This window comes from Schistocerca gregaria, chromosome 1 (assembly GCF_023897955.1).
Source record: "Schistocerca gregaria isolate iqSchGreg1 chromosome 1, iqSchGreg1.2, whole genome shotgun sequence".
In the NCBI taxonomy this organism is placed as follows: Eukaryota; Metazoa; Arthropoda; class Insecta; order Orthoptera; family Acrididae; genus Schistocerca; species Schistocerca gregaria.
The window spans coordinates 1020088805-1021242237 of record NC_064920.1 but is presented as its reverse complement, the minus strand read 5'-3'; the positions used below and the strand labels follow the sequence as shown (position 1 = coordinate 1021242237).

The window sequence follows — 1153433 nt, the reverse complement described above, 5'->3', positions numbered from 1 at the left end:
CTTTCTTCTGATGATAGCTCGTTACAGAACCTTCGAAGTATCTGGTTCAGTCCTTCCGCTTGATTCAGAACCAAAAAGCCACCATCAGTTCTTGGGACAATACTGAAAATTTTTAGCTTTGTTGAAACTCAACGTGTATGGTTAGTCTTTTCAACTTTCTCTGACAGTCGCTGGAACGACCCAACAGTGACCTCAGAGCCCAACAACATGCACCATTTGTTCAAACGTTCGCCAGAATCCGCAGTTGGTTGCTATGGGGTGTCGGAAAAGCCTCTTCAACATGCTGAATGAGGCTCCCAGACATACACAGAGTGTACCTGGTATCCTTTTCAGTCTCTCGCTGCCAATTTCCTGATGTATGTCCTTTCCTGTCCCATACTGCTGTTTCCCTGAGGGGTACCATCATTCTCCTTACATTTGAACCGTCGGCTATTAATGCAGCCCACCCTTTGTGTTTGTCTCCTTCTGACACCGGGCAAAACAGGTTTCTCCCGGAAAAGAAGTGAGTCCCACTGTCTGAGTATGAGATTCAGTGAAAGATAGCACCCCCGACTTGTTGGTTACGGTGATCGGTACAACACCCTGAGTTCTGCCTGGTCCGCGTTCACCCTCTGGAGGACGCCTAGATCCACTATCAACACGCCACTCTCAGTCAAATGGACGAGTAATGACAGTACCTGTGTTTTCTGTAGGGGAGACAGGAAATAAATGGGAGGATAGTACCTGAGATATCTGTGGTACAAGTATCACAGGCACACGACTCTCGGAAGGTCTTCCAACACACTGATTCGCAGCAGTTGCCAACCGTTTTAGTCAGGGCGATATCCTGCTGCTTACAAACGTCAGCTAAGTCATCACGTGTTCAAGAAAAGCACTCACAGTGGGGCTTCATTTTGGCGGTATAATGTATTACAATTCAGTGAACAAATAACTTTAAATTATGACCGCTTGTTATCTTTTAATCTGTTAAGCTAAAAAGTTTCTACGTAATTACCTATAAGAACAGAAGCAGAAACACAAAAACTAAATTTCCAATAAGGCAACACAAAAGCTTGTGGTAAAAATTACAAGTTTCCTAAATCGTTTTGATGTTAATACGAGGTCATAGGGAACTCGAAAATAGAGTTAATTTATGATAAATTCATATAATACAAAGGACTACTCCTCCTTAAGGGAAAACTATATCTTAGATAGAAAATCTGTTACAGTAACTAAATCACAGACGCTGATTTGCTACAAACTTCTGAGATTATGCAAAGGAGAAGGTAGTTTCCAAAATTTCCCAAAAACGCACATTTATTTGCGTTGATGCACTGCACAATGACATTATGGGTGACGTATTCTTTGGCTGGACTGTGAAACACAAACGCTGATATTCCAAAAAATACAGTACGTTTCCAAAACACTTATACCGGTGACTTACAAAGATATAGTTTGGTAAGCTTCCACAAATTCTCGGACTAGCCTATTTCTCACGAAATTGTACAGTGAAATAAGAGAACGATTGTTTTGAACGAAGACAGGGCTACTATTCTGAAAGATTTTTAAAAGAGCACAGTTTGGTTTAGGCCTCCTATGGACGATAACATTACTGGTTTATCGCGGCACTCGCGAATGTTCGAAATTTCACAATATAGCACAATAGAAACGGGTATTCGTATAATCAGTGAAAGATTACTCAGAAGCGACGCGAATAGTAAAATATGCCAATCTAGAACATTAAATCGGGACACGATCTTGCACACGCGGTCTCGTACAAGGGAAGATTCCGAAGTCGGCTGTTGTAGATAAATAAATGTGAGTATTGCACGGATTTTTCACTTAGCTGATTCTGTGCACACTTCCACACAGGCATACCGAAGAAGAATACTGTAACTTCATCTCGAACAGAATCACTAAAATTCCCTGCACCAGGACTGTGGGAATGTATCTGGAGATAAAAAATTAATTACGTTATTTCATTATTGCTAGGTGATAACTGTAATTTTATAACTACTTCACGTACTCATATCGGACATTATTTCCTGCATTCGCAGCGTTTCTGCTAAGGGAGTTTTGTGGAGTGGGTGTAATGTCAACGTATCGAATAGAGTCAATCAAACATCACGTACAGTTGACAGATATAAAATACGTGTAACTGAGAGCCATCGGTAGAATCGTGCACATGACTTTTGAAGCTAAATGCGACTCGACCTTTTTACTTTTTGTTTTCCAGAAAACGCAGAAAGCGTTTTGAAAGCGGATTCGGGAGCGGCGGATATCGGGCGGCGCGCTCCAGCGACCGGACACTGGAACTGCTGCAACGCGCGTCGCTCTCCAGCCGTGCCGGCACATTGCAGCGATCGCAGGCGTCCTTTCACGTCAGCCGCTCTTCCACGCCCCCCCACCCCTTTCACCCTTCCCCCCCCCCCCCCCCCCTACAATCCCACACGGTCGGCCGCCTCTGACGGGCTCACTCGATGAGCACGTCGTCCCACCCACGCCAGACTTGGCCGCGTCGCTCACCGACGTCTCAGCTTTTCAAAAGCGACCGCTGCGCCTCTAAAGTGGCGTTAACATGCTTTGTCGTTCTCCAGTGTAGCGTTATTGCTGTCAGTCGCAAACAGCAAAATATTAGCTATAACACGAATGTGTCCGTCCTTCCATACGTTTGATTTCATCACGGAATGTAGGTTCTGATTCTCTATGAGAATTTCCTGAGAAATATTTTCGGTGCAGCTACACCCAACAAATAGCGCCATACTGCTCCTTCGTGGAAATCTCATAACAGCGTGTCAAGGAATCGATGCTATAAAGTAGCTTCAAACGGATTACTGTATCTGTAATCATTCGTGGCATTCAGCTCGAGCTAACTGCACTTCGCACAATACACACACCTTGAGAATGTACTTAACCCGTCACACAATAAATTATAGGTCTTTAGTATATGCGAGATTCCTCCGCTATTAATCATTGAAATTATTACTTGTGGTATCACATAGGGTTCCATCTTCGGGCCCCTAACTTGCCCTTCCATGTATTAAAGGCTTTTCATCAGCAAAGTTATCAGATATTTTGGTTACAGACCATTCACACCGTGCTATAAATAGCAAATGAAGTATATATTTAGAATTATCGGATTGTGAAACTTTTATGTAATAACCTGTCAAACCAAGCTACAGTTTTCCGAGTCCCTCAGCGTGTAAGTACAATTATTTGTGATGTGAACGTAGGAACTTCAAGGAATTTAGGATATAAACTATTGCTTCATAATATATTTATTCCTCCATGAAGTTTGTCATATGTAACACATCTCTCTTTCAAACTAACAGCTCAGTTCACGGAGGCAAGGCTAGCAACTGAAATAATCTTCATGAAGTTTTAACATTACTTGCTTAGTTTCACCTACTGCGACATTATCGCGTGTACAAACAGTGATCCAGTACTGTAAAATGCTTTTTTATTCCAATCTCCGATCACAAATGAATTCTTTAGACGATGACCCGGTTCAGTCTGTAATGACGATCTTCAGATCATTTTTACACCATGTTCTAAAATGATACGGTCATAATGGCATCGCCAAAACATATAAATATGATCGTCACATAGATTTAAAATATGGTGTAGAATAGGAAGATGCGGCTGTATGTTAATGAAAGCTGTCTCCAAGTAGACAGATGCCTCGTTCGTCTGGCTGATGCAGCTTTCTTAAGTGATCATGATGCATTGCTTTGATGCGTCTTGGTGTTGGTAGCTCATCAGTCTGGTGATCTTAATTTGATGTAGAAATGGGTAGTTCGCGAACGAACGCAAAGGAACTGTTCACCAAGACGAACCAAAAGACCGAGGAACGAATTCCAAGGAACGTTCGGTTCATAGTTCACTTCGGCCGCGTCGGTCTACTTATAGTTCCCGCGAACGAGAAACGATCGCTTCATAGTTCACTTCGGTCGCGGCGGTCAACTTATAGTTCCCGGGAACGGTTCATAGTTCACTAGTTCACGTCGGTCCCGTGCTCGTCTCAGTCTCGGTTTCCCTCTGCCACACTCATCGTTCTTCGCATGACCACCTGTCGCAGTTCCACTGCCGACTGCTCCTAGTTAGTTCAGTATCTAGTTGTTCGTTTCGTTCACTGCGCTCGCTCATTTTACATGTGTTCCAAACTGTTCTTGCACTTGGTTCTGGCTATTCAGCGTCCACGACTAGTATCCAAAAAGTATTTTATAGTTAAGTAAAGTACATAAAAATTACGTTGTATGTAATAGGTACGTCTTTTCAGGTAACAAAAGGGCATATCAGCTCACTTCATTATATCGATAAACTGCAGAAGACATAACAAGGCAAGTTCTTTTTTTTTTATTCATATATTTTTTGGTTTCATCGACTTGATTTAGCAGCTAACGTTCAATAATTTCTTTAACTTTTAGTGTAAGAAAATTCATGTAAAACGATTTTCGTGTATCTTTCATATACAAAACATTACATTTAGGAAGGCTCTAATTATTTTTAAGTTTGGATGTTTCCAATTTGCATTACCTGCTAGATTGGTTTATTTTTTTTAAAAAAAAGGGGGGGTTGGGTCATTTTGGCTCAGTAGGAAAAGCGGTGCCTCTCCATTTAAAATCGTATTTACTTATTATCTCAAAAACATTTTTTCAGAAGGAGCTTTCAAACCAAAAACGTTATTACTGCGAACGTAATTATTATTATTATTATTATTATTATTATTGCTGCATTAACTATAATAATCCAACATAAACACCTAATTTTTACTAAGCGTGTGACGCAAGTATGAGAAAACCACATTTTATTTTACGCTTCCATAAAGTCTCTACTTCGCCTACGAACTCAGAGACAAGGTGGAGTATATATAGGGTGTAAACGATTATTATTTACAACGTAGCATAGCTATGTAGTGGAAGTCGAAAAAGGAATTTTATACAAGACACTTTTGGTCTATTAAGTTGCGAAACAGACACCAACAGGTTTACAAGACTACATGAGGTATAACCCCTTCTCCAGCTCTCTACACATCGTCATCGATTGTTTCGCAATTGTTGCTTCCATTGGCTTGTTTTTCTTCACTGCCTAAGTATTATATGTTTGTCTGTTCGTTGTATCTGCTCGTAACGGGCAACACATCGTACGTAATTGGCGAACAGTCTTTACTCGGGGCCGGTTTTCCGCGCGTCAGCCTATATTATTTCCCTGCGATCAGCCACACAAGGTAGCAACGAGAGGTTCAGCAGAGTCACAGAAATTACTTCTAAACTGTGTAGGAATTCTGTAATGAATAAAAACTCTATACTCCAGGGGGGAGGCAAGTGCCCCCTCTTGGTGCACTCCATCCTTCAGTCACCTACACTACTAGTTTTCAGTTTCTCATAAGAACCATATACCAAGTACAAATTAACGGCGAACGAGTAAAAATGAACGGTTCCCAAAAAAGAACGATCAGCAGTGAACTACACTCCTGGAAATGGAAAAAAGAACACATTGACACCGGTGTGTCAGACCCACCATACTTGCTCCGGACACTGCGAGAGGGCTGTACAAGCAATGATCACACTCACGGCACAGCGGACACACCAGGAACCGCGGTGTTGGCCGTCGAATGGCGCTAGCTGCGCAGCATTTGTGCACCGCCGCCGTCAGTGTCAGCCAGTTTCCCGTGGCATACGGAGCTCCATCGCAGTCTTTAACACTGGTAGCATGCCGCGACAGCGTGGCTGTGAACCGTATGTGCAGTTGACGGACTTTGAGCGAGTGCGTATAGTGGGCATGCGGGAGGCCGGGTGGACGTACAGCCGAATTGCTCAACACGTGGGGCGTGAGGTCTCCACAGTACATCGATGTTGTCGCCAGTGGTCGGCGGAAGGTGCACGTGCCCGTCGACCTGGGACCAGACCGCAGCGACGCACGGATGCACGCCAAGACCGTAGGATCCTACGCAGTGCCGTAGGGGACCGCACCGTCACTTCCCAGCAAATTAGGGACACTGTTGCTCCTGGGGTATCGGCGAGGACCATTCGCAACCGTCTCCATGAAGCTGGGCCACGGTCCCGCACACCGTTAGGCCGTCTTCCGCTCACGCCCCAACATCGTGCAGCCCGCCTCCAGTGGTGTCGCGACAGGCGTGAATGGAGGGACGAATGGAGACGTGTCGTCTTCAGCGATGAGAGTCGCTTCTGCCTTGGTGCCAATAATGGTCGTATGCGTGTTTGGCACCGTGCAGGTGAGCGCCACAATCAGGACCGCATACGACCGAGGCACACAGGGCCAACACTCGGCATCATGGTGTGGGGAGCGATCTCCTACACTGGCCGTACACCTCTGGTGATCGTCGAGGGGACACTGAATAGTGCACGGTACATCCAAACCGTCATCGAACCCATCGTTCTACCATTCCTAGACCGGCAAGAGAACTTGCTGTTCCAACATGACAATGCACGTCCGCATGTATCCCGTGCCACCCAACGTGTTCTAGAAGGTGTAAGTCAACTACCCTGGCCAGCAAGATCTCCGGATCTGTCCCCCATTGAGCATGTTTGGGACTGGATGAAGCGTCGTCTCACGCGGTCTGCACATCCAGCACGAACGCTGGTCCAACTGAGGCGCCAGGTGGAAATGGCATGGCAAGCCGTTCCACAGGACTACATCCAGCATCTGTACGATCGTCTCCATGGGAGAACAGCAGCCTGCATTCCTGCGAAAGGTGGATATACACTGTACTAGTGCCGACATTGTGCATGCTCTGTTGCCTGTGTCTATGTGCCTGTGGTTCTGTCAGTGTGATCATGTGATGTATCTCACCCCAGGAATGTGTCAATAAAGTTTCTCCTTCCTGGGACAATGAATTCACGGTGTTCTTATTTCAATTTCCAGGAGTGTATTCCCAAGGATGAACGAGTTTGCCCATCTCTAAGTTGCTGGCCGGCCTGGTTGCTGAAATTCACCAAGGGTTTTTAAAGGCTTTGTCAAATGTAATGATTAGGAAGTCCATAAATATTCCTTCAGATTTTGATGCTTTTATCGTTTTTCCCGTGTTTATTGCATAACTTACAAACAGGTTTTTCGCAGTTCGTCACAGGGGGTTACTACCAGTGTGGTGGATAATCTGTTGCTTGCAGGGAACGGCTTAAAGTCTGGTGCCTGATTGCTGCGTAGAAACGGTTCAGCGCGGATCTGTTGATCAGTCTTTACTACTATTTTAAACGGCTACGATAGTTCTGTACTAAATCCACAGTTCTATAATGTCCGTATGAGTGAGATGTATGCCTGCTAGCTTTTCACTGGTCTGTATCATGCTCTTAACGAACTTGTGCAACGTACTGTAAATTTCAGGTTGTACAAAATGCGTGCTGACATTTTTCCATTCGATATTACACCGGTAGTACGAAAGTGTATTTTTCATTGTGTTGCCTCTGACAGCGTATGTAGTTTATTTTCAAATTTGTCTCTGGGATTGAGGGCCCTGTCTGTTATGTAGCTCCTGTGCATGTAGTATTGCCGCATACAACCGAGTGCAGATCGAATCTTTGTGTGGGCTGTGTGCGCTGGTTTCTGCTCTGGTCTTTATTTGTCCTTCAATGCCGCTGTCGGACTGGCTGGGTCCTTTTCTATAATTTTTAATGTCTTGTGAGTCAGCAAAGCAGCGCACTTTGACAAAAACAGTGGATGAAGCGGAGGCTCATCCTTCTGGTTTTAGAGTTAACGTGGTGTATCAAACCTTAAATATTTCACAGAGCCACAATAGCCCGGGGACCAGTCATATTACAGCTCGTCCCAATTCTTCGGGCAGGTTTAGAACGTGGGCTCTGTGCAAAGATCAGCGGTCTAGGGATAGATTTTGTTAATAGTGATTGAAAGTTCCGGGTTCGAATATGCCCTGTTTAAATTTTGAATAAAATTATCAACAATGCTGGCAGAAGGCTTCTGGGTTAAGAAGCCTCTCTCATTCTTCCAACGGCCTTGTCAAAGAGGGCGGAGGAGCGGACAAATGTTCAGGAATCTCCCTGGCCCTAGGGGTGGGAAAACTGCCCCAAAGGTGGAAGAATCCGCAGTGATCACCGTACGGGAATGCAGAATACAACGGAAACCACAGCGTTAATGATACGTAATGTGTATCCACAGAACTTGTGGCCTATAATTGAAAAAGTTTCATGATGATCTTTCCATCAGAGAAAGATTCCAGTCTAGCCACCATTCGTATCTTGGGTACTTGACTGCCAAGGGCGAGGTAACCATGATAAAATGAGGAAATGGTCAACGGAACGATGATATCCCACGAGATGCAGCGTTGAATATCAGAAGTTTGGATGTGGTAGGGAGGACTTAAAAGAAAAATGCGAATGTCAGTCTAGATATAGGAGGGGGGGGGGGGGGGGCAGTAAAGTGAAATGGAAAGAAGATAAGGATATATGGTCAGATGAATACAAGGTAATGTCAACAGCAACTGAAATTTGTATAAAGGGCTAGGATTCGTTATCAACAGCAACCTAGAGCAGAGAGTGAGCTACTGTGAACAGTTCAGATTTTCTCACATCAGATGCGACACTATATCAACGCGAAGCTACGGTTCAGGTATACCTGCCGACGTCACAAATGGACGAAGAGACAGAGGCCGTTTATGATGATACTGAATGGGCAATTTAGTATGTAAAGGAAGACTGGAATGCGGTTGTATGAAAAGCAACACGGGGAGAATGTGGGCTTCCTAATTGGAATGAAATATGAGAAAGACTGAGTTCTGCCATCAGTTTCAATTAGTAACAGCAAACACACAATTCAAAAAACCAAGTAGGTGGATATATAATTAGAAAAGGCCTTGAGGTACGGGACGATACCAGCTGGACTACAACATGGTCAGACAGAGATTCCAAAATCAGAACTCCGAGTGTAAGGCGTACCTAGGAGCAGATAAAGACCCATATCACAGTTAGGTAAAGATGAGGAGTAGGCTGAAGTTTAAGAATCTTGCGGTGGAATTAGTGTGTGACACGTCTGAAGTTCTCTGAAGGTATACGTATTGCGGTAATAAATACCGCAGTAATCGCTGCTGTTGAAGAGGAATGGACATCTTTACGAAAGGACACTCACAGATGTTGGAAAATCAGACATACGCATTAGGAAGTTAACCACGAAGAAAACTTGGTTAATAGATGAAATACTTCAACTGAGCGACGGAAGTGGAAAATATAAAAATGCTCAGAGAAAACAGGAATAGAGCAACATAAGACACAGAGGAATATAAAAAAAAATGAAGTGCAGGGAAGCTATGGCGACTTGGCTGCTAGAAAAACGGGAAGAAATAAGAAATGAAGTGATTGGTGAAGGACTGTCTAAATATACAAAGGAGTATAAACCATCTTCGGGGAAGTCAAAGGCAAGGGTGGCAGTATAAAGAGTGTAATGCGAATTCCGGTGATAAGCACAGTGGACAGAGCGGATAGACGGAAAGGGCTCTGTGACTGGAAAGGCTTGAATGATGAGGTGGTAAAAGAAGAAACTAGCGTTCACACTGAAGAGGTAGAGTATCAATTGTAAAAGTCGGAATTTAAAAGAGCTATGGTTGATTAGTTGGTTGATTTGGGGAAGAGCATCAAACAACAAGGCCATCGGTCCATCGGACTAGGGAAGGATCGCGAAGGACGTCGGCGTGCTCTTTCAAAGGAACCATCCAGGAATTTGCCTGAAGCGATTTACAGAAATCACGGTAAACCTAAATCAGGATTGTCGGACGCGTGTTTGAACCGTCGTAGTTTGAACCTGAATGCGAGTCTACTGTGCTAACCACTGCGCCATCTCGCTCGGTGATACTTTTGTTTCTTGAAGACTTCAGGTTAAATAAGACGTAATCGATACATAACATCCTATTGTAGTACCTAAAATCATTGGGGTGCGTGTGTATGTATGTGTGTGTGTGTGTGGCGGGGGGGGGGGGGGGGGGGGGGAGTGAGTTCCAACCAAACAATAATTGAGGTTGTTGCTTAGATTTTATGAGACTGGCAACAGACCATCAGACTTTCGGAAAAATATCATCCATTTACTTTCGAAGATAGCAAGAGCAGTTAATTGCGAGAAATATCTCACACTCAGCTTAACAGCTCATGCACACGATATGCTAACAACAATAACACACAGAACAATAGAGAAGAAAACTGAACATTTATTATGTGAGAATCGGTTTGGACTTATGAAAGGTAGAGGCACGAGAAAGGCAGTTCACACGTTGAAGCTGATATTGGAAGTATGACTCAATATGAATTACGACAGTTCACTGGACTTGTCGAGCAGGAAAATGGTTCAAGGTGTCTTAAATTCTAAGAAAAGCTATAGGCAAAACTGAGTAATATGCAACATGTAACAACAGCCAAGAATGAAAAACAGAACTGGAAGATCAGAAGCGAAGTGATCGAATTAAAGATTGTGGAAGACAGTGTTGCTGTTTAATCTATACATCCAAGAAGCAACGTAAAAGAAAGGGGTAAAGCAGGATTAAAATTCAGGACGGAAGGATGTCAACGATGAGGTTAGCTGATGGCGTTGATATCCAATGTGAACGTGAATTGCAGGACCCATTGACTGGAATGAACAATCTAATGAGTACAGAATATGGATTAATAATCTAAGACGAAAGTAGTAAGAACTAGCAGAAATTAAATCATTGAGAAACATAACATCAAAATTGGTGATCATAAAATAGAGGAAGTTAAGGAATTCTGCTTCTTGGAAGCATAATTACCAATGAGGGACGAAGTAAGAAAGACATAAAAAGCACTCAAGCACAGGGATAGAGTGAATTACTGACAAAAAGAAGTCTGCTAGTATGAAACATATGCCTTGATTTGAGGAAGAATTTTCTGAGAATATAGGGTTGGAGCACACACTGCAATGAACAATGGATTGTCGGAAAAATGCAAGAGAAGAAAATCAATGTGTTTGAGACGTGGCACTACAGAAGAAAGTTAACTATTAAGTTGACTGAGAAAGTAAGGTACGTACAAGTTCCCCTCAGAATTGTCGAAGGAGGAACGTATGGGAAACAACGGCAAGATGAAGAGACATAATGGTGGGGCATATGTTAAGACATCAGGAAATAACTCCCATGGTACAAGAAACTTAGAAAAGGAACGAGACTGGAATGTATCCAACACATATTTGAAGATGTAGGATACAAGTTCTACTCTTGAGATGAAGCTGTGACACAGGAGAGGAATTCGTGGTGGGTCTCAGCGGGCCACTCAGAAGCTGTAGTTAGTGCTATTGGAGAATACGGTGGTGTTCGCCAGTTGTAAGCTACCGTTTATTGAATATTGGCGTAGAAATATATACCGATGATTTGATGTTTCTCTTTTATTATTACAATTTGTGTTTGTCTCTATCGGCACAGCGAGGGTTAGCCGTGCGGTCTACGGCGTCTTCTCACTGTTCGCGTGGCTCTCCTCGTCGGAGGTTCGTGTCCTCCCTCGGGCATTGGTGTGTGTGTTGTCCTTACGTAACTTAATTTAAGTTAGATTAAGTAGTGTGTAATCCTAGGGACCGATGACCTCAGCAGCTTGGTCCCATAGTCCTTACCATAAATTTCCAAATTTTCTCTGTTGGCTGGTGGCTACGTCATTATCTTTCCTCCTGTTGCAGGCCAAATATTAGTGGTGACAATTCTTTGCACCAGCAGGATTCGTACAGTCTTTCCTCGTAATCAAGCGCCACCGCGAAGGCGTGCATTAGCGATATCGGTTACGCACATGTGACGTCTATACCATGGCAAACGAGAAGGACACTGCACGACCCCTGAGACGGAGTCTCTGAAGTGACGGACACCCACGAGCCAACATCAAGTAGTTGAGCTGATAATACTTTTTCTCCCTATCCTGCATCGAATTTCAGCAGTCAGCCAGTACAATGTCTGACTCCATACTAATGACTCGATGCACTCAACGCTTCATTCGTCATGGCGGTAGGAGTGCTCTATATGAGCCGCTCTAGGGAATTACACTAACAGTGTATGTAAATTGAAGGTTAAGGGAGGTTGAAAGAAAGGAAAGGGAACGGGTTACAGATGTCAGCTGCAGCAGATCATCACGCGGAATCAGCAGCGACCGGGATTCAAACCCTGTATTTCCTGCTGACTGCGTTAACCATTACGCCATTCGGGACAAAGTGTTATTGCAGCTGCTTGGACTTTCTCGGCAACGCTCACTGCCGACCCACATTCCCACCGAGCGCCACCTGTCAGCAATCTCTCCATTTCCTCCATGCTCGCTACTCTGAGATTCCCGTATCCCGGAAGAAGGTGGATCCATTGCCCATCTAGGCGAATCAGTTATATGAATGCATGGTGTCTGCTCTATCGGAAAGAACAGAGCTGAACAATCATTGACTAAAAATTGTTATGTTTGGCTACTTGTACACCATTTGCCACCATTCACTGATTTCATTTTCCCAAAGAATGACGGAATTTTTATGAATGACAATGCGCCATGTCACCAGGCCATAGTTATTCGCGAATTCTGCCGAGTTATAGAGGATGATTTGGCCACCGAAATTGCCCAACATGAATCCCATCGAATATTTATGGGTCATAATCAAGAGCCAGTTCATGCACATAATCCTGCACTGGCAACACTTATGTGGATATGGACGGTTATTGAGTTTGCATGGCTCAATATTTCTTCAAGGGACTTCCCACGATTTGTTGAGTCCCATGCCACGTCGAGTGGCTGCACTACACTGGGCAAAGGGAAGTCCAACATGAAATTTGGAAGTATCGTATGACTTTTGTAACACATTATATTTTTTCCGAAATTCGGACGATATGTCTCTAGTCTCATAGATGTACACATTAAGTAGGACATTTTGCTTGGTTGCCACTTCTCCCTATGATTTGTTGTAGTATCAGACGCCAAAAGTGACGTATTAACACCGAATGTCTCAGGATGACCAAATGTAGTGGGAAGACACCAAATGTAGTGGATGGGTGCCAGGAGGTGTCATATTAAAACTTGGCGAGAACTTTCCAAATGATTTATTTGCTTCCACAACAGTGCTCCATTCGCATTGGTCTGCGTCACACAGCCCCGCAATGCTGAGATAGCACCCCAGCGGCCTGTGCAACACAACGCTGTGTCGAGCCGGCCTTGTACGCCAGCAGAGTGCGGCGTCGTCAGGATGCCGCAGTTGACTCGGTGGTCTGCATCTCTACTGACTCAGCGACACTCGGTGTGAGCAGCAGGCAGCCAGCCGTGTCCTTTCTCTCACCGGCGTGGCTGAGATCGCGGTGGCGAAAAAGCGCCGGCTATCTGGCGTCATATGTGCGCTCTCACCTCGGAAGTGTCCAGCATGTATCGGGAGCCGAGACGACTGCCCGCAATAGTGAGCCAAGGAGTGGCCCACCATGGCTGGCTGCAGACTCCGCGTCGGCCTCAGAGGGTCGAACCACCGACCTGCCGTGGACTGGTATGCTGTCTCCTCATCTGTTGCCGCGTGTAGCCTGGTGGTGTGGCATACCTCGCCGTCCAGGAGAGCTGCCATACTTGAATGAATCTCGTTAGAAAACGACACCTACTTATGCTCAGCTGTGTGCCTCAGTTTTGCCAAGCGCGCCAGTTCGCGTCACGTATGCATAACACCTAGGTTGGCCAGTGGCCCCCTTCTGCCTGTGACTTGCGCCATGGAAACTGCTGTGAGCGCCCTCTCCGGCACTTTTATGCCCCTGTGGCTTCTATTTGCCCTCACAACTTCTTGTATGCATTACATACTGCAGTCCGGCCTGCACCTGGCTGTAACACGTGCTCCGAATATCACATAGAACTGACTTTCCCTATCCTAAACGGTGGGGCCGCTACAGAATTTACAAAATCTCGAGCCAATGTTGTCCACGTCTTCCACTTTGTTTGATCACAAGTCTTCCAAGGCTCTACCAAATACTGATTCCTACATAGCGGATCCCGTCTGTCCTCCATATCGAAAAACATTTATCTTTCTATCACGTTAATAGTCAGTTGCCCACCATTCATGAAGCCATTTGAAATTTCTCCCAATTCTGTACTGAGTAAATAAGTAAATAATTACATAATAATGAATATGGGTAGTCGGTTTGAATGTCCGACAGTAGTTGCTAGTAATGACTTACATTCGAACTTGGGGATGGGTCACAAACCGCAAACATTCATGCACTGTACCAGCAACAACTACACTCGTAAACATGTAATTTATTCTGTGCTCGTTCATCAGAATATTGCAGAGCTGTGCACTTATATGAACAAAATAGTTATAAATGAACGAATTCCAGAAGCATAAACTGTAATTCTAGTTAAATTAGATTTATTAAAATTCTTTCATATTATGAGTTCAGATATATAGTAAATATTCTCGAGACCGGAAAGCTTCTGTCGAAGAAGGAGCACAGGTTTAGAAAGCATCGCCCGGGTGAATGTCATCTTGTCCCTTTTCTCACATGATGTGCAGCGAACTACGGACGAAGAGCAACAGGCAGCATATTTATAGGTTTCCTACGTCAGTTGACTTGGTGCCCCACTGCAAACTGTTAACATAGGTACGAGCATATGGAACAGATTCAAAAATTTATGAGTGGCTTGAAGACTTCTTATGTAACAGAACTTACTATGCTGTCCTCGATGGCGATTGCTGATTACAGCCAAGAGGGTATCGCTAGGAGTGCCTTAGAGAAGTGTGATCATGGTCTGGTAGATATTGTGGGCATCAATATGTAGTTCTTTGCTGATGATCGTGTGGTGTACAGGACAGTGTTGTTGAGTAACTGTAGGTGGATGCAAGATGATACGCAAAATTTCTAGTTTGTTTGATAGCAGCTAGTTCTAAATATAGGAAAAAGTAAGTTAATGCTGATGAGTAGGAGAAACAAACCCGCGATGTTTGAATAGAACATTACGAGCGTCCTGCCTCACACAGTCACATCTTTTACATATCTGGGAGTAACGCTGCCAAGTGTTATGAAATGGAACGACTGTGTGAGGATTGTGGTGGGGATGGAGAGTGGTCGACTCTGGGTTATACTGCGTATAAAGCGCTATTGCGACCTATTCTTGCGTCCTGCTACAGTATTTGTAATCCTCACAAAGTGGGCTCAAACGAAGACATCAAAACAATTGAGAGTCGGACTGCTACGTTTGTTGTTGGTTGGTTCAAAAACACGCATTTGTTACAGAGATTCTTTGGGAACTCAAGTGGGAATCCCAGGAGAGTAGGCGATGTTCTTATCGAGGACTGCTATTGAGGGAATGTAGAGAACTGGCAGCTGAAGCTGACTGCCGAATGATTCGACTGCAGCCAATACAAGAGAATAAGTTACTTAACAAAAGATGATAAACATTTTCTTATGAAACAGGAACCTTGAGTCACATAAATAATTCTAACGGGTCACGTTCCAATGTGTCACACGATCCCCCATGTGTTTCGTGTGGTAGAACGAACGACTTTACAAGACATCAGACAATTATATTTGAGTTCCCCGCATTATCACTGTCTACTGCGCATGCGCGCCAGGTGTATCGCGCGTGGATGGTCTAATAGTTCTACGTGAACAAGCCTGTTATTACAGATATGCACGCTTGGCGCGCAGGTGCATAGGTCTACGGTTTAGGCGCATCATGTAACACGGGCTTAATCTCACAGCACTGATTGATTTCGCCCCAGTCCCCCCCCCCCCCCTTCCTGCTACCAGTTATTTCTACTCCATTTTATAGTGAACTTCCGTTTCCAGTCAGTGCGACTGCCATTTCTTTTTAATTTCGCACTTTTGTGCTCTTAATGTTAATTCTCTGAAGGTTAAGATCTAAGTTTCTTCATTCAGTTTTTGTACAGCCAATCAGGTGCCGACTGAAAATTTAAAGTTCAATGTTTAGCGTATAATCTTAGATTTGAATGAGTACTGAAGCAACTTTCGTTTAATTTCACATAGTGGTCTCATTACATGAGTAACGTGTGAGGATTTCAGCTGCTGCACATGATTTTGTGCAGCGCTCAAAGGCGCTTCAAATGTTTCTCTAAGATAGTTTATGTCTTACTTTCAGACAAATCATTTCAAAAAACTGTTAACTTCGTTTTAAATTTATTAGTGCAGACTCCATTCATTTAAAGTCATTTATCTTGCTGTGTTCCTCCTTTTCCGCTCATGTACATCTATAACCGTCATTTGTCAATCTGCCGAGGAATTTCTTTCGCTACTCATTGTTTCTTCGCAGTTAGTTTCCCTCTATCACTATCTTTCTGTCCATTTCTGTCGGAAACATTTTCGAGGATTTTAAAGGGGAGTTCAATAAGTAACGCAACATTCATTTTTGTAGACCACTTGTGGTTTAAAAAGATGCAGAACTTGTTACGGTGTCAGAATTTGGGTGCTATTCTGTCATTCTGCTCAATGGATTAATCTGAGATGTACCCTTTACCCTGTGGCTCTTGCAAGATGTAATTTCCACCCCCACACTACTATAGAAGTCAGACAGACGCTCCTAACGTTCTAAAGAGAAATGCCTGGAAATTGTTCAGCAATAAACATCTTCTAGAGTTGTCCGCTGTAAGGAAATGACACAAAAATTCACAAAATTTCTTACGTAACTAATGGGATACTTGGGTACTGGAGTAGTGCTGGTTAGTGTAAGAAAAACACGAAACTAACGAAAATTATTATTTATTTTGCAAAAGTTCTTAAAAATCACAATGGCAATGTTAGTTATGAACTGAACAAGTTATTTCCGTCTTCTTTTCAGAATGTAAACTTACCTCTTAAGGATAGGATTCACTAACGAAATTTCTATACAAAGTTTAAGATTGTTATTGACTTGGCATTATGGCTGAGAGCCACGCCTATTCAACTTGAATAATCATCCGTTAGAATGTTGTTATGTATGATCGAGGCTGTCACGTGTGAAATGCAGTGAAGTATACCGTTGTGGAGGAAATATGGGGCTCGCAAGAGCTGTAGCGCACGATACCGTAAACTGCGGTGACTGCTGTCTGCGCTGCTCACTGATGACAAATAACTGCTCGTTCTATCTGGATTGACCTTTGCCAATCAAGATCTCCCTACGCCTTGATGAAGTCAAGGACTCCTATTCGCCCCTAGTCTAACTATTGGCGAGGTACACCGGTCAGATAACCAGTCCACTGCCATGCCACTCAAAAATTCGCTCATAGGCGTTTAACAATAACTCTGTCCGTTCACACCGCACAATAAGTGTGGCGGCCAACACAGTGAACAACACCTAATCACAAGGACTCAATATAGAGTCGCACTCTGATTCGCTCTCGACAGAGGTGCTCTTCCAGTGACGTACTGAGGGGAGACTTGTTTCTTGCTCTTCGAGTACACCTACGAGTGCACACACTCTCGTTACGTGTTATCACTTCAAGAGCGACAACGGAACAGGCCATCTCCACACCAGACATGAAGGGGTACGTCTTTCGGTCTCTTCCATTACTCCTTAAGCTCCAGGCGTCAGAAATATCGTCTGCCAATCAGCATTGCTCTTCTAAAACGGGAGACTGACGTTTCGTTTAAGGTGCGCAATCCGGAAATCTGTAGCATCACCGTTTGGCGTTTGCTGTCTCCCTGTGAAAACCTCTGAAACTGCTTGCTATGTTTGTAAAGAATGCGTAGGCTGGGTGCTCCCACACAATGTAGCGAAATTTGCTTTAAAACCGAACACAGGGTAGTTCTCCCTTTCACTCGGGCAAATGCTATCTACTCTACGGGCGGTCGTCGGCTGACGTAGATACGTTGACTCGTCCTCTGGCCGCCACACTCGTCCGCTTCAGGCTTTATAGTTTCAGGAAGATCCGCTTGATGGCGGCACTATACGATGCCTAACGAAACGGAGGTGCATTCCAAGCAGAGAGCTGTCATAGAATTTCTTTCTGCGGAAAACTAGAATACTGCAGATATAAACGTTTGCAAAATGCCTGAGAAGACCTGGTAGTGAACAAAAGCTTTATCAATTGTTTGACAACGCATTTGTTGTATTCGCAACAAGATCGATCATATCTGCTCTGTCTTTTGCGTGTCGTCCGCCCGGACACTCTTATTAATTCAGCAATGTTCGAGCGTGTGGACACGTTCCAGGTGATCGACGGATCACAATCAAACGCCTTGCTGGTTAGCTGGATGTCTCTGCTCGTAGTGTTGACACATTCCACTACAACTTGGGTTACTCTAAGATGTGTGCCTGTTGAGTTACTCGCCGAATAATAGGGCAAAGACGGGCCATCTTGAGAGGATTGCCTGCGTGGTAGGACGCTAATCATGAAAATTTTGATAGGACATACAGGCGATGAAAGAAAGGTTTACTACTTAGAACCGGATACAAAACGGCCATGTATGGAGTGGTGCCTCACTTCATCCCCTCAGAAGAAAACGTTGAAACCCACACTCTCAAGACGACGACCTTCTGTGACTCTGAAGGGGTTCCTCTGTTTGATGTCATCCCTCAACTGTCAAGTGTATCCTCAGGAAACTGAAGAAACGGCGTGAGAGTCGTCGTCGCCAGCAAAACTGCTATCTCAAATGAACTACTTACTGATGTATTCATTACCGTAGGATCTAAGGCAACAGAATGTTTGGGGCACACACAAAGTACCATTTCCTAGGCGAATTTACTTATTCGGTAGTTTCTCTTGACGATTCTTCTTCCGTATCTGGCTAGGCCGGGAGACACAGAGGCGTTCGGCCATCGCTAGGTGCTGGCGTTTAGTTTACTATTTACACCTTGAATACTAATCTAGGGGCAGGACGAGGACCAACCAGCTCTCTGATGTCGCTCCACAAGTTAACGGACAATGCCAGGAAATGGCTCCATAGCCTTAATGTTACTGTGTAATTAGTTGTCTTCAATTTATGTGATTTTTGTTCCATTTAATGCAATAATGTAGTTTCGCTGACATAATTTAATGTAATAACTGATATAATTTGTTTCCACATTGTAAGTTCCAAACGTTTATTGAGATTTATATTAATCTTATTTGTTCTTTGTAAAATGTGTCTGGCAGATCGAATGAGTAATAATAGTACTAAATAATTTTGACGATTATGCTACATTTCAGCCTACTCTTGGTCACTACACAAATTTCTGTCTGAGATGGTCACATGGGTTCACGACACATTCCCGTATCTCATTTCGGAAACATCAGCAATGAAGTTTGACTGCAGTGAAGAATGATTGCTGAAACGCCTCAGCGTGAACAGCAATTAGTCTACTCTGTAATATTTTGCTATTGAGGTGAAAACGGTAACACTTCAGTAATGCGATACATTGAAACAGTAAATATTATTAGTTCAGAGTAGGTAACCGGCATATCACGATTCATCTCTATACATATTTAAATAGATTGTTTTGCCAGAAACTTTTTACCCCCCTGTGGGGTTTGCACGAGGAAAGTCCATCTATAATTAGAAGACATAAAGAACGTTCCGCTTGCAAAGAAAATGTTGATCTGAATATAATAAATGAAGTATGCTAAACACTATACGAATGAAACATTATATGAAACTGAATTTAGAATAAAAATTTACTTACTGAGGATCAACGGAGAACTGTGTTGTTAAGGAATTATTGAAAATAGTAATTTAATGTCTTCATTTTCATAATTTTAAGTCATTTCAGTTTATTTCTGCAGTACGAACTATTATCTAGAAGTTTGTAAAGAAAATGAAGTTATTTCACCAAGAAGATATTAAAATGATTGAGGCACTTTGTGCTGAAACATAAGGTGAAAGGGAATAATAAACGAAGCAGAGGATCTCGAGAGGTTCATTAAAGCAAGCCATCTGAGGAAATTCTCTTAATCCGTGTTCTCCCTCTATTAGCACAAAAGATCATAATACTGCTTCCACAAACGGCGAAATTGCACGGACGCATTATCGCGTCCAACCAAGTTTCACTGGCGGAAGCTATCCTTAGCACTCACACTGTACCGTACACTCTTCGATCCTTTAAACTCAGACATTCTCCCTTGCCGGATAAACGAGTTGTAAATACTTTATAGGCGTTAAGCTAACATTTTATTGTCATGAAACATCTTTCATTTCCTCCCAACAAGGAACTTATCGCTCGAATCGATACCCGCAAGGAAGATGTGAAAAACGCTTTGCTCATTAGAAAAGAAGAATTTCTACGTACAACTCCTTCAATAACAGCTTTTTTGAGAAAGCAAATTTTCACAAACGATGTTTTTATACAAAGTTAGTGAAACTTTTTTTCTTTGTAGAACTCTCTTAGTCACTTTTAAACCCAAAAGATTACTTGTGTTCAGTGTGGAATCATAAGGAGAGATCTAGGATGAGTTCATCATATGTGGTCGCAGAGTTTGAAAGTTTGTGTTTTCGGATGAAGAAGGTGACTACTTGGTAAAAGATAAAGCCACAGCTAACGCAGAAATTTTTGAACAGATAAAAAAAAACGATATATTCTAAGAACGGCTAAGTCAGTTCTGAAGCCTGAGAGTACTACCGTCCGCAAGATACTAACGAAAAAAAAGATATTTCGACGTTGTATCACCAACGGCCTTTCGATTCGCTTGATGCTAATTCTTAACCATCACGCTGTTGTGTATTAACAGACACGAGTGAGAAGAATCTACTTCCATCGCGATGACTGCTTTAACGTCTTTTTTTCTGGTTTCCGCAGTCGTGCGGCGGGCTTGCGTGTATCCGCTTGACGTGGAAGCCAGCCACGCCCTTCCGGACTTCCGGTTAGCGACAAAGGGACCTCCGCTCGCCTTCTGGAGCATCGTTCTACAGAGCCACGGCAAAACCCATCGCGCCACCCGTACGCTGGCTACAAAAACCATTGTCGCTGGTGGACAGTTTATTTCTATAATAGAATGACGTCTACACTGAGCGAGAAAGTTGATTTATAGCATCTGTATTTTCGAGGTATCGTACACTTCCTTGCAGCCAAGTACAAATGTCGAAAATACTTGTGAACGATCTGTGTATTCGCTAGCTACGTAAGAGGTTCTCAGTTGCATACAGTCAGGTTTCGTTTACTGGTGAAGGAGATACGAACCAAAGAACGAATGTTCAATGTACTGATATTAGACACAGAAAGCAATGTAGATTTACGAACAGGTGTAGAAGAAAATCAAACTAGATATTTTCAGTGGGATCATCCTGATACTTGCTTAAACTATTTAAGGGAACCTTGTATCCAAAGTAGATTTTAAAAAACCCAGTCCTCATTCGATAGCTGATGTAGGATATCATGTAACATCTTATTACATAGCTCAGTTCATTATTCTCGAAGGTGATTACTTATCAGAAGAATATGTTGAGAATTGAACGAGACAGGAGTGTTCATATTTTCAGTGACTGCTGTGGGTAACAACCTCAAATGAATTGTTGGTCATGTGCCTGTCTAAATTAAGGCTCCTCAGGTGAATAAGTGAAAGATTTGATAAAACATATTTGGCATGATCCCTCTGGATGGAATATGTAATGATTTCCCTTAAACACGGGTAAATGTTCTTGGAGAAACGCGTCTAGAAAACACTATAGATATGTCAATCGACTGGGTGACATTGGTGAAACAACTGTTTGTTGTTGTTAAGGTTTTTAGTTCGAAGACAGATGCAGCTCTCCACTCTATTGCATCCTGTGCAAGCCTCTTCATCTCTACATAGCTACTGTAACCTACATCCGTTCGAACCTGCTTGTTGTGTTCAAGACTTGGTCTTTTGTGTCTGCCATTCATGCTCTGCCTTTCCTGCTGACATACAAAGAATTCATTTACTATAGTTCTTCAGAAGCACGGCCTTTGCAACGTCGTAAAATGTTCTATAGGTAAATGAAACTTGTAAAAAATTATCTGTGCTACAGGTTCCAAGAAGATGCATAAATATGTTTAACTGTAGTATACTGATGAAGAGGGTTAATTTTTCCAGATCTGGCTGTAAATAATAGATGAACAAAAATCCTTCCATTACCCCCTCTGTTCTATACTGTCACATTTTATGCAGACATCTGGTGCCATTTCCATTCTAGCATACAATTCCAGAAAGTAACAACAGAAAATAACCGCATTTTTATTAATCTTTTCACACTTACAGCAAAATCTATCTGTAGTAGCCAGTGTAAGGTTTTAACTCAGATCTGATACTGCAAGATCCACATTTCTCATCACTTATTAATTGGTAAAAATACGTGTTTAACAGTTTCCAATGGTACCAAAAATACTATAAAGATCGTCACTTCTGGACTCTGAACGTTCGCTGTTACGACTGTACGGTACACCACACAAGAATCTATGGCCTCCGAAAGAAAGCCTCATCTTTCACTGAAAAGTCTAAAATGCCTGTAGACGTTATCCACAAACGGACATCAGTTTTCCCCAGATAATTCATATTCGCTCACTGCATATTCTCCAAAGAACCGCTGTCTCTCGGCATGGGATTGTGGTTCAGGCTTAATGCAAAACACTGTCACACCACTTTTATGTTCTTTCCCCAATTAGGTTCTGCACAATATCACAATCATCAGTAAATTTCTCTTTATTCTAAGAAAATTAGTATCCTCACATACATTACAAAACGTTATTTTATGGGTACTCTTTCGTTCCAGATACTGAATAGTTTGCAGTGTCTCTGCTTAACGCTATACTATGCAATCTCCTTCAGAAATGCATGCAAATTTGAAAGGCATTGAGTGAACCGTTAAACACAGACACTTCTGAAAATACTTACACGCCTAGACTAAGGTTGTGTGAGAATCAGAGCGGTTGTGAGAGAGCGGCACGTGGACACACCTTGACATACGGAAGCATGCTCGGATAGCCGAAGTGGTTCAGGCGGCCGCTTGCTTGAGGCGGGAAATCCGGGTTCGAGTCCCAGCCCGACACAAACTTCCATATGTTACCAACAAATGGTACAGGTGGAGTCTCCTTGAAATCGGACCTGAGAATAAATGTCTTGCATTTTATACAGTTTTACATCGCAGCAATGTCTGTTCCTTCAGTCATGTATGCATGTCTGAAGGAACAGACATTGTTGCGATCTAAAGCTGTATAAAATGCAAGACATTGCATACCAGGCCCTTAGTCTGCAAAATGTCTAGTCGAAATTACTTCCAAAAACGTGATGCTATGGACAGCGTAACAGTTCCCGTGGGATTTGCTGAACCTGTACACTACAGGTACACGTTGTAAAAGTTCTGTCCACTCACCTTGCTTCTTGTGACAGTTATGTCCCTCAAGCGCTAGATCTCGCCAGTGACAGGCCTGTAGCTACAGTCGTAATGGCTGTAATGGGGATCGAGTGTTCTCTGATTGTTTGAATCATTACGTATTTGTCAGGGATGCCACAAAAGTTTTACTGGCGGGGTGCAATGTGTGCCATTATTGAGTCCTTTTAATTGATTATTTAGGGCAAGAAAGGCACAAGTAAAAGTTACTTGGAAGTAATAAAGTCTGGCTACACTTTATAATATCTTTGATATTTACGAAATATACATTTTAAACCAAAGACGTAGTACAAGAAAATCCAAAACTTTAACACTACTAAAATTGAAACATGTAAAAATATATTACTAATAAATACTTTTTCCTGTAGAGTCAGATGTACTGCTGGTAAAATATCTTTTAAAGAGAAAATATGCCTAAAATCCATACTGTTTATCTCAAACTTTATCTGATGCGAATTTGAAGTCCAGGACGACATGACTCAGTATGATGATTTAATTTTAAGAGAAATTTTGTAACTGCAACTCTGAAGAAGCAAGTTCCAAAAAACATTGCTCATACGATAACATTTCAAGACAAATCTTAATCTCTACGTGAAATTCAATCTGTATAAAATAGGGACAAACTCAAACCCTAATGGCTTAAAATCTGGCAAGGTTAAATACGTGTTTCACAACACAAAAATCCTGTGATTTGAGTAACTTCGAAAGAGAAAACAAATAGTCGAAGACGGAATTGGCCTCCCCGGAACACAATACAGCATGCTTCTCGGCGGCAGTACATCAATCGTCCTGTCTGAGGCGATAATGATAAACAATGACGTGAACAGTCTTTGATACTACAACACACCCAAATTTCAATTGTACCCCCAAAGTGAACATGTCCCTGTAACGTAGCAACTGAATAAAATAAGATTATCTGCAACATCACTGCAGCTAGGGTCTTCAAAATGTAGAATCTTGCACAACTCTGTCAAACCCGAACAAAAGTTTAAGCGTACTTCATCGAAAAGCACCATGTTCTCAAACAAATGTGATTGAGGCTTCCATAGAGGGAGGTTTGCTTTAAGGTGACCAGTAGCCCGGACGGCTCCTAGACATGCGAAGCAGACCAGCAAACCATAGCAACAGTGCGGAAAATTCTAGCTTGACCAAGAGTTGACTAGGAATCACCGACCAACACCGTTATGAGCTTTAAACAAAAATCCTCGTCAGCAATAATGGCCGTGGTGTAGTTTCACCGGTGCTGTTTGAAGCCTCTCGTCTGGCAGTGCCCTTATGCAAGCCAATGGATGGACTCCCAGACTCTGACGGGGTATTTGCCAGAAATTTCCCTTTGCAGGATCCCCAATCCAAAGCCCCACATTAAGCGATCACTACAATTCATGCGTTGCCGTGTCGATCCACTCACGTCCGGACTCTCAGAGGACAATGCTGGACGGACGTATACTCTCTCTTGCGCAGTCGCTGCAAGCAACTTTTTTTCTTCCCTTCCACGACTCACGACCAGTCCTCATAGCTGGTCTTCCGCCAGTTCCTCATCTCCTACCTTCCAGAGTAGCGGAAGTAAAGATGAGTAGACGTGTCGTGAGCCGTGCTTGGGCAGCTGAGTTGGTACTGCATATGCCCGCCGGTGGCAAGCTCGAGTCTCGGTCCACCATACAGTCGGAACCTGCCAGGAAGTTTCATATCGGCGCACACTCCACTGCAGGATGAAAATTCATTCTGCAAAAGTGTTTTTCGTGCTTAGTCCTGTTTCCAGGCCTCCTGGTAGTGTACATAAGGAGCGTGAACACCGTCAGATACGAAGGACACAGGATACCTTGTACTCGTGTGAATCAGCGACATCAGCAAATCACAAGAGCTTGAAGGTCGAATCATGAAATATGAATTGCACTGCATGGTAGGCTGAGGACAGTCATACTCGCTGTGAATGTACCAGTCGACCACCACAAAGGAGGAATGGCGTACCCTGCACCAAGCACACCGTAACCCGTTCCAATCTGCGCCTGCCGTCCTAGAAACAGCTGTGGACACCCTGCAACATTTTGTAGTACTCCGCACCATTTGTCTAAGAGTAGCAGCGACAGGGCTAGGGAATTTTGTTTCCATGGTATAACAGGTGTAGGATTCGTTATGAGTAGGAAGGTAGGGCAGAGGGTGTGTTACTGTGAACAGTTCAGTGACCGGGTTGTTCTAATCAGAATCGATAGCAGACCAACACCGACAACGATAGTTCTCAAGCTGAAGATGAACAGATAGAGAAAGTGTATGAGGATATTGAGAGGGTAATGCAGTATGTAAAGGGGGACGAAAATCTAATAGTCATGGGCGACTGGAATGCAGTTGTAGGGGAAGAAGGAAAGGTTATAGGAGAATATGGGCTTGGGACAAGGAATGAAAGAGGAGAAAGACTAATTGAGTTATGTATCAAGTTTCAGCTGGTAATAGCGAATACCCTGTTCAAGAATCACAAGAGGAGGCGGTATACTTGGAAAAGGCCGGGAGATACGGGAAGATTTCAATTAGATTACATCATGGTCAGACAGAGATTCCCAAATCAGATATTGGATTGTAAGGCGTACTCAGGAGCAGATATAGACTCATATCACAATATAGTAGTGATGAAGAGTAGACATTAGTCAGGAAGAATCAATACGCAAAGCTGTGGGATACGGAAGTACTAAGGAATGACGAGATACGTTTGAAGTTCTCTAACGCTATAGATACAGCAATAAGGAATAGCGCAGTTGGCATTACAGTTGAAGAGGAATGGACATCTCTAAAAAGGGTCATCACAGAAGTTGGGAAGGAAAACATAGGTACAAAGAAGGTATCTGCGAAGAAACCATGGGTAACAGAAGAAATACTGCAGTTGACTGATGAAAGGAGGAAGTACAAACATGTTCCCGGATAATCAGGAATACAGAAATACAAGTCGCTGAGGAATGAAATAAATAGGAAGTGCAGGGAAACTAAGACGAAATGGCTGCAGGAAAAATGTGAAGACATCGAAAAAGATATGATTGTCGGAAGGACAGACTCAGCATACAGGAAAGTCAAAACAACCTTTAGTGACATTAAAAGCAACGGTGGTAACATTAAGAGTGCAACGGGGATTCCACTGTTAAATGCAGAGGAGAGAGCAGATAGGTGGAAAGAAGACATTGAAAGCCTCTATGAGGGTGAAGATTTGTCTGATGCGATAGAAGAAGAAACAGGAGTCGATTTAGAAGAGATAGGGGATCCAGTATTAGAATCGGAGTTTAAAAGAGCTTTGGAGGACTTACGGTCAAATAAGGCAGAAGGGATAGATAACATTCCATCAGAATTTTTAAAATCATTGAGGGAAGTGGCAACAAAACGACTATTCACGTTGGTGTGTAGAATATATGAGTCTGGCGACATACCATCTGACTTTCAGAAAAGCATCATCCACACAATTCCGAAGACAGCAAGAGCTGACAAGTGCGAAAATTATCGCACAATCAGATTAACAGCTCACGCATCGAAGCTGCTTACAAGAATAATATACAGAAGAATGAAAAAAAAATGAGAATGCGCTAGGTGACGATCAGTTTGGCTTTAGGAAAAGTAAAGGGACGAGAGAGGCAATTCTGACGTTACGGCTAATGATGGAAGCAAAGCTCAAGAAAAATCAAGACACGTCATAGGGTTTGTCGACCTGGAAAAAGCGTTCGACAATATAAATTGCTGCAAGCTGTTCGAGATTCTGAAAAAAGTAGGGGTAAGCTACAGGGAGAGACGGGTCATATACAATATGTACAACAACCAAGAGGGAATAATAAGAGTGGACGATCAAGAACGAATTTCTCGTATTAAGAAGGGTGCAAGACAAGGCTGTAGCCTTTCGCCCCTACTCTTCAATCTGTACATCGAGGAAGCAATGATGGAAATAAAAGAAAGGTTCAGGAGTGAAATTAAAATACAAGGTGAAAGGATATCAATGATACGATTCGCTGATGACATTGCTATCCTGAGTGAAAGTAAAGAAGAATTAAATGATCTGCTGAACGGAATGAACAGTCTAATGAATACACAGTATGGGTTGAAAGTAAATCAGAGAACGACGAAGGTAATCAGAAGTACCAGAAATTAGAACAGCGAGAAACTTAACATCAGGATTGATGGTCATGAAGTCAATGAAGTTAAGGAATTCTGCTACCTAGGCAGGAAAATAACCAATGACGGACGGAGCAAGGAGGACATCAAAAGCAGACTCGCTATAGCAAAAAGGGCATTTCTGGCCAAGAGAAGTGTACTAATATCAAATACCGGCCTTAATTTGAGGAAGAAATTTCTGAGGATGTACGTCTGGAGTACAGCATTGTATGGTAGTGAAACATGGACTGTGAGAAAACCGGAACAGAAGAGAATCGAAGCATTTGAGATGTGGTGCTATAGACGAATGTTGAAGATTAGGTGGACTGATAAGATAAGGAATGAGGAGGTTCTACGCAGAATCGTAGAGGAAAGGAATATGTGGAAAACACTGATAAGGAGAAGGGACAGGATGATAGGACATCTGATAAGACACGAGGGAATGACTTCCATGGTACTAGAGGGAGCTGTAGAGGGCAAAAACTGTAGAGGAAGACAGAGATTGGAATACGTCAAGCAAATAACTGAGGACGTAGGTTGCAAGTGCTACTCTGAGATGAAGAGGTTAGCACAGGAAAGGAATTCGTGGCGGGCCGCATCAAACCAGTCAGTGGACTGAACCCAAAAAAAAAAAAAAAAAAAAAAAAACACTACGATATAAATGGCTACCTATGTTGTAGCACCACGAGCACGAGGCATGCATAGGTTGCAGCTGAATGGATACCGCGTGTCCTCGTATGTTGCCTCTCACGTGTCATTACTGTGCCATTTTCCAACAGGAAAATACTCGTCCACTCGTTGTAAATGTCTCTATGAACTGTTTGCGTCATTTTGACCGGTCAAGCATTGTTAATAGTGAATGGCCCTCCTGTGTACCAACAGTATCTCAAAATGGCCATTTGAGGCGGCTCAAACCGGTAATCTGGAAATATAGTTGCGATAGTGTAGGAAAACGAAAAGAGGATGAATTCTATCGATTTGCCATGCCATAGGACGATCGGCCGAACATTTATTTATCTTCCTTTATCAGTATACATCAATTTATGCAGCAGATACAATATGTCACACTTTCCTCTAACCCATTATAAGTCACTGTCTACTGACTAAATAACTCAGCAAAATGTACTGTTTTCGGTCTTTCAGTTGAGCATTCGTGCATTTTCTTTACATTTTTTAACGCGTAAATAACATTTTACCTCCAAGTTTCCCTGTCTCTTTAGTGCATTCCCCAGGACTCAACAATCTGTATGTTACTGCATATCAAACCTAATGAGCACCGAGGTGTATTGTTGTATGGTCCAAACGCTGTAGTCTGTATGAATTCCGAATGAATCGGTTGTTAACTTTTCCATATGTGATGTCCTGTTAGTCACCAAATGGCATCGGCTTCTATGCAGGCTCTTTAGTCGTGTGTGTGAGCTGAATGTCCTGTCTTTTTACACTTTAATTACGACGAAACTTGTATGTATTTTAATGGCAACTGCGTTCATAATTCTCATCTTAGATATAGTATAAAAGACAAAACTGCGCTGACTCGATCTGGGAGTCCCCCGCAGGTTACTGTTCAAAAATGGTTCAAATGGCTCTGAGCACTATGGGACTTAACTTCTTAGGTCATCAGTCCCCTAGAACTTAGAACTACTTAAACCTAACTAACCTAAGGACATCACACACAACCATTCCGGAGGCAGGATTCGAGCCTGTGACCGTAGCGGTCGCGCGGTTCCAGACTGTAGCGCCTAGAACCGCTCGGCCACACCGGCCTGCTTACTGTTCAGTTCGGTTCTTACTATATTACGTGTTTTTATCTAACCGCTCTATTGTCATCTGCAACTCGTATACGATTATCTTTGTATGTGCATAGCAAGGAGATGCGGAATTGTTGTCCTGTCCACTAAGCAAGATAATACATCGGATAATCATTGCGCATCATAAAGTTTCAAAGTTGATACTGATCTCCAGCTTCGAGTTCTAGATGTGAGGATGTTTCTTCCTCCCACTTCAGAATACTGTTACATATCTTATGACATTTTTTGTAAGCGTTTTGCTTAGCGTACCCGAAAAAGTATATGTTATGTTGCCAAGCTACCGTTGGTTTAGCTGTTTCAGACACTTAAGAGAAATCGTCAACCACTGGCAATGCTTTCTAAAATTATGTTTGTTGCTTCGTATGCATGCTGGCCACAGCACAGGAGTATGGAGTGCACAATAGCGACATCGTACAGTCATTGACCTACTAATAGCTGCTACTCGATCGCCAGCTTACTAGAAGTTACCAGAAAAAGTAAGTAGATATATAATTATTAAGACCTGGAGGCGAAGAAAGGAAAGGCTATATTATTCATAATGACACACTAGCCGGTCATGCTATACACAGATTAACGACAAGTTATAATATTGTGCCGTACTTAGACTTATACACGAATGCCTGCTTCTCACGGACAGTGGGATAACAGCTACACTGGCCATACAAGCTTCACACGCCACCTCCATTGTCCAGCTTTTCTCTTGTTTCCTTGCCATATCTTATCACAACCGGTAATCAGACAATTTGATGAATTATGTATGATGCAAATGTTACAATTGCGAACAGAACATGCAGGGATCTTTATTCAAGATAGGGTTTTAGATTTTCTTCCTGAGGACATGGTCTACACATAAAAAGTTCCTAACTTGGTAGCTCTAGCTAAAGGTCGACATACACCAAGAAACATTCTTAATACGAACGTCAATTCCGTCTCCTCAGCATTATTCTGTCCATGTTTTTCCAGTAAAAATATAGTAGAGCAAAAGGCCATTGTCATTTGCGCAGGTCAATGTGAGCTCAACGACACTCTGAGACTACGGTGCCTAGCGCTGTTATGAAGCGACTTATCTGCGTGCGTAATTCTCGAAAACACTTTCGCTTCCCGCTACACGTTCGAAACGGAGCTGAAACCCGTGTTGCGAGTGTTGCGTGATTTCCCCCGGCGAAACTAGGCGTGTTAGCCGAGATTCCTCTTGTGTATTCCGCCGGCATCTCTTCCGTGAGTGCTCGGCATTCTAACGGAAAATTTATGCGCATATACTCTGTTCCAGAATCGCTTTTTGTTCCGCTGACCAGGAGTCCAGGTCGAAAAGGGCAAATCATATTGCTTCAAAAAACCCAGAAGGATAACCAGAGCATTTCCACATACATTCAACATTACTATTTAATATCGATGTAACGCTGACAAGAATCTTCGATGAGTAAACAGAGGCAGATTTGAGTTTCAGTAGGCCTATTTAACGAGAAATATTCTGCAGTCATTTTTAGATTTTAAATACGTGTTTATTATTTTATATCAGAATTCTGTTTACACATTTCCTATATTAAAGTAAGTGATTTAGAGGAGTGTTGCCTGTTTTACACCAGCTCCTGAAATTGTACCACTACTACACATTTCATACTCTTGTACATCCGAGATTTAGCAGGGTCTGCCTGAAGAACGTGCTTCTTGGAGCTATACTCTCAGCTCTGAGATCTATGTGTGAGGGGCAGAACGTCTGAAGAAGGTGTTGATTTCGCAGTAGTCGTCATGAAATATTTTCTGAAGTTGGCGAGGAGGATTCCTGTTATAATGTAAATGGAAGTATAATGTGTTATTTATGGGTGTACATATATGGTGTTTTTTGACAACTGAACATCGCGAAAACAACGCATCCTGAGGAAAATTTGTCCTAGGTGACCTTTAATATTAGTAAAGGTGACAGTTATCTGCGCTACACCTGATCACACCCTAATCACACCATCTGCCAGGGCGGGCCACCTTTTTACTTTCAAATGGAAAAACCCATTTTTACGGCATATTCAGTTTCTAAGCCCAAAAATACGTACGGTTTACTCAGACCATTGTTTCCCATTAGTGGTAGTTGGCGCTCTAATACACAAACTCTAGTTTGCCTGTTTTTGCAATTAAGAACTGACTTTTCGATTCTACATTTCATTTACGATGTAAACTTTATATTCTAATGGTTGATATTTATGTTCGAGATTTAATGTTGCAAAGTTGATTGTAGAGTACAATATGGTTAGCCGTTTCAGTGTCTGGTTAGAAACCATGTTTAGCATGACCAAGAGCAACAACGTGGATGTAATAATTTTCAGCTACCGTAGGGACCCTTGTTATTGGCGAATCCCCTTGCCTCTCACCATAGGGTTGCTCGATTTTGTGAGTTCGTTGCCTCTCACTTTTCAGGCGCTTGAGTATCCAACAGATGAGGCTGTCACTATCGCTTAAGGGACATTTTACATTATTACAATGTTGTGGTTCAGTTGTAAGTAGGCTGTTTAGGTTTCCGTATTGGTAACGCCACGTAGCGCTCTGTATGAAAATCACTGGCTGTGTTGTGTGCAGTCTGTGGCTAGTTTGCATTGTTGTCTGCCATTGTAGTGTTGGGCAGTTGGCTGTTAACAGCGCGTAACGTTGCGCAGTTGGAGGTGAGCCGCCAGCAGTGGTGGATGTGGGGAGAGAGATGGCGGAGTTTTGAAATTTGTAACAATGGATGTCATGAACTGCTATATATATTATGACTATTATGGTAAATACATTGTTTGTTCTCTATTAAAATCTTTCATTTGCTAACTATCCTTATCAGTAGTTAGTGCCTTCCGTAGTTTGACACTTTTATTTAGCTGGCAGTAGTGGCGCTCGCTGTATTGCAGTAGTTCGAGTAACGAAGATTTTTGGTGAGGTAAGTGATTTGTGAAAGGTGTACGTTAATGTTAGTCAGGGCCATTCTTTTGTAGGGATTTTTGAAATTCAGATTGCGTTGCGCTAAAAATAATGTGTGTCAGTTTAAGCCCAGTCCTGTATAATTGTTCAAAGGGGACGTCTCATATGGATCCTGGCAGCTTTTCATATGACATTTTCCGCCCCTACTTCGACCCCTTTGGGGTTGAATTTACAAAAACAATGAAACTTGCATTGTTATTTGTTTCCAACAGAAAATCTAAACACAAATTTTGATAGGTTTAGCTTCAATAATGCTTGCATAATAAAATAGCTCCATAACAATTTTTATCCCCACATATGCGCTAAATTTCGAGAAATGGTGAAACACATGGTTTTTTTTTCTGATCGAGAAACGAGATACCGGGTATTCGCAATTATAGCTTCAAAACAGCCTTAACAACGACATATTTTCAAAAACCTTTCATCCCCTATTTCTCGTCCTTAGGGATGTAATTTCGAAAATTTCCTTCTTGAACGATGCCTAAAGTATAAGGTCAACACTCTCACCCGATTTCAAGTTTCCATTCTTAGTGGTAGTCAGTGACTGATTGAGTCAGTCAGTTGGGACATTGCCTTTCATGTGTAGCGATTAGATTTATTTCAACTATGCAAGCAAGAGAGTGTGGTACTGAGATTTACTCGAAGGAGGAGTATCGGTAAGTTGTCTGTGTTCGTAGAAAAACATGTATTCAGATACTCTTCACTAGCTAGTTGGAGCAATATTAAATTTTTCGATTGTACTAAGTGCTTGATATCATATTCCGTCCATATGTAACAGAAATTAGTTTTTTAAGGTATGGAGTAGTATCAGATATTAAATATTAGCTTCTGTCTACCTGGCGTTGACTGATGTTTCCACTACTCTGATTTCAGTAATATTTAATCAACTTTTACAAAAGCTATATCGGTGAAGTTACGCTATTCCCAATCTCACACATAAAAGATATAGTTCCATTAACGATGAAAAAATAATTTGGCAGATATATAAACATCTTTGCGTGCATCGGAAAATTCACCACATGGCCCACTGTAACTTAGTGAAAAATACATCGATTGATGAAAATTTACATTGTGTTGGAAGGTGGAAATGCAATCGTGCGATGAGTTCAAAATATAAATGAAGTATTCTCTAGTTGCCAATATGATCTTTAAATCTTTTATTGTATTATCGATTTCTTCATATAAGAGTAAAACTTGTATGTTGTTTTTCTCACGTCTTGCAGATCAGTTATAACAGGATTCGGTGAACCCAAAGTAATTATACCTACCATCGGTCGAAGGCCGGTACACAAAGTGTCTGCTTCTGAATATGGGCCTGGTGGTCCCGAGATCGATAATGCAATAAAGTAATTGAAGACGGTTTCAATAAAGGTACATACGCTAAGCAATCCACACGAAATTAATTTTATAGAAATCTATTTTCCCTTTATTAATGGCCAGCTCGAAATTTTGAATCATATGGAAAGAATTATTACATACTCTACGCTGTACTTTGGCTTCGGATAGTTAATGTGAGTAGAAATATGTGCCTACCTTACGACTATAAAGTACAGTTCACACATAAACACAAAATGTATATTTGACAAAATAGCAGTAATATTGGAGAAGAAACATCAGCTTCAGTTTATTTTCATTTACTATATTGTGTCTAAATATTTAGGAGTAGTTTCAGTCATGTTGTATAAGCAGAAAGCGAAGGAGGAAGGTCAAAGTCAGCTGACGTCCTGTATTTAGTGAAAAAATGTAGAGTGTCCCTGAGTTATACTGGGAACCTGATTTCAGTAAACTAGAACTTAATTTATATTTATTTCCTATTAGTTGCTGGAAGCAGAACAGGAGTTCTAAGTTCGTGGCACTTAAAGTTAATTAAAAAAAGCTAGATTAGCTCCAGTAGAGCTAGATTTTCACTCTTTTTAACAATCACGTAAAAGAAAGAAAAGCAGTGACCAGAATGGACTCTGTCCTCAGAATCAGCAAAAGAAGAAAAAAGAAGGTAATGAAATATAATCGAATTAAATCAAGCTACGGTCTATAAACTAGATTAGGAAATGTGACACTAAAGTAAGTAGAGTTTTGCTATTTCGTCAGTGAAACGAATAGAAAAGTTAAATTCTAGAAAAGTGAAATTTGATAACGTCGGATGTGAATCGATTTGTTAGGAAGTCCTTTCTGATTCTATTTTTTTGTGGTGTAGCCTTGAACAGAGATGAATTGTGGAGGACAAGAAGACAACAGAGACTTCAGAAATGTGATCTAAAGAGTAATACTAAAGATTTCATTGGTAGATAGACCATGTATTGAGAATGTGTTTAATAGAAATGGGTAAAAAAGAGACTTATGGCACATCGGTAGACAGAACGCACTCTGAAAATAAAAGGAAAATCCATTTATTAATGAAGATAAGTGTGGAGAGTAAAAATTGTAGAGGTAGACCGCAGCACAAATGCAGTAAGCATGTACAAACACATGTAGTTAGAAGTATGCACAGATGGAATCTTTCTCAGCATAGACTAGCGTGAAGATCCAACCACTTTCTGGATGAAGACCGTAAGAACGACACCATTAACAACACCATTCCCAAACAAGTCACTTTTTCAATTAGTGTTGCCTTTTTTAACATAGAGAATATCAGACAGTGATCCACCTCACGAGTTAACACCACATTCAACAAGAATCGTGGGTGCCACACTGAAATACAAACAAACAGTAATACACTCTGCTGCTAATAAACTTGCCTATCTCGTTCTTTGAGATATACAGAGAAAGTCTGCAAAGCTAGTAAGGGCATTACAGGATTGGTTACGCATACTTTACAACTCTAATCCTTGTTAAGGAAAAAATTCGATACGTAGCAATGTTTAGAGTTCATTAGAAATGAAGTTACCCAATCAGGCCGTTGCATGCCCAAATTCGAGAAGCCCACCAGAAACAATATGTCAGTTGTCCGCATATCGTAGATGATAGTGCCCGAGACTGCTCACCCTTTGGCTAGGGTTTAATATCGTCCCAAGTCAAATTTTTATATCGCTCTCTTGTTCGGTTTCAGAAAGTTTGCACGAACAACTGGCTGATTGGATAAAAGCAATCCTAATTAACTCGGAAACGGCCCAACGTATCGAATTTTTTCCTTATCAGTTACTTCTCAGCACAACCTATCCTGCAATACCCTAATAAGTTGTTCAGACTATTTCCGACAGGCTGGGATATCTCCGTCACAGTTTCAATTTGTGACTGGCACAGACGAGCTCTTCATTTGCTATGTAACACACTCCTACAAATAAAATAATTTCATAGGGATGTATTGTAAAATCGTGTTCATAATTTTACTTTCCTACAGGTATATTTACTACACGACATTAGGTATGTAAACATGTAAAAATGGTATTTGAGATGTAATATCATTTCTCAGTGTACTTAAATTTAACCTCTCAGTATTTTTGAAAGCCTTAACCAGAGAAGGATTGTCTTACGTATATAAAAAATTCTGGGCGTGGAAGTGACGATTTGTGCAAAATTACTTAGTATATCGAAAGAAGAACACTTTTAGTAGTGGGCAAAGGAGGAGCGGATTTGGAGATTTCAGGGACTTAATATTGGGACGGAAAACGCTGTAATTTACGAGAAGAGATGAGTGGAACTCAGGCTCCTCTGGAAGACGATTGCTTCACTAGTGCAGTAATAATGTACTAACATTTCTGAAAGAAGATTTCATTGCGGAGGTCGACAGAGAAGAGGAAAGCAAAAGTTTGGTAAACTAAAATGGAAAAGAATCACAAGCGAAAATATTTATTTGAAGGCCATAGTAGAAGAGGTCGGGAGAAGAAGAAACGAAGTTACACCAAACAATCTAGAATGAAAAGCTATCACTTTAAGACAACGCTGACACACAGTGGTTTCTTCAAACAGCAAATTGAACTATTTTTCCGTGTAGCGTTAGACGGAAAAAGAGATTGTAAATTTTAGTGTTTTATGATCTGATGCTGAATGGACACCGGCCAATATTGTTTTGCGCACTAGACTGCGAATTATCTTCGTAGGTTGACGAAGCACTGTGAGGACCCAAGCTTCCGACCACTCAATTTGATTGAAGAATTAAGAAAGGGACGATATGTTTGTTAAAACATAGATACCCCGTCGTCCACTGTTAAGTTTAAAATGGTAAATAGTTCAGAAAATGTTTCCGTATTTTGTAGCGTGAACGCTACGAAATGAAAAGCCGGAGGAGCCACGGAAATTTATTTAAATATTGGTAACATATTTTTTTATTGATGGGCTACCATTTTACTGTGATCCCAGAGACAGCAGTATCGCAATGAAAGTGAAGAAATTCCTCCACTGCAGCGCATGTCAGGGTGAGCCAAAAGACTGTTATTCAGCCAGCATCTTTGTTTTTATATTGTGAGAAGAACAGAATTTCGGTAGTACGGAAGGCAACCCGGTCGACATAGGTTTATTGGGAGAATTTAAGGGAAGTGTTGTTTATCTGTAAAGGAGACAGCACACTGTTGAGTACTACTCGAGTGTTTGGAATCCGCACCAGTTCGTATTAAAGAAAGACATCGAAGAAATTCAAGGGGTGCCGTTAGGTTTGTTGCCGGTATGTTCGAACAACAAGCAACAATTACGGGGATGCTTCGGGAACTCAAAGGGAAGGCGACGTCGTTCTGGAGCAGTACTAGTGAGAAAATGTAGAGAACAGGCGTCTGAGGCTGACTGCAGAGCGATTCTGCTGCGCCAACCAACATTTTGCTTAAAGACTATGCAGACAACATTAGAGAGATAAGGTCACTGTTTGCGAGTGGAGCTGAAAAGGAATTGACTAACAGTGGTACAATGTACCCAGCGCCACGCATCATGCGATAACTTTCGGCGTATGTATGTGGAGGCAGGTGTAGACGCAGAAGAAGTGGCCTAACTCATAATTAGCAAGCAGGCTTCATAGTCAACATTTCCATGCCGAACAAACTGTGCAGTCATTGTTCTCACATTGACCACAAATCTTGTTAACTACGTTGTAACGTCATGCGCTTCAAGGCAGCGAGCAGTCTTCGCAAATCCTCCAGTCACGAGATTAACAGCGAATGACTAGGCTTTCCATTAAGCACCATATGCACCAGCAACCTCGTCCCGCACACTCGAAGTTGTTAAATCGAGAGCCCGTGTATGACTTAGCTTCGTAGGTATGAAGAAATCACGGGTGATAATTAAAAAGTACTGTCTAACAGTTTGAAAAAATTATTGTTTTCACGCATCGCATACATATGCCGTCGGGTTTGTCAATACGCATGTTTGTTTAAAGTTGAGGACAAAGGGTGATTATAGGAGTCTGCCATGTAACAGTTAAAAAAATAAGTGTGTTGACACATCGCATCATTCATGCCGTAGTGTCTATCAATACGCATGTTTAGTTAAAGGTGGGTATGAAGGGTGATTGTTATTTTCGGCACCTCCACCTCGCTTAGATTTTGTTTTTGAACCGTTTGGCTCGATTCGGAAGTATCAGGTTGACGATTATACTGTCACAGTGATTTAACAGATAGTTTTTAAGGATATTGATTAAACCGTAATGGAGATTTAACAATTAGTTTGTGAGGATATTACGACCAGTCCGCTGACTATACACTGCCCAACCATGCTACGTTGTAAAGGATCTCGTATCCTGTATTCTTTTTCTAATAATGATAGAGCAGTGGAGTAGAGCATAGAAATTTGTCGTATAGACACCGTTTTGGTAGAATTGTAACTAGTAAATCGAAACCACATTACTCTAATACCAGTTGAAACAGTAGTTTAAATCTACGTGTTTTACACGCAGACGTTCGTCTCCTCTGATTAACAGTACACGACGCAAAATTTAAAATTTCATTATGTCACATTTCAGTTCGTGCAACAAAGCAAAAAAATTATAGTACATGAACCAGCTTCAATGAATACAATTCAGTTTCATTTGCTAAAACTGCACAATAAAAGCAGACCTAGTTTCTTGAAGGAAGTCTAGGATGACTAGTCTCAAGCACTTGGGACGCTTTGTGTGGCCTAAGCTACGGGTGAAGCCTTCTGAAAACGAAGTAGTAAGTTTTCGTACTAAGTGGACGTACTTCGTGTAAGGGAGAATGGAAAGTAGCCAAAGCCTCGCACATCAGGTGGCTCCTTCGCCACAAGGTTTGCTTTGCATTATTTAACAGCCACGATGAGAACGAACTTGCGCCATCGCAACTTCGTTTAGTCTGCACGCCTCTAATATGTTTCGCAAGTTTCGACAAACTTGGCGAGAGCCCTCGGACTACTCGTGTTCCGGCCGAAGACGTAAGTGCAGCTGAACTAAGATAGTACTGGCCAAAGACGTGACTGTGGGCATCTTCCGAAGCGGTATAGTCTTTCGCAACGCAAAACTGCATAAGCATTAACTCTCTTCATTTTCTTTATTTTTTGGACTAGTTGTACCTTCTCTATCTATACGAAGTGCGGCCGGAAGACTGGAAGACTTGTTCTTCTCACTTAAGTGACTCGTAAGTAAAAAATACAGCTTTGCAATAACATCTTATCATAGCAGAGCAGACAGCCAAGCAGCCTTTCAGTATACTTTTTATTTCATTAACTATGTTACTCATGACAATCGGTCTAGTATACTAAAATTGTTTACCCTCATTGATCATTATTCACAGTATTCAGTTTCTTTGATGCACTAAATGTTCGGACATTTATATACAACGCTGTACTTGTTGGTAAAGCTTGCTGTTTGTGATTTTCTTTAGTAGACATCCTTAGCATGCAATTATCTGAGTCCATCGCATGATACTTCATTACGCCGTAACGGAGGAATGTAACGATATTGTCTCTTTTTAACGCTGATCAAAACAAACAGTATAAGCTGCTACACAGTTCATCTGAAGACCAAGGTTCCTCTGAACCCATAACGTCAGTTTACCTTGATCAAACGCAGTCAGCAACAAATCAAAACTCGTGGTAACCGGCATTCATTCTAATACTTGTTTTAACGACATGCTCTCCGGAACATAAATTCTATTTTCGCTTTTTCATCAATTTGGACGAAAAAGTGTCTCGGAAAGTAGAAGGTTTCACAGAACAGGGCAAAGGATCTCGTCAAGACAAAAAAAAAAACTACCGACCCATTCACCAATATACCAGAAAAATCACTAAAAGTATCGCCGATTGCAAAAAAAGAAAAATCATAATTTTATGTTCTTTTATTGAAAATCGACCAGTAGAGTGCGTCGGTCGATATATGGAAATATGGGTTAATTATTGCCATAAAGTACAAGCAGCAGCCGGCCCCAGCTAATAATAGCATTCATTAACAACTGAAAGCGCAATTATCTGTTTCGAATCGAAAGGTTCCTCATCAGGATGCTTGTAAATTTAAAATAGCATGTAATTTATGCAATGCGTGGGTTTTCGTTGCGAAGAAAAGTTGTAAGAAAACGACTACTTTACTGCTGTTGAACATACAAAGGAAATAAAACGACGAGAACAACTTTCTAAGATAATAGATTTGTTATTTTTGTATTATTTACTCCGAAAATATAGTGTCTTTTTACAACGCTATTGACTGGTTTTGAAACAAAAACTTACTTCGGTGATAGTAAGCAACATTTAACACATTTCTCGTCTCTGATACGGACAGCGTAAGGCACCACACACACTCCTAAATATTTCTGTGACACTCAGTTTGTGGCTTAATGCTGCAATACAAAATAAGGCATAAATATTTCACGGTGCGCAGTTTATACTGAATGAGTGTTCAATATAACTGACGAAAACAAGTAATAAGAGAAACAGTTTGTCATTTGTGCATTATGGAGATACTCCGTTAAATTTAGTTGAAGAGAAAGGCAACAACAAAATATTCTGAGAGACATCTGGACAGAAATATTATGGCAGAAAATACTGCATTAGGTAGCTACAAATCTGAATTACAACACGTATCGTATCCTCGACAGGTAATAAGGTACAGTTATACAGGGTGTTTCAAAAATGACCGGTATATTTCAAACGGCAATACAAACTAAACGAGCAGCGATAGAAATACACCGTTTGTTGCAATATGCTTGGGACAACAGTACATTTTCAGGCAGACAAACTCTCGAAATTACAGTAGTTACAATTGTCAACAACAGATGGCGCTGCGGTCTGGGAAACTCTATAGTACGATATTTTCCACATATCCACCATGCGTAGCAATAATATGTCGTAGTCTCTGAATGAAATTACCCGAAACCTTTGACAACGTGTCTGGCGGAATGGCTTCACATGCAGATGAGATGTACTGCTTCAGCTGTTCAATTGTTTCTGTATTCTGGCGGTACACCTGGTCTTTCAAGTGTCCCCACAGCCACAGAAAGAAGTCACAGGGGTTCATGTCTGGCGAATAGGGAGACCAATCCACGCCGCCTCCTATATGTTTCGGATAGCCCAAAGCAATCACACGATCATCGAAATATTCATTCAGGATATTAAAGACGTCGGCCGTGCGATGTGGCCGGGCACCATCTTGCATAAACCACGAGGTGTTCGCAGTGTCGTCTAAGGCAGTTTGTACCGTCACAAATTCACGAAGAATGTCCAGATAGCGTGATGCAGTAATCGTTTCGGATCTGAAAAATGGGCCAATGATTCCTTTGGAAGAAATGGCGGCTCAGACCAGTACTTTTTGAAGATGCAGGGACGATGGGACTGCAACATGGGGCTTTTCGGTTCCCCATATGCGCCAGTTCTGTTTATTGACGAAGCCGCCCAGGTAAAAATAAGCTTCGTCAGTAAACCAAATGCTGCCCACATGCATATCGCCGTCATCAATCCTGTGCACTATATCGTTAGCGAATGTCTCTCGTGCAGCAATGGTAGCAGCGCTGAGGGGTTGCCGCGTTTGAATTTTGTATGGATATAGGTGTAAACTCTGGCGCATGAGACGGTACGTATACGTTGGCGTCATTTGGACCGCAGCTGCAATACGGCGAACGGAAACCCGAGGCCGCTGTTGGATCACCTGCTGTACTAGCTGCGCGTTGCTCTCTGTGGTTGCCGTACGCGGTCGCCCAACCTTTCCAGCACTTTCATCCGTCACGTTCCCAGTCCGTTGAAATTTTTCAAACAGATCCTTTATTGTATCGCTTTTCGGTCCTTTGGTTACATTAAAACTCCGCTGAAATTTCGTCTTGTTGCAACAACACTGTGTTCCAGGCGGTGGAATTCCAACACCAGAAAAATCCTCTGTTCTAAGGAATAAACCATGTTGTCCACAGCACACTTGCACGTTGTGAACAGCACACGCTTACAGCAGAAAGACGACGCACAGAATGGCGCACCCACAGACTGCGTTGTCTTCTATATCTTTCACATCACTTGCAGCGCCATCTGTTGTTGAAAATTGTAACTACTGTAATTTCGAAAGTTTGTCCGCCTGAAAATGTACTCTTGTCCCAAGCATATTGCAATAAACGGTGTATTTCTATCGCTGCTCGTTTAGTTTTTATTGCCGTTTCAAATATACCGGTCATTTTTGAAACACCCTGTACATATATGGATATAGTAGTAGTGGATATTGAAGTAATGATGTGACAGCTTGAAAGTTCAAGTTAATTTACTTATTCAGTCAACTTACGAAAAGTCCTTCCTATGTCAGTGTCAGTAGTGATTATGATTATTTATGTTTTGACGTGGAAAGCAGGTGGACAAAATTCTGTAGACAGACTGGAATGGCAAACTTTTTCTCTTCATTGAGAAGATGACGTGGTGGTATGTTTTTATGTAAGTATGTTCCTGTCTTGTCAAGCAGATTCGTTAGGCTTCCTTTCTCAACTTATTGCAGTATTTGGATTTTCCCTTCAGTGATTTTTACTACATGCGTACTAAGAGTTGTATGCATTGCAAACTTAGATTTTGATTTGGTATTCAGAAGTATTTGATTCTTTGATTCAGCTATCGAAACTTCATCGGGTTTGACCTACACAATATAAGGGGCTTCTCTGAAAAGTCCTCCTAGAGGAAACAATTAGTAGCTTTGGTTGAATGGAGAGAAAAAGTTATTGAGGTGGAATGAACGGTCCGTGGAATACACCATGGGGAAAAATATCTTTAGCATATTTCTGCAGGTACAAAGCACGGCATTTTTCCAGGGTACGAGGTAAAGGTGACAAACAGACTTTTGGACCACGCCTGCAGTTCCATGAAGAATGAAGGGGTGAGCATTTTTGATCGTTGTATTTGCTCACTGCCCGCTGATTTGCTCGCGTGGACTATATGGTCTGCCCAGTTTTTTTGTTTCTGTTTTTGTTTAGTAAAATTTTTATGTTGTTCACAAATTGCAACGCCTTCCAAACTATTCATCCTAATTAAGGCCGTAGAAGCATTGTCTTTCGCGAATGTACTTCTGGTCAGAAAACGATTTTGGTTACTCGAGTCAGAGGTTTTTCTTAATCTTGCTGTTTCAGTTCTTGTGGTGATATTTCAGTAGAAACTCTCATCTCCAAAGGGATTTATTTATTGCTGGCCAAGAAGACAAATGTAAATTTTCACAGCTGTAGCTTTTAAATGTTTTAGTCATTCTTTGATAATGCATTTGTAGACTTAGTGAAAGCTTTTGACAATGTTGACTGGAATACTCTCTTTCAAATTCTGAAGGTGGCAGGGGTAAAATACAGGGAGAGAAAGGCTATTTACGATTTGTACAGAAATCAGATGGCAGTTATAAGAGTCGAGGGACATGAAAGGTAAGCAGTGGTTGGGAAGGGAGTGAGACAGGGTTGTAGTCTATCCCCGATGTTATTCAATCTGTATATTGAGCAAACAGTAAAGGAAACAAAAGAAAAATTCGGAGTAGGTATTAAAGTCCATGGAGAAGAAATAAAAACTTTGAGGTTCGCCGATGACATCGTAATTCTGTCAGAGACAGCAAAGGACTTGGAAGAGCAGTTGAACGGAATGGACAGTGTCTTGAGAGGAGTATATAATATGAACATCAACAAAAGCAAAACGAGGATAATGGAATGTAGTCGAATTAAGTCGGGTGATGCTGAGGGAATTAGATTAGAAAGTGAGACACTTATAGTAAAGGAGTTTTGCTATTTGGGGAGAAAAATAACTGATGATGGTCGAAGTAAAGAGGATATAAAATGTAGACTGGCAATGGCAAGGAAAGCGTTTCTGAAGAAGAGAAGTTTGTTAACATCGAGTATAGATTTAAGTGTCAGGAAGTCATTTCTGAAAGTATTTGTATGGAGTGTAGCCACGTATGGAAGTGAGTTATGGACCATAAATAGTTTGGACAAGAAGAGAATAGAAGCTTTCGAAATGTAGTGCTACAGAAGAATGCTGAAGATTAGATGGGTAGATCACATAACTAATGAGGAAGTATTGAATCGGATTGGGGAGAAGAGAAGTTTGTGGCACAACTTGACCAGAAGAAGGGATCGGTTGGTAGGACATGTTCTGAGACATCAAGGGATCACCAATTTAGTATTGGAGGGCAGTGTGGAGGGTAAAAATCGTAGAGGGAGACCAAGAGATGACTACACTAAGCAGATTCAGAAGGATGTAGGTTGCAGTAGGTACTGGGAGATGAAGAAGCTTGCACAGGATAGAGTAGCATGGAGAGCTGCATCAAACCAGTTTCAGGACTGAAGACCACCACAACAACAACAACAGAGACGAAGCAAGCACCATATGAAACCCTAAAAATGGCGTTATTACTGCGGATTTAAAAACCCAAATTTTTTTCCAACACAGCGTAGTATCGTGGGAATCGACTATTATTTGTCCATAGCTATTGCGAGCAGCCAACTTCAGGCTTGGAACAGCGCATCCTTCTCTCCCCAGCGATCTACTTTGTCTTCATTTGTCGCGCTTGACTGCCCTCTGAGAAATACGTTGCTGCCGTAATCTCATCTTTGCTATTACTGTCACTTTACCGTTCTATTGTGATGAACGACCGGCGAACGCTACAAAAGATCTACGATTATTGATAGCGATACAAAAGGCAGTTATAGGCGACCCAGTTAGGTCTAACGGAAGGCGCCGGACATGGGTTGCGAGTTGCACAGCAATGCAGCCCTTGCTCGCTGCCCTGATTGCGACGTTGTAGCCGCCATGGGACGCATTAAACGTTACAGGGTGAACTACTGCTGGGTGTACCAGTTGCGCGTGTGTGTCAGTTAATGGAGCCACTACATGTACACAACAGTGCATCTACGAGATTTGTGGACGAATAAACTATATTGCTTCGAAGATAAGATTGTAAAATACTTAAATTCCGAAGTCGTGCATTAAATGAACGAGTTAATTTTCCACGCCTCTTTTAGCACACAAAAATAAATTTGGTTTAACTGCTGCTGTTTGAGAATAGCTTTCAATCGATGAGGTGAAGAAATGTTTGTTTTAAACGAAGAGTAATTTTATTTAAAGAAGTATTTAGGACAGTTGTTCGCTTGTGGGGATGAAATTCGTTCTAGGTTAGCACTTGCTAATGGCGGGTGTGGAAGAAATTGGCAGCAACTTAATCTTCTGAGTTAGCTTTTCTTAAACAATAACATCACGCATGTTACTGTAACATTCCAATATCTTCTTCTTTAATTCCGACGTGTGTTCAATTTACCATAACCTAAAAAAAGGGATCGTAATTTTCTCGTTTAATTTCAAAAATTCAAGTTAGTCAATATCACATTTTCGCATGCGTTCAATTTGAAAAATACGTCTTGGGATATAATGGCGTGCCATACTGTATAATGAAACAAAAGTTCTGCATCATCCGGTTTTATATCGAACGACATGTAACAACGCTATTAACGGCAAAGAAACTGCAGTCTCTATGAAAATTTATATTATTCACACATAAACTGTTAATGCAACTGGATCTGACGACAGCTAAAAATGCCGTGACATAAGATGGATTTTACACGACATACATAAAGGGGCTTCACAACGATTTTCACAAATCAATAAATATAAGCAAGTATTTTCTAAATGTTATCACAAATCAAAAATTAAATTTGATTAGTTTATATACTGGATCATTGAGCTGATCCTACCGACGTCGTTTTGTGCAACCAGCAACATTATATCTCGCCTTCAAAAACCGCACGCCAGCTTTTCATATTCTCCCGTTCGCTGTGCGCAAACTATTACTGGTACATGAAAATGTAGATACATTTGGTAATCGGAGTGTATTTTCTGGAGGCCGTATTTTTCGACTTCTCAAAGCAAAACGTAGAAAAGTGACCTTCAAACGCATCCGCACTCCCACACTCAGCCCCTACTGGTCAGGATTTCTAGTATGTTGTTCGTGACACATCATTCTACCACTGTACAAAAATTTACGAATGCACGGATTATTTCTCACATTCGACTTTTTTTGGTCCTTAATGTCTGGCCTTATTACGCCAGAGGCTTAGTCGAACACCTACAAATTGTAAATTTGACGCTCGTATAAATTTTACCTACCAATTTTATGAATTTTAACAACACAAAATACATTGTAGTATTCTACAGCCCTTTTGACTACCAAATTACTGTGCAGTATCAAATTTAAAACCTAATTAGTTTTAGTGTAACATTTAAGTAAGTGGTTTTTCTTTCATTACCGCCATGGGCACGTACAAAGTTAATTATGTTTTCGAAATGATGGCGTAATAGCCCAATCAATAGAGACCAAAAACAGGGGCGGTGGCAATGGGTGGAGGGGCGGGTGAAGTATGGAGTGCAGTGGGTGGAGTGTCATATAACACTGGATCAAATGACTTTAGAAATCAACGAATATATTACTCCAACAGATTCAGTCATTTTTTAATAATTATTTATCAATGCATTTCAAACACATTTTAACATTAAGTAGTCCAGTCAAATTGCAGAAATACCTTGCAAAAGGTGGGGTAGAAGAGTTTATTTTTTCAACTCGTTCATATGGTTGGAAATATTAGAAAACCGAGTTTTGCCAACAAAATTTCGCTTGGGAAAATTTTCTGCAGTCAAAAAACTTGGAAAATTTCGGCGTTTTTTCAGTTTTTTCAAAATATCTCAGTTACATTTGCTCCTATCGCTTTAACGTCTACTTTCTTTATTAAAGAGCACAAAATTCTCTACAAATTGGATTCTTGCAATTTTTTTCTACTCCCAATATCTAAGGCACTACAGCACCTCTAAAAATACCAATTTTTCAAATTCTGAGCATAGGGAAAAGATACTTTATTTTTGAATACTATTTTTTCAGTTTCTGTTTGTGTAGTATAAATACATTATAAATCATGTTATATGTTGGAATTTACCCCCTCACTCTCAGGTATTCAATTTCTCTGTATGCAACATGAGGATTGCTCGGCACCCAACTATAGTGATTCTTACATCACTACCTGAAGTTCACTATGGGCCACTTCAGCCCTGGTATTTGTAAAACTATAAATATAAAAATACATCATTAAGAGACATAAACACACACACACACACAAAATAAATTGTCTCAGGAAACTGAACTATTATTAGCTGCAATAGGCACCCTAATTAGGTAGGTAATTATTCTTGTGTATAAAAGCCACACAGTTGACATTAAAAATAAGTAGTTTTATTACAATTTAAATGCATTGTCAGTTACTAAAAAATGTTGACAGTTCTGGGTGTGTAATACTTGTAATATCGCACAATAGCGCACTTGAGACGGATATGAGCATCACTTCCAACGTTTTGATGGGCAAGGTTCCTCAGTGTCTCCAGGAATACCTTGAGTTACGGATTCAGGGTCTGTACCTAGAGTTGATCCCGGATTGACCTCTTCTTTAAACAGCGAGTCAGCCTCAGCAAGTTCGTTGATTTTGTCAGCGGTTTCCTCAACATCCTCCATAACATCTTCTTCACTGTCTTCATATAAAAAATTTAGCACGTTTTCACAGTTGACCCCAATACATTTCTTGCAAATTGAGGAACATTTCAAACCCGCTTTCCTGCAGGAGCACGCTACGCCACACTTCAGCTTGCATGAGCATGAAAAAATGTGAAGAAGTGCTTCAGGTGCTGGATCTTAGCTCATTATAACGGGTGTTGGACCGTGGTCACTGTGATTCCAGCCCCATTTCTCAGGAGGTTGGTGAGTCCGCAACGAATGATGTTGTGCAGCATCTAGTGTAGGTGGCAACCGTGCATGATTCAGTTTGCTTTTTGTGGCAGACTTTGCCAGTAGCTGGTACCGCAAATGGTCTAGTGTGTGGGAACTGCTGACACCTCCACTATACAATGCTATGGTAACCTGTTTTGTTGCTGTTATTATTTCTTCACGGGTAGCATGTGGTTTATTGAGCGTGAAAAGCGCTGAGGTTAAGTGTTCATTTTTCGCAACAATATTGCAGCACGTAATTTTTCCTTGACCAAAAGAAGCGGATGTTGTAACACATCCGCTAAAGGCGTAACTGAACAGAATATATTCACTGTCAAACTTGTAAGATGAAGTGGAAAACCACTTGTCTTCTGCATTTCCTCTTCCTGGCTTTAAGAAAAATAAGTTTTCAGTGCCTTGCCCCAAACCGATCATGAGCACAAGCAGGTCAACATCTCCTACAATGACAACACTTCCAAAATCTTTGGTTCTTGAAATAAAAGATGTTACAATCATATCGTCAGCATCTTATTGTGGCTGGTGCACTTCATCGCAACACTCCAGAAATTCCTTTTTAAGAAGTGTGATCAAACGCACCTTGTTTCGTTCGTTGTACAAGAACGTGTCCTGAGGGACTTGGTTCACCATCTCTGATTCAACCACAACGTCAACCGAAGAATGTTTTTTGGACCTACGAATCCTCTCAGCACTCTTTGTGCTACATTTGTCTCCCTCACATGGATACCCATGAATACAATAGCAAAATGAGATCCAAATTGACGTTGCAGGTAAGAAACATAGCTTTGGGCTGTTGACTTGAAGCAAACATTTCGAGTCCAAGTCACTTTGTGGATAAGGTACCCTTTATCAAAATTTCGTTTGGCGTATAGCAGTCTTAAGTGCTTGGTTAAAAAGGCATCAGAATTCCCTTTTGCACATAAGAAGCATTTCTCTTTGAACTTGAAATGACCTTTTTCCTGCGACCGACGTAGCACGCCTGTTGGTTCCTGAGGATGTCGAAGGCTAGCTGCTGTCATTCTCTCATTAATATACTTCTTGTAGCATGCTTCATGAACGATCACTTCACTAAGCGTTTTCAAAAAACGTGTGTGAGCAGACTACCTGCGTTTAGCACTACAATCGATGAGTGTGCTCAGTCCTTTGTTTTTCACATTGCATCCACCAATCACCACAGTTTTTTCGAAAATGAAACACAAATTCATGTCAGACATACTCATTTTCAGCACCACAACATATACTGAATGGAAGCGACTCCAAACTGTAGGACCCTTATTGTTGTGTGCTAATAGCTGTCAGCGCGCTGTGAACAATCACATGATATAATTGAACTGTAGAACATGTATGGCACCTGCATGCAGTCGTATTACATATTCTAACACAAATAAACTTCACACAATCCGACGTGAATGTGTTCGTAGTTACTGAATGTGATGTGGTTTGTCCTGGCCCTGCAGCAGAGTGAGATGGTATATTCCAATGAATAACATGATGAGTAAGATGTTTATACCACACAAATAGAAACTGGAATAACAGTGTTCAAAAATTAGGTAATTTTCCACTTTGCTCGAAATTTGAAAAATTTCGATTTTTTGACGCCCTGTAGCGCCGTAGATATTGGGAGTAGAAAAAATGGTAAACATCAAATTTGTAGAGAATGTTGTGCTCTTTAAAAACGAAAATAGACGTCAAAACGATAGGAGCAAATGAAACTAAGATATTTTGAAAAAACTGAAGAAAGTCCGAAATTTTCGAAGTTTTTTGATTGCAGAAAGTTTTCCGAAGAGAAATTTTGTTGGCAAAACTTGGTTTTCGAACCTTTTCAACAATATGAATCAGTTAAAAAAATAAAAACTTCTACCCCACCTTTTGCAAGGCACAGGCCTTTTTTCTGGCAGTTTCACTGGAGTAAAGAATAAGAAAGACAAACAGCTTACTATCTAAACCAACATGTATCATTTAACTTGAAATGGGCGTGTTATTATTTATATATACACTTTTTTTTACCATGAACTCAAAAACAGTTACTAAAGACTACTTTAAGCAAAACCAGCTTTTACCAGTTTGTCTGTGGAGCACCCCAACCCTCCTTCTGGTAAGCGATATTCCATTCCCCCAGACGCCTTCCCCCCCCCCCCCCCCCCTCCCCTTTAGTTTAGCCTCCCCCCCCCCCCCCCACTTGACCGACTTCTTGAATCGTCCCTGACCAGAAACGTCGAAAATCAAGAACAGCTAAACAGGTAGTGACAATTCTTTGTACAGCTGTAGGAATGAGTGTCACGAAGAACACAGTAAACATCCTGAATGTTGAGGGATGACTGTAGGCGTGGACGTTGGTTTGGAGGTCAGTTTTGTACGTTTTTCTTTAATTACTCGAAAAGCGTTGCCCCCAGCGAAAACGTATCCCAGCACTAAATTTAGCAACATTGCATTTGCTAAAAAAAAAGACCCATTCATTGTTTTTGTAGGGCTCATACTTTGTGCGTAGTGAGCGAGAGAATACGAAACTCTCACAGCGTTGCGTTACTTCTGAAGGCCAGAAAGAAGAAACCTTGCGAGTTGCATAAGACCACGGCGGTAGAGGCAGATGAATCACCATCTTCTTTTAGTTTTATTTATTGCGACAAATCCTCTATTTTCGTGGACCTTCAATGTTTCGCTGTATTGTGTGCGGGTTTTTGAGATTTTGAAATAAGCAGGTGATCCCATTTCATACGTCTCGTCATCCGAGCCTACGAAAGCGACTATTTATGCCACGGGATGTTTTATTCAGCGGAAAAATTCTTGAAATAAAATTATTTTAACTGCAGGTAAGCTCATATATTCATTAAAATCGAGCTAGGGAATGTTGCGTTGTGGTACGTTATGTCGAAAAGCGTGGGAGGGCTGCTCTTTTGTCATCCGTTCTAAATGAAATTTCTCTTGCTGAGAACTTAGAAGTAGCGATCTTTGTTTTACTGAGGAAAAAAACGTTCCGAGTAAAGGATCCGATAATTTAATCTTTATTGTAGACAACTGGTTTCAACAGCTGAACCTGTTATTTTGTGGCATCGAAAAAAATTTTGTTTGGGAAAAAAACTTTCAATATACCAGACCTCATCAATCAATCTTTATTGTTGACAATCAGTTTCGGTTGTTTGAAGACGATATGATGACAGTTATAACTGACGAAACCAGTAGGCAACAATAGATGGTAATTTACGCACTCTTTGCTGTTGAAAGTTTTTTCCCCATGAGTTTTACGTGTGTAAATGTTTAGAAATAAAAAAATAAGTTGTTTCAAAATATGATTGTTTGCAGGGACATTGTTACATTTGTAAAATGTGGCACGTCGATTGTGCAGTGGGCAAAAGATTTATGAACGAGTTAAGTATGTCTGAAACTAAGGAAAACATTGCAGCAGAAGACGTAACAAGATTTGTTGCTCATTTTTCTCACGATATCCTTTTGTTTCCCAGCGCTCTTAAATAGAACTCTATTTCAAATGGTGTTGTCATTTTCAATTACAATACGTAGGCGATAAGAAAACCGTGAGTTTCGCTCTAGTATTTATACCAGTTGACGGTATTTTATCGGTTATTGGTTCCTTCCAGCCACACTCAGTGGCCACCAAGTGGAGTTTGTAGTGTGGCCAATTAAATGTTTTCCTTGCGCACAACACAAAAATTTGCGCCAAGGGCTAACATGGGAAACATTGTACGGTGTCCACTACAGCGTAAAGTGACCCCCTAGCGAGACAGGACTCTTGAGAACGACGCGATGCGAGAGAGAGAGAGAGAGAGAGAGAGAGAGAGAGAGAGAGAGCACCCAATCAGCCTGTGCCAATATTGACCAATAGCGCTTCTCGCCAGCGTGCCAGAGATCCGCCCGCCAGAGTGACCTTTTCGCTAGAGGGCCCTCCGCTGAGAGCCACCGTCGTACAACCATCGACATCGCCCCTCAGCGAGCGTGCGCGCCCTCTGAACCATCAGTTGCCACGGACATTGCGCTACGTAGCTGTATACTGTGACACTGGAGCCACTGATACTTGTTGCTGGACTGTTTTTCAAGTACATCCTCCATTATCATTACAGCGTTCCTCTCAGTTGAGTACTTATGTAACTCTTGTTCACATGGAAAGAAGATGGAAATACTCCGTTGGCCATTTAAATTGCAACACCAGGGAAGATAGCAATTGACGAAAATTTTCTCCCTGTGTTTAAGTAGTATGGTAGAAAGAATGCATGAGTAAAGGATGCATGATTAAATTCTTATTAGTTGATTTGGAGGTACACAGGGTGTTTCGGACCTATTCTTTCAAATTAACGCAGGGGGTAGATGACATCAAAACAAATACATTTAGTTGAGGTACATGCGGCTTCTGACAGCAAATTCTGGGGTTCTAGAGGCGATTTACACACACGGTATTTGAGAAAGCTAAATACAGTAGTAACCCTAAATGTACGCAATATATTGTCGGAACATTGATTGTCTTGTCCGTTCCCAATGGTAGCAACAGCGACCGCAGTCCTAGCGATGACGTTTTCTCCGCCACACACCGTCAGGTGGCTTGCGGAGTATGGATGTAGATATAGATGTTGATGTTATTCTGTTTCCAATACGGTTTCATACACCAGCTGCTTCATCCTCCTCCAAAGGAAAAAATCCATATACTTGCGGTCAGATTGACCTAGGTGTCCAGACGACAGGGCCACCTTAGCCGATCCATCGATTCTCGTAGGCGGTTCTGACATGATTCCTCTCATCAGTGCTGAAATGGGCTGACAACCCATTGTGATGGAAGTGCATTCTTTGTGTAACATACAAAGGTAAATACAACGAGTACAGCCAGCCATCCGCAGACGGAGTATGTAACGTCACAGCTATTTACACGGCTGCAGAGTTTTGCAGTAAGTTTTATTCCGTTAGGTCAAGCTGTATTGGAGGCTAGCAATGAAGACTCCAGTGTGGTCGGCTGCTGGCGTCATAATGCCATCTGTCACGGTGTGCTGACCATGAGAACTGCTCTGTGTGGAATTTACTAAGATCACTTATTCATCTCATCTAAGAAACTAAATAACTATGATATATATGATCTGTTTATTTCAAATTTGGTATAAGAACTTTTATAATTTTGAAGAACAGTGTGTAAAATTTTCATGCGGGTAACTTTAATAGTGTTGAAAATATAAAAAAAAACCTATTAAAAAGTACTTAACCGACAATTAATAAGGTAAATGCAGATAGGAATCACGGCACTTTAAGTTTCTTTGTTATTCGAAAACAATAACAGCACTCTCAGTGCGCATAAGCTATTTTTTAAAGAATTTTAATACTAAACGTTCAATAATTTTGCTTCCGTAAGGAACAATACCCCCCATGAACCATGGACCTTGCCGTTTGTGGGGATGCTTGTGTGCCTCAGCGATACAGATGGCCGTACCGAAGGTGCAACCACAACGAAGGGGTATCTGTTGAGAGGCCAGACAAACATGTGGTTCCTGAAGAGGGGCAGCAGCCTTTTCAGTAGTTGCAGGGGCAACAGTCTGGATGATTGACTGATCTGGCCTTACAACATTAACCAAAACGGCCTTGCTGTGCTGCTACTGCGAACGGCTGAAAGCAAGGGGAAACTACAGCCGTAATTTTTCCCGAGGACATGCAGCTTTACTGTATGATTAAATGATGATGGCGTCCTCTTGGGTAAAATATTTCGGGGGTAAAATAGTCCCCCATTCGGATCTCCGGGCGGGGACTACTCAGGAGGAAGTCGTTATCAGGAGAAAGAAAACTGGCGTTCTACGGATCGGAGCGTGGAATGTCAGATCCCTTAATCGGGCAGGTAGGCTAGAAAATTTAAAAAGGGAAATGGATAGGTTAAAAATAGATATAGTGGAAATTAGTGAAGTTCGGTGGCAGGAGGAACAAGACTTTTGGTCAGGTGAATACAGGGTTATAAATACAAAATCAAATAGGGGTAATGCAGGAGTAGGTTTAATAATGAATAAAAAAATAGGAGTGCGGGTAAGCTACTACAAACAGCATAGTGAACGCATTATTGTGGCCAAGATAGACACAAAGCCCATGCCTACTACAGTAGTACAAGTTTATATGCCAACTACGGTAGCTCTGCAGATGATGAAGAAATTGATGAAATGTATGATGAGATAAAAGAAATTATTCGGGTAGTGAAGGGAGACGAAAATTTAATAGTCATGGGTGACTGCAATTCGTCAGCAGGAAAAGGGAGAGAAGGAAACATAGTAGGTGATTATGGATTGGGGCTAAGAAATGAAAGAGGAAGCCGTCTGGTAGAATTTTGCACAGAGCATAACTTAATCATAGCTAACACTTGGTTCAAGATTCATAAAAGAAGGTTGTATACATGGAAGAATCCTGGAGATACTAAAAGGTATCAAATAGATTATATAATGGTAAGGCAGAGACTTAGGAATCAGGTTTTAAATTGTAGGATATTTCCAGGGGGCAGATGTGGACTCTGACACACAATCTATTGGTTATGACCTGTAGGTTAAAACTGAAGAAACTGCAATAAGGTGGGAATTTAAGATGGGATCTGGATAAGCTGAAAGAACCAGAGGTTGTACAGAGTTTCAAGGAGAACATAAGGGAACAATTGACAGGGATAGGGGAAAGAAACACAGTAGAAGAAGAATGGGTAGCTCTGAGGGATGAAGTCGTGAAGGCAGCAGAGGATCAAGTAGGTAAAAAGATGAGGGCTGCTAGGAATTCTTGGGTAACAGAAGAAATATTGAATTTAATTGATGAAAGGAGAAAATATAAAAATGCAGTAAATGAAGCAGGCAAAAAGGAATACAAACGTCTCAAAAATGATATCGACAGAAAGTACAAAATGGCTAAGCAGGGATGGCTAGAGGACAAATGTGTGGATGTAGAGGCTTATCTCACTAGGGGTAAGATAGATACTGCCTACAGGAAAATTAAAGAGACCTTTGGAGAGAAGAGAACCACGTGTATGAGTATCAAGAGCTCAGATGGCAACCCAGTTCTAAGCAAAGTAGGGAAAGCAGAAAGGTGGAAGGAGTATATAAATGGTTTATAGAAGGGCGATGTACTTGAGGACAATATTAGGGAAATGGAAGAGGATGTAGATGAAGACGAAATGGGAGATACGATACTGCGTGAAGAGTTTGACAGAGCACTGAAAGACCTGAGTCGAAACAAGGCCCCCGGAGTAGACAACATTCCATTAGAACTACTGACGGCCTTGGGAGAGCCAGTCATGACAAAACTCTACCATCTGGTGAGCAAGATGTATGAGACAGGCGAAATACCCTCAGACTTCAAGAAGAATATAATAATTCCAATCCCAAAGAAAGAAGGTGTTGACAGATGTGAAAATTACCGAACTATCAGTTTAATAAGTCACAGCTGAAAAATACTAACGCGAATTCTTTACAGACGAATGGAAAAACTGGTAGATGGGGACCTCGGGGAGGATCAGTTAGGATTCCGTAGCAATGTTGGAACACGTGAGGCAATACTGACCCTACGGCTTATCTTAGAAGCTAGATTAAGGAAGGGCAAACCTGTCAGAGACGGCAAAGTACTTGGAAGAGCAGTTGTACGGAATGGGCAGTGTCTTGAAAGGAGGATATATGATGAACATAAAGAAGCAAAACGAGGATAATGGAATGCAGTCAAATTAAATCGAGTGATGCTGAGGGAATTAGATTAGGAAATGAGACACTTAAAGTAGTAAAGGAGTTTTGCTATTTAGGAAGTAAAATAACTGATGATGTTCGAAGTAGAGAGGGTATAAAACGTAGACTGGCGATGGCAAGGAAAGCGTTTCTGCAGAAGAGAAAGTTGTTAACATCGAATATAGATTTATGTATCAGGAAGTCGTTTCTGAAATTGTTTATTTGGAGTGTAGCCATGTATGGAAGTGAAACATGAACGATAACTAGTTTGGACAAGAAGAGAATAGAAGCTTTCGAAATGTGGTGCTATAGAAGAATGCTGAAGATTAGCTGGGTAGATCGCATAACTAATGAGGAAGTATTGAATAGGATTGGGGAGAAGAGAAGTTTGTGGCACAACTTGACTAGAAGAAGGGATCGATTGGTAAGACATGTTTTGAGGCATCAAGGGATCACAAATTTAGCATTGGAGGGCAGTGTGGAGGGTAAAAATCGTAGAGGGAGACCAAGAGATGAATACACTAAGCAGATTCAGAAGGGTGTAGGTTGCAGTAGGTACTGGGAGATCAAGAAGTTTGCACGGGATAGAGTAGCATGGAGAGCTGCATCAAACCAGTCTCAGGACTGAAGACAACAACAACAACAAGGAACAATAATAGTGTAAAAGTTGATATTTATATTTTGTGTTAGGGTTGGAGTAGATGAGAGTGAATGTGAGTGTATATGTGGGGACATACAGGTACGTCAAATTTCAATTTTATAATGTATTACACCATCCGTAATTAGCAAGTGTTACGTAACCAGGATGTAATGAAAACGGTGAATCGCCCAAACTGGTGGATGCAGTATGTCTAGGAGCATTTGTTTTCGTAATAAGGCCGCCAGAAAGATTATAAGAGGATACTTAGCTCTAAAGTATATTTCAAGCATAGTTTTCTTTTAATTTTCGTTTGGTTTGATTTTGTTGAACATTTTGTGAAATTTTGCAGTCTGAAATGACGTAGATACCTCTGCAAATGCTGATTGGAGTAAAGCGGTTTGCGCCCGAAATTTATCATGAAAGGTTAATCTGATTGGATGATCATTTTGATCAACCAATGAGAGAAAAGTCTTTCCCGCGTAACTGAATGAGTTATACGCGCTGTGAGCGACGGCATTCAGTCAGTCGTGGAGTCGCTGTCGGACGAGAAGGTCGTGTTAAATGTGTCCGAAAAAGTTATCTGTAAGATGAAGAAATGACGGTTAAATCGCAATCGGTTCATATCACCGTGCTAGCAGATGCAATTCAGGACATTTAGATGAAGTTTTGAGAGGTTTTGGAAAGTTGGTTGCAGAATAAACAGTGTGTGAAACTATCGGCTTTTGTGAATAATCTGCGTGGCGTGTTCCGTATGCATGTGCAGAACATTCTGGCGAGCATCTTCTTTAGAAGAATCTACTGAAGAGGACCGAATGTGGACTCGTTTTGTAACAGTGTGTTGCCTGTGTGAATCTCGTAATACACTCCTGGAAATTGAAATAAGAACACCGTGAATTCATTGTCCCAGGAAGGGGAAACTTTATTGAAACATTCCTGGGGTCAGATACATCACATGATCACACTGACAGAACCACAGGCACATAGACACAGGCAACAGAGCATGCACAATGTCGGCACTAGTACAGTGTATATCCACCTTTCGCAGCAATGCAGACTGCTATTCTCCCATGGAGACGTTCGTAGAGATGCTGGATGTAGTCCTGTGGAACGGCTTGCCATGCCATTTCCACCTGGCGCCTCAGTTGGACCAGCGTTCGTGCTGGACGTGCTAACCGCGTGAGACGACGCTTCATCCAGTCCCAAACATGCTCAATGGGGGACAGATCCGGAGATCATGCTGGCCAGGGTAGTTGACTTACACCTTCTAGAGCACGTTGGGTGGCACGGGATACATGCGGACGTGCATTGTCCTGTTGGAACAGCAAGTTCCCTTGCCGGTGTAGGAATGGTAGAACGATGGGTTCGATGACGGTTTGGATGTACCGTGCACTATTCAGTGTCCCCTCGACGATCACCAGAGGTGTACGGCCAGTGTAGGAGATCGCTCCCCACACCATGATGCCGGGTGTTGGCCCTGTGTGTCTCGGTCGTATGCAGTCCTGATTGTGGCGCTCACGTGCACGGCGCCAAACACGCATACGACCATCATTGGCACCAAGGCAGAAGCGACTCTCATCGCTGAAGACGACAAGTCTCCATTCGTCCCTCCATTCACGCCTGTCGCGACACCACTGGAGGCGGGCTGAACGATGTTGGGGCGTGAGCGGAAGACGGCCTAACGGTGTGCGGGACCGTAGCCCAGCTTCATTGAGACGGTTGCGAATGGTCCTCGCCGATACCCCAGGAGCAACAGTGTCCCTAATTTGCTGGGAAGTGGCGGTGTGGTCCCCTACGGCACTGCGTAGGATCCTACGGTCTTGGCGTGCATCCGTGCGTCGCTGCGGTCCGGTCCCAGGTCGACGGGCACGTGCACCTTCCGCCGACCACTGGCGACAACATCGATGTACTGTGGAGACCTCACGCCCCATGTGTTGAGCAATTCGGCGGTACGTCCACCTGGCCTCCCGCATGCCCACTATACGCCCTCGCTCAAAGTCCGTCAGCTGCACATACGGTTCACGTCCACGCTGCCGCGGCATGCTACCAGTGTTAAAGACTGCGATGGAGCTCCGTATGCCACGGCAAACTGGCTGACACTGACGGCGGCGGTGCACAAATGCTGCGCAGCTAGCGCCATTCGACGGCCAACACCGCGGTTCCTGGTGTGTCCGCTGTGCCGTGAGTGTGATCATTGCTTGTACAGCCCTCTCGCAGTGGCCGGAGCAAGTATGGTGGGTCTGACACACCGGTGTCAATGTGTTCTTTTTTCCATTTCCAGGAGTGTATTTCGGGTTGGACTTAGCACATTTCTGGCTATCTTTCGTGTGATATAAGCTGCACGAACTAGTAGTATATGTACTACCAACGTAAATGTGTTCTTGGTGACACCATAAATGAAAAGGACCGTAATAAAACATCAGTATCTACAAACAAACATATTCATTGAAGGGAAGAAGCACCCACTTTGCCCGTTGTTATAGAGATTTACAGGTTTATCTTGTTACTTGAGTTACGCGGACTTTGTCATCGTAAGTATGGACGGTGGTTCTATTCAACATTGCTTTTCTCATCGTCTACATAGTAGCTACGAATGCAGAGCAACGGGTGGGGAATGGACGCCATACTGAGGTAGGCGGCGATTAAATAAATAGCAAAACGAGACCCGCGAACCCCGCCCTGTGGTAAGTAGTTCTGAATGTCAGTACACATTCCCAGTCAGCGACACCGAGACAAAAAGTTTACGTCAGTACTAGTAGCAATACGTTTCCTAACATTAGAAGGTGACATCAGAGTCCATGTTTTCCTCACCAAAACATATTTGTTTCGATGCTCTCCACCTCCTTTATTAATCTGAACGAACAGTTTGGGAACACACGATGAGGGTGAGAAATTTAGTACACAAAACTGGCACAGCAACGACGACTCCACCCACCTATGCATTAAGTCGAACAGAGCTTCGACGACAAATTTCTGATACACCACTTGATGTTACTTCAAATATACGCCGCAACCCATCAACTACAGTGTATAGCGAACAGTGGCTTATCATCCTCTCGAACACCAACGACCAGATGTTTTCAGTGAGTAAGGGATCTGTTGAGTGTGCTGAACAGCGTACCAGGTAAACGACCCCCATATCGAAGTGTCTCCGAACAGCGTGGGTAACATTCGGTCTTGCGTTATCTCGCTGAAAGATAACATTACACACCTGCACCGACAGCAGCCTCAACACGTCAGAAATTTAATATCTCCTCTTCAAATTACAGACTTGACGAATACGTGGTAATCGTCTTCTGTTCACAGGGGCACTCCGTACTCATATGGCGATGGCGAATGCTCTTTGCTAATGTTCGCTGTTCTCGGACCACTACACAGAGAATCCTTGTCCGCAATGGTTTACGTATCTGAAAAGACGATGACGCGCCACTCCTGTTTTCAGTGTCGACTGCGGACATATCATTGCAGCCGTACCTCTCTCTTCTGCCTCGTCAGTGAAAACTGTAACAGTAAGCGCCATTTGTTCCCTCAAATGTCATCACACTGTCTGTTTGAATACTTGTCTTCTTGCAGACAAATCTAATTACCTGACACTTGGTACACAATGTCCCCTCTCGGGCACTGATAGTCCGCGTCTGGAGCTGAAGTCCCGTATGGCTTTCATTATTGCCCCCATGAACCGACCGAGTCCTCAATTGGGTGACAGTATTGCAATTCCGGCCCATTGTCTGGCGGGACAAATTACTACTGAAACTGGCGTCCCTTTAACTACTCCTGAACTAAGCCCCAAGATCATCGATGCTACTGAAGATTCAGGGACAGCACTGTAGCCTCAAACCCTTCACAGACGGTATCATTCAAAGTTCTGTGTTGTCTGCACAATTCTTTATCATCTAAGTTAACGACCTTTTGCTACTGCCCCGTATGGTGCTTGCCCAATAGGCGGACGACTGTGGCTTGTTGAGCAGTAGGCACAGGATCAGCGCGGTTATCTCTCTCTAAAAACGTCAACTAACAATGGTAGAAGATTATGCCAAGGAAAATACAATTACTACCAATGCAGACACGACGAGATCTGTGATATTTACCCGACGCTGCCCGGATTTGAGAGACAGGCTGATTCTTCACCTTCAGGGAACCCATGGAGCAATGACCTTGGGGTCATATTCAACATTTAAGTTACTTTTCAAACTGCGTGTACAGCATAAGAGGATCGAGATTTCACAACTCACAGCTCGCAATGAGCTCTAACATGGAAAGTAAGCGTTCCCCGACACATGTCCACATAACATATTTTCTTTCTTTGTGTGTGAGGAATGTTTCCTGAAAGTTTGGCCGTACCTTTTTGTAACACCCTGTATACAGCGTGTAAACTATAACTGTTCATAACTTAGGACACTGATGTAGAGCGAGTCGAGACAAACAATTTGTTACGGGACACATTTGGTCTAGCAAGTCGGAAAAGTACCTCAGAGTGGCCGACAAAAGCCACCCCACGCTACACTGCATGCACGTCGCGCGAGATTTTGAGTACATAAAGGCCAGTGCCATCATCAGGTTAGCAATAAAGATAAAGTTACACCGTGACTTCTACAAAAACAGTCCAGCCACTGTTAGTAGCGCTTCGTCACAAACATAAAAAAAGATCGGTTAGGGGTATTAGGAGGCTCTTATAATCACATCTTTACGTGTTTATTGTCAGACAGGGAATAAATGTGTGCAGGTCATATGTTGGGAACCCTTAAAAAATAACAACGTTGCAAAAGTTAAGGTCCTCTCTTTCTTATTTCAGAAGATTAGTTTCCCTTTCCAAATCATGTATGTTGAGGCATTCGAATATCATCTACAGTTGAAAATAAATATTTGTGTCATTGCAGCAGATAAGCATAGACTTTATACACACAACGTACTTTCACTAACTCTTGGGGCTTCAGCATTTAATTAGAAACACCAAATAACTTTCCGACGTGAAGTTTAAATTATGAGATATGAGTGTTTTTTGATGTGACTCTTAGTTACAATATGACCGATAAATGCACAACACTTTAGTACGTAGGTTGGAACTTAAATAGTGGCAACATTGCTGTGGAGACACCATGAAATGAAATCTACTATTGTCGCTGATAGCACACGTTGTTGACATACCTACCTTACCAACAAGCAAATAGACTCGCCCGTCCCATGTCACCGGTATGCTCACAATCGAGGGAAACACAGTCACTTGTGAGCGACCAGTCAAACGCAAAGTTGTCACTATGTTTTCGACTGTGATGGTGTTATCCTAACGCACTACGTTCATCCACGGTAGGCCGTCAGTGCACAGTATTACTGCTCGTTTTTGGAGCATCATCTGCGACCAGCTTTGCGAAAGAAGCGGCAACACTTTCTGCGCACCCCCACCAATCATTTTGCACGACAATGCGCGGGCGCATACAGAGCAAGCTGTCGCTGCTCTGTTTGGTTGAAGGGACTGGGAAGTACTGTACCATCCACCATACTCCCCGGCTTAAGTCCTTGTGATTTTGATTTGATTCCGAAGATGAAGAAACCACTTCATGGCATTCGCTTCAGAACTGTTACAGAGATTTGACAGGCAGTAGACCGCTCCATTCACACCATCAACAGAACAGGTTCTGCTAACGGTATACTACGCTTTCCACATCGCTGGATACGAGTTCTACACAACGCTGGTGACTACTATGAAGGACAGTAACAGGTGAAAACATGTAATTCCTTTGTATCGGTTGTGAATAAATAGTTGCCACTATTTTAGTTCCAACCCTCGCAATTAATGTAGGCCCATAGATGAGATCAGTTAAGTTTATTGTTTATTTATAACTTCCGCTTTTATACGCAAGGCGTAAACGTTAACTGTTTAGAAAGTACCAAACTAGTGTAGAGGACGTAGAGACGAATAGTTTGATACAGGACACATGTGGCATTTCAAGTCCGCAAACTACCTGAATTCTCCTGCAAAAACTACTCAACCTACAACGCATGCGGGTCAAGAGAGATTTTGAATTTACTCTAGGTCTCTTCGCAGAAACTACAAGGCATAAGGAAAAGAATTGAACGTGATATTCTTTGCAGTAAGTTTCATGAAGTTTAATTAAGTTGTGGAAATATTTTTGCTAGTGGCTGCGGTTTTCGAATTATTCCAGAAAAATGTACAAAAATTATTTTCAAACGCACCTTCACACGCACCCTAAATTTTTAGCATGTAACTTTCTCCTACCACTGAACAAAAGATAGTGTCTACATATAATAGCCAGTCACCAAAGAACAAACCAGATCTAATATGGGATAAAACTGATGTACTCAAAATCGTTTGTACATTGGTAGAAGGGAGTACCACGAACAATATATTAAAAATTCAGACCCAGGAAGGAAGGCAGGGTGAGAGTGGGGAAGGGTCCGCGTTTAGGGGTCACTTACATACGTTTTTCTTGAGTAACTCGATATAGCGAAAACATATCCCACTACAAAAGTAAACTACATCGTATCTCCTACAAAAAAGTAATGTTCACCTTTTCTCTGGGGCTAATAGTTTGCACGAAGCGAGCCCGAGATTACTCAAAATTTCGCGCGACGTGCATGCAGTGTAGCGTGGGGTGGCTTTTGTCGGCCACTCTGAGGTACTTTTCCGACTTGCTAGACCAAATGTGTCCCGTAACAAATTGTTTGTCTCGACTCGCTCTACATCAGTGTCCTAAGTTATGAACAGTTATAGTTTACACGCTGTATACAGGGTGTTACAAAAAGGTACGGCCAAACTTTCAGGAAACATTCCTCACACACAAAGAAAGAAAATATGTTATGTGGACATGTGTCGGGGAACGCTTACTTTCCATGTTAGAGCTCATTGCGAGCTGTGAGTTGTGAAATCTCGATCCTCTTATGCTGTACACGCAGTTTGAAAAGTAACTTAAATGTTGAATATGACCCCAAGGTACCTGGCGTGATTGCTCCATGGGTTCCCTGAAGGTGAAGAATCAGCCTGTCTCTCAAATCCGGGCAGCGTCGGGTAAATATCACAGATCTCGTATTGTCGGCATTGGTAGTAATTGTATTTTCCTTGGCATAATCTTCTACCATCGTTAGTTGACGTTTTTAGAGAGAGATAACCGGGCTGATACTCTGCCTACTGCTCAACAAGGCACGGTCGTCCGCCTATTGGGGAAGCACCATACGGGGCAGTAGCAAAAGGTCGTTAACTTAGATGATAAAGAATTGTGCAGACAAGACAGAACCTTGAATGATACCGTCTGTGAGGGGTTTGAGGCTACAGTTCTGTCCCTCAATCTTCAGTAACATCGATGATCTTGGGGCTTAGTCCGGGAGGAGTTAAAGGGACGCCAGTTTCAGTAGTAATTTGTCCCGCCAGACTAGATTTTACGAGTTTACGACGCCCAAGACTCTTCCACTGTATAATTGGACACATTAAGGTTATATGCGATAAACTTGGAGAACCGGATGAGTTGCATTTCAGCGGACAATGGAGACTAAAAACAAATTGGTCTGGACGTATAATATACATCACCTACGTACCCTGAACTCCTGAAAATAGACGTTGACTGTGGATATTGTATCACAGACGCAGTGTCTTTGACTGTTCAGAGATGTCACTAAACCCGCCCAAAGATGTAAATAACAATGCATGAGCAGTGCCTATAGACGGCGGGGGTCCGACAGCTGATCAGTTCCAGTCATTCCACCAGGAAGGAGCTACACGGCTCGTGTTGTCTGTGGTTCAACCAAGCATAGACGGTAAATACCGCGGTTCCATCGCGTCCGTAGTGTTACTTTGTGCCAGGAAGGGCTCTCAACAAGGGACGTGCCCAGGTGTTTCTGAGTGAACCAAGGCTATGTTGTTCTGACATGGAGGAGATACAAAGAGACAGGAACTGTCGATGGCATGCCTCGCTCAGGCGGCCCAAGGGCTGCTACTGCCGTGGATGACGGATACCTACGGATTATATCTCGTAGAAACCCTGACAGCAACATCACCATGTTGAGTAATGCTTTTGGTGCAGCCACAGAACATTGTGTTAGTAGCCGCACTGTGCGCTATAGGCTGCATGATGCGCAACTTCACTCCCAAAGTCCACGGCGAGATCCACCTTTGCAACCATGACACTACGCAGCGCGGTGCAGATGGCTCCAATAACACGCCGAATGGACCGCTCAGGATTGGCATCACATTCTCTTCACCGATGAGTGTCGCACATGCCTTCAACCAGACACTCGTCGGATACGTGCTTCGAAGCAACCCAGTCAGGCTAAACACCTTAGACGACTGTCTAGCGAGTGCAGCAAGGTGGAGGTTCCCTGTCGTTTTGGGGTCGACGTACTTCGCTGGTGGTCATGGGAGGCGCCGTAACGGCTGCACGATACCTGAATGCCATCCTCCGACCGATAGTGTAGCCATATCGGCAGGATATTGGCGAGGAATTCTTCTTCATGGATGACAATTCGCACCCCCATCGCGCACATCTTGTGAATGACTTCCTTCAGGATAACGACATCGCTCGACTACAGTGGCCAGCATGTTCTCCAAACATGAACCGTATCGAATATGCCTGAGATAGATTGAAAAAGGCTGTTTATATATGAAGTGATGCACCAACCACTATGAGGACCTTTGTGGATTGGGACAATGTTGAACAACAGTGCCTTGATGAAATTGTGGATAGGATGCCACAACGAATGCAGGCATGCATCAATGCAAGAGGACGTGTTACTGTGTATTAGAGGTACCGGTGTGTACTGAAATCTGGAATACCACCTCTGAACGTCTCACTGTACGGTGGTACAACATGCATGTTGGAAACGATATTTACGGTGGTCTCTATCCCAATTTTCTGTACAGGTCCTGGAACTCTCGGAACCGAGGTGCTACAAAACTTTCATATTCGTGTACCCAACCTGAGGGGAGACAAATCTTATCTGAAGGTATTTTTGTCCACGGATGTACGTAGATTGGAATTAAGTTAGTGGCAACACTGTTGTGGAGACACTATGCAATGGAATCTACTATTGTCGCTGATAGCACACGCTGTTGACGTACATACCTTACCGCCGATTAAATTGTTTCGCCCCTCCCACGTCACCGGCGTGCGCACAATCGAGGGAAACACAGTAACTTGTGAAACGTAACGTTATCACTATGTTTTTGACTGTCATAGTGCTATCCTAAGGCATTGCGTTCCTCCACGGCAGACCGCCAATGCACAGTATTACTGTTCGGCTTTAGAGCATCACCTGCGAGCAGCTTTAAGAAAGAAGCGGCGACACTTTCTGCTCACCCCACCCATCATTTTGCTCGACAATACGCGGGCGCATACAGCGGAAGCTGTGACTGCTCTGTTCGGTCGATGGGACTGGGAAGTGCTGTACCATCCACCATACTCCCCGGCTTAAGTACTTGTGACTTTGATTTGATTCCGAAGATGAAGGAACCACTTCATGGTACTCGCTTCAGAACTGTTCCAGATATTCGACATCCAGTAGACTCCTCCATTCGCACCATAAACAGAACATGATCTGCTAACGGTATACTACGCTTTCCACATCGCTGGCAACGGGTTCTACACAACTCTGGTGATTAATTTGAAGGACAGTAAGCCATGCGGGATTAGCCGAGAGGTCTAGGTGGCAGCAGTCATGGACTGTGCGGCTTGTCCCGGCCGAGATTTGAGTCCTCCCTCGGGCATGGGTGTGTGTGTTTGTCCTTAGGATCATATAGGTTAAGTAGTGTATAAGCTTAGGGACTGATGACCTTAGCAGTTAAGTTCCATAACATTTTACACACATTTGAACATTGTTTTTGAAGGACAGTAACAGGTGTACACATGTAACTCTTTTGTATCGGTCGTTAAAGAAATTAATTTAATTAAGTTTCGTCCTCTTAGCTGAAGGGAAAATTTACAACCAATACGACAACATACTGTAAAGAGAAGGTAAGGAACGCCAGCGCAGCCAGCCCACCATAGCACGTTCAAGAACTTCTTAAAATTCCAATACTAAATGTATGGCAATTTTTTTTAAATTTAATGTTCATCAGGTTACTGAATTTCTATAGTATATTACCCAAAGTATCGCTAAAACTGAAATTGGCCAACGTGGTCGCTATAAAGCACCGCATTGGAAATATTGTCTGCTAGCCATTCTTCTGTCTTTAAAATGAGCGACCATCTTGTCAGATTATATAACGTAGTTGCGTAGTATATACATTTCAATGTACCGGGGATTCAGCATAATTGATAAGAATGGATGACAAACTAGACACCGTGGTAAAAGATATTAACAAGCAGAGATTGTCAGCATGTTATCGGACGATGTGGAAGAGTTATAAACGACGTAAACAGTAACAGAATCTTAAGTTTCAAATCTTATCCACCATGTTTACAAATTGTCGAGCAAATTCAGACAATGTCTTGAACCTTGATGCTCAAGCTGAAATATTTAGTAAGACTTTTGACAAGTGGTTTTCTGAGAAAAACAGAGACACGGTGGGAAAAGCCGAAAAAGAGACAAGTGCAGCCATCGAGGTCGTGAAAGCTGAAGTAGTATCAGCCCCAAGAACAGGAGGTGCAAATTTTCGCACAAATAAAATTTTGTCAAATAAATTACCTGAGTTGTACAAAGAAGTACTCAGGTAACAGACCTAAAACAACGTGTCGAGCAAATGAGAAACACACCGCTTGGAACAACATACCTGCCCACTCACATGACACAAACGTACGAAAATGTTCCACCCTACAAACTGCACATTTCGTACGATTTGGGACGTAACAGGACATGTAACTATGATTCTGCAGCAGCAGCACCCACTTCCAGAAGAGGGTCTTCTGAATCAACGGCACTTCCAGGTCTATATACCTGAGAAGAGACTCCCACATCGAGAAATTTTCATTTTCAGCTTTAAAGGAACATTACCTAAAACGCGGAATGAAATGCAAAAGATTCAATTCACACTTCATGCATGGAACTCGAACCCGTGTTGTGAGCAGCAGATACATCACAGTCATGTTCTACACTTACACAATTCGAAGACGTTTTTGAACAAATACTGATCGCCTTGCATTCCGGTGTCTTTGAGGCGAGAAGTGTTTAATTCTGAGGTTTATATTGCCAAACAACCGAGTCTCAGGAAACACCCAGAAAAATATGTTGGGAAAACGCGCTATTGGGATAATACTATAGCGCATAAAGATATAAGTCGAATACTGGAAGAAAAATTGTCGATTATCATACAAGAAGAGCTCATCCACGCAACCTAAGATACTATGAAAAATTTTCTACTGTCTTATTTCAAGAAGATGCATTTCAATAGCAATGATGGCGAGGACACGCCACATTAAACGCTGGTTTGGTGTATTTATTGCAGCCCTTGACATTGTTTCAGGCCCTGACTTGCTAGGCAAAGTCACAGTATTTGTTGACTATTTATTGATTTGCTCTGCCCTGTGGGAACAGCATATTTTATTGCTGAAAAGAATACTTAAGACATTTTGATAATCAGGTGTTACTAACTTCGACAAATCCAAATTTTTCAAGGAAGGAATAAAATTCTTAGGCCTTGTCGTATCATCTTCCTGTATTGTGACTGATCCGGACAAAATGTGTGCTATAGAAAACTTTCTTCCTCCTACCAATGAAAAGGATTTTACAGCCTCGCATAATTTTTCAGGAAATTTGTTGCTAACCACCTGCTGAACATTCAGGAACTATCAAATTTGTTGAAGGGAAATTATCCCCGGCTATGGTCAGAAAAATGCTACGAAGCTTTTCATAAAATAAAGACACGTTAATATCTTCCAGTATGATTCACCACCCAGACACGAGTGAGGACTTTTGTACTGCGCTAGACGCATCCTACTCAGGACTCAGCGCACGTCTCTGTCAATATCTACAGAGTGAAGGGAAGACTGAAATGCATATCATTAGCTTTGTGAGCAGAATGTTGAGTAATCGGCAACACAATTAGAGGCACCCTCAGTCATGTGACCTTTTCGTAAATTAAATTATTACTCTGAGGTCATCACATGAAAGTTTTCTGTGACCACAAAACTTTGAGTTTTCTGCTAACCTGTAATTTGGCTCATCAAAGATTAGCTAGATGCTGTCTCTCCTTCTAGCAATATGAGGTTGCAATAGTTTACATTAAAGGTAGTCAAAATGTCCTAGCAGATTCTACCGGAATTTGCAGAACAAGAAGAAAAAGCAAATGAATGTATGATAAGACTAACAATGGGCACTGTGCATCGCTACTATTCCCTTCAGATGTGTCAAACATGAATGTCTTACAAAACGCAGTCCCCAATTGGAAAAAAAGATAATTCAGACCATTCCTCAGCCCAGCCACAAGATAATGAAGTTTTACAGACCTTACAATAATGTTTTGTTCCATCGTTTTAATGCATAATCTGAAATTTAGCGTTTTTGTATACCATCTCACGAAGAACACCTCATCTCCTACACGAACTTTCCATGGGAGCATGTGGAAGTATGGAAATGTAAGCAAAAAATAGCACTGGACTCTTATCTTCCAAATCTGGTCAACGCATGCATCAATTGTTGAGTACTTCAGATCTGTCAAAGACCTAAGTCAATAAACACACCCCATTCTGACAGCTAAACCTGACGAAATAACAGCTACTGCCATCGCCGGACCATACCCTTAACGTAGGGGAGATATTAAGTACTTAGTGACAGTCCACGATTTGTTCGCGAAACACGTTCGCTTATATACAGAAAACTCAACAAACCACAGCTTTTGTGAGAAGGTTGAAAGAATATTTTACACAATTCCGAACACCCAAGGTTATTCCATCTGACAATGAGTCAAATTTTACTGGAAAAACGTGGCGAAGTTTTGTTAAAGGAATATGCAATCAAACGATTTGATATCGCTCTTTCATACCGAAAGGAATCCAACTGAAAGCTTTCGAGAATTTAACTGGTTTATACGCACATGTATAGCTGATATATCAATCACGATGGGTGGAATTTGTCACCCTTTATGAATATCTCACGAGTGGTTTCCACAGTTAACACTCCAGACAGGCTTATGTTGGGGAAAGGACAAGGAAGTAAATGGATATACACGCTTCCTCAAACACTGAAGAATAGTATATCCTCTCAAGAAAAGATACGTCAAGCAATTATTTCCTTCAATGTATGTGCGCAAACAAGAAAGAATGCTTATAGAAAAGGGCTAGGCCAGACCGAAAAATTCTCTGTAGGAGGTTTGATTCCACTTAAGTCATCCCAAACCATGTATGCATACATGTAAGAGCAAGAAATTGCAATTATTTTACAATGGTGCATTAAAAATTGCCTAAATTCCTCATGAAGGATCAGATTTGTTACCATGTACTAACTCCAAAAAGGTGAAAGGCTTGCATCAGGTAGTAGGTAAGAAAGTATTTTCATGAAACACAGAAACCCATCAAATCTGTGTGTGAATTCGTTGTTTTAATGCGATAATTATGAATATTTCTTAATGTAAAGTCTTTGAAACTACATGGTGAAGCGTAGTTACAGGAAGAATCACTGGTGATATCTAGAAGCTGGCTAAGAAAATGAAATGAACAATACATTTCAAGCGCAGATTCAGCTTAACTGTGTAATGAAAATACAAGAGCAGAGCAAACCAAAATTTTGTTGTACAGGAATTATTTGTGTTGTAAATAATGGATTAGTTTTTAAGTTTTTCTTACAAAATAAAAGAATTTTTATAAATTTAAAGGTCTGAAAACCCGTAACATGTCAAATGGTGACAGTTTGCTTAGTGTACAGAGACAATATACTCTGCACATTACAAAAGTAGAAGTATTCTGCCAGGTGCAGATTTGTAAATAAAATAGTATATCCAAATTTCATGCAAAGATTTGTACCTAACTTTGTGGATTAGTTTGAGTAACCAACAAAAAGCAAATTATTACTTAGCTTATATATTATGATACTACCTTATTCAATTTTCAGTAATGTATATTAGACGTAAGATACGATTTGATCCTTCTACTGCAATTGCATTGCATTTATTTGCGTATATATGTGTATCCATGATGTTTTAGACAAAGGAGAGGCAAGCGAAACTTAAGATTGAGATAGATATAGTTGTTTTCATTTCTGTCCATGACGGTTTGTGGCATTCGGTTTTGCTGCCTTTTTGTCTTCCCGTTTCATACTGTTAGGGGCATTGTATGACGATATTTGCTGATCTACGGGACCTGCTATCCTAATCTTTTCCATAAAAATAATTCAAGCACGTAGAGTATTGGGCCAAAACAGAACTATCTGACCAAAATATTCCACGACTGGAGAACGATAAAAGTTAAATATTCACACTGAAAGAAACAAATTTTATCCTCTTATTGTACTACAAACAGAAAAATTCTATAGTGAATTGTAACCGGTAAATAATTATCACGATCTGCTGTAATAACAAAAAGTACTAATTCCTTACAAAAATCCAAGTTAATGTGTAAACGCATGGACAGCGTAAACAGAAAATGCGCTTTCGAAACCAGAACGCACAGCCAGAGACGTTTTAATACAACAAACTATGTTACCGAACAGAAACAAGAGAGGGTTGTGGAAACAAAAGACATGAGCTCGTGTTGAAAAACCGGGGTGGGTGGAATTAGTACAGTAAAAGTGTGGTTGGTTGAAACAAATGACAAACTTCTAAATACAGTACCCTGTGAACCGGTAGGATGCTGCAAACACGGATACAAATACTACAACATTCTTACCAGTGAATAGCAAATACCGTGAGAGATAGCAGGTGTAAATTTCCACTGATAACAGTGGGCTCTGCTACAGGAACTGACTGTTAGAGAGCGTCGTTAAGCGCGTATTTGAATTTTAAACCAGTTGTGTGTACTCGAGTAACAATGTAAACAAGTTGGGGTGTGTAGTTTGGAGAGTAAAGTGACCAAACTAAGCGGTCATCAATTCCTGTAAACAGGACTAAATTCTCGTGTGCAGAAATTAGTTTATTTTGAAACAAAAACATTAAATAACGAACTGCTGTAGGACATAACGAACTGAATTAGTTTGAATACTATGTATTGTGAAGCTGCGGACATGGGCCAATACCAAATTTGAATCTGTGAAACCCAAACGAATCCCTGTACAGAGCATTAAATCTTACACCTACAGACTGCGATCACGTGAAGTAATTGTGAACTCATTTTACAACAATAACCTGTTGTTGTAGTTGGCAGGAGAGCCAACACGGTGTAACTAAAGCTGGCCGAAATGCACGCGTTTTAGCTCACGCACGCGGGCGTGATGTCTGGAACATGACAAGGGAATTAGAATTGAGAAAAACGGACGTAGCTGGTGGAATACTTAACTTTAATCCATTAATGGAGAACGTCGCTCTTTATGGTACATGATTCACACTATCAATAGTACGAATACTGGCTCCTTGCTAGGTCGTAGCAAATAACGTAGCTGAAGGCTATGCTAACTATCGTCTCGGCAAATGAGAGCGTAGAAGTCGGTGAACCATCGCTAGCAAAGTCGGCTGTACAACTGGGGCGAGTGCTCCTAGCACTGTAGACTTGCCGTGTGGCGGCGCTCGGTATGCAATCACTGATAGTGGCGACACGCGGGTCCGACGTATACTACCGGACCGCGGCCTATTTAAAGGCTACCACCTAGCAAGTGTGGTGTCTGACGGTGACACCACACCTATTCATCAGTGATATTTGTGTTTGCAGCTAAGCGTTTTACAGCCATTGTTATATGACTGACACTGCTGTTTTATACTTTCATAATAAAACTCGGATGCCGATGTAGGGAATTGGCAACTCTACTGCTGCATATTAAAGTAGCTCCGATTGTCAGTTGTCAACGCAGCCTGTGACAGCTGATCGTGGCAGGTGGCGTGTTCCGACGCAAGCTGTCTGACTGGTGGCGTGCGGTGCCTGCCACTCCTTCGTGCCATGACAATAACAAACCCACACAAAACCAAATTGTATCTGCAGTTAGTTGCAAATGCATCTACCGTCTGGATTCAACGAGTCTGCATAGCATTATATAAAGAAAAGAAAAGACCATTGAAAACTTTGTGAATTCCCATAAAGCAAACGAAATTGAGGGACAAAGTCACCATTTGTTACCCCGTCAAATGAAACATCTTTTACGAAAAAGGGAAAAGTAAAATTTGTTTACTTGCCATTGATTCAGTATGTATCAACTCACGGCATCAAAATATATGAAACTTCCTGGCAGATTAAAACTGTGTGCCGGATCGAGACTTGAACCCGGGACCCTTGCCTTTCGCTGGAAAGTGCTGTACCATATTGTTTTTCCTTTTTTCTGTTTTTTTTTTTTCATTTTGTTCAGTATCGTTCGTTGCTTTTGGCCTGGGCAGACGTCCCAGGACATCCGTACAAGTTGATCGTAGGTTTCTTTACTCAGTTTTTTTTTTGTTACAGAGGTCTAGTGCCTCTTTGACCGAACTCTCCGAGCTACTGTGCCGGCACATCTCTTCTGCAGGAGAGCTTCTGTTAAATTTGGAAGGTAGGAGATGAGGTACAGGACATTCAAATGGGTCTGAGCACCATGGGACTTAACTTCTGAAGTCATCAGGCCCCAGGTACAGGAGGAATTAAGGCTGTAAGGACGGTTCGTGAGTCTTTCTTGGGTAGCTCAGATGGTAGAGCATTTGCCAGTGAAAGACAAAGGTCCCGAGTTCGAGTATCGATCCGGCTCACAATTTTAATCTGTCACGAAGTTTCATATCAGCACACACTCTGCTGCAAAGTGAATACTTCATTCTGGTATCAAAATATATGTACGTCTACGTAATTTACTATTTTCACTTTCCACATACATAAAAGTTCTTGTTATTCTATTTGTGCACAAAAGCAATACCAAATATTCAAAAGTAGCATATCGAGTACAATAAACACTCTTAACTGAATCAATCTAATGAACAATTGGTAAAGTTTTGTTGAAGTTTGCGGTCGGCGTGGCCGAGCGGTTCTAGTCGCTTCAGTCTGGAACTGCGCGACCGCTACGGTCGCAGGTTCGAATCCTGCTTCGGGCATGGATGTCTGTGATGTCCTTAGGTTAGTTAGGTTTAAGTAGTTCTAGGGGACTAATGACCTTAGCTGTTCAGTCCCATAGTGTACAGAGCCAATTTTTATTGAAGTTTTGAAGGCAACTTTCATGCAGTGCGGCTCTCGCAGCAGAGCGAAGCAGACGTGGAGTGAGTGCTCTCCGCCGTCAGCGAGGGCTCGCGCGTCCTGTTTACTTTCTTCGGCCGACACTAAGGTGACGCAGTAGCTCTACAAGACCATGGCAAATCAATGCAGAAAATCTACCTTGAAATTCACATTTCGGAACGACTTTACCCGACCAAAGGCTCTCGAAGTTGAACGCTTTTTAAAAGAGGAAGCCAAGATCCCGGCTGCCGACATTGTTGGCATTCACTTTTCGATCGTTAGTAGCACGGTCTATGTGAAGCTCATAAACGAAGCTACATGCGACAAGATGCTTCGTGAAATGAAACAAGAACTCCGCTTCTGCCACACAGAGTGAAATGTTGGCAACGTCGAGGTCGGCCATGCTGCAATGGTACTGCGGACTATACGCATATTCGAACTTCCATTTGAACTAAAAATGGTTCAAACGTCTCTGAGCACTATGGGACTTAACAACTCAGGTCATCAGTCCCGTAGAACTTAGAACTGGTTAAACCTAACTAACCTAAGGACATCACACACATCCATGCCCGACGCAGGATTCGAACCTGCGACCGTAGCGGTCGCGCGGTTCTAGACTGAAGCGCCTAGAACCGCTTGGCCACTGAGTGCGGCCTCCATTTGAACTCCCCCCTCCCCCCCCCCCCCCCCCCCGGCAGACGTTGTGGCAGCGCTCCGCCCCTACGACACGGTACACGAACACTTGGCTGAAAAATGGACCCAGTTTAAGACGTATCCAGTACTCAATGGAGTACGCTAAGTGCGCATTGATCTCCAACGACAGGTGCCATCCTACCTACAGATAGGAGGGTGCCGGGCCATAGTTATTTATGACGGCCAGTCGAAGACTTGTTCCGGATGCGACAAGGAAGGTCACCTTCGTTCCGAGTGCCTCCACCGTCGGATCACACAACTCCCACCGCAGGACGTTGCACCTCCAGCGACGAACACTATTCTCCCCGTGACGTACGCGGCGGTGCTCACGACGTTCTCCACAAAACAGACACAGCCGACCGATTTAGCGGTACAGGTATCACCTTTCACGGACAGAAACCTAGATGATCCACCGGCCTGGCCATGGGTGGAAAGTAGAACTACGACTCTGGAGCTACGGAACGCTACGACACTGACGGCAGCAAGATGGCAATTGATTCCCTTATTGTACCGACCGAAGCATTTGTCCCGGCAGGGGCGTGAGTCAGTGCCGTCTTCTGACAATGAAAGCCACGTACGGAAATAGCGATAACCGAAACGCCGAAAGCGCCGTCGTCGGACCGTGTCGGAACACGACGGTTCACATTTGGCCGGGGAAGAACAACTTACCATAGGATGGGGTTCATTTGGTATGCATGGCTGAAATTGGGACCACCACACCTTCAGACATAAAAGACTTGTTCACTTGTGCCATTCAATGACTTGATAAAAGAGTGACCACTTGGTAGGATTGGTTTCAGAGAGTTGGCATTACGGGCCAAGACATTGCTCCTGCCTGTATTGTCTCTTCCACAAGCATTGATGCATTTGCTTGTTGTTGAATCGAAGTGTCAATTCGGAAAAACTATCATACCAAGCGGATTGTGAATATCGTATAAAGAAAAAGTAAGTGCATTTTCCGTTTAACACGCATCTTTCATTGGTACGACGATCAGTTTCCTCTCCAAGTATTTAGTTTAATGATTTATTTTACAATTATTTATGTACATCTTTACATCAAAACACTCTCATTCGAGTTCGATGCATTACTGCCGTCTAGTGCGCATGAGCTGATTCGCAAAAAGTATATCACGCGCGAATTTTGTAATGTAACAGGCCTAACAGAAACAGTTTGCAGTCCCAAATTTGTACACTTGGTGAGCTGCTGCATACGTGTACACGTTGGATGCATCTTGTAATGGGGCTTATCTGTCATAATGTTGCCAGAATTGACCCTAGTTAAAAACCACTACATTCGTGCGCAAATAGAGACGAATAACTAAGTGTCTACAATTTTCACAGCTTCAACAACTTTTTTTGCGAGGCCCCCATATGGCACGAGGCCGTCAGCGATAGCCGACGTCACCAACTCCAAATGCTGTCACTGCTGCTTGCTGTTTGTTGTTGTGGTTTTGAGAAATCTGTAACAGTGTTCTCCAACCGTAAGGTAAGTGGACAAGTTGATTAGGGCCAGATAATCGTTTTAATGTAGTTGCTCATTTAAGACAAGTTGAATTCAGTTACAGTGCAATTCAGTTTCGTTTCTGGTTAGTCGAAGTTTAGTCAGAACGAGTTTAAGTTGGATAACGAACTGTTGGTACGTCGTTTTGGTAGTGCGTAGAGTTTTAATACAGTAAGAGGTAAATTTGGGCTAAATTTCACACAGAAACAGACGTTAGGAAAATGAAATTTCCTAGCAGATTCTGGACTTCAAAAGAATGTTTTGACAGGGTGAAGATTGTACATCTCGACGTAAAAAAAGTTCCCTCCGTGAAGGCGAAAGAAAACCCTAGCTCACTGGTTCGAGCACTGGATTCGTGTTCAGGAAAACGATTGTTGAAATCCCTGTCCGTCCATCCAAATTTAGGTTTTCTATGATTTCCGTAAATCGCTCCAGGAAAATTTCGGAATGGTTCCTCAGGACAGGACACAGTTTTCTTTCATAAACCGAGCTTGTACTCCGTCTCTAACAACAGGGTTGTCGATGGGACTTAAACTCTAATTTTCCTTCCATTCTTCTTCCATGAAAGCAACAGTGACTACCTGTGTGTGTGTGTGTGTGTGTGTGTGTGTACGTCTTCATAGCATTGGCTTCTTGTTAAAAAATAAACCAATAAAAAGTTAAGAGAGAGAGAGAGAAACTTCGAAATGCGTCTGCAAGTTCTCTGGCTGACTCTTTTCATATGATGCTAATTTGCGCAACTGCAGCAACAGGAATAATAATGGATTTCAAGTAGTATGAGGCAATTGCATAAGTTCAGTGGGAACACCCTTCTCATCCTCTTCTTCCCACTGTAACGTAATCAACTCTGTCGGTAGACGCATTGCATGGGAAAATTTGTATTCGTCATTAACAAGGGAACAAGATTCCACTTGCAAACTTAATGAGTGCTTTTGCCGTTGTAATGGCTCCAGGCAGAACTGCGGCCAGCGGGTGGCCTTTTTGTAAGGTTTCGCTGAAAGAAACGTTTCTCCTCTCACGGATGGGGACCCGAAATATATTCCGCCCCCCCACTAGCTCTCTGCGAAAAGACGATGCAGTGGTGGCCCAAACCACGGAGTCGCAGGGGGAGGAGGGGGGGGGGGGGGCAGTGAGTACTTGCACACAGGCATTTTGTTTTGCTCACACTGTGGCTCCTAGAGTTCTTCATCCGGCGCCGCTTGGTTCCGGGCCAGTGGAATGCTCACTGCTTTTGTTGGTAGAAGGGGCTTTTTTAAAATGTGGAACGTGGGACAAACCGACATCGTACTGCTCATTACTGGCTTGTTTTCTTTGTCATTGCTAAGACTCACAAGCCGATATTTCATGTCAAGGTAATGGTGATTCTCAGCGAAGCAGCCAGGGGTGGTGTCCCCTTCATTTGAGTCGACACAAGGAACAATGGAATGTTTAAGCTTTCTAAAGACCAGAATGCACCGAAATCTTGTTAACAAAACTCTCCCCCTTTCTCTCCTCCCCTGAGGGGAAATTTCCACTGGGACATTTTTCTCAAAATTTAGTTAGGGGTGGGCTTAGAAGTCTTGATCCCTACTCGTCATTGCCTGACCAAGAGTTAGCAGTTTTATTGCCAAAAGAGAATTTTAGGTGCGTTTCCCTTCTGAAGTTGCTAAGGAGAGTACTGAGGTGAACTTTAAAGAACAGTCGAGCTTTAGTCTCTGATAAGAACATCTCTGATGGTAGTTTTCGACAGAAATGCTCACACGTTGGGTTGCATGGGGAAAGGACTAGATTCTGGTGGATGAAGACGCTTGCTTTCTAGTACCACACCCCAATGGGAGCGGTCTTCAATTACAGCATGTGAGCTTCGTGGATCCTTCAGATCCCTGAAGGCGTCTCTTTGCTGGTGAGCGTTGCATGGCTCCGTGATCTATATAAATTCAGGAAATATGACGGAGATCGGAGTTCGTATTAACAGATTCATAAGGGATTTTATGGGTGGTGCGTATTATATTGGACTACCACAACAAATTTCCTCTTTTCTTGTTTACTGTTAACTTCCATTTGAACTTACCCTAGTTGATCCTGATCCACTCATTTCTTGTCATAGCTGTTCGTATGGTTCTCTTGATCGTACATTGAACTTCTTACATGATTAATAATATTACCGTACTGCAACTGTGTAACCGTTCCTATCCACCCTCCGAATGGTGGCTTGAGCAAGATCTTAAGAAATCTGTTTTGCAGTTTCATGGGGTCCGCTTGATCATGTTTTCAGAGCAGTCAAGTAATTTCCCCGTATGTTCATTAACAGTTCCTTCTATTGTCTCTGTTCTCTTCCACTGATAAATACCTTTTAAGTTTCCTTTTTACTTTTGTGTTCATGAGGTCAAATAAATTAGAGAATGTTGCCTTATTATATCTTTTATTAGCTTAGAGACTCCCTGCCATTTCTGTGGCTTAAATGGTTGTTCAAGATCGGAATCCATGACTCATTTGCAAGAGCTTCCCTGCGTTGTCAGTTGCGTGACAAATGTTTGATACATTCTGCAGTTCAACTCACGTGGAGGGTACAGATTTCCTGAAGTCCAGAAGGGATCCTTTACCAAACTGACTAGTTAAGTCATGGATTCACGACAAGCCTCTTACAGGTTGCTTCAGGCATATACTGGAAAGTAGTGATGAATCGAATTGTGTTATGGAACAAATGAATGGACTACCTGAGCCCAAAATAAGAAAAGTAAGTCAATTAATATGACTTCCGTAGAGGAAAAAATTCGAGAAATTAGAGATAATGTAGAGACCTTCCGACAATCATTTTTTCCATGCATTATGTGCGAGAGCAACGGTGTTGGAGGGATAAGATAATACCCTCCGCCACACACCATTAGGTGGCATGTGGAGTGTGATGTAGATGTAGACGTAGAGATCACCTGCGCGCACCATAAGAACAAGACAGATGATAGTTCATTACACAGCCTTAAAAGGCAGTCGATTTTGCAGGGCTTAAAAGACAGTTGATTTTGCCATTCTCCGTTCACAAGCCCATCTCATTACGGAGTATTTTATCATTTTTTGGGTGTACTTTGGCAGTAATAATTCCTTGTCTGATTGTTCGGCTGCAAAGCTTACAACCATCTTCAAGACGAATTGGTGAGAGAACTCCCGGTGTCCAATCGTGCCTATACTATGACAGCCAAGAAACTATTTGATTCAAGTTGTACTGCCAATTAAAGTATACAGGATGGTCCATTGATAGTGACCGGGCCACATATCTCGCGAAATAAGCATGAAACGAAAAAACTACAAGGAACGAAACTCATCTAGAGTGAAGGGGGAAACCAGATGGCGTTATGGTTGGTCCGCTAGATGGCGCTGCCATAGGTAAAACGGACATCAAATCCGTTCTTTTAGCAATAGGAACCCCCACTTTTTATTACAAATTCGTGTAGTACGTAAAGAAATGTGAATTTTTTTGTTGGACCACATTTTTAGCTTTCTGATAGAAGGAGCCGTAATAGTCACAATCGAATAAATACTTGGTATCACGTAACATTCCGCCAGTGCGGACGGTATTTGTTTCTTGATACATTACCCGTGTTAAAATGGGCCGTTTACCAATTGCGGGAAAGATCGATATCGTGTTGATGTGACCAACATGCACAATGGGCGTGTGCAATGTATGCTGCTCGGTATCCTGGACGATATCATCCAAGTGTCCAAACCGTTCGCCGGATAGTTACGTTATTTAAGGAAACGGGAAGTGTACAGCCACATGTGAAACGTCAACCACGACCTGCAACAAATGATGATGCCCAAGCAGGTGTTTTAGCTGCTGTCGCGGCTAATCCGCACGTCAGTAGCAGACAAACTGCGCGAGAATCGGGAATCTCAAAAGCGTCGGTGTTGAGAATGCTACATCAACATTGATTGCAGCCGTACCATATTTCTATGCAACAGGCATTGCATGGCGAAGGCTTTGAACGTCGTGTACAGTTCTGCCACTGGGTACAAGAGAAATTACGGGACGATGACAGGTTTTTTGCACGCGTTCTATTTAGCAATGAAGCGTCATTCACCAACAGCGGTAACGTAAACCGGCATAATATGCAATATTGGGCAACGGAAAATCCACCATGGCTGCGACAAGTGGCACATCAGCGACGTTGGCGGGTTAATATATGGTGCGGCATTATGGGAGGAAGGATATTGGCCCCCATTTTATCGATGGCGATCTAAATGGTGCAATGTATGCTGATTACCTACGTAATGTTCTACCGATGTTACTACAAAATGTTTCACTGCATGACAGAATGGCGATGTACTTCCACCATGATGGATGTCTCGACATAGCTCTCGTGCGGTTTAAGCGGTATTGAATAGCATATTTTGTGGCAGGTGGATTGGTCGTCGAAGCACCACACCATGATATACACGTTCACCGGATCAGACGTACCCGGATTTATTTCTGTGGGGAAAGCTGAAGGGAAGGCGAACTTCTCGCTCCTGAGAAGAATGCGTTGAGGTTGAAGGACATCATTTTGAGGATTTATTGCATTAATGTGATATTTACAGGTAGTCACGCTGTAACAGCATGCTTTGTCAGAAATGATAAGTTCACATAGGTACATGTATCACATTGGAACCACCGAAATGAAATGTTCAAACATACCTACGTTCTGTATTTCAATTTAAAAAACCTACCTGTTACCAACTGATCGTCTAAAATTGTGAGCCACATGTTTTTACTATTACAGCGCCATCTGTCTTAAAGCGAAGAAGACCGAGAGAGGTAGAGCAGTGGTTAGACACTGGACTCGCATTCGGGAGGACGACGGTTCAATCCCGCGTCCGACCATACTGATTTAGGTTTTCCGTGATTTCCCTAAATCGCCTCAGGCAAATGCCGGGATGGTTCCTCTGAAAGGGCACGGCCGACTTCCTTCCCCATCCTTCCCTAATCCGATGAGACCGATGACCTCGCTGTCTGGTCTCCTTCCCCAAAACAAACCCCTTCCCCATCAAAGCGAAGAAGGTGGTTCAACTAAAACATTTATATTTCTTTACGTACTACATGAATATGTAACAAAAATGCAGGTTCCTGTTTAAAAAAAAATGCAGTTGATATCCGTTTGACCTATGGCAGTGCCATCTAGCGGGCCAACCATTGCGCCATCTGGTTTCCCCCTTCAAGCTAGACGAGTTTCGTTCTTTGTAGTTTTCTCGTTTGACGCTTATTTCGTGAGATATTTGGCCCGGTCACCACCCTGCATATGCGTGACAGGTAACACAATCGGCACCTCAGTAGCAGTCATACATCAATATTATGCATCGAGACATAAAAACGCTGCCGGAAACGAGTCTGCATATCCGTAGTGCTTACAAAATAAGCTGTTCATTATTAAAGAGGATCGCCGGTGTCCGAATGCTTAACAGTGATGATACAGAACAAAAGCTCTTTGAGAACGCAGACGTGGAATACGTTGTTTCCACTTTTCCACGAATCTTGAAGGCGAAGCCGTCCTCTTCGCTGATCAGATTGAGTTGTATTATTTTCATAACAATTGAACACTGAATTCTAGTAGGATGAGGCTCTGGCCAAGAATAATTCACATAATGACCAATGGAAATAAAGGGTGAAGATAAACTGTGATACGCCTGCTAAACACGGAGGGCAGAACAGGTGATTAGGATTGTGGAAAGGGCCAAATAATGTGGCGGTCAGTTTCACTTCAAAATTGTAATTTATTGTAATTTAATAACACATTGAAACTAAAACGGCACATAGGCCAACCTACGCAACTACGAGTTTCAAAATCCAATTTTTGCACGGCTGAAGGCCTCCAAACAAGAAATCTTAAAAATCAACAAGATTAATTTCAAGTGACTGAAGACACGCAATTAACATTTCAAATAAACTTATTGAAATATATATGTATATATCACAGGTAGGCTTAAAGCCTCGAGCAAAAGTGGATAGAACAAACATAAACAAGGTGCAATACCAACCGCTGAAAGCCACAATTAAATTTCAAAATTTTAAAATGTATTATTATAATCTCTTAAGGTAGAAGGCCGTAATATTTCCGCTTAAGGGAAAATTTTAAGAATAATGCTTTAAGCGGCTGAAGCTCAACAGTTGATTTTCAAAAAATTCAAAAAATAGCTTGAACCTTTAAGTTTTAAGTAGCCGAAAGCACACTAAATGAAAAGGCATCGTAACGAAAATAACTAAATTTAAGAATAAGGTTTTAAGCGGCTAAAGCCCACGACTGATTTTCTCGAAATTCAGAATACCTTAAACCTTTAAGCTTTACGTGGCTGACAGCGCACTAAATGAAAAGATAACACAACAGTAACTTCCAGCAAAATATCCACTTGCAGGATTCAAACTTACTTATACAGGCTGAAGGCCCTTGATGTACATAAAACACAATTAAAAAAATTTTCCTTAAAGCAACAGACCATTTAACACCCATGGACAGGACAGTATAGACCACAGCACTCAGACGCACTCGAAACATTAACGTTCACTTGGGTGACACAGGTGGTGGGCTTAACTACATTTGATCCGGCGGTAACCCAACCAGGAGACAGTCAAGGACCGACTGACCAAACGACCTGCTAGCCAGCAATCGGTACATGGAAACTCAAAAATCAAACTGTTACAGACGTGATTATGCGCAATGAAATATGTATTAAGCTGTTAAAACTAGACACCGTGCTGGACAGCGACAACAGGTGATGAAAGGACATTGCCTGAATTTATGTTAGTGGCCAGGGCAGGTAAACAGAACACTAACGGCCACAAGGCAGAAAATTCCGCTGGTACACTTGAATCTGAAATAAGGTAATATAGTTAACTCCACCGAAAACAAACACTACCTGAATTTACGTCAGTGGCCAGGGCAGGTAACCAGAACACTAACGGCCACAAGCCAGAAAATTCCGATGGTGCACTTGAACTGTAGTGAACCAATACGGTTAATTTCACCGCATGGCGACTCGATTTCACCACTACAAACATTCTTTGTTGCTCACGGGAAAGGCTCCCAACAGAGAATCACCGAAACTAACGACACAACACAATCGGACGTGGCTTGGCTACTTAAGACACCACTCACCTTTGACGTCTTATGTCGGTGAGCCACGAAGCTGGAAGCGATTGGACAGCTCCACACACGCTCTGACACTGCACAGGAACCGCCAGCGGACTCAGCCGGCAGCGCCACACTGAGATATCCTCCCTGGTGAGCACCAACCGACCGACTGCCCTCAGAATGCCGACAGTATCTAAAATAGACGTCAGTGGAAATAACGCCTACTACACACACAACCTGCCGAACACTTGCACGAAGACCTGAACGATACCCAACAGTAACTAAGCACGCACGAAGACAAATCGGGAATCTGCGCGCGCGCGCACACACTCACTCTCTCACACACACACACACACACACACACACACAGCCGACTCATGAACGATCGGCGAGCCAAAACGCGTCGTCCGGTAGGACAACCGATCGATGATCCACCAACATCGTGGCTCGGCTCAAGTTTAGCGCGGCGGCAATTCGCGGGCGAGCCATGTCGACGCAGACCTCACTGCTCCAACCCGACAACACTAGTGCCGCATTGCAACTCCCCGACTGGCAGATTGGGACCACGCTCCAAACGCGTTCCAACTGACTGGCAGCCCGAACTCGCGACCAGAACTGGATTACGACAGACGAAGACCGGGAAGTAATAGCAGTCGAGCAATGATACCACGAGAGCGGATATATTGATACGCGCTGCTAGCGCGTCTCACGGTCAGGCGAATCAGGAACTCAATGACACCAGTAATTTAAATTAACTTAGTGAGGTGGCGGGAACATCAGCCACGCACGGCTCAAACTCTTTACAAATTTACAAAACAAACAAAAAGAAAAACTAACGATCCATTTTAGGTACCGATATGTGTTCTGTTGCGAATGGTAGTTTTAACTATAAAGCTTCTTACGGGTGCACTTACCCAGGAATATGTATTTTTTTGTAAATGGAAGGTTAACTTCTAACATTCTTATGGATATGCTTGTGCTCCGGCACCATTTCATTTCCCTCTCTCTGTCGTTACAGCTAGGGTAATTAAGAGTGCTGCTGTCACAGTAATGTTTATACAATGTGTTTTGTAATTTCATGGAACATGGTGGCCTCTTACAATTCTGTGACAGCTCCGAAGTGCCTATCGTCGAGATTTGCCATAAGCGAAAAGCAATGAAAGGATGGTATGAAAAGTTTAAAGAGACATTAAAATTTTCTGTACTTTTGACACAATGGCCATTCCAAATGTTATGGGTGGCATTTGTTGCACAGACCTTCATATGTTGAATCTGGCCCAAAGTGTCAACCTAGTATGGGAACCTATTGGCGAATAGTCTGACAAGAAAACATGAACGTGTGTTTACAAAATGGAGCCTATCGCATCTTAAGATGGCCATTATGGGCCGAAACAGAGTATTTCACAAAAAGTGATTGCGTCAAAAACGAGCAAAACTTGATAATGAGTCAATGTCCAGTCTCCTCAAACGGAATGTCTTCTTTTCCAAAGTAGCAGTATTGGTTGTAGGGCAAGAAGCGGTAGACCTGGAGTGAGTGACAACACAGTTGATACTTTGGGCAGAGAAACAAGCATACCCCGGAGTACTGTTGTGAAGATAGTACACAAACAGTTGCGTTTCCATGCATACCAGGTGCCGCTCCTGCAAGCTTTGCAGCCAGATGATAATCCCAGACGTGACACGTTAGCTATGTATATGCTCGAAAGAATCGATGCAGACATTGACTACTTTAATGAAGCTCGTTTTTCCGATTAAGCGACCTTTCGCATGTCCTGGAAAGTGAATAGTTATAATTTCGCGATCTGTAGGTCGGAGAACCGATCTATCGTGATTCTGCGGATAAGGGACATCCCGAAACTCATATTGTGGAGCAGTTTAACGCAGAAAACAGTCATTTGACAGTTTTTTTCCACTGAGTTTACTATTACGTCAACAGCCTACCTGAACATGCTGCAACGTTCGTTACAACTAAGTTGGAACAGTTTTAGCCATGCCTATTGTTTCAACAAGTTGCTGCATAGTCACACGGGAGCTAATTTGTTCGCAACTCTTGGGTGATGCCTTTCCGAACCGGTGGAACAGTAGGGACGGTCCAAGATCATGGCCACCGTGTTGAACGGCCATTATGCTTCTTGACTTTTTATGGGGTTACGTTAAGTATAAATTGTTCAATTCGCCAGTTCCTGATGCGCAAGCACTTACGACACGAATACGACATGACAGAAGAGATGCGGGTACACACAGAAAAACTGAGTGTCGCCTAAATGTTGTACAGTCAACAAACGGAATACATACGGAAGATATCCATAAATACATCATGAGTTAATATGTCATTAGCAACAAACCGCAAATCTGTAATCGCATAGTTCCTTAGAAATAGATTTTTGTATTATAAAAAAGACCTTATTGTCACTCGGTGCCATGTTCGGCCATCGAAGGTTTGTTGCTCTGTAAATATCAGCTGTTCCTCCGGAATTCTGTGCATCATTCATGCACGCAGTTTGTGGTTTGCACACAGTCAACGACTCACCTTGAAAGTAGCTAATTGTGTGGTTCACCACCGTAATACTGGAAGACATCGTGTTGCTGCCCCTTATACAGGCCCGAAAAGTGACTGGATAATTCACTACCCAGGAAAACCTCAAAAATCACGTTAGACAGTCCTCTCGGGTTCTATATTATCACGTCTGTTGTGCCGCTTGACGTTCACATCATTTCTATTGTATATCTACAAACCTTCACTGGCGCCATCCAACGAAATGATCGAGAGCCTAATAAATATTTACTATGTCAAGAATCCTTAAATAAAACATAAACGGGAATATCAAAATACTGTAGAGCGTCCTCCATGGTGTGTGGGGATTGCTTTATTCATTTCTCTCTTTGATGCAGACAGTGGGTTACATACGTTTGTGCAAATGATTTGCAAAGGCGCATGAACACATACTAAGTGCTAAATTTCGGTCATACTTCACACAACACACACACCTTTCATACATATTCAACTTTCTACTTCATGAAGCCGCTGTAATAAAGTGGGAGGTTAATTACTAGGTTACTCTCTTTAATGTCCGTAATAGAACGTTAAGTTCCCCATAAAATTCTTATGGCCCAAACTTTATTGCTGTCGTACTCCGGTCTTCAAACTTTTCTGCCCTTCTGCAAACAACACTGACACAGCTTTATACTTTTAGCGACTATTGAAAGCCGCTTTTGAAACAATGAGTATAAAACGCCAACTAAAATGACTCAGAACCCCTAAATGCAAAAAGTGGCATAGCCCTAAACAGAGATTTCATTGCCCATGTCAGGCTTTAACAGCATGAGACTCTTCCCATGTTCCAAATACAAAAGTGACGAGAAAATATTTATTCCATCTATGTATGATGTATGTAAAACTAGATTACATGTAGCCCAAAAACAATAGAGAAAACATAATATTTAAAACAGAAATCTAATGTTATGTATCGTACTCCCCGCCTTTGTCCACATTGGAGCTGCACATGTACGAGTGTAAGACGCGATCGCTATGCATCGAATACGATTTCATCCCGGCTTCTCGAATTAAGAAAACTTTTGATAATGCTGCGAAAATATGTTCGACAGCAATCGATGAAACATTAACAAGAATGCTTCAATAAATCAGTATTTTATTCATAAAAGTGATGCTATGAAACTGAGCTGAAAATAACAGTTTCCATATTATCGTGAGTTGACGTCTCATTTACACATAGCATACATTTTATAGTCGATAAATGAAGAATACAGTTTCTATGCCTTTATGGCACAGTACGGTAGAAAGAACACCACAAGTCGAGTAGTTTCTAAGAACAGGAGGTATATGTGATGACCTAATACAATTGATGTTATCGAATAAGGTTAGTGTGTAACATAACAGAAATAATATTCAAGCGTTCTCCGATGTTACGGATATGAACATCAACTGAGCAACCATACCTGTACCTGCACGTTAATATTTTTAGTGATAGAACCCGCTAATAGTAACTTCCTTCCAATGGGCACAATAAACTTCTTTTAGCCGTAAAGGTATCACATAGACTGCACTAAAAAAGTGGAAATTTCTTACGATACCTGTCGAGAATTTTTTTTCTCTGCTTGTTGTTATTTAGTAGGTGGAAGTTACTACTAGGATATCAACAAAAAATAAAATATGGTTAATATATGAGTGGTTATCATACTGAACGAGGAAATTGAATTTGTGGATGAACGACAGCGTAGTGAAGGTATTGCCTTAACTACGATAAACAAAACACAGCGAACCACAACTATAGCACAAGGACACAAGTCTACCAGCTACGAACGAGATAAAGAGATTGAGTGTGCTATAAAATAAAAAAAAAATTAACACTTTTATAATTTAAGTGTGAAATTTTAATTGTTATGAATGAATGAAATTAGGTTGTCGAAAAGGAAGAGAAAGGAAAGCCAATCTACATCTACATCTACATCCATACTCCGCAAGCCATCTGACGGTGTGTGGCGGAGGGTACCCCGAGTACAGCTATCGGTTCTCCCTTCTATTCCAGTCTCGTATTGTTCGTGGAAAGAAGGATTGTCGGTATGCCTTTTTGTGGGCCCTAATCTTTCTGATTTTATCCTCATGGTCTCTTCACGAGATATACGTAGGAATGAGCAATATACTGCTTGGCTCTTGGGTGAAGGTATGGTCTCGAAACTTTAACAAAAGCCCGTAACGAGCTACTGAGCGTCTCTCCTGCAGAGTCTTCCACTGGAGTTTATCTATCATCTCCGTAACGCTTTTGCGATTACTAAATGATCTTGTAACGAAGCACGCTGCTCTCCGTTGGATCTTATCTATGGCTTCTACCAACCCTATCTGGTACGGATCCCACACTGCTGAGCAGTATTCAAGCAGTGGGCGAACAAGCGTACTGTTACCTACCTCTTTCGTTTTCGGAATGCATTTCCTTAAGATTCTTCCAATGAATCTCAATCTGGCATCAGCTTTACCGACGATCAACTTTATATGACCATTCCATTTTAAATCATTCCTAATGCGTACTCCCAGATAATTTATGGAATAAACTGCTTCCAGTTGCTGACCTGCTATTTTGTAGCTAAATGATAAGGGACATGCCTTTCTATGTTTTCGCATCACATTACGCTTGTCTACATTGAGATTAAATTCCCATTCCCTGCACCATGCGTCAATTCGCTGCAGATCCTCCTGCATTTCAGTACAATTTTCCATTGTTGCAACCTCTCGATACACCACAGCATCATCTGCAAAAAGCCTCAGTGAACTTCCGATGTCATCCACCAGGTCATTTATGTATATTGTGAATAGCAACGCTCCTATGACACTCCCCTGCGGCACACCTGAAATCATTCTTACTTTGGAAGACTTCTCTCCATTGAGAATAACATGCTGCTTTCTGTTACCTAGGAACTCCTCGTCCAATCACACAATTGGTCTGATAGTCCATATGCTCTTACTTTGTTCATTAAACGACTGTGGGGAACTGTATGTAACGTCTTGCGGAAGTCAAGAAACACGTCATATACCTGTGAACCCGTGTCGATGGCCCTCTGAGTCTCGTGGACGAATAGCGCGAGCTGGGTTTCACGTGACCGTCTATTTCGAAACCCATGCTGATTCCTACAGAGTAGATTTCTAGTCTCCAGAAAAGTCATTATACTCGAACATAATACGTGTTCCAAAACTCTACAACTGATCGACGTTAGAGATATAGGTCTATAATTCTGCACATCTGTTCGACGTCCCTTCTTGAAAATGGGGATGACTTGTGCCCTTTTCCAATCCTTTGGAACGCTACGCTCTTCTAGAGACCTACGGTACACCGCTGCAAGAAGGGGGGCAAGTTCCTTCGCGCACTCTGTGTAAAATGGAACTGGTACCCCACCAGGTCCAGCGGCCTTTCCTCTTTGAGCGATTTTAATGGTTTCTCTATCCCTCTGTAGTCTATTTCGATATATACTATTTTGTCATCTGTGCGACACTCTAGAGAAGGAACTACAGTGCAGTCTTCCTCTGTGAAACAACTTTAGAAAAAGACATTTAGTATTTCGGCCTTTAGTCTGTCATCCTCTGTTTCAATACCATTTTGGTCACAGAGTGTCTGGACATTTTGTTTTGATCCACCTACCGCTTTGACATAGGACCAAAATTTCTTACCATTTTCTGCCAAGTCAGTACATAGAACTTTACTTTCGAATTCATTGAACGCCTTCCGCATAGCCCTCCTCACACTACATTTCTCTTCGCGTAATTTTTGTTTGTCTGCAAGGCTTTGTCTATGTTTATGTTTGCTGTGAAGTTCCCTTTGCTTCCGCAGCAGTTTTCTAACTCGGTTGTTGTACCACGGTGGCTCTTTTCCATCTCTTACGATCTTGCTTTGCACATACTCATCTAACGCATATTCTACGATGTTTTTGAACTTTATCCACTGATCCTCAACACTATCTATACTTGAGACAAACCTTTTGTGTTGAGCCGTCAGGTAATCTGAAATCTGCTTTTTGTCACTTTAGCTAAACCCTTTTTAATATTTCTATTTACGGCTGAAATCATCGATGTCGTAACCGCTTTATGATCGCTGATTCCCTGTTCTGCGTTAACTGTTTCAAATAGTTCGAGTCTGTTTGTCACCAGATGGTCTAATATGTTATTGCCACAAGTCGGTTCTCTGTTTAACTGCTCAAGGTAGCTTTCAGATACAGCACTTAACAAAATTTCACTGGATTCTTTGTCTCTGCCACCCGTTATGAAAGTTTGAGTCTCCCAGTCTGTATCTGGCAAATTAAAATCTCCACCCAGAACTATAACATGGTGGGGAAATCTACTTTAAAAATATTTTCCAAATTATCCTTCAGGTGGTCAGCCATAACAGCTGCTGAGCCAGGGCGCCTATAGAGACATAAAATTACCATGTCTGAGCCTGCTTTAACCGTAACCTTCACTCAAATCATTTCACATTTCGGATCTCCGTCAATTTCCTTCGATACTATAGCACTTCTTACCGTTATAAACAAGCCTCCGCCTTCACTGTCCAGCCTGTCTCTGCGGGTTACATTCCAATCAGAGTTTAGGACTTCATTACTGTTTACGTGTGGTTTCAGCCAACTTTCTGTCCCTAGTACTATATGGGCGTTGTGACCGTTTATTAATGAGAGCAGTTCTGGGACCTTTCTATAGACGCACCTGCAGTTTGCTATTAGCACATTAATTTTGTTATTCCGTGTTGCATTTGGCCTACTCCTACCGTGCCGCGTCTCGGGAGGCGTCTTGTCGGGCCTAAAATACCTCCATGTGCACTCCACACGTACTCCGCTACCCTTGTCGCCGCTTCCGGCGTGTAGTGCACGCCTGACCTATTCAGGGGGACCCTACATTTCTCCACCCGATAGCGGAGGTCGAGAAATTTGCACCCCAGATCTCCGCAGAATCGTCTGAGCCTCTGGTTTAAGCCTGCCACTCGGCTCCAAACCAGAGGACCGCGATAGGTTCTGGGAACGATACTACAAATAGTTAGCACTGATTCCACCCCGCGAGCGAGGGTTTACGCCTTCACCAATTCCGCCAACAGCCTGTACTAACTGAGGATGACCTCTGAACTAAGACGGCAGGAGTCACTGGTGCCGACATGAGCAACAATTTGCAGTCGGGTGCACCCAGTGCTCTCTATCGCCGCCGGTAGGGCCTCCTCCACATCTCGGATTAGATCCCCCGGCAATCAGACAGAGTGAACACTGGCCTTCTTCCCCGACCTTTCCGCTATTTCCCTAAGGGGCTCCATCACCCGCCTAACGTTGGAGCTCCCAATATCTAATAAACCCCTCCCCCCGTGTACCGGCTAGGACCTTTCTGAAGGAGCGGCCACATGTCCACTCCCATGCAGAGCGGGCGATGCCACACGCCCAGCCTCCACATTGACCCTCCGCCTCGTGCGCCGCAAACGCCGCTGAACCCGCCACTCCCCTTGGGGAGAGGGTGGCCCAACCGCGCCCGGTGCCCGCGAAGATGTCTCGACAGCAGGGACAGTGGGTGAAGCATGTAACATCTGGGGCGTACCTTGCGACGCACCAAAGTCCCCACTGCCGCTACACTCCGAGTCAGCAGCCTGAAGACGGCTGACCGCGGCCATAAACACGCTCAGCTGTTTGCGAACAGTGGCCAGCTCCTCCTGCGTCCGTACACAGCAGTCACACGTCCTATCCATCCTAAGGAATTAATTTACTGATGAGAGTTAATCACCTTTTAACTAGACTGCTAATTCACTAAAGGCTGCTGTTTATTGACTAAACTGTGGTTGCTAGCCACTTCTTGTAGAAAACAATGAAAATAGCACTACCTGTCTCTGGACTGTATTAAAAACAAACACTAACACTACTGGCACTATGGTTGACTAAAGGGACTCTCTGGCTGTATTCAAAACAAACACGAAATCTACGGAACACTATTAATACCACTCGACAATGAAAGCTTCCTAAAAGCAAAAATACATGGAAGAAGAAGTGAGAAGTAAGAAAAATACAGTTAATACTTAAATTGACGTAGCTCGCTGCACAGCAGACGTGAAGCAGACGGCGGATAGGACGACAATAGGTGAAGGCAGACGAACAAAAATGAATGACAGGGGAAGCGGGGAAAACACAAATCTGACTTCAATTTTTAGGAACAGTTGGTAGAATAATCATGAAGGAAAAATCTTTGAGACATGAAAGGTTCAATATCGATAATGCAATAGTAATACAGTTTTTTGAAAACGGGGTTTTAATATGCAATCCGTTTTAGGAGATTTTGTGGACTGTGACCTTTTTTGATATGTTGTGAAAACAAGGCTAAAGCTGAAGAAACTGCAAAAACTAATCGAAACAACGATATGTGCTTAAGAGGTTCTAAAATATCATTAAGCAAAGATTGGCTGAAATAGTAAATGAATGTTGGTTTTGACCAATGAAATAGTGAAAGCAGCAAAGGAGTAAGTGGGCAAAAAGGCATGCCTCAGTATAAAATATAGAATATCTTAAGCGACATTAAATTTAATGAATGAAAGGAGAAAATATCAAATTTCATCTAAAGACACTGGAAAAAGCGAATAGAAGACTAAGAAATGAAACCTATAGGATGTACAATGTGGCAAAGTAGGAATGCGTCTAGAATAAATGCGGCGCTGTAGAAGCATATATGGCTATAGAAAAGATAGATGTTGTGTTTAGGAAAAGTGAAAAAATGGTTCAGAAAAAGAGAAACATTTATATGCACAAAAATAATTTCGAAGGCAAACCACTACTAAACTTACAGGGGAAAGCTGAAAGAAAGAAGGAACATATAGAAATAAACGGAACAAGCACCAAAAACCATTATGAAAAGGGCAACTGATTAGGGTGCAATGAACGACATATGAAATAAATTTGACAGAGCATTAGATCTGACTCGAAACAAGATACTCAGAGTAAATGAAGTCTCCTCAAAAGTATCAAGAAAGGTGGCTGAAGGAAATATGACAGTTGTTCCTCATAATATACGGAATACGTGATACGGGTTAAACACACTTGCACTTGAAAAAGACCATAATTATTCCAGTACTAATGAAGGAAGGTTATGGTAAGTATAAGCAATAGCGAATTATCAGTTTAATAAGTGAGTGTTACAAAACAGTGACGTAAATTACCGGCAGTATAAATGGAAGCACAGGTAGACGCTGTTATTAGAGAAGATCAATTTGAGTGTCACGGAAAGGCAAGATTGTAGATTCAAGAAACATACACCCACATTTCATCATTTAGAAAGACATTCTTAAGTTTTCTGGGATAAAGCATAGGAAAATAGAGGTTAATTAGAACTTATATAGAGACCAGACTGCTGTTGTAAGAGGTGAACGGCATGATGGGGACGCAGTAGTTGAGGAGAGAGTGAGACGGGTTTTCAGCCCATCCCTTATGCTATTCAATCCGTGTACGTAGTAAGCAGTGACGCAAACCAAAAATAAGTTTCGATAAGGAATGAAGGTTGAGAGAGAAGAAATAAATTATTAAACTTTTTCGTATGACGTTGCATTTCTATGAGACACAGTAAATGAGTTGTACGATCAATTGAGCGGGGGAATGCGTTGTCCTGAAAACAAGTTACAAGATTAATATCATCAACACAATGTTAGGTGAGTGTAGTAGAATTAAGTCAGATGTTGGATAAATTAGATTACTTCGAGATCAACTAAAAATACGCTCTGAGAAAAAAAGACTCACCTCGAAGCAATTATGCAAATTGATCATAAGCTGATATTCAAACAGGTATCGATGGAAAATGCAAAACTGTAAACGTCGGCGGCCAATGGATAAACGTTTGGCGCTGCAACAGGTGTGGACGGTAAACAGGGAGCGTGTTGATACCAGGGTATCTTCACAAATTTTATTGCGTGTACTCAGTTGGACAGTAATTATGCCTCGCTGTGAGGAGCGTGATCAGTATACGCAGATGTCCACATTCCACAGAGCACATGTAATTGGCCTGAAAGAAGAGTGATTGGCGAATCGTTCGACATTTGAACTGAACCGATAACACCATACGACGTTGTTGATAGGAATGTGTGAGCCGTGGCAAAACACAGTTTCAAGAAGTAAACGGTCAACCAATACAGAGAAATGAATTTGAGTTCAGGGCAGTTGTCACAGAGGTATTCAGAGCCCGGATTCATCACTATCATCGACCAACCGTGCTTCAATTACCACAGTGACCATTAATAGGCGGCTCACAGAAAGGAGTCTGAGGTCTCCTGGCAGACTACCGATGACCTCTATACACCAACAAGGCCGTTTGCAGTGATGTCGTGCACATTTAGCCCGGAATCTCACTGAATGAAATAGAATTGTCCTCAGTCACGAGTCCCGTGTCGAACTGAGCTCCGATGATCAGCTTCTGGAGACGTCCCAGACAGCGGTGGGATACCAACATGACTATCGCCAGCCATACAGGATTGATGGTCTAGCGTGCCACTTTGTTTCATAGCAGGACACCTAGCTTGTCATCCGCGGCTCCCTCATAGCACATCGGCAGGCCGACTGTATTCTTCCCCACGTTTTGTTGTCCTGCATGGCAGGCCATCCCGGGCTTACATTTCACCAAGATAATGTCTGTCCGTACGCCAGTGAGTATTTCTACTGCTTGCCTGTGTGCTTTCGAAACCCTACCTTCGCCGTCGGATCTCTCTCCAGTTACGAACGTTTGGTGCATTAATGACAGGGCCCTCTCGCGATCTCGGTATTTTGACTAAGTAGCCCGACAGTTTGACAGGATTTGCCACGATATCGGTCAAGTCACCTCTGTCAATCAATACCAGGCCGAATAACTGCTTGCATAAATGCCAACTCGGAGGATTGCGTTAGTGACTTGTTCAGTTTGTGAAGCTCTTTCTCTTAAATAAATTATGCAATTTTTCTGACATTGTAATCACTTGTATGTCGGTGCATGTATGTCACATCTAACAAATTTCGTCCCGTTCATGTATTCCTTTTTTGTGCGTGTTTCTTTGGCTTAGATAGTATTTGATGACGGTTAACGAGAAGGAGATACAAAATTCCGACTGGAAATCGCAAGACAAGCGCTTTGGCAACATAATAAATACACTGCCGGAAGTGGGAAGTGTCACACCATGATCACAATGACTAAACGGTGATATTTTATTAAGATTTTCGAGATGTCAGTCGTCTATCTGGTTTTATACCTCCCAACACGGATTTATGTCTTCTGCCAACCTCTTCATCTTTTAAATATTGCTCCCTACGCCCTGAATCATTTGTTGCACGTATTACCATCTCTCTTACCCTACTGTTTTTATCCTCAACAGCTGTTTGTAGTACTGTGAAATTTGTTCCCTAATGTCTTAGCACATGTCCTTTATCATGTTCCTTTCTCTCGTCAGTGTTCTCCATATATTACTTTCTTCACCGATTCTGCGCAGAACCTCTGCACTCCCTATCGGCGTACGTAATTTTCAGCATCCTCAAACACCTCGATTCTCTTCTTTTCCGGTTTTGTAGAGATGATAATTACATACTATACTGCACTGTGCTCTAAACGTACATTCTTACAAAATTCCTGAGATTAATGCCTATGTTTGACGCCAGTAACCTTTGAAAGGTGGCTACACTGAGTCACAGCGCCAGAGATTGTACCAAAGGGTATTATTCATCCTCCTCCACTGGCAGTGATTGTTCAGAAGTTGCCGTGGGCTGTAGTAGTTCTGAGGTGGGCGTGATCAGTGCTTGTTGAGACGATGTCGATAGAGTACTAGTTGTGAGCATGTCGTGTGCAGCTGTTCTGTTGGGCAAGACACCATATGTTGTTCGATTGGGGACGTTGTAATGATCAGAGTGTATTTTTCGTCTATATATATCAAGGTAGAGAAATTGTTTTATTTCAAATGTCCTAAATAACAATGCCTCTTGGTCACAGGTTCAACAACGCATCTGGCTCGTGTTCTTGTATTAGACTGTAATTCTGGTTTCTATATGCAATTATAGTATCTCTGTTTTTTTTTTAATTACTTCACTGTAAATGGCGTATAAAGAATCTTGTCGTATTGAGGAAGAACCGTGCCAGATGTGAACGTTGAATCACACTTCCACACACAGAACAGTTACACTTGTGCTGTGTTGTTTCGTAGCTTTTGTAGTTGCTGTTAACTTAATTAATTAATTGTGTTAACGCAAATTTCCTTCCACTCTTTGTTGTTATGCTATGTAGTCAGATTGCGTACTAATACTAGTCAGGGCAAACCGTTTACGAGACTTTGTAGCCTCACATACAGCTACTAAAATTAGAATTATTAGCATTTTATTTAATGAAGCCCCCATGCACGTGGCGACCGCTGCTTCGGATCGTCCCTTGGAATTCTTTTGATAGTAAAATTAGCAAACAGTAGTTTTTTTGTGGTAATTTGTAGTTTAGTAACTGTAGTCTATATTGCATGTGTAGATTTGGTAATGAACATTTGTAGTTGTCTTGTCTTTCTTCTAATGGTATTTTTGCAGAATTTAATGTTTGATGTCTTGTATACGGGTTTGACAATTTTGTGCAGTTATGAACATTTCAATTGTTCGTCAATCGTGTTTGTCGGGAAGCATTTCGTGTGAATGGTATTGTTAGTGATAAAGTGTCATATTGTGTGTAATATTCGTATAGTGACGAGTTTTGTATGTTTTGTAATGATTACGCGATCGATGAAAAAGGTAAAAAGTAATGAATAGTCAGAATGACGAAATTGTTAACATGGCAAACTCGCCAACACAGGAGACCAGTATGATGAATAATGAAGTAGAAAATAATTTAATAAGACAGAAGATTCTGGAATAGTATCGAACACAGATAGCTTTACAGCTTTGACGAAGGTAGCTGGTTTTGCGGGAAATGTTAGGCGCGTAAAGAATTTCCAACTGTACTGTTGGTCATATTATTTCTACAGAAGGTATTTTTCCCGATCCAGAGAAACTAGACGATATTCGTAATTATGCTGTTCCTACTATAAAACGTGATGTTCGTAGCTTCCTTGGTGCCTGTGATTTTCTTAGACGCTTTGTTAGATTGGACAATTTGGCCACATCTCGTTTCTGTGAACTATTTGGAAAGAATTCTAATTGATGTTGGGATGAGGAAGCTCAATCAGAATATGAACAACTTCGTGATGCTTTAGTTGCTGCTCCACTTCCTTCACATCCAGATTTATCTAAAGATTTTTGTTTGCCGACGGACTCATACAAAGGCCTAGGTGCACACTTATTTCAAGAGACAGAAGAAAACGGCGTTGTAGTACAGAAAACTATTGCATTTGGAAGTCGTGTTCTCTCTAAATCAGAAAAGAATTATTCGATTACGGAACTTGAAACTTTGGCTGTTGTTTGGGCTTTCACAAAATATCGCATATTTTTGTATTGCAGACATACTAAGGTTTACACCGATCATCGAGCTGTGGAATTTCTTATGTTAACAAAACTTACACATGGAAGATTGTCACGATGGGCGCTGTATCTACAGCAATTTGATTTTAGTATTATTTACATACAGGGTTCTTCAAATATTATTGCTGATGCTTTATCACGTGCACCTATGGGTTTGAAACACAGTGCTGAGGAGGACTGCAAATAAAACAATTATTGTTTGATGTATATTCAAGGTGTTGCATGTGAAAATTTTATTTCGTCTTCGCCCTGGACATCGCTAAGGAGCAAAATAAGGATCCAATCTGGAAGGACATTAAGGAGAAGTGGAGGAGAAAGGAAAGCGTAGCGATTAGACAGTATTATCTAGTTCGCAATGATATTCTTTTTGTACGAAAATCGGTTAACAACTCTGTTTGGTTAGTTTGCATTCCGGATGAGTGGGTTAATAAATTGATTTGGTATACACATTTCAGTTATGCACACTTTGGTCCTAGAAAATGCTTTCATGAATTACGAGAAAATTGCTACTTCAGTAATATGGAAAAACGTATTCGATCAGTTCTTGCCAAATGCAAATTATGTCAAAAGGCTAAGCCGCCAACTACTTCTCACAGAGCACCGTTGTTTCCTATCATTCCAGCGAAATTAAAGGAGATGGCTGCAGTCGATTTGTTCGGTCCAGTGGTTCGTTCTACTAATGGTTTTGCTTACATTTTGGTAGCAGTGTAATTGACATCAAAATATGTGTGTTTTACACCTTTACGCAAAGAAACATCTCGTTCATTATCTAATGCTTTCATCAAACGTTTTCTTAAAGAAGTGGGACATGTTGATAAGGTTATATCAGATAATGGATCACAGTTTCGCTCCAAAATTTGGCTTTGTACTCTACGGCGTCGTAAGATTAAACCAATTTTCATTTCACTTATTTACCCTCAATCTAACGCTTCAGAGAGATGGATGAAGGAAATCAATAAATTGTGTCGACTTTATTGTCATCAGAATCACAGAACGTGCGATCAGTATCTTCATATTTTTCAAAACATTCTGAATGAACTCCCTAATGATTCTACTTCCTTACCGCCTACATTGATATTGCGAACTAAAGCGCCGACAAATCGCATTTCTGAAATCGTTCCTTTTCCGCCTTCACTTAAACTGCGGCATTCTGAAGTTGTCAACCTGGCTCTAAAAAATATTGCATCTGCGGCTGCTAGAAGAGAGAAATCAGCTAAACGTCCGGGTCGTTTAAAAACCTTGTCAGTTGGTCAAAAGGTGTTAATGAAGACTCATCGTTTGTCTCACAAAGGAAAAGGCTTGTGTGGCAAACTTTTTCTGCTTTAAAACGGTACATATAGGGTTTGCAAAATTATTCATGATAACGCTGTCGAAGTAGAAACTCTTAAATCACGGCGCTCTAAGGGAATACATCATATATCGAACGTTAAAATTTTTTGTGGAATGACATACGTTTGAGAAACTAACAGTTATACGTAAACACACGGAGAGTACAAGGATACCGCCCCGTGTTCCGGCGGCGGCACATACTCAAAGCAACAGTGAAGTCTGCGCGCCGCACAAGGCAGTCGTTGACCGCAAACAATGACTTCTTACGTCACGCGTAATTACAACTGATCGAGCGCTCAGTGCGAATGCACTGACAGCCGTAAACAAATACACAGTCTAATTTCTATGATTCAATTCAGTATAAAGCTATAGTGACTTGATAAATTATGTTATTAACGTTCAGTTTTTTTTTCAGGATACAGTTGTTAAAAATATTTAAAAACTTCATTTAAATTATGTGTGTGTCTGACGTTAACAGGACTTGCTATCGAGAAAATTTCAGGAAGAATGTAATTTCGAAGAAGAAAGTAATAAAGTGAAAGGGTAAGTATTAACTGAGTTTATTTTTCAGGTAAAATATTTCTACTTAGGTATGTACTTTATATGTAACTTGCTGCTCGCGATTACGTGATTTATACTGTGTGCTAAATTTTATGTTCTATGAATTTACTTGTAAAGCGATGTGCTTGCGTACATTTACTGATTTTGACAATAATTGACAAAGGAACAGGGTTGTTACTTATGTATATTACGCATCGCTTGGGTGCACTGCTTTTTTACTGATGTCACATTTTTTTTTATTATTATGTGCCTGCTGTGTGTATTTATTTAAATTTGTGATTTATCTGCTTGCGCCTTCATGTTTACTTATTAAGATTACATATGAACATTTATTTGCTTATGCTGATATGATGCTAATGGCCTGTTTATTATGTAAGATATATATTTGCTGCTTTGCATATGGATTGCATACTTACACATTTCTGTTTTGTTGTCATAACTACTCTTTAATTTGCTATATAGAAATGCTTATATGCGGTGTACGAACAAGGAGTTTGGGTCACACCATGGTATTAACTATAGATTGTTCGCTTGGCACAACCTCGTTGTAGGGATTGTGCTGCATCCTCATGTTGACATTCTGCTCTCTACTGGTATATTTACTCGCTATTGCATGTTTTGCTTACGCTCAGTGCTTTATATTTTGAGATAAGAAAATGAACTGCTATAATTCTACGAACGACATTTGTACAAGAAGCTTCATTGAAGTCAAATGAGCTGGAGGCTTTATGGAAGCTGTATGAATTTATGCTAATAGGAAAGAAGCTAACGACATGACATACCAACCCCAGGTTTAGACCCTGACAGTTATTACACTACGTTCTTCGTGAGCAATTGAAATAGCAAGTGACACTTGACACAAGAAATACTCCACACGTTTGCTTCTGTTTTGCCCTGATCCTTGAAGTGGTGTACTCACTGTGAAATATTACGATCATTCACACTCCGTACTCATCTTTACGTACTGAAAGTTATTCAAACTAAAGGCTGTTAGAGGTCATGTATGCATTTCTTTTATTTAATGATGGAGAAGGTAACCAAAATGTATTATATAATTCATAATGAGTAGAAAATTTGGGTCAGATGGATTACACAGAGGTTGTGTGTGGACATTATGTCTTAGGATTGTATGAGATTTGCACTAGGATTTTGTCTGTACTTGTTTGAGGAGACTGACTAGAGGAAAGAGTTGTTATGGAAGTGAAATGATATTGGTATATGTATCGACGTATTGAAGAGGTATTATTGAAGTATTGAGACTGTGTAATGTTGATAATTGTTGGAGTTTTGGTGGATAAGAGGTAAGGTAAATTATATTGGTGATAAGGTTTATATGTATAGACGTATTAAAGAGGTATTATTGAAGTATTAAGATTATGTGATGCTGCTGATTATTGGAGATTTGGTGGATAAGAGGTAAAGTAAGTGAGGAGCATACTTTTTTTGTTGGTTTATATGGAACAAGGAGGACGAAGATGCCAGACTAGAACACTAGAAGATTGTCTACACACACACACACACTTTGTTAAATCAATAGGCAATATATACTTTTTTTTGGAGAAAGGAAGTATTTGAATATCATGGCACACTGACAGTTGTTCAGAAAAAGTTGGCTTGGCAAACATTGGTATTGACACGATGACTACGACGTTGACTAACTATTATTGACTGTTATACACTGTACCACTACTACTTGATACACATATTGAGCATCAAATTTTGACAGAATTGCATTTACAGTTAACATCATTCAGTTACACAGTAGTACTTAAATGTGGATGTAAGATGAGTGAGTGTGTTTTGTGTGTTTTCCTATCCTAATCCCAAAGAATTGGTACCGACCTATCTCCTAAATATTATTTTACTTGTTTGTTGTGGCTTGCACTGACACCCATAAATACTATAGGTTTAATAATACTTGTGCATTTGTAATATTTAATATGACAATTATCTGATACCATTTTGGTGTTTATTATAATTTGTATGTTTAGTGTAAGAGCATTGGTGATAATTTTGTAAAAGCAATTGTGTGTGCATTCAAACTGTTGTTCGTGCTTACACGTATTAACATCGGTCGGTGCCACTTGGAAATGTTTAATTTGTGCTAATGAACTCTGATGAACTGTCTAATTCGTAATAGTGAATATTATGGACTGTTACCTGTTCAACATTGCCACTGGGTGCCACTGATGGAACTGCTTCTACTGATGATGTCACTTGTTGGTGTTTGCACCTGCTCAACATTGCTGGGTGCCACTGATGGAACTGCTTCTACTTAGACGTCAGTTGTTGCTGTCTGCACCTGCTCAAAATTGCTGGGTGCCACTAATGAAACTGCTTCTACTGATGACGCCACTTGTTGGTGTCTGCACCTGTTCAACATTGCTGGGTGCCACTGATGGAACTGCTTCTACTGAGATGATGTCACTTGTTGGTGTCTGCACCTGCTCAACATTGCTGGGTGCCACTAATGGAACTGCTTCTACTGATGATATCACTTGTTGGTGTTTGCACCTGCTCAACATTGCTGGGTGCCACTGATGGAACTGCTTCTACTGAGATGTCAGTTGTTGCTGTCTGCACCTGTTCAACATTGCTGGGTGCCACTGATGGAACTGCTTCTACTGAGATGTCAGTTGTTGCTGTCTGCACCTGCTCAACATTGCTGGGTGCCACTAATGGAACTGCTTCTACTGATGATGTCACTTGTTGGTGTTTGCACCTGCTCAACATTGCTGGGTGCCACTGATGGAACTGCTTCTACTGAGATGTCAGTTGTTGCTGTCTGCACCTGCTCAACATTGCTGGGTGCCACTAATGGAACTGCTTCTACTGATGATGTCACTTGTTGATGTTTGCACCTGCTCAACATTGCTGGGTGCCACTGATGGACTGCTTCCACTGGAATAATGTCACTTGTTGGTGTCTGCACCTGCTCAACATTGCTGTGTGCCACTGATGGAACTGCTGCTACGGAGATAATGTCACTTGATGTTGTCTTGCACCTGCTATCCATTTCTGGGTGCCACTGTTGGAGCTGTTTAAATACTGCTGATGAAATGTTTTGAAACTGCTATTTGCACCTGTTGACCATTGCTGGGTGATATGTTTGAACTGTCAACATCTCTGAGGACTGCTACTTGTTTATTGAACTGTTGAACGGATTTTATGTGAATATTTGTATAAACTGATTTTTTCTGTGTTTACTGTTTATGAAATGTTATGAGACTCTTACCTACACCTATTCGTTATTGCTGATGAAATTGATTGAGTGATACTTGTGCAAACTATTATGTAAAATCACATGTATGCAAGCATTTGTATTCCTTACTGTAATTTATATATTAGGTTATTGAAGGATCAGTGCAAGGTAAAAATTTATTTAGTTATGTGATATTTACTTATTAATATTGTCTTTCATTTCTGTCTGTATTCTTTGAACGAATTTGGTGGTATTTTCACCACCAATGCTGGCAAAAATACCATTAAATTGTAGCCCGTGGAGGAGGGGCATATCAAAGGTGGCTACACTGAGCCACAGCGCCAGAGATTGTACCAAAGGGTATTATTCAGCCGCCTCCACTGGCAGTGATTGTTCAGAAGTTGCCGTGGGCAGTAGTAGTTCTGAGGTAGCCGTGATCAGTGCTTGTTGAGACGATTTCGATAGAGTACTAGTTGTGAGCATGTCGTGTGCAGCTGTTCTGTTGGCAAGACACCGTATGTTGTTCGATTGGGGACGTTGTAATGATCAAAGTGTATTTTTCGTCTATATATATGAAGGTAAAGAAATTGTTTTATTTCAAATGTCCTAAATAACAATGCCTCTTGGTCACAGGTTCAACAACGCATCTGGCTCGTTTTCTTGTATTAGACTGTACTTCTGGTTTCTATATGCAGTTACAGTGTTTCTGTTTTTTTTTTTAATTACTTCATTGTAATTGGCGTTTAAAGCATCTCGTCGTATTGAGGAAGAACCGTGTCAGATGTGTACGTTGAATCACACTTCCACACACAGAACAGTTACACTTGTGCTTTGTAGTTTCGTAGCTTTTCATAGTTGCTGGGGACTTAATTAATTAATTGTGTTTACGCAAATTTCCTTCCATTCTTTGTTGTTATTGTATGCAGTCAGATTGCGTACTAATACTAGTCAGGGCCAACCGTTTACGAGACTTTGTAGCCGCACATACAGCTACTAAAATTAAAATTATTAGCATTTTATTTAATTAAGACCCCATGCACCTTCTTAGGGCCAGGAATGCTTCACGCTTGTGGTAGTCTGCATTTTATGTTCTCTTTGCTTCGTTCACTGTGTGTAATTTTCTTCGAAGGTAGGAGAAAACTTTTTCTAAGTCTTCTTCATGGTCATCAACTTTGATGTTAATTTTATCGTTAATCTTTAATTTTGTACCAACTGAACAGTAATGCTGAAAAAAAAATACATCCCTGTCTTGCACCTCTTTAAATCAAAGCGGTTCGTTCTTTATTTTTCTTTCTTAGAGTTCTGTCTTAACCATTTTACATACTGTGTATTACGCATCTTCCGCAACAGATTGCTGCTGTGTTTCTCAGAATTTCGAACGCTACCAAACTGACACTCCAGTATTTCCTGTCTTTACGACGATAAATCTGGGAGTGTGAACTATGGCGTCGTTGTTATAAAATGTGTCCAAACAGGACCAACGTGTTGTTATTCCATTCTTTGCTGCCGAGGTACAAACACGGGTAGATATCCATCGGAGAATGAAGAATACATAAGGGGCAGCATGTCTGTCGACAACCTCGGTTGTGGAATGGTGCTCCAAGTTCCGTGCTGCCGCGATTCGACACAAGACGCCAGTCGATATGGGAGGTCAGCCTCATCCAAATGGGAGATGTTTGGGCACCCATCCTTCAATCATGATATCTTCCCGGGGCGATTATCACGACTTCGGCCCCTTAGAGAAGACACTGAAATGTCGACGACTCTTGTCGGAGGCGAGAAATTAGCGGGAAGTTACGGATTTCTTCATGCAGCAGGAAACACTGTTTTACAAAAGGGGTATCTTCAACCTGATGCATCAGTAGTAGAATTGCCTCAATGCTCACTGTGATCTAGCCTGATTGGCATACCGATTGTGCACTTACGGCCTTCGAACTAATACTTTCTTGTCACCCCTTTTATTAAATCAATTTTCATGCTCATGTGACCTTATTTTTCATTGCGAAAGAAAGCCATTGCAACCGATGAAGGATGGTGCGAATGTATATGACTACTAGATACGTCTAATGTTACTAGAACATTTCAGGACATGCGCGTGCAACTTAACGCCGTCTTTCAGATTTGGAAGAGGTCGAATCATTGGTAGAGGTAAAATGGGAATGGCATATGGATATATACCTCAGATCGATGGCAGTGGTATAAAGATTGCAGAATGAGTAGTGACAGTTGAGAAAGAAGTGTGGTACAGGTTCTTACAGAAGGACTACATCACAATAGCATTGTGCAATTTTTAAAGTACACTCAAACTTCCAACCACACTGCGTTCCCCTTATTTTATAAATTTACATTTGATGTTTTCTCGAGATTAGTAGCACTCAGTGAGCTCAAGAAATACCTCCGAACGCATTAGTAGGGCGTAAGAATTCTGTTCTCGCTCTAGCGGAAGTAAGGGAAGTAACCCCTGGACAATATGGTGCTGGCAGTAGACAGTGGGATATGCGCAGCGCTTGGCCTTCAGAAAGGAACATCAGAACACGCTGCTTAGGGAAACCACTGACACTCTGGTGCGACATAGATGATATTTTTGATAAATATTTACTAATAAAAACAAATTTTCCCTCTACGTGTGTTAGCAGAAGTCTACTTAATCAAAAAAAAAAAATGGTTCAAATGGCTCTGAGCACTATGGGACTTAACATCTTTGGTCATCAGTCCCCTAGAACTTAGAAATACTTAAACCTAACTAACCTAAGGACATCACACACATCCATGCCCGTGGCAGGATTCGAACCTGCTACCGTAGCAGTCGCGCGGTTCCGGACTGAGCGCCTAGAACCGCTAGACCACCGCGGCCGGCTACTTAATCAGAAGCACTATCTTACACCAATATTTCGACGAAAGAAATTAGTTGGTTCAGTAAATATGAGAATAATGATTAAGTTAATGCAGTTGTATGAACAGTCACAATGTTTCAAGATGGTAAATACAAGACCTCGACTACGTTCCGTACTCCCCAGTCACCGATACGGTGCTTTCCAATTTACTTCTTGACGTAATAGTATGCTCTAAAAAATTCTAGTTGTTAGTAATTTCTGATATAATGTTTCATTATTCTGATTTTACCGTGTTTTCGCAAACACATCATAACGATAATCACAGACTTATTTAAGGTAATACAGCTAGCCACAGCGTCGAATAGAATTACAAGGTGTACAATTACACATTCCAAAGAATTCGATGGCGCTGCTACAGCTGCTGCAGAAGACATCAACTACGAGAACTTCATAGCATGACAGTTGAAATCCTACCTGTCAATAAGATAATTTAATGGCGGATTCCCTTATTTATGGCAACATTCTATCCTCGAACGATGATTGGGTAGCATACTTAATGCAGAGTCTGCAACGTCTGCTATGGCTAAAAAGTCCCGTTCGAGAGTTTCAGTTCCTGCTGCAGTTTGGGCACGTGAAACGTGGGAGACTTCGAACAGAAGCCGCTCTCCCATTCCATCTTGTCCTCTTCCTTATGTGTTCATGTGTGCATTCGTTCTCTGCTAGCCCGACTCCATTTCAGACAGTTAGTCACGACTTGATACGTCATCAGCATCAGTTTCTCAGTGACTTGGATTAATACTGGCCTTGGTCAGGTCTCTCTTGAAGAGAGTCACCACTCAACCGAAGGTGCGGTCTTCCCACTGGCCTCACAGCATCCTGAAGTTCTCCGTACAGCAGACTTTTGGCTATCTGCTCAGGATCCATGCACCTGACATGTGCCAGTCACCTCAGATGTCGGTGGTTCAGGAGTGCATGAGTGCTGGTATTTTTTGGTAACTTTAAAATTTGTGTTGGATGGTGTATGTCTCCAAGACATCTGAAGGATCCCCAGAGACAGTGGGGAAGAAAGCTGTTCAGTTGAGTTTCGCGCTTAGCAAGAGTTGTCCATGTCTCACAGCAATAGAGAAGGGTGCTGATAACACAAACTTTATATACTTGTAATTTAGTATTTTATCCATCTTCAGCAACTGTAGTCACATATAATGAAACAATAAACACACATTGCATATAAGAAATTTGGTTTCATTACCGGTTTTGGACACCTTCAGAAAGCTGTGCCTATCACATTATTTGCGTGTGTCAATAACAATGTGCCTACAGGAAAATGCTATGGTCTTAAAAATACAAGCACGAGCAATAAGTAATACAATACTGAAGCAATTCGTACAATAAGAGCTCTTAGATATGTACATGTAGTTCCATATAAAATTGATGCAGTTTTATACAGACACTGTAAACTACATGTAGGCATCTAAGAGCTCTTATTGTATGAAAGTATTTATTATTGTTTTACTTATTGCTTCTGTTTGTACATTTTAGGACCACGGCAGTTTGCTGTACACACTTATTGCTGACATTTGCAAATAACGCCGTTGGCAGATCCTTCTGAAGAAGGACACTATGTGCCCGAAACCGGAAAGGAAATTTTAATTTATTTTATTTGACTGGTTGATTATTATTTGATTTTATATTTCTAATTCAGTTGAGCGGTGCATTATTCCATACCATGTTTCTCAATCTAGCTATGAAAGATTACGATTTTGCGATTCTGTCACTAGTCTCACTGTCCACAGACGAGTTGCTAAGTGTTGTAGATCCCAAGTAACTTAAGTCATCAACCACTGGAGAGAACTGCCGTCAGTGCTGATGGATGGAAGGTTGGTGGTGTCCTGCGCCACGAGCTTAGTCTTTTAGAGTCTGATGGTAAGACCAAATTTTTCACATGCATGTGATAGTTTGTTAATTAGGTACTGCACCTCACCTTCTGTGTTTGTGATCAGAGCTGCATCTTCTGCATACAACATCTCACGAATAGCTACTGTATCTCTTTTGTCTTGGCCTTGAGGTGGGGACCGTTGAAAAAGATTTCCATAAGACCGAGTATGTAAATACATACCCTCTTCACAGGCACATCTAAGCAGAACAGGAAAGAATATATAAAATAGAGTTCGAGCTAACACACATCCCTACCACATACTGCTATCAACGGGGAATGCCTCTGAAGATTCACTGCTAAAGCAGATTGTTGCTTACATTTTCACATGGGAAGAAACATTTATTTGTAGAAATTAATCTTTGAAAACTTCGGAAGTGAGGGGATCTTGCAAACTTTCGACGGACGAATAGGCGGATGGCAGCTACAGACATCAAATGTGAACTTTATAGTATTGCCATAAACAGTAGGGGAGAATTACTTGAAGCTGCATTGATATCTCAAGTTCTCATGCTGACATCTTACCAGAGACTACAGAGACTTTTGTGGTGTATAAAACATGGGTGGGAACAAGGGGTCCACCAGCAGGATGTAGACCGCAATTGGCTTCAGTCCCAATCGCGGAAGAAATGTGGGAGAGAGAGAGAGAGAGACTGCGAGGTGCTCGCTTTGTTCTCCTGTAACAACGTCTTTTTGTTTGAATTCATAGAATGAATGCCTGAACTGGGAATGCATACAAAACTACTGTTATCGTGTAGTCATTCGAAGAACAGTATCAGTTGCAAAGCGATTTAGAAAAGATTGCTGTATGGTGTGGCAGGTGGCAGTTGACGCTAAATAACGAAAAGTGTGAGGTGATCCACATGAGTTCCAAAGGAAATCCGTTGGAATTTCGATAAATAGTACAGTTCTGAAGGCTGTCAATTCAACTAAGTACCTGGGTGCTACAATTACGAGCAACTTCAGTTGGAAAGACCACATAGATAATATTGTGGGAAAGGCGAGCCAAAGGTTGCGTTTGATTGTCAGGACACTTAGAAGATGCAACAAGTCCACTAAAGAGACAGCTTACAGTACACTCGTTCGTCCTCTGTTAGAATATTGCTGCGCGGTGTGGGATCCTTACCAGGTCGAATTGACGGAGGACATCGAAAGGGTGCAAAAAAGGGCAGCTCGTTTTGTATTATCACGTATTAGGGGAGAGAGTGTGGCAGACATGATACGGGAGTTGGGATGGAAGTCATTAAAGCAAAGACGGCTTTCGTTGCGGCGAGATCTATTTACGAAATTTCAGTCACCATCTTTCTCTTCCGAATGCGAAAATATTTTGTTGAGCCCAACCTACATAGGTAGGAATAATCATCAGAATAAAATAAGTGAAATCAGAGCTCGAACAGAAAGGTCTAGGTGTTCGGTTTTTCCGCGCGGTGTTCGGGAGTGGAATGGTAGAGATATAGTATGATTGTGGTTCGATGAACCCTCTGCCAAGCATTTAAATCTGAATTGCAGAGTAATCATGTAGATGTAGATGTAGATGTGATATAACTGGAAGAGGTGTACTTAATCTGTGTTATTATTAGCAAAAAAGGTTATACGAACGTCTTGGGCAAACGACTCCCCGCACCAAAAAGAAATAGTCACTGCAGAATACATTCAGCTCTTTATTCACTGAATTCACTGGCTCCGTTAAAATCTGTTAACTTTCGTCCCCCTGCACATAAAAAATAAATAAAATTGTACTACCTCTAAAGTACCAATGGTGGATCGCGATGGTCTCTTATGAAGAAAAATAAAATATAGTAGCTACAGGCTTAGCGGTGTGCAGTGCTGGCTGTGTTACTTTGAAATGTACATGAAGGTTTTTGGCATATAAATGAAAACATTTAAGAAAAATTCAATGTACACACACCAAAAATGTATTGCATCACCTCCGCTCCGAGAGTTCCGGAACCTGTACAGAAAACTGGAATAGAGATCAACATAATCACCATTTCCACCTTTTTAACTGCTCGTGAAAACCACACATTGCATGTTGTACCACCATACAGCGAGACCTTCAGAGGTGGTGGTCCAAATTGCTGTACACACTGGTACCTCTAATATCCAGTAGCACGTCCTCTTGCTTTGAGGCATGAATGTATCGTCGTGACATGCTATCCACAAGTTCATCAAGGCACATTTGGTCCAGAGTGTCCCACTCCTCAATAGCGATTTGGCGTAAATTCCTCAGAGTGGTTAGTGGGTCACGTCGTCCATGAACAGCCCTTTCCAATCTATCCCAGGCACGTTCGATAACATTCACATTTAGAGAACATGCTGACCACTCTAGTCGAGCGATGTGGTTATCCTGAAGGAAGCCATTCACGATGGGAGCGCGAATTGTCGTCCATGAAGATGAATGCGTCGCCAATATGCTGCCGATATAGTTGCACTATCGGTCGGAGAATGGCATTCATGTAACGTACAGCTGTTACGGCGCTTTCGAAGACAACAAGTGGCGTATGTCGGCCCAAAACAATGCCACCCCAAAACAGCAAGGAATCTGCTCCTTGCTGCACTCACTGGACATTAAGTATGAGGATTTGAGCCTGACCGTGTTGCCTCGAAACACGTCGCCAACGATTATGTGGTTGAAGGCATCGGTGAAGAGAACTTGATACAAATCCAGAATGGTCGATTTGGAAAGCTGTTGGGCACATCTGTAACGCACTGCATATTGTCGTGGTTGCAGAGATGTACCTCGCCATGGACGTTATGAGTGAAGCTGCGCATCATGCCGTCTATTGTGCACAGTTTGAGTCGTAACATGCGGCTGCACGGACATCATTATTCAACATGGCGGTGTTGCTGTCGGAGTTCCGCCAACCCATAATAAGTGGGTAGCGGTTTCCTCTGCAGTAGTAGCCTTTGGGCGGCCTAAGCGAGGCATGTCATCGACAGTTCCTGTCTCTCTGTATGTCCTCTATGTCCAAACAACATTGCTTTGGTTCACTCCGAGACACCTGGACACTTCCCTTGTTGAGAGCCCTTCATTGCACAAAGTAACAATGCCGACGCAATCGAACCCCAGTATTGTCCACCTAGGCATGGTTGAACTACAAACAACATGAGCCATGTAGCATGTAGCTGATTTCTGGTGGAATGACTGGAACAGATCGGTTGTTGGACCCCCTCCGTCTAATAGGCGCTGCACATGCATTGTTGTTTACATCTTTGGGCGTGTTTAGTGACATCTCTGAACATTCAAAGGGGCTCTGTCTGTGATAAAATATCCACAGTAAATGTCTATTTTCAGGAGTTATGGGAATGGGGTGATGCTAAAGTTTTTCTGATATGTGTATTTCTAAAAAATATGATCTGGACAGGGAGTCGGGACTGATTTTGGTTGAATTACTAACAGTAACCTTTTCAATAGTGAAATTGTATTTGAAGTTAAGTTTGGCTTTCCAAAACATCTGTCAAGTGAAATTACATTACTCATTAAAATTACATACTTTTTACTAATTCAGTCACAAACAATGAAATTTATACGGCAAGTATTATCGAACCTCACTAAAAAAGCTTAAAGAAAAATCATCAGATTACGTATACCTGTGTTAACAAATCGTAGAAACATTACAAAAGGGAATTATCTAACTAGCCTTTATATCGAATCTGTTTACCTACATTCAGAGGCTACTAAACAATTGTCATTTATCAACCAACTCCTCTACACTAACGCGCTGGCAAAACGAAAGTCATATGTGTTTAACATCTTTACCTTGCTGGCAAGAAGAATTCCGCTTCCACATTTATGTTTCCAATAATACGTGTACTTGTAATTCGTACACTGAAATCTAACACATGGTGGCTTCACAGACAACTTCACAAAAACTGCCTACTCCATCCTCTCTTGGTCACAGACAGGAACCCACGGCTGTGCACCAAGAACTCTCTTACTTCAGCATTACAGTGTTAGACCAGAAGCAGTATCTCTGGGACTGTGGTCGTGCTCAGTCAGCGATCCGCTTTATGGTGGCCATCAGAGACATACATAATGAATAACAAAATAGTTTCATTTTAGTTTACATTAGTATCATCACAATATTCGGGCACCACATATAAGTGTACCGCAATAAACTCCTTTCAGACTCGTCCAGCGGTGTTCAACAAATTTGACACAATGTAAAACAAATGTGAGGTAAATGTATCTCATTACTGATAAGTAGAAATCTTGAGTAGTATAGAACCATTACAGTATAGTCCTAAGGACCATTATCAAGTAACATGTCTTGACTCTACAAAAAAATCTAGCTACACAACATCGTGAAACTTGAAAGAATTGAAAGTGCTCAGATGCGCTAGTATTGAATCATAATCTGGTTATAATATGAGTAAATTGTCTTGCATACAAGTTTGCTGGCAAGTAAAACGTACAAAGCTAAATCAGTACAATCTTAAAGATCAAGATAATGGTATGGGATTGGGTAAGGGAAAGGGAGACTCATGGCTGAAGCCTATGAGCATGTTGAAGTGACTGCATCACAAAGTCCATTTCTTTTTATTTCTTGCAGGTACAACAACTGGGCAGTGACCATGGTGGATTGCATTCAGTGTACAAAGGCATCTGAACTCCCTATTATTTTCCTCAGTGATGTGCAGAGATGCAATAGGTACTTTGCTACAAAAAACCAACAACCACAGTTGGTGATTATCGTAATATCACCAATGTGACGACCAGCATCATCACTGCTCTTCTAGTGGAGATTCGTCTGAGACCCAAAAGACATACATAGTCACTTATGTTGATATATTGTTACCAGTAATAAACTCCTCCAATACCATGAACACGGGTAGGAGAACGGAACATGGAATGTATGAAAAGGTAGCAAAGGTAAGGTAGTGGAACATAAACATTTTTACCTATGTCGGCATGAGGTAATTTATCTGTCCAGAAAAAGTTCAGAGTCCTAATGAAATTACAGACTGGATGACGCAACAATGCTTTACATAAAAGTGAATAGGGAAAATTGACAGCGAACTCTGAATGAGACTAAATCAATAAGTGTTGCATCAGGCTGCCAATTTGACACAGAATAACTGGACATAGCAGAGAACATCAGTGATTCATAATATTATACTGTGGCTCTCAGTGGCCTTGTATATGCAGTATGGTGAAATAATTATTTAAGAAAACATGACAGTGAAATCTTGAATTGAATGGCTTCAGGTGAACTTATATTTGGATATATGCACGTCTTAGTCTGTAAAACAACTGAATTGTTGTTGTTGTTGTTGTCTTCAGTCCTGAGACTGGTTTGATGCAGCTCTCCATGCTACTCTATCCTGTGCAAGCTGCTTCATCTCCCAGTACCTACTGCAACCTACATCCTTCTGAATCTGCTTAGTGTATTCATCTCTTGGTCTCCCTCTACGATTTTTACCCTCCACGCTGCCCTCCAATGCTAAATTTGTGATCCGTTGATGCCTCAAAACATGTCCTACCAACCGATCCCTTCTTCTAGTCAAGTTGTGCCACAAACTTCTCTTCTCCCCAATCCTATTCAATACCTCCTCATTAGTTACGTGATCTACCCACCTAATCTTCAACATTCTTCTGTAGCACCACATTTCGAAAGCTTCTATTCTCTTCTTGTCCAAACTAGTTATCGTCCATGTTTCACTTCCATACATGGCTACACTCCAAACAAATACTTTCATAAACGACTTCCTGATAAATAAATCTATATTCGATGTTAACAAATTTCTCTTCTTCAGAAACGCTTTCCTTGCCATTGCCAGTCTACATTTTATATCCTCTCTACTTCGACCATCATCAGTTATTTTACTTCCTAAATAGCAAAACTCCTTTACTACTTTAAGTGTCTCATTTCCTAATCTAATTCCCTCAGCATCACCCGATTTAATTTGACTACATTCCATTATCCTCGTTTTGCTTTTGTTGATGTTCATCTTATATCCTCTTTTCAAGACACTGTCCATTCCGATCAAGTGCTCTCCCAAGTCCTTTGCCGTTTCTGACAGATATACAATGTCATCGGCGAATCTCAAAGTATTTATTTCTTCTCCATGAATTTTAATACCTACTCCAAATTTTTCTTTTGTTTCCTTTACTGCTTGCTCAATATACAGATTGAATAACATCGGGGAGAGGCTACAACCCTGTCTCACTCCTTTCCCAACCACTGCTTCCCTTTCATGCCCCTCGACTCTTATGACTGCCATCTGGTTTCTATACAAATTGTAAATAGCCTTTCGCTCCCTGTATTTTACCCCTGCCACCTTCAGAACTTGAAAGAGAGCACTCCAGTCAAAATTGTCAAAAGCTTTCTCTAAGTCTACAAATGCTAGAAACGTAGGTTTGCCTTTCTTAATCTTTCTCCTAAGATAAGTCGTAAGGTCAGTATTGCCTCACGTGTTCCAACATTCCTATGGAATCCAAACTGATCCTCCCCGAGGTCCGCATCTACCAGTTTTTCCATTCGTCTGTAAAGAATTCGCGTTAGTATTTTGCAGCTGTGACTTATTAAACTGATACTTCGGTAATCTTTCAGCACCTTCTTTCTTTGGGATTGTAATTATTATATTCTTCTTGAGGTCTGAGGGTATTTCACCTGTCTCATACATCTTGCTCACCAGCTGGTAGAGTTTTCTCATGACTGGCTCTCCCAAGGCTGTCAGTAGTTCTAATGGAATGTTGTCTACTCCTGGGGCCTTGTTTCGACTCAGGTCTTTCAGTGCTCTGTCAAACTCTTCACGCAGTATCTTACCTCCCATTTCGTCTTCATCTACATCCTCTTCCATTTCCATAATATTGTCCTCAAGTACATCGCCCTTGTATAAACCTTCTATATACTCCTTCCACCTTTTTGTCTTCCCTTTGCTTAGAACTGGGTTGCCATCTGAGCTCTTGATATTCATACACGTGGTTCTCTTCTCTCCAAAGGTCTCTCTAATTTTCCTGTAGGCAGTATCTATCTTTCCCCTAGAGAGATAATCTTCTACATCCATACATTTGTCCTCTAGCCATCCCTGCTTAGCCATTTTGCACTTCCTGTCGAACTCATTTTTCAGACCTTTGTATTCCTTTTTGCCTGCTTAATTACTGCATTTTTATATTTTCTCCTTTCATCAATTAAATTCAATATTTCTTCTGTTACCCAAGGATTTCTAGCAGCCCTCGTCTTTTTACCTACTTTATCCTCTTCTGCCTTCACTACTACATCCCTCAGAGCTACCCATTCTTCTTCAACTGTGTTTCTTTCCCCCATTGCTGCCAATTGTTCCCTTATGCTCTCCTTGAAACTCTGTACAACCTCTGGTTCTTTCAGCTTATCCAGATCCCATGTCCTTAAATTCCCACCTTTTTGCAGTTTCTTCAGTTTTAACCTACAGGTCATAACCAATAGATTGTGGTCAGAGTCCACATCTGCGCCTGGAAATGTCCTACAATTTATAACCTGATTCCTAAATCTCTGTCTTACCATTATATAATCTATCTGATACCTTTTAGTATCTCCACGATTCTTCCATGTATACAAACTTCTTTTATGATTCTTGAACCAAGTGTTAGCTATGATTAATTATGCTCTGTGCAAATTTCTACCAGACGGCTTCCTCTTTCATTTCTTAGCCCCAATCCATAATCAACTACTATGTTTCCTTCTCTCCCTTGTCCTACTGACGAATTCCAGTCACCCATGACTATTAAATTTTCGTCTCCCTTCACTACCTGAATAATTTCTTTTATCTCATCATACATTTCATCAATTTCTTCATCATCTGCAGAGCTAGTTGGTATATAAACTTGTACTACTGTAGTAGGCATGGGCTTTGTGTCTATCTTGGCCACAATAATGCGTTCACTATGCTGTTTGTAGTAGCTTACCCGCATTCCTATTTTCCTATTCATTATTGAACCCACTCCTCCATTACCCCTATTTGATTTTGTGTTTATAACCCTGTAGTCACCTGACCAAAAGTCTTGTTCCTCCTGCTACCGAACTTCACTAATTCCCACTATATCTAACTTTAACCTATCCATTTCCCTTTTTAAATTTTCGAACCTACCTGCCAGATTAATGGATCTAACATTCCACGCTCCGATTCGTAGAATGCCAGTTTTCTTTCTCCTGATAACGACGTCCGCCTGAGTAGTCCCCGCCCGGAGATCCGAATGGGGGACTATTTTACCTCCGGAATATTTTACCCAAGAGGACGTCATCATCATTTAATCACACAGTAAAGCTGCATGTCCTTGGGATAAATTACGGCTGTAGTTTCCCCCTTGCTTTCAGCTGTTCGCAGTACCAGCACAGCAAGGCCGTTTTGGTTAATGTTGCAAGGCCAGATCAGTCAATCATCCAGACTGTTACCCCTGCAACTACTGAAAAGGCTGCTGCCCCTCTCACATGTTTGTCTGGCCTCTCAACAGATACCCCTACGTTGTGGTTGCACCTACGGTACGGCCATCTGTATCGCTGAGGCACGCAAGCCTCCCCACCAACGGCAAGATCCATGGTTCATGGACTGAATAGAAAATATTAATCAGTGGCCCAAAATGGCCTTCCTACATACATAAATGCTGATCTTAATAGCTATAAAATGATTGTAACCTAGTACATAAAACAAAAGCACACCTTAAAAGCTAAAACTGTGACAGAAGTCATCTCGGTGGCTCAAAGTGGCCTAGTACATGACGTAAATGCTGACCTTATAGCTAAAAAATATGACAGAAATCATCTTTGTGCCGCGAAGCAAGCCAGTACACCAGATAAATGCTAACCTTAATAGCTAAAAATGTGACACAAATCATCTTTGTGGCTCAAAGAGTTCTAGCTTTACATAGCATAAACATTGAAGCTTAGAAATTATCATAAGATATCATTTACCTACGGCTTTATATATAACCCTCCCCCCCCCCCCCCCCCCATGAACCATGGACCTTGCCATTGGTAGGGAGGCTTGCGTGCCTCAGCGATACAGATGGCCGTACCGTAGGTGCAACCACAACGGAGGGGTATCTGTTGAGAGGCCAGACAAACGTGTGGTTCCTGAAGAGCGGCAGCAGCCTTTACAGTAGTTGCAGGGGCAACAGTCTGGATGATTGACTGATCTGGCCTTGCAACATTAACCAAAACGGCCTTGCTGTGCTGGTACTGCGAACGGCTGAAAGCAAGGGGAAACTACAGCCGTAATTTTTCCCGAGGACATGCAGCTTTACTGTGTGATTAAATGATGATGTCGTCCTCTTGGGTAAAATATTCCGGAGGTAAAATAGTCCCCCATTCACATTTCTCGGAGGGCACTACTCAAGAGGATGTCGATATCAGGAGAAAGAAAACTATGGTTCTACGGATCGAAGCGTGGAATGTCAGATCCCTTAATCGGGCAGGTAGGTTAGAAAATTTAAAAATGGAAATGGATAGGTTAAAGTTAGATATAGTGGGAATTAGTGAAGTTCGGTGGCAGGAGGAACAAGACTGGTCAGGTGACTACAAGGTAATAAACACAAAATCAAATAGGGGTAATGCAGGAGTAGGTTTAATAATGAATAGGAAAATAGGAATGGGGGTAAGGTACTGCAAATAGCATAGTGAACACATTATTGTGGCCAAGATAGATACGAAGCCCACAACTACTACAGTAGTACAGATTTGTATGCCAACTATCTCTGCAGATGACGAAGAAATTGAAGAAATGTATGATCAAATAAAAGAAATTATTCAGATAGTGAAGAGAGACGAAAATTTAATAGTCATGGGTGACTGGAATTCGGCAGTAGGAAAAGGGAGAGAAGGGAACATAGTAGGTGATTACGGACTGGGGCAAAGAAATGAACGAAAAAGCCGCCTGGTAGAATTTTGCACAGAGCACAACTTAATCATAGGTAACATTTGGTTCAAAAATCATAAAAGAAGGCTGTATACATGGAAGAAGCCTGGAGATACTAAAAGGTATCAGATGGATTATATAATGGTAAGACAGAGATTTAGGAACCAGGTTTTAAGTTGTAAGACATTTCCAGGGGCAGATGTGGACTCTGACCACAATCTATTGGTTATGACCTGTAGATTAAAACTGAAGAAACTGCAAAAATGTGGGAAATTAAGGAGATGGGACCTGGATAAACTGAAAGAACCAGAGGTTGTACAGAGTTTCAGGGAGAGCATAAGGGAACAATTGACAGGAATAGGGGAAAGAAATACAGTAGAAGAAGAATGGGTAGCTCTGAGGGATGTAGTAGTGAAGGCGGCAGAGGATAAAGTAGGTACAAAGAAGAGGGCTGCTAGAAATCCTTGGGTAACAGAAGAAATATTGAATTTAATTGATGAAAGGAGAAAATATAAAAATGCAGTAAATGAAGCAGGCAAAAAGGAATACAAACGTCTCAAAAATGAGATCGACAGGAAGTGCAAAATGGCTAAACAGGGATGGCTAGAGGACAAATGTAAGGATGTAGAAGCTTATCTCACTATGGGTAAGATAGATACTGCCTACAGGAAAATTAAAGAGACCTTTGGAGAGAAGAGAACCACGTGTATGAATATCAAGAATTCAGATGGGAGCCCAGTTCTAAGCAAAGAAGGGAAGGCAGAAAGGTGGAAGGAGTATATAGAAGGTTTATACAAGGGCGATGTACTTGAGGACAATATTATGGAAATGGAAGAGGATGTAGATGAAGACGAAATGGGAGATACGATACTGCGTGAAGAGTTTGACAGAGCACTGAAAGACCTGAGTCGAAACAAGGCTACGGGAGTAGACAACATTCCATTAGAACTACTGACAGCCTTGGGAGAGCCAGTCCTGACAAAACTCTACCAGCTGGTGAGCAAGATGTATGAGACAGGCGAAATACCCTCAGATTTCAAGAAGGATATAATAATTCCAATCCCAAAGAAAGCAGGTGCTGACAGATGTGAAAATTACCGAACTATCAGTTTAATAAGCCACGGCTGCAAAATACTAACGCGAATTCTTTACAGACGAATGGAAAAACTGGTAGATGCAGACCTCGGGCAGGATCAGTTTGGATTCCGTCGAAATGTTGGAACACGTGAGGCAATACTGACCTTAGGACTTATCTTAGAAGAAAGATTAAGAAAAGGCAAACCTACGTTTCTAGCATTTGTAGACTTAGAGAAAGCTTTTGACAATGTTGACTGGAATACTCTTTTTCAAATTCTAAAGGTGGCAGGGGTAAAATACAGGGAGCGAAAGGCTATTTATAATTTGTACAGAAACCAGATGGCAGTCATAAGAGTTGAGGGGCGTGAAAGGGAAGCAGTGGTTGGGAAAGGAGTGAGACAGGGTTGTAGCCTCTCCCCGATGTTATTCAATCTGTATATTGAGCAAGCAGTAAAGGAAACAAAAGAAAAATTTGGAGTAGGTATTAAAATTCATGGAGATGAAGTAAAATCTTTGAGGTTCGCCGATGACATTGTAATTCTGTCAGAGACGGCAAAGGACTTGGAAGAGCAGTTGAACGGAATGGACAGTGTCTTGAAAGGAGGATATAAGATGAACATTAACAAAAGCAAAACGAGGATAATGGAATGTAGTCAAATTAAATCGGGTGATGCTGAGGGAATTAGATTAGGAAATGAGACACTTAAAGTAGTAAAGGAGTTTTGCTATTTAGGAAGTAAAATAACTGATGATAGTCGAAGTAGAGAGGATATAAAATGCAGACTGGCAATGGCAAGGAAAGCGTTTCTGAAGAAGAGAAATTTGTTAACATCGAATATAGATTTATGCACCAGGAAGTCGTTTCTGAAAGTATTTGTTTGGAGTGTAGCCATGTATGGAAGTGAAACATGGACAATAACTAGTTTGGACAAGAAGAGAATAGAAGCTTTCGAAATGTGGTGCTACAGAAGAATACTGAAGATAAGGTGGATAGATCACGTAACTAATGAGGAGGTATTGAATAGGATTGGGGAGAAGAGAAGTTTGTGGCACAACTTGACTAGAAGAAGGGATCGGTTGGTAGGATATGTTTTGAGGCATCAAGGGATCACAAATTTAGCATTGGAGGGCAGCGTGGAGGGTAAAAATCGTACAGGGAGACCGAGAGATGAGTACACTAAGCAGATTCAGAAGGATGTAGGTTGCAGTAGGTACTGGGAGATGAAGCAGCTTGCACAGGATAGAGTAGCATGGAGAGCTGCATCAAACCAGTCTCAGGACTGAAGACAACAACAACAACAAGGGCCACATCATCATAACGCACCTGTGTGTAGCATTCAAAGTACTGCGCCATAATCTAAGCATGAAATTAAAAATTAAAGTGTTTTTTTTTTCAAAATTTGTCACTATATGCTTCAGAATGTTAATGTTACAATCGTTAAATCTCAAAATGATGAGATGAATAAGTTTCGCTAAATACATTGTCTTAAGAAAAAGCAAGTTGATCAGGATAATGCAGCTAGAAATCTAAAAATCGTTCACAATATGCACATGTATTTCAGAATCACCTGTCGCAAGTTTCAACCTTATCGGAGAAATATTTTGGTCAAAATTAATGTTTTTTTCCAAAAACTGAAGGCACTAAATAGAAAGTTGAAAATTCATATGAAGTTTCATTTTGATATAAAAACATTATATACGTGACCCCATTAAGCTACCTCTAATAGTTTTTAAGAAATTTACAAAAAACTAAATTTGGATTCAAAGGCCTTTGTTTGTAATATATTACGTGTCATTTGTACTAAAGGTGGAAGGTTTTGGTTATAGTACATAATTACATTCATTACGTAACACAATTTTACCAAATTTCAAGACTTTAATGTAAATAACAATCAATACAAGGTTCTTAAAGAAATAGTTGAGAGGTCATGTTCTACTGTCGGTTCCGTTCCACAAATTGCAACGGCCACAGTTTAAATGCCGACTAGCTGAAATTTCTTGTGTCATTAAAGCCAACTTAACTGCGTGCGTCCATAAAAAATTAGGAAAATTGTATAGTTATACACAACAAGGTCATTAAATAATTTGCTTTCGGGAAAGCAGCCATTTAGATGCTGCTACCTGTGCATAGAGCGTTAGGCCTTGCACTGCACACACACACACACACACACACACACACACACACACACATATATATATATATATATATATATATATATATATATATATATATTTGTGTGCCATCCGTAATGTTCAAAGAACTGTATGTCAAGTAGTGAGATTATTTTCCACTTTTGTGGCTAGCAATTAACTTTGATGATTGGAAATCAGGGCGAAGGATCATTTTAATTTGAACTTACCATAGAACTGATCATAGTACTGTTTATAATAGAGATACTGTTTTCATTATTATCAGGAATATTGCTATGTTGATCCATGTGAGCTTTTATTGACTTATTAATCAGTTAAAACTCAAATAGTCATAGTTTCTGATTCCACTGAGTAAATAGGAAGTAGGAACTTTTCTTTCTGTGAGCACAAGAAGAATGTGGACTTTCAGACTGGACATTATGGCCCCTATGTTCACCATCATTTTCTACCTGACCGCAAAACTAGTTTCCAGTATCCAGTAAACGACGGCGATTGTTCTTATTCTTATATTTAACCTCGTCTCTCCGCGCCCACATGTCTTATGGGTACCTTTAATGAATTCGTGTTAGTTAACGACTACAAATCAGATATGGAATTCATACAGATACTGTACGGGAAATGGTTACCATGTGCTAGCGAAGAAACGAACTTGCAACTTTGTTGCAGAGAATTTGCAACATCGTCGTGCAAACCGGAGCAGTGGTACGCGTGACAAGTGCAGTGCGAGGCCCACAGCGATTAGTATAGCTGACTCAGTACACTACTGTCCGAGCTTGTACTTTATAGAGCGGAGCGCGTGGCTTAGTATTGATTTGTAGAGGCGAAAGAGACTGATCAAGGCCAGGTCGTGGTTTTTGAAATAGTTTTTAAAGACTGAAAATAAAACTGACTGTTTATGAGAAACATCGTTTGTTAACCGAGTCAGTAACTTACATTGTCTTCTACTCGTTGACTGAGACATTCCTTATGAAATGTGCTTCAAAAGCAAATTTTGACTTGGTCGGTTACCGCAGGCCGGACTGATGGTGTTTGCCGGCAGTCGTTTGGAGACCCCATTTTGAAAATGACACATTCTGTGCTTTGGGATCAAAAATGTCAGTAACAATAAATACGGCTAACTGAAGCCAAAAAAATTATAAAAGAGAGTTAAGAGGTTTTATTCTCTGTATAATGATTGTTATGCTGGTTGAATAGACTACTTGTGAAGAGATTCTGACTCGAACTCTGGAAAAAAAGGAAGTTTGTGGCACGACGTAACTAAGAAAAGGATAGTTCGATAGGATACATCCTAAGGCATCAAGGAGTAGTGGAAGGAAGTGTACAGAATAAAAAACATGGAAGAAACTAAGGCTCTAATAAAGAAAGCAAGCGAAAATGGATATAGGTTGCTAAAGTAATGCTGAGATGAAGAAGAATGCTAAAAATAGTTTCTCGTGGAGAGCAATTCTCAAGTCTGCTGACCAAGAACTGGAAAAGATTCGATGGTTTCAGAAAACGAAATTTGTTCATGTATCTACTTATAATATCTCTATTTCTTCGTTTGATCGTAAGTCGCAATATGGTTCAAGGTGAAACTCAATTGAAAAATATTTTTCCATGTTTTCCTTCTGCATTCATACGAACACAAAGTCCCCAACACTGGCAATCTTTTACAGAAGCTCGAAATTTATTGCGGAATGCTTATAACAGTCTCCACAACGATACCTGGGCTTGAAACCCAGCAGAAAATCCAAAGAGATTCTGGTCGTATGTACTCACAACGTATGCTAACGGCAAGACACAATCAATACATTCTCCGCGCAATAGCAACGGAAGTACCATCGATGACAGTGCTGCTAAAGCAGAGTTACTAAACCCAGCCTTCCTAAAACCGTTCACCAAAGAAGACGAAGTAAGTATTTCAGAATATGTATCAAGAACAGCTACCAATATGAGTAGCTTAGAATTAGATTTCCTCGGATTAGTAAATGAACTTAAATCACTGAATAAAAGTAAATCTCCCAGTCCACACTGTATGCCAGTTATGTTCCTTTTAGAGTGTGCTGATGGAATAGCTCCATACTTAACACTCATATACCACTGCTCGCTCGACAGAAGATACATACCCAAAGACCGGAAAGTTGCACAGTTCACACCAGTAAATGTAGTAACAGTAAACAACTAAATTACATACGCACATCATTAACGTTGATGTGCCACAGTATTTTGGACCATATAGTGTGTTTTAACATTATAAATTACCTCGCAGAGAATGGTCTATTGCCACATAGTTAACACCGATTTAGAAAAAATAGTTTTTATGAAACAGAATTAGCCCATTACTCACATGAAGTGTTGAGTGCTACCGATAAGAGCTTTTAAATTGATACCATATTTCTAGATTTTCAGAAGGCGTTTGACACCGTACCTCAAAAGCTGCTTGTAAACAAATAGCGTGCTTATAGGATATTGTCTCATTTATGCGAGTGAAATCGTGATGTCCTATGATACAATTCGTAGTAACCGACGGAAAGTCATCGAGCAAAACAGAAATGACTTCCGCCTTTCCCAAAGGTAGTGATATAAGCACTTTGTTCTTCCTTATCTATATATACGTTTTAGAAGACAATTCGAGCCGCAGTCTTACGTTGTTTGCGAATGACACTGTCGTTTGTAGCCCAGTAAAGTCATCAGAAAATAGAAACAAATTTCGAAACGTTTTAGAAAAGAAATCAGTATGGTGTGAAAACTGTAAATTGACCCTAAATATTGAGACGTGTGAGGTCATCCATATGAGTACTAACAGGAATCCATTATACATCGGTTATACGATAAATTAATCAAATCTAAATACTGTAAATTCAAAAAAAATCCTAAGATTTACAATTACGAACATCTTGAATTAGAAAGAACACATAGAATGTGTTATGAAGAAGGCGACCCTAAGAGTGATTATTGTTGGGAAGAAGGTGCTAGAGATCTGCTAGAGACTGCCTACACTATGCTTGTCCGTCTTCTTTTTGGAGTTTAATGCGTGATGTGAGGTCCTTACCAGATATAATTAACGGAGTACATCGAGAAAGTTCAGACAGGCGCAGCACGTTCTGTATTATCTAGAAATAGGAGAGAGAGTGTCACGGACATGATAAAGGATTTAGGGTGGACGTCGTTAAAATAAAGAAGTTTCTCGTCGCGGTGGCATCTTCCCACAAAATTTCTGTCACCAACGTCCTCCTCCGAATGCGAAAATATTCAGTTAAAAATTTACCTGCATATGGAGAAACGATCATATAATAAAATAAGGGAATCAGAGCACCCACGAAAAGAGGTACGTGTTCGTTTTTTCCACGTGCTGTTCGACGTGGAATTATAGAGAATTACTGTGAAAGTGGTTCGTTGAACGTTCTGCCAGGCACTTTGGTGTGATTCGAAGAGTATCCATGTGGGTAGGTGGTAGGATACAAATACAGAATATTTAAGTATGTTATGCAGCAACTTCAGAAATGTGAGAAACGAAATTACATTTTAAAGTTCCGTCTACTACACGGCAATTAGAGACCGCTCCCAATCTCGGATTGTGAAAAGATAGGACAGGTAGTCAGCCGTGCGCTTTCAAAGAAAGCCTTAAGTAAATTAGAAAAAGCACGCAAAACTTAAATGCGGGTGGCTTGTCGGGGATTTGAGCCGTCATACTCCCGTACAGGAATCCTGAGTCCTACCCTTGCGCTATCTCGTTCGGTCAGTAGTTCCAATTTAATATTCAGTCCTAGAGCGCGTATTTGCCGAAGTCTTCGCTACATTTTTCATCCTACTGGATAAAGTTCTCAAGTAGCAGATTACGCTGCCCCCGTGGGAAATTAAGTACGACATGCAGCTTACTATTCGCATGAGTAACACGGCTATCGATTTTTCTCCAAGTGTGCAACGACCTGAAGAGACTCCCATGATGAACGGTTAAAAGAAGCCATTACAAAATACGGCCTTTCTACAGTTACACAGTGATAACCTACTGAAATGAACACTATACTAGTAACTAATCAAGCCAGTTTTCAATAATTCCACTCTTTCTGAAATGCGCGGAATCTTGGATTCAGTCGTATTTTCTTACTAAGATCGTAACGTCTCATAGATTATAAAGCATTTTAAACCATTAAAACAAAAGGAATTATAGATACTAAAAGTACGTGTCGCTGAAAAATGTGAGGGAAAAGAACAGAAGTTACCTTCATACACTCATGGAAATTGAAATAAGAACACCGTGAATTCATTGTCCCAGGAAGGGGAAACTTTATTGACACATTCCTGGGGTCAGATATATCACATGATCACACTGACAGAACCACAGGCACATAGACACAGGCAACAGAGCATAAACAAAGTCAGCACTAGTACAGTATATCCACCTTTCGCAGCAATGCAGGCTGCTATTCTCCCACGGAGACGATCGTAGAGATGCTGGATGTAGTCCTGTGGAACGGCTTGCCATGCCATTTCCACCTGGCGCCTTAGTTGGACCAGCGTTCGTGCTGGACGTGCAGACCGCGTGAGACGACGCTTCATCCAGTCCCAAACATGCCCAATGGGGGACAGATCCGGAGATCTTGCTGGCCAGGGTAGTTGACTTACACCTTCTAGAGCACGTTGGGTGGCACGGGATACATGTGGACGTGCATTGTCCTGTTGGAACAGCAAGTTCCCTTGCCGGTCTAGGAATGATAGAACGATAGGTTCGATGACGGTTTGGATGTACCGTGCACTATTCAGTGTCCCCTCGACGATCACCAGAGGTGTACGGCCAGTGTAGGAGATCGCTCTCCACACCATGATGCCGGGTGTTGGACCTGTGTGCCTCGGTCGTATACAGTCCTGATTGTGGCGCTCACCTGCACGGCGCCAAACACGCATACGACCATCATTGGCACCAAGGCAGAAGCGACTCTCATCGCTGAAGACGACGTCTCCATTCGTCCCTCCATTCACGCCTGTCGCGACTCCACTGGAGGCGGGCTGCACGATGTTGGGGCGTGAGCGGAAGACGGCCTAACGGTGTGCGGGACCGTAGCCCAGCTTCATGGAGACGGTTGCGAATGGTCCTCGCCGATACCCCAGGAGCAACAGTGTCGCTAATTTGCTGGGAAGTGGCGGTGCTGTCCCCAACGGCACTGAGTAGGATCCTACGGTCTTGGCGTGCATCCGTGCGTCGCTGCGGTCCGGTCCCAGGTCGACGGGCACGTGCACCTTCCGCCGACAACTGGCGACAACACCGATGTACTGTGGAGACCTCACGCCCCACTTGTTGAGCGATTCGGCGGTACGTCCACCCGGCCTCCCGCATGCCCACTATACGCCCTTGCTCAAAGTCCGTCAACTGCACATACGGTTCACGTCCACGCTGTCGCGGCATGCTACCAGTGTTAAAGACTGCGATGGAGCTCCTTATGCCACGGCAAACTGGCTGACACTGACGGCGGCGGTGCACAAATGCTGCGCAGCTAGAGCCAGTCGACGGCCAACACCGCGGTTCCTGGTGTGTCCGCTGTGCCGTGCGTGTGATCATTGCTTGTACAGCCCTCTCGCAGTGTCCGGAGCAAGTATGGTGGGTCTGACACACCGGTGTCAATGTGTTCTTTTTTCCATTTCCAGGAATGTATATTTAGAGATTATAGCAAATAATTTCACTTATTATATAAATTCCAGATTTAGTATTTAAACGAACTAAACTCCAAAGGCATTCAGTTGTGATGGTCCAACTATGTTGGCCGTGTGTAAGCGTACTTTCATATCGCTGGTTTAGTTGCGGAGTATCATTGCGGGCAGCAGAGTCTGTGACCCCACTTGTAACTCCGGGCGCGTTACACGTGTATGCGAATGTTTCCCTGTAAGTAATAAGGTTAGTGCCATGTGGAATGGCAGCATTAAACTACAAGTGGGGGATAAACCAGGAACATCCAGAGCCTGACATGAGTAATGAAGATTTAAAAATCTCTATTAAGAATCCATCTTAGCTATGTGGAAGTATCATACCGATGTGATGATACATCTTGCCCCAGGTCAGATATTTCACTGAATCGTTTTCATTACTGAATGAGTTACTGCAAGATTAGCTAGGAATTTAAGAGACGCAGTGTTTGTAATAATTAATTTACAAATAATAGTCCAAACTGGGTTTTCTCAATGTGTCGTCGTTTACATTCCTACTTAGAAGGCGTAGCGTGATGATTAATTTGATGATTAATAGGTGGTTCTAACTTTTATTTAATGTGATAAATATAACGAGACAAGAGCAGAACATTTATTCCTTGGAACATAAAGACCGTCTCGGAACATACTGTCTCGACCATGGAGGTATAACAATGGTAACACTCGTCTCACAACATATGCTGCAATCGTGAGGTCGTTTTGACGTCACACACAATATCGCTAGGCTCACCGCAAAGTAGACAATTGACTCGGCTGTCGCCTTATTTATTTTGGCATATTTAGCTGCTCTGTATTATAATTTGCAGTGTGGTGTTTCAAGGCAGTGGCGAATTGAAAATGTATCATCAACATGTCACAGTTATCTTAAAATATCAGTTAATAACGCGTCGACGGTATAAGCTTTCAAGAGATACTGTGATAACCAAGACGTAAGACAAATATCGCCCCCCATGAAGCATGGACCTTGCCGTTGGTGGGGAGGCTTGCGTGCCTCAACGATACAGATAGCCGTACCGGAGGTGCAAACACAACGGAGGGGTATCTGTTGAGAGGCCAGACAACGTGTGGTTCCTGAAGAGGGGCAGCAGCCTCTTCAGTAGTTGCAGGGGCAACAGTGTGGATGATTGACTGATCTGGCCTTGTAACACTAACCAAAATGGTCTTGCTGTTCTCGTACTGTGAACGGCTGAAAGTAAGGGGAACCTACAGCCGTAATTTGTCTCGAGGGCATGCAGCTTTACTGTGTGGTTAAATGATGATGGCGTCGTCTTGGGTGAAATATTCCGGAGGTAAAATAGTCCCCTATTCGGATCTGCGGGCGGGGCCTACTCAGGAGGACGTCGTTATCAGGAGAAAGAAAACTGGCGTTCTACGGATCGAAGCGTGGAATGTCAGATCCCTTAATAGGGCAGGTAGGTTAGAAAATTTAAAAAGGGAAATGGATAGGTTAAAGTTAGATATAGTGGGAATTAGTGAAGTTCGGTGACAGGAGAAACAAGACTTTTGGTTAGGTGAATACAGGGCTATAAATTCAAAATCAAATAGGGGTAATGCAGGAATAGGTTTAATAACGAATAAAAAATAGGAGTACGGGTAAGCTACCACCAACAGCATAGTGAACGCATTATTGTGGCCAAGATAGACACGAAACCGACGCCTACTACAATAGTACCAGTTTATGTGCCAACTAGTTCTGCAGATGATGAAGAAATTGCTGAAATGTATGATTTCCCTAGAAATACTGGAACACGTGAGGCAATACTGACCTTACGACTTACGTTTCAAGCATTTGTAGACTTAGAGAAAGCTTTTGACAATGTTGACTGGAATACTCTCTTTCAAATTCTACATGTGGCAGGGGTAAAATACAGGTAGCGAAAGGCTATTTACAATTTGTACAGAAACCAGGTGGCAGTTAGAAGAGTCGAGGGACATGAAAGGGAAGCAGCAGTGAGGAAGGAAGTGAGACAGGGTTGTAGCCTCTCCCCGATGTTATTAATTCAGTATATTGAACAAGCAGTACATGAAACATAACAAAAATTTTGAGTAGGTATTAAAGTCCATGGAGAAGAAATAAATACTTTGAAGTTCACCGATGCCATTGTAATTCTGTCAGAGACAGCAAAGGACTTGGAAGAGCAGGCGAACGGAATGGACAGTGTCTTGAAAGGAGGATATAAGATGAACATCAACAAAAGCAAGACGAGGATAATGGAATGTAGTAGAATTAATCCTGGTGATGCTGAGGGAACTCGATTAGGGAATGAGACACTTAAAGTAATAAAAGGAGTTTTGCTATTTGGGGAGCAAAATAACTGATGATGGTCGAGGTAGAGAGGACATAAAATGCAGACTGGCAATGGCAAGGAAAGCGTTTCTGAAGAAGTGAAATTTGTTAACATCGAGTATAGATTTAAGTGCCAGGAAGTCTTTTCTGAAACTATTTGTACGGAGTGTAGCCATATATGATAGTGAAACATGGACGAAAAATAGTTTGGAGAAGAAGAGAATAGAAGCTTTCGAAAGGTGGTGCTACAGAAGAATGCTGAAGATTAGATGGGTAGATCACATAGCTAATGAGGAAGTGTTGAAGAGGGTTGGTGAGAAGCGACGTTTGTGGCAGAAATTGACCAGAAGAAGGGATCGGTTGGTAGGACATGTTCTGAGGCATCAAGCGATCACCAACTTAGTATTGGAGGGCAGCGTGGAGGGTAAAAATCGTAGACGGAGATCAAGAGATGAATACAATAATCAGAAGGATGTAGGTTACAGTAGGTTCTGGGAAATGAAGAAGCTTGCACAGAATAGAGTAGCATGGAGAGCTGCATCAAGCAAGTCTCAGGACTGAAGACCACAACAAGATGATGAGATAAAAGAAGTTATTCAGGTAGTGAAGGGAGACGAAAGTTTAATAGTCATGGGTGACTGGAATTCGAGAGTAGGAGAAGGGAGAGAAGGAAACATAGTAGGTAAATATGGATTGGGGCTAAGATATGAAAGAGGAAGCCGCCTGGTAGAATTTTGTGCAGAGCATACCGTAATCATAGCTAACACTTGGTTCAAGAATCATGAAAGAAAGTTGTATACACGGAAGAACCCTGGAGATATCAGTTGGTATCAGACAGATTACATAATGGTAAGACAAAGATTTAGGAACCAGGTTTTAAATTCTAAGACAATTCCAGGGTCAGATGTGAACTCTGACCACAATCTATTGGTTATGAACTGTAGATTAAAACTAAAGAAACTGCAAAAATGTGGGAATTTAAGGAGATACGACCTGGATAAACTGACTCAGCCAGAGGTTGTATAGAGTTTCAGTGAGAGCATAAGTGAACAATTGACAGGAATGGGGGAAAGAAATACAGTAGAAGAATAATGGGTAGCTTTGAGGGATGAAGTAGTGAAGGCAGCAGAAGATCAAGTAGGTAAAAAGACTAGGGCTAGTTGTAATCCTTGGGTGACAGTGGAAATACTGAATTTAATTGATGAAAGGAGAAAATATAAAAATGAAGTAAATGAAGCAGGCAAAAAGGAATACAAACTTCTCAAAAATGAGATCGACAGGAAGTGCAAAATAGCTAAGCAGGCATGGCTAGAGCACAAATGTAAGGATGCGGAGGCTTATCTCAATAGGGGTAAGATAGATACAGCGTACAGGTAAATTAAAGTGACCTTTTGAGAAAAGAGAGCCACTTGTATGAATATCAAAAGCTCAGACGGAAACCTAATTCTAAGCAAAGAAGGGAAAGCAGAAAGGTGGCCGGCCGCGGTGGTCTCGCGGTTCCAGGCGCGCAGTCCAGAACCGTGCGTCTGCTACGGTCGCAGGTTCGAAACCTGCCTCGGGCATGGATGTGTGTGATGTCCTTAGGTTAGTTAGGTTTAAGTAGTTCTAAGTTCTAGGTGACTGATGAACACAGCAGGTGAGTCCCATAGTGCTCAGAGCCATTTGAACCATTTTTGGATCACCAATTTAGTTTTAGAGGGCAGCGTGGAGGGTAAAAATGGTAGAGGGAGACCAAGAGATGAATACACTAAGCATATTCAGAAGGATGGAGGCTGCAGTAGGTACAGGGAGATGAAGAAGCTTGCACAGGATAGAGTAGCATGGAGAGCTGCATCAAACGGGTCTCTGGACTGACGACCACAAGAAAACCAACATGACAAATATCACGTAAGTGGGTCGTAGGGTATCAGGTAAGGTTACCGTTTATAAAGGGAGGTGCGTTCGTATCTCAACATGTAATTTTTTTTATCTTACTGCTGTGAACACATTCTGGACCTTTCTAAAGAATGTAATACTCTGACTTCTACAATATTTTATGTTATTTAACATTTCCGTCTGGTTAGAGAACGAAAGATCAAATAAATATATGGATTCTTGTTTATGAATATGTGCCGACTTTCGAATGTGTGGTGAAGCATTAACCTCAGAGTGAAAAGAGTAGCACTAAAGTTAAAGTTCTTCCTTCTGAGAAATAATTGGTGGTTTTCGAGTGTGTAGTTAGGCAGGTACCTGAGAGGCAGCGAGAGACAGAGACAGAGACAGATGGAGATACCTTTCAAAATGCCTCTGTCTTTGAACATTGCCGTAATATAAGAGGAAGAACATGATATTAAAGACTAAAATTTTAGCAAATGCCAATTTTAGATAGGCCGAAAGCTACGGTGAAAAAACGGAAAGTGAAGAATACGCGGTAACCATAAAACCTGAAAAAAAAACGGTGGTAAACACTAGAAGGACCTTTCTCGACAAATGGCTTTTCCTGACGGAAATTTAGACATCCCAGAAAATGCAGAGACAGCTCTCATTCGTTCCAACTTAGTTTATTGTAGTGGTCGGTTCTGTCGTGGCTGAATTTATATTTTACACATCACTCATCACTAGTCCAGTCATTGGCCATAATCAAATTCCGTACGTAAAAATGTAAACAGATAGGAGGAGGAGATTGTGTAGTACTACCGATTTTAAGGGCACTAGCATAGAATAATTTGAATTTAAAATTACATATAACTCTTGACTTATTGGTTACAGAGATACAAATGGTGAAAGAGATACATTTTGTATTTGCTGTTTATTACTCTATTTGCTACGTTTTTTTATCAATTGCCCTTTCGTTTGATGTTCAAGCTGTGAATATTTTATACTCACATAAAAAAAAAAACGTTTTGCATCACCTCGGTTCCGAGAGTTCCTGAACCTGTGCAGAAAACTGAAATAGAGATCAACATAAACATCATTTCCGCCCTTTTCATTGCTGATGAAAATCACACATTGCATGTCGTAGCACCATACAGTGAGATTTCTTCAGAGGTGGTGGTCCAGATTGCTGTAGGCGACCTGGAAGGAAGCGGAAAGGCAACTGAGCGGGTGTTAGAAGAAATAGAGATGGCAGTATAATCAATTGATATGGCAACAATATTCAACAAGAAAATACATAGAATGGCATTGGAGAAAACTTTCAAACATACATTTTGCTGACATAGAGGTTGGGAAAAATAAAAACATACAGCCACATTCACAATAAACCCAACTGCATCCTGAATGACCAGCTGGATGTAGGAAACCTACAAAATTTCAACTAACTTCATTAATTTAGTACTGATAGTGTTTAGTTAATTATTAAAAATGTGTTACTGCTAAAAAGCTTTAATGGACACCATTACATTTTTCATTTGTGTGACCATATTTTCTGGAGTTGCATTACAATTCTTGTTATGCCTTTGCAACTATAAAAATGCGTGCTTTTTTTATCAAACGCATTTCGCTTTATTGAAGTGAACCAATAACAGTGATCTGTAATTAAATTACCAGTATGAATCACTTTAAGATCGAAAAACAGTTTGTTAGCAATATGTTTATTTGTACTTTCGACAATTTACGCTTGATTCTCGCTTACATTGGGAAATGCCGCCTGCTGGCACATCGTTAATGTTTTTCTTCTTTAAACACTGGCAGTTGTCTATCTTTTAGTTGTACTGCAGCACTAGGCAATTCTTATGGTTTCTACAGCACACATTTTCGCACACCACTGCTGTTTTGTTTATCTCTTTACTTCTAAGTAGATGTTGTGGTTTGTATTTTGTAGTGCTGACAGTAAAACGTTGAAACTAGTTTGTCTTTGACCTACAATCTTTTCTAGATTATTGTATATGCGTAATTCTATTTCATAATGTTGTGTATTTATATACTGAGTAAGAGTAGGGAAGGTATAGTGATGGAGATTTTTTATTTACTTATTTTTTTTGAGTGGAGGGGGGAGAAACCATGAAAAGTGGATTTCAGTATATAGTAGTGTGATGGAGTGTGAGTTGGAGGAGAAGGTGAGGAGCAAGCAGTGAAATGAAATTGGGGGGAGGGTGGGGGTGAGATGGGGTGAAGGATGAAAAAGACTCTTTTATTTTTGATGTAATTTCATCAGTTATTTTATATAGTGTCTGGTTTCGAATACTTATTTGGTCATTGAGCAGCTTTTTAGTTTGTGTTAATGCTTTGTGTAAGTGGAAATTTACTTGGAAAGGGAGGGGGGATCTGTCTTTACTGATTCTCATGATATTCGTATCTGTTTCAATATTGCTTGGTCTATGGTGTTTTTGTCTTAGATGACCTGCACATGTTGAATGGTTTGTGCTGTGTTTAAGTGTTCATATACAAAGTATTAAAAAAATAAGCAGTTGCTAAATAACCAAATAATTATTGGGAACCATACTCTGTCTTTGCTCACAGGAGATAACTCGTTGGTGTACTTTGGAGTTTAATACGCTGTAACACTACTCACATTCCATCATTTACGCTGACTAACAAGAATATACAGGAGGCGAGGTATGTATGGTTCGTACACCAAACAGATAACATCATCACATGTAGGTCAAAGCGCGGGTGGAAACTAAGTTCAACATGCTGGATAAAATCCCTATAATTCTGACTAATCTCAAACTACTAACATCACTCCTGATTTTCAAGTATTCATAATGGTCAATAAGTTACGTAGAGGATGACGGTATGGTATTACTGTACCTTATGTTCGATCTACCAAAACATTGAAAAATGGCAGAAACAAATTTGGATATTGATTCAGGTTTTCGTTCTGTCCAGCTACGAGCTGTGATTTGTTGTTAGGATGATGATTTGATCGATGAGATCACACTCATACTACGGAAACAGAAAAGGCATAGTCTCACAGTAATCGTGGCTTCATACGTCGCCAGAAAGCTTTTATTCTTCTGGGGGCTGAATTTAAATATTGCAGTGATCCCCTACGTTGACCAGTGAATTAATTAATGGATCATAACCGAAAACCTAACTTACACTACATGAAATTATAAAAACACATCTTACTCATCAGGCAGACACAGCCAGAGTACTGTCTTCAACGTTTCTAGAAATCTGCGTTAGCTACTGTGTGACCAGCACCTCTTGACAGAGTGCGGGCAACAGCCGGACATAACTCGAAAAATACTTAGGAGGCTACAGCTGCTTATCCAGTAGGGAGACAGCTAGCAAACTGCCGAGGTGGTCGTTGACGTCTTCCCACTGAAATTTATCGGACAATGTTTGAACAGAGAAGGTAGTGAAAATTTTCAGTTTTCTACTTCATTATCACTTGATCAGTCGCAAGCTATGTTTTAAAAAAGACCGGGTGCCCGTTGTCCGAGGCCACAGGCAACAAGCCAGGGTTGAAAACAAGTTTAACGAAAGCTATCCAGCCTCTACAAAGAATGAATAAGCCCTAACCACTCTGATTGCCCAGTTCCAATTGCATATCGAATTATCCACTCATCAACGCATTATGGAGTTTATTCATGTTGGTGATTATGGGGAAAGAATAAAACAGTTCGCTAATATGAAATAAAGAAAAATAAAATCAAGAAACGGTAATTTCCTATGCAGTCCTCCTCCCAGTTATGGTTTATAACAAACAGACAGAAAAAGAGTAAACTACGAAACTAACTGAATGCAAATTAGGTATTTCAGACAAAAATTACACGAGAGGGGATGAGCCAGTACCCTTTCATTGTTGCCGTTTCCATCTATGCGTGAAAGCCAAACACGTAGCGGAACTGGGTGGGTCGAAATAACGGGTCACTCCACAGACACGAAACTCATTCGTGAAGGTAGTATGGTGAGGCAAGAAGAGCAATATAGCGCGATGTTTCCCTAGCAATAATTCCTATTAGAGGCACAAACAGTGTTTTGTTTTCATTTACGGAACAGGACGGACTCACATCGCTCCTTGGAGACACGCAACCCAAATAACGGCGTGGTCGGTTCGGTTAGCTAACTGCACGGCGCTCTGGGGCTCTTTCTCTGTTCCGTTCAAATGAAAGGGCTTCTTCAAGTTGGTGTAGCGCAAACGCCCGATCCAACAGTGGAGGGACTTCATTGACATTTCTATTTCTATTTCTAATTCTGACTCTCTCTTTTCTTTTTCATTACAAATTATTTCAATGGGAGAATACTGCAATTGTAATTTTTAACATTTCCTCTTGTTGTTCTCCTTCCTAGGTAAGAAATGATTTTGCTGGCGTGATTGGTCAGAACGATTGATGTAATTTGATAAGGCATTATTCGAACAATTAGAGTGTATTACAAAGATGTTCGGTAAGTCCTTTTGATCAATAATGCTAAATAATTTGTTACCGAAATAAGTTCTCTGAATAACTGAAGTTCTACCACTGATAGCGTAATTTGAAGAATTGTACGTAACCACTACAGGGGTTTCGTTGAGTTGTCGAAGACCCAACACTCTGTATCACATTAAAAAAAAAAACGTCGTGTGACTAGGAGGAGGAGATTTACTGTTTAACGTCCCGTCGACAACGAGGTCAGTAGAGACGGAGCGCAAGCTCGGGTTAGGGAAGGATGGGGAAGGATATCGGCCGTGCCTTTTCAAAGGATCCATCCCGGCATTTGCCTGAAGCGATTTAGGGAAATCACGGAAAACCTAAATCAGGATGGCCGGAGACGGGATTGAACCGTCGTCCTCTCGAATGCGAGTCCAGTGTACTAACCACTGCGCCACCTCGCTCGGTCGTCTGATTAGGGCCTCCCGTCGGGTAGACCGCTCGCCTGGTGCAAGTCTTTCGATTTGACGCCACTTCGACGACTTGCGCGTCGATAGGGATGAAATGATGATGATTAGGACAACACAACACCCAGTCCGTGAGCGGAGAAAATCTCAGACGGGAATAGAACCCGGGCTCTTAGGATTGACATTCTATCACGCTGACCACTCAGCTACTGGGGGCGGACTGTATCACATTGAATTTTTAGCAAATCAAATGAAATTAATATTGAGTCCAGAGAAAGGTATGGTATCCGCTAATGAACTCAGAGGAAGAAATCCGTAGTAGATGCATCTACACTCCTGGAAATTGAAATAAGAACACCGTGAATTCATTGTCCCAGGAAGGAGAAACTTTATTGACACTTTCCTGGAGTCCGATACATCACATGATCACACTGACAGAACCACAGGCACATAGACACAGGCAACAAAGCATGCACAATGTCGGCACTAGTACAGTGTATATCCACCTTTCGCAGCAATGCAGGCTGCTATTCTCCCATGGAGACGATCGTAGAGATGCTGGATGTAGTCCTGTGGAACGGCTTGCCATGCCATTTCCACCTGGCGCCTCAGTTGGACCAGCGTTCGTGCTGGACGTGCACACCGCGTGAGACGACGCTTCATCCAGTCCCAAACATGCTCAATGGGGGACAGATCCGGAGATCTTGCTGGCCAGGGTAGTTGACTTACACCTTCTAGAGCACGTTGGGTGGCACAGGATACATGCGGACGTGCATTGTCCTGTTGGAACAGCAAGTTCCCTTGCCGGTCTAGAAATGGTAGAACGATGGGTTCGATGACGGTTTGGATGTACCATGCACTATTCAGTGTCCCCTCGACGATCACCAGAGGTGTACGGCCAGTGTAGGAGATCGCTCCCCACACCATGATGCCGGGTGTTGGACCTGTGTGCCTCGGTCGTATACAGTCCTGATTGTGGCGCTCACCTGCACGGCGCCAAACACGCATACGACCATCATTGGCACCAAGGCAGAAGCGACTCTCATCGCTGAAGACGACACGTCTCCATTCGTCCCTCCATTCACGCCTGTCGCGACTCCACTGGAGGCGGGCTGCACGATGTTGGGGCGTGAGCGGAAGACGGCCTAACGGTGTGCGGGACCGTAGCCCAGCTTCATAGAGACGGTTGCGAATGGTCCTCGCCGATACCCCAGGAGCAACAGTGTCGCTAATTTGCTGGGAAGTGGCGGTGCTGTCCCCTACGGCACTGCGTAGGATCCTACGGTCTTGGCGTGCATCCGTGCGTCGCTGCGGTCCGGTCCCAGGTCGACGGGCATGTGCACCTTCCGCCGACCACTGGCGACATCATCGATGTACTGTGGAGACCTCACGCCCCACGTGTTGAACAATTCGGCGGTACGTCCACCTGGCCTCCCGCATGCCCACTATATGCCCTCGCTCAAAGTCCTTCAACTGCACGTACGGTTCACGTCCACGCTGTCGCGGCATGCTACCAGTGTTAAAGACTGCGATGGAGCTCCGTATGCCACGGCAAACTGGCTGACACTGCCGGCGGCGGTGCACAAATGCTGCGCAGCTAGCGCCATTCGACGGCCAACACCGCGGTTCCTGGTGTGTCTGCTGTGCCGTGCGTGTGATCATTGCTTGTACAGCCCTCTCGCAGTGTCCGGAGCAAGTATGGTGGGTCTGACACACCGGTGTCAATGTGTTCTTTTTTCCATTTCCAGGAGTGTACGTTCTACTGTACTTTGCCAACAAATCCCACTAACTCGCACACATTGGCAAAATCCTGAACAGAGGTTGGGGGAGGGGGGGGGGCGATGCCTCGGTAAAAGATTCAGTTTGTGTTGTTACTAACAGGAGGGGATGAATGGCAGGTCTCAGGAGTTATAGAACTGTCGTATTCGGGTTAAGAGAGAAAACCCTCACGAAAAGACAATGAGGGCATGAGACTGTAGCACACCAACCAGTTAGCCCATTGTTTTTGTAATATTCGGTACAAGACTGATTTGATGCAGCTTTCCACGCTAATCTATCCTGTAGAGGCCTCCGCACATCTGCATAAAGTCTCCAGCTTATATTCATTTAAAGGTGCTTCTTGTACTCAAGAATATGTATCCATTCATAAATGTTACCCGGCCTCAAACTTACCTCCATAACTAAATTGGAATTCCTTAATACCTCAGTGTCCCTTTTGTAAGTCAAGTTGTGCAACAAATTTCTTCTCTCCACAGTTCGATTCAGTACCTCCCCATTAGTGATCCGACGTACTCATTGCATTCTCCTGTACCGCATTTTGAAACTTGCTTCGCCTACTTAAAGTCGATGTTTCACTTCTGTACAAGGCTACATTCAAGACAGAAACCTCCATAAAAGACTTTCTAACACAGTTTTACATGCTTTGCATGGAAGTTACTCTTCTTCAGAAAATCGTTTCTTCCTATTGCCACGGTGCTGATTATACACTCCTGCTCAAATAGCAATACTCATCATTTAATTTAAGTGTATTGTTTATTAATCTGATACGAATAATCTCAGCCGACGTAATTCGACTATATTACATTAAGTTTATCTCATGTAATTCTTCAGGCTTTCCCGGGGAGGGGTGTCATGTTGATTAATCGGGTTTCTGCGAGTTATTCACGTCATTCCTGCACGATATTTCTACTGCATGACTTGCAGTCTTCCGCAGGTGCTGTCCGATACCATTTCCAGCGTGGAACGGGTCCGGTATTTTTGCCGGCGTTGAACTACGCGTTCCCTCTGTGGTCCGTGCCGCGTCTGCCACTCTGCCCGTGGAGTGCGCCGACCAATAGCAGCGGCTGTTGCGTTTTATTCTAGCCTCGGCTGCTCCGAGCGCTGTGCGCGCGCTTTGTGATAATTATCCGTAGTCAATATAGCTGAATTAAGTTCTGGATGGCATTCAAGCTGTGCTAGACGTTTTATCTTCCGAGTGTCGTCATTTGAGTCCTTCTGTGAATCAGGATATTGTGTTACCGTGGTGTGCCGTGTTAAGCGTTGCGTCCGAAGTTCTTGCCCACAGGAGCATGTAGACTTTCTTCCGAATCTCGAGCGACAATTTCAAAAGAATTGGCATGAAAATAACGTTGCAGCCTGATTATTATCAGCTAGTTAACTTTGTTCACTTGCTCAGAGCTGAAAGAAAGACAACGCCACTTACTTCAGTCTTGGGGTAACATGCCAAATGATTAATCTGTTTGGCTTTTATAGAAATTGTCTGTTAACATTGTACCCATTTTAGGTCATTGTTCACATAGTATTTTTTATACAAATGTTAGATAGTCTTTTTAAATACATACTTCACTGTAAAATCGTTGTCTTGGAATGTCACTTAGTAGAAATAGTTACTGTCTCCATCACATTGTTCAAAAAAAGCTTTTTATTGCACATTACCATACTGTATTATGTGGTATGCAAAAGTGTGAATATTGTTGAAACGTAGAAATCTAGTTCAGCCGCTGCCTGCTTCCTGCTTGCTGTTGCGCTTCCGAGAAATCTCCGATAATGTTGTCAACTCGCGAGGTAAGTGAAAATTTTGATTATGGCCAGATTATGGCCAAATGGTTCAAATGGGTCTGAGCACTATGGGACTTAACATCTGAGGTCATCAGTCTCCTAGAACTTAGAACTACTTAAACCTAACTAACCTAAAGACATCACACACACCCATGCCCGACGCAGGATTCTAACCTGCGACCGTAGCGGTCGCGCGGTTCCAGACTGAAGCGCCTAGAGCCGCTCTTCCACACCGGCCGAGGCCAGATAATTGTTTTGCTTCAGTTGTGCATTCAATATAAAGACAAGTTGTTTTAGGAACGTTACAGTTCAATCCAGTTTAGCTTCTGTTTAATCAAGGGTTAGCATTTGAGTTTAAGTTGAATAACAGTTGGTGGATACATAGCTTTGCTAATTTTAGAGAGGGAGTTAAATTTGTGCTACATTTCATACAGAAACACACAGTGGGGAACTTACAACTTACCCGATTAAGGGATCTAGCATTCACGCTCCTATCAGTAGAACGCCACAACATCCTCCTGAGTAGTGACCTTACGGAAACCAGAATTTTTCACTTTTTGTCTGCAGAACATGTCATACACTGTGGCTCTAAGTCCTTCAGCCGTTTGTAGTGCAAAGTAGAAAGACCACGGTGGCTAATGTCACAAGACCGAATGAGTGAACCGTAAAGACGGTTCAACGTCAACTACTGTACATGCTGCTGCTGCAGTTCATAAACTACATGTTTACCTGGCACCTGCTCACACACCCTTCCGTTGTGGTTATTCCTACGGTACGGCTATCTGTTTCGTTGAAGCCCGCAAGCCATCTCACATCATGAAGTTCCTTGGTCTCTGTTTCATCTACTCTATCTTTATTGAATTACCCCCATGAACCATGGACCTTGGCGTTGGTGGGGAGGCTTGCCTGCCTCAGCGATACAGATGGCCGTACCGGATGTGCAACCACAACGGAGGGGTATCTGTTGAGAGGCCAGAGAAACGTATGGTTCCTGAAGAGGGGCAGCAGCCTTTTCAGTAGTTGCAGGGGCAACAGTCTGGATGATTGACTGATCTCGCCTTGCAACACTTACCAAAACGGCCTTGCTGTGATGGTACTGCGAACGGCTGAATGCAAGGGGAAACTACAGCCGTGATTTTTCCCGAGGGCATGGTTAAATTATGATGGCGTCCTCTTGGGTAAAATATTCCGGAGGTAAAATAGTCCCCCATTCTGATCTACAGGTGGGGACTACTCAAGAGGACGTGGTTATCAAGAGAAAGAAAACGCGTTCTACGGATCGGAGCGTGCAATGTCAGATCCCTTAATCGGGCAGGTAGGTTAAAAAATTTAAAAAGAGAAATGGGTAGGTTGAAGTTAGATATAGTGGGAATTGGTGACGTTCGGTGGCAGGAGGAACAAGACTTTTGGTTAGGTGAATACAGTGCTATAAATACAAAATAAAATAGACGTAATGCAGGAGTAGGTTTAATAATGAATAAAAAATAGGAGTGCGGGTGACCTACTACAAACAGCATAGTGGACGCATTGTTGTGGCCTAGATAGACACGAAGCCCACACCAGTAGTATAAGTTCATATTCCGACTAGCTCCAAAGATGACGAAGAGATTGATGAAATGTATGAAGAGATAAAATAAATTATTCAGGTAGTAAAGGGAGACGAAAATTTAATAGTCATGTTGTGACTCCAATTAAAGAGTAGGAAAAGGGAGAGAAGGAAACATAGTGGGTGAATTTGGATTGGGGGAGAGAAATGAAAGAGGAAGCCGTCTGGTAGACTTTTGCACAGAGCATAACTTAATCATAGGTAACACGTAGTTCCAAAATCATAAAAGAAGGTTGTGTACATGGAAGAATCCTGGAGATACTAAAAGGTATCAAATAGATTATATAATGGTAAGGCAGAGATTTAGGAATCAGGTTTTAAATTGTAGGACATTTCCAGGGGGCAGATGTGGACTCCGACACACAATCTATTGGTTATGACCTGTAGGTTAAAACTGAAGAAACTGCAATAAGGTGGGAATTTAAGATGGGATCTGGATAAACTGACTAAACCAGAGATTGTACAGAGTTTCAGGGAGGGCATAAGGGAGGAATTGACAGGGATGGGGCAAAGAAATACAGTAGAAGAAGAATGGGTACCTCTGAGGGATGAAGTAGTGAAGGCAGCAGAGGATCAAGCAGGTAAAAAGACGAGGGCTAGTAGAAATCCTTGGGTAACAGAAGAAATACTGAATTTAATTGATGAAAGGAGAAAATATAAAAACGCAGTAAATGAAGCAGGCAAAAGGGAATACGAACGGCTCAAAAATGCGATCGACAGGAAGTGCAAAATGGCTAAACAGGGATGGCTAAGGATAAATGTAAGGATGTAGAGGCTTATCTCACTAGGGGTAAGATAGATACCGCCTACAGGAAAATTAAAGAGACCTATGGAGAAAAGAGAGCCACTTGTATGAACATCAAGAGCCCAGATGGAAACCCAGTCCTAAGCAATTAAGGGAAAGCAGAAAGGTGGAAGGAGTATATAGAAGATTTATACAAGGGCGATGTACTTGAGGACAATATTATGGAAATGAAAAGGATGTAGATGAAGTTGAAATGGGAGATACGATACTGCGTGAAGAGTTTGACAGAGCACTGAAAGACCTGAGTCGAAACAAGGCCCCGGGAGTAGACAACATTACATTAGAACTACTGACGGCCTTGGGAGAGCCAGTCCTGACAAAACTCTACCATCTGGTGAGCAAGATGTATGAGACAGGCGAAATACACTGATACTTCAAGAAGAATATAATAATTCCAATCCCAAAGGAAGCAGGTGTTGACAGATGTGAAAATTACTATCAGTTTAATAAGTCACAGCTGCAAAATACTAACGCGAATCCTTACAGACGAATGGAAAAATTGGTAGAAGCCGACCTCCAGGAAGATCTGTTTGGATTCCGCAGAAAATTTGGAACACGTGAGGCAATACTGACACAATGAGTTATCTTAGAGAATAGATTATTTAAAGGCAAACCTACATTTCTAGCATTTGTGGACTTAGAGAAAGCTTTTGACAATGTTGACTGGAATACTCTCTTTTAAATACTAAAGGTTGCAATGGTAAAATACAATGAGCGAAAGGCTATTTACAATTTGTACAGAAACCAGATGGCAGTTATAAGAGTCGAGGGACATTAAAGGGAAGCAGCGGTGGGGAAGGGAGTGAGACAGGGTTGTAGCCTCTCCCCGAAGTTATTCAATCAGATTACTGAACAAGCAGTAAAGGAAACAAAAGAAAAATTTGGAGTAGGTATTAAAATTCATGGAGGAGAAGTAAAAACTTTGAGGGCACCTATGACATCGTAATTCTGTCAGAGACAGCAAAGGACTTGGAAGAGCAGTTGAACGGAACGGACAGTGTCTTGAAAGGAGTATGTAAGATGAACATCAACAAAAGCAAAACGAGGATAATGGAATGTAGTCAAATTAAATCGGGTGATGCTGAGGGAATTAGATTAGGAAAGGAGACACTTAAAGTAGTAAAGGAGTTTTGCTATTTAGGAAGTAAAATAACTGATGATAGTCGAAGTAGAGAGGATATAAAATGCAGACTGGCAATGGCAAGGAAAGCGTTTCTGAAGAAGAGAAATTTGTTAACATCGAATATAGATTTATGCACCAGGAAGTCGTTTCTGAAAGTATTTGTTTGGAGTGTAGCCATGTATGGAAGTGAAACATGGACAATAACTAGTTTGGACAAGAAGAGAATAGAAGCTTTCGAAATGTGGTGCTACAGAAGAATACTGAAGATAAGGTGGATAGATCACGTAACTAATGAGGAGGTATTGAATAGGATTGGGGAGAAGGGAAGTTTGTGGCACAACTTGACTAGAAGAAGGGATCGGTTGGTAGGACATGTTTTGAGGCATCAAGGGATCACAAATTTAGCATTGGAGAGCAGCGTGGAGGGTAAAAATCGTAGAGGGAGACCGAGAGATGAGTACACTAAGCATATTCAGAAGGATGTAGGTTGCAGTAGGTAGTGGGAGATGAAGAAGCCTGCACAGGATAGAGTAGCATGGAGAGCTGCATCAAAGCAGTCTCAGGACTGAAGACAACAACAACTACAACAGTTCCAAATGGTTCAAATGGCTCTGAGCACTATGGGACTCAACTGCTGTGGTCATTAGTCCCCTAGAACTCAGAACTGCTTAAACCTAACTAACCTAAGGACATCACACACATCCATGCCCGAGGCAGGATTCGAACCTGCGACCTTAGCAGTGGCACGGTTCCGGACTGCGCGCCTTGAACCGCGAGACCACCGCGGCCGGCTAGGTTAGGTAGTGTGTAAGGTTAGGGAGTCATGACCTTAGTAGTTAAGTCCCATACGATTTCACACACATTTGAACATTTTTTTCAGTGTGGGGCGTCGGAGGGGTGAAGTGGACTGCTGTAGTCGTCGTGTTGTTGTGAACCACTGCGGTTGCGGTGGGGGCGGAGGCTCTCCGTCGTTTCTAGGTCCTCAGTTAACATACACTACATACAATCGCCAGATCGCGAGGTATTTAGAACGTTAATTAAAGTTTCTTTAATTGAGATATTCGCAATAAAGAGTACTAGTGGGGCACATGTGCGTTCCCAAATTGCTGTGTGTGCTTCGATTTTTTTTTTTTTTTGCTTTGAACGATTTTGTTGCAGATACATCTTGAAGTATGAAAGTGAAAATCAAAGCAGAAACTGATGTTCTAGGATGCATATGGTTTTATTTTCAGCTGCTGTTAGTTAGGTAAGATAGTATAACATTTGTGGTAGTAAATTCTAATATCATTAACATTTTTAATGTTTATTTATTTTGTAGATAATTTCATTGTAATTCTCGATACCACAAAAACATTGACGTCACACACTACCACGTCAACAATAGGACAAAAATAGCAACATAAGACTGGATCTGATCAGTTGAGTGATGAATTTGGAAGCTGTGTTGTCAGTCACTGCAGTAAATGATCGCTTGGTACAACAGCATGTGTGCACTGTAATGCAGTGACATCAAAAGTTTGAGTGTCATTCTCTCGGGAACTGTTAGGTGTTGGTACCTATAAAAAATAGTCCATTTATTTTCACCCTTCTTTCACCATCCGAAGTTATGATTGTGTCAGAGAGCGTACTATTGTGACTCTTTCTTGCAAGAGAGAGTTTCAGGGAACTGCTGATGTAACTTCACTCTCGCACACAGAACATCTAGTTTCCACTCCAGAAACATGGCTCCAAACATCGATCTTAGGAAACGAATTTAATACCGAAATTAATCGCAGTAACTAGCTGCCCTCATGTCTACTGTGACATATTTAAGCTTATTAAAGGAAGATTAAACAACACGTATTACGTGAAAACCGAATTTCCTGTGATTTATGAACTTTTATTCTGTTTTACTGCGGCTCTTCCTGGTACTGTTTCACTACTGATCTTTTCGGGGATATTGGTCGTGCTATTGGGGTCTTAACCGCACCGACACTGAGATGACCACAGTAAAGAAATGATTTAGAATTCCCTCCGAGATATTTAATTTATTTCATCAACTTCGTTTCAACTAATTTCATTACCCTACCAACGTTTACGTTTTTCAAGATATTTTATGGGAATGTAAAGATTGAGTGTCCAGCCTCCATGCACGGTCGTTCATTTGCTTTTACGTTACTTATATTACCCTCAACTTATTAGAGTAGCAGAGCTGATGAGAAATTGTCTCAGGAGAGAAACTGTTGTTCGCAGTGATTATCATGCAAGCATTAATGAGCCTCTGAATTAGTAACCAAGACAAACTGAAATTACAACTAGCATTGTCCACTGAGTGACATATGGCCACAAGTGCTGTAATATTTAAAATAGCAGTCTGTTGTAGCAACTAAGAAGCTGATAATTGTCATATAAATGTCGTAATATGCTAGAAGGGTCATTAATATGAAACAACCGAGAAATAAACTACGAGCAGAATGCGCCACCTGAGAGATACTCCACAGAAATTCCGTCCCACATACCCCTAGGGTAATTTCTCCATATTACTTTGGTTTCTCTCTGTCTTAATGTGTCTGAAAGTTGAGAAGCTCTTTCATGAGCTCTCTGTGCTGTTATTGACAATGATTCATCAACAGTTATATTATGTTCGTTACGGCAGATGATACTTTTCGTCCCGTAGGTTTCTTTAGGATGACAGTCTTTCTTAAGAATGCTATATTTGACTCATTACTGTCGGCAGCTTTGGCTCCTTGTTTCACTTTTTCATTACAACTACTTCTCGTTTCATGTTATCAGAGCACGAATCGAACTTACACTTCAGCGATGCAGTTGTTTACTGACGCTCGCCGATTCAGGGTCCTGTTTTTCGGTCATTGCGAATATGGAGAACTGGCTAGGCTGTAGAATACATTCGGCAACAATGTGACCGTCAATTTAAGGGATGACAAAGAGGTAGAAAACTTATGGTTTAGAATTTAGGAACCTCGTTCTAACCAGGTATCTCAGCTAACTTTACTACCAACATTGAGAATTTTCTGTCGTAGCCATCACTGAGATAATAATGAAGCGCTGTTTGGTGCAGTTCTATGCTGCCTAAGTGGTAAAGTGTACGCTCTTTGAGCGAAACTGTGGATTGGTTTTCCGTTCTGATCTTGATGGAGCAGCATAGTTTCCCACATTATCTAAGAGAGTCTCACAATGTCTTATAGTTTTTCGACTTCACTCCTATAGGCAATATATTGGGTGGACTTCGTTTCCTTGCATGTTGTGCTGTGTTAACAGACCGTAGGATTATGCAGTTCAGCGTGTTGATGAGGGGAGGGTTCTCGCGAGTTACGTCATTGACTATATGTAACCAAGATTCATCGCTTGCCTTCACATCAATAAAAACCTTTATTTATATCAAAGAGTACACAATGGGCGGTACAAAGGTACTACCATAAATAACACTGCTTAATGCAATGCGACGTGATACCTACTGTAGACAACCGCAGCTGTATGATCAGTTGGACTGCGCAGGTAATTTCCATTTGCTAATGAGTAAATTTGGTCTCTGCCAATTCATTCTTTTGCCCGCGTTTTTCCAAATGTTTCGGTGCTAGACGTCTTATTGGAGAAGGAATTTGTCACCGATTCTAGTATTCTGAACCAGATGAAAGTTCCTGAGTAATGGTAGATACGTTTTGTTCCAACGATTCCTTAACCTTATATTCCTGTTGGATCTTGAATTCTTTTACTAAGTCAGTTGATTTCGAAGGCTAGATCATCAATTGCAAGTGCTGGCTAGATTCCTGTCGGTAAAGTAGGAAGCCTCTCCCGAACCACAAAATGTTCTGTCGTGAGCACTTCATTATTGTGGGCGGTACGTCCCGAGTTGAGAGTGGCTATGATGCTTACAAGAATAATCTGTAGTATCTCCTCGACCAGATAACTATTTACAAGTACTTTATGAAGGAATTGTTTAATCGAACCGACAGCCTCCCCACCAACCGGCACGTATAACGATGAAGTCCCAGGTACGTCTGTACAATAAGGAAGCAATCATTTGCCACTCCTTATTATGCAGAGCAGTGAACAGTGCAGCACTGCGTGACGCTACAATATGTATCTTCCTAGTCTAGCACAGGAAAGGAAGAGAGTAATTATTTCCAAAATGCCCTGCAAATTTACATACTCGGACTAAGTAAAATTCTGGACTTTGAATGACACACACCCGAACATGTAATACAGCATTGTGAGGCAACAATGTCTGACAAAATAAATGAGATCTAAACTAAACTTTAACTCAGTGACTCATTTGATGATCTATAATGCAATGTTTGACTGTAAAATGACGCTAGCAGACCTCAGTGATTTATTTTTTTTGGAAAGAATGTACTACACAGCGCCATTTGACTGTAAGCAGTATATTTCTTGTGCAGAATCTAAATTTTGAATTTCACGCCATTATCGAGCACAATGTTATTTGGTGAATAAGGTAGTAAGTTTCATTCAAAGAATGTTAAAGAAAAGACTTTTGAATGTTTACCACGAAATATGCTGTGTATACAAACTTCAAAGAACGAAACTTGTCTAGCTTGAAGGGGGAAACCAGATGGCGCTATGGTTAGCTCGCTAGAAGGCGCTGCCGTAGGTCAAACGGATAGCAACTGCGTTTTTTTAAATAGGAACCCCCACTTTTATTACATATTCGTGTAGTACGTAAGGAAATATAAAATTTTAGTTGGACCACTTTTTTCGGTTTTATGATTAGTGTCGCTGTAATAGTCACAAACGTATGGCTCAAAATTTTAGACGAACAGTTGGTAACAGGTAGGTTTTTTAAATTAAAATGCAGAACGTAGGTACATTTGAACATTTTATTTCGGTTGTTCCAATGTGATACATGTAATTTTGTGAACTTATCATTTGTGAGAACGCATGCTGTTACATCGTGATTACATGTAAATGCCACATTAATGCAATAAATGATCAAAATTGTGTCTGTCAACCTCAATGCATTTAGCAATACGTGTAACGACATTCCTCTCAACAGCGTACAGTTCGCCTTCCGTGATGTTCGCATATGCATTGACAATGCGCTTACGCATGTTGTCAGGCGTTGTCGGTGAATCGCGATAGCAAATATCCTTAAAATTTCCCCACAGAAAGAAATCCGGGGACGTCTGATCCGGCGAACGTGCGGGCCATGGTACGGTGCTTCGACGACCAATCCACCTGTCATGAAATATGCTATTCAATACCGCTTCAACCGCACACGAGCTACATGCCGGACATCCATCATGATGGAAGTATCTCGCCATTCTGCCATGCAGTGAAAGATCTTGTAATAATATCGGTAGAACATTACGTAGGAAATCAGCATACATTGCACATTTTAATTGCCACCGATAAAATGGGGGCCAACTATCCTTCCTCCCATAACGCTGCACCATATATTAACCCGCGAAGGTCGCTGATGTTCCACTTTTTGCACCCATCGTGGATTTTCCGTTGCCCAATAGTGCATATTATGACGGTTTACGTTACCGCTGTTGGTGAATGAAGCTTCGTCGATAAATAGAACGCGTGCAAAGAATCGGTCATCGTCCCGTAATTTCTCTTGTACCCAGTGGCAGAACTGTAAACGACGTTCAAACTCGTCGCCAAGCAATTCCTATTGCATAGAAATATGGTATGGGTGCAGTCATTGTTGATGTAGCAATCTCAACATCGACGTTTTTGAGATTCCCGATTCACGCGCAATTTATCTGCTACTGATGTGCAGATTAGCAGCTAAAACACCTACACTTGGACACATGATTTGTTGCACGTCGCGGTTGACGTTTCCATCTGGCTAAACACTTCCTGTTTCCTTAAATAACGTAACTATCAGGCGAACGGTACAGACACTTAGATGATGTCGTCCAGGATGCCGAGCAGCATACATAGCACACGCCCGTTGGGCATTTAGATCACAGTATCCATACGATATAGACCTACCCCGCAAATAGTAAACGGTCTATTTTAACATGGGTAATTGTATCACGAAGTAAATACCGTCCGCACTGGAGGAATGTTACGTGATACCATGTACTTATGCGTTTGTGACTATTGCAGCGCAATCTATCACAAAGCGAGAAAGTGGTCCAACTAAAACATTCATATTTCTGTACGTACGTACGTAATTAAACAGCAGCTTTGGTGTTAAAACTTAGTTTCATCAGTATTTGAGTGCTACATGACGCGACGTACTGGAAACATTTATACAGCGTATATTAGTCATCGTTCATAAAACACTTTAACTTGGTCTATTCATACCGACGATGTACAAAGGTAGGCCATGTAATAAAATGTTGTCACTGAAACCATAAGAGCTAACTCCATCCGAGAGTGAGAGATGGGGCTATGATTTAAGATATACTTGACAGTTTCTATTCACTCATTTACCTGTATTTACACTGTTACGTGAGGACAAGTCGTTGATTAACGATGCTGCGAAAAATGTTGAAACATTGTTGACAGAATTACTTCAGAATTTTACGCGATACTCTAATAAACATTCTGATGCACGTACGCTACATTTTTTTTAATATACTTGGTGCAAAAATGAAAGTTGTTGCTTCACGTTATTAGCAAACATCACGAAACGATCTCTACCAAATTACTTCGGAATTGTACACAATACTCTAATAAATGTTGGGACTCACTAAAGCTACATATTTTTAATATATGTGGTATATAAACACACACACACACACAAACACACACACACACATATATATATATATATATATATATATATATATATATATATATATATATATATATATATATATATACTCCTGGAAATGGAAAAAAGAACACATTGACACCGGTGTGTCAGACCCACCATACTTGTTCCGGACACTGCGAGAGGGCTGTACAAGCAATGATCACACACACGGCACAGCGGACACACCAGGAACCGCGGTGTTGGCCGTCGAATGGCGCTAGCAGCGCAGCATTTGTGCACCGCCGCCGTCAGTGTCAGCCAGTTTGCCTTGGCATACGGAGCTCCATCGCAGTCTTTAACACTGGTAGCATGCCGCGACAGCGTGGACGTGAACCGTATGTGCAGTTGACGGACTTTGAGCGAGGGCGTATAGTGGGCATGCGGGAGGCCGGGTGGACGTACCGCCGAATTGCTCAACACGTGGGACGTGAGGTCTCCACAGTACATCGATGTTGTCGCCAGTGGTCGGCGGAAGGTGCACGTGCCCGTCGACCTGCGACCGGACCGCAGCGACGCACGGATGCACGCCAAGACCGTAGGATCCTACACAGTGCCGTAGGGGACCGCACCGCCACTTCCCAGCAAATTAGGGACACTGTTGCTCCTGGGGTATCGGTGAGGACCATTCGCAACCGTCTCCATGAAGCTGGGCTACGGTCCCGCACACCGTTAGGCCGTCTTCCGCTCACGCCCCAACATCGTGCAGCCCGCCTCCAGTGGTGTCGCGACAGGCGTCAATGGAGGGACGAATGGAGACGTGTCCTCTTCAGCGATGAGAGTAGCTTCATCCTTGGTGCCAATGATGGTCGTATGCGTGTTTGGCGCCGTGCAGGTGAGCGCCACAATCAGTACTGCATACGACCGAGGCACACAGGGCCAACACCCGGCATCATGGTGTGGGGAGCGATCCCCTACACTGGCCGTACACCTCTGGTGATCGTCGAGGGGACACTGAATAGTGCACGGTACATCCAAACCGTCATCGAACCCATCGTTCTACCATTCCTAGACTGGCAAGTGAACTTGCTGTTCCAACAGGACAACGCACGTCCGCATGTATCCCGTGCCACCTAACGTGCTCTAGAAGATGTAAGTCAACTACCCTGGCCAGCAAGATCTCCGGATCTGTCCCCCATTGAGCATGTTTGGGACTGGATGAAGCGTCGTCTCACGCGGTCTGCTCGTCCAGCACGAACGCTGGTCCAACTGAGGCGCCATGTGGAAATGGCATGGCAAGCCGTTCCACAGGACTACATCCAGCATCTCTACGATCGTCTCCATGGGAGAATAGCAGCCTGCATTGCTGCGAAAGGTGGATGTACACTGTACTAGGGCCGACATTGTGCATGCTCTGTTGCCTGTGTCTATGTGCCTGTGGTTCTGTCAGTGTGATCATGTGATGTATCTGACCCCAGGAATGTGTCAATAAAGTTTCCCCTTCCTGGGACAATGAATTCATGGTGTTCTTATTTCAATTTCCAGGAGTATATATATATATATATATATATATATATATATATATATATATATATATATATATATATATATAAAAGTTCTAAAGTTTGTCGCTATCAAAAGTCTAGAAAAGTCCTTCACCGATTTACCTCAAATATAATTATACATGATTCTTTCATAAATGTGGGGACGGACGTACGATCTATCTCTCAGGAAACATTATTACCTAAATCTATACTTATTATTTAATTATTTACATGGTACTTTGAAAACATATGAACTGACGAAGGCTATATACCAACTTTAATACACATAATATATAAATACATATATAAGAGAGAAAAGTTGGTAGCAAAAATCCCCAATAGTTATTAACTGACTTACTTCAAACATCTACAGAAGACTCTATTAAATATTAAGTCGAACCATCGGATTTTTTTTTGGTGATATGTTACAATACAGCATCACCGGTCTATTGCGGTCTAACTGTTTTGGTGAGGCAGTAAATTTATCCACAGGGCAGTGACTGCGTCACTGCACTTTGGAGGTGTGGCAGTGGGACTTGTAGTCCCATACTACCCTCTGACGGCGACAGTACTACAGGAGTCAGGCAGGAAAATTTAGCCTAACGTGGGCAGGTATGGTTGGAAAAGTATTGGACGTAGAATGGGGGCCAGTCCCGCCAAAAGATGCGTCCATGGTGGGCGTGCCAGGCCTATCGTTAGCCATGGTCGGAATCCGATGCCTCTAGGATGGCTAGGGGAACCGGATGTCAATGCCAGGGGCGAGGAAGTGTGGTTCCAACGTGGCGTAACCCATGGACAGTGTCCCGCAAGGCATCCACTTTCTCATAGAGCCGCCGCGCGTTGTTGCATATGGTCGTCGTTTGGGAGACGATATCCGCTTCCTCGTGGAGAGTGACAATTGTCGTGAGTGGCGGAGCGCGCAGGCTCCACCTGAGCACCTTGTTCTGCAGGCGCTGCAACGTCCGCATCCTGGTGACACTAACCCATGCGACTGAGCCATGCGTGAGGGCAGGCAGGATAACTGTTAGGTAAATGCGGAGCTTGGTATGCAGGTTAAGTTCCCTACTGCGGAAGAGCGGATACAAAGCCCTGGTTAGCTTTTGTCCATTGTTGGTGACATACTTCGCATGACAGTGGAAGAACAACTTGTGGTCCATCTGGACCCCGAGATAGGTGGTTGTCGGGGACCAGGGCACCTGCCCACCTGTAATCGAAATATTGCGGCGGAGGACTGGCCGCCTTTTCGTGAAGTGAACTGCCGTAGTTTTGGCGGCATTGAGAGCTATTTTGTTTGTGGCACCAGGTGATGGTTGCGTCCACCTGTCGCTGGAGGCGGCGACGACGGCGTCAGTAATGTTGCCAGTGGTGTATAGTGCCGTGTCGTCAGCATATTGTGCAAGCTGACACTTGGGCATGACAGGCATATCAATTACATAGATATTAAAAAGGATGGGAGATAGCACCGATCCTTGCGGAGTGCCTGCCGACAACTGGCGAAAGCCAGAACGCATTCCCTGTTGAGCCACTAGGAAAGTCCTAAAACGGAGGAAGTCGTCCACGATCTTGACATAAATATCCGGTAGATATCCGGTATCTGTGTCATCGTCTTGTGTACGAGGTTGTCTTGCTAGATCTTGTCGTGGGCGTTTTGCAAGTCCAAAAAAACGGCAGCTGTCGACTTGGCAGTGTTGAAGCCTTTACTGATGTGTTCAGTGATCCGTAGGACCTGACGTTCAGCAGAGAGGTGCGAAGTGAATCCAAACTGTTCAGGACGGATCGTTCCAGCTGCCGCAAGACGTTGGGAAAGTCGGTGAAGGATCACAGATTCAAGGACCTTCCCCATAGTATTTAGGAGGCTGATGCGCCTGTTGTTGATGGGGACCGTAGGGTCCTTGAACGTCTTGGGGATCGCAATCAGCTTGGCTTGTTTCCACTGACGGGGAAAAAGCCCAGATGAGAGACAACAGTTTAAAATCTTGGTGAACAAGATGAGTGGTGTGCGGGGAAGGTGGCAAAGATGTTCATTTAATATTCCGTCCAATCCAGGGGAAGACCGGCCACGTTTCCGTCGAAGGATGCCATGGACGTAAGAAGGAGAGCAGACTGGGGTAGGCGGTTGCGGAAAAACAGCAACAGCTGTGAGGACTTCATGTTCTTCCAGTAGTTCGTTCGGAGGAAGGTCCTGGACCAGAGGGCGGTTTTGGGCCTCGAACGCATACGCCAGCGTTTCCACAATTTGAAGGGTATCATACGACAACCCTGCTGCTGTGCGAATAGGATGGGCAGTCGCTGGCATAGAACGCCGCAGGGTGCGAATGACAGCCCAGTCAGATTTTTGGTGGAGTAGGAAAGTGGACATCCTATCCTCCCATTGTTCGGACCTCCAGTGAGCAAGCCGGTGGCGCTGGAGGCGTCTCATTTGGCGTTTGTCCTGAGGGTCACGAAACTGCTTCCACCTCTGGCGGTAGCGGTACTTTTGTACCTTTAGCTCTCGTAACAGAGGGGGCAAGTCGTCCAGGGGTGTTAAATTGCTTTCTGTATTTTGGCAGTAAAGTAATCCACAGCACGGACTATATTAGCTGGTGTTGTCAAATCAAGGTCGTGTCGAGTGGTGTTATTAAGTACCCTGGAAAACTTGTCCTAGTTGGTGAGGGTCGCAGTGGAACGAACACCAAATGAAAGGGCAGCATTGCTGAGGGGCAAGACTACTGGCTCATGGTCAGAGGCCAGTTTGTGGAGAACTTCCAGTGAAAACTGAGTGGTGATGTTTTTGAAGATGGCCACATCCAGAACGTCTGGCTGGCAGTTAGTACGGACTGGGATATGGGTAGGTTCGTGGGGGTCATAGACCGATAGTGCTAAAGTATCCTCCAGGTCAAGGAGGAGCCGGCCTTTGGGGTTATAAACGCAAGAATGCCAAGCTGGGTGCTTGGCATTGAGATCTGCCCCAATGACAAGCCTGTCAAAGGATGACAATGTGCGGAGGCCTGCTTCCAGCAGTGGCTTGTTTGGGTCAAATACGCTGCCGCAAATGTAATGGCACCAAGGTGTGTGGAGATGGTAACCACTGTGACCTCTATGTGTTCCATTGGCTGGAGAGTCTCTTGGGTATGGACAAGAGCTTTGTTGAGGAACACAGCTGTGCCTCCATCACGGCGGTCGAGGCAGTCGGAGCGGTAACACACCATGTTGCGAAGGCGGAAATCGTCTGCCAATTTGAGGTGTGTTTCTGTGACCATTAAAGCATCCACACTATGGTCATGGAGGAAGGTGTTCAGTTCCGTCTGCATCCATTTTATGCCATTGGCATTAAAAATGCAGGTGACAAGATCCCAAGGGGGCTGGTAGAGGTGTGGAGGTCCATTCGCCATTACAATAATATTTGACTAAGCCCTTCCACTAGGGCGATGACCTTGGAGAGCCCGTCCTCCGACCGACGAATTTTTTGTAAAGTATCACAAATAGCAAACCGGTTGTGGCGTTTCGTGAAAAACGTGATGACCTCAGGATTTCGCGCTTGTCCATCCAAAAGGACACATCAGTCTCCACCACTGGGGGAGGGACCCAGGTGGTCTCCTAGCCCCTATGGCGGGCAGGTGCAGGTGTAGTAGTAAGGAGAGTGGGGGTAGGGGAAGAGGGCTGGGATAGAGCCACAGATGGACTGGAGGGAGCGCAGCTGGCTCCTGTAGTTGGTGAGCAGTGGGAGCCATTATGGAAGACGGACAATGAGGAGGAGACTGGGCTGCAGCAGCAAAGAATGTCGAGGGAGTCTGGGCAGGAAGGGGCATAGGAGCCACCTAACCATCCAGTGCCTGAGTAGCTGGTACCAGAGTGGTTGCTGAGGGCAGTGCACCAGGCTGACCCCACAAAACAGGATAGTTGATCGTGTACTGTAGCGGTGGGGGAGGTCGATTTGTTCTTGGTTTCTTTTTGGGAGGACGAGAAGACTTTAGTGCCTTCTGATAAACAGGGCACCCCCTCCAGGATGCCATGTGGTGGAGATCGTCAGTCGGTCCAAGACATCTGGTACAGGTAGGTTTCTCCAAAGCAGGGAGTGTGCAGTTTTCCACTAAATATGGGCCAGCACACTTAACACACCGCAATGGCAGGGAGCAGTAATTCCCAGTATCTCGTAAACGTTGGCATTTGCGACAGATGGCTGGCCCGTTGTGGCCCTCGTAAGATTCAGTCCAGACTTTCGCCTACAGAAGATACCGGATTTAGTAAATCCGCTCTATGTCGGCCCTCCGAGAAAGGGAGAGGACGCGGGTAGGGCTTGGGATCAATGCCCTGGCCTCAGGATCCCTCTTGCTATACTGGTGGCCCAAAGGATCTTCGAAATCGAGTCGAAGCAGTTCCTCCTTGACCTCCTCTGCCGTAACCTCTGGTGGCAAGTTCTTGATGACGATTTTGGTGCGGCGATTACGCGACGTCTGGTGGGTAATGTAAGGCATCGCCTTTGATTTTACGAAATCGGGAATGGTAAGATAGTCGTCCCTACTGTCAAGCAGGTATTTCGCATGATTTTTTTGGTAAACAGCTCTCAATTGGCCGACAATGAGGCGCTGGAGATCAGTGTTAAGTTTTGTATAGTTAGTGACATTATATACCACAATTGGGGGGGGGGGGGGACCTTCTCTTTCTTCAGAGGGCTTCACGGGATCTCTTGAGAAGGAGGGTCGGGAGCATGAGCCACTTCCTCATCCACAGGACCATCCGGTGCGGCGTCCCCCTGCAGGGGGGTATCGGAAAACGATCCGCTGTCACCACAGCCCGCGTGGGCGGAGGAGCGTCTGGAGCGACGGCCGGAGGACTTTCCGTCTGGGTCAGGGTGTCCAGGAGACGCGCCACGGTGGCAGGACGGCGTAGAAAGAGGTGCAGGTACAGCTGGGTGGTTGTGTTCGCCGCCTCACCGTACGACGACGACGAGAAGGATGAACGGACCCTGACACGGGACGGTGGACAGTCTTCTTGATGATCGGTTTCAGTGCCGGTGGTATCTACCGGCGATTTGTGACGGTTGGTGCGATCCTACGGCCATTGGGAGGTGGGCGGAGCATTACGTACGACGGGAGGCCGGGATGAGCGGCGTTACCGACACGTTTCTCCCCGAAGGGCAGCGGTGAAAGAGTCGGAGGGTCCCGAGTGCTGCGTCGCGAACTTCTCCATATTGAACACGGGTCCGCCTGACAAAGCTAGGGGCCCGTCACGACAGGACTAACGCTATAACCTTCTCAGCTATCCTGGGCTAACAACTACCAAAATACCAACGCCGAAATAGCAGATACAGGGACACTGTTACGCGATGCAAAATCTATAACTATATAGCACGAAAACGCACAAGCATAGGAATACACTTCCATGGATAAAACTTAAGTCACCATATCTGAGGCATTGCACATAATTTGTAAACAATAATATATAGGTTGTCTGTTAAAACCAACTGCGAGAATGAAAATGCTGTGCTGTGAAGGTGGGCTTTCATTTTCTTCTCATAGGCCATTTTAACTTCCATAGCAGGGAAATTAAACCGCTAGACAAATCATTTCTCCCATATATTTTTTTCTCCTTCTATATAATTTTCAACACAATTTCTTTGCTTAACTGTGTGTGAGTTTCTTTCCTTCCTCACAGTGAGTTTTAGCCGGAAACAGCAAAGTTGCATTTATGGCTTACCGACTATGATTAGGACACTACTGCGGAACCTGAAACGTCCAAAACTTTGCAATCCTACCCATTCACAGGCTAAAGCTACGCGACTACTGTCATTGAAATTACTATCCTCATGGATCCACACCGCTAATACCGATCATTCCATCCGATGTGACCATTCGATTTAAGCGACTTCAGTACTCAAGCAAGGTTTTGTTTGCAATGTCCATAAACAAGGTTCAAGGTCAGATACAATGAAGGAAGAGGAGATGGACTGAGACTGGGGGGGGGGGGGGGGGGGTTGAGAGAGATAGGAGGAAGAGTTAGATAGACACAGAGAAGAAGGTAATCGACACAAAGAGAGGGAAAGGAAGAAATTGACGGAGAGTCGGGGAGAAGTGTATAAAGACATACACAGGATGTGTAAAAAAAAATTTATAAACAGAAGCGTCATAGAAAATTTATTTCCCACTCGACAATGCTAAATTTCTGGAAATGGAAAGCTTAAAATCCAATTTGAAAAATAAATGTCCTTTGCAAATGTGATTAATGTTCAAACTGGTGGCCTTCAGCATCAATACATTTCTGAGTATGAGTCACCACTGATTCCTTACATCGTAGCAAAGTGTTCAATGAGATTTCTGCGCACACCGCCTTAATCTCATTCCAAAATGTGTCAAGCTTACGTGGTTTACGTTTGTACACCTCATCTTTTACTGTGGCCCATAAGAAGAAATCCAGTGGCGTGAGATATGGAGAGCGTGCAGGAAACTCGATTGGTCGCCACTGGCCTGGCACATTGTGATCCAGGTATGCTCGTACGTCCCTATGATAGGGCGGCGGGGCGCCGTCTTATGGAAATAGAAGGCATCATTATCGTATAATGCACAAATAGCAGGGAATATGGAGTCACCAAGCATTGGTAGGTACGCTTCTCCACTAACAGTACCTTCAAAGCGAAAAGGCCCATTGAGTCCCCTTGCAGACAAACCGCACCACACATTTACACCAGGCAAATTCACAGCCTTTCAAACTGTAATGTATCATCTTCAGCCCAGTACACACAATTGTGCCTATTGACAGTTCCATTGAGTATAAATTGCGCTTCATCCGACCACATAAATCCCGGTTCACGTCTCAACATCTCCTGAAACCATTCACAAAATTCTAACCTCCGATCTGGATCGTCGTCACTTAGCTGTTGCACCAGCCTTGGAACGTACACACGGAACTTGCCTTTCTTCAGAATGCGTAGCACACTACTAGCACTTACATTACTCTCACGTGCCGCCTGCATTGAAGATTTTTGAGGTGAATGCTGAAACAGTTCCCAGACCGCAGTTGTGGAATCATCACTGTACGAGGTCGCTCTGATCGACCTATATGCACATCACACACTGTTCCACGAATTTCGAATTTGTCTCGTAGTGTAATTGTTAACCATGAAGATGGTTCTGTACCATACTAACTTCTCCCTTGTCTTCAAACCGCAGCTACACTCACAAGCTTCCAGTACCACTTAATTATCTGCTTCCGCGCTTCAAAGCTCAAACGCACGTCCGCCATGTAGCAGTTACTTCCTTGCCACTACTGCCACCTGTTGAAGAAACATAACATTACTTTTCACCGATATTTAACCTTGTAGAACGGGAAATAAATTGTCTATGACAGTTCAAAGAATGTATACATTTTTTGACGCACTCTGTATATACAATTCCTATAAACATTAGGCAACTGCGAAGCACGGCCGAATTCGCTGGTAACTTTATAATCGCTACAGCGGTTGTGGTTTAACTTCAGGCATCGTCCTAGCGTGGACAGTCGTGAATCACCTGTGGTTGTATCCTGTGACGTGATAAACGTGTGCAGTACTAAGTATATTTATCAGTAATCGGATGATCTCCGGAATGTAAATAAAAGAGTTCGAAGCTTGTCTTAAACCAAAATCTTATTATAATGAACTCATTAGGTTAACCGTATAGAATCGCGCGAGAGCAAAACTTCTCTCTCATTTTGTGGAATTTATTTATCACAGCATTCCCTGTCACATTCATCATGCATTCTACTATAAACATTGCACGTATGAAACCGCACAAAGCCAGATGAAGTCTAGAAATGTGATTATATGTAAGCCTAGGAATCGATAATGCACGGAGAATAGGGCGTGGAAGGGAATGCCAGTCACGTCCTTTCCAACGCCGCGCCCGATAATACCGAATTCGGAATAAGGGTCGGCGGGCTGATGGGATCGTGCGGAGAGGCTGTTCCGCTCTTCCGGCTCAGGCGAGCCGGATCGCAGGTAGCGTCGGAGTCCGGCGCGACCTTAGAACGGTTACAGCCTCCGATATTGGCCGCCTCCCGAGGCCCCCTGTAAACTAATCGCCGTTGCTGGAGAACTTTGCCTGCGCGGGAGCGTCCACGTGACACCTGCGGCAATATAAATGCTAATCCTAACCCATCCTCAATGCTGGAAGTCCACTTACGCTGTCGTAGCTAAGAATGCAATCTACGTTTCTCTTGAGGCCTACCGATGATCGCCGTTTCCAGACCGATCCTTCCTCCACATATCGTCATATCCAGTCTTCAACAATCATTGTTTGACCAGCATCCAATACATATAAATCCCGTCAAACTGCGGCATCCCTGTGGCAGTTTAAGTTGTGCGCGTTGGTACGACGTCAGCAAGAATGTCCATTTTAGTGAATCACATAGTTTCAGCACAGGATTTTATTTACGTAACTGCAAGCTCAAAACGTAGCGAAATATCCTTGATGAGTACTGAGGTAGTGTCACTCTCGAGGCAAAACGACAATACATACTCACTGGCAGGTGACCATCTGCTACGAACCCGTTATTAGGCACACGGAAACCCATTTTGGTTGCACTGCTCTATTAGTGGTTTCAGTTGCTCTCTTATTTGTTTATTGCATTACAAGGATCCGAGGACGATGCGACTAAAGCTATTTGGTCAAAGAACGACTCGGTACATAAGAGGGGCGTTCAATACTTAATGCGGCACATGTTTTTTCTAAAAGATGATTGGTTTTGTTCAGGATTCCAATACACCGTAATACGATATTATTCCCCACTTGCTTGGCAGCAGCACGTTATTTTCCTATAGGACCTTATGCCACTCTACTGGTAGAGCCTGCATGCCGGCATGATACAACTCTGCTGTTCAACTTTGGAGCCAAAGTGTTACTTGCATCAATAATCTCCTAATCATCCACTTACTGCTTCCCGCGAAGTGCTACCTGCATTTGGCCAAACAGATGGAAGTCGGAATGTATGAGATCCGGGCTGTACGGTGGATAAGGAAGAACCGTAAGCCGGCCGCTGTGGCCGAACGGTTCTAGGCTCTTCAGTCCGGAACCGCGCTGCTGCTACGGTCGCAGTTTTGAATCCTGCCTCGGGCATGGATAAATGTGACGTCCTTAGGTTAGTTAGGTCGTTTCTTCAGGCTCTTAAGGGTTGCAAGAAACACTTCAGAGTTGATCGTTGCACGATGAGCGGAGAACCCTTCAGAGTCACCGAAGATCGTCGCTATGACTTTGCCGATTGAGGATGCGGGTTTGAGCTTTTTTCCGGAGAAGAGGTGGTGTGACGCCACTCCATAGACTGCCCTTTTGTTTTCCGGTTCTAAGTGAAGAACCCATGCATCATCGCCTTTAACGATGTTCGATAAAACGTTATCACGATCAGTCTCGTAACGCGAAAGCAACTCCGCACAGATGCCCTGCTACAGCCGATTTATCTATATTACCTGGTCGCCAAAGACATTTTTTTGTCTGCCTCAAATGTGTATTCACACTTCTGATTTTACCAGAAGTACATAGAATTTACATGGTTTTGAACGTGTTACTTACAAGAAAGCCTTCCCTCTACCATCATCTGTAAAAATTTAAAATGGTCGACTATTTCACAAATTCTGGACAAAAAATTCTCCCTCTTATGAGTGTTCCGTGTCAGAAAGCCTGTGCTCTGAGTTGTCGATGTCGATCTAAATTGGTTGTGTGAGACTGAGTTAAAAAAAAAAACAAAAAAAAAAAAACACTATGATTTTTATAAGGTGATTGCCCGCAGAAAAAGAATGGAATACATCCTCAGACAGTATGAATCAGTAGCAGTTACATGTGATCTCAAGATACTCCGTCGTGATGATTGACCAGCGTGACCTGACATATCCCACAAAGCACAGAATGAATCAAAGTAACTTAACTCACTCACACTACATGTATTAAGTTTCCAAATTTAGTTCATATCAGAACAAAATAATTTAATTTATTTTGCTGTGGCAATATTACGAAAGGACCTTGAACTTTTACGATCTTCCCGCGTCATACCTGATGTCTAACAAATTGTTGGGTTTTGCTAAACCTGAGACATGGACGTGTAACTTCATTGACATCTACACACGCTAGTTTTGACATCCTGTAGCTTGGTCTACAGCTATGTCCATTCTCTTGGCGTCTTTGATTTCCTAGAACTCGACACTTCACCAGCAATGCCGTTAATAGTATTTGTGTTCGATAATCTTTATGACGTTGTGTTCCCTACAATATATTATCATAGGATCCAATAATATGCATCTTGTGAGCTTTAATCCGTCGGAAGTACAGTCTGTGTATTAAACGATACACAGTACGTCGGATAAGGAGTTACTTCCGTACACAATATCACCAGAAAGGAATATACAGTATCTCTGAATGAATCAACAGTGAAAACTGTAAAGGAAAACCTGGTGCCGGTTAAGGTTGACCACTTTAAAAACATTGCCATATTATTTAACGAAAGAGTGGATAGCACTTAGACAATCAGAACTAGGAGTGGTATCGAGAAGGTATCCATCAAGGAAGAAATGTACTGATTGCTAGGTTGAATAAACTGCAGGGGGATATCTGAAGATCAGACATTTTGATCATGGCACAGAGTATTCTATCTTAAAAAGAAGTAAACAGAGAAACTAGAATTTCCTTCGAACTACTGGGAAAGGTAGAATGGTCATGAAATATCATATGACGATGATTTAAGGACAGCTGATAAAGGAAGACTAACACTGACTGACAAATAAAAAATAAAGAAGAGAGAAGTTAACAGGATTATAAGGAAATTCAGGAGAAGATATCAGGTGCAACATGTTGCTATAAGGAAACTGGAAGGTACTCTGGAGTCTAGACAACGAGAGAAAAATGGTTACCAGGTGAAAGGCAGAACTAGGGCAGAAGCCCTAGATAAAATAGTCGACAGAAAAACGGTTATCATTTGCTAACCGCTGTTATATTTTTTTCTTTGACATACGTATACAACATAGATCTAGTACTGCTGCTGGACTTACTATATGCTGGAATACGCAGTAATAATAATAATACGTTTTAGTAGTGACTCTGGAGACATTTAGTACATGTTTCATAACGGATTCATTTACTGTTAGTGGCTGCTGAATTATGTAATGAAGTCTCACTTAGTGGGAAACAAGTTACAGTCTAAGACCTAGTCGACTTCGAAGGAAGAAAAGTAGCAAAATAATGGCTCATGAAGGATGTGCGGCAGAAAAGTGTAGCCTGTCACAGCAATCAGTTCCTTCAAATACCGTCAGTGAAACACCAGACACCAACTTGAAGTTCATAGGACACTGATTCAAACATGGATGACCACATCACAATAGAAATACAAGGAATAGTATCCAGCAAAACTAAAAGAAAAGTGCCTATAATTTCACTTCCGGTAAACAATACTTGTTGAGGTACGGGCTGTTTTACTTGTGACTTATTAACGTGTAGTATTTACAGATGAGGCAGGACTGACAGTAAATGGCGTAGTAAATTACTGTTACACTTTCATGTAGGCAGATGCAAAAACTCGAACAATCATGCAAATGAGGCATCGGAATCAATCCATGTATAGGAATTGTCGAATACAGATGTATAAGGTCAGACACTATAACACGCAAATTAACAGGTACCCTGTACCACCGATTGCTGCGTTCATGAATTACTTGACTTGTCCTATTCCTTGTAAACAGAGTTCTACGAATGAATAAAACTACTATTACGACGGGACGTCACCCCATTTTCTATGAAACGTACGAGAATACCTCATCGCTACGTTTCATGTGTGACAGAGTTAATTAGGTTAGGTAGCGTGGTCTCTCCTATTACCGGACCTAAATGCGTTAGATTTATGGCTATGTGCACATTTAAAGCACTGGTGCATTCCTATACCCAATCCAGCCAATATGTGTAGACGTTATAGGAGCACCTGACCTATGCATGTGCCACTCCGATTGGAACCAGGTATACTTTAAAGAGTGCGTGATTAACTGCGGAGAAGGGCTGATGGATATGTCAGGAAGCACTGTAACCATATGAAAGCCTGCTTGTAGTGTCTGTTTCTACGTAACAGACAAATGGGAATGACAGCACTCACTGGCCCACATCTCAACAGGTACCTGGTTCCGGACTTTACATTATAGAAACTTCTCTCCCAGTTTGAATCAGTACCTGCAAGAATGTGCCGAGTGGTTCTAGATGCTACAGTCTGGAACCGGGTGACCTCTACGGTAGCAGGTTCGAATCCTGCCTCGGGCATGGGTGTGTGTGATGTCTTTATGTTAGTTAGGTTTAAGTAGTTCTAAGTTCTAGGGGATTTATGAACTCAGAAGTTAAGTCCCATAGTGCTCAGAGCCATTTGAACCATTTTTTTTAACAATGTGCGACAATTTTTTAGACATCCTATATTTTTTGCTGGCTCAGTCTTACAAAGTATGCTTGCGGATGGAAGCAGCATGGATCAAATGAGTAGATTAAGCACATTCAGGTAATCTCATTACCATAAATTTTGATAGTAGATAGCACTGAAGCTGAGACTGGAGAATTCGACATTTTCCTACTGCTACAATCTTACCTACAGTTCGCTGTTGTTAGCACAAACAGATCAAGAAGCAGGGAGACACTCTGTGGTTTACGAAACGATGCAGTTTACCTACAGTGCCAAGGACAGAAGACAGCTGTGCGTCTTAGGAGCACGCCTGTGAAAACTATGTGGCTGTTGCTCGCTGCGCAACAGACAAGATCACAAGGTGCGGCGTGGGTGCGGCAGCGTTGCATAATACATGAGGATGTAAGACCAGCCTTATGCATGCAAATTCCTCGCATTTGGCACCAGCAGTAACGAAGGATCGCGCCTAACGGTGGCAGCTGATGCGGAAACAATGGACGCCCGGCGCTGTACTGCAGGTGTCGAGGAGCAGAGGTGGCCGAAGCAGATGCTCCGGAAACGCGGCCGCGCGAGATAACTCCTCGGCTCATATCTCCTCCTGCCGTCCTTTATCCTCGGGCCCAGTTCTCTGTCTTACAATACGCTGCTCGCGCGTTGTGCCTGTTGCATTAGGGATACAGCCATAAACTGAATAGTTGCTCACGCGTTACAGATTTAGTTACGTGTTTTGCTTTCTGCTTTACATATTTATGAGAATTTCATCACCTAACCGGTAGTATTCAGTCCGTGACATCTCAGTGGTGACTGAATTTCTCTGTTGGAAATACACTGAGGGAAAAAAATTCTCAACACCGAAAGATAATTAATGTGGAGCGATAGAATTTCGAGAATATATTTGTCTGGGTAGTATATTCATATTTAAGTGATGTACATTTCATGATCCCAGGTTAATGTAAAAGCTAGATATGCCATCTCAAATGTAAAGCGCTGATACTATTATAACCGATGTAACTGCAAGACTGTTCAATGCAAACGTGCAAACGTGCTTGCATTGTATTGTACAGGTGCCGGATGGCGGTTTGTGGGAGGGAGTTCGTTGATGTTGCACTTGGTCGGTCTCCGCAGTTCTCGTCCGGTGATGACCTGCATGTGCTCGATTGGAGACAGATCTGGTGATCGAGCAGGCCAATGCTACATGTGGTCATCCTGTGAAGCTTGTAGGATTACGACGGCTGTGTGCGGACCAGCGCTATCCTGCTGGAAAACATCCCATGGAAAGTTGATGACGCAGTCCGGGGTGGCCGAGCGGCTCTAGGCGCTACAGTCTGGAGCGCGCGACCGCTACAGTCGCAGGTTCGAATCCTGCCTCGGGCATGGATGTGAGTGCTGTCTTCAGGTAAGTGAGGTTTAAGTAGTTCTAAGTTCTATGGGATTGATGACCTCCGATGTTAAGTCCCATAGTGCTCAGAGCCATTTTAACCCTTTTTGAATGCTGATCACGACTGGGAGCACAGCTGGTCGAATGCCCAGAACGACGTACAGTTTTGCAATCAGGGTGCGTAGAGTAATCACGAGAATGTTTCCGCTGTCATACGAAACCGCACCAGATGTTGGTCGTGTATGTCTAGCATACAGACAGACTGGTTTCATGCCTTCAACTGGCCATATTTTAAACAGCACACGACCATCACTGGCAACTGCCTTCACCAGAAAACACAACACTCCTCTACACTACCCTCCAATGAGTTTTCTCGTGACACCACTTGTAAGATGTCAGGTAAATCCATCACCTTCCATGAAAACCCCAGATATAATAAGCAAATCTACTAGTATGTCACATAGCTCCGAATAAATCGTGACATTAAATTAACCAAAGTAATATGAGTAACTATTGAGCAAATGGAATACCACAGACTAACACAAGAATGCCTAAATGAATGTCATACCTTCCCACCGTGAGACAGACGCAGTTCCGAGGGGAGAAACGAGAACAGAAGCCGAGAGCAGAACCGTGTTAAGCTAGAAGGCCCTACGATAAGGGACAGACTTGACACCCACGTCGCCAGCCAACCACTAGGGCTCACCATCCACACATTATAGCGTGAGGCTCTCTATTACGTCAAGGACCACCCCCCAGCCCATGTTAAAAGCTAGAGCCCTCCAGAAAAACAGTATAGATCTTACGATAACACAAAAAGGGCCACTACCACCCGCAAGTTTTAGCGTGACACTTTTTCGCGTCTCAGGTACGTCAAGGACCACCCCCGAGCCCATGTTAAAAGATAGAGCCCTCCAGAAGAAAAGTATAGATCTTACGATAACGCTAAAAGGACCACACCAGCTGTAGGTTTTAGTGTGAGACTTTTTAGCGTCTCTGTTACGTTGCAAACTTTAAAAACATTGCCCCACCACAAAAAGTATAACGTTTCTCATTGGATAGACAGAATTTTTGTAGGCGGAGCTTAAGGTTAACATTGAGACCCTGATTGGTCAGGTGAAAACACAGCCAGATAGCTTTTTTTAAACCAACTTCGGTAAATTGTAGTAAGGAGAAGTTAGAGGGGAGTTGCTTCCGAGATGGCGAGGTGAGCGGAGCTGTGCTGTGCGCCGCTGCCCTGACGCTGCCTAAACACCGACAAGGTAATGAAGGCACGCGATGACGCATTTTTGAGCGCATAAGGCTTCACTCAGAACTGCAGAAGTCTCATCTGTTACACCCCCTTTTTGCGTAATACTAGTGTCGATCGTTAATTAAAACTCATGGTGTTCACATTTGCCACTTGAAGAACAGATCTGAAACGCGATGATCTTTCTTTTATATAGTTATTGAGAAGCCACATCAGCCACTGTAATTTACAAGTTAGATAAGTAATTAAAGATAATTGAAGGTCACTGTAGACCATTTTGATAGTTTTCTCTTTTGTGAAACTTAAATTAAACCTAGATTATAGATGTGATATGGCATAGGTCATCCTTCGATCCATTGTAGAACTTGGAAACTCATTCAGGGAATATTCGTTCACATTTTTGTTGGACGCTGTTGGTTTTTACCATCCTGTATTAAAACACTTCCTTTTATGAATAGTGCAATTTATAAACAATGTTTTGTGAGTAGAATAATATTTCCAGTGGTAAACTTAACTGCTTTTTTGACGTTATTTTACCAGCTAACTAAACCCTTGAACCCTTTCCACTAAATTTAGTTAGTATTAAGATTCTTTTACAGGGAGTGCAGTGGAGCTGACGCTGAGATCGTTTAGTATTTTGTTATATCATCGCTAGTCTCACTGAACTCTTCTGAATTCTACATGTCATGTGTGGTCTGGCATCTCCTTACCAGCAACAGGTCCCAGGTTCAAACTAGTTAATTCCCTAAAAACACGCTCAGAGCGTCGTTGCGCGAAAGTGGTAGGGAGACACGATATAGAACAAACAGACACCACAATGAGTGTTTGGACACTGAAGTCTGAAATGGCTTGGGATCAGTCAAATGCACGTTGCGTGGCGTCTGGCTCGGACCTAACCTTGAAGTAACCGATTTTTAACAGTTCTCGTGTCATTGTGGTGCCAACTACGGCTCAGGATGCTGCTACAGGTGCTCCTGCAGATGCAGTACGAAGAGCCAGAACCATACCCAGAACACTATGTATTTCTCTCTCGGATCCCGGGCTTCTTGCGACTGTAAATTCTCGTGACCACCGCTGCCAGCAAACATCTACAGTGACGACATTCCTGTCAAGTCTTTCTGCATTACTGCAGAAGGAACATTCGACTTCTCGTAGCCCTATTACACGACCTCGTGTGGTGGTGGTCATGGCGTCTTGGTCGCCTTAAACGACTTCTTGACGATATCCAGTCACCAGTCCAATCTGAAAGGTAACTATAGCTGACGACCGTTAAAGCGTATGTTTAAAGCGAGCGTGATTTGCATCGTCATAGTGGCCTTACTAGTACCACTCTTTATGTGATTGGTGCGAAATTTGAATAAACGTTATCTTTTAAATATAGAAACACACCTACCAACCTTCGTTTATGTAGCACAACTCCTTCTTGGTGTTGCGATTTGTCTTCCGTCAGTGTGTAACTGGCGCTTCTAAGCAATTAATGCGCTTATTTAATTCCAGTCAACGATCACATATTGTCGAAGGCTATTGATTTTGGTCTGTAATGACCATCCTCAGATCTGTTACGAAAAATGAAACCAAATACAATTTCTGGATGTATATATATATATGCATATTATAGTGTTGCACAATAAATTACAAAATAATGGAAAAGTATTAATTTCATACAGGCCTGTAGAGAGGGACGGTCAACATTCAGGGATAGGAAAGGAACGCTCATTTGATGCAATAATGTTCATATGGACACCTGCGCTATTCCGAATGGTTTCCGTGATGGAACACGTTGGGTGCGGCATGTTCTGTGACACTTTTATAGGTCCAGCCATTTTATAAGAGGGAATGACGGGAAAGGGTTACTTCAATTTTTTTTTAGAAAGTTCGTTTTTTCGGTAGCTTGAGAACGCTCCTTTTGCCTCGAGGACTGCAATGTACTTCCAGCATGACGGGGCCCCTCCAGATTTTATCAGACTTATGAGGATATATCTCAACTGCTCTTATCTTGATCACTGTGTTTGCAGTGTTAGTAGACTTAACTAGCCACCGAGATCGCCAGACCTTACGCAATTAGATTTTTGTTTCTGAGGTTTGATGAAAGCTCAGGTGCACAAACTAACGGTTAATACGGGAGATGAACTGCTTGGTCGCTTCATGGACGCTGCTGCCCTCAGTAGGGAACGTGCAGAGTATCTCAAGCAAGCAACACAACGAGTGCTCCCAAGAGTGCTCAAGTGCATTCAGGTTCACGGCGGGATATTCGAAAATTATTGTGAAATGCACAACATCTGTATTTGCAAATTACACCATAATGCTTACTCGAGTATTTATTTAAATTATTAATTTTTCTACCCAGACACACGTCGTAACGTTTTCCAAATGCTGTACATGCGTACGTAAGTAAAATTGCCAATGAGTTGAATAATGCAGAAAAGAAATAACAATGTACATAATTTGTGTTCTACCTTGGAAGCCATTAGGGATAGGGCATATGTCCTTATGACATTATTAATTTCAACTGATCGTTTCTGAATATTAATCTTCCATCCCGGTACACTCTGTGTAGAAAACACGAGCTTAAAAATGCGATGAAACATAGCTCAATAAACCACAAAAGGCATAACGCTATTATGACAAACTGGCATCGTCGTAATATATAAAGCATTTTAACTTGTTGTAGTGGAATTGGTATAATCAGTAAACCCACACTCCGATTCTTGAAACATTTGTAAAAGAGCTTCATACGTCTGATTAACGGGTGAATAAAGTCTGCATAACTTGTGCACCCTTCCTGAAGACATACACACAGTTTCTAACTGGAAACGTGACTTATTGTGTTAGACTTTACCTCTAAGATTATAACTCTGTACTGAGTACGTCATTATAGCAACTTTAATCTTTTGAAGTACAGGAAAAATTGAAAATAGGATTTTGTGGCCATTGGAGGCTGTCAGAGGGGCAGACCGTAATTGGGGTCGGTTGTCAGATTTAACCCTTTAGTGATATAAGCAATACAGTGGAGGCCAGGTCACAGAGCTGCGAGAGATTTACTTTGTAATACTTAAGTACTACATTGCTTATTGAATCTAATATTCATTACCTCGGGACTTAGCTCTTCTTTCAATTTATAGTACCTGTTTACCCTCAGTTTAAGTGATGCGACACAGCAGAGAATAGAGACAATGATTCAAGAAGCACAACATTCCTTTCTTCAGATTTTCTCAGCCCTATTGCTTGTATGCACGTGGGTGCGCGCCTGTATGTGCATGTGTGTGTGTGTGTGTGTGTGTGTGTGTGTGTTCCTGTGTTTAATGGAATCTAACGACTGACTCACAAAATGTGTGTGTCACATTTTACCAGTTTTGGTTCAAAATGGCTTTGAGCACTATGGAACTCAACGTCTGATGTCATCAGTCCCCTAGAACTTAGAACTACTTAAACCCAAGTAACCTAAGTGCATCACACACATCCATGCCCGAGGCAGGATTAGAACCTGCGGCCGTAGCGGTCCCGCGGTTCCAGACTGTAGCGCCTAGAACCGCACAGCCACTCCGGCCGGCTTACCAGTTTTGAATCATGGACTTAGAGCAATTACATAATTGAGAGTTGTGCAGCTAGCAGTGACGAGATGCATCATGGGGATTAATGAGACATACAGGGAAGCATCCAAATGAATCAACAACAGTTTTAAATGGAATTTGTAATTATGATTGTAAACGATAACGAAATGGTGTTGGGCAGTGTGGTATCAGGTGTCGATATTACCCACAGGGCTTAGCGAAGTTGACAATGGAACTGCAAGTTTCCTTCCAGCACCGATAGCGGTCGCGCAGTATCTGGAGCACACAGTGGTGTGCGCCCGTTTAGCCATACCTCCAGCTGATCTGAACCATGACCGCCCTCTACCAGCGCAATATACCCCAATTGCGCATGAAGCCCCTTCGTGCCTATAGCATAAGACAGTAACACGTAGAAGCCCGCCCGGCTAGCCACGCGGTGTAACGCGCTGCTTCCCGAGCGAGAACGTGTGCCGGTCCGCAGCACGAATCCGCCCGGTGGATTAGTGTTGAGGTCCGGTGCACCGGCCAGTCTGTGGATGGTTTTGAATGTGGTTTTCCATCTGTCTCGGTGAATGCGGTCTGGTTCCCCTCATTCCGCCTCAGTTACACTATGTCGGCGATTGCTGCGCAAACACAGTCTCCACGTATGCGGACACCCTAATTAATCTACCATGCAAATAATTGGGATACACACGTCTGGTATGAGAAGTACACGGGGGAAGGAGGGGGGGGGGGGGGGGGCGAACCGCACAATAACCCTGAGTTCGGTGGGGGGCGGCGGCGGGGTGGGTGGACTGCTCTGTGGTTGTGAACCACTGAGGGCTGCAGCGGGACGAAGCCTCTCCGTCGTTTCTATGTCCACGGTTTAATACATACAATACGTGGAAAAGTGAAGGCCATTAACTATAAAGGTTGTAAATTGGTTATGATATATCATAAAAATCTCATTGCCTATGATGTCGCTGATATTTTTATTACAAAAGTCATGATTAACTCAGAAACTAATTAATAAATTATGTGATGAATACTTTGCCTTTACATTACCACGTATGGATATTCGAGTGTGTTGATTTAGAAATTTCGCTGTTTTTTTTTAATTCCAATGTATTATCTTACGATTCTCATTATCATCATCATTCGTACATTGACTGTATATATTTGATTATAACATCTGAATTTTTATTTTACTTCAAGGCAGCATCTTCACCAACTGTGCTACTCTCTTCGTATTGTTTACATAACATTCAAATTAACCTACATACGTTTTTCTGAAATGGTTGATGATTATTTTTTGCTAATGAAATTGTTTTTCATTTATTACTTCGTACTCGTATTCTAGTTCTTCATTGTTTCCTGTTTAGATACTATTTCTATCAACAGCATTTGCGGGTTTCATTCAGCTCTGTCATTGTATTTGTCTCCTTTTATCAGGTTGTTTAGTGCGCACCACATTACTATGACCTTCTTGAATATTTCTGCGGTTTACAAGAGTCAGAACAGTGATCATTCAGCCAGGGTGGTAACAAGTCGATAACGTTATGAACTATAAGTACATCTCTTATAACAAACCAGTCAGTCCCCAGGGTACGGTGAAATGCTAGCCATTTACAAGATCCTAAATGTAAGCTGGCTTACATTTAAAATAAATTAACATATTATCTATCAGACCTGTTTATGCTGATGCACTTAAAACATTTTTTCTTAGAGGATACCTGTTTCAAATAAGAAATTGTCCGTGGAATACGAAAGGTTTTACACAAGATTTTCAGTTAGATCTGAAACTTGCTTCACTACCTTTCAGGTATTTTACGTTATTAGGCTAGCGAAAAAAAGTTTTTCACAATTATCAGCTTTACCAGCGAGTAATGTTTTGTCGCTACCCAGTTTCAGGAGAACTTGGAATAATTTGTAAGGAGCTGCGGTGTAGCACTGCGTCAACCTGCTGTGGGGCAGCAAGCACAGTGTGTCACCATTGGGGTTACAGCAACATGTATGTGAAAGGATTGCGTGATAGTCGAGCTGCACTCAACAGAAAACTGCAATGTCCTGTGGCAATTGCTGGAGGGGGCAGGATGGTGTCATCACACCAGGACAAGAGTATTGGTATGAGACATGTGACTGGCTGTGGGATTTTGATATAACAAGTGCGTACCAGAGTTAAATAAATAGTAGCAGATTTTGAAACAGAGGCACTCGAGACCTAGATGAAGCACCACCATAACGCCTGAAGCCCGCCAGACATTGAGACGACTGGTATCGCCAGCTGCACACATGGGTTTGAACCAGATCTGGCTAGCTGCATCCTTTTCTGAACCCCTTTGTGGCACTTGGCGCCGCTGACCCACCAACCGTGCCTTCCACTGACTCCTTCCAGAGTGCAGCAGGTCGTACCCCGTGCACGGAAGTTTTAATTCACCTTTGCACTGAACGTCGCTTGGACTTACAGGCCTAAATGTGGGCGTCTGCCACTGGAGAAAGAGGTCGCAGCACAACACAAACTGCCACTGACTTCAAAGCCGTGGCCCGCTGTGAGGCCATTGGCCGTCGTTCTGCCTGACGTCAGCAGCACGGGCCACTGGCTCTGTTCCTTCTCGCCAAAGTAGAAGCTGCCACCTGCGAGCTTTCCCTAACAATAGAATAGACATGTACTACACCTATGCAACACTAACACACACACACACACACACACACGCACACACACACACACACACACACACACACACACACACACACACACACACACACATATATATATATATATATATATATATATATATATATAATGCAACGTAACAACAATCACCAGAGGGTGGTCGGCGATACACACAGTGACAGCGAAAACAGCGACACTGAAGAGGAATAGGACGAGGAAGACCAGATGTGACAGTAAATAACATTAAGGTGCTAGCGATCTGGTCAAGAGATCACCAAATGCTGTACATAGCTGATGACCTAAAGTTAATAGATAGGATTAGCAATACATAGGATTAGCAGTACCATTTCTCTACTAATAACCAACTATTTTTTGTGTTTGTGACTAGCAGTCAACAGCTCGAAGAAACTATTCCGAGATATTCACCGTCAGTCGCAATCGGGGATGTCACTAACAAATCCCTCCTGTATCCTATCATTTCTCCACATTCTTTTTAATAAAAGGAAAATTTTATTTATGTTTGAACCATAATTTGTTGTTTTTTTGAAAAGTTCTATTCTTTGTAAATTGTGTAGGTAAAACAGAAGGAAATAAAACATCAAAAAAGATGAAAAACGAGAATTGTAAGATGTAGACCTATTTTAAAACATCAGTTAACAGGTGTATAATTTGGCAATAAACCAAAAAAAAAATTGCCTAGATCGGTGGTATAGGGATTGTGTGCCTCACGTTGCTGACGACGTGATGTACAGTAATTGCCCTCACAAAGTTGACAAAACTAACGTGGGAAAAATTGTTAATGTATGTTTTTATAAACCATGCACTAGAAATGTTTAGTCATCATCAGTGGCATGTGGTACACAGGAACATAGAACAACTGTATATATAGTGGCAGTAATGTAAGTCTACTTACATTATATAACTGTGAAGCAGTGGCATGCATGTCAGTTAATATGGTAGGATCTGAAATTTGTACTGTCATGCAGTATACGGGTTGTCACGTATCTCATGTCTGCCAAATCTTAGGCTTTGATAATTCTTGATATCGTTTGACATGACTGTCCTATAGAGTAAACATGGAACTGACTGGTCAAAGAGTCTACATTACCCTTCTTTTGTTGTTTCTAATATCATATTCATATTTACAGGGTGACTATAATTAAACTTTCAAAAAGCTGTAGATATAACACCACTAGTCTGAAAGACATCGAATGGCAAAGGAATATTATCGGAGAAGGGGCAAAACGTAGGGCAGAAGAAAAAAATACTGTGGAAATTTATGAGTGTATGGCGCTGTGTGTCAGAATAAGTAAATGAAAACACCTGTCATGCGCACGACCCATTTAAGTTGGTATAAACACGCCGGGTCTGCAACGTTCGCTAGGACTGTCTCAATGCAGGATCACGCTTTGCTTGTAAAGCTGTATTACAAGAATGATGACTGTGCACACGTTTCTCTACAAAAACCTTCCGGACCCTGACAAGTTTGAAAAAAGGTCTTTTTTAATGACCCCCGTGGATCTGGAGAAAATAATTCGGAAATTCGAAAAGACCGATTCTTTTGGCGTGTAACCTGGTACAGAGAGGACGCGAACTGACTTCAGGTCAGTGGAAGCAGTTGCCACCGCAGTGCAGGAGGAGACGAGTGCGGTATGCAAACGTGTGGCGCACAGAGAATTGCCAGAACATTGGACGTACCCGTGACCACGGTGCGTAAAGTCGTACAAAACAGCCTTCTTAGCTATCCATTCAAAATTACTCATGTGGAGAAGTTGCTTCCTGTTGACCTGCCACCAAGAGTGATCTATGCTTTAGAAATTCTATCTCCTGTGGATGTGGATAATGATTAGCCATGGAAAATTTTGTGGACTTACGTCAATATACAGAACTGTAGAATTTGGGTAACGGAAAGTCCACACGCAAATCAACCTGTGCCACTTCGTCCTGAAAAGGTCACTGTATGGTGCACGTTTACCGCATTATTTATTATAGGGCCATATACGCTCCTGGAAATGGAAAAAGGAACACATTGACACCGGTGTGTCAGACCCACCATACTTGCTCCGGACACTGCGAGAGGGCTGTACAAGCAATGATCACACGCACGGCACAGCGGACACACCAGGAACCGCGGTGTTGGCCGTCGAAAGGCGCTGGCTGCGTAGCATTTGTGCACCGCCGCCGTCAGTGTCAGCCAGTTTGCCGAGGCATACGGAGCTCCATCGCGGTCTTTAACACTGGTAGCATGCCGCGACAGCGTGGACGTGAACCATATGTGCAGTTGACGGACTTTGAGCGAGGGCGTATAGTGGGCATGCGGGAGGCCGGGTGGACGTACCGCTGAATTGCTCAACACGTGGGGCGTGAGGTCTCCACAGTACATCGATGTTGTCGCCAGTGGTCGGCGGAAGGTGCACGTGTCCGTCGACCTGGGACCGGACCGCAGCGACGCACGGATGCACGCCAAGACCGTAGGATCCTACGCAGTGCCGTAGGGGACCGCACCACCACTTCCCAACAAATTAGGGACACTGTTGCTCCTGGGGTATCGGCGAGGACCATTCGCAACCGTCTCCATGAAGCTGGGCTACGGTCCCCCACACCGTTAGGCCGTCTTCCGCTCACGCCCCAACATCGTGCAGCCCGCCACCAGTGGTGTCACGACAGGCGTGAATGGAGGGACGAATGGAGACGTGTCGTCTTCAGCGATGAGAGTCGCTTCTGCCTTGGTGCCAATGATGGTCGTATGCGTGTTTGGCACCGTGCAGGTGAGCGCCACAATCAGGACTGCATACGACCGAGGCACACAGGGCCAACACTCGGCATCATGGTGTGGGGAGCGATCTCCTACACTGGCCGTACACCTCTGGTGATCGTCGAGGGGACACTGAATAGTGCATGGTACATCCAAACCGTCATCGAACCCATCGTTCTACCATTCCTAGAGCGGCAAGGGAACTTGCTGTTCCAACAGGACAATGCACGTCCGCATGTATCCCGTGCCACCCATCGTGCTCTAGAAGGTGTAAGTGAACTACCCTGGCCAGCAAGATCTCCGGATATGTCCCCCATTGAGCATGTTTGGGACTGGATGAAGCGTCGTCTCACGCGGTCTGCACGTCCAGCACGAACGCTGGTCCAACTGAGGCGCCAGGTGGAAATGGCATGGCAAGCCGTTCCGCAGGACTACATCCAGCGTCTCTACGATCGTCTCCATGGGAGAATAGCAGCCTGCATTGCTGCGAAAGGTGGATATACACTGTACTAGTGCCGACATTGTACATGCTCTGTTGCCTGTGTCTATGTGCCTGTGGTTCTGTCATTGTGATCATGTGATGTATCTGACCCCAGGAATGTGTCAATAAAGTTTCCCCTTCCTGGGACAATGAATTCACGGTGTTCTTAATTCAATTTCCAGGAGTGTATTTTGAAGAGGCAGGTGCTTCCGGTCCTGTTGTTACCTGTACCGTCATCGGTAAGCGCTATGTGAGTGTCTTTTGCGCATCCACGTCATTCCAGCTCTCCAACAGCGTCGATGTGTGACATCTTTTTTATGCAAGATGGCGCACCTCCGCATATTGCAAATCCAGTGAAGCAGCTGCTGAAGCGCCATTTTGGAAATGAGAGAATTATCAGCCGCCATTTTCCCTACAGCCTAGCCGTCCCGATCACCTGATCTTAAGCCGTGTGACTTCTGGCATTGGAGCTATCTGAAAGATGCTCAGTGTTCCGACTGCAAACGTAGTTGCGCAACACATTCTGAACGTGATTCCGGAAATACTTCCATTAGTTGTGGAACATGCTGTTTCTCGATTTCAACATGTTGCAGGAAACGGCAGACATCTTTTTGAACAAATTGTGCGCCAGTCGCACGAAAATTAATAATAAGATTTGATTTTGATTAATGCTTTTTACGCGGTTTTTGACCTCTGTACAATTAAAAACCGGTATTTCTCATCCAATGTGATACGACCTAGCCGCGGTGGATGGGATTACGTAACTAATGGTTTCACACCAGCACACCCATGCACAATGAGTAATAGATTCTTTAACGTCAAACGTACACATTAGGTACTGTATGATTTATTTGTCGATTTTAGACGACCACTATTAAATCATCATGCTTACAGTATCATCTATTGCTACGTTTTATAACTATTTATTTTTCTTCTGCAATACGTTTTCTCCCTCTTCTCCGATAATATTCCGTTGCAATTTGTCATCATTCTGACGAGTGGTGTTACTTCTACTTCGGTTTGAAAGCTTAACTTCAGTTATAATCACCCTGTGTATCTATGACACGCATTCACATGTGCAAGTTACAACTTCTCAACAATTCGTATATGAAGACAGAATTTGAAAAACGCATAAAATTGCAAAATAATACAACATATCATATCAAATTAGGTTATATATGAAAGACAAAGACTTAAAACAAAAATTATTCAGTTAAAACACTGTTGAAATTCTGTATTTACATCTTATTCTATAACTCTGCTTGTTCGTTCTCTTAAATGAGCACGAACTGCTGAGGGATTGTCTTCATTAACGTTAATATTCTATCTAAATCTCTTTGAGAAGTTACTCACTATTTTATCAACGTAAAAATTGTTGTGAGATGCTACCTCCTCTAGTGTATGTAATACATCATCAGTTTTCGCATATTCTAAAGGGCATTTGATTAACTTATTCTTATGAAACAGATTAAATCGTTCGTAACGTGTATGCAGATCATACAGTTGTATTGTTCGATGGGACTATGGACGAAGCTAATACATGTCTCCAACAATTAATCAGTTAGGTAAGGACATCATCTTCACCACAGTATATAGTGTTAATAGGAGTATTATGTTTTTGACCTTTTCAACATATTCCGGAAATCCAGTACATCTGACTGCATAATTCACAGCATTTCTTGTCACCCAAGATCACATAACGAGGCACATTTCCGCTCAACGCATCACAAGTTAAACAAATAACCTTTGAACTCAGCGACTATTAATGCTGAATTACATACACTGGAGAAAGTGGCATCTAAAGTCAGTGTGGCCCAAACAACTTATTAAATTAAACACAAAAAGTGAAGGCAGCAGAGGGTAAACTAGGTAAAAAGACGAGGCTAGTAGAAATTCTTGGGTAACACAAGAGGTACTGAATGTAATTGATGAAAGGAGAAAATACAAAATGCAGCAAATCTATAAAAAACTAAGATTAATAGAAAGTGCAAAACGGCTGAGCAGGAATACCAAGAAGACAAATGTAAGGTATAAAACCATATGTCACTAGGTGAAAGAGTAATGCCACCTATGGGAAAATTAGGGTTCTTTGGAGAAAAGAGCTGTATGACTATCAAGAGCTTAGATGGAAAAACAAGCCAAAGCAAAGAAGGGCAAGCAGAAAGGTGGAAGGAGCATACAGAGAGTCTATACAAGGGAGATGTACTTAAGGGCAGTATTATGGGAATGGAAGAGGACATAGATGAAGATGGTACTGAGAGAAAAATTTTGCATAGCTCTGAAAGATCTAAGCCGAAACAAGGCCCCAGGAGTAGACAGTATTCTGTCAGAACTACTGAAAGGCGTAGGAGAGCCAGCTATTACAAACGTCTTCCACTTCGTGAGCAAGATGTATGAGAATGGCGATATACCCTCTGACTTCCAGAATAATATAATGATTACAATTCCAAAGAAAACAGGTGCTGACAAGTACGAATCCTACCGATCTATCAGTTTGATAAACGACGGTTGCGAAATAATAAAACGAATTCTTTACAGAAGAATGGAGAAACTAGTAAAAGCCTCAGAGAAGATCAGTTTGGATTCCTGAAAAATGTAGGATCATGTGAGTCAATACCAATCTTACTACTTCTCGTTGAAGATATGTTAATGAAAGGCAAACCAACGTTCTAGCCTTTGTAGACTTATAGGAAGCTTTCGACAACGTTGACTGGAATACACTCTTTAAAATTCTAAAGGTGGGAGGGGTAAAATACAGTGAGCGTAATGCTATTGACAATTTGTACAGAAACCTGATGGCTGTTACAAGAGTTGAGGTGCATGGAAGGGTACCAGTGGTTGGGAAGGGAGTGAGACGGGGTGGTAGCCTACCGTGATATTATTCAATCTGTATATAGAGCAAGCAATAAAGAAAACAAAGGAAATTTTTAAATAGGAACTAAAGTCCTGAGAGAAAAAATAAAAACATTAAGGTCAGAGACGACGAAGGACTTGGATAAGCCGTTGAATGGAATGGACAGTGTCTTGAAAGAGGATATAAGGTGGACATCAAAAGAAGCAAAACGAGGACAATTGAATGTAGCCCAATTAAATCAAGTGATGCTGATGGAAATATATTAGGAAGTGAGACAATTATAGTATAAGATGAGTTTTGCTATTTGGGCAGCGAAATAACTGATGATGGTCGAAACAGAGAGGACATAAAATGATAAATGGGCAATGGAAAGATAAGCTTTCTGAAGCCCTATTAACGTCGAGTGTGGGTTTAAGTGTAAGGAACTCCTTTCTGATACTATTTGAATGGAGTGTAGCTATGTATGGAGGTGAAGCATGGACGATAAACAGTTTAGACAAGAAGAGAATAGAAGTTTCCGAAATTTGGTGCTATAGAAGAATGCTGATGATTTAATGGGTTGATCACTTAAGTAATGAGGAGGTACTGAAATGAACGGGGGAAAAATTGTGGTACAGCCTACAGCCTGACTTGAAGAGGGGATCGGTTGGCAGGTCACATTATGAGACATCAAGGGGTCACCAATTTAGTATTGGAGAGAATCTTGGGGGGTGGGGGAGTGGATAAAAATCGTAGATGGAGACCAAGAGATGTATACAGTAAGCAGATTCCAAAGGATGTAGATTTCAGTAGTTACTCGGAGATGAAAAGGCTTGAACGAAATAGCGTAGCATGGAGAGCTGCATCAAACTAGTTTTCTGACTGAAGACCACAACAACTACACACAAAAAATAACCAGAAAGAACAGCAATCGTATCACGTTTGAAAAGAACGAAGCGGTAGAAAAATATAAGTTTATGACACCATACTGGGGTGAAATTTCCGACAAATCAGGTCGTTTGTTTCGAAAAACTACTCAGCGAACTGGTTTCAGCACAGAGAACAATATAAGATGATATTTTATGTGCAATAAAGATAACAACCCAAGATGTAAAATATCAGGTGTGTATTAAATAACATGTAATGAATGTGATTATTTTTGCGGAGGGCAAACAGGGAGAAACATCAACTCGAGATTTAGAGAATATATTAACTTTAGTGAAGCCTATCCCTGAGCATTCTGTTTTCGTTTAAGAAAATACACGTATTCTTTTAATGACATTAACAAAAAAATCAGCACTCTCCATAAAGTTGATAAATAAAGATTATGAAATGTTATAGAAGGAATTGTAATATACACTCACATGAGAAAACAACTAGAGAACGTACTTAATGAACAAACAGATTGATGGTACAAGATGTAAATACAAAATTTCAGCAATACTGCAAACGAATTTTTGTGGTTAGGAATCTATGTCCTGTATGTAAGATTATTTTATTTTAGACCTCCTGTATATTCCAACTACTTACACCTATTTTCGAAAAATTTTAATTCCTCTATTTGAAAGCATGTCACGTATGTACCTAATGCGATTTTAAAAATAATAACAGTGAGCCTGATGGGGCATGATGACCCATGTATCAAATAGTGTGAAGGTCACACCCAATTCCGATCGGAGAACAACCACATGTGTGACTGGGATATCTTCCCGGATGTAGAGGGTCACCATGGCACCCTCTGTGACTGCCGACTAACGAAAACAACTCGAATGACTCAAGAGTCGAAATTGTAGCAAGAGACGTCCCTTGTAAACGCCCTGAGCTCGTCACTGAGACGTTGCTGATCATACTGATGCTTAGTGTTGCGAACTTGTATGTGTGTGAAGCGATGGAAGGTATGTCGAACTCGACGATACCACGCTGTTCTACAGTGTGAATTGGAGCTTTATTGGTTATGGGAACAGTAGGGTGGTGGCAACTTTGGTTTGAGGTGCCGATTCGTCTTCGACGTCGTCGCCCAATACCCTGTGTGGGGCTCTATGCTCTATCCATATGGTCTTCTATGGGGAAGAGGAAGCGTTCAATGCGGAAACAACCGCAGTAGTTTATGGTGCCAAGGCAACCACCGCATATAAATTTCCGTTGTTATCTCCGTTGGCTGACATCGTGTGTCTTCCGGTGGGGCAGGATCAGCGTCGTCGTTGGGCGGGTGGTGGAGGTGGGGTCGTGTGTGTACTGGGCCTCGTGAGCGACCAACGGCGAAGTTACTTCATCGTGGTGATCTCTTTTCTTGTCAGACGACGCAACAAAGTGCGACGTCCAGACTAGAATGCCTCCTAGGCACAATAAATGCGTCGGGCGGCCGTCGGGTGGATCCACTCACTCCATTGTGGGCCGAGAAAGAGGGCTGTAACGCAGCCTCCCTGTTGTTATTGACTACAATGACGTCCGAGTGAGAGTGGGGAGACGCATGGTGTTGGTTGATGTGGCAGTGAGTGCCGTCGCGTGCATCGCTGGCAGGACTGTCGTGGTGGCCGGGGGGGGGGGGGGGGGGGGGGTTACGTCTGTAACACGAAGTTGCGCAACACGCCGTTGAACGCAATCTGACCGTAAACGGCCCATTTCCCGCAACATGGCTTCGATGCGAACTTGCCAAACACCATTCAGGAATTGTGTCCACTTTTCTGGCAGGATCTTCTATGAACGTACCGCATGGACGGAAAGGCCTCAGTCACGAAGTCCGCAGGGAACTGGACCCTAGTTCGAACTCTCTGATCATTCTGACACGAATATGGTCATCTGTGATGGGTCCGAAATTGCTATCAAAGCGACAGAAGAGTAGTCGATTGTGGACACGTCGTCGACCATTTCACATAGTATTATGGAAAGACAGATCCCTATGATTTCGGTCGGTAGTACTTTCAATTCGTCGCACAGGAACCGTCCGTCATCGAGCGCCGTGGGACGGGTGAAATCGGGGCAAAAAATTAATCGCAATGTCGCTTTGCGGTAGTTGTACTCTCTGATCATCATTAGGAACGACGGTACGCGCATACAGCTTCGGTAAACACAAATGCCGGCTACCTTCACCTCGCTGCGGAGCAGTCACGTGTCCACACCGTAGCACCACCGTAGGCAGATTGAAAATGTGTTGTGTTGCCAGAAGAGCCAACACTGTGTTACTAAAGGAGGCCAAAATGCACGCGTTTTGGATCACGCAGGGTGGCGTGAGGAGGGAAGAACTATTTTGACGTGAGGTCTGGAACATGACAAGGAATTAGAATTTAGAAAGCAGACGCAATTAGTTTGATACTTAACTTTAATCCATTAATGATGAACGTCGCTCTTGACGGTACATGATTCACAATATTATCTGTTCAGAATACATTCGTAGTAACTGAATATGGCCCCTTGATAGGTCGTAGCAAATGACGTAGCTGAAGGCTATGCTAAACTGTCGTCTCTGTAAATGAGAGCGTATGTAGACAGTGAACCATCGTTAGCAAAGTCGGCTGTACAACTGGAGCGAGTGATGGGGAGTCTCTCTAGACCTGCCATGTGGCGGCGCTCGGTCTGCAATCAGTGATAGTGGCGACACGCGGGTCTGGCGTATAAACGGATCGCGGCCGATTTAAAGGCTACCACCTAGCAAGTGTGGTGTCTGGTGGTGACACCACAAAATGCATGCGTGTACGAAGGAGCATCGAATTGTGGAATAACACAAGCACAGAAATATTGTATTTAACAGTTGAAACAGGCAAGTGACTTTCAAGTATGGTGTCGTCCTTGCGCGGGAATATACATAACGGATCTACGAGCACAGGTAGTTGGCGCATGGTTGACGACATATGGGAGTTTGGTCTGGGCGTTTGTCGTGCTGAGATAGTCTAATGATAAGACGACCGCTCGGGATATGTGGGAAATCCAGGATCGAGTCGCAGCCCGGCAAAGATTTTCATTGGCGTCATCCCATTTTCACGATTGCGGAAACATTTCATGTCGTCGTAATGCCTCTTCCTCCGGACGTGCATACGTGTCCAAAGGAACATTGCGACATATTTGTGATAATACAGGCACTGTCGTCAGCAGTCCCTCTGGTAAGATCCCTGTTTCTTAGGAAAGAGTAGGTTTATGAAGTTGAAATTTATATCACATTTTAAGCTCTTTAGTCTGTTGGTGGTGTAAGAAACGTAAGATTATAAGTCTATAAAATCAAAGGATACGGTTATTTATGATATCCCATATTGCAACAAGCTTCTGTAACACTACACCTCCAATGTTTCTCTTCTTTTTAGATTTTCCCACAGTCCATGATTCACTACCATACAATGCTGTGCTTCAATCATACACTGTCAGATATTTTCTCGTCAGGTAAAGGCATATGTTTGATACTAGCATTCTTCTTCAGTAATATTCTTTGCCTTTGCTAGTCTACATTTCATGTCGTCCTTGCTTCGTCCGTCATGTGGTATTTTGCTTTCAAGGAAGCAGAATTCTTCAACACATCTGTTCTCTGGCCACCAGTTTTGACGTTACGTTATCACTAATCTCATTTCTGCTACTCCTTATTACTTTGGTTTTTCGTCGACCTATTCTCAGTCCATAGTATCTGCTCAGTCGAATGTGGATTTCGTTCCAAAAATGTTCTGTAATTCTGTTACATTCTCACTGAGGGTAACAATGTCATGTAAATTCATCGTTGACTTCCTTTCACCCTGAATTTTAGTACCACTTCATTACTGCATTACTTTGCTTTTAACTTTGTCGATATTCATTATGCTTTCGAGACACTGTTCAGCTTCTCCATTAAGACCTTTGCTGTCTCTGTATGAACTGCAATGCTAAAGGCACAGCATCATGTTTTGTTTCTTATTCTCGACTACAAATGCCGTTTACAAATTTTATCTTGGTTTCCTTGACTATGGGACTGAGTAACATGAAGGGCAGGCTACAGTTCAATCCCAACTTCTTCTCAATATTCCTTTGTGACCTAAACGGATTAATGTCTTCTGTCAGCACCAAGGCTGCTAGAAAGGTGAGTGATCGCTAAACCGTTTCGCTCTTGGTTGTCTTCCGGAGCAACCAAATATGGTTGCAATTTGTTGTTCTCAAGTTAATTCTGCTTCTAACACAAGTGTGTGAGGTGGCGCAAGGTTAGACACTGTACTCACATTCGGGAGGGCGACGGCTGAAACCTCCTTCTGAATATCCAGATTTAGAATTTTCGTGATTTCTCTAAGTCGCCAAAGGCAATGTCTGAATGGCTATTTTGAATTCCGATATCCTTCCCTATCATTTCGTAATCCGAGGTTGTGTTCTGTCCATAATGACTTCGCTGTGAGCGGGACGTTAAGCGTTAAACTTCATTCTAAACCCAATTGGTTATTAAAATACAGGATGTGGGTAATATCTCTAGGTGACATTGTAGAATTTGTTTAGATGTTCTGTTTAATCGACTGTGTTTGGTAACAAATGCTGCAAGTCTACTGTGCAGAGAGGGCACCCAAGTATTTAGTCGACCAACTGATTGTGTGAGAGTGACGTTCTCTTTCGGATTTAAACTTCAGCTTCAATTTGCTGTGTAATTCTAAAGATTGCAGCACTATAAACTAAGCTGCAGACACTCGAATACTAACTACTAAATTTCAGAGATCCATATGTTTAGTCTTTAGGCAAGAAAATTCAGCTCTGACGAAATCAAGCACTCCTACACCTAATTGTACGGACTTCACTCAGTGCCATTCGAGCAGCACATAACCTGTTTCCATAATTCCCATACGTCGGTTTGGCATTTATTATTCGGCTTCAGCATAAGTTACTATACTCTATTTAAATTAAAATATATCTTTGAGACGAAGCATGAGCCCATTCGGTTCCAAAAAATTTTTCTGGTCTCTCTACTGTGATGATCACATGTCTGAATCTTTACTAGTTCTTACCGAATATGAAAATTAATGCGTTATAATAACTTCTCGGAAATGGAGTGGCACCTTTGCCTGAAGATAATAGCATAGGCAGATAGGGAACACACGCGACACAGATCTGTGAGTCGACGGTATTGGTGATATGTTGAGAAAACCCTCCCGAAACACATGTGCTACAAAACGCCACTGTTTTCTGCGCATGCACCCAGACATCAGTATGGGATATGATCACCATGCACACGTAGACAGGTCACACAACGGGTTGGCATACTCTGGATCAGGTGGTCAGGCAGCTCCTGGGGTAGAGCCTGCAATTCTTGCTCTATTGAGAGCTCTTGGTCGTATGGGTTTGACGTCGTGCAATGATACGTCGACCGAGAGCATCCCAGACGTGCTCGATGGGGTTTAGGTCAGGAGAACAGGCAGTCCACTCCATTTGCCTGATTTATTGTCTTTCAAGGTACTCCTCCACTATGGCAGCCAGATGGGGCTGTACGTTATCACCCATCCGGGGGGAAGGTGGGCCCCACTGTAACCCTGAAAAGGTGGACATACTGGTGCAAAATGACATCGCGACACACCTGACCTGTTACAGTTTCTCTGTCCGAGACATGCAAGGATGTACGTACACCAATCATAATCCCATCCTACACCATTAAAACACAGCCTCCATACATCAAAGGTTGCCATAATCTCGGAATCCGAAACCTGAACAAAACTTACTGTCACCGTATCAAAGGAAATAAGAGGAATAAGGAGTCCTCATGCCCATAAGCTAGGGGAAATGTGCATTTAATTAATGATCCAGAGTTTAGGAAGGACTGCTTCATTAAGAAAGCACTTATTACAAAAAATAAGAATATTATGAAACGTCCCCTTAGAAAAATTATACAGGACTGTCCTTAAGCTGACACACAATATATTTTAACGCAACGCAATCTGACTTTCAATAATCCCTACAAAAGAATGGCCCTGACTAATATTAACCTATACTCTTCACAAATCATTTACCTCACAAAAATCTTCGTTATTTGAACTACTGCAATACAGCGAGCGCCACTACTGCCAGCTAAATAAAGGATTCAAACTACTGAAGGCACTAACTACTGATAGGCACAGTTAGCAAATGAAAGATTTTAATAGAGGACAAACAATGTATTTACCTCAATAGTGTTCAAAAGTCATAATGTATATAGCAGTTCATGACATCCAGTCTTAAAAATTTCAAACTCCGCCATCTCTCTCCCCACATCCAGCACTGCTGGCGGCTTACCTCCAACTGCGCAACACTACGCGCTGTTAACATCCAGCTGCCCAACACTACAATGGCGAGTATTACAACAATGCCAACCAGCCATTGACTGCACACAGCACAGCCAGTGATTTTCATACAGAGCGCTACGTGGCGTTACCAATAAAAAAAACCTAAACAGCCTACTTACAATATGCATTACATTATTCAGTACACGAAGTTCTATTGTCATCATTTGAGCTTTTCTTATACCAATCGTATTTCTCAGAACCTTCAACAGATGAAAGGAACTTAATTTGGTTCTCAGTCAGTTTATGAAATTCACTGCAACTTACATTTTTCATATTGCACTGTATTTGCGTCATTGAATGAACTGATTTTACTGTTAACCTATTCCTTTCTTCTGTCCGATGGGAATTCATGAGGGAAAAGACTCCCTCTACATTGGCGTTATGACTGGAAATGGAGAAATAAAATTCCACAATTTTCAGCAACTCTGAATACTGCTCACTAGAAATACAATTATGAATGAAGAACACCCATTTCTTATGTGACATCATATTCTCAAAACTTTCATCTTTGACCTCCCCGAAAACACACTTTAATTTCAGTACTTGGTCAAAGAGAAGGGACCCATTCAATTTACAGCTTGTGTTTTCATGCATCTACTTGAATGTCTTTTCAACATTTTCCCATGAAGGTACAGTCTTTAGCAAAATCCAGTCAAAATGTTTAATATCAGAATATGGCTTACTCCATTTTATCAAGTAATCAATAACAGTTTGATAGAAAAGAGAGACTACCCCTAGAAATGTAGACTGCTGATAATGTGTGAGGTCAGACATTAATTTTTTATCTTTAAATGTAACGAAAACACACCGTTTTCTCCGTCCTAGAATTTGCAGTATATTTTCTAGCTCCAGTCTTAACTCATTCACTGATATGTCTTCCCTCTCAATGCTGCTAACTGCTCTCTGGAAAGGATTCATTTGTGCATACAAGAAGAGCAGATACATTTCACCAACAGAATCAGAAAAGAATTACTTGAGAAGGGAAGGACATGTATCAAGTGAAAGAAAGTAAGACTTAAGTGCTTGAAACATGTGGATGAACCTCTCTATAGCAGGAAACATGGTGAGCCTCCTGGTTGTTACTTGTCTAAGTAGGTCCTTATGTGTCACATCAACAAATTCGGGAAATTCTTTTAGTGATGCCACACGAACAGTATATATGGAGAAATAATTAAAAACCTTTATAATAATGCTCTCAATATCATAAGAGAGGACATCTGCACCAGTATGTATTGCATTAGGCAAAATATGAGCTGGACAACCTACTCCTAAAATTTCCCTATTCCGTTTCTTCTGAAGTTTCATGTACACGTTGTTTTCTCCTTTTCTCGCAACACCCCCAAAGTTAGTATTAGTGTTATCTCCACCAAAAGCAGATACCTTATCACTAAGCCCATGTTTTACAATGTCACTGTATACACACTCAGTTATTGTACTAGAATCCTCACTGTCACATTCATTTAAATTTGACAATCTACTTTGGACACCTTCGTCATAATCAAAATACTGCACAAGAACAGGAAACATTTTCAAATGCTTGTGGTTGCTAGCAACAGTACTAATACTAACATAATTGTCCTTCGATAGACTGTTCCTTGTTCTGTCTTCAATGAACGGTGATATCACTTTATTAACGATGGCTTTTGTTTTGGTTTTGCCGCTGGAGAAGTTTACTGCAACTTTCGAGTCACTAAAATGTGAGAGATAATTTTTGATGTGCAAGAACTTGAGTTGTATGAATGATGGTGCTTGACACAGTGAAATGCAAATGCAGCTTGTGATGCACCTACTTTGTTACCATCTGTCTGTGTTTTGAAAAGGCAGGTGAGCTGTTTGGAAGATGATGAACCCACTGCCGTCTTGTGCTTTTTCGATTGCACGTGGTTGTTAATATCACGTCTACCTCCATTACTGATTGAAATGTAGGAACAGTGGAGAGGAAAAACTTATAATAGAATAACTTTTTTAGGAAAACAACGATTTCAATGGGTCTTTGTATAATCGTAATGTTGCTCACCCGCAAATTTTGCAGAAAGCTTCGTATTCAGTTCTTCCTCGCTTTATACTTGGACACTGTTCAGTATATTCCTCCCTGTACTTAACCTTAGGTCTAGCCGACATTATTAAACCACCAGGCAAATAATAACAACTATTTAAAACAATATAACACAACGAAATCGCAAGCACAACAAACCATGCGAACATTCAACAAGCTAATCAAAGAGGATAATACTCTTCATTGCCAGAGATGACTGACCGCCCACTGTATCGACAACTCGAAATCTCGCAAGTCGAAGAGGATGTACCGTACGCCTGAGCCTGACTGCGCATTGTTTCCATATCTCGAAACCTGTTCTGTTCTGTTTGGATTTTATGTAATGTGAAGGCACAGAGACAAATATTGATGCTTCTTCGACAGCAATTTTTGAAATTACCGAAAGTTGACTTAAAATCCAGCAAATATCGCGCACATTTTCCTTTTCAGCCCGGACGTTTTCATTTACCCTAAAATCGCGAACTGTCCGTGAAATCCGTGGCGTATGGCAACCCTACATACATGCCCCTTTCAAGGACATTAAGGGGTTGGTATCTGGTTCCTGCTTCACGCCAGATGAAAACGCGGCGAGAATCACTGTTCAGACTATACCTGCACTCGTCTGTGAACATAACCTGGGACCAATGTTCCAATGACCAGGTACTGTGTTTTTGACGCCAGGGTGTACGGGCTCTCCTGTGACCAGGGGTCAGTGGAATGTACATTTCGGGTCTCTGGCCGAATAAACCATGTCTTTTCAGTCGTCTGTACACTGTGTGTCCAGAGACAACTGTTCCATTGGCTGTGGTAAGGTCCCGAGCAAAGATACCTGCTGTAATCTGTGACCGTCTGTGGGCACTGATGGTGAGATTTCGGTCTTCTTGTGGTGTTGTACACTGTGGACGTCCCGTAATGTAGCACCTGGGCACGTTTCTGGTCCGTTGGAATCGTTGCCACAATCTAGAGATTACTCTTTGTGGCACACGGAGGGCCCGTGCTACGACCTGCTGTTTTTGACCAGCATCCAGTCGCTCTAGTGTTCTACCCCTCATAACGTCATCAGTATGTGTTCATTGAGCCATTTTCAACACACAGTCACCATTAGCACGTCTGAAAATGTATGCGCACTTACTTGCACTGACATGCACCAACACACCTCTGCGTATGTGGACTGCTGCCGGCGCCACCGTGCGACGACCGCAGGTCAAATGCACTGCATGGTCATACCCTGAAGTGATTTAAAGCAGAAAACCACCCACCAGAGAGTTGTTGAACCATGTATCAGCATTATCCTTAATTTATGAGGATGAGTATATATATATATATATATATATACGGTGGTTACAATTAAACTTTCCCTATTTAACACGTTATTACACGGAAACTAATAAACGTTTGAGTACCAAACTAGTTAAAAATTAAGTAGCATTAATGTCAAGAATATGGGGAAGTGAAATAATGTAGAATTAGTTCAACTGAAACACTTTCAATGTGCCGTTATGGTACATCATACCATTACTTGCCCATGAACCATGGACCTTGCCGTTGGTCGGGAGGCTTGCGTGCCTCAGCGATACAGATAGCCGTACTGTAGGTGCAACCACAACGGAGGGGTATCTGTTGAGAGGACAGACAAACGTGTGGTTCCTGAATAGGGGCAGCAGGCTTTTCAGTAGTTGCAGGGACAACAGTCTGGATGATTGACTGATCTGACCTAGTAACAATAACCAGAACAGCCTTGCTGTGCTGGTACAGCGAACGGTTGAAAGCAAGGGGAAACTACAGCCGTAATTTTTCCCGAAGGCATGCAGCTTTACTGTATGATTAAATGATGATGGCGTCCTCTTGGATAAAATATTCCAGAGATAAAATAGTCCCCCATTCTGATCTCCGGGCGGGGACTACTCAAGAGGATGTCGTTATCAGGAGAAAGAAAACTGGCGTTCTACTGATCGGAGCGTGGAATGTCAGATCCCTTAATCGGGCAGGTAGGTTAGAAAATTTAAAAATGGAAATGGATAGGTTAAAGTTAGATATAGTGGGAATTAGTGAAGTTCGGTGGTAGAAGGAACAAGACTTCTTGTCAGGTGCCTACAGGATTATAAACACAAAATCAAATAGGGGTAATGCAGGAGTAGGTTTAATATTGAATAGGAAAATAGGAATGCGGGTAAGCTACTACAAACAACATAGTGAACGCATTATTGTGGCCAAGATAGATACGAAGCCCACACCTACTACAATAGTACAAGTTTATATGCCAACTAGCTCTGCAGATGACGAAGAAATTGAAGAAATGTATGATCAAATAAAAGATCAAATAAAAGAAATTGTTCAGATAGTGAAGGGAGACGAAAATTTAATAGTAATGGGTGACTGGAATTCGGCAGTAGGAAAAGGGAGAGAAGGAAACATAGTAGGTGAATGTGGACTGGGGCAAAGAAATGAAACAGGGAGCCGCCTGGTAGAATTTTGCACAGAGCACGACTTAATCATAGCTAACAGTTGGTTCAAGAATCATAAAAGAAGGCTGTATACATGGAAGAAGCCTGGAGATACTGGCAGGTTTCAGATAGATTATATAATGGTACGACAGAGATTTAGGAACCAGGTTTTAAATTGTAAGACATTTCCAGGGGCAGATGTGGACTCTGACCACAATCTATTGGCTATGACCTGTAGATTAAAACTGAAGAAAGTGCAAAAAGGTGGGAATTAAAGGAGATAGGACCTGGATAAACTGACTAAAACGGAGGTTGTACAGAGTTTCAGGGAGAGCATAAGGGAACAATTGACAGGAATGGGGGAAAGAAACACAGTAGAAGAAGAATGGGTAGCTTTGAGGGATGAAGTAGTGAAGGCAGCAGAGGATCAAGTAGGTAAAAAGACGAGGGCTAGTAGAAATCCTTGGGTAACAGAAGAAATATTGAATTTAATTGATGAAAGGAGAAAATATAAAAATGCAGTCAATGAAGCAGGCAAAAAGGAATACAAACGTCTCAAAAATGAGATCGACAGGAAGTGCAAAATGGCTAAGCAGGGATGGCTAGAGGCTAAATGTAAGGATGTAGAAGCTTATCTCACTAGAGGTAAGATAGATACTGCCTACAGGAAAATTAAAGAGACCCTTGGAGAAAAGAGGACCACTTGTATATATATTAAGAGCTCAGATGGAAATCCAATTCTAAGCAAAGAAGGGAAAGCAGAAAGGTGGAAGGAGTATATAGAGGGTCGACCCGAGTCGAAAAAAGGCCCCCGGAGTCGACAACATTCCACTGGAACTACTAACGGCCTTGGGGGAGTCAGTCCTGACAAAATTCTACCATCTGGTGAGCAAGATGTATGAGACAGGCGAAATGCACTCAGACTTCAAGAAGAATATAATAATTCCAATCCCAAAGAAAGCAGGTGTTGACAGATGTGACAATTATCGAACTATCAGTTTAATATGTCACAGCTGCAAAATACTAACGCGAATTCTTTACAGACGAACGGAAAAACTAGTAGAAGCCGAGCTTGGGGAAGATCAGTTTGGATTCCGTAGAAATGTTGGAACACGTGATTCAATACTGACCCTATGACTTATCTTAGAAAGTAGATTAAGGAAGGGCAAACCTACGTTTCTAGCATTTGTAGACTTAGAGAATGCTTGTGACAATGTTGACTGGAATACTCTCTTTCAAATTATGAAGGGGGCAGGGGTAAAATACAGGGAGCGAAAGGCTATTTATAATTTGTACAGAAACCAGATGGCAGTTATAAGAGTCGAGGGACATGAAAGGGAAGCAGTGGTTGGGAAGGGAGTGAGACAGGGTTGTAATCTCTCCCCGATGTTATTCAATCTGTATATTGAGCAAGCAGTGAAGGAAACAAAAGAAAAATTCGGAGTAGGTATTAAAATCCATGGAGGAGAAATAAAAGCTTTGAGGTTCGCCGATGACATCGTAATTCTGTCAGTGACAGCAAGGGACTTGGAAGAGCAGTTGAACGGAATGGATAGTGTCTTGAAAGGAGGATATAAGATGAACATCAACAAAAGCAAAAGGAGGATAATGGAATGCAGTCGAATTAAGTCGGGTGATGCTGAGGAATTAGATTAGGAAGTGAGATACTTAAAGTAATACAGGAGTTCTGCTATTTGGGGAGAAAAATAACTGATGGTGGTCGAAGTAGAGAGGATATAAAATGTAGGCTGGTAATGGCAAGGAAAGCGTTTCTGAAGAAGAGAAATTTGTTAACATCGAGTATAGATTTAAGTGTCAGGAAGTCATTTCTGAAAGTATTTGTGTGGAGTGTAGCCATGTATGGAAGTGAATCATGGACGATAAACAGGTTTGAAAAGAAGAGAATAGAAGCTTTCGAAATGTGGTGCTACAGAAGAATGCTAAAGATTAGATGGGTAGATCACATAACTAATGAGGTGGTACTGAATGGAATTGGGGAGGAATTTGTGGCACAACTTGACTATAAGAATTGATCGGTTTGTAGGACCTGTTCTGAGGCATCAAGGGATTACAAATTAGAGATGACTACACTAAGCAGATTCAGAAATATGTAGGTTGCAGTAGGTACTGGGAGATGAAGAAGCTTGCACAGGATAAAGTAGCATGGAGAGCTGCATCAAACCAGTCTCAGGACTGAAGACCACAACAACGACAACCATTACTTAGTTGATTCTAAATTCATCATGCTCCGCACAGCAGGTGGAGAAAGTGGACCCTTCCGCAAACCTTTTAGCTGGAGACTTTCTCGTAGTGCAGCTGCAGTATTACTTTTGTTTTGGTAAGAGAGCTTCACTAATAAGACCCTGCTCCTCTTGCCCAAGCTGATGTTGACACGTAAACAAGTGCACTGCGACTGGTCGTGTATGTGAGACCATGAATCACTTTACTTTAGTTTTCATTCCATTGCGAATTTTAATTGCGATCTGCACATAAGATAGCGCACATGACCCCTGAGATTCCAAGATTCGTGGTCATTTGATGCTCTTAAAATCGATTACATTTCGTTTTGTGTCGATAAGGCTTTACGCATCAGAAGAGAAAGCCCGTTTATCATGTGTGTCCGGATGCATACACTGAGGGTACAAAACATTAAGTTCATCTGCTTAATAACATGATGCACTCCAACTGCAAAGAAATATTGTAACACTTCTGCGTAGCAAGAATTCGGCAAGTGTTTGCTAGGTTTTCGGAGGTGGCACAAGATGTCTTCGCGTAGTTCACGCAGTTCCTGTAAATCACGCGCCATTGCTGTATGAGTATGGAGCGCGCACCATATAGCACCCCAGTGAGCTCACGTAAGACAAATTATGAGGCCACAGCATGAGCATTTCACTATCATGCTCCTTACGACAACCTATCTCTATTCTGGGCTGATGATTCCATCTCCGGCTGGGCAGATGTAGATTCCTATGGATGCTCAAGTAAATGTGTTCCATCTCGCACAGCATAATATAGCCCTCACCAGCCTGCTTCCTAGTGCGATGCGCCTTCCGAACAGCCGTTCGCCGGATTGGCTGTGTGTACCGAAACGAACATCGATCCGAAGAAATACGAAATGTGATTAACACGACCAGGCGACACGCATCCACTGATCCACGGTTCAATCTTCATGATCTCATGCACTTTGCAGTCGTAACTGACGATGTCGTTGGGCCAACATGGGATCTTGCACGACTTCTGCTGCAGAGTCCCGTGTTCTATAACGTACACAGAACGCTGTGTCTCCAAACACTTACACATGCCAAAGAATTTTATGCTGTGGGTTAGGGCACAGATCTCCACCTATTGTGCTTCACAGCGGGAGCAGACATGCGAAAGCTATGTTCTGTCATGAGGCGTGGATGCCTAACGCCTTATCACCTACTGGTGGCTTCACAGACCTGCTATCACTTAATACAGATACTTATAACAACAGCACGCGACCAGCCTACCAACTTCGCCATTTCCGAAAAGTCGTTCCCAGACGCCCTGACCTAACAATCAAAGAGGATTTCTCCATCTGCGGCCCCTGCCTTTCGTGGAATGATTCATCATTTGTCTCTACTACGTTATTTACCGGCAACACCACCAGGAAGCAATCAGCATCGCGGTGGACAGCGGTCGTAATGTTTTGGATCGTCGTTGTATGTGGTAATACAAAAACCCGGATATTCTGTTAAAGCGCTGATTCCGGGAAGGGGATAGGCACTGAACTAAATCGGCCCAATGGATTAATAACTAGGGTCGAAGTGACAGTCAGCGTGGATGCTGTTCTTAGGCGATTTCTCGCATCCCTCTAGTAGTCTAGGTGAATACCAGTCTGGTAACATCTGGAAACATTGATAAAACTTCCGCTAACTTTCATAGGCGAAAATGTACATGTAGATTGTTGGGGTACACATTTTCCGTAGCGAGAGGGAGAGGGTAAAGTATTGGTGACAGCAAGAAATTCATCCGACCACCCCGTTAACTAATGGTGCCAAATTCGTTTATAACAGTGCCGACACTGCGCAGATGGGAGACAAAGGCGCAAGCCAAGAAGAAGACTGTCTATCGTAATATTTACCCACTCAGTAAAAGGGACTAGAATTGAAAATTACGATATTCTTGAAGAGTACCTTATGGAAAGTATTTTATAACGGCGGGCGGAATATACAGGATGTTCAAAAATTCCCCTTACGAACTTATAGAACTTTAAGGGGACTGAGTAAATAATGTTTTGAATAGAAATCCAAATCCGGACAACTACCGTTTGCGTGCTACAAATATCTGAAAATATGCTGGTAACCCAATCACTGTTAGAAGTAATTTATAAGGCGTGACCCAATACATCATTTTTGTACAGTTCCATTCAGTAATAACCAAAGAGCAAAATAGATACTTAATCAGTTTTCACAAACACTCCTCCTATTCGGGTTCAGGGCGTCTACTTGGACCACCACAGTCACGCCTGCTGACGGTGAATGTACCCTTTCTCGAAGCTATAACGTAATTATGGCGAGAAGGGTATGCGATGAATAACGACCATGATGAAGTACATCAATAAAATTAAAGTTTGTACTGACTGGAAAAGATGCAGTACTTACAAGTCACATATTAAAAAAAGATCTGAGCCGGAAAGGAGACGTAATGAACAGTTGCGAGATGGCGAGCCGCTAAGGGCTGCTCGTACTGTGAACAAGAGAGTCTTGTTGCAAGCCTTGTTCACAGTACGAGCAGCCCTTAGCGGCTCGCCATCTCACAACTGTTATTGACGTCGCCTTTCCGGCTCAGATCTTTTTTAATATGTGACTTGTAAGTACTGCATCTTTTCCAATCAGTACAAACTTTAATTTTATTAATGTACAATATATCTAATATGTTTTAGAACAGTTAGTCTAATTCTGAAGACGGCGCTCTTAGTAGCGTTGAAACCAGGTCATTTTTGAATTAATATTTTTTCAAATATAATTCTGACACTGTCACTGAACCTTAGCAACTATGTTCAAGGTTTTTTTGATTTCAAACGGTTGTAGCACGGAAAAGGTACGTTTCCGGACGCGGGTTCCGGTTCAAAATATGCATTTCCAAAATTAATCAAAACGTGAAAGATTCAGTTGGCCAGGTATGCACCTATTTCAGAGGCTCGTAAATGGGCAGGAATGCACAATTCCTAGAGAGTAAACAAACATCACTTTCGACACAAAGTTCCTTTTCTTTATAGGACGTGAATGTTTTTTTCTAACAAAATGAAAACTAAAATACAATTAGTAATGGCAGAGTCTGTTTTAGTGCCCTGAATCATGAACCTTTGGGAATTTTTAGAATTTAAGTAGTGGAAACGGTGCCACAGTTTCATGCCATAATGGCATAATGCAATAATGCGGGTTGATTGCTCTGTCCTGAAGCCTGCTGTACGCAATACTTCCTCTGAGCACTACAGCACAAACTGTAGTGTCGTTGCCGCCCTTTGAAGTTACTTATAAGCTTTATAAAAGGGAAAGCAAGTCTACTGTCACTAATCATACATGTAATTTTCATTTCCGTAAGAAAAACATACATGCGCGTTTAAAAAAAATGTAACATTGTGATGAAAGTGATGTTTGTTTAATTTATTGGTTGTACACTCCTGCCAATTGTGTGAAACCCTGACGTGGGTGTCTCCCTCGCCAACTGCACTTTTTAACACTTTGTTTCTCTTCAGGAATACATGAGGTCTATACAACTTTGTACAATGCTTGCCACAGGGTACTACTTTCCAATATTAGTAAACGTGAGGGAACTATGAGTTCCCAAATAAGATGAAACTGTAACCTCAGTGACATCCGTAGCCAATAACTACTGGTAGCACTACCTGTGTGGGGCATGTTGACAAACTTTCTAGCAGGAAAACGGCAAGCTGCGTATCCCACTGCTCCATTAAAGAGACACTTTCGCTAATTAGTAAGTGGGTTCCGGGAGAGAATTTGTTTGTCTACACACCAACAGGAAAACATCATTCATGCTCGTTTCCTTTGTAGTTCAGGGCATTCTGTCACATGTATTTGCCAGATGGATCACGTTCATAGGACATGCCTAACGACGTTGACTCAGTTCCGTAAATATATGGCTGGCGTCCCGTACTTTCTCTGCTAATAATATCCAAAAGGACTTCAGCTTCCGATGTCACATTTATGGATTCATTGAAGGCTACAGCGTAATCTAAATTATTAATTTGAGAGTTCATTTGTGGTAAACAAAATATCTTATTGAGTCCTACAGTATACACGGCAAAAATAGAAGCATAACGTTGTACAGGTACTGGTCAAGCCCTCTGATTACCAACCTAATCTCATTCTTCCTGCACTATCATGGCCTTAGAATATGTAGTCCATTGCCAGCTAAAAAACTATCTAACTACAAACAACCTTTTAGATGAATATAAATCAGGTTTGCATAAACATGGCAGCGTATCATCTGCCTTGAAGCTTGTCGTGGATGCACAAGAAATGACTATCACGAGAGTCTTAGACTTCATTAAAGCCTTTGCCACTGTCCGCTTCGACATATTACATGCCAAATTTAGCAGCCTAAATTTCTCGTCAAATGCAGTGCAATGGTTTCAGTCGTACTTGAATCTCGTCAGCATTCGGTTGTGTCCGCCACCGTGAAGTAACGATTGATAGTATTACCTGTCACACAGGGTTCGGATTTAAGTCATATACTCTTTCTGTCGTATGTGAATGGTGCGTCTTCAGTTTTGTCCTCCTGCAAATACGACATGTACGCTGATAACCTCCAGGCGTATCTAAGTCCAAAACCAATAAAACTTAAGACATCTGTGGCGAATCTGAAACCAGACATGTCTGCGCTATTAAAATGGACACAGAGAATAGCATCAGGGTACAGCTCACCCATCCAACATCCTAGCGCTAATGGTTCGTCATTCCAGTTTCATTACCCCTAAATATCGTAAATAAGTACGATCTTTTTTTCATAAATGAGACAACTATCAAATTCTTTTCGTCAGAAAAGATTCTAGGACTGATAATAGCATCTCTCCACGCCTTACAAAAATATAAAAAGCTCTTCCTTCTTGACCCAAAAAAGAAACTTGTACAAACACCTACACTTCCAATTATTGATTGCAGCGATGTTATCCTGCAAGGTCTTTCTGAGGAAAGCTTGGCGGGTGCATTATAAATTCTTGTTTTCGCTGTACTTGTGATATTCGATTTTTTATCATATTTCACCAGCATATGCACGACTACCCTGGCTGCGTGCAGTGGAGGGCAGAGATTTCCATACCCTCTCTCTCCTCTACTGTCTTATCATCGTACTCTGTCCCCCTTATCTGTTCTCGGCCTTAACGCTCTTGTGCGAACAACAGGGCAGAACCAGCCGTTCCCATCAGAGCAAAATCCGTTCTGTCCCACTCCACCGTTCAACCCCTTTTTCGAAGTCCTTCTCAGAATCTGTAACCGGAACTCGACTCTGGGATAACCTCCCACTATATATATCAGAGAACTGAATAATGTCTCCAGTTTCAGAAGCGAGCTAATCACACATCTACTGCAGCAGCAGTAATGAACACCAATGTCCCTACAAGCATTTGTTACCCTTATATAAGTACCTCCTTCTTTCCAAACGAATCTTCTCATTTTCAGTATTCTTAGCTGGTGCAGCCTCCTTCAATTCCATTTCACCAGAACTCGCTGTATCAGATAACATCCATTTTGTAAACCTATCAATTCTTCTTATACCTGAAACTATTATTATGGTTATTTCAATAATAACAATAATAATAATAATAATAATAATGATAATAATAATAATAATAATAATAATAATAATAATAATAATAATACCTATTATTGTTATTATTAGTGGCAGCAGCAGCAGTAGTAGAATTACTACCAGTGTTAACATGATCAGTACATAGTATTATCTATTCTCATTACCTCTAGACACTTAAATCGTTTTTATAATGTCATAATATTTCTGATATTGAAATTCTTATGTAACTATGGTGTGAAAATGTAATGTTTTCGTGAAACCCTTATGCGATGTAAGAGAGCGCCAGATAATCATAATCAGACCAGAAAATAAAATAAAACTTTCATATAGCGGTACACCCATGCCAGTAGTACATGTTTATTAGAATTTCATTTTGATGGGAAGTTGTTTACAATACAGAAAAAAAGGCTCTGAGCACTATTGGACTCAACTGCTGAGGTCATAAGTCCTCTAGAACGTAGAACTACTTAAACCTAACTAACCTAAGGACATCACACACATCCATGCCCGAGGCAGGATTCGAACCTGTGACCGTAGCGGTCAAGCGGTTCCAGACCGTAGCGCCTAGAACCGCTCGGCCACCGATACAGAAAACCGACAGTGCTACAGACAAGTATTTGTATGAGTTCATGATGGATTCTGGATGTGTCTACCGTTACTGACAGTTTTTAGTTACATATTGGAGCATGCATGTTCTGAGGGCGTCCACGTGCACCTTACCGCCATCTTTAGGATTCTGAGAAATTTCAAATTATTGGCATAATGGATTGTCATACCGCCAGATAAAGGCAGCCGTCTGTGGAGCAGTGACTCCGGGCCAGATGGTGACACTGTGGACTCAAGACAACATTTTCGCGGAGTAGCCACTGGTCATGGAAGAACTACACCACAAGAGGACCACAGGAATTACACTGGTAGTGGTGACTTTCCATGGAACTAGGTATTCGCGTCACACTGTTTTCGACGTTATGGCAAGTAGAAAGCCGAGTGATCACACGAACCCTACGACCTAAAGTGAAATGACTTCAGTAATAAAAAAAAGCTGATGCCAAGCTGAGATTGAGTGGGATGATAGTAAGGAAATGTTATTCATCGACGAAAGGAGATTTACAAACACTAGTTCTACCGTCTTTTTAGCATTGTTCTTCTGTGCCGGATTGTTACCTAGATGGATTAATAGAAGAGAGAGAAAAAATACAAAAGAGATCTGCACATTTGACGTGTTATCGGTTTGTCTGCGTGAAACCATTACAAGGCTGCTCAATGATTTTCAGTAGTTTGCGCTTGAAGACAGTAGTGCATTACAGAGAGACTTGATGTTGAAATTTCTCCAGCTTACGTTCAAACAAGGGTAGAGCAACAAACAAGAACCTCCCACATAAGCCTCGCAAATTACCTCGAGAAAATCTGAGAAATTTGGCCTCATGTAAAGGTTTACCAGAATTACAACTTGCTACGTGTAATTTGTGAATGGAAGGGAAAAGGGGCAGGAGGTAGTTATGCCATAAGCCCCCCGTCACACTGCAGGTGGGACGCAGAGTGTAGATATAGGTGTGGATGTGTAGGGCGCTCACCTCACTCTCGGAAAGCGAGCGATGATAACGTGCATCTCTCATCTCCACTGCGACGTCACAATCACTTGCGGCTAGGAGCTAGTTCTCTCTCCATAACAACAGCTAGAGTTTTTGGAGAAAAATATGGAGACACTTAGAGAATTGTGTTTTTATGTTCACAAATACAGACTCTAGCCTAGCCGGGAGGTTGCGCTGTTGTATTTGACTACAAAGGGCACCTGTTCAATCTGCGTCCCAGCCGTGGTCTGAACAGTGTTCTGTGTAGCTGTCAGCGTATTACGTCGGAGTGTAGTGAATTCGAAAGTGGGCAGATTATCGGCGTTCGTAACGTGGTTGCTTCCGTCAGCAAGGTAGCCGAATTGTTTGGTGATTTAAGACACCGATCGAAGACTTCATACAGTGAAAACGGAAAAACGTGATCCGCTAAGTCACAACACGAATGAAAAGTATGTGCTGAGTGATCGTGACTGACGATAATCGAAGAGTATTGTGACCGCAAAACACTGTAGCACCGAACGTAGCGCTGGCATACCCTGTCAGCACAAAGACGACACGTGTGGGACTCAGTAAGCTGGGAATTACAGGGACAACTGAAATTCCACAACCACTCATCAGTGACGAAAATGCCTGTAAGAGGGAAACGTTATACCGAAGCGACAACACCTGGACTACGGAGCAATGGAATAAAGTACTTTTGTCAGATTAGTGTTGTTGCACACTGTTTCAGACTTCTGCCCTGCGTGGGTTAGGCTATGATCTGGGCCACCATACCGTGATATTCTATGGGCTCCACGTGTACTTTGGAAGGTCACATTGCTGCCAAGACTCATGCGACCATTTGGATGATCTGGTCCCCCCCATGGTAGAGCGTTAGTTCCCCAGTTATGATGCTGCGATACAGGACGCCAAGGACCCTGTCCACACAGCCTGCATCCAGCAACATTGATTTTTTAAGCACGAGGACAAACTGTCGCATCTCTCCTCAATATACAGGGCGCTTCCGAAAGATTGTTCAGAAATATAACTGGCCATAGAGAACGCTCCGCTGAACACTTTCAGTTAGGGAACATGGGGTCAGAAGAGGCAGCTTAATGAGACTTGGAAGTAAACTTGTCTACCGCTTTGTCCAGAAGTGCTGTATTCCAACTCATGTGAAACTAACATGTGTACAAGTGTAAGGTGCCAGGACATGGACACTTACACGCTAGCTTACCAACAGTGGTATTAATAATAAAGGGACCGGCAAGGGCATCAGATCATGACTGTATTGAATTGTAATAAATATGAGGCACTCTCGAGCAGTATTCTATGCATGTCTGCATGATTCAGCCACTACCTAACAGCCATGGTGAAAAGTGTCGGAAGCTGAGAATTGTGGATTATAAAGTCTGCAGATGGCCGTAGCTCGCCGGGGTCCCGTGGGCGACAGGCACCGGAATCGCGGTACAATACGGCGCTTTTGGGGATAGCCCTGCATCCGGAGCCACCTGTGCTGGGCAACACGTGGCGAAGACGGGAATTTCGTTTGCCTAGGGGCGTTATGACCTACTCGATCATTGGGTAGATCTCAGAAATGCCGCTGGAGGCATTTCGGCGATGATAGAGCATTCGACAAGGCCGAAACTGAGTATTCTTCCGCCGCGTTTTCGTACGCGTGGGAGACAGGAGAATTGTGGAGAGAGAGGACTTCGCCTTCAGCCATCGAACGGTACCGACTTGGAGACGACGTCTTCGCCAGATATACGATCTGTATCGCAGCACAGCACCAACGCCTGTTCCTTGCTGAATTCTGAGGTTAGAGCTCCTTGTGTGCTCAGAAGTGAGATTTTCACCAACGCTTAACCACTTCGAACAACTTACCTAATATTCTTGATGTGGTAGTTATCCTTGCGAGGTGCCGAGTATTTATCAGCGCAACTTCCGTAATAGGGGAGCGTAATTGCAAATTGTTAATGTGCCATTCTCAGGAGTGTGTGAGTGGACAAGGAAATTCACCAATTTATTTCTAAATTTTGTCAGTTGTGGGGGATATCAAATTACAATGCCAATATTACAATCGAATTATCTATTTCAATGTAGCTTACATTTACCCTGTCCCAGTAAGCCTTATATGTACTCTAGTCACTGCACAGCTTGCCCAGACGGTGAGAAGGTTTGCGATCTTCTATGTCAGCGACGGACAAATAAGCTTACACAAGTTTACACGTACTGTGCTGTTTATTTATATGTACAGTCTTTATTTCCTGCAAAGGAATCAAGTCGAACGAACCTGTTTACTAGGAAGCCTACGTGGCCGTCTCAATAGCCACCTGCACTTGTGGTTCGTGCAAATGGTTCTGCCTGAGTTGTTGGAGAACGTATCCTTGTCTGCTCGTGAGTGGATGTGGTTACAACATGATGGTGCAGTGACTCACTTCTTTGTGGATGTCCGCAACCATCTCAAAGCCATATTTCTGGATCGCTGGATTGGAAGGGAAAGTCCTATACCATGGCCTGTGAGGTCATCTGACCTGAATCCCCATTGTTATTTCCTATGGGAATATCTAAAGTCACTTGTGCATGACACCCCAATGGATACTAGTATGGAATTAGTTTCCAGAATTGTAACTGTCTGTGATGTGATCCGAAAAATACCAGGGTGAGTCAGAAACTTGTTCGCCGATTTTATGTTTGCATTGAGGCTGATAACCGTCAGTTTCAGCACATTCTGTAAGATAAACAATGTAAATAAAAAAATACACGGTAATGTGATTTTATTCCTGTTGTCTCCTTAAGCTGACTTCTCGGACCCCAGGTTCCTTGCCTTAAATTGTTGAGATGAGAATCCTCTATGTCCTGTTAAATTTTTGCACGCTTTTACCGAAACACCAAGTATAACAGAAATATTTGGTTGGTGTATAAGTTCGTAGTGTTTTCGTTTTGCGCTCCGTATTCCGGTGGCTATGGGTTTATTTATGGACAGTCTTCTTTTATCTGTGGGTCACGGTTGCTATTTGAGTTTACATATTGTCATTTCGTCATTTGGAAACAGTGAGTGGAGCTGTGGACGCTAGAAAATGGAATGCCAATTCGAGAAATCGGAACATTTCCTGAATATTCTTCTGTTTGAGTATAGTAGAGGCTGACAGCAGGGAAGGGATCACTCCAGAATGATCCAAGTCAGTACACTCGAGAACTGGCTGATGCGGTGAACTGTGAGAACTGTGATCATTCCAGCATCGTGCGACATTTGCATGGAATAGAGAAGGTTTAAACATCGAGCGTACGGGTGCAGCACTAAGCCAAAACCACGAAAATGTGCTGGTGGCCGTAAGTGCATCAGTGCTCGGTCGTCATCAACTGGCCCGTCAACAACACCGATAATTCCTATCATGTATCCTTCCTTATTGGGGGCGAAAACTGGTGTCTTTACGCTAACATAATGACTGAGTGAAAACGAGGTAGTAACTTCCTGTACAAAGACCTGTGAACATCCGCAACAGATAATATAATACTTCTTGCGGAACGGCGACGGTATGGTGTAATACAAACTATTTTCACGAGGTTTAACCACCACTGCTGACATTTCTTGTCAACAACTGAGACGGCTTCCGGGCGCTGTCCAAGAACAAGGACGAGCAAAACTATGAAATGGTGCTACTCAGTGATAGCGCTCGCCTGGAGTCTGCTGAATGACAAAAAACACTGTACAGGAGTTGGGTTCGGAAGTAATTCCGCACCCATCTCATTAAACTACCTTGCACCATCAGATTTTCACATCAGCGTTGGCAGACTGTTGTAAATAGTAAAGAAAAATATTTTACTGTTGATCAAAGCCTCTTCTATGAGTATCTGTTGTGTTTATTAAGCGTATGGCAAAAAACTTCGAGCTTTTGCACCAACCAAACAAATACCGTCAACCGTTATTTTTGAAAACTACTTACGTATTAGTTCCAACGCTTCAATAGGGTCTACTAAAATTAGTAGCCCAAAATAAAGCTTTCAGAAATAACGGCTGACATGTATTTCTACAGTACAACAGTTCGACCGCTCGCTTCTCTCAGTCCACATTTTTATCATAGATTTACGAGGTCTGAAGATTATCGAGCCTTTGTGGTCGACTTTGGAGAGAGGTGTGGGTGATAGTTAACCACCTTCATCATCGTTACGTGAACTTGTAGAAAGAACGGCGAAAGTTTGACTTGAAAACTGTACACGATCTGTATTCATCCATTTGGAGACGAGTGGAAGAGGTTTTAAGTGACAAAGTCTTTATTACACCGCATTAGGGATGATAGTGTGCTGTGTTTCGGAGTTCCCTTATTTCCATCTCCTGTATATATAGAGTCTAGTCCTAATGGTCATGAACACATTCCAGTTGTTTCAGTGGCTAGTTTCTTCAATGTGAAGAGGAAGTGTGTCTAGGAGAATCTACAAAATCCTGATGACATTTGAATATAGTGTTAAAGAAATCTTACTGAAAACGTTGTTAAGATAAAAGTTGAGACTAATCTGTGGTGAGAGTACTTACACGCGTTTACAAAAAGGAACGTAAATATATATGGTTGCTCATACTTTACCTCCATAAATTTTCTGCTACTAGTATATACACTGTAGTTTTTAAATGAAAGTCATAACTTCGACTTCATTGTTATTAGCGAAGACTATGTATCATTTTTTTTGCAACGGAGGATTTCAGCGTTTCCCTCATGTTGGGCGGTGGTATAAATTGTGAGCATGAATGTTTAATATAGCTTTATAACAGATGTACTGGATGTTAATTAAGATGTTCTGCGCACTGGAAGTTTTTAATTTTCCGCAGTCATAAATTTGTGTGTACAGTCCTCTCCTACAGTTGTTTTTCTGGGTCGAGGAAGTGTAAATAAAATGTCCTAAGGATTAAAACGAATTGAATTCGTAATACGTCATAGCTGCTGAATCATATTCAGAGCAAACGAAAGGATTACCAATGCTGTAATTCTTTTGCTGGTACTTGCTGTATTGTCATCATGTCTTCTGCAGTATATCTCTTAAATGAAGTTAATTCCATATATAAAGAAAGTGTCTGACACCGTTTCTCAGAAGCGGCTTTCAGTCAAATTGCTTGTCTATATTATTTCAATTGTACGATTGCGTTTCTGATTTCCTGTCAAAAAGGTCACATTCCCTAGTAACTGAATAAGTCATGTAATAAAAAGAGGTGATTTCTGGAATCCCCCAGGCGTTATAAGAACTCTGCTGTTGTTAATCTATATAAGCTTTATAATGGACAATTTGAGCAGGTCTCTTACACTGTTTGCAAATGATATTGTCGTTCACCGTCAAGTGAAACGATCAAAGGTCAAAACGAATAGCAAAATTATTCAGACGAGATTTCTGGATGGCGTGAAAGAATTTCAAGTGCTCCATAATAGAACTGACAAAATTCCTATGTACTTCAGTTAAATGATAAGTAGCACAAATTTAAGATTGTCGATTCAATTAAATACCTATGTATTACAAATTACAGTTACGAACAACTTAAATAGAAACCATCAAATAAGATGTGTTGTATGGTTGGCGAAGCAGAGACGACGTTTTATTGGCAGGGCACTTAAAAGACACAACAAACGTATTGAAGAGACTGCCTATACTACGCTCCTGCGTCTTCTTTTGTAATATTAATGTAGGGTGTATGGTCCTTACCAGAAAAGATTAGTAGAGGAGTTGGGAAAAGTCCAAAGAAAGGAGGCCCGTTTTGTAAAATCAAAATGTAGAGAAGTTAGTGCCACGGGTGTGATAAGCAAGTTAATAGGTAATTATTAAAACAAAGAGTTATTCTCACTGATATAAGAAGCGAGTGGGCGAAATAGTCATTGAAACAAAAGTGTCTTCCGTTGCGCCAAGACCTATTTATGAGCTTTCTCCTCTGAATGAATATGTTGTTGAGTTGCCTCTACATTCAGAGAAATTGCCATCTAAATAAGCTAGACCTCAGTTCGAAAGATGTAAGCATCCATTTCCTCAAAGTGCTCTCCGAGAATGGAACGGTGGAGAAACACTGTGAAAGGTGTTCTATAAACCATCAGCAAAGCACTTACGGATGCTTTTCAGAATAGTCATGTAAATAAGGGTGTAGATGCAGACTTACTTCCTGAATCTGAAAATTACAGGTAATCAAGGATCAAGTCAAAGATCTCTAAAGAGAAATAGCAATTGAAAAGTGTGTAACGCATTGTGCAGCCTTTTCCAGGTTTACAAAGCCATGAAATAGTTGGTAGACTGGGAAGATGGAAATAAATCTTGTCATTAAATCACTCAAACCTGAATGGGATCTTTAATTGTTTGCAATTTCTGCTATAAGTCACATTCTTATTTGAAACTTCCTGACAGATTAAAACTGTGTGCCGGACCGAGACTCGAACTCAATACCTTTGCCTATCGCGGGCAAGTGCTCTACCAACATTTTTTTGTTTCTTTCGCAGGCCATTGTTGTACCGACTATTTCTTAAGTGCTCTACGGACATTTTTTACGCTCTACTGAATTTTATTATTTTTTTGTTTTCTGGGAAAATATCTTCCTTGTAGAGATCAAAATGAATGAACACGTACTACATGACCATAAAAACCCCTTGTTTGAAAATAAAAGAGGACGTTGTTTGTAAAATGAAACAATGTTATTTGAAAACGTAAAACATCAATAATTTTTTCAACATCCTTTTTCCTTTTTATTGTTGTTGTTGTGGTCTTCAGTCCTGAGACTGGTTTGATGCAGCTCTACATGCTACTCTATCCTGTGCAAGCCTCTTCATCTCCCAGTACCTACTGCAACCTACATCCTTCTGAATCTGCTTAGTGTATTCATCTCTTGGTCCCCCTCTACGATTTTTACCCTCCACGCTGCCCTCCAATACTAAATTGGTGATACCTTGATGCCTCAGAACATGTCCTACCAAACGATCCCTTCTTCTGGTCAAGTTGTGCCACAAACTTCTCTTCTCCCCAATCCTATTCTATACCTCCTCGTTAGTTATGTGATCTACCCATCTAATCTTCAGCATTTTTCTGTAGCACCACATTTCGAAAGCTTCTATTCTCTTCTTGTCCAAACTATTTATTGTCCATTGTTCACTTCCATACATGGTTACACTCCATACAAATACTTTCAGAAACGACTTCCTGACACTTAAATCTATACTCGATGTTAACAAATTTCTCTTATTCAGAAATGCTTTCCTTGCCATTGCCAGTCTACATTTTATATCCTCTCTACTTCGACCACCATCAGTTATTTTGCTCCCCAAATAGCAAAACTTCTTTACTACTTTAAGTATCTCATTTCCTAATCTAATTACCTCAGCATCACCCGACTTAATTTGACTACATTCCATTATCCTCGTTTTGCTTTTGTTGATGTTCATCTTATACCCTCCTTTCAAGACATTGTCCATTCCGATCAAGTGCTCTTCCAAGTCCTTTGCTGTCTCCGACAGAATTACAATGTCATCGGCGAACCTCAAAGTTTTTATTTCTCCTCCATGGATTTTAATACCTACTCCGAATTTATCTTTTGTTTCCTTTACTGCTTGCTCAATATACAGATTGAATAACATTGGGGAGAGGCTACAACTCTGTCTTACTCCCTTCCCAACCACTGCTTCCCTTTCATGTCCCTGGACTCTTATGACTGCCAACTGGTTGCTGTACTAATTGTAAATAGCCTTTCGCTCCCTGTATTTTATCCCTGCTCTCCCTGAAACTCTGTACAACCTCTTGTTCTTTCAGTCTATGCAGGCCCCATCTCCTTTTTATTGCATACGAATGTAATTATACAGTCTCAACATAATCAGCAACCCAACATTTTTGTTTTTTGTTTTATGGGGGAGCACATGAGAAAGAAAAGAAAGTAGGCTGCAGACACAGAACTATTCGTGAATGGAATAAGAATGTGTACGGAAAAAAACTTAGAAGATGAAAAGAAAAGAGAAGTGAAAGAAATTAGGAATACTTGCAGCGCTATGCTCCACATTGACGCGCCGTCAGAACAAGGTCCATTCCATCATTGACCATTAGAAGGGGAACGAGTGACCGTCCAGTCTTGGCGGGTTGGAGGAGATTCTCTGTGAACAGTTCCCGAAAATGGTCCGTTGGTGTCGATGTCGGCGAAGGGTGCGGTGATGTACTTGGAGACGAGTCTAGAATTCCGCCGTATCGATGATGTCGCCCCGGAAGAGGTAGTTGATAGTCATGTCACTAATCGATGTTATGGCGTGCCGCTTAGACGATGGAAAGTAGGATATATCAGTATGAAAGGAGAGACGTGATGTGGGCTACTTGGAGTCAGAAAGCCACAATCTTCAGTCCAGACAGCTGCTGTTGCCCCACACTCAAGGCAATGTAAATCTCTATCTTCGACGTTGCACTTGAGGCACAGGGGTGAGTCCACCAGCGCGATGCGATGCACTTTCTGTCTTTTAGTATATTTGCCGTTGACGAGAAGGTACCACATGGCGGTGGTGTCAGTGGCGTGGTATGGTTGGTGGATCGTTTTCCAAACTGTAGGCCAGGAAACCTGAGGGTGACGTGCTTCGACGGGGTTTCAGGGTGGTTACGTTCGGAGCAGGTAGTAGATATGGTGGGGGGTCGTCTTCCTGGTCCTGGGGAGCTCGATGCATATGCAACTGTATATAAAAAAGAAAAAGCTGATGTGTGACATCGGAGGTGGGATGTGTGCCTAAGATGTCGATGGGCTTCTCGAAACAAGTGCGAGCTCGGTCAACATTCCAATAAAACTAGCATTTCGCGTTTCCATAACCGGGGAATAGTATTGGCTCTCACTTTAACCCGCTTCGGTAAGATGAGGGCATCACACTGGACTTTGAAGATGTGTTCAGAATATATAAAATACCAGAAAACCGCCTGTAGTCTGGCTGCCATTGTCGCAGTGATGGGCAGAATCTACGCGATGTGGGGTATCTGGGTTGCCAGATGGGTATTGACAAACGTGACTCTCTGGCACATATTCAGCGGGCGTAGTAGGTGATTTTGTATGTTTCCCCGGATGCGTTGGAGTAGCACCAGAAAGTTGATCGCGAGTTGCTGCTAATGTCACGCGAGTACACCAATCCGAGACAGCGAAGGGTATCCACCAGTTGAAAAGGTACTACTCTATTTTAGGGAAGGGCGTCCATATCGCTCCCTGCACTTGCACTGAAACGGGTAATCCACTGCATCGCAATTTGTACGTCGGCCGCTGAACATACTACGAGGGCTAAGTCGTATAGGTTCTGTAAGTCTACCATTGACCAGAAGCCTGGACGTTGCCCCACGAGGGAGTCGGATAACCACCTGCGGAGAACGTTTGGGGAATGGAAATCCGGTCCATCACTGCGTCGAGGAATGCATGACTGACGCGGTCAAGCGTTTGATTGAAGTCCATGGATACTAAAGCGCTCGGCAGTCGCGAATGTGTTGCCATAGCGATCACATCTTAATATGAACTGAGGACAGTTTGTATATTATGAGCGCCGCCTAAGGATGTTTGTCCGTGGCAAACAATTTCTCGTAATACCTGTTTGAGCCACACAGCTAGAAGGCGTGTGAAATAAAACTTGAAGTCGGAATTGAGTAACGTGATCGGTCGATATCTACAGAGTCGTATTTCCCCTGCTTGTTTCTGGACTGGTATGAGTAAGCCATCCATGAACGCTGGTGGCGGGAGAGCCGCGCCAGACAAAAATTCCCGGTACTTGTCTCTCCATCGTTGGAAAATGAAATCTTGGAAGGTTCTGTAAAATTCATGCGGTACACTATTAGGATTGGGGGACAGATTCAGTGATACTTTGGCCACAGCGCCGTGGACGTCGTAGGTGGTCACTTCCACAGTCAGGAGGGTTGCAGCCGCCTTTTAATGTACAATGTATTGCCTGGGTAGGCTCAACAATGGCCTCTGCACCAGCAGGTGCTTCTTGACAGAGATGTCTGTTGTGTGCTGTGAAGAGATTCGCAATGGTAACTTGTGAAGTCAGCCGTTGTCCATCAGGTAGGTCTAAAGTTGTCATTAAGGCCAGTCGACGTCGCAGAACATTTTCACCAATATCAAGCGTAGAAGGTTCTCCACCGTTAATCCTATATTGGCCCCATGTTCATACAATGGGTCTTTCTAGACGGTACCTGGTCAAGGTTAAAATATTTGAATTGATGCGTCGAGCTTCTTTTAGACAGCCCGGGGATAGAGGATTGTCCATGAGCTTGCGTAGAGTACGATAGTAGAAATCTGTTGTATGGTGATTTCACCTGCCTTTGGCACTGCCATAGCATGTCAAGGTGCGTGGGATGACGATTCCGCGCACAGTAGCCACTATTGCAGAGTGGTCTCGTAAAGCATGATGCGTTGAACACAAGCTTGGCACGCGTCGGTGACCTGTTGCCGCTGGTGTGGCAGTTGTGGGGCAGGGGCCAGTGGAAGGCCAGAAATCGACGTCAGTGATGTCTTCTGCAGAGACATCACTCAAATCGATTTCTGGCCATCCACTGCCAGCCCTCCCCAAACGCTACATCAGCCACTACGGTAACGAAGTATGGACAAAAAGTCCTACGTTAATTTATTTTAAGACAATTTACTTTTAAGTAACATTTCTCTGTGTATATGTATGTATGTATAAACGCATGATGATGAACAGAACGTGTTCGAAACGAGATGTATTACGTCAGATTAATCATAAAACGAATAAATATGTGACTGGTAGCAGAAATTACAAATAAATACACCAAGAAGAAATGTAGATGATAAACGGGTGTTCATAGGACAAATATATTATACTACAACTGACATGTGATCACATATTCACGCCATTTGGGTGCATAGATCCTGAGAAATCAGTACCCAGAACAGCCACCTCTGGCCGTAATAACGGCCTTGATACGTCTGCGTATGGAGTCAAGCACAGCTTGAATGGCGTGTGCCAGTACAGCTGCCCCTGCAGCTTCAACACGATACCACAGTTCATCAAGAATAGTGACTGGCGTATTGTGACGAGCCAGTTGCTCGGCTACCATTGACCAGACGTTTTAAATTGGTGAGTGATCTGGAGAATGTGTTGGCCAGGGCAGCAGTCGATCATTTTCTGTATCCAGAAAGGCCCGTACAGGACCTGCAACATGCGGTCGTGCATTATCCTGCTGAAATGTAGCGTTTCGCAGGGATCGAAGGAAGGGTAGAGCCACGGGTCATAACACATCTGAAATGTAACGTCCACCGTACAAAGTGCCGTCAATGCGAACAAGAGGTGACCGAGACGTGTAACCAACGGCACCCCATACCATCACGCCGGGTGATACGCCAGTATGGCGATGACTAATACACGCTTACAATGTGAGTTCACGGCGATGTTGCCAAACACGGATGCGACCATCATGATGCTGTAAACAGAATCTCGATTCATCCGAAAAAATTACGTTTTGCCATTCATGCACCCAGGTTCGTCGTTGAATACACCATCGCAGGCGCTGATGTCTGTGATGCAGCGTCAAGGGTAACCGCAGCCATGGTCTCTGAGCTGATACTCCATGCTGATGCAAATGTCGTCGAACTGTTCGTGCAGATGGCTGTTGTTTTGCAAACGTCCCCATCTGCTGACTCAGGGATCGGGACGAGGCTGCACGATCCGTTATAGCCACGCGGGTAAGATGCCTGTCATCTCGACTATGATACGAGCGAGGCCGTTGGGATCCAGCACGGCGTTCCGTATTACCCTCCTGAAACCACCGATTCCATATTCTGCTAACAGTCATTGGATCTCGACCAATACGAGCAGCAATGTCGGGATACGATAAACCGCAATCGCGATAGGCTATAATCCGACCTTTATCAAAGTCGGAAACATGATGGTACGCATATCTCCTCGTTACACGCCGGTCAACTGCTGCTTGTGTATGACACATCTATTGGAAACTTTCCTCACGTGAGCAAGATGTAGGTGTCGCCACCGGCGCCAACCTTGTGTGACTGCTCTGAAAAGCTAATCATTTGCATATCACAGCATCTTCTCCCTGTCTGTTAAATTTCGCGCCTGTAGCACGTGATCTTAATGGTGTAGCAATTTTAATGGCATTTTGTGTACTACTAAGTCACGGTTCACAAATGTAGCCATTATGGCCGAAAATAATAATGATTGGGATCTGTTTTAGCTTCCCTATATTCAGGCAATAATGTATGTAACTCAATTTTCTGTCTATTGAAAAGAACCCCTGCACTATCCCCCACTCTAATGTCCTGGAAGTGGGTCCCAAGATGAATATAATCATGAGAAAAATACTGAATAACCAAATAAAATATAACGTTCTGGAAGCTGGAGCATGGGTGATACGCCAGTATGGCGATGACTAATACACGCTTACAATGTGAGTTCACGGCGATGTTGCCAAACACGGATGCGACCATCATGATGCTGTAAACACAATCTCAATTCATCCGAAAAAATGACGTTTTGCCATTCATGCACCCAGGTTCGTCGTGGAATACACCATCGAAGACGTTTTAATGGGGTAGGGAAGTTAGGAAATCTGAAAAGGGAAATGATAATAATCAACCTAGATATAATCTGGGACAGTAAACCGAAAAGGATAGAAGATAAGTACTCCTGGTCAGAAGAATGTATGATTTAAACAACAGCAAAAACTAATATGAGAGGTATGGGAGTCATTATTAATAGGGGAGCAGAGTGGACAGTGAGTTATTGTGAAGTGTTCTTCTACACGATTCCCTTAAACTTAAGTCTATTCTTCATCTTCATTAGATTGCGGTCTGGGTACTTCTGAACATGGATTCCCAAAAAACACCCACAAACTTAAGGGACAGGTTCCTTACACCTAAAAGATGAAAAACCTGGTAAACAAGGGCCCCGAAGCGCATACCCTAAGAGAATGAGGCCTTGTTCATCTTTGTGTCATAGTATACTATGAAACACTTTTTTTCTACTGTAAGCTCTTCGTTTTTCATGTTTCGGGAGGAGGTAGTACGGACCAAACCAAGAAAAATGCCTGGAAACCTAGGACTGTAAAATGCGTAAGTTAAGAGCTTCACTAGAACAGACGTTTCCCACACTATCGAAGATGAGCAAGTGCTCACAGGTCTGAAAGTGTGCATTTTAGAGTCCATGTTTACTCGACGTTGTTTTCCTCTAAGGTTCAATACTTACTCCTTGCACAATATGGAAAGAAAAGACCTTGCAGGGGATCTGCACCATAGTACTAAGATGAACGCGTGCTGATATCTCTTAAGGTATGCATTTTAAAGCACATGTTTCAGATCTTTTACTTATTTCTGTACAATGAATCTCTCCCTAAGCTTAGCAGTTTTTTGGGGGGGGTGCCGACGTCACCATCAGGAGATAAAGATGTAGAGTACGTATCTGAGGATACTGAACGGATAATTCAATATGTAAAGCAGGCTAACGTAGTATTTATGGGGGGGAATTACGATGACTACGACTGGATATCATCACTGAGATGCAGAGATTCGAAGTCAGGTATTTAATTGTAACGCGAATCCATGTTCAGAAGTACCCAGACCGCAATCTAATGAAGATGAAGAATAGACTTAAGTTTAAGGGAATCGTGCAGAAGAATCGCTGTAGAAAGAAGTAGGATGCTGACGAACTGGGGAGGTGCGTTTAAAGTTATCTAAGGCTCCAGATACTGAGATAATGACTACCACAGTGGGCTGTATAGCAGAAGAGCGATGGGATTAAAGAGTCCTGTCACAGAAGGTGGACAGACAAACATAAGAACACGAAAGGTAGTATTGAAGAAACCTTGGGTAACAGAGATATACTTTCACTCATCGACGAAGGAAGAAAGTGTAAAACCGTTCAAAGAAAGATAAGACTAAGCTAATATAATTACGCCATAGGAAATAATGCAACCAGCTACAACTATTTTAGAAACAGTGTAAAATGGAGCACGATGTTCGAAATTCTAAAAAAGGAAGCAGTAAGCAACATAAACAAGAAACAAAACGGAGCAGTAAGTATGGAAGAACGAAGTGGTTGTATTAAACGAGGTGTAAGATAGGGATATAGTGGATTAAAACTCAGAGTGAAGAGATGTCAGTGATAAGATTTGCTACGACATCATCGAAGAAGAATTTCTAGTTTCCTGCTGAACCTATCGTCAGAAAGTAGCGTTGATTTCTTGGAAAATTTAACATTTATGTCCTAAAATATAACAAAATTTTGGTATTTACATCGTTAACAGAATGTTTTATATTTATGTCCTAAAATGTAATAATTTTTGTTATTACATGATTTTAAAAAGGAGTTTACTTCATGCGTTACGTTACAGGTAACAAAATATTCCTTTACGTTAGAGAGGGTCTTAACTTTCTTTTTACATTCATCCTGATCCAAGTGCCAATTAAATACAAGATGGCGGACTTGAAGTGATAAAGAGTATGATATGTGTACAGATGGGATAATTTGGAATTACTGCAAAAATACTTCGTAGTTCAGATCGTTTTATAAGGTCATTTAATTAGTTAGGTTTAAAGGCTGCTGGTTATAGCCCATTAAGTACATTTTCTCAATTAATCATTATTTCTATCATTTCAAATTACAGGAATTTTATGAAATTTTGGAGGCACTTTGGGTTTTTGAATTCTATATTATCGCTCAAGCTGCAGTTAAGTTTACTGTTAATGTGTCTGTATATGTCTACCTCTTCTAACAAATACATTTGTACTCCTTTATCGGGATAATGTAATAGATCTAATTTTTCTTCGATGCTTATCTCTGTCTCCATGTTGGGACAAGTGAGCAGCCGTATTGATTTATTTAGATTTTTGAGCCTGGCAGCCTCCAGGTGTTCCCCGTATCGTATGCTGAAATTCCTAGCAGTTTCGCCAACGTAAATTTGGAGCACACAGAACAATTTAGTTTTTTAAATGCCAAATCAATGGTGAACTTCATTCTGTAATTAACGAAACAGTTGCGGTATTATCGAACCAAAACTGATAAAATAAAAGTAATATAGTTCACTTAAGAGATAAATAGAACAGGGATAAATAGAAGATGCATGGAAGACATGACGAAAAAGAGTGTAGGAATAGAAAGTGGGAAGGACTAAATCGACAAATTTTGTTGTTGTGGTCTTCAGTCCTGTTTGATTCAACTCTCCATGCTGCTCAATCCTGTGCACGCTTTTTCATCTCCCAGTATCTACTGCAATCTACATCCTACTGGATCTGTTTAGTGTATTCATCGCTTGGACTCCCTCTACGATTTTTACCCTCCACACTGCCCTGCAATACTAAATTGGTGATCCCTTGATGCCTCAGAATATGCTCCAACAACGGATCAATTCTCCTAGTCAAGTTGTGCCACAAATTTCTGTTCTCTCCAGTTCCATTCAATACCTCGTCATTAGTAATGTGATCTACCCATCTAATCTTGAGCATTCTTATGTTGCACCACATTTACAAAGCTTCTATTCTCTTCTTATCAAAAATATTTATCGTCCATATTTCACATCCATACATGGCTACACTCCATACAAATACTTTCGGAAACGACTTCCTGACACTGAAATCTATACTCCATGTTAACAAATGCCTCTTCTTCAGAAACGCTTTCCTTGCCATTGACAGTCTACATTTTATACTTCGATCATCATCATTTACTGTGCTCCGAAATAGCAAAACTCACTTACTACTTTAATCCCCTCATTTCCTACTTTAATTCCCGCAGGAGCACCCGATTTAATTCGACTACATTCCATTATTCTCGTTTTTGCTTCTGTTGATGTTCACCTTATATCCTCCTTTCAACAGACTGTCCCTTCCGTTCAGCTGTTCTTCCAGGTCTTTTGCTGTCTCTGACAGAATTACAATGTCATTAGCGAACCCCAAAGTTTTTATTTCTTCTCCATGGATTTCAATTCCTACTCCGAATTTTTCTTTTGTTTCCTTTACTGCTTACCTCAATATACAGATTGAATAACATCGGGGATAGGTTACAACCCTGTCTCACTCCCTTCCCAACCACTGCTTCCCTTTCATGCCCTTCGACTCTTATGACTGCCATCTGGTTTCTGTACAAATTTTAAATAGCGTTTCCCTCCTTGTATTTTACCCCTGCCAACTTTAGAATTTGAAAGATAGTATTCCAGTCAACATTGTCAAAAGCTTTCTCTAAGTCTACAAGTGCTAGAAACGTAGGTTTGCCTTTCCTTAATCTATTTTCTAAGATAAGTCTTAGGGTCAATATTGCGTCACGTATTCCAACATTTCTACGGAATCCAAACTTCCCTGAGGTCAGCTTCTACCAGTTTTTCCATTCGTCTGTAAAGAATTCGTGTTTTTAATTTGCATCCGTGGCATATTAAACTGATAGTTCGGTAATTTTCACATCTGTCAACACCTGCTTTTTTAGGATTGGAATTATTATATTCGTCTTGAAGTCTGAGTGTATTTCGCCTGCCTCATACATTTTGCTCACTAGATGGTAGAGTTTTGTTAGGCCTGGCTCTCCCACGGCTGTCAGTAGTTGTAATGGACTGTTTTCTATTCCTGGGGCCTTATTTCAACAAATAGAAATGTTAAAACTATCGTCCATCAAATTAAAGATCGGGTATTTCCACTGTTAAACGCCGAGGAGACAGCGGATAAGTGGGAATAGTACACTGACGGCTACTACGAATACACAGTAACATACTCACACTGTAGCAAATACTGCAACAGCCACCACTACTTTAGAAATCATTTTATTTTACTGTGCCATAGGCATGGAAGGGTATATCTGATGACGTGAGCTGGAGGTCGATGTTGGAGATGTAGGAGTCCATTATTAGAGTCAGATTTGAACACAGCTATCAGAGCCATTCGACGAAATCAGACAGAAGCCATAGTTAACAGTTCTTTGGAAATTCTAAAATGATTGGGTCAATAGCTTGTAACTTGTTCAGGCTGGTGTGTAGCGTCTGTTAGACAACAAACATACCATCATACCATACTCCCCACCTGTGAGGTCTGTGGGTTGGGGTTAGGATAGGCTCAAGGTATTCCTGCCTGTCGCAAGAGGGCACTAAAAGGAGTCTCACACGTTTCAGCCCCATAACGTCAGGTCCCATTTTCTGGTTTGACGTGCCACTTTCCAAAAATTCTACTTAAGTGCTGACCATATCGGGAAAGACGCCTTACGTGGTGCACGAGTTATCCATAGTGCTCTAAAACTCGATCTCCTGAACCACTTTTCATCATGGGTTTGCATATGCTCCTGCAATTCAACCATTTGGTCGAGGACACTTTCTGGGTTACGTCATCTTCTTCCATTGTCTCCTGTCCTCTTTCGCTCCCATGACAATATTGGATTTCTCTACTCTAAAATCCTGCACTGTAGCCAGTCTGTTATCGTGGTGCCGTAATGTACCCATTTGGTGGTAACCCCCTGACAACACAGGCATAACACTGCTGATGCCTGAGCTGTAAACTCCCCACGTACGCCAAAGAATAGACATCTGTCTTTTGGGGCATCAGGACTCCCAGCAAAGGTCATCATTCCAGGAGGCATTTGCTGTGGCTGGGAGGCACCTGTGAGGAGAGCCCGTGATCCGAGTGGGTAGCATCAGGTTGGATGACCCGCTATGAAGGGGAATAAGCCATCCTTATCTGAGGACCTAATGGCCCTTGCCATCTCTAAGAAAGGAAAAGTCGATTTTCATTCTCCCAGGTATGACCCTAAAACGTTCCCCTCTGTAGAAACACCTTGGGATGAATGTCGGGCTTCAGAGAGACAGGATCCATATTCGCCACGTTACTTCGTGTGAAGCAGATCAGATGGGTACTCCTTTCTGGAAACGAAGCCTCTGTCTTTTGTTGACCACATGGAGGATACATTTGGGGAAGTGACAATGCTGTCCAAATTGCTCAATGGATCAGTTTTCATTCAGACAGCATCCCCAACCCAATCGTGGGCGTTACTTGCCTGTGACAAGCTGGGTGATATTCATGCTTCGGTCACTCCCCACAAAAGTCTCAATATGGTCCAGGGAACTATATTTCATCGCGACCACCTGTTATAGTCCGATGACCAGTGCCAGTTTAGAATGGTGGGGTGTTCATTTCGTCCAGCGCCTTTACAGGGGACCCAAAGACAATAGGGTTGCCACCAGTGCCTTCATCTTGGCCTTTCAGGGTGCTTCATTCCCTGAAAAGGTCATGGTGGTGGTGTACCAATGTGACGTAAAACCCTATTTCCCTCCCCATATGCGGTGCTTTAAATGTAGGAAATTCGGGAACATATCCTCCTGGTGCCCTTCCAGCACCACATGTAGAGACTGCGGACGTTCGCTACATTCAAATACTCCATGTGCGCCTCCTCCCACCTGTGTGAACTGTGGACAACAGCGCTCCCTCTACTCACCACACTGTTGGATACTCCAAAAGGAGGGCAAAATTATGGAGTACAAGACCTGGACAGGCTGTCTTACCACAAGGCTACACTCAAATATCAAAGACTTAACCTTGTTCCCATGCAACCTTCTTATGCTGCCGCCACAACGGCGTCGCCATCACTGATGCCATTATGGCCATCATCAGGTTACTCCAATGGTTTCTCAGGGCCACCCAACCTCCCCCCCCCCCACTCCAGTTGGTGGGTCACGTCTTCTTCTGTTGCTCCCAAAGCTTCTACTATTCTAGCATCACCCCCCAAAATGCTGGGGACATCGGTCCCCTCCCACCCACCACAGAAGCAACGGCTTCCTCCAGCTCCTCTCATGTGGAAGGGGTCACATGGGACTCTACTTTCCACGGTCTTCCCCAGTGGTGCAGTGAACATCAGCCAGTGGTTGAAAGAGCCATTGGCTGCTGGTCGAAGGGCTTCAAGGTCTTCCTCTGTCCCTGAAATAACTTCAGAGAAGACCTAAGGAGTGATGAGAGGGCAATATTTCAAAGAAGAAGTCCAGTAAGAAACGGGAGCTTCCAGTGCCCCCTACACCAGCACTCCCTCACGCCTCTGCATACGAAAACGAGATGGAGATTCTGGCGTCCCCTTTGGACCTAGCCCTCGCCGGCGCCTTGGATGCCATGGTACTGGATTTTAACACTCACCCAGTGGCGATAGTTGATGCTTAGGCGTAATTTGCCTCTTTGGTCAATCCATGCCACCCCAAACGACAGAAAGCTTCGTTCTTCAGTCGAACTGCGGCGGTTTCTCTCACACCTGGCTGAGTTATGGTAACTTTTAAGCAGCATTACGTGTTGTCGTTCACGAGACATGGTTTTCTGCAACGCAGACCCCCTCCCTGCGTGGCTATTGTGGGTACTACAAAAATCATCCTGCCTATGACAGTCAGGTGGAATATATATTTTCGTCCTTACCTCTGTCTGTTGCGATACTGTGCCCCCTCAAACACCATTAGAAGCTGTGGCTGTCAGGGTGAGGACATCATAGTACATTACCATCTGCAACATCTACCTCCTTCCAGATGGTGAAGCACCACTACATGTTTTGTCAGCACTCATATCGGAACTCTCCCCAACTTCTCTCCTGCTGGATAATTTTAACGCCCATAACATTTTGTGGGTTGGAGCCAAAGTTAATGATCGTCGTAGAGATGTTGATGACCTACTCACTCGCCTCGACCTTTGCCTCCTCACTACAGTTGCCCCCATACATTTCACTGTGGCACACGGCACATATTCGGCCATTGATCTCTCGGTTTGCAGTCTTGGCCTTCTCCCTTCTATCCAATGGAGAACAAATGACGAATTGTGTGGTAGTGAGCACTTCCCCATGTTCATGTCAGTCCCCTGGTGTCATGGCCACGTCCGCCTACCCAGATGGGCTTTACCCAAGGCAGAATGGGAAGCCTTCACCGCTGTTGTCGCCAGTAAGTCTCCACCACATGGTGTCATCGATGTGGTGGTTTAGCAAGTCACCACAACAATCCTTTCTGCAGCGCGAAACGCGATCCATTGTTCCTTACGGTGCCCCCAGTGGTCGCCGGAAATTGCTGAGGCTTTTAAAGAGCGTAGGCTTTCTCTGCAGCGCCATACGCGGCACCCTAATAGCGTTTAAACGGCTTCTTGTCCGATTTCACCAGGTTATAAATAAAGGAGAACAAAAGTGTTGGGAGAGATACATCACGATCATTGGGTGCTGTATGTTGAAAATTAAGTGGACTGATAAGGTAAGGAATGAGGAGGTTCCGCGCAGAATTAGAGAGGAAAGGAATATGCGGAAAACACTCGTAAGGAGAAGGGACAGGAAGATAGGAGATGTGTTAAGACACGGGGGAATGACTTCAACGGTAACAGAGGGAGCTGGAAGGCAGAAACTGTAGAGGAAGACAGAGATTGGAACACATCCAGCAAATAATTGAGGACGTAGATTGCAAGTGCTACACTGAGACGCTAAATGGTGTTGACACAATTCACCTCTAAGAATGCGTGGGGAAATCTAATTGCGAGTATTCAAAGAAAATCATGCCCTGTCTGAAGCTTTGTTTTCGTTATGACATAATCGCACTACGAACTTTGATGAAAAACGCAGTACTTTGATACTAAAGTTGGTGCCTGTGGAAGTTAATTAAAGAAAGGTTTTCTCTACACTATTTGGCTTGTCTGGGTCGTTCTAAATAACGCCGTGTTAACTTCTCTCCTAGATCGACAATATCACTACCTCCGACAGAAAAATGCTTATAAGCCAAAAAGATCTAATCAGTGTATGAAATAAAGTAGCAAATTTCCCAAGGAATCTAGTCTCCATTCATAAGAAATCTCCCTCAGACACAAAATGACTAAGCTGCAACAACTCAAGTATACACTACAAGCATATTATCGCATATTATTAAGGAAAGACGTTTAATCCAACAAGAATTCTCCGTCTGTTCAACAATTGCTTACTGTACAACATTTGACAAATACCGTCCTATTGATGCATAATTCAGTGCTTCAGCTTGTAAGAAGAATTCCATTACTTTAAGCAATACCCGATGTTACCATCTAGCACTCGTGGTTTTCTGTCGTTATGCACTTCTACTAAAAGTTGCGCCTTCTCTTTTGCAATGTAGTTTGCAGACTCTTCGTGTGATACACACCAAGTTTTTTTAAGTTTAATTATTAGTGACATTTCAACTTATACATGAGAATAATGACATATTTCATATCATGACTATGCTATTAAATGTGTACAGACCAACAGAAAAAAGGTAATGTCCAAAGAGAAACTCAACAAATTTTTGCATTGGAAATGTAGTGTGGGCCACAGATTTTTTTGTACGCAAAATACCGACTTCAATCACATGAGTATGAACTATCTGGCGAATACGGAATGGTCCATTGTTTATTAATAAACGTTTTTAAAATTTGTCCTTTGATTGGCTTGATAATTTGAGAGAGCAAATTAAAACCTTTTGATCTACTTGAATTCTTTGTTGATGCATCTCCTCTTCTGTAGTCGTTTTTCCTCCTCTGCTCTCTGTTTTATGTTTTTAAGAGCTATTTCAATAATTTCATGATGTGTTCAGGATTGTGACTTTCGAAAAGCTACAGTTTCCCTGATTTTGTCAGGCGGTTGTTTATTTTCCAGCACCAAATGTGGAAAGAGTTAAGTGGATCATTAGGTAACTAATTTATGATGTCTTGAAAGACTGAATATAACTATTCCATTCTATGTGCTTCTTGTGACAGTACAACCTCCCTAATTTTCCCAATTCTTTCAGTATTGTTTCAGACAGATTGGAAGAAGCGTGGAACTGGGAAATGAAAATGGGTTCAATTTTTCTATCTTGTAACGTATATACCCAAAAAGTCAAACAAAATTGAAGTCTGGTGTCAGAGATATCTTTGTCAACACGCGCAACTTCTCTTAAAAGCGCATTACTAAATGTTGCAGAAACAATTCTCGCACTTACTTTACGAAGTGGTGTAAGAAGAGACAATTTTTGATATGAATTGTGTTATAAAAATATACAAAAAAACTTGTCTGCTCATTGGAATTGGTCCATACATTTCCAGGGCTCCTAATGATGTAATTTAACTGGAATGAAAGGAAACAGAGTTTACATTTGATCAGAATATGTTGGATGCGTTTTTCCACGTAAGAGGTCTGACTAAGTATGTAAAAACCATTTCTTCCTCCATAGCGTGAATACCTGAGATGGTAGAAAACGAATTTGTTCATCAAATCTTGTGGACTGCAGACAAATCTGGTATGGCTGTCACGTTTCAAATGTTTGAAGAGAATGTTGTTCCTAATCAAATAATACTATATGTCACCACAGCTGCTTGGTATTCTTCCATAGTGGATCTTTACCTTGTCCCTTCGCAATGTCCTTTGAAGCTCAAGAAACGTAATATTTGAAACCAACCTGTTATACGTATAGAAGACTGAAATCGGACTGACAGAATTCTTCGGATGAACCAATTTGAGAGCCACCAAGAGATCGTGAAATAATCGCTTTTCCAGGTATGTGTGTAATAGTGCTTGCAAATTCCCATGAATATAACGCCCATCTCCCGAAGCAATCATGTGAAAGCTTGACACTCATAACAAAGTATAATGCACACTCAGCTATATATACTGTCGTTATGCACTTCTACTAAAAGTTGCGCCTTCTCTTTTGCAATGTAGTTTGCAGACTCTTCGTGTGATACACACCAAGTTTTTTTAAGTTTAATTATTAGTGACATTTCAACTTATACATGAGAATAATGACATATTTCATATCATGACTATGCTATTAAATGTGTACAGACCAACAGAAAAAAGGTAATGTCCAAAGAGAAACTCAACAAATTTTTGCATTGGAAATGTAGTGTGGGCCACAGATTTTTTTGTACGCAAAATACCGACTTCAATCACATGAGTATGAACTATCTGGCGAATACGGAATGGTCCATTGTTTATTAATAAACGTTTTTAAAATTTGTCCTTTGATTGGCTTGATAATTTGAGAGAGCAAATTAAAACCTTTTGATCTACTTGAATTCTTTGTTGATGCATCTCCTCTTCTGTAGCCGTTTTTCCTCCTCTGCTCTCTGTTTTATGTTTTTGAGAGCTATTTCAATAATTTCATGATGTGTTCAGGATTGTGACTTTCGAAAAGCTACAGTTTCCCTGATTTTGTCAGGCGGTTGTTTATTTTCCAGCACCAAATGTGGAAAGAGTTAAGTGGATCATTAGGTAACTAATTTATGATGTCTTGAAAGACTGAATATAACTATTCCATTCTATGTGCTTCTTGTGACAGTACAACCTCCCTAATTTTCCCAATTCTTTCAGTATTGTTTCAGACAGATTGGAAGAAGCGTGGAACTGGGAAATGAAAATGGGTTCAATTTTTCTATCTTGTAACGTATATACCCAAAAAGTCAAACAAAATTGAAGTCTGGTGTCAGAGATATCTTTGTCAACACGCGCAACTTCTCTTAAAAGCGCATTACTAAATGTTGCAGAAACAATTCTCGCACTTACTTTACGAAGTGGTGTAAGAAGAGACAATTTTTGATATGAATTGTGTTATAAAAATATACAAAAAAACTTGTCTGCTCATTGGAATTGGTCCATACATTTCCAGGGCTCCTAATGATGTAATTTAACTGGAATGAAAGGAAACAGAGTTTACATTTGATCAGAATATGTTGGATGCGTTTTTCCACGTAAGAGGTCTGACTAAGTATGTAAAAACCATTTCTTCCTCCATAGCGTGAATACCTGAGATGGTAGAAAACGAATTTGTTCATCAAATCTTGTGGACTGCAGACAAATCTGGTATGGCTGTCACGTTTCAAATGTTTGAAGAGAATGTTGTTCCTAATCAAATAATACTATCTGTCACCACAGCTGCTTGGTATTCTTCCATAGTGGATCTTTACCTTGTCCCTTCGCAATGTCCTTTGAAGCTCAAGAAACGTAATATTTGAAACCAACCTGTTATACGTATAGAAGACTGAAATCGGACTGACAGAATTCTTCGGATGAAACAATTTGAGAGCCACCAAGAGATCGTGAAATAATCGCTTTTCCAGGTATGTGTGTAATAGTGCTTGCAAATTCCCATGAATATAACGCCCATCTCCCGAAGCAATCATGTGAAAGCTTGACACTCATAACAAAGTATAATGCACACTCAGCTATATATACTTTTGTATGTTTGCTGAATAAAAAGTATTCAAACTTTGTAAAAGCCCAAACAACTACGAATGCTTTAAGTGCTGCGATGGAAACATTTCATTTAAAGCGGAAAGAACACAGCTGGCAAATGTAATGCTCTTACTAACACAAACACTATTTTCCTCTAATTCTTGAAACATCAACGTCACAGGTCGTTTTGGAGCCGTCAGTCGTGATGTAAAAACCACGTGAAAGGTCTGGGTGAGAAAATAAAGGTGCATTCAAGTAATGCTGGTTTCAATTCATTAAAGTCTTTTTGCGATCGTTGATCTCAGAACCAGTTTGAAATTTCACCACGTTATCGACACAATCTTAGTGTTTAGAACGCTTAGTGAACAAAACAGCAAAAAACTGATGAAGCCTCAAGAACTTCAAACTTAGCAATTAGTAGTAGAAACGGCAATGTCAAGTGCGGCGTGAAATTTGTTTGCATCGAGTTCAATACCAGACGCTGAAATGATATGATCTAAATACTTAATAGACGATTTTCTAAACCTAGGTATGGTGAAATTGATCGTTTCCATTATTTCAAAATGTTTTCAGTAATGAGTTCAAGACTGATTGATGTTGGAAGAATGTTTCCTCAGCAACAAGCATGTCGTCGACGTAAGTAATGGTTCTGTCATTTAAACGTGTTGGCAGAATGGATTTCAAACCATTGATGAAAGCTGCAGATGAAATGTAGTTTCCAAAATAAGTAATAAAGTCTGAAGCATAAAAAGGCTGTATATTTGCTACATTTGTGGTCTAATTCGATCAGCCACAACTAGATTTTAAATAGAGTATGGAAAATACGATGGATCCCTGACACTTATTTAGGAACTCATCTGATGTATGCAGTCTCTCTGTTTCTATGATGCCAATAATTAATCTCGCATCCTAAACACGTATTAGAGAAGCATTCTTTCTTGGGAGCAATGTATGACTTACTGTCATAAGAGCTGGCTGCTGTTTCAATTATACCTTGTTGGAGAATATATTACATTTGTTTTACTTTGTCTCTATAAATGAACAGAACGTTGCAATGCCTAGAAATCAAAGGATTGTGGGATTTCACATGAAATTCTTAAACAAATCCGCGTATATTTCCGGCAGCGTTGTCAAAAACATGAGAAAGTGTCCGTAGAACTATCTGTAATTGTTTTCTATCGCTGCCCGTACAGCATCACACCTGTCTAATTCTCCTTGCATTGTTTGAGAAATGTCTAAATTTGATTTTTCATGTTTATTAAAATTAGGAATTCTGTATCAGTGAAGAATAACGTCTACCAATTCATGTCACCTCTTAATCTGCTGTTCATCTATCGAAAAAATCTTTTCAAGTGCAACTGAAGCAGCGTGTCACTGTTTTGTAGCGAAATACACGAATTTTCAAAATCCAGCACTGTTTTCCCTCCCTTTAAGAAATCCATGGCAAGCATAATCTCTCTTGTTAGTTGTGGAACGATTCAGAAGTTTGCAAAGAAAGTGTGACCTTGTACAGTAAATAACAAATGTGTTTGCAGTTTCACGCGGACTCTTAACTGAAACAGTCATCAAACTTTTGTTCTATGTAATCGTGAAGTAGAACATTTTTACTGTATTTGCCTGTTTGTAAGCTAATGACTGGACGATGAAATTGTTTTTGAGGTTCCTCGTTTTCCTGTAAGAAGGTGTCGCTGATGTCTTCCAAACATATGATAATTCCAGTAATGTATGTGGGATTGGTATTACATCGTGTTGTCTCTGTGTGCGAGTTTTTTGTAGACTTCTCGTATAGTCACTGTCGTGTCGCTTTGAAACCGGTTTCGAAACTTCAGGTATTTGTAGGGATCGTTTCGGTTGTGCTTTATTAGAATTAAATTTTCGTATGTGAAAACGACTGGCCGATTCATTAAAAAAAAGAAATTGCTATGGTCTTTTAATGTTCATTTCTCCTTTTCCCATACCTGCCTTTTTCTCGTAAATCGTAGTTTGTCATCTGTTGTCATGACAACTGTGAGCGTGTGTTTGCTAGCTATGCACATGAGAATTATTATTCTCTTGCACTTAATTGATTCCAAAATTGTTTTGTTGCTTTGGAGGACTGTTCAGGTGGCCCCTTGAATTATGTAAGAGCTCTGGCTATTATGATGAAAATTCGGGTTTTGTTGCTGATCGTACAATGGTGGTCTATTGAAAGTGGTATATCCCATGTAGTGTTTTTGATATTGTTGGTTACTCTCGTATCTTTTGGCTTGGTTGGCACTGAATGATCCGAATTGTCCCCTATTCTGATTATCTTTGTAATTGCGGTTGATCTGATAGAAGTTTCTGCTTTTCAGCGTATGGTCGGACTCTTGAGTCTCAAGCAACTGTAAACGTTACGGAATGCACTGGTATTTTCTTTCCGATGCCCTCTCAGCAAAGAAACACGTAATGATCCAGTTAGTTTAAAATTATAAAGCTGGATTAAAGCAGATTAGCTGTAGGGTTGTGTCAAATGTTGGTTCTGTTGTACCATATGTTCGAAGAACTGCGTTTGGGATGCAGATTGTGAATTGGAAAATCTGTCAAACTGATGACTTAGTCCTTAACTCCACGCTGTGTAGTCTCATACCAGTACGCTGCGAGATACGCATTTTGAAATTCCTCTAAAGGAAAGCATAGGCTTACTATGTGTAGGGTTGCCAAATCTAGCAGCACCCACTTCGGGACACTCTGAGATTGATACGTAGAAATGAATAAAAATTTATTTAACGTAATTACTTTCTATTTAGAGCACGACTACGAGGAACTTGCGGCAGAAGTAGTTGGTGTACCATGTTTCTCGAAATATTCCACCTTTTTCAGCAAGTCTTATTTCGCTTTTACGTTTTTGAAATACTTCATGCACGTCATCTGGTAGTTACACTGGCACTGTAAGATTGATTCCACAGTCCCTGGTAGCAGTCGATTTCTTTCATCAGCCCACTGGGTCAACATCAACGAAAATACTTTTTCCGGAATGGTGTTGTGTGCGGAAATAGAAAACAAATACCCAAACAATTTTAGCAGTTGGCATTTGGGTTCAGCATTTTCGGTTTCGTTAAGAAAGTCAATCCATCTTTCTTCCAAGGGGTGTTTATACTTCCATTCTTCTGAGTTAGACTTAGTTGCTAAAAAGCTATTAACATGCATATATTCCTGAAAACAATTATTTTCGCCTGAAATCTTCACTTCAGTTTGGGGTTTCAAATAGTGTCATCCTATCAAAAACTTCATATTTATTAAAATAAGTAGCTATTTGCTCTAAGTAACAAAATGCTATGGTAGAAAAAGCCAACGCCTCTTCCTCAAATTTCTAAATTAATTATTTTTTGGTTTGGGTTCTCACGCTTTAATTTGTTTAAGTTTCATCTTGGTTTTTGTGCCAATAAAACTGGCTGTCTTCCTTTAATTTAGACATTTTTGGGCATCGACTAATATATTTTTATTTCTCTTCTCTACGCTTTTTATATTTTTTTCAAGCTGAGCCAACTTTAACAGCAGAAATAAGAAGTAAATTTCACTGTTCAGACTACTGAAAACTATAAAGTTACTTTAGGGGACCTGCTTACGGCGTCAAAAAATTGTTTTAATGGAATCCAAAATTTAAGAATTCTCTCAACTACCGGTATAAACGACAGCCATCTTGTTTCTGAGTGAGATTGAAGAGTCTGATGATTGGCATCAACAGATAAGAAAAAGAACTCTTTCGACTTCTCTGACCTTACTGTGTATGTTGAAAAATAACTAAATATTATCATGACTGTTATTTCAAAGTCGACAGATAAGACCGAAATAGCATTTGATATAGTGTTGTGAATAATATGTGCAGGGGATTAAATTCCTTCTAAATATTTTCTAGGTCTTCTTTAATTTGGTGAAACAAATTCCTTTGGCCGCTGCGATGAAGGGATCCGAAGCTGACATTGGTACCGTCACCACAAAAAAGTTATTAATTTATCTAATGGAATTTTCAATTTTCTGAAAGTGTCTATACGAAATTTTGCGATTGTTTCCGATGTTTCATTATTCAGCGAATCGAACCTCAACAGATTCTGTTGGATTCCGTCAGTTTCAGTAAAGTACTGAACAACTAATGGAAACATCTTTACAGCTCGATGCCTTGGTGCGCATGCCGTAAAATGAAACTTCTTATATTCCTTTAACAAATTCGGACACGCATCGCGATACGAGAATATTTTTAACAATCGCTGTAGCTTTTGTCCTGGCTGTAGATTCCTTGTGGCCACTTTGGAGAAAAAATACATTGCTGCATTCAGTGTTACGGCACAATCAAGAGAACTGAAGGATTGATTATGCTTGACAACTTTATAAGCTGTTGTTAGTTCTGCATTAGCAAGGAGCTATTCTTCCTTAGTAACTTTTTCAGTCACGAATGTAGAAATGGGCTATGAAGTCGATGTTACTGCGAATCTGTTTGCATTATTTTTTGTAGAAATGTGAAGCCTCACACCTGCCTTACCAGAGTGAGTTATTGAGATGAGACAGCAACAAATACAACTCAGCGCTTCCTGATTCGTACGTTCTTTGTTGACGAAATAAAAAAGCTATGATAAGTTTGTTAGACGGTAAACAGTCGAGAGAAACAGATTAGTCATTGAAGTTCAAGTCACTATACACTTCACGCCTTACCCACCCTAGGTAAACAATTTAACCATTACTATCTCGCTCGCGTTGTCCGTATTACGTTTAGAAAGAATCGCTTTATCGGGCGGCTATTCAAATGGTACCAGCCCGATTCTTCCGCGTAGCGGTGCTTAAGTTGTTCCATCCCCGTACTACAACTTGATCCAAGCTCGTAACAGTATTTTGAAAAATCGAAACGAAATTGTCGGCAAGTTAGGACAATAAGACCCATACCGGTTACCGTGCTGATACATCGGGATGGATGGCTATCCTAGCTATTGGTGACGTCCGCATAACTGGTTCACCTTTCAAAAACTGCAAATAAATTCTAACTTATATGTCGGTGGCCAAGCATGTGGTAACGAAAAGGTACACTGTTGGATCAAGTCTAAGGGACGTAAACTATTAATGGCATTGCAAAGAAACTTACTGATCAATAAAATATATCTATAGTCAAATCCGTCGTGTCTTGTTGAGCCATTAGAGATCTGTCGGTTACTTGTGTGAATGTCTGTCGCGTCCAAGTCGGCCAGAATCTTCTTTTACGAAATCTTTCTCTCATCCGTGACTTTTCTCACTACCGTAACGTGTATCGTGTTCTTCTGTCATATGTTTTTCAACGTCAGCTACTGCAGATGTGTGCGTAACCTACTGATTTCTTGTTTGCGCTGTTTATTTACCATCATGCGTCCTTATATAAAAAGCTTAATGATTGAAATTCTTCACTCTCTTTAAACTATTTATGTTGTGTGTCTTCTGAGTGATCGTCGGTATTTACTTTGATTTGCTCACTTTTCTCTGACTGTTAATCAGTCTGTGCTTTCAGTATTTCAGATTGTTCGTTTGCTCGAATGGCAATTGTGTTTCTTTGTGTCTCTAATTTCTGTATCCGTTACGAATAATTTTGTGATTTGTGCTGCAATTTTGAGACCGCGGCATAAGAAACTACGTTGTTTTTTGCAATAACTGAAGCTTTCTCTTTTGGTTATGTATCTGTAATTTACATAAATTGTTTGTCAACCTCAAGCACTCTCTGAAAAAACTCGTGTTGTAGTTGTGTCTATGGTTTTTCGAACGCTGCGCATAATCTAAAACTTACAATCTCGAGTCTCTTTATGAAAACACATACCTATGTTCACAAAAACATTGCCACATCATGCTGTGTGTTGCCCATCTTCCTCAACCTCACTGTCATGGAGGGAAGCGTCTACAACAAGCATTGTTGTGTCTGAAATTAGTCTCTGTAGCATTTACAAGTGACTCGTTGGAAATGAAGGTATTATTGCCACTAGAATTTTGCACATTCGCATTCTGATAATAATTGATATGCGACTTGCTATTTACTGTCTTGCGTTGCATGGTAACTACGAAAGCAAAGAAAAATATTCAAAACAAGTAAAGGAATTTTCGGAAATTATTCTAATGAGGCGTAATAAGAAACAAAGTAAACCGCAGAGAAGTTTAAAAAAGGAACAAAAGCAGATAGCAATCCTGAGCAGAACCCTTTATCCGACTACATAAAAAAAGATCTCAAAAAATTCACCGACACCAGAACCTTGAAGAAACGTCGCCAGGTGAAAGTTATCTTTATAAATTTGTTTTAATGAAAGTAACAATTACTGAGATTTTAATGTTGAATACTCTGTTGAATGCTAAGCTTTTGGCTACCTAATTTGAATGGTGCACCTACCACCCGTTAAAACTGATACCTTGCATAGCACTAACTGTTGGTGACAAAATTCAACTGTCAGAATGGACTGGGTAATGTAACTGCAGGAATTGTAAGAAAATTATGCCGTGTCTGAAACTTATCACAAAATCCAGCTATGATGTACCCTTCTTGTTAGGATTTAAGGATAAATCTTGGTTGTTATTTGATGCTAAGGAAGTCGTCACAATATCGAAATTACATCTCTGTTTCTAGCTTAATATATCTTCCAATGCTTTCGGAAATGACTTGAAGATCAGTGCCATTGCGACATTTGCTTGACCTGCACACTGCAGGTGAACTCTATTAAAACGTGTGCCCTATAATTAATGTTCGTAAATCACTTCTTTGTTGCCCTCCTTACTTCTGGACTGGCAGAAACTGTAAAATCTCGTGTTGTAAATGCTTTGCCTCTTACTACAGCCATTAATAACAATAATAATAATGATAATAATAATACTGTGTACAGCACTATAGCAGCACGTATGTAGATACTGCTGTGCCGTGCTGTCAATTAATCCATTTGTCTGTTCTGTAGTGAGTAATGAAGGAATTTCTGGACTACTGCAGATACTGTCTATCACCTGGAGAAGACATTTTCTTGAGCTATATGTCATTTGTTACGTATATGTCTCATTTTTAATTATCAGTGATGTACGGGACAAAGCACAACATACGTGTGTAGTGGGTGGATTATACGGGGAACCTGTTACCTCTCCCGCGTTAATGCTGCCAGTTGAGAAACTTATTGATAACTTACATAATCGGTATTAGAGTATTACAAAACTGTGACGATAGTAATTACCTTTTGTATATAATTTAGTATCATGACTGAGACAGAATCGAATCGTTTAATTTTTCACCTTCAGAAAATTTCATTTTAGCTCTCAGGGGATAATTATCATCACACATTGCAACATTGCACCATGTGGTATGCAGCTGTTTGAATACTGATTGGAAACCTAATTTAGAAATAAATATCTGTCTCAGCCGCTGCCTACTCGCTATTTCCTTTTGTGCTTTCGAGAAATCAGCAACGATATTTTCAAGACACGAGGTAACTGAAAATTTTGATCGGCGCCAGTTTTTTACTACAGTTGTGCATTTCATATAAAGAGAAGTCACTTTTAGACCAGTTATAGTTCAATTAAATTAGGTTCTATTTAGTCAAGTGTTATAATACGAGTTTAAAATGGATAACAGTTTGTGCAGCACATAGTTCTGGTGAGAAGTAGACTTTTATAGAGTGAGAGGTAAATCGTGCTAAATTTCAGGCCAAAAGACATAGTGGGGAACCTACAATATTTGTACAAATCGTGCCAATAATGGTTGCATAACTCATCGTGTCTAACATACCTATTACTTAGTATGATGTCACCCGCGAAATTATTACTAAACGACTATGCTATACAAAACTACTTAAGATAATAGTTTACATAGAGGTGCATACTTTTTCTGCCTTAGTTTCTAATAGAGGTGAAAAGCAAAGAGAAAGTCGGATAAGATTTTGAGACATGTCTACATGGACGTGACTCAAAGCAAATGACTTCAGCTTTCCCTCATCAACTACAAAATGAGAATTCCCTTCCGCAAATTGGTATGCAAATTTAGGTTAATACTGAGTACTAAAACATGCATACATGAATGTAAGGTAGCGAAACGTATTCTGTGTTGGATGGGTTTGTTTCGTTTAATGCGCTGTATCACACTATCAGAAACGGCAAAGTCGTAAATTCAGACAATGTGCGTGTTTCACGTCAGATTACGAGACTCACACAGCACGTAACATTAGCGTTTGAATGAGCTGTTCTGTTGTAATATGTTCCATTTCTGACGCTGTTTTATTGCATATGAAGGGAAATGGTTTATGAAGATAGCCACATGTACAAAATTAAATTCTTTACTACAGAGACAAAGTAATGAAATTATATACCACGGAGATTAGATAACCCATTAACTCTTAGGTTTCACGCCGTTACATAAATTGTAGTAATGGTAATAGTGTCTCCAGCGCGCTTTCTTCACATTGCACGTTCTTACACAGCTCATTTACCATATTTTACGAAGCCACAACCTCTTTTCGCGTCATCAACTCTCGCCCCTTCCCGTTTCTCTCCTATCAGTCCCAACTTTGTGTGTTAATGAGGCAGCCGAATCAGAATATCGATGACTAAATAAACAAAATAAATTTCTATCACACCACACTCTAATCAGAGTTCAGTATTAATAATGATAATGTCTTGAGAGACGCACAAAAACTGAGTGGCCTTCACAGATACTTGATTTAGGAACAGCGTCTTTGATTAGTAATCGAAACGTTCTCTGTCGGGTTCAAACCGCGTCACTGCTTACTTTTTGTATAAAAATCATTAGTAATGCTGGCCGAAGGCTTCCAGCACAAGAAGTCATCCTCAATGTCGTCATCAATAAGGGCGGGGAGCGATCAGAGGTTCAGGGGACTCTCTGGCCCAATGGTGGGAAATTGACCCTAAAAGCGAAAGAACCATTGATGATGATCAACGGCATGAAGATGCAGAAAGCAATGGAACCCACTGCATTAAATACAATTACTGTTTATCTACACGACATGTGGCCTGTAATTGAAGGAGTGTCATTATGATCTCTCCATTGGAAAAAGATTCCAGACTAGTTCCCCATTTGGATCTCCTGGAGGGACTGCCAATGGGAAGGTGACCATGAGAAAAAGACTGAATAACCAAGGAAAGGATAAATAAGGTTCTACGTAGAAGGGAAATAGAAAATCTGGAAAGGGTAATGCTAAGGCTCAATCAAAATATGGTGTATGTCAGTGAAGTGAAACGGAAAGGAGGCAAGGATTTCTGGACAGAGGAGTGCAGGGTAATATCCATAGCAGCAGAAAATGGTGTAACAGTAGAAAGTTTCGTTACGAATAGGAACGGAGTGAGTTGCCTTTCCAGTTACAGGGAACAGGTCAGTGATAGGATTGTTCTCATCAGAATCTACAGCGAACAAACACCGACTACGATAGTTCAGGTATTCATGCCAAGGTCACGAGCCGAAGATGAAGATATAGAAAAACTGTATGAGAATACCGAACTGATAATTTAATACGTAAAGGGAGATGAAAATCTAATAATCAAGGGGGAGTGTAATGCAGTTGTAGGGAAACTGTATGAGAATACCGAACAGATAATTTAATACGTAAAGGGAGATGAAAATCTAATAATCAAGGGGGAGTGGAATGCAGTTGTAGGGAAAGGAGTAAAAGAAATGTTGACAGGAGAATATGGCTTGTTATCAGGAATGAGAATGAGTTCTGCTATAGATTTCAGTTAGCAAAATACTCTCTCACAAGAGATGAGGTATACTTGGGAAAGACCCAGAGATACGGGAAGATTTGAGTCAGATTCCGATATTAGACACTGTACTGTAAGGCTTACCGACGAGCACAGATGTCTTATGTGACAATGAATGAGCTTTATTGAGAACTTTCTGACCAATACATAATTTATTTGCATTTGCTTTACCGTGTAGTTTTCTCCTTTTGTCTGCTGCAGAATTTATATTTTTAATAGCTAAATCATATACACTCCTGGATATTGAAATAAGAACACCGTGAATTCATTGTCCCAGGAAGGGGAAACTTTAGTGACACATCCTGGGGTCAGATACATCACATGATCACACTGACAGAACCAAAGGCACATAGACACAGGCAACAGAGCATGCACAATGTCGGCACTAGTACAGTGTATATCCACCTTTCGCAGCAATGCAGGCTGCTATTCTCCCATGGAGACGATCGTAGAGATGCTGGATGTAGTCCTGTGGAACGGCTTGCCATGCCATTTCCACCTGGCGGCTCAGTTGGACCAGCGTTCGTGCTGGACATGCAGACCGCGTGAGACGACGCTTCATCCAGTCCCAAACATGCTCAATGGGGGACAGATCCGGACATCTTGCTGGCCATGGTAGTTGACTTACACCTTCTAGAGCACGTTGGGTGGCACGGGATACATGCGGACTTGCATTGTCCTGTTGGAACAGCAAGTTCCCTTGCCGGTCTAGGAATGGTAGAACGATGGGTTCGATGGCAGTTTGGATGTACCGTGCACTATTCAGTGTCCCCTCGACGATCACCAGAGGTGTACGGCCAGTGTAGGAGATCGCTCCCCACACCATGATGCCGGGTGTTGGCCCTGTGTGCCTCGGTCGTATGCAGTCCTGATTGTGGCGCTCACCTGCACGGCGCCAAACACGCATACGACTATCATTGGCACCAAGGCAGAAGCGACTCTCGTCGCTGAAGACGACACGTCTCCATTCGTCCCTCCATTCACGCCTGTCGCGACACCATTGGAGGCGGGCTGCACGATGTTGGGGCGTGAGCGGAAGACGGCCTAACGGTGTGCGGGACCGTAGCCCAGCTTCATGGAGACGGTTGCGAATGGTCCTCGCCGATACCCCAGGAGCAACAGTATCCCTAATTTGCTGGGAAGTGGCGGTGCGGTCCCCTACGGCAGTGCATAGGATCCTACGGTCTTGGCGTGCATCCGTGCGTCGCTGCGGTCCGGTCCCAGGTCGACGGGCACGTGCACCTTCCGCCGACCACTGGCAACAACATCGATGTACTGTGGAGACCTCACGCCCCACGTGTTGAGCAATTCGGCGGTACGTCCACCCGGCCTCCCGCATGTCCACTATACGCCCTCGCTCAAAGTCCGTCAACTGCACATACGGTTCACGTCCACGCTGTCGCGGCATGCTACCAGTGTTAAAGAAACTGGCTGACACTGACGGCGGCGGTGCACAAATGCTGCGCAGCTAGCGCCATTCGACGGCCAACACCGCGGTTCCTGGTGTGTCCGCTGTGCCGTGCGTGTGATCATTGCTTGTACAGCCCTCTCGCAGTGTCCGGAGCAAGTATGGTGGGTCTGACACACCAGTGTCAATATGTTCTTTTTTCTATTTCCAGGAGTGTAGACTCAGGCCACAAGCTCGTAGGGATGAAGAGTAGGATGAAGTTTAAGAGATTAGTCATGGGGAAACAGTGCGCAGAGATGTGGGACACAGATGTACTAAGGAATAAGGAGGTGTGATTTAACATCTCTAAAGCTATATGGACAGCTGGAGAAAGCGGTCGACAATGTAAGACGGTGTAAGATGTTCGAACTTCTGAGAAAAATACGGATAGGCTATAGGGAAAGACGGATAATATAGAATATGTTCAAGAGCATAGAGGGAACAATAGAAGTGGAAGGCAAAGAACGAAGTTCTCGGATTAAAAAGGGCATAAGACAGTTCAATCTATACATCAAAGAAGCAATGAATGAAATAAAGGAAAGGTTCAAGAGTGGAATTAAAATTCAAGGGATGTCGATGATAAGAATAGATAATGACATTGCTATCTTCAGTGAACGTGAAGAAGAGTCACAGGATCTGTTGAAGTGGTTGAATAGTCTAACGAGTACGAAGTGCGGATTGACAGTTTGTTGTCGTCTTACACTCGCAGCGAACAATTAAATGATTACCTATCAACTGACACAGTGCCATGGTCCCTGTATGGTGGTTCCCTGAGAATAAGCCTCGAGATGATTGGGTGTTTGTGTTGTCCTCATCAGTTCAACATTATTTATGAAAGTGGCAAGATTGAGAGCCCCACAAACCAAACTTCATCATCATCATCATCCATGAGTATAAATTTAAAGATTGTCACCTTGAAGTGATGCCGCTTTTACTTCAAGAGTATCAAATATTTTACGGTTATTGTACAATAAGGTAGTTCAGGTACACTCGCCGACGTCGGAAGCTGAAGATATAGAGACAGAGAAAGTATATGAGGATATTGAAGGTTAATACAGTACGTAAAGGATCTAACAGTCATGGAGGACTGGAACGCAGTTGTAAGGAAAAGAGTAGAAGAAAAGACTATAGGAGAATATGGACTTGGAACAAGGAATGAGGGAGAAGAAAGACTATTTGACTTCTGTAATAGATTTTATCAAGTAATGACGAATACTGTGTTGTAGAATCGCAAGAGAAAGAGGTATACCTGGAAAAGACCGGGTGACACGGGAGATTCCGAAATCAGTTTGTGGATTTTAAGGCGTACCCAGGAGCAGATACAGACTCAGATCACAATGTAGCAGTGACGAAGACTAGGCGGAAGTTTAAGAGATCAGTCAGGAAGATTGAATACGCAAAGCAGTGGGATACGGAAGTAGTAAGGAATGACAAGATATGCGTGAAGTTTTCTACTGCTGTAGATACAGCAATAAGGAATAGCTCAGTAGGCAGTACAGTTGATGAGGAAGGGACATCTCTAAAAAGAGAAATCACAGGAGTTGGAAAGAAACTTATAGGTACAAAGAAAGTAACTGCGAAGAAACCATGGGTAACAGAAGGAAAACTGCAGTTGATCAATGAAAGAATGAAGTACAAAAATGTTCAGCGAAATTCAGGAACACAGAAATAAAGTTGCTGAGAAGCTTAGGGAAGTTACGACGAAATATCTGCATGAAAAATGTGAAGAAACCGAAAAAGATATTCGAAGGATTGACTCAGATACAGGACAGCCAAAATAACCTTCGGTGAAATTAAAAGCAAAGGTGGTAACATTAAGAGTGCAGCGGGAATCCGACTGTTAAAAGCAGAGGAAGGAGCGGACAAATGAAAAGAGTACACTGAATTCCTCTACGAAGTGGAAGATTTGATGATGTGTTAGAAGAAGAAACAGGTGTTGATTTAGAAGCGATAGGCGATACAATATTAGAATAAAAATTGCTACGAGGGGAAGACTTTTCTGATGTGGTAGAAGAAGAAACACGAGTATATTTACAAGCTATAGGCGATACGTTATTAGAATCAAAATTGAAGAGAGCTTTGGAAGGCTTAAGATCAAATAAAGCAGAAGGGATAGATAACATTCCATCAGAATTTTTGAAAGCATTGGAGAAAGTGGCAACAAAACGAATATTCACGTTGGTGAGTACAATGCATGAGTGCGGCGACTTACTCGTACCATCTGACTTTCAGAAAAATATCCTCCACACAAGTCCGAAAACTGCAAGAGCTGGCAAGTACGCGAATTATCGCACTCTCAGATGAACAGCTCGTGCATCCAAGTTGCCGACAAGAATAATACACAGAAGAATGGAAAAGAAAATTGAGGATGCGCTAGGTGAGGATCAGGCTGGCTTTAGGACAAGTAATGGCACGATACAGGCAATTTATAGGACTTGCCGACCTGGAAAAAGCCTTCGTCAATGTGAATTCGTTCAAGATGTTCGAAATTCTGAGAAAACCGGGTAAGCTGTTAGTAGAGACGGGTAATGTATAATATGTACAACGTGAAGGGGAATAATAGGAGTGGACGACTAAGAACGAAACGCTCGGATTAAAAAATGTGTAAGACAGGGATGTAGTCTTCTGTCCCTCCTGTTCAATCTGTTTATCGAAGAAGCAAATAATGGAAATAAAAGAAAGGTTCAGGAGTGGAATTAAAATGCATTACGAAAGGATATTAATGATATGTTTCGCTGATGACATTGCTATCGTGAGAGAAAGTGAAGAAGAACTACATGATCTGCTAAATGTAACGAACAGTCTATTGAGTACATAATACGAACTGAAAGTAAATCTAAGAAAGACGAAAGTTATGACAAGTAACAGAAATGAGATCAGCAAGAAAATTAGGAAGTCACTAAGTACATCAAGTTATGAGTAACTCTGGCAAAAAGGCCATTCAGGACCAAGAGGAGTCTACTACTATCACACATAGGCAGTGTATGGTAGTGAGAGATGTACCGTGATAAAACCGGAACAGAAGAGAAGCATTTGAGATGTGATGCTACAGGCGAATGTCGAAAATTAGGTGGACTGATACGGTAAGGGATGAGGAGGGATCGGAGAGCAATATGTGGAAAACAATGAGAAGGGACCGGGTGATAGGACATCTATTAAGACATCAGGGAATGACATTGATGGCACTGGGAGCTATAGAGAGCAAAAACTGTAGAGGAAGACAAAGATTCGAATACTTCCAGCAAATAGTTGAAGACGCAGGTTGCAAGTGCTACTCTGAGATGAATAGGTTGGTACAGCGGAGGAATTCGTGGCGGGGCACATCAGATCAGTCAGAAGACTGATGACTCAAAAAACCAAATAGTGCAGTAAAAAAATTTCGCAGTGAAAGAACCGGAGATGCCACTTCAGTTGTACTAATAGTTTGTATGGCGACGACTGTATAAGACTTGGTCTAATAACATAGGAAAACGTATATTTAAGCTATGCTTTTTATATAAATATTTATGACCCAATAATCAGTTTTGTAAGGCAGTCTGATACCTAAATAAAGTAAAAGTAATAACGGAAGGAGACCACATTTATAACAACTGCACAACTTATACCTGGTTGGCTAAAATCGTTCGAATGGCTCTGAGCAGTATGGGACGTACCGTCTATGGCCATCAATCCCCTAGAATGTAGAACTACTTAAACCTAACTAACCTAAGGACATCACAAACATCCATGCCCGATGCAGGATTCGAACATGCGACCGTATCGGTCGCGCGGTTCTAGACTGAAGCGCCTAGAACCGCTCGGCCACAGCGGCTGGCAACTGGTAGGCATTTCTTGTTGACTGAACACCTAACAGTCCGAAACCCTGTCGGAAGTAGAGGCTGTAGATAAGCTCAACTTGTAGCCACAAAGAGAGCAGTTGGATAGTTTCCCATAAATGTAATAACAATGCCTTAAAATGAAAAAAGGTCTAAAATTAAAAATACCTCACCAAATCTCCAGAATGACGATTTAATTCAAGGATAAAATCAGTAAGTACTGTTGCACAATTTTGAAGGTACTACAACGTCTATCTATACGTGATTGCTCTGCTGTTCACAATAAAGAGCCTGGCAGAGGGTTCAATGAACCACCTTCAAACTGTCTCTCTCTAACCTTCCACTCTAGAACGGCGAGGGGGAAAAACTACCATGTGCTACCTAAACTATTGCGGGTATACGTAAATATGTATAATAAAAATCTTCCACAGAAAGTCTCCATGACTGTAAATGTAACTTCCACAACGTGAAAATGGCGCTTGCAAAAGAGCGGGATATTTATTACTAATATCGTTGGGGCGGCGTATGTGACTGAGCTGTTTCATTGTCTTTACTATGGATCAATATTACGTACGAAGATTAAATAAATGAGTGAGGAGAGTTGGAATAATTAACAACAACATTGAACTGACTCTGTTTACTAAATTGAAATTAATCTAATAGTGAATATAAACAACACTCGCATTACACATGAAACAGATTTCTAATAGTCATAGAAACAGGCAATTTTACTCCTTGTAGATACTAACAAGCGTGATATTATCGATGGTGTCAGTATAGAAACAACGGATAGTGATCATGGTATCGTCATAGCGACGATGGTTAAGAAGGTTAGTAATCAAGAAGAAGAGCACTTTTCCTGGAAGGAGCAGAAAACATCTGTTAGCATCTCACTTAGACAACGCATAGACATCATTTAGTTCCAGTGTGATGGACATAGTGGAATTGTTGGGCAGCGAAGACTGTTGCACACTATTCAAAAAAGAACGCGCAAACGACAACTGGCAAAAGTTAGTAGAGATTCGTGCGTCTGTGAAAAGTTCGATGCACGTACTATACAACTACCATCGTCATACCTTAGCAAAAGATCTTGTCGAGAATCGAAGAAAATTATAGTGCAAAAATCGTTAAGCGGGTCCAAGAATTCTCTACAGTCACTCGTTGACCAGTCAGGTGTGTCAATAATTTATTATTTTTGTGACCATCCGGTTTTGAGGTAAATCTTTTCTGGTCAAGCTACATTTCATTATTATGCATTCACATGCATATGTTTATTCTGATCTCACAACAATGGTATGGTATGGTGCTTCGGTTTTTCATTTCTAGAGATACATTTCGTATTGCAAATATTTTTAGTTAAACCATAAGCTCTTTCTATTATACTAATTATTATATCTCAACTCTCCTTAATCATTTTCATTGTGAGGGTTCTTCAATCTATATAAATTTCCCAACTTCCTATTCTTTACGAGTTTGTGCTGTGCTTCCATCTGTTGTGGGGCATTTTGTATATTTGTCCTGAATTTACTTTTTCATTTGTGTGGCCCATACTTCTAGAAGATATATTTGTGTAAGTACGTGTGTCATATATTCTGTAAGTATTTCAAAACCATCATCAAAAGATAGACCGTTTAGCTTAAACCCATGTGATTTGCTTCTTAAAATTGTTACTTAAATTTTCTGACATTTTAACTCCAAATTCAAATCAACACAACTGGTGAACAGTGAAACTGTTGTTATTTTGCATATTTTTGTACAACCGAATGAGATCAGGATTTTCACAACCTTTCATAGGTCATCACCACTGCACATTACCTGACTTACTCATGAGTGACGCGATGTGGTCGGTGTAACGTATCCTTCCTTACTGGCACAATAAAAATTTAAAGACATAATTAAAAGTAGTAAAAATTATGCTTTGCATTACATTAAGTTTGTCTCGGGAAAGTCACATCACTAACGCGATGACGCGATGCAGTTACGACTTTAACACACATCAAATAACTTCCAGTTAATTTGTTATAATTCATCATCTTTAATTATCTACGTATGTCACTGGTCGTTTCTTTTCCTCTTAGTGTATCAGGCTCTGGTGGCTATTCTACATCAGCATCGTTCGAAAGCATTGACCGTGAGAAATATTGCAATGACGACCATTCACAAAGTAAAAGGAAGTACTGAATCGGACTTCGTACTAAAGAATGCCAAAGTTCGACTTCATGCGTACGTAATACTCGAACGATACGTGATACGCTATCGGCCATTTTGCTCTCAAACAATGTGTGCTCAATCCTGATAGTCTGATCTGTAGTGTGAAATTCATACAACAAAATTAACGCATTCTCTTTAAGGAACTCTGATTACAGACACACAACACGTACCTATGATCGCTTTACTAGTGGCAACTGAAGAAGAGGAAACCATAGCTTCCCAAAATAGTGTTTGTAATAACTGAATGACATTTAGTATTTATCATTGTCATTTCTAGTGTATACAGTCTGTGAGCTACAGCCAGTATTATTTCTCTTATCGATTACATTATGTTCATTACATTGTTTTCATACAGTTTTATTATTTCACCATATGGTAATAACATGAAAAATAGTTCGTCTTTTACAAAATATTGAAGAATGTAGTAACAATTTTATGATCCAAATTCTGTACGCTACGTGAAGTGTGAGTAGACAGAATTGTGTAGCATGTTCTGAAAATCACTTCCCCTACTTGGCCAAGCGCAGGACATCTCTGCACAGATGGGAGAATAGTATAGACCGAGACAGAAGAATATCACAGTGCATGAAGCAGTAACTGAGTGCAGTGGCTGACATTTCATTACAGCACGGTACTGCAGCAGACGGGGAAGTGGAAATGTAACATACGCTCCTGAAAATATGGCATGACTCTGGATAACAAGAATCTCTATGCTGAGAAATAATGAAATCCTTCACAGAGCAGAAATGTGAATTTTTCTTCATGTTCTGACACATATTTCATTTATATTCATATAATGTACGATATATGCTAAGATCTCTGAATTTCCAGACCTCAGAGGTAGACGTTCTGTCGTTTACGGAACTGCACAGCGCAGTTTTAAAATTCACCAAAATAATTATGTATCAAATGGAGTCATAGTCGGCTGTTAGGCAAACACTGTCACGTATATCACATGATGATATGGTATTGCACTGTGCCATTTTCAGTGCTACCCTTATAGACGTAAATTTACACAGCGTCCTGCTTGGTTGTATACAAACGTCCGTCTGTTATCTTAATATGTAAATGCTGTCGTAGTAGAATCGAGAACAATGTTCTAATGCAGTTTTAAGTGTCCAAGAAGGTTAACGTTTGATGTTCGTCAACGATTTGAAATAACAACGCTGCCAAATTATTAATGGGTATGGAGCATTGTTTTCTATCGTATATACCACGAAAACAATTAAAAATTAAAATAACAGACTCACACAGGATTTCGATGTAAAATCTACATCTACATGACATCTACATGACTACTCTGCAATTCACATTTAAGTGCTTGGCAGAGGGTTCATCGAACCACAATCATACTATCTCTCTACTATTCCACTCCCGAACAGCGAGCGGGAAAAACGAACACCTAAACCTTTCTGTTCGAGCTCTGATTTCTCTTATTTTATTTTGATGATCATTCCTACCTATGTAGGTTGGGCTCAACAAAATATTTTCGCATTCGGAAGAGAAAGTTGGTGACTGAAATTTCGTAAAAAGCTCTCGCCGCGACGAAAAACGTCTATGCTGTAATGACTTCCATCCCAACTCGTGTATCATATCTGCCACACTCTCTCCCCTATAACGCGATTATACAAAACGAGCTGCCCTTCTTTGCACCCTCTCGATGTCCTCCGTCAATCCCACCTGGTAAGGATCCCACACCGAGCAGCAATATTCTAACAGAGGACGAACGAGTGTAGTGTAAGCTGTCTCTTTAGTGGACTTGTTGCATCTTCTAAGTGTCCTGCCAATGAAACGCAACCTTTGGCTCGCCTTCCCGACAATATTATCTATGTGGTCCTTCCAACTGAAGTTGTTCGTAATTTTAACACCCAGGTACTTAGTTGAATTGACAGCCTTGAGAATTGTACTATTTATCGAGTAATCGAATTCCAACGGATTTCTTTTGGAACTCATGTGGATCATCTCACACTTTTCGTTATTTAGCGTCAACTGCCACCTGACACACCATACAGCAATCTTTTCTAAATCGCTTTGCAGCTGATACTGGTCTTCGGATGACCTTACTAGACGGTAAATTACAGCATCATCTGCGAACAACCTAAGAGAACTGCTCAGATTGTCACCCAGGTCATTTATATAGATCAGGAACAGTAGAGGTCCCAGGACGCTTCCCTGACGTCGATCAATTAATCCTTGAGAAAAAAATAGCGCGAAATCAGACGATTGTGTGATATACATGAAAGTGAGTGCACATCAGCCAAGCTGGAGAGTGGAATTGTCTTTAAATAAATATTAGGCTGTGGTACCCGGGATGTAAACTCATTTTTGTTCCAACTTTTTACGGTTTATTTAATATACAATGTTAGTAGCACAGGATCATTAGATGTTCTTAAGAAATCTGTGGTTTGAAATTGTTCGTCTGCTACTATTAGTAAGTGCATTGTAGGCAAGGTTCGGCTAACTGACATACCAGTCGAATGTGATGCAGGCTGTTTGAAAACCTTTGCGAAAAACGTCTAGGCGTAGTAGACCACTTGATGGGGAACAGTTTTTGTTCCAGACAAAATGTTCGGAGATGCTTCCCAGCAGCGTTAGGAGTTGTTAAGTATTCGTCAGTCCTGGGTCGATTTAACAGTACCAACAGGGTGTACCAACCAGGTGGGCATCGCACTACCTACCCCACTAAATGGATAGAGTCATTTTCAACAAGAAAGAGTGTCTAAGAAGAGAAAAATATTTTGGAAGCGAACCAGAAGCGTTAAACCTTTTGAGTTATACCTTGAGATTTGCCAGGTGACTCATCTTGCTGTAAACTTATGAGACCGGCTGCAATGAGCGCTAGGTGAGCAAGCTATTTGTTTGGGGTGTTGCAAGACTAACGGTCGTGTTAGTTCTTGCTGCGTATCGCTTAATAGCTTCGAAGATTATCGCCCCTAATAAACTCTGGTGCGTACGTCATTTTATTCAGTTTATTTTTTAAGGACATCTTGCTCCAGTGTGTTAGTATTTCTTTTTAGATCCGTGTCCAACAACTAGTCACCTCTGCCTTTAGATACAACAAAAGGCTTTTTTTTTCCTCTGTGGCTCCGATGTGGTACCTATATGACGAACATGTGACAAACCTGGAGAATAGAATGAATGTCTCGAAACATTGTAGCAAATTAAATCTTATTAACTGGTTTTCACTTCCTAACATACTACTAGGAGGTCATTCTGGTTACCTACAAGTAACTGTAATCTCTTTCGGCATTTACCTGATGGTTGTTACAGAAAATCTACAAAAACGAAATGCTAATCACACAGCTACTCTACAGGATCTTGCTGTAGGTTCTTGCTAATTTGATTCTACGCAAAAAATTACATAAATCACAAAATCCCTACAAAATTTCGCCATTTATGAAATTTTTTCTATAGAAAAACTATCCTAGATTCTATAAAAATACCCTGTAGTTTTCCTTTCTTTCAACTCATTCATGGTAGTCTAACAAAAACAAATAAGTAAATGTGCAAGAAAATTTCCAGTTTGAGATATAAAATGGTTATTTAATTCTTTTATTTTTATATTTTATCAGTAGTAAGTGCAAACTTGGGAATATAAATATATTATTAATTTTTAAAACTTATATGAAACACAATGTGAGAGTTTTGATCATTTAACATTTACCTGAAATTTTCCTAATTTCTTTCTTCCTTAGCACACATAAAATTGTCATTATTTAATGTTTCTGTATGTTTTTTGATTGTAAACATTATAATATTTCTTCCACATCTCTTGCTGCTTTCTTTATATGTATTACGATATAAATATATACAGAGTTTATCTTTATAAAAAGATTTTAAAAATTTTACACTCATACACAAGAAAAATTAAATATTCAAACCAGAAAATATGTCTTGAAATCTGTTATTATTTTTATTTTTCACTTCCTGGCATCATTTGTATCTCAGTTTAACCAGTCCATCATCGAAAAATAGAAAATCCCATTTAGTTATAAATTTAAAACGTGTCTAGCAAAATAATCTTAAACTCATCACTAGTCTCCATTCAAATTTTTTCTTCAGATCTACTGTTAATAAATTTGTCAGTCGGTAATGTCATATAAAACAAGGATTTCCTGCTCACTTATTTCATAAACAAATTGGGACTACTTGCATCATAGAGCTTCAACGTCAGGAGGAGCTCCAGTTACAGAAAAAAAATATAAATACAATTTAAATTTTACCAATGGATAACTCAGAAAACAAGAACGAAAAACCTGCTAGTGTCTCTAGTGTTGAAGAGACAGAGGAAATTATATATAGTAAGTTATTTGCTCTTTATAGACGAGGGAAATGATAAGATTCCAGATTGAGATTTTGATGATGATGATGATGATGATGACAACAGAACCAGCATGTAATATCCATGTGGTACTGGATTTGCTTTATTTTGTGGTTGGCAGGAGAGCCAACACCATGTTACTAGAGGAGGCAGAAAGGCACGCGATTTAGCCCACGCAGATTGGCGTGAGGTCTGGAATAGGACAAGGAAATTAGAGTTTAGAAACAACGGACGTAGCTGGACTAATACTTAACTTTAATCCATTAATGATGAACGTCGGTTTTGACGGTACATGATTCACAATATCAATAGTAACTGATAATGGCGCCTTGCTCGGTCGTAGCAAATAACGTAGCTGAAGGCTATGCTAACTATCGACTCGGCAAATGAGAGCGTATTTAGTCAGTAAACCATCGTTAGCAAAGTCGGCTGTACAACTGAGGCGAGTGCTAGGAAGTCTCTAGACCTGCCGTGTGGCGGCGCTCGGTCTGCAACCACTGATAGTGGCGACACGCGGGTCCGACGTATACTACCGGACCGCGGCCGATTTAAAGGCTACCACCTAGCAAGTGTGGTGTCTGGCGGTGGCACCACACTTTATTTTCCAAAACATCTCTTTTATCATAGTCCAGTGGGTGGTGCCAGGGGGTGCCATATTAAAACTCGGCGAGAACTTTCCAAGTGATTTACCGTTTTATAGCTACAGTGCCCCCGTTCCTCTTGGTCTGCGTCCCACAGTGCTGAGGAAGAACTCCAGCGGCCTGTGTAATGCTTAGCTGTGTCGAGCTGCCCTTGTATGCCAGCGGAGTCGTGTCGTCATCAGGATGCCAGGAGTTGCATTAATGGTCTGCGTCCCTGCCGACTCAGCGCTGCTTGGTGTGGGCTGCAGGAGGCCAGCTGCATCCTTCTTCTCGCCGGCGTGGCTGAGATCGTGGCGATGACAAGCGCCCGTGTTCCGGCGTTCGAATATGCGACCCTCGCCTCGGGATGCCTCTGGCGTGTATTGGAAGTCAGGTCGACTGCCTGAGGTAGCGGGCCATGGAGTGGCCCACCGTTGGCTGGCTGGCTATCTATGGACCCCGTTTCGGCCTCCGGGGGTCGAACCAAGGACCCACCATGGACTAGCGCCCCAACTGCTGCTGTGTGTGGCCGGTGGTGTGTCACGTCCATCCAGGAGAGCTGCCACACTTGAATTGATCTCGTTAGAAAACGGCACCTATTTATGATTGGCTGTGCGCCTCTGTTTTGCCATACGCACTACTTAACGTCATGTTCTCATATCACGCTAGGTTGGCCACTGGGCCCCTTCTGCCTGCGATTTGCGAGATGCAAAACAGCTCCGTATACTCTTTCAGCAATTTGATGGCTCTGTGGCCTCTATTCTGCTTCGCAACTACTGGTATGCGTTACTCACTGCAATTCGACCCGCTCGTGGCTGTAACTTGTGCCCATAATATCGCACAAAACTAACTTTCCGTATCCTAAACGGTGGGGCCGATACATTAATCCCTTCTTCGGAAAGAACCGGTCCCTGGGTCGAATCTTAATTAGCTCTTAACTTGTTGGGGTCCTCACCTATGGCATATTTCCTTACTACTAGAAAACGTAAATGTCGTCTAGTGCCCCTTAAAACCATGACATGAAACAAAACATAAAAATTCCTTACTCGACGACCACTGCTCGATCAACCCCTTACCTACTGGTCTCACGCCCTCGGTATCCAATTCGTTGGGACTTGGACTATCCTTGGTTCGCTCTTGGGATTAGCTCTCCACCTGATCAGAAAGAAAACAACACATAACAAAGTTAAGGCTGCGATGACACTTGGCACAGAGGTGCTCAAAACGATCGTTATTTGCAGTTGCCTTTCCCTATACTGAGCGACATGTTGCACAAGCTGTTCGGCTAACATGCGCCCCTCTTGGGCTAAAATGAACTGGTTTACGGATCTCAACAGACCTGGCTCCAGACATTAATTTAACGAGGTCAAGTTCTGGCCAGTACAGCTGTGGCTGCGTAACATTCAATTGCGTGGCTCCTGAAATTGAGGCTGGCAGGTGGAATTTTGGTCCTATTATGTTACACATTGTTCCATTGATTAAAATTCCGTTCCCTTCGAGCTCTATACGTTTCGCTTTGCAAATACTCGCCGCTGAAAAAAACTTGCTACTACTACCAAATTCTCGTAGGTAGAGACGGTCCATTGCATCCCGACCCGTTGCAAGCTCAATTGTGGCTCCACGATGTCCCTTGGACAGTCTGCTCGTTTCCCCATGGCAAAAAATAACTGCACTTTGCACGTGTCCCATATTTGTATCTTCACAGATTTACTTCGAACAGTCACTATTTTGGATCCAAAACAATACCGATTGTGTGACTACTTTCATGCTTAAATTCACATTATATGAACTTGCCCGACACAGCACCCACAGCCAAAAATTTAAACAGGAAATCGTACGACTCTGACATCTTTCAACACATATTTATTACGGCTTGGCCGCGAAATTTACTCCGACGCATTTATTTCTACAGAACTGCGTTTGATTTCTCCTCCAACAACACTCCACATGTGTCAGACGCTACACCTCCCTTTTCAGTGACCTGAGAACTGGGATCACCATCACGCTTCCTCCCTCTCCAAAGCTATGATATATAACAAGAAAAAACAAGAAATAGTCTACTACTTTCTGGATCGCAAAGCATACATTACTTCAAGCAATCTGTACTCTATCTTCCTGGTTTTCTCTGTGCTTTTCACCTCTCTTCACTCTCTGTTTCTTTCTCTTTCTTTCCTGTGACTCGCCTGGAATCACATCCGGGCAACCCTCAAATGCCCACAACTGTCCAATGTGTACTATAGTCGCTCTAGTTGGCAGCTGAAGCTTAACATTAACGGGGAATGTGGTTTCAACTGCTTGGTATGGCCCTTGATACCTCGTGATGATCTTCTTCGTTTTCCCTTTTTGTGTATAGGGGCTGGACAGCATTAACCTTTGCACCACTCTATACTGCGGTAGACTTCCTTTCCGCCTTACTGATTCTTCCTGCCTTTCCAGAGCCTTCCTATTCGCCTTTTTGTACCCGTTTCCTAACATCCCGAACTGTCCTTGCTATTTGACGTACAGATTCACCGGTCCTTCCTTTCTGTGACTTCAATAAATCAAACGGTGACAGCATTTTTCGCCCGTACACTACCTCATTTGGAGACAAACCGGTATTTGTATGGACTGTTGCACTGTACGCGCATACAATGTGCTTCAAATACTCGTCGCAGTCATGGTAATGGGATTCCACATAAAAACTCACCATCTTCCCTATTGTTCTGTGTACCCGTTCAGTCCTTCCGTTGGCCTGAGGATGCAACGAGCTCGTCCTCAACTTCTTTACGTTCAATAATTTACACAGTTCTTTCATTAAATCCGATATGAAGTTGGTCTCTTGGTCAGTAATTATTGTCTCTGGTACACCGAACTAACGCTTGCGCAAACATTGCTGCCTGTCAATTTGGTATAGCCACCATCTCCACATACCTCTAAAAACGGTCTATTATTGTCAGAAAGAATCTGTTCCCCGATGGTGTTCGCCTAAAAGGTGCTCAGACATGAGTCCCCAGCAAATAAAATGGACATGTTGCATCCGGTAATCGTTGTAGGTGTATCTGTTTCCGACTCAAATCTGCTCTCTGCGGACAGGGTATACAATTCTTGTCATACTGATCCACATCTACTTTCCTACCTCTCCACCACTCTCCTTTTTGTCGCTCTACACCCTTCATGACCAGATAACACGTGATCATGTGCTTACTTTAAAACCACATCCCTCAACTTCGCTGGTAATACTATCCTTGGCTACAACTTCGTTTCCCTGCACAGAAGACCGTCGTACATATTAAATTGTGGCTGTGTCCGACACAATTTACAATGGTTGTCAGCATCCTGTAATTCTTGCCATACTGGTAGGTCATAACCTATGACTTCTTCTTTTGCCACCTTCCAACGTAGTGCATCCGCAATACCGTGCTTCTTCCCAGGCTTGTTCAGCACCTCGCAGTCGAATTCACTAAGCCTAAGAGCCTATCGAGCGAGTCTAGTGGACGGATCCTTCAACCCCAACAACTACTTCAACGCAGCATGATCTGTCACTAGCCGAAATCTTCTCCCATATAAATAACATTTAAAATATGTGATTCCATAGATTACACTAAGCATCTCACTCTCAGTTTCTGAGTAATTCCTCTCTGGTGCATTCAACTGCCTAGACGCATAGGCTACAGGATGTTCTTTCTCATCATTTTCCAGACTAAAAACACACACTAATGCTTGATTCGATGTATCGCATGCTAGAATCAACTCATTTTAAAAGTATGGAAACACAAGAACCGGACTTCATGTTAACACATCTTTCAGTTTGTCAAACGCTTTCTGACACTCTTCCGTCAACTCAAATTTCACACCCTTCCGTAAAAATCGCGTCAACGGCTCTCCTAAATCTGCAAAACCCTTCACGAATTTTCGATAGAAATTGCAGATTCCGATGAATGCCTGCGTTTCCTTAACTGTTTTCGGTTCCCGAAAATCCTTTACAGCCTGTACCAAACTCGGATCTGTTCGCACTCCGTCCCTACACAAATATGACCCAAATATTTTGCTGCTTCTAATACAATATGACTCTTCTCCAGGCTCAACGTGAAACGATATGCTCTTAACCTCATAATAGATTCCCTTAACCGCTGTCTATGTTGCTCCATACTACTTGAAAACACTATAATGTCATCCAAATAGACAAGACACTGCCGTGGTTTCAAGACCCTCAAGACACTGTCTAGCAACCTCTGTAACGTTGTCCGAGTGTTTTTCAAACCGAATGACATTCTAATGTACTGATAATGGGCTCTAGGTGTAAAGAAAGCAGTTTTTGGACGATCCCCTGAAGCCACCTCTAACTGATGATAACCACATGTCAAATCCATCGTAGAAAAGTACTGGCGCTGTCCTAAGTGATCCTAAGTCTCCGATGTGTTTGGAATGGGGTGTGCGTCCGTTACTATCTTATTATTGAGTTATCGGTAGTCACAACACAACCTGTATTTCTTAATTATATCCATAGATTTCTTAGGCACAACGACAATGCCCGCTCCCCAGCAACTATTACTATGCTCTATAATTCCGTCCGCAAGCTGCTGATCAATGAAATCGCCCACAATCGGTTGCAGATACTCCGTTATTTTGTATGGTTTACGGTAAACACGTGCTTCATTCCCTATTGGTATCCTATGTTGAACTAATGGAGCTGCTCTGCAACGGCTCTTGTGCAAAAAACAATTCGTAAAAGTCTCACAATAATTCTTCCAAACGCTCTCTTTCTTCTCCTTTCAGATGCTTAATTTTGTCACAGAATGCAATTCTATCGGCAGTTAGTGGTTGATGGCTTCCCCTACCTGTCGAACACCAGTCTTCGTCACCTGGCACATCCAAAGTTGCTAGTAAAACTCCTTTTCTCAAATTTGCGTCTACAGCGCTAAAATTACCCACGTTCATGGGAACTAATTGCCCATCGTTCCCCTCCTGTACTCGTTACGCAAAACAATCCAGTGAACCCAAAACTTCTTTATTCTGCAGTGGTTCAATTACACATACCGTACCAACAGGTAGAGTCGACTCCACACTTACCCAAAGTGACTTCCCGGTGCCACTTATGCGAATGAAGCCTTAATGCTAATGCAGGCGGTTCAGTTGGTTTGTTCATTCCGCTGAAAGCCCCTCGCGACAGCTCTGCATTGACAAATGTTTCCCCTAGAGGAAATAACATTCCACCACGTTTCACAGTTCGTTGTCCAAGGTCAATTTTTGATTTATATTAATGCAAGAAATCTACTCGTAGGATCATGTCGCAGCCCTCGCTTGCCCATGATGTTACCTCCATGCATGCATTAAACAGGACTTTCTCTATTCGAAAGTCAACTGTCATCGATCCCAAAGGGGTGACCTCCTTTTCCCCCACTTCACGCAGCCTGTAACGTCGTGGGCCAGGCCTCCTTCGTCGCATTATATTCCTAGTAGCCACTGACACTTGTGCCCCTGTGTCTAACAAAATTTTAAACTTTTTAGTTCCTATGGGCCCTAACACTGATCATTCCACCTCTGCATACGTATTCGTAGCACTGAAATTAAACGGCAGCTCCGTTAGGTGGGTCTTGGGGACCCCTCTGCCGTTTAACGTTTGTCCATCCTCCACGTTGACGATTTTCACCCCTTCCTCTATTCCTTGGTGACTGGGTACATTGCCTCTGCGCATGCCCCGTACGACCACACTTAAAACATTTCACACCCACTGTAAACACTGTTTACCTCACATTGAATTGCCAGCTGAATTGCCGAATACAAATCTTTCGCAGTCACTTCACGCAATTTCCGTGTCATATGCGCCGGCAACCCTCACACAAATTCATCAAGTGCCTTTTGCTCGGCCTCCTGTAACACAACACTATTCGCTTCATCGCTCAGACTCAACTCGTAAGTATACTCATTAATTTCCTTTATCCTGTTCTATCATTTCTCCATCGTCTCCCCCTGTGTCTTTGTCATTGTGCATAAGCTCTCTCTAAAGTACCGAGCGCTATTCTGTTTTTTGTACCTCTGTCAACGCCCATCCTTCAACTGCTTAAACTGTCGTGTCTTCCTTAAGGCCTCAGAACATCTTACATATGTCCTTGCTTCACCCGTTAATCTAACCTTGGCTATATGTAACAACTGCTCAACTCAGGCAAACCATCATCACAACTGAAATTTCCAACTCCTCCACAAATGAACGCACGTCTTCAGATGCCTTGCAGGAATACGGAATAATCAAACTCGCGGAAGCTGGATCAATTTTCTACTGTGGCCTCCAAGGCAACAACGACTGATCGGATGCGGTTTCCCGCTCACTTCTAGATGTTAATTCATTTCTCAACTGAGTATTGTCTGCTGTCAATTGTGTTACTTTTTCCAACAAAATCTGTACTGCTTCTGGTTCCGACACACCTCGCGTCCTTGACTCTGCCATTGTGTTGCTTTCGTTCCCAGTTAGTCCCGAAACAAAGCGTTTAAGTACAAGAACAACCTGACTTCCAACAGCTCCGTATCATCACACTCAGTATTTCAACTTACATTCTAGGATGAGATAAATAAAACATCATACTCAAACCGATACAAAAGTAATTAAATGACACAAAAATAATGATTAAACCTTATTGCCCCAAATACATTAACACTTACTCTGGCAAAAAAATAATAAATAATATGTCTATGCAAAACATCTAAAATGTGGCTTCCGGCTGGCCATACTCAAAACACTAACAAGAAAGAAAACGTCCAACAGTCAAAAGAAAACTGGTGAAAACACACCACATCTTCTAAATGTAATGCAGGCAGTGCGCTCGAACGTCGTACTGGACAGATGACGGCCGATATACTGACACCAAATGTAGCGGGTGATGCCAGGAGGTGCCGTATTAAAACTCGGCGAGAACTTTCCAAGTGATTTATTGTTTTCTAACTACAGTGCCCTCGTTCCTCTTGGTCTGGGTCACATTTCTGAGGAAGCACCCCAGCGGCCCGTGTAATGCAATGCTGTGTCGAGCCAGCCATGTACACCAGCGGAGTTAGAGCATCATCAGGATGCCGGGTGTTGGCACAGCGGTCTAGTGAGCATTTGATAAGTTGCTGCTATCTCTGCTGTTGTACGTACATCTGTAAGGCGACTGGGGTTCAGCAGTTGTTAGTGAAAGCTGTTTGATCCACTAGCGAAAATAACACACAAAGGCCAAAACAACCGTTTCTACTCTCATATAAAATCCAACACAATCAAACTGTTTAGTTGATAATTATTCACAATGCCACATACTAATGCAGTACAAATTTTATTATGAACGACATACACTGAAATGCCAAAGAATGTGGTGTATCCATGCGTACTGAAATAGAAATATATGTATACAAGCAGCATATAGCACTGCGGTCGGCAATGGCTATATGAGACAAAAAGTGTCTGGGGCAGTTGTTAGATCGGTTACTGTTGCTACAATGGCAGGTTATCAAGATTTAAGTGAGTATGAACGTTGTTTTATAGTCGGTGCACGAAGTATGGGACACAGCACCTCCAAGGTAGCAATGAAGTGGGAATTCTCCATATGACCATTTCCCGAGTGTACCTTTAATATCAGGAATTCGGTAAAACATCAAATCCCCGACATCGCTGCCGCCAGAAAAAGATCCTACAAGAACAGGATCAAAGACGACTGAAGAGAATCGTTAAACATGACAGAAGTGCAACCCTTCCGCAAATTGCGACACATTACAGTGCTGGACCAGTAACAAAGGTTAGCGTGCGAACGAGTCAACGAAACATAATTTTTTTGCGCTTTCAGAGCTGAAGGCCCACTCATGTACCCTGGATGACTGCACGACACTAATATTTACGCCTCGTCTGGACCCGTCAACACCGAAATTGGACTTTTTATGACTGGAAACATGTCGCTTGGTCGGAATAGTCTTGTTTAAAATTGTATCGAGTGGATGAACGTGTACGGGTATAGAGACAACCACACGAATGCATGGATGCTACATGTCAGCAGGTTCAGATTGGAGGAGGCTCTGTAATGGAGTGATTTGGGGGGGGGGGGGGTGCAATTGGAATGATTTGGGCCCCTGATATGTAAGCATTCTGCCTGATCACCTGTATCCGTTAATGTCCATTGTGCATTCCGACGGACTTGGAAAATTCCAGCAGGACAATACGACAGCCCACACGTCCAGAATTGCTACCGAGTGGCACCAGGAATACGCTTCCTAGTTTAAACACTGCTGATGGCCACCAAACTCCCCAGACATGAACATTATTGAGCATATCTGGCATGCCTTGCAAAGTGCTGTTCAGAAGAAATTTCCACCCCCCTTGTACTCTTAGGATTTATGGACAGCCCAGCAGGAATCAAGGTGTCAATTCCCTCCAGCTGTACTTCAGACATTAGTTGAGTCCATACCACTTCGTGTTGCGGCACTTCTATGTGCTGGTGGGGGTCGTACATGACATTAGGCAGGTATACCAGTGTCTTTGGCTCTTCAGCGTAAAAATTTAATTGATTTCACTTTATTTTAAATGACCCAGCAAACGTTCGAGATTATGTCACCAGTATAAATTCGTAAATACTGTCACAGTGGGACCGTATTTTAGTAAGCAAGAATGCCCTGATGATTTTCTTGCATTATGGTCGCCTCATCACAATTTTGTAGGAGGAAATGATGAAGGGGGGAGAAATTATTTTCAAATGCACTGATCAACAGGAACTTTCATCAGAAACATAAATAGCAATATGCTAACAATTTCTAGGTTTCTCTGGACCACTATAGGATAATATTCAAACTAACGAGAACTCTATCTGTGCTGAGGGCACCTGAACTCTCTCTGGATGGCAGCAGATCGACATGAATACCACTTTTCGAAGGCTAGACAACTCACAAAACATGCATTTACTGGATAGCATCAAGTATAGATACCAGCACAATAAAGAAAGAACGAAAAAATGCCGTCAGAAATTGCAAGACCGATTCGCAAGTTGTGAGCTATGCAATGCAAAGACAAACGCAAACGCTAAACGTGACACTTTCTGGAGACTCAATAAAGGTGCCCCACTGAACAGCAACCTTCCAAGAAACGAGGCATAGGCAGCCGAAATCAACACCTTCACACTTCAAGCTAATCCCGACTAAAGTGTCCTCCACACGCCCCAAAATTACCGCAGGAGGTTAGGAACATTCATAGATTGCCAATGCGACAACTAAAAATCTCCTTCCTTTTCCTGCTTAAAGGGAAAGACTGCAATATTTTCTCATCCAGCATTTGTTGTGTTCTCTGTTAACAAGCTGACGTTGGCAGAGTATCATCACTCGCATTGTAACTGACGGAAATATACACTATGTGATCAAAAGTGTCCGGATACCTGACTGAAAATGACTTACAGGTTCGTGGCTCCCTCCATCGGTAGTGCTGGAATTAATTATGGTTATGGCCCACCCTTGGTATAGATGACAGCTTCCACTCTCGGAGGCATACGTTCAATCAGGTGCTTGAAGGTCTCTTTGGGAATGGCAGCCCATTTTTCACGGAGTGTTGCACTAAGGAGAGGTATTGATGTCACTCCACGAGGCCTGGCACGAAGTCGGCCTTTCAAAACATCCCCAAGGTGTTCTGTAGGACACGGGTCAGGACTCTGTGCAGCCAGCACATTATAGGGATATAATAGTCGTGTAACCACTCCGACACAGGCCGTGCATTATGAACAGGTGCTCGGTCGTGTTGAAAGATGCCATCACTATTCCCGAACTGATCTTTAACAGTGGGAAGCAAGAAGGTGGTTAAAACATCAATGTTGGCCTGTTCTGTGATAGTGCCACGCAAAATAACAAGAGGAGAAAGCCTCCTCCATGAAAAACAAGACCACACCTAACACGACCGCCTCCGAATATTGCTGTTGACACTATACACGCTATCAGATGTTCACCGGGCATTCACCATAGCCACATCCTGCCATCGGATTGCCACACTGTGTACCGTTATTCGTCACTCAACAGAACATTTTTCCTCTTTCCAACCTCACTTCTAACTGTCATAGTACTTGCAGTAGATCCTGATGCAGTTTGAAAATGGTCTGGATAGATGTCTGCCTATTATACATTACTACCCTCTTCAAATGTCGCGGTCTCTGTCAGTCAACAGAAGAGGTCGGCCTTCACGCTTTTGTGCTGTACGTGTCCTTCACGTTTCCACTCCACTACCACATTGGAAAAAGTGGACCTAGGGATGTTCAGGTTTGCGGAAATTTTGTTTACAGACGTATGTCACAAGTAACACCCAATCACCTGACCACGTTCGAAGCCCCTGAGTTCGGTGGAGCGCCCCATTCTGCTGTCTCTCTATATCTAATGATTACTGAGGTCACTGATATGGAGTACCTGGCAGTAGGTGGCAGCACAATGCACCTAATACGAAAAACGTATGTTTTGTGGGTTTCCGGATACTTTTGATCACGCAGTGTATCTGAGAGCATAATGTCAGTACGCTTGCCGCACCGGAAACGGGAACATAACGGTGGCCCTGCTTTCCTGCTTCGATATCCAGATGATCTATGGGCTTTGTTCAAATAAAAAACGGCTCTCTAGCTCTGTAGCTACTTGTGAAACTTTCCTTTGGGAAACTTCTCGGTAATCCGCTTTTGTCAAACCACTGTCGAAGGCTTGCAGGTCCCTCACCTCGCCGCAATCCCCAAACTGAATAAAACACGACATAATGTTCCAGAATTCACAAGCCTTAGTTCTCAGTTGAGATAATATGCGAGAATGCAACACAAAACGATTATATGCACTGTGTCTTAGCGACATGGGACGAAACAATGCCGTCACACATTTATCTGAGTACAGGAATACAGCTTCCTGTCGCCTTCTCCATATCACTGGTTAACTCCAGTATTTCGTCGAGCAGTATCTATGTTGGCAGAGACTGGAAGATTCACTACAATATGGAATGCTCGCTGTCATCCCAAACACGTGTGATCTCCATGTAAATCAATTACATCAATACCGTGCAAGCCACCTGACTGTGTGTTGCGCAGGTCACTTCTGGAACATGATCTCCCTTTTCCTATTGCACTTGCGAACCGCGCGTGGGATGACTGATTGTCGGTAATCCTCTGCATTACCTCTGATTTCTCGAAATTTTTAGTTGTGGTCATTTCCCAAGATGTATATAGGAGGAAGTAATATGTTTCCCGACTCTTCCCGGAAAGTACTCTCTAGATATTTCAGTAGTAAGCTTCTCTGCCATGCATAACGCCTCTTTTGTAGTGTGTGCCATTGGAGTTTGTTGAGAGTTCTATAACGCTCTCACTCCGACCAAATGATATCCTGTGACGAAAGACGCCGCTCTTCGTTGGATCTTCTCTATCTCTTCCGTCAATTCTGCCTGGTAACGAAATGGTTCAAATGGCTCTTAGCACTGTGGCACTTAATATCTGAGGTCATCAGTCCCCTAGTCTTAGAGCTACTTAAACCTAACTAACCTAAGGACATCACACACATCCACGCCCGAGGCAGGATTCGAACCTGCGACCTCAGCAGCAGCGCGTTTCCGGACTCGAGCGCCTAGAACCGCACGGCCACAACGGCCGGCGCCTGGTAACGTTCCTAGGTCGATGAAGTATACAAGAGCCTAGTGAGCTACGTCTTTTGGGGAGTAATTATATTTCCTTAAGATTCTTCCCATATATCACGATCCACAAGCGCAGACGATGAGTTATCCACAATGGGTCGCATAAATTATGCTGCAAATTGATCTGATAAAACATTCCACAAATAGCTTCGTTGTTAGTAACTCTATTCGTGACTTCCTCTTTACGATAAGTGAATACCTTGTCAGCTACTTTATTAATAGCTGCATAGCGCAAAATCGCACTTTTAGCCTATTGTTCAACGGGGGAAAGGGCAAAGAATTATTGATAGAACACATTACACATCAAGTAGTGCTTAATTAAGGCATGGCTTATTGTGGGCGTATATTTACGAGTATGTACGAATGTACGATTTCATCTCACGTTGCTTGTACTGACAGTTCTGAAACGAATAATTAATGTGGCCAGCTTTCTGGAGTGTGTTGTGGTTTAACGTTAGAGTAGCTGCCTCAGATCTTTTAAGGTACATCCTGTTTTAGGGGATTAAGTAAGTAATATTTATTTTAGGCGTGACTTACATTTATTTCAGGTTTTGATTTTTTAAATGAAATTACGCATATGTGAATATCATAAAATGGGAAACCGAAGGCGAACTCCAAGTGGTTCAGTCGGCGGTTTATCTGAATGAAGTACAACCTCTCTTTCTAATATGTGTTAGGTTTATAGTTAGCTCAGTGAAACTGTAATTTTACATGTCTTGATATTATTCAAATCAGACACGTGTAATGTAATGTAATACTGTGGCTCAGGCATCGGGAACAGGCTATCGACCGTCTACCGTATACCGCGCCCAGATGGACAACGTGGGTTTCAGCTGTCTAATATGTAACCTTCGTGTTGTTTATAGGTAATTTTCGTGTTGTTTATCGTGTTTTGTTGGTGTTGCCTACCGCACGTGAGATACTGTCTTGTTAAACCACATATGTCCGTTCGTTGGACTGTCGTATAAGTCAGTGTAACTTTTATGACCTGTCCGACCTCATTCGTTTCTATTCGTTAAAATTAATTTTATATGTGTGTTGTATCGTATTTTTGTCCGTAGTCATGTGTTTAAATGCTCAAACAAACTGTCATGCGGTATTGTGAGACGTGAAGATTTCCATATTTCTCAAGTTAGCTGGTGTACGTGGCATGTTCGTTTTTGTGTAGAGCTTTCTGTGGTTACGTTGGGCCAAAGTATGCAATCATTTTGATGTGTCTCGAGTGAACTGACGTACACGCCATGTAAATTCTTGTGTAAAATTTCGCTTCAGTATTCGTCTTAATATATGTGCTTAAATGTTTGTCATAATGTTTTGAATTTCAATATTGACCAATATTGACCATTGGCATTTCTGTTTCATTATACTGTGATAATATGTTTATGCCTTATATTATTATATGTTGTTTTACTACAACGTGCAATATAGATTACAGCTATATGTTTTAATATAAGTTATAAAAATTTGTTGCCTTACAGCCAAATGCAATAAATACAGGGTGAATTACCTAAAATTTGCATCGCAAAATTACTGAAATGGAAAGTGCTCTTGATGTGCGGTACCCACAGGATGCATTGGTAGTCAGGGACTCCTATTGTTAGCAATTCAAAAGATTGAAATAATACTAAGAAAGTGATTTTGTCTAAAACTGACATGGTGAGACCGTGGCTGTATACAATTAATGTAGGTTGATTCTTACAAAGAAGAAAACAGCAACCAGCCACTATTAATACTGTTATTTATTTAAGTAAATAGCGCTATTTACTTAAATAAATAGCAGTATTAATAGTGGCTGGTTGCTGTTTTCTTCTTTGCAAGAATCAACCTACTAAGAAAGTGATTTTTTTTTGTGGTAGCATATAGTTTCTTAAATGGAAGAATGCCTATTGTCAGATTTAAAGTAAGTGTAACTTAGAACATCAGTGGTGTTTGTTACAGGATTCTGGTGTGAGTCTTTTACGAGATATCGTATTTCTAAAAGTTGTTTGTGCCACTCGACCTGTGTAGTTGCCATGTACGAGATTCTTACGTTTGATTACAGGGTGCTTGCGTATCCCTTGAGCACATTGCGACTTGCTAGTCAGTTACTGTGTGACAGTCCAAGCAGTAGGTCGTAAGTGGAAGATGGGATTCACAAATGCAGAAAAAGTCGATATGGTCATAGCATGTGGAGATTGTAGGAAGAATGGAGCTCTTTCTTGTACGGTGTATGCTGCAAGATATCCGAATAGACGTCAACGATGTCGGCCGTTATTTATCAACCTCTTCAACCAGTTACGTGAAATCGGTAGTATAACACCTATATAACATAATAGAAGGAAGCAGGTGACGGTAGAAGAGGAAGAAATTAATGTTCTTGCTGCTGTGTCAGTTGATCTGCATGTTAGCTCCCCCACAATCGCACGAGGAAGTGCCATAAGGCAGGCAAGTGTCCTGCACGTTCCCCATAGACATAGACCGCATCACATTTCACTCCATCAAGAGCTGCCTGGAAACGATTGTGAGAATCGGATTAACTTCTGCACGTGGGCATTAAGAAAGCGTACTCCAGATGTATCATGTATCTTGTGTAATAATGAAGCCACATTTACCAAACATGACCAGGTAAACCGGCGAAAAATACACTGTTAGTCTATTGACATTCCCCATTGACTTTGTCAGGTAGAAAGTCGACGTCCAAGGAATGTAAATGCGTGGTGTGAGATAGTAATACATCAGCCCATAGGTCCCTGTGTCATAGACGGAACACTGAACGAGCACAAGTATCGCAGCGTCCTAGCAGACCAGCTTCCATGGAAGCTGGAAGACATTCCTCTGCAGAATAGGAGGAGCCTGTGGTACCAAGATGATGGCTGTCCAAACCATAGTGCACGAAGTACTACACCATTAAACTTTATTATTACCAACGAATTAGATATTCAGCACTCATTTTATCACATACTGGTAACTCATGATCAATAAAAATTCAGTCCCAAAGATCAAGATTCATTCAGAATGTCTATACGAATTGTTTCTAAATGACTGGATTAGACGCAGTCTACCTCAATCTTGGCACGCTATAACGGATCTTTTACGTTGGGATAAATTTATCTTATTTTTTGTTAGATGTTTTCGTTAAATATGTGAAAAAAATGTAATTAGTAATAATTTAATCAAGCAGAGTAGAGAAGATAAAGTCAAAGAGATGTTCATTTGGCGGACATTGTCTTAATGTAACGTCATTGCGTTGTTCGGTTGTTAAAACAAGTCGTTTGTGTTCCGTTCTGCTGTCAGGTCGTGCGCATATCTCAAAGGAATTAATTCGGGGACCAGAATAAACTTTCACATTACAGTTACGATTCGATGTTTCGACAAAAGGGGTTAACGTAGAGTTAATTTGAATTGTGGGCGACAGGATCAGTTTTGAGAGATACGTGAAAACGGACGTAACGAAAGTTGTTCGCATATCATCCTTGAAAGTGACTTTTTATTTAATTAACGACTGTGGGCTCATTAAAAGCTATTATCTCATGATTAGGATCAATCCCTCTTTCCTCCTAGATAGTGACCATTCATCAACATTTACGTCACAAGAAAAAGGATTATTAATAAAAGTGATGTTAAATGACAATTACGTGTTATTCCGTTAGTGTGGAACCGACATAATATCTCTGAAATGACATTTATATATGATTTGTGTTAAATACTGAACTGAGATAGGAACATTAGTGAACATTTGATACTGAGACTATAGAATCAGAGTCGCTTAAAGTTTCTCTTCTCTAAAATGGCAAAATAGGTACGAACTTTAACTCAATAGTCAACATTATGTATTGCAATGACATTAGCATTTCATACTTATTTTGACGACGCGCTGTTAAACAAAGGAACGTTGAGTCCCTGTACGAGTAATAAAATTAAATCTAGAAACATAATTAATAACGGCGTACTCCGCTTTAACAAACTGTATCGCGTGTCGTCACCGGGCAATAACTTCTCAACCCTGGAGACTTGGGTGGTGAAATTAGGAGTCGGGCATATGAAACAAACTTAAAAATCCATTCAAGCTACAGTGGAGTCGGCACAACACTAACTGGTTTCAATACACTAAAGGTGCCATCATCGGATCTGGATGTCGCTTAACATTTATAAACCTTTTAGATATAAAGATACGTGAGGCAGACCAGCTGATATAAAATCATTGTCCCAAAAAAAAAAACTTTTTCTCTGGTGGAAGCTGAAAGACGCTGTCTACGAGGATATACCAACTACATATCATAATATGCAATGAAGTGTTACTGCTGCCTCCTCGGACATCTCCCCTAAAATGTAGCACGTGTGCAGCAGTCGTTCCATAACAGACTGGAACCATGTATTGCCGCTAACGGTAGTCACTTTGAACACAACCTGTGATGGTCAGTCGTCTCGTCACAGCTCATAATCCACATAACTAGTGTATGCACTCCTGTTGTTCTTTAGTGTGTGCTGTCATAGGTATTGTATGAGCGTCGGTGTGGGAGCTTTTCAGTATACGACATCTTGTAAACGACTCGAACTAGAATCCTGCGACAAGCGCCACTGAAATTCTAATTTACCATAATTTAATTTTTTTTTAAATTTCAATGGGCATTGTCCCATCAAAACAAGTGTATGTTTGCACAAAAAGTACACTTATTAAGATTATTACAATCTTTTGATTGGCTAACAGTACGCCGCCCTGGCTATAAATCCATACTGTGAAAGTCACACATCATTAGCAGTTTCCGTTTCTGCAACATTTGTGGTGAAAGATTTAGGTGACTCAGTCTGTATATTTTGAGATCGAAGTGTTGTGATCAGTCAGAGTGAATTCCCTCATGTGGTGATAAGTTAAGTTGAGTTTAGGCTTCTCTTAATAAACGATGAAGTTAAATTTCTCCAGTAACACCACCAGCACCTTTCACTCTGTCACTCCCATGCTTCCTGCAATTTCAGGGACTGAGAGCACCACAGATTGTATTGTATGTTAACCGGGGGCCTAGAAACGACGGAGAGGTTCCGGCCCCGCCGCAGCCGCAACGGTCCACAACCCCACGACGGCTACCTCAGCCCACTTCACCCCTCCGCCGCCCCACACCGAACCAAGAGTTATTGTGCGGAACTTCTCACACCAGACCACCAGACGAGTGTAATCCCTATGTTTGCGTGTTAGAGTAATGGTGTAATGGTGTAGTACGCGTACGTGGAGAACTTGTTTGCGCAGCACTCGCCGACATAGTGTAACTGAGGCGGAATAAGGGGAACCAGCCCGCATTCGCCGAGGTAGATGGAAAACCGCCTAAAAACCATCCACAGACTGGCCGGTTCACCGGACCTCGACACAAATCCGCCGGGCGGATTCGTGCCGTGACCCAGGCGCTCCTTCCCGTCTGGAAAGCCGTGCGTTACCGGACGGCTAACCGGGCGGGATGCACCACAGATTAGTTTATTATTAAAATTCTAAGAGCGAAAGCTGTTTGGACAGTCGATCTGTAGCTGAACATTTAGGAAGATAAAATTTGGGCGTTTCGAGCTGATACTGACAGGTAAAAACAGCCGTTTCTATCGCACATCACTGGTGACTGAAACATAGACTGGTGGAGGAAGAGATGAGGAGTAGGCTTGCGGAGTGTGAATCAGATGTGGTTATCCCACGGAGGTGCCCAGCCTTGACACATTATATGTTTCTTCTAGGAGGCGTTACGTACTGACTTTGACAAAACAGTGCTTAGAGACAAATAATGTTCACTGCTCTTTTTGATTTATTTTGAGAATGCATTATGTCCACCATCACTAGCCTCTTCACACAGTTCAACCCTGCCTTTCAAAAGAGATTTGTTAATCACATCGTCCGCACTCTGACTACATCATCATCTCGGAATCTCCGGCTACGCGACAAAGCTCGCACGGTAGCGGCTGTGTTTCGTACACCAGGCAACACATCCTTCCTGCAGCTCCCCTCCTGGCGCGGAAAGACTGAGATTGATGCCACCGCCGTCAGACAGTGGAGTCAATATTTGAACGTCTTGTATAGAGTTCCACGGGCAGACACCGGCTTCCGCCTTTTTTACCTGCACGTGCTCCATATACTGCGAAATGGAGGCAGTAGCTTTTCGCCTCGACAGCCCCCTTTGAGAAGCTCCTCATGAAAAATGCATGTGTAATCAAAAAACCTCATCGTGCGAGTGACCAAATAAACAAACCCCGCGGCTATGCCCTCAAAATTCATAACGCAGATGTGTTTGCGCGGGTATTCGGCGGTGACGGCTTTCAACAGTCTCATATGCTGCACCAACAGTATAACTAACTTTACTGGTCTTTCCACCGTAATGTTTCGCCCACATAGCTCCCTCTAACTAACGGCTCGACTTTGAATGGGTTACATTAAAGTGGATACACGGTAGACTCTTTGAATACCGTGCTACTGCCTTGTTCGAAGGTTTCTTCATTTGAAAGGACTTAGAGCCAAATGTAATTTATCTTCCAAAGTTTCATATGTGTACAATCTCCGTAAGAATAAAGGGTGACGCTGTCGGTATCTTCAGCGTAATTTCAAGAATTATAACAATTTAAAGATGTAACAATTTCAATAGAAAGTGAGCGTTCAATAATTGCAGTTGGTCGCAAGTGTCTTCGTTCAGGTCAGTTTGCAACTTTAAATCAAGTGTACTAGATGAACTGATGTGAAACAATACGTTTAAATTGTCGATACGGTTGAAAGTAAGCAACTTTAGGGAAATATGAATTTAGTAATTGGGAGCTAGAGAGGCAGGGCTGCACCAAACAAATCGGTAGCACCTACAGTTGATGTATTTTACTTTGAGGCGAAGGGGAATTCGAAGGACTGAACACGGCAGAAGTAATGCTGACAGTGAACCAGAGAGATTGCAGGAGCAAAGCATGTGTAAAATGATAAAAGAGCATAATGCCTTCATTCTCGTTTTACGAGTTAATAGCTGGATATGCTATGTATATTATCTGCTGCGAAGATGTTGAGAGTCACACACCGTGAGAAGTAGCCTACAATTAAAAAATGAAACGGTGGTTCTACATTCCATTCGAATCTCTATCAGGAGTATTCCCGTTAAAGATTTTACCTGTTTAATTAATTGTATAGCGCATTTACATGCCTTGAATGAACATATAACGGGCAGTCAAATGAAAAAAGGAAAATGGAAAAAGTAAATGAACTATCTATTATTACGAAAGTGATCGCCATATGTCTTAATACACACCGCTTTTTTTTAGCAGATCACTTAAAGGATGCGACAAACCCACCAAAGAGATAGCCTACATTACATTTGACCGTCCTCTGCTGAAATATTGCTGCGCGGTGTGGGATCCTTACCAGGAAGGTTGACAGAGGACATCGGAAAAGTGGAAAGAAGGGCAGCTCGTTTCGTGTTATCGTGCAATAGGGGTGAGAGTATCAGTGATGTGATACTTGAGTTTTCTTTGTGGCGAGATCTAGTTACGAAATTTCAATCACTAACTTTCTCTTCTAATTGCGAAAATATTTTGTGGACACCCACCTACGTAGGGAGAAATGATCATCATAATATAATAAGAAAAATCAGAGCTCTAACGGAAAGATTTAGGTGTTCATTTTTCCCACGCGCCATTCGAGAGTGGAATGGTAGAGAAGTAGTATAAAAATGGTTCGATGAACTCTCTGCCAAGCACTCAAGGGTGAATTGCACAGTACCCATGTGGATGTAGATGTACATGTAGAGGTATATTTACCCAACTGTGATACGAGCCGGTCGATACCTTCATGGGAAAATGTTTGCTTTTGTCTAAAGAACCATGTTCGTACCCAGGCGTCCACCGCTTCGTCCGAAGGAAATTGACGGCCACGAATGTCGTTCTTTACGGTTCCAAAAAATTTTTAAATAGCATGGGGAAAGGTATGGATTGTAAGGAGGACATGTAAGGGCTTCCCAGCGGAATCGAAACAGTCTTGGCAATACGCGGAAAGGCACTACCCTCCAACAGAACGATGCCGCCTGTCATGACTCCCGGAAGTAAGGACATGATGGCGCGTTCCAGTTTTTGCGAAGTATCAACTTACCTCTGTACGTCAATTGTGGTGCTGTATTCCAGGAATTCATTGAGCCCTTGCAGTCAAAGACAAAGGTCATCGAGACTATATTGAAACCACAGAAATTTCGTTAGGAAGCCCTTACACATCCTCCATTAAATCCTGATCTCTCCTCATGCGATTTACATTCATTTGGGGGCCTGAAAAAAGATATTTCTGGCTTTCGATATGCTTATGATGAAGAGTAGTTCGCCTACTTACAATTATGGTTCCGTTGGAAGCGGCTAAGTTTCTGAAAGAGGTAACTGATTGGCCTGTCTCACAGTTGGATAAATGTCCTAATATTTACGGCGATTACTTCCGAAATAATAAAGACTTTACTTACTTTTTTCCAGCTGTCACGTTTTCATTTGACTGCTCCTTTTAATTCTTGTATATATGAATAGAATCTAGCTGGATGTTCTGGAAAACTACTGCAGATACACGATTGGCACTTGTTTTACTAGATTCATCAGATTTATAACAACCAAATGAATTGAAATCGTGCTTTACTTTAACCTCGTACTGCTTTGCGATGGCTTCATATCAGCGAAGTTGCTAAATTTCAGGCAAAATCTGGTACTAGCCGTAGCTCGTTAACTAAACATTCGCGGACCTATGTTTATACGAACTTTCTTCTTTAATTTTACATGTAAAGTAACATATTAAAATATTTATATATCTTCGTGAACCACTCTGCATGTAGGGTGAACGTTAATAAAACCAACCAACTGCAGGGACAGATACCTGACAGGAAATGAAGGACAAAATAGGCTATAATCAAGTGTCCAGTAACGTATAGTGGCCATTGCACATGGCGTTGGTGAATGAAAGTTCCTTTGACCAAGTGCCGTGTGACTCTTATGTTCCGCAGGCTGCGTGGTCGACACGACGTACTGTAAGCAGCAGAATACTCCGGTATTCATGTCAGGAACAAGAGGAGACGGTGGTTGTGTACGGCCAAGCAGATGGAAACGTTCAAGACCCCCCGCACAACAATACCTCATAGACACCAACCGCATCACACATAATTTCAAGCCCTTTTGGCGTGTTTGTGTGGCCATGGGCCTACTCAGACAGAAGAACGTGCTGGGAAGAAACAGACTGTGCGTAAACCAAATCTGAAGGACAAGGTCTAGGCAAGTCGCGCGCCAACAAGCTATAAGGTAAAATACGAAAATGTGTGTCCTGCATGACAACCGTTGTTAACCGTATCACCTGCAACAAGTGAATGGATTACCAGCAGCGGATTTCCGTCTACGTGCAGAATTTTGACGATGAGTTTTGCACCAGACCATCACAAATATGGGATATCTGTCACCAGTCCTCTTTACCGAAGAAGCAACCTATACGAGAATTGCGTCATCAATCTGCATAATCGTCGTCTGTGAGCTGTAGACAATCCGCGGCGAATGGTCGAGGCGTCTCATGAGCATAGATTCAGCATAAGTGTGTGGGCAGGGATTCTTAGTGAACACGTACTTCGACCAATTATAATTCCACAACACCTCGACCGAGGAACATATTTGGACTTCCTGCGGAACACTCTGCCTCGGTTGCTTTAGAATGTGTCCTTGGCAATTCGGTCGATTATTCGGTACCGGAGCACAACCGCACATCCGCATTACAGTTCTTCGCACCGCAACGTCTTCCCTCGAAGGTGGATAGGATGCGGACTCCCTGTAGCATGGCCTGCTATATCATCGGACTTAAATCTCTTGGAGTTTTACCTCAGGGGCATCTGCTTCGTGTATTCCTGATGTACAGACCCTTCAAGAGCGTATTCACTACGCCTGTTACGCTATTCGGAGAGGAGTCTGAACACGTGAAAGGGTGATGCCATCCATGATGCTATGAAAGAACGAGCGCATCGCATCCCACGGAGGCTAATTTGAACATCTGTTGTGTGGCAGAATCGATGCACTTCTGTGCTGTGTTCCGAGACAATTTCTTGTCGTTACATGCACACCGTCCATTTCTGCACACATATTCATAGGACCTTTCTTCCTCCATTTCCAGTCAGGATATCGTCCTTGCAGTTTTTCGGTTTTATTAATACTAAAAGGATCATCATATATGAAAATTGTTCCAGTATTCAGTAGTTACGTGAAGTCCATGAAAGAATCCGGCCCCGGTAGCTGAGTGGTCAGAGCGACAGACTGTCAATCCTAAGGGCCAGGGTTTGATTCCCGGCTGAGTCGGGAATTTTCTCGGCTCAGGGACTGGGCGTTCTGTTGTCCTAATCATCATCATTTCAGCCCCATCGACGCGCAAGTCGCCGAAGTGGCGTCAAATCGAAAGACGTGCACGAGGCGAACGTTCTCCCCGATGGGAGGACCAGTCACATAAAATTATATATATACACTCCTGGAAATGGAAAATAGAACACATTGACACCGGTGTGTCAGACCCGCCATACTTGCTCCGGACACTGCGAGAGGGCTGTACAAGCAATGATCACACGCACGGCACTGCGGACACACCAGGAACCGCGGTGTTGGCCGTCGAATGGCGCTAGCCAGTTTGCCGTGGCATACGGAGCTCCTCGCAGTCTTTAACACTGGTAGCATGCCGCGACAGCGTGGACGTGAACCGTATGTGCAGTTGACGGACTTTGAGCGAGGGCGTATAGTGGGCATGCGGGAGGCCGGGTGGACGTACCGCCGAATTGCTCAACACGTGGGGCGTGAGGTCTCCAAAGTACATCGATGTTGTCGCCAGTGGTCGGCGGAAGGTGCACGTGCCCGTCGACCTGGGACCGGACCGCAGCGACGCACGGATGCACGCCAAGACCGTAGGATCCTACGCAGTGCCGTAGAGGACCGCACCGCCACTTCCCAGCAAATTAGGGACACTGTTGCTCCTGGGGTATCGGCGAGGACCATTCGCAACCGTCTCCATGAAGCTGGGCTACGGTCCCGAACACCGTTAGGCCGTCTTCCGCCACGCTCCAACATCGTGCAGCCCACCTCCAGTGGTGTCGCGACAGGCGAGAATGGAGGGACGAATGGAGACGTGTCCTCTTCAGCGATGAGAGTCGCTTCTGCCTTGGTGCCAATGATGGTCGTATGCGTGTTTGGCGCCGTGCAGGTGAGCGCCACAATCAGGACTGCATACGACCGAGGCACACAGGGCCAACACCCGGCATCATGGTGTGGGAAGCGATCTCCTACACTGGCCGTACACCTCTGGTGATCGTCGAGGGGACACTGAATAGTGCACGGTACATCCAAACCGTCATCGAACCCATCGTTCCACCATTCCTAGACCGGCAAGGGAACTTGCTCTTCCAACAGGACAATGCACGTCCGCATGTATGCCGTGCCACCCAACGTGCTCTTGAAGGTGTAAGTCAACTACCCTGGCCAGCAAGATGTCCGGATCTGTCCCCCATTGAGCATGTTTGGGACTGGATGAACCGTCGTCTCACGCTGTCTGCACGTCCAGCACGAACGCTGGTCCAACTGAGGCGCCATGTGGAAATGGCATGGCAAGCCGTTCCACAGGACTACATCCAGCATCTCTACGATCGTCTCCATGGGAGAATAGCAGCCTGCATTGCTGCGAAAGGTGGATATACACTGTACTAGTGCCGACATTGTGCATGCTCTGTTGCCTGTGTCTATGTGCCTGTGGTTCTGTCAGTGTAATGATGTGATGTATCTGACCCCTAGGAATGAAGTTTCCCCTTCCTGGGACAATGAATTCACGGTGGTGTTCTTATTTCAATATCCAGGAGTATATATATATATATATATATATATATATATATATATATATATATATATATATATATATAAACCGAAAGAACTGGTACACCTGCCTAATATCGTGCAGAGTTCCCGCGAGCACGAAGAAGTGGCGCAATATGACGTGGCATGGCCTCGGTTAATGTCTGAAGTAGGGCTGGAGCGAAGTGTGACACCTTGAATCCTGCAGGGCTGTCCGGAAATACGTAAAAGTACGAGGAGGTGGCGACCTCTTCTGAACAGGACGTTAGAAGCGGTGGCTCGTTTTCTTTTTACAGGTTACTATCGCTTGCTGTAGGGGTTGTAATAGAACCAGAAGAAGGCCGCTGCAACCGTGGCCGAAACGTTAGTTTTTTTTTCTCCACCAGCAGTGTTTTTTACATTATGACACGGTACCATACCCAGGAATTTGTTGTGTCGACTGACCCTGGCCGCGGAAGCCTACGCCACTATATAAACGCACAGTTATTTACTTGAGGGTCATATGATATACTATAGTACCTTGTATTGTTACAGACGAACAAGACAGAATACTGCGCTCTTTTCCGTTGCAGGTGAGAAATGTATTGTAGGGACTAAATGATTCTTGTGAGACGGAAGTACGAACAGTATTCATTTGTAAAATATTCATATACACTCCTGGAAATTGAAATAAGAACACCGTGAATTCATTGTCCCAGGAAGGGGAAACTTTATTGACACATTCCTGGAGTCAGATACATCACGTGATCACACTGACAGAACCACAGGCACATAGACACAGGCAACAGAGCATGCACAATGTCGGCACTAGTTCAGTGTATATCCACCTTTCGCAGCAATGCAGGCTGCTATTCTCCCATGGAGACGATCGTAGAGATGCTGGATGTAGTCCTGTGGAACGGTTTGCCATGCCATTTCCACCTGGCGCCTCAGTTGGACCAGCGTTCGTGCTGGACGTGCAGACAGCGTGAGACGACGGTTCATCCAGTCCCAAACATGCTCAATGGGGGACAGATCCGGAGATCTTGCTGGCCAGGGTAGTTGACTTACACCTTCTAGAGCACGTTGGGTGGTACGGGATACATGCGGACGTGCATTGTCCTGTTGTAACAGCAGGTTCCCTTGACGGTCCAGGAATGGTAGAACGATGGGTTCGATGACGGTTTGGATGTACCGTGCACTATTCAGTGTCCCCTCGACGATCACCAGAGGTGTACGGCCAGTGTAGGAGATCGCTCCCCACACCATGATGCTGGGTGTTGGCCCTGTGTGCCTCGGTCGTATGCAGTCCTGATTGTGGTGCTCACCTGCACGGCGCCAAACACGCATACGACCATCATTGGCACCAAGGCAGAAGCGACTCTCACCGCTGAAGACGACACGTCTCCATTCGTCTCTCCATTCACACCTATCACGACACCACTGGAGGCGGCCTGCACGATGTTGGGGCGTGAGCGGAAGACGGCCTAACGGTGTGTGGGACCGTAGCCCAGCTTCATGGAGACGGTTGCGAATGGTCCTCGCCAATACCCCAGGAGCAACAGTGTCCCTAATTTGCTGGGAAGTGGCGGTGCGGTCCCCTACGGCACTGTGTAGGATCCTACGGTCTTGGCGTGCATCCGTGCGTCGCTGCGGTCCGATCCCAGGTCGACGGGTACGTGCACCTTCCGCCGACCACTGGCGACAACATCGATGTACTTTGGAGACCTCACGCCCCACGTGTTGAGCAATTCGGCGGTACGTCCACCCGGCCTCCCGCATGCCCACTATACGCCCTCGCTCAAAGTCCGTCAACTTCACATACGGTTCACGTCCACGCTGTCGCGGCATGCTACCAGTGTTAAAGATGCGATGGAGCTCCGTATGCCACGGCAAACTGGCTGACACTGACGGCGGCGGTGCACAAATGCTGCGCAGCTAGCGCCACTCGACGGCCAACACCGCGTTTCCTGGTGTGTCCGCTGTGCCGTGCGTGTGATCATTGCTTGTACAGCCCTCTCGCAGTGTCCGGAGCAAGTATGGTGGGTCTGACACACCGGTGTCAATGTGTTCTTTTTTCCATTTCCAGGAGTGTAATTCGGTAGGAGCATTTTTGTAACTGGACACAGTCTCAATACGCGACAATTAGCTAGTGTAATGTGACTGTTTGATGAGGATATCATTCTGTGTTATTGACAGTCATTATTTGCATTCACTTTCATTCATTAAACGATTCACTGTCTAATATGCAACATCACATGGATTGAAAGTAATTACAGAGTTTTTTTCTTATTCAAATGGGGTATCAAATGCTATTCTAGATCAGAGTACATGGGGAACACTGTGACCGACATTTAAAAGTGACAGAGTTTGGAGTTACAAGTTCTTTTGTCAAGTTTTCATCCGATTAGTTTCAGTTGACAAAGTTTCTGATCAGGTTACGATCTTGCTGTTAGCTTCTGGCTTAGCAATTAAGTGAAAAGCTCTGCTCTGTAACTGTATTTACAGTGAAATACTATTTATCTGCATTGATCTTTCGCCTACATATTTCATGTATTATTAATAATATGTTTGCATGATGGATAGCGTTGTAATTGAGAGATACATTTATGTAACTGCATAGCTTAAAAGTCGTTTACATTACTTGAGGTTCATTGAGAAGTTTTTGTTTCCACTGAGCATTACTGTTGCTTAATAATGATATATCTTTGGGCAGTGACTTACACTGGGTGTTACACTGAATACTCATTCTTGTGCTTTTCCCCTACTGCATAATACATTTGCGCTTTCCTTGGAAGTTTGTGTACTGAGGTAGGAATACTTCTAGCGTTTTCATAGACTTGTATTGATTATCAGATTTGTTGAGGTATTAGCTATCGTTTCAGCAATTATTTGTGTGCAATAACTATTAATGGATTGAGTTGGGATACTCATGATTTTTATTCATTGTAGTACATATCTTATGACGAGTGTTGAAACTCAGGTAAACTCAAAAGCTAAGAAGTCAATGCATGGAATACATTGACAAGAAGAAGGAACAGTACGACATGACAATTCTTAAGACTTCAGGGAATTGTTTCCAAAGTCCTAGAGGTAGCTGTACAGGGTAAAAGCTCTAGAGTGAGACAGAGACTGGAAGCCATCCAGCAAATAACTGAGGACGTAGGTTAAAATTTCTACTTTGAGATCAAAATAGTAGCACAGGAGAGGAATTCGTGGTGGCCCACATCAAAACCACGCAGAAGAAATATATATATAGGGTAGTCCATTGATAGTGACCTGGCCAAATATCTCACGAAATAAGCATCAAACGAAAAAAATTACAAAGAACGAAACTCGTCTAACTTGAAAGGGGAAACCAAATGGCACTGTGGTTGGCCCGCTAGATGACGCTGCCATAGGTCAAACGGGTATCAACTGCGTTTTTTAAAATAGGAACCCCAATTTTTTGTTACATATTCGTGTAGTACGTAAAGAAATATGAATGTTTCAGTTGGACCACGTTTTTCGCTTTGTGATAGATGGAGCTGTAATAGTCACAAACGTGTAAGTACGTGGTATCACGTAACATTCCACCAGTGCGGACGGTATTTTCTTCGTGATACATTACCCGTGTTAAAATGGACCGTTTACCAGTTGCGGTAAAAGTCGATGTCGTGTTGATTTATGGCTTTCTGATCAAAATGCCCAACGGGCATGTATGCTGCTCGGTATCCTGGACGACATCATCCAAGTGCCTGGACCGTTCGTCCAATTGTTACGTTATTTAAGGAAACAGGAACTGTTCAGCCACATGTGAAACGTCAACCACGACCTGCAACAAATGATGATGCCCAAATAGGTGTTTTAGCTGTTGTCGCGGCTAATCCACACATCAGTAGCAGAAAAACTGCGCGAGAATTGGGAATCTCAAAAACGTCGGTGTTGAGAATGCTACATCAACATCGATCGATTGCGCCCCTACCATATTTCTGTGCACCAGGAATTGCATGGATACGACGTTGAACGGCGTGTACAGTTCTGCCACTGGGCACAAGAGAGATTGTGGGACGGTGACAAACTCTTTGCGCGCGTTCTGTTTAGCAACGAAGCGTCATTCACCAACAGCGGTAACGTAAACAGGCATATTATGCACTGTTGGGCAACGAAAAATCCACGATGGCTGCGACAAGTAGAACATCAGCGACCTTGGTGGGTGAATGTAGGGTGCGGCATTAAGGGAGGAAGGATAATTGGCCCTCATTTTATCGATGGCAATCTAAATGGTGTAATGTAAGCTGATCTTTTACGTAATGATCTACCGATGTTACTACAAGATGTTTCACTGCATGAAAGAATGGCGATGTACTTTCAACAAGATGGATGGTCAGCACATATAGCTCGCGTGCAGTTGAAGCGGTATTGAATAGCATATGTTTGACAGGTGGATTGGTCGTCGAAGCTCCATACCATGGCCCGCACGTTCACCGGATCTGACGTTCAGGGATTTCTTTCTGTGGGGAACGCTGAAGGATTTTTGCTATCGTAATCCACCGACAACGTCTGACAACATGCGTCAGCGCATTGTCAATGCATGTGCGAACATAACGCAAGGCGAACTACTCGCTGTTGAGAGTAATGTCGTTACACGTATTGCCAAATGCATTGAGGCTAACGGACATCATTCTGAGCATTTATTTCATTAATGTGGTATTTACAGGTAATGACACTATAACAGCATGCGTTCTCAAATTGCTCTGAGCACTATGGGACTTAACATCTATGGTCAACAGTCCCCTAGAACTTAGAACTACTTAAACCTAATTAACCTAAGGACAGCACACAACACCCAGTCATCAGGAGGCAGAGTAAATCCCTGACCCTGCCGGGAATCGAACCCGGGAACCCGGGCGTGGGAAGCGAGATGCATTCTCGGAAATGATAATTTCGCAAAGGCACATGTATCACATTGGAGCAACCGAAATAAAATGTTCAAACGGACCTACGTTTTGTATTTTAATTTAAAAAACTTAACTGTTACCAACTGTTCGTCTGAAATAGTGAGCCATATGTTTGTGACTATTTAAAAAAAAACGAAGTTGATATCCGTTACCTACGGCAGCGCTATCTAATGGGCCAACCATAGCGCCATCTGGTTTCCCCCTTCAAGCTAGAAAAGTTTCGTTCTTTGTAACTTTTTATTTCATGAGATATTTGGCCTGGTCACGATCAATGGACCACCCTATATATATGTGTGGTAGTTAACTGTTTTAGTTCAGCATGTCAATGTAAGAATATAAGAATTTTTAGCAAATTGCAGCCCCATCAGCATCTGTGATAGACTGATATATTGAAAAATCCGCCTCAGTTGCAAACATTTTCTGGTCTTCACCCAGGTTTCGGGTAGATTAATCTAGCCTTCTTCAGAAGCATAAAATTATAACATGCCAGAGTAAGGCACAGTCAATATTAAAAATTAAAACCTATACTACCGTAGCACCATGTCGAATTAAAACTACTTCACTGAAGTCCAGCCCCGGCATCACTTCACCACGCGGTCGGTTGGCAGCGGCAACCACGTTACCACTGACCGTTGCACGCGGAGTTGCACTCAGCACATAGCAACTCATGCGTGTGCACATACCGAGAGTCAAGGCTGTACATAATAAGCTGTCTGTATATCACGTGATGGAAGCTGATAACCGTAACTGTAAGCAAACTATGCATTATGTAGATGAAATCTCTGTGTCTATTAACAATACACAAATTGTATTAAACGGCAGGACATTTACTTGGTTGGTTAACCCTTAAGCTCATATGGTCATCGTGTAAAGTATCCCCACCGAACGTGACTAATAGCGAACACCTTACTTGTCTCATTAATGCACACCTTAATCATTATCTATAACTTAATTAGGGTGTAACTGGGCTTACAACGCCCCTGTCATCACTCTTAACTACTATTGATCGACATAGGTCAAGCATATTATTTAACGTATGACGGAGGGTACAACGTCAAAGAACATCTAGGGAAGCTTGCGCCTCCACCTGGATGAGTAAATAGTGAATTAATATCCAGTTTACATTGTGTTGTTTTTGGGACTGCGTGTGTCACTTGTATACTCTGTGAAAATTTGAGAAGATTCGGTACGGTAAGAGTTTGCACTGATAGTATTTTTTTTTCATCAGTCTACTGACTGGTTTGATGCGGGCAGCCACGAATTCCTTTCCTGTGCTAACCTCTTCATCTCAGAGTAGCACTTGCTACTTACGTCCTCAATTATTTGCTTGACGTATTCCAATCTCTGTCTTCCTCTACAGTTTTTCCCCTCTACAGCTCCCTCTAGTACCATGGAAGTCATTTCCTCATGTCTTAGCAGATGTCCTATCATCCTGTCCCTTCTCCATATCTGTGTTTTCCACATATTCCTTTCCTCTCCAATTCTGCGTAGAACCTCCTCATTCCTTATCTTATCAGTCCATCTAATTTTCAACATTCGTCTATAGAACCACATCTCAAATGCTTCTATTCTCTTCTGTTCCGGTTTTCCCACAGTCCATGTTTCACTACCATACAAGGCTGTACTCCAGACGTAGATCCTCAGAAATTTCTTCCTCAAATTAACGCCGGTATTTGATATTAGTAGACTTCTCTTGGCCAGAAATACCTTTTTTGCCATAGCGAGTCTGCTTTTGATGTCCTCCTTGCTCCGTCCGTCATTGGTTCTTTTACCGCCTAGGTAGCAGAATTCCTTAACTTCATTGACTTCGTGACCATCAATCCTGATGTTAAGTTTCTCGCTGTTCTCATTTCTACTACTTCTCATTACCTTCGTCTTTCTATGATTTACTCTCAAACCATAGTGTGTACTCATTAGACTGTTCATTCCGTTCAGCAGACCATTTAATTCTTCTTTACTTTCACTCAGGATAGCAATGTCATCAGCGAATCGTATCATTGATATCCTTTCACCTTGTATTTTAATTCCACTCCTGAACCTTTCTTTTATTTCCATCATTGCTTCCTCGATGTACAGATTGAAGAGTAGGGGCGAAAGGCTACAGCCTTGTCTTACACCCTTCTTAATACGAGCACTTCGTTCTTGATCGTCCACTCTTATTATTCCCTCTTGGTTGTTGTACATATTGTATATGACCCGTCTCTCCCTATAGCTTACCCCTAATTTTTTCAGAATCTCGAACAGCTTGCACCAATTTATATTGTTGAACGCTTTTTCCAGGTCGACAAACCCTATGAACGTGTCTTGATTTTTCTTTAGCCTTGCTTCCATTATTAGCCGTAACGTCAGAATTGCCTCTCTCGTGCCTTTACTTTTTCTAAAGCCAAACTGATCGTCACCTAGCGCATTCTCAATTTTCTTTTCCATTCTTCTGTATATTATTCTTGTAAGCAGCTTATATGCATGAGCTGTTAAGCTGATTGTGCGATAGTTCACCAACGTGAATAGTCGTTTTGTTGCCACTTCCCCCAGTGATTTTAGAAATTCTGATGGAATGTTATCTATCCCTTCTACCTTATTTGACCGTAAGTCCTCCAAAGCTCTTTTAAATTCCGATTGTAATACTGGATCCCCTATCTCTTCTAAATCGACTCCTGTTTCTTCTTCTACCACATCAGACAAATCTTCACCCTCATAGAGGCTTTCAATGTATTCTTTCCACCTATCTGCTCTCTCCTCTGCATTCATCAGTGGAATCCCCGTTGCACTCTTAGTGTTACCACCGTCGCTTTTAATGTCACCAAAGGTTGTTTTGACTTTCCTGTATGCTGAGTCTGTCCTCCCGACAATCATATCGTTTTCGATGTCTTCACATTTTTCCTGCAGCCATTTCGTCTTAGCTTCCCTGCACTTCCTAATTATTTCATTCCTCAGCGTCTTGTATTTCTGTATTCCTGATTTTCCCGGAACATGTTTGTACTTCTTCCTTTCCTCAATCAACTGAAGTATTTCTTCTGTTACCCATGGTTTCTTTGCAGCTACCTTCTTTGTACCTATGTTTTCCTTCCCAACTTCTGTGATGGCCCTTTTTATAGATGTCCATTCCTCTTCAACTGTAATGCCTACTGCGCTATTCCTTATTGCTGTATCTATAGCGTTAGAGAACTCAAAGGTATCACTTCATTCGTTAGTACTTCCGTATCCCACTTCTTTGGGTATTGATTCTTCCTGACTAATGTCTTGAACTTCAGCCTACTCTTCATCACTACTATATTGTGATCTGAGTCTATATATGCTCCTGGGTACGCCTTACAATCCAGTATCTGATTTCGGAATCTCTTGCAACCGTAAAAGAGAACTGTATCTAACAGCAAGAGGGAGTACTGACCCTGAAATTGTTCAATATTATAAAAACTATTGTGCGGTACTAAGAGAAGTTATTAAAAAGTCCAGAAACATGTGTATCATGTCTGAGATCAGTAACTCTGATAATAAAATTAAAGCAATTTGGAATATTATTGAAAGGGAAACAGGGCAACCAAGAGCACAGGAAGACTTTAGTGCAATAAAACTGAATGACAAGTGCACTAACAAACAATCAGAAATTGAAAATATTTTGAATAATCATTTTTTAAATGTTGTAGAGAAAATAGGATCTAGATCTTCACTAGAAGAGGCAAGGCTATTAATAGAAGAGGCCATACCTGCGCAGTTTGAAACAACTGTAATTCCACCAACCTCTCCCTCTGAAATCAGTAAAATAATAAACTCACTGAAAAGTAAAAGCTCTTACGGAATTGATGGCATTTCCAGCAAAGTACTTAAAGCTTGTTCCCCACAGATAAGTAGGATTCTCAGCCACGTATGTAATAGCTCTTTGGAGCAGGGTGTTTTCCCTGATAGACTGAAATATGCCATTGTAAAACCATTGCATAAAAAGGGGGATACGTCGGATGTCAACAACTAACGCCCAATCTCTCTTCTGACAGCTCTATCAAAAATTTTTGAGAAAGTAATGTATTCAAGAGTAGCCTCCCATATTTGTAAAAATAAAGTACTAACAAAATGTCAGTTTGGTTTTCAGAAAGGCTTTTCAACAGAAAATGCTATATATGCTTTCACTGATCAAATATTAAATGCTCTGAATAACCGGACATCACCCATTGGTAATTTTTGTGATCTCTCAAAGGCCTTTGATTGTGCAAAATCATGGAATTCTTTTAGATAAGCTAAATCATTATGGTTTGAGTGGGGCAGTGCACAAATGGTTTAATTCATACTTAACTGGAAGAATGCAGAAAGTTGAAATAAGTGGTTCGTGTAATGTTAAAACAACAGCTGATTCCTCAAACTGGAGTGCTATCAAGCACGGGGTCCCACAGGGTTCGGTCTTAGGTCCTTTACTGTTCTTGATATACATTAATGACTTACCATTCCACATTGATGAAGATGCAAAGTTAGTTCTTTTTGATGATGATACAAGTATAGTAATAACATCCAAAAACCAAGAACTAAGTGATGTAATTGTAAATGATGTTTTTCACAAAATTATTAAGTGGATCTCAGCAAACGGACTCTCTTTAAATTTTGACAAAACACAGTATATACAGTTCCGTACAATAAATGGCACAACTCCAGTAATAAATATAGAATTTGAACAGAAGTCTGTAGCTAAGGTAGAATTTTCAAAATTTTTAGGTGTGTCCATTGATGAGAGGTTAAACTGGAAGCAACACATTGATGGTCTGCTGAAACGTCTGAGTTCAGCTACGTATGCTATTAGGGTTATTGCAAATTTTGGTGATAAGAATCTCAGTAAATTAGCTTACTATGCCTATTTTCATTCACTGCTTTCGTATGGCATCATATTCTGGGGTAATTCATCGTTGAGTAGAAAAGTATTCATTGCACAAAAACGTGTAATCAGAATAATTGCTCGAGCCCACCCACGGTCATCCTGCAGACATCTATTTAAGGATCTAGGGATCCTCACAGTAACCTCACAGTATATATATTCCCTTATGAAATTTGTTGATAATAATCCAACCCAATTCAAAAGTAATAGCAGTGTGCATACCTATAACACCAGGAGAAAGGATGATCTTCACTATGCAGGGTTAAATCTGACTTTGGCACAGAAAGGGGTAAATTATGCTGCCACAAAAGTCTTTGGGCACCTACCTAACAGCATCAAAAGCCTGACAGATAGCCAACTAACATTTAAAAATAAATTAAAAGAATTTCTAGATGACAACTCCTTCTACTCATTGGCTGAATTTTTAGATATAAACTAAGTAAAAAAAAAACCTTAATCATTAGTGTCATGCAATATTTTGTGTAATGTAATTTCTTGTTCAGACATCTTTTATTAACCTGACACATTCCACATCATTACGAAGTGTCGTATTCATGATCTATGGAACAAGTATTAATCTAATCTAATCTGATCTGTCTGACCATGATGTAATCTAATCGAAATCTTCCCGTATCTCCAGGCCTTTTCCAAGTATACCTCCTCCTCTTGTGATTCTTGAACAGGGTATTCGCTATTACTACCTGAAACTTGTTACAGAACTCAATTAGTCTTTCTCCTCTTTCATTCCTTGTCCCAAACCCATATTCTCCTGTAACCTTTTCTTCTACTCCTTCCCTACAACTGCATTCCAGTCGCTCATGACTATTAGATATTCGTCCCCCTTTACATACTGCATTAACCTTTCAATATCCTCATACACTTTCTCTATCTGCTCATCGTCAGCTTGCGACGTCGGCATGTATACCTGAACTATCGTTGTCGGTGTTGGGCTGCTGTCGATTCTGATGAGAACAACCGTATCACAGTACTGTTCACAGTAACACACCCTCTGCCCTACCTCCCTATTGATAACGAATCCTACACCTTTTATACCATTTTCTGCTGCTGTTGATATTACCCGATACTCATCTGACCAGAAATCTTTGTCTTCCGCCCACTTCACTGACCCCTACTATATCTAGACTAAGCATTTGCATTTTCCTTTTCAGATTTTCTACACTCCTGGAAATTTAAATAAGAACACCGTGAATTCATTGTCCCAGGAAGGGGAAACTTTAGTGACACATTCCTGGGGTCAGATACATCACATGATCACACTGACAGTACCACAGGCACATAGACACAGGCAACAGAGCATGCACATTGTCGGCACTAGTACAGTGTATATCCATCTTTCGCAGCAATGCAGGCTGCTATTCTCCCATGGAGACAATCGTAGAGATGCTGGATGTAGTCCTGTGGAACGGCTTGCCATGCCATTGCCACCTGGCGCCTCAGTTGGACCAGAGTTCGTGCTGGACGTGCAGACCGCGTGAGACGATGCTTCATCCAGTCCCAAACATGCTCTATGGGGGACAGATCCGGAGATCTTGCTGGCCAGGGTAGTTGACTTACAACCTCTAGAGCACGTTGGGTGGCATGGGATACATGCAGACGTGCATTGTCCTGTTGGAACAGCAAGTTACCTTGCCGGTCTAGGAATGGTAGAACGATGGGTTCGATGACGGTTTGGATGTACCGTGCACTATTCAGTGTCCCCTCGACGACCACCAGAGGTGTACGGCCAGTGTAGCAGATCGCTCCCCACACCATGATGCCGGGTTTTGGCCCTGTGTGCCTCGGTCGTATGCAGTCCTGATTGTGGCGCTCACCTGCACGGCGCCAAACACGCATACGACCATCATTGGCACCAAGGCAGAAGCGACTCTCATCGCTGAAGACGACACGTCTCCATTCGTCCCTCCATTCACGCCTGTCGCGACACCACTGGAGGCGGGCTGATCGATGTTCGGGCGTGAGCGGAAGACGGCCTAACGGTGTGCGGGACCGTAGCCCAGCTTCATGGAGACGGTTGCGAATGGTCCTCGCCGATACCCCAGGAGGAACAGTGTCCCTAATTTGCTGGGAAGTGGCGGTGCGGTCCCCTACGGCACTTCGTAGGATCCTACGGTCTTGGCGTGCATCCGTGCGGCGCCGCGGTCCTGTCCCAGGTCGACGGGCACGTGCACCTTCCGCCGACCACTGGCGACAACATCGATGTACTGTGGAGACCTCACGCCCCACGTGTTGAGCAATTCGGCGGTACGTCCACCCGGCCTCCCGCCTGCCCACTATACGCCCTCGCTCAAAGTCCGTCAACTGCACATACGGTTCACGTCCACGCTGTCGCGGCATGCTACCAGTGTTAAAGACTACGATGGAGCTCCGTATGCCACGGCAAACTGGCTGACACTGACGGCGGCGGTGCACAAATGCTGCGCAGGTAGCGCCATTCGACGGCCAACACCGCGGTTGCTGGTGTGTCCGCTGTGCCGTGCGTGTGATCATTGCTTCTACAGCCCTCTCGCAGTGACCGGAGCAAGTATGGTGGGTCTGACACACCGGTGTCAATGTATTCTTTTTTCCATTTCGAGGAGTGTAGTTTCCCTACCACGTCCAAGCTTCTTACATTCCACGCCCCGACTTGTAGGACGTTATCCTTTAATTGATTATTCAATCTTTTTCTCACGGTAACCTCCCCCTTGGCAGTCCCCTCCCAGAGATCCGAATGGGGGACTATTCTGGAATCTTTTGCCAATGGAGAGATCATCATGACACTTCTTCAACTACAGCCCACATGTCCTGTGGATACACGTTACGTGTCTTTAATGCAGTGGTTTCCATTGCCTTCTGCATCCTCATGTCGTTGATAATTGCTGATTCTTCCGCCTTTAGGGGCAATTTCCCACCCCTAGGACTAGAGAGTGCCCTGAACTTCTATCCGCTCCTCCGCTCTTTTTGACAAGGCCGTTGGCAGAATGAGGCTGACTTCTTATGCCGGAAGTTTTTGACCGCCAATGCTGACTATTTATCAAAATTTTGTCAGTGGTGGGGATCGAACCCAGGACCGAAGACCTTTTGATTATGAATCAAAGACGCTACCCCTAGACCACGGGTACCAGTGATCGAACTCCTCCCACTCAGATCCTCTTCGAGAGGGGGCTTGTCCACAGTCAGCTGGTCTTTCTCTGGCTGACACACACTACTGCGCTGCGGCCATGGGCCTTGTGGCTATTTCCTCTGTCAGCACTGCATTCCAGCATGCTGAGTATGTTGGACGTATCTGATGAGCCTTAGACCACTTTTATGGCATTTAACTGTCTGTGTAATACGGCGATCTGTACATAACTGATTTGCCACTGAAAGTCTCATCTGCACGAAACAATGGTGGATGGTGCTGCCACACCAGTAGCAGCAGCAGTTTGGAGAGTAAATTCAGTAACAGCCAGTCAGAATACTCTATTCATTGACAAGACGTCCTTTGTGCTGAGGTATAGGAGACTCTACAAACTGGTTGATAAAAAAGGAGGCAAGGAATCTACGGAAAGTCCTGAGAAAACAAGTGTTCAATGTCAGGTTGAAGCAATCCATTCACCTTTGGTGGGGATGCTGTCACTCATCCACCAATGTGGCATTAGAAAATCTTTAGACCAGTAGATGAAGGACACCGAAAATTCCATGTTTCTGTTCTGTAGGACAGTGCTTCATATTCTGTTTGCATAATTGTTCTTATTTCCCCTGTCTGTGCTTAGACAGTGATCCCTTTCCAAACAACAAGAATGATTTTATGATGAACGTTTTTGCATGCATGTACAGATTTGATAAAGGCTTTGACAGTAAGAATGCTTACCGTTTCTGAGACGTATGCTGAAAGCAGGATGTCACGATTTCCAGGACGGGAACACATGGTGTCTCGTTAGGACCACCAGGAAGAATGAAATCGTTGTTATTCTGGACAATTTTTGTAAAGAGGTCGTGTTAGGACAAGAATTTCCATGCAGACATGCTGAGACATCACGAATGCTCCTACAAAAACTTTAACTATATCTGCGAGACTTCAAGATTCGCGAGAGGAAGACTTGGCTGTTATTTACATAGACATGTGATATCAGTATAACACTGACAACCTTTTAGGTGCACATGTGTGGGTGAGCCACTGTGCAAACATCTCTCACCGCTGGACCCGCAGCTATGCATCATCATGCCAGCAACGGTGCCTAGGTGAACTCGTTTTTCGACAGGTATTTCTCAGGAGTCATGTATGAAAGAGATGACACTGACTCTGACTTGCAGTACTGGAACTGACACCTGTGCGTGGTTTGGCACCTGACAGCTGTGTTGTCACTTTGGGGGGAGGGGCTGCCAGAGCGTCCCGAAACCTGTGAGCATGTGCGGTGGTGCCCGGTGGTCAGTGGATGGTGGGTGATACGTACTTCGCAATCTAAAGAGTTTTATATGTGTAATTACATGTGATTGGTGTTTCATGATGGTATTCCTTGCACAATTGGAATAAAAAGAAAGGCGATCGATTTAGTTACTTTTCATAAGACCTGCATCTTTCAAAATAACAGAGAATTATGAACAAAAGAAATCCAAGCCCCAGAGTGTGATTTTCTTAAATAAACAATATACCCTTGAATTTCCCTTCATGAGATTCTTCCTCTCCACTTCAGAGCCTCCAGTTTCCTGGTTGAGGAGGGGGGGGAAGGGGTGTGGGGGCGGGGATGGGGTGGCGGATCGGTTATCGATTTTCTGGAAAATTATTTACATGAATAAATAAATTATATTCCATAAACTATATGTGATACACTGCCTTGAATCAACTAAATTGTCTAAACTGTTTAATCAATATTCCATACACTGCATCCATTTATGGACAAATTCCTTAACTAAATAAAAAAACTATATTCCTTACACTGCCATAAATAATTAAGTAATATTCTATAATTAACTAAATTGTTTAAGCAATTTTCTATAGACTGCAAGGAAATTCCCTCCAAATGTCCAAATAACCGATCAACTGAGCTTTTTTTCCGACAGTTTCTGGGAAGGAAGGTAGTTGGGGAGGTGGTTTACCAGAGGGGGTTGTTAATTATTTGATCAATTTCATTTAGTAGTCAAGAAAATTGATAAGAGTGAGTGGGGCTATTTCAATAACTCAGACCTGAAAGTGTGCCTGTAGCAGCAATGGGGTGGATACCAGAGGGGTGCTTGGAGGGGAAAGAGATGGGGGGACAATGGGTTAAGGATGTGTTATGGATCATTTTAGCAGAGCAATAGGTTAAGGACATGTTCACCAAAGGAGAACAAAAGGTCAATGACCTGTCAGTCAAAGGAGAACAATAGGTTTATCCCTGAGTCCAGATCTCCCCTTAATGTAGACAAACTGCAGTAACAAAACGCGCTGGTGGCAGATTTGTCCCACTACTACTATAACCATACATTCAATGAAAAACATCAGTGGTGTGGAGACTCATGCACAGCAAGTGGATGGTGGCGCAGATGACCCGAAATGTGATTATTGTGATTATGAAATACACCATTACATATAATCCCTGCTTCATCCATAAATAAAATATTATTGTCGAACGTAGGGTTACCTACAGCTCGGTGTTGTATCCATTGACAGATCGTTAGTCTAGGATCAAAGTTCGCCTCCCTAAGATACTCGGCTTGGTGGAGGTGGTACAGGCACATTTCACTGCAATGATCTATTTTTCAAACACTACCGAGGCTCATTCCAAGAATTTGTTTGCCAGGTCCCCTTGTACAGGTTCCTGGAAGGTATTCAACTGCTTCCAGCACATCGTCTTCGAGCACAGGTGTAATTCGTGCGGACCTACACACTCCTGCAGCATGTGGAAAGCTCCCAGTTTCTTGGAGCCGTTGACGCACCTTTTAAAAGATATACTCATAGGGTACCTTCTGACAGTGTATGTTTCTTGGTACAAGCGTGCAGACTTACGTTCATTGCCGTTAGCTCTCTCATACATGAAATGTATATTCACAAACACCTCGTTATGTAATGTTCCATGTTACCACCAGAATACATACAACACAACTGGCACTCCGCAAATGCTGACATGAATGGCATTCTGACTGTGTACTGTGCAGTCGCATCCACTTTATGTAAAACATCATATCTAAAAAATTTGAACAAAGACCACACCACGGACCAGCATGCGATGTTACAACAGAATCATGTCAAGAGTAGCTGCTATCCACAAATGTCAGTTATCTAGCAAATGGTTCTTTTTTGGACCTGTTTACTTAGCCATTTTGCCTCTACTATCGTGTACTTTCACCCGTATACTTGTACGCCATTAATTATGATAAACCCTGTATGATCTGTGCAGTATCGTCCTCAGCCTTGGCATATTTTTATATCGAGAAGGAGTTCTGGAATGTTATTTCTCCACGGTCAGAGGTATTGGAAATGAGGTCATGAAAGTGTATGATATAAAATATTTCATCGTCGTTTCTAAAAGGATACACAGAAATAAGGATATGGATGGATAACTCATGATTCCGATTTCGTTCATGTAACTAGCAATAAGGCTAGCGTAAGGGTAGTGATGAGATCCCATTTGTTAGCCACTGCAGAGAGCGGACTGAATATTTGCAGATTTAATGGAGGGGTCTTTTATTCTCTTTGTTTAAGATTTATGGAGCGGTAAAAGGTTTCATACCGTTTCCTTCCATCTGAGAACTGATCCATTACATAAAATAAATTCTGTGAAATGTTTAACTAAAAGATGACTCCAGAAAGTTTCCGCTCTGATGATATTTTCATCTGTCTCATTTTCCTTTGAAGCAACGACTGCTCCCCCATCTTCAAAACTTTACGTTACAGCAGTGGTGCAAACAGAAATGAGAAACAGCAAAAGCTTCTGTGAGCTTAATACAAGAAAGATAGAAGTAAAAAAGTAAATCTTGGGCAGATACGGCAGAAACTAAACGAAACGGGAAGAACATACCAGAGGTGTGTTGAAATTATTATGATATTATTACTGTTCGACATTCGTCATGATTCGATAAATTTATGTACTTTTTTAATTTATTGCTTAGTTGGCCATAAGGTCCTCTATTATAACTAATCAGGAGCAACATGTACAAACAATTTTATGTAAAAGCCACAATAACAGTAATCTGCAATATTAGTAATAATAATCTTTGACTATAATGATAATAACAAAATAATGGGAGATTTAAGAACGATAATTATTGGTCATTACTTAACAAACTCAGAAATAATACTTTGCTGTATCAATAAAAGTAATAATTGGATATAACAACAATAATAGTAATAATAATAGTAACACCAAAAACAATAACATGACAATGGAGACATGAGGAATGATATTGATTAGTTCAGTAGTTTTGTAGCTTTTGTTGGTATTAGAAAAAGCCCAAGGGTTAATGAAAGAGGAGAGGATTGAAATTAAAGTAATAATGTCTGCTAGAGAAGAATTGAATGTCAATAGAGAACTCGGTAGACAACAGGAGGGAAAAGTGGTGGAAGAGGATGGGCTGACGAGAGTGAGTTGCAAGAATATGGATGGTGGGCCAATAACTGTGTTTTGAAGTTTGAAAGTGTTACCATTTCTTTAATATTTTGAGGAAGACGGTTCCAGAGTCGTTTCCCTGCTACAGAAAATAATTTAGAGAACACGGCAGTATCGTATATTGGTACAGAGAGGATTTTTCTTTGTAGAGAACGAGTAATTCTGCTGTGCTGTTCAGATAGTAGTCTGAGGGTAATCTGAGGGCTGAAGATAAAAAGGAAGGAGTTCAGTGACTGAGAAGACGATACAGTAAACAGAACGAATGATAATCTCTACGCTTATCGGCACGGAGCCATTTCTCGTAGGCAGGAATGATATGATCGAAATGGCATACATCACAAATGTATCGAACATAAGCATTCATCGCCAGTTCCATGTGACCTAATATCTCATACGAAAGTCGTTGGAGGAGAGAATCACCGTAACGAAGAATAGGGAATATTAGTGAATGTACGAGTTTCTAAGTTATGTGGACATATTGACGCACACTGCACTCGTATGTTGAGTGTTGTCGAGGCGATGGTCCAGAAGTAAAGCCAATTTCCTTGCAGACGAACAAAAGATTTAATTTCCTTTCTTTTATACCTATGGTCACAAATTTTTTGGTTAACAGACCACCGGTTTGTGTTTACAGTTACCATCTTCAGATCTTTTGTATAACAACATGTCATAATGTACTGCAGCCACAGTGGCATCGTCAAATGTTGAAGATAATATTAGCACCAGCATCGTCAAACAGAGGTAAAATAAAGTAAATATATTCGGATCACTGTTTTAGTCACGACCATGTCGCAGCTTGTGGGGAAAAAAAGATGATTTCTGTATTGTTTACGATTAATCGTGGAAGATATTCTCGGAACCAATGAGTAATATGTATTTTGTCACAAACTTAGATTGCTTGCGTTTTAAATCGGTTAAGTTTCAAATCTATGTTCTGCACCCGTTCTGAATAAGCAAGTAAGTCAGAATTCACGTTCTGCATGGTTGCGTACAGACTTTTTGGACTTGCATTTAGGAATAACTGATGGTCGTCTGTGACTGAATTATGTTGGCAGTGGGAGACAATAGTCGACGCATCATCAACATACAATGAAAAAAGTTGTTCGCCCAATACTGAATCTTCTGAGGCTCTTTATACTGCATTCTCTTTGCTCCGATTGTTAAACACTGTCGACGTTATATAAGGTAAATTGTACAGCACCTGAAGGAAACTTTAGACTTTTGACTTTAGCATGTAGTATATCAAATCATTCCTGGAGTCCGAAAAGCACATGACGTTCACTTCCTGTTTGTCCATAGCTTGTTTCATTTCGTCAATCACTTTTATAACAGCAGCCATAGTTCTGCGATTTTTTTCTAAGTCAGGTTGGTTTTCATCTAAAAGATTATTTGGTGTTAAGCAACGAGTAAGCTGATCGTTATCTATGTAATCTAATGCTGATAGAATGGAGATGGACGTTTAGTCAGAAGGTTCTTTGGTAGAGGGTTTCTGAGTCCCGTTTCCCACGCCACCGTGGTCACATGATGGTGACATTGTGTGCGACCTTCATGAATGCTCCATTGCCCTAGCAGTTTAAGGGTTTAATTTCTTACGACAAAGAAGCATATTTTACTTTGTCCTCCAGTGACTCCTTGAAAAGTTGGAGGCTGTCCCTTCCTGCTAAGAACTTGAAGATTTTATTCATGTATAGTTTAATAATATTCCTTTGAGTTGCGATGGTGTGCTGTAACGCCAATTTATCGTTAACGTCCGTGCATAGAAAGAGGCTGCGACCCAACTGGTGTGTCCCTATATCAGTTCTACTGTTACTGTATGCTTGTCACAATGTTGAATTGGTGAGGTCTCTAAAATGTTTTTATTCAGTACTATTATGACAATTGCATGTTCCTAGAGGAACGAATGAGTCGAACATCTTTCGAGTACGGTTCTGAAAGGCAGATTACTTTCGCACTCTCGTTAATTTCACGCTTGGTAGCCAATTTGTTCCAACATTTCCTTCGTGAGCGTTTCGTAAATACAGCAGTGGGGCTTTGTCTTGGTAGGGTCGGCCGGAACTCACCCACGTGTGGGTACACAATCTTTATATATTTTGTGGAAGCTTACTTTTTCAGAGAGATGTGTACATGCCTTCCTCATTAGGTCGCACAGTTCTGGCGCATCTGTTAGAAGCTTTACTGCCCTTAGTATCGCTCCTACTTGTTAGCGCAGTTGCAGAGCAATGAATTTTGTTACGCTATGGATGTTTTCTTTTGCCTAGTGTGTGTAGTCGTATACCTTCTTAACTGTCATAGCTTGTAGTGGACCATTCATGGTTGGCTAGCCGGCCGCTGTGGCCGAGCGGTTCTAGGGGCTTCAGTCTGGAACCGCGCGACCGCTATGGTCGCATGTTCGAATCCTGCCTCGGGCATGGATGTGTGTGATGTCCTTAGGTTAGTTAGGTTTAAGTAGTTCAAAGTTCTAGGGCACTGATGACCTCATAGCCATTTGAACCATGGTTGCATATCGTTTCTTCTGGTTCTGAGCCTGAGATTGTGTTTTGCGTCACTAAGCTGAATGATGGTGTGAGTGTTAGCGCATTCCAGTTCTAGAGCCATCAGCCTTTTATTTGTGCCAGTAGATAGGTCATTTGTCTTTATGAAACCCCCTGACAGATACTTGAGAGGTGTTGTGCATCTTATAGTCGTATTCCAATTGATACTTCATTCTAAGGGGTACTGTATTACTGAAAGTTTTTTGTAATTGTGTTCCTTTGTGACTACCTACTATCATTTATCCTTAGTACTGTGGTCCACGTATGGGAAATCATCACATGTTCAACAGCTTCTCCTCAACTTCCTCTACCCCATCGCAAGCTACTAGATAGTCTATTGCGCTTGTGCTGTTAGTCATAGTCAGTTGCTTCTAAATGTTCGTTTTGTATTAAGAGTGTAGATGGCACAGCTGTAGTGGTCGTTTCTGCATTTGGAAATGACCAAGTCCGAAACGCGTCATATTACGACCAATGGAGTTACTGTATTTTTTAAGCTTGACTACCTGATTAGCGACCAATCTAGAATTAAGAAGTACTAAGGTTCATGTTCAGCATGGTTGTCTCCCTGCAGCTCGACTTTATGTCGCAGTTATGTTGCTGTAACAAAATTCCACCAGAACTCGTTTTTAAATTTTTTATTTACTACTACCACTTTCGAGTGGTGACACGTTCTCAAGTGGTGTTATGTTAGAAGGACTTGAATTTATTTACTTATTCATTTATTTATTTTATATATTTACTTATTACTCGTAATTACAGCCTATCAACTGGGAAACTAAGTCAGGCTACAAAATACACATTGATACTTGATTTAAAGAGGTAACGTTAATAACAAAAAATGCTAATACTTCAATTACTTTCTACCACTGTAAAAATACAAAAACACCCTTAACCATGCAGCTAAGTACTAATATTCCTGTTAGTACTACAGGATCTGTTATGTTTCTTTCATTTACTGGGGTACATTTAAAATGTAGATGGTTATTTCCGGTACTGGATAAGCCGTGACTTACTCCCGTCAATAGCCATTGAGTACTGGATTCCTTTGGGATAGGACAGCGCGTCATCTGCGTTTCCACTATAACAAACTACTCCGCGGTTCAAAGAAACGTTTCAAAATCCTCACTTCTGCGGTCACTAGCACCAACGCAAAGTATTTTTATGTAAAGGTTTTTTTTTTAAATTTCCTCTACGAGTTGTGACTGGTAGCGGTAATTTAAAGAAAAAACCTTACACAGGGTGAGTCACCTAACATTACCGCTGGATATATTTCGTAAACCACACCAAATATTGACGAATCGATTCCACAGATCGAACGTGAGGAGAGGGGCTAGTGTAATTGGCTAATACAAACCATAAAAAAATGCACGGAAGTATGTTTTTTAACACAAACGTACGTTTTTTAAATAGAACCAAGTTAGTTTTGTTAGCAAATCTGAACATATAAAGAAATACGTAATCAGTGCCGTTTGTTGCATTGTAAAATGTTAATTACATCCGGAGTTATAGTAACCTAAAGTTGACGCTTGAGTACCACTCCTCCGTTGTTCGATCGTCTGTATCGGAGAGCACCGAATTACGTAGGGATCCAAAGGGAACGGTGATGGACCTTAGGTACAGAAGAGACTGGAACAGCACATTACGTCCACATGCTAACACCTTTTTATTGGCCTTTTTCACTGACGCACATGTACATTACCATGAGGGGTGAGGTAAACGTACACACGTGGTTTCCGTTTTCAGTTACGAAGTGGAATAGAGTGTGTCCCTCTGGAAAAGCGTCGACGTATGTGATAACAGCATGATGGTGCTCCTGCACATTCCGCAATTAACACTAGGCTGACCCTTGACAGGATGTTCGTCGGGCGTTTCATAGGGCGTGGAGGACGCATAAATTGGCCAGCCCGTTCTCCTGATCTTAACCTCTGGACTTCTTTCTGTGGGGTACGTTAAAGGAGAATGTGTACCGTGATGTGCGTACAACCCCCGATGATATGAAATAAGGTATTGTGGCAGCCTGCGGCGACATTACACCAGATGTACTGCGGCGTGTACGACATTAATTACGCCAGAGATTGCAGTTGTGTGCAGTAAATGATGGCCACCACGTTGAACATCTATTGGCCTGACATGTCTGTGGAATCGATTCGTCAGTATTTGATGTGGTTTACGAAATATATCCAGCGGTAACGTTAGGTGACTCACCCTGTATATTTCTTGAAAAAATCACGGTCGAAAGATAGTCAATGTAAACTGTTGGAAAGCCGTTTTGATTCAGTGGTCGCCAACGTCGCTTATCTCTATGTATATATTGTCTAGGCGGGATGGCAGCATGTTGACGCGTGGTTGAAACCGTCGTAAAGTCTTCCTTGGCCTTCCTTGATACTGTAGCTGCAGTATCGCCCAAATAATGCCAAGTCGATGCATTCCTGTGTGCTGCTTCTGGATCCAACTTAATGCATGACGGCCATTACGTGTTGCGTCTACGTAGAAGAGAGTCCCACAATGAGAGCTGAGGAGAGCACACACTGCCGCAGACATACCTAAGTCTTTTGATTTTGTATATATACGGAGCATATGGCCCACGACTGGTCACATTAATGCATCAGTCCACCGGACGGGTTATGGAATCTAATTTTCAATCTCTCTCGGCCTGCGCCTGAAGTGACCCACGCATTTTGCTGCAGTTGTAATATGCGATAGTTTAATAACTTGTTCGAAGAAATTTCTAGATAGCAGCCGGTCGTCGGCAACTCTATTCCACCATATTTCGGTTGTGCACCTGCCAGTCATCGTCAGGCGAGCCTATGAATACTAAAGAACCCTCCTCAGTTCAAATGCCGGGATGGTTCCTTTGAAACGGCACGGCCGATTTCCTTCTCCATCCTTGCCTCACCCGAGCTTGCGCTCCGTCTCTAATGACCTCGTTGTCGACGGGACGTTAAACACTAATCTCCTCCTCCTCCTCCTCCTCCTCCTCCTCCTCTCAGTTCAGCATTATTACAGCACTTTCATATTTGATACAATGATGTCTATACTGGATGTAGCCCTTCCCTCTCTTCGTAGATTTGCAGGTTGCGAAGTATATTCAATACCTGTAGCCTGAAGTCCATAATGGCGTCTTCTAGTGGCCCTCCACAGTCATAACACAGACGACTATTCCACGCTACAGACTTCGCATCTGCATAAATAACGTGATAATGGTCTTTAACAAATACTCATAATAAAATTGGAAGTATATGTAGACCAGAATGCTGCTCTACTTTCCGGTCAACATTTCCACACAGATTACATGATGTGACCAATACTATGACAGTTTTGTCACTCTTATGGAAAGGGTGGTGCACCAGGGTGGTGCAATGAGTCGCCGGAGAAAGATGGTGTTTGCTCCCTCTGATGTTAACGATAATATCTCGTAGCTCTGATCGGTGCCGAAGACTTCGCCGTGCGCGGTGTACAGTGTTGTAGGGTTCGTTGTGCGAACGCCAGTGGGCAGCAGTGGAGAGGTAGAACCGAGTCCTACCGGCCCAAGTAAAGATTTGGCGTTTGGAACGTGTGGCTCGCTGGTGTTGTGTGGGCAGTTGAAGCTGTGACTTCTCACGTGTCGTACCAGCTCCTTTACTGTGAGTTCCGCAAGTAAATGTGCTTTCCATGATTCTAGTGACGTAGTGCTTCGATCAGGTACTGTACGCCAATGTTGGCCTCTCTTAGCCGCTGTGCTTGCAGTGTCCTGGTTCCACGGCGACCGACGTAACTTGATGTACCTCCAGGTTGTGTGTCGCAGGTTATCTTGCATGTTTAATGGGTGCGCAATTCAGAATCAGCCATTACTTAAATCTATTTAAATTGATATTGTAACGTGTTGTTGTCTTAATTACCTGGCGTAGTCGGCACAGAGACAACGATCAGGAAACATTAATGGTGTAGTCTTCTGTCGAGACCTTTATTTGCCAATAACATAAAGAATAAAACGGTATGTACTAGTTTCAACCTCTTAAACAGTAATCTTCAAATCAGGATACAAACATGCGATTTCGATATCAAGAGAATTAGTTAGACAGCCATTTCAGTTTTACTATTCTTGAGGAAATGTAAAACTACAGTCGTATTTACAATCGTAGGATCGTATTAACATACGACTGGTGTAAATTCCATGACATTTCCACAAGGATGTTAACACTGAAACGACTAAGTGTCTGAGCTATTTTCTTGACGTAGACACCTGTTTGTATCCTCGCCTGAAGATGACCGTTTACGCGATTGCAACTAAGAACCACTGTTTTGTACACTGCGATCAGGAAAAATAGAAGTTTAAAACAAAAATCTGCAGCATACCTGTTATTCAGTCTCGTGGCTAGTAATGAATTGCTTCACTTGAACATTTTATTGGTTAATTATTATGTAACATTTGTATGCTAACGAGGATTTACAGTCTCCATGGTTAATAGAATAGGGTGGATGTTAACAGCAGCCAAGTTTCACAAAATAGTGGTATTTAAAACCGAAAACAGTAAGGAATTACAGAAGACATTGCTGTTCCTAAACGTTTTACTTTTATGTTGCAGTTATTCTGTAGTCCTTTTTAGATGTTACTTTTGCTATCATTAAGTTGTTTTTACAAAGGTGCTTTGATTTTTAAATAAGATAGTTTAACAGTTATGAACCTTTCTCGGGAAGGTGCTACTCCACCTCGTTTTTATATTGGGTAATGGTGTTACTTCGTTGTTTAAGAGATATTTTGGAAACAGTTGTACATGTCTTGGTTCTTAATTGTTTGGTATCAAATGAATTTTGGTAGTGGAAACTGTTTTGTAGTAATTTTTATGTATTTGTAAGTTATTGTAAAAAATAAAAGTGAAAGTTTTTTCTTGTTTGTAGTTCATCTCAGTCAATCGGACAAAATCATCCCTCTTACAGTCAAGTATCGTCATATAGTAATGACCCTGTTAAATACAATTGTTGCTGTCCGCCGGCCGGTGTGGCCGTGCGGTTCTAGGCGCTTCAGTCTGGAACCGCGTGACAGCTACGTTCTCAGGTTCGAATCCTGCTTCGAGCATGGATGCGTGTGATGTCTTTAGGTTAGTTAGGTTAAAGTAGTTCTACGTTCTAGGGGACTGATGACCATAGATGTTAAGTCCCATAGTGTTCAGAGCCATTTTTTGTTGCTGTCATAGGACCTTGCCCTTGGGTGACAGGTAAAGGGGAGTTAATGGCATACTGGGGACCTTTCCTGTACTAGTAAACGGTTTTTGGAGAAACAATACAGCTCCCTCCACTTTTCTAGTGTCATATACTGGCATTTCTCATGCCGTTATGCTGTCTTATTTCTGTCTTCATCACGGATATATAGACAGTCTGACCATTCTCATCTGTAATCCCATGCTATATGACCATGCATCATCAGAACGTTACTAAGAAAAATAATTCATTTCTTCTGTCAGAAACGTTTTCAATAAATCCTTCCGATGGTCCAAATTTGTTGGCACATTTTGTTTTTTATTTGGAGGTGGATTCGATCTACGGAATCAGGTACAGAAAAAATAACATACTCTCACTATGCATGCATATTATTTACCAGGTACCTTGGTGCCGTAGTAAGGGCCGTCGTCTTTTCCAGTCTAATGATTTGTATCGTGTTCTGTATAGTTTCATAAATCTGTCGCGAATCTGTTCTGGCTTGTGTTCTCTCTTGTACGATCTGACTGTTTCTATCACAGATTCATTTCCTGCACTGGGAAATCACTTTTTATTTCTTGATCGTTAATGTAACTTTTCGAATATGATACACTGTTGTTTTGTAAATTTTGAAACAAAAAGCCATTAAAATTTTTTAATGCAACGCTGGAGAATGAGCTATGTTGTAAACCAGTAGCAGTAATATATAGCAGTTCCGGTCGAATATTATTAGACTGTTACATATTTCATACAGCGGTTCGTATGTTGTAGAATAATGTCCTCCTCCTTTGTTGCAGTCACCCTAGCGCTGTTTGCAAGGGGATGCTACCTACTTTACTCTCCTTTGCTTTGCACTTTGACCATCTATGACCTTTTCCCCACAGTTGTTACACTCTGTCCCTGTCTCCGGACAATGTTTGGTTGGATGTCACGGATCACAGCAGTTGTAACACATTTGCAAGTTGGCAGTCTTTAACACTTCAAGCTTAGAAACTACTTCACAGTTCATCGTATCTTACTACACTACTTGGGATTCTTTCAATTATTAAGTGGTTGATGTTGCTTCCTTGTGGGCCTATTCCGAAGCGATACTTGACGTCGTTTTAGATCTTGTGTTCCGTCAGTTTTTCCACTTAAATTGAAGGCATGCAGGTCAGCTAGTTATTCATTCTATGTCACGATTAGTCGGGTCCGTGTCTGTTGCCAAAAAAAGATCTTTTTTGGGTTCCTTGCGCCTAATGTCTGGAAACAATTTGTTTTTGTGCCTTTTTGGAGGTGGTTTGTGCTACTGTTTCGACGGGGATCACACTAGGAGTTATACCAATGAAGTTTATTTTTAGTTTTCACGCCTTGCATATAAATTTTTGTGACTGTCTTCTTTTCTTGTCTGTTTATTGGCTTTATGAAAAAGTGTGGGCCAAATTGACTTTGTCGGTGGTGAGTTAGTTTGTGCACTGACTACCGCCAAAACGTTTGTGCGGGAGGAAGCCGACGCACGAAGCTAGTTAGCCCAATGAGACCTGGTACCAAGGAAGGCGGGGTAGGGCTATGATTGTGGATGTAATCAATTACTGCTGCTTAGTTTATTTTTCATTCACGTACACTTTATTTGGAAACAACAACAAATAAAAGGTGGCAATAAATTATGAAGTGTTCCACGGCTGAAGGCCTTAATGACAACAAATTCAAAACTTTTTCCCGGCTGAAGGCCCAAATAGTAATTATTTAAAAACTGTTTCACGGCTGAAGGAGTGAATAGCAATTTTCTAAGAACCAGTTGACTTCTTAAATTTGCAATTACAGTTAATAAAATATTTTTAACCGAACAACCATCAAAGTCTCGCTGCTCGAATACAACAGTCTAATTAAAATTCTAAGACAAGTAACACTCATGGCTGAAGGCCTTAATGACAACAAATACAAACTACTTCTTTGCTGAAGGCTCCAATAGTAATAATTTAATAACTGTTTCACAGCTAAGGGCCTGACCAGCAATCCTTTAAGAACCAGTTAAACATCATCAGACTTGAAACTACAGTTATTAATTATTTTTTTAAAGCAGTCATCAAATCTGATCATACCAGGGGGAGGGGGGAGGGGGGGGGGGGGGGAGAGAGGAGAGAGCGCAGACGTGGCTCCAAGGATCGACATGGGAAAGTCCCTCAAAACTTCGCAAGCAAGCGATGAGACAGACAGCCAAGAGTTGCATTCACTTCACGAGATGGTAACTCAGCCTAGTAGTAGTTTAAGCGCATGATCAATAATCATTTGCCCAATATGCCTAACGTCCGGTGACCAATGCCACGATGGAATAACACCCAAACCGGAACCGGCGGTCAGGACTACGTCTTCAGACTCTTCTGTTCAGAGCATCCGGAAGCAGAAAGGAACCACTATAACCAGAGTAGGGAAAAAAACACCACCCGGGCCACAAATGAAGGTAGCTGTCGAAATACAAGCCCTACCGGACAGTAGCAGCAAGGTGAGGAAAAGTACACTGCCGAAACATACGCTAAGCTCCTGGGCAGGTAACTGGGGCGTTAGCAGCTAAAAGGCAGGAAAAATACCACTGGTTGCATTCCACAAATAATAACATATAGAATGCATCGATTAATAACAATAAGTGGAGGAAGGCTAATTACGTTCACTTCTCCCAAATCGTCCACTCGCTGCTCTTCGTCTTGGTGACACTGCGAGCAGCACCACACAAGCAAAAGGCGAGATCTCACGATGGTGGAGGTTTCACTACTTTAATTTAGGTCCACTCAACTTAAACTTCCTGGGTCCGGTTGACAACGAGGTTGTACCCCTCGCGACTACAGCCCCTCCATCCGGCAGTGAATGCATGTCGCCGGTAGTCCCAGTATGTTTCGCACTGCGCGGACCTGTGTGCTCGTCAGTCCCCAACCGAAAGTCCGACTCACACGACACGGAAAACCGCAACGTCGCCCCAAATAAATATACCACCGTTACTAGATGTCGATAAGCACCGCTGCTGACACTAATGGAAGGACAACGCTTGCAAACGGAGTGGCGCAAATGAACACAAGAAGAAGACAACCGTAACTATACCAAAGAAAGGATGCCAACCTAGCAACGGCACCAACGCGAGCTGCAGCACGGCTCATCCTAATTTCGATGGCTTCCTTTATTACGTTGTCCCAGAATACACTGGACATGAAAAGGAAAATCATTCGTTCAAGATCAATAAAATCAGTAGTATGGCTTTCTTTCAATATGAGCTCACCACACATCTATTTGCCTTTATGTGCGAGGCGAACGTACTCTGAGCTTAAGTATCAGAACACTCTATCCGATTCGGAATTGACTACTAGATGTAACGAGAGGCAGACCCCCAGTATAAAAGAAGGTTGGGGGTATTTTGTTGTCATTAGAGAGGCAGTAAGAGCACTATGGATTGGTTAAAAAAATGGTTCAAATAGCTCTGAGCACTATGGGACGTAACATCTGAGGTCATCAGTCCCCTTGAACTTAGAACTACTTACACCTACCTAACCTAAGGACATCACACGCATCCATGCCTGAGGCAGGATTCGAACCTGCGACCGTAGCAGTCGCGCGGTTCCAGGCTGAAGCGCCTAGAACCTATGGATTGGTCAGAATATCTCACTGACTACGCATTTGGACTAATTATTGGATATTCCATGTCCGACAAATCCATTGGGGTCATTTCAACTCTACTAAAGCTCTACAAATAAAGTACTGATGATGTGACTGTGAAGGAGAAACTCGAAAGGCCAACCAAAGATAATGTAAGACCAGGCAGACTTCACTTGCTGACGTACAGGTACCGTCACGCGTGGCGGAGGGTGTCTACAAAACATGTAACGAAATCAGAGGAAGGAGTCACTCGTGAGACCCACACAGTTGCCAACAGTCCATGTAGGACAATAGCTGTGCATAGCCCGGTCACATCATCATCCCTAGGGTGCTTTGGGTATGATGCAGAAATTTCTATGGGAAGCCCTTAAACATCCTTCAGACAGTACCGATCCCTCCCCACGCGATTACCGTTTGCTTTTTTTTTCGGTTAGGTTCGGACGAAGTGCTGCACGACCGGGTACAAACTTTTCTCTATAGACAAGCGCCGACTGAAGTAACTGACTGGCTTTTCTCATAGTGGGGTAAATGTATAACAGTGAGAACGATTACTTTTGAAATAATTAACAGGTTACTAACTTTTTTCATCTGTCTCGTTTTCATTTGACGGTCCCTGATATTATGCACGTATCAGCCAGGTTGTGGCATCAAACGGCACACTAGAAACAGCGGTAAATACTTTAGTTATTGAGTGAAATGATCAACATCAGTGAATATTTTGCTTTTTGTGAATCTCTCGATATTACTGCACCTTCTGGCTCTTACCGCCAACAAATTTCTACAGTAATGGCTACCAAAGCATATACCTGGATTCAGTTTTTCAAGAAATATTAAAACATTTAAATAAGTAGTGGTCGTGCGGATAAAATTTGGCGTTCGTTTTTCAGACTCTTTGTTCGCGAGTGGAGTGATAGTGACAGAGGTTGAATATTGTGTCCTGCACTCTCTGCCCAGTAATTAAGAGCGAATAAAGAACAGCCGCCTTCAGCCACAAATCGTTATTTTAATAAAATACACCCTCGAGTGCCTTTTAGTAAAATCACGATATGTCGCTGAGGGCGGTTGTTCTTTCTTATTACGAAACTAATACACTGATGGAAAAAAAACACTGCGAACAATGGATAAAATTAAATAAAGAGCGATTTTCTGAGTAATCATGTACATGTTGCCTATACATGACAAAAACAAAAATATAGTTACAGTTCAGACTAATATACAGAATTAGTTTGAAATGCGGCAGAGAGCTGGTGTGGAGTGGAAAGGTAATGAGCCATACTGAATTTGTTAACGTTTCTAAAAATACTAATGAATTTATTTTTAAAAGCACAAATACAAGAATAACTCCAACAAATTGCCTACAGAACTGAGAAGACTAAATTTCTATAACACAACTAATGTCAGAATGGCAACAGTATAAAATCACTTCCTTTTGGTAGAGAATATTAAATGAAGTAAAAGTACACTTAGATTACCAACAGCAAAACATATGGACAAATGAATGTGTCAGAGATATCAGCCATCGGCTATTGCCAGTGATTATCAAAACGCCATTGCCTTCGAAGTAGCCAAAATGACTGATGAATGTGGTTCATATTTATGACGATAGAGGCAGTGACAAAGGCAACACCAGTAGTAATAATTCCTCCTTCTCTACTAATATAGGATGGCCGTTGCCGCTACCATAGTACTATAAACCTGCATTAAAAATTTCCGTCATGAGACACAGGAATCTTTAATAGACCACAGTTAACAAGAGATATAATCACTTATCCTGTAACACAGAGACAACTTGTTAATTATTTAGTAAAAATTAAACATACAACAAATGCAGAAAAGTACGAATATTAGACAGGAAACTTTGACTTGACTAATGGGGCACAAAATTTTCCTTTATATTTTTTTTTTTCTTTTAGACGCAAACTATTTAGAAAGCAGCTCGAGCTCGTGTTACTAGCCAGCATGTAACTATTGACATGCCTCAGAAATAAGTTAGATAGGTTAAACAATTTTCACTGTCTATGAAGTACAATTACATCTGCATTCTATATATACCCATAGATTCTAAAATCAGTTTGGAATACTGACAGTCACGAGCTCAGACACATTGACAGAACTGAACTTACCTAGTACCAGGCAAAACCGTCATAAATAAAACCGGGCTACTAGCACACGGAGCCAAAATAGCCACCACACGACACCAACTGAAGTGCACACTAATCGGATACTGACCGTGATTTCTCGTAAAATCCAGCATCCATTGACAAACGCTTGTCTACAGAGCCCTGAGAGAAGGGTGTATCGAAGATCACTAGTAGTCTGAAACCCAGAGGTATGAACTAGCAGACGCCACCGTGTCCAGTTGGTTCAAATGGCTCTGAGCACTATGGGACTTCTGAGGTCATCAGCCCCCTAGAACTTAGAACAACTTAAACCTAACTAACCTAAGGGCATCACACACATCCATGCCCGAAGCAGGATTCGAACCTGCGATCGCAGCGGTCACGCGGTTCCAGACTGTAGCGCCTAGAACCGCTCGGCCACTTCGGCCGGCGCCGTGTCCAGTACTTGCAAAGGTCAGAGCGGACACAAACCCGGTGCCACAATGGACACAAACTGTCTGCAACTTCAATAGCAGAGGACACGCCGAATTCCGTGCATCCTGTCGAAGTAGCTTTTAACGAGCAATGTTCACGGCTGCGACCAACACTCGGCCCCGCCAAACCCGTAGTGATCCAAGGCACCACTCTTGCCAAGTGGCTACGGCAGACTGGCCACAACAACATGGCGCCTCACTTGCGCTCTTCGCCGCCCCTGTCGCATCCTTCTTTCTCCAGGTAACCGCAGCCCTGAACTACCTTTTCCTCCGACCTGCCCAGTACCGGCCACAGTAACGCTCCATGCGCTGTTAGAGGCCTTCCAAATCCCCGAGAATTACTCGAAATTACACGCGGGCGCACGGCACATCGATGGCAGAAAAATAACGCGTGATTTCCTATCGAATATGTTCCGTAGCATCACTTCCCTTTTCACCCTTTTTGGCAAGCTACCAATAAATCGATAAACCGATACGCTACCGAAGGAAATCGTCGGCTGTTTTATATACGAATATTACATTCCTCTCAAAAATTAAGAATAACTTTTTCGGCGCTGTGTGAAAAGCCACGATCGCAAGAATCTGAAAGTCGAACAGCACAATGTGGATATATCAGTTTATACCGCACCTGAAAAAATTATCGGCTTTTCCTGGTGCAACTGAAATTAAATGTATAAATCAATATTGTGTTAACAAATTTCATATTTAGCCTCTTTCTCTCGATGTAGATCTTCCTTATTTAGCATCTGCAGAGAAAGATTTTAGTGGTTGCTGCTTAATAATAAGGGCATTGAGAATAACAAGCCGACTTCCAAGAACTCGCTTTAATGCATCAAGGTTGGAAACCACATATAAGCATGATTAATTAATTTATTTGCGTGAAATCATAACCAGCAGCAGTTTAAACTGTCGATAAGGATAGAAACAGTTACTGGAGGATATGGGATCGGAAGTAGGCTGAAATGGCTCTGAGCACTATGGGACTTAACATCTGAGGTAATCAGTCCCCTAGATATTAGAACTACTTAAACCTAACTAACCTAAGGACATCACACACATCCATGCCAGAGGCAGGATTCGAATGTGCGACTGTAACGGTCACGCGATTCCAGACTGAACCACCTAGAACCGCTCGGCCACACCGGTAGGCTCGGAAGTAGGAATGATAGCGAAGAAAGACCAATTGAGTTCAGAAAATAAATTTCGGCTGGTTATAGTGAACACTACGTTCAAAAATCACAGGCTTAGGAGGTGTAGTTAGAGACGGCGTGGAGACACTTGAGGTTTCCAGCTGATTACATCATGGTGAGAAAGAGTTTCCGATATCAGCTGAATTTAAGGCATATCAAGGGGCAAATATAAACTCGGATCACAATGCTGTAGTGATGAAAAGTACACTGAAATTTAAGAGAGAAGTCTTTTAAACCTCTCCGGAAGAATTAATGAACAAAGACGTGGGACACCGAATTACTGAGGAATGCTGTAGACACTGTGATAACGAACATCAACTAGGCGGGTCAGTTGAAGGGACGTGGACATCCCGAAAAAAGGCTGTAAACAAGGATGCGGATACAAATATCGGTGCAAAGAAGTAACAGCGTAGAAGCCTTGAGCAATTGAAGAAATACTTATGTGATTGAGGAAAGAAGGAAGAACAAAAATGTTCGGAATACGGCAGGAGTATAGCAATCGAAGACACTTATGACGTGCAGAGAAGCTAAATCGGTTGCAGGAAAAATGTGAAGCAACCGAAAAAAATACATGGCTGTCGTGATATTTTCATATAGGAAAGACAAGCTAAATCGGTTGCAGGAAAAATGTGAAGCAACCGAAAAAAAAATACATGGCTGCCGTGATATTTTCATATAGGAAAGTACAGAAGGATGAAAAAGAATATTTCAGACTTATTGGATGATGATCAGTTCGGCACTGGGAAATGTAAAGAGAGGCTGCTGTGCCTTTGCGCTTGATAATGATAACAAGCCTTAAGAGAAACCAAGGCAGGTTCACTGGGTTCATGGGACCACAACAGCGTTTTAAAGTCTATAATGGTGCGAGATTTTTGAATTTATGCGGAAAATATGTATAAGCTATAGGAAAAACCGGGAAACGTAAAGTGCAAAAATAAAGGGGAAACAATAAGAATGGTAGACCAAGAACGAACAGTTCAAAATGTGTAAGGCAGCCATGCACTCTACTGTCAGTAATGTCCAAACTATTCACTGAAGAAACGGTGACTGATGTAAAAGAAAGTTTGAACAGTGGTGTTAAAATTCAGTTCAAAGTATATGAACCATAAGATTCACCGATGACATTGCTTTCTCACTGAAGGTAAAGAAGAATTGCGAGATCTTTTAAATGGAATGAACAGAATGTGGACTGAAAATAAACGGGTGAAAGATGAAAGCGACGAGGAGTAGCAGCAGAAATGAGACTAGGGATAAAGTGAACATCAAATCTGGTGACAGATAAGTAGTGAAGTGGAGGAATTCTGCTAACTTTTACGCAAAATAACACATGACGATACAAGCAAGGAAAAAATAAAACCAATAGTACGCAGGAAAAGAGCACATTCCTGGAAAAAAACAGTCTACTAGTATCAATTGTCAGCCTTAATTTGAAGAACAAATTTCTTGAAACCTGCCTTTGGGGCACATGATTGTTTTTTTTTTTTTGTTAGTGTTGATATATTAGGAAGGGTGTAGTACAAACCTACTCCCTTAACCGTAAATTACAGCCTATTTAAAACAGGTAGAACTTGAAAAAGGAAGGAGACACTGAAATTGATGGAAAAAATGCCTGGATGCAAGGTAGTCATTACAGCACCAGGACACAATGTTCTGACAGAAACATTGTGCACATAAATGATTAAAGGGCCCTTACAAAAGCAGAAATCAAGCACTAACTCATGACGAGCGAAAGAGATAGGGTGTAATGATGGCACAGGGCACCAAGACGAAGCAGTTTGCGTTAGCGGTTGCTTGTAGGCGTCGGTGGTTCGATGACGATTGCAATTGTTTGGCGCCATTGTAATTTCAAATCAGACTGTGGTACTTTCTTTTTTTTTTTTTTTTTTGCTCATCAGTCTAGTGACTGGTTTGATGTGCGGCCCGCCACGAATTCCTTTCCTGTGCTTTCCTGTGCTAACCTCTTCATCTCAGAGTAGCACTTGCAACCTACGTCCTCAATTATTTGCTTGACGTATTCCAATCTCTGTCTTCCTCTACAGTTTTTGCCCTCTACAGCTCCATCTAGCACCATGGAAGTCATTCCCTCATGTCTTAGCAGATGTCCTATCATCCTGTCCTTCCTCCTTATCAGTGTTTTCCACATATTCCTTTCCTCTCCGATTCTGCGTAGAACCTCCTCATTCCTTACCTTATCAGTCCACCTAATTTTCAACATTCGTCTATAGTACCACATCTCAAATGCTTCGATTCTCTTCTGTTCCGGTTTTCCCACAGTCCATGTTTCACTAGCATACAATGCTGTACTCCTGACGTACATCCTCAGAAATTTCTTCCTCAAATTAAGGCCGGTATTTGATATTAGTAGACTTCTCTTGGCCAGAAATGCCTTTTTTGCCATAGAGAGTCTGCTTTTGATGTCCTCCTTGCTCCGTCCGTCATTGGTTATTTTTGCCTAGGTAGCAGAATTCTTTACTTCATTGACTTCGTGACCATCAGTCCTGATGTTAAGTTTCTCGCTGTTCTCATTTCTACTACTTCTCATTACCTTCGTTTTTCTCCGATTTACTCTCAAACCATACTGTGTACTCATTAGACTGTTCATTCCGTTCATCAGATCATTTAATTCTTCTTAACTTTCACTCAGGATAGCAATATCATCAGCGAATCGTATCATTGATATCCTTTCACCTTGTATTTTAATTCCACTCGCCAACAGCGAGATTGTGTTTGCAAACCTCTCCTTGTTGTTTCGATGTGAGGCTACAAACGGTTGTTGTAATTCTATTGTATTACATTCTGTGTTTCTGCCCCTTTTGTTGTATTAATTTATGTCCATATTAGAAACAATACCAATGTAAGGCCTGCTAGCGTGAATTAGTTCCTAATTAAGATAGTTAATGAATACGTAATTTCACCAAGAGGCGGGCACAATACATCCAGAACTACCCGTGTAACTAGTAATGTAATTAACTAAACGTTCTTAACTACAGTTACTAAATAAAAATTCGCCTACTGCATATAAGAACTTGTCCAGAACAAATTATGTGAGATTAAAAATTTCCTTTGCTACGGTCAGACAATTTGATACCAAATTCCTTAAAGATCAAATAGATCACGTGGAGGAACGCCAGAGATTTTTCTCAGTCCTCAATTTTATGCAACCAATATTTATTTTTCTAATTGATGACGTATACAAGCAAATTATACAGTGAGACATAATTGTGTGCAGATACGAGTGTGAAAAATATATTAAGATGGTGTTACATCTAACATTAGCAATTTATTGGGAGCAACAGTTTTCTAAGCTTCGTTGTTTCCTCAGCTCAGAAACCTTTTTCACAGTGTTCAAGTTTTATCGACATATCTGAAAGGTACCGTTCATGTGCTACATTAATTGTTGGTTTTCATTCTGTTTCTTGCATTGAACTGAAAACGGGAAATGTAAGTAGCTGTTCGATTACCCAGATCTCAAATGGAAAGCCAATATTAATAATATATTAGAATACTGAAAGTTGGAAGAACTATATAGAACAACAACGCGAAGTCAACGCATTTGAGAGGAACGAGGAAGTAGATGAGGATAGGATGGGAGAAGTAGTACTCCAGGAAGAATTGGAAAATGCCTGAGAGACCTAAGTCGAAACAAAACACCTCTAATACACGACATTAACTCAGAATTATTAAAGTTATTGTGAGAGTCAACAATGACGTTACTGATATTTAATTTATGGCCATAAGGTCGTGGCCCAAGGCATAATTATTTGACCAGAGTTTCGTATTCCACTGCTGTAGATTTCATCAGAGGCCCTAAGGACTCAAAAAAGCTGTTACAGACTTATCACAAGCTCTGCAAGGCGCACTGTCTATACGCATCCACGCATTCGTGAAATCATTAGACGCCGCTTAAGATCGTGGAGTCGCGCCGACATATACTGTGGAGCTCTTAGGGGGGTTGAGTTGGCGCTTTTTGTTTTTTTAGCACTAGGGCTCACAACTTGTCTAATTTCAGTCCTTGTTTTCTGTTCAGTTTTTTTGTGTTTTTTAATTTATTTGGTCTCTCTGTACATCCTAGCGACGTGAATTTGGTCGTTACTCAGACCTACTGCGTAATCTGCTGCTGCTGATGAATCCATCTTGTCCAGGCGACAATTTCTGTTGTGGTCCTTGAGGGGCATGTAAATTATTCTTACTGTATCTGCTATGTGCACTCAGCGGCCTTTACGAGAGACATTTTATAGTCCTCTTGCGGCAAGAGACGGGAGTAAATCCTCACTGTTCAAATATTCCAGTACCTTCCTTCTTGGTTTGAACACCGTATCAGTTCCCTGTTTTCTGAGTACACCACATATCCGATCTATGATAGTTTTTACAATTAGAAGGACACTGCAAAGGACCTCATCCCGCAGCTTTCCACAGCAGGAGTATATAAAATCTCGTGCACTCGCGGTCAATTGAATATAGAAGTAACGAATAAGAACGGTTAACGCCCTCCGCAAGGAGCCTGGTCAAGACGGATAAATCTGCAGTAGCAGACGTCTACGACCGAGAAAGCATGAAGTTCGTTTCTGTGACACTGTAGATTTAGTAAGATCTAATAATTACTATGATAGGATGCACAGAGGCCACAGAAACTTAAGAACACAAAAGCAATTCTAACAGAAACGTAGAAGCGCCGCGCAGGGGAAACCGTGCTGCTTAAGACGCCTTGCCACGTTTCGCGCGGTTGCCCCTGTCGGAGGTTCAAGTCCTCCCTCGGGCGTGGGTGTGTGTGCTGTCCTCAGCGAAAGTTAGTTTAAATTAGATTAAGAAGTGCGTAAGCCTAGGAACCGATGACCTCAGCAGTTTGGTCCGATAGAAACTTACCACAAATTTCCAAAAAAGGAGAAGGACTGAAATTAGAAAAGTTGTGGCGCTAAATAAAAAAAGGAAAAAAAACAGAGCCAACTCTTCCCCTCTATGAGTTTCATGTCATACTTCGGTGCGACTCAGCTATCTTAGGCAGCTGTCTGATGACGAGACGAAACGAAACGATTGTTGGGTAGATACATGCAAACGGTCCGGCATGTTGAGGTTTAATTGAGTCTGTAACAGATTTCTGAACTGTTAAGGCCTCTGCTACGATCTGTTGTCGATAGATGCAGGACAAACACAGTATAATGTTTGTAGATGTAGAAAATATTATGATCATCGTTGAAATATACGTACTCCTTGAACATCTGTACTTATCAGGGCTGGGGCGTAGCGGCCGAAAGATTTGGTACAACTTGTACAGACCAGACAGTTGCTGTAGGAGAAACGAAAGAGAGGCAGTAACTTAGATGGAATGAAGACAGTGCTGTAGCTATTCACATCATTTTGCAGTCTATAGGCAGAGTTAGGAATAAAGTAGACCAAAGAGAAATTTGTTAAGGCTTTCGTGGCCACTTGTTGACAAACTGCCTATTGACTTTGGTCTCGGGTTCTTCAGCCGGAGGATGAAGCTTTGACAATGCCAGCCACTCGTGGAGGCGAAACGTCCGAAAAATCATTAGACGAACGTCGGCCGAAGAACCCGAGACAGAAGCCAATAGGCAGTTTGTCAAAGAGAAATTTATTAAGGAAATTAATCATGGAGAAGAAACAAAAGATTTAAAGATTTACGTATTATATCTGAATTTGGTCAGAGATGGAAAATGTTTTGGAACATCAGTTTAGCACAATATATAGTGTCTTCAAAACAGTTTAAATATGAACATAAAGTACAAGGGTAATGGAATGTACTCGAACTAAATCAGGCTATACTGAGGGAATCAGGTTAAGAATTGACAGACAAAGAGGTGAGTAATGCTAATTAGGCAACAAAATTCGACAGCATATATTATAATCTTAAGTTACAAAGGCTTTTCTAAAACAACCTGAGTGGAATGTAGCCTCATACGTCAGTAAAATTCAGACAGCGAACAGTATAGAGTTAAGAAGCTTTTGAAATGTGGTGCTACAGAAGAATATTGAAGATTACATTGATACCAATGAAGAGCACCAGCAACAAATTTGGAGAAAAAGAGTTTTGGGGAAAAATCTGATTAAAAATGGGATGACAGCAGGATGCAAAGTATTAAGGATTAGTTAGAGGATGGATTGATGCCTGAGGAGTGAAAATGGGAGAGTAAGAGGTGAATTCAGTATACATGACCAAGTGGATGTGGGTTGCAGTAGTTTTACTAAGATGATGAGACTTGCTGAGGAAAGACTATTGTGGAGAGATCCATAAGCGACGACATTAACAAACGGAATTGAATATATTGGTTTTAAAAAAGTAATTAATTTTATAAAATTAATTTTCCAGGGAACCACTTAATAATTCTTTGTTATCAGTTCCTTCTGTCATTTTCACTGCAAGAGGAATGGCTGTAGTATCGTGTGCACAAGGTCTAAGAGGCCAGTGCATTGGCGGAGATGTCATTTGTACTCAGGTTACTCATGTGGCCGAGCGAAGGGAATTAAGAGCTTTGAACGTGGAATGTCAGCACGAAAATGCACCATATCACTGGGACACAACCGCCTCCGATTCGAGCGTTGAGTTGGTCACCCATCGAACTATGTGGGACATAATCAACATGTCAGTTCATGCACAAAATGCTGAACTGATAATAGCTCTGCAATTGTGGACGGCTATAGAGACAGTATGGCTCAATATTTCTACAAGGGAGTTGCAGCGACATGTTGAATCCATGCTACGTCGAGCTGCTGCACTAAGCCGTATAAGAGGAGGTTTAACACTATCTAAGGGACTATCCTATGACTTTTGTCACCAAGGGTATATTAACGGGAAGGACAAATATACAGGGTGGACCAGAAGTCGCTACAAATAGTAATCCATTCATAACTTAACGGTGACAATTATAGATACAAACACCAGTGTACACTGATATTAAATAAGACATATCTGACGCCGTTCATTGTTGATTTTAACCTGTTGTGGAGGTGTTTTCTAATCAAGCGATAGTTTTTACTTTAAAAGCGTCCTACACAGGCTGTTGTAATTTAGTAATAAATGAGTGGAACAATAATTTGAACACTGTTGCACCTACAATGAAGGCTGTCTTCAATTACAGAAACGATTGTTCCAAAAGTTGGACCACTATGGAATATGGAAAGCAGCTCACCGTTGGTTCACATCTTACTTTATAAACAGGCAGCAAAAGGTCATGCTCCACGGCACTGAGAATGGCTACAGTGTGGGGTCTGAGTGCGCCATGGTTGAATGGAGGTTACCCCAGGGATCAGTGCTGGGGCCACTCCTGTTCGATATTTGCATTAATGATAAGCCTTCCCATATTACATGGGATTCTAAAATATTTCTGTTTGGTGATGATAGTATCTTGGTAGTAAAAGGATGTCGTGTGCAACACTGGCACAGTTTCAAATAGTGCACTTCAAGATATGTTGATGGCTTGTAGAAAATAAATTAACGCTAAATCACAGTAAGAGACAATGTTTACAGTTTCCATCATGCAGTTCTGCAACATGACTTTCTAATTACAGTGGATGAGCATGTGTTTAGTGAGACTGAACAATTTAAATTCCAAAGTGTCCAGATAGCCAACTGTCATGGAAAGCCCATGTTCAGGATATTGTTAAAAGACTTATTGCTGCCATTTTCACTGTTACAAATCTAAAGTAAGTGATAGTTATTCACGAAAAGTAATCTGATTTGCTTATTTTCATTCACCTACGCCGTATGGAAATATATTTTGGGGGTAACTCTCATCATTGTCAAAGGGTAATTTTGGTTCAGAAAGGGGCGGCTCGTGGAAGTGGTGTAGCTTCATTAACCCGTTGTGGACTCCTGTTCATTAGTCTGGGTATTCTGACATTGTCCTCTCAATATATCTATTCTTCAATGTCGTTTCTGATTAACAGTATTCCCGAGAATTAGCAGCCTTCACTCAGTTAATACTAGGCAGAAATCCCATCTGCATTTGGATCGCACCTCATTGACTCTTGTGGAGAAAGGTGTGCGGTATGATGCTGCATCCATTTTCAATAAGCCACCACAAACTTTCAAAAATTTAGCTGTAAGCCACGCGCTTTCAGTTTTAAACTGAAGAGTTTCCTCGTAGGTCACTCCCATTCTGTCGAGAAATCCCTTGAAAAATTATGCTGATTCCTGTGAAAAATATGGACTGTCGTTTTTTTGGATTCATAAGCATTTTCGTTAATATGTTATTACTGTTTTGGTGTAATTTCATGTACTGACACATTCCACGACCACGGAGATTTGATCCTCAGTTTGGTACTATGGAACTAGACGTGTAAAATAAAAAAATAAAATAGAACTGCATTTCCAGCGGACGACCAGCGGTCAGGTAGGCCATCGATAAAGTGGCGAAAATAAGCCAAAACTCTTACAAGTGTTATCCAGAGCCCTAGAGTCTACTCGTAAGATATTTCTCGAATGGGGTAGTTCTAAACCTTCTGTGCTGAGAATTTTACACATGCCTAAATTCAAAAGTAATACCCCTCGTCTCACACATGAGCTCCTTACAACGCTTTTAAATACATTGATTCCAACACGCGACTGTGTAAACAAGTATGCTTAAGCGTGCCAGGTCGTCTGACGAAATGTATCAACAAACATGGAAAACAATTTCAGAAAGGATCTTATAAATAATCCTGCGGGATGAATAATGTCTTCACTTACTTCAGTATTCGAATTTGTTGTTTTGTAATCAGTTAGGTTACGATGGAGCGACTTTGGCGCCCCCTGTTAAGATATAAGTACGGTGCTATAACTGGATCCAATGTCACTGCATCCGTGGTCTGTCGGCAGTGGCTCAAATTTTCTGTCCTTCCAGGATAATTTGAATGATAAAGAACAATATGTCACATCCATTATGGTAAGTATTATTCAATCCAGTTCCTTTAAAGAATTAATTTCCAAATCATTTACTTTTAATGAGAACAAGTATGTGCAGAAAATATGATGACAACAGCCCCTGGACCCAGAAACATAATTAATTTTGTCATGTGTCTATACAGGTCAACCGAAGCCTTACAACAAAGTCGACGTTAAAGCTGCATCAGAATTAAACAAGTCGCTCAGTTTTGCACGTAAGTTAAATTGTATAGCGCTTTCTACAGTTAATTTCTCCGTTGCATGTTCGGTTCACTTACCTGTACCAAGAATGAGCACACTAAATTGGATCTTCGAGTTCATTGCATTCTCACTATTAAGTAAAATCGGTACTGAAGAATGACTGAGGTTCAAGGTCCCAACCATGACATGGTAAGAAGAAATGTAGCCAATATTGAAGGGTGGTTTACATCTGATTACGAAGCATCTATTCACATGTTTAATGATCATTTCGATAAAGGTCCTAAATTTAAGGATATTATATATTCTCTGCCGTGGCTCTTTCACATTACCATTGAGAGGACATGATGAATTAGGAAACCAGAAAATAATCCACGAGACAATATTTATCACTTCAGATTTCGATGAAGGACTATCATCTAGATTATATTTACTGCAGTTCATTTTCAATTCAGTATACATATAATACGAGGTACTAGACGTTTCTACAGCGCTTGTAGGCACAGACAGTACAGCGATGTTTCATCGGTGAAAACAATTGTTTTTTACAGTTACACGTTATGTAGTTAACTTAAAGACCGCCGAGACGTGAAAATTTACTTGACGAGGAAGACACTTCCAAATGCACTTTCCAACGAGTTAAATTACTAACTTAACATTATTATACGCTGAAACTTATGACGGTGAAGCACAACTAATCCGTCTTTGCAGCTCCTCTTTTCCCATCCAGAGTACCAACTGCAGGCCGTTAACGTTTCCTCCCAGTTTCTACCCGCGACTTGGACGCATAATGACGCAGTTTCCATGCTGACGACGTAATAATATCGGAAGTATCTTATCTCTTGCGAAACATTTCTCGGTTCTGGCGCTGAATAGCATGTTACACGTTCCCGATACAATTTCATGAGATTTTAGAGGATTATATTACTAGAATTCAAAAAAAAGTTTAATGTGACTTTGTGACAAGATTATTTGCAAAGATGAACCAGTACGCAAACTTTGCGTGGGGAGGGGGTTTTCGAATGGGAGGGGGGGGGGGGGGGGTGAGTGTTACTCGCACTGCAAGCGTTCGCTGTCTCTGCGTAATCTGCTGATGTCGTTTCTGTTCTTTTTCACAGTTTTCACATTCTAACAGACCGACGAAGAACGAAGTCCCTTTAGGCATGTGTGCAAGTTTTTCCTTACCATTTACATCTACATACATACCCTGCAAGCCACCGTAAGGTGCATGGTGGATTATACCATGTGCAACTACTAGCCGTTTCTTTCATGTTCCAATTGTTGATAGAGCGAGGGAGAAACGACTATCTGTATGCCTCCGTGTGAGCCCTAATTTCGCGTAACTTATGTTCGTGGTCCTTACGCGAAACGTATACAGCCGGCCAGTTTCAAATGCCGTTCCTGAAAATTTCTCAATAGTGTTTCTCGAAAAGAACGTCGTCTTCCCTACAGAGATTCCCATTTGAATTCCCGAAGCTATTCAAAACACTGGTGTGTTGTTCGAACCTACCAATAACAAACATAGCAGCCGCCTCTAAATTGCTTTGATGTCCTCCTTTAATCTAACCTGGTGTGGTTGGCAAACACTCGATCAGTACTCAAAAATAGGTCTCACTATCGTCGTATATGGGGATCTCCTTAACGGATGAACCACGTGATCCTAAAATTCTCCAAATTAAGTCAAGTCAATCATTCGCCTTCCCTGCCATAATCCACACGCACTCTTCCCATTTCATTTCACTCTGCAGCGTTACACACAGATATTTCAATTACATGACCGTGTAAAACTGGATACTATCAATGCTGTATCCGAACGTTACGGTTTGTTTTCCATACCCTTTCGCACTAACTTCAGTTTGTCTTCATTCAGAGCCAAATGCCATTAATCATACGAACTAAAAATTTTGTCTAACTTGTATCATCCCACAGTCACTCATCTTCGACACGTTTCCATCCACCACAGCATCATCAGAACACAACCGCAGATTATTGCTTACCATGTCCACCAGATAATTTATATATATGTACAGAAAATTACAGCGGCCCTATTACATTTTCCTGTGGGACTCCTGACAATGCTCGAGTCTCAGACATTTGCCAAAACACTTGAAATAGTGAGTAACCTATGTATTCGAAACAGTCTGTTGATAATTACGTTCGTATGATCACAATTCTAGGCGTATACTGAATAGAAATCGTTATTTCTACCCTCCGCCCACATCAGATATCAATGTCTTAGTATGCTATAGTGAAAGATAATGCGACAGTGTGAGAGATAGTTTTTAACCTGCCAATTGTAGAATGGGAGATGATCGACTTTTCAAAGGCAGGCAGGGACAAACAATCACGAGAAATACCAGTGAAAATACATTTACAAAACTATTATGTCCAGTGGAAGGTACTGATTTTGTTGCCAACAAAATAAGTTAAAAAAGTAATTCTACGTAATTAAGGGAACAATACAACAACAGGAAACTATGTGTGCACTCAGCGACACAAAAGGAGAAGGATTGTGGTCCATGTACTAAATATATTTATGGATAGGCGAATACAGGAACGAGCCTCGATAGTTCAGTAAGATGCACATAATCCAGGCCAAATACACTGCCCAACAAAATTAAACGATTACTTTTTCCGAAACTCGGTAACTGTTTCCCATTTCGACGCGTAACTTGAAAGCTGCTTCAAAGGTGTCTTTTACTGTAATGGTGCGGAAGCATGGATGTCAGGACGTCACCCTCCGGCTCAGAAACTTATCAAACAACAATATGTTGCCAACCCAAAATAAGTCACATCTCAGAAGTATAAGTGAGATTTTAGCTGGTTAATGTTGTCACATGGACAACAAATTCCACTAAAATTTTTCCAGTCACCTCCGTAGACGTGACACACGATGGGAAGGCGGTCACGCATCTTCTTATCCTCATTTTACTCTTTCTCCTGATGCTTCTGTGACGGACAGAACCGCGGCACACAGCGTTGAAATCATATGGTTTTCTTATGGGTGACCGAAGGAAATATTGCAGACACAAAGATGTTCACAATCTACACAAGAAGATATCAGGGCGTGGCATAATGGACGTCAATAAAACTATAGTTCCTTTGAAGCTTTGATTCCCATACATTTCGCAGGGCAAAAACCATAGTTTTGCAGTGTGATGATCAACAGGAAGATGTTCTAGATAACGTTTGACATTTGTGCCACCACCAGGACGTTTCAGCGCCTCTGTAAGGACGCCGGGCGACTGCTCCAGCGCCTGAATGAAAGGAAACCCGACATTTGGAATGTTAAAGAAGTTGCCTAACACACAGGCGTTAGGGTAGCCGCGAGACTAAATAGGCGTCGAAGCTCCCGACGTACTATCTTAAAGTGCTGAACACAAATGCATGGGTGGCACCGAGTGTGTTTCTGAACTAGGAGTGGGGTCCCTAAGGGACCCTGTGCCGTTTCATTCACGTGCATCAGAATTTAGCGCACAACTGACCACGTTACTGGAGTGCGCGAAACAGAATCGCTGGAAAAGCATAAAACTCCTTTCTTGTTTAGAATCAAGTACAAATTTTGTCGAGTAGTTCTGAATCGTCCCTAATGATTCCATCTTGTATACCAAAGCAAATATTGCGGTCACACGAAACTCCAGTGAGGTCAGATCACGTTTATTGGGCCTATGTCCATAGGCAGAGCAGAAAAGCACAGTAGGTGCTAGCAGTGCAGGGCGTTTCAAGACTCTTGTCCTGTTGCAGATTGCACTGAAAAATGTTGTTTTCAGTTGCGAAATGTGTGGTTTTCCCAGTATCGTTGAATGGTGAGCTGAAGTATCGAGGCTGGAATTGAATCGGACTTTTTAATTTCTTTAAAAGGGATTGAAAAATTAAAACTCATGTTCGACACCCGTCGCCCTCTATATGATGACAGGAAGCGAACGTCGTTTCGGCCCTGATGGAGCTCTGGATCAAGGCCTCTGCCCAGAAAGACCTCCCACAAGATCGGGTGGTGAATCATGGACACAGGCCAATGTGCAACAGGCTGCGGCAGGATCCCTGGAACTAAGACCACAATCACTAATCTTCCAATGAACAGTTAAATTTTTTTTATCAGCCCTTTTTACCTCTAATGAGAGTAGCCGATGCCCGCAGCTCAACTAATTAGCCCCACGATAAGTATAAATAGCACAGAGGAGGAAAGGGCGGTGGGTAGCTTCAATACTAGGATAATGTTTCAACCATCATACATACAGATGACAGGCAAAAGAGAGTCAAGCTATAGCAACTAGGTTCTTAGAAGTTAAACCTAATAATGGCCAAGCGTGTGATTAGTAAATTAAGCCAAGAGGTCCCAGCCTTACCAAATAAGGCCCTTGAAACTTACTACGCTAAAAAGAGCTTTATTCTGGCCAAGCGTATTATGAAAGCATTCAAACAAAATAGGCTAACAAGGACACGCAATAAGGCTTAACATAATATGCTAAACGTGATAGTGTCCATGCCCAATGACCACTACATTAAGACAATAATATACTGTCACCGAGACGCGCTATACCCTCACAGGATCACAACATCAGTGCGATAACTTAAACTTAACCGGTCGTAGCCAGGCTAGCTAGGTTGAACAGTGCCCAGGCTGTAATCGTGCGGACACTAAGGCATTGAGCAAAACAATGTTAAAGGTACAGGGTACTTTTCTATCTCAATATCATGTAAAAATCGACACCTACTTCTTTCAGGCACTGTTTATGATGTATACGTTTTACAGGTTTTTTGTTGATGTCGTGTAATGCAGCATACTTTCTAGACAAATTAGAAGTATTTTGAATATTTTTGAACCTGCTTAGGTTTATTAAAAAATTACAAAGAAATTGATGCATTTTTTTCCAAAATGCTTCCTCAAGTTGAGGAAGGCACTAGACCTATTTAATTCTTTAATTATTTATATTACAAGGGTAAAAAGATACCACATCTTACATTTTAATTTTTGTGGTTTTGTTACTCGTAGAAATGTTATTTTCTCTATAACTTAGTTAATTCTGCAATAAAGCCTAGTTCTACTACGTAAGTATGGTATATTGGAAGTTAGAGAAAAAAAAGAAATTCCTTATAAACTTTAGGAAATATTTGTACCTGAAAAATACAAATTGTGGGAATTTGCGAATGAAGATGATCCCAATTAAACTGAGCCTCAGAACATTCCTGAAACATAGTCTTCATCCTGCAACATTTCTTTATCTTCAAGCTTCCTCTTGGTATTCCTTTTAGCACTTCTTGTTTCATTGGAAACTTGAAGTGCGAATCTTTCAGCTTCATGCACCTGTTGTCTGTCACACGCCAGCAATTGATCTTCCATATTGGAGCCACATTTCATGCCACATTTTCTCAGGTCTTCCAACCTTCCCATCACTACATCACTGAAACATATCACTAGTACACCAGCTTTTAATCTATTTAGTCCTACAGAAACATCTTGCGAAATCCTTTCCATACGCAATGGTTCAAAGTTCCATTTGTACTCTGAGTGCATCCATGAAGACATTTACTAAGCAAAACAGGGTAACTCAGGTAACTAAAAATTGGTTTTATTTCATTCATAACAAGATCAAGAAGAGTATGCTAATGATGGTATATTTGACCACTTTCTTTTGCTTTTTGGTAAACACACCAAGAATCTGCTCCTTTAGGGCTAAGTTCTTGAAAAGGGTGGTCATCTGTGGAAAACTTATGAAAGTAGGTGGCCCATATAGCTTTTCTAATAGCTGCAACATCATTCAGAGGTGCAGTCCGTCTAACGGCCAGTCCATAATAACTCTGAAGAAGGTCTATTTCAGTTTCTGTCAATCTGCCTCGGCCAGACACAGATTTTCCATCAGATAGCAACTTTCCTGTCATTTCTCTTCGTGGCTTCCTCAATCTAGCACCTATCCCCTTTCGCACATGTCCACAACACTCCAATTTTGTTACCAATTGTACTCATTAATAATATTGAAAGCTTTACAGGCCCCATCGCCTAGGTACTTCGTATATCTACCACTATAAACGGGCACCGACCTCTGAAATAGTTTTAGAGCTCAATCACACTCCATACCTCCACTGCAACCATCATAATTCTTAGAACAGTAAAAACATGTCCTTCAGTTCTAGCATTTCAGGTGTGGCAGTGCTTAGATAAGCACTCAACATCAACAACTTTTCCATTGTCTAGAGAAATAGCACTTACAAGACTATTCAAGGAACGATGTCCTCGACGTTGCCATGTCCCATCAAGGGCAACAGCAACGTCTCTGGTTCCACAAATATTACTGTTTTTTCTACTGCACGTTTCATAGATGCTTCAGACACAACCGTCAAGGAACCTAAAAGTATTTTTATGTACTTGCTGAACCTACTGGAAGGAGGAGAGAGGTCTATCAAAGCATAAAACGTTTGAGCAGCCTTTTTTTCCGTTTCCTATTGCACACATTGCATACACTAACTTCAAATTCGCATCACATGAATTATATACCATGTTCGAAGTCATTTCCGGGGTAGATTTATTTCAGAATCTACACAGAACAACCAATTTTGACGCTAAACCCTTCCTGCTTCTTTGTTGTTCAGTTATTTACACAAAGCCTACACCCACACATTGTTCACTTTCTTTATCAAAGAAGATAAGATGCCCAGGTCAACAGCAACAAATCTGCTACAAACAGCGTCAATGTGAACACAAAAATTTGAAGCACCAGGAGGCGTGCTATGTAAGAGTTTCTTCCCTGAAGAACTGATACATGGGTTAATTTCAACATTGTGGCTTACTTTCTTTGTGAACTAGTTACCACGGAATCTCCTTTTATTGAATTTCTTGATGCATGGAATAGTTCGTATTTCTTGCACACTAAAGGATATGTACTTCCACAAATGTATGTAGCGTTTGGGCAACAAACATTCAGTAACACGTGAACAAATTGCTTCTGTGAAAGAAAGGTCGATACTAGCAAAGATAATCATTTACAGACACTAGAAACCTGCACTGTTACCAACATATACAATGTATCATACGTATAATCGCTGGAAACAGAAATTTCGCAGCTCTTTTCGAAATAATACTAGTTTCTCTAACGAAAATAAAGGGGGGAGTGGCGGCTTACATGGTATATATAAGGCATTTTTCATTTGAAACAATATAATGTATATATCAATGTAATCAGGAAAGATAATAGGGTTTAACAAAGTCATAAAAAATTCAATTTTTGCAGCATTTAGAAGTACTCTATATCTTTAAATAAGTCCTTGTCACCGTACTTGGGTCATCAGTTGCGGTAAAGCGCTTTTATCTAAAATTTACTATCTGTGGTGGTGCACCACTTTACTATTCTACAGAAGGAACGCGCGCTACTTCAGGGACACACTCTGCAGTGCAAACACCCCCCAAAAATAAAATAAAACCTGTATAGCCAATCCAAAGGAACAATACGATAAAGGCTCTGAATGTACAAAGCCCTGCACTGCAACGAAATTGTGGCCACACAATACAGCTCAGGGACTTCTCAACTTTTCACAGTCCAAGCTTCAGTTTCGGTAAAAACCCTACGGATCCACCGACAGACCACCAGCACCTTCCTCTTTTGGGTTACATCAGTAGTAACAACAAGATACGGACGATCTAGATTCGCCACAGCCTAGAATGATAGCACTGCGGAATAACTATCCTTTCTATCAGCCTACTATGACGGGTCCCTAACACTCCGTGCTAGAAACTTTGCGAGCAACGTTACCACCTAGCGCAATCCTTACAACATTCCGCAACGGCGTCACCACACCTTAACAAGACAATGAGAACAAAACTTCGCACCCCTGGAACGGTGGGTGCCAGTCCATAACCGTTGTTTCCACCACTTTGCTATCGTGGACATGCTTTTTAAGTTCTCTTTAACAACAAGAAGGTTATCAAGCACAGTTGCTACAGGAGCCGGTGCTTGCAGTAACTCGCAACGGTCGCACCACAAAACAAGACAAGAAAAGCCACACGTGGCAAACAGTTGAATAATGACGCTAATAACTCGGAGTTCCTACCGGCACTATAATGCCCTGGAACATACCACCAAGAAGCTGAGGAACCAACGTAGATGTCTTCAGCAGTTCTCCTAGTCTATCACCGTGGCAAAATCACACGGCTTCTTATCGTTGGAGTTCTCTATAGGCGTTGCCTTCTTAAGGTAGAAATGAACATTACAACGACGCTTTGCACCACATAACCGAACCCGGTCGGCTGCACTGAAGTAAGACAACGGGAGTAACCAGAGGAGCCTAATCACAAATCTTGGCTACGAAGTACTCTCTTCAATACTTTGTCTGAATCTAACTACACTACTGGCCATTAAAATTGCTACACCAAGAAGAAATTCAGATTATAAACGGGTATCCTTTGGGAAAATACATTATACTAGAACTGACATGTGATTACATTTTCACGCAGCTTGGTGCACAGATCCTGAGAAATCAGTTCCCAGAACAACCACATCTGGCCATAATAACGGCCTTGATTCACCTGGGCATTGAGTCAAACAGAGCTCGGATGGCGTGTACAGGTACAGCTGCCCATGCAGCTTCATCACGATACCACAGTTCATCAAGAGTAGTGACTGGCGTATTGTGACGAGCCAGTTGCTCTGCCACCATTGACCAGACGTTTTCAGTTGCTGAGAGATCTGGAGAATGTGCTCGCCAGGACAGCAGTCGAACGTTTTCTGTATCCAGAACAGCCCGAACAGGTCCCTCAACATGCGGTCGTGCATTATTCTGCCGAAATCTAGGGTTCCGCAGGGATCGAATGAAGAGTAGACCCACGGGTCGTAATGCACCTGAAAAATAACGTCCACTGTTCAAAGTGCCGTCAATGCGAACAAGAGGAGACCGAGGCGTGTAACCAATGGCACACCGTACCATCACGCCGGCTGATACGCCAGTATGGCGATGACGAGTACACGCTTACAATATGCGTTCACAGCGATGTCGCCAAACACGGATGCGACCATCATGATGCTGTAAACAGAACCTGGATTGATCCGAAAAAATGACGTTTTTCCATTCGTGCGCTCAGGTTCGTCTTTGATTACACCATCGAAGACGCTCCTGTCTATGATGCAGCGTCAAGGGTAACCGCAGCCATGGTCTCCGAGCTGATAGTCCATGCTGCTGAAAACGCCGTCGAACTGTTCGTGCAGATGGTTGTTGTCTTGCAAACGTCCCCATCTGTTGAATCAATGATCGAGACGTGGCTGCACGATCCGCTACAGCCATGCGGATAAGATGCCTGTCATCTCGACTGCTAGCGATACGAGGCCGTTGGGATCCAGCATGGCGTTCCGTATTACCCTCCTGAACCCATCGATTCCATATTCTGCTAGCAGTCATTGGATCTCGAACAACGGGTGTAGCAATGTCGCGATACGATAAACGGCAATCGCGATTGGCTACAATCCGACATTTATCAAAGTCGAAACCGTGATGGTATGAATGTCTTCTCATTGTACGAGGCATCACAACAACGTTTCACCAGGCAACGCCGGTCAACTGCTGTTTGTGTATGAGAAATCGCTTGTAAACTTTGCTCATATCAGCACGTTGTAGGTGTCGCCACCGGCGCCAACCTTGTGTGAATGCTCTGAAAAGCTAATCATTTGCATATCACAGCATCTTCTTCCTGTCGACTAAATTTCGCGTCTGTAGCACACCATCTTCGCCGTGCAGCTGTTTTAATGGCCAGTAGTGTAATAAGCAAAAAGAGTAACAGAAACAGAACTAAACCGCCATGACGTATTCCATGACTTTCCCAGGCACTTGATATCGGCAGCCATGACCCCTATGCGAAGCGGCTGCCGTAAAAACCGGCTGTCAGCTACTGATCGCCCAGCCTAGCTTTCAGTACTCCACGTTATCACCTTTGACGCCGCTAACTCAACCACACCCTCACTCCAGCACCTAGGCACAACCAACAATTCGTGGAATATAGAGGAACTGTGGTACGGTGCAAAATGCATATTGTCGGAGGAAGAAACCAAGCGGCACAGTGGGAATCAATGCTCCAATCGAATGAGTGGTTTCCAGCCCCCCTCTCCTCCCCTCCCCCCCCCCCCCCCTGAGGCCATCTCGCGTCGATTCTGAGCGACGGTGTGACGAAATCTTTCTCGCGGCCCTTACGTAAGTAAACCCCGTGATTTCGAAGTTGCGTGCCACGGCTATGACCTCTGTCACTGAGGCGACAATTGAAGGTGTGAACTGTAGGTGAGAGAAGATGTGATGGCCGTCCCACCGTGTGGCACATCCAATGTGCCACTGGGCAGAATTGCGGAGAATCATGATGCCAAAGTGACATCAAGAATGAAATTCAAATGGACTTCCAAATTTTGTCTTTTTTTTCGATTGTAAAGCGTCTCTGAGCCCTAGAAGGGCGTAGCAGGCAGCCATATTTTTGTGGCCTACAGAGTATGGTACCTTTGAGCCGAATCAGAAACTTGTGCGTGGGAATAGTAGATAATTAAGGAGTTTCTAAATAGTTATCCTTTAATTTTGTTACGCACTGTATTTTTATTATACGTTTACCTCGCGTCTAATCTATACAGTGCTACAATTCTTTGTGTTTTCGTTGCCGCTTTATCTCACATGAAACTTGTATGTTTTGATTTGTTTCTGCAAGTGAAAGTTGATCTGGAAGTGAACCCGATTCTGTAAATAGCTGAAGGCTATTGGTGATAGAAATTCAGATGCGAGAATGCGTAGATAAATTTAACTGCGAAAATCCTAAGAAAATCATGCCCTATCTCAACAGTACTGTATTCACAAAATCAGACCATGAACTTTGATAAAAGATAACTGATTACTTTGAAAGCAAAGTGTGGTCACTGTTATACAGAGTGATTCAAAAAGAATACCACAACTTTAAAAATGTGTATTTAATGAAAGAAACATAATATAACCTTCTGTTGTACATCATTACAAAGAGTATTTAAAAAGGTTTTTTTCACTCAAAAACAAGTTCAGAGATGTTCAATATGGTCCCCTCCAGACACTCGAGCAATATCAACCCGATACTCCAACTCGTTCCACACTCTCTGTAGCATATCAGGCGTAACAGTTTGGATAGCTGCTGTTATTTCTCGTTTCAAATCATCAATGGTGGCTGGGAGAGGTGGCCGAAATACCATATTGTTAACATACCCCCATAAGGAAAAATCGCAGGGGGTAAGATCAGGCTTCTTGGAAGCCAGTGATGAAGTGCTCTGTCACGGGCTGCCTGGCGGCCGATCCATCGCCTCGGGTAGTTGACGTTCAGGTAGTTACGGACAGATAAGTGCCAATGTGGTGGCGCTCCATCCTGCTGAAATATGAATTGTTGTGCTTCTTGTTCGAGCTGAGGGGACAGCCAATTCTCTAACATCTCCAGATACAGTAGTACAGTTACAGTAGCACCTTCGAATAAAAAGGGACCAAAAACTTTATTGGCTTAAATGGCACAGAAAAGGTTCATCTTAGGCGAGTCACGTTCATACTGAGTTGTTTCCCGCGGATTCTCAGTGCCCCATATACAGACATTGTGACGGTTGACTTTCCCGTTAGTGTGGAAAGTTGCTTCATCACTAAACACAATCTTTGAAACGAAAGATTCATCTGTTTCCATTTGAGCAAAGATAAAATCACAGAAATCGATTCTTTTAATCTTATCAGCTGCAGACAGTGCTTGAACCAATTTCAGACGATAAGGTTTCATAACTAACCTTTTTCGTAGGACTCCCAATACAGTTGATTGTGGAATTTGCAGCTCTCTGCTAGCTCTGCGAGTCGATTTTCCTGGGCTGCGAACAAATGCTTGCTGGATGCGTGCTACATTTTCATCACTCGTTCTCGGCCGTCCAGAACTTTTCCCTTTGCACAAACACCCATTCTCTGTAAACCTTTTATACCAACGTTTAATACACCACCTATCAGGAGGTTTAACACCATACTTCGTTCGAAATGCACGCTGAACAACTGTCGTCGATTCACTTCTGCCGTTCTCAATAACACAAAAAGCTTTCTGTTGAGCGGTCGCCATCTTAGCATCAACTGACGCTGACGCCTAGTCAACAATGCCTCAAGCGAACAAATGTACAACTAAATGAAACTTTATAGCTCCCTTAATTCGTCGACAGATAGTGCTTCGCTCTGCCTTTTGTCGTTGCAGAGTTTTAAATTCCTAAAGTTGTGGTATTCTTTTTGAATCACCCTGTATTTAAATAATGAAAGAATCAATTCTCTGCACAATTTCTTTTACCTGGATGCAAACTGCTCTCGTAACTACAGCGCGTCTGGGTAACAGAGCTATAAAATCTAACTACAGAGATAAGCAGAGATGCAATGCGTACTGTGAAAACATTCTTGTCAGTCTCGGTTCATAATTTTTGATAATGATTTTTAAATACACAGAAAATTAATTGACTCTTGAGACGTGGACAGTGACTCTGATTTAAATGAACTCAATTTCAATTTCATCTCCTTTGAATTAATAACATTTAATGATACTTCAAAAATAGTTAGGCTTTCTCTGAACTTGCATAAAAATAAGTCAACTTGAACTTCACATGCATCATCTCTACTTAAACAAAATTCCAAGATCTAATTTTTCAGTCCATTTCTCTTTCTGCATTATCAAAATGCTACTAATCATTACCTGTTATCCATCGTTCGCAAATATAATCGTACCAATGTAAAATTCAACTCTTTTTGATCTTCGAAGCGATTTCTACTGATTAATAATATAATTTCAAAAATCTCCATTGTCTGTCCCTAGATCCTACCAAACCAAAAATTGACTGTTCACATCTAACACCGAAAGTCAACAGACTGTCTCCTCTCCTGTCCTCTCCTCGCAACCCACAGATAAATCTGGCCGCCATCTTCGCACAGCAAATATCTCGGTTGAGGCTATGTGAGCATGTCTAAGATTTCAGATCTTACGAGCGTCATTTGAAATATCCAAAACAAGAAAAATTCGCACGTAATTTAACACATATACCTTTCACAGTTAGGAGGAAATCATACCTGCTATCGAAGTTAAATACATATTCATTCCTGTGTTTGCTGTACACATAAGTAACTAACGAAAAGTTTTATTATGCATGAGTTTTAAAATTTCCTACTGGCAGTGCAAAATAAATGGATACACATGAACTCTGAGACCGTAAGATGATTCCGCAAAACAGCCAGACAGCGGTTTTGCCCGCAGCAAATGAGACTAATAGCTTTAAGTGGCTGTTGAAATAAGTAGTTAATCACTCAGCCTTACAGCTGGATAACAGCCAAGCCATATGCTGTCTCGCTGGTCCCATTCGCCTCCAGCTGACATACTTAGGATTGCGACAGCAAGCATCCGCCAAATGGAGAACAAACTGGGGACATTATGAATCTGCCTCAGCTTCTTTCATCGTTTAGCTTTTAGGTTTTGTCACTGCTTGACACCATGGTCAAACACTGTTTGTTACGCAGATATAACTATTGCTCACTGTAGGATGTTGAAAACGTTTCTAAGTGTTATTACTTCTAGATCATCTTAGCTCGAGGCATCAGGGTGCATTAAAACTGAAATACGTGTCAAATTTACATAAAGATTCGCTAATTATACGTAAATTGTTATCCGAATTGTTATAGTATTAGTTGGCCTGTGTCAGTGACAGTTCTATTTACACTACTGACCATTAAAACTGCTACAGCACGTCGGTGACGTGCTAGAGAAGCGAAATTTAACCGACAGGAAGAAGATACTGTGATATGCAAATGATTAGCTTTTCAGAGCTGGCGCTGGTGGCGACACCTACAACGTTCTGACATGAGGAAAGTTTCCAACCGATTTCTCATACACAAACAGCAGTTGACCGGCGTTGCCTGGTGAAACGTTGTTGTGATGCCTCGTGTAAGGAGGAGAAATGCGTACCATAACGTTTCCGACTTTGATAAAGGTCGGATTGTAGCCAATCGCGATTGCGGTTTGTCGTATCGCGATATTGGTGCTCGCGTTGTTCGAGATCCAATGACTGATAGCAGAGTATGGAATCGGTGGGATCAGGAGGGTGATGCAGAACGCCATGCTGGATCCCAACGGCCTCGTATCACTAGCAGTCGAGATGACAGGCATCTTATCCGCATGGCTGTAACGGATCGTGCCGCCACGTCTCGATCCCTGAGTCAACAGATGGGGACGTTTGCAAGACAACAACCATCTGCACGAACAGTTCGACGACGTTTGCAGCATCATGGACTATCAGGTTGGAGACCATGGCTGCGGTTACCATTGACGCCACATCACAGACAGGTGCGCCTGTGATGGTGTACTCAACGACGAATCTGTGCTCACGAATGGCAAAACGTAATTTTGTGGATGAATCCAGGTTCTGTTTATAGCATCACGATGGTTTGGCGACATCGCTGTGAACGCACATTGGAAGTGTGTTCGTCATCGCCATACTGGCGTATCACACGGCGTGATGGTATGGGGTGCCATTGGTTACACGTCACGGCATTTTGAACAGTGGTCGTTGCATTTCAGATGTCATACGATCCATGGCTCTACCATTCACTCGATCCCTGCGAAACCCTACTTTTCAGCAGGACAATGCACGACCGTATGTTGCAGGTCCTGTACGGGCCTTTCTGCATACAGAAAATGTTCGACTGCTGCCCTGGCCAGCACATTCTCCAAATCTCTTACCAACTGAAAACGTCTGGTCAATGGTGGCCGAGCAACTGGCCAGTCACTACTTTTGATGAACTGTGATATCGTCTTGAAGCTGCATGGGCCGTTATTACGGCCAGAGGTGGTTGTTCTGGGTACTGATTTCTCAGGATCTATGCACCCAAATTGCGTGAAAATGTAATCACCTCTCAGTTGTAGTATAGTATATTTGTTCAATGAATACCCGTTTATCATCAGCATTTATTCTTGGTGTAGCAATTTTAATGGCCAGTAGTGTCGTCTCCTTTCAAAGGCCATTTAGCGCATTTTCAAAAAGGAAATCAGATTTCTTCTACCAGTATGATATCGTGAAACGTGAGAGATATCAGTGTAAAAAGAAGTAGTTGCCGCAAATAATTCGTTACGTTATAAAGTGTTAGTATATACTTAATTTAGACCGTAAGATGAACTCAAGCTCGAAATGAACTGCCATACATTAATACGAATAGTAACTGACACTAAAATGTAGCTTGGTACAGCCGAAATCACGATCTGTAACGGGAATGAATACGTTGGAGGGAGAGGTCTTATGGAATCATGGTCTATCAAATACGGGGTGACTCTAAAATCCGTTAACAACTGAAAATTCAATAGTTTACCGAATAATATAGGCAGAGAGGTAAAAATTGACATACATGCTTGATATAACATCGGGCGTTTCTAAAACCAAAATGTGTACAAAATTAGCAACAGATGACTTTTGTGTGATACAAAATCAATAATTAGCATAACTGTTGGTTTATAACAAAGACGATGTTCAGTATAGCAAATGGTGACCATTCGGCCGTCATTCAACAAAGATACATGTAGTCGAGGAACAATGTTGTGAACAGCACTATACAGCTGTACAGCACATCGCTAGGTACGTTGTGAAACATCCATCGGACAACTATTGCAAACTTGTTTGGTTTGAGCGGAATCCTGCTTATACGTCGTACCTTCCAGAAGGTTTTTATCATTCAGGCTGGGGATGATGCTATTGTGCATATCGGCATACCTTGCAACTGTCACTCTGACCGTCTGAAAAGCCGCAACTCGCATTTCCTCAAGGAAAAAGAAATCTGGTCACGATTGATGTGGTAATCTCTGACTTTCTCGTCTTGCATTGAGGTTTCCAGGACAGTTCTGATATCTTCGGCAGCCCAAATTCTGCAACAGTGATCATTGACAGGCCCTTGGAATGTGGAACGGGCTTCGTACGTCCACAATATGTTAGACAACCAATTGTCATCTTCCACCATTTCTTGAAGTTCCCAGACCGCATATGCTCTGCTCATCACAACATCGGTGACTTACAGTTCATAATGAGGCTGGATTTTGTACCGATAGGATTGGAGGGAACGTATTAGTGATGCTGCCCAGTGCCATCTGTTGGTTTGTTTTTGCACTCGTTTTTAGTTTCAGTAAAACTTTATGTCATTTCAGCCATGTGTGTCAGAGTTTTCCTCTCTAGCTCCATTACTAGTTTATGTTAACGGGCTTTTGGGTTGGCCTCTACATCTGTGTAGCACATGTGTCGGACTTTGTGAGACGTTTCCCCGAGCATCAGTAGGTCAGTCGAACGCAGACTGCGCAGGACCAAACATACCAGCCCAGTTAAGATGCTGTTAATAGAATGTTACGATAAAAAATAGAATTTCTCTATATTGCGAGTTTGGATAGAGAAGAGCCTGCAGTATAGAGCAAAAGATTCAATTACGAGCTTCCACTGAATAGCGTTCAGTGGCAGCAGTGAATATAATATTTTTCGTTCTCCTCATATTTCTCTGGATTGTCGGTGAAACTATGTCCAGATCAGAACACATATGATTCACTCAGTGTAATTGTATGGGGAAGGTGCCATAAAAATAAAATTCTGCTCCATAGAGTGAGGAGCAGGATTAGTGTTTAAAGTTCCGTTCACAACGAGGTGATTAGAGACGCAGTAAAACTGGGATTAGGGAAGGATGGGGAAGGAAATCCGACGTGCCATACCAAAAGAACGTAGGAAACCATGAAAAACCCTAAATCAGGTTGGCGGGACGAGCGTTTGAACCGTCTTTCTCCCTAATGCGAGTCCAGTGTGAATACCACTGCGCCACCTCTCTCGGTCATAGAGTCTGTCTTTAAATCCTGATATCCTGGCTACAGTTCTGCTTCTACTTATCGTTCTGTATCTTACACGTTAATCCTAGGATAATCGGAGTAGAAGCAGGGTTTTGGTGCATTTCGTCTCTGAAAAAATTAAATGTTACACGTATACAAATTATGAATGTAAATATGGAGAGCCTCAGAAACAAAATGCAGAGAAAGGACTAAGAGGGTTGAAAAAAGTTACATCAAATATGGATATAGTCTGTTTAAAAATAACGAGCTTTCTAATTATTTTCATCGCAACACACATTATAGCTTTCTGGCTTTTTTAAAGATTTGTTTGTTAAAACTCACTTATCCGAATTACTCCAAATTTTGGAATTAGCTTTTGTTGCTCTCATTTATTATCCAAGAAAACAGTGTTGTAATATTTTACGCTAACACAAACTGCGCACCAACATTAAAGGGTTACTTTTTCGAAACCTCGTCAATTTCTCAAAAGTTCGAACTTTGGCTCGGAATACGTACAATACGAGACTGGAATAGAAGGGAGAACCGATAGAGGTACTCAGGGTACCCTCCGCCACACACCGTCAGGTGGCTTGCGAAGTACGGATGTAGATGTAGATGTAGATGTAGAAGTAACTGTAGCCTCCCTCTGAAATAGTGCAAAAGCGTAGCAATCTGCGACGTCACCCTCGATCACGGCAAAGTTTCAAACGGCCAGGTTTCGTCACGTGCAGAAAATGCCAGAGCTCAGAAGTTCATGTGAGGTGTAAGGTGGGCCGATGATGTTACATTGGCACCACATATCCCCCTAATTCTGCCCATCGCCGCCGTGGACTTGTCACTCACACGGTGGGATGGTCGTCACACTCCCCGATCTTACCCACATCTCACCTCTTCTCTTGACGGCTATGCGCTGGAGGTCAGAACCGCGATAACCAGCGTTGACATCACACATTCTTGTTATGCGTGGTCGAGGAGAATATCCCTGACACAGAGTCGACGAGGGAAGGCATCATGAGGTGTTATAAGTGGTCTGATTAGCCTGCCATTAAGGAGAGAGAATTGTGGACCACTCAACATTAAGAGGAGAAGGAGTTGTTCAAGTTACGGGTATTTCATATGCAGGATACATTTCGTCAAAATTAGACACAGTCCTTTGAAAACATAATTTTAAAATAGTCTCGCGGCAACATACTAAAGCTGGGGATTTCTCACTTCTGCCATCGTCTCCGACACGTTTACATATTCGATATGCATATTAAGACAGAATTCTTCATCGTATACACAAATTAACGTGTAAATTCATACAGCAACTACAATAGAATTCATGGCATTTCCGCAAGTAGTTTTCACTGTGATTCCACCGGGTGTGACATTCCACAGCTCCATATAAATAACGCAGACACCTACCTTTCTATACTCGTCAAATATAGGAACATGATTGATACAAGTACAGTGTACACGATTAATCCTTGACACAGTTCACAGTGAGTAGTCATTTGAGAATGGCGTACTAGTACAAAATAACGATCATGAATAGCAATATTTTATAACAGCTGTTAATAACTGTAAACGTGTTATCCAAAGAATAACTGCCAAACATGACACACGTGAGGTGAACATTGACATCAATGTCGTAGTTCTGTATCAAAGAACATATCGTCGCTCAATACTCGCATATAATATGCCGTAAGGTAACCGTTAGTAATGTACCGATGTACTCAGATACATCTCTTCTGTATCTTGGCTATGTAAAGAGTATAGAACGTATATAATTATTATTGTGGTGGCTAACTGATGGACGCCGAGTGGTGGTAAGAGAGCTGGGGGAGTGTACTATAACTACGAAACTGCAAAAGTTGTTCCTGCGAAATATTGCAGATTGCTATTCGAATGTTCATCAGTCTAGTTGGTTACTTAGCGAGATTTCCGAATGGTGTTTGTGGGTTTCTATTTCTCACATCAAGATTATAATGAAATATTGATATCTCTAAGTCTCTTAGGTATTGGCAGAAACATGAAGTTCGTGCCACGAATAGAGGTCGTCGATTTTAGAGAAATAACGCTCGACTCTCCTTGTTATGTTATTCTCCTGCTTCCTCTGTATATCCAGCGTCAGAAGTGTAAATAAAGAAAATAAAGTCCTAGTCACTGCCAAGAGCGATACGCAGAAAAATAAGACAGAAAATTTACGCCTTAATGGCTTTAGGAAACCAAAAGGAACCGGAGACGCAGTTCTTGCCTAAACTGTACTGTACTACTGACTACCGATTCTACTGATAATGTTTACGAAATAATTAGGAAAAATATCTCTAACGAACAATTACCTAATTAACTCAATGAGACATTAAAATGAAAATCACCCTAGCGAATGTAGGGAAAGAATCTCCTTGTCAGTATTTGTTTACACGCTATACTTCTTTAGGTAAAACACAAAAAATAGTCCATAAAGCTATTATTGTTTAGTTCATGAGTAATGACACTAATGAGATTAAATTTAACAAAGCATACAGTCACTAACCAAATAATAACAGAACAACTGCAGCCTGCCATAACAGTGATCTAGGTAACAAATAGGCTATCCGGATCCGAAACCCTACCCACTGAACAATGTCAGTTGTAATTTCACTCATCTTACACCAATATCCTACGTGCTTATTAATTTCGTCTTCAAAGCTCCACTTCACTGTGACAATGCAGCAATCAGAGCCTCCACAGGGGCAATTACTCACTGTTTGCATTTACACCTAGAAACCTGGAAAGTCTTCGATTTCTAAGTGCTGTTTTTAGTAAGAAACTTTTACAATGACTAAAGCTACACTTACTGTTAAAACGTTTTGGTAGAAACGGGGCCCTGTTGTACAAAACAAGCATGTACTCAAAAGATTTCAAAAACAGTCTTAGCTGCGCCAAACAAATCATGTCTTACTAAATTCGTCTGCGAGGTCAGGAAACCAACTTTGCTGTACTGCAGAGTGGGCGTTATTTATTTCATAGTGACTGGATATTAGATACGCTGCTGTCACTTAGCTGCTGCTGCTATGGATCCTAGAAAAAAAACTACACACGATCTAGCTTGATGTAGTGCTGTTTCTATAATCTAATGTATAATGGTGCTAATGTGAACAATTTCCAGGCTGAGATGCATACATTGACTTCATGAATTTCTGATACTAAATACTGAGCTGGCAGAAACGTACACTGCATGATCAATGGTATCCGTACACTTGACTGAAAATGATTTTCAGGTTCGAGGCGCCCTCCATCGGCAATGCTGGAATTCAGTATGGTGTCGGCCCTTCCTTAGCCTTGATGACAGCTTCGACTCTCGGAGACATACATACATTCCATCAGAGTCTGAATGGTTTCTTGGGGAGTGGCAGCCCATTCTTCACGGAGAGCTGCACTGAGGAGAGGTATCAGTGTTGGTCGCTGAGGCCTATCACGAACTCGGCGTTGCAAAACCCCCAAAGATGTTCTATAGGATTCAGGTCAGGGCTCTGTGCAGGCCAGTCCGTTACAGGGAAGTTACTGTCGTATAACCATTCGCTCACCGGCCGTGCATTATGAACGTGTGCTCGATTGTGTTGGAAGATGCAATCGCCTTCCCCGAATTTCTCTTCAACTGTGGGAAGGCCTGTACGCTATTGTGCTGTACATGTCCCTTCACGTTTCCGTTTCACTGTCACATCGGAAACAGTGGACCTAGGGAAGGTTTAGGAGTGTGAAAATCTTGCTTACAGACGTATGACACAAGTGACACCCAATCACCTGACCACGTTAGAAGTGCGTGAGCTCCGCAGAGCACCCTATTCTGCTCTCTCGCGATGTCTAATGACTACTGAAGCCGCTCATATGGAGTACCTGGCAGTAGGTGACAGCACAACGCACCTAATACGTATGCTTTTAGAGGTGTGCGGATACTCTTGATCACATAGTGTATATTATCTTATTAATGCTGTAAACCATATCCAGTTGTCACAGTATAAACACTTTGAGTAAACAGAAGCTTGTTATTCACGTTATGAACTAAATTCATATGGTGCAAAAATGTAATTAAGTAGCAAAATCATACATGTTTTATTATTAGTGTTCCTGTCAAACGCAGTGAAATTTTTTTCTCGAAAATATAGAAACTGCTAACTGCCTGCCACTCAGTAATACCAGTTATCTATGAGTACAGAAATTAATGTACTTTTTCTCATTAAATGTCTCTGTAAAGAATCCGTACGATTAACAGAGTATTTTTATCAACTGATGCACTGTAGTCAACGCAGGTATCTCTTTCTGCCTTACACAAAGTACTGATTTCTCTTTTGAAGTATAATGACGTCAATTTTGCCAAGTAACCTTTACATACATAACAGCCATTCTAATCAAGAGCCGGCCAGGGTAGCCGAGCGATTCTAGGCGCTACAGTCTGGATCCACGCGACTGCTACGGTCGTAGGTTCGAATACTGCCTGGGACATCGATGTGTGTTATGTCCTTGGGTTAGTTAGGTTTAAGTAGTTGTACGTTCGAGGGGACTGATGACCTCAGAAGTTCAGTCCCATAGTGCTCAGAGCCATTTGAACTTTGCTAATCAAGGTAGCTACTAAATAATAAAAGATCCAGACAACAATTATCAAATTAAGTCCACCTTTACAGATAAATGATACTAAAAGTTGTTGCTTTGGTTGCTGGCGTGGTGTTTGACTATACTTTTCTGTAGTGCTCACGTAACGATAAAGATTATACATAGGGCTGCTGAATGTGACCATTACGATTACTATAGATTAACAAAATTACATGAAATATTGTCGAAGAAACTTCTTGCCATACTAAGCAAAAAAAAAAAAACTGTATCGAAAATTTCCTTGTTAAAGCATCATTCTGACGTTGTCCTTCATAATGGTAACAAGATTTAAGAAAACTGAAGACTTTTTCACCGATTTGTCGACCCAGAGAACCTCGTGAGAATGTGAAATGATGCAAGATGTCAGTAAAATACCAGATAAATGATTGTAAACTATAGGGGTATACGGCTAATACGAAATACATATAAGAACCAAATGGGGACATTAAGAGTGCTAGACCAAGAATGAAGAGCAGTCTGATGAGCACGAAACCTGGAGCGATAGAAGACCGAAAAATGGTGAAGTAATGAGGAGTACATAGAATGAGATATGTAATAAATCTAACATAAAAATGGTGACGCCCAAGGAGATTCCGCCCATTAATCCTGAAATTAAATAACACACGATGGACGAAGCAAGAAGGAAGCAAATAGCAGATTAACAAAGGAAAAGAGAGCACTCCTGCAGAACGCTACTAATATCATAGGCCGTAATGAGAGGATTAGAATAGACATCATTAGCACAAAACTCTACAGAAGTGAATTATGGATTGTGGGAAAAATGAGACAGAAGAAAATCGTAGTGTTTGAGAAGTGGTGCAGTAGGCGGGCTGAATGAGATCCTGCGCAGAAACTGTGAGGAAAGGAAAATGTGAACAAGACTCATAAAAAGAAAGTATATATTGATAAAACGAGTGTTCAGACCTCAGGGAATAACTTGTTTGACACTAGAAGCTAGTGAACTGCGTAAGGGCTGTAAAGGGAGACAGAAAAGATTGGAATTCAACGAATCGTTAAATGAGGATCTCAAATGTAAATGCTTTTCTGAGATGAAAAGATTATCGCCCAAGACATAGCTGTGGTTGGCTGTATCAAACCTGACAGAGGATCGATGAAACAAAAATCCACGAATTTAACACCCTTTTTCTCCTTAAAGGCTGTGTAATAGTAGTTAATGATAGTCTAACAAGAGGTCGACGACAATACCTTCTACAGACAGCGAGATACGTTAGACAGAAAAAAAGTCTTGGCTGCACAAGAGAGCTTTATTTAATCTTCACATGTGACGCGTTTCGCCTGTTCTAGGCATCATCAGACAATTTGGGGAAATTATGAACTTGTATGTGTATAAATTGGTATTAAAGACAATAATGGACGAATAAAATAAATACAACATATTAATTTTCCTCCCCCCATGAACCATGGACCTTGCCGTTGGTGGGGAGGCTTGCGTGCCTCAGCGATACAGATGGCCGTACCGTAGGTGCAACCACAACGGAGGGGTATCTGTTGAGAGGCCAGACAAACGTGTGGTTCCTGAAGAGGGGCAGCAGCCTTTTCAGTAGTTGCAGGGGCAACAGTCTGGATGATTGACTGATCTGGCCTTGCAACATTAACCAAAACGGCTTTGCTGTGCTGGTACTGCGAACGGCTGAAAGCAAGGGGAAACTACAGCCGTAATTTTTCCCGAGGACATGCAGCTTTACTGTATGATTAAATGATGATGGCATCCTCTTGGGTAAAATATTCCGGAGGTAAAATAGTCCCCCATTCGGATCTCCGGGCGGGGACTACTCAGGAGGATGTCGTTATCAGGAGAAAGAAAACTGGCGTTCTACGGATCGGAGCGTGGAATGTCAGATCCCTTAATCGGGCAGGTAGGTTAGAAAATTTAAAAAGGGAAATGGATAGGTTAAAGTTAGATATAGCGGGAATTAGTGAAGTTCGGTGGCAGGAGGAACAAGACTTCTGGTCAGGTGACTACAGGGTTATAAACACAAAATCAAATAGGGGTAATGCAGGAGTAGGTTTAATAATGAATAGGAAAATAGGAATGCGGGTAAGCTACTACAAACAGCATAGTGAACGCATTATTGTGGCCAAGATAGATACGAAGCCCACACCTACTACAGTAGTACAAGTTTATATGCCAACTAGCTCTGCAGATGATGAAGAAATTGAAGAAATGTACGATGAAATAAAAGAAATTATTCAGATAGTGAAGGGAGACGAAAATTTAATAGTGATGGGTGACTGGAATTCGAGTGTAGGAAAAGGGAGAGAAGGAAACATAGTAGGTGAATATGGATTGGGGCTAAGAAATGAAAGAGGAAGCCGCCTAGTAGAATTTTGCACAGAGCACAACTTAATCATAGCTAACACTTGGTTTAAGAATCACGAAAGAAGGTTGTATACGTGGAAGAACCCTGGAGATACTAAAAGGTATCAGATAGATTATATAATGGTAAGACAGAGATTTAGGAACCAGGTTTTAAGTTGTAAGACATTTCCAGGGGCAGATGTGGACTCTGACCACAATCTATTGGTTATGACCTGTAGATTAAAACTGAAGAAACTGCAAAAATGTGGGAAATTAAGGAGATGGGACCTGGATAAACTGAAAGAAACAGAGGTTGTACAGAGTTTCATGGAGAGCATAAGGGAACAATTGACAGGAATAGGGGAAAGAAATACAGTAGAAGAAGAATGGGTAGCTCTGAGGGATGTAGTAGTGAAGGCAGCAGAGGATAAAGTAGGTACAAAGACGAGGGCTGCTAGAAATCCTTGGGTAACAGAAGAAATATTGAATTTAATTGATGAAAGGAGGAAATATAAAAATGCAGTAAATGAAGCAGGCAAAAAGGAATACAAACGTCTCAAAAATGAGATCGACAGGAAGTGCAAAATGGCTAAACAGGGATGGCTAGAGGACAAATGTAAGGATGTAGAAGCTTATCTCACTAGGGGTAAGATAGATACTGCCTACAGGAAAATTAAAGAGACCTTTGGAGAGAAGAGAACCACGTGTATGAATATCAAGAGCTCAGATGGCAGCCCAGTTCTAAGCAAAGAAGGGAAGGCAGAAAGGTGGAAGGAGTATATAGAAGGTTTATACAAGGGCGATGTACTTGAGGACAATATTATGGAAATAGAAGAGGATGTAGATGAAGACGAAATGGGAGATACGATACTGCGTGAAGAGTTTGACAGAGCACTGAAAGACCTGAGTCGAAACAAGGCCCCCGGAGTAGACAACATTCCATTAGAACTACTGACGGCCTTGGGAGAGCCAGTAATGACAAAACTCTACCAGCTGGTGAGCAAGATGTATGAGACAGGCGAAATACCCTCAGACTTCAAGAAGAATATAATAATTCCAATCCCAAAGAAAGCAGGTGCTGACAGATGTGAAAATTACCGAACTATCAGTTTAATAAGCCACGGCTGCAAAATACTAATGCGAATTCTTTACAGACGAATGGAAAAACTGGTAGATGCAGACCTCGGGGAAGATCAGTTTGGATTCCGTAGAAATGCTGGAACACGTGAGGCAATACTGACCTTACGACTTATCTTAGAAGAAAGATTAAGAAAAGGCAAACCTACGTTTCTAGCATTTGTAGACTTAGAGAAAGCTTTTGACAATGTTGACTGGAATACTCTTTTTCAAATTCTAAAGGTGGCAGGGGTAAAATACAGGGAGCGAAAGGCTATTTATAATTTGTACAGAAACCAGATGGCAGTAATAAGAGTCGAGGGGCATGAAAGGGAAGCAGTGGTTGGGAAAGGAGTGAGACAGGGTTGTAGCCTCTCCCCGATGTTATTCAATCTGTATATTGAGCAAGCAGTAAAGGAAACAAAAGAAAAATTTGGAGTAGGTATTAAAATTCATGGAGACGAAGTAAAAACTTTGAGGTTCGCCGATGACATTGTAATTCTGTCAGAGACGGCAAAGGACTTGGAAGAGCAGTTGAACGGAATGGACAGTGTCTTGAAAGGAGGATATAAGATGAACATTAACAAAAGCAAAACGAGGATAATGGAATGTAGTCAAATTAAATCGGGTGATGCTGAGGGAATTAGATTAGGAAATGAGACACTTAAAGTAGTAAAGGAGTTTTGCTATTTAGGAAGTAAAATAACTGATGATGGTCGAAGTAGAGAGGATATAAAATGTAGACTGGCAATGGCAAGGAAAGCGTTTCTGAAGAAGAGAAATTTGTTAACATCAAATATAGATTTATGTATCAGGAAGTCCTTTCTGAAAGTATTTGTTTGGAGTGTAGCCATGTATGGAAGTGAAACATGGACGATAACTAGTTTGGACAAGACGAGAATAGAAGCTTTCGAAATGTGGTGCTACAGAAGAATACTGAAGATAAGATGGATAGATCACGTAACTAATGAGGAGGTATTGAATAGGATTGGGGAGAAGAGAAGTTTGTGGCACAACTTGACTAGAAGAAGGGATCGGTTGGTAGGACATGTTTTGAGGCATCAAGGGATCACAAATTTAGCATTGGAGGGCAGCGTGGAGGGTAAAAATCGTAGAGGGAGTCGAGAGATGAGTACACTAAGCAGATTCAGAAGGATGTAGGTTGCAGTAGGTACTGGGAGATGAAGCAGCTTGCACAGGATAGAGTAGCATGGAGAGCTGCATCAAACCAGTCTCAGGACTGAAGACAACAACAACATATTAATTTATTGTCTTTAATAGCAAATTGTACTCATACCAATTTGTAGTTTCCCAAGATTACTGATGATACCTAGAACAGGTGAAACATGCCCCGTGTGAAGATTAAATACACGTATCTTTTGCATCCAAGACCTTTTTTTTTCTATATCTGAAGATCTATTAATGTTTGCTGTATCAGTGCCAACGAGGTAGTTACGGATTGGAATGATTTTAATTCTAGCCAAACTCTGTTTCTACGAAGATTATTATTTTATGCACACCCTTTTTTCATCCAAGCTTAGACTGTTTCTAAGATACTTACATGATGTGGTTGATTATAGTTAAGGGCCCGTACATATAGGAGTCATAGGCTTCCAAATGACCCAGTCATTGTTTCAAATTTGGTTTACAATTTTCGATCTCTCAGAATTCAATGAATGAGTCTCCTATCACGAAAAGTGCTCGATATAGCTTATCGTAAGAGTATAATAGTCTCTTCTCTGATATGCCAGTGGAGTCAGTAAAATCACAATCCATCGTACGACCAGCATAAAATTTTCTCAGTGGTTTCTACTGTGGCAGGAGACCACTAGCAATATGAATGCTCCATAACCCAAATCATCAGCTTCAAAACATGCAATACTACTATTTTTTTTTTTTACTAAGCTCGGTAAAGACAACATTTTGATTCGCCCACTACGCGACGTATACCAACAAGAAACCCAATAACCAACACGACATTGCTTGTGAATATTGAAAGCGGCCACATGAATTATTGATAATACGGTACTCCTTTCGTCAAAATTTGAGGCACGTCTTTAAGTTATGGGAATGTGTGCAGCCGTCAGTTGAGAAGACTGGAAGTGACCGCCAGTGCAGGAGACGGCGGCGGGCACGGCAGGACGAGTTTAAAGAGAGCTTAGGAGAGCGGATCAAGTGTAGCGGAAGAAATCTCCCGGGAGCCCCTTTGGAATCCATTCACTTGGCCCTCCACGGCCGCACCGTATCGACGTGGGCCGCTCCAGAGGGCCCGAGCATCCCCGAGGTACGTCAGAGTGTCGCCCACGACAGATTTACCACCTTGTCTCACGCTCAGTCACTTGGAAGCGGACCGGCGAGGCTGCAGATTGCAGTAGAACTTTTCTCTTAACTCTCCCCTTACATTCTAAATTTTTTAACACCCATTTTGTACGTTTTGACACCTTTTGTATTTAATCAGAGGTTCCTAGCCGATTCTTTATCGCTAAACGCTTTTATACTACACACTATAGGCCCTATGCAGTTCAGAACTTGTAACAGGTTCCCTTCCAGTAGTTGTCTAAAATCAAACGACAAGAGGATGGAAGAAAATGAGAATGTTAAATTCTCGAGAGTACAACTTGATAAATTTGGTGGAAGATACTATAGAACTGCCTCGATATTAACCGAGGAGCAGTGTGCTGTTCACCAAGCTGTCTTTTAAAATTTCGCTTCTGTGGTGATCCACAGCCTCTAGGTGCTTCATGAAAGGAAAGATAGTCGGTAGTAGGCTGTAGTAGACAATCTTTAATTATCTCCAATGAAAAAAGTCCACAGTTGCACGAAATTTTATTTATTTTAAACCTTGACCATGGTTTCTGCTACAATAATACAGCTTTCTTCAAAAGTCATATACACAAATAAATGAAAAATGTCTTAGCCCAGTGAGTGCGTCAAGACTAATAAAATAACTTCAACAGACATATTGAAACGTCCCCTTAGAAAAATTATACACGACTGTGCTTAAACTGACACAATTTTTTTTAGCGCAACGCAATCTGACTTTCAAAAATCCCTACAAAAATGGCCCTGACTAACATTAACGTATATGTTTCACAAATCACTTACCTCACAAAAATCTTCGTTACTCGAACTACTGCAATACAGCGAGCACCACTACTGCCAGCTAACTAAAAGATTCCAACTACGGAAGTCACTAACTACTGATAGGCACAGTTGGCAAATGAAAGATTTTAATAAAGAACAAATAATGTATTTACCTTTATAGTCATAATATATATATCAGTTCATGACATCCAGTCTTACAAATTTCAAAACTCCGCCATCTCTCTCCCCACGTCCACCACTGCTGGCGGCTCACCTCCAGCTGCGCAACGCTACGCGCTGTTAGCATCCACCTGCCGCTGCCCAACACTACAATGGCAGACAACAATGCAAACCAGCCACAAACTGCACACGGCACAGCCAGTGATCGCTACGTGGCGGCGGCGTTACCAATAAAAAAACCTAAACAGCCTACTTACAATATGCCTGTTTCGAATCTAACACAGGTTGTGGCGGAGGACATACGTTGTCATATGAAGGGCTTATTTCAATAGAGGTACAAGTCCATTTTTGTTCATATTGAGATACAGAGTCCTAAAGTTAAATAAGCGCTGAAAAATCTACAACTGAAATACCAGAAATATTCAAGCATATGGCTTCTTTCTAGAGATGAACCTTTCATCTGTTTGTTTGGATCATTAATACCAGAAGCATTATAGAAAGAAAAGTGGAGGTGACGGACTTGTACCACTTCATGTGTGATTTTACTTATGTTGGAAACAGGCTTACGTTTGTTGAATTGATTTTATTGGTCTCGAAGCAGTCGCTGAGACAAGGCGTTTTTTATTTATTTGTGTGTATGGCTTCTGAAGAAAGCTATGTTATTATAACAGAAACAATGGTCAAGGTATAAAATAAAATGAATTTAGTGCAACTGTGGGCTGTTTTTCATTCGAGACAATTTCGTAACGGTTGCTATTGTCGCTGTCATGAGAAAGATTATGTAATCTTTAATTAAACCGTTCGGCTACTTAATTCGACTTCTCATTTTCAGGCGTATGAGTAATATTACTGTTTTACACGTTGTAACTGTCAAATTATTTTTTTACTTTCTACGTGTAGTCGAAAATAATTTGACAGTTGCGACATGTAATAAGTGATATTGCACATGAGCTTGAAAATGAGATGTTTACAAAATTGGACAATCGATGAGATAAATAAAGATCTTCTACATTACAGGCTACTAAGGACAATGTATTCTTTTACTAAGCAGTTCTTTACATAGACGACATAAAAGGACAAAGAGTGTGCAACAGTCTCTTACAAGAAAAGCTGAACTGTATACCCTTAGCACACGATGTACTGAGAAGTCTCAACAGAGCGTAGCACTGTTTCAACTGAGTCATCTACAATCGACACCGGACCTGTTCGTGTTAGAGAAAATTAACGTGCAGACCAATTGACTAAAACTATGCAGCAACAGCTTCCCATAAACACATGCCTATCATACATTGATTTTAACATTACACTTTCCGAACAAGCACGAACGGAATGTACAATGTTATTAGTCATGGCCAGTATAGTCAGAGGTAGGTGATATTGAGCGATTTAGTAACAGACTACTAGCCTCCCTCGGTTTATCAACTATTCAGTCATGAGAAACAAAACTGTTACTATTAGTAGGCCCAGAAAAGGTCATGTGAGTACTAATAAAAAGAGAGATTTGTTGAAATTAATACTTTTTCCAAGCTGTGATTCATGACTCGCGGACGACGAATTTGTGAGTACACTAATAAAATGTGATTAACTCAGTCGTCCAAGAATAATTGCACTACTCATTACATCTGCCGATATCCGTTCCGTTCGCATAATTCTTTCGTGGTGTGTCTTTTTTTGTCTTTGTATTTCCAATAAGATTTTTGTTTTGCTCATGACTGGAATACTCTTTTTCAAATTCTAAAGGTGGCAGGGGTAAAATACAGGGAGCGAAAGGCTATTACAATTTGTACAGAAACCAGACGGCAGTCATAAAAGTCGAGGGGCATGAAAGGGAAGCAGTGGTTGGGAAAGGAGTGAGACAGGGTTGTAGCCTCTCCCCGATGTTATTCAATCTGTATATTGAGCAAGCAGTAAAGGAAACAAAAGAAAAATTTGGAGTAGGTATTAAAAATCATGGAGACGAAGTAAAAACTTTGAGGTTCGCCGATGACATTGTAATTCTGTCAGAGACGGCAAAGGACTTGGAAGAGCAGTTGAACGGAATGGACAGTGTCTTGAAAGGAGGATATAAGATGAACATCAACAAAAGCAAAACGAGGATAATGGAATGTAGTCAAATTAAATCGGGTGATGCTGAGGGAATTAGATTAGGAACTGAGACACTTCAAGTAGTAAAGGAGTTTTGCTATTTAGGAAGTAAAATAACTGATGATGGTCGAAGTAGAGAGGATATAAAATGTAGACTGGCAATGGCAAGGAAAGCGTTTCTGAAGAAGAGAAATTTGTTAACATCGAATATAGATTTATGTATCAGGAAGTCGTTTCTGAAAGTATTTGTTTGGAGTGTAGCCATGTATGGAAGTGAAACATGGACAATAACTAGTTTGGACAAGAAGAGAATAGAAGCTTTCGAAATGTGGTGCTACAGAAGAATACTGAAGATAAGGTGGATAGATCACGTAACTAATGAGGAGGTATTGAATAGGATTGGGGAGAAGAGAAGTTTGTGGCACAACTTGACTAGAAGAAGGGATCGGTTGGTAGGACATGTTTTGAGGCATCAAGGGATCAAAAATTTAGCGTTGGAGGGCAGCGTGGAGGGTAAAAATCGTAGAGGGAGACCGAGAGATGAATACACTAAGCAGATTCAGAAGGATGTAGGTTGCAGTAGGTACTGGGAGATGAAGAAGCTTGCACAGGATAGAGTAGCATGGAGAGCTGCATCAAACCAGTCTCACGACTTAAGACAACAACAACAACAACACTGCAGTGTATAACAACAACCTTAATTGATGTTACTTGCTACAGATAAGTACCACATTAGAAGATAACCATCTCTGTAATGCGCACTCACGGTTTCAAGTACTTCCGTGTCAAACTTCATTCCACAGCAGCTGATTACGACAGTGATCTGTCAGTAGTGAGAAACATACAATAAAACATTTCTCCTCTCACATCCTCTAACCCTGCAGTTGCCACCCTTCTTGCCCCTCTACCCCTAAGGTAAGCGACACTCACTTAGCTTACGGCCAAATTAAGCATCTCTGAGCAGGGAAACAACACTCTTTACGAAGCTCTTAATGTTAGTTAACATTTCTGTGTTCTGCTGTTGGTAGCTGGATGCCTATTATTGTAAAACACGTCTGGACTAGGCGAGCCGCACAAATATTTGATTTGATTTGACGGCAGCTGGTCTGAAAAGAATTATTTGCGGGGTTATTATCACAACAACTCTCCACTGTTTGCAAATTATCATCGTCACATCAGGACTATGTAATGCTTAACAAGTCTTTAGGATATTAAAAATATTTGAATGTCAAGTGTTTAATAAGAACTGTAAGCTGCTTTTATTTTTATGTGTGTTGCGTGGATGGACAGAGAGTCCGCCTGATAAGCTGGGTGGTAACGTGCTCGCCTCCCATGCAAGCGGGCCCGGGTTAGATTCCCGGCTGGATTGGAGATTTTCTCTGCTCAGGGACTGGGTGTTGTGTTGCCCTCATCATCATTTCATCGTCATCACATGCGCGCAGGTCACCCATTGTGGCGTTGAATGAAATAAGACTTGCACTTGGCGGCCGAACTTCCCCGAATAGGAACCTTCCGGGCAACGGTGCCTTACGCTCATTTTATATGCATTTCCATGGGCAGTACGGCATAGGGTTATTAACCATAAATTCTCGGGCTCGTGGTGTATATTAACTCAAGAGTTGGTAACTTTCGTCAGTATTGCGTTTCCCTTTGACGAGAGCAGGTTCCTTTGTGCAGGGATACGCCAAGGGCGGCAGAGAAGCGATCCAGACTGTCAGAGGCTCTGCTGGAGAGCTAGTTTAACCTCGCAGTGTTCTCAAAACAGCAGATGTAAGTGATGTTAGGTTGCCTGTGGATAGTAGAGTCTTCCGTGCAGTCTGTCGTTTCCTCCGAAACGCCAAGTGTTAAATAGCACGAGCTATGCCTCTTTCGCATACGATTTCTTCTACAGAGTACACGCATATCCCTGGCTGGTACAGTCAGAATCCAAACCAAAAGGTCCTACCGTTTAAGTGCCTCGTGGATAAACGAGGGACTTTCAATAACTAAAGAGAAGACTGAGGTGGGAATGAAGCAGTTCGTAGGAGGAGTTTTGTACTATCACGACTTCAATTTGGCGTCAGTGGGATTAGCTGAGAAAATCTGACTGATAAAAATTGATTTTTTTTAACCTGAAATTTGTTCCTCACCAAGTTTTCACATTAGTTGAACAACGTTCTGTGATAAGCTTTTTCTTCACACTGAAAGTGAAAAATAGGCGAAAATCTTTTCTCGAATGATTTTTACACTTTGGTGAACGTTCTGTGAACAGCGGAAATTTTTATAACTGCTACTACAGTTCACGAACGGTCGAATCTAAGTCACTGAGGGTAATATCCTGCCCAGCCAGTTGAAGTGTCAACTCATTTTCGTCTTTTGTGACTATTTGGAAGATCAGAGTGCGATACACAGTGCCTACAACTCAGACATGCTGATGAACAAAATAAAGCCAGCAACAAGAGACAAATGTCTCGGATCTAAGGGAAAAGGCGTGATATTGGTACATGACAATGCTCGCCCACATGCCACCCAGCTAACCCACGAAATAATTGAAAAAATGATTTGAAGCCCTCGGATTATGCTTTGTTAGGTCCACACATGAAGGCATTATGTGGAAGAAAGTTCAGCATCAATGAGGGGGTCACATAATTTATGAGAAAGTTGCTGAAACAATAAGACGAATACTTCTTTGCATCACGTATAAAAATGTAGGACATCGTTGCTTGGTATTAGCTTTAGAGTAGTAAGAGCCTCATTTTGTAAAAATATAGTTCATTCCCACATCATTGTGTCTCTTAACTCCTGAAAGTCCATCGAGTTTAGATGAGTGCTCCAGGCACCAAGAGATCGAGCTACGGCTACCACCGGTTAGTCGGCGAATTAATCCGTGGTTTTCCTGTCGGCTAGGTACGACAATATGATTTGAAATTACAATGGCGCCAAACAATTGCAATCGTCATCGAACCACCGACGCCTTCAAGAAACCGCTAACGCAAACTGCTTCGTCCTGGCGCCCTATGCCATCATTACACCCTATCTCTTTCGCTCGTCATGAGTTAGTGCTTTATTTCTGCTTTTGTAAGGGCCCTTTAATCATTTATGTGCACAATTTTGTGTCAAAACATTGTGTCCTGGTGCTGTAATGACTACGTTGCATCCAGGCATTTCTTCCATCAGTTTCAGTGTCTACTGCCTTTTTCAAATTCTACCTGTTTTAAATAGGCTGTAGTTTACGGTTAAGTGAGTAGGTTTGTTGTACACCCTTCCTAATCTATCAGCACTGCAGATCTACTCCCCTGTGATAATGCAAAGAAGGTCAAACTACCCCTGCATTAAGAAATGAATTTGCTGTCTCCTGTCAGAACAGAGAAGAGAGTAGTGGGTGTTTGTTTCCCATCCTCACACCTGGAAACACTGTTACACTCCTTCATATGATCTCAAGAACGCCTTTCAGAGCATATTCAAGGAATTATGGATGCCAGTAACTGTTTCTCTCCATATATATTGGTTCCTCTAATTTGTGGTTCAAATGGCTCTGAGCTCTACGGGACTCAACATCTGAGGTCATCAGTCCCCTAGACGTTAAAACTACTTAAACCTAAGTAACCTAAGGACATCACATACATCCAGGTCCGAGGCAGGATTCGAACCTGCGCCCTTAGTGGTAGCGCTATTCTAGACTGAAGCGCCTAGAACCGCTAGGCCACACCGGCTGGCTCTCTAAATTGTCATAAATAATGTATCGCTTTCTTAAGTCAGATGCTGAGGCCGTGGAATCCGTAGTAGAGGTAGGAAAAATGAATTCTTCTCTCTGCAACTGACTGTGCAAACGTCCGAGTTCGAGTCTCATTCTGATATACGGTTGTAAGTTTGATCTTCATATATACTGAAAGCCACATGTATTGTCCAGAATACTGTCCATTATTCAGAAACACACACCCTCAATAACTTTCAAGTAGTGATAAAAAGTTTAGCTAATAGTGAAGTGCAGCTTAAGAAGAGCCTTAACGATTTATTGGTGTCCAACTTCTACTATCACACTGATACATTTTTCCAGAAAAACCGAATAATGTATATGTTATTAACGTTGTTAATAACATCAAATAATGTGAGTGTTACGTGAAATCTGATACCTGTACGTCACCAGCGCAGTTATGTAATCAGCGTTAGTAAATTTTTGTACTTATTTTCTGTTTCATAATGCGTGGCTACTACAGCATATGATTTACAATATGTACTGTATTGCACATTTACATCCGTTTATAACACTACACCCCAACAGAACAAATAGACCTGTCACGGCAAAACCACGGAAAACACTATTAAACAGGGAATTGTCCACATAGTATATTTGTCGTACACATCTGTCGTATAATGTTACTGCTTTTACAGGATTTGACTGTGATTTATGATTAATCACTGTGGAAACCACACTATTACTTCTTTTTCTAAGAGTTTTCTGCCGGCCTTTGTGGCCGAGCGGTTCTAGGCGCTACAGTATGGAACCGCCAGACCGCTACGGTCGCAGGTTCGAATCCTGCCTCGCGCACGGATGTGTGTGATGTCCTTAGGGTAGTTAGGTTTAAGTTGTTCCAAGTTCTAGGGGACTGATGACCTCATATGTTAAGTCCCATAGTGCTCAGAGCCATTTGAACTATATAAGAGTTTTCTAGCTGTTAGAAAGAAACGCAGTAAAAATGGGGTAACACTGAATATAGTACCTTCCTGCCAAATTCATTAAGTGGTTTGTATAATGGATTTACGGTCGCCAGCCTATATAGTCAAAGAAATGGTTAAGTTTCAGAAAAGAAGCAAGTAAATTTGGCGTACTTTCCTGCTGTTTCCTAACATAACTTCACAAATTAATGTAACTTCTCAGAATATCATTCTGAGAAAGACACTGGAATCTCTTAGCTACATACGTATATAGTTTTGATGTGGGGAGGCTACGAAATTTTAATTATCACAACGTGCTAAGATAATTTGGCTAGGTGGGACTTCTATGTTCGTATTTCGTATAACCAACAAACACTTTAACACTTCGCCAGCATCTCGTGGTCGTGCGGTAGCGTTCTCGCTTCCCCACACCCGGGTTCCCGGCGGGGTCAGGGATTTTCTCTGCCTCGTGATGGCTGGGTGTTGTGTGATGTCCTTAGGTTAGTTAGGTTTAAGTAGTTCTAAGTTCTAGGGGAATGATGACCATAGATGTTAGGTCCCATAGTGTTCAGAGCCATTTGAACCATTTTACTTTAATACTTAACAAAATATTAAATATATCAAAATTCTAATAGCTTTATGTACACACTTAAATTTATTAAGTCTCTTTCTTTATACCGTTCTCTTAACAAACAATATGTCGAAAGCCAAAGGTGCGGTGTGTTCATTCTAAATTATCAACCAGTATTTTTAACCAACCCTAGTTCACTGTTCCTGAGTCACGTAAGCAAATTTCTTTTTACAGCTTTTTGAACTTTACTGAATTTCTTTTATAACAGAAAGAACTCTATCTTTACTTTACTAAAAACTTAAAACTGCAAAACCTCAGTATTAGTGCATGACAACTTCCTCTTTTTAGCAGAGCTTATTTAATCATTTTCACTTTACTTATTGCCACAAAGAGAGTAAGAATACTAAAATAAAATTTGTCTGACAACATATAATTCAGTACTTTAGAAAAATTTCACTTCAGCATTTCTATTACGTAAATCATACAGTACTTTTACCTGCTCTTTAAAAGTTAGTCTAGAACAATTATTTCCAAACGTTTATTCACAGATGAAAATTAGCGTTTGTAGATAATACTGAATCAAGCTCTTCAAAATTTTTTTATAACAGGTTTACTCCGGATAGTCAAACACCAGGAAAAGACCCTACGTAGATGAGTCGTTAGGAATAAAATAACAAGACAAACCAAATTTTATGATTAACACAATAATTATTCATAAAAGTAAATTTTGAATTAATGGTTCATACTAGTACAATCTTAATTATATATTTCGTGAGCTATTGGCTATTGCCGTTGGGTGTGATGGATAGTAATGACAGCTACGCTACCCATGCTACATCGTACAAGTTTCTTGAAGTATGAACTAATTAATTCTTCTTGGCTTCGTTTTAACGTTGGTAATATAGCCCAACAACTTGAACCAAAGCCGTAATTATTCAGCAATCGTCATCCGGAGCTATTGGGCAACATTTTCCAGACAAGGCATCGTCTGCTTAGTCCGAATGTTGACTCTTTCATTGCTTCCTACACACTGTGTCCCCTCATTCCCTTTCACTGTACAGGTGGAATCCCAAAACCGAAGTCACCTTTTACTCCTCCCGCAGTAATTTCCGCACAGTACACATAAACTTCAAGTTTTACAATCACTTACTCTACACATTGTCCCTAAGCGTGGACCATTTTATACAAATGACAACTTGCATAAATATATAAAACTACATACACAACCCATTTCATTTCAGTAATGTATGGCAAAATATTATTTAGTAAATTATAAAGTTCTCAAATTTCTTTACAGAAATTACAGACTTACATTAGCAATGCACTGTAACATCTCACATATCACACCTTCCATATAGTCTTTTCATATCAGAGTCATATTACGACAAACTTTAAAGGCAAACGTTTCTTATAAATTAAATGACTGATTGAATAATAGTGTTACACGTTGTGATAAATTTCTCTCAACTTCTTAACTGAGAATATTTTTTAAGATTCTTTGACATATTACACAGCCGACAAGAACATTTCACGTGGAATCCGTCTATGGGACATTACCATATCTCTGGCATTTCTAAATATTTACTAGCCAACCATGTTTTATGCCATTTTTCTACATTTTGAGAATGTCCTCACTATGGATCTATGGAACATAACGTATATGTAATCAAAGTAATCAGTTAATAAATGTCTTTTACAGCATATATAATTTTTTGTTTGTCTGTTTCAAGTTTTTTTATTGACGTCAGACGTGGCCTCGGAACAGCTACAGAAGCCCTGAATATCGTCTCCAAATAAATGAGAAGTGCGATACAATTTTTCTTCTTAAGCAACAAAATGATTACACCAAAACAAAAGATAAATAATATGCAGTATGAAAAGTCAAAAAATATAATCCACGTGGTCAGTACAACGTAAGTGGCCCTTTGTAGTCTAGAAAAAGCATGACGTCTCACCAACCTCACATATCAATAATTACCATTTTTAATCACATCCTAGTCTAGTGCTATCTAAGGCAAATAAATATATGAGTGGTAGAAAAACATCGGTAAGTTCATAGTATTTTTGGTACGATGTCAGATCAGATACTAGGATACCACCAAGAGGTTTGAATTTCTCGGCCGCTCTACGAACTAGTTTTCCGCGTTATATGCACGTTGTGAGAGTCTAAAAGCTGTACAGTTGAAATGTCCATTACCCACGATGTCTGGTGACTTCTAGCAGTGCTTCCCCCTAACCTTGGAAATAACAATTTTTCACACACACGTTGTCGATGTTGCCACAAACATTTAATGAAAATGTGTTGGCCTCCTTTGCAGCTGCATCTCTCTTTAACGTCTCTTACTCCAAAATGTTGAATTTTATCTAACATCGTAAACGTTTTGATAGCACTAAGCTCACTGTTTCATGTATTATTGGCTAGCACGTATTTTGGATTCATTCTGGAGCGTACTTATATCTGTCAAAGAACTTCATTAAAAGAGACACCGTCTTTTATCTCAAAGTACTTGTTTCAGAGCAATGCTGCATGAAGTGTCTACTCAGGTGAATCGGTTCCACTGCCGATATTTGTATGCCCTAGTTTGGGAGCTTTCCCTCATACTGAGCAGCCATCCGTACAGCCTGTGATCGTGACTTATAAATCGCAGTACTTCCCCTACGCATTAAGCGTGAGATTTAGAACAATGTCTGTAGAGACATAATGTCCAATAATTCTCCCGATTCTCTGCAGAGCGAGTACGTCCCAGCAAGGTAACGTACGGTAACGCCAATAGGACTAAAAAACGACTCTAAGTGCCTCAGCTGGGCTGGTTCTGGCGGACGTCTGTCTGTGAGTGTTCGTGCATTATGTATGTTGCCTTCTGTGTCATAGCAGTTCCGAAAATTGCGACGTTCCTTTCCTAATCTAAGGGTAATCCCAGGTAGCTACAGTTTTCAATACGTTCGACGAGCTCTTTCTAAGTTTTATGATTAAGTTTCTATTCAAACACCAGTTCGCCTTAAAAAATATGTATACCTTCTTATGTGGTATTATTTCTAGTTTATGGATGCTGTTGCTGAGCTGGCTGGGTGGTTAACACATACTATTGAGGTAGTAATTTTTCAGTCCCATTCAAATGATCACGCTTTCGTCGTACTTCTCTCGAAAGAGCGTTACTTCACACCAGACGACAAATGCGGCGTCAGCATGTTGAGCCAACTGCTCAGTTCAGATACGAAGTGAAAGGAAACTAGTAATATAAGCATCTTGGCTGATGACGTACTAAAAGTCCTCCAATATCATACATACTCGTACGCCATTTCACTTTTATTTCTGGGGAAACATGCAGGCTCATCTGTATCAGAACCCCATGAAGCGTGAGGAGAAATAACTATAACTGCTGTTGTGGAAGAAGTCAGAATTCAAGGTCATGAAACGGTTATCAACGTCCAGCGGCGGCCTGAGCTACGCCGGCAAGGCGCACACCTAGAGCATTTCTTGTAAGATATGTTTGTATTTAAAACAAGCAACTAAAAGAAGTACAAAAAGTAATACTGAGACTTTTAGCACTGTAGATATGAGTTCACGTCCAATTTATATTGACTTAAAATGGTGTTGTTGTGGTGTTCAGTCCAGAGACTGATTTGATGCAGCTCTCCATGCTACCTCTCCATGCTACTCTATCATGTGCAAACTTCATCATCTCCCGGTACCTACTGCAACTTACATCCTTTTCAATCTGTTTAGTGTATTCATCTCTTGGTCTCCCTCTACGTTTTTTACCCTCCACGCTCCCCTCCAATACTAAATCGGTGAGCCCTTGATGCCTCAGAACATGTCCTACCAACCGATCCTTTCTTCTAGATGTGCTTCGGGAGATCAGATGGTAGAGCACTTGCCCGCGAAAAGCAAAGGTCCCGAGTTCGAGTCTCGGTCTGGCACACAGTGTTAATTTGCCCTCTGTAATAAAAAAAACTGTGCTAATCGATCAACAACGAACTTAAAACGGATGTATTACGACGTTCACCCCGAGCAGACGAAGCGAAGAAAATGAGATTAATAAAAAAAAGTCAGGTTGTGCCACAAATTTCTTTTCTCTACTATTCTATTCAATACCTCCACATTAGTTATGTGATCTACTCATCTAAATTTCAGCATTCTACTGTAGCTCCACATTTCAAAAGCTTCTATTCTCTTCTTGTCCAAACTATTTATTGTCCATGTTTCACTTCCAAGCATGGCTACTCTCCATACAAATACTTTCAGAAAAGACTTTCTCACACTTAAATGTATACTCGATGTTAACAAATTTCTCTTTTTCAGGAACGCTTTCCTTGCCATTGCCAGTCTACATGTTATATCCTCACTACTTCGAACATCATCAGTTATTTTGCTCCCCAAATAGCAAAACTCCTTTATTAGTTTAAGTGTCTCATTTCCTAATCTAATCCCCTCGGCATCACCAGACTTCATTCGACTACATTCCATTATCCTCGTATGGCTTTTGTTGATGTTCATCTTATATTCTCCTTTCGAGGCACTGCCCATTACGTTCATATGCTCTTCCAGGTCCTTTGCTGTCTCTGACAGAGTTACAATGTCTTCGGCGAACCTCTAAGTACTTATTTCTTCTCCATGGATTTCAATACGTACTCCGAATTTTTCTTTTGATTCCTTTACTGCTTGCTTAATATACAGATTGAATAAAATCTGGGCTAGGCAACAATTCTGTCTCCTTCCCTTCCCAACCACTGCTTCCCTTTCATGCCCCACGACTCTTATAACTGCAATCTGGTTTCTGTACAAATAGTAAGTAGCCTTTCGCTCCCTATATTTTACCCTTCACACCTTCAGAATTTGAAAGAGAGTATTCCAGTCAACACTGTGAAAACCTTTCTCTAAGTCTACAAATACTGGATGCATGTTAACAACAAAAATGCCAAGTTTATATTTTGTTGTGCCAATTGTTACGACGAATTCACTATCTTAAGTTGTGTAAATGAAATGCACTAATACTAGAAAGTGACTCGTCATATTTACTCCGCTCTAAGACTTCACAATGTTTTCAACGATACGGTGGCGACAGTAGGTTGGTTGGTTTGTGGGGGTTAAAGGGACCAGACTGCTACGGTCATCGGTCCTGGCGACAGTAGAGGCACGTCTAGTGTCTCATAATAAACGTTACGAATTGTTGACGTACATGGACTGAACTAATGTTAACAGCTGCATGGGTTACAATCCCATTTAACTAATTTTGTTGTGATGAGTGGTGGTCAAGAAGTAAGCTATTGTACTAGCACTAACGTCAGCTGCCCTTACATGTCTGAGTTTTCGGATATTAAAATGACATTGGCCACTTCGCGACTTGGCCAGCCATTTCCGGCTTTGGCCGATTTCTGGCTGTAATCGTAACATGTGCGTTATAGAAGTGTACATTGTCCAACAAATTTAATAATTTTTTGATGTGGTTTATATCCACTGATGTAAAAAGGGATGTCCATTCCCTACTTCACCCGTTTAGCGGTCGACTCGTTTCTTTTTGCTAAAGTACCTATGTTCTTTCTCTCCATATCATTTTTCATCGAAATCGGTTCACTGGTTTAGTTGTGAAAATATCTCATATCATTACTTTCGTGTTTATAGGCTAAATATGGTTTGGACTGGCCTTACAGCCTAGGTTTGTGTGCCACATTCGTTGTAGAGGAAGTGTTCCACCATTCCCTATACGATGTGTCGAAGAGAGGAGGAGGAAAATAATTACAGTACGGAAACATCTAACCAGAACTTTGATATTCGCCACTCGTTTACGAGAGGGTTGAGCCGAGCACCGCTCGCGTTTATCCCATTTATTGTTTGTCATCTTCTATTACGCTACTGCCACCCCGTTTTCTTATTCCGTTTATTCGCGTCACTAACTTCCAGCCTTACTTGCCCGTGAGCGGCAGCAGCAGAGCGTATCGATAAGTGCACTGTCGTACCATCTCTGGAGCAACCGATAGTACTTCCAGGTCGTCATGTGTTTGGCGGTCAGTTGGGAACGGACCAGCGGTGCAGTCGGGACGCAGCAGCAGTGAAGTCGGGGACGGAGCGCGGGGCGCCGACAGCCAGTGCTCGCCGACCACTGGCACACACATGAACTGAACTGTCAACATAGGTCGATTGGAAATGGACGACCGTTGGTTGGTCGTTAGGTTTGTTGTCTCATCGGCCGACGTATTCTTGGTCCTTTCACCGTTTCCGGGCCTGGGCAGTTGGTCGGTTGGCATGGAGCAGCGAGGAAATCTCCGCGGCGCGTAGTTTGGCTGGGCCCACTGGCGGGCTCTATGCGGTGTCAGTGTGTGGTGCTGTTCCCACTGCTGTGAGGGTCGTGGCTCACCGATCGTTGACATCAAAGTTGAGTTCTGACCTAATATACCAGCAAGTCACAACTGTTCACATTGTGGTGCTTGGAGTTCATTGTCGGCTGTTGGGATATTCCCGCGAGCAACAACGTGTGTTTTCAAGTTGACAAATTTTAGCCACTTTCCGGTGGAGTTTAACTCTACTGGGTTTATTTGAATGGAAGAGCACCAGCGGTACCTTAGGCCTTGTGGTCGTTAACATTCCGGTTACCTGCCCTAGCCGTTGTCGTAAATTCTGGCAGTGTATTTTCCTTATCGTGTTATCGCTGTCTAATATGGTGAGTAGCCTGACAGCTCATTTTATAATTGGTTGTGGACGCCAATACCTTCTACGTTGTTCGATTGAACCCCCTGTTGTGTGCTGGTCGGCTGAAGCGGAGGTTATCATGTCGGTGGGTCCATTGACCTTCTGTCAGTTGGCCTGTCGTTGGATTGTGAGTGGTTGGGCCAACTGTCTGTCTCACCTAAGCGAGCATTTTCGTTTGAATTCCAGTCCGATCCTCGGAACTTGTGAGCGCCCTTGGGTATACTGCCTTTCCTTGTTTGTTCTTGTTGTTTGTACTTGTATGGCTTCTACCTGATTTTTAGATTAATGTTGTTTTGCACTTAAGGCGTCACATGGTTTGGGCCTTCAGCCTAATTTAACTACTGTTTAGGTAAGGCAATGGGCATTTTAAAAATCAATGTTATTGAGGCTTAAGTGTTGGTCCTTCAACCGATTTTCAGTTCACGTTGTTTACCCTTAAAGTATCAGATTCTTTGGGCCTTCAGCATAATTAAGGAACTGTTTTAAGATAAGCTTTGCCTTCACATTTCCGATTTTGGTTGAGCTTTAAGTTATTGGCTTTAAGCCGTTTTTAAATTAACGTGGTCTTGCCCTTAAGGCATGAGAATGTATGGCGCATTCAGCCACTAATTAAGTTCCAAAACTAAAGCTGTGGTTTCTTAATAAATTTTCTTGGCTCTCGTAATGTTTGATCAAATAAAAGGTTGTATGTTCGAGTGTAACTGACAGCCGCTAATTTCTGCCCCATTCCGCAACGTAAACTACCGGTCCCGTCCTGCGGGTTTATCAGGGCGTCTCAAGGGTACATGTTTGAGATTTTACGGTAACACAGTTCACAGGAGCTCAAGCAATAGGATCAAGAAAAGACAGTAATAAACTCCAGTAATTAGTGAAAGAAACAAAATGTTATGTTCAGTAGCTCCTAGAATGTATACACTGTTTACCAAATTTTCATGTTACGGTAGCAAAATGGTACGTAGCTTTTTTACAGCCTAGGTAGCAGCTGTGGCAATATAAAATTTTTGGGCTGCAGTTCTCGGGTACTGTGTACTCCAAATAATTTACATGTACACCCAACCGACAGGATGAGTCATATATCTGATATTATTTCTAGAACTCTGATGCCGAAATAAAATGTGTTTGTTTTATTGAACGTAAGCTAAAATGTCTACTTGGCGACGTGTTGTGCGATGTTGCCGTTAGCAAAGTGACTGCAGAGTCAATGTCGGATTTTGCTCATAACACTGTTCTTCTTTTGAAATCAGACTTACTAGACAGGAGCCTTTAGTGCACAATGAATTTGTTGACAGCTCTTCACCTCATACCACAGTAGCCAAAATCCTCTTTGCTTATCACATTTCGTCACTGAATATGAAGGCACTGCACCACATTGAGTTTATATTGCCCTGTGACACAATCGTAGGTACATATTTTTCAGCACAGGGAAAAATCCGGTTGTTAATGAAAAAGATGTAATCTTTTCTCCAAACAAATTTAAACTTTAAGTAATTCCAGTAAGAGTTTCTTTCGTGGGTTAATGTGTATGTAAGAGTCATTTACACAAATGGGTGGTGTCTGTTCTTTAGGGGCGGCCGCTGTGGTCGAGCAGTTCTAGGCTCTTCAGTCCGGAACCGCGCTGCTGCTGCAGTCTCAGGTTCATATCCTGCCTCGGGCATGGATGTGTGTGATGTCCTTAGGTTCTTAGATTTAAGTAGTTCTAAGTGTAAGCAGACAGAAGAGAGGAATGGCGCTCTGCTGCAAACCAACCTCAGGGTTGAACACTAAAAGAAGTAGTGTAGGGGACTGATCAGCTCAGATGTTAAGTCCCATAGTGCTTAGAGCCATTTGAACCATTTTTGTTTTTTAGGACTTGAACCCAAGGACGTCCTGCTTACTATTGAGTTGTGTTAACCAATGCGCCAACGGACACAGTTTCAATTAGCAAATGCGCTGACTATGTCTTCACGCTCTTTGGCCGACTCACATTTCCACCCGGCGTCAGCACATATCACATTCCTCGTCCATGTCCTCCGTGCACGCTAAATTTAGATTTCCACTGTAGTTCGAACGTAAATGTGCATCTCCACCGATGGTTATTGATTCATAGCCCACCAAGGCGTGTCAGTTACGTGAATGATTGGTGTGTGTTCTATCGGATATTTTAGCATCTGCATAAAATATTTTTAATTTTTTATAAATGTAAAGTTTTTAAAAATATTTTAATGCTGTTATATCCCACTTAACTGTTTCATATAATCTACTTAGGAGCATTTTTTTATGGATTACAGCAGTCCAATTTCTACAGATAGTTCTTTTCAGCGCCGTAGGTGTTACACCAATCACGTTTCTTAATAAAATTTTTATAAAGCCCAGCACGCTGGTGTATGGTTAGTTATGATAGTGAACTCTCACTTCCACAATCAACAAATTACTCTGTAATTGTAACAAATGGTATTTTCCACAAATGTTGTAACTAATTTCTTTAGACTTATGAACCTTTCTAAACATAGACTCTGTGTGTCCATCTTCTGAGAAATGACTGCGGGACTCACCTGTCCGATGGAGGATGTCTAATTAAACAACGTTCAGCCGTCACGTTTCCAACCCCACTTTATTTGGCAATCAGTTTCAGCGTTTTATTACACCATCTTCAGGCCCGTGACCGACGTGTAGAAAGAACTTACCTCGGTTGCGATCAAAACAGGGGCCAGCAATACTGGTATTAGTAGATTTTTTCTGTAGTGATCACTTCGACCATCACCTCCCGACGGATAGATAAACAGGTCTATAACAACCAAGGTAGATTCTTCCTACATGTCGGTCAGGGGCCCAAAGGTGATGTAGTAAATGCTGAAACTGCTTGCCAAATAAAGTGATATTGGAAACTTGACGGCTGAAAGGTGTTCAATTTTACATCCTCTTTTCTAACACAATCGTAAACCATTTGCAGTTAGAACCAATTGTAATCTAATTTCCTTTTAAGAGAACTGAAGATGGGCAGGGACCCCGAAACTTCATGTGAAAAGAAAGAAAAAGCGACCTGGAGACTGAATTTGAACAATTTTTCTAGGATGTTTTTTGAGTTGTCAAAGATCCATAAAATACTCTCGTGGTCCGTGATACGACACTGCGATTAATGTCTGTGGACTTTAACAGTATTACAAAACAGGACTATTCAGATGGAGCAGAGAGCTATATTTCTTCATTGTTCGGTTCATAATTTGAATTTGGTAGTGCAAGAAGGGATGCAAGTTATTCGTTACATGTGAGACTTTCTGGTGACTCTTTGTTAATTAATAACACTTTTATGACATTCACAAACAGGTTAGCAGTGTTCCGGTCGCTACAAAAAGGCAATGAAAATTTAGTTGAAGAAAACATTCCAAGACTGAGTCTGTGACCATTCTGTAGTACAACGTCGTTGTGAGGGTACAATCACTAACAGAGTTGAACAATAATTATGACGTCCTTTCGAAAATGTTACATCTGTCAGAGGGTAAAAAGGTAAAGTTGGTGGTAAAGCTAGTGAACATGTTTAAACTAATACCAATTCTCATTACTTATTACCCTGAAAACGGTAATTTAAATTTTCCGCAGGACTGAACTACTTCATTCTTCTTTTCAGGTGACATCATTGTCATACCGAGAAATAAAAAAATTGGTGAAAACTTTGTGTAGAAGTTCAGCTTGACGACGAGATGCATTTTTTTTTAAGTTGCGGAATGAAACTACGAGGAAAGTGGAGCAAATGAACACTAATGAACCAGTTTTGCCTCGAATGTGAAAGATGCTAAGACGTTGCAACGAAGGTGGTGATCCTCACACGTATCAAATGCCACAGCAAATATGCAAAAATGTTTTTCTTAATAATTGTTGTGGCTGTTTATGTGCTAAATCGTAGATTTCAAACAAATATTTGGAACTTACTACAGAACTTAGACTTTGCTAGAGGTCAAATTGATGCTGAACGAAATCTGCAGCTCTATCTGACGTATTTTGATAAATATGAGATAACATCGTGTAGGGACAAGTTTTAAGTTGCTCGCAGAGCGAGGAAGGAATAAACTGGTCAACTTGTCAAACAATACAGATATTTTATATAGAGAGAACGGTGCTCCCATGCCTGAAATGCTCATACAATTTGTGTTGTTTGTGTGGACGATTTTAGCTATACCTGTTACTTCTTGTATCTCGGTGGTGTCATTTTCAGCAGTTAGACGATTAAAAACGATTTTGTGGTCAAAGACGATCCTAAAATGACTGGATGATTTCGCAATTTTTCATGTTCATAAATGAATGACTAAACTATTCACATTACCAAAACTAAAAACCAATTCAAAAGTAAGAATGACGTAAGGAGCATAGTGTTCGCTATTGATAGTTAGCATACCACGGTTTAATTATTGTAGTTAGTCATTCTCTAGTTTCTGTTCATAATGAAATCGTTGCGTGGTTATTTCCTCAAATAAAATTAAAATCCATTTCATTAAAGAAGGTTTTTTAATTTTTATTAATGTGGTATTTTCTTATAGTAACGCATTGAGTATATCACTGCCCCTGGCAATCAACGTGCTTGTAATTTGTTTAAAATAATAAAGTAATGATGATTATTGATGTAACTGGCATTTCATTGGTACACGTATGGTATCTAGCTGGTCTAGTGTTTTATCTACTTTAGGTTCCCATTTCTAGCATCATTCATCAGCAACCTCGGTTAATTTCCATTTTCTATTCTTACAAAGCGCTAAGTTCCTTTACATATCTCGTAAGACACTTGACGGCTCGTTGTTATATTTAGACACTCCTTATTCTTATTTAACGTCCTTCAGCTGCAGTTGACCGATGAAGTTTAACCTACTACATCTTTGCGTGAGTTTATGCAAATTTTACTGCCCCTTGTACGCATGGCAGCACGGATTCGAATAATGCCTTACAATATTCACCGTTTTGTCATATTAAAATTTTGTTCTTTGCCTTCAGATAAATCTTATGACTTGTAGCCGTGGTCTAGGTTTCACCTGCAACTGTGGCGACGAAGTCCGACGTGCCTCACAAGTCTCTTGCTGGAGGCCTTACGACCAATCTCAGTCGCACCCCCTGTGATGATATCGGACATCCCAGCACCTTTCTTCTACATTAGCCAGTTCTTCCTTGAATTAAGCTACATCCGCACTGCACTACTACCCACACGCTTGATGATGACGAGGGCGATATATGCTGCCATGCAAATGAACATGACGCCGAATGTGATTGAAAGCAAACACCCCAACACAAAGTGGCGCGCTGTGTGGCAGGCAGTGAATGCCACCACCCTTGATACTAACGTGCAATCTGCATGGTACGTAACTGTTAATGGGAAACAGTTGTGCCAGTCCCGCCTACATCGCATCCACTTCGCTGATTCCCTCTTGTGTGCCACATGCCAAGTGATTGACACAGATGAACATCGTTTCGAATGCGGGTCGGCAAAGGACGTATGGTATTTGGTGCGTCAGATATTGGCTTTTCTCACACGCACGATTCCTGACAGGATAACTACCCGATCACTTCTTTTCCCCGGTAAGATTTATTTCCCAAGAGCAAAAACGAACTCTGTGACGTGGATCAGCGCCCACGCTGTTCACTACCTCTTCGGTAATGGCGAAAAGACAGTACCCGATTTTTGGTATTCCCTCAACGAACGACATTGTGCGATCGTCAAGAACCCTAAATATAGGCAATATTTTTCCAATTTCCTTTGGAGCGCATTCCATAATCCGCCTCGCAGCTGGATTATCGATGACATGAGATGATAAACATAGCACCTCTTCCCAGTTCCATTTTTTAATTAGATTTGAACAAACAGCGGAAACAACACAGCAACGAGAAGACAGTCATCGAAAAATTCGCAGCGGGCTATAGTATGGAGCATCCTTTGTCGTAACGGGACGACTTCCTATTATTCTGTTTATGTAGCCGAAGAGGAACGGCCTTCCTTTTATAAATTTGTATAAAAATAAAATGAAATAAAAGTAAAAAAAGCAGAAAAAAACTAAAAAAAAAGGATGGTTAGAGCATCTGCCGTATAAGCAGGAGATCCTGCGTTCGATTCCCGGTCGTAGCACACATTTTTAACAATACCCGGTGATGACTATCAACGCCTGTCGACAGCTTAGGGTCTTGATCTAATTAATATTCCAGTATCCGGATGGTTGTGTGTCCTCCTTCCAAGAAGGACCAGGATCGACGTCCCTGTTTCATGAATGTAGAAACAATCCTTAAATTTGATGAACATGTGAAGCCACTCAGCTAATCACCTCTGTTACTGCAGGATCGCTCGCTTGTTTGCCAGCACGGGCATTCTCGCTGGGACCAACAAGCTCTACAGCTAAGTTGTACAATTAACTCGTTGTTACCGCTTGGCAGACCAACTTGTAACTCAGTTTTTGCAACTAATAAACAGGAAAGTAGCGATTAATTCGAACAAAAACAAACCCTGAAACCCCATCAAAGCATGTAGGGAAAGATCTTCCGAGGATCATGCCATCGCTTTTGAGCAACTGCTTTCTATTTCCATGAAGCTGCCCGTCTTCCCAAAATTCCACCAGTGCTAGCGCTCGTCTTAATGACAGCGACAGTAAAATTACTCTCCTGATCTGAGTCCGGATCGAAAGTTCTTCATCCTTGTAAAATATAGGATACCGAATCTGATAAAAAACAGTAACCTTTCTATGGTATGTTACAAATATTCTGATAATAGGATGAAGAATGTTGAACATGCCCTCAAAATAACATATATAATTTAGCGTTAGGTGAAATTTCTCCAGACAGAAGTCAGTGGATCTGAGGGGCAGATAAGTTGTTATTAGTTTCTGCGTAGGTGGACAGATGGAAGAGATGACAACGATCAGCCTTGTCATCTCAAATGAAAGGCAACAGTATTTCTGGATGTAAAAAATTCAGTTATGTAAACGTCTTGATGGTTTAAAAATAAATAATCGAAAAAAAGGGGTAGCGTCTTTGTTTCATAATCAAAACGTCTTTGGCCCCGGGTTCGATCCCCGCCACTGCCTAAATTTTGATAAATAATCAGCATTTGTGGCCGTAGACTTCCGGCATAAGAAGTCAGCCTCATTCTGCCAACGGCCTTGTCGAAGAGGGCGGAGGAGCGGATAGAGGTTCAGGGCACTCTCTTGTCCTAGGGGTGGGAAATTGCCCCTAAAGGCGGAAGAATCAGCAATGATCAACGACATGAACATGCAGAAGGCAATGGAAACCACTGCATTAAAGACACGTAACGTGTATCCACAGGATATGTGGCCTGCAGTTGAAAAAGTGTCATGATGATCTCTCCATTGGCAAAAGATTCCGGAATAGTCCCCCATTCGGATCTCCGGGAAGGGACTGCCAAGGGGGAGGTTACCATGACAAAAATATTGAATAATCAACGAAAGGATCATTTCTACGAGTCGGGGCGTGGAATGTCAGAAGCTTGAACGTGGTAGGGAAACTAGAAAATCTGAAATGGGAAATGCAAAGGCTCAATCTAGATATAGTAGGGGTCAGTGAAGTGAAGTGGAAGGAAGACAAGGATTTCTAGTCAGATGAGTATCGGGTAATATCAAGAGCAGCAGAAAATGGTATAACAGGTGTAGGATTCGTTATGAATAGGAAGGTAGGGCAGAGGGTCTGTTACTGTGAACAGTTCAGTGACCGGGTTGTTCTAATTAGAATCGACAGCAGACCAACACCGACAATGATAGTCCAGGTATACATGCCGACGTCACAAGCTGAAGATGAACAGATAGAGAAAGTGTATGACGATATTGAAAGGGTAATGCAGTATGTAAAGGGGGACGAGAATCTAATAGTCATGGGAAACTGGAATGCAGTTGTAGGGAAGGAGTAGAAGAAAAGGTTACAGGAGAATATGGGCTTGGGACAAGGAATGAAAGAGGAGAAAGACTAATTGAGTTCTGTAACAAGTTTCAGCTAGTAATAGCGAATACCCTGTTCAAGAATCACAAGAGGAGGAGGTATACTTGGAAAAGGCCGGGAGATACCGGAAGATTTCAATTACATTACATCATGGTCAGACAGAGATTCCGAAATCAGATACTGGATTGTAAGGCATACCCAGGAGCAGATATAGACTCAGATCACAATATACTAGTGATGAAGAGTAGGCTGAAGTTGAAGACATTAGTCAGGAAGAATCAATACGCAAAGAAGTGGGATACGGAAGTTCTAAGGAATGACGAGATACGTTTGAAGTTCTCTAACGCTATAGATACAGCAATAAGGAATAGCGCAGTAGACAACACAGTTGAAGAGGAATGGACATCTCTAAAAAGGGCCATCAAAAAAAATGGTTCAAATGGCTCTGAACACTATGGGACTTAACTTCTGTGGTCATCATTCCCCTAGAACTTAGAACTACTTAAACCTAACGGCTTCACACACATCCATGCCCGAGGCAGGAGTCGAACCTCCGACCGTAGCAGTCCCGCGGTTCCGGACTGCGCGCCTAGAACCACTAGACCACCGCGGCCGGCGAGGGCCATCACAGAAGTTGAGAAGGAAAACATAGGTACAAAGAAGGTAGCTGCGAAGAAACCATAGGTAACAGAAGAAATACTTCAGTTGACTGATGAAAGGAGGAAGTACAAACATGCTCCGGGAAAATCAGGAATACAGAAATACAAGTCGCTGAGGAATGAAATAAATAGGAAGTGCAGGAAGCTAACACGAAATGGCTGCAGGAAAAATGTGAAGACATCGAAAAAGATATGATTGTCGGAAGGACAGACTCAGCATACAGGAACGTCAAAACAACCTTTGGTGACATTAAAATCAACGGTGGTAACATTAAGAGTGCAACGGGAATTCCACTTTTAAATGCAGAGGAGAGAGCAGATAGGTGGAAAGAATACATTGAAAGCCTCTGAGGGTTAAGATGTGTCTGATGTGATAGAAGAAGAAGAAGAAACAGGAGTCGATTTAGAAGAGATAGGGATCCAGTATTAGAATCAGAATTTAAAAGAGCTTTGGAGGACTTACGGTTAAATAAGGCAGAAGGGATAGATAACATTCCATCAGAATTTCTAAAATCATTGTGGGAAGTGGCAACAAAATGACTATTCACGTTGCTGTATAGAATCTGAGTCTGGCGACATACCATCTGACTTTCCTAGAAGCATAACCCACACAATTCCGAAGACGGTCTAAACATTCATGGTGGTGTCTGATTGTACTATATCGTGTCTCCCTACCACTTTCGCGCAACGACGCACTGAGCGTGTTTTTTAGGGAATTAACTAGTTTGAACCTGGGACCTGTTGCTGGTAAGGAGACGCCAGACCACACATGACATGTAGAATTCAGAAGAGTTCAGTGAGACTAGCGATGATATAACCAAATACTAAATGATCTCAGCGTCAGCTCCACTGCAATCCCTGTAAAAGAATCTTAATACTAACTAAATTTAGTGGAAAGGGTCAAGGCTTTCCTATTTTTAGTTAGCTGGTAAAATAACGTCGAAAAAGCAGTTAAGTTTACCATTGGAAATTTTATTCTACTCACACAAAAAAAATCGTTTATAAATTGCACTAGTGATAAAAGGAAATGTTTTAATACAGGATGGTAAAAACCAACTGCGTTCAACAAAAATGTGAACGAATATTCCCTGAATGGGTTTCCAAGTTCTACAATCGATCGAAGGATGACCTATGCCATATCACATCTATAATCTAGGTCTAATTTAAGTTTCACAAAAGAGAAAACTATCAAAATGGTCTACAGTGACCCTCAATTATCTTTAATTACTTATCTAACTTGTCGTAAATTACAGTGGCTGATGTGGCTTCTCAATAACTATATAAAAGAAAAATCATCGTGTTTCAGATTTGTTCTTCAAGTGGCAAATGTGAACACCATGAGTTTTAATTAACGATCGACACTAGTATTACGCAAAAAAGGGGGTTAGCAGATGAGACTTCTGCAGTTCTGAGTGAAGCCTTATGCGCTCAAAAATGCGGCATCGCGTGCGTTCATTACCTTGTCGGTGTTTAGGCAGCGTCAGGGCGACAGCGGCCGGCGCACCAGCCGTCCAGCTTGCCGTCTCGGAACCAACTCTCCCTAACTTCTCCTTACTACAGTTTACCGAAGTTAGTTAAAAAACTATCTGGCTATGTTTTCATCTGACCAATCAGGGTCTCAATGTTAACCTTAAGCTCCGCCTACAAAAATTCTGTCTATCCAATGAGAAACGCTATACTTTTTGTGGTGGGGCAATGTTTTTAAAGTTTGCAACGTAACAGAGACGCTAAAAAGTCTCACGCTAAAACCTGCAGCTAGTGTGGTCCTTTTAGCTTTATCGTAAGATCTATACTGCTCTTCTGGAGGGCTCTAGCTTTTAACATTGACTGGGGGTGATCCTTGACGTACCTGAGACGCGAAAAAGCCTCACGCTAAACGTGTGGGTTGTATAATTGTACAGGTAGGCTCGCGGCGTGGGTGCCCAGCCCCTCCCTTATCTAGCTTAACACGGTTCTGCTCTCGGCTTCTGTCCTCGTTTCTCCCCTCGGAACTGCGTCTGCCTCACGGTGGGAAGGTACGACATCCATTTAGGCATTCTTGTGTTAGTCTGTGGTATTCCATTTGCTCACTCGTTACTCGTATTAATTTGGTTAATTTAATGTCACGATTTATTCGGAGCTATGTGACATACTACTGGATATGCTTATCATGTCAGGGTTTTCATGTAAGATGTTGGATTTGCCTGACACCTTCCAACGGCAAGAGCTGACAAGTGCGAGAATTATCGCACAATCATCTTAACAGCACATGCATCGAAGCTACTTACAAGAATAATATAGAGAAGAATGGAAACGAAAATTGAGAATGCACTAGGTGACGATCAGTTTGGCTTTAGGAAAAATAAACGCACGAGAGAGGCAATTCTGACGTTACGGCTAATAATGGAAACAAGGCTAAAGAAAAATCAAGACACTTTCATAGGATTTGTCGACGTGGAAAAAGCGTTCGACAATATAAAATGGTGCAAGCTGTTCAAGATTCTGAAAAAAGTAGGGGTAAGCTATAGGGAGAGACGGGTCATATACACTATGTACAAAAACCAAGAAGGAATAATAAGAGTGGACGATCAAGAACGAAGTGCTCGTATCAAGAAGGGTGTAAGACAAGGCTGTAGCCTTTCGCCCCTACTCTTCAATCTGTACATCGAGGAAGCAATGATGGAAATAAAAGAAAGGTTCAGGAGTGGAATTAAAATACAAGGTGAAAGGATATCAATGACACGATTCGCTGATGACATTTCTATCCTGAGTGAATGTGAAGAAGAATTAAATGATCTGCTGAACGGAATGAACAGTCTAATGAGTACACAGTATGGTTTGAGAGTAAATCGGAGGAAGACGAACGTAATGAGAAGCAGTAGAAATGAGAATAGGATTGATGGTCACGAAGTCAATGAAGTTAAGGAATTCTGCTACCTAAGCAGTAAAATAACCAATGACGGACGGAGCAAGGAGGACATCAAAAGCAGACTCGCTATGATAAAAAAAGCATTTCTGGCCAAGAGAAGTCTACTAATATCATATACCGGCCTTAATTGGAGGAAGAAATTTCTGAGGATGTACGTCAGGAGTACAGCATTGTATGCTAGTGAAACATGGACTGTGGGAAAACCGGAACAGAAGAGAATCGAAGCATTTGAGATGTGGTGCTATAGACGAATGTTGAAAATTAGGTGGACTGATAAGGAATGAGGAGATTCTACGCAGAATCGGTGAGGAAAGGAATATGTAGAAAACACTGATAAGGAGAAGGGACAGGATGATAGAACCTGCTAAGACATGAGGGAATAACTTCCATGGTACTAGAGGGAGCTGTAGAGAGCAAAAACTGTAGAGGAAGACAGAGATTGGAATACGTCAAGCAAATAATTGAGGACGTAGGTTGCAAGTGCTACTCTGAGATGAAGAGGTTAGGACAGGAAAGGAATTCGTGGCGGGCCGCATCAAACCAATCAGTAGACTGATAATAAAAAAAAAACTGATGATGCTTTACAAGGGCCAAACGTGCAATTATTATTAACAGATATTGATCCATCGTTCAGTAATCCTTTGATTTAAAAATTCTCGCACTTCTAAATGCCAATTGTAGGGGTGCCAGATGTTGTTAGTATATGAAGTCGCTCGCATCAATCATCAACTGTGGGAAAAGAAAATTATCAGGAATATCGGGATATGTGCTTCCTCTAAGAAAGTTCTCGGCAAAGAAAAACGGACCATACACCTTCTTCTGTGAAACTGCACAAAACTTACACTTTAGAGAGTCGCTCTCACGTGCTTGTTCCGTTCCCCTGATTCTCCATTATGACAGTTAACATTTCCGTTTAAATGGACTGTTGCCTCCTAACTAAACACTAAGTTTGGAGGAAGCATGTGAGACTCAGCCTTGCCAAGAACGACATTTTAGAGCTCGACACGTTATTTTTCCCATTCATTTTCTACGGTTTCTGTGTAAACGTCGACGCAACCAACACCAGACGGGCATCGGCGGCATGTTGAGCTGTGGAGCTGCACGGCGCACTGATTTCTGCGGACTCCTTGTGAATCTATGTCGGATGTGTTCGACGTGTGTAAGACACTCCGGGGCCTCCCGGCGATTTGCCTTTACACAAAGCCGGCCGGCCGGCGCTACAGTCTGGAACCGCGCCACCGCTACGGCCGCCGGTTCGAATCCTGCCTCGGGCATGGTTGTGTGTCACGACCTTAGGATAGGTTTAATTAGTTTAAAGTTCTAGGGGACTGATGACCTCAGCAGTTAAGTCCCATAGTGCTGAGAACAATTTGAACCATTTTTGAACCTTTACACGAACAACCTGTTTCTCGGAATTGTTGATTCCATCATCTAATGTCCTGTGCTGTAGGAGGATCCAATCATACCTAGTACGAAAGTCACGCTGAACAATTATTAATGAACAGCATTTGCGCAAAGTGTAGAAGACAAAACGCTGTCTGTTGTCCTGACACCATGTTTACTAGAACTGAAGTGGGCACACACAACTGCTAACAACCCTACCACAACAAAGGTCAAAAATTAATTATGATTTGTAGTGTTGCTCACGCTGCTAAATATTGCATTTTCTGGCAACAACAGAGTTATATTATGTAGCAGGTGTCATTAGAGCACAGTTAATAAGGTCATTTAATGAAATAATGGATAAACTAGGAACTCATCTTTTCGTGTTTCCCACGCTGGTCTTATTGCGAAATCATGGCCCAATCGTCGAAAATCTAGGTAGTGATGATTCCAAGCTCGGATGCAAAGAGGCCTAGGTGTTACTCTGCGATATTCAAAAGTTTTATAGATGTGTTTCATAAACCATTCTTGAAGATTCAACTTTTTCAAGTTAAGACGATGGTGATGTAAAAAAGTAATCAGCACTCTGAATTTAAGTTACACTTATTTTTTATTACTTTTGTTGCAATATCACGTAACTCACAAAACATCACTTCACCATATAAAACATACTTGAAAATATCTTCCTCACTGTTAAAGTTCACATTTTATAAACTGACTACAATTTGCGCCCTTTCAACATGACGACCAAGACTTGAGTCTCTAATAACCGCTTACGCGCCCAAAAATCAGGGTTACAAGTACGTCAAAGATCGTAGTGACAAAAGAAAGAATACATATAAGAATAATATCACTGCAATATAAACATATCAATGTATCAAAATACCACTACATTAATGAAATCGAATCTGAATGTTGTCAGAGAAATATGTTAACTTCTCTACAGAAACACAGTGGAATATTGCTGGTATCGAGAGGTTGAGGTGAGGTGACGCAATGGTTCCGTAATTCAAGTACTGTACCGTTACATGCTGCTACGCAGCGGGTACCGCGTCGAACTCGAGAGTCTGCCCTTCCCAACAGTTCACGCGCCTATCTCAAGAGACATAATAGTTGTGATTTTTTTTTAAATCGGATGATTCTTTTTGATACGCCCGGTATATAATGGAACGTGTCTAACCTTGACCTTTATTACGCTGTGAACCCTATAGCTTCGCGCTCTTTTGTGCACAAAGTTAATTTTTTAATACGAGTTGGCGTAACTGACTGAGGGGTCGAGATTCCAGCCAGCACAGCGGCGGCACAGCGACGCCGCACATGCGGCGTGCAGGTGTCGGCCAGGCGTCGCGTCTCGCGGCTCCCTAGTGCGCATGCGCCGTGTCCGGGGGCGGGTCGGCGGCGTCCCTCGGCCGGCGCGGTCTGGCGGCCGTGTGCGGACGGTCAGTCGCCGCGACGCTGCGTTCGCCGACGCACCCCATCCCGGTAGCGCCTCCGACCCGACCAGAACGGCCAGGTGGACGCCCGCGCTCGCGGCTCAGCAGGTAAGTCCGAGCGCCGGGCGGTCTGCTTTTCAAACACGCTATGCGCCGCTACCAGCGATATACTATAACACTGTTCGTAGCAAGCGTTTCTGAGCACACAAAACCTGATGTCATTTTCTTCACGCTAAAAGTTGGCGTCATCTGATTTCATTTTCTCAACTTGGCTCTGTGTAATAGTAATCAGCTCTGCTCAGAACACGCGACCTGTTCAATGAAGTTTGACGCCGTCACGTGAAACATGCCATGCATTTCGAATAACATGTCTATCTTTAACAGATAAATAACAGTTTACTGGTTTCTACCCCAGGAGATCATCATCAGAATTAAAAATTTCTTACCTTTTTAGAAAAATGACTCGTCATGTCGTAAATACATAACAACTATGAGTGTTTACAGGTTGGTTTTCGAGACAAGGTACAGGACGTCTAGTTCTGATGATAACTCTCTCGAATGGGAATCGGTAAACTGTAATTTGTCTTTCAAATAAAATTAAGATGTATGTGAATAAAAGGAAATTTACTTGGACTGGAAAATATTTAGTCTGTGGTTCAAAAGCTGTAGTAAAATTTTAATGTGAACGTTTGGAAATGCCTACATTTATCTTTCTTTAGAAACTATTAACAAAGAATAGGTCAGTAAAATTATAACTTATGGAGACTAGTGGCAGCCACCAGTCTGTTTTACTCATGTTCAACGAACTCTCTCTTCATTTTCAGAACGTCTTATGCAGTACGGGTTGCAGGAAAAAACTAAAAAATTGCCATAATGGTCTTTTCAAACACAAGACAACCATTTAGCTTTAACCACAATAATTCATTTCTGTGAACTACAAATAATATTATTACAAATTATATTTAGCGGAATATTTTCAGTATACGATTTTTACATTTATTAAATACTTACCATGTCTAACACGAGGCAGAATTTGTCTTCATGACCAGTTTGATCAGTTGTGACCATTGTAAAGCAGTTTTTTTCAGCAATAGGACTTTTAAAAAACTAGTACGACATGTTAGCTTCTCTGATCAACCAGATTCACGTACGAAAGAACCACAACAAGCGCCAGAGAGAAGGATGTTTTGTGATATACCGCGTGATGGGGAAATGCGATGAAGAACTGACTATAGAAGTTAGCTGAAAAAAGGGGCGTAGTTCGCTCTAGTCTTTGAAAAGGGTCGAAGGGAGGGGTGTACAGTCATATACCTAAACCACTGACGTCAATTTGTAACGTGATTATGGAATGTATTTTTTGTCAGGGTATGATGACATATTCGAATTCCTAAATAGTCCTCTGCGAGAGTAAATACGAATTCCACAAGAACTGAACACGTAGTATGACGTCCAAAAAGGCTTCGACACAGTTTAGCAGCGTCAAAAACTAAACTAAATACTGTTTCTTGAGATATTCAGAGATGTATGTCATGGGATTGTAGAATTTCTAACAAAAACCAGAAATTTAATCAAAAAATATTGTCAGAAACGAAGTTACCTCAAAGAAGTGTCTTGGGACCACTGTTGTTCAGCAACTATTTTACCTACTGAGCAGAAAACGTTTTTAGTCCCGAGACAGTTCGCAGACGACAATTTAGAATCCTGACCGATGACTTAGTTGGAAAATTACAGAAAGTCTTAACAAGAATTAACGCTTGGTGCTAAGTCTAGAGAATGAGAGCCAACGCTAATACAGTTAGTGTAATGTGTGTAAATAGATGAAAAGATATAATATCGAGTGATCCCCATTTCCTGTTATCGCCCACAATCGTCAAATAATTTGAAATACCAGCGCAGAGCGATTTCAGCTGTTCTGACTACACAAGGCAAAAAGAGGACGTAATAGGATATTGCTAGAGGATCGTACATTATAAACCCATGAAGAAATATCTTCCATGTGTCCAGGGCCTTATGAAATTGGATTGAGAAGGGAAAAAAATCCAAAAGGATTTCATTAGAAGAGTGTTCTTTCAGCATGAACCAATACACACATCCTCTGCAAGTGGAAGAACCAACAACAAATTTATATCTCCTGTAATGAGCACCAGAGCAAAATTAGAGTTTTTTTTGGCATTTGCAGAGGAATACTAGCATCTTTGAGTCCAACAGGAGATCAGGAAATGCTGTGTTACAGCTAGCACCACACACCATGTCTAGCGTGTGAAGGACATATATTCATGTTGATTTGATGAATACCACGAAAGATCGAGGAAGATCATTATCCGATATCACATCGAATCAGGACAATCTACTGGAAAAGTCATGGAAACTCGGAAAACATACACTGATGAACAAGAGCATTACGACCATCTTCTTAAGATTCTTTGTCCCCCTTTGGTTCAAAATACATAACTGAAATTGCGTATCAGGGATCCGACAGTTTGTTGGTAGACTTAAGGACGTATGTGGAACCAGATGCCTATTCACAGGTCGCATAATTCGCGTAAAAACGATGATGATATTTGGTTTGTGGGGCCCTCAACTGCGCAGTTGTCTGCGCCTGTACAAATTTCCAATCTTTTCACAGTCCATCCACTCCACATTTCCCGAATGATGATGATGATGATGATGATGATGATGATGATGATGATGATGAAATGATAGCACAAACATCCAATACCAGGGCGGAGAAAATCCTCGACTCGACCGGGAATCGAACACGGGAACCCGTGATCCAGAGGCAGCAATGTTCTAAAAAAAAAAAAAAAAAAAAAAAAAAAAAAAAAAAAAAAAAAAAAAAAAAAGGGGGACGCTATCTTGCGCACACGGTGATGGTGTTCGATAGATGGGTTCCATAGGGCTAACATTAAGCGAATGTGGTCACCAGACATCAACCTGATGTCGGGGAAGGCATCAGCCTTGAAGGGGTGCAGGTGGTTTGCAGCTGACAGCGTGTCATCGATTATTACCACAGGTCCCACGCAAGCTCAGGGGAATGTCTCACACGGCATAATACTGCACTCCCCAGCCTATGACAGTAGAGCGCTACACGTTTCGAGCCATATTTCCCCTCGATAATGGCGTTTGTGAAGACGTAGTGTAGCCAAAGTATGATTCGCAGGAAGAGCTGACTCGTTTCCGCTGATCGACGGTCGAATCTCGATGGTCCCATGTCTACAGCTATTGTAACTGATGGAGTCGTTGGGCCAATATTTAAATACGTAAGGGTGGTCTGCTGCTCAACTCCATGTTCAGCAAAATACGATGAAAAGTATGCTCCAAAGTACTCGTGCGTGCATCAACATTGTGCTCTTTCGACAGAGATTCCATAGATCACCACCTACCCTACATTACAGAGCAGACAAGCCTCCGCACACCACGTTCTGTGAAGAGTCGCGGACGTCAACCGTTTTAGCGCCTAGTGGTAGTTTTTCTGTCTTTCTGCAACTTTCCCTAGATGGTAACGACAGTTGAATATTCAACCAGCTTCGTCGTTTTCGTAATACTTGTTCAGTCTTTGCGTAATGGTAACCTGCCCTTTGTCAAAGTCGCTTATCTCAGTGGATTTACCCATTTGCGGTCTGTGTCTTTGCTAGGTTCATCCCCCGTCCGTGTCTGCTGCGCTTACATACTTTTGTTACTATGCCACGTGCCCGCAAGGTCGCCAGGTGTCACCCAATATCGCTGTGGGCAGTGGTCGTAATATTTGGCTTATCAGTGTATGTCACTAACGAAGATTAAAGAAGCGGGGAATTCAGTAGTTGACGGTTCTTGTGATAACAGAACGGTACAAAGCATCAGTATTTCATGATATCTAACATTTGGCTGAAAATAATAAAAGCATTCCCTATTTGTAGGGCGTGTTCTTGACACCGACTCTTTCTTTTATTATTTTCTTTTTTTTTAGTTCTTTACTCTTATTTATTTGCGTTGCTGTGGTAGTGAGGTTCACATAGGTGGCACACACGTTGAGATGGAGATGTACGGGGAAATATTTCAATTCCCATATGTAAATGAAGGTTATAAGTGAAAAATACTTTTGGGAATCGTACTTTATTGCGCTCGAAAGAAACAGAGCATATGAGGGTTGAGTACGGGTCTTCTTATTTCACAACAAAGGCAAAGTTTGAAGATACACAAAAAATATGGCAATTTGCAAATAGCATCAGAAATAACGAACTAACGTTAGTAATAGGAGCAATATTTATGGATACCACTCCGTTCTGCTTAAACCATTTTTCTAATTGACACGTGGACGGAAGACTTTATCGTCTTCGCCAGGTACTGATGGAGATGATTGGAAATGTGCTTGCTTCCTGCCACACACCAACATAGTAACTATTGTTGTTACAGATTACACACCACCTGACTAACGAAACTAGGTTAGTCTTCAAATATTTTGTGTAAAAATTAGTCATTACCGCTCTAAATACCTTCAGCGAATCAAGAAGGGAAATTCTAAAGCTTTATAAATTTTGCAAACAACCTTTTTTTCCTTCAAATACTCTGTATAGTATTACAAAAGGCTACTGTACGACGTTGCATTTTAGCTTCTGAAAGAACTGTCAACAACACCCATGCGGGTTTTCAAAAGCAAAAAGTATTATAGTAACAGGGACAGAAACACAAGTCACTGAAGACAATAAGAAGAAAAAATGCAAAATAAACCGCTCCTATTAATGTCTGTGTGGCCACGGCTTGTGGTAAAACTGTAGCATACCACATAGGAGATAAAGCTGCATGAACGAGCGAGTTATGAGCGTAGTCGTATTCCATGTGTAAGTAACGAAACACTCATTTGAGAAATCAATGCGATTTCTTGTTGCAACAGAACTAAGTCAGCGAATGGAAGACCCAAGCGAGGTCCACAGGACACTTGAGTCTTATATCGCACCGTATCTGAACAACAATACACAAAATGTAAATCCGATTATCATTTGATGTTTTACGAGCTGCAGAGTTTCGTAGTATTCGGTAAACAACAAGTAACTTACAGTTAGTGAGATATTAATAGACCAAATAAAAGAGGGATGTTATAATGTAGAAACACTTGATGTCATATGCAGTCTTTTAACTTAATCCCATACCAACTCTTTCCCATATCTCACGAATCTGCGTTGAACCATTCTCTCAGGAATTTAGCTACCTGGAACTCTATACAATGACTTTTGGCACGTCGTTGTCAAGTGTCTTTCCATCTCAACCAAGAGATAAATCCTTATATTTCATTACCTGCGCACCAAGACGTACGACTCAAATTAGCAATGATGAGCCAGTTGTCATTTTTGAAGTTTCACAAGATTCCTTTTTAGTTTTCCTTTTGTGTAAAATATTCTGGAGGTAAAATAGTTCCCTATTCGGATAACGGGGGGGACTACCCAAGAGGACGTCGTTATCAGGAGAAAGAAAACTGGCATTCTACGGATCGGAGAGTGGAATGTCAGATCCCTTAATCGGGCAGGTAGGTTAGAAAGTTTAAAAAGGCAAATCGACGGTTAAAGTTAGATATAGTGGGAATTAGTGAAGTTCTGTGGCAAGAGTAACAAGACTATTGGTCAGGTGAATACAGGGTTATAAACACAAAATCAAATAGGGGTAAAGCAGGAATAGGTTTAATAATGAATAAAAAATAGGAGTGCGGATCAGCTACTACAAAAAGCATAGTGAACGCGTTATTGTGTCCTAGATAGAGACTAAGCCCACGCCTACTACAGTAGTACAAGTTTATATGCCAACTAGCTCTGCAGATGATGAAGAAATTGAAGAAATGTACGATGAAATAAAAGAAATTATTCAGGTAGTGAAGGGAGCCGAAAATTTAATAGTCATCTGTGCCTGGAATTCGAGAGTAGGAAAATGGAGAGAAGGAAACATAGTAGGTGAATATGGATTGAGGCTAAGAAATGAAAGAGGAACCGCCTGAGAGAATTTTGCACGGAGAACAACTTAATCATAGTTAACACTTGGTTTAAGAATCATGAAAGAAGGTTGTATACATGGAGATACTAAAAGGTATGAGATATATTATATAATGGTAACACAGAGCTTTAGGAACCAGGTTTTAAATTGAAAGACATTTTCAAGGGCATATGTGGACTCTGACGACAATCTATTGGTTCTGAAATGTAGCTTAAAACTGAAGAAACTGCAGAAAGGTGGGAATTTAAGGAGATGGGACCTGGATAAACTGACTAAACCAGACGTTGTACAGAGTTTCAGAGAGAGCATAAGCGAACAATTGACAGGATTGGGGGAAAGAAATACAGGAGAAGAAGAATGGGTAGTTCTGTGGGATAAAGTAGTGAAGGCAGCAGAGGATAAAGCAGGTAAAAGGACGAGGGCTAGTAGAAATCCTTGGGTAACAGAAGAAATATTGAATTTAATTGATGAAAGGAGAAAATATAAAAATGCAGTTAATTAAACCCGGCAAAAAGGAATACAAACGTCTCAATAATGAGATCGACAGGAAGTGCAAAATGGCTAAGAAGGGATGGTTAGAGGACAAATGTAAGGCTATAGAGGCTTATCTCACAAGGGGTAAGACAGAAACGGCCTACAGGAAAATTAAGGAGACATTTGGAGAAAAGAGAAGCACTTCCATGAATATCAAGAGCTCAGATGGAAACCCAGTCCTAAGCAAAGAAGGGAAAGCAGAAAGGTGGAAGGAGTATAGAGATGATTTAGGATGAAATAGGAGATATGATACTGCGTGAAGAGTATGACAGAGCACTGAAAGCCCTGAGTCAAACAAGCCCCCTGGAGCGGACAACATTTCATTAGAACTACTGACGGCCTTGGGAGAGCCAGTCCTGACAAAACTCTACCATATGATGAGCAAGATCTATGAGACCTGCGAAATACCCTCAGACTTCAAGCAGAATATAATAATTCCAATCGCAAAGAAATCAGGTGATGACAGATGTGAAAATTACCGAACTATCAGTTTAATAAGTCACAGCTGCAAACGCGAATTCTTTACAGACGAATGGAAAAACTGGTAGAAGCCAACCTTGGGGAAGATCAGTTTGGGTTCCATAGAAATATTGGAACACGTGAGGCAATACTGACCCTACGACTTATCTTAGAAGCTAGATTAAGGAAAGGCAAACCTACGTTTCTAACATTTGTAGACTTGGAGAAAGCTTTTGACAATGTTGACAGGAATGCTCTCTTTGAAATCCGAAAGGTGGCAGGGGTAAAATACAGGGAGCGAAAGGCTATTTACCATTTGTACACAAACCAAATGGTAGTTACAAGAGTCGAGGGGCAGGAAAGAGAAGCAGTGGTTAGGATGGGAGTGAAACAGGGTTGTAGCCTATCCCCGATGTTATTCAAACTGTATATTGAGCAAGAAGTAAAGGAAAGAAAAGAAAAATTCGGAGTAGGTATTAAAATCCATGGAAAAGAAAAAAAACTTTGATTTTCACCGATGACATTGTAATTCTGTCAGAGAAAGCGAAGGACCTGGAAGAGCAGTTGAACGGAATCGACAGTATCTTGAAAGGAGGATATAAGATGAACATCAACAAAAGCAAAACGAGGATAATGGAATGCAGTCGAATTAAGTCGGGTGGTGCTGCGGGAAGTATATTAGGAAACGAGACGCTTAAAGTAGTACATTAGTTCTTCTGTTTAGGGAACAAAATAACTGATGATTGTCGAAGTAGAGATGATATAAAATGTAGACTGGCAATGGAAAGGAAAGCGTTTCTGAAGAAGAGAAATTTGTTAACATCGAGTATAGTTTTAAGTGTCAGGAAGTCGTTTCTGAAAGTATTTGTATTGAGCGTAGGCATGTACGGAAGTGAAACACGGACGATAACTAGTTTGGACCAGAAGAGGATAGAAGCTTTCGAAATGTGGTGCTACAGAAGAATGCTGAAGATTAGATTGGTAGATCACATATTTAATGAGGAGGTATTGAATATAATTGGGGAGAAGAGGTTTGTGGCACAACTTGACTAGAAGAGGGGATCGGTTGGTTGGACATGTTCTGAGGCATCAAGGGATGGCCAGTTTAGTATTGGAGGGGAGCGTGGATGGTAAAAATCGTAGAGGGAGACCAAGAGATGAATACACTAAGCAGATTCAGAAGGATGTAGGCTGCAGTAGGTACTGGGAGATAAAGAAGCTTGCACAGGATAGAGTAACATGGAGAGCTGCATCAAACCAGTCTCAGGACTGAAGACCACAGCAACAACAACAATACTTATAGTGGAACATTTAATTCTTCGGCATCTAATCGAACAATTACTGAGCGAGGACAAACTGACAGCTACTTAGTAGTTTTCTCTGACAGTGTGTTCAAGATTCAGCTTCCAGGCAAATTTACAGTCCTTGACGCGTAACTACAGCAGCTACGTTAATGCCTGTAGCAGACGAGATGCGACAGGCAGGATGGGGTTCACTTAGTGACCTTCAAATAACTCGGTACATTTACCCACAAAACGAACTACGTGAAACAGACGTGACCCCCAATGCACACTACAAAGAACTTTATTAGGTACAGCGCCAAGTGGGAATCCAACAGCGAGGCAGCTGATACGACAGCCTACGAAATCTGCAAATAAAATGCCTTTTTACGACGTCATGTATCTATGGGGGCTCTTACTTCGTTGTCGAGGACAAATGCAATGTGTTAGTGACTGTAAGTTCCGTGCTGCAAGTGAATACTACAGATTGAGTGAAACGCTTTGAAATGCCGAACGTCCAGCAAGCCACACAGATGAAATAAATGGCATTATGTATATAAATCTGTTCCGATCACAAATGATCCCCACCCCTGGAAGTCGCTGAAAGTGGTGCGTACAGTATGCCAGTTTCGGTGTTTTTATTGATTATGTTTTACAATAAGGAACAGGGCGCCAATAAGTCTTCATAATGAAACGCCCTCTATTTTATACGATAATACAGTTACTGACGAAATGATCTTCGCAGGTAAAATCCCGCTCTATCTATTAGGATAACTTAATGGAAAAGCTCTCTTTTTTAATATTCTCTCAATAATTGGCCAAGCCCATCAATGTACCAGTATTAACATGTTGACTTATTGTAGTTTGTTTGGTACACGGATTTCTTCAGGCAGTGAGAAATGCAAACTCGGAAAAGAGCGAAGGAACGTGAATCCACGACACCACACACTAATCTCTACACTACTGGAAATCATTTTTGTTTTTCTAAACTCAGACAATGAAGATCGAATATGTATTAAGAGAGCGTGTCGGTATTACTCTCAAACTACTGACAAAATTTTACTGTTTCATCTAATCCGAAAAACATCAAAACGAATATCTGTAGACCTTCACAATAATGGTTCAAGGAAAAGTCTAAAACATATCCTGTGTACAAAATATCACTAGATCTTTAGGCAACAATCCATCTCATTCATTTGACCACGACGTGTACGGGATGTTAAACGAGAACCTTCCTTCTTTTCCTCTTCCCCCTCCCTCTCCACCCCTCATTCTCACTACCAAAAGAAAGCAAACCTGACGTCACAATCGTAGGTAAACAGGGATCAAATCACTGATCTATAGTGTACGTCTCAGTTTACAAGTTTACATCTTCACTAGAACGACTCCCTCATGTGCCTAACAATGAGAAATGTATGAGACTTCACTTCACATAAATGCTTTTAGGGGGAAGGCTATGCATAAAATGTTTCTTTGAATACATAAGATCAACTGCTAACAGTAGTCTGGGAAGCTCTCTGGGAAGATTAAGGAAGTTGCAGGAACACTTGCGTCAATGCTTCTTGCACGCAGATTATGATTTACCTTTAAGGTGGTTGCAGCGCAAGCAGAACGTTATTCGGATAGAACTGCTCAGAATTAGTTATAAACAAGAGTAATTACTTATCATAAGCATGTTTAATGCCTCTTTCCAAGCTTTCAGGAACTTTATACTTATCTTACAGCTTCCATCCATGGTTAAAAAGCGACGAACATTGAGTCAGACAATCACCTGCATTTGGTGTTGTTGTTGTCCAAGTGGAGGCCCCAGAGCTACAAGAAAGAATATATCTCACTAGACAACGACGCTTCAGGCGAGCTACACCAAGTGCCGTTACAGTTTTGGACGATAGCTCATTTTATTGAGAGACAGGGTTAGTGAGCCAGGATTCTATGTGACATTTTCTTTGTTATGTGTGTAACCAGAGGAGGTTATTCACGAGCAACAAAAGTTGTTAACAAATACTGGGATGCCAAGACTCAGTAGCAGTGAGAGCCAGTAAAAACAAAAACACAACTAGGGCGATGGCCGTGGTGGCCGAGCGGTTCTAGTCGCTTCTGTTCTGAACCGCGCGACTGCTACGGTCGCCGGTCCGAATCCTGTCTCGAGCATGGATGTGTGTGATGTCTGCAGGTTAGTTAGGTTTAAGTAGTTCTAAGTTCTAGCGGACTGATGACCTTAGATGTTATGTCCCATAGTGCTCAGAACCATTTGAACAACTAGGGCGAAATATTGCAAAACACCGACAAATTTAGACGTACTCGTTCTGAGAAACTTTGTTGCTTCGTCTTACGTGAGACATTTCACACTCCGTCGCTAGGTACCACTAGATTTGGAGGGTAAAATACGGCAGCCAGACATGTTTTGCCAGTACGTCGCTACGTCTAGTCCGTCCTACCTAGAGCTTACAAATGAACAGACGAATGTGTGAAAGCCACCGTGACCTCAAAGTAATTTACACGCTCAGACGTCAAAGCATGGTATTGGAATAAGCACGTAATTCTATTGAAATCATTGTAATGATTGACATAAGTTTATTAGGTTAACTCATTTAAGAGTAGGAATTTAGATAGTTTTGTAAAGAGTAACTACGGTCAGCTTTGACATGGTCCAAAATTCACATGGAAATGAAAGGAATTAGATACAAAAAATCGGATACGATTGGAGACTTAGGGTAATACTATACTGAGGCGACAATAGTGATGGGACAGCAATATAAACGTTCGCAGTACTATCGCGTACACAAGGTTGAAACGGTCAGTACATTGGCGGAGCTATTATTTACATTCCGGCGATTCATGTGAAAGCCTTCCTGACGTGATTATGGCCTCACGACGAGAATTAAATAGATTCTGAGAGCGGAATGTTACTTGTAGCTAGACATACATTCCTTTCCGGAAATCGTTAACGAATTAAATGAGCCGAGATCCACAGTGTGAAGAGTGTGCCGAGAATACCATATTAAAGACGGACTACGGAATGGTCGAAGGGCTTCACTAAACGACCACGAGCAGCGGCGTTTGCTTGGAGCTGTCAGTGTTTACAGACAAGAAACACTGCGTCAGTTAACCTCAGGAGTCAATGTGGGACGTACTATGAACTTATCCGTTAGGACAGGCGTCTATGGGCTGTGGCAGCAGACGGTCAACGTGAGTGACTCTGCTAACAGCACGACATCGCCTGCAACGCCTCTCATGGCCTTCATGCCATTTCAGTTGGAGCCTAGAAGACAAGGAAACCGTGGCCTGGTCCGATGAGTCCAGATTTCAGCTGCTAAGAGCTGATGGTAAGGTTCGAGTATGGCGCGGACCCCACGAAGCCATGGACTCACGTTGTAAACAGGGTACTGTACAAGCTGGTGGTTGCTACTTAATGGCGTGGACTGTGTTTACGTGGAATGGACTGGGTCATGGCTATGTTCTGCCACTTGGAGACCATTTACAGCCATTCATGGACTTCGCATTCCCAAGCAACGATGGCATTTTTATGAATGAGAAGCTGCGATGTGACTGGGCCACAGGTGTTTGCGATTGGTTTGAAGAACATTCTGGATAATGTGAGCGAAAGATTTGACCAGCCAGATCTCCCGACATGAATCCCATCGAACATCTGTGGGGGGTAATCGAGGGGTCAGTTCGAGCACAAACTCCTGCACCAGAAACACTTTCGCAATTATGGACAGCTATAGAGGCAGCACGCCTCATCTTTTTCTCAAAAGTATGTCCGACATAAGATTAGAATGTGTCCCATTTTTGTTTGTCATCTCAGTGTAGTTTTAAATTAAAAGATATTCCTTTAATTTGGTTAACACAGATGGTATTAGACAACTCGTCAAACCAGGAACATATGCCCTCAGCCCTGTGAAGATGGGTGTCGACATAACACTCATCACGAAGATCTACAAGAAAATAAGCTTTGTCATCGATAATGATGAAATTACCATCCTGGTTTATCTTCACGTTAAACCGAATGAGAGGATGCAAGTCATGGTACAAAAAACGTTCCAGAGACATCACAGAACAACCTCCAGGCTGAACTACACCATCCACATACTACAGGTGGTACATATCAGTGATTGGTCGGTGCACTCGACGCGTCAAATCTTTTGAAAGTAGGCAAAATTGCAACTCGTCTGGCCAAAATACACATATCCTATCTGTTAGTGGCCAGTTTGTGTGAGTAATGGCCTTTTGCGAATGCCTCTTCTTTCACAACGATCGCTCAGAGACTGTTCGATTGCATTTTATGTCGGGTTTGAGCCCTCCATTGACAGTGTGTGACATTCAACTTTGTTCTCTGTCAATCTGGAGCTTTGTACAGCAACTGTTATTACAGTGTGGTAGTTCTCTTACACCGTGGTAGTACCTGCAAGTTGTTTGCCATTCCTTGTAGGACAGTCCGCGTAGATACACGAACAAAACTGGCAACTTGATTTGCAATGTAGTGGTACGTATGTTCGAAAACGGTAGCTCCTTTCTGCTACTTTGTCTTATCTCCAAATCAGTCCACCTTACTGCGCAGAGTGCGTACAAACCGACTGACAGATTCACGCCATGTCATTAACACGGCATATGTGAACGGTGAAGGGCCACATGACTACCCGTTGCCCGGTCCACCTTCTACTGCCCTCCGGAGCGACCACTTTGCTCTTGAATGGGAATGACTAATATTTTGTCCAGTGAGCTTAATTTAATCAAATTCCTGCAGCTGGTTCACATAATAATTTAATTTTATTTATTAAAATTGTGCAGTACTTTAGTCGATGTATCTAATGACAATTTCACGCAGTTAATTGCATTCATTGTAATTAGCCAATGTAATTATGGTAAATTAATCGCATAATCTGAAAATCATATTAAATGCATCGCAATGCAAATTACTCAGTCAAAGGTATCACATAAAAAATAAATTTCAAACGTGGGGCAGACCGATCATACCCTATACCTCCAATGTCACGTTAGCCTTCCACGGCAGTTTGTCTCCTCGTATGACAACTGTAAACTGTTTGACCTGCACCGTAAATTAGGAGAATAGGTGACACATTCGATTTGCCTCACATCCAAAACGGTAAAATTTCCTGTAGCCCACTGTGCTAGGAAGCCACATTTCTTAAATACCACGACGGTACAATATAAATAGCGTTACAGCTCCTGTTGCAAGAAGTTCACCTTTTCTGCGTAACACTGTTAAAGGCAGAAAGGGAGAACTTGTCTGATGACGTGACAAAAGATGGTGCATCGGGTATTAAAATCAGAATTTGAAAGAGCTTTGGAAAACATAAAATCAAATAAGGCGGAAGTGATACACAACTTTCCATCATAATTCCGTAAGTCGTTAGGTGAAGTGGCAATACATCGACAATTCACGTTGGTGTGCAGAATTTATGAGTATGGCGATATACCATCATACTTTTGGAAAAGCCTTACCCACACAATTCCGAACATCGCAACAGCTGACAAGTGCGAGAATTATCGCAGTCAGTTCATACAACGGGGTTGTTGACAACAATAATACACAGAAGTATGCAAAAGAAAACTGAATATGTGGTAGATGGCGATGACTTTGGGTTTAGCAAAGAGAAAGGCACGAGTGAGGCAGATTAAGCGTTGCTGTTGATAACAGATGGAAGAGTGAAGAAAAATCAACACACGTTCATAGTCTTTGTGGCTCTGCAAAAAGCAATCGACAATGTCAAATGGTGCAAAGTGTTCGAAACTTTAAGGAAATAGGGCAAGGTGTAGCGAAAGACGGGTAATATACGATATCTACAACCGCCAAGAGGTAACAATAAGAGTGGAAGATCAAGGACAAACAGCTCGCTTTACAAGGCGTGTAAGACAGGAATGTAGCCTCCAGAATGAGATTTTCACTCTGCTGCGGAGTGTGTGCTGATATGAAACCTCCTGGCAGATTAAAACTGTGTGCCGGACCGAGAGTCTAAGTCGGGACCTTTGCCTTTCGCGGGCAAGTGCTCTACCTTCTGAGCTACCCAAGCACGACTCACGTCCCGTCCTCACAGCTTTACTTCTGCCAGTACCCCGTCTCCTGCCTTCCAAACTTTACAGAAGCACTTGCCCGTGTTCGAGTCTCGGTCCGGCACACAGTTGTAATCTTCCAGGAAGTTTCAGGTATGTAACCTTTCACTCCGATTGTGCAATCTATAGATCGAAGAAGCAATGACAGAAATAAAAGAAAGGTTCAAGAGTGAATGTAAAATTCAAGGTGCGAGAATGTAAATGATACGATACGTTGATGATATTGCTATCGTCGGTGGAGGAGAAAAGTTGCAGGATCTGCTGAACGGAATTAGCCTAATAACTGAGGTTAAATCGAAGAAAGACGAAAGAAATGAGAAGCAGCAGAAATGAGAACAACCAGAAACCTAATATCAGTATTGGTGACCACGAAGTAGGTGAAGTTAAGCAAATCTGCTACCTAGGCACCAAAACAATCCATGATGGGTGGAACTAGGAACACATAAAAATCAGACTAACACTGGAAAAAATGGAGTTCCTGGCCAAGAGAAGTCTACTAACATCACACAGGAGCTTTAACATGGGAATATTTTGATGAGAGTGTACGTTTGGAGCACATCATTGCATGGTAGTGAAATATGTTCTATGGAAAAACCGGAAATAAAGAGAATCGAGATATTTGAGATGTGTTGCTAGAGAGAAATGTTGGAAACTAAGTAGACTAATAAAGTTCTCCAAGGCATCGGAGAGGAAAGGGATATGTGGAGAACACTAACAAGAAGAAGTGAAGGAAGACAGGACATCTTTTAAGGTATTATGGAACAGCTTCCATGGCATTAGAGGGAATTGTAGAGAGTAGAAACTGTAGAGGAAGACAGAGATTGGAACACATCCAACTTTGAAGGCCTACGTTGCTGCACCGAGGTTAAGAGGTTGGCGCTAGAGAGGAATTCATGGCGGGCCTCAACAAACCAGTCAGAAGACTGATGACTTACAAAAAAATTTAAAAACATATGCCACTGCTACTCTGCATCGTGGCACCGAAATTTAATGTACGTGGTGAACAAGAAATTTCACTGCTTGGGTCACGTGCCTACAGCACTCAACCAGACTATTTTTTGAAAGCTCTGTTACGACGAATGTCGTCATCATATAGTCAGTATCTGGTAAAATTTCTGGCTATATCTTAATTCTATCGTCTCTGTGACGAACATTAGTGTTCTTATGAGATATTCCCTGGTTCCTCTCCAGAGAGGGAGACATTAGTCAAGAAAGGCAAATAGTGTTCATGAGTAATGACGTATTTCACTGGTTCCTTGGAAGGTTTCTACAACAGCCACCGCTGTCCCAGACTGCAATACTTTAATCGGACTGCATAATGCACCCCACTGTGCATTTGCCGATTGAGCTCCGACATTGGCAACGGCTTGATGTCACCACAAGCGCTACCAGTTTCATCAGACTATTCGTTAACACTCTTGCAATGTTAGTGATACCCGAACACAGTACTCGCAGACGACGATTTGGGCTAAACATGAGGGTTCTGCGTCTGTTACAGAACTGAAACTGCAACAGCAAAATGGTTCAAATGGCTCTGAGCACTATGGGACTTAATTTCTGAGGTCATCAGTCCACTAGAACGTAGACCAACTCAAACCTAACCAAGCTAAGGACATCACACACATCCAAGCCCGAGGCAGGATTCGAACCTGCGACCGTAGATACTTTGGTCTTAAAAGGCTATCGACAGTTAAAAGTGTGGTGCTAACTGATTAAACCAGCAGAAAAATGTACGCTTTGTCGAACGACGGGGGATCAATCCAAGATTCGAGTCAACGGAAGACAATACAGACATGCTCGAATTAAAATGTGCGTAAGGCAGGAATGTTCAACTCAGGCAACTAAGATGAAATGAAGGAAATAAAAGACAGTTGCTTAACCGAGGTAAGAACTCAAGATGTCAGATCGTATATGGGGTGATTAGATGATGAATTTGCTATAAACCGTGAGGCGGAGCAGGAACAAAAGGACCTGTTAAACGTATGCACTTAGTTGTGACTAAACAGAGCTTCCATACATGCCTTGGGATGATTAAGTATCTGAAGTATAATTTGCGATCAAGACAAATGTAAGTAGTGCTGCATTAAACAGTTTATTAAGTGACTATAAAACGTGAAATCCTCCGCAGAGTCGGCGAGAAAGTAACGAGTGGATACAGTAACTACAAAGTAGTAATCCTAAGACTAGCATCAGGATGTCATGGAGTAACTAAAATAGCAATACGGGGAGCAGCAGGGTAAGACAGACATTTGTATAATGTATGACTGAGAGCATTGGGGTAAGTGCTAGTCTCAGGTGAAAATGGCACTGGAGAAATAATTCTGGAGGACTGCATCAAATACGTCAGAAGACTGAGGATAAAAAAATCAGTACGTAGTGCGGTAGCTAGTAAGACATAGCGCTGGCGAAAATGTTCAGAGCACACTATATATCATTGCTGTTGCAAGCCGACCGCAGTGGCTGAGCGTTTCTAGGCGCTTCAGTCTGAAATCGCGCGACCGCTACGGTCACAGGTTCGAGTCATGCCTCGGGCATGGATGTGCGTGATGTCCTTAGGTTAGTTAATTTTAAGTAGTTTTACGTTCTAGGGGACTGATCACCTCAGCTGTTAAGTCCCATAGTCTCAGAGGCATCTGAACCTTCCCCATATGCGAATTAACTACAACCTCCCCCTCCACCAGCCCTACTTCCCTTGAAGACGTCCTCTTCAGTTGGGAAAAAACGTTGGTTCTCGACAAGAAAGTCGTTCTACTACTGCACGATAAATCCCGGATTAATTTTAATATGTGTGACATAAGCAGTTGTGAAAGTTTATGTTTTACAGTGTTGCAACAGTACTACAAATACGAGGCATATTCAATAAGCAATTGCCCACATTATTTTAAAAAGCCATTAACACACGTAGAAAACGTCTTCGTTTGTGCTGACATTTGATGTCTGTGCACCGGTGAAGTTTCGAAGTGTTGTGGTAGATGGCAGAGCCGTAGTACGGCGTCAAAAAGGTGTCTACATACTACTCACGTTATATGCAGCGTGCTGTTATTGAATTCTTGTGTGCAGAAAAACGAACCGTTGTGAACATCGTTAAAAGTTTGTGTGCACTGTATGGCAGTGCTGCAGTTGACAGTAAGTTGGGTGCTGGATAAAGAAAGTTACAGCTTCAGGAAATGCACAAACAGATCCCCATGATCAGTCATGCTCGGGACTTTCAGTCGCAGCTACTCCTCCAGACATGCTGAATTGTGCGTGCCGACAGGTGCATCACAACTCGACATTTGGCTCTACAATTGTCGGTCAGTTTTGGAAATGCGACTGCAATGATTGAGACTCATTATGGGTTCCAGGAATGTTCACAGCCGACAAAAAAATTCAAAGAAAGACTGTTTCATCTGAATTGTTGGCGTGTTTTGAGATCGACAGAGAGGTCTTTCTGTCACAGGTCGTTACGGGGGACGAAAGCTGGCTGCACCACCTTGCGCCGGAAACGAAAAGGCAGTCCAAACAGTGGCAGCATCCTCATTCACCACAAAAGAAGAAGTTCAAGACAGCCCACTCCGCTGGAAAAAGTCATGACAGTCTTCTGGAACTTTAATGGCGTCAACTCTCGTGGGTGTGATGCCAAGAGGGTCAACCATCAATTCAGAAGCATACGTGAAGACCCTGAATAAACTCAAGAACCGTTTCCGACGTGGTAGATAGGACAAGGATCTAGTAGAAATCTTGCTCCAACACGATAATGCACACCCGAAAACACGTCTGAGAACCCGGGAACACATCATCAAATTGGGTTGGACATCATTGCCTCATCCACCCTACAATCCAGACGTGGCATCCATCTCTTCGGGCCGCTTAAGTATCCTCTACGGGGAACACACTTTGAAGATGAGGAGAGTGTCAGTCACGCAGTGGAAACTTGCCTAAACCTACAAGACAGGAGCCTTTACAAGCAGGGGATACATACTCTTCCACAACGTTGCCGTATGGCCACAGAATGTGATTGAGACTACGTAGAAAAATAGGACATGGACAAAACATGATGAATGTTATCACCAGATTCTCACTCATAACAATAAATATGTTCTGAGAAAAGAATGTGAGAAATTCCTTTATTGAAAGACCCTTCCATTTTTGTTCATGTTTTGTATCCTGAATGTATAGGTTAAATTCATGGTATGAATTAGCAATTATATAAACTGCGTGCATTAGTTTTCAGTTCATACCTTTTATTTGAAGTGGAATGATCATATAAAATTAATTGTTGGTAAGGCAGGTACCAGGTTGAGATTCATTGGGAGAGTCCTTATAAAATGTAGTCCATCAACAAAGGAGGTGGCTTACAAAACACTCGTTCGACCTGTACTTGAGTAATACTCATCAGTGTGGGATCCGTACCCGATCGGGTTGACGGTGGAGATAGAGAAGATCCAAAGAAGAGCGGCGCGTTTCGTCACAGGGTTATTTGGTAACCGTCATAGCGTTACGGAGATGTTTAACAAACTCAAGTGGCAAACTCTGCAAGAGAGGCGCTCTGCATCGCGGTGTAGCTTGCTCGCCAGGTTTCGAGAGGGTGCGTTTCTGGATGAGGTATCGAATATATTGCTTCCCCCTACTTATACCTCCCGAGGAGATCATGAATGTAAAATTAGAGAGATTAGAGCGCGCACGGAGGCTTTCAGACAGTCGTTCTTTCCTCGAACCATACGAGACTGGAACAGGAAAGAGAGGTAATGACAGTGGCACGTAAAGTGCCCTCCGCCACACACCGTTGGGTGGCTTGCGGAGTATAAATGTAGATGTAGATGTATATCGTATCATTTCTTTGACGATGACCAGGCTGGTCTTCCGTAAGATATTATCACTCCTACCGACCTTATCTGATGTTTCACCACAACAAACTTGCGCACGATCTTCTTATCTCAACTCTGTCACACAGCAGAAAACTAGTGGAGCTCCTGAAGAATTCTGGTTTACCAGAGGATGTCACCAACAATCTTAGAGACGAGCTCCTAGTCGCCCCAGGCTATACAATTTACCTAAAGTCAACAAGGTAGGTATTCCATTGAGGCCAGATGCTAGATCCATTGGTTCTCCTACCTACAGGCTGGTCAGATATTTAACTAACCTTTTGATTCTGATAGCTGGCCGTTGTAAACGTCACATTGGAAACTCTTGATGCTCATTGAGAAAATTAAACAAATTAGAGTAGAACCAAATGATATTTTAGTCAGCCTGGATGTGGTCTCGCTATTTACACAGGCTTCTGTGGAGGTCACATTGAAACTGTTGTCAGAGCATTTTCCCCCTGAAACGATAAAGTTGTTCCGACATATTACGACAACCACTCAGTTCTTGCATGACGGTAAATTTAATGAAATGACAGACGCAATGGAATGGGTTCTCCGCTGTCGCCAACTTTTTTATGGAACATTTTGAGCATCGTGTATTAAATTAGGTTCCCTTTTCATTTTACTGTTACGTTGACGACTAGTTTATGGTTTGGCCACGCGGTGTAAAAGCTCTTGAGTACTTCAAGGAACATATGAGTAGCATGCACACAAACATCCAGTTCACCGTTGAGACGAGAAAAAGGAAGCCTGCCGTTTTTAGATGTTCCGGTACAACGAATGTCGGCTGGACGCCTTGGCCAATCAGTGTACTGCAAGTCGTCACACACTGATTTAGATCTTGGCGCCCAGAGTTTTCATCATCCAGTCTAGAAAAGGGCAGCTTTAAACCTGCTGGTATACAGAGCAAAAACCGACGAAAACCACTTCCATTCCGAAATCAGTCATCTGAAGCCCGTGTTGTGGAAGGACGGCTATGCGTAACGTGACATCAAATCAGCATACTCGAAGAAAAGGAAGCGTTAAAATGTGAACAATCACGTCATGAGCCACCGACTGCATTCCTTTCCTATTGTGACGCTATATCCGGCAAAAAGTCCTGTGAAGATGAGGTATCAGAGGTAATTTTCAACCTTCTAAGAAGATAAAGCATATACTGCGACCTGTTAAGGACAGTCTCGGTCTCAGGTGTTCTGGGATTTACAACATCTCATGTTAGAGCGAAAGCGACTAAATTGGTCGGTCTATCCGCACCGCTTACAACAGCTGTCCTGACGCAACAAGGAGTTCGAAAATGTTGTACCCAACAGCGCCGTCTCGAAAGACTTTGTTCTCACATAGCAACATGTGTTTTGAATACTTACGGTATGCGGACGTATGATAATAATATCGTTTACAAAATATAACAAAACTGACAGTTAAAGACTCGGCTAAATGAAGTTTCTGCCGACAAGTTTGCTCTTTGATTAATCAGGCTATAATGTTCCAAAACGCAGGAATGCCTGTTCAACGTCTAAAAAAAATAGTGGCTGGACCTTACTTTGTGACGCGTTGCTTGAGGCGGTGAAATACAGCTCATTATGAGATCCATTACCGGCAACAGGTTCTTTTATTATTGAGCAGCTTAAATAAATTTAAGCTGCACAGTATTTTTCGATAGGTCCATAACATTCTTTGTCCACACATTTCTTCGCCCGCTTATAATTTTCCGAATAACATTTTGCAACCATTTCGATGCAAACCCTTTGCGCCCCAACACATAGGTCTGTGCCACACCACGGATGCCTTGCAACTACTTTCCTGTCTTCACCTCTACTATTGCGTACACATACGCCAACAATGTTGTCGTTAAACGAAAGATGTTCTCTGTGCTTTATATAATTAAAACTACTAGCATGTTAACTACAACGATTTCACATAAATAATTCTAATTTACGCTATCAACATACATAACACTTTCATAAAAACTAAATACTAGCAAAATTCATTTATACACGTACTTACAAAAAATGGTTATGTACTCGAGAAAGCAAGAAGCTGAAAAATACGTCGGGCATGGATGTGTGTGATGTCCTTAGGTTAGTTGTGTTTAAGTAGTTCTAAGTTCTAGGGGACTGATGACCACAGACAGTCCCATAGTGCTCAGAGCCATTTGCACCATTTTTTTTTTTTTTTGAAAAATACGTAAGGCATTGGGCTTTAGTGTTGCAGGCTGAAATTTTTTTTCTAGTGACCTCATATAGCCATAATGCAACTTACAAGATTTTAGTATGCCTTAACGGTCGCTGTTCACATCTGTGGACTATAATCTGGACTCACTACAATGATGCTGTGTCATGGTGAGTTGATGTTCAATGGATGTAACCGTCATTGTGTACACGAACATTGGTTTCTAGCAATAGATGAACACACATTGGCCTCGTCGCAGTTCTTCGGCAAAGAATCATTAGCGGTATAAGATGAGTTGTGAGTACTGAATTTGTGCAGGAGGACAGTAGCAAGTTCAGTCAACAAAGGTTAGTATTTGACGATAAGCGGATGATCCAGTCGGTGGAGACGGAGCACAAGCACGAACTGGCGAAGATTTAGGAAGCAAATCAATAGCGAAATCATTCCGAATTCGTTTGAATTAAACAGTTCAGTGCACCACAGAAAATATAGGTCTCCATGGCAGGAGCGGGATTCCCAAATGTCAAGTTCAACGCTTTAACCATTGTGACACCTCACTCCATAGTTAATAGAAACGTTAAGTAACGAACCTTCACTTAGTACACTCCTGGAAATGGAAAAAACAACACATTGACACCGGTGTGTCAGACTCCCACCATACTTGCTCCGGACACTGCGAGAGGGCTATACAAGCAATGATCACACGCACGGCACAGCGGACACACCAGGAACCGCGGTCTTGGCCGTCGAATGGCGCTAGCTGCGCAGCATTTGTGTACCGCCGCCGTCACTGTCAGCCAGTTTGCCGTGGCATACGGAGCTCCATCGCAGTCTTTAACACTGGTAGCATGCCGCGACAGCGTGGACGTGAACCGTATGTGCAGTTGACGGACTTTGAGCGAGGGCGTATAGTGGGCATGCGGGAGGCCGGGTGGACGTACCGACGAATTGCTCAACACGTGGGGCGTGAGCTCTCCACAGTACATCGATGTTGTCGCCAGTTGTCGGCGGAAGGTGCACGTGCGCGTCGACCTGGGACCGGACCGCACCGCACGGATGCACGCCAAGACCGTAGGATCCTACGCACTGCCGTAGGGGACCGCACCGCCACTTCCCGGCAAATTAGGGACACTGTTGCTCCTGGGGTATCGGCGGGGACCATTCGCAACCGTCTCCATGAAGCTGGGCTACGGTCCCGCACACCGTTAGGCCGTGTTTCGGTCAGGCCCCAACATCTTGCAGCCCGCCTCCAGTGGTGTCGCGACAGGCGTGAATGGAGGGACGAATGGAGACGTGTCGTCTTCAGCGATGAGAGTCGCTTCTGCCTTGGTGCCAATGATGGTCGTATGCGTGTTTGGCGCCGTGCAGGTTAGCGCCACAATCAGGACTGCATACGACCGAGACACACAGGGCCAACACCCGGCATCATGGTGTGGGGAGCGATCTCCTACACTGGCCGTACACCTCTGGTGATCGTCGAGGGGACACTCAATAGTGCACGGTACATCCAAACCGTCATCGAACCCATCGTTCTACCCTTCGTAGACCGGCAAGGGAACTTGCTATTCCAACAGGACAATGCACGTCCGCATGAATCCCGTGCCACCCATCGTGCTCTGGAAGGTGTATGTCAACTACCCTGGCCAGCAAGAACTCCGGATCTGTCCCCCATTGACCATGTTTGGGACTGGATGAAGCGTCGTCTCACGTGGTCTGCACGTCCAGCACGAACGCTGGTCCAACTGAGGCGCCAGGTGGAAATGGCATGGCAAGCCGTTCCACAGGACTACATCCAGCATCTCTACGATCGTCTCCATGGGAGAATAGCAGCCGGCATTGCTGCGAAAGGTGGATATACACTGTACTAGTGCCGACATTGTGCATGCTCTGTTGCCTGTGTGTATGTGCCTTTGGTTCTGTCAGTGTGATCATGTGATGTATCTGACCCCAGGAATGTGTCAATAAAGTTTCCCCTTCCTGGGACAATGAATTCACGGTGTTCTTATTTCAATTTCCAGGAGTGTACATTTGTATATTGTGGCAAAATGATGCGTATGTGCCATTAGCAACATCAGACATTATGGTTAATGCATATTGGAGCACCAACCCAATCCTTTATACTTGTTTAGCATCAGGAAATGGGTAGGATGAAATGACCCTCGTGCCGTGCCACGTTCGTCACCTCGTTAATGTTTACTTTTGGGCGCACCTGGAAAGTCTTTTCTGTGCTACATCAGTCGCTGATGTGCAGACGCTTCAACAGCATGCTTGTACAGCTTGGGACGTTGTTCAATACAGCATGGAATATTTTACAGAGTGAGGCAATCCATGATGTGGCTTGTGAAAGCGTGCATTGCATTCCATGACGACCACTTTGTATATCTCTTGTAACATGTTTCTAATTAATACCATCAAACGCATTATGTAATGGACCAACATTAACTTCTTTGATGTACTTTGATGAACAGAAACATTAATCCTACTGATCAGTACGATGCAATACGGAAAGTGTACAAGGCGTAATGTGCAGATACTTTTTACATGGTGCCTTAATATGTACACACATCGGTGTTCTGGTGTTTTTTCTCTGTGCCAGTCTTTACACACACACTTTAAATAATTGATTACCTGACGTTTTCTGCATAGTTGTAACTTCAACGCCAAGTTTATTATGCCTCCCAGTATAGACTAACCATTTCGCATCCACGTGCCCACACTTCAACATCTGACCTGCTGCCCACGAAAGATAAGCATTAATTTTGTTGTGTGGTTTTGTAGTACTTCGAAGTACTGACCAGCCTAAAAACACACTACTCCTAATAGCTTTAATTATTAGTCTGAAAATCACGTAAATACTGATGTAAAGTTGCTCAGTACGCTATTCTCAAACAATAATATCTGTTAACGGAATCTTCCGTCGGTTCTTGGTAGAACAACATTAGAGTAAATGAAAAGCCGCAGTTTCCTTTTGTTCTACAATATACTGTAAAGATATCTGTACTCAGACTCGCTGCACCCTGTATAAACAGAACAGAGAAGAACGGGAAATCAGTCTGGCAACGATACTAACAGGAAATGGGTAAACATATTGCAGAAACCCACTGACAATACCAACTTTGACAAAGGGTAGGTTGTTGTTGCCCGAGCTTCGAAACTAGTATTTTGCAAATGACGAAGGTCATCCGTGTGCAGCAGATGCTGTCGTGACCAATTAAGGAAAGTCGTTTGAGGACAGTGTAACCACAAGCATTGGACGTACCTTATCTCGTTACTTCTCCATTACTGAGTCAAAGGCAACAATATTCTAAGTATTTTTAAAAATATTTGTGAAGGTATTCCTATTGGTGACTAAGGACAGTGTAGTGAACAACAGCACATCAGTATTTACTCCATTTGCCGACTAATAATTGTAGCGCTAATGGGTAGTGTGTATGAAGGCTATTTAGGTCTTCCGAATATAGGTGGTAATAGTAATACATTTTTGCTTATACACTGAATCGCCAAAGCAACTGGGATACGCATGCGTATTCAGGTACAGAGATATGTAAACAGGCAAGATACTGCGCTGTGGTCGGTAACGCCTACATAAGACGGCAAGTGCCTGGCGCAGTTGTTAGATCGGTTACTGCTGCTACGATGGCAGGTTATTAAGATTTAAGGGAGTTTGATTGTGGTGTCATAGTGGGTGCGTGAGAGATGGGACACAGCATCACCGAGGTGGCCATGAAGTGAAGCTTTGCCGGTACGACCATTTGAAGAGTGTAGAATGAATGTCAGCAATCCGGTAATACGTCAAATCTCCAACATCATTGCGGCCCGAAAAAGATCCTGCAAGAAATGGACTAACGACGACCCAAGAGAAACGTTCAATGTGACAGATGTGCAACGCTTCCGCAAATTGCTGCAGATTTCAGTGATCGGCCATCAACGTCAGCCTGCGAACCATTCAACGAAACATCATCGATATGGGCTTTCGGAGCCGACGGCCCACTTCTGTACCCTTGACGAGTGCACGACACAAAGCTTTACGGCTCGCCTGGGCCCGTCAGAACCGACATTGGATTGTTGATGACTGGAAACATGTTGCCTGATCGGACGAGTCTCATGTCAAACTGTATCTGGCTGATGGACATGTACGGTTATGGAGACAACCTCATTAATCCATGGCCCTGCATGTCATAAGGTGACTGTTCAGACTGGTGGAGGTTCTGTAATGGTGTGGAACGAGTGAAGTTGGAATGATGTGGCACCCCTAATTCTTGAAGATACGACTCTAACATAGGAGACGTACATAAGCATCCTGTCTGATCACCTGCATCTATTCATGTCCATCATGTCCATTGTGAATTCCGAGGGACTTGGGCAATTCCAGCAGGATAATGCGACACTCCACACGTCCAGAATTGCTACAGGGTGGCTCCAGGAACACTCTTACTAATTCATGGACAGCCCTGTAGGACTCATGGTGGGAATTCTCTCCAGCACTACTTCAGACATTAGTCGAGTCCATGTCACGTCGCGTTGCGGCACTTCTGCGTGTTCGCGTGGGTCCTACTCGATATTAGGCAGGTGTACCAATTTCTTTGGCTTTTCAGTGTATTTGCCGGGCAGCAGGCCAGATGTTCAAGTGTAGAAACAAACCGGTACGCTTATGCTGAGAGGGGTAGTCCACTTTGTGGTGCAGTTACAGACATGTAGAAACCGGCAGATTATAACGTTAGAGACGCGTTTGTGAGATTAAGGTACACATACAAAAATATCTACAGTTATACCCATTACAGAACGTATAAAGTGTGGATGGTTAATCCGTACTTTTTCGGTCATGCACCATTTTGTGACAGTCGACCGATCGTCGTGTCATCCTGAGCCGCTGGTTTTATCATCGGATGTTGTCTGGAGGGCATACCGTCAGCACACCTCTCTCCCGGCCGTTTAGACGTTGAAGCTACTACCTGTCAATCGTGTAGATCTTCAGCTGGGAACACGCAGCATAATACGTCCAGGTCATGTCCGATAACCAAGGAAAAATCACTGCTAGTACTGGGAATCGAAGCAGGGACACCCGCACAAGGGTCTATCACATTGATCACTCGTCATCGAGCTATTTGAAAAGTGTCTGAGTTTCTTTAGTGTCCTAACAATTCCAACTATTTGAAAATGGAACTATTTCAAAATGTAACTATTTCAAAACGTAACTATTTCAGAATGTATTTAACTTGTGGATGTTTTTATTATGTAATGATGTAACAGATACATTGTTAAATAGAATATTGTTCCTGGATACATAACCTAAAAACATTTTTTTACGTTTGGAAATACTTTTAATTCCTGGAGTAATATTTGTAATTTCATAAAAAGACTACAGCATGCGAAAATGGAAGTATGCTAAAGCACTCTTAGAGTCGTAAGTTTGAAAGTTGATTTCATTTTTTATTTATTTTATCTTAAGACTAGGACCCCCCGTCGGGCAGACCGTTCGGCTTCTGCCGATCTTTCAATTTGACGCCGTTGCGGCTATCAGCAGTCAATGAGGATGATGTGTTGATTATGAGGACAGCACAACCCCAGGTTCCTGGGCGGAGACAATTCCTCGACCCAGCCGGGAAACGAACCAGGGCCCTGCGAATTGACAATCCGTCACGCTGGCAATGCAGCTAACAGGGGCGGACCGTTTGAAATACATTAACTGAATTCGCAATTGCGAAGAAGAACAACCATCATCAGCTGTAGAATGGAATGCCAGACCGTGAGTCGAAGCCGGAAGTCCTGCTTATCGGGGCCGGTCGCCTTACCATTTTTTTAAATCTCATTTTGTTCGTAACTGATCGTTCTATTGGTTCCGGGCGGACGTCCTATGGCACTCGTTGAAGTTCAACGTTCTTACATTAACTCAGTTTTATTTTATTACAGAGGGAACCTAACCCTCTGACCGAAAACGCTGAGCGATCGTGCCAACAAGCTACATCTGGCTATCTGTGCACGACTCACGGCCGGGCTCAAACGTCCATATATTGTCAACCACGCGTCTACGACCTGTACTCGTACATCCATTATGTAATTTCCCGTACAGGTCAGATGTTGTTCTTGAAATCGCTTGCCCGGTATCGGCTGATAAATACAATATTGCAAGGCCTATGTTATTCCGACTACACTGCAAAGATCCTTGGACGTCCCTGCATCTCCAAAGGAACTTAGCACTGTCATCAGAATAATGCAGGCACTGAAATATAGACTGCTGGCCATTAAAATTGTTACACCACGAAGATGACGTGCTACAGACGCGAAATTTAAATGTCAGGAAGAAGATGCTGTGATATGCAAATGATTAGCTTTTCAGAGTATTCACACAAGGTTGGCGCCGGTGGCGACACATACAATATGTTGACATGAGGAAAGTTTCCAACCGATTTCTCATACACAAACAGCAGTTGACGGGGTTGCCTGATGAAACGTTGTTGTGATGCCTCGTCTAAGGAGGAGAAATGGGTATCACCACGTCTGATAAAGTCGGATTGCAACATATCGCGATTGCGGTTTATCGTATCGTGACACTGACTGCTAGCGTTGCTCGAGATCCAATGATTGTTTGCAGAATATGGAATCGGTGGATTCAGGAGAGTAATACGGAACGCCGTGCTGGTTCCCAATGGCGTCGTATCATTAGCAGTCGAGACGACAGGCATCTTATCGGCATGGCTGTAATGGATCGTGTAGCCACTTCTCGAATCCTGAGTGAACAGATGGGGACGTTTGCAAGACGACAACCATCAGCAAGAACAGTTCGACGTCGTTTGCAGCAGCATGGACTATCAGCTCGGAGACCATGGCTGCGGTTACCCTTGACGCTGCATCACAGACAGGAGCGCCTGCGATGGTGAACTCAACGAGGAACCTGGCTACACGAATGTCAACACGTCATTTTTTCGGATGAATCCAGGTTCTGTTTACAGCATCATTCTTCTTGGTGTAGCAATTTTAAAGGCCAGTAGTGTAGTATAAATTTAAAAGGTGTTCCATGGGAACTTTTCTGGTCACTTTTCTCATTTAGATTCATTCGGAATTTGACCGTTTAATTAATATTGTCCACTATTCTCTCTGTGTGTTATGTCGTTCTTCCAAATTTGCCGGTAACACTTGGAGCATCTTCATCAGCAACTGTGTGCGTCAGGTGTTCGACGAAGTAGTTGCATCCCTCGGTTGCCTAACGACTAGGGGCAGGAAGACGCTTTCTAGTCTCCGGCCAGTGACGGCTCCGCCATCTACACGCTGCCACCGCCCTCCGACTTTTGCAGTCCTGCGCTGCACTCCCACACCCAGACCTCGCCACGCCACGCCACAGCGCGGCGCGAGCAACCGCCCGGAAACGTCGGCCCGTGGCGGTCGCTACTCGCGCTGGCGCCCGGCCAAAATACTCGCACTAAATTGTGCGTGAATACAACCGGGACTCCGTTTATAACGCCGTCATTGCTTTCACATGCCGACGAGCCCTTCTCAAAATACGCCGTAATGCCAGCTCATGAAGTCAGAAATTAATAGAAGCGAGCGCACGTGATTTTTGCTTCCCTCGCGTATACATGTCAGTACGAATATTAGGCAGATGGGACTTAAGACACGCGTTTAGCCGTTCGTGTTTCAACGCCGAGGATGCAAAAGTGACGCTCGACGATTCGACGCAACGGAAAACTGTGTAAGGTAAACCAAGCTAGCTTGTTTTGGGTGGCGATTTTAGATACTATGAAAATAGTTATACAAAACGAAATGGAGGAAGAAAAGAAAGAAGCATTTGTGACAGTTTTAATAACACTCATGGAAATTAATCTTCGCAACTGCCCTTTTTATTACAGTGTGAGCTTAAATAGGTAAACCTCTACACTCACTCGAAGTGCTGAGTGGTGTCGATAAGGGATTTGAGTTTGATTCCCAATTTCTAGATTTCGAGAACTCTTTTGACACTGTATCACACAAGCGGCTTGAAGAAGAACTGCGTGCTTATGGAGTGACTGGTTTTGTGCTTTCCTGTCAGAGAGATCACAGTTCGTAGTTACTCATGAAAGTCATCGAGTAAAATAGAAGTCATTTCTGGTGTTCCCCAAGGTAGTGTTATAGGCCCTTTGCTGTTCCTCATCTACATAAACGATTTAGGAGACAATCTGAGCAGCCGTCTTAGGTTGTTTGCAGATGACGCTGTCGTTTATAGTATAGTAAAGTCATCAGATGATCACATGAAATTTGAACAAGATTTAGAAGAGATATCTATATGCCGGCCGGTGTGGCCGTGCGGTTCTAGGCACTTCAGTCTCGAACCGCGTGACCGCAACAGTCGCAGGTTGGAATCCTGCCTTGGGCGTGGATGTCTGTGATGTGCTTAGGTTATTTGGGTTTAAGTAGATCTAAGTTCTCGGGGACTGATGACCGCAGATGTTAAGTCCCATACTGCTCAGAGCCATTTTTGATATCTATATGGTGCGAAAATTGGCAATCGACTCTAAGTAACGAAAAATGTGAGATCATCCACATGAGCGCCGAAAGGAATCCGTTAAACTTCGGTTACACGATAAATCAATGAAATCTGAAAGCCGTAAATTAAAATAAATACCTAGGAATTACAATTACGAATAACTTAAACTGGAAGTAACATGTAGAAAATGTGGGGAAGGCTAATGAAAGACTGCGTTTTACTGGCATTATACTTAGAAATTGTAACAGATCCATTAAAAAGAGACATTTACAGTACGCTCGTCCTTCCTCTTTTGCAATACTGCTGCATGGTGTGGGGTCCTTACCAGACAGAATTGACGGAGTACATTGAGAACGTTCAAAGAAGGGGCAGCCCGTTTTGCACCAAAGCCAAATAGTGGAGAGGATGTCACTGAAATGGTAAGGGATTTTGGGGTGACATCATTCAAACAAAGGCGTTTTTAGTTGCGGCGGAATTTTTCATAAACTTTCTTTACCGAATGCGAAACTATTTCGTTGCTGCCTACCTACACAGTGAGAAACGATCACCATAATAAAAAAAGGGAAATTAGAGCTCACACGGAGACATAGAGATATTGGTTTATTCTGCGCGCTGTACGAGACTGGAATAACAGAGAATTATTGTCAAGGTGGTTCGATGAACCCTCTGCTAGGCAGGTAGATGTGACTTGCACAGTATCCATGTAGATGTAGATGTAGATGCAAATGAAGTTATTCGTACTTTAAACATAAAAGGAATTACCCGAAAGCATAATTTTATATTGTGTATGTGAAAAAGGTGTATATTGCATTCGCAGAAATGGTTGTGAAATATCTATACATCATGAGAAATCGCAAGTGGTTTCGTTTATTTGACAGTTTATTCGGAAGTTTTACCACCATGCGCATCTTTGCATGGCTGAGCACATGCCTCATACGTACTCTTTGGCCACGAAAGATTGGCGTAGTGTTGAGTCGAGCTCAGGTGAGCGAAGAAGTCGGAAGCAGTTGTAGTTGTCGACCATAGAGGAAGAGAAGTGCCATGTCATGGCAGAGTGAGGAGCGTATATGGAGGATGCATCACACAAGGAATTCAGATGTTCTCTAATGTGTATTTGAGGACAGAGCATAATTTAAGAAGATTTTGTAGGAAGACTGCTCATTCGGAGAAAACGTAATCTGCATTGAGTCTATTTTGCTGGCAGCGCTAGCAGAGTGATTATTTTAGTGTAAAGCTTCCACTGTATTTAACGATATGTACGCGTTAGTATCCAGGGTGAATTGTCAGTTGTGTAATCCGTATTCTAATTAGCTTCCTCCCTCAGCTATTAGTTTAACGTATTTCATTTAGAAGAGAAAATCACGATATGATGTAAATTAAGTATTGTGTTAAAAGGAGAAACGGTTGTTGTTCCTGTTAGTATGAGACTTGCCTGTGTCATTAAAAGAATCCAATATACTATCAAAATACATTCCTATTTTTGTATAAATATTTCATAAGTTTTGTCCTCACTATCAACTCAAAGACAGATTGATAAAACGTGTACTGTCACTCCTTGCACCATTTCGTGGGCAGTGAAACGTATTTTCAGAAAAGGAACCATGCCGCCTGATAAATAATATAGTAAAATCAGGTAGTTTGCCGTGCAGTGATTTATTTCCGGTACATGAAGTTTAGCACTTCACATTCTTTCAGTCTCCAGACAGAGTAGAAAAGTCCCTGGTAATCCACGGAGGAAGTCGGACAAATGTACGACACGAAGTACTTGAATAACGATAACTGAAACCATCAGTTGCAGTCATCCAACTTTGTTTCTTCAAAACATCCTACGCGTTTCGATGGCAAAAAGCGTTGTCTACATACCCAATGCTCAATCTGCCATCAACATACGAGCCACTGTGACAAAGACCAATGGATACTTCAGATGGAAACGCTACAACTTATTATGCATGTTATGCCTGCATGTAGAACCAACAAAGAAGAGTGGGGGAGCCTAGATCAACTGGATTCCATAACATCCAGTAACAAGTCCACCAATCAGAAGATGAGTTTTTCGAACTGAGCACATGTTTGTTAGGAGCACTTACCCATTGTGTGTGATTGTTTCGTGAGAAAGTAAATCTGAGTATTATTGGTAAGTATTCTATATATCCAACTACACTTACAAATAATCGTATGCGGCTCAGATTAGTTGATATCGCATACATCAGAAGCAATTTGTACAGTTCTACATCTGCACCTGTATCTACACTCTGCGAACCACGGTTAGATGCATGGCAGAGGGCACGTTCTGTTTTACCATTTATAAGGGTCTCTTCCTATCCCGTTCACGTGTGCAGCTCGGGAAGAATGATGATTTGAAAGCCTCTGTGCTTAGCCTCACGATCTCCATGTGATAGATACGTAGGGGATTGTAGCAAATCGCTAGAGTCAGCTTTGAAGCCGGTTATTGAAATTTTGTTGAAAGACTTTCTCGGGATAGCTTATGTCCGTCTTCAGTAGCCTACCTTCATTATTTCAGTGACACTCTCCCACGGATGAAACAAACCTGTGATCATTCGTGCTGCCCTTCTCTGTATAAGTTCAATATTCCCTGTTAGTCCTATTTCGTAAGGATCCCACACACATGAGCATTATTCTAGGATGGGTCACTCGAGTGATTTGTAAGCAGTCTCCTTTGTTAAACGATTGCGATTCCCTAGTATTCTACCAATAAACCGATGCCTTCCACCTGCTTTACTCACGACAGAGCTTATATGATCATTGCTATTCACATCCCTATAAAGTGCTACACCCAGGCATTTGTACGAGGTGACTGATTCCAACAGCGACTCTTTGATACTGAAGTCACAGAATACTAAGTTTTGTCGTTTCTTGATGTGAAAAATTTCACATTTCTGAACATTTAGAGCAAGCTACCAGTCTGTGAGCCTGCCGGGGTGGCCGAGCGGTTATAAGCGCTACAGTCAGGAACCACGCGACCGCTACGGTCGCAGGTTCCAATGCTGCCTCGGGCATGGATGTGTGTGACGTCCTTAGGTTAGTTAGGTTTCAGTAGTTTTAAGTTCTAGGTGACTGATGACCTCAGAAGTTAAGTCCCATAGTGCTTAGAGCCATTTGAACCAATCTGTGAGCCAATTTGAAACCTTATTATGATCTGACTGAATATTTATACAGCTTTATTCAGATACTACTTCATTATAGATAACTCCTTGATTTGCGAACAGCATTAATATTTTCTGCAAGGTCACTGATATATATATATAACATGAACATCAAGTGTTCACCACATTTCCGTGAGGTACACCCGAAGTTACTTGGACATCTGACGATAACTCTCCATCCAAGATAACATAATGCGTCCTCTGTACCGAAAAGACCTCAATCCAGTCACAATTTTCACTTGATACCCCACATGATCGTAATTTTGATAATAAGCATAGTTGTGGTACTGATTTAAATTCTTTTCGAGAATCAAGAAATACTGCACCGATCTGACTGCTACGATCCAAAGCTTTCGGTATGTCATGAGAGAAAAGTGGAAGTTGCTTTTCACATGATCGGTATTTTTACAATGAACGCAGGTGGGCATTGAGGAGGTAATTCTGTTCAAGATATCTCATTATGTTTCAGCTCAGAAGGTTCTACAGCAAATCGATGTCAATGATATTGGACGGTGGTTTTGTGTATCACTTTCGCTACCCCTCTTATAGACGACTGTTACCAATGCTTTTCTCCAAGATGTGGGCACAGCTTTTTGTTCGAGGATTCTGCGACAGATTATTGTTAAAAGAGGGGCCAACGCAGCCCCAAGTTCAGTATAGAATCTGATAAGGGTTCCGTCAGGCCCTGAAGGTTTGTTCAATTTTAACGATTTCAGCCGGTTCTCAACACCACTGAAACGAATGTCTTTACTTCGTTTATCTTTTCAGTGGTACAAAGATTACATTTGACCTTATGCCTGGGTTTTCTTTTGTAAAGGAACATTTGAAAACAGAGTTAAGCGTTGTTTCAGCTTTTGCTTTCCTACCTTCATTTACAGTTCCTGGATACTAACCATGGCGTCACCAGCAGCTTTTACATACTAGCAGAATTTATTTGGGTTTTGTGGAAGATCATATGACAATATCTTCATGCTTGCAAGTACGTTGGCAAAGGTGTTTCTAGCTCAGATACTGTAACCGGAATTAAAAATAGCTGCTTTCGCATTACTTGCGAGGGGTGTTTTCAGTCAACAATTTTAAAAATTCAAGTGTGTCATATGCTGTATAAAACTTTTACTTCCATACTTGTGATGAAAAAGTACGTATTTTTCGTGAATGTATAAGTTTATTGACGCCTCGGTGGTAGTTCTCTATAGTCAGTGACGAAACCAGACAATTGGACGCGATAGCAGTGGTTCAGTGAGTGGATGCCGGATAGTTGTCAGGCTTGCAGGGTAGGGCGACCACTGGCTATGAAGGCAGCTACTCTGGTAAGATACCGACAGCATCAGCACGTGCCGGCACGTACTACAGGCACGAGACTAGGGATGGCGATTATCGCTGAAGTAACCGGTTTTGGGTAACATCGATTCTTTACAATATCAGTTCAGCCTGCACGGAACAACTACTCAAAATAACCGGTTTCTGAAATAAACGATCTTACGCTTTTCATTCCTATTTCTTGTAATAAATGTAGAAATAGAACAAAGACTGAAAAAAATTGACTCCCTCAGTTTGAAGATACACTGAATCGAAATAGACTAAAGAATCAAAGGTACTGGTATAAGTAGGCTGTTTAGGTTTTCTTATTGGTAACGCCACGTAGCGCTCTGTATGAAAATCACTGGCTGTGCTGTGTGCAGTCTGTGGCTAGTTCGCATTGTTGTCTGCCATTGTAGTGTTGGGCAAGTGGATATTAACAGCGCGTAGCGTTGCGCAGCTGGAGGTGAGCAGCCCCCCGTGGTGGATGTGGGGAGAGAGATGGCGGAATTTTGAGAGCGGATGATGTGGACGTGTGTCCATCAGAGTCAGTGAATTTGTAAGACTGGATGTCATGAACTGCTATATATATATTTACTTTTGAAAAATATCAACGTAAATACATTGTTTGTTCTCTACCAAAATCTTTCATTTGCTAACTATTCCTATCAGTAGTTAGTGTCTTCAGTAGTTTGAATCTTTTATTTAGCTGGCAGTATTAGCGCTCGCTGTATTGCATTATTTTGAGCAACGAAGATTTTTGTGAGGTAAGTGATTGACTTAAGGTATAGGTTAATGTCAGTCAGGGCCACTCTTTTGTAGGGATTATTAAAAGTCAGACTGCGTTGCGCTAAGAATACTGTGTGTCAATTTAGTGATGGTCAGAATAAGTAAAGTGAGAAATGTCTGAGTACGTTCAGTTTTGCTCAGCTGTTTGAAAATCAAATAACATAAGATGTTTGTCAGCACAGTAATTCATTAATTTTTCTAAGGGGATGTTGCACTGGTACACCTGCTTAATATCGTGTAGGGCTCCTGCGAGCACGCAGAAATGCGCAACACGACATGGCATGGACTCGACTAATGTCTGAAGTAGTGCTGGAGGGAGCTGACACCGTAAGTCCAGCAGAGCTGTCCACAAATCCGTGAGAGTACGAGGGGCACCCCAGATATGCTTAACAATGTATATGCCTGAGGAGTTTGGTGGCCAGCGGAAGTGTTTAAAGTCAGAGGATTGTTCCTGGAGCGCCTCTGTGGCAATTATGGACGTGTGGGGCGTCGTATTCTCCTGCTGGAATTGCCCAAGTCCGTCGGAAAGCACAATGGACATGAATGCATGCAGGTGCTTACGTACGTGTCACGTGTCAGAGTCGTATCTAGACGAATCATCGGTCCCATATCACTCCAGCTGCATACGATCCACATCATTGCAGAGACTCCACCAGCTTGAAAAGTACCCTGCTGACATGCAGGGTCCACGGATTCATGAGACTTGTCCGACCAGGCAACATATTTCCCGTTATAAATAGTACAATGTCGGTGTTGATTGGACAGAGGTCATCCTCAGTTCGTACAGGCGGTTGGCGAATTGGTGAAGGCGGAAAGCCTCGTTCGCGGGGTGGAATCTGAGCTAACTATTAGTAGTATCGTTCCCAGAACCGATCGCGGTCCTCTGGTTTGGAGCCGAGTAGAAGGCTTAAACAGAGGCCCAGGAGATTCTTCAGAGATCTGGGGTGCAAATTTCTCGACCTCCGCTATCGGGTGGAGAAATGTGGGGTCCCCCTGAATGGGTCAGGTGTGCACTACACGCCGGAAGCGGCTACAAGTGTGGCGGAGTACGTGTGGAGTGCACATGTGGGTGTTTTAGGTTAGAGAATTCCCTCCCTAGCCCCGGCAAGACGCCTCCTGAGACGCAGAAGGTTGGAGTAGGCAAAATGCAACAGGGAATAACAATATTAGTTTGCTAATAGTAAACTGCAGGAGTGTCTACAGAAAGGTCCCAGAACTGCATTCATTAATAACACAATGCCCATATAGTATTAGGGCAGAAAGTTGGCTGAAATCAGACGTAAACAGTAATGAAATCCTAAACTCAGACTGGAATGTATACCGCAGAGACAGGCTGGACAGTGAAGGGGGAGGGGTGTTTATAGCGATAGAAGTGCAATAGTATCGAAGGAAATTGACGGAGATCCGAAATGTCAAATAATTTGGGTGAATTCACTGTTAAAGCAGGCTCAGACATGGTAAATTGAAGTCTCTATAGGCCCCCTGGCTCAGCAGCTGTTGTGGCTGAGCACCTGAAGGATAATTTGGAAAATATTTCGAGTAGACTTCCCCACCATGATATAGTTCTGGGTGGAGATTTTAATTTGCCGGATGTAGACTGCGAGACTCAAATGTTCATAACGGGGGGCAGAGACAAAGTCTCAGTGAAATTTTTTAAAGTGCTGTATCTGAAAGCTACCTTGAGCAGTTAAACAGAGAACCGACTTTTGGCGATAACATATTGGATCTTCTGGTGACAAACAGACCCGAACTATTTGAAACAGTTAACGCAGAACAGGGAATCAGCGATCATAAAGCGGTTACTGCATCGATAATTTCAGCCGTAAATAGAAATATTAAAAAAGGTAGGAAGATTTTTCTGTTTAGAAAAAGTGACAAAAAGCAGATTACAGAGTACCTGATTGCTCAACACAAAACTTTTGTATCAAGTACAGATAGTGTTGAGGATCAGTGCACAAAGTTCAAAACCATCGTACAATATGAGTTAGATGATTATGTGCCAAGCAAGATCGTAAGAGATGGAAAAGAGCTACCGTGGTACAACCACCGAGTTAGAAAATTGCTGCGGAAACAAAGGGAACTCCACAGCAAACATAAACATAGCCAAAGCCTTGCAGACAAACAAAAATTACGCGAAGCGAAATGTAGTGCGAGGAGGGCTATGCGAGAGGCGTTCAATGAATTCGAAAGTAATGATCTATGTACTGACTTAGCACAAAATCCTAAGAAATTTTGTTCTTTTGTCAAACCGGTAGGAGGATCAAAACAAAATGTCCAGACACTCTGTGACCAAAATGGTATTTAAACAGAGGATCACAGACTAAAGGCTGAAATACTAAATGTCTTTTTCCAAAGCTGTTTCACAGAGGCAGACTGCATTGTAGTTCCTTCTCTAGATTTTCACACAGATGACAAAATGGTAGACATCGAGATAGACTACAGAGGGATGGAGAAACAATTAAAATCGCTCAAAAGAGGAAAATCCGCTGGATCTGATGGGATACCTGTTCGATTGTACACAGAGTACGCGAAGGAACTTGACCCCCTTCCTGCAGCGGTGTACCGTATGTCTCTAGAAGAGCGTAGCGTTCCAAAGGATTGGAAAAGGGCACAGGTTATCCCCGTTTTCAAGAAGGGACGTCGAACAGATGTGCAGAATTATAGACCTATATCTCCAACGTCGATCAGTTGTAGTATGTTGGATCACGCATTATGTTCGAGTATAATGACTTTTCTGGAGACTAGATATCTACTCTGTAGGAGTCAGCATGGGTTTCGAAAAAGACGGTCGTGTGAAACCCAGCTCGCGCTATTCGTCCACGAGACGCAGAGGGCTATAGACACGGGTTTACGGGTAGATGCCGTGTTTCTTGACTTCCGCAAAGAGTTCGATACAGTCCCCCACAGTCGTTTAATGAACAAAGTAAGAGCATATGGACTATCAGACCAATTGGCTGATTGGATTGAAGAGTTCCTAGACAACAGTCGCAGAATGTCATTCTCAGTGGAGAGAAGTCTTCCGAAGTAAGAGTGATTTCAGGTGTGCCGCAGGGGAGTGTCATAGGACCGTTGCTATTCACAATACACATAAATGACCTTGTTGATGACATCGGAAGTTCACTGAGACTTTTTGCGGATGATGCTATGGTATATCGAGAGGTTGTAACAACGGAAATTGTACTGAAATGCAGGAGGATCTGTAGCGAATTGCCGCATGGTGCAGGGAATGGCAATTGAATCTCAATGTAGACAAGTGTAATGTGCTGCGAATACATAGAAAGAAAGATTCCTTGTCGTTTAGCTACAATATAGCAGGTCAGCAACTGGAAGCAGGTAATGCCATAAATTATCTGGGAGTACGCAATAGGAGTGTTTTTAAATGGAATGATCATATAAAGTTGATCGTTGGTAAAGCAGATGCCAGACTGAGATTCATTGGAAGAATCCTAAGGAAATGCAATCCCAAAACAAAGGAAGTAGGTTACAGTACGCTTGTTCGCCCACTGCTTGAATACTGCTCATCAGTGTGGGATCCATACCAGATAGGGTTGATAGAAGAGATAGAGATGCTCCAACGGAGAGCAGTGCGCTTCGTTACAGAATCATTTTGTAATCGCGAAAGCGTTACAGAGATGATAGATAAACTCCAGTGGAATACTCTGCAGGAGAGACGTTCAGTAACTCGGTACGGGCTTTTGTTAATGTTTCGAGAACATACCTTCACTGAAGAGTCAAGCAGTACATTGCTCCCTCGTACGTATATCTCGCGAAGAGACCATAAGGATAAAATCAGAGAGATTAGAGCCCACAGAGAAGCATACCGGCAATTCTTCTTTCCACGAACAATACGAGACTGGAATAAAAGGGAGAACCGATAGAGGTACTCTGATGTAAAGATTTGTGTAGTGCAGTCATCTAGTTTACACGAGTGGGCCTTCGGTTCCGAAAGCCTATATCGGTGATGTTTCTTTGAATGGTTCGTACGCTGACACTTGTCAGTGTCTCAGCATTGAAATCTGCAGCAGTTTGCGGAGTGATTGCACTGGTGTCTCGTTGAATGATTATCTTCAGTCGTCGTTGGTCCCGTTGTAACAGGATCTTTTTCCGGTTGCAGCGATGTCAGAGATTCGATGTTTTAGCTTATTCCTTATATTCACGGCACACTCGTGAAGTGGTCGTACGTGAAAGTCCCCACTTCGTCGGTCCCTCGGAGATGCGGGCCCATCGCTCGTTCGTTAACTATAACATCTCGTTCAAACTCACTTAAACCTTGATAACCTTCCACTGCAGCAGCAGTAACTGATGTAACAAATGCTCTAGACACTTTTTGTATGATATGGGTTTTGCTGACCGCAGCGCGGTAACCTGTCTGTTTACATATCCTCGTATTTGAATACGCATGCCTCTACCAGTTTCTTTGGCGATTCAGTGTGTTAAGTTAAATAGGAAAATGAAATAAAACTTACAAACTTACTGTGTCCACCGTCCGCTGCTTTTGTCGAAAAATAGTAAATGCTTCAATACTAAAAAAATCCCAAATATTCATCACTAGAGAGTAGTTTTTTGAAACTCTACTCAAAAATCCTTTTGTAATCGAGGATCATACCGCTGTTTGGACGTTAATAGTAGACTGTACTAAATGGCGAAAAGTAAGTTATGTAGACATAGACAACAGGTCAGCTGTTTTGTGTCTTTATTGTAAACAATGAATGAACTGTTTATGTTTTTTCCATAAATCGTATTGAAAATGTATTGAGACTCATGCAGTTTTTAATTATTTCAAAGAAATGGAGCATTGTACTGCATTGATATCGCAGTTCGCGAAATACTTGCAGATTAGGGATAGGGCCATTCTATAATAGAGCTTATGTCTGATGACAACAGGAAATAATTACCATATACACCACATAGGGTAAGTCTCGCACACTGTATCTACATCCGTACCATTCAGTAGGCCACGCCACATTGTAACCGGTACGTTATTCTCTCAGAAATGTTGTATTAATTCCTGTGCCATGTGTTCGATGTTCGTTTCTGTCAGCAATGTTATTAACTTAGCACTGATGTTTCTCCTTTTTTGTGATCAGTCTTCTGCCTGGTTTAGTGTGGCCCGCCACGAATTCCTCTTCTCTGCCAAACTCAGAGTGGCACTTGCAACCTACGTCCTCAATTATTAGCTAGATGTATTCCAATCTCTACAGTTTTTGCCCTGTCCAGCTCTCTCTAGTATCATGGAAGTCATTCCCTCATGTCTTAACAGATGTTCTATCATCTTGTCTCTTCTACATATCACTATTTTCCACATGTTCTTTGCCTCTCCGATTTTGCATTGGACCTCCTCATTCCTTACCTTGTTGTTGTTGTTGTTGTCTTCAGTCCTGAGACAGGTTTGATGCAGCTCTCCATACTACTCTATCCTGTGCAAGCCGCTTCATCTCCCAGTACCTACTGCAACCTACATCCTTCTGAACCTGCTTAGTGTATTCATCTCTTGGTCTCCCTCTACGATTTTTACCCTCCACGCTGCCCTCAAATGCTAAATTTCTGACCCCTTGATGCCTCAAAACATGTCCTACCACCCGATTCCTTCTTCTAGTCAAGTTGTGCCACAAACTTCTCTTCTCCCCAATCCTACTCAATACCTCCTCATTAGTTACGTGATCTACCCATCCAATCTTCAGCATTCTTCTGTAGCACAAATTTCTCTTCTTCAGAAACGCCTTCCTTGCCATTGCCAGTCTACATTTTATATCCTCTCTACTTCGACCATCATCAGTTATTTTACTTCCTATATAGCAAAACTCCTTTACTACTTCAAGTGTCTCATTTCCTAATCTAGTTCACTCAGCATCACCTGACTTAATTCTACTACATTCCATTATCCTCGTTTTGCTTTTGTTGATGTTCATCTTATATCCTCCTTTCAAGACACTGCCCATTCCGTTCAACTGCTCTTCCAAGTCCTTTGCCGTCTCTGACAGAATTACAATGTCATCGGGGAACCTAAAAGTTTTTACTTCTTCTCCATGAATTTTAATACCTACTCCAAATTTTTCATTTGTTTCCTTTACTGCTTGCTCAATATACAGGTTGAATAACATCGGGGAGAGACTACAACCCTGTCTCACTCCTTTCCCAACCACTGATTCCCTTTCATGCCCCTCGACTCTAATAACTGCCATCTGGTTTCTGTACAAATTGTAAATAGCCTTTCGCTCAATGTATTTTACCCGTGCCACCTTCAGAATTTGAAAGAGAGTATTTCAGTCAACATTGTCAAAAGCTTTCTCCAAGTCTACAAATGCTCGAAACGTAGGTTTGCCTTTTCTTAATCTTTCTTCTAAGATAAGTCGTAAGGTCAGTATTGCCTCACGTGTTCCAACATTTCTACGGAATCCAAACTGATCCTCCCCGAGGTCCGCATCTACCAGTTTTTCCATTCGTCTGTAAAGAATTCGCGTTTGTATTTTGCAGCTGTGACTTATTAAACTGATAGTTCGATAATTTTCACATCTGACAACACCTGCTTTCTTTGGGATTGGAATTATTATACTCTTCTTGAAGTCTGAGGGTATTTCACCTGTCTCATACATCTTGTTCACCAGCTGGTAGAGTTTTGTCATGACTGGCTCTCCCAAGGCCGTCAGTAGTTCTAATGGAATGTTGTCTACTCCGGGAGCCTTGTTTCGACTCAGGTCTTTCAGTGCTCTGTCAAACTCTTCACGCAGTATCTTACCTCCAATTTCGTCTTCATCTACATCCTCTTCCAATTCCATAATATTGTCCTCAAGCACATCGCCCTTGTATAAACTTTCTATATACTCCTTCCACCTTTCTGCCTTCCCTTCTTTGCTTAGAACTGGGTTGCCATCTGAGCTCTTGATATTCATACACGTGGTTCTCTTCTCTCCAACGATCTCTTTAATTTTCCTGTAGGCTGAATCTATCTTACCCCTAGTGAGATAAGTTTCTACGTCCTTACATTTGTCCTCTAGCCATCCCTGCTTAGCCATTTTGCACTTCCTGCCGATCTCAATTTTTATACGTTTGTATTCCTTTTTGCCTGCTTCATTTACTGCATTTTTATATTTTCTCCTTTCATCAATTAAATTCAATATTTCTTCTGTTACCCAAGGATTTCTACTAGCCCTCGTCTTTTTACCTATTTGATCTTCTGCTGCTTTCACTACTTCATCCCTCAGAGCTACCCATTCTTCTTCTACTGTATTTCTTTCCTCCATTCCTGTCAATTGTTCCCTTATGCTCTCCCTGAAACTCTCTACAACTTCTGGTTCTTTCAGTTTATCCAGGTCCCATCTCCTTAAATTAGCACCTTTTTGTAGTTTCTTCAGTTTTAATCTACAGTTCATAACCTATAGATTGTGGTTAGAGTCCACATCTGCCCCTGGAAATGTCCTACAATTTAAAACCTGATTCCTAAATCTCTGTCTTACCATTATATAATCTATCTGATACCTTTTAGTATCTCCAGGATTCTTCCATGTATACAACCTTCTTTTATGATTCTTAAACCAAGTATTAGCTATGATTAAGTTATGCTCTGTGCAAAATTCTACCAGACGGCTTCCTCTTTCATTTCTTCCCCCCAATCCATATTCACCTACTATGTTTCCTTCTCTCCCTTTTACTACTGACGAATTCCAGTCACCCATGACTATTAAAGTTTCGTCTCCCTTCACTACCTGAATAATTTCTTTTATCTCATCAAACATTTCATCAATTTCTTCGTCATCTGCAGAGCTACTTGGCATATGAACTTGTACTACTGTAGTAGGCAAGGGCTTTGTGTCTATCGTGGCCACAATAATGTGTTCACTATGCTGTTTGTAGTATCTTACCCGCACTCCTATCTTTTTATTCATTATTAAACCTACTCCTGCATTACCCCTATTTGATTTTGTGTTTACAACCTTGTAGTCACATGACCAGAAGTCTTCTTCCTCCTGCCACCGAACTTCACTAATTCCATCTATATCTAACTTTATCCTATCCATTTCCCTTTTTAAATTTTCTAACCTACCCGCCCGATTGAGGGATCTGACATTCCACGCTCCGATCCGTAGAACGCCAGTTTTCTTTCTCCTGATAATGACATCCTCTTGAGTAGTCGCCGCCCGGAGATCCCAATGGGGGACTATTTTACCTCCGGAATATTTTACCCAAGAGGACGCCATCATCATTTAATCATACAGTAAATCTGCATGTCCTCGGGAAAAATTACGGCTGTAGTTTCACCTTGCTTTCAGTCGTTCGCAGTACCAGCACAGCAAAGCCGTTTTGGTTAATGTTGCAAGGCCATATCAGTCAATCATCCAGACTGTTGCCCCTGCAACTACTGAAAAGGCTGCTGCCCCTCTTCAGGAACCACATGTTTGTCTGGCCTCTCAACAGATACCCCTCCGTTGTGGTTGCACCTACGGTACGTCCATCTGTATCGCTGAGGCACGCAAGCCTCCCCACCAACGACAAGGTCCATGGTTCATGGGGGGGCTTCCTTACCTTATGAATTCAATTAATTTTTCAACATTCGACTCTACACCACATTTCAGATGCTTTGATTCTCTTCTGGTTTTTGCCACAGTCCATGTTAGACTACCATACAATGCTGTACTCCAGACGTATTTTCTCAGAAATTTCTTCCTAAAATTAAGGCCTATGTTTGATACTAGTAGACTTACCTTGGTCAAGAATTCCCTTTTGCCATTGATAATCTGCTTTTAAAGCCTCGTTGCTATGTCCGTCATTGGGTATTTGACTGCCTATAAAGTAGAACTTAACCTCATCTACTTCGTGACAATCAATTCTGATTTAAGTTTCTTATAGCTCTCATTTCTGGTACTTCTCGTTACTTTCATCTTTCGTCGATTTACTCTCAGTCCATATTCTGTACTAATTAGATTCATTTTTCGATGATAACGTAGTATTTCAAAGGCGTTGCAATTCGTGAATAATTACTCGTTTAGTCCATTAAATTTCGGGAATGCAGCCGAACAAATAAATTTTCTTCCACTGATATTTCGTCCGCATATCGTCCAGCCATCCTCAGAGTGAGTCACAAGACAGACTAAAAGATGCCAAACGCGTCCTTATATGCGGCCTGCGCTTGCGGATCACAGATGCTGGTCAGCGGGAAAGAAATACGCTTACACATGCGCCACCTGTGGCGAAGGTGTACAGACATTCGATTCACTTATCTATGTATGATCGGCGGCGGTGACACCAAGACGGCTTCTCTGCAATTTAATTACCCCAAGAGCAGGATTCCATGCTTTGCCCAAATTAAAACGACTATATCTGTTTATTAAATTTTAGCTAATCTAATCTCTATAGCTTCCTTGAAGACAGACTGCCAAAAGGAAGAGGTGGATTTTAAAATCTTCACATCACTGTAATTCATGGAATGCCATGTGACAATACAATGTTCCGTAACAGCTGACTTTTTGGCTGTAATAAACGTGTGGATCTTCGATTCTCCACACACCGTCCATGAACGGGGGGTGTTGATTGACCTATGTACGACTTCTCACAATTTCTGCAAGGAATCTAATACAAACCCGCTTTACGAAACGGTAAATCGTTCTTCTCAGAGCCGAGTAAAGCTGCAATCTTCGTGGGTGGCCGGAAGATCAACTTAACACAGTGTTTCTCAAGAATACAGCCTATCTTCGAGGAAAGAGCTCCCACATAGGGCAAAAACGCAATAGATCTGAAGGAATTACTGTCTTCTTCCCCATCACATACCTGCATTCTAGGTTTATCATTGAAAGCTCTACGAATTTGTTGCGGAGAAAAGTCGTTCGAGTTAAAAATGCTCTTGAGCTATTGTAACTTAATAGTTTTTACTTAAATTGCTGTGTGAAACTGAACATAATCTATCTTTGCTTGACTTTATCCATTCATTTCTGACCTACAGAGTTTGCCTAACAATATTCAAGGATAATGCGATCTGACTGCTTTAAAAAATTGAAAACCTGACTTCAAATAATTAATACAAAAAATATCCGTTAATTAGCAGAAATTCTAATACTAACATATACGTTTCATAAGTCACTTACCTCACAAAAATCTTCATTATACCAACTACTGTCATACAGCAAGCGCCAATACACCCACCTAAATAAAATTTCTAGCTACTGAAGGCTCTAATACTAATACAAATGTGGTTGGCAAAGGAAAGATTGTGTTGCAGAGCAAACAGTGCATCTACGAAATTTTACCTTAATTAGGTGACAACCAGTTTAAAAAATATATAATCGTCAGTAATAAATTTCCGTGACGGATACACATTCAAACCGTCCGCTCGTGCTAATACCGCAAACCTCCAACACTGCTAATTATTAACCTCTAACATCCATCACTGCTAACTATTCACTCCCAACCTCCATCAATGCTGGCTGTTCACCTACTACTGCCATAACTGCTGGCGATCCATCTCCAAGTGCGAGTCCGACCAGCCACAGAGTCTCTTGCAGAGTGCGTACAGCTGTGTCAGAGTTATTAATGCAAAACGCTACATAGTACTGCCAACATACAAACACATAAACAGCCTACTTACAGTATGTTAGCTCTTCTTGCAAATTATCTTTATCGTATATACAGTGCGCCCTATGCACTAAGGTATTAAGGACAGCTATGGTCTGTAAAGAGTGATGGCTGCTACTGGCATGTAGATATGGATCTGAGTGTGTTGGTTTCCGATATACGGCATGTCCTACTGTGCCATCAACTTTACGGCGAACGAAAACATTCAACAAGAGGAGGCTGCCGTCTTTTTCTATTTCAATAGTAAATTTGATACTAGCGTGGATAGAATTCAAATGCTCAAGAAATCGATGTAATTCATCCACCCCGAGCAGCCTTACCGAAAATGTGTCGACCACGTATCTAGAGAAGACCGTTCGTTTAAGACTTTCTGAGTCCAGTGCCTAGTCCACGATGTCTTCCAGAGGGTAGAGGTGGCTTCCCATAGCAACGCCATCAATCAACTCGTACACTTCACCATAAAACTGATAATAAGATGATAAAACCATATGTTCAAATAAGGCCGTAATTTTCTTATCAAAATGTCGGCCGATGATAGATAAAGAGTCCTTTAAAGGTAGTTTGGTGTATAATGACGCCACGTCAAAACTAATAAGCACATCCGTACCATTTAGTCTGACATTGCTAAGTCTATGAATAAAATCCATAGAGTTACGAATGTGATGACTACGTTTTCTTGCCAATGGCTTTAGTGACGAAGCTAAATATGTATCAGAAAAATACGTTGATGAACCAATAGTGCTCGTTATAGGTCTCATAGATAATCCCTCTGGACGCTAATCCTTATCTATCTTGTGAACTTTAGGAAGACCATAAAATCTTGGTGGTAATGCACCTCGCACTTTTAAACTTCTTATGACTTCCTTTGGTAGTGATGAAGAGTACAACAAGGCTGCAGTCCTTATTTCCACCTTGTTACTAGGATCTTAGTTAACCTTCCGGTATTCACCTCATCTAAGTAGACCAAATATCTTTTCCTTGTAGACGTCCTGAGGGAAATTGACGGTAGCATTACCTTTATCAGCACGCAGGACGGCTATGTCAGTATCATCACGCAGCTTTCGTATCGCACATCTTTTTTCCTTGGAAACATTGCTTTTTTGTTGCTAATGTTTCGTAATTATTCGACAGGTTTCTCGTCTGATTTCTTCAGCAGAATCCTCTGATAGTGGTCTGAGAGTTTCTTTAATGGCACTGATGAAAGATGATATCGGCAAAGTCTTTGGAGTAAGCGCCAAATTTAGCTCTTTACTTAAAACAGGTAACGTAGCTTCGTCCAGATCCTTACCCGTCAAATTTATGACAGGACGTCGAATAACAGAATCCACCTGACAAGGCTGGTCCAATCGGCTGTACTTAGCAGTCTGTCTTTTTGTAGCCAGTTCACGAACCCAGTCGGACTTAGCCCATGTCGTGCCATCAATCCAGTCCCATGAATCAGTAGATAAAACAGCTGATATCTTCAAACGCAGATGATACAGGTGTTCAGATACAATGTTCAACTTCCGTCGAGTAAACCGAATTCTTTCTCTGAAAATTGCAGAACCAGCCATAGGTAAAATTCTATTGACTGCAGCGTTTTTAACAAAGTGAACCAACATTGAAAATTTTGGGACAACTCCATTGTCAATAGTCTTGTTCTCTTGATGTCGTAATTTGTCCAAACTATGGACCCATGAAACCATCTCCTTCCCGAAAAGGTAGTTGATGTGCATTTTCAATTCTCGCGGCTTTATGAATAGTCCATTAAATTTCTGGCTTGCAGCCACGCAAATAAAATTTCCTCTACCGATATTTCGACCACGTATCGCCCGGCCATCCTCAGTCACAAGACTGACTAAAGATGCCAAACGCGGCCTTATACGCTACACCTTGACGGTACTGCGCATGCGGATGAGAGATGCTGGTCGGCGGCAAAGAAATACGCTTACACATTCGCCATACATCTTTAAGCAAACCGAATCACTGTAAGCCATTGCCACAGACGGCGCATGTGAAAGCGTATTTCTTTGCTGCGAACCAGCATCTGTGACCCGCATGTGAAGCACCGCCGCGGTGGAGCATATAAGGCCGCGCTTGGCATCTTGTCGTCAGTCTTGTGACTCACTCTGAGGATGGCCGGGCGATACGTGGCCGAAACATCGGTGGATGATATTTTATTTGCGCAGCTGCATGCCCGAAATTTAATTGACTGTTCGTTACGCTGCGAGAAGCTGAAAATGCACAATTACTTGTCTTTTTTTACAGGTTTATTTTAAAACCAAAACTTTTAGCACTGCTGCTGTGGCTAATTGATATTTCACTTTTTTTACGGGGTTGTTAATAAAAAGAAAAAAGTAGCCTCTTATAACCGAGACCAATAAATATCTAAAAATACGATTTACTGAAATATAATACTAGACTCGTTTTTAACCACTACCGTTTTACCGTACCTACCAGAGACTGCCGACAGTCCAGGAAATAGAGGGCATTGTCGTGCAGAATCACATCGTGATCCCATTGTGGATGATACAGCTCGCAGCAGCAGCGGAAGCCTCCCGTACGACCAGAGGGGGGCAGGAAATGTTTTCCTGCACACGTGATGGTGGTTGCATAGCTGCATGGTCCTTGGGTCGAGGTGTAGATCTCCAGCGTACGTGACCTGCAGCTGATGAGATAGGTCGCTAGGTGGCTAGCCGGTTGGTGGGTGCCAAATCCACAACATCAGACTTGGCACCCGCAGCAGGGCCGCAGCTGGTGGCTGGCAGGATACGACAGCTTTCACTAAAAATGACGAGTATTTATGAGAGGTTGGCCCATCTTTGTTCTGTTGTAGCGTCGCATTCAATCAAGTAAGCCACAACTAGCGCTTCGCTCGGATCTGAAGTAACTAGACCACCAGCGCTGCAGTGGCCCAGTCTTCTTTATGTGTTTGTGCTATTTTAACTCCAGTCCTCGCCTGCACCTGGCGATGTGGTAACTGCCTGCATCGTAACGATAGTTCCTATTGTATCAGCAAGCAACATCCGGGGTAGTGAAGGTCAGCTCCCGTCTGAGCCGTTTCTACGGCCACTTGCACTGGTCGTGGCCGGTGTCTTAATTTCACCCAGCTCTTCATAACTAAACTAAGCTGTTTCTAACTAATTATTCTCGGCTCAACAAGTTACAGAAATGTATGATATTCTAATTATCACTATGTTTCAAGACTCAATTCAAATATCAGGTGGAATGATTAAGTGGCACCACGAAACATTTAAACTGGTTTGGACAGTGAAAAGTATGAATCTCTTGCCTCCTGCTTTTGAATCCATTATCATCAGTAGCTTGACACCCCTTGCACTATGTAAAATATCCATCATAACCTAGGAAATGCTGATAGCCTATTTTTTGTATTGAGAGTAAATAGTCTAAGTGGAGTAACATTCGCTCTGAGAGTTCCACACAAAATTAGCCAAGTACCGGGTGATCAAAAGGTCAGTACAAATTTGAAAACTGAATAAATCACGGAATAATGTAGATAGAGAGGTACAAATTGACACGCATGCTTGGAAAGACATGGGGTTTTATTAGAACCAAAAAATTCAAACGTTCAAAAAATGTCCGACAGAGACGCTTTATCTGATCAGAATAGCAATAATTATCATAACAAAGTAAGACAAAGCAAAGGTGATGTTCTTTACAGGAAATGCTCAATATGTCCACCATCAATCCTCAACAATAGTTGTAGTCCAGGAATAATGTTGTGAACAGCACTGTAAAGCATGTCCGGGGTTATGGTGAGGCATTGGCGTCGGATGTTGTCTTTCAGCATCCCTAGAGATGTCGGTCGATCACGATACAGTTGCGACTTCTGGTAACCCCAAACCAATAATCGCAAGGACTGAGGTCTGGAGACCTGGAACGCCAAGCATGACGAAAGAGGTGGCTGAGCACACGATCATAACCAAATGACGCGCGCAAGAGATCTTTCACACGTCTAGCAATACTTCGTTGCTTTTTATTTTTGTTCTAGTAAAACCCCATCTCATTCTAAGCATGTGTGTCAATTTCTACCTCTTTATCTACATTATTAAGTGTTTTATAAAGTTTTCAAATTTATACTGACTTTTTGTTCAACCGGTACATATTTACTTTATTCATCGCGAGATTCAAGTACCTCGAATATTTTGGCTGTAATCGATTTCTTGATTCTAGGTCAATGGGAAGTATACTATAGTTTATTATCAGCTGATTTTCGAGTGTCAAAATATGTGGAATACGTGGACGAATCTTGTTATTACATCAATTTAGAAACATAAATTTTTTAAAGCCCAAATGTCCCTTTGACCTTAGTAAGTGAATACATTTCCACTTGATACGTTTACTCATTCCTGAGAGAAATTGCTTTAACTCACGGCCAGACTAACAACAACGCGCTTCCGTATGTGTTTCGTCTGTGTCGACTGGAGTATAGAACCCTAAACGGTATTTGGAATGAGGGTCTACGTGCAAGTGGGTATAGACAGAGCAAAGACGCCCAAGGAATTATGCCGCGTGCTGAAACGTTTGGCAAATGACTATAAATATAACTAAAGACCTAAATGGTTCAAATGGCTTTGAGCAGTATGGGACTTAACTTCTGAGGTCATCAGTCCCCTAGAACGTAGAACTACTTAAACCTAAGTAACCTAAGGACATCACACACATCCATGCCTGAGGCAGGATTCGAACCTGCGACCGCAGCGGTCACGCGGTGCCAGACTGTAGCGCCTAGAACCGCTCGGCCACCCCGGCGGGCACTAAAGACCTCCTCTAATGACCTCATTGTTGACGGGACATTAAAACTAATCTCCAAATCTCCTCCTCTTCCTCCTCCTCCTCCGTGCTTCGTCGTCATGGGCTATTTTCCTTCAAGGGTAACAGAAATTCTAAACTTCCTGTACTTTGTGATCACCAATTTTGGTGCTGAGTTTCTCATATTTTCATTTCTGCTAACTCTCAGTGCTATTGTGGGTTTCCAATTTTATTTTTTTCTCTGTCCATATTCTGCACTCATTAGACTACTCATTCCATTCAACAGATCCTGTAATTTTTCTTCACTTTCACTGAGTGTAGCCATAACGGAATGTTCAAATGGCTCTGAACACTATGCGACTTAACTTCTTAGGTTATTAGTCGCCTAGAACCCTGAACTAATTAAACCCAACTAACCTAACGACATCACACACATCCATGCCCGAGGCAGGATTCGAACCTGCGACCGTAGCGGTCACATGGTTCCAGACTGAAGCGCTTAGAACCGCATAGCCACACTGGCCAGCTTTAGGGAATGTTATCATCGATATGTTGACATCCTGAATTTTAATTCCACCCCTGAACGTTTGTTTCGTTTCTGTAACTCCTTGTCAATGCATAGACTGAATAATAAGGGTAAAAGACTGCATCCCTGTTTAATCCGAATACTTCTTTCATGGTTTACCAATCGCATTGTTCCCGCTTCGTTCTTCTATTTGTTGATGGGACATCCGATCAAGTATTCTAAGTATTTTCGCTGCTTACTTTTCTTGTAAGGAAGTGAATATGAGGAAAGATTCGACCCGCAGAAGTCAGTATTATTTTAGCAGCAAATGAAAACGGATCTTGACGCGCCATGTCACGGACTGCGCAACCCCTCCCGCCGGAGGTTCGAGTCCTCCCCCGGGCATGGGTGTGTGTGTTGTTCTTAGCATAAGTTATTTTAAGTAGTGTGTAACTCTAGGGACCGATGTCCTCTGCAGTTGGGTCCCTTAGGAATTCACACACATTTGCACATTTGAAAAGGATTATTTGCCGTTAAAGTGACCAAACTTAGGAGAGTACACACAACCTCATTCAAAATTAAAACTGTTAATGTGCCACGGGGAATTGAAATACAAGAAGAAAGAGAAAGACATCTGGCTCTATTTCGAGACTAAGTGTAGTGAATACTGAAAGACTGAACTGAAGAACAACGTGATCATATCAGAGAGGTGGCGAGACTCATAGTACGTTCAAACTGAAATAGAGAATCAGACGAACATTAATTGTGTGAGGAAACAAGAAGATAAAAATTAATATTCCTTGCGAAAGACGCCAAACAATACAAGTATTGGAATTTCGGACATGCGGAAACCCGAAGGAATACAGTAGACACTGAACGTCCATCATCAGAGAAAATATTACACAAGTGTGATTAGGACTCCACGCTGAGGCTTCCGTACAAACTTAATTACATATGTAGAGAATTCATCCATTCTGGGGATCGAGAACGGCGAATTATTTGGTCTGTTATCGATATCAATACTGCCACGACATCCGTCTTGAAAATTCCTAGACTTTCCAGAACGTTTTAAGATTAACGTGTAACATTTCTGTGTAATTTCTCATTTGCTATAAAATGGAATCTTAGACAGACAGAATGACCTTCGCATGAAAAATAACAAAAAACCCTTTTTTCGTGTGATATTATTATAAAGTAACAATTTTCCGATTTTTCCGCTGACTTGTACTGCGAAACCTTGCTGCTTGCCAAAGTCCATGATTCTAGGTCAACGGGATGTATCCTATTTATTTTCATGAGTAGTTTGCGTGTATCAAAATATGTAACATAAATAGCCGTATCTCTCTACCACATTGACTTAGAAGCTTAATTTTTTATACCTCCAGGTTACAATTGCCCTTAATATGTGACATAAGTTTCAACTAGATACGTAGCCCGTCCGTGAGAAGAAAGGGGTTTAACAGACGAAGATATAGATAACAAATGACAAAAAAATAATTTTTCGGGCAATATAATTATGAATTAATAATTTTTCTTTCTTTGCTTTAATTACACTACGCAAACTTCATTCTTACCAAACAGCATGATTCAACGCGAAGTACCCTATAAGTTTTGACGAGTGAGTTTAGGAGTGTTAAAATATGCAACATAAATATGCCTGAATCTGAAGACTTTCCATTAAACATACACTGCTATAGTGCTTAGATCCAAATGAAATCTTTCGACGCTACATCTACACACAACAAAAATGCTGTCAGACAGGCGTCGAACCAGGTTTGGTCCTCGTGGGAGGGAGAGCAAAGTTTCTTAATTCCTCCCCCTCATTCTACTTTGTTTCTTCAAATGTAATTTTCTGTCTCCTGTACTCGTACCTTGCCACAGATGCCGAAGATTTTAATAACAACAACAGTAAAATGTACGAAATGTTTTACTGTAGCTGAGATGTTCGTCGGGAGAATTCAACAACTGTGACGGTATGAAAAACATTAAATCATCTGTTTTCCCTGTCAGTTCCACATTTTTTACTGTACGGCGAGTTTAGACCACACTCGATCATGTAATTTACTTGAATAACCAACCTCTTGTGTCTATACAGACCATATAAATCATTATACTGTCCGATGAGTATTTTCCCATATAGACAAAGCCTGTTGCTTATGCAGCTATTCAGATCTGAAGATCGTCGACTGTGATCGAAACTAGAAGTACCGTAAAATGTGCAATTGATACACAAAAATAAGCGATATAATTATTTTAGAAATGTTTCAGTATATTCATAATTAGTTGGTACAATACATCTTAGTATGTCTGTTCAGGTTAGCTTGCAAGAAGTAGTTGTTATGAAAAATGTATCATTTTCAAAGTATCTGTCTGAAAAAGTTGAATAATTCACGTGATTTAAGATCTATGGCATGAAACAAAGTATCCCAACTTGTGCAACTTCGTAATCGTAGTGTGCTCTCACTTTTTTTCGGTATTGCACTTAGCACTAGGATTGTAAACACAGGCCTGCAGACACTTACTACACCAACATGTGCATGGGGGATTGGTTCAAATGGCTCTGAGCACTATGGGACTTAACATCTATGGTCATCAGTCCCATAGAACTTAGAACTACTTAAACCTAACTAACCTAAGGACATCACACAGCACCCAGCCATCACGAGGCAGAGAAGATCCCTGACCCCGCCGGGAATCGAACCCGGGAACCCGGGCGTGGGAAGCGAGAACGCTACCGCACGACCATGAGATGTGGGCATGGGGAAATGTTATTTCCTCAACTTTAAACGTTATATATTATGTGTCCCGTATCTGACTAGAGGAGCGTAAGCGCAATGCTCGTTAAAAAACAAATCTTTGACCATTCAAGACGAGCGAGTGTACTTTCTTCTGAATGCTGATATAGCTGTTAGTTGAATTTGACCATTGTATGGAATGCCACAGTGGAGACAACAAACTGGGTGCACAACAGATTATATTTCTTATTTGCAGGTTGCCAGCCATAGAAAAGTCACAGGACAGCGCGAGGTCTTTAAATTTACGGCTCTAATTATTGAAATAAATCACAATGAATATACAGAGAGCAAAGTTCTCTACAACTAAAATAAAATTACGAATTTACAAAGTGGCTAACATTGTAGGGAGGTACATACAGTGTGAAGGACTCTGGAGAAAGCACAACAAAATCTGCTCATCCAGAAAGCTAGCAAAATCAAGAATAAGATTACAACAAATTATAAAGAAGCTAATGAAAACAAGTTGCCCAGCCAGTTAACGAGCTGTTCAGAATGTACACCATGCTACCGCAATTTGCCACACATTTCTCCAAAATTGATAGCCTACACTGATCCACGTAAGATGTCAGCCACAGTGCATTCCCTCTAAATGACATCCCAGAGACAGATGCTCAGAATCTAATTTCATAGCGCTTCCCTCTCTGCTTTTAAATAAGGAAATCTACATGGAAGCGATGGCTCTGTGCTGTTCCCAATGTGACGGACGACAATATGGTTTATTTCACGGAAAACAAAGGGAAACGCTGTAAGGAGCAATGTTTCCTCAAATGGCCGGGCTCTTTGTGCGAATTGAGGAGGAAGGGCGACTCAATTCTGTCCTGTAACTTCTTTGAGCGAAAGAAACAGTCATTTCCCCACGAGACAGGCAGTGTCGCAACGTCTTGCACTTTAACAGCCGTGGAGGGAAAGGAAAAATGTCAAACTCACAAAATCTCTAGGGACGCCTGTGACGTCACGGCGCCCACTACCGCCAGCTTGGCCAGCGTGCTAGCTCTGCCCGTAACAGCAGGTTGCAGACTCATTTTTACAAAAACTGCCTGTCTCCCTGGGGAGGTGAGCCTCTGATAAGTTCACTGACTGTTCTCTGCCGATAATAGGGCCCTGAGACCAAACTGGTAGTGCACTGTCCCAGTGCAAAAAATGCATAGTTTTTCTTCTAAGCAAACTATAATAACCTAAATAGTACAGAGAATGAAACAGTACCTCATAGCGATATGTGACAGTAATGTCCCAGGTTGTTTCCGATAAATTCGTGAAGTCAGCTTTTCCAGTATTTTTTGTGATGGTTCTTTCCCTTCATATCCAGCTTTACTAAACTTCCTATAGACTCACGAATCACTTTGGATCTGGTGTTGTTGGGTGCAAGTACCGTCAGTCTGTGAGTGGGCCCTTATCATGGCTGGAATGTTCCCTGAACGCAGTAAGACCAGAAGCACATCCATGTGGTGTAAACTACAACTGAGAAACGGGTAAGTACCCTGAGTCAAACATAGCTAGCAGATTTCTGCAATAATCATTGCCATTTGAGAACCTCAGTGTTAGGTGAGGAACTTGGGACTTGTTATGCGTAAAAATTTGGGGTGTTTCATGACCCCATGACCTCAGTTTTTTATGTTCCAAGAAAAAAATAGGCATCGAGCTCTCTCTCTGCTGTCAACACATCTAACACATGACAGTAGCAAATGACAATCAAATGCTGCAATGAACATTTAAAATAGAGATGACTGTGAAATAAAATTAAAGATCAAATCTGAAGCTTATATGTAATAACAACAGAAACATTTTTATTTAATAGTAGCACTTAACTCTAGGCAGGGGAATCTGAGTAAAGCTGATAGTTTACAAGAATTTTGTAATGTATCCAAGAGCTTTTCAGAAAGTGTACCAGGCACGGGAATTTTCACTTGCAGTAGCTAACCTGTACGGCCGCTTGAAAATGTTGCTTCTTCGGAAAGCGAACACACATTCTTTGTCGTAGATTTTATACAGCATGGCAGCGTCTGATTCCAGTAATATGAAGAGAATGGACAAACACCAGACCTTCCGCAAGAATTACGTTGTTTTAAAATTAAATGACAAGTAAAATTGAATTAGCTGGGGAGTCGAGTGACGAAACTGCTGCTACACGCTTATTTGAATGCCACGTGAGATACTGAGAAAGAACACGAAATTAAGCAGTATTTAAGAACACTGAAGACATAGAGGCTATTTCTGTCGGTACATAGTTCTCTTGCCAGTGCGGAGACAATGAATCTCAGAAAACACTGTTGTGTGACACTAATTCAGAGATTACGTATAAAGGGAGAATGGAATATATAGGGACTGGAATAAAACTGCCGTTGTCCCTGCAACAGTTCTTTTTTTTTTGCATCTTGCTTTTTAATTTTTAGGAAACAGAGTTAATATTGTAGGATTCTGAGAAGAGTAAAAGAATCGTCCTGAAAGCACTTTGTGACAACTATTCCTCTAGTCGTCTGTGGCGAGTGACTGATATCTTTGACATGAGATAAATGGTTAAAACAACTGTCGAGATCGCAATAACATTTTGGACAGTGTAGTATCGTTGTATACGTGAAAAAAAGAGGAACAGCCAGCACCAGGCATAGAGGGCCCAAAAAATGGCTTTAACTTAAGCCGAAAGCGGTGGTAACAAACAAATGTTATTGCGATCTCGACTGTTTTTTTAACCAAATTATAACATCAGACCGCTGCGCTCCACGAAAAATGTTGTCTAAAACTAGTAACTTCAATGACGTCACTGAGTGGAGGATGACACGGTGGCCGGTCAGGACTGTGTCCGGGACCAGAATAGCCAAGTAACAGAGATAAATCAACTTCTAGTGTTCTGCCTCCAACATAAACTGTGACATCGTTGTGGGTTGTATTTCCTTATATGTTACATTAATGTTAAGGTAGAATCCGCTTTTGTGTTGAAGTAATGAATTACTTCTTGCCATGCCACTACAGTTTGATACTCTGTGCCATTAGAAATGTTTCTTTCGCGTAACGTATTTGAAAAAACTATAAAACTATTCCGGATATATTGTTTTATAGACTTACGTTTCAAACATTTTCCTAAGTTGCCTCTACTTCGATCATCATCAGTTATTTTACTGCCCCAACAGCAACTCATCCACTACTTCAAGTGTCTCATTTCGTAATCTAGTTCCCTCGGCATCACCTGATTTAACTCGACTGTATTCCATTTCCTCATATTGCTTTTGTTGATATTAATCTTATATCCTCCTTTCAAGACACTGTCTATTCCCTTCAACTGTTCTTCCAAATCCTATGCTGTCTCTGACAGAATTACAATGTCATCGGCAAACCTGAAGATTTTTATTTCTTCTCCCTGGATTTTAATTCCTACCCTAAATTTTTCGTTTGTTTCCTTCGATGGTTGCTCAATATACAGATTCAGTAATATCAGGGATTGGCTACAGCCCCGTCTCACTCGCTGCTCAACCACTGCTCCCCTTTCATGCCCTCGACTCTTATAATTACCGTCTGGTTTCGTATAAATTGTAAATAGCGTTTCGCTCCCTGTGTTTTATCCCTGTCACCTTCAGAATTTGAAAGAAAGTATTCCAGTCAACATTATCAAACTCTTTCGCTAAGTCTACAAATGCTGTAAACGTAGGATTGCCATTCCTTAATCTATCTTCTAAGATAAGTCGTAGGGTCAGTACTGTGTTCCTACATTTTTACGGAAACCAAAATGATCTTCCCCAAGTTCAGCTTCTACCAGTGTTTCCATTCGTCTGTAAAAAATTCTTGTCAGTGTATTGGAGGAGTGAATTAATAAATTAATAGTTCGCTAATTTTCCGACCTGTCAGCAACCGCTTTCTTTGGAACAGGAATTACTATATTCTTCTTGAAGTCTGACGGTATTTCGCCTGCCTCATATCTCTTGCTCACCAGACGGAAGAGTTTTGTTTTGACTGGCTCTCCCAAGGCTATCAGCAGTTCAAACAGAATATTGTCTACTCTCGGGGCCTTGTTTCGAGTTATGTCTTTCAGTGCTAAGTCGAATTCTTCACGCAGTATCATACCTCTCACCTCACCTTCATCTACGTCCTCTTCCATGTCGATAATATTGACCTCAAGTACATCGCTCTTGTATAGACCCTCTACATATTTCTTCCCCTTCTTTCCCTTGTTTGCTTAGAACTGGGTGTCCAGCTGAGCTGTTGATATTCGTACAGGTGATTCTCTTTTCTCTAAAGGTCTCTTTAATTTTCCTTACTGTTGTCTTCTAGCCATCCCCGCATAGCCATTTTTCACTTCCTATCGATCTCAATTTGAAACGTTTGTATTACTTTTCGCCTGGTTCATTTACTGCATTTTTATATTTTCTCCTTTCATGAATCATCAAACCTAGTACTACTTTTAAAATAAGTATAAATAGATGGAAATAAGAGATGTTCTTTTAAAAAACACTTTCGTAGCTAATCTCAATCTTTTTAACACTTTTTACATGATTTTATGCCTCAGTTAAAAATAGTGACTGTCGGTTATGTTAATGCTGCTGTAGTATTGTGATGCTAGTGCTCCCTTGAAACGATTGCGTTAATTATGGTGGTTGAAAGATGAGCACGATAGTGTGCCAGACCGTTGTGACTAGGGCTGGAAACAAGAATGTATCTCGAATTCATTGTTGTGTAACTGGTGTTGTTTGAAGGTGCAGCGGATGAAAATGGATAAGACATGAAGATACATGGAAGGTGGGATATTGGTGGTGTGGCGTAGCAGCACACTTGAACAGATGGTTAGTGAACGGGATATTGGAAGCGAGGTCTGGGATTTGCGAATAACGCATTGGGTTGGTAGATGCTCCCAAGAAGAAAGTGGATGTGTAAGTTGGGTGAGGCACTTTAGGATAGCAATTGGGAATGGCAGGCAGATGCGGACGGCGAGAGGGAATGCATATTTTTCCAGGATTTCAAGGCATCGCTACAATTTATTCGAGGCACAAATCCAGGAAATACTGGTTTATGTTGAGGTGGGTAGGTGAGGGATTTATAGATGAAGATATAGGTAGCACCAGGTAGACTTGTCAGTAGTTGTGTTGAACAGTTAGGAGATGTGCATTCTATGTTAGGTTTCTATCGAGGATTGGTCCTAAATAATCTACTATGTTAGCCAGAGGGGTGGAACCAAAGACGGTAATTTATATTTTCCTGTGCATTTATTTAAGTTTTCCACGTAATATACCACTCGACCATGGGATTCATGAGGTGTCTGAGGAAGATATGTGAGAGTAGCAGGGCGTGGCTGGTCAGTGCCATGATCCTATCTTGTATGGTACAATTTCATTGCTCTTCTAAAATCAGTTTGTGAGGAACATTATAGAAATTGATATCTGATTCGATGTCACAGTGAGGTGACGGAGCCCAGCAATGTTTACGGATAGCAACTTAGATTTTAATTCCTGTTATCTTGCAGCGGTGAATGACACGCAAGGCAGTAGAGTAAGGTAGTGTGTTGCCCCCACGATGCCGGTGGCGGCGGCAGAATGTCTCTTACCTTTGGAGTATTTAAAAAGTAACTTAGTTCGTTGACGTCGTAAAACATTAATAACCTTGAAAATTAACATTTATGCTAAGTTCAACAGCTTCAGTTTTAAAATGAATTTAACTGCTACCTCTACAACTTTGCTTCCGCCATTATTTCTCGAACTTCGATACTTTATTGTGAAACACTCAAAAACAAAAAATTACTATTTAAAGTATGGGCCATCGTTGGCCACTGCTTTCTCCTAAGAATCCCGCAGTGTATAAACTGGGCATCTTTTGAGGGGAGCCATGAATCGATCCAATTTTGCACTTGTTCATATGACCGCAAGTGCTAGTCAGTTAGGTCGTGTGTCGTAGATCGAGAAAGGTGGCAGTCAGAGGGAGGAACACCTGAAGAATATAGTGGGTGGGGAAGAACTTCCCATTGCAACGTTTCCAAGTATGTTTTGACGGGATTTTCGACATGAAGTCGTGCATTACCATGTTTCAAAATCATTTTGTCATGTCTATCGCTACAGTGTTGCCATTTGTCTTTCAGTGCTGGGCTCAAACACATCAATTGCTTTCGATAACGATCTCCTGAGTTTGCTCCCGTCGGTTCCAGTAGCAACGAAAGCTTTCTCTCTTTCACAACCATGCCGGTCTTCAACGTCAAAATAACCATTCTTGAAGCATGGAAACCATTTTCTGCGAAATTCAGTCACTAGTATGCGTCTCATCCTAGGTCTTACCCAGCTTTTTATGAGCCTCAGCCGCAGGTTTGTTTATATCAAAGCAGAAAATTAAAACCTCCCGCACATGACGCGAACTGGGCTCGTAAGTTAACGTATTCACTCGAGAATAAACTTATGATAAATCAAAAACCGACTGATATTTTGATGGCGTTATGTTCTCAAATGCCTAATCTTAACGAACGACTTGCACCACTACTTTCCACTACCGCCGTCTATTGCAAACGGTGGAAGCAAAGTTGTAGATCTACTGGTAAGTGATTTTTGCTCATACTTCTGCTTAGTGTGATATTACCTACTGATTAATGGTGTGCAGTTGAGTAATAACGTAACGTAACTGGTAGACAATTAAATACAGCATTGACAAGATTTTCTCAGTTTCAGCGCTCTTAAATTTCAACAGAATATTTGTTTTTAGCTAAGAAAAAGATCTTGTTGTACTTTGGAGTATGTTTTTTCATTTGCAAGAACCTTAATTTTTTAGAGAAATTTTTGTAAGTTCATAAAAGGACTGCATCATATAAGAAATGAATATCGTCATTTAAAAGTGGAATAAGGAAGAGCATTTATCTTGTATATGGAGGTGGCTAGAGTTGGAAGTCTGAAGGTGTACAGCACTCTACCCTATAGTACAAGACAGTCAACTCTTCACAGTTGCTACTGAATAGTACTACCCTTACAAAGAGGAAGCGGCAGGAACCATTACTCGATTTCCCAGGAACGTTCCTCAGTGGAAGAAGAGCCAAAATAAACGAACATGTGTTTCGGCGTATCCGTAGATACTCGATCGTTTCTGAGAAAGAAAAAAGGTTCAAATGGCTCAAAGCACTATGGGACTTAACATCTGAGGTCATCAGTCCCCTAGACTCAGAACTAGTTGAACCTAATTACCATACGGACATCACACATATCCGTGCTCGAGGCAGGATTCGAACCTGCGCCCGTATCAGCATCGCGGTTCCGGACTGAAGAACCTAGAAACGCTCGGCCACAGCGGCCTGCGTTTCTGAGAAAGTTCTCAACTTAATATGGATGTCTTTTAGCGGTCGATAAGGTCTGTCCAACTGATGACACAGTAGTTACCATCACGGCTTTTTCAGTTTTTGCGTTCCGTGTTCGAAATCCGATTATCTTTTAGATTTATTTCATTTAATTTTCTTCACTTGCCTACTCATGTCATTAGATGATTACTATGCCAATAATTCTTATCAATTTAGGAGATTCAAGGACGTTATAGTAACTGTAAAATTAGAGCTGGATTTTACAATAAATGTCATTCCTTCATTATACAGGGCATGTTACTAACTATTGTCACCTAGGATAACTCCGAAAGTAGCCGAAACGTTTCTCGGACCAATATAGCATTGGACAACGGTGGCCACAATAACACGTTGGTTTCTCGTTCCTAGGTGGGGTCGCATCAGGGATATGAAGGTCAACTTTGTTTTTTTAAATGGGATGCTATAGTTAGGTACTTGGTTTCTGATAGCGGCTATCGAGACGAATCCAATGATGTGTAACAGTAAGGTCGTTGAAGGTCAAAAAGGTGGCATGAACGTCCATTTACATAAGGTGTTTGAAATGATGACCACTGGTATCAATGCACTGCTGAATCTTCTTATGATGGATTGAGTGCTGTTCCTTATCACTTCGGCACTTATCGAAACACATGGGCTGATAATTCTCTCTTGTATATCGTGCAAATAGTAAATATTTGACAACTACGGCGTTATCCATTTAACATGCCATTGACATATAGGTTTCGCAATACAACAGTAATAGGAACGGTAAGAATAGTATCGTCGAATCAAGCGAATTTGAATAATGTATTCTTTCGAAAGACAAGTCGTTATGCTTGTCATTTACGGAGAATACCAACGATATTCAATGAGAGCTAGAGACTTACACGCTGAAAGATATCTTCAACGAACTCATCCTACAAGTCGCACATTTAAATATGTGTATGATTGAGAACAACTGGATCTTTAATGCATGGGAAACATATCTGGCAAAGGAAAGTTACTAAAGAGGAAACGGAAATTGGTAGACTTACCACTGTGGATCGAGATCCTTGAGTTAGTTCGTGTCAAATCACCAGGGAATTAGGCATGAGCCAGTGTAATGTTGTTCGTGTTCTGCATCACCATAAATATCATCTTTACCACATCAGTCTCCACCAAGAATTAACTGAACTGCGTTCTACCGATGGGCTCAACTTCAGATTCAGATGGATGACACATTTATTAATTTGATTTTGTTCACTGACGAGGCTACATTCTCGAACCATGGTAGTGTTAATTTGCACAAGCGCATTCTTGGACAACTCAAAATCCATATTGGCTGCGGCAAATTTCACCCCAAAAACAGTGGCCGGGGAATGTGTAGCGTGGGATTCCGGAGGACAGAATTATAGGTCAGTATTTCATTGAAGGATATCTTAATGGTGGTAAGTACACCACATTCCTGCAAGAAACATTAGGCCTGTTATTGGAAGAAATAGTTTAGGAACAAGGAACAGCCGGCCGGAGTCGCCTAATGGTTCTAGGCGCTACAACCTGGAACCTCGCGACCGCTACGGTCGCAGGTTCGAATCCTGCCTTGGGCATGGATGTGTGTGATGTCCTTAGGTTAGTTAGATTTAAGTAGTTCCAAGTCCTAGGGGACTGATGACCTCAGCAGTTAAGTCCCATAGTTCTCAGAGCCCTTTGAACCATTTTTGAACAAGGAAAATGACGTGGTATCAACACGATGGGTGTCTGGTAGATTTTTCGCTGATGGCTAGAAATGAGTAGCAGAGACAATTCCCAAATCTTTGGATTGAACTCAAATGACATGTGTCGTGGCCGGCTGTTTCGCCAGACTTGACGCATCTGGATTTTATCTTGTGGGGATTAGTAACAGATATTGTTTAAAAAGACGGTCCAACTACACCTGAAGAGAATTGTCAGAGTATGTGCTTCGATATGAAATACCTCTTAATCCATGATGTGAAGATTGCAGCACTGCATTCATACCTGTGTTCATCACTACTAGCACCTTCTGTAAATGGGCGTTCATGCCGCATTTTTGACCTTTGTTGACCTTCAAAGACCTTACCGTTACACATCATTGGATTCGTCTTGATAGCCGCTATCAGAAAATAAGTACCAAACTATAGTATCCCATGTGAAAAAACAAAGTTTACCTTCATATCTCTGAAGCGACCCCACCTTGCAACAAAAAACCAACGTAGCATTATGGCCTCCATTGTCCCATGCAACTTTAGTCCTACAATCGTTTCAGCTCCTATCATAATTTCGGAGCTATTCTTTGTGACAATAGTTAGTGACTCATTCTGTATAAGATGCGTGTGTATGGTATTTTTAAATTGTCATATTCTTGTGTTTCATTCTTATATCAGTTCTTAATTCTTATATTATGTTTCTTCCTCAGGAAGATTGTATTCACACTCTTGGATTGTACAGATTGTAGAGACATTCCAAACACAGAAAATCGGAACAGCACAAACATCACCCGAAGGCAAGTTGGCCACAGCGTTATCCCTACCCATAAATCTTATTCGGGAAAGAAACGTCGTTAAAGTGCTGAAGGTTTAACGCATTGGCAATACTTTTGCTACAACCCACGCAAAACATAGTACTTTTCAAAAAAATGACCTTGCAATTGATTAAGAATCAATATACACTACAGAAAATTCACCGAAAACAATTTCAAATAACTTTTTTTCATTCCCTTACCGTTTTTTCTTTAGTTCATTCAACAGACTTCACTATAACGAATACGGGAACGTTATTTGAACATACAATGGGAAAAATTAGTCTATTAATCTTTTGTGGAGATGAACAGGTGGAAAAGAAAAATAAATATAGTAATCGGGTTTCGAACACGGGGCGCAGAAGTGAGAAACAGTTACGATAGTAACTGTGTCACCGCTTCGGACGAGCTACTTACTTTCTTGATGGCACAAAAAAGTACTTCGAAAACTTTGACCTTCGTTTTCTGAGAAACGGTTGAGACTCGTATTCCCTTATTTTGACTCTTCTGATACTGAACGAAGTTTCGGGGAATTAGGGATTCGAGTTATGGCACCTACCGGACCTTCCTCCTTAAATTTCATAGGGCTGATACCCGCAAATGTGGTGAGCTAGTAATGAATTTCAATTCTTCCTCGTGCTCTTTATACAGCTACAATCCTCATCTTGCACAATAAAGAGCTACACTCATGATGACCAACCTGCCTAATATCATGAAGCACTTTTCCCTTCAGCGCCTGCCTTTATTGGCCACCGAGCGAGGTGTCGCGGTAGTAAGACACTGGACTCCCACTAGACAGGAAGTTGGTTCAAATCCCGTCAGACCATCCAGATTTCGATTTTCCGTTATAGTCCTGAGTCGTTAATGGGCAGGGTGGTTGCTTCGAAAAGCTGCGGCTAATTTCCTTCTCCATCCTTTGTGAATTTGAGCTTGTGTTTTGTCTCTAAAAAAACCTTATCGACGGTTCATAAATCTCTAACCTTCCTTCTTATCCCATTACTTGGCTTTCGACGAACTAATACGCCCACGTCGGCACATAATAACGTGTACCGCAATGTATCAGTCGAGCGGTGTTCTTCGCGTAGTTCTAGCGGTTAATGGTGTCGTTCCTCTTCCCATACGAATGTCTAGAAAGTCAACTGAATAAACGCTTCTGATGCTCACATCCATTAAATATTAAAAAGAAATAAATGGGGCTAGGATAGTGAAAATAGCACAAAACGAGTACAATCAGTTTCAGTATGCGAAATAAAAATCAGAAAGCATACCACACATTACAGCGAACCAAATGTCGGAAGTTGCAAGCATTCAGTTAAAATTCCAGAAGTTATGGAAACTGTAATACGAATAAAATTGCGACTGCAATTTGTATAGTGTTGTCGTTTCAGTGTCTCCGTAACAACAAAAATTTCATTTATTGTCCACAAGGAAACTGAAAACTTCTTTGGGCTCATAAGGTGGTATTCATAACCTCTCTCTTCCAATGACACTTCCTAAAACTAACGTAACGACTTGTTCTTGAGCATTTTGTGAGTAGTAAAATGATGAAGTCATCATTTTAGGATGTTTGTTATCCCTGCATTTCCAACGCTTTATAGGCAGTGTCAACGGCATGCCTAGAAGCCTAGCTTAGTATATGATGTACCAGTCTCATTATCTATCCTCACATGCTTCACCAAAGATCTACCGTTAAACGAAAGCATAAGAAAAATTACTCATTACTGGCCCATTGTAGCAAATTAACAGTGAGACTGTAAACTTTTTCGGGGTATACTACGTATGGAAGATAAGCTCTGGGTTTCCAGCCTTGTGGAAATGAGATATCGTGACTTCTCAAGATATATCAACCTCATCTCCTTCTGGCGAGAGATCGATGCGTCGAGAATGTCACAATATCTCGAGGCTGCTTTGATTACTGTGAACTCAGAATTATCTTTCGACTGCTATCTCATATTAATGACCCTGAGAAGAGTCAACTAATATTCAACGTACCAGAGATACACTGACGGAAACACAAAAAATTTCGAACATGAAATGTAATTGATGTATAGTAATGAATTTTCGGGAATACATTTGTCTACGTAACATATTGAACTGATTAACATTGCAAGATCACAGGTTAATCTAAGCGCTAGATAAGCCATTTCAGATGTGAAACGCTGGTAAATTAATAACCAGTATAACCGTGAGAATGTCGAATGCAAGCATGCCAACGTGCATGCTTTTTGTCGAACAGGCGCCGGCCGACAGTTTGTGAGATGGAGTTCTGTGCCTGTTGCACTTGATCGGTCAGTACAGGAACGGGTAATGCTGTTTGTGGATGGTGCTGAAACTGTCGTCCGATGATGCCCCATTTGTGTTCTAATGGAGGCATAGCTGATGATAGAGCAGGCCCAGGCAACAAGTCGCCAATCCATGTTGGGTTGCTACAGCGGTATGTGGGCGAGCGTTATCCCTTTTGAAAACACCTCGTGGAATGCTGTTAATGAATGTCAGTGCTCCTGCATCACACGAAATCGCACCCCCGACGATAACTCGACATGTAAGTGGTGTGTGTAGAACGCACACTGGTTGGTTGCAGGTCCACGTTCTAACGAACACATGCCCATCACTGGCACCGAGTTAGAACCACCTTTCATCAGAAAAGACAACAGACTTCCACCCTGCCCGCCAATGAGCTCTCGCTTTATGCCACTAAAGTCGAAAATGGCGGTGGTTTGGGATCAGTGGAATGCACGCCACAGGGCGTCTGGCTAGGAGCTGTCCCTGAAGTAAGCTATTTGTAACAGTTCGATCTGTCACTATGGTGTTAACTGCTACTCATATTCCTTGTGCACATGCAGTACGATGCACCGGAGCCATATGCCGAACACGAGGGTCTTTCCTCTCAGTAGCGCCAAGTGGCTGTGCAGAGCCCGGTCATCTTGTGACCGTACATTCCCGTTACCTCAGCTGGCAACAATCATGTACAGTAGCTACTTTCCTACTAAGTATTTCTGCGACACTGCAGCTGGAACCTCCAGCTTCTCGCAGACCTATTTCACGACCCGATTCAAACTGAGTGTTGCGTTGATAATGGCGTCTTTGTAGCCTCAAAGGTATTCTTAGCTAAACATGAAAAAAAGGTTCAAATGGCTCTGAGCACTATCGGACTTAACATCTGAGGTCATCAGTTCCCTAGAACTAAGAACTACTTAAACTTAACTAATCTAAGGGCGTCACACACATCAATGCCCAAGGCAGGACTCGTACCTGCGACCGTAGCAGTCGCACGGCTCCGGACTGAAGGGCCTAGAATCGATCGGCCACTGCGGCCGGCAACTAAACATCAACTCACCACTTCCAATCTCTAAGGAAGCTAATGTGCGTGACTGTTACAGCGTGTATTTAAAACAAACCTGATTTCTATCCTCATAGTGGTGATAGTAGAGCAATTCATATGCGACTGGTGCGAATTTTGGATAGACATCACCTTTCAGATGTAGAAACACGCCTACCAGGTTTCGTAAATGTCGCACAACTGCTTCGTGGGGGTTGCGGTTTTTTCCGTCAGTGTAAATACTGATTGAAAATGGTTGTGTGTACATCAGAAAACCGCAGCGATGCGCTTTATGTCGAAACCCAGCGACGAACACGTTAAGTGTGAAGTATAGGACGCACGGGAAGTAACGATAGCCACGTAGGGGGGTAGGGGGTGTTACTAGGGGGAGGAACTGTAAAGGGACAGAAAGACTGGAGTACAGCAATCAGGTTCAAATGGATGTCGGTTGCAGTAGTTTTGCAGAGATAAAATCACGCAGAGGATCTGCTTCAAGTCAATCTTCGGAGACACAACGGCAACAACGAAGTTCTTCTCATTAACGACGATATTATGAGCAAAATAACCATACGGACTTAAAGATTGTCCACTCGTATAAATACTTCGGGTTCACAATAACAAACGACTTCAGTTGGCATCATCCCATACAATATGTTGTGAAGAAGGCGAATCAAGGACAGTGTTTTACTGGCAAAAATCTTAGAAAATGCGGAAAGTCTACTAAAGTGACTGCCTACACTACCATTGTCTGCCCTCTTCTGGAGTATTGCTAAGCCGTATGAGACCTTTACAAGATAGCATTGATGCAGGACATTTACAAAGATTAAAGAAAGGTAACTCGTTTTGTACTATTACGGAACAGCGGGGAGAGTGTCGTGGATATTATACCTGAGCTGGGATGGCAGTCACGAAAGAGAAGGCGTTTTTCGTTGCAGCAAAATCTCTTCACAAAATTTCAATCACCGATTTTCTCCTCTGAAAATATTTTGTTGACTCCCACATACATTAGCAGAGAAAGATTTAGGTGTTCCTTTCTCCCACGAGCTACTCGAGAGGCGAACTGTCGATAAATAGTCTCAAAGCGGTTCTTTGAACCCTTGTCATGCTCTTAAGTTTGAATTGCAGAGTAGTCATCTAGATGCTGATGTAGAACACGCTTCGTGGAGTTCAGCTTTAGCATCTGTACGTCGAGAGTGCAGCCAACTGTGGACAGCACGCAAGCATCGAGGGTAGGGTCTCCAGAGCAGCGAAGAGTTCTGCTCGACAGGGGGCATTATCGATGATCTGAGTGTGGTAGCTAGGCAGACTACTGCTGAGCTGGCCCCCTGTTTATGGCTCACATAATACGATACATAAACACTCAAAGTACGATAACACATAGAAGCAAATTTGTCTGGCTGTTACACGACTAAAACGACATACGCCACAACATGAAATAAAAAAATTTACGAAAACATGAAAACAGACGCCTTACAGCGTTCCTGGTGAAAAAAAATTTGTAAGAGAATTACTACGGGAAAAAGCACTCGTCTGAAACATCTTTTCCATCCATGTACGATACCTTGCAAGGAATAGCTGTAGGTGAACAGGTTGACTCCGTTGCCGTACACATCATCAGCAATTGAAACCATGTACGGGGTGTTCAAAAATTCTCTCCGCAGTGTCGTATCATTGTTAGCTGGCCGTGCCGAATGACTGTTCGCCTGCCTGGGTTACTTCCCTTCAAGTGGACTCTCCCAACATTCCATTGTTTCGTTTATCTCTGCCAGCGTCAGTATTTTTATGGTTGGTGTGTGTTGTTACGTGTTGACGTGAACGTTTAAGTTTAGTTTCTTTGTTAGTTTGTTTCGATTTTGTCGCTGTTAAAATGCTAACCAATGAAGAACGTGTGTGTTTAGTCGAACAAGTGCTCAAAGCTGGCGGTAGATACACAGTTTCAGTTTGTCGAACATTTAATTCGGTTTTCCAGGAGACAAGACTCCCACATCGCGATACTGTGCGAACTTTGATTAACAAATTTCGAAGTACGGGTTCAGTGTCAGATGCACCGAGAAGTGGTCGTCCTAGCGTTTTGTCTGAGGATAAACTTCTCGATATTTCCGATAAAATGTCCATCATTCCGAAGGGGTCAGTAAGAAAACTCGCCCAGGAAATTTATTTTAGTGTCGGAACGGCCCACACAGCTGTAAGGAAAAAATTAGAGCTTTTTCCATACAAAGTGACAGTCGTGCAAGAACTGAAAAAAACTTTTCATGCCAAGAGACTGCATTGTTGTCAATGGTTCAAAAATTTCGCTCAACAAAATGTAAGGGATATTATAAATGAAACGTTTTTCAATAATGAGGCGTGGTCTCATTTATCCGGGTACATGTACTCGCAAAATTCTCGTATGTGGCATACTACAAATCCATTGTGTATTCATGAGGAACCAATTCATTCTGTGAAAATAGGAGTTTGGATTCCAATTTCAAGACGTCGGATTGTGGGTCCCATGTTTTTGAACGAAGCAATAAACACACAACGATAGTGCAGTAAAAATCTGTACCATTCATAGGAGAACTTGTGTTAAGTGAAATACTGAACTGTTATGTTCAACTAGACGGTGCAACCGTTCATACAGCTGACGTTTCAGTGTCACTGCTTGGTGATGTTTCTGGTGATCGCAAAATTTCACGGGGACTTTGGCCTCCACGATCACCTGACCTAACACCACCTGACTTTTTCTTCTGGGGTGCAACGAAAGCAACTGTGTATAAAAACCGTCCTAAATCCATCGATGAATTGAAAACTGCAATATTCATTGTCATTCCTTCTCTTACAGAAGAAATGTTACAGCTTGTGGTAGGAAACATGATTAGAAGAAATGAATTGTGTATTCTACAAAACGGGGACACTTTCAACATTTAATGTGAAAATTTGTAAGTAAAAATGAATGTTCAATAAATTAATAACTTGTATTTCACGGAATTTTATTTCGGTATATTCATTGCGGCATGCGGGACGCGCGGCTATCAGTCATACGGCACTGCGGAGAGACATTTTGAACAACGCCTAGAAGAAGCTAATAAGACCAGTTCATTGCTCCAGCCTCTGAATTTCTTATCAGGCAGGCTTAACGACAGACACAGTACTGAGAGGTGCTCTCCTACCGTTGTATCATGTTGTAGCCCACACTACGATGAAAAGTATTTGGAATCGTATTAGTGCACGTTAATACGGGGTGTGTCCACCCTTCCCATGTAGAACGGTTTAACTCTGTTGTGAACTATGAGGTGGCTGAATGTCTGTGAAGGAATGGGTCGCCATTCTTGACTAAACCCCAGCTCACCGCATCGAATCTGAAAGGTAACTAAAGCTCATGATCGTTACAGCGTATATTTAAAAGGAACCTAATCTGCATCCTCATAGTGGTGCTATCAGCGCCACGCTTAAGCGACTGGCGCGAATATTGAGTAGACACCGTCTTTCAGACGTAGAAACACGTCCTACAACACCCGTTTATGGCACACAACTCCTTCTTCGAGTAGTGATTTTTCTTCCGTGAGTGTACATGCGGTATGAAAATGGTTTCAAGTACATTGGGCGTCTTGTCACGGTCCGTGCGGCTCCCCCGTCGGAGGTTCGGGTCTTCTCTCGGGCATGGGTGTGTGTGTTGTCCTTAACTTAAATTAGTTTAAGTTGGATTACGTAGTGCGTAAGCTTAGGGAGCTATGACCTAAGTAGTTTGGTCCCATTAAATCTTACCACAAACTTACAAAGTACTTTGGGAAATCGCAGCTATGCGCTTTATGTCGAAACACCGCTAGCAACACGCTAGGAACTGTGTAACGTTCAGGGAGGTAGAGCCATTGGTGGAGGAGAGGTGATATGCGGGCGGGAGGGGTTGTAGAGGGACATGAAGACTTAACTACAGTAATCAGGTGCAAATCGGTGTAGGTTGTAGCTGTTTTGCATAGATAAAACCACGTAGGAGATCTGAGTCACGCCACTCTTCGGAGACCACAACGGTAACAAGGTTATTATCAATAACGGCGATTGTTATTAACAGAATAACGATACGGATTTAAAGGTTGTCGAATCAACTACGAATCGTAAATAAATAGGGTTTACAATAACTATCAACTTCAGTTGCATCTATCCCACACAAGAAGACGAATCAAGGACTACATTTTCCCAGCAGAACACTTAGAATGTACAACAGACCTGCTAAAGAGACTGCCTACACTACGCTTATCCGTCTCTTCTGGAGTGTTGCTGCGCGTTATGAGATCTTTACAAGACAGGATTGGTGGAAGACATATAACAAGGTAAAAATAAAATGTCGTGTGACGAGGGCCTCCCGTCGGGTAGACCGTTCGTCGGGTGCATGTCTTTCGATTTGACGCCACTTCGGCGACTTGCGCGTCGATGAAATGATGATGATTAGGACAACTCAACACCCAGTCTCTGAGTGGAGAAAATCTCCGGCCCAGCCGGGAATCGAACCCGGGCCCTTAGGATTGACATTCTGTCGCGCTGACCATGTTTTTTTTTTTTTAATCTCATTTTGTTAGTTTTCGTTCGTTGTATCTGTTCTGGTCGGACGTCGAAAGACACGCGTTTCAGTTCGTTGTTGGTCCATTAACTCAGTTTTTTTTTATAACAGAGGGCAGGTAGACCTCTGACCGAACGCGCTGAGCTACCGTGCCGGCAGGACTGCATTTTACCAACCACTCAGCTACCGGGGGCGGACATGTAACACGGTCAAAGAGAGGCAACACATTTCCTATTATCGCGAAATAGGGAAGAGAGTGTCATGGATATTAAAAGCGAGTTGGAACGGCGTTCATTTGAATGAAGGCCGAACCAAATAAAGTAGAAATGTTGGATGTTGTGTACTTGAGCAAAGTCGACGACGTTCTAGCTCATCACAGAGGCGCTCCATTGAGCACCTGTCGAGGCTTAGCACAGGTTAGTCCTTTCCAGGAATGTTATTGTTCACAAACCACAGCCTCACTGATTCTGTTGTTAGACAAGCTGCACTGTTATGTTGGTACAAAGAGTTGTCGTCTCAGAACTTTTTGTCTTCTAGAATGAGATTTCCACTCTGGAACGGAGTGTGCGCTGATATGAAACTTCCTGGTAGATTAAAACTGTGTGCCCGACCGATACTCGAACTCGGGACCATTGCCCTCTCGCGGGCAAGTTCTCTACCATATAAGCTACCTACGTATGACTCACACTCGGCCCTCACAGCTTCCTCACATGTAGGAGACGAGGTTCTGGCAGGAGTGAAGCTGTGAGGACGAGGCATTAGTCGTGCTCAGATGGTAGAGCACTCGCTCGGGAAAGGAAAAGGTCCCGTGTTCGAGCCTCAGTCCGGCACACCGTTTTAATCTCTTTCTCTTCTGCAAGCAGTACTCATCGTTGAAACATGTGTTCATATCCTTCCGTATATAGCTTTTTTTGTAAGCACGTCCTAGCCCTACAACACCACCTCCTTCGTATTTCACTTTTTGCCCTACATATGAGGACAGGTAACTTTCGACAGCCATTCGTCACAGCCAGACCTTCAACCGCTACGACACATTTTATAGCTTTTTCATCACTACAAATTCACTTGTTAAGGCACCTACCATCCAGTTCCTTCATTCATAACACAATATCAAGCGTTGCTTAGCAATGAACACAGAAACGCGTGGCTAATGGATAGCTGCTCTACCCTTGTACCCCATTATTTTTAACTGCCTACTCACTGTCATTGTGCTAGCTGCACTGCTGTTAGCATTTTGGAAATCACGACTGATTCTTCCGCTGATTTATTTCATATTTTGTTACAACCATCCATTGCAACGATCGACGGTCCCTGTGCGTCAGTACTTGACGCCTGCCTGATCTTGTTCTAGCTGTGATTGGCCTTTCACGTTTCCACTTCACAATCACATCACCAACAGTGGACTTAAGCAGTTTAGAAGTCCTGAGAGATTGCTACCTGATATGTTACTCAATTGGCATCCAATTACTAGACCACATTCTAAGTCACTTTGCTCTCCAGACCGACATTTTTTTTCTGCTGTTACTTTTCCCCTGCTAACAACACAGTTCTCTCTGCGTCATTTTATACTGGCGGATCAGCTTCTCTTGTGAATTAGTAGTAAATTCCGCCTTACATACTGGGGTCCAGATACTTTTATCAGATGGTGAATGTGCGCACACTTTGAAGTGCCAGAGGAACTGGTATAGCTCTGCGTATTCAAATACAGCGTTATGTAAACGGGCAGAATACGGCGCTGCGGTCGCCAAGGCCTATACACGACAACACATGTCTTTCGCAGTTGTTAGTTCGGTTACTGCTGCTACAATGGCAGGTTATCAAGATTCAAGTGAGCTCGGTGATGTTAAAGTCGGCGCACGGGCGATAGGACACAGCAACTCCGAAGTAGCGCTGAAGTGGGGCTTTCCCGTACGACTATTTCACGAGCGTACCGTGAGTATCATAAACCCGGGAAAACATCAAATCTCTGACATCGCTACGACCGGAAAAATATCCTGCAAGAACGGGACCAACGATGACCGAAGAGAATCATTCAGCGGGACAGATGCATAACCTTTTCGCAGACTGCTGCAGATTTCAATTCTGGGCTATCAACAAGTGTCAGCGTGCTAACCAACGTAACATCATTGATATGGGCTTTCGGAGCCCAAGGCCCACGCATGTACCCTTGATGACAGCACGACACAACGCTGTACGCCTCACCTGGGCTCTCACCACCCACACTGGACTGTGCATGACTGGAAACTTGTTGCCTGTCGGACGAGTCTCGTTTCTAATTGTATCCAGCGAATGGACGTGTAGGTGTGTAGAGACAATCTCATGAATCCATGGACGCTGCATGTCAGCAGGGGACTATCCAAGTTGTTTGAGGCTCTGTCATGGTTTAGAGCCTGTGCACTTGGTGTGAAATGATACTCCTGATACGTCCAAATACTTGTCAGGTGACAAGTGCGTAAGCTTGCAAATATTGAGTCTCTAAATTTTCTCAATATTGTCGTCATCTTTCCTCCATGGAGTCCTATTTGACTTCACGAGGCATCACTCGTAACATCCGAGCTATGCCACGCGTAGTGACCGAGCGGTTTAAGGCGTCATGTCACGGACTGCGCGGCCCCTACCGCCGGAGGTTCAAGTCCTCTCTGCGGCATGGGTGTATGTGTCGTTCTTAGCATAAATTAGTTTGTTTGTAAGACTAGGGACCGATGACCTCAGCAGTTCGGTCCCTTAGGAATTCACACACAGTTTTGAATTCCCGCGTGGTGATCGAAGCTACTGGAGCAGTGCTAAGGAAAGGGTCAAAAAATTGTTCAGTACAAGGTTTCCTTTCCTAGTAAGTCTAACTTGGCCATGCGCCTTTAGTACCACCGTCCTTAAGTGTTCGTAACACTTCATATCGCTTGACAACGTTCCACCTAGAGAACAGGGCAATTTCTTTACAGCCTCCGACTGGTTGCGGGATGGAAATAACAATGAAAATAAGAAATGCTGTATATGCAATATTTAGCTACACCTTCAAGCTACCTACGTACACAGTGCCGCCTCGACTCTGACACATGTCGTTGTGCGGGACCAATTTTCCAACACCTCGTTATAGAAAGCAGCCAACTGTGCTTCCGTCAATTCCCAACGCTGGTCTGCATCTTGTTTTCTGTGTTAAAATGCTGCCATAGGCAGCGTTTCATGAGACAAAGAGACGAAAAGCAGAGGGAGCCAAGTCCGTGCTGTATGGTTGATGAATACCTACCTCCCAAAGAAAAAGCTGCAGGAGCGTCCTGCTTGGCCGTGCAATGTGCGGCCGAGCGTTATAATGAAGAAGGAAACTCGTCATAATTACGTTGCGTGGCCTACACGGAATCAGGCGAAAACCCTCAGCTGGCACTTCGCACTTGGCATGAGTTACCATTTTCTAGGTATCTTTATGTGTTCACTGTGCGCTCAGAACTGCAATGTGCTAGGTGACGCCATCGACGGGAATGCTAGAGACACTGTGTACCACATCCGCGCAAAGGTTCATCGGATTTTTCACTGTGATTTTAATTTCGTGACCACTCGGATGTTGGGGAAAAATATGGTCCTCATATTAAATCGACGTGACTAACACTGTTTTCGAACATTACAGGGTTGTTTTCCCCATTCATTTGCATGAACGTATATTTTTCTGCATTGAGAGCAAAATATCATGCATAATACCAAATAGAAGTTCTGTCTAAGTTCTTCTGTATCGTGCAGTGTCTCACCGATGACAGTTTTCCGCATAGTATAACGTCATCAGCACTGATTCGCAAATTGCTGCTCACTCTATCCGCAAATCGTTTTTATATACAGGGTGTTTCAGAAATGACCGGTATATTTGAAACGGCAATAAAAACTAAACGAGCAGTGATAGAAATCCACCGTTTGTTGCAATATGCTTGGGACAACAGTACATTTTCAGGCAGACACACTTTCGAAATTACAGTAGTTACAATTTTCATCAACAGATGGCGCTGCAAGTGATGTGAAAGATACAGAAGACGACGCAGTCTGTGGGTGCGCCATTCTGTACGTCGTCTTTGTGCTGTAAGCGTGTGCTGTTCACAACGTGCAAGTGTGCTGTGGACAACGTGGTTTATTCCTTAGAACAGAGGATTTTTCTGGTGTTGGAATTCCACCGCCTAGAACACAGTGTTGTTGCAACAGGACGAAGTTTTCAACGGAGGTTTAATGTACCCAAAGGACCGAAAAGCGATACAATAAAGGATCTGTTTGAAAAATTTCAACGGACTGGGAACGTGACCGTGACGGATGAACGTGATGGAAAGGTAGGGCGACTGCGTACGGCAACCACGGAGGGCAACGCGCAGCTAGTGCAGCTGGTGATCCAACAGTGGCCTCGGATTTCCGTTCGCCGTGTTGCAGCTGCTGTCCAAATGACGCCAACGTCCACGTATCGTCTCATGCGCCAGAGTTTACACCTCTATCCATACAAAATTCAAACGCCGCAACCCCTCAGCGCCGCTACCATTGCTGCACGAGAGACATTCGCTAACGATATAGTGCACAGGATTGATGACGGCGATATGCATGTGGGCAGCATTTGGTTTACTGACGAAGCTTATTTTTACCTGGACGGCTTCGTCAATAAACAGAACTGGCGCATATGGGGAACCGAGAAGCCCCATGTTGCAGTCCCATCGTCCCTGCATCCTCAAAAAGTACTGGTCTGGGCCGCCATTTCTTCCAAAGGAATCATTGGCCCATTTTTCAGATCCGAAACGATTACTGCATCACGCTATCTGGACATTCTTCGTGAATTTGTGGCGGTACAAACTGCCTTAGACGACACTGCGAACACCTCGTGGTTTATGCAAGATGGTGCCCGGCCACATCGCACGGCCGACGTCTTTAATTTCCTGAATGAATATTTCGATGATCGTGTGATTGCTTTGGGCTATCCGAAACATACAGGAGGCGGCGTGGATTGGCCTCCCTATTCGCCAGACATGAACCCCTGTGATTTCTTTCTGTGGGGACACTTGAAAGACCAGGTGTACCGCCAGAATCCAGAAACAATTGAACAGCTGAAGCAGTACATCTCATCTGCATGTGAAGCCATTCCGCCAGACACGTTGTCAGAGGTTTCGGGTAATTTCATTCAGAGACTACGCCATATTATTGCTACGCATGGTGGATATGTGGAAAATATCGTACTATAGAGTTTCCCAGACCGCAACTCCATCTGTTGTTGACAATTGTAACTACTGTAATTTCGAAAGTTTGTCTGCCTGAAAATGTACTGTTGTCCCAAGCATATTGCAACAAATGGTGTATTTCTACCGCTGCTCGTTTAGTTTGTATTGCCGTTTCAAATATACCGGTGATTTTTGAAGCACCCTGTACAATGATAGTTCACAGCTGTATTTATTGATCTATCGTCTGCGTATGACATAGTATGGAGACAAGGAATACTGCTGAACTTCCTACGCAATATACCCTGTAAAAAACTGACCGCGCTACTTAACAACATGCTGGGAAATAGACACATCGAAGTACACCTTAATGGCAAGAAGATACGCAACTAGCAACACAATGACGGTCTTTTCCAGGTATTATTTCTTTAACCTCTGCTCTTCAGTGTTTACATATCTGATCTACCAAACATCCACTCTAAAAAGTTCATTTGCGGCGACGATATATTGAATTAGCCAATCTGTCGACTTCGAGACATCAGAAATTACTTTTGAAAGACCTGAAAAATGTGGATGAATATTTCCAAGCAGCGCGACTTAAATCCAACGTCATGAAGACCGGGACAGCCTGCTTTCAACTAAGCAAAAGCAGATACAGTATGCACCAGAAAAGGCTTTCAGAAACCAAATGTTGAGATACACCCTGAACAAAGATACCTGGGAGTAACGCTTGATTGCACTCTCACCTTGACAGTCCACCTGGAGAAGACAGCCTGGAAAACAAAAAGGAGAAATATCATAATCCAGAACTGACAGGAAATGGATGGGAAACGAATGCGATGACCCTCAGATCATCGGCCCTTGCTCACGTCTTTTCAGCAGCAGAATTCTGCTGATTTACGTGGTTATATAGCTCCCATACAAGAGCTGTTGATACTCAACTCAATAATACTATTGCGAGGTGCCGGGGTAGAGAAGAGTATGTTCCTCTTTAATTCAGACGAATTTTGCATGAGAACGAGACATGCACTCGAACCCCTCCTTATCTACCAGCACAATGGTAACGGAAGGAAATGATGGTGGACCCTCCTAGTTGGAAAAATAAGGAGTGCACACTCACAATAATTTAATAGAAATTGTAATATACTCAAAAAAGAGAACTTTATCATAATAAACAACAGGGAATGGGATTCTGCCTGTATCTACGAAATGATATGCAGATTAAATATTATTATATTTATTAAATATTATATAGCAGAACATAAATGCACATGATTGTCGACACACACAGTAGGTTAAAGGATAGGGTATACTGAACTATTATGAGAATAAAAGTTGGCTCGAGAACAAGGGGTCCTACTCTCTTTGATACAATAGACTGACGATAATGACTGGAGGTCCAAATGAATCGAATATTAATTTCCCGACTATATAGCAGAATCGCAATTAGTAGTGAGAGGTCAAATGGGATCACATGGAGAAACAAGCAAGTTGGACTTGTAGCAAAGCGAGGGATTCAGTATAAAACTGATAAGGTCCTAAAATGCCGGAGGCGCAAAATACTGTACGAGTACTGTAATCTGCAGCACGTCGTCGATAGGCAGCGTCCTGATAATATAGGCGCCGACTTCTGCCGTGAAACAACTCTGTGTGAACCCCTGGTCGTGAAGACTGACCGAGACGTCTAAGTTCTTCCGAAAACGAGCGACCAAGCCGCAAGACCGTCCAACTTCGAAGAAGATCAGATCCCAAATCCTCTGCCCACGCAACGCAAGAGCGAAGCCAACCTTGCTCTACTCCCTACTCTCCTCTAGAACTGCGAATCAGCATTCGGTTTTGATTGCCAAATTTCCCCACACTGTCTCAGAACATAATTCGCGCCAGTAGCGACCGTTCCCTCCAATTTCGAGCAGGGCTTTATGACGTCAAGTAGCATAAGTTGACCAATCATGCCTCTGCTATTCAGCTAAGGGCAGTGAACTTGCCGTTTGACCGACTAGGAAAACAACCTGCCTAGACCACCAGCATTCCTGTGCCAGACAGTCGCACGCAACAGGGCACAGTCCAAAAGTATTCTCAGAATCAAGAGGACAATGCAGTCAGTTGGTGCCAGGAATCTTCGTTCCTTACGCACCGGAACTGTTAACACATTAACTGCGGCAACACTCAGACATCTCGCAGGTCGTTTAGCCCTGTATACAATAAATGAAACTTGACCAATTTCAGTCGTTCCGCTAGGCGCTTAAGCCTATTGTACGAACCCCTCAGAATTCAGGGAAGTGCAGCCTCGAACCGGAAACGCAGTGTGCCGCGTCCTCCGATGTTCGCCTCGCACAGGGCACCCAGGGAAGTAGAACAACATGTTCAGAAATCAAGTGAAAAGTATTTTTTGAGCACTCACTACATATACTCTCATTACCATAACCTTATTCGGTCTGATACTACCGTGCAATGACATACAACATTAATATAATTGATCAAAATGAGAGGCGACATGCAAAAGAGGGCATGAAACCTCTCACTATGAGGTTGATATCAAGACCCATCTAGTCAACATCAACCCAGTGGCTCCCTGTTCTGTCCAACATCTATCCCCCACATTTACGAAGCCAGCTAGCACTGAAAAAAGAGTGTCAAAAATACCTAGACAACCGTCGACTTCCTACCCATGAAGACCTCATATTCCAATCTCGACTAAGGTCTCGTAAACCCTCATGGAAGGTTGGAGAGGGTTTAGTAAGAGACTATTTTAAGACTGATGATGCTTTGCGCCGAGATTGATCTTCCTCCAGCTCACACCCAAGGAATCTAATCAAAGATCGGAGCCAACGCCCTGTCGGATTTGAGCTACAAAACAGATGCTAAACCTCACTCAACCGGTTCCGAACAGGGCATCAGAATTGACGCTACTAGAGGCATAAATGGGGCGTGGTTGATACACCGGACAGTACACAACAAACAGACACTGCAGCACATCGCCACTGAAGCTCTTTCAGGATATCTCCGATATGTATCTATCCCGAGCGGTCTAGGGCGCTGCAGTCACGGACTGGGCGGCTGGTCCCGGAGGAGGTTCGAGTCCTCCCTCGGGCATGGGTGTGTCTGTTTGTCCTTAGGATAATTTAGGTTAAGTAGTGTGTAAGCTTAGGGACTGATTACCTTAGCGGTTAAGTCCCAAAAGATTTCACACACATTTGAACGTTTTTTTGTATGTATCTATTACTTAAGAAGTTCGAGCAGCTCGGATGCCTGAAACGCATTAGTTATGCTCGGACCCTCATTAATAGTTTGCAGTGCGGCACCGTGACGAACACATCCCGGATAACAAAGAATATGAAGTGTACTTGTTACCCTTCATGCCATCTTACACACAGAAATCATCTTGCACTTTTTTCCAGTTGCCTGGCACCTTTCACTATGCGAGAGATTTGTGATAAGTGTAAAATAAGTAAGGGGCTTTCCGTAGGGTTGGCTCTGTACAACCGAATTCGTATTCCATTCGGACCTGGTGACTTCACTTCTTTAAGCTTTTTCAGTTCCTTCCTTACGCCAGGGACAACTCTTACTATGTCCTCCACAGGACTGTCAGTGCACAGTCAAACAACGATATGCCAGTAGGATCCTCCTGCGAGAATGTGTTCTCAAATGTGGATATTCTAACTTTAGCCTTTCTTTTGCTGTCAGCCATACCAGACATGTAGTCGAGTAACTGGACATAAGCATTTGGCCGCTTAGTGATTTTACGTACGAAGAGAATTTTCTTGCGTAATCTGCAAGACCTTTCGCCAACGTATGTTGGTGGGTGTTGTTGTTTGCTTCGCTCAACGATCTTTTTTATTGACGTATTAATGTCTACTAACAGTCTCTGCCGCAGCAATTGCCATATTTTATTGTTTAACTGTAGTGCTTCTTTCTCGTCAGTGCACTTACTCGTGATATACTTCTCCAGAGCCTGATTTACAATCAGTTTGAGCTTTGCCCACAATTGCTCTACGTCAGTGTCTAAGTAGGATGTAACAACTGTTCATTTATTCTTTCCAACACGAAAACTGTGATAGCCTTCTCGACGAAATTGTTAATTGTAGTAACCATTGCCACTGTGATGACATCATAGCTACTAACCCTTGTCTTTATACTGACGGTAGGTCAACATGCGTAACTGGACATAAAGCCACTGTCATTGGTATGCAGCAACCTTAACTCCGCACTGGAGAGTTACTTGCACAATGTGTACGGGGATTCCAGTTGCAAAGTATGTCTTATTTTTCTTGTGCCTTTGCCTCGGTTCTGCGCAGTGTCGGCATTATTATAAATGGACGCCCTTCCTTTTGCCGTTCCTTGACCAACTACCTCATCCCCTCTTCTCGACCCTTTGTACGGAGATGTGTACGCCAGCTGTCTGCATGTAGCGTTATGCAAGTGAAAGATACCGAAAGTTATCAAAATGTTCGGGAATCGTTTAACTGAAGCGGGTACCTGCCAGGTATTCACTTATTGGGGTGTGGAAACCGCCTGAAAACCGCATCGAGGCTGGCTGGCTCTTCATTAATCCGACCAACAGATTCGATCCGGAGGCGGCGCACCCTCCCGTCCCGTATGGGAGCAGTAACACCCATGGTTATCCGTGGGAGTGGGGGGGGGGGGGGGGGGGGGGGAGGGCGGCAGGGCTGTAATGCAACATACGTCTGAGGAGAATAAATCGCACGAACCAATTGCGTACACGATTTCTTTATCTGAAACAGATACATCGGTAAGTTTCGATGTACTAGGTAAGTGACAGGAAGATTTATTTTGGTAGGTAAACATAAGAGTAGTTTTACACTTGCAAACCTATGTACAGTATGTCACATTATTTAGTCACTTTGCACAGAGTTACACCAACGAATTATAATTTTCTATTATTTTTATCATGACGCTTATGTATTTATAAGAAGTACCAGAACTTTACTGATATGCTCTTATTGTGTCACGACCGGTTTCATTCGCAGAAGACCATCAATTTTCCAATAGTATTTACAAAAAATCCCAGAAATTAGCGAATAGAGCTCGTCGTTGGTCATTATGTGTGTATCCTTACAGCTGTGGTGGTTCTTAATAATATAAGTAAAAATCAACTGTAGAGCTCAAAATGATTAATATCATTTGGTAAAATTAAAATAATAAATCAATCAGTGAACTGGAAAATGGGTTATGTGCCAGAAATTAATTTTTTCAGTAGACACACAAAACCGTTTTACCACACAACGGGTCTGAGCATGGTGTCATGGAGTTGATGTGTTGCAATAGTGTATGTTCCACTTTCCTGGGGCCAGATGCTACATAATGCAGACACCGGGTGGGGCGAGTAATATACTTTGAACGTACTGGAGATGACCTTTTTCTCGATAATGATGATGATCATGAGCCAACTAGCCTTCCGTTTCCAGCAGAAGGATTGTGTTATACAAGTTTATATCACTCATATTTGTTACAGTAATAAGAGAGTGTGTTATGAGGATACAGGCTTATTCATAATGTACCGAAAATACAACCACACTCAAAATACAGAAAAGCAGACAATCATCTTCATGTTGTACATTTTTCTCTGGACACTGGCGGATAATGTTATAAAATACATTGTGCGTCAGGTATCTATTGTAGATCTCTCTTTACGTCATCTAGTTCCTTTTTTTATATAAATGTATATCGGGACATGCCCCCTTGTCTAACTTAATTCCCACCTAACGAGCACTTCTTTGGATGGGATGTGATGCCTTGTTATACAAAACGATGCATACAGATCAGGTACCTCTGGTAAAAAAGTGGATGTGACGACTTTTTCAACTCACTGATTCATTATCTAAATAAAATTTCTATTAAATACAGCTGGAAAACAAGAAAAATCAACGTTTTTTTAAATGGATTCAAACAAGCTGTACATAACTGGTATTGTCAGATAATATTCTGGTAGTAAAATGTTCAGTTAAGCTAACATTTAAATGTGTGCCTGTTTTCTGATTGCACAATTCAAAACACGTAAACGAACAGTTTTCTGCACTTCGGATCAGGGAGCTATAACAGAAATGGGCGCTTGTTTAGTTAAAAACCTTACTTAAACGACCAGTCCGCCAGCAGGACATCCACTTTTAACACAATTATGAGGATCTATCTGTTTAATTTGTTTTCTAGATCCTTAACTAACATTGACAAAAATTTGATTTTAACTGATTTGAACACTGCTGTCTTATATACCTGGTTGTTACAATTAAACTTTCCACATTTAACAGGTTATAACATTGTACGATTTCCAAATTTGGTAGCATAAATGTCAAGCACACGAGGAAGAGAAATAATGCAGAATCAGTTCATTTGAAACACTTTTAATGTGCTGATACATACCGGTACCATTACTGCAACAAGAAGGGCTCAATAAGGTGCCCATCAGTGTCCAGAAGAGTCAAAGGGTGCAGGATTGCATTCTGCACAGCAGAACGAAGCGTGTCCGTAGGTAGGCTGACTACCTCTCTTGATACGCTGCGCTTCAGCTTTCAGATCAGCGCGTGTGTAAATGTTCCCCGGTAAACCCTGTCCTTCATGTAGCCTCACAATCAGAAATGGCAGGAAGTGAGATCAGGTGGCAGTGCCGGCCAAGGGTTTGGAAACGATCGGCTGATAATTCGATCGTTTCCAAATGTGTTTCGGAGAAGCAGGTGAACTTCACGAGCAATGTGCGGTGGGCCCCCATCTTGGATGAAAACTGTGAAGGTCAATGCGACTCTCTCCTGCAGGGCGGGAATGACAAGCCGGCGATCATAACGTAGTAACGCTCACCAGTCACAATGAACGTTTTTGGTCCTTGAGCGTCAAACTGCTCAAAAAAGAATGGGCCAATGACGAACGTAGCCGTGAAGCCACACCATACGGTGACACATGCATCCTCTCCTCTCTCTCTCTCTCTCTCTCTCCCCTCTCTTCGCGAACAGGCCATCAAGAGCCAACGGTACCGACCGGCAGGCTTGTCATCATCAGCACACAGGCGTCACTGCATATGGATATGGAGGGTCATGTCGTCAGCACACCGCTCTCCCAGCCATATGCCAGTTTCCGAGACCGACCCGTTTATCACACAGAGGAATTTCACGCACAATGACCGGAGGTGGAGATCCCAACTCTTGGCAGTTCTGTGGTTTCAGCTGAGCCGCCAGAGAAAAACGAGCTTCGTCTGTCCATAGGATGGTCGACTTCAGTCCTTGAAAGAAATTGGAGAGCGAAGTCAACATGTCGTTGCACGTCCTTTGGTTCAAGCTGCTGTAAGATATGGATCTTGTAAAGATACCTTTTGAGAATGGATCGAAGAACATTCCGTACTGTGGACCACGGAGTGTTCAACTGTAGTGAAACAGCACGCTCACTGCCTGACGATCGGGAATTGTGGGCAGCGTTGTCTGCCATAGCAACAACGATTTCATCAACCACTTGTGGTGCAACCGGTCGTCGGACTCTTCCCGGAACGCCGCACAGATCTCCAGCTCATTCGAACTTCTTCATCGAGCTCCGCACAGCAGGTGGAGAAAGAGGACCCTTCCGTAATCCTTTCAACCGGCGATATTCTCGATGTGCAACTGCAGCATTACTGTTGTTTTGATAATAGCCGCCCGGGGTGGCCCAGCGGTTCTACGCGCTACATTCTGGAACCGCGCGACCGCTACGGTCGCAGGTTCGAATCCTGCCTCGGGCATTGATGTGCGTGATGTCCTTAGGTTAGTTATGTTTAAGTAGTTCTACGTTCTAGGGGACTGATGACCTCAGAAGTTAAGTCCCATAGTGCTCAGAACCATTTGGACCATTTTTTGATAATAGAGATTCACTAATAACGCCCTGCTCCTTTTGTCAAAGCTCATGTTGACACGTCAACAAGTGCACTGCGACTGGTCAGGTGTGTGAGATACGAACCACGATGACTTATCACGGCACCTGGTGGTCATAGTTCGAACTGGACGCTGGCGCTATTACGCATGGAAATCATGAACCCTGTACTCTGGATATTAATGCTACCAAGTTTGGTACTTGTACAGTAACTAGTTTCCGTTTTATACCATGTTAAATAGGGAATGTTTAACTATAAGCACGCGGTATATCAGCTACGTGACAGAAAAAATGTTCTGTTTAAAATATATAAATAAAGCGTTGCTCTAACTTCGGAAAATAAATAAATCGTCTTAATAATTCGAGAGAAATAAGTATTCCTCTCATTTATTAAACTATAATTATGCGTTATATGTGATCTTATAATAATATAGGAAATTAATTTTTTTGTCTATGTTTTGAACAAAAAGGAAACAACAAAACCCAGTAGAATCAATCTGAATATAAGAAACAGGATTAATTCTGATCACCATTCCGGTAAGCGCGTAGTTTCAAACAGCACATTTGGAATGCCAACTACAGCAGCTAAATCAGAATGGCTGTTTATGTATTTTGATCGTTTATGCAGAGAATAAAACATTCATTATTACATGAAATTAATTGTTATTCCTTAGTAACGTTTGAACGTTACTACAGATTTTAGGATTAATTCTTTGGATTGTAAACGTATGTCAACTACACTGAATAATACACTGAAAATGCTTCAGGAACTCGGGTGGGAGTCTCTAGAGGAAAGGAGGCGTTCTTCTCGTGAATCACCACTGAGGAAATGTAGAGAACCAGCATTTGAGTCTGACTGCAGTACAATTTTACTGCCGCCAACCTACATTTGGCGGAAAGACCACAAAGATAAGATACGAGAGATTAGGGCTCGTACAGAGGCATATAGGCAATCATTTTTCCCGCGTTCTGTTTGGGATTGGAGCAGGGAGAGAAGATGCTAGTTGTGGTACGAGGTACCACTTTCCCTATTTACTAATACAGAAAAACCTCTAAAAGTATTTAAATAACTAGGGTTATTTGTAGTAATTTGTAATTGATCTTTGGTAAAGGTCACGAATACGTTCACTTACTGATGCAGGATTGCCATAATTTCTACTATTTCCCTACGTCATCTTTCGAAGGGTCGACACAATCATGTATTCTTTTCTTCGTGTATTCGATATATTACAATGAAACGAAGAACGTATGAGATTACTTCTTGTAGTGGGTTATATTGATTCAAGTTGCGACTAACGAAAACACTTAACTCTGACTCCAAGATCCTTCATGTTTGCCGCTTTTGAACTGAATATTGTTATTTCTCCTTACAAGCAAATTATTATTAACTGTTTATCCGTTGTGACAATAAACCTCTTGAGGAACAATGAATTCGTCGCCGTTCCTATCCTCGTCTCTTGCTGATGCGGAAAAAATCTTAGTACTGTTTTATGCAGAGATTGGATAAAGACGCCCTTCACCTAGGATCGACATGTTAACATTTTACAGTCTGTAAAAGCTTTCCGATGTAATCTAGGACACTATCAATAACGAAAAATGGTGTCATTGATCATCATTCGCCTTCTTCTCTTTTCTATACTAGGAAACAACATTTTAACGAAGTCTGGCGAACGTTTCGGTGCAATTAAACACGTACAGAAGCTTTCATCAGTACCTAATCCGTATATAATTCAGTATCAGGCGTCTGGCTTTCCGTAATGAGAACGAGCTAGTACATGTTCGTGGCTTAATCGTATCATTGTTATCAGTAACATGCCAGTACTGAAATTAACCGTACTCAATTATTCAGAGAGGACGTTGAATCTCGTAAGCTCCACACGACATAATCATAACACCAGTCAGATAACCAGATGCACTTCCATTTTAGTTTAGTCTCCAATTGCAGCACCAGCACGAGGTTGCTAGCGGCAGCTTACTGCTACGGAAGCTAACTGAATACACTTTGCAAATTCTGTTCATGAATGATGGATAACATCTGCAACTTAGACATAGAGGAAATTACACTTGTGGAACTGATTGTTCACTCTCACCAAAACACCGTTAAATATGCTATATAAGTAGGTACGTAACTTGTAATTGGGCGTGATGGCTTAGCAGTAACGAGGTCGAATCCTGGTCAAACAGTGACATTTTTCAGTCTACTTTTGACCTAGACTTTACCTCTCTACAAGTGAAGATTTTCCTGAAAATATTTGTGGTACAGGATCAACTTCAAACAATACGTTACCTTTCATCGCTAGGATAACTGGCATGTTTTATTGGCATCTAGGGTGTCGATGCGGCGTCTAATTGAAAAAATTTCATTCGGCCGTCCAGCCAAGGTTAATTATTATTAGTACTAATGCAGTTAACGTAGGAGAACAACGTGAAGAATATTATGTATCAAGCCTCGTTCTAAAAGGTAATAAAGTTTGGGATAAGTACCCTTTCATCTCAGAATAGCACTTGCAACCGAAATCGCAAATGCCTCTGTTCTCTTTTGTTCCAATTTCTCCACAGTCCATGTCTCACTGCCACCTAATTATGTACTCCAAACATAGATTCTCAAGTATTGTTTCCTGAAATTATGATCTACGTTTGATACTAGTAGACTTCTCTTCGCAAAGAAGGCCCTTCCCCAGTGCTAGTTAGCTTCTTATGTCCTCCTTGCTTCGTACGTCATGGATTATCTTACTGCCTAGGAAGCACAGTTCCTTAACTTCCAGCTGTACGCGCGGAACTGGTTAACATCGCAGTCCCGGGAATTTTATAAGACAGCCATTCACCGCCTTGTGTCACAGTGCGACAAGACTCTCAACACCCAGGGTCAATGCTTCTAACATACAGGTACTGGTTTGTGCCTCCGGCACGTTTCTTTCTGACCTCCCATTATATAACATAGGGTGACCAGTATCCAAACAATGTTCGGCAATAGCAGATCTACTTGGATGCTGTAATCGTGTGTGCCCTTTATGTTCAGTATAACGGTCCTCCGATGGAGTTCAGATCTTCTAAAAGACATTAAAATTCTCACAACCACGAGGCCAAACAACAAAAGCATCATCAACATATCTGAAGTAAAGCGCGAGCTTCAAATTCGCCGACTGGAATGCAAGTTCGTCGAAGTGTTCCATAAACAAATTTGCAATCACAGGGACAAAGGGCTACACATCGCAATTCCATCTGTCTGCTCGTAATACTGGTCATTGAATAAAAAGTACGTTGATGTCAACACATCTAGGAAGAGATTAGTTATTTCAACACCAAACCTAACCTCAATTAGCTGCAACGAATCAGACAGAAAACAATAGTGAAGAGAGAGACAACTTCAAAACTTACGAAAATACGACTTAAGAAATCAGCGGAGTTCCTAATATGACGATCACATCAACCAACTTCTGGGATTAACAGAGAAGCAAGATGTTTGGCTACACGATGTGTCGGAGCTCCGATATTGCTCACTATAGAACGGAAAGGAAACCCTTCCATGTGTACTTTCGGAAGGCCATATAATCTAGGGGGAACAGCACTCAAGCTGATCATACTCTTGATAGTGTTCTGCGACAAACCACTTTTCTTCAGGAGGCTTTAGGTCTTCCTGTTTTGGTCAGGATCGGTCCTGCGATACGCTGAGTCAGATAATGAACATTACATCTTTTGTACATAATCCTGTTTGTTTAAAACAACGGTGGCATTGCCCTTGTCCGCAGGTCAAATAACAATGTCAGTATCAACTTTGAGAAAGCGTAAAGCACCCTCTCTGCTGAAGTTACATTGCTCTTGAGTGGACAGATTCATTAAAAGGGCTATAAAATTTTTATACATTTCACCTTACAAATTAAAATTTCAACCCAAATAATATAAATAACTGTTGCTCACTAATTTAATCTTAACAGCTTCCTTAATAACAGTGTCCCAATGATGTAAGTGCATGCCAATGTCTCGGAATTGTTGTATTACATAGGTGGCCAGTATCCAAACAAAGTCCGGCAACAGCGAGCAATCTTGTAATCCGGGATGGAGGTTCCTGTTTTAACCCTGCATGGAATCCTGCTTTCTACCTTGTTTTAAAACAGGTGGACAGAGTCAATGTTGCCTCACCTGTCACTTCGTAGTCTTTCACTTTCGATACCTCTGACTTTGGTCTCTTTGGAGCCACTACTGTTCAGTGTATGTGTGTGTTATCTTTGCTGAGTTGCTCCAAGAACTGACGTATAAAATTTCTTTGCGCATTCCTTGTCCGTCGCAGTCTGTGCTTCGAAAATGGCGTGTTGTTCTCCCGCCGAAATATTGCAGGGCGCTGTAAATAATACCTTGCTGAATTCTCGTAAGTTTTTCGAAAATTGTATACGCCATTAGAAACTCAGGTCTTACGTTGTTGACCTCTACAGGGAGTAAACATACCGGTGTTTACGGAAGTTGGATAAACTTCGTAGCTCAAAAATGTGTGTGAATTCCTAAAGGACCAGACTGTTGTGGTCATCAGTCCTAGACTTACACACTACTTAAACTAAATTATGCTAAGAACAACACACACACCCATGCCCCAGGGAGGACCCGAACCTCTGGTGGGAGGGAAACTTCATAGCTGTCGACTTGGACTGCAATCCGCTTTGTCCATTTTATTCAGGCATCGTGATGAAGATCGTAGCCAACATTTGCCAAGGTTGTGCACCATATTAATTCTCCTGTCACCAACCGCATTAAGCAGCATGCTGTCTTGGCTCATGTTCGTGGAAGAATTCTTTTTACTCGTCGACGTTTGGATTATATTTCGAATGAATTGTTTCTTTTCCGTTTAATGGTTGCTTCGAAACTGTCTGATTTCACTTGGAATTGGTTGGACGATGCCTCATGGACTCAAGCTGACTGAGAATAAAGTTGTGTTACTGCTCGGCATTTGCCACCCAACCCGAAGAATTTTCCGGTTGTTGCTTTTATTAGTTCAATTAAACAGGCAGTTTGCAAACTACCTGCTGACGGTGCAGAAACCGTTAGGAGGGATGCATGTCGTGAGTTGACTACAGAGTAATCTAACAGCAGGAGAGAGGGATGTTCTTCGCTGTCTCGAAGTTGATGCTGAAATTGTTGTTTTACTTACGGATGCTATATCTATGATCTGACTCAGTGTATCGCAGGATCGATGGTGACCACAGGAAAAGCGTTGAGAGAAAGACCAGAAAGAATAAGAGTGGTTTGTCGCAGGAGACTGTTAAGAGTCTGGACAGCTAGAGCTGTTCCCCCTAGGTTATATGGCTTTCCGAAGGTACACAAGGAAGGATTTCCTTTCCGTTCTATAACGGCGCTCCGACATACCGTGTAGCCAAGCATCTTGCTTCTCTGTTAATCCCATAAGTTGTCCGATGTGATCGTCGTATTAGGAACTCTGCTGATTTCTTACGTCGTTTGGAGGCAATGCCGTTTAAAAACTCTGGTATTTCCTTTAGTTTTGATGTTGTGTCTCTCTTCACTCGTGTTCCTCTGTCTGGTTCGTTGCAGTTAATTGAGGCTAGGTTTGGTGTTGAAATAACTATTCTGTTTCTACATGTGTTGACATCCACAAACTTTTTATTCAATAACCAGTATTACGAGCAGACAAATGGTTTTGCCCTTTGTCTCCTGTGATTGCAAATTTTTTATGGAAGACTTGGAGGAACGTGCATTATAGTCTGCGCCTCTGAAACCCGCCCTTACCTTCAGATATGTTGATGATACTTTTGTTGATCGGCCTCATGATTGTGAGAATTTCAATGCATTTTTAGAACATCAGAACTCGATCTACCAGAACATTCGTTTTACGATGCAGGTGGAAGAGGTTGGTTGCTTTCCCTTCTTCGAAGATTTGGTTAGGAGGAAGGTTGATAGGTCTTTGGGAGATGCAGTTTACCGAAAACGCACTCACATTGACTTGTATTTACAGACAGATACTTTTGACCATCCGGCTCAGCGTGAAGGGGTACTTCGTACGTTGGTACACAGGGCACATATCATTTTCGACACTGAGACTTTTTCAGCTGAGCAGGCCCATCTTGTAGCTACATTTCGTCAGAATGGTTATAATGAACGACAGACTGAACGAGCGTTGCGCCATAGTCCTACTGTGCGTCGGGTGACTGATGATGATAGTGAGTCGACTCCTAAGTCTACTGCCTTTTAGTCTTGTGCAGGAAGCACATCCAACAAGATCGGTCGTGTGTTACGGAAATACGATGTAAAACGTGTTTTCCGACCTCCCTCTAAAGTAGTGCTTTCGGATTCTGTCAGGAATCGCCTTGATTTGCCTAGAGCGGGTGTACATCGCACACCTTATATCTGTGGGTGGCATGGCATACATTGGTCAGACTATCAGGACCGTGGAGGACCGATGTACTGAGCGTAAAGGGCCACACGATTACAATAGCCAAGTAGATCTGCTGTTGACGAAAATTACTTAGATACTGGTCACTTTATGTTATATAACAATAACTTGATATTGGCATGCACGTCGAGCTATTGGGACAGTGTTATTAAGGAAGCTGTTGCGATTAAATTAGCGAGCAACCCTGTAAACCGGAATGGAGGTTTTTGTTTAAACTCTGCTTGGAATCCAACTCTCTTCCTTTACAAAAAACAGAGGGACAAAGTCAGTGTTACCTCACTTTGCTAGTTCATAGTCTTTCACTATCGATACCTCTGACTTCGATCATCTTTAATTTCATTATACAGTGAGTGTGTGTGTTATCCTTCCTGAAATAGTCCAAGGACCGAGGTTTTAAATTTGCTTATACATCGCTTGTCCGTTGCAGTATGGGTCTTGAAAATGGCGGGCTGTACTCTCGCCGAAAGATCTGCGGTCGCAGTAAATATTACCTGGCTGAATTCCCGTAAGTTGTTTGAAAATTGTATACGCCAGGAGAAACTCAGGTCTCACATTGTCCTGGTTTTCCTTGTCTTACCTCCATTACGAACCGCCACTTCCGAACTGCCTCTTTGGTGCTTTACCTTTCCTAAAACAAAATTGATCGTCACCTAACAGATACTCAGTTTTGTTTCCCATTCTGCCTTTGTTCCACAGCACTCATAAACTCCTAAAACTTTCACCGGATGGCAAATCTTGCGGAAGCAAAATTTTTGCTTTTGTTCTGGGAGTTATAATGCGTTACTCGGCAACGAGCTCCATGTGAAACAGGATCACTTTGATTGTCTAAAAATTGATTTTGTATCGCGTGTTGTATGATGACAGTTTTCGCATTTCAGATAAAATACAGTGCTGCACGAGAGACCAGCCAAACTATACTTTTGTTAACGCGAGTTCCAGGCCCGGAAAGGAATTCAGGAAATTTCTGTTATTTCTGTTCCTTGCAGGAGCCTGCACCACGTACACATAGGCCTAGTACTTTCGTGGAAATTGGTTGAGACATAAATCCGGCATAGAATATGATGTAACCTTAACAGTCAAATAATTTAGTACGTGGTGTTCGCAAATTCCCGTTACACACTAGTAGGACATGTAGAGGGGAGTGTGCGCATAATACACTCCTGGAAATTGAAATAAGAACACCGTGAATTCATTGTCCCAGGAAGGGGAAACTTTATTGACACATTCCTGGGGTCAGATACATCACATGATCACACTGACAGAACCACAGGCACATAGACACAGGCAACAGAGCATGCACAATGTCGGCACTAGTACAGTGTATATCCACCTTTCGCAGCAATACAGGCTGCTATTCTCCCATGGAGACGATCGTAGAGATGCTGGATGTAGTCCTGTGGAACGGCTTGCCATGCCATTTCCACCTGGCGCCTCAGTTGGACCAGCGTTCGTGCTGGACGTGCAGACCGCGTGAGACGACGCTTCATCCAGTCCCAAACATGCTAAATGGGGGACAGATCCGGAGATCTTGCTGGCCAGGGTATTTGACTTACACCTTCTAGAGCACGTTGGGTGCCACGGGATACATGCGTACGTGCATTGTCCTGTTGGAACAGCAAGTTCCCTTGCCGGTCTAGGAATGGTAGAACGATGGGTTCGATGACGGTTTGGGTGTACCGTGCACTATTCAGTGTCCCCTCGACGATCACCAGAGGTGTACGGCCAGTGTAGGAGATCGCTCCCCACACCATGATGCCGGGTGTTGGCCCTGTGTGCCTCGGTCGTATGCAGTCCTGACTGTGCCGCTCACCTGCACGGCGCCAAACACGCATACGACCATCATTGGCACCAAGGCAGAAGCGACTCTCGTCGCTGAAGACGACACGTCTCCATTCGTCCCTCCATTCACGCCTGTCGCGACACCACTGGAGGCGGGCTGCACGATGTTGGGGCGTGAGCGGAAGACGGCCTAACGGTGTGCGGGACCGTAGCCCAGCTTCATGGAGACGGTTGCGAATGGTCCTCGCCGATACGCCAGGAGCAGCAATGTCCCTAATTTGCTGGGAAGTGGCGGTGCGGTCCCCTACGGCACTGCGTAGTATCCTACGGTCTTGGCGTGCATCCGTGCGTCGCTGCGGTCCGGTCCCAGGTCGACGGGCACGTGCACCTCCCGCCGACCATTGGCGTCAACATCGATGTACTGTGGAGAGCTCACGCCCCACGTGTTGAGCAATTCGGCGGTACGTCCACCCGGCCTCCCGCATGCCCACTATACGCCCTCGCTCAAAGTCCGTCAACTGAACATTCGGTTCACGTCCACGCTGTCGCGGCATGCTACCAGTGTTAAAGACTGCGATGCAGCTCCGTATGCCACGGCAAACTGGCTGACACTGTCGGCGGCGGTGCACAAATGCTGTGCAACTAGCGCCATTCGACGGCTAACACCGCGGTTCCTGGTGTGTCCGCTGTGCCGTGCGTGTGATCATTGCTTGTACAGCCCTCTCGCAGTGTCCGGAGCAAGTATGGTGGGTCTGACACACCGGTGTCAATGTGTTCTTTTTTCCATTTCCAGGAGTGTAGTATGTAGAGAAACGAATGTCCAGAAGCGCACCGTTTCCTTTCTACGACAGTTTCAGTTCAGATATGTAACGCGTCCGCGTCTGCTGAGGGATAGAGAAAAGTCTAACGATAGCTGGTACTGGTTCGCAATAGAGTAGAAACGATGACGTGCACAACCTCTTGTGGGGTCGTATACGTTTAATTTACCAGACTTCTGAAGATATGGAGTAAGATCTACTGGAATGAGTTCTGACTGCTGCACTAGAATTAAAGAGACACCAGGAGGGATGGTAAGTGGTGTGCCAGAACATGCTTCTGAGGTACAGTGTTTATAACAACGTTGGTGGTCGCCACAACGAGCCGCTATGGTATTGCATCAATGCTGTTCAGTACGTACAGTATGCTGCTGCGTTCCTTTTCGTTTCCGAACAGTCTAAGCGTGTAATGTTAAAGTGTTTCAGCCGTGCTGCGGCTCGCGTGAGAGCGGTTGCTAGGTTGGCATCGTTTAGTTGGAATAGCTACGGCTCTCGTCTTCTTCGTGTGTTAATTGGCGCCACTCCGTTCGCAAGCGTTGCCTGTCCGCTAGTGGCATCAGCGGCGGTTATCTACATCTAGTAACGCTGGTACTATCTTTGGGGCGATGTTGTGGTGTTTCTTTGTGGTGTGAGTCGGCAGTTCGGGTGGCGTCGGACGTGCAGCCAGGTCCGCGCAGCTTGAGAACACGCTACGATCACTGGCGACACTCATGCACAGCCGGATGGAAGGGCTGTAGTCGCGAGGCGTACAGCCTCGTTGTCAGCCGGACCCCGGACGTGTAGGTTCAGTGGACCTTAATTCAAGTAGTGAAACCTTCACCACTGTGAGATCTCTTCGTTTGCTTGTGTGTTCCTCTCGCAGTGTCACCGAGACGAAGAACAGCAAGTGGAGCGTTTGGGGAAACGAACCTAATTAGCCTTCCTCCACTTCTTATTATTAATTGTTGCATTCTATGTGTTATTATTCGTGAAGTTCAACCAATGGTATTTATCCTGCCCTGGAGATTAGTGCACGTTACGGCAGTGTAGTTTTCCTAGCCTTGCCGCAGCCGTCCTGTAAGGCGTGTAGTTCGACAGCTTCCTTGATTTGTGGGTCGGGTGGTGGTTTCTTTTTCCTACTCTGGTAGCAGTGGTTCCTTTCTGCTTCCAGATGCTGTAAATACCGGAGTCTCAAGACGCAGTGCTGACGGCCGGTTCTGGCTTAGGTGTGTTATTCCACCGTTGCATTGGTAATCGGACGTTACATAGATTCGCAAATTATTATCGGTCATGCGTATAAACTGCCACTAGTACGACTTGCCATCTCACGAAGTGAATGCATCTCTTGGCTGGCAGTCTCATCGCCTGGCAAGTTTTGAGGGTCTTTCCTAGTTCGATCCTTGGAGCAACGTCTGCACCCCCCCCCCCCCCCCTTTTCCTTGATTTGGTCAGATTTGACTACTTTTTTTTTAAATTTTAATAGCTGTAATTTAAAGGTTGAAGTTGTTTTACTGGTTCTTAAAGGATTGCTGGTCAGGCCTTCAGGCGTGAAACAGCTTTTAAATTATTACTATTGGAGCCTTCAGCTGAAAAGTAGTTTGAATTATTTGTCATTAAGGCCTTCAGCCGTGAGTGCTACTTGTCAAAAAAAATTTATTAGACAATTGTATTCTAGAGTGACATTTTGATGATTGTTTTTTAAAAATATTTTAATAACTGTAATTGCAAGTTGAAGAAGTTTAACTGGTTCTTAAGATTGCTATTGAGACCTTCAGCCGTGAAACAGTTTTAAATTATCACTATTGGGGCCTTAAGCCCAGGCATAGTATTGAATTTGTTGTCATTAAGGCCTTCAGCAGTGGAACACTTTTTGGTTTATTGTCACCTTTTATTTGTTCTTGTTTCCAAATAAAGTGTACGTGACTAAAAAAAAAAAAAATAACCAACAGCAATTGATTACGGCCCCGTCCACAATCGTAACCCAGTCCTGGTTTCCTTGGTACGAGGTCTCAGTGTTAACCCAAACAAATCTGCGTAAGTGCTAAATGGATCTTTCCTTATCTTAACTTTCGAACTGCTACCTAACAATTTTAGTGCGTCACACCTCAAGTAGAGGTGTATGAGTTAAAGTTCTGAACTGAAAGCGTCGTAGAACGGAAACGGTACGTTTCTGCACATGCAATGCATTTCGAAATGTTAGGTGCTCGCTCCCCTCTACAAGTCCTTGAAGTTTGTAACGGTAACATCGGAACATCTGGTATGCTTTATCATATATAATGCAAACACAAAATATTAATTTAAGTTAAACATAAATATAAATATAATAGGTGGAAAATCACTCACTAGTCGTAAACGAGGAAGTGTCGATGAGATCAGATTCCTAATGCTAGACACAGGATTTGCACACATTTAACCGTTATTTATTGTGTTGCTGTATTTTTAAAGAGTTTTACCTTCGTATTCAGTACCACCAACGGATCAGTACAAACATATATTGAAACAAGCGTAAGTAAATAGCGATAGAGGCACTGCGAGGCCGAGTTCTTGTATACCACGAATACAGATGATAATTAATGCCATTAAATTTGTTACCTATTACTTTCTTATAATGTGTGGCCTCGGACCTTGTAATATTAAAGCTACTGTAATCACAGGAAACTTATTAGCATCTCCTGTATAATGGACAAACTCCTGCATGATGTTAGGATGTGAAACATGAAGTACTTAGGATCTCTTCTAAGGAAACTTCTCCAAATTAAATTCATATATTACATACATTTATATAAGAAAAGATTTTGCGTTCACGGTCTCAAATTAAAAAAATTCATTTCGTCCTACTAAGTGAACAAGATAACGTATGGAATCACAACACCAGTGGTACTGTCCTTACACGAGTTACACACACTACAGAGAATTTGCCATATGTAACGCTGTGGCAAATGATGAAATGATAAAGTCCCATACTCCTTAACAGAGCGTAGGGCAACGATGCGAGAGATCCGTACCGCCGTGCTAGGGAAGATCCTGGTGGAGGTGGTTTGCCAGTGCCTTCCTCAAACAGTAGTTGGGATGAATGATGGTGATGATGAGGTCGACACAACAACACCGAGTCATCTCGAGCCAAGTGAAAATCCCTAACCCGGCCGGGAATCGAACCCGCGACCCCGTGCTCGAGAAGTGAGAACGCTACCGCGAGACCACGAGCAGCGGGCAAATGATGGGATACTATTACAATAAAAGTGGATCTGCTACTCTTAGGACCACAGATTATGTATATTTCAAATGGAACATTTTACATTTTGATGTACGAATAATGATGTGATGGTGGAATTTTCCGTTTGCACTAGTAGTAAATGATAGGTTCAAAAATGGTTCAAATGTCTCTGAGCACTATGGGACGTAACATCTGAGGTCATCAGTGCCCTAGAACTTAGAACTACTTAAATCTAGCTAACCTAAGAACATCACACACATCCATGCCCGAGGCAGGATTCGAACCTGCGGCCGTTGCAGTCGTGCTGTTCCAGTCTGAAGCGCGTAGAACCGCTCTGATACACCGGCCGGCAGTAAATGATAGATTCTTTCATTTGTGTAAGCCTCATAATCCATTAAAGGGAACCCATAGTAACGTAAACTGTGCTGGCAAATGTCATGGGATACCAACCAGTATAGTGGCGGACCTTTTCCCCGGCGTAACGCACCATATCGACGTAATGCATCGTGTCCTTGGAAGTTCCCTGTTTGGGAATATGACGTACATGAATGGCTGCAAACGATCTCCAACTAGCCGAACTTCATCATTTCCAGTCAATGATCGGTTCAATTGGATCTGAGAATCCAGTCCATTCCAAGTAAACACAGCCCACAACATTATGGAGCCACAAACAGTTTGCACAGTACCTTGTTGACAACTTGGATCGATGGCTTTGTGGAGTCTGCTCCACACTAGAGCCCTACCATAAGCTCTTACCAACTGAAACGGGAACTCTCTGACCAAACCAAGGCTACCCGATATGGTGAAGAGCACAGGAGAAGCGCAGCAGACCATGTTGTGCTGTCAGCTGGTCTAAAACAGACCGAAACAGGTAATCTTAGATAAAAAGTTCAGACCGACAGCATGATGGTAGATGCTGGCTGTGAACGGAGCAGGCGCTACACCTCCACGAATCCTAACGACCAGTTCGTTTTAATTTTAGAGAAACCAAGGAACATTTACACATATCTTTGATCTGTTATAGCAGCAATTAGAGCACTGTGTAGAGCCACGCGCACATGTGGCCTGCATGCCAAACAGCTGAGGACTCTATTCGACAGCGGCACTATAGCTACTAACTGAACAGTGGATGGCCGCATATAGCGCTAATACAATAAACGCTCAACAGAAGACGCAAATAACGTATGATGCGGATAAGGCGAATACGGGACCGATTAACACATACTTGGTTGGCAAGAATCAGACATTTTATGATTTAATGATACCTGTCGTAAGGTCCCTCCACAGCCTTAGCATTATTATTTCAATAATTTGGTTTATCGTTGCATTCTAGTTTTCTAACCTAAGACCTATTTAGTGTGAGCCGTTGGTTCTGGAACATCAATTTTTCTTCTTTTCCTATGGTGTGTACTGTGTTTTAATATCATGACCAACATGAAGGCACTTAAATGTTTATGTTTTCTGTTACCCTATATGAAATTCACTGTGTGTGGTAATTGAGCGCGCATATAATAGTGCAGAGACATACCAGTCTCTTCCTCACAGAGACATGATTTTTTTTAACGTTTTCAATGTTGAAGTTTTATTACAACTTTACAGCCGGCTTGAATACTTAATTGTTGATGGACGCTGCTTTTGTATACATTACCGACGTCGTATTCCCTGGCTAACTTTTAGTATTACTGTCATTTACCACAATACAGTTTTCTAGAATGTATAGTAAGTATCACTATATTATACGTGATTTGGATGCCCCATCTTAATTTTTATTACATTTTAACTTATTTTAATATAATGTATTCCTTCTTATTAGGTGTAGAATAATCAGCCCTACATTGGCCTTCTCCGCAACTCATCTTACTAGCGTCGTCTATTGTGCATTAGTTGTATTAGCGCGGCTATATGCGGCCATCCGCCGATTAGTTAATGCCGCTGTCGAGTAGACTTCTCAGTTGTTTAGCATGCATGCCAGTATGCATTCGAGGATCTAGCTGTGCTCTAATTGCTGTTATAACAGTTCAAAGTTATTAGTAAATCTTTATTGGTTTCCCTTATTAGTTTGACCTCGTTTCCGTCGTAGCTGTGGGTTGATTGCCGAAATTTTCTATCCAAGTTTGCACAGTCCTTTTTATTTATTGTGACGAGCGGATATTCATCCAGACTGTGTATATGTGGCTAACACAAAACATTGGTAACCGGCGCAACGTACTTCACTTGACAGTTTTACGTGAGTGTTGTATGTGGTTTTAATTAAATGTTTGGCGCAGCTTACAACCATGCCATATAATGTTTATAGTGTAGTTATTTAACTAGCCTCATTATTCATTTATGTAATCTGATGATGCCTAACCATGGCGAAAAGCGTTATTTTTAAATAGAAGTAACAGTGCAACGGTGACTGTTCTACTTTTAATATAGCCGTGAAAATCGGTTGATGTATCAGTTAGCCAACGCTGGGATGAAATGAATACTGTAGTGGAATGAAGTGGTTAAAAGCGATTTCCAGGGAACTAAACAGCACTCACATAGTACACGTCCAAAAATGTGTTAATTTTTAAACTCAGAACAAAAAAACTGGTCTATTTATTCACATGGAATTTTACAGCATTTACCACATTAACGTTTTACTGATATCAGAACCGTTTCGTGAATATTTTGATACAAGCCAAAAGAACTAAAACTCTCATAAGTTTTACCAGATTGTGAACAAAAAACTTTTTGTCGTTTGTAGTGCATCAAAGCAATAACGTATACAATACAAGACCGCATTGGGAAAGCAAGGAGAGCTGTAACAGCCAGCTGAAGAAACTCCTAGATTTGTAAGAAATTCGAAACCATTTATGATCTGATTCAAGTAAACCTTTCTAAGCCATACTTGTGGCTGGTTGTGGTCTAAATTATTAATCTCTCCTGTGATTTTCAGTCTGGTTGCTGAAATTTCAGCACCACTTGCTGAAAAAAACTGTATGCAGCGAGGTATATGATAGTAAGGTATGTCCTAAAAGGTTGTTTAATAAATCCTCTAACTAGTTCACAACAACATAACACAGTAGCTCGCGCTTTTCAGATTAAAACGTTTACTATTGTGCCCTTATTCGTATTGACGAATATTATACTTTACGAGAATGTTACTTCTATGATACGTTTATTCGCCAAAAAACGTTGAAAGTTCTGTTAATTAGCTCGCTAGGCGAGTTTAATGTAAGCGGCACACACAAACGTACGAGAAAATACGAATGATGAGATACGTTAATGTATCAGTCATTTTATATCTTCTTCAAACATCACTTGAGCTGTCAGTTTTGTATGTCTCCACAAATACATTAAAATTATTTCGGTAGTGAGAGCTTACACTAAGATTACCTTTTCTGAAGTGAAATCCCCGTTGCAGTTCCTAAATAGTTGACTAATTGCATCACATCTGAATGATTATTCTGTTGTCTGAGAACTGTCTATCAGCGTCTGTGTTCTCTAAACGTCATTCATTTTACTTTTTTATTCACGCAATGGCTGTATTTTTATACGTCGCAATCTGACTGAAAAGAAAGTTAGTTTTTGCGACATGGCAGCCAGCCGTGAATGCATCGCTGCTGTCATGTTGACAAGATAACTAAATTATAGAAGAAACAAACCCACAATTTGTCGTTTTGTGTTGCATATTATTAATTTTGACTCTTATTTCTTTCAGCGCAAACTATAAATATATAAGACTAGTTCGGACTTCACAACCTGGATTTACCATGTCAGACGATTTGTCGAACACTGGTGTCACTTCTGTGCTCTTTTCATTGTTTTACCTGTAACAATCACGTCTTTCTGGCACCCTCGCCATTCTACCCGAAATGTTAATTGTATCAGTTCTTTCCACGCACTGTCACGTCATCCACCGGCACTCCCTTCGGTACTACCGTCCGACTCGCACTGACTTAAGCGTCCCTTCCGCCGGTAGAGTCTTGAACAGCGCGCGGTTGTTGACAGCGACATAACATGCGCTTTTCAGTTGAGCGTGAGAGAAGTGCGATGCTCTCCTGTACAAACCCTTTTCTGTACGGCGCTGTCAAACACTTACATTAAAGGGACACTGTATTCACTCTTTTCAGTTGAGCGTGAGAGAAGTGAGATACTCTCCTGTACAAATCCTTTTGTGTACAGCACAGTCAAACACTTACATTAAAGGGACACTGAATTCACAGTTGAATTTATATACTATACACATGGAGAATTTTAATCATCTGTGCATTAATAAAAATGTGAGGTGACATGATAAGTTACCGAGGGTATTATAACCTTACACTTTTCTCCGGTACGTCTCGAACAACGTTCACGGTGGACAGCGGACGGCAAGCATAGCTGTTTTTTTTTTTTTTTTTTTTTTTCCAGCGCATTGGATGATCAAAATGTCCCCTCGAATAGGATAAAACTTTGTGTAACTTTATCAGTGGATACCCTAAACCAATGTCAAATATTTCTACTATAGAGGATGATCCTGCAGATGAGCTGAACGAATTTGAAGCCTCTGCTCAAATAAACATTGACACTGTGACATGAAAGTGGAACTAGTGGTAGTGTTTTACTTTCGAATATACATTTTCATAACACGTTGTACCTTGACGATTGGCAATATTAAAATCGGCCACGGTTAAGGCAAAGATACCGCGGGCTCTGGGGACCGCTTTGACATGGAACGGACGTGAACGTTCACACTTGAGTGACAGAAATGTTTTTACGAGTTGCTTAGATGGAACCGCTGACGAGAGCAGGTTGGTAAAGCTTGGGGATTAATGGCATATAGTTTCTGTAGCGTGGAGCAGTACCGCGTTTAGCTGCATTATGGTAAGGGGCTCCTGGTTTATATTTTATGATGTTGCAGTTATATTCGACAGCTTCCAGAGAGGGAGCAAATCTTTCCAGAAACATATTTCTGCGTACGGATAAGTTTGCCTGTGAGTGTGTGTGGGTTCGCAAGGAAGTACAGGCACATCTGACAAGCAGTCTTGGTTGTCAGGTTTATTTTGAAGTGGATGATGTTATGATGATGGAATCCGGTTTTGAAGGCTGTTTTACGCCACGTTGCGGTTATGTATCACTGACATTTTACTGTGCACGCTCTTGTTGGTACTTATTGGTCAAAAATTTAATGCCGCCATGATACCGTAAGCTGGAGAGTAATTACATCTGCTCGCTTAGTGATACGCAAGGATTACGGTGGTTCGTCCGAGTTCATGTTTCGAATAATTCGATGTTTGCCTCTTACAGTATTACTGGATTTTTTTTTGTTTTCTATTTGTGGCACCAAGCAAAATTGTGGTCTACTATTTATTCTATCGCAGATAATGTAACGTTTAACAAGCAAACTTAAAGCTGGCATTAAGGCTGAGGTTTCACTATAGATATTTTTGAGGCGAGACTGGATGTGTTGCATATATCGCTAGGCATTATGATTTGTTCGACCTATTGCGCCACACTGAAAAGGTTAATGTTTTCACCTTTCTGCACGATATATAAAATTCACCGTCGCGCACTAAGCGCTAGTGTTAGTCCTTGCTTGTGTTTGATCAACCTTTAGTCTGTGTCTAGAGTACGCATGTTTCAACAAAAGCACTGCATTATCTTCGGAGGTATATTGTGAACGCTGGTTTATGTTTTAATGAAAGCGGGTGTCAGTAGACACACTGGTCGCTAAGAGAGGTCAGGATATATGGAATGTACGATCAAAAGGTCGTTGCGTCTTCGACAGATCAAATAACAGTACAGCCAGCCTGTCGTTTTTGTTATTGCTCTACTGAACAGTTTCGTACTTTTTATTAGCAAAATCGAATCGGTTTTACCTAATGTTTCGCAATTCCACGTAATATCTTATGCTTGTTTGTTTGTTTTTTTTTTTAAACTTGTGTCATCACTCTGCTATAATTACACGTGGGGAAATTGTTTTCAAGTTGTTGAGGCATTGTGGGAGTTTTTCTGTAGCTTTGACAATAAATGCATTGGTATAGATATTGGCTAATATCTGCATATTGCAGTCTTACGTAGATGTTCTTGGCTTGATATTTTGTGAATAGCAATTTTCTATTTAGAAGAATATACAGATGTACATTAATTTGGAAGGGTATTTGTTTCTGGAATGAGTAAACTATTTTGTATACATGTTAAATAAAATGGCTGCTGTGAGTGAACCTTTGGATATACGCCTGTCCTTAAAGTCCCAGCCACCCATGGAAGTTTGATCCGTGTGCTTAGATTAACTAATGGCACAGAGCATTACTCTTATGGACTTGAAAATTGATACAGGGTTATTATTTTATATTCGGAGTATGATGCTGAATTATTCTAATACCTTAGTTAAACGAGAGAGGTGGTTAATGTATACGGTTTCGCTATTTCCTACAGCAAATAAATCAGAAAAAATAAAAGTACTTTATGACTTTTTTGCGGTATGCATGCGTTGTCTAGGGATGGCGTATTTGATTAGTAATGAAAATGCCCTCGGTCCCGGGTTATAACTCCGCCACCGCTTAACTTTCTGAATAAAAATCATCAGTAATGGTGACCGAAGACTTCCGGCCTAAGAAGTCACCCTTAATCAGTCTTCCTACCCTCTAAACTTCACAAATGCTCCTCTGCGAGATTTGCAAGGGTTGCAGGCTATGGCAAAACCGTATCTCCGCAATATCCTTTTTCCAGTAGTTCTAGCCTTGCAACATTCGCAGAAGAGCTTCTGTGTAGTTTAGAAGGTAGAAGACGAGGTACTGGCGGCAGTATGTGACGATGGGTTGTGAGTCATGCTTGGGTAACTTAGCCGGTACAGCACTTGCCTGAGAAAGGCAAAGGTCCCGAGTTCGAGTCTCAATACGGTACGCATTGTAGATCTGCCATGAAGTTTGTTACGGTGACAGTTGAGTGACAGGGTTGTTCTCGTCAGAATCGATATCAAAACAATGTCGACAACATCATTTCATTACACACGCCAACTTCTCAAGCAGAAGATGATGAGATAGGTAAAGTATATGAGGACACTGAACGTGCCATTCAGTACGTCTATTAGACATGGGGGCAGGAATGCGGGTATAGATGAAAGGGTAACGAGAGAATGTGGGATTGATACTGGGACCGAGAGAGGAGGTAATCTAATTGAGTTTTGCTTTCAGGAGCAATAGCGAACAGTCTGTTTAAGAATCAAAAGAGAAGGACGTGTGCTTGGAAACCGCAGGAAGATACGGGAATATTTCAGTTAGATTACATAGTGTTCACGCAGAGTCTCTGAAATCAGATACTGTTTTGTAAAGCGTACTCAGGAGCAGATATACACCCAGATCACAATTTTGTAGAGATGAAGAGCAGGTGAAAGTTTAAGGGGCTACTCATTGAGAGGCAATTCACAGAGAAGTGGTATGAAGAACTACGCTTGAAGGTCTCTCAGGTCATAGAAAAGAAATAGCTCAGCAGGCAGTTCAGTGGGAATGGCCATCTCTAAAAAGGGCAATCACGGAAGAAAACATAGGTACAAAGAAGGTAACTGAAAAAACCATAATAACGGAAGAGAAAAATTGATCAATGAAAGAAGGAAGTAAATACATGATCAAGGAAACTCAGGAACCCAGAAATACAAGTCACTTAGGAATGAAATAAACAGGAAGAGCAGGGAAGCTAAGGCGAAATAGCTGCATGAAAAATGTGAAGAAATGGAAGAAGAAACGCCTGTCGGAAAAACTTACGAACACCATTTACATCGCATCAGGAAATACTGATTATGGACTCATAAAATGTTTTTTAAAAAGAAAAGATAATTGATGTCCAACCATCGCACACTGCTAACTTTATACTGTCACCCTCCGACACCTACAGAATTCAGTCCCAAAGAAACTTACACCACCTGCTACTACGTCAATCCAAGCAGATCTATCTATCCTCCCAGCTTTTAAAGAACCGTCTTTTCAGACTCCATGTCAGGGGTTTTCTTCCCTCCACACCGTTCCTTTCCCGTTAAAAATTTGTTTCGTCTTATCCATCTTACATACGTCTAAAACACACATCCATAAAAACTCAAATCTGTTCAGTCCAAATCATGAGGAAAATTGTCGTTTACCACTCAAGAAAACCGATCTTAAAGCTCTTGTCCAAACAACATGGCAAAAATGCTCTTTCCCATCACAGAAAAATCATTTCTGTCCTGTTCCATTACTTAGTCACTTTCTCGAAGTCCTTATAATGAAACTCTCGCCCTGACTATTACATCGATAGGAAAAAATAGCAACCCAAAAAAATATTTAATTTAGAGCAACGAAATTTCGGGAATTCATTTGCCTAGGTAATATATTTAAGTGATTATCTCTGCAAGTTTACAGGTTAATGTAAGCTCGAGTAAGCCATTGCAAATGTTAATTGCTGGTACATTAATGACGAGTTTAACCGCCAGAAAGTCGAATGACAGCATGCAAATGTGCATTAATTTTGTTGTACAGACGTTGGATGACTTTTGTGAAATTCCATGGATGTCGCACTTCGTCAGTCAATACAAGGACGGTTAATTCTCGCTATGGATGATGGAGTTGTCGTCTGATGATGTCCCATATGTGCTTGATTGGAGACAGATCTGGTGATCGACAAGGCCAAGACACTCAATAGAGCATGTTGCGTTAAAACAATGGTTTGTGGACCAGCGTTATCCTGTTGGAAAACACACTGGAATGCTGTTCACGAATGACAGCACAACTGGTTGAATCAACAGACTGACCTACAGGTTTGCGGTCAATTTGCGTGGTATAATCATAAATGTGTTTCTGCTGGCATACAAAGTCACACCCCAGGCCATAGCTCCAGGTGTAAGTACAGTGTGTCTAGCACGCAGACAGGTTGCTTGCCTGCCCTCAGTGGCACCGAGGCGGAACCATCTTTTATCAGAAAACACAACAGACATTCACCCTGCCTCCAATGAGCGCTCCCTTGACGCCACTAAAGTCGCAAACGGCGGTGATTTGGAGTCAGAGGAATTCATGCTTGGAACTGTCCTCGAAATAATCGATTTTTAACAGGTCGTTGTGTCACTGTGGTACCAATTGCTGCTCAAATTCCTGCTGCAGATGCAGTACGATGAGCCAGAGCCATACGCCGAAAACGATGGCCTACCATCGTGGTAGGATCACGCATTCGTCCGTAGCCCTGTCTCTTTGCGACCGTACCTTCCCGAAACAACGGCTGCCAGCAGTCATGTACAGAGACAGAGACTAAATTCCCGCCAGGCCTTTCTGCAGTATCGCAGAAGGAATACCGAGCTGATCGCAGCTCTGTTACACGAGAACGTTCAAACGCAATGACACATTGATAATGGTGTTTTTCTCGCATTAAAGGCATTGTTGACTAACATCAATTCAGCTTTGTCGTCTCAAAGGTAACTAACGCTCACGACCGTTACAGCGAATACTTAAAGCTAATTTGACAGGCTTACATTAGAAACACAGACAGTATACAAGTACACGAGATGATATGTTCGGCTGCTTAATAACCAATAGGGTTTTAGCGTTTCCCGCGCGTTTGAGTAGGGCTTTCTGCCTCAGATCTATGAGTTGATGGAGTCGCTCGGAAGCAGTCTTCTAATGTCCACATACGTTAAACCCCGCTGATCGGATTAGTTGTAAAATGAAGAAATTCGCTAGTTTAACCGAATGGACGAAGACCGAGTACATTAGATAGCAGTAAGTGAATGTTTGAGCCTTGTGCGTGGTTTATTTAAGAAGATATTCGCTTGTGAATATATCATGTCGCATACAAACTCCGCTTGGTGTGTTTCGTGCAGATTACGAGACATTACGGCGAGAACCTCTGTACAAGAAGCCTGATCGCCTATTTGCAAGTAGCCTTGGGTCAGTGAAGATTTACGACGTTCAAAATATCGGGTCGGCGAAATATCCTTTTGCTGCTTTCGGGTGTTAACTTGTTACAGAGACAGTCAGTGATACTGCATATTTGATGTCTTGATATTCAATACCCACTTCATAGCCATTTTCTGTGTTTTAAAAAATACAAACGAACTTACTGGAAATTTTAGACACTTTTCAAACGAGCAATGCAAGAATCCCAAACGCCCAGTAGTTTAACTTTCAGCTGCCTAAGGACTGGAGTCTTGCGGGCTTTGCGTGGTAGATATTTAGTCGAATTTTCGTCAATGATGCTCTTGTCAGCTAAACCAGGAACTACCATCGAAGATTGCAGGGGCAGACGAACTGAAACGTACCCATGTAGGTGGACTGATTGTTTAATAGATATTGAGAGAGCAATCCTCGCCACCGCACCTTCCTTACGGTTGTCGAACATCGAAGGCTGGGGCAGACTGGTAGAACAGGACAAGCGGCGAAATGTGGCGAAACTAACGTCAGACTGAAATGCTGAGTAGGCTGTAAGTTTATCAGAATACACAGCGCACTGAATACTCCTGACGATGGACCTCCACAGCTGACGAGCCGAACAAGTGCCAATGTTAACACCACGACATCGGCGACGACGACTGAAATGGCCAAGTGACTATCGGCAATAGACACTGACGCAATGGCATAGCATCGGATGACCTGATGGTACCTTCTTCATCTTGCCGATGCGAGGGCGCGAATGCGTCGTCTTCCAGGCGGAATGGCTCCTTGACACATGTACCGTGGGATGGAAACAATCTGCTCCATTATGCTCTGGAGAATAGTCACTTGGCAATCCAAGGGTCTGCTGCAACTGGTGCAAGGTATCATATCGGCCAAGGAGCATGGTACACTGGTTGTGCACCACGTACACACCTTCATAACGATGATGTTTCCCGATGGCAGTGGCATTTTCCATCAAAATAATGCACCATGTCCCAAGGCGAGGAGTGTGATGGAGTGGATCGAGGAACAGAGTGGTCAGATCCAACTGATGTGCTGGCCTCCAAACTTGCCGTATATGAACACGATCGAATATCTGGGGTGCGACTGAACGTAGTGTCAGAGCTTATGACCCTCCTCCTGGGAATTTACGGGAATTAGGTGATTTGCGAGTGCAGATTTGGTGCCAGCTTCGTCCAGCGACCTATCAAGGCCTCTCTGCTTCCATGCCGCGATGCATTACCTCTGTTATCGGTGATTAAAACGGAAATACAGACTATTAGGTAGGTGGTCATAATGTTCTTGCCCATCATTGCTGGAGTTAGGTGTGCCACTCACCAACTGAGGCAAGGTGTGTAGCTCTACGTCGTCTTAGATACCAACTAAATGTGGGTAGCGAGGTAAATAACTGGAAGCTTAATCAAGGTGATCAAGTAAAGTAATGGAACTTGTTCCAGGACTTTCAATCGCTCAACGTTTATAGAAATGGAAAGCCTTCAGTAGACCTTACTGGAAGTTCTCCAATGGCAGCAGTATTGAAGCAGAGGTGCCTCAGAGCATCACATTGAGACATAGTCCAGACTGTGGCAGAGAATTTTGCGCTTGCCGGTGCCAGATAGGGTCAATCATTCCGCCTTTGCCGTGCTACCATGGAAAGGAGATGCAATAACTCTGCATTCTACTGAACTGTCCTTCTCAAACGTGAAACTTTTTTGATGCTATATACACACATCAAAAGAAAATTTCGTCACCTCGGTTCTGAGAGTTACGGAACCTGTACAGAAAATTAAAACAGAGTTCATCATAAACATGATTTCCGCCCTTTTTACTGCTTGTGTACCAACATACAGCTACACCTTCAGAGCTGCTGGTTCACATTGCTGTACATACCGGTACCTCTAATACCCAGCAGCACGTCCTCTTGCATTGATGAATCCCTGTATTTGTCGTGGCATACTATCCACAAGTTCATCAAGGCACTATTGGTCCAGATTGTCTAACTCCTCAACAGATTAGGCGTAGATCCCCCAGAGTGTTTGGTGGGTCACGTCGTCCATAAACAACTCTGTTCAGTCTACCCCAGGCATGTTCGATAGGGTTCATGTCTGGAGAACATGCTGGTTACTCTAGTTCAGCGATGTCGTTATCCTGAAGGAAGGCATTCACAAAATATGCACGAAGGGGGCGCGAATTGTCATCCATGATGATGAATGCCTCGCCAATATGTTGCCGATATGGTTACACTATCAATCGGAGGATGCCAATCACATATCGCCTACAGCCATTACGGCCCCTTTCATGACCACCAGCGGCGTGCGTCGGCCCCACATAATGCCACTCCAAAACATCAGGGAACCTCCACCTTGCTGCGCTCGCTGGACATTGTGTTTAAGGCGTTTAGCCTGACCGGGATGCCTCCAAACACGTCTCCGACGATTGTGTGGTTGAAGCCACATGCGACACTCATCGGTGAAGAGAACGTGATGAATATCTTGAGCGGTCCATTCGGTATGTTGTTGGGCCCATCTGTACCGCTCTGCCTGGTGTCGTGGTTGCAAAGGTGGACGTCGGGAGTGAAGTTGCGCATAATGCAGCCTATTGCGCAAAGTTTGAGGCGTAATACGACGTCTTGTGGCTGCACGAAAAACATTATTCAACATGGTGACGTTGCTGTCAGGGCTCCTCCGAGCCGTAATCCGTAGGTAGCGACCATCCACTGCATTTGTAGCCCTTGGGCGGCCTGAGGGAGACATGTCATTAACAGTTCCTGTCTCTCTGTATCTCCTCCATGTCCGAACAACTTCGTTTTATTTCCATGCGAGACGCCTGGACACTTCCTTGTCGAGAGGCCTTCCTGGCACAAATAACAAGTGAGTTTGGTAAAGGAAACTTCTAAAACAAAAAACGAGCATACATGTTACTACTTAATGAGCCACAAGCCCACAACCCGCTTCATGCTCGGAGTTGTACAACACGATGGCAAAACTAAAATTAATAAAGTATTATCATAAATAAGGAACTATTTTAAACCTAACTGTAAATTTAATACACACTGCGTCAGTTAACGGTGCCGTATGGTTACTGTGAACTTACTCTACATGAAAAAAACATTGCTCTTTAGCTGCCCAATAACAAATAAGGATTGACGTGATAAGCTAGTGGGCCAATGATTGCAAATTTTAGTACTACTAAAGAAGAGTGTTTCGATAAACTCGGCCCGATGAAGATAATCAAATAAAACAGTAATCACACAAAAGCTTTAAAAGGAACTTTAACATCCATATGAAAATAAAACACCTATACTTGAAAAGCAACAAGCGCACTGAGTAATGAAATTTAGATAAAGGTTAATAAAGGTCAGTGCTGTCAAGAGCAGGGCGAAAGGCACTAAATAATTACACATTAGGCAATGAGCAATGCTTTACGGATTTTTAGATGCTTACCCATATCGTGCTGAAGCAAAGCTTAGTTCTATTCACACAGAATAATCTTTTAATCATTACATTTCACAATGTGACAGTGACTAAATGCTCTTAGCATTGATCGTATTCCACTTTATCGAGCCACGAAAATGTCACCGCCCAGTTCGGTAACAAGAGATAACTCAGTCCACAGCAACGAGAAACTTACTTCACGCCGAGCGTCTCTCCATGAAAATCCATACACGACGACTTCATAACACGTCGCAACGTTGCTTGGCTTCCACTAACGCCCATTACAATTTTTAAAGCATGATTCGGTGCCGCATAACTTCATGCATGCAGTAGACTCGGCATCGACGAAGCACCGCAATCCTCTCGGCGGTAAAACACCACATTCAGGTGCGGTTTCCTCCTTTTGCGCTTCGGCGCTGCGTGCTCACCGACTTGCGGGCCAGTAGCTACAATCTCTGCAACCGACTACAGACCGTCATAGTACAACTATCTCTGTTCCATTTAGGATCTGGATGCAGCAGTCACTGACGTAAGTGATACTACGCCCATCCAAGATCGAATCCAATGCAGCATGCTGCGACATTTGCGAACGCTCCTGCAACAGTAATTAGTCTGTGACAACTTACGGTTAAGAGGTTGGACAAGAAATGAAACAACAAGTTCACTGTTACCAGGCACAGTTTTATTTATTTCCACGACGCGTTTCGAATGTTGAAACCTCCATCATCAGGTAGATTTACATTAGTTAGTATTACATTTGTGTGTGTGTTGTGTTACGATTTTTGGAGGAACTAGTGGCACTGCCTCCAGTGGTCACAGGTTCCATTTGCTGTCGTAACACATCACATGTATACTGCCACATTTGTAAACAAATATGGCGTCGTGTTTACAAATGAGGCAATATACATGTGTTGTTGGAGGCAGTGCCACAAGTTCCTCCAAAAATCGTAACACAACACACATACTAATGTAATACTAACTAATGTAAATCCACCTTCGAAACGCGTCCTGGAAATAAATAAAACAGTGACTGGTAACAGTGTACTTGTTCTTTCATTTAATGTCAGTATCAGTCACGGTAAAGCCTAATCTAAAAATGTTCGCATTTAAAGCTTGGACAAGGTTTTACATTTTGTACCATTTATTCCATATTGTCGTAGTTATCAAACTTGAAGGATCTGCAGGCGAGGGTACTGAAGATATTGACAAGTAAAAGAGATAAATTTCGATTTTTATCGGCTTTGAATATGTTGCAGCCTAAAGCAATATAAGAGACGTACTTTTATACGTTCCCACATGGCCGTCAAGGGAGCGAAAAAACGCCTTAAAAATGGCATTACTATTCACGAATAAATACCGTTGGAACGGTGACAGACATAAAAAAAAATTCAAAAAACGACCTAAGGTTTTAATGTACTTTACAATGGCACACTCAGAATTATCGAAGAAGACATTTTTTTCGAAATCCCCTTTCCACCACTATTCTGTTTTTAATTTCGACATTCGATTAATAGCAAAACGTATAGAATCTTTTAGTACTAAATTCTGCCATATATGATGTATTGGTATTCGAATGAATGATTCCTATCAAGAAGCCGATTTGTCGAATTTCATTGAACGCAAAATCAAAGTGCATTCAGTATTTTTATTTTTTTATTTTTTTGACCTGAAAAATTCTGCACTTCCTTATTAACGTCCAGATTTACAATAACGTTAAAACAATAATAAACAAAGATGGACTTGGTAAATAGAAAATAGTGATAAGATTAGAAAGAATACCTCCAGTATCTATTGTTCGTTTATGCAACACCATAAACAGTAAAATCCTTCGCTAATAAATACTTACGATAATTCAAGTGGGCATGATGACAAAAACCTCATGACTTAAATAAAATTGAACTAATATAACTCATATTTATTACATTTACTGTTACATTATTAATCAACTATATCAAGAACTACCCATCATTAAATTAGACTTGTATATCTTCATTTGGGTATACAAGGTCAATGCAGAAATATTTGAAGAATTTCGTTATGATTTTTGATGTGTAATGGCTTTAATATAAGCAGATAAACAGTAATGGAACAGGAATGAAACTGTTAGTCCAGCAAAGTCCAGTTTTAATACAATAATGATTTACAGAATGAAACTAATTGAAACACCCCATGTGTTGGAGTTATCACTTTTTAGTACATGTAAAAGCTTCTTTTTTTGCCATGAATTGCTACAAAGGCATAATTTTGTCCCTCCTTTCTGTTATTTATTGGGGGTAACGGCCAATATTTATTCGAATATTTTTCTGTTCATATTTACTTTGTGAGGCACAAGTTTTCGTGGAATTTACTGAAATGTTGGTTCTTCATTAACATTTTTTGTGTGCACGTGCATGGCATATCACACCACTCCACCTTCATACACACAGCTAAATTAAATAAACAGTCTTTCACGTCTGAGAAAAGGAATGAGAAAAATATGGATGATGCGAGTTTCACGTTAAAAGACAGGGAATTATAGTAGAAGATGAAAGTATTTCAGCAGCACTGTTGAGGAAGAATAGGCGTATAAATGAAAGGTGTGCAAGCCCTAAATCATTAATTACGGTTGCCTCAAAGGGAGAGAGCAATAACGAAATTCAAAAGAAAGCAAACGAGAGTGAACTGAAGGTAGAGCGCTTGACGCAGGGGAAAACTGAAAGCCCGGCGATGCATTGAGCGTACAGTGCGTAGCCGTTATTACAAAGACAGACACCTCAGCACGTATATCGTCGACGGCATTCACTCCTGGCGTTCACCTACAACTGCTGTTATCAACAGCCATTTCCTACTACTCTTTAACTGACATTTCGTACACACGTCATTAAGTCGAATATTATTAAGCCGTAAATTTAGCAATTAGCCAACGAACATGTAGGACCACACAGAACACTTAACAGCTGGTAACAGTTCATAAGAACTGGCACAAAACACAATTCATTTTCAGTATTCAGGAAAACAAAAAGAGTAGAAAAGCAGAAATACACTGAATATACTGCACTAAATTGCTACACAAACTTCCGGACATGCAAGGTATTTGTCCGAACTTGAGAGAACTAAATATGTCGAAATCGACGCGTGGTACGAAACTAATGTTCTAGGTGAAAAGTTCATGTCAGAAAAGGACACAATTGTACTGCAACTGGTCACCTCTTAGCAACCCTTCCTGCGTGGGCTGAATGAGCTTTGAATTTTGAAATGTGAACCACCTATTTTATTGCCTATTTGGATTCTGAGCCAAAAAATACGTATATTTTCTGTAGATAGCTCTGTAATCGACAAATATTAAGCGTTCCTGCTCTTGCATTTTATTCTACATTTAATTTATAATGAAAATGTAAACATTTGTGTTCTAACAGTTGATATTTATGATCGAAATGCAGTTGCGAATTTGATTGTACAGTATAATATTGTTAGCCGTTTCACTGTGTAGTTTGAAACTACTTTTACCGGGACCCAGGGACAACGATGAAATAGTTTTCTATTCGCAGCGGGATGCTTCTTGCCAGTGAGCTCCCTAGCCTGTCACTACTGGGTGCTTGATTTCGCTGAGTATCCATGGCAGCGTGTAACAATTCAAGTATCATTACCTTTCGGTATAAACTGTTTCATTTCAAAAATATAAAATATTTTCCTAACGTGTTATTACAGGTATCAGTCGTGCATGTATAGATAACAGTGTGTGGAAGGCAGTGGTACGTCCAGAGCAAGCGCGGTAGGCTCCTGCCATCTAGAGATAACAGTGGTAAAATGAGGTCAACTATCACTGTATGATGTTGCCGCCGGACAGATATACGAGAAATCTTAAATCATCGAATCATTTTTGAATTTGACTGTTCAAATCATGACTTGTATTATTATATGTAGTGTGTAAAACTGCTGTCATCAAAGTGATTTTCATGGGCATATGTAAATACAAATGTATAGGGTTATTACTTTAGTTTTAAGACATAATCAATAGGGACTCCACCACGGAAGGGTTTTGGCGGCAAAAGTACCGCCTTTTTATTCACTAGAACATTCTCTAAGTAGAAGTGGATTATAGTCTCGAAGTACGCGTGAAATGGCGAATTCGTATATTACGTTGTGGTGGACAAAATTGAGCATAATTGTTATATAAGCCTCGAATTGACGAAATAAAGTTGCTACTATTAATTCTGCAGTGTTTTAAACAGCTCTTATCCAAGAAAGATCAGGGGGCTATGTATTATTTTTTTTTTACTAGTCTTGTTTACTGGCTGACGGCGTGCCTTACGTTGCAGCCAGATCTATAGTGCTGGCCGTGTTTGATGTCAGGAAGTACTACGACACCTAAGCCACAACTAAAAGCGGCAAATTCATCATACTGTAGCCACTCTCGTTAGGGGCTATAAGCAGTGTTCACAAAGTCTTGAAAAGACTAAAGTAAATGTTTTTAATTGGTGCAATTCAGCGTATCAGTGTGTAATAGTTTTTGTAGTAGAACAACGAATTGTAAAAGTAGTGACTTTCTTTCTCTTCTTGTAAAGACTTGTGAGCTGGTGCTAAATAACCCAGGTTCTAAATTACTATTACTGGCATCACCGAGTACAACATCGTAGTGTTGCCAAAGAAATTTATCAGCTATTTAATGATAAACATTGTATTAAGAACCGTGTGCTAGAGTGCAGTATGTTGTAGTGTAGAGCAAAATGAGAGAGACATATTTTTTATACATGCTCATATGGCCGTTAATGAGGTGAAACATTCCGTTGGAAAAAAAAACTGAGTTAAATTTTTCTGATTGAAAACCATTAAACGATAACAGGTACACGAAAAAACGTCAAATAACAGTAGGAAGCTTTTTCACATACGCTACAACGATTCAACCACATTTGCCGAAAAAGCCATTTTTTTTCGAAATTCTCTCCCATCGCTGTTTAGTGCCTCGTTTCACCGTTTGACTAATAGCAAAACGTATAGCATCATTAATACAAATATAGCATCATTAATACTAAATCAGTCATAAATGATGAAGTGGTATTCCAAAGACGCATTGTCAGAAATAAGTTAGAAATATCTCTACATCGCTCAGTTTGATATCATCGAACAAATTCAAAATTTATTTTCTGTCCGTTATTCCTTGCTGTCTGAGCGCGTGTTAAATGAACTAAAACCGAGATAGTGTGCTGTCGCTGAGCAATTCGAATACAGCCATAGAACGAAATGTGATGAGAGTAGTATCGTGGAGCAACCGTCAAGGCTCCAAGATTGTGTAATTAAGGAGTCTATCAAGATACAGCTGTTGGGAAACGTGATAAACAAAGACAACGGTTTCGATTTTAACAGAGCTTCTCGCCGACTATCAATTCCAAAGCAAAGAAACGCTGAGAGAAAGTACGTTTGACCGAATAACAGAACGGAATATCAAAAAAAAAAAAAAAAAAGGGCATGGTGAATGTCGGAAGTCGAACACGAAGTCAACGGTAAACAGTGTCGAGAAAGCAACTATAGTTCACGTTCTGGGTGTAACCCAGACAAAGAATACGCGTAACAGCATCACCTGCAGCAGCTGAAGGAAACGACTGGACCCCACGTCGAAATATTATGCGAAAGAGGAACAAGAAACTCGGCTTCAAAAGAAGCAAAATCCTTTAACTTGCCTAGTTCCTGGGCCCCACTTTTGAAGTTAAGTTCATCTCATTTCTGCTACACCTCACTGCTGTAGTCTCTCTTAGGTTTATTCTCTATCCATTATGTGTACTGATTAAGCTGTTAATATTTTCAACAGGTCGTGCAATTCCTCCTCAGTTTCGCAGAGGACGCAATGTTATCAGCAAAACGTATCACTGATACCGTTTCGTCCTGAATTTTGAACCCACTTTTAAACCATTGGTTCACTGTTTCTTCGATACATAGAATAGAAATCAGGGGCGAAAGACTATATCCCTGTCTCATAGTCACATAAAAACTTCGTTTCTGATCTTCTTTATCTTCCATCTTGGTTCTTGTCTATAATGTATCTTACCCTAAAGCTTATATATTTTCCCAGATAATTAGGATTATTTTGCCCTATATCTCACTGTCTAACGCTTTTCATGTCGACATATCCTATGGTTTCACCCTTAGCCCGCATCTCGTGGTCGTGCGGTAGCGTTCTCGCTTCCCACGCCAGGGTTCCCGGGTTCGATTCCCAGCGGGGTTAGGCATTTTCTATGCTTCGTGATGGCTGGGTATTGTGTGATGTCCTCAGGTTAATTATGTTTAAGTAGTTCTAAGTTCTAGGGGACTGATGACCATATATGTTAAGTCCCATAGTGCTCAGAGCCATTTTTACTCTCAATTTTAAAACTACGAGCAGTTCCGGACTGAACCGTCTAGAACCGGTCGACCACATCGGCCGAGTCATTGCTTCTTTGATACATAGATTAAAAAATAGAAGCGAAAGAGTATATATCCCTGATTCACTCCAGTTATAATCCAGACACTCCGTGCTTGGTCTTCTACTCTTAATTTTCCGTCTTGGTTCTTAAGAATAATGTGCAGTATCCTATTGTTTACATATGTTTACCTCATAATTTCGAATATATTGTCCTATTTAGCACAATCTAATGCATTTTCTAGGCCGACAAATTCCAATGTTGGGAAAAATCAGAATTTCGCGATGCATCGAAACACCATACAGTGTCCCGCCAAATTAAGTGTTGTGGTAAATATAGAGTTCCCTGTGTGTATTTAAATAGTTACGTCGCTATCTACAAGGTCTTCAGCTTTGCTTCCACTGTTTTTCTTTATCTCGCTGTTCGAGGGTTTGTTGCAAGAACTGTCAAAAACGTACGATCTAAAGTATTAGTCATTGCTGGCCATAATTTTCTCCAGTTTTTCGGTTAGCGTACCAGTCACTTGGAGGAAGCCCTGGACATCTTTTGAGGAGATCTATGGAATCGATCCAGTTTTGTACCTGTTCATATGACCGGAGTTGCTGTTCAGCCAGGCCGTGTGCCATTGGTCGAGAAAGAAGTTAGTCAGAAGGAGCAATTTCTTCAGAATACGGCGGGTGGGGTAGGACCTCCCATTTCAACGTTTCCAAGTATTTATAATCACGTTTTGAGACATGGTGTGGCGCACTGCCATGCTACAACGGGACTGGGTAGCTCCGTGGCTATTCACTCGATATGCATTCGGAGGATGACGGATCAAATCCTAGTCCGACCATCTTGATTTAGGTTTTCTGTGATTTCCCTAACTCGCTTAAGGCAAATGCCAGAATGGTTCCTTTGCTTTCCTTCTCCATCCTTCCCTTATCCGAGCTTCTGCTCCGTCCCTAATGACCGCGTTGTCTACAGGACGTTAAACATTAATCTCCTTCTCGTCCTGCGTCATGCTGGAAAATCGCTTTCTCATATCCATTTCTTTTTTTTACCACCTGTCCTTTAATGATCGACTCAAACACATCAACTGCTTTCGATACCAATCTGCTGTGATTGTTTCCGTCGGTTTCAGTAGCTTCTACCGCCAGGGTGCTCTGCTACATCAAAGTAACCGTTCTTGTGGCGTTGAAACCATTTTCTTCACGTTCTTTCAGTAATAGCTGCGTAACAATAGGTCTTGCCCAGAATTTTGTGGGCCTAAGCTGCAGGTTTCTTCGTGGTGAAACAAAAAATTAAAACTTTCCGCAAGTGACGAGAATCAGTCTGTAAGCTGAGATATTCAGTTACGAGTAGGTTTATGAACCAGTAACAAATCGACTAATATTTTGATAGCGTTATAATCACAAATTTCTACGGTTATTGAATGACACTGGTTACCTACCACCTTCACCAACACTTGCCGCTACTGCCATCTATAGCAAAATGGCGGGTGCAAAGTTCGACAATCAATATCTTTACTGCTGCTTTAAGGAAGAATAATCAAAGAGTTTTGCAAAGTCAACTCAGGTATCCGCAAAGAAAGTTCTGTGTTGAGCATAGTATCACCTCCTGAAATGTGGTGTTTCCTAATACGCCTCTAGGACAGTTTCGAACTAATATCAGCGATTCGCGCGTGTATATCGAAACGTTTGTAAATTTGATATTTCGAGTAAGTGACAACCAACAGACGTAGGGCGCTCAACAGCGCGGTCATCAGCGCCCGTACAAAGTCCAAATTTTTACACAGTTCAATTTTTTTCACAGTCCAATCTAGCCACTGTTACGAATGATGATTATGAATATGCACTGATTAGGACAACACGAACACCCAGTCACCCGGCAGAGAAAACCCGCGACACGGCCAGGAATCGAGCCCTGGACCCCGTGATCCAGAGGCAGCAACTCTATCCACTAGACCAGGAGCTGCGGACGGTTTTCGTAGTGAAGGTCCATAGCCAATTTCAACTTTCGCTATGATAGAGTTGATGATTTATGAGCCTATAAGGAATATGAAAATTTGCGTTCACCTTATCTGTTTTAACATTACGTCCTGTGATGAAGATCTGTGACTGAAATCGGTACATATGTAAGTTTGTAATAAACAGCTGAAGGTTAATAATCCAGTTTCTCAAGAAACGTATATCTATTCGTATTGCCACAGACAGGCAACATAAGCCACTAATCGAGGACAGGATAGTTTCACATTGCATTCCCTGCCGAAAAAGTAAAGCACCCGAAAGAAACAGTTAGATATCAATTTGCCTTTTTACACGTACATACGTTCTGCGGATATGTAAATGATCGCACTTGCAATTCTCTGTGATAGCCAGGACGAACACGAGGTGCATTCATATAGTTCGTTACCGGGCTTAGTAGGTTAGTGATCACTGTGAAGAACACGGAGATTTCATGGACTCATATGAATCAATGTTAACACCACCGAACATATCTTGAACGGGACTTCATTGTGGGTCTCCATTTTGCTGGCTCGTCGAACCTTGTAGCATTCAGATTTTGTTGGCATTCGGGTGTGAAAGATGCTCGGCGTTGGACTGCATAGGAACGTTAGGACAGGGATACTTGTCACCCATCACGTCTGATCACCAAACGCGAGGATCACCGTATTGTGCACCTGGCGTATCATAAGACCTCATCATTTGCATCTGACAATCCGCGAAGATGTGATGAACTTCATACTATTGATCGCAGACTAAAAGTAGCCATAATAGACAAGTTACCACATGAGGCTAGTTGAATATTTGTGGCTTTAAAAAGGTAGAATCTAGAAACAGAATTAATTCACATTTTTAAGCCACAAATATTCAACTAGTTCTTCGAACCAATAACATCCTTTCAATGAAATTACTTTCCGCCGCTACTAGAGCAACGAAGTATGATAACCCAGGTGTATACAAAATATCATGTGGAAGCTGTAAGTGGCCAAACTGGAAGAAATTTTAACATGAGACATAAAGAACGCATTGGAAAGAGCGAATATAATCAGTCAAGCTCCTTCATACACTTGAAAAATGAAATTCACGCTGTTGATACGACGGAAAATGTGCTACAGACTCTGCAGAAAGTACCAGTAGGTTTCGCAATGAACATTCTTAAAGGATTAGAAACCTATATGTGCACGAGAAAATACCCGCAAGGAATATTAAGCGAACATACAGAATTTAGACGCAAGTACTACCTCAAAAACTTTATTGCACTTTTAGAACACGAAAATGGATGAATCGGAAGTAACACATGCAACAAGCTAACAAAAGAATTTCACGGTTGACCAGCTCAATGTCTGTAAATATATAGTGTCGTATGGGTGGAAGTCAAACTGCTGTCGCGTCGTAATGAACATTTAATTTTGAACATTTTGATGTGATTTACCATCTTATTAAAGCAGTGACTTATCAAATAGCCCAATAACGACGTATTGTGAACTTCACATCTAGACCTGAGCACAATCCAGCTAATTTAATATAAATGACTTTATCATCCATATCTGTTCTCACCAAAATTGTAATTCCAGGTACTTAAAAATGGCGATAAAGCCCAAACAGCCAGTAACAAAAAAGATTACTTATTAGAAGCAGCTATTAGGTGCACCCACTGTAATATCAGACATATAAAATTCTGCTGTCCCTAAAGAAGGAAAAAAAAGTTTGCTTGATCATGAGAGTTTAGTGACCATACACCACATGCATGGGAATATAGGGGTATCAGTTAGTAAGCGTTCGGTCCAGATATTCATAGTGTAATAGTTTTCGATCGGAGAGTGCTTTGGTAAGGTATTCATTGTGTAACAGTTTTCGGAAAGTGCTTTTGTAGGAACAGGGAACATACACTATGCGATCAAAAATATCCGGACACTTGGCTGAAAATGACTTACCAGTTCGTGGCGCCCTTCATCGGTAATCCTGAAATTCAGTATGGTGTTGGTACACCCTTAACCGTCATGACAGCTTTCAGTCTCGCAGGCATACGTCAAATCACGCGCTAGAAGATTTCTTGGGGAAAGGCAGCCCATTCTCCACGAAGTGCTGCACTGAGGACAGGTATCCATGACGGTTGCTGAGGCCTGGCACATGTTCGGCATTCCAAAACATCCCAAAAATGTTCTAAGTGATTCAGGTCAGGACTCTGTGCAGACCAGTCCATTACAGGGATGTTATTGTCGTGTAACCACTCCGCCACAGGCCTTGCATTATGAACAGGCGCTCGATGGTGATGAACTATGCAACCGCCGTCCCCGGATTACTCTTCAAAAGTGAGAAGCAAGACGGTGCTTAAAACATCTGTGTAGGCCTGTGCTGTACCACGTAAGACAACAAGAGGTGCAACCCCCTTCAAGAAAAACACGACCATACCATAACACCACCGCCTCCGAATTTTACTGTTGGCACTACACAAGCTGGCAGATGACGTTCACGGGGCATTCGCCACACCCACACCCTGCCATCGGATCGCCACATTGTGCACCGTGATTCGCCACTACACAACGTTTTTTAAACTGTTCAATCATGCAATGTTTACGCTCCTTACACCAAGCGAGGCATCGTTTGGCATTAACCGGCGTGATGTGTGTCTTATGATCAGCCACTCGACCATGAAATCCAAGTTTTCTCACCTCCCGCCTATCTGTCGTGATAGTTGCAGTGGATCTTGATGAACTTTGGAATTCCTGTATGATGGTGTGGATAGGTGTCTGCCTATTACATATTACAACCCTCTGCAACTGTCGACGGTCTCTGTCCGTGAATAGACGAGGTCGGCCTGAACACTTTTGTGCTGTACGTGTCCCTTCACGTTTCCACTTCACATCGGATACAGTGGACATAGGCATGTTTGGGAGTGTGGAAATCTCGCGTGCAGACGTGTGACACAAGTGACACCCAATCACCTGGCCACGTTCGAAGTCGGTGAGTTCCGCGGAGCGCCCCATTCTGCTGTCTGACGATGTCTAATGACTACTGAGGTGGCTAATATGGAGTACATGGCAGTAGGTCGCAGCACAATGCACCTAATACGAAAAATGTATGTTTTTGTGGGGTGACCGAATACTTTTCATCACATAGTGTACATTGTTGTCCCAAAACATTTTGACAACCTGCTAAATAGCGTTAGGTCCTCCTGTGGATTGCAGTAATGTAGTGACTCTGTATACCATGGATTCGACAAATTCTTGGTAAGGATTTGGAAACGGGCCTCTATACACAAGTCACAAGTGCACATGGTTTCCAGGCGCGGAGCTGGCGTCCTATAACGTCCCAGATGTGCTGCATCGGGTTCAGATCAGCCGAAATATGAGCAAGAGTTCTGAGACGGTTACTTAGAGAAAGGCAGATTTCGTTGTGGAAGGGGCCTTACTCAGTTACCGTTGGTTGCTAATTTTTTTTTTAATCACGTGCACTTTATTTGCAACCAATTGCATATAAGGCTGACAGTAAGGAGCCATTATCAAATTTGACTGTTAAGACAATATCTGTTTAAAAATTCTTTAGTCAAATTGAAGGCCTTATTGACCAGAAATTCAGATTATTTGCTGGCTGAAAGCCCCAATAGTAATAATTCAAAAACACAGTTTGATGGCTGAAGACCTAGACAGCAAATTCTTACTAAAATATTATAAAGAAGAAAAAGGGCAAGCATATTAAGAGATAATACTTATTTAAAAACTCTTAAGACAGATTGTATTCACAGCTGAAGGCCTTATTGACAGTCATCACAATCTGACCAATACAGAGAGAAATGGGCCTCGACAGTGTTCGAAGGTTCGACCTGGGAAAGTCGCTTCGTAAATGATGAGACAGGCGGCCAAGAGTTGTACCCACTTCACCAGATGGCATCTCAAACTAGTGACAGTTTAAACGCCGCGCAACACTCGTGTAAACATCACCCTAACGTCTGATAACCAACACAACGATGGAATAACCCAGGCAAGACAGATCCGGCGGGCAGCAGTGCATCTTCAGAATCCTGTGTTTAGCACATCCAGAAGCAGAAGGAACCACTACAGCCAATATAGGCCAAAAGAAATAAAATATCCGGACCACAATCAACGAGGCTGTCGAACTACATGCCTTACCGGACGCAAGGCGAGAAATGGTACACTCCGCGAAAATATTCTAACCTCGGGGCGCTAGCGGTCACTAGACAGGAAAGCGCTGCTGGTTGAACTTCACCTATAAACACAAGGAATTCAGTGATTAATAATGAGTTGCGTAGGATGGCTAACTAATACGGCCAATTACAGACACTCCATCTGTTGCTCGTCGTCTCAGTGACCCTGCGAGAAGCAACGCGCGAAGTAACGGCTTGATCTCAATATAGTGGAGGTTTCACTACTGGGTAAATGTTCACTCAACTCAAACGTCTTGGGTCCCGTGGACAACGAGGTTGTGGCCTTCGTACCTGCAGCCACTTCATCTAGCAGTGCCTGCTTGCTGCCAACGGTCCCTGCATGTCCACGTGCTGCCGGACCTCCCAACAGCACCTTCGCGAGCCGCACACAGCTTAAGTTCATTATCACTCTCCTCAAGTTGGACTGCTGTTGTTGCCATGTAACATGCACACTTATCCTGCTGGAAGATTTCATCGCCATTGTGGCGGACATCAAGTATGGACTGTGTCGTCAAATATGCCACAGACAGCCGTCCATGTTGCTTTTGCAGGTAAGTCTCCCCCAAGATATTCTGTGATGAAGTATGGACACCGAATGCACCGTCGTCTGCTCCTGGTCTCACCGTCTTGAACAGCTTCCCATAGACGGTCAAGGGGCTAAAAGACGACCAGCTTCGCAATTTCCAAGATGTACGTTAACAGACGTTGGGCCCAAACAAGCTGCACGTCGTCAGAATCGCTTTTTCTTTCTTTTATGTCAGTATTGTGACTGGCGACAAGCAGTTCGCCACGGATTCCTCTCCAGTGCCAACGCCTTCATCTCATTATAGAATTTGCACACTAGGTCATCAGTTATTTGTTGGATGTATTCCCATGCTTTCCTCTACTGTTTATATCCTCTACAATTGTCTCCAGTACCAGAGAAGTAATTCCATGTCGTTTTTATTGTCAGTATTTCGTAAAATTCCTTTCCTCGTCGATTCTCTGGAAAGTCTTCTAATCCTGACCTTATCGGTCCACCATATTTCAACACTAGTATATACCATGACATTTCAAATGCTTCGGTTCTCTTGCTTTCAAGATTTCCCACAGTCCAAGTTTCACTACCATACAATGCTGTGCTTTAAGCGACATTCTCAGAAATTTCTTCCTGACATTAAGGCCTTCTTCTGACACCAGTAGATGTCTCTTCGCCAGGAATAATCATTAATGCCATCCGTAGGCAGTTTTTATGTCCTTCTTGCTCCGTCCGTCATGCGTTATTTCTTGCCTAGGTAGCAAAATTCCTTAACTTCATGTACTTCGTGATCATCAGTCCTGATGTTAAATTTCTTGCTCTTCTCATTTCTGCGGCTTACACTCAATCCATTCAGTACTCATTCGACTGTTCATCCCTTCAGCAGATCCTGTAACGCTCGTTTAACTGATTCCAGCAATGTCATCATCGAATTTCATCACTGATATCATTTCACCCCTAATTTTAATCCCAGTCTTGAACCTTACATTTATTTCCGTCAATGCCGTTTCGATATATAGATTGAACACAGAGGGCGAACGACTACATCTCTGCCTTATACCCTTCTTAATCCGAGCAGGTCTTTCTTAGTCTTCCACTATTATTGTTCCCTCTTGGCTCTTGTACTCATCATATATTACCCGTCCATCCCTATAGCTTAAACCTGTTTCCTCAGAATTTCGAACTTCTACATCATTTGGCACTGTTGAACACTTTTTTCAGGTCGAACAATTCTAAGAACATTTCTTGATTTTTCTTTAGTGTAGCTTCCATTATCAGCTGGAACGACAGAATTGTCTCTCTGGTGCCTGTATCTTTCCTAAACCAGAACTGATTATTACCTATCACACCATCAGTTTTCATTTCCATTCTTCTGTGTACTATTTCTGAATACTTCAGCTGTTAAGCTGATTGTGGGACAATTCGCGCACTTGTCGGCTCTTTCGGTCTTCGGAATTGTATTGCTCCGAATGTCAGATGGTGTATCGCCAGACTCACACATTCTGCCAACCAACGTGAACAGCCGTTTTATTACCACTTCAATCAATGATTTTAGAAATTCTGATGTGATATTGTCTATCATTTCTGCCTTAGACGATCAAGAGCTCTTTTAAGTTCGGATTCTAATATCAGGTCTCCTATCTTATCTATATCGATTCCTGTTTCTTTTTTCACGTCATCAGGTTAGTCTTCCCCCTCATACAGGCGTCCAGTGTACTCATTCCACCTATCCACTCTGTCTTCTACATTTAAAAGTGGATTATCCATTCGACTCTTAATTTTACCACCCCTGCATTTAATATCACCAAAGGTTGATTTGAGCAGTGGACGATACATTTCAGATGTGTTACGACCCGTGGCTCTACCCTTCATTCGATCCATACGAAACCTTCCATTTCAGCAGACTAATGCACGACCGCATGTTGCAGGTCCTGTATGTGCCCCTTTGGATCTTCTCCATCTCCTCTTTCAACCCGACCTTTTACGAATCCCACACTGATGAGCAATATTCAAGCACAGGTCGAACGAGTGTTTTGTAAGCCACCTCCTTTGTTGATGGACTACATTTTCTAAGGTCTCTCCAGATGAATGTCAACATGGCACCCGCATTACCAACAATTAATATATGATTATTCCACTTCAAATCGTTCCGCACGCATAGTCCCAGATATTTTACAGAATTAACTGCTACCAGTGTTTGTTCCGCTATCATATAATCATACAATAAAGGATCCTTCTTTCTATGCATAAGCAATACATTACATTTGTTTATGTTAAGGATCAGTTGCCACTCTCTGCTTAGATGCCTATCCGCTGCAGATCTTCCAGCATTTCGCTGCAATTGAGATTAATGTTACTGACGAAGCTCGTCAATGTTTTATATCTAGAGAATTACGGATACCATAACCACTGACAAGAAATAGACGTAGAAGAACAAAGACGGCGTGCCAAGCAATACTCGGGCTCCGACTGTGACGAGGAATCGGAAGTGGAGACAGAGCTAGCGTTGTAAGGGCAGGGCGGCAGGCGAGGGCAGGCCTTGATCGGCGAGCAAAGGCGGCCCGCGGCCCTGCGGCAGATAAGGCCGGCAGGCGAGCGGCTGCCGCCCAACCCATACCCGGCTCCTTCCCTACCCGAGCCCAGCCAGTGTCTCGCGAGGCGCCTTAAAGAGCATCTGCCCAGGCGCCGGGGGCCGGGCGCCGACCACCGGCTCCGCTCGGTACAGCCAGAATCCCCGCTAAACGACTCGCTGCTACGCCCCCTGCTTCCTGCACCACAACGTGGGAAAGCAAGCTAGCAACGTTCAGCACTTCCCCCACTCGCGCTGTTTTTAGAGCTTTTCAAACTCATTACAGTTGTGTCCGTTACGTAATTCTCTTCGAGAAATAAATGGTTCCGTGTTAACCGTGGAAGGAGTGCTAGTGTAACTGGGTGGAACAGAGGAAAAAGTTTTAAAGTAAGACATTTTGGCAACACGACTTTATCGCGTGGCTGTTAATTTGTATCTTCAAATATTTCTGATCGGCTCTTTAAACACGGACAGTCAGGCGATCAGAGGAAGTTTCTCAAAACAAATGCTGCTCAGACTGTTCATTGAGAAAGCAAAATAGGAAGCAATTAGGAATCTTGATGGGATTTAAAGTTCAGCAAGTTGTATCATAGGCCTAATGTTAAAAGAAAAATTTGAAGACCAAGGAAACTTTCGTGACAACATCCTCTATGATCACAACAGGCAAACTGCCTACTCCATGAGATATGAAGACCAAAAGTAACAACGTTGAGGTTTGCAGAGGGCAATGTAATTGTCTAACAGAAGGGTAAAGCCTTGGATCTGGAAGCGCCGTACTTCAAAATATTGTGTGATGTGGGTAGATCTCGTAACTGATGAGGAGGTGCTTAATAGAATTGGGGAGAAGAGGAATTTGTGGCACTACTTGACTAGAAGAAGATATCGGCTGGTAGGACACGTTCAGAGGCATCAAGGGATCACCAATTTAGTGTTGGAAGGAAGCGAGGACGCTAAAAATCGTATATGGAGAACAAGAGATGACTACACTGAGCAGATTCAGAAGCATGTTGGGTTCAGTAGTAACTTGGTGATATACAACCTGGCATAGGATAGGGTAGTATGGAGAGCAGCATCAAACCAGTCTTTGGACTGAAGACAACAACAAAAACAACAAAAACATGAGTATCAATAAACATTAAACCGGAGTAGTGAAGTACAATTACGTTAAATCCCAAGGAATCAAATTAGGAATTGAGACCCTAAAGGAGGAGAGAAATTTGCCGTCGGAGCAGCAAAATAACTAACTGCGACAGAAGCAGTTTGGTAATAAAATGACTGGCAAAGGGTTTCTGACAGAGGGAAATTTCTTATTATTGAATATAAATTTAATTGTTAGGAGGGTATTTGTCTATAGCGTAGCTTTGTAATGAAGTGAATCGAACGGTAGGTAAACAGTTCAGACAGGAAGCAATTGGAAGCTTTGATATGTGGAGCTGCAGTTGAACGTTGAAGGTTAGATGAATGGATGACATCACTTGACGAGGAACTCTGATGAACTTGGGTGAAAATAAATTTAAGGTAAAACTTGAGAGAAAGGATGGATGGGATGATAGGAACTTTTCCGAGGCATCAACGATTCATTGATGTGGTAGTGGAGAGAAGTGGGCCCAATAAAATTTGTAGAATGAGACCAAGACATGAGTACAGTATTCAGGTTCCAATAGATGTAGTTACGCAATGATGAAGGGTCTTAAATAGGATAGAGTACCATAAAGAGCTCCAGCAAGCCAATATTCCGATTAAATAACGCAACAACGACAACGACAACAACAGAAACATCGCTTATGTAATTTTCTCCTAGAAAAATTATTTCGTTGCTCACTGGACATTCAGCGAACTAAAAAGCAGCTGGTCTAACAACAAATGAAGGCGGACTGTGACACAGCTGAAGAAAGGGATCAAATATACCAAATAAATATATCCCGCATGGTGTTAAAGAATTGTTGTGACATGACATTGGTCCAGTTTCCAGAATTAATTAATCTCATGCAAAACAATAGTCAGGCTCTACCATTTTCGTTAGAAACACGAAAATGTCGGTCCTAGGACAACAGATCGGCAGAAATGCGCGCTGTCTGCACATAGTTTTCAGCACGTAAAATGGATAGTAACTGAATGGAAGTGAGTAGTGTGATCTGTATTCAAAAGATAAAACACGTCCAACGCACAAACAACTCAGTGATGCGCTTACCCATCAGTGTAGTTTAGGACGAAGGCGGTTCACCGATGTTTTCAATGTATTTTTCAAACCGTGACTTTGGCCCATTCATTGAGGTCACCTTGAGCGTGTAAGAAGAAGTTTCTTTCAACATCCTAGGGGACCAAATGTTGCCGTTTCTGATACATATTCATCGTGACCTGGACACACTCATATTTTGACAACAGGCGTGTTCCTCGTTTGACGAAAACTCAAGCACTCTACGGCACTCCAATTGTCCCACAAAATCGTTCGATTCTAATATCACATCAAATGTCTAGGACAGTCTGGAACGACGGGTGATAATTAGCTGTCAACGCCACCGCAGACTGACAGCCCTACGGGATATAATCATCAATGCATAGCATCAGCCGTAGGTGGCATACCTGATGAAATGTGTCTTCTTCCAGATGACAAGGTCAGTGACGATGTTGACGGTGTTAGTGCAGTGTCTCCTGAGTGGGGAGCGTGGAGGGAGCAATGTCGTTTTGTCAAATATTTTTCGTTTCATCAAATTTGATCAGTTTAGCGGCAGCGAACGAGCCACTTATGTCAGACGAGTTCTTCCCCTGCACTAGAAAGAAAATACTGCTGAATTAATTGAGCAGCGTCACTGAAAACGAGATGCAGAAAAGTATTGAACTGTGCAAGGCCAAATCTAGACATGTCGAATCACACAGTTCCTGCTTCAAAGGCGTCCAGTACCGTCTTGAATGCAAGTGGCAAGAACACAAATTTGCTGCACGCTACTACTTTTTTTCATGTGGCGTATACTACTGAGCGGGACCTATAGTCAGCCTATTATCTACTGTTAGGTATGGAAGTCATCACAGGGTAAACTCTCATCAGAACTAACAAAAAAAGGAGTCATGTCTTTACGCATGATAAAAGGGTCTTTAGGAATGTGAGCTCTCTTTTTATATTGACAAAGCGCGTGCTAGAATAGGGGTGTAATTTGAGCTACATACAGTTTCCATTTCCTCATTGTGCGTATTTTTCATTTTTCAGACAGAATAAAACTGACTGAGATTGAATTTCATTTTCTTTATTTTCTTTTATTTGAATGCGTGAATGGGTTCTTCAAGTATAACAAACTACAATTCCGCCCTCTTTGCTGAGCCTGTGTTCAAGAAAATTGCAAGTGTGTGAACACCTGGTTTAAACACTTGCAGCGTCTTGACACTATCCTTTATGTACCAATACAATGTAAAATTTCAGGGTTTTTACTGATGTAGCAGTACGTCTGTCATCATGATAGTGGCTAGTTGCATCCTTGTGAACAATCACAAATAATCTCATAGCATGTGCGCCTATTGTACATAGTGTAATGACAGCATCAAGCTGTCATGAGATATTTTCACAACTAAACACAACTGCTATAGGTATATAGAAGCAGATTCTATAGAAATATGTAGTTAGGTCAAAAAACTCAAGTGATTATTAACAGGGGACCCCTAGTCACCTTTGACTCTTAAGGATAGGGATATGGAACTTCATGCACATGTTAATTGCAGTATCGTTGTTCTAGTGATCTACAATGAAGAATGTGATTTACCAAGTTTGATTTACTCTGTTATACTTTATTTCAGTTTTGGAAAGTAAATAAATATATTTTATGGGTGTAGATCCACAACTCTGTGGATCATTCTGGAGAAAGTTTTAGAGCAATGGATTGAATACTAGCTTAAAAAATGTAGCGTTTGAGTGAGCAATACACAACCGGAAACAAATAGATTTCAAAATATCATAACCAAATTTCTTATTGTTGTTGATTTAAAAGCTTCGGCTATGTATGGTGTCGTATTGATCTCCACGGTTATAAATAAACTGGAATCTTCTTCTTCTAGCCCCTTTGATAAAAAAAACAATTGTTAGTTGTCTTACCCCTGCATTGTCGACTTCCATAATTTCTCTCTCCCTGTTCTTACTCAAACTCGCTTCTAACTTCTCCTGTACACAACGTTTACCTCTGTTTCCACCATTAAAATTAATTATCTTATTACCCCATCACAAACACAAAAGCTCGCTTTTGCAATTAGAATACACGAGGAAGTCGCAAGCTCCACAATATAATAAACGCCGAAGTCTCCTCTTTTCTAAAACTGTCGGGAGAGATTCACACCATGGCTATCACTCACAGTTTGTGGTATTTTCAACATTTTCGATAAAAGCTGTTACGAATGTCTGCACACTTCTGTAAATATTCCTCTTGATTTTGTCGTTATCCTTCTCAAAAGTATTCTACACGTATGCTTGCTACGCCAAAAAAAGAAAAAAAACAACAAAAGAAAACACTGTCTCCAAGCTTACATGTAGAATACGCCACACCAGTCAAAGAAATGCGAGTGCAAAGCTCTACATCGCGCTTGCAGTCTATTAGAAAACGATGATGGAAACGAAAACCTTCTAGAGTTTTGGAAATATACCCAGGCTAAGAAATCAAAGAAATTCCTGAGACGGCAAAAACACTGATATTTTTTTTTCATCTTGTTCCCGGATCTTCCCCCCCCCCCCCCCCCCCCACCCCCACCTAGAGAATCCTTTAAATAGTACACCATAGGTAGAGTCGTGACTGCTCAGTTTAATGTTCGTCCAGTGAACCCAATGGCGATGGGAAGTACATAAATTAAATATTCATGGCGAAGATGGAGTTGGTAAACTTGCTGTAAAACAGACGAAAACGAAGAAGATGCCTCAGTGCTGCAAAGTGCATCATAAAAAGGATGCAAATTGATCTACAAACCTATGCTTACAGTGTCCTCTACCAGAGGGCGTGTTTTAACATGTCGAACGGCAAGCCTAGCGTAGAATATTCTTCTACTTGTTAAAAGTATCTAAGTGGCATAATGCCTAGGGGTCTAGACTCATATACATGAGAAAGTGTATATGAAATGAAGCGTTCAAAACCCCTGTTGGCCGTTCACACTAACGTTTTCCTCGGTTCACATGAATCAATGTGCTAGCGAAGATGGTTCTTTGAAAAACGGAGCTGATATTCCACCTTACTTTTATGTAATCGTTGGGCTCGTATTTTAACTGCACCAGTGTCAACAGAAGTTTAAACCACCGTCTTCACTTAGTTTTGAATCGTGTAGCATCGTAGAGTCCATTATTTTCAAAGACTGATACAACCAAACGGAAAGGAGCTGATAAATTGCACGAAATCACGGATAGTAATAACATAATTCATTAATGCAGGAATTGTTCCCGACAGAGAATAGTCTTCGAAGATATCTCCTCACTAACACTGCTTAGATTGTTTAAAAAGCGTAAATGGGGTTTCCATTATGGTTGCCCGGATTGTTGTATTTCTATTGAAGCATTAGCGTCATTTAATTTTGCCCATAGAAATTGAATAATTCCTTTAGGAGAAAATATATAAATTTCCAATTTCAGTACGCACAGTTTTTGCCTCAAGTATTTTAGCAAGATTAAATTTTGCCAAAGATGACGGCACGATGCTTTCCAACGAGTCTGTGTTAGAGACACAAGGGCCTATACTGTAATTGAAGGATTTCGTTTTTTAATGTACATATCGGTACTACTAAAAGTGTAAAGTGAAGAACTGTTTTGTATCTAGTCAATTATCTTCGGAAACTTGATCATTGACGTATTTTTGTGGATTTATTTCATACAGAAAGGTCATTACGTTCTCTTCGAATGTTGATGATGGGATCTAACATAATAGTGTGACAATGGTATACAAGGAATCGATTTGGAGAAAAAAATTATTGGCCAGAATAAGAGAGAGAAGGAAATGAAATGAGCGTGGGGCATAATCTGCCAGCAGGCCCCATCCGGGGAAGTTCTCCTCCGAGTGCAAGGCTTATTTTAGCCGACGCCACGTTGGGCAACTTGCGTGCCAGTGATGAGGATGAAATGAAAATGAGGACCACAGAACGCCCAGTCAACGACCGGAAAAGATCTCCAGCCCAGCTGTCAACCGAAGCCGGGTCTGCTGCATAGCAAGCAAGCACGTTACCACTCAGCGAAGCAGACAGACAGAGATAGAAGCAATAGAATGAGATTAGTAGATGAAATGTAAGGAGGAAAAACAGAAATAGGAAGGGATGAGAAAAGCATAAACAGATTTTTTGCCGTAGTTAAGAAAATCAGCAAGCACTTTTACCAAAGTTATCTTATTTGTTTCCAGTACTTTGTTATTGCATTGCGTAATAATGAGAAATTCACCTATCAGAGCACAAACAGGAGAATAGTCTTGCGCAGGGTTAGGGATGTGAAAGATGGAACCAAATAGGCTTAATAGGTAAAAGAACTCACACGTCCCGAAAAAGTCCGCCAGCAGATAGTTGCCCAAAGCCCTCCCTGCCTCTTTGTAACGGCAGTTTGTGGATTCATGTTTCTGTCTACGGCAGATTATTTCATAGTAATCATGTCTTTTGATGCTGTTACAGTTACTGTGAACAAAGAGGGAAAGAAAATGCTACATCTTAAAGGTTACGCTTTCGGATTCCTAAAATTGTTAAGAGGTAGTGCAGTTCGGTGGACGTGCAACATTAAAAATAACAAAAGTTTTTAAAAACTGGCTCCATTGAAGACACAGATGTGCTGGATTGTCAAGAAGACCAAACCACACAGAAATAGAATGAGATTTTCACTCTGCAGCGGAGTGTGCGCTGATATGAAACTTCCTGGCAGATTAAAACTGTGTGCCCGACCGAGACTCGAAGTCGGGACCTTTGCCTTTCGTGGGCAAGTGCTCTACCATCTGAGCTACCGAAGCAGGACCCATTCCCAGTTCTCACAGCCTTACTTCTGCCAGTATCTCTTCGCAGGAGACCTTCTGTAAAGTTTGGAAGGTAGAAGACGATATACTGGCAGACGTACGGCTGCGAGGACCGGGCGTGGGTGATGCTTTGGTAGCTCAGATGGTAGAGCACTTGCCCGCGAAAGGCAAAGGTCCCGAGTTCGAGTCTCGGTCGGGCACACAGTTTTAATCTGCCAGGAAGTTTCACACAGAAATAGCTGGTAACAATATTCAGAGACAGAAAACAGCTTGTGGTACGAGAAGGAAGGCTATAGAAGATATGTGTGGCAGACATGAAAACGTATATGTAATTATATGACACCGAAGCAATAACCATTAAAGACTTCGACAGCTTTTCTATATCCATTTAGAAAAGCTAGGGGTAAAATTCTGTCTAATTTAAAAGTTTTCCTGTTTCCCTCTCTCCATTTGCCAGTGGAACAGGAGAGGAAATGACTCACCGTCCACTGTGCACCGCTGTGCACTGTGGTGGCTTACGGTGTATGAATGTACATGTGGGTAAGCTACCAAACATCAACTTTCACCTTTGTTCTATACGGTCTAATCCTGCCTCGGGCATGGATGTGTATGGTGTCCTTAGGTTAATTAGTTTTAAGTAGTTCTACGTCTAGGGTACTGATGACCTCGGATGTTAAGTCCCATAGTGCTTAGACCCATCTGAACCATTTCTCTATACGTTGATACTGAAATGTTGGGCATCGCTCGAACAAGTTTGTTCTCCTCGATAACTGGTTCTCCGAAATTTCTCGTAAGCATACACAAAACACTAAGACAAGAGCGTGAAGCAAGATTCTCGATCACGTGTAACACGGCGAGCAGAGCGCTGTTCGCGTGTCTGCCAGCACACGGGTCGCTGCCGCAGCCGCCGGCGCTGTCGTGTCCGGCGCCTGGCTCCCCCTCTGCCCCTGCCCCCCGCGGGCCTTCCTGGCCTTTCCGCCGCTGAGTGGTCCTCCCGCACCGCTGCCGCCGCCGCCGCCGTCTCCACCGCCGCTGCCGCCTCCGCCGCCTCCTCCTCCATTAGCGTAATGTCGCCAGGCGGCCCGTACGTCCGGAGCGCCGTCGTAAACATGTGCCCCGCGCCGCGCCGTAATCCGATGGGCGGCCGGCGGACCTGGCCCCTGCAGGGCCGACGACCCGCGCTACCGATTGTTGGGGCCCACAGTTGCTGGTAGCCCGGTAACCGGTACCGCCGACAGTGCGGCAGCAACTTGCCCAGTTCGTCGAGTGTTCTCAGCTGTAGTTTCTTCTGTTACCCGATTGCTTTTTCGTCTCAGAATACGAGTTAAAATAGACACTATAGTGATAACTCACGTTCCCTGATATGCTTAGTTTTTCGGCACTATGGTGTAGTAAACCACTGGCCAAGGTGTGAAAGTGAGAGTTTACAAAGGATATTAACAAATATTTTGTTAGAACTTCTAACATTAATAATTCCAATATCTTAAATATTCCTGTCTTGGGTAATATATCAGATAGGATAAAACGTCTTCTAATGAAATAACATAATTGTAACGTCTCCTTCTCTATAGGTAACATTTTAAAGACAAATCTTGTACATTCAGTAGAGATCGCCGGCGATTGCTTTCCAATTCAGTGGTTTACAAACTAACCTGTAACAACTGCCCTTCATATTATATTGGTCAAACAGGCAGAGTTGTGAAAACAAGATATAAAGAACACCTATTAGGTAAAAAAGGAGCGAATATACACAATTCTACTTTTGCTGAACACCTCCTGTTAGCCAGTCATACGCCAAAACATTTAGAAGACACTGTTATCATACACAGAGAAGACAAAGGGCGTAAATTAGATCCGTGGGAAGTGTTAAAAATTTCCAAACACCTTGAGCTCAAGGACGGTAATATACTGAACGATCAGTTGAACCTTGCAAGTAGACAATTTTTCGAAGGCTTTATACCTGTACTGTTTATGGTATAACATTAATGCTGATAACCTTAGTGGTTTATGTCCTCAGGAAGCTATGATGCACCGTCACTGCTTTAAGCTCACCAAGATTGCTGATACGTAGCTGCAAATAAACAAAATATTAATTAAACGAATCCTATTTTTAGAGGTGACAATTCAAACTTCTTGATAATCTCTCGTATGTACAAGACATTTACTACAGTTCATTTGATTAAAAATTATTATAAACAGTATTTCGGATTGTGCACCTGGGCTTGATAGCTCGTTAGGTTAGAGAGTTGGCAATGAAAGGTTAGGTTCTGTGCTTGAGTCTCGGTCTGGTACAAAGTTGTAATCTGACAGACGCATTGGTCAACATAAATGTTGCATATTGGTTCATTTGCAATGCCGGATATAGAAGATCAGAACAAAACGAAAATAAAGACAATAAAGACATTTCCACTTCATAAACACAAACGAAAAACAAAAAACTAAACCTTACAAACAATTCCACTGCATAGACAAATATTTCTTCACTGCCATCGTGATTAACATTGTTTGTGAACCAGTTGTTTCTTCTAGGAACTGGAGATCATTCTCAATACAGTTACGCATACTACATATCAGATAAGCCGGTGGGGTATTTTCCGATTCCTCTACAGTGCCCTCTATGATGCCCTGTAAGGTCTCTGGTAGTACTAGACGATTGCAAATCGCTCATTTTATAATGGCCTATGCGTTCTCAAAGGAGGTGAGATCTGGTGAAAATAGAAGCCATTCCATATGACTGATGCTATGCCGTAGTAAGGTGATCCGCGGTGGCCGAGCGGTTCTAGTCGCCTCAGTCCGGAACCGCGCGACTGCTACGGTCGCAGGTTGGAATCTTGCCTCTGGCTTCGATGTGTGTGATGTCCTTAGAGTCGCTGGGTTTAAGTAGTTGTAAGTTCGAGGGGACTAATGAACTCAGATGTAAAGTTCCATAGTGCTCAGTGCCATTTTTCGTCCATCAACGTGAATCCAGATCCAGTACGTTCACCAAATGTCATTGCGATTCTTCACACCAATCACACTCCCATGTATGGCTCGAAGAGTGTCCTTCGATCATGCATATTTGAACCGCCTTGATAACAGTGGCTGTCTACAATACAGTTATGATGTACACGGAATCCTCTTTGCCTCCACACACGAATGTCAACATTTTCACCGCTCCCAAATCCTACAACAGTGGTTTCATGTAATGTGACAAAGGCTCCATTACTTGGAGGAGCCTTGAGAGATCGTCTGGCATGTAATCCCAGGTCACGGAGCCTGTTTCGCATCGTTTGTGTTTAGATCTGCACTCCTGTGGCTGTTTGTAACAGCCACCGTGGATGTATAGCACTGCCCTGAGGGTTTCTGCTTGGTGTTATACGCAGATATTGGCGCTGTACATCTGTTATTTCTTCTTCTACAGCTAGACTTTCACGATCTTCAACTGGCTGTCACCAGAAACTTGTTCCAAAATGTAGAAACATCACTTCGCTACGGCGTCCACCTGCTCCATCAGTGTGACTATACAGTGTATCTGATTGTACGTTATTGTTGTCCGAACCATCTTCAACTCCAGTAATGACACACATCACAAATACTGCCATGTTTATAGATGGCATAGTTGCCTTAAAGACAGAAATACTGCCTCCTTGTGGAGCAAATGTGGACTGTTTATACTTGAATCAAGTTATAAAGAAACCAATGTTTCGTCATCGTAACGTACATCTGGATCAAAACGTTGAGTATGAAGTTTTTGGCAATATGCAATATTTTTATCACTGTAATTTTTAAGCAACTGATATTCCTCTACACACTGAAAGGTTCATCTACCAAGAGCTTTTTTTCAGAATACGGTAAGAACTGTAGTTTTGTTCGTGAAAATATTGGGGATTATTACTAATTTTTGGGCTGTTAGACTAATCTGTCACACATAATATCTACTCCAATGATCCAATGAAACGTCATTTGAAAAGATTTTATGTCTGACCCCTTAGAGAAGTAACGATACAATTTATAATTATACTCCACACCATCATTAGCACAACTGTCAGACTGTGTACATGTCAAAAATAGACACACCTAATTAACATTTTTAAAGCGATTTTCCTGTTGTAATGCGGCAGTACTTTCTTTGGGCAGTCGCATAACCTATTTAATAGTTTAATATGCATATCTGACTAGCAAATCGCATCATATCACTAACAATGCGCGAAAGCTACAAGCAATAATGACAAATACAAATGACTGCAATTGTAACTGGTGCTGTCTGTTTTCCTTTTGCTATGGCGATATATTCTTGTAATGTGCTGCAGCCTGGAGCATTTGGTTAACTATTGAATGGCGAGAGTTAATAGGGGAACTGCATGGGTTGTAAAAATATTTCTGTTGATAGTAAAGTCTAGGCCAAGCGTGCTCTGCTGGCTGAGGACTGTGGGGAGCCAGCCATTAGCTATGAAGGAGGCCAGCGGGATTTTTTGTTCGAAATTTCATAATGAAGTCCCTGAATGTCTAATAGCAGTTCTTTTATTAGTAGTGGAGAGAACTCACGCGATTTTATGGGCATTCTTTCTCACTGAAAGCAACTGAAAAATCTCTCACATGATGAGAGAGACTTTCTGCCTCCTACCCCAATCAAAAGGAGACATGTAATTCATTGTTTAACTACGGCATACTCCATAAACGCGAGGAATTTCATAGAAACTTTAGAGTTCGCAAGTCTGTTGTAGATGAGTGGCCAGATTCCAGTACCGGCAGAACCAGCTACGTTGTGTAGAAGAGAATAAGAGGGCACTTGATCCTGGGACATAATAGTGAACAATTCTTCTTATGGTGTCATAGCGAAGCCTTCTCCACAGAGCTTGTGACAGTACACTTCGTCTTAGAGAGACAGAGCGAGATGACTCCAGTATAGAGGAATCAGATGCTGGGTGCTATCTCAGGATTCTCAGCTATTATTACATGCACCCTGTGCACTCATGCATCGTTAGAGCGGTGAGCATGAGCAAAATTTGCATTCATTTAGACGAGGCGAGTGCGAAGTCACTTATTTTGCATCAAACTTTCGTTTCGATGATCTGATTTTCAGATCCAGCTAGTGGCACCCACAATGCACTTGCTGGAGACTACTGATGCTGGTTCATGTTTTCTGGGAATTTTCGTTAGCTTATTAACTTTTTCCACAACCACTGGTAATATTGTTGAACACAGTGTTCATATCGTTTCTATCACATGTACGTCCTTGTGTACGAAGGCTGCGGTACATATTTTTAGTCCTATATCCACTTAATAATTATCCGTATTGTTGGTTCAGTGGACAAAATATTTTGACGTCTTTTAGCTATAAATGAGACTGGCATAGTGATCCTTAGATTCTTTTCATGGTTTCTTGGATCCGATTATCAGTATGTTTAATTGAGATGCGTACCTATATTCCATGCTTACTTTGACCTCCTCTGTTAGTTTAATTATGCAGGTTGTGTTCTGTCGTGCAATTTCTTCTTTTAATATGCATGATCTTACCCCTACGTGATCAAAAGTATCCGGACACCCACAAAAACATACGTTCTTAATATTCGGTGCATTGTGCTGCCACCTACAGCCCAATACTCCAAATCAGCGACCTCAGTAGTCGTTAGACATGGTGAGAGAGCAGAATGGAGCGCTCCGCGGAACTCACGGACTTCAAACGTGGTCAAGTGATTGGGTGTCACTTGTGCCATACGTCTGTACCCGAGATTTCCATACTCCTAAGAATCCCGAGGTCAGTTTTTTCCGATCTGATAGTGAAGTGGAAACAAGAAGGGACATGTACAGCACAAAAGCGTACAGGCCGACCTCATGTGTTGACTGACAGAGTCCGTAATGTGTAATAGGCAGAAAACTATCCAGAACATCACACAGGAATTCCAGACTACATCAGGGTCCACAGCAACTATTATGACAGTTATGTGCCGGCAGTAAATGCCAAACGACGCCTCGCTTGGTATAAGGAGCGCACACATTGGACGATGTAACAGTGAAAAAACGTTGTTTCGAGTGACGAATCGCGGTACACAATGTGACTATCCGATGACAGGGTGTGGGTATGGCGGTGAACGTCATCTGCTAGCGTGTGTACTGCCAACAGTAAAATTCGGAGGCGGTGGTGTTATGGTGTGCTCGTGTTTTTCATGGAGGTGGCTTGCACACCTTGTTGTTTTGTGTGGCACTATCACAACACGGGCCTACACCGAAGTTTTAAGCACCTTCTTGCTCCTCACTGTTGAAGATCAATTCGGGGATGGCGATTGCATCGTTCAACACAATCGTACAAATGTTCATACTGCACGGCCTGTGGCGGAGTGGTTACTCATACTGCACGGCCTGTGGCGGAGTGGTTACACGACAATAACATCCCTGTAATGGACTGACCTGCGCAGAGTCCTGACCTGAATCCTATAGAAAACCTTTGGATTGTTTTGGAACGCCGACTTCGTGCCTGGCCTCACCGACCGACATCGATACCTCTCCTCAATGCATACTTTCTTGAAGAATGGGCTGCCATTCGCCAAGAAACCTTCCAGCACCTGACTGAACGTATACCCGAGAGTGTACAAGCTGTCATCAAGGCTAAGGGTAGGCTAACACCATATTGAATCCCAGCGTTACCGATGAAGGGCGTCACGAACTTGTGAATTATTTTCTGACAGGTTTTCGGATACTTTTGATCACATGGTATATGTGTAGCTATATTTCACTGTATGTCACCGGAGATAGAGTATGTAAATCACAGAAGTATTCTAAATGTTTAACCATCACCTCGCAATACATAGGCTGCTCCTTTATTTCGAAATGGGCACATAGTTACATAATTTGACAGTTAATTAATTTCGCTCCTATGGGTATTATCAAGCTGCATCAGAATAAAAATTATTCGTATTATCAGCATATCAGTCGATGTTGTAACAACTCAAAATACCAATGTCGCGCAATGTCTCCCACCTTCCGATCGATCTCATAGTTAATAAGTATCAGCCTCAGCGGTAGCAGTATTAGCGTACCAGTCATATTTTCTCCGCTATTTTTTCCATTCAGCATCGATAGTGTTCTGATGATGGAGGACACTGCCCGGAACTCGCCATTTTGAGATAATAAGACAGCGATAGATAGGATGAAAATAAGTTGGTGTTCTGGAAATAAGGATCTCGTATCACTCCCTACTGGTAAGAATAAAGACAGGCTGAAAATAAGTGGGTGGCCTAGAAATAAGGATCTCGTATCACTCCGTACTGGTTAGTATAAAGTTCCCATACAATGAAACCTGTTGTGCATACTGCCTGATAAGAATTTGGAACCGCACAGGACCAGGAATAGTTATGAGAACTTTGAAAGTTGTAAATAACAAAGAAAATGTATAACCTTTACTCCTGTTTGTCGCCCTACCAGCATACATAAAACACTAATATACTTTAGCGTAACTTAACCCATGCTCTAGTGATAGTGTCTTCGACCAGTAATGCTCTGTCTCGTGTTCTAACCTCACCAGCAATGATGGCCGATGAGTTCCGAAATAAGAAGTCAGCCCACGAGTTGTGGCGTGGAATGTCATCAGTTTCAACGTGATACGGAACTTAGAAAAGCTGAAAAGGGGAATTTTCACGCTCACTCTGGATACAGTGGAGGTCAGTGAAGACAAGTGGAAAGAAGACAATGATTTCTTGTCAGACGAATGTAGGGTAATATCAATAGCAGCAGAAAATAGTATAACGGGCGGAGGATTCGTTGTGAGCAGGAAGGAGGGACAGAGAGTGAGTTAGTGTGAACAGTTCCGTGATAGGGCTGTTCTCATCAGAATCTACAGCAAACTTGTTCAGGTGTGCATTCCGCCGTCGCTAGCCGAGTATGAAGAGATAGAGAAAGTATATGAGGATACTGTACAGGTAATTCAGTACTTAAAGGAAGATGAGACTCCAATATTTATGTGGAATTGGAACACACTTGTAGGTGGAATTGTAAAAGAAACGGTTACGGGAGAATATGTGCTTGGTACTAGGAATGAGAGTGGAATAAGTCTGATTGACTTCTACAATAAATTTCAGATAGTAATAGCGAATACTCTCTTCAAAATTCACAAGAGGAGGAGGTATACTGGGAAGAGGCCAGGAGACGCGAGATTTCAGTTAGGGAGGCAGAGATTCCGAAATCAGGTAATGGATTGTAAGAGGGAACAATAAGACTCGAAGATCAAGAAAGAAGTGCTCGGATTAAAAGTGGTGTCAGACAGGAATGTTGTATATCGCCCCTACTGTGAATACTACGAACATGGACATGACTAAGTGCACAAGGTGCTTTTTGATTTTAAATATTTTGTTGAAAAAACTTTGTATAACGTGCTATTTTACCCTCTAACATAATTTGGCGTAAGGTCCCAAAACAAAATTAGCAACTGGTTTTAGACAGTTTGCTAATAACTGCCGTTATTGGTTTAGACTGACGATATATTAAATAAAGAACCATAGATTGGCAATTTCATTGTTTATGTATATATTTTGTATTTTCAAATGAACTAAGTCGTAAGCCAGCCATGAGCGTAACATATAAATGCAGTCAGAGTGGTATAAACTGCGTGTTCTTCCTTCGTTAATAACGCCTGTGATACTACATGTAGACGAATTGTTATTCTATAATATGTTTGCCTAGTTCGAAAAATATTTAAATTATTTCAGTAGCTGCCTTTCCCGTAGAAGACTTGCAAACTGGTAATACTATGCGGATAAAATTTTCGTTCTATGAGAACGGAGGTGTAACATATAACATGCAATGAGAAACAACATGAGACCCTAAGTGGAATCTTGAAATTGGCCTTAACTGAGTGCATAACAGTCTCAATGACTAATGTTTGATGTTCGATGTGGATCTCACACACTCTGCTTTATGCTACGTCGACAACACTTTAATAGGATATCGATTTCATCCCTTTTTTGCGAAATGTCTTCATGGAAGTATGTTTCTATTTCGTTAAATAGTGGTTTGAGTCTAAATTCGTTATTTAAAACAAGAACGAGCATCTTTAATACAGTTGGGCTTGCTCACATCAACAATTGTAAGATCGCAACGCGTTCACGCTCCTTGAAGATCTTCACTCTTACTTAGACTTTCGTTAAGCTGTCGCCCAAATATACATTGAAAAATGCACCAGTTTATCTGGATACACACTAGCCCACATGTATTAATTATCCGTGAAATATAGGCACAGAAAATTTTCTGATTCGTTCAAATAAACAAAGAAAGGTACTATTAAATTTTTGTAACAAAATTAAGGTGCGTAAAGGTCTCACACAAAGCAGACATTTTCTACATTGAGACGTTTCATCGGCTGTGCCAGTTTCAGAGAATGAGTGACATAAAAACTGGTAACAAGAAACTTGGAGCTGTTGCGCCATGAAAAAGATTTAATGTAAGAGCCAACTTTCTTGATTGAAACTTCGTAAAGGGACGTAAAAGAAGTCGTCGATAATACGCCGATTTAACAGCCTAAACTTTCTAGTCTTTTTTCTCCAGGTCCATGTCGTTGAATGGTAGTATATTCAATAAAATTCTGCATCCAACTTTTTGAAGAGCGTAGGCGTAACGCTTAAAAACCTGTCAGGAGAAGTTAGTACACAAAACACGCAGAACTGATCACCGAGATTTTCATTTATTAAAATGTGTTCACCGAATGAAGAACGTCTGATGAAAAGCATTTTTATGATTTCTAAACGAACTGTTCTGTTTTAACTTATGATGAATTTTAGTTAAAGAGATATCATATTATGATAGGTGCAAAGCATGTAATTAATAAACTTAATTTGACGAAGTACACGTTCTCTGACACTAAGCTCGCTACGTAATATGAATAGAAGAAGATGTACTATTTCGAGGTAATGTTTCCTGAATATTTTCTGATATACGTAGCCTCTTTTTAATTCTAATTATTTCTTGCAAAACATGTTCCTGGTTTAGTGTGGAAACCAGATGCCACTTCCACTAGTTACACAAACTTCCAAATGATGGCAATACCTAGACTATAATGAAATTCTTTCATCTGCTATGCCTTACTTTACCACTGTTGAACTTTTTGGACGTACTGTTGACGAGGAGGCGAGTGTTACAGTTTTGAAAGGATTAATACACCATCCAATGTGTTGAGTCTCCTTCGTTACTTCTGCTGTGAATTCTTTCATTTTCCGTACCTACGTAAGCCACTCATTCTCGTTTAGAGAGAGTATCGTAATTCACACATTTCTTTTATAGATATAATTATTACAGAAAATACACAAGGAGTTTCTATACATTCAAAATCTACGCCACAAACATGTTTTGTAATCCAGAGAATCCCCCGCAGCCAACTAATTAAAAGGTATGCAAAACACTGCCAAGGGTGACGTTCAAAAACAATTGCTTTTATCTCGCTTCTCGCACGCAACACTATCACTACAGACATAGAAATGAAATGAAATGTAATTTAAAACAAAATTGTCTACAACGCTGCCTGTTCACAAACACTAACATGAATCAAATACAATCCTGGAAATGGAAAAAAGAACACATTGACACCGGTGTGTCAGACCCACCATACTTGCTCCGGACACTGCGAGAGGGCTGTACAAGCAATGATCACACGCACGGCACAGCGGACACATCAGGAACCGCGGTGTTGGCCGTCGAATGGCGCTAGCTGCGCAGCATTTGTGCACCGCCGCCGTCAGTGTCAGCCAGTTTGCCGTGGCATACGGAGCTCCATCGCAGTCTTTAACACTGGTAGCATGCCGCGACAGCGTGGACGTGAACCGTATGTGCAGTTGACGGACTTTGAGCGAGGGCGTATAGTGGGCATGCGGGAGGCCGGGTGGACGTACCGCCGAATTGCTCAACACGTGGGGCGTGAGGTCTCCACAGTACATCGATGTTGTCGCCAGTGGTCGGCGGAAGGTGCACGTGCCCGTCGACCTGGGACCGGACCGCAGCGACTCACGGATGCACGCCAAGACCGTAGGATCCTACGCAGTGCCGTAGGGGACCGCACCGCCACTTCCCAGCAAATTAGGGACACTATTGCTCCTGGGGTATCGCCGACGACCATTCGCAACCGTCTGCACGAAGCTGGGCTACGGTCCCGCACACCGTTAGGCCGTCTTCCGCTCACGCCCCAACATCGTGCAGCCCGCCTCCAGTGGTGTCGCGACAGGCGTGAATGGAGGGACGAATGGAGACGTATCGTCTTCAGCGATGAGAGTCGCTTCTGCCTTGGTGCCAATGATGGTCGTATGCGTGTTTGGCGCCGTGCAGGTGAGCGCCACAATCAGGACTGCATACGACCGAGGCACACAGGGCCAAAACCCGGCATCATGGTGTGGGGAGCGATTTCCTACACTGGCCGTATACCTCTGGTGATCGTCGAGGGGACACTGAATAGTGCACGGTACATCCAAACCGTCATCGAACCAATCGTTCTACCATTCTTAGACCGGCAAGGGAACTTGCTGTTCCAACAAGACAATGCACGTCCGCATGTATCCCGTCCCACCCAACGTGCTCTAGAAAGTGTAAGTCAAGTACCCTGGCCAGCAAGATCTCCGGATCTGTCCCCCATTGAGCATGTTTGTGACTGGATGAAGCGTCGTCTCACGCGGTCTGCATGTCCAGCACGAACGCTGGTCCAGCTGAGGCGCCAGGTGGAAATGGCATGGCAAGCCGTTCCACACGACTACATCCAGCATCTCTACGATCGTCTCCATGGGAGAATAGCAGCCTGCATTGCTGCGAAAGGTGGATATACACCGTACTAGTGCCGACATTGTGCATGCTCTGTTGCCTGTGTCTATGTGCCTGTGGTTCTGTCAGTGTGATTATGTGAAGTATCTGACCCCAGGAATGTGACAATAAAGTTTCCCCTTCCTGGGACAATGAATTCACGGTGTTCTTATTTTAATTTACAGGAGTGTAGATGCAACACCGTATTTAAATAATAAGCAGTTGCCTTCACAACCGATTTTCTCTAACAGTAAAACAGCTACAAACCTCTAATTACCCTAAAAATGAGGTAATGTGTCAAATATTTTATGTTGGACATACAATAACTTTATGGTTGACCAAATACATCTCTGATTAAATTAGGTTTATTAGTTGCGAGATATTCACCCATAGACAAATAAAAAACTTTAAAACTAAACTATGTATCGTACAATGATACAATTTTATAGGTAAACTGTGTACAAATGGTTATCTAACAGATTTAGTAGTGTAAAAAAAGAGGCCACTTCTGAATAAAAATCATGAGCAATAGGGACTGAAGACTTCTCGCATTAGAAGTTACCCTCGTCGTGCCAACAGGATTGTCTAAGAGCGTGGAGGAGCATCCAGGAGGTTCTCTTGTCCTTTGAATGGGAATCTGCCGCTAAAGGCGGAAGAACCAGAAATGATGCGGAAGACAATGGAAACCATTTCATTAACGACACCTACTGTGTATCCACAGGACATGTGGCCTGTAATTGAAACAGTGTCATGATCTCTCCTGCCGGTCGGGGTGGCCGACCGGTTCTAGGCCCTACAGTCTGGAACCAGGCGACCACTACGGTCGCAAGTTCGAATCTTGCCTCGGGCATTGATGTGTGTGATGTCCTTAGCTTAGTTAGGTTTAAGTAGTTCTAAGTTCTAGGGGACTGATGACCTTAGAAGTTAAGTCCCATAGTGCTCAGAGCCATTTGAACCACTTATTTGATCTCTCCACTGACAAAAGATGCCGGACTAGTCTCCCATTCGGATCTATTGGAGGGTTCTGCCAAGAGGGACATGACCATGAGAAAAAGGCTAAATAACCAACTAAAGGCTAATATTCTACGAATCGGTGAATGGAGCGTCAGAAGCTTGAAAACGATAGGGAAGTCAAAAAATCTGGAAAGGGAAACGCTGAGGCACAGTCTACTTACAGGTGCGTCACTGAAGTGAAGTAGAAATGAAACAAAGACTTCTGGCTCAGACGAGTGTAGGGTAATAGCAGGTTCTGCATAAATTGGAATAATGGGAGTAGGCTTCGTTATGAGTAGGTAGGAGGGCAGAGAAAGAGTTACTGTGAACATTTCTACTATAGGGCTGTCCTCAACAGAATCGACAGAAAACGAACACAGACGGTAATAGTTCATCTACATCTACATATATACTCCGCTAGCCACCAAGCGGTGTGTGACGGAGGGCACAAGTGGCGCGAAAATCAAACTTGCCCCCCCCCCCCCCCCACCCACCCACTCCTCTATTCCACTGGTGGATCGCCTGAGGGAAAAACGACTGTCTGAACGCCTCAGTACGAGCTCTTATTTCCCTTATCTTTCAGTGCTGATCATTGCGCTATTTGAACGTTGGTGGTAATAATATATGCCCTGCACCCTCGGTGAAGATCGGATTTCGGAATTTAGTGAGCAACCACTTCTGTTTAGCGCGCCGTCTATCTGCAAGTTTGTCCCACTTCAATCTTTCTATGAGATTTGTAACGCTTTCGCGATGGCTAAATATACTAGTCACGAGTCTTGCGCTCTTCTTTGGACCTTCTCAATCTTTTGAATCAGACGCAACTGATAAGGGTCCCATACAGACGAACAGTACTCCAAGAGTAGATGAACTAACGTATTGTAAGCTATTTCATTTGCTGAAGGACTGAATCGCTTCAGGATTAAACCGCAATCTAGAGTTTACCTTACCTGTTACTTGTGTAAGCTGATAATTCCATTTGAGATGATTTCGAATAGTCACACACAGATACTTGACTGATGTTACCGCTTCCAAAGACTGATCTTTTATTTTGTATACATTAACGGGGATTTTCGCCTTGTTATTGGCAGTGGGTTACACTTACTAATATTGAGGGATAACTGCCAGTAATTACATCACGCATTTATTTTCTGCAAATCATCATTGATTTGTTCACAGATTTCGTGTGATACTAATTTCCTGTAGACTACAGCATCATCGGCAATCAGTCTCATGCCGCTGTCAATACCATCAACCAGATAGTTTATGTAAATCGTATAAAAGCAGAGGACCTATTACGCTGTCCTGGGGCACACCTGAAGTTACGCTTGTTTCTGTTGACGTCACCCCGTTCAGGACGACATACTGCTCCCTGTCTGTTATAAAACTTTCTATCCAACAGTATATGTCATCGGATAGACTGTAAGCGTGCATTTTTTGTAGCAAGCGACAGTGCGGAACTGAGTCGAACGCCTTTCGAAAGTCGAGAAATATGGCATTAAGCAGGGAGCTGGTATCTAGAGCCGATTGTGTATCATGCACAAAGAGGGCCAGCTGTGTCTCACATGACCGGTCTTTCCTAAAACCGTGCTTGTATCTGCAGATGAGCTTTCCAGAGTCTAGAAAGGTCATTATGTCTGAACACAAATTATGTTCCACGATTCTACAAGAAATCGTTGTCAGTGAAATTGGCTGGTAATTATGTGTATCCGATTTTCTATCCTTTTTATAGATTGCTATGACCTGGGCCTCCTTCCAGTCCCGAGGACCTTCCCACTGTTCCAATGATCTCTGATAGATGATGGATAAGAATGGTTCTATTTTTGTAGCATAGTCAACATAAAATCTTACGGGGATGTTGTCTGGGCCAGATGCCTTCCTGCCGTCTAAGGTACTTAACTGTTTTACAATCTCAGATACACTAAACACTATGTCAGACGTCCTTTCGTTTGCTCGATAATGAAAGGGGGAATGGTGCTGCAGCCCTCTACCGAAAACGAGTTTTTGAACGCAATTTTTAGAATCTCGGCCTGCCGTTTATCAATCATTAGTTACATTACCCGTACGGTCAGCAAGAGAAGGTACTGAATTATTAGTAGCGTTCGTAGATCTTACGTTCAAATACACGTGAAGACGACACAAGCAGACGATGAAAATATAAAGAACAAGAGGATACGGAACAGTTAATTCAGTACGTAAATGGAGGTGAAAACTTAATAGTCATGGGGGATTGGAATGCGGTTGTAGGGGAAAGATTAGAAGCAAGGATTATGGGAGAGCATCGGCCTCGTAGTAGGTACGAGAGAGGAGACAGACTGAGCTCTGCAACAAATGTCAGTTGGTAATAACGAGCACTCTGTTCACGAGTCACAACAGGGGGCGCAGTGCTTGATTTGTGACAGTACGCCGTACCAGTACGCCTGCCGAAGAAAAGGAAAACGTTAAAATAATGTTTTAAGACGTCTAAATTTTTAAAAAGTGCACGTGAAGTGACAATAAAGGAACCCCTTTTTTTCGCAATGAAGCGCTGGGAGAAGGTATACTTGGAAAAGACCGAGAGACAAGGGAAGATTCCAGTTAGAAGAAATCATGGTCAGAGAGAGATTCCGAATCAGAAATGAAATTGTAAGGCGTATCCAGGTGCAGATATAGACTCAGATTACATTTTAAGAATGATCAAGAAGAGGCTGGTGATCAAGAGACTAGTCAAAAGAATCACTGAGCAAGGAAGTGGAATCCGGAAGTACTAATGAATGAAGACATACACTGGAAATTTTCTAAAATGACGGATAATGTGATAATGAACAGCACTGTTAGCATTTCAGCTGAAGAGGAACGGACATCTCTAAAAGGGGCAGTCATAGAAGTTGGAAAAAGAAACACACGTACAAGGAAGGTAATTGCGGAGGAAGCACAAATAACGGAAGAAACATTTCAGTTAACCGACAAAAGAAAAAAGTTCAAAAATACTCAATGAAACTCAGGAATATAGAAATACAAGTCGATTAGGAGCGAATTAAATAGGATTTGAATGGAAGTTAAGGCGAAATGGCTACATGAAAAATTAGTAGAAATCGAAAAAGAAATGTTTATCGGGAGCAATGTCCCAGCATACAGGAAATTTGAAACAGCCTTCGGTAAAACAAAGTAAAGTTGCTAACATTAAAAGTACAATGGTAATTCACTGTTGGAAAGAGTACATTTAAGGGGGAGATGTTCTCTGGTGATGTGTTGGAAGAAGAAACAGGAGGTCGATATGGAAGAGATAGGGAATCAACTATTAGAAGCAGAAATAAAAGAGCGTGGGATGACTTAAGATCACACAAGGCAGAAGGGAGAGGCAACATTCCACCCAGGAGCTGATAAGTGCGAGAATTATTCTACAATCAACTTAACAGCAGATGCATCCAAGTTGCTGAGAAAGAAAATCAAGATACGTTCAGAAGACCTGTCGACCTTGGAAAAACGTTCCATAACGCCAAATGGTGCAAGATATTCGAAATACTGCTAAACATAGGATTAAGCGATAAGGAAAGACGGGTACCATACATTAGGAAGAAGAACAAAGTGGAAAAATACGACTGGAAGACCACGAACGAAGATTTCGGATTAGAAAGTGTAAAACGGGATGTTGTCTTTCTCCCCTGCTGTTCAATTGATGCATCGGAGAACTAATGGTGACAAGGAGAGAAAGGTTCAAAATTGGAATTACAGTTGAAAGTGGAAGGATATCAGCGGTATGATTCGCTGCTGACATTGCTGTCCTCGTGAAAGTGACGGATAGACATGAGTGCTGAACGGAATGAAATGTCTACGGTTTAAGGTATATGTATTGAGGGTAAATCGTTCAAACGCGAAAGTAATTAGAGGTATCAGAAATGAGAACAGCGAAAAATTTAACACAGGAATTAAGGATGACGAAACAGATGAAGTTGACGAATTCGGCTACCTAGACAGCAAAAATTCCATGACGGACGGAGCAAGGAAAATATACAAGTATGTAAAGCACACTACAACTGGAAAAGAGGGCATTCTTGGGCAAGATAACTCTACTGCTATGTACCAAACATAGGCCTTAATTTGTTGAAAAAAATTATTTGACTGTACGTTTGGACCACAGAGTATGGTAGATAGATGTGGACTGTCGTAAAACCTGGACAGAAGAGGATCGAAGCATTTGAGATGTGGTGCTACAGCAGAATGTTTGAAAATTAGATGGGCTGATCAGATAAGGAATGAGGAAGCTCTCTTCAGAATCGCCGACGAAAGGAATATATAGAAAACACTGACAAGAAGGAGGAACAGGATTATGGGATATCTATTAAGACGTGAGAGAACCGATTGGATTACATCTAGCAAATAACTGAGGACCTCAGTTGCAAATGTTAGTCTGGGATGGGAAGGTTGACACAAGAGAGGAATTCGTGGCGGGCAGCATCAAACCAGTCAGAAGTTTGACAAAAGAATAAGTGATAGGCCATTTAAAAAGGTTTGAAATTAGTTTAAGATTGTTATACATGATCCTGTTATGAATCACAGCAAGAGTACAGTCGAAGTTATTTTTGCTCGGCTATAAGAAAAGACAATTTTTAACGCATCTCAATTTTTATGACGTCATATCAGATGAAGTATGTGCCGTGCGTTGATGGAACTTAGAGTACGAGGTACTTGCGTATAGTGTCTGAAAAATTTGTTGCGAATAGAACCAAGAGAAAGGACGTAATATACTAAAACGCATGCCTCATACTGTAATTTTACTGCATGAACAGCGAAAATATAGACTCTATCTTTGTTTCCTTTCTATGTGAAAGAGGTAACCTAAAATTATACGCAATAACGCGTCCATTACTGCAGCATTTTAAACTTTTAAATTCGGTCAATAATGGCACGAAATACTGAGACTCGACTTCATTGTCCCCGAAAACCGTTAGATTGACAACCTGTAATTGCGACTGACAGACCACTTTATCGCTTCACATTACACTGAGCCTTTAAGTGGTCATGGCAGATACATCAGTCAAAAGCATGCTCGAGCTCAGTGAGTTTGACGGACATACCAGTCTGCAGCATTCTGTGGCATTAGCTAATGGGAATGCTGAACTTGGGGCCTGCTGATGTTATAATGCTTCCACCACTAGATGATACCTATCGCGAGACAAGACAACGTATTCTTGATGAGGTATAACGTTTATAACTGGTGAGGATACACATTTTTTTTGAGCTCGCTTTTGAATTGCTGGGAAAAGTGCACAACTCCATATAAAGATACCAGACAAACGAGGAGGCGAAATAAATGTTCCGTGACTATCAAAGGTGAAAAACTGAAGAATCCATTCATAATGGCGCGCGTATGAAATGGAAGGATCAGATAGCTGTCGAGATGGTCAGCATGCACAACGAAGATGCATTTCAAGAAATAAACTTAACTAATAGTATCGTACACAAACCAAGTGTCATGGATTACAGGAACATGGGAAAAGTTTTGGTAACCATAACGGTGAAAAGAGTATGGGGTATGCACGAGAGGAGGCCTTCACGAAGAGACACTGATATGCGAAACGTGAAGTTTCTCCTCATTCAGCAAAAAGTTTTGAAATATCTCACAGAGAAATCATGTGGATTTATAATTTGTGCGAAGATAGATTTAATCAGCATTTTTGCACGAAACATCATAAAACGCGACGTAGTTCAGATGTGGTGCTCTTGATAGAAAGTTTTTTCTTCTTCCGTATCGCAATGTTTGGGGTACGTTGGATCAATCATTTTTTGTGTGTTGTTCCTTTCTCAGTGCCCTGTGTTTCTTCGTGCCATCTGATCTTCTTCTCCTCTCCTTTTTCAAGACGATGTGTTTGGGTTTTTGTGTAGATTTGTCTCGGAACCTGGTATTTTTATCTTTAGTAAGCAGTTTAGCGGTTCGATCAGTTAGCGATTTTTCTGAAACCTTCAGTGATTCTAGGTCTTTCTCAGTTTCTCTAATCCAGTTGGGTTTTATTTTTCGGTCACGGAAAACGTCTAAGATTTCGGAAAAGCTGCCTGTAAAATATTACACTCCTTTTTCTCATTGAATCGAAAGTTTTTCGATTTTCTTGCAGAGAGTTTTATTTTTTATGTTTACTATCTTATTGTCTTGGAATTTTGGTCCTATGATTTTCCTTAAAATGTTTCTTCTCTTTATCTCAAGTTTCTCCATTTGCCCTTTGAAGTTCATGTTAAGTCTTTTTGCTGCGTACAGTGATTCTGGCTTAAACACTGTCTAATAATGTGTAATTTAGTACTGCCATGAAAGGGACTTTTTGTTGCAAGTCTTTTGTTAGTTGGAAGTTTATTTTTTCTGTACTCCATTGCTTTGTTTTCCTCATCATTCCTACTAATCCATTCTCCCAGATATTAAAATTCTTTAACTGTTCCATTCTTTTGTTCTTGGACTTTGAGGTGAGTTCTAGGCGTACGTCATGATCTTAGGTTTTTCGAAGGAGATATGAAGACCTAATTAATCTGCTTGTTTCTCTAGTTCAGGTATTTGCTCCTGTGCTTCTTCCGTTATTTCTGCAACCAGTGTCATGTTATCTGCAAAGACAATGCAATTTACTTTAAGGTTCTTCTTTATGCAACCCACTTTTATACCACTCTTTACATTTTTGTTCATTTCTCTGATTACTTTCTCAAGCGCCCAGTTAAACAGTAACGGTGAGATTCCATTCCCCTGCCGCCGCCCCCCCCCCCCCCCCCGATTTTATTTCGACGGGTTCTCATACTGTAGTTCACTCATGAATTTAACTTTCGAAAATGTATGTGTAAGAGCAGCTTTCGTGATATTATTTGTTTTCTTATCCAAACATTTTTCTTCCACGACTGCTAGCAGAAATCCTCTGTCGATCGAATCATACGCTATTTTGAAATCAATGAAGTAGTTCTTCAGTCGTTGGTGTTTCTGAATCTCGCTACTTACTGTTATTTGGGAGGATTCGAACTTTTTAAGGATTGGTTCACAATTCAGGATCTTCTCCAAGAAGGCTGCAAGAATTTAGCAAATTTTATTTGCCTTGATCGCAAATTACAATTCTGGTTACCGATTTAGAAGACTAAAGAAACATTTTCAGGAACTTCCATCTAAATAGATGAAACTGTAGAGGAAAATTGTTGGCGTAAGATAGAAATGGGTGCATTCACAACAAATAGTGGGTAACAAAAACGATAGTTTTATTTACTGTTGCATTCTAGGTTCAAAACAAAAGTTTTGGCCGTTTATAACTAATGCATTACCCACAGTGCCCAAAAGTAAATTGTCATTCTTTCTGCATTTTATGTAGCACTGTATAGAGACTATGAGCCACATAGAATTTTGCTATATGCATCTTATTGTTGATAGTTGCAAATATTGCGGTAACTTCTGAAGAAAGGCTCTAAGTGCCCGAAACGGTAAAGAAATTAAGTTGCTTTTATGCTACTGGTTGCACATTATTTTCTTATTTACAACTACAGTTGTTGAGGACATATAGATTACTAAATTTAAATTTATAATAAATTCTAACAATTCCCAGTTTTTCAGTAACAATTCTCTTGCTGTTGCGAGTTTGCATGTTGTATCCTCTACTTCGGCCGTCGTCAGTTACTTTGATGCCCAAACAGCAAATCTCACGTTCTCCACTTCCTGATTTAATTCCCTCAGAACCATCTGACTTAAATCGACTCATTCCATTCCATTCGTTCTATTTTTGTTGATATTCATCTTATACTATCTTTTGAAGGCACTATCCATTCCGCCGGCCTCTGTGGCCGAGCGGTTCTAGGCGCGGAAGTTTGGAACGGCGCGACCGCTACTGTCGCAGGTTCGAATCCTGCCTCGAGCATCGATGTGTGTGATGTACTCAGGTTAGTTGGGTTTAAGTGGTTCTTAATTCTAGGGGATTGATGACGTCAGATGTTAAGTCCCATAGCACTCAGAGCCAGCGACTACCCATTCCGTTCAACTGATCTTCTAAGCCCTTTGCTTTCTTTGACAGAGTTCCAAAGTTTCTCCTTCTACTGCCAAAAATATCGTTTCCTTCCGAAATTTATCCTTGGTTTCTTATACAACTTCCTCAATGTAGAGTAGAATTATATCGTGATGCTAAAGAAAAAAAACACCATAATTCTCTTACTTTCTAAATTTAACGTTACGTGATGATTTTTTGAGGTGACTCAACAGGCGTAAAAATACGAATAGTTTTTAGTGTGAACGAAAGAACGTCCTGCAAAGGCCATTTGGTGTAACTCGTACACTACAAACTGAATTTTCGTTTGCACATATTTCTTAATAAAATTTGTAAGAAATAAAATGCGTCAATTTCAAATCAATAATTCAGTTCACAGAATCAGTGCCATATCTGAATAACCTACATAGCTATTCAAAGTTACTTACACTCATCTAGGAATGAGTTCATTGTTCATGGACACTCGTTCACATTAAGTTGCCAGCAGTTATGACAATAATATGCAGTTTAACAGCAGCTTGATGGACCTATTAGTGGCAAGCTCTGTCTACTCAACTGAGGAATTTGTTAGTATGAACAGTTAGTTTACGTATTTTTAATATTTTCAAATACCCATATTTTGAAGACACTTCGTCTTTTGTTCTACTTGCTGTTTGGGGCCATGTGGCTACAGTAGCATAACTGAATATGTTTTAGATATCAGTAATTTACCTATCACAGTTTGGGTTTCAGAAGGGTTTCTCGCCTGAAAATGCTATTAATTCACTAATCAATCATCACCCATCGAAAATAATAAAATATCCCTACTTGATTTTTTTTGGTAACCTAAAGCTTTTGCCTGCATAGATCATATTAATCGCTCAGAACAACTCAAGTTCTGTGGAACAGATGGCCTTACACTCTTGTCGTATGACTCACACTTAGACAGAATGCTTTGCTGAATAATTCAAACAGTGATGGAATGGAAAGAAATTTCAGTGACTGGGGAGACATCACAAAAGGAGTCCCACAGGGTTGAATTTACCTTTCACTTAACATTCAAGAAGCTGAATGAGTACTTTTCGCGGCTGGAACATGTGTTATAATAGATCCTATTAGAGACAAAGTAAAATTGATTGTGAATTATGTTGAGCGGTTCTCAGGAAATGTTCTCTCCCTAAATTAAAAAAAAAAAACAAAAAACTACAGCTCTGTACGACAGACAGCCATACCAACAACTGATTTTTGTAGATTTATGTAGAACATCAGCAGGAGTCAGTAAATAGGTTAAAACACTCCAACGTTTTCAGTGTACACACTGAAAAATCGTGACCTGGATAAAACGTATTATAAAACTTCTGAAACAATTGAGTTCAGCTATATTTTTAAATGTAGTTGCTTTAGTACGACTAAAAAATAATGTGTTCTTCAGTGTTAACACTAATCATGTATACATATCCTGTGAACTGACTTGTTCCATCTCGATTCAATGAAGCAATGGTTTAAATGTTCTATGGCACATGTAACCAAGATTTTGTGGACATATTCCACATCCAAGAGAACCATTTTCTAGGTCTTTTTGGTAGAAATATTAGCAAACATTTCCTTTTGTAGCTTTTTTTTATGTACTCTGGTTTTACAATGCTCACTGCATCCTTCAGAGTCTCCCATCTATGTATCAATAATCTAAAGTAAAATCAAGTGTCATCTACAATGCTTGCCTTAAAAATTACCACACCGAGAAAATGACATACAATGAAAAGATAGATTGGCGTGAAGTGTACTACATGCTTAGATTTGCTAGTAATTAGCATTTTAGTGCAACTGCACAACGTGGGTGTAAAGTTGTCTCGTGACAGCAGGAAAAAACTATAATACTCGTCTACTGTGAATATGGAGTGTCGTTTCACGGTTTTGCCAACCGCATTAGTCGGAAGCCTACGACTGTTTGAAGCTCGTTACTCTACATCACGCAGGCTGTCAGGAATCAAGCCAAAAATGCCTGAGCGGACAGGGTTATATTCCCTCGCCTGCACGGAATCGTTCGGTGTACTCGCTTAACGTGAGCCACAAAATGTTATTGTTTGTAACAAAGCAAATATCCAACAAACAGTGTGAAAACTTCTGAGTGACCTCGGACTTTCAGGAGGGCGACCATTGTTGTAGCTTCCGTTGTAGAAATAGAGGTACGTTGACAGCGGTCGGCCCAACGGCAACTTTGTTCAATAATGGCAACGTGTCGATTATTCAGTCACATTCTGGTAGAGCGTACAATACCACGATGGACAAGTTCTTGTGTGGACGTTCTGAGCATCATAAAATTTGTCATCATATGGGCCCGGTATTTGGTGTGACGGTACTGGGTGCCATTTGCAACACGAGAAGAAAGGCTCAAATGGGACTTAAATTCGCAGGTCATTAGTCTCTTAGAACTTAGAACTACTTAAACCTAACTAACCTAAGGACATCACACGGATCCATGCCCGAGGCACGATTCGAACCTGAGACCGTAGCTGTCGCGCGGTTCCCAACTGAAGCGCCTCCGCTCGGCCAACCGAGAAGAGAACTCTGGCTCTCAGTCTGTAAGTTGAACTACATATATCTGACGTATTGAAGGTTGGTGACTGTACTCTGTCTTGAAAGTCCCCGTGACCTTATCTTGCAACAGTATAAAGCAATACTGTATGTTGCCCATGATGTCGGTAAATTATTTCGACTATTGACCAACCGAAACGGTCTCCAAATCCTTTCCGCACTGCTAGCGACCGACAGAGTTGCAGGCCACCTCTCTCCAGCCACAAAGACAGATGAAACAGCACACAGAAATGAGCTCATTATTCGAGCTTTAAACTCGGCAGCCGGTACCGTAACTTCTTCTCACATGCTGTCTCCGGACGCTCATACATTCGATTCGCCAGTACCCATTGCTGCCCATTCAACTGAAAACTCATCATTTCACTGTCTTGTCGGTACAAGAAAACTCATCAGCGCATAAATATGAGCGATTACCACGCAGCGGGCACGGGTTTAATACCCGGCCGGGTCGGATATTTTCTCCGCTAGGGGACGGGATGTTGTGTTGTCCTCCTCATGATATTATCACCGACAAGAAAGTCATCCAGTGTGGCGTCAACTGAAAAGACCTGCAACTCGGCGGCCGAACTCCCTCAGTGGGGACTCCGGACCATGTATATATTAGCGTAAATGTATAAAACTTGTTGTTGACATACACCAACTATCGACAAGTTACCGGCTTTTTGACGCAGCGCAACAGAAAAGGACACAACGTACGCGTATCGTCCCTAAACGAAGATTAAATGATTAATTATTACAATAAAAACCAAAATTCATGGTAAGCTACCTAACTCGCTATTAGCCTACAAGCATGGTACCATCACCAAAATAATGCACGAATAGCGCGCTTTTCGGTCGTAGGAAAAGCCCGGTTTTCCTGTGACGGAGTACATGTTTGCTGATGATGGGTAGAAATATTTAGTAAGTCATTAAAGGGACTGTCGTAGATAGCTTTCCGAGAGGAGGTAGCATCGACACCGGCTCAGAGGCGCGCCGTCATTTGGGATCACCTAGGCGGATGTCTCGTATCGACCGAGACACGTGGCAGCGTTCGTAGCGACAGTAAAAGAAGCGCCGTGCCACCCGAAGGCCACTGATGCCCCGTGGGACCGCTGAATGCTGCTGAAGGCATGCGAAGTCCCACAGAGACCCATGATGGCGCCCCTTTCATTTTCCGCTGCCATTCCTTTTCACTACTCTGCCGCCGAAGCAGTTCCCTGCATAAATGACTACAGCAGACAAAGCTATCCTGCGTGTCTGTCACATGCGTCTCTCGCCTGTTTCTTGACTTCCCCTCTTCCATTTTATTTATTTTTACTCCAGACAGGAATAGTATCCAAGTTTTGAAATAAAGTGATTTTGTCATAGGTTGAATGTTAGAGGAAATGTTAAGTAGATACATGGAAGCAAATACCAACTGGTTGAATGAATTTTGTGTGTACAGTGCAGGCTCCAATTTTGCCTGAATGGTAAACCTGTATAGATGCACATGTACTGTTCCAAATCCGTTTACTACACTGCTCGCACGCGTGAAGGACTGCAAGATCAGTTGCGCGGAAATAAAATTGGTAAATTCAGCAGACCAAACGTTAGTTACGTCAAAGTGATTCACACTGGCCGATTTTAATCACTGTTAATGGGGTATAATTAGTAGTCGGAAGTAATGTAACGTGTACATTTCCCCAAACCACCAAACGGCGCACGGTGGAGGGTACCGTGTACCATTACTTGTCATTGCCTCTCCAGTGATGTGGGACCGCAGTGGGAAGGGGGGTGGTAGGAGGGAGGAACGCTGTCTATATTCTTCCATACGAGCGTGAAGTATTGGTTCTGACTAAAATGTCTGCAATAGGCGTACTTTTCTTTTTATTTTAAAATCCATGACCGTTTCGAGCTCCAAGCCATTATCCAACAGAAAATATCACGACTCTTCCTGTGTTCTCCCAGTAGGCCTGAAGATACTACTGGATAGGACCTCGGAGGGCCTAAAGCTGTCATGATGTTTAAAATAAAAAGAAGAGCGCAAGTGGTCTGACATTTTATTCATAATGGTAGTTATGACCCTGGAACACCATTTTTAAGGATGAATCGATACCGTTAAACGAGCCCCGTGTTTCCAGTTTCCTGCTACACAGTTCTGACGGGTTCCGCTAGTTGTCCTCACGAGAGGGAAAGGAGGAAGTTTCCGGTGGGAAGAAAACTCACCTCCTACGCAAAGTACAGGGCTCAACGTACCCAAAATCATTTTTCGAGCACTTCACCTACTCCTGCTTTTCATAGTGACTAAATTCAGTGACATAATTCTGTAGAATCTGCAAAATTCGCATCTTTTGTGGCCATGAATTTCATTAAGCGAAAAACAGAGCGGCTGTTTCAGTCATTTATTTCCCTTATCCCCCAGGTTGTGTATTTGTCATTTCATCTATGTGCTGTACGTTTTGTATTGTAGAAGGACGATTTCCTTTATTTCTATTTTCTTAGATCTCTTAGATATTTTAGTAATTGTTTTCCGAATTGCGTGACATTTAGCAAGAAGTATCTGTGTTTTACTTGATTCTCAGTCAGTGGAACAGAACATAACTCTTTCCAAGACAAAAGTTATGAGTAATAAATAGAACACGGTAGGAAAGTTTCCCTTTCAAGAGAAACTTAATATCAAACACAAGCCTTAATGTAAGGATGAAATTCTGAGAATGTGCTTGTGGATCATAACATTGTATGGTAGTGAAACTTGGGATGTGGGAAAATTGGAACAGAAGAGAATCGAAAATTTGATTTAGATCTACAGAAGAATGTTGAAAATTAGGTGACCAGAAAAGGTAAGGAATGAAGAGATTCTCCGAAGAACCGTCTTGGAGAGGGATATATGGTAAACACTGACAAGAAATAAGGGATAGAGTGATAGGACGCCTGTTAAGACATCAGACAATAGTTTGCATGGTACATTGCTAGAGAGAACTCTAGAGGATTAAAATTGTAGAGGAAGGCAAAGATTGTAATACATCTAGCAAATAACTGGGGAAGTAGATTGCAAGTGCTTCTATGAAGTGAAAAGTTTGGCTCAGGAGAGAAATTCGCGGCGGGCTGCATCAAACCAGTGAGAAGACTGATGACCTCTCCCCCCCTCCCCCCCTACAAAAAAAAATTCTTTAGCTCAAACATGCCAGTAAAAAGAAAAGTAAGTGTTTTTTTTACCAGTCTGCGATCCCCGTTCTGTCTTTCATGACATCATAAATATACGAGGGCAGGAACTTTAATAGTGGCATCTACAAAATAGCTTGTACAAAACAGATACGTGTTTCAAAGTTTTACTGACCTTCAGAGTAGTGACCAGCAATATGTGTAACCCGTTGCCAGCGATGTGGAAGTCGTAGGACACTTTTTGCAGTGCCAGTTGTGCTGACAGCTCGAACGGCGCGGCCTATCACCCTACGAATTTGTAGCAGTTCTGAAACGCATGCCGTGAAGTGTTTCCTTCAGTTTAGGAATCGAGTTGAACTTACGAGCGCTTCAGTCAGGGGAGTGCAGTAGTTGGTATAGCACTTAGCAGCCCCATCAGTCAAACAAATCACTAACAGCTTGCACTGTACGTGCTTGAACACTGACCTGCAAAATGATGGTCAGGTCCTGCAGAAAGTGTCATCACTTCTGTCTCTATGGTGGTCTCAGGATGTGTTCCAAAAATTAATAGCAATTATTTTTGGGTCATCAGTCTACTGACTGGTTTGATGGAGCCCGCCACGAATTCCTCACCTGTGCTAACCTCTTAATCTCAGAGTAGTACTTGCAACCTACGTCCTCAATTATTTGCTTGACGTATTCCAATCTCTGTCTTCCTCTACAGTTTTTGGACTCTACAACTCCCTCTAGTACCATGGAAGTCATTCCCTCATGTCTTAGCAGATGTCCTATTATCCTGTCCCTTCTTCTTATCAGTGTTTTCCACATATTCCTTTCCTCTCCGATTCTGCGTAGAACCTCCTCATTCCTTACCTTATCAGTTCAATTAATTTTCAACATTCGTCTATAGCACCACATCTCAAATGCTTCGATTCTCTTCTGTTCCGGTTTTCCCAGAGTCCATGTTTCACTACCATACAATGCTGTATTCGAGACGTACATCCTCATAAATTTCTTCCTCAAATTAAGGCCGGTATTTGATATTAGTAGACTTCTCTTGGCCAGAAATGCCTTTTTTGCCATAGCGAGTCTGCTTTTGATGTCCTCCTTGCTCCGTCCGTCATTGGTTATTTTTCTAAGTGCGCAGTCCGGAACCGTGGGACTGCTACGGTCGCAGGCTCGAATCCTGCCTCGGGTATGGATGTATGTGATGTCCTTAGGTTAGTTAGGTTTAAGTAGTTCTAAGTTCTAGGGGACTGATGGCCACAGCAGTTGAGTCCCATAGTGCTCAGAGCCATTTTAACCATTTGAACCATTGGTTATTTTACTGCCTAGGTAGCAGAATTACTTAACTTAATTGACTTCGTGACCATCAATCCTGATGTTAAGTTTCTCGCTGTTCTCATTTCTACTACTTCTCATTACCTTCGTCTGTCTCCGATTTACTCTCAAACCATACTGTGTATTCATTAGACTGTTCATTCAGTTCAGCAGATCATTTAATTCTTCTTCGCTTTCACTCAGGATAGCAATGTCCTCAGCGAATCGTATCATTGATATCCTTTCACCTTGTATTTTAATTCCACTCCTGAATCTTTCTTTTATTTCCATCATTGCTTCCTCGATGTACAGATTGAAGAGTAGGGGCGAAAGGCTACAGCCTTGTCTTACAGCCTTCTTAATACGAGCACTTCGTTCTTGATTGTCCACTCTTATTATTCCCTCTTGGTTGTTGTACATACTGTATAAGACTCGTCTCTCCCTATAGCTTACCCCTGCTTTTTTCAGAATCTCGAACAGCTTGCACCATTTTATATCGTCGAACGCTTTCTCCCGGTCGACAAATCATATGAACGTGTCTTGATTTTTCTTCAGCCTTGCTCCCATTATTAGCCGTAACGTCAGAATTGCCTCTCTCGTGCCTTTGCTATTCCTAAAGCAAAACTGATCGTCATTCTCAATTTTCTTTTCCATTCTTCTGTATATTATTCTTGTAAGCAGCTTCGATGCATGAGCTGTTAAGCTGATAGTGCGATAATTCTCGCACTTTTCAGCTCTTGCCGTCTTCGGAATTTTGTGGATGATGTTTTTCCGAAAGTCAGATGGTATGTTGCCAGACTCATATATTCTACACACTGACGTGAATAGTCGTTTTGCTGCCACTTCCCCTAATTATTTTAGAAATTCTGATGGAATGTTATCTATCCCTTCTGCCTTATTTGACCTTAAGTCCTCCAAAGCTCTTTTAAATTCCGATTCTAATACTGGATCCCCTATCTCTTCTACATCGACCCCTGTTTCTTCTTCTATCACATCTGACAAATATTCACCCTCATAGAGGCTTTCAATGTATTCTTTCCACCTATCTGCTCCCTCCTCTGCATTTAACAGTGGAATTCCCGTTGCACTCTTAATCTTACCACCGTTGCTTTTAATGTCACCAAGAGGTGTTTTGACTTTACTGTATACTGAGTCTGTCCTTCCGACAATCATATCTTTTTCGATGTCTTCACATTTTTGCTGCAGCCATTTCGTCTTAGCTTCCCTGCGCTTCCTATTTATTTTATTCCTCAGCGACTTGTATTTCTGCATTCCTGATTTTCCCGGAACATGTTCGTACTTCCTCCTTTCATCAATCAACTGAAGTATTTCTTCTGTTACCCATGGTTTCTTCGCAGCTACCTTCTTTGTACCTATGTTTTCCTTCCCAACTTCTGTGATGGCCCTTTTTAGAGATGTCCATTCCTCTTCAACTATGCTGCCTACTGCGCTATTCCTTATTGCTGTATCTATAGCGTTAGAGAACTTCAAACGTATCTCGTCATTCCTTAGAACTTCCGCATCCCACTTCTTTGCGTATGGATTCTTCCTGACTAATGTCTTGAACTTCAACCTACTCGTCATCACTACTATATTGTGATCTGAGTCTATATCTGCTCCTGGGTACGCCTTACAATCCAGTATCTGATTTCGGAATCTCTGTCTGACCACGATGTAATCTAATTGAAATCTTCCCGTATCTCCCGGCCTTTTCCAAGTATACCTCCTCCTCTTGTGATTCTTGAACAGGGTATTCGCTATTACTAGCTGAATCTTGTTACAGAACTCAATTAGTCTTTCTCCTCTTTCATTCCTTGTCCCAAGCCCATATTGTCCTGTAACCTTTTCTTCTACTCCTTCCCCTACAACTGCATTCCAGTCGCCCATGACTATTAGATTTTCGTCTCCCTTTACATACTACATTACCGTTTCCATATCCCCTTACACTTTCTCTATCTGTTCATCTTCAGCTTGCAACGTCGGCATGTAAACCTGAACTATCGTTGTCGGTGTTGGTCTGCTGTCGATTCTGATTAGAACAACTCGGTCACTGAACTGTTCACAGTAACACACCCTCTGCCCTACCTTCCTATTCATAACGAATCCTACACCTGTTATACCATTTTCTGCTGCTGTTGATACTACCCGATACACATCTGACCAGAAATCCTTGTCTTCCTTCCACTTCACTTCACTGACCCCTATTGTATCTAGATTGAACCTTTGCATTTCCCTTTTCAGATTTTCTAGTTTCCCTACCCCGTTCAAGCTTCTGACATTCCACGCCCCGACTCGTAGAACGTTATCCTTTCGTTGATTATTCAATCTTTTTCTCATGGTAACCTCCCCCTTGCAGTCCCTTCCCGGAGATCCGAATGGGGGACTATTCCGGAATCTTTTGCCAATGGAGAGATCATCATGACACTTCTTCAACTACAGGCCACATGTCCTGTGGATGCACGTTACCTGTCTGTAATGCAGTGGTTTCCATTCCCTTCTGCATCCTCATGTCGCTGATCATTGCTGATTCTTCCGCCTTTAGGGGCAATTTCCCATCCCTAGGACAAGAGAGTGCCCTGAACCTCTATTCGCTCCTCCACCCTCTTTGACAAGGCCGTTGGCAGAATGAGGCTGACTTCTTATGCCTGAAGTCTTCGGCCACCAATGCTGATTATTTATCAAAGTTTAGGTAGTGGCGGGGATCGAACCCGGGACCGAAGACGTTTTGATTATGAATCAAAGACGCTACCCCCCCCCCTTTTTTTTTAAAAATCTCATTTTGATCGTTTTTTCGTTCGTTGTATGTGCTCGGTGCGGACGTCGCTAGACATCCTTTTATGTTCGTTATTGCTCGATTATCTCAGTTTTATCTTACAGAGGGCAGCTAACCCTCTGACCGAACACGCTGTGGTACCGTGCCGGCTAACCCCTAGACCACGGGTACAATATAAATAGCATAGAGACAGAAATGATGATATTTTCTGCGGTACCTGACCATCATTTTGCAGGACAAGGCCGGCCAGGCGCTACAGTGTGGAACCGCGCGATCGCTACGGTCGCAGGTTCGAATCCTGCCTCGGGCATGGGTGTCTGTGATGTCATTAGTTAAGTTAGGTTTAAGTAGCTCTAAGTTCTAGGGGACTAATGAACTCAGAAGTAAGGTCCCATTTTGCTCAGCGCCATTTGAAATTTTTTTTTCTCAAAATTATATTTACGATCAAAGAGCCGACTGAATAAAACTCTGAGGGTCGGGTACAAATCAGAAAATAATAAGGAGGGAAGGCAGACAGTGAATCAAATCATTCTCATTTATCAGCACGCAGTTCCATGGATCCACGGTGCGTCACAGCGGTTACTGAGTGGGGCCAATGAAAGCCAGGTCGAAGCGGGCATCCAGGCCACGAGCGGTCGTCCGACACGAATGTTGCCAACCAAGCGACGGGATGTCGGCCTGCTGCTTGTAGTAGACGCAGACCCGAGTGAAGTACTCCCGTATCCTTCCGCTGCGTAGGCCGTCCTTGAGCAGCTAGTGCCTCTCTCGCGGGCTAGCAAACCCCGTAGGCCGCTCGGACCTCGTTACCTCGTCTTGTCGCGACGCTACCGCCTATCCCCAAACTTCGTGCCTCTCTCTCTGGCCACCGAACGCCGTATGGGCAAGCAAAGACCTTCTACCGACACAAACCACAGATACCAACTCTTCCTCACAAATATTGGCAATGCGGCCGCAAGAGGTATAGTAGAAACTACACCTGAGCTAGCGGCGCCAGACAGAACAGTCTACAGTCAAATCGCGTAGAGTGAACCGACTGCCAGGTGATGCCATAGCCTGTGGTGTGTAGAGTGTGTAGTTACGGCCGGAGATCGGTCTGCGAACAAGAACGCGACCTACGATGTTTATTTCAATATTCTCGGCGAACTTGCGTCGTCCTTAAAGCCATGACCACAGGTCAGCTCTCATACTCTCCTCGCTTGAAAATGATTTATTCATTTATTTATTTAACGCTGTTAAAAACAAAACCTGCAATCTTTTTACGTAACACAGTTTGTATCTACTCTGACAAATGTTAAAGCATACATTCATACAGTCATTGTTCAGTGTTGAATAAGTTTGCAACACTTAAAATTATATATCTTTAGAACCCACCACCATGCTCCTTGAAACTTTAGAAAAATTACTTTGTGAAGACTTTGACAAAGCACGGAAAGGCCTCAGTCGAAACAAGGCCCCGGGACTATACCACATTCTATTAGAACTACTGATAGCCTTGGGAGAACCAGCCCTGAGAAAACTCTACGATCTGGTTAGCAAGATGTATGAAACAGGCGAAATATCCTCAGAATTCAAGAAGAAAGAAAGCAGGTGTTGATAGATGTGACAATTTCCGAACTATCAGTTTAATAAGCCACGTCTGCAAAATACTAAGACGAATTCTTTACAGACGAATGGAAAATCTTGTAGAAGCCGAGCTCGTCGAAGATCAGTTTGGAGTCCGTAGAAATGTTGGAACACGGGAGGCAATACTCACCCTACGACTTACCTTAGGAAATGGATTAAGGAAAGGCAACCGACTTTTATAGCATTTATAGACTTAGAGAAAGCTTTTGACAATGTTGACATGAATACTCTCTTTCAAATACTGAAGGTGGCAGGGGTAAAATACAGGGAGCAAAAGGCTATTTACAATTTGTACGGAAACCAGATGGCAGTTATAAGAGTCGAGGACCATGAAAGGGAAGCAGTGATTGGGAAGGGAGTGAGACAGGGTTGTAGCCTATCACCAATGTTATTCAATCTGTATATTGAGCAAGCAGTAAAGGAAACAAAAGAAAAATTCGGAGTAGGAATTAAAATCCATGGATAAGAAATAAATGAATTTCGCCGATGACATTGTAATTCTGTCAGAGACAGCAAAGGACCTAGAAGAACAGCTGAACGGAAAAGACACTGTCTTGAAAGGTGTATATAAGATGAATATGAACAAAAGCAAAACGAGGATAATGGAATGTATTCGAATTAAATCGGGTGATGTTGAGGGAATTAGATTAGGAAATGATACACTTAAAGTAGTAAATGAGTATTCCTATTTGGTGAGCAAAATAACTGCTGATGGTCGAAGTAGAGAGCATATAATATGTAGACTGGCAATGGCCAGCAAGTGTTTCTGAAGAAGAGAAATTTGTTAACATGGAGTGTAGATTTATGTGTCAGGAAGTCATTTCTGAAAGTATTTGTATGGAGTGTAGCCATGTATGGAAGTGAAACGTGGACAATAAATAGTTTAGACAATAAGAGAATAGAAGCTTTCGAAATGTAGTGCTACGAAAAAATGCTGAAGATTAGATGGCTAGATCACATAAGTAATGAGGAGGTATTGAATAGAATTTGGGAGAAGATAAATTTGTGGCACAACTTGACTAGAAGAAGGGGTCAGATAGAAGGACATACTCTGAGGCGTCAAGGGATCACCAGTTTATTATTGGAGGGTAGCGAGGAGAGTAAGAATCGTAGACCGAGACCAAGAGATGAATACACTAAACAGATTCAGAAGGATGTAGGTTGCAGTAGGTACTGGGTACTGGGATATGAAGAAGCTTGCACAGGATAGAGTAGCATGTAAAGCTGCATCAAACCAGTCTCTGGACTGAAGACAACAACAACAGCAACAACGTCATTTTGAGTAGGTGCGCTATTTTATGTAATGTGACAGTCATGCAGCAACACGTGTTTGGTTACTCAGACTGTATACTCCACCATTAAAGAAATACTATGTATGACTACTCTCTGTATACATTGTAGCAGATTACTCATGATTTATGCTGTCATTTGTTACGTTATTGAGTAGAGTGGTATTTCTTGTGACTGCCATAAGGTTTTTTGTTTCTCATCAGGAAAGTTTACCTGATATCACAGCTGTTTCTCTGCATCTTCATAACGGTCCTGTGCCAGCAACGAACAACGCATCCCTACCGGACTCATGAGGAGCTGTTGCTCCTGAAACGAGAAGGCAAAACACGGTTCTGGACCCCCAGCCAGACCCACTGAGTTATATTTACAAAATTTGTCTTCCGTTAGTATCTCTTTTCTCACTGAACTTCCGTAGAGTCTTATCATTTCCCTCAGTAGGAAATGCCATTGCTAGATCTAGATCTTCTCTTAAACTCGACTGGTGTCTGTCCATCTGCAGTTTCTAATGAAATGTTACATTTTCACTTTCTTGGTCGAGTCTTCTTTTGTTTAACTTTGGCTACATTTTCCGTTAGAGTATCAAGCATCTTCCATTTTTCTTCGTTACGGACTGTGCCATATACACTATCAGATCCTACGTCAACTGCCTATGTTAATTCAGTGTACTGATCACATTCGGGCGAAGAATGTGCACGTGTGTCTACCAGTTCAAAGTTGGGTTTCACGTCTGTATCCTGATCTTTTTTTTTTTGATGAACACATCAGTCATCCTATTACACTGACCTAATATACTGGCCAATCCCAAAGAAAATACGTGTGACTACTTGGAACTACGGATGAAAGTTATCAATGAAGTTTTCCTCTGTTCGGTACCTCTACAGATCTTATAACCTTGCAGAATTAGGTCCAGTACCAAGGCTAGACGCGGCGTTGTGCGTTATTAGCGTGGCGTCTCCTGAACATAATTTTCTCTTCTGGTGCTCTAATGCTCTTATCTACATTCTCGCGATGACACATTTTTTTGTTATTAATTTGAAATAAAAAAAAAAACGTTACTTCAAGATTTTCTGTGTGTGCCTGAGTGAACTGAGGTGAAAATATTTATAGGTTAGGCCAATTTTATTATAATACCTTTCAAACTGTAAGTGTCGGCGGTCAGTTCCTACTTTCGAGTTTGTTGGGGCTTGGACAAGGCCGGTGATGGTTTCCTAATAACTGAGTTCCCTCAGAACTTCTTTTTAAGACGTGCATAAGGCTTTGTTGATTTCCTGCTGCGACCTAGTCATTTGTCGTCCTTGAGTAGTCAGCATGTTTCACTCTCGCAGTGAGTGCCCCTCACCTAACACTTCGTGGAAGGTTCTAAGTCAGCGAAAGTGAGGGTATACGGCCTCACGAACTCACAGGAGAAGTGAGAGATCGAATATGACGTTTACTGTTCGCGTGACCTAAATGACCTATGCTATTGAAGGGATGGGAAGAGAACCACCGCCAACCGTCTGCATAGCATGTCGACATGCTACCACCCACACGCTTGGAAAGAAGTCATCGTACTCCATTGCTGTCCCTCATCGTATTTCTCTCTCTCGCTGGTCTCAACGCTATAGAGGCTTCCTTCATGCCATTCTGTAGATTTTATTTTAACTTATACTTGATCACAACTGAAACCTGAAGATGAATACTAGTCCACTTTTTCCTCCTGAATTTAATGATTACCATTCGTTTTCCTGTTCGTTTTTGAACTTTAAATGGGGAATATTTTTGAGTTAATGAGTCAATGTTGGGCCGCACTCATTGGTATGATCGTGGTTTGACCATTCCTGTTCACCAACATCCCCATGATAAACAGCTTTAATGAATCTATGTAATAATTTCTTGCTCGATTCACGCCTACAGCGAAGACCGAGTTATATGCTTACAAGGTCAGACTCCTTTGAGTTCTACAGAGGAAGTGAAGAGGGGAGGGCAGGCTATGTTCATTACCGCAATTTCACATAAGCAGTCGACGGAAGAAAGTGCTACACCACAGGAGCGTTTTCTGCGTTGCTGCATGTTATAAATTCTATTAAATTAAATGATAAAAGTAAAGTAAGACAAAGCAGTTTATGTGGTAGACAGTATTTTGCAGCAGTACAGTGCAAACCACTTGTTACTAACGCCCTGCGAATTCGAAAACAAAATTAATTACCAGAATGCGATTTTCACTCTGCAGTGGAGTGTGCGCTGTCATGAAACTTTCCTGGCAGATTAAAACTGTGTGCCGGACCGAGACTCGAACTCGGGACCTTCTCCTTTCGCGGGCAAGTGCTTGGTCGTTACGGACGTCACGTGACATCCGTTAAAGTTCGTTGGTTGGTCTTTCCACTCAATTTTTTATTACAGAGGCCAACCAGCTTTCCGAACGAACACGCTGAGCTACCGAGCCGGCTGACCATCTGAGCTACCCAAGCACGACTCACGTCCCGTACTCACAGCTTTGCTTCCGCCAGTACCTCGTCCCATACTTTCCAAACTTCACAGAATCTTTTCTGCGAACCTAGTAGCACTAGCACTTTTGGGAGAAAGGCTGTTGCAGAGACATGGCTTAGCCACGGCACTTTCCAGCGAAAGGCAAAGGTCCCGAGATCGAGTCTCGGTCCAGCATACAGTTTTAATCTGCCAGGAAAGTTTCACAATTAATTACGTTTTAGGGCTTTCTTCTTCTTCTTGAGTTTGTGCTGGATAGACGCCTCTTCAATATCTTTCCTTCACCTTTGATTTTGAGCCACGTGGTACCGTCAGCTTCACAGATGAGATTCGATCAGAGAAAAGTAGAAGAACAAAGGTTACAGACTGCTTTGAGAGAGTTGTAAGTCTGAAATGGGTCGGACACGCAACTCGACAAGACCACAGCAGGTGGACTCTAGAATTGTACATTGGAAACCATGGCGCCAAAACAGAGCCACTAATGAAATAGATGACTTCAAGATGTGAAGCTGTTGACTCGAATAGATGGTAAGACTAATCCTTCAGAAACTGAAGGTTAACAAAAACGGTTCAAATGGCTCTCGGGGTAGCCGAGCGGTTCTAGGCACTACAATCTGCCTCGGGCAAGGATGTGTGTGACCTCCTTAGGTTAGTTGGGTTTAAGCACTTCTAAGTTCTAGGGGACTGATGACCGCAGAAGTCCCATAGTGTTCAAACAGCTCTGAGCACTACGGGACTTAACTTCTGAAGTCATCAGTCCCCTACAACTTAGAAGTGCTTAAACCTAACTAACCTAAGGACGTCAACAGATCCATGTCCGAGGCAGGATTCGAACCTCCGATCGTAGCGGTCGCACGCTTCCAGACTGTAGCGCCTGGAACCGCTCGGCCATCCCGTCCGGCTGACGGTTGACAGCCAGATGCCTTGGTGGCGTGAAGCTGTTGGCTCGAATACGTGGTGACACTAATCCGTGATAAATTGATGGTGAACAATTCCTTTCGCCTATCTCTTAATATGTCAGCCTCATTGCCGTGCCACGTCATCAAATCCTCTGCCTGCTTTAAAATGCTAAGGCCGAGCCAGCTGACGGCTGTGGCCGTTCACTCAGCTCATTAGCGCCGGGCGGCTGGTGTCAGCGCAGCGTCGGCGTCGCTCCTGGCAGGTGGCAGGTTGCTGCCTCAGGGACCCTGTTGGCCGGCGGGTATCGACCAGGCGACACTTAGGCGCCGCTCCGCGCCGGATCGCTCTCATTACCTGGCCCGGTATTCCCGCGCCGGCGCCGCCCTGTCCAATACCCTGCAGGCACGCATGTGCCGATACATATGCATGCATTCCGCGCGTAACGCTTCTTTGCGCTCTGCCGAGAAATTTTTCAGTCCCCGCAGCAAATGAGATTCCGCCGAAATTTTCCGCTTCACAGTCGCTGGTCCATGTCAGTGAATATTCTCCAATGAACTGTGACTTGGTTGGTTATGCATGTTAATAAGAGCTTAAAACCCTAACCATGTCTTGGTAGTGTGAGAAGCCTGTGTTTGTCTTCCCTGAATAAGATCCAGCCATTCTAGACAGCTGGAGATTCGTTGTGCCGGAAAAGGGTCTACTGGACGGAATTTTTGCTGTTGACGAAGTGTATGAGGGAAGACATTGTGTTATTATTTCTTATGAAGTACATATCACACAATGACACTAAACGTATACATTGGTGTGCCAAAATAAAGGATGAAAATAACTTTCGTATAGTGTATCATGGCAAAATAACAAAGCTTGCGGGAACATGGATAATACATACACTGATAAGCGAAAACATTATGGCCGCTATCTATCGTGACTACGGACGCCACCTGGTGACGTTGTGGGTATGTGACGCGATAACAAATGTATGTAAGCGGAGTCCACATGAAGGAGAATCACCGTAGTTGCAGGTGGGGAGATCCATTGAGACATGTGACTTTGACAAAAAACAGATAATTATTACCAAGAGCCTGTGAACTAGTATCTCGAAAATGGCGAAGTTGGCCGAGTGTTCACGTGCTACTGTACTGAGCGTCTACGGATAGAGGTAAAAGCTATTGAAACACCACTAGGTGCTTAATGGTAGAACGTCCATGACTCTTCACAGGATGTGGGGTTCGGGGTCTAGCCTGTTCTACAAAGTTGGACGGATGGTCTGTGGCATCCCTACCGAAAGAGCACAATACTCGTGCATGCGCAAGTGTTTTGTAACACGTCGTTCATAGTACATTGTTGGACATGGAGGTCCACACCAGAACACCCATACATCTTCAAAAATGGTTCAAATGGCTCTGAGCACTATGGGACGTAACTTCTGATGTCATCAGTCCCCTAGAACTGGTCGTATAGCTCTGAAGTGACCGAACCACTCGGAGCGTGAGATTGCGTGCATTATAGTTCTGTTTACTGTGATTGCAATTGCACCCACTGTTTGACGTGAGTCTCTTCTTGCAGTTGAACAGTGTTGAGGCCATCTCCTGATCAGCTGACCGTAGTCGATCACCTTCTCTCCTTCGAGCACCACGGCCTATAGTTCGGAACGCACCACACGGAGTGTGACAACGATATGAATAATACCAAAATCTCGAGAATCACTCGTCACACTTCGTCCTTCTTCCATTGCACCAATAATTCTTCCCCATATTAAGTTTTCCAAATATTGTCTCCGTAACAATGATATGAATAATACCAAAATACCTGTCATCAGTAGTCACACTTCGTCCTTCTTCCAGTGCATGAATAATTTTTCCCCATGTTAAGTCTTCCAGATATTGTCCCTGCTCCATGTTGTAATCAAGAACACCACGAAAGTGCACGGTATCTACTCCCTAACTGACACACACTACCTTTCCCCTTTCCTTCATGTGCTTCGTGTTGCACGATCAGCTCCATGTGACATCCAGCTTTCTATATACGACTGAGAGACCTCTGCTAACATGCTAGCAGATTTTCATTATTTTGCCCACTGTTGATAATGTGTTGGGTTACTTTATCTATCTCAACCCAACGTTTTGCTGAGCAATATATATACTAGCGACCCATACAAATAGCAGTAGGTTTCTGACAACTTGCCTGATATAAAGGTAATAAATTACATCCACAAATGTTACTCGTGAATCATTCTATTCCTGAAAACCGTATCAAAATCCCTGCAGTGGTTCCTGATATTAGTCTTTTCATACAGGCACAATCTGAAGGGGGACGGGGGGGGGGGGGGTATTCCTGATATTCATACAGGCAGAATCTGAGGGGGGGGGGGGGGGGGGGGGGAGAGTATACATACTATACGGTCGGCAAACATCCTACAAAAAAGACTAGGCAGTTTATTATTATTGTTGGTATTTGAATCCTACTATAGCGCGTGATGTACGAGATGTACAAGAAAGGGCATTTTCAGGGTTTCGTGTTAGCTTTTCATTGTGCAAGACCAAAGGATCTTCGTGTGTGTTCCTGCCACACCAAATGTCTAGTCACAAATTTTCTGCCTAAATAGCTTTTTGTGTGGTTTATCAGGTTGTGCCTTTCTGTCGTAGTTCAGCTCTTCATTTACTGTAGCGATACATTTTAGTTTTTCAAATTTAGGTTTCTACCAACATTAACTACCTTCTTTTAATGTGCAAACACGAGAAAGTTAATATAATTTCCAATGCTCTTTGTGTGTTCCTTCCTCACTGTAAATTGGGATCTAAAATTTTCCTGATTGCATTTAGTTCTCTCTTTTGGATTCATGCAGTGTCAGTCTTTACGTTCAAAATGAATATTTCAGTTTTTCTTTAAAAGGATCTGTTATAGTGCCTCAATTTAGCGTTTTTTTTGAGAGAATAAACCGTCATTTGCCTGTGTGCTGCTATATTTATCTTCTGTACTATCTAGATTTCAGCTTTTATGCCATTATCAACTACAATATTAAAAATTCTTCGACCATTAACTTGTCACATCTGTTAAGGCTGTCCAAAGCAGGTAATTTTATACTTGATAAGAGTATAAAAGCAGAAATCTAGATAGTACATAATATAAATACACAGTCAAATGGCGGTTGATTCTCTCCAAAATATTACGTGAGTGTGGCAAAATAACATCGAAAACTTTTCATTTCAGTGTATTTTCAGATACATATTTTGTTACAAATTTCTCTTGTAATTCTGGAAGCTGTTCCCATTTATTGGCAACTAATTTCGAAACTAATGTTTTCCAGGTCAGTCCCCCGAATGGTTGACAGAAATATTTCGACTGAGAAATTCTCTCGGTTTCCAGTATTTGGTTTGTGGAATGTTGGATGCCAAATTGCTTCTAGGTATGTATTTTGATTTTGCAAATAGTATTTGGAAACATGTTCTTTAGGTGGTTGTTACAAGATTTTCTGTTTTCTTTTGTGCTGTTTGATTGTCCTGACATAGCGTCGCCACATCGTTCAAGACAGGTAAGCACTCTATGGTAATAGTGATTCTTCGTGTATTAAACATCCGATTTCTGTTTCGTAGCTCTGGGATTACTTTTTGTAAGGTACAACTGAGAAATAGTGGTGAGAGTCAATCACATTATCCCACTCCTGTTTTAATTTTAAAATGTAAAGATGTTTGTCCTCTGAATTTTGTCTCAGATTACGGTCCATTTAGTGTGTCATTAATAAAAGCAGTGACTTTGAGGTTCAGATACCGTTATTTCAAAATTTGGGCGAGACCCACAGCCCACTGAATCGTGAGCTTTTAGAAAAGAATCGCTTTTAGAAAAGAGTACAGTTAATTTTTCAATCCAGACAATGGAATCCGTGGTATATTCCTGGAAGTATTTCTCATTGCTTGGGTATGATGTTAAAGCACATTTCTACTCGTTACGTTGGTTAGTATAGGGTGTCGCCGCAACTGAAAGATGGGTCGGGCCCTCTCATCTACATCTACATCTACATGACTACTCTGCAATTCACATTTAAGTGCTTGGCAGAGAGTTTATCGAACCACAATCATACTATCTCTCTACTATTCCACTCCCTAACAGCGGGTGGGAAAAACGAACACCTAAACTTTTCTGTCCAAGATCTGATTTCTCTTATTTTATTTTGATGATCATTCCTACCTATGTAGGCTGGGCTCAACAAAATATTTTCGCATTCGGAAGAGAAAGTTGGTGACTGAAATTTCGTAAAAAGATCTCGCCGCGACGAAAAACGTCTTTGCTGTAATGACTTCTATCCCAATTCGCGTATATCTGCCACACTCTCTCCCTATTACGTGATAATACAAAACGAGCTGCCCTTTTTTGCACCCTTTCGATGTCCTCCGTCAATCCCACCTGGTAAGGATCCCACATCGCGCAGCAATATTCTAACAGAGGACGAACGAGTATAGTGTAAGCTGTATCTTTAGTGGACTTGTTGCATCTTCTAAGTGTCCTGCCAATGAAACGCAACATTTGGCTCGCCTTCCCCACAATGTTATCGATGTGGCCTTTCCAACTGAAGTTGCTCGTAATTTTAACACCCAAGTACTTAGTTGAATTGACAGCCTTGAGAATCGTACTATTTATCGAGTAATCGAATTCCAACGGATTTCTTTTGGAACTTATGTGGATCACATCACACTTTTAGTTATTTAGCGTCAACTGCCACCTGCCACACCATACAGCAATCTATTCTAAATCGCTTTGCAACTGATACTGGTCTTCGGATGACCTTACTAGACGGTAAATTACAGCATCATCTGCGAACAACCTAAGAGAACTGCTCAGATTGTCACCAAGGTCATTTATATAGATCAGGAACAGCAGAGGTCCCAGGACGCTTCCCTGAGGAACACCTGATATCACTTCTGTTTTACTCGATGATTTTCCGTCTATTACTACGAACTGCGACCTTCCTGACAGGAAATCACGAATCCAGTCCCACAACTGAGACATTACCCCATAGGCCCGCATCTTGATTAGAAGTAGCTTGTGAGAAACGGTGTCAAAAGCTTTCCGGAAATCTAGAAATACGGAATCAATTTGAGATGTCCTGCCGATAGCGGCCATTACATTGTGCGAATAAAGAGCTAGCTGTGTTGCACAAGAGCGATGTTTTCTGAAGCCATGCTGATTACGTGTCAATAGATCGTTCCCTTCGAGGTGATTCATTATGTTTGAATACAGTATATGCTCCAAAACCCTACTGCAACCCGACGTCAATGATATAGGTCTGTAGTTCGATGGATAACTCCTACTACCCTTCTTAAACACTGGTGCGACCTGTGCGATTTTCCAATCTGTAGGTACAGATCTATCGGTGAACGATCGGTTGTATATGAGTGCTCAGTAGGGAGCTATTGTATCAGCGTAATCTGAAATGAACCTAATCGGTATACAATCTGGACCTGAAGACTTGCCCGCATCAAGCGATTTGAGTTGCTTCGCAACCCCTAAGGTATCTACTTCTAAGAAACTCATGCTAACAGATGTTCGTGTTTCAAATTCTGGTATATTCCCTTCGTCTTCCCTGGTGAAGGAATTTAGGAAAACTGCTTTGAATAACTTCGCTTTAGCGGCACAGTCGTCGGTAACAGTACCATCAGCACTGCGCAGCGAAGGTATTGACTGCGTCTTGCCGCTTGTGAACTTTACATACGACCAGAATTTCTTCGGATTTTCTACCAAATTTCGAGACAATGTTTCGTTGTGGAACCTATTAAAGGTATCTCGCATCGAAGTCCGTGCCAAATTTCGCGCGTCTGTAAATTTTAGCCAATCTTCGGGATTTCGCGTTCTTCTGAACTTCGCATGCTTTTTCCGTTGCCTCTGCAACAGCGTTCGGACCTGTTTTGTGTACCACGGGGGATCCGTTCCATCTCTTACCAATTTATGAGGAATGAATCTCTCAATTGCTGTTGCCATTATATCTTTGAATTTGAGCCACATCTCACCTACATTTGCATAGTCAGTTCGGAAGGAATGGAGATTGTCTTTTAGGAAGGCTTCTAGTGACACTTTTTCCGCTTTTTTAAATAAAATTATTTTGCGTTTGTTTCTGATGGATTTGGAAGAAACGGTATTGAGCCTAGCTACAACGACCTTGTGATCACTAATGCCTTTATCAGTCATGATGCTCTCTATCAGCTCTGGATTGTTTGTGGCTAAGAGGTCAAGTGAGTTTTCGCAACCATTTACAATTCGCGTCGGTTCGTGGACTAACTGCTCAAAATAATTTTCGGAGAAAGCATTTAGGACAATCTCGGAAGATGTTTTGTGCCTTCCACCGGTTTTGAACAAGTATTTTTGACAACTTATCGAGGGAAGGTTGAAGTCCCCACCAAATATAACCGTATGAGTTGGGTATTTATTTGCTACGAGACTCAAACTTTCTCCGAACTGTTCCGCAACTATATAATTGGAGTCTGGGGGTCGGTAGAAGGAGCCAATTATTAACTTAGTTCGGCTGTTAAGTATAACCTCCACCCATACCAATTCGCACGGAGTATCTACTTCGACTTCACTACAAGATAAACCACTGCTGACAGACACAAACACACCACCACCAATTCTGCCTAATCTATCTTTCCTGAACACCGTCTGAGACTTTGTAAAAATTTCTGCAGAATTTATTTCAGGCTTTAGCCAGCTTTCTGTACCTATAACGATATCAGCTTCTGTGCTTTCTATTAGCGCTTGAAGCTCAGGGAGTTTTCCAGCACAACTACAACAATTTACAGCTACAATTCCGACTGTTCCTTGATCGAAGCACGTCCTGTATTTACCATGCACCCTTTGACATTGCACCCCACCTCGTACTTTCCCGAGGCCTTCTAACCTAAAAAAACCGCCCAGTCCACGCCACACAGCCTCCGCTACCCATGCAGCCACCAGCTGAGTGTAGTGAACTCTTGACCCATTCAGCGTAATCCGAAACCCCACCACCCTATGGCGTAAGTCAAGGAATCTGCAGCCAACACGGTCGCAAAACCGTTTGAGTCTCTGATGCAGACCCTCCACACGGCTCTGCACCAAAGGTCCGCAGTCGGTTTTGTCGACGATGCTGCAGATGGTGAGCTCTGCCTTCATCTCGTAAGCAAGACCGGCAGCCTTCACCAAATCAGATATCCGCTGGAATCCAGAGAGAATTTCCTCAGATCCAAAGCGACACACGTCATTAGTGCCGACATGTGCCACCACCTGCAGCTGGCTGCAATCTGCGCTCCTCATGGCATACGGAAGGACCCTTTCCACATCAGGAATGACTCCTCCCGGAATGCACACGGAGTGCACACTGGATTTCTTCCCCTCCTTAGCCGCCATATTCCTAAGGGGTCCCATTACGCGCCTAACATTGGAGCTCCCAACTACCAATAAGCCCACCCTCCGATTGCCCGGACATTGAAGGCTGAGAATGATCCTCTGAAACAGGGCACGCAGCAGCATCAGGCTCAGCCAGAGACAGTGCCTGAAACCTGTTTGTCAGACGCGATGAGGAGGCTTTCTGATCAGCCTCCGGGGACGTCTTTCGCTGCCTACCAGGCCTTGGAACTCCCTCCCAATCAACCACAGGCGAGGGCTCAGCCCCACTGCGGCAACCGGGGCAACCACAGCGGCAGACCGATCTGGGGACAGACGGGACGAGGTTGACATCCCCGTGATACCCAAGTCCGGCTCCCCACAGTGGTGCCCATTGGCAACAGCCTCAAGCTGCGCGACCGAAGTCAGCGCCGCTTGCAGCTGTGAGCGAAGGGATGCCAACTCAGCCCTCATCCGAACACAGCAATCGCAGTCCCTGTCCATTCTAATCGATGTTGAACAACAGTTACTGAAACACGACTCCGTGCCTAGGTAACGCAAGCGAAACACGCAAAGAATGTATCAACTAACCTGTACAAATGCCTAACGACTGCGCTACAATCTGCCTGAATTTACGATTACAGTAACTAAAACTCGAAATTACACCTCCTATACGAAACTCACACGCAATTTAAATTAGAATCTACCAAGTAAACACTAAAGCGCGATGCTACAACTCTCAAATACTTTAATACGCTCGAAATATATGAATTAAACAATGCAAGTACCCAAAAACACGCAAAGAAATTAGGAATTAAAGTATGTAACAAATAAGTAAGCTAGGGGTATACGACTTTCTGCTGCAGCTGCATATCCAACGGCGGTAGGGAGCACACTCCCTCTCCAGGTGAAAAAAAAACCTGTAACAAAGGCCATGATTTAAGCGCATTCTACTATCTATCTCCCACGTACGTCGGGGCAAATCTAAGAATGCTTACTTTGTGCAGGTGTTCAGGTCTGTTTCTAGCCCTGAAGCTGCTCGCTCCCACTTATAGTATACATCTAATCCTTCATCAGTTTATTGTGAAATGTAGCTTTTGCAGCAGTTTTGCTGGTTGACTGGATTTTAGCATGTCAGAGGTACCACTGGGCACATAATCAGGAATGGATGACTCGGTGTTGTCCGGTAACTTCTTATGTTCATGTAACAACGTTTCCGGTCTTATGTGTAAGGGTAGGAAGATGTGTCATAGAGTTGAGAGTTCGTGAATATTTTGGAAGGCCTCTCACTGAACACATTATTGTGTTGCGCTAGTTGTCAAGTTTGCTGGTATGGTTGTTGTTTAGCCACATAGGAGCTGGATGCTCTTCTGTGCTACACATTAAACCAATGCAGGGTACCAGAGCGTTCCAATAAATTAAGTTATTTTAAGTTTGTTCGTTACTATTTCCGTTATCAACATTCTTATTTTTAACGACAGAGACTAGTGTGTTTAGCGTAGTCGAGTCAACTTCATGATTCCTCCAGATTACTGAATCACGGTAAGTGTTTGATTGGAAATACTTGTATTTCAATGTCTTTACTACTTCCTGGCATTCGAGACGAAGCTCTTTCCTTTTTCTGTGCTACAGATATCAGGGCACTACTGGTGACGAGGACGACATCTGAATTTATGTCTAACATTCAACTAGCCTCAATGCCCAGATCGTTAAATTTCTTATGATCCACGTATCGTTAGGGTTCCCCATCACTGAGACATCGATTATTCGGCTGAAATACGATGTTAGATTGGTTTCCTGCTACCCTTTGGCCAATATGTATTGGTTAATCGCATAGTACTGTGATACCTCCAGCTGCCGTGTTTGCTTTAGGTGTGTAGTTATATATGCAGTTGTACCATTTGCTGGAATTAGTACCCTTAGAGCTCTGCGTATTTGCCAGTGAAGGTAATTGAGACACATCATGAAGGCTTATAACATATTCATTCTTTGGTACGACACGGCCGACTTATATCAGTGTCGTCTCTTCTAAGCCAAAATATGTGTGATCGTTGTGAATGGTTAATTTCTCCAGATGACTTGGGTACGGACCATACAGTGGTTTCTGCTTCCAAGATTATTTTAGTTTATTCTAGATCTAAATTCTTACACTACACTGCACAAATGAATTAGTCGCGGTATCCTCTGAATTCTCGCTATTATTATTATTATTGTTGTTGTTGTTGTTGTTACCATTATTGTTATTACAGATCATGAATACTCTTCACTGTTAAAATAAACAACAACGAGCCACTTTTCTTTGTTCACCCAATAAATGCCACAGCCTGTACTCTGTCTTAATTTTTCAATATTACATAGAATATTGACAAGATATCGATAGAAATAGTTCGTCTTACAGTGCGAAGATTTTATGTCACTCTAGATTGTCCAGTTTGGTGATGCTCTGATGACTTGCCTTATCCGTGCCAATCTTAGGGCTTTCAGTTTCGATAATATATCAGCGTCATTGTGTAAATTCCAAGTCTCATCATTATGGAGTATTCTCCAACCATTAATACTGTTCTCTATTATGGGCCGAATATTCTGCTTGAATCCAGATTTCAGATCCCTAGTTTAAAATTGGTGCAAATGATGATTTGTAAGAGTGTGATTCTGATTTCCACAGTAAAATACACTAAGGCGACAAAAGTCAAAGGATAGCGATATGCACATATATTTTACAGATGGCGGCAGTACCGCCTACACAAGGTATGAAAGACCAGTTGCGGCGGCGCAGTTTCTTTTTCTTCCTTTACCAGCACCTACCTGTGAACTCGTTGCATCAGGTCGCCGGTAGGAAAGTAGGAAAGCCGAGCAGAAACCTACCGTTCTGAGACTCACACCAGGCTTCATACAACGTAACTATTCTAAAAATAGGGAAAAGGTCTTTAATTTGAATGAAAGGTGGGAATACGGCAAAACTTCGTATATTCTGAAGCCAAGAATTACACGTTCACTGCCAAGGCTGTGCTAGTCTTAACACAGCCATGCCCAAACCCTTTCACTCACGTTAGCAAGTTTATGGTAACGTATTTCCCGAAATCTGAACAGCTGCTAAGCACGGACTGTTCTTAAATGAAAATTCCTGTTAAGTTTATCGGTGTCTAATGCACTCTAAGTTTTTAGTCAGCGATCTGCTCAATATGCCACGCAGAATTACTGTTTTTTCTCGTACACGAAAACTAGTACAAGAATCAATCCTTTCTAAGAAAACACACCGGAATAAATACGCCTTTACTTTAAAACACTTTTGAACCATGTAGCACAACTAAAACCGGCAAATTATAACTTCCATCGGAGGTCATACTACACACGACCGTATCACTCAAAAGCTGGGTTCCGTCTACTTAGACTGCTGTAAGCATTCTCTGCCTCCAAGAGAAAAGACACGCGAAGAATACTCCGTTATGATTGGTCAGTTCCTTATGGGCAACAGAAGAACATTATTCTCACTCGTTTGCCCGGGCTTTTCATGACTAACCAATCAACAAATAACACACTTTCGAACTGTACTTTTGCACGAAACAAATATTTAACATTCTAGTATTTTGTTTATTCTTTATGTTATTAATTATTTTCTTTGCATTCGTATTCGCTTTCATTTTACCATAAACCTAATTAACATATTATGATACAAAATTCCTCGTCGTCTGTATTCACACTGTCTTCAAAATTTCTCGCGCTAGTTCGTACAGCGTTTATCAGTAGAACAATGTGCTGCACATTTACTTTAGACCATATTTAAACTACTAAAACCATATAAAAAACTGTACAAATATAAATAAACAAAAAGTCTTCAAGAAATAAACAGAATAATTCACAAAAACGTTCTCATGGCCTGTCATTTCATAGATGTTCCCTGTGTCTTTTATGTTTATGCTCTTCACGGGTAGGCTGCCGGATCTGATCCGATAAGGCGATCATATCCGGCAGCATAACCGTGAAGAGCATAAACAATCTCTTGACCTGTTTGTTGAATGTCTCTGTGCGCTACTTTACCCTGTTGGGTGAAAATTAGAACTACATACTCGACTGAGCCCGCTTCGGACCATCTGTCACTGTGCAAGCGTGAGTCATTCTCCGGATACACCGGCTCTAGACGGGAGCTACATAAGGCGCAAAGCCTCACAGTGCACTGCCGGAACTCTCATTTGTATTCAATCGATTCATGCTTATTGTAGTACGACGGGAATTAACAGACTATGAACTCGGAATGGTAGTTGAAGCTAGACGCGTGGGGCATTCCATTTAGGAAATCCTAGGGAAGCCAATATTCCATGAACCACAGCGTCAGGAGTGTGCCGAGAATACCAAATTTCAGACATTATCTCTCACCACGGAAAACACAGCGGCCGACAGTATTCGCTTAACGAACGAGAACGGCGGCGTTTTCGTAGATTTGTCAGCGGTAACAGACAAACAACATTCTGTGAAATAACCGCAAAAATCTGTGTGCAACGTACGATGAACGTATCTGTCAGGACACTGCGGCGAAATTTGGCGTTAATGTGCTGTGATAGCAGACAACGGACGTGACTCCTTTTGCTAACTGCACTCATCATCGCCAGCGCCACTCCTGTTCAAATGGTTCAAATGGCTCTGAGCACTATGGGACTCAACATCTGAGGCCATCAGTCCCCTAGAACTTAGAACTACTTAAACCTAATTAACCTAAGTACATCACACACATCCATGCCCGAGGCAGGATTCGAACCTGCGACCGTAGGAGGCACGCGGTTCCGGACTGAAGTGGTAGAACCGCAATGCCACCGCGGCCGGCGCCACTCCTGTACTCGTGACCATATCAGTTGGATACTAGATGACTGGAAAACCGTGGTGTGATCCTTACTTCAGTCGGTAAGAGTTAATGGTAGGCTTCGAGTGTGGAGCAGACCTCACGATGCCATGGACACAAGTTGTCAACAGCGCACTGTGCAAGCTGGTGGTGGCTCGATAAGGACGTGGCCTCTGTTTACGTGGAATAGATGGGCACTGTGCTCCAACTGAACAGATCATTGACTGCAAGTGTTTATGTTTAGGTTTGAGGAGACCATTTGCAGTCATTCGCGTTTTTTCGTGGATGACAATGCGCCACGTCATCAGGCCACAATTGTTCGCTATTGGTTTGAAGAAGATTCTCGACAGTTCGTGCGAATGGATTGGCCGTCGAGAACTCCCGATATCAATTCCATTGAACACTTATGGGACACAATCAAGAAGTCATTTGGTGCATAAAATACTGCATCAAAAACGCTTTCAAGGACGGCTGTAGAAACATCATAGCTCAATATTTCTGCAGTGGACTTGTAAAAATTTGTTGTGTCCATGCGATGTCGAGGTGCTGGCAAAAGGAGTTGTCAGAAATTAGCAGTACTTCGAGATATTTAACCGTTTTGTTCTCTGCTACGTTCTTATACTTACTTGACAGGGTATATTAATTATGCATTGCACAGCGCTTTTTTACTATATATACATATACATATACACACACACACATATATATATATATATATATATATATATATATATATATATCTTAGTCTTCGTTTGTGCTCACGTTTGAAGTATTTTGGGAGTTTCCTTTATTTTGTCGGCTACAGTACTTAGTAGGCTACAAAGCGTTCAGAAATTACAACGCAAGTAATTTTTCACTTGCATTACTACGAGACTATGATTGACTATGAAGAAAGGGTATTGATTCTTTGACTTATTGGCTTAAGAACAATTAGTGACTCAAAATATTCGCGTCTGCAAAATGAACCTAGTAATAAAGAAAATAATGCGTTATTTGTGAAGTTTATTTGCAAATTTATTCTAAATTATCACTGTGTTAGAAATATCATAGTGATTATTTTCATAAGTATTCACTACTTTTGGCTTAGTAAATTTTAAAACTTCCCTTTCGAAGGTAGGAGAGAGAGTCCTTGGAGGAAGTGAGGGCGTGAACGCTGATCGAGACTTGCGCTTGGTTAACATGGTTGGTAGAGCACTAGCCCGTGAAAGGTGAAGGACTCTTGTTTGGGTCCCAGTCACGTATGCAGTTTTGATGTACCAGAAAGTTTCAGATCAACGCACATACACTGCAGGGTTAAAAGTTCATTCGGATACGCCAATGTAGGTTACATTTGTAGTAGAATATATGGTGATTAGGAGCCAGAGTAGTTTTCGATATCTACGAAGAACAGTAGTCTTCTGCTACAGGATTTGTATCTGAATGAATAAGAAGCCCTGGCACGTCTAATGAATGTAGTAATTTCTCTCTCAGCTCGCTTTCACACGTGGGTAGCGTGTGCTGTAGACTGAGAGTTCGTGCTGGGCAAATCCACCGTGGAATGGGATTCGTCCAACTATCAGTGGGGTCAGACGAATAATTTCCTAATTTCCATAAAAGCGTGATTTGATTCGCAGACTAATGATCCTTTAAGAAAGGTCGTGATATGACTTTTCTCCTGCTGCAACGAGTCTCCCGGGAGCTGTCGCGGGTGTAAGGAATGTGTTCTTTGGAATCCTGGCTTTCTGGTCACTAAACGATGAACACTTCTTATGAGAGAAGCGTAACATGTCTCATACCAGTCACTATTCTTGAAACGTCGCCTGACATCTGCCATTATTGTTCATGCAGTGACGTAATAAAGTTTACAATCTCACAAGGCAACACTTTGTCTTCAAAAAGTATGTGCGAGCAACATGAAAAATGGCTCTGAGCACTATGGGACTCAACTGCTGTGCTCATCAGTCCCCTAGAACTTAGAACTACTTAAACCTAACTAACCTAAGGACATCACAAATATCCATGCCCTAGGCAGGATTCGAACCTGCGACCGTAGCGGTCGCGCGGTTCCAGAGAGCAGCATAAAGAACTGTAGTATCGCGCTACTGATGATGTGTATTTCAGCACATGCAAATCTTGATACAAATTTGTGTGTTTAGATTGAAGTTTTTGTTATTATTTGCTGCCTAATTGGCTCCGTTGAATCGTCGCTTATTTATCTCAATTTTTAATAGAATGAATACCATCTATATTTCAATCACGTACGAAATTAGAAACATAGTTATGCTTGAGAATTAGTAAGAGTTATAGATAATGTAACCTGTTTGGATCAGCCATTCATCAGATTCCACAAAATTATTTGCCCAACAGCAGGTCTTCATTGACGCCCCAAGGGTTAAAGACATTATTTTTGAAGTCACAGTATGAATATTATTATTATACATTCTGTGTTACAAACTTCATGGCATCTTACGAAGCTCAGCTGATCGCACCTTGTTAATGAGCTCTAGATGATAGAGGAAAATAAAATTTTCCAAACATATGCGAGCTGCGGAGCACCACCAGTACGAAAGTTTCCAAGTTAGGTGGAAACTGCCCCACTTGTTCCATAGGTATGCTTACATGTTATCCCCATACCCCCCCCCCCCCCCCCCCCCCCCCGCGAACATACACACACAAGAGAAGCAGGTGAATGAAATACAGAGTACAGAGTGCGAGGAGGAGGGACAGGCTGTGAAGAGGTAGGTGGAACGGTGAACCAAGGTGAAGTGCAGAGAGAGAAATAGAAACGGGATGGAAGAGATTTAAATTTTTCCTCCTTATTTGCATTAAGTACGTCAACAGAATTTTAAATATACATGGCTCATTTGTCAATATCATCGTCTTTGGAGTAATATGGTGCAAAACAGGAAACATTCAGACTACTGTCCCTCTCGTCTTGCTATGAAAGCCAAAAATTTTAATACAGCCAAAGCCTCACAGGCAAATCCAGATGAAACGAAGCCATTATTTTTGAAGCCACAGTAAGAATGTTATCGTACATTCTGTGTTACAAAGTTCATGGCATCTTACGAATATCTGTTGATCGAAGGCTTTTTTTTAGGGGGGGGGGGGGGCGGGGTCATCAGGAATTTTCTTAAGGGTAACAAATTCATAATTAAAATTCTATCCACAGATTTAAAAGAAAATTATAATAACCTTTGGTCTTAGACCAGTAACCGGATCGAAGCCTTCAGTCCGGATAGTTCGTGATCATAATGGCATTAAAATGGAGGTTTGCAGAGCAAATGCCGAAACACTAAACGTCTTTTCCCAAAACGGTTTCACAGAGGAGGCTTGCGCTGTAGTTCCTCCTTTACATTGCCCTACGAACGACTAAACGACAGGAATAAGTTATCAGGGGATAGAAAAGCAAGTGTGGGTTGGCCTACATCTTATCACGGCTGTTTAGACTAAACTACAGAAGATTCGTTAGGAAGCCCTTGCACATACTCCATACAATTCCAACAGTGAGTTCTGAAAAAAATTCATGGCCCTCGATTTGCTTCGGACAAAGAGTTGCACTTCTGGGTACAATCACGTTTCCGTAGGCGATCGCAGATATTTTTCCATGGAGCCATTGACCGTCTGGTCTCACAGAGGAATAAATGTATTAACAGTTAGGGAGATTATTTTTTTAAATAATAAATAGTTATCTTATTGCCCATCTGTCACGTTTTAATAACACTGGTCCACATAAATTTGCCCAATGTTGGATAATAAAATAATACTGACGTCAGTGCGCGTCGTAATCATAGGTCCATAGGTTATCAATTTTCTCGCAAATATCTCTCTAGCGGAACCACGTTCATTGCAAAGCTTTCGATTTGTATAAATCCTATACTTTCACCTGTATCAGTTTTCGCTACTAATTATAATCGACCCCCGTATACATTTAAGTTGGACAGTAATAATCATATGTTTGAATCAGCAAGGAAAAAGTGTTTCATTAAACACAGGATGAGGTAGCTAAGTGTAAATCGAGTGTAAATCACGGAAACTGGAGACCTCTATCAGTTACTTGCGAACAAGAGGAACAAAAGACTTGTTTCATGATTTTTAAAACCAATGCGTGATACACAAAATTCGCCTATGCGTTGCACATTTGGCCACAAAATGTTGTCCATAAGAAATATTGTGTCTGACGTGAAAACTGATAGTGTAGCAAATAATATACCCGGTGTGTCTATTTGGTAACGAAAGATACTCTTCTATTATTGTTGATTTCAGATTTAAGAGCAGTGAATACGCTAACTATATGCATCAGCAAGTAGATGAGGAACACAGGTGTCTCTCACGACTGAACAGCGTATTATATCGCCTGAACGGACCATTGTCTGCATGGTAGTTTGGAGAGCAGAGCTGTTTGCTGAAGTGATATACTGCTTCCCGATTAACGACTGGGCGCTTAAAAATAAGGCGCCTGCGTCACATAAACAGGTCCGGGAGCTGCCTGCACATCGTCCGTCAAGCAAATGGCCCCGTGATAAACACCAGAGTCGGCGATGTATCTCAGTCGACAATAACAGCGACCGGGAAGAATGGTCGCACCAAACACTCCACGGGGTTGTTTATCACTCGTGCCACAGAGCAAGTTAACAGGTGCTCCGGAGTAAGCTCTTGTATCCGAGGCTCTCTGTTTCAAAAGGCGAGTAACATGTCTACGTTCGTACCAAAAGATGTCTACGTTTGTACCAAGAAAGCATTGATTTTGATCATAGAGCAGGATATTTCCTGCCATTATTACCCACTTCTTTTTGTCTTGGTTTCGCGCGAGGGATGAGAAAGATATAAAGATGGTCGAAAAAGACGAATTTTTATTAAGACGACTGTGACCTATGATGATTACTGTTCAGTTTGCCCCCTGAGTGAAGTGGTCAGCACATCTGAGTGCCAGGCAGTGGGTTCGGGTTCTATTCCCAGCCGGGTCAGAGATTTTCGCCGCTCGGAGACTGTGTGTTGCGTTGTCCTCACCTTCATTTCGTCATCATCATCGACACGCAGATCACCTAATGTGGCTTCATCTGAAAAGACTTGCAATACAGCTGCCTAACTTCCCCAAGTGGGAACTCCCGGCCTTCAATGTCATATGATCATTTCATTTCACTATTGTTCAACTTGTAAGTCTAAGATCCAAAGGACGTGAAGGATTTGAGAGTGGAAAAATAACAAAACGGAAAAGATAACATGGCTAACGTTCCCTAATGATGTCCTTTTGACTGGGTGTTCAAAATGTGGGACTTTGGTAACTACCTCCGGGGCTTCAGAAAAATTCTACGCGTAAAACTACTAGACATACTGAAAAATGACTGTATAGTTTGATAAACCACCTTTCCAAGACACAATTCGAATGCAGGCTGCTTTTTCCTTTTACCAGGCAGCTTGTGACAGTGGTTTCAGAGAAATGCACAGCACGTCTTGACATATACCACATCAGGATTTATTCCCATAGTACAAGATAGAGCTGTAGACGGTAAAACCTGTAGAGGAAGATAGATATCGGAATACATGCAACAAATAATTGAGAAAGTAGATTGCAAGTGCCACTCTGAGATGAAGAGGTTGGTACAGGAGAGGAATTCGTGGCGAGCAGTCAACAAACAAGTCAGTCAAAAGATGAAAATGACTATGTGTGGGTCCAGCTCAGAGATCAGTATCCTGAGTTACCGACTATTTTTTCAGAAACATTCCTGTAACATACATAAAATCATAATGAAAGACATATTTGATCGGAAGATTTGTCGATGCTGAGGAGAGCGGTAAACAACAGTATCAGAGGTTGTGGGTAACTGACTAATGTAACATTACTCTTAGTTTACTCTTTATTCGGGTATGAATGCCTTGTTTAAATGAGAGGACGTTGAATGTAAATTTGGAACGATGAAGAAGCACTCATCCCACCAGGGAAGTGAAGTAGGCTGCCCCCTTGGAGCCATTTCATAGAAGGACAGTTAGTTAGTTAGTTAGTTCGTATCACGGAAACCGTTATGATGTGGAACATGTCAAATGCATAAGAAATGCACACATGAATCATGGCTCTTTTCCTTTCTTTTAAGCTTAAAATTTTTATTACCTACCCCATTCCCTTAAATGGCACAAAATGAATACATTATACCTAAAGATTTATTTATTCCTATTCAAGAATTAACGAGTTCTCAAGGAGACATGACTTGGATTTATTTTTGAAACTATTACTGCTGTCCGTCGGACATTTCATTTCTTCTGGTAATTGATCGAAAAGTTTTACAGCAGTATATTTTACCCCTTTCTGTGCCAAAGATAGGTTAAGCAGAGGACAATGTTAGTCTTTCTTTCTTCTGGTATTATAATCATGAATGTCACTGTTGTTTCTAAAATGGTGCATGTTGTGAAGAAGAAATTTCATTACTGAGTAAATGTACTGTGAGGTCGTTGTAAGAATTCCTAACCTTTCAAACAGATGCCTACAAGATGTAAGACAATGACCCCTCACATTATTCTAAGCACTTTCTTCTGAGCAGTGAATATTTTTTGCCTAAGTGTTGAGTTACGACAAAATATTATTCGTTATAATATCAGCGTGTGCTTCAAATGGATGTGAGCACTATGGTACTTAACAACTGAGGTCATCCCTCCCCTAGAACTTAGAACTACTTAAACTTAAGGAAATCACACACATCCATGTCCGAGGCAGGATTCGAATGTGCGACTGTAGCGGTCGCGCGATTCCAGACTGAAGCCCCTAGAACCGCTTAGCTACAGCGGCCGGCCAACAGAGTGTGAAAGTATGCAAAGAACGCTGTTGTTGTTGTTGCTGTTGTGGTCTTCAGTCCAGAGACTGGTTTGACGCAGGTCTCTATGCTACTTCATCCCATACAAACTTTTACATCTCCAAGTACCTACCGCAATCAACCACCTTCTGAGTTTGACTAATTTATTCATCCCTTGGTCTTCCTCTACTGTTTTTACCCTCCATGTTTCCCTCCAACACTAAATTGATCATCCCTCGATGCCTCATAACGTGTCCTACCATTCGATCCCTTCTTTTAGTCAAGTTGCGTAACAAATTCCTTTTATCTCCAATTCTATTCAGTACATCCTCATTATTAATGTCATCAACCCATCTAATCTTCAGCAATCTCTGTAGCACCACATTTCGACAGCTTCCTTCTCTTCTTGTCTAAACTATTTATCGTCCCTGTTTAACTTCCATACATGGTTACAATCCATACAAATACTTCCATAACAGGCTTCCTGACGATTAAATCTATACTCGATGTTAACAAATTTCTCTTATCCTGAAACGCTTTCCTTGAAATTGCCAGTCTACATTTTACATCCGCTCTACTTCGCCCATCATCAGTTGTTTTTCTCCCCCAAATTGCAAAACCCGTATATTCTTTTAAGTGTCTCATTTCCTAATCTAATTCCCTCAGCTTCACCTGATTTAATTCGACTACGTTCCATTATCCTCCTTTTGCGTTTGTTGATGTTCATCTTATATCCTTCTTTCAACACACTGTCCATTCCGTTCAGCAGCTCTTCCAGGTCCTTTGCTGTCTCTGACACAATTACAATGTCATCGGCGAACCTCAATGTTTTTATTTCTTCTTCATGAATTGTAATTCATAATCCAATTTTTTCATTTGTTTCCTTTACTACTTGCTCAACATACAGATTGAATAACATCGGGGATAGGCTGCAACCCTGTCTCACACCCTTTCCAACCACTGCTGCAGTAGCGTTCTCGCTTCCCGCGCCCGGGATTCCGGGTTCGATCCCAAGCGGGGTTAGGGATTTTATCTGCCTCGTGATGGCTGGGTGTTGTGTGTTGTCCTTAGGTTAGTTAGCTTTAAGTAGTTCTAAGTTCTAGGAGACTGATAACCATGGATGCTAAGTCCCATAGTGCTCAGAGCCATTTGAACCATTTTGAACCACTGCTTCCGTTTTATTCCCCTCGACTCTTATGTCATCTGGTTTCTCTACAGATCCTAAATAGCCTTTCGCTACCTTTATTTTCCCCCTGCCACCTTCAGAATTTGAAAGAGAGTATTCCAGTCAACATTATCAAAAGATTTCTCTAAGTCTACAAATGCTAGGAACGTAGGTTCCACTTTCCTTAATCTATCTTCTAAGATAAGTCGCAGGGTCAGTACTGCCTCGCGTGTTCTACCATTTCTACGGAATACAAACTTATCTTCCCAAAGTTCGGCTTCTACCAGTTTTTCTATTCGTCTGTAAGGAATTCCTGTTCGTATTTTGTAGCCGTGTCTTATTAAACTGACATTTTGGCAATTTTCACACGTGTCAACGCCTGCTGTTTTTGGGATAGGAATTATTATATTCTTCTTGAAGATATTTCGCCTGTTTGATACTTTTTGCTCATCAACGGTAGAGTTTAGTAATGGCTGGTTCGCTCAAGGCTTCAATGCTCTACCAAATTCTTCACGCCGTATCATAACTGCCATTTAACCTTCTTCTACGTCCTCTTCCACTTCCATGATATTGTCCTCAAGCACATCGCCCTTGTATAGACCCTCTAAGTAGTCCTTCCACCTCTCTGCTTTCCCTTCTTAGCATAGAATGTGTTTTCCATCTGAGCTTTTGATATCAATAACGGTAGTTCTCTTGTCTCCAAAGGTCTCTTTAACTTTCCTGTAGGGAGTACCTACCTTAACCCTAATGATATATGCCTCTACATTCTAACATTTGTCCGCCAGCCATCCCTGCTTAGCCATTTTGCTCTTCCTGTCGATCTCATTTCTGAGACGTTCGCATTGCTTTTCACCTGCTTCATTTTCTGATTTTTTACATTTCCTCCTTTAATCAACTAAATTAATTATCTCTTCTGTTACCCAAGGATTTCTACTAGCCCTCGTTATTTTACTAACTTCATTCTCTGCTGCTTTCATTATTCCATCTCTCAAAGCCAACTATTATTCTCCTACTGTATTTCTTCTCCCTGTTCTTGTCAGTCGTTCCCGCAGTCTCTCTCAGCAACTCTCTACAGCCTCTGGTTCTTTCACTTTATATAGGTACCATAGCCTTAAATTTCCACCTTTTTGCAGTTTCTTCAGTTTTAATCTACAGTTCACAACCAATAAATTGCGGTCAGAGTCCACATCTGCCCCTGGAAATATCTCACAATTTAAAACCTGGTTCCTGAATCTTTGTCTTACCATTACATAACCTGACTGAAATCTTCCACTGTCTGCAGGCCTGTTCCATGTATACAACCTTCTTTTATGATTCTTAAACCAAGTGTTGGCTATGATTAAGTTACGCTCTGTGCAAAATTGCACCAGGAAGCTTCCTCTTTCATTCCTTACCCCCATTCCATATTTTCCTACTATTTTTTCTCCTCTTCCTTTTCCTACTATGGAATTCCAGTCCGCCATGACTATTAAATTTTCCACTCCCTTGATTATCTGAATAATTTCTTTTATCTCAGCATACGTTTCTTCTGTCTATTCCTGTTGTGGGTGTGGACTTTATGTCTATCTTGGCTACAATAGTGCGTTCACTATGCTGTTCATGGTATCTTACCTGCGCTTCTACTTTTCTTATTCATTACTCCTGCATTACCCCTTTTTAATTTTGTGTTTATAACCTTGCATTCACCTGATCAGAAGACTTGTTCCTCATGCCACCAAAATTCACTAGTTCCGACTATATCTAACTTTAATCTATCCATTTCCCTTTTTAAATTTTCGAACTTGCACGATTAAGGGATATGACACTCCATGCTTCAGCTCGTATATCGCCAGTTTTCTTTCACCACATAAGGGTGTCATATTGAGTAGTCCGGAGATCCGAATGGGGACTATTTTACCTCCAGAATATTTTACGCAAGAGGACACCATCATCTTTTAACCGTATAGTAACGCTGCGTGCCCTCGCGAAGAATAACGGCTGTCTAATTTTCCGTTGCGCTGAGCTGCTTGCAGTACCAGCACAGCAAATCCATTTTGGTTAATGTCACAGGGCCAAATCAGTCAATCATCCAGACTGACGCCCCTGCAACTACTGAAAAGGCTGTTACCCTCTTCAAGATCAACACGTTTGTCTGGCCTCTCAACAGATACCCCTCCGTTGCTGTTGCACCTACGGTCTGGCGATCAGTGTCACTGAGGCACTCAAGCCGCCCCACCAACGGCAAGGTCAATGGTTCATGGGCGGGGGGGGGGGGGGGTGCAAAGTATGTTAGCTTCGTAATTTCTATATCCTCAATATTAGCCATTATTCTGCATCCTAAATTTTCTGAACCTAGTCGTATTAGGAGACCCAAAACACGAATTTTCCAATTAAGATTCCAATTTATAAGTAAACCCAAAAATTTAATATGCGCCACCCTAGCTACTGACTGCTCTTAATGCATTTATTGTAGAGACTGTTTTCCTTGCAGTAGAAAATTGGATGCACAGTAATTTTTCAAAGTTCAGAGCAAGCCGATTTACAAAAAACCAATCAATAACATTCCCAAAGACATTAGTAGTATCATTTTTTACAGTAGTTTCTTTACTGGATTGACATGGTGCTTGTATCATCAGCAAAGATTGTCATTTTAGCTTCTTGATTCAGATAAGATGGGAGGTCATTCACATATATCAAGAAGGGGTCCTTTGATCGAGCTTTGTGGAACATCTAACGTAATTTCTGCTCAGTTAGATGAAATGGGAAACTTCCTTAAATCACTTAACCCATATAAAGAAACTTTTTGTTTTCTGTTCGTTGATATGATTAAACCACTCATGTACTGTTCCGTTTATACAGTAGAATTGTAATTTCTGTGATATAATATCATGATTAACAAAATCAATCACTTTGGATAACCCACAGAAAATTCCTACTGGTGACAATTTACTGTTTGAAGACTCTGTTATGTGTACAGTGAAACTGTATATTGCTATTTCAGTAGAACAGCGTTTTTGAAATCCAAACTGCGATTTACAAAGTGTCCCATTACTGTTAAGATGGCTAACCACTCTTGTGCACATTAATTTCTCAACGATTTTAGAAAATATTGTAAGCAAGGATACTGGCCGATAATATACTGTTTGGTGTGACGTCACGCGTGGTGCACAGCTGTTGAAATTGCTCTTAATATATTATAAAATTTTAGTCTTCCGTTACTTACTTTACAGTTTCTTCGTGTTAATATTCGCTGTAAAAGTAACTTATTGATGGATTTTCATTAATTTCTGTCTTTCTTCCTGTGTTATTGACTCGCGTGTTGTATTATTCGTGACTGTGCTTACGTCGTTCGTCTAAGCCTCATGCCTCAGTAGTGTGTTTAAATTTTGCGACGTGCACTGCAGCTGCTGCGGTTATAAAGCTAAGCACTGACAAACTTATTTGTGCACTGTTATAGAGCTATTAAATTTAATACCTCTCAGCGGTGTTTCGTGCCGTTTGTGGTGAAATAACGATTTAATAAACTTTTGGAAACGGTCGTTCGCTGTGGTTTTTACAGTTTTCTTTGCGTTAAGTCGTTTAGTAAATTTCGTGCTTTAGTTTTCTACTGGTGTTTACTGTTTCAAGTGAAAAATTTCAGTTTAATTTTCATTAAGTGTTTTAATTTCGTTTAGCTATCCAGTGGACCTTTGAATTTTTAGGTTTTAGCTAGTAATTTTGTGAAGTTTTGTAGGTATTGGTATTAGATGTGGTGTAGTAGTATTAATACAAGTAGTTGCTTTCTTAGTAGGTACAGAATTTCAAGACCTATGTTGTTAGTTCTATAAATAGTTGTGCTGTTGTTAGTGAACTTTCGTGACGTATAATTATAGGTTTTCTCAGTAACTGTAAAATTATAACATGAGTGAGAATTGTGGACTCTGTCGTAGGTTTGTGAGTAGTGAGTTATGGTGTGGGATTTGTTCAAAGTATTTCCATAGGGGGCAATGCAATGGGAAGGCCAATGGTCATTTTAGTGAGATCCACTCCTGGGAATGCAGAATCTGTAGTAGAAATCAGTTATAGAGGAGCAGGAGAGTAAGATCTGTGCCATCCAGATGCAGTTACAACGCGCAAAGAGGAACTAGGTAGGTTGAGGAGGCTGAAGGGTGGTGGGAAATGGGAACTGGCACTTGGCAAGAAGGCAGCTAGGAAAGGGAGGTATTCAGACAGTTTTACTTTGGGTATATGCAATAGATTTGACCAACTGTCAGGTCTGAGTGGAGAGGAGCCTCGTGTACCTGAAGATGTAGTGGACATGCAGCAATCCTCAGCAATTAGGAGGCTTAGGTTACTTGCAAAGTCTAACAAAAAGAAGAAGTTTCTGATGCTAGGTAGTTCTCATGGTAGAGGTGTAGGCCAACAGTTGGGGAGTGCATACCAGGTCACCAGCATTGTGAAGCCTAGTGCAGGGTTGGCTCGAGTGACTGACAGCATAGGGGAGTTATGAAGGAATTTTACGAAGGAGTATCAGATAGTGATAGTGGGTGGAGCAGGGAATAGTTTTGATAGGGAATATGATGTAAGTGGTGACTTGGTAAAGAAAGCTACTCATACTGATGGCCCTATTGTGCATTTCATGCAACTGTTTCAGCATCATGATCGGCCTCACCTTAATGCGGCTGTTAGGCGTGTTAACATGGGGCTGGAGAGGGCGCTGATGGCAGAGGGCATGGTTCACATCTCAGTGGCCGGCCGGAGTGGCCGAGCGCTTCTAGGCGCTACAGTCTGGAACCGCGCGACCGCTACAGCCGCAGGTTAGAATCCTTCCTCGGGCATGGATGTGTGTGAAGTTCTTAGGTTAGTTATGTTTAGGTAGTTCTAAGTTCTAGGGGACTTATGACCTCAGCAGTTGAGTCCCATGGTTCTCAGAGCCATTTGAACCATCACATCTCAGTGGTGCCAGTTGGGTCTATCAGTAGATCGGGTTTTGCTAGGCATGGCCTATGGCAAGGGGAGGATGGATAAGCTTATAGGTGACACAGTAGTGGGTGGTGGTGGGGTCACTCATGAAAAAATTCTTGTAATATTTGGTGTTAGAGGCGCACCTTTTTTAGACTGAAGTCAGCTGATAGGTATACCTGCTTAAAGGAAGTCCCTAAGGGCTCACCTTCAGAGAACGCCATGTTTCCAAGTAGAGTAGGAATTAGCATATTTCATCAAAACATAAAAGGTATTAGAGATAAAGTTAGTTAACTACGTCTAGATGTTGACTCTGAAGTTATTCGTATATCAGAGCTCCAGAAATGCAAAATTAGGAGGCTTCCTTTAACAGGAGTATTCCATTTTTGAGTCTATAGACGTATCACGACACCGCACTGCACAGATATTTCAATGTTCTGCTGGGACAGTTGAATTCAGTGAAACTACACATGTAATTGTCGTCACTCATAGGTCCCCTAAGTCCGACATCAGTGCCTTTCTGCTCAAGCTAGAGAGGGGTCTTGATTCACTTTCTAGGAAGTACCAGAAATTTGTTGTGTGGTGACTTCAATATTGATTTTGTATATAATGGTGCAAGAAAGAGGATGTTGGTAGATCTCCTTAATTCATATGATCTGATGCAGACTGTTATTTTTTTCAGCTGGGACGCAGGAGAGTATTAGTACAGTCATAGTCAATATTGTTATTCATTCTGCTATTAAAGGCATGAAAGTAGTCACAATCAAGCTACAGTAGCCCATTACAAACAGTATTGTAAGGTGCTTAAAATGTTATTAGGAAGGCAAAGAGTGTGTGGTATGCAAATAGAATAGTTAATTTACAGGATGGAATTAAAACCAAATGGTCAGTTGTGAAGGAAGTGTCTGGTCAGCAACACAAGGTCGTCAATATAAAGTCAGGTTCCAGAAGAAATATTTCTCTTACTGATACATCAGATATATATACAATATTTAACCATCGTTTTCTGAGAATTGCTGGTGAATTTATTAAAATTTAGTTTCTACTGGAAATCGTATAACTTTGTTGGCAAATGGCATTCCAAGAATGATGTCTGAAATACTCCTCTGTGATACAGACAAGAGGGAGATCGAGTCAGTAATTAAATCTCTGAAGACTAAGGACTCTCATGGTTATGGTGTGGTGCCTAATGGAATGTTAAAGTACTGTGCTGCGAATGTAAGCCCTGTATTTATCCATGTTTGAAGTTTTTTCTTTAGCAATGGTCAGTTTCCTAAGCAATTAAAGTACTCAGTTGAAAGCCATTTTATTAAAATTGGAAAATGGATATTGTAGATAATTTTAGACCTATTCCTATGCCATCAGTGTTTGCAAAAGTTATTGAAAACGCTGTGTATGTAAGGATGTAAGGATAATTGATCATTTTATATCATACGATTCACTATCAAATGGACAGTTCGGCTTTAGAAGTCGTTTAAAAACTGAAAACTCTATATTCTGTTTTCTCTGTGAGGTACTGGATGAGATAAATAACAGGCTTCAAACGCTTGGCATTTATTTGGATTTAAATAAGGCATTGATTGTGTTGATCACAAAATATTGCTCCAAAAGTTGAACCATTATGGAATATGGGGAGTAGCTCACAAATGGTTCGACTCTTACTTTAGCAACAGATAGCAAATTGTCATAATTTACCATGTTGATAACGGCTGTGGTGCGGGGTCTGACTGGGGTACTGACAAGTGGGTGTGCCTCAGGGATCAGTGTTGTGGCCACTCCTGTTCCTTATTTATATAAATGGTATGCCCTGTAGTATTACAGGTAACTGTAAAATATTTCTGTTAGCTGATGACACTAGCTTGGTAGTAAAGGATGTTGTGTGCAACACTGGCTTGGTTCCATATAGTGCAGTACATGGCCTGTAGAAAATAAACTATCGCTAAATCAAAGTAAGGCTCAGTTTTTACAGTTTCTAACACACAATTCAACAAATCCTAATGTTTTAATTTCACACAATGGGCGTATGATTAGTGAAACTGAACAATTTCTTGGTGTTCAGATAGATAATAAACTGTCGTGGAAAGCCAACGTTCAGGATCTTGTTCAAAGACTTAATACTGCCATTTGAACTATTTGAATGGTATCAGAAGTGGGTCATCGTTCGACACGAAAATTAATCTGCTTTGCTTATTTCTATTCGCTTATGTCGTATGGTACTATATATGGTATTATGTTTTGGTATAAGTCTTCCTTTCTAAAAGGATATTTTCGGCGCAGAAACAGGCGGTTTGGGCAATAAGTGGTGGAAGTTCAAGGACCTCTTGTCGACCCCTACTCACGAGTCTGAATATTTTGACGTTGGCTTTACTGTAATTTCTTGTTAACAATATTAGCTTGTTCCCAAGAATAAGCAGCTTTCACTAGGTTAATACTCGGCAAAAATCAAACCTTCATTTGGGGTGGACGTCCTTAACTCTTGTCCAGAAAAGGTGTGCAGTATACTGCTGCATCCATTTTCAATTAGCTACCGTCCGAATTAAAAAATCTTAGCAGTAATCCACGCCCTTTCAAATCTAAACTGCTAAACTGAAGAGTTTCCTCATAGGTCACTCCTTCTATTCTGTTGAGGAGCTCCTTGAAAAATTAAGCTGATTCTTATTGTATTGCTTACATAAACTTATGGACTAACATTTTTCGGGTTCATAAACATTTATTTTTTTCCATTATTACTTTTATGTTGTAACTTTATGTACTGATACGTTCTATGAATTTGGAGATTTGCTCCTCAATTTAGTCCTACAGTACTTGATGTCTAAATGAAGTGAAATAAAATTATTGGCATCTGTGGAGTCCCCTTTTTTATAGAGAGACTCGACAATCTCACAATTTAAGATGTCCGGGAAAATACCTCGAGCTAGTGATACATTACATATGTGACTCAGAACATCAGCTGCAACTGCTCCACTTTCTTTTAATATCGTGTTAGAGATTTCATCTACTCCACTAGAACATTTAATTTTTAAAGAATTAATGATTTTCCTTATTTCACAAGAAAGTGTTAGATGAGGAGTAAAGTGCCAAGGATTCCTCGAAACTGACTCTTCTATGTAGTGCTTGGCTTTTTGTTTTGAACTGTTCTCACCAATTTTTCCACTGCACACGAGAAATGGTTTTAAATACATTATCCACTTGTGCACTGTTGGTTAAGATGGTTTCACTCTCTTTAACAGTAGTACTTCATACCTCAGTGGCTATTTTTCCTGTCTCTCTTCTAACAACAATACATATTGATTTTTATTTTTACTGCCCAAGCTTTTAATTTCATCTGCGATATAGATAATTTTTTTTTCATTTTCTGACAATTTTCTCAGTACGTTACAATTTTATGTTGTGTAAAATTACTTCTGGGTCCATACCCATTCTTGCTGTCTCATACAATTTTCGTTTTCTTTCTGAAGACACTTTAATCAATGGAATCAAAGGTTTCTTTGTGACCTGTTTGGTGTTACGTTTAGTAACTGTTTTTGGACAACAATCTTCAAAAATTTATATAAATATATCAAGAAATATGTTGCATTTATCACTAGCATTTCGCTCAATATACAGGGTGGTCCACTGATCGTGACCGGGCCAAATAATTCACGAAATAAGCTTCAAAAGAAAAAAAACTACATTAAACAAAACTTATCTAGCTTGAAGGGGTAAACCAGATGGCGCTATGTTTCGCCCGCTATATGTCGCTGCCACAGGTCAAACGGATATCAACTGCACTTTTTTTAAATAAGAACCCTCATTTTTTACTACATATTCGTGTATTATTTAAATAAATATGAATGTTTTAGTTGGACCACTTTCTTCGCTTTGTGATAGATGGCGCTGTAATAGTCACAACCATATGCCTCACAATTTTAGATGAACAGTTGGTAACAGGTATATTTTTAAAATAAAAATACAGAACCTAGGTACGTTTGAACATTTTATTTTGGTTGTTGAAATGTGATACATGTAGCTTTGTGAACTTACCTTTTCTGAGAACGCGTATTGTTATAGCGTAATTACCTGTAAATACCACAGTAAAGCAATAAATGCTCAAATTGATGGTCGTCAACCTCAATGCAATTGACACTACGTGTAACGACATTCCTCTCAACAGCGAACAGTTCGCCTTCCATAATGTTCGCACATGCATTGACAATATGGTGACGCTTGTGGTGAGGCGTTGTCGGTGGATCACGTTAGCAAATATTCTTCATCTTTCCCCTCAGAAAGACGGCCTGGATGGCCGAGCGGTTCTAGGCGTTACATTCTGGAACCGTCGCAGGTTCGAATCCTGCCTCCGGCATGGATGTGTGATGTCCTTAGGTTTGTTAGGCTTGAGTATTTCTGTGCTTTAGGGGACTCATGACGTCATAAGTTAAGTCCCTTAGTGCTCAGTGTGATTTGAACCATTACGTAGAAAATCAGCAAACATTGCACCATTTAGATTCTCGTCGGTAAAGGGGGGGCCAGTTATCCTCCCTTCCATAATACCGCACCATACATTAATCCGCCAAGGTCGCTGATGTTCCACTTGTCGCAGCCATCGTGGATTTTCCGTTGCCCAATACTTCATATTATGCCGGTTTACGTTACCCCTGTTGGTGAATGACGCTTCGTCGCTAAATAGAACGCATGCAAAAAATGTGTCATCGTCCCTTAATTTCTGGTGTGCCCGGTGGCAGAACTGTACACAAGTTCAAAGTCGTCACCATGCAATTACTGGTGCATAGAAATATGGTACGGGTGCAATCGATGTTTATGTAGCTTTCTCTACACCGACGTTTTTGAGATTCCCGATTCTCGCGCAATTTGTCTGCTAATGATGTGCGGATTAGCCTCGACAGCTTGTAAATTAGCTACTTGGGCATCATCATTTGTTGCAGGTCGGGGCTGAACTGTCACATGTGGCTGAACACTTACTGTTTCCTTAAATAACCTAACCACTCGGCGAACGGTCCTGACACTTGGATGATGTCGTCCAGGATACCGAGCAGCATACATAGCACACGCCCGTTGGGCATTTTGATCACAATAGCCATACATCAACACGATATCGACCTTTTCCGCAATTGGTCCATTTTAAAACGGGTAATGTATCACGAAACAAATACCGTCCGCACTTTCGGAATGTTACGTGATACCACGTACTTATACATTTGTAACTGTTACAGCGCCATCTATGAGAAAGCGGAAATGGTGGTCCAATTAAAAGATTCAAATTTTTTTCGTACTACATGAGTATGTAATAAAAATGGGGGTTCCTATTAAAAAAAAAAAACAGTTGATATCCGTTGGACATATGGCAGCGCCATATAGCGGGCCAACCCGAAAAACTAGACGAGTTTCGTTCTTTATAGTTATTTTTTCTTATGCTTATTTCGTGAGATAATTGGCTCGGTCACTAGCAATGGACCACCCTGTATACATCCTCCAAATTAACATCTAAATTTTCTCTGAGGTGCTCTATGGATATGGGATTGACCAGCCTTACACTTTTACTTAATGTTTTCTGAAATGTTTGTTTTGTAATTTAATCAACTGCATGTCATGGTCTGATAATCCATCATTTATCACAGGGAGAGCATATGTTAGTCTTTCGTCATCTTTCTGTACAAATACATTATCTATTAGAGTACTACTGTCTTGAGCTATATGTGTAAGGAAGTTGATCACTGATTCTAAGTTACACGTATTTATTAACACTTCCATTTCATCTTTCCCGGCAGAATTGCTTTGAAAGTTTACATCGAAATCACCACAGATTAATAAGTTCTTTTTGTGTGTCAGACAGCATAATAAGGAGTCAAACTTTGTTATGTACCGCTCTCAATCTCCTAATGGGGACACGTACACTGTTGCTAATATCAGAACCACATTATGTACCCCTAGTTAGCATGCACTAACTTCAAAATGCTGATCAACACAAAACACAGTTTAGTACTTGTACCTATGTTCTGTGTAAATATCAACTTGAGATCATCTAAACACATTAACAGCTCATCTGCTGTATTTTTCAGTCCCCTGATGTTTTGAAGAAGCAAATTTGTTCTACCCTTTGACTTTATCCCTGTTTAGTGTATATAACGCTTCTTTTCTTCTTTGATTGTTGTGTGTCTGGACTTTGTCTTTCACCTATATGACCTGTTTGCCTGGTCCCATTAACCACAGGGATCATCCATTCTGTGACTGTGCCCCTCCCCTTACAGTATCTGCTACCAGAGAAGCTAACTTATCTTTCCCCTTCCCATTTAGGTGTAGCCCATGTGTAGTGTGTCCCTACTTACCACTAGCATCAATTGGAACAACACATATGTAACATTTTGCCTGTGTCTGGACCATCCTGTTCAGATCAGTGATAACAGTGTTTACCCAGGGTCGGTCATGGCGCTGAAAGACCTCCACAAACACTACATTTTTTGCCCAGATTCTGCTCCTTTTTTTTCCAGGACACTCTTAATACTATATCTTGGATTCTTAGCCAGGCTCTTCCCTGCTCCCCGAACTATAATTATCTAATCTTCCTTCTCAAAGTCCCTGCATAGCTGATAGAAGTTTTCTGTCATCTGGCTAAGGCTAGCACTTGGTTTCACAAAACTTGTGACCTGGTACGCTCCACCTAATTTTTCCTGAAACTGCTGGCCTACACCCCTCCCATGACTGCTACCTAGAAGCAGATTTCTTTTCCTATTCTGATTTGATCCAGACCTGTCTTTTTTTCTTTAAGCTAATATACTGCTTCAACCTACATTCAACTATATCTGGATGAGGCCCTTCCTCCACAACTTCAGACTGCAAGCCAAACTGATTTACTTAACTGAATTTCTAAAGTTTTTCAAAAGTTTCCCTTTTTCGCCCTTTGCTTGCTACCTTTTCCCAGCACCTCGTCTCTTTTTCCTCCCGCAGCCTACATAGTTGCAAATTGGCGTTTCCTAATTCAGTCTGAAGGATAGAAAGTTTTCCTCCTGTTCAGCGATTTTTCTGTCCTTTCCACATTACATATCTTGTCATGGAAGAGCCCCATCATCTACCCCCTTTTTCTCGGCGCTACATTATCGCCAATGAAACCATAACCTGTAGTCATCACGGAACACCCGCTCCCTCACATTTCTACGGCAACCATCACAGTTGTCACACATGGTTTCATAGACAAATTTAGACAAAATTTACACGATAGACAACTTGGCACAAGAGAACTGAATATGCTAGAAGAGGTGCATTCTTTTGTAATGCCACACTGGGGCATATATTATATAATATACAAACACAGACAGGATATCTTGCAGTGCAAGTCGTCCCAGCTGGGACTGATTTACAACCCAGAAGTGGAAGGAGGAGAAACACTTTTCTAACCGAAAGTAGTATTGTGTATAAAACAAGAAAGCTGAGTTTATCCCTGGAAAACACAAGACACCACAAATACACATAAAAAAGTGAAATGGGAACCCATAACTTTCGGCTTTTGAAAGCATGACATGCTGCTGGACCTTGACTTTACAAAACCAAACGTTTACACAACGTAAGAATCTTAGGCATTATCTAACATAAATATACTAGAGATTAGACAGAGATTCTTGACTGTACCAAACGACATGCCTTATAGGTCACAGATAGAGATGAAGAGAGAGTGACATGACTTTTTCTATGTCAAATAGTGGAAAGCCCGTTGCTGGTTAACCAACTAGAAGGTATCCAAGAGAAGAGGGCTAACATGTTCTAAGGAGAAGATATGATTGTCGGAAGGACAGACTCAGCATACAGGAAAGTCAAAACAACCTTTGGTGACATTAAAAAAAGCAACGGAGGTAACATTAAGAGTGCAACGGGAATTCCACTGTTAAATGCATGGGAGAGAGTAGATAGGTGAAAGGAATACATTGAAAGCCTCTATGAGGGTGAAGATTTGTCTGATGTGATAGAAGAAGAAACAGGAGCCGACTTAGAAGAGATAGGGGATCCAGTATTAGAATCGGAATTTAAAAGAGCTTTGGAGGACTTAAGTTCAAATAAGGCACAAGGGATAGATAACATTCCATCAGAATTTCTAAAATAATTAGGGGAAGTGGCATCAAAACGACTATTCACGTTGGTGTTTAGAATATATGAGTCTGGCGACGTACCATCTGACTTTCGGAAAAGCATCATCCACACAATTCCGAAGACGGCAAGAGCTGACAAGTGCGAGAATTATCGCACAATCAGCTTAACAAATCATGCATCGAAGCTGCTTACAAGAATAATATACAGAAGAATGGAAAAGAAAATTGAGAATGAGCTAGGTGACGATCAGTTTGGCTTTAGGAAAGGCAAGGCACGAGAGAGGCAATTCTGACTTTTCGGCTAATAATGGAAGCAAGGCTAAAGAAATATCAAGACACGTTCATAGGATTTGTGGACCTGGAAAAAGCGTTTGAAAATGTAAAATGCTGCAAGCTGTTCAAGATACTGAGAAAAGTAGGGGTAAGCTATAGGGAGAGACGGGTCATATACAATATGTACAACAACCAAGAGGGAATAATAAGAGTGGACGATCAAGAACGAAGTGCTCGTATTAAGAAGGAAGTAAGACAAGACTGTAGCCTTTCGCCCCTATTCTTCAGTCTGTACATCGAGGAAGCAATTATGGAAATAAAGGAGAGGTTCAGGAGCGGAATTAAAATACAAGGTGAAAGGATATCAGTGATACGATTCGCTGATGACATTACTATCCTGAGTGAAAGTGAAGAAGAATGAAATGATCTGCTGAACGGAATGAACAGTCTAATGAGTACACAGTACGGTTGGAGAGTAAATCGGAGAAAGACGAAGGTAATGAGAAGTAGTAGAAATGAGAACAGCGAGAAACTTAACATCAGGATTGATGGTCACGAAGTCAGTGATGTTAAGGAATTCTGCTACCTAGGCAGTAAAATAAGTAATGACGGAAGGAGCAAGGAGGACATCAAAAGCAGACACGCTATGGCAAAAAAGGCATTTTTGGCCAAGATTAGTCTACTAATATCAAATACCGGCCTTAATTTGAGGAAGAAATTTCTGAGGATGTACGTCTCGAGTACAGCATTGTATGGTAGTGAAACATGGACTGTGGGAAAAAGGGAACAGAAGATAATCGAAGCATTTGAGATGTGGTGCTATAGACGAATGTTGAAAATTAGGTGGAGTGATAAGGTAAGGAATGAGGAGGTTCTACGCAGAATCGGAGAGGAAAGGGATATGTGGAAAACATTGATAAGGAGAAGGGACAGGATGATAGGACATCTGCTAAGACATGAGGGAATGACTTCCACGGTACTAGAGGGAGCTGTAGAGGGCAAAAACCGTAGAGGAAGACAGTGATTGGAATACGTCAAGCAAATAATTGAGGACGTAGGTTGCAAGTGCTACTCTGAGATGAAGAGGTTAGCACAGGAAAGGAATTCGTGGCGGGCCGCAGAAAACCAGTCAGTAGACTGATGACAAAAAAAAGGAGCATATTTAGCGTTTGGCGCTTGGAGGATATGAAACACAGCCGTTCTTGATGCTGCAAAAGACGGAATAACTCGACAGTCCAATGATCTTTTAAATTAACATTAGATCACAAATTACTTGATTGTCAGGCTTCTTGGAGAGACCGAATCTTAGGGAGCCTCCGCTATCAGACTTCTCTGGCGACAGCATGATTTGAACTTTGGTCGTGAAGGTCGTTGAAATATCAGTTTCCATCTACAGGTTACTACGATTAGATCCAGCCAATAATGCAAGATTAAGTAAGGGGTTAGTAAAATTCTTTCATAGCATTGTGATTACTTCGAGATTCACTTTGAAGATTTGCATTTAGATTCAGCTAACAATGATTCCCACTCTGACTACAGATGCAGCGTATTCCCTTCTGTAACGCTACCTGTCTCTGCAGTCAGTATCACGATGGTCATGGTGCAGCTCCAGGACTGCAATTATTTCCCTTGCGCAGTTATTAGAAACTTCCACCTGACCCCTTTGTCAGATGTGGTCAGGTTCTATTATAGTAATGTTGCTATTGTTTAATAAAAATTAGTACTGCAGTACTTCATTGTAGTTGTGATTCTAGCTTCATTTGGTAGTCATTGGATTCCTAACTCGTTATTTTGGAAGATGAACAATTAACGTATGTCATACACAGGGCACATTCACATACAAAACTTCCTCCACCCACCTTGTCATCTCGCACGTGTTGATATGGAAAGTACTACCTCCAGTTCATCGAGGTGGTTACTACTGGCTACACCCAAATAGAGATAAGAGACGCATAATAGCATCGATACAGTAAAAAGGTAGAGTCTCTGCGGAATGGCTGATGTGACTGCCTCCCATCTGAGCTGTGGTACATGTGATAGAAATCAGTGATTTAACAAAACAGGGGAAGGCCGAGCCAGTTCTAGTAAAATTTTAGCGGACAGTTCGCCAAAAGTGATCCATAGCCTTATTGCTAGACCTTTTCTCTTGTGAGGGTAAACAGTCCATTTAAATTATTAAAACTGAATGAAAGCGCGCACATAATTTACCACTAACGATAACCTTCTAAATACTACTACCCTTTAACTCAATACAATGGCGAGTCCTTACAGTGTTCTGCAAATTTTTGGTGTCTTGCTGTCTATGGCAACGAACAAGACCTCCAAGGAGAGTGTGGCACACAGACCATAACAATTTTTCTGCTGAAAGCAGGTTCAGTCAGGTATCGGCTGGGAACAAAGCTCTGTTCTTGCAACAGACGTGAAAATGCCCTGTGGCTGAGACTAAGAGTGCCCAATGTGATTCAGCGTGTGAGGAGCTTAAAAATGCCCCTAAAAAGTAAGATCTGCGAAGTCAGTAGAAAACACAAAGGACTTAGAGTCGCACATAGCCATTGGAGTCAAAGAAGGCGACAGGTGCAAAAGTCTAAAATTTTTTTGGACGCCTGTGGTTGACTCACGATAATTAATTGCACAGCGTTGAAGGAGACTCGCGAATGCAAACGCCCAGATTTTTCTATTGGACTAAAACCGACAGTAGACATAGATTGGGAGAATATTTATGTGTACTGTCCCTCTCTTGGAAAGAGCTGAACAGTATTGGCTGATCATTACACTTTCATTCGGAAAACGGAAATTGTAACGATTGTTGTAAGTTTGTCATTAGTGTACTAATATTGGCCACCGCTCCAGCAGAATGCTCTGAGAAGAAGTATGTTTCTTCTAGCCTTCTCAAAATCCAGCTAGGTTTTGAGGAGGGCGACAAGAAACACTTCGTCTCATTATATGATACAGACGTGTATTGGGGCTGCATACAGAGGGGACATCATCTCGTGGAACGATAGAGTATACTTCAGATGAAGATGTCTTCGCCTTACAGTTCATCAACTACTGGGGTTAGAATTCTCAGCTATTACTGCTGCCATCCACTGCACCTGAGTATCAGCAAAGTGAAAACATGGGAAACATTTACGTAAATGGTTTCTAAGGAACTCTGAAGTTTATTGGTACAAGGCATAGCCTCGTTCTTCAGAATTAATTCTTAGAGCCAGCTAGCTGCACTCAATACGGGCTTAGGCGACATAGCTGCTGCTTAATCGTACTTTTGTGGATCTTTTCTTTAGGCTATCAAGTTATTCAGCAATATGTAGGAATTTTTGTGAACACAGATTTGGGCATCATTCTATCTCACATCCCTCCACCTGTGAAAGATCTTTCGTGCATATTTTTGCATCCTCGGCACTTATGTAATTAGATGTATAGTTTATTCAAATTAAATAAAATTATTATAGCGACCTCTTATTCCATTTAGAAGCTTGACGGAAACCCTTTGTCAATGTTTCTATATGGGCTTTTAACCCATATTTTATGTTCAATTGGGCCACCCCTGTTTGATTCAAATATTCATTTAGCTATTCGTTGTGCAATTTGGTTTCTCACTTCACATTATCACATGGGGAGCGAGCAGTTCACCGTTCAGGTCATCGGGTGTACATCTCGGAGCATCTCAGTAATATCCTGAATGCCAACACGGCACCTCACAAAAGGTATCACAGTCTATTACCCACCTGTCGCAAGGGGCGAACCTATGACAGTCTACGTGTCTAACTATATGTTTTGATGATGATACATCGGCTGAGTAATAGCATCCATGTACCACTTCATTGCAGTCCCACCCACTCTGGTCTATAATCTCTTCCTTGAAGCTTACAACTCAGGAGGGAATGATTCAGTCCACCATATGGACACCCACCCAGAACTTTTTTTTTCCTTGAATAACACAACGAAAGAAATTTACTATCAAATTTTAGCTGCTAAGACGAACTGCAAGTATTTTTAAAAATTGTTTAAAGTATTCGTTTGTGTTGAAATAATCAGCAACCAACTGTAGAAAAGAAGTTACAATTTTCAGCCCCACGATGCGCCTCGTAACTGTAAATGGACCTTCTAAAGAAGTGCACTACGTGCCTCAAATCGGTAAAGGAAATAAAATTTCTTTTCTGCAGCGGGTTGTTGATTATTTAAAGGACCAGAAGTGCAGTTGCTGACAATGAATAAAACAGTTTACTCATTTTACTCGCTCTTAGAACTGCTTACGATAGTGGTTTGTACAGCCCTTCCTACATAGCACGAGATCGGCCATGACAGGTTAGAGTAGCGCCTCGTAGTCCTAATATCCGGTGTGATACACACTAATTTGAAACACCTAAACCACACAATGTCATGTATCATTAATGTTTTGAATACGAGGCAGCTCCTGTCGACAGCTAGGCTGCTGCATGTGTAATTCTTACAAATATGCCTAGCGGAAGAAAATAAATGAAGGTAGTAGTTGATGTTACGTTACAGCCGACTTCCATCAATCGTGAGTTTAATTTATTGAAATGAATTATTTCTTGCACATATATCATATTGTAACAGTTCCTGTAGCATAGTTCTTATAATAGGTTTTTAGTAATGCATATATTGGTAACAATGAAACAATAAAACTTCCTGGCAGATTAAAGCTGTGTGTCGGACCGAGACTCGAACGCGGGACCTTTGCCTATCGCGGCAAGGGCTGTACTATCTCAACTACCCAAGCACGACTCATGATCTGTCGTCAGATCTTTAATTCCTCTAGTACCTCGTCTCCTACATTCCAAACTTCACAGAGTTTCAGAGTGCTTTATATTCCGTGCATCAGCAGCTGTTGAAGGGCATAATCTTAAGAAGAAGTTCGCTGACAGTTGCAAAAAATTGTTTTTTCATTGATACACAACAGGTTTCACAGCCTAATCAGCAGGTGCAATAACGCTAAAATATTATAGGTGTGCTCATCTCTCCTACTCAAGATGATGGTTCAAATGGCTCTGAGCACTATGGGACTTAACTTTTGAGGTCATCAGTCCCCTAGAACTTAGAACTACTTAAACCTAACTAACCTAAGGACATCACACACATCCATTCCCGAGGCAGGATTCGAACCTGCGACCTTAGCGGTCGCGCGGTTCCAGACTGAAGCGCCTACAACCGCTCGGCCACTTCGGCCGGCTTTTCAAGATGAATTCAATGAATTTTTTCTACGTTACACTGGCGAACGAATGGTGACAAAGCTGTGATCCGTTAATGTCGTTAAAATTTACTGGTGAGTGGATCATGTAGTTATATTGTTGGGAAGAGCGGAAGCTCTACATGGTTCACATCCTAAATTAAATCCTCTAAATGACTGCTATTCATATCGTTTCTTCGATTTTTCGAGTTTATGTTAGTTATTCATGGACATTTTTCATCTATAGATTTCACCCTCCACTACCATAAAAGCTATTCACTGATGTCCTAACAGATATCCTATCAACCTGTCACTACTTCTTGTCAATGTTTTACATATGTATTTTCCTCACCGACTCTGTGGGAACCTTACATTCCTTAGATTATCAGGCCATCTAATTTTCAACATTCTTCTGTAGCACCACTTTTCAAATGTTTCGATTATCTTCCGCCATACGACTCTGTGCTCCCAACGCACATTCTCAGAAATTTCATTCTCAATTTAAGACTTCTCCTGGTCAAGAACGCTCTTTTCGCCAGTGTTAGTCTGCTTTGGATGTCCTACTTCATTGACATGGATTATTTTGGAATCTAGGTAGCAGTCTTCCTTAAGTTTATCTACTTCATGATCACTGGTTATGATAAGTTTCTCGATGTTCACATTTCTACTACTTCTCATTGCTTTCGTCTTTCTTCGATTTACTTTCAGTCCATATTCTGTACTCATTAGACTGTTCACTCCATTCAACTGATCCTGTAATTCTTCAGTTTCAGTGAGGATAGCAATGTCATCAGCGGGTCTTCACATAAAATAACCTTTCACCTAGAATTTTAATCCCACTCTTGAACCTTTCATTTAATTCCGTCACTGACTTTTTGACTTATAAGAAGAACAGCAGGGGCGAAAGATTAAATCCTTGTCTTCCATCAAATTTAGTCCGAGCACTTATTTCTTGGTCTTCCACTCTTCTTGTTGCCTCTTGGTTCACGTACATATTATATATTATCTGTCTTTCCGTATAGCTTACTCCTATTTCTCTCAGAATATCGAACATCTTGCCCCATTTTACATTGGCGAATGCTTTTCCCAGGCCTACTAATTCTATTAAAATTTCTTGATTTTTGTTTATTATTGCTTCCATTATCAACCGCAACGTCAAAACTGCTTCCCTGGTGCCTTCAACTTTCATAAAGCCAGCACTTCTTAGCCGCTACGATTTTGACTGGATCTTTCTTTCAATGAATTCGTCCTGTATAAAGAATTTCATGACATATTTAGAACTAAGAATTAGTTTTTCACTCTGCAGCGGAGTGTGCCCTGATATGAAACTTGCTGGAAGATTAAAACTGTGTGCCCGGCCGAGACTCGAACTCAGGAACTTTGCCTTTCGCAGGCAAGTGCCCTACCAATTGAGCTACCCAAGCACGACTGACGCCTCGTCCTCACAGCTTTACTTATGCCAGTCGTCTCCTACCTTCTAAACTTTACAGAAGTACTTGCCCGCGAAAGGCAAAGGTCCCGATTTCGAGTCTCGGTCCGGCACACAGTTTTAATCTGCCAGGAAGTTTCATATTTAGAAGTCGGATTGGACTTCCCGCCCCCACTCCTCCCCCCTCCACAGGTGTAATTGCCATTCACTGCCGATCATTACATTTTATGTGACAGGTTCTGTTGTACAATGAAAAAGCAATCAAGACGGAGTAATACATTTTCTAGTGATACTGTGACAGCAAGTGCTACTATGTCGTTGAGAGAGGGAGCTGCTGTGAGTTGTACGCAGCGTACAGCAATCGTGAATCCAGCTGCTACTGCGAGACAGATGATGTCCCTGCGGGCAGTAATCTGGCCCTGTTTCCCAGTGCAGCACCAGTCACGGTTGCCGAGCACCACCACCCCACCCGCACCACCGTCACAGCACGTCCCGCCACCGAGGCCTGGCAGTCTTCCGCCCCCTTACCCTGCCCCGCCCCCTCTCTCAGACGCCCCTAATGAATGCAGGCTCACCTGCCGGGCGCTGTTCCTCCCCAGGACGCCGCCCGCCGCGCCGACTAATTTCTCAGATTAAAAGCTCGCGGCTGGCACGGAAGACAAAAGCCGCGACGCAAAATGCGAGCGTTAATTCCGGGAAATCTCTGCTCTCTCTCACCTCTGCAAAATACGCATTCCCCGGGCGTTTGTCTTTCTCAGCCGCCGGAAGAGAACAAAGGGAGCTTAGCGCCCGGCTCCGCAATCTGCTCCGCGGCAAAAACGGCGACCTTTGAGCGCGGGACGTTCGGTTGACACTGCTACTGTTACAAGGGGCTCTCTACGTGTTCACCTGCTGTGGGTACTAGCGACGTAACATTTTTTTTCCAATAGCTTCCGTGTACATTGTTGTCCTCTTCCTTTCACCCCTTTCCATTTCACTCCATCCTCCTTTCCTGAAGCCTATTTATGTCAATAATCATATTCTGGAGACGTTAAGCCTCTATTACTGAAACACCGTGTTAATCCTTTTGATGCAACATATCCTCTTCTTCCTTTCTTGCAGCGCAACATATCTAATGTTGAAGAGTTCGAAATCGTCACCTCGTGGTAGTTTCATAGCCAGGCACCCTCCATCTTCATTACTACAGTTTTATAATTTACTAGAATATTTTGGCTAGAGTATGGAAATTCATGTTAACACTGACGTTCACCTTAGAAATGGTGTCTCTGGTATACAGAGGACTTATAGTGATCTCTGAAACCCAGCAAAGCTCTACAGATAAGCATAAAATAAATAAAAACAAATAAAGTAGCAAGGTAGTGTTAGGAGAAGAGCAGTGGTTCATATAAGGGGGGCAGCCAAATAAAAGCGAGACAGGCGCAAAATAGCAAGTAAACCTTACAATGACTACAGTTATCTATGTGCACTGTAACTGTTCGTTTGCACACTTTGACATGGTTTCTGCATTTTTCGGAAGTACCATTTTTTACTATGTTACCCTGATAAAAGTGAAATTTGCTGCTTTGGCTGGTTTCTCGTTGTACTGATTAAGAGAAGTTGCTGACCTCCAATTATCCCTGCATACTGGAAGTTCGTAGTAAGTAAATGGCTCATTATATCAAAAGTAACCATTTAAACTGTTAATACATTTATCCCAGTATGAGAAACCCTAGTCAATTCCTTCCAGAAAAGTTCTTTGCTGTTGCCTACGGAGCCATTACTTGATTCAGGCGTGTACTTCTCCTAAGGCAAGTCGACGGCACCAATATCTTTCTTAAAGGCTCGAAAAATATGGAAGTCACACGGGGAGAGAACGGAAGTGTATTGAGAATGTGTGAGGACTTCCCACTGAAGACATTAGAGGGTAGTGATAACGATCCAGATTTTTCCGTGTGTGTATGTGTGTGTGTGTGTGTGTGTGTGTGTGTGTGTGTGAGTGAAATTAACTGCATCAAAAAACATTTAAGACCCAATGATGAAAAAAACGTCTACAAAGGAGTGTTTAACGAACGCGATCTAAGATTGCGGCCCTAGTAGTGGAAGGAAGTTAAGGTGGTGAATACGTATTATGCCATTGAAAAATATTAAACATGACTAGGGAAAGGCTATCTACTTGAATCAAAGACATGATTTAGGTGGACTCGTTATTTTATTACAAAAAGGTAAGAGAATGAAGAAACATCTAAATCACTTATGAAATCACAAGAAAAACTAACATAGAATATTAAGTGTGGGAAACAGATTCCTTAACTGTCGTTTGGCACAGTTACTATGTGAGGGCCAGGAATCAGGATTATCTCATGAACACATACCTGAGATTGTGAACTTCAGCTCGGCAAGCCTACACATCAGTTACATTGACGGTTTCTCTGACTGGAGTAACCAATGAACCGCTGAGAAAGCACTGACGAACATGCTAAAGTGAATCACCACACTATTCTGAATTTCTGGTTTGCGACGGTCCTAACATACTGAAGCTGCAAGTTATTCTCGCTGATACCATCATATGAACAGATTGGCTCCCGTCAAGTATATCGGTATAACCGGTCTGCGAAGACCCCTCTCTGCTCAAGGAGTCTGCTGTTCCAGTTACGAGCAAAGCCACCGGAGTACCAATTCTCTTAGCGCCAAGCCCAGAGATGAAGTCCCTAATTAATAGTCATTAATGAACTGACAGGCCATTTATTACCACCCAGAGTCTTGACAAACAATCCTCCTAAAGTCATACTGGTACACCAACAGTGTCATTGTTCACTTGTAACAAGATCTCCTGTCAGAAGGGGCGAAAAGTCAAAAAGTCCAATAACCTCAGTATCCTCCCCACTTTTGCTAAGAACTCCACACAAGATGTTTCGTCCTCCTGACATCACATGAATTTCACCAATCAGTGTCCCTCAAGCAGCACATAGATTCACATCACAGGACTGGGGAAGAGTTAAAAACCTATGCTCGAGGCTTTCCGTCAACTCTGCAGTATCTTCTGAACCTGTAATGTGTGAGAGCTACTTTGACGCTGTTTTTTTTTTTTTTTTTTTTTTTTTTTTTTGGCAGATCGCAGAAGTTTGTCAACTGAATGTACTTTCCTTAGTTCAGCCCAGATTCCCATCTCCAACCAGGCAGGGTTCTTTCAGCTCGGCAGTCTAAAGTTGGTGTGTACAGTAAATTGAACAATGGACTGAGTGCCCGTATGACCTGAGCAGGGGCGACTTTCCACAAGACAAAACGAGTGTAGCTCCTAGCTACTGCTTCCCGTCCCCCCTCCACCCTCCACCACTAGCAGATCTGTTAAGGAATATGATCCCTTGGTCCTTGTTCCACGTGTTCATTGCATGTCAATTCTGAAGGTCACCCCGGAAACCAATTGAAATAGCCAGCACAAGGTTAAATTATGGAATGTTACAGAGAGAAGATTAAATCAGATCCTACAACGTGTGTAATTGCATTAATCCATATAGAATTTATATTATCAGATCCTGCCTAACTCAGCTCACATACGATCAAATGATTTATCAAATATTATTGAAAAGTGACGAACCGAAGGGCTTTATGGCTGGAAGGGAATACAATAAATCAAATAGTAAGGGCAGCAATGGATGAAACAGACAAGAACAAAAATTATAGAATTTAACTGATGAAAGAAGAAAATAAAAGAAGCAGGAAATAAAGGTGGCAAAAATACAGACATCTAAAATTTATATTGAAATAAGTACAAAATGACAAAACAGGAACGGCTAGTGGAGATATGTGAGGCTATATAAGTATCCGTGTCTCTAGAAAATAAAAATGTGTGTGCGTGTGTGTGAAATCTTATCGGACTTAACTGCTAAGGTCATCAGTCCCTAAGCCTACACACTACTTAACCTAAATTATCCTAAGGACAAACACACACATCCATACCCGAGGGAGGACTCGAAACTCCACCGGGATCAGCAGCACAGTCCATGACTGCAGCGCCTTAGACCGCCCCGGCTAATCCCGCGCGGCCAAAAATTAAAGAAATCTATGTATGTGAAAGGAAGAATTTGGACTGAAGACCTATAACATGCAAAGGAAGTAAGACTGACAGCTGGAATGAATCTGTACAAGAACTATATGAAGGAATCAAACTTGAAGCGATTATTGAGGAAGGAGAAAAGGAATAAACTAGGAGAATTCCCTCCTTTCATCTACTTTATGGTCGACAATTCTGATCTTACATTTACCGATAATCCCGTTTCTGAAACTCTCCATTATTCTCGTCTTTCTTCGATTTAAACTTTGTGCATAGTGTGTGCACCCCGGAATGTGAATTACATTCGGCAGATCTCGCAGTTCTTCCTCAGTCTCTCTGAGGATAGCAAAGTCATCAAAGAATGTTATGATTTTTATCCTTTCACCCTGAATTTCAGTCCCACTCATGAACATTTCCGTTTCCCCGTCATCCCTTCTTAAATGTATAGAAAGAACAGAAGGGGCGAAAGACAGCATACCTGTCTTATAGCCGTTTTATCCAAAGCACGTCTCGGCGATCTGCCATAAGAACCTCCAGAACACCTCTCGGTTCTTCTGGATTGTATATTTTATTTGTCTTTCCCTACAGCTGACACTGATTTCCCGGAGGATTTCTAACATCTAGCACCATTTACATTGTGGAACACTTTTGTAACACGTTAACCCACACCATTGGGACATGAGACATTAGGAATACGTCTAAAATCACGTTATAAGCTGCATTATAATGTCAACTGTTCAGCTTTCAAGCAGGTATGGGAAGTATTCTCTTACGGAAGACGTTTTCAACAGATATAATGCTATCAATGACTCATATGACATCGTCTCTCAACAGCGAGCGGTACAGGAACCTAGTTTCAAGTAGTTTGCTCTCTGTTACTTTCTTACAGCAGCTTGCAAACAAGTTAAAACAAAGATCACCTGACCTACACAACTGGGAAGCATCGCTGTGAGCTGGAAAGATGGTGGCATAGGGCGATGACACTGTCCTGAATCGGCAGACTCACTCAACAACTCTCTCGTCCATCAACCTTCGCCCCCTCCCCCCACCTCCAAGGCACATTTCACGTACTACCAATCCAATGTATCCTGCTGCTCGTAGCGCTTCTGCCGTGTCAGTTGTCACCACCGTTATGAAGTCTAACATGACTGCTACGAGATATTGTGTCTTAAGCGAATGTATTCAGCAGTGAGAAGAGTAATTTCCATTTTCATAGAGAGGATACATATAATATGTGTACCACCCGAGTGGTAACTGCCTCATTAGGAAAAATTATTTCCTCACGGAGTGGTCGCACGGTTTGAGGCGTCATGTTACGGACAGCGTGGCCCCTCGCGCCGGAGGTTCGAGTCCTCCCTCAGGCTTGGCTGTGTGTATGTTGTTCTAAGAATAGGTTAGTTTAAGTAGTGTGTAAGTCTAGGGACCGATGACCTAAGCAGTTTTGTACACATTTGAACATTTGAAAAATTACTAGCCCTATCTCATGGGAAGGATCAAGGCCAGTGCTGAATGTGATAGTGATTTTCCGTCAAGTTTACCTACATCACCCCTAAGCGACATTAACGGTCGAGTTCCCTTTCTCAACTCGAAAACCGTCATTTGTGCTTTCGGAACATTATAATAAGGTGACAAAAGGCATGGGACGGCGATATGCACATGTGCAGATGGTTCTAGTATCGCGTACACGAAGAATAGGAGGGCAGTCCACTGTCGGAGGTGTCATTTGTACTCAGGTGATTCGTATGAAAAGTTTTCCGATGTGGTTATCGCCACTGAACCGGAATTAACAGACTTTGAACGTCCAATGATCGTTGGAGATAGACGCATGGGACGTTCCATTTCAGATATCGTTGGAGAATACATTATTCCGAGGTGCACTGTGTCATAAGTATACCTAGATTAGAAAATTTCTGGCATACACACTCACAACGGACAATGCAATGGTCGACTGCCTTCACTCAACGACCGAGAGGAGCGGCGTTTCTTGAGTTGTCAGTGCTAATAGACAAGCTATACTACGTTAAATAGCATCAGGAATCAGGAACGTACGACGAACGTAGCCGTTAGGACAGTGTGGCGAAGTCTGTCATTAATGGGCTACGGCAACAGACGGGCGACGCGAGTGTCTTTTGTAACAGAACTACACCACTTGGTGCGCATCTCCTGGGCTCGTGACCATATCGATTGGACCCTAATTGACTTGAAAGTGTGGCTTCGTCAGACGAGTCGAGATTTCACTTGGTAAGAGCTGATGATAGGCGTCGAGTGTGGTACAGATTCCCCGAATCAGTCGACTTAAGTTCTTAACAAGGCACTGCACAAGCTGGTGGTAGGTCTGTTTTTATGTGGAATATATTGTGTCCTCTGAACATACCTGAGACGTTAGTTCGTGAACCACTTCCAACACGGCAACGCTTTCACAGTTTTGGATGGCTATGGGGGTAGTTTGGCTTAGTATTTCTGCACGAGACTTCCAACGAATATTTGAGTACTTGCTATGTCAAGTTAGTGCATTAAGCTTGCAAAAGTAGATCCCACACGATATTACGAGGTATTCCGCGACTATCTTCACATCAGTTTAGACAAGAAGGAAACCGTTTATTCTCTTGTTAATATTAATTGAAAGTGTGACAAATCATGTGTAGCGCCTAGCGTACAGTGCTCGCTCTGGAGGGGTGGAAGAGTCGGTTTTCTGGTTGTAAGGATGACGTTCACTGTGGGTTCGATGGACTGGCGACGGCTACAGGAGTCCTTCACAGGACAAATGTGACTGCAGACAGATATACGGTGTGGTTGAGATCTCTTTATCGTTTCAACATGGATGGCTAAATGAGTTCTTCGCAGGAGAAATATGGCTGCAGCCAGATAGACAGCGTGGTAGAAATCAGTTTACCAGTTCAACAGAGTTGGCTACAGGAGTCCTCCGCAGAAGAAAAAAGACTGCAGACAGGTAGGCAGCATAGTTGAAATCTCTATATTGGTTCAATAAAGATGGCTACAGAAGTCCTTTGCAGGAGAAATGTGACTGCAGCCAGCTGGACGGCGTGGTTGAAAAACAGCTCTGAGCACTATGAAACTTTACATCGGTCCCCTAGACTTACAACTACTTAAGTTTAACTAACCTAAGGACATCACACACATCCCTACCCGAAGCAGGATTCGAACCTGCGACCGTAGCAGCAGTGCGGTTCCGGACTGAAGCGCCTAGAACTGCTCAGCCACAGCGGCCGGACATGGTTGAAACGTCCTTATCGGTTAACGAGGATGGCTACAGGAGTCATTCGCAGGATAAATGTGACTGCAGCCCGATAAACGGCATGCTTGACATCTATTTATAGGTTAAAGAATCTCTAACACCTACTGGTTCTGGTGTTATTCCACGGCGTCCATGTTCTGCGTTGTGGCCATGCGTCGACATAGCGGTTCCTAGCATGGTGTTTCTACTGTCAGCGTGGGTAGAGCGCTAAGCGACCTTGTGTGTTTAACATTCTCCAAAGGCGCTGTGTGACATGCTGATTTATTGAAATTATATACATCATAGTTTCTTTTGCGCTATAGTAGATTGTTTACAACAAACTTCATGAGGGTATAGGTGTACTGTGAAGCAGGGGCTAGAACGCTCAATTCCTTAAACATATATCTGCAAGATGATCGTGGATGAGCAACACATATTATTCTTTCAGCGTGTTTCTGAGCAACTAACGCTTTCGTTCTTAAAGATGAGTTAGCCCAGAGCATTATTCCATATGACATTATTGATTGATAATACGCAAAAAATATCAATTTATTATTTTGCTCTTCCAAATATTTGCCACGAGTATACGTGCAAGTGTGGCCGAACTTCGTCGGCTATATTCGTGACATTTCACGTTACGTGAGAGCTGAGCAGCATCTTTTATCGTCTGTATTAAGCTGAATCATGCATGGGCAAATTACCGCCGTGATCTTTATGTACTTACATCGTAGATTTGTCCTTACCTATATCCATAGGCAATATACAGCGTGATTACACATGATGCTTATGATTATTCTATATTTTATCTAAACCTATTAATGTCGTAATGAATTTTCTTTGTCACTAGTTTCATAGTACTACTTTGGTTTTGAGGTTTTAATGTTTTGCCGTTTTATCTGTTGTTGGGAGCCCAAAGTCGTACTTAGACCTCGGGATATGTGTCATGTCGTATATGTAACAGGTGTTGTTGCACTCGCTTTATGTACACTGCACTTGTATACTGCAACCGATCATCGGAAATAAAATTTTACAACTACGATATTGGCAGCGAAGTTGTCATTCTTCAAATGAAATGTTTACAGATCGCCCCTTATTACTCAGCATGAGCAAGTTAATAAATTAAGGCATCTATCGAAACACAGATATCAGAAAAGGTAATAAGCAGCGACGAAGGTTCCAATTTAAACAAGTCTTCGGGTCCGGCTCTCTTGCTTTTAAGATATCCTTGGTCATCACGCCCACCAGTGCTAATAAACAAGAGCTAGAAAAGCTAGAAGAATTTCGGTTTTTTGAAACTTCAATGAGGGTCCGGAAAAATCTAATTCAACTGTAAATAGCAGCGCACCACTAACAATAGGTCATACGTCTGACAGAAAACTTGGAAAAACAGCTTTCGCTGTGAGTTCCTTTAACGTGACACGACAAAAACAGAGACTCGCCGACAGTGATGCGCCCAACATCGGCCGCCTGAGTTGGTGGCAAGCTGTCTTGAGTTCTGACGAGAACGCATCGTCTTACGATTTCAGTAAATGGCACAATGACACCGGGTGCAACTGCGTGCACGCCACAGTGACCCCTATTTCGCAAATTTCGAAATCTGAACAGTACCCGTTACATTTCTGACGCTTTTACGCCGCTGGCTGTGCCCTGCATTCGAGGTTCAAATGACACTATCGTTCAGCAATATACTGCAAGACCGCATTTTTCTCATGTTGTCCTGCCTGATCTTAACACTGCTGCTCTGGTCAAGTAGCCTGCAGGGCATGTCATCCAAGTCTCTCAACCAATGAAAAATAATTATTTCATGGAACGCTACTAACAAATCTGTCTGTGTTTCTCGTTAGTTTCGAGCCAACTGGTTCATTTTCAAGCCTGACCTATTGAGGTTAAAGAAAAAGAAAAGAAAATAAATACAGTGAACAGTGAATACAGACGTGGAATTGATAATTTCTGTGGTCTATCTGAGGCATTGGATAGTCTGAATCAAAGTATCCTCCTAGATAAATTGAAGTCTTATAGGACTGATGGTGTACCCAACCAATGGATAATGCCACGTCCAAACAAAGTACTGAAGAAAGTGGTATTTAGTAATTCAACCAATATAGTCCGGGGGCGTAATTCTGACTGGGGATTCCCCAAGGCTTAAACTTAGGTCCACTGCTGTAAAAAAAAATTCTATCCAAAATACAATAAGCAGAATTAGTTCATTTTGCAAATGACACTGGTATCGTACACATTCCAAGCAAACACACAGAAAGAGAAAAACCGATAGACAACGTTCTTAAAAGTATCATTGACTGGTGTTCTGCTAATGATCTTACCATCAATTGTAAAGAAAAGATACAACATATCCAATTCTGCACGTCTGGGAGAACTGCAACAATGATAAGTTTAACAAATGATGAAGTAGTAAGTAAGGTGACGCTTCCAAATTCTTTGATGTCCACACTGATGAGAGTTTAAACTGGAAAAAGAATGTTTTGTAACTCCTACATCCGATCCATAGCTCACGGTCTACGTGTGATGACACTGGCCCAGAAGTCGTCTTTCTTCAGATTGAATCCTTAATTAATGACCACCTTACTGACCGCCCTTGGTGTTCCAGACGTCGTCATACTGTTGATTTGTTGAAGCCCATTTTAGCAAGGAACGTAGGTGCCGTATCTGTATGGCTCTACGTACAAGGGTAAACGCCCAATATGTGTTACCTCTCCGGCGATGGTCGCGTTGACGTACTGTATTGCGTTGAGAATGGCCCTTCTCAGCCTACTGATTCTACCAAGGTTGATGAATAAACAATAATCATAGTTTTTTACGGGCATAAATTGGGCGGCTAAAATTTAATCTTGTGGTATTCTGTAAACTTAATGTGTAACAAACAGGGTTTCTCAGTTTCATTGTTGGCACTCAGGGCTGGCAAGAAAGGCAAAGGTCCCGAGTTCGAGTCTCGGTCGGGCACACACTTTTAATCTGCCAGGAAGTTTCATATCAGCGCACACTCCGGTGCAGAGTGAAAATCTCATTCTGGAAACATCTCCCAGGCTGTGGCTAAGCCATGTCTCCGCAATATCCTTTCTTTCAGGAGCGCTAGTTCTGCAAGGTTCGCAGGAGAGCTTCTGTAAAGTTTGGAAGGTAGGAGGCGAGGAACTGGCAGAAGTAAAGCTGTGAGTACCGGGCCTGAGTCGTGCTTAGGTAGCTCAGTTGGTAGAGCACTTGCCCGCGGAAGGCAAAGGTCCCGAGTTCGAGTCTCGGTCGAGCACACAGTTTTAATCTGCCAGGAAGTTTCATAAAAATTACTTCTTCGTGCTCGGTGTTTTGCAAGATAGCTGATTCCGGAAGAAAAGGATATTTGGGTGCAGTACTGCAAGCAATGAATTTAATATTACAAGAAGGTCCGGAGTTTCTTTGAAAGATAATCACCACTGATGATACTTAGATATCGTTTTGATCCTGGGACCAAAGAGAAAAGCTCATTGTGGAAGTCTCCTTCATCGCTAACCTGGAAAAAAGCAAAAGTGGTTCCCTCTGTTGCGACAGCTATGGTCATCTCATTTCTTGATATTCGTGGAATGGTTTGTCAGCATGTGGCACCTGCATAAAGATCAATAACAGGACAATATTACATTGAAGTCCTGCAAACTTTGCAAGCCCAAATCAGGCGCAAAACCCGCATATACGTGAAACTGATTACATGCTGCATCTCGATAATGGACCACTGCATGTTGCAGATGTTGTTACTAAATATCTGGCAAACATCATTGTTAAGTGCTTCTCTCACCCTCCCTGTAGTGTTGATTGAGCACCGTTTGACTTTTTTCTGTTCGTTAACACAAAGAAACCTCTTCCATCATTAGAAGTAACAGTGAAGCCTGTGGTAACGATTGTGAAGAATCTTTAAAAAAAAAATGGTTTCTAGAATGTCTCTGCAGACTGACATAAACGCTGGGACACGTGCACCTTGTTCAAAGGAGCCTATTTTGAGAAAGACGAACACAATTATGGGAATGAGTACAAGTATATTATCAAAAATACTATGATGGTATAATATGCCTGTTTTGTTACTGTGATAAAATACATAATGCGTCCTGATGCGGAGAAAAGTGTGATTCGTCTTTCTCCCTAACTCTGTTTTTTATTAATGGATTTTTAGCGCTATTGGTCTAGAGTTTGGTTGGTCCGTTACAAAATAAACTTGACCATATGCCTCATACTAACACGTTTCTTGCACTTTTAAAACATCAGAGTTATTCAGTTGAAAAAATTGATAATGCCACTTCAAAATAATATTAGGTCAAGTCAAATTACGTTATTGTCCTTTCTGCCCGTAAAATATTTTCTTAACAATGCCTATACTCATCCATTCTAGCTCGTTTCACAATCTTACTGCAGTAATTATTGCTACTCTGTGTTTGCACCGTAATTTATGAGCTAATGACTAATCATCGGTGCCTTTTCATTTGTCTTCTACCACAAATATGTTTCTCTACGAAAGTTATTGTTTACCAAATACGATACTGCTTCAACCATGTATCTCACAGATACTCCAGAGTGTCTTAACTGAATTAACTGATTTACACAAACACTTTTCCCTTCAGAAGCAATGTAACACTTTCAGCTCATAATTGGCTCTGAGCACTATGGGACTTAACATCCGTGGTCATCAGTTCCTTAGAACTTAGAACTACTTAAACCTAACTAACCTAAGGACATCACACACATCCATGCCCGAGGCAGGATTCAAACCTTTGACCGTAGCAGTTGCGCGGTTCCGGACGGAGCGCCTAGAACCGCTAGACCACCGCGGCCGGCAGCTCATAATTATTCATACTGATATACAGCCGCGACGCGGCTGCAAGCGACCGCTCTGGGCCGAAACCCAAAAACGACGTCCCGCACGCAGTAACTCGCCTCGTGGCATTTAGCGTTGGGCATTGTTGATGACATACAGGAAATCACTGATCCTTCCAGGGAAAAGGCGCACTCAGCTTCGATAATTCCGGAAGCCAGCTATAAGTACAATATAGCTTCATCGCGACATGAAAGACAGCAGTACTCCTTGCAGCTGTTCATAACTGAACACCCCTCGTACATTTGCACGACAGTTATGGGATCCCGACCAACGCCACATAAATGTTGCGGAGTGATAAGACGAGGTCACAATACGCCACCATCCTGCCACTTAACTGGGCTATGTTGGTGGACTCGAGGCATAATGTGATCTCCTAATGAGAAAGTAGTTACATCAATGTTCCTTATGTACATGATATCTTAATTGTCCTGAAATGATAACCATCTGATTATCTTATTATGTGGTACACTTCAGGCTAATCAGACTTTTGATTCTCCGAAATTTTACACTGACGTAAGAAAATTCGTGGGACAGCGACTTGCGCGTATATCGATGACTGTAGTATTGATTACACAAGGTATAAAGGGACAATACATAGGAGGAACTGTCATATGAAAAGATTTCGATAGTGATTCTGGTCGCACTAGGGGAATTAACAGCCTTTGAAAGCGGAATGGTAGCTGGACGATGCATAGGACATTCCAGCTCTGATACCGTTAGGGAATTCAGTATTCTAAGCGTTCAAAGAGTACCACGTGTCAGGCATTACCTCTCTCCATGAACAACGCAGTGGCCGACTGCCTTCGCTTAACGACCGAGAGCAGCGGCGTTTGCGTTGAGTAGTTCTCTGTGCTAACAGACAAGCAACAAGAAGTACCTGCAGAAATGAGTATGGGACGCACGACGAACATATCCTTTAGGGTAGTACAGAGAAATTTGGCGTTAAGGGGCTGTGGCAGTCGACGACCGCCGGTAGTGCCTTTGCTGACAGCACGACATGGCCTGCAGGGCCTCTTCTGGGCTCTTGAACAAATTGGTAGGACCATAGACGTCTGGAAAACCGCGGTCTGATCAGATGAGTCCCGATTTCAGTTGGCAGGAGCTGTGGTGGGGTTCCAGTGTAGTGCAGACCCCACGAAGCCATGGATGCGAGTTATCAAGACAGTGTGCAATTAGCTGGTGGCTTCATAATGCTGAGGGCTTTGTTTACATGGAATTGATTGGGCTCTCTGGCCCAACTGAACCCATCGTTCGACTGGAAATGGTTATGTTCAGCTACTTGGAGATCTTTCTCAGCAATTTACTGATTTTTCAATCAACGCTGACATGTCACTGGACCAAAACTGTTCGTCATTGGTTTGAAGAACATTCTGGAGACTTCGAGCGAATGATTTAGCCACCCAATTCGCGCGCCGTGAGGCCCATCTTGGATTTATGGGACATAATCGAGAGGTCAGTTTGTGCACATCTATATCGTTCATACTTTCGCAATTGCTATAGAGGATGAATAAGCCACGGCTGCAAAATATTAATACGGATTCTTTACAGACGAATGGGAAAACTGGTAGAAGACGACCACGGGGAAGATCAGTTTGGATTCCGTAGTAATGCTGGTACCCCTGAGGCAATAGTGACCTTACGACTTATCTTTGAAAATAGATTAAGGAAAGGCAAACCTATATTTCTAGCATTTGTAGACATAGAGAAAGCCTTTGACAATGCTGACTGGAATACTCTGTTTCAAATTCTGAAGGTGGAAGGGGTAAAATACAGAGAGCGAAAGGCTATTTACAATTTGTACAGAAACCATACGGCAGTTATAAGAGTCGAGGGGCACGAAAGGGCAGTAGAGGTTAGGAAGGGAGTGAGACAAGTTCGTAGCCTAACCCCGATGTTATTCAATCTGTATATTGAGCAAGCAGTATAGGAAGCAAAAGAAAAATTTGTAGCAGGAATTAAAATTTATGGAGAAGAAATAAAAACTTTGAGGTTCGCCGATGACATTGTAATCCTGTCAGAGACAGCAAAGGACCTGGACGAGCAGCTGATCGGAATGGACAGTGCCTTGAAAGGAGGATATAAGATGATCATCAACAAAAGCAAATCGAGAACAATGGAATTAAGTCGGGTGGTGCTGAGGGAATTACATTAGGAAATGAGATACTTAAATTATTAAAGGAGTTTTGCTATTTGGTGAGCAAAATAACTGATGATGGTCGAAGTAGAGAGGATATAAAATGTAGACTGGCAGTGGCAAGGAGAGCTTTTCTGAAGAACAGAAATTTGTTAACATCGCGTATAGGTTTAAGTGTCACGAAGTAGTTTCGGAAAGTATTTGTATCGAGTGCAGCCATGTATGGAAGTGAAACGTGGACGATAAATAGTTTAAACAAAAAGAGAATAGAAGCTTTCGAAATGTGGTGCTACAGAAGAATGCTGAAGGTTGGATCACATAACTAATGAGGAGGTATCGAATAAAATTGGAGAGAAATTTGTGGCACAAATTGAGTAGAAGAAGGGATCGGTTGGTACGACATATTCTGAGGCATCAAGGTATCACCAGTTTAATACTGAAGGGCAGCGCGGAGGGTAATATCGTAGAGTGAAACCACGAGATGAATACACTAAACAGATTAAGTGGGATGTAGGTTGCAGTAGGTACTGGGAGATAAAGAAGCTTGCACAGGATAGAGTAGCATGGAGTGCTGCATCAAACCAGTCTCAGGACTAAAGACCACAACATAACATAGTACGTGTGTAGGGGACTCCCGGGACTCCCAAAGCGTTGAGTCCATCCCACGTCGAGTTGCTGCATTCCGTCGAGCTGAAAAATATCCGACACGATATTAGGAGCCATCCCAAGACTTTTGCCAGCTCAGTTTAATGCCCAGTACTGTACACATGACGCTTCTGCTCCTCACAGTAAACAGAGAGGTCCTTCCGATACAGAGTTTCCGTGCAGGAAAGCAGTGAGAGGTAGCAAGGTGAGCCCACCGGCTGAGCAGTGTTACCACTGCGGCGTGAGGTCTGGCGGGGGGTGGTGTGTCCTGCGTGGGCGTTGAGAGAGGAACGCGAGGGTGGGGGAGGTGTCGCAGAGGCTCGCCGGACAGCCACGACACGCGCTCCGGGCGTCGCTGACATGTTTGCGGACGCCGTGAATGGCGCGCCCCACAATGGCTGCCGCCGCCGCCGCCGCCGCCGTCTGCGGTCTGGAGGGGTTGGCCGCTCGCCAGGGGCGCAGACCCGCTGACCCCGGTACCGGGACCAGGGTGCGGGCGTCGGCCCGGGACACGACGATGCAAACGCTCACAAAGGTGGTACCACTCTCCCTACGCGGATTCACTCTCCAGATTTGACGACCAGAGGAAAGGCCGCTGGTCCTGATGGGATACCAGTTCGAGTTTACACAGAGTACGCGAAGGAGCTTGCCCCCCTTCTTGCAGCGGTGTACCGTAGGTCTCTAGAAGAGCGAAGCGTTCCAAAGGATTGGAAAAGGGCACAGGCCATCCCAGTTTTCAAGAAGGGACGTCGAATAGATGTGCAGAACTATAGACCTATATTTCTAACGTCGATCAGTTGTAGAATTTTGGAACACGTATTATGTTCGAGTATAATGTCTTTTCTGGAGAGTAGAAATCTACTATGTAGGAATCAGCATGGGTTTCGAAAAAGACTGTCGTGTGAAACCCAGCTCGCGCTCTGCGTCCACGAGACTCAGAGGGCCTTAGACACTGGTTCACAGGTAGATGCCGTGTTTCTTGACTTCCGCAAGGCGTTTGACACAGTTCCCCACAGTCGTTTAATGAACAAAGTAAGAGCATACGGACAATCAGATCAATTGTGTGATTGGATTGAGGAGTTCCTAGATAACAGAACGCAGCATGTCATTCTCAATGGAGAGAAGTCTTCCGAATTAAGAGTGATTTCAGGTGTGCCGCAGGAGAGTGTCATAGGACCGTTGCTATTCACAATATACATATATGACCTAGTAGATGAAATCGGAAGTTCACTGAGGCTTTTTGCAGATGATGCTGTTGTGTATCGAGAGGTTGCAACAATGGAAAATTGTACTGAAATCCACGAGGATCTGCAGCGAATTGACGCATGGTGCACGGAATGACAATTGAATCTCAATGTATACAAGTGTAATATGATGCGAATACATAGAAAGATAGGTCCCTTATCATTTAGCTACAAAATAGCAGGTCAGCAACTGGAAGCAGTTAATTCCATAAATTATCTTGGAGTACGCATTAGGAGTGATTTAAAATGGAATGATCATATAAAGTTGATCGTCGGTAAAGCAGATGCCAGACTGAGACTCATTGGAAGAATCCTAAGGAAATGCAATCCGACAACAAAGGAAGTAGGTTACAGTACGCTTGTTCGCCCACTGCTTGAATATTGCTCAGCAGTGTGGGATCCGTACCAGATAGGGTTGATAGAAGAGATAGAGAAGATCCAACGGAGAGCAGCGCGCTTCGTTACAGGATCATTTAGTAATCGCGAAAGCGTTACGGAGATGATAGATAAACTCCAGTGGAAGACTCTGCAGGAGTGACGCTCAGTAGCTCGGTACGGGCTTTTGTTAAAGTTTCGAGAACATACCTTCACCGGAGAATCAAGCAGTATATTTCTCCCTCCTACGTATATCTCGCGAAGAGACCATGAGGATAAAATCAGAGAGATTAGAGCCCACACAGAAGCATACCGACAATCCTTCTTTCCACGTACAATACGAGACTGGAATAGAAGGGAGAACCGATAGAGGTACTCAGGGTACCCTCCGCCACACAGCGTCAGGTGGCTTGCGGAGTATGGATGTAAACGTAGATGTAGACCACGGTTTCCATAAATTAGGGTAAAACATGTAAGCTCCCCGTAAAGCTATTTATGTGCAGTGCATCTCCCTACATAAAATCTGGGTAAAACCGCAAGCTTTCGACGATGACCTCCATTGTCTTCATCAGGGCAATTAACTGACTTAAGGACAAGATGTGCAGTTACGTGTACATCTATACTCTACAAATCTGTATGAAATGCGTGCTAGAGACCCTCATCGTACCAAATACTGTTTCCCGTTTTGTTCATGTATGGAAGGTGGGAAGAATCTGCACATGCTGTAATTAATCTGATCTTGTGATCAAGATCAGAGTGATAAACAGAATTCCCAAAGCATCTCTGTGACACTTCCCACGGATCAAATAAGCCTGTGACCTATATATGAAGTCTTCACGGGTTGTCAGCCGAGTTACATCGTCGTCTCGTAGCAACGTTTGATGGAATGCGTCTCCATCATCTTCAAGCGGAGTCACTTCACCTGAAGATGATGGAGACGCATTCCATCGGAACGTTGCTACGAGACTACGATGCAAGTTGAAGTCTTCATATATGAAATTGGCCGAGAAAGCCTGCACTCGCATAAAGCCTATGACCGTTCGTACTGACCTACTCGGTATACGTCCAGTGGCCTCGTCACCAATTCACTAACATTATCCTTCGCTTCCAGGAAGTCATGTGAGAATAATTCTACTTCGCATATGTATGACAGATATGCATGGAATCCGTATTGGCTGGGTAGGAGGGCGTCATTTCAGATACTACAATGTGTCTGATCATTTCTGCTATCATTCTTGTAAATGAGTAGGAGCTGTGCTTTCTTCCAGTTAGTAGGTAGTTTGTAGGTACGGTTTTATGTTCGAGCGATCTAAGGTAGGTTATAGCTAAAAGACTGATTGTCTCAGCAGGAAATTTGGTATTTGATCGGAAAGGGATTTCATCTCTGTCTGGAGATTTCTTCAGTTTTAGCGACTTCACTTTGGAAAGCGTGAGAGGCCGACTGATACGTCACCTACATCATTGCTTTTCTGATTCGTTTAATCGAAATCCATGTCAATTTAGTACTGGGCGATGAATATCTGGTAGGGATGGTGTGGGCGATGACGACTGCGAAGATCGAGACGCTAACACATGTCTGAATTAACGACTGTTTGCCCTGTACTCGTTTTGCTGCATGAAACTGACACAGTCTTCGATGCGATCTGACAGTGTGGAAGAAAGGTATCACTGGCGATCAGTCCCAGAAGTTGCCTAGAGATAACAGGAAGCTTCTGAGATGTAGGGCGTTGGGATCAAAGGCAATGACCCAGGCAATGGTCTTCAGGTAGACAGTTGCAGGACCTAGAATCGGCTGGTCGGCGTCAACATGGATGGAGCAGTCAAGATTCCACTGGCAGTGACTGTGCAGTTTGGCGTCCCAGAATCTTCCTAAAATGGGTCAGTTTACTGAACCGTGTCAGCACACAGTTTCTCCATGAAACTCATTGCCGAACACCACAGAATGTTGCTCAGAGTTCCAGCTAACACTGCCTCTATACCAGGCAACTCTCTATTTTCTATGGTATTGTGACAGCAAAACAACCGAGCTTTCAGTAACTTATTCGATGGTTTGTGGCACTGATTCCATTTGCTGTCATCCTTCTATTGCAACCTGTAGAAAGATGTTACAATATTATCATGAAGTAGGGAATTTCTTTTCGCCACACTGCCGTCCAGAACCCGCATCATCACTTCTCATTCTGCAGTCATTAGACTAAAACCGTCTGTGAGATGTGTCGGTATGATTCCCAGTGCTTCTCATGCCAATGAATACAGTTTTCTCCAGACGTGCACCTCCTCTCGACATTTTTTGTTTCCATCTTCATCTGAAACGTTCCGTTAACATTAGTTACATATGACAGCTACCATGTCTTCACATCTCTCTTCATATGCACTGATGATAAAGATTTTGAGGGGCATTAGGTTGAAGAGTGGAAGTGACTAGGGTTGTGGACACCGAAATATACAGGACTGTCAGAACGACCTGAAAAGCTGGTATGGGTAGGTTCTGCATTCATACAACCTGTGGTTCTGTACAGACTAATCTGTTGATAACTTAAATTTTGATTAACAATCAGCATTGGCGACCGAAGACTTTCGGCATAAGAAGTTACCCCCATTCTGTCAACCGCCCTGTCAATAAGTGAACAGGAGCGAAAGGCACTCCCTTGTCCTTGGGGTGCGAAACTGCCCTTAAAGGCGGAAGAGTCAGCAGTGATCAACAGCATGAGAACGCTGAAGCCAATGGAAACCACTGCATTAAAGGCACACAACGAGTATCCACATAACATGTGGCATGTAATTGAAAAATGTCGTTATTATCTCTCCACTGGCAAAAGATTCCGTAGAAGTCCTCCATTCGGATCTCCGGGAGTGGGCTGCCAAGGGAGAGGTGGCTATGAGAAAAAGATTGAATAACTATCGAAAGGATAACGTTCTATGAGTCGGTATGTATATTGTCAGAAGCTCGAACATGTTAGTGAAGCTAGATAACCTGGAAAGGAAAATGTAAAGGCTCAGACTAGATTAGTGGAGTTAAGTGAAGTGAAATGGAAATAAGTCATGGACTTCTGGATGGGTGAGCATAGGGTAATCAACATCTGGAGTAATTGGTATGACGGGAGCAGTATTCGTTATGAACAGGAAGGTAGGGCGAAGAGTGAGTTACTGTGACCAGTTCAGTGATAAGGTTTTCTTGTAAGAAAAGACAGCAAACCAGCACTGACAACGATAGTTCGGATATACATGCCAACGCCGCAAGCTGAATAAGGAGAGATAAAGTACTGTATGTGAGGATATTGAAAGGGTAATACAGTAGGGAAAGGGACATAAAATCCGTCATGGGGGGTTCGAGCGCAGTTGTAAGGGAAGGAGTAGAAGAAACGATAGCAGGGGAATATGGGTTTAGGAAAAGGAATGAGAGAGGAGAAAAACTAAGTGATTCCTGTAATAAATTTTAGCTAGTAATACTCTGTTCAAGAATCCCAAGGTGATGCTGTACACTTGGAAAAGGCCGGGTGATACGGGAACATTTCAGTACAGTTGAAGAGGAATTGACATCTCTAGAACGGACTATCACCGAATGTGGAAACAAAAACGGTAACGACAAAGAAACCATGGGTAACAGACGAAATCCTTCAGTTGATCGATGAAAGAAGGAAGTACAAAAACGTTCAGGGAAATCCAAGAATACAGAAGTACAAGTCGCTGAGGAATGAAATAACTAGGAAGTGCAGTGAAGTTAAGACGAAATGGCTGTATAAAAATGAGAAAAAAAAAGTTGAAGTCTTCATATATGAAATTGGCCGAGAAAGCCTGCACTCGCATAAAGCCTATGACCGTTCGTACTGACCTACTCGGTATACGTCCAGTGGCCTCGTCACCAATTCACTAACATTATCCTTCGCTTCCAGGAAGTCATGTGAGAATAATTCTACTTCGCATATGTATGACAGATATGCATGGAATCCGTATTGGCTGGGTAGGAGGGCGTCATTTCAGATACTACAATGTGTCTGATCATTTCTGCTATCATTCTTGTAAATGAGTAGGAGCTGTGCTTTCTTCCAGTTAGTAGGTAGTTTGTAGGTACGGTTTTATGTTCGAGCGATCTAAGGTAGGTTATAGCTAAAAGACTGATTGTCTCAGCAGGAAATTTGGTATTTGATCGGAAAGGGATTTCATCTCTGTCTGGAGATTTCTTCAGTTTTAGCGACTTCACTTTGGAAAGCGTGAGAGGCCGACTGATACGTCACCTACATCATTGCTTTTCTGATTCGTTTAATCGAAATCCATGTCAATTTAGTACTGGGCGATGAATATCTGGTAGGGATGGTGTGGGCGATGACGACTGCGAAGATCGAGACGCTAACACATGTCTGAATTAACGACTGTTTGCCCTGTACTCGTTTTGCTGCATGAAACTGACACAGTCTTCGATGCGATCTGACAGTGTGGAAGAAAGGTATCACTGGCGATCAGTCCCAGAAGTTGCCTAGAGATAACAGGAAGCTTCTGAGATGTAGGGCGTTGGGATCAAAGGCAATGACCCAGGCAATGGTCTTCAGGTAGACAGTTGCAGGACCTAGAATCGGCTGGTCGGCGTCAACATGGATGGAGCAGTCAAGATTCCACTGGCAGTGACTGTGCAGTTTGGCGTCCCAGAATCTTCCTAAAATGGGTCAGTTTACTGAACCGTGTCAGCACACAGTTTCTCCATGAAACTCATTGCCGAACACCACAGAATGTTGCTCAGAGTTCCAGCTAACACTGCCTCTATACCAGGCAACTCTCTATTTTCTATGGTATTGTGACAGCAAAACAACCGAGCTTTCAGTAACTTATTCGATGGTTTGTGGCACTGATTCCATTTGCTGTCATCCTTCTATTGCAACCTGTAGAAAGATGTTACAATATTATCATGAAGTAGGGAATTTCTTTTCGCCACACTGCCGTCCAGAACCCGCATCATCACTTCTCATTCTGCAGTCATTAGACTAAAACCGTCTGTGAGATGTGTCGGTATGATTCCCAGTGCTTCTCATGCCAATGAATACAGTTTTCTCCAGACGTGCACCTCCTCTCGACATTTTTTGTTTCCATCTTCATCTGAAACGTTCCGTTAACATTAGTTACATATGACAGCTACCATGTCTTCACATCTCTCTTCATATGCACTGATGATAAAGATTTTGAGGGGCATTAGGTTGAAGAGTGGAAGTGACTAGGGTTGTGGACACCGAAATATACAGGACTGTCAGAACGACCTGAAAAGCTGGTATGGGTAGGTTCTGCATTCATACAACCTGTGGTTCTGTACAGACTAATCTGTTGATAACTTAAATTTTGATTAACAATCAGCATTGGCGACCGAAGACTTTCGGCATAAGAAGTTACCCCCATTCTGTCAACCGCCCTGTCAATAAGTGAACAGGAGCGAAAGGCACTCCCTTGTCCTTGGGGTGCGAAACTGCCCTTAAAGGCGGAAGAGTCAGCAGTGATCAACAGCATGAGAACGCTGAAGCCAATGGAAACCACTGCATTAAAGGCACACAACGAGTATCCACATAACATGTGGCATGTAATTGAAAAATGTCGTTATTATCTCTCCACTGGCAAAAGATTCCGTAGAAGTCCTCCATTCGGATCTCCGGGAGTGGGCTGCCAAGGGAGAGGTGGCTATGAGAAAAAGATTGAATAACTATCGAAAGGATAACGTTCTATGAGTCGGTATGTATATTGTCAGAAGCTCGAACATGTTAGTGAAGCTAGATAACCTGGAAAGGAAAATGTAAAGGCTCAGACTAGATTAGTGGAGTTAAGTGAAGTGAAATGGAAATAAGTCATGGACTTCTGGATGGGTGAGCATAGGGTAATCAACATCTGGAGTAATTGGTATGACGGGAGCAGTATTCGTTATGAACAGGAAGGTAGGGCGAAGAGTGAGTTACTGTGACCAGTTCAGTGATAAGGTTTTCTTGTAAGAAAAGACAGCAAACCAGCACTGACAACGATAGTTCGGATATACATGCCAACGCCGCAAGCTGAATAAGGAGAGATAAAGTACTGTATGTGAGGATATTGAAAGGGTAATACAGTAGGGAAAGGGACATAAAATCCGTCATGGGGGGTTCGAGCGCAGTTGTAAGGGAAGGAGTAGAAGAAACGATAGCAGGGGAATATGGGTTTAGGAAAAGGAATGAGAGAGGAGAAAAACTAAGTGATTCCTGTAATAAATTTTAGCTAGTAATACTCTGTTCAAGAATCCCAAGGTGATGCTGTACACTTGGAAAAGGCCGGGTGATACGGGAACATTTCAGTACAGTTGAAGAGGAATTGACATCTCTAGAACGGACTATCACCGAATGTGGAAACAAAAACGGTAACGACAAAGAAACCATGGGTAACAGACGAAATCCTTCAGTTGATCGATGAAAGAAGGAAGTACAAAAACGTTCAGGGAAATCCAAGAATACAGAAGTACAAGTCGCTGAGGAATGAAATAACTAGGAAGTGCAGTGAAGTTAAGACGAAATGGCTGTATAAAAATGAGAAAAAAAAACGAAAAATAAATGATTGTCGGAAGGACTGACTAAAGAAATAGGAAAGTCAAAACAACATTGTACGATATTAAAAGCAAGGAGGGTAACGTTAAGAGTGCAACGGGAATTCCACTGTTAAATGCAGAGCAGAGAGTGGGTAGGTGCAAAGAGTACATTGGAGGCCTCTATGAGGGGAAAATTTGTCTATGATAGAAGAAGTAACCATTTAGAAGGGATAGGGGATCCAGTATTAGGATCATATTTTAAGACAGCTCAGGAGGACTGAAGATCAAAGACGGCAGCAGGAGTAGATAATATTTCACCAGAATTTCTAAAATCATTGCGGGAAGCCGCAACTAAGGACTACTCACGTTGATGTGTAGAGTGAATGAGTCTGGCGACATACCATCTGACTTTCGGAAAAATATCATTCACATAATTCCAAAGACTGCAAGAGCTGACAAGTACGACACGTATCGTACAATCAGCTTAACAGCTCGTGAATTCAAGTTGCTGACATGAACAATGTACACAAGAATGGGAAGAAAACTGAAGATTCGTTACATGACGATCAGTTTGGCTTGAGGGAAGGTAAAGAAATCAGCGAGGAAATACTGACGTTGCCGCTGATAATGGAAGGAATACTAAAGAAAAAATAATATAAAATAATATTTGTCGACTTGGAAAAGGGGTTGGACAATGTAAAATGGTGGAAGGTGTCCGAAATAGTGACATAAATAGGAGTAAGCTATAGGGAGGAACAGTTAAGATACAATATGTACAAGAGCCAAGAGGGAATCATAAGAGTGGATCACTACGAACGAAGTGCTAGGAGTAAAATGAGTGTAGGGCAGGGATGCAGACTTTCGCCTCTACTATTCAATCTGAGCATCGGAGACGAAATGGTGGAAATAAAAGAAAGATTCACTTCAAGGTGAAAGGATGTTAGTGATTCCTATCCTGAGTGAAAGTAATGAAGAATTACATGATCTGCTGAATGAATTGAACAGTGTAATGGGTACATAATAAGGATTGAGAGTAAATCGAAAAAAGTCGAAGGTAATGAGAAGCAGCAGAAATGAGAACAACAAGAAACGTGAGGATTGATGGTCACGAGACAGATGAAGTCAACGAATCCTACTGCTTAGGCAGCAAAATAACCAATAATGAACGGAGCAAGGAGGATATAAAAGCAGACCAGCACTGGCAACAAAAGGCGCCACTCGCGAAGATAAGTGTACTAGTATGAAACGTCAGCCTTACTTTCAGGCAGAAATTTCTGAGAATATACGTTTGGAGGACAGAATTGAGTGGTAGTGAGACATGGACTGTGGAAAAACGGGAACAGAAGAGAATCGATTCATTTGAGATGATGCTGCAGACGAACGTTGAAAATTAGGTAAACTGATAAGAAAAGGAATGACGAGATTCTGCGCAGAATCGAAGAGGAAAGGATTATGTGGAAAACATTGACAAGGAGAAGGAATACAGAGCATCTGTTAAGGCATGAGGAAAAGATTTCCAGGGTACAAGAGGGAACTGTATAGGGCAAAAACTGTAGAGGAAGACAGAGGTTGAAATACATCCAGCAAATAATTTAGGGCGTAGGTTGCAAATGCTACTCTGAGATGAAGAGGTAGGCACCGGAGAGGAATTTTTGTCTGGCTGCATCAAACCAGTCAGAAGACTGATGACTCAAAAAGCAAAGAACGGAGTAATGACTGTCGCAGAAGTGCACCTCTTCTTCTGAAGCAAATCAGTAGCCTCAAATAGCTTTCTTCAGGTGCCCAAAAATGTGGCAATGGCATGTGGGGAGATCGGGAAGGTATGGAAGATGCGTAAGGTCTTGCCAAGGAAACTTCTGCAGCATAGTAGAAACAACCTATCCAAAACATTGGCCCTAACACACTCTCCATACAGTTCTGATCACTCTTCATGCGATTTCCACATTTTTTGAGCCCACTAGAAAGCCATTCGTGGCCATCGACTTTGGACGACGAGGTGCACAGCTGTGTACAATCATGGTTCTGTAGTCAACCGCAAACATTTATTCTTGAAAGAACCGAACTTCTTGTCTCACAGTGGGGAAACTGTGAAAGGTAACTCTGGAGGACTATTTAAAGATTTCGAATGTAGACAAAATTTAGTGTACTAACAACATTTTCTTTTAAAGAAGACATAAATTATGCTAAACACGTTATTGATTGAATACCCTAAACAGCTAACAGATGTTACAATGCTTCACTGGCTGGATCCTGGTTGGTTAATGAGGTTTAAATACTGGTCTGGTGAGTAAAGTACTCAGGCCCCAAAAATGTGGATAACACAAGCTTAAATGATTTGGCGCTGAGCAGACTTTGACTGAATGAACCTACTAAGATGCAGCTGAGGGTAAGTGGTGATTGAGATCTGTACGCCCTGACTATGCCAGAGATGAAGTACGTTACCCTATTTACTTCGTGCGGCGATGTAACTTGCAGCTGGCGAGATGTGTGAGGCGGAGGAGAGACGTGGAGGCATCACCTGTGAACTCATCACGACCACGAAAGAAATGCAAAAATCTCTCGGTCTAGCGATTAGGCAGAGGGATCGAAATTTACTCTCTACCAAAGTCTTGAAATCGCAGTAGACTTAAGTGTGTGACACTCGTTCGCTGGTCGTACCAAGGACCAATTTGGCTCAATTACACGACAGAGCGCACAAGGATACCAACCGTCAAGACTGGAATACTAAAAACAAACGACAAACGAGTAGTATGAGACGTTTGAAATCACACTGTCGGTACACTAAGAACTTCACCACAGGTTCCGCGGTCTAAACAACACGCAAGTGGAGTCAGTCTCAGGACAGGTCCCAAGTACCAACCCAACCACACATGCCAGAGCTTCGACCAGAAGTGCTTACCAGAGCAAAGTCCCGCACCCCTTCAGAAAAAAAAATCCGTGCGCGAACGACACCGCCTTCACACCGTCTTGAGCCAATCACAGAGCTCTAGAGGCGCTAAGTCTCCCCTCCAAAACGACAACACAAACTCTTGTCGAACCACATCAAGAAGCAAGAAACTTGGGCCTCTGAAACAAAAAAAAAAAAAAAAAAACAAAAAAAAGCGCCAGTTACTGGTTTTCTTTCCAGTTTTCGCAGAGGGTGGAAGGGACGATTTTTTTCTGAAGTTGTGTCTCTTCCCACAGCAAGTGAACAGATACATTCTCAAAGGTCTCTATCTAAATTACTTGTGCCTTGGAGCTTGTTAGTCTTAGCTATGAGGTGTAATAAAGATTCCGTCTCCAAACTTTTATCAGACACCGGATTTTTTTTATGAAAGCGAGGCGGCGGGGGAGGAGTGACCTATTTTTACTATCAGAAAACACAAAACATATGAATTTTTATTACACATTCCTCTGCACACAATGCCTGATTTGCGACTCCACTGTGTAGACGTCTTCCTTTAGATGTCGCCCCAGCCCAGGCTTCTGCTGGCACCGTGGCAGGTAGCATGGCATTGTCCTTCTGGAGTCCTGTCTCAACAAGTGGCTTCCCTGTCTACCCTTTATGGCTGTGGCCCTCTCCAGCAAGATTTAATAAGGATGGGCTCGCTGCCAATTGTTTCAACTCCCAACAAGCTGTTTCTATGATCTGAGAATCATAAAAAGTAGCTCATTCTATTCGCACCCTACCAGGCGCCATCAACGTCTGCTCAAGGCATTAACTTTCGAAAGTCTCGCTCAAGATGCCTCAGGTTGTAATGAAATCTGTAACAATTATACATATGCGAAAAATAGGTGAGAGAGTAACTTCTCCTCTCTCAACTGTATTAATGGTTACAGTGATCAGTTTATCTATTTTTTCTTCGTTTTTCCGCGTTTTCACTTGTGTGGCCCATATACATAACATTCCACGTATGCTATCATTTTATACATTCACGTAATTTAGCGTGAAGGAAACAGCGCAATCAAATATGAAAATTATGCTTGGAGATTCCTGTGTAAGGGGGGCACAGCACAAGGCCCAGTCACTACACGTGCCCTCCGAGAACGGATCTCTTCGGCACAATGACACAACTGGTTAACGCTGTCAATGCCACTATCTTTGCATTGTCCTCCCACTGAGGTGCCAAGCGTCTACTTCCAGCTGTCTCTCCAGACTTACCGCTTGTTAGGCTGCTTCCGGTCAGACTGTACATGATAGCCACTGACGCCACATCCATTAGTTTACATACCAACAGGAGGAACTATAAATTTCACTCCCTTAGCTTTGGTAGTAAAATGACCCAGTGGGTAGCCTGTCAGAACCTGAACACGGATCAAGCATAAAAACAAGAAGAATGTGTACTGAACTGTGAGAAAAGATACAAAATAGAAACAATGAAAGGTGCAACCTCAAGTTATGCTATACTGAGCGTCTTGTAAGAACCAATATGTTGTGGTTGTGTGGTCACGGCCTCGGACTACAAAGCGGGAGATTCATTTCTTTTTCTCCACGAATTTGTCAACTGCCTGTCTGGTCATTGGCGTGTCTGTTCACCTTCTGTAGTCTTCGTAATTGTCATACTGTACATTGTTTATGGAATATGAGTTGTGTGGTAAGAATATATTATCGTCGCGAGTAAATGGGATGAAGAGTGAGAGCAGGAGAGACGCCTCGTGGACTTCCCACAGAAATAAAAACAACAAGTAAACGGGTGGGAACTATGTCAGAACTCAGGAATTCAGGATCAAAACTTCCACAACGGAAAGCAAGACGCATAACATGTGGTACTTGTGTAGAAAAAATAAGAAGTACGTTCGTCTGCAGGTCCCTTCGTTACACGTCGCTGTTGCAAACGGACGTTCAACTAGTAAGCAGACACCAATTTGAATACAGCTAACAAATACACCAATGAAAGGTCGAATAGTTCAGCATTCTGTGTTAAAAAAAGGAAAAAAAGGTATTAGGGACTGTTGAAGACGGACGCCCGTGTCACTAAGGCTTGCACAATGTTGCATAAGTTAACGCTGGGCGGTTCACTTTTCTATTTTCCATCTTTTTTCGACAGTTCAGTACGCCTTCTTCCCGTTCTCATGCTTGATCTGTATTCAGTTTTTGATGGGCTGTCCAATCCAATTGACCGTCTTACCACTACATCCGCGGAGGGGGTGGGGGGTGGGGTGGGGTGGCGGGTGCTAAAGAGAGTTTCCCTTGTTTCAACAAGACGTGCAGGCTACTTAAATGGCAGAGATATTTAACACAAAAGTGAGAAAAAGTTGATTTATGATCAAGCAAAACGACATTCAAGTACACTATTTTGGGTACCTCACCATAGAATGTAAAACCACACTGTATACAGGATGATTCATCTGCGCCTACCAGTGGTTTCACACAACCTGCGACACCTTCAAACACCATGCACGAGATTTTCATGTTCTCTCGCTCGATACATGCAAACTGTTAGTTCTCAGCAGGAAAATGAACTTGAGCTTTAGATAGAAAATTTGATATATTAAACCAAGGGCTTTTGCCGTTGGTGGAGAGGCTTGAGCGCCTCAGTGATAGAGATAGCCGTACCATAGGTGCAACCACTACAGAGGGGTATCTCTTGAGAGGCCAGACAAGCGTGTGGTTCCTGTAGAGGGCAGCAGCCTTTTCAGTAGTTGCAGGGGCAACAGTCTGGATGTTTCGCTGACCTGTATATGTAACATTAACCAAAACGGCCTTGCTGTGCTGGTACTGTGAACGACTGTAAGCAAGGGGAAATTACAGCCGTACTTTTTTTCGAGGACATGCAGCTTTACTGTATGAATAAATGATGATGGCGTCCTCTTGGGTAAAATATTCCGGAGGTAAAATAGTCCCCCGTTCGGATCTCCGGGGACGCCGTTATCAGGAGAAAGAAAACTGTCGTTCTACGGATGGGAGCGTGGAATGTCAGATCCCTTAATCGGGCAGGTAGGTTAGAAAATTTAAGAAGGGATAGGGATAGGTTAAAGTTAGATATAGTGGGAATTAGTCTAGTTCAATGGCAGGAGGAACAAGATTTCTGGTCAGATGAATACAGGGTTATAAATACAAAATTAAATAGGAGTAAAGGAGGAGTACGTTTAATAATAAATAAAAAAAATAGGAGCACCGGTAAGCTACTACGAACAGCGTAGTGAACTCATTACTGTAGCCAACGCAAACTCAAAGCCCACACCTACCACAAGAGTAGCAGTTTATATGCCGGCTAGCTCCGCAGATGATGAAGAGATTGAAGAAATATATTATGAGATAAAAGAAATTATTCAGGTAGTGAAAGGAGCCGAAATTTTAAGTCCTGGGGAACTGTAATTCGTTGGTAGGAAAATGAAGGGAAGGAAATGTAGAAGGTGAATGTGGAATGGGGATAAGGAATGAAAGAGGAAACCGAATGGTAGAATTTTGCACAGAGCTTAACATGATCATAGCTGACACTTGGTTTAAGACTCACGAAAGAAGTTTAAATACATGGAAGGGGGCTGGAGACACTGGAATGTTTCAGATAGATTATATAATGGTAAGACAGATATTTAGAAACCAGGTATTAAATTGTGAGACTTTTCCAGGGGAAGATGTGGACTCTGACCACAATCTATTGGTTATGAACTGTAGAATAAAACTGAAGGAACTGCAAAGAGGGGGGAATTTAAGAAGACGGGCCCTGGATAAAGTGAAAGAACAAGAGGTTGTAGAGAGTTTCAGAGATAGGGAAGGATTGACGGGAACACGCTAAAAAATGCGGTAGAAGAAGAATGGGTAGCTTTGAGCGATGAAACAGTGAAGGCAGCTAAAAAGCCGTGGGCTAGTAGAAATCCTTGGGTAAAGAAAGAGATATTTAATTGATCAACGGAGAAAATATAAAATGCTCTAAATGAAGCAGAGAAAAAAGAATAAAAGCGTCTCAAAAAATGGCTCTGAGCACTGTGGGACTTAACTTCTGAGATCATCAGTCCCCTAGAACTTACAACTACTTAAACCTATCTAACCTAAGGGAATCATACACATCCATGCCCGAGGAACGATTCGAACCTGCGACCGTAGCGGTCGCACGGTTCCATACTGTGGCCCCCAGAACCGCAGGGCCAAGAGTCTCAAAAATGAGATTGACAGGAAGTGCAAATTGGCTAAGCTGGGAAGGCTGGAGGACAAATGTAAGAATGTAGAGGCATATCGCACTAGGGGTAAGATAGAGACTTCCTAGTGGAAAATTAGAGAGACCTTTGGATAAAAGTGTGCCACGTATATGAATATCAAGAGCTGAGATGGAAAACCAGTTATTAGCAAAGAAGAGAAAGCACAAAGGTGGAAGGAGTATATAGAGTGTCTATACAAAGTCGATGTACTTAAGGGAAAACGTTATGGAAATGGAAGAGCACGTAAGTAAAGATGAAACGGTAGAGGTGATACTGCGTGAAGAATTTGACAGAGCACTGAAAGACCTAAGTCCAAACAAGGCACCGGGAGTAGGCAATATTCCATTAGAACTACTGATAGCCTGGGGAGAGCTGGCTATGACAAAACTCTACCATCAGGTGAGCAAGATGGATGAGGCAGGCGAAATACCTTCGGACTTCAAGAGGAATGTAATAATTCTAATCGCCAAAAAAGGAAGGTGTTGACAGATGTGAAAATTACCGAACTATCACTTTAATAAGTTACGGCTGCAAAATACTAAAGCGAATTCTTTACATACGAATGGAAAAACTAGTAGAAGCCGACCTTGGGGAAGATCATTTAGGATTCCGTAGTAATGTTGGAACACTTGAGGCTATGCTGACCATACGACATATCTTAGAAGATAAGTTAAGAAAAGGCAAAAATAGGTTTCTCGCATTTGTAGACTTAGAGAAAGCTTTTGACAATGTTGAATGGAATACTCTCTTTCAGATTCTGAAGGTGGCAGGGGTAAAATACAGGGAACGAAAAGCTATTTACAATTTGTACAGAAACCAAATGGCAGTTATAAGAGTCGAGGGGCATGAAAGGCAAGCAGTGATTGGGAAGGGAGTGTGACAGGGTTGTAGCCTCTCCCCAATGGTATTTAATGTGTATATCGAGCAAGCAGTAAACTAAACCCAAGAAATATTTGGAGTAGTAATTAAAATCGGCGGAGAAGCAATAAAAACATTCAGGTTTGCCGATGACATTAAAATTCTGTTAGAGACAGCAAGGGGCCTGGAAAAGCAGTTGAATGGAATTGACAGCGTCTTGACAGGCGGATATAAGGTGAACATCAACAAAAGCAAAATGAGGATAATGGAGTATAGTCGATTTAAATCAGGTGATGCTAAGAGAATTATATTAGGAAAAGTCACACTTTAAGTAGTAGATGAGTTCTGCTATTTGGGGAACAAAATAACTGATGATTGTCGAAGTCGAGAGGATATAAAATGTATACCAGCAATGGCAAGAAAAGCGGTTTTGAAGAAGAGAAATTTGTTACATCGAGTATGGATTTATGTGTCAAGAAGTATTTTCTAAAGGTATTTGAATGTATGTGAAACATGGACGATACATAGTATAGACAAGAAGAGAATAGAAGCCTTCAAAATTTGGTGCTACAGGAGAATGATGAAGATTAGATGGGTAGATCACGTTACTAACGAGGAGGTACTAAATAGAATCGGGGAATATAGGAATTAGTGGCACAACTTGACTAGAAGAAGGGATCGGTTAGTAGGGCGCATTCTGCGGCATCGAGGGATTACCAATTTAGTGATGGAGGTAAGCGAGGAGGGTAAAAATCGTAGAGGGATACCAAGAGAGGAATACACTAAGCAGATTGAGAAGGATGTAGGATGCAGTAGTTACGCGGAGATGAAGAAGCTTGCACAGGATAGAATAGCATGGAGAGCTGCATCAAACCAGTCCCTGAACACCACAACACACAAAACACAACAGGCGTTCTGCTGGAATTTATCTTTGCTGCAGACCACAATTTTCGAGGTATTCAAGAAAAATATATTTGAATGTCAGTTTTGTACCATTACCTTGAATAATTCGAAAACTCCAGTCTCCAGCGAAAACGTATTCTTGAATATAATTTAACTACATTAAATATCCTACAAAAAGGACCTTATCATTTTTTCCTGTGGCGTGAATAGTTTGTGCTAAATGAGAAAATACGAAAATCTGGAGATGGGTATTTTAAAACGTTGTAGGTTGCATAAAATTCATAGTGAGGGGCAGTTGAATCACCCTCTCCATGGAAGATACAGTGACGTACGTGAAAAAAGTAACTTATGATGGACTGATGCCATAGGTTTCATGTTGTTGTTGTTGTTGTGGTCTTCAGTCCTGAGACTGGTTTGTTGCAGCTCTCCATGCTACTCTATCCTGTGCAAGCTACTTCATCTCCCAGTACCTACTAGAACCTATATCCTTCTGAAATTGCTTAGTGTATTCATCTCTTGGTCTCCGTCTACGATTTTTACCCTCCACGCTGCCCGCCAATGCTAATTTGGTGATCCCTTGATGCCTCAGAACATGTCCTATCAACCGATCCCCTCTTCTGGTCAAGCTGTGCCACAAACTTCTCTTCTCCCCAATCCTAATCAATACTTCCTCAGTAGTTATGTGATCTACCCATCTAATCTTCAGCATTCTTCTGTAGCACCACATTTCGAAAGCTTCTATTCTCTTCTTGTCCAAACTATTTATCGTCCATGTTTCACTTCCATACATGGCTATTCTCCATACAAATACTTTCAGAAATGACTTCCTGACACTTAAATCTATACTCGACGTTAACAAATTTCTCTTCTTCAGAAATGCTATCCTTGCCATTGCCAGTCTATATTTTATATCCTCTCTACTTCGACCATCATCAGTTATTTTGCTCCTCAAATAGCAAAAACTCTTTTACTACTTTAAGTGTCTCATTTCCTAACCTAATTACCCCATCATCATTCGACTTAAATCGACTACATTACATTAACCTCGTTTTGCTTTTGTTGATGTTCATCTTATATCCTCCTTTCAAGACACTGCCCATTCCATTCAATTGCTCTTCCAAGTCCTTTGCTGTCTCTGACAGAATTACAATGTCATCGGCGAACCTCAAAGTTTTTATTTCTTCTCGATGGATTTTAATACCTACTCCGAATTTTTCTTTTGTTATCTTTACTGCTTGCTCAATATACAGATTGAATAACATCGGGGAGAGGCTAAAACCCTGTCTTACTCCCTTCCCAACCAATGCTTCCCTTTCATGTCCCTCGACTCTTATAACTGCCATCTGGTTTCTGTACAAATTGTAAATAGTCTTTCGCTCCCTGTATTTTACCCCTGCCACCTTTAGAATTTGAAAGAGAGTATTCCAGTCAACATTGTCAAAAGCTTTCTCTAAGTATACAAATGCTAGAAACGTAGGTTTGCCTTTCCTTAATTTTTCTTCTAAGATAAGTCGTAAGGTCAGTATTGCCTCACGTGTTCCAGTATTCCTACGGAATTCAAACTGATCTTCCCCGAGGTCGGCTTCTACTAGTTTTTCCATTCGTCTGTAAAGAATTCGAATTAGTATTTTGCATCTGTGGCTTATTAAACTGATTGTTCCGTAATTTTCGCTTCTGTCAACACCTGCTTTCCTTGGGATTGGAATTATTATATTCTTCTTGAAGTCTGAGGGTATTTCACCTGTTTTATACATCTTGCTCACCAGATGGTAGAGTTTTGGCAGGACTGGCTCTCCCAAGGGCGTCAGTTGCTCCAATGGAATGTTGTCTACTCCGGGGGCCTTGTTTCGACTCAGGCCTTTCAGTGCTCTGTCAAATTCTTCACGCAGTATCGTATCCCCCATTTCATCTTCATCTACATCGTCTTCTATTTCCATAATATTGTCCTCAAGTACATCGCCCTTGTATAGACCCTCTATATACTCCTTCCACCTTTCTGCTTTCCCTCCTTTCCTAAGAACTGGGTTTCCATTTGAGCTCTTGATGTTCATACAAGTGGTTCTCTTATCTCCAAAGGTCTCTTTAATTTTCCTGTGGGCACTATCTATCTTATCCCTAGTGAGATAAGCCTCTACATCCTTACATTTGCCCTCTAGCCATCCCTGCTTAGCCATTTTGCACTTCCTGTCGATCTCATTTTTGAGACGTTGGTATTCCTTTTTGCCTGCTTCATTTTTTATATTTTCTCCTTTCGTCAATTAAATTCAATATTTCTTCTGTTACCCAAGGATTTCTACAAGCCCTCGTCTTTTTACCTACTTGATCCTCTGCTGCCTTCACTACTTCATCCCTCAAAGCTACCCATTCTTCTTCTACTGTATTTCTTTCCCCCATTCCTGTCAATTGTTCCCTTATGCTCATCCCTGAAACTCTGTGCAACCTATGGTTCTCTCAGTATATCCAGGTCCCGTCTCCTTAAACTCCCATCTTTTTGCAGTTTCTTCAGTTTTAATCTACAGGTCATAACCAATAGATTGCGGTCAGAGTCCACATCTGCCCCTGGAAATATATTACAATTTAAAACCTGGTTCCTAAATCTCTGTCTTACCATTATATAATCTATCTGATACCTTTTAGTATCTCCAGACTTCTTCCATGTATACAGCCTTCTTTTATGATTCTTGAACCAAATGTTAGGTATGATTAAGTTGTGCTCTGTGCAAAATTTTACCAGGCGGCTTCCTCTTTCACTTATTAGCCCCAATCCATATTCACCTACTATGTTTCCTTCTCTCCCTTTTTCTACACTCGAATTCCAGTCACCTATGACTATTAAATTTTCGTCTCCCTTCACTATCTGAATAATTTCTTTTATTTCATCATAAATTTCTTCTATTTCTTCGTCATCTGCAGAGCTAGGTGGCATATAAACTTGTACTACTGTAGTATGTGTGGGCTTCGTATCTATCTTGGCCACAATAATGCGTTCACTATGCTGTTTGTAGTAGCTTACCCGCATTCCTATTTTCCTATTCATTATTAAACCTACTCTTGCATTACCCCTTTTTGATTTTGTGTTTATAACCCTGCCACCGAACTTCACTAATTCCCACTATATCTAACTTTAACCTATCCATTTCCCTTTTTAAATTTTCTAACCTACCTGCCCGATTAAGGGATCTGACATTCCACGCTCCCATCCGTAGAACTCCAGTTTTCTTTCTCCTGATAACGACATTCTCTTGAGTAGTCCCCGCCCGGAGATCCGAATGGGGGACTATTTTACCTCCGGAATATTTTACCCAAGAGGACGCCATCATCATTTAATCATACAGTAAAGGTGCATGCCCTCAGAAAAAATTACGGCTGTAGTTTCCCCTTGCTTTCAGCCGTTCGCAGCACCAGCACAGCAAGGCCGTTTTGGTTATTGTTACAAGGCCAGATCAGTCAATCATCCAGACTGTTGTCCTTGCAACTACTGAAAAGGCTGCTGCCCCTCTCCATGAACCACACGTTTGTCTAGCCTCTCAACAGATACCCCTCCGTTGTGGTTGTACCTACGGTACGGCTATCTGTATCGCTGAGGCACGCAAGCTTCCCCACCTACGGCAAGGTCTATGGTTCATGGTGGGGGGGATAGGTTTCATATCGCCATAAATACTGCTTTAATTGTCTTATGGTACTTGGTGATGGCCTGGGGACTAAACCTGCTGGTAACGAAGATGCTTTCACTGTTAACTCTTGGCTGTGAACTGTAAGATTTTTTAAAATTTATGTAAAGTCAAGAGGGTTATATCATTGGATAGAAGCTTTACTGAAAGCTAGTACCGTACGACTTGGTTTTCTCAGATCACTAGGGTAAAAATACTGCACCGTCGCTGCAAGCAGCTGTATCTTGCTCCAAACTCGCTGACTATACCACCGCCGCTAGTGTTCGAAGCGCTCATTTTAGGTGCAGAACTTATCAAACGCGTACCCTATTTCTGTTCTAAGTTTTGTAGGTATATTCCTTAAAGACCACCAAACAGTCATCTTTTTATCGTCTTCTTTCTTTATTCCCAAGTAAGTTTAATAGAAACACTACAGTAAGAACCTCTCATCAGGTTGGCCCCGAGCACCATCCCACTGTAGCAGTACTGCTACAAAGGGCTGTGATGGGACTGGGTTTCGCAGAAGGCTGGGAGTCTCCGGTCGAAGACGGAGCTAGCGTACTCAGTGACAGGGATATCGGTTATAGCGCACACAGTACCACAATATGGCCCAATATATTCAAACATGAAGTGTAACAAGAGATATGCCGGAGCTTTCTTTATCTACATAAGACGTTGAGTTGTATCCAGATCTCTTCACTGTTATATACTTTTCCCATTAGCGACTGTCTCACTCACTGTTGCATAGACGTAGACTATTGCATTTGTCCAATATGGATTGAATATTCAGCAGCTGTAGATTTTCACCAGCACAATATCTTCAGCTGTCTCTATAAAATTTACTACTATTGGAATAGTGTCATACTAGAAAATGAGTATCATAATGTGACTGTTAAATTATGTTTTGAAGCCCTGCAATGCAGGAGGAATTTCCTTTACGTCGTTTATTGCCCGTGATCTGGAACATATTGAAAAGTAAATACATAAGCCAAACCCATCTAGTGCAATATTCTTTGCTAAGTAATGTCTTAATCTAGCATTTGCTCTTTTTAATATTCGTGACATGCTTGGCCTTACCAAAATGTAGATCCTTCATTAACTAAGAGCAGTTGCACTATAATGTAAGCTTGAAGCAGAGGAACCGACTAAATATCTGCACGTAAATGCAACATTAAATGACGCCAGTCCTCTCCAGGTGTCTCCATTTGACAGCTGACTGGATAAACTTTATTACACACTGTTAAGATTACACATCTTGTAATAAAAAGTAGAAGACTCTCACTGTTTGAAGAAGTTTCTGTGTCATAATGTTCCTGACGAAGTACCACAATAAGCGGTTTGAGTAAGGTACAGACTTCCCTGAAAATTCATAAAATAGTAAGAAATATGACAGTTATACACTTCTGAACGCACTTCAGTGCTGATGACGAATATACTGAACCGCAACTGTAAGACGTAGTAACGCTTTTAAAGGTGCAAAAAATATTAGTTTTCGTTAGGGAAGTATACAGAATTAACTAGTGTATATTTAATAATCAGTTGTCTTCGTTCTTACTTGTACACCTATCACCCAGAATTAGCAACAAGTTACACGTACGAAAATGTGAACTGTTACAGAAAAAGCGCTTGGTATTAATGCTACCCAACTTACACTTCAGTGTCTCTATGACTGTGGGATAAATAGTTTGAAACTACAACCATATCAAATTTGTCAAATTTTCTTTTCAGCACTTTCAATGAAAAAAATTAGAAACATTAATACGGAGGCAGATGAGGCGAGATCATGATGGTTACAGCGTACGTCTGTCATTACGCGAAATTTTCTGGTGGAAACCACCTACAACTACATGAATACTCTGCAAATCACATTTAAGTGCCTGACAAACGGTTCAACAAACCACCTTTACAATAATTTTATTTTATTTCAATGTCGCACTGCGCGCGGAGAAAACGAAAACATTTATTTTTCCGTGCGAGTTCTGATTTCCCTTGTTTTATTATGATGATCGTTTCTCCTTACGTAGGTCGGCGTCAACAAAATAATTTCACTTCAGGAGGAGAAAACTGGAGATAGAGATTTTGTGAGAATGTTCTACCGCAACGAACAACACCTTTGTTTTAACGATGTCCACCCCTAATCCTCTATCATTTCAGTGACACACTCCCTCCTATTTCGCAATAACACTAAACGTGCTGCCCTTCTTTGAATTTTATCGATGTGGCAGCGCTCTAAAGCAGGGCGGACAAGCCTAGTGCAAGCAGTCTCTTTGGTAGCATGTTACATTTTCTAAGTGTCCTGCCAACAAAATGAAGTCTTTGGTTAGCCTTCCCGCAACATTTTCTAAGTGTTCGTTCGAATTTAAGTTTTTCGTAATTGTAGTTCCTATATATTTCGTTGAATTTACGGCGTTTGGATTTGACTGATTTATTGTATAAGCGAAGTTTAACGAATCCTTTTTGCTACTCATATGGATGACCTCACACATTTCGTTATTCAGGGTCAACTGCCAACTTTCACAACATAAATATATATTTTCCAAATCGTTTTCCAACTTGTTTTGATCTTCTGATGACTTTACTAGTCGCTAAACAACAGCGTCATCCGAAAACAACATCGTTTATATAGATAAGGAACAGGAAAGGGACTGTAACAGCACCTAGGGGAACGCCAAAAGTCACGTATGTTTTACTGTATAGCTTTCTGTCAATTACTACAGACTGTGACCTTGTAAGCAGGCAGTTTAGGTTTTTATGTTGGTAACGCCATGTAGCGCTCTGTATGAAAATCACTGACTGTGCTGTGTGCAGTCTGTGGCTCGTTTGCATTGTTGGAATAGTCGCCATTGTAGTGTTGGGCAGTTGGATGTAAATAGCGCCTAACATTGCACAGTTGGAGGTGAGCCGCCAGCACTGGTGGATGTGGGGAGAGAGATGGCAGAATTTTAAGAGCGGACGATTCGGACGTGTGTGCGCCAGAAACATTAAATTTGTAATACCTGGAAATTGAAATAAGAACACCGTGAATTCATTGTCCCAGTAAGGGGAAACTTTATTGACACATTCCTGGGGTCAGATACATCACATGATCACACTGACAGAACAACAGGCACATAGACACAGGCAACAGAGCATGCACAATGTCGGCACTAGTACAGTGTATATCCACCTTTCGCAGCAATGCAGACTGCTATTCTCCCTTGGAGACGATCGTAGAGATGCTGGATGTAGTCCTGTGGAACGGCTTTGCCATGCCATTTCCACCTGGCGCCTCAGTTGGACCAGCGTTCGTGCTGGACGTGCAGACCGCGTGAGACGACGCTTCATCCAGTCCCAAACATGCTCAATGGGGGACAGATCCGGAGATCTTGCTGGCCAGGGTAGTTGACTTACACCTTCTAGAGCACGTTGGGTGGAACGGGATACATGCTGACGTGCATTGTCCTGTTGGAACAGCATGTTCCCTTGCCGGTCTATGACACTACAACGTCATAGGATTTCGCAACTGGCTCCCCAGGAGTAGGAGCATGACAATTGAAATCTGGGCAGATGTTACGCGCAGCGTCTCACGAGTAAAATGCTGTTGGCAGCTGGATTGTAATATCTAGCTGTTAGGCGTCTCTTACCTCCATCAGTACACCACAGAAAAGAGCGGCATGCTTGGTGCAGAGGTATATTCTACTGGGGCATTTAAGTGACACTCAAGGTACTCGTCGATGAGTATCGCTTCTGTTCGTCGAATCCACTTTGTGTCTGTAGACGTTCTGTGGAACCTATTAGTCTACCACAATATTATTGCACAGAGGAAGGAGGACCATTGATTCGGCCTTAAATGAGATTTTATCGTGACATTTCACAAGGGAATGTTGAACCACGTAATGGTGCATGCAAAACTGTTTTGAAAGTAATCACAGTGTGATGAGCTTTTCTTACTCACCACTCTAGCCTTTTAGTATAACGTCACCGGATGTCTCAGGAGGTCAAGCGCAATAATATCGTGATCGAATTGTACGGATGCTTGAGTTGTCTGCTCAAACTTCTGACTTCTGGGCAGCAGAGTTTGCCTGGGATTCGATAGGAAGGCATATAGTTTCATACCAGCCCCCATTCAGTATCATTCATATGTAACATACCATTTGTCTCAGACGTGGCAAGAGAATCCTAAAGACAACGCCGGAGGCTGTTTGCTTGCATGCCACACTGAATCAAGAGTCAGTAAGGTTAATTCTGGACATACAAAGGTTAATTCTGGACGTAAGTACTGAAAGGAATTAAGGTATAATGGATTAGTAGCCGTAAACTTTGATCAATATGGCACTGGTGTTACATGGTGTAGCAATTACTATTTCCTTTAAGTATTTTATTCCCGATTGTCCTTATTTGCTGGTCAGTGAGTTCAATAGAACGAGCTAGCAGTCTCACGGAACCGCTCCTTTATTCTGGGGACTCTGAATGTGTGATGTACAATCTGGGACAGGACGTATAGCTCCAAACTTAGCTCCCAGTTTTGCGTCTGCTGGGCATCTTGATGTTAGACTGCACTGGGACTGGAGGAAGGATTGCATCTTCTCTTATAACCTCGGATGAGGAATATCTTAATGCGAAAAACGAGCAAGCAACGAAGCATGCGGTTAGATGCAGGACGGCTGCATAAGAAATAGCAAACTCTTAGTTACTTCGCCCCCACATGTAAAAGCAATAGAAACAGACGAAGAAGGAGCAGTGAACTGATAAAGTAACAACATACAACTTTATCTGCAGGACACCTGCCAAAGAAAAAGCGAACTCATGAAATATAGGACTCATTAGAATACCTGCTTCATCCGCACCAATAAACGACTGCGAATGTGAACCAGAGGACTGGCAAAATAGCCACACAAGCATTTATGTGCTAGAGACTTGCCCAAGAAAAAGTCGTATCAATTAGAATTTAAATGTAGTTATAGATTAATCAACCAATATGACTTTACTTTATTCAACCACTAGTCTCAATAAAACTGTCATAACAATAATCACTTCGTACATACAATGGAGAGTCATTGTCATCAAGTAACAGAAACCATTAAAGATAGTCAGTATTTTTGTACTCACCTTTTTAATTGGCACAATCAATGGCATTTGTGAACTCTACAAAAACAAATATACCTTTAAAAAAACAAAATGCATTTGTAAGTCGCAATGTGCATGTAGCATAGACACTATTTGTCGTCAGACAAAAAAGTGACTGTGTTAGCATTAGTTTTTATAATGCAATCTAAACTAATTTAAAAAAAAAAACTAATATTCCACTATCCCGTGGGCCATTAATGATTTTTTTCAATTGTATTAAGAAGCAAGAATTAAAACCAAAACCAAATGTCAAGTATAGTGATAACAATAGATTTAAGATAAATTGTGAAGTCGTAAACAAAACAAAGACAAATACATGGTAATGCCCTCAACAAAATTTCGGATGTTCTACAGGGATGTTTTCTTAGTATTTTGGTGATAGTCTTGTGATCTCCTGCGTCTCCTCTCAAAATAATGGCGCCTTTATTGATTTTTTACCGAGATTTGTTTGTATATATACACTCCTGGAAATTGAAATAAGAACACCGTGAATTCATTGCCCCAGGAAGAGGAAACTTTATTGACACATTCCTGGGGTCAGATACATCACATGATCACACCGACAGAACCACAGGCACATAGACACAGGCAACAGAGCATGCACAATGTCGGCACTAGTACAATGTATATCCACCTTTCGCAGCAATGCAGGCTGCTATTCTCCCATGGAGACGATCGTAGAGATGCTGGAAGTAGTCCTGTGGAACGGCTTGCCATGCCATTTCCACCTGGCGCCTCAGTTGGACCAGCGTTCGTGCTGGACGTGCAGACCGCGTGAGACGACGCTTCATCCAGTCCCAAACATGCTCGATGCGGGACAGATCCGGAGATCTTGCTGGCCAGGGTAGTTGACTTACACCTTCTAGAGCACGTTGGGTGGAACGGGATACATGCGGACGTGCATTGTCCTGTTGGAACAGCAAGTTCCCTTGCCGGTCTAGGAATGGTAGAACGATGGGTTCGATGACGGTTTGGATGTACCGTGCACTATTCAGTGTCCCCTCGACGATCACCAGAGGTGTACGGCCAGTGTAGGAGATCGCTCCCCACACCATGATGCCGGGTGTTGGCCCTGTGTGCCTCGGTCGTATGCAGTCCTGATTGTGGCGCTCACCTGCACGGCGCCAAACACGCATACGACCATCATTGGCACCAAGGCAGAAGCGACTCTCATCGCTGAAGACGACACGTCTCCATTCGTCCCTCCATTCACGCCTGTCGCGACACCACTGGAGGCGGGCTGCACGATGTTGGGGCGTGAGCGGAAGACGGCCTAACGGTATGCGGGACCGTAGCCCAGCTTCATGGAGACGGTTGCCAATGGTCCTTGCCGATACCCCAGGAGCAACAGTGTCCCTAATTTGCTGGGAAGTGGCGGTGCGGTCCCCTACGGCACTGCGTAGGATCCTACGGTCTTGGCGTGCATCCGTGCGTCGCTGCGGTCCGGTCCCAGGTCGACGGGCACGTGCACCTTCCGCCGAACACTGGCGACAACATCTATGTACTGTGGAGACCTCACGCCCCACGTGTTGAGCAATTCGGCGGTAGTCCACCCGGCCTCCCGCATGCCCACTATACGCCCTCTCTCAAAGTCCGTCAACTGCACATACGGTTCACGTCCACGCTGTCGCAGCATGCTACCAGTGTTAAAGACTGCGATGGAGCTCCGTATGCCACGGCAAACTGGCTCACACTGACGGCGGCGGTGCACAAATGCTGCGCAGCTAGCGCCATTCGACGGTCGACACCGCGGTTTCTGATGTGTCCGCTGTGCCATGCGTGTGATCATTGCTTGTACAGCCCTCTCGCAGTGTCCGGAGCAAGTATGGTGGGTCTGACACACCGGTGTCAATGTGTTCTTTTTTCCATTTCCAGGAGTGTATTTCACTGAAAATATCGGCACGATAGTGCAAATATAGACAGGATGCGCTGTGTCTTATTTTAAATCAAACTTTTCACATTCATTCATTGTACCTGGTTTTGACAAACCGTAATGAACGCCTTAATCTTCGCCCTCAAGTGTCCATTCAATACTGTTTGGTTTTGTCTCGTGTTTGTTTTTGCGGCAGTATTAGTTCTATGTTAACTGTGATACACTATAGTGAAAAAGTGTCTACCGATAATGACGATATGAGCCTCGTGTATGGAGTCACTGAATGTGAAGGGAAGAGACAAACTGCTCCCGCAGTAACAGCAACGACATGGCGATACCTTTGCCTCTGTGCATATGTGTTTCGTGGTTTACGTGTTGGTGGTTGGATGTAATCAGTTCTTTTGCTGAAGCTGCATTCACAGAAACAAATGTAACTGGTATTGTAAACCAGATACGTAAATAACAACACCTTTACTCTGGAACGAGTCACCTGAGAGCACAGCTCCCTGATGCCAAAGTAATCAGAAAAATATCACTGAACAACGGCCAAAATGTTTTCAATGGAGTTCGAGTTCACTCTACAGATGTTTGCCAATACACAGGCCTTAATGAGCATTCAAGCACTGAGTTCACCCTTCCTTCTCAGCCTCCTTCCTCCATCGTCTCTTATCCTCCGCAATGAAGGAAAAAGTGAGGGAAAAAATCTTTCTGGTGGACACCATACGCGGTCAATGTCTTGCCTTGCACTGATGCTATCTATAGCGGAATTACAAGATACACAAATTGGTTAGTTAATTAGAAATTCAACAGTTCATTTTAAAAATGTCTTTCATGAAAGTGATTGTTAATCATTCAATTTACAGGATATGCACTCATGATTAAACTCAATGGATGGCTGCATGCCATTTACGAGTTTGTGAGTGGTATACTATCCTAAAATTAACAAAAATAAAAATGTTATTTTTCAGTTTTCACATTACTTTATTTTAATTTTACTTATGCGCTAAGTTAATTTTGCAACCCTCTAATAGTTTCTAAATAAAATTACATACTTAAAACAGAAATAATTGTCCTGAAGAAATGATTTAACGTTAATTTTAAAACTTGCTTATTAACTGACAGTTTTCTTTGTTACCTCATGGACATTTCAAGTTATTGGGCAACTCGGTTATCTTTTCAAGTTTTTGTGGATTATTTACGGAGCACTTCATTACAGAATATGAATATAAATACATATTGTGCGGAAGTACCTAGAAGACCATACATTATACTTACTGCCTGATTTTGTGGTACCAATATTTTATGAGTGATGAGCTTGCTCCGTAAAACGGCTTTATAAGAAATTATTGAGCAAAAACATGCAAAATATGTTGTGAGGTTGATTCGTTAGTTCCCAGCAGCTCAGTTATACATTTCTTCTGGCTCTAGTTTTCATTAATATGCGCACCAAAAACATTAGAACATTCTATCTCTTTCGCTAACTCCTTTTCTTGGGCTATATCAGTGGTTGGTATAACTCTATCTGCTCTATAGAGCTGAATACGTTGACGTTTCTCATAATTAATGGAGAGTCTTTTCAGAGTGCGACTTAATTCAAGCCCATAGTGAACAGTTCTTTATTTCCCTAATGGGATTTATTATAATAGGCACAAAAGCTAGTAAGCTATTTTTGCCGATTGAAACATGTTAAGTGGATGGTAATTCACGTATCAAGGAAACAAGGTTGGATCCAAAATTGAACCCTGTGGAACACTCTTCGTGATTTTCTTCCCCCTACACTCCTCCCACAGTCACTAAACTTTGCTCTCCTTTCAACAATGTTAGTACTACTCAGTACATCTCCCTCTTAAGTATGATTCAAAGCAGTTAATTGTAAAGAACAGTTCCACAAAATGTTTGCTTTTCTACATCTACATGATTACTTTGTAATTCCCATTTAAGTGCATGGCAAAGGGTGAATCGAACCACAATCATACTATCTCTCTACCATTCCACTCCCAAACAGAGCGCGGGAAAAACGAACACCTAAACCTTTCTGTTCGAGCTCTGATTTCTCTTATTTTATTTTGATGATCATTCCTACCTATGTAGGTTGGGCTCAACAAAATATTTTCGCATTCGGAAGAGAAAGTTGGTAAATTTCGTAAATAGATCTCGCCGCGACGAAAAACATCTTTGCTTTAATGACTTCCATTCCAACTCTCGTATCATATCTGCCACACTCTCTCCCCTATTACGTGATAATACAAAAGGAGCTGCCCTTTTTTGCACCCTTTCGATGTTCTCCGTCAATCCCACCTGGTAAGGATCCCACACCGCGCAACAATATTCTAACAGAGGACGAACGAATGTAGTGTAAGCTGTCTCTCTTCCAACTGAAGTTGTTCGTAATTTTAACACCCAGGTACTTAGTTGAATTTACAACCTTGAGAAGTGTACTATTTATCGAGTAATAGAATTCCAGCCGATTTCTTTTGGAACTCATGTGGATCGCCTCACACTTTTCGTTATTTAGCGACAACTGCCACCTGCCACACCATACAGCAATCTTTTCTAAGCCGCTTTGCAACTGATACTGGTCTTCGGATGACCTTACTAGACGGTAAATTACAGCTTTCTAAAAGGGTAACATAATACACAGTTCTACATGTAGGAACGCCTTGAAAAGACAAAAATAAATACCTGCTAGGCAAGACATGTGGCTTGGAATACGTATCCTCGTAGCCGAAAGCTGCTGTCATCCTTAGAGGGCACATGCCTGTATAATTCCTCCAGCTGCCACCGGGCCGGACAGTGAAGGCTCAGATGCGTCGCCTGTCTTGGTGACGGTGATGGCGACAGATGCTGCCGGCGACTGCACGCCAAGGCACCACAAAGGCGGACCTGCGGGGGCGGCGGACTGCTGACACAATGGCCGACTTCCCGCCACCAGCAAACTTGGCTGTCCGGCCATGGAACCCACCGCCGCCTCAGCCGCAGACGCGGCTACGCAAGAAGGCGGGCAGATACGGCCTACCCACTGCCATCCTTACTCCACGCAAACCTAGCCTCGCCGCTGCATTATTCTCTCCGGAGGCGGGCGGAAGTCTGCGCCGGTCGTTCTGCAAAATAAACTGCCGCCTCCTCGTCCTGCTGAATTGTTATATCTCCCTATCCTCCTCTGCGTGCACTGCGGTCTTGCCGTAATTTCTTTGTTATCTTAGTTATCCGTTCCGTAACTTCCTCGATGTCGCCCCACCTCTCGTGTTTACTTAGTGGAGAAGTGGAACAGCTACTGACAACTGACAGTTTATTTCTCCACCTCTCGAGCAAAATCGAACAATTCTATCGTCTAACTCCCTCCATCTGGTTATAATTTCGATTGTTTTCAGTAACTTGAGGCAAAAACACAGAAAAATATTGACAGCCTCACACTGGGAGGGGGCAACTGCTATCTATGAATCATTAAGTTATTTCACAAAGAAAAACATATTACAACACATACAATGTTTACCACGGAGACATTTAAATTGAAATGGTTCAAGTGGCTCTCAGCACCATGGACTTAACATCTGAAGTCATCAGTCCCATAGAACGACTTAAACCTAACTAACTTAAGGACATCACCCACATCCATGCCCGAGGCAGGATTTTCCAGCCTGAGACCATAGCGGTCGCACGGTTCCAGACTGAAGCCCCTAGAACCGCTTTTCAACACAGGCCGACAGTGACATTTACGTTACTGGATTGATGCATAAGTTTTTGCGTTTTTTCGACAAGTTTAATAAACACATCTCATAGCTCCTTCACTGTTTACAACATTCTACCAATGCTGTGGTTCTCCGGCTGTAGAAACCACGTGGTTTTGAGGCGAAGAACTCGTCGAGCCGTGATCAGAGCGCCTTCCCATCCAGAAAAGATGTTCCTTGCAGGTCTGTCGATAGAGAGCGGAAAAGGGCAAAACCTGAGCGCGCGGGATCAGGTGAATGAGGTGGGAGCGGAATAACATCCCAACCCAGCTCCTGTACTGTGCTTTCTGTCAGAGTAGCAGAGCACGGGCGCGCGTTGTCGTTATCGGACTGAGTCTTGAAGATGTCTCTGTTCTTAACAATAAATGTCAACAGTTTTTGTTACACCTCAGGAAAGGATTTCGTAGCGCATCACACTGTCGCTGGTTCACCGTACACATGACATGACCTTTGAGGGTGCGTACAGGTCTTTGTATAGGGAGTTTCTGCTTCGTTTGGGATCAGTCATTCCTTTCTTTTCCTTGTGTTAGCGTAAAGGCACAATTCCTCGTCACCAACTACGACACAGGATAGAAATTATCGGTGTTGTTAACAAGCCAACTGATGACGAAAAGCGGAGATGCACATTTGACCTCGCCTTGCTTTTCCTGATAATGACACAGAGCATACTGTACATAGATACCCGATTTTTGAATCTTCCACATTGCATGTTTGTGTAACACAATGGTGGAATGATTACAGTTTATCACATCTGCTACTTTTCTAGTGTTATCATGTGAATCATTGAGAATTAACGCTCTCTTCTTCAAAGCCTGAATGTCTCCCTGAACGTGGAGAGGCACTAATGTCAAAACTGTTCGCCTTAAAACGAGGAAACTAAATTATTTTCTTGCCGTGCACTGTCCGATAGCCTTATCCCCAAACACGGCGCAAATATTTCTGGCAGCCTCCGCTGCTGCCACACCTCTGTTGAACTCAAACAGAAGAATATGTCGGAAACGTTCCGATTTCTCTTCTTGGCACTCCCTTTCTATCGCCCACAGCTCCACACACTATCTCCAAATGACAAACACAATATGTAAATTCCAACAGCAACATTCATCACAAATAAAAAACGACAATCGATAAATAATCCAATAGCAAACAGAATACCAACATGAAAAACAAAAAAGCTACGAATTTATGCAGGAACCTAATACTTCTAACGTGACGCGATATCCATTATGCGTGATACATCATACTAGGTCCTTTTGCAGCAAACAGACCCAATATTTCCAATAGTTCAGTAACATTCGCGAGGGTAGAAAGGCGTATTCTTGTGTCATGTTGGCACAGTAGTTCGACGATAACTAGCTCGTAGTCAAGATAATACCTCATGTTCCAAAAGAGCTGGGCTGTCGAAATATTGTACGAAGAAGACTCAATAATCCCGTTACGTACTCGTGAAAACATTATGCATCATCAGTGCTGCAAGACGTGAGCTCATTTCTATAGCGCATCAAATAAATGGGGTTAGCAACAACGACATTACTAAAGTGACTAAGGTAACCAATGCTTCTCAAAGTGGGTAAGAACTATTTCTGTCTGATATTACTGATCGACACTAACGTTCGACCTGATACACGAATTCTGATATTTTTACTTCAAATCTGAAAATTGTAGAAGACCAGTGATAATAGTTGTAATACATCGACGGTCATCAAAAGCAATGCGTAGCAAGTACCTCAAAATTTATATTTGTGGAGGTCCATTCGCGAAATGATGAGAAAACACAGACTACTGCAAACTTTTTTGAAGGAAAATTGGTCCCCCCTTTGACTGAAAAAAACTATTTACTCATTAAACCCACTATTTCAATATCGCGCTTGTGATCGGTATTAGGTGAATTTTGAAGTGCTGCTCTTTATAATGTCCACACGGTTGAAATTGCAGCACTGGGTGTTATCAATAGTATTATTTACAGCCAAAGGCAGCAACAAGGAATCATACACATTTATTTCAAAAGAGAATGTAGGGTATGTGCGAACTTTACAACAACTTGCGGATGTTGCATTTGATATCGAATGGAATACACAATGCGACATATTCTAGAGTACTGTTTAAGTGTTTGGCACATTTATGAAGCCAGATGACTGGAAGACGTCGAAACCGTTGGAAAACCCGATGGCGGGATCCTTACAGGTCGATGTTAACTTTTCCGAGCAATGGTGTAACAAAGAGGCTTTGGGTGAGTGAGTGGAAAACTTTGGAAAAACAACGGCGTTGATCTATCGATCGATGTATTTAAAGAAATATATTCGATATTGACTCTTCATCGTGCATATCACTCAGCAATGATGAGTAAGAAAACAGAGAACAGACCTCATAAGAACGCACAGACCAGTATTTTCCCTTCGATCTATTCAAAAACCTAATGTGGTTGTGGATTAACAATCGTTTTATCTTGAAACTCTTCCTTTCGTCAGTGTTTACAAAAAGAAAAAATAAACCATTTTTTCGTCCGCCTTGATGTAAAAAGCTTTGGTTTTTATTCTTATATTTCCCAGAATAGTTTCAGCGACGATATCACCATCACCAGTGGCTTTTTTCTCTATAGTAAAACACTCGAAAACAGCATCGATATAAACATTATAAAACATATTTATATAAGCACTTTTTGTCTCCGAACATTATACTCTGTGAATAGTGTCGTAATACCTTATTTACTTTGAGTGACTTCGTAGGTTTTATGTTTGTTAAAATTATTTCCGGCATATTTACTGTGCGTGCTGTAATTAACAAATATGAAAACATAAACTTATATACGTCACCATTATACTAATGGGAACTGCGGTATTGTTGTGGACACGGTTTTGGATTAGTGCACACCAAACTATATCCACAACACTACCGCAATTCCTGTAACATAACGCTGATATATGTGAGTTTACTTTTCCATATTTATTAATAACCGTCACTGACTAGCTGTAGGCAGAAGAAACGGAGATAAAAACACAGAAAATATGGCATAAATAGCTACAGCAAACCAAAATTTGCGGTTACTCAAATAAGGTACTAAGACACTATTCACAGAACACAATGTTTTGGACCAAACAGTACACATAAAACGATGTTTAGGAATGTTTATAACGAATCTCCTTTTAAATATTTGATGAAAAGGAAAATCCCTACTGATGATGGCGGTACTGTCGCTGAAACTGGTTCGGGGAAGAATATATAAAAAAAAACCAACAGAAATAAAGATGTTTTGCATTAAGGCGGACCCATTATTTTGTGTTGTTGTGGTAGTGGATTGCTACTGTAGGTGCAACGGAATCTTAGCCTACACTGTACAGTTCCGTGTACTGTATCTGTGGATGTAGATTCAGGGTATCACACATGTACAAAATGTAAGTACATAACAACACTGTTGACCAATAAAATTGAAGTACCGTGGAGACGGCATACACTGAACGACAAATGACTAACTGCCACGAGTTGTGCTAGGTAGTTTTATGTGGAACTGAGCAGCATTTCAACTTAATCACACAAATTAGAGAAGCGTAAAGCCATCCGCATTACTTACACTTCCAGCGGGTTCTCATTCAGAAATAGCATGTGAAGGTCGTTTGCATGTGAGAAAACCGTGTTATAATAAGTAATGCGATGTACCAGTTATTTTTACGAACGTAACATACAGTCTAGATTGTGGAGACCTCTTTGTCGAAACACGAGTATAAACCACCATGTAGAATGCAACGCAGGAGCCTTACACGAGGGTTAGGTGGATATATTGCTTATGAGACATTTTGGTTAAGGATTTGAGCTTGGACTGTCAGTAGTGTCGGACGTGGAGCCGCAGAGACCCTTCTGGCTTATTTGTCAGTGAAATACCAATTATATAGGCCCCGTTATTACGAAATTTGAGGTTACTGCTGAGTAAAACCCGAACATTATTGAAAGACTGTGCTCGAGAATTTGAACTTTGTGGGAGATGGGAGTTTAATAAGTGAGAATTTCTAATGCAACCTGTAAACTGTGTTAATTATATGTTGAAATATATCGAAGCGCGATATGTTCTTCAGAGTTTTAGTAAAAAGGAACTACGGTATTAAACAATCGACTGAAATTTAGACAGAAGCTGAGCTAATGCACGGGCCTTTATGTCTATGTGGAAGAAAATAAGCTGTTAAAACAAACTTGGAAATAACTTGTGTTGTTGACTGTACTGACAGCGTTTTTCACTAATTTTACATCAAATTCAACCATCCCAGAATCCGTCCGTGATTGTGGTGACTTTCAGCATTCCGCAGTCTGTCGAACGGTGGCATCTCGTGCCGAATTTTAATCTGCTGTTTACTAAATTTGACATTGGAGATACGCTATTACCAACCTTGTACATTTTGTCTTTGCGTAGCTGTGGGAACAGATTTTATTACAGCGAAGCTACGTCATCCCAAGGTATGTCTTACACATCTCTCTCGATTTCGGCAAAACTGGGCAGTGATAAAATGATGGTTCGGCTATTGATTACTGTGCACGTCAGTGTTTATTTATAAGAATGAGCTATACAGATACTAAACCAGAAACTGAACAAAAACTAATGGAAATTTAAAAGAATTAGCACTTTCAAGAAAGATCTCATGCATAATTATGCTTAAAAAAAAAAAAGAAAAAAGAAACTCATCTGTTCTGTAAGGTTGCGTAATGTACACAGAGCGACGCATTTAATTGACATCTAGGAAACAGCATTCGACAAACCATTCGAACTGAATAGTACTGGAGTATCGTTCATTACACTATTGACAATTAAAATTGCTACACCGCGAAGTAGACGTGCTACAGTCGCGAAATTTAACCGACAGGAAGAAGATGCCGTGATATGCAAATGATTAGCTTTTCAGAGCATTCGACGGTGGCGACACCTACAACGTGCTGACATGAGGAAAGTTTCCAACCGATTTTTCATACACGAACAGCAGTTGACAAGCGTTGCCTGGTGAAACGTTGTTGTGATGCCTCGCGTAAGGAGGAGAAATGCGTACCATCACGTTTCCGATTTCCATGAAGATCAGATTGTAGCCTATCGCGAGTGCAGTTTATCGTATCACGATATTGCTGCTCGCGTTGGTCGAGCACCAATGACCGTTAGCAGAAGATGGAATCGGTGGGTTCAGGAGGGCAACAACGAACGCGGTGCTGGATCCCAATGGACTCGTATCACTAGCAGTTGAGATGACAGGCATCTTATCCGCATGGCTGTAACTGATCGTGCAGCCACGTCTCGAACCTTGCAAGACAACAACTCTCTGCACAAACAGTTCGACGACGTTTGCAGCAGCACGGACTATCAGCTCGGAGACCATGGCTGCGGCTACCCTTGACGCTGCATCACAGACAGGAGCGCCTTCGATGGTGTACTCAACGACGAACCTGGGAGCACGAATGGCAAAACGTAATTTTTTCAGCTGAATCGAGGTTCTGTTTACAGCATCATGATGTTCGCATCCGTGTTTGGCGACATCGCGGTGAACGCACATTGGTAGCGTGTATGCGTCATCGCCATACTGGCATATCACCTGGCATGATAGTATGGGGTGCCATTGGTTACTTACTCGTCTCGGTCACCTCTTGTTCGCATTGACGGCACTTTGAACAGTGGACGTTACATTTCAAATGCGTTACGACCCGTAGCTGTACCCTTCATTCGATCCCTACGAAACCCTACATTTCAGCAGAATAATGCACGACCGCATGTTGAAGGTCCTGTACGGGTCTTTCTGGATACAGAAAATGTTCGACTGCTGCCCTTGTCAGCACATTCTCCAGATCTCTCACCAACTGAAAACGTCTGGTCAAGGGTGGCCGAGCAACTAGCTCGTCACAATACGCCAGTCACTACTCTTGATGAACTGTGGTATCGTGTTGAAGCTGCATGGGCAACTTACCTGTACACGCCATCCAAGCACTGTTTAACTCAATGCCTAGGTGTATCAAGGACGTTATTATGGGCAGAGGTGGCCTTACTAGGTACTGATTCCTCAGGATCTGTGCACGCAAATTGCGTGAAAATGTAATCACATGTCAGTTCTAATACAACATATTTGCCCAATGAATATCCGTTTATCATCTGCATTCCTTCTTGGTGCATCAATTTTAATGGCCAGTGGTGTATAAGGAAGGAGAGGCACACAGGAATCTCTCGCAGTCCCATTAGTTTTAATTACACTTGCGCATCTAGATTCTAACTATAAACAGAGAACTTCAATTCGTTTGAGTCACAATCCAGCAAGCTGGCAGCAATACAAGTTACCATACGATCTTACAGGTGTACAAGCAGAAGGAAACTGAGGCAGTTGTCTATAACCAGTACAGCAGCCTTGCTTTACGTCATGTGTCGCCTTCTGTGTTACAAATTAACTGAGTTTCATTTCAACAAGGTGCTTTAAATCCCCATTTTTAATATTTAAGTAAACAAGCATGTTTGCATGTCAGTTTGAAATATTCAGGAAAAGCCACTTCAACGTGAATATTCAAAACTGATTCATCATCTTTAGAACTAAAAATTATAAACTTTAGAAGATTTCGTTGAAGAAAGCCTTTATAAATACAGTTATGTGCCAATCTCAAATTCGCCTAAAGTCAACACCTTGCGTAGTCACCCATACCATAGTGGTTAAGTTATCCACTAAGTATTTAATATGAAAGAAATATAAAAACCCTTACAAACAAGTTTTATGAAGATCTATTAACATCTCAATAAAAATAATGATTGTCATGACGGGGCTGATTTAACCAGTTACATTTAATAAAACATAGACACGTCTTCTATTGACATAAAATTTCATACATGAGCCGGTCTAGCGGTTCTAGATGTACAGGGTGTTTCAAAAATGACCAGTATATTTGAAACGGCAATAAAAACTAAACGAGCAGCGATAGAAATACACAGTTTGTTGCAATATGCTGGGGACAACAGTACATTTTCAGGCGGACAAACTTTCGAAATTACAGTAGTTACAATTTTCAACAACAGATGGCGCTGCAAGTGATGTGAAAGATGTAGAAGACAACGCAGTCTGTGGGTGCGCCATTCTGTACGTCGTCTTTGTGCTGTAAGCGTGTGCTCTTCACAACGTGCAAGTGTGCTGTGGACAACATGGTTTATTCCTTAGAACAGAGGATTTTTCTGGTGTTGGAATTCCACCGCCTAGAACACAGTGTTGTTGCAACAAGACGAAGTTTTCAACGGAGGTTTAATGTAACCAAAGGACCGAAAAGCGATACAATAAAGGATATGTTTGAAAAATTTCAAGGGACTGGGAACGTGACGGATGAACGTGCTGGAAAGGGCGACAGCGTACGGCAACCACAGAGGGCAACGCGCAGCTAGTGCAGCAGGTGATCCAACAGCGGCCTCGGGTTTCCGTTCGCCGTGTTGCAGCTGCGGTTCAAATGACGCCAACGTCCACGTATCGGCTCATGCGCCAGAGTTTACACCTCTATCCATACAAAATTCAAACGCGGCAACCCCTCAGCGCCGCTACCATTGCTGCACGAGAGACATTCGCTACGAAGTCAACTGATCAGTTAACTTCGTAGCAGCTGAAGAGATCTGCGCCTACCATCCTAAGGAAACCATGGGTCTGATGATGGTTATGTAAAAATAACCGAAACCGGTTACCTATGTTATTGAGACATAAATGGTGTGATCAAGACTGAACTTTTGTCAAAATATAATAATCTATTGATCACTGTATTCCAAAAATGTTTACCAAAAATGAGATCTTCCCTCATATTCATCCTTCCTACCAACTTTAACTCTTCCCCATCTATCCCACTCGACATCAGGCTCGTCTTTCCCTTCTCTCTCCATCCATCCCCATCCCTTTCCTCTTGTAACTACTGCCCCAAACCACTCAGTCTTTCCCACAGACTGTATTTTCCACTATCTACCTCAGCTCGTAGTTATATCCATAGTTTCTCGTCTCCAACAGTACCCTATCTTTCTAAGATTCCCTTCAATGCTGGGAAGCATACTATTTCCTCCGGCAATACCTCCCATCTCCGTCCAGGTCCTTCACTTTATTAGTGGAAGTGCAGTGGTTCGGTGTTTTTCATCAGAATTTCAGATTCCTGCAGTGTGTTTTTAAAATATATATGTTTCCGTTTCTATAACTATCCGTCTTTGATTTTTAAATTAAAATAGAAAAATACCCCAAGATTTTAATTCGCTTATCTGAAGAGTGGATCAAGGTGCTGCTGACACCCCACCTGCTTGATATATGGGTTGAGGGGGACGAAACAACAATCAAGGGAAAAAAATCAAATATTAGATCCCTCCTGGGCAATAACGTCTCTTTCTCCGAGGCAGGAAAACGTTGACAAGCTTCCAAAACCGGCTGTTCTTCACCAAAACCTGCTCACTGAACAGCTGAAAGCCATATGACCTCAGACGGCAGTAGACTTCTGTTTCCTTCAGGAGGTCCATGACTATGCGTTTCTTAGCCTTGTCCAACAACTTGACACCCTACAGTCGACGGTCGCTGTGCCCAACTGCGCCTTATGGAATCAAAGTTCATAATTTATATTTAATACAGAGAGATAAAACAGAACAGAAAACAGTGGATAACCATTAACAGTTAATGGATATTAACCGGATTTAAACTGCCAGTTATGGAAGTCCATACAGAATTATTTCTGGCAGTCGTCTGCTATCGCGAATGATTACATGAGCAAGCCTCACAATTACATAGTAACACATACACACACCCATACAGCTGCATGTGGTTTTCATGCCCTCCTACCAGATTCTCTGTTAATTAAATGCTTTACACGCACACACACACACACACACACACACACACACACACACACACACTATTTTGATTTTTGTCTGGTCTAACATTCTTAACGAAGGACGATATCCCAGAGATAGTATGGTCCCAATCTCCCAGTTCCGATCAAGGTTCCCGCGAGGTTTCACTGGGTTGTAACGTGCATGCAAGAACTGGTGTACCCTCCCATTTATTCCCAGTTAGATGCCCCACTGTCAGCTTGTCTGATAGTGGGCTGAATAGAACTGTGACCCTCTAATGGGGTCCATCTCGAAGAGCCCGCTCCACTCCTAGGAGTGGAAATGCAAATAGTAAGAAAATGAAATAAAAAAGTCAAATTTTAGTTGCTTAGTAGCTTGAGTGACTGAACTACCCTATTCCTTTAAAAATGTGGCACGTCATCCAAATAAGTATGACACATAGTGTGTGTGTGTGCGTGTGCGTGTGCGTGTGTGTGTGTGTGCGTGTGCGTGTGTGTGTGCGTGTGCGTGTGTGTGTGCGTGTGCGTGTCCGTGTGTGCATGTGTGTGTGTGTTTGTGTGTGTGTGTGTATGTGGAGAGCGGGGTGGAGCCAGTTACGCTTACCCCAGACAGGTAGGATGCGACTCCAGATTTTGGTAGAAAGTCGGTTTAGCGGTTGACAACGGCGTCTCCAGTCAGTACGATTCACGTTTTTCACAAATTACCTCTTGATATCTGCGTCGTCCTGTTTGGCTCCTGTTTGTTCGACGATTTTTCGGGCGATTCACCAGCACGAGTGGCTTGAATTGTCCAACCCTCACCATTGTTGGTGGTGGATTGGAGGGAGAAGCTTTGACAATGCCAGCCATTCGTCAGAAAAATTATTTATCAATCAAGCGGCGGTCGAAGAACTCGAGACAGAGACCAGCATGCCATTTTTGCAACTAGTGGCCACGAAGATGTTAACAATTTTGACAAACTGCCTATTGGCTTATGTCTCGGGTTCTTCGGCCGACGTTCATCTAATGATTTTTCAGACGTTTCGCCAGCACGAGTGGCTGGCATTGTCAAAGCTTCACCCTCCATTGCCGGTGGTGAACTGGAGCCGAGCTCGCGGCCGCAGACTATATGTACCTGGCGCGCCAACGTCCGAGGGTTTCTCCGCGGTCATTTCCGGTGCGGTTCTCCTCTTGCTACCTGCGACGGTCGTTCGCTCCAGTACGGGAAGCCAGGATCCGTTGACCTTAAGGCTTTCCTATTTCTTGTTCAAACTGTTCGCCTGTTTTTGTATTTCTACAGCTTCTCTGAACAAGCGCGTGTGATAGTGCTTCTCTACAGCCAGAACTTCCGTGTCGGCGAATTTTATTACGTGGTCGGTCTCATTCAGTGCGTGCTCTGCCAAGGCCGATTTCTCCACCTGCCCCACCCTGCAATGTCGCTTATGCTCTTTGATCCTGATGTTGACTGATCGTCCAGTCATTCCGACATAAACTTCTCCGCATGTGCATGGTATACGGTATACTTCAGACATTGCAAGAGGGTCTCTTTTCTCCTTCGTCGATCTAAGACACTCTTTGATCTTTCTTGTCGGTTTGAAAATCGTCTTTATGCCATGTTTGCGCAATATACGGCCGATTCTGTCCGTCACTCTGGGAATGTATGACAGAAAGGCCGTACCCGACATTTCTTTTTCTGGTTCCTTACTTCGCCGAGTGTTTGGCTCTGTTACACTTCTAATATAATTTTTGGGGTACCCATTGCTCCTCAGGGCAGTTTCCAGGTATTGCATTTCTCGTCTGAGGTGTTGCGGCTCACATATTCGTCCTGTTCTCGTTACGAGCGTACTAATCATGCCTCTTGTTTGGCTCGGGTGGTGGTTTGACAGTTTGTGCAGGTATCGGACCGATTCCTACGTATTTAGTCGGATTGGCAGCCCTTAGATTTGTAAGATTTATCGTATACCGAAAATTTATCAGATTTCTTTTAGTACCCATGTGGATGACCTCGCACTTTTCTTTCTTTAGTACTAATTGCCACTTTTCGCACCATAAAGAAATTCTCTCTAGATCATTTTGTAATTGGAATTGATCGTCTGATGATTTTACTGTACGGTAAATTACAGCGTCGCCTGCAGACAATCTATGAGGGCTGCTCAAATTATCACCTAGATCATTTATATAAATCAGGGACAGCAGAGGGCCTATGACACTACCTTGTGGAACGCCAGATATCTCTTCTGTTCTACTCGACGATTTACCGTCTATCACTACGAACTGTGACCTCTCTGAGAGGGAATCACGAATCCAGTCACACAACTGAGACAATACTCCATATGCACGCAATTTGATTAATAATCGCTTGTGAGGAAGGTTATCAAAAGCCTACTGGAAATCTGGGAATATGAAATCGATATGAGATCCCTTGTCGACAGCACTCATTACTTCTAGGGAGTGTTGCACAAGAACGATATTTTCTGAATCCGTGTTGCTTATGTATCAATATGTCATTTTCTTCAAGGTGATTCATAACGTTCGAATAGAGTATATGCTCCAAAATCTTACTGCAAATTGAGGTCAGTGATATGAATCTGTAATTCTATGGGTTACTCGTATTTCCTTTCTTGAATATTGATTTGACCGGTGCTACTTTCCAGTCTTTAGGAACAGACCTTTCGTCTAAATACGTAGGAATTACAATTACGAGGAACTTAAACTGGAAAGACCACATAGATAATATTGTGGATAAGATGAAACAAAGACAGCACTTTGTTGGCAGAACACTTAGAAGATGCGACAACACCACTAAAGAGACAGCCTACATTACACTTGTCCGTCCTCTGCTGGAATGTTGCTGCGTGGTGTCGGATCCTTACCAGGTAGGTTTGACGGAGGACATCGAAAAAGTGCAAAGAAGGGCAGCTTGTTTCGTGTTATCGGAAAATAGGGGTGATAGTGCCATTGATATGATACGCGAGTTAGGTGGCAGTCACTGAAACAAAGGCGGTTTTCTTTGCGGCGAGATCTATTTACGAAATTTCAGTCACCGACTTTCTCTTGCGAATGCGAAAATATTTTGTTGACACCCACCTACGTAGGGAGAAATGATCATCACAATAAAATAAGAGAAATCAGAGCTCGAACGGAAAGATTTAGGTGTTCCCTTTTTCCCACGCACCATTGTAGAGTAGAATGGTAGAGAAGTAGTATGAAAAGGCTTCTATGAACGCTCCGGCAGGGTAACCATGTAGATGTAGATGTAGATGTGATGCTGTAGTGTATAGGACAGTATCGTGGTTTAATGACTTCAGGAGGATAGAATGTGACTTTGACTAAATTTCTAGTTGGTGTGACAAATGACAGCTAGCTCTTAAAGTAGAAAAGTGTGTGTTCATGCAGATGAGCAGGAAAAACAAACGAATAATGTTCGAATACAGTATTAGCAGTGTGCTGCATAACTCATTCATGTCGATTACATAACCAGGCGTAGCGTTGCTAACCAATATGAATTGAAATGAGCATATAAGAACTGTGGTAGGGGAGGTGAAAAATGGATAACTGTACGAAAATGTGGCTCATATGTAAAAGAGATCACCTACAGGACGCTAGTGCGACCTATTTTTGTGTACTGCTCGAGTGTGGGGGTACCCGCTAGGTAGGATTAAAGTAAGACGCCGAAGCAGTTGAGAGGCGTACTGCAACCTTTACTACCTGTTGGTAAGAGAAACACGCAAGGAGTACGGAGATGCTTCGGAAATTTAGATAGGGGTCACTGGAAAGATGGCGACGTCCTTTTCGAGGAGCACAATGAGAACAGGCATTTGATGATGACTGCAGAGAGATTTTACTGCTACCAACGTACATTTCGCGTAAAGATTAGAGAGATGTACGGAGGCATGGCAGACAGTCGTTTTTTCCTCCCTCTGTTTGTGAGGGGAACACAAAAGGAAATGACTGTTGCCCTACGATGGCTTGCACAATATGTATGTAGCTGTAGATGTAGATATAGAAATGAAGTGCCCGTATCTGTCATCCACGGGGTCAATGCCCACCGGAGTTGGAGCCGTTTCTGCTGCCAGAATGGCAATTGTTTGTATGACATTCTGCACCCTGTGTTCCTCCAAACCAGACACCATTTATTCCTGTGTACTTCCTAGCATACTTTATAAAACATCCGGCAAAATTTATTTAATTGAAATACTTTTTTCATTCATTTCTACGTGTTTTTGTACGTTCCGATAGTAAGCTACATTCTACAAACGTACACTCCTGGAAATTGAAATAAGAACACCGTGAATTCATTGTCCCAGGAAGGGGAAACTTTATTGAAACATTCCTGGGGTCAGATACATCACATGATCACACTGACAGAACAACAGGCACATAGATACAGGCAACAGAGCATGCGCAATGTCGGCACTAGTACAGTGTATATCCACCTTTCGCAGCAATGCAGGCTGCTATTCTCCCATGGAGACGATCGTAGAGATGCTGGATGTAGTCCTGTGGAACGGCTTGCCATGCCATTTCCACCTGGCGCCTCAGTTGGACCAGCGTTCGTGCTGGACGTGCAGACCGCGTGAGACGACGCTTCATCCAGTCCCAAACATGCTCAATGGGGGACAGATCCGGAGATCTTGCTGGCCAGGGCAGTTGACTTACACCTTCTAGAGCACGTTGGGTGGCACGGGATACATGCGGACGTGCATTGTCCTGTTGGAACAGCAAGTTCCCTTGCCGGTCTAGGAATGGTAGAACGATGGGTTCGATGACGGTTTGGATGTACCGTGCACTATTCAGTGTCCCCTCGACGATCACCAGAGGTGTACGGCCAGTGTAGGAGATCGCTCCCCACACCATGATTCCGGGTGTTGGCCCTGTGTGCCTCGGTCGTATGCAGTCCTGATTGTGGCTCTCACCTGCACGGCGCCAAACACGCATACGACCATCATTGGCATGAAGGCAGAAGCGACTCTCATCGCTGAAGACGACACGTCTCCATTCGTCCCTCCATTCACGCCTGTCGCGACACCACTGGAGGCGGGCTGCACGATGTTGGGGCGTGAGCAGAAGACGGCCTAACAGTGTGCGGGACCGTAGCCCAGCTTCATGGAGACGGTTGCGAATGGTCCTCGCCGATACCCCAGGAGCAACAGTGTCCCTAATTTGCTGGGAAGTGGCGGTGCGGTCCCCTACGGCACTGCGTAGGATCCTACGGTCTTGGCGTGCATCCGTGCGTCGCTGCAGTCCGGTCCCAGGTCGACGGGCACGTGCACCTTCCGCCGACCACTGGCGACAACATCGATGTACTGTGGAGACCTAACGCCACACGTGTTGAGCAATTCGGTAGTACTTCCACCCGGCCTCCCGCATGCCCACTATACGCCCTCGCTCAAAGTCCGTCAACTGCACATGCGGTTCACGTCCACGCTGTCGCGGCATGCTACCAGTGTTAAAGACTGCGATGGAGCTCCGTATGCCACGGCAAACTGGCTGACACTGACGGCGGCGGTGCACAAATGCTGCGCACCTAGCGCCAGTCGACGGCCAACACCGCGGTTCCTGGTGTGTCCGCTGCGCCGTGCGTGTGATCATTGCTTGTACAGCCCTCTCGCAGTGTCCGGAGCAAGTATGGTGGGTCTTACACACCGGTGTCAATGTTTTCTTTTTTCCATTTCCAGGAGTGTATTTCATCCTCCGATATTGCTGCAGCAGAGTGTCGTTTGCAGTTGCTACCTCTTAATGGTGTAGAGATCATACTGTGCCCGTAGCTTACAGCAGACGGCAGCAGTTGTTCCGATCGCCTCAGAGAGCTGAAATCCGACAGGAAGTTTGTGTCTGTAACTGCGGTCTCTCACGCAAGACACCCCCAGCATCGACGTTTCCGTGCGGAACTCGGTGAAATGTGATACCTCGGAGGTATCGCTGGCACGTACACCACGAAATTCATGACCGTCTGGATGGTGCCTCTTGATTTCAACGGAAACCAATAGAGCCAGTATTTAGTGAATGTCTGTAATTTACTGTTATCGTGGCGTGTGCTGCATCTATAAACCTTCTAGGTCCATTCGCAGAAGGTAACGTTCTGTATTTAGAGTTCTTGAATGTTACATCCGTGGCACAACCACTCGCTCACAGAAACATCCGTACATAAAGACTGGAAAATTGCTCAAGAAACACCATTACCCCAAAAGGGCAGTAGGAGTAATCCGCGGAATTACAGGCCTATATCACTAACGCCAGTAGTATTTTCGAACGTATACTGTATTCGAACGGTGTTAAGTACCTCGAAGAAAACGATCGATTGACACATAGTTAGCACGGTTTCAGAAAATATCGTTCTTATGAAACACAACTAGCTCTTTACACTCATGAAGCAATGAAAGCTATCGACAGGGATGTCAAATTGATTCGTTATTTTTAGTTTTCCAGAAGGCCTTCGGCACCGTTCCTCACAAGCGTCTTCTAACCAAACTGTGTGCGTACGGAGTTTCGCCTCAGTTGTGCGACTGGATTCGTGATTTCCTGTCAGAAAGATCACAGTTCGTAGTAATAGACGGGAAGTCATAGAGTAAAAGTAATATCTGGGGCTCACCAAGGAAGTGTTATAGGCCATCTATAGTTCCTGATCTATATTGACGACATGGGGAGACAAGTTGAGTAGCCGTCTTAGATTGTTTGCAGATGATGCTGTCATTTACCGTCTTGTAAAGTCATCAGACGATCAAAACTATTTGCAAAATGATTTAGATACGATAGCTTAATGGCGCGAAAAGTGGCAACTGACCCTGCGTAAGGAAAAGTGTGAAGTTATTTACACGAGTAATAACAGAAATCAGCTAAATTTCGATTATGCGATAAATCACACTAATCTGAAGGCTGTAAATTCAACTACACTCCTGGAAATTGAAATAAGAACACCGTGAATTCATTGTCCCAGGAAGGGGAAACTTTATTGACACATTCCTGGGGTCACATACATCACATGATCACACTGACAGAACCACAGGCACATAGACACAGGCAACAGAGCATGCACAATGTCGGCACTAGTACAGTGTATATCCACCTTTCGCAGCGATGCAGGCTGCTATTCTCCCATGGAGACGATCGTGGAGATGCTGGATGTAGTCCTGTGGAACGCCTTGCCATGCCATTTCCACCTGGCGCCTCAGTTGGACCAGCGTTCGTGCTGGACGTGCAGACCGCGTGAGACGACGCTTCATCCAGTCCCAAACATGCTCGATGCGGGACAGATCCGGAGATCTTGCTGGCCAGGGTAGTTGACTTACACCATCTAGAGCACGTTGGGTGGAACGGGATACATGCTGACGTGCATTGCCCTGTTGGAACAGCAAGTTCCCTTGCCGGTCTAGGAATGGTAGAACGATGGGTTCGATGACGGTTTGGATGTACCGTGCACTATTCAGTGTCCCCTCGACGATCACCAGAGGTGTACGGCCAGTGTAGGAGATCACTCCCCACACCATGATTCCGGGTGTTGGCCCTGTGTGCCTCGGTCGTATGCAGTCCTGATTGTGGCGCTCACCTGCACGGCACCAAACACGCATACGACCATCATTGGCACGAAGGCAGAAGCGACTCTCATCGCTGAAGACGACACGTCTCCATTCGTCCCTCCATTCACGCCTGTCGCGACACCACTGGAGGCGGGCTGCACGATGTTGGGGCATGAGCAGAAGACGGCCTAACGGTGTGCGGGACCGTAGCCCAGCTTCATGGAGACGGTTGCGAATGGTCCTCGCCGATACCCCAGGAGCAACAGTGTCCCTAATTTGCTGGGAAGTGGCGATGCGGTCCCCTACGGTACTGCGTAGGATCCTACGGTCTTGGCGTGCATCCGTGCGTCGCTGCGGTCCGGTCCCAGGTCGACGGGCACGTGCACCTTCCGCCGACCACTGGCGACAACATCGATGTACTGTGGAGACCTCACGCCCCACGTGTTGAGCAATTTGGCGGTACGTCCACCCGGCCTCCCGCATGCCCACTATACGCCCTCGCTCAAAGTCCGTCAACTGCACATACGGTTCACATCCACGCTGTCGCAGCATGCTACCAGTGTTAAAGACTGCGATGGAGCTCCGTATGCCACGGCAAACTGGCTGACACTGACGGCGGCAGTGCACAAATGCTGCGCAGCTAGCGCCATTCGACGGCTAACAGCGCGGTTCCTGGTGTGTCCGCTGTGCCGTGCGTGTGATCATTGCTTGTACAGCCCTCTTGCAGTGTCCGGAGCAAGTATGGTGGGTCTGACACACCGGTGTCAATGTGTTCTTTTTTCCATTTCCAGGAGTGTATATACTTAGGGATAACAATTAAAAATAACCTAATTCGATCGATCACGTAGATAATATTGTGGGTAGAGCAAAAGAAAGACTGCGATTCATTGGCAAAACACTTAGAAGATACAACAGGTCTACCAAAGAGACTGCTTACGCTACGCTTGTCCGCCCTATTCTGTAGTACTGCTGTGTGTTGTGGGATCCGCATCAGGTCGGACTGACGGATGACATCGAAAAAGTACAAAGAAGGGCAGATCGTTTTGTATTATCGCGAAATAGGAGAGAGGATGTCCCAGATATGATACGTAAATTGGTGTGGCAATCATTAAAACAAAGGCGTTTTTCACTGCGACAGGATCTTCTCTGGAAATTTCAATCACCAGTTTTCTCCTCCGATTGCGAAGTCATTCTGTTGACTCCCACCTACATAGGGAGAAATGATTATCACGATAAAATAAGAGAAATCAGGACCTGCACAGAAAACTTTAAGTGCTCGTTTTTTCCACGTGCAGTTCGAGAGTGGAATGGTATGGATGCAGCTTGAAGGTGGTTCATTGAAGCCTCTGCCAGGCACTTGATTGTGAATAGCAGAGTGATCGCGTAGATGTTTCCACTATTTCGCGATAATACAAAACGAGCTCCCCTTTCTTTGAGCTTTCCGATCTCCTTCGTCAGTCATCTCTGATGTTGGTCCCACATTCCATATTAATACTGCAAAAGAGGGTGGACAAGCGTGGCATAAACAATCTCTTTAGTAAACCTACTGCACTATCTAGGTGTTCTGCCAAAAAAAGCGTAATCTTTGGTTTCAATTTCCCACAACGTTAGGTATATGATTGTTCCAACTTAAGTTATCTGCGACTGTTATCTCGAAGTATGTTGTTCTAATTACAGCCTTTAGATTTGGGTGATTTATCGTATAAGCGAAATTTAGCGGATTTCTTTTAGTACTCTTGTGGGTTATTTCATATTTATCAATTGTCACTCTTCGCAGAGCACAAATATCGTGCTTAAATCATTTTGCAATTGGATTTGATCATCTGAAGACTTTACAAGACGGTAAATGAACACGGTAAACGACAGCATCATCTGACAACTATCTAATATGGCTGCTCAGATTGTCTCCCATGTCCTTTACATAGATCAGGAATAGCAGAGCGCCTGTAACACTTCTCGGGGAACTTCTCTTTGACTCGATGACTTCCTTCAATTACTACGAACTGTGACCTTTTGACAGGGACTCACCAATCTAGTCGCACAACTGAGGCGATACTCCAGATGCACGTAGTTCGATTAGAAGTCGCTTGTGAGAAATGATGTCAAAAGCCTTCTGGAAATCTAAAAACATATATAGCACACATTATTTCGTGATAAGTACGAATCAGTTTGTTTCAGATGAAAAAAACAGTCTAGCCTGTCGGAGTGGCCGAACGGTTCTAGGCGATTCAGTCTGGAACCACGCCACCGCTACGGTCGCAGGTTCGAATCCTGCCTCGAGCATGGATATGTGTGATGTCCTTAGGTTACTTAGGTTTAAGTAGTTCTAGGGGACTGATGACGGCATATGTTAAGTCCCTTAGAGCTCAGAGCCATTTTGAACAATACAGTCTGAGGTAATTCACTCCGTTGGAACACAGAATATATTGCAAAATTCTACTGACAACTGACTTTAGTGGTATGGGTCTGTAATTCAGCAGATTACTCCGACTTCCTTTCTTGGCTATTGATGCGACTTGTGCAAATTTCCAGTCTTTAGGTAAGGTTCTTTGAGTGAGTGAGCGTTTTTATATGATTGCTAACTATGGAGCTATTCTATCAGCATACTGTGAAAGGAACTCGGCTAATTAACGATCTGGACCGGAGGCCTTATATTTATTAAGTGATTTAAGGTTCTTGGCCACACTGAGGATATCTACTTCTAAGTTACTCATGTCGGCAGTTGTTCTGGATTAGAACTCTGGCAGATTTACTTCATCTTCTGTGGTGAAGAAATTTCGAAAAACCGTGTTTAGGAATTCTGCCTTAGTACATATCAGAATCTCATCCGGTTTTCTGTCAGATTTCGAGAAAGTGATTCGCTGTGGACACTATAAAAACCATCTCGCATGAAGTTCTACCTTAAGGTAGGACCGGTGTTTGATGCTTGTAGACTTACTTTGGGTACGAATGCCAGGAATGTGCACATCTAGCTTTCTCGGTCTATGTGTCTTGCTACTAACGTACTGATGACAGTTACACTGTAGCTGAAATCTAGCTAGATTAGCAGTGAAATAAAGATTGATACGCAGCTGTTTGCTGTGTTCGTCCTTCAATATAATCTTATAAAGGACGAAGCAAAGACGACATACGAAGGAAACTAAGAAAAAAAAAAAAAAAAAAAACTTTGGTCCTAGCACCGCGTGGAAGTGAATAAAGGACTGCGGAAAACCGAGAAGAAACTCGATTAGTTTGAGATGTGCTGTTGCAGAAAGATGTTCAAAAGTAGGTCGGCTATTAAATATTGAACTGGTTCTGCACAGAATCGGGAAGCAAATGAATGTAAGGAGGACACATACTAAAAGGAGGAAGTGGATGCTTGAACGTTTAAAGACACTGGGGAATATCTCCCATGGTACCAGATAACCGTAGAAGCAAAAAAACGTAAAGGGAATATTGAGACTGGAGTGTGTCCGAGATGTATACAAGGCGATTCTTATTGATGTTTAAATATCAGCGAAGCGACCCAGATGACGCTGAGACATATAATTAACATAAGAAACATGAGGCCGCCAATGTCAGCAGATACCCCAAAAACGGATGAGAATTGTTGAACATGTCACGTGACGTAGCTCGGCGCACGTGCAGCGGTTGCGTTAGGGCGGGAAGGGATGATTGAGCGCTGAAGTGCTTGTGTTCGACCAAACGTCACAGCAGCTTTTCTTAACGTGATATGTTGTAAACGTAGAAGTTATTAAAGAATTGTCCTCGGTGTGAACAAGGAAAACACATTCTTATTTTGTGTTTCTTTCCTTTTATCCCTTATTTGTTTTTGTTTACAAACATCAATTAATAAAGAAAGCATTGGTCATTTCCTGGTAACGATGAGTTTCGGAAATGTACACTAGTTTGCTTCTGACGCAGAACGGTAAGATTTTGTTGCAATGTACTTCGAAATAATCCAGCAGACACTGCGAGACTGTATATAAAATAATAAATTTTACCTGAATAGGTATATATAACTGCATAAAGCATTGAAAAAATGCTGCCCTCCAGATGCAAGATTCGAACGCAAAGCCCCACATCCATGCCCGAGGCAGGATTCGAACCTGTGACCGTAGCGGTGGCGCGGTTCCAGACTAAATCGCATAGAACCGTTGGGCTACAGCGGCCTGCCCGAGATATCGTATTTTGAAAAGTTCCCTCACCGACGCTAGAACAATACCTGCGGTAGTACACTGTAACGAACAACTGCATAGACTTGTTATGTGGATTCCGACCAGTAACGAGACAACTGACCATCACAGACTGAGTTTCAAAATGACCACCGTCAGCGCCAATACACGCTGCCAGTCTGGTATGGAACGACTAATGCGCGCATGTTAGCATACATTGGATATGTCCGCTCAGTCTGCTGTAAGACGTTGTTGCATTCATCGAGTGTAGCTCGTATGTCTTTGCAGACAGTGGCTTTCAGCAAATTCAGGAAATGGGCAGGCTAAGATGAGGGTACTCTGCGTTCAATCCAATGATTTGGTAAGAACTCGTGGTGGCATGCTGTAGAACTTCGTGCACTATGGACTGGACGGTAATCACGTTGGCACCGCAGGTTCCTCCTAGCCTGCAGCGGAACGTCTTCTAACAACCGTGGATGATGTCCTGTTAAGAGGCTGCGATACATGTGCGCGCTTGGTATTACGTCTGTGAGAAACGGCCCTATGAGCTGATGCTTCACTGTCTCATACCACACGTTTACACTTTCTGGACGCTAATGCTCCACCTGAGAAACATGACGGTGATTGTCAACAGACGAATAGTGCATGTTTCGGCAGTTTACCTGGTCGTGATTGGGAAGCATCGTTTTGTCACTCAATGGTCTGTGGTACAGGTGGAGTATCCTATCTTAACGCCCACGTACATAAGTTAACAAGATTCTCGTAATCGCTTTCATGCAGATTTCACTGATAGACATGTGATACGGTTGGAACCTACAGGGTGTTTCAGAATTTGTGTTTCATACTTCACGAAGTTGAAGAAGTGACTTAGCAGATCAAGTTTTACATAAGAACCGATGTCCGGAAATGTCATCCAATGATGCTGCAGAGCATCAGTATTATAGGCTCTGCCGCCTATAAATTTATGTATATACTGGTTCATTCCGTGATGATGTTACCACCTTTATACGATGATGGAGAAGTACGAATGTATCAAGTTGAGGTAAGGGGTCCTATACCGGAAACGACAGAATCGGAAATTATAATCGAAAACATTACTGGTACCTCTGACAGTAGAATACATGTACTTTTACCGTTGTTGTTATGTTACAGGGTAGGCAACTTTCAGAGGTGGTAGTATGGACCAGCGTATGGGAAAGAGTCCAGTAAACATGGGCACAAAAACGCATCCCTGAGGAGCTATGAGCAATTCTTCGCTACTGTAATTACATCTCCTCTACTGAGGAGTTCATAGTTCATAAGGAATGCATTTTAGAGCCCATGTAAACTAGACATTTGTTCTTGTTTAGATCCATAGACCATCTCTGACAGTTTCCTACGCTACAATCTTAGTAACAACAGTAGAGTACATTTATTACACTGTCATATCGGAAAGGTTTTCATTTACACTTTTCGACTTATTCTTACCTCAGCTTCATAGATTTATCCTTCACCATCATCCTATGAAGTCTGTAACATCATCACGGAATCACTCCACGTATATACTCATTTACAGCCGCCGGCTCCTATAACATTGACGCTATGTAGCGTCATTGGGTGACGTTTCCGAACATGGGTTCCTGTGTAAAACTTGATGTACTAAGTCCGCTCTAAAACCTTTAGAAGTGTGTAACATGAATTGTGCAACAGTCACTACGTCGACGGAGAATGAATAAGACACTTGCATGACTAATGTCACATCCTCGTACGATAGTGCTGGCGCTAAATTGTGAATCAAATGCAACCGCAGCAAGACTTCCCTCACTTCTGTCGTCACTTGTTTCCTTCTGTTACAATGTGTAGGTGTTACAATACCACGTTCACGTAACTGGTTGAAGAGTTTGGTACATATTTCCCCAGATGTTAGTCGTCTATTGAGATATTTTGCAGCTTACACCATACACGAACAAACTGCATTCTTCCTAATCTCTCCAGACACCATGAGCATGTGGGCTAGCTCCCGTCGTCCACTCACGACCTACTGCTTGGACTGTCACAAGCTAACTGACCAACGAGTAGCAATTCACTCAATTAATACACGAGCACACTATAAGCAAACATAACAACACTGTTCCTCAAATGGCTCTAAGCACTATGAGGTCATAAGTCCCCTAGACATAGAATTACTTACATCTAACTATCCTAAGGACATCACACACATACATGCCAGAGGTAGGATTCGAACCTGCGACCGTAGCAACAGCGCGGTTCCGGACTGAAGCGCGTAGAGCTCCTCGGCCACAGCGGCTGGCAACATTGTTCCCCGCAGCTATGCATGTTCATCGGCGCAAACAAGTGTCTGTGTGGGAACTTCGCAAAATAATGTACCTCGTAAATTATTCTCACTAGAATCCAGCAAGAATCACACTAAAATTCCAATTTATCCTACTTTTCATTTGTTTATGTCAAATAGACATTCTTCCGTTTAAAAAAGTGAATGTTTGCACAAGAAATACAATTCCTAAGTAGTATTGCAGTATTTTTATTGGCTAACAACAACACCCCTGACTACCAATCCATTCTGTGAACACCGCACATCAACAGCACTTTACGCTTCCGGAATATTTGATGTGCAAGTTTTACGTAATTCACCCTGTATACGCTGATGAGCCAAAACATTATGACCAACAACTTAATACCCTGTTTGTCCCTATTTGGAAAGAAATACACCACTGATTGTGCGTGTCAGGGATCCGATGGCTTGGTGGTAGATTTGTGGAGGTATGTGGCATTGGATGTCCAAGCACAGGTCATGTAATGAGCATAGATATCAGGACGCTGATTTACATACACGGTGATGGCGCCCGATAGCGATCCGAATGGTTATACAAAACCTACATCAGGTGAATCTGGCCGCCGAGGCATCAACGTGAGCCCATTTTAATGCTCTCCTAACCACTACAGCGCGGTTCTGTCTCCGAGACACTGACAACTGTGCTGCTGAAAGATGACATCGCCGTCGGGGAAGACACCAAGCTTGAAGGGAGTCAGGTGGTTCGCAGCTGTCACAGTCTCTTCGATCACAGCCACAGCTCCCATGAAAGCGCAGGAGAACGTCTCCCGTAGTATAATGCTGCTACGTGCGTCCGTGGCGCGTTTATCATTTCGAGGCGCCGTTCACCTCGTTGACGGCGTCTGTGGAAATGACCAGTGACCAAGTACAGCAACAATAGGACTCACCCGAAGAGCCGACACGGTTCCATTTATCGACAGACGAGTTCCGATTGTCTCTTGCCCACTGCTATCGTAAATCACGATTTCGTTGGGTCGACATGTGAACACGTAGGGGTAATCTGCTGCGGAGCTACATGTTCAACAGCGTACGATGAACGGTGTGCTCCGAAACACTTCTGCGTGCACCTGCATTGTGCTGTTTCGGCAGAGATGTCACAGGTCACCATCTGTCCTACTTCACAAAGCAGACAAGCCACCAAACCCCACGTTCTGTGAAGAGTAGTGGACGTTCAACCATTTAGAACCTAATGGTATTTTCACTGTCCTTCTATCTCTTTCCGCACATGCTCACGACAGTAGCACTTGAACATTCGACCATTTTCGCTGTTTTCGGGTTACTCGTTCACGGGTTCTGCGCAATAATAATCTGCTCTTAGTCAAACTCCCTTATACCAGTGGATTTCCCCATTTGCAGCCCACATCTTTGCTAGTGTGATCCTCCGTCCTTGTCTGCTCCGCTTACGTGCTTTTCTAACAGCTCGCGTGCCGAAAAGCCACAAAGCGGCATCCAACGTCGCGATGGCCAGTGGTCGTAATGTTTTGGATGATCAGTGTATGTACACGATATATACAGCGCGTTTGTTTTAAGTTAGAAAATTAAACGTCTCGAAAACGACGCATCGTACGAAAGAAATATTCTAGGTGAAAAATTAATATTTGTTCGCATTTATGGTAATGGCGATGTAACCGACAAATACCACCCGTGTCCGTTGTTGTAATTAAAAACCGACGCACTTGACTCTACATCACATTCGTAGGTAAATGTAGACCTTTATGTCTAGACACTGACATTTCTGCCAAATAACCTGCTTGTATGGAATCGAAGTTGGTTGCTCTCTATGGAGCTGATGGTGATGTGTGCCCAAACTATCGGAATGCTTCACTCCGGGGGTCAGCCTTGAGTCCCCGCTATGGGATTGACTGATTTGGTGTCTGTTTCCATCCAACCGCCGTAACTCTCGTGCTACACGACTGCCTGTGGAATACAAATTGCAGCCATTGTAATAAGAAGTGGCAGTGAGAGGCTCATGTTCTATGCTTACTCACCGAAATCAGGCACCACAATGGTAAGGAGCAAGAGGATTTATTGAAGTCAAGCATTCCGATGGGAACAAAAAATTACTGCCTCCATGCCGTTGTTCCTGGATAAAGCCAAACGTAATTTATAACCAGACACTGAAATGGCTAACCATACAATCAAATCTGCACCAGTAAAATACATTTCGACAATAAAGATCAACCGTTAGTATGCAAAGATTTACATTTACATCTTAAATTTAATGTTGAATCAATTGCTTCGTGTATTAATTGCAAAAGCTGACGCACTTGGTATCTGTCGACTACAGCGCCATCCACCAAGAAGGGAAAACAATGGTTTGAATAACCGTCCGTCTTTTTTGGCGACCAAATATAAGATAAAAATGGGGAGGGGTGTCCCCATTTCAAAACACAAAGAAATTCTTGTTCACGGAGGAGGGGTGTTAAGGGGGAGGCTAGTTGAAGCACAGACACATGTATAATAGTATTCACCTAGAACATCACCTAGAGCATTTTATTCGTAAGATGCATCATTTTCGAGACATTTAGCTCACATAATGTATACAGGGCGATTCAGCGTCCCATACCGATGTCGTTTTATGGAACCTTCAGTGTTATACCTGCTTCCAAAACCAAGTGCAAGATTTACGTGTTCTGTCGCTGGGTACGAGCAGACTATCAGTTCTACAGAAAAAATCAACAGGAGTTTACAATAGGAATTTTATCGTTTTCGCCAGAGGCCATGGTTTTCTAGTTGTTCAAGAAAAAAGTAAATAAGTGAACTTCAAAGGCAGCCCCATCCCCACACTCATCCCTCACTAGTTAGGATTTCTAGTACGTTATTCGTAGCACTCCCACCTTTCGCTGCACAAAAATTTACAGCTACACGAACTACTCGCTGTTGACTGGGCCAATAGCACAGACGGCTACTTCGTTAACATTATTAATTTAACGTACCCGTGAGTGTAAAGAGAGATCATTTTGTAAACATTACGGTGAAACTAAATTCATTGAGAATTCAGTCCAAACTTAACACTTACAAGTACCGTAGTATCTTAGTCATAAGGCCTGACGAATACACCGATGTAATTCTTAATGGTAAAATTCACAAAATTGTTAGATAAAATTTAAACAAAGGTCAGTTGAGCAATTTGTAAGTTCTAGACTAAGCAGGTGGCGTAATACTACATACTAGAAATCCTGACCGGTGAAGGCTGAGTGTGGACTGGCGTGCATCTGAAGATCATTTTTGTACGTTTTTCTTGAATAATCCGAAAACTACGGCCTCTAGCCAAAAAGTATCCCTGTACAAATTGTAACTACATTGAATTTCCTACAAGACGATACTGTTCATTTTTTCTGTAGGACTAAAAGATGCACGTGGTTTTTGAAGGTCTATATAACATAAAGGTTTGCATAAAGCGACATCGGTAGGGACAGCTACATTGGGAGTTTCATAAAACATCGGTAGGGGGCGGCCGAATCAACATTCATAAAGGGTGTAGATGTTACAATTAGTGACTTAGTGACTCAGGATGGTGTGCTCCATTTGCAGATATATAATTATAGCTATTACAGGTTGTACTTTTTTCGGTTGGTTACTACCAACAAGTACATGCGGCGAGAGCAAGCCATTGACGTTTCCTTTCCCTTTGGCAGCAGGCCAGTTTCGAAGTGTAGACACGTAGATGCAAAACGGTTAGTCTATACTGACAAGTGTAGTCCACTGTGTGGTAGATTTATGGCAGTGCAGAAAACATCATGTTGTGAAGTATGTGATGTGTAAGAATTTTTTTTTATTTTGATCTTTAGAGAGACTTATACACCTTTTCTTCAACAATGTGGCTCCTACAGCTACAGTTTTTTAACGTTGAACATTATTGAACACTTATTGATATGACTTTTCAGAAATATTTATGCAGAGTAACAATCAGCTAAAAATAAATTACGAATCATAACATAGAACTAACTACAAAACATCAATGTGGCTATGTTAAAGGTATTTACTACATTCAGTAACTTCAGTCAGTTGTCATATTTTTAAATACACTATCAATGACAGCATGTCTTTCAAAAAATATAGACAGCCTTCAGAACAGATGCTCAAAGCGACCTCCTTGTACATTCAAACACTTAGTGATTCGTTGGAAGATGCTGCTCCAAAGTCTTCAGAGAATAGGTACATCCTCAGTTAACAGACCGTCATGGAAATGAGCTACCAGTTCATCCGCATTCTTAGCCGGAATGTTCCTTAAAGCGCCCTCGTAAAAGAAATCTTGGGATTTAGTTGAAGTGAATGCGAGGTTATAAAAGGACGCCTCAACGGTCGACCCGTTTTCCGGGAAAGGCTCTGCTTAAATACTGCAGCTCATTTCTTCCATAGTGTGAAAGAATACCATCATGTTGGTACCACAACCTCCGTCAAATGTGAAGTAGAACATCATCTGTGGTACAGGCTACATTTTGTGGGAAATACTTTGTACCTATATTTAGTAATCCGGTCCGGATACAAGACTACAGGTAGGGGCCCAAAATTAATCCTGCCCGTTCGTCGATGGCAAAGCAGACGTGATATACACGATCGCCAGTGTCGTGCGAATTTATTTTCACACCAATAGTGGGCGTCGACATGTTGAAGATACCCTCAAGTATGAGGGCAGCTCCATCAGACCTATTCGTTATTCATCTAGCCGATGACGGTGGAAGTAGAGAAGTGAAATGCATCTTTGTCGTGATACATCGCTCAGGCCACCCAATACTATATTTACAATCAGAATCTCTCGACCTGTTATCGTATGCACCAAGAACTAAACAAATTCGATGAGTTCTGCGTTTTGGTATGTCGTGCTACTGCCGACACTATCGTACGAGAAAGAAAAAAACGTAAGTACGGTATGGACATGATATTATAGTGTTGTAATTAAACTGGGAGTTAATCTGCTCACAACTATTTCCTGTGTGTGAGAAAGTGCGTGTGATCACTTTATTAGTCGAATCTGACCGCGTTCCTAACACATGGTAAGCGTTTTAAACTGAATTTTTAGTAGCACCTCATTCCTCTATGAAGTCAACAATGTAAAAAATTTCATAGCATTTTGTGAGTCCTTTTGGAGAAACAGAATGATGATGAATAAGCGTTCGAAAAACGAGTCGTGAAGCATTTGATATTGGGAACTGCAAAGTCATTAAGTTGTTGATTTCGTATGTTATTCATCAGACAACACAATTTTTTTTCTGCGTTATTGAAACAAACACCGTCTTTTATGAAAGGAGTAGAATAATAATAGGCTAAAAGCTGAATGAAATCATGTGTCGTATCGTGAAGACGATAACAGAAATAGTAACAGAGTTTCGTAATTACCTCTGGAGGGGATGGCTTGCCATAATTGTGATGTAATGTACTAGAAATATGTAATGGACATGAAAGGACGGCAGTTGTTTCTAATCGATCGATAGGCTGTGATCGAAGGTAGAGCGTGATAATGAACTTAAACCGGTAGCTATGTGATCCGCTTGGTTGCAGGAGAACTATCTAGAATAAAAGAAGTCGGTATATACCAAGAAGAAGGCGGTAGAAGACTTCTTCATTGCACTTAACGCGTTGAGGCATAAATGAAGAAAAGGGAAGCGATGTTGACAATACAGCGGAAAGCACTGCGGAATGTAATGAACGAAAGAGAACAGAATAAACATTCAGACGCAATACCTGGCTTTAATAGTGGAATAATAAGAAGTATTGTACTCTCAATTCTCTGTTAGCGTTAAGTAACCTCATACGTTTTGTGTAGGACCCGCTGTAATTGGTGCTTAACGTTTAAGAAGCCTGACTCCATACGGCAAGTCTAAAAGGAGAAAAATTGCATCAATACCTGGAATCAAACACTCCAGCTCGGAATTGGTAAGGCAAAAATCTGCCCTCTGCACTATCTGGGAGTACTGGCACACAGTACTGAATGAACAGACTTGGTGTACGCTTTGTTAAGTAGTTCACCAAAGTGCCTTTGTTTAAAGTCAAGTTTGTCCCGAAGGCATACACCAGGCGTGTACGCGTATATGTCATGTTGCAATTGGAGTTTGAGAAGAACTCTCCGCTTATTTATGTAGCTGTATGTCACGTATCTCCTCCGTTCTTTTACATTATCGTTTCAGTTCGTTGCTATTTTGTCTGTGCTAGTCGGGAGTTCGTAGTCACTTGTACACCAGCTGTAGTTGCCACCCGGTAGATACCGTCAGCATCCAAGCGCAGGCAATATACTAAATGCACTCCCATGCAAAATAACAGAAGTAATTCGATGTTGATTATTAGCAATGCTGCGTCAGGAGCACAAGACAGTAACCTGCATTACACATATGACAAACTTAGTGCGTAAGTTATTAACTAGTGGAATACCTTAACGAGTGTGTTTTACTATTGTAGACCACCATGCTTCTTTAATGTTTACTGAGTTGCACTATTCCCATTTAACCCTTATTTCATTCATGAGAGTTGATACTTGCGGTAAATACGGAACTAAACTTGAAAACTTATTTTTATGAGTTTCACGAATGCAAGTGTTCCGCTTAATTGTGTATCGTAGGATCGCCCTGCTACACTATTATTTCACTCTCATTTATATATTTATTTGTTTCCTTTTCTATCCCAACTAATGAACTTATTTCACTAGTGTGCTTGCTTTCTTCTTCTCCGAAAAATCTCTTCATTTTCCTACTGTGGTTTTTCTCACATTCTTCTGTCCGTGTTCTCTTAGGTTAGTTTAGACTCAAAATGTGGCTTGTCAGTTGAAGTTTTGAGCGCGCTACTGTCCTGTAGAGTTTATTAGTGAAGAGTATTTCCAGAAGATGTTTCTCATTTTCTAGTATCCAGATGTTTTAATTTTCTTTGAGACGGCAAGGCAGGGAATACTTTAGGTCAGATAAATTGAGAACGTGGCCCTAAAATTTTGATTTCCTTTTCTAAAAGTGTCGGAGACTTTCTCTAAATTTTAATATAACTCATTAGACTTTCGTCTTCCCATTCCCTCAAGACAACCCGGACCAAATTTTATCCTTAGAATTTCCCTTTCTTCTATTTATTGTGCCTTCACTGACCTAACCCCAGTCATTACAATCTCTGGTACATATAACGCTTCAAGTTTTACTACTGTGGGGCAATGTTTTAATTTTGCATTCCGGGATATTTGGTTTTTTATTGTACTTGTTTCATTTAATTCTGTAAGCATTTCGTAATTTAATGATTGTATCTTTGTTTGCTTCACGATTTAATACAGCGGTTTGGATGATTTTACCTTGTTACTTAAATTTAGATACTTTAGAAATTCTGTCAAACTGTGTAAACATGGGTTGCTCATCTAGGTAGCGAGGGTTACCTTCTATGTATTGGTTTTTTTCATCAGACGTCTTTAGTGCACTTTTAGGTGCTACTGCATGGAGTTTTTAAAGGGAATCACTCGCCTGTTCTCTGCTAGATTGTCTGCAGGAAGTAAACGTTGTAAGTGTATCTTAGTTTCACTTAGTCTACCACTGTTTATTCCATTTACTTCATTTTCCCATGTCTTAATTACTTTTGTAGTACAACATTAAACAATAAGGGGAATAGTCGGTCTCCATGTCGGACCCATGTTTTTATGTCACAAAGTTCCGACATTTCACCTTGGAATTTAGTTTTTCAGCTGGTATCAGGTAATGTTTGTTTGATCAACTACTTCATTTATTGTATCTTTCATTACTTACGTTATTGCGCATAGCGGTAAGTTGTAGAATTCCCGATTCCTTTTAGAAAAATTCGATGCTCGTCTTTCGCGTACACCCTTTATCATTTTACCCGCCCCAATAAATATCGCAAGTAAATATCGAACCGAGCGTCATTCTTGACGTATAGTCGTTACAGGAGAATGAAAGTGAAAGCAGATGCTGTGACGTGTGAACCAGAGCTCCGCCGCTTAGCATGTCAGACCGCCGTCTCGTCGCTCCATCGCTGGTTCTGTACGCTCGGCTGCGGGCTGCTGTCACGGGTGGATTGTCTCCGCTCGTGGCTTTCATTGTCGTTTCAATGCCACCCGCCTCCCGCCTGCTACCGAAGGCCCGCGTGATGTATTGGCCCTGTGTCTCGTGTTGGACTGCAGATTAGTCCAAGGGACACAAAGTCGCGGAGGCTTACTTTCGCTGTGGCACGGCTGTGATTGTAAAATGGTGTGAACTCTTGTGGTTTGTCGCTTATAAATTAACTGCTAGATCGTTTCTCACCAGCACTGTAATGATTATATATATAAAACAGGATGCATATTTGTGCCTAGGTATGTATGGCATTTTATCCATCCTTAGCTATTGTAGTTGTGCGCAATGAAATAATAAGCAAAAAGTTGCATAAAACAAATTTAATATCTTTAGCAGTTTCGCCACTTACTGCTCTTCTTCAGTGGGTTATACCTATTGCAGTATTTGCGAATGTCAATAATAAAATGATACAATAAAATGTCGCTGTCGTGAGGTCCACAGTGTAGACACTATAAACGGTACAAGCCTCTGAGGGAATTAAACTTCTTTTATGCAACTTGTTGCTTACTATTTCGTTAGATACTAATGTATGCACGTTTGTATGTCGAACATCTCATCCTAAACCAATGGATCGATTTCGTCCAAATTACATATACATATAGCTTGCTATTTTAGAAACCCCACTGTGGCCATTAGAACCCTCTAACTCCAAAAGGAGCAGAGATACAGGCAACAATACGACATTTTTCAACGCCTGACTTGTAGGCTGCCCTGCATAATAGGCTTGTTGTGCTGGTATTATTGGGGCCTCTCGCAGGGCTACTTTTGCAGATGGGCAGAGCCAAAATGAGGTGGAGGAGTTGGATAATGAGAGAGGGAGTAGGATGACGTGGACAGAGAAAAGTGGGAGGAGGAGATGGACTGAGAGAGAAGGGGACGGAGATGATGTACAGAAAGAGGGTGAAAAGGGAATGGGCAGAGAGAGGTGGAAGAAGGGGAAATTGGAGGTGGTAGAATGAAGATGCCGGTGTGAAGGGGCATTAAGCAGGTGGAAGGAAGAGACAGACTGACGGTGGTGGTAAGATGAGATAACCTAATAGTCAGGCAGAGAAAGTGGTGAAAGTAGAGACAGGGGAAGAAGAGATATTTGCAATACGTGTGTCAAACGCGTAGGTGGGCGAAGCAAAGGAAAAAGGCTAGTATTGGATAAAATTTAACAAAATCAACCGTTATTGAGCTGACACACTACATTAAACTTCTTACATAAACTCTAGTTGTTTATTTATTAGTAACGAGTTGATTTTTAGGTTACTTACTTTCCCCACTCTTAGACTGATATGTCGCCCTCCTACCTGTCCACAACTCTACAGTTCTCCTTATAGTGAGACTAGCAACTTCAAATAATGAGAACAGACGCTAATATTCACTGTTCCTTATTATTTATAAACCTAATTTTCCAGCCGGCCGGGGAGGCCGAGCGGTTCTAGGCGCTACAGTCTGGAACCGCGCGACCGCTACGGTCGCAAGTTCGAATCCTGCCTCGGGCATGGATGTGTGTGATGTCCTTAGGTTACTTAGGTTCAAGTAGTTCAACGTTCTAGGGGACTGCTGACCTCAGATGTTAAGTCCCATAGTGCTCAGAGCCATTTGAACCATTTTTTTTTTTAATTCAAATACATTTAATCATGTTACCTGTACAATTATTAATATGTTAAGTAGTTCAAAGGAATAACATATTAATATGCAGATCCGTCAGCTTTGACTGTCCGATTAAGCACTGTTAGTTTCTTCCTCAATCTGAAGACCTTGTTCTCCGTCACGATCAGCTAGCAAAGTGCCCGGTCCTGCCGTTCTAAACGGCCCTTCACTGGCTCTTCGAAAGTGACAGTCTGGAGAATCAAGAAGCACCATTTTTAAACACACTATCTTCTGCGCTTACTTTCTCAGTTATTACTATTTTCGAAATTAATTTAATTTTTTTCGCAGTACATGAAAAGTTCCGTACTTGCTGCCGCCTTTGTAAAGAAAGCACAAATGTCTCTACATAGCAAAAGTATGTTAGTGACATGTATTAACAACATTAATGCTTTAACTTAAAATTAACGCAAACATGTGTCATTGTAATATTTCTGGCTTTGCAGCCATCATAGACTACAAGAGACTCTTTATAGCCCAGTTGAGAAGGCAGCTGTAGCAAGATGACGTAATGTGGTGTGAGGTACCAATGACAGATGGTTTGTTCGATACGGGTATCGTGTGAAAGACCGCCTAAATTGTGGTCCTCTTCCGCAATTGGTTGTTACATTCGGAAGTTGTGTGCCAGAATGACAATCTTATGTTATTAATATTAGACAAACGAAACAACTTATTTACTGGAATTTAAAATTAAAGCATCTCTCTCTAGCGTGCTATCATTCTATGATTTTACAGTTATTAATAAGCAGCAGAATAATAAACAACTGCAAAACGAAGAGGCAGACGAAGCTGTTTGGTGGTATTCAGATCGCTGCTAACTTGGATGGCGGGCGAAGTGGTTCGACTGTAAGATTAGAGATCGTTCGGCAGTCTCGAGGACAGGTATGTCGTAGCCGTTGTATAAGTTAAGACTTAATTTTCAATGATTAGTTTGTAAACATGAGAGTTGGTTTGGAAGCATCGTAGGAGAGACATGTCTGACACGGAATCAGTTAAGACTTAACTTGCAATGTCTAGTGTGACTGTAATTATAGAAATATGCAGTTAATTATTTTGTTGAAGAATGGAAAGTATTTGTGACTCTAAACCGCAATGTAATAGTGCTGTTTCTCGTTTTCTGTCAGTATAAAGTGAGTGGCATCCCGTATAATGAAACTGGTGGGAAATTTAACTACTTCTAAAACAACAGTTCGTCGCTGACAGTTTCTTAAAGCCTCAAGATAATGGATTCTCAACGTACGTGCTGTTTTCTGCAAAGGGGACAACTACTATAGGAGGCTGCAGATTGGTGAACATTTGTTAGAACTTACGCATTCGACTCAGGGCGGTGGAAGCAACTAACCTCTTCGCGTGTACTGCAGTCTTAGTACAGATGACATAAGTGACACGTCATCCATGGTAACACAGAGGAGGTATGAAGAAGACAAAAATGTTTTGGGGGAGGGGTTTATCATAAGCGCGTATATATCTCTTCTCCTTCTCTCTAACTCTCTCGTTTTCAACTTGCCGTATGATCAGAAAGCGCAGCGCTATAATCAACATTTTGGCCGCTACCACAGCGTGGTCCATGTATATGACAAACTAGTAGAAGCTTAATTTTTCCATAGCAGCTTATGGCACAACAAAGTGTATAAATTTGTCTTTCATGAAACATATTGCGTGTGTGAAACACTACGCCGTAAAATTAATTTACTTATCTTCAAAAACACACTATCTTCAATGCCCTCTTCCGAAGTATGAAAATATCGTTTTTTATTGTATGCCTCTTGATAAACTGAACTCCACGTTCTGCAATCAGTTTTTAGTGAGTTCCACTAAGTTTTCTTTTACCTTGAATGGCCTTGTAGAAAGTGAATTTATTTTTATTAAATTAAATGAATATTTAGTTCAAATGTATAAAACGTATCCACATCATCATGCGACTATGAACAACACCTCTCATCTCAGAATCCCCCTTTTCACAAATGATGGCATTTAAAATCTGCAAAAATTTGTAAAATCTTTTTAAAAAGTAGTGTGAAAAATCATGTAGCTTTAATGAATGAAGCTGTAAAACCTACTCAAGTAGTCACTCCTTTCACGAATAAGTAAAACTATGAATATATGAAGAGAGGTTTTCATTCCACCAATAAAAGCTCGACCTCTAACGTTGACACTTTTCTTAGCGTTGATACAGTGAAGAGTGCTTTACAGCTCAGCTGAGCATGTGCCTTTATGTATAATTTTATTGTTTTGTATCAGTGTGTAACTAGCAGAATTTTGTGTGGTTTATAATGATTCTTTTTTCCTTTTTTATTTAATGGCAATTTGCGAATAACCGCTGATTGATCAAATTCGGCTGGGGAGGTGAGAAATGCTCATGTGATTGGGTTGTGTAAAATAAGTGGCTGGGAAATCCTTACCTAAAAATAAAAACAAAATCTTGAAATTAAAACAATAATGTGATGGCTTTAGTGACACAGCACGAATGTGTTTGTTATGATGCTATGGCACTTAGCCTTATGTGGTACCAAATAAACTGTGATAAACAGCATTATACTTGAACCTCTCAATTTTACTGAAACCAAGTTAAAAACAGTGCTCATTAACAGTCCCCCCTACAACTAATTACTCCACGGTTTTGGCAAATATTTGTTGTACATTTTCTTCGTAGCTGACCACTTTTTCTGTCTAATCAATGTGGGAACATGAAGAATTTTCATTTTAGTGGTCATCCAATTTCCACCATTATCCCCGGCTGCTGGCTTCACAACGTGCCATTTTTCAGGAACATTCTTTAGGATACGTGAGTTGTTGAGTTATTGTCATAAAGCCTTGATGAAAGTCCTTTTTCATTGCACCTGTCTTCCTGAGATGTCAAGCGAAAATAAATACAGGGCTGTTATGGCCACTACATCAATTAAATTTGTCCACAAGGCAAAAGACCATCTTCGTGACTGCCTCTCACAGTTGTGGGTACGTACATTCTCGTCAAGGGAATCAACCCTCGATTTAGTTTTATTATGAAATAACATTGTCTCTAACTTTTCTTTGTCTTCCATATACTGTGGTACTGTGTGCACAATACGTATGTGACACATTTGTTCGTTTTGGGTTCAAAGCCTGAAACTGTGAAATTGTGTTTGATATCAAATCACTATCACGAAACTTCTCTGGATAAGGAAACTTTCGTTTCAGATGGGCTTAAATTTTTGGCCCGTAAATTTCAACTGCTGTAAAATTATAGTGTAAAAGTTCTTCAAATAAAGGAACTCTTTTGGAAATAAAAAATGGTCTTGCATGGTTGTTCTGTTAAAGAAAGTAATCTTAGTGGTACTGAAAACTGCTTAGGCATAAAGAAATGCAAACTCAATGAAAAAACAGCCTAGATCGCGATGGTTACTTTATTCAAAGATGATTCAAATGGCTCTGAGCGCTATGGGACTTATCATCCAAAGTCAGTAGTCACCTAGAACTTAGAACTACTTAAACCTAACTAACCTAAGGACATCACACACACCCATGCCCGCGGCAGGATTCGAACATGCGACCGTAGCAGTCGAGGGGTTCCAGACTGTAGGGCCTAGAACCGCTCGGCCAGGTTACTCACCGGTTTCGTCTTAGTCTTGAACAGTTTCAGTGACTAAGATCTGCTGACTGCTGTAGACATCGTCAAATTCAGCTAATGGGACTGTTCTGAAGATGGCCTAATACTAGGCCGAAACCGGTCACTTTAATGAAATAACCATCGCGATCTAGACTGTTTCTTCGTTGGTTTTATATACTGTAGCTTACAAGATCGCTGTTTCCCAAAAATATTACAAAAATACAAGTAAATAAACTTATCTCTTCAAATAATACACTGATATTACTCTCACGTAATATCTGACATCTGAACAATGAGTCTAACTATGGCAAACTACTACTTGTGGTTATTAATTTTCCTTACAAAACTCGTCATTCAAACCATTCATACGTTAATGGTCTGAAGGACCGCTGTTACGTATTATTCGTAGATTAGTAAATTAGTTACCAAAAATAATTGATTCGACTATAACGAAACTATGTTTTGCCGAAAGGAAGTTAATTACATAGGCGTTAGAGAACTTATGCTCAAACAATTTCACTTTGAAAGAATTTACTGGAAAATTAAATCTTGACTGATCCACGCTATGCATAAAAGGGCTAACAAATGCCGCCGGAGTCTTGGGTAAGAGCAGGAAATCGCGCAAACAGCAGATTCCCACCTCTTGTAAAACTATCCTCTGATGCCCGGATTACAGCAATCGCCGTCTGCTGCAGTCCACTACGCGTCAGACAATTAACGAGTGTAACGCTCCTACAGCAGACGTGGACGTGCCCGGCCGGGCATAAAGCGGAAACGAGTGCGCCGGCGTCAGCGAGAGCCTGCCCGCAGCCGACGGGCGGGCCAGCCAATGGGAAACAGAGCCGGCGCTGCTTAATTAAACGGTCGCGTAAACAAGCGGGCAGAGGCAGAATGGCCCATAACGGGTCCGGAAGTGTGCTGCGGCCAGCCTGCCAGCGAGGGCGCCTCCCGGTTTACGCGAGGCTCGGCTCTCACTGGAGGCGGCCCGCGGCAATCCGCCGGCTGCTTGTTCTGTGTACACCGCCGCGATTGCAACCAATTCAATTCCTCCTCCTCTGCCTCCTACCCTTCCTCCCCCTCAGTGTTTATCTGAATTTCTTGTTTTACATACTTTCAAGCATCGTAGAAGAAATGACCAACATTTTAAATCAATCTTTACTCAAATACAACAGTTTGACACTAGTTACCTTCAAAGTAGTCCTCTTCAGCTTCTGGATACCTCTCCGTATGCTGAAACTTCCAGGCAGATTAATCCTCTACCGGTAAGTTTGGGGTTGGATCCGACCCCAGTGGGTCTGTTTTGTTTATAACTCCCCACTCCCTTTCCTGAAAGCGCTGTGGCTGCAGCCACCCTATCAGCCAGTCGTCCCGAGAACGCCGAGGAGGCCACGTCAGTCTAGTGTGTGACCTGCAGCCACCCTCTCCATCCGAAACCCACAGCACCCGCTTTCGGGTTGGATCAGACCCCACCTTACTGTTTACGTCACACTTATTAGTTTCTTTTGTGAAGAGGATTCCACCCCATATTGATGTTTATATTACATCTAAGTTTTGTTTTCTTTTCTAGTATCTTACTAAAATGGCGGATAAACTCCTTAGAACTCCTGAGGAGATATACAACGAGTTTCTCTGACAGAAGGCTGAGTCAGAGGATGGCAACAATATCGATGCAGAAAACTGTTTAAAAAGCACCTATTACATTATGTGTACAAAGACATTTATTATTGAGCACTTTATATTTCGAAACTGCTGACACTATAATTATTTTCTACAAGTAGTAAGAGATGTTTCTCATTTAGTTCCTGTCTTTAGAAGTTCTAAAGCACTCAAGTTCCTAATTGATGACTGAATCTATTGATATTTACTACGTTTTCGATAATTTTATAGAGAATATTTCTAGTAAGGTATTTTTTTGGAATCAAGTTCCTATTTTTTCCAAAGTACTTTATATTCTTACGTATTGACTATAAAAATAAAAAAAAAGTTGTTATAACAAATATTATATTTGTTTAATTGGTAATACAACTTTTTCCCATTATTCATTTTTTATTTTACCCCGTAAAATCGATATTTGGAGGGTGGGGTCTGATCCAACCCCTACTTACCGTTTATGTCAGGAAATTTCACCTTCCCGTTAGATGGTTACAACTGTGTGCTGAACTGTGTGCCGAACCGAGACTCGAACTCGGGACCTTTCTTTGCCTTTCGCGGCCAAGTGCTCTACTGGCAGAAGTAAAGGTGTGAGGAAGGGGCGTGAGTCGTGCTTTGGTAGCTCAGTTGGCAGAGCACTTGCTCGCGAAAGGCAAAGGTCCCGAGTTCGAGTCTCGGTTTGGCACACAGTTTTAATCTGTCAGGAAGTTTCATATCAGTGCACACGCCGCTGCAAAGTGAAAATCTCATTCTCGCTACCGTGCGAGGTGGCGCAGTGGTTAACACACTGGACTCGCATTCGGGAGGACGACGGTTCAATCCCGTCTCCGGCCATCCAGATTTAGGTTTTCCGTGATTTCCCTAAATCGTTTCAGGCCAATGCCGGGATGGTTCCTTTGAAAGGGCACGGCCGATTTCCTTCCCAATCCTTCCCTAACCCGAGCATTCGCTCCGTCTCTAATGACCTCGTTGTCGACGGGACGTTAAACACTAACCACCACCACCACCATCATTCTCGCTATGCTGCTTCGTTGCTGAAAGAATCACTGGAGAGCCTCTTTTCGTATGGTGCGCAACTGCGTAATGCCTGCCGTCTCTGAAATTTGATCTCTTTCAGACTCTTTTCAATTCAGAAGAAGTCACTCTGTTCTATGTTAGAGGAACATCGAGACTGTTGTGCATGGCAAAAAAAAAAAAAAAATAATTAATTGAGAACGACGAGCGGGTGCGTTGTTGTGGTGGAGGTGCCAACTGCCCGCTGCCCTCCAGTACGGCTTCACGAAGGCGACACAGAACCGCTTCGCAGTACTCCCCCACTTTTTAATTAGTATAACTGCTTCGTATTTGTGATGGAACACGCCTTTGTCGTAAAAATGACTGTCAGCAACACTTACACATTATTGCGGCCTTGCCTCGCTTGTTATCTGTCTCGGTGATGATCGATGCTTTCACTGCGATGACTGGAATTTGATACTTGCCTCGTACCTATAAACCTGGGACGCTTCTTCAGTGATCACTCTGTTGAGAAAATTGAGGTAACTGTTCACGGCATGCGGCATGTCTTGTGCGATCTCCGAACGAAGTTGCTTCTGCACAATTGTTATCAACTTCGGCACAAAATTTGTGGAGATCCTCTTCCTCTAAGTGTTTCATCGTCATTCGCCTATCCTACATCACCGACGGCTGTCGTTTATCAATAACAATCTCATTTGCAGGTGTCGAGAGCCTACCTAAACGTGCTTCGCTCTTCACTAATGAGCGGTCATCTTTGAAGCGGTTGCACCACTCCTATACCTGTGTGGTACCCATTTCTTCATCACCAAACACATCTCGAATCTTTCGGATTGTTTCAACTTGACAATCGCCAAGCTTAAAACGAAATTTAATCCAATCTCGTCGTATCACTTTTCTTTCCATTTTGCTCACAATAAAAAGTCTGAGGGTTATCACTTACATGTGGGCGCTTGTCGATACTTAGCCATCGTCTGGTTGTTGCCGATTCGTGAAGAAAATCAGGTATTACGTATGCCTACAAACATGGTGGGTGGCCGTATCCCCGTACCATTGTTGGTTTCAACAGTAAAAAATAAAGTCGAATACTTTCTAACCAACGATAGTGGAATAATTATTCAGTAGTAGAACTGAAAATAACAATGAGAGGGTATCTACGTCCACACCTTCAAGCCACCTTATATTGTGTAGTGGAGGGTTCTTTGAATGCAACTGTGACTTCCTACCTTTCCTGTTCCAGTCGCGTTCGGTTAGCGGGAAGAACGATTGTTGATCAGTGCCATGTCCAGGAGAGAGAAGGGGAGCGGGATGGTGACAGGGAAGTCATCTAGCCAACTTTTACCACTTAAGTTCCCAGTTCAAGATTAACGTGCTGACCCTACTGAAATATGGGCTGACTGCCACTAGAAAGAAAGGAAAGATTCCCTCTGTTTGCGAGTGCATTTCAGAGCTACATTTACATCTCCACCGTAGTCGCAAGTCAGCTAGTAGTGTGGCGGAAGGTGCTTCTGGTAGCACTAACTGATGTCCCATACCCTATTCCATTCGCGAATGTCACGTGGGAAGAGAGATTGACAATAAGCCAGTCTATGAGGTCTAACTTCCAGAATTTTCTCTTCGTGGTCATTATGCTTGTCATAGGTGCGAGGAAGTGTAAGTTGTCCGATTCTTCATTGGGAAGTGCTGTCTCTTAGTTTCAATAATAATCCCTTCCGTGATGCATGACGCCTCTCTTGTGAACACTGCCAGTGGAATTTGCTGAGCATGTCAGTAATGCACTCGCGCCGGCTAAACAATCCCATGACGAAAAGCGGTGGTCTTCTTGGTTCTCTAGTTCTTGAATGAGTTCTGCCTGGTAGGGATCCCATATTGGTGAACAATAATCAAGAATCGGTCTAACAAGTGTATTACAAGCCTCTTCCTTCGTGGATGACTTATATTTTCTTAAAATTACTCCTAGGAATTTCAGTCTGGTATCCGTTTTTCCTGCTACTTGTTTTGTATGGTATTTCCACTTAACACTGTAGACATGGTACTGAGCAGTTTTTCATCGGTACTGTAATTATACAGTAGTGGCTTTCTTCTCCTATTTACGCACAATATTTTACATTTACTTACAACTGCCAGAGCCTGCACAATTTAACTGTCGTCATCTGTCGATTTTATTCCCTTAAAATCGACTTGCTGAGGTCTATCTGCGTGAAAGTCTTGAATCGAGTGTGCTGTCTGGTCCCATAATCGATAATGTCGCTTTTTTATGCTGGTACTTAAATATTGTGTAATGTACCGTAACACTGAGAAGAACTGAAAACATTTCTTTATGTGTGTCACAGTCACCGTGTACGAAATATTTATATACCGATTACTGCAAACTTGGCCGAGTGGTGTGGCTGGTAGAGATCCAATTCACACGTTGCAATAACAACTCTGTGTTTATGAACCTTGAAGTAAAATCATTAGAAAGTCGGAGGAGGACAGCCTACACTTGAGTACAACTGAAAGACCCATCGTGATGATGTGTATCGGATGTCCACTATGGCGATTTCCACGGTCATCGGAAGTAATGATGACACGGGAGGTATCCTAGATGATTGTCGTCCGGTACCAAGAGGCTGTGAGCTGGTGGGTGGTCGAGATGCAGGTCCAGGCACCAGAGTGGCAGACTGACGTCCGCGGCTGATGACCCAGGCGAATGCGTGAGACGGCGCAGTTTGTAGGTAGCAGCAATGGCAGGTGTTGTGATCCGAAGCGTAGACTCCACGCGGCTGCCGGTTAATATGGGGCCCGCAGCGAGACTCGTTGTTAAAGGTCTAAGCGGTCCATTGGGTGACATTTATTGAACAATATGAAAAAAGCGTAAATAGTTACAAACTATGGCATGCACACATTTTATTCAACATGTAAACGTCACTACAGATATTCGGATTCGGTTATGACATGTTCGATTGCTGCTGTCATTGGCGACAATGTGGCGCAGAGGAAGAGCAAAACACTGCAGGGCCCACTGAAGCTGTTTTCAGCTCAGAAATGGTTTTGGAGCTATTGCCGTACACCTTGTTTTTAATATAGCCCCACAAAAAGTCTCGCATATGGTCAGAAGCCGACCTCGGAGGAAATCAGTTTGGATTCCGTAGAAATTTTGGAACACGTGAGGGAATACTGACCTTACGACTTACCTTAGAACAGAGATTAAGGAAAGGCAAACCTACGTTTCCAGCATTTGTAGACTTAGAGAAAGCTTTTGACAATGTTGACTGGAATACTCTCTTTCAACTTCTAAAGGTGGCAGGGGTAAAATACAGGGAGCGAAAGGCTATTCACAAATTGTACAGAAACTAGACGGCAGTTATAAAAGTCGAGGGGCACGAAAGGGAAGCAGTGGTTGGGAAGGGAGGGAGACAAGGTTGTAGCCTCTCCAAGATGTTATTCAATCTGTATATTGAGCAAGCAGTGAAGGAAACAAAAGGAAAAATTCGGAGTAGGTATTAAAATCCATGGAGAAGAAATAAACAACTTTGAGGTTCGCCGATGACATTGTAATTCTGTCAGAGACACCAAAGGACTTGGAAGAGCACTTCAACGGAATGGACAGTGTCTTGAAAGGAGGATATAAGATGAACATGAACAAAAGTGAAACAACGATAATGGAATGTAGTCGAATTAAGTTGGGTGATGCTGAGGGAATTACATTAGGAAATGAGACACTTAAAGTAGTAAAGGACATTTGCTATTTTTGGAGCAAATTAACTGATGAAGGTGAAAGTAGAGAGGATATAAAATGTAGACTGGCAATGGCAAGGAAAGCGTTTCTGAAGAAGAGAAATTTGTTAACATGGAGTATAGATTCAAGTATCACGAAGTTATTTCTGAAAGTATTTGTATGGAGTGTAGCCACGTATGGAAGTGAAATATGGACGATAAATAGTTTGTACAAGAAGTGAATAGAAGCTTTCGAAATGTGGTGCTACAGAAGAATGCTGCAGATTAGGTGGGTAGATCACATAATTAATGATGTACTCAATGGGATTGGGGAGAAGAGGAGTTTTTGGAACAACTTGACAAGAAGAAGGGACCGGTTGGTAGGACATGTTCTGAGGCATCAGGAAATCACAAATTTAGCATTGGAGGGCAGCGTGGAGGGTAAAAATCGTAGAGGGAGACCAAGAGATGAATACACTAAGCAGATTCAGAAGGATGTAGGTTCAGTAAGTACTGGGACATTTAGAAGCTTGCACAGGATAGAGTAGCATGGAGAGCTGCATCTAACCAGTCTCAGGACTGAAGACCACAACAACAACAATGGTCAGATCCGGAGAATATGGTGGCCAATCGAGGCCCATGCCAGTGGCCTCTGGGTACACCAAATCCAGAATGCGACCGGTCACCAAAGTGCTCCTCCGGGACTTCAAACACTCTCCTGCTTCGTTGGGGTCGAGCTCCGTCTTTCATGAACCACATGTTGACGAAATCAGAGTCACTTTGGATAATAGGAGGGAAATGATCTTCGAAAACCTTCACGTACCATTCGGTAGCGACTGTGCCATGAAGTAATGTCACACCAATTACTCCGTGACTGGACGTTGCACACCACACAGTCACTCGTTGAGGATGAAGAGACTTCTCCACCGCGAAATGCGGATTCTCAGTCCACCAAAATTGTCAGTATTGCTTATTGACGAACCTATCCATATGAAAAAAATAACGTACGTGTACATGAACACACTAATTCCCATCATGACTCGAGGCCAACCGTGCAGTTTGAGCGTCCTAACGCAAACCGATCGTAAGTTATGACGATTTTATTTCATATAGTTCAATAATTGTCACCGCCTAAGTGCCCGCCATGGAGGAATTTAGTCACAGAGTCATGTAGATACGTGAGAGCGTGGTCGCCAATATGTGGTATGTGGCTGTGGCGCAAATTACCTAGATCTGCGTGCCACGTATCAGCTTGCTTGTGGCCCTAGATGCTGTGGCGACTACAGGAGGCTTGTTAGTAAATAGCTCAGTGAAACTCATGTTGGCAAATAAATTACACAACTTCCAGAAGTAAACCAAGTGTCGTCCCCGGTAAGCGCAGCGCATCTGTGAAAATGACGGATGTGCAGGGACCAAGCCCTGCACATATTAAAGTTACAAAGAATAGGTATGGTAAGATACATAATAACCAAATTGTTTCGGTATCAGAAGAACGTATTTGATTTGTATCAGCATAAAACGATATCCAAGCTTCGAGAAAGACACCTATGTTAGAGATAAGTGAAGCATTTACAATGAATTTGTTACATGGGACATTCATTATATAGAGAATATTGAAATTGTTAATCTTCGGTGAAATTCATACTGACTCGGTTCCAGGAATTAACAGCGGAATAGCAAATATGTAGGCGTGTAAATTCCACTCGGGTGAAATCACTGCCTTTATTTACAGGAATAAATTTTCTTTAATCCAAACGTTGCTGATTCGGAATCTCTTTGGCGCTCTGAGACATTTAGTCCACCCGTCAAGTCACCAACATAAGTTGCTTTGTGTTAAAGAAAAATTAGTAACCAGCCTGGAACGCTATAGACTCGTCAAAAACTAATTTTCATTAGGGTAAATGGGGATTGCTTCACTTGTCACCTGTGTAACAAGAACACATTAAAACCCCCTAGTTCATTATTTTCGTTGATATTACTTATTATGCAGTCAGGGACGCACAAATTCCGACAACGATCTCTGATAGTGACTCTCTCCTACGGAAAGAAAGTGTCTTCCACAATACTTAAGCAGTAATCATAAAGCTGAGATCAACGCCTGACACTATCAAAAAGGAGAAGGAGGGAAGATTTAAAAAATACTGTACAAAACATTTCTTAGTAACCACGGAATTGTGATTGGATTTGCTACAATGAGAATCATGCATTTTACGCAGCCGAACACTTCGTGTTGTCGACCGTCCTCGAAATTTATGCTACTGGGCTTTTCGAGGTCAATCAGGCCTTTCTTCCAAAAGCTCCCATTTAATTCCCTACTTTACTTTGCGTATTCTGTGTGGGCTTTTAAGATTCTATCGGCGTGTCCCTCAATTACGTCGACATTTTAAAAGATGCACCACATTCTCCCAAAATCAATTCAAAACATTAATTCTTCCATTCCCATTTCCTACTAGTTACTTCCTATTATGTAATTTTCATGTCTATTCAATTTATTAACACTCATATTCTATGTTACTTAGTTAGTAATTTGCATTTTCCGACGTTTGTAATTGCCATGTCTCACTATCATGTGTAACGAATATCATACGATTTAAGTATACGTTTAGGATTATTGTTCTCACTTTCTCTTCTGTCCCTCCTGCCCTCTCTCTCTCTCTCTCTCTCTCTCTCTCTCTCTCTCTCTGTGTGTGTGTGTGTGTGTGTGTGTCTCCCTTACCCCCCCCCCCCCCCCCTCCTCACACAGACATATGCTCACATGTATTATGCTGATGAACCTTAAAAGATTCCTCTGGAGTACGAAAGGGCAGAATCTATTAGCTTTTTGACATACTGCGTAACGAATTGTGACTCTGAAACAGAGAAACCACCAAGCAATCCTTAGCCACTGGCGGCATCGAGATGCGGTACAGAGAAGCGTTGGCTCAGCACGCCGTTCTCCCAGCAATTTTTACGTTAATAGATTTGGTGCAGCTACTACATGTATCTGCTACACAAAAATCGACAGTGATCTAGGAACGATTTCTTAATATATTTAATCTAGTTACAGATCACAATATTATATACCAGGTGATTTACACCGAAGCGCCAAAGAAATTGATATAGGCATGCGTATTCAAATACAGAGATATGTAAACTGCCAGAATACAGGCGATGTGGTTAACAAATCCTACATAAGACAACGAACATCTGCCGCAGTTGTTAGATCAGTTGCTGATGTTACAGTGGCAGCTTATCAAGATTTAAGTGTGTTTAAATGTGGTATAATGGTCGGCGCACGAGTGATGGGACACGCCACCTCCTAGGTAGCGATGAAGTGTTTTCCGTACGACCATTTCACGAGTGTACTGTGAATATAACGAATCCTGCAAAACATCGGATCTCCTACAACTCTGAGGCCGGGAAAACGCCTGGAAGAACGGGATCGTCTACTGATGAGAATCGTTCAACGAGACAGAAGTTTAACCCTTCCGCAAATTGCTGAAGGTTTGAATGCAGGGCCATCAACAAGTGTCAGCGTGCTAAGTGTTCAACGAAACATCATCGATATGGGTTTTCAGAGCCGAAGGCTCTCTCGTGTACCCTTGGTTCGCGACGTAAAGTTTTACTCCTCGCCTGGACCTCTGAACACCAACAATGGAAAGTCGGTGACTGGAAACATGTTGCCTGGTCAGACGAGCCTCGTTTCAAATTTTATCGAGCGCATGGGCCTGTACGGGTATGGACACAACCTCATGAATTCATGGATGCTGCGTGTCAGTAGGGGCCTGGTCAAGCTGATAAAGGCTCTGTAACGCAGTCGGGCGTGTGTAAGTGAAGTGATACGGGACCCCTGATACGTTTAAATCCCATTCTGACAGGTGACTCTTACGTTCGCACCCTGTCTACTCACCCGCATCCATTCGTCTCCATTGTGCATTCCGACGGATTTGTGAAAATTTCAGCAGGACAATGTGACACCCCAAACGTCCAGAATTGCTACAGGATGCCTTCAGGAACACTCTTCCGAATTTCAGCACTTCCGTTGGCCACCAAACTGCCCAGACATGAACCTTGATGAGTATATGTGGGATGCCTTGTAACGTGCTGTTCGGAAGAGATGCCCATTCCTTTTGTCTGTTACGGATTTACGGACAGCCCTGCAAGATTCATGGTGTTATTTTTTTCCAGCACTACTTCAGACATGAGTCTAATCCATGCCACGTTGTGTTGCGGCACATCTGCATGCTCGCGGGAGCCCTACACGATATTAGGGAGGTGTGACAGGTTCTTTGGCTCTTCAGTGTATTTATTGCATTGCTACCGTCTTCAGACTTGTGAACAAACTATTTTTTGATCACATCGAAGCAACATGTGTAAATCTGCAAATGATAAACGGGTATTCATTGGACAAATATATTATGCTCGAACTGACATGTGATTACATTTTGGTGCACAGATCCTGAGAAATCAGTACCCACAACCACCACCTCTGGCGTAATAACGGCCTTGATACGTCTGGACATTGAGTGGAACAGAGCTTGGATGGCGTGTACAGGTACAGCTGACCATGCAGCTTCAACACCATACCACAGTTCATCAAGAGTAGTTACTGGCGTATTGTGACGAGCCAATTGCTCGACCACCATTGACCAGACGTTTTCAGGTGGTGAGAGATATGGAGAATGTGCTGGGCCAGGGCAGCAGTCGAACATTTTCTGTTTCCATAAAGGCCCGTAGACCTGTGACATGCGGTCGTGCAATATCCTGCTGAAATGTAGGTTTTCGCGGGGATCAAAAAAAGGGTAGAGTCACGGGTCGTAACGCATCTGAAATGTAACATCCACTGTTCAAAGCGCCGTCAATGCGAACTAGAGATGACGGAGATGTGTAACCAATGGCACCCCGTACCATTACGCCGGGTGATACGCCAGTATGGCGATGACGAACACACGCTTCCAAAGTGCGTTAACGGCGATGTCTCCAAAATCGGATGCGACAATCATGATGCCGTAAACAGAACCTGAATTCATCAGAAAAAATGACGTTTTGCCATTCGTGCCCCACGTTCGTCGGTGAGTACACCATCGCAGGCGCTCCCGGATAAGATGCCTGTCATCTCGACTGTTGGTGATACGAGGCCGTTGGAATCCAGCACGGCGTTACGTATTACCCTCATGAACCCACCGATTCCATATTCTGCTAACAGTCGTTGGATCTCGACCAGAGCGAGTAGCAATGTCGCGTTACGATAAACCGCAATCGCGATAGGCTACAATCCTCCCTACACAAGGCATCACAACAACGTTTTACCAGGCAACGCTGGTCAACTGCTTTTTGTGTATGAGAAATCGGATGGAAACTTTTCCTCATGTCAGCACGTTGTAGGTGTCGCCACAGGCGACAACTTTGTGTAAATGCTCTGAAAAGCTAATCATTAGCCTATCACAGCATCTCCTTTCTGTCGGTCAAATTTTGAGTCTGTAGCACGTCATCTTCCTGGTGTAGCAATTTAAATGGCCAGTAGTGTAATATACACTCCTGGAAATTGAAATAAGAACACCGTGAATTCATTGTCCCAGGAAGGGGAAACTTTATTGACACATTCCTGGGATCAGATATATCACATGATCACACTGACAGAACCACAGGCACATAGACAGAGGCAACAGAGCACGCACAATGTCGGCACTAGTACAGTGTATATCCACCTTTCGCAACAATGGAGGCTGCTATTCTCCCATGGAGACGATCGTAGAGATGCTGGATGTAGTCCTGTGGAACGGCTTGCCATGCCATTTCCACCTGGCGCCTCAGTTGGACCAGCGTTCGTGCTGGACGTGCTGACCGCGTGAGACGACGCTTCATCCAGTCACAAACATGCTCAATGGGGGACGGATCCGGAGATCTTGCTGGCCAGGGTAGTTGACTTACACCTTCTAGAGCACGTTGGGTGGCACGGGATACATGCGGACGTGCATTGTCCTGTTGGAACAGCAAGTTCCCTTGCCGGTCTAGGAATGGTAGAACGATGGGTTCGCTGACGGTTTGGATGTACCGTGCACTGTTCAGTGTCCCCTCGACGATCACCAGAGGTGTACGACCAGTGTAGGAGATCGCTCCCCACACCATGATGCCGGGTGTTGGCCCTGTGTGCCTCGGTCGTATGCAATCCTGATTGTGGCGCTCACCTGCACGGGGCCAAACACGCATACGACCATCATTGGCACGAAGGCAGAAGCGACTCTCATCGCTGAAGACGACACGTCTCCATTCGTCCCTCCATTCACGCCTGTCGCGACACCACTGGAGGCGGGCTGCACGATGTTGGGGCGTGAGCGGAAGACGGCCTAACGGTGTGCGGGACCGTAGCCCAGCTTCATGGAGAAGGTTGCGAATGGTCCTCGCCGATACCCCAGGAGCAACAGTGTCCCTAATTTGCTGGGAAGTGGCGATGCGGTCCCCTAGGCACTGCGTAGGATCCTACGGACTTGGCGTGCATCCGTGCGTCGCTGCGGTCCGGTCCCAGGTCTACGGGCACGTGCACCTTCCGCCGACCACTGGCGACTACATCGATGTACTGTGGAGACCTCACGCCCCACGTGTTGAGCAATTCGGCGGTACGTCCACCCGGCCTCCCGCATGCCCACTATACGCCCTCGCTCAAAGTCCGTCAACTGCACATACGGTTCACGTCCACGCTGTCGCGGCATGCTACCAGTGTTAAAGACTGCGATGGAGCTCCGTATGCCACGGCAAACTGGCTGACACTGACGGCGGCGGTGCACAAATGCTGCGCAGCTAGCGTCATTCGACGGCCAACACCGCGGTTCCTGGTGTGTCAGCTGTGCCGTGCGTGTGATCATTGCTTGTACAGCCCTCTTGCAGTGTCCGGTGCAAGTATGGTGGGTCTGACACACCGGTGTCAATGTGCTCTTTTTTCCATTTCCAGTAGTGTATACGCGATGTAGAGTATTGGCGATGTAGAGTATTGTGGTCTGTAAAACGAATAAATATATATAAAAGTCACTGCGTAATTTGTCGATATGTTTGTGACAAAATACGAGTATCTTCGTTATTTCTGTCACACTAAGAACGAGCGATGGCGTCGATTTTGTTCTTAGTACTATATTTGTCAATTTTCCTGTTATTTTCGAACCGCGACTGATAAATTACGTCTGACTTCATAGTGGTCCGCTTTAAAGAGTTGTTCATAACAGGTCCTTATTACACGCTCCTGTATAACAAACATTTTCTTCATCACTAAAGAGCTGCCGTGGAATATGTTACTACAAGAAAGTGACGAATGAAATTAAGTGGAACAAACGTAAGGTATATTTTAAACCTTACTATCAGCAAAGTATGTTGCTATCCGCACTGTAAAATTTGCAGACAAAAGTCGCCTAAGAAATTGGTAACATGTGAATTCAATTATTAGTTACTGTAACACACAACGAAAATATTTAATTTCTGATTTTAGACGCTTCCGAGTGAGGTGGTGCCGTGGTTAGCACACCAGCGATTAAAACCCGCTTCCTGCCATCCATATCTAGGTTTTCCGTGATTGCCCTAAACTCGCTGCTTATGAATGCTGAGATGGTTCCTTCCAAAGGGCTCTGCCAATTTCTTTCCCCGTCCTTGAGACATTCCGAACATGTGCTCCGCCTCTAATTACCTCGATGGCGACGGGACGTTAAACACAATTTGTAAGAAAGGAATTCACCAAACATACGTGCTATTTGATAAGTTATTTTATTTTATTTTTGCTAACAATTTCGCAGGTCTTCGAAGGAAGGACTTGAGAGTTCACGACATCAAGAAACAGATGACCCAGTAGGTCAATATCGATAATTTATACATGTGAATATGGTGCCTGAACATAGCACGTTGAATTGCCGAAACGTAGTGAAAATGAAATAAAATAATTTCTCCATTTGCACTGCTGTATGACTAATTTCTTTGTTAAAAATCTGACCAGCCTCTATCCGAAGTCCATAATGGATCAAAAGAAACTTAAACCCAATCTTCCTTCCTCCCTCCTTTGATACTATCAGGTTCTGTCTCTTGTCATTTCCATTTAAAAAGACCTAGTATTGAGTATTCTAATCAGAAGTAGCGTCTAAATTGTCCGGTTTTCATTTAGCGACGGACTGTATTAATGTTCTATTGACCCTAAACAATAAACCATGTATGTGTCGTCCAGAAACACATAGGTCACATGACTGTTCAAGCCTTAAAACAGCGTTTTCTAATTACTAACTTGAAATTTTTAACGTCTATGAGCGTATCAGCAGTGGATACAATGAAAAACTGACCGCTAGAGAAAATTTGTGGTATTATGATGCTGTTCTCAAATGATACTGCGGAAATTTGTTTTATAAATCGAACTCATAAGCAAGTGAATGACCTCCTCTCTTTTGCTACCACTCGCCAGTGGCGTAGGTTTTAGCATGAATGGCATTGACGAAATGAAATTCCACTGTTTCGTGACTTCTTCGTCCTTTTTTTTTTTTTTGAGATATTCCACTACTGAAAGAATGTATGGTATTTGGTATTGATAGAAGGGATACACCAGTGTAATTCAGCGTGGTATTTATTGGAATCAATAGTAGTCCACTACGTAGCTGGTTAGTAACTGCGGCTGGCTGCCATTGTATGATCTGGGTCGGATCCCAGTTATTGGCAGAGCTTTTTTCTTGCTGGACGATTGGAACGGGATGCACCCAAGCTAGTGTTGCCAATTGAGGAGCATCCTGACTGGCTGGAGGTCAGGAATACTGAAACGGCCAGGAGAGCGGTGTTTTCATCCCATACCCTTCCATATCACATCCAGGGACTGTACTGGAAGAGGGTGGTACGGTGGTCGGTCGGTACCGATGGGGCGGCCATAGTCTTTGGGAGGATTTTCGTTATAAACTTGGCTCATCCAAACGGTTTACGTACCATGATTTCTGATCAATGAAAGAGACAACATAGTTGATCAAGTGAAGAAATACAGCTGAACACCAAATTCGTAGAATAAAAACCCGTTTTAGTTGCCAATAATTTCTTAATTTATTCCACATGTTTCGAAGCATGTACTGCTTCGCGCAGTCCTGGCGGGCGCTAAGACGTTACATAATTAAGTACGTGATGTTTCCTGCATGCTCTTAACTGCAGCACTGAGTGGACTTCGCCTATCAGTATATACCTTGATGTTTTACGTCCATGCTTCCACACTTCAACATCTTATCTTCTGCCCAGGTAAAAGTATGCACGAATCGCTTTCTCTTGATACTTGGGCTTGGAGGTACTATCAAACTAAATACATATTATTCCTAAGAGCTATAACTATTAGTAAAAAATGAAGTGAATACTGATGCAACGTCTTTCAGTACACTGCCATCAGTTACCAACAAAAATATCTTCAGTTACACCGCTAACACCACGCATGTTGCACAAAGCTAACACTGCCACTGCGGTGTTCCTTGTCTCATACATCCGTTTCTTTGAATGGCTGTGTACGTTGACACTCCCTGCAAGAAAAGTAATGGGAATTGGTGTTGTTACTCGTAACTGTACGAAGAACTTCTGTAGTTCAGTTTGATATAGGGCGTTCTCCGTATGGGGAAAATGATGGGCAACTGTGGTAATAAGACGTTCCCAGTGTGTGTAAAATGATGGACGTTTGGGCTAATCTAAAAGAAATAAGAAAATAAGAATAACCCTAATGCCACGTCTAAGTACTACGTCGGCGATAGAGTCATATATATATACGAATGTCATTGGGTATTGATCCAGTAACAGCTTCAATCTGTAAAAATTCTGCATTCTGCCCTGCACTGACCATTCGTCACCTGATAATGACAACAAAAAGAATCGTTGACCCATTCTGTTAGGCGAAGCTGCCACTCTAAAATGATTGATTATACAAAACTTTGAGGGTGCTGGTAGATGGGAACAATAGCAGGAAAGTGTGCACAATGAGGAAATCAAAGAAAACTGGGAATGAACTCTATAGATGTAGCAATCAGGGCGAACAGGCTTAGATGGTGGAGTCACGTTACACGCATGGGAGAAAAGGTTACCCAAGAGACTCATGGGTTCAGCAGTAGAGGGTTGGAGGACTCGGGATAGACCAAGGAGAAGGTACCTGGATTCGGTAAAGAATGATTTTGAAGTAATAGGCTGAACATCAGAAGAGGCACCAATGTTAGCACTGAATAGGGAATCATGGAGGAATTTTATAAGGGGGACTATGCTCCAGACTGAACGCTGAAAGGCCTAATCAGTCTTAAATGATGATGATGATGATGATACAAAACGTTGAGGACATTCGAAATAATATAAGTATTACACTTGTTTCACTACTGATTCTCCCACCCAATAGAGCATTACCCTCTTCTGTGACTACATCCTACTGTACATGTATAACTCTTTGAGACCTTTGAGGCCAAAATGATTTTCATTGCTGTACTGACAGTCAATGTACCAGCACGTTTTAATGCCTATTACCATGATCTCATGCACAATCAGCTCCTTCGTATACGTACACAAGAGACTAACAGATTGCTCACCGCACACACACAACCAATGACTATTTTGATACAGAATGATGCGGTAGAGGAGATTTATGTTGTTCTGGAACCAGAGCCTCCAGTCTGGGTCGGCTACACGGTGGTTGGGGTGGAGTAGCGGAGCGTGCTGGAGCGCGTGTCACGCCATAACGAGGCACTCCAGGGGATAACCTGTGGCCGGCGCTGCAGCTTTCGCTCGGTACAGCAAGGCGGTCCAGCTCAGCCGCTAATAGCGCATCGCGCCAGCAGCGACGAGGACGGTGTCTGTTGCGACAACAGTGAGTTAGCGTAGGACTGCATAATTCTTACTTCCTACGAAGCAATGCCTTGAATTCTTTCAGTCCATGTTTGTGCACGTGCACCCTGAATTAACGGAACTGGATGGAGGCAACTGGGTGCAACTCATCAGATATGAATAGGTGCATGATAGATACGAGAACAGTGACCTAATCCTCGGAAGGAGGTGATGATGATGATGATGGTGTGTGTTTGTGTGTAAGTGGTGGAGGGGAGGGGGTGCCTGTGTGTGTTTGTCTTTATGTGAATGTGGATGAGGTGTGGGGGAGAGGATGTTGTTGTGCTTGTGTTTGTGTCCAGAGAGAGATTGAGAGAAGAAATAAATAAAGGGAGAGAGAGAAAAAAAAGAAAGAGAGAGAGCGCAGATAGAGACATAGAAGAAAAACGAGTGATGGAGAGAGAGTCAAAAGAACAGAGGTATGGACACAAAAACAGAGATATTAGGAGAGTGACAGCGAAATTTAGTAAGAGGATAGATGAGTAAAGGAGAATCAGTTAAAATTAAACAAGTGCATAGAGTAATCTTTTGATTGACACTGGCCTCATGTTGATCCATGATATCACATCCACAATGTTCCTAATGTACATTCAATAGATTCATGGAAGCTAGAAGCAAACCAAAAGCCAGCGTTTCAAATGCCTCTTCTTATTGGAAAAATATAATGTTTTGACTCTCTGAAAGTGCGATTCTCCGTCTCTCAGGGTACGTATAATTACTGTATGAGAATAAGAATACATTACGACACTTCATTTAGTAATATAAAATAAAACTAAATTTGTCTCCATTAATCTTGTGTCCTCTGTTTAACGTTCATTAAATTGATGTAAACTATAACGAAACACTAACACCAATTTCAAAACAGATACACTGAACACATCAAATAACACACGAAATAATACAAGCGTAGCAGGATGGAAACATTACATGAGACATCCATAACGATTGAATGTTCTTTTGTACGCATTTGATAATAACATTCTAGTCGAAGCTCCACAGCAACGGATATAAAATTATAGGTTATTATTCATTTTAAAATCGCAGCCAGTGGTGTATAATGTTATCCTATACACCTTTTGCTACTGCCTTGTAGCACGAGACACGATAACTAGCCGTTACCGGAGTACATTGTATATGAAACCGCTTACCGCCACCGGCGCTCCCTGTCTCTCTATTTCTTTTATCCATCGGTCTTCCGACTGGTTTGATGCGGCCCGTCACAGATTCCTCTCTAGAGTGAACTTCTTCATTTTGGAGTAGCACTTACAGCCTACAATCTCTGCCATCCTCCACAGCTCTCTCTAGTACCATAGAAGTTTTTTTCCTGATATCATAGATGTCCTATCACCCTACCCTTTCTTCTTGTCAGAATTTCCCACATATTCCTTCCCTCTCCGACTCTGAGCAGAACCTCCTCATTCCTTACCTCATCAGTTCACTCGATTTTCCACATTCTTCTGCAGCACCACATCTCAAACGCTTCGATTCCCTTCAGTTCCGGTTTTCCACAGTCCATGTTAAACTAACATGCAATGCTGTGCTCTGAACGTACATTGCCAGAAATTTCTTCCTCAAATTAAGGGCTATGTTTAATATTAATAGACTTCTCTTGGCCAAGAATGCCCTTATTGCCAGTGCTATTCCCCTTTTGATGTCCTTCTTACTCCATCCGTCACTGTTGATTCGTAGCCTAGGTAGCAGAATTCCTTAACTTCATGACCATCAATCCTGATGTTAAGTTTCTCGCTGTTCCTATTTCTGCTAGTTCTCGTTATTTTCGACTTTCTTCGATTTACTCTCAATCCATATTCTGCTATCATTACTGTTCATTCCATTCAACAGATCCTATAATTCTTCTTTACTTTCACTCACGATAGCAATGTCATCATCGAATCTTATCATTGATATCCCTTAACCTTGAATTTTAATTCCACACCTGAACCTTTCTTTAATTTACATCGTTGCTTGTTCGAAACATTGAAGCCGAAAGACTACAACCTTGCCTTACTCCTTTTTTAATCTGGACACTTCGTTCTTGGTCTTCCACTCTTATAAATATTGTGTATATGACCCGTCTCTCTCTACAGTTTAATCCCAATTTCCTCAGAACATCGAACTTCTTACACCATTTTACAATGTCAAACACTTTTTCCATGTCGAAAAAAACCTATGAACGTGTCTTAGTTTATCTATAGTCTTGCTACAATTATCAACCGCACGTCTCAACTGCCTCTCTGGTTCCTTTACCTTTCCTAAAGCAAAACTGATTGTCATGTCACACGTTCTTAATTTTATTTTCCACTCTTTTGTGATCATCCACGTCTGCAACATAAATGCATGAGCTGTTAATCTGACTGGGCGATGATTCTCGCACTTGTCAGCTCCTGCGGGCTTCCGAATTGTGTGAAAGATATTGTTCCGAAAGTTTGATGGTATAACCCCTGACTCACACATTCTATACACGAACGTGAATACCCGTTTTGTTGCCACTTCTGCCAGTGGGTTTAGGAATTCTGGTGCAATGTTATCACGTCTGCCTTATTTGATGTTAAGTCTGCGAAAGCCTTTTAAATTTTGTTTCTAATACTGGAACCCCTATATCTTCTATATTTACTCCTGTTTCTTCTTCTATCAGATCATCCAAATCTTCCCCTCATGGAGGCTATTATATATTCCTGAATTTCTCTTAACATTTTTATGCTCCTTTCTTTCATCGATGAACTCACGTATTCCTTCTCTTACCCATGGCATCTGCGCAGTTAGCTTCTTTGTACCTTTGTTTTTCTTTCCAGCTTCCGTGATTGCTGTCATTACAGATGTACAATGCTCTTGAACCTAACTGCCTACTGAGCTATTCTTTATCGAAATATCTATGGCCTCAGAAATCTTTAAGCGTATCGCTCCATTCCTTAGAACTTCCTCATTCCACTTCTGTGCAAAATGTTCATCCTGACTGGTATCTTAAAATTCAGCCTGATCTTCAACACTACTAAATTGTGATCTGAGTTTATATCTGCTCCTGGGTACCCCTGGCAACTGGAATCTTCCCGTATCTTCCAGTCTTTTTTAAGTATACCTGTTGATCTCCTCATTCTTGAATAGCGTATTCGCTATTACTAGCTGAAAGTTAACACAGAACTCAGTGAGTCTTTCTCCTCTCTCATTCCTAGTACCAAGCCCATATTCTCCCATAACCCTTTCTTCAACTCCCTCGCCTGCAACTGCATTCCAGTACCCTATGACTGTTAGGCTTTCATATCGCTTTACGTACTGAATAGTCGTCAATTCACTCATGTACTTTCTGTGTCTCTCCATCTTCGTCTTGCAGCATCGGTATGTATACCTAAATTATCGTTGTTGGTGTTGGTTTGCTGTCGATTCTGATGTGAACAACCCTATCACTGAACTGTTCGCAATAACTCACTCTCTGTCATACTTTCCTATTCATAACGAATCCTACACCAGTCACACCAGTTTCTGCTGCTGTTAAAATTACCCTATACCTATCTAACGGAAAGAATCCTTGTCTTCTTTCCATTTCACTTCCCTGTATCTAGATTGAGCCTTTCCACATTACTTTTAGTCAGATTTTCTAGCTTCCCTACCACCTTCAAGCTTCTGACATCCCAAATCCCGATTCGTAGAACGTTATCTTTCGTTGATTATTCAAACTTTTTCCCATGGTCCCCTCCCCCTTTTTAGTCCACTCCCGGAGATCCGAATTGGGGACTATTCTAATCTTTGGCAACCAATGGAGAGATCATCACGAAACTTTTGCTCAATTGGAGGCCACTTGCCCTTTGGGTACACATTACATTCTTCAAATGAGTTTTTTTTTTTCCATTGCCTCCTGCATATTGTTGCGTTGATCATTTCTGAGGGCGCGAGAGTACCCTAAACCTCTACCGCTCCTCCACCTTGTTTGACAAGGCAGCACGAGGGCTCTCTCTTACACAGGTCGTCTTCGGCCGCCAGTGCTGATGATTTTTATTCAAAATTTAAACAGAGGTGGTGCTCGAGCCCTGGATTGAGGAAAATTTGACTCCTAATTAAAGAGGCTTCCCCTACACCTCTGGCTTCTAGCAACTCAAGAAGGAAGTCAAAGTTGTGGTATTACTAAATTAAACACAATGCAAGCCTCGTAGAAATTTTCCATGAAGTAGTTGTAACACAGCCCGTTTAGATTGCTGAGTAAAGACAAATTGTGATGATTGTTGCAAGTAAATACTACATAGATTCGTTGTAAAGACAATTTATTTTTGGGATGTCTACTATATAATATATTTACGTTTCATGTAAACCGAGAGATACAATTATTCACTACCGCTAATTCAACATTTTTTTTTTCGCTGAATTCATGCATTCTTTTTCTTGTACAGTACACATAGGACATGATTCTGGTTTCTACTAAAATTGTCAGCTAGTTTTTACATTAACAGTTCCTCTTACCAAATGATGTATATCTCTCTCATACATACAGCATGTGACGGCTTTAAGTGCAGATCCTTTTACATGAGGTACCTTAAAATTTACACATATCGCTGACTCATATTTTAGGACGTTCTGTTCTGAATGTTTCTCCAGTCAGTTGGCAGTCGATGATTGCAGCACAATAATACTGTTACTAAGTCCCATAGTGCTCAGAGCCATTGAGCCAATACTGTTCAGACTAAAGAAACTCGTTCACAGATGTTGACCACTGACGGCATAGTGAATACGATTGGAGTTCACTCCCATAGCATCAGTTGTGGCCTGAAGATGGTGTACTGAATTGCAGCAACTGCTACCTGTATAGTAAATATCATAGACAGGACGGCTGCAGGTGTTCCATTTTTCTGTTTTATTGCATATCAGTGTGTTGGTCGTTTTTCCTCTGCATCGAAGTCTTGCCACAAACACGTCACCAACCTTACGGTCTGATGTTTTCTGCATAGCCACAGTGCACCAGTAGGTGGCCCACACGTGTCAGTATTGACTACCCGTTTTACGGCCTCTCGTCCGCACTTCAACACCTGACCTGCTGCCCAGGCACCATAAACCTTGATATGGCTCTCTCACATTCTACCTGACGTGTGGCCGAATTTTATCTTTTTCTGAGATGCAACTGTTTAACAGAAATAAATTTCATTTCGAATACTGGTACTCCAGCTGTCATTTTTGTTTCCAATTCAAGCTGTGAAGTTGTGCAACGGATTTTTCAGCCATGACTGTGATTTGTTGACCAGTGTTACTATATCATTTAAGTGCACCACACATATTTTCAAATGATGAGTATGTCGATATGCTACTTGTGTAAGGTCTCAGTAATGAAAACGCTGCTGCTGCTTGAAGAAAATAACGTAGACCATTTTCTAACAAAGGAATACCAAGTTCACGGGTGATTGCTCGTATTTTTTCTGAACGTGAAAATAAAAACAAAGCGGATAAGTTGAACGTAGAATTTCTACACGTATCGCTGTCCCCATACAAGAATGTGTCTGATGCTACATATGAACGGTCACTGTACATAAGATCTACAGCGGGTTCAAGACCTTGCGAAAATTAACGTAGACGATTGGAATTTTGTCGCCGACTACTTACTGACTAATAGTCGTGTTCACATATGAAGGTATCAATAGCACTCGACAAATATCGGTGGTCAGACGAAATGCAATTGTCTTTAACGAGACAAATTTCTCAATAGCACTTCTCTGTTTAAAGCTGCAGAGTATTAAGAGTTGTCAACTTGCACTGAAAGCGTAGTTTGAGTGGAGCCTGGAGGAGAGCGGGTTTTCGTTCTCACGCTCGCACAGCTGACTCCACCTACTAAGCTGAGCGAGCCGTTATACTTGCTTAAAACTGCGTGCAGTACTTTTACACACACTCTCTACGACTCTGAAAAAGTACTGTTAAATATTAATCGATCTTTTTCATACGTAGTATACCAAATTCTATGTGTAACACAAGTATAGTGCTAAAATTTCAAATCGATAACTTCAGCATTTCCGGAGATATAAATGTTTATCTAAAACACATAATAACCGTGCTGGCACTGTGAAACTGAGTGGGGACTGGAATTTATTCATCCATAGTATCAATTGAAACCACACCCAAGAGGATGGTTTCATATAATCCAATTTTCTGGAATTTTCTTTAGTTTCATTGCCACATATTCCTGACGTATCTCACAGTACTTTGGATAATTATTGTTTCATTGTCTTTTGGTTGTGTAAGCGTTCTGTGGGGTCTGAGAGAGCGATTGTAGGACGGACTTAGAGTGAGAATGTGATATGTTACTAAAACTCTGTAAATGTCAGCCTACGAAATTTGTTGCGTAATAGAGGAATTTGTAACGTACGTCCGAGTGAGCTTGACTTTGTAAAATGCAGCCATAAGCGGCATTTAGTATGAAATTTACTAGCAGTTTATTTTGTGGGAAGGTATAGTATTTTGTTTTCATTAAATTTTATTTAATTTCGGAGTTAAGAAACTTCTAGTTTAAATTACGTGTGGTAATATGACGGGCCAACTTTAGAAATATCGCCAGTCTAGAAGTTCTAGAGGTAATCTGATTGGCTGCTTGACATACTGGCCAATAGGAATTCAGCATTTCCCGCGGGTCTGAGTAGGTCTTCCTACCTCACATCTATGACACGAGATAGCCGTTCGGGAGCCGTCTTCTGGTAAACATCTAAGTTAAATCACAGTAATCAAATTTGTTCTGAAATCAAGAAATTGGCTCGTTTGGTCGGTTATACTGTAGCTAATAAAAAGTGACTGCATTGTTATATATTTTGTTTTTGGAGATTTCGCGTACATAAAATCCGCGTGGCGTGTTTCGAGCAAACTACTAGACATTATGGCGGGCACTTCTGTACAAGAACCTTACCGAACAAATGAATGTGTTAACTCGCAAGTAGCCGTAGGTCAGTGACTGTTTAGGACGTTTAATATATCGGGTCGGATTAATTTCTTCTGGCTGCTTTTGGATGTGACCTTGTTACAGAGACAGTCAGTACCATTGCACAATTAGTTTCGTGATATTAAATACGAACTTGATAGTCGTTTTCCTTGCTTTAAAAACAGTAAACAGACTTAAAGAAAGAATCCCAAACAGTCGATAGTTTAACTAACTTTCAGCCACTGCCCATGAACTAGAGTTATGCGGTATTTGCGTGGTAGGTATTTCATCAATTTTTTCTCAACGCTGCTTTTGTCGGCTAAACCAATATCTACCATCGCAGAGTGAAGGGCAGACAACCTGAAGCCTATCTCAGTGTGGACCAATTATTCAGTGGATAATGAGAGAGCCACCCGCTCCGCCGCATCTGTAAGTGTGTAGTGTCGCTGTCGATTTGACCTATTGTGTCGCCGTATTCTGTTATAGAAGCTAAGTATATTCCTTTTTTAAATTGAGTCTCCAGCATTACTGGAAGAAGTTCATGTTACTACAGGGGTGGTTATGCTGTTTCAGCAGGAAGACGTTGCCTGCATATTCCAGTCGCCCGATGGGATACCATCTAAATCTGACATTCAGGAGAGGATGGTTTGGCAGATGTGGTCAGGTTTCTTAGCCATCAAGGTCCGATAGCCTTACACCTTTAGAATTTTGTCTGTCCGAATGGTTGAAAGGCGAAGTCTGCAAAATAAATGTAAACACAAGAGACGAATTGGTCGGCTTATTAATAGGCGGATTATGAATAGTGCTGCCTCATTAAGCAAGGCAAAATGACCTCAAAAGAGCTACAGGTGCTGTTGTCAAAAGGACGTGAAAGTGCATTGAAATCACTATCATGCTCCTCGAACTACTGTAACACAATTCTAGCACTGTGACATGGGGAGTTATCTTGCTGATAGAGGCTATCGCTGTTAGGCAAGACGCGGTTCTCGGCGCGCAGTCCGGAACCGTGCGACTGCTACGCTCGCAGGTTCGAATCCTGCCTCGGGCATGGATGTGTGTCATGTCCTTAGGTTTAAGTAGTTCTAAGTTCTAGGGGACTAATGACCACAGCAGTTGAGTCTCATAGTGCTCAGAGCCATTTTTTGTTAGGCAAGACATGAAGTACGAAAAGATTGAAGTGCCCAGCAGTTACGTTCACGAGGGTCACGGATGTCATAGCGCACGCGATTATTACCACGTATCCTGCTGAAACTCAGGCGAATGTCCCACATAGCCAAATACTGCCGTCACCGATCCGCGTCCGTGCTGCACGGCTTGTTGCGAGCAGTCGTTCGCAGTTTTGCTGAACAATATGTTCCGAAACCCTTGTGCCTGTATCCGAATTGCATTTGGTCGTCAGTTCTGCAGTATATCAGAAGCCTGTATCTGCTCCTGCATGCGTCTTGCAATCCAGTATCTGATTTCGGAATCTCCCTCTCACCATGACGTATTCAACTTGGAATCCTGACGTCACTAGCGAGTTTCGAAGCAGACCCCGTCCTCTTGTGATTTTTGAGCAACTTATTCGCTATTAGCTGAAATTTATTGCTGTACGCTACTGGCGTTCCTCCTCTCTCATACATACTACCGCACCCATATTCTCCTGCAACTCTGACTTGTACTGTTACTCCTGCTACAGCCTTCCTATTCCCAATGACCCAATGACTATTAGATTTTCCTCTCCCTTTACGTACTAAAAAAGATGCTCAGTATCTTCATATACTTCCTCTACCTCTATCTGCCGCTTGTGATGTCAACATGTATTGTTGTTGGCATCCTTTTAGCTGACTGTTTTGATCACAATACATCTGTCACTGAACTATTCACACTAACACACTCACTGCCCTGTTTTCCTTTTCATGTCAAGTACCACTCCTGTTCCCAAGACACACTGATGCTGTTGGTGTTACCTTATATTCGTCCGGCCAGAAATCCTTATTTCAATTTCACTTCACTGAACCATACTATATGTAGATTGAAACTCTGCATTTTAAGATTTTGTAGCTTTCCTAGTTTCGTATCCTATGCTGTAACTACACGCACATGATTAAGAGGTGATTTACGGATGGTCTTTAGGAACACTTTTATTTCAAGCTATTTTATATTCCGTAGCTGTTGAAAGGCATGATCATAGGAAGTAATCCGCTTACAGGTGGTATAATCGTTGTTTATTACAAGACCAAGCCGCGAAACCGGTCGTATTTCAATAAATAGTTTACCAGTTGTAAGCGGAGTTCTTCATACCATCAACACTTTTATTTAACGTCACAAGACAGAAAAGTTAATTTCCGTATAAGACAGTAACAACTGAAATCACTGTCCTTGATCAGAGGTGAGTACAAATCGAAGTGCTTAGAAATGTCAGTCTAATAATCACATTCAGCCCCAGAATGATTTGTGGTATATGCTGGACGGCGTTGCGATCTGGTGTGTTCTTCGAAGGATTGCTTTAACAGATGTGGCGCCGAAGTCGGCCTCAAAGTGAGCGAAAAGCTGAGCTGCAATTACAACTGGCTGCTGGATGTTGAGCCATGACTGAACTAAACGGCAGGCGGAGGCATATCTACGGCTTCTTGATGGCCACATGACCTGTGTATGTAAGCTAGTTCACCCTACACAAGCGCCGACGTAGCCGCTGCTCGCGCAGCCTGTGAACGATAACGGTGGCTCCAGGTAGCGGCTGCTAGAACTTAGCACGTTGACTAATTGTTTGCAATTAGTGTAAGATCCAAAGATGCGATGCGCTCGCGAGGCGCCTAAACAGACTCCGAAGGAAGGAATCACTGCGGTCGAAGTGCAGGCAGTCCGCAGGGCGCGGCCTTTATGCCGGAAAGAGGTAACGACGAACGGCCAGATACAAGACCTATCACATTTTGATTTCTGAAAGTCCACGCTCCGACTCTTCCATTACTTATTGAGTATTTTTTTTTCACTTTACCCATCCTTCCCAGAGTAGCCAAAGAATCTCTAATCAGGAATCTTTTGCCATTGAAGAGACGCTGTTTTCAACATGCTATATGTCCTTTGTGTACGTGCTACACTTCCTACAGAAAAAAAAAAAAAAAACGGTGAATGTGACACAAATGTACAGGCAAACAAATGACTACAAGAATGAAATTTTCACTCTGTAGCGGAGTGTGCGCTGATATGAAACTTCTTGGCAGATTAAAACTGTGTGCCCGACCGAGACTCGAACTCGGGATTTTTGCCTTTCGCGGGCAAGTGCTCTACCATCTGAGCTACCGAAGCACGACTCATGCCCGGAAGATATGAGACGGATACTGGCAGAAGTAAAGCTGTGAGTACCGGGCCTGAGTCGTGCTTCGGTAGCTCAGATGGTAGAGCGCTTGCCCGCGAAAGGCAAAGGTCCCTAGTTCGAGTCTCGGTCGGGCACACAGTTTTAATCTGCCAGGAAGTTTAAAATTTCAGAGAAATTTCACGGTTTATTCAAGAGAGAGAGATCCAAAAATTGAGAAAATCAATAACGCACTGGTCCACCTGTCGCCAGTATGTAAGCACTTATTTGGCTTGGCTTTCATTGCTAGAGTTGTTGCATCCCCAACTGGCACGTTAGATCGGGAAAATCCCGAGCTTGTTGAAGGGAGCTGCCCACATTGGGCCAAACGCTCGATGTTGGCGAGAGACCCAACGAGCTTACTGCTCAAGATATGGGAAAGCAAGCACGAGGAAAAACATTAGAAACTCTCACGGATGGGGCATTGTCTTGCTGAAATTAAGCCCAGAATGGCTTGCCATGAAGGATAACGAAAAGGGGCGTAAATTATAATCGACGTACCACTTTTATGTAAACGTGCCGCAGATGACAACCAAAGACGTCCTGCTATGAAATGAAATGACACTCCAGACGATCACTCCTGGCTGTCAGGCCTTGTGTTGGGTGACAGACTGGTACCCCACAACTGTCTGGCGCCTCTGCAGAAACGTCTTCGCTTTTCTCGGGGCCTGAAATCTCGTTTACTGGAGTATAATTGTCTACAGTGGTGAATCCCGCTTCGAGGTGAGCTCCGATGACCAGTTCATATGTCTCTGAAAGCATCCCAGACAGCACTGGTTTACAAACTTGTCTCTCACCCACCATCCGTCCCGACAACCAGGACTGATAGCCTGTCGTGGCATTAGAGTTCATAGTAGGACAGACCCCTTTGGTTGTCTTCTGTGGCATCCTTAACGCACTGAGGCACGTCGACGATACTCTACGCCAAGTTTTGTCGCCCTTCATCGGGAACCATCCGGGCTTACATTTCAGCAGGAAACTGCGCGCGTGCATGCAGCGAAAGTTTCAACCGCTTGTATTCTTGTGTGGTAAACTCTACCTTAGCCATCAAGGTTGCCAGATCTCTCCCCAGTTGAGAACGTTTGGAGCGTTAGCGGAAAGGCGCTCCAATCACCTTAGATTTCTGACGATTTAACGCGCCAAATGGACAGAATTTTGCACTATATCCATTAGAAGAACATACAACACCTCGAGCAGTCTGTGCAAAATCCAAAACTGCTTGCACACGTGCCAAACATCGACCGACGTGGTACTGACTGTCTCAATTTGTGAATCACTTTCTCTTAAATAAATCATCCAATTTTTCGGAACTGTAATCATTTTGTCTGTGTATGTAAATCACCCTACCGATTTCCGTCGCATTCGGATAATTCCTTCATGATGCCTTATTCTTTCTTCATGTACACATCATTAATTCAGTCGTCTTAGGGTGCTTTCCTTTACTCCCGCGTCCTCATGTCGTTGATCACTGCTCAAGAACATGACGGTGGGCCAAGTCTCAGTCTGCTCCACACTCCTCTTTGACAAGAATTTTGGCATATAAGAGTGACTCCTTGTAGCAGATCATCTCGGCCAACAGTGAAGATATATATACAAATTTTGAAGAATCCCTAAGTTTGAAACCGGAACTCACGTCCTTTTGATCGTTACTCAAAGACTCTCTCCCAAGACCACGTGTCTTTTTGGATGAATACTCACTCACACACTCCATCGACCTGGACCGGTCTAGTAAATCAGGAAACTTAATTCGTATGGAAAAAGACTTGAGTTATTTTAATAGTGAACAAAGCCAAAGACGTTATTCACTTCGGGACAATCGAACGTCGATCATAATAAAAGAAAAACTTTTTTTAGGATTTAGGTCTGGAACACAGCATTGTATGGACTGTGGGAAAAATGTAAAAGAAGAGAATCTGACTGTAAATTAGGTGAGCGGATTAGATAAGGTTTGGAGAGATTATCTGCGTAATGGTCGAGAAAATGTGGAAGGACAGGGACTAGCGAAAGTATTAGAGAAACTGTAGAGTACTAAAACTGTAAAGGGACACAGAAACTGGAATGTATCCAAAAATAATTGAGGACGCAGGGGAACAATCTGAAATGTGTGTATGTGCCCGCAAAAAGGCATAGACTACTTACTGGTACAGGTAGTGACGATGAAGCCCCTATACTTTGAAGATATACAGAATGTAAATTTCTAATGCTATCTGCAGATAGTTAGAAAATAGTCACACAGCACACACTTTCATAAATTTAGCGCAATGGAATCAAATGCGGACTTGCATGTCTGGCACGCGTAAGTAGCACATAAGTAAATAGGACAGTGAAAGCAGCATACTACTTCGAAAGCATGTTAGCTTTCCACTTTCAGAGCGTTCACACAAGGATGGCGCCGGTGGCGACACCTATAACGTGCTATCATGAGGAAAGTTTCCAACCAATTTCTCATAAACAAACAGCAGTTTACCGGCGTTGCCTGGTGAAACGTTGTTGTGATACCTCATGTAAGGAGGAGAAATGCGTACCATCACGTTGCCGACTTCGGATTGTAGCCTATCGCGATTGCGGTTTATCGTATCGCGACATTGCTGCTCGCGTTGGTCGAGATCCAATGACTGATAGCAGAATATGGAATCGGTGGCTTGAAGAGGGTAATACGGAACGCCATGCTGGATCCCAACGGCCTCGTATCACTAGCGGTGGAGATGACAGGCGTCTTTTCCGCATGACTGTAACGGATCGTGCAGCCACGTCTCGATCCCTGAGTCAACAGATGGGGCTTTTGCAAGACAACAACCATCAGCACGAACAGATGGACAATGTTTGCAGCAGCATAGACTATCAGCTTGGAGACAATGGCTGCGGTTACCCTTGACGCTGCATCACAGACAGGAGCGCCTGCGATGGTATACTTAATATCGAACCTCGGTGCACGAATGGGAAAACGTCATTTTTTCGAATGAATCCAGGCTCTGTTTACAGCATCATGATGGTCGCATCCGTGTATGGCAACATCGCGTTCAAGGCACATTGGAAGCTTATGTTCGTCATCGCCATACTGGCGTATCACCCGGCGTGATGGTATGGTGTGCCAATGGTTACACGTCTCGGTGACCTTTTGTCCGCATTGACGGCACTTTGAAAAGTGGACGTTACATTTCAGATGTGTTACGACCTGTGGCTCTACACTTCGTTCGATCCCTGCGAAACCCTACATTTCAGCATGATAATGCACGACCGCATGTTGCAGGTTCTGGACGGGCGTTTTTGGATACAGAAAATGTTCGACTGCTGGCCTTGCCAGCACATTCTCCAGATCTCTCCCCAACTGAAAACACCCAAATTGCGTGAAAATGTAATCACATGTCATTTCTAGTATAATATATTTGTCTAATGAATACCCGTTTTTCATCTGCATTTCTTCTTGGTGCATCAATTTTAATGGCTACTAGTGTAGCACGCAGAAACATTTTCCTTGTTATTTATAATTACTTATCAGTGCCAGCTCTACAGTTGGGAGGTGATTCGTCAGAGTGACTATGACGGCCCAATGGCGTGGCACAGACAAATAGATAAAGTATAAAGAATTCTTTCGTTCTGTCAAATGAATTCACAAGGCATGAGCTTAACAACGAATATACTGACTTTACGTATATAGACTGAAATGGCGAGTGAAAACTTGTGTGTAACGGGGAATTTAAAGTGGACTGGGGCGGCAGTGAGAATTTGGATCGAAAAGACAGTCGCGCCAGGGTTATCCATGCAGTTATGTGAACCGCTTTGCCTAGTAAGCTGGTGTCCCGTGTTGGATTCCCGGCCTTCGTAGACATTTTCACTCTCCTCTTCAGTCTATACAGATAAAGTCACATGTGTATGAGACCAGTAATGTCACTGAAACTGTGACACACTTTGTAGTCAAAAGAGAAATTTTAGATCCCTGTAGGGATAATTCAAACAACATTCAACTTTACAGAACAAGACAACAACATCTGAAATTCATAGTTTTGATTCTTTAAAAAGAAATTAATCATACATTCGATGAAAAGTTAACATTGATGAATTTACAATAGCAAGGAATGGGAGAAGCAATTAGTAATGCAGTAAACAGCTTCCAAGCACTTCGTAATAGCAACCTTAGAGCACCTATTCCACTGTGCCGAATCGCGCGATCAGCTTCTTACGCGCGGTGTAATATAAGCAAGCATTCTCAAACTAAACTCGCCGCGTAAAACTAAACATCACAGGAAAATAAACAGAGTTCGTATGACCAGATCCTTACGCAGATATGCAACACAGCAGATCTCGGTCATACAAAACGGCTTCGTTCTCAACGTCAGAAGCACAGCTCATAGTGCCTCTTCGTCTATACCACACTAAGACCAGGCAAAAACTAACCACTATTCATGGCGAACTGCTTTCCAACAAGCGAGATCATATATTTCACACTCGCGAACGAATCCTAGCGACTCGCCGAAGACTTAAGTTTGTCACAGTGGGAGGCAACGAGGTTCCTGAGAGCTAGTATCGATATGTAGAAACAGGTTATTGCAGGATCCCATAGAATGAAGCAAATATAATAATAGCGATATACAAATACGCAAAAAATATGCTGAGGAAATTAATGTGCATGTTACTGACAACTTTCGGAGTGCTACTCTGAGAAGAGGTTAGCACAAGAGAGGAATTATGGCGGACCGCACGGAACTTCTCAGAGGACTCACGAGTCTAAAAGAAATGTTCATGATGACATATCATATGGCGTCTTCTTCGTTACGGTGCACCACACTAGTACTGAGATGAAGATATGCTGTAAAATTGTACTGGCATTCTGCCGAGGGCAATTCCGACATGGGTGGTATAGCGTTGATGCGAAAGATGATAAGACACATAAGTCTGTATCTATTTCATCATGTGTTCGTATGAGAAAAACGGCAATTTTTAACGTGGCTCGGAGCCCTCATAAACCTGTAGGTCCTCTTGGAACTGACTGGGTAGGAGCAACTCATTTCCAAGAACTATTTAGTAAACTACTGTAATCTTGAAACTCATAATCGTGCAGCACTGGGAAGCATGTTGCACTTTCACTTTTACATGTACAGAAGGTTTATTTTTTCGTCGCTGAATTCTAGTAGGTCTCTCACAATAATCAAACCACACATTTCCAACAACTCGCTTACAGAATTTCATTATTCGCAAAACACCTTTCCATAGAAATATTGTCAAACAAATTCCTATCTCAATGCCACGTTATAAACCCACCTTCAATAAAACAAATTTCCCACAGAAAACTTTTGCACACCATTTTAAGCAAAGTCGTATATTGATTCTGTTTATCGGTGGCTCATAAGCAGTAACATGGACATTAGAAGTAAGTCTCATGGTCGGCTGACTGTTCTTGGTATAACAGATTGCTCTGCAGTGGAGAGTCTGTCCAACGGTTTACGAAGATGACTGATGAATTATTTGCAAAGTAAATTGTACTGTTCGAAATAACTCAAAGACGAGTTCCTAGTTCTACCATAGTAAAAATGAGCTTTAGTGCTAAAGCAACTGGGCTGATAATCTCACCAGACATGGTAATAGTAACCATCTCGAATAAACACACTTGTAGCTTTGGAACGTAGGAGTATAGAAGTGGTACCAGACGACCATGACATAAGTCATAGCAGTGAAGTGATGTCTATAAGTCATTCGGCTGCGCAGTAAGATTTGTCGAAATTGTTACACAACGGGCCGAGAGATAGGAGCTATCGCGTTTGGACGTGTCCAGGAACACTCTGTTAAAGAAGTTGTCTGACATTTTGTGTGCTAACTTATGCTATCCATTGTGTCTACATAGAGCATTGTACCAGTCGCAGTCCTGTATCAAGGTCCAAGACTAGTGTCAATGAAAAGATTCTAACCAATGGAACGAAAAACCGTATGACATGTCTAGTCTGCGGTAATACATTTGAAAATCCGACAGGAATTACAGGTGCCTGTGAGTTCAGGTTAACCTAAATCATTTTCGTAGCAAAATAAATAAATAATTAAAATGAAAATAAAGTATACGGATGAGTGAGAGTCTTAAGTTCCGCCCAAATGCAATATATTCAATACGTATTACGAAAGTAAGTGTACAAGGTGCGTGCTGCTAAAAATCAGGAGGAGGGCCTCTAAGATCAAGGGATTCATATGGTGTGGTAGTCCTCTATACCTCATCCATGAAGAAGGTTTCCGTTTGTACCTGGATGACGTGTTTTTGAAGATATAATGGCTGGGAAGTTTCGCCCTTCCAGAAATTTCATTCCGAACATTAGAGAGTATTCGAGAACATTTTAGAGAATTGTAGAGTATTCCATAGCTTTTCACAACATTCCGTATAATCCAAGATGTTCTGGAATGTTCGGGAGTTGTTTGGAACATTTGTAAAGATTTCAGAACGTTCGGAAGCATCTCGGAACATCGCGGATCATTGTGAAAAATTCCAGAAAACTTGACATTGTTCTAGGAAGTTCTCGATCATTGTGGACCATTCTAAGTCTCTTTTGTACGTTCTGGATTTCGCCACTGGTTACGCTACCCATCGGTGCATTGGTGGGGGTATATATAACAAGACCTGTCGTGGGTTCGAACGTCAGTTTCTCATTTGTGACGAAGAGAAGAACCGAAAAACTAATGCAGTGAGTGAATAAAAACAAACCGTGAAGTGTGTGTAGTGAAAGTGATACACTGGCTGAATATACATCGAATATAAAACGTGAAAAATGTGTAAAACGTATTTAGCGTACTTTTTAATTAAAAAAATTGATTTGATTTGTATTTCAGACAATGCCTACACGTTAAAGACGAGGAGATCTTACCAGTTCTGAAGCGAAACGCCGACAAGAAAACAGCGGAAAAACGAAACGGGCGAAGAGACACGTTTAAGTTCCCAGCGAAGGAGAATGAGTACAGGTAGAAGCAGAGAACCCGATGAAATTCGAAATGAACTGATTTTACAATTAAGATTTGCGACACAATCTTATAACGAAAGACTCCAAACTCAAGCCAGCCCCTCGGGTATTTCTTCCATGTTTTCAGTTAATGTTGCTGGATGTACGTTTCGTCTTTTATTCAAATTACTGTCTTTTCTTGTTACCCAAATACATTTCAGAACCTCTGTGCCATCACCACTGGAATTTGTTTATTGGCCAACTATAAAAGTGAACATGTTTTAGGTTGTAGCTGATCTAACAAAATGAGGCATAAATACAGTTCCTGTTCGTTTTTGTTCTTATTTTGATTTTACGTAATACGGTTTTGCAAGACTGTGTGTATCGTGTCCTTCAGTGATAGCTTGTCAAACCAAACGAAGTAAATGTGAATTTTATCAGCGGGTTAACCAATCCCTTTAGTTTTTGAAAAACGTGATGTCGCTGTGGCAACCAGATTTTAATCTTTCAGGAAGTTTCACATCAGCGCACACTCCGCTGCACAGTGAAAATCTCAGTCTGGAAACATGCCCTAGGCTGTGACTAAGCCATGTCTCCGCAATATCCTTTCTTTCAGGAGTGCTAGTTCTGCAAGGTTCGCAGGAGAGCTTCTGTAAAGTTTGGAAGGTAGGAGGTGAAGTACTGGCAGAAGTAAAGCTGTGAGGACGGGGCGTGTCGTACTTGGGTAGCTCAGTTGGTAGAACACTTGCCCACGAAAGGCAAAGGTGCCGAGTTCGAGTCTCGGCCCGGCAGACAGTTTTAATCTACCAGGAAGTTTCATATCAGCGCACACTCCGCTGCAGAGTGAAAATCTCATTCTGGAATGTACACGATGTTGTCGTATGTCCTAACCCTGTGTGCGTTCATTTGTTCCCGAGTGACTTGTGAGCGGAATTTGAATTTTGTTTACTATATCCCTCTTAATGTGTGTTTGTGTGTGCGTTTCCACTGGAAAACAACCTTTGCGAGTTAACACTACAAGGAGCCTCACTCACAGCCTCAGCTGAAGAAATCAGAGATTAATTCGCCATAATTCTAACAACATGTAACCCATCCAAAACAGCTACGAGGCTCATTCGGAGACAGTATGAGTGATGACATACTGTACGAAATCCGACAAACCCATCCTGAACTGCCCATCGAATTCGACGACATCTTCAGGGAAACCTTCATTCGTTTAGAAGATGCCGTTTAACAATAAACAACCAAACTTTAGTACAACTTGGGATGCAAGCACTACGAAAAGACGCTATCAGTGAGCTAAGCTTCAAAATTACAAGGGAAAAAAGTTACATCAACGAACAACTTCAATACAATGATCACAACAAATCACTCTTCAATGACAATCAAAAGGAAATTTACAACGTTATCATAGACTTGGTCGACGGAATCATTTACTTGGATACACCAGACGGCATCGGAAAAACGTTTATAGTAAATATGCCAGGTACGTAAATGTGATTTGCTGTGTATCCATATAGATGTAGTGTCTAGAACACCACTGATCTCTAATGGCCTGCCATTCCAATTTAGGAGACTGTAATTTCCAACCAAGTTAGTCTACAGTTTTTCAGTTCACAAAGCGCAAGGACCATCTTCAAAATACTGCGGCATCAACCTCGAAGACTCCTTCCCCCCTCACGATCAACTATACACTACTCGAGAGTAGGAAATTTAAAAAAAATTGTACATATATACCTCAGAAAACAAGTATTTTTTACCTATTATAGTTGAACAAGTAATTTAAATAATTAGAATATGTTTCCAATAATTTCTTACCTCCTATACTTTAAAGTATTTTATTCAATGTGCCACATAGACTCATATCAACTCCGTCCCGGTAATCAAGAATCACGATGAGTTTTGCCTGTTACCAATAACGATAGGGGCAAAATATACGTCAGCTCAACCCTGTGAAATAGAGATTTTAACAGGACAGATAGTTAAAACATTGTTTTCGTGTGATGTAATTTTGGGGTTTTTCCTTTACTAGTACTGTAAACCATTGTTACTCGCCAAATTTATTGATTCTAGGTCAACGATAAGCACCCTGTATGAGTGAGGTTGCGAGTATCGAAATACGGGACATAAATAGTAATAACTTTTGATTGCACTGTCACAGAAGGTTACATTTGTTACACCGTCAAGGGACCGTAGACCTTACTAGATGGCATAAATCTCAACTTCATACGTCTTCGTTTTCCTAAGGAAGAGAGTTTTCAACAGATAGACTGACGGACAGACATTTGTATAAGACATGACGAATAATATTTGTTTCGTATGATATAACTGCAAATTAATAATTTTCGAATTTTCACCTTACGTGTACTATGAAATCTTGCTTATGGACAAATTTAATGATTATAGGTCAACGAAAAGTACCATATAGGTTTCGATGAGTGAGTTTGCGAGTATCAAATTATATGACATAAATGGCCGTATCTTTTAATTGCACAGGCTTATCATCATCATCATCATCATCCTTTAAGACTGATTATGCCTTTCAGCGTTCAGTCTGGAGCATAGCCCCTTATAAAATTCCTCCATGATCCCCTATTCAGTGCTAACATTGGTGCCTCTTCTGATGTTAAACCTATTACTTCAAAATCATTCTTAACCGAATACTGGTATCTTCTCCTTGGTCTGCTCCGACTCCTCCTAACCTCTACTGCTGAACCCATGAGTCTCTTGGGTAACCTTGCTTCTCCCATACGTGTAACATGATCCCACCATCTAAGCCTGTTTGCCCTGACTGCTACATCTATAGAGTTCATTCCCAGTTTTTATTTGATTTCCTCATTGTGGACACCCTCCTGCCATTGTTCCCATCTGCTAGTACCTGCAATCATCCTAGCTACTTTCATATCCGTAACCTCAACCTTGTTGATAAGGTAACCTGAATCCACCCAGCTTTAACTCCCATACAACAAAGTTGGTCGAAAGATCGAACGGTGCACAGATAACTTAGTCTTGGTACTGACTTCCTTCTTTCAGAAGAGAGTAGATCGTAGCTGAGCGCTCACTGCATTAGCTTTGCCACACCTCGCTTCCAGTTCTTTCACCATGTTGCCATCCTGTGTGAATATTCATCCTACGTACTTGAAACTGTCCACCTGTTCTAACTTTGTTCCTCCTATTTGGCACTCAATCCGTTTATATTTCTTTCCCACTGACATTACTTTCGTTTTGGAGATGCTAATCTTCATACCATAGTCCTTACATTTCTGATATAGCTCTGAAATATTACTTTGAAACTTTCAATCGAATCTGCCATCACAACTAAGTCATCCGCATATGCAAGACTGCTTATTTTGTGTTCACATATCTTAATCTCACCCAGCCAGTCTTTTGTTTTCAACGTGTGATCCATAAATAATGTGAACAACAGTGGAGACAGGTTGCAGCCTTGTCTTACCCCTGAAACTACTCTGAATCATGTACTCAATTTACCGTCAACTCTAACTGCTGCCTGACTATCCATGTAATGACCTTTAATTGCTTGCAAAAGTTTGCCTCCTATTCCATAATCTCGTAGAACAGACAAAAACTTCCTCCTAGGGACCCGGTCATATGTCTTTTCTAGATCTATAAAGCATAGATACAGTTCCCTGTTCCACTCATAACACTTCTCCATTATTTGCCGTAAACTAAAGATCTGGTCCTGACAACCTCTGAGAGGCCTAAACCCACACTGATTTTCATCCAGTTGGACCTCAACTAATACTCGCACTTTCCTTTCAGCAATACCTGAGAAGAGTTTACCCTTAACGCTTATTAAAGAGATACCTCTGTGTTTGTTACAATCTTTTCTGTTTCCATGTTTAAAGATTGGTATGATTACTGCTTTTGTCCAGTCTGATGGAACCTGTCCCGACTCCCAGGCCATTCCAAGTATCCTGTGTAGCCATTTAAGACCTGTCGTTCCTCTGTATCTGATGTGTTCCGACTTAATTTATTGCACAGACTTATAAGCTTCAGGCTTATAAGCTTCAAATTTTTACAGCGCTAAGGTAACAGACATTAATGAGGGACGTGACCTTGAACTCCATACGTTTTCCAGTCAATGAGGAAAAGGAGTTTTAAAAGTCTGACAGACAGACGAACAACAGTGTGATTCTATAAGGGTTCGGTTTTTACTAATTGAGGCAGACAGCCCTAAAATTGTGACTTTAACTGCTTGCAATGGGGATCTGGAACTGTAAACCTCTCGAAACGCCATTATTTAAAGCGGTCCATAAAAACGGACGTCTTCAGTGAACCAAACAATACAGAAACTGGACAGTAGTATACTGCGGGCTAGTAGTGTGGTCCATTGAGTTCCGATTTTTCCTCATGTACGTAACGTGTATCCACATGACATGTGGCCTGTAGTTGAAGAAGTGTAATGATGATCTCTCCATTGGCAAAAGATTCCGGAATAGTCCCCCATTCGGATCTCCGGAAGGGGACTGCCAAGGGGGAGGTTACCATGAGAAAAAGATTGAATAATCAACGAAAGGGTAACGTTCTACGAATCGGGGCGTGGAATGTCAGAAGCTTGAACGTGGTAGGGAAACTAGGAAATCTGAAAAGGGGAATGCAAAGGCTCAACCTAGATATAGTAGGGGTCAGTGAAGTGAAGTGGAAGGAAGACAAGGATTTCTGGTCAGATGAGTATCGGGTAATATCAACAACAGCAGAAAATGGTATAACAGGTGTAGGATTCGTTATGAATAGGAAGGTAGGGCAGAGGGTGTGTTACTGTGAACAGTTCAGTAACCGGGTTATTCTAATCAGAATCGACAGGAGACCAACACCGACAACGATAGTTCAGGTATACATGCCGACTTCGCAAGCTGAAGATGAACAGATAGAGAAAGTGTATGAGGATATTGAAAGGGTAATGCAGTATGTAAAGGGGGACGAAAATCTAATAGTCATGGGCGACTGGAATGCATTTGTAGGAGAAGGAGCAGAAGAAAAGGTTACAGGAGAATATGGACTTGGGACAAGGAATGAAAGAGGAGAAAGACTAATTGAGTTTTGTAACAAGTTTCAGCTAGTAATAGCGAATACCCTGTTCAAGAATCACAAGAGGAGGAGGTATACTTGGAAAAGGCCGGGAGATACGGGAAGATCTCAATTAGATTTCATCATGGTCAGACAGAGATTCCGAAATCAGATACTGGATTGTAAGGCGTACCCAGGAGCAGATATAGACTCAGATCACAATATAGTAGTGATGAAGAGTAGGCTGAAGTTCAAGACATTATTCAGGAAGAATCAATACGCAAAGAAGTGGGATACGGAAGTTCTAAGGAATGACGAGATACGTTTGAAGTTCTCTAACGCTATAGAGACAGCAATAAGGAATAGCGCAGTAGGCAACACAGTAGAAGAAGAATGGACATCTCTAAAAAGGGCCATCACAGAAGTTGGGAAGGAAAACATAGGTACAAAGAAGGTAGCTGAAAGAAACCATGGGTAACAGAAGAAATACTTCAGTTGATTGATGAAAGGAGGAAGTACAAACATGTTCCGGGAAAATCAGGAATACAGAAATACAAGTCGCTGAGGAATGAAATAAATAGGAAGTGCAGGGAAGCTAAGACGAAATGGCTGCAGGAAAAATGTGAAGACATCGAAAAAGATATGATTGCCGGAAGGACACACTCAGCATAAAGGAAAGTCAAAACAACCTTTGGTGACATTAAAAGCAACGAAGGTAACATTAAGAGTGCAACGGGAATGCCACTGTTAAATGCAGAGGAGAGAGCAGATAGGTGGAAAGAATACATTGAAAGCCTCTATGAGGGCGAAGATTTGTCTGATGTGATAGAAGAAGAAACAGGAGTCGATTTAGAAGAGATAGGGGATCCAGTATTAGAATCGGAATTTAAAAGAGCTTTGGAGGACTAACGGTCAAATAAGGCAGAATGGATAGATCACATTCCATCAGAATTTCTAAAACCATTAGGAGAAGTGGCAACAAAACGACTATTCACGTTGGTGTGAAGAATATATGAGTCTGGCGACATAACATCTGACTTTCGGAAAAGCATCATCCACACAATTCCAAAGACGGCAAGAGCTGACAAGTGCGAGAATTATCGCACAATCAGCTTAACAGCTCATGAATCGAAGCTGCTTACAAGAATAATATACAGAAGAATGGAAAAGAAAATTGAGAATGCGCTAGGTGACGATCAGTTTGGCTTTAGGAAAAGTAAAGGCACGAGAGAGGCAATTCTGACGTTACGGCTAATAATGGAAGCAAGGCTAAAGAAAAATCAAGACACGTTCATAGGATTTGTCGACCTGGAAAAAGCGTTCGACATTATAAAATGGTGCAAGCTGTTCGAGATTCTGAAAAAAGTAGGGGTAAGCTATAGGGAAAGACGGGTCATATACAATATGTATAACGACCAAGAAGGAATAATAAGAGTGGACGACCAAGAACGATGTGCTCGTATTAAGAAGGGAGTAAGACAAGGCTGTAGCCTTTCGCCCCTACTCTTCAATCTTACATCGAGGAAGCAATGATGGAAATAAAAGAAACGTTCAGGAGTGGAATTAAAATAAAAGGTGAAAGCATATCAATGATACGATTCGCTGATGACATTGTTATCCTGAGTGAAAGTGAAGAAGAATTAAATGATCTGCTGATCGGAACGAACAGTCTAATGAGTACACAGTATGGTTTGAGAGTAAATCGGAGAAAGACGAAGGTAATGAGAAGTAGTAGAAATGAGAACAGCGAGAAACTTAACATCAGGATTGATGGTCACGAAGTCAATGAAGTTAAGGAATTCTGCCACCTAGGCAGTAAAATAACCAATGACGGACGGAGCAAGGAGGACATCAAAAGCAGACTCGCTTTGGCAAAAAAGGCATTTCTGGCCAAGAGAAGTCTACTAATATCAAATACCGGCCTTATTTGAAGAAGAAATTTCTGACTATGTACGTCTGGAGTACAGCATTGTATGGTAGCGAAACATGGACTGTGGGAAAACCGGAACAGAAGAGAATCGAAGCATTTGAGATCTAGTGCTATAGACGAATGTTGAAAATTAGGTGGAGTGATAAGGTAAGGAATGAGGAGGTTCTACGCAGAATCGGAGAGGAAAGGAATATGTGGAAAACACTGGTAAGGAGATTGGGACAGGATGATAGGACATCTGCTAACACACGAGGGAATGACTTCCATGGTACTAGAGGGAGCTGTAGATTGCAAAAACTGTAGAGGAAGACAGATATTGGAATACATCCAGCAAATAATAGAGGACGTATGTTGCAAGGGATACTCTGAGATGAAGAGGTTAGCACAGGAAATGAATTCGTGAGGGGGCCGCATCAAACCAGTCAGTAGACTGATGAGCAAAACAAAACAAAAAAGTTATGTATTGCACAGAGTACACCGAAGATCGAACGACACCTTTGAAACGCAGTGTCGAGGGCGCAGTAGTTCAGGTCTGTTCATTCATCTGCTCGTGCCAGGTGGTTCGCGCTTACGCCAAATAAGTGAGCAACCGGTCGGCTCCAGACGAGTAATGGAAGGGGAAGAGGAGGGGAAGGAAGGAGGAACCGTAGCAAAGCAGCTCGGCATGTGGAACTGTTACCAGTGTCTTTATTCTACGCCTGCTGATGTTAGTTCTATGGAGATGTACCACTTCACTGTGGCTTATTTATGCCTTTTGTGACAAAATTCCTTAGGTTGCTGTATTGAAGAATATTGACAATAAGATGAATGTTACACTACTTTTAACTGGCGAGGTGAATAACATGGGGTAGCTACGTATGAAACGATATTTATTATGATGAATGCAGCCGTATGATGAATGTCGTTTTCGGACAAAGTTCAAATTCACATCGGCGTGCATTTCGTGAATATTTTGTTCGCACGTTTAACACAGAAATACTGGAGATACCGTTCCTCACAAGCGACTATTAATGAAATTGCGTGCATATGGATCATCGTCTCAGTTGTGTGGCTGGATTCGTGATTTCCTGTCAGAGAGGTCACAGTTCGTAGTGATAGACGGTATATCATCGAGTAGAACAGAAGTGATATCTGGCATTCCGCAACGTGATTTCATAGGCCCTCAGCCTTTCCTGATTGGCATAAACGATGTAGGTGACAATCAGACGAGCCCCCTTAGATTGTTTGCATATGACGCTGTAATTTACCGTCTAGTTAAATCATCAGACGATCGATTCCAATTACAAAATGATGTAGAGAGAATTTCTGTATGGTGCAAGAAGTAGCAATTGGCACTAAACAACGAAAAGTGCGAGCTCATTGAAATGGGTACTAAAAGAAATCCGATAAATTTTGGGCATACGATAAATCGCACAAATCTAAGGGCTGTCAGTTCGACTAAATACCTAGCAATTACAATTACGACTAACTTTAATTGGAAAGACCACAAAGATAATATTGTGGGGAATGCGAAACAAAGGACTGTGCTTTGTTGGCAGAACACTTAGAAGATGCGACAAACCCACTAAAGAGACCGCCTACATTACACTTGTCAATTCTCTGCTGGAATATCACTGCGCGGTATGGGATCCTTACCAGGTAGGATTGACGGAGGAAATCGAAAAAGTGCAAAGAAGGGCAACTCGTTTCGTGTTATCACGCAATAGGAGTGAGAGTGTCACTGATATGATACGCGAATTGCGGCGGCAGTCACTGAAACAAAGGCGGTTTTCTTTGCGGCGAGATCTATTTACGAAATTTCAGTCACCAACTTTCTCTTCCGAATGCAAAAATATTTTTTGTCATCCACATATGAAGGTAAAAACGATCATTATAATAAAATAAGAGGAATCAGAGCTCGAACAGAAAGTTTTAGATGTTCCTTTGACCCACGCGCCATTCGAGAGTGGTATGGTAGAGAAGTAGTATGAAAATTGTTCGATGAACCCTCTGCCAGGCACTTAAGTGTGAATTACAGAGTAACCATGTAGATGTAGATGAAGATATAGATGTAGATGTCAATGTGTACTACTTATTTTGAGTGCCGCTGCTCATTCCCTCCGTCGGAGGTTCGAGTCGTCCCTCAGGCATGAGTGTGTATGTTGTCCTTAGTGCAAGTTTGTTTAGTTTACATTAAGTGGTGTGTAAGCATAGGGACTGATGACCTCAAAAGTTTGGCCCCATAGGAACTCCGCATCACACATGTTTTGATTTTCACTAACCTGTCAATTTATGGTACCATTGTTTAGCCACTATCGGGGGAAGGTAATATTTTAACTTGAAGTGTTTCAGTGACTTGATATGCGTAGATTTCATTCTATTCACTGTGGATCAAAGTTACTTACACAAATGTGTAGGTCCAAATGTCGACGTAATTCATAGCTGATCTTATGAGGTCGAGGAAATTAATGTTGAAGCAAAATTTTGAACGAATTTGCAAGATATACAGGGTGTTTATAAATGAAAATCGCGGTTAGAATGCTTTATAATATTTATTATATTAAACTTACAGTTATACATGATACGTCAAATGAACCAGCAACCCTAACAGTTTTACCAAGAACCTTATAAATGTTCAATGTGTGCACCCTTTCTCACACGGCACACATCAAGTCTATAGCCGACTTCTCACCAAACGTTGATAAGTGTGTCTTGAGTGATTGTAGCAACAGCTCCTTCAATCCAGTTTCTTGATTCGGGGAGGTCTACTGGTAGCGCAGGCACGTACACACGATCCTTGATGAAGCCCCAAAGGAAAAAAAAAAAAAAAAAACGCATGGCGTCAGATCGGGTGAACATGGAGGCCATGCACTATCATTGGGCCTCTTGCGGCTTATACAGCACTTTATTACGAAACTTATCATGCAACTGCCAGTCATAGTACAGGTGTGTAAGTTCTAACTGTAGTTCGGTATCCTACTCAGACGTGTTGTAAATTGATACTGTTATGTCTGCACTTCGCTTTTATGTTCCTGATCCGGCCATAACGCAACTTTTCATCGGATTTAAAAGAGCCCGTCTCCATTTTAGGCATGGAGTGATTAAGGAGACAGGTAACCACAAACAGTCTGCGAAGCTTGTAATGAAGTTGTAGGGTGTGTTGTGTTGAGAAATGATTGTTAAGAAACAAATTCGATATGTTAACTTTGACGTAAGCCAGTCAGGATGTTGTGCGAGAAATTTCAAGCGGCCAGCTATATACAATTGCGTGTGAACTACTCTCATTGTAAAAATCATAGTGCACGAGAATCCCCAGATTTTGGCACTGGTTCGAACCTTACTACCGCCCCATGTCCAAATCGTATAGTTCTCTTGATTGGTTTTAGGAAACCAAACGAAGAATACTTTTGGTATCATCATCTCTGGCGGGGCGCCTTAATTTGTTTGCGCAACGTAACCTATTTTCTCGTAACAATTATTTCCTTGCAGTCTACCCTGCTACACGCTATAAGCTTTTCAGACTGCTTCTGACCACCCGGTATATGAATGTGTCTAGGTGTATGGTGATATTAACGCATGGTCATTTCTCTGAAAGCGGCATACATTTTGCAGCTTCCTGTGCTACATGGCAACGCCTAACCAGAGTGTTTAACCGTGAACGCTAACTACTCAGGGGATGAGCCAGCTAGAGTGCTCGTGCTCACCTGGCAGCCTTTGGGCTGTACGTGGCTTAGTAATATGTGAAGGGCCCACTTATTCGGTTTTCTGTAAACATGAACAGGGAAGTTTATGTCACCTTTGTCCGCAACCAAGTGTTTTGCCTTCTATAGATCGTTATGATGATTGTGCCGTGGTCAACGAAGACGACAACTGTCACAATTGTCACATTCCTGGCCTGCATACGTGCGTTTCTCCTCTGATGAATACTAAGCCGCAATGAAGAACCTAGATTGACCCCCTCTATATGATCCTGCTTTAATCACATGGAAAATGTCTGGAGCTATTTTAAGAGCAAGTGGAGCGTAGCTTTCAACAACTCTGCAACCTACACAACAGTGAGCGGTTTTAGATGGATGCGGACTACCTGAAGAAATTTGCGGTCTCTTTCTTCCTCGATGAAATGACGCAGGTATCAATGCTAGAGTTGATTTTACAAGGTATTAGCGTGGAGTATAGGGAGTACACATATTATTTATTGAATGTGTTTTTCATGGCTCTGAGCACTATAGAACTTAACATCTGAGGTCATCAGTCCGATAGAACTTAGAACTACACTACTGGCCATTAAAATTGCAACACCAATAAGAAATGCAGATGATAAACGGGTATTCATTGGACACATATATTATACTAGAACTGACATGTGATTACATTTTCACGCAGTTTAGGTGCATAGATCCTGAGAAATCAGTACTCAGAACAACCACCTCTGCCCGTAATAACGGCCTTGATATGCCTGGTCATTAAGTCAAACAGAGCTCGGATGGCGTGTACAGGTACAGCCGCCCATGCAGCTTCAACACGATACCATACTTCATCAAGAGTAGGGTTTCGCAGGGATCGAATGAAGGGTAGAGCCACGGATTGTAACACATCTGAAATGTAACGTCCACTGTTCAAAGTGCCATCAATGCGAACAAGAGGTGACCGAGACGTGTAACCAATGGCACCCCAGACCATCACGGTGGGAGATACGCCATTATGGCGATGACGAATACACGCTTCCAATGTGCGTTCGCAGCGATGTCGCCAAACACGGATGTGACCATCACGATGCTGTAAACAGAACCTGGATTCATCCGAACAAAATGACGTTTTGCCATTCGTGTACCCAGATTCGTCGATGAGTACACCATCGCAGGCGCTCCTGTCTGTGATGCAGCGTCAGAGGTAACCGCAGGCATGGTCTCCGAGATGATAGTCCATGCTGCTGCAAACGTCGTCGAACTGTTTGTGCAGAGAGTTGTTGTCTTGCAGGGTTCGAGACGTGGCTGCACGATCAGTTACAGCCATGCGGATAAGATGCCTGTCATCTCGACTGCTAGTGATACGAGTCCGTTGGGATCCAGCACGGCGTTACGCATTGCCCTCGTGAATCCACCTATTCCATATTCTGGTAACAGTCATTGGATCTCGACCAACGCGAGCGAGCAGCAATGTGCGATACGATAAACCGGAATCGCTATAGGCTACAATCCAACCTTGATCAAACTCGGAAACGTAATGGTAGGCATTCCTCCTCCTTACACGAGGCAACACAACAACGTTTCACCAGGCAAAACCGGTCAACTGCTGTTTGTGTATGAGAAATCGGTTGGAAATTTTCCTCATGTCAGCATGTTGTAGGTGTTGCCACCGGCGCCAACCTTGTGTGAATGCTCTGAAAAGCTAATCGTTTGTATATCACTGCATCTTCTTTCTGATGGTTACATTTCGCATCTGTAGCACGTCATCTTCGTGGTGTAGCAATTTTAATGGCCAGTAGTGTATTTTGACGGAATTTACTTCTTTTTAAGGACACGAGTGCTTATTTGACTGTACATCGTATCCTGCCAGCTTCACCGTCAATGTTTGAGGGCGGTCTTGAGCTGAGACGGCGAGCCCAACGCCAGCTATCGCTGCTTCCAGTCCTATCCTCCTCTCCTCCCTCTCATACCCCACCCCCGCCACCTACCTGGGATGATAAATCTCTCAACCCAGCCCAGGCTGCGCCATGCTGGCCGCCCATGAACTCCCCGGAGTTATTACGGCCCCTCTTATCGCTTCCGCGTCCTCCGCTAGCCTGCAGCTTAAAAATTAGTTGCCGGACAATTTATTGCATTTGGAATATCGGCTCTCTCCCACAGAGAACACAAGAAATTGCTATTTCCTCTCGATAACTTTCACATTTGTAAGAGGCTGGTGTTTTCCGTTTGTTAATGAAGCAAGCCACGTTGCCCTACATCCACAACATTTACCAAAGAGAGTCATTACACAAATTTGAGTTACGAGAGCCGCTCAGTAAGTAATGGAACATATTTCTTTCTGAAAACGGATTGGTTTTATTCAAGATTATAATACACCATATTATAGCCCATCCATTTGGCTACAAAACCCTACTTTTCAGCATAATCTCCGTTAAACGATGCGGCCTTGTTTCTACTCGTCGACTCTACTGACCAACGGCGCAGCCATTATCTTGCTGCATCAATAGCCTCTCCATAATCCAAGTACTGCTTCCTGTGGAATGTACTCTTCACTGTAACAGATGGAAATCGGAAGGTAGGAGATCTGCGCTGTAGAGCGGATGATGAAGAACAGTCGAATGAAGTTTTCTGAGCTCCTCTCGGTTGGGCAGACTTGTTTGATATCTTGTGTTTTCATGGAGAACGCGACGTTCGTTTTCATTTTTTTGGCGACGAACACGCTGCAGTCGTTTCTTCAATTTATTGAGGATAACACAGCACATTTTACAGTTGACTGTTGTACCATGAGGAGGCCATCAAACACAAAAACCCTTTCAGAATGCCAGCAGACCTTCGCCATAGCTCTATCGGCTGAAGCTGCAGCTTTGAATTTGTTCTTCGGATAAATGAAGATAGTAACTGTTCTCGAATGAACAGATACCACTGATGACCGTGCAGCTTCTCTAGAATAAATTGTAACTAGTTGAAACCCTCAGCTGCCGACAGATGTTGTTGATATACTTCGGTGGGGATAGTTGAAGATGTGTGCCCCGACCGGGACTCGAACCCGGGATGTCCTGCTTACATGGCAGACGCTCTATCCACCTGAGCCACCGAGGACACACATGAATCGCGCAACTGCAGGGACTTATCCCTTGCACGCTTCTCGTGAGACCTGTAGCGTCTCCTGGCCAGTCGTCATAAAAAGCGTGTGATAGAATTATTCCGTGTGTGTAGGACCAGTTAACATGTATCGATATAGTGCTGCGCACACGGCGAAAGAGAAATAATTTAAACACGACCAAGTGAAGCAATAAAGCAAAACTGTGTAAACATTTCACGAATGTACTATGTGTGTATGTAGAACATTCATAATTATTTGACGTTTTATGCATTTGTTAACTTTGAATCTATGAGATATTATTATCTTTGAAAGTCTCGTTAAATGATTTAGTGATTAGATCTGTGCCTCAGATAAAAAATATAATTCAGTACATGTATAAATAGTAAAAAGCATTGTAATAATTTTTTTTGTTCTCTTTAGGTTTCGTTACGAATAACACTCTCGTGTTAAGCAAGTGTATATGCTATCCCTGAGTCTTTTGTTCATGAAGCTTGAGACCCGCCATTAGGCGAGTTGTTGTGAAAAGGTGTGTATAATTAATGCATTTTTGTTTGAATATATATAGTTCGAGCAAATATGTTTTCAAAATAATTTGTAAAGATGCCAGCCATTCGTCCCGTAAATAATTTAGACATTTTCAGCTATTAATTTAGCGGAAGCCGCTGTACCAATCTCGAGGGCAACGGCCGTAGACGCGGCACATTTAAAAAATATTTATTTCAGGCATCGCAGCCACCTCATCGGTAAAGCGAAGTAACATAATAATATTTAACATTTTCTTCCAGCTTCCATCAGTGCCGACAGACTATATCATATTATTCAGTGCATTTCTCATTTTGATTTGTAAGGTGCTGTGCGACATGTTCCATGCGGCCGTAAAAAATATAACGAATAACTGTGTTATGATTTTATCATTTTCACATTCTGTGGCAAGGTCTGCTCTGTAAAACTACAGCAATATTTAACATTTTTTCCCTGAGGTTAAGAGAACGCGGGCTAGCCGTGCGCCTGTTCTGATTAACAGTATTCAAAAATCCACTACATAACGTAACCAACATTCAGAGCTGTAACGATCATTTGAATTTCATTACTGACTTTTCTGAATACGATGCAAAGTAGAAGTTCAGATACAGTAGTATTTCTTTCTTGATTACGTTACAGTAGCAAGTGAATGTTCCACACATGATTATCCAGAGCAGATATGGATAAGCAATAATTTGATTCACGGTGTGCCACATAACTCCATAACCACAAGCAGAATAAAATTAACTCCAGTAGTAAAAAAAGGGAGAGGTGGGGTAAGGGAGACGGAATAGATATACATTCCCAACTGTCGACAATCTACATACGTAATGTGCCTAATTCTCTTCTGTGGCTCAGATGGACGCCGGTACGGTAGCTCAACGTGCTGCCGGTACGGTAGCTCAACGTGCTGCCGGCACGGTAGCTCAGCGTGTTCGGTCAGAGGGCTGCGTGCGCTCTGTAATTAAAAAAAACTGAGTCAAGGAACCAACGATCACTTTGAACGGATGTCTTGTGACGTCCGCCCCGACGAAACGCTACGAACTATATCGAACAAAATGGGTTAAAAAGAAAAGTGTTCGGTGAGAGGGTTAGCTGCACTCTGTAATAAAAGAAACTGTGTTAATGGATCAACGGCCAACTGAAACACGTGTCTTGAGACGTCCGCCCCGAGCAGATGCAACGAACAAAAATTAGATCTTTTTTTTTTTTGTTACAAAAAAAGGATGATAGAGCATCTGCCATGTAAACAGGAGATCCTGGGTTCGAGTCCAGCTCGGGGCACACATTTTAAACTGTCCCTATCGAGGTATATCAACAACACCTGGTGGCAGCTGTGTGTTTCAATTATTAATCATTTGATTTGATCCATTATAAATGGTTTTTGAAGGCCTGCGACTGTAGAAAGAATAAGTTCGTTTATAAATAAATAAATCTTCTGCTACCAGTCACGATTTTTCCTTATTGTAGTTTGCGCACGACGCGTTTCGAGAAATAATTCCCATTTTCGGATATATCAAGATAGTAACTGTAGTCCACCGACTAAATAAAGGACATAAAATGGATTTTCTTGAAGAACTGGAGATATATTCACATCACAGAAAATATAAAGATAAAATATTAAATGAAAAACTTCAAAGTGTATCAGTGAATTTTTTCAGATGCTTCGATAAAATACTTAAATAAAAATAGTTGAACATAGAAATAAGCACAATTGTAAAATGAATATAAGATATTTAACCTCTGTACAAAAGCATATCATAATCTGTGGACGACCTAAAATGTTATCTCTGTGGACTAACTGTAAGATATTTGGAACTCTTTTATTTATGTAAGATATTTTTGATCTGTAAAATGTACAACAAACTGTGTGTGATATTTAGTGTGTGTGAGACTTGCACAAATGGACCATTAGAAATCTAAGTACAAATTCTTCTAAATTTCGCCACTAACTTCACAAAAAAGAATTGATACCCAACTGAAGAATCGCGTGTTTCTTATGTATTGCAGTAAAACTCAACGAAGTAAAGCAGATTCGAACACACTCACAACATCAAAAGAAATGGCACGTTATGGTGAATAGCAGAGTAATCACGTAGAAGTAGATGTGGGAACTCACAAAAAACGCACTTGAAAATGGGAATTATTTCTCGAAACGCGTCGTGCTAAAAGTAAAATAAAGAAAATTCGTGACTGCTAGCAGAAGATTATTTATTTATAAACAAACCTATTAATTATCATTTATTCTTCGGAGCCGAAGTGGTGTGGCGCCACTCCATGGACTCCCGTGTTGTTTCCGGTTCAAAGTGACGAAAGCACGTTTCATCGCCTGTGACGATGTTAAACAGAGCATTATGACTATCAGTCGCTTAATGCGCAAGCAGTTATGCACAGATGGTCCTACATTGGCCTTTATGGTATGCTATTAAGCGGCGAGAAACCCTGCGGTCACATGCCTTCCATTGCAACAACTGGTGTGCGAGTGTGTCAGCGCTAGCAATAGAGACATCTAGTTGTGAAGCAAGGTGTTTGATTGTGATCCGTCGGTCACCTCAAATGAGTGTGGCCGACCTTTGCGGCATTGCAGGAGTCACAGCTACGTGCGGCCGGCCGGCGAGCGGGAGATCGGACAGATTTGGGCGACATGGTTGCGATGACAACAGATGCCCCGCCCGAAGATTCACCGTGCTTTTATTCACTGTCAAGTCTCCGTAGATATTCTACAAGCGCCTAAGAATATCTACGATGCTCTGGTTAACTGCCAAAAGAATCACAATGACAGCTCTCTGCTTGGATCGCACCTCCTTTACAGACGGTGTTTTTGAACTTACGTTTAGCGCCACCATCTACCGGAACGTCATGAAACTATAGGCGCCTTAGTGAGAATATTCCACGATCCCAGACCACAAATTCCCCATTTTTTAACCGAAATTGGCAGACAAAAAATATGTTGCACTGTTCATTGAGCCGGCCGCGGTGGTCTAGCGGTTCTAGGCGCTCAACCCCGGAACCGCGCGACTGCTACGGTCGCAGGTTCGAATTCTGCCTCGGGCATGGATGTGTGTGATGCCCTTAGGTTAGTTAAGTTTAAGTAGTTGTAAGTTCTAGGGGACTGATGACCTCAGAAGTTAAGTCCCATAGTCCTCAGAACCATTTGAACCAAGGATCGGGCGAACAAGCTGCTTACAAGCCACTTCTTTCGTGAGTAAGTTGCATTTTCTTATGATTCTTCCGATGTATCTGAGTCTGGTGTCTGCTTTTCCCACTATCTGTTTTATGTGGTCATTCCACTTAAGGTCACTCTGGATAGTTACCCTAGATGTTTTACGGCACAGCTGTTGTCATCATTAGTCTAGCTGTACATTAGCGGATTTCTTTACCTATGTATGCGCAGTATGTTACATTTATTTACGTTCAGAGTCAACTGCCAGAGTGCGCATCAATTCTCTGCAGGTCGTTCTGCAGATTCTTACGATCTTCTGGCGTTGTTATTTTGGTATAAACAACTGCATCATCTGAGAACAGCCTTAAAGAGCATCCGACGCTTTCTACTATATCATTTACACATATTGTAAACAGCAACGTTCGTATCACACTCCCCGTGGTACCCCGGATATTACCTTTACGTCTGTCGATTTAGTTCCGTTAAGAGCTAAATGTTGAGTTCTATCAGCTAGAAAGACTGGAATCCAGCCGCAGGTTTGCCCCAATACTGCATATGCTCGTATTTTTTTCTCATTAAACCGTGATGTGGGACGGTGTCAAATGCCTTACTGAAATCAAGGAACACGACACCAACCTGAGCACCGTTGTCCACTTGCGCTGGGGGATCTCATGGAGGAACAGAGCAGGCTGAGTTTTGCAGCATCTCTGCGGGATCGATGTTGATTTTTATAGATATGTTCATTTTCCAAAAACGTCATAATTCTTCAGCATAAAACGTGCTCCATAATTCTACAACAGGTTGACGTCAACGATATAGGTCTTTAATGTTGAGGATCTGTCTTACGGCCTTTCTTAAAAATGGGAATGACCCTCGCTTTTTTTCCAGTCGTTAGGTATCTTTTGTTGCTCAAGCGTTCTACGATAACTTAGTGTTAGCAGGGGAGCAAGTTCTTTCGCTTCGTCTTTATAGAATCTTATAGATATCTCATCTGGTCCTGAAGCCTTTCCACCTCTAAGCGACTGTAGCTGTTTTTCAATTCCACGATCGGTTATTCTATACCTGCCATTTCGACGTTCGCACGATGATTGAAAGGAGAGACAATGTTACGATCTTCCGCGGTGAAACAACTTCGGAATACCGAATTCAGTATTTCGGCCTTCTCTCAGTTATCTTCCGTTTCGGTGCTGGTGTGGTCCCGTAGAGAATGAATACATGATTTTGACCGACTTACTGGTTTTACATACGACCAAAATCTCTTAGGGTTTTTACTTAGGTCGGTCGACAACGCTTCTCTCATTGCTCTCCTTATGCTCATTTTCGCTTCGTTTAGCTTTTGTTTGTCAGGTTTTTACTTCTCTTGAATCTCAGATGAAGTACTCATTGTTTACGCAGTGCTTTTCTAACACGGCTATTAAACCATAGTGGATCTTTTCCGTCCCTTAAAACCTTAATTGAAACGCACTTGTGTAGGGCATATTGAACGATGCCTTTGAATTTTTTCCGTTTGTTGTGCACATCTTCGTCCTCATCGCCGAATATTTGATGCTGACTCTTGAGATTTTCAGAATTTTTTATTCTCTCGCTCTTGCTGAGCAAATATATCTTCCTACATTTCTTAACAATCCTTGTAGGACCCATCGTCATAGATGCTGTCACAGCCTTGTGATCACTGATACCTTCCCCTACGTTAACTGATTCGTTAAGTTCAGGTTTGTTTGTTGCCAGGTGGTCTAAAACCTTACCGTCACGTGTTGGTTATATAACTATCTGCTCAAGTTAATTTTCGGACAAGACGTCCAGAACAATTCAACACGATTCCCTGTCTCTGGCACCATACTTGATGGCACAAGGCCCCCAATCTATACCTGGCAAGTTGAAGTCACCCCCTATTACAATGGCATGATCAGGAATATTACAAATATTCTGCAAGTTCTGACTGAAACGCTCTACGATCCTGTCCCAAGTGGTCTCTAAAAGCATCCGATCACCATTTTTACCTTTCTTTGGGAGTCAATTTCAGCCAGATTAATTCACATTTAGAAACTGTGATAACCTCTCTAGATTTTATCGAATACTTTTATGCGACAAACACGCCGCCACCATTGGCGACTAACCTATCCTTACGGTACAAATTCCAGTCTGAACTTAGGATTACGTTGTCATTGACGTCTGGTTTCAACCAGCTTTCTGTTCCCAGTACTAAATGTGCACTATAACATTCAGCATGCGATACTAATTCTGGGACCTTTCCTTGGATGCTCCTGCAGTTTACTACAATCATATTATTGTTTCTATCTCTGAGAGGACCAAGCTTCTCTGAGATCGCTGTGGCTAATTTAACAGGCGAATTGCCTTTTCTCCCAGGGGAGGGGTCCTCTAACGTAAAAAAGCCCCATATGCTCGCCACACGTACTCCGCAACCCTAGTAGCCGCTTCCAGCGTGTAGTGCACGCCCCACCTAATAAGGGGAAATTTACAATTCTGCACCCGATAGCTGAGGTCGAGAAATTCGCATCCGATACTGTATCAGAGCCGTCTGAGCCTATGGTTGAGAGCTTCCACTCTGCTCCATACCAGAGGACTACGATCAAGCCTGGGTACGATGCTACAAATATACAGCTCAGCCTGCATCCCGCGTGCGTTGCTAGTTGCCTCCACTATATCAGCCAGCAGCCGCAAGGAGCCGAGAATGGCCTCAGAAACCAAGCGGAAGGCCTCATTCTTGCCGACATGTGCCACTACATGCAGCCGGTTGCACCCAGTACGCTCCATAGCCGCCGGCACGGCCTGCTCCACTTCACGGGTGAGACCTCCCAGCAAACATACCGAACGCACACTGGAATTCTTTCCCGCCTTTCGTGCTACCTACATGAGGGGCTCCATCACCCACCTAACGTTAGTGATCCCAATGACTCTGTACTTCTCCGGACTGGGCAGAAAAATCGACCGCTGGCCCAACAGGAGAGGCAGCTCGTGCTGGCTCAAACACTGGGTAGCACCTCGTACGTGTTGCTAAGACGTAGGGAGCAAGCCGCTCTTTCACCTCCCCCTCCCCCACCCCCGGAAGCTTTAGCGACGTCCTAGTCACAAGGGGATTCCAGTGGCACCAAAGGTGTCGCAGGTCTCGTCACTGCCGCTCAGACATCACTGCAACTTTGAGCATTAGCTAGGAGCTTGTCGACGGTAGCCAACGGGCAGCCAGCTCTCCTTGTGTCCGCTCACAACAAGCACAGTCCCTAACCAAATCGTACTGTGAATAAAAAAAATGTAACGTCTCAAATGGCGCTACTGAATTTGAAAATATACCAAAGGAGAATAAAGAAACAATAAATATTGCTGTGCAGATTTCTCATTCGATTCTGGGATCGCAAGCAATTAGACATAAATAAATTTCTGTATTGAAGTTGATGTAGTTACAGATACGTGTTATTAGAAATCCCGTTTGCCGAAAAGTTACTGCTCAAACTATAATGCACTGATCTAAACTGTGTGCTTCCTACTAGCACAAAATTAAAACGGAAAAATTTACACTAGCAAGCCGCCCCATACAAGGATATTCACAAGACTTGTGATACAAGAAAAACTACGATTAATTTTCTAACCAGTAGTTTACACAGTAAAATACACACGTGCTGAAGAAAATGAACAAAAACAAAGACTCCGTAATTTACAGTTTATCAGGCAAGTGCTGCCGCTGCTCTGCTACGGTTCCTCTCGGCTCGGCGGCTACCGCTGCAATCCGTGTCAGTTAGTATCAAAGTACTGCCCCTCGCAACTGGCGAGTGAAGCTACAATACTGTCCACCTTATTCACTTGCTACTAACCCTCTGAATTAGGTAACATGGAGCATTGTGGACATCAAAGTCACCTTTTTACCACTATGCAAGTGCCATTGTTCTGCCCTCTCTCAGCAGACTATCGAAGTATTCGAATTTTCCATATAGACGCCTTTGCTATCTTAACACAACTAACTTGCTCAAGGAACAGTCACTATTCAACCATTTCCAGATGGATTTCCCCCTCTTCTTGCGTAATGTCGCACTAACTGCACATACTGGCAAAGGTTTAACCTTGCAGAATATGGATCAGTGTGTGGCACAGTACCACCAGGCAGGAGCCTAATATGTGTGAGCGGAAGAGATGGTCATTCGTTATTGAGTGGTGTCAGATGATGGGTGGAGGGTGTAACCAGGCGGTGCCATGAATATCGAGCCCGGCGCCAGGTGCGTCCCGAGTTAGTTCGGCACGACACACGCTACATGCGCTCACGCATCACCGACCCCTCACACCTTGCGGGGTGCCGCCTCCATCACGCGGTCCTAGGACAAAGCCCGTGTATTTTGGCAACACTCGGATCAGAGGCATCTGAAGATCTACACTGAGATGAAAAAAGTCGTGCGATACCTCCAGATATCGTTTATAACTACCTTCTGTCTATCTTACTGCAGTAACTCGACTTGGCATGGACTCAAAATGTTGAAAGTTCTCTGCGGAAATATTGAGCCGCGCTGCGTCCACAGCTGCCCATGATGGCGATTTTGTGAACGAACTGACTTCTCGATTACGTCCCGTAAATGTTCGTTGGGGACCATTGCAAGGTGGCTACACTGAGTCACAGCGCCAGATATTGCGCCTAAGATTATTATTCCGCTGCCTCCACTGGTGCAGTAGTAGTTCAGAGGTAGCCGTGGGCAGAACTTGTTGAGGGATGTCGAGAGCAGTACTAGTTCAGAGGATGTCTTGTGTAGTTGTTGTTCTGTTGGGCGGGAGAGTAGATGCTGTTCGGTTGGTGTAATATATTGATGGAAGATGTTGCAATGATCACAGTGTATTTTTCGTCGATATATACAGAGGTAAAAAAAAAATCACATTTCTTTAATGACAATGCCTCTTGGTCACAGGTTCAGTCAACAAAGCATCTGGCTCGTATTCATGTATTAGACTTGTAATTCTGGTTTCTATGTGCAAGTATAGTATTTGTGGTTTTTCAATTAGTTAATTGTAAATGGTGTTTAAAATATCTGGTCGTATTGAGGAAGAACCGAGGCAGATACATGTACGTTGAGGCACACTACCGCACACAGAACCGTTACACTTGTGCTTTCTTGTTGCGTAGCTTTTATAGTTGCAGGGGACTTAATTAATCAATTGTGTTAATTCTAATTTCTTGTCATTCATTATTTTTATTTTATGCAGTCAGATTGCGTACTAATACCAGTCAGGGCCAACCGGTTACGAGATTTCGTAACCGGACACACAGCTACTAAAGTTATTGCATTATTGCATTTATTCATTATTCTTTTTAATTAAGCCCCCATGCACCATTTCGGGGGATCTGGGCGGCTAAACTATTCACTCAAACCGTTCAGAATTATTGAAACAAATCGCGAGTAATTGCGGCCCGGTGACATGGCGTATTATCCGTCGTTGCTTCGGAACATGAAGTCTACGAATGACTGCAAAAGGTCTGCAAGTAGCCGAACATTGCATGTAAACACAGTTCACATTATTATGGAGCCACCACCGGCTTGCACAGTGCCAGTGCGTGTTGACAACCTGAGTCCATGGCTTCGAGCGGTCTGCGCCACTCTCGAAGTCTACCATCAGCTCTTACCAACCGAAATCGGATCTCATCTGACCAGGTCACGGTTTTTCCAATCGCCTAGGGTCCACATGATATGGAAACGAGCCCAGGAGAGCCGTTACAGGTGATGTCTCGATGTTTGCAAAGCACTCGAGTTGGTTGTCTGATTCCACAATCCATTAAAGACAAATTTCGCCGCTCTGTCCTAACAGATAAGTTCATCGTAAGTTCCTCATTGATTTCTGCACGTATTTACGTAGTGCTGCTTGTCTGCTAGCACTGACAACTCTACGCAAACGCCGCTGCTCTCTGTCGTTAAGTGATGACAATGGCCCGCTGCGTTGTCCGTGGTGAGAGTTAGCGCCTGAAATTTGGTATTTTCGGCACACTCTTGACACTGTGAATATGAGAATACTGAATTTTCAAACTACTTCCGAAATGGAATATCCCTTACGTCTCGCTCTGAGAACCATTCCGTGTTCAATGTTTCTTAATGCGACCGTAATCACCTGAGAACAAATGAGAGCTCCACTAATGCAATGTCCTTTTATAATTTGTGTACGCGAAGCTACTGACATTTGTATATGTGCATGTAGAAAGCACATGACTTTTATAAGCTCATAGTAGATCTATACTTCGGAAGACAGCTTATTCAACACACCTATTCAACAATCATGAACCACACATATGCTTATTATCGAAAGTACCATCGCATGAGGGCATCAAGCGTCGTATGAGGGCATCAAGTGAAGTTTGTAACCAGAATGAAGATGGAGAGTCATGGACAGATGTGGTAGCAACCTCATGTGTGCCGCATTGAAGTGTGTTGGGACCTCTGTTTTTCATGTCGAATGTTGATAACTTTCCAGGCAATGTTCGCATTGACTCTACACTTCCCAAAGATAATGTGGTTATCTACGTGGCTACACTGGTTGGAAAAGACGCACAAATATTTAGTCCGATTTCGAAGTGGTGCGAATAATGGCAACTTGCTTATATGTTCAGCAATATAAACTTTGCACCTCATAAAACGATAAGGAGATTTATTATTCTGTGATTAAAATATCAGTGAATCACTGTGGAAATTGCTCAACTCATAAGAATTAATGTGTTTAACGGTTTTTAGGGATATTAAATGAAACAATTACCCTTAAGCTCTATCACAGGTAAAACAAGTGGTAAACATATATTCATAGGTAGAATACAAGGGAAACGCATAGGTGACTGCTCACAAAAAACTGGTCTGGCTCATACTAGAATATTGCTCAGGTGTGTGGAATCCGCGCCACATACGACTCAATTTCCACAACTGATCAGTTTCTGTGATTGTGTCATTGCCAAGTGGTTGTTGTTGTTGTTGTTGTTGTTGTGTACATACCACGACGCTATTCAGCTAGCAACATACCCTGTCAAAAGTTACCGTACACTGGACATTACTGGATATTCATACGGGGTAATTCCACTCTTCTTCCCTTCGAATCAGAGTCTGCTGGGGACACTTTTCATGAGGTGTCTGAATATCATTCTCTTCAGGATATGAAACCAGAGAAAGGAATGGACACTGGTGCCCGGAGGGAAATCGATGTTCTAGCTTATCCCAGAGGCGTTCCATTGGATTCAGGTCCGAAGCCTGTGCAGGCAGCACCGTTTCAGGAAGGGTATTTCCACAAACCATTACTCCACAGATGCTGTTCTATGACAGGCTGCACTACCATGCTGATACAAGCATGAACAGCTCCCCTAACGTACTCAGCACACAATGCTGTAAAATTCCATTATATCCGTATGCATTCAGCATTTTCAAACGAGCAATTAGAGGGCGACATCCTAACCACAAAAAACACTCCCATACCTTTCGCCATCTCATCTGTACTACACTGTTGGCATTACAAATGAAGGCACGTAACGTTCTCGAGGCTGTCGCCAAACCGAAACCCCTCTATCAGAGCACCACAAGCTATTGAGTGAGTCATCACTCCATATGACTTGTTTCCGGAGACGCATTGTCCGGTACTGCCGTTCTTTACACCACCTGAAACGTTGCTTAGTAATGACTACAGAAATATGTCGATTATGCGGACCGACACGACCATTGTGCTCCATTCCCACAGGCAATCATTGTGCTAGATGGACTGCGTATCTCCTTGGAACTCCTCCTGTTTTCCACAATTTTTTTACTACCACCCTCAGCAATGTTCGACGGTCCCTGTGTGTTAGTACATGTGGTTAGCCTAGACTTCGTTTGGCTGTTGTCGTAACTTCGCACTTCATTTCCACAATGACATCACTAACAGCCTTCGTGGACGGCTTTAAAAGGTTGTAATCGTTCTTGATGGATCTGTTAGTCATTTGAAATCCTATGATCAGTCCATTTACTAAGTCACTGCCCTCCACAGAGCGACTCATTCTGCTGTTACCGCTTTTTCTCCGCCAATACAATACTCGCCGCCTACTTTTACACTAGCAGGTCCCCCTCCAGTGACATCCAGTCGTCAATGCTGTACATTTGATCGGACAGTGTTTCGTGGTTGAACATAATGCGTGTAAACATATGACAAATATCATGCGAGAGACTGCTGTAAGAACACTTTTAAGCAAAATCACATATCATGAGTGTGACGTTTACCAGCCATATGTCGTTTCCTGGCTAGAACGTTGTTTTTTAAAGTCTTTATTACAAATTTATGATAATTATACAATCTTAACAAACTTCCTTAAATGATTAGTGGATCCTAATTTTATCCAACATTAATTGCAGCTAGATACAAATTTAGTCAGCGAGCTACAGATATAACTGGATAACAATGGGACACTAATTAATTTATTATTATTAATGTTCACTTGGTATGACCTACGCTAAACAAACCTCTGTTGCCTGCAGCGTCACAGTTGTGTCAGTAGTTTATAAACCTACTTTTTAGAGCCTTGCTCATCGAGCTAATCTCGATGGGTGTGCTCCTAACACTGGGCAGGCCGAGGATGTTATTCGCTGCAGGTTCCTAAATAAGTATGTTGGTTTGTCCCCATGGACGACAACTACCGCTTGGCACTTCCATGACAGAAGAAATAGGCCAACAGTGGAAAATAAACAATAATTACATTCAGCGGTGGAAATGCAGCCATCTTAGGAAAATTGGACAAGTGTGGATCCTTTCGAAGGCAAATGATGTTTAGTTTCCCTTTTTTATCCTCATCTGTCAAAAATGGCTCTGAGCACTATGCGACTTAACTTCTGAGGTCATCAGTCGCCTAGAACGTAGAACTAATTGAACCTAACTAACCTAAGGACATCACACACATCCATGCGCGAGGCAGGATTCGAATCTGCGACCGTAACGGTCGCTCGGCTCCAGACTGTAGCGCCTAGAACCGCTCGGCCACAAATCCGGCAGCCGCGTGTGCTTTCCGATAAATCTTTACCCCGGTCTATAGCGCGTAGCTTGCGCCCAAGTGTTGCCTTCGTATCCAGCGTTTCATTTGAATAGAGATGATCCTCATAACGAGCCAATTAGAGCTGTATTTACGTAATCGGCTGCAGGAGCGTCTTCACTGCCCCTGCAGAATGCGGCTGAGAATTGCCATGAAGAAGGAAGAGCAAGGCAGTTGTGTTAGGTGGGCTGCATTCATTACGGCGAATCCTGTCAGCGGACTCTCCTACTTGGCGGGAGACATAGTTGTTCTAGGCACTTTTACTTGCTCATAATGCGCTCACAACCGAAAAGAGCTTCTTGATGCGATCGAAGGTCATACTAGAGACACTACTCAACACATCCGTGCAAAGCTTCGTCGGATTTTCACTGTGGTGTCCCTTTCGCGACCGATCGGAAGTTACTTTCTGGATAACTCTCGTATATAAAAGTAAATATTAAAATATTTGCTCTGTTGTCACGATAAAGCAAACTATCCTTATTCGATATTGTAGGGTATATTAGTATATTACAGCATATTCTAAACACATTCTAGTCCGTAATAACTAAACTGAAAGAGAAATTACATTTCTCGAAGACATGCTGACACTGCGATAAAGTGTTTTCTTCGAGTATCTGCTGCTGTCTTCTCGGTACATGTAAAAACGAAAAGAACTGGTGCGCAGCAATCACATGGTGTGAGACAGATGCCTCTATCAGGCACAGTATGTTAACTCCCAGAGATAGAAAAACATTAAATTTTGGCGTTGGATACGTGCTACGTAAGGATTAAGGAGCTTAAAATTGTGTAATGAAATGCACTTTACCCTGACATCATTGCTGATATTGGCCAATAGTGGTAAATAAGCAGTCAATTCACTCTATGGGAGAAACTTCATTTCAGATATTTTGTGCGGCTGGGTATCTGCTCGAGGTTCAGTAATAAGTCTTTTCCTTTCTGTCCAACTGTTTATTGAACAAATGCAACATCAATAAATTCTGCTGGCGAATGATTAAATAAACAAATATCAAATGACTGCAAACAAGGTTCTTGCGTATCTCAAACTTTATAGAAAACAACTGCCATTGTGTGTTGTCGTGAGGTCACGAGGTCAGTATAATGTTTTTACGAAGTGTTAAATCAATAAAAATTATCTTCGAGTCTAAATGATTCGGAAAGAAGTTTGTTCTTCCGTGGCGTTTCCGTAAGTAAATACTAGTGCTCGAAACTTAATGACTCTGGTTTTCGATGCTTTCTACATATCTTAAGGCTCTAATGAAAAAAAAAAGAAGAAAAAAAGATTTTCTCCTTCTTCTTAGAACTGTATTTGTTACACATGTGCCTCCTGAGTCTGTATGGCCCAGATATTTGAAACTTAGCAACATGCACATATCCATTGAAGGAAAAAATCGCAACCCCAAGAAGGAGTTGCGCAACGTAAACGAAAGTTGGTAGGCGTGTTTCCTCTTCTCAGAGACGTGTAAGAGTAGCGCTGGACGCGACACCGTGAGGATGCAAATAAGATTTGTTTTAAAAACACTCTGTAAAGGGAATGAACGTTACTTACCTTTGAGTTTGAAAGTGGTGAGTTGATGTTAGTCAAAACGCCGTTAAGGCGACAAAGAAGCCATCATCAGCACCGCAATGAGTTTGAACGATGTCGTGTGATAGGAGTACGAGAAGCTGGACGTGTCTTCTATGATATTGCAGAAGGACTTCGGAGGAATGTAGCCACTGTACATATTGCCAGCATCCGTTGTCACGAAAATATACGGTCGCAAGAAGACCGGGCTCCGGACGGCCACTTGGCACTACTGAGAGGGACAACTGTACAGCAGCAGTACGTACACCTCGGTAGTGCATGGCTACACCGTATAAAGAATGTTGCAAACACTTTTCACGACCAAACGCAGCAGGATGCCTGAGGAGTCAAGGTAGACGGTTCACAGACATACCTTCTAAGCGCCATCTGATCGCCGAAGAAGTGACAAATGAATCACAAACACTACAGGCCCTCAATATGCACCCCTCAGTGCCACTGAACACAGCCCTTTAGCGTTGAGGTGGTCGATGTCGACAGCAGAGAGTTTACAATTTGCGCTCTAGGTCTGCCTCACCGTTAGGTGGTAGGGGTAGCGCCCGCATTCTTGATGACAGCAGACACGGACCGTCTCGACGCAGTCCGAGTTCGGGTGTGCAAGTGAGACTGATGCAAGTCTGCTGGCAGATAGTTCAGTGACGGCCAAGAGATTCTCAGGGCAAATCCATGTCTGATGAAATATGTTACCTGTTCTGCTTGCGACCTTTCGTTGACTTGTTGCAATTTGGTCTTCATAGAGAAAAGCGTGTCCGCCTTCCAGCTTAGAGTCTGTGTATGAATTAGTGGCGCGCTGCGAATGGAACCATTCTACTCCGCAAAGTTTGCCCTGATTTGTCATTCTGCTATTCTGTATCAGTGTCAGCCTGCAAGCATATGCACTACATGGCAGTCTAGTCCTCTGTTTTGATTACTCCATGGCGTCGTGATGCGTGGAGAACTAATATGATGCACTGATTTCAGCTATACTTCGTGGCTATATGACTCAAGCAACTACCACTGCAGTTTTATATAAGTTTTGACGTTCCAGAAACATTACGGCAGAACCTGTTGCGGCGTTGTTTTTTTTTTTTGTCTTTCTGTAGTATGAGCAAACTGCATTGACTTGAGCAAGATCAATTTGTTTAATGGGTTTCTCCTGTAATTCTCACAATTTAGATCGGGTTCAAAATCTTTGTGTTAGTGCGTAAGTTAGTTTCTATTGGACAGTCGTTCCTGTAAAGGTTTAAACAATGTTAGTGCTATCTTTATTGTATATTTTAGTTATATCTTTAAATCATTTTAAGGTATCTTTTAAGAGTTTTATCCTTTACTTATCCACAACAGAATGCTTTTAGTTTTATCCTTTAATTACCTAAATGAGAATTTTTTTAAATTATTAAGGCTGCCTCGAGCATTAGGATAGATTCTTTTTAAACTGTTTCAAAGAAAGTCATAGTAGTGTGGTGTTATAAGTTGTCTCCTCTGGTTTAGGAAACCAGCAATTTTGAAAGTGTATTTCATGTAATTATCTAAGGGCGGCTGCTGTTGCCATTATGGTCGTAAGGGGCTTGGTTTCGACAGTTTTTCTATAATGAAAATGGATCCGAATTTAATTTTATCGTATGCTTGAATATTGCTTGATCATGATTTGTAATCTAGCATATGTAATAAAGTGTGGATCTGTTAAACTTGTGGCTCCCGGCTTGTAGTTCTAGTGTTCCTGATTTTGAACATAAATTGTTTTGATAATTACTGATAAAGTGCCTCTTAACTGTGTGACTTATTGTTAGCTTATATTACGATCGTTCGCATGCGAGAATACAAGCATGCGTTGCCACCAGAGGTAAACTGAGTACCGGTGCGACTGTTTGGCAACCAACTGAGTACTGATGCGACTGTTTGCAAACCCTTTACTGTAAATAGCGTGTTTTCAATTTGCTTTGAATTTGTCATGATGTCAGCATTATAAACAAACCTTACGTCTACACATACATGTATTTGTATACACTGAAGAGGCAAAGAAACTGGTACAGCAGCCTAATAATTCGTAGAACCCCCGCGAGCACGCAGAACTGCAACGAAACGGCGTGAAATGGACTGGAGTAATGTCGGAAGTGGTGCTGGAGCGAACTGACACTATGAATCCTGCAGGGCTGTTCATAAATCCTTAAGAGATCTCTTCTGAACAGGACGTTGCAAGACATCCCAGATATTCTCAATAATGTTCATGTCTAGCGAGTTTGGTAGCCAGCGGGTGTTTAAGCTCAGAAGAGTGTTCCTGGAATCACTCCAGATATTCTGGACTTGTGGGGTGTCGCACTGTCCTGCTGGAAGTGCCTAAGTCCTTCGGAATGAATGGATGCAGGTGATCAGACCGGATACTTACGTACGTGTCAGATGTCAAAGTCGTATCTAGACATATCAGTGGACCCATACACTCCAAATGCACACTCCCCACGCCATTACACAGCCTCCACCAGCTTTAACAGCCCCTGCTGACATGCAGGGTCCATGACTTAATGAGGTTGTCTCCATACCCGTACACGTCCAACTGCTCGATATGACATGAAACGACCCTCCTCCGATCAGAAAAAATGTTTCCAGTCATCAACAGTCCAATGTCGGTGTTAACGGAGCCAGGTGAGACTTGCTTTGTCTCGTGCAGTCATCAAGGGTACACCAGTGGGGCTGGGGCTCCGAAAGCCTGTATCGATGATGATTTTCCGTTGAATGGTTCACACTCTGACACTTGTTGCCGACCGCAGTGCCTTATTCTGCCTGTTTACATATATCTGTATTCGAATACGCGTGCCTATACCTTCAGTATATATGTATATACAGGGTGTTACAAAAAGGTACCGCCAAACTTTCAGGAAAGTTAGAAGAAAATATGTTATGTGGACATGTGTCCGGAAACGCTTACTTTCATTTTATAAATTCTATTCAAATCACATTAATCATGGAATGGAAACACACAACAACAGAACGTACCTACGTGACTTCAAACACGTTGTTGCAGGAAATTTTCAAAATGTCCTCCGATAGCGAGGATACATGCATCCACGCTCCGTTGCATGGAATCCCTGATGCGCTGATGCAGCCCTGGAGAATGGAGTATTGTATCACAGCCGTCCACAATACGAGCACGAAGAGTCTCTACATTTGGTACCGGAGTTGCGTAGACAAGAGCTTTCAAATGCCTCCATAAATGAAGATTAAGAGGGTTGAGGTCAGGAGACCGTGGAGGCCATGGAATTGGTCCGCCTCTACCAATCCATCGGTCACCGAATCTGTTGTTGAGAAGCGAACGAAAACTTCGACTGAAATGTGCAGGAGCTCCATCGTGCATGAACCACATGTTGTGTCGTACTTGTAAAGGCACATGTTCTAGCAGCACAGGTAGAGTATCCCGTATGAAATCATGATAACGTGCTTCATTGAGCGTAGGTGGAAGAACATGGGGTCCAATCAAGACATCACCGACAACGCCTGCCCAAACGTTCACAGAAAATCTGTGTTGATGGCGTGATTGCACAATTGCGTGCGGTTTCTCATCAGCCCACACATGTTGATTGTGAAAATTTAGAATTTGATCACGTTGGAATGAAGCCTCATCCGTAAAGAGCACATATGCACTGAAATGAGGATTGATACATTGTTGGATGAACCATTCGCAGAAGTGTACCCGTGAAGGCAATCAGCTGCTAATAGTGCCTGCACACGCTGTACATGGTACGGAAACAACTGGTTCTCCCGTAGCGCCCTCCACACAGTGACTTGGTCAAAGTTACCTTGTACAGCAGTAACTTCGCTGACACTGACATTAGGGTTATCGTCAACTGCACGAAGAATTGCCTCGTCCATTGCAGGTGTCCTCGTCGTTCTAGGTCTTCCCCAGTCGCGAGTCATAGGCTGGAATGTTCCGTGCTCCCTAAGACGTTGATCAGTTGCTTCGAACGTCTTCCTGTCGGGACGCCTTCTTTCTGAAAATCTGTCTCGATACAAACGTACCGCGCCACGGCTACTGCCACGTGCTAATCCATACATCAAATGGGCATCCGCCAACTCCGCATTGGTAAACTTTGCACTGACTGCAAAACCACGTTCGTGATGAACACTAACCTGTTGATGCTACGTACTAGTGTGCTTCATGCTAGTACTGTAGAGCAATGAGTCGCATGTCAACACAAGCACCAAAGTCAACATTACCTTCCTTCAATTGGGCCAACTGGGGGGAGGGGGGCGGGAGGGGGGGGGGGGGGATCGAGGAAGTACAGTACATACGGACGAAACTAAAAAGATCTCTAAAATGAAATTAATCATTTCCCTACACATGGCCACATACCATCTTTTCTTTATTTGTGTGTGAGGAATGTTTCCTGAAAGTTTGGCGGTACATTTTTGTAACACCCTGTATATATATAATCAACCTTAAAGTTTAAGGTTTTTTATGACGCTCTGAAGAGAGTGATTGTACATGGGTATTCCATTATTTTCCGGAAGTTTGTTACCATCATCTCTGAAGAGAAGGACGTTTGAATGGAGAGTTTCTTGTGAAGGATGGAAAATAAACAGGACGTAGTAATTGTCTGTGAGAGCCCGTGATACTGAGGAGCCGGTGGACAGGTACCCACCTCCACGGAGACGTCCACGCGACCGCAACCACGCACGCCAGTCGTTGACCCAGCCAGCACCACGCCAAGTGGGCGTCGGCCCGTCTGGGGACGCGCTGACGGCGGATCAAGATTTTAATAAGGCCGCCGCTAACAGGAATTTAATTACTTTGCCCCTGCCCGCCTCGGCAGGTAGCCGCCACTCTCGACCTCATTACTTGCCGCAGCGTCTCCGCCCCTCGCGAACGCCGAGTCCACTCGTGCCGTCCCATTATTACTATGCGAATTTACCGGCGCTCGATACTCCTCAATTTACCTTGCATAACGCTTCGCAGCACCATTATATTGCACTTACGACAGCACGCAGCAGCAGGTGCGTTGTACACAATACTGAGGCACGCAAGAAAGTGGTTTGCGTTTGTTAAAGCCTACAGCTTGCCTAGAAAAACTTGTACACAAATGCTCTTTCAGGTCATAACCATCCGATTGTTGTTTAAGAGCATAATACTCGTAAATTATTCGAAGTTAATATAATTCCAAATTCTTTTTGTTTCGTCATTGACATTTATTTACAGAACAAAAATCCGCTTCAGTTAATAGAAATTTTCTTAATATATCCCACGAACATTGTCGAAGTCTTAGGCTTTATCCTCAGGTGCTACACAGTAGTTCTGGAAACATAAATGTGTAGCGGCTGGGCCAGTCAGACCCTGTGGATCACATTTCACAATTATTTGGAGGCACCTGAGGATGAAGCTTCAAACTTCGAAACCGCTCGTGGAATAATTTAGAAAATTACTAGCAACTACAGCGGATTTTTATTCTATAAATATATTCCTCAGTTGCGGATGTTCATCTGATCAAATATTTTGCTCATTGGAGTTACAATTGTGTCAGTATCATATACATTGTGCAATATAATTAAAAAATCAGTGTTTCGATAACCCGTAATTGTTTCGCATTGCGACGTATAAGGTTAAAATGTGGCTCAAAGGTGCCTACAGCCTTCCTCTATAGAGATGCAAAAGCGTGGCGCCCTGCGACGGCACCCTCGGAGTCGACGACATTGCAGATAGGTAGGTGTCGAGAAGTACGAAGCAAAAAGGCGAGAGCCTAGAAGTTCGATTGACCTGTAGGGTGGGTTAGTGCTGTAACGCTGACATTAAATTTCACCACAATGCTGCCGAATGCCACAGTGGACGTGTCACAATAGAAAGGTCGTCATACCCCATATTACCCACATCTCACCCCTTTTTTTGACGCCCCTTTGATGGAAGTCAAGACGGCGACCCCTAGAGCTGGGATCACTCGGTTTTCTTATGTCTGGTCAAGGAATGCGTTTCAGACACACCTCCACTCCCAATCAACACGAAACGGTCCCACGGGGTGGCATTTCCTTGGTGCGTTGATCCTGGCACGTTTCGCGGTCGGAAAGGCTAGTTCTCAGTGTAATGAGCAACTGGACAGCATTCGGGCAGTCTCTGACTCTGCTGATAGACCCGGAAGTTTTATGCAGTCTATAAGTGCGTTGTGGGACTGCATTCCTATTGAAAGTGAACGCACCCATATGGACAGCAGTACAACCGCAATTTTTGATCTCGTGTACAGGTTTCAGCCAGTAGGGACCGTTCAAAATCATTTCTGTGATCTGAAATAGCAAAGGGTGTTCACACTTTTTCACCCTCTCTGTTTCACGTCCTCTTGTGCCAAGGTCATCAACGGATGCGATGTGTACACATGTGTGAATTAAATGGCAAAGGATCACTCAACCTCCCCCCCCCCCCTGCCCCTGCACCCCCTCTTTCGTCGTTATAGCTACTTCCTTGCTTTATTTAGTGACGTTAAAAATAAACCTTTACAGAGACAATCTGTGAATTAGCCTTAGGCGCCTGTTGGAAGGCAACCTCCGACACACCACCGTTTCCTGTCGTGTGTCGACACCTTGATGTGTGAAGAGCTGTAGAGCCAAAGGGTGAAGTCGTAAGATGACATGTTTTTGTACCACTACAGACGAAAAGAGAAAGTACCTCTGAGAAAAATTTCAAATCAGTTCATCACAATTGGGAAGAATTATGGGGTTTCAGAAAACTGATTCTGTTGTACAATGTTGTTTCGAAAGTAATAGTACCCACTTTTAACAAATAATTCTTACAGGTGCTAAGTTGTCTTTACTCTTAGTAGTCTTCGATAACACTTGCCATTGAAGCATAACATGTGTGAGATGCAATAAAATGACGTTATGGCAGACAAGGTGCCTCCACTTGTTTCTGGATCCCACAGACACTTTGTTAAATCCCCATACGATTTTACGCTCCACTCAGTGATAACTACCGACATAGGCTTCAAGTATAATTTGATATAATTCTTCCTAGCTGTCACCATAAATGATAACGAAATGTTGTAGCTAGTGAAGAGCTGTAAGTGGTAAGGTACCAGGATCCGAAGAAATAACTTTTGAACTAGAAAACACAATTTATTTATAAAGAGGTACTTCAGATATTTATGTATTTCTTTATGCACATCTTTTAGTAAGTCTAAGAAACTTCATTAAAAAACCAAAGAGGACAATTACATTTTAGAATTAGAAACAAGACTATTTAATTTGTGCTCGCCAGCTGTTGGGTTTAACTTCTTCACTAGTTCTGCCCCAACACAGATTAAACATGTGCATATGAACTAAGACAGACACATTGCGACAGTAAGCAAGTAAATATCTGAATTGTTATAAAAGTGCTTTATGTAAGTGTCTCAGAAACGTACAAACAAAATTTTCCTACTGGGACACTGGCGAAAACAAAAAATTTGTAATTTGTAATATTGAAATTTTGGAACTATATTTGTCAAATGATCTTACGTAAGTGATTAATATTGCAAAATCAGAGGTTAATGTAGGCACGAGGTTATTGCAAATGTGAAGAACTGTTACATTAAGAATCGACGTAGCTGACGCGGTGTTGAATGCAAGAATGCAAAAGTTCATGCATTTTGTTGTACTGGTTACGAATGTCACTTTGCAGGATGGAGTTGCATACCCGTTTCACTTGGACAATGTTTTTGTTGTGGTTGTTGTGGTCTTTTGTCCAGAGACTGGTTTCATGCAGCTGTCCATGCTACCCTATCATGTGTAAGCTTCTTCATCTCCCAGTACTTACTGCAACCTACATGCTTCTGAATCTGCTTAGTGTATTCATCTCTTGGTCTCCCTCTATGATTTTTACCCTCCACGCTGCCCTCCAATGCTAAATTTGTGATCCCTTGATGCCTGAGAACATGTCCTACCAACCGGACCCTTGTTCTTGTCAAGTTGTGCGACAAACTCCTCTTCTTCCCAATTCTATTTAATACTTCCTCATTAGTTAAGTGATCTATGCATCTAATCTTCAGCATTCTTCTGTAGCACCTCATTTCGAAAGCTTCTATTCTCTTCTGGACTTGGAAAATATAGCACGGTTTATGCGGTTGTGGATTAAGCTGGAGTTGCCGTCCGTCTCTTGGAGGCAATCTGGTAACTGAACAGACCAAGACAACATGTCGAAAATCTGTAATGCATGTTTGGTTGTAACAGCAGTAAGTGTGCGAGCGTTATTGTGTTGGAAAACACGTCCTGGAATGTTGCTCATGAGTGGAAACACAACAGATCGAATCATCAGACTGATGTACACATTTTCAGCCAGGGTGCGTGGGATAACAGCGAGAGTGCTCCTTGTGGCATAAGAGATTGCACCCAGGAGCATAACTCCAGATGTACGTCCAGCGTGCCTAACACGCACAGAGGTTGATTGCAGGCCCTCAGCTGCCCTCCTTCTAACCAACACATCATTATTACTGGCACCGAGGCAGACCCAGCTTTCATCAGACTGAAGCACTGAAGTCGCAAATGGCAGTGTTCTTGGGGTCAGCGGAATGCACGCTACCGGGGTGTTTAGCTCGCAGCTGTTCTTGAAGTGATCTGTACCAATTCGTTGTGTTACTGTGGTGCCAACTGCTGATGAAATTGCTGCTGCAGATGCAGTACGATACACCAGAGCCCTACACCGAACACGAATGTTTGTCCCTCTCATACTAAAATGTGGACTTTCAAGGCCGGAAATATCTTGTCCATTATAATTATTCGGGCTGTTATCCCGTGGTAAGTTGATGAATTCTGTGTCAGTTCACAACGTTTCGTCCCCGTCTGCGAAGTACATCTTCAAGGGGGTCTGTAGCTCGACGGAAGGTCCAACCCACCCACTGGCTCGCTACTGACTGCCGCTAAATTTTGTGTCCGCTCGCTCGGGCGCCGAGGTGTGACGTCACGTGTTTTGAAAACTTCAATGCAATTGGCCGCTATCCGCTGCCGTCGTTCGCCGTTGCCATCGCCCAGTGGTGGACGTGTGGTACACATCTTCTTCAACACCGGCATCCATATACCGTTTAATTTCACGCCCTCCTCCGTTTGATAGAAATTATTAGGTTGTTTTGCGATTTCGATTGCCTTCCTGTGGAGCCTTTCGTAAAATACGCTTGTGGCCGCTAGTACTTGCGTCTCCTCAAACCGAATATGATGGTTACCTGGTTGGAAAGCATGCTCCGCAACAGCTGATCGTTCCGTTTCTCATCTCCTACAATTGCCCTTGTGCTCTTCCAAACGTTTTGAAACAGTTCTTTTGGTGGTACCCACATAAACATCTCCACAGCTTCATGGGATCTTATAAACTCCAGGTTTTAGCAATGGTTTGCGAGCGTCCTTGGCAGGTTTAAGGTATTCCTGTATCTTCCTGGTGGGCTTGTAAATTACGGTAATAATCCGCCTGGGGGAGGTTTGATGAGCGTATCGGCAGTCTGCTGCACATGTCAGGCACAATCTGTCACCGGTGTGTCGTTGCTTTCAACAGTGGTTTTTGGGACATCCCTAGACCACATTCCGTGTACGCACACGGACATATAGATATAAGCTTTGTGGGGGCAGCGGTGGCCGACCGCCATCCAGGCACGAAATCGAAGTCCCATGTTGCAACTGCTGAGCAGTCAGGGATTATTGAGAATCGTCTCCTTGGAGCAGGATTAAGATCACTTGCGTCTCTGACCAAGCTACTACTTACATCGCTTAACCGCCAAGCATGTATACTCTGGTGTCGAGAAAGAGTTGACTGGAGAGTGAAATGGCACTCCCTTGTTTTCAGTTACAAGAGTGGGATTTGTCTGCGTGCGAGTGGTTGATGTGCACTTTTCTGACGTGGACCTGGTGATCGCCCGTTTCAGCATGCATTCGCTCACGACGCACAGGCTTCATGGAGGGGTGAGGGGGCACCAATTACAAATCATGCTTCACCTTTGGTGTACCTGCAGGCTGAAGTAAACAATGCCCTCTATACTGCACAGGCCGTTAACCGTGTGCGACTGCCATTTAATGGAGGAGTAGGCAACGCGCTTTTCCAGCAAGGCAGTGCCCATCCACCTTTACTGCGGTGTACTTGTTTCTGTGTCGCCTCATTGCCACGGTGGCGTGTTGTACTAGGGAAAATATGGTTCAAATGGCTCTGAGCACTATGGGACCTAACATCTGAGGTCATCAGTCCCTTAGAACGTAGAACTACGTAAACCTAACTAACCTAAGGACATCACACAGATCCATCTCCGAGGCAGCATTCGAACCTCGCGGTCGCACGGTTCCAGACTCAAGTACCTAGAACCGCTCGGCCACCTGCTGTAACAGGGAAAGATAGAGAGGGGATGTCTTATGCTGGCCTGAAATCTCTTTCTACAACACAACTTCACACATGTATTAACAGGTTCTTTATTTTCAAGAACAAGAAGCTACTTGGTGTGCATCTTCATATTTTCGCGGCGCAAAGACTGTTCTAAAAAATTTAGGACGTACAGCCGCATAAATTCCAGATATTCTTCTAATATTTTGGCTGAATTACGTTCAGCCATCTTCAGAGTAAGCCGAGGTATCACCTGAAGAAGAAATCGAATTTATACTGCTGAAAACCTGAAAGTTTGTGGAAGAAACTACTTATCTTAAGCAAGTTGTTGTGGTACAAGCTCTTCCGTAATAGTCCACATTAGACCCACTGCTGGTAAAGTACAAGTCCCCTATGTACACTACTCTGGTTGCTATGTACTGACTAACTCTTAGCTAGAGACCGTGATTCTGACTGACTGCGACTGCGACTCCGACTGCGACTGGGTTGACTCCTGTGAGTGACGCAGCCCTCCAGTCTGCGGCAGCTATTTAAATACTGGCGGTCAAGGAGGCGTTGGCAGCATGTTACTTGCGAGTGTGTCTTGCCTCTCTTCTGATGGGAATGCTTTATGGCTCTGAGCACTATGGGACTTAACAGCTGTGGTCATCAGTCCTCTAGAACTTAGAACTACTTAAACCTAACTAACCTAAGGACATCACACACGTCCATGCCCGAGGCAGGATTCGAACCTGCGACCGTAGCAGTCGCACGGTTCCGGACTGCGCGCCTAGAACCGCGAGACCACCGCGGCCGGCGAATGCTTTATTCAGCGCCTATTACGGATCTTCAAAATTGGTTCAAATGGCTCTAAGCACTATGGGGCTTAACATCTGAGATCATCAGTCCCCTAGACTTAAAACTACTTAAAACTAACTAACCTAAAGACATCACACACATCCATGCCCGGTGCAGGATTCGAGCCTACGACCGTAGTAGCAGCGCGGTTCCGGACTGAAGAGCCTAGAATCGTTCGGTCACAGCTGCCGGCTATTATCGATCATCTTGCAACCGGTGTTGCTGGCCACAGCTTACGCTAGCACACTTGTTTTTAATTTGGTCTGTGTTTGTTATCATGCACTCCTACAACGACGAACTTCTTTTACATTACTTGTAAATAAAATATTTTCCTTGTGGATGTTTTTTCTGGCAGCGTATAAAGTTGGTGCCTTTTACATTTATTGAATCAGGTACAGCACCTTGAAGAAATGTGAATGAAACCAAAGGCTGCATTTTCATAGCTTAGCTTCGAAACGCTACATTATCACGGGTCAGTTGTGGCTGTGTTTCGAAAGTAGCGAGTTCCCTAAACAAAGCTTGTTGCTATGAAGTATATTTCTTTTCTGTCTGTCAGTTGCTGTTTTCGTTATTTCAGACAAGATCAGTGTTAACGGAACTATCAGTTTCCGTATCATTCATTGACACTGGCTACAATTTAGTTACGTCAAATACTATGAAGATGGGCGACACTTTCCGAAACCGACGGTTGGAAATATAAATACGTAACCGACAGACTAAAAATGAATCTGTTTTCTACAAATGAGGATCGCAGATAATTCCTGGGTTCAAGTGTGTCAAGATTTTATTCCTGTCTGTACTTGTGCCAGAGACAATTCATTGTGTACAATCCACGAAAATAAGTATTTCGTATCTGTCTTTATTTAATTTTTGCTTCAGGCGCACTATTTCATGGATCAGTAGGTCAGTGGTAAAGTACCAAACCTTGGATTCAGACATCTGGGTTTCGATAGCAGCTCAATTCCACTGTTTTTATCTGTCACTTACCATTTCTCTCGTCTCTAGAAATATTTTTTAATGAAAAAAATCTAGAGATTTCAGAAAGTGTCGAGAAGTAATCGTTCTTATGCATGTTATAAGTTCATAAAGTAACAATACATATGAAGGGAATAACTGGTATTTAGCGGTATCTGGAAAAAAACTCATCGACATGTTACTATTATTGCTGTGGTATGTAGAATTCAATAGCACACAGAAGTAACTCATTATCAAATGTTATTTGTTCACAGTCGCTGAGGATATTTCCTTTTAATAACGAAGCAAACTCGAAATAGGAAAACAATAACAAGTCTGAGGCCCGTTGCAGACCAAGACAGATATAAGTGCATGAAATTTATAAAATGCAGTGTAATGAATCGACAGGTGCGGGTGAAATAAGTGTAGATTCAGTGGAATGACAGGGTATCAGTGTAAGTCGTTGAGATATACTCAACATTCAATGTAATATTAGATAAGTACGTCACGACGAATACATTGATACTACTATTTCCATTCCGTTGTCATAGTAACAAACGAAACACGCACCTACTGACAAAAACTGAATAAGGCTGTATATGAAACACGGGTACAAGTATTCAGAGAAATGAAGAAGGCACCGTTTCAGTAATTAGCTGCTCGAGAACGGCTGCCTCTATGAAAGCTGTCTAGGACCGCCATCTTTAATCCTCTTAAGTGCAAAATGCAAAAAATTTTAACGACAAAAAAGGAACTCGGAAGCTGTAGCCCTTCTATACAGTGGAATTTATTGGAGGGCAGTGTACTGTTCTCGTTTCCCATGAGGGTCCTAGAAACTTGCTCGCTGAAATCCATTCTTTTTTTTCTTCGATGTCTATCTGGCACGATACAAAGGAAGAAGTGAAAAAACGAGCTGCTAAATATGCTGATCAGATATTAAATGTTCAGTATTTTTTATCAAATTTAGATTTTCCTGAATGAGAGAAAAAACAAATAATATAGAAGATACCGGATTATTTTCTCTTGATTTGTAAACAAACAGGAAACTGATTTGCCAAGCTGTTTTTATAATTTACATTTTCGTTGAAACCATGAAGTAAAAAAAAATATACCTCAACTGTTTGTAGTGAGTGATTATTACTTTCTTTGGTTTTCACGCGACCAATCTTCTAATCAAATTTTTCCATCGACTTCCACTTATTAACGTTATGAAATTAAACTAGATCATAGAATAAGCTACATACTTTATATCTATATGGTGTAAAATAACCTGAATGAGTCGTTGATGGAGTCTCATTCTTAGTTCTGTCTTTCGAGCAGTTATTATTTCTTTTTACTCTCATTCGCTCTCCTTAAATATATGTACCTGCTCAAATTCAACATAGCAGATGTGGACGCATTACCTCCGCTTAATGTTTTCCCTTTATGACTTCTTCCATTTCCAAGACAGCCGGGAATTTTTACGATTCTTGATGAATAGCATTTCCAATACTGACACTTTCCACTTCTTGTGTTCATCTGCTTTCTTTCTGGAACACTTCCCTTGTCCACGTAAAACGATACACGTATTTCATACTTACTGCGATATTTGTGTCTCACTGTCAGAACTGTGGAAGCGATAAAACAGATTTAATTTTGATGTGCCTGTAAACTTTATCTTCATTATCTGTTTTCTTGTCGAATTTTGCTTCTTGAAAATCAAAATTAATGTCTGCTGCATAGCCCGCTCTCTTTATTTTTAATTGTAGCATTTCTTGTTTCTCTTGCTCCGCATTATTTTCATCATTCTTTTGTTCTTCCGTCGTGCAAATTCAGTGACAAGTAGACTTCCTCTTTTGTCAAAGAGTTCTCAGAATAGTTAATACGTTTAGTGAACAGAACTACGCTATCATTTACGACACTGTGGTCACAATCATTCTAGCTAGCAAAGACTTTCTTAGACTTTCTTTCCTCTTAAAAAAATCTGGTCAAATAGGTAGGGAGACATCCTGTGTCTCCATTCAAATCTCTTGACGACGTGTTAGCTTCCTGTGATTTAAAAGCATCACTCCTTTCATTGGAAAATAGTCGATTGTTGCTTCACTTGATTCCTCTTCTTTGCAAAGTTGTAATAACTTCGTCCTGGTTTACAGTGAGTATACTTTCATTAAGTGCTTTAAATGCACTTACCTTTTAGCCAAATTTTCAGTATAAATGAAAGCTCGCCTTTAACTTCAGTGAAGGAAAATCTTTAAGACACATCAACGAAAGTTTTGCATCATGCCCATATGTCGTCCAGGGGTGTTGCTATTGTGACTGTTCCTGTACCTATCGGAAGGTCAATCCTGACGTTCTTTGCGAACATACATATAGTTGAAACTTTCTGGCATATTAAAACTCTGGGCCATTCCGAGACTCAGGCTCGGGACCATTTCCTCCGCGGGAAATTGGTCTACCATCTCAGCTACCTAAGCACGACCCACGACCTCCCATACACCTTTAATTCCGCTAATACCTCGTCTCCTACCTTCCAAACTTCACAGACGCTCTCCTGCGTAACTTGCAGAACTAGCACTCCTGGATGAAAGGGATATTGCGGAAGCATGGCTTTGCCACATCCTGAATGTTGTTTCCATAATGAAATTTTCATTCTGGGTACACACAGTTACCGTGACCGCTGTCTACTGATAGAACGCCGCACTCGAATGGTTTGCAGCACCTCAGCTGAAAGTTAAGCATGACTAGGAAGGCATTAGAGAGGTCTATGGAACAGTCGTCCATGCCACGAAGCATAATAGAGTATAGTGATCGTTCCACAACACCATGTTGTGCTCAGAAGGCTTAATCCCACCGAAGTTTCTCGACATATCACCAGAGGTAAACTGATGTAGTGGGAACATAGAATCGGTTCCAGTTGATAGTTAGTGCTCAGGAGTTCCACCGCATACTCCGTCCACGTTCAACAGATGCATTAGATGATCTATACGACGACTTTTGATTCAAAGAAAACGTAGCCTGAGTCCTCACGATCCGAATTCGGCTTTTTAACAGGCTTCAGGGTGTCATACATCGCACGAAACAGTTAACAGACAACCGACGGCATGGCGTGAATGCCCATTTCCAATAACCATGGCGAGCACCACGTTCTACGCCACAGTGCAATGGACTCAGTTCCAGATGAGCAACAATTCAGATATAGTGAACGCCCAAGGATTGGTATGGGGTCTGTTTATACACTGACAGCAGCAAACAATGCTTCTGAAGACAACCCAGTAATATCAGTCTATAACACTGTGTCCTACAATTGAAAAAAGTTGCTGCTGGAGAGATGTTCTGGAGTGGTATTACATTTGTCCACCTTGAGGGAAATTTCACTGCTCTACAGTACATGGAAAAGATTCTGTCACTAATAGTGGGACAGTATCGCGAACGTTTTGGCAACACTTTTATTTTGATGGACGATGTCTCGCTTGCGCCCTTGACTGCCAGTGTGGCGCGCGTCGCTCTTCTCTGTTAACTCCTGGAGTTTGCTTTCGGCTCCTACTACAGCACCTTACCTTCATGCTACCTGCCGCTTTCCCCGTGGGTGCTTCACCACCTTAGCTTCGTGTGACAGCCCGTGTTCGTCTTGGACTTCATTCGCTTCTTAAGGATGCTACTTCGGATTCGATCCATCACAGTAAGTTGCTCGAACTTCGTACACAACTCAGAGACACCATCTTCGTGTACACTGATGGCTCTAAGACCGACAGTGCTGTTGGGTGTACCTTAGTCATTGGCACCGACCATTTTCGGTATCAGCTTCCAGAACACTTGCAGCAGAATGCTTCGTCCACTATCGGGCACCCAGTACATCCCGCGCCACGGTCTTTTTAATTGTGTCATGTGCCCCGATTATCTCAGTGTCCTTCAGAGACTCTGTGTGCTGTACACAGTCCATTCCTTAGCGCAAAGGGTCTAAGAAAGCTTCAATTTGCTCGCTGTTGAGGGAGCCACTGTGATGTTTATCTGGGCTTCTGGTCACGTCAGCTTGACGGGAAATGAAGGTGCTGACGCTGCTGCCAAAGCTCCAGTCCTCCTATCTCTGTCCTCCAGCTCTTCCATCTGTTCGGATGATCTCCGTGTTGCCGTCTGTCTGCAGGTGGTGTCATTTTGATATCACCATTGGTCTTATCTTCACGAAAACAAGTTCCGGGGAACTAAACCTCTGCCACTGGCATGGTCGCCTTCTTCTCGGACCTCTCTCTGCGAGGAGATCATTTTAGTTAGGTTGCGGATTGGGATTTTTCGTTTTAGCCATCGCCATTTGTTAAGTGGTGATCCCCGGCAATTTGTGCTCATTGCCGTCAACCATTGACAGTTTGCCCATTTCTTATCCAATGTTCATTTTTTTTAACCACTAACGTTCTCATGTATGTTTGCCGTCTGAGTTTTCGGTTGTTTCAGCGAACGACGCGCCAGCTGTCGGCCGCTTTCTACTTTCTATCCATCGTAACAGTATGGATATTTTGGTTCGGGACGTCCGCTATCTCTACAGCGTATTTTGTGAACCTTTCTCCACGAGGAAGTCCTTGTTCTTAGCGCGCTTTCCTTCAGTCAATTACTTTGGTGTCATTGAGAAAGATCTCCAGCATAACATTTTTGCTGTGGTCTACAAAAGAAAGCGAGGTTAGAGTTTAACGTCCCGTCGACAACCAGATGAAGAGAGGTGGAGAACAAGTTCAAATTAGAGAAGGAGCGGAAGGCAATTGACCGTGTCGGATCAAAGTAACCATCCTGGATTTTCGTTAAGCGATTTAGGTAAATAAAGAAAAATGTTGTTTCGATGGGTGGAAGGGGACCTGAAACGTCGTCGTCCTGAATAAGAGTCATTTGAGCTTACAATAACTTCTGTAGATCTTTCTCGGATCCTGCTATTGTGATTAGATCGGTTTGTCTGTCTACCTCGATTGTCCCATGGAGATTTTGTCCCTAATCTGATATGACTGTATATAAATTGAAGAGCCAAAGAAACTGGTACACCTGCGTAATATCTTGTAATGTCACCGCGAGCACGCAGAAGTGCCACAGCACGACGTGGCAAGGACTCGACTAATGTCTGAAGTAGTGCTGGAGGGAACTGACACCATGAATCCTGCAGGGCTGTCCATAAACCCGTAAGAGTACGAGGGGACCGAGATCACTTCTGAACAGCACGTGGCAAGGCATCCCCGGTATCCTCAATAATATTCATGTGTGGGGAGTTCGATGACCAGCGGAAGTATTTAAACTCACAAACGTGTTCCTCTGTAGCAATTCTGAACGTGTGGGGTGCCCTGTTGTCGGGATGGAATTGCCCTAGTCCGTTGGAATGCATAATGGTCATGAATGGAAGCAGATGATCAGATAAGTTGCTTACGCACGTGTCACCTGTCAGATTTGTACCTAGGCGTATCAGGGGTCCCATGTCACCCCAACTGCATACGCCCCACACCATTACAGAGCCTCCACTAGCTTGAACAATCACCTGCTGACATGCAGGGTCCATGGATTCATGAAGTTTGTTTCCATACCAGTACACGTCCATCCGCATGATACAACTTGAAAGGAGACTCGTCCTATCAGGAAACATGTTTCCAGTCATCAACAGCCCGATGTCGGCGTTGACGAGCCCAGGTGAGGCGTAAAGCTCCGTGTCGTATAGTCATAAAGGATACAGGATTGGGTCTCCAGCTCGAAAGAATGGAAATAATCTCCAGCAATTTGCAGAAGGATTGCACTTCTATCACGTTGAATAGTTCTCTTCAGTCAGCGTTGATCCCGTTCTTGCAAGATCTTTTTCCGACCGCACCGATGTCGGAGATGTGTTTTACCGTATTTCTCATATTCACGGTACATTCGTGATATGGTCGCACGAGAACACCCCCTCTTCATCGCTACCTCTGTGTCTCATCGGTCGTGCGCCGACTATAACACCACGTTTAGCCTGCCATTGTAGCTGCAGTAACCGATCTAACTACAGTGCCTAACAAGTTTAGTCTAACTCAGGCGTTGCCGTCCGCAGTGCTGTATTATGCCTTTTTACATATCCCTGTATTTTAATGTTTATGCCCATACAGGTTTCTTTGGCGCTTCATTGTATGTAGTGTTCAACAAAAGTTTGGAATGAAACACAGTCTACGTTCGTCGAGGCCTCATTGAACTAGTCACTTTATGTATTATACAGTCAGGAGGCATACGCTAGTCAGTGTTTGTTGCTGGCAGGCTTTGTGGCCGTTTCCCACTCGTGTAAACATACCGCTGCTGCAGCGGCACACAGAGAGCTGTCCAGTATCAATAGTAGAATAGTAGTCTCACTCTGTTTGTGTTCAGCACTGCAGTAAAGTGCCACGTAGAGGTGTACAACACTCTGATAGAGTCAGGATAGTGACTTTGTTTTCTGTAGGCCATACGCAGCAAGATGTAGCCGATCGGTTAAATGTCGCTCAAAGTGGTGTGTGTAAGGTATGGAGGTAATACAGAGAAAAGGGAAATGTGAACAACATACCTCTCAATCGTCGTCCAAGAAAGACAATACCAATGCACGTTCGCAGGCACCCAACAACAATTGCCAGAAACAGTGGGAATAACTTCTCCTGGCGTTCGTATTTCAGACCAATCAGTGTGTAGAACATTGCGCCAGGGTGGACTTCATTCCCGAAGACGAATAATAAGTTTTGCACAGAACCAACGGAACCGACGCAGTCGAAGGACTTGAGCTCTAGCACATCAACATTGAACCATTACAGACTGGAATTACGTCATGTTTTCTGGCGAGACTCAAGATTGGTCTCGTCCGGGCATTAGACGTGTTAGGGTTTGGAAAAGAGTTACACGACCCCTAATTCCCATCTATGTCGACTGGTCCCCAATACCTCCAAGAAGTCCCCGAAACGAACTGTAAGGCCATACAGATGTGAAGTAGGTGACAACTTCAGGCTTTTGATAAACATGGAAACCTCTTGGTCTCTAGCAGTGTCTCGGTGTCTTCAACATGAACCGGATTCCTTGGTCAGAGCAGTCCCCAGACATAAATGCAACTGACCATGCATGGGACCTGCTGAACGTAGCCATTACACAGCGTCAGAATCCACTTGACGATCTTCAACACCTCACTGAAGCTGACACCGTTTACCCTAAGGTAAACTTGACGGTCTAATCCAGAGAATACCTCGAAGAGTGGAAGAAATCATCTGTGTGTGCACAGGACATGCTCACTACTAAAGGCTGATAATTATCATTATGAGACAAAGGTTTTCATTGTTTTTCTTTTCAATATATTCACATAGGAGAGAGCCTGCTTTGTTTTGTAATGATTTTCTTCAACTTACTGAAGTCTTTCTCGTTTTCAGAAGCAATTATTTGTACTTTCTAAATAAGATATTGCACTAATCACAATGGCTGTGCTATAAACGTCTGTTGACGTGTATATTTACTGAACAGAATTGGTGAGAGGGTACTTGTCTAATACTTCCTCGACGTATTTGTATTTCCATAGTTGTTGTCCGGTTCTGAGTTCTAAGTACATTGTATTACGGTTAAATAGGTGAAAAGACTCATTATTATCGTGTTACGGAAAATGAAATGATACACAAGAAACAGTAACAACCTTGATACCTAGGACTAACCATCCTGAGCGACATCATAAAACAAATTGTTGGAAAAGCAAATGCTATGTTGCAATTCATTGGGAAATTCGTACAGAAATGTAATTGATTCACAAAAGAAACAGCGTACAAAAATCTTGTGAAATCGTTTCCTCAGTGTAATTCGTCTGGAACGCTTAACGAGCTGGATGAATAGAAGAGACACTGACAATTCTACGACAGGAGACTCGTTGTACACCGTAAAGAGGTTTACCATTGACATTCTGAGAATGCACTTTCCAAGAAGCATGGGACAAAATATTACTTCCTCCCACAGGCGTCTCAAAAAATAATGAAAAAATGAGATAAATCAGAGCTTATACTGAGGTTTATCCCACCTCAAACCATTTGGTGAATGAAAGGCGGGTGGGGGCTTGGTGGCGTTGGATGGATAATGTTAACAAAAGTACTGTCCGCTACACTTCGTAAGTTGACTTCGGGAGTATAGATTTAGATTCAGATCTACTTGATTTGTGTGATTTACTTAAATGATTATTATTAAATGTAGGGTGTTCATTAGGTGAAGTCTTTTATCGAAGTCATGCATCATTATCGTCAACTTGGCTGTTCATCCCAAAAGTTTTCGATGTTCACAGCAGGCTGAGCTCTAACTCGCCTTTCCGTCTGCTCGGTACAAAACTGCACGCCCACCGTAACAGCATCAGGCGAGCAGCCGCTGTGTAACGGCTCGTGCACACGACATTAGCAGTTGTCGCGGCACTGTGCAGCGCCTGTCGCTTAGGCCTCCCTGCCACGCGCACTCGGCATCGCTAACAGCGCCCAGTGGGAGTCCGGACCCCGCTGTGCCGCTAACACCTGCAAAGCATTCTGGAGAGCTGTTCCACGTAATCTCCACTCCATCTGCTAAGCGTGCCAAATTACTGCACCTATGGAGCTCATAATGCGTCAGAAGTAAACTGCTGATTTACGCCAATCAAGTATGCAAAATTTACGGATATATCTGCATCTACCACATAGAAACAAGGTACACTCTGTGTTCAAAGTCTGTTAATTCCCGTCGTGAGGTCATAATCACGTCGGAAACTTTTTCACATGAGCCACATTAGTACAAATGACAGCTCCGCCAATTCACTGCCCTTTTACACCTTGTGTACGCGATGTTACCGCCATGTGTCTATACGGATATCGCTATTCTATGACTTATGTTACTTCAGATTATGTTACTCCTGGTTGAAAAAAAATTTAATGAACGAACGCATCGGACTGCAGTACCGAAATTCCATTGCACTCAGAACAAGATAACAGAAAATATTAAAAATTGTCCTGGCTAGTAAAACTAAAAATATGTTTCAAACAAGAACATTTAAATTACGTCACCATACGATCGTTTCATGGCCCATGGCTTGGAAATATGGAACATGAAAGATGGGACACTGGCATACTTTACTGCTGATGTAAGACAACATCTAATGGAAGTCAGTATGAAAGCTGCTAACATTTAACATTAGCAGTCGAACCCCGTTCACATCCCATCAATTTATATAGTCTAAAAATTAGATTTTAGCTGTAAAAATAATGCATTATATGTATAGATATACCTGAACGAGTTTCTTAACATCATCGTTATGGTCCAAGATCGACAGATCGAGTAGGGTTTATACATTACCTTCCAGGTCCTGCCCTGAAATCTCTCGATTTTTCTATCGGCAGTCATCTGAAAATTGTATATTTTTAAAGGAATTTGTAGCAGATACAAATGCGTTATGCAGCCCCCATGCTTGGAAGACACGCTGACATATACAACAGGCACGACTGTACACGCAACGTGCTTATGTTGTATTATCATTCTTATTAAGGTAGGGCACCACTGAAATCAGAGCCACATTAGACGAGGACTTAATAGAAAATTTACGTTTCAGATAGAATTTTAATAACTAGAACAGTAATTCATGCTGAAGGCAATGGCGGCTCGTAAAAACACATTGGTAATTAATAATTACAAAATGCTTCGTTTTAACAGCCATATTTACTGAAACGTTTTAGGTGCTACTGCTCAACATTTTCACTCGTTGCAGTTCCCACTACTATTTATGATACACCCTGAATACAACAATTAACTGAGGACATTCGTTGTAGGTGCTATTGTGACGTGAAGAGTCTGGCGAAGGAGAGAAAATCGTGTTCAGCAGTGTCACAGCAATAAGGAGATAGACGAACTAAAAAATCACACGAATGCTGGAGGATCCCAGAGCACATTTTAAGTTACGACGTTCGTTGAACCCTTTTCCAGGCTCTTTGTTGTGAATAGCAGAGTAATGACGTAGATATATAGACGTTCGCAAACGAGGAAATCGTTTCTCTAAAGACCATCACGTGATCATAAGACAAAGACAAGAGAAATATACAAGTACGTTTTTTTTTTTTTATTTCACTCACAGTAGCCTTACAAAGCCAGACCCCTTCTTCCTACACATCTCAAAGCCGTTCGACACTACTACACTATTTACTGATAACGAAGATATGAAAATGCGTAGTATCTAGATTACTGTAACTCATTACGTTATACTAAACGGTGAATGTTCAACAAAAAGTGAAATGACATTCAACGCTCACCAAAGCAAAGAAATAGGAGGTCAGTACACATAAATGATTTATCTGATAGACTCAGCAGCACGCTCAACACATTTCGTTTGATTTTGTTGTCTACAGGAAAGCTTTCATCCTGGGTGTAGGGCATGAAGACCGACTTAGAAATTCCCGTCGGTATGCTCTAGGTGACGTATGTGCCCTTTGCCTAGAAGAGTACAGGTTACTCACTGGCACCTGCAGTTCTATTTATGATCATGTCTCTCTTGGTTGGGACGAATCTCAGTCACTAGTTCTGTTCGTAGGCTACGGTCAGTCATTCTGGAACTTTTAACAGAACTGAACATTAGCCATGACAGCATTTTCTGTATTACAAATGAGATCGTTTGTCTTTAATAGACGCCGTAGAGGCGAGAACATATATAATAAAAATAAAATTTCAAGGTCAAAACTAAAAATATTCTTCATCCATCTACATATCAATCACGAAAATACTGTAAAAAAATAAGCTAGTAATAGGTGTGAAAGAGGCTAATAAACAGTCGATTTACTACGTTCCAGTGGAAAGAAAACTTTACGAACAGACGAGAAATGCAATTTCGGCTGTAAAACTCAATGTGATTAATGCATCATTTGCTTGAAGTGATTCCCGGAAGTGACTGAAAACTTGATGTCCCTATAGGAAATGGAATCTCATTGCTTACGATACGAACACTTGTCACAACCACTATGCCACCTCCATTGGAAACATACGTTGCAATATACGTATACGATTCGACTGTAATTGTGTTTATCATTTTCACAAAAATAAATAGTATCTCTTGCTGAAAATTTTCATTGCACAAATTTGTAACTGAAGTGTGGTACTATCTTTATGAACTACATAACTTTCCATCATCTGTATTTGTGTTTAAAATACTACGATGTCCCTCGACAGATCTCAACTGACAAGAGACGGATTCGTACTGAATCTTAAATTTTCAGTTCTTGCCTTTTGCCTTGAAAATATAAATCTCATATAAAATTATCGTATCTGTGTTCTATTGCTGATGAGGTAAACGAATACCTCCGCTTATACCTTCAAATCATAATACCTAATGACGTAGCTGCACCAGGGCACACGCGCCATTTACGTGGAGGCACTGGGTAGCGTTCGTTCGCCCCTGAGGCCTTCAAGCTCTTTGTTGTCACACGTGTAATAGATTATGTGCGCATGGCAGCTGATTGTCTGAAATCCTGTTTGTTTCCAGACCAGCAAAAGCGGTCAGATCCGGCGGTTTGGGACCTACGTAATAGCACCAGGTAACCGTTCTGCAGTTTGTTTATTGAGAGTAGTAACGAATAGCATACATACATTACGGCAAGTGCGATCCCACCGCGTGATCCAAATATTTTCGCCACTGCTTCCGACTGAGCATTTGCAAAGCACTGTCTGACATTGTAAACATACGATTCGCCTTCAATAGCAAACGGTGGAACTGCACCGATGTTACCTCTGTGTTAATGAAGATCCAACACCTTTGTGAACCCACATTCCCTGTTTATAGTTAGCGTTGAAGGTTTGAATTATGATAATCTGGGAAATGGTGAGGAGGATCTTGTAGGACCATGGAATACCCACCCTCTCCAAAAGATTTTCCTCATGTATGTGTTCCTGTTAAATTATTTCGGATGGTTCTGGCACCTGTAGTTGTCGCTGAAATTCGTTCTTTATTACAACGTTCGAAGTGTTGCAATAATCAAGACAAAGGACCGAGAATTGTGATAAGCGTATTTGGTACAACCATTCTACATCTAGATCTTAACTTCGCAAGACGGCATGTGGCGGAGGGCGCCCCATTATGCTGTACAGCAATGGAGTAGAAAAGAGCTATTATCCCCATCCGAGAATTAGGTTGACTAGAGATTAACATACCTTGGAGGCTAACAATGAGATTCCTGTATAAACCAATTAATTTTCACTTAAATTTAATTCGTGATTTTGTGACTGTTGCGACGGAGAACAAGACACTTATAATAGACAGCAACGATCCTGTATTGTAGGGATATTGCCCATATGTTTTCTGTTTGCAACTTCTATGAATTCAGAAGTTAGTAATTTTCTCAAAGAAGGTGTTTCCCTTATAAAGGAGGTCTTTCGCTCATGAATAAGCCAAAGAGAAGCCAGAGGATCGGTTTTGACCGTTAGTAAAGGCCAGGGCCTATCAACCTAACCTTACTGAGCAACTCGCCCAAAACTGTGCGAATAGGTACAGTTAGGTTGGTTACGGAAAGAAGAACCCTCTTCGCAGTCGGCCGTCTCCTTCGATACCCGACGTTTCAAATAAACCTCTCTCCAAGATCTGTACGTTACTCTAATGTCTAAGACGCATTTCATGGTGTAGAACGATGGATACTGGTGTATCATCATGTAATGACTGACGTCCCCTACTGGATAAAGCTTCAACTATACTATTTGGCGCGACCGCTACGTTCGGAGGTTCGAAATCTGTCTCGAGCATGGATGTGTGTGATGTCCTTAGGTTAGTTAGGTGTAAGTAGTTCTACGTTCTTGGGGAGTGATGACGTCAGATGTTAAGTCCCATAGTGCTAAGAGCCATTTGAACCATTTTTTATACTTTTCGAGGCGTTATAGTTTCCAGTCATACGGATCAAAGTTTCTCCAGCATTTCAGCTAATGACACCATTCCATCAACCAGTAAATCACCAATCGGTCGCTTCTCATTTCTCGGAAATCAGCTCAAAAAAGAAAAAGAAACCTTCTTTGGCCGATCTACCATCCATTTGCCGCACTATGAGTCCCATATACCACCATTATATATTTAATTACTGTTATAATTACATTTCCCACTCCAAATTGTTATCGGACTCATTTCTCTTTTTCCCATGCTAGTAATACATAATATGCGTCTAGCCATTCGCCACTGAGAATAACTGAATTCTTGAAAGGTTTTCGCAATAAAGTTGCTTGTCACAGTCAAGTCCAAACCCTATAGTGCGCACCGTTCATAAGACTGAGATATTAATTCGAGAATCCTACTTACTATACTAATCCACCTACATGGCAGCTGCTTCAACCGCGATGTCCTGGTTCATCTTCAGTTTCACCAGCCCACATTTTGGTGACATGTCCCCGAATACCCTGAAGTCGATGGTGCCGTCGATGATGTTTCATTCTGTTAGAAACACTTCACTCTTGTTCCTTTCCGTTGAATCTGACTAATAACTACTGTTTTTTCTGAGCGGTGTTGACAACAATTACTGTTTGTCATTACATGAAAGAAAAATTGTAGGTGGCTTCTGATTCTCCTATGTGCGATTCCAAAGATGACGTTAAATATGTCTGTGGTACTGCATACATCCCTGTAACATGATATTTGAGTCCGAACACGCTTACAAAACTACTGGCTCGTTGCAGTGCTCATCCCGGGTGACGCACTGAGCGACAAGAATAAAGAGACAGATAGCGCTGCATAATTTTAAAATATGCGATGTCACTTAAATACAGGAAAAAAATTGCAACAGCTCGCTTTCGAACATTGGTGCATGTCACGCCTTCTCATCTCAACACCGCCCCTACACTCATCCTCCCTCCCCCCTCCCAACTCCCCCCCCCCTCCCATGATGTAGTAGGGCTATCTTACACCAAAAGGATGAACCATGAATATACGAAATTTGGTAGAAACTGGTACGGAGACGTGCTGATGCGTCAGTTATTTTTCACTCCCTCCCCTCCCGCCTTTAGAGGTGAAATTTTTTCTTGTCAAATTTACAGTTCGGGTTTTGAAGGGGTTTAACAACTGAAAATATTATATTCTTTTTTCTCTGTGAGGTACTGGATGGATTAAACAAAAGGTTTGGAACGCTAGTCATCTTTTTAGATTTTACTAAGGGATTTGATTATGTTGATTACAAAATATTGCCCCAGAAGTTGGACCATTACGGGATACGGGGAGTAACTCATAATTGGTTCATCTCTTAGTTTAACAACAGGTAGCAAGAGATCATTATCTACAGTGTTGAGAACGGCTATTATTAGGGGTGTGAGTAGGGAACGGTCAAATGGAGGTGGAGTACTGGGGCCTCTAGTATTGCAGGTGATTCTAAAATATTTTTGTTTGCTGATGACAGTACCTTGGTAGTAAAGGATTCTGTGTGCGACACTGGGACCGTTTCAAATAGTGCTGTTCATGACTTAAGTCCTTGGCTTGTAGAAAATAAACTAACGCCAGATCACAGTAAGACAGTTTCTAACACACAATTCTACAAAATCCGACGTTTTAACTTCACAGAATAGGCGTATGGTCAGTGAAATTAAACAGTTAAAATTTCTAGGTATTCAGATAGATAGTAAACTGTCGTGGAAAGCCCACGTTCAGAATCTTGTTCAGAGACTTAACGCTGCCGTTTTTACTATTCTGATGGTAACTGAAGCAAGTGATAGTAGTCTACATTGCTTATTTTCATTCGCTTATCAGGCATGGTATTATATTTTAGAGTAGCTCTTTCCTTTCTCAGAGGATATTTGAAGGGCTTATTTCAATAGCGGTACAAGTCCATTTATGTTCATATTGAGATACCAAGACCTAGAGTTAAATGTTGTTGTTGTTGTCTTCAGTCCTGAGACTGGTTTGATGCAGCTCTCCATGCTACTCTATCCTGTGCAAGCTGCTTCATCTCCCAGTACCTACTGCAACCTACATCCTTCTGAATCTGCTTAGTGTACTCATCTCTCGGTCTCCCTCTACGATTTTTACCCTCCACGCTGCCCTCCAATGCTAAATTTGTGATCCCTTGATGCCTCAAAACATGTCCTACCAACCGATCCCTTCTTCTAGTCAAGTTGTGCCACAAACTTCTCTTCTCCCCAATCCTATTCAATACCTCCTCATTAGTTACGTGATCTATCCACCTTATCTTCAGTATTCTTCTGTAGCACCACATTTCGAAAGCTTCTATTCTCTTCTTGTCCAAACTAGTTATCGTCCATGTTTCACTTCCATACATGGCTACACTCCAAACAAATACTTTCAGAAACGACTTCCTGATACATAAATCTATATTCGATGTTAACAAATTTCTCTTCTTCAGAAACGCTTTCCTTGCCATTGCCAGTCTACATTTTATATCCTCTCTACTTCGACCATCATCAGTTATTTTGCTTCCTAAATAGCAAAACTCCTTTACTACTTTAAGTGTCTCATTTCCTAATCTAATTCCCTCAGCATCACCCGATTTAATTTGACTACATTCCATTATCCTCGTTTTGCTTTTGTTAATGTTCATCTTATATCCTCCTTTCAAGACACTGTCCATTCCGTTCAACTGCTCTTCCAAGTCCTTTGCCGTCTCTGACAGAATTACAATGTCATCGGCGAACCTCAAAGTTTTTACTTCGTCTCCATGAATTTTAATACCTACTCCAAATTTTTCTTTTGTTTCCTTTACTGCTTGCTCAATATACAGATTGAATAACATCGGGGATAGACTACAGCCCTGTCTCACTCCTTTCCCAACCACTGCTTCCCTTTCATGCCCCTCGACTCTTATTACTGCCATCTGGTTTCTGTACAAATTATAAATAGCCTTTCGCTCCCTGTATTTTACCCCTGCCACCTTTAGAATTTGAAAAAGAGTATTCCAGTCAACATTGTCAAAAGCTTTCTCTAAGTCTACAAATGCTAGAAACGTAGGTTTGCCTTTTCTTAATCTCTCTTCTAAGATAAGTCGTAAGGTCAGTATTGCCTCACGTGTTCCAACATTTCTACGGAATCCAAACTGATCTTCCCCGAGGCCTGCATCTACCAGTTTTTCCATTCGTCTGTAAAGAATTCGCGTTAGTATTTTGCAGCCGTGGCTTATTAAACTGATAGTTCGGTAATTTTCACATCTGTCAGCACCTGCTTTCTTTGGGATTGGAATTATTATATTCTTCTTGAAGTCTGAGGGTATTTCGCCTGTCTCATACATCTTGCTCACCAGCTGGTAGAGTTTTGTCATTAATGGCTCTCCCAAGGCCGTCAGTAGTTCTAATGGAATGTTGTCTACTCCGGGGGCCTTGTTTCGACTCAGGTCTTTCAGTGCTCTGTCAAACTCTTCACGCAGTATCGTATCTCCCATTTCGTCTTCATCTACATCCTCTTCTATTTCCATAATATTGTCTTCAAGTACATCGCCCTTGTATAAACCTTCTATATACTCCTTCCACCTTTCTGCCTTCCCTTCTTTGCTTAGAACTGGGCTGCCATCTGAGCTCTTGATATTCATACACGTGGTTCTCTTCTCTCCAAAGGTCTCTTTAATTTTCCTGTATGCAGTATCTATCTTACCCCTAGTGAGATAAGCTTCTACATCCTTACATTTGTCCTCTAGCCATCCCTGTTTAGCCATTTTGCACTTCCTGTCGATCTCATTTTTGAGACGTTTGTATTCCTTTTTGCCTGCTTCATTTACTGCATTTTTATATTTTCTCCTTTCATCAATTAAATTCAATATTTCTTCTGTTACCCAAGGATTTCTAGCAGCCCTCGTCTTTGTACCTACTTTATCCTCTGCTGCCTAAGCGCTGAAAAATCTGGAGTTGAGATACCAGAAATATTCAAGCATGTGGCTCCTTGCTAGAAATGAACCTTTCTTTCTGTTTGATTGGATACTTAACTTCAAAAGCATCATAGGCAGAAAAGTGGTGTAAATTCGCGCGTGTCTTCTCGACCCCTGTTCTTTAGTATTGGTATTATGACGCTATCCTGTCAATATATATATATATATTGTTTACTGACGGTTCTCATTAACAATATCAGCTTATTCCCAAGAATTAGCAGCTTTCACGCAGTTAATACTAGACAGAAATCAAGTCTGCATCTGGATCGCACCTCCTTGACTCTTGTGCAGAGAGGCGTGTAGTATACTGTTGTATCCTTTTTCAAAAAGCTACCACAAGAATCCGAAGATCTTAGCAGTAATCGACGCGATTTGAAATCGAAATCGAAATGTCATTCCTTCTATTCTGTCGAGAATTTCCTTGAAAAATTAAGCTGATTTCTGTGTTAGATTGTTGTTGTGATTACGTAAATTAGTGGCTTGTCTTTTTTGGGTTCATAAGCATTTTATTTTATCTGTTATTACTTTTATGTTGTAATTTCATATAGTGACACGTTCCATGATATTGGAGATTTGCTCCTCAATTTGGTCGTACCGAACTAGACGTGTAAAATAAAATAAAGCATTCCTGAAATGTAAACTCCGACCATGGGTCCAAGCAGGTGTATCGTGGACGTCCACCGGCAGGGTTATCTTTCGCCAACGGTGTTTTTGGATGCGATATAGTGGTGGCGGTGTGTGTGTGTGGTTGGGGGGGGGGGGGGGCAGCTCACCGCTCTCCCAGCTGTTGTCAGTTTTAGTGACTTGGAGTAGTTACTAATTGGTCTTCAGCTCGTGGTCGTGCGGTAGCGTTTTCGCTTCCCGCGCCCGGGTTCCCGGGTTCGATTCCCGGGGTGGTCAGGGATTTTCCCTGCCTCGTGATGACTGGGTGTTGTGTGACGTCCTTAGGTTAGTTAGGTTTAAGTATTTCTAAGTTCTAGGGGACCATATCTGTTAAGTCCCATAGTGCTCAGAGCCATTTGAACCATTTTACTAATTTGTTACATAGCTCCTCAGCTGTCATGAACAGTCTGAAGTGCACCCCGTTCCTGTCTTCCCACCAAGGAAAAATCGTTGCCAGTGCTGGGAATCGAACCCCAGTCCTCTGCAAGGCAGCTGCACTGACCATTCAGATACGGAAGCGGACACCGTGTGATTATTTTTATACAAGTAACTATACCAATGATACAAATAATGAGTCATTGGTGCACAAAATTCAGCTGAACTTCTCCATTATTTTAGTGCTATACTTCCATGTCAGCCCCTTCGGAAGGTAGGTGGTTCTTTTGCCCACATTGCTTCATTCTAGATAGTAAGTGATATGAGCAACATGTTCGGCTGAAATCTACCCACTGGTTTAGGACGAGATTAGGAACGTACATATCTCGCGTGGATCTGCACGGAGATAACTTGTCCTCCGATGTGTGATGGAGTTCGCAGCAGTTAGTGCTTTGCCTCCCATGCATGCCGATGTAATGCGTCTTCACATGTGGATGGTCTTCTTGGGTGTCTCCTCAGCACAGTTCTGCAGTGCTAGCTATGCAGCGAGCAGGTGTGGCCAGCGGGTGTTGACGCTGTGCGGCAGTTTGCGGCGCAGCGTCCGGATTTGGGCGTTGTGTGACCGGCCAGTACGGGGAACGTACATACATATAAACAATGATTTTTATATATATTTCCATGTACTCCAAACAGTTATTTACTACTTTCTTTGTGTCTTTTGCTTGAGTTGTCCCAAACAACCAACACTCATCAACTAGTTGTATGAATTCATTTACTCGGATTGCTGTTTCCTCGAAACATCGCCTGTAAATGATTCTACTCTTATTAGAATAGATTTTCAAGCTTACTTACAAACTAGCTGTGTTATATATCTCCACTCATCTTTGAATTTCATATATACCAGATGCAAAAAAATACAGGATTTTAGTCTACAACAAGACGATTGCGTTATTTTCCACTAAAACGATTTCCTTCCTAATTTCTCGAGTTATTCAGTTCTAGGATGCGAGAAATTCCGCAAGAATGGGTGAGAATTATTTTGGTGGCATGGAATCTCACTGCTGGACTCAGTTTTCAGTTAGAAACATCTTATTATCTTGATGAACTCTGATACAATCTGTAGTACCACAGTATATATTCTTCATTACACGCAGAGATCTAGAATTTCCACCGTGTTTTCCTGCGTCTTGTGGCACAGGCTTGGTTAAACAGAGTCAAAATCTTTTTTATTTAAATTTATTACTGTCAGATAAGAACGTAAACCACGATCTTGCTTTCTTAGTATAATTTGTCTAAGTACTTGAAAGGGTCCACCGTGTTATATCTACGTCTAGTTCCACCTTCCTCCCTTCCCTTCCCCCCCCCCCCCTCGCACCACCCCTTGGTCCCATTAACATCGAATGTTTTACCAAGTAATAATGGTGTAATGAATAAGTTACCACTTCTAAAGGGGAGTATGATTCGTATGTACACTGAGGTGACAGAAGTCATTGGATAGTGATACGTATACATACAGACGGAGGTAGTATCGCGTACAGTGCATGGCCGGAGCTGTTATTTGTATACAGTTGATTCATGTGAAAAGGTATGCAATGTGATTATGGCCGCAGACTTTGAACGCAATGCTATACGTATGAGACATTCCATTTCGGAAATCGTTTGAAAATCCAGTATTCCGAGATTCACAGTGTGAAGATCATGCCAAAATATCAAATTTCAGGCATTACCTCTCACCACAGACAACACAGTGGCCAAAGGCCATCATTCAACGCCAGGGAGCAGAGACGTTTACGTAGAATTGTTAGTGGTAGCAGACAAGCAACACTGCTTAAAATAACCGCCAAAATGAATGTGGGACTTACGATGAACGTATCCGTTATGAGAGGATGGCGAAATTTGGCTTTAATAGGCTGTCATCACACGACCGATGCGAGTACCTTTGCTAACAGCATCACATGGCCTGCCACGCCTCTCATGAGCTCGTGATCATATCGTTTAAACCCTACACAACAGGCAAACCGTTGCCTAGTCAGGTGGGTGTCGATATTAGTTGGTACGATCTGATGGTAAGTTTCGAGTGTGACACATATGTAACGAAGGCATGGATCCGAGTTGTCATCAAGGCCTTGTGCATGGTGGCGGTGGCTCCTTTATGGTATGAACTGTGTTTAAAAGGAATTAACTGGGTCCTCTGGTCCAGTTGAACCCATAATTGAATGGAAATGGTTACGTTCGGCTACGTGGAGCCCATTTGCAGCCATTCATGGCTTTCATGCTCCCAAACAACAATGGAATTTATATGGAGCGCCATTCACCATGTCACCGGGCCACAGTTGGTGGCGATTGGTTTGAAGAACGTTCTGGATAGTTGGAGAGAATAATATGGCCACTTAGATTGCTCGACATGAATCCCATAGGGTATTCATGGGACCTAATAAGGAGGTCAGTTCGTGTACAACATCGTACACCGGCAACATTTTCCCACGTACGGATGGATAAAGAAGGAGCATGGCTCATTATTTCTGCAGGGGACTTACTAGGACTTGTTTAATCCATGCCACGTCGAGTTACTGCACTACATCGAGCAAAAGGAGGTCCTTCACGGTTTTAAGAACTATCTAACGAATTTCGTCACCTCAGTGTCGTTCTCTGTCTTTCTGTGAATTACAATAACTATACAATGTCATGGACAACTGTTTTCATCTACATTATTTTATAAACAACTGTACTGGTTACATTTGTATAACTTTGTTTGCACTTTTATCTATTTCCATACGTACACTGTTATGCCCAGAGCGTTACTTTCTTCACCTCTCAAGTGGTTCTAGACGCGTTGTCTTGTATTATTTGCATAATGGCTTTATTATCGTGATCGACTACCTTCGTTTCACACTCCTCTCTTGAAATGTACATGTGTTTATGTACGCCTTGATCACTTGTTAAACTTCCTCTCTGTTGTTGGCTACTGGTGCATTCGTGACTGTAAGCAATAAACATCGGCGTTCATTGCTCTCTGCGTGTCAGCGGACTCAGATTATATTTCCAAAGAAATCTGCTGAGTAATTAATTTTGTGTGTTGACAGATAATGTACAAGTTCGTGGAGAAATGTATGCGGTCAGTCACACGTTTTTATAACAGCTACAAGCTTGTTAATACAGTCATTAGATAAAGTCTAGGTTCATGGGACAATACGTGCTGCAAATCACACGCTGCGTCACAAGCATGTTAATGTAGCCATTAACGTCACGTAATAATGAACGAGAAAGTCGATTCAAAGCACCTACTACCTACAACACATTGTACTTTATCTGTAGACTATAACTGATCTACTCCGTCAGTATACTCTCATATTAATACTCTATGTAGCAAATGGTTATCAGTTGCTAAATTGCCATTCGTCACAGATGATCAGCAAGTAATTCGTTCGTAAATTCTTTCATTTAAGGAAATTTGCCTATTGCACAGTACGCTGGTTAACAATTATAAATTAAGCCTTTACAAGAAGATACCAAAGAACAACCTGTCTTTCACTTTCGTAACAATGATCTCTATATAAGAAAAGAGAACACGAGAATTAAAGGCAGCGTCATGCTTCAATTAATTGGCAAATCACAGCTGTAATCAGATACAATATTGCACTTCCTGCGTTATTCTGCTTACGACGCAAAGTTCCTTTATTCTCAGTCGCGAATAAGGACAACCATCAGCTGACGACAATGAAAATTTGTGCACAAACCGGGACACAAATTGGGATTTACCACTTATCGCTACCGTCCGCCTTACCATTTGGCTATCCGTATGTCGTCAACCGTGCTTCCTTTCGACAGGCATGCATTTCCACATGAAATCTGAATTTTAATCACAATAACAGAGGCACTGCAATAATGTATTTATCTGCCGATACCGGGCAAGCGGCTTTCAAGTACGACGTCTGACCTGTAAGGGAATAAGCATAATGGATGTACGAGTACAGGTCGTAGACGCGTGGTTGACAGCGTCTGGAAGTTTGGATCTGGTCGTGAGTCGTTCACGGATAGCCAAATGGTAAGGCGGCCGCTCGTAATAAGCGGGAAATCGGGGTTCGTTTCCCGGTCCACCACTAATTTTCACTGAGTTTATTCCATTCTACAGCTGAGGGTTGTCCTTATTCGCAATTGAGAATACATTTAGCGAATTGTAATCAGAGGCTCAACGACAAACATACCCGATAAGTTTTAGGCAACCAAGCCATTTGTTGTCGCCAATTATATTCAGGGGAAGTTTACTATCTTTTGGTTCAAAATTCGATTTTTTTTAAATTTCTTTTTTGGATCCATGAAAGTGCTTAGAATTAACCCCTGAAATGCTTTTTCCAAATGCGGAACGGAATTGATAGTTATTTGCGGTTGAAAAAAGAAAATGCACCTGCTTCATATCAGCCTTTACCACACACCAGGTTTTTTCTTTCTTTCGGAGAACGAGTTACTGTACCGGTGCTTTGAAGAAAACATACAAAATTCAAATGAAAGTTTGAACGCGTGTGTTTGGAAGGTAGCCCCTAAGCATTTGCATTCTGGCGCGAGGACTGTGGAGATCGCGACTCTCCTGGCAGTGAGCAGCTTCAACGAAAGGTATTCAAGAATTCTGAAGACCATGGCAACGGTGGACGCTATACTGGGACTCTATTCGGCGCAGTTCGCCAAGCATTCGGACGACCACCGGATTCAAGTGGCCGAAAAGCGCTTATCACAGGTCGTACGAGCGGCTCTGGAGCAGCGCAGGATGGACCAGATCGAGCAGAACGCCCTCTATGAGGAAGAGGGAAGATTATTTTATGGACCTGGAATAGCAGATTGAACGTAATTTGCATAATATTGCATTTATATGTAGTCAAAACTTAAAACGCGTTTTTCTCGAAATGACTTTTTTTTTTATCGCGCTATATGGTAACTTCAAATCTACTGAACCGATTGGCATGATTCTTTGTTCTCGACGAAGCTAACTAAATTGCCTAGGAGTTGTACTACTTTTATTCCGATCCATCAACTATAAAAACTTTTACTTGGCCGACGAAGTAGAAAAATCGATGAAAAAAACATGTTTGTTTTCAAATGGACGTCATTTTGTTTCCTATGGTCCAAATAACTTAAGCGAGGTGCAATTCCTAAAGAATCTTATATACTACGCTAACGTCAACTCAATTTTGCTTTCAGGCTAGGCAGCGCTTGGAGGTCTACACCGAAATTTTGTTTCGTTCCGCCTTAACTCTTCGACATTTTCGGTCTAAAAAATTCCGGTTTGCAGAGGAAATATCAATAAAGATCTTGACCAAATTTGACATCGATATCTATAACACACCCCAGAAAAAAAATCTTAAAGGACATTCTTTTTTCGGACCAAAGATAGTAAACCACCCCTTAAGCCAAGAAGGAACGAGCTTACCCCTAAACAACTGGAATTAAACATATTCTCACGCCAATTACCTGCTTGCTTAACACTTCAAGCAAGGAAATCTATAACACATTTTCTATACGTATTAGACAAACATGTTTTAAATCCGCTCCCCAACAAGTAAAAAAAGGGCAACTGCTAAAATAACCACCAGCAGAAAATACGAGTAGTAAATTTAATTGACTTAGGTTCACGAGTTACTATGGCTATGTAAGCATTTCAGATCAATCAGAAGTTCACTTAGCCATCCATAAGAAAACTCTTACCCAGTTACACCACAAAGATGTTTAAAGAATACTTAAGTACCAAACATCAATTAACAACACTCTGATTAAAAAAGAATGGCCACCAGCATTTAAAAGAAACAGGGCAACCATCAAAGTAATCACCAATACAATAAAAGGATAAATAACATTAGTGAAATAACTGCCTTAGACCAGTGGAACCTGACTTAAGCGGACGAATTGCACATGCAATTAATAACGCAGAAAAGCACCATTAGAGAGGCACTGAATGGTACATATATGCTGTTAATAAAAAAAATACCAGTAAATAAAAAAAATGAGTCTCAGTCAGTAATCATATTAACTTCAGCTCTTCAGAAAGCCACCAAGACCAGGCAAAGCCAGATGCCCTGGTAGTACGACTACGGTGCATGAAAGATGCAAAAAGCGAAGGCAAGATGAATACTGTCAGAGCAGCATTAAATATCCAGTCGCACACAGCATTCAGTCGCCTGAATCACAAGTCAAGGGGCGTCAAGACGGGTGGAACTCGTACAACAGGACTCCATCTCCCCAAAAATTGCAGCAGACCGTGACCAAAACAAACACCGGAGAAGTATAGCTGTCGCGAGCAGTTCGGCGCGCTGTCCTCCAGATCCACCGTACCCAGTTGTTCCCTTGCCTTCGCAGTAGTGGCTCCCTCCGCGTTCCACCGCCCCCTCGATGCACTCTCACAGGTGTAGTCCCACAGGGAAAATCGAAACACAGATGTAAACGTGGCGCCACAGATACATGCAACTACGTGAGGTGCGGAAGAGTCGATAAGGAGCGGTCGCCACGGCTCACCGCCCACTCGAATTGGCAACCTAATTAGAGGCTACAGTAATTGCCGAAATCTTCAGTCCACTCGTAGACATTTCAGCTCCTTCTGCTGAGTAGCACTGCCAGCTCTAAGAAGGCTGATAATTATGTAATCTTCTTGAGATATACTGCAAAGATCCATCGCGGAATGGAAATGAAGTCTCTTGCTTCTTGACAGAGCGTAGGGGAAGGATGCGGGAGACGCGCCAAGCCGTGCTAGGCAAGGTCCTAATGGAGGTGGTTTGCCGTTCCCTTCCTCCGATCGTAATGGGGATGAATTATGATGAAGAAGACAACACAACAACACCCAGTCACCTCGGGGTATGTGAAAATCCCTGAGCCCGCCGGGAATCGAACCCGGGACCCAGTGCTCGAGAAGCGAGAACGCTACCACAATACCACGAGCTGCAGACCATCTGGGGAACAGTAAAGTATACTGAATATTTATAAATTCCCGTGTAAAGCAAGCCCTTCTACAACAGAAACAATTAGCACCTGCTAATTAAAATGATTATTGGCCGGTTAGTTGAAGAATAAATTAACTTGTTTTAAGGTGGGAAGCTCTAATACTCCACTTGCCACGAACTGTCTTAAGCAGGCGGAGCAAAACACTCATTCGAAAGCTGAGATACGTTAATCTGCAAGACATTTTGAGTCAATTTATAAAAATAACACTAGGATCTTCACGTTGTCCTATTGATACTCCGATATTTATCATAAATCGTTATCGTGTTAGAGCTTAGCTCGGACTAGCGTGGAATGACTGGATAGATTGTCTAGCACATGCTACCAAACTACTTGGCATAGACTAGACGACTGCTCAAGAACGTTACGATGATCGATCGTGGCCACGGACGGCCTGAGTAAAGCCCAATTTTCTTGTCTCGAGCCCTTTACTACAGGCTAAGGAAGTTCCCTCGAGACAAACAAAAAATCTAAATACCCCTTCGATATGTTGTCATTTTCAAAAATAACTACAGAATTGTTGATGGAATATTGTCTATCACTTCTTCCTTATTCGCCCTTAAGTCTTCCAAAGCTCTTTTAAATACTAATACGTGATCACTTATCTAGTCCTGCTTCTTCTCCTATCACGTCATCAGACAAGTCTTTCACCTCATAGAGTCCTTCAATTTTCTCTTTCCACCTGTCCTCTTTCTCGTCTGTTTTTAAAAGTGGAATTTCGGTAGCGCTCTTAATGTTACCAACCTTGCTTTTAATGTCAAGGAAAGGTGTTTTGACTTTTATATATGCTGAGTCAGTTCTTCCAACAATCATTTCTTTTTAGATTCCTTCACATTTTCACTTAGCCATTTCGACATACTTCATACTATTTCTTTCCCAAGTTAATTGTATTTCTGCCTTCCTGCATTTCGGTGAACGCTTTTGTACTTCCTTCTGTCATCGATCAACTGAAGTATTTCTTCCGTACCCCATGTTTTCTTCGCAGTTTTCCTTTTGGTACCTTTGTTTCTCTTTCCAAGTTCTGTGATGGCCATCCTTAAAGATGCCTTTTCCTCTTTAACTGGAACGCCTACTGACCTTTCCATACTACACTATCAGAGCCTCAGAGAACTTCAATCGAGTCTGTTCATTCCTCAATACTTCCCAAATCCACTTAGCGCATTGACCATCCCACTTCTTTCCGCATTTATTTTTCCTGACTAGAATCTTTATTATGATATGAGTCAAAATCTACTTCTGGGTACGTCTTACAATCCAGTTTCTGGTTTCGAAGTCGCTAGCTGACCATGATGGAATCTAACTGAAATCTTCCCGTACATCCCGGGCTTCTCCAGCTATACCTCCTCTCTTGTAATTCTTGGACAGAGTATTCGCTATTGCTAGTTGAAACACAGCAGAACTCAATTAGTCTCTCTCCTCTCTCATTCCTAGTACGAATCCCATATTTTCCCGGAACGTTTTCTCCCGTAACGTTTTATTCTGCTACTTCCCCTACAACGTTTTCCTAACTCCCACGATTATTACACTTTCACCCTCCTTTATGTACTGAATACCCGCTCAATATCGTCACATACACTCCTGGAAATTGAAATAAGAACACCGTGAATTCATTGTCCCAGGAAGGGGAAACTTTATTGACACATTCCTGGGGCCAGATACATCACATGATCACACTGACAGAACCACAGGCACATAGACACAGGCAACAGAGCATGCACAATGTCGGCACTAGTACAGTGTATATCCACCTTTCGCAGCAATGCAGGCTGCTATTCTCCCATGGAGACGATCGTAGAGATGCTGGATGTAGTCCTGTGGAACGTCTTGCCATGCCATTTCCACCTAGCGCCTCAGTTGGACCAGCGTTCGTGCTGGACGTGCACACCGCGTGAGACGACGCTTCATCCAGTCCCAAACATGCTCAAGGGGGGACAGATCCGGAGATCTTGCTGGCCAGGGTAGTTGACTTACACCTTCTAGAGCACGTTGGATGGCACGGGATACATGCGGACGTGCATTGTCCTGTTGGAACAGCAAGTTCCCTTGCCGGTCTAGGAATGGTAGAACGATGGGTTCGATGACGGTTTGGATGTACCGTGCACTATTCAGTGTCCCCTCGACGATCACCAGAGGTGTACGGCCAGTGTAGGAGATCGCTCCCCACACCATGATGTCGGGTGTTGGCCCTGTGTGCCTCGGTCGTATGCAGTCCTGATTGTGGCGCTCACCTGCACGGCGCCAAACACGCATACTACCATCATTGGCACCAAGGCAGAAGCGACTCTCATCGCTGAAGACGACACGTCTCCAGTCGTCCCTCCATTCACGCCTGTCGCGACACCACTGGAGGCGGGCTGCACGATGTTGGGGCGTGAGCGGAAGACGGCCTAACGGTGTGCGGGACCGTAGCCCAGCTTCATGGAGACGGTTGCGAATGGTCCTCGCCGATATCCCAGGAGCAACAGTGTCCATAATTTGCCGGGAAGTGGCGGTGCGGTCCCCTACGGCACTGCGTAGAATCCTACGGTGTTGGCGTGCATCCGTGCGTCGCTGCGGTCCGGTCCCAGGTCGACGGGCATGTGCACCTTCCGCCGACCACTGGCGACAACATCGATGTACTGTGGAGACCTCACGCCCCACGTGTTGAGCAATTCGGCGGTACGTCCACCCGGCCTCCCGCATGCCCACTATACGCCCTCGCTCAAAGTCCGTCAACTGCACATACGGTTCACGTCCACACTGTCGCGGCATGCTACCAGTGTTAAAGACTGCGATGGAGCTCCGTATGCCACGGCAAACTGGCTGACACTGACGGCGGCGGTGCACAAATGCTGCGCAGCTAGCGCCATTCGACGGCCAACACCGCGGTCCCTGGTGTGTCCGCTGTGCCGTGTGTGTGATCATTGCTTGTACAGCCCTCTCGCAGTGTCCGGAGCAAGTATGGTGGGTCTGACACACCAGTGTCAATGTGTTCTTTTTTCCATTTGCAGAAGTGTATATCCTCTGTCTCTTCATCGTCTGCTTGAGACGTCTACATGTATACCTGAACTGTGTTTGTCGGTGCTGGTTTGCTGTCGATTATTATGAGAACAACCCTTTTACCAAACGGTTAACAGTAAATAATTCCCTGCCCTATTTTCCTATTCATAACGGCTCCTACTCCGCTATACCATTTTCAGCTGCTGCTCATATTACCCTATTGTCATCTGATCGGAAATCATTGTGTCCTTCGAATTTCACTTCACTGACCCCAGCCGTATCTATATTGAGCTTTAGCAGTTTACTTTTCAGCTTTTCTAGATTCCTTACCATGTTCAAACTTCTGACATTCCACGCCCTGCCTCGTAGAACGTTATCCTTTCGTCAGTTTCTCAATATTTTTCTCATGGTATCTATCCCACGGCAGTCTGATCGGGAGATCCGAATGGTGAATTAGTCCGGAATCTTCTGCCAATAAAGAGATCATGACGCTTTTTCAATAACACAGCACATGTCCCGAGAATCCACGCTATGTGACTTTAAAGCAGTGTTTCCCATTGCCTTCTGCATCCTCATGCCGTTGATCATTGCTGATTCTTCTGCCTTTAAGAGCTGTTTCCAAGGACAAGAGATTGCTCTGAAGCTTTGTCCGCTCCTCCGCTCTCTTTGAGAAGGCCGTTAGCTGGATGAGGGTGACATCTTATGGCGAAAGTCTTAATCCACCATTGCTGATAATTTTAATTCGAAATTTAATCGGTGTCGTGGGTCGAACCTAGGATCGTAAACGTTTTTATTACTAATCAAAGACGCTACCCCTAGGTCAACTGGACAGAATTAGGATAAAATGTAGGACAAGACTGCTACCCAGTTGAATCTGTACTTGGAAAATATGATAGTCTACTGCCCATTGGATGACAAGGTAACAATAACTGGCAGAAGAAGAAGGGACAACAATGTGACGTGTTTGAACGTGGTAGGGAAGCTAGAAAATCGCAAAAGAGAAGTTGTGAGGGTGAATAGAGGTATAGTGATGGCCAATGAAGTGACATGTAAAGGAGACCATGATTTATAGTCAGAAAACTAGTGGCAAAGTTGGCAACACTACAAAACTTGATGCTAAAACAGTGACGCACGAGGCTGTGCTGCGATAAACGTAAAAAAATGCATAGTTCTGCAAAGCAGCTCAAAGTTAGACCACAATTATGAGTGCTTAATGAAGAAGGGAACCAAGCACATGCTAGCACACGACATTTCCTAATGTTGGGAAAACCCAAGCAGAAATGAACGTAAGTAAAAGCCAACGATTTTTAAAGAACTGTTTTTCGATCTATAGAACAAAGTAGATTATAAATATCTTTAATTACAGTCCCCTAATGGAGCTTTACTTTAATAAACGCGTCTATTGAAGAAAGTACGTGTTTTCTTGTAGTTGCAACGTCAGAAAAAAAAATTAATGATTTCCTCGCGATAATTTTATTTTTCGCTAACGTAATCGTCTGCATGTTTAATTCTGCTACTAAGTAGTCTCCATTATTCTGTGCATCCCTACACTAAGATTGAAAGCTATTGTACTTAAATGAAGCAATACTAAACAGCACCAGCTGCACAAACTCCACTTTATCCATGTATCTACTGCGTATCCCAGCTGGCGTTAGGACATACAAAATTCTAAAACGTGGAGCGGGTGAGGCGCGTCCTCTGTAAACGTTAGCTCAGTGGAGCGTTGGTGGCTGATGTTTGAAAGGTGCTGTCAATCACGTCAGCTCGATAGCAAGCTGTAGCAATGTGAAACATTCACTGCGCCTCAGCACGAGTGTGACGTGAGGTATTTATTCTTGACGTATTACAAACTATGTGAGGTGCCAACTCTCTCGAAATTTCAAATAGTAAAGGGTACGGCAATCGGTCGCATTTTTTTTTTTTTTTTTTTTTTTTTTTGCGAATCCAGATATCTGTCACAGGGTGGCTATCTTCAGTGTACTAAATGTAAGATAAAACGTGAAAACCACTTACGGACTTACGGATACACATAGTCCCAACTAGATTCTAGATTATCCATGCCAAAGTTTGAGAGCGAACTCAAGTCCTTCATGGGACTTTCTGTACATTCACCACCCATACAGTCCGAAACGCTCGTATTACATTTAATTAAATTCCTTGTCTATAGGTTTCTGTGCTTAAGTTTACTTTCATACAACACCGATGTCCCACAGGTAGAATCTTTCAACCCTAAAATTTATTAAATCAACAAGGGTTTTGTCTTACATCATTTTTATACTAGCCAACGCAACCAAATACGTGACATTTTGATGCCATCGTCGCGTCAAAAAGAGGAGAGCACGGTCTGAAGTCTTCTGAAAGATTAAATAACTGTCAGAAGACTATGGCCAGGGAAGAAGAAGAGAAGCACACATTCACTAAACAATATCCTTTGCACCAGCGTTCCCACATCTTCAAAGAATGTCCTAAATATCTTACGCAATGAAGTTACTTAATACTTGTGATGATGGTCGGTACCAAAGGAAGTGAATCCACACTGTGTCTTCTACACTAAATGAAATATTTACGAGAGTCACTCCATATTTTCTTGCCCAATATTATATTGCACATGCATGTATTATGGCAACTGAAATTCTATGCTAGTCTGAAATTCGAACCCTGTTCTACATTTTCGAGAAGAGTCTTCTTTGCCAGTTTGGCCATTTCAGCATTCCTATGGGTGTGACGCAAATATTCCATGTAACCGATAAGATATTTCATGAGCAATGTTTTCCAATACTACAACAAGAACCACTGCCACATCATATGTAACAACAATACACTATTACAATAAGAACACACTTGCGCGAGAATCTGGCTTTACGACAGACGTATGTGTTAGGAAACTGAAATCAGCAAAACTGATGAAATGTCTACAATAACGTAGTGCCGTTATTGAGTTATTTGGCTTCTGATTGGCTTGACATGGACTGCCACGAAGTCCTATCTTGTGCCAACTCTTACATCTGAGAGTGACTTTGCATCGTAAATCCATATTTCGCCTTATTTCAATCTGTGTCTTCCACTACTGTTTTTACCACCTACATCTCCCTTTAGTACGATGGAGGTTATTCACCAGTGCCTTAAAACATTCCTATCATCCTGTCCCTTCGTCTTCTCAGCGGTTTCGATGTCCCTTTCATGTCGGTTCAACGGAGAACCTCCTCATTCCTATCTTATTAGCCCATCAACATTCTTTTGTAGCACCACATTTCAAAAGCTTTGATTCTGTTCTGTCTCGGTTTTGCCACTGTCCATGATTTACTGCTCCACAATGCTGTTTTTCAATAATCTATCGTTAAGAATGTCTTCCTCAGATTATCTCCAGTGTTTGATGCCTCCAGATTTCTTTCGATCAGGAATGTCCTCTTTGCAGCACTAACCTGTTTATGATGTCCTTGAGTCATTCGTCATGCGTTACTTCATTTCCAAAGCAGCAGAAGTCTTCACATCGTCTACTTCGTGAACCCCAGTTCTGATGTTACATAGATCAAATCACTTTTGTGCTACTCTTGAGTACTGTCGTCTTTCTTCGCTTTTCTGACAGCTCACGATGTGTGTTTATTGGATGGTTCAAAACATTTAATATGTCCTGGAACCTTTCGTCACTTTCACTGAGGACAGCACTGGCATCAGAGAATCTTCTCGTTGATAGTATTTCTTCTACACCCATCATTTTGTCTCAGATGTATGGATTAAAACTAGGGGAGAACAACTACAACCCTGTCGTCTTCACTTCCTAATCTGAGGACCTTCTTGTTGGTCTTCCATTAATTTTGTACTCTCTTGATTCCTATACATATAGGATATTACCGAGCTTGGTGACGCAGTGGTTAGACACTGGACTCGCATTCGGGAGGACGACGGTTCAATCCCGCATCCGGTCATGCTGATTTAGGTTTTCCTTGATTTCCCTAAATCGTTCCAGGCAAATGCCGGGATGGTTCCTTTCAAAGGGCACGGCCGACTTCCTTTCCCATCCTTCCCTAATCCGATGAGAGCGATGACCTCGCTGTCTGGTCTCCTTCCCCAAAACAACCAACAACCAACCGTACAGGATATTATACATCTTCTTCTACGGCTTACACTTACTTTCTTCTGTATTTCAAAAGTGTTGTACCATTTTACATTGTAGCACTCTTTTTCTAGGCTAACAAAACTTATGAACGCATCTTGAATTTTCTTAAGCCTTGTTCCGTTTAATCATAGTAAAGTTAATTGATAAATTCCATATATAATTCTGTTGTCAATGTGCATTTTCGAGTGTCAAACTCTTAATGATTTTACATTTACTTGTTATGAATTTTTGGCAATATTTATCATCAGAACGGTAATTAAATTAAAAGCAAGTGAGAATGAGAGGTGTTCGGCATATATTACCAATTTAGATATGTAGTAAATTGCAAACAAAACTTTCTCGATCCAAAACCGTACAGCTCTTAAAACAAAGTTCAGTGTCAGTTGTCATAAAACTTACATTTAAATGGAACGCCATTTGCTATCTCTACCCAAAAACTTACAATAATTTGATTGCTAACAAAGCGACACAAAAGTTCAATGTGGAACGTTTATCAGTCCTGTTGCTTCCGAAACTAGAATCAAGTATTCTGCATATTTTCTGGAGTTGTGGGTGCAATAACACTGAGGGAAAAAAGTCAGAGTTGTACACAGAACACAGGAAGTTCCCTCAATGGACCGTTCTCAAAAATGGCTCTGAGCACTATGGGACTTAACATACGAGGTCATCAACCCCTAGAATTTAGAACTACTTAAACCTAACTAACCTAAGGACATCACACACATCCATGCCCGAGGCAGGATTCGAACCTGCGACACTAGTGGCCGCTCGGTTCCAGTCTGAATCGCCTAGAACCGCTCGGCCACTCTGGCCGGCTATTATTTTCACTTACCATGTCGGAGAGCCTTTTGCTGTAGTGTTCGCAAGTAATAATTGGGAGATATTAGTGACATGGAATGTGGGGTTCGATGTTTAAATTACTTAAGGTAGCTGCTCCCTACAAATACCACGTCGTTATAATAAATGTGCAACTGCTCGTGGTCGTCCAGTGTGGGGTGTGACTATCGTATGGGAGCGACAAGTGGTAGTTATGCTAATGCGTTAATGTAGAACCAATGAAGCTGAAAAAACGTTAGTTCCAATTTTATCTAAAAGGCGCAAATCGACGCCCCGTTCCTAATCATTATGTATGGACACAATCTCCACACTTACTGCATTCATAGCATCAGATTGACACCTACTGGGCAAAACTGGAACAAATTTTTTCCGGCGTAAATCGGTTCCGTAATAATTCATTAGAATACCGCCCACCTTTTAATTTAGCTGACTAGTTGCTTCAACTACAATCTACTGCTTTGAGCTGTTTATACCATACAACGAAAATTTATTCCTCCTTCAAAAATTATCATTCATAATATGCAAGTCAACGACTAGAATAGAACTGCATTTACTTTGCTGTTGTAAAAATCTAAAATACAATAGAAATTGCTTCATTTTTCTTTACCTAGACTGTTTAAGAACATGTGCAACGTTCTCCAAGCCCTTCGTATGGCGACTAAAAGCAGTACTGTCATACTGATACTGTATTTCGATATTCGTATCAAAAGCTTTGCTTCTTTTGCAGTATACTTTACGGTTGCTGATATGTGAATGCAGAATAGATTCGGTATTCCCTTCCAAAAATTTAAAATTATAAGGATGTTACTTTTTTCTGAATTTCGTTTTTCTTAGAATCAAAGAAATCGACTTCCTTGTATTTAAATCTCTTTAAAAGGTGTGCAGAAATTGGGTGACTTGCCCCTGCCGTCGTACTCGGTAATTGATTCAGAACCGAGCGAGGTGGCGCAGTGGCTAGCAAACTGGACTCGCATACGGAGGACGACGGTTCAATTCCGCGCCCGGCTATCCTGATTTAGGTTTTCCGTGATTTCCCTAAATCGCTCCAGGCAAATGCCGGGTTGGTTCCTTCGAAAGGGTACTGCCGACTTCCCTCCCCGCTCTTCCCTAATCCGATGAGACCGATGACCTCGCTGTCTGGTCTGCTCCCCTAAAGCAAAAAACTAACCGCCCACGTTTTGGTGCCATACAACAAATACAGCCCAGAATAGACCGCTGTGACTCACCGCACTGCAATTATAACCAGCCGGTACTAGATCCTAGTACAGTTCTCGGTCTGGCACTGACTTTCAGTTGTCACACTACGGCAACAACACCACAGTAAGTACGTTAGTGAACCACTGTATTTCATTTCAATGTTACAGTGAGTTTCTCATTGCAATTTGTAAGTTCTCCAGTATGGGATTCACACAGCTGCATTGAAATTAAAAAAAAAAAAAAACTGAGTGACTAAAGAAATAAATTGTCCTCTTTCGTGGAACACCATTCGAAAAAAAATTAACTAGTTGTAAAATATTTGCGGTGTTGTTATTCGAGTACGAGGTGCACCACAGCTCTGAGCGGAATTCATCAGACTAATTCCCGTTTGCTTTGTAAAACCAAGATGAAAAGAAGCGTCGGCACTAAGATTACATCCTGTGAAGGTGGCGCCGTAAGCATATTGTTTTGCTAACAAGTGTCTAGGTGGCGTAGGAAATGAGAGCGCGTGGCCACGCCCTGCCACTAATGACCCAGGCTGGTGCATCCGACACGTGCGGCGTCCACACCTTGCATGCAGAGGATCCCAGCAAAGCGAGCAGCTGCCTGCGTCTGAAACGTCAGATGCCAACGTGAACAACAGTAAACTAGTACCAGTCTATTGTAGTCAACGTTGTGAGAATCATTTACACGACCATCTTCATGTCGAGATAGTTTTCCACCATTACCCGTCTGTCGATAAAAGGCAAAATGATGCAATCTTACTTTTTCCCTACCATCATTAAGCTGTGTAATACGTAATCGGGAATATTTTCATATTATGTTTGGTCGATACCTTTGTTCCACTATAACTGGGAAAAGTGAGATGCACCACACGCAAAATGAGGAGCGAACTTCTCATTATTTCAATAACTCTTCAGAACATAGTTTCAGCGCGCATACTCTGTAAACTGAAAAATAATTTCGTCCGATTTTGACTTACCTAAATAAGACCTGTTTTCACTACATTTGTGGTTTCTTTCACAGTTGCAGCCACCAAATGGCACTGAACCGAGAAACTGAGATAAACAGCTGTGCCAAACCAAACTCTGCCAATGCATGAAATAATACTGAGACAGCCACAATAAAGTTTATGATAATGAGTATCTCTTTCTCTTTGTTATGTATGTAACTAGTTTTATTATAAAGTAGCGGTGTTGCAACTGTCTTAATGTTAGAACAACTTTGTAAGTGGTCTCGTCTGACGCGAGGTACTGCATTGCGAATCACTCGTACTTATATGTTCAAATCGTCCAACATTTTCGCCAGAAACAATCGCAAGCTGCTGCGTACATTAATATTACTTTGTAATATCACACGGAGACATGTCACGAGGACTCTCATATAAATATGTGGTATTTCTGAGGAAGGAAGTTCATCTGCGATCGTGGAAAATTAAGCTTTCACAGAAGAAAAGGCTGATCAGTGTAATTTTTTAACTTTTTGAAGTCAAGTCTTTCGAATTGTTTGATATTGCCGTCCATGGGAAGTGCTGATCATTTGATTGCTAGACTAACTGATCAATTTTCTGATCAACTACACGATAAATTAGTCCTATTTTTCTCAGAATTTCGAACGTCTTTCACCACTTTACGTTGTTGTAAGCTTATTCCTCGTCGACAAAACTTATGAACGTATCTTGAATTTTATTTTTAGATCTTGCTTACATCATCAACCAGAAGGTGAGAACTGCGTCCCTGGATCTTTACGTTTCCTACAGCCAAACTCATCTTCCTCTAACTAACCCGGAATAACCTTTTCTATTCTTCTATATACTATCTTTGCAATTTGGATGCATGATCTTTTAAACTGACTGTGCGATAATTCTCGCACTTGTGACTCTTGCAGTCGCCACAATTGTATGGACGGCGTTCTTTCGAAATTCTGATGTTATATCATATGTCTCCTACATCCTACACAAAAATATAAATAGTATTCTCGTTGACAATTTCCCCAACTGTTTTATAAATTCCGATGGGATGTTATCGTCGTTTGTACCTTATTTCATCTGAAGTATTTCAAAGCTCTTTTAGATACTGATTCTAATGTTGGGACTTCAATGTACTCTTTCCTCCTATGCAAACTCTTGTCTGCTTTTAATTTCATCGAAGTTTGATTTGACTTTTCTAGAAGCTGAGTCAGTCCTTCCAGTAATCGTTTCTATTTCGATTTCTTTTCATACAGTTATTTTGACATCCCTGCACTTCCTTTTCATTTTATCCCACGTGACTTGTGTTAACTGTAGTATTTCTTTGGCTACCCACGGTTTTTCCGCTGTTACCATCCCCCCCCCCCCCCCCTTTGTACTCATGTGTTTCTTTCCAACCTCTCTGATTGCGATTTTTGGAGAGTCCTTTCCACTTCTTCTGAACTGCCAACTGAGCTGTGTCTCATCGTAATACTCTACTGGCCATTAAAACTGCTACAGACACGAAACCTAACCGACAGGGAGAAGATGCTGTGATGTGCAAATGATTAGCTTTTCAGAGCATTCACATAAGATTGGCGCCGGTGGCGACACCTACAACGTGCTGACATGAGGAAAGTTTCCAACAGATCTCATACACGAACAGCAGTTGACCGGCGTTGCCTGGTGAAACGTTGTTATGATGCCTCGTGTAAGGAGGAGAAATGCGTAACATCACATTTCCGACTTCGATAAAGGTCGCATTGTAACCTATTGCGATTGCGGTTTATCGTACCACGATGTTGCTGCTCGCGTTGGTCGAGATAAAATGACTGTTAGCAGAATATGGAATCGGTGGGTTCATAAGGGTAAAACGGAACGCCGTGCTGGATCTCAACTGCCTCGTATCACTAGCAATTGACATGACAGGCTCCTTATCCGAATGGCTGTAACGGATTGTGTAGCCACGTCTCGATCCCTGAGTCAACATATGGAGACGTTTGCGAGACAACAACCATCTCCACGAACAGTTCGACGACGCTTGCTTCAGCATGGACTATCAGCTCGGAGACCATGGCTGCGGTTACCCTTGACGCTGCGTCACAGACAGGAGCACCTGCGATGGTGTACTCAACGGCGAACATGGGTGCACAAATGGCAAAACGTCATTTTTTTCTGATGAATCGAGGTTCTGTTTACAGCATCATGATGGTCGCATCCGTGTTTGGCGACATCGCGTTGAACGCACATTGGAAGCGTGTATTCGCCATCGCCATACTGGCGTAGCACCCGGCGTGATGTATGGGGAGCCATTGGTTACACGTGTCGGTCATCTCTTGTTCGCACTGACGGCACTTTGAACAGTTGACGTTACATTCAGATATGTTACGACCCGTGGCTCTACCCGTCATTCTATCCCTGCGGAACCCCACGTTTCAGTGGGATAATGCACGACCGCATGTAGCAGGTTCTGTACGGGCCTTTCTGGATACAGAAAATTTTCGACTTCTGTTCTGGCCAGCACATTCTCCAGATCTCTCACCAACTGAAAACGTCTGGTCAATGACGGCCGAGCAACTGGCTCGTCACAATGCGCCAGTCACTGCTCTTGATGAACTGTGGTATCGTGTTGAAGCTGCATGGTCACTTGTACCTGTACACGCCATCCACGCTCTATTTGACCAAATGCCCAGGCGTATCAAGGCCGTTATTACGGCCAGAGGTGGTTGTTCTGAGTACTGATTTCTCAGGATCTATGCTTTCAAATTGCGTGAGAATGTTATCAAATGTCAGTTCTGATACAATATATTTGTCCTATGAATACCGTTTATCATCTGCATTTCTTCTTGATGTAGCATTTTAATGGCCAGTAGCGTATTTGTAACCCCAGACAATCTCAAGCGCATCTCTTCATTCCTTTGTACTTCCGTATCCCACTTCTTTGCTCACTGATTCTTCCTGACTCAGACTTCATCCTACTTTTCCGCATTACTAAATCGTTATCTCAGGCTGTTTCTCCTCCTTGGATGCCTTACAATTCAGCATCTGATTTCGGAATCTCAGCTTCGCCATGATGTAATCTAACTAAAATCCTCCCATGTCTACCGGCCTTTTTCAAGTATGCCTCCTCCTCTTGTAATTGGCATCTGTATGGCGGACCCCCATTACAGCTAGATAGAGCATTACCATTTCCCTTTTCAAAGTTTCTAGCTTCCCTCCCACGTCCAGAGTTCTGACATTCGAGGTCCCGAGTCGTAGAACGTTGTGCTTTCGTTGGCTATTCAGTTTTTATCTCATGGTCACACCCCCCTTGGCAGTTCCCTCCCGCAGATCCGAATGGGAGATTAGTCCGGAATCTTTCGCCAATGGAGAGATGATCACGATACTTTTCAACTTCAGTCCACCTACCCTGTGAATAGACATTAAGTGTCTTTAATCCAGTGGTTTCCGCATCCATCTACGTCCTTACGCTATTTATCACTGCTGATTCCTCCTCCATTTAGAGGCAGTTTTATAACCGAGGGGTAAGAGAGTGCCCTGAACGTCTGTCCCATCCTCCACCCTCTTTAACAATTACCGTTGGTGGACCGAGGATAACATTGTATGAAGTTATCGATCACCATTGCTGTTTATTTTTATTCAAAATTTTATCAGTATCGGGGTTAGAGCTCGGTTTTACTGTAGACATGTTATAACCACTTTAATTCTGAAAGTAGGGCTTGTTTCTCGTAATTCGTTTTCTTGTGTTACGTTTGAGGCAAGAACGCACAGAGACAGTCAAAGTCAGCTTCATGTTGGATGGAGACAAGATTGGCAGTCCTGGCCACAAACCCCGCATGTCACTGTGCTGCTCCCGCATGTGATACTGGCCTTTTATTTTATATTTTATTTTTTGTGAAACTACAACTTGACAGAGATAAATTTCATAATTCCGGGGTTCAAATGACAGCAAAATTTTTCGTTAATAAGAACACAATGAGAGAAGGCTGCAGAAGCTAAACCAAGAAACCTTGACGACTGAAAACAGAGTGCAACATATTCGCAAATAAATCACTATATTGCGGAAACCTCTGCCATCTCCAATGCACATTTACAAATTGACCGAAAACATGGGGGTCGATGTCGTCGCCACACTCAACTACATGTTGGGCTTTGTGTCCGAGGAAGTACACGATTGGAATAGTTTTCTTCCTGAGGAAAACGGCCAGATAAAAACTTCAATCGAGAAAGCAGCTTCAGCTTATCGGGTAAGGAAAGCCAGTTGGCACTAATCCAGTTCCAGTGTTTTCGTACGCAAAAGCCAAGCCGTGTGGTAATGCATCAGATTGATGACATGTGGCGTAAAGACCAGTCAAGCAAAGACTAAAGCGGTGGAGGCGTTCTTCGGTCGGGATCAGACTGTGAATGACCTTATATGACCTTATACCACTACGGGCGACGTTCATCGGAAGAACAGGAAGACTAACGTAAAATCACACTTTATCCAAATGCCAATGTCGCGGCCATTTCAACCGGGGAGAGGGATGACTGTACTCCGCAACGAGAAAGCAAAGATCTATTCGTAAGGAGTGCCACTAATAAGATGTCGGCCTCCAGAAAACTTACTATTAAATCAAATTCAGCTATGTGCCCCGATTTAGAGTTGATCCGGCCAACATCTGAGGAGGAGCCAGACTATCCAGTCGAAGAGACATAAATAAGCAAAATGTAATGGAAGGAGTAGCTCGAGTACATGTTATGACGTTGTGCCGTATAAATACTATTGAAGCCTTTGCTTTGATATTGGAATATCAAATCCTCCACGGAGACAGGACCTTGCTGCGACGTTATAGCGGAGTTAAAAAGTATAACTATTCCACGGAAATGACCGGATAATTGCTTCAATTTGCACGCCATATTCGCTGGGAGCGGGAAATTATGTGCAACATAATAAATTTTATTGAAAATATAGAATTATTAAATCCGTACTTTGTGAAGAAGGCTGTGAGAACGGCGCTCGTGTTCACGATTTATCACTTGAATTCGATCAGTCACCTCCTTCCAATTGAGTGCAACCGTTTTAAACGAGCAGTGATCCACGGTGGTCTATAACAATTTCTGTCGAGCAGCGGCCGTTGCACGTGGAATGGCAACTTGATGATAACCCTGCAATGGAAATAGGGTATATATCCGTTCATCAATCCTGGACCCAGAGAGAGAACAAAAGGAATCCAACATATTCTTAAGTAATGAATTATCTTTGGTAGTACCATAACGTTACCAACGTACGCTCGCACTGAGAAGGTTGCTCTTCCAGCCATGTTCTTCATCAGCGGTACGACACAGCAGGGGTTCTATGGACAAGACAAAAAGCGACATGGTGAGAGGGCTCCCCTGTGGCAAGACCCGTGGGATTGTGGTCGTGGAGTAAGTTACCCATTCACCACGACCGATTCTTGAATACCAGAAAAAAGAGTAAATAATACCTGACACGCACCGAGCGAGGTGGCGCAGTGGTTAGCACACTGAGCTCGCATTCGGGAGGACGACGGTTCAAATCCGCGTTCGGCCATCGTGATTTAGGTGTTCCATGATTTCCCTATATCGCTTCAGGAAAATGGCGGGATGGTTCCTTTGAAAGGGCATGACTGACTTCCTTCCCTAATCCGCTGGGATCGATGAACTCGCTGTTTGAACGCATCCCCCCCAATAAACCAACCAACCAACCAACCAACCAACCAACCAACCAACCAACCAACCAACGTGACACACAATATGACTGAGACCGATGGTCTCGAGTACTTCCATTAAGAAACCGTGACCGACCCGGTTAAATGGCAGGCTGCTTTGGACGAGCGGTTCTACGCGCTTCAGTCCGGAACCACGATGCTGTTACTGTCGGAGGTTCGAATCCTGCTATGGGTATGGATGTGTGTAATGTCCTTAGGCTAGTTAGGTTTAGATAGTTCTAAGTCTAGGGGACTGATGACGTCAGATGTTAAGTCCCATAGTGCTTAGAGCCATTTGAACCATCTGAACTAGTTTAAATGCCTTATTAAAATTAATGAGAAACAAGGCTTCAGAAACAGAAGTAGCTACAGACGTCGAGGCGACGTCCTGGAATTCGACTACAGAGATCAGGATCGTGTGCCAGGGCACACAGTTTTGCTGAACAGCAAGAATATTCTCTAGCAGTATCGAAAAAAAGCTGTTAACCGCAAGGCGACAGTTTTGTAATCTAAATTAAGTAATGTGATTGGGCGGAATTAATCGATGTCTGTCGAGTTGTCGTCGGAATTAGAATGATTTTACCAATCGTGAAGAGGACAGAAATCAAACCCCTCCTCTTGTGTCACCTCATTCACCAGTGACGTATTGGGTCACCCTTAAGCGGACAAAAAAGTACCACGCAATCCAGGAGAGGAGTAAATGCATAAGGGAAAATCTATCAGTAGCACAGACGTCATAAAGGTCAGTAAAGTAATTATAATTCGCTCTGGAAATGCCACGTTGTGACGTCAGTACATGACCATCGGTGTGAGTGGGGAACACGATGCATGCCCTTTTGCGTCGTGCCCACATGTGAATAAGATTGTCTACGGAGGTCAGGTCATCCTGTAGCAGAAAGCAGAGTTTTGATCGCACCTTGATCCTGGTGTTTGTTGTTTCCTTAAATGAAGAAGCTTCGCTTTAACATGGCGGACATCCATAATCCATAACGTAGCTTGTCTGTCACCTTCACAAAGCTGTAAGTAGGATTAATGAAATTCCTGGGTCTGGCGGTGATCCCTCGTCCACTCAGCGCCATAAATCCTGAACGCTTGTGGGAGCAACAGTTTTGCATTCTCTGATCACCATTCCATTGGTGACGGATAACGGTCATGGCAACGAAAGCTACGGGTCCAGATCTCTCGAACGATTATGTCGAGGAATGGATCCTTGAAGAGCGATGTGTTCAACATCCAGGGAAGGCGATACAGTTTAACTGGTGGTGGCACAGGATATACGGTTAGGACAAAGTCACAGTGATCAGTGAAATAAGTGGGTGTGATGTCTGCCGCTAACAGTTACCCATATAAGGAATCAGAAAGATGAAAGCGATCGAGTCTGCCGCTCGAAGAAGCTGTAGAATTCTTGTACTTGATCAGAGTGGGACAGTGACACATCAACGCATCACGTATTTGCGAAGAGCGCACCAAATCATCTATTCCCTCACCGAAATTAAAACCGAGGAACCGATCCACAGAACGTATATCTCCGCTTAAAGCGCTCAACCTGTCCGATAGCTAGATCCTGAAGGGCCATAAACAAGAATTAAAGTAAGAGACAAGAAGTGCAGCCTATCCCTCGACCGTAATCAAGAACATCGGAAGGAGACAGTGGTATTTCCTCTGTCAAATAAAGCAGTACTAGTAAATGGCTCGGGATCCACATTAAAGAAAGCAGGAAAACTGGGAATAGAAAATGATCAAATAACAATTCGTGAAAGAAAAAACCATCTCCCCGTTTTAATAGTAAATAAATTAAAATCTTTAGAAAGATTCTTGACTGGAGCACAGCGATCGATGTAAAATGTTAAAAATCAATAAAAACAGTCAGGATGTGCTGGCAACCGGTTTCGGCTCTTTCCTCGGACCATCTTCAGGCTTACACCGTCATAATGGCTGCTGGTGGCACCAGTCGGAGCGAGATCCGTAGATAAATAAAATTGTGCCTGGTGCATGTTCCATTATAGCGAGTTTTAACAGGTTCTTTTACTTTTTATTATTCTGATGATGGAAGCTTGACTTCCAAAACGCGTCAATCTTGGTGTTTTACATTATAAACAAGTGGTAGAGCCGATATATTTTTTAACATTGACATTCACAACCACGACTTCTCATCCAGTACCGATAAAATCATGGCTCTCACTGTTCTACTTCTACGGATCTCGCTTCGTCTGCCTCCACCAACAGCGGTAACAGCGATGTGAGTTTAAAAATGGTCCGAGGAAAGGGCCGAAATCGGTTGACAACAAATAAAAACGGTGGAAACGTGGTCCAGACAGTTTTTATTGATTTTTATTCAATAAATTGTTGCAGCACCGAACACTGAAGCGGATGAATCTAATGTGAATTCAAAGTGCTGGATCCCTCTCTCCCACCCTCTTCATGTCCCTTCTTTTCTTGCGGCGCCATCGCTCAGGTTAGAAACTCTCCTTGTTGGGGCTTTGCGGGAAGGCGACTGCCGCATGAGGGAATATGGAGAGATCCTGTGAAATATAGTATGAGGTGCAGAGGACACACCTCACTCATTGACAGGTGCGGATTCTGAGAATCACCTGAAACGAAAACTGACGGACTATTTGCTCCGATCTGGGTCTGATCAGCAGAGGTCTGTGGCATGCTTTCCCCTCTGCGGGCGCAGAATGCTCCTGAGCCATGGACGACATTATTTTGCAAGACAATGCTGCGTCAGAATTGAGTCACAAACACGAGAAACCGGCAGGCAAACAATGATGTGACGCACACAAGGACTCATACGACACTGAAGGGAAACAAGGAAGCTCTCGCAGGGGCAGGCAGTAACAGGCAGGACCTATTCGCTCGACACACGACGCGGAAATAACTTCTACACCATGGGTCACGGTCCACTCATATTCTTCTAAAATACTCTCCAGATCTTTACATAGACCACACGTCGCTGTTTCAAGCAATTTCCATTTACTCCAGTCAATATCTCCATGCGACTTCTGGTTGTTCACAAGAATACCTACTTTTATGGTTTCGGAATTACAACCAATTGAAGAACATGGCAGAACCAGCCTCTCTGCTATCTCATACTCCCCCACACCCTCCTAATACAGGGCGTTTCGAAACCAGTTATCTAAAAGTACCCATTAATTACGAAAAAGGTAAGTAATCTACATCTATGTGTGGCGTAGCACTGAATGCTAAATAGCCGGCTGGAGTGGCCGAGTGGTTCTACGCGCTTCAGCCTGGAACCGCGCGACCGCTACGGTTGTAGGTTCGAATCCTGCCTCGGGCATGAATGTGTGTGCTGTTCTTAGGTTAGTTAGGTTTAAGTTGTTCTAAGTTCTAGGGGACTGATGACCTCATATGAGAAGTCCCATAGTGCCCAGAGCCATTTGAACCATTTTTTTGAATGCTAAATATCTTTTAGTTCTATTTACAAACATTCAATATGGCTACGTTTTGTAATACGACAAATGTCCTACGTTTAATCAGTTTCATGCCAAATCCTATGAAGCAGTCCTTCGTGTACAGAGAAACTGCTTGTGTTATCTGTTATCGCAGCTTGCTTACATTTACCTGAAAGTGGAGAAACAAACATTCTGTCTTCAATGTAACACCATGTAAAGAAGTCCATTGGGATTAAATCAGATGATCGTGGTGTTTACGATATGATTCCGCCACGTTTAATCCAAGTCAGCGCAAGCTTGCGGAGATAGGCGGCAGTTGCAGCGTGAAAATATCGTGACGTGCCATCTTGCTACAAAATAAATTATGTGACCATAACATCTCGTATTTGATGCATTATATAATACTCAAACATGTTCAGGTACGAAATACTAGTTACAGTGACTCGGCACAAAAGAAATGATCTCATATCTTGTTACAGCTTCCAGTGCAAGGAAACATTTACCTCATTCGAGTTCCTCGCATGTTTGATTACGTGACGTGGTTTCTGCTCACCCCATATCCGAACATTACCTCGATTCACTATGTAAGGTGCTTTCGTCAGTAAACACAGTTTTAACAAGAAAATCATCTTCAGTGTGGGTTGTGTGAAACATTTCTACACAAAACTCAAGTCGTGTTTCTTTGTCACTTTCTATTACAGTTTGCAACACTTCCAGTTTGTAGGGTTTGAATGACATTCGTTTCTGTAACACCGTCCACACTCTACCATTGCATATTCAGTTCTAAGCTGGCATATTTCGTTGGTTTACTCGTACTGCGAGTGTAAGACTGCCGAACTTGTTCAACTGCCCTTTCAGTGATTGCTGGCCGACGTCGAAAGGCGTCCTATGTGATAGACAGCAACTTTCGGGGAAACTCCTCCTGGACATTACGAAGCGGGAGGTCCGAATGGATGGCCAACTTAGCTCCGGATTGTTTAGTGAATGAAATGGTGTTCAAAAGATTCTTTCCCAGACGGCACTTCCCTTGAATATCTGTTTTGCACCTTTAAAGCTGTGCTTTCCATTTTCTCGTGCATTCAAATGCCACTGATAATTGCTGATTCTGCTGCCTTTAGCGTCAGCCACCCACTCGAAGGGCAAGATGGTGTCCTAAATCTTTACACTCTATAAGCTGCTGCCCTCACTTTTGACAATATTGTTGGCAGAAAAAGTATTTATAAAACTGTCATTGCCTCTCGCTAGCTGTCCTGTACGTAATTTATTTCCTCGACCCGCTCGTATATTTCCGTTTACGATGGTTTCTGCATCCGAAACGGCCAACCAAAACAAGATGATTCTTCTTAGTGGCGATCTGCTTATGCTTCCGAATCAACGATTTTACCATACTAAATCATTAACACAAATCAAAACAGGGTAAGATTAGGATTTAACGTCGTGTCAGCCAAGATGTCATTAAATACGGAGCACAACCTCTCATTAGAGAAGAACGGAGGAGGATATGTGGCGTGACCTTCTCAAAGAAACTATCTAGGCATATGCCTTAAACGATTTAGAGGGACCACTTAAAAATTAAATCTATGTGTCCGGACGAGAATTTGAACACTAGAACTACAGAATGCGAGTCCATTATTTACCACAGCGCCACATGGATCAGTAACATCTCTTTACTACGATCTCTAAAAATAGGGAATTTCATGAAGGTGTAATTCAGAACCTTGCAACATGGAATTACTATTGCTATGGAATGGAAATGGAACGTATTTAGATTTCTATTATTCCAACATGTGTGGCCAAATCGTGGGTAATTCTTCGCCGATAGAAGGCAAAGATTGTCTATCACCAGTCCTTTATTTTCATTTGTAAAATGATGAGTTTGCCTGTCTCTGCTACGAAGTAGAGTCAAACGTAAACCTTAAAAGTGTAACTAAAGATCGACAATTTGTGCCGTTGTTGTGCAGGTTAGCGGTACTGTTACCAATGGTGTAAGGAACGCCCTGTGGGCTACAGCACACTACAGACAAGCAAAACGCGGCAATGAATTAACTCAAAGTGAGTGCCATGCTTGTGACATGCGTTAAGATTAAAAAGAGTTTTCTGAACACCGTAAGTACGAAACCAATTGAAATCCATCGGGAAATATATGTTCGGTATTGTTATTCATGTCTATCACTGCTGCAAGGGTATGAGCGTGGTAGAAAGTTCGGAAATGGTGTGCTTTCCGTGACAGACGCTCAGTTGCTCGGTCAGACGCACCACGTCGTGACACCTGAGACTCAGCAGCAGTTGAACCTATTGTGATGGAATCTCCCTGTGACGGTGTATGAAGTAGCCTTAGATATTCACATCAGTCAGGCTCAGCACATAACAAAAGTGATGAAGTGTTTAAGTTTAGCAAAGTTTCTGCAAGGCGGTTTTCACAAAAAGTGATTTCAGAACTGAAATAGCGTTATTCTACCGCATTCATCAGACTCACGAGACCTCACACGGAGTGATTACCACGTGTTTGGATTACTCAGAGAGGCGATGGAAGGAAAGAAATTCCGTTCTGATGAAGAGGTTCAGCATGCGGCCCACACGAGAAAAAGTCCGTTTTTTTTGTTTTTTGTTTTTTTTTAGAAGAATCCCTGCACTTCCGGCAAAGTATGTTGAAAATGAGAGACTTTTGTTCCCCTTTAACTCAAAAAAAAAATTTGAAAAATGTTTGAGGTTTTCGTTTCACTTCCTGTGCAAACTCTTTAATAGCTTGCACATGTAATGTTCATTTATCGATAGGTGTTACACTTCTATGGTGTGGAACCTGCGATCGTAGCAGTCGCACGGTTCCGGACTGCGCGCCTGGAACCGCGAGACCACCGCGGCCGGCATTTGAGTCTCTGTATGCGCCCTTTGTCTGAAGCATGAATCAAGAGCTACAATATTGCTTTCTTCCTAAGAATGTAGTTCTATTGATCAGTTCTGTGTGAAAATCTTGAACGTTCCTCTAATACCATTTACAATTTATTAACCCTGGTGAGATTAGTCTAATCAGGTCTTCTCTTCCATCTAATCACGTATTCTACGTACAGTATGTGTGTAAGGTTTTATAACTTACATGTAACATACGATAAAACAATCAGAAATTACTATAAGTGCTGTGAGAAGTACACTGAGGTGAAAAAAATAGCGATATGCATCGTACTTCGCAAGAAACCTAATGATGTGTGGCGGAGGGTACTTTCAGTACCACTATCTGATCCATCCAACCCTGTTCCACTCGCGAATAGTGCGTGGGAAGAATGATTGCCGATAAGCCTCTGTTTTGGCTCTAATTTCTCGAATTGTTTTCTCGTGGTCAATACGTGAGATGTATGTGGTGGGAAGTAACAGCTTGTCCAATTCCTCCTGAAAAGTGATAACCCGAAATTTCAAAATTAAATCTCTCCACACATACAAAAACGGCGGTAGTATCGTGCATAAAAGGTAGAAAAGGGCCGTACTGTGTTGGAGCTGTCATTTCTACTCAGATGATTCGTGTGAAAAGGTTTCTGAATTGATTATGGCCACGCGACGGGAATTAACTGACTTCGAACACGGAATACTAGTTGGAGCTAGATGCATGGAAGACCCCATTTCAGAAATTGTTAGGAAACTCAATGTTCCGAGATCCACAGTGTGAAGGGTGTGCCGAGAATATGAAATTTCAGGCATTACTTCTCACCACGGACAACACAGTGGCCGACGGACTACACTTAACGACCAAAAGCAGCGACGTTTGTACACAGATGTTAGTGCTAACATACAAGCAACACTGCGTGAGAAACCTCAGAAATCAATGCGTAACTTACGACGAAAGTATCCGTTAGGACAGTGCAGCGGAATTTTGCTTTAAAAGGCTATTGCAGCAGATGACGGACGCGGGTACCTTCGCATACAACAATACGTCTTCTGCAGCGCCCGTCCTGGGCTCGTGACCATATCGGCCCTTAGACGGTTGGAAAATCGTGGCCTGGTTAGATGAGTCCCGATTTCAGTTGGTAAGAGCTGATGGTAACATTCGAGTGTAGCGCAGACTCCACGAAGCCATGGACCCAAGTTGTCACCAAATGAGTGTGCTAGCTGGTGGTGCCTCCATAGTGGTGTGGGCTGTGTTTACGTGGATTGGACTGGGTCGTCTGGTAGAAATGAACCGATCATTGACTACTTGTTCCCAAACAACGGTGAAGTAATTATGGATACGAACTCACTGGGCCAAAAGAACGATAATGGGACAAAATAGTCCGCGAGTGGCTTGAGTAACATTCTGGACAATTCGAGCGAATGATTTTTCCACTCAGATCGCCCGATACGAATCCCATCCTATATTTATGAAATGTTTTCGGGAGGTGAGTTAGTGCACAGAATCCTGCACCGGCAACACTTTAGGTTCCAAAAATGGTTCAAATGGCTCTGTGCTCTATGGGTCTTAACATCTGAGGTCACCAGTCCCCTAAGACGTAGAACTACTTAAAGCTACCTAACCTAAGAACATCACAGACATGCAGGCCCGAGGCAGGATTCGAACCTGCGACCGTAGCACTCACGCGGTTCCGGACTGAAGCGCCTAGAACCACTCGGCCACTGCACTCGGCAACACTTTCGGAATTACGGACGTCTATAGAGGTAGTATGACTCGGTATTTCTGGAGGGGACTTCCAACGACTTATGGAATACTTGCTTCGTCGAGATGCTACACTACATTGGGCAAAAGGAGCCCCGACACGATATTAGGAGGCATCTCATGACTTTTGTGGTCTACGTAAATTACAGGAAGGTGGATTAAAAACAGGAGCAATGTTAACAATGGACATGATGTAAGGGAGAAAGAGGAACGTGATGGGAACACAATTATGAGAAATACTGACAAATGGAATGCGCAACAATGGTATTTTTTTTTACTATTTAACAGCGGAAAAACTGGCTACAGACGTTAATTTGTACTGTGATTCTATAAGGATAACAGAAATACCACGAAATCAAGAAAATAGTCCCCCTCCCTCCCTCCTCCCCCCCCCCCCCAAGCAGACAGGTTGATTTGGTCTGACAGTAGCCTGTTTTATAAAACGTGATTAGTTTTGTTGAGACAGCATTCCGCGTCGACCGCTTTGTTCACTTGCAGTACTTTTTTCTTTTTAAAGGCGTGGTCGATTCATGGCTCTGACTATGTAGAAGCAACAAAACGTATTGCGATGTTGCAACCACACGGACAGTATTTACCACAAAATCGCCATTCTCTTTCCGATGTACGTTAATCTCAAAATCGATATTAATACCCGAGCCAGCGAAGTAATCATATTTTAGGCAGATAATCCGCAGCGCGAAGACATAATGCAGGGTAATTGAGAATAACGTCGGGTGCAGCGCTCGCGCGGCGGGCGTGACTTACGATGATTAGGGCGGCGGGGTGGCTGACGCGGCGTAACCACGAGTAATGGCCGCGTGGCGGCGCTGGCATCGCCGGGAGCTGGGACGAGCCTCTGCCATCCAGTTGCGCCGGTGACGGCGGGTAGCGGCCGCGCGTTGCTGCGCTGTTACCTGGCTGCCACTCTGGCTTGCTAGCGTATATCACAGGATGGAAGTGCGGAAATTTAAAATTACTCCGAGGAAAAATCCAAATTAAAATAATGTTTTCGTGAGAATGTAAGCTGTACAAATTAGTGATGAAACGGTACTTTGTAATCATCGCAATACCTTGAACTAAACGTACACTTAACCCACAGGATCGCTGCTTTTACGTCGATGGTGCAGGCCGGCGATGATCAAATACGATGACTGTAAAGGCGCGCGCAGCTTACATCGATGCACACCAAACGATGGCATCAAGGGTGTTGTTTATCGAGTAAAGGCAGACACCGGCTTTCCAGATACTTGAACGGCGGTTAGCTGCTTCAGCGTCACTCCAGCTATACATGTGTTGAATCTATTGTACCTGTGCTGTTTCCAGTTATAGCGATCTATGAATACTGAAAGCCGGCCGGAGTGGCCGTTCGGTTCTGGGCGCTACAGTCTGGAGCCGAGCGACCGCTCCGGTCGCAGGTTCGAATCCTGCCTCGGGCATGGATGTGTGTGATGTCCTTAGGTTAGTTAGGTTTAATTAGTTCTAAGTTCTAGGCGACTCATGACCTCAGAAGTTAAGTCGAATAGTGCTCAGAGCCATTTGAACCGATACTGAAACTAATTGTAGTCTTACAAATAATACATCATCAGTCAGTATTGCAAAAAATAATCATTGACAAACAAGTTCAGATCAAATACAATGACGTAAAAAATCGCTACACCAAAAAGTAAATAATGTAGAGTAATAAAAATTCGGGAATACATTTGAGTCGGTAAAGTTCCAAGTTACTACTCCAGGCGGGTGTAAAATGAATGCGCGCAATGAAAAATAATAAAAGCTTAAATGAAGATTTTGCCCTGTCTGACTACCACTTGAAGCAGATCTTAGAAACCCTTGATGGACTTTAACAAATAAATTACAAGCTAAACATAAATGAATGGCTCAGATGGCTCTGAGCCCTATGGGAGTTAACAACTGTGGTCATCAGTCCCCTACTACTTAGAACTACCTAAACCTAACTAACCTAAGGACATCACAAACATCCATGCCCGAGGCAGGATTCGAATCTGCGACCGTAGCAGTCGCTCGGTTCCGGACTGGGAGCCTAGAATCGCTCGGCCACTGCGACCAGCATAAATGAATGATTAAGGCAACTAATATTACTAAATGATAAACGTTGTTCCTGCTTATATACTTATTGTAGATAAAAAACCTTTATATTACAAAGTTTACACTTCCTAAGTAAAATTACTAATCAATTGCCCTACTCTGCCCCTTATTATGACGGCGCGATCTAATATCATTAACGTGAAATGGTGACATTATCTACGTACCAAACACTAGAAGACACTTCTTTCAAAGATGATCTACGGTGGCGTGGAACCTCAGTGGAAATAAACTAACGTGATCACACCAGATTAGCGTTTATAGCTCCAATAAGTTGAAGGAATTAGCGATATCACCGTATGTACTGTGTCCGGTGCGTCGAAGTGATGGTTCTCGTACTCGTCTGCGACGACGGAAGAACTCCAGCCACAAATAAACTCTTTCAAACACTAGGAAGGCAGAAGGTGGCCCTCTGACTAATATATTCTAATACTGTCTTCTCTCTGTCTCCTACAGACGAAAAACGCTAACTCCCAGCAACGAAGACGGAGTTCAGATAACGTCTCAACGCAAGTGTAGACAGAAGAAGTGCTCTCAATCACCAACCGCTGCATACCCAGCGACGACTTCCAACCAGGAGGAGAAGTCCGGAATCGTATACGTTCGCGAAAGTTCAGTGTCTAGCTGTTGTAACCATAAAATCTCTTGAGAGTCTGCACCAACAAAGATGATATCGAGCGACCGTCACACATGGTCGCTCACAACAGAAGACCTGGCCTCTCCACCGCTGGCCTCCCAGCAAGGCTCTGCTCCCCACCATCGTAATTCCGAAACCGAATCATCTTCCCTAAACCACGGAATATTCTCCCTCTCTAAAGTCTCTTCCGAACACTGACCAACCAGATTTTAGTCTTTTGTCGTCCAGCGCGGAAGGTTTGCGGGAAAAAATGTGTACGCGTACAATGGTACGCTTCCGAGTGAAAATCGTTGGAAATAACCCAGCCTGCGTTGTTTCCGAGTTGCCGCTTCTTCGTTCCTCGCACCTGCGTCCAAAATTTTAAGAGTTCGGAAGCATTACCCGGTTATCCTTCCGGACCTAATACAACAACGGCTGATAGCGGCCGGTCACCCTGTATTGTGTCTTCGCGGTTATGTGTCACGACGTCCGTCTAGCTACTTCCTTTCTTTAAGCAGGACCAACACACCTGTGTGGGCCTTCGATCCAGGGCTTGAGTTCCGCCTTCCGTTTCATCTCCACTGGCGTTCCAACCTCTACTAGTATTGGCAATCATTCATTACGACGTTCTGATAATAAAGATACTCCGTCACCTTTCATGCAATAAGCGTTAACAATTATTTACAAGGCGTACGTGACAATGTCACTCTCCTTTATGTATTCGTATATACGACGTACAACCCATCAAATGATATCTAATTGTGTTTTCAGATCACGGCAAAGTATGTGGATGGGTGCTTGTAAGGTGGGAAATTATAGGCACGTTACAAAGTACTTAACTGATCAGCACAGTAATAATGTAAGTGCGAGATACGCCACTCCAAATGTGATCTGCTGCTACATTCACAACCGTTGCCACTGCCAGACTGTTGAATACAAGCACGCAATCATGCATGCATTTTGCTGTACAGGTGCCGGATGTCCGTTTGTGCAGTTGAGTTCCTTGCCTTCTGCACTTGGTTAGGCAGTGCAGGTACAGCTAATGCTGGTTGTGGCTGATGCTAAAGTTGTCGTCTGATGATGCCCCATATGTGCTCGACTGGAAACAGATCTGGCTATCAAGCTGACCAAGGCAACATATCGACTCTCTGTAGAACATGTTGGGTTACAACAGCGGTATATGGGCGAGCGTTATCCTACTGGATATGAAATGCTATTCATAAATGGCAGCATAAAAGGTCGAATCACTAGACTGACCGACAAATTTGGTTTCTGGGTGTGTGGGATAGACACGTAAGTCCTCTTGATGTCATAAGAATTCGCACACCAGACCATAAGGCCAGACAGAGGGTGTGCGTGTCTAGTAAGCAGAAAGGTTAGTTACAGGCTCTCGATTGGCCTCCTTCTAACCAGTACTGGTCATCAGTGGCCCGAAAACAGAAGCAGCTTTCATCAGAAAACACAAGAGAGCCTGACCACTAGCGAGCAGTCGCTCTGCCCATGTGGTGGTGGTTTGGGGTCAGTGGAATGCACACCACAAGGCTTCTGGTTCGGAGCTATCCTCGAACTCAATGATTTGTAACATTTCGTTATGTCTCTGTGGTGATATCTGCTGCTCATTGGGCTGCTGCAGATACAGTACGGTGCGACAGAATCGTAAACCAAATACGATATCCTTCCCTCTCGCTAATATCATATCGCCGTCCAGAGCCCTGTCTTCTCGCGACCGTACATACTCCTGCCTTATACTGCCAGCAATCATGTACAATGACTACATTCCTGCCAAGTCTTTCTGCAATATCGCGGTAGGAACATTCAACTTCCTCTAGCCCTGTTACATGACCACGATCAAACTCAGGGAAGTGCTGATAATGGCGTCTTTGTTGCCTTAAGGGCATTCCTCACTAACACAAACTCACCACTTCCAGTCTCAAAGCTAACTAATGCTCAACAACGTCACGGCGTGTATTTAAAGCAATAAGTGCCGCTCTTCCGTGACTATGGTGAAATGTGAATAGATATTACATTTCAGAAGTAGAAACACATCTATCAGCTTTTGTTTCTGACATGAAAGTCCTTCTTGGTGTTGCGACTATTTTCCCTTTTTATTGTGTGATGAGCCATAAGGCGCTTGCAATCTGCAGCACGCTCCTTGGATCGATGTAAATCAGGCGAGGACATCAGACGGATTGCGTATCGAGTAATCGATATCACCAGCCATCCAGAAGCTTGAACTGCGTCTGACTAATTCAGCGTCGTACATTAAATGAATTCGCAATTGCGAGTAAGGAAAACCATCAACTGTCGGATGGAATGACGACAGTGAAAATTTGTGCCATACCACAACTCGAACCCTGATTTCCCGCTTTTCACGAGCGGTCGTCTTACAATTTAGCTATCCGCTCACGAGACACGGCTAGACCCAAACTTCCATATGTCGTCGACCATGCGTCTACTACCCGTACTCGTACATTCATTATGTATATTCCCCTAGACGTGAGAGACGTTGTAATTGAAAGTCGCTTGCACGGTATCCGCAGATAAACAGGATATTGAAGTGTCTGTGTATTCTGATTACGGTACAATGTTCCGACACCAGGCAAGCCACCTTCAAGTACAGCGTCCAACCTATAGGGAATATACACTTTTTAAGAGCCGAAAAACTGCTACACCTTCCTAACATCGTGTAGAGCTCCCCCCCCCCCCCCCCCCCTGAAACCTGCAGGGTTATCCATAAATCCTTAAGAATACCAGGGGGTGGAGATCTCTTCTGAACAGCGCACTGCAAGGTGTCCCAAATATACTCAATAATCTTCATGTCTGGAGAGTTCGGCGACCAGCTGAAGTGTTTAAACTCAGAAAGGTGTTCGTGGAGCTACTATGTAGCAATTTTGGGCGTGTGGGGTGTCGCTTTGTCCTGCTGGAATTGCCGAAGTCCATCGGAATGCATAATGAATATGAATGGATGCAGGTGATCAAACAGGATGATGAAGTACATGTCACCTAGCAAAGTCGTATCTAGACGTAGCAGGGGTCCCATATCACTCCAAATGCACACTCCTGACTCAATTTCTGAGCATCCAACAGCTTGAACATCCCTCTGCTGACATGCAGGGTCCAAGGATTCATGAGGTTGTCTCCATAGTCGTACACGTCCATCGGCTCGATACAATTTGAAACGAGACTCGACCAACCAGGCAACATTTTTACATTCATCAACAGTCGAATGTCAGTGTTGACGGGCCCAGGCAAGGTGCAAAGCTTTGTGTCACGCAGTCATCAAGGGTAGACGAGTCGGCCTTCGGCTCCGAAAGGACCGTATCGATAATGTTTCATCGAATGGTTCGCCCGCTGTCCCTTGTTGATGGCCCAGCATTGAAATCTGGAGCAATTTGCGGAAGAGTTGCACTTCTGTCACGTTGAACGATTCTGTTCAGTCGCCGTAGATCACCTTCGTTCACGATCGTTTCCCAGCCTCAGCGATGTCGGAGATTTGTTTTACCGGATCGCTGATATTCACGATACACTCGTGAATGGTCGTACCGGAAAATCGACACTTCATCGCTACCCTCCACATCTACATGACTACTCTGCAATTCACATTTAAGTGCTTGGCAGAGGGTTCATCGAACCACAATCATACTATCTCTCTACTATTCCACTCCCGAACAGCAAGCGGGAAAAACGAACACCTAAACCTTTCTGTTCGAGCTCTGATTTCTCTTATTTTATTTTGATGATCATTCCTACCGATGTAGGTTGGGTTCAACAAAATATTTTCGCATTCGGGAGAGAAAGTTGGTGACTGAAATTTCGTAAAAAGGTCTCGCCGCGACGAAAAACGTCTATGCTGTAACGACTTCCATCCCAACTCGTGTATCATATCTGCCACACTCTCTCCCCTATAACGTGATAATACAAAACGAGCTGCCCTTTTTTGCACCCTTTCCATGTCCTCCGTCAATCCCACCTGGTAAGGATCCCACACCGCGCAGCAATATTCTAACAGAGGACGAAAGAGTGTAGTGCAATCTGTCTCTTTGATGGACTTGTCGCATCTTCTAAGTGTCCTGCCAATATTATCTATGTGGTCCTTCCAACTGAAGTTGTTCATAATTTTGACACCCAGGTACTTAGTTGAATTGACAGCCTTGAGAATTGTACTATTTATCGAGTAATCGAATTCCAACGGATTTCTTTTGAAACTCATGTGGATCATCTCACACTTTTCGTTATTTAGCGTCAACTGCCACCTGACACACCATACAGCAATCTTTTCTAAATCGCTTTGCAACTGATACTGATCTTCGGATGACCTTACTAGACCGTAAATTACAGCATCATCTGCGAACAGTCTAAGAGAACTGCTCAGATTGTCACCCAGGTCATTTATATAGATCAGGAACAGTAGAGGTCCCAGGACGCTTCCCTGGGGAACACCTGATATCACTTCAGTTTTACTCGATGATTTGCCGTCTATTACTACGAACTGCGACCTTCCTGACAGGAAATCACGAATCCAGTCGCACAACTGAAACGGTAGCCCATAGCTCCGCAGCTTGATAAGAAGTCGCTTGTGAGGAACGGTGTCAAAAGCTTTCCGGAAATCTAGAAATACGGAATCAACTTGACATCCCCTGTCGATAGCGGCCATTACTTCGTGCGAATAAAGAGCTAGCTGCGTTGCACAAGAGCGATGTTTTCTGAAGCCATGAGATGGTATGTCCCATCGCTCGTGCGCCGACTATAACACCACGTTCAAACTCACTTAAATCTTAGTAACGTACTATTGTAGGAGCATTAACCAAACTAAGAACTGCGGCAGACACGTATTTCTTATAGCCGTTGCCGACCGCAGCGCCTTATCCTGCCTGTTTAGATACCTCTGTATTTGAATACGAATGCATATACCAGTTTCTCTGACTCTTCAGTACATAACGGATGTAAGAGTACGGGTAGCAGACGTATGGTTGATGATATACGGAAGTTTGGGCCTGGTCGTGACTCGTGCACTGTTAGCCACTTGCGATAAGACGGGAATCAGAGTCCCAATCCCGGTCGGGCACAAATTTTCATTGTCGTCATTCCATTGATGGTTGTCCTTACTATCAATTGCAAATTCATTTAATATATTTCATAACTGCTGTAGTCGCCGCAGTGGCCGTTCCTTCGGGTACGCATACATGTTCAAAGTAGTTTAGTATCGTCATCAGAGTAACCCAGACATTGCAATATCGTAACGTATCGCTTTAGCGTCACCTGACGATGCACGAAGCCCATGACAGGCCGCGGTGCTTACGGCACGAGGGTATACCTGAGCTCAGATCAGCAGACAAAATGCTTTCCTAAACCTGTTAACTCGCAACTGAGTGTTTCCGTGTTAACTTGAATTACACCTTCCACTGGAATCCTTCGTTTTGAAATCTTTCTGATTACCAGTACCACAACAAATTGAACAACTTCGCATTATGTTTCAATTTAATATCTATGGTGACATCAGTAAGATAACGTCTTGTTTATTGTATTTAGTCTCTTCTGCCTAACAGTCCTCATTTCATAAAAGATGTAGTGCCTCATTCAACCGATAACGATTTTGGCACTATTTCAATTGTATTGTGTCGCGGTACAGTGGTAAAAATTTGTTAGTAGGCCTATGGCTTTTCGATTGTTGGAGGGACTAATGAACAGTAAAACTGCATAGTAATGGAATCCGCTAGAAGATGCAATTTTCGTTTGTACGAAAATACCAAGTTACCGGTTAACAGATGTAGGAACGCTGTCTGTCTGTCAAACTGAGCGACCGTGTTAAGTAAACGCAGAGGCCTGTATTTCTCGTGGGCATCGGGCGATGAAGTTGTTGAATTTATTGCTCGTCTGTTGTTTCGTGACATAGGTTGGATATAAGCGATCTATTAATTTTAAAACTTATTGGATTCTTGTAAATAATCATTTATTACTCAAGATTGCAAAAAGTATTTATAATAATTGATAACTAGTTTGAGATCTAATCACCAGATCGGTAGGAGACACATTGTCAGCAATACAATACGTACGTGTGCATAACATCATTCATAGCCCAATCCTTTTTTATCTGTACAGTTATACATACATTTATATACTTATCACCAGAATACATAAGGTCGTCGTAAACATAGTACAACAGCAATGTTCAGCGAAGAAATGCCTTACTTGAAAATAAAATATCTCGAAAACTAAGATTGATTGCCAAGTGGAACGGAAGGTAACTTTTTGATAACTGTAAGAATGTTGTACTAAGGTTACACAAAAGTTTTGAAATAGTTCGAAAATTTATTAACAGAGTCACCAGTTCCACCTGTGAAATGTTAAAGGAGGTTAACGTACCGAAGGAAGGCACTGAGATCATGGACTGCACTGAACGACATGGTTTTCTGGTACTGGAATACCACACTTTAGAACACAGCCCTATGATAGCAAGTAGCAGTTTTCGAAAACGATTTAAAGTTCCAAAAGGATTTGTGGCGAATTCCATTTCCAAGTTCTTCGTCAAATTTGAAGGGACAGACAATGTGGCTGATAACCCATTGGGCAATTTATGCCCCAAATAAACTGAAGTTACGCCTGAAAATGATGCCATGATTTCTTGAATTATTCAGCAAAATCCAGGGAAATGCGTCCGAAGAATTGCAACAGAGACTGGTTTGAAGTGTTACAGCACATAGAAAACAGAGAAGCCTACACATGTTTGCGATCAATATACAAAGCCACCTGGCCAGAACGGTACGAGCTGTGCAAGAAAGGGCTGACTTTATGACCCATATTCTCATAGTGATTGCTAATGAATGTTGGTTGCAAACGGTGCACATGTGAAGCACACTTCCACCTGTATGGAGTTGTGAAAAAAACTGGCGACCTTGGGGTTCCAAAAGTCGCCATCTGTATGAAGCGAAGTCAATGTATTCTTTCAAAGTTACTGATTGGGCAGCTGCATACAGCAGAGACGTTAAAGGCCTTTTGTAGTGAGCGTTACGTTGCAATTTTGGAACGAGGAAAAATCTCTCTCCAAACACCTAGCGTTGGATGATCGAACAGGCACCGAGTGCTTCAAGCAAAATTGGCACACCACACCGGTGTTTCGCTTTCTTGATTAAAACTTCGGGAGTAGGCTCATTGCGTTGGATATCGTAAATTTACTGGTGGGTGGTTGGACAAGCCTTCGTATTCACTCGATCTGATTCCTTGTGACTACTTTTTATTGCGCATATCGAAAGACACCATCTACAGGAAACGTTTCACCACAATGGAGTGGCTCGAATCAGTTACCTGCGTGATATCTGAATCCGTTGCGTTGAGACTGTAGAGAATATGACGCAGATTTCATTGTTCTTTTGCGCCCCTCCGTACTGCGACTGGTCAACACCTGGAAAAGATTTTTATGTGATACCTAAGACTGCTAGCAGAGAACAGGTTTAATTATGGGCGCTGATACTCTAATATCAGCACAGTGTATAGCACCATCTGTTAGCATATTTTCGAACTAGTTCCAAACTGCAGTATAACTACTATATAAAATTCTTACAGCTTTCACAGCGAGCATTCCTTTTGTTGCATATCATAACTTGCGGACAAATTTAGCCCTGTCGTGTAGCACCAGTGAACAACAAAGCAACAGTACTGTGTCATAGCTGGCTGCTTATACTTTCCCACTGGTATCATACGATGACTGAAGTCTGTCTTCTGACCTTCTAAAGGTCACTGGTGAGCCAAAATATAATGACCACAGACCACCGCGAGATTTAATGGCCTCTAGTGTTGATTTGCCACGTCACACAACAAGCAAAGTACGCACGAATAAGCAGAGCAAAAGCGAGTGGGGAACCATTCTCGCAACGGTAAGGACCACAAATGGTGATGTATACTGACGTAAGTGACTTTGACAATGGGCAGATTGTTGTGGGTCGACACGTGGAACGAGCGACTGCGAAACGGCGCCCGGGTGCTATTGTTGTGAGCGTCTATGAAAGTAACTGGGGGACGGTGAAGCATGCAGTAGGCGACAGCATGTTGGACGTTCAGCTTTAGACTCAGAACGTGGAGAGGGGGGGGGGGGGGTTGGCAGGTACAGGGGGTCCTCATATGCTCAATATTTATTGTACAGTACTTCGTACTGCCCAACAATATTGACAGTCTGAGAGCGGCATTGAGGTATTTGCACAATATGTTGAAGGAAACAACAGACCTTTATAACATTGACGCTTGCTTAATATACTGTGCAATGGAAAGATGATATTGTCCCATACTTGGCATTTCATGCCAAGACTTGGTAATTTGTGGACATGCAAACAAGTGATACAGCGACGCTATATGATGAGAACAATGCAGGAAGGAATCTATCTACTGAAGTGCGTACAGGCGAGTAAAATGATCATTTGTTTATTATTTGTTCAGTAATTAGCTGTATTAGCTGTAGATACATTCGACAAAAGTACTAAGTGCAGGGAAAACACTGAAAATGCTTTTTTTTGTTTTTCGAAGCTTTAAGCATGCGTCTAAGAGATGCGTAAGAGCGCTCATTGGCGATAATGTATGGTATTCTCTTCAGTTTTATTGATCGCTTCTGGCATTGTTTTCAGTTTTATAGATCGCTCCCCGAGACGGCCGGGGTGACGGAGCGGTTCTAAGGGCTAAAGTCTGAAACCGCGCGACCGCTACGTTCGCAGGTTTGAATCCTGCCTCAGTCATGGATGTGTGCGATGTCGTTACGTTAGTTAGGTTAAAGTAGTTCTAAGTTATAGGGGACTGATGGCCTCAGAAGTTAAGTCCCACAGTGCTGAGAGCCACTTGAACCATCTTGAATCGCTTCCAGCACTGCAGCACAAGGTGACTGCAGTTGCGTTGCATTCGGGTTCAGCGCCATCGAGTTCCGACCTCTCCGCTTCAAAGAGTTATAACTTATGCGGCCCGCCATAAACATTGCGCAATGATATTTTGCCAGTCTTGGCCTCGCTGCTTTACGCAGTATGTTGACACAGTATTATTGCGTACTGAGCGTCTGAGGGATTCTTATCATTAAATTAGATTGTAGTTCAATGAACGGATAAAGCACTTTTTCTGGTTAAAAGCCAATGGTAGTGTCTTGACACACCATTATCCAGCCAAACAGCTGCTCGAAACAATGCACCTCACCTCGAACGCAAGGTGGAGCGCTAGGTTTCTGCTATATCACCTCGGTTTCCACGAGACCTGAGGTAGTAATCGAAGGCACGTTGACAACTGTTGACTACATGAACGTTAATTCGAACCAGGTTCTACCTTGCACATTTGTCTGCGTATTGGGCACCGCCATTTTAGCCATCGTCGTTTGCTAAGTGCCGATACCCCACCACGTTGTACACATTGCGCCCAAGTTTTAACTGTCGCCCCTTCCTGATGGACTGCCCATTTTTAGCTCGTTTACGTTCCCGCTTCGGTTTGCCGTCTGAGGTATCGGCCGTTTTAGAAAATGACGCGTGGGCTGTCGACAGCGTTTTACTTTTTACCCGCCAAAGCAATATGGCGAAGGTCATTCAATATTTAGTTTTAGACCTCTGCTACGGTGTGGTGTCTTTTTAGCCCTTTTTCCTAGCGCCTATTTTTAGCTGTCTTCTATTATGTCAACTGGGAATGAGGTATACGCTTTTATTAATTTCTCTCTTTCTTTGTGTTCTATAGTTTTGACTTGGGCGCGTATGACCCCAGCTGTTTTTTGCACTCTAAAACAAAACAAAACAAACAAACAAACCGACCAGCATAACTCTTCTTGTCACAGGGCGAGAATCATGCCACAGAGGTTTGAGGGGCATGATAGTGAACTTTCGTTGATGTCGTGGTCAGCAAATTCGCATGATGTGAACTTGATAAGCGCATATGGGATTGAGGTCAGGCTATAGTTCCACATCAACTAACACTGACTTGTCATTAACGGAAACTCCTAGACCACATACCTTCGATAACCTACTATTCGCTTATCGAATCAGTACCACGCAAGATCACTGCTGTGTTGCGTTAAATAACAGGTCACAGTTCTTTGGATTGTCTGTGTAATTTAAACAATGAGAGGAATTCGTGATGGGCCACAGCAAACCAGTCAGAGGACTGATGACTGAAAGAAAAATAACTTTTAAGGTGTCACATGTTTATTAGCTAACCCAGCCCATCACCGCTCCACCACCTAGCTACTGGCTGTCGCGAAAGAACAGTTATCTACATCATATTGGCAATTACAATTCCCTGTATATTACGTACACAGTTATGTTCATGTTCACAGCGTAGTAATAACTGACATGTTTAATATAGCTCTCGTTCAAAGAACACAAAGGCACGACCAGTCTGCTGACAAACGCAGTGATTTGAACATACCATGCTGTGTGTTCACGGTCCTTCTGTGTGGAATACGACTGACAAATCGTTTGTGTACTTTACTGCACACTAAACACAATTCCAATCAAATCATTCAACCAATATTCCACCGCCATTGGCTATAGCAGACTGTTCCTGCTCCTGCTTTAATACGGAAGGATTTTTCTATGTATCATTTGGAGTCGCTGTCCCCGTGAACCAGTAAGCAAGACAGTTACAGAAGTTACAGATATAAGTGAAATTATTTCCTTAAGTTACATTATTTTCAAAATAAAATGATAGTGAGAAAATTAACTGATATAATTTGATCTGAAATATATTATAGAAATGTATTTACTGGAGACTGTTTCGGACAGCACGCAGGATACAGGAAGGATGGAAAGGTCGGACTGCACCTTCTTCACCTCTGCTTTCATTATTATCAAAATTCAAATGGCTCTGAGCACTATGGGACTTAACATCTGAGGTCACCAGTCCCCTAGTACTTAGAACTACTTAAACCTAACTAACCTAAGGACATCACACACATCCATGCCAGAGGCAGGATTCGAACCTACGACCGTAGCCGTCGCGCGGTTCCAGACTGAAGTGCCTAGGACCGCTCCTCCACAACGGCCGGCCATAAGTAGTCGATGCCATAGGAGGGAATGATTCATATTCTTCTGATGGTGGCGATATTGTCATCGGACCTTGTCAGTGGTTATTCGAATGTTTTCGTGCCGCTTTCCGACTGCTGCCAAAGTATGCAGGATACCTGTGCCTGTATTACTCAGTGAACCGTCTCTTGTTGTCATTGACTCTTTGTTGGGCATGATGTTGAATGGCACCGTGATACGAAGAAAGCTTGCGACTGGAACCGGAGTGTGCATTTATAATGAGCGGATTCTTGACTACTGTGACTGTGATGTGAAGACATACTTAATCAACCATGAGGCGGTTTTTAAGCAAGGAAGCTTCTACATTCAAGGATGCTGTTGAAAAAAACCTAGACCAACATCTAATCGCAAGTATGAGGAAAGCTACTGCCAAACTTTAGTAAATATTCGAAATGTCTTTCCTCTCTCTTTGAATATTGGTATGAGAACCGGGTGAATTTAATTTCATATTATTTGCTACAAGTGGTACCATATGCTTCCACGAAACCCCACTATTTATGGATGTCACATTTCTGCCGTACATAACAGTTAATCGTCACGTCATAAAAACGTATGCATATTGTCAACACTGAGCAAGGTGGCGAAAATTATTTCCCCCATACTGTTCCTTAACCCTGCGGCAGCCGTCGCTCAACTTTCGGCAACTTTCCATCCCCTGACTCATTAGAGAGTCCGTTACAAAGTGAAAAAAACATAATTTTTTTGCCCAGAGTTTTACAAATGTCAAATGGTATTCAGTGGCAAAAGATCTGGGAACCCCGCTTCGGCGTGAGAGCAATGCTATAGAGGCTGACTAGGCTAGTCGGAAAGAAGGAAGTGCAACGAATTTAAAGTTTATGGCACATTAGAGAACTGGACATAGTAGCACAATCGGATGGTGTGAGTTCAATTAGTGTTTTGTGGTGTATACAACGTCGTTACTCTTTTATAAGAGAGGAACAGAAATCTGTACTGATGTAGTCCATAAGCGTATATCCAGGACGACCACAGTATCTATCAGACCCGCAATGAGAGAGACCTAGCTTCTACTCTGAATCTTATATTAATATTCACATGCACTCCTGGAAATTGAAATAAGAACACCATGAATTCATTGTCCCAGGAAGGGGTAACTTTATTGACACATTCCTGGGGTCAGATACATCACATGATCACACTGACAGAACCACAGGCACATAGACACAGGCAACAGAGCATGCACAATGTCGGCACTAGTACAGTGTATATCCACCTTTCGCAGCAATGCAGGCTGCTATTCTCCCATGGAGACGACCGTAGAGATGCTGGATGTAGTCCTGTGGAACGGCTTGCCATGCCATTTCCACCTGGCGCCTCAGTTGGACCAGCGTTCGTGCTGGACGTGCAGACCGCATGAGACGACGCTTCGTCCAGTCCCAAACATGCTCAATGGGGGGACAGATCCGGAGATCTTGCTGGCCAGGGTAGTTGACTTACACCTTCTAGAGCACATTGGGTGGCACGGGATACATGCGGACGTGCATTGTCCTGTTGGAACAGCAAGTTCCCTTGCCGGTCTAGGAATGGTAGAACGATGGGTTCGATGACGGTTTGGATGTACCGTGCACTATTCAGTGTCCCCTCGACGATCACCAGAGGTGTACGGCCAGTGAACGAGATCACTCCCCAAACCATGATGCCGGGTGTTGGCCCTGTGTGCCTCGGTCGTATGCAGTCCTGATTGTGGCGCTCACCTGCACGGCGCCAAACACGCATACGACCATCATTGGCACCAAGGCAGAAGCGACTCTCATCGCTGAAGACGACACGTCTCCATTCGTCCCTTCATTCACGCCTGTCGCGACACCACTGGAGGCGGGCTGCACGATGTTGGGGCGTGAGCGGAAGACGGCCTAAGGGTGTGCGGGACCGTAGCCCAGCTTCATGGAGACGGTTGCGAATGGTCCTCGCCGATACCGCAGGAGCAACAGTGTCCCTAATTTGCTGGGAAGTGGCGGTGCGGTCCCCTACGGCACTGCGTAGGATCCTACGGTCTTGGCGTGCATCCGTGCGTCGCTGCGGTCCGGTCCCAGGTCGACGGGGACGTGCACCTTCCGCCGACCACTAGCGACAACATCGATGTACTGTGGAGACCTCACGCCCCACGTGTTGAGCAATTCGGCGGTACGTCCACCCGGCCTCCCGCATGCCCACTATACACCCTCGCTCAAAGTCCGTCAACTGAACATACGGTTCACGTCCACGCTGTCGCGGCATGCTACCAGTGTTGAAGACTGCGATGGAGCTCCGTATGCCACGGCAAACTGGCTGACACTGACGGCGGCGGTGCACAAATGCTGCGCAGCTAGCGCCATTCGACGGCCAACACCGCGGTTCCTGGTGTGTCCGCTGTGCCGTGCGTGTGATCATTGCTTGTACAGCCCTCTCGCAGTGTCCGGAGCAAGTATGGTGGGTCTGACACACCGGTGTTCTTTTCTCCATTTCTAGGAGTGTATTATAGGCGGTTCGCCAGGTCTGGCCCGGATAGCCGAGAATGTTAAACAGTCTCCGTCCTCGAATCAAATACGCCCGGCGGATTAAGGAGGACGGTCGGTACGCCGACCAGCCTAGGTGTGCTTATTAGGCGGACTATATGAATACCTAGTTCGTACTCAAGATCCGCCTCAGTTACACGATTCGCAAACGTTAGAAGAACCATTCGCTCGATTTCACATGACTGACAGTGTACGTAGGCATCTGGGGTACACGTATTCCTTCGCCGGGGCTAATGGGATGGGACAGGAAGGGCACCCGTCCCCACGTTAAATTAACTGTGCTAAATCCGTTAATTACCATACCGATGGGATCTATAGGCACAGAAAAAGGTTCAAATACGTATTGGACACTGAGTTGTCATCATAACTGACGCAGCGTAGCACGGCCATAATTAACAAGTCGCTATAAAATAAAACATTTATTGAGCTACTGTCGATAAACGATGCTGTATAATAACAATTTTCGTTGGTGTGATGTTGGAAGTCAGAGTGACGGCTGCTGAAGTGAATGTCATAAGATTTACGGAGTCGTCATTATCGAAAGCATAATGAATTATATATGCGTATGGTAAGCTGAAGTCATCTATTTCAATAATGTATCAGGCTACAATAATGAGCCATAACATTATGATCACTGCCCATCTCGAGATTCAATGCTGCTTGGTGGTATTGAGGGCACGTAGCGAGTAACGGAAATATGAACGGATGGGGAATCGTTATAGCGACGATAAGTGCGAAAATGCCGAAATCCATTGACATAAGCAACTTCGACTAAAGCCAGATTATCGGGGCTCGGCGCGTGGGAAAGTACATCTTGGAAGTGGCGAAGCTGGTCGGTTGTTCGCGTGCTACTTTCGTGAGCGTCTGCGGAAAGTAGTTGAAGGACGATGAAACCACGAGTTAGATTACAAAAAGTACACTACTGGCCATTAAAATTGCTACACCAAGAAGAAATGCATATGATAAATGGGTATTCATTGGACAAATATATTATAATAAAACTGGCATGCGATTATATTTTCACGCCGTTTGGGTGCATAGATCCTGAGAAATCAGTACCCAGAACAACCACCCTTGGCCGTAATAACGGCCTTGATACGTAGGGTTTAGCAGGGCTCGAATGAAGAGTAGAGCCACGGGTCGTAACACATCTGAAATGTAACGCCTGCTGTTCAAAGTGCCGTCAATGTGAACAAGAGGTGATCGAGACGTGTAACCAATGGCACCCCATACCATCACGCCGGGTGATACGCCAGTATGGCGATGACGAATACACGCTTCCAATGTGCGTCCACCACGATGCCACCAAACACGGAAGCGACCATCATGATGCTGTGAACAGAACCTGGATCCATCCGAAAATAAATGACGTTTTGCCATTCGTGCACCCATGTCCGTCGTGGAGTACACCATCGCAGGTCTGTGATGCAGCGTCAAGGGTAACAGCAGCCATGGTCTCCGAGCTGATAGTCCATGCTGCTGCAAACGTCGTCGAACTGTTCGTGCAGATGGTTGTTGTCTTCCAAACGTCCCCATCTGTTGACTCAGGGATTGAGACATGGCTGCTCGATCCGTTACAGATGTGTGGATAAGATGCCTATCATCTCGACTGCTAGTGATATGAGGCCGTTGGGATCCAGCACGGCGTTCCGTATTACCCTCTGAACCGACCGATTCCATATTCAGCTAACAGTGATTGGATCTCGACCAACGCTAGCAGTAATGTGGCGATAGTATAAACCGAAATCGCGATATGCTACAACCCTACCTTTATCAAAGTCAGAAACGTAATGGTACTCATTTCTCCTCCTTACACGAGGCATCACAACAACTTTTCACCAGGCACCGCCGGTCAACTGCTGTTTGTATATGAGAAACCGGTTGGAAACTTTCCTCATGTCAACACGTTGTAGGTGTCGCCACCAGCTCCAGCCTTGTGCGAATGCTCTAAAAAGTTAATAATTTGCATATCACAGCATCTTCTTCCAGTCGGTTAAACTTCGCGTCTGTAGCACGTCATCTCCGTGGTGTACCAATTTTAATGGCTAGAAGTATAGGACGTCCATACTGATCACAGAGCGGAGGGATCGGAGGTTGTCCGCACTCTAAGGCAGGATAGGCGGCGATCTGAGGCAGACGACCAATTACAGACCTTGCTCAGGACATGTGTTTAGGAACACACCGTTCAGAGCACAGTGTTGAACATGGTGTACTTCTACAGACGACAAGTACGTGTCCCAATGTTGACCAAACAACATCGTCATTTATGATTACAGAGATTGGACAGCGGATCAAAGTAATCGTGCCGCTTGGTCGGGTGAAACCCGTTTATTGTTAAACCAGATCGATGGTCGTGTCCCGGAACGCCGTCACCCGGGCGAATTGCTGCTCGAAACAGCCAGCGCGTCATGGACGCAGGCTGTTGGGAGCAGTATTATGCCATGGGTAACATTCATCTGGGCCTCCATACGACCTGCGGTAGGAGTCGAAGACACAATGACAGTTGTGGACTATGTGAACGTTATTAGGGATCCCCTATAACCTCTTATGTTTGATGTCTTTCCAAACAGCGATGCCATCGTCCAGAAGGACAGTTGTCCATTTCACAAGGCCAGAATCGTGCTACAATAGTTTGAGAGGCACGGCAGTGAACGCACTTTGGTGTCTTGGCTATCAAATTTGGCTTATCCAAATCCGATAAAGCCCAGCTGGGACGCTATCAAATGGCTCAAATGGCTCTGAGCACTATGGGACTTCACTACTAAGGTCATCAGTCCCCTACAACTTAGAACTACTTAAACCTAAGTAACCTAAGGACGTCACACACATCCATGCCTGAAGCAGGACTTGAACCTGCGACCGTAGCGGTCGCGCGATTCCCGAATGTCGAGCCTAGAACCGCTCGGCCACCCCGGCCTTCGGGACGCTATCGGTCGCCATCTCAGCGCCCACAAACCAACCACCCTTACATTGCGGGAAGTGTGTGACCTGTGCGTAGGCATCTTGTGCCACAAACCTCTGGGAACCAAACAAGTGTTTGTCGAATCCACGGCACGCAGAATCTTTGCTGAAGTGCGTTTCAGAAGTGGACCAACGCGCTTTTCGGTAGGTGGTCATAATGTTTGGCTTATCAGTGTAATGAAGGCTGCTTGCAACGGTATCCAAAACGTCGGCAGTTGCGTTATATCGTTTTCCGATCACACAGTGAATAACTTTTCTTAAAGCGTTTATTAATGGTTCTGTCAACAGTTTCAGCGTTTATTAGGTGACTGGTTACGAGCCTCGCGGGTTCACTTTCAATGCTGGCGTACTGAGGCTGCACTGACGGGGCCTGGTCTTAATAATAAACACTGAGTAGCAACATGCTCAATAAATTTTTGGAGGATGGCTGGCACAAGCCACACACTCGTGTTACCAAGTCAAAACCAAATCGGTCAGACTTGAAAATAAATCTCTGAGTTTCGAAACTAGTCGTATAGCTCTCAGAAAAAGCAGAGCTCATCCCAGATGTGTTCTAGAGCAGCAGTTCTTCCAACGTTGAAGCTACATTTTTTTATTCCACATTTCGCAAAATGCATCATATGGTGGTCTATCTGAAGTTGTTCTCCACGCCCACAACAACTGTGACGGTATCTTCTGTTTAAATGATTATTTTCTAACTACGGAAACATACCAACAACTCGTGAAGAACTTAGCTTCCTTGGTTACCCTGAACTGAAGCTACGTTTGTATAAAAAATAGTGCCAACACTGCCATAAAATGGAGGATGTGTATCCGATGATATGCGTACTGTCTGTAGATGATGGCAGGTCGGCTGAAATAGTGCAGTGGATGACAACTGCTGTGTTTGAGTCAGTTTCAGTGTGCATTGTCTTGACGTCCGGGAAGCCAGTTCAGCGCCCCAATAGTGCGTTCAGGAAACAAGAACCACACGCATGGATCAAAACTGAAGTGTCACGAGATCGGAGCACACAACAATGTTTCCAGGCACTGCGTGAGGTTGTGGTGAATTCATCATTGCCGTACTAAACGGCGCCGAGATTGTTGAAAGTGTTTTGCGATGGCAGGGATGTCATTCAAGATAGGCCCTGCTCACGACGTACTCCCATGCACAACATGACAATTGAGCTCCTTCCCACCCTGTTGTATGTGGATCGACGATGGACTGTGGGCCATCATCCATCATCAAAATACACGATGCTACATATTGAACACAGTGTAGGAGCTGCCGCGTGTGTGGGAATGGGAGATAGTGGACATCCACCGTATTCACCCGATATGAGTCAGTGTTGGTACGACTTATTCACCAAAATGATGAAAACTCTTCGCGGCATGCGCTACAACATATGACGGCATCATCCGTGCAATGTCCTTCCGAGACATCGCCAAAGATGGACGCGCTGACGGTGTACGATATCTGCCATCTGTGTGGGGTAAGTTGGTGGAGATGCGGGACTATTTTACTGAGGGAATAGTGAAAATGCCTATCAGTAAAGTCTCGTATGAATTGTAGAAGTGTTGCCACTACTTTTTATCTAACCAATGTAATATCTCAATATGAACAAGCATAAAAAATGAATTAAAAAGAAGACTGTGATTCATTTTTGAACATTTTTGCTGACACACTGTACTACTAAGCTCCCCAGTGTCACTGGCATCCCCTTTCCCTATTCGGTTGGTTAACGGTGTCTATAAAGTGTTAGTCAGCCTCTCCACGACCTGATATGGCGTTTCCTGCCGCGCTGTTCCTGGCCAAGTGCTCCACTACAGAAACTCCGCACTGCATGGTCGCACATTTCACGTTTACCACGTAGAAAAACCCTGCGACCTCGCTGTCTGAGGGGCCCACTTCACTCTGTTTGATAACTTTGTAACTGGACTATCCTTCCTTTACTGTCGTGGATAGTGTTCTCCCAATATTGATTAAATTAACATCACAAATACGTCTATCGATGCCTCTAAACAGAAAAATTGATTTTTTGCTAATTAAAACTGCAGAGCGTTCATTGGGTATTTATGTTAGGGATTTAAAACCCATAATGTCAAGTTCGTGCGTAAAAATTTTTTCCTTCTTCATTTGGATTGATTACTAATTTCAACTAAAACTCTAGCCATCTTCAGATCTAACAAATAAAATGGATTTCTTCCGTGTCAACAACATACAACAGTTCACGCGGATTTTTTAACAAGCGACCCGTTAAATCATACATCCCTTGACGTCAATTACGTAACTAATGCAAGTTCATTAATATTGTGAATCAGAAAATAAGAGCGATCTTTTGCAAATTATTTTTGCTTTTGTTAGGTATATAAAGCCCAAGACGTCAAGGTCGCACATGAAGGCTTCTTTATTTGTATTGATTATTAGTTTATGCTAATAACTTAGCTACATTCAGATCTAAGGATCGCTTACTACTTTCGCCTAACATTGCAGTCATCTTCAGATCTAAGATATGAACCAGATTTTCCTCCATGTTTGCAACATACAACAGCTTACATTGCGCAATTTCTTAAAGTTCTTGTATTGCTAACATGGAAAAAGTTTGTTTTATGTCTTACATCTGAGAATGGCTAGATCATTTGACGAATCTAGTAATCAATCCATACAAGGAAATTTTCAAGTTCGATAATTTCTTGGGTTTTATATCTCTATTGTTCAGTTGGATCCAGAGACTGGTTTGATGCAACTCTCTATGCTAGTATATCCTCTGCAAGCTTCTTCATCTCCGAGTAATTACTGCACCTTACATCCTTCTGAATGTTTGGTGTATTGATGCATTGGTCGCCCTCTACGATTTTGAACTTCCGCGCATCCATTCAATACTAAATTAATGATCCCTTGATACCTCAGAACGTGTCCTACCAACCGATCCGTTCTTCTAGTGAAGTTGTGCCACAGATTCATCTATTCCCCCTGACGTCCCTAAAAGAAACAAGAAAATTCTGAACATATCGCGCGTATCTCCTGAATTACAATATTAACGCACTTGAATTATGTCATTGGTGCCAAGGAGTGTATCATTGGTGTGGGCGAGACGTTCTCGGCGCTTCAATCTGGAACCGCGTGACCGCTACAGTCGCAGGTTCGAATCCTGCCTCGGGCATGGATGTGTGTGATGTCCTTAGGTTAGCTAGGTTTAAGTAGGTCTAAGTTCTAGGGGACTGATGACCTCAGATGTTAAGTCCCGTAGTGCTCAGAGCCATTTGAGTGTATCATTTGACGTGTCGCTAGTTGTGTTCCCGTGATCGCGTATCTTCTGGTTCACATTGTTAACGAACTTGAAATACTTACATTATTGACACCAAAGCGTGTATCATTTAATGGGTCGCTAGTTACGTTTCGTGGCCACATATGTTGCATAACAAGTAAATATGCAAAATGACCAGTTAGTTGCGTCTGCGTGTTGGTTTCTAAATAAAAGTTCTTTATACACTTAAGATATGAAACTGTATGTTGGCTCGCTTATGCGCACTTGACTCTGTTTATTTTGTCAACATTTATCGTCAGCGTTGTTCGATGCGCTATGATGTACCTATACAAAGAAGCCCCTCCTACCTCGTGACGTGCGAAGATGACGAGTGATGCTATAAGCACTGCCTCCGCTGATGTAGCGAAAATGGCGTTACAATTTTCTTCAGCTCCTGTGAATATAAATTAAAATAATTATTTATGTTCTTGGGGTACAAATTGGTCTGAATGAATCAACTTTTCTTGGAAGTACAAATAAATTCCAAGCAATGTATGAATCTAGTTGGAATTAATATTTTCAATTTACTCACAATACCCTTTTACAATATTTGATAGCATAGCCTAAAACGAAAGTGTAGGGTTTCCACCACTTAAATGCGCAGGTCATGGTCTACAGTCTTGCGTTACTGCTTCTGCATCACGGGGTCCCTGGTTCCATCCCCGGCTGGGCTGGGGATATTCTCCGCCTGGAGACTGGCTGTTTGTGTTGTCCTCATCATTTCACCATCATTCATGAAAGAGGCGATAGTAAGGACTGGGAATTGTACGGGCGCTGATTACCGCGCAGTTGAGCGCCCCGCAAACCAAACATCATTATCCATCCATAAAGCATATATTTGTTTATGATTTCACATAGAATTATTTACCAAGCAGTCATTCCTCGCTATAATTCAGAAGAATTACACGTTCTTCCAACGTTTACAACTCACACATCAACTCTCCAATGCTCATAAAATGGATTGCAGAATTGCCACAAAGTTTTTTACTTAATTTTCTGTACAAATCTTTCATTAATTGTTAGTCCTTGAATCTTTCAAATACTTATGGGATTCGATATCCAGAAAAACTGCACGAAAAACCTCTTTCCTTCCTTTTTTCCACCAACGTTCACCCGTCCGTTCGTCTGATTTTACACAGATATTAATCCCTCTGGGCATAGCACCCACTATCAGAAAATATATAGCACATGTATTTACAGAAATTTTCGCTTTCCAGGTACATGCACAACACTCATTTTAGGAAAATAAAGAAGAAGCGGCAGGAAAATTCCGTCACAATGTATTACCAGTTTTCCCGCCCTCCTAAACTACACTGGAAGAAGAATTTTTGAACACCACCGTGAATCCTTGTAGTACAGAATGTATTTCAAGGATGTAAAGATTACCCTTACATTTACTCTAGGCAGTAATTGTACACAACACATTGTTAGTTTGTACGTAAGCATTTATACGGTATTAATGGGCTTACGTGTACTGTGTCGATCAACATGTGGGACCGAGACTACTGTGGAATACGACGGTATAAACACAGCTTTATAAACAGAGCACCGCCGAAGACAGCAGTGTAATCACTGCACTTTTTCATCGGTTTGCTGGCGCGAACCAGATTACAGTATTCCCACTCTACTGTCTGGCTTGTTGTTATTTCTGTATCTGCAGAAGCAGATTAACATAGTGAATGATTAAAGATTTCTGTTAATTATCAAATGTAGAGAGACGTTGTTGCGTTTAATCCTCGTACATCCTGTACCAACCAACGGAGACTTCTTTGTAATGGAACGTCGCACTGTTCCTAACGGCAGTAGAGAGATCTTGACAGGAAAAGTACAGTGAAGTAACGTTTTTTTCCAAAAGTATCCGAGAAACGTACCTAAGTTGAAATTGAAAGCTTTCGGAATTGGTTATAACGGTAAAAACACCGCAAGGTAACAATCATTACAACTCCGTATAGGTCTTTTAAGGAGGTGTCTAATCCCATTAAAAACTTTAAAAAGCTTACTTGCTTCAATATCTCATTTTATGCTAGAGTTAAGAAAATTACGTGTCCCAATCCATAGCCTTACTAGCCGAAAACTTCGTTTTGATACCTTGACTCACTCACTAAATAAAAAACGTGTTATGCATTTCACATCTGAAACGTTAGCGAAGTGTAATATAATGGGCTGTTAGCAGCCGTATGGGGAGTATTACCGGGGACACGTGATCGATAACAGATAATGGAGATTTGCCTTCTGCTTATTAATAGCCTCTTAGTCCATACGCACGTCCTCTATCTGTTGACACCTACCTTACCTTTACCAGGTCTGCAGTCGTTCGTACGTTGCACGACAATTGGTGTGGCATAGCTACTACTATGAATAAGCCAAGAAGAGTTCAGGAGGATGTTCGTACACCATCAAATAAATAGTACACTACTCTGATAAAATACAGTATACTGTATTGTCGAGGACCTGCGACCTCCAGTTAATTTGGTGACTGAAATTACAAGACAAATGCGAAGATACCATTGTCACATACCTCAATTCTCGGAACACTTATAGTAGTCGCTAACTGGAATCACTGAGAAACTGTTTTAAATTTAACTCGATAACTATTCCTGCCTGAAACTACAGTAATACAGTTGGCACGAGGACAGCAGGGATAGTTCTGAATCTGCGTAGCAACTACGCAACATATTCTTCAAAGCGATAAAATCTGGCACACCCCTACTCATCAGTGACTATTTAACACAACAATGAGAACTTCATAAAAGCATAATATGCATCGAGGATATAAGAAGAACATCAACAGAAGCAAAACGAGGATAATGGAATGTGGTCGAATTAAGTCGGGTGATGCTGAGGGAATTAGATTACGAAATGAGACACTTGAAGTAGTAAAGGAAATTTGCGATTTGGGGAGCAAAATAACTGATGATGGTCGAAGTAGATAGGATATAAAATGAAGACTGGCAATGGCAAAGAAAGCGTTTCTGAAGAAGAGAAATTTGTTAACATCGAATATAGATTGAAGTGTCAGGAAGTCATTTCTGAAAGTATTTGTCTGGAGTGTGGCCATGTATGGAAGTGAAACATGGACGATAAATAGTTTCGGCAAGAAGAGAACAGAAGCTTTCGAAATGTTGTGCTACAAAAGAATGCTGAAGATTAGATGGGTAGACCATATAAGTAATGAGGACGTATTGGATAGGATTGGGGAGAAGAGAAGTTTGTGGCACAACTTGACTAGAAGAAGAGAGCGTTTGGTAGGACATGTTCTGAGGCATCAAGAGATCACCAATTTAGTATTAGAGGGCAGCGTGGAGGGTAATAATCGTAGAGGGATACCAAGAGATGAAAACACTAAGCAAATTCAAAAAGATGTAGGTTGCAGTAAGTACTGGAAGATGAAGAAGCTTGCACAGCATAGAGTAGCATGGAGAGCTGCACCAAACCAGTCTCAGGACTGAAGACCACAACAACAATAATATACAAATCAGTAAGGTGCGAGATGACGAAACGAAACATCAGAAACGTCGTTCATTTAAGCTAACAACGTCTAAGTCTACAGTTTCCGTCATATCATCATTTAAATTCACCTTCTACGAGACTGCTCATATTTTGATTTTGACAGCGTAAGAACAATAATTAAAAACCACACTGTGCAACTGAGCTGGAATGTCCATCAGATGCAGGTCCGTCCTTAAGCGACACCCGATGCGTTTTCTTCGAAGAAAATATCTGGGTCAACTGTTACTTCAGGGGCCTACAATTTTGGTAGGATTATGTGGCCACTAGTTCCTACTTTAGTAAAACTCCAGTAAAACTGTGCGAAGTAATTTTACGACTGCGCTGTTTCCTCAAATGGCTCTGAGCACTATGCGACTTAACGTCTGAGGTCATCAGTCGACTAGAACTTAGAACTAATTAAACCTAACTAACCTAAGGACATCACACACATCCATGCCCGAGGCAGGATTCGAACCTGCGACCGTAGCAGTCGCGCGGTTCCGGACTGAGCGCCTAGAACCGCGAGACCATCGCGGCAGGCTGTTTCCTCAAAACCATATTTTTCAGTATGGTCTACCTTTACTTCTCCCATCCGTCAGTGCCTATTCCTTTGGGGCGTTTGGCCAGTAAACTGTATCTTTCATGCTTTTTTTTTCATTAGTGTCCAGGCACCACTTCGTTCCAGACCGGCCCCGAGAGGCTTCCATTTATTCTGGGCGCTCGGCGGGCCTCTGCGCTACAATGATCGGAAGTGACCGTCGCACACTCCAGTGGATTCTGTTGTGCTATGACGCCCAGGGCCACCAGCCACAACACACAATGCGACTACAACGCACGTATCACGGAAGCAGATCTCACGCGGTCCGTTGCAGCCACGCGAGATTTTCAGGTATACCTCCAGACAGCCAGTAGGCGCCCCGGAGCTACGGACACCAGGTACCTCGCCAAGAAACAGCAAGAGGTCGCTGGTCACCTCGCAATACCACGTTCACGTCCAGTCACGTGTCGCTAGTCGGCAGAACGTCTCTTCCTGGAAAACAGCTGTTTAAGGAAACCAGGGATCATTCTGGAAAAATATTGACGACATCCAAAGTGTGACTGACCTCCTACACACACCGTCTTGGATGCCATTTTCAACATTATCCACTCCGAGCTCTCTACCACGTACTTCCTCCTCCCCCACGTGCTCTCGCCCTGCGCCAAGAATCCCGTCGCATCTACAGAGAATTCCTTCGTACTTGTGACGAAGACACAGAGATATGTTCGCACTTACTTACAAACCAAACGACGTCGGGAGTGGCTTATGACATTCACTAAACTAAACGAAACACCTACAATCTCTGCAATGTGTTGGAGAGCATTCCATAGACACTACAGAAACAACCCTACTCCCAACTATCTAATTTTCCACAACTACAGACCGCTTCCAGGCAACCTCACCGAAGCCAACCCTTCGCATCCTGCCTGGAGGACAGATTCGTCATCCCACATGATCTCAACTTTGTTTACACGATCGACCCATGTGTAAGAGCGTGACAACAAAATTATCCCAGTTCTGTATCCTAACTTCCAGTACATACACAGCACCTCAAGGAATGTCCGAGAGCTCATCACGAAACCCTTGCCATTCTTTACGATGCCATCCTGTACACAGTTTCTTCCAAAGCGGTGGAAAACGTCCGAAGTCCTCCTCGTTCTGATAAACCACACTTGCAGACCTCGTCATATCGACCTATCTGCACCATGTCAGTTTTCAGCAAAATGTCTGAAACTATTCTTACCTAACTTCACCATCAGATCCTTGCAACCCACCTACAGATTCCCAATACCCAATGTGACTTTCGTCCCAACTGTTCCATTAACGACTCACTTCTTCACCTTACCCACCTAATCTCCCATCAAATGAATAAACAAAGTCCGCTATATTTGTCTGCCTTGATAGCGTAAGCGTTTGACCGGGTGTGGCATTCTGAACTGCTCTCAAGCTACAAACCTATGCACTCCCAGTTAACTATGTCCGCCTTATAGGAACCTTCCCTTACCACTGTCCCACATACGTCACATTCAATCATGCGTGCTCCCACATCCTTCACCCTGACGCAGGTATGCATCAAGGCTCGGTCATCTCACTTCTCCTTCACATCCTGTACTCTGCAGACGTTCCCAAGCCGTCATCACCAATGTACCTCCTGCAATATGGTAACGACACCATCTGTCTAACTACTCACCCTACGACTCTCCCATGCCTCCATCAAACGCCACCTGAATCTCCTAGTCTATTGGTGCAAAGCGTTGAAACTTCAAGTCAATCCACAGAAAAGCCAAGCGACCAACTTTGATCGTTCCGCTCGGCTATTCCGTAGTTCAAATTTCCCTCTCCCCATCTCCAACCAACCCATCCTTCTGACTAACAAAGTGAAGTTGTTAGAACTAGATCTCGACATGGAATGTAAATTTTCTTACCATCCTACGCAAAGCCGAAACGGACTAAAAGTACTAAAATTACTAACAGGACGCATTTGGGGTCTACATACTTTTACCATTATCCTCACCTATATATCCTTCATCCGCCCCATCCTAACCTCCAATGACGTTGCCTGGATCTCCGCCTCGCCTAAATTCTTTAAGTCCTTTGAAATCCTGGAAATAAATGCACTCCGCGTCGCCCACCTTCTCCGACTCGCATTCTGTACCAACTCATCCACTTTTCAAACGTTCTTTTCTTCCTAGAGCACCTTCGAATCGGATACATATTTCGTAAAAACTAGTCCCAGTACCCAATTTCCCACCCACTCATCACCAATCCTGGTACTCTGCTGCCACCACACTACATCCTCATTCCACCATCCATGCACTTCCATGCCTTGTGCTTTCTCTCTCGCTCCGAATCCCCAACCCAAATATGAAATCCATCCTGAGATATACCCCTCTTTCCAAGCCTAATCACGACGTTCCACCTCACACCATCCTTCAATTTTCTCCTTCCCCCTTCATCCATATTGCCGACTTCAAGTCACTACTTGCTGTTCTAAAGGGCCCCACAGTCATACTTATCATCGCACCTTTATCATAAAAATTTTTCTAGTGTCATCTCGCATCACCATTACACCATCGCATCATTGACGTTCAAGTGTGACTATATTTTAACTGTAATATGAAATAGTCAAATGAGTTTGAAAAAACCATCAGTATTTTTATCTATGTGTATTTTACAAATCCTTGTTTATTGTCACTTGTTTTTATGTAAAAATCGTCACTACCGCCCACATACGTGTTTTTGGCAGAATCATCTCTTACGTTTTTACTACATTTAGATGCAGTTGTTGTAACCTTGGGCTGACGAGCGGCTTCAGCTGCAGCCAGCCAGTCCACCGTGGGGAGGTGAGATAACAATAAAGAAAACAACAATCACTGGGGACATTACTGCCGTCGAGAGTTCGCCGACTCATGCGCCGTCTGCTACCTGTCCATTTAAGGTCGCGTCGACGTGCCATCGGTAACGACAGCCTGATGCCGAGAAGTAGGCTTCTGCGTTGTAAAACAGCTTTCTTCGAGTGTTGATCATATCAGTGTTAAGTTCCGGCCCCGGAGTTGGATAGAGCCTAATCCACAGATCTGTATTTTGTATGGAACCGCAGAAGAGACAGAGTTAATTTGTAATTGTTAATTTCTAATTGTGGCGAACAGATTTTTGGCTTCAGGGAGGACAATAAGGAAACTATTGTACTCCAAGGGACTCTCTTTCAGTAAGGGAAAACAGACAGATTTTGCAAGTTGCGTGTGCTCAGTTAACATTCGAATATCTACCGATTCAATGGCCGGATTAATACGCTGTTCGCATTAATCAATCTTTAATTAAAAGAACACATTGAGTTTATGTTTCACTATCACCGCTTCTCTTACTGTGCGCAGTTACCTGACTTCTAGTTTTAGAAAATGAGCATGGTCTGTGAGACAGCGCATCACTGTCGCGCCGGCCGTTGTGGCCGAGCGGTTCTAGGAGCTACAATCTGGACCCGCGAGACCGTTACGGTCGCAGGTTCGAATTCTGCCTCGGGCATGGAAGTGCGTGATGTCCTTATGTTAGTTAGGTTTAAGTAGTTCTAAGTTCTATGGGACTGATGACCTCAGATGTTAAGTTCCATAGTGCTTAGAACCATTTGAATCATTTTGAAACATTCACATTCTACTCAATCCTTCTGCCTATGGTTCTTTACAGAGTGGGGAAAGCTCTGACCTACACGTTCTGTGAGCCTGCTTCCTGCTTCACCATCCTTTAACCACTGTCTGTAGATACTCACGACAGTAGCTCGTGAATAAACAGATTCGCCGTTTGCGAAGTGTTCACTCATAGCCGACAGGCCATTCCACTTGAGTGAATTTCTCATTTATCCTTGCTCTGCTTATATACTCGTATTTTCCTTACCGGTTCATGTGTCTGCTAGACCACCAGGGAGCATTCAGTCTTGAGGTGGATGGTGGAGATCATAGTTTTCCTCATCAGTGAATTTCCTATGCTACTGTACAGTGGATCAAGGAGAGTACTCTGAAACTGTTTAGGTCTTCCGTTGCATTTGTATATGAAGCGAGGGAAATACAGCTTCATCGATGTTCCCGTATTACCCCTGTCTTATTCTCATAATTCAAATGCGAGAAATAACATGATTGAGGTTGAACCGTATTGAATTCGACCTTAGATAATCGTTCTCTATGGTCTTTAACTATGTATTCGCTCGAATAATACATAAAACAATCTTGAATATGAGTATGAGCGGTTTGTGATTGTTTTAATCGGTATATGAAAGCACAGGTAGAATTAATGAGAACCATATTACGGTAAGCTTCCCAAACTGTTACGCTGTGTTGGCACTGCCATAAGAATCCTTTGTTGAATGCGATGCAGGTAACATGGCATTTTCAGCACGTGGACTGTAGCTCCGAATTGTAGTAGTCGGAAATATTTGGAATGGCGATCATTTGACATAACTAGTGTCTTTCGAAGTACGAAAATATGTCCTACGAAGTGCTCTTGACACTTCGTATATCAGTCTACTGAGGAGCTACTATGTAATATTTCCTAGCGGTTTCCACAAGATTTTATTATATGTTGTTTCACATGTTATCGAATTAAAATTCAGTTACTAGAGTTTCTGAATCTGTAGACGAATTTCAGCAATCCTTACGCTAAAATAGATTTACGGGAAAAGTCGCAACACCAACAAATAGTTGACGTAGGCTAATGATATTTCGGGAGTACATTTGTCTCGGTAAGATCTATAAGTGATGAACATTGGAAAATCACAGGTTAAAGTACGTGTGAGATAAGCCATTGCAAATGTGAAATTCTGGTACATTAATAACCGGTATAACATTCAGAATGTCGAATGCTAGCATGCAAACGTGCATCCACTATATTATTCAGGTATCTGATGTCAGTTTGTAAGATGAGATTCAGTGCGTGTTGCACTTGGTCGGTCAATACAGAAACGGTTAATAGTGTTTGTATATGACGCTGGAGTTATCATCCGATAATTTCCCATATGTGCTCGACTCGAGACATACCTGATCATCGAGTAAGCCAAGTCAATGCTCTGCAGAGCCTGTTGGATCACAACCGCGATATGTGAGCGGGCGTTGTGATTTTGGGAAACAAACTCTGGAATGTAGTTCATGAACGACAGGTCGAATTACCAGACTGACCAATTTACAATCAGGGTACAGGTATGTGGTATAACCACGAGCGTGCTCCTACTGTCATACAGTCGCGCCGCAGATCATAACTCCAGATATAGTAGGTCCATTGTGTCTAGCACATACACTCCTGGAAATTGAAATAAGAACACCGTGAATTCATTGTCCCAGGAAGGAGAAACTTTATTGACACATTCCTGGGGTCAGATACATCACATGATCACACTGACAGAACCACAGGCACATAGACACAGGCAACAGAGCATGCACAATGTCGGCACTAGTACAGTGTATATCCACCTTTCGCAGCAATGCAGGCTGCTATTCTCCCATGGAGACGATCGTAGAGATGCTGGATGTAGTCCTGTGGAACGGCTTGCCATGCCATTTCCACCTGGCGCCTCAGTTGGACCAGCGTTCGTGCTGGACGTGCAGACCGCGTGAGACGACGCTTCATCCAGTCCCAAACATGCTCAATGGGGGACAGATCCGGAGATCTTGCTGGCCAGGGTAGTTGACTTACACCTTCTAGAGCACGTTGGGTGGCACGGGATACATGCGGACGTGCATTGTCCTGTTGGAACAGCAAGTTCCCTTGCCGGTCTAGGAATGGTAGAACGATGGGTTCGATGACGGTTTGGATGTACCGTGCACTATTCAGTGTCCCCTCGACGATCACCAGAGGTGTACGGCCAGTGTAGGAGATCGTTCCCCACACCATGATGCCGGGTGTTGGCCCTGTGTGCCTCGGTCGTATGCAGTCCTGATTGTGGCGCTCACCTGCACGGCGCAAACACGCATACGACCATCATTGGCATCAAGGCAGAAGCGACTCTCATCGCTGAAGACGACACGTCTCCATTCGTCCCTCCATTCACGCCTGTCGCGACACCACTGGAGGCGGGCTGCACGATGTTGGGGCGTGAGCGGAAGACGGCCTAACGGTGTGCGGGACCGTAGCCCTGCTTCATGGAGACGGTTGCGAATGATCCTCGCCGATACCCCAGGAGCAACAGTGTCCCTAATTTGCTGGGAAGTGGCGTTGCGGTCCCCTAAGGCACTGCGTAGGATCCTACGGTCTTGGCGATCGTGCGTCGCTGCGGTCCGGTCCCAGGTCGACGGGCACGTGCACCTTCCGCCGACCACTGGCGACAACATCGATGTACTGTGGAGACCTCACACTCCACGTGTTGAGCAATTCGGCGGTACGTCCACCCGGCCTCCCGCATGCCCACTATACGCCATCGCTCAAAGTCCGTTAACTGCATATACGGTTCACGTCCACGCTGTCGCGGCATGCTACCAGTGTTAAAGACTGCGATGGAGCTCCGTATGCCACGGTAAACTGGCTGACACTGACGGCGGCGGTGCACAAATGCTGCGCAGCTAGCGCCATTCGACGGCCAACACCGCGGTTCCTGGTGTGTCCGATGTGCCGTGCGTGTGATCATTGCTTGTACAGTCCTCTCGCAGTGTCCGGAGCAAGTATGATGGGTCTGACACACCGGTGTTAATGTGTTCTTTTTTCCATTTCCAGGAGTGTAGACAGGCTTGTCGCATTAACTCAACTAGCCTCCTTCTAAGCGGTACACGACCATCACTAGCACAGTGGTAGAACCAGCATTCGTCAGAAAACGGAACAGACCTCCAATGAGCTCTGGCTAGACACCAGTGAAGTCTGAAGTGGTAGTGGGCTGAGGTCAGTGGGATGCACGCTACAGTTCGTCCCGTTCGGAGCTATCCTTAAATTAACAGATTTGTAACAGTTTGTTGAGTCACTGTGATGCCAACGCTGCTCAGATTCCTGCTGAAGATGCAGTACGATGTGACAGAATCGTAAACCAAACACGATGGTCTACCCTCTCGACAATGTCACGTGGCCGTTCAGGGCGTGGTTTTTTTGCTACCGTACATCCTCGTGAGCATCACTGCCAGTAGTCATGTACAGTGGCTACATTCCTGCTGCCAGATCGTCCTGCAGTATCGCAGAAGGAGCATCAAGCTTCTTGTTGGGTTATTACATGACCTCGTCTAAACTCAGTCTTAAAGTTAGTCTTAACTAACATTAACTCACCACTTTCAATCTGAAAAGCAAGTAATGTCTAAACATTCATGGTGGTGTCTGTATGTACTATATCGTGTCTCCCTACCACGTTCGCGCAACGACGATCTGAGTGTGTTTTTTAGGGAATTAACTAGTTTGAACCTGGGACCTGTTGCTGGTAAGGAGACGCCAGACCACACATGACATGTAGAATTCAGAAGAGTTCAGTGAGACTATCGATGATATAACCAAATACTTAATGATCTCAGCGTCAGCTCCACTGCACTCCCTGTAAAAGAATCTTAATACTAACTAAATTTAGTGGAAATGGTTCAAGGCTTTCCTATTTTTAGTTAGCTGGTACAATAACGTCGAAAAAGCGGTTAAGTTTACCATTGAAAATTTTATTCTACTCACAAAACATCGTTTACAAATTGCACTATTGATAAAAGGAAATGTTTTAATACAGGATGGTAAAAACCAACTGCGTTCAACAAAAATGTGAACGAATATTCCCTAAATGGGTTTCCAAGTTCTACAATCGATCGAAGGATGACCCATGCCATATCACATCTATAATCTCGGTTTAATTTAAGTTTCACAAAAGAGAAATCTTTCAAAATGGTCTGCAACTAGAAAAATGGTCTACAGTGACCCTCAATTATATATAATTACTTATTTTACTTGTCGTAAATTACAGTGGCTGATGTGGCTTCTCAATAACTAAAAATATAAAAATTATCGCCTTACAGATTTTTACTTCAAGTGGCAAATGTGAACACCATGAGTTTTAATTAACGATCGACACTAGTATTACGCAAAAAGGGGGTGTAAAAGATGAGACTTCTGCAGTTATGAGTGAAGCCTTATGCGCTCAAAAATGCGGCATCGCGTGCGTTCATTACCTTGTCGGTGTTTAGGCAGCGTCAGGGCGACAGCGGCCGGCGCACCAGCCATCCAGGTCGCCGTCTTGGAACTTACTCTCCTCTAACTTCTCCTTACTACAATTTACCGAAGTTAGTTTAAAAACACTATCTGGCTATGTTTTCGTCTGACCAATCAGGGTCTCAGTGTTAACTTTAAGCTCCGCCTACAAAAATTCTGTCCATCCAATGACAAACGTTATACTTTTCGTGGTGGGGCAATGTTTTTTAAAGTTTGCAACGTAACAGAGACGCTAAAAAGTCTCACGCTAAAACTTGCAGCTGGTGTGGTCCTTTTAGCGTTATCGTGAGATCTATACTGTTCTTCTGGAGGGCTCTATCTTTTAACATGGGCTGGAGGATTGTCCTAATGTAACAGGCACGCGAAAAGGCTCACGCTAAAACTTGCGGGTGGTAGTGGCCCTTTTTGTGTTATCGTAAGATCTATACTATTTTTTCTGGAGGGCTCTAGCTTTTAACATGGGCTGGGGGTTGTCCTTGACGTACCTGAGACGCGAAAAAGTCTCACGCTAAAACGTGCGGGTGGTGAGCCCTAGTGGTTAGCTGGAGACGTGGGTGTCCGTCCCTCCGTCCGTTATCGTAGGGCCTTCTAGCTTAACACGGTTCTGCTCTCGGCTTCTGTCCTCGTTACTTCCCTCGGAACTGCGTCTGCCTCACGGTGGGAAGGTACGACATGCATTTAGGCATTCTTGTGTTAGTCTGTGGCATTCCATTTGCTCACTCGTTACTTGTATTGCTTTGGTTAATTTCATGTCACGATTTATTCGGAGCTATCTGACATACTAGTAGATTTGCTTATTATGTCAGGGTTTTCATGGAAGGTGTTGGATTTGCCTGACACCTTAAAAATGCACACGACTTTTTCAGGGACTATTTAAAGAAAATATGATTTACATTCTCACAGTGGCGCTACTAGTGCCACTATCAGGCGACTCAGTCGATATTTGATTAGACATTATCTTTCAGGTATAGAAATACGCCTACCAACTTTCGTCTTTGTCACACAATTCAATCTTGGTGTCAAGTTTTCTTTTTGCAGTCAGTGTGATTGAAATCTGCGGTATTTGTTCTACAGCACGTAGTACCATTAGGTCTTTGTTAGAAAAAATATCTACGAATCAATCACGAGGACGCACAGTTTAAATCAAGATCAAAGTGCACCTTTTTACATTTCACATTTAAAATCAGTATTCCAAAGATGATAACTTAGCGAACTGCTCTTAATGGTTTCAGAACCAAACAGTAAGGTCTACTGATTTCCACTGTGGAGAAGCTTACAGTAGCGCGAAGACTCCACCACACAGGAATGTGAATCACTATTCACTAACATGTCGACGTTCCAATGTGTCGTCCGCTCAGAAGCGGGAAACTGCTATTCCGTATTCAACATCAAAATGGCTCTGAGCACTATGGGACTTAACTTCTGAAGTCATCAGTGCCCTAGAAATCAGAACTACTTAAACCTAACTAACCTAAGGACACAACACACATCCATGCCCGGGGCAGGATTCGAACTTGCGACCGTAGCGGTCGCGCGGTTCCGGACTTACACAATATCCTGATGTTACAGTGACCGTCCAAACAAAGAGCAGTATGTAGATGTCGCTCAAGATCTCGTGGCTTAAGGCTTCTTGGTTATCTGGAAACATGCAACAGTTGTAAACGCTTTCTTGCCACAGAGTTTAATAATTTTCAAAGTATAACATAACAATCCTTCAGAGCATGTTCATGTTTACATGCTGCATATGACACTCATTGAATGTCCGCAGCTCGTGGTCTAGTGCCTAGCGATGCTGGTTTTTGGATCACAGGTCCCGGGCTCGATTCCAGGCCGGGTTGGGGATTTTTCTCTGCCTGGGGACTGGGTGTTTGTGCTGTCATCATTTTATGATCATCATTCGTGACAGTGGTTAAACTGGACTAAGTAAAGAAATAGTATTGTGTGAAAAATTGGGACTTTGTATGGGCCGCTGATGATCACGCAGTTGAGAGCCCAACAAAACCAAACATCAATATCACACTCTCTGAATCAATTGGTTGGTTGGTTATTTGGGGAAGGAGACCAGACAGCGAGGTCATCGGTGTCATCGGATTGAGGAAGGACGGGGAAGGAAGTCGGCCGTGCCGTTTCACAGGAACCATCCCGGCATTTGCCTGGAGCGATTTAAGGAAATCACAGAAAACCTCAATAAGGGTGGCTTGACGCGGGATTGAACCGTCGTCCTCCCGAATGCGAGTCCAGTTTGCTAGCCACTGCGCCACCTCGCTCGGTTCTGAATCAATTACCGAGTACGACGGCATGGGCAAGTCACCCAATTTTTTGCACACCTTTTAAAGAGAGTTAAATACATGGAAGGCGATTGCTTTGATTCGAAGAAAAACGAAATTCAGAAAAAAGTAACATCCTTATAATTTTACATTTTTGGAAGTGAATACCGAATCTATTCTGCATTCACATATTAGCAACCGTAAAATATACTGCAAAAGAAGCAAAGCTTTTGATACGAATATCGAAATACAGTACTAGTATGACAGTACTGCTTTTAGTGGCCATACAAAGGGCTTGGAGAACGTTGCACATGGTCATAAACAGTCTAGGTAAAGCCAAATGAAGCAATTTCTATTGTATTTTAGATTTTTACAACAGCAAAGTAAATGCAGTTCTATTCTAGTCGTTGACTTGCACATTATGAATGAGAATTTTTGAAGGAGGAATAAATTTTCGTTGTATGGTATAAACAGCTCAAAGCAGTAGATTGTAGTTGAAGCAACTAGTCAGCTAAATTACGAGATTTTCAGGTAATAATACAGGAGAAATGAGAATTACCTTATTTGCCTGTATCTATTGCTGACATAGTCGTCAGCAAGGGGGAGAGCTATGGATATAGACCTTATATTTATCACAAGATTGTTACGCATCTTAGCAATAATTCTCTGTGATCCTACTGTATCGCATTTTTAACGTAGCTAAGCTCGATGAAAAAACATTTTTTTTAAAGTTTATCCCTGCACGCGCTACAGGCATTTAAAAACGTGTCAATTAGTCTTTTTGTAACACCTTTTTGTCTGTTTGTTCGGTGCAAATCTTACAGTTGATTTTAAACTAACCTTCTGATTATGTAAAGACTTGGAACTATAAACATAATTCAGAATCGAACGATAATGCAATATCAACGCGTTTCGTTGTCTGATGCATGGCAGAGGGTACTTTGTTTACCTCTACAATATCCGGATGAGTTAGAGACTTGAAACTGTTAACATACCTCAGAACTCAGTGACACTGCATTATTAACACAACTGCGTATCTGGTGTGTGGCAGAGTAAATCTTGTGTGCCGCTGCTATTTCCCCCTTTTCCTGTTCAACTTATGAATGTGGGTCCTGGTAAGTCAACATGTGAGTTCGATTCTCTCCAGTTTTTATGTTCTAGGTGTTTTCGTAAGATTATCGTAGGAGGACACAATGCATTGTATGACTAAGATGACGAGAAGTTCAAGTTTATCACACGTCTCTGTTGCACTTTCATCAAAATTTATGAAATAGACAGAAAAGAGATTAAAAAAATATTTGTTTAAATAAAAAAATTTTCAATGTATGACGTTTTTATAATAAGTAATTTATCCTAGACCCAAACAGGTTTGTAATCCCATATAGATTGTTCTGACAATGAGTGTCTGTTAATTTTTAAAATCTATGAAATGCTTGCAGAACTTAACACATAAAACACGGGACGCATGCAGTACAGAATTGATGCATGAATTGTTCACATCTGTACTATTATCTATTCTATGTGGTCCACGTTACAAAAAAAATTTCATTGCTACTAACAATTTACAAGGACATATATTCAGGATTATCTATATGGGGTCCGAAATCTACACGTGAGTAGTAAAAATCATTTTATAATTTCTAGTCAGTTGTAAAAACTTTGTGTATTGAAAGTTCTTTTTATATAATTATTGCTGATTGTTTTTGCTACTATTCACGGATTCTTCAACCCACTCTTTTCTCTGTTTTAGTAGATGCAGTATAATATTATTGGTAATGGAACAAAATTTTTATATGCGTTATTTATTGGATAACAGCGATTTAAATACAAGAAAGACCGTTCAATCAGATACGTAGCATTCATATACAAATTATTTATATAGAATTAGTAGTTTTCATTTAATAATGAAATTTGCTTTTCACTTCGGCGTCCAAGTAATCCATCTATGCAACATTGAATGGATTGAGGTATTTAAAATATAATGAGCTTTGTGTGATTCCTCAAACTTGCCTCTCTTCGATAAATTTCTACGAGAGCTCATTGTTACTATTTAATAAAAGATCAACGTCAAATTTCTTTGAAGTATTAAGTTTACTGTTTCACATATTACGTGCTATGAAGACTTTCCTTACCTTTATCAATGAACGCGGAACGGCGACATCGTTCTAATCTTTACTCTTCGACAAAAAGGAAATGAGAAACGAACGACCTTAAAAACCACTCAAGCGTACGGTAGAGGCAGTAAGTCTCGCAATCGTTGCACGAACGACAGAAACTTAAAGACATTTTGTGTCGTTACTAATGGTTGCCAGAAAGTTTTATCCAGAACTTTACAGCCACCGTATAGGAGACAGTCGCGCGTAATTTACGTCCAAACTCAAATGGCCTGGTCGGGGAAGAAAGCAGTAAACAAGTCGTCCAGAGCGGAGATTTAACACTCTTAGCATGCTTCATTGTGCCCTCTGTCGTCCGCTGTTACGCATCACTGGACCGCCGGTTTCCTCTAGCTATGGCTGTCGTGTTGTTTGTTTATAAGGCTGACCCCATTCGCGCTGTAACCGGCTCTACAATTCGGTTTGTGCGGCCGAGATTTACCGAGAGGCCGCTTATACTGTCGGGGCGAGAAAGAAGACTCTGCGACTGTGGACGGAAAAGATAGCGCTGGGACACTGGCGTCGTGAGCGCGACGTAAAACAAGCGGCCATTTGGAATAGGCCCTTCCCAGCCACGTGGCGTCGAGGCCGCTGGCCCCTGCGAGGGCGACTTCTCTGTGTGGCTTGAGCCGGGTTGTGGCTTGATCCCTGTGGGAAAGCTCATATAACAGGTCATGTAACCACAAGGTATATTAAGCAAAAACAGGGCGATTGGTCGAAAATGAGAAGGCAACAACGCTGCAAAACACTTTTTTTCATGTCCTTAACGCAAAGGCAGAAATTTAAGTTCCATAAAACTGACATATGCACTGAGCAACAGAAGCACACTGAAATCACTTAATTCTTATTCAGCGTAATTAGTATTTACCTGCATTATGAATAAAGATGTGAACCAAAATGTATGAAGAAAAAAAATACTTGTGTAAAAGCTGATACGTTTAGAAATTTCCACTCTCCTGCTTTCATTTGCGATGTCCATATAGCAATACGTTTTCTGATACGGTGTTACATATCTCGATAATCAGATAGATTTAATTATTCATCATTTTGTGAATACAGCCATCTAGATTGATACGTACAAGCATGTATAAATAAAGATGGTGTCATTCACAAAATATCCACGAACATGCCGAATCTTTCTGGATGTTTATGTACTTCATTAATACTCTTTTTTTACTGTATGAAAAACCTCCTTTCCTGTGTGTGTAAAGCAGGTGGTACACTGCATTGAGTACACTGAAAATCTGAATGTAATAGAATTCTTCTAAATTTTTAGCGCTATTAATATTAACAACCAAATAATAATATTAATAATCAAATAAATAAGATATTAATTTTACAATATAATTTGAGGGAAAGTTTACATAAAATCATTATTAATTGGAAAGAATATAATCTGAAAATAAGCAATGAAAGCAAAAGCATCGTCAGTTAGATGTCCAAATTATATTAACATCTCATAACGGAAATATTTTAATCATAAATCATTAATATGATGTATATGTCGACTTCACTTAGCGGAAAGGAATATTAAAAATATGCAATATTAGTAGGAGTAGGTGAACACTCACTGTGTTTCTGGACATATATATATAACACCAGAAGTTATACAAAAGCATTTTCAAGTTTGAATAACATTAGCTTTAAAACATATGAGTAGTTCAGTTTATTGTTTCCATTTCGTCTTCCATTCTCTAGCAAAACGCTTAATGCCACTCATAAATTTATTATATACGAGATATGAGTATCCAAATACCTTTTTCGCTGCTAACTCACGGTCATTATAGAATCATTGTTTCCTATGCCGAAATGAGCATGACACTAAAGTGAATGTGTCTAGATGTATAAGCTATAGAACCACACAAAATACTATATCTATATGTTATCGATGACTCTTCTTGTTACACTCCTTCAGAACAAAAATTTGATCCATTAATGCACTGTCATCCTGGAGTCACTAAAAGTGTAATTAGTTTAAGAATACCCATAAAATAGCTATTATTGAACCATATTACTAACCTTATATGTGTTGTGTGAATCTATTGCTTGACAAACACAGTTCAAATACATAATCAAACAATCCAACTCCAACTCTTCATGTTCATTTCCGAAGTTTTCTTTATGTGCCTCATTGTACAACTTTCCAATGTTCTTGTGTTTGATCCAAACTATTTAATGATCTGAAGTAGTTGGTGATATTGGTAGAATTATATCCATATATATGTGACCTATTTAATTTATGAATGTTTCATTTTAACTTCAAGAATTATTTCAAAAAATTAAAATACAATTTATATTTTTTTCAGTTGCAGTCAGATTTTGTGCAGTAAAACAATTGCATCACATGCTGCAAAATTTCCGAGGGAAGGTATGTAATTGAATAATCCATACAGAATTTAATCTAGTTAAAGAGAAGCTATTTCCTTACTTAACATTTCTTGTCATCAAACATTATCTTCTAAAACAAGATTATGCAACAAAGGAATGATTATTTTATCTTGTCTTCTGATTAGCCCATTTCGTCAGATGAGTATTACTAATATTATTAAAGTTTGACTGTTGCAACGGTTTGTTCTTGTGGGATAGACTGCAAGTTAATGCCTTATGTTCCACTCCTTGCAGAAATTTCTCTGTGCCATACTGTGAGAACTAACAGTAAATACTGTCAGTGGTCGCCATTCTGGTTACAGAAATATACTATTTTCTGTATAGTTGAGTTTGCATAAAATACCTTTGAATACAGCAAGAGAAACACCAAAACTATAAGTAGTGAGAAATACATATCATGGAACGTTATAATTCTTGTTCAGAAACACCACGCGGGATTAGACGAGCGGTCTGGGCGCTGCAGTCATGTACTGTGCGGCTGATCCCGGCGGAGGTTCGAGTGCTCCCTCGAGCGTGCGTGTGTGTCTTTGTCCTTAGGATAATTTAGGTTAAGTAGTGTGTAAGCTTAGGGACTGATGACTTTAGCAGTTACGTCCCATAAGATTTCACCCACAATTGTCGACATACTTATCTTCTCGATCTGTAATCGTTTTGGGTCCTGTATGCAGTCCCTAACAGCGCTTGCACTGAGAACAAATTCAAGGGAACCACTTGTCCCTTTGACGTGGGAAACTGCCTCTAAAGGAGGGAAGAAACAGCAGTCATCAGTATGATGAACATACAGAAGGCAGTGGAAGTGAATGGATTAATGACATATAACGAGTATCAACAGGAAATTTGGCCTGGAAACTGTGACGATGTCACCATTAAAAAAATATTCCGAATTTGTCCCCCATTCATATCGCTGGGATGAATGGAAAAGTCCAATCTAGATATAGTGAAGAGAAATGGAAGAAAAGATAAGGATTTCTGGTGAGAAGAATGTTGGGTAATATCAACGGCAGTGAAAGATGACACAACATGAGAAGATTACGCTGTGGGTGGGAAGGTGAGGGGGGGGGGGGGAGTGAGTGGGGTGTTTTACTGTGAACAGGTCAGTGATAGAGTTCAGGTGCACATGCCATATTCAGTAGCATAAGATGAAGAGCCAAAGGTAATTCGGTATGTAAAGGGAGTCAGTAACGTAATAATCGTGTGGGATTGGAGCACTGTAGTTACGAAAGGAATTGAAGACTGAGGCTTGGGAGCCTATGGGCTTGGTAGTAACAGTGAGAAAGAAGGAAAAGTAATTGATTTTGCAAATTATGGTTTGTTTGGAGTGAGGGCAAAGTACTGCGCAGATGTGGGGTTCAATTTAACAGTTTTCTCATTAAACATGAAATTGTATAACTAACAGTTCAACAAGAAGAGTGAAACAGAATATTATTCTGTAGCACCGTTTAGATCCTTCAGCAGGGCTCAAATTAAAAAATACATTTCAAATATCTTCCGCATAATAAACAGAATTAATATCAAATCCTTGTGGCAGGATACATAAGCAAGCAACAACACATACAATTACATTGCATGGTCCTCGACCAAAGAAAGGAAATATAAGATACGAAAATAACTCCCTGAGTTCCTACAAAATAACATGTTGATCACTCTCAAAACAACAAATAAGAAGGTGTTTTGCTTAGTGCAAACTGCATCAAAAAATTGGTTACATTCAAGGCCTAGTTCAAACAAAACCACTTCCTTGTGTAGTCCACTTAATCACACTCACGCTGTGTAATTTAATAGGTAAAATACCTCTCACACACAGAGAACACAGTTGCATGTCCAGTGTGCCTTCAGTGAGCAACCATACCTTGTCACACAGTATCCATGGACCTCTCTGCGTAATGTTGTTTGGTAGCCAGTACACCCATTGCATCACTCGATCAGAACAAAACGCACTGTATCAAAGCCCTAAACCAATAGAGTGCAGCTGTCAAGTGTTAAAGCACTCAGCTAGTGCTTCCTTTGCCATACGGGAGTTCCTTCCTTTGCCTCCCCTGGATTCACACACTTGGTCCTCATAGCGACCACGGCCCATGCTGAGCGGTAGTAGACGACAGTACCGCACCGTACCATGTCGTCGAGGCTCTCACTCTCGGCTTTTCCAAAACTACATCCTCTCTGTCCAGAAACTGAATGCCACAACTGCCTCCCCCGATTCGTTTGCTATCCCGCCCTAGACTCCGACTTCCGGCACACCTACAAACGAAGCGCGACCCACCAACCTCGCCTGTCGCCAAAACCCGCTGCACCCCGCGCTAACTGTTAAAGACGTGCAGGTCATACAAGCGTGGTCTTAGCGCTGACTTCGGAAAATGTGACGCATTCGAAGCAGGGCAAGTCACAGCACATTAACGTCTCGCGCTCTTCTACTAACGTTAGGAGAGTGGCTGCCGACAACACCACGTAACAAATTCGCGGCACACGTTCTGCAAAAAATTTCAACCACTAATAGCGAAAAGACTGTTCAAACAACAGAAAAGGAGAATTTGTAGTTAAGGCTCAAATACGGGAAGCCTTGAGTTGGATTACATCATGGTCAGGCAGAGACTCCAGAATTCATTACTGGATTGTGAAGTGTAGGCGGGAGAAGACATAGTCTCGGACCACAATTTAGTAATGATGGGGATACAGTGACGTTTAAAAGAATGGTCCACAAAAATCAGTAGGGAAAGAAGTGGGATACTGAAGTTTTAACATTCATATACTAGACACTGAATTGGTCACCTGTCAAATAGTTCGTATTAAAGAAATATTGTTTATGAAAACTGTCTAGTGACGTAATTTGTAGTTTTATTCATAAATAACGGTAGGCAGCTTTACGGTGATTGTGACTGGTGCAGCTACTATGTTCTCGCCTGAGTCCCTTTTCACTTTGCGTTCTAAATATAAAGAAATTTAAAACAGACTTTTATTTCTCAAGGTTGAAAGCAATATATTATTATTCTGAAATTATGTCTGATTTAGAATGGCAACTTTCATTCTGTTTCCGACATCTGATAGCGAACTTTGCTTAGAAACCAGTTAGTAGTTCATTCTATCCGTAAAATGCAGGATACGGAATTGGTATGCCAATTGCTTTAACCATATAGACACGTGACCATGGTCAATTGATACTGAAAAAGATATATGGCTTATTTTAAATTTTTAGTTTTTGAGTCAGTAATCTTCTGATGACTTGTTTGACTCCCCCCCCCCCCCCCCCCCTCCCGCGAATTCCTCTCCCGTGAGGAGAGAAATGATGCAGGAGCCATGAATTGTCTCGCCACATTTCACGCCGTTTCCTTCTCACATTTTCTCACAGGCGTCCCGATAGTAACATCTATTAACAGTTTGTCCCTCTGGCACGAATTCATGCTGAATTAATGCTTCAGAGTTAAAGAAAATTGTCATTTGACGATTTATCTGACTTGACTAGCTTCTTTTGGTCTTGGGTAACCTTTCCCGAACTACTGCGAAGATTGATCTTTGGTGTCATCACCATAACCGCAGACCGACGTCTCATCACCCGTTACGATTCTCTCAGGGAACATCTCGTACACATTTTCGCTATCCAAAAACATTTCACAGATTCCGGGGGTTCTTTCTGATCTTGACTCATGACCCGTCGGACGAACTTGGCAGTAACACTACGTGTATCACTCGGACAGTCAGTCTTCGATTGGCATGTTCAATCTCGTTGACGTTCCTACCATGAGCGTTGTCTATAGACGTCAAATTGATTTCTAAAGAAGGCTCATCTTTAACTTCCGTCCGGCAATTTTTAAACCATGTGAACTATTTGTAACACCTAGTACGGCTTAAACACTCATCACTGTAGGCTTCCTGCATAATTGGTGTTTATCAGTAAAGATATTCTTGAGTTTCACCCTAAATTTTATGTAGACGCTTTCCTCATCTAACTCTGCCATCTCAAAATTCGCTAACTGGGCAACACAATGTTCTAGTCAATACAGCAATGAACAATAACTGGCACATATACAACAATGAAACTTCCGGCAGTTACATGTTAAACACAGGCGTGTACAGTTTGTCAACCGCATTTCACTCTAACACACCATTGGCGATAAATTTCGAATGTTCTGATGTTCAGGAATTTTTTGAACACACCTCGTATGTATGGGTATCAGGGAATTATTTCCAGTTACAAAAGTGGACAAAACGTTATGATCATAGCGACCTGCGAACTGAATATTTCTAGAAAGGGCAATCATTAGGCTGTGAGAGATTGACCTTGTGCTAGACAGAATGCAGCTTACGAAGTATCGTTAACGGAAAAAGAAAGAGCTACATGGAATTTGTGCGTGCGCGTATGTGTGTGTGTGTGTGTGTGTGTGTGTGTGTGTGTGTGTGTTTGTGTGTGTGTGTGTGTGAGAGAGAGAGAGAGAGAGAGAGAGAGAGAGAGAGAGAGAGAGAGAGAGAGAGAGAGTAGGGGAGGATGGTGTTAGTCAGTGTTTGGATGGTGTGTGCTCGAAAGGAATAGGGAATAGTTGAGGACGGGAAGACCGACAGCGATAAAAATCAGGGCAACAATCAACAGCTTCAAATTTTAAGTATTTACCAAAGCCGGTATAATTCACTTGGTCTGAAAAAGGCAATGTAATACGTCAATTAATGGGTTAGAGTACAGAAATTGAGCACTAAAAATTCCTTCCAGCTCTCGCTGAGAACATTTAAACGAATCGATAAGCGATATCGAGGGGCAGAATACATTTTGTTCCCTTGTTCACCTGGTTGTTGGGAAATTATACGCAGCACTACAGCAAAGAATGAAGTGCAAAATAAAATTAATGATTTCGTTAAACAGGTCCCACTCGTGATTAATTAAACACATTCTATGTGAAAATTGTGGCGCTGCAGGGAATAAAGTCCATTTGAAATGTCTGTAACTGACAGTTGACTGCTCACATACACGACATGTGAAATGAACAGGGTTTCAAACGCTTTTATGTGCTGCAGCATGTCATATTGAAATTCTAAGTGCCCTTGGCCCTATCGTAAACAAGATCCAGATTTTTTTGTTCATTCATGTTCTTATAAAGGTATTTATAGTTTCATTCTTGTCTTTTCGATCTTGTTTTCAGAAAAGTTTTTTAATAATTTAGGTGACAAATTGCCTCATTGAAATGTGAAAAAATGGCCCTCATGTGCCTGGATATAACAAGTAAGATCTGTATTATATGCTGCAATCGGAAGTCCTCAGAAATCTTCAGGTGGTAAAATCATGATTCTGTCTAAGTTAATGCAGTTAAGTACAATATGAAAACAAGCTTTCACATAGCAAAATTTATATCGAGCCTGTCGTAAAATAAAAGTTTCAGCATAAGAAATATGTTTAAAAAGATCTAGATTCGTAAAAAATATACTCGGCTGCAACGGTATCGCTTTGGTCTTGACAAATCGACCATTTCAGTTGATTAATAGCCTATGAAAACAGCGTAATCAGAGCGTCATCCGCAGTTCGCAGATTTGTTTGTAAGTTGACAAGTTCCGTACCTTTCCCTGAGTTTTCCATTCGAATACCCTGGCTATGTCTGCCTGGACTATTTCGCGTTTTACACGAATTTACAGTTCTTCTGTAAATGTCTATACAATTGGGCATATATTTATTTGTTGGGAGTAGGCGGAACATTAAAATAATTGGGTTGAAGCATAAGTTCGTTTATATTAGTTTAATAAACACAACAGTACACGAATTGGGGACTTTAACTTCAATAATAGACTGTCATTCACTATTTAGAACAGTTTGCCGAAGATGTGGTAATTTTTCGATTCGATGACTGTAGAAATCTCGAGATACGTTCGGACCACATATTTATCCAGAAAGGAATTTCTTTCAAGGTTGTTCGATAGAGAGTGGAAAAGGTGAAACTCTCAAGTTGCAAGATCAGATGAATAAAGTGGAAGCAGAATAACTTCCAAACCGAATTCCTGTCTAGTGGTTTCCTTCAGTCTTCCAGAATGCGGGCAGATATTATCGTGGGGTATCATCATTTCACGCCATGTTTTTGGATTACGTCAGCTAGACGTCTCGATTGTTGACAGTCAATGTCAGCAGTTGCTGTTGCAGTTCTACCAGTAGCATAACATTATTTTCTGTGTATGCGCACAGGTCTTTGCCCGGAAAGTTGCTACCTAATTTGGGCTCAACCATTTCTTTCTTTTCCTTATGTTAGCATATGGATACCATTTCTCGTCATCAATAACGATACAGGAGAGGAATGGTCGGTGTTGTTCAGGAACCAATTGCTGACGAGCAAGCAGAGGTTAACATATGGTCACCAGCTGATTTTTGTGATTTTGGCTTAGAGCATGCGGTACCAAAAAATCCGATTTTCGAACCAGCTCTGTTGCATGCTAATGTCACACGATGGAGGTATAACCACAGTACATCACAGCTGCTAGCTATCGACTACACGGATGTGTATCATTGTGGATTAAAGCGTCTAAACGATCTTCATCAAGCCCGGAAGGTCTTCCTGAACTTGGAGAGTCACTGATGTCGAAACTACCATCCGTAATACGAGAAAGCCATTTTCTTGCCGTGCTCTGTCAAATGGCATTATCCCCTTACACCGTGCAATGGATTCTGGCTGCTTCCGCTGCTGTCACCCCTCTACTGAACTCAGACACATGCCGGAAATATTCTTATTTCTCCTCTTAGCAGTCAATTTCCTAGTGTCTACAGCTCCACTCACTATCTAAAATCTAAACTAACCTAAACCCCTCCCACACAGACCATGGAGGCCCAATGGTACCGACCTGCCGCCGTGTCATCCTCAGACCATGGGCGTCAATGAATGCGGGCGGATATGGAGGGGGCATGTGGTCAGCACACTGCTCTCCCGGCCGTATGACAGTTTCCGAGACCGGAGCCGCTACTTCTCAATCAAGTAGCTCCTCAGTTTGCTTCACAAGGGCTGAGTGCACCCCACTTGCCAACAGCGCTCGGCAGACAGGATGGTCTCCCATCCAAGGGCTAGCCCAGTCCGACAGCGCTTAACTTCGGTGATCTGACGGGAAACGGTGTTACCACTGCGGCAAGGTTGTTGGCCCACTCACTATCTGCAAATGACAATTTGACAATACGTAAACAAAAAAAGCAACGTGAACAACAAATGAAAAATAGCAATCTTGATACCAACATAAAAAACAAAAGCACCATGAGCTTACTCACCAACCTAATAGTTATAGCAACACAGTAGTAGGTTCCCCAAATGTAATCTCTTTTCCGTAGACTCAGCAACTGATATCCAATAAGTGCCTTCGTACTCAGGTCTTTAGACGAGTGCTGGGAGAGAACAACTTGTACCGTCAGTTTATAGTCCCATGAAATGCTCGTGAGAAATTGAAATAGTGAGTTATGATATTTAACGATTATGTAAGCAAGAGAACAATTTAACAGAAATTATACGTGTAACGATGTTACCTGGAAGCGGCACGTAAACACATGAGTATTTCACAGTGCCGGAATAGTTCCAGTGCTCGTTTGAAAGGCCTTTATTCCCGTGTTAAATTCTTGTAACTCCAACGGCCGATTACAATACTTGCAATGGGACTCCACATACTAATTAATTCGTATGGGTTGTGGTATGCAGAGGCGCATAGTAATCGTTTGGTGACGTCATTACGGCTTTGAGTGTGCGAGCCCTGTATGATTCGTTCCCTGAACAGATGAGTCAGTCACGTGAACCAATCGGCTTACGGGTTGTTGCTCTGCCCAAAAAGTATGGTTGCGTAACCGACTCCGCGCGCCAGTGGTAGCTGGACAATGGTTCGACGAGCGGCGCTTTGCGTGGGCGTAGAACAATGGCGCTTCCTTCCCGTGCGCTCAGCGCCAGCAGGGAAACAGAATGCAGCGGTGGGGGGAGGTGGTGGAGGGGGGACGTGGGGGGAGGAGGGGGGAACTTGGCGTTGTTTTGTTCGTTGCGTCATTCAAAAGTCCCCTCGATACATTCAAAAGCCTGCGAGGAGCTAGGCAGCAAAGACAACTCGCTCTTCGACAACAGTCTGAATTAAGGGAGCCCTGACGAGCATCCAGAGAGGACGTTCTCAGTTAACTGCGAAGGAGACCCGCTTTTCTTCCCAGTGAAAGGCTGGTCCCTTATTGAAGACCAAGTTACACGAGTAATTCTTGCCTTCGTCGCAAATTTTAAATTAAGGGATAAAAAGGCTGTCTTTAGACTACGTTCCTTATTAAACTTACCAGGATAAAGCTGCAACAGCATGAAATACATTTCTCAATGCTGTACGTTCTTGAGTTACGATTCACAAGAAATTCCAGTATTCGTCAAGGACGTAATAAAGATTTATTTCGAAAAACGGAGTGAAAACTGTACTACCGTTTCTCGGACCTAAGAAGTTCAACGTACTTATTTTACGCCAAAGGCATCAGTTTACAGAAGAAAACATGGTACATTGTAGGTTGTAATGTAAACGTTTTTTATTTAAATCGTATGATTTGCTAATTTCGATCACAAGTCATTTACAACCACATGCATGATGTCACGTATTACACACGTTTACATTACAGCCTACAACGGGACAAGCTTTTTTTATAAAGTATTTTGGTGGTTTGAATCCTCACAGAAGCAAAATTTTGCAATTATTCGTGTAACATCCACAGATTATTATTATTATTTAATCTACAGGTGCTAAGTTTCCCAGTTTTCTCACTTGGAAGATGATTCAAGTACTATCGTTCATTGATTCTCTCAACGACAACAACAGTAGTAAAATACTTCCAGATCTGATATTTTATTCCTGCAGCAAATATTGGGTAATGACGGCTGATTTCATTACGTGTTAGTGAAGTATCATATTGCAAAGTGGTTGAAAAACCATTATCTAAAAGAAGACGGTTTAATTTTTTGGCTTTAAAGTGCCTTTACAGTTATTAGCATTTTTTGTTGACAACTTCGACAAATTTTGAGTAACATCACTAACGTTTTCTGCTTGGTGTCGTTTCAACTCCAACATTTATTTTGTTTCACAACTTTTCTCCCAGGGTGCATATCACAACAAGTCTAAGAAAGCTTTCTCCAACCAAAGAGATCAGCTGGTACCAAAAACTGACGTAGATGGTTATGAAATTATTTGTCTCGAACACAGTTCGTAGTTGGTGAAGACGGACAATAGAAATAACGAAGGTAAAACAAAAAAATTCGGTTCTGATGTTACAGACCATTAAATATTAATGTTCCAGGTGTAGTACGAAATAATGTGGTACTGAAAGGAATGGATAATGAATGAAGCCTATTGAAAATTCAGAACTACAGTAAAGAATATACTACTTCGACATCTGCTAACGTAGCCACGAGTGTTGAACTTGTCATTCGGAGATGAAAGGAAATAAATTCCTGGGGCAGATAATGGATGAATTCTGTTAACAACCGCGAAGAAAACACCATCGCAAAATAGGAAGAAACGATGATGCTTTGAAATTAGCAGTAAGGGTGATGACTAATAATAAAGTTACCACCTAAGCATTTTTCAAGCATTAGCGCATCTGTAATACAGGTGACCATATGCTGTATGTCTATTTGGCCGGAGACGAACGTCACTAACTCACTACACTCAGAAGCAAGGTCTAAGGAATAAATCTCACGATTGAGAATAATAATGAACAGGGTGATTAATTGTCGTTAACTATAAGTTTTATGAAACTCGGAATGCCTTCATAAACCTATTCTCTCGCTCGCTATGCAAAAGCTATTAGTCCTTCAGGAAAAATGATCAGGACCTTTTTGTAGGAAATTGAGAGTACTTAAACTTTGCAGTTGGATACGCTTCCTTGCATAGCAAGCGAGACAATAGAAAATCTTGTGTGAGGTTTTTGAGGGCATTTCGAGTTTCATAAAACATATAGGTAGGGGGAACTAAATCACCCTGTATACATTTATTTCCAATCGTGATATTTCTTCCTTAGACTTTGCTTCTAAATTTAGTGTGTTACTAATGTTTGTGTGCGGCCAAATAGGCGTATACCATATAGTCACTTGTGTTATAGATGAGCTAATCTTTGAACATTAAACACTATAATACTTTCCTTAGCCTGTTAAGTTTTTAATATAAGATTATACCTTCTAATGAATATACTATGAAAGAATTTAATATTTTCAAATACGGTCAATAATTACACGAAAAACTTGAAATCATCCTTTTATTGCCTCTGGAAGCTGTTAGGCAGGCAAACCTGCGAATCGTTTTTGGATCCAGATTAGTAATATGGATTCCTTCTTATAAACGCTTCAATAAGGGAGACATAAAATCAACGTCTTCCAACGTTGCTACATCGTACAATGAAGGCTTTCATGACCGGATGGTACTGTTGTTGATAATTCTTCCGGGTTATATGGCCGCGGTCCACGGAATACTTCTGTTCCTAACGTTTCATCCAATACTACGTTGGACATCCTCAGAGGTATGGCTGGTCCTGTTGAGTCCTGCCAACTGACGAGTCGAGCGTTCGAGAGCGGCCTAAATACCGAGGAATGTGGGCGTGGTCTAGCTTGCACATAGTAGCAGAGGGAAAACTAGTCACAGATAAAATGTAACTATCGATAAAAGTCCGTCATAGATAAAATCACTTATCGATTCTGTAACGCCACTGTCCATATCTCGCTTAATTTCAAGGCCTCTTCTTTTCTATTAAAATTATCTTCATGTTTATAAATTTCAATAGCCTCCCGTTTCAGTGGTATGAGGAGTTTTATGAGCAAGTGGATGGTGTTGCCATGGATAACCCGTTGAGCCCTGCGATTGCGAATTTTTACATGGAGAAATTTGAACAATTAGCGCTGAATAAAGCAAATAGGAAACCATGTTGCTGTATCCTTATGTAGACGACACATTCGTGGTTTGGACACACGGTGAAAAAGCCTTAGACGAATTTTTTGACTGTCTTAATAGCATAAACCCTAAAATTCTGTTTAACATTGAAGTGGGAAAAGACCAGGCTATTTCATTTCTCGATGTGTTAGTCATGAGACAGATCGATAGCAGTCTAAAACATAAAGTGTTTCGGAAGAGCACACATACTAATAGATACTTACATAAGAACTCCAATCATCACCCACAACAAAAAAGAGTGGATAGGGCAAAACGGATTTGTACGCCGGAACATCTGGATACGGAACTGAATCATCTGAAACAGGTCTTCGAAATGAATGGATACTCAAACAAAGAAATTAATAGAGTTTTGAGACCTAATTACAGCAGGCCAAAGGTCAAGGATGGTACACAAAATGGAAGAACACTGTGTCTTTACTTTTCATTTGTAAGGTTACAGATCGAATCGGCAAACTTTTGTTGAAACATAAAGTGAAACCGGTATTCAAACCTACCAGAAAAATAGGACAAGTACTTCGTTCTGTTAAAGATAGAAGGCCACCATTATCATCTAGCGGAGTGTATAAAATTCCGTGTACCTGTGGTACTACAAAAAGAAGTGTGAATACAAAGGTGAAGGAGCATAAAAGTCTTTGCCGACTGGGTAAAGTAGATAAATCGGCCGTTGCGGAATATGCACTTCAATCCGGTGACCATGTAGTTAAGTTTTCTGAAACTACAGTTTTAAGTGCTACCACGAACTATTATCCACGACCGTATAGGGAGGATATTAAATAATGAAGATAATTTTAATAGAAAAGAAGAGGCCTTGAAATTAAGCGAGATATGGACAGTGGCGTTACAGAATCGATAAGTGATTTTATCTATGACGGACTATTATCGATAGTTACGTTTTATCTTTGACTAGTTTTCTCTCTGCTACTATGTGCAAGCTAGACCACGCCCACTTTCCTCGGTATTTAGGCCGCTCTCCGACGCCCGGCTCGGCAGTCGGCAGGACTCAACAGGACCAGCCATACCTTTGAGGATGTCCAACGTAGTATTGGACGAAACGTTAGGAATAGAAGTATTCCATGGACCACGGCCATATAACCTGGAAGAATTATCAACAACAGTTCCTACATAGACTTAAAAAATTCCTCGACTTCATGGACCTTAGAAAGCCGCAAAGGTGCCCTAAAAATATTTTGGTATCAGGCTAAAGCTTCAGCTACTGGACTTGACTTAAAGAAACCAGTTGGTGACTCCAATCTCATGGAATTACGCAGCGGCTCCGGGCACTGGTTACTCATTAGCCAACCGAAGCCTGTCAGGGTCACTAACACACAAATAAATTACCATTCGGACTCTTCCTTTTTATTTTTATTTGCTAAATTTCTCATCTTTCTGCCACTGCCTTTAGTTGTAGCAAACAGCAGGAAACTTGCCGTCCAGTTGCTAATTTTCATGCCTCATTACCGCCCGTCTCCGCGACTTTCTCAAGCCGCCTACAGCTGCTGCATTCTTTTTAATTTTGAAACACTTTCATGTGCGTAGGTATCAGAAGTAGGAATGTGTGGGGAGCAATTAAAGTCCAGCTGTGGTTGTTGCACACTCTTATTGTGGAAGGAGATATACACTACCTGTGATATGCTGGAAACCATCTAAGGTGGTTTCTTAAACCCAGTCTCGAATCCATCGAAGTTCACCGCTAGTAGAGAATCGCCAGCAAGCCGAGAGGAAGTAAGAAGTCCGAGAAGCAGTGTCAGCTTCCACTTTTTACGGGCACTGAGCGTACGCAGCCTAATCGCCCCAGAATGCCGGTGATGTGATACGCAAACGCTGTTACTTATCACTCTGAAGCAAGTATAGCAGGAACCGGTATCAAACCAATTGAATCTTCATCAATGTTTGAATAGGGGCTCAACAACTTGAAGTTTTCATGGATTTTTAAGCTTTCATTGGAATAGGTTTTGGTATAGTTTTCTTAACAGAAGATGTAACAGATGCTATTACCAGTATCTGCTCAACAGCGATTAAATATAGGAAACGTATTCGCATTTTATTTGTGGTACTTGGATGTGGACATCTTAGACGAAATGTTAGTTTTATTGCCACCAGTCTGTGCAAAATGGGATATGATTGTTTTCCTAAGCTATGCAAAGCCATGTATTTCTACTTTTTTGTTCAAGGAAACAAAATCACTCCCTTTTTCCGGATTCCAAGCCAGAGGGGAGGCCCAGCAGCAGTTTTCATTTAACTGAAATAGCGTCTTCACCTCTTATGATAATTGTTTTTGGCTCCATGGTTGAAGAGGCGAAGCCAGTGGAACAGCTTATACATATTAAGGCAAATACGTTCAGCGACACACACAAAATGACTGGACTTGAATGACAAGCACAGAATAAAAATGACCTCGATGTATACTTGTCAGTCCTTTAATCTCCCGTAGTTAATTAAAAAATAGATTTAAATAGTGTGTTTTTAATGTATGCAGTTCAGGAGAGAACAATGAAGGCATTAATCTTACAATGAGCACTATGTCACATTACAAGAGCAGTTTTTATCCAAGGTCCTTCGAAATTATAAGCACATTACAAGAGCAGTTTTTATCCAAGGTCCTTCGAAATTATAAGCCTCATACTGCACCTAACTGAGGCTGAAGTAGTAAGAAAAGAGGCTGAAGATAGATGTTACTTTGACGGAGAGGACCATTCGATTACATGTTCGGTTTTGACAAATATTGGAGAAACTACATCTCTGTAATTTTTCAAATGAACCATAAATGGGATACGGACCCTTTGGTAACTAGCGGTGATATAAAGCGTGTACAAGTTGTGTTGTGGTAGCGTGCAGATTTAGTAAGCAGTGGAATCCTGAGAACTCAGATGTTCTTTGTACTTCTGAAAGACATCTGAGCGCCCTACCCCTTCATTTATGTTGTTTGTCGCACAACGATACACCCAAAACCGTTTATAGCATGAACAACATCATCTGCAGGGATAAATTACAACGTCAATGTCACCACCGGGTTCCCAAAAAGGAATAAAGAAAGCTAGGTTATGATAAGACTATTTTTTAAATTATACATTTTCAAAATTTCTCTTGATATAGAGCAACTCAATTTTTCTTAGTCATTTCGAGTGAACGCATCTTCCGAATGTCAACAGAGACAAGGTGCTCAATAAACCCGGTATGGAGTAGTGTGTGAGTCACCTAATTCATATTATATTTATTAAGTATTTTACTGTAATATGATACTGGTGACTCACACATGACGCCATACTGTGTGCATGAAGCACCTTAACTAATATTATATTCTGAAGAAGAGTTTACTTAAACGTGTAAATATAACTCAGTTGTTGAACTTGAAGTGCAAAAAAAGTATTTCTCCAGCGATCACGATAGCAATGTTACACATTTATAATTTTACGAAATGGTTGCAGAACTCTTCCGTGACTATATAGCAAGTATTTAACTTCTAATTTTTATTGTCTTTTTCACACTTCACTTGCAGTACACTTTGGTTAATTCTGAGAAGACACTATTTTTGTCTCAGGCTACCACAACTTGCGCTAAAACTGCACATCCACGTGATCAACAGCTAAATCTCGCGCCAACAGGGCAGCCTTGGGCTGCATTCTATCTGGCCAGTACTAAAGAGCTATTGTGATTAATCAGATCCACAGTTATCATACTTGGCTGTTAGTTTTCACATCTACAACAGCATTCACGTTATCTTTGAGGATAACCACTTGATACTAAACTTGTTGTCTCCTTCGATATGTGTCTGACTCCATTACAAGCTTCTCCGGAATACGTCAGATTGTCTGATGTGCATGGGGAGGGAGGTATGCTACTTCTGGTTCCAAGATAACTAAGTATCTGTGAGTAAAGAAGGTGTGTTCTCCTTGTGACTGTATCGCTATGTCTGGCTTCGACCAGATAGCGCCATTTTCAGGTCTCAAGTACATTGTCCGCGCGTAAAAAGTGAAAAACTGAACGCAATGTTGAATGTCAACGTATGTTTAATCAACTAGACAAAATTATCACGTACAGTAAACAATTTGAGCTGCAGTTGTCTGTTATATGTAGAATGACAACTAGAGTGTGCTAGTGTTGTTGCTGCTAAGTGTTGATACCAAACCTCAGAGTGTAGAAGGCACGTGAACGAAGTTAGATGTTGAGTGATACTTTGAACGATAAGGAGATGCTGTGTAGTCATGTGCCACAGCGTTATCAGTACCTGACAGAGGTGAAAAGTGTCTCGTGGTGGATCGCCATTTCTCTCTCTGGACGAACGACCAGACTGTGAGGCATTCAGATGTGACAGTAGAACGATGTTGGATTGCGTGGCGACCTGAGGACACACATACTCATCTGACCACTAAAAGACCGTATTATGCATGGGGCATATCATAAACCCTGCACATTTGTGCCTCCCATCCGAGAAAAAATACAGACCTCCTGCAACAATCTGTCATCGTCAACCATTGACTGGAGACTAACAGGAGCAATATTCTGGAATTTCCGTCACATGTGTGCATCTGGAATGGTGGCTTGACGACATGTGTTGGACTGAAAGGCGTAGCATTTTGTTAAGCGATGAATCGTGGTTTTGCAATATCTCGAATCACCATCATTGGCGACTATTGCGATGGTCTTGAGGTAGTTCCCATTCCTCCAAAGTTTTGGAGGGGCACACCAGTGTTACTGCTGGTGTCATGGTATGACAAGCCATCGGGTATAACTTCCTGTCACGAGTAACAGTGATTAAGGTAAGTCCAACTTTACAATAGCAAGTCATGGATAACCTGTTTCATGTGTACGTGTCATGCGACAGTACCTTGCACCCATTTACAACAGGACAATGTTCATCCACATATAGCATGTATCTGCAAACTGTCAACGTGTTTTTGCTGTACTCCCAAGGCTAACAAAGTCACCATTGTGTTCCTTGACTGAAAATATGTGAGATCAGCCTGGGACATCAACTCCGCCCTGTGCCAACGTCTGGGATATTAATTCTCACTTACAACAGTTGTGGGCCATCCAGCCTCAGGAGAGGTCACTCGGCCCTCTTCCCAATGCCTGAGCGCATGCATCAATATAGGGGGAGCTGTGTCATACTGATAAGTGTACTCATAGTACCTAGTTCTCCCTAAATTTGCCTCGGTTTTGAAATATCATCCCTTTCAACCACTGAAGTTTCATTTCGTTTATTGTTTCCCTTTTCGCACTTCACATATTTCTCAGGCAGAATGACCACAGATGGTAGTGTTCTGTTGAACACTGCAATGAATTTAATGCATACACAGTGCACATCGATCATAAAATTTGAAACCAGCATATCTGTTATAACCTTTGGTATGCGGGACTTCGGTAGAATTGTAGGGCTGTGAGCTGGAGAGGAATGTGAACTTAGAACTTGCAGTATTGTTTCGGCTCTGTCTTTGCAGCGTAGATACAGTGACGGAAAATATCCCAACATCAATAAATAATAAGCGTAGAGTAATGAAATTTCTGGACTACTTTGGACGGTAACTTATTTATGAGGTTAAAGCTGCAAATCACAGGATAATGTAAACGTGAAAAAAGCCAATGCCAAAGTGAAACACTGGTACATTAACAACCGGTGTAAGCGCCATATTGTTGAATGCAAGCACGCAAATGTGAGTTGTGCCGTACAGGACCTGGTTGTCAGTTTGTAGGATGGTGTTCCATGCCTCTTGCACAAGGTCGGTCAATACAAGGAGAGTTAACGCTAATTACTGATGATACTGTAGTTGCCGTCCGTTAATGTCGGATACGTTCTCAAAAGACAGAGCTGGCCAAAGCATGTTGGGCCGCAACAGCGGTTTGTGGGCGAGTGTTATTCTGTTGGAGAACACCCATTAGAATGCTGTCCGTGAGGTCGAATCACCAGACTGATGTATAAACGTGCTGTCAGTATTTGTGGGATAACCATGAGGGTGCTCCTGCTACCATATGGAATCGCACTCCAGACCATAATTACAAGTCAAATGTGTTTAGACCGCAGACATGATAGCTGCAGGCGCTCACCTGTCCTTTCTCTAACGAACACAGGGTCATCAGTGGCACCGAGAGAGAACCGGTTTTCACCAGAAAATATAACAGACCTTCATTCCTCCCTGCCTTGATCTCTCGCTTGGCTCATCTTAAATCTCCAATGGCTATAGTTTGGGGTCGGTGGAATGCACGCTACGGAGCGTGTGGCTCGAAACTGTCCTTGAAGTAACCGATTTGCGACAGTTCACTGGGTCATTGTAATGCCAACTGCTGATTAAAATGCTGCTGAAGACGCTGTACGATGTGCCACAGCAACATGCCGAACACGTAGCCGTTCAGAGCCCGGTCTTCTTGCGACTGTACATCCCAGTGACCAACGCTACCAGCAATCTTGTATAGAGACGACATTCCTACCAAGTCTTCCTGCAATATCGTCGAAGGAACGTAAAGGTGCTAGTAGCCCTATTGCAACGAGCTTGTTCCAACTCAGTGAGGTGTTGATAATGGCGTCTCTGTCGTCTTAAAGGCATTCTTGACTAACATCAACTCACCACGTCCAATCTCAAGGGAAGTAAGCTCTACTCTCATGCGAATCGAACGAAGTTTGAACAGATGTCGTCTTTCAGATGTATAAAAAGCCTAACAACTTTCGCTAATCACGTGCAACTGGGATACTGGGATTTGTTCCACCGTAAGTGTATGTACACAGCAAACAGCACTGGGGCTAAGTATTGATTATCTCAGTTGTTGGAGCACAATGTACTCGCATATACTGCCAGCAGCACTACCCCTAACCCTTCGTTTGAGAATGGTGGTATTGGGAAACGATTAGCAGAGCCGTAACAATAAAAAGAATCAGCTTCGGGATCGATGCCATTAGCATAAGCAGACAGCGCGGGGCCTTACGTCTGGGAGGACGCTCCAGGCTCCCCGAGTCCTACCTGCCCAACTGCCAGCGCCCGTTCCCCAATCGATTGCTCGGCCGGCCGGACGCCGCTGACACAGCTGGAATGCCTTCGATGGAATCCGATGGGGCATCCGGCCATTCCCACGGGGGTCGCGCTTGCGGCAGGTCTGGCCGATGCTGCAGACCATCCCCTTCCGTGGAGGTCGCTGGACTCCAGCTCCTCTGCACTTCCTATTCCTCTGCCGGGAATTGGTCACCGTATGCCAAATTACATACCGGTACATCCCGTACAATAATGTTAACTAGATAAATACTGTCACGCTCATGGTTCACAAACACAAGACTCAACCTTCCTTTGTTCCGTAAACTTGCAGAGATAATGCAAGAAGTACCTAAATCAACTTAGTAGTTCCATGTCGCACTCAAATCATAAATTCCGTATCTCGTAATTTCTGCACCTGCTGGTAGTGCTGAAGTAAATAGCATGATTTGAACTTGGTCCTCTAGATCTTATCAAGGTTATTTACGAACGACGTCATTCGATCATTCAACAGCTACTGACACGAAACACGATGATTACCTCATCCTACAAATTAACATTCGTAGGTACCGCGTGAAACTTTATTGGAAGTCTGTGCATCCCTTTGGAGGAACTGGGGGGGGGGGGGGGGGAAGGCTATGGGGGGGGGGCGTAGGCGGGGGGTGTACAGGAGCGGAGGTGTAAGAATAAGATACTACGCTAGCGTCTACCTGTTATCATATTGGCCTATAGGAGTGCATTACTAAAAACACTTAACCTTCTTCCCCACAATCCTTCTTAGCCGTGGAGCGCGATTGAGGAGGGTAAGGGAACGCGTTGAATGCAGTCTCAGTTAATGGTTCAAATGGCTCTGAGCACTATGGGACTTAACTGCTGAGGCCATCAGTCACCTAGAACTAATTAAACCTAACTAACCTAAGGACATAACACACACCCATGCCCAAGGCAGGATTCGAACCTGCGACCGTAGCGGTCGCTCGGTTCCAGAATGTAGCGCCTAGAACCGCATGGCCACTACGGCCGGCTCAGTTAATGACATCGAGTTCTCTTCACTAGACAATTTCACGATTTGCTTGGAGATGGAGATGGCAAAGTTCCAAAGTATGCAAACACCCATGTGACGCGGATTGACCTCCAGATGTCACCAGGGGTGGAAGTACTAGTGTAGAAGGAGGTAGAGACTATTGTGTTGTCGGTAGAGAAATAGTAACAGCAAAATAGCAAGCTGAGATCAGTGGCTGGTCATAGGATGTCACTTCAGTATCAAATTCATCACGGATATTTCAGCGCTCCTGAATCTTCCCAATTCTACAGTTGATGATGTGAATGAGAAGCGAAAATGCGAAGGGACACTCATAGCTAAACCAAGAGCAGGCATACCTCTCGTACTAACGGACAGGATCCGTTAAACATGGCGGAGGGTGGCTGTAGGGAATTGCATGAAATCCCCGAAAGAGAATTAGAAGGAATGAGGTACAATGTGGGCCTTGGCTGCTACCATGTGGGCTCGCGGGCGATCCTACTTGCTCCACTTGGCCGCACTTTCCATCGACTCTGGCCCTCGTGGTATCATCTTTGATGGGCCATTTGTTCTTTCTGGGGCTGTGTAGTGGTGAGTGGTGCGTCGGACATGAAGTTGGATGGTGTTAGTACTCGGCGTCCTGGAGATTGCAGCGAGTTAACACCGTTGGGCTATGGGGGTTCGTGTTCTCCTGCAGCGTTGACCAATGCTGTGGGCGAGCTTAGCGGGCAAGGTGCGGCTCTCGTCACCTGCAACCTGGTTACGGCGTACATCGGTTAACTGTGGTGTGCTGAATATGCCAAGATGTATTGGACAACTTGGTAGCAGCCCCGAACAGCAGGGCGGTAGTATCTGGTGCTTACCTGGGGCGTCATGAAGCTATTGGTCTCTTTGGTAATTTGTTTGAAATTATCAATGCAGAGTGTTTAGTAAGTACTGTACCTAAAGATTGGTAATTCTGCCCGGTGTGGGTTGGTCAGGAATCCAGTTTCTTTAAGCCTCTCGGAGGAGCGGAGGAGGAGATATAGTGTTTAACGTCCCGTCGACAACGAGAGGGAGCGCAGGCTCGGGTTAGGAAAGGATGGGGAAGGAAATCGGCCGTGCCCTTTCAAAGTATCCATCCCGGCATTTGCCTCAAGCGATTTAGGGAAATCACGGAAAACCTAAAACAGGACGGCCGGAGACGGGATTGAACCGTCGGCCTCCCGAATGCGTGTCCAGTGTGCTAACCACTGCGCCAGCTCGCTCGGTGACCCCTTTGGCCTGTGTGTCTCGTTCTGGAGGTTTCTGTATGCGGCAAAGGTACAACTTTGCAATGCTTATTTTATACTTGAAATCATAGTTTATTAATACTGATGAGTATTTGATACTACTGATGGTAATTTCTGTTTGTTGTAGATCTCATGACCCTTCCTGGGGATAATTACTTGATTTTGCTTGTAATTAAGCCTGTCGACGCTCAGCCTAAACATACGCATGTATGGGTCATGTGTCCGCCTGGCTAGCCGCGCGGTCTAACGCGACGCTTCACGAGTGGGAAGGTGTGCCAGTCCCTGGCACGAATCCACCTGGCGGATCAGTGTCGAGGTCGGGTGTGCCAGCCAGCCTGTCGATGGTTTATAAGGCGGTTTTCCATCTGCCTCGCGGGCTCGCGGGCTCGTTCCCCTTATTCCGACTCAGTTACACTACGTCGGCGTTTGCTGTGCAAACACTGTCTCCACGTACGCGTACACCATAATTATTTTACCACGCAAACATTTGGTGTTACACTCGTCGGGTATGAAACGTCCTGGGGGGGGGGAGGTAGGTGGGGGGGGCAAAGGGGGGGGAGGCGACTGGGGACCGAACCGCACAATAACCCTGGGTTCTGTGTGGGGCGGCGGTGGTGTGACCTGTTGTAGGGTTGTGAACCACTGATGACTACTGCGGGACGAAGCCTCTCCGTCGTTTCTAGATCCCCAGTTCAATACACAATACACACGACGGGTGCGTGGTGTTTGTATTTGCACACCATCTTTTACTCCGTGTTGAGGAACCCTTCGGATTATAGTTTTACATTTTAATGGGCCCTCTTCCAAGTGGTGCATATCCTAATTACAGTGTCTGTTAGTCCCTAAGGGGCCCCAGTCAACGTATACCTTGATTGTTTACATATTGGTGGAATTATTATGTAATTATTATTTTAAATGACCTTGTACATTTCTTCCTATTGTTTCTGGGAAGGTTAACTTACAACGTTATGAACGGGACACTCCCATACTGAAGATTTAACAAATGAATTTTAAATTGTCCGTTCGATTTTTACGAAGTATGTTAATTTTTATAAAACATTTACCGCATGATACGTTAACCTTCGTAGAGAATCAAGGAAGACAGTCTATACTGAAAATGAGACAAATGTTCTTAGTCACTTTCTCGCTAACATGGAATGTGTCTTCATCCAACATGAGGAACTCAAGATAAGTGTTGAAACGTCCTCTTAGAAGAATTACTGAATTACTGTGGTGATAAATCTCTTACATTATTTGATTTTCAAACAGCTGAGCAACACTGAACGTACAGACATTTCCCCCTTTACGTATTCTGATCAACACTAAACTGACACACAATATTTTTTAGCGCAACGCAGTCTGACTTTCAATAATCCCTACAAATAATTGCCCTGACTAACATTAACCTTTACCTTTCACAAATCACTTACCTCACAAAAATCTTCGTTACTCGAACTACTGTAATACAGCTAGCGCCATTACTGCCAGCCAAATAAAGATTAAAACTACTAAAGGCACTAACTACTGATAGGCATAGTTAGCAAATGAAAGATTTTCATAAAGAACAAACAATGTATTTACGTTATAGTGTTCAAAAATGGTTCAAATGGCTCTGAGCACTATGGGACTCACCTTCTGTGGTCATTAGTCCCCCAGAACTTAGAACTACTTAAACCTAACTAACCTAAGGACATCACACACATCCATGCCCGAGGCATGATTCGAACCTGCGACCGTAGCAGTCGCACGGTTCCGGACTACGCGCCTAGAACCGCGAGACCACCGCGGCCGGCGTTATAGTGTTCAAAAGTCATAATATATATATCAGTTCATGAGATCCATTCTTACAAATGTACTGTTTCTGATGGGCACACGTCCAGATCATCCGCTCTCAAAAATCCGCCATCTGACTTCCCCACATCCACCACTGCTGGCGGCTCACCAACTGCGCAACGCTACTCGCTGTTAACAGCCAACAGCCCAACACTACAACAGCCAACAACAATGCAAACCAGCCACAGGCTGCACACAGCACAGTACGTGATTTTCATATAGAGCGGTACATGGCGTTACCAACATAAAAACGTAAACAGCCTACTTACAGCGTCTATGTGCGTCATATCTAATAACAATTATGTAGCTCGTTCATGAGCAATTGCATCAACATCAGATAGGGCCTATATCATTTGAATGTGATACGAGTTCATTCCCAGATCAATGTGGGGTGTACTGAAGACTGACTGCCCAATTCCGGTCTCCAGTGCTAATTCGTACTTGACTTCCGTGGGTTAATAACTGTGCCTTGAACATTTATGCTGTTACCTTCCATTCGAATGCTTATTGGGCATCCACTGTTTCATTTACAGTCGTTGGCCACATACGTCTGACGTAGGTCTGAAGGAACATTGTATCGTAATTCGGAATAACACAGGCACTGCAATACTGTATTTATCCGCCGAAATCGGGCATGCGACTTTGAAGTAAAATGTCTTGCCTGTACGCGAATTTGCGTAATAGAGGTACCGGTACAGGTTGTAGACACACGGTTGACGACGTATCGAAGGTTGAGTCTGGTCATAAGTCGTGTTTGGATAGCCAAATGGTTAGGCGACCGATTGCGACAAACGGAAAATCCATTTTCGAGCCCCTGTAAAGTATAAATTTTCATTACCGTCATTCCATTACAGAGCTGATGGTTGTCCATATTCGTAACTGTGAGTACGTTTCACATATTTACCAATGTTTAAAGATTAAAAACGGTCTTCATCGCAACTTATTTATTTTTGTTGGAGTGACCGGTTTCGATTCTGTTTAAGAACCATCTTCATACTCCAGAACGGCTCGTGGACTCCATGGGCAAGTTGCGCCGACCCAGGGTCTGGGTCCACGCACCGTTATGGAGTCTGAAGATGGTTCTTAAATAGAATCGAAACCGGTCACTCCAACAAAAATAAATAAGTTGCGAACAAGACTGTTTTAAATCTTTAAATTTTAGTTCTAAGATCGCTGGTAACGTTTCCAAAAATTTTATTTCATGATGGCTGTAGTCACCGCAGCGCCTGTTCCTTATTCGGAATAACGCAGGCAATGGAATATCGTATTTATCAGCCGACACCAAGCATGCGACTTTCAAGTAAAATGACCCCCCTGTACGTGGAATGTGCACAATAGATGTACAGGTTATAGACAAGTGGTTAACAAAAAGAGATGTACGGGTGTAGGTTGTAGATACATGGTTTAGACATATGTAAGATTAAGTCTCGCCGTGAGTTGTGATCGGGTAGCTCAAAGGGAAGGCGACCGCACGCGATAACCGGAAAATCCTGGTTCGAGTCAAAGTCCGACACAAATCTTCACTGTCGTCATCCTATTATACAACTGATGGTAATCCACATTTGCAATATTTCTCATACAGTCGGCTCACAGTTACACGGCTCGGAGGATCCTCGTGCAAGCGCAGCTGAAACTGTTTTCCTGTTGTTGAAGGTGAGCCAGACACCTTCACCAAGCTACAACCTCCATACTTTAAAATATGGCGGCTAAACATTTCTAGTCTGCTACAAAAGAAAATTTAAATTATGTACTACCTTATGAGTGGTAACTTTTCTTTTCTTTTGGAGGGTGTATAGTGTTTACTAGATGCCAACAAAAGGTGAATAGCCTAAATGACGACGTGTTTGCCTACAGTCTATTGACGTCGTTACGTGTCAGCAGACTCACCAAGGCAGGTCTTAAAAGATACAGAAATTGGCGACATTTGTGTAGTCGATCTGGTAGTAGTTTTCCTTGCTTTCCCCCCTTTGAAAGCATGTCATGCACAGACGCCTTGCAGACAGGACTCACTGTTACGGCAGGGCGGAACCAGCGCATCAGCGACTGGAGCGCCATCGCTCATTCGCAGCAGCGGGAAGCAATTACCCAGAAAGCCGCTCGGCGCTCCTCATTCACCCGCCGTCTGGCCCGCCCCCCGCCGTCGCTGCTGGAGCCTCCAGCGCTGCAACGCTCTTGGCTCCCGGATCCTGGGCCGGTTTGTTTATGGGACCAGCGACTCGCACGGAGCCGCCGAAGAAACGGGCGCAGTCCTAAATCGCCCGGGGCCCTCCAGTTTCCGTGGAACGGAAGGCAAGCGTTTTTGTGGTGAGGCCGTGAGGTACCGCCCGAATTGGCAGCGCCCGCTGGGAATGCAAATTGGATAAGGCATTAGCGGGTCGCAGCTCCTGACGCCTGCGCCGTGGGGAGGGGATGGGGGAACAGAGGCGGACGCTGCGGGGTTGGTTGTGGCAGCGGCGGCTGCGGGGGTGGCGGCGGGGGCGGTCCATTGAGACGGCGGCAAGTCTCTAGGCGGCCAGGGAACCGCTCCTCATATCGATTACCGAGCGCCTCTTTGGAGCTCGCAATTCACGACGAAGACGCCAGAAAGTACCCGTTTATGCTTTCTCCCTGCTGTTCAGCTTACACTAAATGATTCACTGAAAATTGTTTTATAATGTTATATTATACAACTGAGAAAATATTATACTAGCTAAGTTGCCGTCGAGGTGTCAAGCCATTAGTGTGCGTTGGGACATCAGCACATCATATTGTACGTTTCAGTTGCGTGTTATTGCTTTTGTATCATTCTGATGTTCACTACCACTTTTAGTACTGATTGACGTAACGTCACCATGTGATTTTCAGTGTTTTAACATGCATGTACATCTAATAAAGTCAGAAGATTCGATGATGACAGCATAGATCTGTCGAAATAGGTCAAAATTATAAAAAGAATTGTTAGCTATCTTGGCACACTTGATTCTTCAAGGATAATATAACATTTTATTGTGAAATCGAAACTAACATCTTAAATACAACAAAACGTCCTTAACAACAATGTATTGAATATTTACGCAAGTTACTTAACAGGAACGGGGGAGTTTTTACATAACAAAACTTTATGTTGATACGTACACAGTACAAATAAAGAAAAAAGGAAAAAAGAAACATATGGGCTACCTTATTCTGTGGTGAAACAAACTGAAATGATTACGAAAGTAAAAGAAGTCTAGCAGACCAAAAAGTGTTTTGGCCAGTAGCACCGTAGGAGAATGGGCCTCATGAAGATAAAAAGCGTACAGTTTCAGAAGATAAAAAATAAGACATTTTTATCATTAAAGAAATATTTTGACCTCATAAATTTTAAATTGTGTGCTTTGCCTGTGAAAAGCAGAGACATTTGTTTAGATAATTTCGAATTCTAAATTAGCTGCTCTGGACTGCGCGTACATGTCTAGTTACGTCTTCTGGCGTGGTCGGGTGAAAGTTAGAGCACAAGGAACGCTAGAGGCAGCTGGCGTGTCATGTACGTAAGGTGCACCCCTTACAAGATAACGACCTCAACCCAGCTTCGAAACTGAAAAGTGCCGCTAAAGAAAGCTCTCAACAACGGGCCAGCATATATCCAGGAAAGTCGTATTTCTTAGTGATATCTTCAATATAAAATTTATAAAACTGTAGCTGCATCCTGAGGCAAGTTTACTATTACTATTTGCGACTGTTCTGTGACCATCTATTAAGATGGTTCATGAAGATGTGTGTGTTCCACAACAAACAGTGAGAGCTGTGCGCAGATAAATCTGAAAACGAGACTTGAAGAGTCGAAATCGATCATGAAATAAAACTTTTTAAAACTATAGCTCCAGCATGAGGCCATTTTAATAATGTTTTTATTATTATATTATTGCTATATGCCGCTGCGTTCCCATCATCTATTATGCAAAGAACTATCTTTAGCTTTTCATCGGTTATCCATACAACTTAAAATTTCTAGCCTATGAGAATATAATTCCCTTTAACGCTAAAGCAAGCAAATTTTTGAATTTATCGAAACGCACAATTTTCATGCTCATGACACGCCTATACGTCTATTTCAACAATGATACCACATATTCCACCGCTTTAAAATCGATTCGAATATTAATTTCTAGGTAATCTGATTTTGGTTGACCACAGCACAGCTTAAATGACTTCTTTTTGTTTGTGTTTCTGTCCTTATGCCGTACAAGTAAAAGCTTCAAGTTTTTCATGCCGAAATTCCTGTATTTCTGACATGCAAGTTATCTAAATATTTATTATACCATTAATACAAAGTTTGACTGTATTAACCCTGGCTGTTTCACTTACTACTAGAAAATGGCTTCGACATACCAGGAGAAATTGGTCATGGAGTAAAAGGAAGAGCCTTTTATCATCTCTTCAGTAGGTAAAAAGACGAGTGCTAGTAGAAATCCTTGGGTAACAGAAGAAATACTGAATTTAATTGATTAAAGGAGAAAATATAAAAATGCAATAAATGAAGCAGGCAAAAAGGAATACAAACGTCTCAAAAATGAGATCAACAAAAAGTGCAAAATGGCTAAGCAAGGATGGCTAGAGGACAAATGTAAGGATGTAGAGGCTTATCTCACTAGCGGTAAGATAGATATTGCCTACAGGAAAATTAAAGAGACCTTTGGAGATAAGAGAACCACCTGTATGAACATCAAGAGCTCAGATGGAAACCCATTTCTAAGCAAAGAAACGAAAGGAGAAAGGTGGAAGGAGTATATAGAGGGTCTATACAAGGGCGATGTACTTGGGGACAATATTAAGCAAATGGAAGAGGATGTAGATGAAGATGAAATGGGATATCCGATAATGCGTGAAGAGTTTGACAGAGCACTGAAAGACCTGAGACGAAACAAGGCCCCCGGAGTAGACAACATTCCATTGGAACTACTGACGGCCTTGGGGGAGCCAGTCCTGACAAAACTCTACCATCTGGTGAGAAAGATGTATGAAACAGGCGAAGTACCCTCAGACTTCAAGAAAAATATAATAATTCCAATCCCAAAGAAAGCTGGTGTTGACAGATGTGAAAATTACCGAACAATCAGTTTAATAAGCCACAGCTGCAAAATACTAACTGGAATTCTTTACAGACGAATGGAAAAACTAGTAGAAACCGACCTCTGGGATGATCAGTTTGGATTCCGTAGAAATACTGGAACACGTGAGGCAATACTGACCTTACGACTTGTGTTAGAAGAAAAATTAAGGAAAGGCAAACCTCGTTTCTAGCATTTGTAGACTTACAGAAAGCTTTTGCCAATATTGACTGGAATACTCTCTTTCAAATTCTAAAGGTGGCAGGGGTAAAATACAGGGAGGGAAAGGCTATTTACAATTTGTACAGAAACCAGATGGCAGTTATAAGAGTCGAGGGGCATGAAAGGGAAGCAGTGGTTGGGAAGGGAGTAAGACAGGGTTGTAGCGTCTCCCCGATGTTTTTCAATCTGTATATTGAGCAAGCAATAAAGGAAACAAAAGAAAATTTCGGAGTAGGTATTAAAATCCATGGAGAAGAAATAAAAACCTTGAGGTTTGCCGATGACATTGTAATTCTGTCAGAGACAGCAAAGGACCTGGAAGAGCACTTGAACTTAATGGACAAAGTCTTGAAAGGGGAATATAAGATGAACATCAACAAAAGCAAAACGAGGATAATGGAATGTAGTCGAATTAAGTCGGGTGATGCTGAGGGATTTTGATTAGTAAGTGAGACACTTAAAGTAGTAAAGGAGTTTTCCAAGTTGGGGAGCAAAATAACAGATGATGGTCGAAGTAGAGAGGATATAAAATGTAGACTGGAAAGGGCAAGGAAGGCGTTTCTGAAGAAGAGAAATTTGTTAACATGTAATATAGATTTAAGTGTCAGGAAGTCTTTTCTGAAAGTATTTGTATGGAGTGTAGCCATGTATCGAAGTGAAACATGGACGATAAATAGCTTAGACAAGAAGAGAATAGAAGCTTTCGAAATGTGGTGCTACAGAAGAATGCTGAAGATTAGATGGGTAAATCACATAAGTAATGAGGTAGTATTAAATAGGATTGGGGAGAAGAGAAGTTTGTGGCACAACTTGACAAGGAGAAGGAATCGGTTGGTAGGACATGTTCTGAGGCATCAAGGGATCACCAATTTAATATTGGAGGGTAGCGTGGAGGGTAAAAATCGTAGAGGGAGACCAAGATATGAATACACTAAGCAGGTTCAGAAGGATGTAGGTTGCAGTAGGTACTGGGAGATGAAGCAACTTGCACAGGATAGAGTAGCATGGAGAGCTGCATCAAACCAGTCTCAGGACTGAAGACCACTACAACAACAACATCTATTCAGTATACAGATTAGAGGCACAGTGCTTCTGAAACAAAGAGAAAATAATAAATAATTCAGTTACCTGATGTACGTCACTTAAGACACAAAAAAATCTCCAGATTCACCAGTAAGAATGCCCAAAGATACACAGTCCTGTTTTTCCCTAAATTTTAGAGGCGCTTACGGTACAAGTCTCAACAGAATAGTTACTATTGGGATAAGGTCTTCTGCACACAATGTCAAATCAAAACACCTTTCAGCCGTCTAAATTTCAGACCTGTTATTTTATTGACCAACTAGTTTCGACCATATGTTATGCCATTCTTACGCCTCGTGACCGATCAGGAGGAGGTTATCGCTGTATCAAAAATCTACGGATACCAGTCATTGAATGCTGTCGCCTCTTTGACTGGATCAGAGGTGAGAAACTTCCTATACGTCCGACAAGGGGTCTAGGGTGGCTAATATAATACCGAAAGTGGTTGATCAGTAAAATAAGAATTTGAAAATTTAGGCTGCTGAAACGTGCTTTGATTTGACACTCTGTACCGAATAGCCGAGTTTCACAACCATGTATATAAAGATGGACATACACAGATTGTTCTATACACTGTCACCTTTATAGATGAGCTATACTTTCGTAGAATTCTACTAATCCGTTCTGGAGTACTGTACGAGCGTTTAAGAGCCCCACTAGGACGGATTAAAGGAAGACACCGAAGCATTTCAGTGCCCCGTTGCTAGATTTGTTACCGTAAGGTTCGATTAGTAGGCGAGTATTAGGGACGTGTTTCATTGAACTGAAATGGGAATTGCATCTCGTGGTCGTGCGGTAGCGTTCTCGCTTCCCGCGCCCGGGTTCCCGAGTTCGATTCCCGGCGGGGTCAGGGATTTTCTCTGCCTCGTGATGGTTGGGTGTTGTGTGTTGTCCTTAGGTTAGTTAGGTTTAAGTAGTTCTAAGTTCTAGGGGACTGACGACCATAGAGGTTAAGTCCCATAGTGCTCAGAGCCATTTGAACCATTTGAACCGTCCTACTGGCCAACGTACATCTCGATAAGAGGAATCAGGTCTCGTATGGAAAAATATACTTACTCCTGTTCTATTTGACAGTGGAAGTCGAAAGGCAAAGATTAGCAAGTTAAAGGTACCCTCGGCACTGCACCGTATAGTAGCTTGAAGACTATTTAGGCCTGTGTGGAGTGTGTCGTAAAAGCTGTCAGGGGCGGAAGTCACACTGCAACACACCGCCGTCAGCTTGATTGCCAGCTCAGCCCCTGAATTCACGACATTCCGTCTCCTCTACTTGCAGCACGACGTAGAGAGGGCCTTCGCGTACACCAGACCAAAGAACAGAGGGCGTGTTAATCAGAAAGAGAGGTCGCTCCTGCCACGAACCTTTGGCAGCAACAGCCTGTGTCAAGTACAGCCAATCAGGAGGAGCGGTTGTTTAGGATCGCGTCTGCGCCGATCACGGCAGTTATGGCGCACAAATCTGCTCTGGATCCAGCACTGCCTGGACCGCGCGCCGTCTTCGCCGCAAAGGGACCCCAGCAACGAGTTCGCAAGCATGTTGATATTATGTCAGACTGATATGGCAAGACTATAGAAACTGTGAACTCTTAAGGCCACACCAGCATGTGACTGTGAAGCAGTGCAGGGTACCCCAGACCATGTGGTGTACGTGTGCCCCTCTTCGACGACGTTGCACAACAATTTAGGGAACAGCTACCAAACAAAGACACACACCACCTACTCAGGCAAGAGGACACATTTAACGTCCTGAATAACCTAGCAGATGAGATCTCAAGCAAAATCCTCAAAGAGTACCTGAGAAACAATTAATGAAAAAACACCAGACGTAGCCCCCGTACACCCTAACTGTTCTGCCAGGACATGGACTTGGCCAGCTGCCTCACGGCTGGAACCTGTCATGTTTTAGGACTAGGTTGGGGGGGGGGGGGGGGACGGGGTGGAGTAGTACATCATCACCGGACTTGACAACGCACCGATCATGACAATAGATATAGATTAAAAATAGGCTCAGAAGTAATATAATAAGATTAGCATAGAACTGCAGCGACAAAGTCATATGTCAGCCCAGTGCCAGTGGCACTCACACTGGGATTAGCTCAGTGGGAAAGGCCAGCAAAATCAGGTTTGTATCTTCTCGCACACCTGTGACGCTGCAGGTAGAGTAGTTATAGTAAGTTCTTAAAAGTAGTATCAAAGTCTAACAGTAGTAGAAAATTCAATCCAATAATCATAACAACATGCGTAGTAAATAACACTAAAATAATCCCAATAGTGGTGAAGGCAATGTAGTATTAACCTGTAGTGTTAGAAAGTAAAAGCTGCACATTGTGAACTGTAATAGGACCTACTAATGTACTTAGGTAGTAGGTTAATTTGTATAATAATGATTTGAATCAAGATTAAAAAAAAAACTGAGCTCTTACAGATCGTAACTTACGTGTCAGTATATTCCAGTGTGCTCTGTTCAAGAAGAGCGACGACTTGAACATTTGGTGGCCAAACTAGAAGAGAACGAACTCCGACAGTAGAAGCTTTCATTGTATTGTTTCCTGAACCGAGACTTTTATTTCCAAGTAATTGCGTTTACTCGTGAAATTATTTTCCCGTTAGGAACTAGTTACAAAGGTTTACTTGTTTGTGACTGTCAACGAAAGCTATTTGTGTTGAATCCATTGTGTTCTTAAATATAGAGGATGACCTAGATGTTCGTGTGTTCCAAGTCCCGGATATTTTATTTGTAGCTTTAGGTGTCACAGCAGAGCACTTCAAACTTGTACGTTATACCCCTCTTGTTGGTTCTCAGTGTAACTGCTCAGTGTCATTCAATACGATCACGACGACTCCCCTCGATCGACGTTAACGCCCGTGGTGTCACTCGCCTTCATACATGGCAGTGGACGTTTGAAAATTCGTGACGCTAGCTCAAGGGTCGTCAATTGATTTAAATATATTTCCCGGCTGACTCTTAATTCAATTGCTGCCACGGGGGTGAGGAGAAAGAACACATCCTGGTGGTACCAGCATTATGCGTATTTAGATGTTCGATTAATCTGAATGGATTCCAATGTTCCAGCGATTCTTTTCGAACTCTACGCTGGTGTACCGACAAGGACCATTTTCGAAGATAAACATGCAAGTACGTATTGGATGTTCGGTTTCTCAATATAGTTCGTCGCACTCACACATTTTACATCCGCTGTAAGAACAATTTCATGAATTTATATTTTTGGTGTCCCAAAATGTTGGTTGGCTATATATTATGTCGATACGTTGCATACAACTTCCACAGATATTGTTTATCATGTAGTCAAGACTACGTAGTGAAGCCAAAATCGTGGATAAAATTGAAATGTAGTTTGTTTATTAATACTTCTCTTTTCACTAATTAAATACGAAATATGAATCGGGATTGGAGATGATGATCCTACCCTTCTTTTTTAGTATTTTAGATCCCCGTTAATTAATATCTGGTAGTTAATAAGCGAACTATTATTTATGCTGACGCGTTGTTTTTATCAGCTACCCCCGCAATCGTCCAATGATAAGATTCTATTAATGTTTGGCGGAAACGCGTTTCACCATTTTATAAAATGCAGAATTACGTAAACTATAGCTTTCCGTTGCAAACATAATAGTTTCCCAAGAGTATTTTTCCCAGCTAACACAAAGTTCGAATTATGTTGTCGGCTTCATTTTCACTCCACTCGACAATAAACGTCTCTGATCACTTCATCACACGTAATGTATTTTAAACGTAGTTGAAGAGTCTTTAAATAATCTCCTTAACGAATTTCACAGTCACTTACCACTTTTTAATCGACTAGCCCGATCGCTATAACTGAAGGTATAGAGCTCAATAATGAGTTACTTATTCTTTTATATGTATTAAAAAACAAACGCCCCCCTATATCTTTCTTTCCCACTTGGTCTTTGCTACTTTTTATTACTTTTCATTATATTGCTTCTTACAAGGGAACCTCCCCATCGCACCCACATCAGATTCAGTTATAAGTTGGCACAGTGGATACGCCTTAAAAACTGAACACAGATCAATCGAGGAAACATGAAGAAGTTGTTTGGAACTATGAAAAAAATAAGCAAAATATACAAACTGAGGAGTCCATGCGCAACATATGCAACGTCAAGGACAGTGCGATCTCAGGAGCGCATTGGTCCCGTGGTTAGCGTCAGCAACTGCGGAACGAGAGGTCCTTGGTTCGAGTCACCCTCGTGTGAAAAGTTTACTGTCTTTATTTTCGCAAAGTTATGATCTGTCTGTTCGTTCATTGACGTCTCTGTTCACTGTAATAAGTTTAATATCTGTGTTTTGCGACCACATCGTATATCCGTGCGATTAGTAGACGAATGGACGTGCCTCGCCAATGGGAACCGAAAACATTTGATCGCAAGGCCATAGGTCAACCGATTCCTCTACAGGAAAACACGGCTGATATATTCTATACGAGACTGGTGACGGCATGTGCATCACATGACAAGAATATTTTGTCGACCCACCTAACTTGTACACTTGGCGAATGGGTAAAAAGATTCTTCTACCTTGTCCGATTTAGGTTTTCTTGTGGATGTGATAATCACTCTCAAAAAGTGATGAATACATAAGAGTTTGTCACATGAACTGCAACAAATGAATGCAACAGTTTCTCACTTGCACAGTTTCCTCTGTGGTCAAAACATATGTTTTAAACGTTTTCAAATTTTTCCGTGTGTAGACCGTCAAATCCTGCATATGTCCAAGCAAATCTGAACATGTCCTGGAATTTTGGAGAGCGAAGTTGATTATGTATGAGTGCCTGAACTTTGATAATTGTATGAAAATAAAAAATTAAACATTTCACTCGAGGGAAAGCTTGAACCAAGGACTTCACGTTTCATAACTGCTCACGCTAACCACGGGATCACGGCGCTTCTGAGCTCACGCTATCCTTGATGTTGCCTATAATGCGCATGTACTAATCAGTTTGTATATTTTGTTTATTTTTTCATAGTTCCACCCAACTTCTACCTGTTTTCTCAATTGATCTGTGTTCAGTTTTTCAAGGCCTATCCACTGTGCCAACATATAAATATATCTGAGGAGGGTGCGATGGGGAGGTTCCTTTGTTAGTAAAACAGTACAGTTATTAAAATTTCGTATTGCTTTCCCCTTTTTAATTCTTCCCCGATTTTAATTAATATGATGCTAATTAACACGGCTGCCCTCAAAGTACCGTTATATCAGGTACCTCGTTTCGTAAATGTCAGTTGACGGAAGTTCACCTTATGCCACTGATAATCAAGCCAGACTGCCATTACCGTCCTTGTGACACAGGCACGTGCAGGAACAGTGTATTACTGATAGCTCGGCGCTAAGACCGGCCGGACGTGCTGTTGCGGCGCCGTGCGTGCCAGCTCACGCGGCGGGAGACGCACAGAAACGGGAGCCGCCATATCGATTGCAGCGGTGGGCGCTTTGCGGCCGCAGGCGGCCCGCGACACAGAAGGTCTGGCTGGGTCCCCGCGATAACGCGACGCTAGCGGCGTGAAAAACGGCCGCCACGCCGGCAATTCACGGTCCTTCCCCGGCCGCGGAGATCGGCCACTTTCAGTAGGAGATCCGGCGACCAGTGTAACGCCCGTCTGTTCCGGAATGTGGACAGTTACGATCGATTCAGAATGTTTCGAGCTTCCAGGTTTAAGGAATTATTGATTTATTACACAGAAATCACTATCATATTTACAGATTGAAAAGTGAAACTTCCTGGCAGATTAAAACGGTGTGCCGGACCGAGACTCGAACTCGGGGCCTTTGCCTTTCGCGGGCAAGTGCTCTACCACTGAGTTACCCAAGCACGACTCACGCCCCGTCCTCACAGCTTTAATTCCGTCAGTACCTCGTCTCCTACCTTCCAAACTTCACACAAGAACTAGCACTCCTGGAAGAAAGGATACTGCGTTGACATGGCTTAGCCACAGCCTGGGGGATGTTTCTAGAATGAAATTTTCACTCTACAGCGGAGTGTGCGCTGACATGAAACTTCCTGGCAGATTAAAACGGTGTGCGCGACCGAGACTCGAACTCGGGTAGGGAAGGTATGAGACGAGGTAATGGCGGAATTAAAGCTGTGAGGACGGGGCGTGAGTCGTGCGTGGGTAGCTCAGTCGTAGAGCACTTGCCCGCGAAAGGTAAAGGTCCCGAGTTCGAGTCTCGGTCCGGCACAGCGTTTTAATCTGCCAGGAAGTTTCATATCAGCGCACATTCCGCTGTAGAGTGAAAATTTCATTATAGGGTGTAAAGTATTTAAACCGAAAAACTCTGGGAGGTTGTAGGGGACATCAAAACAAATATATTTCCCTAATGTCTTTTTTTCCTATGACGATTATTTAAACCGATGAAGGCCGTATTACGCTCTACAGTTGTTAGAGGGCGTATTACGATCTTCAGTTGTAGGCAACTGCTGTCCACCATTGTAGCAGTGCATTGTCTCTGTTTAGTAATGGAGTGATACATATGGAGTGAGTGCACTGACATGCTTGGTGCGTAGTACGTAGCGCACCACAATGGCCGAGCTGCGCAGCGGATTTAGCAACAACAATATCCTAATCGCCGTATCCCGCATCATGCGACCTTTTGCTGCTGTGTACCAATGTCTACGTGAGACCGGATCATTTAGCAGATTACCTGTACAGCGACGCCGTCGCACGGTAAGAAAGCTGCAATTTGAAGAAGCTTTCTTGCAGCATGTCGAACGGGATCTTTTAATGAGCACTCGTGCAATTGCATGTAACATGGGGACGAATGAGACGAATGTAAGAATAGTCTTTCGATAGCAATTGTTACGTTCATTTCACTTACAGCGTGTCCACAACCTGGAACCAGTTGATTATCCACCTAGAGTACAGTTTTCGCAGAGGTACCTGGGCCACTGTGAAATGCATCATACATTTCCATCCTCTGTATTGTTTCCCGATGAAGCAACGTTCGGGCGTGATGGAGTCTTCAACATCCACAATTCGCATGTTTGATGTGAGGATAACCCACGTCCCACAGTTACTAGCGCTCATCAAGTGTGGTTCTTCGTTAATGTGTGGGACTGTGTTGTTGGGGACTGATTAATTGGGCCGTATCTGCTTCATAGGCCATTAAATGGCAGCCACTATTACAATTTTCTCTCCAGAGCATTTCCAGAATAGCTGGAAAACGTCCCGCTCCTCACTAGACAACGCATCTGGTTCCAACATGACAGGGCGCCGGTACATTTCAGTCGTCGTGTGCGTCGATTCCCGGACCGACTGTTCCCAGAAACGTGGATTGGCAGAGGTGGTCCTGTACCATGGCCTGCTCGATCCCCAGATAAGTCTCCTCTGCACTTTTTTGTTAGTTTAATTAATTTGTCGCCAGAGAAATCTTCCTCTACCGCTTTAAATACTCCTCATAGGAAAAAATGACATTAGTGAAATATATTTGTTTTGATGTCCCTTACAGCTTCCCAGAGCTTGTCGGTTTAAATACTTTTAACCCTGTATAATAGAGTTGCGGATCTCGCACCACAACTACAGTCAAGTGCCATACGTGGGTTGCAGAATACGGAATGAGATTAATAAACCTGGTCAGTGTGTGTGAAAAGAACCTACGGAGCTCGAAATGAGCACCCATTACTCTCTCCCCTGCCCTGACTACTACAGGCACCATTCCACCTTGTTTTCACAATAAGAGTCAATAGGGTAAGGACCCAAGGAAATAGCACAATTCTACTTCAATATGGGCGGACTTCAGACTGAGATAAATACGTTTACTGAAACGCCCTGCTGATTTCTCCAGGACAGAACAGGTAATTGCAATTGTGGAAAGATGCCAAAAGGGGGCTGTGAGCTACACTCAAACACATATAACTTTATTTAGTTGTCCAAACAATACAGCAAATATTTTTGAACGTAGTTATCGGCTGAATAGGCCACACTATCTTATGCCTTAAGGGCACAACCTCTTCAATTTAAAAGCGGCTGAAAGCCATTAACTTAAAGTTCAGACTCAAAACAGAATTTTTAGAAGGTAGAAGGCCTCACGTAAATATGTTCTATAACTCGACTGAAGGCTCAACAAATCCAAGAGTTAGGAAGCAAACAAGTTAAATTTAAAGATAGCTGAAAGCCTATGGTTTAAGACTGCAGGTAGAATTAATTAAAAAAGAACACACAAGGCAGAAGGCCTTATCTCCAATTAGGCTGAAGGCCCCACACAGTGATACTTGAAAGACAAGAACTTTAATTTAAAAACGGCTGAAGTCCGATTACTTAAAACAACTAAAATAATTTTTAGTAAGCATAAGGCCGAAGCTTTATCCTTAAACAGTATCTTACACAGGCTCAAGGCCCGAACAATCTAAGATGTAACAAGTAAGGAATTTAAATTTTAAAACCGCTGAATGCCGATTATTTAAAGTCTAACTAAAAGGATACAAATTCGAGCCATTAAAATAGACAGTAAAACACCAATAAAAAAGGCAGTACAGCCAGCGGCGCTCAGAAGTTCCCGGGGGTCAGTTTGCACTTGAAATATTGACGTTCGCTTAGGGGAGACAGGTAGGAAGTCCGTCTATATCCGATCCACCGGCAACCCAACCCAGAGACATTCAACGGAGATACTGACAAGACTACTTGCCTTCCATCCGACCAGTACACAAGGAACTCCAAAGCTAAAACGTAAAAGGTGTAGCCGCCCACAACCAAGTATGCATAAGCTGTCAAAACTACACACACGTGTTGGACAGCGACAACAAAGTGATGAAAGGACGCTGCCTGAATTTTACGTCAGCGGCCAGGGCAGGTAGCCGGAACGCTAACGGGTACAAGACAGAAAATTCTGCTAGTGGACTTGGACTTCAAATAACCAAAATACAGTTAAACTCCACCGGATGGTGGCCAAACGTTCGCTAACTGGAACACTCGCTGTTGCTCACAGGAATACCCTCAACAGCCAACCATGAAAGCCAAAGGCAAAATATGAACAGTCTGGCTGCGGTAATTAAATCACCACTCAACTCTGATGTGGTGAGTCGGTGAGCCACGAACCTCGTAGCAATCGGAACAGCTCCCACACACTCAGACACTGCGTAGAGACTGCCAGCGACCCCGGCCCACTGCTCCGCGCCGAGATTTCCAAGCTGATCCACACCAACCGACCGACTCGGTACACAACAACTTGACGACAGCATTTGAAATAACTTGTCAGGCGAAATCACACAAGCTATGCACAGTTTGACGAACACTTGCACGAAGAACTAGATAATACTAACTACAATGATAGGGCAATAACGAGGACGAATCACGAATCAGCACTCGCACCCAACCATAAGCGATCGCCGGCCTCCACACACGATGTCCGACCAGACGACCGACCGACGAGCAACCAGCTCAAGCGCTATGTATCAGCAACCGTCGGGCGAGTCATGGCTGTCCGGACCTCACTACTCCCGCCCCCCGACAGAACTTCTGTCGCGTCCTAACTCAAACACTGCCAAGTCCGAACTCCACTGCTACCGCGTTCCAACTGACTGGCAAAGTCGGACTAACCCAGAACACACGACAACCGGGAAACAATAGCAGTAAGCTAAGATAATACTCCAGGGCTCATACCGATAAACGCCGCTGCTGCCGCTGACGGGCAGGAGAGGCGGCAACTCAGTGACGCCAGTAATTGAAATTAACATAATGAGGTGGTAGTACAGTAAAAACAGGATGTCAAATGAGATATGGCACGAACACGAACCATAAATAAATTTGCTTCGACTAGGGTGCGCTGAGCACAGTGTATGCTGTTAATTGGGTGTTGATGGGCAAGCTGAATATGCTGCATTTTTTTAAAAAAAAAAGTGAACCAGCCAGAAAAGTATGGGGAAACGAAATGAAGCTCCACGAGTTGACAAGTAAGGTGATGTTATTGCAGTGATCACGAAAGCGAGTCAAATTTACAAGGAACGTGGGAGTGTGTGCCCACTTAGGTCGGTATTACACTATCAGATTTCTTTGTCAAAGTTGATTCGTCGAATATTTATGTCAAAGAAGTTTGATGGCGTAACAGGGAACTTTAACAAATCTCGCCTGTCGTCAAATAAATATGAACACACTTAGGGCCTCGCCGTACATTTGATCATAAGAGTCGTTCGTTGACGTATCTGTAGTGTGTTTGTAAACATGACTTAACTTGTTGTGTTCCTCCGACTCTTCTATTTTTAATAAATTTGGTTCGACTAGGGTGCGCTGGGCACAGTGTACGATGTTAATTGGGTGTTGATGGGCAGGTGGAATTTGCTGCAGACGACTTCATACCCAGTGTCACAGCTATAGCCATCCACCTCTACTTCTGGGGAAATGAATGCAGCTTTTCAGCAAGCCGGAATAGAAGATGTGGCCACACTCTAGAATAAAAAGCTCTTTTTTAGTTTTCCGTTCAACTTTGTGTATTTTTTAACTCTGGATACCACAAGTTAAAACGCACTCCGCCTGCTTCGTACTATTTATTAATTTTGTAGTATTTGTAACACTAATTCCGTTAATTAAATTATTCAAAATTAAAAATAGTTTTTTACGCCCATATAGAGTACTAAACATTTATTTACTTCCACATATTCCCCCTTTAGTTCTTTATAAATCGCTTCACACGATTTTCGAATTATTTTGGTTAATGTGTAATGTGATATTTGAGCGCTGTGCTGTAAACTGGAGTAACTCTCCCCTGTATCAAGAAATCTCAGTGTCAATAGTAAATAGTAATTCTCAAAAGAGTATTCTGTTTTGTACTATGATCCGTACCAGGTCGGGTTGACAGAGGAGATAGAGAAGATCCAAAGAAGAGCTGCGCGTTTCGCAACCGGGGTACTTGGTAAGCGTGAAAGCGTTACGGAGATATTTAGCAAACTCAAGTGACAGACTCTGCAAGAAAGGCGCTCTGGATCGCGGTGTAGCTTGCTGTCCAGGTTTCGAGGGGGTACGCTTCATGATGAGGTATCGAATATATTGCTTCCCCCTACTTATACCTCCCGAGGAGATCACGAACGCAAAATTAGAGAGATTCGAGCGCGCACGGAGTCTATCCGCCAGTCGTTCTTCCCGCGAACCATACGCGACTGGATCAGAAAAGGCAGGTAATGACATTGGCACTGCCTCTTGATGACTGGGTGTTGTATGATGTCCTTAGGTTAGTTAGGTTTACGTAGTTCTAAGTTCTAGGGGACTGATAACCATAGATGTTAAGTCCCATAGTTGTCAGAGCCATTAGAACAATTTATTTGACATTGGTACGTAAAGTGCCTTCCGCCACACACCGTTGGGTGGCTTGCTGAGTATAAATGTAGATGCAGATGTAGAAGCGAGTTTACTGAGGACATACTGAAATACACTTTCATCCATTAGTAAGTAATTACACTTTCATCCATTAGTAAGTAATTTTTTAATATTAAGACTTGACCTCCTCCATTTGCAGCTCTGTAACAAATTTTGCTGAATCCTTTTATTATCTCGACGTAATACCTATGGTTTCATGTTTCCTTTTTTCCGCCTCTTTTCTTCCAAATACGCACACAATGTAATTGTGGGAGTAGCAATGGGAGCGCATAATAAAAAGTTGTAGTCCACCATCTTGAAATTTGACAAAAAATGTGACAACAGAGTAATACCCCTTTTTAGCACCACATCAAAGATCTTTGTCAAAGAGAGTTATGCCGGCCTTACAAGTATGACGTTGTACCACTGTTTGGCGTGCAATGATTCGGTTTGGGAGTGTGTCAAAAAGGCGTTATATCGTCTCCTGAGGCAAGCTGCAGAACAACTGTTACAATTGGTCCTTGATATTTTGGATAAAGACGCTAGAACTGGGTGACGTCCGAGCTGGTGGAAAACATACTGTTTTGGAGGCAATTCTGAGGATCCTGCAGGTCACGTTTTCTCCTCAACATCACGCAGACCGAAGAGACATGTCCAAAGACGACACCACGATAATGTTTCCTGTCAGGTAACTCATGTTGACACAGGATGCCAGTGACGTACCATTCTGTCTCCAGAGTTACCTCTGCCACAACAAGAAGTGCCTAAAGTTACCACAACATGACTCCAGAAGTAATACTGATGTGCCTCTCCTAAATACTGGAAGAATGGGACCTCCATCCAAAGTATCTGCCGTACTTCCCGGCGTTGACTATCCTGGGTAATACAGAGCCACGGAACACAATACAAGGCTATTCTTCAGCAGCCCATGCTTCCCAGTCACGCCATCACACCATACGCTACAGTTCGAGTAGTGGTGTTAACGACAGCCTACACGTGGGAAAATAATTCACTTTTTTGGATGTTGCTAGTCTGCGACCAATGGTGTGGCATGACACACATGGTTACACGAAGTCCACTACTTGTCCTCGGGTGGCAGTCTCAAGCGTGGAAGGGATGTTTAAGTACTTGTGGCACAATGCGGCGATCATCCCTTGAGCTGGTCGCATGTTGTTGACCAGAACCTTAACAAGGAGTATGCCTGATCTCATGTTTCCAGAGCCGTCCATCATTGACACAATCACATTCAAATGCACGATTCGATCATCAGGCGAAATGGAGACCCACAGTGACTCCCCTATCAAACTCTTTCACGTGCTGGCGACACTGTCTCCAACTAGTACTCGGCATCTCCATGTGCGTAACCGTGATCACAGAACATTTGACGCTGTTCAAGTCCGCTATGTAGCTTACCAGGTTTGGTAACAACATCAGATACGAAGAACACTAATGCACTCTGAGGGCCGTTCTACTTGCAACAGAGAATTGGAACCCTTATCACTTAGATACACGCCGTTGGTTTGCACGTTTACGAAGCCACATTGATTTCCGACCAGGTTCTCTAGCTACTTCACATTTTGGTAAGCAGTGTATTTTGATAAAGACACACAAATGTAACTCAGTTGACTGAAAACGATAAAAAGGAAACGAATTATGTGACAAAAGTTCGTGGATAGAATACCGATGATACTGGTGCGAAGGAGAACGCTCCGTCAACGAAGGAAAACCACAACATATCAGCGGATATGTAAAAACTGCATAAATAAAACACGTAACTAAGGGCGAGATAGAACATGCTCTCTAACGACGACACATGGCAGGAGTACGTGAAGTATTTTACCTTAAAGCACACATAGATGCGCTATTTGTGTGAATATTACCATCGAAACTCACTGTGATCTGATTGTCGCATCTAGCTAGCAAAAAATTCGTTAACGATTTCTATGAATAACCGGCGATCTTTTATAGACTTTGTGAGGCGTATAGCACTGAATTAAACCTGAACGGTAAGAGCTTGAGGTCTGGAACTGTACCACACACTGAAGTCGCGTCTTGTAGCAAAAGTAAGGCAGAGCTCTTGCTGTGGGGCTCTTTTAAAATCTCGGGTTTCGGGGAAAATGGCAGACTGCGAAGGTGTCTTTACTTTTCATACCTAGCACGCCCATTTGCACAGTTTTGGGTTTGCATTTAGTTACGTTGCCATACACGACTTCCAACGGCCAGAAATGCTTCTCTGGCGTGACGTTGGTATATGTATGCCTAAAGAACTGATCAGACGTAGCACAAAAGGTTTCCTAACAATGAAAAAGTCACAATAGCGAAAATTACTAACTTCTCAGTTAACTGCAGTTATGACCAGCAAAAAGTTTAATCATTATTATCCACTTGATAACTCTTATCCATCCCGGTAACAGACATAAAATCAAGAATCAAATTAATTCATAACGTAATATCATCACTAACTTCAAACGCCTTTTAATCTGTATTTAACCAAAATCTCATGTGCCAACTGCAATGCACGCCACGTGGAGACTGTGGAATGGGTGACTATTTTATTTATTTATTTTTAATTTCAATAGTGGTACTTCCGCATTTCCATAGCAGACAGACGAAACTTGTGGAAAGTTTTGCTTGTTTAATAATTTGCTCTTTATACATATAATGATCGGGCAGAAATGTATAAACACTGCGAGATACACTTTCTCGAGCGTAATGCAGATTCTTGCAATACTGTTTTTGAGCTCTAACGGCACCTGCGCAACATCGTCAATACCTTGCAAGTGTCAGACGTGATACGAATTGTGTTCTAAGCGATTTTGAGTGCACTATGATGGAGTGAATGTGGGCAGCTTACTAGTGCTCGTATGGTAGGTGGTTCCGATATGAAGGGAGCCAAGGTGTTTGGTGTTTCAAGAGGCACCATATCAAAGATTTGGCGCGCTTACAGGAAAAGAAGAAAAACATCATCCGCTAAATTACAATTCGGACGAACTGAATGGGATTGCGGCAAAAAAATAAAATAAAAGGTCGACAGCTGCGGGAGACGCTGCCGAGCTGAATGTTGCACTCGTAAATACTGTCAACATCAAATACTTTGATGACTAGTAACCCAACTTTAAAGGTAAATATCTAACAAACTTCGTTGAAAGGAAACAGCGTATATCATAGAGAACCAGCATACCTAACAACAGAAAAACAAAATGGCTCTGAGCATTATGGGACCTAACTTCTGAGGTCATCAGTCCCCTATAACTTAGAGCTACGTAAACTCTTCATCTCAGATTATCACTCACAACCTAGGTCCTCAATTATTTGCCGGATGTATTCAAGTCTCTGTCTTCGTCGCCAGATTTCGCCTCTACAGCCCGCTCTAACACCATGGAAATCATTCGCTGATGTCCCAACAAATGTCCTATCATCCTGTCTCTTCCCCTTGTTAGTATTTTACACACATTCTTTTCCTCTCCGATTCCACAAAGAACCTCCTCATTTCTTACTTTAAGAGTCCACCTATTTTCAACATTCGACTGCAGCACTACATTTCAAAGTCGATTCTGTTCCGGTTTTACTTTAGTCCATATTTCTGCTCCGTAAGTAGGGAATTGCAGGCCGATCTGGTGTCCTAAAAGCACTCATCAGTGACGTAGATGCACGTAGTAAGAAACGTCTGCAGAAGCAATAATCCCTCGGCTCTGGAGCAGTGGAAGAATTACACTACTGGCCATTAAAATTGCTACACCATGAAGATGACGCGTTACAGACCCGAAATTTAACCGACAGGAAGAAGACGCTGTGATATGCAAATTAGTAGTTTTTCAGAGCATTCACACAAGGTTGGCGCCGGTGGCGACACATACTACGTTCTGACACGAGGAAAGTATCCAACCGATTTCTCATACACATACAGCAGCTGACCGGCGTTGCCTGGTGAAACCTTGTTGTGATGCCTCGTGTAAAGAGGAGAAATGCGTTCCACCACGTTTTCGACTTTAATAAAGGTCGGATTGTAGCCTATCGCTATTGCGGTTTATAGTATCGTGAAATTGCTGCTCGCGTTGGTCGACATCCAATGGCTGTTAGCAGAATATGGAATCGGCGGGTTCAGGAGGGTAATACGGAACGCCGTGCTGGATTCCAACGGCCTCGTATCACTAGCAGTCGAGATGACAGGCATCTTATCCGCACGGCTGTAACGGATCGTGCAGCCACATCTCGATCCGAGAGTCAACAGATGGGGATGTTTGCAAGACAACAACCATCCGTACGAACAGTTCGACGACGTTTGCAGCAGCATGGACTATCAACTCGGAAACCGTGGCTGTGGTTACCCTTGACGCTGCAGCACAGACAGAAGCGCCGACGATGGTCTACTCGACGACGAACCTGAGTGCACGAATGCCAAAACTTCATCTTTTCGAATGAATCCAGGTTCTCTTTACAGCATCATGATGGTCGAGTCCGTGTTAGGCGAAATCGCGGTGAACGGACATTGGAAGCGTGTACTCGTCGTCACCATACTGGCGTATCACTCGGCGTGATGGTATGGGGTGCCATTGGTTACACGTCTCGGTCACCTCTTGTTCACATTGATGGTACTTAAAACAGTGGCTGTACCCTTCATTCGATCCCTGCGAAACCATACTTTTCAACACGATAATGCAAGACCCCATGTTGCAGGTCCTGTACGGGCCTTTCTGGATACAGAAAGTGTTCGACTGCTGCCCTGGCCAGCACATTCTCCAGATCTCTCACCAACTGAAAACGTCTGGTCAATGGTGGCCGAGCAACTGGCTCGCCACAACACGCGTCACTACTCTTGATGAACTGTGGTATCGTGTTGAAGCTGCATGGGCAGCTGTACCTGTACATTCCATGCAAGCTCTGTTTGACTCAATACCCAGGCGTATGAAGGCCGTTATTACGGCGAGGGCTGTTTGTTCTGGGTACTGATTTCGCAAGATCTATGCACCAAAATTGCGTGAAAATGTACTCACATGTCACTTCTAGTATAATATAGTTGTCCAATGAATACCGGTGTGACATCTGCATTTCTTCTTGGTGTAGCAATTTTAGTGGCCAGTAGTGTAGTTTAGTTTCACGCTGTATCCAACTTCTGGCCGGGTTTACATTCCAAGAGTGATACATGGCGTGGTACGGTGATGATTTGGGCAGCTATAACGTGGGCTCACCAGCAACTTTGCAAGGTTGCATTACTGCCAAAGATCGTGAGACCCTTTTGACTGATCATTCCATCGTGTGGTACAATGGTGCTTCACCATTGGTGATGCTGTGTTCCAAGACGATAGAACGCCTGCTCACACAGCTCGCACCGTTTAGGACTGGTTCGTGAGAACGAGGATGAACTGTCGCGCCTCTTCTGGTCACCACGGTCAGTATATTTCAGTATTGTTGAACATTTATGATGTACTTTAGAGAGAGTTTCTGTTTTGTATCATTTGTTAATAAATAGCTGCCACTCCATGTATGCTTGAACGAGACGTCACGAATCTATGCAGTGCTGTACATGTACGTCATGATAAACTCGCTACGCGTGTTTGTGTGTGTGTGTGTGTGTGTGTGTGTGTGTGTGTGTGTGTGTGTGAAAGAGACAGAGAAAGAGAAAGGGGGGTGGGGTGGATACTACGAAAATTGAATAAAGAAAAATGTTGCCAGTATACTGTAGATTTAAAAACTTAAATCCATAAAAAGTTTTGTGTCTCCAATAGTACGACTGACAATGCCAAAATCATCAGCGCACGGAAACGATCATTTTTGTTTAAATCAGGGACATGAAGAGTAGCAAGAAACGTGTCCTTCGATAAGACACTAGCTTTCAACGTCCCAAAACCGTCAGTATATCGTAACAACGAGCGATTTCCCCTTCATGTTCTGTTCATGTTAATAGAGAAATTATTTTATTTTCTATGTATTGCGTTTATGTCGTTGCGAACTGTGACTGAGAGCTGCAAATAGAAATAATATTTTATCATTGCGGGTACGTCGCCAAAGGTCGACTTCGAAAAGGTTACCGAACTCTCGCCGTATGAAACCTTCGGAATTGCAACAGCTTTAATAGAGGTGATAATGTAGGATTCAGTATGTGCAGGATTTATGCTCTGCGGGAAAAAATTGCAACACCAAGGAGTTGTGCGACGTAAACGAATGTTAGCAGGCATGCTCTACAACTGAAAGATGTCTATTCAAATTTCGCGCCAGCAAGTAAAAGTGGATCTAAGAGGTCGCTATAATAATGCGACTCCGGTTTGGATTGAATACGCGCTTTAACGGTCATTGGAGATGACAATGGACGAGGTGAGTTAATGTTAGGCAAGTCGATAAAGATGCCAGTATGAACACCTCAAAAATGGTTCAAATGTCACTGAGCACTATGGGACTTAACATCTGAGGTCATCAGTCCCCTAGACTTAGAAATACTTAAACCAAACTAACCTAATGACAGCACACACATCCATTCCCGAGGCAGGATTCGAACGTGCGACTGTAGCAGCAGCGCGTTTCCGGACTGAAGTGCCTAGAACCGCTAGGCCACAACGGCCGGCTATCAACACCTCGCTGAGTTTGAAAGGTGTCGGGTAATAGGGCTACGAAAAGCTGGATGTTGCTTCTGAGATACTGCAGATAGACTTGGCACGAATCTAGTCTTTGTACATGATTGGTCGCAGCGGTAGTCACAAGAAGGTAGAGTCGCAAAAGACTAGACTCCAAACGACCACTTGGCACTCCTGAGAGGGAACACCATCGTGTTCGTCGATTGGGTCTGGCATATCGCACTGCATCTGCAGCAGTAATTTGAGCAGTATGGAGCAACACAGTGACACAACGAGCTGTTGCAAATCGGTTACATCAAGGTCAGGTCGGGGCCAGACGTCCTGTAGCATGAATTCCAGTAATAGTAAAGTGCCGCCATTTGCGAGTTCACTTGGTGTCAAGCGAGAACTCATTGGAGGGCAGAGTGGAGGTCTGTTGTGTTTCCTGTCGAACGCTGTCTCGGTGCCAGTAATGGCAGGATGCCGATTACATGGAGGCCGGCTGAGGGCCTGGAACCAACCTGTGTGCCTTGCTAGACACCCTTGGTCTACGCCTGAAGTTATGATCTGGGGTGCGATTTTATATGACAGCAGGAGCACTCTTCTGGTTATTACACGAATCCTGACAGCAGATTTGTACGTCCATCAGTTGATTCCATCTGTTGTACTGCCATTGATGAACAGTTTTCCAATAGCATAACGCTTGCCCACATACTACTGTTTTAACACAACATGCTCTACATAGTGTCGACTTGTTACCTTTGCCTTCTCAGTCACCAGATCTGTTCCAAACGATCACATAACCAGCGACCCGGGGATGTTAAATATGTTACCTAGACAAATATATCCCCGAAATTTCATTCCACTATATTAATTACTTTTTGGTGTTGCGATGTTTTTCCTTCACTGTGTAATGATAGCAATAATTTCGAAATTCTCTATTACTTCAAGTATCAATATTTTGTTTCATACGGAAGTTTTCATGTTTTACGACATGTTCACTTGTAGCGTACGTGAATGAGCATACCGGGCATTCAGAACTTCGCGAAAATTCCTTACCATTGGGAATGTCTCACCTACCTTCCCGTCACTAGACTTTCATTTCTGCCTGATTAATGGTCTCAATGACCTTTACAGTGCATTTTACATCTCCTAGTTTTTACAGACTTTTTTATTTTTCCCCTTTATTGGTCTTTTCTTTAATGTCCTTACTATTGCGGGCGCCCGGCCCCGGTAGCTGAGTGCTCAGCGCGACAGACTGACAATCCTAAGGGCCCGGGTTAGATTCTCGGCTGGGTCGGAGATTTTCTCCGTTCAGGGACTGGCAGTTGTCCTAATCGTCATTATTTCATCTCCATCGACGCGCAAATCGCCGAAGTGGCGTCATATCGAATGATTTGCACCAGGCGAGCGGTCTCCCCGACGGCAGGCCCTAGTCACACGCCATTATTATTATTATTATTATTATTATTACTACTACTACTGCGGGAATGTGGGAAAGGTGAGGAAGGCCCACCGTAACATTCCGTAAACTGCTGGATAATACTAAAAGTGGAATACCAAGAGCAATCAAATGTTTGTCGGTTGGTACCGGGATTGCTGAAATCGGGGACCTCGAGATACGTTATGATGATATGTATATCCTACTGAAATGAATTGGAGAGTTTTTAAAAAGGTTTACACTGTATACGCAGGGTTCTATTTTTTTTTTTTGTTTTCCTGATACTGTTAAATCTTTGAAAAGAAGCAGTAAGAATACGTTACTAACTTAATTATTGAATTTTCTGCACAACATGTCGAACCTGATACCAAAGTGCTTGCCGTTTACCGCAACTGCCCTTAACGAACTAAGTTTCTGCGACAGTTTTGTTTCCTGTCGAAATCTGAATGGATGGCTAAGATAATTTTTATTACCAGAAACTGTCATATGTATGTCTTTAGGCTACAAGCTTCCATCGTCTCAAAATAATCATCTTTAAACCTGAAAACTGAAAAATGAACTTCTATATAATTTTACATATGATAGATAAAAATTCCCACTTGAAACCTTCTGTTAGATTAAAACTGTGTGTCAGACCAGACTCGAACTCGAGACCTTTGCCTGGACTGGCAAATGCTCTAGTGACTGAGCTACTCCGGTACGACTCGATAAACGTCCTTACAGCTATACTTCCGCCAACAGTACCTCATCTCCTACCTTCCAAGAACTGGGTCCAGCACACAGCTTTTACATGCCAGGTACTGCAAAAATTGAGGGTGTTTACATTTAGTTGATTCCCCTTTGTCTTGCCTCTACAGGGTATATAAACAACGATTTATACACACAGCACCGCCTCTCCCACTAACCAATTTATAAACGTCGTTAATAATTTGCATATACGCTCAACACTTTCGAAGACTGTTCAATTAATGAAACGTAGCAAACGGCAGATAAAGATTGAAACAACAAATCAGTTTTGGTAGCAGAATATAATATAATGAACGTACTACAACGTAACATCAGCAAAGACGCATAAGAAGGAATAATTTCATTTCAGGCTTAATATTTAAGTTTTTTTCTTTTTTCCTTTTATTTATTTATTGAATTTTGAGTCATCAGTCTCACAAACTGTTCTTCTTCTGTGTCTGCCTCTTCATTTCAGAGTAACACTTGCACTCAACATCTTGAATTACAAAGGCAGTCAAATGAAAATGGCAGAGATAGAAGAAAGTACGTAGACTGTTTATTATTTCAAAAGTAACTTCCACAATTGTTAATACATTATCCCACTGTGGCGGTCAATGTCTGCATGGAAAAATGTTTTTGGTGGACTGCGGAACCATGATTGTACCCAGGACTACATCCCACTGTCGCCTCGCGGGATTAGCCGAGCGGTCTCAGGCGCTGCAGTCATGGACTGCACGGCTGGTCCCGGTGGAGATTCGAGTCCTCCGTCGGGCATGGGTGTGTGTGTTTGTCCTTAGGATAATTTAGGTTAAGTAGTGTGTAAGCTTAGGGACCGATGACCTTAGCAGTTATGTCCCATAAGATTTCACACACATTTGAACATCTCATTGTCTGAAGGAAAGCGTTAGGAGAGACGAGGACAGTTTAGGAATTGTGCAAGTGCTTCTCAGTGAAACTTCCGCAACGTAGTCGATTCAACGTTGACAACATGGGGACGGGCAGTATTTTGCAACGGAATTAGCACTATATTTAGCAAACATCAAACACGTCTCATCATCATTCAGTACCTCATATCCCTTTTTCTTTCCACACTGCGTCTTCTTCACGATTTTCTTAAATTTCAGTCCACTCTTTAACATTATTAAATAGTGATGCGTGAATGTATCTGCTCCTGGGTACACCTTCCATTCCAACATCTGTTTTCGGCATCTGTCTCTGACCGCGTTGAATTCCAATTGGAATCTTTCCATGTTTCCGGGTAGTTTTCAAGTATATTTCCTGCTCTTATGATTTTTGAATAGTGTATTTGTTATTCGTAGCTGAAATTTATTGCAGAATTCAATTATTCTATTTTCTCTCTCATTCCGACTACCTTCCTACTACCAACCCCATATTTCCCAGTAACTCTTTTTTCTGACCCTTGCCCTACAACCACATTCCAATTCCCTAAGGTTATTAGGTTTTCATCTCGCTTTCCCATTCTGTATGCATTTACTCGTTCCATAAGCTTATAAGGGTGTTCGGAAATTCCCGTTACAACGTTATGGGAGAGGGGAGAGAGCACATAATATTTTGAAGAGGATCCCGTGTCCGGAGCCGCGCGTGATTAGCCGAGCGGTCTCGGGCGCTGCAGTCATGGACTGAGCGGCTGGTCCCGGCGGAGGTTCGAGTCCTCCCTCGGGCATGTGTGTGTGTGTGTTTGTCCTTAGGATAACCTTAGCAGTTAGGTCCCATACGGTTTCACACACATTTGAACATTTTTTTCTCGCGTCCAGAAAGTACCGTTTCCGTCCTACGACAGTTTCAGTTCCGATGTTTAACTCATCCAATTCTGCTTGAGGAAGTGAACTAGGCGTGACGCAGCACGGTTGTTAGGAAAAATTCGAAAGGAAAAGCAAAAAACATCCGTTTATCAACTAAGCACTTTTTTGTGTTAACACTTAAACATTATGTGTTTTTATTATTCCAAAACAAAAAAGAGTACAGTGCATTTTACATATAGAACAACACTTTGCACTAGAACAGCGGTTCAATATGGCAACCATCAAGGGGATGTTACAGACATTGTAAACGCATCGTGTTTACCTTTCTGAGTACCAGGAGAAATAACTCAGGGACTTTTCTGTTTCCCTGAGGAGACGTGGGCGTGTTACACGTCTGAATTGAAACCGTCATAGAACGGTTGCCTGTTCAAAATGTTCTGTAATCACTTCCGTCTACATATCCTAGAAATTTGTAACGAGAATTTCCGGACACCTTTCATACTCTCTCTAAGTCTTTATCTTCAACTTCGGCTTTGGTTTGATATCAAGTCTGGTGAGAACTACCCTATCAATGGATTTCTGGCAGTAATTTACTCTGATACATAGTTTTCTGTTTGTAACGAATCTTACTCACACCTTACCTTTTTTCTGTTGCTATTGATATGACTCTATATTCGTTTGACTAGAAATCCTTATCTTCTTCCAATTTCACTTCACTTACGCCCTCTATATCTAGACTGAAACTTTGCTTTTCTCTCTGCGGGTTTTGTAACTTCTCCAACACGTTACACGTACCGCTGCTTTATGCACCAACTCGCAACATGTTACCCTTTCATTAGTTATTCCATCTTTTTTTACGTAGTCACCTCCCCCTTGGCTGCCCCCTCACCGCGATCTCACTGGGAGCTACTCAGAAATCTTACGCAATGGAGAGATCATCGTGACACAGTGTCTTTTACCTATCTCCGCTCCTCTGTCCTCTTTGAAAACGCCGTTTGGCTTTATGGAATGTAAAGGCCCAGGAGAGGCAATTCTGACGTCGTGCATGCTGATGGAAGCATGGGGTTTGTCTCCTTCAAGGATAGATTTGTAGACAAAAAGAAGCGTAACAGTCAAAAGATATTCGAAATCTTCAGTAAATAGATGTAATCGATATGGGAAGAGGTAAATTAGGACTGGAAGACCAAGAACGATGTGTTCAGATTAAAACTGGTGTACGTCACAAAATTTCGGGTCTGGGATTAGCATCCAAGGTGTTAGGAAATCCTGGATGAGATTCGGAGACGAGACTGCTAGTAAATCGGGGTTCTGCAAACACCGAAAAAAATAACATAATATCGACGAAGAAAGTGGGCTATAAAAAAGAGAACAGTAGAGGCAAAGTGGGCCAAAAGAAACCAGTCAGAAGACTAAGGAGCAAAAACACAGAAAAAATAATCGTCATGTAAGAGACGCTTAGTTTTAGTTTCTATTCTTCTGTGTATTAATTTGGTTCACAGCTTTGATGCTTGAGCTTTGAAGCTGAAGTGCTCTGTTTCTCGGATTTATCTGTCATTTTTATTGTCGGCGTAGTATGTATCTCTGACTCTTATACTGACATTTCCTATGTCCTCCGAATCTCTGACAACAATTTAATCTGACATCTCATTATGAGACGGTTCTTCTCCTTATCAAAGGCCCGAAATTTGCTTATCCGACTTATCTGCTATCCCTTTTGAGGCTTAGCAGTGTAATTCCTTCAGAAACATTAATGTTCTTACTACACTAAGAAAAGTTGTAAAATTTTATTTTTGTCGGTTTCCACAGCCTCTACGTGTTTTGTGAATGAAAACGTCGTCCAGACAGGCTGCATTATTTTCTTTTATTATCTGTGGGACTGGACAATTTCGACCTTTGGTCATTTTCAAGTTTAAGATTCGTGCCTGAAAGTGTCCAAAGTTTGAAATTGACCAATTGCGCAGATAATAATAATGATAATAATAATAATAATAATAATAATAATAATAACAATAATAATAATACTAAATACAGCCTGCCTGGACCATGTTTTCATTCCTAAGAAAAATACAAGCTAGAACAGGGGAAAGGGGCGGTGTGACAAGAATGAGTAATGAATATTTACTGGCTCTCGTTTCTTTCCTTTCCTTACACCTGTTAATTATTATAGATCAGAAATATGCAGTAAAACTTATGATGGTAGATGAAGTGTTTAGCAAGAAATCATTGACGAGTAATGCTGCTGAACGTTGGAGAGCGCATTCGGACAAACTGAAGAGTTTGCGTTCGCTGCAGGAAATACATCGTTCCTCGGACCAGCCGTGTATCAATTGTGGCTGTCGTGAGACAATGGTCGTTTATTCAGTAATGGTATACAGGCAGCTGTGTTCCTAGCTAACAATAAGCAATGTGTTTAACAAGCGTCGGCCCAGTATTTGAATTTTACCGTTGCACTGAGCCGTAAATCGGGTTAGCAATCCGCGTCACGCTTTTGTAAAACAGCCCCACCTCCCGCATTGGGCTTAACAGAGGCTCCCGTTGGGTATTTCAGGCTCTCCTCTGCCTGATCGGGGAGATTAATAGGAGCGGCCTGAATAAGTTTATCGCTTTGGGATCAGCAGATGCATTGCTGTATATTCAAAACTTAATAATTCACTGCTCGTGATTAAGCCACAAAGATAAACGACGTCGTTTGCAATGTTTCAGTACCGATGCCTAGAAACTGGTAAGATTCATTCCTGTTCTATTAAGGAAACCATAATCATGTCATTACAGACGAACGAATTGATCGACGACACTCTTCCTACATAGATATAAACAGTTTCCAGTTATTTTTTTTATTTGAGAGTCAGGAAAATACAAATACACAGAATGATAGTGCCGTCACGAAACTGAACAATTTAATGGAAAAATCCGGTACATGAGGTGAATTTGTATTTTCATATCACATGTGCCAAGAACTTCAGAAATGCCAAGATATCTGCTGTGACATGAATGATAGTATCATCTGTGCATAGAACGCATTCAGCACGTATTTCAATTTTATCCGCATTCACTATATGTTTCATGAACATTAAAACCCATATTTTGAAATTGGACTTCCGCTTATAAATGGAATTTTACTTTATTGGCATGGATTAGTTAGCCTCAAGGTTCAGACGTGTTAAAAGATGTCATCTGTTCACGTGGCTTCCACTGAGAAGTTATATTTTTGCCGTCGCTTTACCAATTTAATAATGAAATTCGTGGCGCAGCAATGTTTGTTATAAGAGAATAATTTTTGTGGAGATCATTATGAAGTTGAGGAATGACTACTGACTTTCGTAATTCAGTTTTTTAAAGGATAAATTACTTCCAAATATTTACAAATTCAAATTCCATCACTGTCCTCTCGCGAAAGAAAGTGACATTTTCTTATTATTTGTGTCGCCTTTTTGTAGTTTGTGGAACACAGTAATATTGAAGCCTGAGATGCATAAATTAGTTTCACGTCCTTGCATTGCAATGCGCAAGGCTCTTCTTTCGTATTTGCTTACTTTCTGCCGCACTCCATATTTTATAGTCATCAGTCCGAGCAAAATGGTTCAAATGGCTCTCAGCACTATGGGACTTAACTGCTGAGGTCATCAGTCCTCTAGAACTTAGAACTACTTAAACCTTACCAACCTAAGAACATCACAGCATCCATGCTCAAGGCAGGATTCGAACCTGCGACCGTAGCCGTCGCGCGATTCGAGACTTAGCACCTAGAACCGCTCGGCCACTCCAGCCGTCCCTCAGTTCGAGCAGTAATGATTTTCCGTTGCTACAGAGAACATAAAAATTGTTAGGGCCATTTACATTACAGTCAGTATACAGTGATATCATTCACTATTAGGAACTGCTTTTAAAAATTCATTAGCAGTTCAGTTTATATAATGTTCATTTCACACTGCATTTCATTTCACATGCAGACTGTTTTAGTCTCATGTTGCATTGTTACATTTATATATGTATCATTTAGGTTTGGAAAAGTATTTAAAATCAAATGGCAATTTCTTGATTATTTATTCTTTCAAACTTCGATTCGTATTATATAAAGCATTTTTATCCGGTTAATTTCTGTTTTGGGCTGGCAAGTGGAGTATTGTGACGTCAATAATTGTAGCTCTCCTAGCTGCACCGCACAATAGTTTCACAGGACAGATTATTTAGTTTACAATTTTGGCTTTGGTTGAAGTTTCTTAAAATGCAGTAGTACAGTTTTACGTCTGGTGACTTATTTATCAAATAGCCTTTCCGTAATTACACCACTTGCACTGTTCAGGATTACAACACAGACTTACACGGGTATGATGAATAGCAGTTCACTTTATTCCATTTCAGTTCACCCGATTAAGACATTGAAAACCTACAGCAGGCGAACACTAGGTTGTAGAAACTTTTGGTAATTGCGTAGTCACATCAAAGTACTACCTCGATAGTGAAACGACAAAAATTACCTGGCATAACTCTTTCGCACATGGGCTGTTTCGCTCGTTAACATTAGTGTAAAATTCTTTTTTATATTTCCTTTGTTCATTATCATTTGTATTTCTTGATCAGTACTGTTTTTAAGAATTTGTTGGTTTATTTGCGTGACATTTCCGGGGTGTTGTGTTAAATCACTTGTACAGTATGAAGTCACAGTAGCGCTGATTTTAGAGTTCACATGCAGGATTTTTGGTTAATTATTTAGTAACTGGAATAATTTATCTTTTTTTGGGGACAGTGCGTGGTTGAATTCTTTTGGCTAGATTTCGTTTTTGTTACTAATCGGTATTATGACTGATAAGATTTTGTTGGATTCCGTTAAATCACAGGTTCGCTCAAGAAATTAAAAACCATTTCTATGCCAAATTCTTTACCTACTGGTCTCTAACATGATCCATGCTAAATAAAAATAAGTGACGAAAAGTTGTTGACGGGAAGGGGAATGAATTTTTTTTTAAACAGGAAATTAGTTTTTCGTAGAGTCTCCCTTTTTATGTCAATGGCTGTCCCACGTTTTTCTGTTGAACAGATTGAGTTTTCCGATAGCGATTATGACAATTCCGCAAAATACCAAATCACAGTCGTAAACTCGTCAACTGAAAACGCTTTTCCGTAACAAATTTCTTTAGACTTGATAACAGGTGCAGTCATTAAATGCTGCATCTGACGAGCAGGGAAAGAGTTCCCACATTTGAACGTGCAGTATTGTTGGCAGCTGAACGTCCTTGAAAACATATCGTGTGTCTTACTTATTTGCAGTCCAGTTCTGCTCTCATATACCTTTTCAAATTTTATTAGTGCGAAAGTCTTACGTCCATTCCGCCACATATACTTTCCAGCAAACCATTAAAAAAAAACTTCACCTTTCTTAGTGCAGATCCACGTGTTTCACATACCGGTATAATTGCAGTTTGGCCTCCGCAATTACGTATAAAATGGTGAAGAGATTAGTTGCATTCTTTACAACTGTAACATGGTCTTCTTTTGATTTGCATATGTAATGAGCTTTTTCATATTTATTTAACCTCGTTTTATCAAACACCAATTTCTCTATTTCATCTTCACTATTTTTAAAACGAGCGCGGTGGCACCGTGGTAAGACACTGGACTTACATTTGGGACGACATCGGTCCAAATCACAGCCTAGCTGTCTTTGATTTATGTTAGGTTTTCTGTAGTTTCTTTAAGTCCCTTAAGGCAACTCGGTAATGGTTACTTTCGGGTACATACGACAGGTTTTCTTCCATATTCCTTCATAATCCGATCTTGTATTTGGGGACGAATGGCATCGTCGTCGTTGGGACATTAAAAGCTTATGTTCATTCCTTCCCTCTCTGCATTCCTATGTGCAGTTATTGTTTTCGGACGTCTTCATGTGGATAAATCTCCAAAAATTGTGTGATGGCACGGTATTCCATGTTACTCTTTTCTACTAAACACACCCAAAACAAGAGACTATTTCTAATGCCCGAATACTTCGCAGATCAGGTTGATATTTGACTCACGACATATTATTGTGCTCTATGTTCAAACGCAAAAAAAAACTACACCGACTACTCGTAGTACTATACTTGCCACGGGCTAATAACTCTTTAACCTCTTCCTTGTAGACGATATGAAAGCATCCCACGATTTGGATGAATGGTGTTGCGGCAGCTATCTACTATGCAGGTGTCGATTATGTGCAGCTGAAAATACACTCCTGGAAATGGAAAAAAGAACACATTGTGACCGGTGTGTCAGACCCACCATACTTGCTCCGGACACTGCGAGAGGGCTGAACAAGCAATGATCACACACACGGCACAGCGGACACACCAGGAACCGCGGTGTTGGCCGTCGAATGGCGCTAGCTGCGCAGCATTTGTGCACCGCCGCCGCCAGTGTCAGCCAGTTTGCCGTGGCATACGGAGCTCCATCGCAGTCTTTAACACTGGTAGCATGCCGCGACAGCGTGGACGTGAACCGTATGTGCAGCTGACGGACTTTGAGCGAGGGCGTATAGTGGGCATGCGGGAGGCCGGGTGGACCTACCGCCGAATTGCTCAACACGTGGGGCGTGAGGTCTCTACAGTACATCGATGTTGTCGCCAGTGGTCAGCGGAAGGTGCACGTGCCCGTCGACCTCGGACCGGACCGCAGTGACGCACGGATGCACGCCAAGACCGTAGGATCCTACGCAGTGCCGTAGGGGACCGCACCGCCACTTCCCAGCAAATTAGGGACACTGTTGCTCCTGGGGTATCGGCGAGGACCATTCGCAACCGTCTCCATGAAGCTGGGCTACGGTCCCGAACACTGTTAGGCCGTCTTCTGCTCACGCCCCAACATCGTGCAGCCCGCCTCCAGTGGTGTCTCGACAGGCGTGAATGGAGGGACGAATGGAGACGTGTCGTCTTCAGCGATGAGAGTCGCTTCTGCCTTGGTGCCAATGATGGTCGTATGCGTGTTTGGCGCCGTGCAGGTGAGTGCCACAATCAGGACTGCTTACGACCGAGGCACACAGGGCCAACACCCGGCATCATGGTGTGGGGAGCGATCTCCTACACTGGCCATACACCTCTGGTGATCGTCGAGGGGACACTGAATAGTGCACGGTACATCCAAACCGTCATCGAACCCATCGTTCTACCATTCCTAGACCGGCAAGGGAACTTGCTGTTCCAACAGGACAATGCATGTCCGCATGTATCCCGTGCCACCCAACGTGCTCTAGAAGGTGTAAGTCAACTACCCTGGCCAGCAAGATCTCCGGATCTGTCCCCCATTGAACATGTTTGGGACTGGATGAAGCGTCGTCTCACGCGGTCTGCACGTCCAGCACGAACGCTGGTCCAACTGAGGCGCCAGGTGGAAATGGCATGGCAAGCCGTTCCACAGGACTACATCCAGCATCTCTACAATCGTCTCCATGGGAGAATAGCAGCCTGCATTGCTGCGAAAGGTGGATATACACTGTACTAGTGCCGACATTGTGCATGCTCTGTTGCCTGTGTCTATGTGCCTGTGGTTCTGTCAGTGTGATCATGTGATGTATCTGACCCCAGGAATGTGTCAATGAAGTTTCCCCTTCCTGGGACAATGAATTCGCGGTGTTCTTATTTCAATTTCCAGGAGTGTAGTATCAGAGTAATATGGTAACAACTGTAGGCTGTAGATGTGTTATATTATACTAATGTAACTCTAAGAACAAAGGTTCTTGGGACATATATCTTCTTTTATCCACAGATCGTTGGAAACAACGTGGCGCTTGGAAATTATAAACGAAAGGAACAATTGGCCATGACCACCTTTATAATGTTAATCACTGTACAACTAGCTCTCATTAAAATTGATTAGTTTAGGAAACACAACTTCCGGCTTAAACCGTCCAACAGCAAACCATCAATGACTAAAATCAGCTGTCACTCCATAAAATATGGGAAGATGTACACAGTAAGTTGTCCTCTAATTGGGTAACACCTACGTTATGACAAGTTAGTCCGAAAAACTTTACAATAACTTCTGTATTTATTATTTGATGCTCTGATTCTTCTGACTGAGTCGGAAAGATGCGTTTTTGTTTCCCCAAAACGCGTCAAGTTTAATGTGGTAGGCAATATAAGTATGACTAAGCCCAATAATGTTCTTAAATTGATAGGTGCTTTCTCCTACCAAAAAATATGTATTTGACAGGCAGAAATCAGGGGCTAGTGTTTATTTTCTAGTCTAGGTCAACAGGGATTGAGGCACAAGCTCTGAAAGACTGGTATTAGGCAGGGAATTAAGTATATTCGTGAGGAAGTGGGCACCATATCATTCGTATGAAGGGGTAGGGTAACAGTCTTAAAGGGAGAGGCTGAACATAGAATATGAACACCCGTCCCCAGAGTGACAGCTCAGTGCCTTAACTGTTGCTCCACCTCCGTTGGTTGGATGCTAAGAAGCTACAGTTATTGCGGGTGATACAGATGGACACGCAAAGGAACTGTTATATTTTGGCGCGTCTGAGAAAAAGCGAGATTAATTTAAGTCCTAATTTGTCAACTGTCAGAAAGAAGGAGTGTGGGGGCTCCAGCATCTGAAAGTCAAGCGAGTTTTAAATTAATTAGAGCTCGCAGGCTCCTCCAGGGACGTATGCTGCTGACAGTTCTGCAACTGAAGGATAAACATGCTACCTGTTGCTACAAAGAGCTAATTAGCTCTGCTGTTCTCGCCTCTGAGCCGTCTTGGCGCCTGAACAAAATACAGTTGGTAAGAGACGGATGCGAATTACTTCTTCTCGTGTGACACGCATGAAGGGTATACGTGTGTGACCTCAGAGCGCTGTGCTCTTTGCGGTAGCATGGCGTGAGGCAGCCTGTGGGTCACGGGATTCACAGAAAACCGAGAAGGCAAAGCAATTTCATTTGTAATTCAAATTTCAAGTGCAGATACCTCTGGAGGATTTACCACGGAACAGCTTATTCAGGTCCGTTTAGCAAAAGGCCTCACTAGAGGATGCCATTAACGCTTGTGTAGTAAAATGTTTCGTTGGACGCTAAAGAGATCAAAAGGACTGCAGAGTCACAAGCGATGCATTTTCCGGAAGTTACCTTCTTCCGTAACCGACACCATTCTATCTACGTGAAATAATTTAGCGTTTGTGCCGTGTGGTGGAAACTACGTTTCGCATATGCTGCAGGTTACCTTCTTCCGTAACCGACACCATTCTACTACGTGAAGTAATTTAGCGTTTGTGCCGTGTGGTGGAAGCTACGTTTCGCATATGCTTCAGGTATAGCAGCTTCTGCTTCCACGCTGGCTTAGTTCTAACCACGACTATCCTCCTAACGTTGCGTTTGATGAACAGTGTAACAGACATAAATGAGCACAGCACTATTTACTAGGCATATTCTATTCTTCCTCCTTTCCCTCTTCATACGCTCTCTCGTTGTTTGTTGTGCCATCGATGAGTCTCGTGTTGTAAGAAGTGCCATTCATGCAAAAAAAAAATCGACTAGAGAGATACATATGACAGAACTGCACCCATACGGGAATGGCGTAGAGGCAATCCACAGAAGGAAAAAATAAGTGTCAATTATGAACACATCATTTATTTTTAAAAGTGAATATCTCAAGAGTTTTTTAAAAAAAACATTTATAAATATAACACAAAAGGAAAAGTAACTAATAGACAATGAAATTAAATTCAAACACAGTTATACTGTATATGTCTAACATCTCGTTCAGAAATCGTCCTGATCTATATAAATGATCTGGGTAACAAACTGAGCAGTTCTCTTAGGTTACCGTCTAGTAAGGTCATCCGAAGACCAGTATCTGTTGCAAAGCGATTTATAAAAGATTTCTGTATGGTGTGGCAGGTGGCAGTTGAAGCTAAATAACGAAAAGTGTGAGGTGATCCTCATGAGTTCCAAAAGAAATCCGTTGAAATTCGATTACTCGATAAATTGTACAATTCTAAAGGCTCTCAATTCAACTAAATACCTGGGTGTTAAAATTACGAACAACTTCAGTTGGAAGGACCACATAGATAATATTGTGGGGAAGGCGAGCCAAAGGTTGCGTTTCATTGGCAGGACACTTAGAAGATGCATCAAGTCCACTAAAGAGACAGCTTACACTACACTCGTTCGTCCTCTGTTAGAATATTGCTGCACGGTGTGGGATCCTTACCAGGTGTGATCGACGGAGTACATGGAAAGGGTGCAAAAAGGGCAGCTCGTTTTGTATTATCACGTAATAGGGGAGAGAGTGTGGCAGATATGATACGCGAGTTGGGATGGAAGTCATTAAGGCAAAGACGTTTTTCGTCGCGGCGAGATGTATTTACGAAATTTCAGTCACCAGCTTTCTCTTCCGAATGCGAAAATATTTTGTTGAGCCCAATCTACATAGGTAGGAATGATGATCAAAATAAAATAAGAGAAATCAGAGCTCGAACAGAAAGGTTTAGGTGTTCGTTTTTCCCTCGCGCTGTTCGGGAGTGGAATGGCAGAGAGATACTATGATTGTGGTTCGATGAACCCTCTGCCAAGCACTTAAATGTGCATTGCAGAGTAATCATGTAGATGTAGATGTAGATGGTGTAACGCGCGCGTGCGCGTGCGCACGTGTGTGTGTGTGTGTGTGTGCGTGTGTTACTCTACTGTAATGGACAAGTAGAGAAGAAGAGAGGCGTTGTACTTGACTGAAGTATGAATATTTGAAGGAAAAAGTACGTATAATTAGCTTAAAATTATTGTAAAAGCTATCATGAAATTATCATGTTGTTGCGGTTATACTCACAGAGAAAATGTGTCATAAAGATAAAACTGATATTTTCGATTATACAGTGAGATGACTCCGTTAACTTAAATGGACATAGTTATCAACATTTGGCTATATAAATACACTGTTTAGCACAGAATTGTAGTGGGAATTTCTGCCAGCGAATGTGACGGTAAAACCAAATGTAGTGGGAAGAGGTAGAAGGCACCATATTAAGACTCACCTGAGCTTTCCAAGTGCTTTATTGTTTCATGCTACACTGCCCCTGTTCCTCTCCTCCTGCATCACTGGGACCCGCAATGCTGAGGACACTACTTCGCTGTCTCGGCGTGGAATGGCTGCCTCAGACACCCGTGCACGCACTGCTGTGTGTTGGCCCTGTAAGATAGTAGAGTTGCGGCGTCGTCAGGATGTCGGCAGTTGACTCAGCATTCTGCGGCCCTGTCGACTCGGCGCCGCTCAGTGTGAGCCGCAGGCGGCCCGCTGCATGCTTCTCGCTGGCATGGATAAGGCAGCAGGACAACAAGTGGCCCCCTGTCCGGAGCCCAAGTCTGTGGCCTCGCCTTGCGATATCTGGCATGTGTTGGAAGACAGGACGACTGCCTGTGGTAGCGAGCTGTGGAGTGGTCCGCCGCCCGCTGTCTACGGACCCTGCGTCAGCCTCAGAGGGTCGAACCAGTGAACTGCCATGGACTGGAACGCTGGCGCCTCAACTGCTGCTGCATGTGGCTGCTGGTATGACACTCCCTGCCGTCCAGGAGAGCTGCCGCACTTGAATGAATCTTGTTAGAAACCCGCACCTATTTATATGCGGCTGTACACCTCTGTTTTTCCATACATGCCACTTTGTGTCACATACTCATAACACCTCCCCCCCATGAATCATGGACCTTGTCGTTGGTATGGAGGCTTGCGTGCCCCAGCGATACAGATAGCCGTACCTTAGGTGTAACCACAACGGAGGGGTATCTGTTGAGAGGCCAGACAAACGTGTGGTTCCTGAAGAGGGGCAGCAGCCTTTTCAGTAGTTGCAGGGGCAACAGTCTGGTTGATTGACTGATCTGGCGTACAGCATTAACCAAAACGGCCTTGCTGTGCTGGTACTGCGAACGGCTGAAAGCAAGGGGAAACTACAGCCGTAATTTTTCCCGAGGACATTCAGCTTTACTGTATGATTAAATGATGATGGCATCCTCTTGGGTAAAATATTCCGGAGGTAAAATAGTCCCCCATTCCGATCTCCGGGCGGGGACTACACAAGAGGACGTTGTCATCAGGAGAAAGAAAACTGGCGTTCTAAGGATCGGAGCGTGGAATGTCGGATCCCTTAATCGGGCAGGTAGGTTAGAAAAGTTAAAAGGGGAAATGGATAGATTAACGTTAGATATAGTGGGAATTAGTGAAGTTCGGTTGCAGGACGAACAAGACTTTTGGTCAGGCGAATACAGGATTATAAATACAAAATCAAATAGGGGTAATGCAGGAGTAGGTTTAATAATGAATAAAAAAATAGGAGTGCGGGTAAGCTACTACGAGCAGCATGCTGAACGCATTATTGTAGCCAAGATAGACACGAAGCCCACGCCTAATACAGTAGTACACGTTTATATGCCAACTAGCTCTGCAGATGACGAAGAAATTGAAGAAATGTATGATGAAATCAAAGAAATTATTCAGATAGTGAAGGGAGGCGAAAATGTGATAGTCATGGGTGACTGGAATTCGATAGTAGGAAAAGGGAGAGAAGGAAACATTAAAGGTGAATATGGACTGGGGCTAAGAAATGAAAGAGGAAGCCGCCTGGTAGAATGTTGCACAGAGCACAACTTAATCATAGCTAACACTTGGTTCAAGAGTCATAAAAGAAGGCTGTATACATGGAAGAAGCCTGGAGATACTGACAGGTTTCAGATAGATTATATAATGGTAAGACAGAGATTTAGGAGCCAGGTATTAAATTGTAGGAAGTTTCCAGGATCAGATGTGGACTCCGACCACAATCCATTGGTTATGAACTGTAGACTAAAACTGAAGAAACTGCAAAAAGGTAGGAATTTAAGGAGATGGGACCTGGATAAACTGAATAAATCAGAGGTTGTACAGAGATTCCAGGAGAGCATAAGCGAACAATTGGCAAGAATGGGGGACAGAAATACAGCAGAAGAAGAATGGGTAGCTTTGAGGGATGAAGTAGTGAAGGCAGTAGAGGATCAAGTAGGTAAAACGACGAATGCTAGTAGAAAGCCTTGGCTAACAGAAGAAATATTGAATTTAATTGGCGAAAGGAGAAAATATAAAAATGCAGTAAATGAAGCAGGCAAAATGGAATACAAACGTCTCAAAAATGAGGTCGACAGGAAGTGCAAAGTTGCTAAGAAGGGATGGCTAGAGGACAAATGTAAGGATGTAGAGGCTTATCTCACTAGGTGTAAGATAGATACAGCCTACAAGAAAGTTAAAGAGACCTTTGGAGAAAAGAGAACCACTTGTGTGAATATCAAGAGCTCAGATGGAAACCCAGTTCTAAACAAAGAAGGGAAGGCTCAAAGGTGCAATGATTATATAGAAGGTTTATACAAGGGTAATGTACTTGAAGACAATATCAGGAAAATAGGAGAGGATGTAGATGAATATGTGATGGGAGATACGATACTGCGTAAAGAGTTTCACAGAGCACTGAAAGACCTGATCGAAACAAGGCCTTGGGAGTAGACAAAATTACATTAGAACTACTGACAGCCTTGGGAGACCCAGTCCTGACAAAACTCTACCATCTGGTGAGGAAGATCTATGAGACAGGTGAAATACCCTCAGACTTCATGAAGAATATAGTAATTCCAATCCCAAAGAAAGCAGGTGTTGACACATGTGAAAATTACCAAACAATCAGTTTATTAAGCCACAGCTGCAAAATCCTAACGCGAATTCTTTACAGACGAATAGAAAAACTAGTAGAAGCCGACCTCGGGGAAGGTCAGTTTGGATTCCGTAGGAATATTGGGCAATACTGACCCTACGACCTATCTTAGAAGCTAGATTAAGGAAAGGCAAACGTACGTTTCTACCATTTGTAGACTTAGAGAAAGCTTTTGACAATGTTGACTAGAATACTGTCTTTCAAATTCTTAAGGTGGCAGGGGTAATACACAGGGAGCGAAAGGCTATTTACTATTTGTACAGAATCCAGATGGCAGTTATAAGAGTCGAGGGACATGAAAGGGAAGCAGTGGTTGGGAAGGGAGTAAGACAGGGTTATAGCCTCTCCCCGGTGTTATTCAATCTGTACATTGATCAAGCAGTGAAGGAAACAAAATCCATGGAGAAGAAATACAAACTTTGAGATTTACCGATGACATCGTAATTCTGTCCGAGACAGCAAAGGACTTTGAAGAGCAGTTGAACGGAATGGATAGTGTCTTGAAGGGAGTATATAAGATGAACGTCAACAAAAGCTAAACGAGGATCATGGAATGTAGTCGAATTATGTCGGGTGATGCTGACGGAATTTGATTAGGAAATGAAACACTTAAATTAGTAGAGGAGTTTTGCTATTTGGGGAGCAAAATAACTGATGATGGTCGAAGTAGAGAGGATATAAAATGTAGACTGGCAATGGCAAGGAAAGCATTTCTGAAGAAGAGAAATTTGTTAACATCGAGTGTAGATTTAAGTGTCAGGAAGTCGTTTCTGAAAGTATTTGTATGGAATGTAGCCATATATGGAAGTGAAACATGGTCAATAAATAGTTTGGAAAGGAAGAGAATAGAAGCTTTCGAAATGTGGTCTACAGAAGAATTCTGAAGATTAGATGGGTAGATTACATAACTAATGAGGAGGTATTGAATAGATTTGAGGAGAAGAGAAGTTTGTGGCACAACTTGACTAAAAGAAGGGATCGGTTGGTAGGACATATCCTGAGGTATCAAGGGATCACCCATTTAGTATTGGAGGGCAGCGTGGAGGATACAAATCGTAGAGGGAGACCAAGAGATGAATACACTAAACAGATTCAGAAGGATGTAGGTTGCAATAGGTACTGGGAGATGAAGAATCTTGCACAGGATAGAGTAGGATGGAGTGCTGCATCAAACTAGTCTCAGGACTGAAGACCACAACAACAACAACAACAACAACTCATAACACACTAGGTTCGCCAGTGGGTCCCTTCTGCCTGTGATTTCTAACATGCTAAACTGGTACATATACTCTTTCAGCAATTTGACACCCCTATGGCCTCTATTCTACTTCGCAATTGCTGGTATGCGTAACACACTGCAATCCGACCCCACCTGGCTGTAACGTGTGCTCAGAATATTGCACAAAACTAACTTTCCCTATCCTAAATGGTGGTGCTGCAACATTATTCCCCTTTTCGGAGCTACCCAGTCCCTAGGTCGACCCTTAGCTGGCTCCCAACTTGTTTGGGTCGACCCCTATGACATATTTCCTTACTATTAGTAAACTTCAATGTGATCTAGTGCTCCTTAAAACCATGACATGAAACAAAACGTGAATATTCCTTTCTTGGCGGCCACTGCTCGATCAACCCCCTAACTACTTACCTCATACCCTCGGTACCCAATCCACTGGGACTTGGACTAACATTGGTTCCCTCTTGGAATTCACTCTCCGCCTGGTCAGAAAGAAAACAACACGTAACAAAGTTAAGGCTGCAATGACACTTGGCGCAGAGGTGCTCCAAGTGATCGTTACTTGTCATTGCCTTTCCCTATACTGAGCGAATTGTTGCCCAAGCTGTTAGGCTGGTATGCACCCTTATTGCTCTAAAATGAACTGGTTTACAGATCTTAACAGACCTGGCTCCAGAGTTTGATTTAACAAGATCAGATTTTGCCCTGGCAAAATCTCTGAAATGGCTTCTGGCGAATACAGCTGTGGCTGTGTAACATCCCGTTGCGTGACTCATGAAAGTGATGCTGGTTGGTGTAAGGTTGGTCCTGTTATGTTACATTTAGTTCCATTGATTAAAAATCCGCCCCTCTCGAGCTCTATACGTTCCGCTTCCGCAAATAATCCCCACTCAAAACAACTTGCTACTACTTCCTAATTCTCGTAGGTGGAGAAGATCCAATGAATCCCAATCTGTTGCAAGCTCAATTATGGCTCCAAGATGTCCCTTGGACATTCTGTTCCTTTCCCCCTTTCTAAAAATAACCGTACAATGCATGTGTCCGAGGGCGGCTTCGTTAATTACTCCCTTGCCATCTTAGCGTAAGGGGTTTCTAATTGCGATATCAGCAATATCTCTTTAGTTTTCACTTCCACAAACTTGCGCACCGCTGCCGACTTCCCTGGATGTGTGTGGACCATGTAACACTGAAACCTCGCGATCTTCCCTATAACCGGGAATTGGACCAAAATATACACTCGTGCCTGGTCAGTTCTTACCCTTACTGTTGTGACATGATAGAAAAACGGCATATTTTGCTCGCTGGGTTGCATTATTAAATATAACTCTGACCGTAGTTCCTTCTGGGCGTAAATATTGGTCCAGCGGTAACAAATCTATACTTATCTGGCCTTGCAATGCGTGATTCAGCGCTTCTTGCAGATTCGTTATCACTCCCTGCACACCCCATACACAGTGAGCTACTCCTTGCAAAAGTCTTGTTAACATCACCCTGCTATCTAGTACTTCTAGATGTCCCTGCAGGGTTCCCAGGTTACGATTTATTACATCTTCCGACGCCTTAGCGTATTCCACTACCTGCTCTGCCAATGCGCGGAGCAGCCGTGTCTTATTCAGGACTTTTATTTCCAATGTCCCTATCGGAGTTGCATGCCAAGCTTCCGTTGCCCTACTCTCCTCTGCGAGTTGCCTCACTGTTTCCACCATATTGTTCAGTTCTTTTATATCGCTTTCATCTGCGGTTCCAAGAGCTGTCTTTAAAATTATCCCCCTGCATTCAGCCATTCTCGTTTCCGTCTTAGCCGTGGCACCTTATTCTCCATTCGCCCTACCTGCTTCTGTAGCGTCTTATAAACCTCATGCAATTTCTTATACTCCCCTCCAACTTCCTTCAGCATTCCTTTGCCCCCTGCACATTGCTTAAGATCTTCGAACTATTCCTCAAGCCTCGTTATTTAATTCCGCATTTCCCGTCCGTTCCATACTAACCTTAATGCCCACTGGTGACTCGACATCACCACATCTTCCTGCCTTCAGTGCAGCACACCCCCATCCACATGCTGCAACCGTAAGGCGTCCACTCCGACGATGATAGAGATGAATCACCGCCAATGTTCCCCTTTCAGCAGGCTCACAATACTCGAAAATACATTCAACATATGAAAATACTATACCTAATTACTCTAAGCAAACCCAGTGATGTATGCCACGAAAACAAAAACAAAAACTACAAATACTCTACTACTTTCTGGATCATAAAGCATATGGTACTTCATGCTGTACTGTATCGCCCTGGTTTTCTCTGTGCTTAGCACCTCTCTTCACTCTCTCTTCCTTCCTCTTTCCTTCCTGTGACACACCTGGAATAATCTCCGGGCAACCCTTAAATGGCCGCAACCGCCCAATGTGTGCTATCGTTGTTCTAGTTGGCAGCTGAAGATTAACATTAACGGCGGATGTGGTTTCAACAACTTGGTATGCCCATTGATACCTTACCGCTTTACTGCGTCTTCCTACCTTTCCAGAGCCTTTGTATTCGCCTGTTGTACCCGTTTCCAAACATCCCGAACTGTCCTTGCGAATTGATGTATAGACTCCCCAGTCCTTCCTTCCAATCAAACGGTGACGGCATTTTTCGCCCGTACACTACCTCATATGGAGACAAACCGGAATTTGTATGGACTTTTGTATTATATGCACATACAATACGCTTCATATACTCGTCCCACTGATGGTGATGAGAATCCACGTATTCAGCATCTTCCCGATTGTTCTGTGTACTTGTTCTGTCCTTCTGTTGGCATGTGGATGCAACGTCCTGAACTTCTTTACGTTCAACAATTTACACAGCTCCTTCATTAAATCGGACATGAAATTGTTCCCTTGGTCAGTAATTATTGTCGCTAGTACACCAAACTTCAAAATCCAGTTGTTTACTAACGCTTGTGCGACCATTGCTTCCTGTTGATTTGGCATAGCCACCATCTCCACACACCTCGAAAAATGGTCTATTGTTGTCAAACCAAATCTGTTCCCCAATGGTGTTCGCCTGAAAGGTCCGAAGACATCGATCCCCAGCGTAGAGAATGGACATGATGCTTCCAGCAATCGTTGTAGCTGTATTTGTTTCTGGCTCAAATCTGTTCTCTGCACACATGGTATACAAATCTTGACATACTGACCCACATTTACTTACCAATACCTCTTCGTCACTCTCATATTCGTCACTCTGTACTCTCCATGACCAGATAACACGTGATCATGCGCTTCCTATAAAACCTCATCCCTCAACATTGCTGGCACTACTAACCTTGGCCATAACCTCATTTCCCTGCACAGTAGACGGTTGTACACATTAAATTGTGGCTGTGTTCGATACAATATACAATTTGTTGACCGTGTCCTGTAATTCCTGCAATACTGGTATGTCATAACCTATGGGTCTACTTTTGTCACCTTCTTACTTAGTGCATCCATATTACCGTGCTTCTTCCCTGGCTTGTGCACCACCTCGTAGTCGAATTCCCTAAGCCTCACAGCCCATCTAGCGAGCCTATTGGACGGATACTTCAACCCAAACAACCACTTCAATGCAACATGAACTGTCACTACCCGAAATCTTCTTCCATATAAATAACATTTAAAACGTGTGATTCCATAGATTACGCTAAGCATCTCCCTAACAGTTGTTGAGTGATTCCTCTCTGCTACATTCAACTGCATAGACTCATAGGCTACAAGATGTTCTTTCCCATAAATTTCCTGGCTAAGAACACACCATAATGCTTAATTCGATGCATCGCATGCTGGTATAAACTCCTTTTCAAAATCTGGAAACACAAGAACCGGACCTGATGTTAAAACTTCTTTCAGTTTGTCAAACGCTTTCTGACACTCTTTTGTCCACTCAAATTTCACAGCCTTCCGTAACAAATGCGTCAACGACTGTGCTAAATCTTAAAAACCCTTCACGAACTTTCGATAGAAATTTTAGATTCCAATGAATGACTGCACTTCCTTAACTGTTTTCGATTCCCGAAAATCCCTTACAGCCTGTACCAACCTCGGATCCGTTCGCTCTCCGTCCTTATTGACAATATGACCCAAATTTTTTTTTTCTTCTAATGAAAAACGGCACTTCTCCAGGCTTAACGTCAAACGAGTTGCCCTTAACCTCATAAAGACTTCCCTTAACCGCTGTCTATGTTGCTCCATACTACTTGAAAACACTATAATGTCATCCAAATAGACAAGACAATGCCGTGTTTTCAAACCCCTCAAGATTGAGTCAAGCAACCTCTTAAACGTTGCTGGTGTGTTTTTCAAACCGAATTGGATTCTAATGTACTGGTAGTGGCCTTCAGGAGTACAGAAAGCAGTTTTCGGATGATCCTCTGGAGCCATCTCTAACTGATGATAGGAACATGTCAAATCCTTCGTAGAAAAGTACTGGCACTGTCCTAAGTGATCCAAAGTCTCCGATATGTTTGGAATGGGGTATGCGTCCGTTACTTTCTTATTATTGACGTATCGGTAGTTACCACAGAACCTGTATTTCTTAGTTCCATCCATAGGTTTTTTAGGCACAGCAACAATGCCCGATCCAAAGTAACTATTACTATGCTCTCTAATACCGCCCGCATGCTTGTGATTGACGAAATCCTCCACAATAGGCTGCAAATACCTCGTTATTCTATATGGTGTACGGTAAACAGATGCTTCATTCCGTGTTGGTATCCTATGTTGAACTAGTGGGGTTGCTGGTAATGGCCCTTGTGGAAAAAATTCCCACAGTAATTCTTCCATATGCTCTCTTTCTCCTGCTTTCAAATGCTTACTTTTGTCACGCAATGCACTTCTGTCGGCAGTTTGTGGTTTATCGCTTCGCCTACCTCTCGAACACTAGTTTCGCCATCTGGCACATCCAAACTTGCTAGTAAAACTCCTTTCCTCAAATTCGCATCTACAGGCTAAAATTATCCACGTTCACGGGAACTACTCGCCCTTCGTTCTCCTCCTGCACGCGCACAACACTACGTTTCAAAAAACAATCCAATGGACCCAAAACTTCATTATCCACCAATGGTTCAATAACACATACTGTCCCACCGGTAGATTTGACTCCACGCTTACCCACAGCGACTTCCCGGTGCCACTAGACACACACTCATGATAATTAAGCCTTAATGCTAATGTACGCGGTTCATTTGGGTTGTTCATTACGTTGAACGCCCCTCGCGACCCTCGGGACAGCTGTGCATTGACAAGCTTCCCCTAGCTGAAATAAAATTCCACCAAATTCCACAGTTCGTTGCCGAGGTCAATTTCGACATGATTATGATGCAAGGAAACCACTCCTAGGATAATGTCGTAGCCGTCGCTTGCCCATGGTACTACCTCTATGCATGCATTAAATCGGACTTTCTCTATTCGAAATTCAACTGTCACCGACCACAAAGGCGTGATCTTCTTATCCCTCACTCCACGGAACCTATAACGTGGTGGGTGTAGCTTCCTTCGTCCCATTATATTCCTAGTAGCTACTGACACTTCCTCCCTCGTGTCCAACAAAGTCGTAAGCTTTTTAGTTCCTATGGATCCCACCATTGAACATTCCACCTCTGCATACATATTCGAAGCACTGAAATTAAACAGGAGGTCCCTTGGGTGGGTCATGGGCCCCCTCTGCCGTTAAACGCTAGTCCACCTCTCCTACTTCCACTTCATTCTCCCCGCTGCCAATTTCCACCCCTTCCTTTGTTCCTCGGTGACTGCGTACATTGTCTCTGCACATGTCCCATACGACCACATTTCACATCCGATGCAATCACTCCAGGCAAATGCCGGGATGGTTCCTCTGAAAGGGCACGGCCGACTTCCTTCCCCATCCTTCCCTAATCCAATGAGACCGATGACCACGCTGTCTGGTCTCCTTCCGCAAAAGAACCAATCCGCTGCAAACACTGTTTGCTTCTCATATACCACTGTTGCCAAGCCTATTTGTTCACATTGCATTGCCAGCTGAATGGCCGAATACAAATCTTTTGGATTCCCTTCACGCACTTTCCGTGACATATGTGCCGGTAACCCTTTCAAAAATACGTCAAGTGCCCTTTGCTTGGCCTCCTGCAACAGCACACTATTCGCATCATCGCTCTGACCAAACTTGTAAGTATACTCATTAATTTCCCTTATCCTGTCCGCAAATTTCTCCATCGTCTCCCCCTGTTTCTTTGTCATTGTACTTAACATCTCTCTAAAGTATCGAGCCCTATTCTGTACCCTGTACCTTTGTAAAAGCCCTTCCTTTAACTGCTTAAATGCCCTGCTTTCCTTAAGGCCTCAGAACACCTTACATATGTTTTCACTTCACCCGTTCATCTAATCTTGGCTAGATATAACAACTGCTCATTAAACCAACTATTCATCGCCACTGAAGTTTCCAAGTCCACAAACGAACGCACATCCTCAGATGCCTTGCCAGAAAACGGAATAATGAAACTCTAGGCAGCTGGATCACTCTCCTGCACCCTAGGTAACAGCGACTGAGCAGATACGGTTTCTTGCTCACTTCTAGATGTTAATTCATTTATCAACTGCGTATTGTCTGCTGTCAATTATGCTACTTTTTCCAACAAAATCTGCACCGCTTCTGGTTCCGACACACTTAACGTACCTGACTCTGTCATTGTGTTGCTTTCGTTCCCAGGTAGTCCCAAAAGAATACATTTAAGTACCAGTACAACCCAACTCACTACACCTCAGTATCATCATACTTGGTAACTTCATATCAAAACCAATACAAATGTAATCAAATGCCACGAAAAAAAATAGTAAATCTTACTGCCCCAAATACACTAACACTTATTCTAGAAAAAAAAGAAAAATAATAAATACCTACGCAAATAATCTAAAGTGGCCTACGGTGAGCCGTACATAAAACACAAAATTGAATGAAAACGTCCAATACTTAATAGAAAACTGGTCAAAACTCACTACATCTTGTTAATTTAATGCAGACGATGGGTTCGAATGTCCTTCTGGACAAACGACGTCCGCTATTCTGACAACAAATGTAGTGCAAGTTCCGCCACCAAATGTAACAGCAACACCAAATGTAGTGCGAAGAGGTAGAAGGCCCCATATTAAGACTCGTCTGAGCTTTCAAAGTGCTTTTTTTATTTTACGCTACGGTGCCCCCATTCCTCTCCATCTGCGTCACTGGGTCCCGCAATGCTGAGGAGGCCACTTCGCTGTCTACGAAATGGCTTGGCGTGGAATGGCTGCCTCAGTGACCCGTGCACACACTACTGTGTGTTGGCCTTGTATGGCAGCGGAGTTGCGGCGTCTTCATGATTCCAGCAGTAGACTCAAATGTCTGCGTCCCTGCCGACTCAGCGTAATTATTTTTAGAAAGGGGGAAAGGAATAGGCTGTCCAAGGGACATCGTGGGGCCAAAATTGAGCAGGAAACAGGCCGGGATGCGTAGGATCTTCTCCACCTACGAGAATTTGGAAGTATTTCAAAAAATGGTTCTAATGGTTCAGATGGCTCTGAGCACTATGGGACTTAACATCTAAGGTCATCAGTCCCCTAGAACTTAGAACTACATAAACCTGACTAACATAAGGACATCACACACACCCATGCCCGAGGCACATGTTCTTTCAGCAATTTGACGGCACTATGGCCTCTATTCTACTTCTCAACTATTGGTGTGCGTAACTCACGGCAATCTGACCCGCATATGGCTGTAACTAGTGCTCAGAATATTGCACAAAACTAACTTTACCTATCCTAAACGGAGGTGCCGCTACAGAATACAACAAAAATACATGAAACGGTTCATACATATTTGTACAGATACATATGAAATTGTTTCTAATTTATATACACTTATTGATTACTTAAAAACAGCCGATCCTGCAAAATCAGACGATTATGCATGACGTTGTCTGATGTGACAAAAGGAATGGGACACCTGCAAATGCTCGGTCAGACTCCTTTTGCCTGGTGTAGTGCAGCGTCTCTACGTGGCATGGGCTCAACAAGTCATAGAAAGTCCACTGTTGACATACTGAGCCATCCTCCCTCTATAGCCATCAATACCTGCGGATGTGTTGCCGGTGCGGGATCTTGTGCGCGAATTGGTATTTCGATTGTGCAGTATAAATGTTTGATTTAATTTATGTCAGCTGATCTAGGTGGCCAAACAATTTTCTCGCGTTGTCCAGCATGTTCTTCAAACCAATGGCGAACAATTGTGACCCATCGCCTTGGGGCATTATCATAGTAAAAATCCCATCCCTGTTTGAAAACATGACGTCCATGAATGGTTGCAAGTGGTCTCCAAGTAGCGTAACATGCAGGGGACACAGTCAGTTCTACATAAACACAACTGATACCATCATGGAACCACCACCAGCTTGTACAATGTCTTGTTCACAACACGAGTCCGCAGGGTTTGTGATATCAGCACCACAGTCAAACCGTGCTATCTGCTCTTAATAACTGACATCAGTATCCATCTGACCAGGTCACGGTTATCCAGTCATCTAGGGTGCAACCATTTTAGTCTGGAGAACAGTAAACAGCAGGTGAGCAAAGGCACTCGTGTCCGTTATCTGCTGCCAAATTTCACAGCACCATGCTGCTGGATATGTTTAAGTCGTATGTTACACATTGATTTCTGAGTTATTTCATACAGTGTTGCTTGTCTGTTAGCACTGACAATTTTACGTAAACGCCGCTGCTGTCAGTTGTTAAATGAAGGCCATCGGCCACTGCGTTGTCCATGGTGAGAGGTAATGCCTGAAATTTGGTATTCTCTGCACACTCTAGATCACTGTGGATCACGGAATATTTAATTCCCTAACGATTGCCATAACTTCACACGGGCTGTAGAAGAAATTGTTAAAAAACCTAATTACTCACACGCTTACTATCGCAGATCAGAACCATAGAAACAATGACAAAGTTACGTTATTTCCACTGATTTCATCCAACATAAAGTAGAGGAATTTTGATACAGACATTATCGATTTATCATGTGTCATTCTAGACTATTAATGCAAGAGACACATGTACTGTTAATAAGGTGAAGCATAAACTTAACGTGTAAGTATAAACTAAAAACTTCATGTTAATGGTTAACATGTGACTACATGTGACACAGATTTTCTTTTTCCTGTAGAAGAATTAATATACCCTGTCTGATCGATTGACCCGGACACCAATATATAAGGTGGAACTGAGCACTAAATGTCACGATAAGTGAACACGCCTCTATAAAAAGAAGCGCGGAGTACTACGTTGCGAGTAGAGAAGTAGCAAAAGTAACAGAAGAATCCGTTTGAGAGCTCAGTATTTTTGAACGTGAAGTATTCATTGGCATCACCTGAGTAACAAATCCGTCAGGGACATTTCAACCCTTCTGAAGCCTCCAAAGACGGGGATGGTGGTAGTACAGAATCGCATGAAATAAGAAGAAGGATTCACCCGTTAGTACCAAATTGCTATCAGCAACCCAAGTAGCTTAATGACTGTACGTAGAGCGCTGAAACCAGTGAAGTACAATCAAGGGCACGCACATGATATTTTGTGTGTGTGTGTGTGTGTGTGTGTGTGTGTGTGTGTGTGTGTGTGTGTGTGTGTGTGTCAGGGGGGGGGGGGGGGTACCTGACGACGTGGAGAGTTTTTTATATTTTGGAGGACGATTGGCTAACTGTAAGTAGCAATCAAAAAGTTTGAGTTTCGACGCTGTCAAAAAATTTTCCTGTTGCTAAAATACTAGGTCACTGTATTCATACTCTATAAAAAACAGTAACACGTTGTTTTAACTACTTTATCGTATTTTATCGACAGTGAATATTTAGCAACACATGTAATGTTGTTGTTGTTGTCGTAGTCTTCAGTCCAGAGACTGGTTTGATGCAGCTCTCCATGCTACTCCATCCTGTAGAAGCTTCTTCATCTGCAAGTAATTACTGCAACCCACATCCTTCAGAATCTGCTTAGTGTAGTCATCTCTTGGTCTCCTCCTATGATTTTTACCCCTCACGTTGTCTTCCAGTACTAAATCAGTGGTCCCTTGATGCTTCAGAACATGTTCTACCAACCGATCGTTTCTTCTAGCCAAGTTGTGCCACAAATTACTCTTCTCCCCAATTCTGTCCACTATCTCCTCATTAGTTACGTGATCGGCTTATCTAATCTTCAGCATTCTTCTGTACCACTACATTTCGAAAGCTTCTATTCTCTTCTTGTCGAAACTGTTTATAGTCCATGTTTCACTTCCATACATGGCTACACTCCACACAAATACTTAAAGAGAAGACTTCCTGAAACTTATTTCTATACTCGATGTTAACAAATTTCTCTTCTTCAGAAACGCTTGCCTTGCCATTTGCCAGTCTACATTTTATATCCTCTCTACTTCGACCACCATCAGTTATTTTGTTCCCCAAATACAAAAGCTCCTTTACTATTTTAAGTGTCTCATTTCCTAGTCTAATTCCCTCAGCATCACCTGATTTAATTTGACTACATTCCATTATCCTAGTTTATCCGTTTGTTGATGTTAATCTTATATCCTCCTTTAAAGACACTGTCCATTTCGTTCAGTTCTATTCCCAGTCCTTTCCTGTGTCAATTAGGATGTCATTGGCAAACCCCAAAGTTTTTATTTCTTCACCATGGATTTTAATTTATGCTCCAAATATTTCTTTTGTTTCATTTACTGCTTGCTCAGTATACAGACTGAATAACATCGGTGATAGGGTACTAGTCTATCTCACTCCCTTCCCATCCACTGCTTCCCTTCATGCCTTTCGGCTCTTATCTGGTTTCTGTACATCAATACCGTGAAAAGCTTTATCTACGTTTACAAATGCTAGAAGCGTGGGTTTGTCTATTCTGACCTATCTTCTAAGATAATTCGCAGGAATCCAAACCGATCTTTCCCGACGTCGGCTTCTACAAGTTTTCCCATTCGTCTGTAAAGAATTCGTGTTAGTATCTTACGATGGTGGCTTGTTAAACTGGTAGTTCGATAATTTGCACACCTGTCAACACCTGCATTCCTTGGGATTTGATTTCTTAGATACATGTGTTACCGACTTTTAAATCTCGTTCTTTATAAGAAAGACAAAGACACCTGACTGTTCTTTTCCTTTGCCTAAGAGCTAAAGGAGGGGGGGGGGGGGGAAAGGGGGGGGGGAGCTGAAGGGACACCGCCACATTGCCCCCGGACATGAGCGTTCTTGGATACAGTGGTTGAGGAGCTCCTTGTTAATCACGCCACTGGACAGCATATGACAGGAAACGAGGTATGAACCGTACCGTCCCCTTAGACAATCTGATGGAATGGTTTTGGTTTGGCGAATGCGTGGAGAATGTTACCTTCCGTCGTGTGGTGACAACAACAAAGAAGGAAGAAAGTGGAGTTGTGGTAAGGGATATCGCCCCCTCACGGCAGGACCGGAAAACATTTTACATAATTGTGTATCGTGTGCGGCAGAGGAACGGTTAGGAGACGATTGTATGGACTTGAAAGTGCACCCTGCCATAAAGCGGTATCTGTGAGGAGATGGCTTGTGGACACTAACATTCGTGAAATGGAGTAGTCTCTCGCCTTGAACTGATCCCAATGGAACGACTTTGGGATGAGTGAGAACGTCGACTTCTGTGCAGACCCAGTGTCCAAAACCACTATCTCCCCTGGTTTCGGTTTTTGATACATAATGGTTTGGCAATCCTCCATAGACATTCGGACACATAATTGGACGTGCTCCCGGCAGATTTTAAGCTGCCATAAGGGCGAAAGTTGCACAGAACATTTAGTAACGTCAACGGATAATTTTGATCAGGTAGTGTATTTATTTTTTATTGACAGTAATGCAGTGCTTCATTTCAATGAATAGAACATTTCTTTCACTCGGCGGTATCAATAGGTACAGCAAGGCACTGCAATAATGTGTACACTTCTAAGTCACAGGCATAGAACAGCAGCGACTTCGTTTCAAGTACGTTAAGAAAAATTCGAATGACCTGTACAGCATATAAACGATGTTGTGCTCACTTGCTACATTTGAGTTGGCAGATGAGTAAATGAACACTATGGCAACTGTGATAATGAAGAGAGCCAATAAATTTACCCTTAACACTCGAACAGAAACAGTGTTTCCAAATGGATAAATATTCTAATTAATGTGATTGCTGCTAATAAACAGAGCTGTTATTGCGTTACTGTGGTTGACACTCAATTAAGAGAGTAATCCATTAATTACCATCGTGAGTGCCACAAATTAATTAGCAATTCATGCGTAAACATCTATACAGGTTGGTCTCGTAATTTTTAGCAAGCGTTTCGTCATTTTTCTGACATCACCCAAAGTGGATTAAGTGACAAAGTTGTAGTTTTTCCCGTATTTGAAAGTGTCTTTCACGAGGAAATCTGTTTATTATATACATTTTCACCGTTTCGAAGGATCCATAGGCTCTCTGTCAGCTTTCGTTCTTCTTTGAGCCGCTCGACCTTTTTTTTCTCTTGTCCTCAGTGATTCATCTCCAAGGCTTCTTTGACTGCCTATTATGATGCATTCGTTCTTAATGTCCATTTCTGTTCATTTCTTTTCAATAGTCTCCCTCGTGTGCTCTTCCCCTTCGCAATTTTTCCGATTTCGTTATTTCTGGTGTAGTCTTAATTTTACAGTCGAGTACTACGTCTCCAGTAATTTTCAGGGGCAGCAGTTGACCTTTTGCTCTTTTCCCATTTCCCAAAATTCTAACCCGTATGTTTTCTATTGCTATTTCATACAAAATCTATTTTGCTTAACTGACGTTTTGGTGTTTCTGTCGAATTGCGTGTTTTCCTTGTAACGTTTATTTTTAGTACCTTCTACAGACTTTCCATTCACAGTTATAGTGCCGCGTAGATATTTAAAAGCAGGACAGTATGTGACAATAAAGTGTCCAGAATCTCAGTTGTGCTGTGTGTGACTATTATGTACACAGCTACCTTTGCGTTTATTTTTAAACACCATACATCGCATTCTTCTAACTGTTTCCTTAGCATTAAGCTAGTCGTCACCATATTCTCCAATTATCATCCGGTCAATGGTAATAGAGTATGACACTCCCACAGGGCTACGTTTACTTTTTCATGTCAGCGCCATATCCGGATACATTTTAAACGACACAGTAGTCACTGGAGAACCCGAGGACAAACTTGGGGAAGTCATGTGCTAATTTCAGTTTCCTCTGATAACACAATAGGCACTTTCGCTGAGCAGGTGCAATATAAAGTTTTAACTGTATTAGTGTAGGCTGTGAAGACAGTATTATTTCTCATGCTCATCACAACTTATTTAATTCCACTGCGTCATATGCGTATTTAGATCAACCGATATTAAAAGGTCGGTTCGTCCTCTTTCAGTATACTGTTCTGTTCTTTACTGAAGTACAACGAAACCACTGTCATAACATCGATGGACCATGAACTCGTTTTAGTCTTTTGTAAAGTATTTCACATTTCTGTTTTCTAAAAAATGTCCACAGAACGTAGGCACCGAAAAAATTGCACTTACAACTCTTGAATTTACAGAGTTATTTCTGCTTGATTTCTGAAACGCAGAGAACGTAATTGGGTTCCTCCATCCAAATTTGAGTTGCCGGCATTTAATGCTATAGTAAAAATATATACAAGGATTTCCATCAAACAATACAATCACAACATTACGCACATACCCATTATACCTGCCTACGAACATCAGATGCACTTGAAACACATCTCTCGTAACCCGCCTGGAAAGTAGCTATTTTGGACGGCGGAGGGAAACAGTTTCTGATTATGCTGGAAACATCCTCCAGGCTGTGGCTGAGCAATGTCTCCGCAGTATTCTTTCTTTCAGGAGTGCTAGTTCTGCAAGGTTCGCAGGAGAGCTTCTGTAAAGTTTGGAAGGTAGGAGACGAGATACTGGCAGAAGTAAAGCCGTGAGGACTGGGTGTGAGTCGTGCTTCTGTTGTAGAATTTTAGAACATGTTTTTTGCTCGAGTATCATGTAATTTTTGGAAACCCAGAATCCACTCTGTAGGAATCAACATTGATTCTGGAAACAGCGATCGTGTGAGACCCAACTCGCTTTATTTGTTCATGAGACCCAGAAAATATTAGATACAGGATCCCAGGTAGATGCTATTTACCTTGATTTCCGGAAGGCGCTCGATACAGCTCCGCACGGTCGCCTGATAAACAAAGTAAGAGCCTACGGAATACCAGAACAGCTGTGTGGCTGGATTGAAGAGTTTTTAGCAAACAGAACACAGCATGTTGTTATCAATGGAGAGACGTCTACAGACGTTAAAGAAACCTCTGGTGTGCCACAGGGAGGCGTTATGGGACCATTGCTTTTCACAATATATATAAATGACCTAGTAGATAGTGTCGGAAGTTCCATGCGGCTTTGCGCAGATGATGCTGTAGTATACAGAGAAGTAGCAGCATTAGAAAATTGTAGCGAAATGCAGGAAGATCTGCAGCGGATAGGCATTCGGTGCACGGAGTGGCAACTGACCCTTAACACAGACAAATGTAATGTATTGCGAATACATAGAAAGAAGGATCCTTTATTGTATGATTATATGATAGCGGAAAAAAGACTGGTAGCAGTTACTTCTGTAAAATATCTGGGAGTATGCGTGCGGAGCGATTTGAAGTGGAATGATCATATAAAATTAATTGTTGGTAAGGCGGGTACCAGGTTGAGATTCATTGGGGGAGTCTTTAGAAAATGTAGTCCATCTACAAAGTAGGTGGCTTACAAAACACTCGTTCGACCTATACTTGAGTATTGCTCATCAGTGTGGGATCCGTACCAGATCGGGTTGACGGAGGAGATACTGAAGATACAAAGAAGAGCGGCGCGTTTCGTCACAGGGTTATTTTGTAACCGTGATAGCGTTACGGAGATGTTTAGTAAACTCAAGTAGCAGACTCTGCAAGAGAGGCGCCCTGCATCGCGGTGTAGATTGCTCGCCAGGTTTCGAGACGGGGCGTTTCTGGACGAGGTATCGAATATACTGCTTCTGCCTACTTATACCTCCCGAGGACATCACGAATGTAAAATTAGAGAGATTCGAGCGCGCACGGAGGCTTTCAGACAGTCGTTCTTCCCGCGAACCATACGCGACTGGAACAGAAGAGGGAGGTAATGACAGTGGCACGTAAAGTGCCCTCCGCCACACACCGTGAGGTGGCTTGCGGAGTATAAATGTAGATGTAGATGTGCTTCGGTAGCTCAGATGGTAGAACACTTACCCGCGAAAGGGAAAGGTCCCGAGTTAGAGTGTCGGTCGGGCACACAGTTTTAATCTGCCAGGAAGTTTCATATAAGCGCACACTCCGCTGCAGAGTGAAATTCTCATTTACATTTTTACGTAATATTGTTAAAAATGCCTTTGAAACTTCCTGGCAGATTAAAATTGTGTGCCCGACCGAGACTCGAACTCGGGACCTTTTGCCTTTCTTGGGCAAGTTCGAGTCTCGGTCGGGCCTACAGTTTTAATCTGCCAGGAAGTTTTATATCTGCACACATTCCGCTGCAGAGTGAAAATCTCAAACTGGAAAAATGGCTTTGTTTGTTCAAATCTGCAGCAATGAAAGGCTGTATATCAGTAAGCCAGTGGTAGCAGTGGGAAGACTGCCTGCTGTCTACATAAGGGTTCGCACAGATCGCTGCTCTGCTGCTGCTGTCTGTAGAGGAGTGGTCCAGACACTGAGCCGTGAGGAGGGGAAACTGCACAGTAATGGCAGCAGTGCGCCGCAGCTGCGCGCCGTCCGTCACAGCTACGGCTGCAGGGGGCCCATCGCCTACTTGCCCTGCAGGCGAGCCAGTCACAGACCAAGCGACTGGCTCTGTTCACTAACGTACAATGATTCACTCCACAGACTTTATGATACTTCTGTGTACAGGATGAGCCGGAAAGACATCTACATTCTTGAGGGTGTTCGTGGATACTTCCTGAGTCATTTGGTCTCCAGCACCTCGTCGTGGAGTAATAATGCAATTATGAGCTACTGGGCCTGTTACTACAGTTACCGTTGTTTCTGTGAAAAAACCTTCATAACAGTGAAAAATCACATTGGGAAGGAACTGCCAAAATTTGACCTCTTTTGAGAAACCAAGAGCTGCCTAGGTATTTATCTATAGCTGTGCCCTAGTCTTCGTACACATGGTATTTAATTTTGAGGTATAAATCTATTTGGTATACTACATTTGAAGTAGCATGATTGCGGATATGGACAACGATCTTCTCTGCTTCACTAGCTTGAGAGAGACAGAAACACATGGAGCGAGCTATGTGAAAACCTTGACACGCCCACAACAGCTAGTGTTGTTCTTCATTTATTGCCATCGCACAACGTAAGTTCACCGGGAAATTACACACATTGAAATAGTAAATTCTTAGAAATAAGGGAATCCGGGGTATAAAAACGCGCTTCAAATCAAAATTTCCATCTCTCTGGAGTTACGTTGGGCAGAAGTAACTTTAAGCCACTTTGTGTGATTGGTTCGGAGGAGCGAGGTAATGCATGACGCTTTCGAACAGAGTTACGTCGCGTCTCGCTTTCGGAAGTAGTTACCAACAATCGATTTTGAGCCTGATTTTCTTTACCTGCAGCAAGTCATATTACAAGATCTTCAGTGGATTCTTGAGACCACATAGTCCTCAGACTTTTAGCGAGGCTTGTTATTCAGAAAGATTCAACCGTTTACGAGGAATTTATATTTGTAAGGAAAACGAAATCAAACATACCGACTAGGCCTCCAAATTACAAAGCAAACTAATATACCCATTTTAACTAGCATAGAATATAAATGAAACCAAGCGAAAAGTAAATCAATGTCCTCAAGTTATTAATACAGAAAGGAAATACACTTTCCCTATACAAGTAAATTCGCTTTAAGTTTATACTTGTAAAGATAAGATTGTGGTGCTTAAATCTGTCACTGACTTCCGAAGATACGTAAAAAAAAAAGAAAAAAGTAACAGAGCCAACTATTGATCCTTTGGTGTACTACGAAACCAACACAGCCATCCATTGGTTCTTTCGTGCTCTGCGCCATGATGTTTAAACTTCCAAACTACCAAGCCGAGTCGACAACTTTAGACAGAACTGCAAATTGTAATAACTTTTTTGCTAGAGCTCCTTTCGATGAAATAAGGCCTGTACTTCGCTCCAAGCTACGCTCAAGTTTTCTGTGTAAACCCCTTGAAAATTTGGCTAGTGGTTTAGGAGATTATCGCGTTCAAACAGAGAAATACGATGAAACGTAGCTTTTAGATAAAACGTGAAATCACGATACCTTTTACTGTGTGATACAATTGTGATCAAATGAAGCCTCTACGTTTCAGTTACCTGTAGAAACCCCATGGAAAATCGTCTAGTAGTTTCGGAGATTGGGATATTCAAATTGACAAACACACAGGCGTGAAACTTGTAGATAAAACTATAAGTCACGACAACCTTTCCTCCGGTTATCCTATTTTGATCAATTAATGGCTGTATGTTGCCCAAGCTATTCTCAAGTTATCTGTGAAGACGCACTGAAATTCGTCCAGTAGTTCTGGAAATTAGCATGTTCAAACAGACAAATACACAATTACGGCAACTTTACAGTTTTGTTATTAGCGTAGATGTAGATACCATGAATAGTAAGTAACAAAATTATTTAATCAGTGCCATTCTCAACTTTAGGTTGTTGTTCTTGGTTTCTGATTGAGACCATGGAAATTCTGTACCTGTATGTGGTACAAATTAGGAATCTAGTTTTCCAGGGCGTACCCTTGGCTGCGTAAGCTGCACCACTGGTGTGAAATACGTCCCTTATCTTGAAGGTATATGCTACTCTAAGTATAAGTAAATGCTCTGCAGTTTTGTTCTTACGCCAGTATTTCCAGGCATTACAATATAAGTTTTTCATTCCTTCCCCGGCCCTATACAATTCACATGAATCCATATTTTGTGTTTCATGCATATGATCATTTATCAATCCGATCCTCATCTACAAATCGCAATCCCTGAGTTTCCCCACAAGTCTACAAAACACTCCCCTTTTCACAGGAGAAGCTGCAGTTCTTCATTCCTTTTTCTTTGTTTCGATTAATTTCTCTTTTGCACAGGCCACTCGTCAGCTCACGGGTTCCTTGGCTACACCTAGACGTTTTGCTTGGTGTTTTCACCGTTTCTATGGAATTCAGTGATATTTTTTGAATGGCTATACTTAGCCCACTTTTTGCCTACCGTGGATTCTTCTGCATTCAAATTATGAAGAAATACTTTTCTTACTGGAAAGTCGAAAACAAGTTTTCTTACCTCCGACATACTACAGTAAAAATTTTTGAATACCCTTTTGCATTTCTGTTTTCCTTTCCAGCGTCCTTCTTAATTGTTGACTTAGGCTCATTTTGAGTGCAGGCACACTGATTTTATCCTTGGTCGCCATTTAGATGTGCTGTTATGGCTAAGTACTGTTCATCTATCCTCCACTTTCCATAACGCCTTTCTGTATGCATAATGTAATAGAGAGTTGCTACTTAATCAATAAAAAGAACGGGTTAGTAAAGAACGCATCCTATCTAACCATTATGTAGGTGGAGGTTAGTGTTTAACGTCCCGTCGACAATGAGGTCCTTATAGGCGGAGCACAAGCTCGAATTAGAGAAGAATGGGAAAGGAAATTGGCCATGCCCTTTGAAAGCGATTTAGGGAAATCACAGAAAACCCAAATCAGGATGGCGGGTGTGAACCGTTGTTCTCCCGAATGCGAGTCCAGTGTGCTAGCCACTGCGCCATTTCGCTCGGTTTAAGCGTTATATTGCACCAATAACTTAATTTTTTAAAAAGCAAGTATTTTAAATATTACCAGTGCAATAACGAAAACATGTTTCGGTACATTATCGACAACGTTGCCATTTTCTCTTTACCAGTTTTCTACAAACGAATTACAATGAATACAGATTCCTGGGTGTCTGAAAGGTACAATTATGTTACCACTTGACTTACATGAAAATTACAACAAAATCGACATTGTTGACAAACGATCTATTCTTAGACACACAGAACTTAGAACTAACAGTGTGTTTCCAAGTAGCAAGGAGTTGACGGTCAGCCTAGCACTAATTTTACGAATTTTATGTTATGGTACAAATTAGAAGACGCTACAAAATAGACGTTTCTCTATTACAGCTCCTGGACAGATGGAAAATTGATGTTGTCTCTACAGGAAAAACATAGTACCGTTGTGTCTCTCTTCCTGTTTATACCACAACTCAGCCCCTATCTAACTGTTAATTTTTTTTTTGCTTTATGTTTATTCAATATTATGTCGTTGAGATTCTGTTAATGTTGTTGATTTGAATCAATGACACAAAATAGTATACTTCTTTCTGCGTAAAAACTTTGATTCCTAGATTATTATTCTACCTGATCTAGCAGCTCCAACCTTAACGTTAACATGTGCAGCTGCCAGAATTCATTGCACTCTCGTGTGACAAAGTAGAGGTTGTGTTTTCCCATTGAAGTTACTTATTTTCAGTTTCTTGAAGGAGAATGTTACTCCTTCTCATGCCTAATTAGGCTGGCAACCGTTTTTATTGTCATTTGGGCAGTGTGGATAGGTAAATTATTGATTCTTACTGTTTAAATATTTACGTAATTTTGACTTTCACTTCCGATAAGCCACCTCCGTTAGGTACATCATTGTCAATATAACAAAATTCCTTTCAAGAGGGTAACACTGCACTGTTGCGTTGTACCATAACTGCTTTAAGAAGATAGTTACATTATACGATCTGCCTCCAATTTGAAGGTTATGGCATAGCAGTAGGAGTGTTATATTCCTCCTCGTTCAGAAAGGTGTGTATCAGCCAGATATCATGAATGGCTACCCTGGATTGCTTCATATCGCTGTTAACGTACAACTAACATTTGTGTAAAAATAAACCCTAGACAAAACTGCAGCACTAAATTCAAGCATCAGCCTGAGACGGACAATACTCCTGTCAACACTATATCCCGTGAACGAATGCAGTCAGGTTGTTTCCTAAGACGCTTAGCGCATATGGTCTTGATTTTTTTAAAAAAAAGTTGTACACGTATTTTCAGGTCGATACAGATACAACAATTAACGCGAGTGAGAAGTAACTGAAACTGCTCTGTAACTACCAATGAAGACCACTGTTTACAGATACCTAGTTATTAAGAAAATATCCTTCAACCCATTCCGCAAGTACATAGTAATAAATAGAATAGCTACTACCAGCGCAGTGAAATTTTTTTGTATGCACTGGTCTGTCTCTAAGCTCTCAAGAAATACGGTAGACGATTTGGGCTTGGAGTTAAATGCAAACCCATTTCCTTCAAAATGGCTCTGAGCACTATGGGACTTAACATCTGTGGTCATCAGTCCCCTAGAACTTAGAACCACTTAAACCTAACTAACCTAAGGACATCACACACACCCATGCCCGAGGCAAAATTCGAACCTGCGACCGTAGCAGTCGCGTGGATCCGGACTGTGCGCCTAGAATCGCTAGACCACAGCGGCCGGCCCATTTTCTTCATTGGCTCACTTTCCTACCACCGTAAACCTCATTCCCAGATGTAGTTCATTGCTCATTCAGTGTAGAATCTCGTAATAATTCGTAAACCTTACTGGATTAACATTACCTCCTAATATTATTTTTTTTATTGCCTGAACTTGACTCACCTTGTAAAAAGCTGACTGGTGAAAAATATGTCAAAGAAGCAATGAATACTGCCTGACTGCCAGTCTGGTGTAGAATCTGGCCAATAAGTAGTGAACAGTTACCAGTATCTCTAAAACTGCACCCAACAATCGCCTAACAGTCTTCAGGATTCACAGAGGTTACTTTTCTTTCGCTATTTGCGACTGTGACGTACATGCACAAAAAGTGAATCGAAATTCGTGATTGGACATTATGTTAGTGGAAATTGTTAATTCGTGATTGGACATTATGTTAGTGGAAATTGTTAATTTCGGTATTAATTTAATAGCTGTACTCTTCGTTACTAGATGATAGACCTACTTTTCTCCAGGAGAAAAGAAACATATATATTTTCATGTTATCTAGAGAAACAGACGTCATCAACTGATACTGAGGCTGGTAAGAAATGCGCTCAGCTACTAAGGAATGTCAATGTCCGACGTTGAATAGACTGGCACAGTACTGGAAACGGTGAGGTTCTTCAACAAACCACTACGGAGACTTATAAATAAAACCTGAATTATAAATTAATTTACGTTTACTTTTGACGCCATTTTTGAATATACCACTTTGTACTAATTATTTAACCCGTGATTGTTTGAGAGCGAGGCTACTGTTTCAGTAAATATCACTGAAGAAGTAACTACAGTCAATCACACTTCTTGCCACAACGATTTGTTTCACCTTAACTGGTTTCGAACCTGGTCCATCCTCAGACGACAGCGACGATTTCTCGTACAAATTTAACTTTTGGTCATATAATAGGATAGTGATTTCTTGATTTACGAAAGATTTTACATTATATTATATGAGAAAAACAGTCGCTTTATATAATACAAGACAGATATCTGTGAGACAGATATGCGTTACGCTAAAGGACTAAAGACAAAAATGCGAACACATGTATTAACATTTTACATCTGACGTCACGTCAGCTAGAGGTATGACCGTAGCAAATAACGAGACAGTACTTCTAACGAATAATTCTGCAGACATCATGTATATTATTGCAAAGATTTTTGTTCTAATCATAGATTGTTATGGAAGCTATAAATATTTTTAACAGTGTCAATGTCCAGTTGAGTTTTTAGTTTCCCGTGATGTTTTGTTTTTCCTTTTGATTATTTAAATAAACTAACTAAGTAGTATACAGACACCTTCTGTGAAAAGTGTACAAGTCGGAAGAAATTCTGTAAGTACACTTGGTTGCTTAACTATAGTTGGTCATTTAAGATGCAGCCAAGTTTTTAGTGGACGTGGCCCTGTATTTCTATTTCTTCACACAAATTTGTCTGCACTACTTCCTGAACAAAATGCAGTGTTCCTAAATTTCCTTCCCTTCAGTATCGTACCTTATACCTATTGATTGGACCATGTGAGCGGTACAAGTAGTTTTACTCACGTTATTTAGCCAGACTGCCGCGGTGTGTTCTAGGTACCATACACCGAAATTGTTGCTACTTTGGATTACATAAAATTTGGGGCACACAGACCAATTCATTCTCAGAATTCCAGATATGCTGTGTGCTTCATTCGTGAAATTTATCTTATTTATTAGTTTATCATTCGTTTTATTGTTTGCGGTGAAACTAATCTGCATACTCATACACGGAACAAACTTGCAATCTGATATGGCGCCTTACGAATGTGTGGTATGCAATGATGTTGCACAATTTGTGCCGGCCGGAGAGGCCGAGCGGTTCTAGACACTACAGTCTGGAACTGCGCGACCGCTACGGTGGTAGGTTCGAATCCTACCTCGGGCATGGATGTGTGTGATGTCCTTAGGTTAGTTAGGTTTAAGTAGTTAAGTTCTAGGGGACTGATACCCTCAGCAGTTGAGTCCCATAGTGCTCAGAGCCATTTGAATCATTTGCACAATGTGTTGGATGATAACAGAGCAGTAGTTGCTTCTAAATTTAGCTATTTTTGTTATTGTTTTGTTTTTAATGGTGCTGTGAAGCTTATTAATGACGGCAGAGCTATATCCATTATTGTGAACTGTCAGTTTAATGACGTTAATTTCTTGTAGGTTATCTTCTTTCCAATATATTGAGCACTACCTTATCACCCACCATTTTATGTTGCTCGGCATCAGCTTCTCATTTTACCACGAGTTTACGTGGACAAAATGAACTGCCATATACTGAGACGCATTACGTAACTTATAAGCTAAGAGTAGACGTACTTGGGGAGGAGTACGTTGAACTTAAAGTTTACTGCATAGGTTGTTCTGCAGAGCAAAGACGTAGACAACAGCAATGATTTCGAGGAATATTTCAGGCTAGGCTGCAATAACAATCCTACAGCCGCAGATGCTGAATGGAACTTGAATTAGCAGTGTAATCGATTCAAATGATCACATAAAATCGGTAATTTGTTTTAATGCGCGTTCGGAATCCAATTTAATCCGATCAAATTTTAGTGTGCAAAGTCAGAGAATAAACGTACATCAGCCGGTATTGCAACTGGATCTAACTTTCATCCACGACTGGGCGGTAATAATATTCAACTTCGAAATTTTGCTACCAACATGACGAAATATAGTGATCACATAACGAATTGGAGACACGTTTAGAGATTAAAAATGTAAAATACGATTAATTTGGACAGCCTCTCTTTGCTGAAAAGATTGAAACTACTAATGCCGACGCATTAAAATGAATGGTAATTTTTATTGTATTAATTTAACATTTGGGTGAGCCCGAGCACGAAATGTGACAGCAGATACATATGAAACTCGCAGTAATAATGTAATTATAAACGGATGGCCGAACAGCGTTTTTCTATATACAGCTTGTTTTATTCACACAGCTTTGATCGGAAAAACAGGTCTATATATGTCATGATTTGTAGCCACTATATTCTTTGTTGTCGAATTTTACGTAGTTAATCACCATTATTGCCACAGATCTTCAACATTACACGCTCAGTAAGTCGAAATCCCTTTAACTGAGGATTTATTGCAAAGTGGGATTGATACTCGGAGCTTGTTTGAGCCGTCTTATATTTGTAGGCTGAATTTATATTAACTCTTTTTCGATTCATTGGAGGATGAAAAGACTGTAAACGTGAGACTTCTCATATTATTAGCAGATTGGGGATATGCTTCCAATGCTTATATCTTAGAACTTGTGTCACTTTAAACCTACACGAAGTCCATAACTATAAAAACAGAAATACTTGAAAATAATCGGCAGCTGATCAAATACGACCTAAGAATATGAAGTGCCCGATGGAGCTGCCTAAATAAAACGTAGAGAACGCGTTCATGGGTTCCATTCCCGGCGGAGTGAGGGATTTTCACCTGCCTCGAATTGACTGGGTGTTTGTGTTGATCTCATAATTTCATCATAATTCATGAAAGTGGCGAGTCTGGACTGAGAAAAGGTTGGGAATTTGTACGTTCGCTGATAACCGCGCAGTTGAGTGGCCCAGAAACCAAACATCATCATCATAAATAAAAGGTACATTATTTGTTGCAGACAGTGCTAAAATTGGTTATTCACTAGCACGTCCTGTGTACAATGGCATATGGGTAACTAAATAATTACCCATATATATTTTCATGGAGACGGTGGCGTTCAAAATTCACCATTTTATGAAGCTTTTCTTGAAAAATAAGTTTTTATTGTTTATACTCTTTACACATTAGGGTCTAAAACGTTGAAAGTTAGACCCATTCTTCTTTACAGGTGAGAGGGTTATACCTACAACACTTCCTGTAGTAATACGATTCTGGATTGTTTCCGCATGTATCAAGTATTATTTTATATTTGAAAGTATTTTGTTACCACCTTATTATAAACTGCCTTGCCTCAGTGGTGACACAGGTTCCCGTCAAATTACCGAGGTTCAGCGCTGTCCGGTTTGGATATCACGTGGATGGGCTACTATCCGGGGCTGTCGAGTGCTTCTGGTAAGCGAGCTGCACTCAGCCGTTCTGAGTTCAGTTGAGGAGCTACTTGACTGAGACGTAGCAGCTCCGGTTACGAAAACTGGCAAATGCTGGGCGAGCAGTGTGCTGACCACATGCCTCTACAAGTCTGCATCCAGCGAAGACTCTCAGCTGACGATGACAAGGCGATCTGTCGGTACCGTTAGACCTGGACAATCACAAACACAGAAGACAATTTGTGCAATAAATATTTGCAGTCATCGCTGCAGGGTATAAAATGTTGTATGGCTCAATCTTCCAAACATTAAGGAACTACTTTTAAAAAGATACAGAATTTTAGTTACCATATAACTCTGAAACTGAACAAAAGAATGTCCTCAAAAATATCTTTAGTATATCATACAGCCCTTAGTGGAGCTCTTAATATTTACAAACTCGGCAAAAGACGTTGAAAACTGCCTAAGGCGATCTCTAGTGACTTTTGATTCATGTTATTCTAAAACTGGTCACTACATGGGAACACCGACTCGGGAACAATTTGTTTCCCTAGAAACACTGTCCTTCAGGTACCACACTCACCCCTACTCATAGATGGCGGAAACGGTGTTAAAAATGGAAATGCCAACTCGACGATGTTACGGGCGCTTCCGTTTAGTTTTTATATTATTAGTACCGTACACAAGGTAATTCATATGAGTGATCTGTTTTAAGTACCGGAAAAGAAGAAATACCTGTGACAATCATTAAGCGATTATATCTGCTGATATTACATTGTACGCCAGAGCTGTCACAGATGCACGATAGAGTGATGTGACAAAAGTCAGGAGATAGCCATATACACATATATGGATGGCGTTAGTGTCGAATACACAAGGTATAAAAAGGCACTGTGGAGTTGGCATTTGTACTTAGGTGATTCACGTGAAAGGGTTTTCGATGTCGTTATGGCCGCACAAAGGGAATTGACAGACTTTGAACGCGGATAGTTTGTTGGAGCTAGTCTCATGGGATATTTAATTTCGGAAATGTTTAAGTAATTCAATATTATGATATCCCCAGTGTGCTAAGAATACCAAACTTCAGGCGCACCTGTCACCAAGGGCAACGCAGTGGCCGATGGCCTCCACTTAACGACTCAGAGCAGCTACTACTGCGTAGAGTTGTCAGTGCTAACAGACAAGCAACACTTCGTGGAACAACCCCATGAATTAATGTGGGATTTACGACGAACGAAAAAACAAATGGCAGCAGGAACCTTACGGCGAGTGCCTCTGGTTACAGCACGACATCGCCTGCAGCGCCTCTCCTGGGCTCAGTGAGCATATTGGTTGGACCAGAGACAACTGGAAATGCACGGCCTCGTCAGATGAGTCCCGATTCCAGTTGGGAAGAGCTGATGGCAGGGTTCGGAGCTGGCCCAGAACCAATCAAGCCATGGAGTGAAGTTGTCAACGAGGCATTGTGCAATTTGGTGGTTGCTTCACAATGGTGTGGACTGTTTTACAATGAATAGACTGGATCCCCTGATCCCACTGGATCGATTAATGACCGGAAATGGTAATGATCGGCAGATTGGAGACCATTTGCAGCCATTCATAGGTTGATGACAGTGCACCATGTCACCGGGCCACAAGTGATCGTGTTTGGTTTCAACAACATTGTTGACAATTTCAGCAAATGATTTGGCAACCCAGATCGCCCTAGATGAATTTCGATGAACACCTATGGGACACAAGAGATAGGTCAGTGCGAACAAAAAATACTGTGAGGGCGAAACATTCACAATTAGGGACAGCTATAGAGGCAACATGGCTCAAGACTGGTTTAGCGGAATTCTAAAGACTTGTTGAGTCAATGCCACATAGAGCTGCTGCACTACTCCGGGCAAAAGAGGGTCGGACACGATATTAGGAGGACCCATATTACTTTTTTCGCCTCAATGAAAACTCCTCAAAGACCCTCAGTGAGTGCACAGCTCTCCTTTAGGCGTTTTAAATGAAGATAATGAAAGCAAGGCTAACGTTGGACTGGAATTCATGCATGGGCGAGTCTAGTGTAACGTTTAATGGCAAAGTTCTTCTTTAAAAGTGGAGCAACCAAACGATTGTCTTATCGTTCCTATGTCACTCCACTTTCTACTAAACCTACAGTAATTGTTGTGTAACAACGAAGAGGCCAGATAACAAATCATTCAGTCTACAATTAGAAAATATAAAAGATTACAACTAGACCTAGAAGAGACTCTCCAAGTCGAGTATTCTAAAGCAAACATCTACCTACGGCACCAGCTGTGTGTTCGTTGTTGTACGTGTGAATGCTGTGCTGTCAAATTGTTCTTTTGAGGTACAGGTACAGGAGGTATAGGAGGCGATAGCTACTCACACACACACACACACACACACACATATATATATATATATATATATATATATATATATATATATATATATATATATATATATATATATGTTGTCAAATTGTAGTTTTTGAGGTACATATTCTATGCAGGGGTCGATAGTTTGAGATATTTTTGTGCCGTTAGCAGTCAAGTAATGAGTGTGTGTATATACAGTAGTGGAAATCAATGTAGAGACATGGATCTTTATAGGAAACTTTGCATTGTCGGCTCGAATAGTTGTGCACAGTGCTCATGCAATATAGTTCAAATGGCTCTGAGCACTATGGGACTCAACAGCTGAGGTCATCAGTCCCCTAGAACTACTTAAACTTAAGTAACCTAAGGACATCACACATCCATGCCCGAGGCAGGATTCGAAACTGCGACCATAGCAGTGGCGCGGTTCCGGACTGAAGAGCCTAGAACCGCTTTGCCACCGCGGCTGGCTGCATATCCAATAGTATGACGTCCAATATACTGAAAAATGCTGTCAAATGGTTTAGCTTTTGATGTCAGTAATACAATGTATAACAAGATATCAAAGATTCATTTGGTAGAGGGTGGAACTCAGTATAAAGGCAGTCGTCTCTGTGTCGGGTTAGTATGTGCGTATGTGCGTTACCTGAAGACAGGAAACATATACCATTAGTGTCAGAGCGTGTTTGGAACATAAAGCCAGACTGTGACAATGCTAAGCAGAAAACAGTTATTATGAGATGGAGAAACAAAAAGAAAATGGAGCTCTCTTATCGTCAGGTCACCAAGAACTTCAACCGTTTAAGTACAGTGACATAATTAAGTTAGACTGGGCGCTTATGTACAGAATGCAGCTTATAGACTAAGTAGAATATTATCTGAGGCATTGAAACGATTCATTTTGCAGAAATCAAGGGCCACAGATTGTTACTTTTCTCACCTAGTTGCTCGGTGACGGCTGTCAGCAATTGCCTGAATAGTCTAACAAATAATGTCAAGTGACAAACATCTTGCATTGAAGAAACAACTGCAAAAACTGCTCTGATACCCAAACATAAGCAGGATAGATAGGAGTTTGATGAAAAACATATGTCACGAGCTTCCTAAGGGGATAACGAGATCTTCAGTGACGAGAAGAAGTTAAATTTATAACGGCTGGATGGATTTCAGTATTACCAGTGTGATCTGAGAAGAGAGCAGCAGGTAAGAATGAGCAGAGATATTGATGGTGGAAGTGTTCTGATTTGGGCAGTTATCTCGGCTAAAGATAAATCACACATTGCTTGGCTGAGCAGCAGAATGAACTCTGTGTACCCTGAGACGCAAGAGACAGAATTGATTAGAAAGTATGACGACCAACGGAACGGAAGCCTATTGTTTGAATAAGATAATTCGTCTGTGCACGTTCCTGCTACAACCAAATGGTGAATCGAAGACTAAGATATCGATGTTTCGCCCTGGTCTGCAGGGAAGCAGAATATGAGCCCCGTAGAAACCTATGGGGAGTATTTACAAGGTGTGTTTATCGGAAGTGAAGGCAATTTAAAGTCGTATGTGGCCTGAAAAGTACGATAGGAGAGGAGTGAGCCACAACTTCACTGCAAAAACTACAAACACAAAGTCAGTGCCGAAAAGTATTTTTGATAGAATTAGGAAGAACAAAGGTTGGACAGAAAAAAAGTACTAACAATGCAGGAACACAACAGGGCAGTGAGCGCCTTTACAACAACTTCCAATTAAGAAACGCAAATGTCCCATTTTGTTACACGTGCTATGAAAGAGACCATGTAATTCCGTGAAGACTGTTTATGTCTTGCACGTCTCTACTACTTTTATGATGAACTCGATAGAGTATGCTACAGACATTGTATTATTACTTTCTTAGGAGCATTGTCTTTATACTACTAAAGTACATACACACACTTGTAGAGGCCTGGGAAGTGGGGAAATCCATTTTTCTGGTTCGTCATGATGGCGCTAGATCTCCCACGTGCGCGTTATAACTTCACTGGACTAGTGGAGACCACGGGAACCCGACGGGGATGAAGGTGCCGGCAGTGAGACAGGTGATGTTCAGGAGAGTTATTCGTCAGCCAGACCACACACTGGTGCACGCTCTACATCTACATCTACATCCATACTCCGCAAGCCACCTGATGGTGTGTGGCGGAGGGTACCCTGAGGACCTCTATCGGTTCTCCCTTCTATTCCAGTCTCGTATTGTACGTGGAAAGAAGGCTTGTCAGTATGCTTCTGTGTGGGCTCTAATCTCTCTGATTTTATACTCATGGTCTCTTCGCGAGACATACGTAGGATGGAGCAATATACTGATTGACTCTTCGGTGAAGGTATGTTCTCGAAACTTTAACAAAAGCCCGTACCGGGCTACTGAGCGTCTCTCCTGCAGAGTATTCCACTGAAGTTTATCTATCATCTCCGTAACGCTTTCGCGATTACTAAATGATCCTTTAACGAAGCGTGCTGCTCTCCGTTGGATCTTCTCTATCTCTTCTATCAACCCTATCTGGTGCGGATGCCACACTGCTGAGCAGTATTCAAGCAGTGGGCGAACAAGCGTACTGTAACCTACTTCTGCGACCGACACGCTTCTCGGTGTAGCAATGGCGAAATTCCCAGAAGGTTACGCAAGTCGCTGGAGCCCATGTACTGACAAAGTTCTCAAACCCACTCATTCACATGTCAGACAGTCACATCGGTACCAGACACAGTATGTCGATAGAGTACCAGTCCAAACTCCGATACAGTTTTGTATTATTTACTGTCGTCCAGTAGAACGTTCGTACACTGTAAGTGGTGAGTAAACAGGAAGAGCGTAAATGAGAGCGTCTGTAGAGCATTAGTTTGTCTTACCAAGGATCCAGAGGTCGAGTAATGATCGTGCCAGTTTCCGTATTGGGGTATGGGTAAAACTGTTGTATGGGACAACATGTTCCTGACTTTTAAAAGGACTGTTCGGAGTTTACAGCAACATGCCAATGGCAGTTCGCTTTCGCTTTGTTTATTTAAAAGTAGCAAACGGACAGCCTATATTTGTAGTAGCACAGAATAGACATAAACAATTGTAAGAGGGGAATAGAGATACAACTGCATCACCAGTGCTTCAGTATTAATAGTAGCAATAATATTGTTACCGTTATTATTATTACTATTAATACTTCCGTATGTGTGACTAAATAGTTTATTTGCTCCTCTGTTCCGATTGATTGTGTTTTTTACGTGAAACTACAAATGTGACACTTTCAAAGAAATGAAGAGAAAGCAGAGTGCTAACAGAACATTGCTATGAACTCTGAAAGTCCTTTTAACAGAGCGAGGTGGCACAGTGGTTAGCACACTGGACTCGCATTCGGGAGTAGTACGGTTCAATCCCGCGTCCGGCCATCCTCATTTAGGTTTTCGGTGATTTCTCTAAATCGCTCCAGGCAAATGGCGGCATGGTTCCTATGAAAAGGCACGGCCGACTTCCTTCCCCGTCCTTCCCTAAACCGATGAGACCTATGACCTCGCTGTTTCGTCTCTTCACCTAAACAACCTTAACCCAACCGAAAGTCCTTTTACATGTCACGAATATGTTGTCTTATTTAACAGTTTCACATGTACTGTAGAAGAGGAACTTGCATAACCACAACTCGAACGTGCCAGCCGTGGTACCGGTACGACAAACTAACGCCCTACGACATACACACGGGAGCTCTACAGGAGAGGCGCTCAAAGTTATGTTTTTCTTTGTTCCGTGGATCAGATGTTACTTATTACTTAACATTTACGAACGTTCTTCTGGACGACAGCGCATAGCAGAAACTATATCGTAATTTCGGTTAGTGCTTTGGGGATATAATGCTTTTGGTAATCAATATGACTGTTTGTCAGCTTGAGGTTTGGGTATGAGTGAACATGTGGTCAGCTGAGACTAGCGCAGTACTCCTGTATACAGTATTCGTGCATACTGAGACGTTGGTGCTTAGTACACAATATGCAGGCGAAGACAGCTGTGTGAATACAGGTTAACAATTCCATTCGCAACCTATAAGACAGCGATTTGCGTTACATATAGGCAGTAGCTGTGCGCAAGTTGTTACATAACTGAACACGTTAACAGTTCTTTACTTACTACTGAACAAGACCAACGACATTTAACGTATACTGAGGTGCACCAGCTCATGTAACCCACACCACATCCTTGACGGTTGATATATACGATAAACTCGCAACAAAATTTTAAAAGTTAACACAATGAAGACGTGTGTTGTAGGAGTTTCACCTAATCGTGCTTCACATGTTTCCTCTGATATACTTTTATTTTACTGCCTGTTTACTACTCTGTGACATAATGTTATTAAATTTGCTATATTTACTGTACCTAACGCATTCCCCGTTTCTTTCATGAAAGTCCTCATTGGGTTGGAAGGCAGAATATTTGATAGCGACTTTCGTTTACGATAGTTGTCTTGCAAACGATGAGCTTCCCCTGCCCCCGTTAACTTCGTTCGGATCCGAGGATTCGAATTATTTGCAGTTTGTTTCTGGGACGAAGTGCCTGGAGAAAAATGTGAAGGCACGTCTGCTAGTGTCTGTAAGAGTCAACTATTCACGTCTTACTCGCATGTAATGTACGCACATAAGGTAGAACATAAGGTAACACATGTGTTTGAGACTTCGCCAGTATTCGACCTTGAATCTTTCAGGGCTATGTGTGGGTTTCCTTATTCGGAAAAAGTTCAATTATTCCAGCATTTCTCTTACTGCCATTTGTAACACTTTCTGTTTCAGCCCGCAGCAGAAATTAATTTCGTAATTTTTAATAATTGTATTAAAATTAGCATTTCAGAATAAAAACCTAGCTGTTCACCAAGTATATCCGAATTAACATCAGTGCCTATGTTCTTAGTTCAATTGTCTTCCTTTTGGCGACAAGGGAGCAACGGACGTGAAATGCTCTCCTTGACCTACAGAAAAGAAAATAAATTTACTGAATGGGTTCGGGGGCATTGCTAATACATTGAGAATAACACCTCCTAGATCTACAGGGTACTTATAACATCGTGGCACATCTGATGATGGCAGCAACCTGTAAGAAGAATATATACATACACTAATCGATCTAGACCGTTTTATTCAAAAAATATGTACTTCTTGACCGCCATTAACATCGTTAAGCAGAAAAACTATTTCAATACTGAAATATAAAGGGGTATATATAAGTTTAAGAGGATTCATGTAAAGTAACGAGTAGTCAGATAATAAACTGTAACCACTTGAAAATAATATTTGGTGTAACGTGAAATTACTTAACACGTATTTGTAGTTTATATGCAAAGATTATCTTAACCTCGGTCTTGATACTGTAATTTTATAACACGCAGTCAGTATTAAAAAGAAAGAAAAATGTACGGAGTGTTGTAGCTGCACGTGTCAAACGAATATCAAGAGATCTCTTGCCAAAGAAGGTGAGGGTAGTTTGTAAAAGAGAGCGAAGGAAGACATGGGAAATGAAAATGGAGGAGGCAACTCGGAAGAAGCAACTGTTTGTGAATTTGGTAGTAATCACGATTGCTGGAAACAAGATATGAACGATCCTCATGTCCTCTGCAACGTGAGCAGATGTGAGGCAGATTAAGTACCAAAGTTCTAAACCAAAGGGTTACAATACATTTTGAATTATATTTATCAGGACATGAAGAAAGTACTAGACGCATCAACGCTGCTTACACCTGCGACTTGAATTTTCAACATCCGCTCAAGGCACTATTGGAATAAAAAAAAAAAGGGGGAGGCAGAGTGATAAAATCAAGCAGCTATGTTACATGACATATTTCCAGCTACATTTACTTGAAAAGATGTTCCTTTGAGTAACAGACTCGTCGTTCATCTTAAGGAAGTCAGAATATCGTGTGAATATACATGGAAGATATATCAGTTGTGCAGCCTATGAATGTCTGAATTTTAACAGACAGGTGAAAACTACATCCATCACTTTCACTTTAAATTCAACATTCTCTTCCTACAAGATGACGCAAGATTCATAAATGCCCTTGACGAATGGTCTTTGTGATTCCGCCACGTAACAACACGCGATGTTGCAACGACAGTCTAACCTCGGAAACATGCAGCTGCGTCTGTGTAGTTGAAATAAAAACATATAGAATTTGAATTCGAAATCGTTAAATATATGCACCTATTTTTTGTATACAGTGAATTAATGTTTGTCTATTAGAAAACCAAATCATAATACTTACTAGAGGCCATGAGAACAGAAACATGGCGGAAGAATCAGAACGGTAGGCCCAGATGTGCTGAATAATATACACACTTTTTGAGGGAGAACGAAAGCCGCTTCATAGCTTTTTCCATGATTCCTTTTTGTATGTGTATACAGTAGCTACATCAGTTATATTCACGAGTGATTTGTAGAAATATATTTTTTAAATAGTTCGCTATGTCGTTTCTTATAACCATAGTGTTTCAGTCAGAGTATCATTTTTTACATTACATTCCATAACTATATATGGTTACTAACATTTTGGTTTAGTAACCTTAATACCCACGTATTAAAAACATTGTGCTCGAATTTGTGACATTTAACTAGTTAAAACTCATCACCCTACCTTTTTATTTAAAAGAAATTTTGCATTTTTGGCTTTTCTGAAGTTTTAGTTCCGATGAAGACTTATTACAGTCTAGAACGGAAAACTGCCGTAAGTGCACCACATGCTATCAAGACATTCGTGAATAAACGACTGTATGCAAAGAGACATAGTGCTTCAGGTTCACAACGTCAGTTACCACCGACTGAGTCGGAGAGGTATGTATGAAAATACGTGACAACCTTTGGCGAATTGTGTTTCACACATCGTCAAAAATCGATGGACACAATATAGATCATAACAGGTAAAGGATGTAGAGCACATCCTGGATCTTCTTCTTGAGACTGTTCCTACTACGGCTGACAGATAACTTAAGACATTTTAGTATGGTCTGTCTTATATTTAAGGTTTGGCGGAAGTTTATAATTTCGTTCGATATAATTTTTTTACCATTCTTTAGCCTTTCCACTGTTTCCATACCTCGTGCAATTCCGATACGGCAAATTAACAAGATAATACGTAATTTAATTGCTCCTACAAATTACTATGGAAACCAGAAAAGCAGGTTATGTATTCTAATACCATCAGTGAATGTTGGTGTATTGCTGAGAAGATATTCTTTCACGTTCGATGTAATATATCATTTTTGTTCATTATCCAAATGAATATAGATTAAAATATGTGTAAAGTAGTGGGATTTATTACATTCATAGTTCTCTATATCTTCCCAGGAAAGGAAGATAAGTGCAGAAGGATAAAATATATGACAAAAGAAAGACATTACTTCTGAAAACTAATCAGTCCAGTACATGTCCTTATAATTTAGGTCTAGAGCATTAATTTACGGTAAACACAGCATGGAGAAGTGAAGCAGCAGTTAAATCGAGATGCAACAGTTTGCGTTGACATGATATTAGGAGCAGGTATTGGCACCAAAATAAGTATTCAGTATGACAAATTCATAAACTAGTTTGTTCTATGTACCAAACGGGAGATCCTTGATGTTTGTCAAAAACTTAATGTTTATAGCTTCGATCTTCTTGCGGTTCTCCTACGTAATCCCCAGCATTCCAAATGATCGATGGTAACTGGCTCAATAATGGCTATATATATATATATATATATATATATATATATATATATATATATATATATATATATATATATATATTATGTTTTGTTTTTAATCCGATTTTTGTGGACAGCAAAAACGGGAATTTTGATATATCTTTCCTTCCTTAGCTCAGTCTGTTTCTAAGTCATCTTCAAGTCTTCCACCTTCCTTAATTTTGTACCCTAGGTATTTATGTCTTTCCCACTTACATGGTTACGTTGTCTGATATTTCAAGATCTACCAGTTGCGTTCCCATAGTTACATATTCTGTTTTCTTGAAGTTCACTTTCAGTCGCCATTCACTATATGCTTCTGTTAATTATCTCATCAAACAGGAAATATCTTCGTATAGGAAATATCAGTCGCAACAACCACCTGTTCTTCTAGCTGAATTCCGGAAAATAACACACAAGAAAGATACCATATTGCATGAAATAGAACCCAGATAACTTTTTTTGGTTTGGAATGAGAATGGAGGAAGAAATATACTAAAAAATATATGTGAGTATAGGCTCACAAACATAAGTCTCAGAGGAAGACCGCGGCCTAAGTGGATCCCTAGGTTAGAAATGAATGTGACAAATCAGAATTTGAATATGTAGTATCCTCTTCGCTTCGAATGTTGAGATGAATGAAATCTGTCTAGTAGAGGCTAAAGACAACTACTTGCGCTTCGTAATCTCTCTCCCCTGTTTTAGTCGTGATAGACTGTAGACCTGCCTACGTGGTATTCCTTGGCTACGTGAGAAAATAATCGTTTCCTTATGTAATTGGCCATGGTGAACGACTTCCATATGAATGCTGATATGTGTAATACGGGAGAGCAAATTTTCAATTAAGAAGTGAAAAGGTACAATTGAACGCCTACGTACTGTTATTATAATCACTGAACATTCTTTACTGCACACTTTTGCATTGCTTACGTTACAAGTTTCTATAAATAAGGAACGCAACGATTTGAACCTGAAATTGTAATACTAAGTCCTTGTAGATATCGGGCACACGGAAAATTTCATATACAATTACGTAAAAAGAATATGTAAATTCGGTGATTTATAACTTAAGATATTGTAACTACCGACGACACGCAAAACAGGTTGTTATGGAAGCAGAGATGCCGAAAGTGACAGTAGCAGTAGGATCGCGGCCAAAATACAAACCAATACTAAATAAAAAATACTACCTAGCAGTATGTTGGTCATCTTTTCTTTTTATTTCTTGAAAATATTATAGAAATTCCTGAATAAATTTAAGTGTATTAATGACATTATTGTTAACATTTACAAGCATTCTTCCTCAGTTGCTACTTCACCTACGTTTAACATGTCCATAATAAGAGTACTTTTTTGAGTATCAATGTTATCTTTTATTTTAACAAAACAAATTAAGCCTATTCGTACTAGGTATCATCAGTGGTCTACAATAGAAAGAGGAGTATTATTTAATACGTGGGTTCAAAAAGATCCACAATCCACCAGCCTTCCATCCCCAGCCAAGCACGCCCTTCTCTCTTCTACATCTACATCAACCTCTACATATATACTCCGCAATCCACCATACGGTGCGTGGCGGAGGGTACCTAGTACCACAACTAGCATCTTCTCTCCCTGTTCCACTCCCAAACAGAACGGGGGAAAAATGACTGCCTATATGCCTTGTACAAGCCCTAATCTCTCTTATCTTATCTTATCTTTGTGGTCTTTCCGCGAAATGTAAGTTGGCGGCAGCAAAATAGTACTGCACTCAGCCTCAAATGCTGGTTCTCTAAATTTCCTCGGTAGCGATTCACGAAAAGAACGCCTCCTTTCCTCTAGAGACTCCCACCCGAGGTCCTGAAGCATTTCCGTAACACTCGCGTGATGATCAAACCCACCAGTAACAAATCCAGCAGCCCGCCTCTGAATTGCTTCTATGTCCTCCCTCAATCCGACCTGATATGGATCCCAAACGCTCGAGCAGTACTCAAGAATAGATCGTATCAGTGTTTTATAAGCGGTCTCCTTTACAGATGAACCACATCTTCCCAAAATTCTACCAATGAACCGACTATCTGCCTTCCCCACTACTGCCATTACATGCTTGTCCCATAGAGCCCTGCATGACCGAGGAAGCGAGCACGAAGTACGAGATGCGGCGAGCACACCCTAACTGGATAGGCTGCCCGCTCTAGTTCTTGCGAGCGAGCACAGAAGCGGCGAGCGAATACGTAGCACGTAACTTCAAACACATTGCACGTGTTATTATCCATGTGAGACTGCAGCCAGTACGGGCTTCTCATTTATGGTTTGTCTCTCTCTGTAATCATGCAGTGCGAGGAAGTCAGTGCAGTAAGACCTAAAGACTGAAACCAATGTTAACACATTGAAGAAACGGGAATGTCTAAAAAGCCAAGTATGGAGTACATTTCTGTTGGTTGTAGACGAAAACAATGCGTCTATTGGGTACGTATCATGCATAAAGTGCTCCTCATTATTGTGTTTCCAGTCGGGAACCACTCATTTAAATACAGTTGCAAGAAACTTCACAAAGATACAGATCTTTCAGGGATACCGGCAGTAATAAAAAAATAGTATAACAGAATTTAACGTGGTAGGTGTCATACCACATCCGTCTACTATAAGCATACATGTCAAAGAACAAACTGATGCAATACTAAACAGCATAATGTCTTCTGTTATTGCGGAAGTTATTAATTAAACAAGTGAAGCGACAGTTGATTTGTGGACTAATTCGCATAATCAGGTGCACTATTTGATCTCTTGTGAACAATGTTTTAGTTACAAAAAAATTTCCGGACGTTAAGAAGACGGGAGCGAATATTATGAAAGAAATTGAAGAGAGGATAGTTGACTCTGACATTTCGCCGGACATGTTGCACAGTTTTGTTTTTGTCTCCGACCAGGGTGCCAATGTAATATAGGTTTTGGAAAATCGCGAAAGGATTCCTTGTGCTGCTCATTGTATGAACACAGAACTTGCCATACTTTCGATGAAGATAACTTCTTGTTAAATCATGCCCCGATCATTGCGTCAACAATAAATACTGCAAAATGCATTGTAGGGTGCATTAAGAAAAGTGGCCTCTGCTCGTCTTTGAAATCATCGTTGAAACGAGAGGTCTGCACACGCTGAAACAGCTTGTACACTATGCTGGAATACTTACACACCCAGTACAACGAAGTTGCTGCTTTGCTGACGGAAAAGGACTCCACTTACAGATTGCAAGGATATGGTAATGAGCTTGCAGGAAAAATTGCGCATTTTCTGAGACCATTTAAAGAGGGCACAGATGAATTAGAAGGCGAAAAATAACCGAAAAACGAGTTAGTTCTTCTTTGGTTTCACAAACTGCAAACAAATTTGCAGTGTCAATGACACTGACTGTGAGACGAGTAATTGCTGTAGTTAGAAGCACTGTTTCGTTATGATACGCGATAGATTTATAATTAGCTAGCGTAATTAATGTATAATAACAGATATGTATTTTTTAACAGAAGGTACAAAGAATTAAAAATCAAACCTTGACTTTCGTTTGTGAGAGGATTATGATCACTTTCAGATATAATATTGCTACGTGTCTTTGGCCGTCTTTCCGTAATCTTAATAGGCTTGAAATAAATGAAAAGCAGTAAATTCTTCGCAACGTGCAACAAATATGTGCTACTTACGCAGGAACAACATGCAATGATTAACATAATCGTTTTTGCATAGATAGTGGATAGTGCACTACAGAGAAACTGGAATGTTATAATGCGTATAATTTTTCATTAATGCAAAACACTTCTATATTACCTGTCTCTTTTGTTTATTATCATAGATCCTTCAAGTACTGTGTCAAAAATGGTTCAAATGGCTCTGAGCACTACGGGACTCAACTGCTGAGGTCATAATTCCCCTATAACTCAGAACTACTTAAACCTAACTAACCTAAGGACAACACACACATCCATGCCCGAGGCAGGATTCGAACCTGCGACCGTAGCGGTAGCGCGATTCCAGACTGTAGCGTCTAGAAACGCTCGGCCACCAGCGGCCGGCAATTACTGTGTCCTCACCACCCAGAAAGAGACATGTTTTCAAGGAATGGAGGAACAACAGATCATTTGCAGCAGATAAAGTAGATCTCTACATTTTAATGCACCCCGGAGATGATGATGACATCTTAAAGTGGGGCAGCAGACATGAAACAGATCTTCCAATCCTGGCTGCAGTTGCAAGACGTATCTTGTGTATCCCAGCAACAAGCGCAGCTACTGAGAGATACTTTAATAAAGCCGGCATGTTACTAACAAATCGTCGCATCCAATTAAATCCGGAACGCGTTAGTGATTTACTGCTGATTAGCAATAACTATAATTTTGATTCTGTTACAAACAAGTGGAAAGTATGGCAAGTTACGTCTGTAAACGTTCAATGTTCTTTGTATACTTTCTTTATGAAGATGGTAGTCTTCTAGATTGCAGGGACAGCACTTGTTTAATGTTTCCTATTAATGAAAGGAGACTTATCTTCCATCCGCGATTGTATTGAAATATCATTTTACTTTCGAAATGCTTTATGAATTTAGCTGTATCACGTACCCGTTCTTACGTTACATTTGCATTAATATATATATATATATATATATATATATATATATATATATATATATATATATGCGTTGTGTGTGTCAGAGAGAGAGAGAGAGAGAGAGAGAGAGAGAGAGAGAGAGAGAGAGAGAGGCGTTGGATTTGTACAGTACAGTGCAGCGAATCGGGGCGAGGCGAGGTGAGACGTCAGCGGTGGCCGGTCATGCTCGGTTATCCGCGTGTCCGGAATCCGGACAACAGACATGGGGCGAGCACGCGACCGAGCCGAGTCTTGTGGGGCCGGACACGAGCGGCTCGGTCCCACCGTCAACACGAGAGCCGTCACCGGTCAAACATTGAGCTTTGCAGCACTCTATTGTCCCTCTTCATATCGCTCTGCATTGTTACGCCCAAATATTTAATCGACGTGACTGTGTCAAGCGCTACACTACTAATGGAGTATTCATACATTACGGGATTCTTTTTCCTATTCATCTGCATCAATTTACATTTATCTATATTTAGGTTAGCTGCCATTCTTTACACCACTCACAATCCTGTTCAAGCCATCTTGTATCCTCCTACAGTCACTCAACGACGACACCTTCATGTACACCACAGCATCATCAGCAGACAGCTGCACCTTGCTATCCACCCTATCCAAAAGATCATTTATGTAGATAGAAAACAACGGCGGACCTACCACACTTCCCAGGGGCGCTCCAGGTGATACCCTCACCTCGGATGAACACTCACCATCGAGGACAACGTACTGGGTTCTATTACTTAAGAAGTCTTCCACTACAGCTGCCACAATCACTCCTCAATCGTAGAGCAAGTGAGCAACTGTGCAACAGGATAGGTTGTGTATTGAATTGCATAAATGTGACGTACCAATTGGAAAGCTGCACTGTGTGCATTTGGTACCTTTAGAAGAAGCCCATCTGAAGGATTATTTAATATAAACATGAGCATACCCATCGTGTGTGGGAACAGCAGTAGTAATTGAATTTGACTTTTATTCTAAATGCGCTCATTGATGTTGCCATATATTGTCGATATAATGACTTGCACGTTGCTACGTTTAAGGCACTCTGGACCATCAACAGCTCTCCAAATTAGGAAATCAGAGACACAATGCAGAGTGCAGGCACAAATGGTAGCATTCAGAGTACCGGAGATAAATAGCAACATCAGAGCTGTGCAATCTGCAGACGCTCTGGGCAGCCGTTCAGAGGAGAGGTTTCACTTCAGAGAATTAACTGGTAACTCCATCTACCACACAGACGCTGTTCGTAAGGCGCCACTGTAGAATACGGCCGTGAAAAGCACGTCCTAACAGAGGCATCAAGCTTGATACTTGCTCCTCAGAATTGCAACGTCAGTGGGTTTACACAGGTTAGAGCGCTACTGGAGCACGACCCACCCACAGAAGGTCGTTGCTGGTCACATTAGGAGTGGCTGTGACATTACCATTCAGCTGAACGCTGCTGATAGCAAACTTGGAATTTGTTAATGTAAAATCCAGAAACAACTCTACCTAACGAGTAGGAGATGGGGAGGAATGTAAATGTGATGGGCCAGGCGCAACCTGGAGGTGCAGAACGACTCCCCAGATTGGGTGAAAATTGTTATGTGCAGGTAGATTGGTGGGTAGACTATAGGAAGGGAGAAATGGTGCGAGGCCTCGATTATTTAAGAACCCATGTTTTTGTATTCAGAGACAGTTGCCAGTCAGATCTCTGGGACGCCGACTCCGTGCCGCTCGTGACCACGTTCGGTGTGCTCCGACATGTCTGAATTTCTCACTTGGAGAGCTGCTCTCAAGTTTGTACTTAACGTGCCCCTAGTGTTCGCTACTTGTGTTAGCACCCACCACCGTGGCTTCTAACACTGACTTCTAACGTGCAGCCCGTTGCCTCCTTTGCTTTTTCTATTGTTTAGAATTGGCCTACAGCGTAGTAGTTTGTCTGGTCACAAACAATTAGTGGTAACCAGACCTCTGAATTCTATGGGTCTCCTGCTGCAAGCGTCCTACCGAGTCCCAGAATCTGCGACTCTTGTACGTGCTCCGTGACAGTGTTTGGCTCAGATCCAAGTCATCTACCTGCCTTCACCGGGAATTTGTCTTTCTGCGTTTGCTCCTCACCGCTCGGAAATTGCAGACTGACCTTAAACCCCCTGCATTCCCTCTACCCTGTGTCAGGACAAGACAATGGACACTAGCGTATGTTTCTCTGGCACTCCTGACGACGCCTGGAACGAAGTACGACACCGCTCAAAAGCATTTGGCACAAAACACCAGTTACAGTTACATAAAGATAACTGTGTAACAGAAGAAACTGCCAATTGATAACTGAAAATCATGTAATTATAACCCGTTAAATTCAAAACCCTGTGTAGTTTAAAGAAAATTATCTTTCGCCAACAGATAAATATCAATTCCTCTGGCTCAAAACTCATTTGAGGGTCTATTTTGTAATCTGCAGAATAAATCAGTATTCGCTGCATATCCCCGAACTTCAATCACAGTTTCAAATCTACTTTTTGTAATACTTCGAGGGGGAGTTCTGATCTATTGTCCAATAAAGCTGCAGAAAATTGATTCTTGTTTGAGTAGCTTCTACGACGAACACGTCAATCCAATGCATACTAGTGGTGTTAAACTGTGTTTAGATCCGCGCTCTACCTTGACCAATTGAAAGCTTTGATCTCTTTCCCTAAAATGATTTTTAAACGGCCTGGGGTGTGTTTTAAATAGTTGTTCTGATCAAACATCTAATTTCGTGGAATTTGTTCCTGTGTGGAACCAAGTTATTTTATAAAATGTCACTGTTCACCAAATGACCCGTTTTGTCTTCTGATTGGTCTAGAAGGCCAAACCTGCGTCTAGGAAAACGTCCCCAGATCATGACGCTGCCACTGTGCTTAATTGTTGGAGCCGGTGGTACTTCTTCTTGTCCCTTTGATTTCTTCGTCGATGGAAATACTGCACACTATCAGATGAAGGTACTTTAAATTTACTTCCGTCACTCAATAAAGACCTAGCCCCAGCTGTAGCCCATGTTTCTGAAACAAACTGCTTTCAGCTGTATGTAAACTTTTACAGGAACACTACCGGTTTCTAGATTTCAAATCACATCATACTGTGTACATTTACACTGAGGCTACAAAGAAACTGGTACATGCATGTAAACATTCAGAATGCGGCGCTGCGGTCGGCAACGTCTTTGTATGACAAGCGTCGCGCGCAGTTGTTAGATAGGTTACTGCTGCTACAATGACAGGTTATCAAGATTTATTTGAGTTTGAACGTTGTGTTACAGTCGGCCCATGTGCGATGAAATCCAACATCTTCGAGGTAGCGACGAATTGGGGATTTTCTCGTACGACCATTTCACGAGTTTACCGTGAATATCAGGCATTCAGTAACACATCAAATCTCCAACATCGCTGCGGCTGGAAAGGGATCCTGCAACAACGGGACCAACGACGACTGAAGAGGGTCGTTCAACGTGACAGAAGTGCAACCCTTCTGCTAACTGCTGCAGATTTCAATGCTGGACCATCGGCAAGAGTCAAGATGCGAACCATTCAACGAAACATCATCGATATGGGCTTTCGGAGACGAAGGCCCACTCGTGAGCCATTGACTGCATGACACGAATCTACGCCCCTCAACAGCGACATTGGACTATTTATGACTAGAAACATGTTGCCTGATCAGGCGAGTCTCATTTCAAATTGTATCGAGTGATGAACATGTACGGGTATGGAGACAACCTCATGAATACTTGGACCCTGCATGTCAACAGGGGCTGTTCAAGCTGGTGAAGGATATATGGTAACCCTAGATACGACTCTGGTAGGTGATACGTACCTAAGCATCCTGTCTGATCACATGCATCCATTCATCGCCATCGTGGGCAATTTTAGCAAGACAATGTGGCGCCCCACACGTCCATAACTGCTACAGATTGTCTCCAGGAACACTGTTATGAGTTTAAACAATTCCGCTGGCCATCAAACTACCCGGACAAGAACACCATTCATCATATCTGGGATGCCTTGCAACGTGCTATTCAGAAGAGATCTCCCCCACCCCTTTCGTACTTTCAAGGATTTATGTTCAGCTCGCAGGATTGATGGTGTCAGTCCACTCCAACATTACTACAGACATTAGTCCCGTCCATGCCACGTCGTGCTCTCGAGAGCACTGCACCATGTTAGGCAGGTATATCAATTTCTTTGGTTCTTCAGTGCACAAGACAGGAAAAGCAGAATCAACATATGATAAGAAACAAATACCTATCCTAATAATATATACTCACTGGCAACCAATATAAAATACTCACAGGTCAGTAAAACATTTAAGCCCTGATACGGGAAAGAGGGGGCTCCAAACTTCTCAAAAGAAGAAGGGCGTCATAGTTCAAGTTGACCAGCTGAAAAACGGACATGCTAAAAGCGCCTTGACAAGTAATGAAAAAATTAAAATAAGAGGGAAAGGAGAGGTAATTGCCCCATCTTTCAACACTGAAAGCCAATGATTAAGGAAACTCGTTCATAGCAGGGAGCGGCGGATAGCAGCCCTCCAACGCCTCGCCACACTGGTTACAATGTGGTCCTGTACGGCCTGCACGGCGAGGAGGATGGAGGGTTGCTGTGTGCGACCTCCTGGTATACTTCACAGTAAAGAACGTATCGCTGATGTGTAAACGATTGGGACATGTCTGTCAGACATAGTAGTCCCTCTCGTATTCCAGTAACGTCCATTTTTGCCTAACATGTCAGACTTTCACTTCTTGACAGTGATGCAAATTTTACGTGCTGCTGCACCATCCTCGTTTACCATTTTCAGGAACTCTGCATTACAAACGACATAACAATCCTGATAAATTTTGAACGTGGACTACAGTTTTGATTTTAACGTTAACCTCATATCCTTTCCCTAATATTCTATTTAAAAGTGATATATGTGCGATTTTCGTGAAGTTTAACGTTGTTTTAAGCACGTTCTATACATAGTAGTGTGCCCCGTTACGTGTTTGTGCGTACGATTTTCAGTTCATCTAAGGTCTTTTCAGGTTAACCTTGCTTGAGTCAGATTACACGTGCCATGCCGATTCATATTAAACTCTGCAAAATGGGAGCATTCAACGGCGCCCGCCCGCCGGGACATTCCCTTCTCTACAGCTACTTTGCGACTTGCCACCGACCGGCTATAGAAACCTGAATGTCCAAATACCGTGTCCCTGCCAGCCTCGGTATAGAGGGCTATTCACAGGACAGACCGCAGGAAAGCAGCCTGGATCCTTTTAACGGTATGATTAAGCACAGTGAAGCGTGGATTGCGACGGCTCATTCCGCGCAACTCCAATCCGCCAGTGTGGAAATATCTGAGTACCCGGTAGACTGCAGTGACCAGCGTGGGTTCTGTTAGCTGGGTTCTGTTAGCTCGCAGAGCGGACACAGTTTCAGCTGTGCTTAGTGTTTCAAAGTGAGTAAGTCGATATAGCAAATCCATCAATTCCATCGTCCTGTTTCAGAAATTTCATACAATACAACGGCTTTAGTTGTCACCTGCAACACACAACGAGTAGTGCAACCAGAGTGCTTGAGACTGTTGCAATATGAACCTCATTCAATTTCGCTGTTGAATGCAACACAAAGAAGTGATTCACTGATTGCTTCTATATTTTCATGATATCTGTTAAACCGTGAGATTTATTTGACCCTTTGGACAAGGTGTAGGGCCTTCGACTACTAATCAAAACCTTCATTCTGCCAATGGCGTTGTCGAAGACACCAGAGGAGCGATCAGGGTTCAGCCGCAGCCTCTTGCCATTGGAATCAGAAACTGTCCTTAAAAGAAGGAACTATCAGCAGTGATCAACAGCTGCATTAAACATACATAATGTATTTCCACGGCAAATGTGGTCGATGATTGAAAATGACCTCTCCTATGGTAAAAGATTCCGACTTACCCCTTCACTCGGATCTCCGGGAAGGAATTTCCTAGGGCAAGGTAATAATGAGAAGAAGACCGAATAACCAATGAAAAGACAACATACCATTAGACGAGAGAGACAAATTGAATTCTGTAATAAATTTCCATGTGACCCAACAGTAGACACAGCCCCTTATGATTCCGTAAGGCTGAAGCGTAGATTGAAGTTTAAGAAATGGATCCGGAGGTTTGACTGTGAAAAGAAGTGGGATACTGAAGGTTGAGCAATAATGAGATACGTTTAAAGTTCTCTAAAGCTGTATATACTGCAATAGTGGACGCCAAAGTAAGGCGTTAATCTGAAGAGGAATGGAATCCCTATGAATGAGAATCACAGAAATTAGACAGACATATATAGGGACGAAAAAAGGTAACTCAGGTAAAACCTTGGGTAACAATGGAAATTCTAAAACTGAACGACAAAAAAAAGGACTAAAAGTCCAGTATAATACTAATATAAGTAACTCAGGAATGAAATAAATAGATGATGTAGCGAAGAATTGCAAAACGATTTAGAAAAGATACCAGAATGGTTCGGAAATTGGCAGTTGACCCTAAATAACAAAAAGTGTGAGGTCATCCACATGAGCGCTAAGAGGAATCGTTAAACTTCGGTTACACGATAAATCAGTCTAATCTAAATTCAACTAAATACCTAGAAATTACAAATACGAACAACTTAAATTGGAAAGAGCACATAGAAAAGAAGGCTAACCAATGACTCCGTATTATTGGTAGGACACTTAGAAAATGTAACAGACATACTAAGGAGACTGCCTACACTACGCTTGTCTTTTAGAATACTGCTGCGTGACTTGGAATCCTTACCAGATAGGACTGACGGAGTTCATCGAAAAAGTTCAAACAAGGGCCGCATATTTTGTATTATCGCGAAATATGGAGAGTGGGTCGCTGAAATGATACAGGATTTGGGCTGGACATCATTAAAAGAAAGGCGTTTTTCGTTGCGACGGAATCTTCTCACGAAATTCCAATCATCAACTTTCTCCTCCGAATGCGAGAATATTTTATTGACACCAACCTACATAGGGAGAAACGATGACCACTCGAAATTAAATGAAATCAGAGCTCGACGGAAAGGTATAAGTGTTCGTTCTTTCCGCGCGCTATACGAGACTAGAATAATAGAAAGGAATGTGAAGGTGGTTCGATGAAACCTTTGCCGGGCACTTAAATGTGACTTGCAGTGTAGCCATGTAGATGTAGCTGAAGACAAAGAAAACTCATTGCAGGAAAAACGTGAGGAAATAGAAAAAGAAATCATCCTCGGAAAGATTCAACACACTGCTGTGTGACGTTCCTTGTCAGATGTAAGAAATTTCCGTAAGAGAGGAGATAAAGCAAATATAGAAAATTCTAAATGTCCCAGGTGAAGTTAAATACAGCGGCGTGAAGTTTAAGTGTGCAGTGGGATCTTCATTATTAACCCGCAAAGGTAGGAGCGAAAGTGGGAAGAGTGCACTGAAGACCTTTACGAGTGGGAGAATTTGTTCGCTGACGTGATATAATAAGAAATGGCACTGACATGGAACACAAATGGGATCAAGAAATACAGTCAGTTTCACAGAGCTCTCAGTCTGGTGACGTAGCATCAGACTTTCAGAAAAATATCATTATCCTCAATCACGAAGATAGCAGCTGCAGGTTAAATGCGAAAACTACCGCATAATAACCTTAACTTCTCGTGCATCCAAGCTGCTGACACCAATAGTATGCGAAAGAAGGGAGAAGAAAACTCAGCTGTTAAATGTCGATCAGTTTGGCTTCCGCAAAGGCCAAAGTGCCAGAGAGACGATTCCAATATTACGCTTGATAATGGAAGCAAGACTTAAGAAAAATCAAGACAGGTGCACTGAATTTGTCGATGTAGAAAGAGTGAACGCAAAGTGTAAAGAAGGATAATATACAATATGTACAATCGATGACCAAGAATGAAGTGCTCGTATTAAAAAGGGTGCAAGGCCGCAATGAATTATTTTGTTCAGTCTATATATCGGAGAAACAATGACACGAATGGAACAAAAGTGGGATTGAAATTGATGGTAAAAGGATATTAGTGACAAGATTGGCTGACAGAATTGCTATCCTCAGTGAAAGTGAAGAACTATTGCATCACATGTTGGGGATGTAATGATGTGATGAATTCAGAACTTGGAGGCTGAAAAGAGATAATAGTAATGAGGAGTAACAGAAATGAGAATAATGATAAACTAATTTTTATCAAAATTGGTTGAACAAGAAAAGGAACTCTGCTACATTGGAAACAAAAAAATACATAACAGACGAAACAAGGAGGACTTCAAAAGGAGACTAGCACAGGAAAAAAGGACATTCTTTTCCAAAAGTACTGTATTACTGTCAAAATATATCTCAGTTTCAGGGCCGCCCAGGGTAGTCAGGCTGTTTAGGGCGGAAGTTCGAGTCCTTTCTCGGGCATGAGTGTGTGTGTTGTTAGTGCAAGTTCGTTTAAGTTAGAGTAAGTAGTAACTAAGCCTAGGGACCGATGACCTCAGTCGTTTGGTCCCATAGGAACTTACCGCAGGTAGCGTTCTCGCTTCCCACGCCCGGGTTCCCAGGTTCGATCCCCGGCGGGGTCAGGGATTTTCTCTGCCTCGTGATGGCTGGGTATTGTGTGCTGTTCTTAGGTTAGTTACGTTTAAGTAGTTCTAAGTTCTAGGGGACTGATGACCTTAGATGTTAAGTCCCATAGTGCTCAGTCATTAGAACCATTTTTTTTAACTTACCGCAAATTTCTATAAATAAATAAATAAATTTCGGCAAGAAATATCTGGGAATGTACGTCTGCAGAACAGCACTAAATTGTGGTGAATCATGAAGCGCTGGAACATCAACAAGAAAAGAGTAATTGCCTTTGATACCTCGTGTTGCAGAAGGTTGTTGAAACTTAGGTAGACTGGTACGACGAACAGATCCTCCACAAAGTGAGTGAAGAAAGAAACTCATTTAAAACTGAGAAGAACTGGAACATCAACGAGTAACAGACAGACAATAATATTTCTGTTACCTGCACTGTAAGCGTTCTAGCAACGCGATGCTTAGCTAGGGAATTGTGAATAACTACACACCCCATTCGTCTCGATTATATGAGAGGATACAATTTGTACAGTACCTGTTGAAATTTATCAGTTTTACATAGTCCTTGGGACTTGGCACAGGGTCATGGTAAATGGTACCAGGGGCATCTCACATATTGTGGAGCTTGGTTCCAACTCAGATGGTCGGAATGAATGGTAACTAAAACTCTTACTTCAGAGTAAAGTTCACGTAATTTATTCACAGTCATTCCAAGATACCCGATTGCAAATCAGTCTACTGTAAATTAACGCGTTAATCGAACTACACTGTCCTTCTGTAATTTGTGTTAACATGTCCACTTTGAAGGACATATAACGTATCTTCTTCTCGAAAGGATTTTCAGTGTATTTTGTTACTCATCGATTCTTTCTAGTAAATTTTCTTAATTCTTCTGTGTACTGACAGGTTTCAGGAGTCAACAGTGTCGGTCCTTCAGTTTTCTCACGATCTTCCATTCACATTTTTACAATGTTGCACCAGTAATACACTTGGAAGGATTCCTTCACCAATTCTATGCCAATATTTTACATCAGTAGAGCTCTTTTTTTCATTTGAGGAACCAGTTTTTCATTTTCGTTAATTAATGTTATATTGCTGGATTTGTCATTCCTGTGTCGTCATAGCTCCTACTTTCGGACGCATAACACCAAAAATTTTAGGTCTATTTTCGTTTAACCTTAACCTTTCCTCTGTGCTGCAAAACTCTTTTAAGACCCCCAGCTAGATGTTGCGGTTTCGAGGCACAGTACTCGCATTACAGAGGATCGATCCTGATTTAAGTTTTCTCAAGTTTTCACGTTATTTGAAAAGCAGAACCAGAAAAGCGATATGCCCTACTGTTTTCTTCTCAGAACTCTCGTTGTGTGTCTTGCTTTTCATGGATGGTTCAACTGTTATCTTTCTTAGCTCGTCCTTTGTTTTAGATCAATAATGTTATATTGTCTGTTACCTTTATTAATAATTTTTGTTGCACTAAGGACCTGTATCCTATTCTGACGTTGTACTTCAATTGCTTGTCTAAACTCTACTGTGGCAGTACGTCTACACTATTGACATTTCCTGAAACTAGTACATCCTGGGAAACGTATTCTATTCTTCTTGAATCCGTGAATCAAGCAATCACTTGGTACATAACTTAATCGAAGTTAATTAGGGGAAAGAGATCAACAAGAAAGGCCATATTACTAAAGTTACACCAGTAGGAGTTCAACGTGGGCTCTATAAATGAAACATACTGCGCACGGATGACATACATTTACTTAATGAACGCTATGATGTATGATTCTAGACAGTTACGGGAAAAGACTCTCGATTCAGTTATGCATTTTGGAATTATACTTAAATAGTCGATTAGAAAGCTACAAACGAGTATTTTGTCAGGACTTGTATTTCCATATACTCCATACTTTCCTGAGTTTTCTGTCCTGAACAAAGAATACGTTCACTGTTAGCTGTGTCTAGTAAAAGACCTATGCAGAAGTGTTCTAAGACGGGAAACATTCTGCAGCAAGTCACAGTACACGGACGGTAACTTACTTTGCTTTTTCTCCTCCATAAGACTGTATGCTTTTTTACTTTTCCTCACATCAATCATTGATCAGTTTGCTGCAGTACACTTCCTATGTACTTATGACACGCAAATTTTAACTTTACTATTAGCTTTTCACACGTGTAGAAAATATCATCCGAGATCTCTTAAACTTCTAACAGAAATTCTTGTGGTGGTAATCGCATCTGGGTATTAAAAATGAAAATGTGTGTGCACCAAGGAGCAACCGCAGTCCCATATTGCTTTACGAAGTTCCAGATCAGTAAAAAGATGGTGCCGCACTACGCTGCGTCACGTGTGTGAAAAACATTCATAAGTCTGAACGTGGGTACAGGCAGGACTGTAGATGCACAGAAATATATCTGACGACAATGATTGGAATTTATAAAGCGGATTGTGCAGTATATTGTGCTGAACGGGTAGGCTAATTAGAATGTACTGGCGCTGGATATAGATAAACACAAGGCAGAGTATCCTAACACCTACGATGGGAAAGAAACCACGGCAGGGGTGGCCAGGAACTCGCAGTCTGGCATATTTCCCTCTACGCCACGCCACGCTGAGTTAGCATGGCTGAAGCGGTGAGGGGTGGGGGGGAGGGGGGTTGCATTTAAATGCAATGAAGCCGCACTGTGCGCGGCTTCGTTTTATTTCCACATTTCCGATCATAACAGATAAAAAATAGATTTTCAGTATTACTGAATTGTTTTTGGCGCACTGGGGACATACAATTTTAATCCGGTACGAACATCGACATATGGACAGATGCAGAAAATTTGAAGGTTTTTGTACTCAGGCTGCCACGTAATCGTGACTTACTTCGTTTCATAATTAGGAAGTATCGTATTTCACACACATATATTGCTCGAAATATTGTAGCTCTTTTGCTACCTCATTATGGTGACTTAGAAATTGCGAGCGGATAGCAGTGCAGAACAACTCGCCATGTCTTACCGTACTCAGTGTGCAGTCCAGGATACTTCAAATGCGAGGACGTTCTGCACTTTTTTCTTTCATAAACTGAACGATAGTGAGTTTTAAAACTTTATAGGCAGACAGAGATTCCGAAATCAGATACTGGACTGTAAGGCGTAGCCAGGACCAGATATAGACTCAAATCACAATATAGTAGTGATGAAGTGTAGGCTGAAGTTCAAGACATTAGTCAGGAAGAATCAATACGCAATGAAGTGGGATACGGAAGTTCTAAGGAATGACGAGATACGTTTGAAGTTCTCTAACGCTATAGATACAGCAATAAGGAATAGCGCAGTAGGCAGCACAGTTGAAGAGGAATGGTCATCTCTAAAAAGGGCCATCACAGAAGTTGGGAAGGAAAACATAGGTACAAAGAAGGTAGCTGCGAAGAAACCATGGGTAACAGAAGAAATACATCAGTTGATTGATGAAAGGAGGAAGTACAAACATGTTCCGGGAAAATCAGGAATACAGAAATACAAGTCGATGAGGAATGAAATAAATAGGAAGTGAAGGGATGCTAAAACGAAATGGCTGCAGGAAAAATGTGAAGACATCGAAAAAGATATGATTGTCGGAAGGAAAGTCTCACCATACAGGAAAATCAAAACAACCTTTGTTTACATTAAAAGCAACGGTGGTAACACTAAGAGTGCAGAGGAGAGAGCAGATAGGTGGAAAGAATACATTGAAAGCCTCTATGAGGGTGAAGATTTGTCTGATGTGATAGAAGAAGAAACAGGAGTCGATTTAGAAGAGATAGGGGATCCAGTATTAGAATCGGAATTTAAAAGAGCTTTGGAGGACTTACGGCCACATAAGGCAGAAGGGATAGATAACATTCCATCAGAATTTCTAAAATCATTAGGGGAAGTGGCAACAAGCTGGTGCAAGCTGTTAGAGATTCTGAAAAAAGTAGAGGTAAGCTATAGGGAGAGACGGGTCATATACAATATGTACAACAACCAAGAGGGAATAATAAGAGTGGACGATCAAGAGCGAAGTGCTCGTATTAAGAAGAGAGTAAGACAAGTCTGTAGCCTTTCGCCACTACTCTTCAATCTGTACATCGAGGGAGCAATGATGGAAATAAAAGAAAGGTTCAGGAGGGGAATTAAAATACAAGTTGAAAGGATATCGATGATTCGATTCGCTGATGACATTGCTATTCTGAGTGAAAGTGAAGAAGAATTAAATGATCTGCTGAACGGAATGAACAGTGTAATGAGTACACAGTATGGTTTGACAGTAAATCGGAGAAAGACGAAGGTAATGAGAAGTAGTAGAAATGAGAACAGCGAGAAACTTAACATCAGGTTTGACGGTAACGAAGTCAATGAAGTTAAGGAATTCTGCTACCTAGGCAGTAAAGTAACCAATGACGGACGGAGCAAGGAAGACATCAAAAGCAGACTCACTATGGCAAAAAGGGCATTTCTGGCCAAGAGAAGTCTACTTATATCAAATACCGGCCTTAATTTGACGAAGAAATTTCTGAGGATGTACGTCTGGAGTACAGCGTTCTATGGTAGTGAAACATGGACTGTGGGAAAACCGGAACAGAAGAGAATCGAAGCATTTGAGATGTGGTGCTATAGACGAATGTTGAAAATTAGGTGGACAGATAAGGTAAGGAATGAGGAAGTTCTACGCAGAATCGGAGAGGAAAGGAATATGTGGAAAACACTGATAAGGAGAAGGGACAGGATGATAGGACATCTGCTAAGACATGAGGGAATGACTTCCATGGTACTAGAGGGAGCTGTAGAGGGCAAAAACTGTAGAGGAAGACAGATTGGAATACGTCAAGCAAATGATTGAGGACGTAGGTTGCAAGTGCTTCTCTGAGATGAAGAGGTTAGACAGGAAAGGAATTCGTGAATTCGTGGCGGACCGCATCAGACCAGTCAGTAGACTGATGACAAAAAAAAAGGCACTTAACCAAAATACGTTGTTGTAATATATAAGGTCTCCACACTCTTCATGCAGTTCCATTGTCCGCTCCCGGTAGCTGAGTTGTCAGCGCGACAGAATATCAATCCTATGGGGCCGGGTTCGATTTCCGGGTGGGTTGGAGATTTTATCTGATCAGGGAATGGGTGTTGTGTTGTCCTAAATTATTTAATCGACGCGCAATTGACCGAAGCGGCGTCAAATCGAAAGACTCGCAGCCGGCGGACGGTCCACCTCACGTGACGTCCTAGTCACACGACATTCATTTTTATTCAGTTCCATTGAAGAATCCTTTAGCTGGCACGCTGTGCGCAACTTCAGAAATTTTACTGTTCGCACTACCAATTTCTTCAGGTGTTCCATGCCTGTAAATTTGGCGTAAAGAACAGTGAATCCCATCTATCGATCGTAAAATTTTTGCTCTTTCATTGCTAATTAAATACTTAAATCCGTTCTACATGGCTCTGTAACGTCGTCTTACATTGAATTTGGACTACCTGACCATTATGCGAGTGGATGATCGAAAATTCTCACTCCTTCCTTCTTTCATTCCCATTCATTTTACTGTCCTTTTACGAGGCGGCCCGCACATCTTGCACGCATGACGTGTTTGGAGATTTCCAGCAGACCTGGTTTGTAACAGTGCTCTAGAGTAAGGTTGCCCAAATTTTTCCACTGAAACGTTTAGTTTATTTTGAAGGATAATAAAAAAATTTTAAATGAGAATTTTTTTTGTTCTGTGATTCCTTCAACGGTAAATTATAACTAATGACACAAAAATCATAATAAAAATTTAAAAATTATTAGTATCGTATGAATGTCTAACAGAACGACATGTTACTACCAGTTTTTTGCGGAGCTTGTATTCGCTTCCTGCGGACCACAGGGACGCAGTTTCAGCAACCCTGCTTCAGAGCGGCGGCCACTGTCTCCAGCTAAGCGTGCGGTGACGCAGCGACGCCGCGTGTAGGACCACGGTGGGCTGCGCGGTTACGCCGTCGCCGACTCCTGCGGGAAGAATGAATGCCTCGCTCGCCCCCGCCCCACCCCGCACCATGCCGCCCACGCAGCAGCTACCGCCTCCACGGGCGGCCGGCCGTATTTACTGTGGTGCCGGCGGCGGACAGCTCCGAGCTCTAATCCCTGCCGTCCGTCCCACTCACCGGGACGACATTTACGACGTTTGTTTTTCCCGTAGCCGTAATATTTGCCGCTACCACTTCTCTCCTAAACTCCAACGTTTTCAGAGAGCGCCGAGGCAGAATTTATCAGTCGTAGCTGTACGCTTGAGAGACCAACAGCGAAGCGTACAGTGCTCAGGGCGGTAGCTACTGTTGTCTCGCCACGTGGACGGTGTGAATGGTTCTTGCTGAACTTTACCTGTTCCTCAAATTAAGGAATATCTATCACCTGGACCTTACACACTGTTTCGGTCATTATGTTTTTGAAGTACGACATGAAGCAACCCATGTAGGGTAGTCTATTGTGTTATGAAGAATTTAACAAACCTTGTATACAAATTGTTTGTTTTAACATGAGACAACGAAATACCTCGAAAACGACGCATCATACGAAAAAATGTATTGTACATGATAAATTAGTAAAGGGACATGTAAGGTAGTCTATTGGGTTATGAATAAATTAACAAACCTTTTATACAATGTTAAAAATGACGAAATTCTTCCAGCTGTATTAAGGTGTTGGTTTTATTAGCCGCTACTATTGATGTGGCAGGTAGTTACTACCTGCCTTCCGCATGGAACACGCCTATCTCACCACTGACTAATAGTGTTAGACACATACGGTTGCTGTCAACAACTGTGGCCTGAAGATGATGTAACGACATCGAAACTAGTCGCTAATGAAACCAACACCTTAATACAGCTGGAGAAATTTCGTCATTTTTTAACATATATTATACCAGTTGAAGTCCCAAATCGTTCATTTTAATTATGAGTGTACGAAGATTTTATACAGTGTGTTTGTTTTAACATGAGACAACAAAATACCTCCAGAACGACCCCATCATACGAAAAAATTGTACATGAAAAGTAGGTAAAGGGAAGATCTGTCTCTGCTATAACTGGGCGCCATCTAAGCGCCTTCCTTACGTGGGCGAGGTCAACTATGCATTATCAAACGTTCAACCCCCCCCCCCCATTTTAATAAATTTTCGGGTTCTACGCCAAAACAATATGTACAGTGTAGTCAAACCATTCTTTCCCACTCATGGTACATGGCACTGCAATCATCAGACATCAAGTGTGCCTGTGTTTGTATTTAATAATCTACGCATTAATTCTACATTTCATTTACAATGCAAATTTAGCCCTTCATGTTCAAACGTTAATTTACTCTGAGGCAGCAAAAGTCACAGGATAGCTATGTGTACACACACAGACGACGGTAATACTGTGTACATATGGCAAAAAAGGGCCAACGGCCTTTCCGCAGTGGAAACACGGGTTCCCGTCAGATCACCGAAGTTAAGCGCTGTCGGACTGCGTTAGCACTTGGATGGGTGACTATCCGGTCTGCCGAGCGCTGTTGGCAATCAGGGTTGCACTTACCCCTTGTGAGGCAAACTGAGGAGCTACTTGATTGAGAAGTAGCGGCTCCGGTCTCTTAAACTGACCTACAGCCGGGCGAGCGGCGTGCTGACCACATGCCCCTCCATGTCCGCAACCAGTGACACCTGTGGTCAGAGGATGACATGGCGGCCAGTCGTTAACATCGGACCTTCCAAGTGCTGTTCGGATGGAGTTTAGTTTAGTTTAGTTTTAAGATAAAAAAGGGCAATGCATTCGCGGAGCTGTCTTTTGTACTCAAGTGATTCACGTGGAAAGGTTTCCTGGAGCTTCGTTACAGTATTTCTTAAAAGAAAAGTAAATATTAATGTTGATCGTCCTATCAACACGACGTTATTAGAGGTAGAAACTACCTCCTATTAGTAAAGACCTGAAGACGAGGATCGTCTATGTCTTTTTCTGAGCACAGCAGTTGCGTTAATCCATTGACGATGAAAGAGAGATTTGATCCCCAGTCTCCCTGACTTTGTATCTCACTTGGTGGCAGTCTTCCTTTTCGTATCCATTCGCAAATGGAACAGAATAGGGGGGGGGGGGAGAAATTATAATATTATACGAAGCACCTTCCGTCAAGTGCTGTAAAACAACCTTCGGAATATAATTTTACATGCAAATAGTAGTAATTCTAGTAATCATGTTATGACTTCCATTAATTCTTCAGGTTATCACAAAGTCCATAATTCTTACTGTTCATGGCTTGTCTTTGTTGTTCTCATTCTTGATACACAACTTTTTGTTACAGGTGAGTGTTACCAGTAATCTTGCAAGACGTAAGTACAGCTGCGGCTAGCAGTTTATTTTTATTATGAACTGTAGTTATATGAGGCATTAATCGGAAAATTCACTTACTTAGTACCTACTGTTAGGAATTTTGTACATATGATATTAAGTGATTAATAGTGATGTTATAAACAGAATATCAGAAACAAACATTCGGTTAACCGCTTATTTAGGTTTATTTCGTTCTACCGTTCTACATATCACTGTAAAGAATTTTTCAAGACCTAATATGAAACGCAAATAGCTCGTGTGAACAAGTGCTTCCATATCAGAGAGTGTAAGTGTCCATAAAAGGTGATTTTTAATTCTCTTTGCTGCAGTGACCAATTTTTTTTTGTTTTTCTGTTTTTTGAGTCATCAGTCTCTTGACTGCCTCATGCCTCTTCTGGGGCAACCACTTCATCTCAGAGAAGCACTTGCAACATATGTCTTCAATCGTTTGCTGCCAACGGCATGGCCACGTCGGTAACAACGGTGTTCGCCCGCTCATCGGAGTTCAGCAACGTTGGGCCTTGCTAGTACTTGGATGGATCACCATCCGGGGAAAGCCATGTGCCGTTGATTTCCAGTACACATAAGTTGCCTAAGTGGCGTCTAATTGAAAGACTTGCACCAGACCCTGGTGTAACACGACATTCATTTATTTAATTGTTAGGTGGATGTATTCCAACCTCTGTCTTCCGGTGAAGCTTTTACCCTCTAGTACTATGAAAGTTATTCACTCCTTTTTTAACGTGTCTTATCGTCCTGTACCTTCTTTTCAGTGTTCTGCATACATGCTTTTCTCGCCGACTCTGCAGAGAACCTCTTCGTTCCTTACCGCATCACTATACCTAGTTTCCAACATTCATCTGAAGCACCACATCTGCTTCAGTTCTCTTCTATTCTGGTTTTCCCACAGCCCATGTTTTATTGCTGTACACTGCTCTTCTCAAAACGTACATGTTTAGAAATTTCTTCCTCGATTTATGGCCTCTCTTTGATACTTCTGGTCAGAAATACCGCTTTTGTCAGAGGTATTCTGCTTTTTATTCCCTCTATTCTCCAACCGTAATGGGTTATTTTGCTGCCTGGGTGACAGAATTACTTCATGATCGTCAATCCTGATGTTAAGTTTCTCGCAGTCCTCGTTTTTATTACTTCTCATTGCTTTCTTCTTTCTTCGATCTATTCTCAGTCCGTATTCTGTACTCATCAGACTGTTCATTCCCTGCAGAGATCCTATATTCTCCTTCATTTTCACTGAGTAAAGCAATTTCTTCAGGGAATCTCATCACTGATCTCTTTTCACCCTGAATTTTAATCCCGCACTTCAATCTTTCTTTTATTTCCGTCGTTGCTTCTTAGATGTACAGCTAGATCATTAGGGACGAAAGACTGCATCCCTGTTTTACACCCTTTTAATCCGAGTACTTCATTCTTGGCCTCCCACTCTTTCCATATAGCTTACACATACTTTTCTCAGAATTTCTAACATCTTGCACTATTTTACCCAGTCAAACCCGTTTACCAGGTCGACAATTCCCACGAACGCAATCTAATCTCACTTCAGTTTTGCTTCTATTATCGATCGCAACGTTCTATTATTACAGGCTATTCACTGGTATCTTAAATGTCCTATAATCCTGTCCCTTCTTTCCAAATAATATCAAAAACTGATGCATATTTCTGACCTCTCTCTCAGTCTAAAATTAAGTTTGCTAGTACGAGATTGTACGAGTAAGTTCAATGTGCCCGTCCTCCTCTCAATTAAAATGCCAATTCCTTTTTAGGCAAACTCAGTGACGCAGTGTCGTAAAATTGCGGCAGTATTCTAGGAAATAAAGACATGAGTCGTGCTAAGATGGCTCATATGGAAGTGAAAGAAGTGGCTACGCAGGTCTAGCCCACTGTTTTCTTGCAAAGTATTTTCCTTACAGCTTACAGTTGGTTTCAGAGGGGATGGTTCATTCCAGTCAGAATATCCGAATGCAATGCTGTGTAAAATTCTCTCGATGAGAAACAAGCTTAGACTACAGCCCCTCCACCAGCATGTGCTGATTACCAGTAGGCAATACTCCGAATTGCCAACTTCTTCATTGTGTGTCCCCCAACCAGCAGTATGAAACTGTGGCACGACACCAAAGACGAGACAGCTCCCTGTTTGTATCGCTGTCTATGTTACTCATTTATCTAAGAACACACACATTTTAATCTTCTCTACAAAGGCAGTTCCAAAGAAAATGTACGAGTCGGCTGTACGTAAGTGCACAACCGGAATCGAGAACAAAGTTCTCTACCACAATAATGCACTATTTATACTGCAGAGTTATAACTGTACCCTGAGCGCTTCAAAACGTGATAACTTACTCTCGACAAAATTTCATCATATGCGGTGACTCCTTGGGTGTACTACAAACAACAGGCAAGTGCTATCCAAAACATCCACTGGTCTCTGCCACACATGACCGTCTTTACACCTTCCACTGTAAAAAGAAATCCACCATCTTTCTCTGAAAGCCGGGTCACGCCGGAATTCTAGGTAATGAGCTGCCTGATAAACTGACCGAAGAGGCAGTGGGGATGGGAACATTAGAACTATAGCTCGCAGTTGCCGACTTATGGACATACATTAGACGCCACGTCCTAAAGAAATGGAAAGATGAATGGCAAGATAGCACACTATCAAATAAAATGTGGATTTTCAAATGCGCTCTCGAAGTTTGGTAGACTTCACTATTAAGCTCAGGCCTTATACCGTCTTAGAACGGCATACCATACTAACTCCTCAACTACTAATACCACCTGAAAAATCCCCGCAGTGCGTCTGTGCGGAAGCATAAATTGCTCACTAAATCCTCAAGCTTTGTACAGCAACCTATGACGTCAAGTGAACCTAGAACACCACCAGTGATTCTAGGAACCTAACTAGTACATTATCTGGACCTTAACATTTGTCTTCATTACGTGATTTTAGTTTATTCGCTACCCGAGCGTATGTACAACGTAATTACTCATGTGAGACTTGTTCCTGATTCGAATTGTACAATATTTCTTTGATGAAGGAATTTCGAGGAACTGTCTTAGTACGTGTAAGAGGCTCTGCGGTCAGTAACTTTACCATTGCTCTCACACACTGTAGGTATTGAATGTATCTCGCCGCTTGTATATTTTACACACCTACAGCATCTCTTTCAATTTTCTACCACATTTAGAATACCGCCTCTACCCATACTATTAGCAACAAGTCAGAAATTGAGCGTTTCACGCTACAGATTTCATCATCAGACTACATAAAGTCAACCACGGTTTTTTCGAGATTTTGGAAGATTGTAGATACGTGTATGACACACGTTTCCTGTAAGCGTGGACACCATAGACGTTTAGGGACGTAACACACATCTGATAACGTTGTGAGCTACCTCAATTGTCGTTAATAGCAGAAGTTCCCGGCGACGCAAATGGTCACTGGGGAACATCTGAGTGACGGTCTCAATGCGTTACAAAAATCGGCCGAGGATCGCTTAAATCCAATTCAGAATTGTGAAAGGGGTTCTATTCTCCTGAACCCGCTCTGGGAAACCACTAAGATCAGACAAATTTTTAATAGCTGAAGCAGATAAGACGTAAGTGAATCTGGGACGGTTCTCGTGGCTTAGCGAGCAGGCTTCGGCAACTCTCGCTGAGCGGGATTGAGGTGGAATTTCCACTAAACCTGGCAAACATTTAATGCACATACCACAGCAAGCAAAACATTATGACATTACTTCCTAGACTTTAATATCACTACTAAAATCAAAGAAGTGTTTGTTACTTATGCCTTAGAGTGGAAACAAAACAAACATGTTAACATATTATTTTAACAATAGGTGTCGTTGTGTAGGATTAAGGTGAAGTGGGATTCATGCTTGGGGTTGTGTGGGCGCAGAGCCCAATTTATCAATTACGTAACATCGACAAAATAAAGCCTCTAACCAAAACAAAATATTTCTGCAACCTGTAAAAATGCTTACGTAAGTGTCCATACAGTCGACATAAAAATATATTCTATTAAATAAAAGAACAACATTCAATCTTCACCGTAATATGCATTACTGACCATCAACATTAACAATTTACAATGCCCAGTCATGGGAAATAAGCACTCATCATATTTGAGACAATTTCAGCAGTAAAACATACAATGCAAAACAACTTTTAGACCTAAGTAGGATCATAACACTCAACTACACATTACTTTAGGTGCATACATTCTTGCTTGCTGAACGGTAGGACAACATCTGATATGCACGTAAAAAATATCAGGAACACCTTCAGCTGTAAGTTCATCTCCAATTTATTTCATAGGTTCCTGTTTCGGTGATATAATACGCCGTCATCAGGCACTTTATAGAAGATATTAGCTGAATTCCCCACCGACAAATGTATGTATATCATATGTGAAAATAAAGAGTCTTCACACCAACTTACGCACGCGAAACATTAGCACACAATGAAGCTTGATCACATATCACGTAGTGATGTTGCGTGCATAAGATGAGAATGGTCTTAAACCGCCGAAACTGGTAGCATATAAAGTAAATTGGAGACGAACTAAGAAGTGACGGTGTTTTGGTCTACTACTGCTATCACCAGATAACTACTGTAGAACAACAAAATACACGAAACGCTACCAGTATATCCACATATACATCATAATAAATTCTTATAGAATAACAAACAGTTATTCACGTAGGATAGGTAAGATGATCAATATCGAGCAGTCACCTTCAAGGTGTAGTTCAAAAAAGACACCTTGGTGTTAACAAAACTGATCACGCTCACAGCGTGGAGTTAAGAAGAAAAACTGCTGCAAATCACAGCGCAAACACCCTCACTTCTGTTTGCTACCAATAAACAACCCCAACGGATTACACGACAATCACAATTTCGGTGCAGAATTTGTGGCTAGCAAATACACCCTGCACATCGCTGGTATACCGCACAGTGTACTGTATGAACCATGAACAAAAGTGTGGAAATATCAGCTGCTAAAAGAGTTACTAGTTACTCCTGACATGCAGGAGCCCCTTCCTCTGCTTGCATTGGGATCGCTGACTGCCCGGTCTGGAAGAGACATCAACACACCCACGAGGCAGTTGTGTCCACACAGCGGCCACGGCCTGCGTAGACCGTAGTGACATATGGCTGACAGTATTATAGAATACCAGTTTCTCGACGTCCTAGCTCCCGGCTCTGCCGAGAACTGCTCGTTTGTCTCCATGCACGTACTGCAATTGCAACAACCGCAGGTTGTACCGGTAGTTTTTCCTTTAGATATTACAATTCGCCAAACAGCGGTGGACTAATGGCTGAAGAGGAGAAGACGCAACAAAATAAGACAAATAACTGGACAAGACATGACCGAGAAATGGAAATTAACAAGTGGGGAATTGATACATGGCAGACGGAATTGGACACAGTCGATGAGGAAAGACGAGTGTACTCTTTCTTCACCAGTATCCGAGTGCGGATGAATACATAAATCCAACACGAGGCATGGTGGACTTTCTTACAGGCCACGGCCCGTATCCTGTGCATCTCCACAAGTCTAGCTTAAAACAGTCTCACACTTGTGCCTGTGGTGAGAATGGCGCACCTGAACACATAGTGATCACAGCGATGCCCTAGGACATACAAGACTGAGCTTAGAGAACCAGGACATAGGACAGTTACTACGCAGGTAAGATGACTGCAACTCTATAAGCAACGAGCACTATGTACAGCATACAAACAGGAATGACAAACGCTAGAATAAAATAGGCTCCACTTATGACAGATCAGCAGTACATAGAAACGACACAGATACAAACACAACTCTGAATCGGATGCCACATCACACACAGGTTCAAATGGCTCTGAGCACTATGGGACTTAACTTCTGAGGCCATAAGTCCCCTAGAACTTAGAACTAATTAAACCTAACTAACCTAAGGACAACACACACATCCATAACCGAGGCAGGATTCGAATCTGCGAACGTAGCGGTCGCGCGGTTAACACACAGGAAGTGATGACGAGATAAATATAGCAAAAGTAAGCGAAGGTTCCCAATACTGTATCGAATGAATCTGAGAAGGAACAACGGTCTGCCACACCCCCGCAGAGTTTCAGATCTAATTAAACGTAGAGATCACCACGACGGCGAATGATGGTCACACCCCCTATTAATGCCCACTGAAAGGAGTCTGGCTACTTTTGATAAGTCAGCATAACTTGAAGGATTTGGCCGAAGAGATTTAAAGATAAAATACCGTAAACAACCAGTTTTCGCGAATTTCTGGCGCCACAACAAGAATTTGCAAAAACTCTATATATACATACAGGGTGGTCGGAAATTCCCGTTACAAACATCTGGGACATGTACAGGGCAGTGAGTACAGAACATTTTGAATAGGAACCCATGCCTGGAATCATATCGTTTCCGATCTACGACAATTTCAGTTCATATGTGTACCTCGTTAACGTCTACGTACGGCAAGAGAAACGTCTCAGAGATCCCTGTCCTGGTACGCCCAGGGCACACGATGACGTGTACTACGTCGAACGATCCCCAGTTGTCACTTATTGTCCGCTTTGCTGTGCATCACCGATAGAGGCAACATGGTGCAGTAATCGTTTGCGGAATACACAGGCATGCTCCTTGTGTATGGGGAAGCTGGATTTAACGGAAGAGCTGCTAGTCGACTGTATTGAGAACGTTTTCCACACCGTCACAATCCATCGCACGAATTGTTTGCCCAAGTTACACAACGGCTACGAAAAACGGTTAGCTTCATCGTGAGGAAGCAGGACTGCGGTGTTCCACGGCGACGCCGCACTCCCGAATTTGAAGAAGGTGTACTGCGTCGCATTGAAGATAGCCCGTCAACGAGGTCGCGAACAATTGCACGTGCAGTGGTTGTTAGTCACAGTATCGTCTTGGACGACCAGCAGGAGCAAAAATTACATCTGTACCACTTACAAAGGGTACAAGCTATGGGTCCAACAGACTTTCCACAATGCGTCGCCTTCTGCGCATGGTTTCTGCACCGTTGCATCGACACACCTGTTTCCACGTCGACTTCTCGTCACAGATGAATGTAGTTTCACAAGGGATTGTGTTCTGAATGCTCGAAGTAGCCATATCTGAGAGGACGAAAGCCCTCGGACCACGCATGTTCAGGGATTTCAAGGGTTTGAATTAACGTGTGCGCAGGTGTAATGTGGTTTCAGTACTGGCTGTCCGCAGACATCGCAACAGAGGATATGGTGAAAAATGGATAGGCCGTGATGGTCCAAACACGTGGACGCCACGATTGCCGGATTTAACCCCTATAAACTATTTCTTGTGGAGTCTTATGAAGAGCCTAATTTATGAGACACCTGTAGAGACAGAGGAAGATCTGCTGGCACGAGTTCTGGCCGCTGCACAAGACATTGAAGAGACATCAGGTGGGATGGAGAGAGTGTACCACAACAGGCTTCGGAAATGTAATGTGTATAACAACGTTGGTGGTCGCCACATCGAGCCGCTGTTGTAATGCGTAGGTACGTGGCGGCTGGTGCCGTAGATGTTGGGTTCTTGTTGTCGACTAATGTAAACTATAAGGTGTTAGTTGTAATGCAAATGCATAAGTAATAACGGAACGGGTCAGTATTCTTTTCAAATGGATTGCAACAATTGTATTGGGTCATGGCTAAGTACATTTCTTACGTGGGTGTGTATGAGATAATCATCTGCATTGAGACTGCCGTAGAACGGATACGATACGTTTCCGGACATGGGTTCCTATTCAAAATGTTATGTACTCACTACCATCTACATGTCCTAGAAGTTTGTAACGAGAATTTCCGACCACCCTGTATATTTTACCTACGAAAGAGGTACAAATTCGTCAAAAAATTAAGGGCGTTTCAAGAAGACTCAAGCAACATGTTGAACTCACACGTATGAGTGTATGGCAGTGTGACATGACGATAAAATCAGTGAAATTAGAGCTCCACACGAAAGGTTATCACGCCAGTTCCCTCGCAAAAGGAATGAGATCGGTGACGCCTGAAATACTCAAAGGGTCCTTTACAACATATTTATATAATTTTAGAAATGAGAAAATGTTTCATCTGGGCTCTTAACAGAGCGCATTTATTCACAATAGTTATTTGGAACTATTATACCTCTCCCATGTGACAACACAGTATGAATCGCGTCATTGCATAATCATTCCTTCTATGGGGACATTGTCCACGTGTCAGTCATGTTTACATATTGCATATGCATAATGAAACAGGAATCTTCATCATTTATAAGAATCGTTGCAGAGTATAGACGTGAAAACGTTGATATTGATACAAACCGTGAATAACGCGGAATACTGACACAGGGAGCGCAGTTGGAAAGGACACACAATACATTACCTGTGCCCAATTTATATACACTAATCACTTGAAAGAACATCACTGCCCAATGGCTCTTTCTAACCTTCACAGTCTACGTGTTAAGAATATGATTCCAGACCGAAGTTATTTATTTTTAAGGATCCTTAAGTAGCACGTCTTTTAATTAGATGCCAAAAGAACCATTTATTAATGATACTGGTACTACATGGATTATTGGTAAGACAAAAATACAGACCAAACGTTAAACGTGGCTTAGTCAAGGAATGTAACAGAAGATACTGGATTTTTAATGGTATTCCTCAGTTAAAACCGTAGCTTTTTAGAATTAGAAAGTTTGTTCTTTCGAGTTTGTCAGGATATGTTACGACGGGAAGCGAAACTGTAAAGAACTACGCACATCCGCGGATAACAAAAAATAAAAGAAATAGCTTCGTCTATTAAGAGTTTTGAAACGCAGGCGGTACTTTGACTCCCGCGAAATAGTCTGGCCTCTTACAGTTCTAGGAAACATACATTACTTAGGACCTACCACTATCAAAACCCAGATACAAATCGATATTGTATTATAGAGGCAACTGTGTTTGTTATGGGTATAAAAATAATTTTTATTTTCATTCAGAGACGCTTTTATATTTTTACAAATTTCCAACGCATAAAATAGTCAATTTCAGATGTGTAAAGCAGTGGTCTTTTAGTCTTGCTGAATGGAGCGTCATGGTATGTATGTGTATTAACCTAGAGATGAGGAAGGAGGACGGGAGAGTGGGGGGGGGGGGGGGGGAAAGGGTGACAGATCGAGTAATAGGGCAGTGGAAAGAGGGTCACAGAAAAAGTGAAGGAACAGGAAATAGGCACTAAAATAAGAAATTTGCTGTATAGTCAGTTTTCAATGTAGCTGTTACCGTAAATGCGTACTGTTCTTGATGTGTTTTATACTTACTGTACGCTTGACCACTAGCGTGCTTTGGAGCGGCCTATGGAATTTATTGTTATTGAAATGTTCCTATGATTTAATTAATGCTGTTGTTTGCCGTTCTCAACACTGGCTCTCTAACTACAATATTGGCAACCAGAAAGTGATTAGCAAAACGTGAAGCCTGTAATTAGAATTCCTAGTGCCCACTTCAACAGAGAAATACACTTATAGCTATAGTTTATACCTCTGAGGAATTAGATTGTCTGGAATTCATAATCAAACAAGATTCTTTCAAAAATGTTCCCTATATTCTGAAAGTCACAGACCAAAAAGAATGCACAAAATCCAACTACCAGAGCAGTTCAGAGTCTAATGCGCTGATGCAATTATAACGGTTCAAATTAAATGTTTAAATGAATGCTCGCCATAATTTGATGATAATGTACATCAAACGCCACGCTAAATAATGGTAGAATGTCTGTCCCGCGGCGGCACGTGAAAATACGACATACGCGAACTGAAGATAGATCATGAAAGTCATCCCAGAATTAACACTTCACTCGAAAATGATTTCATGGTTACGCGTATCCCGAGTAACTTATTACTGCATCCGAGGCTGTTTCTAGGAACGATACCGACGCGATGCGACTCCCGGCACAGGTGGTGTGCTGACCAGTGTCTGGAGAGAACTGGGGCCTCCTTTCCTCGCACAGCATTCTTACATATAAAGCCGCGGTGCGGACGGCTAAGGGAACGCTCGATTAAATTCGCTGTCCCGACTAGCCGCTGGGCTAGTCATGCACCACTTTAAGTTATTAAATAAATCATTGTTTCCTTTTCTGATGACCAATGAAGCTCTCGATTTAAATGTGCAAACAGCACACACGTAAGTAACTATAATAAAAGTATGACGTGGCTAAGTCCAATATTTTGGGCGAGAGAATTAATTTAATTACACTACACGCAGTAGACGAGCACAGAACTTGCACTTTGGAGATATGCTATCGCTATGTTTTTATAGTTATTCAGTTGAAACTTCTCCCATCTTTATAATTGTAGCGTATCTCCCTTCTACTTAAATTGAAATATCCTAGCTTTATTCATTCACCTACTTAATCTATCTTGCTTCCTTAATTTTTAAGACAAAAACCAGAAAATTATGAATTTCAACTAAAATTTTAATTTGTGGGATCCGGAACACTATTTCTACTAAATTGTTATGCAAACGTAATCTAAATATGAATTTTTAAATTTCTAGCTCTTTTCTGTTGAGCCAATGATTTTTACAGAAAAACGTCTAAATTTCGAAAGTGGTTAATGTTATTGAACTGACATTCAACACATAATGATACGGTATTACTCCTGACATGCTAGCAACGTTTCAGGTTATTTACTTGATTTTTAAAGTATTGTGCAACATTTATGACGTCAGAGCTAGTTACAGCCGACTGGCTGGCACACAATGGAAAGACTGATGTGTATTTTATACGGCGTGAGTAGGCTGCTTCCCTACATCACCCTCTACTTAATTTTTTTGAATGTAAATGAACAAAATTAATTACAAAACGGGAAGCCAAAGTACAGCTCAACTGCCTATGAAAAATTAAAATTTAAATATAAACATATAGGAATATTAACCGAAAACTTAATACCTACTTCGATTATTTAAATTTTTGGCATATTCACTGCCTCTTAAGCAACATTCTCCCAAAATTTAAGCAAAATCAATGAAACACTTTGGCATACATATTGCCTTAGACGAACAAACAAACAAAAATATGTAAAATTATGAAAGTCTTCTTTCCATTAAATACAATTCTTCATACTCAAATTCAAAGAAAATAACACAGTTATTCATGATACATAAACAGATAATTATATCTTAGCAGTCTTTTCTAAACCTGAAAGAATTTCATTTTTACACACGTGGTTGTAGACGCTTTGACTGGCGTTCTACACTTCCATTCACAAGGGTATAGGAGGGGAAGTTGCTACGGTGTGCGTCCTTCACGTTCACTCTAAATTACATGGGGGAACGGTGAGGGGTCACTGAGTTGTGTCCAAGTCACTCCACGCTTTCACGTAGCTACCAGGATGCCATTATCTGGTTTGTCCTGTAGAACAAACAAAAGAGTGCCTCAGACTGTTCACTTAATATCTAAGGGTGGGTCACAATGAAATGGGGATATATACATTTTATCTTTCAATATGTTACTGGAACAAAGTTAACAGAACTTTGTCAACTTTATTCTCTTGTTTACTTAACTGTCATTAAATCGATAAACAAATGGCTCAAAACGCCGTTAGTCACTTACTAGAGAAAGTTTATGCTCAAGGCATAAATCATAAATCCTATTTAATTTTAATTTATTATTTCTGGGCCTGAACACTGAACCAATGCTCGGTACATTCGTGATAAATCTGTATTGTATTTACTTAACTGACTCATCTTTGATTACCTTATTCTTAGAGATAGTATGAGTATATTTGATTAGTAGTTGTCTTCTGAGCGTCTTTGTAGATGTGAGTAACTTGTGGTAATACTACAATTCTGAGCGTTCAAAACATAGTACGTTTAGTTGACTACTAAATCCACATATTGGTCCTCTGCTGCTGTGTCAGTTCCACATCTGCAATTATGTACTTACTTTAAGTGTATTTATGCTGAGCTATAAATAATGGTTCACGTCTACCATTATGTTACTCAGTTATGTTGCTAGTGTATGTACTTATTTAACACTCACTCTATTAACATTTAAAGCATAGGATAGCACATTTATTTCGTATCTATAGTGTATTGCAGCTGATCAGTTTGCTCACGTGGCAATCCATTTCCACTCGACCGGACGCTGAAACCTCAGGTAGTCTCTCTCGACCTACCACTAAAGTGCATTAAGTAATTATGGACGCGCTTAATGCTAAATTCCTTAAAACTATAGGACACTATGAGCTGCTCTGTCTCACCTAACATAAAGGGTACCTATGGTCGCATTCACGCCTGTTACTGAAGCTACTTTATTCTCAATGTTAGCAATGTTAGTACTAATATTTTCTACTCTCATTTCAACATTATCTACTCTTTGCAAAATATGAGTAGTATCAGTTTTAATTGCATCTACTTCTGCGTGAGATATGTTTAGTTTTATATTAACATCTTTAAAACTATCTGAGCACAGTTCAGATTCCTCCTCGATCTTTTCTATAAACTTGTGCTCCAGCTTCGCATCTTCCATTTGAAAGTCTTTGCGAACCTCAGCAACTTCGGATTTTACTGTTTTAATACATTTCAGAAAATTTTTGAGCAACCTTTTTCTTAGTATCCTCTTGACTGTAATCAATTTTATAATTCAAACTGTCCAGATCCTCTTTCAACTTATTGCAACCAGCCTTGAAGAAAGTTTCTAATTCAGCTTTATTGGATTCTAATTTATTGTCCATTGTCTCAAACCGTTTATTAAAATTATTTTGGTTGGTCACAATCTCATTCTTTAATTCAGCATTACTGCTCTTGACCTCAGTTATTTCAGACTTTAATTCCGCTGTCATTCTAGCATTACTGGCCGCTATTGCTTGTAATATTACATTTAAATCCATAGGTCCAGTATGTTTGGGTTGTTCACTAGCTGGCTTTCATCACACTCAGGTGACGAAAAACTAGCTCCAACACCAGAATCAGCAAAACTAAATGAAACTTCTGATTGATCAGTCATACCTAACTTCTTCTGAAAGTCTACTATCTCTGATGACTGTTTCATTTTTATTTCACCAGAGAAACTATCATCCAATAAATTAACAATTTCTGATTTCTGCTTTACTACAGGGGTCTCTGTTATTGAATCATTGCCCCGATTCACACTACTGTCAGGAGACAATACTTTATATTTCACTTTAACATTACTATTTTCATACATATTTACACCTGAACCGTTGTCTGGATTTACAGTTCCCTCAACAGACATAGGTTCTAAGTTAAGTTTAACCTAGGTTTCTTCTGGCAGTTCTATCACCGACAGTCTTTTAGTGCAGGTTAGTAAAAGTTTTAACAGTTTTTCACTTAACTTAGTTCCTTCTGCACGACGTATGGCGTTGCCGGCGCGGCGTACCAGGATTACCGATGCGACGCGACGCATTGAACTGCAGACGGCACCTCGACGGCTGCTGTGTGTGTGCGTGGCCCGCAACTGCAGGCACAGCTCCGGTTGCTGCGGTGAGGCGAAACTGGCTTCTCGCGATGCCCTCAGCGCCGCTGGACGCAGTGCCAGCTCCGTCAATCCAGATGCGTTGTTAATCCAGTTGCGTCGTCCACATGCGCACGTAACACTATCACTGTTCTATTACTCAGTTACGTGTCGCATTTCACTTCCGAATCCCAATATTTGAAAATAACTTTCACTTTACTCAGTTTGTTTCCCGACCGATGCACCATATGTAGGGCGACGTATGGAATTTATATGATTGAATAAATGTTGTGGAATGTCTTTCCCAACGATGCACATATATGTGGGGCGGCGTATGGAATTTATTGTTATTGAAATGTTCCTATGATTTAATTAATGCTGTTGTTTGCCGTTCTCCACACTGGCTCTCTAACTACAATATTGGCAACCAGAAAGTGACTAGCAAAACGTGAAGCCTGTAATTAGAATTCCTAGTGCCCATTTCCACTGAGAAATAAACTTATAGCTACAGCTTATAGCTCTGAGGAATTAGGAGATTGTCTGGGATTCATAAACAAAAACGATTCACTCTAAAATGTTCACTGTATTCTGAAAGTCACAGACCAAAAAGAATCCACACAATACAACTACCACAGCAGTTCAGAGACTAATGCGCTGATACAACTGTAGCGGTTCAACTTAAATGTTTAAATAAATGCTCGCCATAATTTGATGATAATGTTCATCAAACGCCACGCTAAATAATGGTAGAATATTTGTCCCACGGCGGCACGTGAAAATACGACATACGCGAACTGAAGATAGATCATTAAAGTCACCCCAGAATTAACACTTCACTCGAAAAAGATTTCATGGTTACGCATATCTCGAGTAACTTATTACGGCATCCGAGGCTGTTTTTAGAAATTATACCGACGCGACGCGACTCGACTCGACTCGACTCGACTCGACTCGACTCGACTCGACTCCCGGCACAGGTGGTGTGCTGATCAGCGTCTGGAGAAAACTGGGGCCTTCTTTCCTCGCGCAACGTTACTATATATAAAGACGCGGTGCGGACGGCTAAGGGAACGCTTGATTAAATTCGCTGTCCCGACTAGCCGCTGGGCTAGTCATGCACCACTTTAAGTTATTAAATAAATCATTGTTTCCTTTTCTGATGGCCAATGAAGCTCTCGATTTAAATGTGCAATCAGCACACACGTAAGTAACTATAATAAAAGTATGACGTGGCTAAGTCCAATATTTTTGGCGAGAGAATTAATTTAATTACCCTACACGCAGTAGACGAGCTCAGAACTTGCACTTTGGAGATACGCTATCGCTATAGTTTTATAGTTATTCAGTTGAAACTTCTCCCATCTTTATGATTGTAGCGTATCTCCCTTCTACTTAAATTTAAACATCCTAGCTTTATTCATTCACCTACTTAATCTATCTTGCTTCCTTAATTTTTAAGACAAAAACCAGAAAATTATGAATTTCAACTAAAATTTTAATTTATGGGATCCAGAAAACTGTTTCTACAAAATTATTATGCAAACGGAATCTAAATATGAATTTTTAAGTTTCTAGCTCTTTTCTGTTGCGCCAATGATTTTTGCAGAAAAACGTCTAAATTTCGAATGTGGTTAAAGTTATTGAACTGCTATTCAACAAATAATGATATAGTATTACTCCTGACATGCTAGCTACGTTTCAGGTTATTTACTTGATTTTTAAAGTATTGTGCAACATTTATTACGTCAGAGCTAGTTACAGCGGACTGTCTGGCACACAGTGGAAAGACTGATGTGAATTTTATACGGCGTGAGGAGGCTGCGTCCCTACACTGCCATACAATGGTTTCTGGATACCTTGTAGTTTCATGTACATCATGTAAGTTTTACTGATTCAGTGTTCTTATGTATCCGGTCCCAGTTGTGATTTTGAGTTAATTTTTCTCTGTTAAGGTATTAATTACAGTTCATTCTTTGCTGTTACCGCTGAACAATAATGTAATAGCCAAAACTGGAAAAGATCGAAGTCGGTTAAAGACAAGAAAATTTCGTCATTTTACGTTTCATGGAAAACTTCCGTTTCACATGGCGTAACCATCTTAATAGCTTTCCAATTAGAGATACCCTACACATCTGACACATAGAAATTATATCCATGGTACATCCACATTGGTTCATGGCGAAGTAAAGAAATGCTGCAGCGTAGAATGACAAAAAATTTTCAACTCCTGATCTCATTTCTGTGAAAGTATTCGTCTCCTCGATTGCCCGTTATAGCCTTGATACTGACAGTGATATACGGTCTCTTTACTTCTCAATAATATCAAGGAACGGCGCAGTGCAAACAAAGGAAATTAGCGATAAAAATCAATCTGCGAGAATTCTGGCCGAAGTAGGTCATTTATTCCCGTTTCCTCCGTCTCTCTCATGCCATGGAATGTCGAGGTGCAATGACAGTGAATGAGGGGCAATAATTAATCAAAGAGAATTCTTAGCACCGTTGCTACATCACAATCATCTAAATCTTTGTGGAGGAATACCACTTCGGCGTTAAACAAAAAGTCCATTCAGCGGAAAATCACGCTTGCATAAACAAATTCCCTCGTCGAATATTCTCGCTAGATTGGAGAGAATTAAAGACATGAAGTGGAATGGAAACTCGGATTACAGTTGACGAACGGATTTTTGAAATTATCGAGAGCCTTTCACCCGGATTTTCAGTCTGCCTAATGAGATGAGAGGCATTCTCCACGATTCATGAAAAGCGATAGATGGTTCAGCTTGCACGAGAGAAGGCAAGACGCTCTCTGCTCTGAGTTTCTGTACAAAAAGTATGTAGTGTTCGAAACGTACAGGAATCAGAAGACACAGACATTGCTCAAGAATCTTCCAAGGGGATCTGTGCAATCACTTGCAATGGAAGCGTCTAGTGAGGATGATACTGGTGTGCCAGTTAGATGGAAAGTCGAGCGTAGGATGGCCAATATTGGAGGGATAATAATTTTTCATTACTGACAGTGTTCTCTGGTAAAATAACGCAATACGCAGGTGGAAACACGTCAGTGGATTTAAACTCATCACATCCCACTGCGCTAAATTTTGAGTCACCGTAATAATAATCCAAGCATCCAGTTTTAATTGCTCAGGAATCTAAGAGGGAACACCACTCAAAGAACGCTAGGAGCACCAGCCGGTATTTCAGGACTGTATCTTACGTTTGTTTCGATAGGTGTATCATTGCCTCCCTAAATCTGAAATAATTTTGTCCTTTCCTGAAATTTATTCACAATGCTTCCCTAGTAGAGCGTTCAGTACCTACTTACGTACATAGGTGCGAGAAAATGATTTTAAGAAACAGCATAAAACTACCCGATGACAAATGAAATGTGTGTAGTAACAGTTAAGCAGACTATTAATGAGAGAATACATGAGACCTTTCGAAATATATTGGTATAACTTATTTTAAAAAAGCGGTAGAAAATTTTCCTAATTGTCCTACACCGACGTCGATTTAGTCGAATGAGGTTTCTTGACGACAGAACGATACTGTCTTTGTGTGATTGGTCAAAACCTTTCTACGTAAGACAGGAACACTGTATGAACTTGAAGACTTCACACAATGATTACATTTCGTTGTTAGTAAAGCAATATCTGTCTTATGTGTCATTAACGAGATAAATGAGCCCGAAATAATATTTCTAAAAATTTTAACGTTAGTACTGTTTCTGTAGTTCTACGAGACAAATACAAATAAACCAAAAATTCGAAACTTATGAACCCTAGAATGCCCGCCTTCATGCAAATTTTAAAATTCGTAAAGAGAATAAACAATTTTGATTACACTGTAAGTGACAGACCACTTGAAACAGTAAATGGCTAGGAGTAATCATCAGAAGATATCTATAGTGGATATAAAACAAGTACTTTCACATGAATGAGATAAGAAATTGAAACTTTCTTCCCATTCGATGCTGCAGCAGTATTTTACTTTGCCATTAACAGACGTGGATATAAAATAAACCATAAAGCAAATAGCGTAAAAGCATATGGAAAACTCACATCCATAGCAAGAATCTTAATGAATAACCCATGGAAAAAGCAGCCTAAGAAATACATGTTCGATCGATTCTGAAGTACTGCTAACCACTCTGAACCTTTACCACGTTGAAATAATGCAAGAGACAGACAAGATCGAGCGAAGGGAGACGCGTGCCGTCAAGGCATCATGTAGTTCGTTCGAGAGAATAACGTAGATGTTAACATAGTGAGTAGCAGGTTACCACAACAGAGGTTGTATGTATCATGGAGAGACTTGCTGTCAAATTTCTGAAGAGTATTTTCCGGGAAGAGTAAGGAGACCGATTACATCTGTCGTATTAAGAAGTAAGACACAGTAACCAGTAGACACAGATTTTCAACGAAATTTGTGCAGTGTTGAGTACAGTTACTGTCCCCGTGGTTGTCCTGGTAGTAGTACGCTGTGTGTCACTTGGCTAGGGTATGGTTCTACCCGCTATACTGACTGATGGGCATATTTCACGACTACCATTTCATAGGTGACCGTGAGTACTGGGGGAGGGGGGGGGTGGGTGGGTGGTATGGTGTGATGCTGATGGGTGCTCTGACCGCGATGATCTAAGTTAAGATGTTTCGTGGAAACACTGTGACATTATGTCTCAGCTGTCGCCGTGTATAAATGAGGAGACGCGCACCCTACATGATAGCCCACTCTAATTCAGCAACTACAGAGTATATTTTCAGTGTTGTGAACTGAACAATTTAGGTCGGGTTTTACCAGGTTCGGACTGCGTAATCATTTCATTACTCCCCGTCTTCTAAGCTACTTCATCTACTTAGTACTGCCTGACAAAATAAGCGAAGTGTTTATAAAGGGAGGAGGATACGAAATGGAACTTTGGGCATTCTGATGTCATTTCAGCGGCTACAAAATCGAGTCAAATTTCCAAAGAGCCGGGCAGCATAAGCCAACTTACTGGTAGGATGTGTAACCCCACAAGCACTGAAATGTTCCCTCTCGACAAAGAAAATTATTCAAAGGAACGACCCTCCAGCTAAACGACATTGAAACGTCAGCTAAACGTTTCGCGTGTATATATTTTCGCGACAAGAAGGCATATTCCAACGGCAATGGAGCCATCTTCCAACGTCGTAAGCGGCATCTATGACTATTACAAGAATTCTTTACTGATGTGGAAAGATGAAAAGATGTAATAGCCATTACTATCGCCATTAAACAAAATGGTAATATATTAGCCCGTGCGTTTTGGTTCTGAGCCTTCATTGTTCAGTGACTCTGAACCATGAAAGTTTAATAAAGTTCTTATACTGAAAAAAAGCAGAAATTAATATAATTTGTCTTCGACATTGATGAACATCAGTTCCTTCTCTGTTAGGCGAGCAGTTAACGGAACAACAGAAACGAAACTCGAATCATTTGGTCACTGAACAATTAGACTCCAAGTTCCCTCCGGCAAAATTCGCTCTCCACTGCTGGAACCACTACTTAAAAGAGTAACGAAAAACGGGTTCCTACCTATGTTCCTGTTTCAGCTACTTCTAGGTCAATGGAACATTCATTTCTCGATTCTTTAGTGTCTCATAGTCTTATGCATCGATTTTAATACATGACATCTTCCACGTGAATTTGAACTATGTGTTCAATATAAACTGTCACTTACAATGTATTCCACAGGCTTTACAACACTGAGATCTCGAATGGAATGAGAGCAATATACACGACTTGGATTCAAAATATAATTTCTCAGATAAATACACTCCTGGAAAAGGAAAAAAGAACACATTGACACCGGTGTGTCAGACCCACCATACTTGCTCCGGACACTACGAGAGGGCTGTACAAGCAATGATCACACGCACGGCACAGCGGACACGCCAGGAGCCGCGGTGTTGGTCGTCGAAGGGCGCTAGCTGCGCAGCATTTGTGCACCGCCGCCGTCAGTGTCAGCCAGTTTGCCGTGGCATACAGAGCTCTATCGCAGTCTTTAACACTGGTAGCATGCCGCGACAGCGTGGACGTGAACCGTATGTGCAGTTGACGGACTTTGAGCGAGGCCGTATAGTGGGCATGCGGGAGGCCGGGTGGATGTACAGCCGAATTGCTCAACACGTGGGGCGTGAGGTCTCCACAGTACATAGATGTTGTCGCCAGTGGTCGGCGGAAGGTGGACATGCCCGTCGACCTGGGACCGGACCGCAGCGACGCACGGATGCACGCCAAGACCGTAGGATCCTACGCAGTGCCGTAGGGGACCGCACCGCCACTTTCCAGCAAATTAGGGACACTGTTGCTCCTGGGGTATCGGCGAGGACCATTCGCAACCGTCTCCATGAAGCTGGGCTACGGTCCCGCACACCGTTAGGCCGTCTTCCGCTTACGCCCCAACATCATGCAGCCCGCCTCCAGTGGTGTCGCGACAGGCGTGAATGGAGGGACGAATGGAGACGTGTCGTCTTCAGCGATGAGAGTCGCTTCTGCCTTGGTGCCAATGATGGTCGTATGCGTGTTTGGGGCCGTGCAGGTGAGCGCCACAATCAGGACTGCATACGACCGAGGCACACAGGGCCAACACCCGGCATCATGGTGTGGGGAGCGATCTCCCACACAGGCCGTACACCTCTGGTGATCGTCGAGGGGACACTGAATAGTACACGGTACATCCAAACCGTCATCGAACCCATCGTTCTACCATTCCTAGACCGGCAAGGGAACTTGCTGTTCCAACAGGACAATGCACGTCCGCATGTATCCCGTGCCACCCGACGTGCTCTAGAAGGTGTAAGTCAACTACCCTGGCCAGCAAGATCTCCGGATCTGTCCCCCATTGAGCATGTTTGTGACTGGATGAAGCGTCGTCTCATGCGGTCTGCACGTCCAGCACGAACGCTGGTCCAACTGAGGCGCCAGGTGGAAATGGCATAGCAAGCCGTTCCACAGGACTACATCCAGCATCTCTTCGATCGTCTCCTTGGGAGAATAGCATCCTGCATTGCTGCGAAAGGTGGATATACACTGTATTAGTGCCGACATTGTGCATGCTCTGTTGCCTGTGTCTATGTGCCTGTGGTTCTGTCAGTGTGATCATGTGATGTATCTGACCCCAGGAATGTGTCAATAAAGTTTCCCCTTCCTGGGACAATGAATTCACGGTGTTCTTATTTCAATTTCCAGGAGTGTATTTTATAGCTAACCACACTGACTTAGCCTTTCTACGCACGATCCGTATTTTTGCACATATACATATCCTGGATCTACTGGACTAATCATGACGAATACGAGATTTTAAATGAAAACAAGTATTTTTTGTTTTAAGTTTGATTACTAAAATATAAGACAGATGATATCATTTTAATTGATTAAGTTATAAAGAATACATATTGAATCATGAATAATTTTCTTTGCATAAATGACATTATGAGAACTGAGACGTAAGCCACCAGTATTACTTACATAAAACTATTCACAAATAGAAGATTGTAATACTGACAAAGAACCAGTCACCGAAGGAAATAATTTTAACTTTTAAAGTTGTTGAGCACCACATTGCTATGGTCTTGGCACAGCTTTTTTTGCACTTACTTCAGACTGTCTTTGTTTTTCTATCCTTTGAAATTCGACACAATGCACACCTCTCTTGACAACCCATGTGTTGTTGTTGTAGCTACGTTATTTTTTGTCTGGCGTATAGTAATGAACTTATCCAAATACATGATACGGTTTTCTCTAGAAAGGAATTAGATGCTGTGATCATTAACGGTTAGATCAACTCGAAAGTTCCTTCATGAACAGTCTTCTCATCCTCAGGTGCTCTAGTGGTATGTTGGATATTGCGTTGTATAAAGAATAAAGGCATTTACAGTTCATACTACATGTTGCACCAGAGAGTCGTGGCAGAATGGTTAGTTTGTCTTTTGCATTTGTACCTGGTTTCTGTTTTGTTCATCCTCATTCTTTCCACACCAGTTACGTTTTTACTCAAGAGATGTTCAGGCTCTCTGGCTGTACGGGTCTTCTCTGTGGTGAGACCCAAATTTTTGTGGGGCAGCTCACCTGGTTCTCTTCTTGTCTTTTTGAGTCATCAGTCTTCTGATTGGTTTCATGCGGCCCACCATGGATTCATCTAATGCGCCAAACTCTTCATCTCATTAGAAGCACTTGCAACCCACGTCCACAATTATTTGCTGAACGTTTTCCAATCTGTGTCTTAATCTACATCTTTGGCCATCCACAGCTCCCTCTAGTACCATGGAAGTAATTCCCTGATATCTTAGTATACGTCCTATCAACCTGCCCATCTCCTTGTCACTCTTTTCCTTATATATTTTTCCTCCCTGATTCTGCACAGAACCTCCTCATTTCTTATCCTATCAGTCCACCTAATTTTCAACATTCGTCTGCAGCACCACATCTCAAATGCCTCGATTCTCTTCTATTCCGGTTTTCCAAAGACCATCTTTCACTGTCAAACAATGCTGTGCTGCAGACGTACATTCTGAGAAATTTGTCATTCAAATTAAGGTCCACGTGTGATACTAGAAGATTGACTTCTCCTGGCCAGGAACGCCATTTCTACCTGTGCTAGTCTGCTTTTGATGTCCTCCTTGCTCCGTCCGTCCTTGGTTATTTTGCTGCCAAGGTAACAAAATTCCTTAACTTCATCTATTTCGTGACCGTCTTTCCTTATGTTAAATTTCACACGGTTCTCATTTCTGCTACTTCTCATTACTTGCATCTTTCTTCGATTTACCCTCGATCCATATTCTGTAATTATTAGACTGTTCATTCTGTGTAGCAGATTATGTAAGTATTCTGCACTTTCACGGCGGATAGCAATGTCATCACCCAACCGTATCATTAGCATCCTTTCATCTCGAATTTTAATCCAACTACTGAATCCCTCTTTTATTTCCGTCATTCCTCCTTCTTTGTACAGGTCGAACAGTAAGGGCGAAAGACTACATCCCTGTCTCATTCTTTTTAGTTTGAGCACTCTTATTATTCCCTCCTGGCTCTTATACGTGTTGCATATTATTTGTTTCTCTTTATAGCTTACCCCTATTGTTCTCAGAATTTCGAACATCTTGCGCCATACTAGACTGTCGAACGCTTTTCCCAGGTCGACAAATCTATGAACGTGTCTTGATTTTTCTTTAGTCTTGCTTTCATTATTAATCGCAACGTCAGAATTGCCTCTCTGATCCTTTACCTTTCCTAAAGCCAAACTGATCGTCATCTAACTCATCCTCAATTTTCTTCTTGTATGTCAAATCTCATCAATTGAATAACGATCTTCAGCTTCACACATCCAGTATATAGACATTCCACACTTTCCAAGCTTATTTAGCATATATTGCACAAATTCACAGTTGCCACTAAATTGAATTAGTTGTTCACCCATTGTATAGTTCATTTATCTATCATTTCTTTCTTGCACAGTCACATAAATACATTCTATTTGTAGGATAAGTAGCAAGTTTATCAATTTGTAACCTAGGTCTTCTTGTTCTTTTGTCATTAAACCTGATTAAACTTCTTATTGCCGGTAACCGACAAACAGACAATATACCCCTGGACAATGGATTGGGAAATATTCCCAGACATTTTTTTCTTATTGGACCATCCCAGCATTTGTCTCCTCCTGTAAGAAGAAAAATGTCCTAGATGACTAACATTTCGTCCCTGTTTTCTTGATGCCAGTTTATTTTAGGCGTTTTATTTTGCACTGGGGTGGGAACGTACTTTTCGCACTGTTTTACATCACTATTCTCATTTCTTTATCAATACTGTAAGAGTGGTCTTCACGCTAAAATAAGCCCGCCGACGTTTAATGTCCGTTGAACGACGGGGGTTTCCCTTATGACGCACTAGCTTTACTTAAGGCCTAGCTTCTCTAAAGCATCTTGCCATATAGTTAATTTCATAAATAGTATGTATACTCTTTCAATATGTGCAGACATTGATACAATTTCCAGAATGAAATTTTCACTCTGTAGCCGAGTGAACGCTGATATTAAACTTGCTGTCAGATTAAAACTGTGTGACGGAACAAGACTCGAACTCGAGACGTTTGCCTTTTGCAGCGTGTGCTCTACCATCTGAGCTACCCAAGCACGACTCAAGACCCGTCCCCACAGCTTCAGTTCTGCAAGTATATCGTCTCCTACCCTACAAACTTCACAGAAGCTGTCCTGCGAACCCTGCAGTAGTAGCACTCTTGGAAGAAAGGATATTGCGGAGACTTGGCTTCGCCACAGCCTCGAGGCTGTTTCCAGTATGAAATTTTCATTCTGCTGCGGAGTGTGCGCTGATATGAAACTTCGTGGCAGAAAACATCTGCGTGCCGGTCCTAGAACCGAACTCGGGACCTTTGCCTTTCAAAAAAAATCTTCAAATGTGTGTGAAATCTTATGGGACTTAACTGCTAAGGACATCAGTCCCTAAGCTTACACACTACTTAACCTAAATTATCCTAAGGACAAACACACACTCACATTCCCCAGGGAGGACTCGAACCTCCGCCGGGACCAGCCGCACAGTCCATGACTGTAGCGCCTTGGACCGGTCTGCTAATCCCGCGCGGCCTTTGCCTTTCACCGGCAAGTGCTCTACCGAGTGAGCTACCCAAGTTCTGCAAGATTCGTAGGAGAGCTTCTATGAAGTTTGGAAGGTAAGAGACGAGGTACTGACAGAATTGAAGCTGTGGGTACTGGTCGTGTGTCGTGCTTGCGTAGCTCAGATGGTAGAGCAGTTGCCCGCGAAAGGCAAAGGTGCCGAGTTCCAGTCTTGGTCCGGCACACTGTTTTAATCTGCCAGCAAGTTTCACTAAAACCATTATTTGTTCATACAGTTTATTTAAGAAATAATTTACTAGCTTCAAGTTTCGGCAACCAGTTTGCATCACGCTGCAGTCGCTATCCCTGAATTGGTAATTTGTTTGGCTTTCTGTTACTAGATGGCAGCTGCTTACTACAAAAAAAAAAGGTTCAAATGGCTCTGAGCAATATGGAACTTAACAGCCATGGTCATCAGTCCCCTAGAACTTAGAACCACTTAAACCTAACTAACCTAAGGACATCACACAACACCCAGCCATCACGAGGCAGAGAAAATCTATGACTCCGCCGGGAATCGAACCTGGGAAGCGAGAACGCTACCGCACGACCACGAGATGCCGGCGCTGCTTATTACAGAGCTTGCGTAGTCCTCAAGTTACCATGCACTCACGTCTCGATTTTATATTTGCAACTCGGCACAAGTTGCCAACTTATGAAATCTTCCTCGTAACAATTACCCTCATCGATATTGTCGCTTTATACATTACAGATGTTATATTCCAACAGGGTAACGCTCGGCCACATGCCATTGTTGTAACCCAACATCCTCTACAGAGGTGGACATGTTTGCTTGGCCTGCTCAATCACCAGAACTGCCTCCTATCGAGCGCTTATCTGACATCATGGATGAGAATTACGGCGTTATCCACAAAGAGTACTAACCATCTATTTATTGACCAATTACGTGCTACAGCTATGGCACTCCATCCATCAAACTGAGATCCCGTACCTGCACAACCCAGTTAATGCACATGTGCATGCTTGCATTTATCATTCTGGCGATTACACCGGTTATTAATGTGCCAGCATTTCATATTTGCAATAACTTATCTCGTGATTACATAAACCTGTGATCTTGGAATGTTAACCACTTAGTTATTTTGCCAGACAAATGTATTCCCGAAATTTCATTACTGTAAATTAATTATTTTTAGTGTTGCAATTTTTTCACCCAGTGTATGCACGAGTGGCGGCGGGATGGAGCAAGTTAAACTGGTACACAAAGTACCCTCCGCCACACATCCTAAGGTAGCTTGCGAAGTATAAATGGAGATGTATGTGTCGATGCCTTGAAGTAATATTCCGAACATATGTTGGAAACTGCTTTTTTCAAACAAATTACAAGGTAACGCTCCGTTGACATACTGGATTGGGATCGGCCACAACATGACTGTCCAGCTATTGAAAAAGAATCAGTTGCGGGAAGTCAACACAGATGACAAGAGAAAACAGAGGGACTTTGATTGAGAAGAAAGATTGGCAATAACTGCGGCCACAGGTTTATCTTGTGGCTCCAGAAGCGGAAATGAGAGGCTCCCTCGCTGAAAGGATTTCGCTCTGTGAGAGGTGCGCCCGCACCCACCCACCCACCCACACACACACACACACACACACACACACACACACACACGCTGCTTGCGCCCGCCCGCGCACATTAATTTCATTGCCGGCCGACAGCTGAACCCCAATCTAGCCTCCCTCCCGCCGCCCACAATTGGCTATCGATTGCCGGGAAAACTCCCAGACGCGTACCCCTACCTCTTCGGCCGTGTAACCAGTGTTCCCTCCTAGCAGGTATCATAGCATTTGAGGCGGAAACCACTGCGGGGATCTTTGGTGATAATGCATTGTTAAAAAGAAGTTAATGTAGTAAAACGTAAATATATTCAGTATACACTGCTGCTTTCTTTTAATTTACTACTATACCTAGTGCTAAATCTTTGCTACTATTGTGTCTTTTCCCTTCGCTAATACCACTATTACCTTCAGAAGCTGCGTAGACGGACGTGTTTTAATAAGTTGCTTCCCCAGAATGCTCTCTTTAAAACTGTGTAGACTTTATACCCTAAGGTGACGAAACTCGTTATGTTGTGTGATGTCCTTAGGTTAGTTAGGTTTAAGTAGTTCTAAGTTCTAGTGGACTGATGACCATAGATGTTAAGTCGCATAGTGTTCAGAGCCATTTGAACCATTTGACGAAACTCGTTAGATAGCGATATGCGCTTACACAGATGGCGGTACAAAAGCGTAAACAGGGCGTAAAAGGGCAGTGTATTACTGGACGTGATAATCTGAAAACGTTCTACATCTACATTTACAAGGTTACTCTGCAATTCACACTTAATTTCCACTCTCGAACGGCGCGTGGGAAAAAGGAGCAAGTAATCCTTTCCGTTCGAGCTCTGATTTCTCGTATATTCATGATCATTTCTCCCTACGTACGTGGGTGTCAACAAAATATTTTCGTATTTGGAAGACAAAGTTGCTGATTGAAATTTAGTAAATAGATCTCGCCGCAAAGAAATGCGCCTTTCTTTCAGTGACTGCCACCCCAACTCGCGATAACACGAAATGGACTCCTCTTCTTTGCACTTTTTCGATGTCCTCCGCCAATTCTACCTGGTAAGGATCCCACATCGCGCAGCAATATTCCAGCAGAGGACGGACAGGTGTAATTTAGGCTGTCTCTTTAGTGGTTTAGTCAGATCTTCTAAGTGTTGTCCAATGATTGTGGTCCCACGACGGGAGTTGACATACTTTGAACGCAGAATGATTGTTGGATTTAGACGTACAGGACATTCCATCGCCTTAATAGTCAGGGAATTCAATACTCCAAGATGCACATTGTCAAAAGAATATCAAATTTACAGCAGTACTGCTCACCACGAGCACTTCATGACTGAGAGCAGCGACATTTGCGTAGAGTCCTCGGTGGTAACAGGCATGCTACACTGCGTCAAATAACGGCAGAAATCAGTGTGGGACGTACGACGAACATATCCAAAAGGACAGTGTAGCGAAATGAGGCGATAATGGGCCATGGCAACAGACGACCGACCCAAGTGCCCTTGCCAAAAGTAGCACTTCTCATGGCCCTAGACGACTAGTAAACCGCGGCCTGGTCAAATTACCCCGATTTCAGTTGGTAAGACCTAATGTTACGGTCCGAGCAAACACCACGAATCTATGGACCCTAGTTCTCAACAAAGAACTGTACAAGCTAGTGGTGGCTCCATAATGGTGTGGGCTGCATTTACATGGAATGTACTGGGTCCTCTGGTCCAACTGAACCGATCATTGACTAGAAATGGTCATCTTCAACTACCTAGAGATCATTTGCAGCCATTCGTGGATTTCCCCATGTTCCCATGTGGAGTTTTTATGGATGACAATGCGCCTTGTCACCTGGCCACAATTGCTCGAGATTGGTTTGCAAAACACTGCGAATAATTGGGGCACATGAGTTGCCTGACTATATCGGCCGACATGAAACCCTTCGGACATTTATGCCACATAATCGAGCGGCCAGTTCGTGCTAAAGTCCTAAGTTCGCAACACTTTTACGATTACCAACAGAGTGAGCATGACTCAATATTTCTGCAGGAGATATCCAACGACTACTTGAGCCCATGTTACGTCGACTTGCTGCACCACCCCGGAAAAAGGAGATCCTACACTATATTAGGAGATATATCATAAGTTTCGTCACCTCAGTGTACAAAGTCATTGAATATACCAGTCGTCAACTACCTAAGAGTGTGGACCTTAGCAAATGAGACTGAGGACTTGGCAGTAGATATCAGATGGCCCTAGTTGGAGAGAATCTACTCCTCACGAAAGAACATTTGCATCTCCAAGTACAAGAATTTTTTAAATTTTTATTTTGGGGTCATCGTTCTTCTGACTTGTTTGATATACAGCCCGCCAAGAATTCGTTTCCTGCGCCAGCCTCTTCATTTCAGAGTAACACTAGGTACATTCTCGATCGTTTCCTGAATGTTATAGAATCTCTATCTTCCTCTACAGCTTTTAGACACTGCAGTTCCCTCTAGAAACATGCAAGTAAATCCCTGACGTCTTAACAGATGTGCCATGATCCGGTCCCTTCTGTTCAGTGTTTTTCACCAAGGTTCCAACATTCGCCTTTAGCACCACATCTCACATGCTTCGATTCTTTTATATTCCTTCTTTTCCCCACAGTCCATGTTTGACTACCATACAAAGCTGTACTTCAAACGTACGTTCTCAGAAATTCCTTCCTCAAATTAAGGCCGATGTTTCATAATAGTAGACTTCTTTTGGCCAGGAAGAACCTTAAATTCAACTACTACAGTTAAGCAGTAAGGCCCTGCAAATTCTGTACGTCTGGATGAACAGCAGGCTCCACCCAGGAAACACTCGTCGCCACGTGACCAATACAAGTAAATGGATCTACAACTGCGGAAGGCTGCTGAGTTGGAGCAGTACTGTAATTGATGCAACTGTAGTTTGTAAATAATGTTTTTGGTATTTAAAACTATTCAGAAGATTTGAAACCTTTCATACCTGATGCGCTTGTTAATCCAGTGTCAAATTATTTTATCTGAAGTATTTGCATGTTTGTAAAGTCTTTTCTTAAAACTTCATTCTCTTATTATTTTTATTATATTCCTTTCTCAGACGTTATGTCTGGTTAAAAATGGAAAGTGGCGCAGACCTTGATCAAACGTGACTTCCTTTTAACTGTGTGGTATATGTTACATTGCATTTAGGAGCTTTCAGGTAATTGGACATGTATCAATAATTACAGATTTCTGTATTGTATATATACGTTTGGATGTAGGTGTATTGCGTTGATGTACTGGTGGATATTGTGTGGTGTGACTCCTGTAGTTGATAGTATAATTGGTGCAATGTCAACTTTATCCTGATGCCACATATCCTTGACTTCCTCAGCCAGTTTGATGTATTTTTCAGTTTTTTCTCCTGTTTTCTTCTGTATATTTGTTGTATTGGGTATCGATATTTCGATTAGTTGTGTTAATTTCTTCTTTTTATTGGTGAGTATGATGTCAGGTTTGTTGTGTGATGTTGTTTTATCTGTTATAATGGTTCTGTTCCAGTATAATTTGTATTCATCATTCTCTAGTACATTTTGTGGTGCATACTTGTATGTAGGAAGAGTATTGTTATATTAGTTTATGTTGTATGGCAAGTTGTTGATGTACTATTTTTGCTACATTGTCGTGTCTTCTGGGGTATTCTGTATTTGTTAGTATTGTAAACCCGCTTGTGATGTGATCTACTGTTTCTATTTGTTGTTTGCAAAGTCTGCATTTATCTGTTGTGGTATTGGGATCATTAATAATGTGCTTGCTGTAATATCTGGTGTTTATTGTTTGGTCCTGTATTGCAATCATGAATCCTTCCCTATCACTGTATATATTGCCTTTTCTTAGCCATATGTTGGATGCGTTTTGATCGATGTGTGGCTGCGTCAGATGATACGGGTGCTTGCCAAGTAGTGTTTTCTTTTTCCAATTTACTTTCTTTGTATCTGTTGATGTTATGTGATCTAAAGGGTTGTAGAAGTGGTTATGAAACTGTAGAGGTGTAGCCGATGTATTTATATGAGTGATATTTGTGGGTATTTTGCTAGTTTCTGCTCATTCTATAAAGTTTTTTTTTTTTTTAATTGTCTACCTGTCCATAATGTAGGTTTTTTATGTCGATAAATTCTCTTCGTCCTTCCTTTCTACTTAATGTGAATCTTTCTGTTGCTGACTGTATGTGATGTACTCTATATTTGTGGCATTGTGACCATGTAAGTGTATTGAGTGCTTCTAGGTCTATGTTACTCCATTTCACTACTCAAAATGAGTAGGTCAATATTGGTGTAGCATAAGTATTTATAGCTTTTGTCTTGTTTCTTGCTGTCAATTCTGTTTTAAGTATTTTTGTTAGTCTTTGTCTATATTTTTCTTTTAGTTCTTCTTTAATATTTGTATTATCTATTCCTATTTTTTGTCTGTATCCTAGATATTTATAAGCATCTGCTTTTTCCATCGCTTCTATCCAGTCTCTGTGGTTATCCAAAATGTAATCTTCATGTTTAGTGTGTTTTCCCTTGACTATGCTATTTTTCTTACATTTTTCTGTTCCAAAATCCATATTTATATCATTCCTGAATACTTCTGTTATCTTTAGTAATTGGTTGAGTTGTTGATTTGTTGCTGCCAGTAGTTTTATATCATCCATTTATGGCAAATGTGTGATTTTGTGTTGGTATGTTCCAGTAATATTGTATCCATAATTTGTATTATTTAGCATGTTGGATAGTGGGTTCAGAGCAAGGCAGAACCAGAAAGGACTTAATGAGTCTCCTTGGTATATTAGACGCTTAATCTGAATTGGCTGTGATGTGATATTATTTGTTTGGATATTAAGTGTGGTTTTTCCAATTTTTCATTACTATGTTTAGGAACTGTATCAATTTAGGATCTAGTTTGTATATTTCCAATATTTGTAGTAACTATGAGTGGGGTACACTATCAAAAGCTTTTCGGTAATCAATGTATGCGTAGTGTAGCGACGTTTGTTTAGTTTTAGCTCGATATGTCACTTCTGTATCTATTATCAGTTGCTCTTTACATCCTCGTGCTCCTTTGCAACAGCCTTTTTGTTCTTCATTTATAACTTTGTTCTGTGTTGTATGTGTCATTAATTTCTGTGTAATGACTGAAGTTAATATTTTGTATATTGTTGGTAGGCATGTTATGGGGCGATATTTAGCTGGGTTTGCTGTGTCTGCTTGATCTTTAGGTTTTAGATAAGTTATTCCAGGTGTAAGTGTATCAGGGAATATGTATGGGTCTGCAATGTAACTGTTAAATAATTTACTTAGATTTGAATGTGTTGAGGTGAATTTCTTTAGCCACACATTTGCTATAGTATCTTTTCCAGGGGATTTCCAATTGTGTGTATAATTAATTGCCAGGTGACTTAATGTTGCAAAATTATCATTTCAGGCATTTGTAGTATCATCTTGTATGTGTCTGTTTCTGCTTGTATGCACCGTGCATGCCTGTTATGCTATACCGGCTTTGACCATATGTTGCTCCAGAAGTTTTCCATGTCTGTTATGTTTGGTGGATTGTCTACTTTAATGTGTGTGTTATCTTTTGTCTGGTAAAGTTTCGTTTGTTTGTGTTGAATGTTTGGTCTTGTTTCCTTATATTTTCACTTTTTTGGGTGTTCTAAGTTTATTATTATTATTATTACTATTACTATTATTATATTATTACTAAAAGAAAGCTATACATTGCACTAAGTTTTGTCGTAAGCCGAAGGGTAAGTTCCAAGTTAAAAAAAAAAGTACTTTTATTGAAGGAGGTCACTGCCATTTGTCTTAAATTAAAACATGTATTCTTAATGGTTACGCTTGTTACTTTGCGACTGTTCTCTGAATTTCTGACTTTAAGTATTACTTGAACAAATAGTAAGTTGCCTTTCGCGGCTCGTGGTCTCGCGGTACCGTTATCGCTTCTCGAGCTCTTGGTCCCTGGTTCGATTGCGTGTAGAATCAGTGATTTTCACCGGCGCCGAGATGACAGGGTGTCGTTATGTCGTCTTCATCATCATCGTTCATCCCCCATTACGGTCGGAGACAGGCTACGGCAAACCACCTCCATTAGGACCTTGACAATTCGGCGGTGCGGGTCTCCAGCATCGTTCTCCTACGCTCTGTCTAGAATCGTGGGACTTCATTTCCATTTCTTGTAAGTTATAATATCCTTGTGTCTCTGTACTATTACCAGTGCTGTTTATTTCTGTGTCTAGTAAATACAGTCATGCTCGTAAATTAAGAATAATGCTGTACATGGTGAAAGAACGCTCTGGTGGGCGAATTGCGGGCTTAAACCACCTCGGAGTATGACCATGAGGTGCATTTGACCTGCGGCCGTCGCAAAGTGGCGGTGGTAGCAGTCCACATACGCATAGGTGTGTTGGCGCATGTCAGAGTATGGTGCAGCGAGTAAGTGTCCAGACGTTTCCAGACGTGCTAACGGTGACTGTGTGTTGACAATGCCTCAAAGAACACATATTGATGACGCTATGAGGGGTAGAATACAAGGGCGGCTGGAGGCTGATCAAACTCTGCAGGTCGTAGCACAGGCCTTCCGTGTGCCACAAAGTATGATCTCACGACTATGGCAACGACTCCAGTAGGCAGGAAACGTGTCCAGGCACTGCAGTACGGGACGTCCACAGTTTACAACAACACCAGAAGACTGATATCTCACCATCAGTGCCAGCAGACAGCCACAGAGTACTGCAGGCAACCTTGTTCGCGACCTTACCGCAGCCACTGGAACAGTTGTCTCCAGACACAGAGACGACTGAACAGACATGGTTTATTCACCCAGAGACCCAGTGACCCCTGTTCACAGGAGAGCCCGTAAAGCCTGATGTCAAGAACACAGTACATGGTCATTGGAACAGTGGTCCCAGGTTATGTTCAAGGACATCAGGTATAGTCTGAACATTGATTCTCGCCGGGTTTTCATCTGGCATGAACCAGAAACCAGATAACAATTTCTTAATGTCCTGGAAAAGTTCATGTATGGAGATTGTGGTGTGATGGTGTGGGGTAGGATTATGATTGGTCCACGTATACCCCTGCATGTCTTTGACAGAATAACTATAACAGGTCAGGTGTACTGGTAAGTCATTTTGCACCAGTATGTCCGACTTTTCAGGGGTGCAGTGGGTCCCACCTTCCTCCTGATGGATGGTAATGCACGGCTCCACAGAGTTGCCATCGTGGGGGAGTACCTTGAAACAGAAGATATCAGGTGAATGGAGTGCCCTGCCTGTTCTCCAGTCCTAAACCTCTCCGAACATGTCTAGGATGCTCTCCGTTGACGTATCGCTGCACGTCTTCAAACACCTACGACACTTCAAGAGCTCCGACAGATACTGGTGCTAGAATGGGATTCTATACCCCAGCAGCTGCTTGACCACCTGACCCAGAGTATACCAACCCGTCGTGCGGCCTGTGTACACGTGCATGGTGATCATATTCCATATTTATGTCGGGGTACATGTTCAGGAAACAGTGGCATTTTGTAGCACATGTGTTTCGGGACTGTTTTCTCAGCTTATCGCCAATACCGTGGACTTACAGATCTGTGTCGTTTGTGTTGCCTATGTGCCTATACTATTAGCGCCAGTTTTGTATAGTGTCACGTTGTGTTTCACCACATTCTGAAATTATTCTTAATTTATGAGCATGTTTGTTGGGAATCGTCTATGGGTTTGGTCATTTCACTATCCACAACCTTGAGACCTGCTAACAACATACCAGTGTTCTTTTAGTACACATATTTTGTCCACCCTCTACATGCAAGTCTGAGAAGGACGTCAACGGGGTACATACGATCAACTACTCAGATACATCGACCCCAACATTTGTTTACAGATCGCTGCCTGACAGATGGTTTTTACCTTAATCATCCTTTAGTTACCAGTTTCTCCTCGTTCCGCTTTCACGTAAATGCACGTTTGTCTGTTGAGACGTGGTTGCGCAGGGTAGGCACGTGTACTGATGGCGTCCCGTCACACGTGTCAGGTTGCCGGAGTGCGGAAAGCGCAGCACAGCTGGCGACGAGGCAGCCCTAATCTGAGTTCACAGCTGGCCGAGCACGTGTCGTTCCAGGGCGACGTAATAGCGCGTTATCTGCCCGTGAGTCCTCAAGGCGAGCCTCTGCGGTCCCGTTCTTGCGCTCCGCGGATGAGGACTGGACGTGCTTAGGGGGAACCGTGCCAACAGCCGCCCGCGAGACAGACTCACACGCCAGTGAACACAGTTTGTAAGAGGTTACCACAGCTGATTTGCTCATCTTCTATCCCAAAATCAACGAAACGTAGAAAATACGTTTGAGCTCTTCATGTACCTTACTTTTTCCAACGGGGAGAAAACGAGCAATATAGTTTTTACAGTTTCATGTATCTCGTATCAGACAATCAATGCGAATTTGGACTGTTTTTATTATTGATCTTCCTAATGGTTTCATACTACGTTCTTGCCTCGTTGTAACCATTATCATTCTTTCTCAAACAATGGAACTTGCGTCGTCCACAATATTTAGCCAATTTTACGACATAGTACCATACCTTACAAGTCTTTACATACTGATTACACATCTTTCTCTGCCTTCTTCGATTACTTTTGTACTTGTGTAGCACATTTCTAGATTTTAAACTCACATGTTTTTCTCCCTCTTTTTCATTTTCCCTTCACCATCTGCTCCAAAGTATCACTTAGTGAAAATTACCTTCTTAGGCAATATCTTAAAATGTTCCTTTCTCTCTTTAAAATCGCCTCTGTCATCGTCCTTTTTAGCAAACTCTTAAGACCTCCTCGTTCTTAACTCCTTATGTATAACCTATCTTCTCCATCCCCCTTCAGATCAGCATCTTAGAGATCTCTAGTCTTTTCAGATGTTCCTTCCTTAATGTCCAAGATCCCGTATCATTCAGTAAATAATTCACCAATCTCAATTCAGATTTTCACATTACAGCTTCTACTTCTAGTTGAGGGATTGCTTAGGCGCTCCAATTATCGCTTAAATTTCTTTGTTGCACGTCATATCTTTATTTGCTAAAGTGCATAAGTGTTTGAAAATGTTTTTTTCATAACATAACGCGAGGGCATACACCAACGATCCAAGCGATACGCTCATATAATTTTGTAACTTGAAGTATTAGAGCCAACTTACGTGAACGAAATGACATGAGAGAGTGTGGTTAGTTTCTGGTCGAAGCTCCAACGCCAATGATCATGTCAACTGCTTTTGTGATATTTTGGTACTGTAATAGAGAAAAACTTATAACCTCTCAAATTTGAAAAATGTAGGAATATGTTATGAGTTTTATATCTGCTGTCAGGTCTAGAACACCTGTCAGAGGCAATATACCGTTCCTCTATACTCTCTCCCCTGTTATTTCAATTGTTTGCAGTAAATGCTGTACAATCTTTAACCTATGTAAGGAATCACAGAGTGTAGTCAAAATATCGAGCAACTACAGTATTCACTACTACTATATGTAAGGAACAACACAGTCCAATATATTTTTATGTTAAATATACGACCCAATTACTAGCCGACAGTGACATACATTCGTACAAAATTTATTTTTGTGGCTGAGAAAATATATTAATCAAAGAGACAGTAACAAAACTAGGTTGGCTGGACATGTAAGGAATCTCAGAAATCTGACTCCATTTCATCTTGGCTTCCCTACATTTCATATCTCATTCTAAATGTTTTACATTTTTGTATTCCTGTCTTACCCGGAAAATGTTTTTAGTACGTCTTTTAATTGAATAGTGTCTCTTGTTAACCAAAGTTTCATTGCTGATACTACCTTTCACCTATGTTTGTGTGTTCTGCAACTTTGATTCCCCTTTGTAGGTACTTCAATTCGTCTTCCACTGAATTACTTACTGTGATATTTATTTTTGAGGTATCTACAGCATCAGACAACTTCGAACGCCTCTAATTATTTCTCTCTAGTTCGATATCTCATTTCTTTCAACGCTGGACGACTTTTGTAAACCTCAGTTACTCTGAATCATTACTGAATTGTGACCTGAGGCTATATCTTGTGGGTACACGTTACAATCCATTATTTGACAGCGAAATCTCTGTCTCACGACGATGCAATACAAATGAAATCTTCCCATATCTCCTGATCTTTTCCTAAACCTTAGTCTGCAGCACTATTGAATTATGTTCTGAAGTCATATCTGGTGGATACACGCTACAATCCACTATTTTATTTTGGAATCTATGTCCCACCACGATGTAAAACATGTTGAAACCATCCATCTCTCCTGGCCTTTTCCTCGAATATCTCCTCATCTTGTGAACAGTGTATACCCCGTAACTAGCTGAAATTAACTGGAAAACTTAATAATTCTTTCTCCTGTATCGTTCCTACAAATCAGCTCCCATTCTGTCCAACTGTTTCTCCTCTTTCCTCCCCCACTACAGCTTTCCAATCATTCATGATTAATAGAAGTTTTGTTTCCTTTACATACTATATCACTTGCTCATTTTCTCGTAGACTTTCTCTACCTCTCCATTCTCTGATGTCACGAAGTACAAATGAAGCATTGTTGTGGGCGTTGATTTACTATATATTCTGATATTATAAACATTGTCACTGAACTTTTCATAGTAATTCACTCTCTGCCTTACCTTCATATTCATAACGAATTCTACTCCCACTACACCACTTCTTGCTGCTGTTAATACCACCATGTATTCGTCTGACCAGAAATTCTTACCTTCTTTCCATTTCATTTCACTGAACTGCACTGTGACCGGACCGAGCCCAAGCATTTCCATTTTCCGATTTTCTTGCTCCCAGGAAAACTTCTGACATTTCATGTATCGCCTCGTAGTATGTTACGCTTTCGTTGGTAGTTATACATTCACTTTCCTTCACTGTCACCCGAATGGAGAACTATTCCTGTATATTTTGCGATGAAGACTAAATTGTGACGCTTTCTCAATTACAGGCCAAATATCTGTGAATACAAATCATATGGCTTAAAAGCAGTGACTTCCGTTGCTTGCTTCTGCCTCATGCCGTTGATCATCTCAGATTTTTTCGTCTTTTAAAGGGAGTTTCCAACCCAAAGGGCAAGGCTCTGACCCGAGTATCTGTCCGCTGCTCTGCTCTCTTCGACAGGGCCATTGGCAGAACGAGGGTGTCCTTACCAGAAGCTTATGGCAACCAGTAATGGTGATTTTTATTCATAACTAGGCTCTCCTCCGTGGCTTAGCTCACTCCTCTGTGGCTCCGCTCACGAATTCATTCAACACATACAGGAATATTGGAAATATATCCTCAACCTCCCGCTGTATGTGCGCCTCTTCCTCGCCCATATATGTGTCTACCTCATCTTTCCATCTCTCTCTATCCATCTCCTCCTCCACCACACTTATACACCTTCAATTTGCCTTCTTGCTCTCCCTCTCCTTCTTACATTCTGCCCAGCTTCCCTTGTGCCAATTTCCTCCTCTCTCCTCTACATCCATTTCTTCCCCCCCCCCCTCCCAATCTCCTCCTCACCTCGTTCTCTATCTACTCCTTGTCCCTGTACCTATGCCCAACTACACATTCCCCTCTCGTTTTGTCGATCTCTCCTTGTATATCTGTCTCTCTCTCTGTCCCTCCCCTCCTTCCCCTTTCTGTGTCGCAACCTTTTGCCCTTCCTCTGTCTCACCCCTCCTGCCCCTTGCTCTGTCTCACTCCTCCTGCCCCACTTTCTGTATCTCCCCTCCTACCTCATGCTCTGTCCACCCCTCTTACTCCTCCGTCTGTCTTCTCTCCCTATCGATACCCTCTTGCCTCTCCTCTTTTAGTCCATCTGCTTCTCTATCCATCTAAACTTTCCGCTACTGTTTCCACTTGCACATGTTGCCCCTGCAGAACAGGTAGATACATCAGGCCAATCATACTCGCAAAACACAACTGTCATGCCTTGTAGCCTGCATTTTGGAGCCTGGAAAACCGTTTGGGTCCAGTATAAAAATATACCTTAGTGTTTATGTGCATGAGAAAGAAAGAGAGCGAGGGTAGTGTACTGTGGGAAGGCCCTCATTGGTTGTCACAACCGGCACTCGGCTAGTGCGGCCCAGCAGTTATCGACACAGGGCGGAACCGCATGACCAGCAGCGACCGCTCCGGAACGTGACCGCCTGGGACGCCGGTGGATTGGAACGCACCCGGAAGAGCCGGCGCCTGGGCTGTCGTACAGACCAGAGACGTGTTCGGCACCTCCTCAGTGTGCTTCCGAGCAGAGCAATGGACGCCTCAGGCAGCTGCATCCCAGCGCTTATTTTCTCCTTTTAAACGCAAATTGCTTAATACGGAAATACTTCTCGGCAAGAACATTTTTTTCTCTCCTTGAGAAGACGAAGTTTGTGGGGAATACAGCTAGCGGACTCTTTCTTTATGGGAGAACCAGTTCTCATAACTGCATCCTGTCACCTTAGTTCAGCCAACCCTCGAATTACCCAAATCGCAAGATTTGATTTACCACAACAACGCTGGTGTAGGCTGAATAATCAGGTATTCTTCCACACTCACTTTTAGAATACTTCTGTCCATACGGCCGGGAAAGCAAATAAAAGTGTCATTAATGAATATCTTCATATTTAGCTCCAAGGATTAACCGAGGATCACAAAGATATTGAGCATCTTTGGTCAGAATTTAAAGGTATTGTTCACCATGTGATAGAGAAGTACGTGCTTAGCAAAAACATATCCACCCTGGTACAGTTAGGCAATTGTGCCCCCCTCCCCCCCGGTACCTGAGTGGTCAACGTGACAGACTGTCAATCCAAAGGCCCGGGTTCGATTCTCGGCCGGGCCAGAGGTTTTCTCCTGGTGATATGTTGTCCTAATCATCATCATTTTATCCCCATCGACGCGCAAGTCGCCGAAGTGGCGTCAAACCGAAAGACTTGCACCAGGCGAATGGTCTACCCGACGGGAGGCCCTCGTCACACATTTCATTTAATTAGGAAGTTGCTGAGGAAGCAGAGAATTTTGCACAGTAGTTTTAAACGTGGACACTGCATAGCTGACAAACAGAAATTATGCGAAATGAAAGCAACTGTCAAAAGGTCAATGATAGATTCTTTTACCGAATTTGAAAGCAATATTTTATCTGGAAATTCTAAAAATAACCCCAAAAAATTTTTGTCGTACGTAAAATTTATGAACGCTACAAATAATTCAATACTTTCTCTTGCTGACAGTTCGGGTAATGTAACCGATGATGATAAATAGAAGGCCTAAATTCTAAACCTAGCATTCAAAAACTGGTTTACGGTAGAGGACTGCACAACCATTCCCCCTTTCAATTGTCGAACAAACGCAAGGATCTCTGACATAGTATTTAGTGAATCTCGGATTGTAAATCAGTGAAGATCCTTAGACGCCAGGAAGGCATCTGGCCCTGATGGTATCCCTGTAAGGTAATATGTTGACTACATTACAAATATAGCACCATTCTTTTCCATCATTTATGAGAGATCATTGGAAAAGCAGAAAGTTCCACGGGACTGGAATAAGGCCTAGTTCATAGCAGTCAATAAAAAGAGTAGAAAATCGATTGCATATAATTACCGGCTAATTTCACTGTCATCGATTTGTTGTAGAATCATGAAACATATTTACTGTTCAGACATAATGACCTTTGAAGACTCTGAGAAGCTCATCTGCATACCCACGGGCACGGTTTTAGGAGACACAGCTGGCCATCTTTGTGTATGATATACAACAGGCTCTAGATACTGGCTCGCACGTTGATGCCATATTTCTCGACTATTGAAAGGAGATCGACTCGGTTAAGCACTGTCGCTTGCTTCAGAAAGTGCGTGCTTACGGTCTATCTTACGACGTATGCGGTTGGATAGAAAGTTTTCTAACAGACAGAAAGCAGTGTGTCGTCTTGGACGAGGCGACTTCAACAGAAACAAGCGTAACTTCAGGTGTGCCACACAGCAGCGTAATAGGTCCTCTGCTTTTTACGATTTACATAAACGATCTGGTTGATGGTATTGACAGCTGCCTTAGACTGTTTGCCGCTGATACTCTAGTGTACAGGAAACTAGCATCACACGAAAGTTCTGAACAAATCAATGAGGATTTGCAGAAAATAAATGGCAGTTATCTCTCAATATTAGTAAGTGTAGCCGACTGCGTATAACAAAGCGAAAATTACTATTAATGCATGAGTACAAAATAAATGCCCAGTCTTTGGAAGCGCTAACATCCTTCAAGTATCTGGGTGTGACTATTCGAAATGATTTCAAATGGAATGATCAGATTACACAAGTAACCGGTAAGGCGAACTTTAGATTGCGGTTTATTGGTAGAATCCTGAAGCGATGCAGTCCTTCAACAAAGGAAATAGCTTACAAATCGTTAGTTCGTCCAGTATTAGAATGTTGTTCGCCTGTATGGGGCCCTTACCAGTGGGTCAGATTCAAGAGAATGAGAAGGTCGAAAGAAGTGCGGGAAGATTCGTGACTGGTACATTTAGCCATCGCGAGAGCGTTACAAATCTCATAGAAAGTTTGAAGTGGGACACACTTGCAGACGGCGCGCTAAATGGCAGTGGCTGCGCACTAAATTCCGAAATCCGATATTCGCCAAGGAAGTTGAGCCTATATTATTACCACCAACTTTCAATTGGCGCAATGATCACCATTCAAAGATAAGGGAAATAAGAGCTCGTACTGAGGCGTTCAGGCAGTCGTTTCTCCCTGGCGCGATCCACGAGTGGAACAGAGGGGGGGGGAAATATGACTTTGGCGCGAATTGTGCCCTCCGCCACACACCGCTTGGTGGGTAGCTGAGTATATATGTAGATGTAGAGCGGTTTCGAGGTTTTATATTTCATTATCACATACACTCGAAGACAAAATGCTCACCATGAAGATACTACCAGAATGGGACGGAAACCGGTAAATCTCATCTACATACAAAAACATACAATTTCTGAAAAATTTTGTGGTTTACTCGAGAGGAAAGGTTTCACAAATCAATAACGCTCTGGTCCACCTTTGGCACTTCTGCACGTAGTTATTCGGCTTGGCCTTGATTGCAGAGTTTTTGGATGTCCTCCTGAACGGTATGGTGCCAAATTCTGTCTAACTGGAGCGGTAGATTGAAATCCCATGTTTCTTGGAAGGTCCTGCCGATAATGATCTAAACGCTCTCAACTGGGTAGAGAGACGCCAAACTTGCTGGCCAAGGTAAGGTATGACAAGCACGAAGAGAAGCAGTAGAAACTCTCTCCGTGTGCGGGCGCGTTTTGTCTTGCAGAATTGTGAGCCCAGGATAGCTTGCCATGGAGGACAATCTCATTGAATGGACTACACTTGTTTTCAGTGATGACTTCCACTTCGAATTGTGCCCCGGTGACCATGGAAGACATGACTAGATAGCCTCCGAACAGCAATAGGATACAACTGTGACTGTCGCCTTTTGTACGACTCTACAGCATGGAGTGGTCGTCTGAGTGTCATTTCTTCTCATAACATGACTTCTATCGCTGCCATCAGCGGCATCATTAAAGCACAGTAGTACGTCGATGATATTCTACGCTCGGTTTTGTTGTCCTTCATGAAAAGCCGTCCTGGATCTACATTACAACGAGATAATGTCCGCCCCCACACGGAGAGAATTTCTACTGCTTGTCTCCGTGCTATATAAACTCGACCTTGGCCAGCTAGACCGCCTAATCTCTACCCATCTGAGAATGTTTGGAGCATTACGTGCAGCGCCCACCAACAAACACGGGCTTTTCACAGTTGAACTGGATTTGGCACCAAGTTTTGTTCCAGCAGTTTTGTCGAGCGAATGTATTCATTTCAAGCGGTACAGGATATAGCATCAGTCGGAAGTGGTAGCACACCTATATTTCGGTCTCTGTGTGGCCATCTTTGGTGCACGAAATGTAAATTAAAACGTTAAAACTACTTCAATATCCACATAGACCCAAATGGATTGTTCATTTCAGAGGTTCAGTTCATATTGTTTTAACTTACATTTGCTGTACTGAAGATGGTCCCACAGTGACCAAAATCTAGACGCGCAATCCACATCATTTGCGACTCACTTCTGTACCCTTTAGTTCTTGACTCATAAGTACAAGAAACGAATTATATATAAACTGGTGTTAATAGATAGAGAAAAAACGAAATGACACCGCTAGTTGCACGATTCGCCAGTTAATACGTTTATGAAGATCTACTTCAATTTACAAGTAAAATGAACATAATACCTATTATTGTCTTGAAGGCGAAAAATTTTTATTGTTTCTCTAGTAAAATTTAACTTTTTTGTGCATTAATTATTACAAAATATTTTCTGATTGTTTGGTGGTTTTCAATTTACTTGTAACAGCGCATTACCATCTGCAGTTCAAACAACCAAATTTCATGTTTCTAACTCCATTATTTTATCAAATAATGGTACCTGAAAGTAAAAAAAAGTTGTCTTGAGAAAAATCCATTTAAAGTTTAATATAGCAATTCGAGTACATTTATTGATGAGAGTTACTTACCACTAATATTTTCCTGCTCCATACTACGCATCATCTGAATCATACTGATCTTTTCTTCTCTAGGTCCCTCTTGTTTTCTATCTGGCTTCTTTTGTGCATTTTAAATTAGCAGCATCTGGTAGGCGGATTCACACTTTATCTATTTGCACCTAGAATTTTGCAGTATTTCCACGAGATTTTATGCCCAATAATTTCAAAATATTCGGTTTTCTAATTACACCACCATTGAAGCATAAAATAGGAACAATAAACACAAAATTTGAGGGCTGTAATCTAAACAATTACAGTTTCCAAATGACGGAATTCACACATTCATTTAAATTTTGTGTTTTCCCATGAAGAAACCTCTACAACAAGGTATCTTTTCTAAGGTCTCTAAGTATGGGTTTAATTTCATTCATTACCGGTGCAGGTAAAGAATGTTTGTGATCATATCTGGCACTTCTCCTGTACTTGCACCACGTGTCAGGATCATTCGGACCGTGCACTGGATTTTCATTTGTGGAAAGCTTGTGGAAAAAGATAGCCCATACAGCTTTTTTCATGTTTTCTAAATTCCTTAAATTCCTTCTTATGGTCAAGCCACAATAATTCTGTAATATATCTATTTCAAGATTTCTCAGGCGACCTTTACCACATATTTTATTACTATCTTCCAATACTATTTTGGACTTTTCTTTCAGTAATCTTCTCTACCTGGACCCCATTCTCTTCTGGACATTCCCAATGCACTCTAATTTAGAAATTGTGACATTATGACCATAGGGTTCTTCTGGACATAGCCGGTCACCTTCCACAGACTGCACAGAGTGTCAGGAAAACCATCATAACTCACGAAAAAAATTTACTATTTATATAAAACAAAAACTTACACGCAGGAACGACCAGGCATTACAAACATGCTAAAATCTAAAAATCAAATGTTGAAGCCCACTTGCCTTCCGTCTCTCCATAATACATTTATGAAGATCTCCGTCGATAAAAATCTAGTATAAGAACCACAACCAAACACTCGCTACAGAGAGTACGGAATATTCATTTATTTATTTATCTAACCTGATCAGATTAGGGCCATCAGGCCCTCTCTTACATCAGACCAGTGTTCCACACATGCAGCATTTCACACATCAGAGTTACATCATGACCATAGTTTGAATGAGAATATTAACTTACTCTAGTGACAATATGAATAAAGAGTAGTGACTAAGACTTAATAAAGTAAATGCGGCAGTATTTTTACAACAGGTGCTATACATACAGATTATGATAAAAGCAATAATAATAACAGTAAAAAATGTAATGATAAACATGACTAAGACCTAATAAATTAAATGCTGGCAGTATCTTTACAGCAGGTGCTATACATACAGATTATGATGAAAGCAATAATAAGCAATAATAATAACAGTAAAAAAATCAAATAATAATGACAAACATGAGAAGGATTGGCAATAGTAATGAAGGTTTGTGCAGATGTGTGTAAAGTAGATGTTTACTAGTTTAGCGTGTTTTGGGGAATGGAGATTTAAGGAGGGGGAAAGAGAGAAGTAATGAGGTGAAGTGCATTCATGTACAGAGGAAGGCATTACTGTTGCTTAAGTAGATACGTCATTAACTGTTTTTTGAAGATGGACATGCTTTTAAGTTCTCTAACATAATGAGGGAGGTTATTCCAGAGTCGGGTTCCCGCTACTGTAAAGGACTTGGAGAAGGTGACTGAGCGATGCAGTGGAACGGAGAGGATTTTATTATAATGGGAACGTCTGTTTCTGTCATGTTGTTCAGATATGAGCGTTAGGGACGAGGAGAGATATGAGGGACAGTTTACATTTATAAGGCAGTAGATGAGACAGAGTGTATGTAAATCTCTGTGTTTGTCTGCACGCAGCCAGGACAATTTTGCATATGCTGGTGAAATGTGATCAAAAAGCCGAACGTCACAAATATATCGGACGCAGGCATTCATGACCAGTTCTAGACGTCGAGAATTTTCCTGAGAGAGGCCTTGTAGGATAATATCGCTGTAGTCAATGATTGGGAGTATAAGCGTTTGTACTAATTTCTTTTTCAGATCGAAAGGGAGGAGTTTTTTATATTTTTGTAGGACATGAAGAGATGCTGATGCTTTTTTGCACACTGCAGTTACGTGCTCTGTCCAATTTAGATTTTCATCTATTACTACTCCCAAACTCTTTGCTGAGGGAGAGAAGTTAATATTTGTTCCATTTAGGATAAGAGGTGGTACGGATTCCCGATGTTTTGGGCTAATGAGCTTAGAGTGACCAACAAGTACCGCTTGGGTTTTAGATGGGTTTAGTTTTAGACCTATGTCCTGTGCCCATTTTGACAGTGCATCGAGGTCAGTATTGAAATTTTCAATAGCTTTCTTGAGATTGCTTGGTTTCGCACTTAGATACAACTGAAGGTCATCAGCATACATATGGTATTTGCAATAAGTCAGAACCGATGACACATCGTTGACATACAGAGAGAAGAGTATAGGACCTAATACTGAGCCTTGGGGAACGCCTGACACTACCTGCCGCCATTGTGATTTTATATTCCCTGATAGGACGCGTTGCTGGCGAGTCGTCATGTATGAGCGAAACCATTGCACTGCACTTCGTGAGAAATTTAGACCGCTAAGTTTGGCCAGTAAGATATCGAAGTCGACAGTATCAAATGCTTTGCTGAAATCTAAGAAGCAAATGATAGTCGCTTCTTGACTGTCCATGGCAAGTTTCAGGTCATCTGTCACCTTTATCAGAGCAGATGTTGTGCTTCGATGTTTACGGAAACCTGATTGGTATTCGTCTAATAGGTTGTTAGTAGTGAGGTAGATGGTGAGCTGGTCATGAACTATATATTCTAAGGCCTTTGATAATGTAGGAAGAAAGCAGATGGGGCGGTAGTCAGAGGGTGCTGTGGCTATGTCCTTTTTAGGCACTGGCTTAATTTGTCCCAGTTTCCAGGCCTCAGGGAAAACACTTGTGATTTATGAATCGTTGAACATGTCTGTTATATAGGGCAGTAGTTGGTCAATAATAAGTTTTACCATCTGGATAGTGATACCATCATGTCCAGTAGATGCTGATCTAATCCGCATTATGGCTTTCTTGACAGTACTGCAAGTGACGTGCTGTAGATAGAATTTTTCTTTGCTACAGTCGTTCAACCCCATGAAGTAATCAATGATTCTCTGTTTTTGTTGCGGTACAATTTTGGTTGTAGGTAACGTGAAGAAACGGTTTAGTTCTTCAGCTGGGACCATGTGATTTTCTGCAACTTTTATTTTGCCTAAACCGAGACTATGAAGATATTTCCACAGGATAGCTGGTCTACATCTATTGTTAGCTAATGTACGAGCATATCTGAGCTGAGCGATTCTCACCGCTTGACTGACTTTGTTTCGTTTCTGCTTGCATACAGCATGATTTTCAGGTGTAGGGCGTATCTTGTATGCTCGATGTGCAGCATCTCTGAGATACGCGTTGAGTCGCTACGAAATAAACTACCGGTGCAGGAGAGAACCTTCCGAGCACACATCGCGCTGCCGGCGCGGTCTGTGTACTCGTTTCAGCGCTCGTGATTAACGAGTTTACAGCCACACGCGTCGCCCGGGGCTCGGCAAGCACATTTCCCGGCCACACGGGATTCGCTACGCGGCTGATCGACTGCGCGGGCAACCGCGGAATTAATTCGCGCTCGCGGCTCATTATTTCCGTTAGTTATCGTACGGATCGCCAGATTATTATGCACCGGGCAGCCGCAGAGAACCGCGTCCAGCGGAAGTCACTTTGAGCGTACTCGTTCAAGTATCCGGTTCGTGTACACTGGTTGCACGTAATTCATTTTCGCCATCAGCAGTCAATAATCGCACGCTAATTGTTGTCGGATAGACCACTAGCTGCACTTCGATAAGCGCTGTTACTTAAATTAAACCCGGAATTTGCAAAGGGCAGTACATTATTCACACCGGTACTCCAATATTCCGCAGTTATAGATATCGTCCGTAGTTAGATAAATAAAATGCCACAAACCTCTATAAAGTTAAATACCTCAATCCCTGTTAAATATAGTTTAGCTCAACATTTCGGACACCCAGTCTTAATATTATAGTGCCACTGGAAATTGCTCTACTCTGCAACGATACAAGTCTTCAGTGCATAGCCAGGTGTAATCGATTCCACATGAGGTCTGGTTCCTTCGGGTTGGTGGAGATTTGAGTTTTTAAATGGTTACAGCCGCTCAAGTCATCGCTTCAGGTGAACACTGTAGGATTTCAGAGAGGTCCTCGAAGTATGCATAGATTTATAAGATGTTCTTTACCGACTGACAGTCGGCATAGCTACCATAAGTGTGTTGATAATCAAAGTCTGTGGCCAAGTCCTGTATTAAATTCCTAAACTCGCCACACTGCTTCTTGGGATGAGATCATGTGACAATGTAATTCAGCTACATGCATGCTCAACAAGCCTCTGAACACTGCATGTTGGAAAGTACTTGTACCGATTCTACTGATTACTATTCCTGATGGACTGTCCGTCGGCTGAGGAATTAAATCCTGCCGTCTCCCTTTCCCCTGTTGGAGAGAAACCAACGTGGTGGCGCCGTGTTCTACCCTGTCCCTTTTCTCGTCATCATACGACACACACACACACACACACACACACACACACACACACACACACACACACACACACAACACACACACAAACAAACACAAAAAACCACACAAACACACACACGTTTTATGCAAGTGAACCATCTGGAAATTGCCCCAAAAATATTGCGGAAATGGAAAGAGCTATTGGCGCGCGGTTTTCACGGAATGGATTGCTATTCAGGGGCTCATATTGTTCGCAAATCAACAGAATGTAATAATACTTAGAAAATGTATTTGTGTGATAATTTACAACTTTTGAAATGGAGCAACGCTCATTGACACTACCACACAAAAATGAGAGTAAAGCAGAAAGCCGGTGGAGATTGTTAAAGGACTCTATTGCTAGACGTTTACGAGATCTTGTATTTCGAAAAGTTCCCACATGACACTTGTACAATACCTGTGGTAGCACACTCTAAAGAACAACGTAAGTGCGTACACTAACGAGACAATTGTTCAAGAAAAAGTTCAAATGTGTGTGAAATTTTATGAGACTTAACTGCTGAAGTCATCGGTCCCTAAGCCTACACACTACTTAACCTAAATGATCCTATGGACAAACACACACACCCCTGCCCGAAGGAGGACACGAACCTCCGCCGGGAGCAGCCGCACAGTCCATAACTGCAGCGCCTGAGACCGCTCGGCTAATCCTGAGACAATTGACCATCACAGATTGTGTTCCAAATGATCACCGGCAGCGGCACTACACGATTTCAGTCTGGTATGGAACCGCTGCTACAGACGTCCTAGCGTTTCAGCGGAGACGTCCGATCAGGCTACAGTAATACGTTGCTGAATATCGTCGGCTGTAAATGGTATGCCCTTGTAGATAGCGTCTTTCACCTTTCCCCGGAGAAAAAAGTTTACAGGCGTCAAACCCGGCAGCGGCCTGGCAGGACTAGTCCCCTGCTGACGGTTCACTAACCCACACCAGACGTTTATAGGCTACGGACGCTGACGTTCCACCGGACGATGCCTACTTGGATTGTCAGTACACCAATACTGCATGTTTGTGCTGTTTACCCCGCCTTGATTGACAAATGTGGCTTCATCACTGAAAACGATATATGACACATTTGGTATATCCTATCTTAATGGCCTTATACAGAAATTAACACGATTCACACAATCATTTCCATGTATCGCTTGATGTAGAGCTATATGGTAGAGATGGGACTTAGGCCGATGGGAATGCGTGACACATTTGCCTGACTCATGCCACTTGCTCTTGCGACTGTTTTGGAGCTTAAGTACGAATCAACTTCAACAGCAGCAAGAAATTAATTTCCCCATCTTGTGTCGTCACTTGTTCCCTTCTATTATGTTGCCAGGGTGTTGTAGTACCACTTTCACGCAAGTAAAGAGATTGACGAAGAATTTCCGAGGTGGTTGACGTCTATTGGGATATCTTGCCGAATAAACCATACAATAACGAACCTCACTCGTCCTATACTCTCCATTCAACATGAGCATGTCAAGTTTTTCTGCATTCGCAAGTTCCATTGTCTACTCACGACCTTTTGCTTTGACTGTCAAGCACTAAATGACTAACAAGTCGCAATGCGTGCACGTAACACGCAAGCACACTGTGAGCAAACAGAAGAACATCACATTTTGCAACCATGCAGACTGAATTGCACAAACAAATTCGGTGTGAAAACTTTTCAAAACACGATATCTAATTTACCGTAATTTTAGTTTCTTAATATCAATAGGCATTGTTCCATTTAAAAACTGTATGTTTGCTCAAGAATTACACTTTCTATGTATTACTACAGTTTGGTGATTGGCTAACAATATGAGCATCTGACTACAAATATATTCTCTGAAAACCGCACGTCAATAGCACTTCCCATTTCCTAAATATTTGCGGTGCAAGCTTTAGGTTATTCAACCGGTATATGTACACAGTGTGTAATGGTGGAGCTTGTCAGCTTGCAGCCAGCCTGCCGATTTCTTTCTCATTATGAATACTAGTTACTCTGTCGAAAGATAGAGAGAACTCTCTTATTTTTTTGGTAATACGATGTTAGTTTCTACACATAAATCAATCTTACATCATGACTACAGAGGCCACAATTTCCCTCCGACACAATATTTTCTCCGGGGAGGTTGGTTGGTTGGTTTGGGGAAGGAGACCAGACAGCGAGGTCATCGGTCTCATCGGATTAGGGAAGGACGGAGAAGGAAGTCGGCCGTGCCCTTTGAAAGGAACCATCCCGGCATTTGCCTGGAGCGATTTAGGGAAATCACGGAAAACCTAATTCAGGATGGCCGGACGCGGGATTGAACCGTTGTCCTCCCGAATGCGAGTCCAGTGTCTAACCACTGCGCCACCTCGCTCGGTCTCCGGGGAGGGGACCAGTATTTTTAATGTGTATTGGTCCGGCCCTTGGCCATACAGGGACGGCAACGCGACCCTGGAGTGCTGTATGGTGTTCCACTGCATACCTGTCCCCTCTGGTAAACAAATCGCGAACAAGATGTGTTGTCTGTTCTCACATTCTCCTGTGATGGTCACGCTTGGTTTACCATGCAAAGGCGCCACGCTATTGGTTGAGGCGCCACTCTCCCGAACACAGACCATGTCCAGACATTCTTGGCAATTGTGCCAACGTCAGATTGTCGGTGAGTAATTTGATGATACCACGGATGGCGTCGGTCAAGCAAATGAAGAAGAAACCTTAGGCATCAGTTTGGACTTAGATATTTTGGGGGATGAGGACTGCATTAGCCCTGTACCGGAAATTCACTATCATATGTCAGGTGAAAAAATATAAATCGTTTTATTATTATTGTTTTAATATTTATTCTTTCAATAGCCTGGTGCCGATTCTTAAATACTGCATTATTGGCCCGAGCATTTGATGTGGGAAATAGTACATTCGTTGGACGAGGTAATAAATATTAGCCAGAGTAGGAGAACTGTCATCGAATTTTGAAGGGGTGAGAAATCGGGTTCTTTGGGAATTACCTGAGCTGTCACTGTTTTCCAGGGTAGGGGTGTAGCATCAAACTGTCGTAAACTTGTTTGAACTAAAAAATTAACAGACTGCGTCAAGTAATAATAAAGTTTTCGGACGAGAGAGGGGAATGTTTGCTGTGTGATCTCTCATTGGTGGTGTTCCTAACATTGCCTCTGATTGGGTAATTAGTAATTTTTGGCAGTCTATCTGCAGAGAGCTCAGAACATCGTCAATTTTACAGTAGTCCCCGACAGGACATGAAGCTGAATGGTACTATTAGACGGGACACGAAATTGTTAGTATACTTTGGTCGTGAAGCAGAGTGGTATTATTGGTCGGGACTGAGCTGCAGCAGGTCTCTTCGGCTACGGACGCCGAGGCGAAAAATTCATCCTCTTTACGGATCGTGGTAGCTTTGCAGCACAGTTATCATTTGCATTAGCTGAAGTCGCAGGTAGTCGTTTCGTCTCTTGAAATTGGTTGGCTCTGGCACCAAAGCAAGTCGAGATATTAGTGACGACACCAAACTATTGACGTTTCCAGTCAAAACGTGGGTGGAATCTCGCTTTTGGTCACGCTCTCACCCTCTACAGCTTGACCATGACTTTGTTATGAGGACTCCTGTACGTGTTTTTCTACCCCCACAAGAACGACGCAATCATCAAATCCGATGCAGAACCGTGTACTTAATTTACTTGAGTGATCTCGTCTCTTACTTCCCAGAATATGCTCGTCCCTCACTGCACAGACTCTTCCATACAGTTTCTGGGAACGGTTTGATTATACGGATTTCGTATTACGATATATAGCCATCTCAGGTGAGCTTGCCTTTTGTTGCTCCTCCTGTGGAACATTTATTAATAAACTTTGGTATAAGTTACCACTCTTTCACTTCAATATTTCGAGATGAACCCCTCGATCCTTAACCCCTCGTTCCCAATTGTCTGTATTAAGCTCAACAAAAACCACACCTTTGACTGAATTCTCGGGGTTACCCATTCGGTTTCGGTTTGTTAAATACATCTTAGTGAGAGGCGAACCATCTACATATAGAACGGGTACAATCGATTCAGATCAAATGTACTGTTTACGTTTAGCCGTAGTCCAGTGACGTCTTGCAGTGTATAATCTAAGCTATATGAATGATTAAAAGTTGATAACGTCTCAGCTAACTGCGTGAAATATCGTTGACTCTAGTAAAATTTGGCCTTCGTTACGTTGCCACTCGTTTGCCTCAGATTGAGTTATGGAATGAAATCTCTGTCGCTCCTACCTAGATATCCAGTTGTTCTTCGCCGAAATCTAAACAAGTAAACCTGAAACTAGGTCCCAGTGGAGACAGTAATAGGAATCCTCAAATGTAAATGAGCAAAATATTGTGGTTGGATTGAAGCCCACATACTTTGCTTGGTTTTATAGAACGTCAGAACACAGCAGAGATAACTCCGAAACTACTTGGATGAGGTTCAATCACTGGAACATTATTTTATACTTACGTTGCCTACAGTTAAGATATTAGACGTCTGTGAGTGAAAAAATTTCTCGCAGAATTAAGAAATATTTAGGGCACCGTTCACTAGAATCTTTACCGGTCTTTCATAAAAGAGCCATATGGTACTTCTTAGATGCCTGGTAAGTTAGCCATTTTGAAATCTGACCACAGATCTGTGCCACCATTTTTGTGTAGTAAGTTAAAAATTGGTTACCTGTCAGAGAGTGCGACGGAACAAACTTGTTTGTAACAATTTTTTCAGCCGGCTAGTGTGGCCGAGCGGTTCTAGGTACTCCAGTCCGGAATCGCGCGGCTGCTACGGTCGCAGGTTCGAATCCTGCCTCGGGCATGGAAGTGTGTAATGTCCTTAGGTTAGTTAGGTTTAAGTAGTTCTAAGTTCTAGGGGACTGACGACCTCAAACGTTAAGTCCCATTGTGCTCAGAGCCATTTTAATCATTTGAACAATTCTTTGTAAAGAAAAAAAATTAGTTTTTATATCACTATTTACAAATTGGGAATTTGCATTTTTCCCGGCAATCGATAGTCAATTGCGGGCGGCGGGTGGCAGGCTAAATTAGCGTTTAGCTGTCTGCCCGCAATGAAGTTAACGTGGCCCGGCGGTCGCAAGCAACGTGTGTGGGTGCGGTTGCGTCTCTCGCAGAGCAAAATTATTTCAGTGAGGGAACCTCTCATTTCCACTTCTGGAACCATAAGATAAATGTGTGGCTGCAGTTATTAGCATTCTTCCTGCTCAATGAAAGTCTCTCTGTATTTCTTGTCTTCTGTGTTGATTCCCCTCAACTCATTCATTTTTCAGTAGCAGGATATCAATGTTTTGGCTGATTTTAATACATTATGTAATCTTACCATCAACTTGTCACTAGTTGGAGAGCGATTTGAAACATACACTGACAGAAAAAAATCGCATAACCAAGAAGGAGTTGTGCGACATAAGCGAAAGTTGGTAGGCGTCTTTCTTTATCTAGAAGATGATGTCTATTCAAATGCGGCGCTAGTTGCGCTACTATGAGGATGCAACTCTGGGTTGCTTTAAATACTCGATGAAATGAGTAGCGAGCGTTGTTTACCATCGAGACTGGGCGGGGGAGTTAATGTCATCAAGAATGTCTTTAAGGTGACAAAGACGTAACAATAAACACCTCACTTAGTTTGAACGCCTTCGTATAATAGGGTTAGGAGAAGCTGGATATTACTTCTGCAATATTGATGAAGGCTTGACAGGAATATAGCCACTGTACATGTTTGCAGATAGCGGTGATCACGATAAGGTACGGCCACAACAAGACCGGGCTCCAGACAGCCACGTGGTACTACCAAGAGGGAAGGACATCGCATTCAGCGTATGTCTCTGGCGCATCGTGTTGCATCTGAAGAAGCAATTAGAGCAGAAACCGTTTGAGCAGAAGCTGGCACACCATGAGATGTTGTTGTTGTGGTCTTCAGTGCTGAGACTGGTTTGATGCAGCTCTCCATACTACCCTATCCTGTGATTGCTTCTTCATCTCCCACTACCTACTGCAACCTACATCCTTCTGAATCTGTCTGGTGTATTCATCTCTTGGTTCTCCCTCTACGATTTTTACCTTCCACGCTGCCCTCCAATGCTAAATTGGTGATCCCTTGATGCCTCAGAACATGTCCTACCAATCGATCCCTTCTTCTAGTCAAGTTGTGCCACAAACTTCTCTTCTCCCCAATTCTATTCAATACCTCCTCATTAGTTATGTGATCTACCCATCTAATGTTCAGCATTCTTCTGTAGCACCACATTTCGAAAGCTTCTATTCTCTTCTTGTCCAAACTATTTATCGTCCACGTTTCACTTCCATACATGGCTACACTCCATACAAATACTTTCAGAGGTGACTTCCTGACACTTAAATCAATATTCGATGTTAACAAATTTCTCTTCTTCAGAAACGCTTCCTTGCCATTGACAGTCTACATTTTATACCCTCTCTACATCGACCATTATCAGGTTTTTGCTCCCCAAATAGCAAAACTCCTTTACTACTTTAAGTGTCTCATTTCCTAATCTAATTCCCTCAGCATCACCCGTCTTAATTGGACTACATTCCATTATCCTCGTTTTGCTTTTGTAGATGTTCATCTTATATCCCCCTTTCAAGACGCTATCCATTCCGTTCAACTGCTCTTCCAAGTCCTTTGCTGTCTCTGACAGAATTACAATGTCATCGGCGAACCTCAAGGTTTTTATTTCATCTCCATGGATTTCAATACCTGCTCGGAATTTTTCTTTTGTTTCCTTCACTGCTTGTTCAATATATAGATTGAATGACATCGGGGAGAGGCTACAATCCTGTCTCACTCCCTTTCCAACCACTGCTTTCCTTTCATGCCCCTCAGCTCTTATAACTGCCATTTGGTTTCTGTACAAATTGTAAATAGCCTTTCGTTTCCTGTATTTTACCCCTGACACCTTCAGAATCTGAAAGAGTATTCTAGTCAACATTGTCAAAAGCTTTCTCTAAGTCTACAAATGCTAGAAACGTAGATTTGCCTTTCCTTAATCTAGCTTCCAAGATTAGTCGTAGGGTCAGTATTGCCTCACGTGCCTGATAGCGATCTCTTAAAAATAGATTACTTCGTCTGTAGTCCCGAGACAGACGTCCTGTAGCGTGCAATTCTACTAACCTCAACCACCGCCTTCTGCGACTTCAGTGGTGTCAAGGGAGAACTCAGTACAGGGCAGGCTGGAGATTAGTTTCATTTTCGGATCTAACCTGGTTCTTCCTCGGTGCCGGTGATGGCCGTGTGTTGGTTATAAGGAGGGCAGTTAAGGGCCTGCTATCAACCTGTTTGCGTGATAGCCACACTTGTCCTTCACCTGGAGTTATTGTCGAGCTTGTGATTCCATTTGACAGCAGGGGCTCTCTCACCATTATCTCACGCACCGTAAATGCAAATTTGTCCGCCAGTCTCGTGATTCGACTTGTTGTGCTGCTATTTATGAACCACATTCCGGGTGTTGATTTCCAGCAAGATAACGCTTGCCACACATACCGCTGTTTTAAACCAACACTCTCTACAGGGTGTCCACATGTTGTCTTAGCCTGCAACTAATGTGCCCCCAGTCGAACGCATATGGGACATCATCAACGATAGCTCCAGCGTAACTTACCCGAATTGACTGAACAAGTGCAACAGGCACGGAATTCCATCACACAAACTAACATCCGTCACCTGTACAGCACCATGAATGCACGTTTTCATGCCTCCATTCAACATTCTTGAGGTTACACCAATTGTTAATGTACGAGCATTTCACGTTTGGAATGGTTTATCCCTCACTTAAATTAGCTTGTGTTCTTTCAGTATTAATCAGTAACATATGTTACCTAGACGAATTTATTCTCTAAACTTCGTTACTCTAAATCACATATTTTCTGCTGTTGTGATTTTACTTCCGTCAGTGTAGTTAAGGAATATAGTGTAGTTATTTTAAACTAACTGTTGATCTCTAAATAGTGTAATTGTTAACAGTGAATTGTGTAACTGTTGGAAGCTCAAAGGTGTAATTGTTGAGTTTAAGTATAACATTCTTTGATGGCAAAATAACGTACTCAAACTGAAGGGAATTCCAAATAAAAAAGAAATAAGTATCTCCATCCATCTAATGACCGTTGCAGCATTGCTGAGGTTCTACTGCAGACGTTTAATTTACGATTAGAGGATGCCCCTTGGAAGAGAAGCCCATTTGACCTGGAGATAGATGCGACGGAGTAGTTCAGTTGAAATCGTCTGTGTAGCGACTGCGGCCAGCGGCACTTGCCGTCTGCTTCTCTAAATGGTGGCAGAAGCCCTGCAGCCGCTGCAGTGTTTGCTGCTATTTGGTCCAGTGGCGTAGTTGGCCCACCGAAGCGCACTTCTAGTTTACCGGAACATTAATGTTCCCTGTGCTGCTGAGACTGCTCTGTTGTTTGTGGTCTCTGTGTACTAGCGAACATCTAGAGTAATCGCCCAGTTACTGCCGCAACTTTCAGTACTGTCTGTAGAAGTAATACCACAGACCTTGCAGTTCGCTTCAAGCTACTTAGCATTGCCACTTGAGGTTCATGCAACTATGCGTAGACGAAGCTGGGAAATTGTTATACACTGAGATGTATGAAGTGGCTACTTGTAAAATATTCAGTGGTGCAGGTTAAATAAAGGGTTACTGCATTCCACTCTTAAGTGGTCTCGACTACTACGAGACTGGATACTGCCCACTTAGCGCCATACCATTCTCTTGTCACTTAGGGAAATATAGGAAGGAAATAATTACGGTCTTTTGTATTTATGGATCCACATTCGCTGTGAATTTCTTATGGAAAGTAATTTTCTTGCATAGGTTGTTGTTTATCCTGAAATAAACACTTTAATTGACGAATCATCGGTTGTGTTATTTCGCCCCTAGGGCTTTATGAAGCTACATCGCAGTAAAAATTGATCATCCACAGCCATGTGTGATATAATCACGCTACATGCGCTAGAAGCCGAGAAACTAGCTAATCGATCCGTTATGAAGTGAAGTGTTTATTTCAAAGTAAAACAACAGACTAAACAGGGAAATGACTTCCCTCAAGAGACACGAAATACTACTGTACTAATATTAAAAGTGTGCGTTTGTTTTGAAGATTCACATAAATGAAGTAAAACCGATACATCACTGTTTCCTCCTTATATTCTTACTCTCGATGTTGATTTCATTCCAGAGCGTTATTCCAGTTCCTATCTTATCCTAGACGTATTGAAGAGGCTATTTCAGCAGCCATTGAGGGAACAGGATGCAACTAACTGCAGATACTGGCCCACGCTGGAACAAATGGTGCCTGTCGTCTGGGATCCTGTGTCATACTTCGGTCATTCCAGCGACTGGCAGAGAAGGTTTAGAAGTTCAGCCTTCCACAGGGGGTTCCAACGAAGGATACAGTTTGCAGCGTTGTCTCCAGAACTTATAGTGACCCTTCGATACTCAGTCGAACGTGAGACTTCGAAGATTCTGTGACAAGCAAGGATGCGACTTCCATGACTTGCGCCACAGGGTTGAGAACTGTAGAGTTCCCTTCAATGGGTCAGGTATGCACTTCACAACAGAGGTTGCTACTCAGGTAGCTGAGGTTCAGGCAAGGATTTCTTAGTTTAGGTGATTCTCCATCCAGTCCAGATAACAACAGATGTAGGAAACCCATAAGTATGGGCGTAAGAATGTCTCCCATAGGTGGGAGTGCTCAAATCCTAACGATTAACTTCCGAAACATTCGCTACAGAGTGTCATGGATTGAAGTCCTCCTGAAAAACAGTGAAGCTCACTTAATACCAGCTACAGAAAGCTACCTGAAATTGACAGTAGCGAGTTTCTCGGAGAAAATGTAAGTGTATATCGAAAGGATAGGCAAATGGGAAATGGAGTGGTGAATTTGTCGAAGTAGACGAAAAACTCAGATAACCGAGACAGAAATTGAAGTTGCATTTGAGGTCATTTGGGCAAGACTCAGTATCAGGAGTGGACACAAAGTGATAATTCGAACCTTCTGTCCCCCACCAGACTTATCTCCTGATGTAATCGAAAACTTTCACTGTATACAGAGGTGGAGACCCTGATCATCAAACACAATTAGTTGGGAAAATTACAGTTTTGTGAGAGGTGGGCCTGATAAGACTTTCTGTGAAGCATTACTACATGCCTCCAATGAAAGATACCTGGGACAGATAGTTATGAACCCAACTCATGATGAAAATTTATTGGACCTAATGGAAGCAAACAGACATGACCTCTTTAGGATCCCCGCAAGAAAACTGATGCCAGTAATCATGGCGCAGTTTTGGCAGCAATGATTACTAAAGTGCAAAGGGCAACTAACAGAAGGAGAAAGATATATATGATCAGTAAACTACAAAAACATTAGTAGTGTCATATCTCAATAAGTGACTCCAAACTTTCAGTACAGGACAGGAGTATATAGAGGAATTATGGCTCGAAGTTTAAAAGAATCATTGACCTTGTACTGCATAGATATATACCGATCGGGACAGTTAACAATGGGAGGGAAAATCCGTGTTACATACTATAGTCACTGTAAAGAAGCTTCTAAAGAAACAGAGAATACTACAAAATGGATGTAAAAAAACCATAGGGCTGTAGACAGAGAGATGCCGAGTGACACGCGTTTCGCTGTCGAGAGAGTAATGCGTGAATCCTTCAGTGACTATCGTAGCTGTATATTCTCAAATAATCATTCACAAAACCCAAATAAATTCTGGTAGTATGTAAAGGATGTTAGTGACATCAAAATTATTGTCCAGTCCCCAGTGAATGTGATAGGTACTGAAAGTGAGGATAGCAAAGCAAAAGCTCAAATTCGTATCTCCGTTTCCAAATGCTGCTTTACGAAGGAAAATGGAGAACTGCCCCTATTTAATAATCGTACCATTGAAACGATGAGTGAAGTAAGTATTAGTGTCAGTGGTGTTGATAAGCAGAAATTAAAATTCAACAAAGCTCGAGGGCCCAATGGAATCCCTATCAGATTGTATACTAAATTTGCGGTTGACGTAGACGCTCTGCTAATGATAATCTCTCGTAGATCCCTCGAACAAAAAGCCATTAAGAGCTCTTGGAGAAAAGCACAGATATCATTCGTCCACAAATAGGGTAGAGAAGTTATATACAAAGCTACCGTCCAGTATCAAAATGGTTCAAATGGCTCTGAACACTATGGGACTTAATTTCTGAGGTCATCAGACCCCTAGAACTTAGAGCTACTTAAACGTAACTAACCTAAGGACATCACACACATCTATGCCCGAGGCAGGATTCGAACCTGCGACCGTAGCAGCAGTGCGGTTCCAGACTGAAGCGCCTAGAACTGCTCGGCCACATCGGCCGGCGATAGTACCACACCTACGCTTATTATTAAAAGTACGGTCATATGGTCTCAAGTGAGATTTGTGACTGGACGAGAACTTTCTTGCATGGATGCAAGGTCATCGTCAGATGTAGAAGTAACGCCTGGTGTGCCCCGGAGCACATCAGGCACTCTTGTATTCATGTTGTATGTTAATGACCTTGCTGACAAAATTTATAGTAACCTCAGGCTTTTTGCAGATGGTACAGGTATCCATACTGAAATACTGTCTGAAAGATGCTACGCAAATATCCAGTCCGATCTTGGTAAGATTTCAAAGCAGTGCGAAGATTGGCAACTTGCTATAAATGTTCAAAAATGTATAAGCGGGCACTTCACGAATCAAAAAAAACCTACTATCTTATGACTATCACATCAATAAGTTACTGTTGGAATCGACCAACTTATACAAATACCTGGGCGTAACACTTTGTAGGGATGTGAAATGCAATGATCATTTAGGAGCAGTAATGGGTAAACCAGGTGGTAGCCAACGGTTTATAGATAGAATACTAGGAAGTGTAATCACTCTGCGTAGAATATTGCTTACAAATCGCTCTTGCGACCGGTTCTAGAATGTGGCTCAAGTGTGGGTCCCGTAGCAAACGGAACTAACGAGGGATGTTGAACGTGTACACAAAAGGGGAGCACGAATGATCACAGGTTTTTTTGAACAGTGGGAGGGTATCACAAAAATGTTGAAGAAACTACACTGGCAGGCTTCTGGTGACAGACGTAAACAATCCCCAGAAAAATCTATCAACAAAGTTTCAAGAATCGGCTTTAAATGATTAGTCTAGAAATATACTATAATCCCCTACATATCGTTCACGTAGAGACCATGAGGATAAAATCGGAATAATTATTGAACGCACAGGGTCATTCAAATGGTTCAAATGGCTCTAAGCACTATGGGACTTAACATGTGAGGTCATCAATCCCCTAGACTTAGAACTACTTAAACCTAACTAACCCAAATACATCACACATTCATGCCCGAGGCATGATTCGAACCTGCGATCGTGGCAGAAGCGTGGTTCGACTGAAGCGCCTAGAACCGCTCGGCCACAAAGGCGGCCAGACACATTCAAACAATCATTCTTCCTGCGCTCCATACGTGAATGAAATAGGAAGAAACCTTTATAATTGGTACAATGGGACGTGTCCTCTGCCATGCACTTCACGGTGATTTGGAGAGTATAGATGTAGATGTAGAGTCGACACGAATGCCAATTATCGCTCGTGCCACGCTGCTGTTGATCCTAAATAGGATAGTTATTTACTTCTGTACCAATGAAAGGTGTTTCAGAAGGACTCATCACTTTTCACAGAACTATAAATCTTCTGTATGAATGAAGACAGAAATATGGCCTGAATTTCAGCTTACTCTGCAAAACTAAAAGTTTAATTTGGTACTAATTGCATTTCATTGGTCCGGATGACTTCTCGCCGTTGGTGACGGCTCGCTCGTACTTTAGTCGGGGTAGCACGGAAAACAACAGGTGTTTCGCGTTCTCCGTGTCAAGAGGTGCAACTAGTTCGTCAAGAGAACGACACTGGAGCCTCAACAGCGTACGTACACATATTTAGCGCCGCACGGTTCTCCTTCATGGTCGTTCGATCTCAGGGTGTGTCGTACTTCTTAAGGCTACGGGGGCTTGTCGAAGACTGTGCGTCTCCCTTTGTTCTAAAGCTACTTGACAGCCGCGTCCCCCTACAACAGTATCGCTGAATGTAGTCGTTCGAGACGTGCTTGCAAAAGAATTGGGAGGTGTTTCACTAGCGACTGACGTTCATCGTGCGTCCGGTTGCGGGTGTATTGAAAGATTCTGAATGGTACATAAAAGCTTCCGTGTTACACCTCGTAAAAAGACGCTAAGTTTGCGCGTGGATGAATGTGATGTAAATATAGTGTAAAATTAGATGGTGCTCTTGAAAATGAAAGCTTTTTAGTTTTACGTGTAAGCTAACATTTTCTCCCTAGATTATGTTATCACTCATTAGACGAGATATTTTGTAGTGAAATTGGATCAATCTTTGTGAAACTACCTCCATTTTTCTTCAGTTATGCGCTGCAGTGTAACTGTACTTACAAAACGTTACATTTTCGCCAGTTGACTGTTAGCCTGACCAAATATGTTGTGATTTTATGTTTTCCATATGGTATATTTCTTTTACTTCTGATTATGATTTGCTGTCGATGACAGAGATCAGAAATTCAAACATGCCCGGCAGACGTCTTGCATGATTTCATCCTCAAGAAGATTGTAGAATTGAACCAGTATGGTCTCTATTATCATCTGGACCTATTTATGGGTGAAGGCAAACATTCGGACGTAAGAACATGCAAAGTTAATAACCCGTAAGTGTAAATACAGACATTCATTTGTTTATTTCTGAGTTAACCTCGTTCTGTTTGGAGTATTCCAAACTGACTGATTTCGTGTGTTTAAGCTGGCATTTCGACTGCTTTGCAAACAGTCGATATATGGGCATAAGGCTGTGGTCTAAGGCATAATTCTCTTCCTATCGTTTCCTCTTCCACTGCTGCAGACATCATCTGCAGGCTTTACGACTCAGAAAACCGGTGAAGATTCAAAACTATCGCAGCGAGCTGAATTTTTTTATAGGTATCCAAGCAATGGTCGGTTTATAACGTCATCACATCGCTGCGTAAGATCACAGAGTCGTACCGGCGTATGATATGGAACTTATAGAGGGGAGCAGCGGTTTTAGCTAAATACTACGCATGGATGTGCAGAGGGACCTTACAGTTTTAAAGACATGAAAACAGTTTCAACAGAAAAGAACAAGAATTGAAATTAGACAAAGTGTGGACCCTAGTGCTAAATAAGACAAACAGCGTTAAGTCTTCCCCCTATAAGCTCATCGACCCTTGGCAGCGGCCTCATACATGTGAACAGTTCGGCTTGCTTAGTTTATTCTGAATTTGTAATATCTTTCGGAGTCGTTAAACCCTCTGATGATGTCTCCAGCAGTGAAAGACGGAACATTCGGCAAGGAATTAAGCCTTGGAACACGGCACAATGCCCATAAATCGAATATCAGCAACATCGCAAATACCTGTTGTGAAAGCCTGCGTTGTATGATTAGTCACTCAGATGCGAAATATAGGCAGTATATGGTTACGTGCAATAAAGACTGTTCCACTGAGAAGATTCCTATTTAAAACCTGGAGTGGAAAATATTGTTACACAAAGGACGTAAAATGTAACGGCTGCCCTAGCTATTTTAATTTTTCTTCTACCACCTTCGCATATAGGACCAGCAGAAACAAATTTTCTGTTCTATTCCCTAGTTAGTTTACAAACGCAGTTAACAGCCACGTAAATTATGTTCAGAAATTAGACAGTAGCAGACTGGAGGCATGTACCGTGGTCCGATGTATCTCTATTCTCCGTCAATGGCGCAAGGCACACCGACGGCCCAATGGACGGTTAACTCGCTGAGAGGGGACTGCAAGTAATTTAATTGTCATTTCTCTAGTATTCGGAGGTCATGAACTCGTAAGCGCCCTTGTACTCATCGAAATTAGAAACGCACACTGTCATCAGAGACGCTGTTTCTCCTGAACATTGCCTGTACCATTTACTCTTTGCAAGACGCGTGGGTGATGATGAGCATTGATAATTGGGGGGGGGGGGGGAGGAGACAAAGTAGTTGACAGTACGTGTCATGAGTGGTAGTTCGGCATACGCTGAGTGGTAACGTTTGCAGTTATATTCAGAGGAGGTAGAACATCTTGGTTCACTGATTATCTGAGGTGAGGAATGAAAATGAAGAATTTTGAGAATAATATTTAATTACGGCTATTTTGATGAGTAATAGACAAAGTAATTGAGTTAATTAAGGTTACTGATGTTAGATTTCAGGATTTTTGCACTTCAATGAGGCAGCTTATACACTCCTGGAAATTGAAATAAGAACACCGTGAATTCATTGTCCCAGGAAGGGGAAACTTTATTGACACATTCCTGGGGTCAGATACATCACATGATCACACTGCCAGAACCACAGGCACATAGACACAGGCAACAGAGCATGCACAATGTCGGCACTAGTACAGTGTATATCCACCTTTCGCAGCAATGCAGGCTGCTATTCTCCCATGGAGACGATCGTAGAGGTGCTGGATGTAGTCCTGTGGAACGGCTTGCCATGCCATTTCCACCTGGCGCCTCAGTTGGAGGAGCGTTCGTGCTGGACGTGCACACCGCGTGAGACGATGCTTCATCCAGTCCCAAACATGCTCAATGGGGGACAGATCCGGAGATCTTGCTGGCCAGGGTAGTTGACTTACACCTTCTAGAGCACGTTGGGTGGCACGGGATGCATGCGGACGTGCTTTGTCCTGTTGGAACAGCAAGTTCCCTTGCCGGTCTAGGAATGGTAGAACGATGGGTTCGATGACGGTTTGGATGTACCGTGCACTATTCAGTGTCCCCTCGACGATCACCGGAGGTGTACGGCCAGTGTAGGAGATCGCTCCCCACACCATGATGCCGGGTGTTGGCCCTGTGTGCCTCGGTCGTATGCAGTCCTGATTGTGGCGGTCACCTGCATGGCGCCAAACACTCATACGACCATCATTGGCACCAAGGCAGAAGCGACTCTCATTGCTGAAGACGACACGTCTCCATTCGTCCCTCCATTCACGCCTGGCGCGACACCACTGGAGGCGGGCTGCACGATGTTGGGGCGTGAGCGGAAGACGGCCTAACGGTGTGCGGGACCGTAGCCCAGCTTCATGGAGACGGTTGCGAATGGTCCTCGCCGATACCCCAGGAGCAACAGTGTCCCTAATTTGCTGGGAAGTGGCGGTGCGGTCCCCTACGGCACTGCGTAGGATCCTACGGTCTTGGCGTGCATCCGTGCGTCGCTGCGGTCCGGTCACAGGTCGACGGGCACGTGCACCTACCGCCGACCACTGGCGACAACATCGATGTACTGTGGAGACCTCACGCCCCACGTGTTGAGCAATTCGGCGGTACGTCCACCCGGACCCTCCGCATGCCCACTATACGCCCTCGCTCAAAGTCCGTCAACTGCACATACGGTTCACATCCACGCTGTCACGGCATGCTACCAGTGTTAAAGACTGCGATGGAGCTCCGTATGTCACGGCAAACTGGCTGACACTGACGGCGGCGGTGCACAAATGCTTCGCAGCTAGCGCCATTCGACGGCCAACAGCGCGGTTCCTGGTGTGTCCGCTGTGCCGTGCGTGTGATCATTGCTTGTACAGCCCTCTCGCAGTGTCCGGAGCAAGTATGGTGGGTCTTTCACACCGGTGTCAATGTGTTCTTTTTTCCATTTCCAGGAGTCTAGTTTCACATTCTTGGTTTAGACATCCAGAGACCTGAGTACAGGGAAAGGTAAATAGCTACGCATAATTTTCAATTTGAAATTGCGGGCAAGAATAACTGTCGACGATGTAATATCATTTTTATGAATTGCATTTTTGAAAAGTACTCATTTGATGTTAAAGACAACTTACGTTTTCCTACTCTAGAACTATACTTTGTGTATTGATATTTTTGAAGCCCAAGAAAGAGATGATTTTTCAATACAGAACTTTTGTAATCAGAAAATCTAAATTTGGTGCCATAATTTATCCCAAACCATTGTCCGCATCCAAATTCCTTTCCAAAATGTGAGTTATCATTTTCACTTATTCAGATTTGATATGAACTAAGTATCTCTTACGGTTCTTTTTTTGTTTCCCACACTTCACTAAGCGCATCTCAGTAGCTAGTAGTCAAGGCTCAGAAAATGCCACGCAGTTTCAAGACAAGATGTTTCCATTGTGTAACAGGTAAGTCGAAATTAAATAACAAAAAAAGGAACATTGAGTTTTTCTAGGGCCAGTTTGTCACTTTATAAGTTGAATGACTTACAGCGCATAATTCAGACCGTATTCCTGCCATTACGAATTTTTAAGCCGACAGGGAACCAAATAGGCACTTTCAAGTTGCATTCGCAGCCAGATTTTGAAATACATTCCTTCAGTCAAAATGTTATGTTCAGATTTTACGAATTCCAGTATTGCCAGCAAGAAAAGCTTTTAATGAGCGACAATAGTCATTTTAACTTTTACTGCAGTGTGTAGCTGAGGTCAAAGATAGTTGTGTGACGTAATGTGGGTGGTTTTCGCAACTTGACCCACTCCCTCATATTACCGCAAAACGAAACACTAGTGTTAATCTAAACATTCTCGTGGACCAAGAATTATCCCCTCTTCTACATCCACATGATGAGCGTGCTGTGGACCATTCCGTCTCTAAAAATACCAGCCATGTTGAGAGGGCTGAACCCGTGCATCCTCGATTGGACGAACAATGAGGTATCCTGTCACACACAGACTGGGTCGATTTTAATACCGCAGAGAATTGTTGGGGACTATTTGGGAAAGTGGGTGAACCGAACCAATCAACATCCTCGAAATCTTATAGCTTTGTGGGATCTAACTACCAATGAGAGCCTTAGGCTGGATGTGGCGTACCTGCCGAAACTCATAGGCTCTCTTTCTCGCCGACATGTTAATAGCTGATATCAGTTATTTCTCCATTGAGCTCAGCAACGAAACTAAACGTGAATAGTTCAATGTTAGCTGTTATCTGCAGCTAGGCTGTTATATCAGGAGGTTTCTTATAATGAGTGATGGTCAATACGTATACGTGCAGTAACACCTGCTGCCCTCATATGTCTGCTTGTTGGGGTAAGCATTGCTCGTGATGTGGATCCACTTTCTGTTTTTTATTTGACCATGAGCTTGAGTACTTTATTTAGCATTAAACACATTTTTACGGTTTCATCAATTATACTAATTAGCTACCACCAATACTACGTTTTTGGCCTTCAGCAATTCACCATCTAGGCTTCAATCTACATATCATATAATTCAAATAGCTCTATATTATACGAGTGTACATTATGGATCGAATACCGTGGAAGTGTGTATCAAACACGTTCTATAAGTAAGCACTGTGTCTGTTACTTTGAATTATATGACGTAGTACATACCAACCAATAACACAATTTTTCACAAATATGACAAAGACCGAAAGTCAAAAGCTAACAGCTTTTTCAAATAGTAATATTTTTCAAGAGCGGAAATAAAAGTCAAGGTGGAAGGATATCAGTGGTAACATCCGCTGGTGACATAGATATCCTCAGTGAAAGTGAAGAATAATTACACGGTGTGTTGGGTGAAATTGAATAATAATTACACGATGTGTCGAATGAAATGGACAGTCTAATGAGTACAGAATAAGGAGTGACAGTAAATAAAAAAAAACACGAAAGTAATGAGAAGAAGGCGAAATAAGTACACCGAAAAAATTAAGTTCCTAATTGGGGATCACGAAGTAGATGAAATAAAGTAATTCTGCTACCTACGCTGCAAAATAACACATGATGGACGGTGTAAGGAAGACTTAAAAAAATAGAATAGCACTGGCAGAAAGGGCATTCCTGGCCAAAGGAAGTCTACTAGTATCAAACACTAGCCTTAATTTTAGGAGAAAATGTCTGAGAACGTATGTCTAGAGCATGGCATTGTATGATAGTGGATTACTGACTGTGAGAAAACCAGAACAGAACAGCCTCGAAGCACAAAGGATCTGGTGCTACAGAACAAATCTGAAAATTGGGTGGACTGATAACGTTCTCCGCAGAATCGGCGTGATAGGAATATATGGAAGGCACTGACAACAAGAAGGGCCCAGATGATACGACGTCTATTGAGACATCAGGGAGTAACTTCTATGGTAAGAAAGGGAGCTGTAGATGGTACAAACTTCTTGGGAAGACGGAGATTTGGATACATCTATCAAATGGTTGCGGACATACGTTGTAGCTGATACTCTCAGACGAAAATCTTGGTACAAGACAATAATTTGTTGGACGCCGCATGAAAACAGTTAGAAGACGGATGACTCAAAAAATATATGAAAAATATACAAAAAAATAAAATAAAAGTTTTTGCCTAATTCGGGTCATACGCTTAAAATCAGTATTGCTTTGGGCTACACACTTCCTGAAACGGCGTATGTTCTTCCTCGGTGTTCAAGCTATCTGCATACCAAATTTCATCGAAATCGGTTCAGCGGGTTAGTTACTTTCATAATTGTAACACTGGTATGGGTAAGACAGTCTTTTACAATATTTTTTCCCGTCGTCCGATTTTCATGAAACCAAGCACATATGGTGCTCCAAGCTATGTTCAAGTTTCACGTTAAAGCCCTATGCAAATTTGTCTAGCACTTTTGGAAAACCGTCTTTAATCAAAGACGACAATTCAACAGATTTATTATTAGTATAGAATGGAGTAACCGAAAGTTACTTACCCTCGTTGCACTAGTGATCTCTGAGGAATGGCCTGGTCGTTCAGGATAGTTAAAAGAAGAAAAAGCTAGTGTTTCCGCTTCGTCTAGAAAGTTTTTAATTGATGTGACACACTACGTCGTAAATGAGGTAGACCACAAATGATGTATAATTCGTACTGTGTTCGTAATTACAGGTCCGAAACAGATTCTTTTTTCTGGCGTATGAGCGACTTTATCGGCGTAACTGATGTGGCAGATTGAACTAACAACTATAGAAAATATATGTGCATTCGTACAATCATTGGTCGGCAGGCAGTATGCAGTAGTGGATGTGCAGCCGTAGTGCATCAACGTCGTGTAGCAAGTCGCAGTGTAGCATGCGATGCTCCAACCAGATTTATCCTACTACAGATACGTATTCACCTATTATAATTGACCGTGAGCGGCGATTTGACTGGTAAAGGTTGGTGGGTGGCCACTCGCGTGTTTTAAGTAATAAGCACTTAGTTTACTGATCTCTCTAGCATGGAGAGGTTGTATCGTACCACACAAAGAGAATTTTAATTAAAAGAAACGATAAACTAACGTTATTTAGAAACACTGAAGAGGAGAGTACAAATATTAACAGGCAACACTTTGAATGACGATTTGCACAGCAAATGACCAACGTGAATAATATATAAGTACTGAATTAACTAGAGGGAAAGTGATTACTGTGTAAAACACCACTACAGTAAATCTGATTCGCTTACAAACAATTGTACTGTGAAAAAGTCAGTTAAGATAACCTGATAAGCATTGACGATGCTTATCTACAGTGGTGGTGTTTTTGTAAGTAGTATAACTAGTAAACATTACTTCCTTACCACGGTAAAACATCTGATCATACATTACGGAAATGTGCTAGGTATTATTACTGAAACATTACAATTTATGTCGAAACGGGCCTACAATAATGTGATTACACTTTCATTAAACAAGGAAATAAATTTATGAAATCGAGTAGAATGAAATTCCATTACAATAATTATCTGTTGCAGGTAGGAAAAAGTATTCAGTACCTTCTGATGTTTTCTTCTGCAACACTGCTTCCAATTTGTTGTAATCTCTAAAATCACACATCTTGTAAAATTAATCGGTAACGCTACGGTTTTTACTCAATCAGGCCAGTAACAGAAATTTAGAAAACGTTAAATGTATTGTAAGTAGGCTGTTTAGGTTCTTGTATTGGTAACGCCGCCACCACGTAGCGCTCTGTATGAAAATCACTGGCTGTGCCGTGTGCAGTCTGTGGCTGGTTTCCACTGTCGTCTGCATTTGTAGTGTTGGGCAGCGGCAGCTGGATGCTAACAGCGCGTAGCGTTGCGCAGTTGGAGATGAGCCACCAGCAGTGGTGGACGTGGGGAGAGAGATGGCGGAGTTTTGAAATTTGTTAGACTGGATGTCATGAACTGCTATACATATTATGACTGTTAAGTCAATACATTGTTTGTTCTCTATCAAAATCTTTCATTTGATAACTATGCTTATCAGTAGTTAATGCCTTCAGTAGTTTGAATCTTTTATTTAGCTGGCAGTAGTGGCGCTCGCAGTATTGCAGTAGCTTGAGTAACGAAGATTTTTGTGAGGTAAGTGATTTGTGAAACGTATAGGTTAATGTTAGTCAGGGCCATTCTTTCTTACGGATTTTTGGAAGTCAGATTGCGTTGCGCCAAAAATATAAAAATATTGTGTTTCAGTTTAAGCACAGTCGTGTATAAATTTTTTAAGGGGACGTTTCAGTATCACCAGCTCATACATCTTTATAAAAAATGAGAAAAGATCATGAACTTTACATTACACTGAATTGCACCAATAAAAAAATATGGTGAGCACTCTTTATAGCCTCTTACCAGAACTGCTATAGTATGATGAATTTTGCAGCTTTTAATTGTGGCTACACATCGCAGTACTTTCCATCATCATGCCAGACCAGCACAATAAATCCTGCTGCAGTCTAATGCCTGCCGTAAGCTAGCACAAAACAATTTCAAACTGGCCCATAAAAATATATAGCCCCCCCCCCCTCTTCTTTCTTGGATAAGAGCTGCTTAAAACACTGAAGATTTAATAGTAGAAACTTTATCTTGTCCACCCGAGGTTGTAAAAGCCACGGGTGGACAACACTAGTTCAGTTTTGTCCACCAAAACGTACTATACGTGTTTGCTACTGCACACGTAACTCGTGACTTTCCTCGACTTCCACCTTGAAAATGTTCTAGTGATTACAGAGATGGTAATTCTGTCGCCAAAACTCTTCCAGCAGAAGTTCCTACTGATTATGTCATGACCCTGTACATTCATATTTACATAGGTAATAAAATTACAATGATGAAAACAGTTTTACAAAATATATATAACAATACACAAGTCATTATTTAAACAGTAAAGTTCAACAAAATATACCTACAGTTTTATATTTCGCATTTATCTGTCTGGTGGCAGTACCGTAAGTGTCTAGCTAACGCTAGATGGAATAAGAATACCTTGCACGCTCTAATACGTCACTGTCTTCTATTGTGTTCCATCTGTGCACGGCCGATTCTCATAATAACAATTTATGGAAAAAAATTTATATTATTAAAATGAAACACATTCAACTTTTGTACTCCTGTCTTCCTAAGTTGCGTGCAATATTACTGTATACTGATATTTTTTACTTTTTCGAGCGTCTGACTACAGATAAATGAAACAATTTTTGTGCCATATGCGTTTCACTTTTATTCTCTAGAAGGCATCTTCCGTGGCCTGGTATATGTACATATTCTCACTGTTTAGTTTACGTTTGGGGCAATGTACCTATAGTAGAATTTACAATATTCCTACATCACAACAAAAACCAACCACCAGAACTGTTTATAATCTATCGGTACATTGCCCCAAAATGTAAAATAAATAGTAAAAATATGAACATAGTCCAGACCACTGATGATGCCTTGCAGAGAATAAGGCAAAATCCGTATGGCACAAGAATTGTTTCGTTCAGTTGTAGTCAGACGGTCCAAAAAGTAAATATTATAAAGATACCGTGTTAAAATGAAACAGTTTACACAAAATGGTAATGATACTTGTATTGTTACAAGCATAAACTCTATATCAGATGTTTAAGACATACTCCAGGACGTTTTGAAGAAGAAAAGAAATCTAGTCGAAGCAATGCTTCATTCTCGAACAAATACAATGACACGTGGACGCCTATGGCGACTTGATTGAAATCCAAAATGCGTGCAGTTGCTTACTAGAAGAAAACCATCGTGGGTGACGATACTAGAAGATATTAATACGAATCCACAGCAATACGACAAAGTTCTGGAATTCACCCAAAGGATAACGGTTTAACGACATAATCGTCATGCAGACCAATGTGAATAGTAAGTTGAACAATCACTCAAATTTTCTGACTGTTTCTTATGATTTGTACACAACTGGAGGAGGGGAAGGGTGGAGATAGACTGTGTAGTACACATGAACTTTTCCCAATTTTTTTTATTAATCTCCTCTCCCAACACCTTGAACTGATTGAGGTAAGTGGGTATTTACAGCTTTATAAAAGAGATTTTGGGTAAACCAAACATATAAGTAACGTAAATACAAAAAAAAAATGAAAAACATTAAAATGAAAGTGAACGACAGCAGAATAGATGACATAACTCTGTACAGAGAGAAAAAAAAGTATCTAGTTGCAGTATAGACTGGGTCATGTTCGTGGTGAAATACGTTACTGAACGTTGAACATGTAAAATATTAGTTCATATAGCCGACAATTCAGATTCATTAGAAACACAGGCCGTAAATTTAGTTCAGAATGTCTCATTCGGATACGCAGGTCAAATATTTGCTTTATATGTTTATTGCGTTCTCTGCTTTTAGCTAGAAAATATCATATAAGATGCTTCAGGAGATCGAAATATCTTCTGCATCAAAGCCATCAGAAATCCAATATCTGCCGGCTCCGGACAGACTTACTTGGCAGTATATTACACTTGCCTTAGGTTGGCTCGCACGTATTCCTAAGGAAGACCTCTTCAGACAAAGACCCTTGATGTACGATAGTCTATTTTGAACCGTATCTTCTCCGTGCTGGAATACGAGAGCGTTAGTAATAAATAGGGTAAAAAATATTACTGAAAGGCAGAATACAACAAATAGAAGATGAATGGCTAGTAACAGTAATAGAGAAGGCAGCAGAAGAAAAATTGGGCAAAGGACGAGGCCTAGTGAAAAGCCGCTAAGGCACACGAGGTATTACGTTTAGCTGACGGAATAAAAAAATGAAATAACACGCAGCCAATGAGGCAGGGAGAAGGAATTACGAAATGAGATCGAAAGAAATTACGAAATGACAAAGCAAGAATGGTAGGAGAAAATTTCAAATCTGTGGGAACCTGCGTTGGTTTACTAATGATTCAAACTGCTAGCAACAAATTTAAAGAAACCTTGATACAAAAGAGAAGCAGGTTCATGAAGACCTGAAATGGAAAACCAGTTGCGAGTAAGGAAAGGATTAGTGAAAGACGGAAGAATAGACAGAAAGGCTACATGAGGCAAGAGAGTGCAGGAGCTGAAATGTGTGTGTGTGTGTGTGTGTGTGTGTATGTGTGTGTGCGCGCACGTGTATGTGTGAATTTGTATGTTACCAGAATATCAGTTGAAGACAGTATTATGGAATCGGAAGAGGAAGTGCCTGATGTGCCACTGCAAGAACAAACATCCAGACCTGGAAGACCTAAGCTGGAAAGATGTTCCCGAATTAGATTTATTAACATCCTATAGGGTAACATAAACAGGTCCATCTGGTTTGAGGATGCAGCGACGGGTAAACAGCCCCCGATTTCAAGAACAATACGATATTCGCAGGACCAAAGTGGCAGCTGTTTGCGGGGGAGAGTTTATCGAAATACTGTATCAATAAAATCATCGTTACGACGTATCACCGCAAGCTGTCTATAGAAGGGAATCAATGGTACAAGCATACTTGGAGAAAGTTCGGTTTTGGTTCCGGCTAAATGCAGGAACACACGAGGCAATATGGCTCAGCTTCTGATCTTAGAAGTTAGAATAAAGAAAGACCAACCAACAATTGATTGGTTGGTTGTTTGGGGAAGGAGACCAGACGGCGTGGTCATCAGTCTGGAGAAAATGATTACAAAATTAGAAAAGACAGATTCTTTTGAAGTGCTGCGTGGAGAAGGAGGAAAGCTGATGATCCGATGTCTGTCGAAGATATGGCCACAGAATGAAATATTCACTCTGCACCGAAGTGTGCGCTGATATGGGACTTGCTGGAAGATTAAAATTGTGTGTCGGAGCGACACTTGAACTCGGGTCCTTTGCCTTTCCCGGGCAGATGGTGTACCTTCTTTTTTTTAATGTCATTTTGTTCGTTGAATTTGCTCAGGGCGGACGTCCCATGGCAACCGTTCAAGTTCATTGATGATCCTTTTACTCAGGTTTTTTTTTCTTACGGAGGTCGACTAACCCTCTGACCGTACACACTGAGCTCCGTGCCGGCTAACAACTGAGCTACCCAAGCACGGCCCGTCCTCACAGCCTTACTTCCATCACTACCTCGTCTCCTGCCTTCCAAATTCCACAGAAGACATTTTGTTAAGTTTGAGGTACTGGCGGAAGTAAGGTTATGTAGCTGAGTTGGTAGAGCACTTATCTACCCGCAGAAAGCGAAGGTTCCCGAGATCGAGTCTCGGTCCGGTAGGTAGTTTTAATCTGCCAGGAAGTTCCAGATTGGCACAGCATTACAGGGAGGGCCGAATGGTGGTGTGCAAACATGCAGTTCACAGAAAATCGCCCGAACGTCTTAAAAGACTGCCAAACATCGTGTGTCGTTATCCATACAATAACACCCATGGTCAGGAGATTATTCCATCTCGCCTGACAGCGAGACAAACGTTCTCCCTGGAATTTCATGCTCGCATGGAAGTAGACAATGAATGGTCATAGAACATACTATGGTCAGATGAAGCCCATCTCCAAAGACACATCGATACGCAGGGCTGCAGAATATGGACATCGGAATATCCTCACGCGCTTCAATCGGCACCATTCTGCAAGTATGACCGTTTGATGTGGGTTGATGCCATTGTTCGTCGTAGAGCCGTATTTTTTCAAGGAGCTGAGTTCTTGGAATCCTGTTATCTGTACCGTCTCTGGTAAGCGCTGTTGAGAATCTTTCGCGCACCAACGCCATTCCAACTCTTCAAACGCGTGGATGTATGGGTAGGATCATTTTTATGCAAAATGATGCTCCTCCACGTAATGCACAGCCAGTGGAGAGGCTGCTGCAGTGGCATTTCGGAAATGCCAGAATCATCAAGAATCATTTCCTGGCTGTCCAGATAACCTGACCTTAATACGTGTGACTTCTAGTTATCTGGAGGATGTTTTATGGAGTGCTCCTGCTACGAATGTAGCTGAATTTAAGAGACGTACTGCGCAACGCATTCTTAAATGACCCCCGAGACACTCCAGTCTGTTGTGGAACAAGCTGTTTCGCAACTGCAGATTGTGGCTGAAACCGGTGGATATCATACTGAACATGTCTTGCATCAGTCCCATGACAGTTAGAAAGCGATGTCATTTGACTTTTTATGCTATTTCCTTTTATGCTGTTTTTAGTGCCATGACGATTAAAATCCGATTTTTTCTTCCCCATGTGAAACGACCTTGCCCTAGTGGATGATCATACTTAACTAACAGTGCAGTCACTGTTAACTACCAAGCTTATGCAGTCATGCACATTTAACGGTACGGATCGTGTAATGAGCAACTAAAATCACAGCCGTCGTATTGCGATTCTCAGTCATTTGAAGCCGATCCTCTTCACGCTTAGGGGCTTGCAGCGCCACATAAGAGTAAAATTTTTCTTGATCCTTTTTATTCCATGAAGTTTCCCTCTGCGTCAAAAACACGCAATTCAAATCTGACGTCATTCTGAAAATTTGTTCTGTTTCTACAGCATTTTGAAATTGGAATTCGAATTAAGGGCACCCTGTAGTATTTGGCTCAAATGGCTCTGAACACTATGGGACTTAACATCTTAGGTCATCTGTCCCCTAGAACTGCGAACTACTTAAACCTAACTAACCTATGGACATCGCACACATCCATGCCCGAGGCAGGATTCGAACCTGCCACCGTAGCAGTCCCGCGGTTCCGGACTGCAGCGCCTAGAACCGCAAGACCACCGCGGCCGGCTGTAGTATTTGAATACCTGACGTTGTTATGGGAAAATGCAAGGAGTAATATTTTACCTACGTCGTGTGCATAAACTAGACTGTAGTTAAAAACGCTTGTCAGAATCCTAGTAGCCTCCTAAAAGAGCCCTCTGCTCGCATTCCAGCACTGTAGATGGTGCACAACTGATACCATGGGTCTCGCGTTCCTCCAACGCTGCCGCAAATCGTGGTAGCGAAGGGGTGTCCACGGGCCAGTCACCTCTATGGAATCAACGCAAGCGGACTAACTGGCAAACATTACTTACCGTATTTGGTTTTGCTCGCGAACACGCTTGAATGAAACTGCCCTATGCGTTATGCGTCACGCGGGCTCTTTAACCAGTCTACAAGAAATGGGTCACCACTCGTAACACGAAATAAGAACAGTAGTCGTAAAAATATCCCAGTCCATAAGGACCATAGGACAGTATGACACATTATGAGTGACAGTCGGTACCAAATTCGGCGGTGATTGCACATCCAGCTTCGGCATGGTAGTTGCGTGAAATTACCGATAACCAGAGTTTGCACTAATGTCCGTAACTAAATTAATAAATATTTGTGCAGTGTCTCATGAAGATGGAGCATGTGGGACTGATGATAATTCGTCTGTGGGATGAAACATACCCGGCGATTCCCTTGATACTATTCGAAACGAGCATTGCAGTTTCACATTCACATGACAGCATAATATACATATACACTGAATACAGTCACTACACTTAAGACAAAACTAAAGTTTCACACGCAGGGTAGACATGGGCTGTTGGCTCTGAGTACTATGGGGCTTACCTTCTGAGGTCATCAGTCCCCTAACTAACCTAAGGACATCACACACACCCATGCCCGAGGCAGGATTCGAACCTGCGACCGTACCGGTCACGCGGTTCCAGAATGTAGCGCCTAGAACCACTCGGCCACTGCAGCCGGCTACATGAGCTGTTGTTCGTAGTTGGCGGTCGCCCAGTTAACAATTCCATATTAGTCTTTTTCTCTTCACACGTCAACCTTAAACTAACGTAAATATCATAAAGGGCTTATTTTTCAAACTAATTGTAGTCAACATTTACTCAGCTACGTCGATTATTTGCGCAGCTGACGTCTAGACTGTAGGAATGAACTTTGTCTTGGCAACGTTTGAATTTTTTTCACCGTACTCTCTTACTATTCTTCCAATGTTTCTAGAATATTGAAATGCAACTGTTTCCTCACCTATCATATTCTCGTACCATAAGTCATCTTCCTCTTCCTCCTAACGCTGCAGGAATGTTAACGTAGATCACAGTCGACAAGTTTTGTGGCTGTCAGGACCTTTCTTGCCTATAAATCACTGAAAATATTAATCTGATCAAAGTGCGTCCGTTACAGCTCTGTAGAGTGCCTCTTGTAAATCTCAAGAGCTGAATTCTGAAATAATAAACCAATGCCCGTCTGAACCAGAGAAAATACTTAATAGTTTAATAATTATATTTTCTGTTTCTATCCTATTATGCTTCAATTCACGTAAACGAAAACATATTTTCTGCGACCACCGCTTTACAATTTCTCTATACGTTTCTTTTATATTTTCCAATTTTTCTTTTGGTATTTTTAAGTTATCTCCATTGCTAACCATCCTCTACTGCCAGCTGGTGAAGCTGCAATTAATTTCGCAAGTGTAGGCTGTAAATTAAATTTATATTAATGATGAAATTGACTTCACTAATCGTTTTAATGGTTAACTCTTGATAGGAAACCTTATGTAATGGAAGTGGTGAAAAGAAGAACTAACCATTGCTTATATAGAAATTTTTCGTTGGGGAATTTTAGGTAGGACGTAGAAGATAAATAAAAAAGTTTAATTATGTAATCATTTAGTTTCACACTTATTTAGATAGCAATCTTAAATCACAGGGAATCATATTTCCATTCACGAATATTAACAAGTGCATGTCTTTGTCCAAAAGCGAGGACCATTTAGGAGACACAATGTGTTATCTCACACGAAAACATCGTTTCACTGCAGCAATGAGGGGTACTATCTTCAATGAATAAATTTACTAAAATCTGTTTCCCAAGAAATACCGCATCGTTCAATGAGTCCTGATTTCATGTCCAGCCACATTTTAACTAGACTATGTTCTTTGCTGTTTACAAACGTGTTTCTACTAGGCTTCTCTTCAGATTGTTGTCAGAGCTAGAATCCGATTCCATGACTTATTTCCATAGTCATTCCATTATCAAGAAGTAGTACTTAATGTGAAATCAATAAACAAGCGACAATAAAGATTCAAAACCTACTTATTCTCGCTCGCACTCGATTGTTTTCACTATTCACTCGCATCATGGCGTAGCCACACACATGCGTGACCAAAAGATGGCTGAACATTATTTCCGCCGGGGGAGCAGATTCGTGTTTGTCGTAAAAAGCAGGTGCCTATTTAACGAATAACAGACAAAGAAAGTCAACGATAGTTGAAGAGTCCATAAACTTTTCCTAAAATTGAATTAAAAGTTAATCCATGTATCGGAAAGATGACTTCGTCAATCGGCGATGGAATAGATTATGCCATCAACTTAAATTTTTGCATTTGGGCAACAATGATATGAAACACTGAAAACCAAAATGTTCTTTGCAAACTGAACGAGTAGTGCGCGTCGTCAACTGGTTAGCTATTTAATAATATACACGGCCGTGTAGTTTCTTTTCTGTTCTTTTCCATTCTGTTAGGTAAGCGTTTAAGTCCTTTTTTTTTTCTTTTCCATTTTACAGGTAAATTTATATGTCTTTCGGTCTAAAAAGTTTTAGAATTAATTACTGACATAGAAACTCACTATTAATTGATGGAATTAACGCAATCAATGAACATCCCAAATCAGTTTGCCATCCGCCTCTCACGAAATACTCTTCCGAATCTAACAGTAACATCGGGCTGTTCCATAAATATGAATGAAGGGTGAGCCGATATTGCAGTCAGAGTAACAAGTTGTCTGATAGGCCTCTGACATGGAATATTAATCCCGAGTTCACTTAAAATGCTAATCCATCTGTCAGACGAAAACACCGGAGATCCCAGTTCCGCAATCCCACTACCAAGTAGCAAAATGAACTATGTTAGGGAAATACCTGAAAGAAGCAGTACAAAATGCATTTATAAAGGCAGGAATATTTGAGGAAAAACTATGCGACTGCGAATTGCGAAGAGTAACACACTTCAACGTTGGTTTAATTTCCTACGGAGTCCGGTAAAAGTTCCTTTTTATGAACTCATTAACAAACTGTAACAAACGATAAAATGCTGAAATGGATTAGAAATCGAAACGTTGTGGGTACGAATCCCTCCACTACTTGAATTTTGATTAATAATTATCATTGGCGGCCGAAGACTTCCAGCATAAGAAGTCACTCTCATTCTGCCAATGGCCTTTTCAAGAGGGTGGAGGAGCAGACAGAGGTTCAGAGCACTCTCATGTTCTTGGTGTGGGAAACTGCCCCTAAACGTGGAAGAATCAGCAATGATCAACGGTATGAGCATGCGGAAGGAAATGGAAACAACTGCATTAAAGACACATGATGTGCATCCACAGGACATGTAGCCTGGAACTGAAAAAGTGCCATGATGATCTCTCTATTGGCAAAAGATTTCGGAATAGTCCCCCACTCTGATCTCTGGAAGGGGATTGCCAAGGGGGAGGTGACCACGAGAAAAAGAATGAATAATCGAGGAAAGAATAATGTTCTACGAGTCGGGGCATGGTATGTCTGAAGTTTGAACGTGGTAGGGAAATTAGAAAATATGAAAAGGGAAATGCAAAGGCTCAGTCTAGATATAGTAGTATCCAGTGAAGCATAATGGAAAGAAGACAAGGATTTCTGGTCAGGTGAGGATAGGATAATATCAGCAGCAGTAAATGATGTATCAGCAGTAAAGAAAGCACTCCGTCTTCAGGCCACGAGTGGGCTACCGGGACCATCCGACCGCCGTGTCATCCTCAGTGTAGGATGCGGATAGGATGGGCGTGGGGTCAGCCCACCGCTCTCCCGGTCGTTATGATGGTATTCTTGACCGAAACTGCTACTATTCGGTCTAGTAGCTCCTCAAATGGCATCACGAGGCTGAGTGTGCCCCGAAAAACGGCAACAGCCCAAGGCGGCCCTGATGGTCACCCATCCAAGTGCCGACCACGCCCGACGGCGCTTAACTTCGGTGATCTCACGGGAACCGGTGTAGCCACTGCGGAATGGCCGTTGCCTGATGTATTAGCAGTGGGATTCGTTATGATTAAAGAGGTAGGGCAGAGAGTGTATTGAAGTGAACGTTTCACTGGTAGGATTGTTCTTACCAGAAACGACAGCAAAGCAGAAACGACATCGATAGATCAGGTATGTGGCCGACGTCGCAAGCTGAAGGTGAAGAGACAGAGAAAGTATAAGAGAATATTGAAAGGGTAACACATTACATAAATGGAGGTGAAAATGTAATAGTCATGTGGGACTGGAATGCAGTTTTAGGGGAAGAAATAGAAGAAAAGGTTAAAGGAGGATCTGGGCTTGGGAGTAGGAACGAAAGAGCAGAAAGGCTAATTGAGTTCTGTAATAAATTTCAGCTACTAATCGCGAAATATCTGTTCAAGAATCACAAGGAGGAGGTACGCTTGAAAAGGCCGGGTGATATGGGAAGATTTCAGTTACGTTACATCATGGCCAGAGAGATATTCTGAAATGAGATACTGGATCTTAAGGCGCACCCACAAGCACATATAGACTCAGGTCACAACAGAGTACTGATGAGGAGTAGGCTGAAGATTAAGACATTAGTCAGAGGATCAATATGCAAAGAAGTGGGATACTGAAGTACTAAGGAATGACAATATATGCTTGAAACCCACAACGGCTATAGATACTACAATAAGGAGTAGTTCAGCAGACAGTACAGTTGAAGATGAATGGACTTATCTAAAAAGGGCCATTACAGAAGTTCGAAAAGAAAAAAAAATACGTACAAGGGAGGTAACTGTGAAGAAACCATGGGTAACAGAAGAAACACTTCAATTGATCGATGAAAGGAGGAAGAACAAAAATGTTCTGGGAAACTCAGGAATACAGAAATACAAGTCGCTGAGGAATGAAATAAGTAGGAATTCCTGGGAAGGTCAGACGAAATGGCTGCATTAAAAATGTGAAGAAATCGAAAAAGAAAGGATTGTTCGAACGAAAGAAGCAGCATACAGGAAAGTCAAAACCACCTCCATTGACATTAAAAGCAAGGGTGGTAACATTAAGAGTGGAATGGGAATTCTACTGTTAAATGCAAAGCAGAGAACAGATATGTGGAAAGAATACATTGAAAGCCTCTATGACGGGGAAGATTAGTCTAATGCGTTAGAAGAAGAAACCGGAGTCGATTTAGAAGAGATAGATGATGCAGTACTAGAATCAGAATTTAAAAGAGCTCTGGAGGACATAAGATCAGCTAAGGTAGAACGAATAGATAACATTGCATCAGAATTTCTAAATTCATTGGGGGAAGTTGCAAAAAAAAAAAAAAAAAAAAAACCCGACTATTCACGTTGGTGTGTAAAAAGTATGAGTCTAGCGATAAACCATCTGACTTTCGGAAAAATATCATCCATACGATTCCGAAGACTGAAAGAGTTGACAGGTGCGGTAATTATCGCACAATATGCTTAACAGCTCGTTCATCCACGTTGCTGACAAGAATAAGATACAGAAGAATGGGAAAAGATACTGAGGATGTGTTAGACGTACAGTTTGGCTTTTGAAAAGGAAGCAAGAGTAAAGGAAAATGAAGATACGTTCATAGGATTTGTCGACCTGAAAAAAGCGTTTGACAATGTAAAATGGTGGAAGATGTTCGAAATTCTGAGAAACATAGGGGTAAGCTATAGGGAGAGACGGGTACAAGAACCAAGAGGGAATTATAAGAGTGGATGAACAAGAACGAAGAGCTAATATTGAAAACGGTGTGAGACATGGATGTAGTCTTTCACCCATACTGCTGAATCTGCACATCGAAGAAGCAATGATGGAAACAAAAGAAAGGTTTAGTGGTGGAATAAAAATTCAAGGTGGAAGGATATCAATGATTCGGTTTGATGATGACATTGCTATCCTGAATAAAAGTGAAGAGGAATTACAGGATCTCCAGAATGGAATGAACAGTCTAATGTGTACAGAGTATGGATTGAGAGCAAATCGAAGAAAAACGAAAGTAATTAGAAGTAGCAGAAATGAATGGAGTGGGATTAATGGCCACGAAGTAGATCATTTAAAGAATTTTGTTACCTAGACAATAAAAGAAAACAATGACGGACGGAGTAAGAACATCACAAGTAGACTAGAAATTGCAAAAAGTGCTTTCCCGGCCAAGAGAAGTCTATTAGTGTCAAACATAAGAAATAATTTGAGGAAACAATTTCTGAAAATGTGCGTCTGGAGTACAGCATTGTATGGTAGTGAAACATGGACTGTGGGTAAACCGGAACAGAAGAGATTGGAGGCATCTGAGAAGTGTTGCTATATAGGAACGTTGAAAATTAGGTGGGCAAAAAAAATGGTTCAAATGGTACTGAGCACTGTGGGAATCAACTGCTGAGGTTATAAGTCCCATAGAACTTAGAGCTACTTAAACCTAACTAACCTATGAACATCACACACATCCATGCCCGCTGCAGGATTCGAACCTGCGACCGTAGCGGTCGGGCGGTTACAGACTGTAGCGCCTAGAACCACTCGGCCACTCTGGTCGGCCTTGGGTGGGCACGTGCGGTTAGGAATGAGGAATTCTGTGCAGAATCCTAGAGGAAAGGACTATATAGAAAACACTGATAAGGAGGAGAGAGAGGATGATAGGATTTCTGTTACGAGATGAGGGAATGAGTTACGTGGTACTAGAGGGAGCAGTAGAAGGCAAAAACTGTTGAGGAAGACAGAGAATGGAATACATCCAGCAAATAAATGAGGACTAATGTTGCAATTGCTACTCTGAGATGAAAACGTTGGCATAGGAGAGAAACTCGTACGGATCCCTCAAACTAGTCATAAAACAGATGACCCAAAGGAAAAAAAAGCAATAACGTAAGATCACTTGAAATTTGATTAGATTGAGCGTCAATTGTTAATAAGTACTTTTCATTCATATAATTACCCACTTCTAGATTTATGCACCATTACTTACTTCTATATAAATGTCATTACCGAGAGTAATCTATTATTTAAACAGATAAAAAGAAAATAAAGGCTGGCCGTTGGGGCCGAGCGGTTCTAGGCGCTTCAGCCCGGAACAGCGCTGCGACTGCGGTCGCAAGTTCGAATCCTGCCTCGGGCATGGATATGTGTAATGTCCGTAGGTTATTTAGGTTTAAGTAGTTCTAAGTTCTAGGGGACTAATGACCTTAGAAGTACAGTCCATACTGCTCAGAACCATTTGATTTGAAAATAAAGACTATTTATGTAACGATTGAATATTTCGACAGGAAATGGAGAGTTATTTTCGTGCGAGAAGAATGATGAGTTATGCGTAACGCGTATGCCACAATGAAGTTTGAAGTATCAACCTGATACTGCAATTGCAATTCGAATCGCATTCGGTTACGATCTATGATGAGATAAATAAATTTTATTCGCCCACAGAAGAATAAACAAAACTGTCGTTTGTACTGCCTGCAACTTGGAAGCTACTTTGCCCTTTTTCTTTCTCTGTCTCGAATTTCATTTCATGTAAGAGCCGAGGTAGAAGTTTTAAATCGCGTTTTACCTTCCAGTGGCTAATTACGGTGCAAATGCCGTATTTTCTATAAGACAGATTCGAACAACAGCGGCATCTTCAGGAACCTCGCAGAGGCACCTGCGGGGTCGCCACCCCAGCAGGAGCCGTGCGCTGCGGATCCATCATGCGGTGCCAAATTGTGCGCATTTGTTAGCGGCGGGCCGGCTCATCCGTTAGCGTCCGCCGGGGGCCGTTACCGGAATGCGACCATCCATCTCAGCGAACCCTGCCACAGCCACAACCACTACGGTGTCCCTTGTTTCTGAGGCTGCATGCGCTTCTTGAACTAGAGAGGTACGGGCGATCACCCCTCGGGAGAAATAGTCAAGTCCCACTGAGGGGGATCTGTGGGCTTTGCACCACTGACTTCTTACTTTCTGACATAGTGGCTCCTTTTTTCCTATCCATCCTCCACCCCCCACCTCTCCCCTCCGTCTACCGAGCAAGCTGGCGCAGTGTTTAGGACACTGGACCCGCATTCTGGAAGACTATGGTTCTGAACTAAAGTAAGAGCATACGGAATATCAGACCAGCTGTGTGACTGGATTGAAGAGTTTTTAGCAAACAGAACACAGCATCTTGTTTTCAATGAAGAGACGTCTACAAACGTTAAAGTAACGTCTGGCGTGCCACAAGGGAGTATTATGGGACCATTGGTTTCCACAATATATATAAATGACCCAGTAGATAGTGTCTGAAGTTCCAGGCGACTTTTCGCGGATGATGATGTAGTATAGAGAGAAGTTGCAGCATTAGAAAATTGTAGCGAAATGCTGGAAGATCTGCAGCGGATAGGCATTCGGTGCAGGGAGTGGCAACTGACCCTTAACATAGACAAATGTAATATATTGCGAATACATAGTAAGAAGGATCCTTTATTGTATGGTTATATGATGGCGGAACAAACACTGGTAGCAGTTACTTCTGTAAAATGTCTGGGAGTATGCGTGAGGAACGATTTGAAGTGGAATGATCATATAAAATTAATTGTTGGTAAGGCGGGTGCCAGGTTGAGATTCATTGGGAGAGTCCTTAGAAAATGTAGTCCATCAACAAAGAAGGTGGCTTACAAAACACTCGTTCGACCTATACTTGAGTATTGCTCATCAGTGTGGGATCCGTACCAGATCGGGTTGACGGAGGAGATAGAGAAGATCGAAAGAAGAGCGGCGCGTTTCGTCACAGGGTTATTTGCTAAGCGTGATAGCGTTACCGAGATGTTTAGCAAACTCAAGTGGCAGACACTGTAAGAGAGGCGCTCTGCATCGCGGTGTAGCTTGCTTTCCAGGATGAGGTATCGAATATATTGCTTGCCTCTGCTTATACCTCCCGAGGAGATCACGAATGTAAAATTAGAGAGATTCGAGCGCGCACGGAGGCTTTCAAACAGTCGTTCTTCCCGCGAACCATATGCGACTGGAACAGAAAAGGGAGGTAATGACAGTGGCACGTAAAGTGCCCTCCACCACACACCGTTGGGTGGTTTGCTGGGTGTAAATGTGGGTGGATGGATGTAAACCCAGTTCGACCAACCTGATTTAGTTTTTCTGTGATTTCCCTAAATCTCTTCAGGCAAATGCCGGGATGATTCCTTTGAAAGGCCACGGCCAACTTCCTGCCCCATATTTCCCTAATCCGATAGGACCAATGACCTCGCTGTATGGTCCCCTCCACCAAGTCAATTAAACATCTAACCCTCTCCGTCTCAAGGTATGATTACACGACCAAAGGAATTGGACACTGTCGACTATATAGACTGAGGTTATTACCCGCATACATTGCCGGACTCGTGAACTGCAGCCACATGTTCGGCAAAATTGGCTGACACCGTTATCTGGCGATATTTCTGGACCGGAAATGTTTGCACGGACCACATCATGGCCACGAAACGGATAAGAGTGAGCTAGTGGAAATCTATACAACTGACTTGAATTTTTGTTGAGAAAAAAAAATCTGCAACACAAAATAAATTTTATCTCTTTACCAGTTTCAGGTTCATAACGCCCTTCTGCAGCTGACTGTTCAGAAAAATTCACCACAAGTCAGTACATTTTAGATAAGAATATTAGACAATTTAAGAAGGAAAATTAATGACAAGGAATTTGGTAGATAACTGTAATTAAAGCATTATTAGCGAGCGTCTGCCATAGGCGTAGACACACAGCAATGTAGTACTGTATAATTATGACGCTACGGTTAACAATGGAAGCAAGGATAAAGAAAAATGACACGTTCATAGGATTCGTCAACCTGGAAAAAGCGTTCGATAATGTAAAATGGTGCAAGATGTTCGGAATTCTGAGAAAAATAGGGGTAATCTGTAGGGAGATATAGGTCATATACAATATGTACACGAGCAAAGAGGGAATAATAGGAGTGGACGACCAAGAACGAAGTGTCCACATTAGAAAGGGTATAAGACAGGGATATTGTCTCTCGCCTAGTATATAGAAGGAGCAATGATGAAAATAAAAGTAATGTTCAGGGGTGGAATTAAAATTCAAGGTGAAAGTACATCAATGATTAGATTCGCTGATGACATTGCTATCCTAAGTGAAAGTGAAGATGAATTACATGATCTGATGGAATGAACAGTTCAATGAGTAGAGAGTGTGGATTGAGAGTAAATCGAAGAAAGAAAAAAGTAATGAGAAGCAGCAGAAACGTTAAATACGAGAAAGTTAACATGATTAGTGGTCATGAAATAGAGCAAGTTAAAGAATTCTACTACTTAGGCAGCAAAATAACCAACGACGAACCGTGTAAGGCGGACATACAAAGCAGACTTTCACTGGAAAAAAAGGGCATTCCTGGCCAAGGGTACTAGTTTCAAACATAAGCCTTAATTTGAAGAAGAAATTTCGGAGAATTTACGCTTGCAGCATAGCATTGTACGGCAATGAATCATGGACAGTAGGAAAACCGGAACAGATCAAGCATTTGAGATGTGGTGCTAGAGAGGAATGCTGAAAATCAGGTGGACTGGTAAGATAACGAATGAGGAGGTTTTGCCGGCCGGGGTGGCCGAGCGGTTCTAGGCGCTACAGTCTGGAACCGCGCGACCGCTACGGTCGCAGGTTCGAATCCTGTGATGCCCTTAGGTTAGTTAGGTTTAATTAATTCTAAGTTAATTCCCGTAGTGCCCAGAGCCATTTCAATCATTTGAGGAGGTTCTGCACAGAATCGGCAAGGGAAGGAATAGGTTGAAAACAATGACAAGGAGAAGGGTAGGATGATAGGACATCTAATCTTTTAAGACATCAGGGAATGACTTCTATGGCATTATAGGCACCGTAGACGGGAAAAACAGTAAAGGATGACAGAGGTTGGAATACACCCAGCAAATAATTGACGACGTAGATTGCAAGTGCTACTCTGAGACGAAGAGGTCAGCATAGGAGAGGAATTCATGGCGGGTTGCATCGAACCAGTCAGAAGACTGATGACTCAGAATAAACTGTACAGTGGGTGGGTATAACGTGATGGGGTATGGTGGGTTAGTGTGAGTCATAAACCGTTCTTAAGGTCTACAGTCCTTTTATTACACCCAGCAGTTCCTAGTGAAATTAAGGCCTACATAAGGGTGTGCTAGTAGGTGGGCTTCGTTCCGCGGACTCTGGCAGTAAAGTACCAGGACTCGGGCTGTTACTGTGCTCAGCGTGGGAAATGCATGGTGCGATCTTGCGTAGTCAACGGTAGCGGCCGAGACAGTTCTGTTTGGGCTTATTTCACAGTTTAACACGGCGCTGAGTCTCTCCTGGGCGTGGGGAGTAGTGGGTGCAGACGATCAGGAAACGAACCCCGACCGGCAGCTGTCAGGCGAGCGCCCCAGTGGTTTGGTCTCTAGGACGACCTCAGTTCTACCCTCGAACCAACAGGCGGTGACTGGACCGGCTTGGCACGCGGTCGTGTTAAGATGACACAAGGCAGTGGCGGCCTCATGGTAGAATTTGACTTGATAACGGATGACTACTCGGTGGCTTCGATGCATACCCTGCCTAACTATATGGCCAGTTTTTCTTAATGTATGTTTACGATTGCATGGCAGCGTGTTCCTGAATGCACTGACTGGCAAGCACGTGATACGACGTGGAGAGCACAATGATGCAATTCTGGGTCAGCGTGTTGCAGCAAGCGGCGCACATTACGGCGTCGAGCTACGTACTTGGTTTTTCAATTTAAATATATATCTTGATATTAAAATCATATTCAAAGTTATTATTATAAAGTCTCTATACCTCAATTCCCTTCTTGATAGATCCTTTCTACAATGATGAAAAAAAAAACGCATCACCAAGGAGCTGTGTGACATAAATTAAAGTGGCTAGATGTGTGTCTGCATATGAAAGGTGATGTCTATTTAAATTTCACACCAGTCACATAAGAGTAGCACTGGTTGCGCCCTATGAGGATGCAAGTGAGGTTTGATTGAAATACATGCTCTAACTGTAATAGCGTTAGTAACTGTGAGACTAAACGTGGTAAGTCGATGTTAGTCAAGAACGCCTTTAAGGTGACAAAGACGCCATTATCAACATCTCGTTGAGTTAGAACGTGATCGTGCAGGACGGCTGCGCGAAGCTGGATGTCCCTTATGCGATATTACAGAAAGATTTAAGACGAACGTTAGCTACTGTACACGAATGCCGACAGCGGTGGTCAGGAGGAGTTACGGTTGTTAGAAGACCGCGCTATGCCCAGCAGCGCGGTCTCAGTTGTATAGCACGGTCCGAGTGGCTCCCCCCCCCCCCCCCCCCCCCCCTCCCAGGAGGTTTGAGTCCTCCCTCGGGCACGGGTTGGTGTATTGTCCTTAGCGTAAGATAGTTTAAGTTAGATTAAGTAGTGCGTAAGCTTATGGACTAATGGCCTCAGCAGTTTCTTCCCGTAAGACCTTACCACAAATTTCCAATTTTTTTTCCGGACGGCCACGTGGTACTTCCGAAAGGGAAGACCGTCGTGTTCAGCATATAGTTCTGCCGCATTACACTGCATCTGGAGCAGCAATTTCAGCATCAGTTTCCACCACAATCACACAGCTAACTGTTACAAATCGGTCACTTCAAAGACAGCAGCGAGCTAGACGACCTCACCCCAAACCACCACCATCTGCAACTTCATTGGTGTCAAGCGAGAGCTCAATGGAGGAAAGGGTGAAGGTCTTTTGTATTTTGCTATGCAAGCTGGTTCTGCCTTGGTGCCGCTATCGACAGGGGATCTCAAGTTGATTCCGTATTTCTAGATTTCCGGAAAGCTTTTGAAACCGTTCCGCACAAGCGACTTCTAATCAAGCTGCGGAGCTATGGTATATCGTCTCAGTTGTGCCACTGGATTAGTGATTTCCTGTCAGGAAGGTCGCAGTTCGTAGTAATAGACGGCAAATCATCGAGTAAAACTGAAGTGATATCAGGTGTTCCCCAGGGAAGCGTCCTGGGACCTCTACTGTTCCTGATCTATATAAATGACCTGGGTGACAATCTGAGCAGTTCTCTTAGACTGTTCGCAGATGATGCTGTAATTTACCGTCTAGTGAGGTCATCCGAAGACCAGTATCAGCTGCAAAGCGATTTAGAAATGATTGCTGTATGGTGTGTCAGGTAGCAGTTGACGCTAAATAAGGAAAAGTGTGAGATGATCCACATGAGTTCCAAAAGAAATCCGTTGGAATTCGATTACTCGACAAATAGTACAACTCTCAAGGCTGTCAATTCAACTAAGTACCTGGGTGTTAAAATTACGAACAACTTCAGTTGGAAGGACCACATAGATAATATTGTCGGGAAGGCGAGCCAAAGGTTGCGTTTCATTGGCAGGACACTTAGAAGATGCAACAAGTCCACTAAAGAGACAGCTTACACTACACTCGTCCGTCCTCTGTTAGAATATTGCTGCGTGGTGTGGGATCCTTACCAGGTGGGATTGACGGAGGACATCGAAAGGGTGCAAAAAAGGGCAGCTCGTTTTGTATTATCGCGTTATAGGGGAGAGAGTGTGGCAGATATGATACACGAGTTGGGATGGAAGTCATTACAACATGGACGTTTTTCGTCGCGGCGAGACCTTTTTACGAAATTTCAGTCACCAACTTTCTCTTCCGAATGCGAAAATATTTTGTTTAGCCCAACCTGCATAGGTAGGCATGATCATCAAGATAAAGTAAGAGAAATCAGAGCTCGAACAGAAAGGTTTAGGTGTTCGTTTTTCCCGCTCGCTGTTCGGGAATGGAATAGTAGAGAGATAGTATGATTGTGGTTCGATGAACCCTCTGCCAAGCACTTAAATGTGAACTGCAGAGTAGTCATGTAGATGTAGATGTAGATGTAGATGTAGAATAGTGGTTAGAAGGAGGTCAGTGGAGTGGCTGCGATCAACAGGTCTAGACCTTCACCTGGGGTGCTATTTCGTATAGTAGCAGGAACACACTCGTGGTGATCCCACGCACACTGACTGCAAGTATGTGCATCAGTCTGGTGGTTTGACCAGTTGTGCTACCATTCATGAACAGCATTCCATAGGGTATTTTCTAACAGGATAACGCTCGGCGAGATATCACTATTGTAGCCCAACTTCGTCTATAGAGTGTCTACATTTTGCCTTGGCCTGCTCGATCAAAAAATCCGTCTCCAATGGAGCACATGCAGGGCATCATGGGGCGACAACGCCATGCACGTTTTGATTGAACATTCTGGCAGTTACATTGGTTTTTAATGTACCTGCAGTTCATATTTGCAATGAGTTATGCCGGCCGGGGTGGCCAAGCGGTTCTAGGTGCTTCAGTCTGGAACCGCGCGACCGCTACGGTCGCAGGTTCGAATCCTGCCTCGGGCATTGATGTGTGTGATGGCCTCAGCCTAGTTAGGTTTAAGTAGTTCTAAGTTCTAGGGGACTGATGACCTCAGATGTTAAGTCCCATAGTGCTCAGAGCCATTTTTGCAATGGGTTATCTCGTGCTAACATAACCTCGTGGCCTTGCCTTACTTGTCGCTTAATTTTCTTACCTAAAAAAATGTAATCCCAAAATTTCGTCTGCTACGTTAATTGTATGTTTGTGTTGCGGTTTTTTCAGTCAGTGTGTTTTTGAAGTGTACCTCTCTTCCGAGGCTTGACGTCAACAAGAGCAGAAGTGTTACCTTAATTAACTGACGAATCACTCTCGGATGAAACGTCCGTCAGCTGGTGTGTCGAACCATCTTCATATATACAAGTGTGGGTAGTATCAGTTTTAAATTAAATTTCCTTCCACTATTCCGCTTATGTGGGCACACACTCTTAATTTTGTCAAGCTGGAGCGTCTCATCAGCCTATGGGACAGTTCCGTGTAACAACACTGCCATCGCTTTCCCATTGAAAACAGAAAAATATTTCAATATTGGAAAATCTCCGTAAGCAGTAATCGGAATCTGAATCCCCTTTAACGTAGTTAACGAAAGAGACCATACGACATTTAGGGAAGAGTTTTTCACTGTTTAGTTCCGTCGAAATTCCGTTACAAGATCTTAAAAGACCAACAAAACATTTGAGGTGAACAGCTTAAATTATGATACCGTGAAATTGCAATCAAAAGAAAATGTAATCAGTTAAGGTTGTATGTTAAACCTTATTACAAAGAGAGAACAACCAAAATTGTCCTATCTTTTATATTTGCCCAGAAAGTATAAGAAGCTAGTCCGCGGTAAGGAAAAGTAGTTGATTTTTATATGAAGTAAGTTACATTCGTTGCGTCGCCAGTGTGAGTGCCAGACTGGCTGCCAGCGACACGAGTCCTGCGTACCCTGATGGGTGGTGGGTGAGTTCTGACCTCTCTCTTGTCTGTAAAACGTTCTTCCGTGTTGCGCTCAGGTGTTTTACTGCTGGCTCATTCATGACCAGCAGTCGTTAAACAAAACACTATAAATGTACAAGAATCTCTCTCTCTCTCTCTCTCTCTCTCTCTCTCTCTCTCTCTCTCTCTCTCTCTCTCTATCTCGAACCAATACGCCACTTTTACAAGCTAACACAAGAAAAAAGTAGCTAATACTTCTTGACAAAAAACAAAAGCTTTTGAAGAGTATCACCATATACCTACTTCAGCTTTTTGAATATAATGAATGCTTCTTCATTCTACCATTTCTCGCTACTACACTGTTAGCTGATATTGCCAAATGGTAATCATTAAAAACAACGTGAATAATTCGACACTTAGAGAATAACGGTGTAACGTATACTTACAACTAGTGATAGTGTAGTTAATGTTAAAACTCGACCTGAGCTGACAAAAGGAATTGTTCAGTTATTAATGAAAGCCACTTAAATGTGAGCACCAGTATAACATGTTTGATGGTGTTTATCAAAAGTAGTTTGAATAATGAAAATAAATTATACATTGCCAACAAATTGTTAAAGAAAGAGTCTAGTGTATAATTCCTTGGCCTAACAAAGCAAACCAACCTGAAATGGGAAACTCATATTGACTCCCTAGCAAGTAAGTGGTCAAAAAATATTTTTTCAATCACTACTACACTCCTGGAAATGGAAAAAAGAACACATAGACACCGGTGTGTCAGACCCACCATACTTGCTCCGGACACTGCGAGAGGACTGTACAAGCAATGATCACACGCACGGCACAGAGGACACACCAGGAACCGCGGTGTTGGCCGTCGAATGGCGCTAGCCGCGCAGCATTTGTGCACCGCCGCCGTCAGTGTCAGCCAGTTTGCCGTGGCATACGGAGCTCCATCGCAGTCTTTAACACTGGTAGCATGCCGCGACAGCGTGGACGTGAACCGTATGTGCAGTTGACGGACTTTGAGCGAGGGCGTATAGTGGGCATGCGGGAGGCCGGGTGGACGTACCACCGAATTGCTCAACACGTGGGGCGTGAGGTCTCCACAGTACATCGATGTTGTCGCCAGTGGTCGGCGGAAGGTGCACGTGCCCGTCGACCTGGGACCGGACCGCAGCGACGCACGGATGCACGCCAAGACCGTAGGATGCTACGCAGTGCCGTAGGGGACCGCACCGCCACTTCCCAGCAAATTATGGACACTGTTGCTCCTGGGGTATCGGCGAGGACCATTCTCAACCGTCTCCATGAAGCTGGGCTACGGTCCCGCACACCGTTAGGCCGTCTTCCGCTCACGCCCCAACATCGTGCAGCCCGCCTCCAGTGGTGTCGCGACAGGCGTGAATGGAGGGACGAATGGAGACGTGTCGTCTTCAGCGATGAGAGTCGCTTCTGCCTTGGTGCCAATGATGGTCGTATGCGTGTTTGGCGCCGTGCAGGTGAGCGCCAGAATCAGGACTGCATACGACGAAGCACACAGGGCCAACACCCGGCATCATGGTGTGGGGAGCGATCTCCTACACTGGCCGTACACCTCTGGTGATCGTCGAGGGGACACTGAATAGTCCACGGTACATCCAAACCGTCATCGAACCCACCGTTCTACCATTCCTAGACCGGCAAGGGAACTTTCTGTTCCAACAGGACAATGCACGTCCGCATGTATCCCGTGCCACCCAACGTGCTCTAGAAGGTGTAAGTCAACTACCCTGGCCAGCAAGATCTCCGGATCTGTCCCCCATTGAGCATGTTTGGGACTGGATGAAGCGTCGTCTCACGCGGTCTGCACTTCCAGCACGAACGCTGGTCCAGCTGAGGCGCCAGGTGGAAATGGCATGGCAAGCCGTTCCACAGGACTACATCCAGCATCTCTACGATCGTCTCTATGGGAGAATAGCAGCGTGCATTGCTGCGAAAGTTGGATGTACACTGTACTAGTGCCGACATTGTGTGTGCTCTGTTGCCTGTGTCTATGTGCCTGTGGTTCTGTCAGTGTGATCATGTGATGTATCTGACCCCAGGAATGTGTCAATAAAGATTCACCTTCCAGGAACAATAAATTCACGGTGTTTTTATTTCAATTTCCAGGAGTGTATTAGCAAGTTCTGTGAAGACGCTGTAGTCCTAAAGACTGCATACCATGTTCCTTTCGCCTCTCACTTGAACTATGCTATTGAAATTTGGGGGGGGGGGGGGGGGGGAAACAACCAAAGCTATTCCAGATAAGCTTCTCATTTTCAAAAAAGTGGTGTGAGAATAATCTGTGGAGTAAAATATAGGGAACCTTGTCGCAACTTGTTTCCAAATAACAGGAGTGATAACTTCTAAAAACACATACATTAGAAATGCCATTTTGCTTGTGAAAAGACTGCACCCAAACACTTACTCGGATTTCCACCAGTGCAATACTATAAAAAAAGAAATATTTTCATCGGCAGTCACAGAACAGTGGGGTCTCAGTACGTAGGTATAAAATAAGTAAATGCACAGCGTAGTGAAGTCATGGTTCTTACTACAATTAAACTGAAACATCAGCTTAAGAAATTTTTACTAAAACACACTTTCTACACTTTAGAGGAGTACCATACTTATATGAAAAACAACAAATCCTTTGTGAAGTTATGTAAATACAAATCAGTAAACATCTTTTTGTACGCAGCTCGTGGTCGTGCGGTAATGTTCTCGCTTCCCACGCCCGGGTTCCCGGTTTCGATTCCCGGCGGGGTCAGGGATTTTCTCTGCCTCGTGATGACTGGGTGTTGTATAATGTCCTTAGGTTAGTTAGGGTTAAGTAGTTCTAAGTTCTAGGGGACTGATGACCATAGATGTTAAGTCCCATAGTGCTCAGAGCCATTTGAACCATCTTATTGTAATTTTGTAGTAAATTAATGATGTATTGAGAAGAATGTGTCTTGTGTATTCTACCGATAACTGTAATCATTACTGTTTTTTTGTACATGTGCAGTGTACCATTCGATGTGGAATAAAGCTATTATTATTATTATTATTATTATTATTATTATTGTAGGAAGATTACTGTCGCTTCTCATGTCCTACAGCTCCTGCGAGCTACCCTCTGTAGTAATGGTTTAACAAATTCATATGGTCCACGAAATTACAAGCTCCTGTGAGGCATTGCCGGGTTCTTAATAATTTATAGTGGGAGGGTTTAACCAACTGGTAAAAATTTGAACGCGACGGATAATGCAATTTCTTTTTTTAGAACCACTGCAAAAGGCACCTATGCACGGCTTAATGGGAAGCATAGAGACATTATTTACTTTCATGACCCAGTCTTCAACACTGGTAGTGACTCTCACCTATTCTTTATGACGAAGGGACGAAATAATCAGTCGAGGGTATAGGTTAATTGATATTTATTGACTACCGATGGCATTTCTATAACTAGCCATGTGTGTGTGTGTGTGTGTGTGTGTGTGTATTGGAATATACATCACAACTGGCCTCTCTAGGTAACAAGTTTCACTTTCGCCACATAATTATGGAAAGGGAGAGGGGGTGCAGACATGGCTGCCGTCACACAATCATACGTAATCACACGTTTATTACAATCAATTACTATAAGTCACGCAGAACAAGTTCAGCAAAGACGCTACAAACAAACTTGGTCATGGTGGAAGAGTATTTGCCTAAATATTTCAATTTTCGTTAAAACAGACGCTGAAGGAAGGGTAGAAAGTGGTGCACTTAACTATGACAGCCAATTTTGGTTTAACCTTGCTTTCAGAAACAACTCCACGTTACTGAGCTGGGGCGAAGAAGTAGGTGGGAAAATTTCGCAAGATTTTATTCCATCAGTGGGCATTAAAATCTGGACTTTCCTAGATACAAGAGTTTAAAACGTGTACTTTACGTAACACAGTTCATTGTAGGCGACTAAAATAGTTAGGGGGGGGGGGGGGGGCACAAGAAACATTAACTAACTATCGCATCAATACTGTTCCATACACGTGGCCAAGTAGCGGTAGCTAACAGCAATGCAAAAAAATGCGGACACACAAGATTATTCCTTCTCTATCTTACACTCATTCACTACCGTGTGGTTATTCACTCGGCTGCTATACATTTTCTGAGCGGAAGTGCAGTTTACCAATGTCATGGTTGCTCCAACCGACCACGTGACGGGAAAGCAAGCACACGAAGGAAACATATGAAAAACAAATAAAAATTCCCAAAACATTATTTTAAAAGAAAGACCACGTTAAAATACATTAAATGAGTGAATTTCCGTTAAACACAGAGCAATGATGCTACCGTGAGCTAAAGGCCCATGGTGCATGGCCTGACCAAGGCACAAAAGCAAACTTCTTACTGAAATTTGACTGAATTATGAAAATAAACTCCCTTATGCGTGTTTAGTAGTTATCTCACACCTGATGTCATCATCTCGACTTTATTAACCAGCAGTTTCGAGACTTTCTGGTACCTTTGTTAACATTACCATAATCGAGAGCTCCGTCTCCACTTCTGTCCAGAGCCGCTACGCAGGAACAAGTCGACCTGCGGAAACCTCGCCTAACCGTTGTTGGTGGTGGGGATGGTTCGCCAACCTAACAGAGCCAATACTCGCGCCTTCGCGACCTCTGTGACCTGACTTGCACACTACCCTTGCCAAACTTCTTTGTGTTTAGGGTTTGGTACTATCCTACCACAGAACCATGCAGTGCTACGACCTCTGTCCAAAGCTTTCTGCTACTTAACATATTATCTCATTCATGGAGTCCTATTCGCATAAGGGAAAGGTTGCAAGGAAACGTGGCACATACGAAATAAAAAACAATGAATAAATAAACACTGCTTGGTCCATTCTCTCCTGCTTGTTACCAACGGATTTACTTCTGCAGAGTAAACACACTCTCGCTATAATCCTCTTGTACCGGAATGTATTGATAAAAACACGGAACGGGACAATAAGTACCGTTTCATCACTCTCGGGTATCGTCGAAGAAAATGGACTCAGGGCTGTCTTTCCGAGGGAACGACAGTCCATGACATTTTTCAGTTGGTGTCACTAGGAGGACACACTAATCTCCACGCTACACCTATCCGTTACTACGTTTCTTGTTATGCTTGGCAAGTCATTTGAAATAGTTACCTGAAAAGACCACAGAACAGAGTAACATTGACACTGTGATCATTTGCACAAATATTCATAACATTACAAAAATTCTATAAATGAAATCATCTTAAGCAAGTAATCACATTTATATCCAATACAGGTTGGCACATATCAGGGAAACACACTAAATTATCCTAAGAAATACGAATCAAATACTGAGAACAAGGGTGATTGTTAGTGTAGCTCAACAAAAACACAGTATGTCTATGCAAAGCGTCGAAAAAGAAATAAGCATTCAACGCCCGCCTAATTTTTAACGTTCTTCTATTGTACCGCAACTCAAATGATTTGATTTTCTTCCATATCGGTTTCCCTAATGACGATGTTCCACTATCACACACTGTTGCGCTCCAAATCTACATTCTCACAATTTTCATCCTCAAATTAAGGCCTGCGTTTGATATTAGTAGATTTCATTTGGCCCAGGATGCCCTTTTTCCCCTTGCTAGTCTGCTTTTTTGTGCTCCATCCTTGGTCCACCATGGGTTATTTGGTTTCCAAGGCAGCAGAATGACCCTAGTGATCAACAATTTTGATGTTAAGTTTCTCGGTATTCCCATTTCTTGTACTACTCACTACTTTCACCCTTCTTTGGTTTGCTGTCAGTCCACATTCCGTATTAGTTTGGCTTTTCTTTCCGTTCAACGGATGCTGTAGTTCTTCACCACCTTCTCTCAGGATAGCAATATCATTAGTGAACACCATCATTGATATTCTTTCACTACGAATATTTATCCCACCTTTGAACCTTTTTGTCCTTCCCGTCGTTACTTCTTTGGTGCATAGATCGAACAATGGTGCCTGAAGACTGTATTTCTTAAGCTTTTTTTAATCCGAACGCTTCATTTTTGCTCTTCCATTTTCTCCCCCTTGGTTCTTGCACATATGATATATTACCCCTCTTTTCCTGTGCTACCTTGACCGTCACGAATATCTTTCGTGCCCCAACATCTTTATTTCAATCATCATTTGTTCCCTGCGTCCTCACTACCCCGCCTCCCCTTATTTTTTTGGAGGTGCTACAATTTCTGTCCTTCTCTACAGCAGATTTCGAACATGTTGCACCATTTACGTTGTCGAACGCCATTTGCTGGTCGACAAATCCTATAAACGGTTCTTGACTTTTCTTTGCCTTGGTCACCAAGCGCAACGTCAGGATTGCCTCTGTGGTGCCTTAAACTTTTCCTAAGGTCGAGCTCATCTTCACTTAACAGATATTCAACTTTGTTTTTCATTCTCCTGTATTTTGTTCCTGGCAGTATCTTGCATGCATGCGCTGTTAAGCTAATTGTGCGATACTTCTCGCACTTAACAACTTGTGCTATCTTCGAAAATGTGTGGATAATTTCCGAATGTTTGGTGGTATTTTTTATGTGTCCCATAGATTCTATACACCACCTGCAATAATCGTTGGTTGCCACTTCCCCAATGTTTTTAGAAGCTGAGCAGGATGTTATCTATCCCTTCTGCCTATTTAATCTCAGGTATTCGAAAGAACGTTTAAATTCCAGCTCAAATACGGAATCCCCTGTCTCTTCCACATCAAATCCAATTTCTTCCCCTTTCTTCTTTGCCTTTTACAGTAGAATTACTATTGCATTGTTAACTTTTCCGCCTTTTCTGTAAGCGGAGTCCGTTTCTTCCGACGATTGTTTCTAGCATTTGTTCGTCTACATTTTCCTTCATCCATGTCGTCTTGACTTCCATTAACTTCCTATTTATTCCATTCGTAAGTCATATAGGTTTCTGTGTTCCTTCCTTTCCCTGCAAATTTTTGTACTCCTATCTTTCGTCGGTCACTTGAACTATTTCTTCTCCCACTCCAGATTTCTGCGGAATTACTTTCCTTATGCCTGTGTCTGACTTACCAACATCTCTAACTGTCTCTTTAGAGATTAGCCGAGCGGTCTATGGTGCTGCAGTCATGGACTGTGTGGCTGATCCCGGCGGAGGTTCGAGTCCTCCCTCGGGCATGGGTGTGTGTATTTGTCCTTAGGATACTTTAGGTTAAGTAGTGTGTAAGCTTAGGGACTGATGACCTTAGCAGGTAAGTGCCATAAGATTTCACAAACATTTTGAACATTTTTTTAGAGAAGCCTAGTGCTCTTCAACTGAACTGCCTACTGTGATATTCCTTATCACAGTACCCACATCCTCAGCCAAAACATCAAATGTGTCTCATCCTTTCTCTGTACGTCAGTATACCACTTTCTTCCACACCGATTATTCCGTACGATGTGACGATCGTTTACTCTTCTTTCTATTTCTTTTTGCTGCATTCATTTAGCCTCAACTTACATTAACTTCCTATTTACACTGAAGAGCCAAAAAAACCGGTACACCGGTTATTTAGTATAAAATATATATAAAATCCAACAGTCAGCCAACCGGTTGCACACAGTTTTTTTTTAAACACATTAATCATGTTTTGATAGCTCTACGACTATCTTCATCAGAATGGTAAAAGTTACATAAACACATATCTTTTAAATTTTCAGCAACTACTATCGTCAAATATCGTGTAGGGCCCCAGCGATCATTCAGAAGTGCCGTAACACGACGATCCATGGAGTCGATTAATGTCTGACGTAGTGCTGGAGGGAATTAACACCATGAAACCTGCGGGAATGTCCATAAATCCGTAAGACTACGAGGGGATGTATGTCTTCTGAATAGTACGTTCCAAGGCATCCTAGGTATGCTCAATAATGTTCATGTCTGCCGAGTTTGGTGGCCAGCGGCAGCTTTTAAACGAAAAAGATTGTTTCTGGAGCTAGCCTGTAACAATTTTGGACGTGTGTAGTGTCGCATTGTCCTGCTGGATTTGCCGAAGTCCGTCGGAATGCACGATGAACGTGAATGGATGCAGGTGATCAGACAGGATGATTACGTACTCGTTAACTGTCTGAGTCGTATCTACACGTATCAGGGGTCCCGTATCACTCCAACTTCACACGTGCTAACATGCAAAGTACATGAAGTTGTCTCCATACTTATATATGGCCATCCTCTCGATACAATTTGAAACGAGACTCTTAACTGGCCCAGGCGTGGCGTAAAGCTTTGTGTTGTGTAGTCAGCAATGGTACACGAGTGGGCCTTCTGCTCCGGAAGCCCATATCGATGACGTTTCGTTGAATGGTTCGCAGTCTGACTCTTATTGATGGCGCACTTCTGCCTCGTTGAACGATTATCTTCAGTCGTCGTTGGTCCCGTTCTTGCAGGAGCATTTTACGGCCGGAGCGATGTCGGGGATTTGATTTTTTACCAGCTTCCTGATATTCACGGTACGCTCGTGAAATGGTCGTAGCAGAAAATCCCCATTTCATTGCCTCATCGAAGATGCTGTGTCCCATCGCTCGTGAGCCGACTACATCATCACTTTTAGACCCACTTAAATCTTGATAACGTGCCACTGTAGCAGCAGAGACCGTTATACCAACTGCGCCAGACACTTGTTGTCTTATAACAGCGTTGCCGAACGCAGCGCTATATTCAGCCTGTTTATGTATCTCTGTATTTGAATACGAATGCCTATACTGGTTTCTTTGGCGCTTCAGTGTATTTCATTTGTAAACGATTTATATTTCAGTATTGTTGTCTTCGTTGAACATTTTCATACTCTCTTCTTTCGTCGATCAGTAGAAGTATTTCTTCTGTTTAACCCAGATATCTCCGGGTGTCCTATCTCGTACTTATACCTAACTGTCTAAAATCTGTAATTGTCTATTTTACATATGTCCAGTGCAATTCGACTGGCTAGTGTGAAATTCCTTATCACAATATCGACATCCTTAGCGAACTTCAAATGCTTCTTGGTTCAAATGGCTCTGAGCACTATGGGACTTAACATCTGAGGTCATCAGTCCCCTAGAACTTGGAACTACTTAAACCTAACTAACCTAAGGACATCACACAGGTCCATGCCCGAGGAAGGATTCGGACCTGCCTCCGTAGCAGTCGCGTGGTTCCAGGCTGAGCGCCCAGAACCACTCGGACACCGCGGCCGGCTCAAATGCTTCTCAAGCTTTCTCTGTAAATCAGTATCCTACTTTTTTCCGCACTGATTCTTCCATACGGTTGTCTTAAAGTTCAGTCTGCTCTTCACAGATACTAAATTGAGATCTGCTTTCACCATTACTAAACTGCGATCTGAGTCTGTATCTGCTCCAAGTACACCTTACAACCCAGCATCTGATTTAAAAAGTGGAGCTTAGTGGCATTTGAAACTTTTCTTGTCCCTTAGTTCCGAAAATACTTGTCGGTATGTGTGAGACATGAATTATGGCAGAATTGAGCGTTTGTCCATTAATCCAAACCAGTCGAAGTGGTAATACCTGTAGGTTAATTACGAAACAGTATAAGGCAGTTGTGAACTAAAAGACGAGGGAACAGATGGATTGACTAATCAGTCCATCCAATCATGGTGACCCAGAATATCTTCTTTTCATAGTTATACCTCTCACATATTCATTAAACTTCAGACATTATTATACGGTATTATTCAAATATTGTCCTATGGTATTGGTTCAAATGGCTCTAAGCACTATGAGATTTAACATCTGAACTCATCAGTTCCCTAGACTTAGAACTACTTAAACCTAACTAACCTAAGGACATTGCAGACATCCATGAAGGAGGCAGGATTCGAACCTGCGTCCGCAGCAGCAGCGCTCTTTCTGGCTGAAGAGCCTAGAACCGCTCGGCCACAGCAGCCGGCTATATCATATTTATACCTTATTAAAACAAAAAGCAGTGTGGTGATTGTAAGGAGTATATATTAGAATGTAATAAAATTTTTACACCCTTCAATGACAAAATTAAAACACTCACTCTTTGTTTCTGACACAGACACGATGGGTTACCTACGCAACTGCATAGACCTGAAGATGTTCCAAGGAGGTCGAAACTTGTTTATTAATAAAACAATGTGCAAGTAGGACTGAAAATAAACGAAAAATTAGAATTTTTTTATGTTGACTTTGAAATTTCAGTACTAATAAAATAACAGTGCAAGAGAAGCTTTCCATTATGTCGAACGACAGTTTTTCTTTGTCTACGGATACCGGCACTCCACCTCACGGGTCGATGGCTCAATCTGTTGGGTCACCTTGTCATGACGTGGACAGACAAGCCGAGATCACAAAAGCAAACACGCACGTGGAGCCGAAGTAATCGCGTAGAGTGACGGAAGCAGGAGGGAAATGGAACGCCCGATTTGAAATAAACTGAGCGTTCTGCCAGCGCGATTGCGTTTCCGGCCACAGCGCCATCTGGGGTTGCAATAAGTGAAGCCGCGGGGCTCTCTGAATGATTACCTCGGCAGGGCGCCAGAGCGCGCCCCATTGGCCGGCACAAAACACCTGCCAGTGGCCGGGTTAGGCATTTGTTCCGCTGCCGGCGTCGCTCAATAGCGACAACAAGAAGCCTGGGGCCTGCGGTTCGCATTCTATGATGCGCACAATATTGACACTGGAAATAGGCTTGTGGAATGAACTCCTAAACATGTAAATTCCAATCATTTCGAGCAAGCTGTTTATCCTGGAAAGAAAAATACCTTACTGCAGAAGGACTTGGCAAATGGTCAGTACACGAGTTGCACCCAGAAAGTAAGTTTCGTCTGGTAGGAAGAATAAAACAAACAGAAAAAAATATTTATTGGAAAAAAGAAACTACTATTATAAAAAAAATGTTCCTACAAAGTACCCACCGTATTGTTGGCACTTACCATAGATTATTACAAAAGTTTTGTATGCCTCCACACAGAATGTGGTCGCCTGTGTTGTCAGATATTCTTTGAGATCATCTTCGATAAAGCTTTGACCAACAAGAACAGTTTTCAGGTCTAAAACGAGATGATCAAACTGGCTCCAGTCAAGTCACTGTACGACTTGTATCTTGTTTACAGCGAGAGGTCGGGAATTCTCATGAATGAAAATAACACTATTTGTCATCTGTCCAGGGCGCTTATCCTATATTTCGTGATGCTGTGTGACAAGCGCTTCACAGCAAACATTTATGTGTTCACTGACACACCTCGCGCTCAAAACGCCTCACTTGAATGACGAGTGTGTTCAAAATGACTGTACATATGACTTTTCAGTGTGTCAAGAATTTCTTCGTTTTATTCTTTAACGGTGACGCAGTATGCATTTATTATAGTGATTATCGTTGCGGTTCACGGGTTTCATAGGAGGCCAGTCTTATAGATAGTCTCTGTATTGCTTAAAAATTATCACCATATTTGTTGTAGTGTACCAAAAAGTGAAGTACACTGCGCAGAAGCTGTTCCTGTGTAGCTCTGTAAGATCATTTGATACCCAACGAGCACACAATGTCGGAAAAAAACTACAGACTAAACTTTTTTTACGAAAGTATCTGCTATACCTACCAATTTCTGTTTCTAACTCAGAAAAATGAAGAGACATGGCAAATTGCGAAATTATATAAGACTGTAAATATTTTACACTTGAATTATGTAAACAATTTGATCTCTTTTGGACCTCGAATCCATTATGCCCACGGCACCGTGTCGTACTCGGCAATGATTGGAAGCAAAAATGAAATGAAACAAGTTCTTGATCAGGATGTACACTCACGTTCATAAATTATTGCAGAATGTGGTACCACACAACGTGGCACTACACATAATAGAGAACACGACGACACAGATCTGTAAGTCCACCGTATTGGTGATAAGTTGAGAAAACCGTCCCGAAACACATGTGCTACAAAATGACACTGTTTCCTGCACATTTACCCTGACATCAGTATAGGATATGATCACCATGCACACGTACACTGCCCGCACAACAGGTTGGCACACTGGATCAAGTGCTCGAGCAGCTGCTGGGGTACACCCTCCCATTCTTGAACCAGTGCCTGTCGGAGATCCTGAAGTGTCGTAGGAGTTTGAAGACGTGCAGCGATACGTCGACCGAGAACATCCCAGCCGTGCTAGATGGGGCTTAGGTCTGGAGAACAGGCAGGCCACTCCATTCGCCTGATATCTTCTGTTTGAAGGTACTCCTCCAAGATGGCATCTCGGTGGGGCCGTGCGTTATCATCCATCAGGAGGAAGGTGGGACTCACTGTAACCCTGAAAAGGCGGACATACTGCTGCAAAATGACATCCCTATACACTTGACCTGTTACAGATCCCCTGTCAAAGACATGCAGGGGTGTACGACCACCAATCATAATCCCACCCCTCACCATCAAACCACGACCTCCATATAGGTTCCTTTCAAGGACATTAAGGGGTTGATATCTCTTTCCTGGTTCACGCCAGATGAAAACCCGGCGAGAATCACTGTTCACACTATACTTGGACTCGTCCACGTACATAACCTGGGACCACTGTTCCAGTGACCATGTACTGTGTTCTTGAAACCAGGCCTTACGAGCTCTCCTGTGACCAGGTGTCAGCGGGATGAATCTTGCAGGTCTCCGGGTGAATAAACCATGTCTGTTCAATCGTATGTAGACCGTGTGTCTAGAGACAACTTTTCCAGTAGCTGCGGCAAGGTCCCGAGCAAGACTACCTGCAGTACTCCGTGGCCGTTTGCGGGCACTGATGGTGAGATGTCGGTCTTCTTGTGGTGTTTAACACCGTGGACGTCCTGTAATGTAGCGCCCGGACATGTTTCCTGTCTGCTCGAATCGATGCCATAATCTTTAGATCACACTTTCTGGCACACGGAGGGCCCGTGCTATGACCTGCCGTGTTTGACCAACCTCCAGTCGCCCTAGTATTCTGCCCCTCATAACGTCATGAATATGTGTTCTTTGAGCCATTTCCAACACACAATCACCATTAGCACGTCTGAAAACATCTGCACACTTACTCGCTGCACCGTACTCTGACATGCACCAACACACCTCTGCGTATGTGGACTGCTGCCAGCGCCACTGTGCGATGTAGGACAAATACACCAAATGATCATACCCCAAAATGATTTAAACCCGGAAACCGCCCACCAGAGCGTGGTTTCACGTTGTTTCACCATGTATCAGCTTTATTCTTAATTTATGAGCATGAGTGTATGTGTGAGGTTCTGAAGTCTGCATATCCGCAATACGAGGCCCGTTCGTCAACTGCTGAACTGCTTCACATAGTTACATTACCACTTTTTTTTGGGCTAAAACAATTAGATTATTGACTGTTGCTCTGCATATCTATGAATTGCTTCTCCTAGTACTAGTAGCTCCTCATAGTGAAAAATTACCGTTGCGGCTTCTAATTGTTTTTGGAGCAGCAGACGTAGAGGATAGATTCCTTTAGAATATGAATCATCTCTGTGGAACCTGCTTCCTGCAAAATGTCGATAGCAATAGCGGCTACTTCTTAGTGTGCATAATAACGCCTGTGCTAAGTTCTGAGTTACCTGCTGTCTTACAGGCCATATTATATTCGGCAGAGTTAGAAATCGATATAATTCTGATGTGCACCGATTTCAGTACCGGTCTGTTGTCCGCACATCAACTTTGGTGGAAAACAGTGAACTATCCAGCGCAGAGAATTGTAACATGATGTGCCATATCTGCACAGTGGCGTTTGGTTTTGATCAGAAGGGGTCTTCAATTTGCGAGCGCTGTGGCGTGGTGAACTGACGAGCGGACGTCTGAGGGTAACAACAGTCGTGGCCTGAGATGGACGTGCTCCTGTCAGATTTGAATGCTCCGGACGTGACGTCAGATCCATGCAACAGCGAGTGCAAAGGCTATATTTATATTGTTCCCGCTTGTGCACGTGTACCACAAACGACTATGGATACAGCAAAGCACGATATCATGTTAAATATGAAGTAGAGACAGTTCTTTCGTTATCCAGATACGCCCTGTGTACAGAGTGTGTGGGAACAGACAGAGTGATTCAGCTGGCCCTATCACTGTCGTTTTACGCTACTAGCAATGTTATTTCGGGCTTGAAGAGATTTTCATTTTCTCTCGCTCGGTACGCGCAAACTGTTAGTCCTAAAGGAAATATGAATTGGGCTTTTTTAATTTAACATAGTAAAACTCTGTAACAGATTACGTTTCCGCTTGAGGCCGTAGTTTTCGGGTAATTTAGGAAAAATGTACAAAAGTTACTTTGAAACGCATCTAATTTCCCATCAGGTCCTGACGGTCAGGATTTCTGGTATGTTGTTCGTGGCACTCAGACCTACCACTGCACAAAAATTTGCTGCTGCATGAATTGTTTCCTACATTCCATCTTATTTAGCCGTCATTGCGGGCCAAATTATTCCACCGGCTTAGTCCAGCACATACAGGTACCAAAACTGACATTTGTGTTGTATTAACAGCATGAAATAAACAGTCACGTCACTGTATTCGACAAGTCTTCTGACTACAAAAATACTGAGCTTGTAAGGAGTAAGTCTCGATTGAGCTGTGGACATAATTAGTTTTCACGTAATGTTCACAAAAGTTATTTTTTGTTAATTATCCTCAAGGGCACGTTTAAATTAGTAATGTTAAGAAAATAGTCTCCTGTGCTGACTGTACAAGAGCCCAATCAAAAGATACCAAAGAAGGTCGGATATCGGGAGTAGTTCGTGTAGTCGGAAATGTTTGTACAGTGGTAGGAGTGAGTGCTTGAACCACGAACAAGAATAACCAACTGACGAAAGTGATTGTTGGTGTGGAGGTAGTCCAAAGTCACTGTTGTGCGTTTATCGTGACTAACTCGAAATCCTTGGTGACCAGCGAAACGTATCCCAGTGCAGAATTTATCTACATTAAGATTCCAACACAAAATGTTCTGTTCATTTTATCTATAGCACTAACAGTTTGCGCATAGTGAGCGAGAGAATATGACAATCTGGTGCATTCTGGACGAAACGTTAGGAACAGAAGAATTTCGTGGACATGACTTTATAAACAGGAAGGTTTACCATCAGCAATGTCGTCATCAAGACATATATAACATTTCGGATCCAGCGATAGAGGCAGCCGAACTGCACTATACAGTGTCAACAGATACGTTTAATTCATATCTACTATATAATCAGTATCTTTGTTTAAACTTAATACGGCCATCAGAATGTTTACTTACAGTGTTACATTTACTTACACAATCATGATGCAACACTGTAAATAAAGAACAGTCTAATGCTGGTACTGACTTCAAAGAAATATATTATGACTGTGGCCCCGCATTATGAAAAAATTATTAAATAAATATCTTCTACAACTTTTATCACGCAAAAAGGAACAAGCTATGACTTTGTTGAACTATTGATCGAAATCTGCATATCATTCTTCCGAGACAGCTACACTAATAGAAAGGCGATGTATGTTGGCCGACATTGTTACGCACCAACAGTCATTTTTAATTAACTGGTTACAAATTTGCATATCTCTACCTGCGATTCTAAACTAGTTAACGCTACATAAAATTCTGATTGTGGCAATGGGAAGAGCATGCAGATTTCTGTATGGTAAAGGTGTCGTACTTGTCTGTACTGTAATTACTGAAGACTTAGTCATCATGAACTACACTCCTGGAAATGGAAAAAAGAACACATTGACACCAGTGTGTCAGACCCACCATACTTGCTCCGGACACTGCGAGAGGGCTGTACAAGCAATGATCACACGCACGGCACAGCGGACACACCAGGAACCGCGGTGTTGGCCGTCGAATGGCGCTAGCTGCGCAGCATTTGTGCACCGCCGCCGTCAGTGTCAGCCAGTTTGCCGTCGCATACGGAGCTCCATCGCTGTCTTTAATACATCCAAACCGTCATCGAACCCATCGTTCTACCATTCCTAGACCGGCAAGGGAACTTGCTGTTCCAACAGGACAATGCACGTCCGCATGTATCCCGTGCCACCCAACGTGCTCTAGAAGGTGTAAGTCAACTACCCTGGCCAGCAAGATCTCCGGATCTGTCCCCCATTGAGCATGTTTGGGACTGGATGAAGCGTCGTCTCACGCGGTCTGCACGTCCAGCACGAACGCTGGTCCAACTGAGGCGCCAGGTGGAAATGGCATGGCAAGCCGTTCCACAGGACTACATCCAGCATCTGTACGATCGTCTCCATGGGAGAATAGCAGCCTGCATTGCTGCGAAAGGTGGATATACACTGTACTAGTGCCGACATTGTGCATGCTCTGTTGCCTGTGTCTATGTGCCTGTGGTCCTGTCAGTGTGATCATGTGATGTATCTGACCCCAGGAATGTGTCAATAAAGTTTCCCCTTCCTGGGACAGTGAATTCACGGTGTTCTAATTTCAATTTCCAGGAGTGTATTTTGATTACTGCTGCTGGTAATTTGCATTTCTTCGATACTGTTCTGTGGACAAACTACTGCACGTAGAAATATGCAAGCCAGTTTGTTCAGAGTTTTGGCATGTGTATAATGGCGCCTTCAGATTGTCCATAGTATTTGCATACAAAAAGTTGTAAGGAGGTCTTGGATTGTCCGCATGGGGGATCGCCGAGGGCTGAAAAGAGTGGCGGCCATCTTTCCCTTTCACATTGTTTGGAATAGTTTAGTTGAGACAAGACTTTTGCTAATCTGAGCAGTTATCTGTGTAAGTAGGCTGTTTAAGTTTTTTTATTGGTAACGCCGCCGCCACGTAGCGCTCTGTATGAAAATTACTGGCTGTGCCGTGTGCAGTCTGTGGCTGGTTTGCATTGTTGTCTGCCATTGTAGTGTTGGGCAGCGGCAGCTGGACGCTAACAGTGCGTAGCGTTGTGCAGTTGGAGGTGAGCCGCCAGCAGTGGTGGACGTGGGGAGAGAGATGGCGGAGTTTTGAAATGTCTTTATATGTTTATCTGATAAGACTTATGTTGCAGAATTTTTCTAATACTAAGCTACATTCACTATGATGAGGAATACTGTTATCCTCAAATATAATTTGCATTAATAACGTGTTATTTACTTGGTAAAGATGTTTACACATTATTTATTCTGTTTTGTTCTAATGCTCATGTGTGAAGTTGATGTTTCAAAAGTTATTCTGATCTTTTATGTATGTACTTATGTCGTAATTTTCGTAACACTGATGTATTTGCTATTTCGATTCTTTTGTAAAGCCTGTACTACTGCTAATGTTATCTGTATTGTTATGTTCTTTAAAGATGTATTTTGTACCTTTGTTATTGGCTTCTTATGTTATAAAATTGTAATTGACACCAGTTCATCAAATTAAGTCAATTGTAAATTACATTTCTCTGCACACATTTCTGTTGGTCATAGTATATGGACAATATGTGAGAAGTAGGGACTGATAGTGTTTGCACGTGTGTTAATAATTCAGTAAGGGACTGGATAACAGCATTGCTGATTGTAAGAACATTTCAAAAACAATTTTTGTGAGTGCACAAGTAGTGGTTGTGGACTTGTTATATTATCCGCAAGACTCTTCGATGATGATTGTGCACTTGCATGGTTGCAACAGATGGCTGCTGGCCGTTTCTACAAGGACTACAGTGGGTCTACACCTTTGATGACCCACCAATACCATTATTTCTACAAGGACTGCAATGGGTCTGCACCGCTGGTGGCCCATCAGTACCGTAATCTCTACCAGGACTACAGTGGGTCTGCTCTGTGATGACCTACCTACCAATATTCTTCGAAACTTCCACTGACTCTGCTGTGGGTTTGCTCTGTTGTGGCCCATTACCTGTCTGCATGTCAAGAGTCAGCACTGTCTTACCGTTGGAGGGACAACACCACTTTTTCAAGACTGCATGGAAATCCACTACTTCCGTGTGCATTTTCTTTTACTACTCAGACTTTGAGAAAAACACTGCAATTTTACTTTGATGAATGATTAGGACTGTCTTTATGGACTGTGAGAAAATTTTAGCTTTTGACCAACATTGTATCGATAAGTGTGTGCATTTCATTTCTTTGTCATTGTAATTAGGAAAAAAATTTTCAAATCTGTATTAACCACTGCCCAAAACAATTTGTAAATTTTTTTGTGGGGAGCATGGGGGCTATGTAAGTAGGCTGTTTAAGTTTTTTTATTGGTAAAGCCGCCGCCACGTAGCGCTCTGTATGAAAATTACTGGCTGTGCCGTGTGCAGTCTGTGGCTGGTATGCATTGTTGTCTGCCATTGTAGTGTTGGGCAGTGGCAGCTGGACGCTAATAGTGCGTAGCGTTGTGCAGTTGGAGGTGAGCCGCCAGCAGTGGTGGACGTGGGGAGAGAGATGGCGGAGTTTTGAAATTTGTAAGAATTGGTGTCATGAACTGCTATATATATATTATGACTAGTGAGGTAAATACATTGTTTGTTCTCTATTAAAATCTTTCATTTGCTAACTATGCCTATCAGTAGTTAGTGCCTTCAGTAGTTTGAATCTTTTATTTAGCTGGCAGTAGTGGCGCTCGCTGTGTTGCAGTAGTTCGAGTAACGAAGATTTTTGTGAGGTAAGTGATTTGTGAAAGGTATAGGTTAATGTTGGTCAGGGCCATTCTTTTGTAGGGATTTTTGAAAGTCAGATTGCGTTGCGCTAAAAAATATTGTGTGTCAGTTTAAGCACAGTCTTGTATAATTCTTCTAAGGGGACGTTTCATCTGGCCGCAATACTTGTGTGATAGAAGTTTTCGCATTATCAGTCGCGACACTTACAATTTAACGTCATTTCATTACAGACATTCTGTAGCGAGCAGAACTCGGCTTTATATCTCCTGGCTGCTCAGCAGAAATTGTATTTTGCGAGTGAACCAACTTCGACTTTGAATTGTTTGCACTGAGTCTGATTTTTCTAATTCACATTAGTTATGGGGACTTTACTTTTGTCACTGATCTGCAGTGAAGATTGTTGCTTCGTGTGTGGATTAGGCAATGTTAATGTGTAGCTTGACTGACTAATTTTAGCTGTGAACACCACCTGTGTTTTGGATCCATTTTATTTACATGGCGTGTTAGCTAATATTTGAGCTTTGGGCTAAATTTCAATTCACCTCACGAGCCTAAGAATTTTTTTGTGATATTAGCCCTAGAAGGGTCTACAAGGGTCACTGTGACTCTGGAGGTTGTTCTGTGTTACTGTACATGCGTCACTGTACCTACACAGATCCCTGTCACCAATGTAAATTCAGCATTGAGTTACACCTAGTAGAGGTCGGGCTTTCGAAGTTGTGAGACACTACTGTTTAATTAATCTGACAGACACAATTCTGAAGCGTCACCGCCAACCTGGAGTCCACGTTTTTTAACTGTTCAGTCGCTGAGCGTGAATTTCATTTACGAAAATTTCCAAGTAGGAATGACATTTCACTAGCACAAGATGCTACACAGGAAAGATTGTTAGAAGAACTCATTCGTGAAAGTGACTTAAGTGGTTTTCCTTATGAAACTGATTCTGAAGCTGATGCTCCTGCAGCAGTTACAGACAGTGGCGAAACTTGTCTGCCGAATATTCAGACAGCGATGAAAAAAATACATTCGTCCAAGGTAATGGTCATTGTTAGAACACAGCTGCCTTTAATATAACAGGGCTGTCAGCTGCCGAACATTGCAGTCCATCTTCCAAGAGTGTGTAAATAATGAATAAAAAGACATGACTAATTGAGAACACCTGAAAATATTCGTGGAATACGTCCATTTCATTGAATGAATAATATCTACATCTAATGAAACTGCAAATAAAGTATTTCATTCCTGATCACTTACAAGTTTCTTCATTGAAAATATTCCATGACAGTTTTTACTTAGTCTCGAATACTAATATTGACTGAAAGAGTCCATGAGAGAAGTGAAATAAAATGTGTTTAGCACACGAGGGTCCAATTTCCTTACGAAATATTAAGTTCTCAGGCAATTTCCCCAATAAATAATCGATGGTCAGTGTGACCCTGATGTACAGTTCGTGTAACAGTTTCGTAGACCTGCTCTACTAGAGTTAAATAAACTTTATTTGTTAAACGAATGTGCCTGTAGTAGGGATTTAGAATCACTGCAACTGCTGTCAACCTAACGTTACTTTAAATCTGATTAATACTTTAGTGACTATTTTATTATTTTTAATCTTACTTAAAGTGACTGGAGTCAAATAATCATTCTCTAAGGCGAGGTAATTATCGAGTTATAATTCTATGAAAATTTGTCGGAGTACCCTAAAGCATCCTAAAAGACAGGAAACATCACATGAAACGATGTGTTTCTAGTGGATACTGGATTACATCAGCGTTAAGTCAGAATGACGCAGTGTTGAATGTCTTTTAATACAAGAACGAAGTGTCCATAGATCATTATCAAAAATGTGTATATTTTTATGTTCAATGTGTACCGATGAGCGAAAACCTTATGACCGCGAGACTGAATACCACCTGGTGGCTTTTCGGATACCTGACGCCGTCAGGAAAGTACGTAAGCCGATCAGAGGTGAATGGCGAAATATACTAGGGAAGATAAGCGCCGCAAATTGAGAAATCCTCCGACATTAGCGACTTTGACAAAGGAAAGTTTTTCACGGCTGTGCGCCTGCGAAGGAGCATCTCGGAAACAAAATGATCCGCTCTGGGCTCGTTAAGGAACTGGCTGAAACACAGTGAAATCTCGATTACGCGACAAGATGTCGGACGTCTACGCTTCATCACAGAAACTGGAGGTCTCCCCTGTGTAGAGCAGGATAGGCTGCCCTGTGTGGCAGATATGACGACAGTGCAATGCCAGCGCAGGCACATGTTTCCAGAGCAAACCGTTTAACATTGTTGAACACAAGGCACAACAGAGAAGAACACTGTATTCTCATGCAACAATGTTGCCAATTGAGATTACAGTGAGTTTGGTACAGCATTACTTACTATAGGAAACAAATACTGTGGCGGTAAAAACAAACCGCTTACTGAGGTGGAGGAGATAAAGTGCAGAGAGAAAGGGGAAGGAAGAGATGGACCGACAGAGAGGGGAAGTAGGTGATAGACTGATAGATGAGTGAAATAAATACATGCCTGGACAACGCCAGATACTCAGTAGTAATAGTATAACCAGTGAAAAAATACTACTGTCGGAATACAAATATCAAACTTTTTAAAAGAGGGATAGAAAATTGGCGTACCAGCTACCTCAGTCAACCTTTTCAGCACCTTTAAAAATTTTACCAACAGTTTTGGCGTGTGAAAATATTCGCTCTCTCTTTCTAGTATGCAGCTCACCTCTTACCTCCACAAGCACCCCTAACTGTAACTCGTCCGCACTCACTGTAAGTCGCTCATCCCCATCCACTCAAACTGGTCAGTTGTCACTCATTCATACAGCCCAGCTTATTTTCATTATCTCTATGTATCTCTCTGACTGACACTGTCCCCTGTACCACAGCCATTGTCTCCTTCGTTCTGTTCTTCTACTACTCTCTCCACTCACTGTCACTGTTCCCTCTTGCTCTCTCTTACTGCTACGATACCACTGCTTTAACTGGTTCAAATGACTCTGAGCAATATAGCATTTGATATCTCAGGTCATCAGTCCCCTAGAACGTAGAACTACAAATCTAACTAACTTAAGGACATGACACATATCCATGCCCGAGGCAGGATTCCAACCTGCGATCGTAGCGGTCGCACGGTTTCAAACTGAAGCGCCTAGAACCGCTCGGCCGCACCGTCCGGCACCATTCCTTCCTCCCTACTGCTTCCGTCTCTTCTCATTGTCACAATATATGTCCTCCCTTTTTAATTTTCCTTTACTTAATGTCCATGGTCACAAAATCTTTGTCATCAGATCATCTGTTTCGGTCCGTAGTGACCACCTTCAGATCTGTTTTATAAAAAGTAATGTACTGTTTTGTGAAGCAGGTCTAGAGATGGTCATTATAGACCAAAACCAGTACCCTGACAACAAAAAAATTGTGACCATAGACGGGAAATAAAGAAAATTTATTCGATACTCGGGTCACTGATTTATTCGCGACCATATCGCAGTTTGTGGTCCTACTTTTTGTCATAGAGTTTGTCTCTTTCTATCACTGGCTCTCACCGGCTTCCACTTTCTCCTTCTCGTTTTTCTTGTCCCACTAGCACTCTCTCCTTCACTCAGTTCCTAGCACTGTTTTGTCACTGATATCAATATTCCACTGCCACTGTGGCCCTCGCTTTCCCTCACACTGCCATTGTCTCCTTCGCTCTTCGTGTACCACAAGCACTCTCTACTATCTTCGAGTATTTACTACTTTTCCGTCTCTTTCCCACTGCTACTGTTTGCCTCCCTCAGGAGCACGAACATGGTCGCATGCCATAATTTGTGGGAAAAGTTTTCAAGGTTCTAGAATGAGGCAGCTGGTACCCACTTTCCGGTCAGAATGTTTTCAATAAACTGGAACATACTCGCATTTTTATGCTCCGATAGTAGCATTTTCCCGCTGGTTCCCTTCGTTTCCCTGCTGCAGCATGGCATGTAACTCATATGAAAAGAATTGTATTGGTCAGTAAAATTTAGATAGTTTACGCATGTGAAATTCAAACGAGGCGAAACGGATTCTCCGCGCACCGTAATTTTCCATGTGCTTCAGCACAACAACATTTGGCTCCCAGACTCTTGATTGTAACGGAGAAGATTCACAACATATTTTTCCATGCAACGTCACTCTACGTTTCCGGCTCATACCTGATTTTACGTGCGTATTTTACATGTACAAGAAGGGTAACTTTGAACATCTGTACCTCGGAAACGGATAAAGATATCGAGAAAAGTGTCTGCAGTATTCTAGATCATTGTCTTAGGAATATATCGTAAGAACCGTACCCATTTGCTATGCATAGCGTCTTAGAATGAGCGGCTCGGTTTTCGTACCCGGAAACCAGGTTTTTCTGGGTTTTTCTCAATAACGGAGAAAAGTTCTGGGAAACTGGAAGATGGCACTTTAGATAAATATCTATAGAACACAACGCTACAATTCTCGCAACCCATTGTGGTTATTTGTTACTTATAATTAGCCTCATAAAGGATTTTACTTGCATATTTTAACGTACTGTAAGGTAACTTCGATGATCCTCTGTATCTCGGATACGAATGACGATATCAACGAAGTTTTCAACATTGCTCGAGATCTGGTTCTTAGGAATGTATTGCAAAAGTGTCAGTCATTTACTATGCATAGCAGTCTTGGAACTAAACTCTCGGGTTTGGTACCAAAAATGATTAAACACTCCCTTTTTTTGGGGTTTTCGGAGGAACCGCTCATGAACTAATGGTGACCTTTAAGGTCCACTGCAGACCACAACAAATACAAAAAGAACTAAACTATTTTTTGCTCCATTTGCAAAATTTCCCTGCACTGTAGGATAATTACGCTTAGACAATCCTTATGTTGTGCATAGAAATAGTCATTAGGCCAAGCACTACAATAACACGTGACATTTCTAACACCAACAGAACCGGAGGTATGAACCACGGAAGACCCCCATTTTTGTGCAAGGCTTTCAGGAACATACTAGATAACACACGACATCGCATGTGTACCAATAAATCTGTCACGATATTGGAAGGCTAACGACTGTCAAAACCTTCCTATTAAATCTACACTCTCTATGATGTAGAAGAGGTAGAAAAGGGACGATCTAGGTTCGCAAGCCACTGGACCAACAATCGCTCTTTGCGTATTCTTAGAGTAGCTGGAAACAGATATTGGTATATACTACAGAATAAGTGAAATCAGTGCTATGACGCAGATTCTCAGAATTTTACGAAATATTGAGAAAAGCACTAGATGCTTTTCTGAACTCATAAGCAATACGCAGGTAAATCAGTTTCATGACGAACAGGTAATCCATATACTCGTATTATGATGTAACACATGTTTCTTTATGAACTGAGAAACAAATATAGTTTAGAATTTTGCAGCGTTATGTGACACCTGATCATTATTTTAGTCTCCATGAGTCTTTTCAAAAATCTGAGATTTCTCTGAGTTTAACTCACCTGTTTTGTACAGTGCCACACAGCTCGTAACTATTCGTTAGCACTTTCTTCTGATCATCTTCAGGTATCATAAAATCAGGAGAAGTGGGACAAAACACTACTTCCAGAATCACTCGCAATAACTGCTGTAAAAAAAAGGGTGCCCGAAAACCGGTTAGTGAATAGCTGCCGTTGACTTTTGCATAGAGCTCTTGTCACGATCAGTCACAATATATCTAAAAGATTATTTAATTAAACAGGTTCTACCAAACCATTCGTCAACGAACGGTATTTATAAGCGGCTGGAAAACCATTGAAAGAGCAAGAATTCTTCGATTTATCGTGGAATTTCGAAAGACGACATAGTTTTGCAAATTCTCTTATGCACAAAAAAAGTCTTGACCATACGCACTGAAAGGACTGAGTAACCGATATGCAGATACAGATGATCCTAATAAGAATGGTAAACTGTTCGAGATGCACAATTTCAGTTTGACAAGTGATTTTGATCAGCAGCGCTGTTTCCATTAATGCTAAGTGCATGCTAATAGTTCTCTTGTCAAATTCTTAGGCACAATCATACTATTGTGCAAATAGCACTCCGCAACATCGGATTCTGTCAAGAGTTTCTCGACAACCCAGTGAGACTGTTATGGAGCACATTTCACCAATATTACATCTACTACCACAAAGAAACTTTTAGTCCAATCCTAGGATGTATGGGTGAAAGGGCTTTTGTTTCCACAATTGTTTCCTTCTTCTCTGTTCCATCCAAAAATGGTGTTGGGGAAGAATGAATGTTGTTAAACCTCGGAAAGAGTCCCAATGCCTTTGATTTTATGGTCGTGGTCCTTACCCGAAGCGTATGTGGGAGGAAGTACTATATTGCCTAACTCTGGACAGAACGTACTGTCTCACAACTTAAACAGCAAACCTCTCCGAATTGCACAACGCCTTTGTTGTAGATTATACTACTACGGCTTTGAAACATCTAGTAACGTCCTGGCACTAACAACGCGATCATTTAAAAGCCATCTGTTATTTCGCTACCCTCTTCATAATATATTCTCTGAATTATTACTGCTAGGCAATGGTTTCTGCCAGCTACAAATGAAGTTTGTCACATACCGATGTTTGGAGGATGATTCCCTGCTGGAGAATTGAATTAATATTGATTTCTGCTCTGCTCTGTTTAATTTCGATAGTGACGGTATGAAGCAAATTATCTGTGGTTATCTGGAATATATTGTAGCTTGTAATGATATGCACCCCACATATGTTACTTCTGTCTCTTTGGAATCGCCATACGACTGGATGACTGTACATTTATCGGAATAGATCGTTCTCCGAAACATAGGAAGAGGTTTTTCGTGCTGAATTGCCATGCTAAATCAACGTGATCCATCCATCCTTTATGTGTTCGTAAGAGACTAATGTAGACAAGTTTGCGTTTTTACCTGTGTTTTATTCGTTTGTAAACTTGGTAGTAATCGACGAGTTTTCTGAGTGCAGCCATCTTGTCGATAATGACTGTGTTGTATCCATTCTCTCAGAGAGTTCTAAGCCATGATGGTTGAAACTATCAATGATAATGATCAGTGAAGGAAGTAAATAGCTCAACGCTGCATGGTATTGTCCGATTCTAGCGCTTCCGTTGGGTATTTAGCTGTTTATTCTTACTTTATATTACATCAGTTACTGAATGCTCAGCCTAGATGAGTTTCTTTAATAAATCAATTTCCTTGCACATGCAGTGAACGGCTTATCAGTCCACGAGACACTCCCCTTTTCTTGATAACGAATGTGCTCGATTTTGTGAAGTGAAAAACAGAAGAGTCGCAGACCTTTCTTGCGCTCGTAACGAAACGCGCCATTCTTCATAGGATCTTCTATTAATACAAACTGATAGTGGTCCAAGACTGATGATCAGTACACTAAAATCGATCGAGGAACCGTTTCGTAAGTAACTTCCTTCAGGTACAATTTAATTTTCTTTAAATCTTTCGCTGCCGTGGACGTGTATACTCGTACACTTGCTGTCACGCCTTTTCTCAGGTGCTGTTGAGGTGCGTAAACCGGGCGCTGGGATTTTTTTTCAGTGCTATGCGTCCTGAGCAGCCAATCTCCCACTGCTGCGGACGAGCTAACTCAATGTCTCGGTCAATAAAAGGGTTTCGAGTATTTATCGTACGACGTATGTGCCTCATTGTGTGATATCACTTGCAGAAAGAAACCGCGTTTCAAATATTTTGAGTTGTTCATGAGACGTGACGATTGACATGACCACATCATTAGCGACGTACAAGGAAGCGAATGGGCATATCAGGCGTAACTGGCTGTCAAATATAAAACTCAATAACTCGAAACGAAATGAGATATCATTCTGCCCTCAATTTTAAATAAAATTTCGGTAACTTATCTACATTTAGTTCATTGCAGTATGTGAGCAAAATTGAACTATACGCGCTGCATTACTTCTGCAAAATTTTTAAAGGAATGTGCAATGTTTGATTTAATTTGATGTAGCGCAAGAGGTATGATGGGTAACGAAGAGAATTTCAGTCTTTTATCGAACGAAGATATCACACAGTAAGATGTGCAAAAATCAAATTTGTTCATACAATAGTTTTGGATAAATCGGATGATATGCTTCATATTGATCAGATTGCTGTCCCTCAGAGAAGGCACCAGCATTTCGTGAGCATTTCAACCATAACAAAGGCCGTCCTCAGCACGGAATGTGGAGAGGACGTCTGTAGCAGTGAAAAGGTTTTGTTTCTTCCAGTGAATCTCAGACTGGCACCTGCTTTTCCTGCAATTTTATTCCGCTTTTAACTGCCCTACGTAATCTACATATTATATGGCAGTTACTATTTCTAGTGATATGTCCAGTGATATGTACAGTGATATGTCCAGTGATATGTATCTCTTGGGACAGTCATCCAAAATATGGTACATTATTTACATTCACTGAGCAGGTGCGAGGCCCAGCACCAACTTTCGATTCTCTGAAGGCGTTCCTATATTTTTCTAGATTTCTAGCGGTGGAGCGGTAATACGCTCGCTTCGTTCGTGAGAAGCCTAATGGAGCTTCAGCATTATTTACTAGATAAATATATACCAATAGCGTGAGGTTTTCATACTCTCTCACTAGCTGTGCACAAAGTACCAGTGCTACAGACAACATGAACACAATTTTTTTTAGGAAATTAAATGAAGTTAAATTTTGTACCAGGCCATTTTTCCCGAGGCCATGATTTTCGAGTTATTCAGGAAAAATGTGGTATTTTAGAATAACTGGGAAACTATGGCCTCTAGTGACAATGTATCCCATTACAAAATGTAACAAAGTTAAATTTTGTACATAAAGTTCCCGTCCATTTTTTCTACTAGAGTAATTACCTGCGCTTAACGAGTGAATGAAAATGAGAGTTTTGTGTGTGTTATTTGAAGGTATCGCCAGTCGTATGAAACCCATCGTAGGGCGGCTGAATCACCCTCTATCTTTTGGAAAAAAAAAACGCCGTTATAATATTCCTTTACATCTACATCTACATCTACATCTACATGACTACTCTGCAATTCACATTTAAGTGCTTGGCAGAGGGTTCATCGAACCACAATCATACTATCTCTCTACTATTCCACTCCCGAACAGCGAGCGGGAAAAACGAACACCTAAACCTTTCTGTTCGAGCTCTGATTTCTCTTATTTTATTTTGATGATCATTCCTACCTATGTAGGTTGGGCTCAACAAAATATTTTCGCATTCGGAAGAGAAAGTTGGTGACTGAAATTTCGTAAAAAGCTCTCGCCGCGACGAAAAACGTCTATGCTGTAATGACTTCCATCCCAACTCGTGTATCATATCTGCCACACTCTCTCCTCTATAACGCGATAATACAAAACGAGCTGCCCTTCTTTGCACCCTCTCGATTTCCTCCGTCAATCCCACCTGGTAAGGATCCCACACCGCGCAGCAATATTCTAACAGAGGATGAACGAGTGTAGTGTAAGCTGTCTCTTTAGTGGACTTGTTGCATCTTCTAAGTGTCCTGCCAATGAAACGCAACCTTTGGCTCGCCTTCCCGACAATATTATCTATGTGGTCCTTCCAACTGAAGTTGTTCGTAATTTTAACACCCAGGTACTTAGTTGAATTGACAGCCTTGAGAATTGTACTATTTATCGAGTAACCGAATTCCAACGGAGTTCTTTTGGAACTCATGTGGATCATCTCACACTTTTCGTTATTTAGCATCAACTGCCACCTGACACACCATACAGCAATCTTTTCTAAATCGCTTTGCAGCTGATACTGGTCTTCGGATGACCTTACTAGACGGTAAATTACAGCATCATCTGCGAACAGTCTAAGAGAACTGCTCAGATTGTTACCCAGGTCATTTATATAGATCAGGAACAGTAGAGGTCCCAGGACGCTTCCCTGGGGAACACCTCATATCATTTCAGTTTTACTCGATGATTTGCCGTCTATTACTACGAACTGCGACCTTCCTGACAGGAAATCACGAATCCAGTCGCACAACTGAGACGATACCCCATAGCTCCGCAGCTTGATTAGAAGTCGCTTGTGAGGAACGGTGTCAAAAGCTTTCCGGAAATCTAGAAATACGGAATCAACTTGAGATCCCCTGTCGATAGCGGCCATTACTTCGTGCGAATAAAGAGCTAGCTGCGTTGCACAAGAGCGATGTTTTCTGAAGCCATGCTGATTACGTGTCAATAGATCGTTCTCTTCGAGGTGATTCATAGTGTTTGAATACAGTATATGCTCCAAAACCCTACTGCAAACCGACGTCAATGATATAGGTCTGTAGTTAAATGGATTACTCCTACTACCCTTCTTGAACACTGGTGCGACCTGCGCAATTTTCCAATCTGTAGGTACAGATCTATCGGTGAGCGAGCGGTTGTATATGAGTGCTAAGTAGGGAGCTATAGTATCAGCGTAATCTGAAAGGAACCTAATCGGTATACAATCTGGACCTGAAGACTTGCCCGTATCAAGCGATTTGAGTTGCTTCGCAACCCCTAAGGTATCTACTTCTAAGAATCTCATGCTAGCAGATGTTCGTGTTTCAAATTCTGGAATATTCCATTCGTCTTCCCTGGTGAAGGAATTTCGGAAAACTGCGTTCAATAACTCCGCTTTAGCGGCACAGTCGTCGATAACAGTACCATCGGCACTGCGCAGCGAAGGTATTGACTGCGTCTTGCCGCTTGTGTACTTTACATACAACCAGAATTTCTTCGATATTTCCTAAATTATCTACACATTAGTCAACACTGTTTCGTTAGGGGGCATGTGCCTATTTCTATCTACTATGCAACTCCCGTAATCAGTCACAAATCTTTTCCGATACTCCGTATATTCCTGTTTCAATAATGGGTGCTCAATGGTGTGACACGAAAACTAACGCCCTTCAGAGCATTGTACTATGGCATCTGATCTGCCACGAATCGCCACCTATCCTGCATTATGAATGGTTTAGCTATGGACCACGTCCTGTGGTGCGTGGACGTCGTTTAATCATGGTTTAACGGCCGTCAAATCCCTTTCCACAGATGCGGACGAGAGTAACACGTGACCAATCAACCAGTTGGCCTTTTCCAAGATGCTCGATCCCAGCGGCCGAACCATAACAAGCCTCCCTTTGTCACGTCGCTTATTACAGAGGATTTCCCCACTTTCTGTCCGTTTGATCACCAGAATGACTATGCACTAGTCTCTGCTCGGCTCTGTACGTTCCTTAGCACTCATTCGTCCGCCCCCAGTGACACGGTGGGTAGCAATGACGCGGAGGGCATTCCTTATGCTTTGGTTCACCATCTTGTGCATATACGACAGATTCTGCTCGCTATTAATAATTAACAATGGCTCATCAGTGTTACAAACCGAACATTAAATACCAAACACATAATAAAGAAACCCAAACAAATATTGAAAAGGAAGGAAAAGAGAACTGTGAGCTTTCTCAAAATGAAACATGGATATGCCAATCACTTAAGTGTCGGGGAAAATAAAGAGTTTAATAAATCCCTTTCTGTGTACAGCTAGATTCTATGAAATAATAACTTTTACTCAATCGATTTAAGAATACTTCAATCCTCAGTGATTTTGTGGAGGCTGTCAATAATCTGATCAATAGGTACAGCACCAAATACGACTCTAAGCTGTATGGATCACTAGACCTCGGCAACCACCACCTAACAAACTTGTCAGCAACGGGTCAAGTGATCTAACGTATCGCGAAATCACTCCGGAATATAATACCGTGAAAAGCCATGAAAGAAGATATCAAGAAGTCTGAATAAGACACGGTGAAAGCCAGTCTGGAAAGTAAATGTAGTTAAAAGATGGCCAAGCAGGATCTTATGACTGAAAAGTAATCCGATAATATCGTTACATTCAGATAAATATTCGACTGTATATTGGAATGTTTGTAATAATCTTTATGGTACAGTCGATACCATGACCCACATGAAACTGATGTTCTTGTCTCCCAAGTCCTAGAAAATACTTCTCTCAGGAGTCAAACATGATATAGATAAAGATGGGCAATGGGACTTCTTCAGGCAATGATGATCTGTAAGCCGATAGTTTAAAGCTGCAGCATCGAGAATGCATAAAACATTAGGCGAAATACTTTCGAGTTGGTAGCAGAGCGGAACATTTCCAAGAGATCGGAATAGAGCCATAATGGTCCTAATACACACGAATGTTGGCAATAAAGATTTAAAGTCTTCTGGAATTTTAACTACCAGTATGAGCTCCAAAAATTAGCACTGGATTTAGTAAAACTGAGCATACCTTCACTCTACACGAAAGCGATAGATTCGAACAGACATCCAACTGCGTCTGAGATTCTAACAGAAGAAGAACTAGAAAAATACTATATTAAAACCTTATGTAATATAAACAAAACCTCTATAGCGTTTATTAGTGGTGTCGAACAATCCAATTAGCTTGACTTTTGAAAACGGTCTAATACAAATAGACGCTACATCTTTAAGACTATTTTTAGTAGTCCTAGAAAAAACAGTATCTACGGCGAACAGAAAAACAATGGGAATTCAAGTTCTGTGAAATAGATTGATTTTGGTATTGTTCTACTTACAGATAGTATAGTAGGACTTGAAATATTAGTTTACGAACTTCCATTAGTCGACGCTGAAGTTGATCTGAAAATGAACTATGACAAATACTGATGAATGAATGAATGAAAACCGGGCAGAAATATGTGTTGGCAGTAAACAACTGCAAAGAATCAAAGAACTTGTCTACCTTGGTTACTTTTCAATTATGAAAGTAAACTTAAGAACAGAAATATCTCATCGTATTAGATTAAGATGGAAAGATTAGGCAAGATATCTCTTCGTTTTCCAGTTTAAGATATCGAACGAGCTGAAGAAAACAGTTTTTGTAAATTGCCAGTTATAACCAGCGACTGTGAGACACCAATATTTTATGAGTTCATTGTTAGAAAACTCATAGTAGCCGGTAGAGGAATAGAAAGATCGTGTTGGGCTGCACAAATAGAGACAGACAGCAGAAGAAATCATTTGTACAACAAAGATCAGTGACATAATGTACAGAGTAAATATCTTGAAATGGCAATGGGCTGGTCATATCGCTCAAAGAAAGGATGGCTGATGGTCAAGATGAATACTAAAACTGAGTTCGCTTTACCAAGAAAGACTTGGGGGAAGCCACCGAACAGATGGAACAGAAACCTACCAAATAAAGCTGGATTCATCGGGCTGCAGTACGCTCAGGACCGTCAGAACCTACTGGGACCCTACGTCGCGCGCCGACTCAAACACGCCAAATCACCAGGCGACTGGATCCGATTATCTTGGCTACAGTTCTTAAAATCGTTTCACATGGTTGCGATATTCTACATAAATGGTCAACGAAAAATGGAGAAATTCACTGACTGTTACACTGTAGACACACAGTTAGTTCTGTCAAAGACACAGCCTAATGATGCTCTAATGGAAACGTATTGTCAAACAAGTTCATGAATTTATCCACATTAGCTTCATGCAGATAATAAAACTAGCAACTGTGTTCACTGGACCTGTCATAATTTTTATGGCAGAAGATAAATAAAACTATTACGATGTTATTGAAGTGTACTAGAAAGGAGACTAACATGAAAACAACGATAAAATAAAAGAAGTGAATGTATTTTTTTTGTCAAGTAAGCAAGATTACAAAAGGTCACTCACAGTAAGATGCAGGTACTAGATAGGGGAAACCTCTGAAGAAAAATCGCGGAAAACGTTCCTGGAGCATAGCGCTGGGGTACGTGAAAGGCGGAGGTGGGACACATCGACAATAAAAAATGGAACAATTTGACATTTTGTTGTGCTGCTGAGCAGCAGATACGGTACTTCACGTAGGATTACCAATAAGAACAGGCTGGAAGATACCTACTAAAGGAAATAGTAGCTTAGTGTTATTTACATCATCCAATAGGCGGAAGAGAAGGTAGATTGTAGAGGTGGTTAAACAATAATACTGAGATTATAGAGGAGAGATGAACAGATTATTATCAGATTGAAAGAGATGGAGGGAAGCATTACACCAATCGAATGACGTTACTGAGAATGAAAAATGCTTGGCTTTAGCAGTACCGATTCTGAATTGCCGACTTAAAGAACTATGACATACCGGTATTTAATATCAAGTTGTTCATTTACGAGTAGAAGCAAATCTCAAATACAGTCGACATTTTGTGATTTGTGTAGCATTCACGCCTGCCTCCGAGTCTCAGACAGCAAAGGTATTTCTCTCTTAAGGGTAAAATATCCGTCGCTGAGAGAAAGCAGGAAAAGAAATCTCCGGAGCAAAGTGAGACAAATGGAAGTAGGCCCGGTATAGAATAGAAGAAACGGCAACCAGCATTTCGCTCGTAGCCAGCGATACCCGCTGACAGAACTGAAATGAGGGTGGAGAAAGAGGGGGTTGGGGTAGTAGGATGGGCGGGTGGTGAGGGGAGGTAAGGAGAGGGGCTCTGTTCGGATCCTTAGAGGCGCATGAACCCTGTCTCCCCCCCCCCCCCTCTCTCTCTCCCTCCCTCCGTCCCCCCTCTCCTTCCAGAGTCACTGTCTGACTCATATTGAAAACAAACAGCAGCCGGTGGCAGACAGTGCCTTTACTTCTGATTCACCCAATAGGCTTCTATCTGAAATGAAAGCGACTTCTTCCGGCTCCAAAGCGAACGGAGTGTTGTTGTCTGTTCTCGATTGTTGCACGCCTGTATGGGACACATTCTCTTACAAGCGAGAACGTCAGTAAATTCTCATTGACGCTTGTCTTCTGAAATTACTGTGCATCGTTCCTAAAACAGTATCTTGACACAGGGAAATTCCATTCGACTGTGCGGTGTTGATCGAAAAGCGTCTCTTCTGAAGGTACTATAGAATTATATGTGACACACGATTGCTCTCATAGTGTTTCAGAAGCAATAATGGAACTTCTGGGGTATCCATAAACCGCTTCAGCTGTATTTAACTACCTAAATGTAGCTGAAGTGGTTTATTAAAAGATGACTACTCATAGCTGTTGTTGCTCTAGCTACAAACTTGTCTCCAGTACAGAAACTGTGCCAAAATTTTCGCCTGGATAGCTTTCTGTCGTTTTTATCACCACGACTCACTAGTGAATGCATTAAATGTGCTCATAGCATCTCAAACGATTCGCATTTTTTCGTTAAATAAGCGAAGAGGTCCGACCTTAATTACGTATAGTTGAAGTCTTGGTATTACGGATGTCGATTTATTTTTGAATTAGCATTTCCAAATTTAACTCATATCTCAAACGCAATTTATCATAAACGCTTTGGGAGTACGTATGTCTTTCTGTAAAATTTAAATAAAGCTAACTACCTACAGGAAGGTTTAAAAAAAGTTGAAGATGGAGTAGTCAGGAAGTATGGAGTAGGGCGGTAAAAATGCAGATAATTATGTAAATTTGGGAAAAAGCATGTTTAATGTACAGAATATGCTATTCTGAGATTGCTCTTAATTTTAGTTCTTAATAGAATTATCGTAATGGAGAAAATAATTTGAGTCGACAATATATCTGTTACGTTTAATAACTTCAAAACTAAGTTGTGAAACAATTATGTGTTTATTTAGTAGTGGTGATTCGTCTCACAATCATCTAATTCACAAGTGTAATGTTGGTTCTCAGCAACTGTACAGGTAAGGGGAGCTGACATCTTACCACATGTTACATACTGGTTCACATGCCATCTTACACTTCACAACATAAAAACATAATCAATGGAATCCATATCCAAAAGTGAAACAATAGGTAATGACCTTCCATTTTATTTAACAAATGGCACAGTTTTAATAGTTAATGTATATTTTCAACAATTGTTCCATATTTTTGAGGCCTTATCACAAAAATTCTGTCAAACAATGAAACCAATTTTTCTGCCGATAGCTCAAACAACATCTGGAGACGAACTGCACTCGCTACACAGCGATACCAAAAAAAAAATCATGTTTCTTCCACTAGTAAATAACTCTTGAGGGGTGTGATATCAATGTATTTATATGGCCCGACTGTTCCGTAATAAAGGAAGTTCATCTACATATGGAAGATATGTGTCGTGGACAGAATAAAAGCGCCACACAGGAGAGGATGCCGAATAAATGCAGTTTTCACTGATCAATTAAGATTATTTTACATGAATAAACCTACCACGGAGAGCCACGAAGCAAGCACTCTCCGCTAAGTGGAAAGCAGCTGTTCATTCTGTAACATAAGGTCACTGAACAGTATTGTTATTTTCATTATTTGTTAATAGATAGGAACATACACAGTAGCGCCAAAGAAATTGATATAGGCATACCGTAATCAAATACAGAAAGATGTAAGCAGGCAGAATACAGCTCTGCGGTCGGCGCAGTTGTTAAATAGGTTACTGTTGCTACAATGGCAGGTTATCAAGATCGAAGTGAGTTTGAACGTGATGTTGTAGTCGGCGCACGAGCGATGAGACACAGCATCTCCGAGGTAGCGATGAAGTGGGGATTTTCCCGAACGACCATTTCACAAGTTACCGTGAACAACAGGTATCTGTTAAAACATCAAATCTCCGACATCGCTGCGGCCTTCATCAAGTGTCAGCGTGCTAACAACTCAAAGAAATATCATTCATATGTCTTTCGGAGACGACGGCCCACTCGTGTACCCTCGATGACTGCATAACACAAAGCTTTAAGCCTAGATGCCGCGTGGGTTAGCCGAGCGGTCTGGGGCGCCTTGTCACGGTTCGTGTGACTCCCACCATCGGAGGTTCGAGTCCTCCCTCGGGCATGGGTGTGTTTTTTGTCCTTAGCGTAAGTTAGTTGAAGTTAGATTAAGCATGTCTGATCAGCTGCACCCATTCACGTCCATTGTGCATTCCGATGGACTTGGGCAACTCCAGCAGGACAATACGACATCCCAAACGGCCGGAACTGCTACAGACTGGCTCCTGGAACACTTTTGTGATTTCAATCGCTCCCGCTGGCAGCCATACTGCCCAGACCTGAACATTATTGTGAATGTCTGGGGCGCCTTGCAACGTGCTGTTCAGAAGACATATCCACCCCTTTGTACTCTTACGAATTTATGGTGTCAATTTCCTCCAGCTCTGCTTTCGATGTTATTCGAGTCCATGCACGTCTTGTTGCGACACATCTACGCATTCGCGGGGGAGCTACACGATATTAGGCAGGTGTACCAGTTTCTTTGGCTCTTCAGTGTATAACCTATGTTTCAACGTCACAATTTTGGAATTTAATATAAAGTATGTATGAGGCGTTACATTTACGATATTCATGTAATAAAAATCTGTAATAAGACAAAACCGAAGAAATAAGGTGTAAAACAAAGAAAACAGCCTACTCATAGCTTATATGTTATGAAATAATGATAGAAGTGCAGTAAAATAAACTAATTTCGTAGATTAATTTAGCATTAAGACTATAATTTGTTTCGACGCCATCACTCCCGAGGTGCTAGTCAGTACTAGTCAGTACTAGGACAAATAAAAAACTGCGCATCCTGTGGAATTATCTGAATAGTACAAGAAATAGTAGATCAGAAGTACATGTACAGAAAAGCAAATGATTACAGTTTAGGAAAAATTGAACGATTTACACAATTCAGTATCACGTTAGTCCACTTGTGGCCATTATGCAAGCAGTTATTTGGATTCTATTGATTGATAGAGTGGTTGGATGTTCTCCTGAGGAAAATGGTGCAAAATTCTTTCCAATTGGCGCTTACGACTGTCAAAATCCCGATGTGGTTGGAAAGCCCTACCCATAATGCTCCAAATATTCTCAGTTGGGTGGGGATCTGGCAAGCTTGCTGGCCAAGGTAGGGCTACCAAGCACAAGACAATCAGTAGAAACTCTCATCTTATACAGGAGTGCAATATCTAGTTGAACTGAAAGCTTAGGATGGCTTATCATGAATAGTAACAAAAGGGGGCATAGAATATCGTCAGAGCACCGCTGTGCTGTAAGGATGCCGCGGAAGACAACCAACGGGTCCCTCTATGAAATGCAGTGAACGCCAGACCATGGAGTCAGGTTTGTCGGGCCTTCTAGCGGGCGACAGTCAGGTTGGTACCAAAGTGGGGCTTCAGCGGGCTACAGTCTAATTGATTGGTTTAGTGATGATAACTGATGATAATTTAGTGCAACTGTGGGCTGTTTTTCAGTCGACAAACATTTTTTGAAATAGTAATCATTTGTTTTTCTGCACATGTCCGTCACATCTAGTGATTTCGGTAATTTCCTTCGTGACGTTTCTTCTTTTTCTTAGATTGCAGTTCTAAGACGGAAAGGTGAAAATTCTTCGAGCACAGGACACTGTAATGATTTTTGGAGTGAAGTTTGTCTGAAAAATAGTAAATAAAATAAATTGAATATATTCGAAGCTTGTATTTTTATTTCCTTTGCAACACGACTAACGAGAACTAGACTTGGTCACTTTTGCTTGCGTTATAGGCGATCCATGAACTGTTCAAAATGGTTCAAATGGCTCTAAGTACTATGGGACTTAACATCTGAGGTCATCAGTCCCCTGGACGTAGAACTACTTAAACCTAACTAACCTAAGGGCATCACACACATCCATGTCCGAGGCAGGATTCGAACCTGCGATCCTAGCAGCAGCTCAGTTTCAGACTGAAGCGCCCAGAACCACTCGTCCACAGCGGGCGGCTTCCACGAACTGTGATTGTAAATTGCGACGATAACTTAAAGAATGAAACTGACAAACATCATATAAGTAAATGTCATAAGTCAATTATACTAATTCTACGTGAAACTTCTTGACAGATATAAGTGTGTGGCGGACTCAGACTTGAACTCTGAACTTTCCTCACGAGCCAAACTAAGAGATTCATTTCCTCCACAACGTTTACCTTCCAAAATTCGAAGAAGTTCCTTTGCGTACTTTGTGGGACTAGCACCTGTGGAAGAAATTTGGAAATATGTTGTAAGGTCTTATGGAACCAAACTTCTGAGGTTATCGATCCGTAAGCTTTGCTATCCCGCTACCCCGCGCGGCGATACTTGTGGAAGAAACGATATTGGAAACATTTGGGTTATCCATAGTCTAAGGGGCTGTTTATAATAAGGTCATGCGGAAACTTACGTCTTCTATTTTTTAATCTTTATGTAGAGAGGATAATAACTACAAAATTCACGATTATTTTGTCAATCCCTAATATAATCACTCTCTCTGTCCTGTCTTTTTTTTTCTTTGTAACAAGAATACGTATACGTTTGTCGGCGTCCACGGCCGGTGAATTAAAGAATTTCGAAAACTGAATTACTTTACAACAGCCAAGCTCGCTAATATGATTTGTTCATACAGATAACCGTTGGGGAAGGAAATCGGCCTTGACCTTTCAAAGGGAATATCCAGGCATTTGCCTGAAGCGATTTAGGGATATCATAGAAAACCTAAATCAGTATGGCTGGACGCAGGTTTGAAAAATATCGTTCAAATGGCTCTGAGCACTGTTGGGCTTAACATCTGAGGTCATCAGTCCCCTAGAACTTAGACCTACTTAAACCTAACAAATCTAAGGACATCACATGCATCCATGCCCGAGGCAGGATTCGAACCTGCGACCGTAGTGGTCGCATGGTTCCAGACTGAAGCGCCTAGAACCGCTCGCTCACAGCGGCTGTCCGCAGGTTTCAAACGGCGTCCTCCCGAATGCGAGTCCACTGTGCTAACCAATGCGCCACGTTGCTCGGTGACCGCTTTTTGCGATTCTTTGTTGTCGTCTTCGTATCTGCAAAAGATGGGACTACCATAAAGGCACACATAATTAGATCCAAAATTTGCAATATATGAAATAGTGACATACGTATTGAAAGGGTACAGTACCGCCCGACATTGAAAATAGGTACAACATTCTTCGTTATTCTTGTCATAACAACATATTTTTTGTAATAATAACTCAATTTCAGTTAATACACCGAAGCCGGATACCAGTGTAGGAAAGAATGACAATTTATTTATTTACTTGATCACATGTGCACTCGCACAAAATAAATCCCTACATCCAATTTGGTGAGATCTGTGAAACGAATGAATGTATAGTCGTCTGTTAACCACAGATAGTGAATGTGCAATATATGATCATCTTTGAGATGGTCCTTTGGTCACCTTTGGTGGAACCAAAGAGATGATATTTACCAGAGCTTTGAGAGCCAGAAATGTGGCTGACCAATACGGTAGCAAGGTACTCCCCCACTTCGGCAGAGGTACCAGATCACCTGAAGAACGGCCATGTTTTCAGCACTCTGCCGCTTGTTCTTGTGTTGGTAAGACTTGTCTTACGTGTGCTCCGTAAAGACACGAGTGGAGACATGGTATGCATGTGAAATACTCGCCGGCCGCGGTTCTAGGCGCTGCAGTCCGGAACCGGGAGTGCTACGGTCGCCTGGGGCATGGATGTGTGTGATGTCCTTAGGTTAGTTAGGTTTAAGTAGTTCTAATGACCTAAGATGTTAAGTCCCATAGTGCTCAGAGCCGTTTGAACCATTTGTGAAATACTTAATAGTAGTTTGGAATAATAATTTCTATATTTCAGGAACTTTTGTGGGGAGAATTAAATGTCAGGCAGGTAATATTAAGGGGATCGTAGTAATCTTCGGAAGTGACCAACGGTCACCATGAAACCACGTGTAGCAATAAGTTGAAATACTTCCGAGTGCATAAGTTAAGCTGAATAACTGGCGTGTGTACTATAAGTTGGAAATATTTAAGAAATGGCGTGTGCAGGACTTGAAATTAGAGACGAGTAATTCCATGTGGTGAGTACTGTGTGAGTCTCAGTCTGTGTATGAGAAAAATGATAAGGAGAAGTACTCGTCCATGGTATCAGTTGCGGGCTCGCCTGTGTGATGAAAATGTTTTATTATTACTTTGCGTGTTATGTTTCCATGTGACGCTTGATTCAAACTACAATACTCTGACAGTGAAGCAAGGTGAGTCAGCCCTCTATCCAGCAACGCCACTTGGCTTGCATTGCACAGGTAGACGTGCATATATCCTCCGGGAGTTCATAGTAGGAAAGAAAAGTTACGAAGTGGGGTATTGTCGTGTGAAACTGGGATGAATACTAATTGAAGTGGGAAAGCTGAAAGTGATGTAATTATAACGTTGTGACTATTCCTTGTGTTGTTTTCCATGTCGCCAGCGTGGTGTATTTAATGTATTTTAAGTATGTGTGGTTTGCATGGGAGAGCATCAAGATAGGTTCAGAGGCAGTGAGTTATGCATGTTCGTTTTTTGTACCGCTCGGTCTGGAGGAAATTTTCATGATGATGGGTTTGAGAGTCGAAGTGTGAAATGTAGCAAAAGATCCACCATCCTATCCAGAAAGTGCACTGTAGAGTTAGATAATTACGAGACCATAAGGTAGAGAATCATCAATGTAAGGCCATGACCACTGGGCGGAGTTCCTCATGTGCAATTGTTGTAGAAAATATAATGGTGTGTTTAGGTAATAGAATTTATCGGAATAAAAAAGATAGTGAAAAGAAAAAGATTGGTGGCCTTTTCCTTCGAATTGTATGTTGTCATGATATCCAGAATTTATAATGTGTGCGCCAGTTATATTCAGTGCGATGGCCACGTGTTGATCAAAGCCGTTAAATAAGAAAGAAAATGTGGTATTGCCAGTGCGTAGTGAAAAGTCAGAGTTATGTAAATTACTAATAGTCAGATGTGCGTTTCCGTTTCCATTGCGTAATATTCAAGCAGGAGAATAACTTGTAACTTAATAGTGAGTACTAGAGTTCATGTTACTCGATAAATAAGAATGAGTCCACTCCTTGGCAGACCACTCATCTTGCAGGCCCGACAGCTTGATGCCACAATATGAACAAGGCATGTGGGTGCCTCTCAGTATGTGTACATAATTATACGATCTTCTCCTTCAGAACAGTAAGTCATGCTATACAATGTATGTCCATGTTGCCCTTGTTCGTCCAAAATGGTTCAAATGGCTCTGAGCACTATGGAACTTATCTGCTGTGATGATCAGTCCCCTAGAACTTAGAACTACTTAAACCTAACTAACCTAAGGACATCACACACATCCATCCCCAAGGCAGGATTCGAACCTGAGACAGTAGCGGTCGCGCGGTTCCAGACTGTAGCGCCTAGAATCGCTCGGCCACTGCGGCTGGCTGCCCTTGTTGGTATCGTGAGTTATACTAGAAGCTAACATGCCAGTTTTAAAGTAACAGCTATGTACCCATATGTTACTGATTCCATTACAAGTGCACACTGTAATAGAGCTACATTACTGGTGGAGTTCCATTATATCTGAGTGTGGTCCTGTCCCACTCGTACGTTACGTTCATGTTCCAAAACGCAAGTGCTATTGTGTCTCCCGCTTTCACCAACATAGAGTTTGCCGCATTCACACTTAAGTTCGGAGACCCCCACAGCGGGGTGACCATTCACAGGTCCTTACTGTACCTCAAGAAATCTCTGATCTTGTGACCACTCTGAAGTATAGGTGCACTCATATGTGTGTGGTAAAAATTATCGACCTACTTCCTCCAACGCTGGCGCACAGAAGTTTTCAAGGACTCCATATTTCTGTAATGTAGCCAGCGTTGAAATGACTGGTATTGCATTGTCAAGCAAAAGACGTCTGATAAGCGAACTCACTGAAGGCGAGCTCTCAACTTCTTGAGTGTTTTCCCGTACTGCATAATGTTTACTGTGCATCCGGTTTCCAAACAACTAACTGGAATAACGTCGTCTGGATGTTGTGCGAAGTCACCGCTCCGCGTGGTACCAGCTAACTGCGTTTGTCATTCAGCTACTCTGCAGCAATGAACACGTTGTTTAATTGCGCATGCGCCTATTAATCTCTATTCACCTTCTTTACCCTTTCATGATTCCGGCTGAAAGTTTTGTCTTCTTATGTACTAAATTCAATCACGTAATACTGTCTTACATGAACGTAAATGTTCGCCATTTTCTTAATCTTATACAGTACTGCCATCTGATGGTGTAAGGGGCTGTTGCTAGGGGGGCTGCCGAAGAAGATTTTGTGGCAGTGCCATAAATTCATGATGACAAATTTACGATTACTGGACTACCAGTTTAATTAATAAAACGCGGCTCCATTTGCTAATTAGAGGTTTATTAAAACCACGACCACTTTCAGCCTCTACATTAGGCCTTTTTCAAGTGAACTTGAAAGCTGTGCTGTAGAGAACCAACGTAAAACGATCATTCAAGGATGGCCCTTCAAATTTCTCGTCGGAAACCCCAAGCGTTTCTTCCGTTATTACGACGACATTTCATGGTGAGGGAACATGGTAGACAGAGGCTGGATGAATTTCGTTACCACATTAACACCATACATAAACCATTGATTTAATATTGGAACAGAGGAGAACGGCTGTCTCTCTTTCTTGTATGTACCAATAAGGAAGGCAAATGACACACAAGGCCATACATATGAGGAAGGCACACGTAGACCTGTACCTGCATGCAACGGGCTGCCAACGTCCAGTCCAATGGTGGAAAGTGCTAACCACTGTGGTAAACAGAGCACGCATCAGCTGCCACAAGGAAAGTCATCTTATTAATCTGCAGGACCTGGAAAAACGAAAATTAAGAAGAGGAAAGGTAGACGAAAGCGAGAAGAGACACGTTTTTTCCACTTACTTTGGACCGCTCTCTGTCAATGTTACGAGACTGCTTGAAAAAACCAACATAAAACTCCCTAAGAAGAAACAGTTTCTTGGCTCTGCGAAAGACACATTAAAACTGAATGTAAATTGGATTTCCAGCATCTCTTGTGAATGTGGCCACCAATACATCGTGGAAACACGTTGTCTAAACGCTGCGATGAGCATATCAGTCACGTTCGAATGGGACACACATAAAAATCAGTGTTTACAGAGCATAGAACAAAGGAACATCACGCCTTTGGGTTTCAGAACACCCAACTGCTATCATACAATGAAGTCTTTCATGACCGGATGGTACTGTTGTTGATGATTCTCCCGTGTTATATGGCCGTGGTCCATAGAATTCTTCTATTCCTAACGTTTCGTCCAACACTACGTTGGTCGTCCTCAGAGGTATGGCTGGTCCTGCTGAGTCCTGCCAATAGACGAGTCGGGCGTTGGAGAGCGGCCTAAATACCGAGGAAAGTGGGCATGGTCTAGCTTGCTCATAGTAGCAGAGAGAAAACTAGTCAAAAATAAAATGTAACTATCGATAATAGTCCATCATAGATAAAAATCACTTATCGATTCTGTAACGCCACTGTCCATATGTCGCTTTATTTCAAGGCCTCTTCTTTTCTGTTAAATTTATCTTCATATTTATAAATTTCAATAGCCTCCCTATACAGTCGTGGTAGCACTTAAAACTATAGTTTCAGAAAACTTAACTACACTCCTGGAAATTGAAATAAGAACACCGTGAATTCATTGTCCCAGGATGGGGAAACTTTATTGACACATTCCTGGGGTCAGATACATCACATGATCACAGTGACAGAACCACAGGCACATAGACACAGGCAACAGAGCATGCACAATGTCGGCACTAGTATAGTGTATATCCACCTTTTGCAGCAATGCAGGCTGCTATTCTCCCATGGAGACGATCGTAGAGATGCTGGATGTAGTCCTATGGAACGGCTTGCCATGCCATTTCCACCTGGCGCCTTAGTTGAACCAGCGTTCGTGCTGGACGTGCAGACCGCGTGAGACAACGCTTCATCCAGTCCCAAACATGCTCAATGGGGGACAGATCCGGAGATCTTGCTGGCCAGGGTAGTTGACTTACACCTTCTAGAGCACGTTGGGTGGCACGGGATACATGCGGACGTGCATTGTCCTGTTGGAACAGCAAGTTCCCTTGCTGGTCTAGGAATGGTAGAACGATGGGTTCGATGACGGTTTGGATGTACCGTGCACTACTAGTGTCCCCTCAACGATCACCAGAGGTGTACGGCCAGTGTAGGAGATCGCTCCCCACACTATGATGCCGGGTGTTGGCCCTGTGTCGCTCGGTCGTATGCAGTCCTGATTGTGGCGCTCACCTGCACGGCGCCAAACACGCATACGACCATCATTGGCACCAAGGCAGAAGCGACTCTCATCGCTGAAGACGACACGTCTCCATTCGTCCCTCCATTCACGCCTGTCGCGACACCACTGGAGGCGGGCTGCACGATGTTGGGGCGTGAGCGGAAGACGGCCTAATGGTGTGCGGGACCGTAGCCCAGCTTCATGGAGACGGTTGCGAATGGTCCTCGCCGATACCCCAGGAGCAATAGTGTCCCTAATTTGCTGGGAAGTGGCGGTGCGGTCCCCTACGGCACTGCGTAGGATCCTGCGGTCTTGGCGTGCATCCGTGCGTCGCTGCGGTCCGGTCCCAGGTCGACGGGCACGTGCACCTTCCGCCGACCACTGGCGACAACATTGATGTACTGTGGAGACCTCACACCCCACGCGTTGAGCAATTCGGCGGTACGTCCACCCGGCCTCCCGCATGCCCACTATACGCCCTCGCTCAAAGTCCGTCAACTGCACATACGGTTCCCGTCCATGCTGTCGCGTCATGCTACCAGTGTTAAAGACTGCGATGGAGCTCCGTATGCCACGGCAAACTGGCTGACACTGACGGCGGCTGTGCACAAATGCTGCGCAGCTAGCGCCATTCGACGGCAAAGACCGCGGTTCCTGGTGTGTCCGCTGTGCCGTGCGTGTGATCATTGCCAGTACAGCCCTCTCGCAGTGTCCGGAGCAAGTATGGTGGGTCTGACACACCGGTGTCAATGTGTTCTTTTTTCCATTTCCAGGAGTGTACACCTGACTGAAGTGCATGGTCTGCAACGGCCAATTTATCTATTTTCCCAGGCGGCAAAGACTTCTATGATCCTCTACCCTCTTATTCACACTTCTTTTCGTACTACCAATATAGACATTGCCACAAGTACACGGAATTTTATACACACCGCTAGATGATAATGGTGGCCTTCTATCTTTAACAGAACGAAGTACTTGTCTTATTTTTCTGGTATGTTTGAATACCGGTTTCACTTTATGCTTGAGCAAAATTTTGTCAATTCCATCGGTAATCTTACTCATGAAAGGTAAAGACACCATGTTCTTCCATTCCTTGTCATTAGGCCTGCTGTATTTAGGTCTTAAAACTAAGTTAATATCTTTGTTTGAGTACCCATTCTTTTCGAAGGCCTGTTTCAGATGATTCAGTTCCGTATCCAGGTGTTCCGGCGTCCAAATCAGTTTTTCCCTGTCCACAAAACGTTTGATTACACCTCTTTCTTGTTGTGGGTGATGATTGGAGTTCTTATGTAAGTATCTGTTAGTATGTGTATTCTTCCGAAACACTTTGTATTTTAGACTGCCATCAGTCTGTCTCATGACTAACACACCGAGAAACGAAATAGAGTGGTCTTTTTCCACTTCAATGGTAAACTGAATTTTAGGGTTTAAGCTATTAAGATAATTAAACCTTCTCTAAGGTTTTTTTACCGTGTGTCCAAACCACGAATGTGTCGTCTTCATAACGATACCAACAACATGGTTTCTTATTTGTTTTTTTCAATGCTAATTGTTCAAATTTCGCAGGGCTCAACGGGTTACCCATGGCGACACCATCCACTTGAGATGAGGAGTTTTATGCTACGCCTAGCAGTCGGCTGTTGGGACTAGCAGAATAAAGGAATCCTTAGAACTAGGGATTCACAGGAGTGTGGTCAGTAGGAATGAAGGATACAGTCTCAGTTAGGCATGGAATCCCGCGCTAGCAGCAATATGATTAGAGTGCAGTCAGCACAATCCAGCGCGCAAAAATCACCCTTACTGCACTCATAGAGACTTCAGAACAGCCTCGTGCGCCTGCTACCTCATCCCCTTCCCAGCCTTTGGACGGACAGTTCCCAGCCGCTGAAGCCAGGTGGGGGGGGGGGGGGGGGGGGGGGGCGCATTCTTTGCACAAATATTATGGCATCTGCAGTATCTCCGAATATGCCAAAGGGTGATGAATATGGCAGTCTTCGAATTGTTGATGTGTTTTAACACTGAAATCCATCTGAAAACCTGACAGCTTTGCATAGACTTGACGAAGCACTTATTTTTAAACTTATAAATCTTACCATAGGTTATATCTGGATTCACAAGCTCCAACATAGTTATAGGTTAGAACGGTGATCCATGAAGCTTTTATCGTCATCAGTTGTAACGTGGCTGTTTATGCCGTCACTGACACTCAGTCTATTGTTATACTACACTGAAGAGCGAATGAAATTGGTGCATCAGCCTACTATCGTGTAGGGCCTCAGAGAGCACGCAAAAGTGCGTCAACACTACGTGGCATGGACTCTACTAATGTTTGAAGTTGTGCTAGAGGGAACTGACACCACAAATCCTGCAAGGCTGTCCATAAATCTGTAAGACTACGAGGCGCTGGAGACCTCTTCTGAACAGCACGTTACAAGGCATCGAAGATATGCTCAATAATGTTTATGTCTGGGGAGTTTGGCGGCCAGCGGAGGTGTTTAAAGAGTATTCCTGGAGCTACTCTGTAGTAATTTTGGATGTGTGGGATGTCGCATTGTGCTGCTGGAATTGCTCAAGTCCGTCGGAACGCACACTTGACGTGTATGGATGCAGGTGATGATACAGGACGCTTACGTACGTGTCACCTGTCAGAGAAGTATCTAGAGGTATCAGGGGTCCTATATCACTCCAGCTGCACTCGCACCACACCGTTACAGGGCCTCCTCGAGCTTGAACAGGCCACTGCTCAAATGCAAGGCCCATTGATACATGGGGTTGTCACCATACCTGTACACGTCCATCCGCTCGATACAATTTGAAACAGGACTCGTCCGGCCAGGCAACATATTTTCACTCATAAACATTGAACTGCTGATGACTGGAAACATGTTACCTGATCGGATGAGTCCCGTTTCAGATTGTATCTAGCGGATGGACGTGTACAGGCATGGAGACAACCCCATGTATCAATGGCCATTGCATTTTATCAGTGGCCTGTTGAAGCTGGAGGAGGCTCTGTAATGATGTGGGGTGAGTGCAGCTGGAGTGATATGTAACCCCTGATATGCGAAGATACGACTCTGACCGGTGACAAGTACGTAAGCGTCCTGTCTGATCACCAGCATCCATTCACGTCCACTGCGAATTCCGACGGACTTGAAGAATTACACCAGGACAAAACGACTCCCCACACGCTCAAAATTGCTGCACAGTGGCTTTGGGAATAGTTTCCTGAATTTAAACACCTCCTCTGGCACGAAACTCCCAGACAAGAACATTATTGAGCATATCTGGGGTGCCTTGCAACGTGCTAGTCAGAAGAGATCTCCACCTCTCGTACTCCGACTGACTATTGACAGCCTTGCGGGATTCGTGGTGTCAATTCCCTCCAGCACTACTTCAGACATTACTCGAGACCATGCCACGTCACGTTGCTGCACTTCTGCGTGCACGTGGACGCCTACACGATTTTAGGCAGGTGTAGCACTTACCTTGGCTCTTCGGTGTGTTAGTACATGTTGTAAGACAGATCTGAAAACACTGGGGTACACATAGAGCAGACATCAGAGGGCCATTGTCATTTAGGATTCTATCGCATGATGATGGGTGTTTTCCGTATGTGTTGGCAGCCTAGCTGCATCCAGAATTCGCATCTCATATGTTGATGGTTCAGATGTCTCTGAGAACTATGGGACTTAACATTTGAGGAAGCCCGTCCAGTTCGTCATGCGGTCTAATGAACGGCTTTACGGGCGGGAAGGAACGCCCGTCCACGGCACGAATCGGCCCGGCGGATTTGTGTCGAGGTCCGGTGAGCCGGCCAGTCTGTGAATGGCTTTTAGGCGATTTTCCATCTGCCTCGGCAAATGCGGGCTGGTACCCCTTATTCCACCTCAGCTACAATAAGTCGGCGATTGCTGCGCAAACAAGTTCTCCACGTACACGTACACCACCATTTAACACACAAAAATAGGGGTCACACTCGTCTGGTATGAGAGGTTTACCTGGGGGGTCCACCGCTGGCCGGACCTAACAATACCACTGGGTTCGGTGTGGGGTGACCGAGGGCTGAAGTGGACTGCGGTAGTCGTTGTGGGGTTGTAGGCCATTGCGGCTGCGGCGGGGACGGAACATCTCCGTCGTTTCTAGGTCCCCGATTAACATAACATTTGAAGTCATTAGAACTACTTACGCCTAACTAACCTAAGGACATCACACACATCCATGACCGAGGCAGGATTAGAATCAGCAACCATAGCGGTCGCGCGGTTCCAGATCGATGCGCCTAGAACCGCTCGGACACAACGGCCTGCCTCATATGTTGATTAACTCTGTACGCATACATTCATAAGGTATATGTAAAACTAATGCTGTGTTACTAAGAAAGTCCTTGTTTAGGGGGTTAGACGCTGTCAGAAGCAAACGCCCAGATACAGAAGTGGTGACGTGAGTAAGGGCCGCCTGCCGACTGCAGTACATTCCGCACAGAGTGGTTGCCCTGCCGGCTGCGCGCTGCTGCAGTTAACGGCCGGGAAGCGGCCTGCGGATAGCACGGCGCCGCCGCTGGACGCTGGGTCTGGGTGGGAGTTCTGTCAGCGCGCCGTGCTTCCGGCGCGCATCCTGTCGCCGTGAACAATGCCCGTAAAACAGCGCCGCGCCTGCCGCAGTGGCGCGCAGATTTTGCATACCGGCTGCGACGACGGAATGGCCGCTAGCTGTGCAAAGCGACAAAAACACTTGCGCGCTGGGCATATTTTGCAAAATTTCGTGCGTTCAGTGCACTACGAATAAAGTGTCTGGCATGTACCTACAATTCGCAACAGAATTATAGGATCGCATTGCGACACAGATGTTTGAAATTTCGCTCAAAGGTGTCTACAGGCTTTCTCTGTAACGGTGCAAAAGCTTGGCAGCCCGTGAGGTCAGCCGTCAAACAGCAGGGTGTCGACAGATGCTAAAAAAAGGTCAGAGCTCAGCAGGTCATGTGCCGTGAAAACTGCGTTAATAATGTCCTGTTGCCACCAAATTTCATCAAAATTCTGCCCAAAGCCACCGTGGACGCGTTACACGAGGGGAAGGTTATAACATCACATTACATTACATTTGACCTTCTTTTGATGCCTCTGCATTGGAGTTCAGTACTAGCACGTACAGGATAGAAATCACGCTATTTTCTTACGGGTGGTCGAGGAAAACTTTTCAGACACACCGCCGCTCAGATCGATACGAAAAGGCTTAATGAGATGGTAAGAAAAGGGCGTTAGTGAATCATCCCTTTCGTGGGACGTCGATTCCCACACACTTCACAGCAGAAATCGATACTTTGATGTTCCATTAGCTGCAGGAACACTTTCTTCACAGTTCGTGATACTGCTGACATCTCCATAACGACTCAACCCTTCTCCAAGAACGGTCTAACAACTCCAATAGACGTTATGCCACGCCGTCGCAGTGAAGTGGGGCCGGAATTTTTTACTCTGGTGTACAGAACGGAATCCACAGGGACCGTTAAAATCCATTCGACGAAAGTTTAACGTTATCTGAAGCAGAAAGAATTCTTAAGGGAGCCGGCCGGTGTGGTCAAGCGGTTCTCGGCGCTACAGTCTGGAGCCGCGCGACCGCTACGGTCGCAGGTTCGAATCCTGCCTCGGGCATGGATGTGTGTGATGTCCTTAGGTTAGTTAGGTTTAAGTACTTCTAAGCTGTAGGGGACTGATGACCTTATCAGTTAAGTGCCATAGTGCTCAGAGCCATTTGAACCATTTGATTCTTATGGGTTTCAAGTGCTCCCCTTTCGCGCCCTCCTCTGGCGTGATCATGGAAGTGGGACGACATTCACATATACGTGAATAAAACAGCGAAGGGTCCTTCTAAGGTCCTCTGAGCGGCGGTGTGAGTGAAATGTCTACCTTCGTCGCGGTTCTGACCTCCATCCCAGAAGCGTCAAAAGTGGGAATGAAATGTGGGTAAAGTGGGTGTGATGACCTTGCCATCAGCTGACACTTCTACGGTGTCGTTGGGAATAATTGTAGTGAAATTTGGTGCAAATGGGACATATTAACCTACTTTACACGCAACATGGGCTTTTAAGCTTGAACCTTTTTCTCGAATGTGCTCATACCCTGCTGCTTAAAGTGTTGTCCAGCCAGAAGTGAATCGCAGCGCGCCACGTTATTGTACGTTTGAGCCAAATTTCAAGCTCATGCGTCGCAATGGGAGACAGTTGTAGGGTTTCGAAAAAGTGATCATTTAATACTGTTGCTCAGTGTAGTTATGCTAAAACAAGGAAATTAGAAATTTTCACTGAAGCTGATAATACTAAACCGAATCATTTGAAATACACGGTGTGTGCTTTGGGAAAATGTTATTGCTGTGGTACTACGTATTTTGTGGTGAATAATTTTCATTACGACAGAAATACGAGTGTAATCAACTTCTATCCATTGCCCCGCATTTCACGAACATCTAAGCACACAGAAAATAAAATAATTAATCAACTCCAAGAGACATCACGCTAATAACGCCTAGACTCAGTTCGATACGGCAGTGAGCCACCAGTTTCTCTGGACACGCTGTTCTACATAATTGTCCTCAACTGGCTCCCTAATTGCGAGGAACTTGACTGTTACGTTTCAAATACAGTTCAAAACACTGAAGGGCGTTTTCTACTCTGTAACAATAAAATGATTTATCGGGAAACTCGAAGTGCTATGGTGGTCTGAGTGCTCGTCCAACGGGAACGTATACTTGCAATCCTGTGCACAATGCTATCGTTATCTTCGAAAAATGGAACTGGCCACACTGGTCCCATCGAGAATTTCGGAATTGCCGACCACGGTAAACTGAATCAGTGGGAACAAATCTAGGTACTAAAACAAGTCCCCAAATCCCTGATTCGTTGCACTCTCCACATACTGAGAGTCAAACGGCTCAATAGGCCTTCGGTCCATTCGAGGCCTTGCATAATTAGAAAAAAAAGCGAAACTAGACGGCCACGCTACATGTCCCTAGTGAGCTACTGCCGTCTCTCTCTATTGCGTTCAGTTACGTGCAATGGCCTTTTGCGGACTGCCTGTCTGCATTGCACCCAGTTCACTTCATTACGTTTGTTCGGAAAAAAGTTGAGACGGATGTCCTTTCACCAGCAATTCCTGTTGGGATTCAACACTTTGTCATTGAGAAGATATAACCACTGCACCCTATATCAGTTTCAACGTGCTTGTTTTCCTCAGACTTTCCTTTAATTCCATCTTAAAATTCCCCCCCCCCCTCCCGCCCTCAATGTTCTCTCCATTACCAATTCAACTGTTACCTGGTGCCTAGGCAGAGTCCGATCAAGCTATAGCTGCTACCATAAACATATGAGGTACTGACTTTTCTCTCGAATTCGACTGAGTACTTCTGCACACGGTGTGAACCTCACCAATCTACTAACATCCAATGTAGAAAACTTCTAATCTCTTCTTGTACTTATCGTCAACTTTTAACATCAATATAGAATGCTACTGCAGGAAAGTATTTCATCAAAAACGTTCTATCACTTTCTATTTTTATATTCGAATAAGCTGGTTTCCCAAGCCTTTCCGATATGACAAAACTGTGATGAGATTTATAATTATTTTCTGCGAACGTTATTCCTCTTTCAAACTTTTCTTTGATATCTTTTGCTGCTAGCTCAATGTATATATGGAATAACATGCCCTACTCGTCTCTTCTGCATTTGTCGGTCTGTAACTGAGGAAGTCTAAGCTATACTCTCTTCCAAAGTTCGTATCTTTAGTAAGGTAAGGTACATAGTCTACTAGCTATTAACAGCTTGTTTTTGAAATGTCCCCTTAGAAAAATTATACATGACTGTGCTTAAACTGACACACAACATTTTTGGCGCAACGCAATCTGACTTTCAAAAATCCCTACAAAAGAATGGCCGTGACTAACATTAATCTATACGTTTCACAAATCACTTACCTCACAAAAATCTTCGTTACTCTAACTACTGCAATACAGCGAGCGCCACTACTGCCAGCTAAATAAAATATTCAAACTACTGAAGGCACTAACTACTGATAGGCATAGTTAGCAAATGAAAGATTTTAATAGAGAACAAAATGTATTTACCTTAATAGTCATAATATATATAGCAGTTCATGACATGCAGTCTTACAAATTTCAAAACTCCTCCATCTCTCTCCCCATATCCACCACTGCTGGCGGCTCACCTCCAACTGCGCAACGCACACGCCGTTAACATCCAGCTGCCCAACACTACAATGGCGAGTATTACAACAATGCCAACCAGCCACTGACTGTACACAGCACAGCCAGTGATTTTTCATACAGAGCGCTATGTGGCATTACCAATAAAAAAAAACCTAAACAGCCTACTTATATAGACCCCCTGCGCCCCACATAAATTTTACAAATAGTTTTAACCAGTGGCCAATACAGATATTAAAAACTTTTTCATAACTACAATAACAAAGAAATGAAATGCACACACTTATCGATACAATGTTGGTCAAAAACTACAATTTTCTCACAGTCCATAAAGACAGTCCTGATCGTTCATCACAGTAAAATAGCAATGTTTTTGCTCAATGTATGAACAGTAAAAGAAAATGCACACGGGAGTAGTGGATTTCCATGCAGTCTTGAAGAAGTAGTGTTGTCCCTCCAATGGAAAGACATGCTGACAGGTAATGGGCCACAACGAGCAAACACACAGCAAAGTAAGTCGAAGTTTTGAAGAATATTGGGAGGTTGGTCATCACAGAGCAGACCCACTGTAGTCCTGTTAGATATTATGGTATTGGTGGGCTACCAGAGGTGCAGACCCACTGCAGTCCTTGTAGAAATAATGGTATTGGTGGGCCATCGAAGGTGCAGACCCACTTCAGTCCTTGTAGAGATGGCCATCAGCCATCTGTTGCGACTGTGCAGGTGCACAATCAATATCGAAGAGTCTTGTGGACAATGTAGCAAGTCCATAAACCACCACTTCTGCACTCACAATTTTTTTTGGAAATGTCCTTAGAATGAGCAATGCTGTTAACCAGTCCCTCGCTGAATTATTAACACAAGTGCAAACTCTATCAGTCCCTAATTCTCACATATTGTTCATGTACTATGACCAACAGAAACGTGTGCAGTGAAATGTAACTTACAAGTTACTTAATTTGATGAACTGGTGTCAATTTCAATTTTATAACATAAGAATACAATAACAAAGGTACAAAATATATCATTAAAGAACATAATAGTACAGGTAACTTTTGTAGTAAAACATTCTTCAGAAAAGTATAGAAATAAACTTGCACATCAGTGTTAGAAAAATTATGACATAAGTACATACATAAAGATTTCAATAACTTTTGAAACATAAACTTCACACATGAGCATTAAAACAGGACAGAATTAATAATGTCTAACATCTTTACAAAGTAAATAACATATTATTAATGCAAATTATATTTGAGGATAACAGTATTCCCCATCATAGTTCATGTAGCTGAGTATTAGAAAAATTCTGCAACATAAGTCTTATCAGATAAACAAGGGTACACAAACACGTAGTGGGATAACACAAGGAAAGGACAGGGTTTGTTTTCAGTGTAACATCTGGTACTGCAGTCCAACCCAAAACTTCATTCTATAGATCTTTCGTCTTATTTCACCATTTGTTTCCACCAAAAAATTCTATCCAAGCATGCTTTTTGTATTTATATGTTCACATATTTATCTTACCTCATCATTTATTTCCAAGAAAATCCTACCTAAACCTGTTGTCCCTAAACCCTACTATTTTTTTGTTCCTATCCTCTTTCAAAATACTTTTTTGGCCAAACCATTTTCTTATAGCTTCCAATTCATCGCAACTCATTCTCTTATATAGTCTACCCCCTCTTAAGCTAACTTAAATCTACTGAGCTCAGATGCATAAACTAAGGGACGAGGCAATGCATCAGCACAAAACAATTATTTCAAACAGCAATGACAAAAAAATGCAAGTAAGCAAAGCAAACAGCAATAAATGTAATAACTTATACCTAAACGTGACAAACCCACAAGCAGAAAAAATAGTACACTAAAGACAACAATGCAGATAAGGGAAATGTATATTCACATCTTAATGTCTATGTAATTAAAGTGGTGCACCACAAAAACGTATTGTAAAAAAAAATATTGCCATGTACTTGCAAATAAAATTCTGTATGCAATTCCTGTGAAGGGAAATGTGTTTTGTGCTCCTTCATTATTTTTTAAAGTACATCATAAAGTTATTATTTACTGGATCTGTAGGCATAAAATATTTATATTAGTACATCCATTTAATTTTATTGTAACCAATGCTGCAGTGCAGCTAGAAACTAGGTATTAAACAAAATAGGCAAAGGAAGGCGTGAAACGTCATTCGCTAGCCATATGGCATTTCATAATGCAGTAAACAATCTTCCAACTAGCATGACAATAGCCATGAAACGTTTCTCATCATTTCAGTTCAGTAAATATCATAAATTAAGAACCCTACAGTGTAATCATGCTTTCAAGTTTGAAGGTGTCGTATTTACGATGCTCTCTATAAAGGAATGTCAATAGCGAGGATAACGGCCTGTTTTTTTCTCTCCACCTGTGCCTCTGACAGGCACACACTAATGGCTTTTTTCAAGGCGTCTGTCGCGTAGCTGGGTGCCCACGACGCATTACGTGCAGGTGGTCACTTAACTTTCTTACCGAAATATTTACGACAGCATTTTCCGCTACAGTGACAGTCTCATACAAAAATATTTCACAGGTCAAGAATTTGCGTTACAAATCAGTAGAAACAAAATCCTATTGATATAACAGCGTCCAAAAAATTTTCGTCGGCATTGTAATACATTCACGCATTTACATACATTTCATAACTCTTAAAGTACGATTCTAGGTTTCCAACAACCTTTCTCACAAACCATAGTCCCTAAGCAGTACTCATTATTCCTTATGTTATTCGTTGAAACTTCTTTAATATTTCATCATAACAGATATGTAGCATAATCAAATAACTCATATAGCATCAGCTTATTGATCATAAACATACCGCAACAGCATAATACACATAGTCATCGTAATGTTGTTGTTGTTGTCTTCAGTCCTGAGACTGGTTTGATGCAGCTCTCCATGCTACTCTATCCTGTGCAAGCTTCTTCATCTCCCAGTACCTACTGCAACCTACATCCTTCTGAATCTGCTTAGTGTATTCATCTCTTGGTCTCCATCTACGATTTTTACCCTCCACGCTGCCCTCCAATACTAAATTGGTGATCCCTTGATGTCTCAGAACATGTCCTACCAACCGATCCCTTCTTCTGGTCAAGTCATCGTAATAATAACATCGTAACACCTCAGTCAAGTCTCAAAATCGTCGTAGCTTCCTCCAATAATTTCAAAACCTAAAAAATTCTCTGCTCATGTGAAAAGTGCCACCTGCTTCAAATCTACTTTAAAAATCATGATCCCATACCTAATACATCATTCAAATCTCTCATAGTATCACAATGGTTGCGAAAAAATATGAACAGTTCACAAAGTACAGTCAAAATACAATTTCATATGTGTGAAGTTATCCAACCGCGTAATTACGTAAACATCTGTCACTGATGTAGTAAAATAAATATTTGTCTCTCTCAGTTAAATGATCACATGGCTGTGTAATTCTGTGTTAGAGAAATATGGTACCAATGTGTAAAGTTGTATAAGAAAATACCACATTAGCTAGGGCTCCTTGTGCTTGTCACACACATGGTACACAGAGTTGCCGTGTACCCCCTGAGGATTAATGTAATGATATCCTCAGGTGTTGCAGATTACAGCAATGGAATGAAATGTATCACGGAAAACCTTTGTATCATTGTACTTCAAATATCTTTAAAAATAAATACATCCAGTCTTACAAATTTTAAAACTCCGCCATCTCTCTCCCCACTTCCACCACAGCTGGCGGCTCACCTCCAACTGCGCAACGCTACACGCTGTTAACATCCAGCTGCTCAACACTACTATGGCGAGTACTACAACAAAGCCAACCAGCCACTGACTGCACACAGCACAGCCAGTGGTTTTTCATACAGAGCGCTATGTGGCGTTAACAATAAAAAACCTAAACAGCACACTTACATTTTATGTAAATGAAGTTTCCTTTTATTTCACTGTATCGGTTTAAGAATACAGTAAAATTTAAACATGAGCGACTAATGAGCCAGTCACTTGTGTATGTGAGACACAGCATTTTTAAATCACAGTGTTCACTTTAAACAGCTGATCAGTACAATCATGCCAATGCTATGGGGCAAGTCAAAATGGTACCTGACAGATCGCAAACTATTGCTGACAAGGCACACTTTTCGGTAGTGTCAGTTGGAGTATTCATGGAGATCACATTGCTGGTATGGCCTGCATACTTTTATTTAGGCGCTGGTTGGAAAAGCCTCTAAGTGACACTATAGTACGTGGACCTAGGCTCACCCAATGCCACATTACGGTGATAACGTATAGAAGGGTTAGACGTTTCTAGGTTGAAATCAGGTATGAGATATTACTTACAGAGAAAGGTTCCTCTTACGCTGGATGCTTAATAAATAGGGAACAGAGATCAGTAACCTCATTTCATCAAAACATTAAGGGATTTAGAGAGAAAGTAGATTAAATGATAATAGATCTTCGCGTGAAGGAGTACTCGTTTAGATGGTGATAAATATGCCTTAATATTTTAGTGATATGCCGTATGAAATGTGTAGTGCTCACGGAATAAGTTTCTAACGCTATCTTACTCGATAACATCTCTAACGTAACGACATAACATGTGCGTATCTTAGAACAGTATATAACACATGAACGGAGAGTTTCGTGAAAGCAGCAGGTTCCATAAGTAATTGTTAGCCTTATAGGGTACGGCAGTCCACTGGGGCAGCTCGCATAAATTCGCATAAATTCAGAATACAGTAAATAGTTCAATGGATGAAAAATCATGTAACAGAAGGCTGAAATTCTATTGGTCGTAATAGCAGTTTAGCGAGGCCGAAGTACCACATATAAGAGATTCCAACTGCAGAAAATTACGATGCGAAGAGAGTGCACCATCTGCTAATAATAACAGTAATCAGTCCCCACTCATTGACTAAATGCCGTTCACGAGAATAACTCGGGGAACGTCATTGCGTTCCACAACAAGGCAAGCCTCGCAACGTGTCACATTTAAGAAAAGTTTACATGGAGGAAGATACGTTTCTAGTACATCAAGTCGCAACATACAGTTTTGGAGAGTTGCTCTGTTAAACATATATATATAGTGAGTCGCCTAACGTTATCGCTGGATATATTTCGTAAACCACATCAAATACTGACGAACAGATTCCACAGACCGAACGTTTGTTTAATACAAACCATACAAAAATGCACGTAAGTATGTCTTTTAACACAAACATACGTTTTTTAAATGGAACCACGTTAGTTTTGTTAGCAAATCTGAACATATAAACAATTACGTAATCATTGCCGTTTGTTGCATTGTAAAATGTTAATTACATACGGAGATATTGTAACCTAAAGTTGACGCTTGAAACCTCCGACGTTCAGTTGCGTGTTGTAACAAACACGGGCCACGGTCGGCGAGCAGCATCTGTAGGGACATGTTTACGATGACGACCGTGTTTACGAGTGTGGCTGTAGTGCACTCTTGTGGTTTGGTCTTGATGTCGCAGTGTCCGCATGTAGCGCTCGGTGCTATTGTTATTCTGCATTCGTCTCCGCACGCAGAAACAACTGTAGTACACCGTGTTACCAGATGTCTATGATTGTGTAGTGTTGTAGGAACTGTGACCAAGGTGTATTCGAACTCTGAAAAGGCGGAGATGATATTCATCTATGGCGAGTGTCCACGAAATGCAGCTGAAGCCTGCAGGGTGTATGCAGAACGGTACAGAGAACATCCAACGTGCCGCACATTGAAAAACATCTACCGTCAACTGTATGCAACAGGTACGGTCGTAGCACGCAAACGGGTCCGTAACAGGCCCGTCACAGGAGAAGCGGGTGCAGATGGTGTGTTAGCTGCTGTTGCCATGAAACCACACATGGGTACACGGGACATTGCGAGAGCCGGTAGACTAAGTCGAAGTAGTGTCACGCGCATACTGCATTGTCACCGCTTTCATCCGTTTCATGTGTCGCTACATCAGCAATTACATGGTGATGACTTTAATCATCGAGTGCAATTCTGTCATTGGGCATTAACAGAGAATGCGTTGCAGTTCTACCTGTTTGCCGATGAAGCGGGTTTCACAAACCACGGGGCAGTGAATCTACGTAACATGCATTACTGGCCCATGGAAATCCTCGCTGGCTCAGACAAGTAGAGCGACAGCGACCGTGGACTGTAAATGTATGTTGCGGAATGATTGGCGACCACCTAATTGGTCCTCACTTCATTGCAGGGGCCCAAACAGCGGCGACATACATCGCGTTTCTACAGAATGATCTGCCAACTTTGCTCCAAAATGTCCCACTGGAAACGCGTCGCGTATGTGGTATCAGCATGATGGTGCACCTGCACATTCCGCAATTAACACTAGGCTGACCATTGACAGGATGTTCGACGGGCGTTTCAAAGGACGTGGAGGACGCATAAATTAGCCAGGCCGTTCTCCTGATCTTACACCTCTGGACTTCTTTCTGTGGGGTACGTTAAAGGAGAATGTTTACCATGATGTGCCTACAACCCCAGAGAAAAAAAAAATGGCTCTGAGCACTATGGGACTTAACATCTAAGGCATCAGTCCCCTAGAACTTAGAACTACTTAAACCTAACTAACCTAAGGACATCACACAACACCCAGTCATCACGAGGCAGAGAAAATCCCTGACCCCGCCGGGAATCGAACCTGGGAGCCAGAGCGCGGAAAGCGAGAACGCTACCGCACGACCACGACCTGCGGACCAACCCCAGAGGATACGAAACAACGTATTGTGGCAGTCTGCGGCGACATTACACCAGATGTACTGCCGCGTGTACGACATTCATTACGCCAGAGATTGCAATTGTGTGCAGCAAGAGATGGCCACCACATTGAACATCTATTGGCCTGACATGTCGAGGCACACTCTATTCCACTCCGTAATTCAAAACGGAAACCACGTGTGTACGTGTACCTCACCCCTCATGGAAATGTGCATGTGCGTCAGTGAAAAAGACCAATAAAAGGTGTTACCATGTGGACGTAATGTGCTGTTCCAGTCTCTTCTGTACCTAAGGTCCATCACCGTTCCCTTTGGATCCCTACATAATTCGGTGCTCTCCGATACGCACGATCGTACAGTGGAGGAGTGGTACTCAAGCGTCAACTTTAGGTTACAATACCTCCGGATGTAATTAAGATTTTACAATGCAACAAACCGCACTGATTACGTATTTGTTTATATGTTCAGATGTGCTAACAAAAATAATGGGGTTCCATTTAATATACACTCCTGGAAATGGAAAAAAGAACACATTGACACCGGTGTGTCAGACCCACCATACTTGCTCCGGACACTGCGAGAGGGCTGTACAAGCAATGATCACACGCACGGCACAGCGGACACACCAGGAACCGCGGCCTTGGCCGTCGAATGGCGCTAGCTGCGCAGCATTTGTGCACCGCCGCCGTCAGTGTCAGTCAGTTTGCCGTGGCATACGGAGCTCCATCGCAGTCTTTAACACTGGTAGCATGCCGCGACAGCGTGGACGTGAACCGTATGTGCAGTTGACGGACTTTGAGCGAGGGCGTATAGTGGGCATACGGGAGGCCGGGTGGACGTACCGCCGAATTGCTCAACACGTGGGGCGTGAGGTCTCCACAGTACATCGATGTTGTCGCCAGTGGTCGGCGGAAGGTGCACGTGCCCGTCGACCTGGGACCGGACCGCAGCGACGCACGGATGCACGCCAAGACCGTAGGATCCTACGCAGTGCCGTAGGGGACCGCACCGCCACTTCGCAGTAAATTAGGGACACTGTTGCTCCTGGGGTATCGGCGAGGACCATTTGCAACCGTCTCCATGAAGCTGGGATACGGTCCCGTACACCGTTAGGCCGACTTCCGCTCACGCCCCAACATCGTGCAGCCCGCCTCCAGTGGTGTCGCGACAGGCGTGAATGGAGGGACGAATGGAGACGTGTCGTCTTCAGCGATGAGAGTCGCTTCTGCCTTGGTGCCAATGATGGTCGTATGCGTGTTTGGCGCCGTGCAGGTGAGCGCCACAATAAGCACTGCATACGACCGAGGCACACAGGGCTAACACCCGGCATCATGGTTTGGGGAGCGATCTCCTACACTGGCCGTACACCTCTGGTGATCGTCGAGGGGACACTGAATAGTGCACGGTACATCCAAACCGTCATCGAACCCATCGTTCTACCATTCCTAGACCGGCAAGGGAACTTGCTCTTCCAACAGGACAATGCACGTCCGCATGTTTCCCGTGCCACCCAACGTGCTCTAGAAGGTGTAAGTCAACTACCCTGGCCAGCAAGATCTCCGGATCTGTCCCCCATTGAGCATGTTTGGGACTGGGTGAAGCGGCGTCTCACGCGGTCTGCACGTCCAGCACGAACGCTGGTCCAACTGAGGCGCCAGGTGGAAACGGCATGGCAAGCCGTTCCACAGGACTACATCCAGCATCTCTACGGTCGTCTCCACGGGAGAATAGCAGCCTGCATTGCTGCGAAAGGTGGATATACACTGTACTAGTGCCGACATTGTGCATGCTCTGTTGCCTGTGTCTATGTGCCTGTGGGTCTGTCAGTGTGATCATGTGATGTATCTGACCCCAGGAATGTGTCAATAAAGTTTCCCCTTCCTGGGACAATGAATTCACGGTGTTCTTATTTCAATTTCCAGGAGTATATATATATATATATATATATATATATATATATATATATATATATATATATATACTGTGTACACTAAGTGTAACCTCCCCACTGGTAAATAATATGTATAATAACCTCCCAACAGTAAAAAATATAAGTATATAATTCACATTCAGCGTAACCTCCCACAGATAAATTCCGTAACCTTGGAACAATAAAATGTGACTAATCTCCTAATAAAAAATGTGACTCATAGAGAACCTTTCAATAACTGACTGCGAATTTAAACTGGTAAATTTCGGACGTCAGCAGTGCTGCGTCATGGCCTGGAAGATCATGCTGAATAAACTGAAAATTCTTCCCTCAATGAAGTCGCCGGATAACGCATATATATCTGCTCTTATAATAAATTTTTCTGGCACATCCCAGTGCAATGGTGGCCGACAGATTTGTCTTGTATTAAAGCAAGCAACTGATTTTTCTTTACAGTAATCGGGATGACCATGGATTTGACAAATAAGTAAATTCTTTAAATTGAGATGAATGATTGTCAAAAGTTAATTTTTATAAAAAATATTATTTTAAAGATATTTTTTGAACATTTACATGGGACTTGATACAACAATACTACATATGCGCGAGGCTGCTTTTACCTTGTATTATATCGCTCAGGTTCCGCCATCGCTCCCCACGACCGGCCCAGTCAACTTCATACACGCGACTGCTCCCTACTACTACTACAACTGCTACACAGTTCCTACTGATGACAATACTGCTCTGGTCTGAGATTCTCTTACAGCTTATGTATCGCCGGCAGCGCGTGAGCAATCCATCGAAATTACATCTGCTCGAGTGCGCTAGCAATAAATTCCTTAGTCATGGACCTCTTACATGTAGAGTAGACCCCGATTTTGCCTCTTTTCGTATTATACATTGCATGGTGTGCATCGACTGTACAATAAGACGTTTAACCTGTAATGATCAGGCAGTAGGGGGTCTTTGACGTTTTGGTGGCGTTTTCTGTACGAGAACTTGGGACATAGACCATAATGCTTATGTCAGACAACTTGGTGAACAAATATTGACCTTCATTTTGCATGTTCGTGATGAGTACTCTGTCGTTATCCCCCTCTTTCAAGGTGACCAAAGTCGTATTTAAAACCGTGAACGCTTACGTTCGTGGTTTGATGAAACCTCAGGCACCTTATCGCATCTCAAATGTCAAGCCAATTCACACGATGCCTATCCCACCGAGATTAAAAAATTCCCCATAACTTAAAACTGTGTGTCGGACCTCAACTCCAACTCGGGGCCTTTGCCTTTCGCGGCCAAGTGCTCTGCCTACTGAACCACCCAAATACGACTCACGATCCATACCAACAGCATTACTTCCGCCAGTACCTCATCTCCTACCTTCGAAGCTTCATAGAAGCTCTTCTGCGAAACTTGCAAGACTAGCACTGCTGGAACAAAGAATATTGCGATAATTAGTCACAGACTGGAGGAAGTATACAGAATGAAATTTTCACTCTGTTTGGAGTGTGCGCTGATATGAAGCTTGCTGACAAGTTTCTACATCTACATCTACATCCGTACTCCGCAAGCCACCTGACGGTGTGTGGCGGAGAGATTCTGTGAAGTTTGGAACGTAGACGAGTTATTGGCGGAAGTAAAACTGTGAGGACGAATCTTTAGTAGTGCTTGGACAGTCGATACAGCACTTGCCCGCGAAAGGAAAAGATCCCAAGTCCGATTTTCGGTCTGTCACACAGTTTCAATCTGCGAGAAAATTCACATTAGCGCATACTGTGCTGCAGAGTAAAAATTTCATTCTGTACGTGTGAGACAGTTAAAAACAATGGGTTATTAGTATCAGTCAGCATCCACATCGTTTGGAAGATCTAGGGGAAGTATTAATCAATGAGTAATCTGTATTTCACGTTCTATTATTGTGAGATATTATTTACGCTCTTCATCCTAATCTCCTGAAACCCCTCATAAAGACGTTTGTTTGCTGCTGTAGGGACGTGGGACATGGAGAAACAGGAAAACATAAAATAACAGCCTTCAAGATGTTGTCCTAATGCAGAATGCTCAAGGTTTCCTGGGTAGAGGAGATATCAGACGAAGGTGTGCCCTACAGAGTGGAGGAAGAGAAGACTCGGCACCTGCAGCCGCTCAAACACGGAAGGGTCCCATGGGTCGGTCATCTGCTGAGACATGATGGTGTCGTCAAAAGTATCCCCGAATGAACAGCATAAGAGAAGAACGCAAGAGACAGACCGAGTCTAGGATACATCAACCAAATCATGGAGGATACCAGACGCAGCACCTATACCGTTCTCAAAAGGAAGGCTGAAGACAGAAATGCTTGACGAGCTGCTGCTAATCAACACGATGGCTGAAGACCGAAGAAGCAGGAGACCAATTTATTTACTGTCATATAATTAAAATCTTAAATCACGCAGCTACAAGTTGTTAAGGGAAGTAGCCAATAGAATTCAGCTCTATAGTTCTAGTCACAGTAACTTTTTATTTTTTATTTGTACTACATAGCAAATATTTTCGTTTATTCGTAATGATTACGTTGGCGCAAAACGCCTATGCTTCCACAAATGACCATTCCAGTCGTCTTTCAGAGAAGGTTTATTTGATTTCTTTCATCCAGGAACACTCCTAAATCTCACGCAGGTTGGCAGTACCAGTTACCGCGAGGAAGTCGACAAATTTTGCGTTTTTTATCAACAAAGCGAAATATTACAGATACTTCATAGCTATAGTTAAGTTACTTTCTTTTCTACATAATAGTCGCAGAGCTTTCTTGACAAGAAACTGTCACTTACCCTGTTTTGTGTACTATGTCGTTTTATATTTCCTTGGCACTTATAATTAACAGTCACCACATGTTTCCTAGTCCTCTTTTTATTAGAGCACTCTTGGCCTTTACAGCATTTTAGCCAAAGTAACTAATTATCTAATAAACTTTATTACCGACAGAGAGACTGAGCAGTTCTGTTACCAATAGGTTTTCGCCCACTGAAAGGTGCCACGCAGCGGAAGTAGTACGTATTTTACAGTATTCCCTGTTCAGTACTTTCTTCGTCGTATGTCCGCTTTTTAAAGTTATGCTGCTTTCTTGCGGTATTTTTAGATTTTTTTAGTGGCTTCAGCCTTATTTTGTTTCATTCCTTTTTTTTCATCGGGCAACATGACAGGTGGTTCAACAACAGTCGTTTACACGGAAGGCTGATGTAAATAAGCCCTCTTGTTACCAGTATGTCATTCCACTCCGGTTTCTGAAATTCGTGTCGCTCCTTGTAAATTAAAGCGGCAAACTTAGGTATGTATATACGAGTTTGTATAGCGGCCACGACTATACAAAATCACTAACTACTGTATTATACTTTTGGTTCATCCCGTGAGACAGCCCCTGTCACTTACTATAAGAGTATTTTTTTCTGGAGGAGAGCTTTGATTAACAGCAGAACTTATTTCTAACCTGAGACAAACGCCAGATTTTTGGCACTGTCTGTACATGGCAATATAATGAACAGCTCCGTACGTAAGTAGCTATGAGCAGTCCTTCAGGTACGTCACACGATTCTATGTATCGCCTCCTAATGAGATATGGAAAGAGGACAAACTACTTGGTTGTGTTACGGGGCTTATATTTGGTTTGCTTCTTGAACACTTCGTAGTGGTAAACGTCGGCGTGTTAACAGTTACTGGGTCCGCTTATCACATCCGCCCAGTAATTTATCGCTCTATCTGGCGACGTGAGGCCTGTCGCTTCGAGAGCCATAAGCCGCGTAATTAATTGTCTTGTTAGCTGGCACGTTGGACCGACAGACATGTGTGTTATGCACGCTAGAATTCTCAGTGGTATGTATATGTAAATCGGACTATTGCCCCCACCCCACCCCACCCCCAGCGATCCATGTTGTTATGCACTCGTAATTGTAGCAGGCCAAGAGCTACACTTGTTAGTCTGTATGTCGGAAGTCTGGAGGCCCTGAAAGACGTGATTCATAGGGTCCGGCCGATATTGACGAGTGTGTTCAGAAGGAACCTATAAATCGAAGCTGGGAATCACAACGTCGTGCAGACAGCGCGAACATAACGCAATCCTCAAGATAGCAGGAGGTAATTTTTTTATATTTCAATTGGTAGGACATTTGTCTCAAATTCCAAAAGCACGTTTTCAATGATTTAGTTTCCAATATCTGAAACAGTCCTTATCTACGACCCACAAGGGCCTTTCGCAATGGATCACAACTGAAAAATTCCCTCGGGCGTAGGTCTCCATATAGCATACGTAGGTCTCCATATAGCATTAGATTGTATATGATGCGAGGTGATGAATATGACGTTAATTGGAGTCAGTTTCATTGTGGATGGAAGAGTACGGAAACTAGAGCTTGCTATTTACTAGAGTGGCAGTGAAATAATATTTTCGAGCCATAGTGTATCGTCGTGAGGTACCCAACGCCTGACGCGGAATGCTCGTCTTCACATTACTGTAAGTTATGGGAACATATATCTGTCGGAGTTTCATGCAGCATTTGTTGCTAGCATTTTCTTACCTCCATTCCTTCTGTATTTCAAGTGTCTAAGATTCATAAAAGGAAGCTGACGTTTCAGAAATCCGCTGCCATTTAGAGCATTTGCACACTTAAAGCACGCTAGCTCAGTTTACCTTGAAGTGTTGCACTTCAAGAACAAGGCATAATGACGACAATGAAGGCCATAAAAACTCGACATTTCCCCTCGCTTAGTTCAAAAAATTTATTTTCCACTAACATATCTGTTGTTGATCATCATGCTTTCCAACGCGATCCATTTCAGAGTCGCTAAACCCCAACATTATGTTTTTTAGCAGATGTCATGAAGTTGCCGGTGTCGGAAGTACTTGCTCAGAAAGAGGTTCGTGTACAAACTTCGGTATATCAGATATACTGATAGGGACGATAGAGTAGAAGTTATAATTTCCTATTAACTGTGCAAACAATAGTCAGGACATGTAAAGTGAAGAATGATTTAAAATGATCTTGTTTTGTTCAACAGAATGAAAGTATTATCGTGTCAGCATCAGTAGAACAATTATAGTGGTGGGAAAAACATGGAATTAGAATGAAACTTATAAGTAAACGTAACTGATAAAGAAATTAAATAAAGTATTCCTTTTCCCGGTCGGGGCACACATCTTCATCTGTCGCCGTTGACGTATGTCAACGCCTTTCAGCAGCCCAGGGTTTTCATTTCATTGTAATTTCATTCTAAAGAGCTGCATGGTCACCGAAATAACACATACCTTCTCAGTATATACCGGTAAATGCCAGACGACGCTTCGCTTGCTGTAAGGAGGGTAAACATTGAGTGGTGGAAAAATATTGTGTGGAGTGTCGAATCAGGGTACACAATATTGCGATTCTATGGCAGGTTGTGAGTATGGAGGAATCCCGGCGAACGTCATCTGCCAGCGTGTGTAGTGCCAAGAGTAGAATTTGGAGGCAGTGGTGTTATGGTGTGCTCGTCTTTTTCATGGAGGGGTTTGCACCCTTTTTGTTTTGCGTGGCACTACCACAGCACAGGCCTACATCGATCTTTCAGCACCTTCTTGCTTCCCAATGTTGAAGAGCAATTCGGGGATGGCGATTGCATTCTTTCAAGACGATCGAGCCCCTGTTCATAATGCGCGGTCTGTGGCGGAGTGATTACACGAGAATAACATTCCTGTAACGGACTGGCCTGCACAGAATCCTGACCTGAATCCTATAGAACACCTTTGGGATGTTTTGAACGCCGACTTCGTGCCAGGCCTCACCGACCGACATCGATACCTCTCCTCAGTGCAGCACTCCGTGAAGAATAGGCTCCCATTCCCCAAGAAACCTTCCAATACCTGATTGAACGTATGCCTGCGAGAGTGGTAGCTGTCATCAAAGCTAAGAGTGAGCCAACATCATATTGAATTCCAGCATTACCGATGGAGGGCGCCGTGAACTTGTAAGTCGATTTCAGCCAGGTGTCCGGATACTTTTGACCACATAGTGTAAAAGATGGCCAGAGTCGCCCTCCAGAATTACTCATTGGTTAGCAAGACAATACCTCAGAAAGAATTTTCATTCCAAACGAAGTGCGTGCTGACTTAAACTACGTTGCAGATTACAGAACTGTGCCGAACAGTGACACGAATATGAGACATTTGCTTCAGTAGTAGAGCTGCTGTGTCGACTGAGCACACCAAGCACGAATCACGACCCGCTGCAACATCCCTATCTCCCGCAGTACATGTACACTCCTAGCTTCACCAATGTTTTGTTTTGTACCTTGCTGGAAGGAAGGATATTGTGCAGACATTGCTTAGCCACAGCCTAGGGAATGTAGTTTTCTTAGGCAGTAGGAGCCTTGATCCCGCAACGTATGCAAGAAACACCTGCAACAATTGGAAGGTAGGACATACATTGGTCGAAGTGAAGTTGTGACCGCTATAAAAGGCCTAAATAATATCCACTGCGAAAGTTAAATTGCCAATATCAAAATCTTAACATGATATACGTTTGAGTGCCTACAATAACGTTCCGTTGCCACAGGAGTTGGTAACTACCAAAGAGTGCTAAATGACACAGAGAAAAATATCTGTCTCAGCTTCGTACAGAAATTTTATGAGGACTGTACACTCTGAAAATTGATACAATCTAAACTAATTTCAGTTTCACGTAATTTCGTTTTCTAAAGGACACAATAGGTAGGTGAATTAACGCCGAATTATATAATCTTGTGTAGTAATAGCTTCCTAACAGTCCTTCAAAGGCAATCAACAGCAACCAGAGTTGTTCTGGGTCAAGTATGTGTTGGTCGGACTGGAATATGGAGTAGTAACTGATTAATAAAAGCTCAAAATTCTGCTTTTTTTTAGAAAACATGGGTTGTGGATGTCATCCGTGTTAGATGATTCGCCAGCGAATACAGTACATTCTCGTAAGTCTCTTGAGTTCTGCTTTCCACGGAAGGTTAAGCTTGGTGATGGCTCCGACCGATTGGTGACATTGGTGACTATGTAAAAGCGTGACCGATGTATTAATTGTAATGACAACGACATATAAACGTGTCAGCTCGGCCTAATAGCCATAACATGCAAGCAACATGCTTACGCAATTGATTTTTTATCCTGTGTAATCGGCAGAATATCAAGATACACCACGATTTTGTTAAATAATTTAAAAACATTCTGTATTTTTCAGCTTGCAGAAGAACTTCGCAGGAATGTACACCCTGTACACAATAGCGGCCAGCGGTTGTCACTGGGATGCACGGTCCCAAGAAGACCGAGTTCCTTACGGTCACATGACACTACCGAGAGGAAATAACATCATGTGCGGCCTATGGATCTGGCGCATCACGCTGAATCTGTACCAGCAATCTGAGCAGCAGTAGCCACCTGAGTGACGTAGCAAACTGTTACAAATCGGTTACTTCAAAGACAACTCAGACCCAGATGCCCTATAGCGTGCATTCCCTTGAGCGAAAAACACAACCATTTGCGACATCAGTGACGTCAAGTGAGAGCTCATTTGAGGGCAGAGAGTGTCTTTTGTGTTTTCTGATGAAAGCTGGTTCTGACTCGGAGCCAGTGATGACACTGTGTGGGCTAGAAAAAGGCCATTTGAGAGCCTGCAACCACCCTGTCTGCGTGGTACACGCACTGGACCTAAACCAGGAGTTATGGTCTGGGGTGCGGTGTCGTATGTCACCAAGAGTACTCTCGTGGTTGTGCCACGCAGCCTGACTACAAATTAGTGCGTTCATCTGGTGATTCGCCTGTTGTGTTGTCGTTCATGTACACCATTTCAGGGAGTGTTTTTCCACAGGAAACGCTCGCCTACATATCGCTGTTGCTACCAAAGATGCTCTACAGAATGTCGGAAAATTCCCTTGGTCTGCTAGGTCACCAGATCTGTCATTAATCAATCACATACGGGACACCATTGGACGACAACTCTGGAATCATCCCGAAACAGCGATGACCGACCAAGTGCAACAGTCTTGGAAGTCCATCCCATAAAATGACATCCACCAGCTATACAACACAACGCATGCACGTTGCTTGCTTACATTCAGCATACTGGCGGCTACACCGCTCTTTATTGTACCGACATTTTACATTTGCAATTGCTCGCGTTAACCAGTGATCTTGCACTGTTAATAACTTAAATTCGTTACCTAGACAAATTATTCCTGAAATTTAATTACTCTACATTAATTATTTTTTGGTGTTGCGAGTTTTCCGGCCGTGTATTTTCTTATTTCATTTCATTTATAAGTGATGGCATTCCGTTTCTATGTGCTGTTGTCTTTTTCTGAAATCAGAAAAATTACTCTGGAAAATTAAGGTTTCTCCAAATGTAAGAACATGTACCAATGTACGGCATTGTAATGTACCTACTAACAAATATTCCACTGAAAATTAAAAGCGCTATAGTCGAGAAAATCTTATAAAAATTGTAGACCAATTTATTCGTCTGTCTTAATAGCGAGCTTCCAAGTAGTCACCCGAAATGTTGTTCCCAATTTATTTACAATATTTCAAGGATCGATGCCACCGTCTTCTTTAGATGCTGCGAGTGTGCTCACATCCTGGGCTCCAAATCGGAAGCTCTCTATTAATCATTCACTCCGAGATAGCCGTCCATCTGTTAAATTATTACTCTAATACAGACTTAACAATGAATTTGTGAAATAAAATTAAGCAGAAATATTATATAAAAACAGTTACAAGTTAAAATACATTTTAAATTAAAGCTGTTGGAAACAAACACAACACATTTTCCAGACTGGCAAAATTGATAGACATTTAAGAAAGTCAGTTACATGACTGATCTGATTAGAACTTTCGTAGCATACATTACACCGTGTGTAACAGGCAAATTAGAATTAAAGTGAATCAAAGTCCATATGACCGCATTACCTATTTATTGTAGTCCTTTCGAAGACCCACAACCGATTTGCCACATTAAAAATACGTCCTCAGGAGCATTTCTGCATAAAAGAATTACGGCTTTTGTACACAAAAAATCATAGAAGAATTTAAAGGAACTTAAAAAACCTTTACGAACTGTCACCAGAATTGCTATTGCATACAGATATTGCTAAACGCCATTGTGGTGAATACACTTTTTAGAACTGTTGTAACAATGCAGCATTATATGGTGCTGTCGATCGTTATTTTCAAATCCATTACTTAGGAGTAATGGCTTCATGCCTGATGAGAGTTATAATGTTCCAAGGTGAAGCTGCAAACGAAAGTGAGTGATCACTCAACGGTTGTCAGCAACCTAAATGGTTGTTAAACAGCGATAGTTGGGCGTCCTAAATAAATATGCAAGTTGAGTAAACGTGGATATGGAATTTCCTATAACGAAAGAATGGAGTCAGTCAAGAACCGAGAGTTACATTTATTAAAGTGTAACTCACCAACAAGTGGAAGGAATGCTGATTAGAATTCAAGCAGCTAAACACACGGTTAGATGAACGGTAATGCGTGTACAAAATTCGATAATTACCTACATTGACTGGATCAGTTAGGCCCATCGAGAATCTAATGGATCCTTATAGTAGAGATTGACCGTGCTTAGTGCTGATATAGATCCAGAAGGGAACCTAATGTAGTGACAAAGTGCCGTCGGAAAGACAAGGTGTTCTTGGTTAGGCGAAAACTCACTCAGGTTCTTTGCAAATATCCTACTTTCCCTGTCGAAAGAGCTCATTCTGTTTCAAGATAACAGATGGTGTATGATCAACAAGGTACGATTTTATCGTCCACCCATCATATAACTTGTTTCAAAAACATGTAAAATTCAACTCCTTGTAAAATCCTGTAACTGAAGAATCAACGGTATATTCCGTATACTTTTCATATCTTACACACCTTAAAGTGTAGACCAAAATTTTTTTTACAAATGCTGCACAAAAAATACAACCTTTTGTCTAGAACCAACTGAAACTGTAGAAAACCACCGAAACTACTAATGGAGGTTTCTAAAGCGCGTTCCTTCGTGTGACACTAAACTCAGTCACTAGACTGAAGCCCCCAGCCAAAAAATATTATCACACCATCCTTTTGGTGCAACACTCTATCCTACTCGTTATGGAACATGCGGGAGACGTGCATTTGTAGGAATGTGGCAGCAACCGAATGGTGCATAAAAAATAAGGAGTCCTGCATTTTCTTTGATGGGAATTTTTCATGTTTATCACCTGGTGTTAATTTCGCGTAAGATGCAAGGACTCGTGTGAAGTTATTCTAGGAGCGCTCTCAGCATACAACCTTGAGCAATCGGTTAGAAAACCAACTAGAGATGGGAACATATTAGATATCTTGGAGACGAACAGACCTAATCTTTTTGAGGAAGTTAATCTAGAAGAAGGTATTAGCGACCATAATGTCGTTGTGGTATCTATATCAGTGGAAACAAATGAAAGCGTCATTGATGAATTTCTTCATAGCTCCAAACATTCACCGCGGGACACAAAGATATTGAGCATCTTTGGTCGGAATTTAAAGGCTTTGTACACCACGTCCTAGAGAAATATGTGCCTAGCAAAAATATAGGGAAGGTAAATGATCCACCTTGGTTCAACAAACATATTAGGAAGTTGCTGAGAAAGCAGGGAATTATGACAGTCGTTTTAAACTTAGTCAAAGCCCCGCTGACAGAAATTATGCGAAATGAAAGCAGCTGTCAAAAGATCATTGGGAGATTCTTTTAACGAATTTGAAAGGAATATTTTGTCTGCCGATTTAAAAAAAATTGTCGTACTTAAAATCTATGAACGCTACAAATAATTCAATACCTTCTCTTGCTGACAGGACGAGTAATGTAACGGATGATGATAAACAAAAGGCCGAAATTCTAAACCTAGCTTTCAAAAACTCGTTTACGGTAGAGGACTGCATCACCATTCCCCCTATCACTTATCGAACAAACGCAAGGATGGCTGACAAAGTATTTAGTGTATCTGGGACTGTAAAACAGTTAAGATCCTTAGACGCCAGGGATGCATATGGCCTAGACGGTATCCTCGTTAGATTTTATGCTGACTATGCTACAAATATTGCAACATTCTTATCATATATGAGAGATAATTGGAATAGAGGAAAGTTCCACGGGGCTGGAAGAAGGCTCAGTTCATAGGAATCTGTAAAAACGGTAGATAATCGGATGCACATAATTACCGGCCAATTTCACTGACATCGATTTATTGTAGAATAGGCGAACATATGTTATGATAAGACATAATGACCTTTCTACACTCTGACAAGCTCATCTGCAGAAACCAGCACGGTTTTAGGAAACACAAGTCATGCGAGACACAGCTGACCTTCTTTGTGCATGATATACAACAGGCTCTAGATACCGGTTCCCAGGCTGATGCTATATTCCTCGACTTCCAAAACTCGTTCCACTCAGTTCCGCACTGTCACTTGCTCCAAAAACTGCGCGGTTACCATCTATCCCATGAAAGTGCGGTTGGATAAAATGTTTTGTAACAGAGAGAGAGTATTACGTCGTCCAGAATGAGGAGACTTAAAAAAAAAACAAGGGTAACATCAGGTATACTCTAGGGCAGCGTAATAGGTCCGCTGCTTTTTACAGTTTACATGAACGATCTGGTTAATGCTATTAACAGCCGCATTAGACTGTTTGCCAATGGTGCTATAGTGTACAGGAAAGTAGCATCACACGAAAGTTGTGAACAAATCCATGAGGGTTTGCAGAAAATAAATGCGTGGTTTACTGACTGGCAATTATCTCTCAACATTAGCAAGTGCAGCCTACTGCGTATAACAAAGCGAAAGTCCCCATTAATGTACGAGTACAAAATAAACGCCCAGTCTTTGAAAGCGGTAATATCCGGCAAATATCTGAAAATGAGTATTAGAAATGATCTCAAATGGAACGATCAGATTACACAAGTAATGGGTAAGGCGAACTCTATATTGCTGTTTATTGGTAGAATCCTGAAGCGATGCAGTCCTTCAACAAAGGAAACTGCTTACAATACTTTAGTTCGTCCACTCTTAGAGTGTTGTTCGCCTGTATGGAACCCTTACCAGTTGGGTCTGATTCAAGAGATTGAGAATGTCCAAAGAAGAACGTCAAGATTCGTGACTAGTACATTTATCCATCGCGAGAGCGTTACAAATCTCGTAGAAAGTTTGAAGTGGGAGACAATTGCAGACAGACGACGCACTAAACGGAAGGGCCCAGAATCGGATCTTCGCCTAGGATCTAGAGCATATATTATTAGCACCAACATTGGTATCGCGCAATGATCACCATACAAAGACAAGGGATGTCAGAGCTCGTACTTAGGCGTTCAGACACTTGTCTTTCCCTCGTGCGATCCGCGAGTGGAGCAGAGGATGGTGGGTGGGGGGTTGGGGGGGGCGGGGGGTGGATGTGACTTTGGCGCCAGTAGTTCCCTCCGCACACACTGTTTGGTGGCTAGCGGAGTATATATGTAGATGTAGATGTAGAATCTTACAGATATTTTCAGGGGTATGTTTATTTTGCCCACCCTGTGTTTCTCAGAAGCAACAGCAACTTTTTTTTCGTCTTCATAAAGCTTCTACCATTATAGCTAACTCATGTTCCAACTCACAAAACCAGTTTCTAAAGTTCATTGGTTGGACTAAAGCATGGAAACACCGCGAGAATTGCGTGCTTGAAGATAAATGCAGGTGCTAGTGCAGACTGCCGGTTGCACTTTTGCACTTGATCACGAACGGCACCTGTGAGTGACCTCAGTACTTTACAAATGTCAATCGTGTTAGAACTGTGTTCTGTGTAGTTGTGAAATATCTGAACTCAGTGAATTCGGAAGTGGGCAAATTGATTGTGCACGCATAGAGAGGTAGCCGAAGTGTTTCATGTTTCAAGAGGCATATGAGGAAACCGGGAACCATATCCACTTAGTCACAACGGGGACGGAAGTGTGTTGATAACCTGTAGGGCGATACAGAAGCAACGAATTGCAGGATGAATTGGAATTCCAAACTCACTCATCAGTAATTCAAATAACAGTAAGAGGAAAACGTGGTGCCCAAGCAATACAAACTGGATCATGGAGCAATGCAAGAATGTCATCTAATCGGCCGAGACTTGTTTCACACTATTTCCAACTACAAGCAGAATGTACGTCCCTAGATTGACTCATCGCGGGGGTTCGGTGATGATATATGCAGTCATAATGTGGTATTCAATGGCCCTGATGAGTACTCCGCCAGGTCGTTTTTCTGACAAGGATCATGTGACCATTGTCGCTGATCAGGCTCATCAGATTGCACAGTGTTTGTTCCCCAACGGCAATTCTGTATTCGAAGACGACACTGTGTTGTTGCCACAGCTCGTTCAGTTCATTAATAGTCGTGTGAGGGCGAGGATAAGCTGTCGCGTCTCCTCTGGCCGCTACAGTCATCAGACTTCAACATTATTGAGCATTTCTGGAGGGAAGGTTTCGTCGTCCCCAGCCACCTCCAGCATATGAATTTGCCAATGCTTTGCAGGAAAAAATGGAGTAAGATTTCGGTGGAAACAATACAGAATCTGTGTTTATCCATTCAGAGACGACTTGAAATTGTTTAGAATACCAGCATTTCTCGTACACCGTATCAAGCAAGGTAATGCGTTGTCTTCGTGGTGTTTCCATATTTTTGTCCACCCCACTGTATCTTAGAATGCAATTTTTTTTTTTATATACGCTATCTGATCAAAAGTATTTGTACGCATTTTACAGGACATTAATGCTGCTTGTGCCCATCCTTCGTTTTTCTGACTACTTGAATTGTGTTGCAAATACATTCAATGACAGATCTGAATGTCTGTGGTAGAATGCTAGCCCATTCCTGCTTAAGAGCCGGAACTAGGGAAGATAGGGAAGTTGGACACTCGGTTCTAGGACGAAGTTCACGTTATAATTCATCGCAAAAGTTCCATTGATTTCATGTCGGATCTCAGGACAGGCCAGTCCAACTCGGAGAAGTTATATACAAAAGCCCTTACCTCTCAGAGGCTGTCATATGACAGGATGCATTGTCCTGCTGATACTGTCATAGTGTCCGAACTGTTCATCTATCGTGCCCAGTACACAACGCACTAAAATTGTACATACCCTTCCGCAATTAGAATTTCCTTAAACACAATAAGTGGACCACACCCAGGTACCGCAACTACACACATCAAAAACAGTTTTGCATCACCTCCGTTCCGAGAGTTCCGGAACCCGTACAGAAAATTGGAATAGAGATCAACGTAAACATAATTGTCGCCCTTTTTAATGCTACTGACAACCACAGATTGCATACTGTACCACCATATAGCAAGACCTTCAGAAATGTTGGTCCAGATTGTTGTACACACCGGTACCTCTAATACCCAGTAGCACGTCCTCTTGCATTGATGCATACCTGTATTCGTCGTATCATACTATCCACATGTTCATTAAGGCACTGTTGGTCCAGATTGTCCCACTCCCAAAAGGCGTGGATCCCTCAGAGTGGTTGGAGGGTCACGTCGTCCATAAACAACCCTTTTCAACTATCCCAGTCATGTTCGATAGGATTCATGGCTGGAGACCATACTGGCCTCTCTAGTCGAGCGATGTCGATATCCTGAAGGAAGTCATACACAAGATGTGCACGATGGGGGCGCGAACTGTCGTCCATGAAGACGAATGCCTCGCCTACATGCTGCCGATATGGTTGGACTATCAATCGGAGTACGTATCGTACAGCCGTTACGGCGCCTTCCGTGACCACTAGCGGCGTACGTTGGCCCCACATAATGCCACCTCAAAACAGCAAAGAACCTCTTCTTTGCTGCACTTGCCCGACACTGGGTCTAAGGCGTTCAGCCTGACCGGGTTGTCTGCAAACACGTCTCTTCTGTCTGGTTGAAGACAAATGACACTCTCGTCGGTGATGAGGACGTGATGCCAGTCCCGTGCGGTCCACTCGGCATGTTGTTGGGCCCATCTGTACCACGCTGCATGGTGTCGTGACTGCAAAGATGGACCTCGCCATGGATAACGGAAGTAAAGTGGCCCATCGTTCAGACTATTGCACAGAGTTTGAGTCGTAGCACGACGTCCTGTAGCTGCACGAAAAGCATTGTTCAACATGGTGGCATTGCTGTCAGGGTCTCGCCGAGCTATAATCCGTAGGTAGCCGTCATCCACTGCAGTAGTAGTCCATGGGTGGCCTGAGCGAGGCATGTCATCGACAGTTCCTCTCTCTCTGTATCTCCTCCTTGTCCGAAAAACATCACTTTGGTTCACTTCGAGAAGCCTGGATACTTTCCTTGTTGAGAGCACTTCCTGGCACAAAGTAACAATGCAAACGCGATTGAATCGCGGTACTGACCGTTTAGTCATGGTTGAACTAGAGAAAACACGAGCCGTGTACCTCCTTCCTGATGAAATGACTGGAACTGATCGGCTTTCGTGCCCCCTCCATCTGATAGGCGCTGCTCATGCATGGTTGTTTACGTCATCTGCTTTTATTTACTATTTTCATTGAAATGAGTATCATTGTAAACGTGGAGATCGTGAAATTAGGCTTCATTCCTAGTCTTCTCGGAGTATTTGTAAGCGTTTGGGTCAGCTACCCATCATTTACATCTTTGATCCCATTTGTTTGGTAAAGAATTTACAATGTTGGTGAAACGTGTCAAGCTATGTGGTGTTTCCAGTTCCAATGTATGGTTAGAGGATGACGATGTATGTGATACAATGGTATCATATAAAGCATCTGAAGCATTTTCATATTTCCTTTGAATACATTATGGGAGAGGCAGTGATCAATGTATTCCAAATATTTACTATTAAAAACTGTCTTGATCACTATTTGAAACTTCCTGGCAGATTAAAACTGTGTGCCCGACCGAGACTCGAACTCGGGACCTTTGCTTCGGTAGCTCAGATGGTAGAGCGCTTGCCCGCGAAAGGCAAAGGTCCCGAGTTCGAGTCTCGGTCGGGCACACAGTTTTAATCTGCCAGGAAGTTTCATATCAGCGCACACTCCGCTGCAGAGTGAAAATCTCATTCTGGAAACATCCCCCAGGCTGTGGCTAAGCCATGTCCCCACTATATCCTTTCTTTCAGGAGTGCTAGTTCTGCAAGGTTCGCAGGAGAGCTTCTGTAAAGTTCGGAAGGTAGTAGACGACGTACTGGCAGAAGTAAAGCTGTGAGTGCCGGGCGTGAGTTGTGTTTCGAAAGCTCAGTTGGTAGAGCGCTTGCCCGCGAAAGGCAAAGGTCCCGAGTTCGAGGTTCGGTCGAGCACACAGTTTTAATCTGCCAGGAAGTTTCATATCAGCGCACACTCTGCTGCAGAGTGAAAATATCAATATCAAAATGTTTACTAGTAAAAACAGTCTTGATCACGATTTATTTATCAAGGTGACCGGTTTCGACCACTACTGTGGTCATCTTCAGACCCGTCACCTTGATAAATAAATCGTGATAAAGGCTGTTTTTAATAGTCAACATTTTGATATTGATATTCGTATGTATTTCTACTCAGGAGCGGCTATGTCATGTAGTAAAGCTGTGTAAAAAGAGAGGCTTTATCGAGCTCAGTACAAGATACGCAGCGCATTTTGATGCACCCGTCCACTCCAGACGCCACGGCTAAAATCGCTAGTCGGCAGCTCGTGGTCTAGTGGCTAGCGTCGCTATCTCGGGATCCTGGGGTTACGGATTCGATTCTTGGCAGGGTCGGGAATTTTATCTGCCCGAAGAGTGGGCGCTTGTGCTGTGTTCATTATTCGGGAAAGCGACTAGTTCAAAATGGCTCTGACCACTATGGTACTTAACTTCTGACGTAATCAGTCCCCCAGAACTTAGAATTACTTAAACCTAAGTAGCCTAAGGACATCACACACCCATGCCCGAGGCAGGATTCGAACCAGCAACCGTAGCGGTCACGCGGTTCCAGACTGTAGTGTCTAGAACCGCTCGGCCACCCCGGCCAGCGAAAGTGATTAGACTGTACAGTGAAAGGATCAGGAATTTTTATGGGCGCTGTTGAGTGCCTCACAAACCAAATATCATTGCATCATCATTATCATCATCATAATCATCATCATCAAATCACTATCTCAAGAATGCCCAATGCGTGCTCTTCTCATGTGTTGTCAAACAACACAGCGTCAGATATATATTTTCGTCTTGTCTATGGGCAACCTTTATCATCAGCTCTGGCACTTTAGAAACAAGGTTTAGTATGAGATATCGCTCATCCGTTTTGTGTTACAATTAAATATTGTGCTTCAACAGTTAATATAGAGGAGTCATCCACTGAGATATTCACGAAGTGAATCGCAGTCTCATACATTCCAAAGTCATTATCATGCACAAATTGAAAACATCATCATCTTATTCATCGCTCACTGGATAATAGGAAAGGTATATTACTGATTTCACTTCAAGTTTCTGTGTGTCACCTAATATAGTGACACCATAGATTTATTTCATGTCTCACCTGAAAACTGTTGTTTCATTTCAAATACACGCTATCTCTTAATAATCCAAATGGTAACTAAACACTTTCTTTCTTTCGAGATGAGTCCCACCTACTAGGCAGGATTATCTCTCGGGTCATCTAGTAACTGGTCATCTGCTCTAAATAGCAATCATTTCGTCGAGTCGTCTCTTGTGGCAAGAAGAGTCCTCAACAGTGCTCACTATAAAGTCTAAAATGAGATTCATGAGTAATCATGATTAGTAGGTAATAGTCTTTGAACTTTTCTCTGTGGCACTTCCTAAGCGTATCAGTTGACGCATCTCCATCTTTACAATGCTTCTGTGTATTATTCGTTATTATTTATTTATTCGTTTCCTTTTTCTTTTTCTTTTTTGGTACCATGTGTAACTTTTAACATCCAGTGGTTTTAACTGTCCTTACTATTGTAGACAAAAGCAAGGTATTTTAGAATTTTAGAAGACAGCGCAATGTATATCTCAACAACATCTAGATGCATATTACGAACTCTTAAAATGAAATTAAATTTAAAAAAAAGTTATGAGCAGACTTAGACGCTTGTCTCCAGAGCGTCACAGATGAATTGTTCCAGTTAATTGCAACGCCTGTCAGTAGTTCCCTGATTCACAAAAACTTCCTAAATTAGAACGTGTGATAATCAGATGATTTCTATTCCGCTGATGGATGTAGAATTTGTCTCATAATCTAATTTGTCCACTTTCTGTTGTTGTTATTTGTTGATGCAATATTATGGAAATGGGAGAAGACGTAGATAAAGATGAAATGTAAGATACGATAATGCGTGAAGAATTTAACAGATCATTTAAAAACGTAAGTGGATAAAAGGCCCCGGGAGCAGAAAACATTCCGTTAGAACAACTGATAGCCTTGGGAGAGCCAGCCCTGACAAAACTCTACTATCTGGTGATCAAGATGTATGCGACAGGCGAAATCCTGCGGCTTATCTTACAAGATAGTTAAAGGAAAGGCACCCCAACATTTCCAGCGTTTTTATACACAGAGAAAGCTTCTGGCAATGTCAACTGGGAAACTCTCTTTCGACTTCAGAAGGTGGCAGGACAAAAATACAGGGAGCGAAAGGCTACCTGCAATTTTGATAGAAACCAGTTGGCAGCTATAAGAGTCGAGGGGATGTGAAAGGGCAGTAGTGGTTGGGAAGGAAGTGAGACAGGGTTGTAGTCGATCCCAGATGTTATTCACTCTGTATATTGAGAAAGCAGTAAAGGAAACAAGGGAAAAATTTAGAGTAGGATTTAAAATCCATGGAGAAGAAATAAAAACCTTGAGGTTTGCCGATGACACTGTAATTCTGTCAGAGACAGCAAAGGACCTGGAAGAGCACTTGAACTTAATGGACAAAGTCTTGAAAGGGGAATATAAGATGAACATCAACAAAAGCAAAACGAGGATAATGGAATGTAGTCGAATTAAGTCAGGTGATGTCGAGGTAATTAGATTAGGAAACGAGACACTTAAAGTAGCAGATGAATTTTGATTTTTGGGGAGTAAAATAACTAATGATATTCGAAGCAGAGAGGATATAAAATGTAGACTGGCAATGGAAAGGGAAACGTTTCTTAAGAAGAGAAATTTGTTAATATCGAGTATAGATTTAAATGTCCAGAAGTCGTTTCTGAATGTATTTGTATGGAGTGCAGCCATGTATGAAATGAAACATGGCTGATAAATAGTTTAGACAAGAAGAGAATAGAAGCCTTCGAAATGTAATCATGATTAGTAGGTAATCGTCTTTAAACTTTTCTCTGTGGCACTTCCGAAGCGTATCAGTTGAAGCATCTCCATCTTTACAATGCTTCTCTGTACTATTCGTTATTATGTATTTATTCGTTTCCTTTTTCTTTTTTGGTACCATGTGTAACTTTTAACATCCAATGCTGAAGACTGGATGGGTAGATCATATAACTAATTAGGTGGTACTGAATTGAATTCGGGAGAAGAGGAATTTGTGGCATAACTTGACCATAAGAAGGGATCGGTTTGTAGGACTTGTTATGGAGCATCAACGGATCATCGATTTTGCGCTGGAGGGGAGCGTAGAGGGTAAAAGTCGTAGAGATAGACCAAGAGATGAATACACTAAGCAGATTCAGAAGGATGTAGGTTGCAGTAGTTACTTGAAGATGAAGAAACTTGCATGGGATAGAGTAGCATGGAGAGCTGCATCACACCAGTCTCTGGACGGAAGATAACAACAACTAATAACAACAACGTCGCAACGAGACATTAATTTTATATCTGTATAAGTGAAGGAAAAATTTTCTAGTTTTGGGGACGAAAACTTTCCACTTGTAGCTACAGCTACCGCCTGGGTATTTTTGTGTATCGGACATAGCTACAATGCGACCAACGCCAATTAGTAGTCAGACAGCAAGGTTGGGCTTCGTTTGTTGTATTATAAGACAGGGGTCTACTGCGTGTTTCATTAGTACCGCTTCCTACATGTTTAAGGACCGTATGTCTTTGTAACGGGTAACAAGATGTCCCATCTCCTCGTTTGCAAACGACGATTAAAGTTGATTTCCCTGTGGCTATAGCTGTGTTCAGGGTTTGCCTTACGACACACTGCTTGACTTATCTTGCTTTTGAGTTGAGAAATAACAGAACTTGTTAAGAATCCCTATCTTTACTGTCTCATTTTAGACCCCATCGTCACTTCTACTTTAAGTTCATTCCTAGTGGTCCTCAGAATACTGAATAAGTTCCGTTGTTGCCCTCCCAAGAACATTACATTTGTAATAGTCCATGAAATTATCCTGGTCCTCCACAGGATGATAAAATTCACTATACGTTACAGCAAAGAAGAAGACTTATAATGTGCTGGAAAGTAACAGAACTTCTTAATCTTAATGTGGTTTTACATAATGTAGGGTTTTAAGACTGCAAAGCTATTCAAATGACGACAAAATGATGGATATAAAGCCTTATGCGATCAGTTTTTGAATATTGTTCCAGATTTGGGAAACCCTTCACTTCCTGTTGAAGAGCATCGAAGCACTTCACACAACAAGATTTCTTACCAAACCCTTCGTGCCGAATAAAAATCTTACGGAAATTGTCTGTGAGCTTAGATGGAAAATTTGGAGATGTTAATTCGAAGTTATATGCTTTTCACAACATTGAATCAACTTTCTCTGCTCTTCACTTCCTCAGCGCAACATATGCCAAAAGACAAAGAACTAAGCTCTTTATATAAAAAAAGGCTAAACATGTAAGCTATCACTTGTCCATTTGAAAATGCCAAATACATTTCTGTAATTCTTATCATACCTATACAAAAAAAATTTTGGCAAGAAAGTCTTGTTTACTCACAATAAGTCCTATCATAGAAGAGCACGCAGCACCTAAATGTAATTGCAGTTACTGTTTATTATTGACTCCAAGTTAGCGAGAGAAGCTGGCCTTCACAAAGAGACCATATATACAACTCCTGTATCAAGAGTGCGAATATGTCGATACCAGAGGAACACGTGGTGGGTTGCTGCCTAGAGGCGCGGGGAGAGATCTGTGGCAGCCATATATCACAGAACTCGTATGTCTTCTCCACGCAAGTTTTATTTATTCAACGGGAGCAACAGCACAGCCGTCTGCTATGTATTCGCATCGTCTGATACACCGCTTCTACGTCGACCTATGATTTATTGTAGTTCACTGAAAATATTTCATTGAAAAGATTCTCTTCAAATATCTCTGGCGTCACATCAAGGTGAGGTTTTGTACGTGGAGTGATTTTGGCGACGAGGGCAATATGTTACTCTGCTTTCATTTAAACTCTAATTTGTTAATTTCTTTTCCTCTGAACCACTTTAGTTTACAACATCATCCTACTTTTAGATCAAACTTAACGAATAACATTAATTTACTTTCTCTTTCTCTTATCCGTAGCAAGTACACAATTTTTTAGAGTGTTTTAGACCTTATTAACGACTCATTAGCTAAATAAAATACCATACTTCACTGTAGCAAAGTGTTCTTGAATTTAAAATGGCCACCCACTTGTATGTGCCAGTACAGTAGGAGGTAAAAACGCAAAGGTTAACCCGAACATGTCGTCAACGCTGACAATGTATTTTTATTGTTTTATAGTTTCGTCGTATATCAAAAGTGAGAACTGTGTGTGGAATACTGAAAATTAGAGTACTTCAGTTTTCCCTACTGCCATCTTATTCTTTCTTTTTCTTGAAATTGTATTGTTTAACATGTCGCGTTGCGTTCCAGGCAGCTGTTCAAAGGCAGACGACTGTTGTACAGGACAAAGTATTGCTTAGTCAAATAAACATACTGTATATTCCACTGAGCCAATTTCGTACCATGGTATGTCCATCGTGTTTCTATATCAGTTTAACTAAATTACTCTGTGACTGATATTAAACACACCAATTTCGTCCAAATGAATTTGTAGTATCTAATACACCGATTTCGAAATAACGTTTCTCTCGTCACAAAAAACCATGAAAATTAAATAAGTGTAGATATGAGGAACCAGATTGTATCCGCTACCGTGGTTTTGGAGGGGAAACTGGCTACTGCTAGCGGACTGTATGACAAAGCGCGGAAGGCTTGCATTTCGCCGGATAAATTTATGTTCCACATTTATCACTACCTAGAATCCTGACAAATTATCTCAGATATTTCTTCTTTATCGTTTTGTTTTCATGCGCTATAGAGTCAGTGAATAGACTGATTAATTGTTTTACTGCCAGACTCCCAGAGCACAATCTGTTTTAAACAGTGTTTCATCGCAGAGTGGGCTTGACAATTACGAAAGCGACTTGATTCATCACAAGCTGTCATAATGCTGACGGCAGAAAGAGTTGAGTTGGATAGATTTCTTTTATTTTTTGGGCAGGATTAAAATAATAGTAACCACTCTGATACAAGTTTCAGTAGTAATTCTAAGTCTCTATTCTAACAACCGCCAGTAACATAAGCGAAATTCTCGGATTTCGTTCATTGTTTAGCCGTGATATTATTGATATTATAGTTACATTCCTCATATTGTACGAACTTTCTCATCAGATTAAACTTTAAAGAGCGTCAGAGGTGGGAATCTACTAAATTCAGACATAATTTCTGCATCGTGTGTGTGTCTGTTAACTATAATACCGGGACGTCACGCATGATGCGAATCACGTTTCTCCATGAACGTATCTGACACACCATATTTGTAGCCTATTTCCTTGATTGTAGGCCTTATCTACGAGATGTGTTCAAGCAGTAAAACGAATTTTGTCATTTAATGTGTTGCACTAGTCTGATTCTCCTGATATTTTCATTATTTTGTTGGTAAAGATGTCTGAAAAGTATGGGTATAGTGTAGACTATATCAGGTATTTAGTCTCTTCATAATTGTCGTGGAGGTTACACGTGTTTTGGTAGTGTCGGTGGTTATTTATTTTGTATAAAATGTGTCAGAGAATTTGAATTAAATTTTGGTGTAAGAACGAAATGAAGCGCAGCAGAATTTAAGAAATGTTAAACATTATACTATGAGTAAACCGAAGATTTAACACTGGTATAAGTATCTTGAAGATGGCTATAGGAGTTGAAGATGACTGCCCCAGACGCCCTAACACTTCCTTAACCGACGAAATCATGGAAAAAAACGGAGGAATTTATTATAAAAGATCGCCGATTCATAATCAGAAAAGTCGCTGATAAGGTTGTCATACCAATTGACTCATGTCATCAAATCTTTTTTATGTTTTAGGTACGAAACGAGTGACAGCAAAATTTTCCACAAAGTTAAATTTCGAACAAGAACAGCGACGAATGCTAGTTCCTTAGGAGTCGCTGGATGAGGTAAATAATGATGCAGAACTAGTGAAAGGTCTCGGCTGTAAACAATGTAAGGGATAAGTTGCTTGTTTTGAGAAACTGTGCGGTAAAAATTCAATAAAATCTCATAAATAAGACATTGTAACTACATTCACTGTGATTTATTTATTCAGGTAAGACACTGTTTCCAAATATGAATGGTTCAAGGATGTCTTTTTAAAATTGTATAGTCTGTCGTAAATTTTATTCTTAAACATGTGTCAAAGAGTATTTAACATTGTTTATGTGCATTCTGAGTGCTCTTAACACGGCTTAGCGTTGCCTTACCATAGTTTAATTGCTGGGCGAGTTTACGAAACATTAGTGTGAAGCCTCTCAAAAATAAAAATTTTATGTGTCCGAACTCTTTCTGCTGATGATAATAGCATTTGCATTACCGATGTTTGCAATAATAATATATAACAACTCTGAAAATTTATCTGTGCTTCAGCATATTATAAAATTAATTTTGTTGTAGCCTTTGTACAGCTTGTAACATTTATTCCATCACAATGTCACGTAAATTCACGTAAGCCATGGTAGGGTAAGAGTCAGAGCTGCATTTGCTTTCAGGAACAAATTCGTGATCATACGATGAAGGTTTTCAAGTCCGGATGTTTGAGCTGCCGAGAATTCTTCCGGGTTGTATGGCCGTTTCGTCCAGAGCTACAGTGGACATCTTCGGAGGTGCTCCTTGTTGTGGTGAGTCTTGCCGACTGATATGAGTCAACAACCAGGAGCATCTCCAAAGTGGTCAAACGTAGCTTCGGACGAAACGTATGGGGTTGAAGAGTTCCATGGACCACGGCCATGCAACCCGGAAGGTATTCGTGATCATTTTCTAAGTCGTAGTGATCCACATCATCGTCGCATTTGTAAAAATCATCTCAGAATAGCATTTTTCTGGCATCAACACCGTACGCGTTACTAACATTGGCAGCCATATTTCTTGCACTTCCACTGTTTAAAGTTGCCATTAGTTAGAATCTAAACCTAGAGACAGAGCTCATATTTCTCTGTTTATCAAGGAACTGGCAACTAATATGTGTACGCACATGATGTACCATGGTTTACACGCAATAATTCTGTTTCTCATAGTCAATGTATTTCCATTGTTTACAGTCGACGTCTTCTTATCACAAAACGTGATGAAACATGGGTTTACGAATAAGAGGTCGAAAATAAAGTTCAGTCGTCCCAGGGGAAGCATTCTGTATCACCGAAGCAGAAGAAATATCCACAGTAGCGCTCAGATGTGCACATGTGAAGTTTATGCATGACGAGTTCTTGTTACACGATCAAACCATCAATAAGTTCAACGCCATTTGCGTAAATCAGTGCGAAAAAACCGCAAGGATTTGTGGCGAAGCAATTCATGGCTTTCGCACAGATATAATACACCTGGTCAAACTTCATTGGTTGTAAGCGAATTTTTGACGAAAACTATACTATAATGATACTTCCCGTATTGTACAGACATGGTCCCAATTAACTATTTCCGCCCGTAGGTATCAAGAAATCCCTGTATTTTCGTCCTGTTTCAAGCGTAGATAAGATTAAACATGTACCGCTGAGACAGCTAAAATTTATCTCAAAGATCGAGTTCCGTAAGCATTTGGAGGATTGGAAAGAAAGTCTTGCATAGTTCTATCTAACACGTTTTAATAGCTTTAAAGTTGAACGCTTTGTTATTATTGCGAAATTTTACCTAATATTCACGTTACATATCTGCATATCATTTGTGTAAAGTATAATCTAGTGGACATTTGAACGATGTATGATCGTTAAAAGTGAACTTTTCTCCATAGAAACGGAGCGCAACTGTTAATTTAGAATTAGAAGGAGTTAACAATCTAGTGGGTGCATTCTACCTACAGATTATGGAGTGTATGCTACTCGAGTGTGGATTGGAAAAACTGCACAAAATGTGAAATTCAGTGGTATGGGCCGGGTTTCTCACTGCACGCAGTCGGAGAATAAAACATTTCTAAATTGCGTGCCTCAGCGATACAGATGGCCGTACCGTAGGTGCAACCACAATGGAGGGGTATCTGTTGAGAGGCCAGACAAACGTGTGGTTCCTGAAGAGGGGCAGCAGCCTTTTCAGTAGTTGCAGGGTCAACAGTCTGGATGATTGACTGATCTGGCCTTGCAACATTAACCAAAACGGCCTTGCTGTGCTGGTACTGCGAACGGCTGAAAGCAAGGGGAAATTACAGCCGTAATTTTTCCCGAGGACATGCAGCTTTACTGTATGATTAAATGATGATGGCATCCTCTTGGGTAAAATATTCCGGAGGTAAAATAGTCCCCCATTCGGATCTCCGGGCGGGGACTACTCAGGAGGATGTCGTTATCAGGAGAAAGAAAACTGGCGTTCTACGGATCGGAGCGTGAAATGTCAGATCCCTTAATCGGGCAGGTAGGTTAGAAAATTTAAAAAGGGAAATGGATAGGTTAAAGTTAGATATAGTGGGAATTAGTGAAGTTCGGTGGCAGGAGGAACAAGACTTCTGGTCAGGTGACTACAGGGTTATAAACACAAAATCAAATAGGGGTAATGCAGGAGTAGGTTTAATAATGAATAGGAAAATAGGAATGCGGGTAAGCTACTACAAACAGCATAGTGAACGCATTATTGTGGCCACGATAGATACGAAGCCCACACCTACTACAGTAGTACAAGTTTATATGCCAACTAGCTCTGCAGATGATGAAGAAATTGAAGAAATGTACGATGAAATAAAAGAAATTTCCAGATAGTGAAGGGAGACGAAAATTTAATAGTAATGGGTGACTGGAATTCGAGTAAAGGAAAAGGGAGAGAAGGAAACATAGTAGGTGAATATGGATTGGGGCTAAGAAATGAAAGAGGAAGCCGCCTAGTAGAATTTTGCACAGAGCACAACTTAATCATAGCTAACACTTGGTTTAAGAATCATGAAAGAAGGTTGTATACGTGGAAGAACCCTGGAGATACTAAAAGGTATCAGATAGATTATATAATGGTAAGACAGAGATTTAGGAACCAGGTTTTAAGTTGTAAGACATTTCCAGGGGCAGATGTGGACTCTGACCACAATCTATTGGTTATGGCCTGTAGATTAAAACTGAAGAAACTGCAAAAATGTGGGAAATTAAGGAGATGGGACCTGGATAAACTGAAAGAACCAGAGGTTGTACAGAGTTTCAGAGAGAGCATAAGGGAACAATTGACAGGAATAGGGGAAAGAAATACAGTAGAAGAAGAATGGGTAGCTCTGAGGGATGTAGTAGTGAAGGCAGCAGAGGATAAAGTAGGTACAAAGACGAGGGCTGCTAGAAATCCTTGGGTAACAGAAGAAATATTGAATTTAATTGATGAAAGGAGAAAATATAAAAATGCAGTAAATGAAGCAGGCAAAAAGAAATACAAACGTCTCAAAAATGAGATCGACAGGAAGTGCAAAATGGCTAAACAGGGATGGCTAGAGGACAAATGTAAGGATGTAGAAGCTTATCTCACTAGGGGTAAGATAGATACTGCCTACAGGAAAATTAAAGAGACCTTTGGAGAGAAGAGAACCACGTGTATGAATATCAAGAGCTCAGATGGAAACCCAGTTCTAAGCAAAGAAGGGAAGGCAGAAAGGTGGAAGGAGTATATAGAAGGTTTATACAAGGGCGATGTACTTGAGGACAATATTATGAAAACAGAAGAGGATGTAGATGAAGACGAAATGGGAGATACGATACTGCGTGAAGAGCTTGACAGAGCACTGAAAGATCTGAGTCGAAACAAGGCCCCCGGAATAGACAACATTCCATTAGAACTACTGACGGCCTTGGGAGAACCAGTCCTGACAAAACTCTACCAGCTGGTGAGCAAGATGTATGAGGCAGGCGAAATACCCTCAGACTTCAAGAAGAATATAATAATTCCAATCCCAAAGAAAGCAGGTGCTGACAGATGTGAAAATTACCGAACTATCAGTTTAATAAGCCACGGCTGCAAAATACTAACGCGAATTATTTACAGACGAATGGAAAAACTGGTAGATGCAGACCTCGGGGAGGATCAGTTTGGATTCCGTCGAAATGTTGGAACACGTGAGGCAATACTGACCTTACGACTTATCTTAGAAGAAAGATTAAGAAAAGGCAAACCTACGTTTCTAGCATTTGTAGACTTAGAGAAAGCTTTTGACAATGTTGACTGGAATACTCTTTTTCAAATTCTAAAGGTGGCAGGGGTAAAATACAGGGAGCGAAAGGCTATTTATAATTTGTACAGATACCAGATGGCAGTAATAAGAGTCGAGGGGTATGAAAGGGAAGCAGTGGTTGGGAAAGGAGTGAGACAGGGTTGTAGCCTCTCCCCGATGTTATTCAATCTGTATATTGAGCAAGCAGTAAAGGAAACAAAAGAAAAATTTGGAGTAGGTATTAAAATTCATGGAGGCGAAGTAAAAACTTTGAGGTTCGCCGATGACATTGTAATTCTGTCAGAGACGGCAAAGGACTTGGAAGAGCAGTTGAACGGAATGGACAGTGTCTTGAAAGGAGGATATAAGATGAACATTAACAAAAGCAAAACGAGGATAATGGAATGTAGTCAAATTAAATCGGGTGATGCTGAGGGAATTAGATTAGGAAATGAGACACTTAAAGTAGTAAAGGAGTTTTGCTATTTAGGAAGTAAAATAACTGATGATGGTCGAAGTAGAGAGGATATAAAATGTAGACTGGCAATGGCAAGGAAAGCGTTTCTGAAGAAGAGAAATTTGTTAACATCGAATATAGATTTATGTATCAGGAAGTCGTTTCTGAAAGTATTTGTTTGGAGTGTAGCCATGTATGGAAGTGAAACATGGACGATAACTAGTTTGGACGAGAAGAGAATAGAAGCTTTCGAAATGTGGTGCTACAGAAGAATACTGAAGATAAGGTGGATAGATCACGTAACTAATGAGGAGGTATTGAATAGGATTGGGGAGAAGAGAAGTTTGTGGCACAACTTGACTAGAAGAAGGGATCGGTTGGTAGGACATGTTTTGAGGCATCAAGGGATCACAAATTTAGCATTGGAGGGCAGCGTGGAGGGTAAAAATCGTAGAGGGAGACCGAGAGATGAGTACACTAAGCAGATTCAGAAGGATGTAGGTTGCAGTAGGTACTGAGAGATGAAGCAGCTTGCACAGGATAGAGTAGCATGGAGAGCTGCATCAAACCAGTCTCAGGACTGAAGACAACAACAACAAATGACACACATGTGATCATTCCATGGGGTATCAGTGCCGAATGAAAGAGCTGTTTTCAATGTAAATCAGACTATTACTTATAGTGCGAAATGGTATGTGCATTAACAAGCAATTTATATTCGAGACTAGTGACAATATGGTATTTGGAGTTGTGGTGACGGATAGATTTATAGCACAGGGTTAGGTAGAGCAAAGATCAGCAGGTGACAGTTTGGTTCTGAGTTGCATACCTAACGAATGTGAATCTATAATGACACTTCTCTTTACTAAATCGTGTGCAGCCTAGGTCTATTTTTACGTCGTTCGTAGTAATAGACGGAATGTCATTGAGTAAAACAGAAGTAATATCCTGCGTTCCCCAAGGAAGTGTTGTCGGCCCTCTATTGTTCCTGATCTATATTAACGGCATAGGAAACAATCGGAGTGGCCATCTTAGCTTGTTTACAGATGAAGCTGTGATTTACCGTCATGTAAAGTCATCAGATGATCAAAACGGCTTGCAAAATGACTTAGATAAGATATCTGTATGGTGCGAAAAGAGCAAATTGGCCCTGAATAAAGAAAGGTGTAAAGCTACTCACATGAGTACTAAAACAAATCAGCTAAATTTCGATTACGCTACAGTCAAGCAAATGTGAAGCCTGTAAATTAAAGTAATACTTAGGGATTACAATTACAAATAACCTAAACTGGAACGATCACATAGATAATGTTGTGGGTAGAGCAAACCAAAGACTGCGATTTATTAGTCAGAAGATTTAGAATGTGCAACAGGTCTACTAAAGAGACTGCTTACACCACGCTTGGAGTATTGCTGTGCGGTGTGGGATCCGCATCAGGTGGGACTGACGGATGACATCGAAAAAGTACAAAGAAGAGCAACTCGCTTTGTATTACCGCGGAAATCGGGTAGATCGTGTCACAGACATGATACTTGAATTGGCAGTCATTAAAACAAAGGCGTTTTTAGTTGCGACGGGATCTTCTCAAGAAATTTCAATCACCAGGTCTCTCCTCCGATTGCGAAAACATTCTGTTGGCACCCACCTACATAGGGAGAAATGATCATAACGATAAAAAAGAGACATCAGGACTCGTACGGCAAAATTTAAGTGCTCCTTTTACCTGCTCGCCGTTAGAGAGTGGAATGGTAGAGAGACAGCTTGAAGGTGGTTCATTGAACCCTCTGCCACGCACTTTATTGTGAATAGCAGAATAATCACGTAGATGTAGATGTCATTGCTAACATTGGTCGTTGTTTCATAGGCCTATACTTCATGTTCAGTCTTTTTTGAGTTAGCAAGGAACCCATCGGTTACAACATTACTTCAAGTTTAATGCACTAATGTTTAACAGTAACTGGAAATAGAAGGGAAACTCGGTTGCTTTGTGTTACATAATCGTGTTATCTCTGCAGAGTATTTTGGTGCATACGAAAAATTCATTGGGGATATCAATGATTTTCTTAGCCATTAGGGCTGACTTTAGTTGAGGTACAAGGCATAAAGTGATACTTATTCGAAAAACGTAATGCTGAAAATATTACTTTACGTAAATGCTACGTATTTGTACCGTACACGGAAAGAAAGATTTAAAGCCTACCATCAGACTTAGTTATTACTGATACTGAGTACGTTTTAGGTCCTCTTCTTTCACACAGCGACTCAAGAATATCTGACTAACAGAATATTTAAATACAATACTTTAATTACTTAATTTTCTTCAAGTAATAGGGGAGATAGTTCTTCGGAGATGATAAGATTGTTGGGTTGGCAATCGCTAAAACAAAGGCGAGTTCCCTTGCGACGGCATCGCACCAAATTTCCATCACGTACTTTCGCCTCTGTATAGGAAAATATTTTGTTATCACTAACGTACAGGGCATGAGCGATCATCTTAATAAGATAAGAGCAAGCATAGAACGTATGGAGAAACTTCAGTGTTCATTTTTTCCACGCGCTGTTAGAGAATGGAATGGTTGCGAAACGTTCTGAAGAACGGTTGGAGCAACTCTCATCCCGAGATTTAAAGTGGTTTGCAGAGTAGTCATGTAAATGTAGATGTAGACTATAAGTGCTTCTTTACTCTGTTCTTACTATCTCCCTTGTTGGTCCTTCAAGACATCCATGTTCTATATTTAGCTACCATGCAGTAATATAGTGCACACAACCTTGCAGAAAATAATGCCTCACCTGTTTACTTCCTCCAACAGTATGTGTTGTAAAATATTTGTGCGTCACTGTGCTTTTGGCGCTTTGACCATGTTTTCATAATATCGTGTGCCGTTTTGTTTTGAGTGTTGGACAAATGTTTAATAACTGTTACTTCATATATTTTACTGATTCGATCAATCTACACTACCAAGCCATACTTCGTTCGTTCTTCCATTTTCTCAATGATCAGTCTTCATATATGGTTATCGATTACAAGAACAAATTTTAGTTCCGCAAATTTTATACAACTATATTAATGTACTTAAATTTGGGAACACTTTGTGGTAGTTGTGATTAACGATTTGGCGTAATATATAGTTATGACACATTTTTCTCTAATCATAAAAACCGACTTCCCAACTGGCTTACCAATGTACCAAACTGGTAGTACGCACTGATGGTAATTCTCCGCTGAAATTGGTTGCTGTATGAAGATATCCAGTCAGAGATCATCATAGTGCGTAGAATATCGCATCGGTTAACTATTCATGTACAGGTAGTACCTTCCTAAATTTCAAGACAAAGAACTTTTCTCCGTCTGTGTCAATCTGCTTCTGATTTCTACCTTTGGCAGTTCTGTGCAATATTGCTTTCTGGATGCTGGAATTCTCCTATTTTTCAAAGAGACGTTTCTGTAGCAATTATGATATAGAACACGCAGGTACTTTTCCTTCGTGCTATACGCTATCAACTTTGCCTTGGCTTGGTGTTTCTCTAATCCCAGTTCTGAACAATATCTGCTGTTTTCAGATAACCGATAAGCTGTGTGGCTCAATCACTGCAAGGGTTTGGCCAGAATTATGATACAGTAACTGAGTTCCCGGATTATAGCATATACAGGGTGAGTCAGGTGGAAAGGTACATGCTTTGAAGGGTGATAGTATTAGTGTTTCTGAACAAAAAACTTCATATGGATGTATACCCTATTCCTAATGGTTTCCGAGGTAGAACACATTTAAGATCACTTTTGTACGTTTTTCTTCAACAACATGAAAACCGTACCCTCCAGCGAAAACGTGTCACAGTACAAAATTAAACTATGTTAAACTTCCTATAAAAAAAGGTCATATTCACGTTTTTTCTCTAGAACTAGTGGTTTGTGCTAAGACAGCGCGAGAATGTTGAAAAACTCTCCCGACGCAATGCGCTGTAGCTTACGTAGCTTCTGTACGCCAATTTGAGGTAGCATATTGAGGTAGCAAGTTGAAACAAACAGTTTGATACGGAATGGTAATTAAATGGACACCCTAGCTGCAAACAGGCGTTGATGTACTTCATTAGGGACATGTTGAAAATGTGTGCCCCGACCGGGACTCGAACCCGGGATCTCCTGCCTACATGGCAGACGCTCTATCCATCTGAGAGGGCACAGAGAAAAGCGCGACTGCAAGGACTTATCCCTTGCACGCTCCCCGTGAGACCCACATTCCCAACATGTCCACACCACTACATTCGTAGTGCGCCTAAGGGATGTTGCCCATCATACTATCGTCATGTATAGTTTGATACGGGACACTTGTGACCTATAAAATCGGGAAACTACCTCCAATTGGCCTAAAAATCTACGTAAGCTACAGCGCATGTGCGACGAGCGAGTTTTTCAACATTCTTGCGCTCTCTTCGCACAAACCATTAGTTCTAGAGAAAAATAAATGATACCATGTTCTAGGAAATTTAACACAATTTCAGTTTTATTTTACACTGCAACGCGTTTCCAGTGGAGGGTGCGGTTTTCGAGTTATTCAAGAAAAACGTACAAAAGTGACATTAAATGTGTTCTGTCTCGGAAACCATTCGGAATAAGGCATACGTCCGTATGAAGTTTTTTGTTCAGAATCGCTAGTACTATCACCCCTCAAAGCATGTACCTTTCCTCCTGACTCACCCTGTATTTGTGTCGTTCTTTTGTTAATAGCAGACATAATCAATTCCTTTCAGCCTAAAATATATTTATTCGATAACTGACGCCAAAGAATTTGAAAGGGTGTATATTCTTCGCAGCGACTGTCAAGTACGCAATCTGTCGCAGTATTTGTTGTCGGTTTGAACAACTGCTAAAGGAGTTCTTAACATTAAGGGCACGTGAATTACATTAAAATCAATTTCTGTCTTAACAACAGAATTTTAGCTAAAACTACGTTCTGATATATTTACACATAATATGGTGAAACAGAGTTTGTACTTTTTGTTTTTAAACTTGGCTACTCTGTTAGAAGACGCACCTTGCGTAACACTGTTTTTCTTTCACAACACACAACTCTGTGTGTTGTTTCGTGCACCAACTTTCTCTTGGGAGCAGATTTCTCTGCCGTCGTGCTGCTAAAAAGTTCTTACTGCCTCCAGAAAGCGTTTCGGTGGTGGAAGGCCTTTCATGTCAAAAGGTTTATCTCGCCAGACAATGGAGACACCGTAAACACGCAGAGTTCATCAGACAGAACGTCAAATATTTGGGCATCACAGTAGCACTGCTAACAGTACAGATCGATCAGATCTCAGTGAAAGTTTCAATCAGACTTCAAAGGGATATTGTTATATAGTATAGAAGTGAAAGCAAAATGGGAATGTTTGTTTTATTCAGTTAATAGGGGAAGTCACATTAAAACTATTTTGTTGTTCCAATTAATGCATATTATTGATGGAGCAGTAAGGGCATGCGCAGTCTTATACTTGTCATAAATACCACTTGCTTATAACATGGAGAAATAATTAGTTGCTACTGCCCATATGATAGTGGCTAAGGCCAGTCCTGAAACTACCGCAAGGAGAAACCAATAAAGAAAGAGAGAAGATGACCAAAAGAAAACTCGAAAGTAACGAGTAACTAGAATGCATTATGAAACATAGAGATTAGTCAGAGGTCTCATATAAATTTAGACTTGGAATACCCAACAACTGCATTTTCTGACATGTTTTTGTGCTCAAAGAGCTGAAATGCTTTTCGGTAAATCCAAGGTTTTCATTGGAGAAAAGATGGGTTATCAACACTTACCTATCTTCAATAGAAGGAAAAATATTTAAAGAAACTTTCACTTCGATGCAAAATTATGTCTAATGTTGAGTAAAGCATATGACGCAACTTACATGATGGCAGCGTGCATTTAGACATAGGTATTGTAAAAGTGTTATTAGTCATTTCATAGTCTCTAAGACTGGATGAGAATATGTACATACAGTGATAGTAAAATAAAGAAGAATCTAACTTACCGGTCAGCCTCAGAAAATATGGTATTTAATAACGACAAAATATATACAAAAGAAAACTGAAGACCCTTTAGGCGACGATCAATAAGGCTTTAGGAAAGGAAAAGGAACGAAAGAAATAGTTCTGAAGCTCTTGATAACGGAAGCAGGCTTAAGAAAAAGCAAGGCACCCACATAAGAGTTGTCTAGCTAGATATCTGCTAAAAGAACAAGATGTTAAAATAGGTATAAACAATAACAGAAGACGCGTAATACATTCAAAGTAGAAGAAAATAGAGGAAACAATAATATTGAGAAATCAAGAACTAAGAGCTCTCATTAAACAGTGTGTAAGACACGGATATTCCTGATAATATTCGCTGACATTCCTATCCTGATCGAAAGGAAGTGTTAAAGGACTTCTTAAAGGGAATAGCCGAATCAACAAAAATACTGGATGAAAGTAAACCAAAGGAAGTCCACAGAAATCAGAAGTAGTAGAATTGAGTTTACCAATAAACGTAACATTGAAATGACGAAACCAAGCAATTCCATTATCTTGGAAGCCAAATGGCACACCATGAATGAAGCATAGTGAATAAAAAGCAGTCTAGCGGAGGCAAAGGGGGCTTTCTTATCTAAAAGAGAATCAGCTACTACCAAACATAGAGATTTCAGATGAGACTGTAGTATATACCATCTCAAAATAGCAAGTTATAAAGATACTAAACTGAAACTGAGGCGTTGATTGGTTGCATGGTTCTATGTTCCATTTTCAAGACTGGACGTAAAAAATTGGCAACACGGTTTGCAAATGGCTTTTCCGGATGTCCTATTTTTCGTGAAACCCCTTTAGTTCCATGTATATCAATATATCTGAGGATATACGTCAACTTTACAAACTATTTAACTGGAAACACTAATATTTAGTTTTTTGGAATTTTGCAAAAGAATAATCAAGAATAAGCTATTTCTTTGCATGTTGCAAAGCAAATTATGATTTAAACACGTTAAAATGTTAGTGTTAATATTGCATTATGCTTTTAAACTATTATTTATTTTAGATATTCACTAAAGTGGACATAATTTGCAAAAACTGGGAATCTTAGTGTCCCAGACATATGTTACCATTAGCGCACATTTCTTACATGTTACCAATCAAAGGTTAACTTGACAGAAAAATTTCTGGGAATGTGTCTGGAGCACTGGATTGCCTGGAGATGAATCATAGAAAGTCGGAGAGGCAATGGATAGAAAGGTTTCAGAAGTAATGCTAAGGCAGGAAACTAACTTAGATTCCCTCAAAGGTATGAGTTTCTCCCCAGAATCGCCGAAGAAAGGAATGAGTGTAATATGTCGACAAGATAAAACCTGACGATGACATATTCGTTAAGACATCACAAAATGTACAAGAGGCAGCTGTAGTGAGTGAAAACAAATAAGGGCATAAGTTGCAGGTTCTACTCTGAGATGAAGAGAGCACAGCAGAGGCGATCATGGTGGAAAGTATCAAACCATTACGAAGACTTATGGAAAAAGAAAATGAAAACGTATATCTGTAGCACACTATTTTCAGGAAGGGATTCATCAAATCATATCAGAAGGGACTCGGAGTATTTAAGATGTTGCGTTATAGGATGCTGAAAATGAAGTAGACTGATAAGAAATGAGAGTCTTCGTGAGGGAAGAAATACGTGGCAACAACTTAGATTGAACTGCAGTGGCGTTAACCCTAATAAAATATACATGTTGTTGTTGTTGTGGTCTTCAGTCCTGAGACTGGTTTGATGCAGCTCTCCATGCTACTCTATCCTGTGCAAGCTTCTTCATCTCCCAGTACATACTGCAACCTACATCCTTCTGAATATGCTTAGTGTAGTCATCTCTTCGTCTCCCCCTACGGTTTTTACCCTCCATGCTGCCCTCCAACACTAAACTGGTGATCCCTTGATGCCTCAGAATTTGTCCTACCAAACGATCCCTTCTTCTGGTCAAGTTGTGCCAGAAACGTCTCTTCTCTCCAATCTTATTCAGTACTTCCTCATTAGTTATGCGATCTACCCATCTAATCTTCAGCATTCTTCTGTTGCACCACATTTCGAAAGCTTCTATTCTCTTCTTGTCCAAACTATTTATCGTCCATGTTTCACTTCCATACATGGCTACACTCCATACAAATACTTTCAGAAAAGACCTCCTGACACTTAAATCTATACTCGATGTTAACAAATTTCTCTTCTTCAGAAACGCTTTCCTTGCCATTGCCAGTCTACATTTTATATCCTCTCTACTTCGACCATCATCAATTATTTTGCTCCCCAAATAGCAAAACTCCTTTACAACTTTCAGCGGCTCATTTCCTAATCTAATTCCATCAGCATCACCCGACTTAATTCGACTACATTCCATTATCCTCATTTTGCTTTTGTTGATATTCATCTTATATACTCCTCTCAAGACACTGTCCATTCCATTCAACTGCTCTTCCAAGTTCTTTGCTGTCTCTGACAGAATTACAATGTCATCGGCGAACCTCAAAGTTTTTATTTCTTCTCCGTGGATTTTAATACCTACTCCGAATTTTTCTTTTGTTTCCTTTATTGTTTGCTCAATATACAGATTGAATAACATCGGTGAGAGGCTACAACCCTGTCTCACGCCCTTCCACACCACTGCTTCCCTTTCATGCCCCTCGACTCTTATAACTGCCATCTGGTTTCTGTACAAATTGTAAATAGCCTTTCGCTCCCTGTATTTTACCCCTGCCACCTTTACAATTTGAAAGGGGGTATTCCAATCAACACTGTCAAAAGCTTCCTCTAAGTCTACAAATGCTAGAAACGTAGGTTTGCCTTTCCTTAATCTTTCTTCTAAGATAAGTCGTAAGGTCAGTATTGCCTCACGTGTTCCAGTATTTCTACGGAAACCAAACTGATCTTCCCCGAGGTCGGCTTCTACTAGTTTTTCCATTCATCTGTAAAGAATTCGTGTCGTACATAGACTACGGATAAAATAAATCAGATTCATAGTTGATTAGATAAGTCTAAGATTAAGTTGATAAGACAGTATCAACCACGTGAATAGAATAAATGCAAATAACACTTGGATGAATTACAAATATAAGAAAGAAGTTTCTGTTGGAAACAGAATATAGAGGGGGCTGAAAATTTAGACGGTACAACTGGAACAAATTGACATACCGCAACAGTTCTTGCACCTTGGAGAGGGGAGAGGGAGGGGGAGAGGGAGGTTGTTTTATATACTCATATTTTATATATTCAAAGAGACCCCAATTAGTAGCCAAACAATATCAGTGGCTCTGCACTGTTGACCTAACTACAAACCACACGACGCATTAACACACCAGTAAAATTAATGTCTTTATCCACGTGAACGTGAGGATTTTCAGGAGATCCGTACACGCAGTTGCGGCTGCTTACGGTACCCTTCAGTTTGAATCGCGCCTCGTCAGACCAGATAACAATCCTTGCAAAACGTTTATCTTCGGAAAGCAAGCTTTCCAACCACTCCTAGTACTGGATCATCCCTGGATCTGGGTCATCGTCATTCACAGCGTGCAACGGTCTTGGACTGTACACTTTCCACTTCGCAGCCTTCACAGATTTTTGAGGCAGCAGCGTTGGAAGTTGGAGTTGTTGATGTTTTAGGTTGACCACACCTTTTCTTATGGACATACTGAACAGTACTTTCGGCTTGGGACATAAACCGATAAATTGTTGTACATGATGGTGACTTGAGTTCCGTACACGTTACATCAGTGCTGTTTTACATCCATCATGTTTTCTTATTCCCAGTACTTCCAGAAACGCTTCAATACGGCCTTGTGTTTCGCAAACGATAATCTTACTTCATAAATTGCTGCACAGTCATTTTCTGGAAAACACGCGCCAAGAATCGTTGAGTAAACAATGGAATACGTTAAAGTACCAAATTGCAACAATTGGTCATTTTGCTCCAAAGATATTGACTGTCAAAGAGTGTCTACATTTTTCTGGACCAGTTTGTAGATAGGAAAGTTCTTTAACCATTTGCACAGAATGCGTTGTAGGTGGACAACTCGTGTTTCCATCCAGGAAACTGCATCCTCGAAGACATCATCTACGCTGGACAGATTTCCGGAATAAGGCTTTAGAAGACATTCTGTGACTATGTGGCGTGTCAGCAGTCACACTTTGCACTTTCAGTGATTCGCCACTTATGAGTCAAGTCAGTGCTTGGTGCGTATGTGATTTAGGGTGATCGACAATCGCCTGGTAGTTGGAATCCATGTGGGACTGGTGGAGGATCGACAAAGTGACTTTCAGAGTCAAGAATGGCTGCGAACAGCTCAGCCTGTCATGTTGTTTCTAGCCGGAATCCTTCAGAAATGAGCTTCTTGCTAAGTCTCCAAGAGGGTTATCTACATTTAAATTGTTGCCTTTGAATGGTATCACTCTCCAGGTTTAGTGGCAGTTTGGGATTTCTGGAACATATCTCCCATTCCCTCGTCAACTCAGCTTGACTACTTGTCGTTGTTTGGTCTGTACTAGGCAATGGACTCTAAACCCCAATAGTGTAGTCTATACCAAAGCTAATAAGCAACGTTTGGTTACAAGATGATAAGATGTGCCTTACGGCATCACAGTTTGACTTCCAAGATGTACACGGCAAAAATGGGATAGGAATTCAACTAATAAATAATGAAGGACGTCGGATGAACTTCCGAGATATAGAATATTATACAGGAGATGAAGTCACGACGGCCACAACAAATCAGACAGAAGACTGATGACAAAACACAGCCATAAGAATGACACATCTTGACCAAGACTCAGAGATTCCTGCCGAAATCTCGTGAAGAACGTGACGGACCGAAAGTCAGCGAAGATTTTAACAAGGATGATCAGCAGTCTATTCGTCTGAATTGTTAACGTTGACTGAAGTGAAAGGGAGTGAATTTCTTATCTTTCTGCCCCCAACCTCTCTTACCGCCCCATCTTTTCCATCTACACGAGCTGCTGGTGGGCAGAGAAAGAGAGTGGTTCGCGACGGGCGGTGCGCGGCAATAACGCCAGCTGCCACTTTGTCATTCTAGGCGCGTGGGGTGGCAGGGCGGCACCGGCGAAACACGGCCGGAATAACTGCCGAGCCGTTAAGGGCGCAAATAAGCAGCCAATAGCGCGCCGGCCCGCTGTGCGCGCCGGGCGGCCTGCTCACAGGGGGCGCAGCGTTTGTATGCTACCAGAAACACAGAAACAAAGTATTCCATGTCTGCCCGTGCTGCTGTCTCTGTCGCCTGTCCACTGCCCTGAAGCCACAGGTGAGAAGTCTGTATCACAAGTTATTAGGTCATTTGCATACAGATCCCTTTAAAAAATACACAAAGACACTTTAATAATTTTCGTATAAATGCAGTGGTAGTAGTTCAGAAACCTTACCCAGCATTCATTCGTTGATAGTTGTGCACTGTAATTTATAGCTTGGCCAATTGTAACTCCAGTTTCCCTCCCATAGATTCAGCTTCTAAATGGCAAAGCTGTTGCGGCCAGCAACTTTGACTATTTAGCCACTGCAACAACCGGTGGCGTCACAGGCTTGCAGCAGGCAGTGAGCACAACATTCACGACATTTTTCGCCATGTCATGGTGGCATGGCATCCTAGTTTACAGTCATCATTTCCGATGGAACACTACTTTGTTTGCGTCTAAATTGTGAGAAGAGAAAATTAGTCCCGAATTCAGTCGCTTACAATACACTCGCTGTCTATCCTTTTGTTGACGACCTGCGCTGCTAGCTTCGGCTCGATTTCTGTTAACAATATGATGTACTTGCGATATTTCACGTCTACATCTACATACATACACCTCAAGGCACCGTATGAGGCATGGCAGAGGAAACACTGAAGCACCACTAATCATTGGTTTTCCGGTTTAACTAGCAAATTGATCGAGAGGAAAACATTGTCTATATTCCACTTTACGAGCACTAACTTCTCTTATCCTGTTTTGACGGTGCTACGTCTTTCTTTATTCCGATCTGGTACGTTATTTCTATTTTGAACTGCGATTTCCTTAACCTTATATAACGGGAGTGGAAGGACTTGATCCATGCAGTCGCCATTTCATGTCAACATATTAATTTGCATCATAGATAAATCATTAAGAGAATTACAATCATAAATCAGATAATAATTTCCTTAAGAAACGCCATTCAGCGCCGGACCGCTGTTACTGACACAGTACGATCAAGCGCTAACTGCCGCCCGTACTCAGACACACCGTGCTCGCTGTCGTCTCTCCATTGTCTCGCTAATTCGCGCACTTCCGCGTGCCGTGCCCTACGTTGTCTTTCCACTCCGTACTGTCCGCTATACCCTCAGCCGGCCCAGGCTCCAAAGACAAACTTCTGCCAGAGGGAATCGATAGTGCCTAACCAAAGATAGCCCTGGTACGAGTCCCGCCACCGCTGACGATCTAATGGGGACCTCAGATCCTGGAGGAGTACTCAAGATCGGTCGCATTAGTGTTCTATATGTGGTATCCTTTATACACTCCTGGAAATTGAAATAAGAATTGTCCCAGGAAGGGGAAACTTTATTGACACATTCCTGGGGTCAGATACATCACATGATCACACTGACAGAACCGCAGGTACATAGACACAGGCAACAGAGCATGCACAACGTCGGCACTAGTACAGCGTATATCCACCTTTCGCAGCAATGCAGGCTGCTACTCTCCCATGGAGACGATCGAGAGCTGCTGGATGTAGTCCTGTGGAACGGCTTGCCATGCCATTTCCACCTGGCGCCTCAGTTGGACCAGCGTTCGTGCTGGACGTGCAGACCGCGTGAGACGACGCTTCATCCAGTCCCAAACATGCTCAATGGGGGACAGATCCGGAGATCTTGCTGGCCAGGGTAGTTGACTTACACCTTCTGGAGCACGTTGGATGGCACGGGATACATGCGGAGGTGCATTGTCCTGTTGGAACAGCAAGTTCCCTTGCCGGTCTAGGAATGGTAGAACGATGGGTTCGATGACGGTTTGGATGTACCGTGCACTATTCAGTGTCCCCTCGACGATCACCAGAGGTGTACGGCCAGTGTAGTAGATCGCTCCCCACCCCATGATGCCGGATTTTGGCCCTGTGTGCCTCGGTCGTATGCAGTCCTGATTGTGGCGCTCACCTGCACGGTGCCAAACACGCATACGACCATCATTGGCACCAAGGCAGAAGCGACTCTCATCGCTGAAGACGACACGTCTCCATTCGTCCCTCCATTCACGCCTGTCGCGACACCACTGGAGGCGGGCTGCACGATGTTGGAGCGTGAGCGGAAGACGGCCTAACGGTGTGCGGGAGCGTAGCCCAGCTTCATGGAGACGGTTGCGAATGGTCCTCGCCGATACCCCAGGAGCAACAGTGTCCCTAATTTACTGGGAAGTGGCGGTGCGGTCCCCTACGGCACTGCGTAGGATCCTACGGTCTTGGCGTGCATCCGTGCGTCGCTGCGGTCCGGTTCCAGGTCGACGGGCACTTGCACCTTCCGCCGACCACTGGCGACAACATCGATGTACTGTGGAGACCTCACGCCCCACGTGTTGAGCAATTCGGCGGTACGTCCACCCGGCCTCCCGCATGCCCACTATACGCCCTCACGTCCACGCTGTCGCGGCATGCTACCAGTGTTAAAGACTGCGATGGAGCTCCGTATGCCACGGCAAACTGGCTTACACTGATGGCGGCGGTGCACAAATGCTGCGCACCTAGCGCCATTCGACGGCCAACACCGAGGGTTCCTGGTGTGTTTGCTGTGCCGTGCGTGTGATTATTGCTTGTACAGCCCTCTCGCAGTGTCCGGAGCAAGTATGATGGGTCTGACACACCGGTGTCAATGTGTTCCTTTTTCTATTTCCAGGAGTGTAGATAAGCTATAATAGATTGAAGTTGACCATCCCTACTATCATCCTTTGGTGGTCTTTCCATTTCATATCGCTTTCCAGCTTACGGATAGATATTTATTCGCACACCACTAAAACTTTATATCAACATTATATGGTTATTAGTACTACTCATCTGCATTAACTGGCTTTTTTCTTTAATTTAGAGCAGCCAGTAATTCATCACATTAAACATAAATTTTTCTATGCAATCTTGTATTCTTCTACAGGCAGTCAACGGCGATATCTTTCAGTTGTTAAAAAACAGAGTATTTTATCTGGTACAGCAGGAGGACGGAAGGATTCGCAATCACCTTGTGAACGAGTGAGAAGCACGCTATTTTTAGCGAGTAATTGTAGAACGCCATTGTGGGGTCGCTAGGAATAAGTGAGGAGTATGTATTTCATATGTGCACCGTTTCGAAAAATACAGTATTGTTTTATTAACAGAAATGTCGTGGGAGTTGTTATTTCAAATAGTACAATAATTACAGGAACTGAAGCCCACCTGTGTACTTTGGAAAACTACGAAGATCCGATAAGCTTTATGGGAACACGGTGAAGAGTTCAAAGGTGAACACGGCGACCAAACGTAGCGTTATAAAGAATGGTAAGCACAAATCTACAGTGGAGAAAGAAACTACTTCGCCCTGCAAAATAATATAAACTAATACGAACTTATTTCCAGGCAAAGCTCAGCTTATTGTGCTTGTCATTCATGCCGAAAAATTAAACTCAGAATTCAATACATTTTAAAAAGCCACGCATTTCAACATTTTATTATCGTCTATTCCATTATTTTATTATATTATAACCAGCAAACAGTCACCGATTACTGCGCACGCAGTCCAGCAGATCATTTATGTATGTTGAGAGAAAGTGTGCTCCTAACATACTTCCCTTGCTCACTCCTCACGTTACCAATGTCTTGTTTCTCGAGATTTTCCCCACGTAAAGAGTATTCCACGAAGTTTCGGGACTGCAGATGGACAGCGTCAACTCCTTGTCATGATGTTTCGGCTGACAACTGTTCAGCTTTGCTCAGATGACTGTTTCGCAAAACGAATATCGTGACAAGAAGTTGGTCTAATCTGGTTGCAACTTCGAAACTTCATATGATGCACGTGTAGCTGGCGAACATTTTACGGGCAGGACAACATGGGTTCTATTACATAAAATGTTTTCGAGCCACTCACATATCTGGGAACATCCTCGGACCTTCGTTAACAGTCTGCAGTGGATCACCATATCATACACTTCCCGTGAATCTCAGAATATGGAATGTGCCTGTTGCCCTTTTATTCATAATTCGCAGGATATCTTGTGAAGATTATCGCACAAGCGAATGGAAAAGGTATGGCCATGTACAATTAAAACTCTGTCCATTTTTAAATGATGCGACCTGTAGTTTTTTATTTCTTTTATCCTTAAGAAGCTTCAGTCTTTCTAGAAAGGAATTCTCTTTTCTGTTAACCAGGAAGCATATCATTTCTCTCCTTGTGGAGTTTGATGTCGGAAAACGAGTCAGTTGCTTATTTTTGTGTTATCTGTAACGAGTACAGTGTGAAGTCGTAGATTAAGTATTACCTCTTCCTGAGGCTCTTTTCATAATTCTCGTTGTGATAAACTCTGTTTTCTGGCCAGATTTAAACACATGTAGGCACTCGGTATAAAAGCACATATGATGATAATATTGATTCCTTTCGAAACAGGGCCCCTTCGGCTGGTAATTCGCCGCGCTGAGCGCGCAGCCACCGATACGGACGTGGTAGCATCTGCCGCCTCAAACTGTTTTCTCAGTGTCTTTTCTAGTGGTGCGCTCCACCTCATTCGATGGCAATACGTGTGATGCTGGCAATGAACTGAGCAGTATCTACTGCACATAGTGTTTATGGTGCTTAGGGCTTTTGGTTTTTGAGATTATAGGCGTTACATGCCAAACATAAGTAATACCTTTAATTAAAGACCGCTGATGATGCGCTAACTCAATAGAGCGAAACGCGACTGGTGGGAAAACCATGCATTTTCCTGTATTTATATCGACGGAACGAGAATACTCTCAGGAATTGTAGAGCAACTACAGACAATACGGCCACACAAATTACTTTTAAAAAATATAAGAAAAAAATTAAAATCTGCTTTTTATTTATTTTTGTGTTTTTCATTGTTAATGTATAATTTCAGCATGAAACAGTTTTATTTTAGCTCATTCATAAGATTCTGTCAAAGTGCGAAAGTGCTCATGTATCAATCACTATAGCGTGTTCCCCAGCATCAAACCTTTATGGAAGAACTGACCGAGGCACAACTTAAGGACGAAGAATACAGTGGACATTAATGTTGTCAAAAAAAGAAACACAGATCGTATCATAGACATTTCCACTGTGGTGCAAGTATTGTGAGAGCAATAGATATAAAGATGAATCGGAGTATGTCATGTAATTTACAACGATCCCACGAGAATCACTGGCGCGTTATACTGACATTCTATCCTTAAACAACTTCAGAAACTTTTTGGGTGGAGTCGAGGTTTACCCAGTAAAACTATGCTGTACTGAGGACGGGCTGGCCACTTACTTCCACAATTGTGAGACGGCATAGAATTACCCCTGATGGCCGTCTGCAGAGCTCATTTCTCAAAAGCGAAACACATCACCCACAGCTTCCAGCCCCTTGCTTCAAGTTACTTTCATCTGCGTTACAAAGAACTACGGAAATGACGGTGCAATTAAGAGAATAAAGAACGGGCTCCACCGTGAAAGACTGCGGAAAATGGAATTAACAACTTGGTTAATGGCGCCGCCCGCGCCGGCATATTTCAGTAGAAAGTATCGCCGTGATGGATCAGCGACCGTAATTAGATTGGCCGACAGCTCCAGCAACACTAATTAGGAACGCCGTGGCGCGGGGCTGGGCGCTCAATATCATCTGCGGTACCACGAAGCGCTGTGGCCCCTTCCGCGTGCCTCTAACACGGTTAACCAAGCTACAGCGGTCTTCCAGAATCATAAGGGATAGTTCGTGGCCCTGCAGCTCCGTCAGCAGCGACCACGCAGACATGCGAACGTGCCGGCGCACACCCACACCGAGCACCCACTAGGAACATCTTACGCTGGTCGCGCAAATTATTTGGAAAAAATAATGAAAAGGGGGTTGTCATCTTTTAAACAATGTTCACCGCTTTGCCTCACATAGCGCGCTGCGAGTGTTGCTGCGCATGCCTCAAGGGCCACTTGCACTTGAAAATTGATAACATTCTTGCTATATTGAAGGAAATATTTACAAACTAAAGGAACAAAACCTATGGACTTTGCTGGCGCATTCTCCTCTTCATAAACTTCCCCGTTCTTAGTTTTAGCTGAGAATGCCCCTATAAATTGCCGGGTAGAGCATCCATTGTCTCTGAAAACTGTCATTAAATCTGCAATCTCTTTAGGCTAACTATTTGCGTCCGACACTGTACGGATCCTGTGTACAAGGGTTGTAAGTACACCCATGGTTTGGAATGGGTGAAAGCAACTTGAAGAGCGTATGTGTAAATCAGTTTGTGTGGGCTTAGGATAGGCAAAATCCCCAGAGAGCCACTACTCTTCTCTCTAATCAAAACATTCAGGAATGGGAAACAGCCATCTTTCTCTAATTCCATATTAAAATCAATGCTATGAACAGAGTTAATATTAGATAAAAAATTTAATAACTTATATTCTCCGTGGGGTCACGCTATGAAAGTATCATCCACGTACTTCCAAACAACAGTTGGTTGAAGAACTGTCGATTCAAGCGTTCTTTCCTAAAACTTCTCCATACAAAACTTAGCTACCTAGGGAGGCAAGAGGCTGCCTATAGCGACTGCGTCAGTCTGTTTAAATCATTCTTGATTAAACATACACTCCTGGAAATTGAAATAAGAACACCGTGAATTCATTGTCCCAGGAAGGGGAAACTTTATTGACACATTCCTGGGGTCAGATACATCACATGATCACACTGACAGAACCACAGGCACATAGACACAAGCAACAGAGCATGCACATTGTCGGCACTAGTACAGTGTATAACCACCTTTCGCAGCAATGCAGGCTGCTATTCTCCCATGGAGACGATCGTAGAGATGCTGGATGTAGGCCTGTGGAACGGCTTGCCATGCCATTTCCACCTGGCGCCTCAGTTGGACCAGCGTTCGTGCTGGACGTGCAGACCGCGTGAGACAACGCTTCATCCAGTCCCAAACATGCTCAGTGGGGGACAGATCCGGAGATCTTGCTGGCCAGGGTAGTTGACTTACACCTTCCAGAGCACGTTGGGTGGCACGGGATACATGCGGACGTGCATTGTCCTGTTGGAAGAGCAAGTTCCCTTGCCGGTCTAGGAATGGTAGAACGATGGGTTCGATGACGGTTTGGATGTACCGTGCACTATTCAGTGTCCCCTCGACGATCACCAGAGGTGTAAAATAGATTGATGAAAGAACGTGGTGAAACAAAGCACCCCTGAAACTGTTTACCGGTTAGTGCCAATGAATCAGCAACAGGTATCTCTGTAAAAAGAGATACTACATCAAAACTCATTAAAGATCCGTACTTGTGGAGATCCCCCAGTTTGTTGAAAAATCGGCTGAGTCCCGTATGTGATATGGACATTTGCTGTGGTCTGTTCAAGAAAGCAACAATTTTTGCTAAATCATTTCTGGGGGTCGTCAGGTGAAAGTGATTTTCTGAAAAACAACTAAGATTTCTGACTTGCTGGGATCAAGGAAGGATAAGTTGTTATTGCGGAAGGCGGGAACACACAAAATATCTGGGCAGTTTGCTACGGCCTATACAGGACAAACGAGAAACACAGTGAAAGCACGGTGCACAGAACATAGACCTTGCACTCGCCTTCTGTAGTCCAGCAAGTCTTCAATTGTGGAAAAGTGTATCTCTAACGGACATTGAATGATCTATGACAAAACACTAATTTTGGCCACAACAACATCTTTTTATGACTGCATTACAAAATAACCTATTGGAATACACATTGTGAAACCCTAATGAACCGCGACAGCGACTATCAGTTGGATAATGTATCGAATCCCATCATCTCTGAGATTTGCTCCAGACGATGACGACAGAATATTCCGATAATTGCGGCTAGGAGCTACGCTGAAGACAGGTGACCTTTGCAGTTATACCAGGGAGAGCGCTGTGGCCGGCGGTATGGTCCTTCTGTCACCGTGACTCTTTATACATGTGTGGCAATACTCTCAGTCTTCGCAGACTCATCTGAAGATGACCAGAAAGTGTCCAGTGGAGCGAAGTTTACGACGAGCGACTGCAATCCCGAAATATCATCCAATATCCACTAATTAAGGAGAAGGTACAGGATGATAGGACATCTTCTAAGACATGAGGGAATGACTTCCATGGTACTAGAGGGAGCTGTAGAGGGCAAAAACTGTAGAGGAAGACAGAGATTGGAATACGTCAAGCAAATAATTGAGGACGTAGGTTGCAAGTGCTGCTCTGAGATGAAGAGGTTAGCACAGGAAAGGAATTCGTGGCGGGCCGCATCAAACCAGTCAGTAGACTGATGACCAAAAAAAAAAAAATCCATTTATAACTGAATTTTTCTAGCCTGCAGCGGTGTGCGTGCTGGTATGAAACTTCGTGGCAGATTATAACATTTTTCCGGACCGGGATTCGAGCCCGAAGAACCTTGTCATTCGTGGGGAACTGCTCTACCAACTGAGCTAGTAAAGCACGTTTCACAGCTTACCCTCACAGCTCTATTTCCGGCAGTGCCTCATCTCCTGCTTTCCAAACTCACAGAAGTTGTGAGACCTGAGTTTCTTCCGGCGTATAATTAGTTAAAATAATTTACGGAAATACAGCCGGGTGGCGTCGTCGACAACCGCCGATATTTCGACTGGAACGCGCCCCGCCACTTCCAATGCATTACTGCATCGAGGAAGTGCTGTGTAAGGGACTTTAAAATCTTATTTTTCAGAGAAACCCTGGAAAGACAACTCTCACTATTAACGCTAGCGCTATCACGAAGCAAAGATAACTTCTACTCGCTTTTTATTCAACGACCAGTGCTACGAGCAGACAGATGGAGTTGCGAGTGGTACCTATTATTGACATTTTGTCTACAGAAGACTTCGAAAAATGTGACTTGGAGTCACCGACTTTGAAACCTGCGTGTTTTTCAGGTGTATAGATGAAATATTTTGTTGTTTTCCCTAAAGGCAGTGAGGATTTGAGTTTTTAGAAGACCTAAATTCAATCCACACGAAGGTTTGTTTCACGAGGTACGTGAAAACGGATATCTGACTACTATTTCTTGATTTGTTGGTCAGGAGGAAGGCTGATGGTACCTTGGGATATGCCGTTTATGGGATGCCTACTCATACCGCCGTGTACCTGCAGAGTCATAGTTGTCACCTTCCGGCCCAACTTGAGGGTGTACTTCGTACCTTGGTTCACAGGGCGCATGTAGTCTCCGACATTGAGAGTTTGTCGGCTGAGTTAGCTCATCTCGAAGTCATCATTCATCGGAGTGGTTATAGTGAAAGATGGATCTTGCTTTTTCGTAAATCAGTCAAAAATAGTCTTTTATGCTGAATAAACGGTGGTTTTCAAATAATGTTGACCACGGTTTCGACGGATTTGATGCCGTCTTCTCCTGGACAAAGAAACTTTACATTAGCAGTTCACCCAATAAAAGCTGTCTCCAGACGACTTTAATAGGCAACGATCCGTGCGTCCATATGAAAAAATTAAGGCCCCTAGAACGAAGGGCTTGTCATATCAGTAGAAACAACCATTAAGAATAGCAGAAGATGCTGTCAGTATTTACGATTTGTCGGCTTGTTTCCCTTTGTTACCCTGTGTAGGTGTTACACTACCACTTTCACATATCTGGATGAAGAGGTTGATAAATAATTGCTGAGATGATTCACGTCTCTTGGGACGTGTTGCCGCATATATGTTTCAAGATCGAACTGCATTCTTTTTACATTCTCCATACACCACGAGCGTATTGGCCCTTTCTGCGTTGATAAATTCCGTCGTGCATTCACGACTCCTTGCTTGGGCTGTCACATACTAACTGATTTTCAAGTCACGGTGTAATCAAGGAACACATACAACACTGTTGCCAAACATAACAACGTCTTACCTAGCAACTGTAGCAACTGCTCGGATGGAAAGACACGAACAAATGTCGCTGTGGAAACTGATCAAGATACTATTTCTAGTAAACAACTCTTACTAGAACCGCGCAACAACCACCACCGACATTCTAATTTACACTACTGTTAGTCTGTTAAAGTCAGTAGGCGTCGTTCCATTAAAAATGCAAGTCTGCGCAAAAAATACACTTTCTAAGTAGTATTACAATCTGTTTGTTGCAAACAAAACGAACCCCTGAATACGATTACACTCTGTGAAAACCGCACATCAATAGCAGTCTCCATTTCCACAATATATTCAGTGCAAGTTTTAGGAAATTCGCCTGGATACAATTGAGGACGTTCAGTGTGCTACACTGAGAGGAGTAGGTTACAGAGAAGGGAAAGTCATGCCGGACCGTAGGAAATCGGTCATAAGCTGATGACAAACAATACTTCTTCTATTTCTTTCCTTACGCCGCGTGAGCAAAATAAATCCCTTATTCTTGTAACACCTAGGAAATCACACAACTAAGAGCAATGAAAACTTTCATTTTTTCATCGGTGTTCATTGTAAGTGATGTTGTGGTTTCGGTCTAATCATAAGGTGATGGGACGAAAAGTAAACTTATTTCAAAATGTTACGAGCTTTTGTCAGCGACTCAACACCACTGTTTGCCTTGTCTTGAAATGTCACCGCTCTTCGCCCTTTAACAGAACCTGCCATGAGGCGATATCGGCTTAGAGCTGGTCGCGTCGGCAGGACGACCTCACGCACCGAGACCTTTCCTTCGCTCGCAGCGTTCTGTTTATCTTTGAGCCTCCGCGAAAACTTCGTCGGAAGCCTCGGCTCCCGAAAGTCCGCAGCAAACGGAGGCGGATCCGACAGTTTATGGCGAGCCTGACCCTGGCAAGTTGGGGCGCGGTTCTTCGCCCGCGGCTAACGTCTCGGATTACACACAGCGGGTGGGGGCCTGCTGAAGATAATGGAGCGCCGGGCGTGCGAAACGTCGCCACGGGCGAGCCAAGCCGCAGTATCTGCTATCTTTTCATCTCCTCCCCGCCTCTGGAATTAGCGCACAAAATACCGTTTACCAACACTCAGTTTAAGTCGTGTTTTTTTTCTTCCACTAGTCTGAGTGATATTTCTCTGACACCTAGACGCTGTTACACAATGGAAAGTCCAAACTTGTAATTCTACCATTAAATGTTCTGATTTTTATATTTCAGTCATGGACTTGGCAAAACTATATCTTGTGAGATCAACAGATTTCTGCCTTCCTTCCATATTTCTTCCTGAATTTAGTCAATATTACTCAGGAACCAGTTTCCATTTAGAATAAGTAATACTTTTATTTTTACTATTTGATAGTATCGCAGCACTAAGACTGCACATTTCGCTGCCTATCCACTCTCTGTAACATTTCGGATGTGGATACTATTCTTTGGTACTAAGAATGTGTCATAAATTTCATTGAGAAGCCCACTCTCGATTGTTACTGAAGCACGTTAACTCAAAGACATTTGCTGCGCGCATGGTCATTTTTCCATTCAGTACTGAGATAAAGAATCATTTTTCGTTTAAGGAACTAAACTAAGTTATAAAAGTTTATTGCGTCAACGGTCGCTTAGATGTAGAAAAATTATTCTCGTTGCCGATTTTGGGAAACAGAACCACCTTCAGATGTGCTTAATCCACGAAAGATTGTTCACGCAAATAAATATTGTTAGTCATTTTTGAAAGATATAATCTAATGAATGTGGAAATAATTTCTATCTAGATCTAGATTTCTGAAACTAAATATTAAAAGAAGGAACAATTCATTACAGTTTAAGATACTTACTAAGACCTTAATATAAGAAAGAACTGAACCTATTTCCTAGTTATACTTTCAATAAAATCTGCTGCCTATTTAAATGAGTGGAAATAATAACAATAGGTAATTTGTGTTACTTTTTAGTACAATAACAAAACTTATTAAATCCGTAATTTACAAATTATTTCTATTTCCACTGGAAAAGCAGCACAGAAATACAAAAAAAGTCAAACACTGTGGAAATGTGTAAATTCTTTGCTACATTTGAACAAAGGACGTGAATAAGTAGTTATACTTTACGAAATTTTCTATAAAAATACCTGAAAATTGATAGACATGTTAAACATTTCTGCGTATGCAACTGAAAAATGACAGCAACAATTTGTATGTGATACGAGAGAGATATCCCATGATGGACCGTGAATCGACTAGTGACAACATCAGTTTAAATTGACAGGCCACTCACTGATATCATGCCACCTGAGAATATTTGCAACAAGTCCTGAACCATACATGGTTATTTACTTACCTACAATCATTATAAAAGAAATATCTTATACAAGCGGTCTGCTGCCAATTTTTTAACTGGGTGCCATTTGGAGGACTTACCTGTCTCTCAGCCAACAGCAGCCGGTTCTCATCAGACGATCACACAGCCAAGTAAAAACCAGACGCGACGGTGTTTAACTTCTGTAATTGGGCGGTGCCGATGTTACCAACTAGAGAAGACCGTTGGCCATTATAATAACAGTCTCTATATATCAAAGTCAGTGTCCCAACAGATTGACTCACTGCTTCATCATCTCCGAGCCCAAACCACTAAGAGCACAAACTTGAAATCTGGAGAGGGTATTGACCTTATAGTGTAGTCGCCGTTTAAGAATGGACTTTTCAATATTACACTCCTAAGGAAGTGAAATAGGGGATGAACTGTTTTTAAAAAAATGTATCTCTATTAAGGCACTTTTGAAGCTACACCTGAAATTGGTGTTTGGTTTCTGGGTCATAAACGAAGAAACACATGTTTAATCACTTCATGGAATATAGACCCAGTAGGGATAAAACAGTGAAGGATCTTCTTTCTGGAAATAAATCACTATTAATGAACTAATGTAGTATTTTTAAAGCTAAATCATTGAAAAATGGTATTTGGTTTCTCGGTTACAAGTAAAATATTACGATAGTACAAAACGATCTCCCCTTCTTTGAAATTCACATTCTTCGAAGTGATATACCAAATGGCCATCAAAATCGATGCAGAGAAAAGGACACTAATGGAAAAAAGGTGCCCATATTGAAAAAGTAAGTAAAAAACTAAATTTATATCCGTATAGACAGATAAACAATAGTCATGGCGTTCCATTAACGCGTGTTCCATCTTCTTGTCACAGAGTCAGCTCCCATAATTATGCTAGAAATAAATATGTAACCTCCGGAAACAATATGAAGATGAACCTAAACGGTCCGAAAACCGGTTTATGGAATACAACATATTTATTCAAAAACTGACTGGTTGAACTTTTATGTATCTTACTTACGTCCAGTTAACAGTCACTCGTTCTAAAATATCCATAATGGATATTTCTAACTTAGGTTCCATGATGAAGTTTTAAAAATATTGTTATTTTTTTCAGGTTCCTTCATATGGAACTGAACATCCAATATCTGGAGACCAGTCATGTGAGAAGGAGGTAAGATGCCACAGAAATATCTAACATTAGGTTATTGCTGAAGACGTTTTTGAAGAAAATACTAGTGTCGGAGACAACATGCTGTTGGCGCAACAACAATTACTGTTTCTCTTCATAGTAGCGCTTAAGTACCGTAGTAATATTATACGTAAACTACTCCCCTAGGATTTGTCTGTGTATCTTATGCTCGTATTCGAGTTGTGTTGTACAATATCGTAACGAATTTGTGTATGTGATCTAAGGCTGCTGTGTATTTTTGTGGCTGTGTTCTTCCCTTAGCCACCATGTATTGCGAACATAATTAATGAGTAACTTAGGCTGACACATGGGAATGACCTTCGCACATTATTTAGTAGCTGCATTGCACGATACACTGTAGATGGTCCCAGTACTATATATTCTTCTGTCCAAGTTAATGTTTGCATCTGAAGATGGTACAATTAATTAAAATAATTAGGTTTCAAATATACGTAAAATTATTTAAGGACGGAATGACAGGAAAAACATTCATTTCCATAATCCGTAACTGACACCCCGTAGAGCTGCACACTGATATCGGCTGTAAAATTCTAATAGAACTTACTTCTTAATTTCATTCATTGTAATACACTTTTTCTTACTACGACAACAGCACCTGTAGTTAAAAACATAACCTTGATTTCAGATTCGTAATTCATTCTATAAGCAGTTAATATGTTTGGAAGGACATAAATTTTGTGTAAAACTATAATTCAGTGTAGTGTGCGTAATGACTTGGTTATTACGCAGGAAGGAATAGCACTAAAAATGATTTTTTTATCAACGTAATAATGTTGAAAATATTCCTGTTCCACAAAATACTGTTATAATACTAAATAACAAAAATTTTCCTGATGTTCCACAATATATTATTTGATCATGAACTGGATTTGACTTCTTAGGCATTTGTTCACAGACAAGGTAAATTGAAAACTCCAGGTAAACTGACGTGCGACGTACACAGGTTTACCGATACGAGATATACATAAAAAGGCAAATAATGTTTTAAGTGGAAATCGTTTGCATTTAACAAAAGATCAAAAATAAAATCGAAATTATCTTTGGATCCTATTGCACTACTGAGTCTTTTAAAATTAAGCTAGCAACGTATGTCATTTATTTATTTACTTACAGCATTTCCAATAGTGTCTTCTTCCTGATTTATTAATGGACTGAGATCCGCCTCGACTGCGCAAAAACACCTAGTGTTTTTTCGCAGTCGAGGCGGATCTCAGTCCATTAATATATTAACAAACGATTGCTGACGCGCTGCAATGTTGAAGGTTCTTTCTTCCTGATTTTCTTAACAGTAGGTAACATGTAACATTATAGCACTATGTAACTGATAAGAACTCCGACATTTCAAACAGTTTAAACTTTTCTTTTTTTAAAAAAAAGCGTTTCTTAGCAAAGTTGAGAAATTCCTGGACTTCTGAATTTTAACATCTACAAAAATCTCCGATTACAGGTTCCAGTTGTCAAGCTTGCATTTCTACGAGATATGTAAAGGTGTGGCACCTGAAACCACTAATCATATGTTTTTATATGCATTTTATGGATCCTAGATTATATCTTTACCATACATTAGATACAGAAAGCACTATAATATGCCCATTCGTGACATAATTCGCTGCTTCTTTTTAGTTATTAGAGAGTGAACTTGACTACCTTATCAAAAATAAAATGTGAAACTAAATTTGATGGAAGAAATTCCGTGGTACTTGTTGAGGAAAGTAAATTTATACAGGTACCACCCAGTTAGAAATGAAATCGTTTGACTTCACTAGCTTCTTTGTAAATATTTCCACATTTGGCTAATAAACAAATTATAAGATCTTTTGCAATAAGCCATGTAAGTCGTTTAGAATACATCAAATAATATTTTCCAGTCAATCGTGTGTAAAACAGAAATAATTTCAAATGGGGAACACTTTTTGCACAGCATGGTGACCTTTTCATTACCCCCTTTATCCTACACAATCTGAAGATTCGATGTGATATTTCGAGTAAGATTTTTTAGTGAAAGGCGCACAGAGCTACAAGAGTTAAAACTGGATCATTTACATGGTTGAAGTACTGTGGACTGCTAGCACTACAAAGTTCGATATACTCCTACTATTGAACTCACAGAATCGTAAAATGCCGTTAATATTGTACCTGGAAGGCTTTGCCATATATTCCTTAGGCCTTAGAGACATTAGCATTTCCAGGAAAACAACAGCTACTAACTTCATAATGCCTGAACGCTGCAGCATCCTAAAAACATAAGCAGCCACCTTTTCATTCAAGGGTGCATCGAACCATATTAGGTTAAAAACGTAATACAGAGTATCAAACTTTTTGCCTCCAGTATAAAATTACACCATTTCTGTAGATGGGTGACAGAAATCAGTCTGTAGCGGTATAATTTTCCACTTGTTAACAGACAGTTTGCAAATAGTCTCGCAACTGCAGACCTGTGTGTGACAGTCAAATTATTATTCTGGAAGACGAAATGAAATTCTTGACAACGACTGGCGTGTATAAAACCACTCACAAGTGGTGTGGAAAAGTATATTTTGGCCAGACAGGAGCCGCTGTGTCAATTAAGTTACGGGAACATGAGAGAAACTGGATATTAGGAAAGACAGATTCAGCCTTTAAGAAAATGTTTTAATAGGAAACCTCCCATACGATAAGGTTGTGAAAATTTTTATACTGTTAAGGAAAACATAAAAACAATACCGGAAAGACTTAAAATAACTCAAAATATGACAGAAAATGGCAGTTTAGTTTTAAATGAACAAACACCACTTTTCCGCCCTTGTTACATTAAATTTTAATTGTGATGTTACCATAGAACAATTAATTTTCAGTAGTAAATTCAATATAATTTTTCCCTCCTTGTTGAATGTACCGTTTTACGCTAGTTGTTTGTTACCTTGCTCTCGAATACAAACGATAACCGTGTTCGCAAATACAATGTTCTTTCGTGTAGTCTTTGATGGAATCTGAATCGGTATTTTTACTACAGTGGCTCAACAGTCCTTAAAGCAGTAGTGGACATTGACATTAATCAGTCTGGGAGAAGCTTCCAAAACATTTCCAAGGCCGAAGACGGAAATAACTGACAACGAAATAGGATGGCTTAGGAAGGAATTGCAAGTGAAACTTGCAGATGATCCCTTCCAGGATAATATCGATTAACAGACACTGAGCAACTGGTTGAGGAATGCGGGTTTGCGTGAAAAAAGTGAGTAATTTTGGACTGCGATACAAGATCATGCCATTCCAAAGAAGTAGTACATTCTGAAAGAGCGAAGAGTAGAACATAGCTGCAGAAAGTGTGGAGATGTAATCGAGATTACCTCACACATTATGTATGGATGTAACAGTTGTCATAGACGGAATATTTGAAAAGGTATGAAGAGCGCCTAATAGTCCCCTTCAGGCTGATCCAGTAGTAGCAGACCTGATACATGAGCGATTAATAAATAACCGAGCAAACAACCTTCCTGAGGGACATCACTGTACGCAACGCCTGAAGCTGCAAACCAAACAGTGCGTGAAGATCGCATTGGCAGTAAACACTATGTGGAAACAGAAATCAGTACATATCGTCCTTGTGGTAATGTCGGAGACATGTGTTGTCCCAAACAAGCCTGGAAAGCAGTGACTTGAATGCGTGGATATACAAACATTAAAGACGATTAACATCAGTCCTAAATTATCCAGCCCTGAACTTAAACACGGATTTCCCGCTATCAAGAACGCTCGCCTCAATAGCTTCGTCTATCCGTGCAAGCCATCTTTGACCGACCCAAACTTCCATATGTCACACTGTGTACATACCAAGACTGAAGAGCTTAGATCACAAACACTACATCTCTTTTTGCACCTGCAGAGTGCAGTTTACTGCATATCTACACAATAGTTCGTATTTTTTATCGGGAACAAAGTTAATTTAAAAATATCTTGTTCTTCCAAAAGTTATCATTATATCAGTACCCTGTAAAATAAGTGAGCTAATAAACAACAACAATTATAATAAAAATGTAGAATATGATTACAGTGTTTACGAAACTTTACACACTTATGTAAGGCAGTAGTAGTTATTTGTTTTGTTTTCTTATTTTAGTGTTTTGACTGGTTTGTCACGGCCCGCCATAAATTCATCTCTTGCGCCAAACTCTGAGTAGCACTTGAGCGTCACGTCCTCAATTATTTGTAGATTTGTTACAATGTATGTCTTTCTCCACAGCTTTACCCTCAACAGCTACCTCGCGTAGCATGAAATTTAGTCCCTGGTGCTTTAACACATGTCCTATTTCCCTGTCCCTTCTTCTAGTCTCCGAGTAACGACTGCAGCCTACATTCTTCTAAATCTTCTTACTGTATTCATCTCTTGGTCTCCCTCTACGATTTTGAACCCCTTGATTCCCTCCAGTACTAAACTGGTGATCCCTAGATGTCTCCGAATACGTGCTACCATCTGACTCCTTCTTGTAGTCAGGTTTTTCCTCAAGAATTTGGGAGAAAAGACATTTGAGGCATAACCTGTGTCTCCTCATTAGTTATGTGATCTAACCATTTAATCTTCAGCTGTCTTCTAACATTACATTTCAAAAGCTTCTATTCTGTTTCTCTTTAAATTGTTTATCATGTATATTTTGTTTCCATACATGACTACACCCCATACAGATACTTCACACAAACGATTTCCTGACCCTTAAGTCAGTATTCAACGTATAAAATTTTTCTTCTTTAGAAAAGCTTTTTTCAATTGCCAGTCTACATTTTATATCCTCTCCACTCGCCCATCATCATTTGTTTTGCTTCCCAAATAACTAAACTCATTTACTACTTTAAGTCTCTCATTTCCTAATGTCGTTCGCTCAGCATTACATAACTTAATTCGACTACATTCCATTATCCTCGTTTCATTTTTGTTGCTATTCATCTTACATCCTCCTTTCAAGACAGGGTTCATAGCATTCAACTCCTCTTACAAGACTTTGCTGTCTCTCACAGAATTACAATGTCATTGGCAAACCTCAAAGTTTTTATTTCATCTCTTGGACTTCAGTTCCTACTCCCGGTTTTTCTTTTGTTTCCTTTACTGCTTGCAAAATCTACATATTGGGTAATTCAGGGATGGGCTACAAAGCTGTCTGTATTTGATGTTGTCATATCTTTACGGTCTTGCCTCATTGACTGGTCTCGGACTAAACGCTGAAAGGCATAATCAGTCATAAATGATGATGATGTGGTTGCAAACACTCAGTCAGTATTCTTAGTTACAGCTTTACGTCTGTGGCTAATAAAAGCAGAGAAACAGTCCGGGTTGAGATAGCAATCTTCGCCGAGTCGTGCAGAACTAGCGGTCCTCGCGCAACGGCCAACTAACGCCATTCAGGCGCTACCCAGTCCAGAAGGGCAGCAAGCTTCCACGTGAGACACTCATCCGCTACCATCTCGGTATGCCCTTTGCCTGCCACAAACCCGTTCGCTGCCCACCAGCAAAGCCTTGCCACTCACTGGTTCCCTCGCCGATTTCAAAACCGAGACCAGCCAACGACGCAAGACCATGAAGATACGACAACATCAGATACAAGGACCTGCCAGCATGGGACAACGAATAGCCCAACTAGAACCATCACACAAACATCATGCGAGAACAGTCACAAACCAAATTACGGTTGAATACTTTAACATATACACACAGACGACTATAAGGATGGTTCACCACGCACGTGAATGCATAGCCAAGTGACATACCATAACCTGCATATCCATAAATGATAGACTACAAGAATTTACTAGCAAAAAGCAGTCTGCAAATATGTACTATGCATATGTATGGATCTCCTCAAATAAATATAAAACTATTTTGATCTTCTATTCTTATAAATAAAAGATAACTTCCGTAGAATTAGTTTAGAACTATTAGTGAGAATAAAACTAAATATGCAGTAGCAGCTTTAGACAGTAGAGACAACTTAAAGCATATGAGGGAAAAAAACTGTGCGGCTCTGTGATTAAAACAAATTTCTGATCACAGCTCAACTAAAAGTGTTGTGCACATAGTTCTGCGTACTCAGCGCGTACACAACTTTCCCACTAGAGTGCGCCCCGCTAAGCACATCATCGCAAGCGCAGGGATCGTCCATCTCCGCACTACGAGATGGCGCTCTCATAGAGACGGACCAAAGTCTGCTTCTGCCGATCCGCGTATTAATATGTAACGCAGACAATGAGATTGCTGCTAACGTAGACCCTTTTCTCCTCGCGGATCACACTCGCGCAGTGATACATGAACGCGCAAGGTATTATAACGAGTGTACAGACCTCCGATTAATCAGTCTGCATTTGTCTGCCCCAGTCTGTACCAGTCTATAGTCAGGTTTCAGTCTGCGCCTAATAAGATTACCATATTCCTGTACATAGCCATGAAGATAAATGTATAGACACTTTTGTCAAGTATCAGAGATATATGTGAGAATAAGATTAACGTACCTTTACCAAAGAACTTCAGATTGTCAACTTTAAATAGCATCCAGAACCAAGTTAAGTAATTTTTATTCTTGTTATTATTTTAATAAATGTATGTGAAAATTAATCATTTTCTGTTTAATGTTGGTCACTGTCAATCTGCTACTCTAAGCGTGCAAGTGGCATTTCCATCGTCTGACCTAACGGCAGAAGATAAACACGCCACGATAAGACCACGGGACATATTGCTGACACTCGCCTGCTTCGTTAGGACGACAAGTCAAATAATATGATGGTGTGTGTACTGAAGGTCTTACAGTACGCTGGCACAAAAACTAAGATAGCCTACAATATAAAAAATTCCATATTAACAGAATCTGTAGTTAAAAACATAACCTTGATTTCAGATTCGTAATTCATTCTATAAGCAGTTAATATGTTTGGAAGGACATAAATTTTGTGTAAAACTATAATTCAGTGTAGTGTGCGTAATGACTTGGTTATTACGCAGGAAGGAATAGCACTAAAAATGATTTTTTTTATCAACGTAATAATGTTGAAAATATTCCTGTTCCACAAAATACTGTTATAATACTAAATAACAAAAATTTTCCTGATGTTCCACAATATATTATTTGATCATGTACTGGATTTGACTTCTTAGGCATTTGTTCACAGACAAGGTAAATTGAAAACTCCAGGTAAACTGACGTGCGACGTTCACAGGTTTACCGATACGAGATATACATAAAAAGGCAAATAATGTTTTAAGTGGAAATCGTTTGCATTTAACAAAAGATCAAAAATAAAATCGAAATTATCTTTGGATCCTATTGCACTACTGAGTCTTTTAAAATTAAGCTAGCAACGTATGTCATTTATTTATTTACTTACAGCATTTCCAATAGTGTCTTCTTCCTGATTTATTAATGGACTGAGATCCGCCTCGACTGCGCAAAAACACCTAGTGTTTTTTCGCAGTCGAGGCGGATCTCAGTCCATTAATATATTAACAAACGATTGCTGACGCGCTGCAATGTTGAAGGTTCTTTCTTCCTGATTTTCTTAACAGTAGGTAACATGTAACATTATAGCACTATGTAACTGATAAGAACTCCGACATTTCAAACAGTTTAAACTTTTCTTTTTTTAAAAAAAAGCGTTTCTTAGCAAAGTTGAGAAATTCCTGGACTTCTGAATTTTAACATCTACAAAAATCTCCGATTACAGGTTCCAGTTGTCAAGCTTGCATTTCTACGAGATATGTAAAGGTGTGGCACCTGAAACCACTAATCATATGTTTTTATATGCATTTTATGGATCCTAGATTATATCTTTACCATACATTAGATACAGAAAGCACTATAATATGCCCATTCGTGACATAATTCGCTGCTTCTTTTTAGTTATTAGAGAGTGAACTTGACTACCTCATCAAAAATAAAATGTGAAACTAAATTTGTTGGAAGAAATTCCGTGGTACTTGTTGAGGAAAGTAAATTTATACAGGTACCACCCAGTTAGAAATGAAATCGTTTGACTTCACTAGCTTCTTTGTAAATATTTCCACATTTGGCTAGTAAACAAATTATAAGATCTTTTGCAATAAGCCATGTAAGTCGTTTAGAATACATCAAATAATATTTTCCAGTCAATCGTGTGTAAAACAGAAATAATTTCAAATGGGGAACACTTTTTGCACAGCATGGTGACCTTTTCATTACCCCCTTTATCCTACACAGTCTGAAGATTCGATGTGATATTTCGAGTAAGATTTTTTAGTGAAAGGCGCACAGAGCTACAAGAGTTAAAACTGGATCATTTACATGGTTGAAGTACTGTGGACTGCTAGCACTACAAAGTTCGATATACTCCTACTATTGAACTCACAGAATCGTAAAATGCCGTTAATATTGTACCTGGAAGGCTTTGCCATATATTCCTTAGGCCTTAGAGACATTAGCATTTCCAGGAAAACAACAGCTACTAACTTCATAATGCCTGAACGCTGCAGCATCCTAAAAACATAAGCAGCCACCTTTTCATTCAAGGGTGCATCGAACCATATTAGGTTAAAAACGTAATACAGAGTATCAAACTTTTTGCCTCCAGTATAAAATTACACCATTTCTGTAGATGGGTGACAGAAATCAGTCTGTAGCGGTATAATTTTCCACTTGTTAACAGATAGTTTGCAAATAGTCTCGCA

At 42.2% G+C, this 1153433-nt stretch overlaps 1 long non-coding RNA gene, 1 other non-coding gene and 2 pseudogenes across 2 annotated transcripts; 2 read left to right on the top strand and 2 right to left on the bottom strand.

The window, feature by feature from the left end:
• Window positions 1-364792: 364792 nt before the first annotated feature.
• Window positions 364793-1144736, top strand: LOC126312899 (uncharacterized). Its single transcript, XR_007554860.1, has 3 exons — window positions 364793-364871; window positions 820569-820630; window positions 1144679-1144736. It is a non-coding gene; the product is annotated as an uncharacterized LOC126312899 (long non-coding RNA).
• Trnat-ugu (transfer RNA threonine (anticodon UGU)) lies at window positions 704088-704161 on the bottom strand. The gene has a single exon. It is a non-coding gene; the product is annotated as a tRNA-Thr (tRNA).
• On the top strand, window positions 941092-941209 carry LOC126289454 (5S ribosomal RNA; annotated as a pseudogene).
• On the bottom strand, window positions 1020095-1020212 carry LOC126288722 (5S ribosomal RNA; annotated as a pseudogene).
• Window positions 1144737-1153433: the final 8697 nt, after the last annotated feature.